Raw genomic sequence first — 1,153,433 nt, 5'->3', positions numbered from 1 at the left:
AAGTTAAAAAAGAGAAAGGAGAGTTGTAAAGATTGATGCAAAGTAGAGGGGTCAGGAAAAGGAAGAAAGGAGGTGACTATATTGCAGAATAGTTGTAGTGAGAGTACATGAATAAGTACTCTGAAAGGAGAAAGATAACAAGAAGCTTACAGTTTGTAAACAGAAATGTATCCTAAGAAATAAGGCAATACTTCCAGAGTTCAAGGAAGGAAAAACATCTGCAAAAGTTAGTGCAGCACTTATGCAGTTGAAAGATTAGACATATGGTACTTTCTTTTATTTTTTTAATTTTAATTTATTTTTTTATACAGCAGGTTCTTATTAGTTATCTATTTTATACATATTAGTATATATATGTCAATCCCAATATCCTAATTCATCCCACCACCACCCCCACCCCCGATTTCTCCCCTTGGTGTCCATACGTTTGTACTTTACATCTGTGTCCCTATTTCTGCCTTGCAAACTGGTTCATCTGTACCATTTTTCTAGATTCCACATAAATGCGTTAACATACAATATTTGTTTTTCTCCTTCTGACTTACTTCACTCTGTATGACACTTTCTAGGTCCATCCATGTCTCTACAAATGACCCAATTTCATTCCTTTTTATGGCTGAGTAATAATCCATTGTATATATGTACCACATCTTCTTTATCCATTTGTCTGTCAGTGGGCATTTAGGTTGCTTCCATGACCTGGCTATTGTAAATAGTGCTGCAATGAACGTTGGGGTGCATGTGTCTTTTTGAATTATGGTTTTCTCTGGGTATATGCCCAGGGGTGGGATTGCTGGGTCATATGGTAATTCTATTTTTAGTTTTTTAAGGAACCTCCATACTGTTCTCCATAGTGGCTGTATCAGTTTACATTCCCACCAACAGTGCAAGAGGGTTCCCTTTTCTCCACACCCTCTCCAGCACTAATTGTTTGTAGACTTTCTGATGATGCCCATTCTAACTGGTGTGAGATGATACCTCATTATAGTTTTGATTTGCATTTCTCTAATAATCAGTGATGTTGAGCATCTTTTCATGTGCCTCTTGGCCATCTGTATGTCTTCTTTGGAGAAATGTCTATTTAGGTCTTCTGCCCATTTACTGATTGGGTTGTTTCTTTTTTTTAATACTGAGCTGCATGAGCTGTTTATATATGTTGGAGATTAATCCTTTTGGACACATCGTACTTTAATAGGTGGCAATAATGCTTGATATAAAGGTTAGGGTGAGTTGTTGGAGGTCAGGAAAATTCCAGTGAAGCGAGGCCCAGGAATGAAGGAACAATGACAGATTTTCATATAGAATGATGATCAGTTCAATTTAGCTAAAGCAGAGGACATACAAAGGGAGCAGTAAAATAAAGTTTGGAAAGGTAGGTTGAGATGCAGATTAGGGAGGGCTTTCAAAAAAGCTAGGAAGTCAATGTAAATATTTCATTATAAAAGCTTCCATTGTAAAAACCAAAGGCAGCAGAGATTTCCAAACATATGTGAACAACAAGTAGATCAAAACTACAATGTATCTAGCCAGATATTTTCTGGATTAAAAATGGCCATCTGCGGGTCTGCCAATGAAAATATGATCAAGTGCCACAATAAAAATATCAACACAGCTACACTTTGCTTCATTAAACACTGAGAGCATTGACAAGTGAACCAAAATATTGGCCTTTTCCAAATGGCATGTTGTGTAATTTATGAAGCAAAAATCTGAAATTTGATCTTTAATGAAAAATCATATATATGAGGCATCTTCTAGTTTTAATAATTTTTGTTACAAATCACAGAATGAGGGGCTGCTTTTGAAATAGAAAACTGATGTCTTCAAAGTAAATTTAACCATGGATATTCTAAAAGTCCTGGATCAGTGATTCTATTTCTTCTTTTCACATCTAGAAGATATTGAAAATATTTTTGTTAGGGCCTGCCCCTTCTGGCTCCCAGGCTAGAAAAGAGAGTTGATGCCGGCCGCAGTGAGGAGTTCTGGAGGCACTGGCTGCTAGCGGTTCCGAGGAGTGCCTGCCGCTGGTGGCCTTTTTGCAGCCGTATTGCTGTCACTGAACACTGGCCCATTGGAAAGCACTAGAGAAGCTCAGCCATCAGTATGTCCAAGTACAAACTGATTATGTTAAGACATGGAGAGCGTGCTTGGAATAAAGAGAACCGTTTTTGTAGCTGGATGGATCAATAACTTAAGAGTGAAGGAGTGGAAGAAGCTCAGAACTGTGGGAAGCAACTCAAAGCGCTAGACTTTGAGTTTGATCTTGTGTTCACATCCATCCTGAACCGGTCCATCCTCACAGCCTGGCTGATCCTGGAAGAGCTGGGGCAGGAGTGGGTTGCCGTGGAAAGCTCCTGGTTTCTCGATGAGCGTCACTATGGAGGCTTGATCGGTCTCAACAGGGAGCAAATGGCTTTGAATCCGGCGAGAAATAAGTGAGGCTGTGGAGAAGGAGCTACAATGTGACCCCACCACCCATAGAGGAGTCCCATCCTTACTACCACGAAATCTACAACGACTGGAGGTACAAAGTGTGCGACATTCCTTTAGATCAGCTGCCACGATCCGAGAGCTTAAAGGATGTTCTGGAGAGACTCCTTCCTTATTGGAACGAAAGGATGGCTCCTGAAGTATTAAGTGGTAAAACCATTCTGATGTCTGCTCATGGAAATAGCAGCCGGGCAATCCTGAAACATCTGGAAGGTATCTCAGATGAAGACATTATCAACATTACTCGTCCTCCCGGAGTCCCCATTCTCCTGGAACTGGACGAGAACCTGCATGCTATTGGACCTCACCAGTTCCTGGGCAACCAAGAGGCTATCCAAGCAGCCATTAAGAAAGTAGAGGATCAAGGAAAAGTGAAATGCGATGACAAATAAAATCTTTCCCACTTGCTGGCTAGGAATAGCTGCAGAAGGAGTGACATGCAGTGTGTAATGGGTGCTGATCTCCCACCCCCCCCACCCCCCCACCCCCCGCTGATTTTTCCAGATCTAGGCTGTGGGGTGGAGTTTGCTTAAGTAACTAGGTAACTTATGTTGGCTCAGATAAAGGCTTTAGGATGCCTTGAGTACTAATGCCATAAGCCTTATGCTTTAGCCCCTGCCGACCCCGTTTGAATTAGTCACTAAGTTAGTCACCAGTGGGGCTTAATCAATGTCTTAAGTTTCTGAGACTGGAGAGCAACAAGTGAAGTTCAAGTTCAAGGTATTCCTCATTCAATAAATCAGTATAGAGTGACCACTGACAGGCACTACTTACTCCAATAAGTAGTTCATGTTTATATTTACTGAGACTTTCTAAGATGATAATAAAGGACGTTAGATAACACACTATACTTAAGTATTTGTTACTAGTCTTCTCCTCTAGGGAAAGAGATGCTTTGATAGGTTAAGACCAGAGGCCCATTAAATGGGAGAGTCACCTATGGATTCCTCCAAGACAGCCAACAACAAACACCAAGGCCCTTTGCCTCATGACATTTGGTGGAATTCCTCTCTGGCTGCTAGAATTAGCAGCATATGGACAACTATAGCTGTTCATGTTCTCTTTTTGTTTTGTTTTTGTTTTTTAAACTTTAATCTTGGGGTCTTTAAAATTAATTTAAAAATAAGTTCTGTGACTGAAAATGGTGCCCATCCCAAGTATTTCCATATGATTCATAAATATTAAGTATAGGATTCTGAATTAGTCTCTGCTCTTATCTTCCTATAACACAAAGAGTTGTACTTATTTCAACACATAGACATGCCTAATTCTCTAAAAATTGAAGGCCGGGTCAGCGGGAAGGTAGAATATAGTGGGTGTAATTTTATTCACTTGAACAGGGGAAATGGTATATTCACATTTGTCACATACATTTGTTCTTTATCTGCTGAGGGTAAAACATTATGATACGTAGTCTATAGTATTCAGGGTAGGCCACAGACAGAATTGACTGCTTATCAGTCTTGATATAGGATGCTTTTAGATGCTGGAGATAGGTAAGGCATCATTTCTTTAAGCTACTGCCTTATTTCAAAGCAAGTGACATATATTTCAATGATAAAATCATGTAAACAATTTATGACTATAATAGCTGTTACAGATATCACCAGTTTTTCACAGTTTTCCATTGGGGGATTGGTTTATTTGCATCCATTTTATAGTAAAACTGTCATTAGAAGGAAACTAATTCTAAAACCCTTGCTACTGCTTGGTCTCCATTGATCCTTAAATCAAGACTTAGAGCATCGGCTGATGAAGATGGCTGAAAAGAAGAAATGAACCTGGTTTGCTCACAGCTGGTCACACCTGTGATGCATAAGGACATGGAATGTGGATGCTTGACGTTCCTGACCAACTACTGGCATCTCTGCGGTAGTCCTTCTTTTCACAGTCCTGTTGCCTAACCAAATAACACTCTTTATAATTCAGAGATCAGGGCCAAGAATACAGCTACCAGATCTTCCTATAATTCCAAACCTATGGCTAAGCTTCATCTCAGACCATTTTTGAACAGCTTCATCTCTGGTATTGACATCTGAATTTTCCAGCCCAAGAGGTGACCATGTCTTAAAACAGCTCAAGATCCTAGAGTTGGATTCTTCCCTTGTCCCGCATCTAGATATCCACCTCCAGAGGACACCTGGCAGCACGATGTGCTCCTGCACACAAAGTTGTGCTCACGCCCAGTCACTTTGGAATATTACAGACTTCCTAAGAGAGAGAGAATTTTTGCTGACACTTTCTGGTACAATTTGGTTTTATTGTGTTTGAGATCTTGGCTGAAGTAAATGAAGAGATATTTATGAAAAGAAAAAAAAGAAAAAATTTTTGTTGAACCCAAGTTCCTGTGCGCAGTTCACAGTGAGGCCAGAGTTCGGAGCAGAGAAAGGTTTATTGCAAGGGCCAAACAAGGAGAATGGGTGGCTCACGCTCAAAAGACCAGGACTCCCGATGACTTTCAGACAAGGGTTTTTAAAGACAGAGTTAGGGGAGAGGATCTTAGGATACATGATGAGGTCCTGGACCTTCTGATTGATTGGTGGTGAGGTTCAGGGATTATGTTTCCATAAACTCAACATTCTGGTTCCAACCAGTCCAGGGTCTAGTGCTTGTGGTCAGCATGTACTCACCATCCTCCACCTGAGTGGGGAATCTTAGTTTCTATAGAACAACTCAAAGATATGCATCAGATTGTTATCTGCATCCCTTCAGGAGGAACTAGGAGTCCTGTGACTCTATTGCCCTAATCATTAACTGTTTGAATCTGCTCTTTGGAACTCTGGGAAGGCCTGGGAGACTAAAGCCCTCCCTTTTTTTTTTTTTTTTTTGCTACAAACAAGAAACCAGGGACATGGAGAGGCTTTTGTACCCAAGAGGGACCCACAGGGTCCTGCACAGTTTCAATATGAAATGGTGAAGAGGCTAAAAATAATTCCAAAGTCTTTCAGATTTTGTCCTTAATCTGGATGTAAGGAGAGAGAAAAAGATGTAAGTTGCAAGTGAGAGCAGGAAACTGCTACTTTTGTTTTCTCTGGCAAAATGCTTCTGGAAAAAGAAATTGAAACCAAGATTAAAATGAGTCCTTGATAATCCCGATTTGACCATTTCTGGTAGGTTACAGAAGATGAAATGGCAGAGTAAATGGAAGCCATGGTTTTGTCTTGTTTTGTTTTGTTTTTTTCTATGTATCCAGAGAAAGCCATTTTATCTACGTTTGGGAAGACATTGAAGGTCATTCCTCTGCTCTTATCATATGATAATGGAAGGTGAATCTATCTACATTCCATTCCCTTTCATCTGAAATAGGTTCTCTTTAAATAGGCATTTAAGCATGACCATGCTGTAATATCATTAAAAAGAAATCCATTTCCTTTTTATGATCAATGTATTATTTATAGAGATATCCCAGTATACACTAAAGCATAGGCCTTTAACTTTTGTAAAATGTAGAATCCATGATCAAATTTATCTTTGCATTGTTTTTGCATAAAATATTTACTTAGTAAATTAAAATATGTAAAACTATTTGGAATATAAAACCTACTTAAGAGAAGAAACTTCCTTCTAGCAGCTTAGAATGATCATGATCATTTACTTATAAACAGAAAAAGTGCTTAATTCAAATGATCTGTATACACGCAGTGAAGTAAGTCTGAAGTACCTTAAATTAGCAACACTAATCTCTTAAAAATGTTCTAGAGTTTACACATTTTGTGAATTCACTTTGGCTTTACTTCCAAATTAAATTATTTGGTTCAGTTTTACTGTATCCTACAGTAAGAAAAAAACGTATTCACCAAAATTGATTTCAAAATTCTGTTATTCTCTTGACACTGCTTGTAAAATGACAGCTTTGAAATTATCATTCCAGATGAAGTAATACTCAGTGATGATCTTAATTTAATAATTGTACAAACAAAGCTTATTAAATAAATGCTTGAGATCATTTTATTCCTTTGAACAACACACAAATTTAATAGATTGAAAATCAAAGCTGGAGTTTAATGAAGGAAGCCATTTAGATGTAAACACTAGCTTGATACTGATGTCTGGGGATCTGAGCAGTCTATAATGCAAAGCCAAGAAAACTCTGAAAACCACATGGTTGTCAGTGGCCTGGAGGAACTAAAATAGTACAGAAACTTGACAAAGAACCCTGCTGCTCAGAGCTGTCAGTGGAGAAAATGGGAAACCACCTTATCTTACAGCACTACCAAACTTCTCAAACATGTCCTCATGTTGACCAGTTATCTCTGACAGGTAGAAGGAGAAAAAATGTAAAATCTCATTGCCAATTTCACAAAAATATAACTATTCAGAAAATGATTAATAATCTGAACTCATTTAACCACTGGGCATGTTTACTTCTGAATAGACCAAGGAATTATGTTCACATCTTCAGCATATGGAAGTTCCTGTCAGAATAAAGCAATTACCACACTACAATTTTTAAAAGCCTGCTTTGGGCTACAAAAAAAAAAAAAAAAAAAAAATTAGTTGACAGAGAAAGAGGCATTAAAAACCAAACATACTGAGATTTCTTTGAAAATTTATTTAATTTAAAACAAAATGTTGAAAGAAATTATCTACTTTGCATTTTAGATACTCTGGAAAAATTCAGTCATTTAAAATGTCATGAGCATAAGAAATTCTTTCTTTAAAATATTTGTCAATTATTTTCCACTTCGTTTCTTTTTTTGGCTTCCAGAGTTGCATTGCTTTGTAAAACCCAGTTCTACTTTGAATGCTGCAGAAGACCCCTTCTGATCGACAAAAAGGAGGTGAAGTGGGGGAAAGACTTAAATCAGAAAATTGTGGAAGAGACATTTCTGTATGTAACGCTGAGAGATTAAGATCATTAGAACACATACATACAAATTATATCAGTCACTTATGCAGAGCACAGCCTTTATATCATCTTCTGTATATGAGCATATACATTTTTTCTTAAATTATCTTGAAGACTAATGCATACACACAACACATACACATGTTGAAAGTGGGATTCCAATGATGTTCTTGATTAAAATATAAATTTATTCTATACTATAATTAGGATATTTTACTTTTCAACACAGAGCCTTACTTGACCAACCAGACAACTAATGCTAGAAAGAAAGTCTCAGAGTTCTTGGTTATTACAGAGAGAGAGATAGAGCATTTGCTTAAAATAAAATGGGAAGGTTGAAGGTTTTTGAGGAAGGAGAGTCAGTGTTTCTTTTCTGCCTTCATAGCTCTCTACCAAAGGGGAAACTGAAAAATATCACACCATCATCCCTTCCTATCTCTCCAACCTCAGCTTACATCACTCTTTCCCAGGGCCACAAAGCACCAGCCAGATCTTCCTTCTGTGCTTTCTTTCTGTTTTCGGACAGGACATGTTTTTCCCCAGTTCAGGGGTTTGGAAGACTAATCTTTCCATCATGAAAAACTCTTCTACCAGCCTTTACAATTCAGGTGTCAGCAAAAATATATCCCCATAAGGGAGGCATTATAGAGTTTATAAAGTCTCCCCTCTACTCCAGGCCTTTCTATATCATTACCCTATTTTAAGGTTTTTTTTATAATGGTATGCCTGACAGATAGTAGGTGTTCAATACATATTTTTTTTCAGTGAATAAATAGCCTTTAATACTATCTTCTGTTCTCTGAATCCTTATTTATTTACTCAGGTTTTTTCTGCCTTTCTTTCTAGACCCAATGGAATATAAGCCACATAAAAACCAAGATCTGCTTCAAAATTTTCACTCATAACTCTAGCACCTAGGATAGCTCCTGGTCCATAGAACATTACCAATACATATCTGATGAATACATAAACTAAATATGTAAGAATGCTAGTCCATTTCACAATGATTTTGCTAATTTTAAAATGATACCAGCCAGCTTAAAATAATCATGTGATTTTTCTCAAAGACGATGTAGTTTTTCAGCTGCATGGATCATTCAGGACTGGGAAATTACCAAGTGAGTAAGACAAAGAGAGGGAGGCAAGTGAGCTCATGGTATTTGCACTGGACTGATTATAATTACTTGAATTTGGGACGTCAAGAGAGAAGGGGCTGTGGTAGAAAGTGAGAGATAAATGTGATTAATGTACTGGCAAGGTCAATGTAACCAAAGAATCGTGTTGTTAAAGGTAATTAAACTGGTGAGCTAAAAGAATAGAAAAATGTGGTTGGAGAGGGAAATATTTGAAATAAAGAACTCAGAAGTGATACCATTTCTGCTAATGATAAGGTCTGAACATAGCCTGCCTCATAGGAAGTGAAAGACTGAAATAAGTGGAAGAGATGTTCACTGGAGGTAAAGAAGTAAAGGAATGAAGAGTATAAGAACTTGGATGTTTCGCTTACTAAATATTGACATCATTAGAATGGATATAAGAGTAAGGATGCAGAAAAAGACTATAATTTAAAAATTAAATTCTTCAGCTAATGAGAGGAATGGATGAGAGGTCAGAATAAAAGGGCAAAGAGGAAGGGTAGTGAGCAACTGAGGTGCATGGCATGACCTTCAAAAGGATAAGGAATTTGCTGCCATTATTATTTTGATTTTCCTGTCTGTATACTTCTTAAAGGGGGTGAAATATTTTGGAAGTTGCAACTGGGAGCAAGGATGACAAACTACTTGTCACACTGACTTGAAATATAAGAGCTAGAAAATTAGAACAAAAAATAAAACAAAAGACAGCCTCCACAGAAAGGACAGCAGTAGAAATGGAGCCAGATGAAGAGAATATCTGAGAGGAGATGGTGGAGGTAAGGTTGCGGTGGTACCTAACAGCTTGAGGATTGTTTTACCACACATTCTTGGGTGGAGATAAACCAATTTGCTTTATTTACAAAAGCATTAAACACAAAATAGAAACTCAGTGGCCATCAGTATTCTTAGTGCCCTCAAATCTAGGAATTACAAGTCATCAACTGGGAAATAATTGGTATCACTGAATCAAAAGTTAGTTGCTCTGTTCTTTGTTGGCTACTTATCTATATCCCACTCAAAGCAAAGAATACTGTCAGGCACACAGCCGGGCCTCAATAAGCATTTGTTCAATGAATAAGTACCATTTACCATTATCTGCTATTTCTTGATTACTTATTCCTTTACTTTCAAACACCACTGGAGGGGAAAAATGCACGTTTTCCCAACTAGTTCCAAAATATTGTTTTTCAGCTCTTTTCATATGCCAATAACTCCTTCTCATGTAACAGATGCTGTTTCTGCTTTGTGATAGCTATGCCTAATTTTGCTAAAATTGCTATCCATCATCAATTCTAAAAGCCTCATGGCATCTTGTGACATTTGGAGATCAATTGTTACTAGAGTCAATTACAAAAAGCTTTGTTTTAATGGACCTATAATTGATATTGGTATTTTCTATTTTTAGAATTTACTCAGAATATCCAGATCATTGTTTTCAGTCACAGTACATAGAAAACTCTATATTTAGTCTCAGAAAACTGTTTAAATGACTCTCTTTTCAGAGAACATTTTCTTTAAAGTTTTGAAAATCTGAAAATTGAGAACAATGGACTTTCGTTGAGTACAAATGGGAAAAATTCGACTCAATTTATTTCTAATGCTTTCTCATAAAAGTCTTACTTCTCATTGAAATAAGCTTTAACAATGACAGTCCACACCATTATTTAACATGTTTTTGTGAGTCTTTGAGACAACTGACCTCATGGAGGTCAGTTTGGGTTATGAACCCAAAGGGGTTCATAAAATGATTCCTTGAATTATATTTGTTGCACAGGGGTAAATTACACCCAAAGTATAATCATACATAGGTCTTGTTACGGTATGAAATCCTAGTCTCTGTTAAGAATTAAGCAGTATTTTTTATATTTAGAGTATTCATATTTACTAAATGCAAAATTTCTGTTAGGATTTAGAAGCAACACGGTATAGTGAAAAAGAGAAGTAATAAGGTTTGAATACTGAGTACATTATTTCGTTCTTTTTATCAAGTATTTTTAACTGCCGGACACTACCCAAAAAGGGTAGTGTCACAATGTAGAAAAATGGAGACACAGTTTCTGCCATGAGGAATTTACAGTTTCTTAAAAGATACAAGTAGCAAAGAGCAATTGTGGTATGATAAATTATATGGGACATGTTAGGGTTGCCAAACTGAATATAAGCTTCCCAGTTAAATTTTAATTTCAGATAAGCAATGAATAATTTTGTAGTATAAGGTTGTCCCCAATATTGCATGGGAGATAAACTTAACAGGCAATCTGTGGGAAATGGATCCAAGCTAAACTTCCTATAGAGGGAAGCCTTCACCGAAGATATGCCATCCAAGTAGGGAAGGAGTTAGACAATTGATGATGAGAATTGTAGGTAGAAAGGACAGCATATGCAAAGACCAGAAGGTAAAGAAGAGTAGAGTGCATTTGGAGGAGTATAGTAAGTTCAGTGAGGTAGCAAGGAGAATGGTGAAACAGCAGATTAGAGAGTTAAGCTGGGGCCCTATCATGCATGGACAAATAACTATGGTAAGGACTTTTAAATTTATCTATATTTAACTTTTTTTCTGACTTGTTTTCTTGAAATATCATCTGGCTTATAGTGTGTAGTGTAAGTTTAATTTTGGAGGGTCAGAGAACATTTTTTAGTCAACATATACAATATACTGAGAAATGATGATTGTGTAAACAGGAGAGATGGCAGCAATGTAAGAGCAGAGGAATCAGTAAGGAGAGAATGGAGCAAATTCAGGATGTATTTAAGAGTTATCAATAGGATCTTGTAATTGATCATATGAGGGAAATAAAGTAATGGGAAGAGTTAGGGATAATACCTAACTTTCTAATTTATCATATAGGAGTATTAAGGTTGAATTCTCTAAGCCAGGGAATGTAGTATGAAAAATATGCTGGGGAGCCATGGCATTGTGATGTGGGGAGGTTTGTAAGGTATGACGGGCATTTGCAACACCCAAGAGGAGATTTCTAGTAGTAATTGTTTATATGTCAGTGAAGCTCAGATGAGAGATCTGGACTTCAGCAATAGATTGGGTACTGCCAGTTCGTAGATAAATGTTACTCAAAGTGTGGTTTCAGATGACCTGCATCAAAATCACCATGGGTTCATGTTACAATTCTTGAGCCCCAACCAGACCTCCCAAATCTAAATTTATCACAAGCACCCAGATGATTCTTACACAGTGAAGTTTGAAAATCCCTGATAGAGATTATGGATGAAGGGGTGTACCTGGAAAGTATCACCCAAGGACAGTACAGTGTAACAAGAGCACATAGTTCAGAATAATAGAGAATATTATCAAAGGAAATGGAGTCCCTGGAGAAACTTGAAGGAACTACCAGAATAATCGTAAAACCAGATGAGGATGGTGTCAGGGAAACCAAGGTTATACTGTTTCAGATTTAGATGTTCCAAATGAAATCTTTTAAAATACACAGTACTGAAAGTTTGCTTTTTACTTAGGTTGTATGCTACATGCTTCAGAGACTGGTTGTTTAAATTCTAAATTTCCAGTACCTAGCACATAAGATGTATTCACAATTTTTTGTTTAATGAATGCATGAAAGTATTCAAGCCATAGTAATGACAAATTGTACTATTTGCCATAAATAATATTCTTCCAGATGGAATCTCTTCTGAGGGAGGAGATACATTACAAAAATATAACTTTGTAAAATTTTCTATTAAGTATGTGAGGTAAATATTGTTTGTTAACTTTAAATTTTGTTCACATGTAAATATTTTCTTACAAAAATGGTTATTTTATATATACATATTTGGACTTAGATTCTCATAACATTTGAACTGGCAAAAATTGTCATGCTTTCTTATTAAAATGGAACTATCTCTTTAACTATTATTCAGTACAAGAAATCATTTAATAAGATGCTAATATGACTCTTTTACAATGATTTATCTCCACTCTGATTTTCTCTGTGTTATAAATCTCCATATTGGAGATGAGTGTAGCAGCTTTTCAGGTATACATTAGATGAGTTGGCATACATAACGCAGGGTTTTATATTTTAAAACACTCTTACCAGGATTCATTTTTTGAAGAATAAAAAAAAAATAATAAAAGAAAAAGGCATAAAATGGCTCTACATATTATATCTCTGTCAGTATATTAATGTGCTTAGCTTTTCAGCATCCTCTATTTCAATTTTGATTTGGTCACTCAGTGCTGTTTAATTCATCACTTCTATTTTAAAATTCCACACACCTTTCCAATGCCCACTGAAAGTTTAATTTTTATTTATCTTCATTATTCAGCACATAAAATTGTATCACAAAACAATGAAGTAAATAGAAGGAGGTTATAAAAATATTGCAGTAAATATTCTAGATATCACAAGAAAAAGATCTCCTGTGTTGGGAAGGAATATTCATGTAAATGAAACTTCCCTATATATATATTTCCTATATATATTTCAGTCCAAAGAAATGACTTATTTTGCCCCTCAGGTGGAAAGTCTGAATCTGCATTTAAATGGAAAGACTTCTAATTCATATTTCAGCAACTGGAATCAACAGATAGAAATCAGTTGCCTTTAAAGTTATATTGAATTATACATATGTGAAGATTTAGATCTAATCAAATGCATTAGGTTAATTCTCTCAATGAAATATCTAGCCCATCTCTAATTTAATTATCAAATGCCTGCTCCTAAGAATAAAGTAGTTTAAAATATTCATCTAGTAGTTCATTCTAATCTCATTTTTTAATATTTATTTTAGATTCCAGGGTACAAAGAAAAACAATGTATCATTAAAACAGCTCTATATGTGTCTTGATTTTGTATATTATTTTAATAATGCTGTTCACTGAAAAATCATCTTCTGGAAGCCTGTAAAATAATAATGGAAAGCTACACATGAAGGGCCTCTTATAATAAGATGCCATTTCTGTTTATACTAATAATATGCCTACTTCAAACTCAAACCAGCTGTCAGTCAATTTAGAAATTATTCCCAGTTCATATAACTTCCACAAGTATGGGACCTCTATGTGAGCTGGGATACTGTCTGTCTTGTTTACCACCTTATCTCTTGCACCAATGAGATAATGCAGCAGTTTGTAAGCATTCCATAAAACTGAGTTTTGGATAAATTAGTCAATTAAGTAATAGCTAGCTCATAATTTTCCAAGAAATCGAAACGTTGAAATAAACATTGACTCTAGTAACTCAAGATATATTAGAAATCAAAAGTAGAAGAAACCTTGGGGAAAATAGTTGGTTGACTGTGACTTGGGAAAAATAGTTGTGTGAGAGATTCTGTCTCTCACACAAGACTCAGAAGTGTCTTTATGGCAGGGGCTGCATTTTGTTAAACTCCATATTCCCCTCTTCTAGTACAAAAGGGTGAACACAAGTATAGTGCTCAATATTTCCTGATTGAATCAGAGTGGGCATTAGTAACTGCCCCTTCTGAGCTCCCATTTTTATAACAATATTTCATAATTATGCTTTCACAACCTTTGAGCATACTGTTCCCCTTCCCTTTAATGCCCTCCCTCTGTTCTTCACTTGGTTAATGTCTAATCACTCCATGTCACCTCTGCATCCTTTGGCAGAGACAATATTCAAATGCTGTTCTTTCATAGGTGTAGACTTGTTGCCAGGAAGGGGATGCCACTCAGCTTCCACAGTCCCCAGGCCCATTTGGATCTGTGTGAGGCAATGTAACACACTCACAACAATAGAATAGGAGCAGAATGATATGCCATTTCTTGGACAAAGTGGTTAAAAGTGGATGTGCCTCCCAACCCCAATCTTTCTTCCCTATCTGTAGGCTAAATTCAGAGTATCTGAGCTCTTAGGAAATTGCTGGGACACAAGAAGAAAAGGTGCTCATTTGGATGTGAACCACCCACCAATCAGAAAATACCATTTAGACATTATGTGCTCAAGAAATAGGTGTTTGCTGTATAAAGTCATTAGAAATTTTGTTTTTGTTGTTGTTACAGAAGCTAGTGCCAACTTAACTGATGCCTGTGCCATCTTAGGGAAGTCTTCTAAGTCTCTTGTATCAAAGGAAATTTAACTATGTAAATCAAGGAGACCCCTGACCTGAGTGTTAATCTACAAAGATACTATGAATCAATCACCGAAATTTTATCACTCGGAAGGAAGCCTCCTCTTAGGAATAGTACTTATATGAGTGGAAGGAAATTTTTTTTTAGCTGCTTGGGGGAGAAGAGTGATGGGCAGGAGGCTATGGACAGTATGCACAAATAGTGAAAGTTCTTTAAATGGCCTTATAAGAATGGTGGGTCTGATTAATTGCATGTTTTTCTGTTTTGTGGGGGAATGCAAATTTTTGGTCAGAACCAAGTAGCTCAAGGCAATACAAAGAACAAATACTGCCCCAAGCAATCCTTCCCAAACTGATTCTTTGTAGTACTCAGTCTCAATGCAGATTATATATTGTATAAACATTTTACTATCATACTCTAAAGGTGTGCTAAATTTTTGGCCTGGCAAATCATTCATTTGTCTAAGTTTGGCCTTAGTTCTGATGTGCTGTGTGATGTACTGTATGATATCCATCATAATACTATTACATATACACACAAGTGCATTTTCTGTGTACGAAACAATTTTAGAATCAGCATATAGCGTATTTTCTAGAAGATAGTGGGTTCTGAAATAGTTGTTCATTGATTAACAAGACAGTGGGATCATCTGTTCCAATATTGTAAAGGTAAATACACTCCCATAATATAAATTGGAAGTTAATAGACAGAGGGTGTTATTTACCTAAAGGAGGAGACTGCAGTGGGAAGCAATATCATTTAGGGCTTAAGCATTTGGTCTTCAGAACAATAGACAGACATTTTTCTCTGCCCTGTCTCTAACCCTTTAGAGTTAGATAAAAGTGACCTTGAGGAAATTGCGTATGTCATCCTCAATTTCTTCACTTTAAAATATGAATAACAGTACTTGCCCCATAGTGTTTAATGAGATTCAAATAAGATCATTTAAGTGCTTGGCATACTGAATGCTACCTTATAAATTATCAATACGTTAGCCATAATTATTTCCTGAAGATAATTTATGGACTCCCAAGTAAACATTTGTTCAAAAGATTTCTGTATTTGAAATATGTATTTCAACCCTTAGTACTTTCCCCTATAAATGTTAACTGTATATATTAATATGAAAATGATATAAATTTATAATATGGGTTTTTCTTGACCCTCACAATGTGTAAACTCCATTTCATAGACTTTCATGGTGCCTTCAAGTTTCTCTTCTGGAGAAAATGAGAAATGAGATAACACATCTGTTATAGTGACCTATGCTAAAATAGATGGGCTACAAACTTGATTGCTAGCTCCACTTTTGCCATCAAGTTACTAACCATATTTGGGCAGGTTATTTTAACACTCCTGAACCAGTTTGCTCCTCTAAAAATGGCAATCAGAGAAATAACTCTTCTCAAAATTCAGCTTAAAGGAAAAACTAATATGAATGATTTTAAAGTGTTTTCTGAATATAAAATGTCACATAATGTTCAGCTATCTATTGTAAAAACTTTGTATGCAGACAGATGGTTGCTAGGCTTATCTTGGTGATCATTTCATATTGTATGTAAATGCCATATCACTATGTAGTATACCTGAAACTAGTATAATATTGTATGTCAAATATATTTCAATAAAAAAGAAGAAAGTTAACTTTTACAAGTTTATGTTGCCATTTCTAATCACTATCTGCTATAGTGATTACCAGGAAAACTAAGTTGATTGAGTAATTGATTGATCACTTCATTACACTAATCTAGAAGTGGGAAAAATATGATCTTGTACCACACCTGAAAGATATCTGCATCAAATCCTCCTCCACTTTGTAGTATAAAAGTGTGCTTATGTTAAAGTACTTCATTTACAGGAAAAAATAGCTCTCTGCCAGAAAAAGAGCAATGTAACATAATTACTCTTGGCTTGGAAGCCTACTATTAGTTTATTCAATGACTTTCTCAAATGGTGCTGGGAAAATTTGACATGAAACATTTTTGTTAGAAAAAGCATCTCTCATGTTATGTATAATATAGACACAAAAGAAAAATATGAACGGTGGAAGTAAGCCTACATTCAACAGTGACAAACTACTTGCCACAAAATATTCTTAGGTTTAAAGTCCCTGGCTCTATTAATGGGTTATAAGTGAGTGTGGTACACAATGTTACAATACTTTCTGACATCAAATGAGTGGATCTCTCCTGCATGATCATATAGCCAGTTACCTAGCTACTCATACCTACTCAAATAGGGCAAGAGAATGGTACCTCATAAAAGGGAGAAGCAGTTGAGACATGGAAGGATCAGGACCTGGAAAAAACCCAACATCTAGAGTGTTGCATTTTCAGTGTGAGTTATCTGAAGAACATGGTGACGATTCTCAAAGCAGAAAAAAGCAATAAATGTGTCAACATGAGATTCCTATAGATTCCTGTTTAGCAGGAATCTATAGGAATCTCATGTTGACACATTTATTGAAGTTTACGGTTTGCGCCTAAGTTCAATACCCCTTTATGAAAGCAGTATAAACTACTTTAGATTTGGGGGTCACACAGCCATTGGTTTAAATACTATTTTATCACTTGCTAATAATGACTTGGGGCAGTTGAATTAGCCTCCCCAAGTCTCATTTTCTTTATAGGTAAAGAGAAAATAATAACAGTCCTAATTATTGACTTAAGAAAATTACATGATAAGATGATAAAATTTTCTCAAGAGCTAGGTATATATCAATTCACAATACATCATTTTTATTGATATAATTGCTAGTGTTAGGGCAGATAGGTGCAAGGCACAGCCAAGTAGTTGTCCACGTGGATAAGTTATGATATAGTTTAAATGGGACATCAAAGGGATTCAGTAATAGTGCTTTCAGGACTGGCAAGTAGAAAAGAGAAGCATTTGCCCTATCAAAGCAGGGACTTGAGTGCAAGGGAATGCAGCAGCAGGCCAGTTATTGCAGTCATGTTTACAGAAAAAACAAGAAAAAAACTGATTTACAAACATAGATTTCCAGTGATATAAGGGGTGACAAATATTTATTTCCTTATCTTCATTTTATGGATAAAGAAATAACATTGTAACAGCAAAATACACTTTCTTCTCAAGTGCACATGGAACATTCTCCAGGGTAGATCACATCTTGGGTCACAAATCAAGCCTTGGTAAATTTAAGAAAATTGAAATCATATTAAACATCTTTTCTGACCACAATGCTATGAGATTAGAAATCAATTACAGCAGAAAAACTGTACAAAATACAAACACATGGAGGCTAAACAATATGCTACTAAGTAACCAAGAGATCACTGAAGAAATCAATTAAAATTGATTAAATTGATTAAAATTAAAATCAATTAAAAAAAATACCTAGAAAAAAATGACAATGAAAACACGACGACCCAAAACCTATGGGATGCAGCAAAAGAATATTAAGAGGGAAGTTTAGAGCAATACAATCCTATCTCAAGAAACAAGAAAAATCTCAAATTAACAACTTAACCCGACTGCATAGCACAGGGAACCATATTCAATATTCTGTGATATAACATAATGGAAAAGAATTTAAAAAGTGTATATATACGTAAGACTGAATCACTTTGTTTTACAGCAGAAATTAACACAACATTGTAAATCAACTATACTTCAATTAAAAAAATGAAATAAAAAAACCAACATAAACTTACACCTAAAGCAACTAGAGAAAGAAGAACAAAAAAACCCCAAAGTTAGCAGAAGGAAAGAAATCGTAAACATCAGAGCAGAAATAAATGAAATAGAAATGAAGCAAAGATCAATGAAAGTAAAAGCTGGTTCTTGGAGGAGATAAAATTCATAAACCTTTAGCCAGACTCATCCAGAAAAAAAGGGAAAGGACTTAAATCAATAAAATTAGAAATGAATAAGGAGAAGTTACACCTGACACCACACAAATACAGAGGATCATAAGAGAATACTAAAAGCAACTATATGCCAATAAAATGGACAACCTGGAAGAAATGGACAAATTCTTAGAAAAGTACAACCTTCCAAGACTGAACCAGGAAGAAATAGAAAATATGAACAGACCAAACACAAGGAATGAAATTGAAACGGTGATTAAAAATCTTCCAGCAAACAAAAGTTCAGGACCAGATGGCTTCACAAGTGAATTCTACCAAACATTTAGAGAATAGGTAACACCTATCCTTCTCAAACTCTTCCAAAAAATTGCAGAGGGGGGAACACTCCCAAACTCATTCTATGAGGCCACCATCACCCTGATACCAAAACCAGACAAAGGTATCACAAAAGAAGAAAATTACAGGCCAATATTACCGATGAACATAGATACAAAACGCCTCAATAAAATACTAGCAAACAGAATCCAACAACACATTAAAAGGATCATTCACCATGATCAAGTGGGATTTATCCCAGGGATGCAAGTATTCTTCAGTATACCAAATCAATCAACGTGATACACCATATTAACATATTGAAGGATAAAAACCATATGATCATCTCAATAGATGCAGAAAAAGCTTTTGACAAAATTCAACACCGATTTATGATAAAAACTCTCCAGACATAGTGGGAACCTACCTCAACATAATAAAGGACATATATGACAAACCCACAGCAAACATCATTCTCAATGGTGAAAAACTGAAATTATTTCCTCTAAGATCAGGAACAAGACAAGGATGTCCACTCTCACCACTATTATTCAACATAGTTTTGGAAGTCCCAGCCACAGCTATCAGAGAAGAAAAAGAAATAAAAAGAATCCAAACTGGAAAGAAGTAAAACTGTCACTGTTTGCAGATGACATGACAGTATACAGAGAAAAACCTAAAGATGCCATTAGAAAACTTCTAGAGCTAGTCAATGAATTTAGTAAAGGTGCAGGATACAAAATTAATACACAGAAGTCTCTTGTAATCCTATACACTAACAACAAAAGATCAGAAAGAGAAATTAAGGAAACAATACCATTTACCATTGCAACAAAAAGAAAAAATACCTAGGAATAAAACTACATAAGGAGGCAAAAGAAAGAAATCAAAGACGACACAAACAGATGGAGAGATATACCATGTTCTTAGATTGGAAGAATCAATATTGTGAAAATGACTATAATACCCAAAGCAATCTACAGATTCAATGCAATTCCTATCAAACTACCACTGGCATTTTTTACAGAGCTAGAACAAAAAATTGCACAAGTTGTATGGAAACACAAAAGACCCCAAATAACCAAAGCAATCTTGAGAAAGATAAATGGAGCTGGAGGAATCAGGCTCCCTGACTTCAAACTATACTACAAAGCTACAGTAATCAAGACAGTATGGTACTGGCACAGAAATATAGATCAATGGAACAGGATAGAAAGCCCAGATATAAACCCATGCACATATGGTCACCTAATCTATGACAAAGGAGGCCAGAATATACAATGGAGAAAAGACAGTCTCTTCAATAAGTGGGAAAACTGGACAGCTACATGTAAAAGAATGAAATTAGAACACTCCCTAATACCATATGCAAAAATAAACTCAAAATGGATTAGAGACCTAAATGTAAGGTCAGACACTATCAAACTCTTAGAGAAAAACTTAGGCAGAACACTCTTTGACATAAATAGCAACAAGATCTTTTTTGACTCATCTCCTAGAGTAATGAAAATAAAAACAAAAATAAACAAATGGGACCTAATGAAACTTAAAAGCTTTTGCACAGCAAAGGAAGCCATAAACAAGACAAAATCACAACCCTCAGAATGGGAGAAAATATTTGCAAATGAATAAACTGACAAAGGTTTATTCTCCAAAATATACAAACAGCTCATGCAGCTCAATATCAAAAAAACAAACAACCCAATCAAAAAATGGGTGGAAGACCTAAATAGACATTTCTCCAAAGAAGACATACAGATGGCCAACAAACACATGAAAAGATGCTCAACATCACAAATTATTAGTTAAATTCAAATCAAAACTACAATGAGGTATCACCTCACAGCAGTCAGAATGGCCATCATCAAAAAGTCTACAAACAATAAATCCTGAGAAAAGGGAACCCTCCTGCACTGTTGGTAGAATGTAAATTGATACAGCCACTATGGAGAACAGTATGGAGCTTCCTTAAAAGACTAAAAATAGAACTACCATATGACCCAGCAGTCCCACTACTGGGCATATACCCAGAGAAAACTATAATTCAAAAAGATACATGCACCCCAATGTTCATTGCAGAACTATTTCCAATAGCCAGGACATGGAAGCAACCTAAATGTCCCTTGACAGAGGAATGGATAAAGAAGATGTGGTACATATATACAATGGAATATTACTCAGCCATACAAAGGAATGAAACTGGGTCATTTGTAGAGACGTGGATGGACCTAGAGACTGTCATACAGAGCAAAGTAAGTCAGAAAGAGAAAAACAAATATCGTATATCAGTGCATATATGTGGAATCTAGAAAAATGGTGTAGATGATCTTATTTGCAAAGCAGAAATAGAGACACAGACGTAGAGAACAACCATATGGTACCAAGGGGGAAAGTGGGGGGGAGGAATGAATTGGGAGATTGAGATTGACATATATACACTATGATGTATAAAATAGATAACTAATGAGAACCTACTGCATAGCAAAGGCAACTCTACTCGGTGCTCTGTGGTGACCTAAATGTAAAGGAAATCCAAAAAAGAGGGGATATATGTATACGTATGGCTGATTCACTTTGTTGTACAGCGGAAACTGATAAAGCAGTGTAAAGCAACCATACTCTAGTAAAAAAAAAATGAAATAATGTTGTATGGAAATGTAACTGACTTGTCCAAAGTTATACAGTAAATACTGGGTCTAGGATTTCAAGTCAGTAGAAAGAACATATTTCTAACTACTGCGCTATAGTGCCCCTCGTATGTAAAGGTGAAATTAAGAGATCCCGGTTTTGGAAATTACAAGGATAACACATATAAAGCTAATAGCACAAGTCTAGCATGGGAACAAACGTGGCTATCCAGTAATCCCTGCTTGGAGTGGAACATACACTTAAGAGTTTTACATCTGGAAGCTCAGAAGGATACAAAGAGTGACATATATTAAAGCAGAAAATAATAACAATATTACCTCTACTAGTATTACTATATCTGCAGAGGCTGTTGTTATTGCTAACAATAAAAATAATAATGTGACTAGTAGCATTAATAGAAGTATATTGCCCACAAAAGGGAGAGGGGATGTTAGTCCTAATTCCCTCCATTGTCCATTTTGGTAGTGATGTTTAAAAGAAAAAATTCACAAAATAGATGATGATCAAAATTTGATTACCACAATAGTTAAAAGCAATGTCACACATTGCTTGTAGTAGGTTTAATTTGAGCATAATTTTTGATATAATGAACAAGAATTAAGCCTATTCTGTTTTACCTCAGGGGGAAATTTAGGACTAATAGGTAAAGGCTAAGGAAACACAGTGTTGGAATTAACCTAAATAAGAATGTTCTTTTAACAAAGGATTTCAGAACATTATAAATAATAATTTTAGAACTTGCTAGTACTGTGTATACTTTGATTCCAGTTATTTAAATTGATTCACCTGGCATGCTAGAGATAGTGTTTAGGGGATTAAGGAAAATGACACGGAAGAGATTCAAGCAGATCTTTATGATCTCTCCTTAATATTGAAGCCCCCTTCCCTAATTTAACTGACCAAACTTACTTACTGAACCACATCTCTAATACTGTAAAAGTACAAAATATTTTAATTTTTGTGTCATCAAATTAAAATAGAATTTATGAGAAAGTATAATATTTATGATATATATCTACTCAATCAGTAATATAATCTGAATTATTTTGCTTGCTCCGAGAGACATATTTTGAAAGCTTCTAAAAGGTTCCCTACAACAGGTCAGCGAAGCACACTGGAGTCTCATTTGATCATTCTCTTGGTGAGAATCACTGTCTTCAGTTTGCTCTCAGGAAATCATGCACTCTGGATTATCTTCTACCTCACTATCTGCTCCATTTTGTGTCTTTTGCTGGAATGTTTTCCTCTCCCTGAATTCTATATTTTGGAGTGTCCCAGAACTCAGCCCCCTTTTTATATCTGTTTACACTTATCCCCAAGTGACCACCTCTGTTTGCAGCTTTAATTCCTATCTATACACTGATGGCTCCCGGCATATCCCCAGTTCCTCCCTCTCCCTTGAGCCTACCTGACAGTGACATATAGATGTCCAAGAATCATGTCAAGCATAGCACTTCCAAAACAGAACTCTTGAGTTTTCTCCCAACCCCTTCATTCTCTCCCAGTTTCCCCCATTCTGAAATAGCTCCACTATTCATTCAGTTTATTTGGCCCAACTCAGGCATCAGTCTTTATTCTTCTCTATAATCACTATATCTTATCCATCGGCAAGTCCTTTGACTCTAGTTTCAATGCAGACACTGACAACAAGCACATCTGATAACTATCATCATCCAGGTCAATTCACTGTCATCTCTCACGTTGATCATCACAGCAGACTTCTGTCTCTTTCACTCACACCTCCTATTGCCAGTTTTATACACAGCAACCAGAATAATCTATAAAAAAAATCAGATTGTGTCAATCTAATGCTCAAAAACTCCCATGACCTTTCATAATCTCCCACAACTGAGGAGGAAATCCAAACCCTTTATCACACTCTACAAGACTCCATATGATCTAGTTACTGCTTATCTCCCCGACCTCATCTCATTATAATCTCCATCTTATTCTTCTCTAGCCACTCTGGACTCTATCCTGTTCTCTCTTCTTGCAACACTATTTATTCCCTTAGATCTTCAAAATGTTCACTCCTTTCCTTCACTCAGATCTTTGCTCAACATTACCACTTCAGAGAAGCCATCCTGTTGATTCTTTAAAATAACACCTCTACCAAATCCCCCTCTGTAGCCCTTTGTCACCTTATCCTTCTTTGTTTGTCTCATAGCATTAGTTATTGCCCAAAATATATTTAGTTATTTATTGCTTGCATTCTGTCTCTTCCACTAGAACACTAGAATAAAAACTCCAGTAGGACAGCAAGAATTTTCTTTTTGTTTGTTTGTTTTCAACATTATTATATGTCTAAAGGTTAGAACAGTGCTTGGCACGTGGTAAAAATAAATAAAGGAGTTAAAAAGTAATAAGAAGTTTGGTGTTACATGAACTCCTACCAGATACTACATAAAAGGCTTACATTAATGAAAATTTGGGCTCCTAATAGTTCAAGTGGATGTTTGTTTTTCAATCCTGCGTACTTAATCCAATCCCAATTTGAGGAATTACTTGAGGTCCTAGATAGATACCCTTGGGCCAAGAATCTCTGATATCTTGAAAATATTAGGGGCTGATCCCATTTAAGTAATAAATAACTTATCCAAGCCTTTACCTAATCTTGCCCAATATCCTTTGAAGCCCAAAGCAAGGGAAGGACTGATTCTATTATGGAATATATGTCAAAAAGGGATCCTTTTATTCTTTATATCAGCACCTGTAATATTCCTATGTTGCTTGTAGGGAAAAAAAAAAAAAAAACACCTAAAATGTATAGATATAGATTTGTGCAAGGTGTTAGTGTTATAAATAAAATGTGATCTACTATTTCTCACTGGTCCCAAACCCAAATATCATTTTATTCTCCGTACTACCTAAACCCATCTACTTTAGTATTATGTACTTGTGCTATTTCCTTCTACTATCCTTCTAAATCTCAACAGTCAATATTTATTTGCCTTATCATGAGAAAATCAACAACATGCCAGGTCTATTATACAGCAATGATTTACAGAAGCCCTCTTCTACTTCTCTCAGTCAAGACCGAAAGGTTATAAAATTTCCTTGTGACTTCTCTCTTTCGTAATATATAGATGGTCTTTTGTAAAGCCCAGAAGATAAAATTAAAATAGTTTCCATTCATTTATTAAAAGCATTAATTCAGGAGAGATATAAAGCCTACAAAGAAATTGCCATTCTACCAACAAAAGTTCATTATTGAGAACATAATATATCACAAGAGGTAAATCCCTAACCTCTAAGAGATTGTACGTATCTAGAATTTTTCTGGATCAACTCCAAAATCAACTCTGGGAACTTTTAACACTAGCTAGCAAGGGTATTGAAGGTATTTTGTGTCAAATTTTTCTAAGACTTCATCTCATTTAGGTAATTGATCTCTAAGTCTTGAATTTTATTTAGGGGAAAATAAACATGAAAAAGCATTTGGTAAGGGCAATTCAAACTAGTTCAATGGTCAACATCCCACAACTTTAGGGTTGCCTAATTACCACATATCCTTTTGATCATTTATATTCTAGTTAGACACTAGATGTACTTTGATGGTATAACAACTGAAGCACATTCCCCTTTTTTAAGAGATATAGTAGCAGCTACAAAGCTTGTGGAATCTATGGCAGACTTAGTTCTAGGATGTCTCTTTGTTGTTTCTTCTTGCTGTACAGACTACCATTAACAGAAAATGCTAAGGATTTCGCAGTTAGTTGGCTTACCTCCTATGAAATACTGTTGCCTTCCATTTTTATGTACCACTATCCCTTATTATAATCCTAAACCCAGCAATTCTCCTTCCCCTACCTGAGGAAGGAGAATCCCATTGTTATCTATTGTTAGGTAACAATCTAAGTCTTTTTCAAAGCTTTTGAAAATTCTTTAGGAAAACCCTGATTTAACTTTATTTGTTGATGCTACATACTTGAAAACAAATTCTGAATATTGTCAAGCATGCTATGTTGACTAAATCAACTTAGCATTATACAAAAAGGTTCTCACGTAACTTAATTCAGCTCAAATGGCTGCGTTGATTAATGTAGGTTTGCCAGCCATTTGTTAAAACGTTTATAAAGCACACTACTGCCCTATCTTCACACTAACACCAAGAAAAATCCTAAGACTTAAAGGTGGATCATTTTAAACTAGGAACCTGTAGTCTGGCCCAGTGTCTCCACACTCATCTCACCCATTCATTAACACTTTTGTTCAGTCAACAGTATTTCTTGAGCATCTACTTTATACCGTTGCTGAAAGCTTCAGAACATAAGTTTATTTTTTTCCCCCAGAGTTATTGAGATATAATTGACATATAACACTGTATACATTTAAGGTATACAACATAATGATTTATATATCCAAATACATATTGTGATCACTACAATCAGTTTAGTTAACATTTATTACTTCATGTAATTACAATTTTTTTCCTTGTGACGAAAACGTTTAAGATCTACTCTCTTAGCAACTTTCAAATATTCACTCCAGTATTGTTAACTATAGTCATCATGCTGTACATTACATCTCCAGAGTTTATATACCTTACAACTGGAAGTTTTTACCTTTAGACTGTTTTCATCCAATTTCCCCACTGCTCACCCCTGCCTCTGGCAAATATTAATATGGCCTCTGTTTCCATGAGTTTATTTTTTGCAGATTCCACACATAAGTGAGATCATACAGTATTTGTCTTTCTCTACCTGACTTATCTCACTTAGCATAATGTCCTCAAGGTCCATCCATGTTGTTAAAAATGGCAGGATTTCCTTCTTTTATTTTAATGACTGAATAGCATTCCATTGCATATCTATATATACAGCACATTTTCTTTATCCAGTCACTTGTTAATTGACACTCAGGTCGTTTCCATGCCCGGGCTATTATAAAGAATGCTGCTATGTACAACGGGGTGCAGATATCTCTTCATGACAGTGATTTTGTTCCCTTTATATATACCCAGAAATGAAATTGCAGTGGAAACTTAGGTTTAAAGGACTATCTTGAAGATATGTTTGTTTAGCAAAGCTACTAGTTTTACTTAGGAGGTATGTTTATTTTGGATGGCTCAAAGTGCCAAATGGCAATCATGGAGGAAATTATATAAGATTACTAAAGCTTATCTACATTCCACTCGGCTGTGCCAACACTATGTGCAGTTCCGAACTAGGTTTAGAAAAGTGAACCCAACAAGAGATGGCCCAGGCCCATATGGAGTTTACTGAACTGTTTTCAAGTCCCCACACGGGTTGACTCATTTGGAAACTCAGAATTTCCCCCAATCTGAAGCTCATATTGTCAACAACTTGCTGGTCAGTACACAATCCCCATCCAACCTCTTGGCCTTACTCCATACTCTGTGACCAATCATGAGAGTCAGTTACATTTTCTGTAAAGAGCTCAGGATAAATTCTAGGCAAAATGCCAACATCTGTCTACCTCTTGCTGTTATTCCTGGAAATTTGCCCCCAAGACCGCCCCATCTGCTTTCCACTGGGCCTTCCATAAGCACAGAACCTACACATCTTTAAGAATATTTTATGAGGCAGTTTTTACAAATGAAAATCTTTCACTACTGTATGGACTTGATACTGATTTTTAAACTGAATTTTTAGCTAAATAACAATATTCCTCACTGTATCCTAGAGGTCAACAAATAGAGGACAGTAACTAATTAGGAAGTCATTTTGATTTTTTAAATGTAGTAAATACATTATTTCACAAATGCATATTAAATTATTCTGAATGAAAATGGAATAAAAGAGACTTTTTGAACCCCATTTAATTTAGAAATATCCATATGTACTTAAATATTATTTTACAAGTGTCTAATATTAAGTGAATGCTAGAATCAAAACAAAGCCTTCATTTGAAACTGAGAAGTATAACCTGAAATCCAAAATACGTATTTATAAATTGCATCTTTAGAATCATCTAAAAAAAGGAGCTGAAGAACATAGTGAACTATGGATGGTATCCCATGATCATAATTCTCATCTTTATTTCTATTTTTAGAAAAATAACTCAGCAATTTAATCAGTATTGTTAAAATGGATCCCTATTAATTCTTCTATAACTAATAATAAGAACATTTATACATTTTGGCTATACGAAATGATTATAACTAAAATTTGTTTTAGGCTGGGCAGAGCATCTCCATTCTACACATTAGGAATATACTACCATGGCATGCACTAGGTGACAAATTGCTAAGTGGCTTGAGTATGCTCTGCATTCACTCTCCAAATTGTTATTAAAATTTTATTGTAATCATATATGTAAGGACTTTACTCTAATAAAGTAAATGGAAGGATTTCAATTATACTGGGATGTAAGACAGTAGAAACTCTGCTTTTTCTTTTGTCATCTGGGAAAGCCAGACAAAATGGAGAGAAGTATGAGGGGTAGGAACATTTTGCTTAACTGTGTGGGAAACTGTGGCTTGGTAGTTCAATGTGCAAAGTTATATGCAACATGAGTAAAAGCATGAAAATAGTACAGTGTTTAATAGAGATAAAATGTCTCATTTTCCCTACTTTTGCTGAGAGATTAATGGGCTAGATTTCCATGATTTTTTGGTAGTTCAGCATATGATTATTCTGATACAAATTTGCCTGGTTAAAAAGAAAAAAAAAAAGAGAGGTTAGAAAATGCCTGTTTTTTGGGGATTGACATGTATACACTGATGTGTATAAAACTGATGACTGATTAAAAAAAATAATAATAAAATAAAATAAAATAAATGCCAGTCTCCATATATAACATAGAGATACAATGGTAGTACCTATTTCGCAGAGTTGTAAGGATTGAATGAGTCCATGTAAAAAAAAAAAGAAAAAGAAAACACCTGTTTTTGCCCCAGAGCACAGGGGAACTTTAAATGTTTACAACTGAATATATTTCTTCCCTTTCACTCACAACTAGGTAGTAGCTCCATCAGTATTTAGTTGCATATTTTATCAGACAAAAGTTTCTTCAGAAATAAATAGTTAAAATGCTCTTCATTTATAAGGACATTTTCAGCTACAGATATATTTATATGAACATATATTTATACCAACAGACTCAACTTTGCAAATGCCTAAATTCCACAGATGTCTACAGTATCTTTATTTTCTCAGTTACAAACATATCTCTATTTAATATTAAAGGCATAATAATTAATTTATAATCTATTTTCCAGAATATGTTTTTGCTACGTAAGCATTTTAAAAATGCATGCTGAACTATTATTGCCTTTCATTTGATGCCAAAGTTTCCCTTTACTCTAAGTAAATGATCCTCTTTAGGTAGAAAATTATTATTTTTATGTTCATGGGGACTTAAACTGGAAAAGACTTTACACACACATAACCGTTTGCTCCTGAAGATCACTGTCATATTATAATTCCAAAGATATTTTTCCTCCCTGATGGATTAGTCCAGATGTGTCCCAAAACTGTCACAAATCAGAAAAAGGTTAAAGACTGTGTAACTTCTGTGTTGGGCCCTCTGTCAAGTCATGTTTACTGTCACCAAAAGGTTAGACTAGAGAAGAAAAGAATAAGGTTGATGAATAGCGCAGAACGTGTGTCAGTGTAATGAAAGAGGTGGCAGGCACCTGTTTTCAGCAGTGATAAGCCATCCAGATTTTGTCCTGTCACTTTTAGTTTTTCAAAAGCACATTACTTTTAGGTCTGGATCCTGAACATGCTTTAGGGCACTGGGACCTTAGAAACAAATAATTCATTAATATGTTTCCTGCCAATTCTTTGAAGATGGGGGCCTTTCCCTTTGTTGATATGTTTGCCTCACTTCACTGCATATTACCATCCCCAAACCTTTTTGAGTGAACAGCTACAATTATGTTGGTCTCTTTTTATAAGAAAATGGTAGTAAGGAAAACCAGAAAACAGTGAAATTCATTTTATTACTGTTCATATGTAAATGTGCTCTAATGTAGAAGTCTCCAAAATAAGTCAGTCTTTCATCTTTTCATATCTTGGTTAAGAATATTTACAAAACAAAAAAGTGAAAATACCTACAATATGAGAACACATTTTTATGTACAGTCATAAGTATATAGTGAAATGGTGAATTTAAAACTATGGGGTCTCTGATAGAGCTGAGCTCATTCTCACGTGATGGGAGAAAAACAGGATTGTCATGTCTATTTTCCAAACAGTCTTAAGTAAATCTTAGATTTTCTCCAAATAGTTAGAGGTGATTTTGGCCAGAGATGAAGTTTAATTTTTCCAAATCTTTACAAGTGATTTTAAATCTGAGTGACTAACAAGTATAGCAGTTAGTAGTGTAGTGTAGTTAGGTATACAACTTTCTTCCTTCTAAAAAAATTTGGTTTTCTTCTAAGTGTCTGTCCTTAACTGCATTGTGCTATTTCTCTTTACTCTCTTTCTGGGATTTCTCCTTATGTCAACTATCATTGTGCAGATAATACTCAATTTATTTACATAAGCTTCAACCTCTCTTAAATTCACCAGACTGTATACTTTTCAAAAATGTATCTTATTCACCAAAGCACAGTACCTGGCACAGTTCCAGGGACAATATATCCTCTGAGTGGGGAGTAGATTCTGAGCCAGCATCATGTTAAGAGTTAAATCTAAGTTGAAAAGAGAAGAATGAATAAGATAAAGTCTCATCCTGGGACTGGAGGATAGTAGAGCAGAGCAGGGATTTGGGATGACTGGGGATTATAAACAGAGCTTCTACTTAGCTATCAAAAGTCAGGAGGAATACAGAGGAGCAGTTGGGCCTTGGAAAGGTACTGCTATTGAGAAGGGTGTGAGGGTGTCGCACGCCATCCAGTCTTAGGACTAGGGAAGGAACAGCTAATTCATTGGATTCTGAGAAAGATGAATTTCATACTGAATGGTCACTTTCTTTGCCTGCAGGAAAGGAGTGGCACTCTAAAGGGATTGAAGTAACTGGCTAAGGATTGTAATACTAGTATATTTGACTCCAACATCAATTTGATTTCTTACTGTATATAAATGTCCTCAAACTTCAGTCCCAGACCAGAAACGTCAACATCACTTAGGAAATTGTAAGAAATACAAATTATCAGACCTTCACCACAAACCTACTAATCAGAAAACATAGGGGTACAGTCCAGGAATCTGTTTTTTAACAAGCTCTCCTGATGATTCTGATTCATGCTGATGTCTGAAAGCCACTGCACTGTACCAAGCTGCATCAAATACTCATTGAAAGCCTGGAGGTTCTTAGAATACAGAGACAAATAAAACAGGAGATCTGCCCTGATGCCAGAAAGTGTTATGGGGGTTCAAAGGAAGAAAATATAAAATAATACTTTACCAATCACTTCCATTAATTGAGCATTCACTATGCACCAGTTGTGTTTGGGAAGTAATATTATAATCTCATTTGATAGATCAGGAAACTGAAGTGCAGTGACAAAATATAAGTTGTCTAATGTTACGTAACTGGGAGGTGATAGGAATCCGAATCCTTATTCTTTGTTTCATATTGAAATGGGCGTAGGTTTATCTACCATCAGATCAGGGCACAACTTAAACATTTTCACTGTATGTGATAGTTTCAGGTTATGTAAAAATGATGATGTCATATATTATAATGGGTTTTTTCTTCTTCACCCCATCCACTTTATTTTGTGCTAATCTGAAGCAATGTTTGACTTCAAAGCTAAGGATTAAAATCAAATTATACTGCCTCTGGTTCAAAAAATTTTGAAAAAGCTTCATGGAAAATCTAGTGTTTGAAAATGGGTTTTTTTTCTAGGTAAGGTCTTTCAAACTTCACATAAGCATTCTTTCCTAATTTTCAGATTATTTCTTCCACACAAAAGAAAGTCATGTTCTTAAAAAAAAATGAAAGCCTGAATAATTAAGTAGCTTCAAGGTCAAATAAAGTGAAAACTTAATATTATGAATCAGATTGTGAGTGATTTTTAAGTTATTACTAATTCTAAAATGCCATTTTAAAAATCTATGACTTTTTAAAGGATGCATTCATTATTTAAAATGTAATACTAGATTTTATTTACACTATTCCACAATGTAAATCCAACTGTACACCATTTGTAACAACATATCTGTTAGTTGATATTTTAAATGATATGTCTATCATTTGAGAATTTTCCTTGCATACCTGAAAGCAGAAATATTCTTAGTTATATTCATTGTAGGCTATAATATTTAGATGCACTCTAACACTATCAGAATCTAATTAAAACAAAATTTAAGCTATTTCTTTAATTTAGAACTTGTCATATTCACATAAAACTTTATCACAAATGGATATATAAAATATTATGAATACTACATATATTTCTACAGATAGTTATATAAAATGAATTATAAAGGTTGTATCCACCTCCTATCCAGGAAACTCATAATAACTGAGATTTATTATGGCTTAAGAAACAGTTCTGAATCGGGGTCATTTTGGTGAGTCTGATTTCCCTGGAATACCTTCTGCTGACCTATGGTTCCTATTTCCTACTACCTTGTGGTAATGTCTATACCTACTAAAGTTTTATGTAGAGATTGGTTCTTCAGAAATATACTCTTCAATATGCGAGTTATGATTGTGTAACATTGCTGCCCTCTATTTCTCTAACTTAGGCATTCTACTTTGCTCTTTTTTCTTTTTGTTCCTCTGACTGGATAATTTCAAATGACCTGTCTTTAAGTTCACTGATTCTTTTTTCTGCTTGATCAAGTCTGATAGTGAAGCTCTCTTTTGGATTTTTCAGTTCAGTTATTGTATTCTTTAGCTCCAGAATTCTGGTTGGTTCATTTTTATAGTTTCTCTTTGTTGATATTCTCATTTTGTTCATGTATCATTTTCCTGATTTTGTTTGGTTGTCTATCTGTGCTCTCTTGTAGCTTATTGAGCTTCCTTAAGACAATTATTTTGAATTCTTGTCAGGCAATTCATTGATCTCCATTTCTTTAAGGTAGGTTGCCATTGATTAATTTTTCCTGATTCTTTATGTTTCTTGTGGATTTGTATTGGTATCTGTGCATATGAAGAAGAAGCAGCCACCTGTTCCAGTTTTCATGAACTGGCTTTGCAGGGAAAGACCTTTACCAATTCAGCTGGCTAGAGATTGTGGGAGTTTCCAAATCCCCTTTTTTTTTAATGGCTGTGTATGTTCCACTACTCTCCCTCCCTTCTGGGGGAGAATCCTCAGAATTATTCACCTTCTCCAAATCCCACAGAGCCATGCTTTGTGCTAAGAGCCACCTGCCCCTTTTCCCTTGGGCAGTGCACTGGAATGTTGGGTGTAAATTCTACTTTTCTCTCTCCTACCTGAAGGAGAGAACTCAGGATTGTGCATCTTCTTTCTATGCCACTGAGCTGAGCCAGCTGCTAAGATCATGATGGCTGCTGAAGTTCAGAGGCCTTCTACTTTAGTGCTTCCTCCATTAGACTATGAAACTGGTGTTATTGTGACATCCAAGATGATGGCAAAAGCCTTTAAAACAATACTAGACAGAAATCTGCATATGTCCAGCACATGACACTTTCTTTTTTTATATCATTAAATATCTTCAAAAATTAATAGCTCAAGATCTAAGTATTTAATCACCTCATGGTGAATATCATATGAGCTGCTCAATAAACAACTATTCATTATTTAGTTTATACACAGTATATCCATTTCATAATATTATAGGACTTTAGTTATAAAAAAGATTTTGGTCACATTTCCATGTTTATAGATCAGTGCTTGTATACTCCTGTCTTTCAAAAGTCACGTTTCAAATAGTACTTCATTTATTATCAATGTATGAATATTTAGTTGTTAAAATAATGACTATGTTTATATATATTTTTGGAATGGGCATATTCAAAGTTAAACTTTTTTTTAACTTTAAGATGAAATTTTCCAATCCTGGAGAAGAGCTCATTCTTGAGGATGATGCTAGCATAGCATCACCATCATTTCATAGCAGTTCCTGCAGTTGCATATATCCTGTATCTAAAGAAAATAACCATTCTCAAAGGAGCGAATTCAGACATTTCAGCTATTCAGAGTTATGCCAGAAATAGCATTCAAATGATTCAGCTGGAGACTAGGAATACTATAGTAAGCAATGGCTGCTTCTCCTTTCTGTTAATGACTACAGTAGATAATAAGCTCCAGGAAATAGTGTGGCTTTTTAAAAATGAGCATGGGTTTTGTAAACACAGGCCTGGGATCAAATCCTAGTTCTTCCATTTACTGGCTAGGGAAACTTCAGCAAATTACTCAGCTTCTATGAGTTTCATTTTCCCACTTGTCAAATAAATAATGTTGCAAGTGTTGAGAGGATTTGTTGAGGCAATGAACATATAATGCCTACCTATAAACTTCACAATTCCTTACAATCCACTCTATTTCCATGGCTTTGAACTTTACATAGAAATGGTCCAAGACCACTAGAGAGTGACTTCTTAAGGCCTATAGCTCTGGAATCAGAATATCTGCATCTGAATCCAGGGTTCAAGTCTTGATGGCCTTTTGATTCTGTGCTCACCTCCTAGGACTGTATGAGAATTAAAGGAGAACATGCAGAAGTAAAGGGCTTAGTGCAAAATTGACACATACAAACACTAATTCAATATTGGGATTGTTCTCACTGCATTCTTCATGTCTGGGCTGAAATGTTCTGCCTATCATGTGGCTTAGTGAAATAACTATAGTTGCTTTATTGTTAGGTATATAATTCACAATGTTGATTCTCAAAAGTGATCTATGATGGTCATTGTTAACAAAGATAGCTACACATGTTGAGTATTATTTTACCTGAGACCGTTATTTGGCAAGTCTTACAACATCTCATCCTCAGAACCTGTAGTTTAAAATGGTAGGTTATTAAAGTTGCTAGATATTTGACTGGTCTGAATTCATGAAAATAAAATTTTCCAGCATGTCCTTCATTACAATAGGTAGCATGCCTCTCTTTCCTTCTTTCTTTCTTCCTCTCTTTCTTCCTTCCTTTCCCCCTTCTTTCCTTCCTTCCTCCCTTCCTTCTTTCCTACTTTCCTCTTTTATTCATGCATCCACTCACTTATTTAATAAACTCTTTCATGTGAGCTCTGGAGTGGGATGTCCAGGGTATGAATCCTGGCACCAACTTAATTAATTTGGTGACCTGAATAAGTTATTTAACCTCTCCAAGCCTCAACTCTCCCTCTGTCAAAATTATATAACACAAGCATCTACTGCCAAGGATTGTTTTAACAATTAAATGAGATAGTGAAAATCCCCTTGCACAGTGCTTGGTATAAAAGCTCAGGAAATCTTAGGTATTATATGTATTAGTTTCACTATTAAATAATTTTATTATTCCTCCTTCTGACCCTCCTTCTCCTCCTTCCACTACCACCTCCACTACTTGCTAGCAATCCACTAGATGCTGGGTCTGCACTGACAGAAACAAACAAACAAAAGGCAAACAAAACAAAATAATTGCCCCTGTCCTTATGGAATGCACATTCTGTGAGTAAACATATAAAATACAAAGAAACCAAACTGTAAATAGAAAATTATAATTTTTGATAATTGTTTGAAGGAAAAACACTTTTGGGAATAACTAGAGGAGGTCAACTTAGGATGTTTGGCAAGGCTCTCTGTACTTCTGTGGAAGTTGCATTTTAGCCAAGACCTGAAGAGAAGCCACAAATATAAAAAAAAAAAAAAAACAAACTGAAGAGCTTGGATGTGTAAGGCAGGGAAAGCAAATTTAGTAGATGGAATGAGAGACAGAGTGTTAGGTCTCAGACAATGCAGGATTCATAGGTAGAGAAAAATGTTGGATTTCATTTAGAATATTTATTTGAAGCATTTGTTCTTATTCTTGAAAGGATTGGGTGTCTGTTGTTGATGTTATAGATTTTGCTCTTCTTTTTTTATAGTCCTTAAGCCTATTGAAGTGTTTATAGGGCATTCTACTATACTGAACATGTACAAAATACAATACCTGCCACGAGAAGAGAAAGATAAATACACCAAATATTAAATAAACAATGTTAAAATCTTCAAACTGTGCATCAGTTAAGATTTTAATTTACTAAAGCTGTTTTCTTAATTCTGTAGGCTTTGTTCACAGATGGCAATATTTAAATCATGGAGTTAACATAAGGTGATAAAAGAAAAAGATCTTGGTGGTGTGATATATCCAGTAAATCAGAACTGTGCAAATTCGCCAATTAAATTTGACAACTCCTTAAAAGATTCAATCCCACAGATGCAATATGACAATCCCAAAGTGGGAACAGTACATGAAATACCGCATCCTGCTCATTCACTTAGCTGTTCTTTCTTAAGGCTGCACAATTAGAATTGCATTTAAGGGGTAGACAGAGGAAAATTCAGTTAGTACACAGATAACCGGATGCCAATCCTTGTCTTTGTCACTCACAGGATGTAAATGAAAATCTTTGGATCTTAACCACTTCTTACAGCACTGTTTTTATTTCTTCTTGCCATTTTCTTTTTCATGCTAAAATGTGACAGCAATAAGAGTCAACCCCTTTCAAATGATGTAGCAGATTGCTATATTTCTTTGTTTCTGAAAATAGTTTCCTAAAATGGAATTTTAAAAAAAAACATAATTGTGTTTTGCTATTACCAGACAATAATCTCTGTATTTGAAAAGCTCTTTAATTTAGCTCTAGGGCTTAAATTAAACTTTCTACTAGTAGTGGTTTTACATTCTTTTCAGGTAGACACCTTGTTCAGGGCTGTGACTAATTGGGCAAGCCTGATTCCTTATATTTAGAGGCCACTTGTAAGTGGAAGTAAGAAATGAATTGTGCCAAGAGCCTTCAGTTCTATTTTATTAATAGAGTAGATTACATAGATCATGAAAACAATCTTCTAATTTATAAGAGTCAATCTAATATCTTGTTAAACATGAGTTATTATTATTGAGCTTAAGCTACTGAAGTGTGTTACACCAAAGGGCCACTTCCCACATTGAAGAATATTGCCATGAACACTATCATGTTAACCACATGCTAATGGGCTCCAGCAGCCTGATAAGTTATTGATTATCTCAGCTGGCATAATTCGTATCAGGAAGAGACAGCATAGTTAACTGGAATTTAAGTTCTTTGTTTTTGCAACTTGAAACAGACTCACATGCTCATCAGTCACTTTATTCAGGGCCATGGTAATGGACAGAAGGCTTTTTCCACAGGTGGATGGGTCTTTTCAGAAAGGAGCAGTGCTGAGCACCATCAAACTCTGGCCCAGAAAATTTCAACTCCTATTGTACCTATTAATCTAAACAGTAACTGAAATGCCAGGTGGAAGAGTAGTTCAAAGCCACTTTCCATTGTTCTCTTGCTAATGTGAATGATAAAATTATATTGAATTTTGTATTTTGTTCATTTTTACCAAGAGAGAAATAAAATGGAAAACGATAAAGAGTATATGTGATTATAAAAGGCAATGTTTGAAAAAAAGCATTCACATGGTAACAGTCAGCCATATTATTTTAAAGCATTTCTATAGAAAAGATTTTCCATTGTGAATAATATTTAAACATATGCAAAAAGTAATTTTACAGAGGATTTTCCCCAGAGTTGTGATCAGTGTGATTTGTTATGTTCACTGGAAATTGGAACCCGTACAACCTGTGCTTCAGCTGACACCTTTCTCCTCATATTACTGCTTTTTATAATGGGAAGAGAAATGCATATTGAAAACTGTAAAGAGGCAACAAAATAGCTTTTAAATAAAGAAATATATTATTGTGAAGTAATGTAGGCATTGTAAATTAGCAAGATTTCATGACACATTGCTATGTCTATTCATTTGTGGAAAAGTTTGAAATTGCTCAAAAGGGCTTGGTTTCATGTTTTGGAGGAATGGTTAAGTTTAGTGTGACAGTTTGTTAAAAGAGGAATAGTAAGAAGAAAAAGAATTTCTGTTTTCTTGGTGAATAATTCACCTTTTAATAGGTTTTCACCAGATATATTTAAATTATGTAATATTTCGCCAGATAGAGGATCACATTTTAGTTTTAGCCACTTATGACAGCTGGGTGAACAAAGTCTCACCTGGCATTACTCACTAATTCCAACTAAGTTGGTTGCTCGACTGTTTTGATCAGAAACTTTTTTCCTTTCATCCAAATAACTATAATAGCAGTCACAAAAATTCTTATGGAATATGTAAACTGTTAAAGTGGCAGCATGTCTGAAATAATGAGCCACTTAAAGTAATACAGTATGTTGACTAAGAGTTTGGGTGGGCTTGGCAGCTGGAAATGCCTGGATCAAACACCAGCCACGTGGCCTTAGGCAAGGTAATTCAGCTCCACGATACCCTGCCCCACCCCCAGTTTGTTCAACAATAAAATGGAAATAAAATATCTATGTGATATAAGTTGTTTTAAGAATTAAAGGAGATGCTGCATGTGAAGTGCTTAATGAGGCATTTAGCATGGATTGAACACATAATTATATTAGTATTACCTAGTCCAACTTTCTTGACTTAACAGTAGAACTGGACAAAGTACTTGTATTTAATCATAATTAACCATATAAATAAAAACGATTAATAGCTATATCAGAACTACAAACAAGCCTCTTAGAGCTAAGTTTCATTTTACACTGTTCTACCCAAGAAATGCGAGATCAAGTACTTCTCACTGATGTGAGTACACTGTAGAATTTTTTTACACCAAAATATTTAGTTATTAGGATATATATATACATATAAATAATTTTTTAATTATCTGTGACTGGTTAGGCTAATCTAAACCATTATTTCTTCTATTATCTTGGTACAGGTCCTCATTAACATTGCTATTTCTCCTGGCCACAGGCTCTACTCTTAACTCAGCCTTTCATTGGTTGCAAAAGGATATAGTATCTTATCCCTAACTCTATCCCCACTCCTGGGAACACTCATCCTTTCCACTGCCAGCCCCCACTAGGTAGGAGTGTTTTGTTGATATGTGAACATCTCATTTTTTACTAATAAAACTATTAATTCTGTTTATGAAGCTTTGCTCCAAAGACTGTAGCAAAGGATGTGAATTTTTATTATCATACCTGTTGTTCAGCTTAAGTCACTAGTGATGAATGAACCATGGCCTTTAGCCAAAATCAAACTCAAAGAAACCAAAAATAATTTAGGTTCTTTAATACAGCTAGAAAATGATGGAATTAGTGGATTCAGCTGGCATTGCTATTATAATAGCATTTGAACTTTACAACTTGTAGGCATCCCTGTTTCACAGATTAGGAACTCAAGAATTAAAGTAGTTAAATTAATTGTCCAAGGCCCCATACATAGTAATAGGGCAAACATTAAGGTCCATAATTTTAAAAGTTTGGGGACTCAAATTCAGCACTTCTGGCTCGCACAAGTTCCTGGATTACCTCTTCTCTACATTGGGTTATTGAGCTATTTACTCCAGTACATCATCCTTCACTTTCACAAACTGAGGAATGCCATGTCAATAGAATCCAAGCGACACGCAGTACAACTTACAATGATATGTTTAGCACCTATTTTATTTTGATACTTTTCAGCTTTATTCAGTATCCATTCTCATATTCCTTTCATTCATTGGCATAGATACATAAATCCATTAAAAAAAATCTAAACCCTTTGTCTAAGATTCTTATCTCACAAATAATAATCTCTGAACATATATAAAATGTACTCTTTCTTCATGCTTATCCATCCTCCTGGATGCTAGATAATATGGTTCTATTTTGTTTAAATGTAGAAGTTAAGCAATATTTACTGGCTACTTACTTTCCTGCAATAGTTAAATCATTAATTTAGGTAGTATTTTGTATTAAGAGGACCAAAAGGAAGAACAAGAGATAAATTAAATTTTCAAATTGTTACAACAGCTTTTTCAGATCAGCAGTTTTCTAAAATAGCAGAAAATTCAGAAATGAGAGAGATTTTAATTCAATAAAATTGGCATGCACTAATGGTTAAGAGCTTGAGGTATTTCATTAATAAGAGATAAATTTAAATACTACCTGTAGGAACTTGAGTAAATTTTATTAAGCTGCAGATTTCTAATTTATAAAAAAGGAATACAAAAGTGAATAGTCCATAGTATTCTGGCTCTCACTTTCTCTTCTTTCTTCTCTGTGGAGTTAAGCAGACCTAGGTCTTCAGTACTATTAATGCTGTGGATTTGGACAAATTACATAATCTATTTTGACTCATTGTTCATGAAAAGTTGTTGTTAGAATTAACTGAATAATGTAAATAAAGTCTTTAATGCAGTGGCCAGAAAACTATGGCCCTCAGGCCAAATCTATCTTGCTACTTATTTTTTATAAATGAAATTTTATTGGAACATAGCATATTTCTATGTTACAAGGGCAGAGTTGAGTATAGGGCAGAGCCCATATGGTCCACAAAGTCTAAAATACTTACCATCTGACCCTTTAGAGGAAAAGTTTGTCAACCACTGCTCTAATGCATTGCCTAATGTGTTTTTTTCTTCCTCTCTCCTTTCCTTCCTTCCCTCTCTCTCTCTTCCTGGAAAAAATGTATTACCCACTATGTGAAACAAGCTCTAAGCTAAACCCTGAATACATCAGTAAGACCCAATTTCTACAATGTAGTTGTGGATAACAAATAAAAGACAATTACAATACAGTAAATATTATGATGAAATAATTGCATATAGATAGGTCTCCTAACCAGGGCTCAGGAATTCAGGGAAGGCTTTCTGGGAGGAAAAGATCTGGAGGTGAAATCTGGAAAATGAGTGGACCTCAGTAAGTAAGGAGGGAAGGAGGAGAAGAATGTTCCAGCAATAGGGATAATAATTGCAAAAGCATGATCACTGAGAACACTTCTTTCCAGAACTTCAATAGTTCGGTGTGGGAGCGTTATGCAGAAGAAGGCAGAGAAATGCAGTTAGAAAGCTGAGCAGAGACCAGCCTATGCACAGCCTTATAAGCCATGGTCCAGAAAACTGAATTTATTATACCAAAAGTAGTGTGGGTGCACACAGAGGAGGTTTTTTTGCACCAAAGTAAGATAACCAAATTAGTCATTAAAAATATTAACTGTTTGCAGTTTTAGAAAGTGGATAGAGGCAAATACCGTTGGTATGGAGACAAATTTGATGATTTGGAATACTCTGAAAAAGTAAACAAATTTAGGAGTAAATAGCTGGTTAGAATTAATGTTTAGATGGGGTTTTCTAGGAATTTCATGGTATTATACAAAGGGCTCAGGAATGATCAAATCCTGTATTTCTAAAGAAGTTGCACAGAAGAATTTTAAGTAGGCATGTGACATAATATGATGCATAGTTTTGTTTTTTGTTTTTCTTTTTTCTCTTCACAGAGAGGTCTTGCACAGTTTAATTACATTTACTTCCAGGTACCTAACATTTTATAACTATTGTGGATTACTTTTTTAAAGTATTAATTTTGATTGTTAGTTCTGTAAATAAATGCAACTAATTTGTTTCCAGGATTTTGTTAAGCTAACTTACTAATTGTAATAGTTTGCACATTAATTAGAATTTCTATGTTCAGAATCATAATATCTGCAAATATGATGGTTTTGTTTCTTCCTTTCTAATCCTAATAACATTTGCTTCCCTTATTTTATGGGATAGGTAATAGAAGGCATTTGTATCTGTATGTATTCTATATTTCCACACTCAGTTTTGTATTGGTGGTAGATTTTCATTAGTCGCCTTTTATAAGACTAAAAAGTTTTCCTTCTATTTCTATTATCTATTCTATTCTTTATTCCTACTTAGTTAAGAGGAGGTTTTTAAATCATAAATGGATTTTGAATTTTATCAAGTATATTTTTAGTAGAGAAGATCACGTGATTTTTCTCCTTAAATATGGAACATTTCATTGATTTTTGAAGTTAAACTACCATTTTATTTCTTTTATAAAAGCAACTTGTTCTTGATAATTCTTTTTATGACACTGAGTTGAATAAGCTCTTAGGTTTAATGAGATCATTTGCTAAGATTTTTGCATCTATGTTAACACAAAAGTTTAGCCTATAATTTTCCTTTTGTTAATATTTTGCTGTCATCTGGGGGTTTTGGTATTAAGGTTATGCTATCCTAAAGAGTAATTAGTAAATAGTCCTAGAGTAATTTGTGTAAGATAAGAGTTAATTCTTAATTAATTGTTTAGTTGAGATGTCCTCAGTGAAGCCATGTGGGCCTTGAGTTTTCTTTTAGAAATATTTTAAATTATTGATTTGATTTCTTTAATAGTAATTGAATTATTTGTTTTCCATTTCTCCTTTTGTCAGTTTTGGGAGATTGAATCCAATAAAATCTGAGAAGGCAGTTTCTACTTTATTGGCATAAAGTTATACATAATATTCCCTTATTTATTTTTTTAATTTTGTATTACCTGTGGAGCTATTTCTTTTTGTAATTTCAAATACTATTTTTTCCCTTTTTATCATTGGTCTTGCCACAAGTTCACCAACTCATTACCTTTCCAAATTGGCTTGTTGAGTCTCTTTACTGCATTTGTTCTGTTTTATTAATTTTGTTCCTCATATTAGTGTTATATTACTCCCATTGTTTTTGGAGTTCATGTTGCTAGGGTTTTATTATTATTATTATTATTTCACTAAACGAAAGCTTAGTTCACTCTGTTTTCAGACTTATTTTTCCAATAAATGCATTCAAGGTAGAAAACTGCATTAAATACAATTAAAACAGTTCCAGCAATTCTTTATTATAATTGAGTTAAAAATATTTTCTAATTCCTATTATGATTATTCCATTGCCCCAAGGATATTTAGAATATCATTAAAATAAAAATTACCAAACATATGGGAATTTTCTAGTTATATTTTTTCTTTTAATATGTAAAAACAGTAATAATGTCAAAGAATATTTTATATATGATTTAAATCCTTTGAAATTTTTTGAGATTCTGTTTCTGTTTCAGTATACTTTTTTATGATCTATATGGCCTTTAAAATGGGTATTTTTCCATTGTTGTGTACATTATTTCCTATATATCCCGTAAGTCCAAGCTTGTTTATAGTAGTATGCAAATATTATATATTTACATTTTCTGATATTTTGCCTGATTATAAATTTAAATTTAATAAATAAATAATTGTGCATTTTATCTCATAAAATCTCCTCCTTATCGCTAATTATGCTTTTTGTATTAGACTTTTTTCTTTAATATTGCAATAGCATTGACAGATCTCTTTCATTCTTTCCATATTATACACTTTTTATACTGTTTTTGGTTTCACCCTTTCTACATCCTTTTGTTTTAGTGACTGTTATAAACTGCTCATAGTCTGACTGATGTGTGTCTGTGTGTGTGTGTGTGTTTAAATTCAATCTCATAAACTGTCATTTAATTGGAAAATTTCATACATTTATATTTAATGCAAGTACTGATATACTTCGATTTAATCTGCCTTATTTTGTGCTTTATATTCGTCCCATTTGTTTATGTTTCATTTTCTCTCCTTTCTTGATTTTTTTTTTGTTGTTTTTGTTAAATTTATCATCCTGGGTGGATGTTTTCCCCCTATGTTAGATTGTAAACTACAAAACTGTTTTTAGCTTTTAGAGATTACTCTAAAAGTTACAGTATTCTTTCTTGATCTAGTGACTGCTCACTTTTTCAAGCAAAAATGTTATTTCTTTACTTATTTTTTCCTGAACACAGAGCAATAGTACAATTCCCAGATACTCTTTTAGATGGCGTCATGGGGCTGAGTTTCCTCCAATGGTATGAGAGTAGAAATTTTGTGTATCTTCTCTAGGCCAAGGCTATTAAGTAGAAGGTGTGATACAATGTGTCTTTCTCCTTGTGCTTTCTAGATGCAGATGATAAGTTCTCAAAGGATGGAAAATTCCAAAATCGGAAAAAAATACAACAGACACTGGAAAACTGGTTATCTGTGATTTTCTAGCAAGACATTAAGTAAGACTATAGCTTGGAATCATTTCGAAGTCCAACAAAATGCCTCACAGATTCAGAAAAAGTCAAAATGTTAGTACATAATGATTGTTATTTGCTGTGTAGAGCAAGATTTTTGGAAAAAAATGTAATCATTTAGCAAAATAGAATATTGGCCAGTTTGCAAGGAGAAATGAAAGGGGATATAGGCAGTACTGATTTTTCTCTATTCTCCTTATCTCCCTTACTTCTTTACTTCCACTTTTACTAGTAGTATGTTGTTATTTCATGTGTTAATGAATCTCATTCTTTCTGCTACATGGAGAATGGATCAGAGTGGGGGCTGGCATGGAAGTAGAGAGACAAATTGAAGAGGATTTCAATAATAAAGACTAGAGAAGCTAATCACTTAGAATAAGTGGCTACAGAGGAGGGAAGAAATTGACTGATTTGATATATACTAAGGAGGTATATTCTATAGTGTAAGACCCTTAGGTTAATTAAATATGGAGACAAAAGAAGGGATCAGGAAATCAAAAGGATTATTGCCAAGATTCTTATGAGCAACTGGGTTATTTGTGGTGCTGTTTCCTAAGGGGAAAAAAAAGAGAGAGATGCACAGAATCATGGAAGAAAATTGAGAGTTCAGTTTTGATTTACATGTGTCCTAAGTTCCCTTAAGTCCAAACCCAACTGTCTTATAGTGCTACCTTCTAGCTGCCTGTATGGTAAAGGAACCCAAAGCAGGGAATAACATGTTAACACAAAAAAGAGGAACCAGAGGGCATCATTCCTGATCATGCACAGGGATTGTGCCCATTTGTGAATAGGGATCAATCAGCAGCCTAGACTGTTCCATCAGAATTATAATACCTTTTGTTTGGGAGAAGGGAGAAATGATAGAATTATCTTATGTGGGTGAGCAGAGAGGCAGAAATATCTCCTCTGCTATGATATCTAGATGATTTGGGATTGGGTTTCAGGGATGAGGGAGGAATAAGGGAAGATGACAAGTCAAGTTTGATTCTGGGTCCCTTATTTGGATTAGATGTGCTGAACTGAACAAAGAAGACATATAGTAAGTGCCATGGCAGGGTAAAGATGAAAACTTTCCTTCAGAACAGACTCAATGGAATATCATGTGAAGCTCTCAGTGGTGTTACTAACTGGAACTCTGAACTAGTCTCCAGATATACCTATTTTAGTTCAGCATATAAGTAAAAACTGGGATCTAGTATATTTTTTGAGATGGGCAAAAAATGAAGATGGGTAGCAGTTAGAAAAGAAGGGTAGCAGGAGCGTGTGGTATCATGACAACAGGAAAATGGCACATTTTAAGGAGAGATGGACAACATTTAAACATAACATAAAAAGGAGAGATTAATAATTACATTCTTTGATATTCTGAGTGTGATAAACTATGTGTCTCTTGCTTTTAGCAACAATTAGAACCATAGTGATCTTTATATATTATTTTTATTTATTTTATTTATTTATTTTTTGGCTGTGTTGGGTCTCAGTTGTGGCACACAGGATCTTCGTTGAAGCATTTGAGATCTTTCCTTGTGGCTCGCAGGCTTCTCTCTAGTTGCAACACGCGGGTTTTCTCTCTCTAGTTGTAGCATGCAGGCTCCAGGCTCTGTAGTTGTGGCACGCGGGTTCCAGAGTGCGTGGCCTCTGTAGTTTGTGGCATGCAGGCTCTCTAGTAGAGGCGTGCGAACTCAGTAGTTGTGGTGCGCGGGGGTTAGTTGCCCCACGGCATGTGGGATCTTAGTTCCCTGACCAGGGATGGAACCTGCGTCCTCTGCATTGTAAGGCAGATTCTTTACCACTGGACCACCAGGGAAGTCCCCATAGTGATCTTAGTAAAAGAAAAAGCTTTAGTGTTGGGCTGGGAGTTTTAGCCAGATTCTTATGGCCTAGTGATATTTTTGAATTTGAAGAATAATGTAAAGATGAATAGATTCAATAAGTGCTAGTTATTTCCTTTCTTTTTTTTCCTCCTGGGTAGTAACAATGTTCAGAATTGGTGGGAGAAGAACCTTTCCCATTCTCATTTGTTTCAGACCCTCCCAAAACCTAATACTTCAAGTTCTGCAGCTGAGAGCAAACGATTAAAAGGGAATGAACAACTGCCTAAGTTTTCCTTAAAATCTGTGTGTCTTAATAAAATGATCACTTTAAAATCTCATAACAGATTGAAATTTATTTAAGGTATTATACTTTAATCAAAAAATCTTATTCCTTCCCTTGAAATCATTTTTTATAAAATATTTTGATTCACATTAGAAATTGCATGAGTTACATTTATCTCTATTTCTGTTTATTGCTTTCCCACACAAACACAAAAATAACTCCGCTGTGATTACATATTACTGACTGTTTGTAAGGGAGCAAATCTGCTCCCTAAAAATTCTTGGCACAACTCCAGGGAGCCATGTATACACTCTGAATTTTTTTTATAAAAGGTACTTTTATTTAAAAGATATGTGTTATACATATATTGTCTGTACTAGGATTAGTTGAGGACATAGAATTTAAAGTCAGTACAATAGTTAGATAAGTCTCTAAGGGCCTTATCGAAGATAATAGCTCAAGCCACCTTATGACATTCCATTAACAATTTTCTTTGGGATAAATTTTTTAAGCCATCATGCTTTCTTACAGGCACTTAACTTTTATCTGAGAAATCATACTTCTCTTTTTTTGCTTCATATGACTATGTATAATTTAATTTTAAGATGCAGCTTTTACCATAGAAGTTTTCAGGGAGTAACTTGTAAATCTGAACTAGCTCAAAGCAGCACTTTTTTTCAATTCGCTGGCATTTTTTAAATTTTTCATGATTTTATGTTTTCCTGAACTACCTAAGTATATTTAACCCAACATATAATGCATCCTCTTTTTTTTTTTTTAATCTGAATAACAATGATCACATTTCAGTAAGTTCTTTTCTTGTAAGGTATATAATCTTTTTTTTTTTTTTTTCATCCTTTAGCCTTACCAACACCCAGGACAGTTTATAGCCTTCTTTGATGCAAGAGACTTTCAGCTACAGAAGGAGAAAAGTGAAGATATATTATACATTCCTTCCAGGGTGATGAGCCTGGAGTTCAGAGTATGGAATATATTTTTGTCTTGTAGGAGAACTTTTTAATTTGTTTTACAATAAGGTAAAATTTGTCTTTCTAGCTATCTGACTATAAAACAAATTTGAAAGCGATATTTGCATGGTGGCCCAAAAAATATTATGCTTTTATTTACTCAGTTTTTATTTTACTATGCCCATTTTATAACAATTCATTGAAAATTTTAGAACCCCTGAGTCATGTTGCATAATTACTCTTTCTTGGCACCTATTAATTCTTTACGTGAACTCCTGAACTTCTGGTATTTTTACTAAAAGTTTTGCGAATTCCAAGAAAATATACAGATTATATGTTCTCTTTTGTTAATTTCATGACTCATGAGACATGGGTTTACCTTAAGCCATTAATAATCAAATGTCCTTTTAATACTCCTTATCATTTTGACCACCTTGAAAACTAGATATATTGACAAATTTTATTTGAAACTTTGGTCTTAATTTATCACTTATTACCTTGTCCTGCTTTGTCTTCTAACCTTCTGACCACTGTTTCAGTCTTCTTCTGTTTTGTTTTCTCAAAAATTCCTAAATAGAGGAATTGCTCAAAATATTTTTTTCCAGTCCTCTCTTCATTTCTCTCTGCGTTCTCTCTATAGATAACTGCATCCACAACAGTGATTTGATAGGCAATGATTTCTTAATTACTGTATACTTCCAGCCTCCCCTTATGTTTTTTAGTTCTACACTCTCATTAAAGTATTACTGGACATATTTGCCTTAATATCCTACCTGTATACACCTGCTAACCCTCTTTTCCGTGTCTATATCAACTTCATAAAATTGTAGAAAAAATATTAGAAATACATTGAGCAACCATGGGGACATGCTTTTAACTGAAAACTATAACTTGAATAGTCTTTCCTCTTCCAAACTGAATTTTTAAAATGGTCATATTCGGGCTTCCCTGGTGGCACAGTGGTTGACAATCTGCCTGCTAATGCAGGGGACACGGGTTTGAGCCCTGGTCTGGGAAGATCCCACATGCCGCAGAGCAACTAGGCCCGTGAGCCACAACTACTGAGCCTGCGCATCTGGAGCCCGTGCTCTGCAACAAGAGAGGCCGCGATTGTGAGAGGCCCACGCACAGCGATGAAGAGTGGCCCCCGCTTGCCACAACTAGAGAAAGCCCTCGCACAGAAACGAAGACCCAACACAGCCAAAAATAATAAATACATAAATAAATAAATAAATAAATAAATAAATAAAATGGTCATATTCTTAGTACCAAATTCACCAAAACCCCCCGTATTCATATCTTCTGCCATTTTTACATGCTCAGTGCACAAATTATCCAGGTTTCTATTTAAGATCAACCCTTCCGCTTGTGCTTTGGATACCATCTAACACCACCAACTCAGAATGCTTGTTTCTGCTATTTATTATATCACTTCTATCAGCCTAGGGACATGTTCATGTCTTAAAGGAAAAGAGCGACTCCCTTGATACCATGTAACTCTACAGGTACCTTCTAATCCCTCTGCTCCCCTTTGGAACAGAATTCCAGAGTTGCGTCTACGCTCCATCCTGACTGCCTTGCCTCCTGTTCACCCTTAAATCACTCCATGACAGCTTTCATTTCCCGTACTGCACTGAAATCACTTTTGTCCAAGATGCCAATGAATCTACCCTGTTGAAACAAGCCTTTAGATAATCCTCTTTCCTCATTTTACTCAAACCCTTAGCAATTTTCAACCACCAACCTTTTCTTCTCAAAGCACTTTTTTTCTCTTTTACAAGACAACACAACACTCCTGATTTCCCTCCTATTTCACTGAGCACTCTATTTTTTGACTTTATTGACTCATCCATCTTTTCCTGACCTCTAAATAAGACAGACTTCCAGGGTCCTGGGCGCTTTCTTTCTATACTTACTTCCCAGATGGTCTCATCTAATCTCATGGCTTTAATCACCATTTATCAATAATAAAAATAATGATGATGATGATGATGATGATGTAATGAGCACTGTTATAATTAATGTAAATATATTGATGAATTTAATCCTCAGAGAAAAATTAATTTTACTTTGCAGGTAATAAAACTGAGTACTAAAGAAATATAATATCTTGACCAAATTTGCAAAGCTAGTACATAGTAGTTTAGGGTTTCAAACTCTGGCAGTTTGTCTCCCAAGCTGATAACAAGAGCCATTACACTCTACCGAACGTATATTTACAGTCCTGACCCCTCTGTTGAGTTCCAGAATCTTATTTCCCAACTTCTTACCAAACATCTACATTTGAAGGCCTCAGACACATCTAAAAACTACGCATATACAAACTTGACTTTTGCTTTCCTCCCAAACCAATTTTACTTATCTTCCCCACCTGCATGATAGAGCCTCTATATTTCTAAACTCTTCTGCTATTCTGTTTCCAGGAAATGGGCCTTTCTGACTATAATTCTCACTTATTCCCAAATCAGGTTCTTTGCCCTTACTCCTTCCTCCTCCAGAAATGTTCTTCCCCAAGACTTTATATGACTTGTACTCTCATTTTATTTATTTAGGTTTGTGCTTAAATGCTCTCTCCTCCAAAATAACACTCCCAGCAGTAAAATAGTGAATGCACTGCCCTTTTTCACTTAGTCTTTTTCTGTCTGGCTGATTTTTTTCTTCATAATACTTATCACCATCTATAATTCAATATTTGTTTTTAGTTGCTTATCATCTATCTCCATTGAAATTAAAAATTTCTCTATTAGGAAAATCCTGGTCAAATTATTCCCCTGCTTCTCTAAAGTGTATTGCTGGACTTTTTCTAAACTCACTTTACACTTTTTGGTCTGTTCTTGCATTCTCAGTTTCTTTCTCTCCATATCCTATTTATCTATGGAAGTTCTAATAGAAATGATATAATGATATTTTTTGTTATGAAGCTGTTGATGATTCCTCCAGTTAAAATTTTATCATTGTATTTTTATACAAATCCTCTTTTTGAACTTTTGTCATGGATTTTTAAAATCATATTCTGCCTAGTGGTACAATATATGTGCCACTGTTTTTCTCCCTCATGAAATTATGTTTAGTTTCCATTCCAGTGAACAAACATTTGTTGACACACTTCACAATTCCTTTGTGTGGCAATGTTGTCATCATTTATATATCTTCCAAAGGTCTGACATAGTAACTTACATGTAGCAGCCACTCAATAGATGTCTGTGAAATTGATGATTCTTCTGGTTCCTGGAAAAATACAAGGGTACTGTAAATTTTCATTATTTTGAAAAAAATCTGTCATTAATATTATGGTAAGGCAAATAATAATGTTCCTTCCTCTATTTACTTTACATGTTTTTTTGTGTTGTATATTGGGTTTTCTTACAGAAGGAAATGCTTGCAGCTCTCACTGACTTTCCATCATCTACCTTCCCTGGTAGATTGCCTATGGTAAATTGAAAACCAGATGATATGTACTCCCCTCTGAGGTTATATTTGTTAAGTGACCCACATTGAGTAGGTCAGATTCACAATCACTATTAAAAACCCAGAGAAGCCCAGGAAGAAGCGCTTCCTCTGTCTTTAGCCTCTGCTTTCCTAATCTTCCTTCCTTTGGCAGTGACAGGCAAGCTACTGGGAGGCCTCCTATGTCCCTTGGACTTGAACTTATACTGACACTAGCCTCGCAGATTACTCTGGCATAAATAATGGCTCATTTAGCCTCTTGTGATATAATTTTTGACAAATTATCTGATGTCTTATCTAAGAGGCAGGAATAGAAATAACATCAGAGGGGGATTTCATTTTATTTGTTGAGCTAGTGGAATCCAGGATTTGTGTATAATCCAAAAATATATGTCAGAAATGTCAGATGTTTGCCCACAGAAACTAACAATTTCTCTTTCTAGGTTTATTATATTTTTCCAAATCTCAAAAAAGTAATAGTTTATTTAATCTACATATACAGTTTCTATTGTGTGTTTAACGTAATAAAAACCAGCTACAAATTCAGAATAACACAATTATTGATTATACATTTTTCATTCAATAATTCAGATCATATCTCTCATTGTTGGGTTTGCTGAGGAGAGGGATGGAAAAAATTGTAAAATGTCCCAAGTTATTTGCCTACTGAAAAATAAAATCCTTTAGGCTTTTTTGGTTCTCCTGTATCTTTCATCTCATTAAGAAGTTCCTTATATTCCATAAATGCAGTCTTGGAATGAATTATCGCTTTGGCAGTTGTACCACACTGTTGGCTCATACTGAAAGTGCAAGCCAGTAAACCCTGTGTTTTGTCTGTCTTTCTTTTAAACAAAAACTGCAGTCTAGTCAGATTTTCATAGATTATGCTTATGCAACTGATTTGTTTTAACCTAACTTCAGTACTCTCTTCTGTTAATTTGGGTCCATCATTCTAGGCAACAAAAATTACGTTGAAATTTAATTCTGTCACCTAATGCAATGGCCATCCCCTTCTGATCTGTATCATCTAAAAGCCTAATACATAACAAGGAAAGCTTCCACCCAGGACTTTTACAAAGTGCCAAATGGGAAAGACATAGGACACAAAGCTTGGAGGAACCACTCCAGACTGATACCAATATGCATTTGTTGGATTACTGGAAGGGAAGCCTCCAGACCTGCTTCTACCCTTGTCCTGGATCCCTTGCTGCCTATTCTCTAACTTGCATCATAGTGACACAGGTAAAGCGGGAGCTCAATCATGTTACTCCTTGTTCAAAAACTTCTCATTCCTGGAGTATTTCTCTTCCATACAGCCACAGTATCATTCCATTACCTCCTTCATGGTTCTGCTAAAAGGTCACCTTCTCACTGCAGCCTACCCTGACAACCTCATCTAAAGTATCAAACATTCCTACCTCACACTACCTTTCCTATAGTTTCCATCCTTTTTCTTTTTCTGCAGGACCCATTATTTTCAAACGTGCCATATAATTTACGTACAATTTTATTGTATCCTCCCATGAAAATAAGGATTTTTGTCTGCTTGGTTCAGTATTTAATTTATTTGGCTAAATGGTATAAATAATTACATGAATTAATTCCTGTAATGTCTATAAAATGTGGCGGCATGGAAGATCACCTCATATCTCATGTTTCACTATTATAAGTAAAAACACAAAATAACACATATTGAAGCTTATAATGTACCAAGCATTGCACGAAGTTCCTTACATACATTGACTATAACTACTGATGGCAAAAATCTGTGAGTGAATATTTTCCTGATTTTGCAGATGAAGAAACAGGCACAGAGCATAGTTTTATTTTTGTTACTTCTTAAAATGTGAATTAACATTCAATAGCCTACTTTAAATCAAAGTTAATATTTTTACAAGTAAATATTTAGTAAAATTTTCCTTGTGGTAAATTTAAAACAATATGTGACTATTCCTGATCAGGTTTTTTTTAGTGAAAAATTACAATATTCAGATGAAGTAAGGTTATATCAGGACGGGGAATTTGTGGATTACAGACTAGAGATCCTTTCCTAGATGAAAGCCATGTTACTATTGGAATCAGGTAGATTGATGTAAATGTTAAAATTTTTCTAATTTATTTTGTGTATGAATATGAAATAGAATGTGAATTATGCTTACCATTTAATATCAAAACCGATGTCTTTTGGTTATTTTTGTACTACTCATTTAAGATTCATCAATCGGAAAAATAAAAGAAAAGGAAAGGATGAATTCTGGAAAAATCAAATGCAAAAGAAGCATAAATTTAGATTTAACTTGGCCAAATTGAACTATATAAATTGCCTCCGGCGGGGGAAAAACAATCCCTTATGTAAATATTTTAGGTAGATGAGTTACCTGTGAGATGCTCTATGAAAACATTTTACATGTTTAAATAACTTTGAGGAAAGTCTACTGTCTCTCCCCACTTGAAGGCCCTCAGTGCATTATTACGTCCTGGAATAAGTACATCTGTTTAAAATTGTGTAACTCAACAACAACCAAGATCTAAAAACTTAAACTTTTCTTCCCATAGAAAATCTATCCATGTCCTCCAGAGACAGTGTTCTGAGAAAGTCACTGTGGAAAATGCAGGTTTGTCTATGTGAAATAATCTGACCAAATTTAAAATGCAGGCTAATCTATTTTACATTAAAATCAATGAAAATACACATCATTCATTCTTTCAGATTCTAGCCCTACCTTGGGTTTATATGTAATTCATAGGGAGAGTGTTTGACAATACATGAGCGTGTAAAACCTCCCACACATGTACAATAATTTTCAGACATCAGAGCATCTGCTTAAGTAACTACGCAGATCTTGAAAAAATTACTTCTTCTCCAAAACAAAATTAATCAGAAAGTTATGTAGCTAATGTGCTACAGTGGACAGCTGTGTAGAATCTACAAAAGGAAACAATGCCTGGGCCTCTGTGCATAACTGTATTTATACACAGGAAGGTAATATAATGTAGTAGCAACAGCAATGAATTTTGTCAGGAAACCTGGGTTCAGATTCTAGCTCTGCCGAAAATTAGCTGAAGAAACAGACAACTTAACTTCTCAGGGCCTCAATTTTCTAATAAGCAGGAGGGAGTTAGCAAACAAATAACAGTGAGACCATGATTATGTTTAGGATCAACTTAAGATGGCATTTGAGAAAAAGCTGGTAACTGTAAAGCACTGTACAAGTTGAGCTGTTTATTTTGCATGTCTTTTGTTAAGTGGAAAATATTAAGGCTAGTTATAAAATCTAACATATTTTACAAAAGGAAAATATGCCTTCTCATTTTTAATGTTTGACCATACCACTGACTTGAAACTTTTAGGTAAAATCACATTATCTCAATCAAAAATAAAATGTGTTGAAATCTTTTGCTTCTTACCAAATGAATGATCATTTTAAAAGCCGTTCATGACTCCTGTTTGTAAATTAAAGACAAAGAGAGAGAGCGAGACCATTCAAAACCATTCAAGTATAAAAGATATGTATCTCTGCTAACCTTGCCAACACCCAAAAGTGGCATAATAATCAAAATGAAGAATACAGGTAAAATAATGTTGCAGAAAGTTTTAAATGATGTGAGAATAATTGCCTAGTACATAAATATTACTTTCTATCAACAGGAGGTTTATTACTCATATTTCTGCTGGAAATATATTATGGCTATAAAACAGGTTTCCTAGCGGGAAAGGAAGTTATATCTAAAAGCAAAGTGGGAGTCTAAAAACACAGGAAGACTGAAAATAGAGAAAACATTTGATATAATTAAAACATAGCTAAAAAGGCATATTTTTGGTGCTCCTAAAGAATTCTAATTTCTCTTTGTTTTCTATTTACGAAGCCCAGTAAAATTATTTTATGACCCATCTTTGAGTCTTTGTTATATGACAAATATATATTGGTTTGCTTCTTGTTCTCAGTGACCTTATAATCTAGATGCGGGTGAAAAGAAGTTTCAACAAAAAGCAAAGTATCTATTGAATTTGCCTGGCACAGAGTTTAAAAAATATTTAAGAGTGAGAGAGTACAAGAGAAAAATAGAGCTCTAGCTTATTTTATTTATAGCAATCTTCTATCCCAGATTTTTTTAGTACACTTATACTCCTAAATATTCTACTTACTGTTCATAAAATTACATTAGTGACCAGATATGAGGTTCAGAAAAATGTTCACCAAAGGCAAAAAAATAAAGGGCCTAGCTGTGCTGTTCACTTGTATGACTTTCCACAAGTCTCTGGACTTTCATTTCATCATCTTTAAAATAATAATTGTGTTTCATCTTGTGTTCTAGCTCTGATGTCTTCATTAGAGTGTTCCTAAAACAGTACTTTAAGGAAGCTAAGGTCTTCCCTAGGATAAATGCAAAAGTATGCTGCTGTTATTAGTGCCTTCCATAAATGAAGAAAGCAAAGCTGCTGTACAAAAAAATACATATTGGCCAAAGAAAATGTCTAAGTTGCACATGGCCTAGAAATTCCACGGTTCCATAATGAATAATATAGAACTGCAAAAGTAGTCAGAAATCACTATTACGAGCATGCTCAAGGAAGGTTTCTTATAGGTAATGGAAATTAAGCTGCAATTGAGAATAAATAAAGTTCAGAAAAGAACAGAGAGATAAGAGTAACATTCCAAGGGGAGCTTCAAGATGGCGGAAGAGTAAGACGTGGAGATCACCTTCCTCCCCACAAATACATCAGAAATACATCTACATGTGGAACAACTCCTACAGAACACCTACTGAATGCTGGCAGAAGACCTCAGACCTCCCAAAAGGCAAGAAACTCCCCACATACCTGGGTAGGGTAAAAGAGAAAAGAAATAGCAGAGACAAAAGAATAGGGATGGGACCTGCACCAGTGGGAGGGAGCTGTGAAGGAGGAAAGGTTTCCACACACTAGGAAGCCCCTTCACGGGCAGAGACTGCGGGGGGCAGAGGGGGGAAGCTTCGCAGCCACGGAGGAGAGCACAGCAACAGGGATGCGGAGGGCAAAGCGGAGAGATTCCCGCACAGAGGCTCGGCGCCGAGTAGCACTCACCAGCCCGAGAGGCTTGTCTGCTCACCCGCCGGGGCGGGCGGGGGCTGGGAGCTGAGGCTCGGGCTTCAGAGGTCGGATCCCAGGGAGAGGACTGGGGTTGGCTGCGTGAACACAGCCTGAAGGGGCTAGTGCGCCACAGCTAGCCGGGAGGGAGTCCGGGAAACAGTCTGGACCTGCCGAAGAGACGAGACTTTTTCTTGCCTCTTTGTTTCCTGGTGCGCGAGGAGAGGGGATTCAGAGCGCCACTTAAAGGAGCTCCAGAGACGGGCCTGAGCCGTGGCTATCAGCGCGGACTCCAGAGACGGGCATGAGACGCTAAGGCTGCTGCTGCCATCACCAAGAAGCCTGTGTCAAGCACAGGTCACTCTCCACACTGCCCCTCCCAGGAGCCTGTGCAGCCCACCACTGCCAGGGTCCCGTTATCCCGGGATAACTTCCCCGGGAGAATGCACGGCGCGCCTCAGGCTGGTGCAACGTCATGCCGGCCTCTGCCGCGCAGGCTCGCCCCGCATCCGTCCCCCTCCCTCCCCCCGGCCTGAGTGAGCCAGAGCCCCCGAATCAGCTGTTCCTTTAACCCCATCCTGTCTGAGCGAAGAACAGAAGCCCTCAGGCGACCTACACGCAGAGGCAGGTCCAAATCCAAAGCTGAACCCCAGAAACTGTGTGAACAAAGAAGAGAAAGGGAAATCTCTCCCAGCAGCCTCAGGAGCAGCGGATTAAAGCTCCACAATCAACTTGATGTACCCTGCATCTGTGGAATACCTGAATAGACAACAAATCATCCCAAATTGAGGAGGTGGACTTTGGGAGCAATGATATGTATTTTTTTCCTTTTTCTCCTTTTGTGAGTGTGTATGTGTATGCTTCTGTGTGTGATTTTGTCTGTATAGCTTTGCTTTTATCATTTGTCCTAGGGTTCTGTCTGTCCGTTTTTTTTATTTTGATTTTTTTAGTATAGTTTTTAGCACTTGTTATCATTGGTGGATTTGTTTTTTGGCTTGGCTACTCTCTTCTTTCTTTCTTTCTTTTTAAAAAAATTTTTTATTAATTAAAAAAAGTTTTTTAATAATTAAAGTTTATTTTTTATTTTAATAACTTTACTTTATTTTACTTTATTTTATTGTATTTTATTTTATCTTCTACTTTCTTTCTTTCTTTTTTTTCTCCCTTTTATTCTGAGCCGTGTGGATGACAGGCTCTTGGTGGTCCAGCCAGGAGTCAGGGCTGTGCCTCTGAGATGGGAGAGCCAAGTTCAGGACACTGGTCCACAAGAGCCCTCCCAGCTCCAAGTAATATCAAATGGCGAAAATCTCCCAGAGATCTCCATCTCAACACCAAGACCCAGCTCCACTCAACGACCAGCAAGCTACAGTGCTGGACACCCTAAGCCAAACTAGCAAGACAGGAAAACAACCCCATCCATTAGCAGAGAGGCTGCCTAAAATTATAATAAGGCCACAGACATCCCAAAACACACCACCAGACTTGGACCTGCCCACCAGAAAGACAAGATTTAGCCTCATCCACCACAACGCAGGCACTACTCCCCTCCGAGAGGAAGCCTACACAACCCATTGAACCAACCTTAGCCACTGGGGACAGACACCAAAAATAACGGGAACTACAAACCTGCAGCCTGTGAAAAGGAGACCCCAAACACAGTAAGTTAAGCAAAATGAGAAGACAGAGAAAAACACAGCAGATAAAGGAGCAAGGCAAATACCCACCAGACCTAACAAATGAAGAGAAAATAGGCAGTTTACCTGAAAAAGAATTCAGAATAATGATAGTAAAGATGATCCAAAATCTTGGAAATAGAATGGAGAAAATACAAGAGACTTTAAACCAGGACCTAGAAGAACTAAAAAGCAAACAAACAGTGATGAACAGCACAATAAATGAAATTAAAAATTCTCTACAAGGGATCAATAGCAGAATAACTGAGGCACAAGAATGGATAAGTGACCTGGAAGATAAAATAGTGGAAAAAACTACTGCAGAGCAGAATAAAGAAAAAAGAACGAAAAGAATTGAGGACAGTCTCAGAGACCTCTGGGACAACACTAAACACATGAACATTCGAATTACAGGCGTCCCAGAGGAAGAAACGAAAAAGAAAGGGACTGAGAAAATATTTGAAGAGATTATAGTGGAAAACTTCCCTAATATGGGAAAGGAAATAGTTAATCAAGTCCAGGAAGCATAGAGAGTCCCATACAGGATAAATCCAAGGAGAAACACGCCAAGACACATATTAATCAAACTATCAAAAATTAAATACAAAGAAAAAATATTAAAAGCAGCAAGGGAAAAACAACAAATAACACACAAGGGAATCCCCATAAGGTTACCAGCTGATCTTTCAGCAGAAACTCTGCAAGCCAGAAGGGAGTGGCAGGGCATATTTAAAGTGATGAAGGAGAAAAACCTACAACCAAGATTACTCTACCCAGCAAGGATCTCATTCAGATTTCATGGAGAAATTAAAACCTTTACAGATAAGCAAAAGCTAAGAGAATTCAGCACCACCAGACCAGGTTTACAACAAATGCTAAAGGAACTTCTCTAGGCAGGAAACACAAGAGAAGGAAAAGACCTAAAATAACAAACCCAAAACAATTAAGAAAATGGTACTAGGAACATACATATCGATAATTACCTTAAATGTAAATGGATTAAATGCTCCAACCAAAAGACATAGACTGGCTGAATGGATACAAAAACAAGACCCGTATATATGCTGTCTACAAGAGACCCACCTCAGACCTAGGGACACATACAGACTGAAAGTGAGGGGATGGAAAAAGATATTCCATGCAAATGGAAATCAAAAAAAGCTGGAGTAGCAATTCTCATATCAGACAAAATAGACCTTAAAACAAAGACTATTACAAGAGACAAAGAAGGACACTACATAATCATCAAGGGATCAATCCAAGAGGAAGATATAACAATTGTAAATATTTATGCACTCAACATAGAAGCACCTCAATACATAAGGCAAATGCTAACAGCCATAAAAGGGGAAATCGACAGTAACACAATCATAGCAGGGGACTTTAACACCCCACTTTCACCAATGGACAGATCATCCAAAATGATAATAAATAAGGAAACACAAGCTTAAATGATACATTAAACAAGATGGACTTAATTGACATTTATAGGACCTTCCATCCAAAAACAACAGAATACACATTTTTCTCAAGTGCTCATGGAACGTTCTCCAGGATAGATCATATCTTGGGTCACAAATCAAACTTTGGTAAATTTAAGAAAACTAAAATAGTATCAAGTATCTTTTCTGACCACAAAGCTATGAGACTACATATCAATTACAGGAAAAAATCTGTAAAAAATACAAACATATGGAGGCTAAACAATACACTACTTGATAACCAAGAGATCACTGAAGAAATCAAAGAGGAAATAAAAAAATACCTGGAAACATGTGACAACGAAAACACGATGACCCAAAAACTATGGGATGCAACAAAAGCAGTTCTAAGAGGGAAGTTTACAGCAATACAATCCTACCTTAAGAAACAAGAAACATCTCAAATAAACAACCTAATCTTACACCTAAAGCAATTAGAGAAAGAAGAACAAAAAAACCCCAAAGTTAGCAGAAGGAAAGAAATCATAAAGATCAGATCAGAAATAAATGAAAAAGAAATGAAGAAAACGACAGCAAAGATCAATAAAACTAAAAGCTGGTTCTTTGAGAAGATAAACAAAATTGATAAACCATTAGCCAGACTCATCAAGAAAAAAAAGGGAGAAGACTCAAATCAATAGAATTACAAATGAAAAAGGAGAAGTAACAACTGACACTGCAGAAATACAAAGGATCATGAGAGATAACTACAAGCAACTGTATGCCAATAAAATGGACAACCTGGAAGAAATGGACAAATTCTTAGAAAAGCACAACCTTCCGAGACTGAACCGGGAAGAAATGGAAAATATGAACAGACCAATCACAAGCACTGAAATTGAAACTGTGATTTAAAATCTTCCAACAAACAAAAGCCCAGGACCAGATGGCTTCACAGGTGAATTCTATCAAACATTTAGAGAAGAGCTAACACCTATCCATCTCAAACTCTTCCAAAATATAGCAGAGGGAGGAGCACTCCCAAACTCATTCTACGAGGCCACCATCACCCTGATACCAAAACCAGACAAATATGTCACAAAGAAAGAAACTACAGGCCAATATCACTGATGAACGTAGATGCAAATATCCTCAACAAAATACTAGCAAACAGAATCTAACAGCACATTAAAAGGATCATACACCATGATCAAGTGGGGTTTATCCCAGGAATGCAAGGATTCTTCAATAAACGCAAATCAATCAATGTGATAAACCATACTAACAAATTGAAGGAGAAAAACCATATGATCATCTCAATAGATGCAGAGAAAGCTTTCAACAAAATTCAACACCCATTGATGATAAAAACCCTCCAGAAAGTAGGCATAGAGGGAACTTACCTCAACATAATAAAAGCCATATATGACAAACCCATAGCTAACCACATCCTCAATGGTGAAAAACTGAAACCATTTCCACTAAGATCAGGAAAAAGACAAGGTTGCCAACTCTCACCACTATTATTCAACATAGTTTTGGAAGTTTTAGCCACAGCAATTAGAGAAGAAACAGAAATAAAAGGAATTCAAATCGTTAAAGAAGAAGTAAAGCTGTCCTACCCAAAGAAACCTTGAGAAAGAAAAACAGAGCTGGAGGTGATTGTATACTCTTGCCTCCTTTATCAAAGATAAGGTGACCACACACATATGGTCACCTATCTTTGATAAAGGAGGCAAGAGTATACAATGGAGAAAAGACAGCCTCTTCAATAAGTGGTGCTGGGAAAACTGGACAGCTACATGTAAAAGAATGAAATTAGAACATTCCCTAACACCATACACAAAAATAAACTCAAAATGGATTAAAGACCTAAATGTAAGGTCAGACACTGTCAAACTCTTAGAGGAAAACATAGGCCGAACACTCTATGACATAAATCACAGCAAGATCCTTTTTGACCCACCTCCTAGAGAAATGGAAATAAAAACAAAAATAAACAAATGGACCTAATGAAACTTAAAAGCTTTTGCACAGCAAAGGAAACCATAAATAAGACGAAAAGACAACCCTCAGAATGGGAGAAAATATTTGCAAATGAAACAACTGATAAAGGATTAATCTCCAAAATGTACAAGCAGCTCATGCAGCTCAAAATCAAAAACACAAACAACCTAATCCAAAAATGGGCAGAAGACCTATATAGACACTTCTCCAAAGAAGATATACACATTGCCAACAAACACATGAAAGAATGCTCAACATCATTAATCATTAGAGAAATGCAAATCAAAACTTTAAAGAGATATCATCTCACACCATTCAGAATGGCCATTATCAAAAAATCTACAAAAAATAAATGCTGGAGAGGGTGTGGAGAAAAGGGAACCCTCTTGCACTCTTGGCGGGAATGTAAATTGATACAGCCACTATGGAGAACAGTATGGAGGTTCCTTAAAAAACTAAAAATGGAACTACCATATGACCCAGCAATCCCACTACTGGGCATATACCCTGAGAAAACCATAATTCAAACAGAGTCATGTACCAAAATGTTCATTGCAGCTCTATTTACAATAGCCAGGACATGGAAGCAACTTAAGTGCCCATCGACAGATGAATGGATAAAGAAGATGTGGCACATATATACAATGGAATATTACTCAGACATAAAAAGAAACGAAATTGAGTTATTTTTAGTGAGGTGGATGGACCTAGTGTCTGTATACAGAGTGAAGTAAGTCAGAAAGAGAAAAACAAATACCATATGCTAACACATATATATGGAATCTAAAAAAAGAAAAAAAATGGTTATGAAGAACCTAGGGGCAAGACGGGAATAAAGATACAGACCTACTAGAGAATGGACTTGAGGATACGGGGTTGGTGAAGGGTAAGCTGGGAGAAAGTGAGAGAGTGGCATGGACATATACACACTACGAAACGTAAAAGAGATAGCTAGTGGGAGGTAGCCGCATAGCACAGGGAGATCAGCTCGGTGCTTTGTGACCACCTAGAGGGGTGGGATAGGGAGGGTGGGAGGGAGGGAGATGCAAGAGGGAAGAGATATGGGGACATATGTATATGTATAACTGATTCACTTTGTTATAAAGCAGAAACTAACACACCATTGTAAAGCAATTATACTCCAATAAAGATGTTAAAAAAAAAAAAAAGAATAACATTCCATGTTGCTGTTAGTGCTACAGTAGTCACAAGAAAGCTTAAGAAGTGCTGAATGAACATTTACACTCAAAGTTCATTGTAGATAGTATTTAAGTTTTCAGGTTCTGGAGAACCTCTGCCTACATTCAAATACTATTTCTACTAGTCCTGTGGCCTTGAATTTGTCTATGCCTCAGTTTACTCATCAAGAAAAAATAAGAAAATAGTAGTACTTATCCTAGAATAAATGGATTAAATAAGAGAAGAGGATTAAATGAGATAACCACTTGATTAATGTTGTTTTCTGTAGAAAATCAGTACAAGGTGAATATATAATGGAGTATTTTTAAAATCTAGCTAAATAATGATATTTTATACCATTTTTTTTGTGTTCATCACATTCTGTATTCTTGAACAGTGGATATTAATAGCTTTACTACAAAATCTCTGCATATTATAATGATTCTTATAATGGTGAGGTTGCAGATCACTAAACATTTTTTCACTTGTAGATATAATTTATTTCAGCCAAAAAAAGCATGAAGGGAGGATAATTAATAGCACTGAAAAAATTTAATAAAAAATGTCCATGTTCAAAAGGAAATCCCCTTTGTTGTACTATATCTACCAATTAGACCTTTATTTGCAAGAAAGTAAGATGTGTTAGTTCACTGTCCAGGTACTAGACACAAATACATAGTGGGAGCCAATCCCAGTTGAATTATCCTTTTCAGCAGCATTGTTACCCAACTTCTCAAATCTCAATTTCAAACTTCTCTTTCTATCACCATAATCTCCTATCATTCAGATATCTCATTCAGTCATTCTATACATACTTTTCTGCCTTCTTCTACCCTACTCTTCATTGATTCCTTTATTGTTACCCAACTTACTAGCCTTCTTCCATCTTTTTCCCATTACAGAGGAAACTTCATATACTTTTTGATTTTTTATTCTTCCATTGCATACTTCTGGTCAAATCTTAGGCTAAGATCAACCTTACTGACCATGTTTTTTTCTCCAAAACTCAGGCTTCAGGGAAAAACCACACAACAATACATGTTAGTGTCAATACACTTTATGCTTAAACTTCAACTGGGTCTTTGATGTAAACTGTCTCCTTTATTAATCCTCACATTTCATACTTTCTATATCTTCTCAAATCCCTATGCCATCATTTCACTACCAGCCTTACATGTAACAGTTGATCAAATCTTTCACTTAACAAATAAAGATAGTAGACATGAGAAGGAAAACTGTAGAACTTCAATTGTTTAGGACTGTTGTAGAGAAGTCATAGTTAAATTAACCGGATAAAGAGGTCCTTTTAATTTCAATATTAATTATTGAAGGTGGTGGGGGGTGAAGGAAGAGAAAAGATATTTCTTCATAATACCAGTTGTGATAGCTAATTTTATGTATCAACTTGACTGGGCCACAGGATGCCTTGATATTCAGTTAAACATTACTCTGAGTATGTCTGTGAGGGTGTTTCTGGATAAGATTAACATTTTTGTCAGTAAACTGAGTAAAGCAGGTTGCCCTTCTCTATGTGGAAGGGTCGTATCTAATCCACTGGTGGGGTGAATAGAACAAAAAAGGATGGGTAAGGGGTAATTTATTCTCTGCCCAAGTGTGCTTGAGCCAGGACATTGATCTTCTGCCTTCAGATTAAGACTCACTGTAATTTTATGATGTGCTCTCCTGGGTCTCCAGCTTGCCAAGTGCAGATAGTAGAACTTCTCAGCCTCCATAAGAACTGCATAAGCCAATTATATATATATATGGAATATATGGTTACATATATGAAATATGGATTCTGGTTTTTTGGGGAACCCAGATAATATACCAGGTAAGTATGGTTAGGTTGTTTTCACAGAGAATATTGGATGTAGGAGAATCTAAATTGGTCAGTTAACTCATTTGACAACCATCTGAATGAAATTAAAATATGAGGACCACTTCTTTTGAGTTCTTTCACTTGTCATGCATCACCATAATAGAGAAATTCATGATGAGCTGGACAAAGAAGACTTTAGAATCAACCAACAATGTTGATGACATTTGTACAGACAGTTCAAATCTGCACTAATATTGTAGCCACTAATTTTAGATTAATATTTAAATTAATAAAAATTACTAAATAAAAAATTCAATTTCTCAGTCACACTAACCACATTTCAAATTATCTATAGCCATATATGACAAGTAGCTATCATACTGAACAGTAGTGATATAGAACATTTCCATCATTGTGGTAAATTCTGTTTGACAGTATTGATCTAAAACATCAAGGGTACCATGAGTACCAACAGCTTTCTTTGAAAATATGGTTTAGCTTCAAATCTTAAGGATAAAAATAAGTCCTCCCAAATTTATCTTGGTATGTCTATATAGAGAAAGTAAAGTATCTTCAAATGATTTTGGCTTCAAATGTAAAAAAATAAAAGCAAATCATGTAATTTAAAATAAACTGCTTTTTGGTATCTCAGTTTTTCCTTACCAATTGCCCACATATTGACACCATTTTTTTCACAATTTTATCAAAGGTGCTGGGAGGAGTAAATTAGAATTATAAATATAATATTCACTTACATTACTTAAACTTATGTAAGTGTCATAAGTTTATCAATAATTCTTGATAGTTTTTCTAGAATTCTTTAAATAGGATGAATCATTTTTTAATGATAGTTCTTGTATTTTAATGAATGAAAACTTAATGCCAGTTCTGTCTCACCTCTTTTCTTGCTCCACTAATGCAAATATTAGAAAGTATCACCTTTGAGCTTCAAGGCTTATAAAGTAAATTATAGAATTTGGACACAAGAAATATAAAGGTCAAGTTGTGTTAATTAATTATAATTTGGGGAGGGAAGTTTAAGAGTTCTTTCTTAACTATAGCATATATTCTGCCCTAAATTTTGGAAGACATGAAAGAAAATCCTATGTGGACTCTTTAAACTCTTTATAATTTTTTTCTGCAGTGATATTTTCAACAAATTTTGATGTTTTATTTAGAAATACTGCATGATGCTAAGCAGGGAAATGTTTTCTAACTGAAGAATCATTTCTTTATTTATGTATACAATGATGATCAGTCATTGGAACTTTATTTTTTAAAATGCAAGTCAATTCAATGGAACGTTATTTCTTCTGTTGCTTTGAGTAAGAACAGATATCAACAATCTCAAATTCCTTATATTTCCGATGAAGAATGAACTATAATTGTTAATAATTTCTTAGTAGATTCTATACTCAAATGCTCTTTTTCCATTGTAGTTTATCAGAATCCTCTTTGTAAATTTTAGACCACAAGCTTTCCACTTATCTATTATGCAAAGCACAGTTGTAATTCTTAGAGCCATTCATTATAGATTTATAACCACTGGCCTCTATTTGTCTAGACACTTAAATACCTATGCCTTCTTATGCTGCATTTCTCAAGAACTCATTACATTTCTTTTATTTGTTTGGCACATTGATCTCAGCTCTGGTCCTCACTTCCAGGTTCTGGCCTTTTAATACCCAATTTAGCTAGAGCAGAAAGAAGACTGACAACTTTCATTTAACTGTCAGGTCCTTCTGGGGTCCACTAGCTGCAATGAAATGACTCTACATTGTATTTAACGAACCATGAAGATACTGAGACCAATTAAAAAAAAAATTTTCATGCCCTTAGAGCTAGAGACTGGTCTCATCTTCTATTAAGGCTGTTTAACAGCCCACAGCGACTGCCAGACAAGGGGGAAAAGGTGAAATGGCTATGTAACTGAGCTACTCCCCTCCCATAATGAAGCACCTGTTCAAAAAATATAGAGTGATCTCTCCTTCTGAGGAACTCACAAGACAGAGGTGAGCCAAGTAGTGAAATAAAGACTCAATTAAATAAAACCTGTTCTGAATGGAATAGAGGAAAGTAGGTTAGAAAGAAATAAGAAAATTAAGGGAAGTATTTCAGCAATTTAAATATTGTTCATTAGTGAGAATGAAAAGAAGTACACAGATTACCTACTGTTACAGCAATTAGGTCCCATGCAATTTGGCAAGAATAATATTAAGCAGTAGATGAATCTTCTGTTTCCTTTGTATACACAATAAAATTCCTGTATCATTTCTACATAATATTGGAGTTTGACCTCTATCCCAAGAATTATATTCTCCTCCCTGTGTTTGGACATAATGCCTATCAGTTTAAAGGAAAGAAAAAAACTTTAGTAAGAAAGCGGTTAGGATGGTTAGGCTTTATAAACACAGATATACTCATTTTCCGAGAAAGACTTTTAACATCTCAGATTCACTTCAGATTTTATGGTTTTATCCAGTTCACCTTAAAGCTAAAGTAAAGAGTTCATTGATTTTCTTACACAAAAATATGAAAGAATTAATATATATTCAGTTTATATGTTTTAATAGATAAACCAGTAAATAATAACCAGTAACCCTATGGTATCCACAGGCCAAAAAAAAATTGCCGCATTGGCCTACTTCAGTACATAAATTTCACTACTCACAGGTTTGATTCTTGGGATTATGAAAGTAAGTTTCTGAACATCTGTTAAGATGTTGCTACTTTCAGGAGATAAAACTCATTAGATTGAAGCTATTTTTTTTTAATTGGGGTATAGTTGCTTTACAATGTTGTGTTAGTTTCTGCTTTACAACGAAGTGAATCAGCTATATGTATACATATATCTCCTTCCTCTTGGACCTCCCTCTCACACATCCCCCATCCCACCCATCTAGGTCATCACAGAGCACCGAGCTGAGCTCCCTGTGCTATACAACAGGTTCCTACTAGCTATCTGTTTTACACATGGTAGTGTATATATGTCAATCTCAATCTCCCAATTCATCCCAACCCCCTTCCCCCCACCCCTGTGTCCACATGTCCATTCTCTACGTCTGTGTCTCTATTCCTGCCCTCCGAATAGGTTCATCTGTACCACATAAGGGTATTTTGCAGAAATAGATTTCAGAAAATTATGGTAGATCTTATGTAGAAAACAGAGGTAGGCTATAGAGGGAAGATGAAAGCAGGGCCAACATTGACATGGCAACTGGAAGCTGAATGGACTTCTGCTCATAATTGACCCCTTAGCTGGGTATCATGATACAGGGCACAATCTACACAAGCTAGAACCTAAGGGGTGACCCCAGGTGAAGGGATTCATTTAGAGCCTGAAGTGCTTCAAAATAGGTGAAACCTGAGCAGAAGTGCTGCAAATGGGGCCATGAGGTTGTCAGGCCTTACCGACGACAGGAAATTGATATTAAAAATTATCTTCCTCAGTAAAAGGTGGAAGGATAAATGAGAGAACTAATTTGGTAAATAAGAAGCTATCAAAGGTTGATTTTATTTCTTTGCTTTTTTGTTTGAGTCTACATCACAATTTTGCCCTGGGCTCACCCTATGGATGTGTGTTCCCTTCCTGTGGAGTTTTCACTAGGGAGATTTATTTAGGAGAGCTTTAAAGCACATTGGCTCCTTCAAAATGATAGTATGCAGAGGATGCAGGGCATATAAATACTAACAATAGCTTGTTATTAGGTTGAGTAAATGCATTTTAATCAAGCCAAACTTTTCGTTTTTCTCTTTATGCAAGTATCTTTGAAGCATCTGTGTTTAGCTTGCCAAAACAAATGCAAAACATCTATTTTACTTATAAGGAAACATCAATGCTTGTGGCTACATACATCTCTCTATTTGTATTATAACTTTACATTAAGGGAACTTTCCTTGGAGGATGAGAATTGACTATAGCTTTAAAAAAAAATGAAAGGCATTTTGTAGATTTGTATGGCATATGCCTGACCTTTTAAATATGTATCCAGAGATTTTGTGGGTTATGTTACTTATGACATGCCTGTCATAAAAGTTAAGCCTGACTGGTACCTTAATGAAGAGATTTGACCCAAAATTCATATGTCCATCTGAAAATGCAGTGTATTTAAAATATCCCTTTAGCTCTTGGTTTGAATAATAATAAATGTTTGTTTTATTGGCTTCTAGCTATATAAATATAGTCAGTTATCTGCCCTTTAAAATTCTTAACAAGAAAACCATTCACCTAATTTATACTGAAGCACTGTACAATGGACTTAGTATATAATCAACTTCTAGTTCCACAATAAATAGCTACTATGTATTCGTAAGAAGTTATTATTAATCATCAGCTTCTTATAATGGTTCTGCTTATGTCTTTCTAACAGCTTCACTCTGTCAATGAAGTTATTGTGGACTGAGCTAAGAATTTCATTAAGTGCCTGTTTTTTAGAAGGAACACTTTTGTGAAGAACATGCAGACATATGCACGTAGGCAATATATAATTGCCTTATTATTTCATTGCCATAATTCTATTTCAGAGCTGGTTTTAGATATCCATCTTTAAAATTAACCACATTAGAGAAAGCTTGAGATTCACTCCCTTTTAAAGTGCATCAAAATATCATATAAAATAGAAAAGGCTTATCAGAACACTAATTCTGCTTTAATTTGAGTATTAGTCTTTATCCTTTCAGTTGTATCCAAGCAGCTAAATTGAAGGGAAAGTTCTGAATGCCAACCAATGCATTTTTACCCAGTGAATTAAAAGAGCCAATGGAGATAAGATTTTAAAAGAAAAATTAAGTCTTGTGTATTTTAATGGAGTAAATTTGGACAAGCACAACTAATTTCATTCCATTGATTTAAGTCATATCATTTGGTAAATATGGAAAGGCCACTCTGAAATAACTTCATATATAGGTACTAGGGACCAACTGTGTATTCAGTATCCTGCTACATATTGTATGAAGGATGGTAAAAGATATTATCTAGACTGTTCCTCAAAAAATATGGACACAAAACTGATTTTAAATTATAAGTGACTAGATAACACACAAGTAAGTTTCTATTTAATTCCTAAATTTAGAAATAAATCCATTATTATGAGAGTTTGAAGAAAGAAAAGATCACTAGGTTTGGAGATATTAGGAATGGTAGATATATGGGGTAGATGGCCATTGATTAGTTAAAATATTTGGATGAATAGAAAGAAAAGGCCTGGCCAAAATCAGAGATTCAGAAGTGCTGTGAGGAGATTGGCCAAGTCTGAAAGCAGTTAAGCAGTTACAGGCTTGTACTAGGAAATTGTGAGAAATGTGACACAAATGGGAAGGAGAGTCCTCACCCTACCAAAAAGAAAGAAAGAAAAAGTTATTGAGAGAGAGACAGAGAGACAGAAACAAAGAAAAAGAATTAAAGACTAAATTCTCTATTCATTTATTCATAGCCTAATTAAAAAAATTAAACTTTTAAAAACTTAGAATGAAAGACACTAGTAAGAAAATACATAAGTTCTCTTTAAGTTCTCTTTTATTTCTAACAATACATTATTTGGGTTATTTTTCTCTCTTTCCAATGACTTACAGTTTCTGTATTTCTTCTCTAATAAACTGTGTAGTTTTTTTCAAAACTTAATTTTTAATACTGGTGGGTTTTTTTATTTGTACTTACATTTTCTTTCTGAGACAATCCAATGATTCACATTCCTTAAATATCCATTTCTACTCTTTTTTATATGAATGTCTAATTTTTTTTTTTTTTTTATGATTCTCTAATTCTGCAACTTCACTTCAAGCACTAATCTAAATGCCTCTTCAGTGGGTGTTTTTGATTGAGTAGAATGCTTCCATTTGAATAGGCTATCACTGTCTCTAATTCATCAGGTATAAAATGAAAATTATATTTCCATAACCCTATTCAATAGCTCCACTTCTTTATTTTTGTCAAATTCTTTGACATTTTATTTTTCTTTCCTATTTGTATTTATTGAATCATATTTTCCTATACATTGTGTCATCAATGGATTTAGTATACTCATTCTTGTCTAGGCTTGCCCAACACTAGTCTTATACACACAACCATGTGCACTCACAATATCATATATAATAACGGAAATATTACACTTCCTTAAAATGTTCTAAACAAATTTCTTTTTTTTTTTTTTTTTTTTATATAACAGCTTACCTGGAATGCTCCTGCCTTTCTCTATAGGCTTTTTTTTTTTTTTTTTTTTTAACTTTGGGATTATTTATTTATGGCTGTGTTAGGTCTTCGTTTCTGTGCGAGGGCTTCCTCTAGTTGCAGCAAGCGGGGGCCACTCTTCATCGCGGTGCGCGGGCCCCTCATTATCGCGGCCTCTCTTGTTGCGGAGCACAGGCTCCAGATGCACAGGCTCAGTAATTGTGGCTCACGGGCCCAGCCGCTCCGTGGCATGTGGGATCTTCCCAGACCAGGGCTCGAACCCATGTCCCCTGCATTAGCAGACAGATTCTCAACCACTGCGCCACCAGGGAAGCCCTAGACAAATTTCTTATCAAAAAGGACAATATGGAAACAAAAGAGCAACACTTTGTAAAGATAATTGTATCATGTCAATTTGATTACAAATTGCAATGAAGTGAACAGATTTGACGAAGTCAAAGCCCGTTAGTTATATTCATACAGACTGCCAATTAGAGACACTCCTAAACTTTCAACACAATTGAATGAAACTGATTTCTTTTACACTTTGGAAAATATTTTGGTACCCTTTCAAATTCTGGTATCAACACATTTGACATACAATTCTCAAAGATAGCTAAATTATGGATCAATCATAGTCAATATTACAGAATATTTCAAAATATGGAAACATTACATCATGATCAAAGACTCTCTCGTTAGTGCGCTTACAGAAAATCAATTTTCCAATTTTTACTGCACTGTTTTGTGGACATTCCTACACACTTGGCAATGTGCTGTCAAAGAAACTGAGGTGTGATAGTCATCCAAATTTGGCTTACCTCATCTTCATTCCCTCTTGCATGTAGCAATTGCAAATGACCATTTGTAAACACTAATTCTTGGATTTTTGTTTTATTTTACATAAAAGTAGTTGGTTCTTGTAGTATGTCCAAAATTCTCAATGTTTTCCAATCCAAATTAGGGTCCTTGCTTAGAGAAAATTGTTATGTATTAACAGCTTTTATGAAAGCAGGAAGAGTTTTTAGAAATCAATGTTGTATGTAAAAGGAAAACAAAGCAAAACAAAATTATAATTTTTATCCTTCCCTGTTGTGCTTTTGCCAATAAGTCTATCTAAATGGCACCTTTATAGAAAGAAATTTACTGTTTGTGACTGTGTAAACACTCTGGAGATTAAGAATTATCAATCTATTTTGAAAGTGAAAGTGGAAATTTATCTTTAATTTGCTGTAAATCAAGCACTACAGAAACTCAGTATGGTGCAAGCCATTGAAAGTTCTCAAACTCAAGACAAAAGTGTGGCATATTATCCATTTTTATCACAGGGTCAAAAGTGTAGTAACAAGATTCCTTTGTTTTCCCCAAGAGAAAAAGTTAAAGTGGAAGGTGAACACTGAAAAGTACTAGTAATATGAAAGATTGGTCCAAGAGCAGAGAAAAGATTTGATAGTAAAGAGTTGAACTGAAACCACCAATGAACAGTTCATCAGAGTTATATGGTTTGATTCTCATGGTCATTCAGATCTTTCTCATGTTTTCATACATATTGGAAACAAATATGTACCTAACTTGAGTCCCTATTTTCTATTACCTTAGATATGTTCTCTCTTAGGAAAATTAACTGTACTTAATTCACAAATTAATATCCATTATTTAGCCTTTAAAGCTTAATGTATTTGGGCAATGTATACTACTTTACAATGTAAGACACTCTACGAGATAAATAAGTTCTTGTTATTACACAAACCAGCAAAGCAGTGATGAGTGAGTTTGAGCCCCAAAGAAATCTGCAAACCTCTTTGCCAGATGTGCACAGTGAATAAATCATATTATATTTTCATCAAAGGACCGGGAAATCCTTAGCAATGAATAGACGCTTGGCAGTTTATACTGCTCATTAGGAAACAATGGTCAATGCCCCAGCTGGAAGGGTAGTCAGTTGAACAATATGACTTACTACAATGTGTGAATAAAGCATCTTTCAAATAAAACAAACCGTGCACGTCCTTTTTAGCTAGAGGCATAGCTCTCCAATCAATAAAACAAGGCTCTAAGCATTAAACTAAGATTTAGCAAACATTTTTATTCTAAAGTAATTTAAAATTAAAAATATGAAATAGAAAATCAAGGCTATAAGAAAGTGATTAGAGAGTGTAGCATATCTGTTAATGGATTCTTATTTCAACATTTTACATATTTATAAACAGGTAGGGTATTGTGAAATTATTTCAAACATGTAACAGGAGACTCTGGAAAAGTATTCATTATTTATTTCTAAATAAAAGAGACTAGAGTAATACTCTACAGATGAATAAAGTTAGATTAATTTTTAGATAATTTTTTGACATATCCCAGAGACTCACTCCCATATTGCCCTTGGTGAACATGCTTTGTTTGCACATAATTAACTGCCTTCAAAGTAAAAGATTAACAAAAATGCAAAGAATTCCTTAGTCAAAACACATTGATTTATTAAGCTCTATGACCCCTCCTATGCTTACCCTCGTACAAGCATTACTATAATCAGTATCACATACTACTTTGTATTCTATTTTGTTCATTTTCCAATTACATACATCCTCTTGTACTATGCTCTTATAGATATTTAACATTTTAAAATAATTATATTATCCCTAAAATATACTAATAGTTACTAGCAGTCCAGGCAGTTATCTTTAAATCTTTCTTGTCTCTTACCCATGACACATTAATCTATCACTAAAGTTTTTTCTATTTTACTTCCTACATAGCTCTTTTAGATGTACCTTGTCCTGTTCATCCCACTCCCCATTGTCCTTCATTTAGGCTCACCATCATCTCTCACTGAGAGTTCCTTGTCTGCTTTTTGTTTATTTGTTTTCAGTTTCAGTCAAATCCCCTCAAATCCATCCCTTGCTCAGCTACTAGAGGGACTGCCTATTTCATAACATGTAAAAGTCCACAGACTGTAAACCATAATGTTATTATGAAGAACCAAGAAAGTGAAAAACATGCTGCCAATTAAATAACAATACAATATATTCTAATCAGCAAGAATGTTTATACCTACTGTGATATTTTAAACTTATTTATACATATATTTTTATCATGCTGCACTCTTGTGTAGAAAAATATGTGCAAAAACAATTGGTTACAGAATTCCTAAATCATCTTCACATTTACAATCCAACTCTTCTGAGTCAAATTTCAGTTCATAGCTTTTGCATTGGTGCTTTTCCATTCAGTATTTTTGCCTGTGCTATCCAGAGCACTGACAGTACAGTGCTAAAATCTTAAAATCTTAATTGAATTTTTTATGTGTCTGTATTAAAACATGTGGGGAGGTACATAGTTTTTGAAAATTCTTCTAGGGGAAAACTAAGCAAATGTTGTCAAAAAACCCTGCTACTCTAAATCCAGTGAGTGAACCTGGGAATTAGATTATTTTCTTGAGATAGTTCTTGCCAGTCCCATTTCCTGGACTAGATTTGCCATTTCACTCCCATTTGCCCATGCCACTGTTGGGACTTTTATTGCAGATGATTATAAATCTCTGGTTTCTGTAATACAGTTGGGGAAATATAATAGCTTTTCTTCATGCAAAGCATGACTAGTTCCAAGAACCAGTACACAAACTTTTATAATTTAACACTTCTATAAGTATGAGACTAGTTCTTTTGTGTATCATAGGCCTACAAGAAGTCTCCATAAACAGTATCACCCTGTTTTGTAAAATTTCATATCTCTCTTTTGAGAAGACAAATACCATGTGCCCAATATTAATGGAAATTATAAGTCAACACATAAGTTACTTTGGTTAAAATGAACTATTTTAAAGAGTTTTTGTATCCCCCATATTCTAAACGTTAAAAATAGTATCATATTCGATTAACAATATGTTTAAGCCTTATTATGCATTACAGTCAATTTTCTTCCTTCCTTCTCTCCTTTATTAATTTCATTGGTAAATTAAAATAGTAGCAACTATTTTAATCTGTATCTTTTCATGTCAAACATATGCTTTGTAAGTGAAATAAACAGAGTAAGAGTTACCTGGTAAATTAATAAATTATTAAATTTAACTTCCATAGTTAAACAAATACAGCATTCACACCAATAATGATGAAACTAGCATAGTTTCTACCTAGATTGTTCATTTTTAAAATGCTGACTTTGATGTACAATAGCATGTACTTAATTACCTTTAAAGACAAAGTTCTTTTTAACAGCCGATGTGGTTAAAATTAATAAAAATGTTTGCACATATCATTAGTTGGGAATTCTCAAGATAGAGAAGTTAAGAATAGTATCATATTCAATCAAATATTAAATGTAAACCTCTCTAAGACTGCAATTCATTATTGAATTAAAATATGAAAATTGTTTTCACTACAAATGAAAACAGTTTTTTTCTTGGCCTAACTCAGAAAGGGATAAGAATTATTTAAACAATTTGAGTAGGTGTTTGGCATTTTAATACCTGGTGAAGATTTATCTGACATAAATATACAAAATAAGTTAAATGGAAAGGAATCTGGAATCACAAAGGTAAATAAAGATATCCATAATACAATTAATGTTGAAAATAATGAGGGGCTACAAACTAGAGTCTAGTAAGCAAAATTATATATTATATAAATAAATTATATATCATATAATAAATGATATGTAAACATTGGTAACTGGAAGATATGAATATAAATTCAAGTAAAGATATTCGACTATAAAGTAACATTAGAAGCTTAATGTTTGATTTTGGTTGTTTGTGTTAATTGTAAAATTAGAGAAGTTGGAATTAGTTCTGTTTAGGAAAAGGATTGCTTCTATTATCTATGTATTCAACATTTATCTTTTAATAGTGTAACATTTATAATTTTATTTCACAAATGTTTATGTACTAAGTGTTAGAAATTAAAAAATGAATAAGATACCTAAGTATAAAATTTTAACAGATAAGACAAGGGTTCTAGAAATAACGATTTGAAGGTGGGGATCTGAAAATAGGAAGAAAGCTAGGCTAGCCAAATGATAAATAAAGATAAAAGGAAAGCCAAGAGAAAATGCTGAAATACAGAAGATGACAGTAAACATAGAAATAAAAACGCCTGCTTTTGGCAAAGTATAGGCTCTACAACATAATAATAGTGTAACCACTCTGAGTCTGAATAAATACATAAAATGGATCAGATAATAATGAAGTTGTTCTGAGACTCAAACTAAGTATTCCACTAAAGTGTTAAGCATAGTGTCCAGAAAGTAAATTCTCAGAAATTATTAGGTTATTTTTACAGAGGCTTATTTCAGGAAAGTAGTTATGAAAAAGTCAAGTCTGATTTTCTTACATATTAGATTATTTTTAAACATCTTAAAATACTCAAAAATTGTACTTATTACTAGTGACATTGCTGATGATTCAGATGTTTTATATGAAACTTATACAGGCATAAAAGTCTTTGATAATGTGCCATAAGACTGGTTTAATATGCAGAATAGATTAGAATGGTTTAATACACAGAATTGAACTCTTAGTGACTCATAGTATTAAACCAGATAGTTGTTATAGTTTTACCATCTCAGAATAATAAAAAAATTGGAGAAATATAAATCAAAATTGCAAATCAAAAATACATCTTGATATATTTCTGTAGGATTTTATTAGCGTTAAGATCTTGACTCTGTAGCCAAAGTAACTTGCTTTGATAGTTTGGGTTTTCCATTCTGACTCAAGGGTATTAATAGTCAAACTATAGGTAATAAATGTTTGCACATATTCTTCCCAATTTAGAACTTATATAAAAAAACATTAGTTTACAATTCCACCTCCACAACTCCACCTACAATGACTCAATAGCCTAGGTATGCTCATTATTTCCCCACCATTAGGACATACTTCTCTCTAGATCTTGGAAATTCTGTTTTCTCTCCCACAACTTCTCTGTCAAATTTTATTTTCAAAATACTTAAAAAGAAACCCAACTGAGCTATATTAATGACTTAAACTGTTAGGTGGTATTAAGATTTAAGATTTGTACTGAAGTTCCTCCATTTCCTATTACTTGAAAAAAACACCTATCAATCATTCTTTTTATTGTTTCCATTTAAAAAGTAAAAGAAAAAAAGGAAGTAACCACCCTATATTTAAACTAGCTTAAATTATACGTTCTTTGACAGATGCCAACAAGTTAAGATTTAAGGATGGTATGTCAGCCTTCTTCACTTTTGTGTTTTGCCATTTATAAATGATAGTCATGACATATCCAATGAGTATGCCCTTTCTTAACACAAAAGACAAACTTCATCCAGAATAATCAGAAACTGGATCATGACACAGCTTGATATAAACTCCATATTTTCACATTGCATTCTTCTTGGTCCCTTATCATATTCTACCATGTATTACAGTTTTCCTACTTATTTATTTCTTGATATTAAGTAATTAAATAATTAACATGCTTTTCAACTTTGTTTACCCCTGGAACTTACCAGAATATCTTTGCATAGTCAATGTCTGGTGAGTATTTGTTGAATGAAGTAAGTAGTATGCTCATAACTCATGCAGGCTGACAGTTAACACACTAAGCTGTGTTTTCCTTGAAGGTAGGAACTACACATTTCTGTATCCCTGGCATTTCACAGACTAGTTGCAACATAAAGTGGTACAAATATATTTTTTGGCCAGAATAAAAACTGCTTTGATGGGAATAAAATACAGGGTCTTTTGAAAGTAGTCATGGAAGTTAAAGTTCAATAGGTACATTGGATAAAATTTTAAGGAGTTTTCAGATGCCACATAATAAAAGGGTATAAGTTTAAAATTGTAGATATTCACTAATATTCCAGTTATGCCACTTAATGGATACATCAGGATAAAAATCACTTCACCTCTATGAGTCTTACTTTTCTCCATTAAAATGAGAAAGAAAATAACATTTCGTTACCTGTTGAAGGTTATAATTCCAGAAGTTCTTTCTAATCAGGCCATACCTGAGCCTTCAGCAGGTTCATTCTATCAAGCCAACTACTTTGGGGTCACTGGGCATGTGGTAAGACTAGTGAATACTCTTGACATGAGTATCTTTACCTACTGCCTTTCTCATAAAGTTTGTTCTTTAATCAGATATGATGTATGCGAGATAAAATAGTAACACGTAAGGAATTATCTAAATCTATGAAAATTGGTATTGATATAAGTGTTTTGGGCTATTCTTATAAAGTACAAAGTGCTGCTCAGCCATGATGAAAGGATTGAAAATAATCAACATTTCCAGGTAGATGCCTGCCTGGATTCCTAGAGAATAATCCAATATTGGGGACTCAGTCTCTGAGATTAATTTGTTTGAGGGGGAGTCTATATTGTCAAAAACATACACAATCTCTACCATGGCCAATTTGTTCATGGACTCATTAGGTGAAAAATATGACTTGGGGAAAATGATGGATCAAGTTGTCTACTAGATTACTGACAGCTTACACTAATGTAAACTTTTTCCTAGTAGGAATTTAGCAAGAACACGTATGTCTCCACACTACATCCATTCTAAAAAGTCCATCAATATTCTTATTCTCCAGATCTCCTTGGAGAGTATTCCTACCTTGTTTTTTTTGTTTGTTTGTTTGTTTTGTTTTGTTTCAAGTCTGTCAGGGACTTGGATAGCCAATTCATTAGCCACTCTTCCATAAATTATTGTAGATGCATATTTTAGGCCATCTCTCCTATAGGAAGAGAAACATCAGAAAGTTTTTACTTCACCACTATTTTCAAGAGCTTTCACTGAGTACAACTGTAAGCCGTGGAAGTCTACTTCCAGCCAATAACAGTATATCTTGGAGATCTAAAAGAAAACCAGACTCAAACTTTTTGTACTCTATTAACTGGTCATGGGAAACATCCCATGAGGTCATATCTGTAGTTTAGGGAGAGGCAGTGAAGCAGTAGAAGCAGGTACCATGGGAGTCTGAGCCATCTGTTTATACAGTATATTTGTGACTTGCTGGACATATGTGGCCAAGTCTAATATATACCATTTTCATTTTACAATGGAATGTTACCATGCACATCCAATTTTATGGTTCAGTGAATCAGATCACACAATTCATGATGTGCAATACAAGTTGCATAGTTGTGGTATCCCATGAACAGGTGTTCACTCTACAAACTCCCAGTAACAAAGTAGAGCTATATTTCAAATGGAGAATAGTTATTTGTAGATAAATGCATAGTTTTATTCCAAAACTTTAGGGGTCTACTTTGTTATACTTTTATGATGGTTTTCCAGAAGTTCCACACTACTGCTCCATCTACCAAATACTTCCAATACCATTGGGTCTACTAGGTCATAAAGCCCAAGTAGCTGGACAATTTGAGCCAGTGTAGAACTGAAGCAGAGTCTTTTCTTGTTTGGAGATCAATTCAGTGCTGAGCCTTTCATGTAAACCAGTAAATGAATCAGAGCAGCATTCCCAAATGTGGTACATGTTATCTTCAAAATATGAGACACACGAAGTCTGTGTTTTTTCATTTGTGTCAGGGGTGCAAGGTAGAGCAATGTATTTCACACCTTAAAGTAGATTGTCTTAGCAACAGATAACTAGACAAGTTGAAACTTCACCTATGGGGCAGACTCCTAAGGCATGTGGAGTTATTTCTATTTCCTGTTCATTAGATCCTATTAGTATAATATGATCAATGTAATGACAAGCATGATGTTATTTGAGATATCATGGAGCTCAACATTTCTCCAGCTTACATTATGACAGAGATGGGGAGGTCTTTGACATAGCCTAAGGCAAGACTTTTTTCCCTCCCATTATTTCTGATTATCTATTGTAATAAGGATAAGAAGAAGAACATTTTTTCTGGGTCAGTAACTAGATAATGGATACTAGGGGCCATGTTTATTTGCTCCTATAAAGATACCACATCAAGAATTGCAGCTTTGATTGGCATCACCATCTGATTGCATTTTAGATAATCTACAGTTATTCCCCATGACATACTGGGTTTACTCATGGGTCAAATATGGAGAGAAAATAGGAATAGGATAGGAATCACAACTGCATCTTTAATTCTTTAATTTTGGTACTTATCTCTGTAATTTCCCCCAGGGATATAGTATTGCAACCTTAGAAGTGGGTAAGTGTGGCAGGGTTATTTCAGAGCCCTATACTAGGCTCTTCCTACATCCTCACACTAGTAGGGTAACTCATGTGGGTTTTTTGTCAGTTATCGCCAATCTACCTGCTGGGGCTTTGAAAAAGCCATAGGATTAGTCTGTGATCCCACTAAACTTACTGAAAGGCTGACCTGAATGACAATTCCATTGATCTCCTGACACCAGAGGTCCCAAGATGACCTGTGGAACACACAATGGTTTTTCAGTTCTCTAGAGATTAAGATCAATATATTTTATATCCTGGAAATTCTGAGTACTACACTTTTTCCAGTGTAAAGTCACACTGTTAAATGACCACAGATCTTTCTGGAGAAGGTCAGAGAGACAATTCACAGGGTTTACTTGTGGCCAAGATAGGCAGGAATGTGTTCTGATGTTACTGAATTTTATATATAAAGATGTATGCATCTTATGTTAAACACTTATGAGAAAGAATATAATGGACATCAACTTACCACAAATATTTTTGACCTTTCTTCCCAGAATGGCAAAATCTCATTTTCCCAAAGTGGAATCTATCAAACTACATTGTCTGGTACCCTAGCAGCTAGGATGCATTTGAGTAACTTGGGTTTTGGCAATCATATGCTAATGTTCATGACAATGACTCAGAGCTGTTTTATGGGAAAAGAGGCACACATGAGCCACCTATTTTTTAGGTAGACTTTATTTTTCAGACAAGTTTTAGGTTCATTTCAAAATTAAGCATAAGCTACAGAGATTTCTAATAAACTCCAGCCCCTACATATGCATCACCTCCCCCTTTATCACTATTCCCCACCAGAGTGGTACATTAGTTGCAACTAATGATCCTCCCTTGACACATAATTATCACTCAGAGTCCATAGTCTACATTAGGGTTCACTCATGGTGTGTTACATCCTATAGGTTTGGACAAATGTAGAATGAAATACATGCACAATTATAGTATCATACAGAATAGTTTTGCTGCTCTAAAAATCCTCTGTGCTCTGCCTACTCATTCATCCCTTCCTACAACCCCTGATCTTTTTTACCATCTCCATAGTTTTGTCCTTTCCAGAATGTTGTATAATTTGAATCATACAGATTGTAGTCTTTTCAAATTGGCCTCTTTCACTTAGTAATACGAGGTGTTATTGTAATTTCAAATCCCACTTCCTCATTTCTGGTATAAAGGATACCAACTGACTATTGTATATTAACATTATATCCTAAAAACTTGCTATAATCGCTTATTAGTCCCAGGAGTCTTTATATCAGTCCTTTCAGATTTTTTACGTAGACAATCATGTGGTACATGAAGAAAGACTGCTTTATTTCTTTCTTTCCAAACTCTATACCTCTCATTTCTTTCTCTTGTCTTGTTGCATTAGCTAGTACTTTCACTTCCCTGTTGGTGAGAGGGGCTAAAAGTCACCCCAGGAAGCTCTGCCTGGAGTTTGTCTCTTTAGCCCTCCCATGATTCAGTGACTTATCTATATATCCATAAATAATGCTTTTTCAGCTTAAATTTGAGTGGATTCTATTGACTGTAAGTAAGGACACTAAATAATAAAGCAGCTGTTTTTTCATCACTGCATATTCATTTGTTTTAGGCCTGAAAGTGACACAGCAGTGATTCTGCTGGACATATGATCTGAAACAATGTTAGGTTGTACTAATATTTGCAAATCATATTTGAATTGGTAATTGGACTTTTGTGACACACTTTAGGAGGACATTAATAAACTGATGCATTATCTATATAATAAATATCAGGTACAACTCAAGATACGGTTTTTCAAGAAAAGTTGGGAAACTTAAAATATTTAACCTAAGTAGAACTAGTATGGATTTGAACATTGTTTTCAAATACTTAAAGAACTAATATGCAGAATAAATATAACTTAAATCTTGTACTTTGATAGACAAAGAAGGATCGGTAAGGATTTCACTAAGTTAAGAGCCAGTCAAGGATAGGTACAATTTCTTTCTTATTTCTTACTCTATCTAATCATAGTGTTTCATGTAGTACTTCAATATAATAGACCTGGAATAATATCCAAATTGAATTAATGAGGGGGTATATTTTGAATTTAATATAATAGTTGGATCTTTAAATAATTTTAGCAGCTATTTGAGACAAACTGCTCTTCCCAGAGAGCACCTCCTGTCCATGTATATTTTCAAGTAGATGCATAATAATTACTTACTCTACAGAGTAGATGCCTACACTTGGTAAGATGTGTATTAGATGATGTAAAAGCACCTAGAGACTAGACAACTAACTCCTTGACTCCATACTCCAGTACTATTGGGAATTCCTGGGATGATTGTTGGGGAGATCTTATAGTGAAAAAACCCTACATGTCTCATATCCCTGTTATCTTGTTCATATTATAGACTATGACTCTCTATGGTTATCCATCTTAATCTGTTTCAATCTTCCTACCGATGTATATGTTCTATAGTCTCACACAACATCACATGATCCTCCAAATTTGTCACTAAATTCTCTGCATTGCCTTGACTAAAATGAAACAAAAATTTTCTATGAAGGCAGCAATGTCTTTTTTTTTATTTTTAAAAATTAAAAATTATTTTTCTTTTTTTTTTTGGCTGTGTTGGGTCTTAGCTGTGGCATGTGGGCTCTTAGTTGTGGTGCCTGGGCTTCTCTCTAGTTGTGGCACACAGGCTTCTCTCTAGTTGTGGCGCATGGGCTCCAGAGCATATGGGCTCAGTAGTTGCGGCATGCAGGCTGTCTATTGTGGCACGTGGGCTCAGTAGTTGTGGTGCGTGGGCTTAGTTGCCCTGCAGCATATGGGATCTTAATTCCCCAACCAGGGATTGAACCCACGTCCCCTGCATTGGAAGGTGGATTCATAACCACTGGACCATCAGGGGAGTCCCAGCAGCAATGTCTTTAATGTATAAAACCACCTGCTCATTTTCCCAAATGAGAATTCTGGAAGATCTTTGATTCCTTCATAACAATTACCCACACATTAGTTACCAAGTCTTACCTATTTTTCTGTTTTCCTTTGTTAATACCGCACTGTCTTGATTACTGTATCTCTATAATAAATCTTGAAGTTGGGTAGTGTTAGCCCTCCAACCTTGTTTTCTCCTTCAATACTGTATTGACTCTTCTTGGTCTTTTGCCTCTCATATAAACTTCAAAATCAGTTTGTCTATCGTCCCAAAATAATTTGCTGGGATTTTAATTAGGGATTAAAATTTTAATTAGGATTGCATGGAATTTATAGATCAAGTTGGGAAGAACTGACATCTTAACAATATTGAATCTTCCTATCCATGAACATGGGATATCTCTTCATTTATTTAGTTCTTCTTAGATTCCTTTCATCAGAGTTTTGGAGTTTCCCTCATATAGATCTTATGCATATTTGGTTAGATTTATACCTAAGTACATTGGTTTCTGATACTAGTGTAAATGGTATTAAATTGTTGTTTATTATAATTTTCACCAGTTGTGACTGTCTCCATGGAGCTCCTCATGCCACCGTTCCAAAGTGCACCTCTCAACATTTGACTTTTGAGAGGTAAATCAACCTTACATTCTTTGGATAAATGTATTAATGATTGTGATGTTTTATCCTTTCCTAAAACTTATTTGGAATTCACTTTGCAAAACTTATATTTAGAATTTTTGCATCTATGTTCATCTGGGGATATTGATCTATAGTTCTTTTTCTTGTAATGGCTTTGTAGGATTATTAGGGTAATTATGGCTGCTTATGCTACAGAAGGATCCCCACCTTTTAAAATTTTTGCCGGAGTTGGTATAGAATTGATATTATTTCTTTCCTAAATTCATATATGAAGCAATTTGAAAGTGATTTTTTTCTTTGCAGAAAGTTTTAAACTACAGTTTCAATCTGTTTAATAGATATATAAATATTCAGGTTATCTATTTCTTCTTGAGTAACCTTTGGGTGGGTTGAATCTTTCATAAGTTTATTCATTTTATTTATATTGACAAATGTATAGGAATAAAGTTGTCCATAATATTATCTTGTATTCATTTAATATCTGTAGAATATATAACCATTTCACCTCTCTCATTCCTGATATTAGTAACTTGTTTCTTCTCCCTTTTATTTTTTCTTGCCAGTTAAGCCAGAGGTTTATCAACTTCACTGATCTTTTTAACAAACGAGCTTTTGGTTTCATATTTGTCTGTTTTTCTCCATTTCTGTTTAATTTATTTCAATCTGATCTTTATTATTTCTTCCTTTTACTTACCTTAGGATTGCTTACTTTTTCTAGTTTTAATTTTTTTTTAAGATGAAACTGATTCATTAATTTGATATATTTTCCCTCTAAAGTAGGTATATAATGACATAAAAGTTCCCCTATGCACTGCCTTAGCTGTATCACATATTTTATATGTCATGTTTTCATTTTCACGATATTTAAAACATTTTTCTGATTTATCTTTTAATTTTCTTCTTTGACCTTTGGTTATTCACAAGTGTGTTATTTAGTTTCTAAATATTTGGAGATATTTTAGAGATATTTCCGTTATTGATTTCTAGTTTTCATCTCTGAAAGATTGATTTTTGGTTCTTTTATATCTTCCACATATCTACTCGACTTTCTGTACATATAAACTGTAGTTATAATAACTGTTTTAATGTACTTGTCTACTACTTGCAATGTCTGTATTAGTTCAATAGCAATTTAAATTGTTTGACTTTCTCCACATTAGGAGTAGTATTTTCCTGTTTGGTAATTTTTTATTGAATTAATACATCTTATTTTTTAATAATTTTACTTTTTTATTAAAATATAGTTGATTTCAATATTTTATTAGTTTCAAGTGTACATCATGATTCAAAATTTGTATAGATTATACTCTATTTAGAGTTATTATAAAGCATTGACTATATTCCCTGTGCTTTACAATATTTCCTTGTAGCTTATTTCTTTTCTACATAGTAGTTTGTACCTCTTAATCCCCTACCCCTATCTTGCCCCTCCCCTCTGCCCTTTCTCCACTAGTAACTACTGGTTTGTTCTCTATATCTATATCTATCTATATCTGTTTCTCTTTTGTTATATTCATTCATTTTATTTTTTTAGATTCCACATATAAGTGATAACATACCATATTTTTCTTTCTCAGTCTTACTTAATTCACTGAGCATAATAACCTAGGTCCATCCATGTTGTTGCAACTGGCAAAATTTCTCTTCTTATTTATGGCTGAGTAATATTCCACTGTATATATGTATATGTGTATATATATATATATATATATATATATATATATATAAATATATCACTTCACATCTTCTTTATCCATTAATCTGTTGAGGAACACTTAGGTTGTTTCAATATCTTCATTATTGTAAATAATGCTGCTATGAACATTGGGGTGTATGTATATTTTTGAATTAGTGTTTCCATTTTCTTTGGATAAATACCTAGGAGTGGAATTGCTGGATCACATGGTAGTAGTATTTTTAGCTTTTTGAGGAACTTCCATACTGTTTTCCATAGTGGCTAAACCAATTTACATTCCCACCAACAGTGTACTAGGTTTCCCTTCTCTCCACATCCTTGCCAAAATGTATTTTTAGTCTTTTTGATGATAGCCATTCTGAAAGGTTTTCATTGACTTGCATTTCTTTAATGATTGCTGGTGTTGAGCATCTTTACATGTGCCTGTATGTCTCTTTGAAAAGATGTCTATTCAGGTTTTCTGCTCATTTTTTAATTGAGTTGTTTGTGTTTTTGATGTTGAATTGTATGAGATCTTTATGTATTTTGGGTATTAATCCCTTATGGGTCATATCATTTGCAAATATTTTCTCCCATTCAGTAGGTTGTCTTTTCATTTTGTTAATGGTTTCCTTTGCTGTGCAAAAGCTTTTAAATTTAATTAGGTCCCATTTGTTTATTTTTGCTTTTGTTTCCTTTGTCTTAGGAGACAGATCCCCAAAAATATTGCTACGATTTATGTCAAAGAGTGTTCTATATTTTCTCTTAGAATTTGTATGGTTTATGGTCTTACATTTAGATCTTTAATCCATTTTGAGTTTATTTTTGCATATGGTGTGGGAAAATGTTCTAATTTCATTCTTTTACGTGTCACTGTCCAGTTTTCCTGGCACTATTTATTGAAGAGACTGTCTTTTCTCCATCATATATTCTTGCCTTCTTTATCATAGATGAATTGACCACAGAGTTTGGGTTTATTTCCGGGCTCTCTATTCTTTTCCATTGATCTATGTGTTTGTTTTTGTGCCAGTATCACACTGTTTCGATTACTGTAGCTTTGTAGTATAGACTGAAGTCAGAGAGCATGACAACTCCAGCTTTGTTCTTTTTCTCAAGTTTGCTTTGGCTAGTTGGGACATTTGAGATTCTGTATAAATTTTAGAATTGTTTGTTTTAGTTATGTGGAAAATATCATGGGCATTTTGATAGGGATTGTATTAAATCTGTAGATTGCATTGGGGAGTATGGACATTTTAACAATATTAATTCTTCCAATCCATGAACATGGGATACCTTACCATTTCTTTGTATCATCTTCAGTTTCTTTCATCATTGTTTTATAGTTTTCACATTATACTCCTTTCTCGTCCCTGGTTAAGTTTACTCCTAGGTAGTTTATTTAGTTATTTTTTTTTGATGTGATTTTAAACGGATTGTTTTCTTGCTTTCTCTTTCTAACAGTTCATTATTAGTGTATAGAAAAGCAACATATTTATGTATATTGATATTTATTCTGCAACTTTACTGAATTCATTTATTACTTCTAATAGCTTTTTTTTTTTTTTTTTTAAACATCTTTATTGAAGTATAATTGCCTTACAATGGTGTGTTAGCTTCTGCTTTATAACAAAGTGAATCAGTTATACAATATGTTCCCATTTCTCTTCCCTCTTGCATCTCCCTCCCTCCCACCCTCCCCATCCCACCCCTCTAGGTGGTCACAAAGCACCGAGCTGATCTCCCTGTGCTATGCGGCTGCTTCACACTAGTTATCTATTTTACATTTGGTAGTGTATATATGTCCATGACACTCTCTTACCCTGTCACATCTCACCCCACCCCCTCCCCATATCCTCAAGTCCATTCTCTAGTAGGTCTGTGTCTTTATTCCCGTCTTGCCACTAGGTTCTTCATGGCCTTTTTTTTTTTTTTTTTCCTTAGATTCCGTATATATGTGTTAGCATACTGTATTTGTTTTTCTCTTTCTGACTTACTTCACTCTGTATGACAGACTCTAACTCCATCCACCTCATTACAAATACCTCCATTTCATTTCTTTTTATGGCTGAGTAATATTCCATTGTATATATGTGCCACATCTTCTTTATCCATTCATCTGTCGATGGACATTTAGGTTGCTTCCATGTCCTGGCTATTGTAAATAGAGCTGCAATGAACATTTTGGTACGTGACTCTTTTTGACCTATGGTTTTCTCAGGGTATATGCCCAGTAGTGGGATTGCTGGGTCATATGGTAGCTCTATTTGTAGTTTTTTCAGGAACCTCCATACTGTTCTCCATAGTGGCTGTATCAACTTACATTCCCACCAACAGTGCAAGAGTGTTCCCTTTCCTCCACACCCTCTCCAGCATTTATTGTTTCTAGATTTTTTGATGATGGCCACTCTGATTGGTGTGAGATGATATCTCATTGTAGTTTTGATTTGCATTTCTCTAATGATTAATGATGTTGAGCATTCTTTCATGTGTCTGTAGGCCATCTGTATATCTTCTTTGGAGAAATGTCTATTTAGGTCTTCTGCCCATTTTTGGATTGGGTTGTTGGTTTTTTTGTTATTGAGCTGCATGAGCTGCTTGTAAATCTTGGAGATTAATCCTTTGTCAGTTGCTTCATTTGCAAATATTTTCTCCCATTCTGATGGTTGTCTTTTGGTCTTGTTTATGGTTTCCTTTGCTGTGCAAAAGCTTTTAAGCTTCATTAGGTCCCATTTGTTTATTTGTGTTCTTATTTCCATTTCTCGGGGAGCTGGGTCAAAAAGAATCTTGCTGTGATGTATGTCATAGAGTGTTCTGCCTATGTTTTCCTCTAAGAGTTTGATAGTGTCTGGCTTTACACTTAGGTCTTTAATCCATTTTGAGTTTATTTTTGTGTATGGTGTCAGGGAGTGTTCTAATTTCATACTTTTACATGTACCTGTCCAATTTTCCCAGCACCACTTATTGAAGAGGCTGTCTTTTCTCCACTGTATATGCTTGCCACCTTTATCAAAGATAAGGTGACCATATGTGTGTGGGTTTATCTCCGGGCTTTCTATCCTGTTCCATTGATCTATATTTCTGTTTTTGTGTCAGTACCAAACTGTCTTGATTACTGAAGCTTTGTAATATAGTCTGAAGTCAGGGAGCCTGATTCCCCCAGCTCCATTTTTCGTTCTCAAGATTGCTTTGGCTATTCGGGGTCTTTTGTGTTTCCATACAAATTGTGAAATTTTTTGTTCTAGTTCTGTGAAAAATGCCAGTGGTAGTTTGATAGGGATTGCACTGAATCTGTAGATTGCTTTGGGTAGTAGAGTCATTTTCACAATGTTGATTCTTCCAATCCAGGAACATGGTATATCTCTCCATCTATTTGTATCATCTTTAATTTCTTTCATGAGTGTCTTATAATTTTCTGCATACAGGTCTTTTGTCTCCTTAGGTAGGTTTATTCCTAGATATTTTATTCTTTTTGTTGCAATGGTAAATGGGAGTGTTTTCTTAATTTCACTTTCAGATTTTTCGTCATTAGTGTATAGAAATGCAAGAGATTTCTGTGCATTTATTTTGTATCCTGCTACTTTACCAAATTCATTGATTAGCTCTAGGAGTTTTCTGGTAGCATCTTTAGGATTCTCTATGTATAGTATCATGTCATCTGCAAATAGTGACAGCTTTACTTCTTCTTTTCCGATTTGGATTCCTTTTATTTCTTTTTCTTCTCTGATTGCTGTGGCTAACACTTCCAAAACTATGTTGAATAATAGTGGTGAGAGTGGGCAACCTTGTCTTGTTCCTGATCTTAGTGGAAATGGTTTCAGTTTTTCACCATTGAGGACAATGTTGGCTGTGGGTTTGTCATATATGGCCTTTATTATGTTGAGGAAAGTTCCCTCTATGCCTACTTTCTGCAGGGCTTTTATCATAAATGGGTGTTGAATTTTGTCGAAAGCTTTCTCTGCATCTATTGAGATGATCATATGGTTTTTCTCCTTCAATTTGTTAGTATGGTTTATCACATTGATTGATTTGCGTTTATTGAAGAATCCTTGCATTCCTGGGATAAACCCCACTTGATCATGGTGTATGATCCTTTTAATGTGCTGTTGGATTCTGTTTGCTAGTATTTTGTTGAGGATTTTTGCATCTATGTTCATCAGTGATATTGGCCTGTAGTTTTCTTTCTTTGTGACATCTTTGTCTGGTTTTGGTATCAGGGTGATGGTGGCCTCGTAGAATGAGTTTGGGAGTGTTCCTCCCTCTGCAATATTTTGGAAGAGTTTGAGAAGGATAGGTGTTAGCTCGTCTCTAAATGTTTGATAGAATTCACCTGTGAAGCCATCTGGTCCTGGGCTTTTGTTTGTTGGAAGGTTTTTAATCACAGTTTCAATTTCAGTGCTTGTGATTGGTCTGTTCATATTTTCTATTTCTTCCTGGTTCAGTCTCGGCAGTTTGTGCATTTCTAAGAATCTGTCCATTTCTTCCAGGTTGTCCATTTTATTGGCATAGAGTTGCTTGTAGTAATCTCTCATGATCTTTTGTATTTCTGCAGTGTCAGTGGTTACTTCTCCTTTTTCATTTCTATTTCTATTGATCTGAGTCTTCTCCCTTTTTCTCTTGATGAGTCTGGCTAATGGTTTATCAATTTTGTTTATCTTCTCAAAGAACCAGCTTTTAGTTTCATTGATTTTTGCTATTGTTTCCTTCATTTCTTTTTCATTTATTTCTGACCTGATCTTTATAATTTCTTTCCTTCTGCTGGCTTTGGGGTTTTTTTGTTCTTCTTTCTCTAATTGCTTCAGGTGCAAGGTTAGGTTGTTTATTCGAGATGTTTCCTGTTTCTTGAGGTAGGCTTGTATTGCTATAAACTTCCCTCTTAACACTGCTTTTGCTGCGTCCCATAGGTTTTGGGTCGTCGTATCTCCATTGTCATTTGTTTCTAGGTATTTTTTGATTTCCCCTTTGATTTCTTCAGTAATCACTTCGTTATTAAGTAGTGTATTGTGTAGCCTCCATGTGTTTGTATTTTTTACAGATCTTTTCCTGTAATTGATATCTAGTCTCATAGCGTTGTGGTCGGAAAAGATACTTGATACGATTTCAATTTTCTTAAATTTACCAAGGCTTGATTTATGACCCAAGATATGATCTATCCTGGAGAATGTTCCATGAGCACTTGAGAAAAATGTGTATTCTGTTGTTTTGGGGTAGAATGTCCTATAAATATCAATTAAGTCCATCTTGTTTAATGTATCATTTAAAGCTTGTGTTTCCTTATTTATTTTCATTTTGGATGATCTGTCCATTGGTGAAAGTGGGGTGTTAAAGTCCCCTACTATGATTGTGTTGCTGTCGATTTCCCCTTTTATGGCTGTTAGTATTTGCCTTATGTATTGAGGTGCTCCTATGTTGGGGGCATAAATATTTACAATTGTTATAGCTTCCTCTTGGATCGATCCCTTGATCATTAGATAGTGTCCTTCTTTGTCTCTTGTAATAGTCTTTATTTTAAAGTCTATTTTGTCTGATATGAGAATTGCTACTCCAGCTTTCTTTTGATTTCCATTTGCATGGAATATCTTTTTCCATCCCCTCACTTGCAGTCTGTATGTGTCTCTAGGTCTGAAGTGGGTCTCTTGTAGACAGCATATATATGGGTCTTGTTTTTGTATCCATTCAGCCAGCCTGTGTCTTTTGGTGGGAGCATTTAATCCATTTACATTCAAGGTAATTATCGATATGTATGTTCCTATTCCCATTTTCTTAAATGTTTTGGGTTTGTTATTGTAGGTGTTTTCCTTCTCTTGTGTTTCTTCCCTAGAGAAGTTCCTTTAGCATTTGTTGTAAAGCTGGTTTGGTGGTGCTGAACTCTCTCAGCTTTTGCTTGTCTGTAAAGGTTTTAATTTCTCCATCGAATCTGAATGAGATCCTTGCTGGGTAGAGTAATCTTGGTTGTAGGTTTTTCTCCTTCATCACTTTAAGTATATCCTGCCACTCCCTTCTGGCTTGCAGAGTTTCTGCTGAAAGATCAGATGTTAACCTTATGGGGATTCCCTTGTGTGTTATTTGTTTTTTTTCCCTTGCTGCCTTTAATATGTTTTCCTTATATTTAATTTTTGACAGTTTGATTAATATGTGTCTTGGCGTGTTTCTCCTTGGGTTTATCCTGTATGGGACTCTCTGTGCTTCCAGGACTTGATTAACTATTTCCTTTCCCATATTAGGGAAGTTTTCAACTATAATCTCTTCAAATATTTTCTCAGTCCCTTTCTTTTTCTCTTCTTCTTCTGGGACCCCTATAATTCGAATGTTGGTGCGTTTAATGTTGTCCCAGAGGTCTCTGAGACTGTCCTCAGTTCTTTTCATTCTTTTTTCTTTATCCTGCTCTGTAGTAGTTATTTCCACCATTTTATCTTCCAGGTCACTTATCCTTTCTTCTGCCTCAGTTATTCTGCTATTGATCCCATCTAGAGTATTTTTAATTTCATTTATTGTGTTTTTCATCATTGCTTGGTTCCTCTTTAGTTCTTCTACGTCCTTGTTAAATGTTTCTTGCATTTTGTCTATTCTATTTCCAAGATTTTGGATCATCCTTACTATCATTATTCTGAATTCTTTTTCAGGTAGACTACCTATTTCCTCTTCATTTGTTAAGTCTAGTGTGCTTTGACCCTGCTCCTTCATCTGCTGTGTGTTTTTCTGTTGTCTCATTTTGCTTATCTTACTGTGTTTGGGGTCTCCTTTTCACAGACTGCAGGTTTGTAGTTCCCGTTGTTTTTGGTATCTGTCCCCAGTGGCTAAGGTTGGTTCAGTGGGTTGTGTAGGCTTCCTGGTGTAGGGAACTAGTGCCTGAGCTCTGGTGGATGAGGCTGGATCTTGTCTTTCTGGTGGGCACATCCACGTCTGGTGGTGTATTTTGGGGTGTCTGTGGCCTTATTATGATTTTAGGCAGCCTCTCTGCTAATGGATGGGGCTGTGTTCCTGTCTTGCTAGTTGTTTGGCATAGGGTGTTCAGCACTGTAGCTTGCTGGTCATTGAGTGATGCTGGGTCTTGATGTTGAGATGGAGATCTCTGAGAGATTTTTGCCGTTTGGTATTACGTGGAGCTGGGAGGTCTCTTGTGGACCAGTGTCCTGAAGTTGGCTCTCCCACCTCAAAGGCACGGCCCTGATGCCTGGCTGGAGCACCAAGAGACTTTCGTCCACACGGCTCAGAGTAAAAGGGAGAAAAAATAGAAAGAAAGAAAGAAAGAAAGAAAGAGAGAGAGAGAGAGAGAGAGAGAGAGAGAGAGAGAGAGAGAGAGAAAGAAAGAAAGAAAGAAAGAAAGAAAGAAAGAAAGAAAGAAAGAAAGAAAGAAAGAGGCTATAATATAGTGAAGCAAAATAAAGCTATTGTAAAGCAAAGCTGTACAGACAAAATCTCACCCAGAAGCATATACATATACACTCACAAAAAAAAAGGAACAGGGGAAAAATTAATATATCCTGCTCCCAAAGTCCACCTCCTGAATTTGGGATGATTCGTTGTCTATTCAGGTATTCAACAGATGCAGGCACATCAAGTTGTTTGTGGAGTTTTAATCCGCTACTTCTGAGGCTGCTGGGAGAGATTTCCCCTTCTCTTCCCTGTTCACACAGCTCCTGGGGTTCAGCTTTGGATTTGGACCCGCCTCTGCGTGTAGGTCACCTGAGGGCGTCTATTCCCCGCCCAGACAGAACGGGGTTAAAGGAGCTGCTGCTTCGGGGGCGCTGGCTCACTCAGGCCGCGGGGAGGGAGGGGTACGGAGGAGGCGGGGCGAGCCTGCGGCGTCAGAGGCCGGCGTGACGTTGCACCAGCCTGAGGCGCGCAGTGCGTTCTCCCGGGGAATTTGTCCGGGGATCACGGGACCCTGGCAGTGGCGGGCTGCACCGGCTCCCGGGAGGGGTGGTGTGGAGAGTGACCTGTGCTCACACACAGGGTTTTTGGAGGCGGCAGCAGCAGCCCCAGCGTCTCATGCCCGTCTCTGGGGTCCGCGCTGATCGCCGCGGCTCGCGCCTTTCTCTGGAGTTCGTTTGGGCGGCGCTCTGAATCCCCTCTCCTTGCGCGCAGCGAAACAAAGAGGCAAGAAAAAGTCTCTTGCCTCTTCGGCAGCTGCAGACTTTTTCCCGGTCTCCCTCCCAGCCAGCTGTGGTGCGCTAACCCCTTCAGGCTGTGTTCACGCCGCCAATCCCAGTCCTCTCCCTGCGATCCGACCGAAGCCCGAGCCTCAGCTCCCAGCCCCCGCCCGCCCCGGCGGGGGAGCAGACAAGCCTCTCGGGCTGGTGAGTGCTGGTCGGCACCGCTCCTCCGTGCGGGAGCCTCTCCGCTTTGCCCTCCGCACCCCTGTGGCTGCGCTCTCCTCCGTGGCTCCGAAGCTTCCCCCCTCTGCCACCCGCAGTCTCTGCCCGCGAAGGGGCTTCCTAGTGCGTGGAAATCTTTCCTCCTTCACAGCTCCCTCCCACTGGTGCAGGTGCCATCCCTATTCTTTTGTCTCTGTTATTTCTTTTTTCTCTTTTGCCCTACCCTAGTACGGGGGGAGTTTCTTGCCTTTTTGGAGGTCGGACGTTTTCTGCCAGCGTTCAGTGGGTGTTCTGTAGGAGCAGTTCCACGTGTAGATGTATTTCTACTGTATCTGTGGGAAGGAAGGTGATCTCCGCGTCTTACTCTTCCGCCATCTTCCTCAAGTTCCCCAATACAATGTTAACAAATGTCCCCATATAGAGTTAATCATTTGCAATAAGTGCTACCAAGAAAAACTAGTGTCCTACAAGAGCACCTGATCTGATCTCTCTAATAGCTTTTTGATGGAGATTTTAGGGTTTTCTAGTACTATGGGATAACATATATTTTAAATTGTACTTTTCATAAGTATTCTTGAAATCTTTTTATGTAACTTGGTTAAAATTCTTTTAAAGGGTTTCATTCTTCTGGAGCTTGTCTTTTAAATAGAATATTGCTCAATCTAGACCAAATTATTCCCTGCTACTTAGGCAAGACCCATTCATATACTCTACCCAATGTTTTAATAGTCATAAAATTTTCTTTTCTATGTGGTAGAGCAAGCAGTATTCCCAAATCTGCATTAGTACCAGATACTACTACCTGTAATACTATTTTTGTAATTCTTTCCCCGGACTCTGGTAGTTTCTTTACATACTTGTGTATATCAGCACTCAGTGGACTATTTGAGAAGGATTTTCTTTATGGCTCTGAGTTCTCCTTCTATGCAGCTGTTTCTTTTCTGGTACTCTGCTTTTCAAACTCCAGCTGCCTTGATCTTCCCTGACTCTCAGCTCATCTCCTCAACTCAAGGAGTCTGCTGAACTCTCTGCATGGGTTTATCTTCTATTCCATATCCTGGAAAGTATCTCATAGCAGTAATAACTGGATTCACTTAATTTGTTTTCCATCCCTTGGTGATCACTGCCATTCACTGCCTGATATCCAGTTTTTTAAAAGCCATTGTTTCATATGTTTTGTTTATTTTTGTTTCAGGCAGGAAGATATATCAAGTCCCATCTTGTCTAGAAGCAGAAAATGCAAACATTTTAATTGAAATTTTATAGAGAGTGATAAATTTTATTGAGTATTTTAGTAGTGAACTCATTGAGCCAATATAACTGCTTGACCCATTTCATATTAAGTACTATTAAATAATTTCTATTTTCCTTTTTTCTTATTCTACCAAAATATATTTAATCAGGATTCATTATTCTCTATGTAAATCATAATTAAGATTTGATTTATCAATTATTTTTTTCTCTATCCAAAGTTAGCCATATTAACTTCTGCCACAAAGAGTTTTAGCTTCTGGGCATTATCAAATGAAGTTAAATTTTTGCATGTTAAATTATGTTAGAAAGGTTTAATACCTTAGTCACTTTTTACTCATTTGGTTAGTTCAGTTCCATTGAGAGATTTGCATTTGTCATTTCAGCAACATGTATCATGATCTAGATCAGTGAACAATCACATATACCTTTTGTTTCAACTTATCCATTAGGAAAAAGTCAATAATTCTGTGGGACAGAACAAATGATAAAGAGAGACAAAAGACAGAATGGGACAATGAGGAAGGAAGAGGAAAAGAGGGAGATAGCAAGAGAAAAATTCTATTTGCTGCTGAATATGGACTGTTAAACTCTAAATTGCAGACAGACATCATACCTTTGATCTCAGAGTAGCTGAGGAAACACATGTAGCTTTGGATTAAAATCCTAAAATGTTCCCCTTTGATCTAAAGATGAGGTCCACACTTTTCATATGGCTTAAGAAGATCTGCATTGTATGGTCCATACATTTTCCTTTAGACTCTAGTCTGATTCTGCCCTCAAGTATCCTCACCAGAGAATTCATTTGAGTTTCCCTAAATATGATTTCTCACATACTCAGGCCTTGCCTATAATAGATATTCCACTACTTTGAAGATCCTACCTTCTCTCTCCTTTTGTTGATGTTTTCTGTTTATTCCACAGGTCTCAACTTAAAGTAATTTCTTCTGGAAAATTGTCCCTTACAACTCTCTGCTCACAAGAATGATTTAAGTATCCGGAGTATAGGTCACCATAGTACCTTGCATTTCCTTATAACATTAGATATCACATTATCTTGTGTGCTGACCGGGTATTTGTTGGTTTCCCTCTGTAGACTCTGGAATCTAAAAGGCCATAGATTCCTCACTTTCATCATTGAACAGTTAGCACTTAAGGCAGCAACTGGCCTAAAATAGATCTTAAAAAAAATTTATTTAATTAAAGTTGCTTCTCATTCTTATATTGTATGATGTCATGATTCTAAGACTGAACTAATATCTAAGTACGTAGTTGCATTGTTAGGATCACATTTCATTTATCACTCAATTTCTCTCCTAATTTAATTAGGTAAAATAAGGGGAAGTTTTGTCCACAGAAAATCTATTTTTCAAAGAAAGACACCTAACTTGTTAAAGGGAAGAAATAGTTCTTGTTTTAATTAGTATGTCTTCTCCAGATAGCAGAGTGATCTATTAGAATACAAAGTATGGATTTTAATGAAACAGCCATTTCCAAAGGATCCTCCCCTTTGGCACATATTTATTGGGTTAATCAGTGTTCCACAAAACTGCATGTATGTAAGACTGTGCCACTGCTTTTCCCACAGAGGTTTGTAACACTAATGAGTATCAATGACATCGATGTATGATTCACAAAGAAGTTGGTAATTTAAGCTCTAAATCTAGAGAAGAAAAAACCAATATGATTGGAAGGAAAGAAAATTAACTTCCCAATGTCTCTGAAGTCTTAAGTGTGTTCCTGCTTGTTCTGAATAAGCCTCATTTTCATACACTCATATTTCTTAGTTACCATTAATAACGAAATAATGAAGTTGCAAAGGCAATCTTATGAACGAAAGACTAGAGAATTAGAAAGTGCTGTTTGTGTTCAGGTATCCATAATACATTTAACTGGACTGAACCACGCTATTACACCATATTTAGCCAAGCCCCCAACATCTCAATGACCTCATAGTTTCTGTAATACTCTCTGTTGAAAATACTCCTAAGAGAGAATCTGTTACTCAAATATTTTATGGCTAAAAGACTGATGGTGTGTCTCTTTGACTTAAATTTCTAGGTTTGGTTTCTTCCATCTTTTCCAATTATATTCATGAACAAAGCCTTAATAAACTAAAAGTAAAGTTTTAATGAAGGAAGTCCAGGCACCAGCCAACATATAAATATTCTATTGTGGGAAGAGTGGGCATTGAACCTTCCTGGTATCCCTGAAACCACATGTCAGTATCAGCTATGTTTCTTCAACACAGATAAAACTGGCTTTTCTGAAATGAGCCCCAGGAAGGGTGACTTCTAAATTTTGAACTTCAGGTTTATTTTATTTTTTATTTAAAAAAGTTTTTTAACATCTTTATTGGAGTATAATTGCTTTACAATGGTGTGTTAGTTTCTGCTGTATAACAAAATGAATCAGCTATACATATACTTATATCCTCATATCAGGTTTATTATCTTAGTCAAAATGGCTGAGTTCTGACACCTGGAAAATAAAAGCAGTATTATTGGCTCCTGGATACTTACAAACTATTTTTATTATGATATTTCTGGCAACACACACTGCATGCATATTCTTGACTTTGAAAATGCTTCCTATTTCTATAGATTCTGTCCTCATTTGCAGGTGTGATTATAGATTCATGAAAGCATCTAATCACTTCTTTTTTTTTTTTTTAATTTTATTTATTTATTTATTTACTTATGGCTGTGTTGGGTCTTCGTTTCTGTGCGAGGGCTTTCTCCAGTTGCGGCAAGCGGGGGCCACTCTTCATCACGGTGCGCGGGCCTCTCACTATCGCGGCCTCTCTTGTTGCGGAGCATAGGCTCCAGACGCGCAGGCTCAGTAATTGTGGCTCATGGGCCTAGTTGCTCCGTGGCATGTGGGATCTTCCCGGACCAGGGCTCGAACCCGTGTCCCCTGCATTGGCAGGCAGATTCTCAACCGCTGCGCCACCAGGGAAGCCCTAATCACTTCTAATATGTACAGCAATCCAGCCACTGCATTGAAATTTTCCTTGATTTTTTGATGAGACTATGGCCTTGAAGGAAGCTCACTGAATTATACAAACCAGAATAGCCTTTAGGAATAGTGAGAGTGGTACATAAAAGTTGGTTCATTTGCAGTTTATTACTGATTACTCTTGATAAGGACTCTAGAACTGTCCCTTATACTACTCTCACTGGCCTCACCACACACACACACACACGCCTACACTTTCACACCTCCCATATCTTCTTTCCTAAAAAGAAGAGAAAAAATGGAGTAAAACCTTTAAAAATCGTGAATCACTGTTATACACCTATAACATATAATATTGTACATCAACTATATCTCAATAAAAAAATAAATCTAGAAAAAAAAAAAAAAAAAAGAAGAGACAGACATGTTTCCTCAGTCTAAAATTGATATCCTCTTCATTTGAGGAACAATAGCAACTTTCATCTTCCTTCGGTTAACTAAGATTGTTTCCCTAAAGTTGAACCAAAGCCACTGCAGGATTTGTGCAAAATTGTGACCTCAACTTATGTTTGTTTCTTAATTGTATCAAGAAAAAATATTAGAAATTTACTTTTCTTCTCTCTGATGATCAATGTGGGGATTAAATTTGATTTGGTGAGAGTACATATCTCAATAAAATGGCGTCACACAGATAATTTTCCCCCTTTACCTATATTGCACATTAGAATCTTTGAAACATTTGGAACTTTTAGAATGAAAGGTACGCCAACAATGAAAAATGGGTACTCTGGTGTGAAAGGAAAATGAGGAAATTTGGGGTGATTGTGTGACTTTCTGACACTACAGTGGACCCAGGATTTTATAGATGCTGCTTCTCTTGTTAGATGTTGGGCAGCACCTGATAGCACGGCTGCCAAAGAAGTCACAGCCACCCAGACTCCAGGCTCATTAAAACTAGGTTTGAGGCAAGAGATGTCAATCTTCATAATTAAATGGCTCTAGTGATTGTTTCCCCAGGTGCAGTTTCCAGTCATCTCACCTGCTTTCCTAGATATCTCAACTTGGCTTCTGTTCTTGGGTCCTTTTTTGACAAGTTTCTAGATCAAACCACACTTGACCATGGTTTTCCCCCCTATCTATGGCTCTTGGATTCCAGCATTCACTCAGTTCTTCTCTGACTCCTGTCTGATTTCAGTGTTACAACACCCCATATCATGACATCTCTAATATAAAATCTCAACAGAGGAACAGAAAGATTATAAGCATGAAGTTGTAGCCTTTTAGTTCTTTATAATCTCATAGATTTTTGACACAATTTTTGATTTTGTAATTTAGAGTATTTATTTTCTAATATTTTTCCCTCATGTTCCTGGCACACAGAAAAACCCAAATATTTTTAATGTTGTTATCATTATTATTTAGGGATGAGCAAACTAGAACCAAAAACGTTAGTAACTGCCGTAGAGCCACACAGCTAAAATTGATGGAGCCAAGAATTGACTCTGGAGACTGAATATTAAGTTACTTTAAGCTCACCATGTCTTTTTTTTTTTTTTTTAAATAAAGGGGTACTTTTTTTTTTTAAAGGGAACTCCTTTATTTACTTATTTATTCATTTATTTATTTTTGGCTGTGTCGGGTCTTCGTTTCTGTGCGAGGGCTTTCTCTAGCCGCGGCAAGGGGAGGCCACTCTTCATCGCGGTGCGCGGGCCTCTCACTATGGCGGCCTCTCTTGTTGCGGAGCACAGGCTCCAGACGCGCAGGCTCAGTAGTTGTGGCTCACGGGCCTAGTTGCTCCGCGGCATGTGGGATCTTCCCAGACCAGGGCTCGAACCCGTGTCCCCTGCATTGGCAGGCAGATTCTCAACCACTGCGCCACCAGGGAAGCCCCACTATGTCCTTTTTTAAAAAACTTTTTTTTTTTTTTTTATTGGAGTATAGCTGCTTTACAACATTGTGTTAGTTTCTGCTGTACAACAAAGTGAATGAACTATATGTATACATATATCCCCTCCCTCTTGGACCTCCCTCCCACCCGCCAACCCCGTACCACCCATCTAGGTCATCACAGAGCCCTGAGCTGAGCTCCCTGTGCTATGCAGCAGGTTCCCACTAGATATCTATTTTACACATGGTAGTGTATATATGTCTGAGCTAGCCCAAGGATGTCAATAAGAAATAGAGGAATGGATGCTACTTAAAAAGGAAGGAAAGTTAGCAGGAAGTAAGCATTATCAAACTCTGGCAGCAGATAGACAGGTCCCAGTCACCTGGCTGCAATTACATATCAGAACCACTATCCTCAGGTTGGGGTGCTGGGAAAATTGAAGCCGGTTCCTAGTCTGCAGGAACTTAACATGCCAAGCAGATCAATAAAAGGACTCAGGTACAAAGATAAAAAATAATGCAGATGTTGAATTTCCTAAATAGGGATGAGGTAAAATTTACTCTAGTAGCAAGAAGCACTTTGTGATCAGCTTCACAGGTTCAGAATAGATTTCTTTGAGCCCTTGTGCTTTGGATCAGGCTTTGTCATGGGAACTGATAAGAATGAGACTGTGGTTGTGGAGAAAGGAGGGCTGAAAACAGTTAACAAAATCATTTTGTACAATGTTATAGAGATTCTCTACAAGTAATACAGGACCTACTAAAATGTGGGCTCCTTTGAGGCAACAGGAGTCTTTAATTGAAGTAAAATACTGTTAATCTGTGAAATATTTATGGATAATTTATTCTTATAATATTAAAAAGTTTAACTAACTCTGTTGCTTCCTCCCCTAAACAAAGAAATGCCAGGATATAGAGAAGATCAACAAAATGTAAAAGCCAACAAATAAATACATAAAAAATAAAAATATAAAGAAATGAGAAATTGAGCCAGGAAACACCAAACATTCAAAACTCACATTGTAAACCCACTTTATAAAATAAGAAATATAAACATGTGCATGAAATTGAAAACCTTTGATTCAATTCTTTTAAAAAATGTGGAACCCTTTCTATGTGACTACCTCTCTGTGTTAGGCAAAATAAACACAAAATAATGGCTCCCCCAAACACGTACACACCCTAACCCTGGAACCTGTGAATATGTTACATTCAATGACAATCGGGACTTTGCAGATACGATTAATTTAAGGATTTTGTGATGAGATTGCCCTGGAAAATCTGCATGATCCCAATGCAATCGCAAGGGCCTTTATGAGCAGGGAGCAGAAGAATCAGATTCAGAAAAAACGATGTGACAGTGGAGGCAGAGTTTGGATGAGTAAAAGAATGTGGGCAGCCTCTAGAAACCAGAAAAGACAAAGAAATGTATCATCCTCTAGAGTCTCCAGAAGAAAGGCAGCTCTGCTGACAATTTGATTTTAACCAGTGAGAATTTTTGACTTCCAGAACTATAAGTGAATGAATTTTTAAGCTACCAAGTTTGTGGTAATTTGTTACAACATTCAACAGAAACTAATACATTCTCCAGCGGTATGATTCATGTTTATCAGAAACAGATGGTGTGAAGGGATAAGATGTGCACATGTGTAATTCTAACAAAGCAATACAAGGCAGAAAGTGATAGTGAGATAAACTGAATAGTTTTTTTTCATTTCAGATTGCAAGGAAGAAACAAAATATGCTTTTAGTGGTCAACAAAAGGACAGATCAATCCCATACAAAATTAACAAGAAACTGCGAAGGGAGACAAAAATGCAATAATGAAAACTGAATCCCTGCTGTACTGGGAATCGCCATAGAACTTAGTTTTATCATTATAAAATCCGTTTTAAAATTTACTAAAATCCTCCACTTATAAGGCTAAAGACTAGTTATTGACTATAATGTTAATATTTTCACAAAGAAACAAACCCTAATAATTGAATATGTCCCTTTTGTACAGACAGGTGTAAAGTAGTTGGATGCCAGTGCCTGTCTGTGTTACTTCTACTACATATTAGAGTTAAGCATATTATAAATAAGCATTATAATTAAGCATATTATAATTAAGTAAAAACACTCTTCTTGCAATACTACCTCTCCAAATTCTCAACACAAATGACAACTGAAAACCTTGCCTTTATTTCAAATATGCAAATTTCCAAAATCCATATATACTTACCAATTTCTTAGGAAGAGTCCCTTCAGGTCATCTGGAATGGCTTGTTGAACACCAAATCTCTGAAATAAATCAATTTTTTACTAGTGTAAAACTGAAACACACACATACATATTTGTAACTGAATAGTAGTGTAACTGAAACACACACATACATATTTGGCAACAAATTGATTCATAGTCAGATGAGATCAATGAGGCTGCTTGCCAAATTAAACTGGATCATCAGTTTGAGTCCCTGCATAATTTCTTAACTGATAGATCTGCTCAGTTCATGGATTGTTGACTTGCAGAAAGCATGCCATATGAGACCACTGTGAAAACTGATGGTTTGGGCAATGAAGGCACACATGATGAATGAGAAAAGAAGAACAAAATAGTGTCTACCTCTTCACCAAAGGAAAATGTAAATAAGTCAGAGCTGTATATTTAAGGTTGATCAGGTGCTGGCTATAACTTGAGGCTTGGGGTCTGTTCTTTAGAACAGGCTTTTGGATTTGGATTATCACATTTTCTACTATTATTGGTGACTGTTGGATTAGGGTGGCAGAGAATACGTTTCTACTACTGTCATCATCTCCATTCCAGAGACCTCAACTAAGAACTTTGAATCCTTTGACTAGTCCCTTTGCTTTCTTATCTCTCTATGATGAAAACGTAATTGGAGATATATTTACAGTTTTTAGGCCACTGTAAAAGAGTCTGAAGCTAAGAGAAGGTTGAAAATAACCTACTCTTTTCCTCTATCTTGGATAAGGATAAAAGTCATTTGTTTCATACTCCCTGACACATTTGATAATATCTTTGATACAGATGTGGGTCAAACAGGGATGCTTCCATGCCGGCAGGTTCTGGAAGTAAGCTTACTTTTTACTTACTCTCTGACAGGAAATTCCTTTAAATTCATTACTCAGACTTCAGTTTTGAATTTTCAACCACTACCACTAGTAATAATTGTTATCTATAGTAAATGACTTGGCATTGTTGAAACCCTCACCCATTCACATACTGGTGCAAAAATAAAATACCCAATAAAGCTGCATGACCCTATTAGACATTAAAAACCACCCAAAGCCATGCACCTGAGACACAGAAAATATATGAGTTTTGTAATCCTAAAACTTCTTTTCATCTAATTTTGCTGTTTTCACTAATAGACTATGTTTATACTGCCAGTTACAGTTGTGCCTGAGTACATTGACAAAAGCAATAAATTAGAAACTAAAACTATCTAGTAATTCAGGCATCATTGTGGATCAGAAATCCAAACTGTTAAAATGTAAAACACTTGGAATTTTTACATGAATTGACCAAGGCATTCTAGATTTTTATGCCCCAAATCTTTTTATAGTTTATATAGTTAATCAGTAACATTATCTGAATATTTTAATGATTACTCACATAAAATTGTGAATTTTAAATCTCAAAATGTATAAATACCTGATATGCATTAAGAATTCCCAAGGCAAGTTTCATACACGTAAGCTTACCCTTTAAACTGTAGTGGTCTTGATATTTTAATAACCTAAAGTGTCATGAGAAGCACTATGGATATAAAGTTAGCAACTTAGTTGTGTGATATTTACCATGTTTTTACTTATTTCAATATACTCACGCAAAAATGGCAGTAAAATATATTATTTTTCCATAGATATATAAATTACGTAATTTTACACATAAGCACAAAAGACCAAAATAAGGATTCAAGTTCAAGATTCTCTGAATTCATTATAATGTTGAGGTAAACAAGTTGATGTAGCTCATTAAAAGGACTGTGGAGTGGATCATTAAAATCCTTCCAAAATTTATCCATTTATAGACATATCCATCTGTACTGACAGTCATTCAGCTACATGTTTTGCCATCAACATGTGTAAATGTGGCAAGATTTAAATTGTTTCTCTACAATGAAAACACAATTTTGTTCTAGTTTCCTGATTGTATATTATATTCTTTCTGAAAATTTGTGTTTCGTCCTTTGAGTGGTAATTGGCATTCATCTCTCATATGTTGTTTTATCATATGCCTTTCTCCTGGTGCTGAATTTGGCTATGAAAAACATAAGATTCTTAGCATCCAATCTTCATATTTAGGGGATGATAAACTTGGAGGCATATTAATTTGTATTTAATATTTATGTTTTGCAGCTTGACCTCATCAGTGATTTTTGTTACCTCAAGAGTTAGAGCACAGGAAGCTTTCTAAAATTTCTTTGAAGTAAGTGAAGACAGCATGGTTAATATTGTTACTTAAAGAAGAATATAGTGACATAAAGAGAGAAGGTGCCATCACAAGCCAGAGAAAGAAATAAAATAGAATCTTCATTATTAATGGTTGTTATGATTTGTCCACAAGACCATTTTCTCATTACACAGATGGCATATCTCAGCAATGTGAATCCTCCAGGTTTTGCAAATAAATCAAGATCAGTGAACTGAAATATATATATATTTGTCTGCTTTGAATATAGGTAATGATAAGATCCAATAATAACCCATTAATTAAAAAGCAGAATTTAATTATCAAAAGTGCATATTATAAATATTTTTGAAAGATAAATAAATTTTTTCCAAGATTTTAATGCTGGCATGTATATGAGAAATGAGAAGATACAATATGGTAGTAAAAATGCAAATCATAATGGGATACTGCTAAATTTGTAGCCAGGGATTATCAGCCGATCTTGAAAACTGCTTTCTAGCAAAATTTGAATAAAACTTAAACTATTTATTAGAAAAGGTATTGGGTGATATCAAAGAAATAGTGTCCACCTCTTCTGTAAACTATATTATACTTGTATAGATGTACTAGGCTATATAGTAGTTCTCTTAAACTATAAGCCTCTGAAAGCAAATTCTGAGGATAATTCTTTTTTTCCATTCTTTTCAGCATTTAGAGTATTGCTTTTCAGAACAAGAGACACAAGATATGTTTATTTGTTGAATGAATAAATGAATGAATCATGTCAAGTAGGAATATTTTCAGCCACTATTGATTCTCTAAACCATGAAATCTCATAATACATTATTCCCTAGTTCACAACTATTTTGTAAATTTATTTTCAAAATATACATGATGGAGACTTCCCTGGCATCCCAGTGGTTAAGACTCCGCACTTCCACTGTGGGGGGTGTGGGTTCGATCCCTAGTTGGGGGACTAAGATCCCACATGCTGCGCGGTGCAGCCAAAAAAAATAAATTAAAAAAAAAGATATATTAGAAACAAAAACCAAAATATACATGATGATTCCTGCATGGCTAAAAACACTAATTCTCTCTAACCATCTGTATAACACAATGACCAAGAGGGTGGGCTCTGGAAACAGACAAACCTGAATTTAAATTCAAGACTTGAATGTTGTGGAAATTAGGTAAGATATTCGGCCTCTCTGATTTTAAGTTTTTGTGTTGATAAAAAGAAATGAATACAATAGCAACTACTTCATAGGACATTATAAGATTTAAATGAGAACTATTAAGTCAAATATTTAGTACAGTTCCTAGTACATATTAGTTATATAACAAAAAGTAGTAATTATTGTTATTTGATTTCTTGTCCTATTCTCATAACTTTTCAAAACCACTCCAGTAAAATAATTGATAATCTCTAAAACATTTGAAGACATTTTGGAAAACAATATCACAAGATAACAATGTTAGTCAAGTTAGTCAATGTAAATATATATTGACCCCTTATCATGTAACAGGAACAATGGAGGATGTCAAAAGAACACAACCAAAACTTCAGAAGTGATTGTTCCAAAATATCCATAGTTTTACATTTCCTCTCTCTGAAAGTCTTCAAATTGCAAAATAAAAGGAGCCAAAACTAAATAATAATTTATCTTTACTGTAATTAGAAAACAGTCCCACATCTACTAAATAGAATACAATTTGGACCAAGTAATCCAAGAAAAATTCTTGTGGTAGCTAGGAAGAACACTTAAGGAGATCTCACGCACATGATTTGGGGAAAACTGTAGTCTCAGATTGAATGTTCTTAATTCAAAAATGTTAAAATTCACTACAAATATATGAGTTCATAGACAAAGAAATGTTGATTATGAAAAATTACTAAATACGCAAATTGTTTATAATAATCAATTTAATGCACCTCCCGTAGAATTTGGCAGGTTGAGACAAATTAAAATGAATGACATTATAGGAGATTTGGACCACAATTCATTACCCATTGTACACTGTCTAGGATTGATCAAGGGCTAAAAATCTGAATAATTTTAAAAACTGTACTAATGGTTTATGCCCTATTCTTTGACCATAGTGGAAAATATATAGAAATTAATAACCAAAAATAGATAAAAATGATATGATCATAAATAACCATTAAAAGTTAAGTTATTATTTGAACAAAGATACAAAAATGAAATTATGGAAAAAATTTTAAATGTCACAATGAGTATGTTTAACATTAAACCTATGAAATACAAATAAAATTTTATAAAAATAAACATATGTATAATTTTTTTCAAAATAAAATATGGATATTCAGAAAAATAAACAAGAAAAAGGACAAATCATAACCATGTAAAATTTAACTTAGGACACTAATAAATATAAATCCATAAACTGATTAAATAAAAAGTAAAACGACAATAGCATATATAAATGGCACTCAGTGTGGGTTCTGTGACAATAATAAGTAATACAGACAAAATTACAATGAAGGTTTTTAGGGGGAAAAAATAAAATATGTAATATCCATAATGTCTACCATTAGGAATGGGAGATGAGATACGACCACAGATATATAAGAAATAAAAATATAAAAATATTTTTAGATAGTAGAATTCCAATTCCAGCCATAACAGAGTAGATAGCACTAAGGTTCCCATTTAAACTATAGAAAATAGGTAAGGTAAAATACATATTTAAAAATACATCTCTATGAAAGTCATTGGGAGCATCCAACACAGATAAGAATCTGAAGGGTTAGAATCTATAAAAAAAGGGAAGCATATATAGTGAGTTCCACAGTCATCTCAGCATGTTAAACAAAGCCTTTTTCTATACCTTGCAGTGCAGCATATTTGCGCCAAGTAGAGAGAAGCAGTCCTACAGAACTGGAGATTCTAGAAATTCAAGTCTGGAGTAACCAAACTTGTAAGGTCCTAAAGGTCTTGGAAAGGGAACAAAAACACAAAGAAGTCCAATAATATGAACATAGGTTCCAATTATGTCATTGTTCAACTCTTAAGCTGGACATTCACATGAACAGGTTCTAAGAAATCCAAATCTTTGTAGGTGGGAGCTGAGTGGAGATGAGAGAAGCCTCTTGACCCACGAAAGGGGGAGTTGGATTCAAGTCACACCAAAGTAGAAGAAAACATCCTGGATTTTAGTCAAGAACCCAAAAGGAGCATACATCCAAGAAGTAAGGGCCATGCCCTAAAAGCACTAAGTATGCCTACCAAGACAGCAAAACTCAAGACCAACTCTAAAAAATTCTAAGACCAGGCCTCAATAGATAATCCACTAGTATTCTATCTGCTGCTAATAGAAAAGTTAATCTCAGTTGGAGGAAATATAACAGTATCCAGAATATTCAACACCTACACAAAAATTTAAGCATGCTAAAAACTGTATCTATTAAATAAAAAAGCAAAGAAAAAAAAAGATAAAGGAATACAACTCACAGCAATTAACTTATTTACTGTATCAAATACGGGCTTAATAATTATGATGACTATGAGAACTTAAAAGAAATAACAAAATAGATGAAGAGGTGAAAAATTTCAATAGAAAATTGAAATTTTTAATAAAATAATCAAATATATATATTCCAGGTCTAAAGTAATATATCTAAAATTAAGAATTAATAGTGAAATAGGAAAGGGAAATTAAGAGGTACAAACTTCCAGTTACAAAATAAATGAGTGACAAGGATGAAACTACAGCATGGGGAAGATAGTCAATAATAACATAATATCTTTGTATGCTGATAGATGGTAACTAGACTTTTTGTGGTGATCATTTTGTAGTGTATAGAAATATCAAATCACTATGTTGTGCACCAGGAACTAACATTGTGTTGGAGGTCAATTATACTTCAAAAAACAAAAAACCTCATAGAAAAATAGATCCGACTTGTGGTTACCAGAGGCGGGTGTGGAGGGGAGGGAGAACTGGATGAAGGTGGTCAAAAGGTATAAATGTTACCGAACCAAGTTTGTTTGCCCAGTGAGCAGCAAGCCAAACACTGAGACACCAAGGTTTGCAGCAGAGAAAAGGTTTATTCACAAGGCAGCCAAACGAGAAGGCAGGAGAACAAATCTCAAATCTGTCTCTCCAAAGGCAAGGGGCTCAGGATACTTATGAGATAAAGCTGAGGCATAGGAACATGGGGAAAGGTAACTAGAGATAAGAAAACAGTGAGATAAGTGTGATTCTGTGCAGGCACAAGTAAGCTACAGTCTTCATGGGATGCATTTTTAGAATATGGCCGCGGTAGCATAGCATATTCTGAGGGTGGAGTTTTTGGTCCTCTCACCTTTTGGTCAAAGAGCCACTGAGTGGACACACACACATGCCCAGTTGCAGGCTAAGTGATCCTAACCAGTCTTAACTGGATCGAGCTGATCCCCAGTTTCTGAAAACTGCTGATCCCCAGTTTCTGAAAAACAACTCAGGCAAACATTTTATTGTTTAGGCTACATGATGCTTGGAGGACATGCAAGTTTTTATAAAAACAATTAAAAGGAGCTTCGTCTGTGAAGGCAGGTTACAGTTTATATTTTTTCCCCTTTTATTTATTTATTTATTTATTTATTTATTCATTCATTCATTCATTTATTTATTTTTGGCTGAGTTGGGTCTTCCTTGCTGCACATGGGCTTTCTCTAGTTGCAGCGAACGGGGGCTACTCTTCGTTACGGTGCGTGGGCTTCTCATTGCGGTGGCTACTCTTGCTGCGGAGCACAGGCTCTAGGCGCGGGCTTCAGTACTTGTGGCTCACGGGCTTTAGTAGTTGTGGCTCGTGCGCTCTAGAGTGCAGACTCAGTATTTGTGGCGCATGGGCTTAGTTGCTCCGTGGCATGTGGGATCTTCCTGGACCAGGGCTCAGACCCATGTTTCCTGCACTGGCAGACGATTCTTAACCACTGCGCCACCAGGGAAGCCCTACAGTTTATAATTTATTTATGGCTAACTGATAACTACCCTCAGTTTCACAAATTTATGGTTATAAGATAAATAAGTACTAAGGATGTAATGTAAAACGTGATTAATATAATTAACACTGCTGTATTATATATGAATGTTAAGAGAGCAAGTCCTGAGACTTTTCATCAAAAGGAAAAACTATTTTTGCTTTTTCTTTTATTTTGTATCTATATGAGATGATGGATGTCCCCTAACCTTATTGTGGTAATCATTTCATGATGTATGTAGGTCAAACCATTATGTTATACAGCTTAAACTTATACAGTGCTGTGTGCCAATTATATCTACATAAAACTGGAAGAAACAATTCACTAGACAGATTTAAGAGCAGACTGAACATTTCAGTGGAAAAATTAGTGAATCTAAAGTCAGAGTGAAGGAAAATACTTAACCTGAAGCACCAAGAGGAAAACATAGGAAAATAAGGTAATAGCAGAATAGATATGAGGAACATAGGCAAGGGTTAAATATACATAATAGAAATGGAAGAAGAAAGAGAGAATACAGAAAAAGCAGTATCAGAATATATAAACGCTGAGAATTTTCTAGAGAACCTCAACAAACTCTATACAAAGAAAATTACATCGAGGCATTTTATAGTCAAAATGCAAAAATCTCAGAGAAAAAGAGGAAAAAGTCTTAATGGCAGTCAGAGGAAATATGACATGTTTCCCTCAAATATCAATGAGTGTGGGTAACTTTTCCACACAGACTATAAAAGCCAGAAAATAATGAAACAATATCTTTAAAGTGATGACTGAAAAAACAACAACTTCCAAGTAGAATTCTGTAACCAGAAAAGTGCCCTTAAATAAAGATGAAATAAATATAAATTTAGACCAAAAAACAAAAAGCAAAGAGAATTTCTCTCCAATGAACTGTATTACAAGGTAATCTAGAGGAAATTCTTCAGACTGCAGGGAACATATCCAGGATGGAAGCATGGAACTGCCGAAGGAGTGAAGAGCATTGAAAAGGTAAATATAAAAAGAATATTGAATGTTTAAAGCATACATGGTAGCTATTTCTTTGGGAATGTATAACATAAATACATAAGTAAAATATATTTAAAATAGCAAACACATAGGAAGTAAATGAATTTAAACTTTATATGGCCTTACATTGTTGGAAAAGCAGTAACAGTACTAATTTACAATAGATTGTAGTAAGCCAAAGATGCACATTATACTCTGTAGGTTAGGATAACTGGTAAAATACTGTACAACAAATAAATAAATAATAAAGTACCAAAAATACTTGGTTAATCCAAAAGAGAAAAGAAATAAAATTAAATCAGTACTTACATGGAATTTACTAGACTACATACCCTAGGTAAAATATTGAGATAGTCAGAATGTATAACAGCACCCAAAACAAAACTATCTGCTGTTAAAGGAGACAAATTTTAATTATAAGACAAAAAGTTAAATGCAAAAGAAAGTGGAGATATGTACCATAAAAGCACAAAGAAAAAAGCTATGTGGCAAAATACATGGTAAGACAAAATATTTTGAAAGCTAAAAGGGGGCATTTAACACTGAAAGAAAGGTCAGTTTAACTAGGTGATATAACACTTCTAAATATCACACAACCATTACCATAGTTGGATAATTTATATAATATATAACACACCAGTTGATCGGATTAAAGGAGAAAGAGAAAAATTTGAACAGACCAACACATAAAGAAATGAAATTAATAATCAAAAATCAGTAATTAAAAAATCTTCTTATAGAAAAAACACAGGCTTAGATCGCTTTGTAGGTGAATTCTACTAAAATAGTAAAGAAGAAATAATACCAAGTTTTCCCAAAATTTTTCAGAAAACTGAGAAGTGAACATGTCTTAACTTATTTTAAGAGATCAGTATTACCCGGATACCAAACCAAAGACATCACAAGAAAACTATAAAACAATATGCTTCATAAATATAGATGCAAAAAATATAAACAAACCAATCCAGCAAACATAAAAGGGATTATATACCATGACCAAGTGGGGTTGTCATGGGAATGCAAGGTAAGAGTAATAGCTAAAAATTAATGTAGCACATCAGATTAATAGATTAAGAGGTAAGAACTATATGATCATTTCAACAGATACAGAAAAAAATTATAATATCCACCATCTATATATGATTTGTTAAAAAAAGTGCAAGAACCTAGAAATAGAATGGAACTTCCTCAAACTGATAAAGGGTATCTATAAAAACTCAAAATTAGCATTCTACATAATATTGAGAGCTAAATGCTTTCCCCATAACTGAGAAGAATACAAGTATATCTGTCTCACAACTTCTATTCAGCACTGCATTGAAATTTCAGTGCAATCAGGGAAGAAACAGAAATAAAAGGCATCCAGACTAGAAAGGAAGAAGTAAAACTGTCCTATTTATACATGACATGATCCTGTATGAACCTAGTCAAAGAAATACACAAAGAAATATACTACAATGTATAAAAAAGTTCAGCCAAGTCACAGAATATAAGATCAACATACATTAGTTTGATTTCTACATATTACCAATAAAATATTTTGGAACAAATTTAACAAAGAAGTCAAAATTTACACTATTAAAACTACTGAACGTTACCTTAAAAAATTAAAGACCTTAATTAATAGAAAGATATCCCATGTTCATAAATAGAGATACTTAATATTGTTAAAATGGTAATACTTCCCAAATTGATCCACAGATTCAACACAAACTCTATCAAAATCCCAGCTGGCTTTTTTTGTAGAAATTCTTTGAAGAAATTGAAAAGTTGATCCTAAAATTTGTATGGAAATGAAAAGTAGCCAAAAATACCAATATGTTCTTAAATAGAAGAATAAAGTCAGAGAACATACACTTCCAAATTTCAAAACTTACTACAGAGTGGTAATAATGAAGAAAGAGAAGTACTGACAAGAATAATCATAGAATTCAATAAAATATAATTGAGAAATCAGAAATTCATATGCAAAAAGATGAATTTAGACCTTTACCCCACACCATACAAAAAAATTAATTCAAGATGGATCATAGATTTAAACATAAGAGCAAAATAAAAAAAACTCTTAGGAGAAAACATAGAAGTAAATATTTGTGACCCTGTGTTTCTTATATAGTTTCTTAGGCAATGGTTCTTAGATATGACTATGAAATAAGAGCTAAAAGAAAATATGTCAAATTGGACACAAGGAAAGACTGCAAATATTCTAAAATTGGATTGTGGTGATGGTTGAACAATTCTGGAATTTACTAAAAATATTACACTGTGTACTGAAAACAAGTGAATTTTATATTATGTGACTTATACCTCAATAAAGCTGATTCATTTTTTAATATAGTTCATAGGGATATTAGTAAATTGATGGAGCAATCAGATAGTACATAAGAATTCATTATATTCTTTACAACATTTTTGCAATCCTAGCAAAATTCAAAAAATTTTCTTGACATATATACCCTACCATGTATAAAATAGATAACTAATGAGAACCTACGTATAGCACAGGCAACTCTGCTCAGTGCTCTGTGGTGACCTAAATGGGAAGGAAAGCCAAAAAAGAGGGGATATATGTATACATATAGCTGATTCACTTTGCTGTACAGCAGAAACTGACAAAGCAGTGTAAAGCAACTATACTCCAATAAAAATTAATTTAAAAATTCAAATACTTCAAAATACTTTAAAAATAATATTGAAAGAAAATATATGTCTTAAAATGTGTGATCGCTTTCTGAGAAAGGTACACAATTTTTTTCCACTAAGAAAACATTGGTGATTTAAATATTTAAAATTCCTGTGTGGCTAATGACATTAAAAATGAAATTAAGCAAATTACACTCATGGTGTTCATTACAACCAATTTCTCATGTGTCTTGCTGTACACAGGGCCTGTTATCTGCCTGGTTGTTTCCTTGAAACTAGGCCTCTGGGTGGGTTTGGTTTGTACTATGCAATTGAACTTAGATAAGGACTGAATTCAGCTCTCAGTTAAATGCAGGGTGAGAGGGCCTGGGGTACCAGAGAGAGCATGGTTCTGGACTGAGGTATGGAGTGGCTGCTTTCCAATTTAGCAAATCACGTTATCCAGAAGCAGCAGCACCCATGGCAGTCCAGCTTGGTAGTATGCCTCTGGGGGTCATTCATACAGCTCATGCTTCAATGATGTTCCTAAGCCCTGACAAAGGTATGGGCTTTGTAAACCACAGATATCCCTGTCTCATTTATCCGGTTAGTGTTGACACTTTTCTGCCACTGAGTTCTGAGTTATATATTGGAAAAAATGATATTTAATTTACATGACAGATAGTTACTATTTTTACTGTATAAAGAACTTCCATAAATCCATAAGTGAGAGATAAATACCCCAGTTAAAAAGAAGCAATTCACTTGAGAACATGTATTTATAAGGATTAAGCATATGAGAAGATTTGTAATCACACTCAAATTTAAAAAAATCAAATTAAAGAGATAATGTGTTATCATTTTTCACCTTTTAAATTGGCAACATTAAAAAGAGGGATACTATCCACTATGAGCAAAGGTATGGAGAAACAAGCAATATTTTATATTATAATAACTATGTAAGTAGATACTAACTTATGAAGGATTTGGTAATATTTTGGAAATTTTTAAGTAATCTGGAGTTTGATCCAAAAATATCTTTTTTAGGAATTTAAATAAAGAAACACTTCACTCTCTGATCCTTGTACCCTTGAACAGTAAGTACACATTCCCTGGTAGATATTCAATAAATACTTTTTTCATACTGTTTGTGAAAATGTATATTTACAAAAGCCTCATTAAAACAGTATTGAAAAAATAAAATGTTGGAAACAAGCAAAATATAAAACAATAGGGGATCAGTTAAATCATATTTATAATATACTGAAATACTATCCAATCATTAAAACCAATCAGGTAGGTCTCTATGTGTGTATGAACACTCATTAATAATCAGTTGGTATAATAAAATCTCATTTGTTATCAAACTCAGAAATCATAAAGGAAACTATTGGTACATTTTAAATTAAAAAATTACATATGGCAATAAACATTCAAATACACTCATATACACACCAAACCCTCTAGAATAAATGTAAGTAAATAATTGTGATATATATACTTGCAAGATATAAAGCAGATAAAGAATTATATGTCTAATAAAGTGCTATTTAAAAGCAATAAAATATGTAGCTCCTACCAAGATGGCAACATATGTAGATGTTTCTGAATTCTTCATCCTCCTAGCTGCCTATTCTCCTTTCTGGAGTAAGACTATCACTTGGATAAACACACTAGCAGAAACCTGGGAGAGTAACTAAACAGGTCCATACAATCTCAGGGAGACAAAAACAATGATATGTCATTCTTCTTTTATCCTGGTGGGATCTGAGGGTCCTGAAGCCTAAAAGAAAGCTTACCTAGCTTTCAGACCATGGACAAAGCTTTAAGCAGAACCAATATTATTCCACGTGGGATCTTCCTGAAAATTAGAAAAAAATCTGGCTATACTCCTTCCTTCTTGGGTACATGGCTTAGCCAAGAGGGGCATGAGCTGGTTTTCTGGCCCTACTCATCTCCTCAGTAGTCATTTTTGTGCAATGTGACTCCTGCAGAAACACAGATAATGTCCCTGGGCATGAATTCATTGAAAGAGCTCCTGGAGACAACAGAACACTGTCAATATTATTGAGGAGGCCTACCCTGGCTTGTTTCCCGGTCATGCCTGCAAATGATTCTGGAAAGGGAAGTCCTTGATCACTTGTGAACACCTGGAGGAGGATCACTGGTGATCTGAGTTCAGTCTACATGGGTCACAACCGGTCCACAAGAATAGAAATTGCTGTGCTGGCCATCAAACACTAATAGCCTAGTTTGCCAGGTGAGGACACACAAAACCATAAGCAAGTAAAGAGAAATAACAACTTCAGACATTAAAGAACTAGAGGAAGAAAGGACAAGATAAATCCCTAGAAAAAGTAAATAAAGCTGATTAAGGATGCAGGTGAGATTTTCAACTAAAAAACAGTAAAAAAAAATCTCAACATTTAAAAAAAATAGTGTTTTTAATATATTTTTAATAACTCTGTAATTTAAAATTCAATCAACAAACTAAAAATATAGGATGATCAATATTGAGAATTAATGGATTAGAATGTCATGTACAATGCCAAAACATGCGGCAAACTAAAGAAAAAATAGAACTAATAAAGGTAAAGATGAGAAACCTAAAGAATAGCTTCAGAAGATATAACATCCGAATGTGGACACTCCAGAATGAGTAAGGTACAGAAATAGTAACAAATAAGCAAATAATAAGATATTATTTATCTTTATAAGAAAAAAGGCTGGCTTCTTCAGATTGAAAGGGCTCATTGAGATTCAAGTAAGATTAATTTTAAAAATGAGACCTAGACACATGTTTTTGAAATTCATGAATAACAAATATAAGGAGAGAATCTTACAAACTTCCCTACAGAAGGAACAAGCTTCTTATCAGGGAATGATGATCAGATTTTTCATATCAGGTACAGAAAACAAGATGATGATCAAATAATGTCTGCAGTCTACTGAGAGAAAATGATTTGCCTTTCAAGAATTCTATAGCCAAGACAAGATACCATTCCTCTATCAAAAAGAAAGAAAGAAAGTACTACGCAAATTGTAGAGAGACTGTCAGCATACTTGATGCATTCTTTTAACTAAGTAAAAATTGAATAAGAACATAGATCTCAAAATGCAAAAGATAAAAATAAACAAAATCATCTATACCTGTGTATATATGTGTATGAGACTGCATGAGTGTGTGTGTGTGTGTGTGTGTGTGTGGGTGGGTGCACACGGACACATATGAATGAATGGCACTAGTATTTAAAAAAATTTTTTTTTACTCATCTTCTAATTATCCTATCACCTTGGAATGAGTTCAATCACCTTGTTGACAGTAAGGAGCAGAAGACTTCAAAGTAGCAAGCAGACAAGTGGCTAATAAAGTAAGTCATATCACAAAATTTACTATTCCCAGTCCCAGGGTCTCCCCTTATGCAACAAGTCCAGTTGTTCATTTACAGTGACTTGAACCATACTACGTGAGATGCAATAGTTCTTCAATAACCAAGAAGTTCTCAAGCTCTCAGCCTTAAAAACAAGTTCCTCTTATTTAAAACTCAAAGCACTTCCTTATAATTTCATCATTTGTCTGAAGCCCTCCCAGATTCCTCACAGGAATTATCCTAACATGGAGCTAGTCAACCAGTTTACCACACCAACAGTCCCTTGTGGGTTTTTGCTTCACTTAACAAACCATTATTGACATGAGGAAGAACCTGCAACCCAGGTCACTGGTAATGGGACTTGCACTTGGACTTCCCATTCTATTTGGTTGAGCTCTATGTTCTTGACCTACTTACTTTTATGGGTGAAAGATTGTAAACCAATGTGGTATCTTCCCCAATAATGGCCTGTTTTTCTTAATGTTTCCTTATTTCCAAAAAATAAACCTAAATTTTCCTCCTTAAGAAAAATAACTTTTCCTTCTGATTTCTAATTGCTTACAAAAATGTTATGTACATATGAGATATGTGAAAAACAATACTAGCCTAAACTAAAAGTTTTAGATTATTTCAAGAAACAATTCATAAGGGTGGGAAGGTAGGCAGAGGCAGTACTATATATTGACATCATTTCCTTTAAGCACAAGTGAAAACAATATTTTCCAGAATGTCTTGCAGTTATAGTGGAGCCATGTGACTAATTCAGGATGATGAAATATGAGTGGAAGTGAAGTATGTAAACACATTCTTTGAAGCTTCAGCTTTCTCTTTCTCTGCCACAGCCATTGAGGGGGCCACAAGCTGAGATGGTCGAGTCAAAAATGAAAACACCTTAAATCACTGAATCTCCATTCAGAGGGAGCTTCCCTTAAGAGCTGCTAAAGCTCCTACAGACTTTGCATAACTGACAGTAAACTATAATGTGTGAAGTAACTGAAATTCTGAGATCCCCCATATAGCCTAAATTACCTTACCCTGAATAGTACAGGAAGCAAAAAACAGAAGTGGGAAAGTTAATGTTTTCTAAAGCTTTTATCTTGGATTGTCGTTTAATGTGATAAAGAAAAAAAGACATATTAAATTATGATTGTTAGGAATGGGAAGATAAGCATAACCATATTGAAAAGCATAGTAGCATATAATTAGCAAGGCAGAAAGGGAAATAATACAAGTATAATAAAGTCAGAAAAGTAATAAAAAGGAAAAAGAGAACAACCACATAGTAAAATAAATAGCCAACATAAAATAAAATGCAAGTAATAAAAACAATGATATCATTTATAACACTAAATGTAAACACGCTGAATTTCTTGTTAGAATGGGTAAAAACAAAATCTACACATATGTTGTTTACACACAAAAAATTAAAATAAACTAAAGTGATAAAAACAAGTTAGAAATAAGAGATGGGCAAAAAATTCCTAGACAATAATAAACAATAGAAAAAAAGACCTGACAATATTTCCAGCACACTGGAATCTATGTACAAAAGCATTCAACAAGGCAAAAAAACACTATATATAAGATAAAAAGTTTAAATTTTCAAAGAACAGACTTAAAACTTCAAATATTGAACAAGATAGCAAATATGCACATAAACTTTCTTTTTTAATAATATTAATATTTACTTAAAAATATTCTAAGTTTTTTAGACATGAATATTGAATAGATTTTTTTTATTGTGGTAAGAACACTTAACATGATATCTACTTTCTTAAATTTTCAAACACACAATACAGCATTGTTAACTATAGACACAACGTCATACAGAAGATCTCTAGAACTTATTCATCTTGCATAACTGAAGCTTTAGCTGCATTGAACAGCAGCTCCCCATTTCCCCATTTTACTAGTCCCTGGCAACCACCATTCTATCTTCTGTTTCTACAAATTTGATTATTTTAGATACCACATATAAGTGGAATCATGAGTGACTATCCTTCTGTGACTATTTCACTTAGAGTAATGTCTTTCAGATTTTTCCTTGTTGTCACATATGAGATTTCCTCTTTTTTTTAAGCCTGAATAATATTCCACTGTAGGCTTATATCACAATATTGTAGTAGTATTCACAATATCAAAGATATTGGAAATAACCTAAATATCCATTGACAGATAAATGGATAAAACAAATTTGTAAAAATTTTATTTCTGAAAAATAATTGTAATTGGGAGAATTCAACACATCTCTTTCTCAATTTTGACAAATCTTATTTATTAAAATAGAGCAGCTATAATGGATTTGAATGTTCCAGTCACTATCAATAAACAAATATTTTCATAAATTGAATAATTATACTAATGGAATAAATCCTTAGATCCATGAAACAATTACAAACATAAATCACCTACTTGACCACAAAAAAACTTATTAATTTTGTTTTAAGTAGAGAATTCATAGGCTATATTCTTTGAACATAACATATAAAATTAAAATGAATTATTAAAGTATGACCCCCAACTTTCAACTTCTAAAAACACTCTCCTAAATAATCCTTGTATAAATGAGGAAAACAAAATAAAATTATAAATTAACTAGAAAGTTATAAGAAAAAGTATAGTTTGAAGCAAAACTGATGAGATTTAGAGCAGTACTCAAAACATAGGGTTTTCATGTTTTCTTTATTCAAATTAAAGACTAATAATAATAATATCTAACATAATCCATTTATTTACTATGTGTCAGGTATTGTTCTAAGAACTGACCAGTATAATTAACTCTTACCACAAATCTAAGAGGTAAATACTGTTATTATTCCCATTTTACAGATGAGGAAATTCAGACACAGAAAGATTAAAGAACCTATCCAGCATCACAGAGTTAGCAAGTAGTAAAACCAACATTCAAACCTAGGTGGTCTAGGAGTAATGAAATAGATAAACCATTAGAAGTCCAAATGCATACCCAAATTTTAGAATGGCATATCTTTTGATCAATTAATTATATTTTTAGGTACTGATGCTAACTGCATAGTTGGATGATTGTAGTCATGTGCGTCTCTCAGGATCCTAGATCATTAAAAATGTTGGCAACTATTTAAATGTCCATCAGTTGGGGGCTCGTTAAAATGGAAATATCATAGCCACAAAATGAAAGACCTGACATAGAACAATAGATCATAATGCAGATATATAGTTATCGCCATTGAAATGCACCTACAATTTGTTTCATAAATTAATAGGTTACAAGCCTCATGTAAAATATGGTAATTTAATAATTTCTATGTACATAAAAGAAAATATCTGAAAGTATTTAGATGATAGAATTTTTAGTGATTTTTTAAAATCTTCCTTTTAATTACTTTTAGAATTTGAATTACTTTTCGGTGTTAATATTACTTTTATAATGGGAAAAAAACACTCCACTTTGAGAAACGAAAAAAATCATGAATTCTGGGCATTTTTAACAAATGAACAGAGAAATGTTGCAAATATTTTAAGGTTATATACTCATCACCTTTTTATATAATCCAGTCTTAGGAAACATAATCAAAGAAAGGGCTAAATTTAGATTCAAAATCATTAGATGAGACATTAGTCATAACTTTTTGCTTCATAGCAAGTTTAGCTCATTATCTGCTTGTAACAAATGCAAAAGGAAGGCAGATACTGGGTTCTTTGCAGAATAACAATTAGAAGCTTCCTAATAATTAAGCTTGGCCTACCAAGCAGAGCTTAGAAAGTAATTTAACTTTCGGTTCACTCAGAACTTTCTCCACTTCCCTCATATTTCTCCCCTTATTTCCATAAGTTCTAGCATTAAAAAATATTTCATATTAATATGTAAGCATATTTTGCAAAAATAGAATTTGTATTAACCCATTAACTTTAAACAAATTTATGATTTTAAGAAGACATTTAAACACAATGAAGTTGTCAAGATAATCTGATAAATTTAAGCATACAGAAACAGTTGGCTGATAGGGATAATTAGAATTTACTTATCTCCCATATACGGCAACTGCGTTTCTGAAGTCTCTGTAAGAGGCATAATTTTTACCTTCCTGATGCTAAGATAGCCCTGATTCAGAATGGTCTCTGTGTACTATTTGAAAAAATATTTTTAAAACGTTTCATATCTCTCAATTAATCTTTAATTTAAACTATTTTGACCTATCCTTGGTAAATGTGACAACAAAAAAAACTCCCTTGGAAAAGACAGTAAAAATAATGAGGTAAAAATCTGACTATCATTTGGATGTTAATCTAGTCAACCTAAATATATTCAGGGCCTAAGGGTAGGAAATATAATACCTTTTCCTCAAACATCTTAATAGAAATCCAAGGAGAACAATAATATACTATTCATTATTATAAGAAGGAATCATAATAATTTTTGTAGAAATACATTTCTAATATAAAACTCCAATAAAAAGAAGCTATTTATTAAGTAAACATATACTGGATACATGTCTTGGCCAAGCAATGTATATAATGCACCTGTCATCAAAAGAAAACCAGTCAATTCAGGAAAGTGTGACTTCAGATTCAATAGTTGACTTCTATCAGACATGGTGTCTTGTCATTTTTAGTGGTGATTTAACTTTTCTAGGTAAATGCCACATCAAGGGAAGATTTATATCTCACAAATAATTTATTTCATAAGCCAAGAAAATACTATCTGTGTCAATACATTTTAATTAATTTGTAAATAAGTGTTTTAAAATAAATGATAAATCACAGCAATATTTTTTTGATCTATCTCCTGAAGGACATAAAAGCAAAAATAAACAAATGGGACCAAATTAAACTTAAAAGCTTTTTATTCGAAAAAACAAAAACATTAACTCAAAAAGATACATGAATCCCAATGTTCATAGCAGCATTATCTACAATTGCCAAGATATGAAAGCAACTTAAGTGTGCATCAACAGATGAATGGATTAAGAAGATGTGGTACATATATACATGAAATTTTGCCATTTGCAGCAATATGGACGGGCTTGGAGGGCATTATGCTATGTGAAATTAGCCAGAGAAAGACAAATACTGTATGATATCACTTATACGTGGAATCTAAAAAGTACAACAAACTATTGAATATAACAAAAAAGAAGTAGGCTCACAGAGAACAAACTAGTGGTTGCAAGTGGGGAGAGGGTAGGGGCAATATAGGAGTGGGGGAGTGGGAGGTACAAACTGTTGGGTGTAAAATAGGCTCAAGGATGTACTGTACAAAATGGGGAATATAGCCGATATTTTGTAATAACTGTAAATGGAACGTAACCTTTAAAATTGTATAAAAATATGAAATAAAAACTAAAAATTCCACCTTCTTAGTTTTACAAAATGCCTTCTTTCAACTCTATATCACATAAGGATTGGTGGAGAAGTAGCATATGGAAAATAAATATAATGTGCTGTTCATTGTGGTAGGCAGAATGCCCCCACCCCTGCCAAAGTTGTCTAGAACCTGTGAATGCACTATTATATGGCAAAGTGGAATTAAGCTGACCTTAAAACAGAGAAATTATCCTTGGTTATTTGAGTGGGCCAATTCAGCAGGGATCCTTAAAAGTGGAAAAGGAAGGCAGAAAGGGTATATGAGAAACAGACTGATGATGGAGAGGAAGAAGAGATTATAGAAGGATGGAAAGAAGGAAAGAAGGAAGAAAAAAAGGGAGGGAGGGAGGGAGGAAGGAAAAGGAGGTAGAAAGGAAGGGAGGAGTTACCATGCATTATAGAAGGTTTAGAATCCCTTCACCTTCCACCTCTGATTTATTAGAAATTCATTTTCAGTTCAAGCACAGTCCCTAAGGTATGGCCACTGTAATTTTACTTTAGGAAGTTGTCCCCTCTACAGATCCACTTGGATGAATAATGGCCACAGTGACAGGAATGCAAAAGGTGTACTTGAAAGAGATCCTAAATATAAATGGAAAAGGGAAGAAAATGTGAATTTTAAAGTCTTACATAATACATGAGTTCCCTTGTTTACTTGAATTAGGCAAGTGGCTGAGGTTTAGAAATTTGTTTTCAATAAGATTTTTGTTCTACTGTTACTTTATTTTTACCGAAGTATAGTTGACATACAGTATTAGTTTCAGGTATACAACATGGTGGTTCAACATTTATACATATTATGAAATGATGTGTAAGTCTACTAACCATGTGTCACCATACAAAGTTATTACAATACTGTTGACTATGTTCTCTATGCTGTACATTATATCACCACACCTTATTTATTATTTTTCTTGAAGTTTGTAATTCTTAATCCCCTTCCATATTATGTGCATCCCCCAGCCACTCTCCTTTGGCAACGACCAGTTTGTTCTCTGTATCTATGAGTCTGTTTCTGTTTTTTCTTGTCGTTGTTCATTTGTTTTGTATTTTTAGATTCCACATACAAGTGAAATAATATGGTATTTGTCTTTCTCTGCCTGATTTATTTTGCTTAGCACAGTACACTCTAGATCCATCCACATTGTCACAAATGGCAAGATTTCATTCTGTTTTATGGTTGATTAATACTCCATTGCACGCGCGCGCGTGCGTGTGTGTCTGTGTGTACCATTTCTTCTTTATCCTTTCACCTATTGATGAACACTTAGGTTGTTTCCATATCTTGGCTATTGTAAATAATGCTGTGATGAACACAGGAGTGCACGTATGTCTTCAAATTAGTGTTTTCATTTTCTTGAGATAGATACCCGGGAATGGAATTGTTGGATCATTTTGATAGTTCTATTTTTAATTTTTTGAGGAAACTCCATACCATTTTCCATAGTGGCTACACCAATTTATATTCCCACCAAGAGTATGTGAGGGTTCCTAATTCTCCAAGAACTCGACAAAAAATTATTTGTTGTCTTTTTGACGATTGCCGCTGTAATAGGTGTGAGGTGATATCACACTGGGTTTTGATTTGTATTTCCCTTATAATTAGTTACATTAAGTATCTTTTCATGTGTCTGTTGGCCATCTGTATATCTTTAGAAAAATGTTTAATCATGTCCTCTGCCCATTTTTAGAATCAGATCTCCTTCTTCAGAAAGAAAAACGAGGCAGAGGACTCAGGCTCCCTGACTTCAGACTGTACTACAAAGCTACAGTAATCAAGACAGTATGGTACTGGCACAAAAACAGAAATATAGATCAATAGAACAGGATAGAAAGCCCAGAGATAAACCCACGCACATATGGTCACATTATCTTTGATTAAGGAGGTAAGAAAATGCAATGGAGAAAAGACAGCCTCTTCAATAAGTGGTGCTGGGAAAACTGGACAGCTACATGTAAAAGAATGGAATTAGAACACTCCTTAACACCATATACAAAAATAAACTCAAAATGGATTAAAGACCTAAATGTAAGGCCAGATACTATGAAGCTATTAGAGGAAAACATAGGCAGAACACTATGACATAAATCACAGCAAGATCCTTTTTGACCCACCTCCTAGAGAAATGGAAATAAAAACAAAAATAAACAAATGGGACCTAATGAAATTTAAAAGCTTTTGCACAGCAAAGGAAACCATAAACAAGATGAAAAGACAACCCTCAGGATGGGAGAAAATATTTGCAAACAAAGCAACTGACAGAGGATTAATCTCCAAAATTTACAAGCATCTCATGCAGCTCAATATCAGAAAAACAAACAACCAATCCAAAAATGGGCAGAAGACCTAAATAGACATTTCACCAAAGAAGATATACAGATTGCCAACAAACACATGAAAGGATGCTCAACATCACTAATCATTAGAGAAATGCAAATCAAAACTGCAATGAGGTATCACCTCACACCAGTCAGAATGGCCATTATCAAAATATCTACAAACAATAAATGCTGGAGAGGGTGTGGAGAAAAGGGAACCCTCTTGCACTGTAGGTGGGAATGTAAATTGATACAGCCACTATGGAGAACAATATGGAGGTTCCTTAAAAAACTAAAAATAGAACTACCATACGACCCAGCAATCCCACTACTGGGCATATACCCTGAGAAAACCATAATTCAAAAAGAGTCATGTACCACAATGTTCATTGCAGCACTATTTACAATAGCCAGGACATGGAAGCAACCTAAGTGTCCACTGACAGATGAATGGATAAAGAAGATGTGACAGCATATATACAATGGAATATTACTCAGCCATAAAAAGAAATGAAATTGAGTTATTTGTAGTGAGGTGGATGGACCTAGAGTCTGTCATACAGAGTGAAGTAAGTCAGAAAGAGAAAAATACATCCCCTATTCTACCACATATATATGAAATCTAAAAGAAAAAAAAATGGTTCTGAAGAAACTATGGGAAGGACAGCAATAAAGACACAGATGTAGAGAATGAGGACATGGGGAGGGGGAAGGTTTAGCTGGGAAGAAGTGAGAGAGTGGCATTGACATATATACACTACCAAATGTAAAATAGATAGCAACCAGGAAGCAACCGCATAGCACAGGGAGATCAGCTTGGTGCTTTGTGACCACCTAGAGTGGTGGGATAGGGAGGGTGGGAAGGAGACGCAAGAGGGAGGGGATATGGGGATATATGTATACATAAAGCTGATTCACTTTGTTATACAGCAGAAACTAACACAACAATGTAAAGCAATTTTACTCCAATAAAGATGTTAAAAATAAATAAATAAATAAAATCAGATTTCTTGCTTTTTTGTTATTGGGTTGTACGAGTTCTTTGTATATTTTGGATATTAACCCCATATTGGATATTTCATTTGCAAATATCTTTTCCCACTCAGTAGGCTGCCTTTTCATTTGGTTGATGATTTCTTTTGCTGTGCAAAAGATTTTTACTTTGACGTTGTCCCACTTGTTTATTATTGCTCTTGTTGGTCTTGCCTGAAGAGAGAAGATATCAAAAATGATATTGCTAGGACTAATGTCAAAGAGTTTACTGCCTATGTTTTCTTCTAGTAGTTTTATGGTTTCAGGTCTTACATATAAGTCTTTAAACCATTTTTAATTTATTTTTTTTAATACGGTGTAGAAAGTGGTCCAGTTTCATTCTTTTGCATTTATCTGTCCTGTGTTCTCAACATATATTGAAGAAAAGGTTTTTTCCTCACTTTATATTTTTGCCTACTTTGTCATAAATTAATTGACCTTATAAGAATTGGTTTATTTTGGGGCTCTCTATTCTGTTGCATTGACCTATGTATATGTCTTTTTTGCCAGTACCATACTGTTTTGATTACTGTAATTGTAGTATAGTTTGAAATCAGGGAGTGTGATACCTCCAGCTTTGTTCTTCTTAAGATAGCTTTGGCCTTTTAGGGTCTTTTGTAGTTCCTTACAAATTTTAGGATTATTTTTTCTAGTTGTGTGAAAAATACAATTGGTATTTTGATAGGGATTGCATTGAACCTTTAGATTGTGTAGTATGAACTTTTAAACTGTATTAATTTTTCCAGTCCATTAGCATGGTATATCTTTCCATTTATTTGTGTCATCTTCAATTTCTTTCAATAATGTCTTATAGTTTTCAGTATACAAGTCTTTCACCTCCTTGGTTAAATTTATTCCTAGGTATTTTATTCATTTTTGTGCAATTGTCAATGGAATTGTTTCTTGCTTTCTCTTTCTGAACGGTCTTTGTGTATAAAATGCAACAGATTTCTTTATATTAATTTTGTGTCCTGCAACTTTAGTGAATTCATTTATTCATTCTAATACTTTTTTTGGAGGAGTCTCTATGGTTTTCTATATATAGTTATCATGTTATCTGCAATAGTGACAATTTCATTTCTTCCTTTCCAATCTGGATGCTTTTTATCGCTTTTTCTTGTCTGATTGCTCTAGCTAGGACTTCCAATACTATGTTGAATAAAAGTGGTGAGAGTGGCTATCCTTGTCTTGTTCCTGATATTTTTTTCTCCATTGATTATGATGTTAGCTATGGGTTTGCCATATATAGCTTTATTAGGTTGAGGTAAGTTCCCTTCAGACCCACTTTGTTTGGAGTTTTGTCATAAATGCGTGTTCAATTTTATCAAATGTTTTTTCTTCTCATACTTAGATGATCACATCGTTTTTATCTTTTGTCATAAATGTGGTATATAACATTGACTGATTTGCAGATACTGAACCATCCTTGCATCCCTGGGGAAAATCCCACTTGAATGTTTGTTCCTTTTAATGTATTTTACATTTATTTCATAATATTTTGTTGAGGATTTTTGTATCTATGTTCATCAGGGATAATGGCCTGTAATTTTCTTTTATTGTAGTGTCTTTTGTTTTGGTTTTAGGTTAATGCTGGCCTCATAGAACAGATTTGGGAGTGATCTTTTCTCTTCAAGTTTTAAAAATAGTATGAGTAGGATAGGTATTAACTCTTCTTTAGATGTTTGGTAGAGTTTGCTGGTGAGCCAATTGGTCTTAGACTTTTATTAGTTGGCAGGTTTTTTTTAAAATTATTGATTCAATTCCATTACTAATATTAGGTCTGTTCAGATTTTTTATTTCTTCACAATTCAGTCTTAGAAAATTGTTTGTTTCTAGGAATTTATCCATTTCTTCTAGGTTGTCCAGTTTGTTGGTGTACAATTTTTTGTAGTAATCTCTTATGATCCTTTGTATTTCTGTGGTGTCAGCTAACTTCTCTTTGCTTTCTAATTTTATATATTTGGGCCTTCTCTCTACTCTTTTTGCTGAGTCTAGCTAAAGGTTTATAAATTTCATATATCTTTTCAAAGAACCAGCTCTTAGTTTCATTTATCTTCTCTATTTTTTTTTCTTTTAGTTTCTATTTCATTTATTAACATGCTGATCTTTATTTTTTCCTCCCTCTAAATTTTGGCTTTGTTTGTTCTTTTACTTGTAAAGTTAGACTGTTTATTTGAGATTTTTCTTGAGGCAGGCCTGTATCACTATGAACTCCTCTCTTAGAACTGCTTTTGCTGCATCCCATAGATTTTGGTAGTTTGTATTTCTGTTTTCATTTGTATAAAGTATTTTAAAAATTTTTCTCCTTGATTTCTTTCTTGAAGTATTGATTGTTTAGCCTCTCTGTGTTTGTGTTTTTTCCCATTTTCTTCTTGTAGTTATTTCCAGTTTTAAACAGTTGTGGTCAGACCTAGCATGTGCAATATGCTTTGTGACCTAGCATGTGATCTGTCTTGGAGAATGTTCCATATGCACTTGAAAAAATGTGTATTCTACTGCTTTTGGAAGAAATGTTCTATACATATCTATTAAGGTTGTCTGGTATAAAGTGTTGTTTAAAGCCAATGTTTCCTTATTAATTTTCTTCTATCATCTGGATGATCTACTATTATGTTACTATCTATTTCTCCCTTTATGTCTGTTAATATTTGCTTTATGTATTTAGTTGCTCTTATGTTGGGTGCATAGATACCTACAAGGGTTTATCCTCTTGTTGGATTGATCCCTTTATCATTACGTAATGCCCTTCTTTGTCTCTTGCTAGTCTTTGTTTTAACGTCTACTTTGTCTTTTTATTTGTGTATCCCTTAACTAGTTATTGTAGATATAGATGATTTTACTACTTTTGTCTTTTAATCTTCCTACTACCTTTATATGTGGTTGATCTACTACCTTTAGTATGTATTTGCCATTACCAGTGAGATTTTGTCTTTCATAATTTCTAAGTTTCTAATTGTTGTTTTTCTTTTCTGCTTAGAGAAGTCTCTTTAACATTTCTTGCAAGACTATATTAGTGATGATAAACTCTTTAGCTTTTGCTTTTCTTTAAATTCTTTTTCTCTCTAGTTCTGAATGATAACCTTGCCAGGTAGCATATTCTTGGCTGCAGGTTTTTTCCTTTTAGCACTTTGAATATATCCTGCCACTCCCTTCTGGTCTACAGATTTCCTGCTGAGAAGTCAGCAGATAGCCTTAAGGGAGTTCCCCTGTATGTAACCAGTTGTTTCTCTCTTGCTGCTTTTAGATTCTATATATTCAATTTTTGCCCTTTTAAATATAATGTGTCTTGCTATGGACCCTTTGGGTTCATCTTGTTTGGGACTCTCTGTGCTTCCTGGACCTGGATGTCTGTTTCTTTCCCTAGGTTAGGGAATATTTCACCTGGTAGTTTTTCAAATAAGTTCTCTGCCCCTTTCTCCCTCTCTTCTCATTTTCAGACTCCCGTAATGCAAATGTTAGTACACTTGATGTTATCACAGAGGTACGTTAAACTATCATTATTTTTATTAATTTTTTTTTATTAAGTATGGGTAATTTCCAGTACTCTGTCTTCTGGATTGCTCATTTGTACTTCTATATTATCTAATCTACTGCTGATTCCCTTTAGTGTATTTTTAATTTGTTATTGTGTTCTCAGCTCTGATTGATTCTTTTTTTATATATTCTAACTCTTTGTTGAATTTCTCATGGTGCTCATCCATTCTTCTCCCACGTTCCATGAGCATCTTTATGATTTTACCTTGAACTCTTTATCTGGTAGAATGCTTATTTCCATTTCATTTAGTTCTTTTTCTGGAGTTTTGTCTTGTTCTTTCATTTTTCAACATAATGAGAACTGTTTCCTCATTTTGCCTAATTCTCTGTTTATTCCTTTGTACTAAGCAGGTCCATTACATTTCCCAATCTTGGAGAAATGGACTTACGTAGGAGATTTCCTATGCAGCCTAGCAGTATACTCCTCTCTGGCTACCAGAACCAAATGCTTCATGTGTTCCCTATGTGGGTTGCTTGCATCTTTCTGTTGTGATGGAGCCAGCTGTTGCATGGGGCACTGGTATGCAGGTGCAGCCCCTGGCCTGACTGGTTACAAGGCCCTGCCTTGTGTGGTTGCTGTGGACATGATGGTTGCTGTGGGCATTCTGGTGTGGCTGGCTGCACAACTCCTACAGGCATGCCGGAGGGCAGAATAGGTCCCTGGCACAGCTGATTGCATGGCCCTGCACTGTGTGATTGCTGTGGGCATGCTGGTCGATGGGGCAGGCCCTTGGTGCAACTTACTGAGAGGCCCAGTGGCATGCAATTGATACAAATACCTTTTGGGTGGGGCAGGTCCTGTCATTAATAGACTAGAGGGAAGGCTGCAAAATGGCGCCCACCAGTGCTGGTATCTGCATGGTAGAATGAGATCACAAAAATGGCTGTCTTAGTCCCTGGGAGTTGACTCTGCCAGGCAGACTCCTGACTCTTCTGGAGTCTCTCCAAGACCAACAAGTGGATCTCCCTCAAAGCCTCTCACTCTGCTGCCTCTGTGCTGGGACCTGGAGTGAGAGTTTTTGCATGCCCCCTTTAAGACAGAAATCTAGGTTTCCTATGCTCTCTGGTTCTCCCTAATCTAAGTTCTGATGGTTTTCAAAGCCAGATGTTTTGGAGGTTCATCTGCCCAGTGCAAGACTCCCATGCTGAGGAGACAGATGTGGGGATCAGACTCCTTGCCCCTAGAGGAAGATCTCTGTGGTTGTGATTTTCTTCCTGCTTGTGGGTCTCTGTGCCGGGGGCTGTGGGTCCTGACTAGACTCTATCTCTACCCCTCTTACAGTTTTTGTTGTGGCTCCTTCTTCATATCTTTAGTTTGGAAAATCTCCTCGGCTGGAATTCAGGTCATTCTCAGAGATAGTTGCTCTGTAAGTAGCTGTAATTTTGGTGGGCCGTGGGAGGTAGTGAGTTCACGATCTTCCTACTCCGCCATATTGATCCAGACCCCAATCATACCAGTGTTTTTTACAGCAATATAGTTTAAGTTTGAAAGGGGAAATATTTATATGGTAGATCCTTTCTATTTCTCATAATTTTCCCAATCTCAGATTGCATTCTACATTCTAAATTTTATTCTTTTCCTTTTCTAGGTCCATTTTTGGAGCTATACTCACTCTTTCTCTGACTTTATACCATTTAAGATGTATTTTTGTGTGTGTGGTAAACAATCCATTGCTTGATTATCAAAAATATGAGTTACTTGAAAAAAATCAGGGTGCTGAATTGATGTACATTTTAAAATTTGACGTACATTTTAAAAAATTTGAATGTCCCCATAGAGGAAAGTTTTCTGAACTCTAAGCCACTGATATTTAGATATGTCTAATACACTGCAATAGCTTTGTGAATTTATTTGCAAAGTATTTCTAAGGCCATTTTTTTTTTTAAAGATACCTCAATCACAAAAGCATCTTTTGGACTTACATAAAAAATAAAGTTTATAAGGAAAGAAAGCTTTGCAAAATAAGACTACTGCTGTCATCTTGGAATGACAAGTAACAAATACAAACAAAATATTGTATACATTGCACTGTATTCAAATACATTACTTGGTGTCATGCTTCTGTATGTATGTAAACAGCTTTAAATTCAAACAAAGAAATATGAAACATTAGGAAATGATGATTTTGAAATTATGATCAGGTGGAATTTTCTAAGCAAATCCTTAAACTTATTTTATTGTTTCATGTATTGACCAAAAATACCTGGGTTCACAGTGATTTATACTATTAAATTATTTAGAATCTGATTATAATAATTATGTGGCATTTAATTAAAACACTTCTTCTAAGTGAGTTTTTGCTGCTTCACATTAACTGGCTCATTTGGAATCCTACATATTTTTTCTGTCCATGATATCATGCATAGTGGGAGTAGTCTTGGATTCTGAATTTTAATAAGTTCTGTACAGCTGTTCACTGAACAGTAAGTAGCTGGTGAACAAACATTAGCTAAAGTTCCTTATGAATCAAATATTAAGCTGCAGTTTTGAATTACAATTTTCTAAATTTTTGTCAACTGCAAGCATTAAAGTTAGTCAGTTATAGGCCCAAGTATATTTTAAATTAAAACCCCTTTGTAAACTTTTATAATTAATCTTTCATTCAATGACCTTTCTTCTATTAAATCTCTTTCCATATAATCCAAGCTTTCTGAATACTCACTGCATTGATATTTCAATAAGATGGATGTTACACAGTCTTCCTCTTTTCACAAAACCTCTATCTCGGGAATTAGAAAAATATAGATACAGTTTTTATAGGGTTGCTATTGATTCCTCTATCATTGTATATATACAGATAGGTAATACACATAGAGATCAATACACAGACAGGTAAACAATAATAAGAACATTTGCTCTAATATTTAGATGAGAGAAAAATATACTCAAATCTTGCTCCCAATCAACCATCAATTTCTGCATGATATTTATGTTGGCCAAAAAAAATCACAACACTTATATCTAGAGTTTGTCCTGAAGTATAGAGGTGTCCATTGACAGATGAATGGATAAGAAGATGTGATACACACACACACACACACACATACACACACACACACACACACACACACACACACAAATGGAATACTACTCAGCCATAAAAAGATGGAACATTGCCATTTGTGACGACATGGATGGACCTTGAGGGTATTATGCTAAGTCAAATAAGACATGTGGAGAAAGACAAATGCTGTATGATTTCACTCATATGTGGAATATTAAAAAAAGAAATTAATAAATTAAACTAAGGCATAGATATAGAGGAACAGATTAGTGGTTACTAGATGGGAAGGGGGTGGGGGCAGGGCAAAATGAGTAAAGTGGGTCAACTGTATGGTGACAGATAGAAACTAAACTTTTGGTGTTGAACACACTGTAGAGTATAAAAAAATATAATGTATGCATGAAACATATAATGTCATAGGGAAATTTTACCTCAATTAACTAAAAACATGTCTTCATCAAATACCTCAAATATAACTTTTTAAAATAGAGTTTATACTAAATCATAATATTTCCAAAATACATTCTTATTCTATTACTTTACTAAAATCTCTAATGGGAAGAATATCCATCCAAAAAACATACATCTTTCACCAAGTCTGGAAATTCACCAAACATATACTTGCAAACAAAATGCACGTATAACAATTATACTAACAAAACCTGAATGTATACGCACCTTTTAATGCATTTTTTTTTCATTCAACAAATATTTAAAAGTCTTCAAGTGGTAAGCACTGTATTCAATAGGACCTTTGAGAAAAAATTCAAGACTCATAAAAACATTTCTCTGAAAAAAAACTGTAACAAATTGTTAGTTGATTTTAATGATCCAGATCAGTAAGATTACTTTCTCTAATACTTGTTCTTATTTCATTCATTCACTGGTAGAGTCAGTCAACCATTTGCTTAAAATCTAATGAGTGCCTACTTTAGAAAGCCATTGTGCTTGATGTCAGAATGTGAAGAGGCACAACATAGCGCTCTTATGTTCTGTTGGGGACTTCGGCTATCAAATAATTATAAGCATGATAACCACGATGAAAGGCAGGGCATAGGGTGTACATAGGAGTGAACTTGGTCTGAAAATAAACAGGGGATACATATTATAATGTGAAAGAAGATTATTTCAGGCAAGAGGAAGCAGCACTTATATGAAGGGGTCTTAAAATAGCACTGAGTAGCATGTTTAAACAACTGAACAAAGGGTAATGTCACTGGGGAAGAGAAAGCACACTAAGGAATTAGGAAACTTTGTTTGTGCTTAGACTAAGATTTATTGAGTGCCTACTATACTGTTCTAGGTGATATGGATATAGTGGTGAACAAAACAAATGTCCAAGCACTCTTAGAACTTACATTGCTTTTGGAGGAAGGGATCAGAGGCAATAAAAATTAAGTGAATGATCTGTTAGGTACTAAGAGCTTTAAAGAAAAGTTAAATGTGGTGAAATGGATAACGAATGCCACAGGAGGGAGGAATGTTGTTATTTTATTGGGAAGTGGTGTAATAAAATGATTAAGAATGCTGACTCAAGTCAGAATGCCTAGATGTAACCAAAGGAATGTTACTTAACATTAAAACTCATGAAATATTTAGAAAGGGCCCAATGCATAGTATTATTACACCAAAAATGTTGATACTGTTGTCATCATATAATCATCTTCATTATTACTGTTATTTAGGATGGTAAGTGAAGATATCATTGAAAAGGTAGAATGTGAAAAAAGACTGAAAGTAAATGGGGAAGGAAACTATGCAAACATCAGTGGGAAAAGCATTACAAACAGAGGGAAATGGTGTACAAAGATATTGAGGCAGGAGCCTGCTAGGTGAGGCCAAGGAACAAGAAATAGACTAGTAGTACTGGACTGGGGTGGATGAGGGGTAGCACAGAGAAGAGTATTAAAGAGGTAGTGGCAATCTCAATTGAATAGATCCTTAGAACCACTATAAAGAATTCGGTATTTAGTAAGTGAAAGTGGAAATCTCAAACAGTTTTAAGCAGAGGAGTGAGATTATCTTATTTTTGTTAGGATAGCTCTTGTATCCTGTGGAGAGAGTTGTGAGGGCAGAGGCAGATATGGGATGATGGAAATCAATTAGGACGCCTGTACAGATATATTGCATCACCGCAATAAAGTGAGTATTGCATTAAACAAGTCACAGAAATTTTTAGGTTTTCCAGTGCATATAAAAGTTATGTTTACACTCTACTGTAGTCTATTAAGTGTGGAATATAGCATTATGTCTAAAAAAATAATGTACAAACATTAATTTAAAAATACTTTATTGCTAAAAAATGCTAGCCCTCATCTGAGCCTTCAGCAAGTTGTAACCTTTTTGCAACCGTAATATCAAAGATCACCGACTACTGATCACCATAACAAATATAATAATAATGAAAAAGTTTGAAATATTGCGAGAATTACTGAAATGTGACACAGAGACTTGAGGTAAGCAAATGCTTTTGGAAAAATGGCACCACAGACTCTCTCGATGCAGGGCTGCCAAAACCTTCAATTTGTAAAGAACACGGTATCTTTGGGACTCAATAATGTGAAGTACAATAAAACGAGGCATGCTTGTATGTGAGGCAAAATGAAAGTGCAGTCAAGAATGGCTCCTAAGGTTTTGGCCTGACAACTGGAAGAACAGAATTGCTATTTATTAAAATTGCTAATTATGTGGGAAGAACAACTTTGGTTGTGATGGTGGTTGGTGGGTGGGAAGAATCAGGAATTTAGGAATTCAATTCGTTTAATACACATTTAAATGGAGGTGTGAAAGATGGTTTAATGTGAATCTAAAATTCAGAGGAAACGTTCAAGTTGGTTATATACATTTCAGACTCCTCCTTGCCATATGTAGAAGTTATTTGAAGCCATGAGGATGAGGAAGAGAGGAGAGGAGTTGTGAGAACTGATCCTTCAAGCATTCTAACTTTAAAAGTCTGTGAGACTAGATAAGATGGAGTCTGGCAAGTAGAAGGGAGAGGAAGGGCTTCTCTCACGGAGTACTCAAAAAGAAAGCCAAAGGGATTCTCAGAACAGGAGGAGTTCAAAAACCTTGTTCTCCCCTACTACGTAAACTGTCCTTAAATAGTCCAGAAAATTTCCAAGTCCTCCAGAATATTCGATAGTAGCTATGGATACCCTGTATGAGGGTAAGGGAGGAAGAAGGCATGAAAAAAGCATTCCATACACGTGGAAAGCACTAAACAATGTGGATCTGAAGAGGAGAAGCAATTGTAGATCTATTTTAAGAAGCATTAGAAGATAGATCACATTAAGCCACAAAATGTTTTTTTTGACCAGTGCCCGCTGCAGTGGGAGTGCTGAGTCCTAATCACTGGACTGCCAGGGAATTCCCACAAAAGTCTTATTAAGTATTTTAGGTCAAAATTTTCTGTTCTGCTTATTGGGTAACAAACTACCCTAAATCTTAGTGATTTCGAGCAAAAATATATTAACACCTCTTATGGCTTTGTGGGTTGACTGATCTCAGCTGAGTAGGTCTTGTTTGGGGTCTTTCATGCCCTTTTAGCCAGATGTCAGCTGGAGCTGCAGTTCTCTGAAGTCTCAGCTGGGTTGGACATTTAACTTACATGTTTGACAACTGATGCTGGCTTTTGGCTCAGTGTTGAACTGGGGGCATAAACCAGAATGTCTACCCTTGGCCATTCCTTGGGATTTGGGATTCTCACAGCATGGCAACTGAGTTCTGAAAAGATCATCTCAAGAGGCAAAGTCCCATGAACAAGAGTTTTAAAAGACTCAGGTAGAAGCCGTAAGCTTCTCATGACTTTGATGTTAAACATCACCACTTCCACAGCATCCTATTGGTCAAAAGCAAATTACGGGGCAAATCCAGATTCAAGCGTAAGGAACTATACATGAACACGGACATGGATATTGGGACATGTGTCTCATTAGGAGGTCATTTTTGGAGACTAGCTAACACTCTCAACTTAGTATAACTAAAACCATACTGTAGTTAAAATAATAAACTAAAAACATTTTAATTTTATTCTTTTGGTTCATAAATACTGTTTCTCTAATATGAAAATAATATAGAACACATTTACTATAGAGAATTTTTAAAATGTTGATAAGGAAAAAGAAAACACAAGAACCCACAACTTCATCACTTGTGTATAACTCACACATAATAGGTGGTTAAAAAAAATATTTGCTCAATTAATGAATTGGCAAATTATTTAACACTGGCATTTTTGTATGTAACTTTGAAATCAAGGATGACAGTATTTAGAATTTTAATCTTCTCTTTTTGCTAAAATTATGCTATAAATATATTTTCATTTTATTAAATACTCTACTACACAATCATTTAAATGATATTAAAGTATTTTATTATATGGAATAGCCCTAATTACTAATTTCCTATAGCTACTCAAATATTTTACTATTTTTTTTAAAAGGAAACTAACATCTTAGTAGTTAAAGCTCTACTGCTTATGATTAATTTCTATTAGAAACAAAAGTGAGACAACTTTAAGATTTTTTATATGCACTGTGAATTTCCATCTAAAAAGACTAAAGTAATTCACACTGCCATTAGCACTTTTTGGGAGTTTTCATTTCCCCACACCGAGCCATCAAAAACTCTTCCAACATGGAAAATAGGAGGATTTTTCGTTTTTTGGTCCATTTGTGACTGGATTTTCTTTTTTTTTGTCCATTTGTCAGTCAGTTACTAGTAAAATTGAATATATTTTTATCTGCTTAGAGACCATTTGTAGTTCTTTTTTTTTTTTTTTTTTTTTAATTTATGGCTGTGCTGGGTCTTCGTTTCTGTGCGAGGGCTTTCTCTAGTTGCGGCAAGCAGGGGCCACTCTTCATCGCGGTGCGAGGGCCTCTCACTATCGCGGCCTCTCTTGTTGCGGAGCACAGGCTCCAGACGCGCAGGCTCAGTAATTGTGGCTCACGGGCCTAGTTGCTCCACGGCATGTGGGATCTTCCCAGACTAGGGCTCGAACCCGTGTCCCCTGCATTGGCAGGCAGATTCTCAACCACTGTGCCACCAGGGAAGCCAATTTGTAGTTCTTTTGTGATTTTTTTTTCTTCAGGGCCTTTATTATTTTTTCCATCAAAATGTGCATTTATAAGAAAGGGTTTTTTTTTTTTTTTTTTTTGGATCACATTATATATTCTTAAAATGTCATGAGAAAATGGATAAAATAAAACTAATATCCTAGATATTAGAGTCTGGATTACATTTGTGAGTGACCAGCACATAAGAATATTCAGAATGTTCAGAAATAGAAGTAGAGAATAATTATTGTCAGTTTGATTGTGGACCAATTCTTTTTTTCCCCGCTTTATCATGTGTTTATTTTATGTTGTAATTACTATCACCGCAACTTTGTTTCTCAAAATAATTCTATAAGGGGTAGAGAAGTAATTCATCTCCCTGATTCCATTAGTGTCTGCTAAATTTTAGGTAGGAAAAGTTACATATCCCCATATATAATTAAGGGGCTAGACAGCAGCTCAGAAGTATACACTGATTTAATGGGAAGAAAGAGACTGTTCCCAAATAATATTAATAAACAATAAATCAATAAATAACCACTATCTACACCACTGCCAAACAGATAATAAAATAAAACTTTTGATTTTCTAACATTTGTGTCGTGTGCTCCATGCCAAGCACCGCTTAGACACTAAATTATGAAACTGACATGCTGCCCACTGGGCTAAGAAGGCTTTTAGACACTAAATTAAACAGCTACATAAAATATAGCTAAAGTTCCTTTAGAACCATTTTCACTCTGCTTGTAACCAATAGTTATCACTAGTGAGAGACATTACAATTATCATTAAAAAAATCTAATACAATAATCTAACTAAAAACCATATTATCTAACTAAATAAATTTTCACATTCCATCAAGTCAATTCTGCCATCAGCAGCAAAAGAATACAATATAATTATCATCTCCTAGTAAAGTGTTTCTGTCATGTCTGTGAATATAGTTCTTTAAAAACACTAAGATAAATGGATCTTTTATTTGCCGTATGGTTTTATATTTTTTGTGGTTTTATGAAATATTCTCAAATTTTTCTAATATCCTACATGTTGAAAGCCACTTTCATGCCACCTCATAAAACATGAGAAATAATTTCTGCTATCAGAACCTACAATTTGTGCACATAAACACTTTGTTATATACTATCTAAGGAGAAAATCTAATTACAATATTAAGTATACCATTATATTTTATACTTTAGGAGTGGAGTAGGAGTGGTTAAGAGATCAAAGTAGGCAACATAGCAGTGAAGAAACCAGAAGCCACATTGGTCAGACCAGAATGGGCAGTATACTCACTATTTCATATCACCTCAGGTTCTAGCACTTGCCTTGATTCTGAAATGTGGCTAACAAAGCCACAGTAACAATTCCTTGCGCTCCCAAGATGGTCTGTTCAAAAAAACAACAGTTTACACAGACCCTCAGAAGACTCCCCTCAAAACCAAGTGATCAGTTATGCTTGTTACAGAGCTGTGGACAGCTTGGAAACACACTCCCATTTATTCATTCTCCCCTTTTCACAGTCTCTTTCTTCTTTTTCCTTATTTTTCACTTCTGGGGGTGTGCTTGCACATAGGGCGTTTGCACATAGGCTGTCACCAAAGTGAATCTTCTAGGGACTCCAGCCTAGAATAGTTTTCCAGTTACTGTATGCTAAGAACAAACCCAGGAGAGGGATTCCAAGCTAAAAGGGGTTGAAGGGATCCAAAAATACAAAATGGGTTGAACAGGCACTTAAAGTGAAAGTTAGAAAAGGAAAGGACTACCACATACAGAAATGTGGACATGTGAAAAAATAAATAAATAAAACTAGTCTTTGGAACAACAAAAATAACAACAAAATCTTTGAAAGTTTTGGAATCACATTAAAATAGCTAGGTGCAAAAAAACATTTTGCACTTTTTAGTACTGTTCCATCTTGGTTTTATTCCTACTCATTCTAACATTAGAATGGCTTTTAGAACTACAACAGATTTCTGGCCAATTTATTACAGTTTGTTGGTTTATAAATTGGTTCCCATATGCAGAGGGCAAGGAGAGACTGAAGAAAGAGGCAGATCACTCCAGATTGGTAGGTGGCAGGTTTAATAAGCAAGTTAATTTACATATGAGACTTGTCTTGGGCAGCTGCAATATGAGTAGATCTCTGCACTCACCTGCCAGAATCTTAAAAGTTTATACAGAGGCCTTAACTGGGTTCAGTCACATATTCAGTCCAGATGGTCTCAACAACACCTTGCTCTCTCAATGTTTCATCCTTGAAAATATCTCCCACTGTGGGAACAGTGGGCAGAATGCATATTCCAAGGACAGGGGAGGGGATGAGCAGCCTCCAGTTGCCTGTGCCCAGCCCCCGGGTCAACAAGCTGTCATGTCCTCTCAATGATCCCTCCAACATTCTCCCTCATGACTGGCTCTTACAACTGTATATGCCCCCCTCTTGTATATGTATATGCCCCCCAGGGTACAGCAATGTACCCTGAATGGTCAGCAAGGGTTTCATAGCATGAAGGTGGTTCATTTGGCAGCTATATAACTGCACTGAAGGCAGATACCATAGAGACAATATAGGCACGCGCAAGAAAAAAACACAGATTATGATTCCCAAACTAAGTAACCGCTTTTTTGCCCACCAAGAACCCTGTGATCCAAACCACTGATTTATTAAATCCACTAGGTTGGAGGTTGAATCACAAAGGTGTTATTTGTATTCTCATGTGATTTAATAAAGATGCAAGCTCATTAGGTAAGAACATACAACATTCCATTTGGATAAAGGCACAGGTGCCTCCTTATGAGGTAGTAATATGGTCCAAGGCCATCCTATTTTGTAGGACTTTTCTCATTAGAGACATTTCAGTGTTCAGGAAAGACAGGCTTTGTCAGCTATCATTTAAGGCTTGCTGGGTGCATTCAGTAAGGACTTCTCTGTGAGCTAATATGTCCTCCAGGACAATGGAGGGAACAAAGATGGTGGCCAAATGATTGTACAGTGGAAAATAGAATGTGCCCTCTGGCCTTGAGAGGGAGTTGGCAATTTTGGGAACTTGGCATGGTTGTGTATACCATACACGTTGTCTGGGGAAGGCAGCACTGGTGTGAGGAAATGAACTAGGGGCAGGATATACCAGAACAGGAGTCCCCATTCTCTCTCCTCTTTCAATGGTGCATGTTCCATTCTAGGTATAATACATTTCAGCAGGCCTGACTTGCAGCAGGACGATGGGATACCAGTGGAGATTGAGTAGTTCTCCCTTGCCCAGCGATGTGAAGTAACTCACGCATTCGGGTGGGACATTCCATTGCAAATTCCAGGGGATAACGCCTTTCCCAGGCATGATGGGGCTTGGTGTTCTCAACAGCATAGCACTTTGAGCCATGGTGAGAATTGGGGCAATGGCTGTTTCCTGCCACCTCCATACCTTTACAGTATTGGATGTCTTAGCAGGGGCCCTCAGTCTTGGCATATGGGGCAACAGGCCCTACTGGTCGATCATTCAAACGTATTAAAGCCTGGAACAGTACTTGAGTCCACTCAGCCAAGGTGATTTTACCTATTAGTAATTTAATTTGCTGCCTTAATATTTCATTTTTCCTTTCTACCAACCCTGTTGCTTGTGGGTTACAGGGCAGATGGAACCTCCTTTCAATGTCATGTTCTTTTATCCATTCTTGCACATCATGTCCTTTGAAATGTGACCCACAGTCACTGTCTATGTGATGAAGAGGGTATCCATAGTTGGTTCTCAGCCTTTCTAAATCCCTCAGGGTGGCAGCCTGGTTTGTGTGGTGACAGGGGAAAGCTTGGGTTATGCCAGACACGGTGTCCACACAAACGAAAGCATATTTAGAAGGCTTACTTGGTGGAGGGGACCGATATAATCATTTTGTCAATCCCTCATTGGTTGGGAACTCTGGTGAATGGCCCCAGACTTCTTTGACAGTTGTCTTGGACATTGTTTAGAACATATAGGATATGCTGTTGATGCATTAACAAAGTTGTTGTATTTCAAGAGCAATCTGGCATCTTTGGCAATACGCCATCCTACTAGGGCGCTATGGTGTTCACTTTTTCTATGTACTCAATCTGCCATATCTCCTAAAGGGTCAGTTATTAGGGCTCATACCTGAGCTAAGGAATATTAAGCTTCCTGATTGCCAGCGTTGTCAGCTCCTCATGAGCTGTGAAAGACCGTGAGGACTCTCTCAGGCTCTTGCAGGTGAACCCAAATGTCTTTCCACATATCAGGATCCCACAAGGGTTTATTCATCATCATCTATTCCTTGGCTTCCCACTATCCAAGACATAGGGTTAACTCCTTTAGAACAGCCCAATTGTCAGTGCAAAGTGTTAATGGTCAGGGCTCATGAGTGATTACCCACTGGCTATTGTACTTTGTTCCTGTTTCCATCCAGATGGTATCAATATTGGGCTGAATAGTGACTGCAGTCCCTGTGGGCAAGTTGCCCAGACTAGACCCATCTGTATACCAGGCACTGGTGGGAATTTACCTCATTCCCTCTCTACAGGCCAAGGGGTTGCCATAGGAATAGGGGTAAGAGCATTTGGAGGATCTACATACTCTACAGGGCCTAGTAGCACCCACATTTCTAGAGACGGTGTGCTGGAGGACAGGGTGTTCCTCTGCTGCAAATAAGCACATCACTTAGTTAAAGTGGGAGTCTGAGCCATGGCAGAGATATGTCAATGGAAGGTCTTCTCAACCCAGCCCTTGATAGGAAAGGGAAGTTCTTACCATGAAATACTGTTCCTTCCTGAGAGGCTCCACTTGGAGAAGCACTGTGTACACTGCTAGAAGCTGTTGCTCTATGGGGATATATTGGGTTTCTATCTCCTTCTAGAGCTGGGACCAAAATCTTAGCGGTACTCTCTCCTCTGTTGTCTTTGCTGTAGTGTCCAATGCATACCTTCTGGAGTCACAGATACATCTAACTCAAATGGTAGCCCTGCTTGGAAGATGCCCAGAGCTTTAATCTGCTTCACTAGTATTTCTGCCTTCTCAAAGGTGGCTTGCTACACTGATCCCCAATCTGATATGTGAGTTTTCTTTACCACGCAGTATGAAAGATGGAAGCACTGTGCCAGGTGGGGAATAAAAGTCCTCTAAAATCCCCAAATCCCTACAAATGCTTGCATCTCTTTCATGTTCTTAGAGGTTAGATAGGCTTGCATCTTGTCAGTTACAGTTTATGAGACAAAGTTCAGTATACATGAAAGAGTTATAAATAATACATGGAGAAGACTCAGAATAATAATTAAATACATGTGGCACAAACTTTAAAAGTGAGTAGAAGACAGCAGCATCATTGTGGATTGGTCTACTAAACAAACAGATTCATGGAAGATTGGATTAGAAAATGGTGAAATTTTGAATGATGGAAAAATAAAAATAAAAACTTATTTATGAACATCAGCTACATATCTAGCACTGTGCTAATCATTTCACATTTATTATCTGATTCTTAGGCCTGCCAATTTAGAGATTAAAAAAACAGACTCAGTGAGTTTAAGAAATAAAACAAGGTTCACAGAGCAAATAAGGGACAGAATTGTGAATTCAGAGTATAAAGGTACAATAGTTCTAAAATACCAATGGGAGTGAAAACAAATGCTTACTATAAAGTGGCAGAGGTCTCAATTTATGGCTTCATTTTAGATTGTGACAGCTCTGACTGATAATCAGAACCAACACTCTTTGATCTTAGTGATAATACATTAAGTTATTTGCTTAATAAAAAATCCATTTTCTGACAAGTCTCAGTCTCCTTCCCGTTCATGCTTCCACTGAATTGTAACTGATGTCCCTAAACATTTTATTTTCTTTCAAATAATCTTCTAGTTCCTTCTGAGATAGGAAAAAGAAATAAAGACACTTGAAGATGAAAAATACAACCTTCAAAAATCATATATAATTTATCCTCCAACTATAAAATTATAATATAACATGCTTAATAACACAGGAAAAATAAAAATATCTAAAGTCCTCCTCATGGGTAGATCAACATTAGTATAAGCTTACATTATTTTCCATTATGTCAAAGGGTATCACACTGGTCTTCAGTAAAGAATCATTTTCTTGCTGTTTAATAATACTCAGCAACTAGTAATCCAATAAAAAACAAATCAAAAAAAAAAAAAAAAAAAAAACAAATCAGCAGGGCTATTTGATGTCACATATAACTCCAAGAGAGGCTGTTTCAATGAGTCTACAGCCTACATCTCTAAGTAATAAGAATGTTTCATTGCATTATTCAGTACCTTGCAGAGGCCCATTAAATGTTTACTGAAAGGAATTTAATTGGGAGCAAAGCCAAAAGTCTGTTGGTAAACGTGAATATGTAGATGTTGTATTAATTTCTACATAATTTATCTCTGCACTCTCTCCTCTCCTTCATATTTATAGCAACAAAGATGAAATTATTAATGTATACATCTGTGGTAAGCAATGCAAAAGATGCTAAAATGAGAAATTACAGGAGTGGTGATGATAATATATATAATTATTTCATTAAACCTTAATATATAGCTCTTATATTAATAGACATAGAACATAAAGCTCTTACATACATACAGAAAATATATTTCCTATATAATCTAGTCCAACTTCACATTTATACATTCATTTATCCATATGTTTATTTACTAACTAATTTATATATTTATTCATACATGGTTTCACTTAAAATCCCTAATGGTTATTTTCTTTGATGAAAATAATAGTACTTGCCTTCTAAGATTTTCAAAAATATTCAACAAAATAATCAATGCTAAGTATACAAGATATTTTCCGATAAATTGTATACACTAACATTACTATTACTAAATTAAATATATTTATTGAGAGTCTCGTATGAATAAGGTTCTGTGATGAAAAGAATGAGTAAATTATGTAAACAACTCTCTAGTTATATCCCGGTAAAGAAATGAAGAAATATACCCATATAATATTCAGAAAAGAATGTGATGTTAGATTCCAGAAGAAAAAGTTTTATGAGACAGGCAGAGATTTCCAAGGACAAAAGTCTTTCTTTCTACAGTATTCAGGACAATGCTTTAAAAATTCCTGTTGGCAGTTTATTCACTGACTTACTAGGCAGCCTATTCTATTTCTGGAGAAGTTTAAGTATTAAAAATTATGTTACATTATTCCATGTGGAAACTGACTTCAGTACTTTTCTAAATATTTTCCATTTTATTCCTAATCTCTATCAGGTGAATTTCAAGCAAATGCAAATCAAATCAGAAAAATGGAAAATAATTTTCTTCAGTTTTTTTTAACACAGAAACTAGTAAATGATAACTGAATCATTCTATATGGAATGCTCTGGTTTTATTTCTACTGACTTCTAAATAAAATAGCCTAGCCAAAAGGATAAATAACGGGCTGACCTGGCCGCATGTTCCCAATATATTATTAAACTGCACTATATTTCCTTTGGGAGGAAATTACCCTGCTATTCCCTTTACTTTTTTTATATCAATAGATGTCTGAATTTCACTTAGGCCACAGAAGAGTGCTGAAGGAATAAAATTTTACAAAGCTGGGTTCAACTAATGAGAGATAAGGGAGCTCAGAGAGGCTTGAGTTTTGCCATGAACTCTGGTTTTCATTATAGCATTTGGGGAAGCAGGATATATCAAGGAGGGGGATTAAATGGCATGGGAAAGGGTGAATATGATTAGATTTTACGTTTGAAGAGGTGTATTGGAAAATATGCTGTCAAAATCTGACACGTACCTTCAGTTTTTCAGTTACCGGCAATATTTGCTTCCCTAAATAAGGCTCTTTTTTAAAGTATTTATTCACTGTGTATTTTTCAATTTGAGCAAAATAATTGAGCTTCTTGTTGACATTATTTGTTACTAGAAATGAGAGATATGTGATATTTGCCTTAGAATGCTCATTCTCATATTCTGCTCTTGTGATGTCACATTTTACCTGTCTACAGCACCAAGAGATGTGCACATGTCAAACTGCCTCTAGCTAGCAAATACATTTCTGGGAGACATAATGTTTTAAACAGGAAACATAGGCACATGTCTACAAACCAGTCTGTTGACAACTAATAAAGTATTCATACTATACCTCCAGTAGAAGAAGCTGAAAAGAAAGCCCCTACTAGTAACACTCCTCTGCACGTATTAAAAAACTAATAATCAGAAAAAAGAAAAAAACAGTCCTGCTTTTATAAAAGAAAGTTTAACAAAGATTTGGGCTAAATACAAATGAATTGTCAAAACTATAAAATGCAAATTTCTATCTCTTTTTGGTCAGTGAATGAATGTCTTAATATATATATAACACATATTAATACTATTTCTATTATAGGATTATACTGGTATTAATAGAAAATGATTCACAATTCCAGACACTTTTATTTTCTATATTTCCTTAATTGTTGGCTATGCCTCTGAAACTCCAACCCAAAAAATCAAAGTAAAAAGGAAAAGAAAAATAGGAGCTATTAAAGATAATTTTTTACAGTGACAGAAAGGAATAACAATACCTTAGTTACATGCAGAATATAACTTCATTTAAAACTTTTTGTTTGTTTGTTTAACAAATTATCTTTGTTTGGAAATAAATAAAAAGTGCTCTATTTCTCTCAGTAGCTTATATTAACTCCATCGGTGCTTTACAGAAAACCTTTAGAGCATGATTCCCAACCAGTGGTCTGTACCTCTGTGGCACATATGTATACACTTATACATATATTCATTTAATTAAATAACTGATTACTTAAATAACCATAAGACAATTTAGTGATTTTTTGTGTGTGCTTATTAAACAAACACCTTCAGCCAGTATATGTAACCTTATTTCTATATGCATTCTGGGACTCTTCACATTTAAAACTTTTAAGAACTAATGATATTAAATGTTATTTGAAATAGAGACTTTTTATAAACAATATTGTGAAGCGTGAATGAGATTTGCCTACAGAGATAGATATATACATATATATAAGTTTAAAGAGCCTTGGATGTTAAATGTAATATTTAGTTATCACATTTTCTGAGTAACTGAACATTTAAAATATTATGCCAACAGATTTCCATTTCTGGCCAAGATGGAATAAAAATGGCTAGATTTGCTCTACATACTAAAATAAACGGATATCAGATAGAATATATAAAACACTTTTTTGTAAGACTCCAGATATCAGAAAATGAAGTTTAGTGATCCCCGAGAGATAGTAAACAAATGTTGTGAGCTCCATTTTATTCCAAATTACTGCAGAGAAAACTTCACAATACATGAGGCATTTGGTAGAGTATACAAGAGGGTAAACTCAGTGATGAGGAGTAATTAGCCTTAAACTGAGCACAGCTCTGGGCATTCTTAAAAATTCTTAGAAGCTAAATTTGAAAGGGCAAAACTATTTTCAAGTTATTTCAAGTTATTCTGAGTCCCAGAAGAAAGCTCAAAAGTATTTATAGAAATTCAAAAATATCCAACAGCCAACAAAGAACATGCACAGTTACCAAGCATGCAAAGAGTAAGAAAAAGCCACCTTAGAACTAATACACGTGCTAGAGTTAGCAAACATTATAAGAATTACAATACTTGTATTCTATCTGTTTAAAACCTTAGGGAGAATCATAGAAGCTATTTTGTAAATACCCAAAGTAAACAGAATATAGAAACATATAAAGGTCAGAGCAGAAGTAAATGAAATAGATGAAAATAAAACAAATATAGAAAACCAGTGAAATGCAAAGTTGTGTCTTTCGGTAGATCATTAAATTAATAAACACCTAGCCAAATTGATCATGAAAAAGAGAGACTTCACTAGAGATTCTACAGATATTAAAGTGATAATAAGAACCCATCATGAAAAACCATATGCTAATAAGTTTGACAGCTTCGATGAAATGACGAATTCTTCCTCAAAAACAAAAGCTCATTCAGAAACAGCCTAAGTATCTTTTTATCTGTTACAGAAATTGCATTTGTAATAAAAAATCTTCCAACAATAAAAACAAAAGGCAAGCCCAAACGGGTTCACTGGCAATTTTACCAATTTAAGGAGGAAATAATATCAATTTGGCATGAACTCTTACAAAAAACTGAAAAGGAGATAAGACTTTCTAACTATTTTTACTAAGCTAGAGTTATCCTGATACCAAAAGCAGTCAGACATTATACAAAACTACAGCAAAGAGAAACGTCTTCAACTCAGTAAAGAGTATATATGAAAACCCTACATGTAACATCGTAATAGTGAAAGACTAAATGCGTTCTACCTAACGTCAGTAACAAAATTATCTATTTGCAGTACTTCTATTCAGCATTGTATTAAAGCTCCTAGCCAATGCAATAAGGTAATAGAAAGAAAGAAATAGAGAGAGAGAGAAAGAGAAAGAAAGATATCAAGACTGAAACAGAAGTAAAACTCTTTATTTGCAGACAACATGATCATCTCTGTAGAAAATCTGATGGAACCTTTAAAAAAAAAGTAAACTACAACAGCTAAGTAAGTTTAACGAGGCCCCAAGAGAGAAGATCGATACAAAAAATTAGTTACATTTGTACTTACTAGCAACATCAGAAAAAGTAATTAGAAAGTAAAATTTAAAAATAATACCATTTAAAATAGCACCAGAAATATGAAATATCTAGGGATAAAAGAAAAATGTAAAATATTTATACAATAAAAACTAGAAAATATTGCTGAAAAATTTATCTAAGGGGAGCTATACCTTAGTCATAAGTTAGAAGACCCAATATCATTAAGATGCAAATTGTCTCCAAATGGATCTATAAATTTAATGCAGTTCCAGTCTAAAATTGAGCAGGCTTTCTTCTGTAGAAATTGAAAACTGTTCCAGAAAATCATATGGAAATATGAAAAACAATTTTGGAAAATCAAAATAAACCTATTTTAAGGTTTTTATAAACATATTGTAATCAAGACTGTGTAGTGGTGCCATTAAGATACACAATTATATTAAGAGAATTGTATAAAGAGTTCAGGAATAGGTTTGGCATATATAAACAACTTATTTTTGACAAAGGTGCAAAGGAAAATCAGTGGAGAAATGACAGTCTTTTCAACAAATGGTATAGAAACAACTGGATACGCAAAATAAAAGAGTTACATACATTGTACCATACACAAATATATTAAAAGGTTCATAGACCTTAATATAAAATTGAGAACTATAAAAATTTTAGAGTAAATATGGGAGAACATTTGGGATGTTGAGTTAGCTAAGAATTTTAAAATATGATAACAAAGTATAATCTGTAATAGAAAAAATATTTTAACTTTGGCTTCATCAAATTAAAAACGTCTGCTCTTCCAAAGAAAATATCAGAATAATGAAAAGAGGAGCCACTGGGAGAAATATATGCTAATAAAAGACTGTTACGTAGACTCTATAAAAAATCCTCAAAACTCAATAATCAGGAAAGAAACAACCTAATTTTTTTTAAATGGGTAAAAGATTTGAACAGACACTTCAACAGCAACAGCAAAAGTACAGCTAGATTAGATAGACAGATAGTTAGATGACATATAGACATCAAATGATCTCAGGAAAAGATAACCAACACAATTAGCTATTTGTTAAATGAAAATTATAACTACAGTGAGACACAACTATGTACCTCTTATGCAAAAATAATAAATACATGCATACGTACATACATACATGCATACATAAGGACTGGCCTGGCAACATGTTAATGAGGATATAGAAGAACTAGAATTGTTTTACATTCATGTTAAGGATACAAAATGGCACAATCACTTTGGAAAACAGCAGTTTCTTAAATAAATACACCTGAAAAACATATAACTAACATATAATCTAACCATTCCTCTCCTAGCTTTTACCCAATATAAATAAGAGCATATGTTCATAGAGAAGACTTGTGCATGATTGTTCACATAAAGCTTACTTATAACACCCAAAAGACTGATAACAACCTAAAAGCCAACAAGTGAATGAATAAACAAACTGTGGTATATCCATATGATGTTATACTACTCAGCAATAAAAAAGTAATGAACTACAAGCTACAAAGTGGAAGAATCTTAATATATAATCATTTCAAGGAAAAGAAGCCAGAAATAAAGCATGCAATTTTATTTATGTAAAATTCTGGAAGATTCTTAATAACCTCCAGTGTCAGAAAGCAGATCAGTGTTTGCCTGCAGATGGGAGAGCGGGAGAGAGAGAGATGATACAGGGGCAGAAAGAAATTTGGTAGTGATAAATATGTTCATTTTCTTACTTGTAGTCCTGGTTTCATGGTTATAGACCAATGTCAAGACTTATCAAATTGTACAATTTAAACAGGTGCAACTTATTATATATGACACATTCCTCAATAAAGTTGTTAAAATTTATTACTACAAATTATTTCAACTAAATACATAACCATGGACTTCAGCACGGTTTTGAGATCATTATAAACTATTCCAGATTCATAAGTTCTTTATATATATATATTTATATATGACAAAGAAACTTGTTATTTTGAAGTTTACATATTCTCTATAAAAAGTTCTAGGACTTTGGAACTATATACTATAAGGTAACTGAGACAGTAGGAGTGGCATAGCAAAGTCAGTTATCCTGTAAGCATGTCCCTTCTCTAGATGATAACCTAAATTAGAAATTGCATGTTCTAGTTTAACTTTAGGAAAGAATAGAAGAGTAAGTGTTAAGATGTTTGTTTGCATGTTTTTATACTTTAATAAAACTAGTGATGAAAGATATTTGCTTACATGTGATATTCTATGATTTGCCAACTACATCTCTTCATTTCAGACTATATGGAGATTTACATATTACTCTTAAAATAAGGAAATGTCATACATTTTATACATGAGAGCTTTGCCTAAGCTCCAACTATAAAATGGCATTGAAAGGGAACAGAGTATTTTCAGTTGGGTTTCCCAGAAACAGACTCTGAGACAAATATTTGAGGCAATTCCGGAAAGTATCAGTAGAGTAGTGGGGAAAGAAGAAAGATAAGAAAGCCAATACAGGATATTAATGAGTGAGATACAACTTTCAGCAGCTAGGGCTCAGTCCCACTGGGAACATCTGGCAGACTATATATAACATACCCCACATGAGTTAGAAATGATCCCAAACAGAGGGGCCAGGAAGTTGGTGTATATATTTGCCAACTCTCATTCATCATTGGAAGAAAGCAACTCCAGGGTGTGTTCTGTCTTGTCACCTGTACTTCCACATCTTCCATGCGAGGGGCAGAGTGCACACCTGCTGTCAGAGGAGGCCCTCACACAGTCCAGTACACAGTTACGGTGAATGTCAAGGGAATATGGGTGACGTACGGACAGTGCCTGCTTCCAAAGGCAATAAAAACCATATTCTGTATTCCTCAAGAGCTTACTAAATGTTATTGATACAAATAAAGATTCAGAAACAAAAATAATGATAAAAGCAACAGAAGCAATGTTTCTGTAACTGTGCATGATGAGAGTTAATATCAAGTTAAACAAACTCTAGTCTTAACCCAAAACACCAGGACTTTGGAATTATAAATTAGAGGGTACCTGTGCTGTAGATGAAATCAGTAGTGGCAACCAGAGTCATTCAGCTAGGCTCCCTCGTGAGTGCTAGTATGAAATTACATGCCTTTGCAGATATAATGCTATAAAAACTGTACAGTTGTGAAAGGACCAATAGAGGAAGCTTATTAGCTGAGGTTTTACAGATTACAGGTGACCACTGAACAATATGGGTTTCAACTTTGCAGGTCCACTTACAGGCAGATTTTTTTCAATAAATACTGCAGTACTATACTATCTGCAGCTGGTTGAATTGAGGTGGCAGGACCATTGAATGGAGGGCTGACTATAAAGTTATACATAGATTTTCAACTGTGCAAGGAAAGGCTGGGTGCCCCTAACCCCCCTGATTGTTCAGGGGTCAATTGCATAGTAGAATAGTGATAAAGAGGTTACCTCGTATAAAGGGGGATTATTATAAAGCTACATAGAAAAAAGGGAACACAAGAAAGTGTCTCACCAGGAAACCTCAGTCAGTACCCTTTGCCATTCAGGATGCAGTAGCAGTTCTGGAGCACCAATATCAGCCTTAGTGACCAGTGACCTAGTCAGCTTGTCTTTCCCTCGACAGAGAAAATAGCCCTTACTCCAGAGACTTGGCCACACAGTAACTCATTCTCCTTCCTTTCTACTTCTCTACTTCCATGACTACTGTTTCCTTCTATTGTCTCCTACTGTGATTGCCTCTTTCTCTCTCTGCTTCATATTCAAATTCCCCAAGAGATAGAATTGAATGGTATCAGTTAGTCACTCTCTACTTTGAGGCAACACTATTAGGCAGCATTCTAGTTCGAAGACAGCTTAGAAACAGTTGTCTTTGCTAGGGTGCAGATTCCTGGTCCAATATGTTGTATCATGGTGGCCCAGTCAGGTGATAAAAAACCTGACCACTTGTGGAAAGTATCCTGTTTCTGGTCATGTTCTTCAGAAGGGAGATTGAGTGTGCCAGGCACTTAGCCGCTGTTCTGGAAATCTACCAGGAAAGGGAGAGCAAATGATTAGGTGTCCACTAAACCTCTCTCAAAGAATAAATATGGTTCCTAGAATGGGGTAATGGGTTTATGTGTGAAACCATTAACTAGTGTTTATTATATTAGTTAGTTTCTTAAGAGAGAAAGACGCTACGCAGATATGACACAGACAGAGTAACGTTGAGAGTAATCTGGCAAATTAGATGAGAATGTGACACATGAACCAGAGACAAGCCCAAGCAAGGATGTACCTGAATTATTGGTGGATATATCTGAAAACCAATGCATATGTTCTCATAACGAAAACCGGTGCCTTTTTTGCCTTTCTAGAATGTTCACAATTTTGCTTAAGGCAAGTCCTAACAGCCAGTAACATAAATTGCTCTTTATTTATTCAATATTCAGGACATCACTTTCATTCTTTAAAAATTAAAATAATAGGGCAATGTTACCAAAAAGTAGTCTCTCATGCAAATTAATGATACTGGTCTGAGTAAGCAGTTTCTAAAGTAGTTCCAGATTTGGTTGTGATTTATGTATGAAAAACAAATGAAGTTTTTTTCACATTATCATTATTAGTAATTTAACTAAATTAACATAATTGAAAAATGACCATGCATCAACTCATCACAATAAATGCATTTTAAACACCTTGAGTTGGCATGACACCTATGATTAAGTTGCATAATAAACCTTCAAGTAGAAGCCATGGCAAAAACTTTTTTTTTCAGAGATATGGTTTCGGCTACAAGGTGAGTCAAATTTGAGGGAATTTTTAATTATTAATATTTCTGGGAAATGTATAAACTCCTTTTCCTTTTGCCCTCAATAACAGCAGCTCCTACAGCAATGTATTTTCTAATACTCTTATTACTTTATCTGTTAGCAGTTTGTTAAAAAAAAGTGACAGTGCCAATGACAGTGCCAAAGCTAGTAATGAAGTTGACTGGTAAGTCATAATGCTGTACATCTTACTGACATAGAACATGTATGTCTTAACAATTGGCTTTAGATGAGTGCAAGAGAGTGAAGAGATTTCACAGAAGATAATCTTACATATCATGTTGAAAGCTGAACAAAAATACAAATATTTCAAATAAAAAATATATATTGAGCATTCCCTCTCCTGGTCTTGTGCCAGGAACTGTGGGTAGCACAAAGAAGAATAAAGCACAGCTCCTGACTACTTAGAGATTACAATCAATGAAAAGTTAAGTAACTTCCAATAATAATTCAAGATAACAAAAGAAAATTTGACATGTTAGCCCATGATTAAAGTAACCTATGTAGATGATAATTGCATTAAGTGCTCTGTACATGATGATTTCATGTTAGGACAGTTAAATTGAGCATTACACTGAATATGCTTAAATTTACATTCAATTAAGATACAGACTATGTTTTAAGATTTTGGTTTTAAACAGACATTGAATTAGAGATAATTTCATACTTCTCAGAATACATTTGAAAATATTTACATCTCCAAGTGCTACTATGCTCTGCATAATTATAATGAAGCAAATCAGTTAGTAAGAATTAAGCTCCCAAATCCTAGGGGAGAGCACCCTGTGACCACCAGACCCAGCTGTGATGGACAAAAGCAATGTCCTTTTGCAGAAAGGCATACAAAGAGGACTATGGTAGGACTGAAGCCTTGGCAAAAAGTGAGGATACTGTTGTGCACAACTTTTTGGATGATGCTCAATGACAGTACACCCTTTCTAAGGCATTCACTTTTAAAAACAAACTACTGGAAAAGACAGTGCTATAGCCATCAAGTCATGGTGCAAAAGTGGTCATTAATATGCGTCTCTAACCAGCTGCACCCATCATGATGGAGACTGTCTGGATCATGAGTGCCTTTCTTGAGAGGAGGTATTACCATTTGCTTCTTTCCATTTTTTCTCAATTACACATAATAGGCCTCTTTCCCCTTTTTTTAAGTGCCTCCTATTGAGTGCTCAAATTGGTCTGTTATACATGGAGAAGGAGAGGAAAGCGGATAGGCAAGTGGTAGAAATGTTTATCTTTCATTTTCCCCTAATTCCTTTGGTTGTTCTCCATCAAGGTGACTTGGAAATGTGGGGGCAGTTTTAGTTATCACTGGCTTACAGCGACCAGGGGACATACATGCTAAATGTCCTACAACATGTGTGAGAGCTATACAGAATGAAGAATTTTCCCACCAAATACGCTAACAGAAACCCCACTGAGAAGCACTGTATACTTAGAAGGGGTCTGGAGGAGAAAACCATTACCTCAAGTTTAGTAGATATTTTGGGAAATGGATTTGCTTAGTATCTATAAAATATATGACCCTAAGCCAGCCTGTACTTTATGCCTTGGGAGTCGTAGTAAACATAATGTAAGTTTTTAAAAAATGGTGGTAAACTCTATTGGAGATTACTATATCTTCTGACTTCTATCCCAGCCTCACCAAATTACCATAGCAGAAATTATTCAGCAAATATTCGCAACGGTTTTTATTGCATCTAATCAAGAGATAAAATTTCAAGGAAATGGCTATGTAAGTATTATATACAGTCATTAAATCATGATAAAAGATGCTCATTTATATAATTTCAAAGCATGTAAACTGTATGTGTTTACATGTTTCTTACTAAGGAGAAAGACTGATAGAGAGACATATAATCATGGGAATTTAATGTGACATGCAAATCATTCTGAACAGTTCAAAAATAGAGAACAAATTTTTGTGACATCACTGAAATGATCCTATACCTGCTCTGTGTACAGAATTGTGTGTGTGTTGCATAATCCAGCTGAGGCAGTTTTAGCATGAGGTTAAGAATACAGTTCAGAAGCCAGATTGCCTGGGTTTTAATTCCAGCTCTGCTACTTATTAGTGGAATGAGCTGGAGCAAGTTATTTAGTCCCTCAGTATATTTGCTTCCTCAACTCTAAATCAGAATATGAATAGTATCCCTGTAAATGTTAGATATTGCAATATTTAGCACTAGGCTTAAAATGTATTTTTTACTTTTTAATTGTTTATAAATTTTAAAAAAAGTGGCTCTGACCTTGTTGTTTGAACCAGTTTTTCCATCCTTATTCTTAATGCAGCTCAAGATATAACAGGAAAGAAACCCCTATAGAGGGAAACTCATTAAATGCACAGTATTATTAATAAAATAGTGCACATTGAAAGGGGTATTTGATAGTATTTTGTAGCCTTCTTGTAGCCCACCTTAGAGAATCACTTTTTAATTTTCCCTTAGCCACCATGGAAATCACAAAATCCTTATGATGCTCTGCCTTGGGATTTATTCCCAATGATGTTGCCCTGCCAATGGTGATGTATTGTTCTTTAGGTGGTAGATAAGTATCTCTTTGTTGACCAGGAAGCCAGAAAACACATAGCAATTAAAAAGATGTACAATCTAATATATTCTAATCAGAGATGATTACTCACATCTACCAATGGGTATTCACAAATTACCTACTAACCCTTTCAGAAGTAGGACTGATTTTGTATAGTTGCCATTGATTTTGAAAGCTGTACAAAAGAGAATGAAGATTATATTAGACACAGAAGTGACTTCTTTTGTATTGGCTTTGTTTTTATTTCCTTTTTCTGAATAATCATTTGGTTATTTTCCTTTCAAAATTCTAACATTCTTTAGAATGGGGATCTGAAACAGTTTTGTCTTGTTTAGACAATAATTTTAGCTCACGGAAGATGGAATCAGCAACAAAGGAAAGAGTTACCATTAACTAAATTATGATTACCAGGATAGAATTGTCAAGTAATGGAAAAAAAAAAATTAAATGACACTTTTGGGAAAATTTTGTATTTTTTAAAACTATGAAACCATAAAATAGATAACTAATAAGAACCTATTGTATAGCACAGGGAACTCTACTCAATACTCTGTAACGTCCTACACGGGAAAAGAATCTAAAAAAAAAAGGAGTGGATATATGTATATATATAACTGATTCAATTTGCTGTACATCTGAAACTAACATAACATTGTAAATCAACTATACTCCAATAAAAATTGTAAAAAAAAAAATGAAACCATAGAAAGGGTCTACTTAGGATTGTTATTGACCAGACTAATCATACTTTTTCACCAGGGAGTTAGGATGAAACAGAAAGATAATAGGGTTAATAGCAGTAGAAGGTAGGCATGAGTCAGGGTATAGCAATTAAGATATTTTCTTGATAATTTTAACTTGATGTGACCAAATGGGAACTCTTGTCCTTAATTTCCACCAAGCATATTCCTCTCTCAAATATCATAAGCCACCATTATGTTTCTCAAGCTAGAAACAAGTCATCATTCTGGATTTCCTCACTCATCATATTCAAGTCATAGGAAAATTCTCTCTCAAAAACATATATCGTATCTGTTCTCTTCTCCTCATTTCCACACTCATCACTCTAGCCAAAGCAACCATCATGTCTCATCTAGACATGTCCTTCACAAATTCTAATGAGCATACAAATTACCTGGGGAGCTTGTTAAAATATATATTTCTGCTTTAGTAAGTTGATGTAGGGTCTGAGATTCATCATTTCTTACAAGTTCCCAGGTGAATTGCCCCTGCTATTCCATGAGTCACCCATTAAATAGCAAGGCCTAGATTACCAACAAAGTCACTTAACTTGTGTTTCAGGTTCAATCTATCCTTCCTGCAAACTATTCTTCTCTGAGTAGACTGATCTCTAGAAATCATAAATAAATCATAGTACTCGCTGAGTAAAAATACCTGTAATAGGGTTTTAAATAATAAATTTACTCTTAACTCAAAATAAAATCTCCAAATTTAAGAACAATAGTTGGCAAGTATCCAAAAATTTATAGTTATCATCTAGAAATGTCCTTACCAGATATTAAGAGGTAAGATTTTTCCAATATCCCCATTTATCCCATCACTCCAGCCTATTTAAGAGAAAGCTAGAGGTTAACAGGAATTCATAGTAATGTAGAAAAAGTCCTGGCTTTTCTCTTCCCTTCTGCAAGAGGAGGGGTGGGGAATGCTCCATTCTCTGGTAATATGAGGGGGACACAAAAGAAGCACCCACAGAAATTTTACCTCAGTCTAAGAACTTTTCCTTACCGTATTCTCTAATTAGGTGCTAATTATACTCTATTATTTCATTATCTTCATTCCCTTCAGAACACATATTTTAATTTGTAATCATTTATTTATTTACTGATTTATTTATTGTCTGTCACAGGTAGGTCTCAAGCTCCAGAAATGCACGGACCATATCAGTCTTGACCTTTCTTATGTTCAAGGTCTTATATGGAACCTAATGCATATATATTAGGTACAAATAGCTGTTGGTGTTGAATAATTAGCATTATATAAGATTTAGAAAATATAGATGTCAATCGAACAATGGGGAGCAAATTAGATGCTTAAAGAGAATATAAAGTAACAACTGTTGAACTCTGGGACCAATGTGGCCAACAGGCTTGTTTTGTTTGAACAAAGAATGCCTTTTGTAAACCTGAACGTGATCATTTGAAATTGAGTTTGAATGACATACCTAGTTTGCCGTAAACCCCAGTACTCCACATTATTTTCATTCTGCCTCTTTACATATTTATATATCCTTCCTCACAACTCAAATCTTTTGAATGTATAATATAATACTACTTGTACAGTGAGGAGAAAAGGAGACCCAGTTAAGAATTCAGAAGAATGTCTATATTTTAAGGCCAAGTAGAGAAGGAAAGGTTTTTAAAAATACCATGGCTGGGCTTTACACATGACCTCCTGAATTCCAATACACTTTGCTCCTTAAGAATCACAGAATAAACATATAGCACTTGAACATCTTATGATACTTCAGAGATAATGCCTTTTTCTCTGTTGACTTTGAGTACGTATCTTGTTTCTCACTGAGTGCTACTAAAAATTTTTGATAGCAAGGTTTAAGATAACTTTTTAATCTTTCACAATTCCTTATGTATAGTTGGTGTTCAACAAGTGTCTTTCAGATAAAACATAAAAATGAGTGTTTGGATTCATGGAGGCATAACCATGAAAAATTTCAAGGCTCAGACAGCTTCATCCTAAAGATTATCAGACTCAGATTTAGAAGTATGAGTACAAGACCTTATTTCTATGCTCACTTTGAGAGTACATTGCTTCCTAGACTACTGTTCAAAGAGACTTACACTTCTCATAGATTTATGAAGACACTTACATCTTTATGCCATGCACAGATTTCTCTCATCATTATTTTTTATATGCCTCCCACTTGAAGTTTTGTCATAAAAAATGTTGTCCTAGAAAGTGTCACACAGTAACTATGGGATACTTTTCTCCCTAACACATCAATAAATCAATGCTAGATGTATTGAAAGAGAAAGCTCATAGTTTTTTTCCCCATCTTATTTGTGATTAGCCAGTTGAAATGAAACTTATAAACACTGGAGAGGCCTTTGTCTTGGTGGCCAAGGCTTAACAATTTAGAGAAAAAATTAAAACTCACAGGGTGAAACCAATTGGAAAGTATTAGATTCATGGCACTTCTCCTTTCATGTTCCCCTGCAGTGTCAGTATATTTTTATACCACAGAGTATAAGCTAAGTATTTATTATCTCCTCTTGGTGTCATTGATTCTGAATGAAATTGTGTGCAGCACCCAGACATACCCATCCTCTGTTTCTCCAATATTAAAAAGTCCTGTATAGAATTCAATTTGACCTAATCTCCATCATATCACCCTTTTTATAGGATCTCCAGACCATTTCCTTCTCTTTGAATGGGAAAAACAGTTGTGAGAAGGAATAAGATATCATGATTTCCTATGCCTCTCACAAAGTTCTCCATTTTGTCCTTTCAGTCCTACTTAAACTTCACTTCTCCATCAAGATCATTCAGGGTTTGACTATTTTGCTCTCAATAAATGGCCACCCTTCAGCCCTCCGTAAATTGCCTTCTACCTGCCTTTAATCCTTCTATTTTTCTGCAATACAAAAATTCAACAATTTACACTGTCACTTTTTTAGAGTGCCCATGAATATATATTCATTTTGTAGAGAAGTCATTATAATATTTTAGTGATGTCTTCATATCTCCCATATTGTCCCTTTTGAGATTATATATTACAACATACTAGGCAAGATTGTAATATTCCCTTTGTGTGGAAAAATGAACTTTTGCCTTGCCTGCCTTCCTTTATCAGTAAGTCACCCAAAAGTAATTAAATAAAAATAAATCTTTGGAAAAAATTTTCAACATTCTCCAACTTTATATCAGATATTCTTGAGAGGATTTAATATAGCTTCTTGCTGTAGTTGTTGTTTTTGATGGGGATGACATAAATAGTGGTGTATAAGCAACTTACTAACCTTATAAGGAGTAAATGCTTTATCTCACAGCTCTAAACTGAATATGGTTAGGCCAATGAAAGTTATCCCATAAATCTGAGTAGTCCAACAAGTACCATATCAAATTTTATACATGTACACGTGACTTTCATTTGTCTGGTTCACTCCTGTGTCCTAGAAGACAGCTCAAGGACGTGACTAAGATTAACTATAAATTTTGCTTCAAAGATCAATTTTATATTTGAACCAGGGAGAAGTCATAAACTTTTTTCAGGTAAGTACACAATTCCAGCCCAGATTCAGTGTAAAATGGTTTGCTTGAAACATGTTAGCTCCTGTAGCTAATAAAATATCTACTTGTTACACCTGGAAAGTAAATGTAAAGGGAACACTGACCCTAATTTCAGTGACAATAGCAATAGAGGGCATTTGCATTGTTTTGTTTTCCAAAACTTTATTTGATATTTACATTTGCTGGTATAGTGTGGAATAGTTCTTTCTAAATGAGGAACTGACAGCTTAATTTTATGTGATTGATATACTTTCTTTGCAGGAGTCACTCCCAGAATATAAACATCTATCTTTATTGTTATTTATATTTATCATACTCAATATAACACAAATATAGAATAGAGATGTTTTAGTTTTGTTGAATTCAGGAATGCTCACTGGAAAAATGATAGCACAGGCAAAATTCTATTCAGCAAGTATTAAATTATTCTGTTCAACAATGTGAGGTTAGTCCCCATATGGTAAATAGTTCACCTAGAATCGCTATGTAGATGTAGATATGACAAATACTACTTTAATGAGAAAGCCTTTACAACATATTCATAGCCATGTCTCTATTTTATACTCAATGTAAGCAGCAAAGGAAAACTTCCCTTTTCTCCATCTTGGCTAAATCTCACAATATTGTCTGCAAAGACATGCAGTGTTTTAAAGAATTAAACTTTTAATATCTGCACAGTGTTAATTATTCTTCATAAAATGCCACCGTTTCTAGGATATTATGACTTCCCCATCAGTAGCAGAGCCTAATGGGAGTAACATTGCCTTTGGAATCAGACTGACCTGGTTTGAATCTTGACCTTCTACTAGAAAAGCAAAGTTGTCAATATTATTTAATTTCTGTAAGTTTCAAATTTTTCCTCTGTAAAATGCCAGTAACTATTCTATTAATACAAACCTTGCAAAGTGATGCTTCATGATGCTTAAATGAAGTTATAGTGAGTGTAAAATGTCTAAAAGCATGCTCTGTGCACTGTACACACTCAGTCAAAAAGTTGTTGTCATGAGGATATAAAGGTTTACACCGAACACTTCCTGATTGTTTCTCTAAGTAGTGTCTCAATTTTTTCCCTTAAGTCATATCCCTCTTCAAAAAGGAAAGAAAATATCACAGGGTAATAGTTAACGTTAGAGTCCTACACTACTAGAACAAACTAGATGGAAAAAAACTGGGGAAAATAAAACATAGAGGGGTTTCTTGTAATTCAACCTCAGGAGGAGAGAGCTGGCAAAGAGTTATGTCACTTAGCATTCTTAGTTGCAAGTAACACAAGTCCAATTCAATCCACTTTAAGCTAAAAAAGAGAATTTACTGTCTCTTTAACTTACACATAAGAAGGGTAGAGTTGGCTAAAGGAATATTCAAGCAATGTTCTCAGGACTTGTCTGTGTATCACTTTACTCTGTGTTTTCAACATTAAGAGCCTTTTCAAAAGATCTTCTGCTGTGGATGAACACACATTTCAGAGTTCCTGGTTTACAGTTTTTACAAGTGCAGAAGAAGAGAGTCCTTAAAACCTACTTTAGTTTGATGTAGTCTCATTTGTGTATTTTTGCTTTTGTTGTCTCTGCTTTTGGTGCCAAATTTTTTAAAAAATCACGCAATTTCCCTTTGTGTTCTTCTAGGAGTTTTATGTTTTCAAGTCTTAAGTTCAAGTCTTCAATCAATTTTGAGTTGATATTTGTGTATGGTGTAAGAGATGGGTCCAGTTTCATTCTTTGGCATGTGGCTCTACAGTTTTCCCAACATCACTTATTAAAGAGACTATCCTTTCCCTATTGTATATTCTTGGCTCATTTGTCATAAATTAATTGACCACACATGTGGGTTTATTTGGGGGCTCTCTATCCTGTTCCATTTATCTATGAGCCAGTTTTTATGTCAGTATCATACTGTTTTAATAACTATAGTTTTTAAATCTAGTTTGAAATCAGAAAATGTGATGTTTCCAGCTTTGTTCTTCTTTCTCAAGACTGCTTTGGCTATTGCACGTCTTTTGTGGTTCCATAGAAATTTTAGGATTGTTTGTTCTATTTCTGTGAAAAATGCCATTGGAATTCTGATAGGGATTGCCTTGAATCTGTAGATCACTTTTGGTAGTATGGGCAATTTAAAAATATTAATTCTTTCAATCCATAAGCACAGAATATCTTTCTATTTATCTGTGTCAACTTTCTTCAAAGTCTCATAGATTTCAGTGAAAATATCTTTCTCTGCTCAGTTAAATTTATCCCTAGGTATTTTATTCTTTTTAATGCAACTGTAAATAGGACTGTTTTCTTAATTTCTCTTTGTGATAATTTATTGTTAGTGTAGAGAAATGCAACTGATTTTTGTATATTGATTATATATCCTGCAAATTTACTGAACTTATTTAGTAATTCTAATGATCTTTTGGTAGAGATTTTAGGGTTTTCTATGTGTAATACCATGTCATCTGCAAATGGAGGTGGTTTTATTAATACTTCCTCCCTTCTGATTTGGATGCTTTTTATTTCTTTTTCTTGCCTAATTGCTCTTGCTAGGACTTCCAGTACTCTGTTGAATAAAAGTGGCAAGAGTAGGCACATTGTGTTGTTCCTGATCTTAGAGGAAAAGCTGTCAGCCTTTCACCATTGAGTATGATATTTACTATGGGCCTGCCATATATGGCCTTTATTATGCTGAGGTAGTTCCCTCTATGACCAGCTTACTGAGAATTTTTACCGTAAATGTAGTTGAATTTTGTGAAATGATTTTTCTGCATCTCTTAGATGATCATATGATTTATATCCTTCACTTCGTTAATGTGGTGTATCACACTGATTGATTTGATGACATTGAAACATCCTTACATCTCTGGAATAAATCCCACTTGACCGTGGTGCATGATCCTTTAGTATTTTAATTGTTGAATTCAGTTTGCTAATATTTGGTGGAGGATTTTTGCATCTATGTTCATCAGAAATACTGGCCTTTTCTTTGTCTGGTTTTGGTATCAGGGTAATACTGGACTCATAAAATGAATTTGAAAATGTTTCTCTTCTATTTTTGGGAGAGTTTGAGAAGGATTGGTATTATTTCTTCTTTAAATGTTTGGTAGAATTCACCAGTGAAGCCACCTGGTCCTGGGCTTTTGTTTATAGGGAGATTTTTTATTATGAATTCAATCTCGTTTCTAGTAATTTGTGCTGATTTTCTATATCTTCATGATTCAGTCTTCATAGGTTTTATGTTTCCAGGAATTTATGCATTTCCTCTAGGATGTCCAATATGTTGGCCTAAAATTGTTCACAGTAGTCTCTTAACCCTTTGTTATTTCTGTGGTATCAGTTGTAACATCACCTCTTTCATTTCTGATCGTATCTGAGTCTTCTCCTTTTTTTTCTTCATGAGTTTAGCAAAATGTTTGTCAATTTTGTTTACCTTTTCAAAAATAACAGCTCTTAGTTTCATTGATCTTTTCTATTGTCTTTTTAGTCTCTATTATTATTTCCACTTTGATCTTTGACATTTCCTTCCTTTTACTAAATTTGGGCTTTGTTCTTCTTCCAGTCCCTTTAGGTGTCAAGTTAGGTTGTTTATTTGAGATTTTTTTTTTTTTTTTTTCTTAATTAAGGCATTTATTCCTATGAACTCCTTTTTGAGAACTGCTTTTTTCTGTATCTCATAAGTTTTGGTATGTTGTACTTCCATTTTCATATCTGGAGATTTTTTTTTTATATTTCCCTTTTGATTGCTTCTTTGACCCAGTATTTGTTCAGTACTATGTTCAGTATGTGTTTTTTTGCCTCCATATATTTGTGAATTTTCCAGTTTTTGTCTTATCACTGATTTCTAGTTCCATACCATTGTGAACAGAAAAGATGCTTAATATAATTTTAATATTCTTAAATTTATTAAGATCTGTTTTGTGACCTAACATATGTTCTATAGTGGAGAATGTTCCATGTGTCATTGAGAAGAATGTGTACTGTGCTGCTGTTGGATGAAATGTTCTGTAAATGTCTATTATGCCCATCTGGTCTAACATGCAATTTAAGTCCAATATTTCCCTATTGATTTTCTTTTTGGATGACATATCCATTGTCAAAAGTGGATTATTGTATTTCTTTACTATTATTTATTGTTATCTATTTCTCCTTTCAGTTCTGTTAATATTTGCCCTTAGGCTACTTTCACTCTTTTTCATTTTTTTTTTCTTTCTGCTCCTCTGATGTATGAATGCCATTGCCCTGTCTTTGAGTTCACTGATCCTTCCTTCCACTTCATCTAGTCTCCTTGAACTCCTATATTGAATTTTTCAGTTCAGTTACTGAATTCTTCAGCTCTATGATCTATTTGTTACTTATATTTTCTATCTCTTTGTTAAAATTTTCACTTTGTTCATGCATTGTTCTCCTGACCACAGGGAGCATATTTATAACCATTGTTTTGAACTCTTTATCAGGTAAATCACTTATCTCCATTTCTTTTTTTTTTTAATTAATTAATTTATTTATTTTTGGCTGCATTGGGTCTTCATTGTTGCGTGCGCTTTCTCCATCTTCATAAGGTCTTACTAATTTCCAGTTCATGTTGTTGCCTGTATCTCTTTGATTAAAAAAGAAAAAGAAGAAGAAGAATCAGGGAGATTTCATTTTCATCTTTCCTTTAGAATATGACGTTCTCTTTTCTCTTTATTTTATTCTTCCAAATGTTTTATAAAACAGAATTTTTTAGATGACTTTTAAATCTCTTCCAGGTGTAAAAATAAATTTTAAAATACTATTTTCTTATGTATAGTTTAAAATATTTTTTTCAGAAATCTCTAAGTTTACATAAGACAAAATTTATTTCTTGGTATTGTCCCTCTACGTTCATTTCATTAAGTCTTTAGGATAAATATACTGTGTTCTCAAGGTGATTTTTTTCCTTTGTTTGCTTGTTTATTCAACTTACAAGAATTGCTATTAACAAAAGATAAATGTTCTTATTTCATATTCTAGCCATATTCATTGCATCAGTAAAATAATCAGTTTAATTTGGTGATGGGAGGTGAGCAATGAGATGTATTTAGAAATGACTATATTTACGGAAATAGTGTCACCTTCTTTTTAGAATTCATCATCTCTTTCTTGTGTAGTTTATTACTGTAGTACTATTAATTTTTATTATTTATTTATTTTTAGCTGTGTTGGGTCTTCGTTTCTGTGCAAGGGCTTTCTCTAGTTGCAGCGAGTGGGGGCCACTCTTCATTGCGGTGTGCGGGCCTCTCACTATTGCAGCCTCTCTTGTTGCGGAGCACAGGCTCCAGATGCACAGGCTCAGTATTTGTGGCTCACGGGCCTAGTTGCTCCACGGCATGTGGGATCTTCCCAGACCAGGGCTCAAACCTGTGTCCCCTGCACTGGCAGGCAGATTCTCAACCACTGCACCACCAGGGAAACCCAGTACTGTTAATTTTTCACTAGTTATTAAATATACTATCCAAAGCAATCTACAAATTCAATGCAATCCCTATCAAATTAACAATGGCAGTTTTTACAGAGCTAGAACAAAAAATTTTACAATTTGTATGGAAACACAAAAGACCCCGAAGAGCCAAAGCAATCTTGAGAAAGAAAAAACGAGCTGGAGGAATCAGGCTCCCTGACTTCAGACTGTACTACAAAGTTACAGTAATCAAGGCAGTATGGTACTGGCACAAAAACAGAAATATAGATCAATGGAACAGGATAGAAAGCCCAGAGACAAACTCACGCACCTATGGTCACTTAATCTATGACAAAGGAGGCAAGAATATACAATGGAGAAAAGACAGCCTCTTCAATAAGTGGTGCTGCAAAAACTGGACAGCTACATGTAAATGAATGAAATTAGAACACTCCCTAACACCAGACACAAAAATAAACTCAAAATGGATTAAAGACCTAAATGTAAGGTCAGACACTCTAAAACTCTTAGAGGAAAAATTAGGCATAACACTCTTTTTGACATAAATCACAGAAAGATCTTTGTTGACCCATCTCTTAGAGTAATGAAAATAAAAACAAAAATAAACAAATGGGACCTAATTAAACTTAAAAGCTTTTACACAGCAAAGGAAACCATAAACAAGATGAAAAGACAACCCTCTGAATGGGAAAAACTATTTGCAAATGAAGCAACTGACAAAGGATTAATCTCCAAAATATATAAACAGCTCATGCAGCTCAATATTAAAAAAACAAATAACCCAATCAAAAAATGGGCAGAAGATCTAAATAGACATTTCTCCAAAGGAGACATACAGATGGCCAAGAGGCACATGAAAAGATGTTCAACATCACTAATTATTAGGGAAATGCAAATCAAAACTACAATGAGGTATCACCTCACACCAGTCAGAATGGCCATCATCAAAAAATCTACAAACAATAAATGCTGGAGAAGGTGTGGAGAAAAAGGAACCCTCTTGCACTGTTGGTGGGAATGTAAATTGATACAGCCACTATGGAGAACAGTATGGAGGTTCCTTAAAAAACTAAAAATAGAACTACATATGACCCAGCAATCCCACTACTAGGCATATATCCTGAGAAAACCATAATTCAAAAAGACACATGTACCACAATGTTCATTGCAGCACTACTTACAATAGCCAGGACATGGAAGCAACCTAAATTCCCATCAACAGAGGAGTGGATAAAGAACATGTGCTACATATATACAATGGAATATTACTCAGCCATAAAAAGGAACGAAATTGGGTCATTTGTAGAGATGTGGATGGACCTAGAGATTGTCATACAGAGTGAAGTAAGTCAGAAAGAGAAAAACAAATATCATATATTAACCCATACATGTGGAATCTAGAAAAATGGTATAGATGATCTTATCTGCAAAGCAGGAATAGAGAAACAGATGTAGAGAACAAACGGATGGTTACCAAGGGGGAACAGGGGTCAGATGAATTGGGAGATGGGGATTGACACATATACATTATTGATATTATGTATAAAATAGATAAGTAATGAGAACCTACTGTATATCACAGGGAACTCTACTCAATGCTCTGTGGTGACCTAAATGGGAAAGAAATCCAAAAAAAGAGGGGATATATTTATATGTATAGCTGATTCACTTTGCTGTATGGTAGAAACTAACACAACATTGTAAATCAACTATACTCCAATAAAAATTTTTTAAAATTCACTAGTTATTAGTTAATACTATCTTTAATTTTACATTATCCTTATAATCATTATTAATGCTAGTAATTACACAAAATATGTTAATTTTTGTCAGCTATATGCTAACACTTTAGGTTTTCACATATCTCTATTTGCCATTTTATTTGGGAAACTGATGCAAAGGAATTTAAGCATCTTATAGGAAGAAATATAGCTAATAATGAAAGCCTAAACCCTAACCATTACATTGTTCTTAATTCCTACCATAAATTATATAAATCCTCATTAAAATCTTTTGCTGAATATATTTAATATATATACATATATTTCTTTAGAACTAAGAAAAATAAATTAGAAATCTAATTTTTGTTTATAAAGCTATAAAATACATATATGTAGCTACATATACATAAACTTTAAATATGAATCTATGGATGAGTAAAATTATCACTTGAATAAATTAAGAGCATTCCCCCCCCATAAAATTAGTCTTCTATAATGATAGGCATACTATTAAAAAGTGTGATGTGTTGGTTATTCACATGAAAAATATTTGCTTTTTGCTAAGTTAGTATCTAGATTTTAAGGCTCACAGAATCATATACAGGAAAATAAAAGCTTATCGACTTAATATTTAGCATTTGCTAGGACATTATTTTAAAAGATATATTTTAGCATTCTCTTTAACAATAATACTTGCATCCATAAACAAGCATTCTAATGGGAATGGATAAATCAGAAATAAACAGATCAAGTCAAACCAGGGTCAGCAAACCTTGCAATTCATTATCATAAATGCCTGTCAGCAAGCATACATAAAAGTGTAGATGTCATTACTTGGTTCTTAATAGAGAGACATCGATAACACCGTCTCCCTTTCACTACAGCTGGCACCTCTGACTTCACATTGCAAAGGCAGATATGTGCTGACTGCAGCAAAGGCAAAGGCAAGATGGAACTAGTGTGGAATTGCACAGGGTGCAAATATTATTACAGCATTTTTGTTAACTGAGCCTCCATCTGCCAGGAAAGCTCAAGTGATTACACACAATATATCTTCCTGGACACACTCTTTGCCTTTCCTTTCCCTTGTCTAGCCCAAGTTTTCTTTACGTCAGTAAAATGACTCTGTGTTTACATACAGAAAATGATCCAGCTGCTGTTTAAAACAACATACTCCACTTTTGTAAAATGAGGCAAAACAATTTCTGCACCATTAATATGCACACACATATATACGCACACATCCACTGGGGGCGGGAATAGCTAGGACTGGGAGAAGGTTTTTATGATCTTTTAACCCAAGTCTATGAATGGGTAGTGAGGTGTCTGAAATTATAAGTAGAATATTTGATATACACATATGTTGTAAAGAAGTTAGATAGCTGCTTTCTATAGAAGTCACCTCCCTTCCATGAGAGCATTCCTCATCCCACAAGAATGAGTCTACATGCTTTGTTTGTACATTATCCCAGGCCCATGGCTAAAGTTGATTATTCAGATTCTCCTTTCCTATAATTTGGAATTAGGATTCAGAGACAGTGAGTGAGCGGCTAGAGGTTTATACGTTCCAAAATGTAACATATACACTCATGTACATTATACGGCCATATCTCACAAAGTGAACAGAGAAACAGCAAAAACTGTTTATTCCACAATACCACAGAGCAGAGATAAAAGAGAGTGGATTCCTGAGTACTTTCCATATTCTAATTGAGTCCCTCTGGTTGAGGGCTGGTTTCATTCCTGTGCTTGAGTTCTGTGAGATACTCCAATATATAATTAAGAAATTCATCATATCCTTAAGCTGCCTAGATTGTTGCAGTTATGCGCAGTAATAAAATGTGTATCATTTTGAAAGGGTGGGTGTGAAAGGCCATTGTTTTGAGTCCATAACCATTTTTAAAACCCTGCATGGATGATTCTCTGGCTTTGGGGTACCATAGTATTCCAGGTCCACTAGACAATGCCTGGTAGACAGCCGCCTTAGCTTGCAGAATACAATGACTCTTTGGAGTTCCTCTATAGAGGAAATATTATAATGCTTTACTATGAAAATAAATACATGCTCTTAAAATAAAACATTACAAATAAACAAATTTACTTGGGTAAAAAGACAAATACTTCGGAAATTTGGAGCAAATCTGCATTTCACCGTACACACTTTGCTGCTTTCTGGGTATCAAACAAGCAGTTTGATTCAGTTGATTTCTCATCCCTGAGACCGATGTTTCAGAATTAGAGCAAAATCCAGTGAATCCAAGGCATAGATCAGTCAGCATATCAGAGTATGAAGAGAATGCATTTTTGAGCTAGATGGCTCTAGTTTCAAACCCCAAATTCTCCATTAACTATACGCATGATCTTGGACAAGTTAATTTATCACTCTGAGTCATATTCTTTTCCCTATGAAAAACAGGGCAAATGGATCAGTATGAGAAATAAATTAAATGAGATATACTTGTCATGTGGCTTGAATGGTACTCGATACATAGTAAGTGCACAGAGCATGTGAATTCCTTTCCCTTGCACCCACATTTGATAACCCTTAGATTTAACTCAGGATTTGAAGCTAATATACAGTCAAGTTAATAAGGCTGGACAGTGGTGACAGAGGTACTCACGTGTTCATTTTCCGTAACCTACTGTTCCCATAGGCCCCAGAGGTCTTTCAGTGTTATTAACATTAATGAAAAAGAACCATTTTGTTCATTCCAAAATCGATTTTCTTTATGTATCTGTCTAGAACATTACCTATAACAATAATAAACACCAGCTATGGATCACTAACGAGATAGTCATCAGCTAACCATTATATGATTTATTACAAGTAGTATTCATAGCAACACTCTGAGTTAGCTATTGCTATACTTATTTTAATACTATGAAATCTGAGGCTTAGGTAAGTTTCTTGTTCAAGGTAACCAGCCAGAAAGTGTGAGAGTCAGGATTCAAAACCAACTTTGGTTCCAAAGTCAATATTATAACCAGCCTCCTTTGTGTCTAGTCCATTAAAGTAATGGTGCCTGACTTTTCAGATTTTGACAAGAACCCAGGAGAGTAATAGAGAAAAGTAGATAATTCTACCAAACAGCTTTAGGAAAAAAAAATGCGGTTTATCTATCTTCTCTTTTTTCTCAACTATTATTTCATAATGTCATTTTGTGATATATTTTCCAGTTTCAAAATTGTAACAGCAATCATTTCATTTTGATTTTGTTTAATTTTTCTTAGTTTTTAAAGCTTATGCCTCTGTTGCTGAGCTAATCTTTTTGTTTTACGTTGTGTTTTCTTTCTTCCTTCCTTCTTTCCTTCTTCCACCCCCTCCCCCTTCTCCCCTTCCTCCCCCACCTCTTTCTTTCTTTTGTAATTCTAGCCCATTTGAGCAAAGAAAATAGTTACAAGTGGGCTAGCATTATTTTTTACAGCTTTGCAATTTTTCTTTCTGTCTCATCATTTGAAAAGTTAGAGAACAAATTAGAATATTATGTTTAAAAATTGATTCAAATATTTGAATATGAAAAGTTTACAGAATTAAATCATTTATTCAGCAAATATTTATTGAATGTCTACTTTGTACCATGTTTTGCTAGATACCAGAACAGCAGTAAGAAACAAAATAAAGTTCTTGACCTAAGGGTTAAATAGACATAAACAAACAAGTCTATAATCATGTTAAGGAATGATTGGTGTTATTTGAAAAATAAATCATAGCACTTCTCTATAGTGGCTGTGTCCAAGGATAATCCATACCTGTTTTGGTCCCCTTAAATTTAGCCCTCTTAATCAATCTGGCCTACTCTGTCAAAATTACCACAATGCCCTTTGAGGACTCCTGATGACTTTCTGTCATCTCAACTATTTTGAGAACCTAACTGAAAGTGAATTCAAATTCCCTCTCAAAGGCGGCTGCTGGGAGATAAATAAATAAATAAATAAATGTATATCTATATCTATATCTCTCTATATATATATGTCTGGGCACCGTATACCACATTTATTATTTTGGATCATTTAATAAAAGCTAAGAGGTTTCCTGAAAATTGTATGGCAGTCGGGGAGCAAGATTTCCCAGAGCACACAGACCACATTATAGATAAAGAGACATTCATTTCTGACCATGCACAACAGGAAGAACTATAAAGAGTTGATTTCATGTGTAATGACAAGGCAAATCGTAAGACGCATGAGTGGATCTGTGGCTTGGAACAAAACAAAACTAGGCAACCAAAGATTAATCAAGCAGAAAAGGCAAGCTAACTGCAAAAATTATGATTTCTAGTTAAAACCATAATTCCCTATCTTGACTACTAATTTTCACACTGATTACTCTTTATTCTTGTCATTGTTTCTAAAAGAGATGACACACCATATTGTAGAAGTGGTTGTATGGGCCACCTAGATAGGTACTTCTGCATACTTCTACTAAACTAATTCATTAGTTATGTACTTTAGAAAGACATTTTATCTAGATTGTTTCCAAGAAACACTTTCTTGTATGAGCTTTACGTGAACACCCTATTTAAAATACCAGTTACTCATTGTTATTTCCATTACCCTGCTGTATTTTTCTTTGTAGTGTTTTAATTATTTATATTCCATATCTGATTGTCTGTTTATTGCCTGTCTTCCCCACTAAAATGTAAGCTCAACAGTTGCAAAGACTTTATCTTATTCACCACTTTCCCCCCAGCACCTAGAACACTGGCTAGCACTAGCAACTAAGTGAATTTTTGTTAAATAATTAAAATATAGCAAAATAACTGGTTTAGAATGTGGAAGTCATTCTATAAATATTGAGGTGCAACTAATTAAATGCTTAATTTGAATATAAATGTAGACTAAATCATAACAAAAACACTGCCATATTACATTGTCCTTCTATAATAACTCCTATAATTTCCTTAGTACAAACTGGCAAACAGTGGGAACTTAATTGGTCTCCATCCATTTTCTTTTCTTCTTCCTGGTTATATATTATTCATTTAAACGACTCTTGCTGTGTTTCAATCCAAATTCCCAAAATTTTCTTATTTTCATACTGCATTTTATAATTGGTCAATTTTTTTAGGGCACATGGATATCCTGATGTTTTCGGGTTTTTTTTCTTGTTGTGTACATCTGCCACACCAAAAATATGGAAGAAGTGACTATCTCATGATGTGTATTCTCTTAATACTTCATGTAATATATATATATACACACACACACACACACACACACACACACACACACACAAACACACACACACATGGGAATGGATTTACCCAAAGTTCTTCCAAAAACATTCGTACTGCAAGATAGCATAGGATTTGAGGTATGGCTTCTGAACCAGACAACCACATACCAGTTGATAATTACTTATGTCTCTGTGCTTCATTTTCCTCTTCATGAAAATGAGGATAATGAGAGCTCCCATCTCACAGAGTTGTTCTGAGGATAAAATCAGTTAATGGAAAAAAGATGTTTGTAACAGTGCTAGATACATAGCGAAATGTTAGTATTGGGAGATAATTCTCCAGGGAGCTCTCATGTTTCTGCATGTCCTGTGAGCAGAGGCACTGACTGTTTTCTTCCAGACTATCTTTTCAACGATGTTTGAGAGTGAACAGCCTTGGAATATTGAGCTAGTGTCTCCCTCCTGATAAAAGGGAAGATTTATGTACTGTCCATAAAATAAACATGTCTCCCTCTGGGCAAAGTGTTAGCAGGTTTGCTGAAAGCTCATTATAAAGTTTGGGTTCTCCTTAGCTTGGGATTCCTCAGCTGTGATGCAAACACACTGTGTGCAGACATAACTCGCTCCCTTGTTTTCTTGTGGGAATTGGGACTTGGAGAATAGGCACAAGAAAATATTGGTACTCTGGCTACTACTAATGCAGTAAGCAGAAAACTTTCTCTTGCCTCTGACTCATATCTTCTCCTAGCATTCATGAAAAAAATGGTAATATACCTTGTAAGCTAGCCAGTAAAATTAAGGGTCAGACGCTTCACAGTTCTTAACAGTCAAAAATGTTATTACTGTTATGTTTTTTTTTTCCCCTAGGTTGTGTATAACTTTTTAACTTTGAGCAAGAAAAGTGTTTCTGAGATAATTGTAACCTGGATAGTTTTCTCCCATTAATCATAAGCCCTTTCCCCTTCATTTTTTGAATCTTTACAACCTTCCTACCACTTACTATAGAGAACCTGGTATTAAAAAACTGGAAACAAACTGCTAATGCTAGTTTCTGTTGTTTCACCATTTCCTACAAGCTACATGTCAATTACCACACTTACAGTCAATTTTCTAATTCTGTAAATTGAAGCATTTTCAATTTATCAGTAGTGTGCAGTCTTCTGAGTGGCACTTTTCTTTCTTTGCTGGATTTTCCTCATTCCACTATAATCTCTGTTGCCTTATTTACTACTTTACAATCTCTCGTGCTCATAACATACAATTCTTTATTCAAAAGACTTACCTTCAGGTGTTTTAAATTTTCAGAAAGGTAAAATATAAACAAGGACTGCAGGTTTCTACTCACCATCTGAGCAATGGTGCATGAACAAAGTCAGCAATATTTATTCCAAGATGTTTTATGATGAAACTTTTGTGTTCTACATTTGTTTTTACTCAGTCCTTGATTTCTATTGAAAAATCTCAAAACATTCTGCAAAATGGTTTCAATATAACTCATTTAGTCATTTGTTTATCAGTATTTTATGCTTCACATCAGCATTTATAAACCTATCTCCTATGGTGTTTCCTGTGCATTAAACTGTGATAGAGATTACCATATCCTATGATATCAGCAGCAGTTTATTAAGCTCTTTAGTAAACATAACTCAGCATGTTTAAGGTTTTGGAGCTGTTATTAAAAGGGGTGCTTTAAAATCACTAGTTAATTTTTGAATTATTTATTAATATTATGTTAATAATACAATATAAAAATATAATAATTATTGTAACTGTATTTATTATTTTGTTGAATTTGAATTTCAAAGACAAATTAAGAATCTGAATCACTTTATTTGTAAAGATAGCTTTGTCCCAATATTACTTAGGGTCGATCTGAAAACAAAAGTTAAATACTTCTCAAATTTCTTTATTTCCCCACTAACACCATCACTCCCTATATCTTACACAAACAGAAACAGCACACACATGCACACACACATACACACACTTCACAAACGCCACCAAAATCCACATGGCAATAACTAAAAAGAAAGATGGAAGATGGTTCAGGAAGTAGAAAGTATAAAATATTTAATTCTGTTTCATGGACAAAATGTGTAGTACCTTGCATATTATTATATAAACCTGAGCAATCCGATAGGCCTCACAGGTAGATAGTAAACCAAGTTAGTGAATTCTTTGGGAAATTCAGACATCACTATTGTCCCCAAAGCTGCTCTATGAGGGAGTTCATTGATCAAAATCTTTAATTCTCATTTGGGTTTACTTTCATATATAATGCTAATGCCAGGAGGATATATTTTCCATCCCAGGTTTACAAACCTACAGCCAGGATGAGGATCCTGTTGTCCATTCATTATATTTTGGGGGACCTCTCCACCATTCCTCTTTACCCTCTGGATCTACTGCCTTGACAGATTTTGTTGTTGTTGTTCAGTATTGCAGACTTTTTTTTTTCTTGGAACATGTTTTCAGCCACCTAAACTTAACATTTTGAGCTAACATTTTTCTCCATAATAATCTCATAGAGTTTACTTAAGTGATAAGAAATACACACAAAGATGCTCAACATCACTAATTATTAGAGAAATGCATGTCAAAACTACAATGAGGTATCACCTCACAACAGTCAGAATGGCCATCATCAAAAAATCTACAAACAATAAATGCTGGAGAGGATGTGGAGAAAAGGGAACCCTCCTACACTGTTGGTGGGAATATTAATTGGTAAAACCATTCTGGAGAACAGTATGGAGGTTCCTTAAAAAACTGAAATTAGAGCTACCATATGATCCTGTAATCCCACTCCTGGGCATATATCCATAGAAAACCATAATTCAAAAAGATACATGCACCCCAGTGTTCACTGCAGCACTATTTACAATAGCCAGGACATGGAAGCAACCTAAACGTTCATCGACAGACAAATGGATAAAGAAGATGTGGTACATATATACAATGGAATATTACTCAGCCATAAAAAAAGAACAAAATAATGTCATTTGCAGCAACATGGATGGACCTAGAGATTGTCATACTGAGTGAAGTAAGTCAGGCAGAGAAAGACAAATATGACATGATATCGCTTATATGTGGAATCTAAAAAAATGGTACAAATGAACTTATTTACAAAACAGAAATAGAGTCACAGATATAGAAAACAAACTTATGGTTACCAGGGGGTAAGGGGTAGGGAAAAACTGGGAGATTGGAATTGACATATACACACTAGAATATATAAAAATAGGTAACTAATAGCACAGGGAACTCTTCTCAATACTCTGTAATAACCTATACGGGAAAAGAATCTAAAAAAAAGAGTAGATATATGTATAACTGATTCACTTTGCTGTACAGCAGAAAGTAACACAACATTTTAAATCAACTATACTCCAATTTAAAAAAAAGAAGAAATACACACACACACACAATCTACATGCATATATGGGTATGTATATGTGATGTAATTTATAATAAGAAATATATATTTGGTCTGTGTTGCTTTTCTGGCACAGAGCTCCTAAAACTCTTCGTATTTCCTAAGTGGTAACTGCTATAAAGGTGTCTTGATATTCACAACAAGCTCCTTTCAACCACGCCTAAGTATTTGTTAATAAGGTGACTTTTGAATTGCACCTTACGATGGCAGCTGCTGGCTGCTAAGGGAACCAACAACTTGATTAGAGGGTTGGAATTTCAGTCCCATCCTAATGAGGAGAGGGTACTGGAAGTTTAATGAATCTCCTAAGACAATGTTTAAGTCAATCATGCCTATGAAATGAAGGCTCAAAAAAAAAAAAAAAAAGAGAAGAAAACAACCAAAGGACTGGGTTCAGACAGCCTCTGGATTTTGAACACATGGAGTTCTGGGCAGAGTGTCACACCCAGAGAGCATGGAAGCTCCTTACCCCTTCCCACATAACTCGCCCTATGCCTCTCTTTCATCTGGCTGTCTCTGAGTTACATCCTTTTATAATAAACAGGTACTCTAGTAAGTAAAATGTTTCTCTGAGTTCTGTAGCCATTCTAGCAAATTAATCCAGCCCAAGGAGGGGGTCATAGGAACCTCCAATCTATAGCAGGGTGGTCAGAAGCACAGATGACAACATGGACTTGAGATTGATATCTGAAGGGTGTGGGGGGCAGTTTTGTAGGACTGCACCCTTAACATGTGGGACCAAATGATAGAGTACTACATAGACAGTGTCATAAATGAGTTGAACTGTAGGATACCCAGCTGTCATCGGGATTACTTGGTGGTATGGAAAAAACACACAAGTTGGAGTACAGTAACTAACAAATAACTGTTGCACATTATGATTTTCACATTAAACAATCTAGCCTCGCCACCAATAATTTGGCATAGTTTTTCAATGTGAGGTGAATTTATTAGAGAATGCTGTGGGTAGAAAATCTGTGGAGGTAGGGAGGCCTCCATAAGGGAAGGATTCTTCCCTTCACTTTCTTACCCTGTCTCTTCTCTCTATCAAACAGAAAAAAATAACTAGTTAGTTATTTATAAAACTAGGCATATTTTTTCATTTAAATTATCCCATTTTAGTATAACCACTTCAGGAATTTTATTATGAAAATTTTGCAGATGAGGAAGTTGAGTATCAGTGAGCTATTATAACACGACCAAAGATTTTAAGGCAGCAACAGGATTCTGTATGTACCTGTCCGACTTTAGAAAGTATGATATATCAATAGTCAAAAGTTGGGAGATATTATTATTACAATATATTTTCATGCAATGTTTCCCAAGGAGAGTCTTAATTTTTATTGTCTTCCTAAACTAACAAATAAAAGAAAAAGTGAAGTCATGCCCCAGAGGTTGAGGACGGGTAAGGCAGAAAAGTGTATGATTCCAAAGATTCTGGATATCTTTTATTTAAATGATTAAAGCAATATGTCAGTATTCTTGGCTTCATATTTTCATGAATGAAAAATGTTTTCATATTTCATTTTGTGTTAGAATAAGTTCTGGTTCTAGACTCACACAGCCTGAGTTTCTGCCATGATTCCTCACATACTAGCTGTGTGACCTGAGACTAGTTACTTTAAAAGCCTCTAATCTCAGTTATTCCATGTAAGTAAAATGGGACTAGGAGTTGTCTTCACTGAGTTGCCAAGAGAATTAAATGAGATGATGCATGTGAATTGCTGGCATGGTGCTTCTCTCGAAGTAAATATTCAATAAATTGATATTTTGTTGCATATTAAATCATTATTATTTTATTAATATATCATTATTTTTACTAAAGCAAGTGAGAGAACATTTTAATGACTGCTTTGAGCATTCTATGCTAGTCATACACTTTGCTTTACATAGGGTCCTGGTAAACACCTCTAGCTGATCTAGTCCTTTCTGAGTTTCTGATGTAGACATCTAGACTGAATTATCTCTTGCGGTTCTTGAATCTTGCCTTATGCTTTTAGTGTGAAGAATTTTGTATGATTCCTAGTATCTTAATCTCTCATAAATCGGTAATTGTTTCCATATATCAGCATATTTTTTACAGGTTATCCATAGAGTAATACATGTGATAGAGAAAATTTTTAGATTCTTTGTTTTGTTTTTGTTAACTTAAAGAAACTTTTCTATCCCACTTACATACTAATTATTGTAAAAATTACAAAATTAAATGTAAAGATATGAGGCAAAAGAAACAGCCTGTATTCATACCATGCAGAGATAAATATTATTAGCATTTGGTTTTATTTTCTTCTAGGGTTATTGTTTTATATTTTATACAATTAAGTATTGTGATAAACATAAAATATGCCCATGCTGCTTTCTTTTTAAAATTTATCCAGTATTTACTGTATGCAAAGTTCTAAATGCTTAAATATATTACCCTCACTGAGTACCTAATTTACTATTTTAACAATTTTTATTATAACATAGAGAAAAGTGCATAAAACACATATGCATAGTTTAAATAAAGATTATAAATTCAACATCCATTTAACTACTACCCAGGTGAGGAAGCAGAATATTGTCCACATACCAGAAACTCCACTGAGTACCTCTCTCTAATCAAATCTTCCTTGCTTTTCTCTCCCAGAGATAACTATAATCTTGAGTTTTGTGCTAGCCACTTCCTTGATTTTTCCCAATATTTTAATTTCCTTATGGATATGCAATAAGGACAGTGACAAAAATGGAAAATAAACTGAAATTTTCTCTTAATTGCAAGCCAACAAGTTAGCGTACCACAGTTTCATGGATGTTAGCAAAAGAAACGGCTTCTGTGTCAGAGACAAAGTATAGTTGTCTAACCACAGCATTAGCAGTAGCCAGAGAATTAGCATGTGTACGAGTCTTCCAATTCCTCTTTCCCAAAAGGAAATTTGAAGAGGGCCAGATAACACCCACACATGCAGTGGGGTACATTACAGGAGAGGTCTCTGAGCTTAAAGAACGTATCTTTGTTATAATGGGCAGCAATTATTCTTCGGTTTAGCCCCAGAAGACATTACATTTAATATACGGGACAGTAAAGAAACTTGCCCATTGATGGGGGGTAAGGGTGTGGTGGAGATAGTATCGCTAACTTTCAAGTCTGTTTGCTATACAAAAATCCTTGAAAAGAGAGTCTAAACCAAAGGTAGTTGGTGCCTCTGCTCAAAAGACATGCAGAAAAACATGAGAGACCTAGAGAGAATTGTCATCCAATAGTCAGCAACATTTGTTGAAAAGTCAGTCCTTTCTTTAATTACTTGCAAATGTATGTCTCTGCCATATATCAAGCATCCATATATATTTGCTTATCTTTCTGGATCACTTTTGTCTTATTGTTTTATTTATCTACTCCAAAGCATTACCACACTATCTTGACTATTATTATTGTCTTTTTTAAAAAAAATACTCTTTATTTTTTAGGACAATTTCATTTTTAAGGAGTTGTTTGTTGTATATTACAAGATAACATTTATTTTAAAATTCTTACATTTAATTTTTTAAAGATTTCATTTTTTTAGAACAGTTTTAGGTTCAAAACAAAATTGAGAGGAAGGTAAAGAGATTTCCCTTACACTCTCTGCCTACACACGGGCATAGCCTTCCCCATTATCAATATCAATTACCAGAGTGGTACATTTGTTACCAAGAATGAACCTACATTGACACATCCTAATCACTCAAAGTCCATAGTTTATCTTAATGTCCACTCTTAGTGCTGTATATTCTATGGGTTTGGACAAATGTATAACGACATACAGTTGTCATTATAATAACATACAGAGTATTTTTACTGCCCTAAAAATCCTCTGTGCTTTGCCTATTTATCTTCCCTCCCTCCATCTCTGGCAAACACTGATCTTTTTATTGTCTCCATAGCTTTGCCAGAATGTCATATAATTGGAATCGTACACTTCTATATATTATGTAGTCTCTTCAGATTGGCTTCTATTGCTTAGTAATATGCATTTAAGGATCCTCCACGTCTTTTCATAGCTTAGTAGCTCATTTACTTTTAGCACTATTATGTCTTTTAATAAAATTTTTCTACTTCAAAGCATTATCACATTATGTTATCATATTTTATTAAGTCTCTATATATGTTGTGGCTGATACAGCTTTTTGTTATCCTTCTAGAGTTACTGGGCTGCTATTGAGTTGGAACTTCTATAATTTTCTGCATGAAGTCTTGCATAATTATAAAAATTATTCATAGGTATATCATATTTTGATGCTATTATAGATAGTGCTTTTAATTTAATTTTTGTTTGTATCTAGTTGATAGAAATAAGATGTATATTATATACATAAATATATACATATTTTTTTTTGTTTCCAGCGAGTCTGTGACTCTTTTATTAATTTAAATTTTTATCCTTAGATCCTTTTAGATTATATGTATCATTAAAAATTAGTGTAGGGCTTCCCTGGTGGTGCAGTGGTTGAGACTCTGCCTGCCAATGCGGCGGACACGGGTTCGAGCCCTGGTCTGGGAGGATCCCACATGCCACGGAGCGACTGGGCCCGTGCGCCACAACTACTGAGCCTGCGCGTCTGGAGCTTGTGCTCCGCAACAAGAGGCCGCGATAGTGAGAGGCCCGCGCACCGCGATGAAGAGTGGCCCCCGCTTGCCGCAACTGGAGAAAGCCCTCGCACAGAAACGAAGACCCAACACAGCCAAAAATAAATAAATAAATAATTTTTAAAAAAAATTAGTGTAATTCAGCTATAGTATTTTTAACTTTATTTTTTTCTTGTCTTACTATTTTGGCTAGAAGCTTGAGTAAAATGTTAAATAGAAATTGTAATAGACAATATTCTTACTTTATTCTTGAATTCAGTGGAAATTATATCAATATTTGACAATTAGGTGAGATGTTCACTGTGGAATTTTTGTAATTATTATCAGGTTATGTAAACTACCTTCTGTTTGCTTGCTTTTTAAGCCTTTTTAAAATCATTAATAGAGATTGGATTTTATAAATGCCTTTGCTACCTCTATAGAGATGATTATAATTGAGTATATAGCTTTATATGTTTAATAGTTAATAGAGTGAATTACTTAATTATCTAATGTCTAAAGAATCTTGCATTCCTGATATAAATAAAATGTGGTCATGAGATATCATTTTCCATATATTGGGGGTTTCAGTTTCTAATATATTGAATAATATATTTGTATATTCATGAGTGTGACTGGGCTCCGTTGTCCTTGAAATAATATCCTTTTGGATTATGTATCAAAATTATACTGGGCTAACAATACAGATTGAAGAGTATTCTTTCTTCCAATTATCTAGAAAAACTTGCATAAAATTAGAAATATCTATTCCCTTAATTACTTGTAGCACCAACCAAAGAAGAAATCTAATACTAGAATTTCATTTGTGTGTTTTTAAAAAAATATTGCTTCAATTTTTTTATTGCTATTAGGATAAGTCAGATTTTCTGCTTCTTTTTGTGTCAGTTTGGTAATTTTTTGTTTGTTTAGTAGTTTGTGGAATAATTTGGTGCTTAAGAGGACAGTCTCTAGTTCTACATTTCCTCGTTTAAACCCCAGCTCTGGCATTTACTGGCTATGATGTTGGTCAAATTACTTAATTTTCTACAACTCAGTTACTCGATATTTAAATTATGTTCTTTTTTACATTTTTAGTAGGAATGTACATTGGTACAAACCCCTTTGGAAACTCTCTTATAGCTCTTTTAACATTCAAATAAAGTTTTTGTTTTGGAGATTGATCTATCTCTCTATCTATCAGACATGTAAAACATGTAGAAGAATGTACTTGCAGCTTTATTCATAATAGTCTAATACTGTAAGTATAACAAATGTCCCCACCCTAGATGGTAAAAAAAAAAATTGTATATGAATATTTATAAAGTTCAACACAACACAGTAATAGAAAACACCATACTACTGTTATTTACAGAGTGCATGCATCTCAACCACAGTGAGAGAGAGAAGCTAGATACAAAAAAATACAAATTATTGCTTTATCTATATTACTTCAAAACAAGCCAAAATATAATGCTAAATGTCAGGATAGTGATTACTCTTCAAAGGGGATACTAACTAAAAAGGGGAACAAGGAAACCTTCTCAAATGATGAAAGTATTCTAAATCTTGATCTGGGTAGTGTTTATACGGATTTTGACATACGTAAAAATTTATTTAGCTGTACACTTTAGATTTGTGCATATGTTATATGTAAAATATTCCTCAAAAAATTAGAGAATTGATAGGAGGCAGGTAATTAGAGAAAGCCTGGATAGATGATCTTTTGAAAATCAAATGATTTAATCAGTAAGATTACAATGCCCCTAATTAATTTCTATTCTGTGCTGTCTAAAATGTAGCTACTAGCTATGTGTAGCTATTTAAATTTAAATTTAGCTAAAATTACATGAAAGTAAAAGTTTAGTTTTCCAGTTGCTCTAGCCACATTTTAAGTGTTCAGTGATCACTTGTGGCTAATGGACAGCCATTATAGCAACATAGATTTAAAAAATATTTTTATCATTGCAGAACATCATATATTTGTCTGCAGCCTTTGCTATCCTTGATATGCTGGAGAGAATACAATAAATATATGAATATCTATGTATTTATGTGCATACGTGACATACGTATTGAAATAAATTAATGAAAATAGTTTCTTAGTTGTTTGTACTCACAAAAAACACAATTCAGTTAATATTTTTATAACTACATCATTTTATTCTGTGTTCTGGAAGAGTATTTCCAATTTGTTCTCCATGTCACTGATTCATTTAGGCTTTATCAGTTTTAACCTATAATGTTTTAAATTTAAATTCAAATTTTACTACTTTCTTTTTTATTTCCCTGCAATCCTTCAGGGTAATTCTCTTTCATCCCCCTTTTCATCTAGTTCTGCTTTGTTTGTTTTGTTTATTTTCATCTAATTATATTCTTTCTCATTGGATTCTTTCCTTAGGGAATTTGGATTCTACTTTATATAAGTATTGATTTCTCCCATTTTATTGAGGAAAACATAAAATATTAAACTTTTTTTCTTTTGTATCCAGTAGCAGTTTTGTTGTTGTTCGTTTGTTTAAATTCATGTTCTTTCATTAAGCTTTCAAGTTTAGAACTGCTGCTATCAAGTCTCCTTAGATTTACAGATCAAGTGTTGATATTTAAGCACAACTATCAATCCAATTCCAATTTCTACCTGACATTCACCTAATGTCACTCTGATGTACCAAAGCATCTCAATGCTTATTTTCTGAGCTCACAACGTACAATAAAATTATATTTCCTGTAAAGCATTTCTATAATATTATTCTTTCTTTGAATATCACTTCAAAATCAAACCTCTAACTTGGGAGACTATAATCAGAATATATGGCTAGTAATTCATAAGTTTCTACTCAGTCTTCTCTCATCCTCCCTCCTACCCGCCCCTCCCCTTGAGCCTAGAGATTACTATCTTATAATGGTTATAGAATTTGTGATTGATTGGAGGAGGCAGGGATTTTAATGGGGAGAAAGAGAGTATTTTTCAGACTCCCATAAAAAATAACACCGTAGGATTCTAACATTCTAACTGGACTTCATAAAATTAGGCCAGTATGTTTTAGATATGAAAGAGTAACAATGGAGTATCAGCCCTGCTAACCATCAGAAAGTGTAACAAAGGCATAACTATAAAAACCATTATAAAAACCATAGTATTAAAACAATGTTAAAAAGAAAAACACAGACACCTCTTGGGTATAAAAATTAGCACTTGATAAATAGGAATTTACAGATCAGAGTATGAAGCAAAAACAAAAGGATTAATTCCTTCATTAACTCATACACCAAAAAAAACCCTTCATAAATTTAAATATTAACAGTTCCAAAATCAAACCATATAAATATAAACTATAACATAAATTACTAGTAATACATCACTGCATGAACCAAAGACAGACAAACAAAGGCATTATTTTTATACTCAGTATTCATGGAGTGGAGGAGGCATTATTGTTAAGATGATAGCTCTATCAAAATTAACCTATATATTCAATGAGATTGCAATCAAATCTTGGCAAGCTATTTTATACATATTTCCAAACTTATTTTCAAGTTTATATGGGAAATAAAGACAAAGAAAAGTCAACACAATACTGAAGAAACAGAACAAAGCTGGAGGACTCGCACTACCTGACTTCATGACTTACTATAAAGCTGCAGTTAACAAGACAAGGTGGTACTGGTGAAAAAAAAGGACACATAGATAAATGAAACAGAATAGAGATCCCAGAAATAAACCCACACAAATACAGTCAACCGATCTTTGACAACTGGGCAAAGACAATTCAATGAAGAAAGAAAATCTTTTCCATAAATGTTGCTGAACAATCAGACCTCATATGTATAGAAAGAAGGAAGGAAGGTAGGAAGACAGGAAGGAAGGAAGGAAGGAAGGAAGGAAGGAAGGAAGGAAGGAAGGAAGAAAAAAGAGAAAGAAAGAAAGAAACCTTATATCTGTCATAGAAATGAATTCAAAATGGATCATAGGCCTAAATATAAAATGGAAAAATATAAAAATTCTAATAGAGAACATAGAAAATCTAGGTGGCCATGGGTTTGGTGATGAGTTTTCAGATACAACACCAAAAGATGATCCATGAAAGAAAAAAAAAATTGTTAGGCTTTATTAAATTAAAAGTTTCTGTTCTGAAAACTGCACTGTAAAGAGAATGAAAATACAAGCCACAAAATGGGAGAAAATATTTGTGAAACACATGCATGATAAAGGTGTTGTATCCAAATAAAACAAAAATCACTTTAACACTTAACAGTAATAAAACAAACAAACCAAATCAAAATGGGCAAAATGGTCTGAACAGACAGCCCACCAAAGAGGATAAACACATAACAAATAAAGACATGAAAATATGCTCAACACCATTTGTAATTAGGGAATTGGAAATTTAAATAGCAACGAGATAGCACTTCATACCTATTAGATTGCTAAAACCCAAAAACCTTAATCATACTGTATGCTGGCAAGGATGCAGAACCAAAATAACTCTAATTTGTTGCTGGTGGAAATGCAAAATGGTACACCAACTGCAGAAGACAGTTCAGCAGTTTCTTATAAATCTGCACATAGTCTTACACTAAAACCCAGCAATCATGCTCCTAGGTATTTATCCAAATGAATTGAAACTTTACATCCACATAAAAACCTGCACACAAATGTTTATAACAGTTTTATTCAAAATCACTTAGAAGCAACTAAGACGTCCTTTAATAGGTGAATGGATAAACAAACTATGGTGCATCCATATAAAGAAATGAGCTATTTAGCCACAATAAGACACATATGAACCGTCAAAGCACATTGCTACATGAAAGAAGCAATGTGAGTAGGCGCCATACTATATGATTCCAATTACATAACATTTTGGAATTTGGAAAACACAGAGACAGTAAACAGATCAGTGATTGCCAGAGCTTTGGAAGTGGATTAAATAGTTGAAATACAAAGGAATTTTGAGGACAGTAAAACTATTTTGTATGATAATGCAATGGTGGATATATGATATTACGCATTGGCCAAAGCCTATAGAACTTTATAGCACAAAATGTGAAAGTTAATGTATGCAAATTTTAAAAAACCTCATTTAAGAAGTCCAGGGATCCCAGGATGGAAAAAGACAAAAGACAAAAGACAAAATTATTTGCTATTTCAAATGTATGAAACAACCTCACTGAAGAGGGTAGGAGGAAAAGGTGTTGCCCTAAGTAACTTTGGAAATGAATGGAATTATAAAACTAAAGTCAAGAGGAGTGCACAGAAGCCCTACATTCTAGTTAATAAAGCAGTTTCCCATGGATGAATGGACTAACAATTCTGATATCTTTATACATATATACAGAGATTGAACAATTAAGTAACTGAACGGCAGACAGTAGGAGCTAGGTTTCTCACTATTTGGAGTGGGAATTACTAGATAATTAAGAGGAAAATGTTAAAATGATCCATATGTTAATGAATTAGAGTTAGAGATATCAGTAGGAACTCATGCTTAGTTAAAAAATATATATGTATATACATATATATACTGTTACAAATAGAAATATTTATACATACGGTAAATAAACTATCATAGACACATACATTTATTTGCTCCATCAGCTGATTGGGCCTAGAAACAAAACCCTGGTAGAAATGAGGATACCTAGTACCCATATTTTGGTTTCTCATACCATTCTTCAACTACAAAAGAAAAAACAAAAAACAAAAATAACCCAACTAAACAAACCGAAAAAGTCTCCATGGAGAACTCCTGCCTCTTATCTTGATGCAGGAAATATACAAGATGAATCTAGAGGTCTGGAACCTCTAATAGTGCCAAAATGTAAAAAAAAAAATTCAGAAAACACAAAAACAAAACACCTAGATTGACAGAAGTAAATCAAAGGATCCACTGAAAGAGCTCCCAATGGCCAAAGCTCAAATAATTTGAGCAATAAATAAAGTAATAATCTAAAGTATAAAACAAATATCTATGTGCCCATAATAATATATATGTTGATGATTGAATAAGTAAGTAAATAAATAAATGAGATGAATCAAATCTCCCATGCAGAAGAATTAGGCATGTTTTATGTAGATATTCTACCCTCAATGAAAGAAGCATAATTTCTCGTTCTTTTCGTGTGAACTATACAAAGTAAAAAAAATAAATAAATAAAAAGAGAATCTTTATAGTGGAGAAATCTGACAAACATCACTTATGCCAGGTAACCAAGGTCAACATCAACAGTGATAAATCGTTTTGATAACATGTACCCTTGACATGGTGTGATGAAAATGGCACTTTGCCACTGAAGTCTTTTTATTAAAAAACTATAACTGTAGTCTAACCATAAAAAAAGACATCAGACAAATTCCAATGGAAGAGTATTCTACAAGATACCCAATCAGTACTCATTAAAGCCGGCCAGGTAATCAAAAACAACGAAAATCTGAGAAATTGTCACAGCAAAGAGGAAGCTTAGGAGACGTGACAACTAAAGTTAATGTGGTATCCTAAATGGGATCCTGTAGCAGAAAAAGGATGTTAGGTAAAAACTAAGGAAACTTGGACTTTAACTAATGATAATCCATCAGCAGTGGCTCATTAATTGTAACAAATGTATCCTACTAATGTAAGGTGTTAACATAAGAAAAACTATATCTTCTCAATTTTTCTGTAAACATAAAATTGTTCTAACAAAAAGTTTACTAAAAAACAAGATTTATACTTTTAATGATTCTAAGAATTCATTAAAAAGAGCGAAACAGAAAACTTTAGAATAATCTATATATATGTATATCTATGCATATTTGCATATGAATGTATATATATATGCATTTCTCAAAATATGAATCACCAATGAGCTTATGAATAAATTTCAGCAGAATTAGTAATCAAAGAAATATTAATTTTAAATTAAGACTATTCATTGATTATTAAATCAGAAAAAATACAGATAACCCATAATTCTCTGGTAATAGGGAAATAAAAACTAATTTTTTCAGAATAATTTTCCAATTATCCAAAACTTATTCAGGTTTGTGCCACTGGACCCAGAGACTCTAATTCTAGTAATGCATTTTGAAAATACATTTTAATTTATTTCTGTGTAAAGATTTGGCACTATTTTCTCATTGGTTGTTTTAAAATGGCAAACAATTAAACAACCTAAATGTTTCAATAATAGGAGATATCTTAAATAATTATAACTACACAATTGCCCACAGCTACACAATGAACTATTATTCTAGAATTAAACATAACACTTAAAAGTATATTAACGACTTTAAAAGTTGAATAAATTAAAATATTTTAATATATTAAAATATTTATAAAATGATCTTAATTTTATAAATTCAAATAAACATATGTAGTTGGCAGCCTCCAAGATGGCTCTCAGAGTGATCTTGCCTCCTGATATTCAAGGAGTTCCCTCCCACACTGAATCACAGATAGACTGTATAGCCATTTATGCATGACAGAATTATGGTGCTAGTTCATAAAGGCATCCCATCTTGGTCTCTTGGATTGATTGCTCAGGGAGAAGCTCAGAGAGAAGCACATGATATGGATAGATAGATGATGATAATGATGATGATGATAAATGATAAATGAAAATATTTATAATTTCCCTTTACTTCTAAGATGGCTCAGTACATCCAAAGTTTCCTTTGATTTCTGAATGGTAATGGTAATGGTAATGATATATATATGTGTGTTCTGATAGAACTTTGATCCACATAGGAAAGGGTATGCCAATGCAGTAAATTCCCGTAAAGAGAACTACTGGACTCCCATAGGTCAGCCTAGGTCAAAACTGGGACAGCTACCAAAGGCACACTGAACAGGAACTGGAGTGGGAACTTGGCCCATCCAGAGTCATTCTCAAGGGCAATGATTGTTTATGTCTAGTTCTTCTTTGTATGTCTGGGGCTCTTCCTCTGGAAGTGAAAATATGCCCATTTTACAGGTGGAAAAATCTGTGCCTAGCAACTAACAACCAAAACTTGTTTACATGTTACTTTATGTAGGTGTGTGTGGGTGTGTGTGTTTGAGCTCTGTGAAAATAGGTCTTCATCTTATTTCTAGAGACATGTAGAGTGCTTAGGCATATTACACGTTGGATATTTAAGTGCACTCATTCTCTAATTCTTTCAACAGATATTTCTTGAGCCTCTTCTACGTGTAAGATACAATAGACTCTGGGGATACAAGAGTAAGACAGAGACCTAATGGAGCATGGACTGTTAAGGACCGAATTGTGCCTTCCTCCATTCATATGCTGAAGCCCTAACCTCTAATATGATTGTATTTGGAATGGAGACAGGGCTTTTAATGTAATTAAGGTAAAATGAGGTCATAAGGGTGGGGCCCTAACCCAATATGACTGGTGTCATTATAAGAAACAGAAGAGATAGCAGGGATGCATGCACACAGAGGGAAGCGTCGTGAGAGGACACCATAAGAAGGCATCCATCCATCTAAAAGCCAAGAGACAGCATGACAAAGACAGAGGTCTCAGGAGAAATCAGCCTTACTGGCACCTTGATCTTGGATTTCCAGCCTCCATAACTGAGAAAATAAACTTCTGTTGTTTAAGCCACCCAGTCTGTGCTACTTTGTTATGACAGTCCTACCAACTAATAGACCATGATGGAGAAGTTGGTGAAGAAGAGAGGAATCATACCCTGTAGACTGCAGACTGTGATACGGATTTGGTATTTCTCCCAATAAAAGGTGAAGCCATAGAAAAGTTTAAGAAAAGAGGTAACATGATAATTTTTGTGTTCAATAAGAAATACTCTGAAATATTAGATTGTAGGTAAGCAAAAAGTAATGTTAGAGACCAGTTAGATTATTAAGGCAAGAGAGAATCATCATTTTATGTGGAACAGAGATGAAGATTTTTCAATTAATTTTTGCTGGTAAATGGCAAACAGCAGATAAAACTTTAAGTATTTATTCTTTTTTTTATTAGGGCTTAATATAGACTTAACCAAAATAATTTTGAACAATATTTAGACTTAATATTAACTAATACTTAACTAAAATAAAAAGAATAATAGGTTTCAGAATGATGTTGAAACAAAGAAAATTTTGTTGATTAAATTGTTTTATAACTTAATGCTTTACATTATATCTATGATTAACAAATATTTTAAAATAAATGTAAGTTACTTCTGTTTTTAACATGTAGTTTGTTTTCCAAAGTAAAATATATGTAATATACAAATATATCCAATAATAATATATAAAATGAGTTAATAAAAAAAAACTTACCACATTTGGCACATAAATCCTCAGTGAATGTTCCTGGTGGGTTTTAAATTATGTTTTTTCATACATTGTATCTGTTTTGCCTTAAATCTTCTTGACTTGGCCACTGTATGTAGTCCCTTTAATCTCTTCTTAAAGTTGAGAGTGATAATAGTGTCCCAGGTCACAAGATAATTTAGTGAAATCACGAATCATCTAGAAAACAAATGTTTTTGAAATAAATACATTTGTGAGGTGGAATCAAGGCAAATATAAATAGCAATTATTTGAGAAATAATTATAATAGATATTAATCCATCACCACCTCCTTGCTGCCACCTCCATTCTGCAATAAAAATTGTGTGGAACATTAGAACATCAGTCATAATGAAATAAAGCTTGTTTCAGTCTCCAAAAGCCTTATGATCCTGCACCGAAAAATAACACACTCATTATATATGAATAATCCAGATAAATGAGTCATTTGAGAATGCCAAAATTGGATTCTGAATGGTAATATGGCCAACAGAGAAAGCATTTGGAAAAAGATGAGCTAATCATACTATAAGAAATTTTGCTATTGTTTGTCCACAACCCTTTTTTCCTTTCTTAGAGGAGTCAGGACTAAATATCATTAAGAGTTCCTGATAGCATCAGGATTTGCTTTTTGGGTAATGGAAAATTTGATTATCCATAAGTGACAACAGATAAATCTTACCTTATACATCCAGTTAAAACTGACTGGTGTAAGTGTAAGAGTAGTCCCTGAATTATAATTATGGAAATAGAGCGTAATTTTATTTGTTCTAAGACCTGATCATTTACATGCCTCATGTAGAAATTGTGTGTGTGTGGGGGGGGAAATATCATTTAGTTTGCAAACTTGTCTCAGTTATAAAAATATTTGCATGAATTCCATTAAACTTCTCTTTAAACCAATGCCAGTCTCTTAAATATCTTGCATTATTAATAATGTGGGTGTGTGGGTACCCATGCATTTGCATGTGCATGCCAGGAAAGAATATGTACCAGGATAAAAGGAAAACATTTGCTTTCCTACCAAAATTACATGTCTGTAGAAATTCTAATTCTTTAAATCCTGTAAATCCAGCTTTGACTCTCTATTACTCATAATCTATCCACGTATACAAATCCCCATGTCATAGTCCAAATAAATTTCTCCCTTATACTCCAAGAAAAAAAAAAATTGACCTTACATGTCACTTAGATTGAATGATGTATTCTTTCTAACTATAATATTTAAATAATAATAATAAAACAGAAACTAATTGCCTGGACAACTCATGTCCAGTCATCATATCCAGAGGGATTGAGAGATGGAGAGTAAGCACTGAGGGCACAAGAAGAACTGAGATGACTTGTGATCAAGTAGCATTAACCTACACTATTTAATCAGTAAGCATACATAGTTCATCTGATTATTCTGCATTTTTTTGGGCCGCGCCCTGTGGCTTGTGTGATCTTAGTTCCCTGACTGGGATCAAACCTGTGCCCTCTTCAGTGGAAACGCGGAGTCCTAACCACTGGACCACCAGAGAATTCCCCATCCGATTATTCTGAAAGAAACCTTAAAGATGACATATTATTCCAGTCCCCCTACCGTGCAAGAGCTGGAATGGAGTCCAAGGAAAGAGATCTGTCTTTGGTCCTTCACCATTTAGTGGCTAAAACTTGATAAGAATTGAGGTCTCCTATCCTCTCTTTCAGTTTTCATTCAAGTTATAATGATCATTTAACTTAAAAATACTGATGTAAAATTAACTACATCCAGGACAAATTTGATTTTTTCTTCATTTCTAACCATGAGGTTTTTCCACTATATGTAGCCATTTTCTATTTTACTTATATTGCCACAAAGTTTCATGGCCAATCAACAATAGTGACAGAAACACAAAAATACAGATTGATAGAAACACAGCCATTTCATGGGTATCATATAAACCAAGCCTGGGTGTTTCGAAATATTTAGTGGGTCAGAGAAGTTCTGTGATTAAGAAAGTTCATTACACACTAAAGTTTTCTTCCTTAAGTTTTTTATTTTTCTTCCCTTGTCGACATTACTTAGATTAGATTACATTCTATGGTGGTAATGAGTAAACCCAGTTCAAGTAACATTCTGAGAAAGAAGAGACAAAACCTAAGTTGAGATTACTAGAAAAAATAAATTTATAATGAAAAAAATGTTAATGGGGTTATGCATCAGGAAAGATGGATTCGATGTACTTTTCCCTATTCTTCCCACTAAGTACACTAAACGCACTGACATTATATATAAAACAAACAAGATAATTCTGCAAGGTGGGGAAAAGAAGGCAGAATGGTTATGAAGCTGAGGACCTGAGGAGCCACGTGGCTGTTGTTCCCTAGGTTTTCCTTTTGCTTCATGTATCATGCCAGACTGGGTGCAAGAGAAGCTGGCAACTCAGAAATGCCAATAAGCAAAGACAAATACAAAGGCCAAACAAAAGTCTGCTCTCTCTAGCCAAAGTACCAGAAAAGGGGCAGCCTGGCAAGAAGAAAGCTTTCAGACAATAATTGTTCTAATCTGGCCAAATACTACCAAAATACAATAATCACCACCCCATCCCACTTTTGCCAGCACAAGCCCATGAGGAGACTAAACTTCTAATCTCACCAGGCTGCAACAAAGCTTCCGAAACCTCCTTCCTTGCCTGGGTGGGGAGGGGAAAGTGGTGATATTAAAAAAAGCTGAGTTGAGGAGCCAGGATTTTCATCCCCACTGGGCAGTAGTGACATATCCTGTCCCTCCCTGCTATGGTGGTGTCAGAGGAGGCCTAATGGATGTTCAAAATTTCACTACCACTCTCTCCACTGTGGTGTCCATGGAAGCCATGTCGGGAGTAGTAACAAGGTACTGCTCCCCTCCCAGCCAGTGTAATCAGTGAGGCTAGTGGAGACCTGAAATTTCATACCAGACCTCCTTTCCGGGTGGGAACAAAGACTTCTACCCTCATCTGGCACTAAAGAGGTTGTATCCTTTTCCCCAGTGGAAAGGTGACAGAAGAAGACTACTAAAACATGATTTAAATAATTTCCAGAGTCTCATAATACTGAAATAATCAATTTTCAATTAAAAAAAAATCATTCATCATACATACCATGAACCAGAAAAACTTCAACTTGAATGAGAAAAAGAAATCAACAGATATCAACACCAAGATGACACAGATGTCAGAATTATCTGAAAAGGATTTTACAGCAGTTATAAAAATGCTCCAATGAACAATGAAGAACATGCTGGAAATAAATGAAAAAAAAAGTCTCAACAAAGAAACAGAGTCTCAGCAAAGAAACAGAAGATACAAAGAAGAACAAAAATTTTATTTTATTTTTAATTAAAAAAAATTTTTTTTCTCTTTTTTCGCCATGCCGTGTGTGCAGCTTGCGGGATCTTAGTTCCTCGACCTGGGATAGAACCCATGTCCTCATCAGGGAACATGCAGAGTCCTAACCACTGGACTGCCAGGGAATTCCCTAAAATGAAATTTTAGAACAAAAAAATGCAACAACCTAAATTGAAAACTCAAAGAATGGGCTCAACAGAAGAATGGAGAGGACAGAGTAAAGAATCAATAAACTCAAACGTAGAATATAAATCACCTAGTCTGTTCAACAGAGAGAAAATACACTGGAAAAATAAAACAAAAATATAAAACATATCCTTAGGGACTTGTGGGATTTTAACAAAAGATCTAACATTTATATCATTGGGGGTCTCAGAAACACAGGATAAAGACAGTGGTACTAAAAAAATATTTGAAGAAATAATGACTGATAATGTCCCAAATTTGGCATAAGACATAAGTCTACAGGTTCAAGAGACTTAGCAAACCCCAAAAGGGGCAAGCCCCACAAAATTCATAGAAGACAAATCACAGTAGAACTTTTGAAAACTAAAACAAAATAAATTATTTTAAAAATAGCACATGAAAAATAACACTTTGCCTGTAGGAGAAAAACAATTTGACTGAAAGTGGATCTCTCATCAGCAACCATGGAGTCCAGAAAGAAGTGGCACATTTTTCAAGTGCTAACAGTAGAGAACTGTCAACTTAGAATTCTGTCACCAGCAAAAATATACTTCAGGAATAAAGAGAAAATCAAGACATTCTCAGATTAAAAAAAATAATAATAAGATAATTTATTGCCATCAGGAAGGAACAAAGAACAACAAAAAGAACAAATACATGGGTAAAAATAATAAACTTTCCTTCTCATCTTTTGTTGTCTAAATTATTTTGATGGTTGAAGCAAAACATAATATCATCTGATGTTGATCTCAATGTATGTAGAAAAAATACTTAAGGAAGTTATACTATAAATGGGGAAGCTGAATGGATTTAAAGAGAGGTAAGTTTTCTACACTTAGCTTATAATGGTAAGATGTTGAAATTAGTAGACTGTGACAAATTTGGTACGTAAATATAATACCTCGAATAACCACTAAAATGGTATACAAAGAAATAAACTAAAAAATATTATACTAAATCAAAATGCTATTCTAGAAAGTGAAAAATAACCCACTGGAAGGCAGGCAAAAGTAAACAGAAACAAAAAAACAGAGGAATCAAACAGAAAACAAAAAAAAAAATAAAGTAGAAGAATTTATCCTGACTTGTAAATAAGTAAATTAAATGTAAATGGTCTAAATGCATCAATAAACAATGTAGATCAATAGTGTGGATTTAAAAAAAATGAACCAACTATGTATTTTCTGTAAGAAAGTCACTTTGAATGTAATAAAATAGGTTGGTTGAATGTAAAAGAAAGAGAAAAATATGCCATACAAACATGAATCAGACAAAAGAAGGGGCTCTAGTCACATCAAATAAAGTAGACATCAGAGCAAAGAAAATCACCAAGGACAGAGAGGCAGAGAGAAACATTACTTAAGGAGAAAAGTGCCAATCCATTAAAAAAAAATACAGCAATTCCAACAACAGAGTTCTAAAATGTATTAACCAAAAACTGATAGAACTAAAAGGAGAAATAGACAAATCTAAAATTATAGTTGGAAACCATAACATCCATCTAACATGTTATAGAACAATAGAAAAATGGCTTGGTCAATATTCAAAAATCAATCAATGTAATCCTCCATATAAATAGACTACAAAAGAAATCTCAATACATCAACTGATGCAGAAAAAGCATTCGACAAAATTGAACAGCAATTTGTGATATTTCACAAAACTAAGAATAGAGTAGAACTTCCTCAACTTGATACAGAATATTTACCAAAAAGATCCTACAGCTAATATCATACTTAATGGTGAAAGACTGAATGCTTTCACCCAAAGATTGAGAACAAGGGAAGGATGTCCACACTCACTACTGCAATTTATCATAGTGCTGAAAGTCCTAGTCATCAAAATAAGGCAAAATAAATAAACGAAAGATATACAGATTGGATAGAAAGAAATAAAGCTGAAAATCGTCCCTATTTGTAGATAAAATAATGGTCTATATAGAAAATCCCAAGAAATGTAAAAAATAAACTTCTTAGAATGAGTTCAGTCACAGCATACAAGGTTAAAATTTTAAAAAATCAATTGTATTTCCATATACTAACAATGGATATGTGGAAACTGAAGTTAAATATGCAATGTCACGTTAAATTGTTTAAAATAAAAGTAAAATACTTGGATATAAATCTAATTAAACAAAGAACTTGTGTGCTGAAAACTAGCCAATGTTGTTGCAAGACCTCAAAGAAGGTCTAAGAAAATGGAGAGATATGCCATGTTCGTGGATTGGAAATCTCTACACAGTAAAAAGATCAATTCCCCCCAAATTGATATATAGTTTTAACAAAATTCTTATCAAAATCCTAAAAATTTTTTGTACATATATGCAAGATTATTCCAAAATGTATATAAGAAGGCAAAGGAACTAGAACAGTTAAAATAATTTTTAATAAAAAGGAATAAAGTGAGAGAAATCACTGTGCTTCATTTGAAGACTTAAACAGCTATAATAATAATGGTGGAGGGATAGATACATAGATCAATTGAACAGAATAGAGAACCCAGAAATAGACCCACAGAACTGATATTTTTAAAAGGTACAAAAAGAATTCAATGCGGGAAGTATAGCCTTTTTAACAAATGGTGTTGCAGTAATTTACTATAAACAAGCAAATTTTTTTAAAAAAGAACCTTACTCAACTTAAACCTCACACCTTGTATAAAAATGGACTCAAATCATAGATACAGACTGAAAACCAAAAAACATTTAGAAGGAAACAGTAGAAAATCTTTAGGACCTAGTGCTTGGTAAGAATTCTTAGATATAATACCATAAGTAGGATCCATACAATTACAAAAATAATAATAAACTAAACTTCATTAAAATAAAAAAAACTTTTGCTTTATGAAAATCTTTATTAAGAAGATGAAAAGTACAGAGCGATGGCAGCATCATGTTGGCTTGAGATGCTCCCTTTGTCTATCCTCTTCAATCTACAACCAGTAAAACATCCATAACTCAACAAAAGTACCTCTGCACCAAACAACAGGACACCAGAGAATTGCACACAACTGAACATGTAAGAGTGGGTGGATTGGAAAATATAATGGAGGGGAACACATAGGAACAGTGGAGAGGGTGTCTGTGAGACCCTCTGCCACAGAGGTTGAGCCCACAGTCCCAGAGAACCTAGTAGCATCAGGGGAGACAGTGCACATGTCACTGGCCTCCTGACCACAGGGAATCAGATAGCAGTGGCAGTGGGGCCTACGACTCTGTCTCTCCAGTTGTGGAGGTGCCTGTGGCTCTTCCCCCACCACCCACAGTAGTGGTGCCCAAAAACTAGACAACCCTGGTCACAGAAGACATACTTGCAACCCCAACTTCACCCTCCCCTTTCCACTGTGGCAGTGGAGCCTGCCATCCAGGAGACCCCAGACATGGTGGAGGCACCCACCATCCCAGTCCCCAGAAGATGTTGTCAGTTGTGCCAGCAACACCAAGGTACCAATAATTCCAAAGGCACAAGCAGGGACAACAAGGGCATCAGGTGACACCTCTTACAGATGCATGGAGAGTGGAAAGTGCCTCATTTCAAATATAACCTGAGAAAGCTCAGGTAGAAGAAACTAAAAGCTTGTGCTATAGCGGCACCTACTGGAAAAAGAAGAAAGGCCTCTAATTACTAACCTGTTAAATCTTTAGAATCAAGTTAAAAAAAAAATTAATAAATAAAAAAATAAAAAGAAAGAAAGAAAAGAAAAGCTTTGCTTCAAGAAGAAAGGTGCTCATTATTTCAAATTCACCAGGAAAGGAACATCTCATCAAGCACCATGAAGAAGCACAGTAGCACAGCACCACAAAAAAAAAAACTGTACATCTCCAGAAACTGAATTTCAAGTCACTGAATATTGTGATCTACTGACAGAGAATTCAAATAGCTGTCATGAAGAAACTCAATGAGCTACAAGAAAACAGAAAGATCAATGAACTTAGGAATAAAATGAATAAACAAAAGGAATACTTTATCAGAGAGATAAAAACTCTTAAAAGAACAAAGAAGAAATTCTGTAGCTGAAGAACTCAATAAACAAAATGAAGAATGAATTAGAAAGCACTGAAAATAGGGCAGACCATGTGGAAGAGAGAATTAGTGAGCTCGAATACAGAAATCTAGAAATGGTACAGCTAGGTGAGAGAGAATTAATATCTAAAAAAAAAGGAAGAGGTACAAAATATTATGTATAAAATAAGTTACAAAGCTATATTGTACAACACAGGGAATATAGCCAATAATTTATAATAACTATAAATAGAGTACAATCTTTAAAAGCTTTTAAAATATTTAAAAAGGAAGAAATTCTATGAGAAAATAGTGACTCTATTAGGAAGGGCAACATTAGGGCATTGAGCTTCCAGGAGAAGAGAGGGAGAAAGAAGCAGAGAGTTTATTTAGAGAAATAATAGCTAGGAAATTCCCAAACCTGGAGAAGGAACAGGATACACAAGTTCATGAAGCTAAGAGAACTCTTAATTATCTCAGGGCAAAAATAATTGCTCCAAGATACATTATGTTAACAATGTCAAACATTAATTACAAAGAAAGAATTTTAAAGGCAGCCAGAGAAAAAAGTATGGTAACCTACAAAGGAACCCCCATTAGGCTATCAGCAGATTTCTCAGCAGAAACTCTACAGACCAGAAGAGAGTGAACTGACATACTCACTATATTGAAAGATAACAACTGTCAGACAAAAATACTTTATAGAGTGAAGATATTATTTAGATATGAAGGAGAAACACATTCTACTCAAGTGCACATGGAACATTCTCAAGGATAGATCATATTCTGGGACACAAACAAGTCTCAATAAATTTAAGATTGAAATCATTTCAAAGATCTTTTCAGACCACAGTGGTATGAAACTAGATATCAGCTACAAGAAGAAAGCTGGAAAATGACAAATATGTGTATATTAAATAGCATGCTACTGAAAACCACTGGATCAATGAAAAAATCAAAGGAGAAATCAAAAGTTGAAGAGGAAGGAACACTTCGTAACTCATTTTATTAGGCCAACATTACCCTGGTACCAAAACCAGACAAAGACAACTGAAAAAAAAAGAAAATTATAGGCCAATATTTCTGATGAATGCAGTTGCAAAAATCCTCAGCAAAATATTAGCAAACTAAAAACAACAATATATTAAAAAGATCATACACTATGAACAGGTGGGATTTATTCCAGGGATGCAAGGATGGTTCAACACCTGCAAGTCAATCAACATGATACACCACACTAACAAAATGAAGGATAAAAGTCATATAATTATCTCAATAGATGCAGAAAATGCATTTGATAAGATTCAACACCCATTTAAAATAAAATCTCTGAATAAAACGGCTATAGAAGGAACATAACTCAATATAATAAAGGCCAGATACGATAAAACCACAGTTAACACCATACTCAGTGGTGAAAAAGTGAAAGATATCCCTTTAATATCGGCAATAAGACAAGGATGCCCACTCTTACCAACCTTATTCAACATAGTATCGGAAGTCCTAGCCAGAAGAATTACGCAAGAAAAAGAAATAAAATGTACCCAGATTGGAAAGATGGAAGTAAAACTTTCACTGTTAGTGGATGACATGACTTTATATATAGAAAACTCTAAACTCTCCACCAAAAAACTATTAGATATATAGTAAACAAATAAAGTTGCAGGGTACAAAATGAACACATAAAAATCCACTGTGTTTCTATACACTAACAATGAACAAGCAGAAAAGGAAATTAAGAAAACAATCTCATTTACAATCATAACAAAAAGAATAAAATATCTGGGAATAAATTTCATCAAGGAGGTGAAAGATGTATACACTGAAAACTATAAAACATTGTTGAAAGAAACTGAAGAAGACACAAAGAAATGGAAAGATATTCTGTGCTTATGGATTGGAAGAATTAACATTGTTAAAATGTCCATATTACCTAAAGTAAAATACAGATTCAATACAATCGCTATCAAAATCCCAATAACAATTTTCATAGAAATAGAACCAAAAAAAAAAATTCTGTAATTTACATGGAACCACAAAAAACCCTGAATAGCCAAAGCATTCCTGAGAATAAAGCACAAAGCTGGAGGTATCACACTCACTGATTTCAAAATATATGACAAATCTATAGTAATTAAAACAACATTTTATTGGCAGAAAAACAGACACAGAGATCAATGAAATAGGACGGAGAGCCCAGAAATAAACCCACACATATATGGACAATTAATTTATGATAAAGGAGCAAAGAAAACACAAGGGAGAGAGAATAGTCCTTCAATAAATGGTGTTGGGAAAACTGGATAACCACATGCAAAAAAAATGAAACTAGACCACTATCTCACACCATACACAAATATCAACTCAAAATTGGTTAAAAACTTGATTATAAAACCTGAAACCAGAAAACTCCTAGAAGAAAACATAGGCAGTATATGCTCTTACATCAGTCTTAGAAGTATCTTTCTGGATGTTTCTCCTCAATCAAGGGAAAGAAAAGCAAAAATAAACAAGTGGGACTACATCAAACTAAAAAGCTTCTATAAAACAAAGGAAACAATCAACAAAACAAAAAGACAACCTACTGAATGGGAGAAGATATTTGCAAATCATATATTTGATAGAGGTTAATATCCAAAATATGTAAAGAACTCACACAACTAAACAACAAAAAACAACCTGATTAAAAAATGGGCAGAGGAGCTGAATACAAATTTCTACAAAGAAGACATATAGATGGCAAACAGGCACATGCAAAGATGTTCAACACCACTAATTATTAGAGAAATGCAAATCAAAACCACGAGATATCACCTCACACAACAAATGTTGGAGAAGCTGTGGAGGAAAGGGAACCCTCATATACCGTTGGTGGGAATATGAATTAGTGTAGTCACTATGGAAAACAGCATGGCGATTCCTCAAAAACTTATTACCCAGTTATTTCACTTCTTGGTATTTATCCAAAGAAAACAAAACAACAACAAAAAAACTAACTCAAAAAGATACATGCACCTCTATATCCACTCCAGTATGATTTACAATAGCCAAGATATGGAAACATTAAGTGCCCATCTACAAATGAATGGATAAAAATGATGTGAGATATATATATATATATATATATATAATGAAATTCTACTCAGTCATACAGTCATAACATAGATGAAATGTTGCCATTTGCAACAACATGGATGGACCTAGAGGGTACTATGCTAAGTGAAATAGGTCAGACAGAGAAAGACAAACACCACATGGTTTCAGTCATATGTAGAATATAAACAAAAAATAAAATAAACAAACCCAACCAAATAAAACAAACACATTGATACAGAGAACACAGTAGTGGTTACCAGAAGGGAAGGGATGTGGCGGGAGAGCAAAATGCATCACTGGGGTCAACTGTATGGTGATGGATGGAAACTAAACCTTTGATGGTGGGCACACTGTAGTGCACACAGAAGTCATAAGATTATATACATAAAATATATAATGTTATAAACCAATTTTTTAAAAAACAGGAACAAAAAGAAAGAAAAGTAGATTCTGGGAGAAAATATTTGCAAACCACATATCTGATAAAGGACTCATATCCAGAATATATTTTTAAAAATTCAAACTTAACAGTAAGAAAAACAAACAATTCAATTAGAAAATGGGCAAAAGACATGAAGATACATTTCACTGAAGAGATTACAAGGATGGTAAATAAGTACATGAAAAGATATCCAACATTATTAGTCATTAGGAAAATGCAAATCAAAGCCACGATGAATGAAACGTGAAATGAAAATCACAAGAAATGAAATATGAAATGAAAATCACAGTGAATTAAATATCACTATAAGCCTATTAGAAGAGGTAAAATAGTGACAATACAGAATGCTGTGAGGATGTGGAGAAAGTGGATCTCTCACACACTGCTGTTGGAATGTAAAACAGTAGAGCCACTCTGCAATACAGTTTGGAAGTTTTTTAAACAAACAAACAAACAAAACTAAACAGACATTTACCACGTGACCTCACAATCACATTTCTGATTATTAATTCCATAGAAATGGAAATAAGTCCCCACAAAAGCCTGGACATGATTATTCATAGTGGCTTTATTTGTAATAGTCCCAAGTTGGCAATAACTGAAATGTCCTAAAATAGGTGAATGGTTAAACAAATTGTGGTACATACATTCCATGACTACTCAACGCTAAATGGAAGAAACTATTGATACAAGAAATAATTTGGATCCATCTCAAGGGCCTTAAGCTGCGTAAATAAAAGTCATCTTCAAAAGGACACATCCTATATGATTCCATTTATATAACATTCTCAAATTGACAAAATAATAGCAATGGAGAACAAACTAGTTAGTGGTGGTTCAAATTCTAGAGGTGACTGAGAGACTGGTGTTGATAAGATAATAAGGCTGACTGAAAGATAAAGCTGATCTTAGTAAACTTGCTGGGCAAGAGAATGCTCTATTTGGAAATACAGTCTTCCAGAACAATGCGTGTGTAATACACTCAATTCATAGGATTTGATTGGCCCTAACAGAAGTGGGTCTATTAGTTCAAAGTAGTGATGCTTCAGCATTCTGATTTGTTCCTTTCTAAGTTGGTTTGCCTGCTATTACAATTCTGATACAGTGTCAAACAGCAAAGTTTTTAAAGGTCTGTGATGAAAACAAATACAGATAACATTATCAACAACAACAAAATAAGGTTTTTTCTGATATCCCTCATTTAATACGACTTAAGGAAAAGGAAGTTTTCTTAATCTCATATATTTGATTCTAAGCACCAAGAGAATTTATAGTTAAGACTCACTTGAAAATTTGTCAGTTTCAAAAGATTGGGGTGAGAAAAAAGAGTATGGGACAGCTAAGGGTTGGTATCTTAATAAAACCTCTTCCTTTACGCTGAGATGAGGAAGCAGTTAACCCACCAACATAGCAGTTAACTGGAAGTAAACCAGTGTGATGGTTGATTTTATGGGTCAAATTGAAAAGGCTATAGTACCCAGATATTTGTTAAAATACCACTCTGGATGTCATTGTGAAGTTATTCTTTAGATGAGACTAACATTTAAATCAGTGGACTTTGAGTAAAGCAGATAACCCTCCATAATGTGGGTTGGACTCATTCAACTGAAGGCCTTAAACCAAACAGGCTGAGGTTCCTTGAAGAAGAGGGAATTCTGTCTTTAGACTGTCTACAGATGCAAGCTGCAACATCAAACCTTCCCTGGGTCTCCAGCCTGCCTGCCTAGCCTGCAGATTTTGAACTTGCCAGTTTCACAATAAGTCAGTTCCTTAAAATAAGTGTCTCTGTCTCTGTCTCTGTCTCTGTCTCGCTCTCTGGTTCCCAACAACCTTGCAGGCCAGTTTTATACAATCTGGGGGAAGTTTTCAGCACTGATGTCCAAAAATGTTCATGCCATCATTGTCTATAATAGACAAGTAATGTAAAACATAATGTCTGTCAACAATATAATGAATGAATATATAATTGTATATTTATACTATACAAAGCTACATAGATACAAAAATGAAGGGCAAACAGTTGCACAACAGCACAGAGGAATCTTAAAATATGATATTCAGCAAAAGAGTTCAGATACAAAAAAGGATGTACTGTATAATTACATATTGTATAATTGATATGACTTAGTATGAGTATGTAGAAAAGCAAGTCATTGTTTCAGAAGAATGCAAAACTAAGTAGTAAAAATATAAAGAAAATGAGGAAAGGAGGACCTCATAGTGGTTACTTTTAGGGGAGAAAATTGGGGTTGTCATCGAGGAAGGGCTTCCAGGAGGCTTCTGGGATACTGGCAATTTTCTGTTTCTTAATCTGGGTGGAATCAAGTAGATGTTAACTTTAATACTTGTCTAAGCTGCACTTTCGTATTTTATGCACTTTCTGAAGGTTTATTGTGAAAAGTATGCTGTTTGTCAGAACAAAAAAAAAATATATCATGAATACGTGTGGCTTTTATAAATTTGGAAAGGTATTTCGTATAGTCCTTTAAAGTTATTCCACTTTAAACCTGTCTGGTTTTCTCTAATATTAGGAAAAAACAATGATTTACTTCACTATGAATATCATAATTTACTACAAGAGCAATAAAAATCCCAGTAGTTGCTAGAAGTGGTCATGGAATGAAACGACAATAGCTAATTTCTTTCTGCTTAGGACCAGATTTTTTTTTTAATTGAAGTATAGTTGATTTACAATGTTGTGTTAATTTCTGCTGTACAGCAAAGTGATTCAGATATATATATATATATAAAGATATAATTTTTGTTATGACAAGTATATTAGTAGCACAGATTCATCAAAATAAAAAATTACGAATTCCAGTAAAGGTGGCTTCATAAATTAATACAATGAGGTACCTCCCCTGCTATTTTTATATTATATGATAGATAATATTTACACATTATTTATCAATTATAGGAAAATATGATAAAAGGGTAAAATTCACAAGTCTTATAGGGTTTGAAAACACATCAGATAACTATATAATTTACAACCATTAACTCAAAAAAAGGTCATAGACCCAAGTATAACACTATAAAACTCAAAGATAACATAGGAGAAAACCTAGATGAACTTGGGTATTGTGATGTCTTTTTAGACACAACACAAAAGACAAAATCCATGAAAGAAATAATTGATAAGCTGTACTTCATTAAAGTTAAAAACTTCCACTCTGCGAAAGACAATGTCAAGACAATGAGAAGACAAGCCACAGACTGGGAGAAAATATTTGCAAAAGACACACCTGATAAAGCACCATTACCCAAAACATACAAAGAACTCTCAAAACTCAACAATAAAAAAAAAAAACTTATTAAAAATGAGCCAAAGACCTTAACAGACACTTCATCAAAGAAGATATACAGATGGCAAATAAGCATATGAAAAGATACAGCACATCATATATCACCAGGGAAATGCAAATTAAAGCAGCAATGAGACACCACCACACACCTACAAGAGTGGCCAAAATCTGGAACTCTGACAATACCAAATGCTTGTGAGGTTATGTGGCAACAAGACCTCTTGTTCATTTACTGGTGGGAATGTATACACAATGGTACAGTCACTTTGGAGGAAATTTGGGGGTTTTCTTACAAACCAAACATACTCTTACCATATGATGCAGCAATCATGCTCCTTGGTATTCACCTAAAGAGCTGAAAACTTATGTCCACACAAAAACCTGCATATGAATGTTTATAGCAGCTTTATTTACAATGCCAAAACTTGGAAACAACCAAGATGTCCCCTAGTGGGAGAATAAATAGACACTGTATATCCAGACAATGGAATATTATTCAGCACTGAAAAGAAATGAGCAATCAAGTCATGACAAGACATGAAGGAATCTTAAATGCATGTTACTAGGTAAAAGAAGCCAATCTGAAAAAAGGCTACATTCTGTATTATTCCAAGCTTATGACATTCTGGGAAAGGCAAAACTACGGAGACAATAAAAAAAAAAATTTAAAAAAATTAGAGGTTGCCAGGGGAGAACTGAAGAGTCAGAGCACAGAGGATTTTTACCATATGATATTAAAATGATAGCTACATGTCATTATATATTTGTCTAAACTCACAAAATGTACAACACCAAGAGTGAGCCGTAAGGAAAACTATGGACTTGGGGTGATTATGATGTGCCAATGTAGGTTCACCCTTGTTGAAAAGAAAATGTGCCATTCTGGTGAGTGATGTAGTTACTGCAGGAGGCTATACATGTTTGAGGGCAGCGTATATACGGGAAATCTTTATACCTTCCTCTAAATTTTGTTGTAATCCTACAACTGCTCTAAAAAAGGTAAAGCCTTTAAAAATATATACAGTTTGCCCTTGAATAATGTGGTGGGTAAAGGGCACCGACCCCTGCGTTGTGGAAAGTCCGTTTACAGCTTTATAGTCAGACCTCCATTTCTGAGGTTCCACATCCAGGAACTCAGCTACTACACTATAGTGTGGTACTATAGCAGTTATTGAAAAAAATCTGCATACAAGTGGACCCACACAGTTCAAACCCGTGTTGTTGAAGGGTCAAATGTATACAAGATAAAAATCTCTGCAATCAGAATCAGAAACTTTTAGGAAATAAAATGAAATAACATAAAAAATAAAAAATGAATACTAGTTTCAGAGTGTAATATTTTACATTCCTGATAGTCAAATAGAAAATATTAAATTTGACATTTACTTTTACATATATGCACTTGAGGTTCCTAAAGTCCTTTTGGAAGTAAAACTCTTAAATAAATCTTAAATGAATAAGGATAGAGGTATTTATTAGTTTCTCCAGAACCTATGCAAATATATAAGGGTATGTAGTTGATATGTACTCACTACCTTACAAGTGAAAAGAATAAAAAAATTCAGTACTTTAAAAATAATTTCCATCCACACTTATCCTAAGACTTCTCATTCTGCTTTAAGCACTTAGGTGAAATTTTCACGGCCAGACTATGGGAATAGTTTGAAGAGCTTTGAAAGTATCCTTGCAACATCCCTCCAGCCCACACAGTTGTTACCTCTTTACTTATCATCAAGGCTGGTATTTTAATAGATAAGATAATAAAAATGGTAAATGAGTGAATATATGATTTTTGCACAGAGTTATTCAAAAGGGAAATTACTTTGTTTTTCCTCTCCTTTATTCAATAGTCATTTCCTGAGTACATACCCTGTAGCTATCACTATGTAAAGAATACAAAGATTTAAGTTAGTTCTTGCCCAAAAGAAGCTCACCATTGACTCATACTCTTATTTAAACCACCCCAAAATGACAATTCCTTTTAAAAATGAGAAATATCCATTCAGCTCTGACTTAAATAAAAGAGCTCCAATGGGAACATCATGAAAAGATATTTATGGTCAGCCATTGAATTAATTACACCCCCACTAACCTGGGCTACTCAATCACATAGCAGGTAAATGCAGATACTGAATAGATGACGAGGAGGAGCTACTTTGTAGCTATAGAATTCAAATAAAATACTTTTGTTTTGACCACAATCTGCTTTATTATTTTGTTTGAAAAGCACAAGATGGTACATATTTTAAAAAATTTAACCAATAATGAAGAGTTTCTCAACCTAGGGTAATTTTTGCCACCCCTCTACACTGGTCCACACAGCATTTACCAATGTCTGAAGAAATTTTGGTTATCACAGCTACTGGCATCTACTGGTGCTACTGGCATCTAGTAACTAGAGACCTGGGATGCTGCTAAACATGTTCCTATGCACAGGGCAGTCTCCACAACAAAGAATTACCGGGCCCAAATTATTAAAAATGCCTAGGTTAAAGAAGACATACAGATAGCCAAGAGGCACATGAAAACCTGCTCAACATCACTAATTATTAGACAAAATGCAAATCAAAACTACAATGAGGTTTCACCTCACTCTGGTTAGAATGGGCAACATCAGAAAATCTACAAGCAACAAATGCTGGAGAGTGTGTGGAGGAAAAGGAACCCTCTTGCACTGTTGGTGGGAATGTAAATTTACACAGCCACTATGGAGAACAGTATGGAGGTTCCTTAAAAAACTAAAAATAGAATTACCATATGACCCAGCAATCCCACTACTGGGCATATACCATGAGAAAACCATAATTCAAAAAGACACACGCACCCCAATGTTCACTGCAGCACTATTTACAATAGCCAGGTCATGGAAGCAACTTAAATGCCCAGCGACAGACGAATGGGTAAAGAAGATGTGGTACATATATACAATGAAATATTACTCAGCCATAAAAATGAACGAAATTGGGTCATTTGTAGAGATGTGGATGGACCTAGGGACTGTCATACAGAGTGAAGTAAGTCAGAAAGAGAAAAACAAATATCATATATTAATGAATATATGTGGAATCTAGAAAAATGGTACATGTGAACCGGTTTGCAAGGCAGAAATAGAGACACAGATGTAGAGAACAAACATATGGACACCAAGGGTGGAAAGCAGGGTGGTGGTGGGATGAACTGGGAGATTGGGATTGACATGTATACACTAATATGTATAAAATGGATGACTAATAAGAACCTGCTGTATAATAAATAAATAAATAAATAAATACATACATACATACATACATACATACATACATACAATTTAGGAAAAGAAATTACCCAGCCCATAAAAACTAACCACCCCGTACCCTGGGGCCTCCTGACTTCTGAGATGGCCCACGCTCTGCCTGTGGAATGTGTTCTAGGTGGTTGAATATATATATATATACATATATACATATATATAATATATAATATATCTGAATCACTTTGTTGCACACCTGATATTTAATACAATAATGTAAATCAACTATAATTCCATAAAAAAGTGCCTAGGTTAAGAAACCTTTCTATAAAGAAATATCTTTCCCCCACAACAAATATCCCAAGTTTTGTAGTTCTCATACCGACCTGCAAATCACCACTATAGGCCAGTTTAAGTTGGCAAGGTTCTCCAAGCTTAAACCAGCTTAATTCAAATAGAGACTCAATTATGGCCCAAGTTAGAGAGCTATTATTCATATGTCCTGTTTAAAAGGGCTTCCTGACGGACTCTTTCAGGGATTACAAAGTACTCTCATTAGCTCTGATTAGGTCCTGGGACCTGTCTTGCCTAAAATTTCTCATGCCTACACAGTAATAGAATGAAAGATGTATCTGGGTTTACTCACTATCAGAAAATAAACATGAATTTATATTCAAATTTTTTCCAAAATAACAATCTCATTTACACTGTCAATTAAAAATCAAGTTTATTAAACAAAAGAAGCATAAGAATCTTCCTTACAACATTACCCTTCCAACCCCCCTGAGGTCAGAGGACATGAAAAACAGGGGTGTAAACCAGTCTAGTTAAAGGCATAATCAATTATTAAAGTCAGGTTCTACCTTTCTCCTTCAATATTGGTCATCACATTTCTTCAAATATTTGAAGTTGAGCTTTGAAAACAAAGTAAGAATGCATGATTCAAGAGGAAGTAGTAGTAGTAGTAATTCATTCCAATGTCAATTCCTAAAAACTCTGACCGAGGGCTTCCCTGGTGGTGCAGTGGTTGAGAATCCGCCTGCCAATGCAGGGGACACGGGTTCGAGCCCTGGACCGGGAAGATCCCACATGCCGCGGAGCAGCTAAGCCCGTGCGCCACAACTGCTGAGCCTGCGCTTTAGAGCCTGTGAGCCACAAATACCGAGCCTGAGTGCCACAACTACTCAAGCCCGCGCGCCTAGAGCCCGTGCTCCGCAACAACAGAAGCCACCGCAATGAGAAGCCCACGCACCACAGTGAAGAGTAGCCTCCTATTCCGGCAACTAGAGAAAGCCTGTGCGCAGCAACGAAGACCCAGTGCAGCCAAAAATAAATAAATAAATATATTTTTTAAAAAAACCTCTGACCAAGGGAGTATCGTACTACACCCACTCCAACCCTCATTATCTAAAATGTTCCAACAATGCTGTTACCTATTCTCGATACTTATTAAAAAACAAACAAACAAACAAACAAAAATTCTACTAAGGAACAATGTGCTATCTGAGCTGGGAGGTGTTCTTTCTTTCATTTCATTGTTGTTTGTTTTTGTTCTGGTTTTCTCTCAGGAGCCAAGACTTATAGGATTTAAGTCTCTGCTTGAAAGAAATCTAGGACCTCAAAAGCAAACACTAGAAACCCTGTAAAATCCTCTCAGATATATGCCCATAGAAAGGTTGAGGAGAAAAGAAAGTAATAAAAGCTTTGAAAACCATTTCCCTTCTCAGTTAGAAGGACAGTGAAAGTGCATGCAGTAATAAGGCTACCCCACGCAGCATTCTTGCACTCACTTTAAATAATAGTGATGCACATGTAAATAAGCTTTCCAATTGTCCATGCATCTATAAACTAGGTTCAATTATCGCTTCCTCTGGATGGGTTTTGTGAGATTTAAGTGTTTTTTGATCAGTGAATGGAAGTTGAGATAAAAACTAGAAATAAAGAAAATAAACTCTTTGCCTTTAAAGAGAAGTGGTCCCAGTTTCCTTTCACAAGCCTGAAGGGTTGTTGTACATATTAAAACTGCTGCATAGTTCCATCCCTGGTCACAGATTCCCCCCTCCTTCCCCCCCTCCTCACTGAAGATGTCAGATCTCTGAGAAACAGCGGTTACAAAAGGATGCTTTTCACAGCTTGTACTAGAAAACGCTGGCACCCCATCCCTGCATAAAATAGCACTAAACTGAGTCACAATGCTGGAAGCTGTGCCTTCTGCTTCTCTTCAATGGAATCTAGATAATTTCTAGTGAAAATACTAAATAATACTGCGAAGTTTTGCCTATGTATACGACATGTCGATTCTTCTAATCCCCCGTTTGCCCTAGATAATTTTAAGCTTTATCCATTAGTGTACCACGCAAGAGAGAAAAACGCAGTTAACAAGACAACAGTGTTACCTAGGTATCTGGCTTCAGTATTAGCAAGAGTCTGTCATTTGACAATTATTTCCCTAGCATACCAGACGGTAAAGAAAATGTTTTCATTCATCCGCAAATGACTAACATTTTATTGATGTTCCAAAACGCGGTTGAATACTGTTGCACTCTCAATTTCCGAGCCGGATTAGAGAGTTAAGCTTGAATACTAGTAACATCAGTAACTCCTGCTGCAAACGGCTCGGGCCTTGGAGTGTCATTTGTCACTTCAGCAGGGAGGTGATGCTGGTTAGGGGCTCCTCGATCAGTCAGTCTGGGTGGTCACAGGTGATGGGAACCTTTCCCTTTCCCCATATATCCTCATGCACTGCGATAAAAATCACTCTGAGCACCGCTACCGCCAAGCAAAACGACTCCCTGCCTGCCTCGTAAAGAGCTCAGTCTGGGGAGGCAGCCGGATGCTGACCCCTGCAGAGATTATTGCTTCTGTGCGCTTTGCCAAAGGACCCTGCTAGCATCATGGAAAACGAGTTAGGGATGTGCGAGGTTTTGCTGTATTTATTTCCTCCGAGGGATGAAGGACTGGGGTCAGCCGAAGAAAATCTTCCAAGACTGCTTAAGGGGGATAGGGTTGGAGGAAGGGGAGGGGTGAGCATATTTTTTAATTACTTGTTTCTCTCCTTCACCTCCCCGCTCTGCTTCCCAAACTCCTCACTGAACAAGATTGATCGGCGTAACTGCTATCGACTCTAGCCTCGGTTCTCACATTGATCTGCGAATGGACCGGAATAGCTAAAGGATCCTGACTCTGGAAAGGAGTTCACGAAGGGAAGAAGTAGAAAAGGGTAGGCGGCGGCCCCATGCCCAGCACTTCACTCTGCCTTGGGCCAGGACACCGGCTCGCAGCGGCGGGGCGAGCTGCTACGTGGATGCGGCGGCGTGAGAAGAGAGGATAGCCGCTCTGCACCGTGGAGTAGGAAGCCTATCCAAACGGGTTTGGAGGCTGTTAAAAAATATAAACCTGTGACTCGTTAAACCCGGTAACTTTGCCCTGCCTAGATTCGAACGCGCTGATCATTCCTCGTGATAGGCTCAAACGGGTTAAACTGCCTCTTACATAACAGGACTGCCCGGCTGCACACAATTAAAACGCTTGATTGCAGTCTCTTCCCGACTCCATCCCTTCACGACCCGCCCTGCCCCTCCCAGCGCGCCTGCGTGCCGCGCGCGTACAGGCTCCGCGAGCTCGACTCGCGCGCAGGCATGGGCGCGCGCTTACTACACACTCACACACACGTCTGCGCGCTCTCCACTTTGACTATACCTCTCACACACACACAATTTAGTGTCAACATGCACAAGGTGCGGGGTGGAGGGGGACCGCCGTCCAATCCTTGGCGACTGACCCATTAGACGCACCAGCTGCTCTACCGCCAGGCCTTGCAAGCACCCCCGTCTTGTCCCCTCAGAAAGCAGCCCCTCCCCCCCCGTCACCGTCCCTACCTATATCCGAAAAGAGGTAAAGAGTGAACTAGTTGGCTGCTTGTCAACTGTAGCGCGGCCGCCCGGGCGAGATGGGAAAGAAAAGAAAAGAAAAGAAACAACGACACCTCACAGTCCCTGGCGTCATGATGGCGCCGACCACAACTTGGAGGACTTAAAAGTTACGGTGCCTCAAGAGGTAAAACGCACCGAAGAGGGAAAGCAAAGCGCCCCTCTGCTCTGTTCACCTCAGCCCCGACAAGGAGACTTTTCTAGCAAAGCATCACTCTAGTGCGTATGACAGGAAGGGAAGCGTTGTCTCCGATGCACCTCTCTTTTTCCTCTCAGTTTGCATAATTGTGATATACCTCTTCCTGATTTTTTTTTTTTTTTTCGTTTTCTTTCTTTTCTTCCCGCCCCGCTTCGTTTCCCCCCTCCCTGCTGCATCCCCAGTCCCCGGGCGGGGTTGCTAAGGAAACGGCCGCTTGGCAACGCGCGCGAGCCCGGGGCCGCCGGCCGCCGCTGCGCCCCGCGCTGCTTCTGCTGAGGGTGCTGCCGCGATTACAGCCGCCGCCGCTGCCGCCGCCGCTCGCCCAGCCTCCGCCGCCGCCGCTCCTCCTCCCTCACTCGCCAGCGCGCTCGCCTTCTCGCTAGATAGTGCGCGAGCCGTCCGAGAATTAGCCACACTCCGGACTCGGCCAAAAGCAACCGAGAGGAGGTGTAGTGTGGTGCTAGGGGGTGGGAGGGGAGGGAGGGAGGGAAAGCGAAGAGGAGGAGGAGGGGAGGCAAAAAAGAGAGAAACAACACCCAACAACTAGAGGGGGGTGGGGGGGAAGAAAGAAAAGAAACCCACCCATCCACCAAATTAAAAAAAAAAAAAAAATAGAAAGAAAAAAAAAAATCCTGTGGCGCGCTGCCTGGTTCCCGGGAAGACTAGCCAGCACCAGGGGGTGGGGGAGTGCGAACTGAAAGCTGCTGGAGAGTGAGCAGCCCTAGCAGGGATGGACATGATGCTGTTGGTGCAGGGTGCTTGTTGCTCGAACCAGTGGCTGGCGGCGGTGCTCCTCAGCCTGTGCTGCCTGCTACCCTCCTGCCTCCCGGCTGGACAGAGTGTGGACTTCCCCTGGGCTGCTGTGGACAACATGATGGTCAGAAAAGGGGACACGGCGGTGCTTAGGTAGGAAGAACGTCGTGCTTTTTCGTACTTGTCTCAGTCTGTCTTTATGTCTCTCTTTCCACCTTTCTTGCCTTCTTTTTAAACCAAGTAATGATGCTGGTGGTGATCACTATCAAAAGACTACGTTTCAGGAAATTCAGTTGCTGATTCTGCCTGGAGCCATGGCCCCTTTACCCCGGGGCAGGTAGCAAGCCGGACTGGTGATGCTAAAGCACTTTGCCAGAACGCCAGGTAGCCCCGGGATAAGTGAAGTGTGAGGTTTAAGAGGGGCAGGTGCCACTGGGAAACTAAATTCGCAAGGTCTCTGTTTTATTGTCATGGGGTACTCTTGGAGAGTCTGACAAGTTTATCAGGTTTGTTTCTATTTTACTGCAGCCTAAGCGACTTTTTCAAACTGATGGCTGGCTCCCTGCTCCTATGTATTTTCCCTCTCACTTGGACACTTAGGCTCAATTTCTCCCTTTTCAGTTTTCTTTCTTTCCTCTTACTGCTTTCTCCCTTCGTTTTCTTTTCTTTTTTCCATTTCCCCCCTTCTTCCTTTGCCTCTTTTCATTCCTTTTCTACTTTCTATTTTTCCTCCCTTTTTTCTCCTCATATTTTCTTTTTTATCTCCACCACTCTAATTTCTCACCTCTTCTTTAACCCACTTTCCTCCACTCTTTACCTTTCTCCATTCCCCATTTTTCTTCTTCATTAATATCCCTGTTCTGTGATCTCTCTCTCTCTCTCTTTTTGACTCACATTTCCCATCTCTTTCCCCATATCGGTTCCCATCCCTGTCAGATACACGTATGTTCCCTCTAACCCCTTCCAGTACCATTTTGTCACCCTCACAAATCTCTCTTTCTTAACCACACTCCCTCACATACTCTGTTTCACATTATCACACATGCTGGCACTTCCATACTCTCCCTAACAACCACTTTCACATTCAGATTCTCTTCTACTGTCTAAAAGGCACACGCTCCTTCACTGTTCCACACATTGTCACTCACACATGTGTACACACAGTCTCTCTCTTTCCTCTCTCTATCCCCTCATCTTTCCCTTTTCCTCCCTTTTCCCATTTTAAGTTTTGCTTTTGCTCACTCTCCCTTCTTCCCTTCTTTTCCCCAAGCTTGAGCATCAAAATGTTTTGTCATTAATGAACATCCGTAGACTAATTTTATCTCTAAACAACACTGCAGATAAGCTTCTAGAAACATTTTTTCTCCTGTGAAAATATAAATTGATAATCAGCAGTGCTTAGATCTAAACAAGGCTAAATGCCCTTATTCCTTCATTTCCCATCGCCCTCCCTTCACCCCATGACACCTCCACCTGACATATATCTCAAATCTCCCTGAAGGATCTTCTTTCTCTCCACTGGGTGGTAGTTGGCTTGTAAGTGCAGATTGCACAAAATCAGTATACGTGGCATGTCTAAGGTGAAACAGAGTGAGATATGTTTTATTTGAGTCATGCAATATATTTTAAATTTAATGATCTGGGATCTGGGTGTGGTAAATGATTTACACCTTCTAAAACATGCTTATGAGTCCAAATTCATCTGGAATACTACTGTTGTTTCTAATATACATTAATAATGTGCTTTTATAATATATGCTATCTCTACTGTAAACACAAAATGCCACTGGATGTATACAAAAGTAACAAATTATTTGTTATAACTTAGTAAAATACCTTTCATTGTTGGTAAAAGAGATGAACTTTTGGTCACACACAGGATATAAATTAAACCCTTGTTTATGTTCTTTATATTAAGTTTGTTTTGGAAGTTTAAACAACAGTAAGGTTGAAGCGCTATCTTTAGAGGTTGTAAACACTTATCATTGGAGTTGCAATCTTTATGTTTGTAGCAGCATATTGCCTATTTGTAATGAGCATTAACACTTTCAATCTAAAGGATTTGATAGACTGCTTGTCTTTTAATGGTATATCTTAGGTGTTTTGTTTCTAATGAACAATCTAATAAACACTATGGTTAATTAAAATAACTGAACCCACGTTCTGCCTCTAGGAGACCTATATTTAGTTCACTCATTGCTTCCAATAGTGAAGCTTCTCTAACTAATGACACCAATATCCTTCCTGGTTTGTTAGTTTGGTGCAGTCCTTGTTTACTTGTGTGCACTGCACCTCATCCATTTATATGCCGTATCCTGAGTTTTGTCATATCTTAGTTTAGGGAACTTTTGACTTTTAAACTTTTAAAAGAGAATACAACCTCTGTCTCTTCTGAATAATGTTTCTAACCAATTACAATGTTTTTTAAAATAAACAGAATCTTTTTTTTGTCATATGAAACAAATCCAATCTGCATTACTTTTTACTCAGAGTAATTTGCTTACAGTAATTCTAGAATTCTCCAGGGAGTATCCTACTTTTTATCTTTTTACGTTGCCCACAGGTTTTAAACACTTTTAACATGTATATTTATAAGAAATCCTCTTTCTCTTAAAAAAAAATGTTAAATTGTGTCAGTTATTTTTCTTGACTCATCTGCAACTGGTATTTGCTCTGTTCATAGACCAGTACAGAAGAGCTTAAGGACTAATTGAGTGTAAGTCAGGTGACATACTTTTCATCAAAAGTAATGACACAGAGTTATAGTTTATGTTTTCACTTTGGATACTTGGAATTGTATTTGATCTAATTATCTAATTCATTAGAAAACAAAACAAACAAAACAAAATCTTCCCTCATACATACACACCCTCACGTCAAAGCACAGAAATCTAGTACTCAAGAGAACACTTCACTGAATTACATGAGATCATTTATTAAGCTTTACACAATATACTCTATTTTTAGTGTAACACATTCCTCAAAGTATCTCTAATAAAAAGCAAATAGTGGCATAAAAGTTATCAAATAACTAAGTGCTAAAGGCCTGAAAGTGCAAACATGTCAGTCAGTGACTCTGTTGCTTGTGGTTACGTTAATGAAACAGAAGTTTAAAGGTCAAATCATACATTTTTATCTCCTAAATGCCAGAATGTCTGTTTTAGAGAAAAGAATCAAGAAAAGCAAAACTTCCCTTAAGTGGTGTTATCATACAAAAGGGAATTCATTCTGTGATCCACTAACTGTATCTATCATTTTGTAAATCACCTTCTCTATTTGGCTTAAATAGAGGACTTATAATGAAGTTCCATTTAATTATTTCAACATTCTTATCATTTTAACTTTGCCTCTTAAGGTTAGTGAAGCAATATATTAAATGTCAAAATGTCCATTATTTCTAATAATGATATCCACTGATAAATCTCTGAAGGATTCACTTGAGGTATTTGGACATTCTTGATAAAGTATTTAATGATGCATCTATTCAATACAGTAACTTTGGTACTTCCCTTACCTAAACTTTAAATGAATGCATGGATGTCTAGAGTACATTGTAATTTGCTACCAATACAAATTAATATTTTCATTAACTTATGAGATACTAGATATTAGATTGCTACCACATATAATACTTATTGCTATTTTATGCTTAACAGAACTTGTTAATTTGTGTATGGAGAAATTAACTTTTTCTCTAGTCTTCAAATTGCATTTTAAAGTACATGGAAGATCTGAGTTAATGCTTCATGAGATGACATAGCAAAGAACAGGAGATGCTAGAACCACACTGGTCATGCTTCAGGACCCAGTGTTTCTAGACCTAGAAAATCAAGGGGAGCATAATTTGCTCTGGCTCAATACATTAATTTCAGATGACTTTTTTTTTTTTTTTTTGTAGTTTTGCAGCTACTTTAATGTGAATCAGTCACTTTATTCTTACCTTATTAATAAATACAGTTATGTTAACATGTCCAAAAATGTTTATATTCTTTGGAGATAATACGAGGAATAGCCTCATTTATATCATCCCAGTTTTTAAAAAGACATGTCATTTTTAAGCTAGTTCTTTCATCTGTTTCTACTTCAACTCATCTATGAATTTTGTACATTTTAAGCTGCCATCCTGATATGAATTCAGAATATCCTATTCTCTGCTTGTCATGCTTTAATCAAAGGAAGGAAGGAAGATTCTTTTCTTAAATGTGATATCTTCTTTAGCAAAGTTGAACACAACTTTGTCATTTTAATGCAATAGATTTGAATGGAAGTTATATGAGATCCTAATAATGATATTGTAATAGGGCAGAAGACTTTTGCTTCAAGCATAGAGCACAGAGCACATTTATGCAGAAGATATTTCCATTGGAAGTCACAAAACTTTTACAAGTAGATTTATAAATGGATATGACAAGCATTTATTACTTCTCAGCCTATTTGTCCAATACATTTGCCTTTTGGTTACGTTAATTAGTTTTGGTTTAAAATGCATGCTATTGGATACAAGAAGGTAAATGATTTATGTATGAGAATGCAGAATTACCAATAGCAATAGAGTTGATTATACTGTACTTCTGGAATATCATTGAAGAGTCTCTTCAGTGAGTCTCTTCAAACTCATCTGTTAAGTCATCCCTACACATTGATGCATCCCATATTCCAAATGTACTGTTCAACTATATAGGCATTTTCAGTTTAGAACATTAAGGCACTATTTAAAAACCTACATGCTTATTAAATAGTGTCATTGAACAAATATTTTTAAAATGCTGAGTTTTTTTTTTTCCTTCTTTAAAGGAGAAGTGGTAATAGATGTTCATGCTGAGTCATTTTGGAAAAATGCACTCCAAAATATGGAATAAAATGCTACAGTGTTACCTGTAGTGATTTGCAGAGCTGTTCTATTAGCATGACACATTACTTGATACATTAATACACAATCATTCAATATATTAAACAACAACGTAGTATTTTTAAATTTTCTAGATAAATTTATTTTTGTCCAATTTTTTTAGTTTAGAAGATCCGATAAGCCCATGTGGTTGTATGTCTTTGAGCACAAGCATGTTAATGAACTACTTATTTTAAATAGATTGGATTTACAATTAAATAGCTCCATGAGATAAGTTAATTCTGAAATACCGGACTTTTGGAATGTTTGGAGAAATGTTCACATCCTGTATGTGACAGTTCTGGGCCTGATTAACCAGATCCAACCTTCATCCTTCTCCTATGCTGTGCTATTGGAGATAGATGATGAAGCTAATCCCCAGGATGCATTTCTCAGTTGTCCACGTCAGCTCTCTTCAGACTGTGGTTGTCCTATGGAAGGTAGTTTTAGGAGAAGGGAGGATATGATGAGTGAGAGGCCAAGGTGTTTCTCCCCACCTTCATTGCTTTAGGCAGTGTTCAGCAGTGTCTCCATCTCCCACTGGATAAACGGCTCTTGGGCTTCTGTATACTGCCTCACCCATTTGTTCTTCCATCCTAAGAGTAGCAGTGGCTTCCTGCTGTTCTAACTGTTGGACTGTCTTATCATCATGTGTTCTTCTTCTCAACTTTTCCATCCTCTTTGCAATCAATTCCCTGCATTAAATTCCCTCTGTTTTAAATATTCAGAATGGTTTACATTTTGCTGGTAGAACCCTGATTGATACATGGTGAAAAGTAATAGTTTCAGTGATTTTAAATATATTGGGTTGAATTAGTTTTGCTCATGGTAACATAAATGTTGCTTCCTAGCACTGGATATAATAGTTGTTTAAGGAGGTAGGCATAGAACCATAACAACACTGGGGCATATTTCAAAGAAGAAAAATGGATATTTGGGGTATTGTCCACACCCAGATTATGGTGAGCACAATAAACCAATTGTATAAATATTTAGTTAAATATATGATTGAATAATTAATTTCAGAAGAAAAAATATAAAGATGCTATGCATGGGAAAATAAAGTAGTTGAAGAATATAAATTGGCAAGAATCAATAATACGTTTTTGTTTTTGTTTTTGTTTTTCCCGCTGAACAAAAGAGAACCAGGGCTAAACTCTGTTTGTGGATATGTGGTCAAAATGCTGAACTAATTCCTACAGTGTTGACTATTGAAATCAATAGGAATTAAAGGCCTTTCTTTTATGTAGCTTAATACCTGAAGAGCAAATCAAAGTTTCCAGTTTCTTATGAAGTATATGATCATAACAGTACACATAAACACTGTAGAAATTAGTCTCTCAAGCCATTTGAAACTTTTTATTAGAAATCAGATCACTTTCCTACCATATCCTATTCAAAATGTCATACACTAAGACATTATAGACATCACATCACTAACATGGAAGAGCTAAGGGAAGCTTTATTAGTCAGTATTGTTTGTTTTTACTCTCCCGCTTAACTGAGTATTAGATGATGTGGTGACCTTCCCCTTACATTCTTCAAAATACTTTCTAAAAGATATTTTGTAGGTGTCTGGCTCCAATATAAACAAGCAGTCACCGTAAACTCCTACTTTTGGTGACTTTCTCCACATTTTTGCAGGAAAGATGGTAATTTAAAACCATAATTAATGCAATGACCATCTCTAAAGAATGCTCAAGAGAGGATTCCTGAGTTGGGAAGGAAATCATACTTAACTCATTCTTCTCAAAGTTTTGCTGATCCATTATAGATTGTCATGGACATTTTCTGTGTATAAGAGAAAATAAAATGTATTGTTCCGTTTTTCCTTGGAACATCATATTACCTGCCTTTTGGCTTTTGTAGAGGAAACTTTAAATTGGACCACAGGCTATTTTGTCAGGTATTTTATGTGTTTCAAGTTCACCAATGGAAACAAACTTCCCAAACTACTAGAGTAAAATCTAGGATTTTTCTACATGGGCATAATCATTATCAAATTGGATTTTAATTAGTCCACTGTATCTAAAAATACGACGATTTACAAGATGTTGGAGAAATTTAATAGTAGTAAGAAGTTTTTTGATGTTTCATTAAAGTACTTTCTGTTTTTTACTGTATTAATTTTGGTTGTCAAAACACAAGGGTTTGTAAGCTCTGTGACTGTTGTTCATCTATTTCTAGGGCTTTAACGTTGCACCTTGCATATATCAGGCCAACATCCACTATATTTTAAATTAATGAATTTTTTGGAAGGATAAGCGAAGGATTTAATGTATTTGTTCCTTGGTTTATTAATTGTTTCAAATTTAATAATATTATAATATCTTTAATACTATGATAGATCTGTGTGTTTATAGTGATTAAGTACTTTCTATCAAATCCATTTATCAGGGGTCTCTGCCATAAGTAATTCCTGCAGAAGTGCTAGTGGGTTGAGACACACACATTGGAATCATTCAGTGTCTTTAAATTTCAGGACACAATCTACTAGTGGGTCTTGAAGAAAATGTACTGGATACTAAAGCTATTTTTTTAAAAACTAAAATGTACTAAAATAGGGTAGAAAGCATTTTACATAATAAAGGTAAGTATCATTTAATTAAACTTTTATTTTGTGTGTTTGTGTGTGTGTACTGTGTCAAGATTTTAGATGTATTTTTTTTTTTTACTGTGGGTTTCAGCAGGAAATGTTTGGAATGCAATGATACAGTTGTAAGATTATTGAGATGTACTTATAGTTTTAAGAAGATCTAAGATTTTAAATTATATAGGTAGGCTTTTGCTCTTTGCAATTATAATCAGCAGATAACAGGAACAGTTCGAAATTGCAAAATGTCTGTTGTAACCTTCTGACGTTTTTTCTGTTTCTACCTCAACTCATGGAACCTCCTCTTCCTTTCTTCTAAGGTTTCAATTAAATAAAATCAATAAAGATACAGAGGTAGAGAGAATTGGCTATTTGCTTTGAATGAATAAGTCTCAATTGTGAAAAGTAGTTACACTCCCCAAGCCAGAGCATAAATTTTGTATCATTCTATCTCTCAGAGGTAGGTCAACGTTACTTTATAAACCACAGGGTATTGATACGAGCTGATGGAATTTTAATGTGGTCATGTGGCTTTGATTTATAATGTTGAGGAGGTTATCTATTAGCATTGTAGTTTCTAAGCCATATCAAGTTCTGAATCCTGACAGAGGACCTTTGATGCTCTTAAGCATCCAGCTGGCATGGAATTTGGTCTTTTAATCACTTTCTTTAGGAAAAGGGGAATATAGGAAAGGAGGAATTCGGCAGTGTTGCCAGCATTAAGTGTTGCTCTTTTGAACAGAAGCCAATACATTATACTTTCCAGATAGCTGGTAATTTGTTCAATTTAAGGAAGATGTTTATAACCCTTTTTGGTCCAGAAGTAAATTGTTCTTCACTGAATTTCACTAAGTTGTTTGGACACAGGTCCAGTGCCCATGCTGAAGCTATAAGATAGGGCTTATTTAAAACTATAACCACTGCCATAAAGTATTGAAAGATTTTTGACGATTTAAAGGGCAATGGGAAAAAATGTGTTCTGTTGTCTTACCCACTAGTAAAGGAAACCCCTTTACTCTCATGCAGCTAAAGTAAATTTAGAGATATTAAAAGGATTTAAGAGATACTGTGAACATAAGAGCTATAATCAGAAGGCGGAGAGTATTGTTTGTATAGTCTCTCCACTAACATCACATACTCTTGTATCAGAATATTAAATGAATAAATCAAAGGGATCATAAAGTTTCCCTAATGTTATAGATATAATATTTCTTATAGAAGATCATACTTAGATATATCTGATTTGTAAATAACCTATTTTCAAATTAATGTCTTGGTACTTGATCAGCTAAATAGAAAATGGTATCTCTACTACTTAACATATTGCTGGCACATTGTTAGTGCTCAAAATCTGAATGTTTTTATTCCTGTCCTGCCCCTAGGGGATATATGTATATATATATATATATATATATATATATATAGCTGATTCACTTTGTTATAAAGCAGAAACTAACACACCATTGTAAAGCAATTATACTCCAATATAGCTGTTAAAAATAAAAATCTGAATGTTGAATGAAGGAATTGAAGGAGAGAGGGAGGAAAGGAGAGAGGAAGAAAGGGCGGGAAGAAAGTATGTTAAGATATATGAGTGACTTCTAATCAAAATCTAAAACTTTGGATCACTGGGATACATAAAATTCAGCCCATATTGTACTACATGGAATAATTATAATAAAAAGGAATAAATCTTATTTCATATAATTCATTAAATAATTGGAATAATCTTAAGCCTACATCCTTCCCATGAGGAAGTGATATACATCGTACACACTGAAGTTCTGAAAAAGTATTTTACACTCAAGTATATGTCTTCCTTCCATGTTACTAGTCCATTTGTGTTTATTTTAAAAGATAGTTAGTAGCATTTTACCTTGGCCTGCAGTTGGATCAGGGGTGAATTTGGGGGAATATGTTCACAAAAAGAAATTATATATAAGTCTTTGTGTAACTGCTCCCCTGTCTTCTTGAGCATATGTCATTGATCATTTTTCTTGCTCACACATCACTTATATGAAATAATAGGTATAAAGAGTTACTTTTGCTTATGCACAGAGTTTATCTTCTATTGTAATTGTTTAGTTGCACTGAAACCTGTCATGCTTTGAGGTGTCTAGGATGGGAGTGAAGAGAGTGTGAATACCTACTGCTCTACTTACTGGCTATGTGACCTTGAACGAATGCCTTACCTTCTTCACTTCGTACCTCCCCTGGCAGAACGACATGGATTATGTGAGATAATGCATGTAAAATGCCAACATATCATCTGCCATTTAGTAAGCACTACATTTATATTAGCTAATAATTTTATGTGCTTTTCTTCTGCTAGTCTCAGTCTGAAATTCATAGTTACTGATATGGGTATATTTCTCCCCATGTAAATCATTTTACCAATCATTTGTGAACCCACTGTATAATATTCATTGAACATATATTTTTGTTGTGATGTTGTTAAAATAACACTTAAGTAAAACCTTGTGATATCAAATGGTGAGCTGAGCCTTGGTTCAACAGAAGACTGCAGGGAAAATTGAAATAGAGAAGTTTGCTTCTCACAGGGCTTGGAGGAAGTACACGGCATACCTCCAGGGGCTGCACGGAGAGGTCAAGGCAGCATGCCTGCAGAGAGAGCGGCAGGACCTGGGGCACATGACTTTATTAGGGTTCCTGGATGGGGTGCTTTTGGGTTCCCTGGCTAAGGCCAGACTGGTCCAAAAAGAGGAGGGATCTAAGGGATGCACAAGGGGAAGGCACACGTGGGAGACAGAGTAGAATGTTGCTCACAGGGGCTGCTGGGGAAGTGATGTTGGGGACTTAATTTGCTTGTTAGTCTTCTCACCTTATCTAGGACATGCACTGGCCGGAGGGGCTAGTGTCAGTTCAAGGTCCCTTTGGCCCACTTGGCACCCACTTGGTCACACAAAGTGGATGCCCAGGCAGCAATAGCATAGAGTAGTTTAGCTAAATTTTGACATTTTATATTTTATATTTTAAAGATTCTATTTAGTGGGCATACTTGTATTTGTTGTTGTTGTTGAGCCCAACAAGCAAGTGAGAGGACTCCAAATCTAGAAGTAGAAACACACCAAAAGAGGTTTTATCTAATAGGGTGCAGACCCAGAGAACTCAGTAGCAGTGAAACCTCAAATTTTATTCTCAACAAACTGATGGTGATTTGATTCACTTACCAGAAGTAAGAGATCATTGTAATTGGATGTTCACATGAAACATCAAGGACAGAAGAAAAAAATGAAAAGAGACAGAAGAGAAGAAATAAGAGGGATTAAAAAGTACAATGAGATGGCAGTGGAGGAGTTAGATTAACATTTGTGACAGAGTTTAGAATGGCAGAGGTGATAACTGGTGACAACATTGGACTTGTCGATAAGAGGGTTAAAATTTTTTTAAATGGCTATGTATTCTGGATAAGGTAGCAAATAATTATTCAGGGTTAGAGATGCCCTTATGGTTTCTTAAGGCATCTATATGTTATGCTGAAGGCAGTGCAGTTCAGAAGTAGTCTGTATGGGCAAGAACTTTCTGTCTATATTGCTATTTTTATCTGTAGACAGTATATTCAGTAGAAGCTCAGAAAATATGAATGCTTGCTCTAATACTGAACATTTGCCAAATGCACAGCAGAATGATTTAAGTTTATAATCATGACGGAGCCATCAACATCATGATTCAGATTCAACTAACACATATTAAGTACCTACTATATATTGACATACTTTCACAACAATATGCAATGAGGTATTGCTTTTCCAGTTTTATAGCCAAGTAAATTCAGGCTTGAAGAAGTAACGTAACTTGCCCCATGTGGAATAGGTAGTGGCTGAGCTAGAATTCAAATCTAGGTACTTTTATTCCAAGCTCTGTGACTTTATTATCTTGCATCTCTCCCTAAGAAAAGATCAAAATAATTGATAAATTTATTGCTTACTACACTATTAAACATTATTAAGCACAAGCTGCATTTTAGTTACTAAGTTGATAATGATTAAAAAAATCAAGAAGACATGTCATGGATTTGATGAAAAATGTGAAATTATTTTAATGTATTTATTTTATTTTTATTTTTGGCTGTGTTGGGTCTTCGTTTCTGTGCGAAGGCTTTCTCTAGTTGTGGCAAGCGGGGGTCACTCCTCATCGCGGTGTGCGGGCCTCTCACTATCGCGGCCTCTCTTGTTGGGGAGCATAGGCTCCAGACGCGCAGGCTCAGTAGTTGTGGCTCACGGGCCCAGCCGCTCCGTGGCATGTGGGATCTTCCCAGACCAGGGCTCGAACCCGTGTCCCCTGCATTAGCAGGCAGATTCTCAACCACTGCGCCACCAGGGAAGCCCGAAATTATTTTAAATGAGAGTAAGTACTTAGAATACATTACATAGTCATAAGTATTTACTAGTTGGAAAATAGTGAATTCTTAAAACTATAAATATTCTGAAAAAAAAAAAGAAACCCTCTCATCCCAAAATGATTTTATCCCTAATGATTACAAGCTACTGATAATATAAGAAAAGAAAATGAACAGCTTTTGAATGTCCTTTATAGTTAGGCATTATACATTGGTTACTTCCTCAAAACCTTGAAACAACCTGCAGTTTTTCTCCTTTGTGAGCGGAGAAACAAACTCATAGAAGATGAAGATGAAGATGAATATCTTTCTGAGCCTTAATACAGCTTGTTAATGGCATAACCAGGGGTTGATTCTAGGCCTATGTGTCTCCAAAGCCCTTGCTCATTTTTTTTTTTTTTAAAGCCATAATATTTCTTGGAGCTTTTTGTATACTGTAGTCCTTAACAGAAAGGAAAAGAAGCCATTACTTGCTATTGTATTCCAAGTCCCCAAATTAATCTTTTGAATGCTAGTTCTGGTGTAACTGAACAGCTGAATCAAGTTGAATTAGAACCCCCCTTTGAAAAGGGTTAGGCAGCCTAGAGTGTTGAGCACTGTTATTTCCCAAAATAGATAGGAAGATCAAAAAAAAAAAAAAATTCAGGGACCTATAAAAGATGCTTTTATTCCAATTTCATTAAACATGTCAGTAATATGTTGAGTCTTATGTTTAATTTCAGTTAATCAATAAAGTGAAACATTAGAATTAGACAGTTTTCCTTTTTCTGATAGCTGGTAGGAGTATGTAGATTTTATAGCATAATTGAACGAAAACTTGTTTTTATCTGATCTTGTGTAATTTAAGAATTTTCTTAAATGTGTTTACATATTCACTTTCTGTAGATTTTATGTGTGCACCCAAGAGGAGAGTATACTTCATGACGACTTGTTCTTTGGTTACCCAAAGCTTTTCCAATATAAAGTCCTGTTTTTGTCTCATATCATTCAAGAACATTTTCAACCCTCTATAACCCAATTCTAACTCTTCCCTCTCTGAATTCCTACACCTTTCCATTTTATTTTGTTTATTTTATTAATTTCACATTATAGTATATTGTTATCTATTTTGACTTTCCAAAAGACTGTAACAGCCATTGTCTTATATAATAGTCACTCACTTCTATTGCAAATTCTTCAAGAACTTTGTATTTTGCTATTTGTATAGAATATGTTTACTAAATTCTGAGATACTTGAATTGATTTTTTATTTTCCTTTCGTCTTTCAGGAATTTGTTTTGTATTTTTCCCATTCATTGTGTAGTTTTTTTTTCTGTAGAAACATGTTCTTTCAGGAATTCATTCACCAATTTTTCAACATATATTTATTTATTTATTTTAAAATTTATTTATTTATTTTATTTATTTTTGGCTGCATTGGGTCTTCGTTGCTGCACGCGGGCTTTTCTTTAGCTGTGGCTTTTCTCTAGAGTCGGGGCTACTCTTCGTTGTGGTGCGTGGGCTTATTGCTGTGGCTTTTGTTGCAGAGCATGGGCTCTAGGCGCACGGGGTTCAGTAGTTGTGGCACGTGGGCTCAGTAGCTGTGGCTCCCGGGCTCTAGAGCACAGGCTCAGTAGTTGTGGTGCACAGGCTTAGTTGTTCTGCAGCATGTGGGATCTTCCCGGACCAGGGCTCGAACCCGTGTCCCCTGCGTTGGCAGGCGGATTCTTAACCACTGAGCCACCAGGGAAGCCCAATATATGTTTATTGAGTGCCTGTCATATGCTAGACACTTTCTATGAGTTTCAGATACAGTGATATAAGAGATAAGGTCTCGTCTATTGAATTTATGTTCTAGTTCAACCTGTGTCTTTAAACAGTGTTGTGTAGAAAACTTATATTTGACTTTTTACTTCACCAGCTATTAGCTCTGTGGTCACAGGCAAGTTATGTGGGTTTTATGAGACTCAGTTTTCTTCTCTGTAAAATAGAAATACTTATAGCTACTCCTATACTTTTCTAAATCCTACTAATAATGCATGTGAATGTATTCACAGTATTCAGTATTCAGCACATAGTTGGTGCTCAGTGTCAGTGTCTTTTCTTTCTCTCTTTCCCACCCTTCCTTTAATATTACAGATGTTATTTACAGCCAGGACTATCTAGTTAAATGAATTGTTACATGTTATATTGTGCTTCCTGTGTTTCTGTTTGTTACCTAATATCTTCTGAGGCTCACCTACTTTTAGTTCAAGGCAGCTCTCTGGTACCTGAAAAAGTAGAGTTAATCTGAACATATGATGACATCATTTATGTTATTTCTATTTCTTGGAATCATTTTTTTCTTCATCTGAGATGCTTTGCCTTTGTACTGTCCTCTCTTTACTACTTTTGTACATGGATTTTCCCCTGAATTTGTTGTTAGTTTTTGACATATTCTGAATTTCCGTGAAGAATGTATTTTCTTCCTGACAGTTGCTTCTGTTTGCATCTAAACCTTCTTGTCATCATTATATGTTTCTTCTAAAATCCTACACTTTTCTCAATGTACTTACATTATCATTTTTCTTGGTTGGAAGGGTAATTTATAAGGAACACTTTGTAATATCACCTGTTCCTCTGTTTGATCAACAGAGCAAACAATATTTGAAATTATTCTGCCAATAATTCTTCATTGAAATAGTACTTCCATGCTTTAGCCACTTCATTTTATGAATTAATTTGACCTTCTACTCCCAGTAGAAAGTATAACACTTCTCTCTAATTTCAATAATTGATGAGCTGATTTTCTGACTTCCTGGGCATTCTAAAAAAATCTCATCATATTTGACATGTATAATCCTTGATTTCTGGCAGACAATATTTAAACTTTTCTATATCACCTAGCTTCAAGTATTATACAATTTGCATGATTTTATATGGGGAAATCACTAAAATGTAAATTATTGTTAATTTTCTTCATTTACATTAAAATCTCTGTTCACCTCTCTTCTCCTATACAAGAATACTGTGCTTTTTCAAATTCCTTCTAAACCTTTCAATATCTTCATCATTTTTCTACTTCCAGCTACCTATACATACATAGGCTTTTAGGTTGGGGTCTTTTTAAAAAAAGCATCATATTTCTTTGAATCATTAAAAAAACTTGGATCAGGAAACTGATTAAGATTAGTTACCTCTCTATAAAGTGGGTTAATGATAGTATCCAACCTATAGGTTATGAGAATTAAATGAGATAAGGTTTGCATATGGTACAAAATAAACAATAAATTTTAGCTATAACGATTTTTTTTTAAAATAAATTTATTATTTATTTATTTTTGCTGTGTTGGGTCTTCATTTCTATGCGAGGGCTTTCTCTAGTTGCGGCGAGCGGGGGCCACTCTTCATCACGGTGCGCGGGCCTCTCACTGTCGCGGCCTCTCTTGTTGCGGAGCACAGGCTCCAGACGCGCAGGCTCAGTAATTGTGGCTCACGGGCCTAGTTGCTCCGCGGCATGTGGGATCTTCCCAGACCAGGGCTCGAACCCGTGTCCCCTGCATTGGCAGGCAGATTCTCAACCAGTACGCCACCAGGGAAGCCCACGATTTTTATAAATATCATTAACAATAGACCTTCATTAATAGTTTAGGGGATTAGCTGACAGCAGCCAAAATCAAGATCCTCTGGTAATATGTTTACTTCTATACACTGCAGGATACTTTAGGGACTTATTTCATTAATTATTCTTTATTTCATATAGGTCTTCTTGCTATTGCCCCATCTTTTGTGGAACTTTCTTCTCAACAGGTGATTTTCCAAAATGGCTTTTCAGTAATTTCCAAGTTCTGTTCATTTTCTAAAAGTAGCTCAATGCTAATTTTTTCCATGGAATCTTTATTAATTGCTCAGAATTTAAGAGGTGAAAGAAAAATGTAAACACATGGGGGTATATATATCCCCAAATTTATATACACAAATATATACATACATGTACATATTTAAAAATTTATTTACTTCACACTTTTGTATACCCAAATAATTACCTTGCATTATTGCTGGACTGAACAAAATATGTTTGGTGAACAGAAGCAGCTACTTCCTTGTATTTTAGTTATTTATATACATGTTTTATAAGATACCTCTACCCAACTCTAGGCCTTGAGAAGGAAGAATTGTTACCTTAATTGCCCTTGTATCCCCTGGGACCTTGAACGTCTTGGTGAGTAGAAAAATATTTGTGGAAATAAGTAAATGAATCTACAAAAAACTAGTTTCTCACAATAGAGTCTTCTGCATGTTTGGTTTGTGAAGTATCTATTTATGAGGTACAGATGTATGTTTAATTTGTGAATTTATTATAGTTTGCTGTTAATTAACATTTTATACACAAGTCCCTCTTGGAGTAGAGGTTGAGGTGAATATGTATCCACATCTCCATTCCTTAGTGTTCATTTTAGTGTTATACAGATCACTTGCCAGAAATTTTATGAGACAGGGGGACATGTTTGCCTTGTAAATATTACTGCCGTACTCCTGAAAATATTAATATCAATAACATTATAATGATACAATAACATGGATGGGAAATAGTCGCACCAGAGATCATTTCAGGAATTAATCAGTGTGTTGTTATTATTTTTGTAAGTAACACTACCTAAAAATAAGAATTTTTGGTATTTGGTTAAACAAAATCACTTGAATTCTAGAGTGAATGGTGCTGTAGTGTTTTTCCCCCTAATTTTTTTGAGTAGAGGATCATAAATAGGATATCACAAGTTGGGAGGAAGAATTAAGTTACAACTTAAAGGGGCCACTCAAATACATTTCAGAGTGGTAGCATTGTGATGAATATTGTGTTATGGTAATGAAGATAATACCTATGATTTCTGTAGCCTAATAAGAAAATAATTTTTAAATTCATAAAATTAGGCAGGCAGCTCATTGGAGGCTTTTCAAATGTCTAATAAGTTCCTAATAGGTATACTTCATATTTCATGCCTTAGGGATTTAAGAAATAGAGCCCTTATTTTATTTTATTTTTTTAAATCTTTATTGGAGTATAATTGCTTCACAATACCATGTTAGTTTCTGTTGTACACCAAAGTGAATCAGTCATATGCATACATATGTCCCCATATCCCCTCCCTCTCGAGCCTCCCTCCCATCCTCCCTCTCCCACCCCTCTAGGTCATCGCAAAGCACCAAGCAGATCTCCCTGTGCTATGCTGCTGCTTCCCACTAGCTAAATATTTTACATTCGGTGGAGTATATATGTTGATGCTACTCTTACAGTGCCCCAGCTTCTCCCTCCCACCCCGTGTCCTCAGGTCCATTCTCTATGTCTACATCTTTATTACTGCCCTGCAACTAGGTTCATCAGTACCATTTTTTTTTTTTTTTTATTCCACGTATATGTGTTAGCACACGGTATTTGTTTTTCTCTTTCTGACATACTTCACTCTGTATGACAGACTCTAGGTCCATCCACCTCAATACAAATAACTCAATTTCGTTTCCTTTTATGTCTAAGTAATATTCCATTGTATATATGTGCCACATCTTCTTTATCCATTCATCTGTTGATGGACATTTAGGTTGGTTCCATGTCCTGGCAATTTTAAATAGTGCTGCAATGAACATTGTGGTATATGTCTCTTTTTGAATTATGGTTTTCTCAGGGTATATGCCCAGTAGTGGGATTGCTGGGTCATATGGTAGTTCTATTTTTAGTTTTTAAGGAGCCTCCATACTGTTTTCCATAGAGGTTGTATCAGTTTACATTGCCACCAACAGTGCAGGAGGGTTCCCTTTTCACCACACCCTCTCCAGCATTTATTGTTGCTAGGTTTTTTGATGATGGCCATTCTGACCTGCGTGAGGTGATACCTCACTGTAGTTTTGATTTGCATTTCCCTAATAATTAGTGATGTTGAGCATCTTTTCATGTGCCTCTTGGCCATCTGTATATCTTCCTTGGTGAAATGTCTATTTAGGTCTTCCACCCATTTTTTAACTGGATTTTTTGTTTTTTTGCTATTGAGTTCCATTAGCTGTTTGTATATTTTGGAGATTAATCTTTTGTCTGTTGTTTCATTTGCAAATATTTTCTCCCATTCTGAGGGTTGTCATTTTCTCTCGTTTATGGTTTCCTTTGCTGTGCTAAAGGTTTTACATTTAATTAGGTCTCATTTGTTTATTTTTGTTTATTTTCATTACCCTAAGAAATGGGTCAACAAAGATCTTTGTGCGATTTATGTCAAAAAGTGTTATGCCTAATTTTTCCTCTAAGAGTTTTATAGTGCCTGGCCTTACACTTAGGTCTTTAATCCATTTTGAGTTTATTTTTGTGTATGGTGTTAGGGAGTGTTCTAATTTTATTCTTTTACATGTAGCTGTCCAGTTTTCCCAGCACCACTTATTGAAGAGGCTGTCTTTTCTCCATTGTATGTTCTTGCCTCCTTTGTTGTAAATTAGGGGACCATAGGTGCTTGGGTTTATCTCTGGGCATTCTATCCCGTACCATTGATCTATATTTCTGTTTTTGTGCCAGTACCATACTGCCTTGATTACTGTAGGTTTGTGGGATAGTTTAAAGTTGGGGAGCCTGATTCCTCCAACTCCATTTTTCTTTCTCAAGATTGCTTTGGCTATTCGGGGTCTTTTGTGTTTCCATACGAACTGTAAAATTTTTTATTCTAATTCTGTGAAGAATGCCATAGTTTGAAAGGGGTTGCATTGAATCTGTAGATTGCTTTGGGTAGTATAGTCATTTTCACAATATTGTATCTTCCAATCCAAGAACATGGTATATTTCTCCATCTGTTTATGTCATCTTTGATTTCTTTCATCTGTGTTTTATAGTTTTCTGAGTACAAGTCTTTCGCTTCCTTAGGCGAAGTACAAGTCTTTCGCTTCCTTAGGCTTCCTTTATTCCTAGGTATTTTATTCTTTTAGTTACGATGGTAAATGGGATTGTTTCCTTAATTTCTCTTTCTGATTTTTCATTGTTGGTGTATAGGATTGTCAGAGATTTCTATGCATTAATTTTGTATCCTGCAACCTCACCAAATTCATTGATTACTTCTAGTGGTTTTCGGATGGCATCTTTAGGATTTTCTATGTGTAGTATCATGTTATCTGCAAACAGTGACAGCTTTACTTCTTCTTTTCCAATTTGTATTCCTTTTATTTCTTTTTCTTCTCTGATTGCCATGGCTAAGAATTTGTCCATTTCTATGTGGTTGTCCATTTTATTGGCATATAGTTGTTTGTAGTAGTCTCTTATAATCCTTTGTATTTCTGTGGTGTCAGTTGTGGTTTCTCCTTCTTCATTTCTAATTTTATTGATTTGTGTCCTCTCCCTTTTTTTTTTTTCATGAGTCTGACTAAGCGTTTATCAATTTCGTTTATCTTCTCAAAGAACCAGCATTTAGTTTTATTGATCTTTGCTATTGTTTTCTTCATTTCTATTTCATTTATTTCTGCTCTGATCTTTATGATTTCTTTCCTTCTACTGACTTTGGGTATTCTTTGTTCTTCTTTCTCTAGTTGTTTTAAGTGTAGGGTTAGATTATTTATTTGAGATTTTTCTTGTTTCTTGAGGTGAGATTGAATTGCTATAAACTTCCCTCTTAGAACTGCTTTTGCTGCGTCCCATAGGTTTTGGGTCGTCCTGTTTTTGTTGTCATTTGTTTCTATGTATTTTTTGATTTCTTTGATTTCTTCAGTGATCTCTTGGTTATTTAGTAGTGCACTGTTGTGTTGGGTCTTCGTTTGTGTGCGAGGGCTTTCTCTAGTTGTGGCAAGGCGGGACCACTCTTCATCGTGGTGCACGGGCCTCTCACTATCGTGGCCTCTCTTGTCGCGGAGCACAGGCTCCAGATGCGCAGGCTCAGTAGTTGTGGCTCACGGGCCTAGTTGCTCCACGGCATGTGGGATCTTCCCAGACCAGGGCTCGAAGCCATGTCCCCTGCATTAGCAGGCAGATTCTCAACCACTGCGCCACCAGGGAAGCCCCAGTAGTGCACTGTTTAGCCTCCATGTATTTGTGTTTTTTACAGTTTTTTTCCCATAATTGCTTTCCAATCTCATAGCGTTGTGGTCAGAAAAGAAGCTTGATACGATTTCAATTTTCTTAAATTTTCCAAGGCTTGATTTGTGACCCAAGATGTGATCTCTTCTGGAGAATGTTCCATGTACACTTGAGAAGAAAGTGTATTCTGCCACTTCTGGGTGGAATGTTCTATAAATATCAATTAAATCTATCTGGTTTATTGTGTTGTTTAAAGCTTGTGTTTCCATATTTATTTTCTGTTTGGTTGATCTGTCCTTTGGTGTAAGTGGGGTGTTAAAGTCCCCTACTTTTATTGTGTTACTGTCAATTTCTTCTTTCATGGTTGTTAGCATTTGCCTTATGTATTGAGGTGCTCCTATGTTGGGTGCATGAACAATTATAATTGTTATATCTTTGTCTTGGATTGATCCCTTGATCATTATGTAGTGTCCTTCCTTATCTCTTATACCAGTCTTTATTTTAAAGTGTATTTTATCTGATACGAGTATTGCTGCTCCAGCTTTCTTTTAATTTCCATTTGCATGGAATATTTTTTTCCATCCCTTCACTTCAGTCTGTATGTGTCCCTAGGTCTGAAGTAGGTCTCTTCTAGACAGCATATATATGGGTATTGTTTTTGTATCCATTCAGCCAGTCTATGCCTTTTGGTTGGAGCATTTAATCCATTTACATTCAAGGTTATTATCTATATGTATGTTCCTATTACCATTTTCTTAATTGTTTTGGGTTTGTTTTGTGTGTCTTTTTCTTCTCTTGTGTTTCCCACCTTGACCTGATTTGGTGGTGCTGAATTCTCTTAGCTTTTGCTTGTCTGTAAAGGTTTTAATTTCTGTCAAATCTGAATGAGATCCTTGCTGGGTAGAGTAATCTTGGTTGTAGGTTTTTCCCTTTCATCACTTTAGGTATATCCTGCCACTCCCTTCTGGCCTGAATAGTTTCTGCTGAAAAATCAGCTGATAACCTTATGGGGATTCCTTTGTATGTTTTGTTTTTTTTTTTTTCTCTTTCTGCTTTTAATATTTTTTTCTTTGGATTTAATTTTTGTTAGTTTGATTAATGTTTGTCTTGGTGTGTTGGACTCTCTGTGCTTCCAGGACTTGGATGACTATTTCCTTTCCCATGTTAGGGAAGTTTTTGACTATAATTTCTTCAAATATTTTCTCAGACCCTTTCTTTTTCTCTTCTTCTTCTGGGACCCCTATAATTTGAATGTTGGTACATTTAATGTTGTCCCAGAGGTCACTGAAATTGTTTTCAATTCTTTTCATTCTTTTTTCTTTATTCTGCTCCTCAGCAGTTATTTCCACCATTTTGTCTTCCAGCTCACTTATCTGTTCTTCTGCCTCAGTTATTCTGTTATTGATTCCTTCTAGTATATTTTTCATTTCAATTATTGTGTTGTTCATCTCTGTTTGTTTGTTCTTTAGTTCTCCTAGATCTTTGTTAAACATTTCTTGTATCTTCTCAATCCATGCCTCTATTCTTTTTCCGAGATTCTGGATCATCTTTACTATCATTACTCTGAATTATTTTTCAGGTAGTTTGCCTATTTCCTCTTCATTTATTTGGTCTTGTAGGTTTTTACCTTGCTCCTTCATCTGTGACATATATTTTTGCCCTCTCTCTTTTTTTTTTTTTTTTTTTTTAAATGAGTGGGATTGTGTTCCTGTCTTACTGGTTGTTTGGCCTGAAGCTTCCAACACTGGAGTTTGTAGGCTGTTGGGTAGAGCTGGGTCTTGGTGCTGAGATGAGGACTTCTCTGAGACCTCACTCGGATGAATATTCCCTGGGGTCTGAGGTTCTTTGTTAGTCCAGTGGTTTGGACTCCGAACTCCCACCACAGGAGCTTTGGCCCGACCCCGGGCTCGTGAACCAAGATCCTGCAAGCCACATGGAGTGGCAAAAAAGAAAAGGGGAGAACAATAACAAAGTAAAAAATAAAATTAGACTAGGAAACTAATAGATATGTTAGAAAGAATATAAAAATAAAAATATAGATGAATCAACAACCACTGGAAGGTACAACAGTACCATTATAGTAAAAAACAGGAGGAGGGAAAGGAAAAAAAAAAAGAAAAGAAAAAAAGGGGGGGAAGGCCTTGGCTGTGGAGGGCAGGGCCTAAGCAAGCGCGAGGTTTGAGTGGTGGGCGAGGCCTATGCTTAGGACCCAGACAGCTGGAAAAGGCCCTGGGGGCTGTGTGGGGTGGGGCTTAGGCTCAGTGGAACAGAAGGGGCCCTGGTGTGCCCCCCACCCCTGGTCTCATAGGGGGGTGACCTCACCTGGGAGCCCAGCAGGCTTCCTGGGCTCAAATGGGCAGGGCAAACACCCTCCTCTCCTCTCCTGCTCCTCTGGTTCTGGAGGGCCCCTCCCACCTGTCTCTCCTGATCTAACTGGCCTCTGGGGTGCTGATCCTGTCTGGCCTCCACTTCTACTCCCACCCTCAGTCCCCCCACGTCCTACCGGTTCACTTGGGGGTTCCTCCTGTCTCTTTGGGTGTCAGGGTTCCCCACCAGCGGCCAGCAGGTGCCCTAGTTTTGGGGAGACACTAACTCGTCGTCGTCCCACACTGCCATCTTGACTCCATCCCCCATCCCTTAGTTTGGTTTTAAAGGTAAAGAACTTTTGGTTTTTGATGCCTTTCTCATTTAGTAATTAAATGTTACCAAACACTTAGTGAAACATTCAATAAATAGTTTATCAATTGATTGTTTTACATTTCTTTGAACTACTCTTAAACACTGACTTGTTATTCCTAGTGAATTAGGAATACTGTAATTTAAAAATTAATTCTTAATAGTTAAATTAAATTGTGGCATTTGCATCTCAGTTATTTTTCTTAGAGAAAATTCAAAAGAGGAGGTTTGATATACTCTAAGATTAAATGGAAATATTGAAATTGATTGACTTTAGAACCACAAAGTTAATAAAATTAAAGACTAACAAAAACTATCTTCTCAATAAAAGAGTCAATTTATTATCTATTTTAAATTATTTTCATTTAGTGTTAGCAGATAGGTTGGTAGTCAGAAAGGCAGACAGTTTTCATTAGTCATGCATAATTAAAGCAAAATATTGTCCAGGAGTTTAGAGTTAATATAGCATAGAGAAAAATATCTGACATATAATGTATACATAAATTAGTACTAATGGTATAGTTATACCACTTTGATTAAAAATAAAATAGTATATTATGTAGAGTTATTGAACTGTTTTATGAAGAAATGAAAATTGAATACTTAAAATTTACTTGGCATAGTAGTTTATATAATGAACTATAAATGTATTAATTTAATGTAAATACTCTTAAAACAAATATATAAAATAAATTCTTGCTAATGGTTTTACACATATAGAAAAACTAGACCTTGGTACAGTTTTTCAATTTTTTTTTAATGTTCAAGAAGAGAGTTTTCTAAGAAGAAATAAAATACTGACATTTTAAATGATGAATTTTGCCAGTAACAAAAAAGTCTATATATTATTAAACATTTTATGGGTGTCAGTAGGGGCTATATTTTCTGTTATTAAAAATAATTTCTCAATTTAAATATAAAATATAACATATTATAAAAAACTTAAAGTTTGAGGAATTTTAAATATTACTATAAAATTATTTAGTATCCGTATATTATTTTACTTTGAATAATAAACAGTAAAAGACATTCTAGGATAATGGATTTCTAAAAACAAAAATGTCATTATTGTTAAAATATATTTAATTATTGTTAGTATTAGTTTTTCTACATTCAAAAGCCTTCAATTTAGAGTCTCTAGTTATTTAAAAATAAACTAAATAACTCCATTAAAGTAGAAGTCAAATATGATTATAAATATATATTATAAATTTTGAATTAAAATTTAAACATATTTATTTCATACTTGCAAAATAATAATTGTGTATTAAAATATTACTTATATGTTTTCTTATTTAAATATCATAACATACTTATGAGGGAAGCAGGACAAGTTTTAAAATTTCAATTTTACAAATGAATAAACACAGGTTTAGATGCTTAAAGACTTCTTATTGGTTATGAATAATAATTATGTCTTGATAATATTAAAGCTTGGACAGGAACTCAGTCTGAATTCTTGTTTAATATACTTTCTTCATATTACTGATTACATAGACATAAACTATTTAGTGCTATAGAGTTTAATTTAAAGGGACTCTAGAACATTTCATTTTGGCCTCCATATTGAATATACCTGTCATAACTAAGTGATACCTGTAACTTCCAGGGACCACTTTTTCCTATTTTGATCTATTCTCCATCACATTTTACCCATTCCCACTGAAAAAATACGTGTTGAGTAAATAATGGAAACTTCTAAGAAGAAATGAAATCACATGAAGAAAAGAAAATTAGGGAAAAAATAATGAAGTGAACATGACAATCTTTTCCTACTATTACACTATTGCCATTCTCTTTTGTCATTGTCATTTTTCTTCTTTTTTGCTTTGATGACTTCTTCCCTTCACTCTGCACCCCAAAAGAAAAAAGTACCTGGAGATGATGAATAACTCTAAATGCTGGTTCTTTAGCCAGTTGCACAATGGAGAAATAATCTTAACCACCTCACTTAATTTGGGGTTAGGAAGTTGGAGGGAGATAATTCTTTACAGAAAGTAGTGCTTACATAGCAGTAGTTTGAGAGAGATAGAACAGACTATTCAAGTAAAGATAACTTTAAATTCTACAGGGTCTGTTTTTCGTCTTTTTATTTTGTTTTGTTTTGACTAGGTATTTTACATTCATCACAAGTTTAAAAAATATATATTATTTAAGGTGGTTTTTATTAAGCATATATTTAACTTTAACAACAGATTTTCCTTCCCTTATTAGTTAAAAAATCAAAAACAAACTACTTAAACATAAAAAAAAATGAAACATTCCTTTTGGAGAAATAAAACATCCAATTTGTATAGGTAATTTCCAATAATAAAATAAAGGACTTTGATCACTCTTTATCAGCACTTCCTCCAATGGTGTTATGGGGAAAGCTAATCTATACAATATTAGTACAATATAAGCTCTTTCAGGTGACCTGTATTTAATCAACACTCTATTTCTTCTAAAAAATTCTAACTGGTGCCCTCAGCAGGCAGTAAACTTCTCTTTAATATGTATGTGGAAGTTTCTTCCTGTGAGTTGAATTCTGAGGTTAGCAGAGTCAGTTAAAATATGAAATATTTTTTGAAAATACTTGATAAAGACTATTGTTAAAAATAATTATGTTTGAATAGATGTAGGTAGAGTAACTAACATATTTGTAGTAAAATAATTAAAATCTAGATGCATTCTATATTTAGAATGCTTCACAAATGTCTTTAAATTTTCATTCCACTTTGAAGAACAAGAAACTGAAAGTCTGATCATCTTAATTTGAGCACTATGGGGTACAAGAAAGACAGTGTGGAACTTTAATCAGAAGTGGTATTTGCTGTTTTGTTGACAGAAAAATTAATTTTTAGGAGATTTTTTAAATTGCAGGACTTCTCAATATTTAACATGATGATGTTAAATATTCATTTTACCGAATATGTAGCTTTATCAAAACCATTTTATCTTGGATTCTTTTTTTTTCTAAGAAGTACCTTCAAATCAGTCTTCTGTGTAACTTACACATACATTAGAAGGTTTGCCTATTAAATTTTATTATAAAAAGTGATCAAACTTAGAATATCTTTAACACATCATGTTAGCTGCCAAAATCACAAAACTAATCTCCACACTGGTTATGAACTTAAATGACAACAAATCTGTAAAATGGTAGTAAAAAAGTTATGTGTTTCCATAGCCATTTATTTACGTCCTAGTTGTGGTGTATTCAGGCAGTTCACTTAACATTTCAAAGCCATGTTATCGATAAAGTGGAGATTAATCTATACTTCACAGAATTTCTATGAGGATAAAAGGAAATTTACATAAAGCACTTCATGGCAGTGAAGGATAGTAAGCCATTGATAAGTTTTTGTTAGTATTACTATTATTATTATTGTTTTAACTTTACAGTTAGCTAATTATTTCAGAAAATAGTCTCAAATGAAAAACGAAAGAAATCTAAAAACACAAAAGACACAAGGTAAAAATCCAGAGAATTACTACGAAGAACTGAAGAATAAGAACAGTGAAAGAGATGAGCTCTAAGAAAACATAAACGTTACCTGCTTTGCAATTTTGCCTAAGGTGGAACTACATTCAAGAATAATTTTATTTGTATCTTATTATTGTCAATGAACATTTATTAGGCTTACCTATGTTCATGCTCTTGTAAGGGTTCATTAAATAGACACAATACTTACCCTTTAGAAGAATGTAATGAGATGTATTCTTTCTATGTATAACCTTCCTTTCTATACTAAGTTTGTATGTTGGAAAACTGTTCTGTGTTGCTGTGGAATATTATAAAATAGTAAAAATTTCTCCTCTCATTACAGATGAGATAAAACTCTCCCTCTCACTTTGAGAAATAGTCTTTAAGTACTAGAATCCTCTACCGTGATTTAGTTGATTCCTTGAAGAGCCATAAAGCATATCTTCAGTTACACATGCAGTCACAATATGACTGTGTAAAGGAAAAAATGGATTTGAGGAACGAATAATAAATATATGTCAATGTATAAAAAGAGAAGAGGAGAGAAAATAGTAGTATGGAGAGAACTCTTAGGTGCTATCTAAACTCATACCTACTTTATTCTCAGCTGTTAACGATCTCTTCAGGAAGCTGGCTGTTTCCCTGTTGTATTCGCAGCACCTAGCGCAATGCCTTAATTAAGTTTACTGCATTGAATTAAATTGAATTGAACTGATTACTATTCATTGCTTTTTGTCTTTAATATAATTTTCCAGTGCTGATCTCATGTACTTGGTAAATGTTGACATATCCTACACTGCAAACTTTGGTTTGCTTAGGCCTAGTCATAAACCTTTTACATATGTGGTCTTGTCATGGTTTGGATCACATGATTTAAAACAGGAAAACACAAACAATTCAAAAAAGTATAACAGTAAAGAGCTTGGAAGTCAGAAGAAAAACATTTTCATGTTTTATATTGAGACATACTTTTTAAAGAACTTGCATAATTTATTCTTTCTTGTGATCTTCAGAAAGGCTCAATGTGGGGAGAATTGTAAAAGAAATAAAATAACCAAGGTCATGTAGCTATAAAGTAAACAACCTAAAATGGAGATATCCTGTCTCCTAATCTATTGTTTTTATGAAACTAAAAAAGTGAAGGGTTTATTTTAATGCACAAAAAATATGTTAGTACTTTTAGAATTTAATATGTTAGATTATTTTCCAATTATAGGCTATTTTCTCAGTACTCATTATTCTCTTTTTTTTCTTAAGGTAGAGTTCCAAAATAACTAAGTACTTACATTCTATATATTTGTATCACATTCATTACAAACTTATAGTACATATAACAATTTTGTCATAATACCCTGTGGGCTTCAGGGTAATAACTAATTTTATTTCATAAATGCCTACAGCTTATTTATGTATAATTAATCTCTTTTTTCTTTTGGGGCTATACTTCTTCCTGATAATCTTCATGAAAACAAAGGTCCTGGGGGTGGGGGTCAGCAAATGTTCAAACATACCCACATGGCCATCATATACCTCTGAAAGACCACTTGAATTGTGCAGTCTTAGCACTGTTGATGTTTTGGGCTGGTTAATTCTTTGTAGTGGGAGCTGTACTGCATGTTGAAGTTGTTTAGCAGTATCCTAGACCTCTATCCACTGGATACCAGTAGCACCCAACCCCCTGAGTTATAACAATCAAAAAGGTCCCCACATACTGTCAAATGTCCCTGGTGGGCAAAATAACTCTAGAATATATTTAGTTAACTGCTTCATCACATAGATTTTATATGCATGTTCCAGTTTTGTTTTATTTATCCTTTAATATAAATTCAAATTTCATAGTTAAGCTGTATTATTTCTCTAATCAAATAAATAAAATTTGATTAAAACAGTAAATAAAACTAAAACTTTTGTTTACACACAGAATATATATTCTAGTTTTTACATGCATTTTAGCTCACTGAATTTCTTTTCTTTCTGTGAACTGCAATAATGAAATAGATGTTAGGAAACAAATTATGTTTGATATGTATAAAGTATTGAAGTTACATCATTAGAGTAATTATAATTCATAATTCAGTTTTAGCTTTAAATGTGCACTTTCTATCTCCTCATCCATTTAAACTAGATACATTACATAAACAAACAAAAGGCACATTCTTGTTCTCCACTGCTGAGGGTGGGGTAAAGGAAAAGGATCTGGCCAGCTGGTGCAGAGTTAAAATTTACAGTAAATGGCAGTAAAAACAGACGTGTTTGGAATCTTCAGCTGGATGAGCATTGTGTCAACGCTTTTCTGATATTTCTTGATAATATCATGTTGGTCTGAAGAGCCCTTAGCAGATACTAATTATCATCTGGTGAACACTCTTCAGTGGGAAAGGTGAAAATCTATTCAGTACGTGCAATGCATGCTCAATTGTTAACCTAAACTACAAGCTACTAAGCCTTAATGTTTTGGTGATAGTCTAGGTGTAAACAAGACAGATGCTGTACATTGTTTTATAAAATTTATGTTTCCCAGTGATAGCATTCCAATTTCTATTTGTTTAAGAGTGGGTCAAATAGTTTAACTCTGTTTATTGCAGTTCATGTTATTGTGCGATTACCATATAAAATTCAACATACAGACTTCCAGATTGCTCTTCATATAATTTTAAGCTATTATTTAATTTTCAGAAAAAATAATATTCACTAGATTTCCATGAAAGTTTAATGTTTTAAAATTAATGTGTATTTTTGATAAATTAGAGTAGACATTCTTAAGTGAGCAAATTTTAAGCACCGTATGTGAAATAGAGTACACTAATACCCAGAGTAAGTTAAGTTAGTGTCCTGATTTTTTAATTGTATTCTGGACATCTGTTCATTTATTCATTCATTCAATAAATAAATATTTCTTCAACACCTAATATATGCCAGCTGTTTAACTATCATTTCATTTTGCTGAAAATAAATAAAATAATTGGTTTTCATGAATTCGATCTGAATTACACTCATGCTATTATTTTATTCAAATCATGTAAGTGAAATCAGTTACTCCAACAGTAAATGAAATTATATTAATAATGGTGTGCATGTTAAACTTGTATACAAGGGGAGTATTTAACTTATCTAGTAAAAAAAAAAAATGGACCTGATCATAGGTTTATTTTTCATAAGGCTTCAGCTTCATTTGAGGGCATGCTAACTGTGATGAACTGTATGTAGAATTAACAGACTGCCATAATGAAAGATTGCCTGAGCATTTGAGAAAACCGAAAACCTAAAGTAGATAATGAGGGGAAAAAAACACGAAAAACATAAAAATATATTAAAATGTAAATAGGAAGAAATATATGCATTTTAACTACACTTACAGACTTAGATATATAAGTCTTGTAAGGGATTATCTGAAAAAAATAGGAATGGCTATGAAGTTTCTGGGAAAATTCACTAGAAGTAAAATGAGAGAGATAAGTTTTTAAAGAAAGAGAAAATATAGTTTAATATAAAGAAAAAGATGAAGTACTTTATATAAAATGTATCATTTTACTGGCTATTGTAACATGTTTAACCGTATGTTGCATAAAATGCTGTTTCTTGGTGTATACCTGAGTGGAGGCCGAAGTATCATTTTTGAAAACACAGAAGCTGTCAGGACTTTAACTTGATGGCTTGAAAGGCAGCAGTGTTCCTCCTTCGTTCATTTCATCCAGGCTGCAAGCATTCTTTGAGTGCCTCCTAAATACATACAATTCTACTAGGTATTGAGGGAAAGTTGTAAAGATGTTGTCCAGTAGAATAGTATTTGATTTGTAACAGTAAGAAACACACCCATGGAAGAGTTATCAGTGCAGTACATATCAAATGTGTAATAAAGACAATACAGATACTTAAATTGAGAGAAGAGGGAGTACATGTGATATAGAAACTTAGAAGCAAAGTAAGATTTGAGGTGGACCCTGGGGTATGTGTAGAATTTGGGTAAGGACAGAATATAGATTAGTCTTGGTTCTGTTAGATAATGTTGTCTAACTTTGCCTTGGGAAATTCATTCATTTGGCCTTGGGAAAAGCATTTATAACTACTTCAGGTTTCACTTTTTCATCTGTAAAATGATGGAATTTAAAAAATTCTATGTTTCAAGGTTTTCATGTTGAATTAATCTTGCATTTCAGCTTCAGCTAAGTTTCTCTTTGCTGATTACTGTTTCTTCCAACAACATATCCAAGACAAGTCCCAATTTCGTGAAATTTCCATTTCAATATCATGGACTTGGTACATATACATTATGCTTTTTTGGGGGATTATTATTGACTCTGTTGACATTATCCTGATATCCAAATAATATTTCTATAGATTTCAATTAAAGGCATATGTATTGGCTTAAGCTTTTCCTGTATCTTTTTCTTATCTCTATTTAATTAGGAATGACTTTGAAATCTGTTACGATTCCTCATTTTCATTACTGGCAACACAGTGTTCTCGTATTTATCTCTTCCTTTATGAACACTTACTTATTCCTGTATGAGCACTTCCTATATACACCTATTCCTGGCTTATTTTTCTATGTCTCCATGCTCTCTTGTTAGTTGAAGAGAAAAGTAGTTGATTGGAAAAGATTCATACTTGGCCGTGTCCCAAGATATGGCAGAAAGAATTATATATGGAGGTGAAGATGAGTGTTGATTTATTATTTAATCCCTCTTCAGGCTTATTGTCAGTCCATAAAAGTATTCTGATTCTGTGACTTGATCTGAAATTCATTGTATTACTTCATGCTTAAACTTCTGGGCACCTAGCCTAATGAGATGGGAGCATTTCCTAGAGAGTACCCAAAGCATCCTAACATGAACTTTTCAATTCTTCAAGAATTTTCAAAAGAGAGAGAATGACATGTTACTATTAGAGATGCTTTGTCAACAATAAGAGATGATGGATGAATTATAGCCCCATATCTTAAACAAAAAACACTATCCAATGAATTCAGGCAGCTACATCATCAGATAATTTGAAAAATCTCCACATCTTTGGACCTATATGAGCCAATGCACCCAACTACATAAAACCTCTATAGTAAATATTTATACTTGTCAAACTATTGCTTGAGGGAAAAAGGGTTCTTTAATTAAAACAACAAACAAACACAACGACAATAAAACAACCTGCAAATGTGTATCCTTCTTCAGTAGGCATCACCAATTCATTGTCCCTTAGCAGCTTAATTACATTCTAATCTTAGAAAATGCCACCTTGCCTTAAATATGACCATTTATAATCAGAGGTCTGAACTTGATGGTGTGAGGTTATAGCATATACTGTTAGATCTATAAATCTGTATACTGTATAGTATAGATCATATACTACTTTTAGGGAGCTGTATCTGTAGACCTTCAAATGAGCACTCATCCTGATTAATTTGGAGCACCTAAAGAAACACTGTATTAAAACTGTCCTCTCTCTCTCTCTCTGTCACACACACACACACACACACACACACACACAGACACACACACAAACATGCCTCTTCTCTGAAAAAATTTTTAAAGATAAATTAATATATAAACTATAGAGTCCACTCTACACCCTACCACTCTACATAGGAATTGTAAAGTAACAGAACTTAGTTGTGGAAGAAAACAAATCAACAAATGTGTTACAGACATAAGCATTCTAGAATTTCTAAGTGAGAGAGGAGTTTATCAAATCCAAGTCATGGTGGTAGGGCTTGGTACACTAATGTTTGAAGTGGTGTTTGAGCCCTGAGACGACCTTGACATAAGACCACAGTGGTAACAGAATTTTTTAATAAATTCACTGGCAAACCCCTAAGAGGTTAGATTGTATGCATTTTTATGTAAACATTCAGAAATGAACGCTATGGGAAGATTCAAATAAAATATGGCTAATGTGAAAATGTGCTTTTATATAGTCAAATATTTGTAGCCAAAATATCATGATATCTGCAAAAATAAAAAATAACGTGCAAAATTTTTCTAAATAAAACTCTCTTTTCTGATCAATCATCTTTTTGAGGAAGAAATTTACTAAGTTTGCCTGGACTGTATCCTTTAGCACAAAGGAAAATTGTTTTGAAGAAATATTATGAGAAAAATGTTTCATTGTAAGACTATAATTAAATCATTCAAACAAAATAGTGTGTGTTTTTGTTTGTCTTTAATTTTGTGTTGTTTTTGAAAATATATTTTTGTAAAGTAAGTATTTTACAATTATTTTCTATTAATAGGTTGCTAATCTAACTTTTATGACGTATGTAATTCATAGGAAGAATAAGATCTGAATAATGCATAAAGTCTCTTTTGTTTAAAATAATCCCTTGCTTAAAAAATCAATGTGAAACTGATAAACAGAAGATACAGTGGTCAGCAATACATAATATGCCCCTTTTAAGATACAGTATGACCTTGCAAGGTATAATATAGTCCTAGGCTACTCTTTCTTGTGTACATTCACAAGAGAATTTCTAGTAAATAGGAGTCGATTTTAATGTCTCATTACTCTTTCCACACTTTTTCTGTTTTGCTAAAGGATCTTCACATAGGCATAAGAAATTCTCTGGTGAATTCTGCTGGGGTTCCCTACAAGAAAATAATTCATCAATCTTTCAGTCCCTTAAATTTATCTGGAGAGTTATGGATAGCATGCTGGGTAGCAGTACATGGAACAGATCATCTTGAAAAATAATGCCATCTCCATAATTTGGAGGTTGCTATTTCCCAGTGGGAGTGACCAGTTTAGTCTGTATAGATACGGCCCTATTTGGGATTGCTGCTGGCAGAGAAAAATCACATTCTTCTTGGTTTCCATATTACTTTAAATGTATTTCAGTGGCTGAGACTTTAATTATGTCAAAAAGAGTACATATAATCACTAATTCTAAAGTTCTAATAAAAATGGACAAAAGAAAGGAATTTCACAGTTAAATGTATCATTCTCTTATTAAAGCTCTCTAATGTATGAAGGTATTACAGGATTCCAAGATTATTAAATAATATTTTATGCTGTATATGCTGTGTCTTTAGGCACAATGGCAAATAAGAAAGTAGATGGTCTTCATTGGCTTGTTTTGCATATTTTTTTTAGATATGATTATTTATTACCAGAAAGTACGGATTTGTATTTCATTGTCCCAAATTAAACAAAATAACAGTTAAATTACCAAACAATTATTTATTTTAACAACCATGATTTCTCTGTTTCTGACTGTCAAAATATGCATGTATATGTTAAGGCTTAAAATCATTTTCTTCTTACTAATTAGAGAGAAAAGTAATTAGTTACAATTCAAGGATAGTGTATTAGTCTGAGTTCTCTGGAGAAATGGAATCAATGGGATATATGTATATATCCTGTATATGTGTGTATATCCTGTGTGAATGTATCTATTTATCTATTGATCTATCTACCCACCAATGTTGCAGTCTTGAGGAGAATTCTTTCTTTGGGAAACCTCAGTCTTTGTTCTGAGTGCTTTCAACTGATTGGATGAGGCCCACCCACTTTATAGAGGGTAATCTGCTTTACTCAGTCTACTGTTTTAAATGTTAATTACACTTGAAAAGTATTTTTACAGCAAAATCTAGACTGTCTTTGACCAAACAACTGGGTGCCATAACCCAGCCAAGGTGACACATAAGATTAACAGACTCAAGTAGTAAAAAGCAAGTTTTGTCATCTCTGAGATCAATGCACATCTCCCAAGTACTGAATGGAATATTTGGGGCATTTGTAAGAAAAGGAATCAGATATCAATATGAATCTGACTTTTTTCTAGGAAACATGGTGTATTATTTCTTTCTTTTTCTTTTTTATCTTCTTTTTTTTTAACCTATGCTTCTTTGCCTGACCTACATTTCTCCTCTCTCTTTTTCCCTATTTAAACTCAATCCAATTTAAACTTCAGTATAAATATTAAGTATTATTTACTATTCCATGCTCACATTCATCTCTCAACAATGTTCAAAGGTAGCTATTTAGTAATCTATAAAAATAATATGTTAACACAAAAAAGCATTAAATATATACTAAATAGAAATTACATTGTGGTTCTTTTTGTCCTAACGTTATTTATTTGTTAAGACAAAACAATATTTGTTAAGATATTTTATTTTTTTAACAGAAATTATCAGGTATATTTTTAGAAAAGCTCATTAAATGTTTTATGAATGCATAGATACCTTAAAAATTGCTTAAAGTCACTAAATTTTCATATTGCTATATAAACAAACTCATATGCTTTCTTTGGGGAGATGAACATTTCTGAGATACTTATCAGGAACTTTTATTTATTCAGTTTTTTTGTGTGTGTGTTAGAACAGATTCAGAATGATAGAACCTCTCCAGTTATACCAAGCTCTTTGATCCTCTTTGATCATTATTTAAAATACTTCATTCCACCCATGAAACACTAAAGTTATAGACCAGTATTCTATAAAGTATTCAGTGTGTGTTACTAATATTATCATTAATTGTATTTCCTTGTTTTCTTCTCACAAGACATTCTGTGTGTTTTCAATTATATTTATTAAATTTTAAATTATACAGTTATTTGTGTGATATTTATCTAATGGCAGTCTCACTCATTAGACTTCTACAGAGCAAGGGCCAGAGTTTACCCATATCCACTCAACACCTATCACAGGGCCTAGCACATAATAAGCTTTCAATTAAATTTATTTTAATTAAATTTAAGAATGGATTATACATGTTTTATAGTTTTAGAGAGCAAAGACAAGAGGAGTACATTAATTTATTGATATCGTAGGACTAGGAAATGGAAGAGATTGGTTTTCTGCATGTTTGGCTGCAGTTTATAATTTTTTGCACCATGTCTTGCTGACTCTCTTTTTGTCAGTCCATAGCCAAATATTTTATTAATAAATAAATACATGGGATGAAAAGTTTTATCATTTATCATAGGGCAAAGTATTCTGAAGATATGCCTTATTTGGAAGAACAGCAAAAGACTTATGCTTGTTAATTAAATAGAAGAACAAGAGAAAAGCATTTATTGCTATTTTTGTGTAGAATGTATGTGACAAAAGCTTTCAGCACTTGTCTACATTTGCCTAAAACCTGCAATATCTGCTACCTAACTGCTCTCCCTGCTAAGCTTTTCTACCGGGACACTCCAACAATCATTTCTCAACACAGTAGCAAAATGTTGAATAATCCTTTCTTAATGCCTAAGTCAGAAAATGTCAATCCTCTGCTCAGACTCTTCTAATTACTTTCCCTCTCATCAGATGTAAGATCCAAAGACCTTAAAATGCCTAAGAAGTCCCTGTATAATCTGCCGGCAATTTATTTGATTTCATCTCCTACTGCTCTGCCTCTGATTTTTGCCATCCTAGCTAACCATGCTCTTGCCTCAAGACCTTTGCACATGTTACTCTTGAAACATTGTTTCCCTAATCATCTCCATGGCTTGCTTCCTTCCTTCTGGTTTCTAATCAAGGGTCACTTTATCAAATTACACTTTTCTGACCAGTGCTTATCACCACTTGACGTATTATATTTGTATATATTTATTTGTTTACTTTTGGATGTAGTATATAAGCTCATAAGGGGAGGGATTTTGTTTGATTTGTTTGCTGCTGTATCCCTGGCAGTTAAAAAAGCATCTGATACGAAGTGTGCAGTAAATATTTGTTGAATGAATGAATGGATATTTGAGAGAAGGTTTAATAGGTGTGCTCTCTATTCATACCTCTAGATATGTCAAACTTATTCCTCACAGTAAGTTATAACATCAGAACTAAAGAATTTGGGTAATTTTAGCTTAATTACCTACAGAAATAAAAATACTTACTGAAACTCAGTTTAATGTGTAAATTTTATACTCAATAAGTCATCATGTCTTGGAAGCATCTAAATTTCCACCCTGGCAAAATCGTTTACTGTTTGACAATGAGCGAATTACCTAAATTTGCTCTCTTTTCTCAAAAATAAAATGATACTAAAACTATGTTAAAACCCTCTCTTTTATTCATTTAGTCAACAAATAGTATTGATTAAAATAATACTACATGTCCGTGTACTAAAATACTGTTTTACAGAATTGTTTTATAGAATAATATGTAAAGTATTTGGTTCAGAATAAGATCTCAATAATCAAAAATTATCTGTATTTGCAATGATTCAAAGAAATTGTAGACTGTAATTTAATGGTCAAGTCTAACTGTTCTTTCATAGCAAGGGTCTAGTGACATCTACTGCATCTTTCTTTCACCTGAACCAGAGAGAGTATCAAGTAGTGATTAAGAGCATGAGCTCTGGAGTGGAAGTACTGAATTTGATTCTGGCTCTTGCACCCACTGGCTGAGTAATTTGGGGCAAGTGTTTTGTTTTATTTATTTTTAACTTCTCTGTCTTCATTTTAATTTGTCTGTAGTGAGGATAGAGAAACTAGCACCTATATAATTTCATGTCATGAAGATTAAATGAATCAATATAACTAAAGTACTTAGAAGAGTGCCCAGCTGATAAAAGCATTCTTTGTTAGCTGTTATGTGCCCTATATTTTATTGCATTTAATTTCTACTCTTACACAATACTTCAAGGCTTTTGAAATCAGATGGTATTTAAATCTGAGACAAAAATAAAGCTAAGGTCATTTAGTGATATTTATGAACTTCCCATCAAATGCTTAATATTTTTCATCCTTTTAATGTGGCTTTTGCTAATATGTATAATGAAAATATTTCCCCATATTCTGTTATTACTGATGAATCTTTATTGAGTAGAGAATTATCACACTACTGTTGTGTTTTGTATTAAAACATATTGACAGTGAATATGGAGTGGACAAAGGGTCTTTTTAATTTCATTTTGTCATTCAGTACACATTTATTGATCACCTACATTGTGATGAGCACTGTGCTAACATTTGGGTTACAAAATAAATAACACAAAATAAAGACTATTAATAAATAATGACACTCTAAGTCTTTTGGAAGCTTACTCCTATTTGATAAAGGCAACAAAAAATGGATATGAAAAGTTCTAAAGTGAAAAATGATCAACCTGTTTCTCAAAGCAAACAGGCAAAGCTTCATAGAGAAGGCAATGATGGAGCTGATTTTTAAATAAGTAAGAGTTCTTTACGCAGGCTAAAGGGAAAGAGATTCTAAGATAAGGATGTAAGGAATGGAGATATAAAACAATAGCATGATTTTGGGTCAAAGTTATTATATTATTATTAGGGTGTAATGTGTGGAGGAGGCATGGCCAGAAGTGAGGCTTGAAAACTAGACAAGGGCACTATCATAAAGGGATCTTTAAGACTGGTGATTATTTGGGTTTTAATTTGTTGTCTGTGAATTGTTCCAAGCATCAGAATGATCTGGTTAGGATTATATTTTAGAAGAGTAACTGATGGAAAGAAAGAGCAAAAGACTGGAAGTTGGATTGTTAGTTTAAGTTATTGCAAACAGTCAATGGGCAGACAAAATCAATTTTATTTTGTTGAATGGGATAAAATGCTTTCTATGATAAGATAACTGTAATTCGTCTCATTGTAAAAATGGAATTTAAATATGTTAAGGACACAAGCACTTTATGACAAATACTGGGAAGAATTTTAGTAGGGTAGAAAATAATATTTTGATTTCTTACTTAAAACTTATATTTCATTTGCATAGCCTATTAATTTACTTTTATTTGTGATTTTGTTTTTTATAACGTATAGCTTTTTGTCAATAATTTGTTGAAACTTAGTTTAGAGAGTGTTGGGTTATAAAACTTAGTCTAGAAACATATTAGAAGTCTAGAATTTAGAGTTTCTTTTGATTAGTGGAATATTTACTTAGCAATTTTGTTAAAATGAAATGTTACTATCATATTTCATCACTGGATATGAAGAGAATTTTAGGCCAAGATAAAATATTTCTCTCATCTAAATGTATTTCTCCTATATTTAAAATTAATTTTTGGATCTTCTAAATGAATAACAATTTTATTTTCTTATAGCCAATAGAATTCTTCTACATTATTATGAAATAATATGATTTAGTAGTTGATGCATATTTGAATACTGTATTTGCACAATCTAATTTATTAAAACATAAATTGATGCCACATTACATTAAAATGTGCTGCCATCTTTTAGGAATTATTAGTGGTGTCATGACCATACCATTAACTCAGAAGCTTAGTAGAACTTGTGATGTGGAAGAATCTTTTCTGCTGTAGCTCATCCTGTTCCAGTAGAAATAGCACCATAAGCCTTTTACTCCTATACATTTCTTTAACAAATTTTAGGTCATTTACTAAATACATTATTTAAAATTTATTCTACTCACTTCTCAACCAATTAGAAAGCTCTACTGGGCTGGATGATCAGCATGGAAATTTAGACAATATACAGTTGATCCTTATTATTTTATCTGCAAATAGTATCCCATATTTGAAAATTCTCTTTATTTGTATCCCCCAAATCAATACTCAGGGCACTTAACAGTCATCTGTAGACAAATGGAGAGCAGCGAAAATTTGAGTCAATCAATGTGCACATTCCCAGGTGAGGTCAAACAAGGTGAGTCTCTGTCTTATTTCAGCTCTCATACTGTAAACAAGTGTCCTTTTTGCAGTCTGTTTACAGTCTCATTTTTTTCATCGTTTTTATTCATGATTTCACTGTTTAAAATGCCCCCAAGCATAGTGCTGAAGTGCTGTAAAGTGTTCCTCAGTGCAAAAGGCTGTGATGTATCTTATGCAGAAAATACATGTCTTAGGTAAGTTTCATTCAGGCATGAATTATAGTGCTGTTCGCCGTGAGATCAATGAGTTAATGAGGCCTCAACTCATGTTAAGGTTGTGAGTTTTAATGCCAGAGGCCCCCAGGAACCTAACTTTGTATTTCCCCCTCAAGCAGTGGTTCACTATTTGCTAACTCATTGGTTGCAGCAACTTAATAAAACATAAACTGCCATGAATAATGAGAATTAACTGTATTTACAATTTCCAGCTAGTAACTTTGGCTATGTTAGGTAGAAGACACATAAGAGATGTTTTGCTTTCATACATAATATATTAAGCAAAGTTGAAAATGTGTATGAATTCATACTGTGGGGTAGAAAATTCCTGAACCATATATCATATATCATCCTATGTAAAGTAGAAAAAACAGGTTTACAAAACCTAACAACAGATCTAAAATTTCTTACTCTCTTATCTTAAAATAAGATAGGTAATGTCAGAGATTGAAAGTTATAAAAAGGTATACATCTCAAAATTAATAACTGAAAAGCTAAGGCATTTGTAGCAGCCTAGATGCAGTAATCCCCCCTTGCATCCTGGAATATATATTTTGAATATGAACAATAAGGAACTCACATGTACATGGAAGAAGTTTTTTCTACCACATGTTTGTTACCAAAACAAAACAAAAGAAGAATACTGAATAAAATAAATTATTAATGAGACACATAGAATTAACTTGGGATCAGGGGCTAAATGTGGTGTACTGCAAAATCAGATTAAGATGCTATACTTAGGTAAATCTGAAAGGATAAATCTAGCTTTCCCTATAAATCTCCTATTAGCCTAAAACAAAGATAATTTAATGTCCAATTCAAATTTAAATTAAAAACCTTGATCAAGTTTATACTAATAACAAAAATGTATTTATCCAGACGTCACATAATACAGAAATTAACATACTTCTTTTTAGAAATAATGTGAAGTGGCATAAAGCAGTACTATAAGTGATGTAATATTTGAGATTTTTAATGCATATAATTAGATAATGAGAGTTAATAATTATAGTAGGTATAGAGAAGACCTTCAAGATGGTGGAGGAATAAGATGTGGAGATCACCTTCCTCCCCAAAAATACATCAAAAATACAACTACATGTGGAACAACTCCTACAGAACACATCAAAAATACATCAAAAATACATCAAAAATACATCAAAAATACAACTACATGTGGAACAACTCCTACAGAACACCTATTGAACGCTGGCAGAAGACCTCAGACTTCCCAAAAGGGTCTTGTGCTCCGGCCAGGTGTCAGGCCTGAGCCTCTGAGGTGGGAGAGCCGAGTTCAGGACATTGCACCAGCAAAGACCTCCCGGCCCCATGTAATATCAATCGACAAGAGCTCTCCCAGAGACCTCCATCTCAATGCTAAGACCCAGCTCCACTCAATGACCAGCAAGCTCCAGTGCTAGACACCCCATGCCAAACAACTAGCAAGACAGGAACACAACCCCACCCATTAGCAGATAGGCTGCCTAAAATCATAATAAGTTCACAGAAACCCCAAAACACACCACTGGACATGGTCCTGCCCACCAGAAAAACAAGATCCAGCCTCATCCACCAGAACACAGGCACCAGTCCCTTCCACCAGGAAGCCTACACAACCCACTGAAACAACCTTACCCACTGGGAGCAGACACCAAAAACAACCGCAACTATGAACCTGCAGCCTGTGAAAAGGAGACCCCAAACACAGTAAGTTAAGCAAAATGAGAAGACAGGGAAATACACAGCAGATGAAGGAGAAAAGTAAAAACCTACCAAACCAAACAAGTGAAGAGGAAATAGGCAGTCTACCAGAAAAAGAATTCAGAGTAATGACAGTAAAGTTGATCCAAAATCTTGGAAATAGATTGGAGAAAATACAAAACACGTTTAACAAGGACCTAGAAGAACTAAAGAGCAAACAAACAATGATGAACAACACAATAAATGAAATTAAAATTCTCTAGAGGGAATCAATAGCAGAATAACTGAGGCAGAAGAACGGATAAGTGACCTGGAAGATAAAATAGTGGAAATAACTACCACAGAGCAGAATAAAGAAAAAAGAATGAAAAGAATTGAGGACAGTCTCAGAGACCTCTGGGACAACATTAAACACACCAACATTGGAATTATAGGGGTACCAGAAGAAGAAGAGAAAAAGAAAGGGACTGAGAAAATATTTGAAGAGATTATAGTTGAAAACTTCCCTAATATGGGATAAGAAATAGTTAATCAAGTCCAGGAAGTGCAGAGAGTCCCATATAGGATAAATCCAAGAAGAGACATGCCAAGACACATATTAATAAAACTATCAAAAATTAAATACAAAGAAAAAATATTGAAAGCAGCAAGGGAAAAGAACAAACAACATACAAGGGAATCCCCATAAGGTTAACAGCTGATCTTTCAGCAGAACCTCTGCAAACCAGAAGGGAGTGGCAGGACATATTTAAAGTGATGAAAGAGAAAAACCTACAACTAAGATTACTCTACCCAGCAAGGATCTCATTCAGCTTCAACAGAGAAGTTAAAACCTTTACAGATAAGCAAAAGGTAAGAGAATTCAGCACCACCAAACCAGCTTTACAACAAATGCTAAAGGAACTTCTCTAGGCAGGAAACACAAGAGGAGGAAAAGACCTACAATAACAAACCAAAAACAGTTAAGAAAATGGTAATAGGAGCATGAATATTGATAATTACCTTAACTGTAAATGGATTAAATGCTCCAACCAAAAGGCATAGACTGGCTGAATGGATATAAAAACAAGACCAATATATATGCTGTCTTCAAGAAACCCACTTCAGACCTAGGAACACATACAGACTGAAAGTGAGGGGATGGAAAAAGATATTGCATGCAAATGGAAATCAAAAGAAAGCTGGAGTAGCAATTCTCATATCAGACAAAATATACTTTAAAATAAAGACTATTACAAGAGACAAAGAAGGACACTACATAATGATCAAGGACTCAATCCAAGAAGAAGACATAACAATTGTAAATATTTATGCACCCAACATAGGAGTACCTCAATACATAAGGAAAATGCTAACAGCCATAAAAGGGGAAATCGACAGTAACACAATAATAGTAGGCGACTTTAACACCCCACTTTCACCAATAGACAGATCATCCAAAATGAAAATAAATAAGGAAACCCAAGCTATAAATGACACATTCAATGAGATGGACTTAATTGATATTTATAGAACAAAAACAACAGAATACACTTTCTTCTCAAGTGCTCATATGGAATATTGTCCAGTATAGATCATATCTTGGGTCACAATTCAAGCCTTGGTTAATTTAAGAAAATTGATATCATATCAGGTATCTTTTCCAACCACAACACTATGAGACTAGATATCAGTTACAGGAAAAACACTGTAAAAAATACAAACACATTGAGGCTATACAATACGCTACTAAAAAACCAAGGGAACACTGAAGAAATAAAAGAGAAAATCAAAAAATACCTAGAAACAAATGACAATGAAAACACGACGACCCAAAACCTATGGGATGCAGCAAAAGCAGTTCTAAGAGGGAAGTTTATAGCAATACAATCCTACCTCAAGAAACAAGAAACGTCTCAAATAAACAACCTAACCTTACACCTAAAGCAATTAGAATAAGAAGGAAAAAAAACCCAAAGTTAGCACAAGGAAAGAAATCATAAAGATCAGATCAGAAATAAATGAAAAAGAAATGAAAGAAACAATAGCAAAGATCAATAAAACTAAAAGCTGGTTCTTTGAGAAGATAAACAAAATTGATAAACCATTAGGCAGACTCATCAAGAAAAAAGGGAAAAGACTCAAATAAACAGAATTAGAAATGAAAAAGGAGAAGTAACAACTAACACTGCAGAAATACAAACGATCATGAGAGGTTACTACAAGCAACTCTATGCCAATAAAATGGACAACCTAGAAGAAATGGACAAATTCTTAGAAATGCACAACCTTCCGAGACTGAACCAGGAAGAAGTAGAAAATATAAATAGACCAATCACAAGCACTGAAATTGAAACTGTGATTTAAAATCTTCCAACAAACAAAAGCCCAGGACCAGATGGCTTCACAGGCGAATTCTATCAAACATTTAGAGAAGAGCTAACACCTATCTTTCTCAAACTCTTCCAAAATACAGCAGAGGGAGGAACACTCCCAAACTCATTCTATGAGGCCACCATCACCCTGATACCAAAACCAGACAAAGATGTCACAAAAAAAGAAAACTACAGGCCAATATCACTGATGAACATAGATGCAAAAATCCTCAACCAAATCCTAGCAGACAGAATCTGACAGCACATTAAAAGGATCGTACACCATGATCAAGTGGGGTTTATCCCAAGAATGCAAGGGTTCTTCAATATACGCCAATCAATGTGATACACCATATTAACAAATTGAAGGAGAAAAACCATATGATTATCTCAATAGATGCAGAAAAAGCTTTCAACAAAATGCAACACCCATTTATGATAAAAACTCTCCAGAAAGTAGGCATAGAGGGAACTTATCTCAACATAATAAAGGCCATATATGACAAACCCACAGCTAACATCGTTCTCAATGGTGAAAAACTGAAACCATTTCCACTAAGACCAGGAACAAGACAGGGTTGCTGACTCTCACCACTATTATTCAACATGGTTTTGGAAGTTTTAGCCACAGCAATCAGAGACAAAAACAGAAATAAAAGGAATCCAAATCGGAAAAGAGCAAGTAAAACTCTCACTGTTTGCAGATGACATGATACTATACACGGAGAATCCTAAGGATGCTACCAGAAAACTACTAGAGCTAATCAATGAATTTGGTAAAGTAGCAGGATACAAAATTAATGCATGGAAATCTCTTGCATTCCTATATACTAATGATGAAAAATCTGAAAGAGAAATTAAGGAAACACTCACATTTACCATTGCAACAAAAAGAATAAAATACCTAGTAATAAACCTACCTAAGGAGATAAAAGACCTGTATGCAGAAAATTATAAGACACTGATGAAAGAAATTAAACATGATGCAAACAGACGGAGAGATATACTATGTTCTTGGATTGGAAGAGTCAACATTGTGAAAATGACTCTACTACCCAAAGCAATCTACAGATTCAGTGAAATCCCTCTCAAACTACCACTGGCATTTTCCACAGAACTAGAACAAAAAATTTCACAATTTGTATGGAAACACAAAGACCCCGAATAGCCAAAGCAATCTTGAGAAAGAAAAATGGATCTGGAAGAATCAGGCTCCCTGACTTCAGACTGTAACAAAGCTACAGTAATCAAGACAGTATGGTACTGGCATAAAAACAGAAATATAGATCAATGGAATGGGATAGGAACCCCAGAGATAAATCCATACACATATTGTCACCTTATCTTTGATAAAGGAGGCAAGAATATACAATGGAGAAAAGACAGCCTCTTCAATAAGTGGTGCTGGGAAAACTGGACAGCTACATGTAAAGGAATGAAATTAGAACACTCCCTAACACCATACACAAAAATAAACTCAAAATGGATTAAAGACCTAAATGTAAGGCCAGACACTCTAAAACTCTTAGAGGAAAACATAGGCAGAACACTCTATGACATAAATCACAGCAAGATCCTTTTTGACCCACCTCCTAGAGAAATGGAGATAAAAACAAACAAAAAAACAAATGGGACCTATTGAAACTTAAAAGCTTTTGCACAGCAAAGGAAACCATAAACAAGACGAAAAGACAACCCTCAGAGTTAGAGAAAATATTTGCAAATGATGCAACTGACAAAGTATTAATCTCCAAAATATACAAGCAGCTCATGCAGCTCAATATCAAAAAAACAAACAACCCAATCCAAAAATGGGCAGAAGGCCTGAATAGACATTTCACCAAAGAAGATATACAGATTGCCAACAAACACATGAAAGGATGCTGAACATCACTAATCATTAGAGAAATGCAAATCAAAACTACAGTGCGATATCACCTCACACCAGTCAGAATGGCCATCATCAAAAAATCTAGAAACAATAAATGCTGGAGAGGGTGTGGAGAAAAGGGAACCCTCTTGCACTGTTGGTGGGACTGTAAATTGATACAGTCACTATGGAGAACAGTATGGAGGTTCCTTAAAAAACTAAAAATAGAATTACCCTATGTCCCAGCAATCCCACTACTGGGCATATACCCTGAGAAAACCATAATTCAAAAAGAGTCATATACCACAATGTTCATAGCAGCACTATTTACAACAGCCAGGACATGGAAGCAACCTAAGTGTCCATTGTCAGATGAATGGATAAAGAAGATGTGGCACATATATGCTGAAATATTAGCCATAAAAAGAAACAAAATTGAGTTATTTGTAGTGAGGTGGATGAACCTAGAGTCTGTCATACAGAGTGAAGTAAGTCAGAAAGAGAAAAACAAATACCGTATGCTAACACATATATATGGAATCTAAAAAAAAAATGGTTCTGAAGAATCTAGGGGCAGGACAGGAATAAAGATGCAGACATAGAGAATGGACTTGAGGACATGGGGAGGGGGAAGGGTAAGCTGGGGCAAAGTGAGAGAGTGGCATGGACATATATACACTACCAAATGTAAAATAGATAGCAACCGGGAAGCAGCCGCATAGCACATAGCACGGGGAGATCAGCTAGGTGCTTTGTGACCACCTAGAGGGGTGGGATAGCGAGGATGGGAGGGAGACGCAATAGGGAGGGGATATGGGGATATATGTATATGTATAGCTGATTCACTTTGTTATACAGCAGAAAGTAACACAACATTGTAAAGCGATTATACTCCAATAAAGATGTTTAAAAAAATTATATTAGGTATAATCCAGTAAATTTATACACATAACAGATTCCATTTTTCTACACTGTTATAATTGTTGTTAAGTTATGCTTTTGTTTTTGTATTATTTATTGGAAAAATAAATTAGTAGTAGCATCAAAAGTGCTTGGATAGTAAGACAGAAATGTGACTATGACAGACTCTGTCCCAAAGTCTGCTAGTGAAAACAGACACATAAACCATTCTTAAAATTCCAGATTATTTCGTATTTAACCCTCAACATAACCATATGAGATAAATACTATTTTTCCCCCAGTAAATTAAAGCTATTCATCCACTTATCTAAGAGTTATTCCTTTAAAGAATCGAAGTAACCCTTGTAAGTTTAGTGTTTGTAAGGACATGTTCAGCAAATTTAATTGAAGCAAGAATTATACCTTTATGGTGTGCAAATAATTTGATACGATTTATATGACGTATCTTCATTAAAGCAACTAAATAACTCTATGTCATTCTAAATACTGTCATACTTAAAGAGATATAGAAAATGTTATTGAAAATTATTTTAAGATACGTAAGTAATGAAAAAATAAGGGCACATTTTATTTATTCTTCATTTTTAATCTTAATTTATAGCTCAATACATTTATCTGTTATAATAGCATGATGAACATGAGTATAATTAACATTACTTTCACTAAGCATATTACATAATGGTTTTCAAATACCATATTAATATAAACCAACCTTTTGTCTTTCTATAAATATATTATCTTACTTTATAGAAGCATAACATTATACCCTGGGCACTTAATAACAATATGCTATAGGAATATTTACAGTTAAAGTGTTTAATTTGCCTCCAGGCATTGCTAGTGCCCTCTTTCTCTGTAGCTCTAATTCTTTGCAGTTGTGTAAGGCAGACCCAGAATGGGAGTTTGAATCTTAGTTGTATGGTAACTTTGGGAAATACAATTAACCTATCTGTGCTTTGATTTTTCTCATCAGACAAATGGAAATACAGTATTTCATAGCTTTGTGGTAGGGATTAAATTAAAGAATATGTTTGATCTAGTAAAACAGTCTGGCATATATGTTCCTGGTTAGTGTTAGCAATTATTATTACCATAAGCATATTTTATATAAAATATCATGAGTAAATTACTAGCTCAAGGTATCAGAGATTAATGAACCCATCAGAGATCCAATAAAGAGCTACTGAATGAATGAATGAAAGCTCTTACTAATCATACGGACCTAAAATAAGTCGAGAGATATTTATTGAATAACTGTGTGCCACTGAGCCCTGGAGATAGCATAAAGAACAAGACAGATCTGATCTCTGACATCATGGTATTTAAAATCTAATAGTGAAAATAAAATGAAATATATATGTATGTGTATATATTTTTATATAATGTGTTACATTTTTGGCATATGACTATTTACCAGTGCTTTGCAGCTTAATTTTTTTCCATCACAAATTATATTTTTAGCACCTCAATTCATTTTATTGCAACTAGAAATGTAGAAATTGCTTATTTTTAAATAAATGATATCAAGAGGATAATTATTCAATTTGTAATTTACTTTGAATAATAAATGTGTGACATATCAAGAATAATAACTTATATAGCATCAAGTATATTCCACAATGATGACAACATGATAAGTTCACCATTATTTTATTTCTCATATACATTATAAACATACATTGTATACATTATAAACATTATACATTATATACATTATAAACCACATCATTATCCCTCCCATCCACCTTTAACTTTTGGAGGGAAGTAAAAAATAAAAATAATAAAAATAAAAAGAAGCCATAACCATAAGAGCTCACTGCAGACAAAAATGTTTTCTTCTTTAAGTAATAATTAATGTATCAACACTAATGCTTAGTATTTTCTGAGTGTTGTTTTGAGGGTTTTCCAGATATCATATCATCTGAAATCCTCACAATAACTCTAAGTAGGTATTATAATTACACACATTAACGGATAAAGAAATGGAAATAAAATGAGGCTAAGTAATGTGTCCTCATTCACAATCTGGTGATAGAGGTAGAATTCAAATCTAGCTCCAGAATTTGTATTGTTACCACCTCTATGCCACACTGTCTCTATAATGGAGTTGTTTTATTTTGGATAATCTGAATATAGAGGACATTAGGATTCACTGAGTTTGGATTTAACTCTCCTTTATCTTTTTCATTATTTTATTTAAAGGCCTAAAAATATGTAGAAGAGTAACACGTAATGACGACATATTTCCAACTGTAAAATATGGTGAAGACCCATTTTAAAGATTGTTTAATAATATACATTAGATGGATTTATCTTGCAAGTTTAAGGTTTATTCTTATTAGTCATTAGTTGTTCAATAGCTCTATACAAGTATTAAAGTAAAATCTAAAGTCAAATTAGATCTGTGCTGTCATTTTATAAATTTCATTTTATGATGAAGGCGATTTTTAATTTGAATGGTTTCTGGGTAAAGTAACAGCTCAAGAAAAAATAGTTCAAGGATTTAAACTATCTAGAACACATAATATCACTCTAATGCACGTGATTGTGCAGATATTGCCTACTGATTATAACCAAGGCACAACTTCAGACTCTTAACACATCTTGGCAACCTCTAAACACTGGTCAGAGTTAGTGTGTAAGAAGAAAAGTGTTTGTGGGCTCTGTTTCATGAATTTTGTAGAAGACGAGAAGTTGTTCCACATTCTCAGAGTTCGAAAGAAAAAAAATATGTTCATTCTAAATTCTCACGTAGAATTAATTAATTAACACTGAATTAGCCTACTTATAACTGTGGTGGAGAGGGAAAATAGGTTATCTGGATACCTGGGTTCTGGCCCTATTTGTGACTTGAATTTAAGTAATTCACTTAATCTCTAGGACTCAGTTTTTTCTTCTGTTAAAACAAACAAGGGAAGTCCTCATTTCTAGAGTTATATGATGATATGTTCATCATGATATGATGATATAGTTCATGATGATTCTACAAGTATAGCAACAAATACTATTTAATTTCCAAATCAAAATACCATGTTTTAGAATTTTTCTTATATTAAAAAAGCAAATGTTTTTTATAAAATTACCATGGTTCTGTTTCCATTTCCAATCTTTCCATGTGGCATTTATGTAGATTATGGAGGGAAGGAGTCAGACTTTTCTCATTAGATTTTTTTTTTACTGAATGCGGTAAAAAAAAAGTCAGTCAGCTTAAAGTCAGTTCTAACCTTTTTTTTAATTATTATTGTTTTGATAATCCCTTCTAGCACAAAATGATGGAAGACTGTAGGAGTATTTTTAGGTAAATTCTATTCCTAATTTTAATATTTCCTCCTTTAATATATTTTTGTTATTATATTTGAGGAACTTTGCAATTTTGTTGGATGAAATTTTATAGCTTCAGTTCAGATTGCCTTTTCAGATTTTAACTTCAGAATAGTATTTGGCTGCTCAAAACAATAGAAATTTATGTGAACAACAAAATTAAGTAGCCTAAAAAGAAAATAAATCACTGTGTTGAAATACTTAAAAGGTTTATCTCTAAAGCTTTTTCTAAATTCAAACAAAAAAACAAAAGTACAAACAAAATAAGCATATAAGAATATTCTGTCTTATTTTCCTGAATGCAGAGAGTTGACTGCTTTCATTTGCAGTTTGATATATTTTGGGATAAAACTTTTTTGATCCTGGAAAAGGAACAAAGATTAGGAGTATATTCTCCTCATGTCAGAATTAAGTTTCCATACCAAAGAATGCTTGGCTGATGTTGCCATCTTTCAATTTGTTCTTTGCCTTTTTTCTTAGTTGAGAAAATAAGATTTCTCCCAGTGGTTTGGAAGACTTTATAATGCGGAAGTGAGGCTCATGAACAATATTTGGAAGGAGAATGCAGTGCAAACCTTTTAGGAAAAGTATCTTACTGAGAAGTGTCTTTTTTTTCTATAACTCAATGTGAAGTGCTTACTAGGCTCTGTGATATGAAGTACACTGAAAAGTTCTTCTGTTCCACAGGTTTTATTCTGTCCAATTTCAGTACTTTATATTCCTCTTATTCACTCTTTACATTTTGTGTAAGTTTGGGGAAGACAGGTACCTTGCTGGTTTGTACCAGCATGAGGCTCTTTATGAAGAGTGGAAGGAGGGAACACTGAAGCCCATGAATGATTATTACAGATGAAATGCAGTAGGATTGCATCATCAAAGAAGTGAGGACTGTAGGATACAAAAGTCTCTATCCTAAATCACACTGCTACATCTCCAGTGACAGATGGAAGGTGACATCAGTGTCTCAGGATCACTGTACTGACATTCCTGAGTCATGTACTTCTCGACTTTCATTATGGTCCCTGAAACTTCATGTCCTTGTAGAGACTGGTTTTTTTCTTTTCTTTTTTTAATTTCATCAGCCTAGCACAGAGCAAGGTAATAAGTAAATATTTGATTTATCAATTTGATATGGATATTTTACATGGTTTATAGAGTACACTGTAAAACTGAGGGATGGTTTAAACTTTGCATGTATTTAAATTATCATTTATTCAATTATATTTTAATTGTTTGTTTGCATGTCTGTCTCTTTTACTACAGGCTGAGGTTCTTAAGGACAGGGACCATATGCTATCCTTCTTAGTGTTGTTAACATTTACCACAGTGCCAAGGAAATGGCTGTTGTATGATGAAAGAGGAAAGAGGAAGTTATGAGGGATTCCTTATAGGGCCCTTACTGAACGGGTTGCATAAAAGTGATGATTTGACATCTGTGAGAGCCATTGATGGAAATTAACCAGCTGTAGAGTTTTAGACATTTAAATCACAAATAATAACTAATTTTAGGTAAGAAACAAAAAATGAAATATGGTCTTAAAGGTGGGAGAGAGAAGGAAGTAAGGAAAACAATTATTGAGCACCTACTGTGTACTGGAACTTTACTAAATTATCTCATTTAATGCTTACAGCAACCCCGCATAAGGAAGTTATTAACTCCTCCGCACATATGTATTATTTGTATGTAACTTGCCTAAGGCCATGTGACTGGTGTACATCAAAACCAAAAAGAGAACACACATCTCTAGGCCTTCCAAATTTCTCTACACCACGAGTTTCCCTAATAAAGTACTCTGGAAAGAAGGGGTTTAGTATAAGAAAGTTGCAGACATTTCTCTTTCACACTTTTAATAATTGGAAACTGAGTAACAATGCCTCTCATTTTATAATATTCTGAATATGTGCAAATCAAAAATTTTAGTCTGATTTATATCTAATTGGTATTGATTTTAAATTCTCTGGTTTAAGATTCCTCATCAGGTCACTGCTAACCTGTAAACAAACCTTCACATGTAATAGAGTAGCTCCCTATTTAGAGGAAGCTTGAATCCCATAGTAAACTATAGAATCACACTTGCTTTTAACGATTTGTAATTCTGGAATTTATTCTGGTTTTTCATATGCAAGTCTTAATCTATGAAAAATTAAGATGTATGTTATAACTTTTTAAAAACATTCACGTATGTCTCACATTCAAAAATACTTAACGCTACTAGTGTGGCGTAGGACTCAGAAAGATCTATATGTTGATATGACCATTCCGAATTTTAACCTTCATAATTTGTGAAAACACTTAGAAAAATTCATGTAAGATGATACATTAAATAAGAAATAAAATGTGAAGAGTAAAGGTTGGAATTTTACATTTTCTAATTAAAGCCAGAAATGTATGTTTTATTAGGAAAATCGGCATAGTATAGAAAACATTTTTTTACTGTCCTGGGCAAACAAACTAGAATTAGAACAATAGAATTTAACCTTGGGTTAGAATCCTCAGCTGCATAGCACACACTATCACTTGAATCTTAATAGCTCTTTCTTCATAACAGAAATCTCTGTAGATTATTTTGTACATCTAAACAAAAACTGTACTCTGAAATAGTAGAAAATTGAATCTTATCACATTAGAAAAGGCCTAGGCAAACAGAAAGTGACTTGTTCAGACTTTCAAGGATCTCAGTGGAAAGAGAGCCCAAAGATAAACTTGTTAATACCCTTTTTTCCTTTCATTCCTCTGTTATAGCATAGAGAGCACCTTTTCATAGAGAAATAGCCCATAATCAAAGTTAATATTGAAATGATAAAATCATAATTTATATGTATGACCCAATACACAAAAGAGAACCAATTATTGATTATTTCCAGTTTGGGACTAGATATTAGCATAGGTATATTAAAATTGTGTTTGTTCAAAGCCTTCACATTTGGTTTTTCAATCTCAATGATCTCACTTTAAAAGGTCCACCTTCATAAATATGTTTTGCTTAAGATTATTCCCGGTTCTTAGTTGTCTCAACACATAATTAATCATGTAACTTTGTGCACAGGACCTAGAGTGGCTTCCTCTTACCAATGAAATTAGTAGGGGACTCCTCAGAACTCACCTTATTCACCTCTCTCATTATTGTTTATTTTCTATGCTCAATAGGTAATTCTCTTTACTATTCAAAGTACCATACTTCCTGCCTCCAGGCCTTACTCATTTTCTGTTCCTTCTTCCTGAAAAATAATAATTCTATTTTGCTCATGCTTTCTATTTCATAATTTTAAAAAATGATTTTACAAATGTGATTGTATTTTTGTATCTTCTTGCTACCCACCCATTCTTTCTTTCAAGATAGACCAGCCTTCACAGACACTCAGTATTCTACCACACTATATGTTGATATACTCCAAGGACAGTTATGCTTTCCCATTTCTGTGCCTTAGCTCACAGTTTTCTGCTGAAATGTACAATGATATCTTTCTCCTTATATCCTCTCCCTATTCTCTTCATATGCAGTGCATTTTCTAGGCCAGAAAGAAACACAACTTCCTGTGTAAAAGTTTTTCTGATAAGGGCAGCCATGACAGATTGCTACTCCCTCCTCAAGACTACCTTAGCTTTTACGCTTTGCTTTTAACAGGGACTTGTATGCGTCAACATCTCTTTGTAGATTTCTAATTCCTTGAGGATGGAAGCTATATTATATTTCTCTGCAGTTCAGTATATCTACATTATTCTGTATGTAGTCAGATTAAAAATGCTTGTTAAAATTTGGTGAAAACAAACATGTGACAGAGATATCTTTACCCTGTAACTATCTGGATTGAGAAGTGAGAACCTGGCTGCACAGCCAGCTGGCTATTTTTCAAGACGTTACTGTGCATGCCTTTTTTTTTTTTTTTTTTTAACATCTTTATTGGAGTATAATTGCTTTACAATGGTGTGTTAGTTTTTGCTTTATAACAAAGTGAATCAGTTATACATATACATATGTTCCCATATCTCTTCGCTCTTGCATCTCCCTCCCTCCCACCATCCCTATCCCACCCCCTCTAGGTGGTCACAAAGCACCGAGCTGATCTCCCTGTGCTATGCGGTTGCTTCCCACTAGCTATTTTACGTTTGGTAGTGTATATATGTCCATGCCACTCTCTCACTTTGTCACATCTTACCCTTCCCCCTCCCAATATCCTCAAGTCCATTCTCTAGTAGGTCTGTGTCTTTATTCCTGTCTTGTCCCTAGGTTCTTCATGACTTTTTTTTTTTTCCCTTAGATTCCATATATATGTGTTAGCATACTGTATTTGTTTTCCTCTTTCTGACTTACTTCACTCTGTATGACAGACTCTAACTCCATCCACCTCACTACAAATAACTCCATTTCGTTTCTTTTTATGGCTGAGTAATATTCCATTGTATATATGTGCCACATCTTCTTTATCCATTCATCCGATGATGGACATTTAGGTTGCTTCCATGTCCTGGCTATTGTAAATAGAGCTGCAATGAACATTTTGGTACATGACTCTTTTTGAATTATGGTTTTCTCAGGGTATATGCCCAGTAGTGGGATTGCTGGGTCGTATGGTAGTTCTATTTTTAGTTTTTTAAGGAACCTCCATACTGTTCTTCATAGTGGCTGTATCAATTTACATTCCCACCAACAGTGCAAGAGTGTTCCCTTTTCTCCACACCCTCTCCAGCATTTATTGTTTCTAGATTTTTTGATGATGGCCATTCTGACCAGTGTGAGATGATAGCTCATTGTAGTTTTGATTTGCATTTCTCTAATGATTAATGATGCTGAGCATTCTTTCATGTGTTTGTTGGCAATCTGTATATCTTCTGGCAAAAAAACAGAAACATAGATCAATGGAACAAGATAGAAAGCCCAGAGATAAACCCACGCACATATGGTCACCTTATCTTTGATAAAGGAGGCAAGCATATACAGTGGAGAAAAGACAGCCTCTTCAATAAGTGGTGCTGGGAAAACTGGACAGGTACATGTAAAAGTATGAAATTAGAACACTCCCTAACACCATACACAAAAATAAACTCAAAATGGATTAAAGACCTAAATGTAAGGCCAGACACTGTCAAACTCTTAGAGGAAAATATAGGCAGAACACTCTATGACATAAATCACAGCAAGATCCTTTTTGACCCAGCTCCTAGAGAAATGGAAATAAAAACAAAAATAAACAATGGGACCTAATGAAACTTAAAAGCTTTTGCACAGCAAATGAAACTTAAAAGCTTTTGCACATCTTCATAAACAAGATGAAAAGACAGCCCTCAGAATGGGAGAAAATATTTGCACATGAAGCAACTGACAAAGGATTAATCTCCAAAATTTACAAGCAGCTCATGCAGCTCAATAACAAAAAAATAAACAACCCAATCCAAAAATGGGCAGAAGACCTAAATAGACATTTCTCCAAAGAAGATATACAGATTGTGCATGCCTTTTAATTCACTTTCATTTTCCTGCCTTTCAGATGTCTCATGTCTGCCTGTTGTTTCCTTTAGAGGGCAGAAAAAAGAGCCGCTGAACAGGTTAGGTAACTTCATACTTGTGTGGTAACAGGATGAAATTAGCGGAAATATAAGTATGGGTAATGCTCTATAGTGTTTTAGTCATCTATTTTCCCCTTGCTTCTGTCCTGTCCAGCTCCACAGAATGGAGTGTATATTATTTATCCTTAGAGATATACAAAAAATTTTTAATAAAAGTTAAAACACCACCACCAAAAAAGAGAAAAGAAAAAAAAAAAAAAAGCAGAAAAACAGGGCCCTATACACAATTGAAACTATTTTCTATTACGTTAAGGGACAAGTATTACTTAAAAATATATCCCAGTGCACGGTTTTATAGACATTGTTTTTCAAGGCCAGGCTATAACACAGTTATGACCATGGTAATGGTTGGTAACACAGCTCATTCAGTTACCTAAGGAGATTTTTCTGTCTCACCTTCTCTCAAAGGAAGCTGAATGTCCTTACCTGAATGGATTAAAATGTAGCATAGATATGGTTTATGTGCTTGACTGTGCATTAGAATTACCTTGAAAGCTTGTTAAAATATAGACTCTAAGGCCACTCTAAGAGATCCTGTGAGCATGTCTTGTTTGTAGTTTTTAAAATACCCATCTGCCATATGATCCAGATGCAGGCAATTTATGAACCAGCGTTAAGTACTAGATTCCTTCTGCATCTGTATGAGGGAGATTGTGTTTTAGTGAATCATCTGAGGACCTTGCCAAATTTATGCTACAAAGCAAGACCAAAACCTTACTTCCTTCACAAAGCTCTACTTTATTCATTCCTTCATTCCTTTTATTTCCCATTCTTCCTAAAAGGAAAGTTAATTAAATAAGGACCATCTGTGTTCAGAAGATCATGTGATTAATGTAACATGGCTCCTGCTGTCTAGTTGTTCACAGTATACAGGAACCACACAAATTAAAAAATCAAAATTATTACAAAGTCATATGTTCTGGAATAGATAGGTACAAAGTCATTTGGAAGAAACATGATAAAATAATAAATTCTGTCAAGGTGAACAAGCTCTCACATAACATCAATATTATAAAAAGAATAATAATAGCAAACACTCAAGTAGTACTATAGTTGTAAGTTCTTTTTATATAATAACTCGTTTAATCTTCAGAACAATCCTGAGATAGGTACTACCATTATCCCCATGTTAAATGTGAGGAATGAGATGCAAAATGAGGTCATTTACTTGTTGCAGACCTCAGTCTTGAATGGGGGAGCAAGGACCCATATCCAAGCAATCTTGATCCAGAACTTGTTCTCTTAATGAAAAAGTATTTACAAAGGAGGCACTATTTTAGCTGATAGTAAAGGGAAGGAAAAATCATTTCACAAAAAGAAAAGAGAGAAAGGGAAATGTGAAAAGCTATGGAAATTGTTGGCAGGGCAGTCTTTAAGAGTTTGTCTGAAGGAATGGATACGTAATGAATATAAGTACAGTGACAGTCTATCTCTTTTGTCCCTGCTCTCCTTGCTTGGTTCTCTAGCCAACAAGTTTCATGCATTTGTTCATCATGAGCTCACTTTGTGTTTTCTTTGTTTGTTTGTTTTTTAAATTTATTTATTATTTTGGCCGTGTTGGGTCTTCATTGCAGTGCACGGGCTTCTCATTCTGGTGGCTTCTCTTGCTGCGGAGCACGGGCTCTAGAGCACGGGGGCTTCAGTGATGGTGGCGCATGGGCTCAGTAGTTGTGGCTCATGGGCTCTAGAGCACAGGCTCAGTAGCTGTGGTGCATGGGCTTAGTTGCTCCGTGGCATGTGGGATCTTCTCAGACCAGGGCTTGAACCCATGTCCCCTGCATTGGCAGGCGGATTCTTAACCACTGCGCCACCAGGGAAGCCGGAACCCACTTTGTTATTCTGAACAGGGTATGAATCACTGATGTAGACCCTCCTGGACACCTTTGGAATTCTACCATGACCGTTAGAGATTACAACAAAAACTTTTAGAAATACTAATGATTATTAGCAAAGTGAACATCTTATTAGGATAGTTTAGTAATGTATATTTGTGAACAACTTAATGTTGACACAAAAGGCTATATTGAATCTTAGATGGCAGGATGTAGTTCCAGGATCAGTATTATTTCATAAAATTCACTATTTGGGAGGCTAAAACAAGAGTCTGCTTATTACGTTTTGGATGACAGGAAGTTGGATGGAATCTTGGATACCATGAGATTAGAATTCAAATGAACTTTGACAAGTTGAAGAAATAATGAATAGGACCAATTCAGTAGTTTGGATTTATAAGATAAACAAAAATATGGAGAGTGACTAACTAAGAGAAATATTTTAGAAAGAAATCTGAGATTCAAGGACTAGCTAAAGGCCATTTTTGCTTTGTTTATATTAATTCAACAGGTTTATATTTTTGTTTGTAATGAAGAACACCATAATTTGATTATCTATTTGATGACTTGTGAAATTCATTTGAAATGTATCTGGGATTACCTTATATCAGCAAATCAGTTTCTAGAAATAAAGTTATACAGATAACTTCATAAGTGCCATTTGTAGCAATCAGCACTACATTTTTTTTTTTAAAGTTAGGTATTAGGTATAAATAATTTTTGAAATCAATTACATCATTATGCTGAACAGAATTTGTGAGGGATATAGGTAATTCCATTCTTAAAGAGCAGATTTTAACTTTTAATTTGAACTTTGGACTGCTTGCTTTGCTAGAATTAGTTTGCTTCATGTGCTATCAAATGATTCATATGATATTTCCAGCAGTGAAATCTGCAACGTATCCTACCCAATGTGGTTACTTAAATAGTTAAGTCCTCTGCAATCAAAGAACTCCCACTGAACTAGTGATTATCTGTACGATATATTCTAATGTACTGAGCAAATGTGTAAAGATCATGTGGATTGATTGTTCATTTTACTTACTTCTTAAAGGGAATGAGTAGAAAAATTACATAGTGTACAATTCATTGTATAAAATCTGCTTTTTGATAAAAGCAGAATGTCTTAGAAGATTGTGGAATTTAGAAATGTAATTTGCATTACATTTTGGAACAGATTTTCTTATTTGGGAAAACATCTTTGAAATCAGAGGCTGAATCTAATTCTCTAAACAAATTTTCATTTACAGGCATTTTAGAATACATTAAAAACTGTGATCATTACGTCTCTTTAAAAATCAACTGGAAAAAAAAGGGAATAAAACGATATATTGATTAACATGAATGTAATACTAAAGGACTTAACAATTAGTTTAAGTATATCTTCCAGATCGTAATTTTACTTGTCCCAGACTTGAGCACGGCTTTTGTAATAAAGATTACAAACTCTCAATAGATAAATGTTACCTTTGTGGAAATTAAGATCACTTATTTTGGAAAAACATGAAATTTATTATATAATTCTGGCCTATTTAAAAATATTAGGTGATAGAGTTGACTCTTGATAACTAAACTGTCATTTACAATCAAGATATTGATTCATATATGTTCATATCTCTCTGTGTAATTATCTGACTATAAACTAAAAATATTAATGAGCGCTAATACTATAGATTCCAGGATCACCTTGCTTAAGCATTACTGTAGCATGGGTGATACTGTTCATGTCAAGACTCTATGGGCTTTTCTACTAGTGGAGTTGGGAAAACAATTTTGGTAATGGTTTTGAAAAATATAAAATTGATGATTTAATGACCTGCATATATGGAAATGTAAACCTCAACATTTATTCTTTGAGAAGAGAGAGGTGAAACAGGATAGATTAAAGCTGAATACTACTCAGATCCTTCTTTGAATTTTTTTTTGTTTTTTTTTGGAATAGACATTTAAACAATATGGTGACAGCAGTATAGTCAGCAATGTGAATTTTAGTGATAATTCCCTTTTTCTGTTTTCTGTCCCCCTAATTATAACCTCCACCTTAAGAAGCTAAATAGTGAGAAGCAAAACTTTATTGAAATGCCACAGGATTAGACTATTTGAGTTTCATTTTCCTCAAAGAAATACAGCTAAATGAAGACATGGGAACTTTACTATTCAAATGTCTCTGATCACCTTCAGTGCATAGGTGTCTCAAGACTTCCTTTTTGAGACCTTTAAGATTTTTATGCCACTCACTATATTTTACATCACAATAATACCTACTGATAGAAGGTCAGCTGGATTTTTCCCAATAATAGCAGTAAGTCTATATTTAAAGTTCTTTGTATGTGTCAGGTATTGTTTTAAAAACATTACATGTATTGACTCTTGTAATGCCTACATTACTATCAGTCAGGTACTGTTAGAATTACAGTGAAGAAAATGAGGCACAGAGAGATTTAAGTAACTTGCCCAAGGACATACAGTAGTAGGAGCAGCCAGTATTCTAAGTTGGAAAGTATGACTCCGTTGTCTGGAATCTTACTCACTGTGCTCTCTGGCTAAAATTAGGTGTACGCATCCTATGAAATCAAAGCTTTCTCCAATACTTTGTGAATTCACAGTAATTATTTTTAACGCTCACTTCTGCTCATTTGCAAATATACAGTTGCTTATCCATACCACATCAACCAGTGTCTCTTACTTGATTTCCATAAGGGAAAAGACCCTGTTTATAACAAAAGATTTGTTATGGTAAAGGAAGGGTCTAAACTTAGCTTAGCAAAGCCAAACACTACAAATGTAACATAAACATTCACATTCTCAGAATTTTTTTTTTTCAGCTCCTTCACTCCAAGACAATGTCCAGTGCCTGTTTCCCTCTACAGTCTCCAGCTTTGTAATATCAATCCTGGTTTTCTTGATCCTTCCCTCTTGGGAGCAAAATGATCCTTCTTGTCTCATGCAAAGCACTCTCTTCCCAAGCTGTTTCCTTCATGGCCTCTGTTGTTGCCTCACCATCAGATGGCATCTTCTACCTCAATCTGTCTAACTTGGCGGTATTTTCCCAGCAAGCACTTCACACCCTTAGAGAACTCTAGGAATAGCAATCAGGATGATTCAGTTTAAACAACTTTCTCTTACCACTTATTAGGTGCTCATTATTTATGAGGCACTGTGTTTTATAACATTGCTTCTCACTCTCCTATTTTTCCCACGAGGTAGGCTTATATCATTCTCATTTTAGAGTGGAAATTAATTTCCAAGAAGATTAATTCACTTTTCCAAGGTTTCAAAGAAATCAAGTGCAACGGTGCATGTCCCACCTCTGATTCCAAAGTTCAGACTCTTTCCAATGGTGTCTTCTCATTTAGGTCATGATTATTTTTAAATTTGTTATTCAACCATAGTATTTTGTAATCAAATGCTTTGCATGCATACAGGTCCTCTTTTCCTCTGAAGGAGATCAACTTGGTAGCTGTTCTTTGAAAATGGAATGGATGGCCAATTTGCCTGCTAAATTATAATTATAATTGAGCCCTTATAGTTTTTACTACCATTTTTAAAGTTATAGAAGTGTGACAGAAAGGATGTTTTGTTTTGTTTTGTTAGAAATGTAGAGCTCAGAAATATAAAAGTAAATATACATGAAAAAGATAATTTAGTTTCGGAATCACTTCCTTTTCTGAATTTCAAAAGGCATTATGAATGGGAATACCATCATTTTACCAAGAAATAAACATTGGAACAATATATTGTGAACATAAATATTTATTTTTACTAGCTATATGTAAGTAATAAATATAGTCGGTTGTGACCAAAGGTCAAATCAATCTAATGTAACTGGAGAATTTCTGAATATATGAATTTATGGTTGGAGTCAAATGTAAACTCTCCCTAGATAATTAGGAATTGAAGGTTATAACATTTGCCATTGAGAAAATCATTATTCTCTAGATAGTCAATAAAGTCTGTGCCTGTGATACTGATGATTCAGAAACCAGGTATATGTCCACTGTGACGTATTGATTTTGAACACAAAGAGGGCACATGTGTCATTTGTAAAATGTAACTTTTCGATACTTAGGTTTTGCTTGATCTCTCATTTTTATAGGCATTTATTCCTGATGTTCTTATTTTTTAAAAAAGATCCATGATAGTAAAATAACATTTGTAATATGTCTATAATTTTGTGTAAAACAATAAAGTTCCCTTTTGAATAATTAAAAAATCCATAATTTGTAGTTATATTTTAGCGATACGTAACAGAGATACCCATTTCCATAAAAGTTTAGATCCTGTTTAAGCCAGTAGATATTCTGAATATTTGTTATTCTTGTACTTCCACTCTAACAATATTTATGGCTATTTAGTTTACAATACCTTTAATCCATAAATTATTTTTTTTTCCTAGACTTTGTCTTCCTAGGTCTTTTATTCTACAATATATTTTCCTTGCTAAGTCAGTTCCTTTCTAATTGAGTTCATCTTAATATAATTCTATAAATCCTGAAAAACATACTCTCTTTCAAAATTATCAAGCACCAATCATTTTAAGTCAAAACTGGGAGTTATCTGGGTTAAATTTGATACTAATTATTGGGAAGAGTAACTGTCCTGCCCAAGATCTGATTTTCTTCTGTCTTACAATAAATAACTACATGAAATGACCAGTTCTAAAGAAATAAAAATTACTAATCAAGATAGACTATTAAAATTTAGATAGAGCCCCTTAGTAAAAAAAAAAAAAAATACTAGATGCCTATTAATGATATTGAACATATACCTAATATGTACATTTATAAATGGCAAATATTTAGGAATAGTCTTAGTTTCTTAACTATATATTTTCCTTATTTTTTAGCCTTCTGTTTCTGTTCAGAGAAATAATCTGCAAAGCACAGGATATGATGCTAGGGAAATTTTGGTGAATGACTTCTTTTATAAAGTCAATATTTCATAGGATGAGAAGTAATTTTAAATATATTAAAATTGATTTTTATTTTTAAAAATATAAATACTAACAAGATACTCCAAATATAGTACTAGTGCAAAACTCATATTTAAATAAAATAGTTTGATTTACATTTTAGATGTGACATCATAAGCTAACTTTATTATGAAAAATACACTATGAAATTATTTAATCCAGCTTTGATGAGAAATGGACAGTGGGATGTGAATTATAATTTACAGTCACTTGCATCAGGCAGTCCTGAATTCACATAAGGTTCTGTCATTTACTCCTGAGGAGATCTTTACTAAGTTACTTCTCTGTTCCTCAGTTCATTCATCTGTAAATAATAATAGATATTTCCACAAGGCAATTGTGGGAATTATATGAGGAAGTATATACATGGCACATGGCAATTATAATAATACTGAATCTGTAATTTTAATATACATAATTTTTAAAGATATTTTAAGATTGTCTTAATCAAAACCCAGGTATTTCCTTTTTAAATCATTTTTATGAATACTTTCTAACATGTATTACCAATTTGTTTACTTGGTAAGCAAAATATGTTAAAATATTAAAAATTTTTCTCGACAGAATCATTACCAAGAATATTATTGATTCTTATTTTTTGTGCTCATATGCAGTAACAGAATAGAGAATTCTTAAAAAGAATGAATAATGCGCTTTTTGTTTAAATTATAAGCGGTGCTTTTTTTTTTTTTTTCTTTTTGACTATATGATATAGATTCTAGTCTGAGAGCCTCAGCTAATACACCCAGTATGTGTTTAAAAGCATGGACATTCACTTACTCAATGCACATCTGTTAGATTTCTGCTGTCTGTTGGAGAAACACAGGGTGATAAGATTTAGCTTTGTAATCAGGTCTTTCCTTGATGTTCAGATGTCTTCATTCACTCCCTTATTGAAAACTATTAGGAAAACTACTGGAAAACATTCCACAATAAATTGAAATGCATAGTTTTTAAAGCCATTGGGAAAATTATAGTCTGTAATATAAATCATGGTGTTAATTATAATTAGTAGTTATAATAATCATTCATGCCTTTGCATAGTGTTGTTTACTTAACTTATCTTGGATATATTATGTTAAACCTAGAAATAAACTGTCTTTAGATGAAAATTAATTAACAAGTATATTTCAGATGTACTCTAGTTTTTATCTCTCTCTCTGTATTTCTCTGTATCTCTGTCTGTCTCTTTCTCTGCCTCTCTTTCAAGTATTAGAGGAAGCATCATTATGCAGTTGATAGAATGAGCTCTGTAAAAAGAAACATCTTTTACTTAAGATTGTAATACACTATATAACCTCAGTGAGGTTGCAAGTTACTTAGTTGTGTAAGCTTGGATTTATTCATACAGGAATAAGAATAATCTTAATAGGACCTACCTCATGGGGAAGTTATGAGAATTATATAAAATATTACATCTAAAGAGCACATAATTCAGTGTATTTGTTTTTCTGTATCCCCTGCATGGAACTCTTCTTGCAGATACTCAAGGCACTTTATCAGAGAGAATTTTCTTAACCCCGTTTTAAATAGCATCCTCCACTTTCCAGCCTACCTTCATTACCTCTCAAATAACCTGGCCATACATTAGGAAAAGAGGTCAATGAATCTGACATCTTTCCTAACCAATTTTCTTTACAGGGTCATTCCTACTGACATAGTTCTCAAGATAAATGTTATTAAAGAGGAACCTCCTTTTCAAAACTTAGACAAAAATGTTGAATGCATACATCAGTGAAACCCTCAGTTCCTGGGAACAGAAACTTCAGTAGTCAATTTGGTATACTTAAGCATGCAATAGTCCTCTAATCTTTGTAAAAAATATTTTTAATTAAAGCAATTGTCATGCCGTAATGTTGTCATTTATCAGCATAATGAATTTAAACTGAAGACCACTCTTACTGTGAGAATGAACTGATTAACTAGAGGGTCTGCACTGATAATAATTAGTCAGAAAAGTGCAGAAGTGCAAATCAATATCTTGGTGCTGAGACTTTCCTTGGGGAATGTAAACCATAACAAGGCTGTCAAGCTGCTGATAGATGGGGATGTTTGCTGATTTGTGTTGCTAATTTACTCTCTGATACTTTTAACTAATATACTGAATATATAAGAAATGAAAAAAGATATTTCACTTAATAAACTGTATTGAAGCCTTAATTGGTAAACTAATCACAACATTTTTTTGAGGAGTGGGAGAGGAGTATCAGAATTATTGTAATTTTTTTTGTTAATGTTTAACAAATAAGCATCACTTGCTATTTAGTGTTATAATTTCTATGGAAGTAGTTTTATTTCAAATTTTTGCATTTTAAGGGAAGATAATATTATAAAATAGGCAGGACCTGTATTTGACTAACAGAATTATAGTCATTCATATGGACACTCATACATCATGTTTCAGGAATAAATTATGTAGAAGAGAACTATCACTTACTGTAATCCTTCCAAGTTTGATAACTTATTATTGAAAGAGTCCATTGCTGATAGAATTTTCAGAACTCTCTTTCCTGAATTATATTCTAAGTTTTTCAGGAAACCAGTCACAGAACTTTGTGCAAAGCACAATTTTTGGACCTCAGTTTGTTTATCTGCAATACTTAAGAGGTTTCAGTTATCTATTGCTCATGACAAATTACTCCAAACTTTGTGGAGAGGATAGAAATACTTATAGGATATGTAGGTCATGAATTTGGAGAAGATAAAGCAGGATGACTTGTCTTCACTCCATGATCTCTGGGGAGTCAGCAGAAGGTGATTGCAAATGGCTGGGGGCTAGAATTATCTGCCCACTGTCCAATAGAGTAGCCACTATTTGTATTTAAATTTACATTAACTAAATATAATTAATAATTTAGTGCTTCAGTCACACTAGCCATATTTCAAATGTTCAATAGCCGCATGTGGCTAGTGACGACCCTGTTGGCCAGTGCATACATATAAAACATTTCCATCATCACAGAATGTTCTCTTGGACAGAACTAATGTAGAAGCATCTTCACTCATATGTCTAACATGTAGCCTGGGATGACTCAAAGGTTGGGAACAGCTGAGATTATTGACTAAAGTGTATAGATGCAAAATTTCTATTTAGGGTTCTTAGAGCATGGAAGCTGAGTTCTGAGAGGGAGCGTCTCAAGTGCATGCATTTGTACCAGACTGAAGCTGTATGGCCTTTTGGGACTTAACATCATAAGTCACATAGGTCATCATGCCTTACTTTACTGGACAAATAATAAGCCCACCAGTAACAAGCCACTAGACTCAAGGTATGGGGAGTCTTCTAAATGGGAGGTGTGTCAGATACTCTGAGGTCATGGTTTAGAACCACTACAGACTAAATCTTTGTATCACAAATGGTGCTTTGGAAAACTAGATATTTATAGACATGATGGGAAAGGTCTCAGTGATCAAATAAAGAAGACTTCATTTAAACAAAATTCAACACTTAGGATTTTTATGGTATTTAGTATGCTAGTGTTCAAGGTTAATTTCTAAAATGGCATGGTATGCTGTGGTTACCAACTGCATTTTATCAAGGCATATTTTATTTTTTAATATAAATGTATTTATTTTAGTTTTGGCTGCGTTGGGTCTTCATTGCTTCATGCGAGCTTTCTCTAGGTGTGAGTTGTGGTGAGCGGGGGCTACTCTTCATTGCGTTGTGCAGGCTTCTCTTTGCGATGGCCTCTCATTGGGGAGCACGGGCTCTAGGCGCGCGGGCTTCAGTAGTTGTGGCTCGTGGGCTCTAGGGTGCGGGCTCAGTAGTTGTGGCGCATGGTCTTAGTTGCTCCACGGGGATGTGGGATCTTCCCGGACCAGGTCTCAAACCTGTGTCCCCTGCATTGGCAGGCAGATTCTAAACCACTGTGCCACCAGGGAAGCCCAAGGCGTATTTTAGTAAATCAGTATTTATTCACATCTAGTAACAAAGTTCTACAAAGGAAAATCTGGAAAATGCTGGACCGAGTTTTCTTCAATTTTTTAAATCCTGTGATTTTATTATATTGCCCTTATTTCCTGAAAAAGCCTATCTTGTACATAAACTTTTGTTATTTGAATCCTATTTTATTAGACTGGATAGAGTAGTGAATTTCTTCTCTTAAGAAAATTATTTTTGCCCAAAGTAAAATTATTTTATTCATTTTTTTCTGAGCTCTAATAGGGAATTACAAGTAACTATTGAGAGCTGTTATGTGTTTTAAAAGTGTGAGTTTATTAGTAAAATCACACTGTAGACAGTTAAAATGACATATTAACATGGGAATTGTACTAAATATAAAGCTATGTAGACAGAATGGCTTCAGTAAGAATATAGTCAAAGGAATTTTAGGCTTAAAGCAATAGGTAAGTGGATATTGCATGAAGAAATCATAAAAGCAGTTTGTATTTAGAGCAAGGGAATGTAGGTAACTATCATCAATGTCATTTCTATTTGTACAACCAAAAGAAATAATTTGTTACAAATTAAAGACATGATAGACTCATGATGAACTCTTCACTATCCCAAAAATGATTGTTCCGCTAGTTTTTAAACTTTAAAATTGAAGATCATTTGTTAGGTTCATGCACTATTTGTCAGCATTACTATAATTATAACAAAGTCAAGTTTGGGGTTGATAGTATCATAGCCATATGCAAGATCCTTTTCATATAAACATGTCTATTCTCATATACCTATGGTGTTCAGAGGTAAGAGTGACATGTAATAAGTCATATATTAGATATAAGCAGATAACTTTCTTTTTTTCACACACACACACTGTATTTTATTTTTACAAGAGATAAACTGACACCAAGCATTGTAAATGGATGACCACAGCAAAAGCAAGAATGATTGCAATAACCAAACACAAAACACACTCATACTATGTCATAATATTGACATTCAGTCCAGTAATCCTCCACTGTAACAGCTCCTTTACTTTGCAGTGAAAATTGATTTGTATATTTTTTGCCTCTGAGTCCTTGTGGGATTTTTTTTTATTATTATTCAAACAGAAAGTCACAAAAATTATAATCATCCTCATCAGTTCACTCAGTCCCATGTAATTAATTTTTTTTCATCTTGATCTTTTGTTAGCACTTTTATGAATTCATCAGTTTTCCATTAGAGTTCTGAAAATGCTTATTCATTCAGTTCAGCAGTATAGTCAGTTACCAGAAACCTGTACTTGTCAGAGTCTTTTCCATGAATTCCTTGAAGATGAAACCCTTTTATAGGAACATTTTTACAAAAGCATCAAAGTACACCCAGAACTGTCTGTAAACGACAAAAGACTTAAAAATGACCATGGTTAAAGATTTGATGAAAGTTCATAATAATGCAATTGACAAGGAAATTTAGTTATTTCTGAGATATACATTTTAAAGTAATAACTAGAATTATGACTTATAATATTATACCAGAACATATAAGATTTTTAGAAATTTCATGTAATGTCTGAAACATTTATATTAACATATTTCCATACAAATAACCCAAAGAAACTTTAGTATTAGTTGGTTTTTTTGTTTGTTTGTTTTTTGTTTTTTTATACTGCAGGTTCTTATTAGTCATCAATTTTATACACATCAGTGTATACATGTCAATTGCAATCGCCCAATTCAGCACACCACCATCCCCAACCCACCGCGGTTTTCCCCCCTTGCTGTCCATACGTTTGTTCTTTACATCTGTGTCTCAACTTCTGCCCTGCAAACCAGTTCATCTGTACCATTTTTCTAGGTTCCACATACATGCATTAATATATGATATTTGTTTTTCTCTTTTTGACTTACTTCACTCTGTATGACAGTCCCTAGGTCCATCCACATCTCTACAAATGACTCAATTTCGTTCCTTTTTATGGCTGAGTAATATTCCATTGTATATATGTACCACAACTTCTTTATCCATTTGTCTGTCGATGGGCATTTAGGTTGCTTCCATGACCTGGCTATTGTAAATAGTGCTGCAATGAACATTGGGGTGCATGTGTCTTTTTGAATTATGGTTTTCTCTGGGTATATGCCCAGCAGTGGGATTGCTGGATCATATGGTAATTCTATTTTTATTTTTTTAAGGAACGTCCATACTGTTCTCCATAGTGGCTGTATCAATTTACATTCCCACCAACAGTGCAAGAGGGTCCCCTTTTCTCCACAACCTCTGCAGCATTTGTTGTTTGTAGATTTTCTGATGATGCCAATTCTAACTGGTGTGAGGTGATACCTCATTGTAGTTTTGATTTGCATTTCTCTAATAATTAGTGATGTTGAGCAGCTTTTCATGTGCTTCTTGGCCATCTGTATGTCTTCTTTGGAGAAATGTCTATTTAGGTCTTCTGCCCATTTTTGGATTGGGGTGTTTGTTTCTTTAATATTGAGCTGCATGAGCTGTTTATATATTTTGGAGATTAATCCTTTGTCCGTTGATTCATTTGCAAATATTTTCTCCATTCTGAGGGTTGTCTTTTCGTCTTGTTTATGGTTTCCTTTGCTGTGCAAAAGCTTTGAAGTTTCATTAGGTCCCATTTGTTTATTTTTGTTTTTATTTCCATTACTCTAGGAGGTGGTTCAATAAAGATCTTGCTGTGCTTTATGTCAAAGAGTGTTCTGCCTATGTTTTCCTCTAAGAGTTTTAGAATGTCCGGTCTTACATTGAGGTCTTGGATCCATTTTGAGTTTATTTTTGTGTATGGTGCTAGGGAGTGTTTTAATTTCATTCTTTTACATGTTAGCTGTCCAGTTGTCTCAGCACCACTTATTGAAGAGACTGTCTTTTCTCCGCTGTATATCTTTGCATCCTTCGTCATAGATTAGTTGACCATAGGTGCATGGGTTTATCTCTGAGCTTTCTATCTTGTTCCATTGATCTATGTTTCTGTTTTTGTGCCAGTACCATATTGTCTTGATTACTGTAGCTTTGTAGTATAGTCTGAAGTCAGGGAGTCTCATTCGTCCAGCTCCGTTTCTTTCCTTCAAGACTGCTTTGGCTATTCGTGGCCTTTTGTGTCTCCATACAAATTTTAAGATGATTTGTTCTAGTTCTGTAAAAAATGCCATTGGTAATTTGATAGGGATTGCATTGAATCTGTAGATTGCTTTGGGTAGTATAGTCATTTTCACAATATTGATTCTTCCAATCCAAGAACATGGTATATCTCTCCATCTGTTGGTATCATCTTTAATTTCTTTCATCAGTGTCTTATAGTTTTCTGCATACAGGTCTTTTGTCTCCCTAGGTAAGTTTATTCCTAGGTATTTTATTCTTTTTGTTGCAATGGTAAATGGGAGTGTTTCCATAATTTCTCGTTCAGATTTTTCATCATTAGTGTATAGGAATGCAAGAGATTTCTGTGCATTAATTTTGTATCCTGCAGCTTTACCAAATTCATTGATTAGATCTAGTAGTTTTCTGGTGGCATTTTTAGGATTCTCTATGTATAATATCATGTCATCTGCAAACAGTGACAGTTTTACTTCCTCTTTTCCAATTTGTATTCCTTTTATTTCTTTTTTGTCTCTGATTTCCGTGGCTAGGACTTCCAAAACTATGTTGAATAATAGTGGTGAGAGTGGACATCCTTGTCTCTTTCCTGATCTTAGAGGAAATGCTTTCAGTTTTTCACCATTGAGAATGATGTTTGCTGTGGGTTTGTCATATATGGCCTTTATTATGTTGAGGTAGGTTCCCTCTATGCCCACTTTCTGGAGAGTTTTTATCATAAGTGGGTGTTGAATTTTGTCAAAAGCTTTTTCTGCATCTATTGAGATGATCATATGGTTTTTATTCTTCAATTTGTCAATATCGTGTATCGCATTGATTGATTTGTGTATATTGAAGAATCCTTGCATCCCTGGGATAAATCCCACTTGATCATGGTGTATGATCCTTTTAATGTGTTGCTGGATTCTGTTTGCTAGTATTTTGTTGAGGATTTTTGCATCTATATTCATCAGTGATATTGGTCTGTAATTTTCTTTTTTTGTAGTATCTTAGTCTGGTTTTGGTATCAGGGTGATGGTGGCCTCATAGAATGAGTTTGAGAGTGTTCCTTCCTCTGCAATTTTTTGGAAGAGTTTGAGAAGGATGGGTGTTAGCTCGTCTCTAAATGGTTGATAGAATTCACCTGTGAAACCATCTGGTCCTGGACTTTTGTTTGTTGGAAGATTTTTAATCACAGTTTCAATTTCATTAATTGTGATTGGTCTGTTCATATTTTCTGTTTATTTCTGGTTCAGTCTTGGAAAGTTATACCTTTCTAAGAATTTGTCCATTTCTTCCAGGTTGTCCATTTTATTGGCATAGAGTTGCTTGTAGTAGTCTCTTAGGATGCTTTGTATTTCTGCGGTGTCTGTTGTAACTTCTCCTTTTTCATTTCTAATTTTATTGATTTGAGTCCTCTCCCTCTTTTTCTTGATGAGTCTGGCTAATGGTTTATCAATTTTGTTTATCTTCTCAAAGAACCAGCTTTTAGTTTTATTGATCTTTGCTCTTGTTTTCTTTGTTTCTATTTCATTTATTTCTGCTCTGATCTTTATGATTTCTTTCCTTCTGCTAACTTTGGGTTTTGTTTGTTCTTCTTTCTCTAGTTCCTTTAGGTGTAAGGTTAGATTGTTTACTTGAGATTTTTCTTGTTTCTTGAGGTAGGCTTGTATAGCTATAAACTTCCCTCTTAGAACTGCTTTTGCTGCATCCCATAGGTTTTGGATTGTCGTGTTTTCAGTGTCATTTGTCTCTAGGTATTTTTTGATTTCCTCTTTGATTTCTTCAGTGATCTGTTGGTTATTTAGTAACGTATTGTTTAACCTCCATGTGTTTGTGTTTTTTATGTTTTGTTCCCTGTAATTCATTTCTAATCTCATAGCATTGCAGTCAGAAAAGATGCTTGATATGATTTCAATTTTCTTAAATTTACTGAGGCTTGATTTGTGACCCAAGATGTGATCTATCCTGGAGAATGTTCCCTGCACACTTGAGAAGAAAATGTAATCTGCTGTTTTTGGGTGGAATGTCCTATAAATATCAATTAAATCTATCTGGTCTGTTGTGTCATTTAAAGCTTCTGTTTCCTTATTTATTTTCATCTTGGATGATCTGTCCATTGGTGTAAGTGATGTGTTAAAGTCCCCCACTATTACTGTGTTATTGTCGATTTCCTCTTTTATAGCTGTTAGCAGTTGCCTTATGTATTGAGGTGCTCCTATGTTGGATGCATATATATTTATAATTGTTATATCTTCTTGGATTGATCCCTTGATCATTATGTAGTGTCCTTCCTTGTCTCTTGTAGCATTCTTTATTTTAAAGTCTATTTTATCTGATATGAGTATAGCTACTCCAGCTTTCTTTTGATTTCCTTTTGCATGGAATATCTTTTTCCATCCCCTCACTTTCAGTCTTTATGTGTCCCTAGGTCTGAAGTGGGTCTCTTGTAGACAGCATTTATATGGGTCTTGTTTTTGTATCCATTCAGCAAGCCTGTGTCTTTTGGTTGCAGCATTTAATCCATTCACGTTTAAGGTCATTATCGATATGTGTGTTCCTGTGACCATTTTCTTAATTGTTTTGGGTTTGTTTTTGTAGGTCCTTTTCTCCTCTTGTGTTTCCCACTTAGAGAAGTTCCTTTAGCATTTGTTGTAGAGCTGGTTTGGTGGTGCTGAATTCTCCTAGCTTTTGCTTGTCCGTAAAGCTTTTGATTTCTCCATCGAATCTGAATGAGATCCTTGCCGGGTAGAGTAGTCTTGATTGTAGGTTCTTCCCTTTCATCACTTTAAGTATATCATGCCACTCCCTTCTGGCTTGTAGAGTTTCTGCTGAGAAATCAGCTGTTAACCTTATGGGAGTTCCCTTGTATGTTATTTGTCGTTTTTCCCTTGCTGCTTTCAATAACTTTTCTTTGTCTTTAATTTTTGCCAATTTGATTTCTATGTGTCTCGGCATGTTTCTCCTTGGGTTTATCCTGTATGGGACTCTCTGCACTTCCTGGACTTGGGTGGCTATTTCCTTTCCCGTGTTAGGGAAGTTTTCAACTATAATCTCTTCAAATATTTTCTCTGGTCCTTTCTCTGTGTCTTGTCCTTCTGGGACCCCTATAATGAGAACGTTGTTGTGTTTAATGTTGTCCCAGACGTCTCTTAGGCTGTCTTCATATCTTTTCATTCTTTTTTCTTTATTCTGTTCTGCAGCAGTGAATTCCACCATTCTGTCTTCCAGGTCACTTATCCGTTCTGCCTCAGTTATTCTGCTATTGATTCCTTTTAGTGTAGTTTTCATTTCAGTTATTGTATTGTTCATCTCTGTTTGTTTGTTCTTTAATTCTTCTAGGTCTTTTAAACATATCTTGCATCTTCTCGGTCTTTGCCTCCATTCTTTTACCGAGGTCCTGGATCACCTTCACTATCATTATTCTGAATTCTTTTTCTGGAAGGTTGCCTATCTCCACTTCATTTAGTTGTTTTTCTGGGGTTTTATCTTGTTCCTTCATCTGGTACATAGCCCTCTGCCTTTTCATCTCATCTGTCTTTCTGTGAATGTGGTTTTTGTTCAACAGGCTGCAGGATTGTAAGTCTTCTTGCTTCTGCTCATAAGTTTCTAAATAGTTTAATTTACCTGACTATAAAGTATCAACTAGAATTTTCTTCCCATATAATCCATATATAACTCAGAATAGGATTGCTTAAATTAATTTCAATTTATAAAAAAAGTATTTACAAAATGCCAAGATTGTCTTGGTACTATAAGTAAATTCAGTATACAACACTATTGTTATAAATGAGAAATTAGATCTAAAACATTGTATAATGTGGCAATTATAATTAATATCAATTTTATTAAGAACATAGAAAATATTAAAAACATGCCCATAAATGTTTATTATCTATGTCAAGAAGTCCAAGCTGGACAAATTCTGTTTGCTTGGAGATGATGTTTTGTAATTATTTTATGGCCCTGGCAACAGTGGTTACTCATCCATTCAATAAAAAGTTGTTGAAAACCTACTGCCAAATGCAGATCTGAATGCCACCCTCATAGTATGAGAAAACACATAGTTGGGCGATTTCAATCCAGTGTGATGAGGGCTGTATTAGAGCTAAGCAGGAGTGCTGTGTGAGTATGAGGAAGGAGGACCTCATGTGTGGAGTAGACAAGGCTTTGCTGAAGAGAGAGTGCCATCTCCAGTCCTGACATTTGTGTTTATGTGCATTTGTGAATTCAGGTGGTCATTATGACTGGATTCCTTCTCTGTAATGACAGGCATAGTTTCTTTATGTGGTAGATTTGTGAACTACAAGTTATTTGCAATTATGTATTATTAGGAAATAATTGTCTATTGAAAAGATTTATAATATAAGATTAAAACATATTTTAAAAAATGTCACCAAAGTATGCCATTATATGAGCAATATACTTAATTTCTGAATTAACCACATTTATTGGTGTTTGGAATATTTCATTTTCAATCTACCCTTGCTCTCTGTAATATAATACACCTGGATTCTTTCTCATAGGAAGGTGATTTAATAGTTCATACTAACTAGAGATGTGATTATGAGTAGAAGTATTTTTTGTGAATTAAGTCTGTGAGCATCTTCATAATTCCTAACATGAAACTTTTTGTTCAGAATTTTTATACACTGCCTAATATATCACCATGTCAGATCCATGTGTATTTTTTTGTTGGAAGAACGAAAACAACAACAAAATGATCTAATCATATGGAAAGACTGAGTCAGTTTTGCAAACGTTTTATAAAAATCAACAGGACAGAAATATATCTGGCTCCATAAATACTGAATTTGTCTTCATTCTTGTGAATTACACCTTGATTCTACAATATGCCCACCCTGTCTTCTGCTCCCCAATTAAATTACCATAAAAGAATCTGAACATTTGACTGCAATTAATAGCTTTAGAATTTTTATACGTCATTGACTTTTTCCACAGTGTGATCAGAAAGATGCAAGGTTTATTCCTCTCCATCAGAATTATTCTTATTTCCATGCCTTAGACTATGCCTATTCACCTTGAATTCCCTCCCACCCTTCCTTCTACCCACCACTCCACTGCCTTCCTGATTGACTACCTCAATTGGCTTGTCTTATGTAGTCTTCTCTGTCTGTTCCATGATAGTACTTAGTCTCCATCATACACCTGACATATAGCATGGCCTCTCTTTTAAAGGCTCTTTCCTTTGTACTTTTTTTTTTTTTATGGTGACTTCATAAGTCTTACTCACATTAAAATGTTTTAAGTTTCAGGAAGTGGGGATATTTTATGTTTCTTTTTATCTAACTCATGGCCAGTCATCTTTCTCTATCTTATATTCATTGATTTGTTGTGTGAACGGAAAGATTTTAAAATTCTTATTTTATCTTTCCTAATTTTATATTTATCACATTCCATACAGTTTTCATGTGAACACTGACTATTTTGATTATCACCTTCTTTTTTTTCTATTTGCTTAGATAGAAAAGTTTATGAACAATTAAATGCTCATAATTTAAGTGATAATGAAAGGTGAATGTTAAGTAGTGATCTGGATTTTAAGAATCTCTTCAGAAATTGAACATTTGTATCTTTAGAGCTTAATCTTGGCTTCAATTGTTGTTGGATTTTTGATAAATTTGGTGTCCAGCTGCCCACCACCAAGCGTGGCTTCCTGAGATAAGTTCCAGCCAAATGTGTTAATTTGGTCTTGTCCATTTTAGGCACCTAACCTATGAGCCATCTGCCACCCTGGGTATAAGTACTGAGAAGAAGATTATTTCAAAGCACAACATGACAAAAGGCGAATATCGCTTAGGGATTATTTGGGCAAAAAAATGTTAATTTAATAAAGTTAAAAATATTTTTTGAAAGAAAATACTCTGTGACCCTGCTGCAAAAGTCAAACATGAAGTTATTGTTTGTCGTATACAGTTTTTTTCAGAAAATTAGCTGTTTATTCTAAAAGCTAGTTTGGAGTTTTCATTATAACCTGACTTTTATTAAATCTAAGATAAAATGAAATCACTTTCATAAAAAAGTACTTAGGACACCAAAGAGATTATGTTTATTTGGGCTATGTCTGTTTATGTTTATCATATTAAAAATTAAAATTGATACATTTAAAAATATTATCATGAATTCACTTATAAATAAAAGCCAAACCCACTACATATTAATACTGTATAAAAGTGTATTATTATAATGTTATATATATATATATATATATATATATAGTTTTAATGAGATGAGTGGCTCTCTCTTACACTTTTAATGCTTTTAATAACTCTTTAATATCTGCCTTAGTAGAAGACAGCTGGATTCTCATTCTGATTCTGCATTTAGTCTGTAACAATATTATATTTGGTTGAGTATAGAAAGAAAATCTTCCCTTATCAAATATAAAGTTGAAAAAGAATGAGTACATTAATAGCGTTTTCAGAAAATTTTGATATTCTTTTATATTCCATCAAAACTCAACAAGTGGTATTTTTGAAATGATTAATTACAATGTAAAATCTCAAACCATATCAATGAACTTTTTCTGCTCTATTCCATAAAAATTCGTTGGTTTATCCTGCACTTTGAATACATCTTTACCCATGCTTGAATTTGTAAGGTCACGTATTGGTCAGTTAGAAAATATTGGTTCACTGAGTTATGCACTTATTCCACAATTACATTAGAAAATATCAGAAAAAGAATTATATTTGTGACTATTGCCACTAATATCATCTGAACAATACTATATGAACTAGAAAGCTCTCAAGATTATGGTGGCAGAATCAAGATGTCAGAAATTTTAATTTTTGCTGGTTTTCATCTTTATAACAAAAACTGTTGTAAAAGACAGTGCTTTATCTCCAACCGAATGCCTGCCAAAAACCTAACTCTGTATAACCATGATTTGTCCATCACTTATTCCTTTAAGTAAAAATGATGCTTCGTGAAAAATGTGACTAATTCAGCTTGATTCTCAAACAATCACCCAAGTACATTTTTTTGAGACAATCATTGTAATTTGAAATTCAACAAAAGTATAATACTTTATGCATACCTCCCATTTCATCTTCTAGAATATTAAAAATGTTTACTTAAGGTTTTAGTATTCTTTTCAACCCAGTGGCACATACCATGCCTCTGAGTTGATTATTGCTAAAATTTCAGGGGTTTTACCCACTATTGCTTTTGCAAGATATTTGCAAATGTCAACATAGTGAAAAAGGCAAACAATGTCTCATTATTATTATGAAACTACTTTTTACTGATGGAATAAGTGAGACATGGGGACTCCCAGGGGTCTGTAGACCACAGTTTGAGAACTGCTGCACTAAAGAATAAAAATTAAACTTTTCTGTTACTGTTGGAATGTCTTCCAGAGTCTAGTTCATTCCTTCATCACCTAAACTTTATTATATAAAAGTGAATTATGGGCCAAAAAGATCAAATGCAATTCAGTGAGTATTGTACTTCCGTGGTTTGATTAGTACAAGAAAATGTGCTAACATAATAATTGTTATTATTATATTCATAGCTACCATTTACTGAGTACACAGTATGTGTCTGACACATAGATCTTGGTACTATAAAGTACATTGATTTCTTACAATAATCTATCAAGTCAGTACTACCATTGTCCTTCTTTTATAGATAAGGAAACTGAGACAAAAGATTAAGACTTTGCCTTTAACTTCAATCTATACTTTCAATATTTACTTAGAAAAGTGATAGGAAAAAAAGAGTCAAATAAGAAGAAAAAGATTCCTAAATCTCTGTTGGTATTGAAGAGGTATATCTCTTCAAACTAGCCAGAAAATAAAAATGCCCAGTTACTCTGGAATAAGTACATCTTTTTTTTTTTCCCCCATTTGATTTTACATCTTCACAAAATAAATGGAAAGGTAAAGTTTTCAAAAACTTTAGAAATGACTGTATCAATAACTGTGTTGTGGAGGAAGAGGTGACAAGCACTTAACTGTTTTTTTTTTGTTTTTTTTTTTAGTTTGTTTTTGCTAATGGATATTTTTAACTGGTGAATCACCCATTATTTTTAAAATTCTGGCAATATACTTTATCAAAGTAAGGCAGAACTTGACTGCTTAATTTTGTGTCTTGTAATCATACATATCAAATTATTTTCTAGTGGCATTGAATATAAAATAGCTAGCACTTTGTTAGAACATATAAACATTTAAAATAGCATAACTAAAGAAATACTTTAAATCATTCCATAATTGACAAAGGAAAATAATGATGCATTTCTCTTTGAAACTAGGTTGCCTCAGGAGACTGGTATAGACTGTAATGAAAAAATGTTTTCTCATTACTTAATTAGGCCATGTTTTTACAGGTGATTCTCTTTAACTAATTATAATCTACTTTATTGTAATATCCCTATCATTGAAAAGATACCAATTCTTATCTTTCTAGAAGAGCCTTATTAGGAATTCTGTTCTAGATATTCAAGTCCTTCTACATAAAACTTACATAGGAAGAAAAAAATATCTGCAGATTTCTGTGGAGAGCTGAAAATATGTAACTCTAGTTCATTCTTTGAGTGAATAAATTTAATGTAAAATAAAACAAAATTCCATTTCTATTCAGAGAGTTAATAACAAAATCTTATCACAATGTAACAGAAATATGTTGACATAAAACTAAAGGTAGGGTCTTCCCTGGTGGCGCAGTGGTTAAGAATCCGCCTGCCAATGCAGGGGACAATGGGTTGAGCCCTGGTCTGGGAAGATCCCACATGCCTCAGAGCAGCTAAGCTCGTGCGCCACAACTACTGAGCCTGTGCTGTAGAGCCCACGAGCCACAACTACTGAGCCCATGTGCCTAGAGCCTGTGCTCTGCAACAAGAGAAGCCACCGCAATGAGAAGCGGTGGAAGAGTAGCCCCCGCAACTAAAGAAAACCTGCGTGCAGCAACGGAGACGCAAGGCAGCCAAAAATAAACAAAACAAAAAATCCTAAAGGTATACTTGTTCTGGCTTATCTGTATTTTTACATCTAAAATTACATGAACTAATATTTGACATTTATATCAGTATTTCATAGTTTGCCAGGTTCTCTGTGTATATAATTATCTCCATTCCATTCTATTACTGCTAAATGTACTACATTCTTTAGTGTAGAATATATTCCCAGGTGACAGGATCTCTAATTTACACATGAAAAACAGTAGAGATATAAACTTTTTCCCAGATCATGCAAAATTAGTCTTACAGTCAAATTGAATTATGTACAGTTCCTTATAGTTCTCTTTTTTGACTGTATTGAATCTCCATTTATTCAACAGTATCAATAAAATTATTGAAAAGTATTTTTATAAGGGGGATTGTTCAATTTGCTCCCTTAAGTATATTAAATCATTAGGATAAATATTTTTCTGAAATATATGCCTATGTAAATTATTGGTTAAAAAGTTATTAGCTATGTTTTCCAATAAATTAAGTGTTTTTTTAATCCAAGAGATTTAATTGACAGTCATTCAATAAATATTTTTTAAGAGATGCCCATAGACAGACACTGAGCAGGACAGCATATCAAATCCATTATATATCAACATTTTCTCAACAATCAACTTTCCCAAAGTATAAAATTAATATTTTGTTGAACTTGGACTCCAAATATTTGGAAAATATTGTTAAAGTGCTATACATAGTATATCAGTTTAATATAAATGGATTCTTAGTAAGCATAGTTTACCAATAATTTGGTTTTATGAAAATGTGTTTACTGTTTCTGATTGTTTTATGCACAAAAGCTCTTCTAAATCTTAAATCACCAGCTTATCTGTTTTCAATTTTTTCTGTCTCAAAAAATGACTTCAATTTTTGTTTTAATTAGAAGATCAAAGACCTCCCTGTGAGAGCACATACAATACCCTCAGCCTCTTTGCTATATGTTCTATCTCTGTCCTAGCCCCCACTTTTTTTGAATGATCTCATTCCAAATAGTTCATAGGCACAGTATACGTCCATTTTTACACCTATCCAATTCGTATCTCCTTAAGTACTTTAAAATGGCTGAGGGCATCATACATAATCAGGAAAAAGGGCTAATAAGGTACATCTTTTTGAGATCTTGAAGCAATTAAAAGGCAGACAAACTCAGAACCATTTTTTTTAAGTTCTTTGCACTGACAACAAAATAAAGATGTCACTTTAAAACACCAGCTATAGTATTATGCCCTCGTGAATGAAAATGAAAATGAGATATAATGTTATAAAATGTAACATGAATGATTCTCCTCTTCTTTTTTAATGATGGTCTCAACTGTGAGGGTCCAGCCTCTTTGGTCTCTAACTCATTGCTCATACCCGTGTACTAAAAAAAAAAATCAACTTGTAGAGTGAGAACAAAATAAAATGTTAAGGTTAGTTCATTGGAAGACATGGTCATTAAATAAGGTCAAGATTGTAAATGTAGAAAGATAGCAAGTCGTATAAATAGCAGCATCAGATTATGAGGCACTTTGACACCCCATACAAAATTAGTATCACGGGGTACTTGTGTGCAATGAAGTTTAGGACACTATTTCTTGAATAGTCAGTGTTCCTATTGGTTCAAATAGAAACCAACATTTCATAAATGTTGAAATTATTTGTGTTTTCTTCTTACATTATGCCACATTTTTCAGAAATAGGTTTGTGCCAAAACTCAAGTATAATCATCTGGTAACAATGTGTATTTGATGTTTTTAAAAATAGCATTTCCCATACACACTCACAAAATTGCCTGACCTTCCTCCTCCACAGAATTAATCATGCCATCTGTGCTCACATTGTATTTAATCATACTTCTGGTCTAACATTTCTCACATCACATTGCATTAGAGTTAGCTGTATGTCTCTTTGTTTTTCCCATTAAACCATGTGCCCATGAGAATAGAGATATCTCATTTGTCTCTGTATCTCCACCAGCTCTGGCATCATGTCTAGCACATAGTAGACATTCAATAGGATAGTATCTGCATTTTTTTTGAAAAGCAATCCAGTAAATGAATGGAACTATTTTTTTTTAATTAACAAAAGTCACCTGTTGCATATCACTCCTGAGGGTGAAACTTTGTTTAAAAAAAAAACAAAGGATTGTAAGTGTAAAGAAGATTAGAAGATTAACAAAATTCAAGCTCTGATATCAGTTTAATAGAAATATAACTAGGCTTGAACCTGCACTTCTAATATTTGTCCAGTGTTATCTTCAAGGCAACCTTTAAGTAGATGAAGGTCAGAGAGTCAGTCACTCATGCTTCTGGCTCTTAGAGTCTTGCTGTGTCAACCCAATCGGGTTTTCTGATACCTGGAAATTCAAGTAGGTAGTGACTTAGAGCGAGGAGACCTTCCAATATCAATATGTGGGTTGGGTGAGAATGAAGAAGACATGGAAAATTAGAAGTACCTGGTCACTGCAAATTGAGCCTCAGGATTTTAACTCAAAATCACTTTCAAATTACATATTAGCAGTGAAATTTTGTGACTTTTTTTTCTAAAGAAAATTATTTATGTTTGTTGTCTTTCCAATTCTGACCCTGTGTCAGAAAAATTCTGCATTTGCAATGTAATAAAGTAACTCATACTTCAAGCACTTAGCTTTGACCGTCATCAATACAGTTTCATATTTGCTTATTGTTTTATATTGTATTCTACAAGGGCATATAATTTTATTTTTAAACATTGTTATATGTCCCTGCAGTTCTGACAACTTGATTTAAATCTGCCATGACAGGTTGTAAAAGGGAGACTGAAAATATTTTTAGTGTTTCTCATAAATCAGAATTGATGGCTATAACCTAGTAACATCTTTAATTCCATAACATTTTATTCTCATTTTGAAAGTAAATGTAAGACTCTTAATTGTTATGTATAATAGCTTTGGAGTAGAAGTGAGAATCAGTGTGTATGTATATGTACATCATATAGCTCATTTACACTACTTTGATTATTTTTACACAGATTTTTTTTTTTTTTTTTGTCTTTTTAACACAAACTGGAACAATACTGGAAAGAAGTCAGCATGTAATTAGTCTGGATATATGAAAAACAGATTGTACTGTTTCACATGCTGTGAACTGTGAGCGAGCCACAGTGCTGTAAAAGATAGCAAGAATCAACAGTTTTTTCCCCTTAAAATCTCAACATTCTTGACTTTTCACACATCACTGCTTAGGGAACTGAAAAACGCAAAGGTTCTACTGATATGATGACTATTGACTGAAATGGCTGTATTGGTTAGCATTTACTGGCTTAGGGTTTATCTCTCTAAAGATTCTTTTATTCTTAAAATCAATTTTGATATTTGGAGCTTGCATGCTGAAGATGAAAAAAAGAAAATGGTGAGGAAGGAGGAAATGATGAAATTTTTTCTTATTAAATGGAGAGTTTAGAAAATCTAAAGACCTTTACAAGGAACCTACTGAATGATCTTTGTGATTATAGTCGAGAAAAACATTTTGCAGTCGTTTACATAATTCAAGTTGTCATAAAGTCATCACCGTATAACTTTGTTATATGCAGTTTTAGCCTTCTAGCATTTTTATTCTTATCCTGACATTTTACTGTGTGGCTCTTTGGTAAAAATTAAGCCAGTCATATTAAGGTTGGGGGATTTGGTGATCATGACCATTCCAATTTTAATTTCTCATACTTTTCTATTAAAATTAGGTGTTTCATTAAGGTGAATTTACTCAACTTTTAAGCATAAAATACCTGCTTAGAAAATACATACACTGCATTTAACTGATTTTTAGACACTCCCCCCACCCTTCCCACATTTTAACATCTTTAAAATAATGATATGTCTTAAGAGCCATGAATCTTACACTTGTGGTCAGTCAAGCAGTAGTCCTTGCATGTGCATGTACAAACTTCATCCAAGCATCCTTATTTTTGTCACTTCTTTCGAGTTATGTGCATTGTTAAGAGTACAAGGGTGAAGTTTAGTTACCATTTAAAATGTTTTCAAATATTGCACTAATGATGTTAAAGTAAATTTATGAGTATTCTGTTCCCAGAAGACATGAAAAAAGAACAAAAAGGTATAAATTTGATATTAGTGGAACAAATATTCAATATTGGAGGAATTAATATACTTTCAAAGCTATAAGCAAGAACTTTATAAGATCTAACAAAGGAAGATACAATTAATTGAAGATGTGTTGTTGTTACTGAAATATTTGTAATATAATTGTATGACATTTCCACACAAATTAATGAAGGCAGTAGACATTGGCAGATCCTTTGGACTAAATGAAAAAAATTCACAGTTTATAGAGCTGATATTAACCATTCGTATATCAAGTATAACTATTGTTAAGTCATTTTATAATAGCACATAGGGAGAATTTTCATCACTGGTAGTGCATAAAGGCAGGGTCCATGTTACAATTACAGGAAACTAAGAATTACTGGAATATTTATATGCTAAAATAAAATACACTCTATCTAAACTAATTCTTTATTGAAAAATTAAGTTGAAAGATTATAACTCAAAATAATAATCTATCTTACATTATTGTCAAAATCCTCAGTTGCCTTAAATTCCAACTATTTGGGGTGCTTTTTAATTTCGTATATATTGCATTCCTATTTAAGTATAAGGTAACAATGTCATTCATCACCTCTTCTACATTTGCTGGCCAGCAATTTCTCCAAATTTATCAAATTGTTTTCTAAGCTGGTATGATCTATTTAAACTTTTCTAATTGTTCTTCTAGTCAAAGACAGCATAAAGTAGAAAAAGATAAAAGAAAATGATAAACCAGAAAACAATATTTTTAAGAAAAACCATATTGAGTATTCACTTCTATATCAGGAGTAGATTTGGCTACAAGTGATAGAAAACATTAAATGACAGTTATTAAAACAAGATAGAAACTGATTTCTGTCACATACTAATTTTCAGAGGTAGGTGGTTCAGGGTTAGTGTGGTGTTCCTGACTGTCACAGAACCAGGCTCCTTCCATGTTGTTGTTAGGGTTTACATCTTCTTTATCCCCAAAGTGACCTCATGGCTTACGGTCTCTCCAGTGCCAATATCACAGTATCATTCCAACCACTGGGAAAGAGGACAGGAAAGGAGAAAGCCATACATTCTCCCATTTTGCCAGACAAATTGTGCTTTCCCTTTCCTCCACCTCCAATGCTTAGGCCAGAACTTAGTCATATGTGTGCCCCTGCCTGTGCAGAAGGCTGAGAAATGTGATCTTTATTATGGGCAGCCAACTAAAAAGTAGAGGTGCGTTTTCAGCTCAAGAAGGAGAGAACTGGTTGGGAAAGCCTCTGGCTCATCTTCCCGCCAATCATAGGAGATCTTTTGGCAACCAAGAGAGCAATGAAACATTATGGTTTCCATCAAGAACAGAATTTTTGTCTTATTTTGCTTAAAATGTTTGAGATAAATATAATATTAATTTGCCATCAGGGCTTACGTTATTCCTTAAGTGTCTTAATGCTCATTTCATTTAATAAATATTTATTCATTATTAATTCTGTGCTTGGTACTTAAGTTACCACTTTTTTGAACAGTTCCAGGATTACCATTCAAACTGAATATCACATGAATGGTCCTCACGGAGCTGTGCAATACAGTGTTCCTGACACTTTAAAACAAAAATTGCAAATCTAAATACTGAACTGAACTTTAACTAGTTTCATCAAAATCTGCTTTTGATGTGAATCATCTAAATTGACCCTTAATCTGTAACAATGGAAAAGTCTTATTTTGCTTTTAGATCATAAACTCTTACCAAATGTAGAAGTGTCTTTTTCCACTGTGAAGCAAAACATTTTAATTTACTCCTTTGCTGTGGTCTTGTATTCTTAGATCTATAAGTTGGGAATCTAAATGCTTTTCCTTGTTGGAATATCATGTAGAAGATGATTTTTCTTATAGATGAAAGTAGAAAAAGTTTCAGCATTTAGAAGCTTACGTTGCCAAGTGTTGGGCTGTGGGCTGACACTGTGCTAGTGAATTAAGTGGCAGATTTATAACTATATATTGTTAACCAGTATATGAATAATTGCTTTTAAAAAGCTCATTTTAAAATATATAATCTTCAGTCTACAAGAATCTACTTCTTTTGTCAAAGAGATGGCTGAGTTAAGTGATTGATTAACATAGTTATTATTGTAAAGTTCAATATGTAAAATATACTGTTTTGAAGCCTAAAAGTAAAATGGTGAAAGTAGAACTTCTGTTGATTAAGGTTTTATTTTCAACCATGCCACTTTGCAAAATAAGACTGAATAAATTAAGGTGTTTTATGCAATCTTCTGCTTTTGTTTTTTTAATACTAAAAAATAAGATTTTCTAATCTTTGGCTAGTATTTTTAGTACTATAATGACTAAAATTAATTTGAGCACTTATTTCCTTTTATCTTGCCACCATATTTTGAGAGAAAGAGCAATAAAACATTGACTGTTGGTAGAACATAAAAGACCTGTATTATATAGCTTTTTGCACTTTGCTCAATTTCTGTGACCCAGGTAATATCATTAAAATATTCAGATAATTTTAACTACACAGTCTAAGAAATGTCTTGTAATATTCTACTGAGATGGAAGTTTGATGCTATATTCTCTAATTAATTATCCCAAATTACACATTAAGTTGTCTCAGATCTACTTGCCACTGTTACATGGAACACAGGGAAAGGAGAAAAAGTTATTAAATTTTTAATTTTAATCTCAATTATTAAAATGACTTCTTGTGAGACTATGTCTTATTATCTCAATTTGCTAGAAATCCTTTTATTATAGTTAAATGTATGTCATTTTCTCTCCTTCAGTGATTATTTTGCAAGTACAAAATTGTATTTTCCCTGTAATTTTCACATAGGTGCATATTGTAGTCAGTATTTCAGCATGTATTAAGGCAAAAATAAATAAATGTGAAAATAAAGTTCAAACTTGAAACAAATAGAGCATTATTAAGAATTTCCTGTGGTACTCTTAACCCCTTCCCCAAATGCTTCCTTCACTGGCATGACACAAATTTTTTAGATTGTATATTGCTCCTAGTAATACCCGGCTTAACTCATTTGGAGGGAGGAGAAGGCAGGGAGTGGGTGAACCTGAGGGAGGAAGAAGACACTAATTTCCTGAAAGCTGATACTGGAAATACCTTTGGATTATGTCTGCATAACTGCTCTCGGTTTTCCTCCAACTTGAATTGCCACCATCACAACAACAATAAGAAAAATTGCCCTTGGTTTTGATTTTTAGGACACAGTGCATACCACCTTATAATTATTGCCCACATAAGATACGCATTGTTTCTCAATCTGTAGATGAAAGACTTCAGTCATTCCTAATTCTCTTTGTATTTCTAGGAATTTCACATTGGATATGATCCCTGAATATCATGATACAGTGTGAAAGAGCCTTGCCCCACCAAAAAAACAAAAAAAAGTACACTGACTATATCTTGTAGGGCTTTTCAGAAATACACAATCAAATATTTGGATTTCTTTTCATGTTTTTATAAAAATACCACATTTTTATCTCCAAGATTTAAATCTTCCTTTTTTTTTTTTTTTTTGGTCAGGTTGCTAGTTTTAAAATTAACATATTTCATTGCATGATAAAAAAAATCTAAGTTATTACATCTTAGAAGAATAATTTTAATTAAAATTAACATAGGTGTTTAAAAGAATTTATGCATGGCAACTATAAATGTAGAAGCAGTTTAGATCTACCACCCCCTAGGAAAATAATTTATCTGAACTGTGTACTGGAAGTTAGGAATGGGTCACTAGAGTTACAGTGGTAAAATTTTCAATTTTTAGGAAATATTGAGTAAACACCAGGAGCAGTAACTTTTCACCCTCAAAGCAATGTACTCACTTTTCTAAAGTACTTGGTGGTGTTTAATTATGTCATGATCATGAGCCTCCTTCAATTAGGCCATTAGCCTATTGCAGTGGGAAAGTGTGGGTATTGAATAAAGTGCTATGTGACTATCCTTGATATATCTCTGTGTCTCATTGTCATGATGGGACTGTGATATGATTGATGGAAAGATGCCAACAGATCTGTGTATGAGAGAGGAGTCCTTTTAATTTTCAAGATACAATGTACTGTGCGTGCATAGTGTGCCTATGGAAATCACGCCATATAGCAGATCATGTAGCAAGCATTTTCCTTATTTGGGACCCATCTGCCTGGCCTTCCAAGACATGGGAAGGAGCTGGGGCCAATGACAACATCTGTAAAACATGAAGATCAAATTAGAAACTTTGAGAACCTCTTTTTTGACATTCATATGACATGTAGTCACAATACCAGGATCTTCAGAAAAACAGGGAGAAACAAGAGAAATTCAAAAATTCCCTGTGTGAAAGACACAGTGAGCTTCCCCAAATCCTGACCAGATCTTCATGTTTATCGGAAGCTTTCATGGTACCAGAACCCTCCTGTGTGCGGAAGAAAACAGTCTTTACTGTGAGGTTGTGGAGATTCATGGTTAATTTCCCTGTTTACTATCCCCTTGGAAAGCCAAATGTATAAGCCTGCTTGCAGACTAGTTCAAAGTCATATAATTGATTTTCATGTTTTCGAGAGAACCAGCTTGGGAATCTTGGCAACTTCCCAGAACATGTTTGCTCTGTACTTTGATTCTAACAGGAATTACTTCCTGATAAAAATGTCCTTACTTTTGAGTCTCAAACTTAGATGTCACATAAGATATTTATTTATAACAGCATGCTACCACAAAGAATAAAAACTTCTCATTTGTTTCATCCTGTGGTTTAGTACTTTATACAAAATAAACGTATGAAAATATTAGCTCTCTTCCCTTTATCATTCTGATTTATGTATATATAAAGGAGAGCAAGACATTGTGGCCCTGTAACATTTATCTTCTACTAGTAAAGAAATAGGCCCCTGTTTTCATACATACAGGAAAGTTGTGGGAGAGATAAACATTTGGACAAATATCAATGCCGTTTATTGTGTTCAAATACTTTCTTCTGTAAGTTCAAGTGATGGATTGAATTTCCTGGTGATTTTAATGGATTTTCCAGTCTTACATTCTTTTCAAATTTTCATAGTAATATTAAAATATTTACTTTATGTATTATTTTCTTTATGTTGTTGCTCACTGAATTAAAGTAATGAAATAATACCTTCGGCCAATATCATCAGTACATTTTATATCATCCCTAGATTTTGTATTCCCTAAGAAGGACTTTATATTATGATGGTAAACCCTTGGAGTTGATGTATAGAGCTTAGTCCCAAAGAGTTAAAATGGTATATTGTAGATATGTTTTCAGAGTTATAATTTGACATGAGATACATCTATAGGTGATTAAAAATGAACTGTTTTAACAAAATATGCATATAAGTTCCTATAATAAAGAATACCATATAGTCTAGTAATAAAGGAATATATTATATGAAAAAATCATGTCCCTGATACTAAGTTAGAAAGATAATTAAATGACATCTCTGGCCTTAAAATATATTTTTACTTTTTAAGGATTCTGTGTGTGCAATTCTTTGGTGCCAATAATCTCAGCAATATGAGTGTTTAGAAGGAGTGACAGGATAATGTAGTTCCTAGATTTTCCATTTTGAGTCACAAAGATACCAACACTAAAGTGATATTAAGGAGTGTGTGCCTGTTTGACTGATATTTTCTATTACATTATGTTTGGATTGATTATCAGATTTTTTTATGTACTGGAACTTTCTTGATTATTCTGTATGAAATTATTACAAAGGTAGACAAAATGCCTTCTGTTTTTTAATTATAAAGCATCCTAATACTAGTGTTACCTTGGTGACACAGACAAAACAAAAACTATACATATTCAATTACTGAAAAATCAGACAAAAATGAAAGTTCTGTTGTCTGATGGAGGTATTCGCTCCTTTTATTTTAGGCACAGAAAGGTTAAGTATATACTTAGTGAGTGGTTCCATCACATACTAGTTCTATTACTTTAGAAAAAGTATTTGTCTCCTTCTTCATAGAGTTTAAAAACCACAGACTAGAAATTAATGTTCTTTTACTTAAAAAATGTGTTAAGTATTACTGATGTACTGAAAAAAAGCAATAAACAAGAGAGACATAATCAAGTCATCAATAACCTTATACATAGAAAAAAACTAAAAATCAGGAATTTAAACCAAGGGGAAACTATCCTACCATCCAATGCTAGAATCCCCAGGCATTTATAAAAAATATGGGTGTTATAAACCCTATAATTCATAAACTATAACCTGGTGAGTCAAAGTAATAGCTAAAAAAGACCCCCACCATTCTAATTTGCCATTACCTAACTTGATTTAATAGTGGTAATACGTAGAATATTTGAAACTTAATTAGTATTTTAGTTGCATAAGTGAAATATTATTCTTACTGAATCATTGCTAAGAATATGTCTCATAAAGACATGTGCATATGCCCTCCTAGACTGTAATTTACATTTTTAACATTTATAATTTGCAATTAGCACTATCATTTGCCTTTTATTTAGGAAAGTATACTGAATCAGTACTCTTAAAATTTTAAGAAAAAATCCATATTTTCTAATGTTCTTCCTAGAGTATATTATACTGTGATGCATTTTACTATCTGCCAAAACTGTTCTCTTTTACAGCAGAAGAAAAATTGTTCTTTATCTCTGAGCAGTGCCTTTTTACCATAGCCGGTGGGATTCAATACCACTGATTCTTTTTACAATCTTGGTTTAGAAAATTAAAGAAACTCAAGTAGCACCGCTGCAATCCATTCATGGCTAATACATCTTGTCTCGCATGACTGAGGACAAGTGCCCTCCAGATTAAATTTTGCTGCTCAGCATCCTGCATTTTCATAAAATATAGTCCTTACATAGCTCCGTGAATATCCCAAGCATGTGGTTTAATTTAAACCAACATGCTTCAGTCACCCATTTAAATAAAATATTTGTGATGTTCCAAAACTATTTTATAAATGAATCTTCTTAAAATAAAATAAGCAAACACTATAATTTCAAATGAGGTAAAACAATAACTATATTCAGTGATAAACAGAAAGATCTCCAGGGAGGATTACCTGAGTTACTTAAGGGACTAAGCATTTGTTTCTGAATATTGATTTGTGGAAGAGGAAAGTGGCACTGCCAGCTGGTGCTGCAAGTCATTGTAAGTGCTGGACCGGCCCACTCTGCTTCCCTATGCCCCACGGCCAAAGCAATGGAGATATAGTTGAGATGAATGGCCTAGCAAAAAGTTATCCTTTCCTGCAGTGCTCTATTTAGGCTACATGCTGCCCCATTTTCAATCATAGTTTAAAGGTGGTCTTTGATATGTACTTTGATAAAATGTATTCATAAAATGATAATATGTGTGTGAGTTCGGTAAGGGTAAATAAGAGAAAAAGGGATTCAAGAACGTGTAAAAACTTATTGTGATGTACACATATGCCAAATGGATGGGTTTTGCTATAAGAAATGTATGTCCTGAAGTCTAAGCATGCATGTTAGATTTTATGTGCTTATTCAAACAAACCAATTGAAATAAGCTTTGATGCTACAAGTTTCTCTTCTGTGTGTGTGTGTATGTGTGTGTGTGTGCTTCTGGTTTTATGTTAACATAATCAATCAGATAATGCCTCATAATCGTAAAAATTAACTTCACTTTAGAAATTATTCATGGAACTTTTGACCACATAGAAACAATGACAGGATCAAAATGAACCTAACATTTTAAAGAGAGAGGATCAGTTCACACTCTTATCATCATATGTGTACACATTTACCAATGTTCTGTAAATCAGTTGGAGGGACAGATTATTATTATTAGGAGAATGTTAGTAGAATATTATGGATATAGGACCCTGTGTGTACGTTGGAAGTTTTAGGAAATTGATAAATGATCAATTCACTAAAACAGATCAAATGATCTGTTTGTATAGGGATTGATAGTTACCGAGTGCGGCAAGGGGGGGCCACTCTTCATCGCGGTGCGCGGGCCTTTCACTGTCGCGGCCTCTCTTGTTGCGGGGCACAGGCTCCAGACGCACAGGCTCAGTAGTTGTGGCTCAAGGGCCTAGTTGCTCCGCGGCATGTGGGATCTTCCCAGACCAGGGCTCGAACCTGTGACCCCTGCATTGGCAGGCAGATTCTCAACCACTGCGCCACCAGGGAAGCCCCAACACTTGATTTTTGTTATATTGACATAATAGAACACAATCTGAAATTAATGTTTAGGAACACCATTTTTTGTTGGTAAGAAGTCAAAATGTGTGATTATCTCTCTGCATTATGGATTAAAAATCTATTTTTCCAATTTCAATGGAAAAAAATAATATTTGAATAAATATTCAAAGCCATATTTCTATTTATGTCTCTCCATTAGTGGAAATTCATTAGTAATTATCAGCAAGCATTTTTCATATCTTTAGCATTTATCAAGTCATTTCATGTAAATTATATCCTATACTTTCACAAAACCTGTATAAAGTTGTTACATTAACATTTTCTTTAGAAATAAACACACACACACATACATAGCTGAGGATTAGAGGGTTTAAGTTAATATTCCCAAGAAAATATACGTGATATTTGGTGTAGTTACAACATGTATCCATTTATTCCAACTCTACTTCTCATTAATAATATTTAATATAGCTGTAATTGACAAATGGGATTCAAATTTTCCATTCATGTGTAATTTATATTGGCAGGTGTACTAATATTTCTTTTATTAATAATATATTTAAACATTTTATTATACTGAGACAAAAATTCTAAGGCAGTGACTTCTTAATGCTATGTATTAAAGGAATAAATAAATGAGGATTGGGAAAAGAAGAGAGGAAAAGGAGAGAAGAAATGAACAGACATGCATTTTACATTTCACCATCTAACACGAAAGACCAAGATAAGATGGTTAGATCAGATAGTCCTGCCTTTAAACCTTTTCTCTACCTCTAAAAACTTATGTTCTTCAGCAAATGACGTGAGGAATACAAACTTGTATCATGAGCAACATAATGTCAGTTGTTCTTATTATATGACTCTCATTACTATATTTATCTTCTTTGTAAAAAGAAAATGTGTAAAACATGGAAATAAATATCTTTCAAGCAGTGTAACCTTTACCTTCTTAGGCAGGTTATAATTTATGGCTTCACTAATCCAATCATTGAACAAACACCATTTCATCAGAGCTTTGGACCTCCATAATACTAGTTGCTCAGGACATAGAGTTGAATAAAAATGCATCCAAGCACTTAAGAGCTCATTGCAAGAGTGAAAGACGTATATACAGTGAGGGGAAATATAAAACGACATAATTCTGGGAGCCCAGAACAGAGGTACATACCATAGCATGAAGAACTTAAGAAGACTTTAAACAATCATATCCTTGAGCTGAGTTTTAAAAGATAAATTGGAATTTTCTGGATGCTGGGGGAAGGAGTATGAGATTAGTATGAGTAAACCTAAGGAGGTGAGAAATAGTCTGAAATTTCAAGCACATCAGTTGTGTTTTATAGAAAATGAAGTGTAAGAGAAAGGTAAGGGGAATTGCTACATTCTACTGCTTTTGGGGGAGAACTTTCTGAGAATTAGTATATAGCTCAAAAACATAATTATATGTTTAAAGGGAAGATACAGTAATAGATTTTTATAATGTGACAAAAAGTACAATTTATCATTTGAATAAAGACACTGTTTTCCTGGAGCTAAAAAAAAATGAGAGAGTGGGCATCAAGCTGGCTGTTGGCAAACTATTGAAAGTGAACTTGAAAGTGTGTTATATTTATAAAATATCATATTTTCTTGTTAGACTTTGAGGAAAAGACTCAATGGCTAATGAACATATATTTATGGATCTAGGAACAGATATTGAAGGCAGAATATATGTTAAGAATTAACTCATTTATTGTTTTGCTTTTAACTGCTCTCCAGAGCTGGCACTAAACCATTCAAAAATTAAATGCCAATTCCAACTTGATGGCCTGACTATTGTTTAAGTAAAATCAAAATAATCATTTAATTCTTATTAGAATAGTAGAAATGTAGAGCTCAGAAAATATCCACATTTAATATTACTATGAAGCAAAAGGGTGATAGCTAAGTTTCATATGAAAACAATTATTCTTTGAGATTTTTGTGAATCATGCAAATAATGTAAATTTTGCAAACATTTCCCATGATAAGTAGTAATAAAATATAGGACACAGAAGTCTACGGACAGTATCTCAGATATTCAGGAGAAATAGATACCATTGACTTTAAATAAAAGTCACTAAAGAAACTCATTTTTTAGAAGTATAGGCACTAAAAGGAAGAATATGATTCATTTTCCTCCAATTAACAAACTGTTGCCAAGAATTAAACGACGTCAATTCCATAGGGGGTGTAACCTGCAAGCAGCTAAAGTATTAAATATAGAGCATGTGAAGATTTAAAAGGAGATGTGACATTGGTGGTCACACTGAAAGAGAAATTTATGCCCATAGTTATTGAGAAAAATCCCAACCTTCTTGATCTCTGTAAGTTCATAATTTACTGATAAAACTGAACCTTTTGAAAGGTTCATCTTTCTGAAATCGCTTGGCTCTGAAACTTAATTATGCCATTTTCAAGCAAAGACACAGCTAGAGAATGGCATAGGGTAGCTAGTGTGAGTCCCTTCATATTCATCTCATGAGAGTAAAGAGATCAGTATTTAACATCAATTTAACATTTCTTTGGCTCAAGGAACCAAAACTGTCCTAAGGCTTAGAATGATTTAAATATTCTTGATAGTATTAAACTCTCCCTTATGCATTGATTAAATTGACCAGAGTGGAGTGGTCAGAAGGAACATTGCATGAAGCATTTATGTAAGTAAGGAAGTGTATCATAGTAATTAAGACTTTTTTTACTACAGCCATACATGCCTGAATTTGAATAGTGGCTCTACCACCACTCAGTTTCTTTGTCTTAGTTACCTGTTCTTCAAAATAGGAGTTAAAAAAGTACCTTACCCAACAGGGTTTTGGTGAAGATTAAATAAGATCATGCATGTGGAAAGCTCTTACCACTCTACCTGGCCTGTGGTTCAGTAAATATTTGTTGCTATTATTATACTCCTTTAAAATATATTAACTTTGATTGGGTCTTACATAGCATGTTTATAAATTTGTAATTTTTTTCTCCTGGGCATTTAATAAGAATAAAAAGTAAAAGAAGCTCAAAATGTTACAGCCTGAACCCAGGAAAACATAGCAAAACCCACATTAGGTTGTATTATCAGTTGTAAGCTGTTGTGTGCAGCATTTAAGAAATTCCTAAGGCCAACTCTTTGATTTAACTGATCAAATCAAATAAGTTGAGAATTAAGATTCAGCAAATGATCATTGAATACTTGATAGGATTGAATACTGTTTTAGGATCTCATCTATGTTATTTCAATAAGTATTTTCTAGAAAAAATGTCTAATACAAATTAAACATATATGTGTCCCTCAGGTGACCAAAAATGGTAGAGCTTGCTGATAAACTTTTGAAGATTAAGAAATGTTATTATTAAAGGCTGAGTTCTATAGAACTCTCAACTGGTAAATTGCGATGGGTGAGGATAAACCTCAAATAAAGAAATCCCTACCTAGCTAAAAAGAATGACACTGGGAACCAGAATACCATCTCTCTAGTAAAAGCAGAAAATGTATTTTCAGTGCATTGAAATTGGCCACCTAAAATGACAGCATCCTAAGTCCAAAGCATTAAACCACAACAGTGGTTGCCTTTGAAGCAGCAAAAGAAGAGAAAATTGACCCAGATTTTTTTTCCTGTTTACGAGGAAAATTGGCAAGCATTTTACTGGAGAGAGAGAAAGAAAGAAACAACAACAACAATAACAACAATAACTGATATGGGTATCACTTCCCTCTAGTGGAAAGGACACCAAGGAGTAGGCTATCAGAAGACTGATGACAGTCTTTTGCAGAACAATAGTTTTATAAACATTTTCAAAGGGTTTCTAAATGTTTTATCTCATTGAGTTCTCAAAGGATCCTATGAGGTTTTATCTCTAAAGATGAGGAAGCAGATTCTTAAGACAGAATAGAGTGCAATTCTAAGAGTAATACATGGAGAGTTGGGAAGCCTCAAATTAAGACCGTTTTTTCACATTAATTAGCTTTTTGAGTTTCTTGAGCTTATATAAATGAAGTGGAATAGCCTCAGTAGTACCTTAAAGCCCATTATAATGATAACATTATATCAGCTTGTATCAGTTCTGTCTAATAAGTAGCTAAACTGAGACTTTAGCATTGGAAGAGTATCATCTGGCCCAGTCCTTTTTTTTCCTGTTGCTGTCTCTCTGGAATGGTTTAGGATATACGTTACCTTAGTCAGGAATTAATGTGATATCCAAGATGAACCATTCTTGTGTGTGTGTGTGTGTGTGTGTGTGTGTGTGTGTTTTATTAATTTATATTTATTTATTTATTGGAGTATAGTTGCTTTAAAATGTTGTGTTAGTTTCTACTGTACAGCAAAGTGAATCAGCTACGCGTATACATATATCCCCTCTTTTTTGGATTTCCTTCCCATTTAGGTCACCACAGAGCACTGAGTAGAGTTCTCTGTGCTATACGGTAGGTTCTCATTAGTTATCTATTTTGTACATAGTATCAGTAGTGTATATATTGTCAATCCCAATCTCCCAGTTCATCCCACAACTCCCTTTCCCCTTGGTATCCATGTTTGTTCTCTGTGTCCGCATCTCTATTTCTGCTTTGCAAATGAGATCATAAGATGAACCATTCTTAACGATACAAACTGCCCAATAAAAGCTACTTAGCTTGAGTAAGGAAGAGAACAGAATGAGTGGAAAACAGATGATGGATATTCAGGAATTACATGTTTTTGTGAGAAGCACCTAACACATAAATTTCTATGAATAGGGAAAAACTTGTGCTAGAACTTGATTTTAGTTAACTTTTTGAAAATCATGTAGGAAGTTGGCAAAATGGCACGTTGAACTTTAACTAGCTTGGGGCAACTCAAAGGTAGCAGAATGATCTAAACTTTGTTAGATGAGGTGCTCCAAGTTAGAAGTGGAAAGAGCAGCTTCTACCAGAGAGATGTTTTTTCCCTGGGTGGAGATAGATCTGTTCTGTCTCCTAAGACAAATTTCTGTGTTGACAAGTTACAGAATGGGTAATAGTTAATCACTTCTGATGATCCTGAAGGTTGCAACTAGTGTTTAGTAAATTTAGTAAACTTTTAAATCTAAAACCTCACTCTATATGATCTTTTGTATTTCACATTACATCAGATCTAAAGAATGCAAACATAACAGTGCCAACATAGAGCATTTATTTTTCCCCTATTTGGGTGAATATAGTTCATGTGTGTGTAGCCTTTAAGTTAACCAGTGATAGTAGGGTTTTATGAATCATCTCCGTTGCTTTGGGTGCAGGAGGATTTATTATAAATATGGGTCTTTAGCACGTCTGCATTTATTATACAGCTGAGTGCAATATATTAAGAAACATCCAAATAGTAATTTAAGAATAATTCCCACCAGATACTGCTTTTCAATTCAGGTTTTGACCTAATAAAATATTAGGTTAGATTTTAATTTTTTTTTTTTTTTTTCATCTAGTCTCCCCTCCTGTTGGTGACCTCATGTAGGAAACACCATGGTAATGTTGGAAAGCCCTGTTTAACGCATGGAAACATCTCAATGAATTTCATTTCCATTTGCGTAGTCTTTCTCCTACTTATCTCTCAGCCATTCTACAGCTCTCCTGGGAAAAGGCAGCTCTTATTGTTTCTAAATTCTCAGACCCTGCACAAGAAATTGCTAAGTTTATTAGTCACAAAAGGTATATTCATATTTGATTGATTACTTTGGAAAGTTCAGCTCTTGGCTTATACTATATTTTGTTGAACTATTATTCAGTCTTCCTTGTGCTCATAGTTCTTTAAGGCAAAGGGAAATAAAACTGCAAAACTGCATAATGCAGCTGTTTTTATTCTGAACATTCAAATTATCTTTTCCTGTAATAATTGGATAGGTATCCAGGTTTATCTGATCAGTGGCAAAATAAGAATAACAATATTAGTGATAATTAAGGGAGAGAATGAAGATTAAAAGAGAAGAAAAAGGAGGCAGGAGAAGTATGAATTAAAAGCCTGCCATGTGCCAGGAACCGTGGGAATTGCTTTGTACTCATTGTCTTTAATCCTTACAACATTCAAAACTGGTGTTGTTATCCTCACTTTAAAAATAAGGTATTTGAGGTTCAGAAAGGTTAAGTGACTTGCCAAAGACAATTAAACTGGTAATAATAGCTTTTGTTGAGAATATCCTATGTATTATGACCGAGCTAAGCCCTTTTTCATGTGTTATCTCATTTAATTCTCAGAATAACCCTGTGAAGTAAGCATTGTTTTTATCCGCTTGTACAGGTGAAGAAACTACAGAGAAGTTAAATAATTGACTGAATTGACAAACTAAGTAGAATTGCTTAGCAGGGATTCAGAGCATAGTAACTAGTACAAGGACCACGTGGTTCATAGAGATCAATCAGACATTGAGGAGACTTGCTAGAGTTTGTTTGATACACGTTTATAAAATTATGATATAATTAATATGAGTGAGTTTTGTACAGCTAACATGAGGATTTAGCTTAAATCACAGGAAGAGAAAATCAAAACTCTTAGCCAGGAAATCCAGTGCTCCTGGTCCAAGCCCGTTATCTAGTATCTCTAATGTTCTTTCCATCTTCTCCTTCTGTCATTTTTAGTGCATTGCCTGAGGATCACTTACTCCTCAATTATTCAGGATCCAACCATTGTTCTTTCTCTCATGTGTGATTTCCTTTCCAAAGCTTTGATTTGTCATTCTCTCTCTTTCAGTTCATAAAATTTATCCTTTCTTTAAATCTTTTTTCCTATACTCTTTCCTCAGTTCTCTTGAACGTTGTCTCTTTGATTTTGCCAGCTTTCTCTCCAGCTCTCTTACTTGGTATGTCCTTTGCTAAATGTCTTTTTGCTGACTTCTTGCAGATATCTTCTGTGTCCTGCAGCCTAAACAGCCTCTCTGTTGCCAGTGGTGTTGCTGTTGCTGCTACTGACCCAACTAAGCACAGAGATAAATCTTCATACTGAATGCACTCTCTTATAGCTTCTTTCATTCTTGCTCACAGCATGTGAAACTCTGACTTTCCCTCAAAGCTCCTTCCAATATTGGCACAAAAACTGCCCTCTGCCTAAAGCCTGAAGTTCTTTCCTGAAGTTCTTTTCTTAACCAGTTCGATAGGGAGAAGGAGCATTTATCTGCTAAGATAACTAAGAAAAAAAGTTAAAAGAAAGTAAATCAATAAAAATTTGCCCTTGGAAACACCTTATACATGGTTTTTCATTATAGCTCAACTAAAAGTTAAAGTTGTTGGGTATCCCTTTAAACATGTCATGTACTTTCACATGGCTTTATCTATATTCATGCTCATCCTGCTACTTGGAATGCCCTCTTCCAACCTCTTTCTCCATCACTATTTTCCATTTAAGAAATATTATTCATACTTGAAGGCCAGTCTCAAATGTCAGCTCATTTGTGAAATCTTTTATATCTTCTCCTCTGGCAGAAGAAATAACATCTCCTCAAGTTTTTATGCATTTTGTAGACCTTTGGGTTACAGGATTTAGCAAATTGTACTGAAGGTGATACAAATAACTGCCACTGATACTAAACTTTAAGCCCTGTAAGTTAAGACAGTTTTTCTTACTTATTGACCTGATATTCAGCATCTGGTATTAGACAGACAGAGTTGGTGATTAGCAGGTGTTTGAATTATTTATTTATAGTGTATCACTTTAGGTCTTCTGAGAAGCAGTCATCAACCCAGGATTGGATGTGCAATACCTATAAAAGGGAACACTTGAGAAGGGTAAAGGGGATGAGGTAGAAGTAGATAGAGAGAGCCTTCTGACACTGACACGGGCCTGACACCTGTGGAAGGGGAGATGGATGGAAGAAGGATTGAGGAAGTAGAGTCTTAGAATGCAGTGCAGTTCTGAGACTTCTTGGCCTTACTGGTGTTAAGTCCCTGAGCAAAGGTCAGAGGAGACCCCCAACAGTGAGAAATGACTTAGTTCTAGTATCCCTGTGCTTTGTCATTAACTGGAAGAAGCTCAGAAAGCTTGGCCTTGTCATAAATACCATGGTGGATGTGAAGGTGCACAGCTGGGAATTGTCAATCAAGCATACCCTCTGAAGCAGAATCTCTTAAAGGAAGTTTTGAGGTGCCCATCTCTCCACCACCATGCAGTGCTTTAATAGAATATTTCTCTTTGCATTCTCGCTAAGTTAATGTATTGGCGGAGGGAGCAATTACCTTTAAAATCATTATGCCAGTGATACCAAATTAGGAGGAGGAGACCTAGATTTTGGTCTTGCTTTTATTACGTAGTTGTATGAATTCTGCATGTCACTATCCCTTGTGTGCTTGAGTTTTCGTCTATATAATGTTATATAAAATGCTTTGTTTCCATTTTAAGGGAAATGTAAAGTGCCACAAGCAGGACTATTCTTCCAGGCCACAAAACAAGCCTTCCTGTTGGCCCTTTCCCTTTTTTTTAACTATATATGGTTAATTAACTATTTATGTATATATTTATAATAATCGTACAATTTGTATTTTCAAAATCATTCCAGTTCAGACCTCACGGAACCAGATTTTAGTTTTAAGGAATATTTGTGCATTTGCACAGTTGGGTGTATATTCTTCCTTGGCAAGTTGCTTCATTAGGGGTGCATTCTTCATTAGAACACTCAAAATGGAAATAGAAATTACATCCTTACCTTTGACTGGAAAATAGAATAAAGTATCTAGCCCTTTATGCTAAACTAATTTTCAGAATTTTTATCAATTTACTTTTATAAAATTTATTGCAGTTTCCTTGTAAACACTGTTCTTGGTATTCTGGAAAACCCAATGCAAATAGCTAAATAATGCTTTAATATTTATTGAGCACATAATAGCACTGTTCTGAGCATTTCACTTCTAACTATCCTGTATTGGTTAGTTATTGTCATAAAAAATACAATGTAGAAAATAAATACAGGAACTCAGTCGTATTCAAGAATAAGTATATATTGAGGCTACAAATCTACAGAACAGTTTTCAATTTGTGACTGAGGAGTTCGTTGATCTATTCAGAACCTTTGTTCTAGTTTGTTTGGCTCTTTCACAGAATTGTGGTTTTCTGTGTGATGCCTCTGATTCACGTTCCTCTCACCTTACTTCTGGGACCAGGAGAGTAGCCCAGATGTGATTTTTTTTTTTTTTTTTTGGTTATGTCAAAAGTGCTAATGAGTAAATAAAAACTCTGAAGGCATTTTAAAGTCTAGAACTAGCCCACTGTCAACCTCATTTTATTGGTTAACACAAGCCCAAGTAGTCAAGACACAAAGAAGTGAGTCATGTCCACAGTAGAAATGTCCTGCAAAGTTCCATGGCAAAGTGTATGACTGTAGGGAGAGATGAGTTATTGAGACCAATAATGCAATATAACACATACACTAAAAGGCAAGTAATTTTTTCTCATTCTCATTTTATAGATGAGGAACATAAGGCACCCAAAAAAAGTTAAAAACCTTCCCCAACTTTCAGGAGGCTTACGTCTTGTTGAAAATATGACAAAGGTATAACTTTAACATAAACAGAGCATGCAAGTAGTATATGATTTAGGAAAATAATAGAATTTTCAATAATTGCTATGGCAGCATAGAAAAATAGTCAATATTGTAGGATGACGAACTTGAAGTAGACTGTGAAACATGGCTAGAATTTAAATAATCAGATAGAAGGAAAAATGGCATTTTACATAAGAAAATAATGGAATACAATCAGATATGGCCATATGTTTGGGGGACAATGGGTAGACCAGAACCAATGTAATGTTCAAAAAAAGACATAGGGTATCTGGTTGTAGAAACTGGGATTAGTGATAAGTCTGACCACTTGGAGAGAATTGATTATTGTGGATTGTACGTAATGTTGAGAAACCAGCTTGATGATTATTGTTTTGCATTGATATAATATTACAAAGCCCAAACTTAGATGGTATAAGAAATGAAAGAACTGTTGCAGGGACACATTGGGAATGAAAAATAAATAGACTTGTTGACATATCCCATACTGGAGAAAATGCCTGGGAATAAATGAATTTAACCACAAGGGTTTGAGCTTGTGCATAAGGAAACTATGTGTTGAAACAGGAATACTAGGAAAGGGGTCTGGGTTCCTGGGAGAAAGATGCTGATTTTGGTTTTGGATATGTTGAGTTTTAGATAATACTAGAGTTATATCAGAGAATTAGAAATTAGGAGCTAGAGTTCAAAATGAGAGAAGGATGGAAGGTGTAAGCATCATTTACTGTGGGTTTGAGTTAAAGCTATGAGATAAATATTGGAGGATTGATATGTAGGAAAGAGCTGAGGATCAGGAAGGAAGCAAATCCTGCATTTGGAGAATGGGAAAGATGAAAGGGGTGATCCTCAAAGGAGTGGAGATGTCATTATCAGGACACCAGAAGCAGGATGGTATAGGGAGCAGACACTAAGAGCAGATAAAATATTAAAATGTGTAATTGCCTCCAATACTACAAACACATCTACAAAAAATTACTGGGTTTGATTTTTCTTAAGGGTATTTTTGACCTAAAAGGGTGCTGTTTCCAATAAATTCTAGATGTTTGACTTGAAAGAAAAGAATGAGTAGCTGGAGAGGATAGAAATGGAAATAAAATAGATCATTGAAAAGTTTAGAAATGAATAAACGTAGCACAGTGGTTACCAGCATGGAGAATAGGGTCAGCAAGCAGTTGATAAGGATAATAATAATAATAATAATAATAATAATAATAATAATAATACAATGCTAGAGCATTCCAATCTATATCTAATGCATTTTGACAACATTCTTTGGTCTATTTCATCAGGTGGCTGAGTAAATTCCATGCAGAATCTCAATATGTCATGTACCTGGCAGGATGATAAAAAAAATGTAACTAACACATCTAATGAGCAGATAATTGTTAGAGCTAGGGATTCTAACAAATGGGAGAAAAAGAAGTGTCACAACATTGCTAGACACAGTGTAAGGAAGAAGAGCTGTATGGGGCCTCAAGCCTCGGTGAGGCATTGGTGTCCTGATTTAGCCTACTTGTTCATGCCAGCTGTCAAGCAGAATCAGTAGAGGGCAAGGGAAGTGCTGTGACAAGGTGCCACTGAGAAGAGAACTAATTGAGATTCTCCAAGCCAATGGATATGTGAGGTTCAGAGGAGTGGATCAGCTAATGGAATACACTGTCTTTAGGGACTGACCATAAAATCCATGAAATACAACTGGCTATTGATCACACATTCAACATCTGTGATTTTTTAATAAAATTAATGACAGAGGATAAAAGAGTAGAGAAAAGAGTGGTCATTATTTTGATTAAACTTGGCAAATTGTTTCCTTGAGTCTAAACCCCTCCCACTAAAAAATGAACAAAAGCAAAATAGAAAAAAGAAAATATTTGTGCAATATCCTTGACTTCCAGTTTCACTGTATTAAATAAATTCTGTGTATGTCTTTGAAAAAACTCTCCTTTTAAAGACTTCTGAGAAATTGGTTAATACTGCTCTTTTTAATTTTTAAGATCCTGAGCTTCTAGAAAAGTGTGCCTTTTTCAAAGGCCATAGTTAGAATCTAAAAAGTAGCAAGCTAAGCTTCGTCTCGTTGTCATCATGCACTTCTCAACAAGAGACCTTATTGGCCCTCCTTGCACTGTATATGTTGTAGGTGTCCTCTAGTGATTGTAAAAACAATCTGTGAATGTACTGACATTTTTAGGAGGCTTGGGGAAAGAAAAGAAAAAAAGTCTGCTTTCCACATTTAAATAGTGTTGTTGTTGTGTTGGGAAGAGGGGTTGTTTTTTAACCAGAAGGTCAGACTATTAATGCTTTAGGAAGAAAAAAATAGCCAATATGAGTAAGCCTTTTGAAGAAATTATTACTTTCATAAACTGTTGGTATAAAGATTAAAAATACATGCATTGATTTCTATAAGAAGAAAATGATTCAAAACATGGAATTATATATGTATACTGATATCCAATGCAATATTACTTATAATAAACTATTGGAAATAAATAAATGTCCAGTAATAGGAAAATGGTTAAATTGTGATATACACTAAAATGAGCTTCTCTCATTATTTCTTAACCTCAGTTGGAGGCACTGCATTCTAGTAAATTTAACTAGAAACTAGGCATTATCCTTGACCTGTTTTCTTACTCATCTCATCACATCACATGTGCCTGGTTTTGAATCTTGACTCTGCCAATTGCTAACTATGCACCATAAGTAAAGATCCATACCTTCTCCATGACTCAGTTTCTTCATTTGTGAAATAAGAATAACAGTAGTACCCAACTCATTAGGTTAAACAAGATCTCATAGCTACAGCACTTCAGTCAGTGTCTGACAGATGATAGATCCTCAATGAAATATTGCTTTTCACTATTATGAAGATGATGGTGTAATCATTTCTATAGTCATTCCATTTTATATGCAGAAAGTTCATTGAATTCATCTTGAAACTGACTTTTAACTGTTTCCAGACTTTGACTTTTTGTCCACTTAAATCTAGCTCCTGTTTTGTAGCCAGTATATGAACTATCTAGGTTTGGCCATTTTATTTTCCTGCTTTAAACTTCTCGGCAATCCTCCCTGACTTATATGTCAGGGCACGTAGGCTTCCCACAATTGTCCCTGCTTACAACCTCAAGCCATTTCTCACCACTCTGTATTCTATTTCATGCTCTAGCCATCCTGAAGTGTTTATCCTTTCTTTCATGGAATGCCAGGCTGTTTTTCTTAAGCCAAATGCATTTATCTATGTCTCCTTTGCCTGGGAATACTCATCCACACTTAACATTGACTGATTAACTTCTACTCACCCACAAGCAGTTAACTCTATGAGTTTGACATCCTCCTGGAGCTTGGCTTAGTTAGGTGTCCCTTCTCTGGATTCTCATGATTCTGTGTAACACTATCATCACATCTACTACCTTGTATTTTAATTACCTGGTATCCTTCTTCCCAGTAGAGTTTGAGTACAGTGATATTAAATTCTCAGGATTATGTATCCCTTGTGCCTGGCACAGTACTTAGAGCATAGTAGCTGTTCTAGAAATGCTTTGAACAAATGAACGTTGATTGGATATAATTGTTATGAATATTGCAAAGATAGTTATGAAAAGTTATATAGTCGTAGGAAATGTTTGTGACGTCTTATGAGGTGAAAGAAAGCAAGGAACAAAATTCTATATAGCATTCTATGTTCCATTGTTAGAACTCTGTAGAAAATCAGAGGTGAAAAATTGTTGATTTATGAATATCTTTATATTAATTTTCCAATAAATTTCTAAGACAAATTATTTAATATATTTCAGTACTAGTGCAATGTATGTACCTTTCTAAGAAAATCTTCAAAAAGATTTAGTTATCTCCTGATTTTTAACTGTCTTCTAAAGGCCTACAAAATATCTTACAGTGTTCATAAATCTTCTCTTCTCTGCTGTTATGTACATAAGGGCTACGCAGATACATTCAAAGCAATGACATACAATAGTTGTATTCACAGTGCATTGCCTCAATGCAAGGTTAGTGTAAGATGTGAAGTGTATGGAATCTCAATTTAAAAAGCATAAAAAATCCATTTTGGAGAAAGTAGCTATAATCCCAAATTTGATTATGTAATATTTCTATAATATTTGATTCTGTAATATTTCTAAAAATTGTAATCAATAATTTTCTTATAGATAGAGAATATCAGCACTTGTATTCACATATGACTCTTAAGTTTATCCCAGTTTAAGCACTTATTTGAAACTAACTCATAGTTTTAATCTCCAATATATTTTATCTCAGCACTTTTGAGTAATGGACTATTTCCTAGAGAACTCCAATCAATCATGATGCTATCACATTAGTAGCCATTTTAGACAGTTAGAAAGAGGGAAAGTGAACATTTTGCCTTTTAGGTGGCTTTTGGAAACCACATCTGAAAGCTCAATTAGACTATTAAACTTATCATTGTCATAAATAGAGGAAAGGGCAGGATGGGACAGAACATTGATTGGAATCAGGAGACCAGTGGTATCTTCTAGATACTATTTCTCTTTTCTATTGGTTAATTTTGGACACTGACTAGCTTCTGATCATTTTTTTGTGATCATTCAATTTATGAGCATTGCCTGAATCAACTCAGACTGTATTCATTGTTTATTGATGGGTAGTTGCATAAGCACATCTAATAATTACAGTGATCCATTATACTTAAAAGAACTTTATAATTTACAAAGTGATTTCAGATGCACCACGTCTAGACCTAACCTACACAGTACTTAGTGATAGAAAATATTTTCCACACATCGCAGATCAAGTCTCAGAAAGTTGGAAGAATCTGCAAAAGCTTAGTGAACTCTTGCCTTCTAATTCTGTGCTTTTTTTTTTCAGTACCCCACACTGCCTTCCTTGCATCATGGTAGTGCAATAAAATAGAGGGTTAAAGTTGTGTAAATATTTTCTTTTTCATCTTTTTAAGTTTTACATAAAATAACCTCCTGGCCTTTTGATCCATAAATATTTCGATGCAAACCTATTACATCATTTGGAAAGAGTAATGTGATTTAAAATAAAGGCACTTAAGTTAGTAGGATCAGAATATCTTTGTATTAATTGAGATCCAGACACTTGACTAGCTAGGTGGCTTGAGGAATAGCAGTGAACATCTCAGGTCTCAGTTAACTCATCTGTAATGTAGGATTTTAAAAAAAGCCTAGTGTAGCAAAACTTTGGAGACAGTAAAAAGATCAGTGGGTGTCAGGGGTAAGCAGAGATGGAGGGATGAATAGGCAGAGCACAGAGGGTTTTTAGAGCAGTGAAAGCACTCTGTATAATATTATAACGGTGGGTATATGCCATTATACATTTGTCAAAACTCATAGAATGTACAACATCAAGATTGAACCCTAATGTAAATTATGTACTTTGGGTGATAATGATGGGTCAATATAGGCTCATCAGTTTCATCAAAGATACCACCTAAATCATTGACATTCTATAATCCTGGTGACTTCTCCATTCTGCCATCCAGTACCAATGATCATTTCACAATATCAAAATACTTTGTTTCAGTCCACGAGTTTTTCCCTTCCGTTTCCTGTTAAGACAACTTTACTTTAAAATTAATGGCTTGACAAATTGGTCTCCAGTCATCTTTCTAGAAGGACATTTTGACATTACAAAAGTTTAACTATAAAACATACTGGGTTTACAAGCAGATCAACTCTGAATGACTGATATTTAGTTGTTGAAAGAAAAGTTTGATATTTTAATATGCATTTCACATAATTTTTGATATTTTCCTATAAAACTTCAGAAAACATATTAATATTCCTATAACAGTTCTTGGAAATTTATTGATTTCTCTCTTTTTTAATTTGGAGTTCTAAAGTCGATTCTAAATAAAAGTTTGCCAACAGGGCTTCCCTGGTGGCACAGTGGTTAAGAATCCGCCTGCCAATGCAGGGGACAGTGGTTTGAGCCCTGGTCGGGAAGATCCCACATGCCGCAGAGCCACTAGGCCCATGCACCACAACTACTAAGCCTGTGCTCTAGAGCCCGCGAGCCACAAGTACTGAGCCCACGCACCACAACTACTGAAGCCCACACGCCTAGAACCCATGTTCCACAACAAGAGAAGCCGCTGCAATGAGAAGCCCATGCACTGCAACAAAGAGTAACCTTCTCGCCGCAACTAGAGAAAGCCCGTGTGCAGCAGCAAAAACCCAACGCAGCCAAAAATAAAATAAATTAAAAAAAATAAATTAAAAAAAAGCACAACAGTTTGCGGACATTCAAGTATCGATGTTTTCATAAATAACTTACTTTTATCCTTGTATAAGTAAGATATCAGTAGTATTTGTCAAGAGTAACTTACAACAATATCTATGGCAAAAAAAGCAAAAAAGAAAAAACAGTCCTTGGAGAGGAATCAGAAATTATTTAAAATAACAGCAGATAAAGAATTGGCAGCAAAAATTGACTTCATTAAACTTCAGAAACCTAAGTTTCAGAATCACAGTCTGTTTCTCGTAGGCAAACATTTAACTAACAGTGCTAATTTTACTTGTCAGCAGCTTCTGAACTTGACCTTACTCAGTGTTTCTTTGATAGAATCTCCAATAGGTACCAGTAAGGACAAAGGGATACTTTTGTGTGTTCTTGTACCCATGAACCACATGAGGATTTTTGATTCTCAGTATATATACCCAGATTTAGAGAAATATAGCATTCTAACATGTTTATACTGAAATTCTTGTAAACAAAGTAACATGCGTAGAAACTATTAGATTCTATTTCTTGAATGGGCACTTTTTCTTTTAATTTATTTTTCTACATTAAATTAGTTTGGAGAAATATCCCCTCCTGCTTCTCACCGGAAGAGGGGGAAAGTAGCCATTTTTGAGACTCTGTTCTCTTTAACAAGGCCTTCCCTCAATGGAAAGTATTTTACCAGAGCCTACCTAACTTGGAGAAATAGAAATACCCAACTCCGGTCCCCTGTAGTCTTCCTATTTCATGTAAGGGTGGGTTGGGGGAACAGGGGAATTAGAAGTACTTGTTTAGGTCACAGCCGAGGGGCACAGGCTCATTAAAAGACTGAGACTTAATCACAGGAATACAAAATGCTTCCTTTCCCACCACAACTCACCACCACATCAATGGGGTTCCTGTATAATAAATAACAGGTGAATAGAACTGAAAGAACTGTGTACCTCAGATTTTATTCAATAAGAAGTCTCGGTGGAAACTCAAAGACCACAGGGGATACATAAACAAGGACACAGAGGAAATTTTAGCTTCTGATACCTACAACTATGGCAAGCAGTAAATATGGCAAATTAGCAAACTTGGGTACTTAGATGTAAAATTGTAAACAAATGCATTTTTTCCGTTGCTCATTGAAAATAAACATAGGGCTTGTAAAGATGCATATTTAAAAAATTAAGTATTTTCCTGGCTCTGCAACCCCTAAAAGTTTTTGAGTTTTAAGAGTGATAAAAGTTGCATTTATCTGTTCATTCCACATTTCATTTTGAACACCTACCATGGGCTAGGCACTCGTGTTACTGTAGAGATCACAACAGCCCAATACCTTGTCCTCATGGAGCTTATATTCTAGCTGTGGGGAGACACACAGTAGAGAAATAAATGAGTTAAAACATATAGTGTTTTAGATGGTAATAAGTTCTATGAAATAAATCAGGGTAAAAATGAGTTTGAAATTTCAAATAGCATGGTCAAGAAAAATCTTGAAAAGGTTATATTAAAGGACAGATCTGGAATATAGATTCATGTCAATTAAAAAGTAGCAAAGACATAGATGAAACATTCATTCCTTAATTCAAAAAAATATTTGAGTGCTAGGAAGTGTGAGACTCTGAATGCTTTGGAGTAGCACAGAACTACCTAAGGCAGGGGAAAGATTTCTAATCCCTGGAGGGCTTATATCCTATCAGGACATAGAATTTCACAAAAGAGGTTTTAAAAGAGGTACAAATGAGGGAATTTTGTATGTGTCTAAATAAAACAATTTACATTATAGAAAATATAAGGAAATGTAGATTGGAATTCTCTAATTAATTATAAACTCCTGAAACAAGTATTAATGATCCTACACTTTTTTTTATTTTCCAATATGGTGGTTTCAAGAGATACCTCTTATTCCTCTTCTATTGAACATTTTTGTGTTAAATATTTAATTTGTCTTTGTATTCACCTCTAATTTGTCAGTGAACCTTTAACTGACATTTGTTAAAGTTCACTAAATTTGGAAAATATTCTCAAGGATTAAGAAGTGTCAGAAATAATTCTGCGTTAAAAACAAAGGGTCAGGGCTTCCCTGGTGGCGCAGTGGTTGAGAATCTGCCTGCCAATGCAGGGGACACGGGTTCGAGCCCTGGTCTGGGAAGATCCCACATGCCACGGAGCAACTGGGCCCGTGAGCCACAATTGCTGAGCCTGCGTGTCTGGAGCCTGTGCTCCGCAACAAGAGAGGCCACGATGGTGAGAGGCCCGCGCACCGTGATGAAGAGTGGTCCCCACTTGCCGCAACTGGAGAAAGCCCTCGCACAGAAACGAAGACTCAACACAGTCATAAATAAATAAATAAATAAATAAATAAAAGAACGTGAATTTCTAAAAAAAAAAAAAAACGGTCAGAAGTAAAACCTCATCAGTATAGATCCATTTAATGGAGAGCTTGGCATAAATTTTGCATCACATAAAAAAACCTTGCATAAAAAAAAAACTATTTGCATAAAGATAACCATTGGAGAGTTTATACTTCATTAACCTGTTGAATCTTGTAAAAGGTCAGAAGCAGAAATAATATTAAAAACCATAAAGAAGAACTCAGTAGAGATAATATACTTAATTCCTAAGTTATAAGATTACACACTCAGTCCAGGCCTGAGGCAAAATATCTTAGAATAGATTATTTAGTTAAAAATAGGAATTAAACTGCTATACAGCAATATATCTATTATGAAATTAATATATAAAATAATAAATTGTTTATCAAGGACAGTTGAAGTCGTTTTAAAGTCCAGTAGGGCAATATTTAATAGAATGTCCTGAAAGTTGCACCTTGTTGATGTTCAGGGAAAAAGTTGTTTAAAGCTGATTCAAAAATATGAGTATTATTTTTAAAGGTCTAATTTACATTTAACACTTTCCTAATATAGGCATTATAAGAATTTTGTTCAACACTTAATAAATTTTCTTCATAATAACTGCTGAATATGTATAAATATCTGACTCCTTTCAACTTCCTACTAATTACCCTTATATATTATTGTGTAAAATAAGTTTAATGTATTTTTCTTACCCCAGATTTTTTAAAAATTCAAAAGCCATTGTTATATCCTCTTCTTTCTCTTTTGCATCTTCCATTATTCTCAGTTTCACCCTAATTATCTCAGCTACTGTGCATTTGATAAAGTTTCCAAACCCACCAAATATGTAGTCACTTTCCCTACCTCACAGTTTCTGAAGACTGAGGTCACCCCCATGGCTACTCCCTAGTAGAGCAGGGTGCTTTCCTGAAAAGACAATCCCACTAATTCTACCTAAATCCGTGTTACCTTCTTTTTCGCAGCCACGCTATTCAGGGTCAAAAGAGAATATTTTCATTTTCTTCTCTTCAAAATAGTTCATATATGTATACTTGTTCAAGTATGTATACTTGTGTGTGTATTTAGACAGAGAGAAAAGGAAAAGAGAAAGCGGGCAAGAAAGAAAAGAAGAGACGATTTTTCTTTCACTTCATCAATTTCTCTCCAAGGTTTAATGTAAATACCTTCTAAATAATGGCCATGCTTTTCTCTTTCTGGAGTACGAGTTACTGCAAAATTTGTGAAAAGCCTCAGTTGTAAATTCAGAACAATTAATGAGATGAATTTATATAAACCAGTCAATACAGAGTGATGCATTCGTTTGAAGGAAAGCAGTTGATTCTAAAGTGAGAATACTATGTAATTCTTAAAATTTCATAGAAGGATATTAAGCGAAACTCTTTCAAGGTTAATTTAAATTTCACTTTATAGACAGAGCTCAATTAAAATAAACTGTGTCTTGAGCAAACAAAAGTTTTTGTTGAAAAGATGCAAGAAACCTGAAATTAGAGGGTAGTTTTACAGTGCCAATAAGAAGCACTAGAAAGAAAAATATCGTTTACATTTTCCCCTTTTGCTTTAGATATATTGATTTGATCATTTTAATTTGTACAAATTTTCATACATTGTATACCACTCTATGTTGCATTTAACAATTATTTATTTTATTTGGTTTACTAAAAATTTTTATTTACTTTGAAAATACTGTAATATTGTGTGAAATTATTCAATTCTCAAGTACTTATTTACCCACAATTCAATAATTTTAAAATTATATTTCCTGAATTTTTTTCTTTAACTTCTCTGTATTATAAAATAGCTGATTGATTTTTTTAAATTTCTCTTTATTTTATGATATTTTCATATCACTTTATACTTTAAAGAGTGAAGCCTAAGGGAAATGTAGTCAAAGAAAAGACTAGAAGGAGGCTTTGTTTGTGATACAGCTAATGTGGTAGGACATTGCAGTTTAGCCAGACAGAACTCCTTTCTCATTGTTGGGATAGCATCTCCTTGTTTTGAGGAATTGCTTCCCGCCTCAAGCTAGCAATATTGTCTGAGTGGTAGCGGCCATGAGTTCATAAATCTCATCCCTGTACCCCCAGGGAGTTTCTAAGGCATTAGCATCTAAGCTAAGGTTGGTCAATCATAGCACTTGATCATTTTTGACTATAAAAATTAATTCAGGAGACAGTCATTTGAACCAAACTTTTTTTTTAATCTGGGATTTTATCTTTTCAACCTGATTCTTGGCAGTAAAAGTCCCTTTACTTTTTAGTGATAAAATGAAATATGAGAGCCCAAAGCTTCACTAGCTCCAAATTTGAAGAATAATCACTATTTTGAGCTTTCTTGTTGAAGAGAACAAGGCATACAATGAAAAGGAGAGAAGGTAGAGAGAAAGCGCCTGGTCTCTAATTTAGTCAACTCTGTACCATTTCCTTTCCTAATTATAAAAACTCTTTCTTTCTAAAGTAGTTCAATTTGTATTCCTGATACTGGAAATTGAAAATGTTCTTAATAAGACAGTTAACCAAGCAAAAATATCACTTATTCATTCATATCTAATGAAAAGCTGATGTGCTAGTTGATATCAGTGAGACACACATTTAGAAATTATCCATAGTCTTCCTTTCCCTCTTGCTACCTGTCTCCCAAGGTAGCAGCACCTAAAGACTGAAAATAGTGGGGAGGATACTTCCCAAATCAAGGGATGTATTTTATTCAACAAACATAGTACTATTCCCAATTTTATAAATATTTAGATGCTGAAGATGGACATCATGCCTTGCTACAAAATCTATTTCAAGCTTTCGAGAAGTCAGACTTGGTAAAGAGGAGGCAATTGCTTAAAAAACATGAAAGAGGTAGAAGGAGAGTTGCCTAGAGAAGAGTATGGCAATGAAAGAAGACAGAGTAGGAAGCTCTTCTTGTCCTGTCGCAGGTACTCAAAAGATGGCACCTAAAGGAAATTTGCAATGCTCCATCCTCTCCAGAATTCCCTGGGTGTGCTGTTGGATTAATAACCTAGGAAACCTGGTGTTGTAGCTACAGTAGAATCATTGGTTCTAAAACTGCTGATGGAAATCTGTATATACAGATATCCTCACTTTCTCACTTGTTTTCATGAATTCATATTTTATTAATTAATATGTTTAATATTTTGTTTGGCCCACTGTTTTCCTCTACGTAAACAATATATCTTCTGTATACCAAAATGTGCTTCACCACAAAACACTTTTCTGAACACGAGGGACCTTGCTAATTAAAATTTCTAATGTTACATTCCATGTAACATTTGGAGACAACTGTTGTTGATGTTTTGCTATTCCTCTTTTCAGCACTTTTCGTTGTTAATGGTAATTTCCCAGCAGGTATTGTTCTGATAAATCATAATTGTTTAATATAATACCAATAATGATAAATCTAATATCATGAACTATGTCAAAACTCATGCCGTCTGCTCCAACAATTCCACAAAAGAGCAAATGGTTATATTAATTAACGTGAAAAGAAGTTAGAGTGTCAGATTTTAAAGGCTGTTTGTAAAAATAGAGAAAAAAAATTTTATTTACCTTTGACTGGGGAGTTATTTACAGTAATCCGTACTATAAACAAATGATATTTTAATTTAAAAAGCTTCCTCTTGTCTATCAGATTTTCAGTGTTATACCTATTAGTCTAACCATTGCATTAGTTTAAAAATCCCAAATAGGTGCACTTAATTTGGTTCCTCCTACCTTGATTATCTTTCTGTTATGGTAAAAGAAGTGAGAAAAAATGGGGGAGATAGCAAAACAAGAATAGAGAGCTGTAAATGTAAATATTCGAGACCCTGATGATCTAGACAATTATAAGCATTAGGTACTCTACAGAAAAAGTGTCAATTCTAAAAGCAAGGAAAATATTTAAATAGCACAGATATCTCACGAGATTTTCAGTTGGATCTTAAAGTATTTGTATGAGTAAAATGATAAACATTTGGAAGCTGAAGAAGGATTGGATGTCATTTGAAATGGGCTCACAAAGTACAAAGTGGAATATTGGGGAAATATCAGAGCTGGTTTCAGATGCTTGTGAGACAGACCTTGAGAAAGTTGGGGTTTAGAGTGAAGACAGCAGGTAGAGGCAATGAGTAGAGATGATAAACAGCAGCCATACCTGGGCTTAGGCCACTCAAGGATATTCCTGCTTTTGTCACACACGCAAAAAGAAAACAGTTTTCAAGTCAACGAGTTACATTCTGAATGTAAGCTACATTCTTTTAGAAATGCATTAGGTCCTCTAAAGGGTCATTTAGGCTGTCAGGGCAACAGTTCAACACAAGATAAGCTGTAGCTTAAAGGAAATAATAGGCTCCATGCCAGGCTCAAGGGACACTTAATTCAGTGGCCTGCACACTTGCTGAACCTGGTGGAAGCCTAGCTTCACATTCACCCTATGATATTTAAAATTTTTAAATGGTATTATCTTTACTTTAAATATATATATATATATATGCTTGTCTGAAGATTTATGTAAGTTATAATTGTTTTATAGTCCTTGCATCCTGGGGGTGTTTACTCCTGTGGTATCTCTGAATGCCATACATGAACCTGTACTTACAAGAAAATGCTCACTGTCTATGATGCTGTTCTTATTCTGTTTCTGCAATTGTTCATTTTCCATTTCCTAGTCGAAAGCATGACCCATGATGCAATAATCAACTAACACACTTAATTTCTACTTTCTTATGTTAAGAATTGAAAAACAAAAAGGAAAAAAAAGTATATGTGCATATATGGTCCAAGGAGAATAGTGTATCATTTGCCTTGACATTGTTTCAGAGAAGGACAAAATTCATGTTTCAAAGTTTTGAATTGGCTTTTGTAAAGTGACACCTTCAGATAGCTTAATAAATCAGATAAGTGGGTCAACTCTACTCCAAGCCTAGCTTAGCAACTAAATTGTTCTAATGCAACATTCTCATAAAACTCCATTTGGTTTCTATGTTGTTCAAATTTCCAGCTTGACTATTTTCAGTAGCTAATGCTTTCTAATCACATTTGTGTGTTTATGGTCTAGGGCATGGCAGAAAGAAAGCAAATAAAAGAAAAATATACATAAAATAATAGCAAGAATGCTTTTAAAACGTATGGTTATTAACCAAAGGCTTTACTGCAAATGCTTAACTTCCTGTCACAGGTTAGCCGTATAGGCTCTGGAGGCAAGGTTAGGATCTGGGCCTCATCGCTTAACAAAAAGATGACCTTAGGGAGGTCATATATGCTTTTTCCTTATATAGAAAGCAGGAACAATGTTCGTATCTGTTACAAGGTTTAACTGACAATTTAATGATTGCTCAATATGTGTAAACATCTTCATATACTTACTGTAAAATAAATATAATCCAGAAAACTAGTAACATGCTTAAATTTGGGATGGCGCCATTTTAGAATACTGATGAATTAGTGCATTACAACATTTTTGGTGACTCACAATATTTTTCTAATCTTTTTCCCAAGAAAAACTGGCTTTTATAAAACTCTATTGTATGGTTTTATTTCAGGAATGCAAAATAAATGAGAGATAATATAAATCTGTATTTTCTAAACACCAGCAATCTGTAACATTACTGGAAAAATTGTCTTAAGATGTAGCATTCCTATCTTATCAGAAAACTATATCTTTCTCAAAAATGTGAAATTATCACTAATGATATTTTAATTAATTATGATATATACTTAGGTGTATATTATTGCAATTGCTTTTTAATGTTGCCATTAAGAGAGCAGTCTTTTTTCTTTTTTACACTGTATTCCTAGGACTCAGGCAGTGTTTATTATATTATAGATGTAGATTTGTAAGAATTTGTTGTTGAATGAAGTATCACTTAAATGGTTCTAGCTTTTGCTGCCTATATGAGGTCACATAATGAGATCATGATGACTCTTAATGCCCAAATTACTAGTATTTAAGCTCCTGTTTCAACCTGTCTCCTGGTGATTTCTGGCATGTCCGGAGATGTGCTTCTAAGAACAAAGCTTATGTTCTACACTGGCCTCCCATTGTCTTGAATATACTGCTGTGTTTGCTGCCCATGTTACATAAGATGTCGTTGCTGGGCACAGTAGTTTTCATTGATGGTGGTCACTCTTGACTTGGGGCAGTGGGGCAATGTCTTTCCTTTGTTTTTCTGTCTTTTCCTTGTGCACTCAATGAATATATAGTTTAATTTAACTGAATTAAAGAATCTAAAGCTGGCTGTGGTTATTACCTTTTCCATAATTCCTGACAGCACAACTAAGCCTAAACTGTAACTTTAACACTAGTTGAATGAATAATTAAGGACATACAGGAAAAGTACAAAACACAGAGAAGCATCGTTCTTGGCCTGCATGTAGGGCTGGGTTTCACAACAGCTGTAATATGGACGTTTTTGACCAGATATTCTTTTAATAGGTAGCTGCCCTATGCCTTGTAGGACATTTGGTAGCTTCCATCACCTAGATGCCAGTGGCATCCTTCCCAGCCATAGCAATCACAAATGTCTCCAGACATTGCTAAATGCCTCTGGGGAGCAAAACTCTTGATTGAGATCCATTATTAATTTGGGGATAAGGACAAGCTTACTTCTATCCCTAGAAATACTTCAAGCCATCACATACCTAAGAATTCACACCCAAACTTCCACAATGGTTGTTAGAGGTTCTTTCTCAAACCAGTCTAAGGGCCACCACCTGGTATCTTCTGTGCTGCCCCAGAAATGGCCTCTTCCCAAAGCATGGATCCTTGTGCCCCGCAGGTCCATCTCTTTTCAAAATCTGTCCCAGATGATGGCGAAAAAACTCTCAGGGCTTCACGTCCCTTTAGCAGTAAATTCTTTTCATCCAAACTCTGGGGTTCCTGAAACAACTGCACAGAGTAGCAGCTTATGACTCAGTAAGTACGTAATAAAAAGTATCCACATAACTGAACAGTGCTAAGCACAGCAATTCTCTGCTTCTTTCACAGAATTCAATCTGCCATGAAGCATGGATAGATTCTTGCTGTGGAGATACTTAAATAATAGGTTCAGTGTGGTGTTTTTATCTATATTTCCTTAAGTACAAAAGGACTGACAACAAATATAAAAATCCAACTCTTAGCCTTACTTCACATTTTTATATAGCATTGTTCTTAAATTCTTATAGTCTTAAATTCTAGCCTCAAAAAGAATGTTTTGTTAATAAAATGGCACTTTTAACATTCCGAGAATGCTCCATTTGTATAAAAGGCTTTCTAATGACCTTTCTGGAAAAACAACACAAGGGAAATCTCTTTTGTTATTATTTTCAGTGACATGACATTGTCATGATAGAATCTATGTATGTATTATTGGAAACTGAGTTTATTTTAAAGTTCCAAATTTGGATTTTAATGTTTGGACTCCTTGACTTATTTCAGCTGATTCTCTGGTATCTCCACTATTGAAATAGACATTTTTATTTAAAAATATCTTCATATAGTCATATAAACTATAAAATCCCTGAAATATAGTATCCTTTTTTAAAGTTATAATTCGTATAATTGCATATTGGATTGGTAAGGAGAACTAATGAAACTATTGAGATATTTTTAGACTTTTTAAAGTTTAATTTGCCTTTTCACCTGGGCACGTGGGGGAATTTAAAAGTATTTTGATATAACATTCCAGTGAGAAAAGTCATCACCAAACGATCTGTTCTTTTTAGTGCTAATATTGTTCACGCATCAACACCTGCTTCTTCCAAGATGGTAGCAGCTGTTTGAGTTGGAAAAAGGAATGAAACCTTGATACTTTCACACTCAGTACTGCTGTATAATGAGCTCAGCCAGCTTCTGAAAATCCAACTTATCTTTTGGAAGAAAGTGAGACATTGCTTGCAGAAACTTTGGTTATTCGTTCAAAAATGAATAGTTATAAACATATGAAGATACACTTTCAAAAATATATATGTAATGAACAAATTGTATAAAATCTATTTAATTTAACCAAGATTACACATTATCATAGTGTCAAAGAGGCAGGAAATGCTTTTGGAAGTTACAATACGCCTTAATTTTAGGTTCATTTATAATATGCATAGTTTGTGAATTTATGTTTTTATTCAAAAGCTAAATTAATTTAAATATATAAAATGTAAAGCCTAAAATGTTCTTCTATCCATAAGATTTGTGCATGTGCCCATTTGTGTCTTTCTGACAGTCTTTCTAACAGTATTGCATTTAAATATGAATCATAATGTCCCCTCAAAATATTCAAAAGTGCTTAGAAAATAATCATAGCATCTAATAACATATTATTATATTCAAATAAAATGTGTGGCATCAGACACAAGGAATATTGAAATACAGAATGCCTAAGCAAAACTCTGCATTCCTTTGGGTTCTTTAAATTCATTGAGACTGAAGAATTTAATTTGTGGAGAATGGGTATGTGACACTGCTTGCAGTATTTAATGTTTGAAGTTAGCCAGCAATTGTCCTCCTTACTGAAGTCTGCAATACTTTAAACTTGGAGCTGTCCTTGAAGACCATGGGGAGGTTTTGTGTTGTGCAGAATTCAGTGACCCATTTACTTTACGAATGTGAACCCAATATCGCACCTGTGCTCTGCAGTGCCTGTTTTACCTCTGAGTGATATTCAAGGTGTTGTGTTTAATCAACCAAGACCTATATGTTTTGGCCTATCGTTTTCTTAGAGATAAGGGTTTCTTCTCTTACTTATGAAGGATAGAGGTTACAGAAAAGTAAGGAGATTATTGGAAAGACTCCTCCTAATCCTAAATACTCTGATTCTCTGCTGGAAATAAAAGTTTACAGCTGAGAATATAACCTAAGTGGATTTTGAAACCAAAGTATAAAAATTGGACTGGCAATAGACATCTACAAGCACAGAGGAAAATGCTCATGCCTAAGCTTTAGTAGACCTTTAGGATCTACTATACTAATTTCACATTATCTAGCCAAAGTACTCACCACCTGCAGCCTCAGCAGATGTATTATTCAGCCACATAAGGACCTTACACCTGTGTTTGATTTCATTTCCGGTTCGGTTTAACGTTGAATTAGATCCTCTTAGGTATCCTCATTATCAACTGAATCCTTAGACAGTTCATGCCACAGCGTATTTATGATAAAACACACACACAAACATACACACACACACACAGAGCAATATCTTCATTTCAATTCTGGTCATTATATTTTTAAACTCAACCAAAGTAATGATTGTGGGAAACTTGATCAACTAATATATACTGTAGATCACAGTTTTTACTATTCATTTTCATAAGATAGCTCAGTTTACTGCACAAATGGCCTTCCAATCTGGAATGTGGTGACCTAGAAAAAAGTCTTCATTTTTATTTCCATAGAGACAGCTCTATTTCAGTTCTATCTGATTTAAAATTGAATCCAAAATTTTAGAAGTGAATGCATCATGCAGGGGCAAAGAGAGAAAGGGGGAAGAGAAGAAGCAAGGATCGTTGAGTGTGCTATACAGAAGCTGGTGAGGGAGTGGAGTCACCATGCCATATAAAAGGTAGTAAAGTATCATCAGGCACTAGCCCTTCCTACACCAATAGGAAAGTGGGCCTGCTGCCTGGCCTGCCCATAGAGGAGCTGGGCAAGTACTACACCAGCACTTGAGAGCTCCACTAAAGGGTAAAATTTCCGCAGAATATCCTGTTTCCTGTACTACATCATCTAAGACACTTTACATCCTGCCAATATTACAGAATATTATATTCATAGAATATTTCCTCAGGATGTCTTTTGACCTTGAGCCAACACTTCAAAGACTTTAAGTGCCCATATTTCACAGATGACAGCATACACTCTCTCTCAGGTGGCAAAGAATGCGTGGCTTTAGCGTAGAGCTTTTCATATGTGCTACCAAAGGACCATTCCGAATTTCTAATCCCTTCCGTGGCTAATCTCCACATGCTTTTTTCTGTATAGGCCTATACTCTGGTTTGGGGAGCCTTTACTCTATCTTCCAGGACTTCCATGGATCATACAGTGAAAATGCAGGAGATTTGCTCAAGCAAATAATGCCAGATGTTCGTTCTGACAACAGCTATTTTCTGTACTCTTGGACAGGGTATTGTGTGTAGCTGTGTTCTTAAGTAGGTATGTGGCACTGATCACTTTGTCTATCAGGTTGGCTTCTGTTCTTGGCCTGTACGGGTAATGGAAGAGTCTTCAAAGGGCATCAAATAGCATGTACGTCAGTATTGATGAATGGCCGTCTTCGTACTTAGTCCCACATGATGGAGTGGTGCGGCCTTGGATTCATAGCAAGCAGTGGCTGTGATAGGGCCCCACTAAGTTCCTTTTGTCAGTGTCTTCATTATGGTAGCTCAGCTGACATGTTCACATTATATAGAATGTTTAACCTAGCCTTCCTCAAATTTAACAAATACCATCTTCATAATAAGCACACTGCTTTTACAATTGTGCACCCAGCTGTAAGTGTAAAGAGCTCCCCAGTTAAACTTACATATGTATCTGTGTATAAGAAATATACTCAGGGTCACAGCATGCAGAATCTGTACCTCACTGTTATAAAAGTAAGTGTTCAAAATGCTGAAATTAGGGATTGAATGTATATTAAATATCTTTATCATAATGTTTATCACTGATGTATCAATGAAAATGTCTTTATATTTTGGAAGTGTGAAGCATTTCTACTAATCTCCAATATAACATTAAAAAAAAGAAAGAAACCATGTGAGCTCTGTATTATTTGGAGTAGAACAAGTAATCTGAAAGAGTAGGAAATTTTACATCAAATATAGTACAGGTAATTTCTTTGTTATCAAAAAATTGTAAAAGGCAGACAATGTAAAACAAAATTTTTGTGTTCAGAATAAGAAGAAGAAAATATTGGTCATTGTTTATTTGTGTTTATTCATTTGTGTGAAACTTTATTCTCTTCCATTTGTTCTAGTCTAGTAACGCTGCTAACTGGTTTATATTGGACAGAATTTATGAAATGCAAGGAGAACCATCCCAGAAACACTGTAGTGCCTTGGTTAAAATAAATAAATAAATAAATAAAAGACTACAGTAATAACAGCAATGACAAAAAAACAGCAATAAAAATTTAACTTTTTCATTGATTAAAGAAATAGTCCCTGTGTGTGGAATCTGCCACAGACACGCTACAATGCTATCAAGAAAAGTCAATTTCTCACTTTAGAAAAGGAAGAATATTTTGCTTATTAGCAAAGTACAATTAAAAGATAAAACAATTTATTTACAATAGATGGTGATTTTTTCTACTGCTTGCAAAAATATGGTTTTACTTCTTGTTCAAGACCTATGTTGAGTAATTCCTTTAAAACCTTAAAAAAAAGGTACTAGATACCCTTCTTGACTCTTAAACCCCAAAGTAGTGCTAAGTGCTGAAGAGTTATTTTTATATAAATTGAAGATTTGCAAGAGGATCTGATATTATTATATTGTTATTATATTATATTATATTATATTGATAAATATTATTATATTATATAATATTGTATTATTATATTATTCTGATATTATATTATCAAAATATAATGTATAAAGCATAGTAAAAGATGACTGAAACAAGTGGACTTGGAATACATCTGTGAAAGTTTCTAAAATATTTACTCCTATATTAATACATCCGTTTATTATAGAATATCCTTCTCCCAGGAGATTCATGTTAACTTCTTAAAGGGGTAGCAGTTATTTTCAGGTGTTATAGTTCAGATAATTTTCTTATATGTGAAACTCCTTTATAAACAGGACCACCCTTATGCCTAGACCTAGAGAGCATCCTGCAAAGGCCTTTTGTTTGTTTCTTTTGCTTTACTTTGATTTGCTTAGTTTGGCTTGGCTTGATTTGGTTATCTTGGTTTATTTTTGGGAGGATGCGAAAATGACCTCGCAGGAATAAAATATAACAAAAGTTATAAGATCCATAGAGGCAAGGACTGTGTATGTGTCTATGACAATTAGCACTGCAGGCTTGGCACGAAGCAGGTATTTGCAATATATTTGTAAATGAGTGTTAGTTTCTGTATCCCCATTCAGTTGTGTTTTTTTTTTTTTTTTTTGTCCCTATGAACACTTTTTAGTTAAGTGTCCAAGGTATGTCAGAATGACCAGGCATAGCTAGAAGACCTGAAATGTGAAATAGAGAAGTATCAAAAGCGTATTTCCTAATTTTGCTGCAGGCCTCCCTATTTCTTAGATAAATCAAATGTGACACTTCATTCATACCTGCTTCCTCACTTTTTCTACATCTTGTCTGTCAATTTAATGTTTGATGTTTCCTGTTTATAGCTTATTCACTATTGAACATTTTCTGTGTATCAGGCACCAATGTTGCATTACTTTCGTGATCTCATATAGTGTCTATGAAGTACTTGTTAATATTCCCATTTTGCAGATGAGAAAACTGAGGCTCAGATTAAATAAAGAGTCTGTCCAAGTTCTGTGCTCTTACTTCAACACATCATGATGCCTGTAAAGAGCTTGAAAGCCTAAACTGGCTCTGCAAATAGTAAAATAGATTATTCCTGGCTTAGCATATATATTCAAAAGTATTTTATATAAAAGGACAATGAAGACAAATATTTTATTTTCAATTTATAATCTTAGTAGGTGAAAATACCCAAATATTTTATGAATCACAATGGGGTTAATATATGATTTTTGAAAAATTTGAATTATGATAAAATGACAAGCTATAAAGAGACACTATCCTAGATAAAATGTTAAATATTTCAAAATGGAAATCTAATTGTTCTCAGGATAATTGACTAGGTCACTAGGTTACGTGATTTGTCCGTTCATGACATTTCTTCCCTTAAATTGTGATTTGGAAATATTATGAAGGATGGGCTTCTTTCACGGAAGTTGATAGTTAATTTTTCAGTGTCCCTTAACTGCTAACATTTGAAGTGAACATTTTTATTACTAAAGAGAGATGCTCTGGGAACCACTACTGGGATAAGAGTCATAGTGGTTTTAGCAGTGATGAAAAGGTTAGAACAATTAGAAAGTACTCATGGCGTAACTGAGATGTATGAATTTCTGGTACATTATGAAACAGTTTTAAATGATTGGAGAAAAAGTAGAATTAAAATAATAAAAGAACAAATTAATTTTAAATCACAAACTTCATTTAAGTATTGTTGTTTTTTCTATCATGTATTTTTTTTCCCCCTAGGGGACACATTTGCAGAATTATTCTCTAATATTTACCATTGTATATATTATGTTTTGTTTATTATTATATCCAAACAATGGAGTTATTCATAGCCATTCCTCTAATAATAGTCTCATCTTTCATCTATCCTGTTAAAATATGGCATGCTGACATTCATTCTGAAGGATAATTTATTAATGTATTAATGTACTCAGTGACCTGTAGACATATAATAACTGCCAAAACAGTAGGGCTCAGATTTGCCCTGTGAGTCATATGTAAAAAACATTAACCTAAAGTTATGTACCATCTTAGGATGTGGCTCTAAGATGTCATTATGGCACACTCATATTCTGAGCGAAGTAAACTTTTTCATGACGTTCACAATCTCTAAAATTTTGTTGATGTTTGAAGCAACTCAAAAAATTTTCAGATGTTGTGAGTGTTTGCTTCATTTGGACCTTCCTGGGATCTTTCCCAGTAGGAGGGTATTTGTTATGCTTCTGCTCTTGAAATTTAAATAATCCCATTGTGATTTTAAGGAAACAGAGCTTCCTGAGTTACCTTGATGACAGAAATGAATTCTGTAAGAGGTCTGGAAGGACTGACTTTAACAACAATGAGCCAATCGTGGACTCGAGGTCAGGAAAAATTACTTGGGTCCTGATTTGAGTGTCAGTGAATTTGGTTGAAACAAATTCCTGGATTCCCAGGGACTACACCTCATCCCTTAAAATGTTCACTCCTGTGTCTTAAACCTTTCCCTTTTTATTGCTTCATACTTGTTGGTATATATACATGCTCACCTCTTGCCAAAATTTGAAAACAACCAAATTCACACACCAATCTTCCCTCATCCCAAATCTATCCCAGGTACTACATTACCTCTTTCCACACATCTGGGAAGCTATTTACACTTTTCCAGACCATCCTGTGGCATCATTGATCTGCTCTATTGTGTATTTGTTCCCAATTTCATTATTTTTTTCTTCACAGCTTCACTTTGCCCATCCTTCTATTTTCCTTATGTAGACAATTCTGTTTTCTCACTTATTAAGTTGGATACTAGCTTCTTTATGTCTGCCTTTCTTCTTTTCTAATATATTTATTTAAACCTGTGAATGTCCCTTTAAGTACATTTTTCACTGCATTCCTCGACAATGAGATGTAATATTTTTGTTATCATTTGATTCTAAGTCTTTGAAAAATCCCATTATGATTTATGCTTTGATAATACATTGTTTATGTGTATTTTAATTAATGTATAATTTTAAAATTTTTTGTTATTTATTTTTAAAAAGTTCATTGGATTGTGGTCACAGAACATAATTCTTTGCCATTTCTTTAGATCAGTTCTATACTTAAGTACTAGTATGTGGACATTTTTGTAATTGCCTTATATAAGCTTGAGAAGGATGAGTATTCTTTATATACTCCATATATGTCTGTTAAATATATGTTATTAATTGTGTTCTTTAAATATTTTATATCTATACTATATTTTTTTCCAACACGACCTATCAATATTGAGAGAAACACATTGATATCTCCTGCTTTGGTAATTACTATATAAATTTTCTTCTGGTACTATCAATTCTTGTGTATAAAATTTTTGCTTTTTTTTATTAGGTATATGCATTGTGGGGATTATTATATCTTCTGAATGGATTGCCCTTTTTATCATTATATAGTGGCACTCTTGTGCAGTAGTAATATTCATAAAATTATGATTTGCCTGATTTTTGTCTTATTAAAGAAAGAAATCAACTTTTTCTGAGGTCATAGAAATATTTTCTATATTATCTGAGATGTTGGCAATACTGTTAATTTTTTAAATAATTATTATGTCTTCCCTTTGTTTCTCTTGTCTTATGGTATTGACTGCGACTTCAAGTACACTTTGCATAGTAATAATGATAGTAAGTGTCCTTACTCTTTTAAGGTGTTTAACTCTATGGAATGTTTTTAATATTTTACCATCAAGGATTATGCATATGTGAGTATGTATGTATGTGTATGAGTACATATAATTTTATATACTATTGTATTGTCATTTCCTATTTATCTGTCCAACAACCTTTTGAGCTGTAAATTCCTTCATGGGAATATCCTTTTTTTTTAACCATTATATATTCACTGGCTAGCATAATACCTAATATATGATACATATTACTTGAGTATTCATTAAATAAATGAGTAAATGAAGAAATATATACCATCAGAAGCAAGTGTTTATGCGCTAAATAATAGATAATGGGAGAATCATTGTACAAACCTTTGATCATTATTTTGGGGGTTGTTTCTGTTTTCATTTCAACAAATTATTTCTCTGAATTTGTTAAAATAGTATTTTCTGAAAGAGGAGTTTGTTTAGTTGGCTGGTTTTTGTTGTTGTTGTTGTTTTATTTTTCTCTTTTTAAAATAATCCTTGCCAAAGAGTCATAAGTGTTATTAATGGACCAAGATATAAACCAAGCAACAAAAAAGCAAGTGAGTCAGGAAGATGGTGATTATGTAAGCTTTGTGTTGTTATTATTATGTTTTTGTTGTTCAAGTTGCAGGGTGGCATTGTGAAAGTTATGTGAAAATAATTAAAATTACCATTTTGGGTTTGCACAACTTTTAGAGTCTCATTTTATAGTGTAAGCGTTAATGTGAATGTGCATATTTTAAAAACCTAAAAATCATCAAAAAATCTTAACTTGTTACAGTTTCTGGCCAGTTAGGGCTGCAGAAGTCCAGGCTTTTCCACAAACTCTAATCAACCATGTTACAAAACCATTCATTTTACTAAGTGACTGCTAGTCAAATACCACCAAAAATACCTCAGTTCCAAAATTTAAGATTTGAAATAGGCATAATAAAATTTGATATATTGTCTTTGACATTTGCTAAGGTGCTAGGTAAACTCATTTAGTTTTGTTTGGCAATCATCAAATAGTTATTAGAAATATTAACCTTTTCAAATGTATTTCAGTTCATTTTTGTAATAGTTACATTTACTCATTGTAGAAGCAAAAATTCCTATCACAGTCTCCTAAACTTCACACTCTTAAGAGGAAATTCATCCAGTTTGCCTCCTTTATTACACATTCTTTTTTAAAAGAAGCAATGAGTGGCTTTTTTTCTCAAGTCAATGAGTGTCGGTTACAAATTCATAGTACCTTTGTAGCTTGAAAGACTTGTGCTTCATGACAGGTGTCAAGACTGGTGATGATTCAAATTAATAATAAAGAATAATAAACGAGAGGTAGAAGAATTCTGCAGAATCTTCTCTAAGACACTCAGCTTTGGGACTTTAATGTCCATAAAAATGAATTGCTACTAGGCAAATTATGAGAGGATCCAGAGTAGTGATACATGAAGAGAACAACACAAAGATACGTGTGACAGGCTTTTTGGATGTAAGTCTGATATTCAAGTTATAAGCTGGTCTTATAGGTATTATATAAGGGTATTAGTAATTGGTAGATTTAAAATACTAACTTTTTAGGTAGGGTTAATTGGTACGTGTTTCACTTTTTCTGAACAAGGTTATATGTTAAGGTATATTATTTCTCAATGTTTATTTTAAATTTAGTATATAAGTAGCGTATGGTATAGAACTCCTGAAGATTTTAGGAACTTTCTGTATTTGTTTTAGAAAATTTCATAAATAATTTAGGAAATATTATATCAATGAAGATTCTTTTTTATGAACTTTTATATTTCTAACTATGCAATTTTAAAATAAAATTATGCATACAAATACAAACATATACATAAAATACACACGCACACATTGTGCTGTTTCTAATAGTAAGTGAGATTAGCTAAGCCAGCCATAACCAAAGTGAATTAATTAGAAGTATAGGTCAATGAAGAGAGTATAATGAGTCCCTGTGGATTTGAAAGAAATTACACATCATCATATAGTAGGAAATCCCTCTTTTCCCCGAATCTGCAATACATTCTACTTATAAATGCAGTTTCTGAATTCTGTGAATGCACACAAATGACATCTGCTATGTTCACGTATGCCACCTACCCACTAGTGTTAAAATGGCAGATTAAAACAGCTTTACAGTATAGCATTGCTATTGACACAGTGCAAAAATTTGCTCTGCCATGGGCCTTCCCTGGTGGCGCAGTGGTTAAGAGTCCGCCTGCCAATGCAGGGGACACGGGCTCGAGACCTGGTCTGGGAAGATCCCACGTGCCGCGGGGCACCTGGGCCCGTGAGCCACAATTACTGAGCCTGCGCTCCTGAAGCCTGTGCTCCGCAACAAGAGAGGCCGTGATAGTGAGAGGCCCGCGCACCGCGATGAAGAGTGGCCCCTGCTTGCCACAACTAGAGAAAGCCCTCGCACAGAAACGAAGACCCAACACAGCCAAAAATAAATTAATTAATTAAGTTAAAAAAAAATTTGCTCTGCCATGAATTAAAATGTAGTTTTGTGAAGACATCTCACCCCACTTCCTACCACCACAGTAAACAGAAAAAAGAAATGATAAAATCACACAGCATCTAGAAAAAATAGAAAATTGGAGAATTCTGAATAATGTCCTTCAATTTTCAAAGAAAGATGAAAGTAATTCCATTCCAGAATGATAATACAAGCCATAGCAGATAAAACTCTTCATATGTGAGTAGAAAATAAAATTAGGTATGAAAAGTGGGTGGAATTAGTAAACAGAAGGCCCAATTGGAGTGACAATTACCAAGGAAAAATTACTTTAAAAGAAGAAACAGTGATATTTAGGAGTGTTGTTTTATGATAATACTGAATAAGGGAAAAAAAGGAAAATAATGAAGGCGAGAATAAATATTGGAAGGGGATCACACAGAAAAACACAAAGTTAAAACAAAATTATTCTAGGATATTGATGTCTTGTGAGATGGGCCTTGTACCACCAAATGCCCACTTATCTATGGAGAGGGAAAAAAGCAATTTTTATCAGCCTAGCCCAGCAAAACTTAATACCAAAATACCCTACTTCATAGAGCACACCAAAACAACATATATTTTAGAAAAGCATGATGTATGTACACTCACCTGTAAACTTCAGGTTTGCACATAGCTGCTTCAGTGACCCGAAAAAAACTGGTTTTTTTCTCTGTTTCACACCACCTTGAAAATTCTATTTTCTATTATTATGTTTTGCGTTCACAGCTAACAAAAATGCTGTTCAACAACTCGATTCACTTGAAATGAACTCTCAATGATTACTGTACCTGGAATAAAAATAAAACTACATAGGCATACCTTAATGAAGTCAGAGGAACACACACAATATAAATTTTAAGAAGTTGACTCTGAGGATGCCTTTTTCTGAGTATGTCTTTCTACTTACTCTTCAGAACTCTTGAGAAATATTAGTATTATCTTATCCTACATAAACAGACATTTTTTACTCACTCTCTATAAAACTCCAGATTCACTATTGTGAATTACAACGTCTTCCATATAGTTTTTTGGTAAAACTGACAACTGTATGACTCTGACATGCTTTTATCAAGAGTTCATTTTAAAAGCATATAAATAATATATACAAATTATAGTAAGACAGTCAAAGCCTGGGTGTTGAGCTGCATATCTAGATTTGAATGAAGGACCAGGATCAAGTCTTGCCTTGTAATTTTCTAAGGTAATAAAAATTATAAAGAAATCATATGGTATTGGTTCTGAGGGATATAGGGGAGAAGTCAGAGAAACAAGATATTTCAAAAACAGACAGATGCGTCCCTTATAAAGTGAAGAGATCAACAAACCCCTCTTCAATGATCTTCTCATCTCTGAAATGTGTATATTATTAGAGTTGAGAAACTGTCTGTGGAAAGGTGTTCAAGTTTATGCAGTTCGTTTATAAATAGTGGACTATTAAGTAGTACCAACTTTGTTTAGACTCTAAAATGTTTTTGCTTTGCTTCTTTCACATGTGAAATACGTGGATATCCGATTATAAAAGTTTGTGCTCCATGTACATATAAATTCTATGTGCTGAATTTCCAATTCCTATACCATAGTAATTATAGTTTATATGCATATATATGATTCATTACTCACCTATTTTTAACAAGATTTCTTATAGTTATGTGATTATATTCTCTCTACATTAGTGCTAAATATGTCAAATGCAAATAATATTAAAAATATAAGATAATATTAACTAATTATGTCCTTTCACTCACCATTGTATCCCCATATGGAGCCCCATAGCCTAGCACATTACTAGCTATTCAATCATATATTTTTAAGAAAAATAAATGAATGAATGAATGAATGAGATAGAATTTGGATTGCATGCAAGTCATATAAGGTTTGCATAACTTAGAGTGAGTAGAAAGTTCATGTATGTTTGGAACATTCAACTCAGGATTGATTATGTGCTTATTTTTCTGAATCCTATTCACTTTAAGCAGTGATTTTCCTTTTAAAAAAGATTCTATGCCAAAACCTGAGGAATACAGAACTTCGCCATCAAAAGAGGAAAGGGCATCGAGAAAGTCCCAAGTCATTCTGACAGGTCCTTCCCCAATGAAAAGTACTAAATTAATGAGTATGTATATTTAAAACCATTTCCTTTGTTGTCAGTACATTTTCTTGAAATAAAACCAGAATGACTTCAATTCACAATATAATTGAATACTAAAACACTATCAATATTAAATAAAATGTATACCTAGAACAAGATTTTTCTATTGCTTTTCATAATTATTTTAAATATTTTCACTATTGGGTAGAAAAATGACTGCCTTAAAGGATATTCTTTTGTAAATCAGAAAAAGTAGCTATTTAATCATGAGATGGAAATCCTACAAAAAGTTAATCAGAAAAACAATAAACTAGAGTTGCCCCTTAAACTACACAGGTTTGAACTGTGCAGATTCACCTACATGTGGATTTTTTTCCATAGTAATACCACCATGCTATACATTAGCCGTTGGTTGAATCCACTGCTGATGGCCATTCTGACTGGTGTGAGGTGATACCTCATTTTTATTTCAATTTGCATTTCTCTAACAATTAGCGATGCAGAACATCTTTTCTTGTGCCTGTTGGCCATCTGTATGGCTTCTTGGAAAAATGTCTATTTAGATCTGCCCCTTTCTTGATTAGGTTGTTTGTTTTTATGGTATTGAGTTGTATGAGCTGTTTGTATATTTTGCTAGTATATTGTTGAGGATTTTTACATTTATGTTCATCAGAGATTTGGGCCTTTAGTTTTCTTCTTTTGTGGTGTCTTTGTTGTCTTTGTCTGGGTTTGGTGTCAGGGTAATTCTGGCTTCGTAAAATGAGTTGTGAAGTGTTCCCTACTTTTCCATTTTGGGGGGACATTTTGAGTATTAGTGTTAATTCTTTATGTGTTTGATGTAGTTCACCAGTTATACCATCCGATTTTGGGCTTCCTTGTTGGGAGGTAGGTGTTAATATTAAAAAAAAAAAAAAAAAAAAAAGAGAGAAGGAAGCTTTTATTTCAGTATTTTAATCAGAACATTTTTGCCCCCAATATTTAGCAGATTGACTTAGATGGGATTTGTACAGCTTTTCACATTTCCATCAAACCTTTATAAAAGTTCCTTCTTTGGTTTCAAGGGAAATATATATGTATATATATTCCATCTAGCTGTCTGAATGCTCATCACTAGATTAATATAGTTAAATGTAGTTTACCTTTATTTACTTCTTGATTTTACACATCACCAAGCCACTACCCCTTTATCATAAAGAGTGATGGCAAGACAACATATATTCTCATTGTATTATTGTCTAGCAGAGCTGATAGAAAGTCTTGCAAAGAATATTCAGCAAATCCTCACAGAATGTCTTCTGTATTACAGGCATATAATAAGCTTTCTATGCATATCTACTGAATTAATGAATGAGTAAACTTAAACACATTTTTAAAACTATGAAGTTTTATGGACATTTACATATGAGATGAAGATAATTCATTTCATTAATAGCTTGAAAAACCTAAGAGTAAAGACAGTAGAAGCTGCTGTAGCTGGTTTTTTTTTTTTTTTTCATTTTCACTTTTGTTTCAAAATTATTAAATACTATGTTATCTTCTATCTTGATGTTTGTGTTTTATTGAATTTGAGCATGGGAAATATCCAGAGTGTCTATTGGGAAGTGCGTGAGGGCATGTGGCCTCCAGGAAACTCGGCCATGGTTTCCACTGGGCTTAGGAGGGGAGCTCCTTGGGGAAAACACCGTACCCATGAAATAAGGAAAACAGCAAGCGAACATGAGGAACGGTGAGGACCTCTGGCTAACAGCTCCTGCTGGTTCAGATCAGAGAAAACCCAAAAAAAGAAGAGAGCTGGAAGGGGACTGGAGGGAAAGTTCAGTCCAAACATTCTCTTGGGAAAGGAATGAGCTGAATTTGAGTGTGGGGACTGTTTAGGCTAAAATCTACATGTCACTAAAAATTTCCAAAAATCAGAAGAATGTAGTAAGATTCACAGCAATGTTGATCCATAAAGAGCTTTATATTTTTTGTTAATTAATTTCAATTGTTTAAAGCTTCTTGCTTGCCACTTGCAGATTAATAGCTCCACAAGTGGAACTCCGTATACTTTGAACTTTTTGGATATATGTTACCTTATCTTTTATGTGGTGTGACTAAGCATTTATTTATTTGGCTGAACATAAATCCTGCGTAATAATAATTTAATCCTCACTATATCCTATAAGATCAACACTATTATAATCCCCATTGTACACTAGAGAAAGGTAGGCACATAGAAATTAATAAATTTTCACACATTACACAACAAGTTTTGGAGGTGGGTTATGAATCCACACAATGTGGCTCTGGAGTCTGTGATCTTAACCAATTGGAATACTGCCTCTCTGAAAAGACTTTTATAAATAAATGGTCATGATCATGGATGAATGATGATTTCCATCATTTTACTTCTCAGTCAATTTGTGGTTCCCTCTGCCATTACCTAATAGATGATGAGGAAGTATTTATTTCCAAATAATGAGAGGTATTTTAATATTTCATCACGCATGTTATTCAGATTGTGTTTGTTGATGTACTTTTTACTATCTCATTCACTAACTACCTCCTACGTGTTAGTTTCCTGAGTTTGATTACCAGAAGAGTGAGGAAGAGCTAAGGTACGTAAAGAGAATTAGTTATTTATTATTAAAGGCTAAACAAAATCAAAACAAAACACAATGTTATATGTGAAGTCTCATTCCATATGGTGCAGGAAGAGAAAAATTTGTGAAATTTGTTTAATGTGGTGACCTTCATTATGATTCTCTATCAATCATGAAATACATATTTATGAAGCACTCACTCTCCAGTCACTGTACCAGATGCGGAAATAAAACAACACAACAAATGACAAACATAATCCCTGTCTCCACTGAGTCTAACCCCACCAGCCATCTCCATCACTTGTCACCCATTCATTCTCCAATTGCCAGTGCTCTCTGACATCCCTCAGTTACTATTTCTGCTTGCTTGCAACACACAGTTGCCACACACACACTCACACACACATGCACGCACATTCAAAGATTATGAATCACTCATCAGATAATGCAATTAATTGAAATGTGCTAGTGAGAAATGTTCTAAAAGGAGATCTTGGATCTTCTCCTTCTTTCTAGGTATCATGCATTTTAGCTAAAGCGATATGGCTTCATATAAAGATGATTGGACCAGGAACTAAAAAAAAAAACACATTTAAGCCAGATTTAGTATTTGAATCACTGACACAGTTAGAATTAAATGAGACTGTGTATTTAAGGTTCCCTGGAAAATAATAGATATTCAACAAATTGATTATTGTTTTAAATGAGACAAAGCATATGAAAGTATTTTAAAACCATGAAGTGATATGTACTCTCTCCATTTCTCTCTCTCTCTCTCTCTAGCTCCCCAATCTATCTCTATCAATCAATTAATCAGACTATTGTGATTAGTAATTGGCCTATCTTATTGCCCAACTAAAGTGGCTCTGGTAGTGGGAAACTCTGTCTTTTATGTTGAATCATCCACATCATAGCATACTGTGGGCCAAATGTTTGGTAGCATGAACTTCATTGTGTCCTAAAGTTATATTCAATAGATGAAAACTGGGTTACTTATGCTGAAGATCAGTCTTACATTTTTCATATCCATGAATCTCTATTTCCGCGTGTCTCTGATAATGATTCAGAATTACCTTTTGCTCAGTAGGAAATTGTTTTTAAAAATCACACTTTGACAGAGGGGAACCTCCCTAACAAAGCATTAAATTATAAAATCTAAGTATCAATTACCACCGTGGTCAGGAGGGCATGGAGTTGGAGTTTGGTGAAGTAGAATGAATGATGAACTATGGGTCCTTTGCTGTTTCTGCTGTTTGATTCTCTGATACAGAGTTGCTTTGTTAAAGGGACGGTTACACTATCAATTTAATTATGATGATTGCATGCGTACAGTGTTGATGCAGTTACTTCATTCCTTTTCTTTATTAGCTTCTGACTTTTTTATTATCATGTTTTTTCTTTTTGCTATAAATTGTTAATTATTACCTTGATAGCACTGCGTAAAACTTCTATTGTGTCATTGTTTGACTAGCTGTTATGGAGATTTACTTTTGCTAAACCCATACCATGCTAGACAGCCATAAACCAAGGGACACAGTGCATTTAAGAAAAGCCCTTCTTTTGTGGCAATTCAGCCCAAGGGAATGTGTATGTTTCCAGGTTTATTTTAAAAAAACTGTTTATTGAGAGCCTGTAGATTTTGTCAAAGAGGTATAGTTGCCATCATTTAAACAAAGAGTTCCACTAATCAAATCCTAGAAAAAAATATTGTTTTAATTAAGCTGTCACCCTTTGCCCAATATTGTCATTGATTTGTTAAAGTTTAATAAAGGCTCCCAATAAATTTAGTAGCAATTTCATTGATTGAAGAGTATTTTAATAAGAATAAATTATTCAAATTTTAGTAACCAACTTCCAAAAAAGTTCAAGATCATACATACAGTAAGGATGAATGGATAATTCTATTTATTGAATGTATGATATTTTTTATATCTTTTAATCTAATGCCCTGATGTAAATTCATGTCATGTCAATACTAGAAAATCTGGATAAAATGTATCATTTATATTTTTATAATTCCTTGGAAATGACATTTACAGAAACTTGTTTATTTCATAAATAAGCCATCTCCTTGGATTTGTCCGTATGTTTCCAGTTCTATCTTTGGTACTCATGTCATGTGTTTCTATACTACTGAACTAGTTTCCTGAATCCACCATATGCATCACATATGAATTACACACATGAGTCTCTTTCCTTGGAGTGTCTCTCTCCTTATCCCTTCTAACATACTATTCTTAACTTAATATGCTCCCAAGCACTTTGTGCATACTTCTGTGTTAGGACTTATTACATTACATGGCATTCATATAATTTTGGTGTATGTAATTGTTGGGTCTACATCTTTAATCTTTATACCCATATAAAACAGAAAATTATCTGGCACATATTAGGTGTTCAAGATAACTTTATTGAAAAAAATTAACAACTGTAACTCCCATTCAAATATAAATATATCTCTCTTATAAAATTATACTGAAAGAATGACAAGGTGAAAATTTTCTTCCTATTCTAACTATATTAGTTATTAATAATATGTCATGTCTAATTGATGATGCCCCGGAATTAATTGGTTATTATATTGTATCTATTGCATTGCATACAGAGAACTGACTGCATTATTTCTTTACAAAAATTTAACAGAGTTAATTTTAGTTTACATGAAAGAAAATTTATAATTTATATGGAAAACAACTGTCTAAGGAAAAGCAGTTTTTATATTGCTCATATTACTTGGTATAAAACTAAATTCTCTGTAGTAAATATACATGTATTATAGACTGTCTCTAAAAATAAATTACTAAAAATATAAATGTCTTTTTGGAAACAAGGTAGAGCTTTGCCCCAAAACGTAAGTCTGCCCAATTCCAACTCATTTCTAGTATTATCTTACTATTGAACTCATTCCTTTTACTACAGATCAGATGTGAATTTCATGAAAACAAAATTAACAATTCCAACCATCTATCACTTAAACAAGAGGAAATGTATTATTTTTTAGTAAAAATATAATTTTAAAATAAAATATATGGGGACTTCCCTGGTGGTCCAGTGCCTAAGCCTCTGTGCGCCCAGTGCAGGGAGCCCGGCTTCGATCCCTGGTCAGGAAACTAGATCTCACGTGCCACAACTAAGAATTCACACGTGGCAACGAAAGATCCCACATGCCGCAACTAAGGCCCGGCGCAGCCAAATAAATAAATATTTTTAAAAAAATAAATAAATAAAAATAAATAAAATATGGGAAATTTTTCAGTAAATGAAAAATTTTTAGTATCTCAATAAAGACAATAAATGTGTTTCTCAATGATTCTCTCTTTTTTTTTTTCAATAAATATACAGTTGTCTTAAGCCATTTGAAGCTCAGAGTACAGCCAAAAGAAGAAACCGAGGCTGGGGAATTGATAGGATGACATGGATTCAGAAACCAAATCCTTCCTTCACAACCAGTTTCTCTATGTGGTTCAGTTTTTCACAACTAGAGGTCTCTCTCACAATTATTTGACCATTTAATCTTTGATTATTGGATACAGTTTAATCATGTGATGCTTCTAGAGACAAGCAAGCAACAATGAGGTGGTAAACTTAGCTACTGGCTGGACTCCAAGAACAAAGGAAAATGTAAGATCAGCTTAGTTACCAGCACTAAACATCCAAAACAGGTTAGTGAAAATTTTAGTCCGAACCTAGTTATTGTCAAAAGAGGTATGGGAAAAAGAGAAGAAATAATTTAATTGAGATTACTTGCAATATATAACAGAGATATGGTCTAAGGAAGTAAATACTCCTGTTTTATAACTTCTTCTATGATTACTTTTGAAACTTTTGTAACATTTAAGCTCTACTGCCTCAGATTAAAATATTTTTATGATTAAAAATAAATGAAGAATAAAGAAAAGTATAAAGAATAATGTAACACTGTACCCACCAAATAGATTTAACAACTGCTGACACTTTGCAATACTTATTTTGTATCCTTTGTTTTTATAGGAATAATATATTATTACAGCAAGAAAATTATAAAGAATAAAATATTATAAATAAAACTAGGAATCTTTCCCTCCATCTAATTTCCTTTTCTCCTAACCTTGAGTTATTTCATAAGCAACCTGAAGTTGGCATGCATCTGTGCCTCCTATGTTTTTATATTATATATAATAATCTGTTTAATGTACTTTTAAAAAATACATAAATTGTACCATACATTAGCCGTATTTTGGCCATTTGCTTTTTTTCCACTAACATGCCGTTTTGGTGACTTATTCATGTTTAAAATAATGCTCTAGTTCTTTAATGTTATCTTTTTTATAGTATTGTATGAATATATTTTCCAGGATATTTTTCATTATTCCTTCCATTCTCCCTCCCTTCATTTCTTCCTTCCTTTTTTTAGAATTGTTGTTGTTGTTATGCCTTCGGTCTAATGATTCCTTTTCCCATGATACCACTTTTAAATTGTGCATATTTCTGGTCTTATTTTAACAAATATTTTCAACTTGACAATATACAAAAGTTTTTAGTAGCTTTACCCTCCACCTAAACATAACAGGATTCAGAATGCTTGAATACTGATTTGCCTCACATGAAACCTTTGATGTTATTCTACTTTGTCTTAATTCTATATAGTTTTAATCCACTATGGAAATTGTTGCTGTGCATATTGAGATTTACCAAGAACATATTAATTTCTATGCTTACTGTTGATTTTTTCACACTACTCCCTTCTCCTGAATTATGTTTATTCCTTCCTTTTCCATCCTTTGTACATTCAGCAAGACTATATGAAGAACATTCTATTTTATCAGAAAACGTCTTCATTTTGCCCTGACTCCTCAGGGATAGTTCAGATGGGTCTAGAATTCAAGGGTCATAGATATTTTCCTTAAGCAACTTGCAAATTGTATCATATTATATTGTTTATTAATGTTGTCAGTTAAAAGTCACCTGCTAATCTAATTGTTGTTCCTCTGTATGTACTCTGATTTTTCTTTGTCTGTGTCTTTGGTGTTCTGTTATTTTTGGAGTAGATACTGTATAGGCATGGATTTTTTAAGACTAGTTTTTATTGGAGTATAGTTGCTTTACAATGTTGTATTTCTACTGTACAGCAAAATGAATCACTTATACATATACATATATCCCCTTTTTTTGGATTTCCTTCCCATTTAGGCCACCACATTACATTAAGTAGAGGTCCCTGTGCTATACAGTATGTTCTCATTAGTTGTCTATTTTATACATAGTATCAACAGTGTATATGTGTCAATCCCAATCTCCCAATTCCTCCCACTCCTCCTTTCCTCCTTGGTATCCATACATTTGTTCTCTATTTCTGTGTCTCTATTTCTGCTTTACAAATAAGATCATCTTTACCATTTTTCTAGATTCTACGTATATGTGTTAGTGTAGGATATTTGTTTTTCTCTTTCTGACTTACTTTGCTCTGTATGACATTTCTAGGTCCACACATCTCTACAAATGACCCAGTTTCATTCCTTTTAATGGCTGAGTAATATTCCATTGTATATCTGTACCACATCTTCTTTATCCATTCATCTGTTGATGGACATTTAGGTTGCTTCCATGTCCTCGCTATTGTAAATAGAGCTGCAATGAACATCATGGTACATGACTCTTTTTGAATTATGGTTTTCTCAGGGTACATACCCAGTAGTGGGATTGCTGGGTCATATGGTAGTTCTATTTTTAGTTTTTTAAAGAACCTCCATACTGTTCTCTGTAGTGACTGTATCAATTTACATTCCCACCAACAGTGCAAGAGGGTTCCCTTTTCTCCACACCGTCTCCAGCATTTATTGTTTGCAGATTTTTTGAAGATGGCCATTCTGACTGGTGTGAGGTGATACCTCATTGTAGTTTTGATTTGCATTTCTCTAATTATTAGTAATGGTGAGCATCCCTTCATGTGTTTGTTGGCAATCTGGGTATCTTCTTTGGAAAAATGTCTATTTAGGTCTTCCACCCATTTTTGGATAGGGTTGTTTGTTTTTTTGATATTGAGCTGCATGAGCTGCTTGTATATTTTGGAGATTAATCCTTTGTAATTTGCTTCATTTGCAAATATTTTCTCCCATTCTGGGGGTTGTCTTTTCATCTTGTTTATGGTTTCCTTTGCTGTGCAAAACCTTTTGAATTTAATTAGGTCCCATTTGTCTATTTTTGTTGTTATTTTCATTATTCTAGGAGGTGGGTCAAAAAAGATCTTGCTGTGATTTATGTCAAAGAGTGTTCTACCTATGTTTTCATCTAAGAGTTTTATAGTGTCTGGCCTTATGTTTAGGTCTTTAATCCATTTTGAGTTTATTTTTGTGTATGGTGTTAGGGAGTGTTCTAATTCCATTCTTTTACATGTAGCGGTACAGTTTTCCCAGCACCACTTCTTGAGGAGGCTGTCTTTTCTCCATTGTATATTCTTGCCTCCTTCATCATAGATTAGGTGACCATAGGTGTGTGGGTTTATCTCTGGGCTTTCTATCCTGTTGCATTGACCTATATTTCTATTTTTGTGCCAGTACCATACGGTCTTGATTACTGTAGCTTTGTAGTATAGTCTGAAGTCAGGGAGCCTGATTCCTTGAGCTCCATTTTTCATACTCAAGATTGCTTTGGCTATTTGGGGTCTTCTGTGTTTCCATACAAATTGTAAAATTTTTTGTTCTAGTTCTGTGAAAAATGCCCTTGGTAATTTGATAGGGATTGCATTGAATCTGTGGATTGCTTTCGGTAGTGTAATCATTTTCACAATATTGATTCTTCCAATCCAAGAACATGGTATATCTCTCCATCTGTTTGTGTCATCTTTGACTTCTTTCATCAGGATCTTATAGTTTTCTGCATACAGATCTTTTGCTTCCTTAGGTAGATTTATTCCTGGGTATTTTATTCTTTTTGTTGCAATGGTAAATGAGATTGTTTCCTTAATTTCTCTTTCTGATCTCTGATTGTTAGTATATCGGAGTGCAAGAGATTTCTGCATATTACTTTTGTATCCTGCAACTTTACTAAATTCATTGATTAACTCTAGTAGTTTTCTGGTAGCATCTTTAGGATTTCCCAATTATAATATCATGTCATCTGCAAGCAGTGACAGTTTTACTTCTTCTTTTCCAATTTGGATTCCTTTTATTACTTTTTCTTCTCTGATTGCCGTGGCTAGGACTTCCAAAACCATGTTGAATAATAGTAGTGAGAGTGGACACCCTTATTTTGTTCCTGATCTTAGAGGAACTGCTCTCAGTTTTTCACCATTGAGAATAATCTTTGCTGTGGGTTTGTCATATATGTCCTTTATTACGTTGAGGTAGGTTCCTTCTATGCCCATTTTCTGGAGAGTTATTAATCGCAAATAGGTGTTGAATTTTGTCAAAAGCATTTTCTGTATCTATTGAGGAGATCATATGGTTTTTCTCCTTCAATTTGTTAATATGGTGTATCACAGTGATTGATTTGCATATATTGAAGAATCCTTGCATCCCTGGGATAAATCCCACTTGATCATAGTGTACGATCCTTTTAATATGTTGTTGGATTCAGTTTGCTAGTATTTTGTTGAGGGAACACGACAACCCAAAACCTATGGGATGCAGCAAAAGCAGTTCTAAGAGGGAAGCTTATAGCAATACAATCCTACCTCAAGAAACAAGAAAAATCTCAAATAAACAACCTAACCTTACACCTATAGCAACTAGAGAAAGAAGAACAAACAAAACCCAAAGTTAGTAGAAAGAAAGAAATATCAGAGCAGAAATGAAAGAAACAGAAACAAAGAAAACTGAAAGCTTGTTCTTTGAGAAGATAAACAAAATTGATAAACCTTTAGTCAGACTCATCAAGAAAAAAAGGGAGAGGACTGAAATCAATAAAATTAGAAATGAAAAAGGAGAATTTACAACTGACACCACAGAAATACAAAGAATCATAAGAGACTACTACAAGCAACTATATGCCAATAAAATGGACAACCTGGAAGAAATGGACAAATTCTTAGAATAGTACAACCTTCCAAGACTGAACCAGGAGGAAATAGAAAACATCAAATGACCAATCATAAGTAATGAAGTTGAAACTGTGATTAACAGTCTTCTAACAAAGTCCAAGACCAGATGGCTTCACAGGTGAATTCTATCAAACATTTAGAGAAAAGCTAACACCCATCCTTCTCAAACTTCCAAAAAGTTGCCGAGGGTGGAACACTTGCAAACTCATTCTGTGAAGCCACAGTCAGCCTGATACCAAAACCAGACAAAGATATCACACACAAAAAAATTTACAGGCCAATATTACTGGAGAACATAGAGGCAAAAATCCTCAACAAAATACTGGCATGGATTTTTTTAAATATAGATTTTGATCGGCTATACTTCTTCAATCTGAAGGTTTAATTATTAATTTTAGATGATTCACATCCATTAGCATTTCAATATTGCCTTCCCTTAGTCTATCCTCACATTCTGGAATATGTAATATACATGAATTGAGACATCTCGTCCTATCCTTTATGTTTCTTAACTTTCCCTTCATTTTTCGCTGTTTCTTTGTATCTATTTGCTTTATGTAACATGGGTGATCTCAGATAATTTCCATTTACTAATCTTCCAGATTACTAACATTGATCTACTGTTCAGTCTTTTCATTCAGTTTTTTTTTTTGAATTTTTGAGTTTTGTTTTATTTATTTTTTATATAGCAGGTTCTTATTAGTTATCTCTTTTATACATATTAGTGTATATATATCAATCCCAATCTCCCAATTCATCCCACCCCCACCCCTATCCCCACCACATTCCCCCCTTGGTGTCCATACGTTTGTTCTCTACATCTGTGTCTCTATTTCTGCTCTGCAAACCGGTTCATCTGTACCATTTTTCTAGGTTCCACATATATGCATTAATATACGATATTTGTTTTTCTCTTTCTGGCTTAACTTCACTCTGTATGACAGTCTCTAGGTCCATCCACGTCTCTACAAATGACCCAGTTCCGTTCCTTTTTATGGCTGAGTAATATTCCATTGTATATATGTACCACATCTTCTTTATCCATTCATCAGTTGATGGGCATTTAGGTTGCTACTATGACCTGGCTATTGTAAATAGTGCTGCAGTGAACATTGGGATGCATGAGTCTTTTTGAATTATGGTTTTCTCTGGGTATATGCCCAGTAGTGGGATTGCTGGGTCATATGGTAATTCTATTCTATTCCATTCAGTTTTAATGTAGTGAATACATTTTTCCTTTCTATTTTTTTTTTCAATGCTTTCTGTTATTTTGACAGATTTTGTGGTTTTGGTTTATTACTAGGTTGATGTCTTTGTTATCTACTTAATTATTTTAAACATGATTCCTATCAGATTGCTCTTTGTTTTAGACTCAAGGTGCAAATTATTATATTTGCTGTATCTCTTGTCTCTTCCTTGTGCTAATTCATTGCCGCATCTGATTTGTAACTTTACATTGTAAGTGAATATCCACCAGTGTTTTGTTTTGTTTCCATTAGCTTATTTGTTTCTTTGTGAGGACCATACATCATGGACTTTTGATGTATATTTCAGAGAAGTTTACAGTGAAATCTTCTTCACACAGAGCCTAAGTAGTATGAAACTCATAGACCCTTCTATGGATAGGTGGAAAGAGCTTCCCTTTTTGCTCTTCTTCAATAAAGGAATAGTGTTTTAGGGTGTCTCCATTCTAGCCCCACATCCTCTGCCAACTGAAGTCCTGTCTTCCATCCCGATATAGTAGTTACAACTCCAGTGGTCCATCCTTAGAGTCTATATAGGGGTCCAATACTCCCTCAACCTCTGAAGTTAAGCACTATTTTAAAAATTTGACTCTAGGGAGATACATCAAGATGGAGAGTAGGGGAACGTGAAACTCACCTCCCACCATGAACATATCAAAAATACATGTACGTGTGGAACAGTTCTCACTGAAAACTAAATGGAAACTGGCAGAAAGGCTGTACAAATGCTGTAAGAAAGACCCACACAGAATCTGGTAGGAAGGGCCGAGAAGAGATCAGGTTGGGACGTGTGCCCTGGGAGGGCACCTGGAGAAAAAAGGAGATTACACAGGCAGAGATTTACCCTGAGGTGTGAGCAGTTCAAGCCATATAGTGAGTGCCCCAGTCCTGGGGTCTGATGCAGGGAAGATGAACCCCCTTTAGCTGGCTGGAGGGCTACTGGAACTAACAGGAGGGCAATGGTAAGCCTGGACTCTGCTTGTGAGAAGTCCATGTGCACTGGCTTCCTCCTGATGCAGGGCAGAGAGAGCAGATTAAGGACTACTCGAGTGGATACCCAGTTTCCTCTGACCACCACAGCACACATCCCAGCCTGAGCCAAGTGAACATTTCATCCCTGCTTATTTCACATCGCAGCTCTGCACAGGAATGCTGGGTGCTGTGACTGGAAAGAGAACTTGGCTGTGGGATAGAGAGGTGACTTGGCACCAGGGTAGCATCTGAGCCGGGTGGGAGCAGCTACTGCTGGTGCTTACCAAGTCAGCACATCACGGGTGGTCCCAATCTCTGACAGAGGCCTGACTGTCACAGCCCACAGCCAATACAAGCCAAGAGCCCAAATGGGCCCCACTTGCCCTTCTGTGCTCCTCCACAACAGGGTGGGGGCAGCAGAGACTGGGGGTTGGCGGTGATCAGCTCTGAGGGACAAAGGGGACTCAGACCTAAAGCTGTGTCTAGACAGGGTGAAGGCAGCTATTGCTGGTTGCATAGGAGACACATTGGAGGCAGCCCAGACCTCTTTGGCAGACCCACTATAGCCTGTGCCCAGTCACAAACCAAGAGCCTGCACAGGCTCCTCTTGCTGTGGCACTACTTCCCTGTGGGGCAGAGGTGCTGGTGATGGGAGAGAGGAAAGGGAACAAAACTAGCTCAGAACCAACCTTCAGGGCTTCTGCTCCAGCATCCTGGGATCCACCCCTTCCCTCCCCTAATAGGGTGGTAAAGGACACTGAACAGAGGGGAAGCCCCGCCTCACACCTGGCTCCTGCTCTAGCCCCTCCATCTCCAGCCCCACCTCCCACCATAGTGATAGCTGCCAGCACACCATGAAGAAAGACCTGACTTGTGTTCACATCAAATCCAACTCTCCCACCAAAAGCACTGGGCACATGCAGACTGCATAGGGACACCCCCACATAAGGATAACACTTCAAGACTGCAATAGGTAACTGTTTCACCTAAATTCATAGAGACAGAGAAAGTTAAGCAAAATGAGAAGATGGAGAAACTGGTCTCAGTTGAAAGAGCAAGAGAGAATCCCTGAAAAAAAAAAAAGAAAGAAACAGAGATAAACAATTTACCAGATAAATAATTCAAAGCATTAGTAATAAGAATGATAACTGAATTTGGGAGGAGAATAAATGAATGCAGTGAGAATTTTATCAAGGAACTAGAAAATACAAAAAAGAATAAGTCAGAACTGAAGAATACAATAATTGAAATTAAAAACACACTAGAAGGAATTAATAGCAGACTAAGTGATATGGAAGAATTCATAAGTGATTTGGAAGATAGAATAATGGAAATCACCCAATCAGAACAGCAAAAAGAAAAAGAAAAATTTTTAAATGGGCACAGTTTAGGAGATCTCTGGGATAACATCAAGCATACCAACATCTGCATTATAAGTTGTCCCAGAAAGAGAAGAGAGAGAGAAGAGAGTCAAAACATGCATTTAATTAAATTATGGCTGAAAAGTTGCCAAACCAGAAGAAGGAAACAGATATACATGTACAGGAAGCACAGTGGGTCCCAAACAAGATGAATCCAAACAGACCCACACCAAGACATATCATAATTAAAATGTCAAAACTTAAAGACAAATAGAGAATTCTAAAGGTAGCAAGAGAAAAACAAAGAATCATATACAAGGGAATCCCCATAAGGCTATCAGCTGATTTTTCTGCAGAAACTGCAGGCTAGAAGAGAATGACATGGATATATTCAAAGCGCTGAAAGGCAAAAACCTGAAGGCTTGGATACTGTGCCCAGCAAGTCTATCATTCAGAATTGAAGGAGAAATAAAGCACTTCTAAGACAAGCAATAACTAAAAGAGTTTACCATTACTAAACCTACTATAAAAGAAATGTTAAAAGAGTCTTCTCCAAGTGAAAAAGAAAAGGCTACAACAAGTAGTAAGAATCTGTAGGAAAGGAAAAATCCCATTAGGAAAGGCAAATATTATATATGCTAAGGGATGAGGATCAACCACTTAAATAGTCTAGTACAAAGATTAAAAGACAACTATTGTAGTTACAGTTGAAAGAGAAACTATAACTACAATAAACAGTGATAGGATAACATGAAGATGTAAAATATGACATCAAAAATACAAAATATGGGGGAGGGGAATAAAAAATGTAGATCTTTTAGAATGTGTTTGAACTTAAAAGACTACCAATTTTAAACAAGTAGATATAGTTATAGGTCAACATATATGAACCCTATGGTATCCACAAATCAAAAACCTACAATAGGTACAAAAAAATAAGAAAGAAAGGAACAGAAGCATACCACCAAAGAAAACCATCAAACCAGAAGAAGGGAAGAAACAAAAAGAAGAAGGAATTATCAGAGAAGAACTACAAAAATAACTGGAAAACAAGTACTAAAATGGCAATAAATACATACCTATCAATAAGGTCAATGCACTAAATGCTCCAGTCAAAAGACAGAGGGTGACGGATTGGATAAAACAAACAAACAAACAAACAAAAACAAAAATCAGACCCATCTATATGCTGCTTACAAGGGACTTACTTCAAAACTAAAGACACATAGACTGAAAGTGAGGTGTTGGAAAAAGATATTTCATGCAAATGGAAACGACAAGATGAGGGTAGCAATACCCATATCTGACAAAATAGACTTTAAAACAAAGGCTATAACAAAAGACAACAAAAGAGCATCATATAATGATAAAGGGATCGTTACAAGAAGAGGATATTATTCTCATTACATATATGCACCCAATAAAGGAGCACCTAAATATATAAAGCAAATATATAGCAAATTTATAAAGCAAATATATAAAGACATAAAGGGAGAAATTGACAATAATATAATAATAGTAGGAGATTCTAACACCCCACTTACATAAATGGACAGATCATCCAGACAGAAAATCAGTAAGGCAACAGTGGTCTTAAATGACACAATAGACCAGTTGGATTTAATAGCTATCTACAGGACATTCCATACAAAAACAGCAGAGTACACATTCTTTGCAGGTGCACATGGAACAGTCTCCAGGGCAGATTACATGCTTGGCCCTCAAACAAGTCTCAACAAATTTAAGGTGACAGAACTTATATCAAGCATTTTTTCCAACCACAGTGGTATGAAACTAGAAATCAATTTCAGAAATAAAAATAGAAAAGGCACAAACACGTGGAAACTAAAATAAAAATGCTAATAAAAAGCCACTGGGGCAATGAAGAAATCAAAGGGGAATCAGGAAATACCTCAAGACAAATGAAAATGGAAAACACAACTTAACAAAATCTATGGGATGCAGGAAAAGCAGTTCTATGAGGGAAGTTTATAGTGATACAGGCCTTCCTCAAGAAAGAAAAATCTCAAAACAATCTAACCTGTCTAGAGCAGTGGTCCCCAACCTTTTTGACAACAGGGACCGGTTTCATGGAAGACAATTTTTCCATGGACTGGGGGTGGGGGGGGATGATGGTTCAGGTGGTAATGCAAGCAATGGGGGGCGGCAGATGAAGCTTCGCTCACTTGCCTGCTATTCACCTCCTGCTGTGTGGCCTGATTCCTAACAGGCTGCAGACTGGGGGTTGGGGACCCCTTGTCCAGAGGAATTAGAGACAGAACAAACAAAGTCCAAATCAGCAGAAGAGCAGAAATAATAAACATCAGAGAGGAAATTTTTAAAATAGAGACCAAATAAACAATAGAAAATATCAATAAAACTAAGAGCTGTATTTTTGAAAAGATAAACAAAATTACCCAGGCTCACCACGAAGAAAAGAGAGGACCCAAATAAACAAAATAAGAAATGAACAGGGAGAAATAACAACTAATAGAACAGAAATACAAAAAAATACTACTACAGTTATATGCCAACAAATTGGACAACCTAGAAGAAATGGAAAAATTTCTAGAAATATACAACCTGCCAAGACTGAATCAGGAAGTAACAGACAATCTGAACAGACTGATCACTAGTAGTGAAATTGAATTTGTAATTGAAAAAAAAAAAAAAAGAAAAGAAAACTCCCAGCAAAGGAAAATCTAGAACCAAAGAGATTCACAGGGGAATTCTACCAAACATAAAGAAAGAAGAGCTAACACCTACCATTCTCAAACTATTCCAAAAAAATTGAAGAGGACAGAACACTCCCAAATTCATTTTATGAGGCCACCATTACCCTGTTACCAAAACCAGACAAAAACACCACAAAAAAAGAAAATTACAGGCCATCTTTGATGAATATAGATGCAAAAATCCTACACAAAATATTAGCAAACCGTATCCAACAATATAGAAAAAGGAGCACACACCATGATCAAAGATGGTTCAATATTCACAAATCAGTCAGTGTGATACACCACATTCACAAAATGAGGGATAAAAATCATATGATCAGAAAATATCCATTGACAGATGAATGGATAAAGAAGATGTGGTATATTTATACAGTGGAATATTACTCAGCCATAAAAAAAGAATGAAATAATGTCATTTGCAGCAACATGGATGGACCTAGAGATTATCATACTAAGTGAAGTAAGCCAAAGACAAATATATGATATCGCTTGTATGTGGAATTTTAAAAAAAAAGATACAAATGAACTTATATACAAAACAGAAATGGACCCACAGGCATAGAAAACAAACTTATGGGTACCAAACAGGAAAGTGGGGGAAGGATAAATTAGGAGTTTGGTATTAACATATACATACTACTATACATAACATAGATAACCAACAAGGACCTACTATATAGCACAGGGAACTATACTCAATATTTTGTAATAACTGATAAGGGAAAAAATCTGAAAAAAATAGATATACATGTACGTATAACTGAATCACTTTGATGTACACCTGAAACTAGCACAATATTGTAAATCAACTATACTTCAATAAAAAATCAATCAAGCAATCACATGACTATCTCAATAGATGCAGAAAAAGCATTTGACAAAATTCAACATCCAATTTGTGATTAAAAAAACTCATCAAAGTGGGTGTAGAGGGAACATATCTCAACATAATAAATGCCATTTATGGCAAACCCACAGCTAACATGGTACTCAGTGGTGACAAGCTAAAACCCTTTCCTCTAAAATCAGGAACAAGGCAAGCATGCCCAATCTCACAAGATAGGGGTGTGGGAGTGAGAGATACAAACTACTATGTATAAAATAGATAAGCAACAGGATATATTATACAGCACAGGGAAGTATAGATATTATTTTATAATAACTTTAAATGAAGTATAATCTATAAAAATATTGAATCATGATGTATGCCTGAAATTAATGTCAGCTGGACTTCAGTTTAAAAAATATGGCTCTAAATTCTGTTTCTGGCATCAGATAATTTTCTCATTTGTGTCTAATTTTTGGAACTTCAAAAGCATGAACATTTCTAAGTTGCTTTATAAAATATATAATTTAGTATTTTATATTTTTGTAATATGAAAGGACTCCACATCAGCTAAGGCTGCTTTGCTGTCAGATGTGCTTCACCACATACTTAAGTCTTAGTATTACGTTCATATCACTGACTAAAATTCTTGTTACTATGGCAAGGGACATGGCGCGTGTGCCATCTGAAGCCTTAAGAATTGTTTATGTCACACTTTATGTGTGCATGGATGTTTGTGTGTTTGTGTGTGTGTGGTGTGTATGTTTAGGATGATAAGTTTTGAGTATTCTTTTTTGCCAATACATATTTAAACAAATTTTAAATTTAGGTCACTTGTTAAATAAATTATCAATACCAAAACTTTATGACCAGAAGTAAGCTGTTAAAAAAATTCCCCAAATACTCAATTACAATGAAATAAGAATTTGAAAAATAAAGACAGGGGAGCATACTTCTATTTTCTTTAATGTTGTGTTTTATTACGTAGTAAGAATAATCTGAATTGCCTTGCATAATATTTACAATAAAAGGTTATGTCTTATTTTCTCTTATTTTTAAGTTTCTTAAGGGGAAGGCTGAAGTCACTGGATTGAGGCCTATTTTACTTCTAATGTAGGCCTGTAGTGCTATAAAATTCCCCTAAATACTGCTCAAAAACAAGCCACAAATTTATTTTCCTTTTTTTTTTGTTTTTGTTTTTGTTTTTACTCATGAGTTATTTAGAAGTATGTTATCTAGTTTCCAATTTGGGGAAATTTCCAGATAACTTTCTTTTTCTGAATTATAGTTTAATTTCACTGTGGAAAGAGAAAATACTTTCTATGACTTGAATTTTAAAAAATCTATTGAGACATTTTTTATGACCCAGAATATGGCCTATCTTCATAAATGTTTCATGTGCACTTGAAAAGAATGTATATTGTGCTGCTGTCTGGTAGAGTATTCTATAAATGTAAAATTACGTCAAGTTCGTTGATAGGGTTAAAGTGTTTCATATCCTCGATGATATTTTTTCTACTTATTCTATTATTATTGAGAAATAGGTATTTAAATCTCTAACTATAATTGTGGATTTGTCATTCATTCTTTCAGTTTTAGCAGTGTGGCTCCATGTATTTTGAACCTGTGTTATTAGGTGAAAATAGTTTAGGGTTATGTTCTCTTGGTTTATTTACCTCATAATTATAAAATCACCTTCTTTATCTGTGGAACATTCTTTGCTCTGAGGTAAATTTTTTTCTGTTATTAATATAATCATTCCAACTTTCTTTTGATTAGTGTTGTATAGAGTATGTTTGCCCATCCTTTGACTTTTAACCTATTTATGTCTTTGTATTTATGGTGTATTTCTTCCTGGCAATATAGAATAGGTCCTTGATTTTTATCCAGTTTGACAATCTCTGCCTTCTAACTGGGATGTTGAGAACACTTTCTATTTAGTGTGATTATTGATATAGTTACATTTAGGTCTGTGATCTTGCATTGTTTTTCATTTGTGTTATTTGTTCCTTATTCCCCTTTTACTCATTTTTTTGCCTTTTGACATCTTAAATGTTCTCACCACAAAAACAGAAATGGTAGATATAAGATGTGGTAGAGATAGAGGTGTTAGCTAACTCTGTGGTGGTGATCATTTTGATTTATATAACTGTATCAAATCAACACAGAGTACCCCTTAAACTTACACAGTGTTATGTGACAATTATATCTCAATAAAGCTGGAAAAAATAGTATTTTACTATGCAGTACAAAAAAATTTTACATTGTTTTCTCTCATTAGCTTACCTCTGTGAAAGAAGAATTTTTATACAAAACAAACATTTCCCATTGCATTATTATTCTCACTGTTAAATGTACAATTTAACATCAAAAAGTACATTTTTTCAGATATGAAAGGAATTTTATATTTATCAGTTCATATCAAAAGATTTTGCTTTGAAGCAGTAATTTAGGCTGTAGGAGCATATATTTAAAGCTAAACAAATTTATGGTGGATTTTTTTCCTACATATCTACCTAAGTGGAAAACCAGATAATTTAAAGGTATGGATTGATTAGTAACTCTGGTTATGAGTCTTTATTCATAAATGAATATAGTCATGACAAACTAATCTTTGAATTTTAAAGGAATGGTATGTACGTATTGTTACAGCCATTAAAAAGTCTTGTAATTTTTCAAGAAAAGAAATCTGAGAAATTAGCTGAACAGATATCTTTTCTTCTAATAAATAAAATCTCAAAAACAACTTGAAGAATCCTTCATGACTGTTTGGTAAGAAAAGAAAAATGATTAGCTGTGCTCCACTCTTTGCTAGTTTTTATTTCACTAATAGATCTTTGTAATCCTCTGGCCCTTGCACTGTACACTTTACATTCTATTTTAAATCTCAAAATAATCATCTTTTAATTTTACAGTATAAATTACTTATATAGAAGGTGGCAACTGTCTTTTGAAACATAATATGTATGTTATTTTTGTTCTTTATTATAAAATCAGTTGAGAGTAGGTGATTTCTCGTCTGTTCACTTACTGGAGTGAAAAGTTGCCCTATGTTAATAGTAAAGTGCATGAATAGTGGAATCATATTAATTAAAGAAGTGTCATTTCAAAAATGGACTACATATCTTCACCTCCCAATTCTCTGTCCAAAGCATTGTTATTCTCCAAGCGGTTTGTAGGCTTAGTTGGAAGAACTCCATAAATATCCTATTCTTAACCTACTTAGCTTACTGAGCTTTTCCCCCCAAGGCTCAGGCTCCTGTCATGTTATAGAATATCCTTGTCTCCTCTCTATTTTTAAGTCCTCAGGTTTGCTCTCTTCTTTACTGGGCCACTTCATGACACTCCAGGAAAAGTAATCTATGAAATCAAATTCCCTGCTCTATAAAGAGAGTAAATAAATATGAATTTCTACCTCCATAATTACATAAGTAGTGAGGAGATCTCATTAGTTCACCATTCCATTTGTGTCTAATTTGTGTTCATCGACACTGGGACTCAAAGGGCTCTAAAGGTCACTTAGGCTATTATACAGTGGGTTCACTAATGTAGACGTAAGCAGTATAAAGCATGTGTCATATATTCCTAAGTTTATCACTTAAATGCATTAATAATATAATGGATTGGAGAAATATATATATATATGGGATATGATATAATACTGTAATATTAAAGATTGTCTTAAATATCAATCTATTAGATGTGTTTTCTCTTTGATTTAAACAGTTATATCTGGGAAAAATGGGCTACTAAAAATTCCCATGATACCTCTTTCTGACTTTATAAAAATGAAGTTGTGCTATTTCTATAATTATTCTTAGCTTTCAACTTACCCCCAAATATATAAGTACTTTATTTGAGAATAAAATATTTATGCTAATATTAAACCCTGGGCCATCTTTGCTTAGAAACCTTAGTCCCATCCAGTTGGAATTTATTTCTTCTGTATCTTAATTTTTATGCTTTATCTTGTATTCTGCCTTCATGCATGTGTGCATGTCTTCCTCCTCAATTATACCAGAAGATCCCAGGGATAGTATTTTTTGTTTCTTCTTGATTTATTTCTATTAACATCAGAGTGTCTGACACAACATAATAAATATATAATGCATATTTGTTGAACGTGTATTATCAGATATACTAAAAGATAAGCGTACACAGCAGGTGATTTCTAGATGTTAAAGTATACAAAGTTAATCTTATCAAGGATCTTGATCAAATTAGGGGAGATATTTTAAAAAGTTAATTAAGAGACTCAGGAGACAGACTTTACAATGTAAAAATGTTTGCCAGTTAGATGGATATAAACATGACCTAACACGTGGTGCAGCAGAAAATCAGTTTTATAAAAAATAGATCTTACAGACACATGTTTCTCTATAGAGCAATTTCCCTACCTATTTCTCTGTCTTTCCTTCCTTTCTTTTATTCCCCATTCATCCATCCATCCATTCATCTAGCCTGCTCAGCCAACAAATATTTATTAAGAATGTACTTGTTAGGAAGTATTGCATGTGCTAGAGATGGAGCTTAGATAAGTATTCCTGCCCTAATGGAGCTTCTATTCTGTTGGGGTGTGAAGAAGGGTTTAGGGGTTATTTAGCCACCACTGAGGAGGTCAGAATGGCTGAATTAAGCAAGAAGTTAATAGGAGATGAGGCCTCAGATGCAATGGGGATGGGGGAGCACAGGTTATATGTCCCCCCATTGTAAGGATGTGGCTTTGACTCAGAATGAGGTGGGAAGCATTGGAGAGTTTGAGCAGAGAACTTCCAATAGCAGAACTACATTGTTAACAAGACCATTCTGGAAACAGGATTAAGAAGAGACTCTAGGAGTGAAACTATCAAAGCAAGGTACCAAATTTCAGACTAGTGTTGTAATCCAGGCAAGAGGTAATGGTGAATTGGTCCAGGGAACTAACAGCTCAGATGGTGAGAGGGGTTATATTCTAAATATATTTTGAAGACAGAGTTAGCAGTATTTTCTGATAAATTGGATATGAAGTATGAGAGCAAAAGGAGCAATGAAAAATGACTCTAAGCTATTTCTTTTGAACAATTGTAAGTGGAATAGACATCATTAACTGAGAGAGTAGTCAACACTATTTACTTCCATTCATTTCATTCATTCTCTTAAACTTTGCAATTTGATTCTACTCCAAACACTGAAAATAAATTGGAACTCCAGATGTCTTCCTGCTTGACTACCCTGCAGCATTTTATTACTTTGATCTCTTAGGAAACTCTTTTCCCAATTAACTTCCAGATCACTTGTTATTATTTTTGCTTGGCCAAAAGTCTTTGCTCTGCATTTCTTTCTCAGTCACTATTTGTGATTCACTTTCACTGATTTTGGTATACAAAAAGTAATTAACAAAGCTATGTACCTATTAATAAGTAAGGATATTATAACTTAGATATTAACTGAATGTGATTTATTCTTTTTTTGCTCTAGGATGTATTGCCGTTAGCATGATTAAATATAGAAAAGCAAATACATTTTGGTTAAGTGACTAAATTATATATTGATCAAACAATATAAATATGCCTTCAGAAATTCTTAGCCTTATTCAAGAAATTTAACAATATCGTTTAAAAGGATTGAGCATACTGAAATCAGAGCAAATTAATAGAAAATATTTATCACATTTTGTAAAATAATTTTATTTGAAAATATATAGAATTTCCAAAACTATTTCAGATTTAGCGTGAATGGTCACTTTTAAGTGACTGCCATATGTATTCATACCTCTGAAAATCTTGTTTCACACAATTTATGAATATTTTTTATAATTGTTTCAACTTCAAATTATTACTGTTAGTTATGTGTATTTTGTGGCACCTCTGTTTTTATACTTCACACTCAGGGCAGCAATTCATTTTTTAGATACACAAATTTCATGATGTATTGGTGCACTTTAATATTTTCTGTCTTGATTGCCCAAATGTTCCACACCTGTTCTTGTGAATATGTGTTACTCTTAAAGAGATTTAACACCATTGCAAACCCTTAATCTAATGCTTTATCATGATCCAATGTGATTATATTGTTTAATGCAATCTTAGCTTATGTTTTTACACTCTTTGAGCTTTTAACAACCTATATCCTGTAGCTAATGAGAAATATTTCATGCTTTACTTAGTGTGGTCATCAAAGGAACATAAAATTTTTATCCAGATAATTTAAAGTTTAGATTTAATAGTTCTTTAAGATTCTCTAAGCCTGTGTAAGGTCATTATTTTTTTTTTTTAAGGTACATTTTTACCATACCCTTTTTTTTCTTTTTTTCTTTTCTTTTCTTTTATTTATTTATTTATTTGTTTATGGCTGTGTTAGGTCTTCATTTCTGTGCGAGGGCTTTCTCTAGTTGCGGCAAGTGGGGGCCACTCTTCATCGCGGTGTGCGGGCCTCTCACTATCGCGGCCTCTCTTGTTGCGGAGCACAGGCTCCAGACACGCAGGCTCAGCAATTGTGGCTCACGGGACTAGTCGCTCCGCGGCATGTGGGATCTTCCCAGACCAGGGCTCGAACCCATGTCCCCTGCATTAGCAGGCAGATTCTCAACCACTGCGCCACCAGGGAGGCCCCAAGGTCACTATTTTTAAAAGAAGTTATTGATATTCATTTGATTGATAGAAATATATGTTCTCATACCATTTACTTTCTTCTTAAAATACTTTTCTAATCAGTGTTTATCAGTGATTTTGTTTTTTGTTTTGTTTTCCTTTAACCAGTTAGAGACAATATTGTTTACTTCCATTTTCTCATTTAGACTTTGGAAAGGATGGTATAGTATTGTAAATATCTGTCTATATTTCAAGTTATTTCCCTTTAAAAATAGAAACACTGTGAGTCAGTTATTCCTTGATTGTGATGAACTATGTGTCTTCCAGAGGCTGTTTTATCAGTGACTTAGGGACACTAAAGACAGTTGGCTGCTACTTTGTTAACCTATTTTTTTTACATATAAAATGCATATGTGTAAAGTGTCAGGCTTTACTGAGAATTACTTAACAAATTAGACTATTATGCCAACTTAAGAAACTTTTAATTTTCAGCATTTCATTATACAAAAGCTAATGTTTTTCTAGAAAATTTCTGGTGGTGATAACTAATATCATATAACAAATTTCAATTTTTACATTTTTAAGGGCCATTATTCACATATATTGGCTCTCGAAGATGGTGTTATTACCTGTTGGGAGCCAATTCTCCATGGTGTTTCTACACATCTTGTGACAACTTTGTCCTTGACTATCTTTTCAATGATATTTCTGGAGCAGACTAGGAAGAAAGAGATAGTATCTCCCTCCAGGGCAAAAGGCAGATTTGTCTAAGTCCACTATAATCAAGATAAGATCTCCCTCTGGGGCAAATGTTGAATAGGCTTGTTGAAGTCCTCTTATAGAATTGGGTTTTTTTTTAATTCAGGAATCCTCCACTGTGACATAAGCCTACTTTGTAGCATCCACCTTGGTCATTCAGCATCCCATCCTTGGTTCTTGGGGTGGAAGGGAATTGATGAGAATCTGAAGCTTATGAAATGAGTAATAAAGTTCTTTGTTTCTGATCCAAGAGTCTCATGTCTACTGTCAGTCTTAAGTGTGGAAGGCTGACATATTAACTTTCAAGTAGGATAAAATCTCTGACCTTTGACAGTTCTTGACATTACCATCATTTTGTAGAAGAAATAACAGGCTCAGGCAAGGTAAAAAACTAGCCCAAGTCCCTGGAAGTCATTAATGACAGATGACAGAAGTAGAACCTGATCTCTAGTTCTAGGCTTATGCCATTACATGATGTTGCTTCTAGTGGGGTGGACTTTTAGCACACAATGTTAAATTTAGATACCATGGAAAGTGACTGAAACTAAACACAGTCAGGACTCTTTCTGGCAGTTAATTTTAGTAGTGAAGACTTAATCAGTCATTAATAAAACAATATGTATTCATTAAGATTCAGTTATATCTTCAATAGAGCTAACATAGAAGGAGCATTTTTAAATATTGTAATTATTGTTTCGGATTTTTGTAGCTTTAGTTTTAAAATTGTAGTTTGCTTTTAAAAATTATGTCCCTAGAATTTATAAAGATCAAGAAATAAATAATATGAAGAGTGTAACACAAAACTCCCATTTCCACCAGTACTTTTTTTCTCCCCAAATGCTTCTCTCTCTCTCTCTAATAAATAGACACACAAATGCATTTTGTGATGACTTTCAGGAGGAAACCACATCACCTAGTAGACTATCACTAGTAGTTCTACTGGTTTTTGTTTAGGATTTAGTATTCTTACTATCATAAGCCAAAATTATTTCAGTGTTGAGAAAGCTGTCTGTGAGAAACCCCAAAATGTAATAAAAATTCTGAATCAAGAGTGGACACCATACTCTACTCTCACCTGTGTCACTAGCTGTATAACCATTGTCATATCACTTAACTTTGTTGCTTCTTACATTTTTGTGCTGGGGGAAAAAAACATATTGATTACTTTCAGTAATTTTAAAGGACCCATCCAGTTCTAGCAGTTGAAGTTTGTTGATTTTGGATGAGAAATATAAAACTTTCAAAAGTAACATAGATCTCATTATTGCATTACATTACTTCATACATACTTTGAATACAGTAAGCATTAGCTGCTATATTTGGTCTATTTAATACACTATCTGTGCTCTGCTTATATCCATAATAGCAATAATATTTCTTTGCTATTTTCATAAAATAAATGAATTTTTTATTTTAAAACTGAAATTTCATAATAATCTGATTTACAAATAACTTACAGATAGTAGGTATATGTAATTCATATACCTATAATATGTAGTTTGTGGACTGAATTTAAATATTTTTATTACATATAAAATAAAGGACATTTTATATTGTCCTCTATAGCTTAGTGTTTCTCTTGGCAACCTATAGTAATGACAGTGCTATGAAAATTGTGTTATTCTTACTATTATTGCTATTTTAGAGGCCATGAACAAACTTTAAAATAAAATAAAAATTAACCTTAAAAAAGTGAAGGTAATTAAAATACATATGCCCCTGCTTATGTGCTCATGTAGACTTTTATTTGGGGCATTCAGTTATTCATTATAAGAATGAAGGCTTTTAACATAGCTTGCACAATAATATTACTCTGTGTTTTTTTTAGGTCAATATAATAGGAAACTTGAATGAGATACTATCACAGGAGTATATTTAGCAATAGTAATTTTATACAGATGTCACTTCTTTCATCCTAACAGTTTGTTTACTAAGGTTGTTACTGAGTAACATGTTATTGAGTTAAATATAAGAACTAATAAGTAAGTTAGAGTAACTTCTGACTCTTCTTTTTCCCACTTCCTATTTATTTCCTTTGTTGCATGAATAGAAGAAAAAGTGGACTTGTGATATTAAAAACAGATTAGGAACCAGGATTATTTAAAAATTAGTTGCTTACATTTACCATCTCTATTTTTGTCAAGTATACTATGATAGAGCAATAATTTATTTGAATTTTACTGAAAATTATTCCAATAAAGATGTTTAAGAAACACTTGAAATATGTAGTATATGTGAGCTCAATGTAGAAGATACAATAGATTTTCAAGTTCCTTTTGGCAAGTCTCAATTACATAGAACTATTTTCTTTTTTTTCTTTTTTATTTTTTTTAACATCTTTATTGGGGTATAATTGCTTTACAATGGTGTGTTAGTTTCTGCTGTATAACAAAGTGAATCAGCTGTATGTATACATATATCCCAATATCCCCTCCCTCTAGCATCTCCCTCCCACCCTCCCTATCCCACCCCTCTAGGTGGTCACAAAGCACCGAGCTGATCTCCCTGTGCTATGTGGCTGCTTCCCACTAGCTATCTATTTTACATTTGGTAGTGTATATATGTCCACAGCACTCTCTCACTTCATCCCAGCTTACCCTTCCCCCTCCCCGTGTCCTCAAGTCCATTCTCTATATCTGCATCTTTATTTGGGTCCTGCCCCTAAGGTTCTTCAGAAACAGGTTTTTTTTTAGATTCCATATATATGTGTTAGCATACAGTATTTGTTTTTCTCTTTCTGACTTACTTCACTCTGTATGACAGACTCCAGGTCCATTGACCTCACTACAAATAACTCAATTTCGTTTATTTTTATGGCTGAGTAATATTCCATTGTATGTATGTGCCACATTTTTATCCATTCATCTGTCGATGGACACTTGGATTGCTTCCATGTCCTGGCTATTGTAAATAGAGCTGCAGTGAACAGCGTGGTACATGACTCTTTTTGAATTATGGTTTTCTCAGGGTACATACCCAGTAGTGGGATTGCTGGGTCATATGGTAGTTATATTTTTAGTTTTTTAAGGAACCTCCATACTGTTCTCCATAGTTGCTGTATCAATTTACATTCCCACCAACAGTGCAGGAGGGTTCCCTTTTCTCCACACCCTCTCTAGCATTTACTGTTTCTAGATTTTTTGGTGATGGCCATTCTGACTGGTGTGAGGTGATACCTCATTGTAGTTTTGATTTACCTTTCTCTAATGATTAGTGATGTTGAGCATCCTTTCATGTGTTTGTTGGCAATCCGTATATCTTCTTTGGAGAAATGTCTATTTAGGTCTTCTGCCCATTTTTGGAGAGGGTTGTTTGTTTTTTTGATATTGAGCTGCATGAGCTGCTTGTAAATATTGGACATTAATCCTTTATCAGCTGCTTCATTTGCAAATATTTTCTCCCATTCTGAGGGTTGTCTTTTTGTCTTGTTTATGGTTTCCTTTGCTGTGCAAAAGCTTTTAAGTTTCATTAGGTTCCATTTGGGTTTTTTTTTTTTGGTTTTTATCTCCATTTCTCTAGGAAGTGGGTCAAAAAGGATCTTGCTGTGATTTATGTCATAGAGTGTTCTGCCTATGTTTTCCTCTAAGAATTTTAGACTGTCTGGCCTTACGTTTAGGTCTTTAATCCATTTTGAGTTTATTTTTGTGTATGGTGTTAGGGAGTGTTCTAATTTCACTCTTTTACATGTAGCTGTCCAGTTTTTGCAGCACCACATATTGAAGAGGCTGTCTTTTCTCCATTGTATATTCTTGCCTCCTTTATCAAACATAAGGTGACCATATGTGCGTGGGTTTATCTCTGGGCTTTCTATCCTGTTCCACTGATCTGTATTTCTGTTTTTGTGGCAGTACCATACGGTCTTGATTACTGTAGCTTTGTAGTATAGTCTGAAGTCCAGGAGCCTGATACCTCCAGCTGCATTTTTCTTTCTCAAGATTGCTTTGGCTATTCGGGGTCTTTTGTGTTTCCATACAAATTGTGAAAATTTTTATTCTACTTCTGTGAAAAATGCCATTGGTAGTTTGATAGGGATTGCATTGAATCTGTAGGTTGCTTTGGGTCGTATAGTCATTTTCACAATGTTGATTCTTCCAATCCAAGAACGTGGTATATCTCTCCATCTGTTTATATCATCTGTAATTTCTTTCATCAGCGTCTTATACTTTTCTGCATACACGTCTTGTGTCTCCTTAGGTAGGTTTATTCCTAGGTATTTTATTCTTTTTGTTGCAATGGTAAATGGGAGTATTTCCTTAATTTCTCTTTCAGATTTTTCATCATTAGTATATAGGAATGCAAGAGATTTCTGTGCATTAATTTTGTATCCTGCTACTTTACCAAATTCTTTGATTAGCTCTGGTAGTTTTCTGGTGGTATCTTAAGGATTCTCTATGTATAGTATCATGTCATCTGCAAACAGTGACAGCTTTACTTCTTTTCTGATTTGGACTCATTTTATTTCTTTTTCTTCTCTGATTGTTGTGGCTAAAACTTTCAAAACTATGTTGAATAATAGTGGTGAGAGTGGGCATCCTTGTCTTCTTCCTGATGTTAGTGGAAATGGTTTCAGTTTTTCACCATTGAGAACAATGTTGGCTGTGGGTTTGTCATATATGGCCTTTATTATGTTGAGGTAAGTTCCCTCTATGCCTACTTTCTGGAGGGTTTTTATCATAAGTGGGTGTTGAATTTTGTTGAAAGCTTTCTCTGAATCTACTGAGATGATCATAGGGTTTTTCTCCTTCAGTGTTTTAATATGGTGTATCACATTGATTGATCTGCATATATTAAAGAATCCTTGTATTCCTGGGATAAGCCCCACTTGATCATGGTGATCATGATCCTTTTCATGTGCTGTTGGATTCTGTTTCCTAGTATTTTGTTGAGGATATTTTGCATCTATGTTCATCAGTGATATTGGTCTGTAGTTTTCTTTTTTTGTGACAGCTTTGTCTGGTTTTGGTATCAGGGTGATGGTGGCCTCATAGATGAGTTTGGGAGTGTTCCTCCCTCTGCTCTATTTTGGAATAGTTTGAGAAGGCTAGGTGTTAGCTCTTTTCTAAATGTTTGATAGAATTCACCTGTGAAGCCATTGGGTCCTGGGCTTTTGTTTGTTGGAAGATTTTTAATCACAGTTTAAATTTCAGTGCTTGTGATTGGTCTGTTTATATTTTCTATTTCTTCTTGGTTCAGTCTCGGAAGATTGTGCTTTTCTAAGAATTTGTCCATTTCTTCCACGTTGTCCATTTTATTGGCATTTAGCTGCTTGTAGTAATCCCTCCATGATCCTTTGTATTTCTGCACTGTCAGTTGTTACTTCTCCTTTTACATTTCTAATTCTATTGATTTGAGTCTTCTCCATTTTTTTCTTGATGAGTCTGGATAATGGTTTATCAATTTGTTTATCTTCTCAAAGAACCAGCTTTTAGTTTTATTGATCTTTGCTATTGTTTCCTTCATTTCTTTTTCATTTATTTCTGATCTGATCTTTATGATTTCTTTCCTTCTGCTAACTTTGGGGTTTTTTTGTTCTTCTTTCTCTAGTTGTTTTAGCTGTAAGTATAGGCTGTTTATCTGAGATGTTTCTTATTTCTTGAGTTAGGTTTGTATTGCTATAAACTTCCCTCTTAGAACTGCTTTTGCTGCATCCCTTTGGTTTTGGGTCGTCATGTTTTCATTGTCATTTGTTTCTAGGTATTTTTTGATTTCCTCTTTGATTTTTTCAGTGATCTTTTGGTTATGTATTAGTGTATTGTTTAGCCTCCATGTGTTTGTGTTTTTTACAGTTGTTTTTCCTGTAATTGGTATCTAGTCTTATAGCATTCTGTTCAGAAAAGATACTTGATATGATGTCAATTTTCTTAAATTGACCAAGGCTTGATTTGTGACCTAAAATGTGATCTATCCTGGAGAATGTTCCATGAGTACTTGACAAGAAAGTGTATTCTGTTGTTTTTGGATGGAATATCCTATAAATATCAATTAAATTCATCGTTTTTAATGTGTATTTTAAAGCTTGTGTTTCCTTTTTTATTTTCATTTTGGATGATCTGTCCATTGGTGAAAGTGGGGTGTTAAAGTCCCCTACTATGATTGTGTTACTGTCTATTTCCCCTTTTATGGCTGTTAGTATTTTCCTTACGTATTGAGGTGCTCCTATGTTGGCTGCGTAAATATTTACAATTGTTATATCTTCTTCTTGGATTGATCCCTTGATCATTATGTCATGTCCTTCTTTGTCTCTTGTAATAGTCTTTATTTTAAGCTCTATTTTTCCTGATACGAGAATTACTACTCCAGCTTTCTTTTGATTTCCATTTGCATGGAATATCTTTTTCCATCCCCTCACTTCCAGTCTTTATGTGTCCCTAGGTCTGAAGTGGGTCTCTTGTAGACAGCATATATATGGGTCTTGTTATTATATCCATTCAGCCAGTCTGTGTCTTCTGGTTGGAGCATTTAATCCATTTACATTTAAGGTTGTTATTGATATGTATGTTCCTATGACCATTTTCTTAAGTGTTTTGGGTTTGTTATTGTAGGTCTTTTCCTTCTCTTGTGTTTCCTGCCTAGACAATTTCCTTTAGCCTTTGTTGTAAAGGTGGTTTGGTGGTGCTGAATTCTATTAGCTTGTGCTTGCCTGTAAAGGTTTTAATTTCTCTGTCGAATCTGAATGAGATCCTTGCTTGGTAGAGTCATCTTGGTTGTAGGTTTTTCCCTTTCATCACTTAAATATGTCCTACCACACCCGTCTGGCTTGCAGAGTTTCTGCTGAAAGATCAGCTGTTAACCTTATGGGGATTCCTTTGTATGTTATTTGTTGCTTTTCCCTTGCTGCTTTTAATATTTTTCTTTGTATTTAATTTTTGATAGTTTGATTCATACGTGTCTTGGCGTGTTTCCCCTTGGATTTATCCTGTATGGGACTCTCTGCGCTTCCTGGACTTGATTGACTATTTCCTTTCCCATATTAGGGTAGTTTTCAATTATAATCTCTTCAAATATTTTCTCAGTCCCTTTTTTTTTCTCTTCTTCTTCTGGGACCCCTATAATTTGAATGTTGGTGTGTTTAATGTCGTCCCAGAGGTCTCTGAGACTGTCTTCAATTCTTTTCATTCTTTTTTCTTTATTCTGCTCTGCGGTAGTTATTTCCACTATTTTATCTTCCAGGTCACCTATCCGTTCTTCTGCCTCAGTTATTCTGCTATTGATTCCTTCTAGAGAATTTTTAATTTCATTTATTGTGTTGTTCATTATTATTTGTTTGCTCCTTAGTTCTTTTGTGTCCTTGTTAAACGTGTTTTGTATTTTCTCCATTCTATTTCCAAGATTTTGGATCATCTTTCCTATCATTACTCTGAATTCTTTTTCAGGTAGACTGCCTATTTCCTCTTCATTTGTTTGATCTGGTGGGTTTTTAACTTCCTCCTGCATCTGCTGTGTATTTCTCTGTCTTCTTATTTTGCTTAACTTACTGTGTTTGGGGTCTCCTTTTCGCAGGCTGCAGGTTCGTAGTTCCGGTTGTTTTTGGTGTCTGACCCCAGTGGGTAAGGTTGGTTCAGTGGGTTGTGTAGGCTTCCTTTTGGAGGGGACCGGCGCCTGTGTTCTGGTGAATGAGGCTGTATCTTTTCTTTCTGGTGGGCAGGACCATGTCCGGTGGTGTGTTTTGGGGTGTTTGTGAACCTATTATAATCTTAGGAAGCCTGTCTGCTAGTGGGTGAGGTTGTGTTCCTGTCTTGCTTGTTGTTTGGCATGTGGTGTCCAGCATTGGAGCTTGCTGGTCGTTGAGTGGAGGTGGGTCTTAGCATTGTGCCGGAGATCTCTGGGAGAGCTCTCGCCAATTGATATTACATGGGGCTAGGAGGTTCTTGGCCGACCAGTGTCCTGAACTTGGCTCTCCCACCTCAGAGACTCAGGCCTGACAATGGCCGGAGCACCAAGACCTTGTAAGCTGTGCAGCTCAGAAGAAAAGGGAGAAATAAAAGAAAGAAAAAATAAATAAATGAATAAAATAAAGTTATTAAAATAAAAAATAAAAGAAATATTATTAAAATAAAAAAATAAAAATTAAAGAAAAAAAAGAAGAGAGCAACCAAAACAATAAAGAAGTCCTCCAATGTTAACAAGCACTAAAAACCATACTAAAAAAAAAGGACAGATAGAACCCTAGGACAAATGGTAAAAGCAAAACCTATACAGACAAAATCACACAAAGAAGCATACACATACACACTGACAAAAAGAGAAAAAGGAAAAGAAAAATAATATACATCTATTAAAAAAATAAAAAAGAAGAGATCCACCAAATCAGTAAACAAATCTCCCAATGATAATAAGCTCTAAATACTAAGCTAAGGTAAACATAAAACTAGAAACAAATTAGATGCAGAAAGCAAACCTCAAGTCTACATTTGCTCCCAAAGTCCACCGCCTCAATTTTGGGATGATTCGTTGTCTATTCAGGTATTCCACAGATGCAGGGTACATCAAGGTGTTTGTGGAGATTTAATCCGCTGCTCCTGAGGCTGCACAGAGAGCTTTCCCTTTCTCTTCTTTGTTTGCACAGCTCCTGGGGTTCAGCTTTAGATTTGGCCCCACCTCTGCATGTAGGTTACCCTCTGACATCCCGCCCAGACAGGAGGGGGTAAAGGAGCGGCTGATTAGGGGGCTCTGGCTCATTCAGGCCGGGGGGAGGGAGGGGTACGGAATGCAGGATGAGCCTGTGGTGGCAGAGACCGGCGTGACATTGCAATGACCTGACGTGCACCGTGTGTTCTCCCAGGGAAGTTGTCCCTGGATCACAGGGCCATGGCAGTGGTGGGCTGCACCGTTTCCTGGGAGGGGAGGTGTGGATAGTGACCTGTGCTCGTACCCAGGATTCTTGGTGGCAGTGGCAGCAACGTTAGCATTTCACGCCCGTCTCTGGTGTCCGTGCTGATAGCCGCAGCTCGTGCCTGTCTCTCGAGCTCATTTAGGTGGTACTCTGAATCCCTTCTTCTTGTGCACCCCGAAACAATGGTCTCTTGCCTCTTATGCAGGTCCAGACTTTTTCCCAGACTCCCTCCCGGCTAGCTGTGGTGCACTAGCCCCCTTCAGGCTATGTTCATGCAGCCAACCCCAGTTCTCTCCCTGGGATCTGGCCTCTGAAGCCCGAGCCTCTGCTCCCAGCCCCCACCCGCCCTGGCGGGTGAGCATACAAGCCTCTCGGGCTGGTGAGTGCTGGTCGGCACCGATCCTCTGTGCGGGAATCTCTCTGCTTTGCCCTCTGCACCCCTGTTGCTGTGCTCTCCTCTGTGGCTCTGAAGCTTCCCCCCCCGCCCACCCCCTGTCTCCACCAGTTAAGGGGCTTCCTTGTGTGTGGAAACTTTTCCTCCTTCACAGCTCCCTTCCAGAGGTGCAGGTCCCATCTGTATTCTTTTGTCTCTGTTTTTCCTTTTTTACTTTTGCCCTACCCAGGTACAGGTATTTGGGGAGTTTCTTGCCTTTTGGGAAGTCTGAGGTCTTCTGCCAGTGTTCAGTAGGTGTTCTGTAGGAGTTGTTCTACATGTGGATGTATTTTTGATGTATTTGTGGGGAGGAAGGTGATCTCCATGTCTTACTCCTCTGCCATCTTGAAGGTCCTCTTCCTTTTTTTTCATAACTTCTGACTTTATTATAAATCTTAAACATTTTTTCATCATTGGTAAATATTTTTGTTAAGTGAAAAATTAGTACTTATTCTAAAATGTGACTTACATGTTATATAATAAGGAAATTATAATTCCTTAATCATTCAGGTGCTTTTGTATTTTCAAATCAAATTATTTGTACCAATATTTTGATCAGTGAAAATGTTAGCTCGAAATTAATTCCACATCATACCTCATATATTTATCAGTGATTCTGTTGTAAAGTCCAGTCTAATTCTACAAGTGAAAAGTATTCCGTGTGAAGAATGAGCTAACACCTATCATTACTATCACGAGCTTACATAGAGGCAGTTATTAATATAACATAGTAGAGACAATAGAATTAGGTTTGTTGTAAGCTTGTATGTCCCTACAGGCAATCAAATTCATTTTCGTTAAATTAATCCCAAATCTGCGAGCCATTTGCTCTTTACTTTCTGCTTAAATGTATTACTGGGTTTCCAGTTAATTTATCTGCCATATTGCTCAAAGTTTTGTTGTTGTTTTGCTCTTTTGTTTTGTTTGTCTGTTTTTTATACCCCAATCCTAAAGGCTTAGATTTTCCTCTGAGCTACCTTTTTTTTTTAGTTCTCTTTAACTGGACTCCCCAGAATTCTCTGGGGAGCAAGCAGGGAAATTAGAATGGCCATAACAAAAAGAGACAACTAGAGAACTTGAACTTGCAGTTAGCATGGAAGGCACACTGTTTTTACTTAATATACATTTATTTAGGACTGAAGAGGGTCACAGAGATTATGGGAGACCAAAAAAACCTCCTTGATTGTGGCTCAGAAATTCTCTATTTTCTTACTTTTTTACTGTTAATCATCAACAAACCTCAAGGCAAGAGATTTGCAAGCCAGCAGCTTCTGCAGTTGGAGGGAGAAATATGTTTTTATTCCTTTTCCAATTCCTCAAACATTGCATCTCAGATTATATAAACTATATAATTGATAAACTTCTAGTTTCAAAAAAGATGATTTATACATAACTTTAAAAGAACATCTATTTCTTACAGTGGCTGAAACAGTACTAGTACTAACCGATGCTAAATCATCCCCCTGGGCCAATGGTTGTCTTTAACTTCTGTAATTTTACATGTGTGGATAATACCAAATAAATCCATCTTCCCCTTCTGCACTTATTGGTGTTCAAATGCTCACAACCCTAAATCTAGTCATTATAATAAGGAATTTTAAAAATTCTATCTTTTAAATCAATTACATGAAAGAATATGTTACCTCCTCCTATTAGGTAATGATTTTTTCACATATAAGACTAATTTATTAGGCTGAGAATACAAAAGGGATACAGTTGCCTACATCATGTCCCTCTGAAGGATTTCTATTGCTTGAAAACTGTGAGAAGCTCTTTGTATTTTCTAAATTTTACCTTTCTTAATAAACTTTTAGAAATTTAATGTATTGTCTTCTGCTGAATTCTTCATCCATGCCCAGAGCATTTGCCTTTATCTCCACATGAATGACCACCTATTGTTAGAATTTATGATTGCTGTGATCCTAGAGCATTTTTAAAGCAATTTACATTATGTGATATTAAGCAAAAGATATTTCTGGACCTGCTCACATGCTTCTAGGGGAGTTTTATCTTTCTACTTGTTATATATACCTACATGAGTTATACTAACATCATTTCAGGATTATATAATATAAACTTAAAATGCTATCAGAATGATTTTACTCATGAGTTTTTTCCTTATATGACCAAATTTTTTGCTTATATGACCAAAATTGACTTTTAACATAAAACATTCTTTTATTATAGCTGAAGATGCATGGAAATTAATAGTAAAAGATAGAAGAAATTAAAAAGATCTTTGGGTCCATGATTACAATTAAAGAGATGCATATCAGTTTAAGAAACTTTGCAAGGAGGTTGACTAGTGCTCCCAAATAACCTTCTGCTGTGAAACATTTCATATCATGTACAACAATTAACAAATCTTCAGAAGAGTATTCCAGGAGGTATTACATGTTCTCAAAGTTTGTCTCACATTATTTAGACATATTCAGAATATGTCTACAAACTACTAGTTGTCATTATGAAATATAGAATTGTTTTCTTTTGTATTTTGGAAATAATGTGTTTTAGTCTAATCACAGTTTAACTGCTACTGGACCTCACTGCTTTATCTTAAAGTGGTTATAGAATTGCAGAGAAGGACTGCACTCCAACATGTTAAGGGCTAGTGACATTTGCTACTGTAAATACTTTCTGATGTTCATAAGGATTTTTAAATATAATGTCACCTAAAAGTTGCTTCAGTGCTAGTGGACCACCCCATCCAGTATAGTTTCATTCCATTTCATGTCATGCTAATATTTTGTGTAATTAAAGAGCTCATTGCACAAGCCCTAAGAACTGCTGTTAAATCATATATATGATACATATGTACATAGAATACAGTATTCATGTATGCATGCATACATAATGATATATAATAATATATATAGTCATATATACACAATCATATATATACATAATCTGATATATATGTACATATATATGTCACCATACATATATATGTATATATATATATATATATATATATGGTCTTCATAAACATGCCCAAAGTCACAAGTTTGTGTATGTTTGCGGATGTGAAAAAGCATAAAGTTACTAAATGGATTGGGAATAAAATTCACAAGTTTTCTGCCAAGTATGACACTGCACCTTTGCGCATGTTCTTACAAAGGCCATTTCTTTACAAACAGGGTCCTGGGGAATTGTTAACTCTAGTTGCAGCTTCCTGTTTATTCACCCGCTCTGGGATTTCCCATTTGCCAACACTGCAAATGCATTGTATTATAAATGAGAACAGCTTGTTGAGGGCTGTGTTTTAATGTTTTCTGGAAATAGATGAAGAGAACATGTTCTGATGTATTTGTAGCAAATCCAGTTAGGAGCTTATTGAGGGAGGTTTTTTGGCTTTTGGGGTTTTTTTAAACAAGCATAGGAAATATGTTTGTGGTGGTATCGTTGATAATTACAGATTCTTCCTAAAGAAAATAATTATGCATGCTTTAAAGTAAACCTCCTTTTAGGAAAACAATTGGTATTCAGTTTTTTGTCTAGGTAAACAATATTTACAGAAAAATACTAGAAAGTTATTTTTCATATAAACCTTAAAAATCTTCTGCATTGCCCCACAAAAAGAGGTTAAAGTAGTAATAAATTTTTGATTATTAGTATAGTATAGTAATGATTTTTTTAATGATCATAGATCAATTGGTAAACTCTCCTTATTCCTACTTATTTATTTTAGTGGACTTGGAACAGATATCTGGATAATAATTATTTTTCTGGAAAAAAAAGAGGGAGGATAAAATAAAGTCTACTTTACTTCACCTGCCAACATATTTTGCTTTCGGTACCCTTACATTTTTGCCTATTTCATAATCCTAATGTATACTTGCACTTCTTAAGAATTCTATGCAATTAATTTTTGAAAAATTTCAGCAATTTTTAAAAATAGTAGAGGAATTTTTGTTATTTGATAAAGTTGACCTTTGCTTTTTGATGTGTGTGTGTGTAGGTGTGGGTGTGTTGTGGGTGTGTGTATGTGTGTTTACAAATGCCAATGTAAAAGATGTATCACGATATAATAGTAGAATTTTGGATATATCAACAAGCCTAAATTTGTGCAGTTTTAAGTGGGACAAAGAGTTGACATCATAAATTGTAGCAGCTTATAATGAAAGTTGTTTATGTTAAAAGTACATAACAGAAATGTAAGAAAATGGCTAAGTGAAATATGAAAGAAAAATTACTTGTTTGAATACCCCCAAATTTAAAGTTTATATATAATCATGGTATATATGGATATGCAAAAATTTGTTCTATTCTTCCCCAGTGATTTATGTTTCATCAAGTGTAGTTACATTCATCACTGATCATTTTTTAAAACAAGATTTTATATGACAACACTGTGCATTAAAGTGAACTACAAAAATATTTTAAATCATACAGCTTCAGAATGATACATGGTTCACTGCAAATTGCAAAGGGTTAGGAAAAAATGGAATGAATTTCTAATAGACTTTAATTTCATCTTTAAAAAATAGCTTTTGTTAAATGAGCATCTTAAGAAGTGTTAAATTATGCACATATATATAAAACATTAATAGGATATTTGTACTGGGTAGCCAATTTCATCCTTAATTGCTGAGTTTCTTTACAGGATACATGGTATCATTCCAGCTTCCTATCTTTTCAGTTATACTCTTGAGTTACTTACACATCTTTCCTAAAAGATTCAACTTCATCAGCAAATCAGTCTTTCTGTTCATAAAATATATTTTGCAGATTGACCTTTTCCTTTTTGCAGTGCAGTCAAAATACTTTTTGGATGTAAAGAAAACATGTTTAACCCTCCTTTCAAATATTCTTTTTACAACAATATATTTATGCACAGTATTTTCTTTGTTAAGGTTTAGCATCTTTTAAATTATGTCCAAAATAGGTATAATGAGATAGGAAAGTGTACAAATGATTTTTCACATATGAATACCTTTGAGTAACCACGATCTTGATCAAGATACAAAACATTTCCATTACCTCAGAGAGTTCTTTCTTGCTACTTCAGCCACCCACCAGGGGTAATCACTCTTCTGACTTCTATCAACACCAGTTCATTTTGCTTGGAACATAATATCTGTGGGATTCATCCTGTTGTTGTGTTTATCAGTAGTTCATTGTTTTTAAATTGTTGTTTTGTTTTCCGTTATAGGAATACACAATAGATTAGTACCCCATTCTCCTGATGATGGCCATTTGAGTTGCTTCTGGTTTTCTACTATAATGAATAAATTTGGTATGAATATTCTTGTTTATGTGCTTCGTTTGGCATATATACTCATCTCTCTTGGCCATATACCTGCAGTACAATTGCTGAATCATAGCGTAGGTATATGTTTAGCTTTAACAGCTACAGTTTTAATAGTTTTCCAAAGTCACACTTCCACCAGTAATCATAGGAGAGTTTCATTTATTCCACATCCTTCCCAATGCTTGGTATTTTCAGTCTTTTAAATTTTAGACTTTCTGGTAAATGTGTAATAGTATATTGTGATTTTAAGTTGCATTTCCCTGATGAATAATTATATTGACCATCTTTTCGATGCTTATTGACCATTTGGTCATTCTCTTTGATGCGCTACTTGTTCAAGCCTTTTGACTATATTTTATTTATTTATTTTTGGTCTTATTTGATTTGTGTGAGTTCTTTATACATCCTAGATATAACCCCTTAGATAGATAGATAGATAGATAGATAATGAAAATATTATCCTATTGCCTCTTCACTCTCCTACTCATATTTTTAATAAACAAAAGTTCTTAATCTCAATGAAGTCCAATTATGTTTTTATTTTGTTATGGTTTTTGTCTTTTGTCCCCTGTTTAGGAAACCTTTGCTTACTTCAAGGTCATAAAGATATTCTCCTATGGTGTATTCTAGAAGCTTGATTATCTTAATTTGACACTCATGAGTCATCTTTCATTAATTTTTATATATGGTGTAAGGTAGGAGTCAAGTTTGTGGGTTTTTTCCCCCCATATAGATATACAAAAGTTCTAGCCGCATTTGTTGAAAATAAACCATAGTTTCTTCCACAGCTTTGCATTGCAAAGCTCAGAGGGAGAGTATTCAATATTTCACTATTAAATATCTCAGCTGTAGCTTTTTCGTTTTTGTTTTTGTCAATAGCTTTATTGAGATATAGCTGATATATGGCAATGTATTAGTTTAAGGTGTACAACATAATAATTTGATTTATATATATGTATTACAAAATGATTGCCACAATAAGTTTAGTTAACATACATCAGCTCACAGTTACAATGATTTTTTTCCAGCATTGATAACTTATAAGATTTTCTTTATTAGTAACTTTCAAATATATAATACATTCTCAATATTTTCAAAGTTTCATATTTTCAAAGAAGTTGCCAACTTAGACTCTGTGTGTTTGTCATTAGCACTACTCTGGAAGTAGGTTAGCTATGAGATTACCTAAAGGTCTATTTGATTAAAACTACGTATATCCCAAAAGTTTCTAATTTTTTCAGGTTATGGCTCAAGATTTCATATTCATTTAAGTCATTCTTCTTATTTAATCATTTATACATGATTACTTTAAATTCACCATGAGACCCAAATAAGTTAAGCTATTCCCCTCCAGTGTATCCAACCATTTTAGATGATGACCAAGTGAGACTATGGTCTGCAAATTCACTATGAAAAGCCCTGTTTGAAAATATCCCAATGTTTCTCAAATTTGGCCCTATTGATGTTTTGGGCTGGACACCAAAAATGCCAGTTTTGTTGTGGGGGACTGTCCTGGGCATTGTAGGTTATTTAGCAGTATCCAAGTCCTGTACCCAGTACATACTAAGACCAATTCCCTGTTGTGACAATCCAGAATATCTCCAGACATTGCCAAATGTCCTTATGAGGGGTTGGGGGTGGTAGGGAGGATAAAATAATCTCTCATTGAAAATCACTGAGATATTTTGATATTCACCGTACAAATACACAATACAAATACTACTCAAATACTACTTTTGACCTATTTATCCCAATATGATAACCCGAGCAGTTTTTGTATCACACAAGTAACATGGTTTTCTTCTACCTTAGATTGCTTTTTTATCCTCATAACCATAACCACTCCACTCTGCTTTTTTTTAAACCAAGGTATTCAAGTCTTATTGATCTTTCCATATATATTACGTTTTGGGGGTAAAGGTGTGACTTCATCATTTCTTAAAAGACAATCTTAAAAGATACTCATAAATTTTAATCTAAATACTTTTACTAATAAGCCTTTGTCATTTTTCACCTATTTAACAAATTGAGACCAGTTTTATCCTTACCAAAACAAAAAAATAATGATTATTATAGTTTTATTTCAGGGTACCTAAGACTTACTGAGAGCATTAAATTTATTTGATATTTATCTGTTTCCATTTATTTTGCCTTCATTGCACAGCGAAGTTATAGTTACAATGTCATTCTCTTTAAATTGACATTTATACTCATGGCTTCTTTCTTCATGTGTTAAACTCCTATTCATCCTTCAAGACCCAATTTTAACTCATTCTGATGAAGCCTTCCACAACCCATTCAATGGGAAAAAAAATCCTCCTCACCTATGCTCCTAGAACAATTTGTTCAAACATTTATAATTGCATTGACTACATCACATTGTAATGTACTGCTTACTATTAGCTTACTGTAACATATATTCTAGAATGAAGTAAACCCTAATCAACTTATTAATTATATTTCTGTTAATATAAATTAATATTTACTTTCCCAACTGAGGATTAAATATTGTCAAACTACAAATATCTAGCTTAATACTCAACACAGCAGTCATGTAAGAAAAGTCAATGTCATATTTGAAGTATGAAACCTGATGGAAAGGATCATTAGATGAAAATAAAATAAACTTTAATGTTTTTTTTTTTTACTTTAAGATTGGTTGAAAATCTAAATAGATTAAATATAATAATTTAAAAGATCCTAGGATATAACCTCTGAACTAAACATTTTCACCAAGATCCAGAAAAATTCAAGGTTTTTATATATATTACATAGGCTTGAATTTTATGAAAGTTGCTTAAGAAATAAAATGTTTAATCATCACAACTATGTTTATTTAAAATTTGCTTAGAAATAGCCCCCAAAATAGAAATATAGATATATAAATGTTTATGTGTGTATATATATATACAATATGTACATGTAATATATTATATGTAATTTATGCAAATTATGATTTAAGTATATGTTAATAAAGATATATATATTTCTGTCAGGGTTTAGCTAAGGTAACAGAAACCACTGTAGTCATTTTTAAACAAAAAGAGATTTAATTTAGGAAACTGGGAGCTTAAAATTGCCAGAAAGCCTGGAGAATCAGGCTCCAGGCTATGCTTCCAGTGATGACTGCTAGAGCAACATTGCAGGACAGCTGTCTTACCACAATTAGGAAGTAGGGAACTCCAGGAACACACCACTCTGGCTACTACCAGAATTGTTGTCACTTGAGCCACAAAATACCTGCTGGATCCTTACTATCAAAATGAACACAGTATGACCCACCACCTCCCTTTCCACTTCCTAACCCTGTTAGAGTCTCAGCTGCAAGGAAGTATGGGAAATGTTTTGAACTCTACCTTCTTTGCCATACAAAATGGTACAAAAAGGAGATTAGAAGAAAGACTGAAGAAACCAACTGTATTCATTACAGTTTATAAGTGGTAGAGTCAGGATTTGCCCACAAATAGAGTGATTCCAAGGCCAGAGTTCTATAGCTCAACTTACAAAGTGGGTTTACAAGACTCTGCTATATTCTCCTTAATGAAGTCCATACACTCTTCAGCACAAGCCACTGAGCTTAGTGCTGTAGGGACACAAGTCTTGGGGCACAGAGACCAATAAGTCTATGCCCTCAAAAATTGTATCTAGTTTGAGAATTAGAAAGGGGAAAGTGGTTAGTTGCCTGAAGAGAAGTCTCAGCCGTGCTTCATGGCTTCCTTTCCTTCCATCTCCAGCAAAGTGATGCAGGTGAATGTCTGGAGTGAATAGTTTCAGTATTTAGATAGTCCTGTATCGTCACAGGGTATCTTTGCCATACTTTATGCCACTTCTCTTAGATAACACTTGGCTGCAGTTTCTAGAGCAGGTGGCACTTGAAAATCAAAAATACCTTGAGGCAAGTGAACATCCCTCTGCTTACAGTCTGGCCTATATAAAGAATGTTAAGCTAGCAGGTGTCCACCCCCAGAAGCAGTCTGCCCACAAACCAAAAAGAGATATTTATTTTCCACTGGGGAATATATTTCAGGCTTTGAGGGATTGAGGAACAGAGAAATGTTCCTGAAATATTAGGACTGTTAGGAACATAGCATGTGCAAGTGGGCAAGCTGTCCCACATTCCACTGTCATACTGCAGAGATGGGATCTGTCCAGGCACCGGGGTATTTTCTTTTTTTTTTTTTTTTTGCTTACAGAGGACATGGTTAGACAGGTCTGTGTAAATGTTTTCTTTGTGCCTAGAATGCTGGCAGATCAAAGCACAGAAATCAGTGTCAGTCTTGCTAAATTCTTGTTTATGTTAAAACTGTGTTCTCACACTGCTAATATGAATAATAGAGTGACAAAAATAAACCCTAAGACTTTTTCTTTTGGAGATCATTGAGGACAAAAAAGTAGCCAGACATAAATATCTCTAGATCTAATAAAAATAACTGATCTAATTAGACATAACTTTAAAAACCATAAATAAAATGTTCCAGGAAAATAAAAAGAATGGGAATTCATTGTTCCACAGTATTTTTAATACCTGTTAGTAAAACTCATCAAGTAGAGATAAAGTTAAGAAGATAGAGGGAAGAAATAAATTAAATTCAGCATGGTTTAAAATACCATCACTTGTGTTTTGAGTCAAAGTACACAGAAAACTACATAAGCATTCACTTGAGTTTTCAAGACAGTGGTAACAATCTCAGGTAAAATGCATTCTCAGAGGTATATGGCACTAACGTGTGTATATCTGTATATTTATAGATATATGGCTCTGAGTCAACTATTTTACTATGCCACTTATTAAAACATTTCAATTCATATTTTTATTATCAAGATCAGTGGAAAAGCTTTATTAAATTTTCCTATGGTTGTGGATATTGTAGGATATTTTAGTGTTAGCTGATTGTTCCTAAAGAAATAAGTGGAAATAAATAACTAAAATAAATATCTTCACAAACTAATCATTTCAAGATTTAAATGTTAATCTCTATCCATTTATATAATTTAAATGTGTTTTTAAGTGTTAAGCTGTTATTTGAAAGTCAGTATAAATACTCTACTTAAAGCAAACTAATTAAAATAACTTCTTATGGTTAATGAACTTCATTACTAAGTAAGTGTATTTGTGTGTGTGTCTGTGTGTGTCTGTGCATGTGTGGTGCAAGGGTAGAATCATGTTGGGATATTTATTTTCATGAGGTAGGGATTAAATTAACTGTAATTAAAACTACTTCTGGCTATTTTTATTCAGCAAATATCTATTGATTATCTTCTATATGTACAACAATGTGCTAATGATTATCTAGCTAAATCATTTAGGCTGCATATAACTTTAGGAAATTCCAAATTGCTAAATCTGAAATTGTAAATTGGATGTTATCATTCACAATTCAAAGGGATCTATGCTTTGCAAAGCAATTCTTTTAAAATGCCATGACTAATTCATCTGCTGCTTTACAGATCATAGTTACTTTTCAAAGAGATTTGATGGATAGATACATTTTAACTCAAAGTTGATGGCTTTACTTTCCTTCTAAATAATGTTTAATGTGCACAAAGTGAAAAAAAATTTTAAAGTGCAGAATGTTATATAAAAAATAAAATTCTTACACCAGCACCCCCCTCCATTGCACTCCCCAGAATGGGCCTTTCATTACTGTATCTGTTTTGAGATTAGAAATATCTATTATCCCTCTACTGAATCTTCAAACTGAGAACCATATTATAATACTAACCAGGATTGTTTCCTTGCTGACTTAATAGGCTCCTTCTGTATTTAAGAGGCTGATCAAATTTTGCTTAATTTTAAATTTAGGCTATATATTAGAATAAAATATTTTTAGCATAAAAAAAATATCTAAAGTTTAAATGTAATCCAGATTTTCTTAAGTGAAGTTCTATTACTAGTTGAACCCTACTTTCTCTCTTGAATTCATGGCTCTACATTTGTGTTATCAGAACTTCCTTACCACCCATCTCACCATTAGGATGGCATGGCAGAAGAGGCAAGAGGTAAGACCTGCACTCTCAACACTCATAATCCATACTTGAAGTTTCCTTCCCTTTAGTGGGTACCCCATACTTGATTTTGGGTTAGTCAGTGTATTGTCACCTGGAGTACTTCCTGTATATGGCAAGAATGATACCATCCCTAACACACCGATTAAATGCCTTCAGCCTTCTCAGCTAAGTTAGTCAAAACTACACAGGGTGAGAGAGTGTCATGGACATATATACACTACCAAATGTAAAATAGATAGCTAGTGGGAAGCAGCCGCATAGCACAGGGAGATCAGCTCGGTGCTTTGTGACCACCTAGAGGGGTGGGATAGGGAGGGTGGGAGGGAGGGAGATGCAAGAGGGAAGAGATATGGGAACATATGTATATGTATAACTGATTCACTTTGTTTTAAAGCAGAAACTAACACACCATTGTAAAGCAATTATACTTCAATAAAGATGTTAAAAAAAAAAAAAAAAGAACTACCACCCTTCCCTACTCCCCACATGTACACTTTTCAGGTATTGCTCCCATTTGAGACCCAGGTACTAAACTTCCTTTGTCAGACTGCAATCTGATCATGTCTGCTCTGTCCAGAAGCCATTGCTAGCACTAGATTTTGGGACACAAATAATATCCCCCGTGTCCCAGGTGCTACTGTCCCACTGTCCTTAACAAGATTAGAGACCCACATTGTTGAGGCCAGGCTGAAACTTTGAACAAAACTTTCCATAAAATTGGAGGAATAGAAGAGAGCTATAATATGAAAAAATTTAAAACTTGCTGTTAGATATCACTATGAAACCTAATACCAGCCACATTTTCTTGGGTCCATTCAGGATATCTCCATGTCTAACTTTTGATCTGTGAATTACGGTGGGAATTCTTATTCTTTTCAGGGAGATATTCATCTCAGCCCAGGGCTGTGTGACATTATTCTATATGCTTAATGGAGAAATCACATAAAAATATAAAAGACCTGGGGCTTCCCTGGTGGCGCAGTGGTTGAGAATCTGCCTGCTAATGCAGGGGACACGGGTTCGAGCCCTGGTCTGGGAAGATCCCACATGCCACGGAGCAACTGGGCCCGTGAGCCACAACTGCTGAGCCTGCGCGTCTGGAGCCTATGCCCCGCAACGGGAGGGGCTGCGATAGTGAGAGGCCCGCGCACCGTGATGAAGAGCGGCCCCCGCTCGCCACAACTAGAGAAAGCCCTCGCACGAAACGAAGACCCAACACAGCTAAAAAAATAAATAAATAAATAAATAAATAAAGTAGCTATTAATTAAAAAAAAAAAAAAGTGGTAACTCTTGGGAAGAAACAGAGAAAGATCACTTTAAAAATATATATATATATGTATATATATAAAAGACCAAAATCAATGCGTTGATCACAGCTTCTCAAGGACTTACATTCCTGAGGATGTCCTTTTGCTTTTCACTGATATAACTAAAAGATTCACTCCAGAAAGTGTAACAAAGCAAAAATCTGAAACAAAGGTATGTTCAGGTCTCTATCTTTCACAAAACAAAAAGAGCTTCCAGGTCTGGAAAACCAGCTTTTTCAAGATTCTACTGATCCAATTTTGGCATCAAAAATAATAGTGACATATATGATACTACATCTTCTTACAAGGCTCAACTTGGTCAAGAACTGAAACTTTTCATGAGTACATTAACTTCTTTTTACAAATAAAATGCACGTTTGGTGAACTCAAAGTGTGACTCTTCTGTGTGATCAGTGTGCTCCAAAGGAATATGTGCTTCTGTACCTGAAGATGGTGGGAAATAGAATAAATAGAATAAAGGATGTTTTCAAGAGTTTCTTGTTTTCTATCTTTAAAATCAAAAGAACAGTGTTTTCTAGAATGTTTTCTCGCAATCTCAAATGTTACAAGGAAGTGAAAAACTTCCTTCCAAAGAAAAATCTATTTTTGTTTATGTAATCATTTCTTTTTAAATTGAAATATAGTTAATTTACAATGTTGCATTAATTTTAAGTGTACAGAAAAGTGATTCAGTTTTGTATGTATATATAATACATATATATACATATTCTTCAGAGTCTTTGCAATGTTCAGTGTATTAGTCAGGGTTATCAAGGGAAATAAAACTAATAGGAGGCATAGCTATAGGTATATAGATATAGATATAGATATATAGATAGATATAAATATGGATATGGATATATAAATATATCCTCTGGTCTGATTGGAGGTACAGAGGGTAGAACATTGCAGTTAAGCTTGAAGGACTGTGGGGGGAAGGGGAAGCATGCTGAAGTCTCGGGTTGACTTCATCCTGGGTTTGCCTGTTTAGGTGTTCAGTTTGGCTCTGGGCACGGGTCTCTGAGGGAGAATGGCTTGATGTATTAGGAGGCATAGAGCTCTGCTGTGGACTACATGACTCTTTTCTACTCCTATACTGTTTGAAGTAATGGGAACTGTGCCATGTTGCAAATAAAAAGGCCTGACAAGTCCCAGATCCACAGGATATACCCGGGGAAGGGTTGCAGTTTGAATTCAGAGGCAGTTTGCTGGCAGCATTCTTCTTGTTCTTTGTCCTATTAAGGCCTTCAGCTGGTTGGATGAAGCCCACCCACACTAGGGAGGGTAATCTGCTTTACTCAATGTCTATTGATTTAAATGTTAATCTTATCTAAAAACAATTCTTCACAGAAAATTCTAGAATATTATTTGACCGAATATATGGGCCCTGTGGCCCAGCCAAATTGATGCATAAAATTAACCATCACCTTCAATAAGTTAATTCTGAAATTTTCTGCACAAAAGTACAACTTAACATTGTTTTATGATTAGTAGATGATAATATGATATTACATAAATGTTTGCACATTAAAAAAATAGAGGATATAGCTCACAGGGCTATATGGTAAATGTATAAGCACAATACAATAGCAGTAGTGCCCTGATTGATAAGTCAGTCTGTGTGGTGCTATCATACATAAGAGTTAACTTCAGTGTTAAGTATTGTGTGAGGTTGTCTTGGCTCAGAAACTGACAGCCTGACAATATTTGAAGAAAATGAAAGCCACCTAACTTTGAGAGGACAAATTCTACCTACTTGTCTACTTACTTCCTATTTTCTTTTTCTCTGACATTGCTTCTCATACTCTTCCTTTTCTAAACACACACACACACACACAAACACACACACACACACACACACACAACATATTTTTCCTGTAAAAGCCTTTGCCATTCATAACTCCACTCACCAGGGATAGCAGCTATAAATCTTACTCCACCAACTCAGATGTGCAACAAATAAACTTTGTTTACTTTCTCCACTTTATTTGAATTTCTGACTTTGAGATACCACTCAATTGGGTTTGCTATAAACCCAGTTTTTCTTCTGTCTTTCCTTAATTCCAAAGCTGAGTCACAGTTTCAGAGTCTCAAGTAGCACCATGACTTAGGCCATTAGTCCACACTGTTTGCTAGTAATAATAAATCCTTACCCTGGTCATTATGAAACTCTTGGGTCTAGCTGCTCTCTGTACCTCTCTGTGCCAGGTTGGCATTCTTGACTCTGCCTCCCTGGAGTACAGTTTTCCTAGATGCATCATGTGGCGAGGCTGAGTATGCAATACTGACTTCCCAGGTTCCAAAACACTAATGAAGTAGTTCAGAGACTAATTCTGAGTCAGATATTGCCTCAGATAGCTTCGTGCCAAAATGAAGAAAGGATTAAATAAAATTTTGGTAGGTGGCCACGGAGTTGATGCTAAAAGAAGGAACTTGAAGAGAAGGAAGACTAAAAAGGCAACACTAGAAAAAGTAGGGAGAGAGAAATTTTGGAGAAACTCCAAATTCCTCATCAAAAACCTGTTTAAGAGGTGAGCCAAGAAAATGACAAACTATACCTTTGCCAAAGATGGTGGTGAGTGGTGGTGGTGGGGTGATAAAAGGATTTTCAGTGGGGACCACATTAAAGGCTTAAAAAGAGAAACCAAGAGTATAAATATATTACCTATATCCCAAAAGCTGAGATCCAAAACCTTTGCATCATTTCCAATAACCACCCCTAGTTGAAGGGCTTTTTCAGGTAGAGAACAGAGTAAACAGGGGAGTGGAGGATGAAAGGAAAGCCATGTAATCAGCAGCAAATTGAGAATGAGATATATTCTTTCACGTTTGGGACATTGCACACTGCCATTTTTTGCTCCTGGGAGGAGGAAGTAGATCCATTTTCTTTAGTAATCTGCAGACTACTCTCTCTTTATCTTCTCTCCACCCACCTCCAGTCTAGGGAAATTCTTTTTTTTTTTTTTTTCCTGTGTTTTTCATCACTCAACATGTCACTTTATGTATGTCACTTCATGTATGGGGGTCATTCTTACTGAATTACTAACTAAGCAGTCCTCAAAAATCACCTCTGTCTATATATAGATTGGACTTTACAAAACCAGTGTTTTCTGGATGCTATTCTCTCTTCAACACCCTTTGCTCATTTAAATGACAAGATTAGACATTGCTTATAAGAAGGACAATATTTGATTCCCACCAGTATAACCAAGGTGACAGAGCCCTTGTTATTCAATATTCACTTACAGATATGTTGTTGTTACTGTCTTTTATATCTACACCATTGTTTTTCCATCTACTTTGCCATCACCCTAGTTCACGTTTTAAATTACTTAATGCAATAGTGTCTTTTTTTTAATAGATTAAAACAGTGTCTTTTTCTTCAGGTTTATTGCGATATTATTTACATATAACGTATGTAAGTTTAAGTTGTATAATGCAATGATTTGATATGTGTATATATTGCTAAATGATTACCACAATAAGGTTAGTAAAATTTCCTTCCCCTCACATAATTACTTTTTTTTTTTTGGTGGTGATAACATTTAAGATCTGTCTTGACAACTTTCAAATATATAATACGATACTGTTAATTATAGTCACCATGCTGTACATTAGAGCCCCAGAATGTATTAATCTTACAGCTGGAAATTTGGGGTAAATTATTTTCCAGTAAGGAAAAATTATCTCTTGATGTTTATGACCAAGACCCATGTTCCTTTGACTCAATGGGCATAGACTTATCTATTTGCCTCAATACAGGGGGAAAGAAACCAAATAGTTATTAATGTGTCACATTAGCCAAGCCATGCAAATAATATGTCAACTCAGAATCAGTTGATGGTTAGAAAACTTGGTAGGAATTTGGAAGAAAAAAATAGAGTATTAGAAAATAAAACATGAAAGCAGTAAGCATATTATGGAAAAATATTGGTGAATTATGGAAAATATATTGAAGATAAAAGCTATAATGAAGATATACTGAAGATAGGACTCTGATTAGCACTTTGAATTTTCAGATAATTATATGAGAAAAATAAGCTAAAGAGGTAGATAAGAAAAAGGTAATATGACTCAGATCCATCAATAGTCCAAACATAAATAAAACTTGTGAAAAATTAGTTCTATTTCACAAATGCTCAAGTTGGAAAATGAAAATGGAGAAATGAAATAGACTGCCATGTGTTATGGATATACCATGGAATTTACAATAAATCAGAAATGAATTAAAAATCTCACTCTGCTACTTAGCCATTCTGTGGCCTTCTTCATATTAACAACTCAGAATCCCATTTCGTTGTCTGTAAAATAATTTCTCTTTGCAGAATTACTATGACTTGATCATCACCAAAGTGAAAACAACCTAGCACATGGTAGGTGCTCAGGAAAAATAGATTACCTTCTTATTACTTATCTCTTTTAGGAAACACAAGAATGTATGTATGTGCATATTCCTGACACAAACGTTTCAGGGTATTGGACAATAATCCTTATCATTCTCTGAAATTCTTCTTTGCATGATTCTCAGAAGTTCCCTTGCAAAATCATTAATTCTCTTACTCATATCAATAAGGGGTTTTTATGAAACAAAAATTTTTCATGACTTCAAGTGATAAAAGCTTCCACAATTTGGATTACAGAAGAAAACGAGGTTTTTTTATATTTATCATTATTCATTTGTTATGTCCTTTACCTGTTTGTTCTTCATCTGTCAATTACCGTTAAACTCCAGTGTCTTTGTACACCCATGTTATATATATCTTATTCATCTTTTCGTACCATACTGTGTCTGACGCTGTGCCTAATACTTACTAAATCTGACAAATTGACAATAATGATACTTTATGCATGTTGGTTTAATTATATAAATGAATCATTTTTCTTATGATACTAAATTTATATTCTGTGTTTTAAGAAAACAGAAAAGAAATGAAGCCAAATAGTTTTTATAAAACCTTGTATGAGAAGCCAAAATTAACCTAATGATTATAATTATAACAGTTAATATTCTTTAGTTCCAGCTACATGCTAGACACTGTGCTATCTGTTTTTCAAGGGTTACCTGACTTAATCCTCACAACTCAGTGATATAGACACTATTGTTACCCTCATTGCACAGATGAGAAAACTAAAGCTTAGAAAAGTAAAATAAGAGCCCAGGATCATGCAACTCACGTTCAGTATACATTGGAGCCTGAGAAATCTGCATGTTGCTCTATAAAATTATCAGATTTGTGTCACTACCATTGTCTCCTATTCAGTAAGTAAAAACGAAATCCAGAGAACCCAATTATGTATGCAATAGGATAGAATAGTTAATTCATATATTCTGTTTCTATTTATTTTCCAAAGATAATACCTGTTATTACTAACTGTATATTGATTATAAAAATAGCTTTTTATCCATAAATAATAAATTATGGGAATTAACATATGTATTGAAAAATCATGGAAATAATATTTGCAATATAAAGTGAAAACAGGGTGGGAAGTTGTGAAAACCAGGTATTCAGGGATCTTTACATTTTGTAAGCACGTCCTATTTCTAAGTATGTTTATTTATAGGTTTAACAGTACCCGTAAGTTTCGAAATTAATAGAAATTTTCTTTGAAGTAATTAAATGTTGATTATATAGCTTTTGATTGGAGAAAAAAGTTGTTTTTGGATTACAGTATTTTTAAATTGTGCATAAATTGAATTTTCAAAATAGTTCAGCATGAAAAAGTGGCTAATGCTGGAAAATCACTTCCTCCCATAGAAACCAGTTAATTACCATGGGTACTATAATAAATAAAAAGTAAACAATTTTGAGAAAGATTTTTTCTTACTTTTTCATCCCTTTATTATTTTGTTTGTACTTTAGACCTGTCAGTTTATCAAGTGCATTCATTTTTGTGACTCTACATCTGTAATTAAAAGAATCATTCCCAAGTGTCACAAGGCAGGCATGTAGAATCTTTCTTACCATAGGAAACAAGGTTCTTTCGCATTGTATATAATTTTTATACACATGAATCTTAAAAGTACTGGTGGAAATTATATATGTAAAATACCTCCTTTTTATTTTCACATGAAACTGAAAATTAATCTTTTAGTGTTTTATAGTTACATTATCTCACATGTTTCTCCAGCCAGGGAATGGACAAGTTTTAGAAGTATTTATTTTTAAACCTTTGCATTCTTATCAGTATAAACAATAGACACTCCACATTGTGAATTTCTAAGCAGTAACATCAGTATTTTCATTCTACTATCTATGAGCTTGACAGGAAAAAAAAAAGGTTTTCTAATTACATTTTAAGAATTTCTAATAACATAAGCAAGCTTTTGCATACAGGTATTAACCACTTCAAATTTTCCCCATTGTCCTAATTGTCACATTTTCTTGATTAAAAAACATGAAAATAAATGTGTTCTTTCTCAATACAAACTTTGGGTTTGTTGTTTAAGTCAGTTAGGAGCTGACCACTGAAGTCAGTGAGTTTTAATTTTCTCATAGTGGTTCCTGATCTTAGGGAGGAATTAAAGACAGTTCTCAAGTTGCTTCCTTTATAATAAGAACAGTCAAATTTCTGAAACAAATAGAGAGCTAAAGAAATAATAATACACATTTATAGTTTTGGAAGATAAAAAGAATATGCAAGAGAAATAGTGATTACAAATTTTTTTTTCTCAAAAAGACTCCATGGAATCAGTTGAAGGTTAATAAGTTTCTGTAGCCACTTTTCAAGAATATTTTTCATTAATAATACTCATCTCTGTAGGTGTTAAAAGAGAAAAAAAAGAATAGGGTATGAGTCCATTGTACTTATCACATGTTGAAAATTAGATGAAATATTTTTATTTATGATTCTTCCTTCTTTTCCTCTGAACCATTAACCTCAATCTTCATTGGAATAAAAGGAAAGATTCAGATAAAACACAGTGACATAATAACATAGACTGTGAATTATTTTCTTTATCTTCTTAGAATTGTGTTTTAATATTTAAAACAATTTCAAATATTTAATATCATTACTACTTTTCTATAAGCTTGTTATTCTAAGCTTGCTGCTGTGATATTAAGAAATTTTTCCGATCAGGTTATTAAATTATTTTGTACTTTGTTGAATATGTGCTTATGTGAAAATGAGATTAAAGTAATAGAATGCCACCTGTTTTCTAGACATGATAACCTTGTCTAATAATGTCAGTTGCTTACCTGAGAAGTTATTGGTTCTCTGCAACCAGGAGAAGAAGCCTTTGCTTTTAGAATCTGTTAAGTAGAGTTGTGTTTTTGAGTGGGAGGAGAAAAACAAGGCCTAAAAAATGGTAGAAATGGCTGCTTAACTATTGCATGCATCAGATTGACGTAAATACTTAACATAGTAGGCCCGAAGGTGGTTTAGGAAAGAGCAATTCACTAAGAATTAGGAGACTGAGTTCATCGTCTCAGTTTCAGTACTACCTTTAGGGCTTTGGACATCTCTCTGAATTCCTAAGGAGGCTGAAATATTCTAAAGTCTATTCTAGCTCTAATTCGTCATAATTATGCTTTCCTTGGCAAATAACTCTTCATATATTCTTGAATCACATAAAACATTTTCTCTAAATTATCATGTATTTCTTTTTATAAACTAGCCTCATCAATGAACTGGTATGAAATATTCCTTTTGCAAAAATTTTATACATAGAAATGAATCATATTGAGTTGTTTTGATATATCCTCAGACTCTAACCTTATGTTCTAAAATACAAATAGTGTATTATTTATCTAGTCCCAGAATGATTAAGCATATTGCATATATGTTGTATTTGTCAGTGTAATGGTATACTTCTGAAAGTACTCAAATGACTCTATGATAAAATGTGAAAAATAACAAGAGGGAGGAAGGTCTCACTGAGGCTGCCTCTAATGAACTTAGGAGAGAACGTTAACAGTTCAAGGTATTGAAATATTCACTTAAAGAATGAACACAATGATTAATTGTAAAACTGAGAAAAATCTTTCTGAATGTCTTTGTCACAATTATCTGATTTTATGGTTGCATGAGTGCATGAGCAGGAAATGCAAGATCACTTTAAAGAATATTCAGAAAAAAAAAAAAGAATATTCAGTTATTTTGCTTACTCATTAAGAAGTCTTAAAAATTGTTTGGCTGTAAATTTTATATTGTTCCTCAAAATCTTGACCTTTACTGGAAATTGTTCTTTCTTCTAGAAATCTCTGCTGCACACTAAAAAATTTTTAGACTTTAATATTAGACATGTTTAGCAGACTGAACCGTAGATGTCATAAAAGAGATGAAATAGGAAAAGGGCTCAGCCCAATGTAGTCTAGATTTAAAGAAAAATGGCACATGTAGAATGAAATAGACTTATTAGATGTACCAAAATGAAAAATATATATGTGTGTGTGTGTGTCTTTGTGTGAGGGATTGAAGATTCTATTGATACAATTATGTGTTTAAATAAATAAAGCAAAATAGCTTTAGAGAATAAAGACTAATTTTAGCAATGCTAGGAATAAGAAGACATTTTTTAAGTCCAAAGCACAAGGAATATGACATCTTTTTGCCTAAAAACTGCTAAATTTAGCTTTTCTTTGAAATGAGACTAGAAACCCAGCCAAAGGAAGCATGAAACTTGGGTTTAAGTAGGTAAAAGTGTTTAGCATATTTTAAAGTTTAATGTAAAAAGTTTCTGAAAAATTACGTTTATGCATCTATCATACTTTTCCCAGACTATCTTTTTTCACATTGTTCAATACAATTTTTTTTTCCCCAAAGTACGGCCTTGTTCTTTAACAGTTAGATATGCTGAGATATATGTAGGACTTATGAAGTTTCTGGAATAGATTATTATATTTATAAGTATGGTTTTACAAATCTTTAGTGTGGTAATTTCACATAACAAAATTAATAATATTCTTAATATAAGTTAATTTTCTTCCTATGTTATTATTGCAAAGCAGTTCTGTAATCAGGTGATTCATTGTAACCTACTTTTAAGAAGTGTGATTATTTCCCACCTTAATGATATTTCATTCAAATCATTGTATATAGACTTAATAAGAAGAGAAATTTTCTTATCTGAATAAATGGTTTCTTGAAGAAGCTGTATAAATCAACCTTTAACCTTTTGTAATTTGAATTTTCTTGGATTGTTACAAAGCAGCTGAATATCTCTTACTGATGCTATGACAGGAAAGAGGAAAATTTCATATATCTAAATCTGTATTTATCTACATTTTAATGACACTTTTGATTTTGATAGAGAGGGAACACTGAAAATACTGAATCCTAATGATACTTCATTCACAATTGTGTCTAAAGACTTATCCAGAATTTAGAATCTCAAAGTAGTAAATTAATCTCTAAACTACCATTGCTCTGGGTCATTCAATTCTTCTTTGTCAAAAAGTTTGATGAGTTTCTTATTCTAAATGCATTGCTGTCTTCCTTAGTCATATTTTTATTTTAGCTTTCCATGCAGGGCAATGGGAATAAATTTATAACCTCTCATTTTAGAGGCTAAATCCAGTCATCCTAGAAATCAAAACCTTATTATTCAAGTCCGTGTTTTTTCCTCTCCTAGCCTCCCCATTTCATTGTCAGGATTGAGAGCAGACATCTGAAATTTAATATAAGTAACTTAAACTAACATAGTCAGCAATATCAACTGAACTTTTCCAACGTAATGAGGCATGACTGTGAACAAAGAACTTTGGGGAAGCGGACAGTGAAATTTTCGCATTTCATGTTCCTGGGTCACTGCTTCCTCAGATTGAATTTGAGTGTTCAAGCAGATTTCCATGCTACGGAGTAGAATAGCAGGAAAAGTTAACTGTTAAATTTCAAATCTACTGCCGAGATCAAACTCTTGTTCCTTTTGTCTAGTAACTTGGATATTGTTTACAAACAGTAACAATAGCATTGACTCTATGCTATTGTTACCTTTCTTAAATGTTCTTTAACTTTCCCACTGTTGTTTTCTTATAGCTTAAAGTCAATGTATCAGCTAGTATTTATCTTTACAGTTCTTTACATTTTCTTCAACTGAATGCAGTAACTTTCGAAAAGTTATGATCTAGTATTTTTTTCCTGCTCAAAAGATTAAATTTAGATTCTACTTTTTTGAGGGTAAATTCATATTTATCTTGGTTTTATCTAGGTTTTCACTGTCATCTGGTATCTCATAAATCTTCCATTTTGTTTTCTATTAAACACTTCCAAAAATCTTCTGCTCTTAGTAAACTTAACACTGCCCTTTCTCCTCATTTATGAAAGTAACTTTTTCTACTAAGGTAGTTGAAGATCTTTAATACGAACTTGCTCAACTTTTTCCCTTTCTTGGCTGTGAGACATGTACCTCCATCTTCCCTCCTTCTTCTTCCTATCCATACCCTTTATCCATCCCCTAATCCTCTTCTGCTATCATTATCTGTGCAATTATATATCTATTTCTCTATGCTTAAATATACTTCAAGTTTTCCCCATCCTAGGGAAGACTTCAGCAAACCTTGCTGACCCCTAAGTTTTAATTATTATTTTTTTAGTTTTCTGTTGATTTTTCCTTCACTTCAAAACATTCTTGATAAAATAATCTGTATATTCTGCCAAAGTTTTCTCATCGCTCATTCCTTGTAGTCAGATTCCTGTCTTTTTAAAATTGTTCTCTTAAGTATCAATGGTGACTTCAAAATCACCACATATGTTCTGTCTTCTTCCCAGCCATCATCTCCAAAACATTCAGCATTGACTGTCACTTTCTCCTGTTAAAAACTGTCTTCATCATTTACTTCTGTGACTCTTTTAATACCACACACTTTAGGACAAGCTAGATACAGTAACAGATACCACAAAATCCCATTAGTTTGACAAAACAAAGGTTTATATTTTTATTCACTCTATACTCAGATTGGCAAGACTCTGCTATCCACAGTCACTAAGCTATCCAGGCTGATGGAAACTTCATAATTATATAGCTATACCACCGGGAACACAAGACAGTCTCAGTTTTTGGTTCAGGGGAAGAGACACTTCACTAGACACTGAAGAGACACTTCAGGGGAAGAGACTACTAGATTCTTAATGCTACAAACCAGGAAAATTACATGTCACTTCTTCCACAGCCCATTGACCAGAACTAGTCATGTGACCCTGTCTATCTACAGGAGACTGAGAAGTCTGGGGAGACAGATGGAATATTAGGAGAGTTCCCCTGTCTCTGCCACACCAGTCATGCTCAGTATTTTGCAGTGTGATTACTCTTCCTTTAACTACTCCTTAAATGTAGGCCTTCTCCAAGGTTATCCCACAGACTCTTATTCATATCTTTATATCCAACTTTACCTCTCTCTCCAATATTGTTTTCAACTTTATCATGTACCAGCTGGATGTTTATAACTGTCCTTATAGTCAGTAAATTGTGATTAATGGAACCACTATTATCCTAGACACCACTATTTAAATACAAAGTGATACTTGAATTTCACTTTTTTCTTGTTTTTTTTTAAATATTTTTCTGCAATAAATGTCTAATTTACTTTTTTTCTTTCTTTTTTTTTTTTTTTTGCATTTCTACTGCCCCCAACATAATTCAAGACCTTATTACTACTCTGCTAAACTACTGAAATAACCCCAAATCTGCAATCATTACTTAAAAATCTCTCCTGACACCTTTTTGTCCTACAAAATATTGCCATTGCAATTGTTCTGAATTACATATAGAGTTCTGAGTTGCCTGGTTTTGAATGGGAAACCCCAATTTTAAGCTATCTGTAAAAAGTTAAGTTTTGGCGTTTTTATATTATAAAGTGACATGAGTGAATATTCTGCTCATCCTCTACACCTAGGGTATGTATTTTTAAGTTAATTGCTTGATTAACTATGAGGGAACATAAAACTTTTTTGTTGTATCAATCCATTCAATCCTTAGCAGAGTTCCTTGGTTATACATCAACCATAAATCAAACAAAGAAACCAGCAAACAAAAAGTAAAACAAAACCAACACTAAGAAAGGCATAGCTGACAATAGTAACTTGTAAGACTATAATGGGAACTCAAATTGATAAAAAAAATTTCAGGGTTCCAAAGTTAAATTTGCATTGTGGAAGAACTATTTACTAGTTCACGTGGTCAATATATTTATCTCAGGAACAGGGAATGTACACATAAGAGCTCTCAAATATCAGGATAGGTGTTTTTTGTTTTAGTCTTTACTTTTTAACAATTCAGTACATTATGTCCTAAGTGCTTTGAGTTTGGCTAATTATGCCATAAGGTGAAGTAAATCACCTCTGGACAGAAAGAGTTCTCCATCAGTTTTCCTTATGAGACTGGGAATGTCTTGGCTACGGTATTTGTCTCCCTTGAGTGCACAACATATTTTGAAAAGTAAATATCTTTTAGGCAAATAAACTACCACACCTAATTTTTAAAACTTGTTCAATAGTCTGTGTTAAGTTCTGTGTAACTACAGATATATAATAAACATGCATTTTTATGGGTAATAAAATAATTAAATACTGATTCAGGGATAAATTAATGTTGTAAGTTTAAAAAATATATTTTCCTGGACTTCCCTGGTGGCTCAGTGGTTAAGAATCCGCCTGCCAATTCAGGGAACATGGATTCGAGCGCTGGTCTAGGAAGATCCCACATGCCGTGGAGGAACTAAGCCCGTGTGCCACAACTACTGAGCCTGCGCTCTAGAGCCCGCAAGCCACAACTACTGAGCCCGTGTGCCACAACTACTGAAGCCCACGTGCCTAGAGCCTGTGCTCCGCAACAAGAGAAGCCACTGCAATGAGAAGCCGGCACACTGCAACAAAGAGTAGCCCCACTCACCACAACGAGAGAAAGCCTGTGTGCGGCAACGAAGACCCAATGCAGCCAAAAATAAATAAATAAATAAATTTATTTAAAAAAAATTTTTTCTTGTCTGGAAACAAGAGGTAAGATGATTAAAATCAAATATACTACTATAGAGAAGCTGTAAAATTTTAAAATATAAGCAGTTGTAATGTTGATTTTCATCAATAAACCTGCCTACCATGTATATTTATTACTTACAGGTTAACATATTTTAATGAAATTTGTCAAATATTTAGGTTAGACCCCTCTAACGTATTCACATTCATGTATTTCTTGAAGAATATTGAGTGGTAGACACTTGGATAGGCCTGAGGAAAAATGTGAACAAAACGTAATTTCCAACCTCAAGAATTCACTGTCCCCTTGAACATGGGGGGAAGTTCAGGGATACTGTGAAGTTAATGATGGGTATAGGATGAGTATAAGTCTTACGCTTGGTAACAGTTCTGATTCAACCCACAAGACTCGGCTCAAGTGTCTGCTCCTCCAAGATCTCCTTCCCTTGTGCAAGGGGCACCTGTGGCATAACAGAATGAGCACTGAAGGTACATGGAGAACACAGGGGCTGAACACTGCCATATATATATATATATATACATATATACATACATATATATATATATATGTATGTATATATATAGAAAGAGAGAGAGAGAGGGAGAGAGATACAATTTTGTCCCTTATTATTATTCATTTATACTAAAAAGTCTTATAACAAAACTCCATTTAAACTATTCTTTGTACAAATGGGAGTCTGTCTTCATTTCTTTTTAAAAACATACTGAGTTCAAGGCGGAACAAAACCCCAGGCTAATAGGCTACTTTCTGTAATAAGTCTAGAATTTTTTCTTTCCACTTATTGAGTTATATGCTTACAATGAGTTGTGTTTGTTTACCAATGACAATTTGTTTTTGTAATTAGAAAACTTAATTTAATACTCTGTTAAGCAATTTAGATACAAGGGCAAAAAAGAAGAAGTATTATCGTTTTTATAAAATTAAATGGAATGATTTAAGAAACAGAAATTCAAGGCTCCTAAAAGATTATATCAAGTGAGTTGCATATGCGAAAATTGCACAAGAGATTGGAAGAAAGAGATTATTAATATCCTTCTGTTGCTGTACCAAATTACCACAAAAGTAGTAGCTTTAAACAACACAAATTTATTATTTTACAGTTTTAGAAGTCAGAAGTCCATAATAAGTCTCAGGGAGCTAAAATAAAGTTGTCTGCAAGGCTATGTTCCTTCAGGAGGCTCAAGGGTAAGATCTACTAGCATTTGCCTTTTCCACCTTCTACTGGTTACCTTATACCTTGGGTTGTGGTCCTCTTCCATCTTCAAAGCCAGTAATGGTATCACTCTGGCCTCTGCTTCCATGGTTACATCTCCTTCTTTGACTCTGACCTTCCTGCCTCCTTCTTATAAGGGCCCTTTTAATTGCATTGGAACCAATCGTATAATACAAGATAATCTCCCAATCCCAAGATTCTTGACTTAATCAAGCCTGCAAAGTCACCTTTGCCACGTGAGGTAACATATTCTCGGGTTCTGGAGTTTAGGACATAGACGTCTTTGAGGGAGCCATTATTCAGCCTACCATGGGAATAAAAACAAAATTTATAATGACTCTGTATTCAGAAGTGTATGTTCTCCCTGGAAGGAACCAAATCCAGAAAACCCAAAAGAGAGGCATATGGATGTGGTTTATAGAAAGGAAGGAAAGAAGAAAGGAAGCAAGGGAGAAAGGAGGGACCCAAATGCCAATTCTTGGAACATAGTTAGGAGTCTCAAAGTCCTTAGTCCTCTACGAAAACACACATATGTTTGTAACCTAAAATCAAATGTATCTAACTAATAAAAACCTGCTGTATAAAAAAATAAAATAAAATAAAATTCAAATATTAAAAAAAGGAAAAAAAACCCAAATGTATCACTTTTTAAAGATTCCTGATCTAACTTTTAACAAAGTTAACTCACAATTTCATCTTTATAGCACCATTCCCTGTTGACTTGTAATCATCTGCTAGATCTAGAGAGGGTAAATGAACTAAAAATATTCTCCTTCGAGTTTTCCTGTTTCATTATCACTCCTTTCCACACCCTGCCTCCCTACCAGGGCTGGGTCAGACAAAGGTTCTCAAGGGGTGGCAGGGAGAGCAGAGGAAAGAGGAAGACTATAAACCTGAAAAATAGGGAGAAACTAACCACTCTCTCCTGTCTCACTGCAGAAATTCCAGCTCGAAGCAAGTCTGAGTCAAGGGAGGCAGTGACTTAATACTAAATCAAGTTGAGAGTCTTGATTAATATTTTGGACTTGGCATTCTTAGCAAATTGAGATGGTGACCCAATGACTGCCTTTTATCTATGAATGAGCAGGAAAGTCATGAAGCATGCCGGATATCTCATCCATGAGCAGGGCAAGATTTCACCATAAAGCAAGCATAAATGGAAACAATATAAAACTGTATATTAATTAACTAATTATTTTTTTAAGTAATTAAATATGCTCCGTCAGCATACTGTAATAGGAAAGGAGGGTTGGGCCCGAGGAGAAATGAAGGCTATATATTTCTGATTTTCTTCATTCATTGTCTTTACTCAGATAGATTCAACGTGGCATAGCGCAAAATGAGAAACATGCTCATGGAGTTTTAACACTTTAATGGCCAAGTGTCCATGATCAACAGTGCTATTTTAGACAGCTTCATTTCACTTTGTAGCAAATAAAAAAGACACGGTGTGATGTTGTACATTTAAAGAAAAGCACTTTTAATAGGAAGACAAAATAGTATATATTAAAATAAAAAGAGTTGCAGGTAGTGGTGAACATTGCACAATAAGAACAAGAAAGAGGTAAAGCGTTGCTGCTTATGTTATGCACTTTTTTCCCCCTTATCTATTCACTTTGTTTTGATTGAAAGCAATTGCCATTTAACAAACAGAGAAAAAAAATTCTTTTAAAAATGATTTCATATAGTAAGTCTGCTGCTGAAGTGGCTTGCCTCTTAAATATATCTGGTATTTATTGAGATGTGAATTCACTCGACTTTCTGTGTTATTGCCTCAGCAATAAAATGAGCAATAATTAGGTAAAATTACTATGTAAGGAAACATAAATATATTCATACTATTAAAAATTTAGATGTAAAATATATGTGTACGGATATATATATATGTATGTTAGTACATACTACTTTATTTCTTTGTTCTATAATGAGATGTGACACTTCAGTTTGCTTCAGTAAGGATTAAGCTAGCAACAGCCTCACTTTAAAAGCTTTTCAGTTATAGCCTCATTAGCAGAGAGTTATATAGCTACCATGTTTACAGACCTAGGCTGTTTTAAGTATCTTCCAAATGTGGAGTAGTTCATTGAACTTAAATGCTCTTTTCTCCCATTTTATGGGTGCAAAGTCACAGTTATAGCATAGGATATTGCCTATAGCTGAGTTGCTTGTAAAATAGCAAGGCTGCAATATTTATGCAAATTGACACTTTTTTCAATTTAGCATTTTAATTTTGAAGGTCACACTCACAAAGACCATGGAGACCTCTTACCATAAGCCTTCTGAATTTTTTAGAGCATAATTGAATTGTCTGGATAGGAGGGAGATTGAAATACCACTATGTCATTTAACTCATCATATTACTTAACGCACATTTTTTTTCATCATACTAATAAAACTTTTTATAAGTATACTTCTTTCCTAAATCGGCTATTTGGTTCTTTGTAAGGAGCACTTCATTGAGAGTTGTTGAGAAACCTAAGTGTGTCTTTAGTTTTCTCTAGAGTAACACGTTTCTCCTGACTGCTGTCCTCTAGTGATCAAATTCTGCCTATTAGAGACACAAAGCACAGCAATTTAGGATTAGATAAGAGATTAAGGAATGGATGGATAGATGGATATTGAAACGTATGTGAAGATGTAACGTATTTAAAATATCAACATTATGTAAAACCTCAATAAGTCAATTAATGCAAAAACAGAATGAAAACCAACTACAAAAATTGTAGCCATTTCTAATTTGACTTTAGGCATTTATTTTAATGTGTCTATATTAGGAATGCCTTCAAACTCCTTACTTAAAAGTGCCATAGTCAGCAGTGCCAGTTCTTTGATGTGTTTGAGGGAACATTTTTGCTGTTTCTGGAAGAATCTGAAACAAAAAGCTCTCAATGTGGTTCATCATTCTGGATTAAGCATCTCACTTTCTCTTTGAACTTTAAAAGAAAAATTCTATGTTTTCCTTTTCTTATTAGTTCCTGAAAATGAAAAATTCTCAAAACTGTCCTGAAATCTTGGCGAATTCAATCTCCCTAAGTTTATTTTATTTAGTTCAAATATTCACCCTAATGTAGGAGTAGAGACTTAGTAATTTAGATTTTTAAAGAGCTAAACTTAATTTGATACAGTTATTACATTCAAAATTTATCACTCAGCAATTAATTAAAAAGTGTTTGTTTTCTTCTTGTTAAGTTTTTACGGTAAATGTTGAGAGAACTTTTACAGCTGGATAAATTTTTTCCTGATGAAGAATTCTTCAGTATATATTTTATTATGCAATAAATTTTCATTTTTATGAATCTTAGGTTTTTATTTTGTTTATTGTTTTTGTTGAAACTCAACTACACAGATGCCTTCTACTGATTGTTATTCTTTAGGATGTTTTATAAGAGAGAAGAGAGAAAGGCAGAGTCAACTGCATAAGTTGTGCTTGAGCATTGTGATGGAATTAACTGTGTCCAACCCAAATCCGTATGTTGAGATGAGAACTTTGAGAGGCAGTTATAATTGGATGAGATTATGAGATCTTGTGAGATCTTCTGAGAGTGGAGCCCTGGTCTGATGATATTGTCCTTATTAAAAAGTGAGAGACGCCAGAGCTCTCTCTGCAGGTACATAAAGGAAAGGACATATGAGGGTACCGCAAGAAGGTGGCCAAGAAGAGAGTTCTCATCAGAAACTGAATTTGCTGGCACCTTGATCATGGACACTAGAACTGTGAGAAAATAAAATTCTGTTGTTGGAACCACCTACTCTCTAGTATGCTGTTATGGCAGCCTGAGCTGACTAATAAAAGCATACAGTATGAATATAACTGCAGATATTTGTCCTTTAAGTCTTAGCTCATTTTGTCCTCAGTAGATGAAGTTTCATATCATGAAAGACACAAAATAATTTCTAAATAATAACTAATTTAGAACTCTAAATTATTAGAATTCTAAATTATTTATTATTTAGAAATATGATGGAAACCAGGGCATACTCCCACAACTGGAACATATCAATAAATTGCACTTAAAATGAATGTGGTTACAGTCAAGTTTAAATATATACAAAAAAAGTGCCAAAACTTTGAACTCTGCAGTATACTGAATGAATACATGGCTAACTGTATCTTGTGCTGCTCTTTTTTATGAGCAGATATGTAATGAGTTAATGGTTTGGGATGATTATGATAATATGCAATAAAAAAACAAGGACATCCATGTATGTGGTTTTCTCTGCAGGGACTAGTATGGAATATTTACATTATATTTCTAAAACTTTCCTTGTGAATGTTTTAAAATTAAGTATTGATTTGGATTCTAGTTACACTCTCGGGCTCTTGGTGACAACCACAGTTCCAAGATTTTCTCTTTATTCCTCAGAAATAGAGAATCAATCAGAGAGAACATATAAGTGCATTTTAAAGTGTTATTTTAGTACTTAGAAGACTGAAATTTAAATACTATAATGCCAAAAACAAAATAATTTTATTTTCTTCTGTGTTGGCAATGCCAAGAACACTATTGCTGCTTTATTCATATTTCAGTGGTCATTTAGTATTAAATAGAAGAACATTTGCCACTTAAGATCTAATTCTATAAAGTGTTATACCTAGAGAAAGATATTTGAATTTTCACTTAAAGTTTATCAGTTGAAAATATTTTATATTCTTTTTGTACAAGACAAAAATAAATTTCTGTGTATAATATTTAAAAGTAATATCTAAGTTTTATTTTATCAGATATAAAATAGTTTAGATGCTAATATAGACATTAGCAAGAATTAAACTGGTGAGAAAATCAAAGTTGCAATGTGTATGAAGGGTCAAATCACTGTGCAAAATAAGTAAAATATTAGACCAGTGAGGAGAAACGTTTTCACGAAGTTTACTTACAAGGCCCAGTGTGAATGAGTAAGTCATTTACTGTGTATTGCTAAAAAAGAAAATTCATGAGTGTAAAAGAGTTTTATGTATTTTATGATGTTTTTATATCATCCAGCTAGGAAATCAGCAGGCCTAAGGATACTATCTGTTTACAAATATGTTTATTTCCTTGAAACAATTTCCCTTTTTCTATCTTCTGTTTAAGAAGAAAAAATCACAGTCACAAAAAATTTTACAATTCTTAATTAGTGAACAGGACATATTCTTTTCAACATCTCACCCATATTTAAGTAATAAAATACACTAAAGTATACAACTAATTTGTATAAGGTTAGGAAAAAAAATATTTTTTTGACACAAAATCATCTTCACTTACCAAGGAATTTTAATATCTGTCAGAGTGAGAAATGATAAGGAACAGAAAAATAGTATTAAATTCATTATTCAAAATAGCCCTAAATTCCTAAAAATTATCCTATAAACTTTACTGAAATGACTTACAAGAATTTGAAAGAACTGAGAATAATTATAAGATTTAAAATTCCAAATCTGGGCTTCCCTGGTGGCGCAGTGGTTGAGAATCCGCCTGACAGTGCAGGGGACCCGGGTTCGAGCCCTGGTCCGGGAAGATCCCACATGCCATGGAGCAACTAAGCCCGTGCACCACAACTACTGAGCCTGTGCTCTAGAGCCTGTGAGCCACAAGTACTGAGCCCACGTGCTGCAACTACTGAAGCCCACGTGCCTAGAGCCTGTGCTCCACAGCAAGAGAAGCCACAGCAATGAGAAGCCTGCGCACCACAACGAAGAGTAGCCCCTGCTCTCCACAACTAGAGAAAGCCCGCGCGCAGCAATGAAGACCCAACACAGCCAAAAATAAATAAATGAATAAATTTAAAATTCCAAATCTTACATTACTGCTAATTTCAAAATGAAATATTAGTAAGTTTAATCAAAGTTAAAAGTTTTTATTTTACTTAGTTTTATTTATTTATTTTTTTAAAATTTTGTTTTGTTGCATACTTTTAAGGGAAAAGGCCATTTCAACCACAGAAGCTGAATTTTAACACAAATGTAAAGTTTGGTAAAAAATTTGTAGCCCTAAAAGAAGGTTACATGTTACATTGGCAGAGAAAAAATAACTAAACTATCCTGTGACTTGAAATATTTTTTGTCATAATGAGCCACAATCTGAATAGAACTTATGATGTAACTCTGTTTACTTGCAATTTACCTGGTATTATTAGATTATTTATTGTAGATTTCCCAAAAGCTACTAGAAAAACTTGCTGATCAAGCAAAGTTAAGGTCATTAGGTTTAGTTTAGTAAGTAGATTCTTAGTAGATACCCCAAATAGGAAAATCAGAAAGGGTATTTAAAGGTTTTAGGCTTGGTGATTTTAATACAGGTCTTGCAAAGTGAATGATTGATTGGAATTGGGTAGAACTGCATCATTAGTAGCTTTGGATTGGTGGGCACAGAATTGTAAGGGTCTTGAAGTAATCCTTGGTGAACAAACTGTTTCATATCCAAGGAATAGGTATTTCTAGAGCCAGCACTTTTATATTTTTTTAAAACTGGTCACGGTATTTAGCAGAGGGACAGAAAAGTGGGCCTGGTTCCTGTATTGTTTAACATCAGGCCAGGAGAGGATGGCTGGTTCTAGTAGTGTTTCCTACAGGCACAGGGAGTTGTGTTGTTTCAGTTCTCTGTCCCTCATTTTGGTCATTCTTCAGCCTAAACTGGAAGATAAACCATTATGGTCTGGAGACGTGATCAGTCCAAGTCTACACAGTTGTTTGATTTGTCATGGTCATAGGTTTTCTGAGGGTAGATGTTCTCCATTCCTGTTCTTGTTAAAAGATCAATTATTCTACCATTTTGCAGGACGGTGGGTGTGCAGCAGCATTTAAAACTTGGGAGGTCACATTTGACCCTGCAATACAGACAAAAACCAAGAGAAGGACTATAATTAGAGTTTTTAATCCAGGAGCCAAATTTTACTCCAGATGAAACCAAGAGAACAGATCCCATTTCTAACACAAAGAGCACACAGAAAGAGATATGGGGGTATTAAGCAAATTACTTACACTCTTAATTCCTTTGATCATTTTCAAGATCATCTTAATGATCTCAGAGATCTCTCTGCAAGCATGGGAGTATGATATTCATCCCCTAAGAATAAGTCAGCTCATTAAGCCAATATATGCAAAGTAGCTTGTTCAATGTCATAAACCTTTCAGGCAAGGCATTCTTGGGTCTTTGTGAAATTGTCTGATTCTCCTGCTATTCTCTGAACTGGAGCATGTAAGATTCTTCCCACTTTCTAGGCCTTTTGTAAAGCATGACATGGGAAGGCTCGGGGTCCAAAGAAAACTTCAAAATTTCCCTTCAGGGCTTCCCTGGTGGCGCAGTGGTTGAGAGTCTGCCTGCCAATGCAGGAGACACGGGTTCGTGCCCTGGTCTGGGAGGATCCCACATGCCGCGGAGCGACTGGGCCCGTGAGCTGCAATTACTGAGCCTGCGTCTGGAGCCTGTGCTCCACAGCAAGAGAGGCCGCGATAGTGAGAGGCCCGCGCACCGCGATGAAGAGTGGCCCCCGCTTGCCGCAACTGGAGAGAGCCCTCGCACAGAAACGGGGACCCAGCACAGCCATAAATAAATAAAAATAAAAATTATTAAAAAAAATTTCCCTTCAGTGGTAAACATTTTGAACTCAAATCAAGGCCCAGTTGACTTCCTTTTTCTGTTAAACCATTTAAGATCTCTTTGTCTAAAAGAGGAAACTGATGGGTGAAACTGGACTCTGGAAGCCCCAGAGACCTGTGCCATCGAAGAAGATAAAGAATCAGGGTAGAAAAAGCCTGGTGATTTTTCCTTTAACAATCTACATTATCAAGTAATCTGGACAGTCTGATAATGATAATTAACACTTATACTTTGTGTGGGCGTCAGACATATAAGCTGTTTCTTACATATTACTCAGTTAATCTTCACAATAACCCTAAATGATAGGAACTGTTGTAATACCAAACTTACTGAGACAGAGTGAGGTTAAATTACTTCCAAATATCTCTTAGCTAGTAGGTGGCAGTGGTGGTGATGGTTTCAAAGCCAGCCTTTGGAGTCCACTTTTAACCATTATAAAACACCACTTCTCAGGTAATGGATGCCTTAATTAACTCACTTGTAGGATTCCTTTCACAATGTATACATATTTCAAACCATCACATTGTACACTTTAAATTTATTACAATTTTATATGTCAATTATACCTCAATAAAGTTAGAATAAAATAGAATAAAATAACCACCTGTCAAAAGTCAGTAGGACTTTAAAAGGAAATAGAAATTAAAACCAAACAATCTTTGCAAGCCTTTATAAAATTTTATTTTTCCTGAAAATTTAAAATAAAAACGTCCTTAAAATATTTACTCAGTGTTATGGACTTCTTGGAGATATACTTAAAAGAAAATCTGAATTTTCTTTTTACACAGGAATGTATTATTTTTCTAAGTGAATTAAACTGTGAAAATGTCAGAAAAAGTAATTAATAGGCTTTTCAGTGACTGTGTTTATGAGTTTCTGATCTATACAAAAAACTGTGTTTTAATATGGAATTTTATATCAGGCTACATTCGTTTTGACTTCATTTAATACGAAAATAAAACACATTTGGACAAAGCTTGACAGCTAACTTTTAAATGAGTCTAACCAAATTTCACTGAATTGTCCAGTTAATCAACCAGCTACTCATATAGCTAAATTCTATGTTGAGGTTTTTTATACAGTGAAAATAATTCTTTGCTTTATTACCTTATCTGCTCACATGTTTGTTTTCTCAAGGTCTGGGGTCTTCATAAACCAAAAAAAAAAATGCAGTAAATGAAGCATTTGCCTTTTTAGGAACATTTAAAATAAAATGAAGTTCAGGTTCACCTTGAAACGTCAAACATCATTTCTAATTATTTGGTGTTTTTTCAACCTTAATTGGAAAATTGATCATTTAAAACTTGTATTTGATGTGTAAAGAAATGTGATTCACAGAGAAAAGAAAAGTCCTACAAACTGGGTTTGAAGCCTTGTGAAAGTCTTAGTAAGATGCTTAGTCATACTTTAAGAATCATATACTTTGGATCAAAGCTTAAAGAAAAAGACATTTCTAATCTATTATTTTGGTTATTAAAATTAAATGTGGGAGTGGAAGAGGCAGAGATAAGAGGTAGAAGGGAGAATTGAAAAGACATACTTTCATGCCTAGCTTGGAAAGAAACAAGAGCAGTCTGTTTTCCTTACAAATAAACCTTAATAGGCATTCATAGCCTGAAATTGGCTGGGGTTAAGGCTTGCTATCAAAATGGCAGCAGTTCTGGAGTTTGTGGATTCCAAAGTTTTACAAACTATTAAATACTTGTTTAAGAAATATTGAAATATCAATTGCATAAAATATCTAACAGTTTCTTTGTAAGTTCTAAAAAAAAACAAAAACATAATGTAAGACACACTGGGAAGGAGAGATGCCCTGACTTTGAGAAATGTAATCAGTATGCTAAACTGGCATTCACAAAAGAACAGAACTTGATCTAAACAGGGATTTTTATTACAAGGGGTAAGTAGGGGACAAGAGATTCATTAGTTAATATAAACACTGATCAATGAGGAGAAGTGTTCCTAAATCTTCACTTGATTCCTACAGTAAAAGATATACACTCTTGCAAGTTGTATAGTTTTGCTCAAAAAAATACCAAGCAGGAAATCAGTGATAAAGAAAAATATGACTTTATTCTCTTAGGAGTGGATAAAAGATTTTCTTTAGATTTTCGAAGTAATATTCGTGTTTGAGTGCAAAATAAACATGTTAATTATTATTGAAGTATTTGAAATGTAGTATTTTAATCCAAGTCCCCATTAATCTGTGTATGTACCCTAAAATGTGATTTTTTTTTTCTGATAAAGGATTTTTATTGGGAATATAAAATGTGAATTTTAATGGAGATTTATATAGATAATATTAAAAAGGCAAGCTAGAAAAATTAGATATGTTATTTCATGTTCATGTTTGGATAACACAACTTTATTATTTTTAATTTGTACATTTTAGTTTTCAGACGTCACCACAGGTAGAATAATCTTTTTTTTTTTTTTTTTGTATATTCTGGTGGTTTGGGGAATATTGCAACTTGCTATATTAAAAAGGGAACTCACCAGATGAAGCTATATGATGTTCATACATTTGGGGAGTTATGATGCACTAGCTATTTATGTTTGTGCATTATGATATTTTAAGACATATAAATCCAATATTTTGCTAGTTTTATCAATTCACTTATTTTTTTTTTAGTCCACTCTGTGTGATTATAAACATTTATATTTTCTGCTAACATTGATATCTTTCCTAACATTAGCTTTCTTAAAATATTGGTACCTTTCAAAGTTACTTTTGATGAGATAGGGATTTTTATGAAAACATTATTATTGAATAATTGGGCTTTATGATTTGTTTGGTTCCATTAATTTTCAAGTGTTAAGGCATACTCAGAAAAGAGAAATTCCAAATTCTTTTTAGTAGCCCATTGTAGTTTGTAAAAATGTAAAATTACTGAGAACATTAACCTGAATAAAGTGAATTTGAATGACTGTTGAGCCATTCATGGAAACAGATTTGTGGTGAAAGTGGGGGAAAATTCTGTGAGTATTAGGAAGAATAGTTCCTGGAGTTAATTATTTAGTGCAATAGCTTAAACTCAACTAGTAGATATGTGTGTTATATATGTGTGAAGGTGAGGGAAAACCTTTTTTGATTTTGTTAAGACAAGAAGAAAAAGAGGGAAAGAGAGGTGCAGATAGCCATCCAAGAAACAGATGCTAAAATTAGCAAATGATTGTGTCTGGAGTGCATGCTAGGCACTTAACTAAAACCAGGCAATCAAATGCTCATAGCATAGATAGATATTTTACAAGAAAGGTGAGGATACAGCTAGGAGGAAGCATTGAGGTTGTTTTGGGAGGAGTCTTGTTTTCTATACTAGACTGCTGAGTTACCTGTGTCAGACAGAGTAGCTCCAAGATTGAGTGCCAAAACTAAATAAATATATTTGTGTTTAAAAAAAAAAAAAAAAACTTGGGTTATTAAAAATTATTCTCCACAGCAATGTTTTAATGGGGGAAATGGAATTAGAAAACAGCTAATGACTTTCAGAGTTTGAATGGCAAACTATTTTTTCTGGAGGAATCTCTGAAATAAAGGTATTCCATAGCTAAAATGTATAGCTAGACAATTTAATTATCACAGAGAGAGTCCAGCCTTTGATTATATTTGGCTTTTGGTCAAGTATCATGGCCTTTCTTTCCTTCTCACCACCAAAGCAGCATCATATCAGCCCCTCTTTTTTTAAAATTCATATTACCGATAAACAACCAACAAATCAACCACTCAGACAAAATAATTGTGATGCCAGCCTAATAAATTTTGTCTGGGGCTTTCAGTTGTTGTAGGTGAGGGTCACAACGTATTTTCATAATGAAAATCGAGCTCCATAATTAATCAGTCCAGTCACTGCCAATTCACATTATGAAAGATATATAAAGCATCTGTGCTCATTGAATATTATTTCACTGAGGTAGAAAGAGCAGGAACCTCATTTCTGACTTAGCTCGGGGCCTTTGCACAAGCTATTCCCTCTGCCTGGCATACTCTTCTTCACTCTTTCTCTGGTTAATGCCTGTTAGTCCCTGGAATCTTAGACTTTTTCTGCACAATCTCCTACCAAACATAAATTAGTTTTCCGTCATTATTTTCTCTTATAATTCTCTGATACTTTCCTTCATAACCCTTTCCATAATTTGTAATGGATTCATTTTTGAGATTTTTTTTAAGTCAGTTTTTCCTTTGTTTAAGTAGCAGCATATCAAATATACTATTTTAAATTATATGAGACTATGCTCTCTTATTTGAGTGATAAGTGACACAATTAATCATTAAATTGTAAGAAAAAGGGAAGAAATAAGTAAAAACTTTTATACCTGGATGCTCTATTGTTAGTGACTTGTAAGCAACAAAATTCTACAAAATTTGTTAAATTGTTCATTTCTTTATGAGATGAATTAATCACTTCTCTGATTTCCTTTCTGTTTTGAAGCTAGATGTTCATCTTCACAGAAAAGTTAAAATGTTTGCTGGTTGAACACCAGCATGCTAATTGTCTAACCTTTTCCATTGCAAAGAGCTCATTAGGAAATCAGAACACCAAACTGAGAATATTTACTGACAAGATTTCTAAATTTGATCTAACCAAGCTGTGGTTTTAGTAAAATGCTGATTTATAAGTAATGGCCTTAATGAGCCTCACTATTTTACAAACATCTTTTTAGGTAGAAAAGCACATTACCGAATAGTGCAGTGTTAGAATGTTCTCATATCTCATTAGGTTTTGATATGTAAATATAGTTTGCATTTGGAATAGTAAATCCCTGACATCACAAATACATAGTGGCCACAGAATAATCTTGTCTTTACATATTTGTAAGCAACTGGTGAGTGTTAATATGACTTGCACATATTTTCTACCCCAAATCTCTAAAGCGTCAGAAGCCAGTTGCAAAAGTTTGCTAAGGGAAGAAAATATATAATGTGAAATTTTTACACTCATATTCTTAAAATGTTTTACTTTTTGCTTTAACATTTGAGCCTCTCATTTTTAAGGAACTTTTGTAGTAGGTACAAGGTTTTCAAAATATGCGAAGAAAAACTAAAGTTTCACCAGTAATGATAAGAATTTGTGGAAACTGTATATTGTATAGTACAGCACAGAGGAAGAGCTCATCTCTAATGTGTTCATTATGGATTGGGAATGAGAAAAAGCATAACTGCATTTCACTTGTTGATTGTGTCCTTTGTATTAAGTAAAACTCTTCTAGGTAAATTAAAATTATATGACAACATAGATTTAGGCATGTTTCTTTCAGAAAAAAAACCTCAATATACAATAAATAGATATATTTCTGGTTCAGCTAAAAATCTTCCCCATTTGAATCTGCACCTCACAGTGTATTGTTAACAACAAGTGGAGCACGAGTCAGAAATCTTTTCGCTGATTGGTAGAGAGAGAATATTGACTAGCTGAAATTTGCTTGTAGCCATCCAAGGATCATAAAAGCTGTTTCATGCTTCATTTATGTGCAGGATGCCCTCTAACCTGCTGAGGAGGGTATTTCAGGCTAGTCTCTACCCTTCCTGTCTTTTTTCTGACACTTCCAGACCTGTACCCTAGTTGTAGTGAACTGTTTGTATTGCCTGGGACATAGAACCCTCAACCTCCATCACTCACTTGGAATGATACAAAGCTCACCTTCTTCCTTGGTGTTATGGATTGAATGTGTATGGCCTCCCAAAATTCATATGTTGAGGCCATAATCTCCAATGTGACTATATCTGTATATGGGGCCTATAAGGAGGTAATTAAGGTTAAATGAGGTCATAAAGGTGGGGTCCTGATCCAATAGGATTAGTATCCTTATAATAAGAGACAGGAGAGAACCCCCCCCCCACCTCTGCCTCCCTCTCTCTCTCTCTCTCCCCTGGCACACAAAAGGTCACAGGAGCACAGGACAAGAGCAGCCACTTAGAAGCCAAGAGAAGAGGCCTCAGAATAAATCACTGTGCTACCTTGACAGCACAGTGATCTTGGATGTCCCATCCTCTAGAACTGTGAGAAATTAAATTACTGCTGTTTAGGCTATCCAGTCTATGGTATTTTGTTATGGCAACCGCAGCCAACTAATATAATCAGTCTGCTTTTTCTTTAGAACTAAGATAGTTAAACTGTGATAAAGCCTCTGGAGTCCTCCCTACTTTCTACCCAAGCAAAATCCATTTCTCCCTACTTTGTACTCCTATTTGACTTGCATACAACTGTAATATCCAAATGTATTGTCCATTACTATAATTATTTATTAATTTCTATTTTTCCTGTGGGGTTGTATGTCCTTGAAGATATCAAGTTCAGAGTCTTGCACAAAGGAAGGAAGGGAGGAAGGAAGGAAGGAAGGAAGGAAGGAGGAAAGAGGGAGAAAAGACAGGGAGGGAGGAAAGGACAGATGAGGAAGGAAAAAGGAAGCCAGAACCTGGTAAGTAGGAAATCTATGGTATCATAATTATCCTCACCATCATCATGGATGTGTAATATGCATGACAATAGATGCCTTAGTATATCTGAGAGAATATAATTTTAAACATATAAGTGTGGCATATTCTCTTACTGGGGCAGGCTGTATATAGCTTTGTGCCTGTCCCTAAGTGAAACTTCTCTAGATTTCTAGAAGGATGGAAAAAATTGTTTGAAACCATCTTTTACAACTTTCCAGGAAGAAGGATTGTCCAATAAATATTAAATATTTTCATGTATCACAGGCAGGTGATGATATATGTTTTTCCAGAAAGCTTCACAGTTGGGAATTGTATCTTTTTGAACACTGAAAGCTATTAAAATTATCTGCAAGAGAATCCCTAAAATGTTTTCAGGGATACTATGGCATTTCATGGAATATGATCTTGATGCACCTTAGAGATTAGCTCAGTCCCTTATTTTTTAGATGAGAAAACTAGGGCCGGGGGCTTAGATGACTTACCCAAAGTCCCACAGCTCTCTGGTTTACCCAGAGAGAAGGCAAGCAAGTGAGTGGGCCTATTGCCCGCTGAGAATGTGCTCATTTAATTTTCATGAATCTAAAGTTGTCATTAGGCAAGCTTAGCAAATGTGTTCAGTGAGCAAACTTGCTTCCTGTTAAAAAAAAATTATCCACATTATCAGGTAGATGATTCTGGAGGTATTTTAATTAAAGGCAATGGAGAAAAAAATTAGGCACTTAGGTTTTTTGGACTCATAAAATGAGAGTTTCTTCTGTCAATATGTAGGTTAGAGGTAATTCCTGTAAATGTGAATGTAAATTAACTGTGTAAATTCCCATGCATATTAATTACAAAATAAACCCTTACTGTGTTATCCTTTATATCTATGGTAGAAGCTTTTATTTTTTAAAAGGAAAAAAAAAAAGAATACTTCTCTGAAGTTGGAATATTTTAGATCTCTTCCTCTTTTGATCCTCTCTGCCTCCAGACACCCAGGTATATAATTACTCTTTAATAAACTTTTTGCCTTAGGTTATTCCATTTATATAATGATGATTATATACCTAAGGGACTCTAAATGGCAACATCCTGGGGGAGTGAGTAAATCTCTAGGGATTCCTGATTGTACATATATTTAAAGAAAGAAATACACTTCTGTTCTCTTAATACGAAAATGTGACTTAGTTATTTGGAATAGTCAAGAATGATTTTAGAGTTTTATCCAATTTTTGATAGAGGTTAAAAATCTAATGGTAAACTGTTGGTCATCTGGCAAATCCCTAACTTCTGACTTTAATTTCCAGTTTGACCCCTTACATGGTTAAAAGGCTTATAAAATATATTAGTAATCATTTTCTATTTAAGGAATTAGGAGACTCTTCAACCACAAATCCCTGAAGTTAGGTATGATTTAGGATTTCTTACCTCAACTAAATTTGAAATTAATCACTGGACTAATTAGATACATATATTTAATAGTCCATAATTTAATCTTCTGTCTTCAGGGCAAGAAATTATTTAAAGTGCCCCAAGTGGACATAGCCTATAACTAATGAGATGGAATTAAAGAAAAGAAAGAAAAGACTATCAGGGGGAAAAAAAAGGCTTATGTAGAAGTTATTGAGATATCACTGATGGAGACGGATACAAGAACTAAAAATATGTAATTTGAGCTAAGGACTCAAACAGTATTTCATAAGGAATAAAACTTTATTATTCTACAAATTTAATAATTAGTCATTCTTTTTTCTGTTGGATTTGCTGCTTCAAATGCAATATTTTTATGTTACTTATATAAATTAATCACATGAAGTCATGCTTGAAAATGACATACATTTTGTAGTGACAGGTAACGTCTTGATCTAAATATTAAAAGCTAAAAATTATTATTAGCTTATTGTGTGTCAGACTAAGTATTTTATATATATTAAAAGATAAACAATGTTTTACTTAGAGGATAGGGGATATTCCTATCTGCATTTTACAGGTGGGGCCCAGAAATTTTTTCTAACTTGCTTAAACCACACTGTTATAAATGGTAGCTGGTAGTTCCAATCTGACTCCAGAGTAGGCCATCTGCATTTCCATACACTTTGTACACAAGCACGGGCATCCTCTAGGAGCTTGTTAGAAATGCAGAATCTAGGCCTCACCCCAGGCCTAATGATTCAACATTTACATTTTAAAAGGTTTTCAGGTGATTCATTAAAGTTTGACAAGCATCACTGTAAATACTGCCTCTTCATAAAACACTTTTAGAGCTACATTATATATTGTTTTATATTCTTAAATGATAATTGTATGTTTCAGTTTTTTTTAAAAAGGAACTTTAAATTTCCTTGAGGTCAGCATATTTAAAACTGGAGTTAAACTCCAAGCTAAGATTTAGGGTGTTGAACCAACAATGTATTATTCTAATATTCTTGTTCTTATTTTTTAATGGGTGGAATGGCAGTAACCCAATTGAACTCCTGTTTAAGGCAGATCTGGATTCACATGGTTCACTTCTTGCCTGCTAATTGACCACAAATTACCTAAACTTTGTTTTCCAATCTATAAAATTGAGATTAATCAGGTCCAATATACCTGAAATACACCATCTAAGTAGCTTCCTTCTTCATCATTCATAATGTTAGCTCACTGATAGCCTAAATCAGTAATTCTTAAAGTTTAGCATGTATTAGGATCACTGTAGGTCTTTGGTGATTGTCACTTCACTCCCCCAGAGTTTCTGATTTCAGTAGGTCTGGGGTGAGATCTGAGAATTTGTGTTTCTAACAAGTTCACAGGTGATGTTCTTGCTGCTGGTCTACGGACCACACTAACAAGTCACTTTCCTGCTCCCTGATTTCATCTATGTTGATTACCAACAGTATTTCCCAAATTAATTTAATTAGCCATTAAGGAAGGTTTCAGGCTACACTAATCTCATTCTACATGAGAAAGCTGAGTCTACAAAGTCAGTGAAATGATTTTTCCAAACTGGGTGGACTTATAACCCACTTCACAAACTTCTTAGGAACTTGAGGAACACCTAATATTTTGAACATAGATATTCACTATTTCTCTTCAGTCAGTCATTTTGCTTATTCTTCCATAGCAGGCATCACTTCCATATTAAGCAAAAATGCTCTTGTAGGTTTGTAATGGTTGTTTCTGCAAATGTGGTTCTGATGGATTAACAACATTCTAGTGTCATTTCTTAACAACATTCTAATTCTTATTAAAATTTTTGAATATAACACCTGCAATGTGCATATGACTTTTGATATACTAAGGTGAAGACAAAATATTTTATCTGTAGAGTCATAGTATTTTGAGACCCTTAGGATTTATCCTGGCCATTCATTTCACAGATGAATGCAATCTAGTGAGTCTTATAAACAACCACAGAGCTAGTCATATAATTGAAATATAATGAAATAATTACAACCTATATTTCCTAAATCCTAACCATGTGTTTTTTATCACACTGTAATTTACTGTACTAAAAGACATCTTGTTTGTGTTGTCACAAAATTTTTTAAACTATCTTTAAAAGGTGTTAAACATGCATCAAAATAAAAGTTACAATGTTATTTTAGGTTGGATTGAAACAGAGTAGGACCCTGTGGGGCCCTCCTGCATACAAAAGCCTTTTTATGTCCCCAGTTTCTTGTTTGTAGAAAAAAGGCTTCAAGCCTTCTAGACTTTCCCTGAGTTCCAAAGGGCAGATTTAAACACTTTCTAATTAGGGAAGTAAAGGAATGCAGAAACAAAGAAGGAGCAATCAAGAAACAATAGTGCAGCAATGTGGCAGGGTCCATGTTCCTGCTAAAGGAATATACATAACAATGTGTCTTTGAGTTTTTCTACAGGAACTAAGGGCCCCACCCAGGTGGAAGATGGTAACTTCAGGCTGAGCACAAGATTCCTGGAACACACTTACCTCATCACCAACCAGTCAGAAGAAAGTCACACACACCGCAGCCCTCACCCCAAATTTTGCCTGTAAAAACTTCCCCCCAAAATCATTGGAGATCTTGGGATTTTTGTGCACAAGCCACCCATTCTCCTTAGTGCATGAACTTGTGTTCTGTAACAATTTTGGCAAGCCAGCCAAACAACAGGATGACTGATAAAGATTAGAAAAAAAGAAATTAAAAAAAATAAAAATGTGTTCATAATAAATATAATATCAAGCAACCTAAGTGTCCATCGACAGATGAATGGATAAAGAAGATGTGGCACATATATACAATGGAATATTACTCAGCCATAAAAAGAAATGAAATTGAGTTATTTGTAGTGAGGTGGATGGACCTAGAGTCTGTCATACAGAGTGAAGTAAGTCAGAAAGAGAAAAACAAATACCGTATGCTAACACATATATATTGAAGCTAAAAAAAAAAAAAACGGTCATGAAGAACCTAGGGGCAGGATGGGAATAAAGACAGAGACCTACTAGAGAATGGACTCAAGGACACAGGGAGGGGGAGGATAAGCTTATCCTTAAGTGAGGACTAAGTGAGAGGGTGGTATGGAAATATATACACTACCAAGTGTAAAACCGATAGCTAGTGGGAAGCAGCTGCATAGCACAGGGAGATCAGCTCGGTGCTTTGTGACCACCTAGAGGGGTGGGATAGGGAGGGTGGGAGGGAGGGAGATGCAGGAGGGAAGAGATATGGGGATATATGTATATGTATAGCTGATTCATTTTGTTATAAAGCAGAAACTAACACACCATTGTAAAACAATTATACTCTAATGAAGATGTTAAAAAAAAATAACTCAAAATGGATCATATACCTAAAAAATAAATAAATAAATAAATATAATATCATACCAAAAATGGCTCACATAACTTGAAATAGGCCTGTCAACAAATTCAAGATTCAGGAAATTATCAAATTGGCCTGAACAACACTAATTGTAAAGGAAACCAAGTAGTCTGAATTTACAGTACTACCTGCTCAATAAAACATTTTTGCAGCACAATGAGTGATAGCCACAAGTCTGACAGGTTATCTGAGTTCATGTGGTAAACAAAATGTTTGTTCAAGTTATGAATAAAGTTGGACATTCAGTGTTCTACACAACAAGTATAATCTAGGAAAGAATTGAGCTCTCTTTTTCTCTCTCATTTTTAGTCTTGTAAAGTACCTTAAGGATACTTAATAGAAGTGTTCAGAAAACAAAGCGATACCTAAACAACAAATACTGTAAAAAGCAAATGGAATGCCATTTATGCCCTTATAAATCCAGGAGAGGCTAGTCTAGTATAGGCTGTCTTGTGTTCATCCAAAGAAATGATATCATCTACCTCTTGGAGAGAACATGTTAATAGGTAGTGTCGGCAATAATTGTGTATGATTCAGTGACATAACTTGTAAATGGTCACTCAAATATTTCTATTTTAATATTAAAATGACCATAAATGTCATATAGATGAGAACAGCACACTATTTTAGTAGGTGGTTTATGAGAAATGACTGCTGTTACTCTTGTAAGCATTCAGTGTTGGAGGTACAGGGCCCTGGTCTGAATTCTTATTTGTAGGAATCTAATTTGTTGGGAAATATAAAATTTGAAGGAGAAATATTAGTATTTGTAGTTTCTTTTAGTTCCTGATTGTATTATTTGTAAAGCATTCAGTAGTGTTAGATAATAGGAAATATGAAAGAAAGCAAAAGGTGGTATAGCTCAGAAAGTAATTGGTTAAGAGAACAAAGAAATGTGCAGCATAATACCTGGTCTGACAACAGCAACTGAGGGTAATAAGAGAAAATTATTTAAAACTTTTTCAAAACTGAAACTACAAAGTAAGCAGTTTTTTAATAACTGGTTATGATAAGAAATATTCTAGCACATACATAGACCAAAGTTAATACTCAGAAAAATTGCTTACAAGACTCTTAAGGCTGAAACTACAAATAATGCAGACTTTTTCTATAAGATTAAGCCTTCCCTGAAAATATTATAACAAATGCTAATCATTTTAATTGTCTACTGTCTATATATAAACATATATGCAGATATTTATAATTATGCATCAAATTCATTTTATTTAATGAAAGGTATCATCTTTATTAAAGCAGTCTTGCTAATATAAAATAATCTAACAATCTCGTCTTCTTTTTACCCCTTGGGACAACCATCTTCCTAAATCCAGCTTTATCTATGAAAATCTGAACTCTCAAAATCTGCTCAACCCACAGGTGTCTTCTTTTTTTGGGGGGGGGGGATTGGTATTAATTTTAATTTCACTGACTGTTTGTTTGTTTGTTTATTTATTTATTTATTTAATTTGTACTAATTTTTACTGGAGTATGGTTGCTTTACAATATTGCATTAGCCTCCACTGCACAACAAAATGAATCAGCCATACACATACAGATATCCCCTCCCTTTTGGACTTCCCTCCAATTTAGGTTACCACAGTGCCATTACATAGAGTTCCCTATGTTATACAGTATGTTCCCATCAGTTGTCTATTTTATACATAGTATCAATAATGTATATATGTCAATCCCAGTCTCCCAACTCCTCCCACCCCACCCCTTTCCTCCTTGGTATCCATACATTTGTTCTCTACATCTGTGTCTCTATTTCTGCTTTGCAAATAAGATAATCGATACCATTTTTCTAGATTCCACATAAATGCGTTAGTATACAATATTTGTTTTCCTCTTTCTGGCTTCACTCTGTATGACACTCTCTAGGTCCATCCACGTTTCTACAAATGACCCAATTTCATTCCTTTTTATGGCTGAGTAATATTCCGTTGTATATATATATATATATATATATATATATACCACATTTTCTTTATCCATTCTTGTGTGGTGGACATTTAGGTTGCTTGCATGTCCTGGCTATTGTAAATAGTGCTGCTATGAACATTGGGGTGCATGTGTTTTTTTGAATTATGGTTTTCTCTGGGTATATGCCCAGTAGTGGGATTGCTGGGTCATATGATAGTTCTAGTTTTAGTTTTTTAAGGAACCTCCATACTGTTTTCCATAGTGGCTGTATCAATTTACATCCCACCAATAGTGCATGAGGGCTCCCTTTTTTCCACACCCTCTCCAGCATTTATTGTTTCTAGATTTTTTGATAATGGCCATTCTGATCAGTGTGAGGTGATACCTCATTGTAGTTGTGATTTGTATTTCTCTAATAATTAGTGATGTTGAGTATCTTTTCATGTGTTTGTTGGCCATCTGAATGTCTTCTTTGGAGCAATGTCTGTTTAGGTCTTCCGCCCATTTTTGGATTGGGTTCTTTGTTTGATATTGAGCTATATGAGCTGCTTGTATATTTTGGAGATTAATCCTTTGTCAGTTGCTTCGTTTGCAGATATTTTCTCCCATTCTGTGGGTTGTCTTTTCATCTTGTTTATGGTTTCCTTTGCTGTGCAAAAGCTTTTAAGTTTCATTGGGTCCCATTTGTTTATTTTTCTTCTAATTTTCATTACTATAGGAGGTAGGTCAAAAAAGATGTTGCTATGATTTATGTCAGAGAGTGTTCTGCCTATGTTTTCCTCTGAATTTTATAGTGTCCAGTCTTACATTAAGGTCTTTAATCCATTTTGAGTTTATTATTTTCATGGTGTTAAGGAGTGTTCTGATTCCATTCTTTTACATGTAGCAGTCCAGTTTTCCCAGCACCACTTCTTTAAGAGGCTGTCTTTTCTCCGTTGTATATTTTGCCTCCTTTGTCATAGATTAGGTGACCATAGGTTCGTGGATTTATCTCTGGGCTTTCTATCCTGTTCTATTGATCTATGTTTCTGTTTTTGTGCCAGTACCATACTATCTTGATTACTGTAGCTTTGTAGTATAGTCTGAAGTCAGGGAGCCTGATGCCTCCAGCTCCGTTTTTCTTTCTCAAGATTGTTTTGGCTATTCAGGGTCTTTTGTGTTTCCATACAAATTGCAAAATTTTTTGTTCTAGTTCTGTGAAAAATGCCATTGGTAATTTGATAAGGATTGCATTGAATCTGTAGATTGCTTTGGGTAGTATTTACTTCTTCATTTTGCCTGTAAGTCTGTCTGACAACTCCACCAAAGGTCTTGACCCTAAACCGTTTGTGTTGCTTTCACTAAATTTAATGCTTACTTTTGTAATTGTTTCCCATCATTCTTTTTTTTAATACATCTTTGTTGGAGTATAATTGCTTTACAATGTTGTATTAGTTTCGGCTGTACAACAAAGTGATTCAGTTATATGTATACATATATCCTCATATCCCTTCCCTCTTGCGCCTCCCTCCCACCCTCCCTATCCCACCCCTCTAGGTGGTCACAAAGCACCGAGCTGATCTCCCTGTGCTATGCAGCAGTTTCCCACTAGCTATCTATTTTACATTTGGTAGTATATATATGGCAATGATACTCTCTCAGTTCGTCCCAGTATAACATTTTATTTTTTATTTATTTATTTTTTAACATCTTTATTGAAGTATAACTGCTTTACAATGGTGTGTTAGTTTCTGCTTTATAACAAAGTAATTCACCTATACATATACATATATCCCCATATCCCTTCCCTCTTGCGTCTCCCTCCCTCCCACCCTCGCTATCCCACACCTCTAGGTGATCACACAACACCGAGCTGATCTCCCTGTGCTATGCGGCTGCTTCCCACTAGCTATCGGTTTTACATTTGGTAGTGTATATATGTCCATGCCACTCTCTCACTTTGCCCCAGCTTACCCTTCCCCCTCCCTGTGTCCTCAAGTCTATTCTCTAGTAAGGCTGCGTCTTTTTTTTTTTTTTTTAACATCTTTATTGGCATATAATTGCTTTACAATGGTGTGTTAGTTTCTGCTTTATAACAAAGTGAATCAGTTATACATATTCATATGTTCCCATATCTCTTCCCTCTTGCATCTCCCTCCCTCCCACCCTCCCCATCCCACCCCTCTAGGTGGTCACAAACCACAGAGCTGATCTCCCTGTGTTATGCAGTTGCTTCACACTAGCTATCTATTTTACGTTTGGTAGTGTATATATGTCCATGCCACTCTCTCACTTTGTCACAGCTTACCCTTCTCCCTCCCCATATCCGCAAGTCCATTCTCTAGTAGGTCTGTGTCTTTATTCCCTTCTTGCCACTAGGTTCTTCATGACCTTTTTTTTTTTCCTTAGATTCCATATACATGTGTTAGCATACTGTATTTGTTTTTATCTTTCTGACTTACTTCACTCTATATGACAGACTCTAACTCCATCCACCTCACTACAAATAACTCAATTTCATTTCTTTTTATGGATGAGTAATATTCCATTGTATATATGTGCCACATCTTCTTTATCCATTCATCCGATGATGGGACACTTAGGTTGCTTCTACATCCTGGCTATTGTAAATAGAGCTGCAATGAACATTTTGGTACATGACTCTTTGAATTATGGTTTTCTCAGGGTTATATGCCCAGTAGTGGGATTGCTGGGTCGTATGGTAGTTCTATTTTTAGTTTTTTAAGGAACCTCCATAATGTTCTCCATAGTGGCTGTATCAATTTACATTCCCACCAACAGTGCAAGAGTGTTCCCTTTTCTCCACACCCTCTCCAGCATTTATTGTTTCTAGATTTTTTGATGATGGCCATTCTGACCGGTGTGAGATGATATCTCATTGTAGTTTTGATTTGCATTTCTCTAATGATTAATGATATTGAGCATTCTTTCATGTGTTTGTTGGCAATCTGTATATCTTCTTTGGAAAAGTGTCTATTTAGATCTTCTGCCCATTTTTGGATTGGGTTATTTGTTTTTGTGTTATTGAGCTGCATGAGCTGCTTGTAAATTTTGGAGATTAATCCTTTGTCAGTTGCTTCCTTTGCAAATATTTTCTCCCATTCTGAGTGTTGTCTTTTGGTCTTGTTTATGGTTTCCTTTGCTGTGCAAAAGCTTTTAAGTTTCACTGGGTCCCATTTGTTTATTTTTGTTTTTATTTCCATTTCTCTAGGAGCTGAGTCAAAAAGGATCTTGCTGTGATTTATGTCATAGAGTGTTCTGCCTATGTGTTCCTCTAAGAGTTTGATAGTGTCTGGCCTTACATTTAGGTCTTCAATCCATTTTGAGTTTATTTTTGTGTATGGTGTTAGGGAGTGCTCTAATTTCATACTTTTACATGTAGCTGTCCAGTTTTCCCAGCACCACTTATTGAAGAGGCTGTCTTTTCTCCACTGTATATGCTTGCCTCCTTTATCAAAGATAAGGTTACCATATGTGCGTGGGTTTATCTCTGGGCTTTCTATCCTGTTCCATTGATCTATGTTTCTGTTTTTGTGCCAGTACCATACGGTCTTGATTACTGTAGCTTTGTACTATAGTCCGAAATCAGGGAGCCTGATTCCTCCAGCTCCATTTTTCGTTCTCAAGATTGCTTTAGCTATTCGGGGTCTTTTGTGTTTCCATACAAATTGTGAAATTTTTTGTTCTATTTCTGTGAAAAATGCCAGTGGTAGTTTGATTGGGATTGCATTGAATCTGTAGATTGCTTTGGGTAGTAGAGTCATTTTCACAATGTTGATTCTTCCAATCCAAGAACATGGTATATCTCTCCATCTATTTGTATCATCTTTAATTTCTTTCATCAGTGTCTTATAATTTTCTGCATACAGGTCTTTTGTCTCCTTAGGTAGGTTTATTCCTAGATATTTTATTCTTTTTGTTGCAATGGTAAATAGGAGTGTTTCCTTAATTTCTCTTTCAGATATATCATCATTAGTGTATAGGAATGTGAGAGATTTCTGTGCATTAATTTTGTATCCTGCTACTTTACCAAATTCATTGATTAGCTCTAGTAGTTTTCTGGTAGCATCTTTAGGATTCTCTATGTATAGTATCATGTCATCTGCAAACAGTGACAGCTTTACTTCTTCTTTTCCGATTTGGATTCCTTTTATTTCTTTTTCTTCTCTGATTGCTGTGGCTAAAACCTCCAAAACTGTGTTGAATAATAGTGGAGAGAGTGGGCAACCTTGTCTTGTTCCTGATCTTAGTGGAAATGGTTTCAGTTTTTCACCATGGAGGATGATGTTGGCTGTGGGTTTGTCATATGTGGCCTTTATTATGTTTAGGAAAGTTCCCTCTATGCCTACTTTCTGCAGGGCTTTTATCATAAATGGGTGTTGAATTTTGTTGAAAGCTTTCTCTGCATCTGTTGAGATGATCATATGGTTGTTCTCCTTCAGTTTGTTAATATGGTGTATCACATTGATTGATTTGCATATATTGAAGAATCCTTGCATTCCTGGAATAAACCCCGCTTGATCATGGTGCATGATCCTTTTAATGTGCTGTTGGATTCTGTTTGCTAGTATTTTGTTGAGGATTTTTGCATCTATCTTCATCAGTGATACTGGCTTTTAGTTTTCTTTCTTTGTGACATCTTTGTCTGGTTTTGGTATCAGGGTGATGGTGCCCTCGTAGAATGAGTTGGGGAGTGTTCCTCCCTTTGCAATATTTTGGAAGAGTTTGAGAAGGATAGGTGTTAGCTCTTCTCTAAATGTTTGATAGAATTCGCCTGTGAAGCCATCTGGTCCTAGGCTTTTGTTTGTTGGAAGATTTTTAATCACAGTTTCAATTTCAGTGCCTGTGATTGGTCTGTTCATATTTTCTATTTCTTCCTGGTTCAGTCTCAGCAGGTTGTGCATTTCTAAGAATTTGTCTATTTCTTCCGCATTGTCCATTTTATTGGCATAGAGTTGCTTGTAGTAATCTCTCATGATCGTTTGTATTTCTGCAGTGTCAGTTGTTACTTCTCCTTTTTCATTTCTAATTCTATTGATTTGAGTCTTCTCCCTTTTTTTCTTGATGAGTCTGGATAATGGTTTATAAATTTTGTTTATCTTCTCAAAGAACCAGCTTTTAGTTTTATTGATCTTTGCTATTGTTTCCTTCATTTCTTTTTTATTTATTTCTGCTCTGATCTTTATGATTTCTTTCTTTCTGCTAACTTTGGGGTTTTTTTGTTCTTCTTTCTCTAATTGCTTCAGGTGCAAGGTTAGGTTGTTTATTCGAGATGTTTCCTGTTTCTTGAGGTAGGCTTGTATTGCTATAAACTTCCCTCTTAGAACTGTTTTTGCTGCATCCCATAGGTTTTGGGTCGTTGTGTCTCCATTGTCATTTGTCTCTAGGTATTTTTTGATTTCCCCTTTGATTTCTTCAGTGATCACTTCGTTATTAAGTATGTATTGTTTAGCCTCCATGTGTTTGCATTTTTTACAGATCTTTTCCTGTAATTGATATCTAATCTCATAGCGTTGTGGTCGGAAAAGATACTTGATACGATTTCAATTTTTTTAAATTTACCAAGGCTTGATTTGTGACCCAAGATATGATCTATCCTGGAGAATGTTCCATGAGCACTTGAGAAAAATGTCTATTCTGTTGTTTTTGGCTGGAATGTCCTATAAATATCAATTAAGTCCATCTTGTTTAATGTATCATTTAAAGCTTGTGTTTCCTTATTTATTTTCATTTTGGATGATCTGTCCATTGGTGAAAGTGGGGTGTTAAAGTCCCCTACTATGATTGTGTTACTGTCTATTTCCCCTTTTATGGCTGTTAGTATTTTCCTTACGTATTGAGGTGCTCCTATGTTGGCTGCGTAAATATTTACAATTGTTATATCTTCTTCTTGGATCGATCCCTTGATCATTATATAGTGTCCTTCTTTGTCTCTTGTAATAGTCTTCATTTTAAAGTCCATTTTGTCTGATATGAGAATTGCTACTCCAGCTTTCTTTTGATTTCCATTTGCATGGAATATCTTTTTCCATCCCCTCACTTTCAGTCTGTATGTGTCCCTAGGTCTGAAGTGGGTCTCTTGTAGACAGCATATATACGGGTCTTGTTTTTGTATCCATTCAGCCAGTCTGTGCCTTTGGTGGGAGCATTTAATCCATTTACATTTAAGGTAGTTATCGATATGTATGTTCTTATTCCCATTTTCTTAAATGTTTTGGGTTTGTTATTGTAGGTGTTTTCCTTCTCTTGTGTTTCTTGCCTAGAGAAGTTCCTTTAGCATTTGTTGTAAAGCTGGTTTGGTGGTGCTGAACTCTCTCAGCTTTTGCTTGTCTGTAAAGGTTTTAATTTCTCCATCAAATCTGAATGAGATCCTTGCTGGGTAGAGTAATCTTGGTTGTAGGTTTTTCTCCTTCATCACTTTAAGTATGTCCTGCCACTCCCTTCTGGCTTGCAGAGTTTCTGCTGAAAGATCAGCTGTTAACCTTATGGGGATTCCCTTGTGTGTTATTTGTTGTTTTTCCCTTGCTGCTTTTAATGTTTTCTTTATATTTAATTTTCTTTAGTTTGATTAATATGTGTCTTGGCGTGTTTCTCCTTGGATTTATCCTGTATGGGACTCTCTGTGCTTCCAGGACTTGATTAACTATTTCCTTTCCCATATTAGGGAAGTTTTCAACTACAATCTCTTCAAATATTTTCTCAGTCCCTTTCTTTTTCTCTTCTTCTTCTGGGACCCCTATAATTCGAATGTTGGTGCGTTTAATGTTGTCCCTGAGGTCTCTGAGACTGTCCTCAGTTCTTTTCATTCTTTTTTCTTTATTCTGCTCTGCAGTAGTTTTTTTCACTATTTTATCTTCCAGGTCACTTATCCGTTCTTCTGCCTCAGTTATTCTGCTATTGATCCCTTCTAGAGTATTTTTAATTTCATTTATTGTGTTGTTCATCGTTGCTTGGTTCCTCTTTAGTTCTTCTACGTCCTTGTTAAATGTTTCTTGCATTTTGTCTATTCTACTTCCAAGATTTTGGATCATCTTTACTATCAGTATTCTGAATTCTTTTTCAGGTAGACTGCCTATTTCCTCTTCATTTGTTAGGTCCGGTGTGTTTTTACCTTGCTCCTTCATCCTCTGTGTGCTTTTCTGTCTTCTCATTTTGCTTATCTTAGTGTGTTTGGGGTCTCCTTTTCGCAGGCTGCAGGTTCGTAGTTCCCGTTGTTTTTGGTATCTGTCCCCAGTGGCTAAGGTTGGTTCAGTGGGTTGTGTAGGCTTCCTGGGGAGGGGACTAGTGCCTGTGTTCTGGTGGATGAGGCTGGATCTTGTCTTTCTGGTGGGTATGTCCATATCTGGTAGTGTGTTTTGGGGTGTCTGTGGCCTTATCATGATTTTAGGCAGCCTCTCTGCTAATGGATGGGGCTTTGTTCCTGTCTTGCTAGTTGTTTGGCATAGGGTGTCCAGCACTGTAGCTTGCTGGTCATTGAGTGAAGCTGGGTCTTGGTGTTTAGATGGAGATCTCTGGGAGATTTTCGCCCTTTGGTATTATGTGGAGCTGGGAGGTCTCTTGTGGACCACTGTCCTGAACTTGGCTCTCCCACCTCAGAGGCACAGCCCTGATGCCTAGCTGGAGCACCAAGAGCCTTTCATCCACACGGCTCAGAATAAAAGGGAGCATAAATAGAAAGAAAGAAAGAGGATAAAATAAAATAAAATAAAGATAAAGATAAAATAAAGTAAAGTTATTAAAATAAAAAATAATTATTAACAACAAAAATGTTTTAAGTAAAAAGAAAACCAAAAAAAAACGGATGGACAGAACCCTAGGACAAATGGCGAAAGCAAAGCTATACAGACAAAATCTCACACGGAAGCATACACATACACACTCACAAAAAGAGGAAAAGGGGAAAAAATAATATATCTTGCTCCCAAAGTCCACCTCCTCAATTTGGGATGATTCGTTGTCTATTCAGGTATTCCGGAGATGCAGGTACATTAGGTTGATTGTAGAGATTTAATCCGTTGCTCCTGAGGCGGCTGGGAGAAATTTCCCTTTCTCTTGTTTGTTCGCACAGCTCCCGGGGTTCATCTTTGGATTTGGACCCGCCTCTGCGTGTAGGTCGCCTGAGGGCATCTGTTCTTCGCTCAGACAGGACGGGGTTAAAGGAGCAGCTGCTTCGGGGGCTCTGGCTCACCCAGGCCGCGGTGAGGGAGGGGTACAGAGGAGGCGGGGCGAGCCTGCGGCAGCAGAGGCCAGCGTGACGTTGCACCAGCCTGAGGTGCGCCGTGCGTTCTCCCGGGGAAGTTGTCCCTGGATCACGAGACCCTGGCAGTGGCGGGCTGCACAGGCTCCTGGGAGGGGCGGTGCTCGCACACAGGCTTCTTGGTGGCAGCAGCAGCAGCCTTAGCATCCCATGCCCGTCTCTGCGGTCCGTGCTGATAGCCATGGCTTGCGCCCGTCTCTGGAGCTCCTTTAAGCAGCGCTCTGAATCCCCTCTCCTCGCGCACCAGGAAACAAAGAGGCAGGAAAAAGTCTCTTGCCTCTTTGGCAGCTCCAGACTTTTTCCCGGACACCCTCCCGGCTAGCCGTGGTGCACTAACCCCTTCAGGCTGTGTTCACGCCGCCAACCCCAGTCCTCTCCCTGGGATCCGACCTCCGAAGCCCGAGCCTCAGCTCCCAGCGCCCACCCGCCCCGGCGGCTGAGCAGACAAGCCTCTCGGGCTGGTGAGTGCTGCTCGGCGCCGAGCCTCTGTGCGGGAACCTCTCCACTTTGCCCTCCGCACCCCTGTGGCTGCTCTCCTCCGTGGCTCCGAAGCTTCCCCCCTCCGCCACCCGCAGTCTCTGCCCGCGAAGGGGCTTCTTAGTGTGTGGAAACCTTTCCTCCTTCCCAGCTCCCTCCCACTGGTGCAGGTACCGTCCCTATTCTTTTGTCTCTGTTATTTCTTTTTTCTTTTGCCCTACCCAGGTACGTGGGGAGTTTCTTGCCTTTTGGGAGGTCTGACCTCTTCTGCCAGTGTTCAGTAGGTGTTCTATAGGAGCAGTTCCACGTGTAGGTGTATTTCTGATGTATCTGTGGGGAGGAAAGTGATCTGCGCGTCTTACTCTTCCGCCATCTTCTCCTCTCTCCCATCCCATCATTCTTAATGTGGCTGTATTTTCACTTTATGATCCTAGCAATGTGTGAAGTTTTGACAGGTATTTTAGCTAACACATGATCAGTTTTTTTTCTTTTCCTGTTCAAACAATTCATTATGAATTTCTTTTAAGATATGCATAATTAATTGGTCATTAATTTAGAACGTGGTTTTAAATTGTGTGGTGCCTTCGAAAGTATTAGATTTGCTTTAAATTTTTTTTTGTAAATATTTTATTCCTTTAATGAATACATCATTATTAAGCAAAACATTGCAGGCAATAATATTGGATATAGGTATGACTAAACTAGACAAAAATCTTAGCCCTCATAGTACTCACTTTCTAGTATAGGAAAACAGAGAAAAACTTAATATACCTGTAAGACATATATTATCTTAATTCATGATAATTACAATGGAAAATGATTTAGAAAAGAGCCTAAGGGTTATGAAGAGTGGTTTTTACAATTTTAGATGGAATGTCCAGAGAAAGTCTCAATAATAAGATAAGATTTAAGTGAAGCCCTGAGGAGGGAGCCATGTTGATAAGGAGAAATGTGAATACCTGTGAATCTGCGGCTGGGGCATGTGATGGACTCAATTGACTTAAAACCTCAGGAACCATCTTTTGGGCTGAAGGTAGAAGTCATTTCTTTCTACACCCCAAGCTGAAAACTAGGATGGGTGAATTTCTGAATGGACAGTTAAAATAATGCTGAAAAGTCTACATAGTTTATGATTCCAGCTATATTACATTCTGGAAAAGGCAAAACTATGGAGATGGTAAAAAGATCAGTGGTTTCCAGGGACTGGGAGGAGGGAGGGATGAATAGACAGAACACAGAGCATTTTTAGGGAAACTATTCTTCATGACACTAAAATGGTAGATACATGTCATTATACATGTGTCAAAACCCTTAGAATGTATAACACCAAGAGTGAACCTCAATGTAAATTATGGATTTTGGGCTATGCATGTGTAAGGACAGACTGTTAGGGAACTCCATATTTTCCACTCAATTTTTCTGTGAACCTAAAACTGCTCTAGAAAATAAAGTCTACTTAAAATATATGTAAATCATTGAAAGATCCGCCCCCCCCCTTAAAAATAATGCTAATGAGAAGGGAGGGAACATTTGCTGGCAGACAAATAACAAATGCCCACTATTACTAAAATAAAATCAGAGAATATTTTTCTTTATCTAATCTGATTCTGGTAGTTCCTTTTGGATATCTAATTTTTTTTTTTTTTTTTTTTGGCTGCAAAGAGTGGCACGTGGGATCCTAGTTCCCCTACCAGGGATCGAATCCATGCCTCTTGCATTGGAAGCGTGGAGTCTTAACCACTGGACCACCAGGGAAGTCCCGGATATCTAATTTTTTTAATTTAGTTTTTAAAGACAAGCATAGACTCTATCACTTTATAAACTTTTCTTCCTTTATTATAAATTCATACTAAATATTTTAATTATAAGTAGATATCATTAGGAGAATTAGCATATTCAACTTGTCTCTAATACAGAAATATTGATTTAAGATTTTAAAGTCATGGCCTATTGATAATTTAATTGATTTTAATTCACTTGTTAAAAAGAAATTTAGAGCATTTCTTTGTGTTTTGGAAAAATCAATTGCTATAATGAAGCAACTGATCATTTATACACCAATAGTTACACATACAGTCCATAATTCCATATTCTAATATTGAGGTGTACAGTTAAATCTTTAGATTATAGCTTGATTTTTGGATTCCATTTCTATTGGCTTTGAATGAAGGAAATTACGCTTGAAATGGATGCAAAAATTGGTTAAGAAAATATTTAATTAAGCGATATTTTATATGACAATGTAGCAAGAAGGATCTAAAAAGATTAAAATACTCTTTGATATGATCCATTAGTTTTTCATTTTGTTTCTGTTGTTGTTTTGTAAGCATAAAATCTTGTTATGTACATTATTAGTGTTCTTTCCTTTCAGTGAATAACCCAGGAAGAAGTATTGTTGAGAAAACAAAATACCTGCTTCTGTGTTGTAGTAGAAACACTAGGATAACAAACTGAAAGTTTTCTTTTTTGACATTTTTTCTTTTTGTGTGTCCTCAGATAATGCAGTGGTTTCTGTGTCCAAGACGGAATTATGTCTGAAGAGAATAACAAATATCTTTAGATGGAATGTGGGTTCTTCTATGGGCACAGAAATCATAAGTAACTTCTTGTACATAAGTTAACATATTCATAAAAATGATCTTTGAGTTACAATAACATTATTATCCCTTCTCATTTTAATATCATTCTTTATTGTCGTCTTCTTAAGAATCATCAAATAGTTACTGAACACTGTGCATGGTAATAGCTGTCAGTTTCCAAGGGGAAGGATCTTTTTCCCTTCCCTTTTCCTGCTCCCCCCTCTTCATTTCTATTCTAGTCCTTGTTGCTTAAAAATTCTTGCCCTGGAAGAATGGAGAATGCATGTGGAATCTCATTCTTTAACATTTAGTTGGAAAATGGGCTCACGTATTTTATTTCCATCATAACAAGGTGATAGCCTGAATGTAGTTCTAAGCAAAATTGTAAGATGGACCAAGCTGGTGTTTAATACTGTTTTTCACAATTTACACTACTATACCCTTTGCTAAAATCTCCAAATTCTAAACTTCTCTGAGTCTGTTTTAAGACAGACAAAACAGGTTGATACACTCATTCACTTTAAGGTTTCAGAGGCATGTAACACGGTCTCTTGAGGAAGTACTTGTCATTGCTAAAGACGTGTCAGGGAGAGGATATGATTAACTGGTGGCAATGTACTGAGAGTAGGAGAAAGCAGGAGAATAGGAGAGCTGCTTCTAGATCCAAATTCTGTCTGTGTTAACTAAGGCAAAGTACCGAAACTCCCTTGGGCTCAGTTTCCTGACTTGAAATACACTCATTCATTTATTCAATCATTGAATTAGTATCCACCTCCCATGTGCCTTGCACTGTATTTGTTTCTTGGGAAACAATGGTGAGAGAAAAAGAATGCAATACTTACTCTCATGATGCTCATATTCTAGTAGGGAGAGACAGATTAATCAGGTAATTATACAGATACATAACTTTAAAATGGGGTAAGTGCAATAAAGAGAAGTTACAGAGAGCTGTAACAAAGTTTTGTGCGGTTTGGGGCTATATAGCTTCTGAGGCACCTTTCAGATTTAAAATTTTGTAGAGTAATTATAGAATCTTGGATTCAATGGACGAGATACTTGAATGGTGTGTAGAGGTGGGGAAACCTCATCAAGCTCCTCTTATCCTATTATAAAGACAACCTTATTTTCTGCCTTCAGGAAGGGCAAGGCTTGAGGAAGGCATGTTACAGTATTGTTTTATTTGGTTTTTCCAGCATGTCCTGAATTTAAGACTCTGCCCTCTTTTTATGACTTCTAGGAGAGACCTCCAGGTCACTTCTAAACTAGCCCAAGGCTTGTTTTTCTGAACAGTAGTACTGGAAGTATTTGAATAGCTAGAACCTATTCACAGTGCATTGCATCTTTTCATTTATATGATATCATTGCCTCATGAAACTACTAATTGTTTCTTTGAACCTGCTCTTTTATATTTCTGTCCTTTTTGACTTAACTAGTCCCTTAGTTAAAATACTGAAATACTACCTCTCTCAGAGATCCATTCATTCATTCATTCATTTCAGGCATAGTGCTCACTTCTAGAGCCCAGATTAGGTACTAAAACTTCCAGGAAACCTTCCTTGATTCTTCTAGGGAAATTTGATTATAAGATTATAAATATCATGTATTGAGTGCTTTCTTTGTATGAGCTGGGCTAAGCATTCTTCATTCTTTCATTTCATTGAAACCTTGCAATAATCTAAAACATGCAACAACACTATGAGCTGGTTTCTCTTATTGTTATTCTCATTTCACAAATGAGGAAATTGCAACCCATAGCTGGTACGTGGCCAGATCAGAATATAACTCTTAGGGGTACAACTCTTGAATCTCAACTCTTAACCATCACATGGTCCTTCTTCATTTTCATAACACTTGATTTATTATCTCAGAGTAGTGCTTAGCGCTTAATTCATTGTACTTTAAAAGCATTTAAATATGTAGCCTCCATATTTAAAAATGAAATTGTTGTCAGCAGGCCACATATTAAGTTTTTTTTTTATTATGCACAGTACCTAGAAAAGTATGTTTTATAAATGCATAAATTAATGAACCCTGTGTGGTATCTAAGAGTCTGAAAAAATGTTTAATCAATGCAATAACTTTTGAAGACATACTTCTAGAGTGAGTATCCCAATAAGAAACTATCTAGATGTTTGTACATAAATGGTTAATATATTCAAAATACTAAAATGTTATAGAAATAGGTTACTTTCAGTGTATCATGATATTAAATATTTTATTTAAATTTAAAAAAACACAACACCTAATGTAAACTCTAGAAGGGTATCAAAGGGATGTGTTTATAACATCGAATCTCAGTTACACAAGACCAGTAATGACAGCACTAACATATGAATGTAATAGATTGTATACATTATCAAAAAAGAAGCACTCTTAATAATAGACTGCTAAATAAATAGTTGGAGGGTTATTGACTCAAGCAAACTAACTTCTCTATTTGGAGAAAGAAGCCATAGTAATTGTTGGGAGATATTTCTTCAAATAGGCAAATACAATCTTGTATAGTATTAAGACATCTAAGAGGTGAAATGGAATTCAAAAACTTAAGTTTCCCATTGAATAATCTCCAATTTTTTATTAGCTCAAAGTTTTAGATAGGTAGATGGATACAGATATTTGAATAGATATAGAGAGGGATATAATTAAAATGAATAGAACAACTTCATTTTGAAACTTTTCGTAGATCACTTTTTAATACATGGATATTCAAAACAGAGTTTGTGATTCTCTTTTATATAGATGGAAGATTGTAGAGGTTTATTTAGATCTTTATTTTGTTCCTTAATTGCTCTAAATTCAAAAGTAAATTAATTGGCCCAAATTTTGATTATTTTGAAATAATTCACACATGGCCCATCTTACCTATATTTGTGTTGACTGAATACTGAGTATGAAATATGTGAAAACACATATGTATTATAATGACTGGCATTATTTTAGTTATACAATTCTTAAGAAAAAATATAGACTTCTCTGTAGTTAATACTTTCTTTGCTCTTGTACTAAGATTTATAAGTAGGACTGATTTATCCCTAAATCTGATACTGCTTTTTATTTTAAAAATGCAATAAAAAAATGATTACCAACTAGGGTAATATTTTCCTATGGACTTTTGATAACTGGGACAACGACTTAATTGGTATATTTCTTTTCCCACTGGTGCACTAATTAGGTGAGATATACTGTAAATTAGAATTGATGTGATGTTGTAGAGTTGCTTATGAAAGTAAAAGAGTAAAATCTGATTATCAAGCAACTACATATCACTCAAAAATCACTTAGGAGATACATTCTTAAATTAACTTAATGAGTATTAGGAATGCTGAAATTACTTGTCATTTTTAACTTGAATTTATATTACTTTAGTCATAGACATGTGAATATTACATATGACACTAATTTAATTTGGGGAAATAAATATATATATACATATATATATATATATATGGTTAAAGGTAACCTTTGACATATATCTATTAAATATGCTCATATGTTTGTGATCTAAATAATTAGTATCATTAACTTATTCTAATTTTTTATGCATTACCATAGCCTTATTTATGATTTGAACTAATGGTTTATTCAAAAACAAGAGTTCTGTCTTGAAAGGGAAATAAAATAAAATTAGTATTATTATATAAGTGCTTGAGTACATGTGATAATAAATTATATAGATAACTATATACTTTTTATTTCAATTTATAGTGACAGTTGGTGAATTTTCACACTTAAAATAAGTACATATTCTTTCAACTGATATCAGTGGAACTTGTGAACACATATCCAAAGGCAAAATAGATCAGTAGAATATCTAGTTTTCAAGGTTATGTTTTTATATGTGTGTGCGTGTGTATTTTTGTGTGCACGTGCTTTCTAAAGAACCATGTATAAATTTTAATGGGACTTTTAGCTCAAAGGTAAAAGGTTGAAAGAAATCCGTGATGTTCTGGTTACTTTCAGTCATTTTGTGGCCTTATGGCAAAGTGAACTCACTGAGATGTTGCAATGCTACAGATGCCTTTTCTGGTTTTGATGTTTGCAAACCAATAAACTACCTTCAACATCTCTGCTGCATCTGACTTTTGCTGTGACTTGGATAACTCTTTGGGTTAAATTAAGGAGTAATAAATTAGTACTCATAGTTGATCATGGATGAAAAGACAGGCTGTCTAATGGACAGGGATGTCAGAATTATACTCTTTTGAACCAAGACATTGTTAGTTCCAAGCTAATAAAGAAGGGATATGCATCTTTTCAGCAGAGTAGTCATTAGTTGTTCCACATATCCACTGTGTTCTGATTATTTCTAATTATTTACTACACTGTAATACAGAAAGTCGGCAGAAAGAGACTTAAATCAATAGATGATTTATTCTAATTTCTAGGGACTCTCCATTGTTCGTTTCTAGTAATTTTACTTCCACTTCTTTGTGCTTGATTTGAAAAAGAACAGTGTTAAAAATAATTATTCAGTAAGGGAGATTTACCCTGAGGTGGCAAGGCTTTGAATACTTTTTTCTAACATTTTTAGTAGAGGTTTTATGTGGAGAAAAGGAGAGTTTAAGTGTTGTGCTTCAAGTAACATTAGATTTGCCTGCAAGTGATAAAACTTGTTCCCCTGCCCCTGCCACTCCCCGAAACAGTGGCTCATTCTATGTTGGTCCATCTTCCTCAACACACTACTGGTATCTCATTGTCGACGTGGCTGCTCCAATTGCAGGCATCATATTCATGTTTCAGTAACAGAAAGGTGAAAAGGGTATGAAAAAAGCACACACTTCCCTTTATTCATAATTTTTGGAAGTTTCTGAAAGTTGAATACCAGTTCTGCTTACCTACCATTGGCCATGCTTTGTTATGACTACATTAAGAGGTTGCAAGGGATCCTAGGAAACGTAGATTATATTTCAAAGTTAAGAATTCAAAGTTCTTTATAGAAAAGGAGGAGACTGAACACTGCGGGGGAACCAGCAGTTTCTTCCACAGCGTCAAATAAAAATCAAATTGAGACTTAGGCAAGGAGAGACTTTACTCAGGACTATTGCAAGAAGAGTGAAAGGCACTATTGCAATAGGGGGACGGGGACTTTTTTTATACGCTCCAACCGTGAGCTCTGCAGGCATCTCAAAAGTTAATCACAAAAGGGCTTTTCTTTATTAGGGAGGAATCAACAAAGCTAGAAAGAAGCAGGTGTAGGGAAGTGGGATGAAGGAGGATGGTGTGACTGGACAGCAGATCAGTGAATGTTTTACCCTGGGGTCAGCCTGTTCTCTGGAGTTTTATGCTGACTAGGGTTGAGGGCAGGCCAAAGTCCAACAGTCTGGGGGAAAGTTTGGTTTTCAAGCATTTTATTCTGATTGATCAGTGGAGGCAAAACAGTTCAGCTCATCATTTATGAGACAAAGAATGAGAGTTTGAGGTCTGTCTGGCCTTGTCATAGGTGACAAGGGAGCAGCCATGAGCCTTATCTAAGCCATGTAGGGAAGGATGTTTCTTTACGTAAGCCCTTTTCCAAAACACAAAAGGGTGGGGGGATTTCTCTGTCCTTCCCTGTTTACCAGGATTATAGGCTTGGGTAAAATCCACATTGTCACTGGAATGAGAATAAAGGTAGCTCTAAATTCTAAGTTTATTGACTTAGAATAGGTTGGATAGTCACAATGACAATGTACAGTAACTGTGAATATGTTAGTTAAACCCGTCCTACTGAAGCCACTGTTTCAGTCAGTGCTTATGGGGTACACTGGTATGGATTGTACCCTGAAGGGGGATGAATTTTTGCTCATGAAGATGAGAGGCTGAACCTCAGACAAACTAGATTTTCAAAGGCAGAACTCAGAAATAAGTGGAAACTGTTTTCTCTCTTTTGACCCACTCTTTTGAGTCTGGACATTCAGTTTAGACTTTAACCTTCAGTAAAATTTAAAGATAGTTTCTGACTATGAAGACAGGTGGGGATTTAGGCCAAGTGTGCTTGAATGAGCTTATTTTGAAACTAAATGATCCAGTGACATATTGCTTTCTCCATATATATATATATATATATATATATATATATATATATATATATATATATATATATATATATTTTTTTTTTTTTTTTTTTTTTTTTTTGGGGGGGGGTTACTTCCAAACCTGGTAAAGCTTTTAAAATGTATAAATCATTTTTCTAATTTAAGCTTTCACTGGTGTAATAAAGAGGCTACCATGGTGACAGTTGTAATAGTTTGGAAAGAATTTAGGCCATGATGTGAAGCTTCTCTTCTGAGTTGAAAGATACTTCTGCTTTGTCTTTATTGTTGATGCGATGGGTTATGGGTGAAGAGTCAGCTGCCTTTCTTGAGAATTATATTTTTTTTATTCATGGAGTCTTAGCAAAAACATACTGAGTATATGCCTGGGCCCAATAAATATGTTTTTAACCAATTGAAAAATGAAACATAAAAAACAAGGTAAATGGAGTTCAAAATTACTAACATGATCTAGATTGAAAGCCATAATTTAGTGTGAGTCAAATTAGGTTTGTTAATTCCTTACATGTTTGGAACATTATTCAGGGATTTGGATGGAGGAAGAGTAAGAAATGAAGCCAGCTATTCTCAGAAGCTTTAATAAATAAGATACACATAATCAAAAAAAAGTGTACCAATGGCTGTTGTTCACCATCTAACTTACTCTTGTATATAATATAACTAGAAGGGCCCTGCCTTTGTATCACATGGCCCCTATACTCTGTTATAGTTACCCTGCTTTCTCATACAAAGTGACTTGGTAGGATTCTCTTGTACATTTTTTGACCTAGACCTCGGAATAAGCCATTCATCAAAGGAATCTTAGTTCTTTCTAGAAGGAAATTAAATTTAGAGACTACAACTGTATCCTAGGGGTAGGCTTCATCTTATGACTTACTTTCTCCTAGTTCATATTAAGTATTCATGAATGAATGATTCTTATGGCTATTCTTATATTTTTCTTATACAGATTGCTTTTCTTTTAAATTACATAACCATTTGAACAAACAAAATAGTTGTCATAATATGCCAGATATGTAGTCCAAGATGTAACAAATGTTAGTATTTGTCTTATTTGCTTTATATCCTACAGATAAAGATATATACAAAAGTAACTATCTAGAAATTGATGTGAATCATATATAAAACAGTATGTGTGGATGTGTTTGATATTTAAAATGTAGAGAAATAGCATGATGAGGTATACATATTTTCTCAACTTACTTTTATAGTCAACTTGCTATTTTTGAGATTTGCCTATGTTAATATGAAAATGTATTTTTCTGTACAGTGTTACATTGAATGAATAAACAACAGGTTAACTGTCTATTCTCTGACTGAAAGAATATTAGGGTTGTAGCATTTTACTCTTATTTACAATCCTGCAACAAGACATTCTGTCTCATGTCCCCTTGTACTCATGTGCAAGAATTTCCTCTAGGGAAGTTATCTACAAGTAAAATTGCTGCCTGGGATAATATGTACATGTTTCATGTTACTAAGTATTAATGGAATTTCCTCTCCAAATTGGTTGCACAAACTTACACTCTTACCATTATCAGTGTTTCCATCACCTCAAGTCCTTATTATTATTTGAAATTATAAGATATTAATATCTGTGGAGTAATAACTTTTTAATTTGTATTTTCCTGATTACCAGTAAAATTCTGTAGTTTTTCAGAAGTCTGTTTGGGTTTCTTCATCATATTTATATTGTTTGACAGTTATAGGGCTAGCCAAGTTTTCTTTTTCATAAGTCAATTTTGATAACTTATTTTGTCTAGAATGTTGTCTAATTAATCTAAATTTTTATATTTATTTGCATAAGTTAGTTCCAACAGTTGTTTATTATTTTAAGTACAGTTTATTTTATGTATTTATGTTCTTCCTTTCACTGGACATTTATTTGGCCTTCTCTATTTTCTCTTTTCCCCCAGCTTTATTGAGATACAAGTAACATATGATTTTATGTAAGTTTAAAGTGTACAAAGTGATGATTTGATACACACACACACACATATTGTAAAATGATTACCACAATAAGGTTCATTAGCACATCCATCACTTCACATAATTACTTTTTTTTTTTTTTTTGGTGAGAATATTTAAGCTCTAATCTCTTAGTAACTTTCAGGTATATAATACAGTTGACCCTTGAACAACACAGGTTTGAACTGTGCAAGTCCATGCATATATGGATTATTTTTCAATAAATATGTACTACACACTACTACACAGTCCTCAGTTAGCTGAATCACAGATGCAGAACCTCAGATGTGGAGGACCTACTATAAAGTGCTAATCAGATATTCTACTGCGTGGGGAGTCGGTGTCCCTAACCCCTGAGTTGTTCAAGGGTCAACTGTAAAGTATTGTTAACTATAGTTGCCACGCTGAGTATTAGATCCTCAGAACATAATCTTCTAACTGGAAGTTTGTACCCTTGAACAATATCTCTGAATTTCCTCCACCCCAAGACCCTGGCAACTGCAATTCTACTCTGTTTCTATGAGTTTGGCTTTTTTTCCGTTCCTCGTGTGAGTGAGATCATACAGATAGTCTTTCTTTAACTTATTTCACTTAGCATAATGCCCTCAGGGCCCATCCATGTTGTTGCAAACGGCAGGATTTCCTTCTTTTTATGGCTGAATAATACTCCCTTGTGTGTGTGTGTCTGTGTGTATGTATGCTACATTTTATTAATTTATTCATCCATCAGTGGATACTTAAGTTGTTTCCATGTCTTGGCTATTGTAAGGAATGTTGCAGTGAACATGGGGGTAAAGATATCTCTTTGAGAGAGTAATTTAATTTCCTTTAGATATATACCCAGAAGTAAGATTGCTGGATCATGTGGTATTTCTATTTTTAACTTCTCAAGGAACCTCCATATTGTTTTCTATAGTGGCTGTACCCACAGTGCACAAGGACTCCCTTTTCTCCACATTCTCTGCAACACTTGTTATCTCTTGTCTTTATGACATTAGCCATTCTAACAGGTGTGGGGTGATACCTCAGTTTGGTTTGGATTTACATTTTCCTGAAGGTTAGTGATGCTGAGCATCTTTTCATGTACCTGTTGGCCATCTCTATGTCTTCTTTGACATCATGTCTATTCAGGTCCTCTGCCTGTTCTGATTTGTTTTGTTTTGTTTGCTGTTGAGTTGTATGAGTTCTTTATATATTTTGGATATTAACCCCTTATCTGATTTACAGTTTGCAAATGTTTTCTCCTGTTCTGTAGGTTGCCACTTCATTTTGCTGATCCTTTCTTTCTATTGTAGTTTTTCCTGTGATGTAATTTCACTTGTTGATTTTTGCTGTTGTTGCTTTTGCTTTTGTGTCATATCAAAAAACAAACTTTGCCAAAATCAATGTCAAGGACCTCTTCCCCTATGTTTTCTTCTAGGACATTATGGTTTCAGGTTGGCCTTCTCTGTTTTCTTGATCAGTCTTACAAATATTTTTCATTGTTATTAGTCTTTATAAACAAACAGCTTTTGCTTTGTTTTCCTTATGTTCTTTGATTCAGTTTTTATAACAATTTGGTAACTATGTGTTAGTATCTCTATTAAAGATGAACACCCTGGAGATCAAAGAGGTGGAGTTTACACACACACACACAAAAAACAAACAAAAAACAGGAAAAGTGTTAAATCCTGACTCAAACCCAAGTACTATACTCTGACTCCAATCTTAGTTTTTTAACCTCGTTACCAGTAATCAGGAACTGACAGTCTTGTTTATAAAGTTTATAGACACATAAGTTAATATGTAGAAGAGAAATCCTGTACAGAACATACCCAGGCACATTTCCATTTTCCAGTATGTTGACAAATAGACTTCCTAAGGATCAACCAAAATATATTTTTCCATAGCAGTAGGCACAACTTTAGCTTCTGTTGAAAGGACCTGGGCAGTCATCTGTAGCATTCATTCATCCCGATGGTCAGCACCATAAAAATTTTGGTGAAGATTAGGATATACCGATGAGCTGTAGATGCTTCACAGCTTGACACTCCTGAAATGATGTTTTTTTTTACAGTGCCTAAAAGCTCAGAGTCTTTCTTATTTTGAAACAGAGAGAGAAGCCATTGTTTACATATTAATTGTTTTAATTCCAGTATATAATCTTCTGTAATCCTAATCATCACATTGTGTAATGTTTAGAGGACAATTGTCTTAAGCTTTTTTTGTAAATTGGAATATAGAGTAAAAGTAGGTTCCCTCATCAAACTGGCCTGCGTATTTTCTGTAACACTATAGGTAAGCATGCTTTTCAATATAACACAGAGAAATCAAACTTCCTTGAAAAATTCATCAAAGCTATACCACTACTTTGCTATCTAGATAATTTTTCAGTTTTAATATGATGGGATTCTAATTTGCATGAATAAAATATTTGCTAAGCTTCTCTCTATATATATATTTGGTAGCTTGAAATATTATAATATTTCAAAAATATCTAAAATTGTTTAAAAGTAATTTACAGAGAAAAATGTTAACTCGTTTTATTCCATGGTTCAAATGTCACATCTGTTGGGAATAAAATTAATTAAAGCTGCAATATTTTAAGTTCAATCATTGTCCATATTTATATTCTTAAATTTGAATTTAGAAATGTCAGGTAAAGGCTTCCTTGGTGGCACAGTGGTTAAGAATCCGCCTGCCAATGCAGGGGACATGGGTTTGTGCCCTGGTCCGGGAAGATCCCACATGCTGTGGAGCAACTAAGCCCGTGTGCCACAGCTACGGAGCCTGCAAGCCACAACTACTGAGCCCACGTGCTGCAACTACTGAAGCCCACGTGCCTAGAGCCAGTGCTCCGCAACAAGAGAAGCCACCGCAATGAGAAGCCCACGCACCGCAACGAAGAGTAGCCCCCACTCACCACAACTAGAGAAAACCCACGCACAGCAACGAAGACCCAACACAGCCAAAAATAAATAAATAAAATAAATTTATTAAAAAAACATGTCAGGTAAAATATGTACTATATATGTCTGACTCTGAAAAGAATCCCCACCTATTTAAATTAGAAACATTAAGAAGAAAAAAAAAAGAATGTAAAAGAATGAAATTAGAACATTCTCTAAGACCATATACAAAAATAAACTAAAAATGGATTAAAGACCTAAATGTAAGATCAGATACTATAAAACTCCTAGAGGAAAACATAGGCAGAACACTCTTCAACATAAATTGCAGCAATATTTTTTTGGATCTGTCTCCTAAAGTAAAGGAAATAAAAGCAAAAATAAACAAATGAGACCTGATTAAACTTAAAAGCTTTTGCACAGCAAAGGAAACCATCGACAAAATGAAAAGACAACTCACTGAGTGGGAGAAAGTATTTGCAAACGATATGACTGATAAGGGATTAATATCCAACATATTTAAACAGCTCTTACAACTCAACATCAAAAAGACAAACAACCTGATTTAAAAATGGGCAGAAGAACTGCATAAACATTTTTCCAAAGAGGAAATGCAGATGGTCAACAGGCATGTGAAAAGATGCTCAACATTGCTAATCATCAGGAAAATGCAAATCAAAACCACAATGAGATATCACCTCACACCTGTCAGAATGGCTATCATCAAGAAGAACACAAATAACAAATGTTGGCAAGGATGTGGTGAAAAGGGAACCCTCTTGCACTGTTGGTGAGAATGTAAATTGGTGCAGCCATTGTGGAAAACAGTATGGAGGTTTCTCAAAAAACTAAAAGTAGAACTACCATATGACCCAGCAATTCCACTCCTGGGTATATATATCCAAAAACAACAAAATCACTAATTGGAAAAGATACCTGCACCCCAGTGTTCATAGCAGCATCATTTACAATTGTCAGGATATGGAAGCAACCTAAGTGTCCATCAATAGATGAATGGATAAAGAAGCTGTGGAATGTATATATATGCAATGGAATACTAATTAGTCATAAAACAAGAACAAAATTTTGCATTTGCAGAAACATAGGTGGACTTGGAGGGCATTATGCTAAGTGAAATAAGTCAGAGAAAGACAAATACTGTAAGATATCACTTTTATGTGGAATCTAAAAAATACAACAAACTATTGAATATAACAAAAAAGAAGCAGACTCACAGATATAGAGAACAAACTAGTGGTTACCAGTGTGGGTGGGGTGGGGTAATATAGGGGTGTGGGAGTGAGAGTTTAGGAAAGAAAAGCAGATGAAAAGAGACTTGTTTGAAGTCATAAAATCAATTCGTAATAAAATATAGTAAGGCCAGAAATGGAGAATGCATTATTTTTTGAGTTGTACAATATGAGAATGATAATGTATCTTTTGTAAATACCATGCAATAACAAAGACTTGTTTGAAAATATAGAGTGAAATAAAAATATATAACATCTATGCTTATTCACAATTTTGAACAGGTATTATGGGAGTTCACCATACCATTCTCAAAAAATAAAAGCTGGTGCTCTTTCAGTACCATGGGAGTAAGAGAGTAGGAGACATTCCTTTTCACTGTCAAGACCCAGTGGGAAGAATGACAGAGAACACCTTCTAGAATTGGAGCAGTAGTGGACGGAGATATACTTTTTTCCCTTCCTGACAATATATGTGATACATTTGCACATAAAAATGATGGTAAAGAATAATATTAATAGTAGTATAGTTACACTATATAAATTTATCTAAGGCATCCTGAAAACCTAACAATTATTTCATAGCAATTCTTAGATGGTAAACTATATCTTGAGTTACAATCAACTACCCAACAAATAAACTTTAGGGGTGTAAAGCATAGTCATTCATAAATTTATCAGACCTATTCAGTCTATTATTTTCACCTTTATCAATTTTGGAACTCATACCATATTTCATCAAATCTAAGATGTGCTCTATTATAAGACATATTATTTTACATATCCCTATGAAAGAAAAAAAATCCAATTAAATGACCCTGTATTAATTCTAAGCTCAATGCTGATTTCAGGGGTAATAAAATGTGAAAAAGCACATCTTAGAATTGAAGAAATGTGACATTTTCTTAATATGCTTCCTCTTGTGTCTAATCTTCCACATTTCAGCCTCATCATTTTAAAGTTCTATATTCCATTATCAAATTTGTCATTTTGTTGTGATATTAGTTTGTCTCTTTTGTGGTTCAGTATCATATAAAATCTACAGATAGCCTATGGTGTTCCATTTTGCTTTTTCGTGTCACTTCTTATTTTGTAAAATGAAAAAGAAAATATTTTATTGCCATGGCCCTTTAATGAAAATTAGGGACATCTCTTTCTGAGTTATGACATAGAAAAGCTTCAGTTTTTTTCACCCATTTTTTTAAAAACTTTGGCTATGAACCAATTTATTTTGTAATAGTTTAAGAATGAAGGTATGTATGTGGCATTGGACATGATGTGAGTGTGCTGTTTGGTTAAAGATTTAAATATTATTTTAAATTAATGTATCACATTGTATCTCCCTTGATATAATTGTAATTACAAAGTCTTTGTAATATTGCTAATTTTTTAGCTTTAGACTTTTTCTTATCTCACCTTAATACTTTAAGATAGATACATAGATAATGGAAAAACAGGTACAGAATGAAAACAAATAAAAATTTAGTAACTGTGGTTGATGTACCACCCAGATCATTTTCAGGAATGAAAGTTACTCCTCTAACTCCTGGAAATGCTGTGAAAAGAAAAACAAAACAAAACAAAAACAGAAACAACAACAACAAAAAACCCTGCCTTGCTCAAGGTCACATATCTTTATAAGGAAGTCTGCATCCAATGACTGATCATCACAAGGCATATAAAGGCCTGGTGCCCTTGACCCAAATGAGAATAACTATGAAGGCCTGTCATATCTTCAGAGTACCCCATAGAGTTGGCTGAAATCTTTCTTTGGACTGTTATCACTGTTCAGATTCTCCCTCTGCTCAGTCCTGCCTCCTACCCCTAGGTGTTTAATTCCAGGATCATCCCCTAATAAATGTCCTGCTTTCAAGTCTCCATCTAGAAGTCTGCTCCTTGGGAAACCTAGCCTGGACAGCAAGCTGACCAAAATTTACAAATGAAGTACATAAATGTTTTCTCTTCACCAAGGGCTACAAAATACAAGGTGGACATATTTTGATTATTGTCTGTATGTGGAGGAAGAATTTAGGCATATTCCTCCACCAATTATTTAACGATATTTGAATGAGAGTGCACTGGCGAGTCATGCTGTTAGCAATAACAATATTGCTATTAATTAGCAATAATGAAAGGGAATTATCTTTTCCATAAACTAGGGGACAGATCCATGCATTTGAGAACAAGATGGATAAAGGAGTCTGAAGTGGAAAACACCAAATGAAGACTCTCAGACCCAGAGGGCCCAAATCCGGGGCCTTTAGAGACTAGATTAAACCCATTATTTTTTAGTTTTTATTCTGAGAGAAGGATTGTATGCAAAATAAATTTGGTTTTATTTCTCTAGCATTTTGTTTGTGAAATTGTTTTCCCAAGTGATTGACGCTGATCTGTGTGCAAATAAACTTTATTTGTAAATTGCATATTGTATCATTTTTAAACACTATTTTATTAGCATAAATATTTTAAGAGCTGTATGCTGGCATGAGAAACTGTTTCTTATTTGATCTTCCATGTTTTGGTCACTATTCTAGGTATTGGAAATTAAATATGATTAAGACTGCTCTGGTTCCCAAATATCCTGGTGTGGAGACAATTTATTCTACTTATAATGCAATATGTTAAAGGTATATTTGAGGGATATACAAAAAAAAAAAATACAGTGTGATTACAAAAGATATAATAAACTCAGACTGGCATGTTGGAGTGTCTTACAATATAAGGGGATTGTATTAGAGCTGGATTCTAGGAAAGAAATAGAAATTTGCTGTATAAGGACAGAAGGAAGTCTATTTCAATGCTAAGTAACTGAGGTTAATGAAAGCAGAATATATTCATATAAAGGGATTTTCTCTAAATGTTCTTGGAAGGAACTGACAAGAATATAAGACAGGCTGAGGAGTTTGGACTTTATTCTAAAATACACAGGAGCCATCAAAAGTTTTGTAAACAAGAAAGCATGATGTTTAAATTTATTTCAGAAAGCTTGTAGCACAGACAAGGATTGGGAGAGTAAATTAAGGAGTGAAGACATTGATCTCAAGGAGAACCTTTAAAACACTGGTTGTAGAGAGAAGATTAGAGTTTCTAACTAGGGAAGTGATTGTGAAAATAGGAAAAAACCTTTGGAAAGATATTTCAGTGGTAGATTCAAAAGGAATAGGAGACTAATCAGACATAGTACAAAAGTGGGATGAGAGAGAGAGGAGAATCAAGAGGGCAGTAAGGTTTTATCTTGAGTTGAGGAAGAAGAAGAATACTTTATCAGGAATCAGGAAGCATGTGTGTACAACTTTCTCTAATGGAGATGTGGAGAAGTAGGCCAAAACAACAGCTAATGCAGTTTTTTTTTTGTTGTTGCCTGGACTACATTCATTTATAGTCTTAGATTATTGACAGCTAAAATATGGTTGCTGAAAGGAAAGTATATTATGTACTGAGTTAATTTGGACTAGTTGTTTCCAGTGGTATTGACATTAAAACTACTATGTTGTTGGATTGGAATATATATACAAGGACAGGTGTATCTATTTTTGATAGAAACTTTAGAAGAAAAGTTGTAGCATCGTAAGGGAATACTCTTTCTCTCTTATTCAAAGAACTTTAAAGTTCTGGGTCTCTCTCTAGTTGTTAACAAAAACAATGTTCTACTTACTGTTGTGAGGCTACGTAAATGAAATGTAAAAGAGTAATTAGTTGGGTTTTGAGGTTCTGGTTCTTAGAAGTTGCCTGGGTGTACAAGTTTATATAAAATGAAAGGAAGCATTTCACAAGTTGGAGGTGTCATAAACTTTTACACTGTAGATCTTCACTGTAAGGAAATATAACTTGCTTTTTGAGAGATCTTAATTTTTAAGATTGCTTAATATCCTTAGTACATAGCAAATAATAAAGTTAAGCAATTAAAAGTTCAGTTGGATGGGTCCTTGATTTTATAGTGAGGTCAGGGGTTACTAATACCAGTGTTCACATACATAGCATTAGTCTGAGCTTTTATGTTGTACTGCCACAGAACTTAATATAAAATATTCATATTTTATTATTTTTCTCTAAATATTTAGATGTTTTTATTACTTCATAAATACAACTCTCTTTTTTTATTATGTCCAAAACTTCCAATAAACAAAGCAATAAAATTGAAACATAGGAAATTACAATATTAAACATGAAAACTTTCTTGAACAAGTTACCACTGATATCTAATATTGACATAACTTCAAATGAGAATCCTATGTCTCTTTTGGGAAAAGAGAGAACAAGTAAAAGAAACAGCCATTAGGAGAGAAATTTCAATTTTGCAAGTGCAAGAAAGAAGCATTAAGCTGTAATTTAAAAAGTTATTGGAGACCTCTGGAAAGCTTGAAGCAAATTTAATTAATGCAACCTATCTACTTTTCTTTGTACACTATAAAAAAATTAGTAATCTGAGAATCAACTTTTCAAAGTTTATGGAATTTTGCAACATATATTTTAAAAGCTAAGTAAATTTTAAGATTCCATGGAATTAAAATAATCTTAAAATTATCCTGGGCTGTAGATTATGATATAAATAAATCATCACATTACTAACAAGAGTCATATGTAGCCATGTGAAAAATTAATACAACCTATTTTAATAGAACAAAAAAAGACATATTTGATATTATCTTCTGAGTTTTGATATGCCATAAAGAAAGAGAATTACATTGAGAGACTGCCAAGTAATATATCATGCAGTTCTGAAAGGACTATATCATTAGCGTGCCACAGGTATTCTAGTAAGTAGGATCAGTGGAGTATTCAAATGTCCTTTCTAGAGCAGTTTCAGTGTTCACACAGTAGAACTCAATTATAGATACAAAACAAATTCATTAAAAATGGTACCATTCTTTTTGTACTAAAGAGTGTTATCTCAGTAGGAAGTACTTGGAAGGAGTATTGACTAAAGAGAGAAAGGAAAAGAAGACAGAAAGATAGTGTGTGTGGTGCGGTAGAGGTGGAGAGGGGAGGGTATTCATTTGGCAGGTAATAGAAGTAAGCTTATGACATGGATACACAATATGTTATAAATTATCTTAAGATACTGTCTTATAACAAACATGAATAGTTTAGACACTTACATTGATTCAAAAGATATATAATAAAAGGAAATTATTTTAGCATATTTATTTAGTTGTTAATTAAAATCCAAAGATTCCTTTATTAGCCAAGATATTAATCATAAAACATGATGGTTTATCTAAGGAAAATTTCTAGGTTTTAGTTGACTAATATATTACTAATTTAATGTATCTTTAGATTTTCTTCCTATTAAGTTTATATAATATTGACAATAAACATGTTATGTTAAATTTAATTAAGTATTTTGATACCAATATATGCTTGTATCTAACACATTCCTCAAAGATAATACCAAGCTGGTGTTTGGAGACAGGAATCATTTAATAAAATTATTGTGTAATTGCTAATGTTAATTATCAATAGTTATTAACTCAGATAAAATATTTTCAGTCTACTTACACAGATACTCTTCTATTAAAATAGCTTCTGATTATATAAAGTGGTATTTACTTCAGGAAGTTGTGGTGTCTTATGCAACCTTTTTAAAGCATTAAAGTAGAAGTGCACATGCTAAAATTCATGAACTATCCATTTCTTCATTCTCTTACCCATCCATGTATCCATCGACATGATACAGTGTACTGAACAATAGGCAATGAAGGACTAATTGTATTTTGTGAGATTATTAAAAAGAGATGATCCTCTCTCGTAGTAGTTTTACTGTGCAGTATGGTGCTAAAGAAAAACTTGTCCGTAAACATTTCACAGCTTAATGCTAAAGCCTACCATAAGATATAAAGGAACAATACTTTGTTACCTTACAGCTGGAAAGTGTCCATCAAATATTTTATAATGAATACACTCTTCAATAACAATGGACATTATACCCAGTTCAACCAAATTTAAAAATAGATATCAGCCATTTATTCCCATGCCTTAAGTAGGATAAATCTGTTAGACACTTTAATTCAAATACTATATTCTAAGATCAGTTGGGTTTTTTCTTTCCCAGAATGTCACGTCTATTCAAATCCACAAACCTGATATTATTATGCATCACTGACTGTGTTTCTTGTTGGAGTAGGCAACGAAATTGACAAACTAGAGCATAGATTAGGAAAATCACTCAGTGTAAAACTACAGTTCAAGCAGGATTTGGAGCAAGTAAATGGTAAATTATAGTACCTTATCTTCAAAATTTTATAAATTGAATAAGTTGTACTTCTTAAAATTAGAGTAGACTTCTAGTCAGTTTTTTCCTGTAGTAAGAAATGGTTATGGTGTTAAAATATGCATTTTATCTTCTGTTTGGAGCTTAAGGTATGACGATGAATCTCATCTTTACATAAAATCAAAGTACATTTCACACAGTGAATTTTTACAAACCAGTTTGCGCAGAACAGTCATTAAGAGTAATGGAAATTGAACATATACAGACACTGTTACAGCACAACAAAATTTAAACCTCTAATGTACAGGATATTACCAAGCATGAAAGATTCATGAGTTAAGTTGGGATCCTAAAATTAAAAGGTATATAATTTGGTTTACAGATCAAGTTGATCTTTCCCATGTTTGCAGAACTTGCTAATTTGTCACCAAATGTTGCTACAACTAGAAAGATAGTTCTTCACTGCTTTAACCAGGTGCAGTACATCTAGCATGAAATAATTGTAGGGTAAATGAATGCGTGTGTGATCATATAGGGAATTTATGGAAAATTTTTCAATGGGTGTCGAGGACCTAAAATGTATTCTCTCCTGCTCTGGAAATGTTTCACTAGCATTCTATCTTGTTTTAAAATTCTTTTTCAGACCTTCTCTCCCACACCTGTTCTTTAGTTACCAAATTTTTACTAGAGTTTGGTGAATGTCTTAGTCAGCTAGGGCTCCCATAACAAAGGCTGGGTATTTAAATGACGGAAACATATTTTCTCCCAGTTCCGGGGACTGGAAGTCCAAGATCAAGGTGCCAGCAGGAATCGTTTCTCCTGAGGCCTCTTCTCAGCTTACAGACAGACAGCATCCCACTGTGTCCTCACATGCCTTTCTTTTGTGTATGCACATCCCTGATGTTTCTCTCTCTTCTTATAAGGCCACCAGTCCTATTGGATTAGGGTCCCCACCTATATAACCTCATTTAACCTTAATTACCTACTTAAAGGCCCTGTCTCCAAATATGGTCACATTGGGGATTAGGACTTCAACATACGAATTTTGAAGTGAGAAAATCTGATCCATACATTCAATCATTATTTGTTCTTTCTCTTGTTACACTAAAAGTTAAGATTTGATCTCATTTGCAAGCCTCTATGGGTATTGGACTAATTCCGTATATTTAGACCTCATTTTACACAATTGTTTTGCTGGTGGAAAATGTTTAAATTGAAATGAATGTTAATGAGAAGCAGTTTAGTAATTGAGTTTAGTAGTTAATCCCTTGGATCTAGGCCAGGCTGCCTGGATTTGGATCCCATCCCTACCACTCATTGTCTGAGAGACCTTGAGAAAAGTTACTCCCTGTACCTAAGTCTTCTTATTTGTGCAGTTGGTATAAGTAATGCTTTGAAAGCGATTCACAAAGTATTAGAAAAACTTGTGGCAAATAGTAAATGCCTTATAAGCATTAGCTATGTTTATTATTAAGGATATTTTTCTACATATTCTAACACTTAAAGGAATACTTTTATTTTAAGTGGAGGAGAATTTTTTTAAAAATGTTTTCAATTGCAAGTTAGTGAAATGTATGGACTGTGGTGTCAGGCTGCCTTGGTTTGTATCCTGGTTCTACCAGTTTTCAGCTTGGTGTCATTTGGGAAGTCGCTTAACCTCTCTAAGCCTAATTTTGCTTATGGGCAAAATGACAGTTAGAAATAGCACTTCATGGGGGTGCTGTGAATATTACATGCAGTAATTTAGATAAAACAGAGCATTGCCAGGCACAAAATGAGAATTATTTCTCATGATTTTTCACTTATATAAATATTAATATAAAGATGAACATCCCTTGATTTAACTGTTTACTAAAAGTGTGCTTCATGCTCTGTTTTATTTTTTAATTCAGCCAATCCTGAACCATAATCAGATTCTTCCTAACTGCCATTACTGCAATTCAAGGTTTTCCTTCTACTTTTGGGGACAGTTCTGAGCAGGAAAATGGAGAAGGAGACTCCCAAAGCAGTCTCTGTAGATTGATTTTGTTTGTCTGAAGTTTGGGTACATGATGAGCAGTGCCAGTGTGTCATGTCAAAATCTGTGGGAAAGAAATGGTTAGGTAAGCAACCTTATTCCGATGAAACAAACCCAATTCACCCCATTTATGGCCACTCACTAAATTATGGGTGCGGTAGAGGAATGATCTCCAAGAAAATATAAAATTTTAAGGAGGAACTGGGTGATTTAACTGAGTCGACAGGCTTAGTAGAGTCCTTACAACTTTGCCCTCCCTTTGACCCAGAAGTTACACATCTTATAATTTATCCTTAGAAAGTAATAGGACAAGTGCACAAAATGTAAGTATGAAGTCCCATAAAAAAAGTAAAAAAATAGTTTGCAGCCTTGTATGATTATACTTATTTGTATGCTTGTTTTCACTGTGTATGATGTGAAAAAATATATAATACATATGTATATATGTACACCTATATCTTAGGATGCTTAGAGTTTCTTTTCCTCAGGATGTTTGATATTTGATCTACAGTTATATACACAGTCTAATAATAATAACCATAATAATGATAAATAAGACCTGAAGTTAATGATAATGTATAATTCAGGTGCTGCAAGTAAATGTCATGACCCTAGACTGAGTGGTGTGCACTTTCTGTTTCTTATTTGCTCATTTATTGAAAGGAAACAAGAAAACAGACCTTCTCTATCTTGTAAGATTATTGTAGGAATAATACAGGATGAAAAATATAAAAATACTTTGCAGGGTCAAAAGAACAATTAGGGTTAGTGACAATAATAAAAATAATAATGATGATTCTCATCCCAGATGATTAAGGAATACAGTGTACATTTTGCTTTTTTTGTAAAGCATATTCTTTAGAAACACAGTTCCCATTAAAAGCCCATTCTAGGCAGAAATTTAAACTAAATGCATCATAAATTGACAGGAATGACTATATTCGGGCACTGCTAATGAAAGAATGGGGCCAGCATAATGGAAACCGTGGTGCTCAGGGCCACTGTGCTCGGGTTTGATCCCAGCTGGCCGAGCCACAGGAGCTTTTGCACAGCCACTATCAACATATTGCTTGTTCAGTCAGAGTTTATCTTGCTTCAGTTATTGGGGCACTACCAAAGCTGCAGAGGTAAAGGAGCCTCAGCTCCTCTACATGCCTGGAGAGAGGATTAGAGGGTTTCTTTTCTTTAGGTAACTGTATCTGGTTTCTGTATTTGGAGGGCTTATTTTTAATAACTGAAGAGAAAAAGGCAAAGTGAAAATGTTCTTTCTGAGAGACTGGAAAGGCAATACAAGTTGTGATAAAGGCCTCTTCTTTCTTCAAAATAAATGACACAGACTTAATTACCCATCATTTCTCTGTGTCCAACTTAAAAGCCTTGTCCTCCTGGGTAGCACAATTTTGAGTAAAACAAATGCAAGAAAGAAGGAATTTTTTTCTTTTTCTTTTTACTTTTAGACATTTCTTTTTGCTCCAATATAGGAAAATGTATAAATGCACCTCTTGAATTGTTCTTTAAGCTGAAATTCAGGCTGTAAAGCCATCTCATCACTGGGCATTATTTTATAGGATGGTAGCTGTCAAAAACTACATTAAACCTAACACATGGCAGAATGAATCTTGGAGGGAGATTCTGTGGTTATAAGTCTTAGAAGAAGCATGTGGCCAAGTGTAATCAACACTGAAATCTTGGTTTTGGAGCTGGTTACTGCATTGAGGGCTAACAGTCACATTTCAGATGTGCACATATGTACATGGTGGACTACCCCCTGGATGCTAATTTTAGGATGGCATGTCATATGGTTTTATGAGCTGCTGAAATATTTCATCTACATTTTTAAGTCTACATAGTTACATTTATAATAGAAACCACACCCCAGATTCATAGTCTGCTAGAAATAAAAGTAGTTTTAGAATATGTGAGACTCAGGTTCGGATTCAGCCTGTCATTTACCAAATATGACCTAGGACAAGTCAATTAAATTATGGGAGTCCCAGAGTTCTTATCTTATCTTGTAGGGAATTTTAGAGAATATTTAGAGGATTAGAGAATATATATATATATGTATATATATATATATATATATATAAAACACAGTGTCTATGAGCCAAGGAAATAATAGATTACTCAGGAAGAATATTTAGTGTCAAAACTTATAAATTTAATGTATGATCCAGATTCATGAATAATTTGGAACTCAATAGAGCTTATTTGTTTCAGAATAAATACTGCATCCTGATCTACTAAAGATTTCCAAAATAAATGTATCTTTAAAACTGCAACATATAGGAGGAGCTTCCTTCTATGCCTTTCTTCTCACTTTTTAGTGCCATTGATTAATATTGTTTCACTCAGCTTATGTACTAATGTGTGTCCTTCTGAATAAAGAAAGAATAGAGTTGGAGATAAATCCTCTCTGAAAATGGCCACCCTTTTAAAATTGGTTAATAAGACTGCTGGGCAGACCCTGGTTTCCTCTCCAATGCCAGCTATCTTGGGAAAACATACCCACTTGAGGTTTGACAGGCAGAGACCACCAACGTCAGCTCAGTTGACAAATTGGCTCCTGCCCCAGGTATTTAGAGGAGTACTTAGTCCTCATTTACTTTACATCAGAAAGCTATTTGCCACCATGAAAAAAATTAAATGATAGCTCAGGCTTCTGAACTTAAATACAACTTAAATACAAAAAATACAAAATAAAATCTAGGACACCAGGTGTGAGTTAAGGAAATCAACTCTACCGTAGGGATTGGCTCCAGTCAGGGGGCCAGGGCACACCCCCGAGAGCACAGCCAACAAGGCATTATGGCAGAGACACCACAGGCCTCCCTCAAACCCAGAGGCTTGGTGTAGACACCAGGCACTGTGCAAGGCTGAGGGTACAGGACCGCATAGACCCAGCACCGTGGGACTCACCTGCTGCTGGGCTCGAGTCCTTTCTGGAGCTTTCTCTGTCTTTCTGTTTTTAAGGCAACATCGCTGTCACAATTGTTTTGTCTACAGATATATTGAAAATCTGTCAGGAATACTATTTTGTTATTACCCTTTGTGAATTTTCTTGTCTATGTTGCCTGCGTGTTCTTTCAGATAAAATGATAAGTAAAATAACAATTATGGTAATAAAACGGTTTTTTGAAAAAACAGAACAGAACAAAACAAAAAGAAAGCTATTTGCCAGCACTGAGACATGCGCAGAGCTCTCCTTCTCTGACAATGACAACGAAAGACTATAAGACACCGCACGTGTCTGTGGGGGGTTCATCAGTCTAGTCACTAGGCAAAATGTGTGTGTCCCCAAAGTCCTTTGTAACCACTTTATTTCATGCTCTGTTTATATTTATTGAACCCATTCTTCATCTTCACACTATTCTAGAAGCTAGGCATTTAAAGATGAGTAAGGAGAGTTTTTTTCCTCTCAGAAGAGGGAGAAACATAAATGCATGTAGGACAAGTTAAAGCACCTAATAAATATTAATATTGAACGTGGTCAGTGCCGTCACAGAAATACATATTAAATAGTATGGTATCACAGAATAAGGAGTGATTAATTCTGCCTGAAGGATTCTGGAAGTCTTCAAAGAATGGGTAATATTGGAGCTTGGCTTGACAATTGAATACAGAGGATTGGAAACTGAGAAACATTTTGTAGGCAGAGGAAACAAAATAAACTAAGGCTGAGAGAAAGGTAAATTTGTAATTCTTAAGAATACACTTATATGCAAACAGTTAGTATATTTGGTTTAGAGTTGTGGTTCAAGAAGTTAAAGTTGGGACCCACTCAGGAAAGACCTCGAATGACATGCTGTATAGCTTTGTCTTTATTTCTGAAGCAATGGTATGCTAGCTGTTTGAAAACTGTCATTAGGGAAAGGCAAGGATGAAATCTTTTTGCAGAAGATTATCTCCAGTAGCAATGTGGGAAATAGCCTGAGGTTAGGGATTGACCTAAGAGTAGACTGCAGGCAAGGAGTCCATTGTAAGAATAGTGAAATAATCTGAGAAAGGAACACAATAGGATAGGCATTGTCACAATTCAGTGGCAGAGTCATGTAGCTCTTCCTTATAGAACGTGATTTTATTGACTGTAGAACATTAAGAATCTCCATGAGGTAAGAAAATTTAGACCAATAACAGAAATAATTTTAGATAAGTTACTTGGATGAGGCTGAAATTCCTCTGTGAACTTTTTATGAAAATTATGTTTGTAAGTGTTATTCTTCCATCTTGTTCTAGGCATATATTGGTGAGTGAGTAAAAGTCTGCTCATTCAATCATGTATTCAGTCTTCATTCAATAAATCTTTATGGATTGTCTTCATTTTCATGTGTTAGATACCATGCTAAGTGTAGGATGCTGAATTAGGCACAACCTCTGTCTATGGGCATCTCCCTGTGAAGTAACTGAAAAAAAAAAATGATGCCATTTGTCAGAAGATATTATAATGATTCTACATTTCAAAATTCTATGTGTGGTATTTCTGGAAAAATTTCCATTAAATATCCAAAATAAATCCATTTTAAATGTAATTTCAGGGCACAATTTCTCCATTACATTTTGAGGAAGTAATTGCACACTGCTGGTAATGAAACAGATGACATTGTGCTAGACCAACAATACAGTGAGAGGTTAATCAGGTTACTGTATTTGTATATTTTAGATAATTCTGGCCCACAGAAAACAACTTTCACCTCTTTAGTTCAGTGTAGAAATGGAGGATGTTGATTTTCTTTTTCTTTTCTTTCTTTATTCTTTTTTATCTGACATAACTCCTTCGGACAAGATAAAACTAGAGTGCCCACAATAGTTATCAGACATTTCATTGGAGGCATGGAGTAGCTCTGTCATAGATTCTAGCCCAGAGTGAGGAAATCCACAAGTGACCAATTTTTTCCCATTTTGAGACAGGGTAAATTTACCCAACCAAAACCTTTGCTCAGCAGAAAATATAGTTTGGGAGTAGGTGAGCATTTGAGAACGTGCTACAGAAAATGTTAGGATAAGTTGCAACAGTTTTGTTGCTGAAAAGAAAAAAAAATCACCTTTAAAGGACTATTTATCCATAAAGTAAATCAATTTTTCAAATTCAGTCTTGTCAAAATGGCCCTGCTTAATGGCCAGGAGTCTGGAGTTTACAGAATGGAACCTAATGGATGACACTAATGTATCCATCTTAGTTAATTACATGGAAACTTTTGGAACTTGTATTATGTTTATTGTTGATGTGCATCTCCTGCTGAGTGCGGCTCCAACTGAACGTTGCAGAATTTTATTTATCCTCAATTTTAAAAGAGTGTTCTGCAATCTGGGAGCTTATTGTATTAATTCCTCCTCTAAACAAGGGCAGAGATGCAAATAAAGAGGTTATTAAAATCGGCTGTAAAAGACATAGATCTTTCATTAAAAGTTTGTAGACAAGCAGAAACACATAAGCTTAACTCCAGGAGATTAACATGGTTAGGTTAGAGGCTAATTGTGTTTTGCATCTGAAATGTAATAAAAGTTTGTACCCTTCGGGGGGAAATACAGCTAAGGTTCATCAATTTTTACCATCTTTAATTCTGCAAACCCTAGAAAATTATTTCAGAGCAATAGTACAGCTAGTTAAAATGATAAATCTCTAATTAAACAAGGAGCTATCTTCTTAAATGAATAATCTGTATCCAGATCTCAATGTGTCTCAGCATATTTGTCTGTGTGTGGGAGAAAAATCAAAGTAGATTCATAATTTTCAAGGTAGAGAGCTTGAGTTATTTTGGAAATGCTATTGACATGAGTGTAAATTATTAATATTGTAATTTCCTAAAAGCAATTTTTGTCGCTTCATGAATATGAACTTTATGAAAATTTTATTATAATTTTTCCAACCAATTACTTTGTCAGAGGACTGCAAGATGGATTCTTTAAAGCTTGAGTTTCTGTCTAAATCATGTTGAAGCCTGAAATGCTTCAGGTCCTTTCATGGAAGGGACACTGGTGTTATGTGTGAAACAAAGATTGCAAGTCAAGCAGGAATGTTTTGTTTTCCAGATGTGATTTTTGCTATTTGTTTTATGTTTGTAAAATATCCATTAGTAAAAATATGATTAAGATTTAACATGCATGCATAAAAATTTATTGGAAGTACTTGATTTCATAATTATTAAAACACGTTTGTTGAATGAATATTCATGGATAGTTCAATCTGCAATAGACTAAAGCTGGAAATTTAAAAGGGAGGAAATTACTCTGCTCCACTTTGTTGCTTGTATATATTATTACTCAAACTATATATTAAAAATTGTGTATGACTATCAGAAAAATTGTTGGCAAGATTGTCCATGTGCTTACAATTATATATTGGATAAAGTCAACAATACTAAAAAAGGAATAATTTTAAACTTAAAACAGTTATTATTTCTAAAGTGGAATGAGTAAATCAGATTTCATTTGAAAGAGTGTCTGGACCTGATAAGCAACAACTGGGCCAGTTGAGGCCAAAACCACTTTTACCTCCTTACCTCCCAAAGAATGAATGGCCTGTGAGTCTACAGGAGAAGGGGTCTAAAAAAAGATGGAGGGTCTTCAGTGTTAGTGGTGATTAGACCGTTTTTTGTGGACTTACGTTATAGATAGAATTTAGTGACTTTAGATGCACAGAATCCTTACCCCCAGGCTCAAAACTAGAAAATCAAGGACTCTAATAAAGCAGCCTCAAGCTGTATCTAGATGCTAGCCTCTCTGCAGCTGCTTTGTTGACACCTTGTCACATTAAATTCACTAGAAGTTTGAAGTAAGAGAAAAGCAACAAGAAAAATGGGGGGAAAAAAATCAATGTGTTCAGTAGGTCTGGGGACCAATCTGAAAGACAAGCTTCTAGTTGTATTTCCAATGTGCCTTTTTCATTTTGTGATGTTGTAAAAGTAAGGTCTTCATTAGATACCTCTGGTGTTTACAATCCCCACAACAGAAATAAAAAGGAAATGAGATGTTCCATTTTTAATATTCCACATACAATCATTTTAGAGCGTGGAGGTTAATTTCCCCCACAAAAGTGCATTAAAGGAATTAAAGGAAACAATTTGAACATTTTAATTCTTTTCATGCATTTCAAGGAGAGGAATTAGGCACCAAAACACAAAACAGTTATATGTGTAATTTAAAATACATATAGATTTTTTCCAGAGCAATAGATAGGCAGTGGTACTACAGTGTAAAGCTTGCCTTGCATAAATGAAATATTTGCCTACCTAACAACACAAAACTTAAAAGGACAGCTGTAGCAGATGCCTAGCTCACCAAGATAATATTGTAATAATAACATGAAGCATAGTATTTGTTATTTAAAAGCAACACATGGAACAAACTAGACATCCACAAAACTACTATTTAAATTTTCCTTCTAACTCCCTACTATATTACAAACTTTACTGCTATGCTTATTTAGAGACCACTTGAATTCCCAGAAACCTTTGACAGAATCAGCAGCCCGGAACACTTCAACTTGCTGATAACCAGATAGCATGCCAGACATCATAGAATCTAATCGAAGCATGCTTTGAGTTCTAATGTTAGAGATTAAAAAGGAAGTCTTTCCCGTGGTACTCTTTGCCAAGTTCTTCTTCTTTGGGCACTTTCAAATGCAAAAGTTTGTGAGCTTCATTTGTGATGGTTCTGTCATTTCTTTCCAAATTGCCAGACTGAGTCATATTATATGCAAAGATTCATCTTTTATTGGGGATGGTGAAATGGCGTGTGAAGGGAGTGCCCAGATCTGGAACCCCAAAGGTGAATGTATCCTGTGAAACTTACATGTGTGTCTTGTTAGGCACATTGTGTTTAGATGTGTCCAATTAAGTCAAGAAATACCAGGAAAAGAAATGTAGGAGAAAATCAAAGGGTGTGTGTGTGTATGTGTTTGTGTGTGTGTGTGTGTGTGTGTGTGTGTTATAGACTGAACCGTGTCCCCCAAATTTTATGTTGAAGCCCCAAACCCCAACCCCCAACCCAAATATCCCCAATGTGACTGCATTTGGATGATAGGACCTTTAGGAGATAATTGAGGTTAAATGAGGTCGTAAGAGAGAGGCCCTAATTCGATAGGGCTGGTGCCCTTATAAGAAGAGGAAGAGATACTAGAGCACTCTCTTTGTCTCTGCCGTGTGAGGACACTGTAACGAGGCAGCTGTCTGTGACCCAAGGAGAGAGCCCTCACTAGATGCTGACCCAACTGGCACCTTGATCTTGGACTTCCAGTCTCCAGAACTGTGAGAAGATAATTTTCTGTTAAGCCACCCAGTCTATTTTTTGGTATTGTTACGGCACACCAAGCCGATTGATACAGTGAATGTTAGGGCAGTGTTCGGAGGGTGTCTTCTCTTGAGCTGTGCAGAGCTGAGGAAGATACCTCATGTTTCTTAGGTCCAGCAGGCTTTCAATCATACCTAGTGGCTAGGGAGTGAAGAATGGAAAAATCTTTCTTTTATCTTCAGCCAGATCCTAAGCTAAGTGAATTGTGAAGCTGTTACTTGAAACTATGGCCTAAGGAAACTGAAACTATGATAGACATGAGCATTTGAATGTTTCTGTAGAATCCAGTTTCCTGGACTAGTACAGAGTGTTATCCATGCCAGTCTAAGGTGTAGAAGACGTTTATTTAAAATGCTTAAAAAAATTAAAGTTGAATTTAATTGTATCCCAATAAGGCACAATCTGAGTTTTATAGCCGTGAATTTAACAAGGAATTCCTTTTTGCTAAAATTTAGACTATGGTAAGCAACTTTTGCAATTCATTATATTATCCATCTATTCATCCTTCATCTCCAAAATAATTTTATGTACCAGCAATAATACCAGATACTTAGAATACTAATAAGGCAGTGCCGCCCCTTTCAGGAACTTTCAGCAGTGGAGGTGTGTGTGGGAGGGTGGTGGCTTTAAAGACGGTGAATACTGCTGAGGTAGAAACAGTGTATCAAGAGCTACCTGAGCAGGAAGCAGAGAGGACTGGCTCTGTCTCAAGAATGGGGAGTCTTGGCAAAGTATGTAACTGAATGACCAGTAGTTCATGGACATGGGAGGACTCGTGTAATTTACCTGTGTGGAATCAGAACAACAGTTCAGAAGCAGAGTAAATAGAAATTGGTGACTAATTCAATATATTAGTGAGCAAGTAGAGAAAATAGGGTTCAAAGAGACTTCAAAAGTTAACTTTTACATCCTATTAATTCTTATGTAAAGCACTGTTATGTGTAATGAAAAGGAACTAATTCAATAAAAATGAATTAGTAGATACTGTTCTACATTTTAAATGTAATCAAAGGACATAGATCAGTGAAAATAATATTATTTGTTTCTTAAAATAATAACAGTGAGAAGCTAATGATATTCTTATCGCTTTGATAAACTTCTAAAGTTATAATTCCAGCAAGGACTCTAATTCCAGCAAGGACTTCACTTACTCGACAGATTATTCTAATTTCAGTTTCCACCACAGAATCTGGAAAAACACTGACAATGCTAACACCAAGAGGTTTTGAAGAAAAAAAACTGTTCTCATATTCTTATCCAGGCCCAGCCAAGAATCTCCCTTTGATCTTCTTTGTGGTCATTAACAAAGTAACCCTCCTTGAACTGCCAGAAAAAAAATTCAATAAATAAATAAATAGTAAATAAATTTCTCATTCTGTCTCGGGCATGTGCAAAATTAAGGTCTCTCTCTCTTCACTCAGCCTCTACCCTGAACCAAGCAAGACCCTCACAAAGAAAAAAAAGAAGGGTTTCATTAACTCCTTAAGAAGAGTAGATCATTAGCTAAAATCAGAACATCAAGAAGTATTATGGACCCATTATACATAATTTCTCCTTTTGGAACTCAAATCCCACATAATACATACTCATATCACTAAAAGAGCTTACTGACTTACCAATGTGGTAAGAATAATAAATAGGAAATAAATTGAGAAGAAAAAAATACACATTCAAATCATAAAATCATGGGATTAACTCCAGAATTTTAGTAATGATGAAACTGGAAACCAGGAAAATTAATTTAATCATGATAACACAGCTAGTTATTTTCAGAACTGGTATTAGAAGCCATATTTCTAGTTATGGAACTTTTTCTTTTTGTTTCTTATGCTTTCCAAAGGGCTAAATAATTGGGTTGTACATATAGCATGTATAATGTGTATTTTATTGTACAAAAAAATTTTGACCAAATGATATTTTATATTTTCCCAAAACATCCTTATTGATTTTTTAAAACTGTTAACATTATTTGCTATAAGCATTTACTATATTTGGGAATAGAATAGCACCCTTTTTTCACATAAAATTGTCATCAAATAGCGTTTGATATTTCTAAATGTTGAAATCAAGGCATAATCTGTGTATCTGAATATTCAGGCATATTTCTTTTTCCACCATTTTGTTAGAAAAAGTTTTAAAAAATTACATTTTTATCTCCAAAGAATCAAGGGAAAGACATTTAAACAGCAGAGAATTTAAACAGGGTCAACTGAGAATCACAGTGGAGAAGACAGAGATGCCAGTACAGGGTAAAGATTTAGCTGTGTTAATTGAAACTAACTGTAAATGCCTTGTTCAAAAGGCCTGTACATCATTAAGGACAAAGATAACGTACACTTCATCTTTAACCTTCATTAACTATTCTTGTATTAGTGAACTTGAGCAGATATTTACAATGACTAGTAGAGATACAAAGTCGTGGTATTATGTATCTGCAATGAATTAGTACACAGTTTACCACAAACAAATCATATTTAAAAAAAAAAAAGTCTGTGGTTCACATGTCACCTATTCAATGTGTAATCTTGCTAATTACTTAATATTCAGAAAAAGACTTTGAAGATGAGAAGCACCATATGTGTTAATATTATTACTTGAGTACTACAGCCTTCATAAATTGAATGTATTTGAAAATGAAGTACCATTTCTTTGATATCTAGGGGTAATTAGTGGTTTCTGCCCTCTTCTAACATTGAAAATCATAACGTCTCAAAGCTTACATTAGAATTCCAACCTACTAATGCAGAGAAAGAACTTTTTAAAAATATGGATATTAAGAAGAAAGTTTTAATTTGATGTACAAATAAGGAAAGATGATGTATTCAAAGGTGGTATTTTAATTGTATAGGTGGCATAGATGGAAAGTCAAACATTGAGTAAAATCCCACAGCAAATTAACAATGAAATATTGTGTGTTTATGGTGAATACTAGCTTGACATGGCAAATACTAGAAGACTAACTTTACAAAATAAATCTATCATCAAAACAGTTAGATAGGTATTTACTGCTAAATAGGGTACCATGATATTTGTAGATATAAATTAGATGTGTTTGGGAGCAATTTTCAAAAGTAAAATTCATTTTCAAAAATTAGTTGCTTTACAGCAGAAACTAACACAACACTGGAAAGCAATTATACTCCAATAAAGATGTTAAAAAAAAAATTAGTTGCTTGAAATCATTCACCTTAGCTTGTAGAACTGAGCCAGGCAAGTTGAATAGTAAACTGTTCCAAAGAATCTGTGGCCTAAGACTGAAAGTTCAGAAAAGGTTCAAAAAGGACAAAATAAAAGAAAGAAAGAAAACACAAACAGATGGAAAATGCCATGAAATAGCTATAGATGTGAATATTCAGAGAGTCAAAGGCATCATTCATTTGCTCAGCCGCAGAGAACTTCCTAAATAGCTTCCCTGCACACTGAAGGTTTTCTGGTGTAATATGAAAAAACTCTGATGACTTACTTTGCACTAGGTTAGAAAAGACATTTTCTTTACAATTTTATTTTTGCCACATGTCCTATTTTTTATGCAGGAGATATTTTGCTGTAATGTTCTTTAGCTAATGTTCCTATTATTTAAAACATTATTCCCCAGAGCTAATTAACTTCAGCAGGTTTAGATCTTATCATCTTACCTTATGGCTTTATACTCTTCTAATTGCTTGAACAATGCTTTCTGTCAGAAGAGATGGTTTCATTCTGAATATTTGGAGTACTAAATTAGGTTCAACAAACATTTAGTTTGAGGTTCTAATATGCATACCGTATAAGAAACCTTAAATAAAACTAAAATAGAAAAATGTTCATGTTAAATTTTAGAGATAATTGAAATCTTCTGATACTGAAGTTCTATGGTAAATATAATAATGAAACTAGTATGTTATTAGATATGTAAGATAAGTCTCTAAAGGGCAAAAAGAGATTAGAAACAAGTGCAGTAATCTAAATAATTCAACATTTCTCATTTTTCTTTAAGTTGTATAATTTAGCTAATTAGAGAGAGAATTTGGCTGGTGATACGTGGCCTTTGCGTTTAATGTTAACTACCTTACTATGGTTCCTGACAATTACTCTTAAAGAATGGATCAGGTGAATTATATCTAGAACCAAGCACAATTTATGTGATGCGATAAATTGAAAGGTGATTTTTTAAAATCTTCATGCTATATAGGTTTTTAATTTAATTGAAATGAGCTTACTATGTTTCCCTATGTATAAGCTACTGATACTTATTTTAATATACTGTAAAGTATATTTTTTTATAATTTACAGTTGACAGCTTACTTGGTATTAGGGAAAAAAATCCTAAACTATCACATCTAATTTGCTCATGTATGATTGGCCTTCACCAGTTACAGGTCAATTCCCTTTACTAACAATGAAGAAGGACCTATTTTCCCACATACAACCATTTATCCTATAAACACATCTCCCAGGGAAAAAAAAAATCAAATAAATAAAAGAGTGTGTTTATTTGTATTTATTCACTCATGAAACATTTTGTCAGCACCTATCATTTGTAAGGCCATACTAATGAATGTGTGTACTGAATATATACTTCCTGTCCTGAATAATATCACAATCTAGTGACACGAAATAAAACAAAAACTGCAGTAAAACTTGATCAGCACAAAGTAGGAACAGAGTGTAGTGGGAATACAGAGGGTGGCAATGTTGACTCGGTCTAGGAAAGTCAAAGCAAGCTCTGCCTAAGAGGTGAAATGCATGGTTCTTAATTAGTGCGGTTACCAAATCCATTGAGAATCTGATGAAATCTATGGAGGCCCCATCCTGGAAAAATGCAGATATAACATAAATGCAAAATTGTTCATAAAATTTGCGTAGTGCATTAGCATGTATCTTATTCATATACCAAGTTAAGCTATTCACAAAATGTGTTATTATTTTTATGCAAAAGTTAATCGGCCAGTTCTATAAATAAGAAAGAACAAGAAATAGAACTCACGCAAATTAAATAAACTTTAACCCTGTTCAAAAACAGTTTTCTTGGTAAGACAGCCGCTTGAGTAAGAATTTGAATTAGTATATTTTGTGTGTGTGTACGAAACATAGTTATGTACATATTATCTTTGACATTAATTGAAGTTGTCCTCCTTTTGATTGGAAATGTTGCAAATCTCACCAATGATACCAAAAAGAAACAGGGTCCCCATATTCAGCTCTGTTCAGGAGGGGTTAGCTATTTTCTATAACACCGGAGTTTTCCAAAATTCTTCATTTGAATTCATGTGCACAAGTTTTTGGGGTCAGATTTGACCAGGACTGCTTCTTTAATGTTTTTTAAGTCAATATCAGAATTAATTCAGTCTGTGCTTAATTTTAAAGCCATTTCAGCAGTACCGATAAGAGTTCTGTTGTGATTCCAGGGGTCTAAAGATATTTTCCTGGAAGAATTTGGCAACGTTTTGTCACTATCAACCCTGAAGAAGTGCTTTTTATAGCATTTGGTTCATGTAGCTGTCAACCTCCAAATTTCTCTCCAAATTAGGAAGTTGAACAAAATAATTTGTAGTTTATCATTACTACCAAGAATGGCATCACAGGCCCATACAGGAAAAAGCTTATTCATTCTTACAACCAGAAATACCTGCCAAGTAAATCAAGCCAACAAGAAGCTCTATAAAATTGTTCTGAGGGCGAGCTTGCTTTCTCTTGAACTTTTTACTCAAAGTTCAAACAAGGGCTTTGGAACATGTGCTCTGAGAAGTTGGCAAATTTCTATGTAGTGGAAATGAACTTTGTATTCTCTTTTCATCTTCTTGGCAGATTTCTTTAAAAGGCAGTGATTCAAGACCCTGGCTCTGATAAAGTTGACAACTTTTAGGACAGTAGACAAAAATCCGCTCAGGCTTGCTGGCAGTGTTTTTACTGTCAGTGTATGCCAACTTAGAAAGCAGTGAGTCCCACTGTGGTGTGGGGCTCCTTTCTTCACCAAGGCAGCAAAACCATGGATATTGCCAAGCCTCACAGGTGCTCCTTCTGTGCTCTGAGTTACCAAGACTTTTCTTCCAAGCTAAGTTTTCCTTGGAAAGAAACTTTTCACATTTCAAGCATGTCACTGGCCCTTGTTATTTTCAAAGAGGACCTAGAAAATAGGCAATGTTCTTCAGTGCTATAAAAAATAATACATCATGATAGAAATGTCAATAATTTTGTGGACATAGTCACTGACAATATTTTATTTTGCTCCAAACCACAAATGAGCTAGACTGTTTCCAGGGTTCATAGCACCATCATGTTCAGTCCAAAAGAAGTATTTCTTACTTTGCTTGAAATGTAATGCTTAAAACAAAGGTTTTTATATTGGAAAAATCCAGATTAAGTACAAATGTATCCCTTTCATATCAAGTTGTCCTCTCATGACAGGAATTTTGATTGTACTGTGTATTTTCATGATGGACAAATGTAAGATGCTTCATCAAAATTTGTGACATCAGACTTCTTTTCACTATTCTTGCTATACATTAAACACTAATTATGTGTTCTATAAAATTTAATGATGAATGAGTCACCATTAGCCATTCAGATAAGGGTTGGACTTAAAATGCATAGGGAATGTCACACGCAAAGGCAAAAAGTGGTAAGTGCCTGTGAGATTTTAAGGATCGTGGATAGTTTAATAGGGTAGAAGCTTAGCCTATTCAGGGATTAGGGAGAGACCAACTCCAAAACATGAGATGAGAATCAGTGAGCAAGATCCTCAGGTCTATGAGCCAACTATCAAAACAGAAAAGCAGATTTTTTCTATTTCCTTTTTTAACTAGGAAAAATAGTTTCATGTCAAATGAAGACACTCTGTTGTTTCAGTTTGAACAAATTTTAAATATCATAGATGATAATTACTTAAAGTGAGATCTGAAGGCTTGATTTGACCGAAGGATCTGATTCCAAGATGGCTTACTTAGATGGCTGGTGAACTGGTAGAGACTTCTGTTCTTCACTATATGAGCCTCTTCATACTGCTCCTGGAGTGTCCGCATGACATGAGCTTCCCCCAGAGTAACGAATTCTGGAGAACACAAGATAGAAGCCAAAATGTCTTTTGTGACCCAGCCTCCGAAGTCACATGTAGTTCTTTCTCTAATAGACAGTTGGTAGCACAGCTTTATTCGGTGAGGGTAGGAGCTCTACAAGGACATGAATACCAAGATGCAGATTACTGAGAGTTCTTTTAGAGGCAGAATACCTCATCTGATAATACACAATTGCTGTCATCGCACAAGTGGAATATCTGGAATAGTTACCCATGGATAAGAATAAAAAATCATTTTTTTTTCCAAGTCACTTAGAACTGAAGTGGACAAAACATTTTAGAGAGTAACCTAGTTCTTTAAGGGATTGCAGTAAGTCAGCTAATAGATCCAGCAACTTACTTTCAGTGAAATTTTCAGTCAGACCAAAAATAATATTCACACCTTTATTTGAAATGTTATGGGCCACACAATTTTGTGACAATTGTTGTTCCCAACTTGAGATTTGAAAGCAATTTAATTTAAGCTTATTATTGATTTTTATTGTAGAAATACCTTTCAATATCAATGAGTGCATTATGTGTATCAACTAATTCACTTATAAAGCATTTAGTTTATTAAAGATTTAAATTTATTTTCCCAATATAATTTTAACATTATTATAACTAAATTTAACTTTACATAATATGTTAATTAATTTGGGAAACATTTATGATTTTCTTAGATTCTTTGACCTTTCCCTTTTTAGAATAGAAAAATACTACTTTGTCCTAAAAAGAAGTGTCCTAAAAACAGAATCAAATATTATAATGTAAATGAAATTTATTTTTATCATAGATTGGCAGCCATTTTTTTCTACAGCAATGCAAAAATGCTCAACTATCTATAAATCAACAAAAAGCCTTTCTACCAAATATAGAAGCAAAAAATGTAAGCACTTTCCTCCACATTAGCCAAAGGCTGATATATATATATTGCTTTAGCCATTCAGACTTGCTCTTATGATAGGTTCAACCATTCTGGACTTTAGCTTAATTTATGGAGTGCAATAAGGTGTAATGCAACAACATTTCAGTTTTTATTAATGCCCTGCAGTATGCTAAGTATTGGAATACAGAGATGACTAAGAGATGGTTCTTACCCCAAAAAGTTCATCTTTTAGCAGGGAACTGACAAGTCCCTGTTTAGCCTGCTCCCTGGTTAAGGTGATACATGTTAGCCATGTGCACAATGATGGTGGGAACAGAGAGGAATGAGCTTGAGGCTACCTGCTCTGTGCTGTGGTGCCCACATCCAGATCAAAACTGTATGCAGACAACTTTCTGTTCTACAACTTTACATGGTTGGTTCATTTCATTTTAAACCATGGAAAAATTCAGTTTCTGATCAATAATCTATGCTACCACCTGTGGTCATGTAAAAATATTTTTGCATTCACTATGGGTTGGCCAAAAAGTTTGTTCAGATCTTGCCGTAGCACCTTACAGAAACACCCGAACAAACTTTTTGGCCAAGCCATATTTCCTCAGCCTTGAATAAACATCTTCTCATTCATCCTGAGGCTGGTTCACTTTCATATCCCACTCTCAGTTTAAATGTCAGATAAATGTTAACAACCACTCTATCTAAAGTGGGCCCCCAAATTATTTTCTATATCATTAGCCTATATATTTCATCAATAAAATTGCACAACCTACCATTTTCTTGCTTATTTCTAAATACTTTTCTGGCTACATTATTAGAGTGAAAAAGCAGCCTATATGATTTTGGGTAGGTGGTATAAGGATTATACTAGGAGAATGGCTATTCTGATGTTCTTTTTTGTATATTTAAGGTTGTTTAGTTGTTTGATTTAATTTTTTAGAATGGTTCAAGAATATGGTAAAGGCAAAAGAACTAGCCTTCTGAATATACTTTTACTTTGAAGATGTCATAGGATTACCACTGTAGTTGGGGAAAAGCCTAAAAGATTTTTTTTTTTTTTTTGAGCTTTAGTGTATTACTGATCATTTATGAAATTTATATTTATTGGTATCTGAATTGTGCAGGACATCAAGCTATCATTGTTTTATATTAAAATGTGTATATTTCTTTAATTATTTATCTATATGTTATTTAAAAATCATGGATTAGGTACAATTTTAGCAAATAGGATCACCTAGCATAATTACTTATTAGAACTGAATGACCTTTCCTTAGATTTTGACTCTATTTCTGCTCCTCTTTTTGATTTAGGTACAAGAGACACTTAGAGATAAATATTGAAATTGTTTTCTAGGGATTTAACTTTGATATCTCATTAATATTAAATCTTATTCTTCCTCTGTATGTTTGAAATGCTTGCTAAAATGATTGGTAGGTATTTGAAAGGCAAAGAACAGAATACTGGTATGGAAAAAAAATAGAAAACAACCAAACTATTTTTTTAAATGAACTTGGGCAGAGGCCAGGAATACAAGAATGGTCAGATTAAAGTAATCTGAGCTTTTTTGTTGGTAAGTGTGGGAGAGCATTTAATCTTTTTATACAATCTGTGTATCATTCTGCCTATTTAAAAATGATAGATATCAGAAGGGGTTAGATGTTTATAGGTTATAGACCACATCCCAGCTAGCCTGTAACATAGCATTCCAATATTTTTGCCTGCAATATTTTTCTTTGTTTCTCATTGTACACCTTCTGAGCATTTTATTAGGGTTCATTTTTTATACCTCAAGTTTCTTTCTGGGAAATTTCCTTATTTTGAATTATGTCCATTTTCTAATGTCTGTTATATTTAACTATGTTTATGCTGGTGAAATAAAGCATAATATACATAGAACTCCATAAAAGTTGTATAAAAGTACTTTTATTTACCATTGGAAAAAGATGATATCCTATTCTCCTTTGATTTTTTTTTTCTTTAATGCTCAAGTTTTAAACAACTAAAGATTATTTCATTTACTGATAACTAAATTGAATCATTTACCTGATTTAATCTATTCTAAAGTAGATTCCTGTTGCTTCAGGTCATTTATATGGCTATAATCTAGAACGTATAATTTATTTATTATTTTGAAGGATTGCAGTGACCTAAATTCAATGTCTCTGAATTGAAGAATTATCTCTTTCTAAAGTCAGTTTCTTGTTCCTTACATATTTTTCCTTAAGAAAACTATCTTAAAATTATAAACTTATATACTTACTTTTCTCAGTTCTTTCTTTGTTCTCTTGGCTTTATTCCTCTTGATGCATCTTCAAAATATTTAATTTTCATTATTTTATTCTTTAAGTGTCAAATTAATTTTCCTACAGTTTCAATATTTACTCACTCTCAAACTTTACCCTTTGTTCATTATAGGACATTTATATTCCTTAGGTCTAGGTCTAGTAATTATATACGTGGGAATGAACTTTCTGGTGAATGACTTGTTTGACAATCAGAAATACAGGGTTTTTTTCATTAATCTTCCTCTTTTAAGACGCTTTGAATCTCTTTGCCCTATTAGACTATTATATTTTCCATTGATGCTTTTCTTTCTTCTCACGCATCTTCTTTTAGATTTGAACAAGTTTCATTCATTTACCAAAGGAATTCACAATATCTGATAAAATCATATTTCCTCTTACTCCTTCAAAATACATCTGGACTCATGTTGTCATTATAAGATACTATGTCATATAGTTATGTAGATAGGTCTATAAAAATTACATATATTTCCTTCTAATCTCTCCTACACTATTATCTTCAAGATCTCCCATACTGGATATTGAATTTGACCTGTCATTGGTAAGAGAGAAACTTACGAAATATGGTGTATTTGGATGCCCTCCAAGTAAATATGAAGATAGACACTGACTTATCAAACTTGTTTGTTTTCTAGTTTTAAATAGATTATTTGATGCAATGTTAAAGATTTTATCATATAATATTTTCATCTTTCTGCCACTAGGATGTACATTCAAGTGGTCATTAATATATCTTACTTTTGACCCCTTGAGACTTGAAAGAATTTTCTTACATCAATTATGAAAAGAGTAGGAGATTTTAAAGTTGCAGAAGTCTAATGCAAGTTATCTTATGCTGAATGAGGTCAGAATAACATTGAAAAGGTAAAAATCCTCAAGTATCAGGTAATTGCAAATACCTAACAGCATGGTTCTTAGCAGTGTCAACACAATTATGCTACCTTTTTGCTATAGAATACAAATTTATTTTGGGGAATTCTGTGTTCAACTTGACTTTTACCTTTTTTTACATGAGTTAAATTGATCTTTGACATTAATTCTGGTCATTTAAAATTATTTATGAATACTATATAAGAACACTTTGTACTTTTATTTCAACTTTACCCTCCAACATTATATTTATATTAATATTTTCAAATATGATATGTAAGCCAGAGTTGGTGAGTATATCAGTCAGGGCCCAGTCAGGGAAGCTTAAAGCAATGCTAGTTATTTCAAACAGAGAAGATTTGATAAAAGAAATGATATACAAATGTATTGGAAAGGCCAGAAGAGGAAAAAGGGGAACATGAGATAATCCAGAGATTACTAATTACAGAAAAAAAAAGTTGTAAAGAGAGTTCAGGAGTGAATTTGGGGCAGCTGTGCTCACCTGCAGACTGCAGACTAGGAGCCTTTGTGGCCTAAACAACATTAGGTAACGGAGTGGACTAGACAGTTGATACTTGTCGTAAGGGATATATGGTCTGGTAGATTTCCCAAAAGAGAAATGAGTGCAGATCCATGTGTACATGACTGGGTATGCTTTGAAAATTGAAACTCTGCAGAGTGCAGCTTTTAAAAACAGTTTTATCTCCATCTGTGTTTCTCATGTTTGAATCTACTATACGGAGCAGGCATGTTGTGTGGTACTTAGGCTAGATCCTTTGAACTCCCAAGATGATTTAAAGAAAAAAGTGTCCTGGTCACATTTAATCAGAAATCATATGTATGTTAGGAGTTCATGTGTCTACTACTTCTAAGCAAGTATAATAGACAAAATTCCAAATCTTATTCCCTCAGCTTTGGCATGTCTTAAACTTATAGTCTGTTGTAGGAAGGAGAGTGTGAAGATTGTCAGGTGACTTTGATCTCTCTATTTCCTAATCTTGTGCTTATGTGATCTCTGAACTTTCCAGAGTTGATGCGGGCAATGATGGGCTGAGAAGAGATATGAAGCAAAGAAATTGCTTTTTGATTTGTGCTATTGTGTTCTGATATCAGTGTTTTCTGTGCTTGGCAGATGTTCAAAACTAATACTTTCCTGAATATTTTCCTTGGACATATCTGCACTGAGAATATCCAGGTACACTCCCTTTTATGCAGGATATGCATTCTCTGACTGAATTCTTTTGACTTTATCCCTCATTCTATAGTTGCTGTTGGTTCACAATGACCCAAAAAACAGTTTCTTAAGGTAGAATGCCTCTAAGTCATCCCAGGCTGGTTTTCTCTCCATCATGATCTAGTAATGGTCTAAGTGAAATACTCATGCCCCTTTGCTCTGACAACCTCAGGAAGTGTTAGAAATTCCTTACCTGGGTACCTCACTACCTCCTGCTGTTTGAGGAACATGGTAGATGTAATATCTTTCCTCAAAGACCCCATGCACTATGAGTGTTGAAGGTCCTTTTACCTGACATGAGGTGAAAAGATGTACCCCATAGACCTGCGAGCATTTCTCAAAAAAAAAAAAAAAAAAAAAAATTCCCTCTCCCAGTCTCTTTAACATCAACCATTATTTGATTATTCTCCTGGAAGCAATAGCACATAGGTGATTTAGCATCTCAATTTGGAACATCAGGGTGCCTTGCTATCCATGTTTTAATCCTCAGTCTTTGAAAATGCAAATAATTAAAGAAGAAAAACATCCTGTTTTAATAGAATGTACAACTTTGTAGGACAAAAAGAGAACTGCAGAAGAAATAGAAGACATGGGTTAGAAATCACGTAAAAGGAAGAAAGCATAAAGTCCTCAATATTTGTAATTGACAACAAAATGCAACAGGTACATATTAACTGAGTATCAAACACATGAAGAAGCAATCTAAATCCCTGCAAAACATGCTGGAAGAGTATCTAAACGGATATAAAAAGTAAATAAAGGACAAATGATTGTGATTATAGGATTGGAATTCAACCTATTACAAGGTTGAATACAACCTATTTCTTGCTTGCCAGTCTATTACAAACAAGTAGAAAAAAGAATTGATGGCCAAAACTAAACTGATATACATATAGTTTATTTTCAATTATTTTATGCTTAATTTAACTTTTTGATTAAAAAAGTGGCTACTTTGTCTGTAAGGAAATTGGTATTCTCAGGCAAATGCCCCTTTTGAAACAAATTTCAATTAGAAGTCTGAAGTGCCATTGACTGCTTGAAACACATTGACATGTGGAAGAACCTAAACAGAAACCAGATTATTAAACTGGTAACCAGAAAGGGGATAAGACTGCTTTGATTGGGTTTACCTTAAGGGATGTTGAAGATTCTGAAAATGATGTCCTGGAAATAGTTACAAGATGTTATCTGAGTTGGATTCAGTGTTTAACCAAATTTAAAGCGCTGTTTTTCATAACTTCAATTGGTTTTCTTTTATATTCATCATAATCTTCATGTACTTAGTCACATACTTCATTACAAAAATCTTGTAATAGTCATTAGTCTTCTTTCTTGCATGCATATGCATGCACACACTCACACACACACACACACACACACACAATTTCTTCCCTTTTAAGAAAGTTCAGAGTTGACGGACTTGTTCTCTGATTTTTTGGTCAGTGCTCTTACTGCACTTACCAGTTTAACTGTGGAGGGTTAGCAGGCTAACAGATTCATCATAATCAGCATCTATTCCAGTTCCATTTTACACTCAAGGTCTATTGTTGCCAATTCATTCAAGAAGGTGTTTTTATGTAAGTGATGCTTAAGTGCTGGCTCTGTGCTCTGTGAATGCAGTCCTCCTAGGGAATGATTCTGTAGAATGGTTCATTCCATGTGATTCTAGGCTACTGTAATGCTCTTGTATATTGCAGATTCACCTGAGAATTTTCTTCTCTCTAATGCAAAAAGTGTTTGTCTGGCTTGCATTATTATCCTCTAGCACTTTATGAGCCACTATGTGGGATTCAGGGGAAGACTTTGACAAAGCCTTTGCCATCAAGGAGTTCCAAATATATTTTGGGATTGACAGTTATAACATGTAATAGAGAATCTACAGATAAATTGTTAAGTGTAAAAATATGTGGTATAAGTAGTTAATTTTTCAGGAAATGAAATTATTAAAGATTTTGTATACGTCTTAATATCTTATTCCTTAGCTGCTTATGTGTCTAGCAATTATGTTTCACAGCTCTGTGTATTGAACACTTTTTTTCTTTACCTCAGGATATATAGGAAATATGTTTCTGAGTTAAATGCTTACAACCAGCATTTTATTTCATCAGATTCTCTTCTTAAATATTTTGCCAGCATTACCAACAATTATTAGTATAAGTAAAAATGGAATAAGTCTTTAGATTCCTCTGATTGTAAAAGAATTCCATATTTCTGTGAAGCTGAAGATCTCCTCTCCACATTCTTGACATGTTCTTGGTATTTTGTACTTAATACAAAAAGATAGGCCTTGAGTATCTATTCCTTGATATCATATTCATTCCTTTTATCAAGTTGCTGAGAGTTTCTCTATGATGCCTTATATCCTTCAGGGATTCTGCATAGTAGAAAATCCAAAATCCTCTTTGTCCTCTTGATCACAATATTGAGCTGGTATCCAGGAAGACAAAGCATTCTGCTTTTTTTTTTTTTTTCCCCTCAACATTCACGGGGTTCTTTCTGTTAAATGAAAAATAGATTAATGTTGGAAAATTAGGCGCCTGAAGAAACGTAATTCTTCATTTTATAGTTTTATAAATCTCCTAGTTTCTCTCTTGCTTATTTTCCCATTATTGCTAGCATCAAGTTGTGTCTGGATATCTACAATAGCCATTCCACATCCATTAATCCATCCTTTATATTGCTTACATGTTGTTCTCTCTGAAATGAAGAAGGTCCATGTCCCTTCCCTGATCAGAAGCCTGAATGACTTCTCCGTATTTACAGGAAAGAAGTTATCCTCCTTAGCATAATATTCACGTTCCTCAACATCAATCACTGTTATCATCTACATGTACTAGATGTATCTTAGTTTAGTATCTTAACACATACTAAACTATAATCACATTGCATAACTTGATGTTTTCTGAACTTTTCACAATCTGTTCCACCTTCATGCCTTGACTCATTATGTTCTGTTTGCCTGGGATGGCCATTCCCTACATTGTTACCTGATAAGATCCTAATAATTTTTCAAAGTCTAGGTCAGATTCTACTGCCTTCATTCTTAGGGAAAATTTCCCTTTCATGTACTCCTGATTTATTTTGTTTATAGTCATATTAAAGAATGTGTCATATTCTGACTCACATGGTAATTAGATGTGAGTGTTCTCCTTATCCTCCACTCAAGGACCTGAGTGTTGCATCCCTCAAGAATCTAGCAGTGTCTGGTATTCAGTGCCTTCTATTTGGTGTTACATTGGAATCTCTTTATTTTATTAAAATATGTTGACTCATGGAATATCTATAACATCTTTCCTGTATTTTTCTAATGTTGTTTCTTGGAACACAAAGATATTTGCAAGCTTTACTTCAATTATCATCAGTGCTCACTAATGAAGTGATTATTTTAAAAAGATTACAAGCTTTTGAAGACAGAGGTGATCTCTTTAATCTTTGTACCCCAATGTGTTTTGAGCAGAAATCATTTTCAGATGGAGATATTATATAAGAGAGATTTTTTAAAAAATGACTGAGCTTATACATTCACTGGCAGAAGGCAGAACACAATGCCACAGCTGAGTCTCCTAACATACTGAATAGTTCCCTTGACCTTGAAAACTACTTTTTATTGAAGCATCATGGTTTAGTGGAAGGAATATGAACTTCCCATGGGAATAGACCCAGCTCCAGTCTCAGCTTAAGCATATTAATCTATAATTTGTTATTTAAATATAATCATGTTATTTATGTATATATTGTTTTGCAAACTGCTTTTTTAAAATCTTAATGCTGCATCATGGTTATTGATCTTTTTGTGTGTAGAACTAGCTTATCCTTATTTGCCACTGTTATGGATGTAACAGACTTATTTAAAGGTTTTTCTAAGAGGGAAGCCACTGTAGCATAGTGATTTACAGCTTCAGTTAGATTCATACTTTAAACCTTTTAAACCTTGATATACTACTTACCAGTTATGTGGCACCTTTGCTAAGGTCTGATGTGGGAAAACCTAGTATTTAGAAAATGGCAAAGAATTACTATGCTAGAAAATATGCTTAGCAAAAGAAACTTTAGCTCTTTTATAATAAGGGAATACCACCAGCAGGTGGCAACAGCTTTGAGTGGTAATCAAACACCAAAACCATCGCTTTGTTAATTATAGATGGTTCAGGGAGCAAATGAAAATAAATGACCTGGTAAATATTACAAACTGGAATTACACTTTGTGTTACATTGTTACATATTGCATAGTATTATATAAAAATTAAGTAATATGTGTGCCACACATAATGAAAATACGTTCAGGTGGTCTTAAACTATATTTTGAATTTCTATTAAATATCTATCCCTATATTTCGTTCAAATCTTTTGTACTCGAGTCAGTCTCATTGTTTCCTGGATTTTATGCTTATCAGAGGTGATAAAAAAAATCTGTAGGTTTGGGGCTTCCCTGGTGGCGCAGTGGTTAAGAATCCGCCTGCCAGTGCAGGGAACAAGGGCTCAAGCCCTGGTCCGGGAATGTTCCCACAAGCCGCGGAGCAACAAAGCCCGTGCGCCACAGCTACTGCGCCTGCGCTCTAGAGCCCGCGAGCCACAACTTCGGAAGCCCGCGTGCCTAGAGCCCATGCTCCGGAGAAGCCAACGCAATGAGAAGCCCACGCACCACAACGAAGAGAAGCCCCCGCTCCCCGCAACTACACAAAGCACGCACGCAGCAAGGAAGCCCCAACGCAGCCAAACCTAAATAAATAAAATAAATAACTAAATTTTAGAAAAATCTATAGATTTAAAATAAATATCCAGATACAAATTCATGTTGGAGTGGCAAGACATTGTCATAGGCAAGAACACGAAGTCCAAGGGTCACCATCAGCTTTGTTCCATTAAGTGGATCTGATGTGTGTCTGAAAAAGTAGTGATTTTCCTGGTAAGTAAAAAAATACAAGGTTTACGTCGTCCATTTTAAAAAGCTCTGGTTTTACTGTGTTTTCCTCTACTTTGGTGCTATAAGCTTTAAATTAATATGTACTTTATGATACTCTGCCTTTTTAATAAGCAAAAAATAATTACTGTGTTGGTTATTTGCAACTATTTGGCCTTATTTACAATATCCTTAATTTTTATCTTCTTATAACTAGCTTTAAAGCTGAGAGAAACAGTTTAGAAATATATATATATATATATATATATTTTTTGTTTGTTTGGAACATCCTAATATAATAGGACACAATTTTTAAATAAATGTAAATATTTAATTTTCCATCTGTGAAATTTAATATAGCTTTTAATTGTGACTCTGTAGATGTGCGTATTTTTTGCTACCATAGTCTTGGAGGACACAGAGCCATATAAATATTTGTGACATTCAGAAATGTTAAATGCTTATTGGGATGCTTCATACTTTTCTGTAGAGGTTTTACATTTTAAGACTAAATTCATTTCTGTATAAATAAATAATTTATATGGAATATCTAAGTAGACTAGGAAGACAAATTGCTGTAAACATTTCTCTTTTAACAGTATTCCATCAGGGCTCACTAAGTCAGTACAAGTACATTTTAGAATGGGGGGGGGACCGTTTCAGAAATTGTGAATTGTTTTCATGGTATTTGGAAGAATCAAACATTTATAGTATCTGGGAGAACAACTTTTGAATCATTTACCTTAAAAATTTTCAACTATGATGCAGTTCCTTGTATTTAAAGTTACTCCTAAATCTGTCTACCTGTGATTTGTGAAACTATTGTAAAACAGTGAATGGGGCCGTGGGAAGAACTCTCCTGAGAGATAGGAGAAAGGTAAAAGTATCCTAATTCTACCAAGCAAGGGCCACATGAGCTTTCACAAATTATTTTAACTTTCTGGTCTCTGTTTCCTCGTAAGTAAAGAAGAGGTTGTAAAAGGACCTAAGCTTATATGGACTTTTTGTGAAGATTAGTGAAATAATAATGTGTCAAGCACAAGGTCTGGTTCATAGACCTTCTCAATTCATGGCAGCGATTTTCATTTTTATAGAATATGTCAACCCTTTAAATATTTTCTTTTTGAGTACCCATTCCCAATGGTGCCACTGGCTTCTTTACCCCACCCCCAGCCATGCTCACTTCTAAGTTATGGTGTTCAGAAATAACTCTAGACATAAGTTCTAAAAAATAGGCTTTTGTGGCTGAACTCCATGATGTATTAGATACACAGTCAAGCTTCTTGAGCCTTGTCTCTATCTATGAACAAGGGGAAATGCTGCTTAATCCAGTGAGATCATGGGGAAGATGTAATTCTCAGTCCTGGTAGTGTGAAAATCATTTACAGGCTATCATCAATTCTCTATGACTTCTTACTGTCATTCCCAGTAAGGTCCAGAAAAAGCCTATTAATAGGCCTTGGACTCAGGGAGGTAGCAGCAAGTGTCCACTAATATTCCAGTTCCTTATGGACAAGAAATACTTCTTACCTCCTTTATTTGATTCTGTTCAATAACGTGTCACAAAGTAAGGTTTTGTGGATGAGAAGGAAATGGAATATGTTTACCAGAAGAGAGAAACAGAGATATGTAGAGGTTTTGATTTTCCCAAAATGGACCACTGAGTTAATTAGTGACAAGCCCAGGAAATAATACTCAAAAGCACTCTTCCCTTTCCTTTCCTGCTCATCTAAAAGGAGATACAATTTATACTCCACAGTAGGTGATCAAACCTACATGCACAGTCGAACCCCTTCTGGTGTTTTCCAAGGGCCAAAAAAATAAAACAATAATACAAGGAAGTAACACACCTGAGTGCTTTTGGCTAGGACTACCATATACTGTAACTGGCCAAATGTTTTCAAATAAGAGCATTCTGAAGCTAATTGTATATAAAAACCAAAAAAAAAAAAAAAAACCCTGTTATTTCACTCTGTCTGTATTCAAGGCTGCCTCTGCTACATGGCTGCTGTGCTATTTTCATTATATGAAAGGAAGAAAGAAAATAATATTTTTCAGTTTTTTTCCCACCTTCCTGAAACACATGCAGTAATTGGGATTTGCAGTCTTCAACAAAAGGAGATTGTTTTGTTGCTTATCTTGTTTAAAGTAAAACTATGAAAATTAAGCAATAGATTATGGCAGACCAGTGTTACTATGTGATTATAGCACACCTTAGGAGGTATTTTAAAGTCTGAGTCCAAGTGGTTTTATCCTCTTCAGGGACATGTAATAATCCCTCTGAAAAGCACTGCCTGGAGCATTACATTAAAATGAAATATATTTATTTAAAAAGGAAATCGTGTAAATCTGTGCTTTTACTAGGTGATATACACATGGCAAAAGATGAATAGAGTATAAAAAGAAGGCAAAAACAGTCTTGTTCATAAACCCAGTTGGATGTCTTATACTATTGATGTCTCAAAAATTTGATGCATTTCCTAAAATCAATTAAATGATTAAAACTAGACAAATGAGCATAAGATGATTGCCTCTGTTAATGTGTTTAAAATTCAAGGTGTTATGAATTTACTTGAAAGTGAAATAGTGTGAAAGTTGATGATTAACGTTTCATACTTTAAGAAATGGCATCATTTATGGTAATACATAGTATTAGAATAAAATTCTAACCTGTAAAAGTCTCCCTTTTGACAGTGCTTTAAAAAATCTTTCCATTATTGCAGGGTAATAGCTTGACTGTAATGTCTGCTGTTAAAGGAGCAAGTGCCTGTACAAATATTAATCTTACATTATTACTGCTAAATATTCAACTGATTTGAATATTAAAATAGCCCAAAGGTTCTTCAATAAAATATGTGATTACCGAAATAGTGCAGTCCCTTTTATCATGCCAGGCATATTCCATACATATATTAACAGATTTCATAGTCGCTTAAGTTAAGTAAATATATTAATTGATAATAGCGGCAAAGCCTGAAGTTTAATTTTGGGCTTTTAGAAATGTTCTTCCCATTATTATTTGAACTTATCTAGTGCATTGCAAAAAAATTTTGATTCTGTGGCTAAAAATTTAACTGTTGAAACTTTATATTACATTTTTAGTTCTGTAAACTCAAATATGTCTTAAGAATATCTTTTTAAATAATAATAATAGCTAACATTTATATAGCAATTTCTATATCAGGCTCTGTTCTAAATATACTTTAAGTTATTAAAGCTTTTAATACTTGTAACAAACCTTTAAGGAAGGTTCTATTACTAGTCCCATTTTATAAATGATAAAATTGAGTCTGAGAGTGTTTAGGTGAACTCTTCAAGGCCACACAGTTGGGAAATGTTTAAGCCAAGACTCTAGTCCATGTGGCCAGATTTCATAGTTTCTGCTTTTGCTAAAATGTATTTAATGAAGATGAATATGAAATAATCAAGATGCTTTTTTAAAAGAAAATATCCAGATGTTAAATATTACTATGTGAATAGTAACATTTTGTGAAAACATTTTATGTGTGTGAAATGGCCTCTCCATTCTAAGTGTGAATGAAACTGAAGAAAACTGATGAAAGTTAACTATGAACTTGAGTCCTGGTGTCCTATTTTACAACATGTACCCTACAGTCTAGAAATGACTCCTTTAATGCTAAGGGGAGTACAGAAAAGCTGAAGAATTACCTGAAGTGCTTAATTGCTAGCTTTCTCTCTGCCATTGCAAGGTCAGAGAAACTACAAGCAAGGACAGATCAAGTATAACTTCAAAGTTGGCAAATGTTCCTTTCAGTTTCCCACTCTAGTCTGTGCACTAAGTTCTCTGTGGTTCCTGCTGTCTCTGTTCCCAAGCTTCTAGTCTTCTTCATTTGCATCTCAGTTATTTAGAATTCTTATGCCGGCTTTCCCCAGATCTAGATGTTAGCAGTTTTAGAGTTATCAAACCCAGCTATCTTAAAATAATTGAATCAGTTATAAAAACATATTTAAGAAATAATAGTCTTTTGCTCACAGGATGCTTCTTGTTAATGTAGACACGCAAGTGTTTTGTAGTCAGACAAACGTGAGTTTATTTTCCAGCTTTGCTACGGTTTTAGCTCTGTGAGTTTGGGTAAGTTACTTTATCAATTTGTCTGTTTTCTTATATGCAAAAGTGGAGAAAATAGTATCTACCTCATTGAGCAAGGGGGTTGATTTTTTTTCTTTTTTAAGTGCATGTAAAGTGCTTACCTCATGGTAGATACTTCAGGAACAATGTTTCCCTTTCTCTTATTGAACATTCCAGTGCTGGAAAACATATGACACTATGAGGCAGTTCATTCCATTGAATGTCCTTGTTTTAGGCTCAGCCCTTCCTTCTACATTCAGATCTTGTCTGCCCTTTCCTGGTTATTTCCGTATCCTGCAGGATCTTTGACTCATGTAACTTGGTATAAATCCCAGAACCTCTCTGGACCTCAGTGTTTCTCACCTGAATGAAAGGATTTCATAGGAGACATTTTTCAGCCTCTTTCTATCTATAAAATTTGGCAATACTTTGTGACACTCTCATATTTAAGTCTTTCCCAGTTTGCTGCTCAGTAACTGTGAAGCTAGTGACAATGTGAATATATTTTCCTGCCCCCTAACTTGTCATTTTGGGGGGGTCAATTTTAAGGAGGTAATTCTGATGACAATGCTTAAGGCAGAAATACGTTTCATTTTTAAGCAAAATCTTAAGCTGAATTTCAATATCCAATACAATTACAAGTGGAATAGCTCCTGAATAAAGTAGGGTTAAATACAGAGGACACCTCTGCTTGGCTTCCTTGCTTTCTCGGCCTCAGATTTATCCTACTGCCACATCTTCCCTATAACCAGTGGCTCTTAAAGTAACTCCACTGAGAGTTTGAATTTTATGAAACATAATTTAAAAACCACTGCTTTAAGTCGAGGGATGGTTCTCATGGTGGGTCTTTCAATAACTATGGTAAACTAAAGTAAGCTACCTGTTCTGCTCAGGGGCTTAAAGCCCAGGAAAGGTCTAATTTCAAAGCAGCCTCAGGCTACTATTTTTCTTTCTCCTACTTCTCAAAGAACTGATTATCCTAGTAATTAATAGGAAAACCTTTTAGGGTGGTAAAAGCTCCATGTAAACAACAGAGAAAACAAGCATGCGATAGAAAAATTTAAGGCAATTTTAAGAGACAGTGCACAAAATATGGTTGTTTTAAGAGTACTATGTGAAGAACTTCTTTCCTTCTGTTGGTTTTCTTCCTGTGTCTAAGGTCAATGTCTTCTTTCCCAGGAAAGTGTGTAGAATTTTCAATCATTTTTGTATGATTCTTTTGAACATTAAAATATTTGTCATCCTTTCCTAGGGTATGGGGTGTTAACCCCAATGACTTGACAATTTCAATGACTCTAACTACATTTGCTTTAGTTAGTGTTCTCATGTGGTTTCAGTTTTCTTCTTTGAACAAAAATTATCTTTAGTTTTTGTCAATACAGTATAATGATTACATTTAGGAAGAGCCCTGGTGGTTTTATCTTACTTATATAATTGATAGGATTACTCTATTACTCTATGAGTAAATATAACCACACATCATATACTATTATAATTTTTAAATTATAAAATTATGTTTCTTCTAATGAGACTCATATTCCAAGTATTAGTGTATGCTATTCTATCTTAAAAATGCCTCCCCATAGACTTGTCTATGTTTCTTAAACCTTAAACAGATGATAGTAGTTCAGTAGTATCCCTAGTAGTGACCTTACGTGTGAGAATTTTACAATCCAGATTTTCACTTGTGCCAAGTGAACAATAGAGAATGATGATTTGACATATTTTGCAGCTATATGAGGACTGGCTTCATATTTTTTACCACCTGTTTGCAAAATCATAAGCATTTCTCTGCATTTCACCTCCTTTTAAACATTTCTTAATATTCAGAAATTTTAGAAGGGAGAAGGAAATCAGTAACAATTTTTATAGCAGGTTTACATTTTGTAATATGAATATAATTATATTTTATTCACATACTTTTTATCCATAAACGTACTTCAATTTCCAAATTACACAGGGCATAAAGACTGAATAGGGTTACTATATTTTTGACTTTCTGACTTATTTCTCTTTAAGATATTATTCCCTTAATTAGATCATGCATAAGCATAAGTTTCTGCACATTATTGAGGATTTCTTAGAATATGCTTTGAGCCTTAGAATTATTCCATACTATTCAAATACTTCTTTCTCTTCCGTTTTTTGGCGTATAACTTTTGAAGCACAGAGTATAAAATGTGATTTTCTTTTTAACTTGGCACATTGTTTTCTATTTAAAAACCCATATTTTCCAGTGAAATATGCTTATGTTCTATAAGAGATAGAATTACTTGTCAAAAAATACATCAGAATGACTCTGTTATAGGCACACAATACTTGATAGAGTGTTAATGATCCATTCTGAGTGCCACAGATATAATGATCCAGAGCTTCCTGCTCACACAGCCATTCCAGTTGCTAACTAGCCATGCCCCTTGCTTGCTTTTTCTTGTATCTTGATCAGCATACAAAGCAGTACTGAAGTTGCTTCTGTTCCTTTCCCTTTTCTTCTCTCCATCTCCAAATAGATGTCTTTCTCATTTTGTTCCCTTTCTCCTTTACACTAGTCTATTCTATATTTTCAGATTGTGTTTGTGGACTTTAAGATTCAATCTTTGCATATCAAAATAATTGATATGCATATCTAAATAATTGATTGATCTGATATCTTCTTTAACCAGTCATTTGATTCAATTTTCTTTGCCCCTGAACATTTTAGAGGTGTTTATACTATTTAATACTCTTAACTTTTTATTTTTATGATTGCTCAATTCTTTTGCACCTTTCATGTTATTTAATTCATTTATTAAACATTTTGTTGAGCATCAGGCTGTAAGTTAGGGATATAAGACATGGTTCTTGCCTTCAAAGAGTTCATGGTTTAATAAGGGAAATAAACATTGAAACTCTTGCAGTTTTCAAAATGCTATAATAAAGAGAAGAGTAACATACAGTATAAAAAGCAGAAAGTGATAAAGTTTATCTGGAGAAGGTCAAATAATTGGCAGTGGCAGAAATATTTGAGCAGACTCTAAGATTGAGTAGCATATTTCCAATTTAAAAGGGTGGGAGAAGGCATTCTAGGTAAAGGTATAAGTGTTTACAATGACTTAATGCTTCAAACCCAGGAAACTGTGATTTGTGGGTGAAGTGGTTGGAGAGATAGGTAGGTACCAGGAGACAGAGGGTTGTTTGATTTTTATCTGATGGGCAGAGAGGAATAAGTGCATAAATTGATTTAAATTCATTTATCAGATCTGGTCAATAACATATATTTTCACGGGGATTTTATTTATTCCTATGTGAAAATAGATATTTTTCGTGTGAAAGCCTTTAATTAAGGGAGTGTAAATAAGATTTATGCTTTTGAAAAACAATTTTAATATAATGTGAAAGATATTAGCACAAGGATGACGGAATCAATTTGAAAGCTGCTGAGATAGCCAAGTTAAGAGATGATGAAGGCTGGAGGCTGGATTACTGCTATGCTGCGGTAAAGAGAGGAAGAAAGATTTTGAGGACTATTTAAGCTGTTGATTAAATAGGATTAAATGATTGGATGTGTAGGGTGAGGAAGTCACTGAGATAACTGGTTTGGATAGCTGAGGGGATTGGTGGAGCCAATTATTAGGATAGAAATTTCAGGAGAAGGAGTTAGTTGGAGATAGGTCAGGGAGGGGATGTGAAATATATTGGAGGGAATGTTTTATGAATGTGAAGTGTTGATGGAAAATCCAGGTGGTAAAATCTAGTATAAAGCTTCTCAAAGCTTAATGTACATACAGATGAGCAGGGAGTCCTCTTCACATGCAGTTTCTGCGTCAGTAAGTCTGGGTTGGGGCCTGAGATTCTACAGTCTGACAAGTCCCTGAGAGATGGCCATGCTGTCTGTCCATGGACCACACTTTGCATAGCGAGGATCTAAGAGACAGTTGGATTTAATACTCAACAAAGAGATATGAGCTGGACACGTAAATTCACAGGTTCTCAGTATATTGGTGCAGCTGAAACCAGGCTAGTGATTATTGATGCAGACTAACAATTTAAAAAATCTTTAATATAAAGCCCAAATTTGAGAGATTAATAAAAATTGCCAATTATGCTATTCTTTTTTTTACAGTTGTGATTAGCGTTATTTTATTTTAATTATTTTTTAATATTCTCAATTTCCTCTCTTTATTACTCAAAAAGCGTACTTTTCACACGGTTCCATATCTTGCATTTTTCACTTAGCAGCATTTTAAAAATATCTTCATTGGAGTATAATTGCTTTACAATGTTGTGTTAGAATCTGCTGTACAACAAAGTGAATCAGCTATACATATACATATATCCCCATGTCCCCTCCCTCTTGACACTCCCTCCCACCCCCCCCATCCCACCCCTCTAGGTCGTCACAGAACATCAAGCTGATCTCCCTGTGCTAGGTGGCTGCTTCCCACTAGCTATCTATTTTACGTTTGGTAGTGTATATATGTCCATGCTACTCTCTCACTTCGTCCCAGCTTCCCCTTCCCCCCACCGTGTCCTCAAGTCAGTTCTCTACGTCTGCATCTTCATTCCTGCCCTGCCACTAGGTTCATCAGTACCATTTTTTTAGATTCCATATATGCGTGTTAGCATATGGTATTTGTTTTTCTCTTTCTGACTGACTTCACTCTTTTTTAATTTTTTTTAAAACTTTTTATTTTATATTGCAGTATAGCCAATTAACAATGTTGTGATAGTTTCGCGTGCACAACAGAGCGACTCAGCCATATGTATACGTGTATCCATTCTACCCCAAACTCCCCTCCCATCCAGGCTGCCACATAACACTGAGCAGAGTTCCCTGTGCTGTACAATAGGTCCTTGTTGGTTATCCATTTTAAATAGGGAGTTTGGGATTGACATGTACACATTGCTATATTTAAAACGGATAACCAAAAAATAAAATAAAATAAAACAAAAATACAACGGATAACCAAATTATGCTATTCTTGACAGAATTAAGATTTTGTTTAAAGTGTATTTTTTTATTCAATTCTGCCTTTTGTTCAATTGAGCCTATCAACCAGAGAAGCTCATATTTGTAGTTTATGTAGGAAGAAACATATATATATTTTACATGAACTCTGATGAACTAATGGATTGATAATATGGCACCAGTAAAGGCCAACCCCTTCTTCAATGAGAAAGATCTCATTCTTACACCAATCGATGAAACTTTTCTTAAAATATGATAAAAACAACAAGGTCCTACTGTATAGCACAGGGAACTATATTCAATATCCTGTAATAAACCATAATGGAAAAGAATGGGAAAAATAATATATATGTATATACATATATATAGCTGTACAGCAGAAATGAACACATTGTAAATCAACTATACTTCAATAAAATAATTTTAAAAATATGATAAAAACAAATTGGCAAGTGAGGGAACTCGAACATTCAGACCTATAGTACTTTAATCAAGGAAGGGTATAAACAATGAGAAGAAAAATAAGTCTGCTCCCTGTGGAGCAAACCTGTTTGAAAGGTGAGTAGAGAAGGAAAAGCCAGCTAAGCAAATGGAGAATAAATAAAGGCAGGAATTCATCGGGTTATTGCAAGCAAAAGAAAAGAGGGCTTCTGGGAAGAAGTGGTCAACAATATGGTAACTCACAGTCAATGGCAGTAAGAATGGTGGCAGACAGTATTCATTGTCCTTAGAATTTTTGCACTTATGCAGTTGGTGGCTATTTCCAGGCAATTTCAGCAGAGGTAGAAGGTCAGAAGCAGCCAGATATCTGTGACTTGAAGATTGAATTGGGAGGTGAGAAATTAGAAGGAATGAAGGGAAAACAGTGCTTTGATGGTTTGTTTAAGGAATTTCACTGTGAACAGTATAAAAGACAGAGTAATAGTTCATAAAATCTCATTTTTAAAGTTGCATTTTAATTTCAGTATGGCAGACAACTAGTTTTTACTCCTTTTTGGTGTGGGAGACTCCAATCAATACGTTAGGATTTCAGTAGATTTGAAGTAGAAACAGAGGTTTTAGCTTCAGTCTGCCGTTAATAATCCATTTACTAGAACTGGAAAATAACTCCTAAAAGCAACCAGACCAAATGCTGTATTCCCATTTCTTTCCCATCTTTTAATTCTTAATAGTAAATCAGTTGAAATGAGAATGACTTCACTGGTGGAACAGGGATAATACTTTATTTGATCCAGTGAACCATCTGCATTAATTATATCACTTCTGGAAAGTGAGGCTACCTTCTCCAGAATTTAGATTTGGGCAGAAAGTACAAAGAAAGACAAAAATTACCCTGCTTTGCATCAGTAATATTATTAAATGCTGCTAAATGAAAATCAGAATTCAGTACATGATTCCAGGTGGATCACAGACTTTAAAACTTCGCTTTATTTTCTGAATTTAACTCTGGGTTTGTTCCTTCCTTGGTTATTTTTTCTATCTTGGTGCTACTGACTGGTTTGAGATTGATTGTGAACTCGGAGTTTGGATAATATCTTGTTAACTTTTGATTTCCAGGGATTAGCATAATGTCTGGAAACTTGGAAGATATTCTCTAGATATTTACTGACTCAACCAATAAATTAAGGTATTCCTCAATAAGGGCTTTAAAAACCATGATACAGTAGTATTAAGCTAGTTAAAAACCATTTTGTGAATAAGTTTTGTGAGGCCAGTTGGGCATTTTGGAAATACCTGGTCTCCAATATGGTAAGAATATTCTGAGAAAATTTGGGTTCATTGAGAAGTTCAGTAACTATATAGACCTCCCTATTTTTAAAATGTTGTAAATACATGGAATTTAAGCAGTGTCTGTCTTTTTTTTGGTGGGGTCTATGTGAAGGTTATACTATATGAGACATAAAAACTTAGCAATATGTTTTATGAGTTATGTTTTGGTGTCTAGACTGAAAAGTGTTCCTTAAGAGTTTAATAGACTTTCTTGATTTTTCCATCATAAATCATTTGTAGAAAAGTTAAATTGGATTGTTTCACTATAACTCCCAAGTGCCAAATCATTTCAAGAGCTCTGTGAATAGGTGCATTTGCACAATCTGATTGGCTACCCTAAAGGCAAAAGCAATTATATTATGCTAATGTGTATATTTTGCTCAGAAATCTGAATTTACCATTCAAATACATCAATGTATATTGTCTTTTTCCAGAGGTGAGCTTATAGATGTCAAGTTTTGTGTAAAGAAAGGTTTTAAAGATTAGCAATTGTCAAGTTTAGGGAGCTTGAAGCATACTTGTCTTTCACGATAATGATTGAATCTTTCCTTTGACAGTAAATACAGAGTGAATATAGTGATAACCTTGATTAAGTATAACATGGCTGTGGAAACATTCTGGGAAAGGCTTTGTTCATCTTTATGTAAAGTTCATAACAACCTGAGGAAAATTATTTAGAAATTTGCTCATTAAGTGCCTTGCAGAAAAGCATTTTGTTTGCATTACCTAATAAAATGGACTAGTGGATACATAATTTTTCCTGGGGCATGTAATTTATGCTCAAAAATGTTGCAGTGCTTTTGTGACACCATCTACCAAGGATTTTTATTTAGTTTACTTTATAGCTCATCATAAGTTTTAACAGGAAGAATTTCCTTTAAAATTGAGTAAACAAAAGTAAAAGCTGCATCTCTTCCTTCAACTGGCAGAGAAGCATGAGAAAATATATACTATACACTACAGACTTTTCACTTTTTGTTTTAAATGGAGAAAAAGTGAATGATGTGATGGTTAAAATCTTTAGTACGTGGAATTTTTCTCAAATAATTTCTAGTATGTTCTTCAGTAATAAGTCATGTAGCCAGATGGCTGTATATGAGAAATTGCCTGTGCAAGTCAAACATTTTATTCTAAATTTTAGCAGGGGTGATTCCATGATTTAAGAGAGAATTAATAACTTTAATATAAGAGCTGGGTTATAAAAGGTGATTTTCTTTGGAAATATGACAGTTTATATGGTGCTTTTAAAGGTTTGTTTTTTTTTATATGATGAAGTAAGTGATATGTACCCTAGTTGCAAGCAACCAGTTGAGTTCACTGCCATTGTCTATGACTATGATTACCCTTTTGTTTAAACAGTACAGTGTATCAAGACAGCAGTGTGACATAAGTTGATAGAATGTAATAAAATATAATGACATTTACTAGTCCCTAATACCCCCACTATGTTATTTTGTTAGTTCATTAAAGGGTTTTCTCTTTCACTTTAATTTTTATTGATCCCCAGCGAATATGAAAGCCTTTATGTAGCTCAACTCTTTAATTTGTTATTTTAGTAATTATTGTTCTTGTGGTTTTTGTTAAGATTTTTTTTCATTAAAAGTTTTAAACATGGAATGTAATCTAGCAGGGAAGCATTATATTAATTAAAAAAATCCCTTGCTTTAATTTACAAGATATTTTTTAATCTCATTATGGGGGATTTAGCAGCATAACTCTCATTTACACAGAAACAGGCCTATTGGCCTCTCTATGTGGGGGAATTTGCATCTGCATGTTAAAGCACTAAGCCTTTTTAATATCCCCTTGATAAATTAGCTTTCAGGATTCATCCAGCAAATAGGTGTGGGGAGAAACTGTAAACACTTAGCTAAGTGGTTACAGATACATAAGCAATTAAAATGAGGTAATTTTATTTGTGTAAAGGGTTTGGGTTTAATTTGAATCAGAAAAGTGTCAAGGGCTCTGCTCAGTTTCCAGTGCCACCACTGCCACTGCCACCACAATACAATAAAAACCCAATAACCTCCTCATGGGCAAAGGCAGAGAGGAGTTAGGAGTTATGTCAGTTTCTTTCCAAAAATTTCTGTCACAAAAATGACAATGAATATGACACTGAAATGCAATGAACTGAGGGAATGAAAAACACTCTTCAATTAAAAGGAGTTGGATATGTACATATTTTATTCTTACTTCTTCAGATATTTGTATTACTTCAGGGCATTTCATTGAAATGAAATGCAATGACTTATGGAAATAAAATGACATTTAAGAAACGAGTAGGATATGTAAAGATTTTATTCTTAATGCTTTGTGTTTCCATTGTTTTATATCACAAGTCCTTTAAAAAAATACAATAAAATTAAACGACCTTAAAATTGTCATTTCTTCTTAAGAACATCTCAAATTCAATGAACTTCTTATCTTTGCTTTATTCAAAATATTTGACACATTAACTTTTTTTTAATACCTTTATTGGAGTATAATTGCTTTACATTGTTGTGTTAGTTTCTGCTTTATAATGAAGTGAATCAGCTATACATATACAAATATCCTCATATCTCCTCCCTCTTGCATCTTCCTCCCACCCTCCGTATCCCACCCCTCTAGGTGTTCACAAAGCACATAGCTGATCTCCCTGTGCTATGAGGCTGCTTCCCACTAGCTATCTATTTTATATTTGCTAGTATATATAAGTCCATGCCACTCTCTCACTTCCTCCCAGCTTACCCTTCCCCCTCCCGAAGTCCTCAAGTCCATTCTCTACATCTGCGTCTTTATTCCTATCCTGCCCTAGGTTTTTCAAAACCTTTTTTTTTGTTTTTTGTTTTTAGATTCCATATATATGTGTTAACATACAGTATTTATTTTTCTCTTTCTGACTTACTTCACTCTGTATGACAGTCTCTAGGTCCATCCACCTCACTACAAATAACTCAGTTTTGCTCCTTTTTATGGCTGAGTAATATTCCAATGTATATATGTGCCACATCTTCTTTATCCATTCATCTGTCAGTGGACACTTAGGTTACTTCCATGTCCTGGCTATTGTACGTAGAGCTGCAATGAACATTGTGGTACATGACTTTTTTTGAATTATGGTTTTCTCAGAGTACGTACCAAGTAGTGGGATTGCTGGGTTGTATGGTAGTTCTAGTTTTACTTTTTTTAAGGAACCTCCATACTGTTCTCCATAGTGGCTGTATCAGTTTACATTCCGACGAACAGTGCAAGAAGGTTCCCTTTTTTCCACATCCTCTCCAGCATTTATTGTTTGTAGATTTTTTGGTGATGGCCATTCTGACTGGTGTGAGGTGATACCTCATTGTAGTTTTGATTTGCATTTCTCTAATGATTAGTGATGATGAGCATCCTTTCATGTGTTTGTTGGCAATCTGTATATCTTCTTTGGAGAAATGTCTGTTTAGGTCTTCTGCCCATTTTTGGATTGGGTTGTTTGTTTTTTTGATATTGAGCTGCATGAGCTGCTTGTAAATTCTGGAGATTAATCCTTTGTCAGTTGCTTCATTTGCAAATATTTTCTCCCATTCTGAGGGTTGTCTTTCATCTTGTTTATGGTTTCCTTTGCTGTGCAAAAGCTTTTAAGTTTCATTAGGTCCCATTTGTTTATTTTTGTTTTTATTTCCATTTCTCTAGGAGCTGCGTCAAAAAGGATCTTGCTGTGATTTATGTCATAGAGTGGTCTGCCTGTGTTTTCCTCTAAGAGTTTGATAGTGTCTGGCTTTACATTTAGGTCTTTAATCCATTTTGAGTTTATTTTGTTAGGGAGTGTCTAATTTCTTTCTTTTACTTGTAGCTATCCAGTTTTCCCAGCACCACTTATTGAAGAGGCTGTCTTTTCTCCATTGTATAATATTGCCTCCTTTATCAAAAATAAGGTGACCATATGTGCATGAGTTTATCTCTGGGCTTTCTATCCTGTTCCATTGATCTATATTTCTGTTTTTGTGCCATTACCAAACTGTCTTCATTACTGTAGCTTTGTAGTATAGTCTGAAGTCAGGGAGCCTGATTCCTCCAGCTCCGTTTTTCTTTCTCAAGATTGCTTTGGCTATTTGGGGCCATTTGTGTTTCCATGCAAATTGTGAAATATTTTGTTCTAGTTCTGTGAAAAATGCCATTGGTAGTTTGATAAGGATTGCATTGAATCTGTAGATTGCTTTGGATAGTATAGTCATGTTCACAATGTGGATTCTTCCAATCCAAGAACATGGTATATCTCTCCATCTATTTGTATCATCTTTAATTTCTTTCATCAGTGTCTTTTGTCTCCTTAGGTAGTTTTATTCCTAGGTATCTTATTCTTTTTGTTGCAGTGGTAAATGGGGGTGTTTCCTTAATTTCTCTTTCAGATTTTTCATCGTTAGTGTATAGGAATGCAAGAGATTTCTGTGTATTAATTTTGTATCCTGCTACATTACCAATTCATTGATTAGGTCTAGTAGTTTTCTGGTAGCATCTATAGGATTCTCTATGTATAGTATCATGTCATCTGCAAACAGTGACAGCTTTACTTCTTTTCCGATTTGGATTCCTTTTATTTCTTTTACTTCTCTGATGGCTGTGGCTAAAATTTCCAAAACTATGTTGAATAATAGTCGTGAGAGTGGACAACCGTGTCTTGTTCCTGATCTTAGAGGAAATGGTTTCCGTTTTTCACCATTGAGAATGATGTTGGCTGTAGGTTTGTCATATACGGCCTTTATTATGTTGAGGTACCTTCCCTCTATGCCTACTTTCTGGAGGGTTTTTATCATAAATGGGTGTTGATGTTTGTCAAAAGCTTTCTCTGCATCTATTGAGAAAATCATATGGTTTTTCTCCTTCAATTTGTTAGTATGGTGTGTCACATTGATTGATTTGCATATATTGAAGAATCCTTGCATTCCTGGGATAAACCCCACTTGATCATGGTGTATGATCCTTTTAAAGTGCTGTTGGATTCTGTTTGCTAGAATTTTGTTGAGGGTTTTTGCATCTATGTTCATCAGAGTTATTGGCCTATAGTTTTCTTTCTTTGTGACATCCTTGTCTGGTTTTGGTATCAGGGTGATGGTGGCCTCGTACAATGAGTTTGAGTGTGTTCCTCCCTCTGCTATATTTTGGAAGAGTTTGAGAAGGATAGGTGTTAGCTCTTCTCTAAATGTTTGATAGAATTCACCTGTGAAACCACCTGGTCCTGGGCTTTTGTTTGTTGGAAGATTTTTAATCACAGTTTCAATTTTAGTGCTTGTGATTGGTCTGTTTATATTTTCTATTTCTTCCTGGTTCAGTCTTGGATGGTTGTGCTTTTCTAAGAATTTGTCCATTTCCTTCAGGTTGTCCATTTTTATTGGCATAGAGTTGCTTGTAGTAATCTCTCATGATCCTTTGTATTTCTGCACTGTCAGTTGTTACTTCTCCTTTTCATTTCTAATTCTATTGATTTGAGTCTTCTCCCTTTTTTTCTTGATGGGTGTGGCAAATGGTTTATCCATTTTGTTTATCTTCTCAAAGAACCAGCTTTTAGTTTTATTGATCTTTGCTATTGTTTCCTTCATTTCTTTTTCATTTATTTCTGCTCTGATCTTTATGATTTCTTTCCTTCTGCTAACTTCGGGGTTTTTTTGTTCTTCTTTCTCTAATTGATTTAGGTGTAAGGTTAGGTTGTTTATTTGAGATGTTTCTTGTTTCTTGAGGTAGGCTTGTATAGCTATAAACTTCCCTCTTAGAACTGCTTTTGCTGCATCCCATAGGTTTTGGGTCACCGTGTTTTCATTGTCATTTGTTTCTAGGTATTTTTTGATTTCCTTTTGATTTCTTCAGTGATCTCTTGTTTATTAAGTAGTGTATTGTTTAGCCTCCATGTGTTTGTATATTTTACAGATTTTTTCCTGTTGTTGATGTCTAGTCTCATAGCGTTGTGGTCAGAAAAGATACTTGATACGATTTCAATTTTCTTAAATTTACCAAGGCTTGATTTGTGACCCCAAGATAGGATCTGTCCTGGAGAATGCTCCATGAGCACTTTAGAAAAAAGTGTATTCTATTGTTTTTGGATGGAATGTCCTATAAATGTCGATTAAGTCCATCTTGTTTAATGTATCATTTAAAGCTTGTGTTTCCTTATTTATTTTCATTTTGGATGATCTGTCCATTGGTGAAAGTGGGGTGTTAAAGTCCCCTACTGTGACTGTCTTACTGTTGATTTCCCATTATATGGCTGTTAGCATTTGCCTTATGTATTGAGGTGCTCCTAGGTTGGGTGCATAAATATTTACAATTGTTATATCTTCTTCTTGGATTGTTCCCTTGATCATTATGTAGTGTCCTTCTTTGTCTCTTTCAATAGTCTTTAATTTAAAGTCTATTTTGTCTATTATAAGAATTGCTACTCCAGTTTTCTTTGATTTCCATTTACATGGAATATCTTTTTCCATCCCCTCACTTTCAGTCTGTATGTGTCCCTAGGTCTGAAGTGGGTCTCTTATAGACAGCATATATACAGGTCTTGTTTTCGTATCCATTCAGCCAGTCTGTGTCTTTTGGTGCGAGCATTTAATCCTTTTACATTTAAGGTAATTATGATATGTATGTTCCTATTACCATTTTCTTAATTGTTTGGGGTTTGTTTTTGTAGGTCTTTTCCTTCTCTTGTTAACACATTGACTTTTAAATGTTGTCTTGTCTAATTTATTCTTAGATACCCTGCAATTTTGTTGTTGTGTATCTTTTTAAAAGTAAATAATTCAAAAATTACTACTAGTATGTAAAAATGCAATTTTTTTCTATTATGTTGATTTTACAAACAGCAACCTTTCCAAATAATTATTGAATTTAATTATGAATTTTAAAATTCTTTTGGTGCCTCCATGTAGATAATCATATTATCTGAATAATGACCATTTGGATACTTCTTTAACAAGCTATAGCTCTTACTTCTTTGTCATGTCACACTGTACTGGCTAAAATTTTTGTTAGATTTTAAATAGAAGTGATGGTAGCAAATACTGTGTCAAGTTCTAAAGGAAATAATTTACTTTTGCATTACTGACAGTACTATTAATCTTCGGTATATTTCCTTTAATGCATTTAAGCTTTATTCTTTTTTCAGTTTGCTAAGCTTTTTTACAAAAATAGATATAAATTTTATTGAATGTATGGTTAGCATCCATCGGGATAATCATATACTTTTTAAAAAAAATCATTGTTAAAGTAACCAAATCCTTAAATAAGAAAACACAACGTGGTCAAGTGGCATTATACTTTTTATAAACTGCTAGATTCAGTTTGCTTTAGAATATTTACATTTGTATTTATGAATGAAATTTGGTTATAATTTCCCAGTCTCATAATTTCATTGTCTGGTTTTGGTATCCAATGTATAATTATCTCAGAAAATGAGTATACAGTCTTTCCCTCATTTCTATTCTTTGAAAGAGTCAAGCATTGGATTATCAGTTCTTCAAATAACTGAAAGAATTTTTCAGTAAAAACTGAGCTTGATGGTCTTTAGGGCATGGTTCATTCCTTTAATAACTAGATGAATATTATAAAAGTTCTTTTAATTTTTGAGTTTTTGAGTAAATTTTTCCAGGACTGTTAGCATTTTGCCTAGGTTCTCAAATGTATTGGCATAGCTTTTTCAAAATATTATTTTATTGTCGGTCAGTTTCGATCACACTTATAATTATGTTCCTTTTTTCATTTGTAACATGTTTTTTTTTTTTTTATAACAAACTTGCATTGTTTCTTCTTTTTTTTTTTTCAACACTTTTGTTTTTAAATTAATTAATTAATTAATTTATTTTAGGGTGTGTTGGGTCTTCGTTTCTGTGCGAGGGCTTTCTCTAGTTGCGGCGAGTGGGGGCCACTCTTCATTGCAGTGCGCGGGCCTCTCACTATCGCGGCCTCTCCTGTTGCGGAGCACAGGCTCCAGACGCGCAGGCTCAGTAGTTGTGGCTCATGGGCCTGGTTGCTCCGTGGCATGTGGGATCTTCCCAGACCAGGGCTCGAACCCGTGTCCCCTGCATTAGCAGGCAGACTCTCAACCACTGCGCCACCAGGGAAGCCCTGTAACATGGTTTTTATGAGTTCTCTTTTTTTCTATATTAACTTTGTTAGATATTTGTTATTTTTATTAATTTTCTTGAATTAACATTTAATTCTTTGGAATATTATGATCCTCTCTGTTGTATTTGATTTTCTATTATGTTATTTCTGCTCTTTTTAAAATTAATTTATTGTTTTTTACTTTCTTTGAATTTGTTCCCTTGTTCTTTTGCTGACATAAATTTAAATGCTTAGTGCATTAATTTTCAGTCTTCTGTCAAAATATAATAATTTGAGTCTATAGTTTTTTCTCTGTGCTGTGTATGTATTATATATTCCTCAAGTTTTGATAACATAGTGTATTTAGTTGTTGGTATTGTTCCTTTTTTTTTAAACATTCATTATTATTTTTCTGTGACTCATAAGTTACTCAGAAGTATGTTATTAAATTTCCAACAAATGAGGTTTTTAAAAATGAAATTTTCTATTTTTCATTTCAAAATTTTATTGTAATCAGACTATAGTCATTATGAAATTTGATGGGGCTTTTTAGTATGCATTTAATATTTGTAAACATTTCAAGGGTTCTTGGAAAACTGTGTTCTTGGGGACACAGTTCATTTATTACTATCATGTCAGTCTCATTACTTAATTTGTTCACATCTTCTGTGTACTTTCCTATTCTTTTCTTTAAGGCTGCATGATCTAACAATTACCAGAAGAGTTGTTAAACACCTTCCACTATAATGATATATTTTTCATTTTATTCTAGTAGCTGTGTCAATTTTTTGTTTGAATATTTTGTAGCTGTCTTACCAGTCCATCTAAAATTAACCAGTCTTTATCTTTGTGCTGAATTGAACCTTAAAATCAATTTGTAGTGGCTCTTATTATCTCTAGTTTTTTTTTTTCTTGTTATTTGTTTTACTATTTTGTCTTATGATTTACTTTGATATTAATATAACTATATCAGATTTTTTTTGTTTGTTTAGAATTTGCCTAACATATCTTTTTCTGTCCTTCAACTTTTAACATCCAGGGTACTTATTTATGTTTTAGGCATTTTCTTGTAAATGGCATAAAGCTGGGCTGTGTTTACATTTATCTAGTCTAAGAGTTTTTGTTTGGTCTACTTATAAGGCCCAATTTAGCAAGTATGCCTACTATACTTTTTTCTGGCAGAAGTGTTTTTCCTGTCTTACTTACCAAGAGTATTGCTTTTCAGAAGTCTGGTATTATGGGAACTAATTCTCTCAACCTGCTACATTTTCTGGGTTCCAGGTTTTGTCTTTTGCCTTCGAGAGTGGCTTGAGATATCCAAACTATGCTACTTAAAAGAAAATTTTTAGGATTTACTTCTTTTTCTTCAGGCGTTCTTATAATTTTGGCCCCTGAAGATTTTCTTTCCCTGAATTTTCTGCCATCTCAACCACACATATAATATTTTTAGGTGATCTATATCAGGACAAGTTATCTCAAAATCTGTTATGCTTTATTGCCAGAAACAAAAGGGTTACTTTAAAAGAAAATGTATATATATATAGACTCAAAATCTTAGACTCCAAAGGAAACTTTAGAAGTGTCCTAGTCAATTTTCTAATTTATTTAGGCCCTTAGTTTCTTCATCTAAATAATAGGAATTTTCATACCTGTTTTGCAACATTAGTTCTTTTTATTATAATTAGAATATGTGAAACCCTTGGCTCATCAATAGCCACATACTAAATAAATGGTAATTAATATTATTAATAGTCATGAAGAATATTATGTTAAAAAGAATATTTAAGTGAGGAATGCCTTTAAAGGGGAACTAGATGTGATGAAACATAAACTGCTAATGACACTATGAATGATTTTAGGTTAAAATGTATAGCTTCAAATTTACAGTGATACATGGAACAAAATAAGGAAATGTGATATTGTATGGCAAATTAGGCACAGTAATGGAGCTCAGCCATTATTCAGCTTTTATCAGAAAAGAAGTGGCGACTTCAAAATTAATACACAGCCAATTTAAACATGCCTTTACTGTCTCAAAGCTTCTACTGGGTTGAAATTTATTCATTGATCTGATCAAGAATTCATGTCAGTCTTTGATACTTTCATTTTATTTGTTCTTCCTAGCTTTTATTACTCTGAAAGAATTTTCAGGTTCATACTGATGGAACCAGGATATGGTAGAGCTGCATTATAACACAGTACTGTCTTCTACTTTTTTTTTTTTTTTTTCTGTCACTATTTTCTAGTGTGGAACAAGAAAAAGCTCTTTAGACTTAGAGTGTTTTATAGCTGTGCATGTACTTAATGCAAATATTCTTGTATGCTGTGTCCATATGATTAGGACTATATATACATGTGAAAGAGAATCTTGAATAGATTGTTTTACCATCCTGTTTTAAGACACTAAGACCCATCTTTATTTCTTCAGGTAGATGGAAATATATGAGTGAACTCTAAGAGTTATGAACACAATACTGCCAGCCACTTCATTGCTTGAGCTAAAAAACCTGGAATCATATTTGACTACTCTCCTTTTCCCTTACGTCACATCCATGGAGATATACTCTCATTTCTAACATCAAAATACATATTTAATCACATTTCATTATTTCTAGTGCCACCATCCTCCCCAAAGCCACCGTCATCTCTTGCATTTCCTGCCTTGTCTTGCTGTTTCTACTCTTGCTCTTCTATAGCATATTCTCTGCAGAGCAGTCTGACAGATGTCTTTGAAATCTATGTTAGATAATGTTATTTTTCATTAAGTTTCCTCCAGTGTCCTCCCATTACACCTAAATGAAAGTACAAAATCCTTGTAGTGGTCCCTGACTATTCCTTTGAAAAAAAAAAAAAATGCACCATGCTTCTTTTTGCTTCATTCCAGCCTTACTCGCCTTCTTGTGTTCCTGAAATTTTCTCCTCTGATAAGCACAGGGCTCTCTAGCAGCCCTGGCCAGTTTCCTTTCCCTTAGCCTGGGTTATTTTGCTTCACAGCACTTATTACCTGACATTATATTTTCTCTTTGTTTATTGTAGATGTTCTTTACCCTAGCTGCCCATCAAAATTACCTGAGAAGTTATCAAAAATCAAAAATTATCACACATACCAGAATTACCTGAGACATTTTATATATATGAATCTTTTCGTGGGGTAGGGGAAGGGAGACAGCTTAGGCATTGGTAATTTAAAAACTCTGTAGCCAGAGTTGAGAACCAATGTATATTTATTTTTGTTTTTTTTCCTCCTCTCAATAGACTATAAGTTCAATAAAGGCTAAGCATTATCTATTTTGTTCACTGCTCTATTCCTAGCTCTCAGAATAGTACCTGGCACATAGCAAACTTTTCATAAATATTTGTTCATAATTTAAAAAAAAATTAGTTCTTTTCATCTAGAATATATAAACAAATATGCATCATTGGCTCCCTATAATTCAGCAAGCTCTACACCTCTCATTCCTTCATTCAGTTTTTTCACTCATTTAAGAAATATTTATTTAGTGCATTTAAGGAATCAGATAATATTGTAGGCTCTCAGAAATCAAGAGTGAAATAAATAAATATCTCTGCCCTTGCAGAGCTTGCATTCTCATCTTGGTGGTACATTTTGTAGATAACTGTAGTTTTAGAAATAAGAAAACTTAAGTTCTTTTAAATAATTTTTCATTATTCAGTGTGCTACATTGAAAAGCCATTTAACCTCTTTGGGACTAGTCCTAAAACTATTTTAAAGAATCCTTCTCCTTTAATTCAATGTAATTGGAACTGTTATTTTCATGCTGCTGTTTAAAAAAAAAAAAAAGAAAACTTTCCAAAGTAATTTCAGAAGATTCTTTCTTTCTTAAACTATGACTAATTAAAAGAAAACCAATTTTATGGAAAAGAAAATAATTGGATCATAACAGATTTATAAGATGCACTACCTCTGTGTTAAGAAAAGCTCATAGTCTGCAGAATAAAGCCAGCTGGAATGATAGCTCTGGGATAGCCCAATGGCAAAAGTGTTGGAATCATTTAAAAGTTCATTTGAGTTTTGCACAAACTGATCATTCATTTATTTTTTTCATCCATTTATTCAACAAACATCCCCAGGTGGTAAACATTTCTAGGCTTTTTGCCAGGTCAGAAGGTTATATTATAATATGTGTTCTCTGCTCTTAAAAAGCTCATTTTATCATATTAATTTTGTAAAGAAATAATAGCAAATATCATGTCAAAGATAAAATAAATATTGCACATTGCAAAGAAGCATATAGAACTGAACTTAGCCCTTGCCCTTAATAAGCTCACAAAATCTCTCCCTCTTTTGATGTTTTATAACATTCAGCTTTTTTTGTGTCAACTGACAGTCTACTTTTATTATAGTTGTTTATCTACTCATATTACTATCCTTTAACTCCTTCTAGCTTATGCATTTGTGTATTACATTTATATTATACTTATATATAAACATTTATATTTCATTGTATTCCATATTCACTCAATACACATATTTTATCAAATTATACAGAATAAATTTAAATGACTATGAGTTATAATTATAAAAATCTAGAATAAAGTCCAGTAAATCCAAATGCATATCATCCTGAAAGGCTTCCAAAGAAAGAAGCTAAATAAATGCAAATAAATAACTGTGCTCAGGTATAAGACAAAAAGAACCTGAGGTTGTAGTTAACTGGATACAAAGCCAGAATCTCTGAAAAGATTAAAATCTTTACAGCATTATATTAAACACAGTTTGGTAAACCATGTGCCTCACCTCTAAGGTAAGGACAGAGTGAATCTAAGCAACAGAGCTCTTGGAAAGTGGGCTTTTATAAATTGCTGTATACCTTCTTCCAGGCTTACCGGTTAGTATTTTCGCTGTGCATGAAAGCAAAATCTCAACATTGAAGAGGAAAGTATTTTGGGCTCAGTCCTTCTACCTTCATCATGGAAGTATTTGGGGGAAGTTCCAGGAGCTTTATAAGTTTTCCAACTTACTGCCTGTCCTATCAAATCTTGGATGGTTTTCTCATCCTTTTCATTTGGGGAAGCAGAGGAGTGTAGAAGACGGAGCATGGGCTCCAGAGGCACATAGGCCTGAATTTCCAATCTGGTTCTGTCATTCATGATTTTTCCACCTTGGAAGAATGAACTTCTCTAAATCTCAGTTTCTCTGTTTGTAAAATAGGAACACAATCTTTATACCACAGGTTTTCCCAAATGATTGCATTATTCATTTTTTGTAGAGAATGGTAGATAACAAATGTTAATTTCTTCTTGCACCTTTTTTTTTTTTTGCATATTACATCTATCACTTTGAGTTTAATCTCCTGTTCTCATTTGGGTTAGTCTGGGTTATTGTTCCTCAAAGATTGGACTCATACTTATCAGTGACACAACAAGAACTTTATTTAATAAATAAAGGGCACTGAAACGCAAAAATATAAGATGACATGAACTCAGAATGAAGGACAATATCTTAAATTGAGAAAATTTAGCTTTATATAAAAGTCACTGCACTATTCTTGTTCTCATTTCTCTTTGGACCAAACAGAATGTCAGTCTAGTACCTTATTCATGTTTAGAAGTAACTAGATAACTTTGGAGGCCTGTTTTCACTCTGATATTCTTTGAGATTGTTTTGGTCATGGACACTGGAGTTACGAGCAAATTAGCTAAAAAAAATATTAATGGTCATTTTTTCCATGGTAAAAAATCTAAAGGAGAAGGTTGTAAATGACTTACAGGATTTATCTACTTAACAATTTTAGTAGACACAAGACCATGAGACAATAAAATGTGCATTTTTTGTGACTGTAAAATTTTATTATATCAATGTATTTGTTTTAGAGAAGAAAAAAGTCACAGTAAATACTTTAGATTAAAAAAATATATACAAGGCAAGACCAAGTAACGGATTTCATTTATGCTTTTAAAAGCATCACAACAGTGATAAGTCCTTTCATTCAGTATGTTTCTTCTAAATATGTTTATATGACAAATTCAAGGAGTTTTTATTCTAAAGTATTGAATTTTCTTTTTTAAATTCTATTTTATAGTTTAACATATTAGTGTGTCTTTCTAAAATATGTTTCCTGCATGTTGACAATAATTGGAACAAAAAAGGTGTTAACTGTGGTATTATATGGAATATAGTCTTATTTACTTGAGTTTCTTAAAATAGATCCTTAGAAAACAACAGTGTGGAAAATACCCTGTAACACACTTTTAATGACAACCAAGTGCCTGAACTTTTGGTGCATTACTTTATGAAAGAATATCTTCATTTGGCACATTTCAGAGACCTCTTAACTGTTGCATTCCTGCTCACTCCAAGAGCTGTGAATAATTGTTATGAGGTCTGTTGCAAAGAATATATAAGTAAGTATTTTATGGCTTGATGGATGCATCATAATTAAGTGAAGAACTACCTTTAAAAGCCCAATATCCACACTGGTTTAATGAGAATGTAATATGTTGATATTGCATTTATAAGCTGAAAATAATTATTTGAACAGATTGTTAAACTAAACCTTGGTATATAAATATTTTTAATATATCTAATGAAAGTTCACTCTTTTGAATTTTTCATAAATATTTAAATAACCTTTATATATTATGCTATGTACAGGAATATATGTTGACTAATATAACTTAGAAAAGCATTAAATAATCTGAATTTTAAAGTGAGATTAGTAGTAAAATAATAATAATAATAATGTAACTGGGAAATGTTACATAAGCTCTCTCAGAAAGCATTTTTCAAGTGAGTTAAAGGACAGAAATTCTTTGTAAGTAAAGTAGTATCACATGCCTGAGTATAGAGTTCATGGAACTCAACAGTCCTAGGTTTAATCCCTGGCCTGCCAGCTACCACTTGTGGGACTTCAAGACAGTTCCTTGTATGAGCCTTGGGGTCCTCATTTGAGCAGAGGTATAATAACCCATAAATAACAAGATTATTAACCAAGATAATGTTCATACTGCAAAATTCTTAGCAAAAAGGGAGCAGTCAATAAGTAATAATAGTACTGTGATGATAATGTTAATAAGTATCACTTTAAAATAAAAGAAAGTATATGGCTAAAGAAATTTTGGAAACACTGCATGCAAAAAAGATGAACAGCTTTTTTTTCCCTTTGGTGTTCCTCAGAGCTTTTAAGATGATAATTTACGTTGTGAATCCCTTAAAATTCTACAGTTCCCAAGTTTAATTAACTTTGGAGCTGCTTTTTCTTTTCTTTTTTTTTTTTAACAGAGCTTCTCTTGGGACTAGTATTCTTCCCACACACTTTCTTAAATGACTTCTTAGGTAAAAACCTACCTATTAATCATAATGCATGTAAAATTAATGCTGCTTAGGTTTTCAACTGCTTGAATTTTTTAAAAAATTAAATACTAAATGTCATATGTCAGAATCGTGAATGTTTAAAAACTTTTTCATGAACATGACAGTCTGATAACCAGATTTTTAGCAATGAAGTTTTCAGTGGTACCAAAAGTAGTCTTTCCATTCTAGAAGTGCCCATAATCACCAGAGCATAATAGTCCATCAATGCCTTCTATTATTAATAATTATTTATCTATAAAATATTTATTTATAGTTACTTTATGTTAGCAAAAATATTACATTATAGTGCTTGAGATTATTTACTGTGTACAATTATATTTAGATTCCAACAGTTTACATTTTTGTAGAAAAATAATTATAAAAACTAAGAAGTAGTCAGATGAGTATTACCTTGCCCTCCAAAAAATTCATGGATTATTTATATAGTTGTTTATAAAACCAGGCTGTTCAAAAGGTTGATTAGTTGTATATAAACTTGAAATTTAAGTTTTAGAATCTCAAATACTGTATTCACCTTGTATTATATTTATTGTAATTGGTCTGCCTGTCTACAGTTTGGAAAATACATTGTCCACATTGCACCAGAGGGATGCACTTTAACAAAGAGCTGACTATTTTTTTGCTTTCAAGGTAACTCCTAGCTCTTTGACACACCGCAAGATTCTTCACAGCCTTGCATGTGCCCCCTCTCCATCCCCATCACCACAAGTCCTGCTATGTACTTCAGCACCTTTTGCTCTCTCACCACTTAGATTTTTATAGGTCCTTGCATACTTTATGTATTTTTTTGTTTGTTTGCCTCTGTGCCTTTGTGCATATTGTTCTTATTGGCAGGTAACTCATTGTTTAAAATTCCACTAAGATACCACCTTCTCTAACCCCTGAATCAAAAACTGGATTTAACACCATTCAATTATTTTCCCATTTCACACTACTATTTCTATTATTTGCAGTGACCATGCTGTATTTTAATAAATTGTTTGAGTGCCTTTTTGTTCCTAAGAATATCAGTGTTTTGAGGGCAGATATTGTGGCCTATTAATTCCTAGCATCTCATTGGTATCTTGCTCAATCTACGGTTGTTAGTTGTGATCTACCTCACTGTGTATTAGGAAATATTTCCATTAGGCGGGTTAACTTTAAAAACGTGTGAACCCTTCAAGTTTTCCATCTAGTATCTGGCAAGTGTTTGATCTACTAAGTCATCATTCCTATGCGAATGCTATTGTATATAACATTGAAAGATTGTCCTTTCAAACCCGAAACTTCCCTTTCCCAAAGATATCAGCTCACCCACTGATTCTCTGAATTATTCTAATACCAACTGCATCTTATTCAGGCACTTGCTGGTAATGAACTTAGACGTGGTGAGCCCAGTAATATCCTTTGAATTCTTATGTTCTCCCTCATCCCTCTTTCTGGGTAGAGTCTCAGAGTGCTCATCCACCCCCGTGGTGCCCAAATTGGTCTTCATCGACATGACCAAAATCATGCAGAGGGTACTATATTAGATAATTAAAAAACAAGAATTTGAAAGGAATATTAGTTTTAAATACGTACTTAATTTTTCTCATCTTCCTTTATTCTTTAGCTTAAATCAGTCATTCTCATGGTATCACTTTTCCATTTTCCATTGTCAGTTGCACTGAAATGCTATTTCCAAGGCCTCTTTTAGAACAAGATATCACAGGATGGAAGATACTGATGAAGGCCAGAGCACATATTATCATGAGTTGCCATGTGTAACTATTTGAAATTACCTTTAAAATCTAACATCATCATGACCAATGATGAGCTTCTATGCCCCCCCAAAACCACTCCCATCCACCCAGTTGCCTCCCAGACTTCCAGCAGCTGGTAAATGCTCACGTCCTCCTACGCTTGTGCCGACATGACCCCTCAGAGCTGTAGCCAAGGTCAAGATTCCTTTGAGTTCCACACATTTCTGCTTACAGAGAATAAATCCTTTATTTTTACTGTGTTGGTGTGGGTGGGAGGGTGGGAAAATGAAGGGGAAAAAAAAAGAAATATAAATAGCCAGGATAGAATATTGCAATGCTTTAGTTGAGCCTGGCAGGTATATAGAGTTGTATACTGCACATAAGCCAAGAATTTTATTTTATCCATTTTCACACATCTTCTTTAGTGAACAGAAGGAGGAAATAGAAAGAGTATGACTTTGTACTAATTAGAATACAAAGATGAAAATGGACATTTTGAAATTGGACATTTTATGGGCGCCATTTGTTCTTTCGTTTTCTTCTGTTTCTATCCAGCGCCATTTTTCTTCTGACTTGCTTCACCTACCTGTATCCTCACCTCATTTTATCAGGTGTCTTTAACTGCTTCTGACCTATGTCACAAGCATGGGATGTGGCAACCACAGGTGTCTTCAGGTTTTCACAGCTGGCAGAGCGTGCTTTCACTTGATTTTCTCCCATTAAAAAGAGGAAAAAACAAACACCTGTTTTGACTCATCTCCCTTCCTTTTCTCCAATTGCAAATTAAACTGACAAGCTGGCTGGAGAGTGGCAGAGGGGACTTACTTTTCAGTCAAATTATTTTTGTGTCTTTTTTGCCAATGTATTCTCTACCTGTCATTTCCTCCATGTGTGCTTTTGACAGCTGGAATTGTTTTTATTGTACATGCCAATCTGTGCTTTTAATAGCTAAGATTTTTTTGTCACTTCCCAGATTCAACTAGCCTAAAATAACTGTCTGACCCCCATATTGAGCTGTGTCCCCAAAGTTACAAACATCTACCCTGGATTTTATTCATTCTTTGACAACATAAGTGTCTACAATATGTCAGTGCTACCGGGTGTTGGGACCAAAGGTATGAATAACACATGGTTCCTGTTACTGAATAGCTCAGCCTGTAATGGCCAGTTAGAAACAACACAGGTGAATATGTAGTGTGTAGCGATGTATGGAGACAAACCTGGAAGTCCTGAATGGATAACCCCTTAGGTTACGTGGAAACTGTCATGAAATAGTCCCTGCCCTAAGCATTAGGATGCTACTTGTATATTTGTAGATTGTAGTAGGGTCTTTGAGGGCTACTTTGTCCAAAGGAATATTTTTATCATGAGGTTGTGCTTTTTATCAACAAATAAAAAACGCTGTATTTAAAAAAGAGAATGATTAAAAAAAGAAGAAAGAAAAAATATGTTGGGGAAAACTATGCTAATTTTGGATTTAAATGAAATTAAAATTAGAACATTATTATATAAGGATCCATATGCTAACCTTCACAAGAATTGGGAGAACTTAGAAGAGGAACTGTCCCTGAAATGTAGAGGGTAATTGGATAGTTTTGGGGATTTCCAGGCTGGATTCTGTAGTTGACAAAAAAGGAATCTCCTTATACTTGAGTTTTGATTACTTCTGTTACAGAAGATAAAGAGAAGGCTTTAGGAAAGATTAGACTTGCTTGTCATCTGTTACCTAATGATATCATCAAACAAAATATGTGATCCATATTAATCATTTAATCCATATTACAGTTCTGTGAGGTTGATATTATTTATACTACCCTCTTTGGGTTTGGATTTTTGTGTTTGTTTTTGTTTCAGATGAGAGATGGTTCAAATAGGCTTAATAGTTCTTAGTGCTGGTATATGCTAGGACTGGATTTTAATGCAGATATGTTTGACTTCAATCGTTTCACTAGAGTAACATCCAAAGAGGTTTTCTAAAACATCAATGGTATAACCCAGGATTGTGCCTTTAACAGACACTATAGGTAAGTCTAATGAAGATGATATCAAGGTGAAACACTGCACTTACATGTTTTGATTTATCTTTTGTAGTATCATCACCTATCATTCTGTACAAGGTATATTAAAGCACTGCCTTAATCATGAGACTGTACAAAGTGTTGTACAAAGAGAATTATATAGGCCAGGGCTTGACTTTCTGTGAGTTTACTATCAGAGATGGTTATGGAAATTCAGAGTAATAATATTTAAAATATATGAGCATTTACTGTGTGTCAGACCCTATAGTAAGTAGTGCTTTATATAGACTATCTCTTAATTCTTAAAACATCCCAGTGAAGTAGGTACTATTTCTATTCCCATTTGCAGATGAGAAGTATGAGCTTGGTACAGTGAAGCAATTTGCCCTGTATTCTAGACTTATATATGGGAAACTCTAAATGTAGACTAGAAAAATGTAATGATGCATACTAGTAGATCACAAAGTGCATACATTTTATTAGAGTTAAAAAATGTCTCTTTGTAACAACTAAAACAGGCCCTATAGGAGTAGATGTCTAGATCTACTCCTGGAATGAAATTTTTAACCCTGCTTTGATTAATTTATTAACTATGTGACCTTGGGCACATCATTACTACTGAACTCAATTTCCTATTCTATGAAAATGTGAATAATAATCATTGACACTGATACTATAAAAACCACCAATGAACTTCTATATCCACACCATCAATATTTCTTCATTTTTTCAAAAGTGATGTTTGTGTTTTTTAAGTAATATTGCAGAGGAAAAAAAATCCCTCAGTATTTATTCAAGCAACAAGTAATACTGAGACACATAGACTTACCTTTTAAAAATTAAAAAAATTCATTTTATCTCTTCTAATTCTTCTTCAAAGTCCAAACCAGTCCCTCTGTCCTCCTGTGACTCATTATTACCCAAATATAAGGTTAAGATGGCTCACTTGACATGTTTTCTTTGAGAAACAAAGAAAATGTAAGAGTCAGGTCTTCAGCAAAATATTAATATACTTAATGAAATAGCTAAAATTAGTAAATGATAGAAGATCACCTTTATCCTCACAGTGTATTTTGTACAGTGAAATTAGGATTTCTTTAAGTTCCCAAACTTAAAACATGTAGCTTTTGAACAGAAGAAAATGATAATAAATGTTGTTTTTAACTAGTTCAGTTTTATATAGGAAGCTATAGTTTTGGTTCTCTACTTGTCTGTAGTACTTGACTTCTTATATCCATTTATTCAAATCTTGGCCATAGGACAATGGATAAAAGCATAACAGAGGCAGAAAAAAGTCAGAGCTGGTGGAGAGAAATGACGTTCTTCAGGAGCACCCTGGCTTCCTCTTCTGCCAGTCAACTCAGTTCCCAGTGAGCCTGACCCAGAAAATTGGTTAGGTTAGATAGGAAAGAAGAAAATTTCTTCTTCTTCTTTTTTTTTTCTTTTTTACCCTTTTGACTTAGAGAAAAAGTTTTAGAAGGATTTAATGCCTGAATTCACTCTGGGATACTAATTAAAACAAAACAAAACAAAACAAAACTCCAAACTGTGAGAAATGTATGAGAAGTTATGAAAGAAATAGTGAACCTTAAAAATGAGCCCAAAGACATTTATGATCGCAAGTGAATTTCCTTATAGGATAAACCCAGGTATTTAAATGATACCCTCTCTGCTTTTTTTTTTAATTGCCCCAGTGTTACTGTTTACTCTCCTTTCTTGTGAAAAGGAAGCAATTATTTTAGATGGAGATTTTGGGCCTTTAAAAGGAAAAAAAGTTAGACCTCACTAACATAAAGACATATGTGGAGAAATATAGGCTTATTAAAACATACACAAACAAACCGAAAAAAATGTGCACCATTAACTTTGACCTTGGTTTCTCATTTTACACTTTCATCAAAAAACAGTTAACAATGTACCTATCCTCACTGTGCTCTGTAAGGAAGGTAAAGATGCTGCAGAGATAATTTGACACTGGGTCAAAGGAACCTGTTAAAGGCCGTCTAAACTTGCCTTTACAAACCACTTTATTTTTGCATAGTTTTTACCATGGTAAGTCATGACAATACTTTAGAAATGGAGATTTACCTCCACATTATTTCAGTTGCTAATGTTATTATTTTTAGTGGGTCTTTTTGGAAACACTTTTCTTCTGTATTAATTCTCCCTCAGCACATTGTACAGTTAGGTACTTGGCTAATCACTGGGTGCTTAATGTCCAAACACATAATATACCTGAATGGAGCCCTCTTGCCAGCATTAGGCTGTGTACTGACCAGGAGAGAATGTGAACAAGACGGTAGGTTTAGTGCCACGGATATTTATAGGGGGAAATAATTATTCTGATAGAACATATATTACATTTTGTGTTGGAGAATTACGATTATAGGCATTTAAAATGCATGGACTGTTTCCTCTTTACCTACGTGGTCTGAAAGGCCTTTTTTTTACACAAGGCTTATTTACTCTCAGAACCCTAAATTTACCATGTCATTTTAACACATTCTTGGGGGCTGACAGAGCTGGAATACTTTCATAGGCTAATGTAAGTGGACACACACAAGTGCCAAAGTGCATTAGGAAAATGGAAATCTATTCTGCTTCACGGTTGAATTTACCCTTCTCCAGAGACTGAATTTATTTACATATTTTATTTCAAATATATGTGAGTTACACTGAAGAAGCTTTGAAATTAAATAAACACCACAATTAAATGACAGACATAAGAATGGCATACCTCGTAGCCTATCATAAATTTTTCTTTTCATAGGAATTTAAATCCTTGTTACTTTTTTGGTAAAAAAGGTATCTGTCCTGTAATAGTAGGTGAAATGTTATTGGAAAAGGTTGGCCACTGAAAGGTATATTTGAGAATTACTATGTGTATTACTAATACTTTCAGAGAATTAAAAGATAAATTGAACCAAAATATAGATAAAATTATATAGTTGGTTTTCCTAAGGAGTTCCTTTTTCTAAATAAATATTTTTTTCCTGAATCTCTGCATGATAGTCTGCTGCTGAATGTTTTCAAATATTGAAGTTACTGGAAACATTTTACAGATGATAAACTTACTACTTAAATAAAATACATATGGAAGCAGTATTTATAAAAAACAAACATATTATTATACCATGTATTTATTATAACTCAACTAAAACTCTTTAAAGCAATTTGGATCCAAGTTTTAAGAATAATTTTTTATAAATTTCAAATACATACAAATCTAGATATGTTTAATATAAAACATGAATGCTTACTTTAAAAAAATCATTAACACTTTTGATGCTTTACTGTATCCTTTAATAATTATAATTATAAGAAAGATTATATAGGTGCAAGTTGCTTTAATATCAAATAAGTATCTCATCAATTAGGATTTGTATTTGGCTAAGAGGCATGTATATATCTTAGTAATTGAATTTTTGATTTTGTTATATGCATGCATAGTAAATTGGGCGAAGGGAAAAGAAAAGGGACTAATCAAATTGTTGCTTAAACTGGTTGTTGGTTAAGGGAAGTTCATTTACCTCTGTTGCTATGGACTGAATGTTTGGGTCGCCCCAAAATTCATATGTTGAAACACTAAAACACTAATCCCTAGTATGATGGTATGTGGAAATGGGACCTTTGGGAGATAATTAAGTTGTGAAAGTGGAGCCATTATGATGGGATTGGTGTCTTTATAAGAAGAGCAGGAGAGAGCGTGCTTCCTTTTTCTCTCCACCATGTGAGAACACAGCAAAACTGCTGTCTGCAAACCAGGAAGAGAGCTCTCATCAGAACCCGACTATGCTGGCATCCTGATCTCAGGCTTTCTAACCTCCAAAATTATGAGAAATAAATGTCTATTGTTTAAGCCACCCCATCTATGGCGTTTGTTTTAGCAAGATCACTAAGTCATCTATTTTCTGTAAACTTTTTTCCTCCTCAACTATCAAGAGATGCTGATCATACAAAATAAAAGACTTGGGAGGAAAGTGTACCTTTAGTTTTCTACCCATTAATTTCTCAATCGTTTATCTATTAATTTCTCCCTTACTACATGAAAAATGGCTCCTGTAAATGAACTATGTCTGTTTACTAAGTTGAGTAAACAGTACTATAACAAAGGTAAATTATAAGCTTTATAGTATTACGAAGTGGAATAAAGCACTTTAGTTATGTTCATTCCAATCTTTAAGGTTTTGCCTATATTGAATTAGTTCTGGAAAAAATAATGCAGTGTATATTCCTTCAATTTGATGTTCCTATGTAAGATTTTATATCATTTTTTTGTATCATGCTTGTTTACATAAACCCAACACAATAAGGAACGTCTACTAGTGTAACCAAGTTCAGTTAATATGATCTAAAAACAAAATTTAATCCTACAGTCCAATAACTTCATGCCTTCCTTCTTGGGTTTTTTTGTTTGCAAGTTCCCAATTTTTCTACTTGCTTAAAGGTACCCAAATATTAACTTTTTATTTTTTTTTAATGTCTTTACTTTTGCACTGCCATCCTTCTCCTCTTTCTTGTGTTATCCTCCCACCAGTATTTCCTCTTTGCTTATTTAATTTTCTCATTAAATTCTGCCAAGATCCCTTAAGAGTGACATTGAATGTTTGCTGGCAGGCTGCATTTTGCTGTGCTGCTTTAGTTTGAGTTTAGGTACAAAATGTTGATATTCACAGAGCATCCTATACAAGTCAGTACTGTACCAGGCAGGGCAAAATAGCAACAGGGTTGTAAAGACTAACTTGCAGGTTCAGCATTTCAGGTAGATTTAAAGACATCGAGGCTAAAAGGATACCTTAATCATTTGAATAAGTATTTTAGGTTATTCCTGAATCAGGAAGTTTCTAAAAAAGCAACTATCTAAACACAGAATTGAATTTCTTTCGAGCTTTTCTGTAAATCTCTGTTTTTCTGTTGTAATTTGCTACCCTGGAAAGTGTCCATCTGAATGTTGCTTAGTTTTAAGTGCTACTTTCAAGTAACTTTACAGGTTAATAACAGGTGTAACCTCTCAAAATGTTTTTATTCATATGCTATTTAAATTGTAGCCCATTAACAGCAATTAGTTTTAGTAAGCTTAGGAGCATGGAGCATTTTACATTTGATGTGTCCTTTGCATTGATTTAAGGAAACTGTGAAAGTTCTGTGGTCAACGCTTTGGTGCAATTTGTAAAGAATAATTAATGAATTGCTGAATTGCATTTTTGAAAGTTAGTATTGATTTACATTTAAGAGTGGACAATCCACATGACATTATTTATTAGCAATATGAATACTAAATTTTGAAATATCATTTCATCATGTAATATGGTTTCATTATTCTAACACTCTTCCACCAAATTCTTTAAACTTTTATTGAACATTTAGTCTATAGGCCATATAATAAAATTCTATCAAACAACTGTATGCTTTCCTTTCTTGCTCTCTAATGATCATATCTATCACTTCACTGGACCATGGGCTCCTTGAGATTCTATCACATTGCTATCCTGGCCCAGGTGTTGAGCAGCTCTTATTAATAACTTGACATCAGAATCGTCTTTTTATTTTCCTAGGTAGCACTGTCGAGTTGTGCTTTACTCATTCTCTATAGTCAGGGGACTATTAGGAATTCAATGGGGGAAACTAAAAAGTATGTAATTGGAAAAAGGACAATAGTTATCATCTTGCTGTACTTTAAAATTTTCTATTTTATATTTTTCTGATTTTATAACAAATTTCCTACACCTTTATATGAAACATTATTAAAACAAGACTACATTACTAGACTCTCAACTTGTTTTCCCCTTCTACTGTATCATAGCACTATTTAAAGGAAGGAAATAAATGAGTGTAAGTCCAGGCCGAAACTAATTTTCTTACAAAGCAGTTAAGAATTTTCACATATGATCAAAGAAGTGCTTACATTAAACTTTGAGAAGCAGTGTCAAAAAGAAAAAAAAAAAGCAGTAAACTAGAATTTGATTCATACTCCAATTTAAAATATATATATAAGTATATATAGTAACAAATATATATATTTGATTTTAAAAACTGAAAATTTATGCCACCCCCTGGGAAAAATCTAAAATGAATTACCAAGTAATTCTAATTCCATATTCTATTTAGCACAAGGGGATAGTTTCCTTGGAATATGACTTGTAAGTGAATCAAGAGTATATTCATTCTAAGGTAGCTTCTATGGAGATGCATTCCTGGTATTTTTTTTTTTTTTTTTTGGGAGTGTAGTTGCTTTACACTGCTATGTCAGTTTCTGCTGTATAGCAAAGTGAATCAGCCATACGTATACATGTATCCCCTCTTTCTTGGATTTCCTTCCCATTTAGGTCACCACAGAGCACTGAGTAGAGTTCCCTGTGCTATACAGTAGGTTCTCATTAGTTACCTATTTTATACATAGTAGTGTATATATGTCAATCCCAATCTCCTAATTCATCCCACCCCTCCCTTCCCCCTTGGCATCCATATATTTGTTCTCTATGTCTGTGTCTCTACTTCTGCTTTGCAAATAAGAACATCTATACCATTTTTCTAGATTCCTCATATATGCGTTAATATACGATACTTGTTTTTCTCTTTCTGATTTACTTCATTCTGTATGACAGTCTCTAGGCCCATCCATGTCTCTGCAAATGACATAATTTCATTCCTTTTTATGGCTGAGTAATATTCCATTGTATATATGTGCCACATCTTCTTTATCCATTCATCTGTCAGTGGACACTTAGATTGCTTCAATGTCCTGGCTATTGTAAATAGTGCTGCAATGAACATTGGGGTGTATGTATCTTTTTGAATTATGGTTTTCTCTGGGTATATGCCCAGTAGTGGGATGGCTGGGTCATATGGTAGTTCTATTTTTAGTTTTTTAAGGAACCTCTGTACTGTTCTTCATAGTGGCTGTATCAACTTACATTCCCACCACAGTGTAAGAGGGTTCCCTTTTCTCCACACCCTCTTCAGCATTTACTCTTTGTAGATTTTTTGATGATGGCCATTTTGACTGGTGTGTGGTGATACCTCATTGTAGTTTTGACTTGCACTTCTCTAATAATTAGTGATGTTGAGGCTCTTTTCATGTGATTGTTGGCCATCTGTATGTCTTCTTTGGAGAAGTGTCTATTTAGATCTTCCACCAATTTTTTGATTGGGTTGTTTGTTTTTTTGATATTGAGCTGCATGTGCTGTTTGTATATTTTGGAGATTAATCCTTTGTCAGTTGCTTTGTTTGCAAATATTTTCTCCCATTCTGAGGGTTGTCTTTTTGTCTTGTTTATGATTTCCTTTGCTGTGCAAAAGCTTTTAAGTTTCATTAGGTCCCATTGTTTATTTTTGTTTTTATTTTTATTACTCTAGGAGGTGGATCAAAAAAGATCTTGCTGTGATTTATGTCGAAGAGCGTTTTGCCTATGTTTTCCTCTAAGAGTTTTATAGTGTCAGGCCTTACATTTAAGTCTTTAATCCATTTTGAGATTATTTTTTTGTATGGTGTTAGGGAATGTTCTAATTCCATTCTTTTACATGTAGCTGTCCAATTTTTCCAGCACCACTTATTGAAGAGGCTGTCTTTTCTCCATTATATATTCTTGCCTCCTTTATCAAAGATGAGGTGACCATATGTGCGTGGGTTTATCTCTAGGCTTTCTATCCTGCTCCACTGATCTATAGTTCTGTTTTATTGCCAGTACCATACTATCTTGATGACTGTAGCTTTGTAGTATAGTCTGAAGTCAGGGAGCCTGATTCCTCCAGCTTCGTTTTTCTTTCTCAAGATTGCTTTGGCTATTTGGGATCTTTTGTGTTTCCATACAAATTGTAAAAATTTTTTGTTGTAATTCTGTGAATAATGCTATTGGTAATTTGATAGCGATTTCATTGAATCTATAGATTGCTTTGGGTAGTATAGTCATTTTCACAGTGTTGATTCTTCCAGTCAATCCAAGAACATGGTATATTTCTCCATCTGTGTCATCTTTGATTTCTTTCATCAGTGTCTTATAGTTTTCTGCTTACAAGTCTCTTGCTTCCTTAGGTAGGTTTATTCCTAGGTATTTTACTCTTTTTGTTGCAGTAGCAAATGGGATTGTTTCCTTAATTTCTCTTTCTGATCATTTGTTGTTAGTGTATTGGAATGCAAGAGATTTCTATGTATTAATTTTGTATCCTGCAATTTTACTAAATTCGTTGATTAGTAGTTTTCTGGTGGCATTTTTAGGATTTTCTATGTATAGTATCATGTCATCTGCAAACAGTGACAGTTTTACTTCTTCTTTTCCAATTTGTATTCCTTTTATTTCTTTTTCCTCTCTGATTGTTGTGGCTAGGACTTCCAGAACTATGTTGAATAATAGTGGTAACAGTGGATACCCTTGTCTTGTTCCTGATCTTGGAGGAAATGCTTTCAGTTTTTCACCATTAAGAATGATGTTTGCTGTGGTTTGTCATATATGGCCTTTATTATATTGAGGTAGGTTCCCTCTATGCCCACTTTCCCTGGTATGGTTTTTTGCCAGTTATTCTTCCATTCTCTTCAACCCTCTGAAGTTCTAACCCACCACTGGGCTAGTTTGTTGTAACTACTATGCATAGGATTGCCAGCAATATTTATAGTGCCCTCTTAATTTCAAAGGACTTGACTAATCCCTAGTTGCCTACCTATCATTCGTTTTGTTTCCTTGTGCCTTTTTTGGATAGTGTCTGATGTTAACGTTTATATTTTAATATTCAGCACTTTTTTTCTCTGTGGCAAGTCCAGTACATTAACTTGCCATGCTCTTGTAATTATAGATCAAATTTGATGCCTAAATGAGTGCTTCTCAATATTAATATGTATACTAATCACCTGCTGAACTTGCTAAAATGCAGATTCTGATTTGATGAGTCTAGTGTAAAGCCTGAGATTCTGCATTTCAATAAGATCCCAGGTGATGCACATTTTGAGTAGTTAGGCTCTAAAAATAGAGAATAAATGGTAGAAATGATACAATAAAATAAACAACAGGTGCTGCAAAGCACCCTCACCTTGGGGTAGCTTGGCAAATTGCTCATTGGCTCATTGTTAGATACTATTTCAAAGAAAGAGGATCTGTGACATAAGACTGTAGAAAAAAATTAATAAGCTGCTTTTAAGAACCTGACACATTGCACCTGAAACTATCACAACTTTGTTAATTGGCTATACTTCAATATAAAATAAAAAGTTAAAAAAAAAAATGACATGATGAAAAGAATATAAGATGATAAATATTGAGTAAAACAAATAACAATTAATGTATTATTATTAAATTTATAAAACTAAGTATTTAAAAGAAATTTAAATAAACTTTCAAATTATGTTTTTTGTAAAGGGTATAGCATTTATAATCCCAAAGCTATTAAAGCTTAGACTGCACCAGGTTTTTCTGGACATTTCCCTCCAACTCTATTTTCTCATCTGTAAAATGGAGACAGTATTATTGTGAGTATAAAATGTGATTATATGAGTAATATGCTTAGCACATAGTGAGTATTCAATAAAGAGTATTCATTTTAATTATAAGCATAGTTATTACCTTTCCCCAATGTTCAAAATTAAAAAGAAATAAAACTTATGAAATATGGTCATAAATGATGACTTTTCTAGAACAGTCATCACCATGATATTCCAGTTTTCAGAATAAGGTAGGGATTTTAAAATGTAGGCTTTGAAGTCTGATTTGAGTGTACACCTAGAACCTTGATTATGTTGCTTAGCTTTCATGAGCCTTGGCTTTAGCATCAATCTTAGTATTATTTTAAGAACTAAACAAGATGATGGATGTTTAGCTCACAATACGGTGACCAAAACAATTTAGAAGCTTGATTATGGATACTACCTTTGTATCCCAAATCTCTTGAGAGAAAAAAAGGACAACTTGAACACATGGAAAATTAAAGCAGATTAATTGGTGACAAAATAATCAAAATACTACACCTATCTAGGGGTAAGTCTTAGGAGTGATGCCTTCAAAGCTCAATAAGCATCATTAATATTCTGTAAATGAAGTGAAAGTTTTACGTATATTCAGTGATTAAAAGTGAGTGAGGGAAAGTCAAGGCCGAGAGATTGAAGGGAAAAAGAAAGTTGCGTTGGCCAAAATGCAAATACACTGGAATCTTGAGAATGAGAAAGAGTGTATCTTTGAATTTTTCAAAAGAAAAAAATCAATAAACCTGCATGAAAATAGATGCTTGTAAATAGATGAGGAGCTTCAGTTCTGAAGCCAAGACCCATCTATCATAGTCCTTGCATATTCTGATACATTTAACTTTCTTAAAATCTTCTGGTGTTATGTCATCTTCCCAGACAGGGAAAAAAAAGAAGGAAAAAAACCCCAATAATTCTCCCATTACCTTGAAAAATAATCTCCAGACTGTCTGCAGGAACTAATAGTTGCCATTATTAAACATGAAAGCATTGAGTGAAAGGGGCAAGTTATAAAATCCTATTCAAAGTTGAGCTCTTTTAAAATAGAAGATGTTTTCCTAAGTAATGATGGCCTCACTGAAACCTGGGGTGGGCATTGTTGTTTTCCTTTTCAGTCCTATAATTTTGTGATGTCGAAATAATTGAGACTCAGAAAGTACATCTTAAAAATTGATATATATCAGTGAGACAATACTGAGAATCACTAAAGCCTGGCATTTGTGTGTGTCGTAGATGATAAAATAGAAGGTAACTAATTCAATCACATGTTCACAAATTTAAGAAAAGTGTATTGATCATTTAATATGTGCCAGGTGCTGTGCTAAGATATATATCTCACATAGCTTACGACCTAATGGAGTAGAAAGTTATGTACCTGAATTATTATAATGCTAGTGTGTGTGCTATATAAAAATTTATTTATATATAATATATATGTACACACTTGAGATTATAATATATATAAACTTATTTGTAAATATATACATTATTGTATATGTATATTTAAAACATATTATAAAGACATAATATATAATATGTATGAGCAAGAATCTATATAGGGAAAGGAGTAGGAGCCAGGGAGGGCATTGTAGGGAAAAGAAAAAACATGAGTCTTATCTTAAAAGTGCAGAAGAAAAAAAAAAAAAAACTTTTATTTGGCTTTAGTGTGCTGTGTGTGAGATAAACAATAGCATTATAAGGCTGGAATGGTAGATTAAAATTCTATTATGGAAGGTATTGAATTCTATTCCAGTGATTTTGGATTTTATTTTGTGAGCAGTAGGTGGCTGTGTGTATTTCCTAAGCAGTAGAGAGTCATGATCAAGAATTTGTGTTAGAAAGATAAATATGACAATAATGGGAAGAGGTAGGAGTGAAGTATTTAGAAAGTTTTCTCAACAGTCCAGGTTGGAGATGTTAGGAGCCTGTACTAGGGGAGTGGCAATAGGAATCGGAAACTGAGAACTCAGTCACTGAAGATCTCATAAATTTTCATAGAGATCTCTTCCCTTTTAAAAACTGACCTTTGTTAATCACAAGAATTTACAAAGTTACAGGAGACCTCACAGTTACTCTGATAGCTTTAGCTTATTTTACTCCTTATATACTATTAATATAATGTTGCACTATATAAATGGGGGCTTTACTTAAATGACAAAGCCAGAAGAAATTGCTAAGAAAAAATTTCAGGGTATTCTTTGAATTTTAATTTTTATGACCTGGCCTATTATACAGGTATATGATAAAATTATTTTCATTGAAACAGCATCCTGTCTAGAAGATGTCTAGAAGATGTCTAGCATCCTGTCTAGTAAGATAAAATTAATGAATGAAAATACACATCAATTATTGAATTGCATGTCAAGAATCATGGAAACACTTTATACGCATTATTTTGTTTAACCTTCAAATAAACCTTTGAGATAGTAGTAATATTAGCCCCATCTAACAGATGAGTACAGAGAAATTTAGGGAATTTAAGTAAATTGCAAACACATGTTTTTGATTTAAAAGTCCTAGTATTTATCCCTTATGTCAAGCCTCTTAGCCTAATCATTCACAGTTACAACTCCTGGAAAGTTTCTTCTTGGTTAGGGAAAATTAAGAACTCATTTCAAAATTATGAATTTTTACGAACAAAAGATAAATCTATTAATGTTAAGAAATGCTAATGCAAAATCTTAAAAAAGTTAATTCTATCTGGTATGACTACAGGTAGGGGGTGGTACAGTGTCAAACCTTATGTAAATTTTGAAACTTATTACTGGCAAAACGTTACAGATTATTGAGACAAAATACCTAATTTAATAGATAGGAAGCAATTATTGAATGCTACCAAATAGATAACTTATGCATGTAAAAAGAAAATGTAAGAGACATAAATATAGATTATTAATATGTGAATTCTGGTGCCATGCTATTTTAAAGAAATACATTAACTGAACATTTGTTGAATCTTAATGTATGCAAGGTACTAACTATAATGGATTCTCAGGGAGAAACAAAAATCATGTGGTTTCTGTCCTCAGGAAGTTCACAGGAGAGAACATTGGACCTATTCCAAAGATCTATACTATAGGGTATAAAATTATAAGCACTACTGAAGAATTTAAAGCAGTATTATAGTAGATATATTATACTTCATGAGGAAAGGACATGAATTTAAATGATGGATAAGATTTGTTCTTGGACAGTTGGGGGAAGGGCATTGCACTGTGATTGGAGGCATGACTTTGATCAAAATGTTTACAGTTTGGAAAGCAGAACGTGGTCGACTATGGTCTACAGTTTAGGAAGAATAATGAGGAGGTATTGTGGGATTTAGACTTGGAAAGGCAAATTGAAGTTTGATCACGCAGAGCCTGAAATAACCTCCTAAGGAGTTTGGATTTTATTCCATTAAATATTTTGCCTCCATGGATCTGTAGAAGGTCTTTGAACTTGGAGTCACCTGATAGATGGCTTATGACTGTTAATCTGTCAGTAGGTAGAGGATTCATAATATCAGAGAAGATATTAGAGGTAAAAAAAAAAAAACAGATCAGTTGGAAGAATTTTACATTAAGCTAGGCATGAAGTGATGAGATCCTGAAGTACAAGAGATAAATGGGAGAATAAAACAATGAAATTTGTTATCTAACTGGTTTGTGGGAAGGAATCAGGATGGCTTCAAAGTTTGGAGGCTGGCTGAGTAGGATAATTTTTGTTTTTTTTTTTTACATTTAGAGACATAGAACTGTAGAGGAGGAAAAATAATTTCCTTTCTACCCTTCCAGGTTCTTGGCTGAGACCTCCCTGTAGTTAGGTTAAAAGATAGGTTAATGGGAGAAAGACAAACAGGAATTTAACAGCATGTGTGTCTCCTGTATACATGGGAAGTACCCAGGAATACTCAGTAATTCTCCAAAATGGCCCCAGACACCACCTTAAATACCATCTTTAGCTAAAGGCAAAAGATATTGAGGAAAGGGAGCTAGTTTGGGGCAACTATGGGGAAAAACACAGTGACCAAGTGTAAGGTTGTTATGCAGATTTAGGTAGGAACCTTCTCCATTGATAAGGTTCTAGAAATTTAGTCATTCTTTCTGTTACAGAGGGGGAGACACCCTTACACATGGAGATTTGTAAAAGGGGAATAAACCTTTGGTGTTTTTCCACAGATGTTCAGGCTTCTCTGTAAACTTGAAATAAACAGACAGCAAAATGGTGCCAAAACAAAACAAAACAGACAAAAATCTAAAAACACATGGAAAGCACTGATTGTAAATGTTGCTTACAAAAGGGTAACCTCTACTAGGTTTATGGAGCTTCTCCTTTGTCTGGTGTTTCTTAAAAATAATCAGCCTAAAATAATCCTCATGTGTATTTTGGGTTGACAAATTCTGCTCCCCTTCAGAAACAGATTATTTTATTTTATTTTTAGAAACAAATAATTTTAGAGGTAAAATGAGAACATCAATTTTAGCCATGCCAAATTATAGATAATGGCAGGTTATTCACCAGGTAGTTTGTGTTATAAAACTGAAGCTGAGGATAGAGATGAGGGCTGGATATTTAGTGTTAAGAGATATCAAATAGAAGTGACATTAATACGATGCAGTTGTATTGTGTAGAAACAGATTGTAAAAAAAAAAAAAAGAAATGGAGCACACTTCCCTTTGGTGTACTGTAGTAAGCAGATGGAGGTTGGAAAGAAAAGGAATTTTTGAAAATACAGTTTTATAGAAATAAAAGAAGGAACATGCTTAAAAGAAGATCAAGGACAAACAAACAAAACCTGGGAAGAAGTCATTTCAGAGATCTTTAGTATGTTTAGAAAACACTTTACTCAGAGTATAAGGGTCAAAAGTAAGAGGTGCTTATGACAATGCAAGCGAGCTCTTTGAAAGCAAAGATCATCTTATTTATTGTTATGTCTTTTGATCCTTTCATAGTTCCTGGAACTTGGTAAGAATGAAAGATTAAAGATTTCTCAGAGGTGAGGATTGATGAAAGAAGGGGAGAAGGAATGAAATCAAAATCATATGTTGAGAAAGTAGCCTTTAAGGATAGTTTCCCTGAAAGAAAAATTGAGCAAAAAAATCGGAAATATTTTTGACGTGGTTAGGAAGACGAATTGTAAAAGTGTCCACCTCAGTAACTTTGATTTTTTTTCCATGGTGTAGAAAGAGAAGTCATCTATTGAAAATGATGGAATTGATTAGATTTGGGGGTTTAGAAAAGAGTTGAAAATGACTGAGGAAATAACAGACAGACACAGATGAATAAGCAGGAAAAATAGTGACAGTCTATTGTAGTAGGATAGCATGATCCTAACGTGTTTCAATGAAGATAATTTTGTGACTTCTTACAGTTATATTTGGCAGCAAGTGGGCTGTATATGTATATATATAACATAAATAAATTATATATATATTTTTTTTTTTTCTAGGTATCCTCTATTTTTTTTTTTTTTTTTTTTTTTTTTATGGCTGTGTTGGGTCTTCGTTTCTGTGCGAGGGCTTTCTCTAGTTGCGGTGAGCGGGGGCCACTCTTCTTCACAGTGCACGGGCCTCTCACTATCGCGGCCTCTCTTGTTGCAGAGCACAGGCTCCAGACACGCAGGCTCAGTAATTGTGGCTCACGGGCCCAGTTGCTCCGCGGCATGTGGGATCTTCCCAGACCAGGGCTCGAACCCGTGTTCCCTGCATTGGCAGGCAGATTCTCAACCACTGCGCCACCAGGGAAGCCCTATATTTTGTTTTATAAAATGTGAGCCTGTTGGCTTGATTTTTAAATACACCCATAGTTTTATAATGTTGTCATTGTCACTCCATTTTTATTATACACCCAAAGGTAGAAAATATCTACAAGGGACTATATAGAAAATAGCTTTCTCCAGGAAATTTGCAATGTATTATTATTTTTTCCATCAAGTTAATTGCTATCCCTAACTCTTCTTGCAATTGCAGAGTTAACAGATGTACATACATAGATATCCCCAATTCTGAAGGAAATTTATTCTCTAAAATAATGTCAAATCATTTAACATCGTTAAGAAAGCAAGCTACTAGAAAAAGCGAAGGAGATTTTTTTAGAATTTCATGAATGCTATTAAAAACAAAAGTTCAATTAATTTTATATGGAAAATTGTTCTAGAATATCATGTCTGAGTTATAATCAGTGACTGATGAAGTGATCAAAGAAAGAAAATGTTGATTGCCTGTAGCATTAAAAAATGAGTTTAGGTTTTTTACCATAATTATGCATACATAGAAAGCATAGGTAGTATCTTTTCAGCATTTCCTTGAAAATGTTTCAGGCCTGAATGATAAAGTAGGACAAAGGAAAGGAATCAAAATGCATTTAAGGTCTACAGTGATACACTCTAAATAAACTAATTCCAGTTGGTCCTTAAGCACAGTGAAAATGTAATGGGAAAAGATTAAACATGTAAGAATTTCCACTATTCTTCAGATCCATGTTTTATTTAGCCTGTTATTTAGCCTATTTCTCTAATATATTTGCCTATATCCTGATTTTTTCCACAAGGTTTTTCTCTGACCGTGGCTCCCTAGGCATGTGTAAAATTGCAGTGTTATTCATTGTTTAATCAAAAGGCATGGGATTGTGTTTCCAGGTATCCTTCATAAGCTCTTCCTTAAGGGCACTGTACAGAGGATTTAAGACATCAGTTTCTCCACTAATCTCCACTAAATAGAGTTGAACTGTACCACGAGTTGAAGCTTCTGACATCTACGCTTACCCTTTCCAACCACAGACGAATGCCAGCTTTTAAATCTGATGTGACTCAGTTACTACCTTTGAAGGTTTTCTCTGCAGGTAAAGGCATTCCTGGGATCTGTTTCTTATACATTGAGCTCATGAATTAGATTTGACTTTAGGTAGTCTTCTTTTAGAAAATGATAGCTATTTTTGGAGGATTCCTTAAGTAGGAAAGCTGTTTCTTCTTATAATTTGGGGGATTTAGGAACTCCCTAAATCCTATATTCTTCTGCTGTAACTCCTGGCATAGTGATGCCTGTCAGGAAGGGTTAAGTGTTAGCTGCTGATGCTATTATAGAATTCAAGGTAAGGGTGAAAGAAATGAATCATGATACCTTCTGCTTCTGAGGGACCTTGACACTGTCATACCAGGAAATTCACAGAGCAATACCATGATTCTAGGTACTAAACATTGAAATAAGCACTCAGTCTAAGTTTGTGTGATGTGGGGAATTTATTAAGTCTTCTTTCTTCCCTCCAAGTGTTCTAGGTGGAAGCCAATAAACAGTGACCCCCAAAGTTTTATAATAATACTAATAATCTTTTGCTGCTCAACTTCTTGGCTCTGAACAAGTGAAAAAATGGTAGATTTTAACAAATAAGACATGTAGACATTTGAGTTTTTTAATGAGTTTTATACATCATATTTAATGTCTTATGGCATTTAGGCTCATGACTCTGAAAGAAATGGGTACTGTCTCATTTATTTGATATTTCTACAATAGCAAACTGAAGGTTGCCATTTTTGGAGGTAATTGATGATACTCTCAATGGGGGCCTCATTCATTCATTTGTTCATACATTCCTTTAATTACAGAATCATGCTGAACGTTCTGTTAGCTATTGAGGATATAAAGGCAAGCTTTCTTCGCATTTTAGGTGGTAGAAATTTTAGAATGGAGAAATTATAATAGGTAGTCTTAGTGGCTAAATTGGACATGCCCAGATAGAAAAGAAGAACCACTAAGAAATGTAGATTTGGAAAATGCTCTAAGTCTTTATGGGTGGCTTTCTCAGATAGTATCTATGATTAAGATCACAGCATTGGAGGTAGTTAAATACTGGATCTGCCACTTGATAACTGCATGACATGGAGGAAATGCTCTCATCTTAGTTTATTCATCTGTATAATGGAAATAATAATAATTCCTGCTTTATAGTGTAGCTCTGAAGATTAAGTCAGATAATGCATTTAACACATTTTGTGAAAGAAAACACGACACGTGGCTGTTATCATTATCACTATTATTGTTATTATTTCTTAAATGTTATCCAACTACCATTTGCTTATAAGCAGAGCTAATATCCATACTTATCTTGGTAAAATAATCTAGTTTTATTTTTTATCTATAAAATCTAATTTTATATAACATTTGGCTTTTCAGAGATTTGAGTCTTGCAGATTATATTATTTTTACAAGTAAATTTTTGTCAAGTAAATAAATGAAGCATTCTCCTCCCAAGTTTAGTCATGTTTAGAGTGAGGTGCAGAGAAGGTAAATTGCTGACCTACATTGCTATTCAATGGTCCACTCCAGCCAGAAATTGGCCCTCTTAATTCCCCTCTCTGTTCTGTGCCTGTTATATCATGCACACTGGCTTAGAAGAATTACTTCGTTAACTGCAAAGTCCTTTTAGACATTCTAAGAAAGTTGTTAAGGAAATACGTAATATACTAATAATTTAGAAGTTACTTAGGTCCATGACTACGGAGCACATGGAGACCGAGTTCCTGATTGAGAAAAGTATGAACTACCAAAGTAAGCCACACCAAGTTGGGCCTTGAAGTAACCTGCTGAGCAGTTTTCTTCATGGAATAAACCACGTACTATATTAAAAACTGCCTCAGGAAATCTCTAGCAGAGAGAGCTGGTCCGTCTTAATTTGCCTTCAAATCTGCAATCAGTATGTTTTGTTTCTTCAGTGTAACTTATGATAATGTGACAGGGAAACCCCATCTACCACGTTGTGAGGCATCCTTATTTTCTATGGAAGATATCCCTCCAGGTTAATTCTTTTAAAATAATTTTAACTTTACTTTGGTCATAGTTATTACTCAAAAATAAACAAAAATGAAATTCCCTAGCTGTAATTCAGATTTCGCTAAGAGCTGTAGTTTAACTGATTTGTCATGGAGTGGATTTTAACCTAACAGTCTTGGTGAATATCCCAATATAGTAGCCACTAGCTACATGTGGTCACTAAACATTAAAGTGTGGCTCCTGAATTTAAGTGTGCTGTGACTGTAAAAGTCACACCAGAGTCTGAAGAGTTAGTATAAAAAATGTTTGTATAATATCTCACTCATGATTTTACATTGATTACATGCTGAAATGATAATATTTTTGATATATTGAACTAAATAAAACATTAAAATTAATTTCACCTTTTTTAACTTTTTTAAAAGTGGCTACTAGATAATTTTAGATTACATATGTGGCTCACATTTATTTCTTTTGGGCAGTACTCTTTTAGACATGTAATTATGGATACCTTAAGGAATAGCATGCATTAGTGATTCTTTCAAATATTTAAGAAATTTTTATTGGTGTAAGATTTGGAGTCTTATAGTAATTTGTATTTCAAGTCTAATAAATTCTTTTTATATTTATTTTTATGTATTCCTAAAATATTTCCAGTAATTCAATTTCTGTAGCAAAAATAATATATATAAACTATAAATAATATTGATCATGATATTATCATTCTTCAAAAAATGACACTTATGCCATCTATATGGGTAATAGATAGATCATAATGTTATATATTTAATAGTGCCATATACTCATTTGTTCATTCACTGACATTGTAAGAAGGCTTATAATATGTTACATTTGGGATATAACGTTAGGTAATACTTGGTTCTTCTCAAATACCTCACAATATAGTAGATGAAATAGACAGGTAAATATTAATGAGACTGTAAAAAATGCATTTTGATAGAAGTAAACATAAGTTGTTATGAGAGTGCAAAGATGAATTCCCAGATGGATTGAAGCTAAGTTGTAGAAGCTCTGTGGACCAATTAAAGTTCATCAGGTAAGAAAAGGTAAGAGTCCAGGTACAGCATTAGCCAAGGCACTGAGGCATGAAATGTGACCTATTTAGGAAATAATTGTATTCTCTATGGCTTACACAAAGGGAGAATTTGTTATTGGTGAGAGGGAATAGGGGCTGAAAGGGAAGGAAATAGTGGCAAGAGCTGAGATTGGGACAGATGATGCTAAAATATGTGGTTCTAAAAATAGAAGATCTATTATATAATATAAAGGGTATTAAGAAAGGGAAATTTGCTCCTTGTGAGCTAACTGTGATGGAGGACTTGAAGGTACATTTCAAGGGGTGAAGGGGGAGTCAGTTAGGAGGTTATTGCAGTAGTCTAGGCAAGAGTCTATGACCACCTCAGCTAATGAATTTGCATTCCATAAGAGACAGGGCAGGGAATAAATAAAATGTAGACATCTAGGATAGCACTTAGATTTCTGTCTTGGATTACAGGATATCATTTTTAAAGATAGAGAATACAAGGAAACAAGCAGAATTGGTACAGGGAAAATTATTCATTTTGAACACATTGAATTTGAGGTTTCTGTGACCATCTAGTCATTAATTATATATATGGGCCTGGAGATACAGACTGGGAGAGTCATTATTTAAAAAATAGTTCCATTAATGTGTTTGTGGGCTGAGCTGTCTCAGAAACAAAATGCAGAGTGACAAGAACAGAGGCCCAGGGACTAGTTAAGTCTTTTGATGAAAATTAGGAGATATTAGAGATGTATCCAGAGAGAATTCATATTATGCATTTTTCAAAATTACTAATATAATCTATGGCTTTGGTAGCCCAGGACTGTTCTAAAAGACAGATGTTTTGTAATTTCACTAAATTATCATCATTATACCAGTGATAAATGATGGGAGCCAATACTATTATTCAAACTTATGTAAATCAAATATAAAAATATATTTATGGGCATGTATTTTATGGCTATGACCCACAATTTCCCCAGCAAATCATAACTGATATTAACATCAGGTATTAAGATGTCCCTTAAAGCTAAATGAGAAGACAGGTTGGAATCATGGAAAGGGTATCAAAATATATAACCCTCAATTCTAGCTATCATTTACAAAAATCTGAATAAAAACAGTATATATACCATAAAGAGCAGTATTTTTGTTTACCAATATTAAATAATGATGTTGTTGAAGAATCCAAAACTACTGAGATGATTCAACACAGTTGAACCATTCTGGGGAATCAGGTAGCTGTGATAGATGGAATTCAACTTCTCTATGTAAGGTCAACAACTTGTATAAATCCGGCCTGTTCTTTATAGGTAAAACTATTGAAACTTCTATTTCAACCATTTGGATTCTGTGAGTAAAGCAGCACTGTAAATCCTGAAGACGATTTCCTGCTGCACTTCAATAGTGAATAACAAAAGTGCTTTGTGCACAAAGAAAAGGAAAATCTTTAATAGTAAAATGACATAATGACTCCATATCGAATGATGCATCCTTATTGTACATGGTCCAAGTTAGATTATTTCATTTTTTTTTTTTTTATTTCACGTTCTTTTATTTATTTATTTATTTATTTATGACTGTGTTGAGTCTTCGTTTCTGTGCAAGGGCTTTCTCTAGTTGCGGCAAGTGGGGACCACTCTTCATCGCGGTGCGCGGGCCTCTCACCATCGCGGCCTCTCCTGTTGCGGAGCATAGGCTCCAGACGCGCAGGCTCAGTAATTGTGGCTCACGGGCCCAGTTGCTCCGTGGCATGTGGGATCTTCCCAGACCAGGGCTCGAACCCGTGTCCCCTGCATTGGCAGGCAGATTCTCAACCACTGCGCCACCAGGGAAGCCCTAGATTATTTCATTTTAAGATATATATCAGAGATCAAAAACAGCCAAGATAGAACTACATTAGGATTTACATATGATGAGCTACTGGAAAACAACATTTGCAAAGGTATATAAATGAGAAAATCTTAGACAAGGAGTTTTGGTTGAGCGAGTCACAAATGTGAAAGCTATGATAGGAAATGAATCCAAAGTCTCCTTTATTCCTATAAAAGTTATATATTATAAAAGAAAAGTAGAGCCTTTTGGCTGTTAACTTTGTTAGAAATATACTGACCAATGCAATTTGATAGAATTAATTAGTAGTGATTTCAATAATGTACTTAGTGGTGCAATTTATGGTCAGCTATGGGCTTTAGCTTTCCAAAATGTACAGAACAAGCATGGTGACAGGGTTGGTTTTTTTTTTTTTTTTTAATAGACTTGGGTCATTTTTAAAGATGGATTAAAATCATTAACAACATTTGCAGTTACGTAAGCACATGCCATAAAATGTCATTACTCATTTGTTCTACTTCGGCAACACAAAATGCAGTTGCTGAATTGATCAGATCTGCAGCTGGATCACTTACTGGCTCATTAATTTTTATCATATATTGAGTATTCTGACCTGGTACGTCAGCTTTTGAAATAGCCACTTGTCTTCTTTCCCTGGGAAAATAGCTACTGGATGCATTTCTTAAATGTTGATCTAATTAATTTTGTTCTCACTGAACATCTGTGGGAGAGGAAAGCTAGTAAACATGTGTTTACGTTTACATGTACTTTGGGACTCATAGCACCTCTGTGTACATTCCTGCAGGATCGGCTGAGGCAGATTTGTTTAGATGGCAAAACAGCTCTTCAGCATTTTACATGTTTTCACTCCACTTCTCCCTTCTCTTTCAACACCTACCCCCAAGCATTTAGTTTTCTGTGTTCCTGCCACTTGGTATTCCCAGAGAAACAAAGTAATTTGAACGCTTGAGATGAAAAAACTTTGTAATAATACTCTTTTCCCTTCTTAGTTTTGTATTTCTCCCCAATCTTTTCATCAGTGCACAAAAAAGCCTTTTCCCACCCAGAATGATAAAGCTCAATGCCTTGACATCATGAATTTGCATTCCACGTGTTCAGTCCCTCCTCCATCAGAGTCACAGGGCACAGGATGACAGTTCTGTGCATTTTAGGGACTTCACCTCCCTTACACAGTGTTTCCCTCTGCTATGCCAGTCAACTCTATCCCATTTCCCTTCCCAGCCCCAATATTCTGTTTCAATCTCCCAAATTACACCAGGCTTAGTTCCTTGATATATGCTACAAGACTCTGAGACAGTCAAACCAAGACCTCTGAAGAGGGCAGGCAGGGCTTAACACAAAGAAATGACTGATGTGATTTCAGAGATCATTGATAATAAGGGATTAAGACATGGATATGTGGATTTTCTTGCATTCCAAATCATGTATGTTAAGCTACATTATCAGAGCCATTTTTTTATCTGTGATTTCTCTGGCCATGTGATTCTTTATAATAGACTTTCTTTTTATGTGGACAGTTGTAAAATCCATACACATATTCAGCTCAGTACTTTGCTCCCCCTTTCATTTTAGCCTCCTCACTTTTTATACTTCCTTCCATTTTATATTTTCCTCAACTGAAATATTTATAATTCTATTTCCCCTCTTATTTTCTCCCCTCTTCCTGTTCAGATCATCCCCAGGACACTTTATTTTTTTCTTCCTCCTTTATTCTATGTCTCTGGCCTCTATCCATTCTGTGTGTGTTTGTGTATTTGAAGGGGAGGACTCATATCCCTTAGGGAATTCAAAAAGAATTCAAAGTAGCCAAAAAGACAGCTGGCACGTGCATGACAACTGACACGTGCCACAGTGTGTCAGCAGCATGGAGAACTCCTCTTGGTGTGAATAGGGCAGTGGCCACAAGAGTCATAGGCCTCTTTCCTGCATGTTCATCTGTAGCCTTGGGGTGGTCTTGGACACAAGACACAGTATCTTTCTTCATGAGACATTTTCAGAGCTGGAGAAGAATCTCCAAATGATGTTTCAAACAGCCCCCAAAGCATCCTTTACGAAGGGCTACTCTTTCAATTTCCGTGTGGCAAAACTGATTATTTTACACACATCCGCATCCTTTCAATGAGTTAATTGTATAGAAAAGGAACTAAGAAGAAACGCAGAAAATAAACGGCTTTGAAAGAGCAGATTTTATAAAAATCCCCTGATTTCTTCAATTCATCATACTCTTCCAGAGATTTTCCCCTGGCCATGAACGGATGTAATTTTCCCTTTTGTATCACAAATGGGGTTTTTATTTTCCTACTGCTAATGGTAGCTGAAATGCTGTGGCGGATGTGCTTTCATGGTATCTTCTCCAACGTGCTCTATCCCTGTGCAGTCAAATAAATTGGACCATTGAACACCACTAGGTGCATTCATGTTCCAGTAGTAGTGAGTGAGAGGGTCAATGCCCTGCATTCTGTTTCTGCCCCTTTCTTTCTTTGTTCAGCAGTGTACTATTTGGTTGACATTATTTAGTATTATTTCTGTACTGTCTCCCCTTTTGCCTACCCTTTCTGTAGATCACTACCATGTGAGTGGTTTGTATTTCTCCCTGGTAGCTGTTGCTTTCCACTCTCTCTCCTGCCTGTCTCTTTATCTCTTTTTTGTTTGCCAGACATGAAGCTGACACCAGCCCTTGATTGAAACCCTCGAGTAGTTCTTTCACCACTTGTTATTCCTACATCTTGTTTTTCTTTTATCTAGATTCAGTAAGTGAAGGTCATAGAACATACAGGATTAAGTAGGTCTGGGAGAGAACTGGACATTAACTCTTTAGGAATTCCAGTGTGGCTGACGAGCCCATCTTGTTGAAAAAGCAAGGTAGTTACTTTTCAAGCAGCTTGATTCTAGAGACAGCAAGGAAATGCTGCTTCCTGGAAGTCTCTTGCTCACAAAACACTCAAAATTCTGCCTTTAAAGCACTGAAGCCTTGAATTAAGTGTTTATGCCTCAGAATATCAGTATCAAGGTAGACATTGCAAATTTTTACTCTTATAGGTCATTATAATGATCTCTAGTTTCTGCAATTCCCTGCTGCAAATTTATCATTCCCTTTTTGCTCTCAGGAACTTTGCACTAAGGCAGAGTCAAAGGACAGAAGGACTCTGAGAAATCTCTGGCAGGGGAATTACTAGAAAGCAGCACTTCAGAGACACTGTGCGAGTGGACTCTGAAAATCGACAGGTCTGATACAGTCCAATGAAGCAATGTATGGTAGGTCAGGATGTCAAGGGAGGGTCTGTCATATTACAGATGTCACAGGGAGACCAGGCACTTAGAAATTAGTTTGAAACATGAGTCTTCCACCTATACTACCTTTATACCATGGATCAACTCATGAGCCTCTCTGCATGTATCTGGACTTTGCATTCCCTTCATGGCATGTGTTCTTGGAGGAGAACATTGAAGGTTGTGTGGAGGGGTATGAGCAGGACCAAGTAGGTCAGCAGGAAAGTGCAAAAGGGTATCGGGAAGAAGGCTGGTCCATAGGGCCAGGCCAGATATGGCAGGACATCTTAGAGCTACCGAGTTGTAGGGTCCAAAATACTGGAGAAGAAAACTTTTAAACATTTGCTCAGCCAAGACAAACGTTTCTTTTAAAGTCTCATAATGCACTATTGTGTGGAACGTATCTGGTAGATTAATGACCAGCTGTGGTGAAGGCCTGGAGCCCAGTTTTAAGCTAGTGATAAATATCTTGGATTTAGAGGTTTAAACGTTTTTAGTAGCTAAGATATATTTTATGAAATGATAAAAACAATTACTCTACCACACATAGAATTCTCACACACTGAAACCAAATTTAATTAGCTATGTCTTTCCAGATGAGATTGGAGAACAAATAAATATGAATATATTTTTCAGTTTCATGTGTACTAAAGATTTTGCTTTTCCCTTTTATAGTATTTCCGTATTACCTTCTCTGCTAACGTATTTCGAATGTTCTCTTTTCCAATATCCTTCTCATGAGCAAAGTTATCCTCATTTCAAACATGAGAAACCCTGGTGGTTGGAGAAAATTATTTCATCAAGTATAATGCACTTCCAAGTATGGTGGAGCAATGTGAGTTGTCTACCAATTAGAGAGTGAATAAACAAGTCTATCAAATACCCTAATATCCTAGATAGTCTGGGGAGCCACTGATGTAAAATAAATGGAATTCTTAATGGATTCAAAGAGATAAAGTACTTTTGCTTCTTTTCTATGCATTACTATATGGTTACCATTTCTAGAAACCATAAAACTGTATATTTGTGCAATTTGATATATTTATCCATATATTTTCAAAGCTATTTCATGAAAAACCTAGGACATAAATATACTCTCCCCATTTCCTGTAGAAACTGTGTAAAACACAACATACAGCTATGTGGACTCCAGTGTTTGCCTGCCCACCTCCAAATCTCAGTTCTGAGATTTACCTATGGTTGAACCTTGGGCAAATAATTTAACCTCTGTCTACACTCCAGTTTCCTCATATACAACAACCCTATGCAGAAATGAACTTTAACACACAAAGTGTCTACCACAGTGCTTTGAATATTTTTATTATATAGAATTGCAGGGTAATATTTTCACAACTTGAAAGGTATGATAAAGGGAGAAGGTTCAAGGGAAATGCAGCCGATCTTCATATGTTTTCAGTATTCCAAACACTTTAATGTATGTGATACTTCACAAATTATCGTGATTTATGCTGCTTTTTATTTATGATTATGATTTCACCTGTGAGGGAGAGATTATTACTCTTATCATATAAAGAAGAATCTGAAGCTCACAGACAGTAATGCAATGTGATGCTGAGGTTCAGAACCCAGATCCTGGAGACAGACTGCCTGGTTCAAATTCTGGCATTTCATTGCCACTTACAAGCTAGCTGATATTGGGTGATTAACCTGTCTGTGCCTCAGGTTCCTCATCTGTAAAATGGGGATAATAATAGTACTTATCACCTATGGTTGTTATAAGAATTAATTTAGTTATAATATATGTAAAGGGCTTACAAAAATGCTTGGCTCATAGTAAATACTCTCTATGTGTTAACTGTTATTTTTGTATCATTAATGCTATTAAAAGCATGCTTAAGTTTACACAGTTGGAAAGCAGTAAACAGACCTAGAATTCTGGCCTTGTGATTAAAAATATTTAAGTTGCTATTAGAATATCAGAGTTTCTCTGAAAAATATTAATAGGACATTTACTGGGCTCTTACTATATGCCAGGAATTCTTATATGCACTTTACATGGATTCTTTCAATTATTCCTAACCACAACTGTATGAGATAAGCCTTATGCCAACTTTATAGATGATCCAACTGAGACTGAGAGGTTAAATTATTTGACCAAGGCCTCCAGAATTCCTACAGAAGTAGCCTAGAGCCTGCATAACATTATGCAAATTTAAATATTATAAGTTTTTCTGTAGTTTCCAAATTTCTCGTAATGGACATATGTTTTAAAAGTGGAAAAATTGACATTAAAAGTTATTTCAACAGAATAACTATTTTGTCAAGCAGTAGAACCTGAGAGAATTGTTTGTGATGACTAAGTTGCAGAACCAGCAGAAGCTAGGATCAGGTGGCTATGGGTGGGCAGGAGGCATTAAAGAGGAAGAAAGGGGAGAGGAGGGAGAGAACCAAAAGGCACAAGGAGATAACTGAAATGGCAAACTAACTTCTCAGAGCTTTTATGCAGGGCTAGATTTATATCAATATCATAGAATGTAATGCACAAAATGTTTCAAAGACACATTTTATCATCCTTGGATTAATGAAAGCATTGCCATTCCTTTGATGTTGTGATTCTATGACTCATAGAAGAATTTCACAAATGTTTTAAATCACAATCATTTGAAAAAGGAGAGCTGATAAAAAATGTGTTGAGTATATTTTTAAGTTATGGAGAGAAAAATTAAACTGATCAGTTACAATGAAAGTGGAGTTTACTCCAGTGTGCCTCGTCTGTAGTCATACTTACTATTCGGCTCAATTGATTCCATGTTTGTGAACACATGTGCACCATTTGCATGCATACGTATCCCTTTGTCCAGCCTCCATTTGTGAGATTCACAGTCAGTTGTGTTGTGCATCTTTTCTTTCTGAGGCTTTACTTGACCTCGAAGCTGTCTGAACTTTTGAAGGCTTGGCAAGAGCAGTTGGAGAGAGTAAAGTGTATTCAATTTGATTCTATTTGCTGAAAGTAAAACTAACTCAAGTCCAGCTCCTGTGCAGGGTGCAGAAATTTTTGGAAGGTGGTGAATTACGCTCTGCTCTACAAATGCAAAACCTCCAATACATGGTCCAAAGGAGTAAAATGTGTCAGTTAAAAATCCCGTTTTATTTGTCTTTGCCACTAGATTAAAAAAATAACTTCTTAATCTGATTTTTCTCTTGGGGAAATAAATGTGTTTTCCATTATTTCATTTTCCAAATATCACTGTGTACAAGTATTTATATCTTTATCAGTGTATGTAAGTGAAATTGCTATGTTTAACTTATTAAGTTTTATAATGATTAATAGTTTTAATTATTTGAAGTTTAACTTTGAATCAGTATTTTTTCTAAGGTGTTACACATATTGCCTACAATAGGTGAAATAATTTCAATTACAAAGTGATCTTAAAGATTAATAAATGGTTATGATTCATGTTTTCTCTATGGCTAAAACTATTAAACATAATTTTAAAAGTATAGTTACTATTTTAAAATTATCAAATCCATCTAGCATGTTTAGGGGTTTTGTGTTATGTATAGGATTAATAAGAACTACAATGATGCAAAGTCACATAAACACCAAAGAGAGTTACTGGAGGAGAAATATTCCCAGTGAATTGTGCATATGTGAAGTCAAATGCACTTATCTTTCCATCTGTGCTGTTACAAGGAAGCTCTGCATTTTCTTAATCTTGGATGTTTAGCCCTTCAAGGATTTCTCCCCTTAGGAATAGACTTTTGTGAATTATACTTCATTTGTACTTGTTCATATCCTACTTAATTAATCTCGGCAGCAGGCACTCTAATTGAACCCAATTCAGTTAAATAATTTTGCTTTGTTTGTCCCTCTGTCTGAGTGTCTGAATCCACTTGGAGTTTTAAATGTATCTGAACACTGTGCAGCCTGCTCCAAGTTAATCAGTTAACATTTATTGAACCCCTGCTGTGTGCAGTGGAATGCAATAAGCATTGTGGAATTGTTTGAAGGAAATAATCGATACAGTTGCTGACTTTATGCAACTGGGAAAGCAACTAGAAAACAGGAAACAGAAATTTCAAAATCAATAAATTTGTCATTTTGTGAAGAGAGGAATGAACTAAAAGAAGTTAGGATTCTAGGCTGGCAGTACTGAGCCATCAGGGTGCTGTGTTTTCTGTGCTGTGGCAAATAACAGTTAGGGAAAAGGAATCTGACCCTTCTGAGCCAGGAATTGGTGGGGATTAATGAGAGATTCTTTGTGATATGCTGAAAGTTGCTTTGAAGACAATCATGTAAATGCACAGGGGGTTAAAATTGAACTCGGATGTTTACAGGTTCAAACAAGCCCATATTTATACCTGGGACTTAGTTTGAATTTTGTAAGGCCTAAAGAAAGATTTAATTTTTAACAATCAGATTTTAATTTACCATTGTATTTTTTAAATCATATATCTTGAAACTCTTATTTCTTCTATAAATCGAAAGAACCAGATAGTTGCAATGTTACAAATTACTTGTTTACGGGACATTGCTCATTAAATGCATAAAACCAGAGGTCATTAAAGATTATTGGTACCTCCACAATGTATACAGTGCTGATGTGTATGATTCATTATTCCCAATGAGAGCGGAGTGGTTCTAATCTAGGTGTGTAGCTAAAATCCTTAAATAGTTCACATCATAAATATAAACTGCAGAGCAAGTTTCTTTTTTTTTTTTTTCCTGTGATCCATGAAGCCCCTAACCTCTCTAAGCCTCCCCGCATCTCAGTGGATGATCTCACTTTCTACTGACTGGAAATGTTGGGGAAACCAGACGTAAGCCCTATTCTCTTTACAGTCCTGTATTCTCCAGAAACTGAGATTCAAAATCTTGGATCCATAGTGACATCTCCCTCTTACTCACATTATCGTTCCCACTAAACGTTGTAGAGCCTATCACCTAATAGGTATTCCATAGTCCTTCTTTGTTCCTCTTCGCTTGTATGTCATGATACTTTCACAAATACTTTTTTCAACAGTTTCATTTCCACCACTAACTCCATTTCCAGCAACTACACACACGTCAAACACTTCTTCAAATACCAAGTCCTGTTCCTCTAAACTCTGGAACTAAACCTTCCACCCTGCTCATGTATAAAAGTAAACTGTTCTTCCTTGGAAGGAGACTGATGTTTTCTGCTGGCATTGCTTAAGACCTTCTTGTATCCTTCACTGGACATTTCATCCTCTGTTTTGATTATGTTATCAGCCTAACCAAGCTTTCCTCATGCAACAAACCCTCTGAGATATCTTCTTTCTCCAAACCCGCAAAAAATGTTACCCATTTCTCATAGTAACTCTCAAAGTCTGTCCAGAATTATAGCTTTCCATGTAATTTTTCTATCTCTACTATTAGATTCTAAGTTGTTTATGGTAGAGAGCATTGTCATTTTTTCCCAGTAGCTCTCAAGGTACAATGATGAATATGACAAAGTCTCTCACAAGCTATTAGGTGTCTGATGTGTAAGAGGTGAGATAGATGAGGATAATGTTGTTATAGAAGTATGGGAGAGGGACAGGTAACTCAGCCTTAAAGTTTGGGAAAACTTCTAGGAGGGGATCACACATAGATAGACTGGATTATAAAGAATGAAAAAGGAGAAGCCAAATAAAGTAGGGTGGAGAACATTTTAGGCAGAGGGATAATGAGAGAACACAGCAGCCTTGAGTCATGATGTTCTAGTAAATACTGATTAACAGAGCTGAGTACATAGGGAAGGAAGTGGCAAACAAGTTAGAGAGTTTGAGCCTTGAGTTGATTTATGATCACAATACTATGTGTTTGTGATATTGGAATTGAGCTTTGGATATTAATACATATATGCTAAAGAGCTTGGACTTGAACATTTTATAAATGAAAAGAAGCCACTGAAAGGTTTAAGGTGTAGATTTGTTATGATACAGGGGCTTTGAAAGCAGACGTGTGCTGTCTATATTGCAGCTTTGGCACATGCTGAGTGCTAGTATGTATGTGTATGTGTGTGGGGGGGGGGTTCTTCATCTTTAAAATGTACGGATTATTATTTGGCTTATTGTTGAAAGAGTTAAATGAGATAATGTAGGTATAACATCCTATGGAATAGTACTTAGATATTGTTATTTTCCCCTATTGGCTGGAATAAATCCTAGCACATGAAAAATTTACAATAATCTTTGCTGAATGAACAACAATGCTGTGCACGAGAGAAAGAGTCCTTTGTTGATACTGTGTCATCATCTAGTAAAGGTTTACATTTGAATTTTTCTTATGTTTTTTAATTGAATTTTTATTTTTATCAAAGTACTATATATTCATAGTTAAAAAGTCAAAGACTAATACAGGGCTTCCCACTACTACATCTGGCTCCTCAGAAGCAACCTCTTATAACTCTTGCAGCTGTTTCTTCCGGCATGTACTTCCATTTTTCTGAATAATATGTATATTCTATTATTTGAGGATTTTTCAATTTGAGTCATTTCTAATGCGTTATAAATTTGGAAGGTGAAAACTTAGCTGATTTGCCCCCTCCCCACTTATGTGTTTTCCCACTCCTTTCCCTATCTCCCTCTTATAACTGTTTCACATTTTGAAGTTAAATAAATAGTCATTAACCAGAATATCATTACTATACTGATTATTTATACCTGAGCTACATACTACTATACCATAATTACATTTTCTTTCATTTACAGCTTTTTAAAAACACTATGTTTAATAAATGTCCTTATTTTTTTACATGCATAATATTTTATAACTGTATTTAAGTTGTCTGAAGGTTTTCTAACAACATTTTAGATGTTCTGCTTATTTTTCTTGTGTACTTGTATTGTTTTTTATCCAGTAGCTCTTTCTTATCTTTTGTTTTCCATGGCTGCAGTATCTTCTTTCACTTCTCTGAAGCCATTAGTGATACGTGTTTTTTTTTTTTTTTTTCTTTCCTTTTTTCTGTTTCCTAAATGTTCGTCTGCTTCTTTGCATCTACTTCTTTTCTGGGTGTTTCTTTATTTTGTTAGGTTCATTTGCTTTCTCAAAGGCTTGAAGATCCTTTCTGTTTAATTATATTAAGAAAAAGACTCTAGGTAACTGACTGGTAGAGCAGTTTGTAGGACTAGTTGGCTTCACTGTTGAAGGATTAAGTGTATGTAATCCAATTGTTTCTCTGGGAACCCCCAAATATCAGTATCAGTATCTCCTGGTCATGTCTTTGGGCTATGACCCAAAGTTTTCTTCAAAGAAAAAAATGTCCTATCTTCTTCCTGGTGGGGGGGGGGGCGGGTTGAGAGCCTGTCTATCAGCTTTCTGGTAGATGCACGGTGAAAGGAGCTGTGCATTTCATTGTTTAAAAAGCAAACTTCCAGATTTTATCTCTGTGTTCACTATGAAGTCTTATATACTGTTGGACTTGGTGTCACTGAATTTAGAGTCTCTGGTATAATTTCCCTGACAGCATAAGGTGGAAAAGTGTCTAAGTTATGTCAAATTTAAACCAAGTATTCAGCTCCACCTCTCACTCACACTTTGTAAATGAGCTGGTGCCTCTGATTTTCTAGCCCTTCTAAGGTTCTGTGGCTCAGATTGGCTTGCTTCTTTTTGGTCATAACCTCAGAAGGAACTTAGGTTTCAACATTCTCTACTAAGTTCATGACGAGTCATCCATGAGCTTTCCATCATCTAAAAAGTTACTTCTCATCTATTGTCATATCTATTCTTATTCTCATTGTCCTCGTGGGTTATTCTTTATTGACGTTTTAGTGTGATTGTGGGAGTAATTGTAGATATAAACGCCTTCAATCTAGAATCTTAACCCCTTATTTGAAAATTTCAAGATGCTTTTAGTTTGATCATCTGATTTGACATCTGGAATGCTTTACAGTTGGAGTAGGTATTACCTCTGTTTTATAATTTGTGGAAACAGCTTCTTGAGTTGGGTTTGGTAGTTGTTATGTGGCAATTTTAGGTCCATATTCTGGTTTTATCTTTAGTGTTCTGTATAGGAAATCAACAGAAAACATGGACACATTATTAGAACCTCAGAAATAAATATAGGAAATGGAGAAATAAACTTTAGCATAGTGACACAAATAAATGGTCTTTTACGTATCAAGAGAACAGTCCACATTCCTGGATTTTTACATATAACTCGTGCTTACTCAAAGAGGACGGAACACTCTCCATATTTAAACTAAGTGATGGTTGTTGCTGAATCTCACATGTTTTTCAGGCAGCACTTGGGTGACAGGGTTTAGTATGGCCTGCATCTCTCTCACCATTATGAAGAAACCTTTGATTATGAAACAAAGGCTCCTATTTTCTTAAATGGTAGAGCTCATATAAAAGGCTCTAAGAAGATCTCATCCTGTGTTAAACACACCTTTGAAAATGTAGGGTTAGCAATTTCAGAGATGCTCACCACCAATAAGATTAGCATAGGCAGCTTGCCTGCACTGTGCTATTGGTAACTCATCCCTCATACCTGTCCCATCTTACCTAAAAACAACAGCAGCAGCAACCGAGGAGACCCTACTTGCAAAGAAATTTATTCTGGTAGATAGTGAAATTAGATACTGAATTTTACCTTTTAAAGATGCTACTGTCTTCTTCTGGTTTTTGTTTTGTTTTTCTCTTTGTTCTGTTCCTTGAGATTCCTCTTTTGAGTTCTGTCTGGTCACTATTTTCCCTAGTATTTTGTCCATTATGATTTTTAGAAAGGAAAATATTCTTGTGAAATTTGAAATGAAATTTAATATGTGCCCTGCATTATATATGTTACATTAAATAGAGGTAGCTTTAAAAATGAAGGTTGTCTAGATTCAGGTCTTATGGAGTCTTTAAAATGGTCAGCTAGAAAAATCACTTTTGAGGTATACTCTTAGACCATTTTGAAGGTTCCTAGATTTCCTTCAGGCAGTGAATGCATCTCAACATCTTTTATGTTTTACAATCTTTGAAATCCAGGAACAAACAAGGATTTTCTAGTTTTATACTTTATACTGCATAGCATTCTATAACCATTATATAAATTTCCCAGATTTAATTTGCCTTTAAAAAATATCTCCCGTGGGTGAAATAAATAGACAATGAGGCACAAAACTTTCTAAATTAAAAGTTGTCTCTGTTTTTAAATGGTTTATGTGAGCAAGGTCTGCAGTTAAATCCATTTAAGAATATACTGAAAATATATATTTTTTTCCTGCTGACATTTCATTCAAAACATATTTGTTGCTTTTAAAGGCAGCAAGATAAAGTATTTGGAAAGAAAGATTTCTACTCGAAAAGTCCTACTACAAAGACAAAAACAAGTTGTAAAAGTAAATTTACACAGTAAAATGTCTGTTTGTTTTACTTACAAACTCCGAAAGCATTTTGTTTTAAATGTAACTTTAAAAAACTATACCAGGCGATCCCACCCCCTGCGCCCAGAATGGAGCCCGCGTTTCTGCAGAGCTGGAACTCCTGGCTTGGCGTCTCTTCCCTCCGCCATCACTGAACTGCCCCGGAGCCCGAGGGGAGGGCGGCCTCACTGAGGCTGCCGGCTCTGGAGGGGCCCCAGCAGCCGAAGCCGCGACAGTCCTGGGGACCGCGGGCCGGATCACTCATCCTGGGGTAAGCCAGCTGCCATGTCATGAGGACACTCAAGTAGCCCTAAGGAGAGATCCATGTGGCAAGGAACTGAGGCCTCCTACCTACAGCCACATACTTCTAGATATTTTCAAAACATTTGTATGAATTTACATCCTCAGCAGCAGTGAATGAGATTCAAGGATTATACATATTCTTGTCCAACTTGATAATACCTGTCATTTTTGTTTGAACTTTCTGGTTGTGTTGGTGATGATGGGGTGCCGTGAGAGATATCACTTCATTAAGCAGAATAGAGTGGGCCCCAACAAGTGTCCCCCTGCCTAGTGTCATTGGAGCCAACAGAACGAGACTGAGTTTGGTTCAGAAGCAAAGGAAAACTTTATATTTTGATCAGAGAATGGAGAGGGCATGGAAGAATGCTCAACATCAGGAATTAATAAAGACATGCAAATCCAATCTACAAAAACGTTCACCTGACAACAGTGAGAATGATCACCAGCAAAAAATCTGCAAACAGTAAATGCTGAAGGGGTTTTAGAGAACTGTGTACCCTCTAGCTGCTGGTGGGATGTAAACTGGAAACAGCCACTAGTGAGAACAGAATGGAGGTGTGTTTAAAGGTAAAAATTGAGCTAGCTACCATATGATCTGGTAGGCCCACTGCTGGGCCTATCACCTGAGAAGACCAGAATCAAAAAGACCCAGTCTGGCAATCCTGCACTGCAGCAATATTTACCTTAGCCAAGACTTGGAAGCAACCAAAATGTCCATCAACAGATGAATGCACAAAGTGGTTCATGTACACAGTGGAATATTAGTCACGGAAAAGAATGAAACAGTGCCGTTTGCACCACCATAGAAGGACCTAGAGATAATCACACAACTTGAAGTAAGAAAGAAACTGAAAGACAGATATCCTATGATATCACATATAGGTGTTACCTAAAAATTGATACCCATGAACTTATTTCCAAGAGAAGGACACTCATGGATTAAGAAAACAAAATTATGTTTAACCAAATGGAAAGGTGTGAGGAATGGATAAATAAGGACATGGGTGTTGACAGACATAGACTAATATATATGAAATATATAATCACCAAAGACCTATGGAATACCAAGAGAGGTCTACCCACCTTCTAGAGAAATGGAAATAAAAACAAAAATAAACAAATGGGACCTAATGAAACTTCAAAGCTTTTGCACAGCAAAGGAAACCATAAACAAGACGAAAAGACAACCCTCAGAATGGGAGAAAATATTTGCAAATGAAGCAACTGACAAAGGATTAATCTCCAAAATTTACAAGCAGGTCATGCAGCTCAATATCAAAATAACAAACAACTCAATCGAAAAATGGGCAGAAGACCTAAATAGACATTTCTCCAAAGAAGATATACAGATTGCCAACAAACACATGAAAGAATGCTCAACATCATTAATCATTAGAGAAATACAAATCAAAACAACAATGAGATATCATTTCACACCAGTCAGAATGGCCATCATCAAAAAATCTAGAAACAATAAATGCTGGAGAGGGTGTGGAGAAAAGGGAACCCTCTTGCACTGTTGGTGGGAATGTAAATTGATAAAACCACTATGGAGAACAGTATGGAGGTTCCTTAAAAAATTAAAAAGAGAACTACCATATGACCCAGCAGTCCCACTACTGGGCATATACCCTGAGAAAACCATAATTCAAAAAGAGTCATGTACCAAAATGTTCATTGCAGCTCTATTTACAATAGCCAGGACATGGAAGCAACCTAAGTGTCCATCAACAGATGAATGGATAAAGAAGATGTGGGACATATATACAATGGAATATTACTCAGCCATAAAAGGAAACAAAATTGAGTTATTTGTAGTGAGGTGGATGAACCTAGAGTCTGTCATACAGAATGAAGTTAAGTCAGAAAGAGAAAAACAAATACCATATGCTAACACATATATATGGAATCTAAAAAAAAAAAAAAAAAAAAAAGGTCATGAAGAACCTAGGGGCAAGATGGGAATAAAGACACAGACCTACTAGAGAATGGACTTGAGGATACGGGGAGGGAGAAGGGTAAGCTGGGACGAAGTGAGAGAGTGGCATGGACATATATACACTACCAAACGTAAAATAGATAACTAGTGGGAAGCAGCTGCATAGCACAGGGAGATCAGCTCGGTGCTTTGTGACCACCTAGAGGGGTGGGGTAGGGAGGGAGATGCAAGAGGGAAGAGATATGGGGACATATGTATATGTATAACTGATTCACTTTGTTATAAAGCAGAAACTAATGCACCATTGTAAAGCAATTATACTCCAATGAAGATGTTAAAAAAAACAAACAAAAAAACGATACCAAATTCCAGATCCTTAAAAGAGAGATAATTGTCTATAGCTGAGATCACTCAAAAAAATTCTTCCAGCTCTTATAGCTACCACCCAGTCTCCCTCAACCACATTCACTTATCAGGTGTTAAAAATAAATGGAATGGAATCTCTCTGGCTGGATCTGATGCATTCCAAGTATACGTATTCACAGGAACTCTTTCAGTAAATCATAAAATAAAACAATAGCACTGAAATTTCAGAGTACTGTCAAAGGCACCCACCTCATTACTCTTCTGTCTCTTGGTTCATGTACATAGTACATAAGCTGATGGGATCTGAATTGCATTGATGACCTATATTGGGGTGGAATCTCACAACTGTGTTTCAAGGTTATGATGTAGTGATGTGAGTTCTTGAAGTGAAGAAAAAACAAAAACAAAAAACCCCATGAAAACATAAACTTCCCTTTTGGGAGTTTTAGATTAATTCATTCTAATTTGTATGCTTATGCATGAGTCATATATCTAAGCTGTTCCATTTTCAAAATGAAGAAATGTGATTATAGAGCCCAATACTGGAACACTAATGGGGACTGAATTTGTTAAGAACATAGTTACTGAGGACCTATTGCATGCCAAGCATTGTGCTGGATGACCACACAAGAGAGTCAAAGGCTCTGCCCTTGGGAGACACTGGAAATTCGTAGTTTTCTCTTTCCAAATATCGAGTGATTAAATTTATTGATACTCTCTTCCCAAAATGATAGGTGAATTTGCATGATAAAATAAATCTAATAATTAAAAGTTTTGAACTGGAGGGAGTCTTGGAGGTGATGTATTCTAACAAATGCCTTTGTTTTATAGAAAAGAAACTAAGCCAGGGAACTGAAGGGACTTGCCTTCAGTCACATGGCTAATAGGGACCTGTGCTTAGGACTCAGTCCAGTACAGTGAAAAATATAACAGGTTCAGAGGTCAGGCCTATTTTCTTCTGCACAGGATGAGTTTTAAGGAAGATTATGGACACTTATCTAACATTAGGTTGTGCCTGTGTTGATTCCATTGTGAAGATCTAGGAGCTCCTGCAAATGGTGTCAGACCTCACTTTAAAAATGTGGCTGATTTCCAAATTTTGCATGAGAAATGGGACAAAAGAGCAGTTGATAGAAGTGACAGAGATTCAGGTTGATTCCATAATACTGCTTCTATTCCGCAGTATCACATCCTTCTCATTCTAATTATCTGTACCTCTTTAAGTTGCAGTATTTTTAAGGTCTTAAGATAGCCTCTGGATATTAGACACACTTTCAGAGGACTGTGAATAATGCAAAAATAAATATAAGAAGACAGAAGAAATGAGAAGAAAAGGCCAGAAAGAACATAGACACTATCAAGTCCCCCATACCTCCAGAAAAATGTTTACATTGCTTTTCTGCTTCTGAAATGATGTTGACTGTATTCTGCCTTGCCATAGGAATACGTTTGGAATCCTTCTTAGGAAAAGTCTGAATTCCTCTTTGACATTTGTAATGCTTGTTCACTCAGTGATTTGGCATGTATATAGTAGAGATAACTCTTTCTGGAAGTGAGAACAGTGACTGAAGAAGATAGTTGATATGTCTTCTCCCAAGGTTTAGTTTTTCCACTACACTTCTATTAGCATGAAGTATTTTCTTTGAGCACCAAACTGAATATTTAAGTATATTAGTGAAGGAAACATTGGCATAAAGAGGGAAACATTCATTCTCAGTCTTGTGTTATTCTTGAGCTACTTAAAGCTTCCATTAATTTCAATGGGAATTTGAATAAAAAAAGGTGAGACATCATGATGAAGGTATATATCTTTTAATAGATCACCTGTATTATTCTGTTATATTTATGGAAAAAGCAAGAGATGCTAATCTCTGATGTTGATTAAATGAATTTATATATAGGCATTTGCAAAAATAATTAATACATCATTGGATATAAAACACTCTAATTTTAAAATGAAAATAATTGTTAATTATATAAAGTTCAGAAATATCTTGCCTTTAAATAATTTTTAAATATTGTTAGCAGATTGGACATATGACTATTACTTTCATTAAATTTTAATGGTTATTTCATTAGTGCTCTATGCAAAACTAATAAGTGATGTGTTTAATTAAAATTTTATACATGATCAATTTGTGGAATAATTTTATCTTGAGCAAGTCTATTAAAATAGTTTAATTTAATGTTCTATAAAAAGCTCAAAGGAAGAAAACCTAAGTTTAACAATACAGCTTAAAAAATGTACAGAAATTCATTTAATATCCTCAAAGTATAGAAGTATGATGATTATTTTATTCATTTTATTTACTCAGATAAGAAAAAATGTTATTAATCGGGGCCTAATTTGGCTGAACTATTAGTAAAATAGGAAAACCTCAGACTTCCTTTATGTCAAAACAGATAGTGAGCTGTTTTATAGAGAAAAATCGGTATGTCAGAATCAGTAGTTGTGAATATCCTGAGGTAATGCGGTTAATGTTCATGGGCCGTATTCTTTAGACTGGATTACTGAGGCAGTGGTGTGAGTACCTGCAGTGAGAAGATAAAGACCTCTAGGTGAGTAGAGATGATGGCTTTGCTAAGTATTCTACTTCCTTGACTGAATTCTGTGAAAGACTAAATTCCTGTGGTAAAATTTCTTTTGCACGATGAATGAATCAATTGGAAATACAACGTGAAAGTGAGAATGGGCTCCCAGGCTGCTCAAAAAAAGTTAAGCAAGAAATAAAGAAGGAAAGAAGGAAGAGAGAGAGGGAGGGAGGAAAGAAAAGGAAAGGAAGAAAGGAGAGAAAAGAAAATCATCCTGTTAACAGTGCAGGCACAGAGTCCATGCAGTCTCTCCGTGGCATCCTTTTAGTTTCTAATGCCCTATTCTTATGTTCTGTGCATATTCTTCCAAATAAAATTTTAAATTGTTTTTTCATTCATATTTTGGCACAAATTTGGCATTTGTTTTTATCGTCTCCTGTGATATTAATTTTGCTAAGTAATGGGGGAAATATAATGATCACTCACTTTATTTCACAAGTAATTTTCAAACATTGCTTAAAAATGTTTTAAATCTTTGTCCTTTCTGTTTTGCATGGTAGATTAAAAATCCCAGTGTTTTCTGAATTAAAATCTGTATTAGTTTCCAAACTTGGTGTCTTAAAACAACACAAATTTATTCTCTTGCAGCCTGGAAGCCTAAAGTCCAAAATCAATATAAGTAGGGCTGTGCTTCCTACCAAGGCTCAAAGGAGATTCTGTCCCTTGCCTCTTCCAGCTCTTGGGTGTTCCAGGAATTCCCTGGTTTATGGAAGCATCGCTCTAATCTCTACCTCCACTGTCATCTTGCCTCCTCCTCTTCTGTATGTCAAATACCTCCTGTGTGTCTCTCATCCTAACACTCATCACTGGATTTAGGGCCCACCTGGATAACCCAGAATGATCTCTACACCTCCAAGTCTCTAACCTAACTATATCTGCAAAGAACTTTTTTTTTTTCCCAAATAAGGTAACATTACCAGATTCCAGGAATTAGGATACACACACATCTTTTGGGGGCCAGATTTTGTTTTGGTCATTTAAAAATCTTTCCTTCTATATGCAGTCCAATGAGAAGTATTCACTATAACTGTAGCAAGCAGTAGAACAAAAGTGCTAAAAAGATCAGTTTCAGAGTCATATGGGCCTGGGTTTGAATTACAGAATCCATCACTCAATTGCTATGTGGCATTAGGTAAATAATTTCAATAATAGAAAAAGATATAAAATATAGTATTCCAGGCACCATGACAATAATCGAAAGGCTTCAAATATGGTACAAATACCATTAGGGTCCATCGTAATGTTCTAAGGACTATGTAGGCACTTAGCAATTTCTTGGTCTTAAGCTTTCATATGTATTCTTTCCTAGAAGTCATCTACCTGAGAATAGGCCTGTGGTTGACCTGGTTCCAGTTCCTATCTCATGTAATTATGGTGAAAATTAAATAAGATAATATAAAGCTCTTGGATCTATGTCTAGACGCTAAAATTGGTCAGTAAAATATCATTTTTCAAAAGACTGTCTTTCCTCCATTGTATTGACTTTGCTCCTTTGTCAAAGATCAATTAACTGTATTTATGTGTCTATTTCTGTGCAATATTTCATTGATCTATTATTTTTCTATTCTTTCACCAGTACCACGTTGTCTTGATTACCGTAGCTTTACAGTAAGTCCTGAAGTCAGGTAATGTCAGCCCTTCAATTTTGGGCTTCTTCAATATTGTGTTGACTATTCTGGGTCTTTTGCCTCTCTGTATAAACTTTGGAATTAATTTTTTTCTGATATACACTAAATAATTTGCTGAGATTTTGATTGAGATTACGTTGAATCTATAGATCAAGTTTGGAAGAACCGACATCTTGACCATGTTAAGTTTCCCTATCCATGAAAATGAAACATCTTTCCATTGGTTTGATTCTTATTTGATTTATTTCATAAGAGTTTTATAGTTTTCCTCATAGAACTTATACATACATTATTAGACTTACATCTAGGTATTTCGTTTTTTGAGGCATTAATATAATTGGTATTATGTTTTTAATTTCAAATTCCACTTATTCATTGCTGGTATATAGGAAAATAAATGACTTTTTTTTGTTGTTGTTTTAAAATTTATTTATTTATTTTTGGCTATGTTGGGTCTTCGTTTCTGTGTGAGGGCTTTCTCTAGTTGTGGCAAGCGGGGGCCACTCTTCATCGCGGTGCACGGGCCTCTCACTATCGTGGCCTCTCTTGTTGCGGAGCACAGTCTCCAGACGCGCAGGCTCAGTAGTTGTGGCTCATGGGCCTAGTTGCTCCACGGCATGTGGGATCTTCCCAGACCAGAGCTCGAACCCATGTCCCCTGCATTGGCAGGCAGATTCTCAACCACTGTGCCACCAGGGAAGCCCCGACTTTTTATATTAACCTTGTATCCTGCAAACTTGCTATAATCATTTATTAGTTCCAGGAGTTCCTTTATCAGTTCTTTAGATTTTCTACTTAGATGATCGTGTCATCTGCGAACAAAGGCAACTTTATTTATTCTTTCCCAATCTGTGTAACTTATATTTCATTTTCTTGTCTTATTGCATTACTTAGGACTTCCAGTACAACGTTGAAAAAGCAGTGGTGAGAGGGAACAGCCTTGTCTTGTTCCTGATTTTGTAGTGGGAAATGTTTGAGTTTCTCATATTTAACGTGATGTTGTCCGGAGGGTTTTTTTGTAGTTATGCTTTAGTTGAGGACATTCTCCTCTATTCCTATTTTACTAAGATTTTTTATCATGAATGTGTGTGGGATTTTGTCCAGTGTCTTTTCTACATCTATTGATATGATCATATGACTTTTCTTTGTTAGCCTATTGATGTGGTGGATTATATTAATTGATCATTGACTGTTAACTAGCCTGTCATACCGGGGATAAATCCCACTTGGTCATGGTTTAATAGTTCTTTTTATACATTGTTGGATTCAATTCGCTAACATTTTTTTGAGGATTTTTGCATCTATGTTCATGAGAGATACTGTTGGGTGACTCTCTTTTCTTTCAGTGTCTTTGTCTGGTTTTGGTATCAGTGTAATGGTGGTACTAGGATAACTCATAGGATGAATTAGGAAGTATTGTCTCTACTCCTATCTTCTGAAAGAGATTGTAGAAAATTGCTATAACTTATTCGTTAAAGGTTTCATAGAATTTATCAGTGATTCCATCTGGGCCGGATGCTTTCGGTTTTGGAAGATTTTAATTATTGATTCATCTTCTTTAATAGATACAAGTCTATTCAAGTACAGATACATACAGGACTTGTCTGTTTCTTCCTTTGGACATTTCTGTAGATTGTGTCTTTTGAGCAATTGGTCCATTTTATCTACGTTATCAAATTTGTGAGCATAGAATTGTTCAATTCTATGCAATACAATTCCTTTATTATCCTATTATGTTGATGGGACCTTTAGGGATAGACCTCTTTTATTTCTCATATTAGTAATTTGGTTTCTCTCTCTCTTTTTTTATTAGTTAACTTAGATAAAGGCTTACGAAATTTATTGGTCTTTTCAAAGAACCAGCTTTTGGTTTTATTGATTTTCCCTATCAATTTCCTATTTTTGACTTTCATTTATTTTTGTTCTAATTTGTATTATTTCATTTCTTCTGCTTGCTTTGGGTTTACTTTGCTCTTCTTTTTCTAGTTTCCTAAGGTGCAAATGTAATTACTGATTTTAGATATTTCGTTTTTTCTAATACGTGCACTCAATTATATAAATTTCCCTCTAAGCATACTGCTTTTACTGCATCCCACAGATTTTGATAAGTTGTGTTTTCATTTTCATTTAATTCAAAATATTTTTAGAATTGAGATTTCTTCTTTGACTCATATGTTGTTTAAAAGTGTTTTTTTAATCTCCACATATTTTGGGATTTTCTAGTTATCTTTCTGTTATTCATGTCTAGTTTAATGCCATTGTGCTCTGTATGATTTCTATTCTTTTAAATGTGTTAAGGTGTATTTTATGGTCCAGAATGTGGTGTATCTTGGTAAATGTTCCACGTGAGCTTGCGAAGAATGTGCATTCCGCTTTTGTTGGAGAAGTAGTCTATAGATGTAAATTATATCCAGTTGATTTATGGTACTGCTGATTTCAACTATGTCCTTAATGATTTTCTGCCTTCTAGATCTTTCCATCTCTGAGAGAAGGTGTTGAAGTCTCCAGCTACAATAGTGGATCCATCTGTTTCTCCTTGAAGTTCTATCAGTTTTTGCCTTGTGTAGTTTGTCACTCTGTTACTAGGCCCATACTCATTAAGAATTATGTCTTCTTGGAAAGTTGACCCCTTTATCATTATGTGATGCCCCTCTTTAGCCCTGATAATTTTCTTCAGTTTAAAGTTTGCTTTCCCCACCCCCACAAGCTTCTTTCAGGATTTTTCCTTAATCTTTGATTTTCTATAGTTTTAAAATGATATGCCAAGTTGTCGTTTTGGGCATTATCCTGCCTGGTATTCTCTGAACTTCCTAGATCTGTGGTTTAGTGTCTTGCATTAATTTGGAGAAATTCTCAGTCATTATTGTTTCAGATAGTTACTTTCTCTCTTTTTCTCCTTTTGGTATTCTCATTATAAATATGTTAAACCTTTGTAGTTGTCCCACAGCAACTTATTCTGTTCTGATTTTATCAGTTTTTATTCTTTTTGCTTTTCAGTTTTGGGGGTTTCTATTGATATATCTTGAAGCCCAGACATTCTTTTCTTCACCATTCCAGTCTACTAATCTACTAATGAGCCCATCAAGGCATTCTTTATTTTTGTCACAGTTGTGGGTTTTTTTTGTTGTTGTTTTTGGGTTGTTTTTCTGGCATTTCTTTTTGGTTCTTTCTTAGCATTTCCATCTCTTCACTAATGTTGCACGTCTGTTATTGCATGTTGTCTACTTTATCCATTAAAGCCCTGAGCATATTAATCATTATTGTTTTAAATTCCCTGTCTGATAATTTCAGCATCCCTGCCAATATATGAGTCTGAAACTTGCTTTGTCTCTTCAAATTGTGTATGTGTGGGTTTTTTGTTTTTTGGGGTTTTTTTGCCATTTATCATTTCTTATCATTTTTTCTTGGTAGCCAGACATGATGTAAAGGAAATGCTCTAAATTGACTTTTAGTAATGTAGTGGTGAGGTATGTGTGTATGTGTGTGGGTTTGTGTGTGTGGCAGGGGAGTGTTCTTTAGTCCAACATTTAACCTCAGTCTTTTAGAGAGCCTATGACTCTGGACTTTGAACTTCACCAGTGCTTCTCAGTGTCCCCCTTCCCCACCTCCACCTCTCCAGTTATGTAGGACAGAATATCTAAAGTAGCATGGAGTTGAATATTTACCCTCTCCAACATAGAAGGCTAGAGTGGGCTGGAATTGGGTATTTCCCTTCTCTTTTGAGGAAGCTTAGGGCTGGTAGAATTTGGAGTTTTGTTTTGTTTTGTTGAAACAGTTTTGTTTCTTTTCTCCAATATTGTGAGAATCTGGCCAGGCTCCTGGAGATAAAGCTCACAAAAGCATGGGGGCCTTTCTATGACTGGGTACTAATGAAATTTTTAACCTCAGTCTTTTCTGCACTAAGCCTATAGCAAATCATCAATTATAGTTCAGGTTTTCAAACCATGGCAGTAGTTTCCACTTGTGAGTATCAGCTCTGGTAAGCTGTGACTCCCAATATTTGCTCATCTGTCTCTCTAATCTTGGGGGTAGCAGTTTGCTCTGTATCCTTAACCTATATTCCAATCCAGGAAGAATTGTTGATTTTTCAGTCTTTTCAGCTTGTTACTCATTGTTTTGATGGAGTGGTGACTTCCAAGCTCCTTACGTGTAGGACTGGAGACATGAAGTTCTACTATAATATTTTTTATATTTTTTGAGCAGGGAAATATTGACACCAAAAGAGAATACACTTGAATTTTATTTTGATTAAAAGTAAGGATTGCAAACATACATTTGGGAAAAAATCTTTAAAATATGATAGCTTTTGTGTGAACAATTGATTTCTTGAAAAGAAGTTTTAAAGTTAAGTTTCAGAAATAAAAGCTTTCCCAGCAAAAGCCAAATTTTCACTTTGCCACATGCCTATTTATTTTTGTCCAGATGATAACCAAACCTACTCAGAGAAATCTAATAGTAAAGCAGTTTATGAGAAACAATGTAAGGACTATAGCACAAAATCAGGCAAGAATAATTGTAAGAATAATTAAAATCTTAACTTTGTGTGTGTTCTCATGTTATTATAATTTGAGGGAAAATTACATAATTTATATTTTAAAACCTTACCCTTTCCTATACCGTTCAATATGTGTTTATCTCTTCACTCACTTCTGCAAATGAATCTTATCATAACTCTTAAGATGAAACTTAGAGGGAAACATTACTATTTAGTCTTACAATTTAAAAATGTGTTTATTGTATTTCCATTTTCCAACCAAAAGGCAACAGTAAACTAAAGTGTACAGTGTATCTTAAAGTGAAGAATCAACTTGGGAGGAATATTACTACTGAAATCATCTGTATTCAGTCCTACCTCATAAATTAACTTTGATTTCTGCTATGTCAAAATAAATAGAAATTTCATAGCATCCCATGTATAATATAAATAGGGACTGGTTGAATATATGCTATCTATGGGGCAGGGAATAAAATTGTAGCTGTTTTTTAAGATTTTGAAATCTTCTCTAGAGAGACAAATACTAATGAGTGACCTTTTACACACATCAGAAAAGCAACACAAATAAAATATAAATTGTAAAAGGAGAGAAAAATATAGCTGAAGTTAGGTATGCCCAAGTTCTTCCTAAAGTAATAGAAAATGACTTTAATGTGATAGAAAGGGTGTATAAGTAGAGGATTTTTTTTTCTTAGTTTCTTCTGCTTTTCACTCATCTCTTTCTTTCCTTTTATGTCTCTGTCTTACTTTATAGATATAGAATTCCAACATGGTGTCTAGGTGTCTATTTATATACCTGCCATTTATAATCTGAAAAGCTTTGTAATATACTCGTAATAAATGCATTCATAACCACATCTTCTCTAATCACTATAGTGCCTTCACTGCTATTTGGCACTCATTAGCTGAAACTGCCATTCACCTATAATTTATGACTAGCATACAATTATGTGTTATCACTATTCCAAGTGATTACTACACTGAATGTTTTCCAGATAGTGGTATGCAACACTCCATGACAAATTGTATTGCAGTGGATAGTTCATTTCTGTCATTTACTCTATTATTTTCCTTAAAGCAATCTCAAGAGACTTAACATTGAAATGGGAGCACCTTCTTAAAGTAAGATTATTGGGTCAATGTTGTTCCCACATGAAGAGGGGAAAACTGCATTCAGAGAAGGAAGCAGACGTAGTATTAACAAATGTATTTGAAAATATTCTGATAAAAATGAAAGAGCAACTTTAAGGACAGAGTTTGAATATTTCTTTAGCATGAGCACATTTTGATTACAGACTGACAAATTTATTCAATAATTTGACAATAAAAGTAAATATTTTAATATTAGAGATCATGGAGTATGATATGGATACTGAGAAAAAATTTAAAAAGTAATTAGCAATTTGGATGTGGTCTTTCACAAATCAAAATGTTTTGAATCTTTTTAACAATATCTACCTAGTAATATTTTCACAGTAGTTAGAAGAACTAACATTAATTATTTACTCTGTGTCTAACAAAAGTCCTGCTCTAAATATTTCACAGGCATAATTTTATATAATTCACATAGCAACCCTGTGAGTTAGGTATTAATACCTCAATTGTACAAAGAAAGAAATGAGACACAGAAAAGTTGCATAGCTTACCCAAGAGCACACCAAGATTGCATGGTTGTATTCATTTCCTAGGGCTGCCATAACAAAATACCACAAACTGAGTTTCTTGGAAAAAGCAGAAATTTATTATTCTGTCAGAGTTCTGGAGGCTAGAAGTCCAAAATCTAAGTGCTGACAGTGCCAATCTACCTCTGAAGGCCCTAGGAAAGAATCCTTTCTTGCTTCTTCCAGGTTCTGGTGGCCCCAGGCATTCCTTGGCTTGTGGCAGCACAGCTCCAATCTCTGCCCCTTCCTTCATAGGTCCTTCCCTGTGTGTCTTTCTGTGTTCTCTCCTCTCCTTATAAGAACACCAGTTATTGGATTTAGGTGCCCACCACTCCTCCACCAAGTCCTGGAGGATTCATCTCAAGATCCTTAACTAATTACATCTGCAAAGACTCTATTTCCAAATAAGGTCACATTCTGAGGTTCTGAATGAAATTGAATTTTGGGGGAATGCTCTTCACCCAACTACAGTGATGGAGCTGGAGGCTCTATTCAAATGCAAACATACTCTAGAGTCTGTTCCCTTAAATATGTATGTTTGTGCCACAGACTGTGCTCAGAACATTTTTCATTTAATATCCATTCTAATCCTCTGGGTAGATGTTTTCTCTCTTTTACATGTTAGAGTGCCCAGGGTCATGTGTCACAGATCAGCATCATTTCAATCTGGAGCAATTTTTCTAAAACATAAAGTATGCCATTATCCTGCTTAAAAGTTTTTTTTATACATTCCTACTCTCTTTAGAATAAAAATCAAATTCCTTGAGGTAATTTTTAGGGCCCACCAGCATCTGGTCTCTGCCTTCTTCTTCAACTCATATCTTCCTCTCCCCTCCCAATACTCTCTATGTCCTACCCACCCTGGCCTCTAAGTTTTCTCTCATATTATTCCCTCTGCCTACAGCACTTCTTGCCAACATTTTTCTTCTACCTACTCTGCCCATCTCACTTTGCCACTTCTGCTGCGTTGTCTCTTCTGACAACCTAAAGTAGGCTCCATGAATCTGCTGTGGGCTCCCATAGCAATCTAAGCTGCACCTACCTTAACCCATTGTGCCTTGCTATGATTGCTTGTTTAATGGTCTGTCAGTTTGTGAGAGCAAGCACCACAACTGTATATCCTCTGCTGCGTTTTCAGTACCTAAGTAGAGTGACTGACATTCAAACGTATGTGGAAAGAATAAATGAATGCAGAGAATTAAAAATGGAAGGCATGATATCTTTATGCATGGGATAAAGTAGAGGTAGAAAACTGCCTACCAATTCACAGCACAGTATCTTCATCTTGTTTCAAAGAAGCTTATTCTGACTTTTTGGTGCCTTGCTCCTCAAGAAGGAAACGCATCTGGGCTTCCAGGAGGCAGGTGACTATCAATGTATCCTTAGTGTCATTTACTCCTGCTTTTTCTTCATGTGTCTAGAACTTCCTAATCATCCTCTAAGAATTCACATGGAATAGTCACATTTCTTACTCCATTTGCCCCCACTTCAATAGTAAGTGTTGAAATACAGTGAGAAAAGTATGGCAACAAGGAATAATTTGCACGATAGGACAGTCATGACTGAGAAGGTCATTGAGTGTGTTGCTTGGTCACGGCGCTGCCTGCATTCTGGGGTTTCACAAAACCCAAACTCAACCATATGCTTCCTTCAGAGCTCACCAAATCACATAATGAAGAGGAAGGGAAGCACTATATGATGAAGAGGCAGGGAAGTACTATTTGACAGTTTCAACTGAGGAATCTCAGTTGTTAGAACATGATGATGTACATATACTACCTGCAGTATTCTATGTGTGACGTGTGACCTCCACTCACCCAGCATGGTAGCACACTCATTTAGAATTCAGGCAAAACATTTTTACCAGGAAGCCACCTTCCCCTATGGTAGAGTACACCATTTTGAAACAACATGATATATGTAGTTCAGAAAGCAGTTTTCCCTGAGAAAAACATTACCACCTACAAACAGGGCCTCTGATCAATTTATTTCTTGCCCCCCTGCCAAAAAAAGTTTGTCATTGTGTAGAGTGTCTCTAGGTCTAATGTACATAATGCAACCTAATGGTTTCCAATTAGAAAATAACAGACCACATTTATAGAGGGGTAACCTACCTTGCTGGAAAAAAAAATATCTTTAGAACATTCAGTCTTTATTTAGCAGTATACTTTGTAAAAGTTTTTCTACGCAAAGTTTGGTAAATCTCTCTTCCTAATAGCATTGTTAAACTCATTAAGGATTATTCCCCCTCTAATGAAAACTGGGAATTTGTGAATTGATTGTTCCAGAAGATTTGTAGGTGTTCTATTCACTGATGTACCACCCCATGTCTAAAACCAGTCATAGTAGATACTCAGTAAATATTTTAAAAATACACATATATAAAAGAAATGTGCTTTGGCTTTAACTCATGCACTGACCACAGCAAGGAAGTTTTTTAAATTCTTCATTTTTCATATCACCTTCAAAATCTATTGTTTACCATTTAAACCCATCATTAGGTATATCATTGGGGTATTGTGTCTCACATCGATGGAGGAAGTGAGTCCCTTCAGAAGTTTTTGCTACAGTGAAGGATTGGAATGGAAATCTAAGTGACACGTTCCTGTTTACTCTTCCCAGTGCAACCTGTACATTGTCTTATAATTATACAAATATAATTTCTAAAGGGAAAGTTGTTAAAGTTTCAGAGTTGTTAGAGCAGATAGTTGAAGTGATACGATAGCAGGCTGAAGAGGGAAAGTGATATCCTTTAAGGCATATTTGTTTAAAACATGACAATCTGAGAAAATTGCTTGGCTTCCTCAATGCCATTCTCCATAGTTACAGCGACGTGTGGTCTGGCTATTTTCCAAGTGTTCTATGTGACTAATCACCATACATTACTACAAAATGTTTTCCCATTTCAGAACATGAAAACAAAGTTACGATGTAATTTAGAGAACATTGACTATAAGCATTTGCCATAAGCCTTTGCAACCACTTCTCCTCCAGTCATACGGTTTTTAAGAAAATGATATAATGTACCACCAGGTATTTGCTTCATCCACTTTATGAAGAAATGTAGTACTGATAGATTATTTGCATTTGAAGTAAAACATGTAAATGAAGGAGAAATAATGGCTAGTACTATCCCCTAGATACATTATTTTATTTTATTTATTTCATTTTATTTTATCTCTTTTGGAATTTACCAAGCCAGAGTTGTTGATAATATGGAAATGCTTTTTATTTATTATATGTATAATTATAGTAGCTGATGAATTTTGTTTGATTGTTTTATAATTTATAATTGATTTATAAATTTAAAAATTATAATAATGTGTGATTTCCAGTTATTCAACTTGTCCATATATTGTTAAAAGATTTCCAAGTAAGATAGGATCGTATTTCTTTAAAAATTCAAGCTTACAGTTTCTCCTTCCCCACAAACGCCTGGGGTGACATAAAATTTATACGCACCATTGTCTAGGAGCACCATAGAAGAAAACTATTGGTGCCTTTGGATAATGGTTGGGTTGAATTGCTCTATTTTCTTTCCCTGCCTGCTTACTCTGATAGGAACACCCAGCATGGACTTTTCCCACCATCATAATCCATTTATTTCAGAGTTGTGGCATTTATTTGAATTTTCCAAGTATAATATCAGTTCTCCATTCATTATTTTTTCATAAGTGCATCTTAGTGTAATAATTCTCTGTTCTCCGTTCTCATGTTTTTGTCAGGACCTATTACATCAGTGAGGAAATCTTTGTTTCTTTCTAGGCCTTGAACATACTCAGAGCTCATTTAGGTTTTCTAAAACTGAAACAAATAAAGCTAATTATTCCTTGACCTGTATTAACAACCCAGCTGGTGGAGCCCAGATTTAGCCTACTGAATATAAAATTATAATAAAATAGACTTGCACCCTTCTTCCAAGTTGTGAGCATGTTAAATATTATGAAGAATTTTAAAAGCTGCTTATTTTCTTGTCCTTTAGGCATGATCAACCACTTTTCTATGGTCTCAAACCGTATGTTGCTTTTTAACTCCTTTAATATCTGTTCCTATGCCACAGAGCAGAAAATCAGAGGGGAGAAGTTACCATCTGCATTGGCTGTCATCACCTGCAGGAATTTTTGACTTGCCTGCTGATGTGATTGAGGCATGGTTGATTTTCAGCATACTACAAATGATGCTTTTGTTTCTCTGAGAACTCAGTATGTGAGATCTTGTGTGCACTTTAACTCTTTAAAAGGCCATTTGATTCTTTTTTATGAGTTAGTAATAAATTAGAAGTTTATCACCTGCAAAAACACTTGGAAACCCAAGTATAAGACATATTTTAAAACCTGCTTTTGAGGAATTTCGCAGATAGCAACTATCAGTAGATATATGAAAGGGAGAATATAGCTCAAATATACATGGGAGGCATAAACAGCTGTTTACTCAGTTCAGTTGAAGGAACACTAGGTCATATTCTATTTTTGTCATAGTATGTGAAATTTCAACACTTAATACATTGTTTTGATCCTTGCACATATTAAAAGAAAATTGCTGATTTGGACAAAGGACATGTGTTAATTAGCTAATAGTTAAAACCTTAAACTGAATAAAGTTTGTCAGATTAACTAGCTGTCATTTGAAGAGGTAGCTGCGCTATAATGAAATAAGAGGTAGCTGCGCTATAATGAAATAAGAGGTATCTAAATTTGATGAAGTGCTAAGAATCATGAAGTGTAGTTATTTTTAAACTTAAGAAAAAATAACCTCAGAGATATATTTTTAAATTTTAAGCCTAGAAATTATTTCAGGATTCTACAAATAGCAAATATTAGTTGAATGAATGAGGGGAATTATTGAATGTTTGATGGCATAAATATTAGCATTCTACATCAATGTTTTGCACATGGTTACTGAATTAATGAATGAATCAAGAGATGTAATTACTCCTAGATTGGCCATTTTTATCACATGGCATACTGCACAAGCCCAGAAAAACATCGATGCATTTATAACCTCTTACTCTCTAAATGTGCTAGATGAATATTTGCTTTTATTATTGTTAATTATTATTATTACTAGGATCAAATGAAGCTGTTGTTTAAGGAGGGGAGAAAGAGTAACCTCTCAAACATTTTCCAGGTGATTGAGATCTGAGTTCAATATTCAGTTCCCAAATGTAACTTTCTAAATGCTAATTTATTATATTGGGTTCTATTGGGAAGGTTAACATTTTCTTAATAAAAAATGAACCATTATATTCTAACATAGGAAATGGTATGTAAAATGCCAAATTATAAGAAAGAATGGCTAGACAGACAACCTAGGTTTTCCTTAGCCCTTTTCAGTGAATAAATAAAGCATGTCACCCTGATCCTCAGAAACTTCCATTCAAAGCAGAGATCCTAGGTCCAGGATGTATAATCAGTCAGGAAAAGCTTAAGGAAAATCAGACACCCTTTAGAAGTTAAGAAAGAGACTCCAAAGCACTTTCTCAAAAGATATCTTTCAGAGAAAAATGTCTCTCCAAAAGAAAAATGTTGGGGGTTGGGGCAGTTCTACAATTAAATTAGTTTTTGACACCCACATGGAAGATTTAGAACGCATATTGACAAAAACACTACTTCACACAGATCCAGTATATCGTTCACGTCACAGATTATGAATAATTGCCTAAGTAGCCATCTGTGGAGGGTAACTTTGTCTAAACCCAGTATTGCATTTATAATACATTCAGCTGCAGGCAACAAAACCTCACTAAATCTAATTGAATCATACAGGCATACATTATCTTGCTTAAGATGGGCGATACAGTAGTCCCTTGGTATCTGCAGGGGATTCGTTCCCAGACTTCCCTGGGATCACAAAGCCTGCCGGCAGTCAAGTTCCTTTAAAATGGCATAGTAAAGTTGGTCCTGTGTCTGTGGGATCCAGAGATAGGGAGGGCTGACTGTACATGATTTTAGGTTTTGTTTAGTGGGTCAATACTGTCATACATTTGATTTGGTTCAGAATTTCTATAATTCCCTTGGCTCTAGCTTTATAGTCACAAGATGGCCACCCCTGCTTCCAGCATTAAATCTCAAGTCTTCCTATGGCAAAATTTAAAAGCACAAAGGCAATGATGTCCAGAACAATGGGAAATAATTCTGTATGAGACCTTTGATAATTTTCTCAGGGAAGGAAATCATTTCCCAGAATAATTTCTCCACTGCGTCTATTGGCCAGAACTTGGATTCAAGTTAAAGGATACAAGCCCACTGCTAAACCAACAACTTGCAAAAGGAATAGAATCCCCATGTTTGATTAAGACCAATTATTGATCATCATCTACGGCTAATAGATAGACAACTAATAGTGTCCACTGCATCCAGTATTTCCTCAGGGTGAACATGGGACCCTCTTTTACAAACTCTCAATCACCAAGCACACTTTGGAGAATATTTTCTTTTGTTTTCATGTGATTATATGTAAAAGAAATAAGTAAATATTCTTTTTTTTTTTACTTTCTTCATATATAAAAGTCTTTCAGTGATGTAGCTATCCATTACTGCATAACAAACCACCCCAAACATAGTGACATAACATAGTAGCCATTTTATTTTGCCCATAGTTTCTGTGGATCATGAATTCATGCAGGGCACAGTGGGGTTGGCTTGTGTCTTCTCAGAAATGGCTGAGACCTCAGCTGGGAAGAATTGAATATCTGGGGGTGACTTGAATGACTGGAGACTGGAATTATCTGGAGGCCTCTTCATTCATATGTCTGGCACCTCTTTTGGTAGGGATCAAAGGCTGGGCTCAGCTAGGACTGTTGACCAGGTCATCTATACGTGGCCTTTTCCCGGTAACTGAATTCCGAGAAAAAAAAAAAAAAAAACATTCTAAGAACAATAATCTGGAGAGTGAGCATTACAAAAGAAAAAGTTGAGTCCATGTGGCTTTCTCTGACCTAGGCTTAGGTTTCTTGTTTCATCATTTCTACCACATTCTATTGGAAAGAAGCTAATCACTAAGGCTAACCAAGATTTAAGAGAAGGGAACTTTTAACTGCACAGTTTGATCAGAGAATGGCAAGGTCTTAATGCAGAAGAGCATAGGGAGTACAAGATATTGTTTCTGCCATCTTTAGAAAATACCATCAGCCACAAGTATAAGATGAAGGTGATGAGAATTGAGATAGAACTGGTAATGGCACTACGAATTATCTTAGTTCAGGTATGATCTTTGTATAACTTGAACTTTCAACTCAAGGTATATTTTGAGGAGAGAAGGGAGTACTACCCCTCATAATGTTGATTTTCAATATTCTTCACGTAGAATAGAATCAGATGTAATGTAGAACCATAATTCCTGAACAACATGGCTGTATAAATCACCAGAGAGATTCACAATATATTGTTTTTGGATCTCAATAAATATTTACTGCATCACAAATTCTGGTTTTAAATTTCCACAAGTAATGTTTGTAACAAATCTAGTATGGTTCAAAAGAAGAAGTGATTCTAAATATGTTTAATCAATAGGATTATCTTTGGTAGCTTTTAAAAAATGAATATATATTCAATATAAAGTCATAAAATATATATAAAATATTCCCACCAACATAGGGATTGTGGGAGTATTAACTAACACAACATTTGAGAAGGCGATGTGGCAAAATGAAGGTGCACATAACCTTTGACCCAGCAATTCCACTTCTATGAATTTGTGCTTTAGCTATATTTACATTCTTAACACAAAGGTTATTCATTGCAGCATTGGATTAGCAAAACATCTATTTACTGGGAGATAAGTAACCAACCCCCACCTAAAAGACATGAAGGTTAACAGTGCTCTGCATTCTCTCTGTAAAACAGAATGAGTGCCTACGACGACTCCTCAGAGCAAGTAGGCTGCTTTCTCTTTAACACACCCCTCATCCTGATTGATGAATAATCTAGGGCTTTTCCTGTAAATAGTTCCTGGATGACTCTTCAAGCACTTAAAAGAAGGAGGATATATCTACATGCATGCATTATGGAAAGATATCTTAGGTATATTGTAAAGGTAAGCAAGCTATTTATAGTATATTATGTATAGGATGATCTTATTTACGTTAACAAAAAACCTTAAATAAATATAAGTATAAAATATTCTTGTTTATATACTTTCTGAAAAGACATGCAAGAAATAGTTAACAATTTATTGGAGGAGTGAACCTGGAGCTTTTAGAACAGGAGTGACTATTTCTGTATGAGTTTTTTTTTTTTTTAATCATGGCAATTCATTTAAAAAAATATTTTTTATTTTTTATTTTTTTAAATTACTAGTATAGTTTTTGTTGGTGGTGTTTAAAATGCTACAAAAGTGATTCTTGATGCCCATCCAGGCTTGAGAACAACCGTCATTAATGTAATTCATTTTTTTAGGTGAGAGTAAGAAAAATGAAAAATATACTTAAAGAAAAATACTTGAAAAATTTAGAAGGAGCAGAGTAAAAGTCCAAGATTTTTTAACAGTGTATTCTTTGAGGAAAATCAATGGTAGACGTTTTTTATTCTTCTAAATTAGCATTTGTAAATGCAATAATGAGATATGCTTTAACATATCATTAACTAAGAGATAGGTGCATCTTAATTTCTAAAGGATTTTTAAGTATATTGAATAGAGCCAACTAGGGCAGATTTTCATTACAAAGTGATATCATTATACCAATGATTGCAGGCTAATTCCCCACTTACACAGTCTGACCACTGACCACGCTAGATCAAGAGAGTTTAATTTCCTTTGTAAATGTTCGTTCCTGCTCATCTTACATGACAGCAAGCAAAATGGTGGTTTAATAAGGGAAGAAATCATTTTTAAAGGGAGAATATGTAAAAGCCAATGCTGTGGATTTTTGTCACAATAATTATACACTTCCCTTTACCATCATCCCCTGACATATCTGTGTAAAACCAAAAAGAAATCATGTTTTCTGATTTGTTTCCTATAACCTCTTAAATGATGCCCACAATTGTATTGACCTTTAGTGTTGACAAGTGCACACTGGACTTGTCTTCAGGAGATAGGTTGTAATAATAGATCCTTTTCCTTCTGTCTTCTCTGACATTTTGGCATTCATCGCGTTTTAAGATTATATTGGATTTTTTTTCATGAAAGCCTTACTTTATACTTGCCAACAGTTGAGTTTGTCTGTCATTTTCCCCCATTCCCAAGAAATTCTTAAGATGAGTAAGAATAGTAATAAAAAAATAGCATGTTTAGATATTGCCCCCAAATTTAAGATTATTTTATTAATTCTTATAAAAACTGCTGTCAGATTTATTATCCCAGTTTTACAAGTGAAAACAATTGGAGCTCAGAGACATTACGTGATTTTTTTCCCAACTCACAGAACTAGTAAGTGGCAAAATGGGATTCCAGGCTAGGTCTGTTTGACTCCAGATCTCTGCTCTTATACACCTTTTGCTTATAAGGATATTATCTTTGCAAAGTTCTTTACAGTTTACCAAACATTTTTATAAACATCTCATTCAGTCATACAACATGTCCAATAGGTTAAGTGACTAGAAATAGTAAGTGGCAGTGCCAGGGGCTGGATCTCATATCTACTGACTCCAAAATAACTTCTCACAAGAATGCCTCTTATTTAAATCCTCTTAACATTTTACACAGTGGACAAAATTAATGTTGTCTATAAATGTAGAATTTCACTTCGGAGCTGTGCTTTCAAGCCAGGCACAAATAGTGCTTAATAAAACATGTATCAGAGTTGATTCAAGCCTTCTACCTCAAGAGATAGGAAGAGGAAGTTCTTGATTTAGAATCAGACACAAACTTTGGGGATGAAAGTGCTAAATAATGAGCACTTATTGGATTTGAGCATAATCTTCTGCTCACTCATAACTAAAGTTCAGTTCAAATTGATGGACTTCATGAGGATCTTAGTCTGTTTGGACTGCTATAACAAAAATACCATAGATTGGGTTGCTTACAAAAATCAAAAATGCGTTACTCACAGTGGTGGTGATTGGGAAATCCAAGATCAAGGTGCTGCCAGATTTGGTGTCAGATGAGGTTCTGCTTGCTGGTTCATAGACAGCCGTCTTTTTGTTGTGTCCTCCCAAGGCAGAAGGGGTGAGTCAGCTCTCTGGGGCCTCTTTTATCAGGACTCTAATCCCACCTCCCAAAGTCCCTACCTTCTAATACCTTCACATCAGGATTAGATTTCAACATATGAATTTGGGGAAAACATAAACTTTCAGTGTATAGCAATAAGTGAATCGTGCTTCTCAGTGAGCCTAAAATATTGCCAAGAAATTGCTTAGGCACTGTGAGAATATGATAAAATCCTCTTCTGTGCGTGTTTGATAAAAGTATGATATATGAGCATTATTTGTTTATGGAAAAGTTGAGTCATCAAATTATACAAGCCATGGAGTTAATATTATGCTAAATGATACCTGAGGAAAATGAGCATGATTTTATTTTGTATTCTGGCATTCAAGGAATCTTGTCTCAATGGGGTTATTTTTTTTTTTTTTGCATTTCTACAAAATGTATAGTACCTTTTAATAAAAGGTAATTTTATAAGAACTGTTTCCAGACTGAGTTGAATTTACTACTGTGACCTCGGCAATAAAATTAACCAAAGTTACATTCCTGCTAATTTCTAAGTCTGGAAAAAGTAGGCCTTAATGATAGAACAAATGTTTAGCCCAGCAAATTAACTCTGAGCCTCCTAATGAGCCAGTAATGTTCATGGGAATGCTGGACAGAATTTAGGTTGGAGACAAGAAATAAAAACCTAATAACAGTAAAATAATTAATTTGAGAATCTGTTCTGGCCATTAAAAATTCAACTTTAATAAGAAATAAAGGAAACTTACATTTCCATTTTATGCTATGATAATTTTCTAGACAGTGTAAAATTATATGTAGCTGCTTTTTATCTGATACAAATTTGTGTGGCAATAAACATTTAAGGATCAACTTTATTAACAAATGTCTTCTTGTAACTTTGACCATAGAATATAAAACAACGCACAAAGAAACTAGTAACTTTTTTTATAGTAGGAAAATGAGAAGAACATTTTTATTCAAGAACCAACTACAAAAGAAGTTTCATAGGCAAGCCCCAATGTCTTTTACAAAGGAGGTAGACAGTAAATGTCACTGAGTTGATTTGATTGAAAGATGTGTGAGATTTCAACATTTATATAAACATGGAAAATACTCTATAGACTATTTTTTAATATTTTAAGTCAATCTTGTTAACCTCAAAGGGTACCATACACTAATGCTAAGGCCATCTGTTGGTGCCTTTCAGAATGAGTACATATTTACCTTAGAGCCTACCTATGAAAGCTCTTAATTTGAGATTTGGGGCATCAAGGAATGTTTATGTGAATTTACCTTGATGTCATTTCTATGATGTGTGATTTTTGGCATAGCTGGTAAAGAAAATATATAATGTAATCTGAACTGAATTTTCATCTCTTGATAATACCTTGTTTGGGGGTTCTTATTTATTTACCCCAATTGTCAGTGGAACCTATTGGAAAAAAAAATGTTTTCCTATGTGTAAAGGTTTTCATTTCACAAAGTATCTGTCAAAAATAATGTCCTAGATAACTTAATGAGCTTTTGCCATGAAAATAATTAAAATAAGAATTAGAAAGAAAACATTAGATATGAAGAAATAGGTATGAACTTTAGAAACTTTGTGCCAACCTGAAAAATAAATCATTGGCAATTAAACCATTAGGAAGTCTGTATGTTAGGAAGAGAATGACGAAATTAAATAGTCAATTAAGTTTGTTTAGACCAAAAATAGATTAGTCTCCAGAGACACAGAAAACTGTATCTAGCATGCCCATATGTAATATTGTATTTAAAATACTTTGCCATACATGTTTATAAAATAACTTACCTAACACATATCTTTAACCATTAAGGAACATTGTGGAAAAAGATATGTTGGAAAGGGGAGATATTTTAAAAGTTTAGATTGATTGAAGTTTGAAATTTATTTTGGTGTGGACCAGGATAAAAAAAGAAAGTATTGTTCAACCTGGTGGATAGTGGTACCAGTTTGCAAAGTAGTGAAAATAGGAAGAGATATAGGATTTGGAAGAATGATTAGTTCAGTGTTTTTAAAAATTCTGTTGGAGATGTGGATGCTTGGCTCCAAAGGTCTGGAATTCAAGGGAGAGATGTTGGCTACATGTATAGATTTGGGAATCATCATGTTATAAAACTGATAACTGAAGAATGCAAGTGCATTAGATCACTCAGAGGAGGGAAATCAGTGGTCCTTTGTCCTTTGCATTAACATAATGAGATTTTAATTGTATAAACAAAAAAGATACTGAGATAGTATCAATAAATGATTAATTTAATCTGTCTGGGAGGAGTTAAGGAAAATTTCATATAGATGACAACATTATGACCAAAAAGGCTTGGTCCTAAAAGATTAATTACATCTTGTAGTGCTAGCGTAGGACTAAAGGGAGATAAATATTATGTGCGTTGATACCCCTGAAATTTCTGAGACTAAGTACTCTACTCATCAAAATTTTGAAAATGATAAATCAGTATTATATTCAGAGTCAGTCTTGGGAGCAATGTAGTTTCCTGGTCTATGAGAAAGTCTCCTTTTAGTTGTTCCTTTATCTCCATTATTTCATAGCTTTTTTCTGGATTTGTTTATGGAGAGACAAAAGTTTCTTCATTTTCCAGTTAAAAGTTAAGCTTATATGTGAAAATGTCTGATTAAGTTAATATACAGATGTGAATAAATATACATTTTGAAATCCGTTCTCTCCCACTTTGGGGAAAGAGGTTAGAAAATTAGAATGTAGGTGCTAAGGGAAGGGATGTCCCTAAGTAGGAAAATACAGTAGAAAGGGAAGGCTAGAGGCATTACATTTCATCTCACTTTTTTGTCATGAAAATGCTACAGTTATACTCAGAAGATGTGGGCAAATAGAAAATGTTAAAAAGGTCCTTCATGACCTATACTAATTGCATGCACTTTAGTGAAAACCCTATTCATTTGGGATGATAAGAAAGGAGAACTTGAAAGAGGGAATTTATAATGGACATTAAAGGACAGATGAAATTCTAACATGTAATAAAATGAGGATATTTTAGACAAATTTATCATTAATGGCTCAGTTTAATAAAATCATTTGTGAAAGGGAAAAAAAAACAAGTTGCCTATTACAGAGCATTCATATTGGAAGGTTATAGATGAAATGTCTGGAAAGTAGATGGAGGTCACATTATAAAATATCTTTAATTCTGTAATAATGCCTTTGGACTTGATTCTAAGGACAATGAAGAGTTATTTGATGATATTAAGCAGAAAATTACATAATCAAAGTGGAATTCGAGAATAATTAATCAAATAAAAGTTCCTAGAATGGTGGTAAGGTGGTAAGGTTACTCTGTAAGTTCTCTGATGGCAAGGGGCCTTATTGATTTGCCAGCAATAAGTTTTTATTCATATGGACATTTGGTCTATGTTAAACAATTTTACAGTACCAATGAGATGGGTAGATGTGTTGAATTGGTTCCAAAACCCAATTGACACTTAAATGTAATTATTGTTTGAGTGATTGTTGAGAAATATTTTGGTCACATAAAAGACACTGTTTTACAAAGAGCTTAATTAGGATATGCTTTATTCCTCTAACTGAAAAATACATAAACATTCTCCTGCTATACATCTTCAACAGTTTTATTTTCACTGATCGTGAATCACTGTATTGATTGGTATTTATCGACAAAAATACCAATTTTTATCTATTTGTTTCAGTTCATTTTTATATAGTGTGAAATTCTCCACCCAGAATTGGTTTGATGTAACTTTAGTGCTTATAAAACTGGATTTTAGAGACTTGGAGTACCCAAGTAGAGCAAATACCTGATGGTATCATGCTAACCCTTGAATTTAATACTAGTGCTATGGCTACTGGCATTTAGTTTTCTGCACTATAGACTAAGCCTCTAAATGAGCCAGAGTGGACAAAGCGAAACTCACTGAAGTATGCACTAGGATATAGGCATGGCTTTCAGTTTGGCATCCTTTGTGCCCTCTGTGGAGCATTAATTCTGCAAGATTAATTTTGAATACCATATTCAGAGATGGATCATTTTGGGAATACCTATATATTACCTCTGTGGCAGAGTTCTTATGGACATTAATATACTAAATGCTCTGAGAGTTTCGGCAGTAAGGAAACCTGATTATTTTAATTAATTTTTATGCACACAGAACTACACTTTGAAGAGATTTTTTTTTAACATCCCAAGGAAATAGCTCCATGCAACCCATTTTGGAAAATGCTGATTTTTACTTCATAGATAAGGCAAACTAGATCTTCAGAGACTAAGTCCTGATTAACAGTTAGTTGGTAGCAAAATAAAAATTACAGTCCAGTTCTTCAGATTTTATTTTCAAGCCCTTTTTACTAGGCTGTGTTACTACGAATCTCTGCAGTTAGAATTTAGACCAAGTGAACTTACATGACCATTAAGATGAACAGAAGGTAAAATAGGAATATTTCCTGCTGATGTGACTGACGTATATTGACAGAGAATTGCACAAACATTTTATAGCTTTTAAAGTATCAGCATTAAAAACAGTATTATTTGTTTCTCACATTGACTTTAGTAATAAATTTTGACTAATCAAGTTACTTATTTCTTATTATTGTTATGATATATAGAAAGAGTTCTTCACCTACCCCAGAGTACCTGCAGCTTTAGCAATAAATATACTTAAAGGAGCAAATTGAAAGGTGAGAATTTAATATTGTGAGAGGATGCTACTTCACCATTATTTCTTTAGGTTGATGATGTGTTTTTAATATACTTTAATAAACTTTGATGTGATATATAGGTAATATATGTCATTAATAATCATACTGAAAGAAGACTTATTCAATTAGTAATCTGTCCAATAATTGTTGAGCACTTGGTAGATGTCAGACACTGTGCTAGGCTCTATTAATATATTGACAGCAAGAAAACCCTTGTCCTCAAGGAGTTGGCAGTCAAGTTTACATGTTGAAGCTGTATTTAGTATTGAAATAAATCAAAAAAAAAAATCAACTTGTTGACATATCATTTGGTAACCCAAACTACTCCATATTAGCTCTGCCTTCTTAAAATATTTACCTATATTCTTAAGATATACTTGGTTTACTGGTAAACTCAAATGAAAAGAAATTGAGTTTATCCACTTCAATGCTGTCTTCAGCACATCTTCATTTTTAAAACAGAGCAAGTGTCCTGTATAGACAGATGTGAACATAAGCCTCCACACAGAAGTATGATTTGTTTATAAGACCTTTCTTTCCTTGGCAACAGCATAGTTAACTGAACTGAAGCTGAAATTTCTGCAGAAGTTTCATGCTGTCAACCACAAAAAAACAAAAGGGACTCACATGAAAGATGTGTATCATGATCTGTGCCATTGCTGACCTACAGCTCAGGTTTGGATATTTTAACAAACATTGCTCTCATAACTTCCAGTGCTAAACTGTTTTGGGAAAAGTAAATGCAGAAGTATAAATCAGGAAACTAATAAACTTTCTTCATTTAATGCTAAAGCAGAAGACTGATCTGGAGCAACTCACAAATGGCCGATACTGCTTCTTTTGGGAGAGTAAAGACTTGGTCTCTATTCATGGTCCCTGGAGTAACAACAAGTGAGCAACAAACAATTTGGAAGGTTATGTAATATTCAGGTGTATAAGTGAATAGAACCTTTCCGCCGTTTCTTTTGTTCTGTAGGGAGGCCTGCTTAACCTTTGGTGGTCAAGGCTGCCTTCAGAGAATTTACATTCTGTTGCGTCAGATGATTCCAGAGCCCTGAGTTCACTGCCATTTATATCTGTAGGCTAGGAAAGGAACAATATTAACATTCAAGAATTTATCCACTACTATATAAGGGAATTACTTTCAGTACAATATTTTTTTTCCTCCTGTGCTGTTACTGTGCTCTTGGACCCAGGCAAGATCTGACAATAGCCTAACAAAAAATTTCTTTTTTTTTTTTTTTTTTAATTTCCTGGTCTCATTTAGACAATTTTCTGTAACATACTAGGACAAGAAGGGCTGCTCAGTGACATATGGGTAAATTGAAAGATGCTTTAGAAAATTAGAGTTTTGTAATAGTCTGGAGAGTATGGTAGAAAGGGCAAGGAATTTGGATTCAGTTGGACCTTCAGTTCAAATCCCTGCTCTCACTATTTCTAGTTTGTAACTTAGGACTATTAATGTCCTTAAGACTCATCTAATTCTTCTGTAAAATATAGCAACAGCAGCAACTTTATAAAGTACTTTTGAATGTTTGATTAGTGTTTAGAATATCACAAATGATGAAAAGATTGTAATCTTTATTTGATCATTTACTATCTATGATTGACAACTACAAGATTGCAATACTTTTTATTAGGATCGTATTATTGCACTGTGTATTTTCAGCAATGTTCTTATATGGATTTTTGTTTTTAATATCTTTGTTCCTCCGATTTCCTTTTTGGAAGTAAGAAAAGCATAGCTCGTTGAAAGTGATGATTATTCCAGCACTTCCCTCATCTTCAATTTAGTGTTCATTAATTCTGAGGTTATTATCTAAGTGAATTATCCCAGTAATTGCTTAGGTCAGCGAGATTTTTTAAGTCTTCCATTTTATTTAGGCTTATATCCAACCAACTTTAAAATAACCTCATTCAGTTTTTCAAAGCCTGAATTTATGAACTGTAGTGCATGGTGTCTCAGGAAGATAGAGAATTTGGATTCATGATAATCAGTATACAGTAAATCAATTTATGTGAAAGCCCTTTTTCTTAAAGAAAGTAATTTCTTCCTTCCTTGGTTTGTCTTTGTTCTCCAAATATACCCAGTACAGCTGGCTATAAAATAACCATTTTTGATTTCAACAAGAAGCAGGGAGGAATATAAAAGTTTAAGGGTTAAAAATACCCCTCCACACGTACTAATTGAAAATGTAATTATGAGGAGGAAATAAACAATCTAAGTATTATTCTTTTTTAAGGTGCTAAATGAGTAAGAAACAGTGTCATAATTTGGTCCTACATCCATACATTTAAAATTATCCAAATAAGTTAAATAATATGGAAGTAAAGGATCCAGTAATTATATTACTTTAAGGAGAGAAATATTGATTAGATGCTAAAGAAACTTCAGTATAAAATTGTTAGTTGACTGAAGGTAGACTTTGAATAAAATTTTTAAAATAAAATTGTTGGCAATTAAATGATGCTTGCTAGCTCAACAATGACCAAATAGGGAGTTTGTGTTTTACAGTTTCAAAGGCTTGAGGATGCACAAGATCATCTATTTGGTCAGTTTTATCTCTAATTAAAGCCTACTGTATATAAGTAGTAAACTAAAGGATGAATATTTAGAGACATTAAAATGCAATGAGATTGAAAAGGAGGAAGACTGGGAAAGCTATTAAAAGTTCCCATTTTACATAAATCTAGTTCTTATAAAAAGAATATGATTGAGCACTGATGAAACTATAGTTTTCTGTTTATCCTCCTCTCCAATAAAACCTCTTAAAAGGCTTATTACATCCTTAACATCATCACTACTCTAATGAAACTGCTGTCAGTAATGTCACTGAGAAATGATCTTCAAGGTAATGATGTATTTATCAATTCCTCTTTGACTTCATAGTGTTAGACAATAAAGAACATTCATGTTCAAATATGTTTTTTCCTACTATTCTTAATACCAAAATATGCAAGATCTCTTAAGTTTCTGTCCTTTAAACTCCTCTTTATTCATATAGGTCCCATAGCATGATCAAACCCACATAAATTATAAAAAATTTCCAAATATGTCTCTTTTCTAATGACTGCATTTATAATCATTTATTGACCATCTCCTCTTGGCGATGCCACCAGTGCCTCAAATGCAATATGTTAAAAAAAAGTAATTATTATCTCTGCCCTTAAGCCAAGTCCTTTTTCTAATTTCCCTAGACTTAAATAGTACTTGTATTTTTCGAGACATCTAAGTGCAAACAATTAGAAACAATGTCATCTGTTTGGTCTTGCTTTTTTACTAGATCCCTCATCTCTTCCAAGACTAAAAATTCCACCTTGACTATGACTCTCCCAAGTATTTTTTCCTTTAAGTTTTCTTTGTTGACAAGCCAATCAAGTCTGCAATAACTTCAGGCTAAGATCATAGCTTCTAACTAAATATTCTGCCTGTTTTAAGAATCCTCATTTCAATTCAGACTACACAAGGAGGATTTATGCTTTCCTTCTTTTATCCTCTCTTTGGAATTTTTACCTATGTGCATTATACTACCTATCACAGTATATCATTTTGTTCTATTTACCCCTGTGTCTCCTTACTATTCTGAGAATTTCTGGAATTTCTGGGACCATATATTTCCAACTCAGTATTCTTAGCCAATAGGGCAGTGCTGAAAACAAGTAGGGAGCTTAATAGCTTCTTGTGGAAAATAATGCCTGGATGAATGAAGGGAACATTTAAAGTACTGCTGTTTTCTGATTCTCCTACCTTGGGGAAATTATTAATACCTCTGGAGCCTCTTTCTTCAGTATATAAGAGGGATAATAACATATATTTCAGAGGGTTATTATGAAAATTTTATCACACAGTATATATGAAATCACTTAGCTTACTATCCAGTTCACAGGATATGCTAAAAAAAAAAAAAAAAAAAGCCCTCCTCCCTAACTCCTTCAAAAATATCCCTTATCTACTCTAAAACATCTTTATTGCTTACTGAAATTGTTCCAAAATTCACAGGTCAGCATCTGAAATCATCTGTCATTCACCTCCAGATGAATTCTGGAACCGTATTCCCCACTTCTCTCCTACACTCCCATTTAATCATATCAGATTGCATGCTACACTACAGCCTCATTCCCTATGCTGTACCTCTTTACCTGTGCTTCTCTTCTTTCCTGCTGTGAACTGTTCTGTTGACAGCTCTTATTCATCCCCCTATCTAACTCTCTAAATGATTCCTGTCTATAAAGAGCCATCTCACATCCCTGTTTCTCTAGGTAGTTTTCCTAATTCTTCTACTGTGGTGAGTTATGATCGCTACTTTCTTGAAGTTCTATAAACCATTAAGTATCTTATAGCACTTCTATCACATCTGTCATGGTGTAAATATTTTGCATATCCTCCATTGTTGATTGTAAGCTTATTTAAAACAAGGAAGTAGTTTTTGTCTTTTAATTTACTGAGGGAATTGAAATGGGAATTGACTCAGACTCAAAATAAAAATCTTGAATTCATTTTGAAGTTTGGTTATTTCTCAGTAAGATTAGACAGGTATGTCTCAGTTTCACCGTGTTTTCTGTTTAAATACAAAGTGGAGTTTAATTAGTTGTAATATTAGTGATTTGCCTGCTATAGCTGCCTGCCCATTAATAGCTGATTTGAATGACCAACTTATTTCACAAGGGTCACTGAGCATCTGTTAGATAATGATGACATTCAGCCATTGCTAAAGATGAAAGACAAATGCTCCTCATTATTTATAAGACAGTTTGGAGTTCGGCAAAAATAAAACGTATACTTTGCCAGAAATGGTTTCCTTTAATTATTGCACTGGTGTGTGTTTCAAAGGAAATTTAATCCATTCACTTGTTTGTAACTCGGTAAAATGTCACTTTAAAATCTATTAGCTCTCCATAAAGTCCTATATTTATTTTATAGCCCATCTTTTTTTCTTTTGTACTAAGTACATAAAAAATAAAGTGAGCCATTAAAGAATTGTGCAGTGTTGATTTGAAATCCTGGAAACATACATATGATAAACTAGTACTTTAGAGAAAACAAAAAGAAAGATATGATAGCTTCTTTCAAAGGCTCATAATGAGAGAGTCCGATTAGAGAGAGAGAGAAACATACATGTGTGTATATAGTATGACATCCATGAAGTCCTTTTGAATAAGAACTGAGTCATGAATTAAGGAGCTCAGGAGACAAGCAAGCCAGGAAACAACAGTCCTGTGTGTTCAGTATTGATTGCAAAGACAACTGTGAAATGTTGGTAACAGAAGAAAAGCTGAAGAAAGTGTGGCTATATTTCTAACATGATTTTTACAAGGCAGTTTGCGCTTAACTAACTTGCTGGGATGCTTGAAAATAATGCATTGTGAAAGATAAAAGTGGATATTGTACACTTCGATTTTCATAAAAGATTTTGACAGCTTTACGTGGGAGATTAATGGCTAAGGTAGAGAATTGTAGAGTAAATGCTAAGGAGTTTCTTACATAGGAAACCATTTCAAGAATAAAACAGGGTCTTCGAGGGTGAAAATATTTCAAGTAAAAAAAGAATTTCAAATGTAGCAACCCTGGGACTTCCCTGGTGGTCCAGTGGTTAAGAATCCACCTTCCAATGCAGGGGATGTGGGTTCGATCCCTGGTCGGAGAACTAAGATCCCACATGTCAGGGCAACTAACCCTACGCACTCTAGAGCCCATGCACCACAACTAGAGAGCCTGGGCGTTGCAACTACTGAGCCTGCCTGCCACGACGAAAGATCCCGCATACCACAACTAAGACCCGACACAGCCAAATAAATAAATATTTTTAAAAACGTAGCAATCCTTAAAATTATTGGGGACACTGCGCTTTAAATTTCTAATTTAAAATGCACTCAATTTCCATTCTTCTTTTCCGTCTCTAATTCATTATGACCATATGTTTATCATGTTTAATTACATTCCACAAATATGTAATATGCTAACTACAAGCTATACTAAAAGCAATTGCTAGTGTGTTCAGCAAGAAAATGCAGATACCTTTAAGGACAGTGGGTGAAAAATTTATCTTTTGCTGAGAAATGAAAGAATTACCGTAGGAGGAACCTAAAGTTGGAAGTCCAAGGTAAATGACATAAACAATGATAATATGTAGCCAAGAACATGTTTGTAGATCATCAAATAAAAATATAAAAACCTATCTTTGTATGTGTAAGGATAACAATTAAAAATAATATATTGCTCCAATCAAATTAAGACCAAATGAGTAAGGTTTCTCATGTTTAACAAAATATTTGTTCATTTATTGAGTTTTCTTTATGCCTCCTCCTTACTCACTATTTATCTACTTAACCCAGCCCTTGAGCTTTTTTCACATGTTCCAGAAATTTAGGAAAGAAAATACCATGATGTGAGTGGCTTCCATTTGTTTTTTCTGAGACAAATAGGAGTTTGTTCTACTTTCAGTGCATCAAACCTAGAATTTGGCCTATGTAATTTTTATAGTTAAATGAACAGCAGGTAAAAACAAACTCTGTAGACAGTGGGCATTCCTGTTTGTTCCAAATGATATATTCCGTTTTGGAACCGTAGAGGAAATCCAGACATTCATGTGTGTGTTTTAATTTAGAATAATCAGGAACAAAAGCTCTAAAATACAGTGGGAGTAGGGTGAATGCCAGTGCTACCTCTTCTACTAAACCTGCTCTGACCTAGTCCCACCCTTTTCTGTGTCCAGAAGAATTTGATTTCTTCTCTTTTATGTACCATTTGCACAATATCTTATTTGAAGTCCTCATATTATTCAAAATACACACTTTTTTTAAAGCACCAACTGTGTAACAGACATTGTGCTTATTACTGGTCATCATAGTGAGTAAGTCAACCAGGATCCTTTACAGTTTAGCAGGGGTGATACAATTAAGCAAGGGATTTTGCAGTGCAGGGTAATAAAGCAAGGTAGTTAACATGCTGGGGGAAATGCAAGCTTTAGGAAAGGTCCATTAAAGCTGTCTAGGGGCTTGGAGCAGAGATGTCACAGAGGGCTTTCCAAAGAAATGACATCTAAGGTGAGGTATTTAGGTCTTGTCATCTGGAACATTTCAGTTAATCTTCACAAAATAGCTTCTTCAAGTACATATTACTATCCTCATTTTAAAGAATCAAATGTGAAGGCTTAGAAAAATTAAGTAGTGCCCAAATTCCTAGGGCTGGTTAGTGTCAATAAGAATTGTGATTCAACTCCATGTTGTTCTGAATTCAAGGTAAAACTATCTTGGAGAAACCGTTTCAGTATTTTTCCCAGATTTCGATTCATCTGTTGTTTTTTTTTTTTTTTAATTAATTAATTAATTTATTTATTTTATGGCTGTGTTGGGTCTTCGTTTCTGCGCGAGGGCTTTCTCTAGTTGCGGCAAGTGAGGGCCACTCTTCATCGTGGTGCGCGGGCCTCTCACTATCGCGGCCTCTCTTGTTGCGGAGCACAGGCTCCAGACGCGCAGGCTCAGTAGCTGTGGCTCACGGGCCTAGTTGCTACACGGCATGTGGGATCTTCCCGGACCAGGGCTCGAACCCGTGTCCCCTGCATTGGCAGGCAGATTCTCAACCACTGCGCCACCAGGGAAGCCCGATTCATCTGTTTTTAGAGAACATTATAGTGATGGTTTTCTTTTTTACTCTTCAAGTTTGCTTTTTATAGTGACTCAAGGAAGTAGTGACTAATATCACAGAATTCTGACCTTGGGAGATGATTCAGTCACGGAGATAGGAAAATATGTAGCAGTCTAGTAAGGAGAGATCCAGTCAGAAAGTCATGGCTGAAATTTCAGCTTTTCCTAAATCACAGTGGAATTTTACATCCCTTGGAGGCACTTGCTTTACTGAGCCAGCCAGGCACTGAGATATGACAGGTCCAGCTGTCCACTAGATGCTACTACTGGATGGATCCTCTAGCAAGAGAACATTAATATTTAGAGAGATTCTGGTACTTTCTGTAAGAAAGAGCTCAGATGAAATGAATATAAATTATATGTTGGTTACATATTCAGATTTTGCCATTGTTTACTATTCTGGTAATTATTAAGTATTCGTTTTTACTTCTTGTGCATTTTTACACTGAATGTGTCTCTCCTCCCTTCTCTCACAACACACACACACAAGCACACACAACTCTTGAAGCACACACATACCTCTTGAAGCTACAAAGGTTTAACAATAATGAAAGAATTGATCACAGAGAAAAGTATATTTTAGATTTCTGAAAAAGAAAAGAAACCCAAAAGACTACCAACACATATATTTAAAATACACAGGTATTAGCTAAAAATTTTCAAGTGTATTTTAATATTGAGCAAACAAAAAAAGAATAATTAAGCTCTGGACATTTAGCAAAATTAAGATATTATTATCAGCAGTTTTAAAAGACTAGCTAAATATTTTTAATTTACTGATGAATAGATGATTATCATGCAGCCTGGCTCAGATTTCCAGCAACTTTAAACATACACTTGAAATAGAAGGAATTCAGACTTTTTAAGCAATTATTCAACAAGCCCATGTTGTTCATGAAGAATGTCTTTGGGGCAGTACAGGCAATCTGAAAACTAATATTCTAATAATTCTCACATAGATTCAGTTGTCTATATTCCCTACCCCTAGGTAGATAGAAGCTGAAAGTTGAAAAGGAGAAAAAATAGAGGCAAATAATGCTAATAGCTTTAAATAAGGAGTTAAATAGCTTAACAGTAGAAAAAGATACAAAATACTGCATTTCAGGTATCAAAAATTTTCCAACTGTGGTATAAATGCCCTAAAGATATATGATGACTTTCAAAGGCCTGTGCAGGAACAGATAATTTTTAAATATTTATTGACTTAAATTTTCATATGTTTTCTTTCCTAAAATTGACCTGCCTGAGAGTGTAGGCCTGTGGTTGAATTGCTTCCAGTTCCTACCTCTTACTTTTGCACTCATCTTTCACTAAATCTCTCAAACATACAGAATCATATCATGGAGCATAGTCTGAAGTGTAAAACCCACAAGAAATGAAACAGAGACTATATACAATGTTGGTGTTCTCTAGGTCCATCCATGTTGCTGCAAATGGCATTATTTCATTCTTTTTGTGGCTGAGTAATATTCCATTGTATGTATGCATGTACCACTTCTCTACCCATTCCACTGTCAATGGACATCTAGGTTGCTTCCATGTCTTGGTTATTGTAAATAGTGCTGAAGTGAACATTGAAGATACATTGCATGTATCTTTTCGAATTAGAGTTTTCTCCAGATATATGCCCAGGAGAGGGATTGCTGGATGATTAGGTAACTCTGTTTTTAGTTTTCTGAGGAACCTCCATACTGTTCTCCATAGTGGCTGCATCGACTTACATTCCCACCAACAGTGTAGGAGGGTTCCACGTGGATATTTATTGTAAGGCCATTCCTAACCCAGAACTATCCTAGCTCTAGGAACCATTCACTCTCTCCTTGGCCATAAGATATCTCATTGTCCTTGGAACAAAATACAAATTCTTATATAATGGGCCATAAAGCCTTACATGATCTGATCCCTGCATTTTTTTTTTTTTATCTTGAGAGAGAAGAATAGAGCTAGAAGAATCAGACTCCCTGACTTCAGACACTACTACAAAGCTACAGTAATCAAAACAGTATGGTACTGGCACAAAGACAGACTTATAGATTAATGGAGTAGGATAGAAAGTACAGAGATAAACCCACACACTTATGGTCAATTAATCTACAACAAAGGAGGCAAGAATATACAATAGAGAAAAGACAGTCTCTTCAATAAGTGGTGCTGGGAAAACTGGACAGCTATGTGTGAAAGAATGAAATTAGAAGTTTCTCTAACACCATACACAAAAAATAAACTTGAAATGTATTAAAGACCAGAATGTAAGACTGGATGCTATAAAACTCTTAGAGGAAAACATAGGCAGAACACTCTTTGACATAAATCTTAACAATATCTTTTTGGATCCACCTCCTAGAGTAATGAAAATAAAAACAAAAATAAACAAATGGGACCTAATGAAACTTAAAAGCTTCTGCACAGCAAAGGAAACCATAAACAAAATGAAAAGACAACCTACAGACTGGGAGAATATATTTGCAAGTGATGCAACTGACAATGGATTAATCTCTGAAATATACAAACGGCTCATGCAGCTCAGTATCAACAAACAAACAAAAAACTCAAAAGCTCAAAAAAACAAACAACTCAATAAAAAAATGGGCAGAAGACCTAAGTAGACATTTCTCCAAAGAAGACATACAGATGGCCAACAAACACATGAAAAGATGCTCAACATCACTAATTATTAGAGAAATGCAAATCAAAACTACAATGAGGTATCACCTCACACCAGAGGTCAGAAAGGCCATCATCAAAAAATCTACAAACAATAAATGCTGGAGAGGGTGTGGAGAAAAGGGAAGCTTCTTACACTGTTGGAATGTAAATTGGTACAGCAACTATGAAGAACAGTATGGAGGTTCCTTAAAAAAATAAAAATAGAGTTACCATATGATCCAGGAATTCCACTCCTGAGCATATATCTGGAGAAAACCATAATTCAAAAAGATATATGCACCCCAATGTTCATTGCAGCAGTATTTAGAATAACTAAGGTATGGAAGCAAGCTAAATGTCCATCCACAGCGGAATGGATAAAGAAGATGTGGTACATATATACGATGGAATATTACTCTGGCCGTAAAAAAGAATGAAATAATGCCATTTACAGCAATATGGATGGACCTAGAGATTGTCATACTAAGTGAATTAAGTCAGACAGAGAAAGACAAATATCGTATGATATCACTTATATGTGGAATCTAAAAAGATGATACTGATGAACATGTTTACAAAGCAGAAACAGACTCAGACTTTGAAAACAAACTTATGGTTACCAAAGTTGGAAGGTGTGTGTGGGGGGATTGAATTAGGAGTTTGGGATTGACATATACACACTACTATACATGGGTTATATGGTCAACAAGGACCTACTGTATAGCACAGGGAACTCTACTCAATATTCTGTAATAACATATGGGAAGAGAATCTAAAAAAGAATGGATATATGTGTAACTGAATCACTTCGCTGTACACCTGAAACTAACACAACATTGTAAATCAACTATACTCCAATATAAAATAAAGATTAACTTAAAAAAATAAAATAAAATATTGGTGTTGATTTTGATATAACAAATAATTCTAGAGTCTGCTAAATTCTATTGCAATTTAGGCAGTTTCAAATTTTCAACACATCTACATGAGCGTCTACATGAAGATACAATAGAGTTATAAAAGATATTGGGAATGTTTTTGATGATAGATTACTGTAATCATATCATACTGATGGAGTTAAAAAAATTGAGTGGTGTTGCTATAACAGGATTCTTTGTATCCTCATAGTTTGATTTAAGAAAACAAGGTTCCGTAGAATTGATTCTAAACTCTATTTCACGTGAGCAAATAGCATCCTTATTTGCACAAGAAGGTTTTTGCATGTGTCTAGATAAAGCCACCTCATTAAGACATCCATTATTATCTACGTAAAGCAATAAAAAAGTTCAATATTTATCAAAATGTATGATATATATGATTTAATCAATTGTATACTATTAATGATTGTAAAAATAAATTCCTCCATAATATTTTTTACACTTAGATCCTTCCAGTCATAAGAATTTTTATACTCAATTTACATTTAATTTTACTGCAGAGAAGATAAGGTATCAATAAAAGATTTTAATTTTTTAAAATTTAGGTTAGAATCAAATTATATAGCATAAGTGGAACGAAAATATGAGTTTGAGGAGAAAGAGCAACAATGTAGCATTTTTTAAAAAACAGATCTTGTTCATCTTTTAAAAAAAATGACTGATAGTGAATATCAAATCACTATGTTATTTAGATTTTCTTGGATGCATTTAAAAGTGAGAATTAACACATTTAAATGTGAGGATTAACAGTTTTATTTTAAAATATCCATGTTTATAGTAATCAGAAATTATAATTTTTGCAAAGACCTTAGCTTACAATAAAAATTTTAGGTGACAATTTAAAAACATGCAATAGTTTACATAGAACCTGTTAGTTTCTGTATAGTTTATATAGAAAATCATTTTATGGACCATAAAAGCAAAAAGAAAACAATTGCTCACCTTTTCTTCATCTCGCTGAGTTTGGGAAGATCACTGTGTTCATGCAATCTGCAAATAGAGGTTCATAACCATGTCCTAGAGTTATGAGGAAAATTAACTCATAAAACCTTATAATAATTACAAAGTATTTTCATGTATATTTTTCCTTATAACTTTATAAATCTATTTGCCATGCAGAGTCTCATTTAATCTTATACCAAAATAGGAATTAGTACAAGTGGTGCTATCTCTATTTTGCAAATATGTGAGTAAGGCTTTAACAGAATTACTTTGAGTCAAGTTACTTGCCCAAAACAATTGCTAGTAAACCAGGGACTTGGTATGTAAACCTAAGTTTTGAGTGTCAATATAACTTTAAAAAAAGGCAGTAACACTGAAACTCTCTTTTTCTTAACATGCTCTGCCTATAAGAGGAGGAAGTACAATAAAAAAAAAAAAGGTTTTCTGGAAGTTCAAGGAAGGTAAAATAGGAGAAGTACTTTAAGGTATGACATTCATTTATCTGCAAAATTATTTCTTGTGAACCAGCCCTGGGCTATGGCAATGTAGATAAGTAACACTTTGCTCTGTCAAGCCAGACTCTACGAATGCCTTTTTTTTTCATCCTTCAAATTATATTTTATAGCACAAAGGGATTTTGGTCATTGATGATGGTGGTAGTTTGTTTTGTTTTAAACATCAAGTTAACCATAGGAAGGTGGATTGAAAATAATTATCCTTAATTATGTACTTACCGTGTATCTGGCTCCATCCTGAGCACAGTTAACAAACAAATCCTCATTACAATCTTACCAAATAAATAATATTACTAATCCCATTTTACAGGTGAGAAAACTAAGGTAAATTAATTTGCCCTAGGTTCCACTGCTAGTGCACAAGAAAGGTAACATTTGAACTCCAATATTAACTATAATTGATCACTACACTATGCTGCTTCTCAAGGACAAATAATTTGTCCCTGTGATCTAACAAAAACTTAAATATGATAATATTTTTAACTTTTAGCATATTTTGAGAAAATATAATCAGTTTAAATTTGTTTGCAGGAAGCAGATGAAAAACAAAAAAAAAACTACATTTTTTTCCCCCCTCTGGGATACGTTCCCTAATTTGTATTTTAAGGCATATCTCATATTGAAATATGGCTTAGTTTTCTCAAGAGAGGACAGGTAAATATGGATTAATGGCTACTTTAGTTAATGATCACAAGGCTGGTTTTAATTAATTGTGCTATGTAGCCATTCTTTATTCATAAAGTAAAATTTGTGCTCAGAATACCTTTTATTAGAAAAAAGGCAAGAAGAAAAATCCATCGGTGACCAGTAGAAAGTTTAAAGGTCAACATTAAGCAGAGCGAGAAAGAGGAAATAATTATTTTTGTTTTTTAAATATCTGTATTTACTGATGCTGTAAAGTAGCATATACTTAATTTGACAAAGCAGTTGAGTTTAGAACATTTCTGTATATCGATTTGCTGTTTCTTATTTTATCATCTGTATTTATATGCAAATAGAATACTTTCCAAATGACTTAAATACAAAGATGTTTACTGGAAGGAAGTAGGTGTTTGATGGAAGGGAGTAGAATTGCTGATATTGTTTTTGGTACAGAATTCCATGTGGTTTTTTCCCTTGTTTTAAGAGTGAGGTGTCTGTATCTAGCTCCATCCCTAAGAAGATGGGATAGAGAGGCTTGCCTGGAGCCTAGAGCATTATCTCTTCACTTCTCTGGACCTGGCTGCATTCTGCTTCTCTGATATTGCTATTTTAAACACCTCCTGCATGCATTCTGAATGTTGTGTTCATTCCCTTTATAGCTCCTGAGGTGAAAGTCCAACTTCTCCAGGAAGCAGCTGCCAGGGAGATAGCACTGCAGACAGAATTCTCCCCACAGCGGTTAAGAGACCCTGCCAGTTAACAAAAATCTTGAAGCCCTTCCAGATCCAAATATCTCACATTTACGTCCATGTGGGAGAAAGCAAGTGGTTTAGTTGAATTTAAAAAGTAGAAATGACAAATTTCCAATTTGATTCCTGAGTAAAGCCATTTGAACAGAGCTAGTCTTAAACTAACTTTTCAAATATGTAACTCCTCTTCCTTTTTACATTCTCTGCCTCATTTATCCATCCTGCATTCATGCATGCACCATTCTTAATGTAGAGATAATAAGACCTACCTACCTCTCAAAATGCTTTTGTGAGGGTTAAATGAGATCATATATGAAAGTATTTTCCATACCACATTCAGCAAACGGAATTTATTATTATTATCAAGACAAGACGATCATAATTAGACTTTAGTAATAGGCCAAAAATGTCAGTACATTGCACAAAGACTTTCCTACTCTCTTTAGTCAATATATAGGCTTTCTTTCACTCTATCCATGCCTATTTTACTTAATAAATGTTAATTCATATGTTGAGTGATTTACAAATAACGTATTGAAACACCCTAAAAGTAAAAATTCCTTGACATTGCCTTTTCTAAACATGGTCAGACAGGCTAAAATGGAAGCTTGACTTAAATGAGACAATGAAAAGAAAAAGATAAAGCAATTTGTAGTATTATAGAAAAACATGGTTTAATTATCAGTTAAAATGAGTGATTTCAATGTCTGGAATTTAGAGATTAATCCCAAACCAAATTTTGATTATTTCTTAGGCATTTAAAATGTTGGGTTTTATATACATATATATACACATACATGTATATATGTATATATATACATATTGTATATATATGTTTTTAAAAATACAGACTTACTATAAACTTTGCATTAAAATAAGACTTAAAGGTATGAATTAATACCATTGCCTGATCACATTAAAGTTCACTTCTTTTATTAATTAGGTATAGAATGTATGAAAAAGCAATAAACATTTTTTTAAAAAGCTTTATTATTTTCAGTGTTCTTTTCTCTGATTTACAATATCAAAAATACGTATGTTTGAGAATTTGCTGTTATAATTACATAGTAGCTCATAACTTTCAATCTCTTATCCAAGACATTTTTAATATAGCTTTATTATTACAAAGATGTACTAGAGTAAAATGTATAGGAAATCAATTTCTTTCTCTTACAAAATAAGAAATCAATGTTATTTGGTATGTTTTTGTGTGTGTGTGTGCTACCATGTAAAAAGTAAAATGTGCCCAACATGGCATATTTCCCATTCTAAAAATAAATGTACATGTGTCATTAATAATACTTACATACTTATGCCTGGAGGTTTAATGAAATTATGTCATAATAAAGTTATTATGATGCATTACAAATTTCAATAGGCAAGTCATAAGTTACATAACCTCTCTGTACCTCACTTCCTTCACTGTAAAATGGGCAAAATGATAACTTGACGGTATCTATCACAAAGGGTTGTTGTGAAGATTGAATGAGAAATAGATATCATGTGCTTAGAACAGTATCTGGCAGATTGTAATGTTAGTATATATATTATTACCTACACAACAGTATTGAACTGTTACCTGTAGAAGTGCATTTCTCAATTAGAAATCTCTTTAGATATATTTTAAAATATAATTTTCACCATCTATAAGGGTGAGTGCTTCATTAAATAAGTTCATTAGACAAATTGATGATTCTTTGAAAATCCACAATTTGAAATCCAAATTATGGATTTCCCTTGACAAAGTCATGCATGCCCTACACTTGCCAAAATAGAAAGATAATAGGAAGCATTTCACCCATAATATTATATATAAAGATATTATTGTCTAGTAAATATTACATGTTATATAATCACTTATATATACATCTATACATATATGTGTATAATTATCTGTATCCATATCCGTATTCATATGTATACCCATATCAATATCTATTATATTATCCAAGGAATAACTGGCATGAAAGACATTAAGAAGAGAACATCTTAAAAACAAAGGCAAGTGTGTGAGGAGATAGAATTTGTTCTGTTCTATTTAATCTCTACTTTACTTTTCTTACCTCATATTGGCCTTGAAACCAGGATATCAAGGCTCTCTTTGTATGCAGAATTAGCATAGAGGTTGTATGATGTTCTGAATTTTTTTATTTTTTCTGTGTGCTTTTGAAAGTTCTTTTGTCAAATTTAGAACTTTGTGATAGAATGAAAAGACAGCTGTGAAGGTAGCTGGCCAGTCCCTTCATAGGTAGATCATTTTCACATGGTTTAGCTTTGGATCCAAGGGAAATTGTACTTTTCTTCTCTTATTAATTAGTACCTTTAATAGGGGCTTTCATTAATCAACGGGTCTTGAGAAAAGCTGGTCTTTTTCCATCGAGCAGAATAAATCCTGCTGTGTGGGGTAATGGTAATGGCACTAAGGCTTATGTTTTTGGAATGTGTTACAGGGAATTTAGAGATATGAAAGGAAAAAATCATTCTTCAGCAGCCACAGGCTTAATTTCTTAATCGAGTTTAAAAAATAATAAATAACCAAATATGCTAATTTCCACTAAGCTCTCTGATGTCCACCTTTCAGATTTAATCACCGCAGGAGAAAGTGTCACAGAGAGGTCTGTTAGAATTACTCCAACATCATTTTGTTCAACTAGCACCTCACCAAGCGGGACTTTATACCCTCAAAATAAGGACCTGCCTGATATGTACAAATCTCATTTATAAAGGAGCTCCTTAAAAGATTTCAGAAGCAGCAGTGCCAGTCTTATTAGAAAAGCATTAACTATCTTAAGCCTGGGTTTAAATAAATAACAGTCTTGAACAAAAGGAACTATTAAAGCTATTTTCTATACATTTTCCAGCAACCAGATGTTTGGAACTATGTTACACAACATCCAGATGATTGAAAATTTAAGTGTTTGTCATGATATTTGTCTTGGTGTTAGCACAGCTTATGTTGAGGAGTGTATTTTTGGAACTGCTTCAGTCATCTCCCTATAAAGTAGGTAGTCTAGAAGATTTTTTTAAGTGGGGGGGGGGAAACTCCTTTCAAAAAAAGCTGTGGCATCCTCAATTAAAGGATATATTCATTATTAAACATTTTATTCAGATTATTTCATTATCTAGACTTCAAAGGGATCCTAAGATCACTAGCTGTTAAAACGTTCTATTTGGAAGTCCAGAGATGAAAAATGATCCAAGTTTTTGACCTGAGAACTATTGCTTCATCCTACCCTCATCAGTGATCTGATCATCTTTGCTTCACCACCCTCTCTCTCACACATTAATTTCTCCATCCTAAACAGGAGAACCCCTCACCTTTGCTACTGTGTAACTTTGCTACTGTGTAATACATTATGCAGACCTCTGGGGGAGGAGAGTTCCAGGCAGAAGAAGCAGTAAGAAATGCCAACTTCCTGGGGCAAGAGCAAGTGTGATTTGTTGGAAGCACAGCTGGAGGCCCAGAGTCTAGAGCAGAGTAAATGGGAAAGAGTGGGAACTGACAAGGCCAGAGAAGCATCAAGGGGCCAGATCACATAGGACAATTGGTCACTATAGGGATTAAGAGTTTTTCTTATGAGTGAAATAGGAAGGCTTAGAGTTGTCGATGATCTGATTTAAACTCTAAAGTTCATTCTGTTTATTGTGGGGAGAACGGAGTCAAGGGCAGAAGCAAGAGACCCTCAGACAATTATAATAATCCATTATAACAACAATTTAATTACTATATTTTCACTTCCTATTCTTTATGATGGCTAGTCATGAATATAATTTATTATCCTTGCTAAATTATAAATTCTGTGTGGGCAAGGATTCCAACAGATTATATCTTTACACATTAGTGTTCTTCAACTAAAAAAAAAAGTTTTTGATGCCCAAAGAGTACAAAATGAAATTCTCACCACTTCTGTCCTTTTTCCGCCCTCCCGCTCCCCTCTATCATACCCTAAATACTTTCCTTCTTTCCAGAATTTCTTCTTAATACAGCATACACATATCTAGCAGTATCTCTTTGTGTACATGAAAAAAGCAAAAACAAAACCAAAAACAAACTCAGGGGAAAGTGGAGAACAAAGAGGAGGTAGATAGATAGGAGACATAGTCCTTATTCTCAAGGAATCGTATGTGTATATGCCTATCTCATATATTTTACATAATCATCTTATAGTTGAGCTTAAAATTACATATAGTATGTATAAGTATCTTATGTTTTTATAAAAATAGAAAGTCATTCCTAGGCCTTGCTATTCTCAATTTGTAAAATTCCATATATGGTAATTTGAGTTATTTAGATTCTACTTCAGTAGTGTAATCTGAGAATTGCTCTACAGAAGTCCAAGGAAATAATACCCCAATTTTCTTTTTTTCCCTGAGTCTCATTCAAGGGTCTTCCTAATGTATGTCTTGAAAAGCTTTGGGTTGGGACCAATAACAATTATGGAAGATAGTTATCCAAGCCGAGGAGACACAAAGGGCCCCCCCGCTTTTTTTTCATTTTTCTCAGTGAAGAACTTAGAGTCTCTTCTCCTGTGAAGGTCCCTGACATGCCAGAACAGAGGAATAGTGCTTATGCTAAGATTAAGAGCTAGAACCCAGATCGGGTCTATGAAAGCTCTAGTATCTAAATACTAGTTACTCTCTGTGGTCTTCCTGATACCCCCCAAATAAAGGTAAAGCTGCTGCTGTCTCTAGGGAAAGGAAAATGCCAGGCAGAGTGTTCTAAATCAGACTTTCATGGTAAAATATCCATTAATGATTAATTTTCCGCTTCCTTTAGAATAGGACAGGTTAAGCAGTTGGTCACATTCAGTAAATAAGAAATTACTTGCAGTAATGTCTGCAACATTCTAATCATCTTCCCATTTCTGAAAACTATTTTAAAAGTCTTTGATCTGCATTATGGTGAAAAGGACATTGAATGTGGAAATAGAAGACTTGATTATGAATTCAACTTTGCCACCCACTAACAGTGTGGCTTGGGCAAGTCATTTAACCACAAAATTCCATTTATATTCTAGTGATGAATTGAGCATAGCAATCTATACCTCACAGGGTTGTTATGAGCACCAGATAGGATAAAGTGTGAAGGCCACAAATGCAGAGGTCACACAATAAACATTTGATGAACCCAGATATTAAATACAGACAGAGGAATTATCATAATCCTAGTAGTGGTATTTCAGTGTTCTATGCTATACCAGTACACGTGTGATCTTGTGAAATGGGAACTATGACCCCTGTATCTTCTTTCTGCATGTTATTAAGAATGACAATATACTATAATTGTTTAATTATGTCATTAAAGTGGGTTTTATTTTCTTCATTAAATACATCAGGAAAAGCTTTTCAATTAACAATGACCTTTATGACTTCTGCTAGTTTGTATTCTGTAGATGCTGAAGCTGACTGCAAATTAGATTCTGCAATGTACCTTGTTCCTTATTTTTTCACCCACTGATTAGTTTGATACAGTTGGCAGCAGCCTACCCTGTTGCTTTCAGCTTGCAATTTTGTAGCAATCTCAAAACACTGTGTTCAATCCCCCAAGGTGTTCTGTAGGAATGCTGTCAAACTATTTCGATGTATGTGTATTTTCATTCTGTAGCTGTGCTTTGTACTCATTTAAGAGAACCAGTCTTTAATTTGTAGCAGCACGTTTTCAAGTTGAAACTTAGAATGCCAGTCCTCAGCAAAATCACTGATATATGACCACAGCCTTCTGTTCTAAATCTTGACATGACTGACTCCTATTAGATACAAAGCTATATTTTTAAATTTTGTTATAGAATACAACTCTGAATAAATGGCTTCAAATTTGGCCTTAAAATCTACTAGTAGTCATCATGCTTGCTATTATCATCTAGCTCTAGTTTACCTTTCCGATTTTGTCTCTCATCCCTCCTACCTTACATCCCATGCTTTTCTGTACTTCCTTAAAATGCCCGGCTGTCTCTCTCACCTTTCCCGGGAGTTATGCGCATATAGCACCTCTGTCTAGAACACCACATCTTCCACTCCTCATCTCTTTATCTCAGGCATTTTTCTATTCTAGAAAGCCTTTTTCTGTACTCACAACAACCTTTCTAAGTCAAGTAACCCTCATTTGTCTCTCATGTACCTTGTGCCTGATTTCATAAAAATATTCTTCTTTCTGTATAGTATTAACTGGTTGGCTTAATTAGATTGTCCTCCTTAGTAGACTAAAAGTTTTGGAGAGCAAAGGCAATACCCTTTGAATCCATGAATAGTACATGCTCCATACGTGTTTTTGTTGGATAAATGAATGCTTTCTGGAAAAACTATTGGTCGGTTTATTGAAAAGACAGCAAGAATTTGCTACTAAAAGTATTATATTAGCCTTGCTACATTTAATTACAACAGCAATATTATCAGTGAAATGCAGTTCATAGTTTCAGTGTACAGGTCTACCGCTCTGCAAATGCAGGTAATTTTAAAAATAAACATGTATATGGTACCATTCTGTGCTTTATGTATCTGGTACAGTATATTCAGAATTGGATTGGGTTAAACGAGGCTAGCTCATGAACCTATTCTACTTCTTATAATTTCAAAGAAAGAAATGTGTTTTAATGTTGAAATTGCTATTTGAACTAATTTAACCTTATTTAAATTTACTTGTCATCCAGACAGAATAAAAAAGGATTTTGACTGGCTTTGAATTAAAATACACATACACACACACACACACACACTTAAAAAATAAAACTAAACCAAACTGTAGGAAGGTATTGTTTCATATTTGCTTTGGGAATGAAAAATGTACCAGCGTGTTCATGTCTCCTGTGTTTATGGCTGATGTTTGCATTTGATGCAGTGCCGTAATTCAGCATATGGAAATACACTCAGAACAAAGATAATATTGTCTCTCATTTTCATTTTGATTAATAATGTTCCGTCTGTTTGTAGGTGTTATTTGGAAGATGGAGCTTCAAAGGGTGCCTGGCTGAACCGGTCAAGTATTATTTTTGCGGGAGGTGATAAGTGGTCAGTGGATCCTCGAGTCTCAATTTCAACATTGAATAAAAGGGACTACAGCCTCCAGATACAGAATGTAGATGTGACAGACGATGGCCCATACACATGTTCTGTTCAGACTCAACATACACCGAGAACAATGCAGGTGCATCTAACTGTGCAAGGTATGCATTTCCATGTCTGCTATGCTTAGAAATGTTCAATATTTAGATATCAAAATGACCGAGAGGTAGCTGACAATGTTGAAAGATATGTTGTCATTGTCTTCAGGGATTTATGTTCTTAGATTCCGTTAAGTATAATGGCTTTTATAGGCATACAAATCCCCACTTAACTGAGATCAAAAATTATCCATTAACATCACATTATGATTATTTTGTATATGATTCATTTTGTATCTTCCTATGACTCACCCCTTCAGTAAATCTTTGTGAACCCATGATTGGTACATTAAAATAAATTTTTGATAGCCTATGATGGCTACATTAAAATATTAGAACTTTTTGAAATATGAATAATAACTCTTTAAAAGTAATCCTCAAGCTTTCCAACACTCTGTCTCGATCCAGCTTCTATTTACTTTGATTTAAGTCACAATGAAAAGAAGCAGCCTTCTAGAATTACTTTATTTAAAGGTAGAATAATTGAAAAAATATGGTTCACAATGCTTTATACTTTGATTTACTTTCAGTAGATCATAAATCATGCTAGCTAACTTACAATCTCCAAATATAAACAGAATCATACAATTATTTTACTTTTCTTGCATACTAAAATGTAAGAGCATATTTATCCTCAACACAAATACTTTTCAAGGAAAATATAATTATAATGCTAGTAGAATAGAAAATGTGTATTTTTGCCCTTTTGCATTATATCCTCATGCTTATAGATAAACCATGTGTTGGTTGCATAGAAATAGTATACTGTGGAACTCAAAATGACATTGCAGCATTTCTAAGTAAAATTAATAACAAATTATATGATAATGTAGTGCCAGCGAATGCATGTTTTATTCCTATCAGGAAAGCTGAATTTGCAAGTTAGTTGTATTATTTCTGAGTTTACCCTTCAAAAATCAACAGTAAATATTAATTTAGGTACATGGCTTACATTCAGAAAAGATTGTTATTCTACAACTTTATTAATTGAGCTTTATTTCCTCACATAAAGGTAAAACTGTGTTCAAACAAAGCTTCAATTATTAGTAAATATTTTAACTTTGTGGTAATGATTAAACTTATTAAACAATTAACTTTAAGAAGGAAAGTATAAATTGAAGAGTAAGGCAGTGAATTTCCTCAGTGGTTTTCCTTATTACAAATCATTGAAGACTTTGGTGATGTTCCTTATTTAAGAGCATATAAGAAAATAATAAAGTTTTCATCAAAGTCCATCTTCATTCAGAGATTATCCAGAGATTCCAGAGGGCAGTTTATCCAGCTTCAAAAAATGACATGAGATTACAAGACACAAACACATTTCTTCAGTTATCCAAGCCTAATCCTGTTCTCCTGTTTAGTTCAGTGCCTTTTGACTTGAGTTTCTAGTTCAAACACTACAAAAAAATTTTATTACATGAGGAAAAGTGCACTTTGATGGTAATATATTTGAGTCACTTGAGATAAAGACATTTTACTTCTTATATGTTTAAACAATATACTTCTGAACACTAAAAATATCCCTCTTTCCTTTTTTCCATTCTCTCTTATTCCCTGTTAGGCCCATATTTTTTAACCAGACCCCAAATACATATATATATGCATATATATATATGCCCTGCTAATGAAAATGTTAATTTCCATAGAATTTCTTCATAACTTTATATTACATAGGTTGTTTAATACTGTACACAGTTTTAAAACTGTTACATGCCTTACTTTGGCACTCTTTTTTGCTGGCCAGTATAAACTTTTGGGTACCATTTTAGGAAGTACATTTTACAAATGCACTTATTGAATTTTTTATCAGTATAATATTTTGTTCCTCTAGAAAAATGTAATTTGTGTTACTGTTTTGATGTGTGTGGTTGGGTCAAATTAAAAGCTAATAACTTTACAGTATTTATGAACATAATTACTTAATAGAAGTTGATTGACATGTGGGCAGTTTTCCAATTACATTAATAAAATTCAGGGAACAAATTAATAGGCTTGTCAGTCAATTCAAGAACTAAATAAATGTCTTAAAAAGTCAAACCCTACTTAAGCTACATTTCCTCTCAGTTAACAAAAATAAACTGATGTGCACATTTCTTCAGTCTCTAAATTTGTTAGGTTGTCTGATACTCAGGAGTAGTTGGATAGTTTTGAAGTATATGTTCATTGCCTAATAATTTGTCAAGCCTTGATTCAACAAGATAAAGAAATTTAGCAAGTGAGAGGAAGCTATTTATTAATAACTAATGTCAAACACACATTGGCTGGTAAAAACAAAGCTCATCTTTAATTGTTGAAACTATGTACTCAAGGGAGCTATTTTTAAAAAGTCATTTTAGAAAGGGGGTGATCAAAAGGATATCTTGCCCACACAGACTTTGCGCATGGGAAATTTGTTTATGTTACTGATTTCTCAGAGCTATTAATATCAATAAATGCAATAATGGGGGAGAAAAGACACTGAAGTAGGAGTTGGAAAACCTGGATTCCAATCCTGAATTTTCCCTCAGGAAATGGGTAATTCTCAAGCCTCTCTAAACTTTAGTTTTCTCATTTGAAGGAAGAGGACTCAGATCAGAAAATTTTAAGGTCTGTTCTAGTCAAAAGCAAAAAGACAAATGACTGGGAAAAAAAAAAAAAATCCACTGTGACTGTTTGCTTTTGATTTGAAAGGGAAAAAGGTTTTTAAGTTAAAAAATGAAAAAAAAAATATTTCATAACACTTATATAACACTTGTATTGAGAACCATGCAAACTAATTTTTACACAGTAGCACCTTCTAGTATTTATTCTGCAAGTACGCCTTATTTATCTCCATGTTTTTCTTTCACCAACTGAGCTGAACAATGGATGTACTCACAAATTTGAAGAATGTGGTGAATTGGAGTTTTGCTTCAAGGGGGTGGAAACTGGCTGATAGATTTAGTAAGAAAATAAATTTTTCATTACCTGTATATAACGCTGTGAAACCAAGTTACCTAATTGTCCAGTGTTTCAAATCATGTGGTGTAGCATTTACTAAGAGTATCTTTCTTGTTCATGAGTATAAAAATGTATGCAGCTTGAATACTTGTTATGAAGGGAGATCCCTATTACAATACTGTTTTGAAACGAAACATAAAATGTAAATGCTTTCCATTCAAATATATAACACAATGGTTTCTACTTTAAGTCCATGTCTAGAGTCTAAGTTGTATACAGCACAAAATAGACACCCCAAAATATCGCATAATAACTGAATATACATACAACAGCCCCAGCCAACGCCTCGCCTGCAGCCTTGTGAGACTATGAGCAGTTAAGATGTGCCAGGACAGAAACTGAAATAACAAATGTATATTGTTTTAAGATACACACACACATACACACACACACACACACACAAACACATTCACATGCACACAATATATGGAACGTTTATCATTCAACTCGTGCCCTTCCAGGGAAACATACTCTAGGTTTTCTCTAGGCAGGATAGAAGGAGGTATGACTAGCACATAAGCCTATGAGCAAAATAATTTCTCAAGGGTGTTTAACTTGCTGAGTGTGTTCTAATTTCCTCAGGGTATTTTACTTACCTAAAATATTTGTGATAGACGGGGTGCTATGCTTCCCTTTTCAAGGATGGGCTTGTTTTCCTAGCTGCTGGGAGTGCCGTCGGCAGACAGCATATGGTGGTCAGCCCTTTCAAAGTTAGCCTCAGCTGTAGAGAGGCAAAGCCTAGTTCTGCCTAGAGCAACAACGTCTGATGACTGATTAACACCGGGAGTATAAAAGCCTCTCCCTTCCAGCCCGAGCAGGATAACTCTGATGGGCTATTTTGGCTTGAGAGCAGCTGAAGCTATTGAACAGCATCCACTACAGCTCAACTTCTTGCTCTGTTCAATCCTACCTTCTTCTTTTTCCTTCTCCAGCGATTTATCACAAGACTATTCCTCTAATAAATATCCTAATTTTAAATTCCATCTCCTTTCAAGTCAAAGATCCCTAACTATGACCATGTTAGATCCTTGCCTCTGGCTTAGTCATTGTTTAGAGAAAATCTTTGTAAAGTGGAAAGACAACACATTCAAATACCATTCATTATTAACATTCTGTTTTACATTGGTTGGGAATTTAAAGTGGCTTATACCAAAGTATTTAGTACACCAAGGCAATTAGGAGAAATCAGAAGCAAAAGATAAGGTAAGAAGAATAGGATGCAGTCAGATGTAATAGATTATAAAAATTTTTGCCATGATTTCTATATATTTTTAGAGCTTGGTAAAATTTTTAGTTCTAAGATTTCTAGCACCCAACACAGAAAGAGAAACAAGATCAGCTATTCATTCCATGGCCCTGAAGGTTAAAACTTCTATTTCTTAGTGCTCTGGTCCTGTTACTCAGGGAAGTAATTTGACCGTGAGTCATCTCAGAATATCATTGTGAGCTGTAAGGAATATTTCAGCAGTAACTGTACGGCATGCACAGAACTCATTCATAGGATTGTTCTTCATAACACCTCTCAACATAACCTGAAGTGCAGGGAAGTATAAAAAAATTGTTTTAATCTAAAAATAAATTTAACAAGATGCTAATTCAATAACAGTGTGATTGCTTTTTGATTATTGCTTAATCTATGAGTAAATTTTAGAGCTTATCCTTCCTGAGTCAAACCTTCACAAATATTATTTCTCTCAGTGGGTCTTTGAATAGGAATTCAGGTAAAGATAGTTCAAAATTATACTTACCGATGAGTATCTGGAGAGCAATTATTCTATGTGCCCACAAGTTTAGAGCCATATTCTTTAAAGACCAGCATATCTTAATCAAATTCTAACATCCTTTTTATGAATATTAAAGCCCACACAAGGAACACACTGGCAGAGAAAGATACCACATTTCTGCTCCAAGTTGAGCAGGCTGGCAGTAACGCAGCATCACAGGACATGGGCCCGCCTTCCTCAAAGACCCAAAGGGGAGAAAAGCTATAATGGTCAAAAAAGTATGTTAAAATACCACATCCATTAGAAAACTCAAGTCATTGTTCTGCAACAGTAAATACTTCAAACTTTTCAAAAAGCTACAAACCGAAAGCAAAGAAAAATATTAGCACTAAGAAAAGCTTAACAGAGCCCATAGATGTCAAAATAGGCAATGTCTGAATGCAATAGCGGTTTAGGACAAAGCCCTCAGACTGGCTCCCACTCTGTTTTATTCAATCTCTATTTATACCTGTGGGGGAGATAAAGATTATATGTAGGAACCCCAATTTTGGACCTACTTTAAAACACAAAGAAGTGATAAAGACCCAAAGCATATATTCTTAATATTTTTAGTTGAGAAACAAATAATAAACCACCCAAAATAAAAATGGTTACTTAACATAATTATGTTTCATTATCCTAGCCAAAGAACCTTTAGCTTTAAGGGATGTAACTTTATAGTACATTATCAATAGTTGTAAAACATATTACATTAAAAATTATTATTTTAATTGACATATAACATTATATTAGTTTCAGGAATGCAACATAATGATTCCATATTTGTATATATTGTAAATGATCACCGCAATAAGCCTAGTTAGCATTGGTCGCCAAACATAGTTACAAATTTTCTTTTTCCTTGTGAGAAGAACTTTAAGATCTACTCTCTTAGCAACTTTCAAATATACAATCCAGTATTATTAACTGTAATCACTATTGATTTCCAACCTTGGGAGTTCCTCTGGTGAAATCCCAGACTGTGTCACCGTACACAGAGGGCGAGGAAAGACCTAAGAAAGAGGCAGACCATTTCAGATTGGTAGGTGGCAGCTTTAAGAAACAAGGAAGCTTATATATGAGGCTTGTCTTGAGTGATCACAAGATGAGTAGACCTCCAAACCGACCCGCCAGAATCTTAAAAGTTTATATAGAGGCCTTAACAGGGTTCAGTCATGACTTCAGTTCAGATGGTCCTAACAACACATTGCTCTCTCAAGGCTGCATCCTGGAAACGTCTCCTAGAATGGAAAGGGTGGGCAGAACATACAGGACGGGGGGAGGGGGGAGGACCCTCAGATTGCCTGAGTCCAGCCCAAGGGTCAACCTGTTGTCATGTCCTTTCCATGACCTCCTCCAGCAGTCACCGTGCGGTACATTATATCCCCATGACTTATTTACTTTAAGCTGGAATTTTATACTTTTTAATCCCCTTCACCTATTTTACCTTTCTTCTCCCCCAGCCACCAATCTGTTCTCTGAATTTATGAGCTCACTTTTGTTGTTGTTGATTTTAGGGGAAAAAAATCACCAAAAATGAACTTAGTTTTTGTACAGGATCCATATCTCTATTTCATTAACTTGATAACAGAGATAAATTTCCAAGATCACCTTATATGTGATGATTAAATATATTATCTGCTTATAAGAAAATATTAATCCTTTACTCTCTAAAATTAGGTAACAAGTGATATCAAATAATTGAGATCAAAGTTACATGGGTAGGGGTGTACATACTCTTTGTCTTTCCCTCTTCAGGGAATTCCTACCTATTCTACCATAAATCATTTTTTGCTTACCCCAATTCACATTATGGAAAAGATCCTGTGGGTGGCAACATTCACTGAGTCTGTGCAGACTAATCAGTACCTGAATATACCAATCACTGGTTCAAAGACCGATTAAGAAGGAGAAATGATATAAATAAGGTTGTATTCGTTCTTGCAGATTCTTCCCACAGTGATGTACTAGTAACAGTGGAACCTTACCTAACCCCCCCCCCCCCAATTTTTCTATTTATGTTGGTCTGAACTATACAGACTTGTACATTTGTAATTTAGGAAGAAAATAATTTATAAGCTTTTTGGAGCGTATCCCTCATTAGTTACTAGGACTGTTATTGTATTCCCCAGATAGTTTATCCAGTGGAAACATTTAATCTGTTAATATATATGAGGCAATAGTATTGATGTCCAGAAAGATAATGGTTTGGTATCTAAACAGTTTAGAAAAATTATGCCTAATTTGTGAAATTTGGAAAAAATAAATCCTTCAGGTGTCATTTGTGATCTAGACTTCAGCTAAATTTTTCACTCAAACATACCTTCACAGAAAAACTCAGGTCCACTCATCTGAACTTAATATGAGCTAGGCCTTTTTAGGCAGTAAAATAATGCCTAAACTTTTAAAATTAATGTATTTTTCAGGTGGACTATTTCATTTTTCATTTCAGACATTCCAGTCTGACTAGAAATGCTATAGTTACATGGCACTGCATATCAGGCCAGCTTCTAGGAAAGCATTACCTCACTTTTATTTGTGCGTGTATTGACATTGATTAGGTTATTGGTGTAACTATTAGAGTTCATAAGAAATAAAATTAAGTGAACTAATTTTTAGTGAACTTCTCTTTTGAATATTGGTACTTCTTACAGAATGAACATTTTCTTCTCTTCTAAATATTCTTTTTTTTCTTTTATAGTCTTTAGAAAAGATTATTGGCCATTACTTTTCTGCAATTGAGATAAAAGCATTAGCAGAAAGAGAAGGTAGATTTCATTAAATAGTATTTTTCTTTGAAAAAGATTTTCTCTGTTAAGTGTAGTGATCATATATTCCTAACCAAAACTTAGTATATGAAGTTATATATATATTGTTTAATACAAGAGATGTATTAGAACAGTATTGTAGATCAAAACTGTGCAAAATCCAAAATACTGCCTACTGTACACAGAGGGGATTAATAAGTTGGTGATATTTTCTTATAAACTTTCAATATGCTGTCCTTTGTGAATGAGAGATGGGAAAGTGCAAAAAAAAATATTTATAGATATTGCATACTGTTGAATTCCATCTGAACCACCCGTTTTTCCTATGGAAGGAATTTCGTGAAAACTACTGCTGAACTTTGTGAATTGGTAACAACAAGAGGAACAGTGTTAAAATTTAAATAAACATCTTTTTTACTAGTGAATTGTGCCAGCAAGGAAGGTTCTACTTCAGTACATCTGTTCTACACATGACTTGGATCAGTTTTTGAGGGGTGGCAGAAGAGGGACAAGGAAATCTCAAAAAGTTGTATAGTTTGTGATCAGTGTTGCTGAGGAGCAATTCTGCTTTCCTTTGTCATTCTCATAAAGGTTTAACTTTTGAATCATGTTAGCAAGTATTAAGTAAAAGGATACCTGAGAATGGGATGTATAAGAAGTGGAACAATATTTATTGCTCATTTTGAGACTGAGTAAATCAGTATTTCTGGTTTGGGTAACATAGAGTTAAAAATGCAATTTGAAACTATTTTAAAATAGTTAACCCTTTAAGCAAGATTTGCTGCCCTTTAAAAGTCCCTTCAATGATTGATGTGTATTCATTCTGGTTCTTGAAACACATAGTTTGATAAGTATCTCAAGGCTCAGACTGATCATATTTTTATTTTCTTGGTAATTCTGTTTTGGATTTGTGTGTTGTATTTCAGAACAGTTATATTTGTTGCCTGTCTTAGCGTATCTTTATTTTTTCCTAAAAAAAACAAAGAAAACAACTGTGTATGTAATACCTGTCAAATCCCAGTGCAATGTACACCATCAGTATGAAAATCTCTCTATAAATAAAAGATTACCAAGCTTTAGCTGGTCCACTTATTTTGAGAAACCCTGCAAAGAAAATCAAAGTCTGGTGAAATAATTTGTCTTCTCCTAGGAAGTCATTACAATAGGATTTGATCTATGAAATAATTTTACTGTTTTCTTCTCCAAATTATGTGTACAATTACTACCAAGACAATTAGGATTTTACCATTTTCATTAACTAAATTCTGAATGACATACCCCTTGTAACCTTTATGTAGGATAAAGATAAAATTTAGCAGAGGAGAAAATTTGAATCTGCTAATGATATTGTTTATCTTATGATTTGTAGCAGAACAATAAGAATTAATTATGTTTAGTGCCAAGAGGAAAATGGGCACAATTAAGACTGGTGACAAAGTTCAGTTTGCAGAATCAGCGTCACTCTATGTCCAGACACCTCTGTGCCCCATACCACTTCCCTCCCATTCCTTCAGCATTCCTTTAGTGATCTAGTAAGAGCAGTAGAGAGACGCAGGAAAGGTGGATCGTGCACCTGCACTAAGCTGTCAGAGCTTACTAACCCACATTAGTAGGTTTGAATCTAGACCAATGGTTCTTAAACATTTTGTGTTCATTAACCTATTTGAAAATCTGATGAAACCTGCAGACCGGGTCTACAGAAAGTATACATACCCTCTACATTTTACAAACTTCTTTATGTGAGCAGAATGCTCATGGACCCCCTAAATTTATCCATGGACTCTAATTAGAACCTCAGTTTACTCCTTGACAGTGAGGACTGGGTCTTAATCCTTTTTGACTCCCAAACATCCAAGACAGTGCCTGACAAATATTAGGGACTCAATAGAGACTTATTGGTTGTATATGTGTATGTACTTCTTTCTCCCTGGCTTCATGCCAATCACTTTGCTTAAGCTATGACTTAATGTATTGATGCTATCTTTAGGGCATAACACCAAGAATGCTGACATAACAGGAAAATTTTTAAATTAAAAGGATTAGTTAGGCATTCATGACTTAGGTTGCTTATTTTTATTCCAGGTCATAGCACCCTTATCCTCTGCTAATCCCCATGTTTTCACAAATGCAGAATAGTGATTGCATATTGTAGTGAAAAAATAATAAATGGGATACCAGCATTTTACAAAAAAAATACATTTTCTCCTAGCAATGTTATTTTGAGAATAAAAATATACTTTATATGGGACAGAGTTACTACAAAGATTATAGGCAAGGGTTCCTAATGCCAAACCCAGGTAAGGGGCTAACATTTTTTAAACTCTTTTTTTTTTTTTTTTTTTAATGTGATGGAACTGCACTTTTTTTTTTTTTTAATTTTATTTTTATTTTTTTTGGCTGTGTTGGGTCTTCGTTTCTGTGCAAGGGCTTCCTCTAGTTGCGGCAAGCGGGGGTCACTCTTCATCGCGGTGCGCGGGCCTCTCACTGTTGTGGCCTCTCTTGTTGCAGAGCACAGGCTCCAGACGCACAGGCTCAGTAGTTGTGGCTCACGGGCCCAGTTGCTCCGCAGCATGTGGGATCTTCCCAGACCAGGGCTTGAACCCGTGTCCCCTGCATTGGCAGGCGGATTCTCAACCACTGCGCCACCAGGGAAGCCCAGGGGCTAACATTTTAAAAGGGCCAAGAATAACACAATTAGAATTTCCTCTCAGGTATTTCACTTATTCTTTCAGATATTGATTTGAGCAAGTGGGTGTGAGGATGTGTTTTAAAATGGTATGTTGAAGACTTGAGGAAGGAGAGATTTCAGAGCTATTTGTCAGTGCAAAGTTAACACATGTGTATTGTTTTCATCTGCTTAGGACCCTACCTTGTAAAAGGTAGTCTGTTTTAAAAAGACATCTAGGATTAACTCAGTTTAATTTTAAAAAAATGCTTGGGCAGTCCCACTTTAATTCAATACCCCACTTTAATTCAATACCTACTATGTACAAATAACTTTGCTAAAAATTGCACATGTATTCTTCCTTGTGGTAAGCAAAATAATGGTCCCCAAAGATGACCATGTCTCAAGGGGCATTAAGATTGCAAATCAGCTGACCTTAAAATAAGGACATTATTTTGGATTATCCAGATGGGTCCAAAGAAATCACGAAAGTGCTTAAAAGTGAAAGAGTGAGGCAGAAGAAGAGAATCAAAGGGAGACATGACTGTGGAAGTGGATCACAGTGATGGAATATGAGAAGTACTCAAGCCACCACTGCTGGCTTTAAAGATAGAGGAAGGGGATCATGAGCAAGGGAATATGGGGACCCTCTAGAAGCTGGAGAAGGTAAGGAAGTGGATCATCCCCTAGAGACTCCAGAAGAAAACACAGCTCTGCCAACACCTCAATTTTCACTAAGAGACACTTATTTCGGACATCTAACCTGTAGAATTATAAGATAAATTTGTGTTGTTTTAAGCCACTCTTTGTGGTAATTTGTTATGGCAGCAAATAGAAAAGCAATACACACACACATACACACACACACTCTCTGTCTCTCTCTCTCTCAAAAATGTAAAATACTTTCATACCTATCTAGAACAGGGTTTCCCAACCTTGGCACTATTGACATTTTGGATCATATGAGTGTGTGTGTGTGTGTATGCATATGAGGTGGAGGGAAAGAAATTTTCTGTATATTGTGAAATATTTAAGAGCATCCCCGGCTACTATATACTGAATATTTGTGACCCCCCTCCAAATTCATATATTGAAACCTAATGCCCAAAGTTATGATATTAGGACATGGGGCCTTGGGGAGGTGCTTAGGTCACACCTTAGGATGGAGCCCTCAAGAATGGAATTCGTGTTCATATAAGAGAGATCCCAAAGAGATCCCTCCCCCTTTCTACCATGTGAGGTTACAGTGAAGAGACAGCCATCTAAGAAGTGAGCTCTCACCAGACACCCAATCTGCCGGTGTCATGGTTTTGGACTTCCCAGCCTACAGAACTGTGAGAAATGAATAGTTGCTCTTTGTAAGCCACCCAGTTTATGATATTTTCCGACGGCAGCCCGAATAGACTTACTACACTGGCCTCAGCACCTAAGACACTAGTAGCATTCTCTGGTTGTGACACTCCAAAGTATCTCTAGATATTAACAAACATCTGCTGGGGTAAAAATCACCCCAGGTTGAGAACCACTGGACTAGTAGAAAAGACAGACACAAGCTTTAATTCTCCACTGTGTGGCAGGTTGTAACAAGTTCCATGAAAGTACGGATCTTATCTCTGAAAGCCCTACCCTTAGTGAATACAATAGGGACGGTCATGTAATTGGGGCTAAAATAAATATTTAATAAATGATAGAATGAATGAGTGAAGCCCTTTAAGAATACAAGCCAGCCAATAACCAGACAAAATTCTTCTGAATTTTTTTCTTATTCAGTAATTATTTGGGTTATATCTCCCTTTGAAACTAGTTAAAACCAATATTCTCCTAAGTAGTCTAGTGTGGCATAGGCGTTGGATTGACCTCAGGTGATATCCAGCTCTTATATTTATAAAATATATGAAGTTGGTTCTAAGTGACACCATCTCTTTAAGACTCAATTTCATTCGCTGAGAAGTGAAAAATAATACCCAACATTCTGGATGACTGTGAAAATTTAAAAAAAAGAAAGATATATAAGAAATTTCTCAAAGTGTCTGATTCAGAGTAGGTATTCAAAAGATTTTACCTTCTTTTTTCAGTGAGCTAATAATGTACAGATAGATTCTTTCCTCTTTTTTCCTTTGAATTGGGATGTAATTGAGATTGTTCTCATTGATTTCAAGTGATTTTTATTTAAGACTTAGGCAATGAAGTTGATCTGTAAAATACTGGTAAAATTAATTACTCTTCCTTCCTGTGGAGAAAATCCATGTGAAAAGATGTAATAAATTTATACCAATGTCAGGGTTTTGAGCTACAGTAATTGGAAAAATATTCTACATTAAGGAAAAAAAAACTACTACCTAATATGAAAGAAACGATATGGTGGCAGTCATTTTGCCTATTTGATCTCAGAGCCATTCTTTGCAACTCTTTTGCTATGTTTTGTATCATGGGGTTGGCTGAACCCCACGGTTCAGGCTTCTGTGTTTTCTAGCAGCATTCACCCAGTGAGAGACACTGGCAAGAGTTGGGACCGAAGGGAGCAGTCAGGCTATTTTGCTGTCTCATTGCCCCAGGCCTTTCTCCTCCTTGGCTCCAGCTTCCCTTGGACAGCCCATCCTCCCACTGGCACGGCTCACACCAGGCAGTCCCCTGCTGTAGATCTAGCTCCTGATGAACAGTCCCCACCTCTGGTATCTGGTAATGATACCTGCCTGTAGGAGTATTAGTGGCTTCTTGTTACAAATCTCTGAATTGCCTCATCTTCATATACTTTGTCGTCTTAGCCCTTCATTACCTGTGTAAACAGTTCCCTGTATTAAACTCCCTTTATTTGAAATACTTAGATTGGTTCCTGTTTTCCTCACTGGATCCTGACTGATACAGATTTTTTCCTGTAATGTCAAGTGTTTCCTACTTGTAAGTACTCTTAAGAAGTATGTTTTAAGCTCTACCATCTATATAGGTAACCGTTTTATATAATGATAATTACCTCTTTACCTTCTGGAAAAATATATATCTATATATAATTCCTGAGTATAAAAAGCAAATTTAAAAACAAATTGTAAAATTAATTACACATATATTGGGATCTCAGATTTACTAAACTAATTATCGAAAAGTAAGATAAATTAGAGAGAAAAGCTAAAAGTATGCATAATTATTAAATGCTGGCATTTATGTGAGCCTTGGGCTTCTCTTTATTAGCTCTCTGGGTGCAATCATCATTAACATTTCAGTTGCATCTTTAATGGATATTAGAACTACAAATACACAGTGGCATGAGTGGTAACGGCAGTCTTTTATTATCCACACAGACTGCAACTTTAAGAAAAATAACTTAAAGAGAGGCTGTAGAGCTGTGGTTGTATATTTACCCTGGGAGCTATGAGCTGTCCAGCAGTATTCCGGGCCTTGATCTTTACAGCTGCATCTGTGCCTTGTGGGAAAACTAATGAAAAGCAATTTGGGACTCTTTCCCAGTAAACCAGTTACCTGACTTTGGACACTAAGTCTAATGCAACCAAGGCATATTCTTTAAGTTTTTGCCTTTGGCCGAGCATTGTTCTAGGAGTTAGGAAAACAAAACAAAGTTCTACAAATAAGAATTAGCTTTTCCCTTCAAGGAACTTACAAACCAGTGGGACGATACTGAGGTATCGCCCCACTGAGGTATGAGGTAAATGAGTTCCCTAAAGTTAGACAGGAGCTGGGACAGATGTATATGCAGGGTACATATGAAAGAAGTAGTCCTCTTTTTGTGGAGGGGCATAGCTAACTTTTGTAGTGAAACGGTTGGTGGGGAGAGGGGCTTGAGGTTTGATTACAAGGCAGGAAATAATGGTTAGCTATAGGAAACTACTTGGAAGTTACTCTTAGTATGCATAATAAATCATTCGGAGCTAAATGAGATGCTACTTCAAGACCCAACAAGTGCTGAAGAAGCAGTTAGAAGTAGGACACCACGTTGCCTTGTTCCATAAAATGAAGTGAGGGTTGGGGGAATGCACAGTTTGAAAACAAGACCAGCTCTTCAGATTAGGAGAATGGCTCCATTAGAGCATTGCCATAAGACATCCTTTAGAAGTGCTGCTGACAAAGAAATGCTCAAATGTGCAGCTCGTGAGAGATCAAGATGCTGCTGGAGGTTGTTTGAGCATGTGAGAAGCAATGGGACTCTTGGGGAGCAGCTGTAGGAGGCTGTAATTGCTGGGCTTAACTGCTGACTGGAGTTATTCATTGCCGAGAGGAGCAGCTGTCATGAGTTTCAGTAGGGAGCCCTGGGGAGCCACGGCTGGGAGGCTGGGAACTTCCTCAGATTAAGAAGCTGCCACAGGAAACAGCACTTGTGAGTGTCATCATAGGGAACTTTAGAGTTATCCATCCAGCTCCACCATCTCAGCAGTTGGCAATGGTGGAAACACAGTCTTACATATATAAAGAAATGATGAAAGATTGACAAGATTGACAAAATAGGTTTGAGATTTTTAAATAACAAGTTTCTTCAAACTCTGCCACAGGCTTCCTTGGCCGACATGGTATGACTTTTTGTTGTCATTTGTTTGTTTATTGAGGAACATTTTTACCCTAGAGCGTAGCTATTATACTGGCCAAAACAAGGTGATACAATTGTAAATTGAGGGATTCTTTAACCTTAGGACCCCTAATAGTGTATGTGAAATTTGGTATTTTTTGATTTTTACCCTGGGAAGAGTGACTATCATTTTCATTCTGTTCTCAAAGTTCCTGACACTAAAATAGGTTAAGATTTTTTTTGCGTTAAGAAGACAGAAAAGGTCAGCCAATGGAGAACTTGGTAACATCTGTCAACAACTTAACCACAAAAGGCACTATTGTTTAGCTGATGAATTTATGCAATCATCATGTTGAACAGTGTCTAGCATTACTATGAGGATTCCCTCTTGAAATGTGTGGGATAATATACCACATTAGGTGCATCAGTGATTGAATTTCATCTTTTTGACTTAGTATATAGGCTGAGCCAAAAAGGCTCAGTAAAATGGGGGAAATAGAAGCAGAATAACAGATTTTAAATTTTTTATTTGGATGGAACAAAATTCTGGTGTAAGGACCTGAGAAAGAAAATCCAGTTGGAAAACTATTATGAGGGTCCACACCTGAATGAGCCTCTGAGAACTAGTGTGGATACCATGGAAATGGAAGAAGGGTAGGGAGGTGGAGATGTTTACCTTGTAAGTGTGACCACTTTGATTTCTAAATCTTAATATATCTAATTATATTTTTGTTTTGTTACAATCTTATAGTGTTGTTGAAAATCACTCCACTTAGAAAATCATTCCATTTAGAAAAATTCCACGTAGATTGAGCCACATGGTAGTCAGTTATCCTGGCTTTAATAGATACTTCATTGCTGTGGGTTTTAATCGATAAACTTGACCTTCAATCTTTGCCTGTTATACAATCTGTTCTGAGCAAACAATGAAATGAAGTGAAGTGAGTCAGGCTTTGAGTATATTAGTGAATTGGGGTTTGAGTGACCAAGCATGAGATGTCAGAATAACAACACAAAGGAGAAAATGCAGTTTTTTTAGGTTCGGCATACCATACTCTCTTTTACAAAAAGAGCATTTTAACAGAACAGCTATGTGTAGTTTTCAAAGTAACATAAATCTACCCTTGAAGTGCCTGACCTCCTAAAGGGTCCTGGAAATAGTTACTCTAAGTGTGCTCTGGACGAATAAAAATTGCTCTCAAAGGTATTTATTTAGCTGATGAAGACACCTTGCAGAGCATTTGAACAGTTATTTGAAGGCAGAAAACATTCCATGGCTCATCCATCTCTCGTGGAGAGTTGTCAGCTTTGCATACCTTGGAGTGTTTTTCCCATCTCCAAAGGAGACACTGCCCCACTTTCTGAGACTTGGCATGTGGTTGGGATTACTGCGAGGCTTTTGAGCTTGCAGTTCACACAGCCCACTTGTCTTTGACAGTATGATATGTTCCTCTTTTAACTCCGCAGTACACAGCAGTGAGGTCTCTCTTAAAGGCAACCTAACTGGATCTGTGCTTTCTGAAGTGTGGTTTGTTATCCATGTTGGCTGCTGCCAAAATATGATATGACTTACTTTTCGCATTTGCATGTAGTTGAAAAATTGGCGTGGCCTTATCAAGGTTAAAAGGAGGGTATGTATGAATCCCTGGACCTTTTGAATTCACAGAAAGTTTTCGGAACGTACTTAAGGCTTAAAATATGGAGTTAATCAAATGGGAAGATCTATACATTTCAGAAGCAAAATTATCTCTTATTTTGGCCCTTCAAGATAAGTGAAGGGGTTAAACTTTTGGTACATCACCTTCTGAAAGAACAAGAGTTATTTGTTATACTTACTATTAAAATGTTATGTTACCGTTCAAAGAAAACTAACTATACCAGTTTGATTTAATGTGCTTCATAATTTTTCAGTTCTGTCCTTGTCTGACTGCAGTACTTAATATTCCATATCACCAGCATAAAGTGATATTTACGAGTAGCCATAGGGCCCAGGTGCTGTGCACTTTGCCAAGAGTGGCCACGGTCCTCTCTGACTACTACATAAAACCAAGAACATTGGCACAGCAAGAGCTATAGCGGGCATATGCATATACATGAAACACTGAGAAGAAAATGTTACACCGACCTCCACCTTTCTCTGTTTCCTGGACTGCTGCTGTCAATCAAATAATCAAAAATTGCCCATCACATACATCCCCTTTGCCTGAGCCCAGTGAAAACATTGCATGTGACTGAATAAAACCCTAGGCCCATCATTTAGAATAGTCTGTCTAATGAAAAGAACTGTGTATTTGGGATTGAAGCATTTCCGGGTTTTGGTATTTTGACCTGATGATTCTACACGTATTCTTCACATTTTCAGTGTTTCATGAAGAATGAGTACTTTTTAAGGATGTCCATACTACCTTGAACTTTGCCACCAAATTGGTTGTTGCTTAGTATCCTGATGGTTAGTAAGAAGAATATAAGACACTTTGTTTCCAATAAGACTCATTATGCTTTTCACCTTATACATTATTTGATTTTACAAATTACAAAATTAACAAGGACTTACGAGAACATCAAATAGTATAAAACAAGCTTTTAAATATATGATTAGAGTTTGAAGCTCTCTCTCTAGGAAGCAGTATGGCCAGAATGGCAAGCAAACCCCTCACTGCCTGCTTCCCCGAATGCAACCGTCCCTTCTCTTCTTTGTCCACCCTTACCCTATGGGAGTACTGACTATCTTGCTGTACCCTTAAAGAACCTTGGTGTTTCACACCTCTGCATTTTTGTTCTCTCTTGAGCCCTCTAAGCAGAATTAATCACCCGTTCTCTGAGTCCTCTTTGACCCTTTCCACCCTTCTGTCATAGCCCATTATTGCTTAATATATCTGTGTTTCTGGCTAAAATGTAAACCACATGAGGATAGGCAATGTGTTTTATTTGTAGTTCTCAATGAATATGTTCATAATGAATTAATTTATGCTGTCAAGATATTCCTGGTGAATTTAAGGTTCTTGCATCTTTGCAGAAAGAATTCGGAGACAAGACAGGGAGGTTAAGAAAGTAAAGTGAGAATGTATTTAAGCAAGAATATGCTCTCAGAGGGAGAGCGGGCAGACAGGCGAGTAGCTGCTGCCCTGGGTTTCTTTGGCAAGCCTGTTATGAGGGGCACACAAATGAAGGGGCAGAATATTCACTGGGGAAGGAGGAGTTTGGGGATCGTATTCGCTGATTTTCCCAGCTCCATCCTCCAGAGGGGAGGAGGGATTTTTGTTCTTATTGAGCTTAGATCACAAGTGTCATGGTGTCGGTGCATAATGGGTACTTCTTATCTGCAAGGCTAATTTTATTATAATGAGAGCATAGTGAGCAATAGGTTACGTTCCGATGCAGGAGATTCTCACCTTTCCCCACCTTTCTTTTTCTGCCTCTCACTTGTCACCCAAAATGTGTGGTTTCTTGTCAGTCTGGAGGTTCCTGCTTTTCTTTGCCCACGGACGCTGCTGTTTACAGGATGCGTGATTTCCTGCCACCGGGCCCCTGCCCCCATTGCTCTGCTCATACCTAGCTACATGCCTGCCTTAACAATAACTGATATGAATCAGCTAATAGAACCATGCTTTGTAGAGAAAATGGCTTTGCCAACATTTTGGTGCCATTCCATGCACGTACACAGTGGAAAGGAGTAAAATGTTAGACAGGTGGACCTGAACCTGGGTCTTGGCTCTGCCTCTTAGTATCTGTGTGAACTCAGGACTGAGATACTTAATCCCTAGATTTACTTTAAGAATTAAAAGATGAAATGTGTTGTGTACTGGACACAGAGGCAGTACTCAATAAACTGTTATAAATCACTGTTATTACTATTTGTAATGAAATTCTTTTAAAAGATTTATATGTGCATTTATAGTCAGTTGAAAAGATCAGTGATTCATTTCAACTCCTCAGTTTCTCCTCGTTTTTGTCCCTCTAACTTCTTATTTAATAGATGTATTGAATTTCATTATAATAATTATTAGCTTCCTGTTCCTCTAATTTACTGTTTTTCTATTTCTTTTATTTTGGAGGGGGATGGCAGCACAACACAGAAAATTGCATACACCAAGCCAGCCATTTTTCAAATTTGTAATGACAAAAAGGCTTCTTGTCAGACCTAAATGTGTTAAAATGACACCCAGCCATGTTGCTTATTAGAACTAATGAGATACTTGCCAACCTTTTTATTTTAGACCAATCATCTCCCGGCCTGACAAACAAAACAATTAGAAAAATATATTTCATTGTTTGGCCTCTAACTTTCATAATGACAGACTAATTGTAGACCATGTTGTTGGAAAAACTTTTGTTGTCAACTAAAGGAAACAAAGAAAGACTTGACAGCAGCCAAAAAGTCTTTTATATACAAAATGGTAAACATTACCAATAGCCAAAATAAGAACACAAGAGCAAATAAATCCATCAATTAAAATAGGTGGTAATAGGCACTGATTTCCTAGTAAAATTATGTCAGCATGGGTTTCTATGTGGAACTACTCAAAAGGGAGGCACAATTATTTCACAGTTATTTCTTACTCATAACATAAGTAAGAAACAAGGAGACAGAGAGACAGTGATAGTGAAAGGGAAAGAGATAGAGATTACATTGACTGTGGTAGTTCCCAACTCCTACCCTCCATCAGGAGGCCATGCGAAGGAAGCACTGTATCTTTCCATAGGACCAAATACTGTAGTGCTGTAGTGCTTGGATGCTTGTATAAAATCCTGGGAAGAATAAATTAACACCCATAAGTTTCCATAGGAAAGACAGAGAGGCTTACTTTAATGGTAAATGAGAGTAAAAGCACCAAGTGACAGCACCAAACTTAAAATCATATGAAAAGTGGGATGATCAGATGAATGGCAGTAATTTAGAGCATTTGGTTTTCATTGCCTATACCTACACCATCTCATCAGCAGATGTCCCACAGTCTTGAGAAGTTATAGGTGAAAAGGGGATAAAAAACATAGTATAGTGTATTACAAGCACATGTTTACTTAATATATAAAGATCCTGAACCTCTATAGATTCATTTTTTTCATGAATTTCCAAAAGTTCTGATTAATGGGGAGAAACTATGTACCTGTTTCTATTTGCTTGGTTTAGTTTCTTCTTTTGTTAAGTCGTCAAATTTCCTTATGAATATTATTTTTATATACTCGTGTCTCCTGAGAGGCAGCCTACAGGGATGTTATGACTTTGTTGGCATATGTTGGAAATTCAGGAGCAAGTGGTATTTACAGTTAGTTTATCCATTCACAGCAACAAGGTTGTGCCTCACTTACCTCTTCTGTGAAATATAGGTGGAAGAAAAAATGGGGGAAAGAAAACCAAAAAGGATTAAGTTGATCGTGCATTAACGTAACAATCACCTAAATTTTTATTGTTTAAGTAAAGGATGGGTGAAGTATATCTATGGTGAGACTGGCCCCAGGGTCCTGTCTTTTTTTTTGAAGTATAGTTGATTTACAATGTTGTGTTAGTTTCAGGGTCCTGTCTTCATGGGTGCTCTGCCAGTATGTTCTGATAGGATACAGATAGTAATGTGAGTTGGATCTGAAAGAGTTAATTCTCACTCAGGTTTGGTATCTCAGAATCATATCCTAGGTTGACCATAAACTCTGGTCTCAAAAGCCAGAAATATCTCACAATCATCTCATATTGTTGAAATTAGAATGTCTTTGTTTTAAATTTAGCATTTGTTATGTTAATGGAGAGGATGTTGGTATTGTGATCAACTCTTCAAAGAGAAATTTATACCACTGAGGGATTAGAGACATGCTGGGAAAAATATCCTTTGTCTTGCATACACCAAGGGGTATACTTATTTCTCAGTGTTATTTTTTATTTTTTTTCTCCTTTTCTTCAGAAGAAACACTTTGTGTTACTAGGGTTTGCAACCATGTGTTAATGACTGTAAAATAATGAAATTCAGGAATGGCAGCTCTATTTTTTTTTCTTTTGTGTGTATGTGCCATCCATTCCTTTGTTATAAAAGATTAGAAAGTGCTGAACAACTAGAAAGAAAATAATTGGAAATGAAATCAGGATAAAATGAATAGAAAAAATTCTCATCAGTTGATGAAGGCATGTCATTTGGCATTGGAACTTCTTTCAGTTTTAACATATTGTCTCATTCCTTCAAAATCTAACCTCTAAGATTGAGAAATCCAAAAATAAGAACAAAACGGGCATATCATGCAAAAAAATATGGGTTTAGAAGTGACATCATGCAGACCTCTCTTCTTGTCCATTGTAAACAAGAGTAGAAAATGTAATGCAGAAAAGGATCGCTTCTATATTTTACTAAATATAAGAGAGGCTAGAAATATTTGAATTTAGAGTATAGAGTATACCTTTAATATTATTCAAACTTATATGAGGATTCCCTCCAGAGACTTGTACTGAATCACATGTATCAAACAATTATGATTAGTGCTCAAGATACATCAGAGAAAGAGAAAATTATTTTAAAGAATAAAAGTGGAAATTTTTACAATGTATATGAAAATATTCAATCTAATAGTAACTACATGTCTATAAATATACCTGCATATATGTATGTATTAAGAATATATTGGAGGGAATATGGTAGACCAGATCATTTCCTAAAATGTATTCTTTGGAGCAATGGTTCTAAACCTTTTTCCGTAGTAAAAGGGATTTGAGTAAGTTTAAATACTGTACTTCCCTCTAAAACATACTCATAGTAAAAGTACATAGAATTCTCTAAGAGCAATTTTTTTATTGTAGCATCTGTGGTAGTTAAAATAATGGCCTCCAAAGTTGTCTATGTCTTAATCCCTGGAACCTGTGAATATGTTACCTTTCATGGGAAAGGAGAGTTAAGGTTGAGGACAGAATTAAAGTTATTATCACCTGAATTTAAAATAGAAAGATTACTCTAGGGATTATCTGGGTAAGTTCAGTGTAATCACAAGGACCCATAAAACTGGAAGAGAAAGATAGAAAATGAGGTCAGAAAAACTTCATGTGAGAAAGACTGACCTGGTTTTGAATTTAAAGAAAGAAGCCATGAGCCAACGAATAGGAGGAGATTCTAGAAGTTGCCAAAAACAAGAAAATGCATTCACTGCTAGAGCTAGAATGCAACCATGCCTACACTTTGATTTTAGCCCCTAAGCCCGGTGCTAGACTTCTGACCTACAGAAATGTAAGATAATAAATTTGTGTTGTTTCAAGCCATAAAGATTCTGGTAACTTCTTTCAGTAGCCATAGGCAACTAAAATACTAGCTATGGCTGTTTGAGTGGTTACTATATGCCAGACACCATGCTAAATGCTTAATATCCATTATATTATATTTAATCAATCCAAAAGGCAATAAAATGTTACAATTATCCCTATTTTATGAACAAGGAAATTGGGGAGGAACTAATGTAGGTTGGGCAAACTATGCAAAATAACACAAATAGGAATTATAAGAGCTGAGGCTCAAATTAAGGACTGACTACAACGTTTATGCTTTAAATTTATTATTATTCAATTCAGTTTTTACCAAACTTGCTTGGCCCTAAACCTTTTCATTTCTCTCCCAGTGTAGCTGTTTATTTTGGGAAACCCTAGTACAGTAGAAAGAGAGTACACTTAAGACTAAAAGATCCTAATTCCAGCTTTGCTACTAAATACCCATATAACCTTCGCTAAGTAATCTTGGATTTCTTGGCCTCAATTCCTTCAGGTATTGATGTCCCCAGAACAGTGCCTGCTGTCCTGGGGTTTTGAATCCATTATTTAGCTTTATTCATGCCTACAGTTAAAAGTGTTTTGCGTCCATCATCTTACTGCATTACTTACAACAATTCCCTGAGGATCAATAAATAGGTATCATTATTCCCGTTTTACACATATAAAAACATTGCAATACAAAATTCTTACAAAATGCTTTATTTTCTATACCAATCTAAGCACTGATAAAAGTAATATATTGCCAGTCATCAGTGTATACTTTAATCAAAAACATTGAAGAAATGTAATTGACTAACGTACTTTCTTAGTTTTCTTTTGTAACATGTTTGATGTGCTTACATCTGGAGAAGGAGTTCAATAAAAGATTACCAATAGAATGATATTTCTTTTACTTGGGTGATGCTAAACTTGGATTTTTTTTTCTTTTTTTTTTTAAAGCACTACAGGAAATTCTGGCTAAAAGTCAAGGCTCTAGAATAGCCTTAGATATGGTCACTTAACCTCCTCTAGAAGCTTATGATTTTGCCAGATAAATTGAACATAGCTTTGAATGTAATTGTATTTATTAATTGACTAGAATAGTAGGCAGAGCTGTAAAACAGAAATAGAATTGATTTCCAAATCAAATTACCTGGACTTCAATTTCTACTCTACCGTGATTAACATTGTTACCTTTAGTAGACAATTTCAAGTTATATAATCAATCAGGGTCAGTTTAATCATCTGTAAAATGAGTATAATCAGTGTTCTTTGAGCGTTCTCAGCACCTTATAGGTATCTAAGCATTTCATCTCATTACCCATATACCTCTAAAACTGGTTTGGACTAAGAGCCTTTCCAAAGTTTTCTAGTATTTAAATGTTCATACTTCAATTTTAGCTGTTTGCCTATTTATCCACTGGATTCTAAATGTCTTAAAAGTTGAGATGATGTCTTATTGAAAGTTTATCATCAGCATCTAGCATGTGGTCTGGCCTCCAATAGGCGCTTGTTAAATATTTGTTGAATACATGAGAATCTTCACTGAATATTACTTGGCTGACTTATAATGTCTGCTTTTGTGTAGTTACTTTTAAAAATCAATGATGAGGAGAGAAACTTTTTTAAAAGATACAAGATGCACTGTCCTATTCCATCTGTTGATTTTTGTTTTAATTTTTTCCTTCTTTTTCTGTAAGCAACTAATCATGAACTGAATCTAACATTTAAGTAAATATCTATATTTTTATAGAGTCTATGCATAACCACAATGATGACTTTGATTAAACATGCTTAATATTTCTGATGTAATATTTACTGTCTTTTTGTGGTAAATAAATCTTTCAAACACCTCCTCAATATTAATATATCGATTCAATATTCATAGTGTTTGTGAAGCCTAATTTATTTTCCCAATCTGGCCTAGAGAGGCAACATTTGGAACTAACAAGATAAATCTTATACAGATTTGTGTAAAGTGTAACAAAATAAATATTCAAAAGACTTCTGAAATCACATAAAAACCCCTTTTCACTTAAAACTGACAATTCATTACTCTTTTTTTTTTTTTTTCACATAAGATTTTTTATTGCACATGATTAAATATGAAAACATGGATGTTGTTCTAACAATACAAAATTATGTGGAGCAAAAGCTGAGTCTCTTCTTCACTCTCTTACTCCAAACCTACGACCTTTTCCAGCAGTAACATTATTAAGGAGCTAGTATGTGTTAAGAAACTAAAAATGTCTTCAGAACGTACAATCTGCCATATTGGAGAACCAGAACCAACAATTGTTTTTCAGTTTCACATGCATTTTATCACACAAGCAAAGGTGCTTTATAATTGTTCAAGCATTTATGCATAGTTTTTTTCCCATTTCTCTACATCTTCCCTTTACTTACACAGTAATATAATTTCCAGAATGGCCATCTTCCACCATTATGGTGGCGAAGTAACAGAATTTCACAGCTGTTTGGAATAAACAACATACTTGGATTTGCATGCCTTTTCTTATGAAATTAAACTGATTTTTTTTTTTTCACACACACACACTGTATTTTATTTTTACAAGAGATAAATAGACTGACACCAAGCATTGTACATGGATGACCACAACAAAAGCAACAATGATTGCAATTACCAAACATGAAACACACTCATACTATGTCATAATATTGACATTCAGTCCAGTAATCCTCCACTGTAACAGCTCCTTTACTTTGCAGTGAAAATTGATTTCTATATTCTTTGCCTCTGAGTCCTTGTGGGATTTTTTTTTTTTTTTAAATTCAGACAGAAAGTCACAAAAATTATACTCATCCTCATCAGTTCACTCAGTCCCATGTAATTAATTTTTTTTTTCATCTTGATCTTTTTGTTAGCACTTTTATGAGTTCATCAGTTTTTCATTAGAGTTCTGAAAATGCTTATTCATTCAGTTCAGCAGTACAGTCAGTTACCAGAAACCTGTACTTGTCAGAGTCTTTTCCATGAATTTCTTGAAGATGAAACCCTTTTATAGGAACATATTTGCAAAATCATCAGAGTACACCCAGAACTGTCTGTAAATGACAAAAGACTTAAAAATGACCACGGTTAAAGATTTGATGAAAGTTCATAATAATGCAGTTGACAAGAAAATTAGTTATTTCTGAGATATACATTTTAAAGTAATAACTAGGATTATTACTTATAACATTATACCAGAACATATAAGATTTTTAGAAATTTCATGTAATGTCTGAAACATTTATATTAACATATTTCCATACATATTTCCATACAAATACAAATATAAGATTTTTAGAAATTTCATGTAATGTCTGAAACATTTATATGAACATATTTCCATACATATTTCCATACAAATACAAATATAAGATTTTTAGAAATTTCATGTAATGTCTGAAACATTTATATTAACATATTTCCATACAAATAACCCAATGAAAGTTTAGTATTAGTTGTTTTGTTTGTTTTTTTATACTGCAGGTTCTTATTAGGCATCAATTTTATACACATCAGTGTATACATGTCAATCCCAATCGCCCAATTCAGCACACCACCATCCCCACCTCACCGCAGTTTTCCCCCCTTGGTGTCCATATGTCCATTGTCTACATCTGTGTCTCAACTTCTGCCCTGCAAACTGGCTCATCTGTACCATTTTTCTAGGTTCCACATACATGCATTAATATACGATATTTGTTTTTCTCTTTCTGACTTACTTCACTCTGTATGACAGACTCTAGATCCATCCACGTCTCAACAAATGACTCAATTTCGTTCCTTTTTATGGCTGAGTAATATTCCATTGTATATATGTACCACAACTTCTTTATCCACTCGTCTGTTGATGGGCATTTAGGTTGCTTCCATGACCTGGCTATTGTAAATAGTGCTGCAATGAACATTCGGGTGCATGTGTCTTTTTGAATTACGGTTTTCTCTGGGTATATGCCCAGTAGTGGGATTGCTGGGTCATATGGTAATTCTATTTTTAGTTTTTTAAGGAACCTCCATATTGTTCTCCATAGTGGCTGTATCAATTTACATTCCCACCAACAGTGCAAGAGGGTTCCCTTTTCTCCACACCCTCTCCAGCATTTGTTGTTTGTAGATTTTCTGATGATGCCCATTCTAACAGGAGTGAGGTGATACCTCATTGTAGTTTTGATTTGCATTTCTCTAATAATTAGTGATGTTGAGCATCTTTTCATGTGCTTTGTGGCCGTCTGTATGTCTTCTTTGGAGAAATGTCTATTTAGGTCTTCTGCCCATTTTTGGATTGGGGTGTTTGTTTCTTTGATATTGAGCTGAATGAGCTGTTTATATATTTTGGAGATTAATCCTTTGTCCGTTGATTCATTTGCAAATATTTTCTCCCATTCTGAGGGTTGTCTTTTCGTCTTGTTTATGGTTTCCTTTGCTGTGCAAAAGCTTTGAAGTTTCATTAGGTCCCACTTGTTTATTTTTGTTTTTATTTCCATTACTCTAGGAGGTGGATCAAAAAAGATCTTGCTGTGATTTATGTCAAAGAGTGTTCTTCCTATGTTTTCCTCTAAGAGTTTTATAGTGTCCAGTCTTATATTTAGGTCTCTAATCCATTTTGAGTTTATTTTTGTGTATGGTGTTAGGGAGTATTCTAATTTCATTCTTTTACATGTAGCTGTCCAGTTTTCCCAGCACCACTTATTGAAGAGACTGTCTTTTCTCCACTGTATATCTTTGCCTCCTTTGTCATAGATCAGTTGACCATAGGTGCGTGGGTTAATCTCTGGGCTTTCTATCTTGTTCCATTGATCTAAGTTTCTGTTTTTGTGCCAGTACCATATTGTCTTGATTACTGTAGCTTTGTAGTAGAGTCTGAAGTCAGGGAGTCTGATTCCTCCAGCTCCATTTTTTTGCCTCAAGACTGCTTTGGCTATTCGGGGTCTTTTGTGTCTCCATACAAATTTTAAGATGATTTGTTCTAGCTCCGTAAAAAATGCCATTGGTAATTTGATAGGGATTGCATTGAATCTGTAGATTGCTTTGGGTAGTATACTCATTTTCACAATGTTGATTCTTCCAAGCCAAGAACATGGTATATCTCTCCATCTGTTGGTATCATCTTTAATTTCTTTCATCAGTGTCTTATAGTTTTCTGCATACAGGTCTTTTGTCTCCCTAGGTAGGTTTATTCCTAGGTATTTTATTCTTTTTGTTGCAATGGTAAATGGGAGTGTTTCCATAATTTCTCTTTCAGATTTTTCATAATTAGTGTATAGGAATGCAAGAGATTTCTGTGCATTAATTTTGTATCCTGCAACTTTACCATAGTCACTAATTAGCTCTAGCAGTTTTCTGGTGGCAGTTTTAGGATTCTCTATGTATAGTATCATGTCATCCGCAAACAGTGACAGTTTTACTTCTTCTTTTCCAATTTGTATTCCTTTTATTTCTTTTTCTTCTCTGATTGCCGTGGCTAGAACTTCCAGAACTATGTTGAATAATAGTGGTGAGAGTGGACATCCTTGTCTCGTTCCTGATCTTAGAGGAAATGCTTTCAGTTTTTCACCATTGAGAATGATGTTTGCTGTGGGTTTGTCATATATGGCCTTTATTATGTTGAGGTAGGTTCCCTCTATGCCTACTTTCTGGAGAGTTTTTATCAGAAATGGGTGTTGAATTTTGTCAAAAGCTTTTTCTGCATCTATTGAGATGATCATATGGTTTTTATTCTTCAATTTGTTAATATGGTGTATCACATTGATTGATTTGCGTATGTTGAAGAATCCTTGCATCCCTGGGATAAATCCCACTTGATCGTGGTGTATGATCCTTCTAATGTGTTGTTGGATTCTGTTTGCTAGTATTTTGTTGAGGATTTTTGCATCTATATTCATCAGTGATATTGGTCTGTAATTTTCTTTTTTTGTAGTGTCTTTGGTTTTGGTATCAGGGTGATGGTGGCCTCATAGAATGAGTTTGGGAGTGTTCCTTCCTCTGCAATTTTTTGGAAGAGTTTGAGAAGGATGAGTGTTAGCTCTTCTCTAAATGTTTGATAGAATTCACCTGTGAAGCCATCTGGTCCTGGAGTTTTGTTTGTTGGAAGATTTTTAATCACAGTTTCAATTTCATTACTTGTGATTGGTCTGTTCATATTTTCTGTTTCTTCCTGATTCAGTCTTGGAAGGTTATACCTTTCTAAGAATTTGTCCATTTCTTCCAGGTTGTCCATTTTATTGGCATAAAGTTGCTTGTAGTAGTCTCTTAGGATGCTTTGTATTTCTGCGGTGTCTGTTGTAACTTCTCCTTTTTCATTTCTGATTTTATTGATTTGAGTCCTCTCCCTCTTTTTCTTGATAAGTCTGGCTAATGGCTTATCAATTTTGTTTATCTTCTCAAAGAACCAACTTTTAGTTTTATTGATCTTTGCTATTGTTTTCTTTGTTTCTATTTCATTTATTTCTGCTCTGATCTTTATGATTTCTTTCCTTCTGCTACCTTTGGGTTTTGTTTGTTCTTCTTTCTCTAGTTTCTTTAGGTGTAAGGTTAGATTGTTTACTTGAGATTTTTCTTGTTTCTTTAGGTAGGCTTGTATAGCTATAAACTTCCCTCTTAGAACCGCTTTTGCTGCATCCCATAGGTTTTGGGTCGTCGTGTTTTCATTGTCATTTGTCTCTAGGTATTTTTTGATTTCCTCTTTGATTTCTTCAGTGATCTCTTGGTTATTTAGTAACGTATTGTTTAGCCTCCATGTGTTTGTCTTTTTTACGTTTTTTTCCCTGTAATTCATTTCTAATCTCATCGCGTTGTGGTCAGAAAAGATGCTTGATATGATTTCAATTTTCTTAAATTTACTGAGGCTTGATTTGTGACCCAAGATGTGATCTATCCTGGAGAATGTTCCGTGCGCACTTGAGAAGAACGTGTAATCTGCTGTTTTTGGATGGAATGTCCTATATATATCAATTAAATCTATCTGGTCTATTGTGTCATTTAAAGCTTCTGTTTCCTTATTTATTTTCATTTTGGATGATCTGTCCATTGGTGTAAGTGAAGTGTTAAAGTCCCCCACTATGATTGTGTTACTGTCGATTTCCTCTTTTATAGCTGTTAGCAGTTGCCTTATGTATTGAGGTGCTCCTATGTTGGGTGCATATATATTTATAATTGTTATATCTTCTTCTTGGATTGATCCCTGGATCATTATGTAGTGTCCTTCCTTGTCTCTTGTAACATTCTTTATTTTAAAGTCTATTTTATCTGATATGAGTATAGCTACTCCAGCTTTCTTTTGATTTCCATTTTCATGGACTATCTTTTTCCATCCCCTCACTTTCAGTCTGTATGTGTCCCTAGGTCTAAAGTGGGTCTCTTGTAGACAGCATATATATGGATCTTGTTTTTGTATCCATTCAGCCAGTCTATGTCTTTTGGTTGGGGCATTTAAACCATTCACGTTTAAGGTAATTATCGATATGTATGTTCCTGTGACCATTTTCTTAATTGTTTTGGGTTTGTTTTTGTAGGTCCTTTTCTTCTCTTGTGTTTCCCACTTAGAGAAGTTCCTTTAGCATTTGTTGTAGAGCTGGTTTGGTGGTGCTGAATTCTCTTAGCTTTTGCTTGTCTGTAAAGCTTTTGATTTCTCCATCAAATCTAAATGAGATCCTTGCCGGGTAGAGTAATCTTGGTTGTAGGTTCTTCCCTTTCATCACTTTAAGTATATCATGCCACTCCCTTCTGGCTTGTAGAGTTTCTGCTGAGAAATCAGCTGTTAACCTTATGGGAGTTCCCTTGTATGTTATTTGTCGTTTTTCCCTTGCTGCTTTCAATAATTTTTCTTTGTCTTTAATTTTTGCCACTTTGATTACTATGTGTCTCGGCGTGTTTCTCCTTGGGTTTATTCTGTATGGGACTCTCTGCGCTTCCTGGACTTGGGTGGCTATTTCCTTTCCCATGTTAGGGAAGTTTTCGACTATAATCTCTTCAAATATTTTCTCTGGTCCTTTCTCTCTCTCTTCTCCTTCTGGGACCCCTATAATGCGAATGTTGTTGCGTTTAATGTTGTCCCAGAGGTCTCTTAGGCTGTCTTCATTTCTTTTCATTCTTTTTTCTTTAGTCTGTTCCGCAGCAGTGAATTCCACCATTCTGTCTTCCAGGTCACTTATCCGTTCTTCTGCCTCAGTTATTCTGCTATTGATTCCTTCTAGTGTAGTTTTCATTTCAGTTATTGTATTGGTCATCTCTGTTTGTTTGTTCTTTAATTCTTCTAGGTCTTTGTTAATCATTTCTTGCATCTTCTCAATCTTTGCCTCCATTCTTATTCCGAGGTCCTGGATCATCTTCACTATCATTATTCTGAATTCTTTTTCTGGAAGGTTGCCTATCTCCACTTCATTTAGTTGTTTTTCTGGGGTTTTTTCTTGTTCCTTCATCTGGTACATAGCCCTCTGCCTTTTCATCTTCTCTATCTTTCTGTAACTGTGGTTTTTGGTCCACAGGCTGCAGGATTGTAGTTTTTCTTGCTTCTGCTGTCTGCCCTCTGGTGGTTGAGGCTATCTAAGAGGCTTGATGGGAGGCTCTGGTGGTGGGTAGAGCTGACTGTTGCTGTGGCGGTCAGAGCTCAGTAAAACCTTAATCCACTTGACTGTTGATGGGTGGGGCTGGGTTCCCTCCCTGTTGCTGTGGCGGTCAGAGCTCAGTAAAACCTTAATCTACTTGACTGTTGATGGGTGGGGCTGGGTTCCCTCCCTGTTGGTTGTTTTGCCTGAGGCAACTCAACACTGGAGCCTACCCGTGCTCTTTGGTGGGGTTAATGGCAGACTCTGGGAGGGCTCACGCCAAGGAGAACTTCCCAGAACCTCTGCTGCCAGTGTCCTTATCCGCACGGTGAAACAGAGCCACCACTCGCCTCTGCAGGAGACCCCCGAACACCAGCAGGTAGGTCTGGTTCAGTCTCCCCCAGGGTCACTGCTCCTTCCCCTGGGTCCCGATGCACACATTACTTTGTGTGTGCCCTCCAAGAGTGGGGTCTCTGTTTCCCCCAGTCCTGTCAAAGTCCTGCACTCAATTCCCACTAGGCTTCAAAGTCTGATTCTCTAGGAATTCCTCCTCCCGTAGCCGGACCCCCAGGTTGGGAAGCCTGACGTGGGGCTCAGAACCTTCACTCCAGTGGGTGGACTTCTGTGGTATAAGTGCTCGCCAGTCTGTGAGCCACCCACCCAGCAGTTATGGGATTTGATTTTACTCTGATTGTGCCCCTCCTACCGTCTCACTGTGGCTTCTCCTCTGTCCTTGGACGTGGGGTATCCTCCTTGGTGAAGTCCAGGGTCTTCCTGTCAATGATTGTCCAGCAGCCAGTTGCGATTCTGGTGCTCTCTCAAGAGGGAGTGAGAGCACGTCCTTCTACTCCGCCATCTTGGTTAATCCTCATCATTACTCTTAAATTGTGGATACTTGAGTGGGATGTCAGTTTCAGTTATAAAATTAACTCACTAGTGCCAGCCACTGTTATCATCTTGTCCTAGCTCAGAACAAAGAAAGCAAGACAGAAGAAATTTCTTTTGAATTTAGAAGTGGTTTGGTGAGATTAACCAAACAATAACAAAGCAATAAGAGTCAACAAACACAAGGAACATTAAAAAGCTATGTTTTATTCCAGGGTATATCTTTGAAGAAATGTATAATTGAATTTTCAGAATCATGCCCATTTTCTCCACACTCTTTTATTTCCAGTCCTATTTTGTCTGATTTGTGCAATACTTTACAAAGGAAAAACCACCAGCCATTTCAAATAGACTCCTGCAGATATGCCCTGCTATATGGCAGCATGAAGCAATGCCTTCTCTAAAGTGTACTCTCTGTAAATTGATCAGTGCATCTTTCTTCTTTAGGATTGTGCCCACAGAGCACTGTTGCAAAGACTTAATTGTTTTGAAAGCTTCACAAGCAATCCAAAGGGAATTCTCCAAGTACCTCAGCAGCAAGAGTCCTTAAACTTCAATTAATACTACTGGGAGTTCCATGTTTAAAAACCTGAGTGCTTTCAAATGATTTGCCCTTTGTCAACACTGTTAAACTTTACACTATTTTAAGAACATATGTGTATTTAAGAAATAAGGGAAGATAAGTCAGCTTATTTCCTTAGAGTTAAGAAAAGAAGAGAAATAGAAATTGTCCCAAAATTCTTTAGGGTCTACTTTGGTAACAATGAATAACACATGCATTAGTTTGGAATCAAGAGAAGTAATGATTTAGATGCTGCTCTGAGGGATTAATAACTGTGACAATTGATTACACAGATTTAAAAGAATAGATTTTGTACATGGAAGAGGTTTTAGAAATCAACTATCTCAATTTACAGATAAGGGCACTGAGACCCACTGGAGTTGAATGGTTTCGGAAGCTCATAGAGATAGTAACAGAGGGAGTCATGTAGACTTGTGTTTAAAATCTGTTTCTTTCCTAGTTGGAGGACTTCTCAGAGCCTCCTTTCTTCAGCCTTTTGAGGTGAGCTGTGTACCTTCTGATGTTCAGCCCTTAAGACATTTAAGCATCAGGCTGGGTTCCTGTCAAAGGTGAAGTGTTCATCTCATTAATTCCTTTCCCCTTCTGCTTTACTTTTTGTCTGGAGTTCTTTCAACTATAACACATTTGCTAGAATTGGTTCTGTATTTCAATTAAATATTGTCATAATTCAGGCTTATAATTGTGGTTAAACTTTTGGAAATGTTTGCATTAAATTAGGATGAAAACTATGCTGGGAGAGATTCAAAGTCATGTTGTATAGAAGAGACCCAGTGACTGTTTCATAGGAACTTAAACCGGTGTGTTTTTCAGATTCTCTCTCTGATAATTTTCCATCTGTTACAAATCAGTTATTTGATGTTTCTAACAATGGTTAATTCAATGTTTTGGCCAATTATATTAACACATTAAATTGGTGTCAATAAGTGCCATGTAGTTTCTAGACAACTACTATGGAGATGTAATAATGCAAACAGAGACCAGACCTAGAAATTACTTTTAAATCTTTATGAAAGTGCTCTTGTGGCCATTTGCTTAATCTGCACTATATTAGAAATAGTAAATTCTGTTGTAAATATCAATCATCCCTTTCAGTTTAAACTTTTTTTAAATAAAGTTAAGTACAGATAGTTAAAGGACTGACTGTGACAGAGCAAAGACAAAATAATTGATCTGTAATGTATTTTCCTAGAGCCAAATGGAGTCGACTAGTGGGCTGATGGCAGTAGCAATTAAAGCAAGAAATTCTCAGAGGTGAAAATAAAGTTGAGAGTCTTCCCGATTTCCAACTGACTTCCTAAAGACTCTTTACTAATTTCTTCTCAAGGCTAGATAAGAGTTAGGTATAGCTAAGAGATAGGGGCTAGGTTTAGCACTAGAAACTCCTGAAATCCAAGTTAACAGGATCCAAAGTATATGCTTCACCTTATACTGTATTTTGTTGTTTAGTTTGTTTTTTCTTTTTATTTTGGTAGAGTGAAAGAGTTAATAGGCCATATATTTCTAGTGAGCCTCCAAAATGTTATTTTATTAAATTCTGTTGTAAATATCAATCATCAATCATATGTAATATCAATCACTTACAATAAATTGTAAGTGTATTTTGCTGTACACCTGAAACACAAAATTGTAAATCAATTATACTTTAATTTTTAAAAGTGTATTTTAATGTTCCTGTCCTATGAAGATCGTGTGTTAAACCTCTTATCATATGTGGCTTCATTTCTGTGGAAAGCAATTATCAGTGGATCCTGTTTTAAACATATTCTCTTTTTGTTAGCTTTCTTACCCTTTCTTGGTCAGAGTGACTATCCCAAACTATTATTAAATTCAGAAGCTAAATTTTACTTTATTTGCCCCATCCCAAGACTGAAGGACTAATTAGTGACCAATGGGTTTCATACTGTTTAACTATTTATTAACTTTTAATAAATAATCTTCATGATTTTGAGTTTTATTGATTACATTTACATTGATCCAAGGATTAGACTATGGATAAGAGGAAAATTCCAAATACAGAGTGAAGTTCCTTGGTATGGATAATATATAAATGTAAATAAAAGCATTTATCTTAAAATGTAAGAAGAGAATTTATATTTAATTCATTCAGAAGTTGTTAATCAAAATATTATGATTTTAAAATAAATGAACTATATCTAAACATAACTTTTTTTATAAATTTATTTTATTTATTTATTTTTTGGCTGCATTGGGTCTTCGTTGCTACGTGTGGGCCTTCTCTAGTTGCAGCAAGCAGGGGCTACTCTTCGTTGCGGTATGCGTGCTTCTCATTGCGGGGGCTTCTCTTGTTGTGGAGCACAGGCTCTAGATGCGCGGGCTTCAGTAGTTGTAGCTTGCAGGCTCTACAGCACAGGCTCAGTAGTTGTGGCGCATGGGCTTAACTGCTCCGTGGCACGTGGGATCTTCCCGGACCAGGGATCGAAACTCTGTGCCCTGAATTGGCAGGCAGATTCTTAACCACTGTGCCACCAGGGAAGTCCCTAAACATAACTTTTAAAGAAAGAAAGTGTTAACTTTTTTGTGTTTTCATACAAGTAAGCATTAAAAACTGAATTGAAAAACAGAATCAAAGAATAATATAATTGATATTTTGACTCTTTTCCAAATATCTCAACCAAAATATTTGATCAGATATCTTTCTTCTTAAGACAGAGTTACAAAATGAGAAAAAAACAATTTGATTATACAAAAATGCCCTGATTAAAGAAGAAAAACTCTTCACAATCCTTTAAGGACATTCTAATTATGCAAAGAATTAAGATGGCTGCTTTAGCATTCACTCAAAGGCTGTATTAGAGATAGATTGAATTATGATATTTGTATCAGGAACTTTGTAGGTAGAAAGGATTCCCATGCAAGCTGCCAATTTGGGTATGATATATAATAGAATCCACACTGCTGACTGTGGGATCACACAACCTTGTTCTTCTGTATAAATGTTTTTATCAATAGTAAAATTGCCAGATGCCACTGTCATCTGGATTTTGAATTCTTTCGGGACATCAGATTGAGTGGGTAGATACTGAGTGAGTAGAAACTCTAATAATTGTGACCATTCCTTAGTGAGTTTGCTTGAAGAAGCAGGCACTTGTATAAGGATTGGCTTATAAAAACTCTAAATTTGTTCCCAGCCACCTTTATGGAGACAGACATTACTTATTTTCTTAAGAGACTGCTAGTCTTGCCAAGTCCTATATTGGAAGAGACATAGAGATAAGTCCTGAATGACAGTGTTCAAAAGTTTAAGGAACATTGCTACTACATTAAGTTTATATTACTTTATCAGACTTTGTGTCTCTACCATGGCAATTGTATTATCTTTCATTTAAGAATGATAGTGTTGTGTAGTGCCATAAAGCAAATTTTATTATTTTTTTGGAGATCATACCACAAATATCAAACAGTTCTGTCCAGTTATGTAGAATTAGAACGTAAAAGTTACTAATCATGCTATTTGATAATGTACAATACATTTCTTTGTCAGTAATATAAATTAATTTTATTTAGTGGTGTCTCCTTAGCAATGGCATCACAATTGCTTTTGTTCCCTGAGGCACTGCTTCATACTGGATTTCATTTTGGCTAGATAAAAGATAGACTAAAGGATTTTAATATAATACATAACAGTGATGACATGGAGTCATCACTATAAGTTCTTGTACCATATAAACAGGGAAACAAAGTAATAAATCAATTGTTATTAAATGAAAGAATAAGACTGATACAAATTATAAGTCCAGAAATCCATTTCTGCACACTAACATTAAAGTAAATAAATATTAGCATGCATATATCTGCCTAGTTAATGAAAAGGAAAATAATTATAATTATTATAAACATATATATGTTTATATATAAAAATATTTATTATAAACATATATATAGTATCCTTTAAAGAAAGAGAAAAAGCATATAATGTAAATGTATTTAGATATATACCAGAATCCATAGATGATTATTCTTGTCACATGGTTAAATACATCACCTTAGTCATGGAACTTCCGGGACATCTTTAAATGAAAGATTGAGGTCACAATGGTGCTCTTGACTGATTTAAAACTAATAATATCTGGCATATTAAATATCTTAGCTGAAATGCTACCATCATATAAAAATCTTTTGTCAAGTTTGGTTAATATTTTATAGAGTGAAGTGCATAGAAAATAGTTTTGAAAATAAAATTTCTGCTTTCATTTTTCTGGAGAACAGAACAACTTTAAGCTAAATAAAATGTATTTCTTATTTTAGTAAGCATACTAAAGATATAAGCATACATTTAGAAAATGGTCATATACTGTCACAGTGGCATCAAAAGTCAAAGATGCTTGTGCTGTTGTTCAAAGGCAAATGTGGGCTTGAATAGTAGTAATGTGAAGACTTAACTTAGTTTTCTGATCTTTTAACTGGGTTACTGGAGGCTTACATATTTTGGATCCAGTTTCTTCATTTTTATTTGATTAAAAAAAATCCCTATGCTTAATGGAACTAAATTTCATAGATAGATAAGTCTAAAAATGAAAAATTAATAAAAGAGGATTAATCATAGCATTTCAGTAATTCATTGGTATATCTTAGCCTCGAATAGTTTTTCCTGTTCCAATACATTGCTAATAAGTTATTATCACAAGCGCACATAAAAATATAATCTACGAATAATGCTCACCTAGAAAAAGTAATAACTTTTTTACAATTTAATATATATTTGAGAGTGTATTTTAGAATTAGCAATAACATCTTATGCCCATATTGTACTTATGTACCAAAGAAGTTTGTTAAAATAATTTATAAATTGTATGTTTTCTAGTAGAATAGTTAGCAATGAATATTTTAAAAATTATTACAATTGTGGTAATGACCTTACAAATACTGGGTTAAAGCATGAAAAGGAGAAATGTGTTAAGTTCTGAAGTGATGGATTTCTCTTTGAGGTAAAATAACAGTTTATAAGGTGTTTAGTTCAAATGTGAATTCAAAAATTGGGTGGATCCTAAATGACACTGCATTTCCAGGTAGAAAAAATTGACAGTATCTGACCAAGCAATTCATCACATAGAGTACAGATGCTAAAATTACAGTAGCTATAATAGATTTTGGTTTCTTGTAAGAATGAATGATTCTGAACATTTTGTGAATTAAAATGTACTTCAACTATATTTAAGAAGTAATTCTTATGGAAAAAGATGAATAAATGCATGTCTTGGATTCTTCAGAATTTGTTAAATTTAAAAATCACACTGATCACATACTGCGCTCATATTTTATCATCTAGAAATAAGTACTGGGACAGTGGGCTCTGGAATGATGATGTCCAGCCTTGCCATTACCATTGGATCCTTAAACTTGTGTGTGCCTCTATGCTTGCCTCTTTCAAATCTAAGGCTGTGAAATAGGAGTAAGAAGACCTTTTCGTCCTTAATTTCCCTGGGCATGCAATTAACAATATAAATATTTATAATTTTTAAAGAAAAATAAACACTATAATTATTCTATTTTCCCATTTTTGTTATGTTATAGTTAAAAATGAAATATAAGAAGTTTATATCTCATTTTTAGGAAAAAGATCTTTGAAAAGACACTCATCAAGTACTACAATGTCTACTGTGGCTAGGAGGCAACTTTAACCCCAGGATCCCATCATGATGGTCGTTTCATCTTCTATAACCAATTGACTATACTAGAAATCAATGAAATTCATTGTTCATTCAATAATAGTGTTTTCAGCACTTAGTTTGTACCATATATAGTGTAGGAGCTAGGGATTCAGCATTATAAAGATAGCCTCAGGAGGCTTCTCTCACGGAGCTTACATTCTAGTGAAATAAGATGCATAATAAATAAAAAGAATAATAATAAGAATAGTATCAATCTGTCTTAAGTAATTAATAAATAGTACCTGCTATTATCAGCAGGAGGAGGAGGAGGAATGGTGATAGGCTCTTAGGGAAATAAATCTCAAGGCTATTCCTTATTTTTGGATCATTTTGTTTCTACTTATTGTGTATGAAATCCAAACTTCATTTTCAAACTTTAATTGTGCATTGATAATATGCTTTGGATAATTCCATATGGCTGCTTCATTGATACCTCAACAAATACACAGATGTCATCATCAGATGATTTTACTGTAGAAAAAATGAGCTTTAAGTTCAGATGGAGCTGTGTTAAAATCATTTACTTATATATTATAAGAAGATTAAATAGGAAACATTTTAAAACACTTTAACACTACTTAGCTATAATAATGGTGATGGTGATGGTGATGGTGATTATATATTTTCTTTCACTATTCTCTGTTTTATGCCGTAATATACAACTACAGCCTACTAATAGATCTTGTTTCTCAGTTTGAATCTTTTCCCTTCAATGTATCTTTTACAGAACAAATTAATATTAATTAAATAAAACACCTACATTTTGTGTGTAATAATTCTGTATATATTGAGAGATGAGTTAAGCAAATAAATGTGCTTTCCATCTCTAGCTTCTATAATTGTGGTTACAGCTTAAATCTTATGTTTCCTCTTAAAAGTTATTAAAACATGCAAAGATTCTTTTCCCACATTAATTGGAGCCCTGCCCTCATTTTCCAGTACATAGTTGGCTACCCTGCAAGTTAAATAACACTAGCTATTAAGATTCAAAACGTTACATGTATCAGTGAAGGCAATTAAGATGATTTGAATATTATTAAATGAAAATGAACGATTTCTGTTTCAAAAAACTAAATAAATATGCTTAGGGATTTTTACATTGATAAATTGTCTCCAAAATAATTGGACAATTCAATATAATAAAGTGAATGCAATAAATAATTTTACTTCATAACAATAAATAATGTGCTTATTTGCATGATTGGGATAAAGGATGCCTTGTACAAATGCTAAACAGAGACTAACAGGGGAAAACATAGATTATTATACTTCTAAACTTCTAGTTCATAAGTTATGACACTTTACTATGATTAAACCCTACTGTAGCATCCCGTATAAGAGTTCTTAATCCCCTCCTATTTACTGTGTGAGGAAATTCCCATATATCACATCAAAGAAAGCATAGGATTTCCACAGGATTTCACTCAGTGGCATACTGTATAGTTCATTTGGAAGTAGAGAAATGGAAAACTAATTAAGCAGTCAGTGCATCAGCGAGGCTTTTTATTGGTTGTATATAGCTCAAATGTTTTTCTTCACTAGCCATGTTTTCTCTATAGCCCTTTGGAAAGACCTCAAGTACTCCAATGGCTATCCTATTGGAAGGACATAGGGAGAGCTGCAGGGCCAGAGAAGAATTAGCACCAGTGACAGTGGGCCATTGAACAATGGCACTGACCTTCTGAACACTTGATGAAGAAAATGATAATTCATGTTTGATGAGGTCTGGATGAGACAAAAAGGCAAATATGGAAAATTTCCTAGAAACTCGCTATTACAAGAAATAAAATGGTGGCTGATCAGAATAAAGTAGTTCCTACTGTGAATAACATGGCCTTGCATTAAAGACATTCCAACACTAATCAAAAATATTTCTACCAATGAAATTATATTTAATTAGAATAATAAATATTAGGGTTTTTTAAAAATTTAATTTTATTTATTTTTTTATACAGCAGGTTCTTATTAGTCATCCATTTTATACACATCAGTGTATACATGTCAGTCCCAATCTCCCAATTCATCAAACCACCACCACCACCCCCCACCGCTTTCCCCCCTTAGAAATATTAGTTTTAATTTCAGTAAATGGGGCTATATGCAGATACTATAAAAACTGAAATACAGATGCGTAATTTTTAACCATCTCAAGAAGTTGGAACTTTCAGTACATTTGTTCTCTCAATAGTTTCTTCCTCAGTATTTCTTCCTTTACATTGTGACAGTACCCCAGCTCGAGTAATCTCTCAGGTTCAAATCCCTATCTTCTTTTCCCCACCTCCTTGCCCTGGTCTGGTATCCAAGAACATCGGTCTGCTACTTGTTGATCCCACCTTTAGGCCAGCCCATATAGTCTGCCTTGCTTGCCCCGTATTCCTTTTCACTCTTCCTTTGATCATCCTCCTTACTCTGAAATTCAAAGATCAGCAATGTCCCAACTCTGAACCCACCCGTTTCCAAGTTTTCAATCTAAGGTCTACATTCTGAATTTTTGTATATCTATGTAGGTAATTCAGAAACCAATGACAAATACCTTTGTTCAACTGTGTAGCAAGCATCAGTGTAGGAGACAAAGATTTGATTTCTCAGTTTTCTGAAATTGATAGCAAAATGGGCTTCTTCCCTGTGGAATTTTACCTTTGCAGGCATCTTTTCCATGGTAGTCCTAGACATATATGTAAAAGCTTGCTCTATTTTTCACCCGAGCAGAGTCTAAATTTTAGATCTCAATTATTGCAAGATACGTTTTAAACTTCCAAAAGTTTATTTAAATTTTAAATGGAAAAAAATACACATAAACTGCATGGGAGTTTTCTCAGTTTCAAAAAACCTATTATTTTGATGTCTGTAAACATTTTATAGGATAAATCCTTTGCAGACAGAGGGCATAGAAATATATTAAGGAGAGAAAATAAAAAGTCATAGCTATACCACTGAGAAAGGCCATATTAGCCTCCCTAATGACTGATATTATAGACAACAATCAGACTGACTTCAAAATGTCATTGAGTGCCTTTAGCCAAATTTGAGAAGAAAAATAAATTAGGTACTATTTACAGACTCATATTCATTACTAGTTAATGAGTCTTCATTATTAGCCATGACACACTAGTAACTGTGATATATGAGAACTTAAAATGTATCAGTTCCTTCAAAAAAATACTATGCCTAAGCAAAAACCCTCCATTGACTTTCTAAAGGAGTAAAAATGATTATCTTAAAATTTCTAAATTAGAAATATTTTTCTTCCTCTGAGTTCATGAATATGCTATGTCTCATCTTTCTTTAAAATTCAGTTTTAATCCAAACTACTAGATGAACAAATAGTTAAATCTATTAGTCTAGATTAGAATTCTCCAATTTTTTTTAGGGATCTAGTACCAAAGAGTTTGATCAAATTTGGGGTAAAAAGCATTTTAAACCCTAAAGTTTTTATATACTTTTTATATTTGTATTGTAGAATTACTTTGTTTTTTATACCACTAGCAAGCTTTCACACTAGGCAATAAATCTACTCTCTATATTTTTTTTCACTCTGTATTTTAAGGGCAGCGGTCCCCAGCCTTTTTAGCACCAGGGACCGGTTTCGTGGAAGACAGTTTCTCCACGCGTGGGGCCGGGGGCGGGGGGAAGGTTCAGGCGGTAATGCGAGCCATGCGGAGCGATGGAAAGCGGCAGATGAAGCTTCCCTCGCGTCACCGCCGCCACCTCCTGCTGTGCGACCCAGTTCCTAACAGGCCGTGGACCGGTCGCAGTCCGTGGCCCCGGGGTTGGGGACCCCTGTTTTAAAGTATGAGTTAATACCTTTAAGATTGTAGGATTCATATGTGTTTCTCTTCCTTTTGTATAAATATCAGATATAAAGTTACAGGCATCATTTGTTACCAGCTCTAAAAAACACCTCTCAAACTAGGGTTATAAATATAGAAGAGCTGAGATATTTTAGACTAGTATTTTAGACTTCGCCTTTTGCAGGTGAAAAAGGTTACGACAAAGCAGTTGAGGGATTTATCAAGGGATGGGTAACTAACTAGCTGCACAGCTGGGATCTGAGAGCTATTCTTGTGATTTTAAATCCAGTGTAGAACATTGCCTTCTTGTCGTGGCTTATTTGACCTTTGTGTTATATTGAGTTTAATCCTTACTAGGTATTCATGTTAGGGAGCCAGGGGGCTGGGGGGAAATCTGATGTTCTTCCATTTACAAATGTTTTCAAAGTGGAAAACAAGGGCAGTAATACTTTGAGTTATAAAACATAGAAAGAGATTTCTATACTTGAAATCTAAACAGAGATTTACTCAGTAATTATTTTATCAATTATGAGGTTAAAAAAGAGAATCAGTCCCATAGGGGATCAGTGCAGATGATACCTGTAAAATGGCATGAGAATCAGCACTTAAGGACACAGCTTTTGGAGTCATAGCATTCAAAGTCAACTAACTTTGAATCCCAGCTTACTAAATTCTTAACTTTGACTAGTTACTCAATCTTTATATGCCTCAATTTTTTCATTTCTAAAATGGAGATAATAATCTAAGTTAAGAGTACAGAAATAAACCCTTATACTTATGGTCAATTGATTTTTGATAAGGATGACAATACAATTCAATAGGGAAACAGTAGCCTTTCCAACAAATGGTACTGGAACAACTAGATATCCACATGTAAAAGAATGAAGTGGGACGCCTACCACAGATTATATATAAAAAAATTTACTCAAAATGGATTAAAAACATGAAGGTAAGAGCTACAACTATAAAACTCCAACAAGAAAACATAGTAGTAAATCTTTAGGACGGTAGGTTAGGTAATGGTTTCTAAGGTGTGGCACCAAGGGCACAAGCATCAAAGGAAAAAAATAGATAAATTAATCAAAATTTAAAAAATGTTTATGCTTCAAAGGAGCCCATCAGTAAAGTGAAACAACCACAGAAAGGGAGAAAATATTTGCAAATCATGTATCAGATAAGTATCCAAAATATATAAAGAAATCTTACAACTCAACAATGAAATGTAAACCTGATAAGAAAATGGTCAAAGAATTTGACTAGATAGTTCTCCAGAGAAAATATACAAATGGCCAATAAGCACATACAAATTTTTTAGTATCATTAATCAATAAGTAAATGCAAATCAAAACCACAAGATGCCACGTAACACAAACTAAGATGGCTGTAACAAAAACGATGAACAATAACAAATATTGGCAAGGAAGGATGTAGAGAAACTGGAACTCTCATACATTGCTAGTGGGAATGTAAAATGGTGTATCTGTTGTGAAATATAGGGTGGTGACCATTCCTCAAATACTTAAACAGAGTTACCACATGACCTAGAAATTCTTCTCCTAGTTCTACTATCCAATAGAACTAAAAACATAGGTTTACATAAAAATGTGTACATGAATGTTCTTAGCAGCATCATTGATAATAGCCAAAATGTGAAAACAACCCAAAGGTCCATTAATTGATAAAGAGAGAAACAAATGTGATACATGCACGGAATGGAACATTATTTGGCCAAAGCAAGGAAAAATAGACTGATAAGCTACAATATGGTTGAATCTTGAAACATTATACTAAGTGAAAGAAGCCAGACACCAAAACCACATAAGTTAGGATTTCATTTATATAAAATGTTTAGAATACGCAAATCCCTAAAGTTGGAAAATAGATTAGTAGTTGCCAGAGTGAGGGGAAATAGGGAGTTAATGCTAAGGGGTAATGTGTTTCTTTTTGTAATTATGAAACTATGGTGATGGTTGCAAAATTCTGTGAATACTCTAAAAACCATTCAATTGTACACACAGAAGGTTGACTTTTATGGTATTTGAATTATATCTCAATAAAAATGAAAATCTACTTAAAAGGGTTGTTGTGAGAATAAAATGAGATGTTATATGAAAAGGGAAGTATGAAGCACTGTACCTACTAAGTAGTAAGCCCTCATTAATGTTGATGACAGTAATGACAAAAACTTGGACCAACTGAGGCACATAAATAGGAAACACATTAGGATCTAAACTAAAACTTAAATATACCTATTACCTTAGTCACTCCTATCCAAGGGCTTCCAAAATGTCCTGCTGAGGACCCAATGATAGTTAATACCAGAATCAGGCCATCTGTATACCTGGAGACCGTTTATAGATATTCCTTATATGTTTCAGTAAACCGTGTATGGTCTCTTTCCTGGTGTAGGCCCTTCCTTCCTTCCTTCCTTAATTTCTTTTTTTTCTTTCTTTCTTTCTTTCTTTTTTTCTTTCTTTCTTTTCTTTCATTAAAATTCATTAAAGGACTTCATGTTTTATCAAGGAAAGATATTTGTCCTTAAAAAGTTAGCTAGCTTTGGTAATCAGGATCCTTGACCCCTGGCAGTGTCAAACAGTGTCCCAATATTGACTTAGCTTCTTTGGTCTTATGTTCCGTATCTGTAAACTGAGGATAATAATTCGTACGACTCACTGTTGTTTTAAGGGGAAGTGATATCATGCATTCAAAGCATTAGTGTAGTGCTTGTTGCATGGTAACTGCTCAATAAATGGAAATATTGTCATTATTAATTGTTATTAATTCTAGAAGAAGTTTTTTTCAAAGGGACCCTATTTCTGTTTGGATGTATGTTCTCTTACTCTTGAACTATTAAGGATGTTTTGTTTTGGAACTAACTGTAGAACTTCTTAATACCGAAACATCTTGTGTTCTGGACTTTCTGTATTCCAATTTAGTTCCTTTTCTATTCAGAGATAATTCAGAATTAAAAATGATAGAGTAAGTTGGCTAACTTCTACTCTGGGAGAGTGGCAAGATGAAGACTAGATTATGGAACTACCTGGCTATTCAGACGTGTGCTTGTCATTCTGAAGACATGTAAACATGCAGCCTTTCAAAAGTTTGAGCTCCCCTGGCTTGCTTTGGTACTGTCCATTGCACCAAGATTGCACCAACATGTGCAATCTTGGTGCAATGGACAATTGGACATGTGAACGGGACACCCAGCGGGGTGGGAGCAGTTAGACTGTAGAAATTCCATATGAGAAAGTTTATTTCCATCTGACTTTCCAAGAGAACATATATTTCTTATTCTTAGGTAACAAAGGGAAGATGTAGAACACAGTACTGGGAAGCAAGAACCAAAGCAGTTTAAAAAAAAAGTCATTTAAAAAAATCCTAGTACAAGAGATAGGACTAGATATATGCTTCTATCTCATGGGTGGGATGAAGAGTAAGGAAGGAAAGAAAAAAAGACTTGGATTTTTAAAAAGATATTAAGTTTTTAGATAACTAAGTCAATATTTTGGACCGCAAATGGAATCTTGCTCTTAGCACTAGTCCATACAAAATAACCAAGTGACAAGAGGAGTAGACACAGCCTCTACTCTCTGCTCCCAACCTCATTTGTTTGCATCTCTCTCTTCCCTATTTCAGAATCCTATTAAGTATAGTGAGTGTACAAATATAAATGTAATAAATACCTCTCAAATAGTTTATTTGATTTATCATCACTGAAGCTATTTCTCTCTGTTAAGGCAAGTTTGGGAGTGGGTGTGTGGTGTTGAAGGTGTAGCATGCCTCATACCACCTCTGGTGCCATTTCAGAAGCTGACTGATGTTAAAGAGTGAGGGTGAGTCTATAAATTACTCACCTGATTAGCTGTGAAGAACTAAGAACAATTTATCTGTCCTACACTCAATTCCTGTTTCCATCCCTCCCTTCCTTCTGTCATTTTTTCCATAAGCCTTGACTAAGTACATACTCTACACAGGCCATTGCAGTATAATCTAAGGCCACAAAAACAGGCAATATATACATAGTAACATTCTCACAGAATACCCCAGTTAATACCATGGAAGAAAAATGCAATATAAACTCTAAGTCTTGTGTTCTTAGATTATTACTGCTCAAGTAAACACTAACATTTTCATTTACTTCTTATTAGGTATAAATAAAAATCATAATTCTCAAAGGAGAACGTGTTTGCCTGGTTTTAGCTTCAGAAAACTTCCCTGGACTAGTCTAAGCCTTTTTGTTAAAGTTTTCAACCCCTTTTGTTCCTTTGTGTATAATTAGCAATGCCTTTGAAAGCTTGCAAACATTAGAGTTCAGGCTTGTCATTAATGGGTGATAGTCATTTCCCAGAAGTGCAGAAGTGAAAAAACTGTCGTCTTTTGATATAGAAACTTCATCGCAAGATTTAATTAGCATTTTAAGTATAAGTCTTTTCAAATAAGTCTCCTACGTGCTTATTAAAAGCATTCCTATATCTTATTTTATAGTATAAAGATATTTCTGTGAAAAACATATTTTACATGTTTTCATGCTGAATGTAAATACCCGTATATTTTGTTATGAAAAATATCCAGGTAAAATAAACCTAGATCAAAGTTTAAAGATAAGCATATAATATTTTACCAGATATTTGGATAAATCATAATAATGCTAATGTGTATAATCAAGGAAAAATAATTCCCTACAATATTGAGTACTTCCCTATTCTCTAGTGTTTCTGTGCATATTAAAAAATCATGTTCAGTGTGATTAGTTAATGGCTTGTGAACAATTTTATAGAAAGTTTGGAGATTTTATTGCATATTTCAGCTTTTATGTATAAACTTCATGTGTCTTTTTATTCATCCAGATCCTCTTACTTATAGTTGCATTGCTAATTTTGTGTTTTACTACAGAAGTTTAAAGTGCTAATGTGAAAATTTTTCCTTGTAATAAAAAAATCTTTAAAAAATCGAAGCAAGTAGAAATCTGCAAAAACATTGCTGTGTGAGTCAGGTGTTCTGGGAGGATTGAAAGCTGGCATTCTGCCCACTTATGCAGGGTTTCTTAATTTCTTCTAATAAAAATAATGTGAGTATTCTCCCTAGCCATAACTACCTGACTGGTTTGAAATGCAGGAAGTGTAGTTAGACTTGAAACTGAAAAGGAAGGTACCTTGGAGAGTCCTGGCTCTTATTAGCTTTAGAGCTAGGGACAAACAGATGCCACAGACTATTTGAGGGCCGTTTCTTGGATGCTGCTAATTGTTTACTGTGCTCATTATTCTGTGACATCTTAGAATCACCCAGGTGGGGAGATGTGAGACTAAAATTGCCAGTATCTGTGCTAAGACACACTCACCCTTCCACAGTTTAACTACATTTTGGCCTAGGCAGAGGGATTCAAAAGCCATTCTGACTTTTATGAACAACATTAAGGAAGCACTTGACACTGGTCTTAGGTTAAAAACGGGACCTTCAGTATATTATTTCAGATTCTTTCCCATTGCTATCTCAAATACATAGAAAAATGTTTGTAAGAAGAAATAAGATCAAGGACAGGCCCAGCCCTTCCCCATGTGAATTTAAATCAATAACCCGAAAACTGCTTTAATTCATTGGATGTGATTGCTTATTGACAGGTCTTCCAGTCTCATTATGAACAATAATTAAATACTTTTTTTTCAAGTTTGGACATCTTTTTTTAAATACTTTTCTAAATGTAACTTTTCCTTGGTGTACTTGTTTCATGAAAGTGGTAAGTGTGTCATCTAGTTCTCAATTCCTCACTTGCCAAGTACTGGTTTTTGCATACCATAGATATAGAATAAGAAATTCAGTCCTCTTATTGGGGAAGGAGGCATGAAATTTGAGTTTGAGCTAGATGAATTTTTATACATCTTTCAGTTTTCAATTCTGTGATTTTAATCATTTGATTTGGTTTTGTTGATTCACTTATCAATAATCCAGTTTTCAAATAGAAAATAAGTGTTTTATAAACTAATTAATCAAATGCACTAATATTTGATCTCTTCACATGTGCAGTGATCAATTAGGGTATGGATTTAGACTGTGGGTGAGTCCATATGTGTGCGTGTAGGGGTAGACCAGTTATGATGAGTAAAAGATAACTTGCAGAGCAATAGGAATCCTTTGAACAATTTTCATACTCCTGTTGCCCAAGAAATGAAGCAAAATATAACTCTTGAAACAAAAGAACCAACAGAGTGAAAAGGAAGGTATTAGCTGCTCATAAGCCAAGGTGGAGGAAACAATAGCCAATTAAAGACAGTGTTAGGATAGATATACAGTAAGGAGGTAATGAATGGAATTACTTTCAGTAGCCTTTAAGGGGCCCCATGGAGAAATTGAGCCATTTGATTTCACTGATTTGACTAAAGCATAAAGGCAGAATGGTTTTATGGTTAAGGACACAAAAGAGTAACAATATCCAGGAGAGTAAAGAAAATCACTTTAATTAAGCTGTTGTTAACCCTTCTGTTTATTCGTTTCAAAACTTTATCTTATTTAAATATTTGTTGTTGTTTCTAACAATAATAGCAAACAGTTTGTGTTCTGTGTGGTTATCAAGTTGAGTCAATTTTTACTTCAGGGGAAATATCTCCTTTGTTTCACTGAAAATTATATTTTAATGAAATAACCTATAATTATCACTATGCTAAACAAACTATATCTTCTGGGGAGTTTATCAAATGGTGATTTCTGTTTTGAATTATCTATCTGTGATACAACTGCCAGTTGAACAAAAAGATCAGCCCTTTTATTTTTCTATTTATTTAACAAAAATTCCAAAATTAGCCAGTGTGACAGCTTATCAAACAACAGTAGAAGTTTAATGTTTGTAACAATTAAATAGTAAATCAGGTATTTCAATCTAGACAAAGTTATGGAAATCATTTTATTATTGCATCTAACGTGTAACATAAAATTAAGGTGGCAGTTTTATGTTCTGAATGGAATGTAATTGAGGAAAAACATTTTTGTAATGAATAAATCCTACCGTAGTGGTATTGATGATATGAATTAATGTGTGTGATTTACATTTGTTGAAGTAATGCTTTATACATAGAAGAAACTGAGGCCCAGAAAGATTGACGTTCCAGGGCCAAACAGCAACAAAGCTGAAATTATAATTTTTAAGTTCACATATATTGAATTGAGTTAAACAGGAGTAAATATTGTGGCATTTAACAAATGGTTACAAAGCATCTATGTAAGTACCTACCATGTGCTAGGTATTTTACATAAATTTTCTCCAATCTTTATAACCTGGCGAAGTAGGTAATATGGCTTTCAGATGAAATAGCAGAGCTTCTGAAGGCAAAGGAAATATCCATAATCACATAGTAAATGTTAGCAAAAATTATTCCTGTGTCTTCCTTTAGATCTAGATTGAGAACCACTGAAACTGACTCCTTGGGAAGAACTCAACATGTTTTGTTTTGTTTTTTTTTCTGAAGAAGTTATTTTTGGTATGTGGAGTAGATAACCTGTTATCTTGGGGAGGGTGGTGAGAAAACAGGGGTACTAAAAATAGTCCCTTCTAAGCCTTATGAAATTTCACAGTGTCTGTTTAATTTTTAAGGAACTAAAAATTTTGCACATTGAATTTGCAAGAAAAGTCAGCCATGAAAGATTCAGTGTTCTTATGGGAAACATTCTCTTCCCTAAATGAAAAAATAAATTCTCTGTTAACTCTCTTGAAAGGTCTTCTAATTGAGGAAGTCCATTCTTCCCTCAAAGCATGTGGGCAGTTCCCATTAATAATAAAGCCCTTAGGGGAAAAATAATTCCCTAAAATGCTATAAAATGCCCAAATAGGATGAAATCTTCTGCCAAGATTTGTACTGACTCTGAGTTTTGATATAAGCAACTCACTGTGCCTTCCACAGGACTTAGGAAAATTTATCAGCAGTTACTCAAATAACTGAATTAAATGGAAAAGAGCAAATGTGAAAGTCAACAGATTTAAATTGCACCCTCTAACTACAAAGCAAGGTTTACATCTGTTTATTTAGATGACAGTCCATCTTGGTGCCATGCTTTAGGATCCAAGAGCTTAGGAAAGTGAGATAACAGTGCTCTTGAATTCCACAGGAAGGCAGAATGTTTGGAAGAGAATATTCCCAAGCTGTGCTAATATGAAAACATCTGTAGGTTACAAATTAATTTTCTTCACCGATTTTCTCCCTTTGGAAACATCTGCAGCTGAAATGTATTTCTCTAAAATGTAGATTACAGAGGTCAACTAGTTTATCAGCCATTCTAAGAGGCTGCTTTCTACAGTACACAGATATAGCTGAAATAGCAAGATTAAGTGCAAACCCTCAAAACCACAGGCAAAAAGCAGTTGGGTGAAGGGAAATATTCTTTCAAAAAGAATATATTAGTACTAAAATAATTCAGTAGGGAACTTACTTGAGATCTGCCACATTATTTCAATAGAGGAAAGTCACATGATACTCATTATATTCAAGAAATGTTTACAGTAATTTTCTTTCCCACATACATTTTTATAGCAAAAACGTACCCCTTCAAATTTAAGTCAATAATCAAATGAAAATAAATTGAGCAAGCAAATGCACCTTGCAAAATCTTTGTTTAAAATGGTTTATTTGTAGGTTTATACTTAAATATTCCATATGTTTTCAAATACACAGGCATAATAACAAATTAAGGAAATGTAAAAGTAGAAATCTGTGCAAAGGCCTAATTAAGGTGAACCTTACCAAACAATTAGCAATTAAAGTTTATTTTAGCATGAGATTTAAGATTCTGTAGGGAACTTGCATGCAAAAATCTGAATTTTTGGTGATATCATCAGCATATAATTATAGAAGAAACTATCTATAGTTCTTATTATTCTAGTATTCTTATTAAAAGCTAAATTTGCTGTGAAGCAGATAGTTTCCCCTTCTAATTATCCTCCTTCTTATCCATCCTTCTAATCATTCTCCTTTTTTTTTTTCTGATTCCTTTCTGCATCCAACCCTTATCGTCACAAACAAAAGCCTCTCATTAAATATCTGCAAATTTGGGGATCCTGTTATCTGTATACTATATTAGAAGAAACATTTTCTTAAAGCTTGAAACATGTTACACTGTAAGAAGGATTCTAATTGAAGAGAACTCTTTTGAGAATCCGTTATAGGTAAAAAGTGTGAGTGTGATACAAAGGCAAGAAGAGTCCATAAAATAAATTTCTTATAAGATTACCACCCATCTTTTGCCATTATGAGTATTTTCTGTTGTTAGTATATTTACTGGATGTTGCCTGTCATTCTCATGAAAATCCAGAAGTTTAATTTCAGGCTGGAAATCTAATCTAATAATTGCCCCCCACCCACTATTTATTCTTTATTGTGGCAAGAAGATGTGAGGTCTTAAGGAAAATGCTAGCAGCCATAAGCATAGAGCCTTTGTCCAAAACTCTTACCCTTTTTTGAGGTGATGCATTTAGGAGTATGAAAAAGAAAAATATTTATGCATACAGCCAGAATTGAAGGCAGTAGGTTATCTTGGTAGAAAGCTGCAAAATAATATTTTACTAGAGGGTAAAGAGTACTTTGAAAATCTTCATTGAAACTCTGAGGCTTTCTATCTATATCAAAGTGCTTGAAGCTCATTTCAAAGGAGTTTAAAAATAAATAAACAAACAAAAAAATAAATAAACAAACAAACAAACAAACAAATAAATAGTTGCAAAAAAATTCCCCTAGAACCAAAGGTTGTCAAATTTGAACAGAGAACAACAAAAGAAAAAAATCAGCCAAGAATATTTGTTCTGCCAATACTAGCTTGTGTATATTGTTAAAGGATTCATTTGGGTAATTGGGAACATTATAGTTTTTATCTCTAGACATATACTTTTAAATGGATTAAAGTGATAATTTTGTTAACCCTATGAGGATGGTATAAAATGTACTTCAAAATGAAGCCATTCTTTTTTGAAATATGAACAAAAGTACATTTTAAGAAAGCTATCAATTAAAAGATGAAAGATTATAAGATCTCTGTATATAAAAGTTGTTATTTTTTATTACGAAAACATATCCTCAAAGCTTTCCACCTTGATATCTGGGGGGGCTTTTGAAATATGACCTTAAATATGCCTCTGTTATGAAATCCTAAAGTTTAAAGGTATTACATACTTCTAAACTGTAATAACTGGAAAGGAAATTGATTTTATATTATTAGCTACCTTGGTAATCTTGAAATATTTCAATACAAAACATACTAAAATTAACATATTTGGCTGTTATGAAAAAGTTTATCTTCGTATAGAACTCATATGAAAGCTTCAATTTCTGAAGCAAGTTTTAGAAATAACTTCATATTGAGATTTACATTAGTCTATTTAATGTTTCTAAATTGGGTCATCTGAAAATAAAAGAGAATTTTAGTCTTCTTACACTTTGTCTTTAAAAAGAAGATTTTCAGTGGAAAAAAATCTGAAGTTTAATTCAGTATTCCATCTGAAGATAGAGGAAAAAATATATATATAGCCCAAAGAAATGTTGTGAATGCCATGTTAAAAACTTGACATGTCTAAGATTTTTGTGGAATGCTTTGGAAAAGAACAAGAAAATTATGTTAAGATACTGGCTTGGCCAAAAAATTTGTTCGTGTTTTTCCATAAGATGTTACCGAAAAACCCAAGCGAACTTTTTGGCCAACCCAATATTTGTCATAGAGAAAAAAGAAATTCTTTACAACTTTTGATAAACTAGAACTTTTTTCGTGTTTAGGGATCTTAAACTCTTGAGCAAGGGGGTTTGTTGTATAATTATCATGGTGCATTTAATTATCTCTCCACCTATAGTGTCAGCGTAAGGGTCATCAGGAAAGTCCCCATTTCTGTAAATGTCTCCTCTGGTTGCTTGGCCTCACTAAAAATAGCTGGGCTTGAGCTGACCTACCAGTAGGTCTTGTCTTATTGAAGGCACCCTAAGTCGTTAAAAACAATTCTCTTTTCTTAGATACCAAACTCCTTAAAGGCTGTCAACCTATTTCCTTTCAGTCTTCTTTTTATATTAATGAATGGGGGTGGGGAGGGACATCTTTTATCCTCACTTTGGTCCTTAGTCTTTATCCCAGGGCAACTAGAAAAAGAGATAACTCTCACCACTCATCATTCGTTACACATTTTTATAATTTATTTGATGGCTAATAGGATGTGCATATGTTATACTTGTTGCTGTTTTCAAACTTTCAGGATTGTGTTGTAAATCTCATACATTGCTATCTGGCGATAGAGGCATTTATTTCATTGACTCAGGCATATCTCTTTTTAGAGAAACTCACTGATAGATATGATATTGATCCTATACTCCTTTTTATTGTCCTCACACTATTGTGGCTAAGACCAAGGTGACATATGGTCAAGCAATAAATATTTTAAATATACACTGACTTCTTAGAGTTATTAATCCCTTGAATTGGTTCTTGGTGCTAACTTCAATTAATTTTATATCTTCTAAGATGTCATGCATTTCATGATTATTTCCAGCAATTTCTCATCATTCACAGTGATAACTTTGATGAATTTATTTAATTAAAATGACATGTTTTCATAATGGAAAATACTTTTTTAAAGTAAAATGAGATAATTTGATTTTACTGTTACAAACATTACCATAGAGCAAAGGTTTTCACAGAGTAGTCCCTGGACCAGCAGTATCAATATCACTGAGAACCTGTTAAAAATGAAATTTTTCAGGCTTGACCCCAGACTATGAATAAGAAACTCAGGGTGCGGTCCAGCAGTCTGTGATATAACAGGCTCTCCATGTGATTTCTAATTTATGCCAAAGTGTAAGAACCACTGCTGGGAAGGATAATTGAAAGCAGTTTATCCAGAGATGGATAATCTTTGCTAAACAACTTTATGAGGGAAGCATATTTAAACTTATATGTCCTAATAGATTTTTTTAAGTTAAAGAATACATTAACTACTGATATTGTTAGAAGTGATTTGAAATCATTTATTGATTTAAAAATTACTCAACGATTTCTTTACCTTCCACCCACCAAATGAAAATATAATAGTGAGGCCAGACTTTTTCTAATGTTTGAAATTATCTGGAGAGGATGATTTTGAAGTCATTTCTAATTTGAGTTAAGAAGACCAAAAGCAGTAAATTATTGCCCTGAGATCACTACATAAAGTTTAAATGAAATTCAGGCCATGACAGACCATGGTATATTTTCCTATAAATATAAGACTTATAAAGCCACCTCTGTCAAGGCTCAACAGAATGTTTACATTGGATATGCACTGTCTGCTGGGGCAAAATCATCCCCAAATAATTTTTTATTGTTCTTATTTTGTAAAAGTAATGTGTATTATTGTAAAAAGTATAAATATTAACCTAAAACCACAGATAATTTTACTCTATTGTCTTTTCTACTTTCTTGGTCATTGACAGTGAATTCCCTGCCCCCAAAGAATTTATATGTTGAAGTCCCAATCACAGTACTTCAGAATGTGACTGTGTTTGGAGATAGGTCTTTAAAGAGGTGATTAAGCTTAAGTGAAATTATGAGGGCAGAATCTAATCCCATATGACTGATATCTTTATAAGAGAAGATGATTAGGACAGGCACAAGCACCGGGGAGAGACCATGTGAAGACAGAGATACAAGACAGGCATCTACAAGCCAAGGAGGGAGCCCTCAGAAAAAACCAAACCTGCTGACAACTTGATCTCTGAATTCTACCCTCCAGAACTGTGAGAAAGTTACTTTCTGTTGTTTTAGCCCCCCAGTTTGTGGTTCTTGGTTATGACAACCCTATCAAACTAATACAGTCACTAGTGATTATTGTAGTTACTCCTTCTTCTTCTAAGGCCATAAATGGCTACTTCTGGTTCCCTGCTGGAGTTTTCTCCAGATGGAGCTGCTGCTATTGCTATTGCTTACTCTCATGAACTTTTTTTTTTTTTCCCTTTGGCTCTTTCTGTTATGCTGCCATGGCTTTGAAAGTGTTTTGATTCTTTTATCATTCACCACCCTCACACTGTTCCCCTTAACCACATAGTCATTGTTGCTAGAGTTTCATATGTTACTTTCATCTTTCATCCTCACTGGGTTGGTGTTTTTGTTTGTTTTTTGTTTGTTGTTTCATTTTTGTTTTTTGTTTTGTTTTTGGGGGTTTTATTGGGGGGGAAGGAGCGGGGACTGCACCACACGGCTTGCAGATTCATAGTTCCCTGACTGGGGATTGAACCCAGGCCATGACAGTGAAAGCCCAGAATCCTAACCACTAGGCCACCAGGGAACTCCCTTCATCCTCATTGTTACTGCCATAGTTCATCATCTCCTCTCTGAACTACTGTAAGAATCTTTCTATAGGGTACACTTTCTCTAGGTCTCTTCTTACTCCAGCCTGGCCCCAGATATGTGGGTAGCATGAGTGTTCTAAAGCAGAGGTCTGATTTATCTCATTAAATCACTCATCCTCCTATTTTAGAGTGTGTTCAGTTTAAAACCCATGCTTTATTCCCCATTGATTACATGATGAACCCCAAATGCCCTAATATTGGAACCATGACCTGTAGAAAACAACTTCACTTTCTTTCATTCCCCCATATACTACTTATGCTCAGGCAATCCAAAGAGCTTTCCCTTCTTACCAGAATACACTTCTGATTCCTTTTGTCTTCCCAAGTAATTATCAGACACATCTAGGATCCTCAGGTTGCTAGCTATGAGTGAATGAATTGTTATCTCTACAGAGAATAGAAAATAAAACTACACAGAAATCCCCTTCGAGGTCTAATTCAAACCCCACTTTCTCCTAAGATCTTCCTTAACAATTGTTGCACATGCTCCATCTTCTGAAATAATGTTAACTTTATCATTCATATAACAGTGTATAATGAACTGATTTGTTTCTCATATTGTTAGCTTAGAGTCACAGAATTATCATAGTATAGAACTGTATTAGACTAGAAAGAAAAACTCTATTATATTCAAAACTGCATATATTTTAGGGCCAGTATGTTTTTTAAAATGCTTATGGATGCCCCCCCACCAAAGAAGCCAGAATTTCTTGTAATCTTCATTAGCTTAAAAAACTGAGAACATAGATAGTACCAACTTCAAGGGAGAAGCAGAGTATAGAAACCAAGTAGAGGAAAGATTAAGACTAAATAAGGAAATAGCCTATCTGACAGTATAACTTTCTTTACTTGGTAGGCACTGCTTCTGGGTCAAGACAAGTTCATGCGGTTGATACAGCATGGTCTAATTTCACTGAATCTTTCCATCTTTGTGTTGTGGCTTGGAATAAGAAGAGATCTAGGGACAATATATAGAGAAAGTTATTTTCTGGAGAAGGGTCCTAGTTAGTGCAGGTATTTGGGTAGGTCCTTCATTACATCTTGGTACTTACTGTGTCTAGTAGTTAAACTGTGTGCTCTGATATACAGATGTTTCCAAGTCTCTAGGATCTAAACCAGGACTGCAACATGGAACTGTTCAGATTGTTCAACTGTTCAATATGCAACTGCTTATAGATGCCTGGCCGAAAGAGCTAGGTAGGACCTTCATTCAGCCCACGTCTCACCAAACCATAATCCCTAGCATTGGGCTGCACCTTTTCAGTTTTATATGGAACTCCTTATTGATTTGCAGCAGCCCTGTTGAAATCAATTGGCATAATCAACTGCTACTGCTGCTATTGACAGCATGAACTGGTTAAATTCCAAAGACACAGAATAACCAAAATCTGCTTTTCAAGAGAGAAACAGGATTATTCCGCAACTAAATTATGAGTTTTAGTTTAAGAAGTTTTTTTTTTTTTTTATTAATCATAGACCTGCATTAGTACAATTAAAGCAAATAAACACAATAGAGAGGATGACAATTGGGGCTAGGATTTATTTTTCTCAAAACTCACTATAAAGTGGTGTCTACTAGATTGTCCTTGTAAAAGCATATCAATTTATTCATATTTGTTTTTATGATTTAGTAAAAACATATTTTATATGGAAAAGAAAAATTTGCTGTGGACACCAAATGTTTCCCTGGCAATCAGTATCTTCAGGACATTTCCTTGGCATATTGCTATGATACTGCTCTGCTGCTGAATGAAAACCCACATTTTCTAGTGTTGACCATTTTTTAATTGAAGACACTTGGACCTCTAGGAAGCTAACACACATAAGAAGCAGACCTGGCAGCTTCAACCCAATTTATTGAAAGCAAATTCGCATCCTTTCAATACTTTTCAGAACAGGCTAATTATAATATTAGGTTGGGATATTAAAAGGCAGGAATTAATAATGGAGAAGACCTACCATAAGGTAGAAGAATCAGACAATGTTGGCTTGTAAGTATGAGGCTGGCCACCAGGAATGCCGTTAAAGAGATGGAGACCCGCAAACCTAGCTAGACAGGGAGAGAAAATGAGAAATTGGTGGTTGTAGAGCATAAAGTTAATGAGCTCCATGACTGTTTTACACTCAAACATAAGGATATTTTTAAAATTTTATATTCTACTTTGCATACCATTCCTGAATACAGTATTGAATTTTTCCATTTTCCTCCATTAAATAATGTACTTTCATAGAGTGCTTTGAGATCCTTAGATGAACGGTACTAAGTGCAAATTAACGTCATCTAAAAGCTGTCTTAATGACTTCCTAAGCAATATTGGAATGGTTTCCAATTTAGTTCTAAATAGGTGTAAATCATTCACGTGAAGAACCAAGAGAATTAACTGCAGAAGAATAGTTCAGCATGCACCAAATCTATTAGGATACTTGAACACAGCTGCAACTCAGAGGATAAACTAGATTAGAATACTGTTAGCAGAAAATAGCAAATCGAAGCACTCTTTAAGGCAATTAACAAAATCAGAGCATCCTTTGAAGCAAATAAGCATGAAAAATGCCTTTCTTACTCTGATTTTTCCAATTGCCTAATTTTGCTACTGTCTTGAGTGTCTTGGATTATGTTCAAAGCCCAACACAACAGAGTTTCTGTCATACAGATGAGATTTTGTTTTGATGTGAACTATTCAACCACAACTAAATGCACATTTTCAACCATAGCAATGATGAATATGAACTATTACAGTAACACCCACTGTAGTTTGACTCACTAGTGGCATTACCCATCCTATTCTACTTGTGTTTTTTCCATTGGTTGGGGTCAGGGGTATGAGAAGATTGAGGGGGAAACTATAAAAAGTTATTAACAAAACAACAATAAAGTATGGTAATATTTTCACGTGTATAGGTAGATTATTTGGAATATACACAGTGTCTTTATGTACATTATCTTAATTGTATATAACTACTCTGAATTAGTAAAGATAGATGTCATTTTTCTGAAGGAAAATAGAAGAAAATAATAAACCATATATACTAATTAAGTGGTGTAGGGTCATATAGTGAGACAGCTGTACATCAGGGACTTAACCTAATTTTTTTAAACCAAAACCTTTCTACTAACCTTGATACAATAAACTTTCTCCTTTTAAAAATTCTGCAGTTATTTTTTTCTTCTCAACAGATATTTTAGCTCCACACTGCAAAACAAACCTTAAAGGTAATATTTTGCCATGGGCTTTATATATTTAATATATTTATTTCTATTTTTTTTCAAATCTGAGACTCAAATTACTTTACAAACATAAATGTTATTCTTTAAAAGTAGGTAAATTGACTCTTGCACTAAAACCAACCAAACAAAACCCTCAAAACACCTTACTTGAACTCTATGTGTTCACCCCAGAAGTTTACAATTTTAAAAGATTAAACATAAGTAATTAAAATAATTCATGCATAATTATATTAGGGGAGTATGTAATTAATAGTTAAAGGACATTCAATAGGTTCTTCTTTGAACTGTGGTGGAGGAGCAGATATTTATTAGTCTGAAAAATAAATTGCTAATGATCAGAGAAAAACATCTTAAAATTCAGAAATAGGTTGAAGATTAAAAAAAAATGGCCTAAATTAAATTCATACTCTATTTACACTATGATTAAAGCTTTATCAGGGGAGGGAGTAATTAAGTATAGCTGTCTCATATTTTTAATTCCAGAATTTGGTACTGTACCATCTTAAGGATGAGGTAATAATTTTACTATTCATTCTGTTCCACTGTGTGAAATTATGCTGGCCTAGAGCTAGGTTGAAAAGTCACAAACCTATGAATGTGACGATTATCTGGCTCTGTAAGTGCCTTTTTATTCATTCAAATCTGTGTGCTCAAATTTGAGTTCATATTACACTCATGAGATATTTCTTAATGATTGTGCTAACCTGAAGGGGTGAATGTTCAAAACAATGCAGAAGCAACTTGCACCCAAAATGCAATATACTAACAGATTTTGTATGTGCCTCACCTAAGCAGCGTTTTGAAAATTCACCCTGAAGTCTAGAATATTTTGTTTGTAAGAATCTCAGCTTTCATAAAAACACCTGGGGATAAGAGAGCTGTGAGAAGCAAGTCTAACAGAAGTTAAACTCTATTGCAAGATTGCATTAAGTAGTAGAGCTGTGCAAAAGTTCTCCTCTGTCTTAGAGCTTCTTCTCCAAACTGTGTCAAGAATAACAAGTACTGAATGAGAGAAAAAGGCAGAGTAGAAGGACGTGCTCTTACTGTCTCTTGCGAGAGCACTGGAATCACAACTAACTGCTGAACAATCATCGACAGGAAGACACTGGAACTCACCAAAAAAGATACCCCACATCCAAAGACAAAGGAGAAGCCACAATGAGATGGTAGGAGGGGCGCAATCACAATAAAATCAAATCCCATAACTGCTGGGTGGGTGACTCACAGACTGGAGAACACTAATACCACAGAAGTCCACCCACTGGAGTGCAGGTTCTAAGGCCACGTCAGGCTTCCCAACGTGGGGGTCTGGCAATGGGAGGAGGAATTAATAGAGAATCAGACTTTGAAGGCTAGAGGGGTTTGATTGTAGGCATTTGACAGGACTGAGGGAAACAGAGACTCCACTCTTGGAGGGTGCACACAAAGTAGTGTGCGCACTGGGACCCAGGGGAAGGAGCAGTGACCCTGTAGGAGACTGAACCAGACCTATCTGCTAGTGTTGGAGGGTCTCCTGCAGAGGCGGGGGGTGGCTGTGTCTCACCGTGAGGACAAGGAAACTGGCAGCAGAAGTTCTGGGAAGTACTCCTTGGTGTGAGCCCTCCCAAAGTCCAGCATTAACCCCAACAAAGAGCCTGGATAGGCTCCAGTGTTGGGTCACCTCAGGCCAAACAACCAACAGGGAGGGAACCCAGCCCCACCCATCAGCAGACAAGCGAAAGTTTTACTGAGCTCTGCCCACCAGAGCAACAGCCAGCTTTACCCACTGCCAGTCCCTCCCATCAGGAAACTTGCACAAGCCTCTTAGATAGCCTTATCCACCAGAGGGCAGACAGCAGAAGCAAGAAGAACTACAATCCTGCAGCCCATGGAACAAAAACCACATTCACAGAAAGATAGACAAGATGAAAAGGCAGGGGGCTATGTACCAGGTGAAGGAACAAGATAAAACCCCAGGAAAACAACTAAATGAAGTGGAGAGAGGCAACCTTCCAGAAAAAGAATTCAGAATAATGATAGTGAAGATGATCCAGGACCTCGGAAAAAGAATGGAGGCAAATATGGAGAAGATGCAAGAAATGTTTAACAAAGACCTAAAAGAATTAAAGAACAAACAAACAGAGATGAACAATACAATAACTGAAATGAAGAATACACTAGAAGGAAGCAATAGCAGAATAACTGAGGCAGAAGAACGGATAAGTGACCTGGAAGACAGAATGGTGGAATTCACTGCTGCAGAACAGAATAAAGAAAAAAGAATGAAAACAAATAAAGACAGCCTAAGAGACCTCAGGGACAACATTAAACGCAGCAACATTCACATTATATGGGTCCCAGAAGGAGAAGAGAGAGAGAAAGGACCAGAGAAAATATTTGAAGATATAATAGTCGAAAACTTCCCTAACATGGGAAAAGAAATAGCCACCCAAGTCCACAAAGTGCAGAGAGTCCCATACAGGATAATCCCAGGGAGAAACACGCCAAGACGCATAGTAATCAAACTGGCAAAAATTAAAGACAAAGAAAAATTATTGAAAGCAGCAAGGGAAAAACGACAAATAACATACAAGGGAACTCCCATAAGGTTAACAGCTGATTTCTCAGCAGAAACTCTACAAGCCAGAAGGGAGTGGCATGATATACTTAAAGTGATGAAAGGGAAGAACCTACAACCAAGATTACGCTACCCGCAGGGATCTCATTCAGTTTGACAGAGAAATCAAAACCTTTACAGACAAGCAAAAGCTAAGAGAAATCAGCACCACCAAAGCAGCTCTACAACAAATCCTAAAGGAACTTCTCTAAGTGGGAAACACAAGAGAAGAAAAGGACCTACAAAAACAAATGCAAAACAATTAAGAAAATGGTAATAGGAACATACATATCAATAATTACCTTAAACGTGAATGGCTTAAATGCTCCAACCAAAATACACAGACTGGCTGAATGGATACAAAAATAAGACCCATATATATGCTGTCTACAAGAGACCCATTTCAGACCTAGGGACACATACAGACTGAATGTGAGGGGATGGAAAAAGATATTCCATGCAAATGGAAATCAAAAGAAAACTGGAGTAGCAATACTCATAACAGGTAAAATAGACTTTAAAATACAGAATGTAACAAGAGACAAGGAATTACACTACATAATGATCAAGGGATCAATCCAAGAAGAAGATATAACAATTATAAATATATATGCACCCAACATAGGAGCACCTCAACACATAAGGCAACCACTAACAGCTATAAAAGAGGAAATCAACCGTAACACAATAATAGTGGGGGACTTTAACACCTCACTTAAACCAAAGGGCAGATCATCTAAACAAAAAATTAGTAAGGAAATACAAGCTTTAAATGACACAACAGACCAGATAGATTTAATTGATATTTATAGGATATTCCATCCAAAAACAGCAGATTACACTTTCTTCTCAAGTGTGCACGGAACATTCTCCAGGATAGATCACATCTTGGGTCACAAATCAAGCCTCAGTAAACTTAAGAAAATTGAAATCATATCAAGCATCTTTTCTGACCACAACACTATGAGATTAGAAATCAATTACAGGGAAAAAAAACGTAAAAAACACAAACACATGGAGGCTAAACAATACACTACTAAATAACCAAGAGATCACTAATGGAATCAAAGAGGAAATCAAAAAATACCTAGAGACAAATGACAATGAAAACACGATGATCCAAAACCTATGGGATGCAGCAAAAGCAGTTCTAAGAGGGAAGTTTATAGCAATACAATCCTACCTCAAAAAACAACAAACATCTCAAATAAACAACCTAACCTTACACCTAAAGGAACTAGAGAAAGAAGAGCAAACAAAACCCAAAGTTAGTAGAAAGAAAGAAATCATAAAAATCAGAGCAGAAATATATGAAATAGAAACAAAGAAGACAATAGCAAAGATCACTAAAACTAAAAGCTGGCTCTTTGAGAAGATAAACAAAATTGATATACCATTAGCCAGACTCATCAAGAAAAAGAGGGAGAGGACTTAAATCAATAAATTAGAAATGAAAACGGAGAAGTTACAACAGACACCGCAGAAATACAAAGCATCGTAAGAGACTATTACAAGCAACACTATGCCAATAAAATGGACAACTTGGAAGAAATGGACAAGTTCTTAGAAGGCATAACCTTCCAAGACTGAAACAGGAAGAAATAGAAAATATGAACAGACCAATCACAAGTAATGAAATTGAGACTGTGATTAAAAATCTTCCAACAAACAACAGTCCAGGACCAGATGGCTTCACAGGTGAATTCTATAAAACATTTAGAGAAGAGCTAACATCCATCCTTCTCAAACTCTTCCAAAAAATTGCAGGGGAAGGAACACTCCCAAACTCATTCTATGAGGCCACCATCAACCTGATACCAAAACCAGACAAAAATACTACAAATAAAGAAAATTACAGACGAATATCACTGATGAATATAGATGCAAAAATCCTCACCAAATACTAGCAAACAGAATCCAACAACACATTAAAAGGATCATACACCATGATCAAGTGGGATTTATCCCAGGGATGCAAGGATTCTTCAATATATGCAAATCAATCAATGGGATACACCATATTGACAAATTGAAGAAGAAAAACCAGATGATCATCTCAATAGATGCAGAAAAAGCTTCTGACAAAATTCAACACCAATTTGTGATAAAAACTCTCCAGAAAGTGGGCATAGAGGGAACCTACCTCAACATAATAAAGGCCATATATGACAAACCCACAGCAAACATCATTCTCAATGGTAAAAAACTGAAAGCATTTCCTTTAGGATCAGGAACAAGACAAGGATGTCCAATCTCCACTACTATTCAACATAGTTTTGGAAGTCCTAGCCACGGCAATCAGAGAAGAAAAAGAAATAAAAGGAATACAAATTGGAAAAGAAGAAGTAAAACTGTCACTGTTTGCAGATGACATGATACTATACACAGAGAATCCTAAAGATGCCACCAGAAAACTACTAGAGCTAATCAATGAATTTGGTAAAGTTGCAGGATACAAAATTAATGAACAGAAATCTCTTGCATTCCTATACACTAATGATGAAAAATCTGAAAGAGAAATTAAGAAAACACTCCCATTTACCATTGCAACAAAAAGAATAAAATACCTAGGAATAAACCTACCTAGGGAGACAAAAGACCTGTATGCAGAAAACTATAAGATACTGCTGAAAGAAATTAAAGATGATACCAACAGATGGAGAGATATACCATGTTCTTGGATTGGAAAAATCAATATTGTGAAAATGACTATACTACCCAAAGCAATCTACAGATTCAATGCAATCCCCATCAAATTACCAATGGCATTTTTTACAGAACTAGAACAAAAAATCTTAAAATTTGTATGGAGACACAAAAGACCTTGAATAGCCAAAGCGGTCTTGAGGGAAAAAAATGGAGCTGGAGGAATCAGACTCCCTGACTTCAGACTACACTACAAAGCTACAGTAATCAAGACAATATGGTACCAGCACAAAAACAGAAACATAGATCAATGGAACAAGATAGAAAGCTCAGAGATAAACCCATGCACCTATGGTCAACTAATCTATGACAAAGGAGGCAAGGATATACAATGGAGAAAAGACAGTCTCTTCAGTAAGTGGTGCTGGGAACACTGGACAACTACATGTAAAAGAATGAAATTAGAACACTCCCTAACACCAGACACAAAAATGAACTCAAAATGTATTAGAGACCTAGATGTAAGACCAGACACTATAAATCTCTTAGAGGAAAACATAGGAAGAACACTCTTTGACATAAATCACAGTAAGATCTTTTTTGATCCACCTCCTAGAGTAATGGAAATAAAAAGAAAAATAAACAAATGGAACCTAATGAAACTTAAAAGCTTTTGCAAAGCAAACTACAAACAAGATGGAAAGACAACCCTCAGAATGGGAGAAAATATTTGCAAACGAATCAACAGACAAAGGATTAATTTCCAAAATCTATAAACAGCTCATGCAGCTCAATATTAAAACAAACAACCCAATCAATAAATGGGCAGAAGACCTAAGTAGACATTTCTCCAAAGAAGACATACAGATGGCCAAGAGGCACATGAAAAGCTGCTCAACATCACTAATTATTAGATAAATGCAAATCAAAACTACAATGAGTGATTACCTCACACCAGTTAGAATGGGCATCATCAGAAAATCTACAAAGAACAAATGCTGGAGAGGGTGTGGAGAAAAGGGAACCCTCTTGCACTGTTGCTGCAAATGTAACTTGATACAGCCACTATGGAGAACAGTATGGAAGTTCCTTAAAAAACCAAAAATAGAATTACCATATGACCCAGCAATCCTGCTACTGGGCATATACCCAGAGAAAACCATAATTCAAAAAGATACATACACCCCAATGTTCATTGCAGCACTATTTACAATAGTCAGGACATGAAAGCAAACTAAATGCCTATCAACAGACGAATGGATAAAGAAGTTGTGGTACATATATACAATGGAATATTACTCAGCCATTAAAAGGAACGAAATTGAGTCATTTGTAGAGACATGGATGGATCTAGAGACTGTCATACAGAGTGAAGTAAGTCAGAAAGAGAAAAACAAATATCGTATATTAACGCATATATGTGGAACATAGAAAAATGGTACAGATGAACCAGTTTGCAGGGCAGAAATTGAGGCACAGATGTACAGAACAAATGTATGGACACCAAGGGGGGAAAGTGATGGGGGTGGGGGGGGGGTGTGATGAAATGGGAGATTGGGATTGACATATATACACTAATATGTATAAAATGGATAAATAATAAGAACCTGCTATGTAAAAAAATAAAATTAAATTAAAAGAAAAACAAAAAAATTATAAAAAAATAAGAATAACATGTACTATACTATTTATCTTCAATGTTTCAGTGACTGGGAGTGCAGAGTATATCTTATAAAGTGCCACTTAAGTAGTTTTACAAATGTAGGTGACCTGCTGAGCTGAGACATGAAAAGATGTAGCCCTAGGAATGGTCTCAGAAGTGTGACGTAGTCATTTTGGAAGGGCTTATCTAAATCTTAGATCTCTAAAATTCCAGTAGTTTTTTACACTGTAAATTGATAAAACGGTATTTCAGGTAGATTTTGTGTGTGGACTATAATGCTTTGGGATAATTTTGCCTTGTCAGGGCACTTATGATGGCACCATTTTAAGTGCCATAAGAAAAGTCAAAATGTGAGTGGATTGACTTAGGACCACACATTTTTTCACGTCGTGTGTTGGTTATTGTGGTTGCTTAATGTTCATTCCAAGCCCAAAATACATATTAAGAAACCCTGTCAGTGTACATTTGTTACCGGTCATGAAACAGCATGCTTTATATTGGCATGCCAAGGCATGACGAGTTAAACTCTAGATAAATAAGAACCTAACAGACTTTGAAACCTTGAGAGTAGTAATGAAGGCTTTAAATCTCATTATCTTATTTACTGCCAACAAAATAGTTTTTATTCATATTCAGATGTATGTTTCTCTTATTTGTTTTATGATAAACTTATTTTCTCTGCTACCTACAGAGGGTTCTTGTTTCTACTAGGTTTCATTCATGAATTGTTTTCCATTAAGTTGAGCTCAAATGATCTATTTCTATTTGAGAATAGAAGAAATATCAATTTATTCTTTCTGAGAATTGTGTGAAGTGTTAGTCACAGCAAACTCTCTTAACATTGCTTGCATAGGATCAAACACTTTCCACAGCACAAACCTTGGACTTTTAGTCTATGTGGTCTATAAATTTCAGCACTCTGGCCAACCAAATGATTTAGTGGAAATAAAAATATACGGTGGCAATCATAGGAGATGTCATAAAACTAGTGACAAACTATAGTATATTCAACTGTTAAAGAATTTCTGAATTAATCTTATGCTAATTATATTATGAAATATTGCCTAAAACTTGCTTTGAAGAGGTGTGATATGCAGAAGGACAATGATGTTTCGCTCTAGGTGCACTTAAGTGGTAGATTTTCTGAGATGGTTTTGATACAGTACATTCTGTTGAATTAACTACTTGTCTTTTTAAACCTATTGAATGTCCTTTAACTATTAATTACATAATCCCCTAATATAATTATGCATGAACTATTTAATGACTTACGTTTAATCTTTTAAATTTGTAAACTTTTGGGGTGAACACATGGAGATACAGAATGGCATGCCTGAAAAGTGCATGGAAGCTCTGAGCCCTTTCCACATACCTTGCCTTCTGCATCTCTTCCATCTGGCTGTTCCTGAGTTGAGCATACCAAAATCGCAACTATCTGCAGAACAACCATCCATGAAAAAGACTGGAACCTACCAGAAGACATCTTCTACAGCTAAAGATACAAAGAAAGAACCACTACGAGGCAGGTAGGAGGGCAGACTCTCAATATAATCAAATCCCATACCACCTGGAAGAATAAGTACATTGCAGAGGTTCTTACACAGGAGTGAGAGTTTTGAGCCCCACAACAGACTCCCCAGCTCAGAGGTCTGGCACTGGGAAGATGAGCCCCCAGAGTATTTGGCTTTGAAGGCCAGCGGGGCTTAATTGCAGGAGCCCTACTGGGGGAAATAGGGACTTCACTCTTAAAGAGCACACACAAAATCTCATGCACACTGGTACACAGGGTAAAAGAAGTAATTTGATAGGAACCTGGGCCAGACCTACCTGCTAATCTTGGAGAATCTCCTGGAGATGCCAGGGGTTGGCTGCAGCTCACCCTGGGGAGATAGACACTGATGGCAGACATACTAGGGAACATTCACCCACATGAACACCATTGATATTGGTGGCTGACATCTTGGTTCACTGGCACCAAGACCTGCCCCACGCAGGAGCCTGCAGGCAACAGCCTGCAGGCTGGGATGCCTCTGGCCAAACAACTAACTGGGTAGGGACACAGCCCCACCCATCAGCAGACAGGCTGACTAAAGAGCACACAGCCACCTCTGGGCTTGCCCCTAGACATGGCCCAGCCCACCAGGGGGCTGAGACCAAGCTCCATGCACCAGTGGCGAGGTCAGGCCACTCCCACCAGGCCACTCCCACCAGGGATGCACAGCCCACTCCCACCAGGAAGCCTGACCAAGCCTCTAGACCAGCCACATCCACCAGGGGGCAGACACCAGAAGCAAGAAAACTACAATCCCACAACACAGGTCAGATCCTACCATGGGATCAGCTGGGCCCTGGCCTGGCCCACTAGCAGGCAAACACAACCTTCAGGACACCCCAAACCCCACACCCAACTGTGTCAGAAACCAACTGTCCTTCCACGCCGATGATCTGACATGAGCTCTGGGATCCCTAGGCCTTGCAGACAGACTTCAGGAACCACCTCTGCCTGCCAGTAAACCTGCACTAACTCCAGGATCTGGCTTCACCTGCCACTGGATGGGCAACAGTCCCAGAGACTTTGGGACCCTGACTCTGCCCACCAGTGAGCCAGCACTATCCCTGGGACCCCCTAGGATTCTACAACCAGGCACCCCTTGACCAGGCCCTGCTAAACAACAGCTAGCAGCATCCACACAAGGCTTGGGAGACCACCCACAAAATTAGCCTGCCACAACAGAAGGACCAACTCAGCCCTCTTAGGGTGAACCCCTAGAGCATATTGCTTGGGTGACAGGAAGGGAGTGTACTGCTGGGATGCATAGGACACATCCTACAGAGGGCCACTTATCCAAAGTCGAATCACTTAACTAACCTACCACATACATAAAAATACAAATAACAACTTAGACAAAATGAGGCAGCAGAGGAATATGTTCCAGGCAAAGGAACAAGATAAAACCCCAGGAAAAGAATTAAATGAAGTGGCAATAAGCAATCTACCCAAGAAAGAGTTCAGAGTAATGATCATAAAGATGATCAAAGTACTCAGGAGGAGAATGGATGCATAGAGTGAGAAGTTAGAAGTTTTTAACAAAGAGGTAGAAAATATAAAGAACAACCAAATAGAGATGAAGGATATAATAACCAAAATGAAAAATACACTAGAAGGAATCAACAGGAGACTAAATAATTAAGAACGGATCAGTGAGCTGGAAGACAGGGTAATGAAAATCACTGCCACTGAACAGAATTAAAAAAATAAAAAAGAAAAGAAATGAGGACAGTTTAAGAGACCTCTGGGACAACATCCACCGCACTAATTGCACTATAGGGATCCCAGAAGAAGAGATAGAGAAAGGGCACAAGAAAATATTTGATAATAGCTGTTATTTGAAAACCTCCTTAACTTGGGAAAGGAAATAGTCACCCAAGTCCAGGAAGCACAGAGAGTCCCATACAAGATTAACCGAAAGAGGAATACACCCAGACATTATAATCAAAATGACAAAAATTAAAGGTAGAGAATACTAAAAGCAGCAAGGGAAAAACAACAAATAACATACAAGGGAACTCCCATAAGCTTACCAGCTGATTTCTCAGCAGAAATTCTGCAGACCAGAAGGGAGTGACACGGTATATTTAAAGTGATGAATGGGAAAAAACCTTCGACCAAGAATACTCTACCCAGCAAGGCTCTCATTCAGATTTGTTGGAGAAATCAGAGGCTTTATAGACAATCAAAAACTAAAAGATGTCAACACCACCAAACCAGCTTTACAACAAATGTTAAAGGAAATTCTCTAGGTGAAAAAGAAAAGGCTACAACTAGAAACAAGAAAATTATGGAATGAAAAATCTAAACAGTAAAGGCAAACATACAGTAAAGGTAGGAAGTCATCCACACACAAAGCTAGTAGGGAAGTTAAAAGACAAAAGCAGTTAAGGGATACACAAAACAATTACATGTAAAATATATCAGTAACAGTAATCATTAGGTGAGGAGAGTACAAATGCAGGGTGTTTAAAATATGTTTGAAATTAAGAAATCAGCAACTTAAAACAATCACGTATATATGTATATTTAGACTTATATACAAAAAACTCAAGGTAATTGCAAACCAAAAATTTATAATAGACACACATACAAAAAAAGAGAAAGGAATCCAAACATAACATTAAAGATAGTCATCAAATCACAAGAGAATAGAACAAAAGAAGAAAGTAGGAAAAAAGACCTACAAAAACAAATCCAAAACAATTAACAAAATGGCAGTAAGAACATGCATATTGATAGTTACCTTAAACATAAATGGACTAAACACTCCAACCAAAAGACACAGACTGGATGAATGGATACAAAAACAAGACCTGTCTCTAAAAGAGACTCACTTCAGATCTAGGGACATATGTAGACTGAAAGTGAGAGGATGGAAAAAGGTATTCCACACAAATGGAAATCAAAAGAAAGCCAAAGTAGCAATATTTACATCAGATAAAATAGACTTTAAAAAAAGGACCATTACAAGAGACAAAGTGGGCCACTACATAATGATCAAGGGATCAAGCCAAGAAGATATAACAATCGTAAATATATATGCACCCAGGAAAGGAGCACTTCAATATATAAGGCAAATATTAACAGACATAAAAGGAGAAATTGACAGAAACATAATAGTAGGGAACTTAAACACCCCACTTACATCAATGGGCAGATTATCCAGACAGAAATCAACAAGGAAACACAGGCCTTAAATAACACATTAGACCAAATGGACTTAATTGATATTTATAGAGCATTCCACCCAAAAGAAGCAGAATACACATTCTTTTCAAGTGCGCACTGAACATTCTCCAGGATAGATCACATGCTAGGCCACAAAACAAGCTTCAGTCAATTTAAGAAAATCGAAATCATATCAAGCATCTTTTCCAACCATAACGCTATGAGACTAGAAATCAACTACGGGAAAAAACTGCAACAAACACAAACATGTGGAGGCTAAACGATATGCTACTAAACAACCAATGGATCACTGAAGAAGTCAAAGAGGAAATAAAAAAAAAATACTTGGAGACAAATGAAAATGAAAAACTACAATCCAAAACCTATGGAATGCAGCAAGAGCAGTTCTAAAGAGGGAAGTTTATACATATATATATATGTGTATATATATATATATATATACATATATATATATATATATATCTCACTTGTCTGTATACCTGAAATATTGTAAATCAACTATATACTTCAATAAAAATTTTAACTTAAGAAAAAGAAGTGGTTAGAGTAGACATCCTTCTTTTGTTCCCAATCTTTGAGATAAATTATAATATTTAACAATTAAGTATAATTTTATCCATGGATGTTCTTTATCTGATTGAGAAGTTCTCTTTCCTGGCTACTTTCTTAATCAATTACTTTTATGTGTATATTTTTCTTAGGGGCCCTTTCTGGAGACCTGGATTAAGACAGGTGGACAAGTAGGTGTTAGAAAATTGTTTTAAGTCTGATGTGTCCAACATTGTTATGTAAAAATAATAAAGAACACTTTTTTAGAGTTAAAAAATGAAAGAAAATTTTAAACTTTTGTACCAGGTCTTTGTCAATATTGCATTCCTGTGTCTGAAAATGTTTAAAGCAGGTGGTATGTTTTGCAGTGCCAATACATTCAGAATGTTCAATTTCTAACAAATACTTCACAAAAGCTATCCAAACAAGTTTGGGAAATCTATTAATATATTAAGACTACTGTTACATATCACAGATTATCAGAAAAATGATAATATTTCCTTCATTATTAAGTGAAAGGAGGGAAAAAGAAAATAATTATTCTTTACAGCAATTATTTTCTTATAACCTGAATATATATTCCATATGTTTTTCTATCATATTTTAATCTTTATCTACGCAAATATATCATCTGGGCAAACTTCCAACTATTACCTGAAAAATATTGGATTGGCCAAAAAGTTCGTTGGAGTTTTTCCATGATATGTTAAAAGCTTTATATAGCACTGTCAGTGATATCTAGCAATCAGTATCCATCACATTAAATAAATGTGAGACTAACTGCCTTTCCCTTATCGACTATCTGTCTGTCTTCCAGAATTTTAGTAAGGTAATCACTTTTGTCTGTTATATTTTCCACTAAGATTTATTTTAATCCATGGGGCTATATTCTAAGACTTTTTCCCTCTGTTTTACTTATTCATTTATTTTACCCATATTAGTATAGATTTAATTTATGGGCTCACTATACATACCTATATTTATCAGTTTCTCTCTATATATAATTAAGGTTTTGAGGACCTGTATCAATTAAATAACTAGTTTACCTAATTTCTTCTAGAATCCTTCCTCTTATATATTACTCATTCAGCAGGTATTTACATAACAAGTATTTTAATCCAGGAACTCTACTTGATACTGAATAGTATTAATCTATGAACAGGGCATGGAAGGCTCCTGCCTTCATAGAAACTGGTGAAGGATGCAGAGCACTCAGGAAGCTCCTAACTAGGATTTTGGAGATGAGGGATATTCCTAAGAGAAATTGATGTCTATGCTAAAACATTAAGGCTAAGGAGGAGTGAACTAGATAAAAAGGCTGCCATCCTGTGTGTGTGTGAATGAGAGAAACAGAGAGACACTATGTATGTGTATGTTAGGGTAGGGAAGAGGGTAGGGGGAGTGCAAAGTAAAGGCAGGGATGGGAAGAAGGAATAAAAGTGCATTTCAGAAATAGGATGTTGCTCTCAGTGAGCTAGGAGCAGTTTGATACTGCTAAGATCATAATAGAAAGTACCTAAAACATTGCTTGGCAACAAAAGTGGATTTTCCGTGAAGCTAATGAAAGTTCAGGTTTAGAGGCCCTCTTTTGTACCAGTGGCTTCCACGGCCCTGGGAGGGACTATAGCAATGTAGTTATATATCTACAACTTAACTTATGAAGATAAGGTATTTTACCTCAATTGAGTAAGACCACTGTGTCTTTCTACACTTTCCTTTGTGTCAGAAGACATTGGAGTGGCCACCTAAATAGAAAGTGAGCTGGGGATTCACTTGATTGAACTATTTTGGGATATTTTTATGTGGTTCACAATTTCTTCTGTGTTTAGTAGTTATTTTTAGTTATTTTCATGAAAACATCTTCCAAAAATACTCCTACTAAGTAATGAGGAGGACTGGACTTTAAAAGTTCATTCGAAATAGATTTAAATTTCTTGCTGATTAGACATGAAATAATGACATTGACAAAGATAATGTAAAACTCACATGTACAACTAGAAAGAAGACATAGATCACAAATTGTTTAATGATGTCCTCAATTCAAGGAGTAAAGAGTTGATATCAAGCAGACTGTATCTGATAGACAATTGATATAGCTTTTTCCAAATTTGATAATAATCCTAAACTATTTTCAGTAAAAAAACCCAATACTGAGTTTGTTTGCTGACATATATTATCCTAAACCAATAATAATAAAATCAAATCTGAAGAATGTTGCTTAGAGAAAATTGGGAATAATCTTCTCTTCTCTCTCTAGAAAATTATATTACAAAGTAATTGTCATGTAAGAGGCAAAATATATCTAGTTAACTGTGTAGGAGAAAAGTATTATGGAGGTGAATCAGTTAACTAATAAAAATATTATACTTCTTCTGGATTTGGGATGTTTCTGATTTTGTTCAAGTTTTATAAATGTTTAATTTGTTTCTGAATTTTGTTCTTCTATTTTTACGTTCTTTTTCTTACATAAGGGCCCCAAAATTGCATAAAGCCCCTCAAAAGATTAGATCTTCCCCTGCCTGGCACACAGTTGTGCTCAGAAGTTAGTAGCTCTTATTATTTAAAGACCAGGTTAATTCACCAAACCCATTAATTCTTCCCTTGGTGTCTCAGCCTCATTGTTCTCTCCTTACTGAATGTCTATGGTATTAGTCCTTAGTGTTACTAATTTGAGCACTTACCTCTACAGTTTCTCATTATAGGATTATGGTGGCCTGCATATACTATGATAAATTATTTATTGACAATGATAAACTCATGAACACAAATTCGGATTCTCCAAATCGAGAAAAATTCTTTCTATAGTTCAAAAATTTGCTTTCCTCACCACTGCTTCTTAAACTTACTTTCTCTTTCCTTAAAATTCTATTCCAGATTGAACTTCATCATCATTTCTTTTCAAAGGAAGTTAAGCACTTTAATTATTTTTACATTCTTTTCTCATCCCTTCCCCATACTTCTAAATTATTTTTTATTAATATTTCTCAGTATTTTTATAGTTGTATCTTTGTCCTTGACTCTGAGTATCAAATAGAAATCATCTTTCTATAAGAAATCTTATCATCACTTCATTTCGTTATCCAATAGACCATCCTTGATTGATTCTGAATTTTACTAATCATTTACTAATGATTTGGATTTTTAAAACCATGTCTTCTAAGAAAGGGGTAGAGGGTTTGGTTTATTTGTTTGTTTGTTTTAATGTTTAAAGAAAAATGGAGCCTCCCTAAATAATCTTTCTTCAAATCAATCTATGTGCTTTCCTTTATTTGCTTGAATGTAAAATGACTAATTGACATTAAAATGTAGAGACCTATTGTGAAAAAATGAACAAATGTTGATATTTTGATATTGGTTGTCCGTATTTGAACTTTTAAAGTTGGAAGGGGACTTATATGTCCATATCCAATAAGACTGATTTTAGCACGCATGGCAGTTTACAATTCACTGCTAGACTGTTTTCATGGATAGAAAGTTATTCTATTTTACAGTATGGCCATTCTGATCATGAGAGTCCTTTAGCACATCAGTCCTCTCAACACCAAAGGAGAAGGCTACCCCTATTCCTATTTGACCAACTTTCAAACATTTTAAAATAGCATAAAATTCCTCTATATTGTTTCTCTAATTTAAACAACCCCAATTCCTTCCCCATTTTTTACATGACATAATGGTTTACAATTTTTGGTTAATTTTATCCATTCCAGTAGATTTAAATCTCCTCTAGGGTAAGGATAATGTGCCTCTCTTTCAGTATTTCCCCTTTCTAAAGCACAATAATACTGACATTTGTCATTTGTATGACCTTTATGCCTCACAAATAACTTTCATTTACTCCGTCTCATTTAACCATAACAATAAAAAGGAAGTATATTCCCATTTTTCAGAGATGGAAACTACAGTTCAGAAAGGTTAAAGGATTTACCAAATTCATAATTGTAGGTATAGAGCTTTGACTTATCTTCTGACACTGAATCCAGAGAGCATCCCATTATCCTATCTCTCTTCAACACATTTATTTATAAAATATATAACAGTTATTAAAATATACTAGATTTCCTCTCATAAGTATTATTTGCTGACCATAAAATCAGCCACAAGCTAAACATAAAAGTAATCTTGTCCTCTCAGGATGAATCTATAAACTGTTAGCAACATTGGTGAGTTACTACACAGTATAGAATATTTAAAGGAGGAATATTGGAGGAAATATTGGAGGAAATTTTTGAAGAAACAATTTAATATCTCCATCATTTTAATTAAAATGTATGAAACTCGGTAGGGTCAGTTATTTGTGTCATTATTTAAAGTACAGCTTACATTATTCACAATAGATATGGCCTTTTATCACTTTTTGACTACTGAAATATTAAAAGAATTAAATGGTTGGGAAAGTGTCTGCTCTTCATTATTATTTGATTAGCCTATTCTTCCTGACATTATAATGGATGTATATGATATGCTGTGGAAGATCATGTCAAAAACAATTCCAACACTGCCTCTGAAGCCAAAATTCTTTTTTCTAATAATTGCTAATGGAGTTAGGAGATATTTGACTATTCTTCTCATATTTTTTTAAAGTATTCAATTAGAGATTTTTTAATTATTCAAATATATATTTTTTTGACCCAAAAGAGACTACTATTGGCATTTAACTTGCCTCTTTTGCCTCCTCCCCATCCTTTCCTTTAAGGGGAAAGGCTTCTTTTTGCAGCCTTTTTTGTGAATGCTCATATGAGAGAAAACGAAGTTATGTCAAACCTGGGTTAGAAAAATTGTGGCATATTTTAAATGTTGACATTTTAAAAATAACACTTTCAACACAGAAGAAGAACAATAGAATATAGTAGTATTATTCATAAGACATGTTTTAAGATATATATGTCTTTGTTCAGTACCAGAAACAGAAACCACTAAAGATATTTTAAACCCAAAGGGATACAGGGGATTAGGTGCTTACAGACTTGTTGGAGAAGCTCTATATTAAGCCTACAGGCATGGCTAGAAAAACATTTCAGAACTGATCTACTGGGGAACTGATGCTGAAAATAAGGAAGATGGGGAACCAAGAAACCACCACTGGAAAGTTCTGATTATTTTATCCCTCCTGCTGTTTTTCATCTTTTATTCACCTTGTTATTAGTTGTTAAAGTAATGCAAACATCCAAATCAGTTCTGACTTTGAACTTCTCTTCACTGAAAAACCTATTAGAAACTGTCCTCTCTAAAAAGTGGCTCACTGTACTGTTTTCAGTACATTGCTTTTCTTTGTATGAAATAGTCTATACAGTCCTCCTGTTCTCAATGTGTCCCTAAATCAGAAGCCCTACAGGACACTGTTTTTTGTTGCTTGTATGATATTCAACCTGGTATATAAACCATGTGTACCTAGAGCACTATATAAATAATAAATAATAGTATTTATGTCCTTCAGGGGAAGACTGAAAACTTTTCTACTTTAATTGAGTTCTTCTATTTGTGCTTTTGATGTTTAATTTATTGTGTGCTTTGTTGGAAGGATTTTTCTGTTTATTGTTGTGGTTCCTGTTCTATTTCAGCACTGGAAATAGCTCCTGTCTTGTGTTGCCCTTTTCTTTGAAATTTTGTTGAATTTCTGTCAGATGAAGGTGCTTTGGAGGCTGGAGGGCACTTGTGTCAATAAATTAAGGATATAAAAAAAAAGGCATCTGCCACTTTTTTACCTACTATACAACATTCATCTATGTATCAGGAAAAATTACTTTAGTCACAATTCCCTCACAGAGAAATTTATTTTCTTGTTTTCCCCTGATGACCTTCTAATTTTTAGATGTAATCAAATTGTAGTGAAAGCCAGTAAATTATACACATTATTCTTAAGTTTAAACTCTAGCCAATGCTAGAGGCTTTAGGCCCTGGGGATAAAGTGGGAAACAGAACAAAACCTCCCTTTCAGGGTACATCTGTGACCAAGAACTGCATGCCTGTGGCCTACAAGGGGGATAAGCTGCACGGTCTTAATAATTGCAAATCACTTGGCCTGAGTAATGTCAATAGGAGATACCATGGAACTGTGGACCAAGGTAGCCTTTTGCTACTATAGCTTTCTGGCAACCACGTGGTCATTCTGTCAGTACGCGCTGCCCACCATAACTGAGGGAGAAACCAGGGACGGAATATAATTTAGTGTCATATGAACACAGTTTCTTGTCAGAGAGATGTGAGGTAGTATCTGAGCTCTGCTGTGTGACTTTGAGCAATTTATTTACATGACTGACTCAGTTTTCTCATCTATAGAAACATGAAAAAAAAAAAAACCACCTTAAAATGTTGTGGGGAGGATTGAATAAGGTAACATATGTAAAGTAATTAGCACATAATAAATGTTAAGAAATGGTATTTTAATGCCCTCTTAATAATGGACAATATTCCTGTTCATTGCATATAATCATCACTTTGGGTGGCTGCCAGACTAGTCAAAGTTATCCTCCCTGAGGGAGTATTCCTGATTGAGGAGGATCCACCTGCTCTGGGAACTTAATAGCCATGTGTAGGAACTCTAACTGAAAAGAAAGAGGTATACTCTTTCACTCACCTATGTATTCAAATACATTTTTTGAGGGTATGTTATGTGTTCAGCATCGTGCTAGCTGTTGATTCTCTGAAGATGAATAAAGGTATGCCCCTCCTTTGAGAAGCCCACAGATACGCCAACTGATTGATTTCAGTGCAATATAATCTAAACTGTAAGGCAGATTACACGGAATAGAGGAATAGGGTGGAAAGCCACCAACCCTTGAATGGAAGTACAGAGTAGAGGAACTACAAGCAGTGTCAAGATCTAACACAGGAAGCAGGCTGAGATGTGTTTGTAACATCACTAGGCCAGAACAGTTTTGGATAAGAGACATCTAGGAAAAGAGAGTGAGGGAAAGTGAGAGGTTATCTCATGTTAATTTTTTAAAGTGGGTGAATAATGGCCTATTAGAAACAAGAATGGAAGGGGAACTTAAGCATAGCTTTGTAATATAAAGAATTAGGAGTGTGAGGTATAAAGTCAACACATCTAGGTTTGAGTCCCTCTTTTGCCCTTTCCTAGATGTATCCTTAGTCTCTTTTTGTTCAAGTTTCCTTACCTAGTAAATTTGGAGGGGACAATGTAAGGATTTAAAAAAGTGATTTTTGAAATAATTACAGGAGCACCTGCATATAATAAACATTCAAAAAATCTGATGGTTATTCATATTCAAAAAATTAAGCCAATATTATGTATTACACATAATTCAGGAAAACATACACACACACACACACACAAATTAAAATATTAAGATATATTCTGTCTTTTCTCTTAAATAATTAAATTATTTCTTCAGATTGTCACCTCCGTGTATGTAAAATTGACATAATGTCCTAGAATTGCTGGTATGATTTTTATAAATGATCTCCTGGCAGAGTCTACTTTATCTAAATACATGGTTTCTCCTTTCATGGCATGAACTCTGGTTCATTCAGTTCAACTCTATTGAGTCAGACCTCTTAAATGGTTAAAAAGAAAAATGGAAGCAGTGATAGTTACTCACTAACTTGAATTAAAGTGAGTGCATTTTGCCCTAATAACTGCAGTTTACTCATGTCTCCCCTGTAATAATCCAAAATTAATTACATTTTATGCTTGCAAATAATGTTTATTTATAAAGGTTAGCCATCTTTCTTAGCAAAGTTATTACTTTCTCATTACTTACTGGATTGTGCTAATGTTTAAAGACAAAGACAGATCTATTTCTTCTGCTCTCATTGGTGTTGAAGGAGAGCATGGGAAGAGAGTAAGTCTTTGGACAACTGGATTTGGGGCCTGGAAATCTGATTCCAGTCTCAGTCGTTTGCAATGCACGTAGGCACTTCAGTGTCTTCCAGCACCTCCAATGGAGGGGGTCAAAAAGTCCCCCCACCATGGAAAAAGTTTGTAAGCTATCCAAACCCTGCCAATGAGCTGTGCAGGCCGCCCCCTTAGATTGTAATAATAGTGTATAGAGCTTATTGTATGCCAGGCAGTCGTCTAAGCGTTTTACATTTAATTCTCACAATGACTCTAGGAAGTAGGTGCTACTATTATCCTCATTTTATAGGTGGAGAAACTGAGTCACAAAAAAGACTAGGGAACTTGCTCTAGATCATACAGCTATTCTGTGTTGAAGCTGTGATTCAAAGTCAAGGCTGCTGGCTCCAGAATCTGTGATCTACAACATTAAGCTATGTTGTTTCTCAATATGCAGATTCCGCAAAACATTTTACAATTCACATGTAATCATCCATTTTCCTGGTGTAAGATGAAAATAAACCATAGTCGAAAGAATGTAACTTCTTAGCTTTTACTAGTTAACAAACTAGTAGTGGTCCTCTCTATGGCCTCTTTCCACTTTTGGTTTCATTGGATGCCCAATTTTACTATTTTAATTTGATTATATAGATATGCTATTCTATAAAAATAATCTCCAATTTTTTTCATGCCTGTATGTTCCCCACTCCCAAAAGAGATGTTCTGTGACTTGGGAGATTGTTTATCCTTTGGGGGACATAGTTTCTTAATCTGTATATAAACAACAGAGGTATAATTTAAATCTCTAAAGACTTTCAACCCTAATATGTTACCCCTCTTTAGTTTCATGAGTGGGATTGAAACTTCATATAGCTTTGCTTTTTGTACTTACTCATCCCAGAAATCTAGTTCTTTGCTTTGCACATAGTAAATTCCAAGTCTTACTGTCTCTCATTGTATTCTGTAATAATCTAAATGGTAATATAGTGATTTAAAAAAGTATTTTAATTAGACCCTGGGGTTAAAGAGTTACTGTAACATAGCCACACAGTAAACTTGAATCATACATTCCTGAAACATAAGGTGCTCTAAAAATGACCTGCCACCATGCTTGGACAGTATCAGCTGGTCCACAAGGTCTACTGGGCAAAGATTGTGAATAGGCCCCTGAAGAAAGCACAATAAAGAGACAGTAATGTAAAGAATGGTTGTGTTGTCAGTGATCCCTCCTAACTCTTAAGAGATTTGTGAAGTCACATTCTCAGAAGTAAGTGCGAGAGGGAAAGAAAGCAAGAGTATGTTCCCCTTCACAAACTCCCCCTTCCTGGATAGTTCATGAGTATTTCTATCACTCTCCCCCAGCCACACAAGAGTACGTGTACCATAGGGCTATGAGCTTCTTGGTGCACCCAGAAGGATAACAGGGTCATGTATGCCCTGGATGGGCAGAATTGGGAAGGGAATGCTCAGGCATATTTCAAGAACTTGCAGAGCAGTAGGAATCTGGAAACAGACTGTTGGCATCTCTGTCTCCCTTATTAATCACTGTGAGTATGGCAGATGGTCCTCGGGTTATTTTCCGAGAGAAATGGGAACAGGGGTGTGGAGAGAGGTCTTCCTCTTCTACTGTCCTCATTCAAGAAAGTGAGCCATTACCTTGATATTTAGATGGATAATTAAAAAGTTTTTATTGAACAATTAACTTACTGTCACCTAGTTTCTACGTACTATTGTAGGCTGTGGTGATAGAGCAGTGAGGCAAACCTTTGCCCTCAAGGAGTTTACCTGCAAAATGTGGCAAGAAACAGATGACAGATAAAACAATTAAATACAAATTATGTTAGATTGAGGGTCAGCAAATTGGGGCCTGTGAGCCAAAAGTGCTCTACCTTCTGTTTTTGTAAGTAAAGTTTGATCAGAACACGGTCATGCTCTTCCATTCCCCTATTGTCTACGGCTGCTTTTGTGTCACAATGCCAGTGCAGAGTGTTTGCAGCAAAGACTCTATGGCCTGCATCTATACTTTTACAGAAATGTCTGTTGACCTCTGGATTAGATGCTAGGAAGTAGTATGAATAAAAATAAATCCATGGGGATATATGTATACATATAGCTGATTCACTTTGTTATACAGCAGAAACTAACACACCATTGTAAAGCAATTATATTCCAATAAAGATGTTAAAAAAAAAGAAATGCACTGTCATGCTGGTGCAACAATTTCATGTCCCAGAACCACCCAGATAAGCCACATGTGTAGAAATCAGAGATCCACATTCTGTGATAGCAGCACAAAAACAGATGCAGCTATGTAAATGCATAACTACGGAGGGTTTCAGTAAAGTCTTTCTATTCATAAAAAAGAAAAGAAAGAAAGAAAGGAAAGGAAGGAAGGAAGGAAGGAAAATTAAATCCAGGAAGGGAAAGTAGAACAGGGTATTTTTTAGATAGAGTGATCAGAGGACAAGTCACTAAGAAGGTAATATTTGTGTAAAGCACTAAGGAGATGAGAGAGCAAGTCATGCAGCTTTTAAGGAAAGAGCGTACCAGGCAGAGAGGACAGCGCGTTCATAGGCTTTGAGATAGGAGGATGCTTGGAATGTTCTAACAGCAGCAGAGAGGCCAATGTGCTAGAGCAGAATGAGTAAGGGAGAGAGAGGTAGGAGATCCGCTAATGGGCAGAAGGTATCAAGTAATCATGTAGGGCCTTTTAGGCCATCGTAAGTCCTTTGGCTTGTATTCTGAGTGAGTTGGGAAGCTTTTGGAGGGTTTTGACCAAGTGACTTACATTTTAAAAGGATTTTCTCTGGCTGCTTAGTTGAGAGCACACTGGTGGGGAACAAGGCCAGAGGTGGGAGAGCTCCTAGTAAATGTTATCAGGAACCAAGCATGAGAAGAGGTGGCTAGAAAGATGAGTGCAGGTGGTAAAAAAATAACAATGATAACAATAGAGACCTGATTTCCAATTAAATACCACTTTCATTTAATTCAGGGCAATAAAATTGTCGCTTAAAAATGGAATGAAATATTATTTCTTACCTTTTTGCAAGTATATTTGTGTTATATAACTTTTGCTTCATAAATATTTGCCAGGCTAGTCATAAGGTATTTACTAATTAGGCTTTAAAAGTGTTTTTGTTAGTTCATTTGTTTTCCATAAGGTGGCTGTGATTTGAATGTCCCATTGTGAACATGCGGGCAGTCTGAAAAAGGGGGGAAATAATGACTAAATTCCTTTACATTCTCTTTCCTTTACTTTTCTTCGATTATCACTGAGAAGTTCAGCAATTTAAAATAGGAATCTCCATCACTAGCATAAATTAGCAAGGTTCCACTGTAATAATTTCCCATTAAAATCCATGAAGTGCAGGTTTTACATGATGAGTTCAGAGATGGCTACACAAATGCATTGCTCTGCAGGCAGTCTGTTTAATCTAATGTAAAAGCCATCATGCCTTTTAAAACTTACCTGCAACAATAGCTGGAAACTGCAGTCTGAGCAATAGAGTTCTGAGCTTTAGAAAGGAATATTAAAAAGGAAGAATAAAAATAAGAAGAGCATATTCCATTGTGAGCGTTGGATAAGTGTGTGAGAAGGACATCTCAATAGTACTTCTCTAGGCTGTTGATCTGAAGGATCAACTAGTCAAATATGTGTTTGTGCTGCTGCAGAGGGTGACCATTGATGACCGCCACTTCAGCCGAACACTAGGGAAAATATGTTTAGAAAAATGGAAATTAGGATAGAAGAAAGTGAGAGCCAAATTATAACACATTGTGTTAACGAGTTGAAGGGAAAAACGAAGGCTGCCAAATCCAACGCCCTAGAGAATATTCTGAGGGAAAAGAAGTCCTGCAAGATTCTTTAGCTTTTCAAGGAAGGAAATAAGAAAGACTTTCTACAGCAAGCCTTTCTAAAAAATCATCTCATCAATTAGATTCTCTAGAAATTATAGGGCAGCATAGAATTTATAGAATATTTGATATAGAGGAAAAATGTAAATTTTGTTGAAACCAAGCTGGATAGAATTAATTTATCATAGCCAAGAGATAAATAACAGTACCATATATTTCTACAGAATTTATAATTTATAAAGCATTTTTATATATGCTGTCTCACAAAACCGAGGAGATTTTGACCAAGGGTCAAACCAAGGGTCAGAATAGTTTTCAGGTAAGAAAACTGGTTCAGGAAAATTAAGTGAAGTTTTGGAACCAGGATTACAACCCAATTCTTTTGAACTCGAACATAGGACGTTTTTCAATATCTGTGTTCTTTTTTACATCACTGGATTCTATATTGTATTCAAATGCAATACTGGACTTTTACACTCAAAAGTTAGAGGGAAAGAATCACTAACCACCTCCATTTTTACTATACTTCCCTGCTTACAAGTCATCACTGTGCTATCTCCTTTGTTCTTTCCATTTTCCAGATGAGGAAACTAAGTCTGAGATAGTTACCTAAGCTCAGTACAGGAGGGCGTGTGGAAATCCAGCTTTTCTGACTCCAAAACTCCTGCTCCTTCTATTACACCATAAAAAACTGTGCACTAATTATTCTACCTTAAAAAACTCATGATGATGTGAACCATGTGCCAGCAGATTCCAGTGACACCAATGCTGATAAAAATAAAGTAATTCACATTGCACTAAGGGTTTCCCCTAGATTCTGAATTTCTCATAGAGGAGCTAACATTTGAGCTAGGACTTAGGGGCGTGTAGAGTATTTTTAAAAAACAATTAAATGGACAAAAGAATAAATGGATGGATAGATGGATGATATTTGTAACAAGTCTGGAATTCTGTTTATCTCATTACTGCTTCACTTCCTCTTTGAAACCTTTCTTTATATTCCCCTGCCTAAGCCCAGAACTGTTAACAGCACATCCTCTCTGCTTCCATAATGTGAGGCACATTAGACTGTGAGTTCCTTTGGACAAGGATCAAAATCTTACTAATCACCATATCTGGCACATTTTAGAGGATACATGTTTGTTAAATGAATGAATAAATAGATGAAATGGATGAAATAAAAGGATAAAGAAATAAATGGTACAACAGTTCTATCTGGGTTCACGTGCTTCCTCATAGGAGAACTCCTCTTTCACGAAGTTTTCCCTGGTGTCACCTCCCCAAGCAGAGTTTTTCCCTTGTGATCCCTCAATACTGTATGGATGACTCTTGATGAACTTGTGTCTCTTTAGATATATATACTTCCTGGTAGAGCACTCAATTGGGTAGATAACTTTTCACTAGACTAAGCACTCCTTGAAAATAGCACTATTTTTTACTGGTTATTTTGACTTCAGTACTTTGAACATAGACACTGTGTAAATATCTGTCTTTTTCTACCCTGTCCCTACTGTTAGCTAGAAGGACTTATAAAGGTGGGAGTAAGAAGTAAACATGTATAGCAAATGCAGCTTGCCAAGACACAGAATTGTAAAAAGGCATCTTTGGGGTTAGGTGGCGGGGTCATGTGGTGTGACTGGAGACTAGAACACAATGATATCTGCTTATTGGAATCATGGTCCATAATTATATCTTTAAGCATAAAATTTCCAACATGAGTGGAATGTATTTCTGTAAATTCATTTACATTCATTTCTGTACGTACTTGGGATGTATTTCTATAAATTCAACTATTTTCTAATGGAATTAGTTTCACTTTGTAACCATCCCTAATCGTCTACTAGAACAGTGATTTTTTTCATGATAGCTTACATATTAACGTTTGTCCTCTAAAATGCTTTGAGTACCTTAAAGAAAAATGTAATGCAAATTTAAGAGGACATTATTAATTTTAAGACTTAAAACTCTACATAATTCAAAGCTATGGTTTCTGTGCCATAAGATGATTAAACATAATCAAAACAATAAGCTTATTGTTCTTAATACATTCTAGGTCTCAATATTAAACACTTTTTCAATTAATTTTTCAACATCATCCAAATATCAATGCCCATATCTTATAAAGAACTTAAAAAGTTTTTCTTTTAGGGGTTAAAATGGCCATGGCAACTTCCTCCAGACTTGGGTTGGCTATTTCCACTTCATAAATCAACTGCTTTTCTCCTAGGACTGAGGGAGCCTCAGATTCATTTATTCCATTTTGAAAGAAAAAAAATATTATTAAGGGTCTTCCAGATAACCCCACCAGTGGAATAAAAAAGTTTCTTCAAGGTCCATCAGGAAAGCCCAGAGATTATACAACGTGATTTGTCAGCAAATACATATAGATTGAATAAAAGTTGTTTTGCCTTCTAATTGCCATGTTTCCTTACAAGGAAGTTGGCAGGTCAGGGATTTGAGTTTATCAAAAGAAAATGAAACTGGTTGCAGTTTGACCTGACAGACTGCATATGGGGAAATACGCGACTGAGTTACATTTTTCAAAAGGGACTTTGGGCAATGAAAGTGATTTATAGAACCTCCACATGCCTAAACTTGATACTCACTGGGGAGTATTTAACAATAAGAAGTGTGGAAGAGCTTAAAAGTTAGCATTAAAACTCATAGGTCAAGGAAAGGGTAAACACAAAGACTTATAGCTGACCTTGTGCTTATATCCCACAAGTGCTTGGGTCTTGGTTCCAAGATACCTTGGCTGTTACAACTTGTTTTGATACTTTAGATTATAGTTCTCATTATTTCCTGAATGACCAATTGATTTATGCTATTATGGGTGAATCTATTTTTATTAAATCTCTTCTATCAGGCACTATATTAGATGTTGCGGGTATAGAAAATACACTTTTATTCATTCACTCATTTATTTAGCATACATTTATTGAGAACCTACTGTATTCTAGACACTGTACTAGATTCTGGGAATACAGAGATTAATATAGTTTGGGCCTGAACTATGAGAGCTCATGGTTAGAGGAAGTAATTCGAGAGCTCACAGGGGAAGTAATATCTGGTCAGAATGCTAAATGTGGAAATAGAAGTATATGAAAGGTACCAAATTAATTTTGAAGGAAGGAATTAAGGAAAGTTTCAAAGATCATGTAGGGTCTGAGATGGGTTTTAATGAGTGAATAGGAGTTTTTCCAGGTTGACAAAATATAGGGCAAAGCAGAATGAACAGAATATATAAAGGTGAAGAGATATAATATTAGATTAAGTTTTCAGAGAAAGCATTCTCAGTAAAAATCAAATTCCTAACAGACCCAAATACAGAATCAACAGCAGCAGCTGGAGATCATTCTGCCCTTTACAGTGAGGGCTAAAAACCACCAGTCTTATCCCAAGTCTAGTAATTCATTTTTGCACATCTCATGATTATTCCATTTTGCTGTGAACTAAACACATTCATATTGAAACAGACACCCAGCAACACTAACAACCAAAGTGGGTACAATGTCATAAATGTAATCCTCTCCCAATGACAGAACAGACAATTTTTCATACCTATTATAGAGAAATTTTGGTTTGTGATAACAGGAATCTCCTTTCTTCCTTTGTCTCCTTTCTTCCTGTTTCTTGACCCTTTTCTGGATCTGGCTGTTGTGAACAGAAATCCTGTAAATTCAGAGGCACAGAGGAATGAACCAAAGAGAATCAAGATATGTCCAGTTATCCCTGTTTTCTCTAGTGAGAGTTCCTCATTTCTGCCTCTTTTCAGCTACTCTGAATGAATTAAATCCCTAGTGTACTACATAGCTCATGAAATTCTCAAGACAAAGACACAGTTTGCTGGAATTCTCCATTTTAAACAACAAAATTGTCTCTGTGAAAATTTTAACACCAACGTGCATCTAAACATAGAAGTCTATTAAAATACATAAGAATTCCAATTCTTATAATTATCACTCAGCAAAGTCACATTAAATTCCTATTTGTCATCACTTCACATGAAATAATTAACAAGTATACATGTATATCTGAAAAGTCACTATGCTATAGATTTGAAAATGGCAAATTATTATCTTTTAACTGTAGAAAAATTGTGAGCAGGATCTGTGAAAATATGCCACCGTTCTAAAGATTGATAAAAGCTTATTCATATTCCCTGTAATTTAATTCAATAAACATTTACTGAGGGCATACTCTTTGCCAAGCTCTGGGATTTTGTGAATAGGTACAGTTCCACCCTTGGACTTAAGGTTCATGGTTTATTGTCATTGATTAAGGATCTGCAAATATTTCTGAGGGTCAGCATAGATTTTTACTATGACTCATGATAATTAAAATTTTCCTTAAATTTAAATATCTAAATTCAGCAGTAGGCCTGAAAATGAAATCTCTGTCATCTCTAGTCATAGTCTGGCTCATTCCATTTCTATTAAATATACCAGCTATCATATAGTAACACTAGTATTTTGTTGTCCTTTGATAATCAGTTATCAAAGTCCTCTTGATTATATTTTTGGAAAAACTTTCACAGCAGCTCATTTCTGGCCATTTCTGCATTGACTTGACACCTATTTGCTTCTCATCTATACCACTGAAACCCTTCTGTTTACTTACCTCCAGTCTTCTCTTTCCCCAAATCAAATGTGCAAATTGCAGAGATATAATAATCCTGAAGATATCTGTACAAACCACCCTCAGTTAAAATACAATCAGTAGTGGCCCATTGTCCAGAAAAGTCACAAACTGAAAGGGCAAACAGGTAGGTAACAAAATGAGTGAAGTGGGGAGAATTAAGACAATAGGGAGTGGTAGAGACCCTGGCATGCCTAGGCCCCAGATAAGACACAGACAGAACTTAGTTCCAGCTGATTGTTTTTCTGTTGGAATTCAGGGTTAGTTTTGAAAAATTTTCCAGAAAAAGAATATGTAAAATTTTCTAATTTTTTAAAAATTGAGGTATAGTTGTTTTACAATGTTGTGTTAGCTTCTACTGTACAGCGAAGTGGAGTTCCCTGTGCTATACCGCAGGTTCTCAGTAGTTATCTATTTTATACATATTAGTATATATATGTCAATCCCAGTCTCCCAATTCATCCCACCACCCCCTTTTCCCCCCTTGGTGTCCATATGTTTGGTCTCTACATTTGTGTCTCTATTTCTGCCTTGCAAACCGGTTCATCTGTACCATTTTTCTAGATTCCACACATATGCGTTAATATACGATATTTGTTTTTCTCCTTCTGACTTACTTCACTCTGTACGACAGTCTCTGGGTCCATCCATGTATCTACAAATGACCCAGTTTTGTTCTTTTTTATGGCTAATATTCCATTGTATTTATTTACCACATCTTCTTTATCCATTCATCTGTCGATGGGCATTTAGGTTGCTTCCATGGCCTGGCTATTGTAAATAGTTCTGCAATTAACATTGGGGTGCATGTATCTTTTTGAATTATGGTTTTCTCTGAGCATATGCCCAGCAGTGGGATTCCTGGGTCATATGTTAATTCTATTTTTAGTTTTTTGAGGAACCTCCATACTGTTCTCCATAGTGGCAGTATCAATTTACATTCCCACCAACAGTGCAAGAGGGTCCTCTTTTCTCCACACCCTCTCCAGCAGTTATTGTTTGTAGATTTTCTGATGATGCCCGTTCTAACTGGTGTGAGGTGATACCTCATTGGGGTTTTGATTTGCATTTCTCTAATAATTAGTGATGTTGAGCAGCTTTTCATGTGCTTCTTGGCCATCTATATGTCTTCTTTGGAGAAATGTCTATTTAGGTCTTCCGCCCATTTTTCGACTGGGTTGTTTGTTTTTTTGATAAAATTTTCTAATTTTTAAGACACTGTGTGTACGAAACAAAATACATATATATCTGTGCCTATAGCTCTAATACGTACCTCTTGCTGGATGTGGAAGGCAGACTGATGGTTGTGAACTCTGGTCTATAGCGTTAGACCAGGTAATGTTGCCTGGATTCTGAGGCCCTGCAAAATCTAGCCCCACTGTCTCTTTTCAATGTCATCTCTTGTTGTTATTACTATCTAACATTGATACTGTGCCTATGTTTTATGGAAACTATACCTACTACTTGCTCTCTACAACAATTAATGAAGTAGGATTATTATATCCATTTAAAAGATGAAAAATTTATGTTACAGAGAGGTTGAAAAGTTTAGTAATAGTGGTTGGTAGTTGATTCAAATACAGCATTGTCTAATTCCAAAGCCTATGCACCTTACACTTTGCTGTTTTCCAGATACATGCCTACTAATAATATGTATTCTTCCAGAAACCTGTTGGAAAGGTACTAATTTTATCCTCATTTTACAAGTAAGGGAAGTCTATTATATGACTTGACTAAAGTCACAAAACTGTTAAGCGGTAGGGCCAGAAAATGAATCCACACAGCTTAAATCTAGAGTCTCCTTTCTTGTTAAACTTTATACCGTACTAAATAAATAGAAAAATGAATAAACAAATAAGTAAAGAAAGCTTCTTTTTAAAGCCAGCTCAAATGCCACTTTTCCTATAATGGTTTCCTTGTTCCTCTTCACTGGAAGTAATCTCTTTTTCCACTGAGCTACCATATTACTTATATTTCTCTCATCTACCTTGTGTTTAAATGTGCCTACATTTACCCACTTTTACTAAACAAGATCAACATGCTGTGATGATGCACAGCCCCTTGCTCATAGTTGGAACCTGACAAAATTGTGCTGAATTAACTTAGAAATATACAAATTAAGGGGTTTTATCTATTTTCTGATACAAGAAGCATGCCTGTCTAAATGTAATAAAATAATAATTGAAAATAAAGTGCTCTTTTAAAAAAAACCTGTATTTCTCAGCATACCTCTTGCTGGCACTGCTTAAAAACCTTGGTTCAGTATAAGCCATCAAAACTGTTCATTAGACTGTTTAGAAAATAGACATACTATGTATTTGTAAGACATTAAGAGGAAAAAACTCATTTGGTCAAGAAATAAGTCGGGGCTTATATGTGGGCAGTAGTGTCAACATGCAAATCAATTCCCCTGTAACACATTGCATAAAAACATTTTGTTCAAACCAGGGTATCCTGCTGTCTTATGTAGCTTCCTGCCAAAATGTTCATTTTCTCTCATGTAGATAACCAAAGCTATCTGTTAGGAAAAATCCCCTCTCTGCTCAAACAGCCCAACTCAGCACTTTCAAATGCCCACAAGAAACAGACATTCATCTTGAAACCATGAGGGATGGTCAGGTGAAGTATAGGTAGCCTGATGTCATACAGTCCGAGAGACTACCCTCTCCTAAACTCTGAATCAGAAATGACTTTATATCCTTAGCACTCAGAGAAATCTCAGGCTTGAATGCTCTAGGATTGGGGTTATTTTTTAGTGTACTCTACTGAGGAAATTTTACAAGAATAAGGTTGGGATCTTTATAGACAACTATAGAACTCCAAGATAGTAAACTAGATTACATTCCATATACGCCCTACAGTTTAATTAGAGCATTCGAATGAATGACATGATGCCCAATTTTTCCCACTTCAGTGCTCTCTTTGCTATGTTAACATGAACAAAAGCATTATAAAATAAAAAGCATAAGCATTAGAAATAATTCCCCATTGTTCCACCCCAACATAAATAAGATAAATAAATGACATATAGACGCTAATATATACAGATTCACTTAGCAGGAATTCTGATTTGTATGGCAGAGGATGTTCCTAATAGGGCTGTGTAGGACTTTATTTTGCACTACAATTAGCAAATTCTCAGTAACAGTCCAAACAGTCAATCTCAACACCAAAGGAGACATAATGAGGCCTTATTTCCCACTGTAGTAAAATGTTCTTAACCTTGGTGTTACTTATTTGGAAGTCCATACTGAGGGATGAGGGGTTTTGCTTGGCAAAACTGGTGAAGAGGAACAGTAATATGCAAAGAAGGAAGAGGAGTTCATTTTTGAAAGGAAGGTACAGTCTAAAAAGAAAACACTGGATAAGAACTTTGAATGTAGGCAGTGGTAAAGAAAAGAGTGGACTGCTAGAAAGCAATATGTTTAGAATTGTTCCGTAGTGTTACAGGGTGCAATGACACCCAAAGATAAGAGAGACATAAAAGAAAGTAGAAAGTAGACAAAGACTAACTTTAATCTTTGCTTACTTTTCTTGTCCAGAAAACATACTCCAGAAAAACATGTCAGCAATCTTTTAACTTCCATAACTGTGTGTGTGTGTGTGTGTGTGTGTGTGTGTGTGTTTGAAGCTCTGAGGACCAACAGAGATAATCATGTACAGGTAGTTAAGAGCTCTTATTCTTTTAGGTAGATGTGACTAACAGTACTCCATGGTACTTGTTAGAAAAGCAATCTGATTTAAACACTTCACTATGAGAAGAATTTTGATTAGCTGAGAGTGGACACTTGCCTTTCATTCACCCAACTTCTAAGGACATCCCTAGAGCAGAGAAGAGGGAAACAACATTTCTGGCTCCCAGATCCATGGCAGAGAGAATAAGATCACGGGCCCAGGGTCAGTCTACGTGGTTTGAATCTGACTCTACTGTTTTTTTTTTACTGTGTGAATTGGGTTAACTTAATCTCTTTCTGCCTCAGTTTTCTCCTTTGTTTAAAAGTGGGGATAATAATATTATCTATTTATACGATTGTTGTGAAAATTGCATTGAATAAGTTTTTAGAATGGGGTATGACACAGAGTAGGTGCTCAATAGATAGTATTTTTCATTAATACTTAGTTTAGTATTATTACTTAGTTTTAGTGTACCTGTGAAGAAAGTGAGGTCCTTGTTTTCCCTAGGTTAGAGAACAGTCTTCATGGAGTCCATTAAGTGGGACTTTATCTTTTCTCTCACTTTCCCCTACCCTTCATTCTGCTTTTCTAAGTATAATGAGAAGTTTTCACTTTAACTATTTACTAAACTGATTATTATTTCTGCCTATTTATTTTGTACAATGTGATTTTCTATACCATGAAATCTGATTTTTCCAGACATAAAAATCTATAATTAATCATCAAAAAATTGACACATATTAAGCTACTTTCTCTGACCATATAGTTATGTAGAAATTAACACAGGAAATGTGTTATAACTGTGTACTCTGCAATTAAAATGATGTAAATCGTTATTTATAAAGATTAATTTCTACAAAAATTGAGTGATTTCACTGATTAGTTTGAAAAAAAGAACCATCGTATATTATTCCTAACTTTAATAGAAACCTCTGTTTAGCTTGTCCTCAGATTGACATGAGATAACATTAGTTTAAGTAAAGGTTTAAGTTTAAATAAACTTTTTTAATAGGCATTTCCAAAACCTCAAAAACTGAAAAATCATTTCTGTCTGCAAATGTGAACTTCTTCAGAAATGCCATTTCTTGGGTATATCATGGGTCTTCTCCTCAGCATGTTCAAGGATGTTCATCAGGACATCCAGTTGGTCAAAGGAGTCTCTGTCCATGGCTTGGCCAAGGCCAATTACTGTCTGTTAATGTTCTGACTCTCATCCTTTCTGTTGTCTCCCAACTCTGCTGTTTTCTTCCATTAGGCTCGCCATAAACTGTTGGAAAAGTCTGATGAGGAATTTCTTATTTCTTTTGAGTACTGAAAGCATAACATCCTGATTTGCATGCCATTTCTTCTGGTCTAGACTTAGCATTAGGGAAGAATTATGCAGAGTGGTTTAGAGATGTGCAAAAAGATCAAGAACAGCCCCCATGTTAACACTAATTACAAGATCGTATTTCCCTAAAAATACTTCCTCTGTCCTTAGCAGCTTCTTCAGCACTTGAATGATCACTAGTAAGGTTTAGATCATTAAGACCAGTTTTATGTAATACCTTATTGTTGCAAAGCAAGTGTGATTCTTTTTTTCTTCACCATAAATAAAACTGATTTTGATTCAGTAATACAGTATTCTTCTTTAGCTGTTATAAGGATCAGGAGGCCCTGATTTGGCCCTGACTCAAACCCAAGTGTTCATGAGGAAAGGCCTACTTTATAAAAGTCTGCCATTCTACTCCTTTCCCATTGAGGCATTATGTCTTTGTTAAGGGATGGTTACGTCCATCGTTCTCATTAGTTTGATTAATGGTCTACCTCTAATAGAGGCCACCACCTGACATTTGGGGAAAAAATACATGGCAGGTAATTTTTTAAAATACAGAACCTGTCCCCTTAACCTAGTTTCATTCCTTTTGGTAAGGGTGGCAATTGGATGTGACACTCATCTGTGGGAGCGTGCTGACATCCGTTCTTTCCCTCCCTGTCTAGTTCAGTTTAAAGAATGATAGCCGGGCTTTCTGGGGAAACTGAAGCGAAGGTAGGGACAGAGCTGTTAAATATCCCAACACAGTAAATGCAGGCTATCGCGCCCACAAATTTTAAACTTTACATTTCCTGTCAATTAGAAGTTTTAAGGTTTCACTAGAATATTGAACTAACGGAGTGATTCTGTTCTGAATAGATAATGCATCTCACGTGCGTTGCTTGTCTTTTCAATTAGAAAAACAATGAGGTGTAAAAATAGGCCAATTTCAAATTTTTTAAATGCTGAACTAAAACTTATGTTCAAAAGTCTTTGTTTCAGAGTTGGCTTTGGGTCTCACTAACGAGACTACTTTCTTCTCTTTTGGTCTTTAGGGATCATTACAATTGTTTTTCTAGCCCTGATGGTTATCAACTGTCTGTTACAATAACAGGATGTGACTTTAGTTTCAGAATCTATTTGTTCTGAGATAAAGCCCTTCTAACACTAGGAACAGAAAAAGGATATAAAACTGGCCTTTGACAAACCCTTGCCTAGTAGACTTGTCTGAGTCAGTATGTAACTACTAAAATCACAGTGTTTGCTTCCATTTCCGTGCACAGGAGTCAGTACTCCCAATTTCTGTCCTCTCATGGCCTAATGGGAAATGGACTTATTTTAAATTTCCCCAAACAAATTGCCAGTTCTTTTGTTGTTTTTATTGGTTTGCTTTTCCATTTAATGCTCTATTTCCATATCTGTCTATTTCCCTCCAAAGATTAGAGAACCCATGTTTCTAAGCAATAGTACAAGCCCTTCCCTGCCCCTTGCCACAAACAGAACGTTGCTTCAGCAGCTGTCCTTGGGCATGGATGTCTTCTTTAATCAAAGTGAGTTCCCTAATAGGCACTATAATGACATTCATTTGCCATTTGGATGTACCTGACGTGACACTTCAGGCAAGGCCATGATTACTTTCCCTTAAAAATGTAGAATAATTTTACAAAATCAAAAAGGCAGAAATATTGCCTAAAGAAGTCAGTTTAAAAAATAGCAGTATTATCATGGTTTTGGGAAGGTGCTGTAATCTTCTATCTCACAAATTATAATAGTGTGATTTTATATTTAACTTGGTAATAAAATCCTGTATTTGAAAATAACAGATCTATTGGTTACAAAAAAACTAGCCTATAGACTGTAACAGAGTCTCCTGAGTTAAGATACAGGATGATACTTACGTAATGATAACATTGCTGGGCACATCTTAACAATCAACTGCTTTACTCTCTTGAATTTGAAATATTTTTGATAATGGAGGAAATCGCTCTACACTACAACTAATATTTAGAACCGGATTAATATTTTCAAGGTTTCTTTTTACATAAAATCTTCAATACTACTGTAACTTAAATGCATGCAGGAAAGTGTTCCATGAAAAGTTGAAAGAAACGTTTAACAGTATAGATGGGAACATCTCTCCAGAATATAACAATATAATATTTATTAGCTATAATGGAAAGCATTTTCAAAAATTTTAGAGAAATTTCTTAATAGTTTCTTATTCTTGTTAAGATCACAGACCTGGGGGTCTGGAAGAATCCTTAGAACATACACTGTTTATCTTCAGCCTCCTGGAAAGATAGATGCTGTCTATGATGAGTTTGTATCTTGTCCAAGCATGATAAATCTAAAAATTAATCTCAGTAGATAGTGTATTTTCCCTTCAAAAGAATCACCAGGGAACACACCTTTATAACCTTCCCTTTTACTCTGTTGTACTGTCTAACAAGCCATAACAGCCAGACTGCCAGCTTCCAAAGTGTAACAGAGCCAGATCATCAAGCAGCATAAAAAGGAAGTAAAAGGAAAGAATATTATGATCAATGGCAACTTCCCATGTGATTTTTAAACTAACACATGCCTGTTACCAATCATCTAATAGGTAGTGGCGGTAAGTTGCAATACAAAGTGAGCACAGCTTTGAGTTAGACCTGAATTAAATGCCGAGTCTACTGTTAAGTAGCTGTGTATGATCTTCAAAGCTACTGCTCTCGGAGTCTCAACCTCCCCATCCACAAATGGGGACAATAGCACCTGCTTTGAAGGAATTTTGTGAGACTTCTAAAAAAATCATTCTTATATATCATAAGCACACAATAATTGGTAGCAGTTATCTTTAGTTGTTGACTAATGGACCAGATGAAAAGCACTGAACCGGGTGATCTGTGCAGTGGTTAGGAATGTATGTAAGTCACCATTCTTGCCCTGTAAGGAGGCTAAGAGCAAAAAATGTTCTATGTTAAGAGTATTATTTACATTATCCTCATACTGACCCTGTGGAGTAGGTACTGTTATTCCTATTCTACAGATAAGGAACCTGAAGGTTTGAGAGTTTACCTAACCTCACAACATTGTGACCTTACAACAGAATGGGTACTCCTAACCACCACATTATACTGAGTGGCATGATAATTTATTGTCACCAAGGGCAAAGATATATACAAACGTGTCTATAAAAGTAACTGAGGGAATCATTGTTGCTAGACACAGATAAGTGCTTCTCTGTCTCAGTCTTTCAAATCTGGGATTTGACACCATGGTGTGCAATGAACTAGTAAACTCAATCTAATTTTTGGTTATACTCTTTAACGAGTCAGTTCTTGGACACTGAAATTATAGAAAGTAGTCAACCCCTTTTCCCACAGGAAATCCCATTTCTTCTGAAAATAAATTTATAAAATAAATTTATATTTGAAGTTTATATTTTTATACAGAAATGGAGGAGACATTTATATTTTATGCAATCCCCTTTGCCAAAGATTTCTCTTGTATCCCTTTGTTCCTTCTACTGAGTGGGTACCTGATGGTCATACATGTTGTCTTACTCAGGGTTCTCCAGAGAAACAGAACTAATAGGATGTATATATACAAAGAGGTTTCTTTTAAGGAACTAGCTCATATGATTATGGAGCTTGGCAAACCCCAAATGTGCAGGGTAAGCCAGCAAACTGGAGATCCAAGGAAAAGTTTCTGTTGAAGTTCAAATCTATAAGCCATCTGCTTGTAGAATTCCCTCTTGCTGAGGGAGGTCAGTCTTTTGTTCTATTCAGGCCTTCAACTAATTGAATGAGGCCCACCCACATTATGGAGAGCAATCTGTTTTAGTCAAAGTCTACCAATTTAAGTGCTAAATTTTGTTGTGGTACAAACCTATCAATAGTATTCCAAATGTCCCAATATGGTCATTCAGCCTCTGGAATTTTATAGGTTATGATTACTGTGACTATCATAACCTTTATTTAATAGAGTGATGTCTACATTTTTAAAGTAAAAATTAAACTAGGCATGCAAGATCATTTATTTTTCAATATAAAAATGGAGAAAGAAAATAAAGCTTTTGTTTTCATATCTGAAATGCCACAGACATATATTAATGTCATTAAAAAGGGACTCAGTCTCTTGAATGGATCCCAATAGCAGAGTGAATCTAGTTATTAGAAATCTTTTTACTATTTTTTTTTTTTTTTTAGAATTCTGGAGATCAGATAAAGAATTATTTTGGAATATATGCAAAATACTGGTTTTTAACATAATCTAATGACATGGTGATTCTGAACATTTTAGAGTATGTATGGTAACAAAACTCTAAACATGTTTGCAGCAGTCGAACTATATTTTACTCACTGTGCATAATCTTACAGATGTTGATGTACGATGTTTCCTGATTCACTTAAATCAGGTATGAAAGAGAAACTCAAACTGAGCCCACTTCTATGGCCTTCCATAAAGCAAGCTCTTCCAAGAATTATATTTACAGAAAAAGAGAAATCTGCTCTGGAGATAATGCATATAATCATATTTGCTAAAAATGGAAAAGCCTTATTATATTCTTGTTTGGTATCTGTTTTACATCATCACCTGCAGCTATGTTCTGTCACCATTATTCTTATACTAGTAAGAAAAAAATCACCACTAAGAACCTCAAAATAGAGGACTTATTTTGTTAAGCTGTAATTTTGTAACTCGAGTTTCAGTATCTTTTTCAAAGAATAACAGTATGAAGGCTCTGAGACTATTGCAAAAGAAGCACTTTGAAGAATCCTTTGTGAATATGTTTTCTCCAAAAACGTACTTGAATCTTTGCAGAAACAAGGGTGAAAGTTCTATCACAGAGAAGAGTGTAAATGCCCTGGTTAAAATCAAATCCTCTGGAATATTTGCAAATGATATGACCAGTTCTGCTAATGAAGAAGCAGCCTATTTGTCAGAATCAAGACTGTTACCTCACCAAAAGCCATATCTTTTTGTCTATTTTGATTTTGTTTTCCATGATTTGAATTTTTATCACTTGTTTAGAAAAGTTTGGTTCTTTTGTAGAGTTTGTAGAAAACTGTCACAACAAATCCGATGTCTTTTCATCCATCTATATACTTCTCTCTCAATCTTTTTCACCATGGATTCTTCGTGGGACCCCTTATTCCTTCTGTTGGATAGGTGTCAGGTGGTCATACAGGCTCTGTTACAGCACAAATTGTACACAACATTTCAGTTTTCTCAATGTGATCAGACAGCCACTGGAATTTTTTAGGTGATGATTGCTATGAAAATTTCATATTCATTTCTATTTTTAAAACAGCTTGCATTTTCTCAAAGCCCATTACAGAATATCAAATCAACTTTATATTAACTATTGGAAATATCTCTTTATTGAAACTGATTTTTAATTTTACTTCAACTTTTATTGGATCTATTTTTTAATCAAATACTGGCCTTTGCAATTCAAGATTAAATCTCATTTGATTAATTTCAGGCCGTTTTTTCTAGGCTTTTTGTACTATTGTATGATGTCTCATTGCTTGATATCCTCTCTCATCTGAGAATTTAATTAATGTCATTAACAACCAACTGCAGATCATTTATGAAGATGTTTAACAGAGTAGAGTTCAAGACTACTCTGAATGAAACAAAACACTTCACACTCACTGCCAAAGACTCACAATATGCCTTTATATTTGACGTTTAGCTCATCAGTAAGCTAGATATAACCTTCTATGATGACCTAAATACTTCCCAATGGGATTCTCAGGATCCTAACATACCAATGATTTTACCTTCATCAAAACTAGGAGTTCTTTATTTAGCATGAATAATGATTCTCCCCTAATGGTTTTGTATATATGCATAAATGCATTTTTTATAGAAAGGGTTCATTCATAGTGTTACAACTTATTCTCAAAAGTGTACATAACTCCCAAAATAATAAAATCATGTGCTTTCTTATAAGGTTATATTTAAAAAATAATTTATGTTGCATTATACCTACATGGTAGAACATTACTATTTTCCCCTTAGTGTCTAACCTCTGGGTTATTCATATTACCCAAATTCATTTTCTTTTAAAGCAAGTATTTTTCTCAAAAGCATATACATATGATTTTTGTAAAGGTAACTTTTTCAAAATACATATATTAAATATATACTACTTTGGATGAAAAAAGAAAGAGTAGACCATAGAAACTGGGAAAATAAGATCATATTTTCTCATAAATGCATGTCAAATAATGTGAATGAAGGGGATACTCTCCAGGGATTATAAAACTTTTAGAAAAATAAATCCTGTCAGTCTTATTTAATGGCCTTTTCGGACATTAATATGTTTAGAACATCAAGGAGAATCCAAACTCATCTTACTTTTAAAATGTTCTTCCTATTGATTTATCCAGAAAAGAAATGAGAGAACTAGATTATATATTTCAGTATTTTTCTAATTAGATGAGCATCCAGTTGTGAGTGATTAACAATAACTCAATATCTATTCCATGGACCTTGCTTTACTGGTTTAAATGGATGTTAATTAGGGTTGTGCCAGTGGCGAGAGCGGAGAGGGCATTGCAGTTGTATATTCAGGAATCTTAAAAGAACATTTCATGAAGGAAACATAAGGCTATCTACTCTTTACTTAATATAGGATCAGTAGAGTGTTGTGTTTAATCAGGGGCCTATTATTAAACAGAGATCCAGAAACTGTGGAGAGTGTTAACAAGAGGACAACAAACAAGAGTGACCATTCTGAAAAAGATAAAAAATGAATGTATTTCAAGCGAAAAGGAGGCTGAAGAGAAATATAATGCCAGTTTTCCAGAATTTTTATAATAAGAGCATAAGGTCTGGACTGAGAGAAACCTGTATTTGAATCTAGGTCCTACTCTTATCAGCTGGCCAACTGTGACTCTTTCCTATATGTAATATTGGAATAATATCTACTAGACTATTGTTAAGAACAAGGATAAGTAACATACCTAGAGTAGTGGTGTCAGACATATATAGAAGTCCTTTTATAAATGAAGTTAGTATTATTTCTACTATTTTTTATCAGATACTCATCATAGCAATTCCAAAGCAGGCTTATAGAGGCCCCTTGGAATTGCTAATCATAGAGTTGCCTGTGGATAGGTTAGTATTGGTGGAGGATGGAAATCTAGAGGATGGGGCTACTTAACCACAGAAGACACTAGATCAGGCAGCTCCTTATTCAGTATACTCACACATGGATGAGTTTGGTAGAATTCAACTTTTGCTGAATACAGTGAGGTACAACATTTATTTCTGTTTTTCTCCCTCCTTCCTTTCCTCCCTTTCTTCCTTTCCTTCTTAGAAATGTTGCTAAATATAGCTATGTTCCTCCACAGGGGATTTAATCATCATGTCTGATTTTGTGATAATCTTTTTCTCAGATTACCCTCTCAGTGGAGGGTAATAATGCATGACACAGAGGGAGTCAGGCATTGGTTAGATTTTGTTTCTTGCTCTTGGTTTGACAACAGCAAGGAGTACTATATATTAAAATGTTGTATATTAATGTGTATTAAACTGTTGGCAAAAATATAAGTGTAATATTGTTTAGATTAGAGTAATAAGCTTTTTCATGTAGGAATTTTCTTTTCTTTCTTTTTTAAAAATTGGATCTCTGTAGTCCTAATTTTTTCTTAGGTAGTCTTGATACACACTAGAAGAAATAATGTTTCATCAGCTTGCACTGTTTTCCCAAACTGTGCCTATGCTGAGTATTGACTTAATATAATTTTGGTTAATGTTGTATTTCACTACTCTTGAGGAAGAATAATTTCTCAAAGTTCCTTGTGTTATCAGGGCAGATATATAGATATATATAGATATAGATATATATAGATATATATACACACACACACATATATGTATAAAACAGCTATCTAATTGTACAGTTAATCCTTTTCTATGGCCTCACCAGAGGAAAGGGTTTTATAAGACAATGAAAATAGAAAATAGGACTTTGTGAATGATAAAACCTAATAAAATAGCATAGTACAAGATGAAGAAAAATAAACTCTCATTACCTGCTTAGAAGTCCCTCAAGATAGCATATGTAGATTTAACATTCACAGATTTTGTCTAATTGAGTTTAACTCAAAATTCAATAATGTGGTATATAGTCAGAGACCAGGAGATGGGGACAGTGTGAGAAAATAAGTGAGCCTAGGGCTTCTCTGGTGGTGCAGTGGTTAAGAATTGACCTGCCAATGCAGGGGACATGGGTTTGTGCCCTGGTCCGGGAAGATCCCACATGCTGCGGAGCAGCTAAGCCCGTGCGCCACAACTACTGAGCCTGCACTCTAGAGCCCGCGGGCCACAACTCCTGAGCCCACGTGCCATAACTACTGAAGCTCGCACACCTAGAGCCCATGCTGCGTAACAAGAGAAGCCACCACAATGAGAAGCCTGCGCACCGCAACGAAGAGCAGCCCCCTCTCACCACAACTAGAGAAAGCCTGCGCACAGCAACGAAGACCAAACACAGCCATAAATAAATAAATAAATGTAAAAGAAAAAAAAAAAAGAAAATAAGTGAGCCTAGTCAGCCACCCAACACAAACTTTGCCTTGTTGTCTGCTAATTATCTGAGAGGCCTAACTCATAATTTTATTCCTCACTGAAATAAATAATTAAATGTAACACACACACACACACACACACACACACACACACACCAGGCTCACTATATATCAGGCACAGATATATGTATAAAATCTCATTTAAACTTCTCAGTAACTCAGTAACTCCATTTCAGAGTTAAGAAAACTTAAATACAAAGAGATAAACTAACTAGCTCAAGGTCACATCGTTGTAAATTGGCAGTCATGATTCAAACCAAAGTCGTCTAAATCTAGAGGCTATTGTTTAACCATTATACCATTATGCCTCCCTTGGCTTCAACAGTGAATTGGAAGATTCAGAAACTGAAGGATTAAAGAAAGTTACAAGAGTCATCCCTTGTGGGTATAGGTTGTCCTGTAATAGCTTTCTGAAGTGGTGAGGTTGGGGGTACAACAGAGGGCATAACTAGAGTGGTTTTCTTTTTTTAAAATTTTTGTCTGCGTTGGGTCTTTGTTGCTGCGCGCGGGCTTTCTTTAGTTGAGGCGAGCGGGGGCTACTCTTCATTGCGGTGCGCGGGCTTCTCATTGCGGTGGCTTCTCTTGTTGTGGAGCACGGACTCTAGGCACGCAGGCTTCAGTAGTTGTGGCATGTGGGATCAGTAATGGTGGCTCGCCGGCTCTAGAGCGCAGGCTCAGTAGTTGTGGCGCACGGGCTTAGTTGCTCTGTGGCATGTGGGATCTTCCCGGACCAGGGCTCAAACCTGTGTCCCCTGCATTGGCAGGCAGATTCTTAACGCACTGCGCCATCAGGGAAGTCTCCAGAGTGGTTTTCTTAATCAGCTGACCTCTTTTGTTACAATCATGGAATTGAATGCATAAAAGGATGAGGTGAGAGTGAAAGAAAAAGGCTAACAAGGAAGCATAGGTTGTAGGTTAATAATAACAATAAATGCCATTTATTAAACGCACATATACAAGTCCTATGGTAACAATTATTTATGTTGTGGTAGATTGCAAAAATAGCCACAGGTCTCTACTGTCCTTGCCCCTTTGCAATGTGATTTTGTAGTTTTTCGTGTGAAGAGATAGAATCTATTTTCCCAATCCTTGCATCTTCGCTGCCCTTGTTACTTGCTTTGACCAATAGAATGTGGCAGAAGCAACATTATGCCATTTCTGAGTTTTGATTTCAAGAGGACCCAGGGCATTTATTTGTTCTCTGTCTCGAAACCTCTACCGCACCATGAGAAAAGGTTGATGGAAATGCATAGCCCCATTATCCTTGGTACCCTCCCTGGCAGCTAGCCAACCACCAAGCAAAGAGCCTGAGAAAGCCTTGTTGAAACCAGCCAAGCCTGGCCTTAATCAGCAGAACTGCCCAGATGTTTCATAAACTTGTGAGCAAAAATAAATAAGCCGCTAAGTTTTGAGTGTATTTTATGCAGCAATAGATAAGTGTTCCCTATGTGTTATCTCCTAAAATCTTAACGCTGTTTGGTAGGTATTATTAACATTTCAGAGATAACAAAGCTCTTTTTTAGCAACACAGTGATGGTGAGAGCCAGTATTTACTCTGCAGTTTTGACTTTATGCCCAGGTCTTGCTCCTCTGAGAAGGGAACACGTTAAGCAATTGTCAGTTAATGAAGATCTAGATAAAAAATTTCTCCTTACTTTCAATTCAAATCTTTAAATCATGAATCAGGGCAAGTTTTATGAACTTGCCTTGATTCAACAGCCGTGGAGGTGGCTTCACATTCCAACACAAGCCAGTTTATTTGGTTAACATTATAAAAAGATAGGCCAAAATCCAAAACTGAAGCAAAACTAATTTATTTATTCAACAAACATTTATTAAGTGCCTGCCATATGCTAGGCCCTGTGCTCGGCACTGTTATACAATTAATTTAAAAAGAATCTAAGATTTCAGAAACAACTCTAAGCTGAACAATTTAGGCAGAATAAGGCAAGTTATTCATAAGGATGCAGACTAATTACAAACGTCCTAGATTAAATGCTATACTTACACTGCAGTGAGAATGCAATGGATCTGAAGGGAAGTGCACATAAAGTTCTAAAACAATTTGTCAAAATAATTAAGCATACTAAGAGTGGTACTTGGAACCAAATTTTTTCAACCCACTCTGTAGAGAAGGCAGTAGAAATCTGTTGCAACTGTTTTATAACACCAGGTATAGTACAGCGGTAAGCCCAAGTCACATACTGAAAGATCGACCCAGCTTTATATACCACCATAGGCAGAACCGGGAATCACACCAAGTACCAGCAGGCTAGAGCTACCAGCTCAAAACGGCATTTGCCGTTTGTTTGGTATGCAGCTCTGCTTTCTTGCTCATGAAAACACTAGCTTCTTCCAGAAAGTTTCTCTCTGTAGAGAATTCTAGGCTTGACCAAACATGGAGAAATAAATTTTCTTTTCTCTCACAGTGTGTAATTTTCTCTTTCTAACTCCTGAGAAGGAACCATTGATAGGAGTTAATGGTATTTGTCTTCAGAAAACAAAAGGGTCTGACTCAGAATTTTACAAGATCTAATTTATTTTCCTATTACAAAGAAAAGTCCCAACACCTTGTCACTGCCAGGCACAAGGAGTACTTTTCTCAGGTTAAAAAAAAATGTTTCTACAGTATTTGACTTATATTACTGTGAATAAATACCGAGTGAACAATAAGAATTCTATTTTCTGATGATCTCAAAAATAGTAGCGTATGTCAAGGAAAACAAAAAAATTCTCTTTACTGGTTGAAGAGAAAATGCAGTCCCTCTGTATCATGTCTCCAGATCTGTTTTACATGATGCTTTTATCCCCATGTATCAGCGTGACCTCAGAGCCCAAGGAGTAACTGGTTCTTTCCACTTTGAGTTCACAAATACATAGATGCCCAGTTATATGATAACACTACATGTTCTTAACGTGTTGTTTGTAGTCAAGACCACTTACTCAAACCCAACCATGTAAATAGAGTAAAAACAGGAAACAAATTCCAGATGTGATGGGCTTTCCTGATTGAAATTCTCCATGGAGTCATTGCAATGCACTTAACACCTGAGTTTCAGAAGATGCCATCCCATTTTGCCTAAGTGGGCATTGGGCTTGTGATTCATTAAAGCTGTTCTTTCTCCACTCTGCTCTCGCGGTGTGCAGTGTTAAAGAGTTAGACCTCATCCCCACTGACTTGTTGTTAACCCCCTTTTCCTCAGTCCAGTTCAACAAATCTTTATTGAAGGCCTACCAAGCATTGTTATTTGATGTTTTATTATGGTTTATAGGTGACCTGTATGAAACTTCACAAGGAGAATGTGATGTCTATTTGCAGTTCTAAATTGTATAGACATCAGAGCTGACCCTCACTCTGTGGGTCTTTAATTTGGTTTGACACACGAGGTCACATCAGCTAGTGCCTTAGGGGACTTCTTTTTGTGAAGTTCGTCATTTACCCATAGACTCCTGAGCAAGAAAAATCTAGAGACAACTTTCCTTTCAGCTTTGTGTCTCTGATGAAGAGCTTTCAGACATATGGCACAAGTGGTATTGTCACTTTGATCGTCTGGTTTTCAGTTCGCAGTGCTATGTTGATTCTGTCACTGGTATCACCATTTTTCCAGACTATCTTTTACTCTTCCCTCTCATTCGAACCTAGTGTTCAATCTGTCATTGCATCCTGTCATTTCTTCCTTTGAATCGTCTTTCAGCTTCTGCCTTCCTCTCCTTTTCCATTACTGCCACACCAATCCAGGCTAGTGATAATTGCAGGGGTGCTCAGTTGATTTTTCTCACTCTAGTCTCTACCATCTCTAATCCATCTTGCATATTTATTCCAGTCCAGTTTCCTAAAGCCCTACGTTCCTTCTGTTATTTCTTGTTCAATAACATAGAGTTGTTCCCTCTTAACCATCTTATAAAACACCTTCTAACTGACATGTCTTACTCCCTTCAAACCAGGGCTCCCACTCATCCCAGAGCACTCCATGGACACCACACTTACAAATAGCATGTTCATTCCTGTCTAATTGCCTTTTTTTATGTTTTTCTTCCAACTCCAAATTTCCTTGGTAATCCCTCTCTTGTAGAAACTCCTACTAAGGTAGGAACCAACACAAGTTCCATTTCTCCAGTCTGCTATTACCAGAGTGGTTAGAGAAGTGGCTTTAGCCCCCACTCACATCCTCTGTGCTTCTGTAGCACCCATTAGTACTCTGTCACAGCACCTATCACAGTGTGCTATAATTGTCTACTCACATGATTGTGTCTCACACTCAATTATGAGCCTTCTGATGACAGAAAACAATCTTTCTTGTGCAACCTTGTAGCCCCATGTGCCCAAAAGAATTTGACTCTTAGTAAGTTCTCAGTGAAAACTTGTTAACGTATTTAATAAATCTCTCCCTTCTCTAAATGCTTAACTCTAAACCAGAAGAGAAGTTTAGCAATATGCCAGGTATCTGAAGATGCAGAATGCAATGACTAGCATGCCAGGCCCCAGCATAAAAGAATATTCATGAACAAGGTTTTATTTGTAACTGTTCCCCCCTACCCACCCACCAAAGCTCCTTAGAGGCAGAAATCATACCTTACTAGCCCTTTGACCCTTTGATAGTGTCTTTGATCCCGTGACAGGGCTGGTAACTGAGAATCTGGTGATTTGAATGTTTAGGCTTCTAGAGCACATGATTCCAGTGTCTTATCACAGCAACTATTGGCTGAGCTAAAACACTGTCCTAAAAGATAGAATACTGTTTCTCTCTTTATTTCTTTATATATGGGCCTAGCAAATCAAAGAAGACTACTGTATATTTTATTTTCATTGGTCCATGTAATTGGCTCATGATTAAGGCTGCTTTGAAAAGTGTGGAGTCAGTCTTTAGAAATGTTTCCTAATTTAACAGGTTAAAATATCTCCAGAACACTTAGATTCAAATGATGCTAATGGTACACAGTTTTTCCCTGCAACTATGGTGTGATCTTTTTAAAGCCAGAAATTTGGCTTATGCAATTGTTTTTCCATAACACGTAATTCTACACACAGTGCAGAGTCAAGGACCAAATTATAACAACTAAGGGCTAACTTAGTAGTGATGTAGAGGGCAATATCAGTGTGGAATAAAGTAGAGAAGTATCCTAATGGAATGACATTTCAAACCTTCCCATAGAAACATTCCCCGAACCCCTTTATTTTCTTTTGAACATAGCCACTCCCATTAGTTTATGTATTATCTATGGCTGTTCTTGTGCTACAATAAGCAAAATGGAATAGTTGCAACAGACTTTATGGCCCACAAAGCCAAATATATTTACTATCAGGCCCTTTACAGAAAAAAATTTTTTCAACTCTTAGTCTAGAGCAGTACCTGACACCCAATAGATATGCAGTAAATGTCTGTTGTATGAATGAATGAAATAATAAGTAAATGAGTCAGAGATAAAACTTAGTTAGATAATACTCCACCATGCCTTCAAAGGTCCTTTGTGTGTCTTGAAATATTCGGAGACCCTGGCATAGATATCCAGTCATATTCTGTGATCTATAGGGGGTCCATGTTACTGTAGAAGGGAATTTGAATTTAGCCCACAGTTGAGGTTGATTTGTATAAACATTTTTTTGTTGGGCTGATGTCTTTAAAGAAGATTAGACTAGAGGAAAATATAATTAAGTTTCCTGAAAGAAAAGTCCCCTAATGCTGGGCAGGCTATAAGTGGAACTATTAGGGAAAGCAGAGATCTGGGTAATAAAAGGTTGTGCCTGACATTTCTTTGACCCCACTGCCTTGGGAAGGATTTTGCTGCAATATCAAGAATAGAACTATGCATTTCACTGTGGACCCCAAAACTAGACTGTGAAATCCCCCTTTTTGGAAAGAGCATGTTAAAGGAAGCAGAGATTTTTCCCTGCTGGCTATGTTTCTTAGCTTAGGCTGCTATAATAAAATACCATAGACCAGGTGGTTTATAAACTACAGAAATTTATCTCTAATAGTTCTGGAGGCTGGAAGTCCGAGATCAGGGTGCTAACACAGTCAGATTCTAGTGAGAGCTCTCTTCCTGGTTTGTAGATGGCCGTCTTTCTTGCTGTATCCTGCCATAAACAAAGCAGAGAGAGAGAAGAAGCAAACTCTCTCCTGTCTCTTGCTGTAGGGGCACTAATTCCACTCATGAGTGATCCATTTTTATGACCTAATTATCTCCCAGAGGCACCACTTCCTAATACCATCACACTGGAGGTTAGGATTCCAATATATGAATTTTGGGGGAACACAAACATTTGAGCCATAACACTTTGGTTGTTAGTATTTTGATGGAAATACACACCCAATTATGGGGCAAACCAGAGGTCAAGAGACCAAAAGGTTGTTTTGAAATTCAGAATCTAGAGCTGAGGTATTGCAGAGCTGTAGGCAGCCACTCTGATTATATATCAGAACCCCTTGCCAGAAATAATTGGAGTGTGGTATCTCTGAAAAAGAGTAGCTGTCTGCCTCATCAAATTGATAGGAGCTTATTGCATTGAGATTTGGAGTATTGCTGGAAATGTAACAGAGTCTTACTTGCTGCTTGGTGATGCCAGAGATATGCTGGATCCAGTATTTGTTCAACCTCAGAAGAAATGAAGATTTCAGTTTAATTTTTCATTGAAAAGAAACTAAAAGGAACTTATGGTATGACAAAACACCTCTGGGGATTTAATTCTAATTGATTTCAGTTTAATTTTACATAACAGCCAGATCTAGACAAACTTCTGTATCCTCCAAACTCAGGAATCATTTTTTTTTCAATCACAAAGTACGTTGAAGGCTTGTTGCCAAGTTAATTTGGATTCAGACTACAGAAAATAGCAATAGACTGTGAGATGAGAAAGGAGGACTAAACTATACTATGTTATACAATTTCCAAATGTGATCATGTTTCCCTCCTCCCTCTCTGTGAGTGGAACCTGCCCTGAAACACACACACAGGCCCTTGCCTTTCGGACCTCAGCCACATCTCATCACTCAACCATTGGTAGTATTCATCGTGCATTGATTGGGAGGAAAACATAAGCCAAACCTTTTTTCCTTGAAGGAGCACAGCTCACTCTGAAGGCAATAAATAATGACACAGAATCAGAACAAACAGCAGCTCCTGTGGAGTGCAGGACAGCAGGTGTACTTTGCTAGAAAGTTAGAATCTCAAGAATTTGGTCTCTGATGGTAATAGACACAGGTTACTGGGAAATATGAAGCAATGTGGACTTGTATCCCACAGACATGACCAACATACTCATTAGAAGAGTGAAAAGACAGAGTGGAATTGTGGGGAGCTGTGTGGACTGTATAGGTGAACATTTGAAAAAAAAAAGAAATAAAGGAGAGGAAAGGAAGGAAAAACTATCTTTTGTAGTAAGAGAAAAAGAAAAGGTCAAGAGCCTATGTAACAACAGGGTGTGTTTCTCCATTGTTCTCTTGGAGCCCCAAAATACAACTGTTCTTTTCTCTTTATTTTGTCCTTTTTCTTCATCTTCTATTCCTACCCTTTCCTTCCATATAAAGGAGTGAAAAATAGAACTAATTCAGTACTAAAAATTTTTTTAAACATTTATTGAGTACTAACAATAAGCGGAAAAGTGAATTAAACACGTTGACACACACACATACACACACACAGTCTTGCTCTGAAATTTACAGAGTTGGAGAGTAAGAGAGGTAAAAAATTATAATACAGAGTAATAATTACCAATTATTTATTCCATTCCAATTATCCCAAAATGTTTAGTTCATATCTTTATGATAGTTCTTCTCTGCTCCATTTCTTGAATACATAAAATAGAAAACAAAAATAAAAGCTTCCTTACTCTTCTAATAATTATTGGATATTTACTGAGCAGTAATACCCAGCTGGATTTCACCACGAGTGTCCTGTATGTCAAAGGAGGAAAGGAGAAAAGGAGAAAAACTAATAATAGTGGAAACTGATCTGAGCAAAAGTGTAAGCTTAAAAGCAGTAGCTTGCTAAAGGCCCTATTAATAAAGTTAGTTATTTTCACTTTTCTTCACTAAATGGATGTTGACTGATATTATTAATAAAATGTTATTAATAGACAAATCTACATTTACTTTAATGTAGACTTCTTTTTACCTTTGTCAGTATTCTTAGGTCTGCATTCAAAAGCATTCCATTAAGAGAGCCATTCTATCTTGACATTTTAGAACTACAGTTATGTAGGTAAGTAGCTAACCCTGCCCTCCTCATAAGCAAAAAGTTTTAACAATTCAAAAATATTTTTTTGTGGGGCTGTGTACTTTTTTTTTTTAATTTATTTTTATATTTTTATATTTTTTGGCTGTGTTGGGTCTTCGTTTCTGTGCGAGGGCTTTCTCTAGTTGCGGCAAGCGGGGGCCACTCTTCATCGCGGTGCACGGGCCTCTCACTATCGTGGCCTCTCTTGTTGCGGAGCACAGGCTCCAGACGCGCAGGCTCAGTAGTTGTGGCTCACGGGCCTAGTTGCTCCACGGCATGTGGGATCTTCCCAGACCAGAGCTCGAACCCGTGTCCCCTGCATTGGCAGGCAGATTCTCAACCACTGTGCCAATACGAATAAATAACAGACAACTCTATTGTGAGGTTGAAACCAAGACATTGTTAACACACTCCTCTTCACAGGGAAAAGGGGAAAATCTTTCTTCTTTACTTTTACATTGGCTCACATATAATCTTAAGGAAATGAAAATCTTCTTATACTTCATTTTAGAGAGTGTATGTCATGTTGATTACTAATTGCTCAGATAAAGGAAGAAAGGCCCATTTAAGTAGGAAACTACCACTGATTTGCAAAAACAAAGAAAACAAAGCAAAACAAACAAAAAACCAGAAGCAGAATCTGAATTGTGTAAAACAGATGTTTTCATTAAAAAGGAGAGAATAGATTTAGTGAATGAAGTGATTAGTAGGTAGAACCATGGTTTTTGTGGTAAGAAAGGTAAACTTTATGCTGATAATTAAAAATATCATCATGGGAGTGCTAATGGAGTGAAGATATATAGATACCTAGATGGAAAAAATTGAGAAAGAAAGAAGGAGAGAGCACGCTTGATTGTATATTTTCATTTAATGTATGAAGGGAAGGGAAAACAGAGATGAGAATCCAGAAACAAGGACCAGCCAATTTTAGACTGGAGCATTAGACAGGAACAGGGAACTGAGGAGGAAACCAGCGGTCATGAACTTGCACTGGAGTAAGGTGAACAGCTTGGCAGAAGCACACCTACTACACCATCACACACCAGGTTCATGAAAATGGAGAATGCCAACACCTGGTGCAACGTTTCAATCCAAAAAAATTCCATAGGTGAAAGGAAGGTGAAACAAAGTAAGAAAACTTTTTGGAAGATTATCTGAAGTAAATGATTAGGTTAAAGAGTAGTAGTAAAGGGGATAATATCCAGATACTAACATTAGGTGTTCGGATTTCTTTAACTTCTTCTTCACAATGTTCTCACATTTTTCTCCTTCCTTCTAATGAGGATTGAGTGTTTATCATGAGTTTGGCACAATGGTAACCATTTTACATTCGTTATCACATTTGATCCTCTTCACAACCCTATGGGTTAAGCATTGTAATTACCCTCAATTTATAGATGAAGAACCTGAGATTTAGAGAGATTATGTAACTTGACCAAAATCCATAGGCAGTAAGTGGGAACTAGGAGCCAATGTTTAGTCTTCTTTATTCTAACATCTTTGCTCTTAACTATCGTTCTATATTGCCTTTTTTATGATCTAATAAATAGATTAGTAGTATTAAAAAAAACCTGTCATAAACCTAGAGCATAATCCAGTGGTTCATTTGTGAATCAGAATCATATTCCTAGGCCTTATGCCAGATCTTCTGAATTAAAATGTTTGCAAGTAGGACTAAAGCATGTGCAGTTTTTAAAAGTTACATAGGCGAGTTATAAAATACCATGGGAAAACAAGGAAGAGACTATAAATTAGACTGTTTTCTGAAGGAGATTTAAGCCAGGTCTAAGTTCTATGTGGTTTACAGTGAAAAGAAGCTCAGCCTCATCAGTCATCTAGAAAATGCAAATCAAAGCAATCATGAGATACAATTTCATACCCCCTAGAATGACTAAAAAAAGACTCATAATACCAAGTGTAGGTGTAGATGTAGAGTCAGTAGAACTGCTGCTGAGAGTATAAAATGGTAGCACCGTTTTGGAGAACTGTTTTGGTAGTTTCTTATCAAGTTAAACACACGTAAATCTCATTTTGCAGAAATTCCACACCTAGACATGTACTCAGGAGAAATGAAAATGTATGTTCACAAAAGACTTATATATGAATGTTCATAACAAGCTAACTCGTAAAAGTCAAAAATTGAAAATAACCCAAATATCCATAAACAGGAGAATGGATAAACAAGTTGTTGTATATTCATGATTGGAATACTACTCAGCGATAGTAAAGAACAAATGAATGATGCATGCAGCATGGACAAATTTTACAGACACTATACTGAGCAAAAGAAACTAAATGATTCTATTTATACGAAGTAAAAGAATATGCAAAACTGATCTATGATAACAGAAATCAGAAAGTGATTGCCTCTTATGTGCGTGGACAGGGCCAGGGGTATACTGGAAAGGGGCATGATTAAATTTTCTGGGGTGACGGAAATGTTCTATATCTTGTTTTGGATGATGGTTACACAGAATTGTACACATGCCAAAATTCACTGTGTTTAATACTTAAGATCTGTGCATGTAAATTATATTTAAATTTTTAAAAAATATGTACTTTCTATTATCACCACCTTCCTCCATTTACAAAAGAGAAAACTGAGGCTCAGGGCGGTTAGGTGAGACTATAATACTCTCAGGTTATAGAACTTACATTGGAAGTAAGTTCTAATGGTCTCCTTATTTTGAGTCGTTTTTTTTCATTCTCCAATAACTCTTATATAATCATGTCTCTCCTTTACAATGTGTCTATGAAATTAACAAAAAACAAACAAACAAAAAACCCACAAAAAACAAAATACCAGATTGCAACATGTTTTCCAATGATAGAAGTGTTAAAAGAGAAAAGTGCAAAGACTAAAGCATCAAAATTAACAGATACCTACCAGCAACTCTGAAATTCTCTTTGTACAGGTGACACTAGCCTCAATGTCCAAGAGTAGCCAATTGTTTTTTTTCTAAATACCAAAATCCATACCTCTGGAAACAACTAGGGAAGATCACTTGGCACCTTCTTCAGGTTACATTTTATGTTAAAGGAGTCCCTCCCGTGCTGGTAAATGTAATGAATAAAATGCATTCCATTTCATCGAACTGCTTCTGTAGACATTCACAAAAGAATGCACTTCAGTCAGATGTGCAGTTATGAAAGTGCCATAAAACCTGTGTGATCACCACCTGCATGTAAAAACTGCCAGCAATAAATTACCAAAATATTTCCAGTGAAAATATGACTTTGACCCAGATGGCAAAATAGGCTCCATTGGCCATAAATCTGCAGGCAGTAAATAGGCAAGTGGTAAATCTGCTATCATTGCTACTGTTTTCTCAACACTTTATGTGTACAGGTTTTTCCTAAGAAAATAAAAATTCTGGAAATATGGAAGAAGAAACCAAACACTGACTAGAAATTCTGACTCAAGGCTGTAAGTTTCTTGAGATTTAGGAAACCTGTCCTTACTATAGCTTATAAGTTCAGGCCTGAGATACTGGGAAGTAAAAAATAAATAAATAAATAAAAGTGTACAGAAAATGATGGATAAAATATATAAAAGGCCTCGAGTTCATTTCCTGTAAGTTTTGGCAGCAAGGATCACCCTGAAAATGCAAAGTTTGTTTTCTTCTTTACATAGAAAAGTAAACATTCCCCAAACATTTAAAGTTTCTCTACCTCTCAACTTCTATTTCCTATCATAATTGCTTCTAACCAGAATGAGAGAAAGAATATAGCAAGGCTACTATGGATATGGAGGAAAAAACCATCCTCAATTAAGGAACAGTTTTGTAATTATCTCGTTTAGATTTGGGGCACAACTCTACCCTATTTAGTGGGGATTTGGTTTACTTCAGAAGAGAATGGGTGTACTCACTATCCATCATCCTGTAAAGAAGTGTTTAATCCTGGAGAAAGCAATGACTCAGAAATCCAGACTCTGGTGGCAAGCATCTCCATTACTTGTTAAACCTGGGATATTTGAGCCTGAATCTGAGGCATGTGTTCCAGTGCTCAAGGGGAGCTGTCATGCCTACACAGAGTTAGAGTAGGATCAAGTGATTCCGCTCCTTGATTTCTGGACCTGTGTATTCTTTCATTCAGTGACAGAGCACAATTATAAAGGGCTTTGATTCAATGCATGTTCTGGCTCCTAGAGGATGGTACCCCCTCCTCTCAGAATAGTGCCTGCAACTTGGCCCTTTAACTGTGCCTTCAGAAGGCTATGCTAACACATCATAAGGTCAGCAGTCTGGGTCAATTATGGGATTCAACCAGTGGATACAGTGCATCAGGCTAGTCACGTACCTCCTTCACTGTAAAAGGGTACCCCTGCTCAGTGGGGTTCCATGTCAGTGGCTCAAATGTACTATGAGCCTTTGAATAGGGGGGCTGGCTAAGGCCCTAAGAGCAGAAAAGGCAAACCTATATGGAGAATGGATGCCTATTGCCATGGTAACAAACCACTCGTCTTTCCAGGATGCAAGGGAAACAACACAGTCAACTTGCCATTAAGTGGCAAGTCCCCTGAAGAAATGGTGCCAGTCCGGGGCTTAGCATTGGTCTCCATTGTGGGCAGTTGGACACATCAGCAATAGTAGCTAGATCAGCTTTGCTAAATGAGAGCTGATGCTCTTGGACCCAGGTGTAATATTCATATTTGCCATCAGGGTCACTTTATGTGCCCATTGTGCCAGCACATGTGTGGCCAATGACACATGGCTCATTTAATCTGCTTAGCCAGATCATTTTATCTAGTTGGTTGTTTAGTGTCTCTTCCATTGTAAATGTTCTCTAGTGGATATTAACATGTGATACAAAGATCTCACTTTGTGCCCATTCCCGTAGGTCCGTCTACGTGCCTCTGCCTCATCCCTCCTTGTCTATAATATTCCAGTCTTTTATTTCCAGGCCATTTGCACAGGCCACCTCTTAACCTCTTTTTGGGCCACTTCTTTTTCCACACAAAGTAGATGACCCATAGCACTGCGTGAAACCTCCACTAATTGAGAGAATTTTCCCTCAGACTGTCTTTTAAGGGTACCCTGAGTATCCTAAGTCTATAGAGTAGTCACTTTGTTTTTGACTCATATACAAAGACAACCTTTCTATATTCCAAACTGGGACTATTTCCCCCTCTGTCAAGTGGTCATACCCCATCTCCATGTGGCCTAGATGTGGTCTGAGGAAGGGGTGCTGTTATAACAGTGCTGGGTACCATGGGGTTCTGAACTATCTGCTCCTGCATCTTGTTCGTGTCTTCTTGTCCTGCTCAAGCTCCATCCCAAGTGTACCACTTCCATCTTGTGATGGTTGAAGGGAGAGGTCCAGCAACAATCCTTAGGACTTGGTGGATCTGAAAGAACCAAGCTCATGATCATGTAATTGCTGATAGTGACCACATGGCATCCCATGATCAGGTACTCTGTCTCTCTTAGGACCCAGTAGCACACCAGAAGATGTTTTAAAAACGTCTAAAAGGTATATAATTTTGCCACTACAAATGGCATGGCATTCCTTCAGCACCCTAGGAGCCTATATTGTGATTCTCCCACTGGGCAAAGTCAAAACACAGGCCCCTAGGGCGTGGGGCCTTTGTGGTATCAAAGGATACCAAATTCCATGTGCTATCCTGTCCCGCCACTGATAGCTCCAACATTATAGGGTCTACCAGATTCTATAGCCCAAATGGTAGAGCTGTTGTACCTTAGTCTGGACCTGCCGCTGAGCCCTTTTCTGTTCTGGGCTTCACTCAGATTTGTGTCAACCTTTTTGTGTCAACCAATATATTTCTAGGTATGGAATGAATATTTTATGAATATGTTCCATTTTAGAACTTTCAAAGACCCACTAGGACATTGAACTTCCTTCTTTGTGTTATAAGGTACAAGATGCAATAATGTATCCTTTACTTAGGATCCTTCAGATCGTTTTGGACATGGCAGACCCCTTTATCTTCACAGGTTCTATCTTCCGCTCTCTGGAATGCATGTGTCCTACCAAGGCCTCCAGAATGCCAATTACCTCTTGCTCATCTGGCATATCAATATAATATCACCAATGGAATGGATTAATATGAAGTACTATGGTTTATCTAGATGGTCAAGGTCTCTTCAGACTCTATTATGACAGAAAGTGGAAGAGTGAATATAGGTCTGGGGCAAAACCGTAAATTAATACTGTTGGTCAATTCATGTGAATGTGAACTGTTTCTGATGGTCTTTCTGATTGATATAGAAAAGAAGGTATGTTCCAGAATAATGGCTTCATACAAAGTTCCTGAGGCCATATTAATCTGCTCTAGCAAATATACCACATACCGTATTGCAGCTGCAAAGGGCCTATCACTGGGTTGTTTGCAGTTATCTTCCAGGATTCATCTTGATTCTCTAGGGTTCAGACAGGTGAATTAAATAGTGATGTTATGAGAACAAATACCCCTGTATCCTTTAAATCCATAAAGGTGGCACAAATCTCCCACCCCTTATCCCCCTCTCAGGATTTAATCATGTGTTTGACTTCCTATTGATTGGGGATGGAGAGAACAGGGCCAGGGTCTTTCATTTGGCCTTACCCAGTATTATAGCTATTACCCAGTGACCAAAGATCCAATAGAAGTGTTTCACCAATTTCTAAGTGTCATTACTGATTATATATTCAAGGATAAGAGAAATGACCATTAGTGGATATACCATAGGGTAGACATTGACCAAGACTCCACTTATTCATTTATCATCTGACCCTTATTTGTCCTCACTCTAACAGAGAGACCATGATGATGGTCTCTGGATATCAACGTTAACTTAAGCCCTATGTCCAACAACCATCAAAATATCTCGGTATTTGCTTTCCCCAAGTAAATGGCCGTTGTCCCTTTGGGAAGGAACTGGAGGCATCATTACCATGTACACTTACCATACAATTTTGAAGTCCTTCCACTTGGAGACCTCACCACATCCTTAGTGAATGGGTCCTCTGTCTGAAAACTATCTCAGGTCTGCAAATGGGTCAAGGGATCACGAATTTTTATTGGTATGGCTACCCTAACCCTCCTAGCCATCTAACCTTGAGTTTTCTTGCTGGCACAAGCTGAGTAGTATTCTTGCTGGCAGCCTGTCCGTCATGCCCCTAACGATGCTGTATTCTACTAACAACAGCTCTGTAGCCTCTGTGGGTCAGGCTTCCTTGGCTTCCACTCTGCTATTGCATATATTACCCCAAAACTGTAACCCCCCTTGGATTCTGGTGGTTAAACACTGCCACTTAGTCTCTATTGTTTTGGGGTCCTATCATCCATACTGCTGTCAGTGGGCAAAGATCTGTAATAGCCCCTCCTCCTTCCAGTCCTGTCCAGAGAGCCACCATTGAACCTTTCCTGATACTGGTGCCATGCCTTTAGCACATTCCTCATGGTCTGAGTCAATGGTATGTGCCCCCAGCCTTCATGTGAAGCATGATCTTCTACTGGGTCTTCCAGTTGTACACTGAACATCCATTCCAGCATTTCCCTAAGCCTTCTCCCTGCTTCCTTCAGAGCTTGCTGTGACAATTCTGGCATTTCAACTTTGCTCAGTATGTGCCACCACTTTTTCCATGTTTCTAGGAGTCATCCTTATAGGGAGCTCACAAGATTTTCTGAGGAGGATCCTTGCTAGTTAAATCCCGTATCTTTAGAGGACACACCCAAGTCAATATACCTTTTTCTATTGAATTTTATAAACTAGCCCCTTTGAATAACCACCCTCGGAATCCAGTCCCACATGCACTCACCCCAACCCAGTTAATACAGGTTTAGCTGCATCTGGCAGCTCCTTTGGGGCACAGACAACCTCATTTCAGTTGAGTTACGCTATGGCTTTATCACCGATTCAGGCCCAGTACGAGGAGGGGAGCAGAGGGCGGGTCCTGAGGTGGGTACATATTGTCTTGGGTGGAAGAAGACTTAGCACTGTCTTCCAGCAGGGCTGGCAGCAGGTACGAGCTCTCAATAGGGTGGGTAGGCCATATCACAGGCTCCAAAAGCTCAGAGAGCCTAGGGAGTCACAAATTTTAAGGGCACGTACCCAGATGTCTCCATCCTGGCCTTGGCGTTAGTTGGTGTTTAAACTTCTTTCATGTTCGTACAGTCTAACTGTTAAATCCAGAACTGGGCCCTCAGCTTTCTCCAGCCTTTCACTAGAGCAGATACTAGCGTCTTTGTATAAAACCAGAGAGGCCCACTGGCTTCACATCTAGCTTTCAACTCAATCTAAACTGTTTGTTTTTTTTTTTCTATAGAGCAGTATTGTACAATAGAAATATAATGTGAGCCACATAAAAAATTTCAAATATTTTTAGTAGTCACATTTGAAAAAGTAAAACAAAAAGATGAAATTAATTTACAATAAATCCAAAATATTATCATTTCAACTTGTAATCAGCATAAGAAATTAATGAGATATTTTACATTTTCTTTGTAGTGAGTTTTTATAATCTGGTGTGGTTGTTATACATATATATAGCACATCTCCGTTTGGTCCAGCCAGATTTCAAGTTCACAATAACTATACAGGCTGGTGGCTTATTGTATTGGACAGCATGGCTATAGAGCAACTGTGGCACTTAGCAATAGCCATCAAACCCTGTTATTTTTGCATCTATTATTTTTCCCATACATTTCAACAACAGTAGCAACATCAGCTTGCTAGCGTGTGCCCTTCTATCCATATATCCTCATGCTTCACCAGATTACCAGAGGTGAAAGTTTCAATTGGATGGCCACTTCGTCCCAGGTGCCATCTGTGTGTCCCTTGTACTAGTGATGCCAGGTGGCATGTCATCCAGTTCCAAACACCAAACCCCACCTTCCAGCCTGCCATCTCCAGTTTTGCTCCTGTGACTGTCGCAAGTTCAATTCTCTGGAAGCAGATGCTGGCTTTGGAATGTAAGATGTTTATTAGGGAAAAACACCTGTGAAATGAAAGATCAAGGAAGCAGGACTTGACAGAGGAATATGTCAAACTGCGACGACTGCTAAAAGCTTTGGCTAACCTGGTGGGGAAATTCGAGAGCTAAAATAGCCACCAGAATTATCCCATGTCAGGGAAACGGCTGGGACTTTATATTCCTACCTTGCTCAGGCGTTGAATCTCAGCTGTTTGGAACAGGCGTGTCTCTGCAGCTGATGCCAGCTATGAAGAAGCTGACAGCTGGATGCCATCTGCTTACCATCCCCCCCAGCAGCTGCACAACGAATCCTTTCTCGAAGAGGAATGGGGGCAGCACACTAAACAGAGGCCATTGGTCATCTTCAGGTGTAGAGTCTCTGCTAGCTCGGTGGAAGCAAAAACCTAATTGGAGTGGGTTAAGGAATGAATGCAACTATAAAAAACTTGGCAAGATGGTTTACTCTGAGGTCAAACAAGGGAATGGGGGAGAGATGGAGGGGGTCCAGATGGATTTTATCTTTAAAAAAAAAATAAGAGAAACCAAATGATGATCCTCTAGAAATTAGGAAATGATACTATTAATAAAAAATAAGATAATTTGAAGAAGAAAGTTCTGTGAAGCCATAAAGGATGTAATAGAGGCACAATTTGCAGGGCTGGGCTTTGACAGAATCAGGAATATTTTGTCCATGGTAATAGTCAAGAAGGCATATTGTGTGAGTGTAGATGCAGATTAATTGATAGAGTTGGGAGTGAGAAAAGGAGGGATTTCCTACTTAAGTGTATGAAACAAGTTTTCCACTAAAGCAGTGCAAGTTGGGTGGTCGGAGGAGAGGTGGAAAGGAAAGAGAATAATACAGGAATTTTGTGGAAAGAGAAGGTGAGAAATTGTTGAGCATAGGAAAGCCAGCATGTTAAGGAAGTGAAGTAGAATGACACATATTTTTAAATTCTCATTTGAGTTTTGTGGTCATAAATCTGAATTCAGACCAGACGGCAAGTAGCTGGCAAATATTTGGATCTTACTGGGTGTTACGAGTTTCCTAGATGAATGTGATAAAAGATAATCGGGGTGAGGGCATTAAGAATGTTTGAAAGGAATTGATCTCACTGATGCACTTTGAAATCCAATTTGAGTAAAAAGCAAATTAAAGACATAAGGGGGATGTTGATTGATAGTGGAAAAGTAGCAAAATTCAGGAAAGAATATGGTAAACCTTTTTCAACCTCTAAGCATGATCCAGTTTATCAGCGATCACTGGCTAAATTAAATGCAAAGAGAAATTGATTAAGTAGAAAAAGAGGGGGAGGGGAGAGTATTGATGACTGATTTTACCAATACCACATTAGGCTGGAGAATTGTTTCCAATGTACATACAAGGAACAGAGACACTGATTGGAATCTTCAAATTAAGTATCTGTAGGCAGTGTGATATAGTGACAGGAATGTTGGATATAGAATCAAAAGACCTGGATTTGCATCCTGACTCTATTATTTTCATTCATTCATTCATACATGCACACATTTATTCAACAGATATTAGTGACTACTAAGTACTAGACACTTTTTAAAAGGCTGCAAAACAACAATAAATACATCGAGTTCTCTTTTCACAGGATTACATTCTAGTGACAGGATGGAGAAGGGAGAAAGATCAAACAATGAGGGAAGGAAGGAAGGAAGGGAGGGAGGAAGGAAGGAAGGAAGGAAGGAAGGAAGGAAGGAAGGGAGGAAGGGAAGAAAAAAGAAAGGTAAAGAATAAATGATGTAATTTCAAATTATAAGTTCTATAAAAAAACAAAATGAAGTAATGAGAGAGCCCCTGACTTGGGCGGAGACTGTGCATCTACTCTTTAATAAAGTGGTCAAGGAAGGCCTCTCCAAGGAGGTGATTTTAGTGCTTGGATCTAAATGACAAGAAGGAACCACCTATACAAAAGAAATATTTCAGTCAGAGGGGAAAGCAGCTAGCTTTGTCACTGGAGATAAGGAACTGAATTTTCTGAGCTTTAATTCCTTCATTAATTAATGGTGATAATAATCCCTTAGAGGTTGCTTTCAACATATAGCACTGTGCCTAGGAGATAGTAAGTAATCATTAAAATGGTAGTTGCCTTTAGTATTTCTTCACAGAGATGATACAGTTCTCTGAAAGATTTAAGGGATAAATATGATCTACCCTTTGTACTGACTCCTTCAGTTCATTCCCAGTTCCTAGTAAGGTGTTTCAAAGAGCCTACATAAGACATTTTTGCTAATGTACCTGTTGTTAAAAACAACCAGAATACCAGTGGAAGTTTTTGTTGATACCTAGGCCTAGGAATGTCTCTTTTATAGAAAAGCAAATTTGACAAATACATACCTTAAAAAACAAGGGTTAACAAATTTGATGTCTTGTGTAATATTGCTTGTAGGATAATTTCAGTAACCTCATTAAAAAGCTTTCAATGCATTTCAGTACTGTATTTTTTATATGGCTTTAATACTGTTTCAATTCTATCCATGGTGGTGATTAGATTACCTGACTGGAAAATTGCAAAATTAACTGTGAGGTGAGTGGCTTAAATGTAGACTAGAGGTCATGGAGGGGAGGCATACCATGCTGTTAATTCCATTCTCTGTGTAGAGGAAAAACTATGATTTAAAAATATCATTACAGTATCACTGGATATGATTTTTTTTTAATTTAAAATGAGTAGAAAAGCTGCCATTAGGTCCTAAAACACAAAGGAGCTCCACTTCAGGGCAGGAGCCCTCTTTTTCCCCCAAAAGCTGCTCCTCTGTCTGCCATTACCAATTAAGTCAGAGTTTTAATAACTGTCAATAGTGTAGATTGTTAGGTTGAATAAATGAAAATGTATTATTTCCTCTAACATAAAGCAGCTCGTAGCTCATAATCAACTTCATTTGGATAAACCATCACAGTTCACTGGCAATAAAACCCTTTGGAAATTCTTTTTATAGACAAGTACAATTTGTCTGAGATAGTTTTAGTTTTCCTCCATACAAAGCAATACTTTTCTTCTTTATTTTATATTTTCCCTTGACTTGCTTAAAGCAATTTTTCCCAAACTACAAACTACTGTTTACTCTCTTGTTTTAGGATCACAAGAGAGTAAACAACTTTGAGAAGGCATACGTTATGCTTTTTTATCTGTAACCCAAGCCACACTGAAGTCCTTTACAGTGTTGAGCATCTACACACACACACACACACACACACACACACACATGCACACACACATACACACTTCTCAGTACCTAAATGGACATGCCAGCTTCCTTTTAGCAGAAAGTTATATGTCATATATAACAATGATGTCACTAGAAACTCAGGGAATAGTTAATAGAGAAATTTTTATTTATCTGTATTCATACCTTGGATAAAGAGAATAATTATTAGATTTTAGACATTTAATTAGTATTTTGTAATCATCTAGATTCATTACATTACAAGGACTTGGGGGGCATAATTCATTTATCTTCATAGCATTAATGCCTAGGACAGAGCCTGAGAAATAGTTGATGCACAAGAAATATTTGTGAATGAACGAATGAATGATTATGGCAACTTAGTTTACTGTTGTTGCACCATGTGGGTGGCACTTAAATCACTCTTCGAAAAAGTAAGATAAATGAGATAGCTAGTTGAATTTCCATGGCAGTAAATTTCTAACGATGAGAACAAGGCCTATTATATCTGTTTACTTAACTGCCTTGTGTAATGATGTTGGGAGAAGTATGATGATACAGGTTAATCAAAACCTCTGAAAAGCACGACTTTCCACGAGGGCCCACAGGCTTCTGCAGCACCAATAAATTGGAAACAAACAACGAATGGAGGCATAGCCATTTTTCTTTACTGTGCAGCCATTACTTATCTTGTCAGTCCCCCTGCTGCTGCTGCTTTCACACACATGGAGATGTATGTTTAATAAACAATAGGTGGAGATCTTTAAAGGGATGCTCTTCAGTCACAATGCTGTTAAGGATCTAATCATGTAAATGGCAAAAAAACATATCTACGCTCTCTTGTTAGGTTTTGCTAGCCAGTGACGAATTGCCATATATAGAAAACAAGCTACAGAGAGACAGGTATTGTTGTTGTCATTGTTATTTGCTTGGAGCCAATTTAATATGCATTGATTTAAAAGCTTTAAGTAATTTACTCTTGGGGGAAAAAGAAAATCACACATCCTTTTTAGGTGTCTACTGCTCTGTGAAAAATCTCTCATTTTCCCCTATTCTCTTTTTCTGGAACAACAATATGTAACAAGGAGTTGGGGGAAGTAATTATGCAAAAGATCCTATTCATTTTCACTTTAATGCTTTTAGAAGTGAAGAACTGGTATTACCTTGGATTCAGAGCAGATGAAGCACATTCTCTTGTTCTTATGAAAATCATGCAGCTATAATAGAAAGCGTGATAAAGAGTCTTGATGCATGTGTGTAGAATATACCTTCAGGCCTGAGCCGGTTGTGACCGTCAGGCTTCCTAACTGTTCTTCTCGGGCTTAGTTTCTTCCCCTATAAAATAGGGAAAATATTTACCTGGCACAATGATTATGGGAAGTAAAATGATATATTTAAATCACCTAATTGGTGCGCTTATAAAAAATATTTGTTTTCATCTCCATCATACCTAACTGATGATAGGAGGGCTAGAACAGTCTTCAAAATGAAACCTGAAAAATCTACAGTAGATAACAAAGAATTTAAAGTAACAAAGTTTTATAGTTTGAAAAATCTTGGCACATGTATTTCTTCTCCTTTGATTGACTTTAAGTCCTCATTTTAGATTATTTCAGAGTGTTTTTTCCCTTTTCTGAGTTTTAACTTTTTGGTGTTTGGTGATGGTGTTTATGAGGGAGGGGTTGGTGTGTTTTACTCTTCCTGCTAAAAAGTTATATGATGTCATTTGCAATTTTGTACATTAAAGACCAAAATCTTTTCTTATAGTCATCTACCTCAGATATTTTCTGTTTAGTACAGATAAATGATGGTTTAAAAATATTTTAAAGAATAATATATATGTGTGAAACTGAGTATAAGATATTTTGGAGTAGAGCATAACAAATTATTATATATGACCAATCTCATCTCCAAAAAGAAAGACCTCCTCAGAAATCTCAGGGGTCCCTGATAGTACCCACTGTTTTTCTCTTAGTTGCAGGTGAGGTTCTATAGTGTGAAAGTTGCTCGAGTGGGAAGTAGGAATAGGCCTTATTAAGACAAACTGCTTACCTGATTACCCCCTCTAATTTCAAATTGTATATACAGTGCTCAGTTGGGTGTCCTCAGTTGAAATGTTGATTTTAAAAGTTTTGAAATAGTTTGTTATCTCAGACTTTGTAAATGTAAGGAAAAAAAACAAACTTGGACTAAATCTGTACCATAGATTAAGAATCACATAAAGTATTGTATGCAGTTAAACATGAAAGATTTCTATTAACTTTGGTTCCTCTTCATAAGGAATTAATTAAATCATTAGCTATGTAATGTAATCTCATCTTATTATTTCTATATTCGTGCATTGTTACTTCTACTTATATCCACTACTAGGCAGTCTTTTTTCTAGACATTTTATGGTTATTGTCATGTGTCCAATTGAGTTATATTTTCTTACCTAATACAGAAAATGTTTAGTCTCTCTGTCCATAAATGTTCAAAGTTTTCATTTTACATCAAAGGCCTTTATTAGCCATATTTTGGTGCAAAATTACACAAAATTTACTGTTATATGCTTTCTAGTAATTCTTCAAAACATTTCATAGAGTATTGATTTCAAAAAGAGATAGATATATCTGTGTGGTACTTAAATTTGTGTGGTACACTAGCATTAAAAAATGGTGATTATGAACAAGGATTTTAGTGCCAAAAGACATCTAAATCTGAGACCAACTCTGACATTTACTTGTCTTATAACTTTGGCAGATTACTCAACTACTCATTTGTTTTTAAATCTATTAAGTAGGGATAATAAGAATATCAACTTATGGGGCCATGGTGAAGACTGAATGAGATAATGTATACAAATCCATTACCACAGTTCTGGGAAAAAAAATAAATTCTTCATCAGTATGAATTATTGTTTAGATTATAGCAGTTTATATTACAGCCAGTTTCTGGTTCTGACACGAGGAAGCTGTGGCTGCTGTGAGAAAAATATCTGCTGGATTTTGTGTGTGTGTGGGGGGGGAATTGGGGGAAGGGTATTCCCAAAAGGATTTTGAGTTGTAATTATTTCTTACATTGCATGGATCAGCACATTCATTTGATACTTCTTATATTACAGTATTAAAAATCTTTATTTCCATAGAGCTCTACTCTTTGAACATTTTAAGCTCTGAATCATGGGGATTCCAACTTTAGTATGGAACAGAACTTTAAGATTTTTTAATTCAAATGGTACTTGGCTTCAGAGTTAGATTTGTGAATATTTTATAATGTATTTTCTTAAAAATCTCAATGTCATCTTTGCTGTGTCTTCTTGGCCAGATAGAAAGAGCAACTGATTAAAAAGCTTAGGCCAGGAACTAACACTCTCTGAATGGGGATAGCAAAGACCTTGTTTAATTGTGATGTGAATTTTCATGACATAGCCTTAATTATTTATTGTCCATCCCCAAATTTAGGTTATTAAATTGGATATTCCTTAATTTTAGAAATAATAATGGGAATTTCTGAGTAAATGGGTGGTAGATATTTTACATACAAAGTTACTGCAAAAAAAAAAAAGGTAATAGATTGAAACCCTTATATTGTTTTGAGATTATTTTCAATCATTTTTCTGTTGATAATGAGAGGTTTGCAAAATCATATTTTCTATAGTCATTATATTTTCATTAACCGCTTAATTACTGTTTGCCTTTCGGTGCCTATTACTGAGAACATGAATTAAAATGTGTCATTTAAATAAACCAGGTGCACATGGATTTCAATTCTCTTCCTATTATATATTACAGCAGACAAGTAGTTAAACGTTTTACAAAAGGAAACATGAGAAATTGTAAATATTGTTTGCAAACTATGATGAGCTTGCAATGAAATCTCTAGCAAGCACAACATTCCAATTATCTCTAAAACTGTGCTAGTGTGTTATTATCATTGAAAGTGATTATAATTGAAAGTGATAAAGCCACCTCTATGATTCCACATATGAACCTAAATTTGTTGGTGTCTACAGATGAATATGTACTTTTTCACACTGTGCTATGAGTCCATAACACTGGACCATACCAGCAGGTCTCTTAGAAATACATTACACATGTTCTTATTAATTAATTCACCTTGCAACGTTCACAGTGGTTGGGAAGACTGGCAACAAGGCATGTAATTGCTGTTTAGTATCATGTTTATAACACATGAATAAATAAACAGTCTAAAGTAAGTGTCATAGTCTTAGTAATCATTTTCAAATATTATATAGAAATGTTTATATAAATATCAGAATTGATGGAAATGGCAGGAATATGATTTTAGATTCCTGTTTCCTCTGCCTAAACTCATCAAGCATTTGCTCTTTTATTTAAGACTGATGCTTGGTTTATTACTTTATTTTAATTTTATTTTATATTTAATAACATATAAAATTTAATATTTTATATTCACCCTGTAGGCCTTAGGAATAAAGATGAAGGCAATTATTCTCTATCAGAGAAGGAAATCTAAATACATTTCAATTAATTTAAGAAATGTTTATTGAGCATCTACTATGTGACAGAATCTGAGGATTGAACAGAGACAAAGATTGATAAAAATCTCTGTTAACATGGAACTTTTGTTTTAGTGGCAGAAGACCACAAACAAAATGCGTAAGTAATTCATATAGTATGTTAGAAGGTATAAGTTCTATGGAGGAACTTTTATCAGGAAAGGTAAAAAGCTTAAACTTGTAAATAGAATGATCAGGGGAAAAAAATATTACACAGTGACATTTGACCAAAGATTTAAGAGGCACAAGAGAAAATTATGCATATATCTGAAGGAAGACTCCAGATATATGGAATGGCAAATTATAATCCCTGAGACAGGGGAACGCCTTAAAGCAAGGAGCTAGTGGGGCTGGAGCAGGCTGGAAAAAGAGTAATATATGATATTAGAAAAGTAATAGCATGAGGAGAGAAGGCCATTGTTGGCCATTGAAAGGACTTTAACTTTTTCTCTGAGTGGGGTGGTTTGCTAGGGCTACCATAGTGAGATACCACAGATTGAATGATTTAAAAAAAACAGACATTGGTTTTCTCACACTTCTGGAGGGTGGAAGTCCAAGATCAAGGTGTCATTAGGGTCAGTTTCTGGTGAGAGCCCTCTTCCTGACTTGCAGACCTTGCCTTCTTGCTGCGTCCTCACACGGCCTTTCCTCTGTGCACATGTACTTCTGTACCTCTTTCTAGAGGGAGCTCCAGTGCCTTTTCCTCTTCTTATAAGGACACCAGTTCTGTCAGATTATAGCCCCATCCTTATGACCTCATGTAACCTTACCTCCTTATCTCCAAATATAGTTACATTGGGGGTTAGGGCTTCAATATATGAATTTTACGGGAACAGAATTCAGTGCATAGCATCCTGCCCTCCATTCCTCCCCCAAATTCATATCCATCTTACATGTGAAATACATTCATCCTATCCCAACTGCCCAAATGTCTTAACCCATTTTCGCATCAATTCTAAGTCCAAAGTCTCATCTAAATATTATCTAAATCAGGTATAGATGAGATATGGTTCATCCTGAACCAAAATTCCTCTCCATCTGTGAACTTGTGAAATCAGATAAGTAGTGTGTGTTCAAAGTACCGTGGTGAGACAGGCATAGGCATTCCCCTTCCAAAAGGAAGAAATCAGACAGAAGAAAGGGGTGACAGGTCCCAAGCATATCTAAAATTTAGCTAGGGCAAATTCTATTATATTTTAAGGCTTGAGAATAATCTGTATCCTCTGCCCTCTGGTCCCACTGGGGTGGCAGTGTCACCCCCAAGCCCTAGGCTTCTGCCTTATCCCCTTGGCTCTTTGAGACGACCCAGTGACCTGGCTGACCCTGTGAAGATGTGGCCTCATGCTCTGAAAAAAAACAAAGAGCCTTGCCCTCTGGGCCTGTATGCTCTGGGCCACATCCTTGGTGTTCCTTCCAGAACAGATATTCTCAGTTTTTGCAAGATAGATAGGCTGAAAGTTTTCCAGATCTTTAATTTCTGGTTTCTTTTTGTTGAGGAGTTCCTTTTTAGTTCCTTTCTGACTTCTCTCATTTTACTATAAGTAGTACGGAGAACCTAACTGCACTCTCAACACTTTGCTTAGAAACCTCCTCTGCTAAATATCCAATTTCATAGCTTACATGTCCTACCTTCCACAAAGCAAAGCAACAGATGACAATTCAGCCATGTTCTTTGCCACTGTATGACAAGGATAGCCTCTCCTCCAGTTTCCAATAACATGTTCTTCATTTCCATCTGAAACCTTATCAGAAGCATCCTTAATGTTCACATTTCTACTAGCATCCTGTTCATGATGATCAGTGTATTCTCTGAGTTGGTAGAAGCTTTCTGTATAGCTCCCCTCTTTTCTTTCTGAGCTCTCATCAGAATCACCTTTAGCATCCATACTTCGACCACTAACACAATTCAGTCCACAACAGATAGAAAACCCCTGGAATGTTTTGAGCAGAAAGCAATGCCATCTGATTTATTTTATTAGGATTACTGTGGCATCTACGTTGAGAATTGATTGCAGGAGACAAGAATGGCAACAGGAAGAGCAGTCAGAAAGCTCCTAAGGCAAAATCAGAGATTTACTGATACTGGATGTGGAGTGTGAGAGAAAGAGAACCTAAGGTGACTTCAAGGATTTTGGTTTGAACAAATTGGAAGCACCAGTTATCATTAATTGAGATAAGGAAGGCTGACAGCATGGAATGCGTGAGTGAGGATAACAAGAGTTCTCATTAGACACGTTAAGGATGAGTGTACATTACCCACCCCGTGGAGATGATGAACAGGCAGTTATGTCTGTGTCTACAACTCAGCTCTGGGAGAGATCTGTGTCCATAATTTAGGGAAGGGTGTCTGCTTTTGACGGGGTAACTAAAACCATGAAATTTCATGGGATCACTAAAGAAGTAATGCAGGTAAAGAAGAGATTCAAGGATCCATCCCTGAGATGCTCTAACATCAGGAGGCCAGTGAGGTAGGAAGGACCAGCAGAGCTGAATGGGAGAGAGGCCAGTGAGGGAGAAAACCAAGAGAACATGAAATGCGGGAAGCAAAGTGAAGAAAGTGTTTCAAGAGGAGGAAAATGAGCAACTATGTCAAAGGTTGGGTAATAGGTCAAGTAAAATGAAGACTGAGAACTGACCACAGGATTAAGCAACATATGGGTAGTTGTGGAGTAATGAGAGAGAAGGTAATGCAGAGGAGTGGTGGTGCTGGAAGTCTAATTAGAGTGAAATCAAGAGAGAAGGATATTAGGACAACTGGGACCATGAATATAAACACAATTTTGAGGAGGTTTACTATAGAAATGATGGCTATTTGGAGGGGAAAGAGGGCTCAAGAGGTTTTTTGTTGTTCTTCTAGTTTTTTGTTTTTTTTTTAAGATTGCATAAATCTCAACACATGTTATGGAAATGATCCACTAAAGGTGAAATACAGGGCGATGTAGGAGAGGACAGGAAAATTAATGTAATGAATCCCTTGAGTAGGTGACAAGAATGGGCTTAGTGCTCAGTGGAGGGCTGGGCCTGCACAGGAACAGAGGGACACCTCTGATAACAAGGAAGAAGGCAGAGCGTAAGGGCACAGAGAATTACATGTGGGAAGAAAGCAAATAATTTTGACTAAAAGTGTAATATGAGGATATGAATGGTGTGTTATGGGGATAAAGAAACGGGGTGGGGAGAGGAGCAAACTAGGATTTTTGAGCACCTACAAAATATCACACATTCTGCCTATGATTAAGAACACAGATCAGTGCAAGACATTTCTCTCTACCCTCAAAAGGCACACAGTCTATACGGGGGGCTATAGATTTAATAATGTGTAGTGGTAAATGTAAATGTCTGCATATAGTAGCTGCAGCTGTGCCTATATCCCTGTCATGAATGCATTCATGGCTACACTCATGAAATAGGTTGGAAAGGATTATAAGGGCAGGGTACCTAGACTTTTCCATTGCTCTGTGAGCTGCTGAGGTTTCCCTATGCAATATGCTTCTCTTCTCTTCAGGGTTTGTTTTATAAATCTCTTTTGTTTCCTTTTTCTGCCTGTATAGCCTTGGAGACAACAATTAGGTTTGAGTCAGATCAGCTCAGTTTGAATCCTAGATTCCCAGTTAACTGCTAAATGATCTGAGCAAGTTAATGAACTTGCCTCGTCTCCCCATCAGCAAAATGAAAATAATAATGTCTCATAAATATTGCAAGAGTGGAATTCTTTAATATGTAGAAATGTTTAGAAGAGTGTCTGGCACATAGTGAATATGCAATCAATATTAGTTATCATATATCCTGTTCTTTTATTACATGTTATTTTATTTTGTATTTTCCACCCAGAGTCTTAGCTTTCTTTATGATCTTTCTTTTTTATAAACTTTTTTTTCTTACTCTTTAGTAAGAGTTTATTTTTTAAAAATTTTAATTCTTTTGCATCTTTTATTTCTTATTTAAGATGATTCCTCACCATGAATTTTCTCTTTAACAATAACTATCTTTGTATTTTTTTTTTTTTTTTTCAATTTCTGTTTATCTTTGGGCTGTGGGCACTCTCTGCTTCTCCAAGTCTGATTCTACCCTCTAAATGGGCTGGAGTCAGTGGTAATATCAAAAAGCCTGTCATAGCTTCAGGGGGCTGGCTTCTCTACAGCTCTCACTCCCACCCAGCTGTGCTTTATATGGAGAGAGAGCTCCTGGGTCTGGAAGGTGAGAATGTTTGGCTCTTTGTGTCCTTTAACATTGGCCATCAATTGAGCAATATTAAAGACACATTTCCTTTTTATGACAATGATATGTAATGAAAGAAAGCATAGAGATTTTTTTTTCTTTTTTTGGGGGGGGGATTTTTTTTTTTTTAATTCAAACAGAAAGTCACAAAAATTATAATCATCCTCATCAGTTCACTCGGTCCCATATAATTATTTTTTTTTTATCTTGATCTTTTGTTAGCACTTTTATGAGTTCATCGGTTTTTCATTAGAGTTCTGAAAATGCTTATTCATTCAGTTCAGCAGTACAGTTACCAGAAACCTGTACTTGTCATAGTCTTTTCTATGAATTCCTTGAAGATGAACCCCTTTTATAGGAACATATTTGCAAAAGCATCAGAGTACACCCAGAACTGTCTGTAAATGACAAAAGACTTAAAAATGACCACAGTTAAAGATTTGATGAAAGTTCATAATAGTGCAATTGACAAGGAAATTTAGTTATTTCTGAGATATACATTTTAAAGTAACAGCTAGAATTATGACTTATAACATTATACCAGAACATATAAGATTTTTAGAAATTTCACGTAATGTCTGAAACATTTATATTAACATATTTCCATACAAATAACCCAATGAAAGTTTAGTATTAGTTGTTTTGTTTCTTTGTTTTTTTATACTGCAGGTTCTTATTAGTCATCAATTTTATACACATCAGTGTATACATGTCAATCCCAATTGCCCAATTCAGCACACCACCATCCCCACCCCACCGCAGTTTTCCCCCCTTGGTGTCCATATGTCTGTTCTCTACATCTGTGTCTCAACTTCTGCCCTGCAAACCGGCTCATCTGTACCGTTTTTCTAGTTTCCGCATACATGTGTTAATATATGATATTTGTTTTTCTCTTTTTGACTTACTTCACTCTGTATGACAGTCTCTAGATCCATCCACGTCTCAACAAATGACTCAATTTCGTTCCTTTTTATGGCTGAGTAATATTCCATTGTATGTATGTACCACAACTTCTTTATCCATTCGTCTGTCGATGGGCATTTAGGTTGCTTCCATGGCCTGGCTATTGTAAATAGTGCTGCAATGAACATTGGGGTGCATGTGTCTTTTTGAATTATGGTTTTCTCTGGGTATATGCCCAGCAGTGGGATTGCTGGATCATGTGGTAAATCTATTTTTAGTTTTTTAAGGAACCTCCATACTGTTCTCCATAGTGGTTGTATCAATTTACATTCCCACCAACAGTGCAAGAGGGTTCCCTTTTCTCCACACCCTCTCCAGCATTTGTTGTTTGTAGATTTTCTGATGATGCCCATTCTAACTGGTGTGAGGTGATCCGTCATTGTAGTTTTGATTTGCATTTCTCTAATAATTAGTGATGTTGAGCATCTTTTCATGTGCTTCTTGGCCATCTGTATGTCTTCTTTGGAGAAATGTCTATTTAGGTCTTCTGCCCATTTTTGGATTGGGTTGTTTGTTTCTTTAATACTGAGCTGCATGAGCTGTTTATATATTTTGGAGATTAATCCTTTGTCCATTGATTTGTTTGCAAATATTTTCTCCCATTCTGAGGGTGGTCTTTTCGTCTTGTTTATGATTTCCTTTGCTGTGCAAAACTTTGAAGTTTCATTAGGTCCCATTTGTTTATTTTTGTTTTTATTTCCATTACTCTAAGAGGTGGATCAAAAAAGATCTTGCTGTGATTTATGTCAAAGAGTGTTCTTCCTATGTTTTCCTCTAAGAGTTTTATAGTGTCCGGTCTTACATTTAGGTCTCGAATCCATTTTGAGTTTATTTTTGTGTATAGTGTTAGGGAGTGTTCTAATTTCATTCTTTTACATGTAGCTGTCCAGTTTTCCCAGCACCACTTATTGAAGAGACTGTCTTTTCTCCATTGTATATCTTTGCCTCCTTTGTCATAGATTAGTTGCCCATAGGTGTGTGGGTTTATCTCTGGTCTTTCTATCTTGTTCCATTGATCTATGTTTCTGTTTTTGTGCCAGTACCATATTGTCTTGATTACTGTAGCTTTGTAGTATAGTCTGAAGTCAGGGAGTCTGATTCCTCCAGCTCCGTTTTTTTCCCTCAAGACTGCTTTGGCTATTCGGGGTCTTTTGTGTCTCCACACAAATTTTAAGATGATTTGTTCTAGTTCCTTAAAAAATGCCATTGGTAATTTGATAAGGATTGCATTGAATCTGTAGATTGCTTTGGGTAGTATAGTCATTTTCACAATATTGATTCTTCCAATCCAAGAGCATGGTATATCTCTCCACCTGTTGGTATCATCTTTAATTTCTTTCATCAGTGTCTTATAGTTTTCTGCATACAGGTCTTTTGTCTCCCTAGGTAGATTTATTCCTAGGTATTTTATTCTTTTTGTTGCAGTGGTAAATGGGAGTGTTTCCATAATTTCTCGTTCAGATTTTTCATCATTAGTGTATAGGAATGCAAGAGATTTCTGTGCATTAATTTTGTATCCTGCAACTTTACCAGATTCATTGATTAGCTCTAGTAGTTTTCTGGTGGCATCTTTAGGATTCCCTATGTATAATATCATGTCATCTGCAAACAGTGACAGTTTTACTTCTTTTCCAATTTGTATTCCTTTTATTTCTTTTTCTTCTCTGATTGCCATGGCTAGGACTTCCAAAACTATGTTGAATAGTAGTGGTGAGAGTGGACACCCTTGTCTCCTTCCTGATCTTAGAGGAAGTGCTTCCAGTTTTTCACCATTGAGAATGATGTTTGCCATGGTTTTGTCATATATGGCCTTTATTATGTTGAGGTAGGTTCCCTCTATGCCCACTTTCTGGAGAGTTTTTATCATAAATGGGTGTTGAATTTTGTCAAAAGGAAAGAATAGAGATTTTATATGTGAACACATTCTATAACAAGATACTACAGAAATTCAGGTCAAACAAAATAAGCCTTGTTATTTTTTCTAAAGATACTCCATAAAGATGATCAACACAAATAGAAAATGTATGACAAAGTTTATGGTGCAGGCTATCTAATCATAGGTGAGGAGTCAGTGGCCAGAGAGTGTTATTAGAAGGAAATAAAAACAAGTACATTGAGAGAAATGTAAACATTATTGAGAAGCATTTTGAAATTTAAAAAAATTAACCAGAACATGACTCCTGAAGCTATCCAATGCAAGAATTTAAGTTCCACAGAGCTAACATTTATCAAATATACAATTTATGCCAGGGAATGTTCTGATTCTGTACATATATTATCTCATGTATTCTTGCAAAAAAAACCCCACACTATTATGTAGTTTCTATAATTATTCTGATTTTACGAGAAGAAACCAAGGGTCATAGAATTTATATTGTTGGTGCAATGTGAAACAGATAGTGAGCAACAGAGTTTCAAGGCAGCCTAACTCTAGAGTCCATGACCTTAAACTGAATATGGGACATTTTAAATTTGAATCTTATTAGCATGACTCACTGGCTTCAATCCTTATGTAGCAGGCAGCGTGTTTTGGTATATCAAACAGTGAAGGAGACGCAGTCTTGTCGCTTATTATATGTGTGTTCTGAGATTTATAATTAATAATTATTCTCAGATTGTAATAATTAATAATTAGGTTAATAATTCCTAATCCATAACATGACTGTAAGAAATAAATGAGGTACTGGATAAGAAGTATGTAGCACAATGTTTCACTCATATTAAATATTCAAGAAATATTTCCTTCTCTCCTTTAGTATTCCCATCAGTCTTTCTGCAAACAATGCTGGCTTGTCTGAAGTCCCTTCTCCTCGTTAGTGATACAAAGCCTTTCTTCTACGATCTGACAAATATTTAATGAATTCCAGTGATATAATTGCCTATTGTAAAAATTACTAGCCCATGGTCCCTACCCTTTGGCCCCTAATAATGTATATCAGACCCCTATACAAAACCTGTGACCTTTAAAACAGTCTTCCCTAGCAATCTAAGCAAAGCGTTCCTCAACTCTTCCAGACCTTAATTGGTATCTTATCATTCAGTATGGAGCAATTTACTTCCTCCCTTTGTGATGTCTCTTTGTACTTGCATGGCCCCTGGCTCACTGGGAGATGATAGGGGATTGTGACATCTGCCTTGTTTAAAAGAGCACAGTACCTTGTACGTGACAGATATTTACCAACTTTCCAATGGATAAAATCAACCAAGTATTTTTTACCCTGGAATTCATTTTGAAAAATTCTTCCAACTGATCTTCACTGTGTTAAAACAAGCAACTTGATTACCCCAGGTTACGCTGCATCCGGGTCGCTCAGACCTCTCTTCTGGCTTTTAATCTCACTCCACTTTCTAGATTACTTAAACATGATGAAAAATACAAAATCAAAATTGTTTTTGGATGGGTTGAAAAAGAGCAGTACCTTTATCATTACCTCCAAAGTTAAGGAGTAAAATAAAGATGGTTGATGAGAATGCTGTACATTGGCAAAGCGTCTTCTCCAAAGTACCCTCCACACCTCCCAAGGAGAGGTGTAAATAATAGGACTCATTCAGCACCAGCTGAAACACAGCCCGGGCTCCGTAATGAATGCCTCCTGAGACAGGGGTGGGTAGCTCACAGAAGACATCTATTTACGTGGCTAGAAAACTGTGTGAGTGTGTGTGGTGGCGGGGGCTCAGGAGAATGGATGGGAATTCAGGCTGGCTGAATGCAGCTAGAACTTAGAACTGTATTAACATGCAGTCAGGAGAGCAAGGTTAGCATCAGCATTGCTGCAAAGGCTAGATTTTCATGATCGAAAGTTGGCTTATCCAAGGCCTATGTGTACCTGTAGAAATGCACCAGTTCTCTGGGACTGAGACTTTTGAAATGATTCCCGAAGGTGGTCTGGTCTAAATTATAGCTGTTCTTTCACAGTACACCATTAAATGGAACACTGCTTCCTTCCTGAAGTATGTGGACTTCCAGTTTCCCAATAGTTTGGGGAAATTATATCCTTTTAATGCTCCCTTTGCCTCAATCCATTGGCCTGATGTTTGGTCACACACACCATAGAATTTACTGGAAATGCAGCCAACAGAAAATTAATTAATGTTTTTTCATTGATGTTATTTGTGTTTATATATAAATATATATTATGTGTATAATATACATATTTGTTTATATTGTTTGGTTTTAAATTTTTCAATTTTATCATAACATTAGTGATTCCATTGGGTCAAATACATTTAATGTTCGATATCTGGAAATTACTTATTAAAACTATATGATAGGGCTTCCCTGGTGGCGCAGTGGTTGAGAATCCGCCTGCCAGTGCAGGGGACGTGGGTTCGAGCCCTGGTCTGGGAAGATCCCACATGCCGCGGAGCAGCTGGGCCTGTGTGCCACAGCTGCTGAGCCTGTGCTCTCGAGCCCACGAGCCACAACTACTGAGCCTGCGTGCTACAACTACTGAAGCCCATGCACCTAGAACCCGTGCTCCGCAGCAAGAGAAGCCACTGCAATGAGAAGCCCGCGCATCGCAACGAAGAGTAGCCCCCGCTCGCCGCCACTAGAGAAAGCCCGCATGTAGCAACGAAGACTCAGTGCAGCCAAAAATAAATAAATAAATAAAATAAATTTATTAAAAAAAAACTATATGATAATTTACTTGTGTAATTACTGCATGTCACAGTCATAATTGGTTGAGAAAAAAGGAAAAATGTAAAAGGAAAGAGAAATAGGAAATGAATAAATCATATGGAAAAGTAATAAGCAAGAAATTATGAAAGAAAGAAAACAAAAAGAAGAAAGGAAGGGTAAAGGAAGGAAGATTAGGTTGAACACATACAGAAAGATGGAAAAGCATAAAGAAAAAAGGAACCATTTGAGAGAAGACTGTGTTTGAGGCTGGAAAATGATTAATGCTTTTGGTTCATTTTATGTGGATTTCATTTTTATTAGTAACAGCAGTTAATAATTGTGATTTTTGTTTCATTTGCCATTAGAACATTTATTAGTAATGACAGCTAATACCTATGTAGCATTCACTTTCCAAAACGATTACTTCATTCAAGCATCAGATCTCATTTACAGGTTCACAACAACCTCACGAAACAAGAACCCTTTTAATCTATATTTGCTTTAAATGTTTATTTTTTATTTTTTTGTGATTTGAAAAATACAGATAGCTTAAAATATATCAGCATCAATATACCAATATACTAATTTAACCGTTTGATAATATTGATTCACTTCACTTATAAAATGGAAATAATATATAAAACCAAATATTTACTCCTATTTCCCTTCCAGGATTCCTATTTGTATCTACTCTTAGTGTGTATCCTTCCTACACGTGTTTTTCACATTTTTATTGTGTATACTTAACCATAATTAGTTACAGAATATGTGTGAGATCAATACATATAATTTTTATATTAAGGCTTTGTTTCTTAGAGCAGTTTTAGAGTCACACCAAAATTGAAAAGGAAGGTAGAGAGATTTCCCCTATATCCTCTACATATGTGCAGCCTCCCACATTATCAACATCCCCCAGCAGAGCGGTACATTTGTTACCATTGACGAACCTACATTCACACATCATAATCACTCAAAGTCCATGTACATTATGGTTCACTCTTAGTGCTGTTTGGTCTGTGAGTTTGGAAAAATGTATAATGACCTATACCCATTATTATAATATTATACAAAGTATTTTCACTGCCCCCAAATCCTATATTCTCTGTCTAGTCAGCCCTCCTCTCACCCTCTTAACCCCTGGCAACCTTTTATCTCTTTACTGTCCCCTTATTTCTGCCTTTTTTAGAGTATCATTTTGGTGAACTCACACAGTATGTAGTCTTTTCAGATTTGCTCCTTTCACTTAGTAATATGCATTTAAGTTTCCTCCAAGTCTTTTCATGGCTTGACAGCTCATTTCTTTTGAGCACTAAATAATATTCCATTATCTGGAAGTACCATAGTTTATTCATCCATTCACCTACAAAAGAGCATTTTGATCACTTCCAGGTTTTGGTGATTATGAATAAAGCTACTATAAACATTCAGGGGCAGGTTTTCTTGTGGACATATTCTTCCCCTCCTTTGGGTAAATCAAGGAGCATGATTGCCGAATCATATGGTAAGAGTATGTTTAGTTTTGTTAAAAAACTACCAACTGCCTTCCAAAGTGGCTGTACCATTTTACATTCCCACCAGCAGTGTGTGAGAGTTCCTATTGCTCCGTATCCCTTCCAGTATTTGATGTTGTCAGTGTTCCCGATTTTGACCATTCTAATAGGTGTGTAATATTTAGTATTTTATTGTTGTTTTAATTTGCATTTCCCTGGTAACATATAATGTGGAGCATCTTTTCATATGCTTATTTGCCATTGATAAATATTCTTTGGTGAGGTGTCTGTTAAAGTCTTCAGCCCATTTTTTTAAATCGGGTTGTTTATTGTTTTAAGAATTCTTTGTACATCTTGGATAACAGTCTTTTATCAGGTGTGTCTTTTGCAAATATTTTCTTCCATTCTGTGGCATGTGTTCTGATTCTCTTGACATTGTCTTTTGCAGAGCAGAAGCTTGTAATTTTAATGAAATCCAGCTTACCAATTGTTTCTTTCTTGGATTGTGCCTTTGGTGTTGTATCTAAAGAGTCATTACCATACCCAAGGTCATCTAGGTTTTCTCGTATGTTATCTTCTAGGAGTTTTAAAGTTTTGCATTTAGGTTTATAAACACTTTGAGTTAATTTTTGTGAAAGGCATAAGGTCTATTTTAGATTCATTTTTTTGCATGTTGTTGTCCAGTTATTCCAGCATGATTTTTTGAAAAGACTGTCTTTGCTCCATTAACACAAAGAAGCCTTTGCTTGTTTGTCAAAGATCAGTTGACTATATTTATGTGGGTCTATTTCTGGGCTCTTTATTCTGTTCAGTTAATCGATTTGCCTGTTCTTTCTCCACCAATTGTCTTTTTGCCCTCAACATATTATTTTTTAGAGTAGTCAATATTGATACATATAAGATCCCATTAAAACATTTTGTCTACAGTTGAGGATGCTGTTGTATAACCTAACAGTTGATAAATCCATGGAATTACCCAGGTTTTTGCTTTTTCAAACTATATAATCTTTGATAAACTTCCCTGGGCATATGTGAGATTTTCTTTAACACACAGGTTCTCAACCATGGATACACAATGCAATCATCTGGGAGGCTTTTGAATATATTTAGTTTTCTGCAGTAGGGTCCATGCATTGGAATATTTTAAGAACATCCCAGGTGATCCAAATATGCATCCAATTTTGAGGACCAGTACTCTTGTCTGGGGCAGTGCTTCTCAAATTTTAATATACATATAAATTACCTGGAGATCTCATTAAATTGCAGCTTTTGATTAGTTGATGTGGATGCACCTGAGATTTTGCATTTGTAACAAGGTCCCAGGTGATGGAGGACCACACTTTACAGAAACTAGGCTCTAGGTATATAAATACTTAGAAATGAAATTGTAGAGATAAATGTGCATCTTTAGTTTTATTAGCTGTTTTCAAATTATTTGCAGATTTATAGTGATTTCATCATTGTATGATATTTAATTTTCTGGCATCCTCATCACCTTGGTATTTTCTAACTTTTAAAGCTTTACCAATATTATGGATTTGAATATGTGTTGTTTTAATTTAAATTTTCCTAACTATTAATGAATTTCTACTTCTTGTCAAATAATTGAACATTAAAGTTTCCTCTTTTATGAATTTCCTATTTATATTCTGTATCCATTTTTATTAACCTGTTCTTTGTTTTTGTTTCTTTTTTACTTATTGAACTGTTGAAAATTTTTATATATTCAGGATACCAATATTGTTTACTTGTTTACATTCATTATAAATACCTCCTACAGATCTGTGGCTTCTTTTAAAATTTTTATGGTGTCTCACATATGCATAAATATATATGTTTTTATGTCTTACTCATTTACAACTTCAATATCTATATTTTTTAACATTTAAATATTTAGATTTTAATATTTAGGCTTTTAATATATGTCCATCTTCTGTGCATAATGTGAGGTCATAATCTACTTTATCTTTTTTCGAATGTAGCCATTGTCCTAGCACCACTGATTGTATGGTATGTTATTTTTCCCTGATTTGTAATATTCCATCATCATATTCAAAACTTCTGTGTGTGTTCTGTGCATGTTGTATGTTTTGTTTGTATTAGTTTCATTCTGGTCGGTATCTTTCTGCCAGAGTTTTATACTTTGTCTTGAGAGTATGATAGAATAAGTTTCTTTCTATTTTTCTTAATCAAGGTTGTCTTGGCTACTTTTTGTCTTTTACCCTTCAATATTAGTACTAGGTTAATCTTATTGAATTCTGTGAATAAAAGTAGAAGTTTTGATATAATTGTATCAAATTTGTAGATTTATTGTAGGAAGAATTAACATCCTTTTTTGTAGTCTAGCTGAATTCTTATCAATTTCATCAATTTAAATAGTATGTAACTTCTTTTGAATATTCTACAAAGACAATTACATTATGTATGGCCAATGACTCTTTTGGACCTTTGTTTCCAATACCTACACTTCTAACTTATTTCCTAATCTTACTGAACTGGGTAGGAACTCCAGTATAATGTAAATTAGAAGCAGTAAAAGTGGGCTTCTTTACCATATTTCACTTTTAATGAAACATGTCTATAACACTTCACAATTAAAGATAATGATCATTGTGAATTTTTGGTAGATCCTTTTAGTCACATTGTACAAGAAAGTTTCTATTCCTAGTTTGTAACTTTTTTGTTATAAATTATAGTTTTTTTCTTATATAATTTGTTCTCTATCCCAATTGACATAATCATATATATTTCTCTTTCAGTCTGTTTCTGTGGAGTATTAAATTAATAAATTGTTGAACAGTATCCTCAGTCTTAGAATAAGTCATTCTTTTTTTATATATACATTTCTGGATTTGCTTGGTGGATTCAATATTATAATTTAAAATGTTCTGGGTTCATAAGTGAAATTACATTTCTTGTATAGTTCATGTCCATATTTAATATCACATTATATCAGTTTCATAAAATAAATTGGTGGTGTTTTCTTCCTTTTATTTTCAGGAATAGGCTTATAAGAAAACAATTATTTCCATACGTTTTGTTTCTTTAATCTTCTTTTGAGTGTGTTATAAAACATAGAGATTAGAGTTCCTTAGATATTGGTCAATCTCTTCTATAAAACTGTCTGGGCATATTTTTTATCTGTTACTAATATGACCACTAAATAAGTTGTTCCTTATAGGCAGACTACATTCTCTAAAAACTCGTTCTCCTCTATACTGTATTTCTGTCATCTTCAATATGTGATTTCCAATTTCCAAGGCTACGTGCATCAAGCTGTTTAGGGGGAAATTACATGGAGGATCACCCATGGGAATTTGGGGGGGGGCAAGCCTAGAAATAACACACATCATGTCTGCTCACATTCCACTGCTTAAAATTCAGTTATAAGCAACTACAAAGGATTCTGGGAAACAGAATGTAGTCGTGTGCCAAGAAGAGGACATGTTTGTTGATCAAGTAGCAGCCTTGCTACACCCAGAAAGGAACAGATTATATATCTTAACTACAAAAGTTTGCTTTTTCTCTTATAAATTTTGTTTAATCCTCCTTTTTAAAAAAGTACTGTTCAGTAGTAAGCACACAGCTCGGTTCCTTAAGGTACCATTTGAATGTTACAGCTCTCAGCCTGATAGAAACAGTTTGGTATTACAGTCATAACACAGTTCTGCTGACTCCCTACCAAAAGCACAATGTTATATCCATAATAAATCTTCTCATCAGCTGGTGACTCTGCTGTCATTTGGTACATGTTTTCTTCTATAAAATAACTGACTAGCAAAAATCAACCATAATCACTGCTGTTTTTGCAGTATGTTTGAAAGGCAGGTGGTCATCCCATTTCTGGAAATTAAAAACAATTCAGAGATAAATATGGAAAAAAAAGAGAAACCAGGGCAGAAAGTGTGTGGGTTTAGGTGTTTGGTGAAACAGGATGACAAGGGCTCTTATGTTACTCATCAACTGAGAAGCATATTTCCATCTGTTTATACTAACACATTGATCTGGATGCATACACTGTGACTGCTATAATGCACACAAACTCACAAAAAATTTGCTTAGGTAAAAACCACATGATGTTCTATTCATATTATGGTGGAAAGGCAAATATAAAATTGGTCAACAGAGTTTTCAGATAGCAGAGAATAGTCTCTTTTTTTTTTCCTACAAAGATATTATTCAACTATTCTTTGCATTCCTAGAATTCAGCAAGAACTTATTTTGTCTTATTTTGTTTTAAGCACTCAGAGGATCAATAACCATTTGCCCAGGCCCTTTAGCATGTTCATGGTATTTTACTTGGATTTGTGACAAAGAGTCAAAGAACATAACAGTTGAAATTCCCTATGAGCGTATTTGACCCAAGCACTCACCGAAATATATTGATAGTAATCCCTTGTCTAATCCTACTGGTCTTCCATATTTCCCTGAGAATCTTTTGATGACAGGGAGTTCGTATTCTCATAAATAATCTATTTCATTGTGAGGACATTCTTGTTTAGGATATTTCACTATAATGACCTGAAATCTACCATTATTCTGTCCACAAGAACAAACTAGAATAAATCCACAAGTCTATTCAAAAATCTTCCTTCTTTCCATTCCTTACCTTTATGTAAACATTCCTAGCTCCTTCAGCTGTGTCTTTACATGTTATTGTGTCTGGACACTTTACTATTCTGACTGACCTCTCATTGTAAAATAACATACCAGTGTGTCACTCTTAAATTGTAGTGACTGTAACTGAAAACATGACACCTGATATAGTTTTATCAATAAGCATGTCTCCAAGAGCTTCATCCAAGACGTTTAAAATTGAGGAAAGGACAGAGCCAGACCCAGCTCCTCATGGCCTTCCTCTAACATTCTCCCTTCATACTTACATGAATCTACCCACCGACACTGGTTGTAGGGGCAAACAGTACTCTTCCTGGCTGCGTGGGCTCCTTGTCCACATTTCTCCATTCTATTGCTTAAACTATCATTAACAACTGTCAAGTGACTCTTGAGATCTATGTACACTCAATATGTTCATAGAATTCCGTTTATCAATTAAGCTAGTTAACATACCAAAAAGGTTAATTTGGTCATTTTGATATGGCTAAACCTTGCCCTTCATTTATCTCAATCCTCAAACCAAAAATTTAGATATGCTTTCTGCCCTTCCATTATAGTAGTAGCTGTAAAAAAAGAATAAATAGTTATGAAAGGTATAGGCAAAAATATAGAATAATAGAGCTAATGCTTATTGGGTAGATTGAGTTTTCCAACTGGCAGAAAAACGAGAGGATTTGGCTTATTTTTTGCCAAGTGATGAGACTGGAGTGTTCAAAACAAGAGAGACGAGCAGGAAGGAGAGGTAGTTACAGAACACACATGCCCAAGAGAATACACTCTTCAGTCTTAACCACATTTTCAAGTTCTTAACAATATAATATGATATTATCTAGAAAATCAAAATCAAAATACACAATACTTTCAACTGCGATGTGCAGATATGTTACACACCTAATACCTTGGAGAAACTAAAATAAATCAACGTTTCTTACTTAATACTCCAGGGAGTAGTTTACTCACAATGTTTTTTAATTCAAAAGGGAAAAGTAGTTAAATATTTCTGTTCCTCAGAATGTTGTAATTAATATGAGGGAGAATGACTTTTTAATGAGGGTGTTAAAAACTAACTTTTCAAATAAGGAACATTTAGAACTGATAAAAAACATCCTTATTCAACACCTTCTGAGCACTTACTATGTACTAAGTATGATCTTGTAAAATACTCAGAGATCTATATAGAAGAGTTCCTTGATTCATATGAGTTCTCCAGAAATGTGTAGGAAAAATATACATAGATTGGATATGTGTGCGTATGTTTGTGTATGTCTATTTTGTAACATAATTATGTGTCTTATAATTAGATTTGCCCCGCTACTACCATATTCTATTATTAGCAATGACACATAATTATGTTACAAAATACACACAATCCAATATAATATATATCAACTATATGACAAATATACATACATGTATATACTCATGTATGTACACGTACATATAATTTATATATGTGCATATGTATATATAACATATATAACTCACTGGTTATACAGTTTCTATATTCTATTCAAAAATACTGAATGTAAGTCACCAAATTTCAGTACTTTTATATAGATTTTTGATATTATTTTATCAAGACTAACAAAGAATTACCTATGAAGACTTTGCCTACTAATGAAAATGCTCATTAGAATAACACCTAGATACAAGACAATTTATAATATTTAATCCACTTGATGGAAATGAACAAGTTAAATGAACAAATTATTCAAAGCCAAGAGAATTATGAGTATCTGAAATTTTCAGAGTTCTTGTGATTCATATTAAATGTAAGTCCCAAAAGCTAGCCCCAGTATAAAACAATTTCTGGCAAGAGACTGACATTTTTCCAATGAATAATTTAAAATGGAACTTTTTCCATGTGAACTGTCTTATATCTTGGCAGTAGGAATAGTATTTCAATAATTTATACAATTTTGAATATAATATAGTTAATGCCGTAAAAGCAATTTCTTTGATATTGAATTATAAGAGAATGCACTTTGGCCACTGTGACTAATAATGATCTAGGGGCCAGCAAATGGCAAATTACCTTTTAACCCAATTTTAGAATCTGTGCATGTAACCATAGGACTGCCCTGAGATATCTGGGCATATAATTGCACAATAATATTTGGTTGTTACATTTTAAGCATAAATAAAGCATTCTCTTTGAGAAAAGCAGATAAAGAAACACAACGATTTAAAAGTGTAGAATTTGTGGGGGAGCAAAATATTAATGTGAATCATAATTTTATTATTTAAATTTCTGAATAAGACCTGTTCTCAGAATATTTCCTAAGGCAGAACTCTGATCACTCTGGAGATGTCATCATGGTTATTCCATGACAGGTGAGCAACCACACATTAGTGTGATAATGCACAGCTTTTATGAGAAACGAAGCAATGTAATGTAAAAATGGGTCTTTCAAGGCAAATGAACAGGCTGAGGGCTTGCCAGAGTGCAGGGCATAGGTAGCAAGTTGTGACTCAATGACTGCATTCAGACTACAAAGGGCTTGCAGTGGATGGTGAGGATTCTGCACACACATAAACCTACAGGCACTGTTTATTTTCCTAGACCATGTACACTTCTACATTATGACAATTTTCCAGCTGTGATGATCAAGTGTCTTCAGTAAGCTGCAAATTTTTCTAAATCCCAGAATGGTGCCATTTGAGTTGGTGCTAAGGTAAATCCACAGATATTTTGATGAATTTGTATGGTACAAAATAATAGAATAGTTCATATCTAAAAATCTGGCAAACCTGGACTTTCATTTCTAAATGGAAATTGTCAGTCTTTAGACTGGTGCTCTCCAGTGTACACACGCACACTTGTTTTTGACCTACCAAAAGGCGATTTTAGGTGTTTCAACCTAATAGGTGATTTGGGGTTTGTCTTCCTCATTCTTTATATATTTTCCACATTCTTTTCAATAAGTGTGTACTACCTTTATAATTCGGAAAATACATATGTACAAATAACAAAAACCACAGTACTTCAGAGAAACCATTATTTTTTCTGATTGCACTGACATGGCACATCTTCTCTGCAAATGCAGAAAGCAACATAGCAGGCTTTAGATATAAAAATGTACTAAAACACATTTATGGAAACCTGAGCCTCCCAAAGAGAACTCCTACTGAACCGGAAGAGGCTTACCTCAAGAAATCCGGGGCTTCCCTGGTGGTGCAGTGGTTGAGAATCCGCCTGCCAATGCAGGGTACACGGGTTCGAGCCCTGGTCCGGGAGGATCCCACGTGCTGCAGAGCAACTGGGCCCGGACGCCACAACTACTGAGCCTGCGCTCTAGAGCCCGTGAGCCACAACTACTGAAGCCTGTGCGCCTAGAGCCCGTGGGAAAAAAAAAAAAAAAAGAAATCTGGAGCCAGGTGTTTCAATATAACTCTATGAGTCCAAAGGCAGACATTGGACTCTCTTGTGTTTCAAAAAATGCTAAAGCAAGCTTTTAGCTCTGGGAAATATTTGCAAAGAAGGCAGCTGGGTTCTAGCATGACACAGCTGGGCTGTTTCCTCTGGTTTATATAGAGAATAGTTCACTGCCAAAGATGAGGCAAGAAAAGTTCACCCGGGCCATTCCAGAGGGCACTTGCTGGCACATTTTCAAACAGAACAGTGGAGCTGGCCACCAGGTTTGTGGGAATAGTGACTATACTGGAAGGAGGTACCTGCTTTCCTTAAGATAAATACCTGGAAGGGAAATCATTGGCTCACTGAGTTGGATTTTTTTAAAGTTCTTAAAGTATACTGCTGAATTGTTTCCAGGAAAAAGCTCATTATTAATTCCTAATAAAATGTTATCATCACTGAAGGTTTTAAAGACAATAGAGTTGGTTTCTTAAGAAATCTGCCTCACTAGGTATGGATACCTAGATTTGTGTGCTCTAAGGCATTTCAGTTGTGGTGTTCTTCCTATGTATTTTGCAACTGTTTTCTACTGGGGAGAAGGATGAGTTACAAAGGCATTGTAGATTCCCTGTGATATACAACACTGCTGTAGGTGTGTTCTAGCCTTCCTGCTGCTGCTGCTGCCTGAGGGAGTAGCTGTTATTATGGTCCTGATTTTAAGCAGTATTTTATATCTTTGAACAATCCAAGTAAGTGAAGCTGAAGCTAGCCTGAGGTACAGCAGGGTTTTGAACTCTGGTGTGTAAACATTCATGTGTAGAGGCCAGCTCTTGATCCTCCAGCAAAAATGAAGCAAAACTAAAAATCTTTACAGTCTAAAATATTGAAACTCCTGTATAACAATGCTGTATTTGTGCTTTAAAAATGTTTATTCAGCAGGTGAGGAACTTGCCTTCAACCACAAATTTTTAAATCATTACATAAATATTAAGCCTCCAAAACTTATCCTTTCTAAACCAGTGACCTTTCTTTATTCTTTTGTCACATTTAATTATCATGTATAGTAAGCCTTCTTAATATAACATATGTACATACATGTGTATTTACATATGTGTGTGTGTGTGTGTATATATTTATATATATTTGACACTGAAAATCTACCTAGCGAACACCTAGGCCTTTCCTCAGTAAGAAAATCTGTCTTAAAATTTAAGGATTACTTGCTCTCTTTCATCCTATTTGATGGATTATCCATGTATTAGGTAGTCAAGCAAAGATGGAGAGAAAGGAAAGAGAGAAGGAAGTCATTTCCAACTTTGATTTTTTCCAAAACTCTATATCCTGTGGGGTTTATCACTCTCAGATGCTCACTTTCTTCTCTCCATCGCTGTCTTCTCTCCATCGCTGATTGTCTTGATCCCTGCTACATGAACCAATTCTAGATTTTCCCAAGGGAAAATAGCACAGTGGGGAAAAGTTGCTCATAGCACCTTTCTACTGAGTGCAAGCTATTAAGGTATCATCTCTTCTAGGGATAGTTACACTTTAATATTAGACCCTTGCAGGCAAATAACTGCTCTGAGGCTGTGAAGGAGGGCTCTCTAACTAGAGTGGAGTTTTTAAATGAATAGGAGAGGGAAGTTTATGGAGAAGACTTTCTGGTGTCCTGTAAATGTTCCCAAAATCTGTAGATTTTGGAGCTCACTCCAAACCTATTGGTCTAGGATCCCCTAAGTTGTGCCCTCTCTACCCCAGGATTCTAAAAAAACTTACCAGATCATCCTGATGATTATCTGGGTATAGGAAACTACTGTTTTTAACCAACAAATTCCACTCAAATGTCATCTGTTTCATAAAGCCTTATCTAAGATCAGTATCCCCTCCAATTCTGACTCCATAGGCAGAGTTAGATTTACTACTCTGTGTTCCCAAAACACCTTGCTGTACAGAATCTACTTTGTAGGGTTTATGACTCCATATCATAATTAATAGTGTTAGGTTTTTCTAACTCGTTAGACATGGACTCCTTAAGATTGGTCTCCCTAAATCAAGTTGGTTTCTCGGTAAATATTTGTTGAATGAATGAATGAATGGATGGATGGATGGATTAAAATAGGTCACTGCTTGTTCTGTCAGTGTATATAGCTGACCCCCTGAAGGACATAGTAGACTGAGAACAATTTATACATAGGTCTTATAAAAAAGGAAAAACAGTAAGTTAAGCAACATGATTCAAAGTTTGAACTGAAGTCTGAAAGATACATTTTTTTTTTCAAACACGTTCTTTGCCCCCCAAAGCAGTTCTGACATATTCCATCAGTAGGTAATTCACAAATCTGGCAAGTTTGCATTTACAAGTCACACTTAGCTATTTTTTCCTCCTATCAGTGATGGGATGAGGGGAGAAACCATAGAAATCTCTGAAATGTCATAAACTATAAAAAGTCAGTTTATAGTCTCTGAGCTGGAGAAAACAATGTTGCTAGTTAGATGCAGGCCAGGAAGCCATCAAGCACCCACCAGCAAGCCAGTTTAGGAAAAAAAAAATCATGAAACAATTTCTTCTCTCAGTTTGAGGACAGCACCTTTTCCAGGAGATTTGTTATGTAACGAAGATTTGCTTTCACTTTCTGGGGGCTGGCCAAGACTGAAAAGGGAAGTGCCAGCCTAAGGAAAGAAAGACTGTTCTTTTGATATTGCCAGCCATTACCAGATACGGGAGTTCAAAAAAAGCCAATCTCCAAAGATTTATAGTTAATGTTTAGCTTGTTGACTCAAGCAGTTTGGAAAGTCTTCAGAGATATAGGCTATTCGAACTAACCCAGACTCCAAGTCTATGGAGAGGGAAAAAAAAGCAGAAATAATATGTACACACTATTCGAGTCAAATACTTTTGACCCTTAATTTACATAGCTTCTCAAGTAAAAAAAAAAAAAAAAAAACTCTAACCAAAATACATAGTCCTGCCTAAGATGTGACAGCTCATTCTGTTGAAAATAAATTTATGATTATTGTTCAATTATTTCTCTGGGTTTGCATGGCAAAAACTATAGTAGGCAATGCAATACGGAAATGTCATGCTTTTAAATAAGTTAAGAGAAATAGTGAATCCCCTATCTTGGAGAATCCTTGAAAAACGTCACATAGGACACTTGGCACTATAATTACATTTTCACTATATTCTCAGAATTTATATAATCCTTGCAGTGGTATAAAATTCTATGGGAAATCGTCATTATGAAGCCAAAGAAATATTAGCTCAACACATAAAAAAACAATAAAACAAATATTGTTGAATATCCCATATGTGTCAGCCTCTTTTCTAGGTACTCATAATAGGCTGTTGAATAAGGTAAACAAGGTTCTGACCCAAGACCTTTACTTATGTTGCATGAAGAGAAGACAGGCAATAAACAAGTAAAGAAATAAATACCAATGACAGATTCCAAAGAATACTATAAAGAAGAAACTATCGATACCAGGGGAGGGGGAATGAGAAGGAACAGCGTGTTGTGGGGTGTAAATGGTTATTTCAACAAGACACACATCCAGAAAAATCTATCTTGCTTGAAGGTGTTCAAAGTCATCAGTGACACAATGCTTTCAGATGAAATTTAACCCTTTAACATTCCCTCAGAAATTCACATTTCAATGTTCCTTCTTTGTGGTAAGCTTTTGAGGTGGAGAAAGTCACTATGGGAGAGGTGAGTCAAGCAGGACACAAAGAGATGGAATCGCTTTTATTTTTATTTTTTGTTTGACCCAGTGTATGCATAATTCAATTAGATATATTAAAACCTTTAAAGGTTTTTAGTAATGAGCCTATGGCTTCAGAGACTGAATGGGAAGACACGTAGTACACCTGCTTATAAATCACTGCTGTGATTTTTATACCCTGGCTATGGAAGCAGATGATTTTTGTGCCCAGAATATTGTGGTTATAATAAGTACTCAACTGTTGTTTTTTAACAATCTGTGAGTATTTGTGGACCAGCTTAAATACATAATCCATCCACCTTTTAGCTCGTGCAGCCTAAAGAAGCCCTCCAAATGGATTTGTATGTACTGTGGTCTTTCACGGACTCTTACAACTTAAGAACTTGATGGGGCATTTAACTGATTCTAGTAAGCCAATGAAACTGCCCAGATCCAAATAGTCCATGTCTTGCATTTATTTACAGTTATGATAGCCATCAAATACATCCTCTAAAGATTTTCACTGTTACGTGTGGCACCACCTCACATCTCATGCAACTTCATATAGGTGTGAACTCTATTTTATTTATTATCATCTACACAGACTTTTTAAAAAAATATTTTCCACCAGCTGCCACCGCTACGAATCAGGGCTGGAGCCCAAGGACGCCAGGCTCCTTGTCTCTGACTTCCTCACACCAGCATCCTGGCCGCAGTCCCTGAACAGACTTTTCATATAAAATAAAAGAGTGTGCTCATATGATTCCTGTGTTGTACATATTTGTCACCCTTATGTTGACTTCTCAAATTTTTAATGGTCCTGTTCCACACTATAAGATGAGTTGTTGGAAGAAATTTAAGTTAAATCTGTGAAGGCTGCTCATTAAACAGACAAAATCTTATTTTATTTACACAGTTCAGAAATTATGTACAAGTAAAAAAAAAAAGTAACCATGAGGACACTCACAAGCTCAATTGCCCATCATAGTGCAAATGGTAGGGAATAATCCCAAAAGGCTGGTTGTTTGGAAATCGTTAGTATTTGGTTTGGATATGTATTCTAAGATTTTCCTTACTAAGAATGCTCTTCCCTGCCTGAAGACACCGTGATAGATGGTTCTAAAGGGAGAAGGCAGTTGGGGCAAGTCAGATTGCATAATTTTTGATGAAAGTGAAACCAGCAAGAGATTTGAATTACCTTAAATGAATCTAAATCTATAAATGCATCTAAATATGCATCATTTCCTGCCCCCCCCCACCATGGCATCAACTGAATAGGAGTTGAGAACAGGGTGGTGAACAGTAGTTGAAATTGAGTCCTGTGAATAATTGATTAAAGGCAAAGTAGGTATGAATTTGAAGGTACAAGAGTGATTCCTTTAAATGTATGTGGGAATTAAAAAAAAAATTTCCCTCCAACACAAACTTTAAATCCACTCCCAACCCTATTGCTTAGAAAGTTTCCAATGTTCTTCAGTGTCTCTAACTGGTGATAAGCAACAGTTCATTATTAACACAGATGTAAAGTTGTGTGTATCCCCAATTAGGGTCCTATTAGGAAAAAGATATTCTGCAATTTAGTGAGAAATCTAGAACTTCTACCTTTCAGTGTTTTTATTTATGGTGTCATGATGATGACAATTTTAATGTTATAATAATTATTTCCTGCAAATTAAACAAGTGTATATTTAGATGAATAACTTATTCCTTTATTACTCTGCTCTAGGTCATAAATACTTAAATAATATGCACAGCAACCTAAAATACTTGTTAAAATATAGAGTTATTTAATGACTTAAAAATTATTGAATTGATTGAACATACTTCTTTTTAAACAATTGATTTTTAAGTTAAATTTATAAATAAAAAGGTTGAAGGAGTTTGATACAAGGTATATAGAAAAGAAACAGATGTCTAGAATAGTAAGTTATTTTAACTCTCCTCATTTTTCTTTTTTCTCTGCAAGCGTGTAGAATATTGGACATACCATAAGAAATGCTTTGTCATTTAGAAAGTTCAGTGGCGTTCTTCCCACCTGTGTGCATGCACCATTTATACACAAACAGTAATCCAGAACGGGAGGATCTTAAGACACTCGAGACATTACCATTCTCCAAGATCCTGCCACCCACGGTAGAATCATCACTTTTCTTTTCCTTTATGTCTTAGCCTAATGTTCCCCAGATTCACCCCAAACCCTTCCTCGGAACCACACCTTATTCTGGAGGCAGAGCTAACAATATCTCCGTTTCTGTTGTCTTACATCGAGGTTACTGATAGTTCTTCTCTATTATAAATAGCACTGCAATGAATAACTTTGTGGATAAACTATCCTTCATGGTTTGCTCTAAAAGAAACAAACACAGAATTAATCTCTGATGATTTGAACCCAGAAGGCATACCTAGTAGACATGTGTTACTCATGTAAAATGAGAAAGGAAAATGTGGAAAATATTTGTCTTCTCTTAGTTACTTACCAATCTGCCTCCTTCTTTTAATTTTAAGTTCCTTGAGGTCAATGATTATGCTTTGAAATTTTTGCATTTCCTGTGAGTCCAGAATTATTCCCTCCATAATAATCAGTGAAACTTTGAAGTCTTGAACTGGATATGCAATTCAGCAAAGCAACACCTGCTTTTGCCTCCACAAGCTACATACATTGCATGTGAAGGACTTCATTGGCTCTCTCTACACACAACATCTGTTGCCAACAGATGATGCATTCTGGGGAGAAGTGCCTTGCCAGAGGGATTTCCCTTGCTAACATCCTCTTTCCAGATGTTTCTTTCCTGTAGCAGATCCTGAATTATGAGGCCCCGGGAGGTGGTTGCAATCACTGAACTGACATGTCACACCTGGAATTCAACAGTCTTCCCCCACCACAGAATTTCCCATAGTTAAATGTTAAATCTAAGTTTATTGCTAAGGGACTTGGCTATTTCTCTGTGAAATCAAATATTGTGCTTAATATTAGTTTACCACTTTAAATATAAGTAGATGTGTAAAGATGAAACTAAACTATTTTAAAGTCAGATAAAATTGACAAAGTCATTTAATTTAGAGGCTAGAATGCATGGTCTTATGGCACGCCATCATTTCTCTTAAATATATACACCTCTGCCCAAAGTTGAATCAGTTATATGTTTAAAATAAAACTAGCCAGACTAGACTGATCTCTGTGTACTATCTTCTACATAAAGAAGGAAAGTATTATATAACTTTTTCTTTTTTTAATAGTAGACATTGGTATATATGTATCTGTATATTTATATATATAGATATACACACTCATAAATATACACACATGTGTTTGTATATACACATGTATTTCATAGTTTACTATATCAAACCAATACCTACATTCATATATCCAAAGGATATATATTTTTTTAATGTTATAAGTTTATTTTTATTAAATCTTCAATTCACCAGTAAGTCTTGCACATTTTTCTCTACTTTCTTCCTAGGGTATTTTAAAGTTTTTATTTCTGTTCTGTTTCAGTTAAGCTAAAAAGAGTCTTCTATTTGGAATGGTTTTAATTTTTTATTATTTGCCTGAGAAGAGCTCAATGAAGAGTTTAATGATAATATGTCTTAAATGTGAATTAAAGTATGTCACTTAGAAACAGATACAATAGTATATCACTTAGGAATAAGCCCTTTCCTCAATCATATCACCAGTTATTTATAATCGAACACTTTATATTTGTAATCAAATCATCCCAGATTTTCTTGTAGCAGAGTTTTGGTTCCATTAAAAAATCAAAGATGATATTAAAGTATGAGTAATTTAATTTATCTTTATGACAGATTTTAGTTACTGGTTTTTAAAGTAACTGTGAAAACATATCTCTTGCCGAAAGAAACCCTAAGAATGGAACAATGAGAAAAATTCTACTTAAAAAGAATGTTTTTATAATAGTTATCAATGTATCTAATTGCCATTTATTTAGCTTTGACCTGAAACTTCAACATACTGTAATTTTTATATAGGAAACCAAAACTTATGGCACAGGCCCGTCGTGTATACTATCAAAGTGGTGAACTTCTGAGAGCAATTTTAAGGCACGGGAAAAGAGCAGTAGTGAAATTAAAGTCAAACACCAAATATGTGTTTTAAGGCATCTAATAATAATATTGATAGCTAACAATGCTGCCAGGAACTTTTCTAAACCCTTTAACATATGTTGACTTATTAATCTTCACAGTAGCTATATGGGGTTTGTACTATTATTATCTCCAGCTTGCAGATGAAGACCTGAGGCTGAGGTAACACAGCTAGCCTGTAGAGGACACAGGACTTATATCCATGCTGCATAAGGATTAAATGAGATCATTTGGTATTTGAGAGAATACAGACATTTTTATCCTGGAAGTTAATTTAGGTATTTTCCTATTCAACATTCCCAAAGTTTATTCCAGGCTCACTACTTTCATCAAATGCTCTGTTATAAAAGTTTCCATAGCCTAATACATCAGGGGAAAAAAAAAAAAAGACACATCACAATATTTCCCCTTTCACTCTTGTAGATTTGCAGAGCAAAGGTCATAACAAAGGTTCTAAGAAATCTCAAAATAAAGAGACCTGTTTCAACAAATTTCCATCCATTACTGACAAGAAAACTCATGTTGAACATGTCTTTCACAGCCCTTAGAATTTGTGTTCCTTAGAACATAAATGCTCAGAAATTCCAGCCCTACTATTTGGCAGATTAGAAAATTGAGACCTAAATTGCCTTTGCGACCCTGAAATCTTACATCCCAATTCTGTACATGTTTTACCTCACTTAGCTCTTAAATCACCATGTAGGCATAACTGTTCTGATAGTTTAAGTTTCTTCCAGATTTCCATTTTTCTTTAATCATTTCAACAGGAAAACCATCATTATAGTGAAGATACATGGATGGAACAGACAGATGGCTATATTCTAGTTTATGTAATACAAAGTATTCACAACAATATTTATTGATCATTTAAGCACTATTTAAACTTTTTGTTATTACATATTTAATTTGTCCTAAAATATTTCATAGCCAAATATTAGAGAAAATTAAAACCAATCAAAAAACAAAAAAACTCTAGGGTAATCCTGAGGATCTAGAGAATCTATCTTTTAGATGATGACCATGGGCCATAAGTACATTTCACCACCATAGTTTGATTGCATGATATCATGGAGTTAATCATATATAGTTCAACAGACTTTTATACATTTTTTTCTGACCACTGCATGTTTTGCCATTTCAGTTCCTCCGAAGATATATGACATCTCAAGTGATATGACCATCAATGAAGGAACCAATGTCACCCTGACTTGTTTGGCCACTGGGAAACCAGAGCCTTCCATTTCCTGGAGGCACATCTCCCCATCAGGTAAAGCGGAAAAGTATCAGTGTTGCTTGTGCTGTTCAATATCCTCCTGTAACCTCACTTGTTCAGAATGTAAGAGTCAACTAATTTTTTCTATCCTTTTCATGAGGTAGTCAGGATGCATATTTTTATACTTATTCTTTATACCTAAATGCATGTAGCTCACAAAAGTTAAATGAACATTTTCTGTCAGAGCCCAGAGTAGAACTTAGGTCTCTTGATTCCTAGGCAAGGTTATTTTCCCTGTAGTATACTGGATAATCACAAATCGATAGACAAAAGGCTCAAATGGAAATATCACAAGAGAAATATCTTCATTTAAATGTGTAAGGCTTTTATTCAATCAGCATTCACATGTTAATAGGCCAGCATGAACTGCTGACGTAATCAAGGGAGAATAAAATTATACAAATTATGAGTTTGCAGGGTCTAATTTCAAACTGCAGTTCAGAATCAAGGATTTGGCAGTTAGAATTAAATTTTAACTGATGAGGGATCTAAAAACCCAAGAGTTTAAGTAACTTGTACAAGATCACATAGCTAGGTGAAATTAAGGGATATAACACGTTTATCGGTGTCTGGTGCTTCTGAAACAGGGCACATCCTCCTAAAGAGATTGTCAACTTTGGGAAGCTGGGGATAATCATCATCAAGACAGGTCTATTTTCACAGCCACAACTCTAACCGAGTCATCAATTTGTGTAAAACCTAAATATTTGAACTACGTAACTTTAAATGTACCATGAAGTAAGAGTGGTACTTTTAATGAATAAGATCCCACCACATTTCAGATAAACAATATTTGATTTATATTTTGGGTAGAAATAACTTGAACAAGGCTAGGATGAGGAAATCTCTTTCAAAGGAATCAAAAAAGCATATTTTATATAGGCTTAGAAAGATTACAATTAGAACATCTATTTTATCTGCTAATGCTTTCTTTAATATCACTTATCCTTAAGTGCCTTTTGGTTTCCTCATTTATGCAGTAGGTCTAATGAGACTTTACTCATATCATACTCTTAGTATTACTATTAGTGTGAGAAAAAAATCAATAGAACAGCAATATACCCTTACATAATATGCATTATGGTCCCTGTAATATTTCTGAACCATGAGTGTGCTTTTGATTGCCAACATTTCACTCTCTAGAGTGGCTACAGAATCATAAAACTGGTATGTGAGCGCTGAATTAGTGGCAAGACTCTCCATGGGGTGTAAGTGAGGCAAACCCAGGACTAGCAGTTAGAATACATGTGCTCCAGTCTCAACTTCTTTATTCATCAGTTCAGCAAATCCTAGTGCAAATCTCTTAGCCTCAGTTACCCTCAGCTAGTTTCCTACTTTCCAAAAATCGAGTGATAAAAATCCCTGGCTATTGTGAGACTCAAAAAAGATAATAAGCATAAATGTGCATTAAAAAGTATAAGGTGATATGCAAATGTAAGGTTGATTCTTAATCATCTTTCCGGGGATTTAAATCTGATATGAAAATATAATTTTTGTAAGAATGAAGCACATAATCTCCATCTTCATACAATTTAAGATTAATATTTTGGATTTAACTCTCCTTCTTTGCAGTGCTTGTTATTATGCATATTCTTTTTGTAAGTGCTTGGCTACATTTTAGTTTAATTAAATACCATGAATGTTGGTTAGTGAAGTTATTAGAATGACGATAATGGATAGCATCATGAAGCTGAAAGAAGAAGGATTGGGTTTATAAGTTAAACTGTGCATAGATTTGTTTTTCTGATCCTACCAAACAGAGCAAATGAGTAAAATTAGCATAAATATTAACTATTATCTAACGAATAGCTAGACATAGCTGATATTTTTATAAATGGCTGGTCACAGGAAGGTAGCTCCACAGAGCTTCTCCCTTATCTGCAGAAAAGTTAGGTTGTGAGTTCAACCACATCACAGACATTGCCTGAACCAACTGAAGTTGCCATTCCACTTGTTAGCTCAAACAACTTAGCGTACTTTCCCCAAAATATCTTTCCTGAGAAGTTTCTGAATATATGAGCTTCCTTAGAGTTACTTATAGTGATGATTTCTTCCTTTATATATTTTCTATTCTATATGTAGAAATTAATTTCAAATTTATATTTAAAAAGTTTGGGATTAACAGATGCAAACTATTATATATAGGATGGATGAACAACAAGGTCCTACTGTATAGCGCAGAGAACTATACTCAATATCCTGTGATAAACCATAATGGAAAAGAATATGAAAAAGAATATATATATATATATATCTATATATATATATGTGTGTGTGTGTATAACTGACACTTTGCTGTACAGCAGAAATTAAACACAACATTGTAAATCAACTATACATCAATAAAATTTTTAAAAAATAAAAATACTTCCAGTAAGAAAAAAAAAAGTGTTACAGAAATAATGCAAAGTACACCCTATGTCCTTTACTCAGTTTCATCCATCATTTTTCCCATTTACTTCAACATTTGCTGTGTGTAGAGTATGCAGAAATATTTTTTTTCATTGAATTATTTGAGAACAGCTTGCATACAGCAAGCCCTTTTCTCCCTAGTTATTTACAGTGTGAATTTCTGAAGAAGGATATTCTCTTCTGTAACCACAGTGCAGTTTTTTACTTTTGTACATTTAACATTGGCATGATACTTTTATCCCATTACTATCCATATTCCAATTTTGTCAACTGATGGAATAGTATCCTTTAGAGAATTCTTTTCCCTTTAGTATTGTACTTAGTTGTCATATCACTTTAGTCCTCTTTAGTCTGGGGACTATTCCTTAGTCTTTCTTAGTCTTCCTTGACATTTTTCTACTTTTTTAAAAAATAGAATATTTCTCATTCTGAGTTTGACTCATGTTTCCTCATGATTAGAGTCTAGTTATGCCCATTTGGGATTAAATAAGTGAAGCTGTAACTTCTCAGGGAATGATATCCAGAGGCACAGGATATCCAACCCTGTTTCTGAAACTGAGGGACCTATTTACATCTCTTGAATGCAATTCACATAGCTGCTCTCAAATGCTGTGATATCATGAAGCTAAAACTCACCTAAAACTTCTGGAGAACATTGACAAGTTTACACCAGGCATTTGATTTTGAATAGAAAGACAAAATAAAATTCTTAATCACACATCATTTATTAATAAATCTAGATCCAGTCAGAAAAAATAGGAAAACTTAAAAAGATAAATTTTAAAATCGTAGATTGTATATGACAAATATGGAAGCATTTTGAAAGCCTCTGTCAAATTTCTACTTATTATTCATTGCTGTTTATCTTAATCTCTGTTTCCTAGTTCATTCCTATTCTTTGATATCTGGAATCTCCAGAGATGTTCTTACTTTACCCTGCTGGTGTTTATAAGCTAGCAAAGATATTCTTTTGGCTCTGAAGCCAAAATTTGAGCATTAACACTGGGCTGTGTATCTCAAACTCTTTTTCCTCTAATCTCTATATGCTTAGTGCCTTTTGAAAGGATAGTCTCATTCTAATTATCCACAGGAGTTAAGATTATTGCCTAACTCAAGGTAAAGAATGTTCCGTTAAGTTCCCTTTGTCCTGTTATGTTCCATCCATTCTTTCCTGTTTGTCAGGTCCTTATTCCATTAAACATCCTCTTTCTCCCTACATCTTTAAGCTCTTCTCCTCTATTAACTTTATCCTGTCCACATTTAAACAGGCTCAAGTTGCTCTTTTCTGAAATCAATCTCTTGACACTGATCACTTTTGTTTAGTCAACAATTATTGACCACTTATAAAGGAAACCACAAACAAGTGGTCAGAGATGTAGGAATAGAATCAGAAAGCCATGATTACAGGAAGCCAAAAGAGGAATAAATTCCTGGAGCAGTGAGTGGTTAAAAATGTCAATCAGATTAAATAAGATCAGACCAGTTACCTTTGGGTTAGATAGTTTGGTGATCATTGCAACAATTCAGTGACATAACGGACCAGAAACTCAGTTGTGGAGGAATAAAGAGCAAATAAGAAGTGAAGAACTTAGATGTGGAGGCAAACTATGAATCCAGTTAGTCAAGGTGAAAATTTTGTTTTTCTACTTTTACATATTTTATTTTTTGTATGAGGAATATCTTTTGTCCCCCTCTACAATTGTCAAACTTACTCCTTTTTCAACTTTTAATGAAGCTATTCCTAAGCATCCCAAGAAAAATCAGGTGCTTCTTTCTCCATAGTTACATAGTACCTTGTGCCACCATTCGTGTGGGACTAATTCTCTGAATAGTAGCCTTTGGTTTTGTTTGTCCATGGTCTTTTGGGACAGGGGACTCCTTCTGTCCAGAAACAGTGTTTGTTGACCTTTGTACCCCATGGCTTAGCACAAGACCTGGCACAAAGTAGGGGCTCCATAAATACTGCAGAGTTAATGGATGCTGCTCTCTGTCCTTGCTTCCCACATGACTTCTTAGAACTAGAAATTAAAATTTGAAGACATAACATGGTAGTGTCACAAGCAAGTATTTCCTGTCTGATATCTCCCCACTACCTTTATCCCCCTAATATAAATACACAAACATACCCCTAAATATGAATCACCCCTTAATTTCCCTTATGCCTTCAATATGGTTGAACCTCTGTGGTACTGTGATTTATAAGAAATATATATATATATATAGTTGACCTTCATGCCATTTCTGACATCGAGCTCCTAAAAACCCTGGAATTTCACATCAGGGAGTGAGCTATAAAGGTGTTTTTATTATGTTAATGAGGCGACTTTGGGACCACACCTAAGGTTTGTTGCCAGGAGAACCAACTATGTGATTAGAGGATTGGAATTTTCAGTCCCACTCCATTGACTTCTGGGGAGGGGAGAGGGGTTGGAAGTTGAATCAGTTCTCAATGGCCGATGATTTAATCAATCATGCCAATGTAATGAAGCTTCCATAAAAAATGCTGAAGGACAGAGTTTAGAGAACTCTTAGATCAGTATACATGTGGAAATTCAGGAAGAGTGGTATGCCCAGAGAGCCTGGAAGCTTCTCCCCTCATCCTTTCCCCATACTTTGCCCTATGTACCCCTTTCATCTGGGGGTTTCCGAATTATATTCTTTTATAATAAACCAGTGATCTAGTAAATCAAATGTTTCTCTGAGATCTGTGAGCTGCTCTAGCAAATTAGTCAAACCCAAACACAGGGTCTTTGAAACCTCTAATCTATAGCTCATTGGTCGGAAGCATGTTACTGAACTGAGCTTTGAGTCCACTCACCTGCCGTGTAGCAAAGCCAATTTACTGACACCAGGTTGTGGTGAAGGAAAGTATAGTGTTTATTGAAGGTGCCAAGCAAGGAGAATGGGCGGCTCATGCTCAGAAGACCCTAGACTCCCCAGTGGCTTCCAGGGAAGGGTTTTTAAAGACAACATTGGGTGAAGGCTGCACGGTTCATGACTTTCTTCTGATTGGTTGATAGTGAGGTAACAAGGTGGTGTTTCAGGAAAATTAATCATCAATCTTCTGGTTCCAACCAGTCTGGGGTCTATGTGCTTATGGTCACCATGTAGTCATCCTCCTCCTCCTGGGCATGGTGGGTCTTAGTTTCTGCATAACAACTCAAAGATATACTTAGATTGTTATGTATATTCGTTGAGGAGGAACTAGGATTTTGTTTTATCACCCGACTATTGTTTCTTGACTGCTTTTCCTTGGTTTCTGCATTCCCTCACTAACCTAATTAGTAACTGTATGAATCTGCTCTCTGGAACTCAGAGAAGGCCTAGGAGACCAAAGCCTTTTTCTACAAATAAGAAATGAGGTACACAGAGGGGCTTTTGTACCAGTGAGGGTCCCACAGGGTCCTTTCAGCTTCAAGCACAGGTGATAACCTGGAATTGCTACTGACGTTTGTTGGGGGTGGGGGAGAAGGGCAGTCTTGTAGTACTGAGCCCTTATTCCATAGAATCTCATGCTCTCTCTGGGTAGTGTCAGAGTTGACTTGAATTGTAGAACACCCAGCTGGTATTGGATAATTGCCTGGTGGTGTGGGAAACCCCCCATCAACATGTTGGAATTAGGTTCAGCACTTTAACTCCATTAATGTAAAGAGCAGCTTGCACCAAAGAAATTTTAGTTAGTATGGTTCATCTAACATGTATTCATTACTTTATGTAGTCTAGGAAAAACGGGAGGTACTTGTGTGTACTTGTCTCATATAAGCCTCAAAACTGAACTGTCAGAGGGTAATGTCATCCTCATTGTGCAGATGAACATGACACTCAGATTGTTTAAATAAATTGCCCCAAATGAATATGAGGTTCTTTTTTTCCACTTTTTACTTTGAAATAATTATAGGCTCACAGGAAGTTGTGAAGTTAGTGCAGAGAGCTTCCACATACCCTTCACCCAGTTTCTCCCATGTTACATTAGATGTAACTGTAGTATGACACCAAAACTTGGAATGGATATTAGTGCAATGTGTGCATGTAGTTCTACATCATTTTATCATATGAGTTGATTTGTGGAGCCATCATCACAATCAAGATACAGAGCTATTCCCTCAGCACAAGATTTACTTTATGCTATCTTTTCAGCATCACATCTACTCCTTCACCATCCATCATCTCTAGCCCCAACAAACACTAATCTGTTTTCCATCTCTTTAATTTTATCATTTATAGAATGTTATGTAAATGAAATAATTCAGTGTGTGACCTTTTGAAATTGGCCCTTTCACTCTTGAGATTTATTATCTAAGTTGTATCATACACCTCAATATTTTGTTCCTTTTTATTGCTGAGTAATATTTTGTGATATGAATGTACCACAATTTGTTTAGCCATAAATGTGTTACAGAATATTTTGGCTGTTTCCAGTTTTTGGCTATAACAAATAAAGCTGCTTTGAAGAATCTTGATTTTTTTTTTTCCCAACCCACATATGTTGTTATATTTTAAATAAGTCTTCTGTAGATAGCATATTGATGCGTTATGTTTCTTATCTACTCTGACAATCTCCATATTTTAATTGGTGTATTTAGACCATTTAAAATTAATTTAATTATTGATTCATTAAGGCTTATGTCTGACATCTTTTTCTTTTGTTTTCTGCTTGTTCTCCCCCTTTTTTTTGTTTCTGTTTTCTTTATCATGCCTTTCTGTGTGTTACTTGTGCACTTTTTAGAATTCCACATTGTTTTATCCACAGTGTTTTAGAGCATGCCTCTTGGTATAGATTTTTTAGTACTTTCTCTATGAATTATGTCATATATACATAACTTATCATAGTCTGAGGGTATTCATATCTTAAGTACTTCCAGTGAAGTATAGAAACCTTACCTCCATTTACTCTCCCACTTTTCTAATGTACTTATCTTAAATATTTTCTCTACATCAAGAGAACTGTATAAGACAATGGTACAGTTTTTGTTTCACTTGTCAAATATGTATTAGAAAACTCAAGAGAAGAAAAGTATTTTGTATTTATCACCATTGTTCTTCCTTCCTTCCTGATGTTCTGTTTCCTTCATTTCTATCTAGAAAACTTCCTTTAAACTTTTTTTTTTTTTTTTGTGGTAGGTCCACTGGAGACAAATTCTCTTAGTAGTCTTCATCTGAGAATGCCTTGATTTTGTCTTCATTCTGGAAGGATATTTTTGCTTGGAATAGAATATTGGGTTTAATAAAACAGATCAGTCATTATTTAACATTCGAGTAGCCTTAAAATGGCCATAAGGCAATATTTGGAAATCACGTGTATTGAAGTATAGAAACTTTTAAATAAAAAGTAAATAGTATTTTCCATGCTTTCCATAAATATTGCTATGAGTTTACCTCAGCTATAAGTTAAATAATATAAACTGTTAATCAAGAATAAAACACACTTTTCCAAACTAAGAGATTTTAAAGACTTTAAGATTTTTAAATGAGAGCAGTTTCAGGATAAACAGAGTAAATAGTCAAGGATTCATTAGACCATTTTTCAGCAACCTAAGACCTGTGAACCAAACTGGCCTACTGTCTATTTTTGTAAATGAAGTGTTTGTTGTCATTGCTGGAACACAGCCACACTCACAACCTTACATATTCTCCATGGCTACTTTCTTACTGCTATGGTAGATCTGAGTAGTTGCAATAGAAATCACATGGCCCACGAAACCTAAACCATTTACTCTCTGGTCCTTTAAGAAAAAAATTGCTGACCCTTGCATTAGATGTTTTAAAACAGGTTCCCAGCTGCATAACATACAGGTTTAGCACATTAAACCTCTCATAATCTTTAAAGATAATTAAATATAACCGTAAGATAGAAAATGCTAATTACTAATTATCAGAAAAAATAGACTGAAAAAAAATGAAAATTATTATCTAAAAGCCATGAACACTACTGAAATCTATTGTTTAAAATAATTCTGAAAATAGTTTAAGTCATCACAGGTACTAACTAGAAAATATTACTTTCTATTAGTGCTCTTGATTCCATTGTCATTCCCCTTTCATGAAAGAAAGTCTTCTTTGAAGTGCTTGAGTGCTGGGCCAATACCAAGGGTGATATGATGAAGAGGCTGTGTGTGTGCTCCTTGAAAGCTGGCAACCTGTCCCCCAAACACTATAGTTCTTTAAGAGTCTTTTTTCAGGTTTGCAATCCTGACACTGCACTTTGCTCTTTAATGTTAGGAAGAAAAAAATTCAGTAAAACCAGCAATTTATGCTGATGACATTTCAACAATACCAGACCTTCAGATTACAAACTATGGTTCTACCTCCCTTGTATAGTGAGTTGCACTCTTTTGTGGAGCTTTTGTGAATTTCCATAATGGCTTTGCATAATGGATAATTATGTAATGACTGAATCTACATAATGATGGCAAGTTAAACTTTTACCATAAGATTGTACACCAATAATTTATATATACAGTTAAAATGGCCTGTTTGTTCTGAGAGTTTTCTTTATAATTTTAACTTTCATTTGTCTGTATCCAAAGCCCCTCTACTTCTATCCATTTATTAGTGGGCTATTCGGAATTGTTTGTATTCAGAACTGTTAATGCCTGCTCTTTGAATATAGAAAGCAAGAAAAATTTCATTTTTTTAAGACAAATATAAGGCTAAACAATGAGCCTGATGATATGATGAATCAATATAAAAAATAATCCATTATTCTCAGAGGAAAGTGCTTACCCATATAAAACAGAAAACAGGAACCTACCAAGCATTTCGAAGCATTTCATAAAAAGTTCTTTTTTCTTTTTAAATGAAACTTGATTTTCTGAGAGAGCAGGAGCATTAGGAAAAAAAATAATAATAATACTACACTAGATTATGTCTCCCCTTAGTGGACTGAATTTAGGGATAATTGTTGGCATTAGACTGTTTATATTTTGGGAATTAGATTTTCTAGTCTTTTCCCCAAGTGATTTCAATGTCACGTTACATGTGTTACAGGAAGGTATTACAAGAATGGTTATGTCTAAACAAGTTAGGGCTCCTTTGAAGGTTATCATCTCAGAAAATGCAGCTTTTACTGTGGGTGTGAGTTTCATGCTATTTCTTTCAGAAGTGAGACTCCATGGGCAAAAAATTGCATTAATAATACTGAAGTAGATCCTATTCAGATTCAGAAAGAGCATAGTAGGTACTGTGAAATTATAAAATAAGCCTAACTAATACTTATTTATTGAGCACTTAGTGTGTCCCAGGCACTGTTCTAACATAGGTTAACATATGTTAACTGGTTTAATGTGAAATAGTATTATAACTTCATGTTCCACATTCATGAGGAAAGGAGCATAATTTTCATTTGAACCCAGGTTTTAATGATCATTTGAACCCTGGCAGTCAGTGAAGATACAACTTGGTTTTACTTCCTCATAAATGTAAGATCATATTCTCAAGACTACATTTTTATACAAACAAGGCCTACTAGAATTTTAGTGCTGTTCCTGGATTATTATTAAAATATATATAAGGAAAAATATGTTAATAATGATTTTTTTTAAATCAAGGTCTAATTGTGTCCTTTACAATTATAGATGAGCATATTGTTGGCTTGAAATAAATTGTTATAAAGGAGTAATGACCTCTAGTGTAAAATAGCAGTATATCCATTTTTCTTAACTCAAAATTAATATTATCACTATTGAATTTTAATTAAACTCCAGCTTGTTTTAAAATTATATTATTTTATTAGTTTGACCATAATTGGGAATAATCATCATTAGTGGAAAATTAGAATCATCTTGTAATCTTGGATAATAGATCAATAAAACTATGGTAAACACTTTTTATTCCTTTCACTTTTTGTGCGCTCTCTCTTTAAGATCCATGGTTCATGCAAATATGGCTACATAGGAGGCGCTCAATAAATACCTGTTAAATGAGATAATATTTTAGAATACTGTAAAGTCTTTTAATGATTAATAAACTTATATTAACTGATTAATGTTTTAAAATTAATATGACTAATAATTATTTTCATTTATAACCTTTGTGAATAGATCATTCCTCAAAGAGGTTACAGAAAAAGCTAATAGCTTTTTTATAATTATCAAACTCCTATTAAACAAGGCAATATAGCAGAGTGCTTAAAAGGACATGGTTAGTACTTGGACTACTTGGATTCAAGTCCCTACTTACTCTGCCACTCACTGTGTGTGTTAACCTGGGCAAATATTTTAAGCTCTCTGTGCCTCAGTTTCTTCATCTGCAAAACAGAGATGATGGTGGTGATGATGATGATGATGATGTTGATAATAATACCACGGGACTGTTATATAAAAGAGATATTACAGATAAAGAGTTTAAAAGAATACTCAGGCAAAATTAAGAGCTCCAAATTCTTAGCTATTACTATTAAAATTTATTTTACCATTCATCTTTACATAAAAGTTGCTTGAGGACAGGTGATAAAAGATGGAAATGATAAATACTGTGATAAAAATCAGATAAACGCATTGTAATGATTGCATACCTAAACTAGTGAGACATTATTGTGTATTTAGTTTTTTCTACATAGAAAGTAGAAGAGGGATTGTTTACTGAGAAACTACCGGAATGACTTTGAGAAACAAACGTTTGAATTATTCAGATTCTAATAAACAGTGTGTGACAAGAGAGGAAGACAAGAAACGCAGTGTATTGGAGGAGGGGTATATTTGTTTTCTTGAGTTGCATTCTGTGCTGTAGAAAAAAAATCTATAAAAATGAAGAACAAAAGTAAAGAGTCATTCACATGGCTGTAGATTCCTAAGGGCTTGCCTTCACAGTAAAAGAGCAAGTCTCTCTGAGACTTCTGTGTGATTACTGACCTACCAAAGCCAAGGTAAAGGAGCTAAAGGGTACTGTGACCAGGAGACCATGAATAACGGTGCCCTGTATTCCTGTTTTTATTATTATTATTATTATTATCATCATCATCTATAAATTCTCTAATCCTAGTTTACTCTGCAACCCAATTTCAGCCTATTAATGTTTCCAAAACTTCATGGAATATTTTCTATCAGAAGCAGTATGTTCACCCTATATGAGAATGTTACAAAGGGAATTTTGTCCTAAGGGAAGAGGTTCAGCATTCATGAAATGTCTCCTAGTGTAACACATAATGTAAATGTCTCATGAAATGTTGAGGAACTAATTTTCCAGACTTACAAAAAAGGCAAAATGCAACACTTAACTGCATATAAACTTTGTAAACTTTGCCTGAGAGTCTGAGACTTCAAAAACTAGATTTATTGTGTATTTTTTGTCTGAGGCTATGTTTCATTATAATACTAAGACATTTATAGAGCATACTCTTGCATAAATTTACAAATTAATAATAGGCTATACTAAAATCTTGAAAACTTTCCGTCAAAATATACAGGAGTATGGAATTCATTAAGATAACTTTTTATTTAGGGTTTTTCTTTTTCCACCTTCCTTGTTAGCCAGTTGTTTTTTTTTTTTTTTAATGTTTCCTTTTACATTAGGTTTGAATTTAATCCAGCTGTATTGTTTCTGGACAGTGCTGAAGCTCTGAAGATGTATTATACCCATGCATCACCATAGCATTGTCATTCTGACGATATATTAGTGTAATACATCTTCAAAGCTCTCAAATGAGAAGCTGTCTAGAAGGAATGGGGCGAGGAGAAACTTCAATTCAATTACAGGACAAAAGAAGCAGCTAAAGAGAAGGAGAGAACTCTCAAAGCAAGACTCTCAGTAGAGTTGATTATAACCAAGTATTTCATGGAAGTATATTGTTTTTCCTTTTGTGACATGACAAGGAATAAGTACGGATTTTGAACACACATCTGTAAAGAGAAAATGGCTTCTCAACCCTGTGTTTGATCCAGTAGAAGCTGGATGGTTTTTTGGAAACATTTAATTGATTTTGTGGCAAGTCATATAAGTATTGCTATTCATTTAATGTATAAACCTAAAGTATACAGTAAATCTACAGATTGATTTCTTAAAATGTGATAAGTATAAAGGAATGTTTACCTTTCAAGTGAAGGCTTAGTTGACACTTTTAAATTTTTCAAACATATATAAACACAGACAGTAGCTGACTAAAAAGTGATTAACAGGTAACAAATGAGAAAACTACCAGCTCTTCTTAGCCAGCTCCTGACTATTTCTGCTAGATTGGGCTGTCTGTAGTGATCAATAAGTCTTATTAATAGGATAAATTTTTCTTGGATATCTCTCATGTGTTAAAAAACAGAGAGACTCTTAATTTCATCATAGTACAAATACATTGACAGTCAGAAGCATTTGGTCTGTCTTACATGTTTTGCAAAACTAGACTTAAGTAAAAAATCCCTAACTCCTTATTTAAAGGTTATGTTATGAATAATTATTTTACATCTGTTTTCTTCAAAAATCACCTATTGAGCACTTATGTGTCAGACAGTTTGCTGAACATTGAGTATAAAGACGAAAGAGAAAAAATACAGCTACTACCTTCAAGGAGTTTACATTCTTGGAATAGATATAGGTGAAGAGGGAAACAATTACACATTAACTAAAAAACTATGAATACAATAATAAGGCATCTTTGAGAAGTTATCTTTTAAATTTTTTATTTATTTATTTTTATTTATTTATGGCTGTGTCGGGTCTTCGTTTCTGTGCGAGGGCTTTCTCTAGTTGTGGCAAATGGGGGCCACTCTTCATCGCGGTGCGCGGGCCTCTCATTATCGCGGCCTCTCTTGTTGCGGAGCACGGGCTTCAGACGTGCAGGCTCAGTAGTTGTGGCTCACGGGCCCAGTTGCTCCGCGGCATGTGGGATCTTCCCAGACCAGGGCTCGAACCCGTGTCCCCTGCACTGGCAGGCAGATTCTCAACCACTGCGCCACCAGGGAAGCTCGAGAAGTTATCTTTTAAACCAAGCCTTGAAGTTAAAGGAAGGGAGGCTGCTGTGTGAAGCAGTGTTGTTCATTCTAAGTGGAGACAACAGCATCTGTAAAGGCTTGAAGGCAGGAAAGAATTGGGTGTGTTGTAAAACTGAAATTTGTGGGCCTGGAACAAGCTGAGAAAAGGGGAAGAGAAAGAGGGCTTAATGTGCGGTTGGAGAAGATTAGCTGAGTCAGGTGATCAGATCAACTAGGGATTGTAGGCCATGGTGAGATTAGACTTTTTTTTTTCCCTGAATGAAAAAGAAACCCATGGGAAGTTTTTGAGCACAAGAGCGACACGATTTGATTTTAATGTTTAGAAGATGCTTTTGGTGCTGTTTAGAGAATGAGTTGCTGGGAGTCTGGAGCATAGCATAGCAGGGAGACAATTTAGGAAACCACCGTTGTATATGAGATGAGAGACCATGCTGACTTTAACAAGGGTGATGGCCATGGAGATGAAGAGAAGTAGGTGAATCCCAGATTATATAGGTAAAACCTAAAGACTGGGAGATGGGAGATGGGGAATGCCTTTAGTGTTCTGGCTTCATCAGCTTCAAGAATGGGCTTGTTGTTGACTGAAATGAGACAAACTGTTACAGGAGAAGGAAAAGTCACATCCTGGGACCTGCATAAGTCCCTGGGAGGGCCACCAAGTGAGGGTCTTTGGCTTCATGCAGGAAAGAATTCAAGAGTGAGCCAAAGAAAAGAGAAAGTGAGTTTATTCAGAGAGATGCGGACTCCATAGGCAGAATGTGGACCTTCTCAGAAAGTGAGAGAGGTCCCAGGGCATGGGGTTGTTGGTTTTTACGGGCTGAGTAGTTTCATATGCTAACGAGTGAGAGGAATATTTTTGCTATTTTGGGGAAGTTTGGGAGTTTCCAGGGAATAGGCCACTGCCCTCTTTTTGGCCTTTTATGATCCTCTTTGGAACTGACATGGCGTAAGGGGCAGTGATTTTTAGTACTGTAATGAAGGTATAATGAGCTAAAGGTCAGTGACCGGACCATTCAAGAAACCACCTTGGTTTCAGCCGGTTCTAGCCAGTTTTTATCACATCCTAACAGCTGCACCCCTTCTTCGTTTATCTAGCAGTTGCTTCGTGCTCCTTTCCCTCCTGTCTCAAAACCAGGAGACAAATATATCAATATTTGGAGGAAAATCAGGATTTCTATTTTGGCCATGTTAAATTATAAGACATATTAGACATTCAAATGGAAATGTCAGTGAATTATTGGATATATGAGGCCTGATCTCAAGGACGAGGCCAGGACAAGAATGAGACTTGAAGTCATGAGTATAAGTTTATCCTAAGGAGGCAAAGTAGACAGACAGAAGAAGGTCCATGACCAATGTCTGAGGATTTGGACAACAAGAGAGCGAAAGAAACTTAGAAAGAGTTGCTAGCGTGAGAGATGAAGACCTAGGAGAATAAAGCTCAGAGAGGAAATTGTTTTAGTAATTAGAAAGAGATTTAATGAATTGAAATGTAGCAAGAGGTAGAAAAGTAGCTATTGTGTTGGTAATATGGAGATCATGTTTGACTGAGATAAAAGCCATTTCAGTGACATTGTGGGAACAGGAGCCAGACTGGGTGGGTCAAACAGGGAATGCAGGTGGGTGTTGGTGAACAAGTAGCGAACGCTTGTCTCTTTCAAGAAATTCTGTGGTGATGGGGAGAAGAGAAATGGGATGTTTGCTGGACTGTTGTGTAAGGTTCAGGGGAGGGATGCTTTTTTTTTTTAAAAGAGGATAATATAACAAACCCAAAGAACCTATCGTATATATCATATGGCTCCAGCAATTATCAGTGCATGGCTGATTTTGTTCATTCGTGCTGTCTCCTCCAACTTACAGGAGGATTTTTTTTTTTTTACAAAAATGTTAATTTTAGAAGTACCATAAGCAGTAGTAATTGCAGAACATTTAAGCCCCTGTGAATCATAAAACAAATAGTACCAGCTATAAAAGCGATATCCTCTTCTCTTTTATGTTTTGTTCTTAAACCCATGGTGTAGAGGCTTCTGATGGACCAGTGCAGAGTGCATAAGGAGGTGAAAACTCTCAGGTGTGCACTGTATGCTGCTCCCAAGCTCTCTCTCCTCAGCTCTCTCCCTGGAACATTCCTGTCACTTACAAGGAACGCAAAGCTCCTCAGTTCCAGCTCTTTCAGGAAAGCTTCTATTCTCCTCTTTTTATAGCATGCTATGTCTCTTAGTTCTGTTCCGTTGCTTTGCCCTGAAATTGTGTGTGCTTTATGCTTAATTCATCACCCCAGGCGTCTGCTGCCCTGATTGGCATCAGCCTGGAAATATCACCTGGAAGTTTATTGCTCAAAGGAATCACCATCCTTTTTTTTCCCTTGTGGTCTGTAACAGGAGGTGCAGTCTTCGAAAAAGTCAGCGTTTCTCTTCCCAGGTGTTCTCTTGCTCTGCAGCCATCACATGTTGCCAACTGCTCCTATCAAAATTCTGAAATGTTGTAGAGCATATGTTGGATCCACAGAGTTCAGTCAAGAAGAAGGAAGAAAGTGATTTGATGTAGTTTCCAGATAGAAAAAAAAGTGCTTTTGTCTACATACTTGTTGAATCTGATTTGTATAGTAATAGGTATACTAGCTCACTCTGAATAAGACAAATACTCAAATAATGTGAGCCTATAATACAAAAATGAAAGTTTTATATGATACGTTTGGTGCAATTGTTAAATTGTTAAATTTGTGTTGAATCTCTCAAATGCTGCTTCTGTGGTACATAGAGTCCATGCATATTCTAAGACTGTAATCTGAAACGGTTGAGGTGGAATTAAAATTCCAACTCAGGTAGTTTAGTAATGGAATTGGATGTCAACCTTTACTTGCCTTCAATATGCAAACGTATCCTCTCTAGGATTTCTGTCTAAAGATGGTGAGATGATGGGGTAATCAAATGTAAGGGGGTTGAATAGAATGTGATTTCTCCAAACCCCACTAAAGAGAAGAAGGACACATGTTAAGCTCGTTAAGGCCCTGACATAATCATCTTTAATCATGATGTCTAGACTAAACATCAAACATGCCTAGATTAAGATATGTGATTCAGATGGTCTTTCAACATCAGTATTCTTATACACTGCCTTTCAATTTCATTATTTTAAAATTATTCATTCATTTAAATCTCTCAAACATTCACAAATTTAAAATCTGCTCAGGAAAGATATTGACCTACTAAAGATATAGGAGCAGCCCATCCTCAGAATACAAATAAGTGTATCCATACAATCACTAGAGAATCAGAGGAGAAATCTTGTGAACAATCCACGCCAGAAGACAGTATTGGAATCAGTGATTCCCAATTGTGAAAGTTGAAGGGACTATATGTAGCTCTGTGATTGCTGATAGGGATGTGTATTATCATTTTGGAAGGATTCAGACATGGGCGAAAGACATGTTCATTCAGACATATTCCTCCTGAGATGAGCAAACCCACTGACTTGGCTCACTTTTGAAGATTCATGTTGATACAAACAACACCATCTTTTATCTCTGCTAGGGTATAATAAAATCCACAAGAGCTGAATCCACTTCTATCTGATTCTTCATTGTGCTTGACATATGGTAGGTGCCTAAAAATATTTTTGAATGAATGATCAAACCTGAAACATACTTCTGATGACTTCAGATAATGATTTGATTTCTTCTTCTTTTACCACTGGCAAAAATAATGATATAAAAAAATGTCCTTTGTGAGCACTTATTATCTACCAGGCAATTTATATTCATTTACTTAATTAAACCTCAAAAAGAGTCCCTATATTGTAGGTGGTGTGATTTGTATTTTTTGTGCTAGAGAAACTGGAACTCAGCATTCAGTAATTTTCCCAAGAGCACAGCTAGTATGTTTCAGAGTTAGAATTCACACTAAATTTTGATAGACTTTAAAGCCCAAGCTATTAACCATCACTAAAAGGAGGGTATAGGATGTGAAGTACTGGCTACATGGAGGTGCTAATAGTAGAATTAGAATTTCTGGCTATTGGGCTTATTATTTTAGAAAGATGTTCATCTCAAAATGGCCAAGATTTTCTGGAACAATTTCCACCAACGAGAGCTATCGTAAAATTGAATTGAAACACTATTAGGTAGTAAGCTCCCTATTACTGGAATAGTAATAAAGACTGCATAATTTCTTATCAGGAATGCTGCCTAAGTGAACTCTGGCATTTATGAAAGTGAAAGGATTCACTAACAATTGTTATCATAGTATTTTATTTAAAGAGCAGTGTATTAGTCAGGGTTCTCCAGAGAAATAGAACTAATAGAATATATATATATTCACATATATATATATAGATACACACATTTTTTTAACTATCTACATTTACATAGCACTTTTTCTTTTATTCTAAATGTATGTCCTGCTTATTTTTATGTAATAAAAGTGAGACCAAATGGCATAATTTTGTTTAATATGTGTGTATATATATATATATATATACACACCTATATAAATTATATGTTTTATATACATTAAAATAAAATTTTGTTTAATATATATATAAACACACATTTTTAATGAAGTAATGGTGATTCTAAGTGATAAAATTTTATTTAATGTTTATATATGATATATATTTGATATATATAATATATACATATATGATATATACACACATTTGATGTCACCATTATTTCATTAAAAAATGAGATGTTAATGTTGATAAAGAAGACAGGACAAATTTTTAGTATAAAAGACTGCCTTGTGTAAAAATGGATAGTTGATAATCTTACATTAGATACTCTTCTTTATCTGTTTGTCTGTCTATCTATCTTGTCAGCAAACCTAAAATATATTTTCTGTAGATTAAGAGTCAACACACTACAGCCTGTGGGGCAAATTTCTTCTGCTGCCTGTTTCTGCAAATGAAGTTTTATTGAAACACAGCCATACCATCTATGGCTTCTTTCATGCTGCAACAGCAGAGTTGAGTTGTTGCAACAGAGACCCTTAGATCTGCATCTGAAAATATTTACTATCTGGCCATTTACCGGAAAAGTTTACTGACCCCTGTTGTAGATTATAAAAGGATTCCATCTCCTATTTTTAGTATAGGTTTTCTTCTCAATATTACACTGAATATAGACGGCTGCTGCTGCATCTTTAGAAGGCCAATATTTGATTTCATGGTTAGTGCTTCCTAGGTATTATATAATTCTAATAGAGGTCTATTTCTCCGTTTCTTCTTCAACTAATTCTTCAAATGTATGCATTTTTTCTTTTATTTTGCCAAGTTTCAGTCAACCAGTGAACCAGTTGACCACTAAATTCCCTTCAAATTCTTTGAGTTTAAAATTTCACATTATCATGTTCTTATATGTTACTTTCAGACAATTTCCTCCACATCTATGCCAAGATGATTTTTATTACGGAATTTGAAAGGACTACATCTCTGACTGCATTGTTCTATTAATAGGAAAAAAAATGCGTCTCTGGACTTTTATCCAGGAAGAATGCAGTTCTGAGCCCATGTATGTGGCCACTTTTGAGTGAGTCTAGATTTTTTCTTGGAAAGAGAGTTGGGAGCTGCCACATTTGCCCAGGAGGCCTGTGGGACTTCACTGAATAACAGCCATAGAAGCATCTCTTGGCTGAATAGCTCCCACATAGTAAGATAGAAGTTGCTGTTTGATCAACATCCAATGGGTAGAGAAAGCACAAGAAATAAACAGTAGGGGGAAAAAGTTGTCAAGTAAAATCAGTAAGGCCTCTGTCTGGGATTTGGGAAGCCAAACAGGGAAAATGTGTGATTTAATAATATTGATCTTCAGAGACATCCTCAGCAGAGGCTCTTCTGCCCTAAATGGGGATTCATTGTGTTAAATGTTGATCACTCACTGTTCCAGGAGTCAAATACATTTCTTGATGTGTTCAAAGTATACTGCAATCTAAGCTATAATAAGTACTATTTCTATCCTTTAGAGGTGAAATAAATAAACTGTGTAAATAAATTTGAAATGGCAGATTAAAATAACAGATCTTGGGATGCTCATTACCGACCTTTGCTAAGAGTTCTTCTCTTACTGAAGTGGAGATAAAACCTGAACTCACTGAATTTCTCAATCACACTGGATATTACTCTGTGTTGGGGGATGTGGCTGAATGAGAAAATGAAAACAACAAAGAATGACAGATTTACACTAAACATTGTACTATATTCTGATTTGATAAGATATCTTTTTTAGAGCAAGATAGTATGGTTAATGAAAAAAGAAAAAGTCATAAATTTAAGCCCTGTCACCTTACTATGGGATCTTGGGCAAGCCCCTTAACTTCTTAAGAACACAACTTTCTCATCCCTAAAATGGGGGTATAAGAGACTCTCTAAGGTATTTCCTGCTCCAAACTCCTTTAATTCTGTGAATCTAGTTACAAGCTAAGTTCCATAGATAGGGCATACAAATTCTGTCTCATTACATTGTCCTAAAATACAGATACGTGAAATTCACATACATGTGCATACAAGTACACAGAATCATGATCTGACTAAAGAAAACTTTGAGGTACAGTCAAACCAAAGCATCTTAACAAAATATGAAAGACAGAAATCAAGTAATAGATATGCTTTCTGGGAAGACAAATATCAGCTTGGTAAAAAACTAAAATCTGAGCTTATTAGCACACAGGGCAAAGAGAGTAACACAATGGTTCATACAAAGCTTGTTGTCCAAAAGATGAGAGCAAAACATTTTGTCAGGTGAGATTGATTTTTTTGTGAGGTTTGAGAGTAATTTTTACATGTGTCAGTAGTGTCTGTCAATATAGGACACTAAACAATCAACAGGGCTCTAATGACTGTTTCTGTATTAATCTTTGGTGAATGTTAAAGGTGAGCAACCATTTGGGAAGGAGAGTCATATAGTGTGTTACTTTACAGTGGTCTAACTTAATAAAGAGACACGGCATTTAAATGCTGGAGGAGAAAATTTGCCAACACAACCAGTTGTCTTTTCTAAATTTTGAACAGGATTTGCTCTTCAGAAACTTTAAAAGTGAGGTTGGAATTATCTGATCAGATTCTATGAAATGGAGCTAGATCTGAGGCAGAAAGTTTCTTCCCAAGAAAAAACAGAGTAACCGCCTCAAGATGTAGATGCCAGCCTCGTCTAGGAACAGGAAATATGAAAGAAAGTTTAAGGCCCCAGGTAGCAAAGATAAGGTGTCAGAGACAAGAGCTTGAAAGTATAAATAGCTATTCTTTCCTTCTTTCATCTCTTTATTCCTTGTATATACATCATGCCAGATACTTTGCTAAATGCTTTAGGCATGCTATATTATATGTTCTTGTAACAGCACAAAAAAAGATGTGTTATCATGTCTATTTTAGTCATAGACAAACTGAGGTTTAGAAAAGTTAAATGAAATACTAAGTTGAGACCTCATTGCTATATAATTTGCCATATAAATTATGGGTATTTTTTCCTTGAGATAATATCGTATTCAATATTTTGTTCAAGGTGAAATTAGCCAAATGGGATTCAGTGAATAATTGTGATATCGCCGTAACAGTGATTAGCAAGAGATCTATTTTCTTAATTAAATATGCCCATCCAAATTGCATCAGAGCACTTCATTCCAGATGTTGTTATTATAAACAAGGTTTTTGGTTACTTATTGGTAATATAAGTGTATTTTGTTAGCACATAGTAAAAGCATCCTTTTAAGTTAAAATGTTATTGGTTTTCAGAAAAACAATAGTAGTATGAGCTTGTTATAATATTTCTGGTGAGCCTTCTTTCTAGTTTGGCTCTGTTCTCCTTGTGCAATATTTTGGTTCTATTTTTCTTCAAATAATTTTATTTGATCAGTCTCTACATTTTTTTTCCTCCTCTCTTGTGAATCATAAGAAGCATATTATAGTCCTTTATGGAACTCAGTCCCTCCATGTGTTAGAGCTTCAGAGACACTGTCCATTTTTCATACCAAAGTGAAATTGTATTTGTTTCATTTCATTTGTTTTAAATTATACCATCATGTAAGAACCAAATAGTCCCTGGGTATTATTTTCTGAAAATGATAATAAAATTTTATAAAAGCAGGAAAGTCATTTCATTGGGATTAGTCAACTAAAAACTAATAAACCCACTCAAATAAATAAACACACAAAATCAAAGGGCATAGCCTTTGAACTTTCCATCTCTTTTTTCCAGGATATAGATATCATACATCATTGATAAGGTCTCAATCTATCACATTTCTCCCTTTATATGGAGACTGACAGTTTTTAAAAAATATACCAAAAGATAGCAGTCTAACTTTTAATGAAAAGAGTAAGAGTAATGATACATATATTTCCTCAATGATTTAGTGCTGACCTACTTGCATTTTTCATCAAGAATGAGCTTCACATTTGCCCATAGGGAACTATATTGTAAACCAACATTAACAATTATCAAGAAACTTTAACACTAACATTGGAGAGAAGCACTCTCCTTAAAAAGTTAATTATATACTGTCAGAAATTCTGTAAGGCGAGGTAAGAAAAATAGAAAGAGCACTGGTCTGGGAGTCAAAAGAATTGTTTTCTCTCAAAGCTCTGCTATTGAGCCTTGCTCATTGAGTAAGCTGCTTAACCTCTTTAGAATTTAATCTTCTTATATCAGAATACAAAAGTTAAATTTGCCCAACTGGATTGTTTCAATGACAAGATGAAATAATCAACATGAAAGCATTTCTAAAATCAGAAGTCTTAAATGGATATAAGTAAGATATCAGCAGACTTATTGCTTCCCATAAAATTGTATTTGAAAGGACTTGAATGCTAGGAAGTAGATTTAATTTCCCCAACTCTCTCTATTTTTTCCCTAAAACTTTGTAACCTAGATTTTCTTAATAACACTTTAATGTAAAAATTCAGGGTGAAGGGTGGGATGTGAATGGAAAAGAATTAAAAATAACATTGTAAAAGTGAGAAATCAATTCATCCCACCTCTTGTATTAAATGGTTTCTATTATTACATAAAGACGATGAAAGAAATTTTCCCCAGGCCTCTGTTTTCACTCAGTAATGACACTAAGTGATTTCAACACATATTTATAGGTGTTTTAATATTGATTCTACGCACTATACTGAGCTGGATTTAATGGAAGAAGATTGACTGACTGATCTGCCTATCTAAGATGTCTGAGCCCTTCTGGTAAATATCTATAGAGAAAATACTTCACTTTTTTTTTTTTTTTTTTTTTTAAATGAGGTTTATATGCCTGACATCAGAATAGCTCTCTTCAAGAGTATCTATTTGTCACTAAGTCAGTTGCCCCTTTATATGGTAAAAAGCTGATGTATTTTACTACTCGCTAGAGGAAATAGTCTTAAGGAAGATAGCCTCCCTCCTACACTCAATTTAATTGTCATTTGAAAGCCAGTAATGCAGCCAAATCATTTACACTAGCTATATCCTTTATTTCAGAAGAGGGTTGGAAACTTTAGTGACCCTTAGAATCAGATAAGCTTTTTACATAATTGAGACAACCAATATTCCATTCTTAATGGCTAATACCTGGGCAGATTCAAAGGCATTTTAGAGAGGGAATCTGCCATACAATTAAAAGGGGAATGGAACTGCAGAAAATATCCATGTATTTCCTTTTGGAAATTTAGGAAATACACAAATACGTAAGTATATGTAAATATATATAGAGATAGATATTTACATTTCAGGTAAAGTGATATTGTGTGCATGTTGTGACAGAATTGGTAGAACAGAGAAAATTGATTTATCTGTGAATTTGGAAGTTAACTCCCCAGGATAATTAACAGGAACATTTTTTTCTCATATGGTCGTCATTTCAGGATTTAGATAATGAGCAGTTAAAGATAATTGGCACTTCTTTGCATAAAAAATATAAATTATAAGATATTTAATATATCTTAATAGCTTTCAAGGTATAACCAGATAATCTTGGACAAAAGAGTATTTCAGATTTACTGAGGTAGTCTGCTCAGGTTTGGTTTGCTATCTTCTGTTAGAAATCCCACTACTTCCTCCAGGTAAGCTTTAACTCTTTACTCCTGTAGTCCTAAACAATGAATTTAATTACTTTCTGTATTCATTAACTAAATATTTTTGTAAAGCCTGCCACAAAGGTACTATGCTAAATTTCAGGCAAATACATGACCAACAGCAATCATGGTACAGCGGTTTCCTTGTTGTGTTCCTGTTTTCCTCAGTTTGAACTTCAACTCTGTAAGCCAAGGGAAAACTATTTTTAGTGCACTGTTTTCTTTCCTCATAGACATCATTTTTTCTTAATTATTATAAATCTTGAATCCTAGAAGCCAGCCTTCTTGCTCATTTTATTGCCCCTTTTAGTCAACTCAAATATTTTCATATCTCCCCATGCCCAGCTTCTTCATTAATTCTCTGTTCCATCCCCTCCCTGGTCTCTAAAATCATTCACTGCTTGAAATTAAGGATTCATCTGAGTTTGGATGTACCACAGTATCTCTTGCAAGTACTCTATTAGCAATATTTACTTTCAAATGACTAGGGTTGGGCTCACAGGTGACTGAGTCAATTCAGAAACTAAAATATATTTAAAGTAGTGTTCTTTTTATCTCAAGCTACTCTTGATATTAGGTTTTAATGGAATACATTTGTCCTATAAAATGTTTTTCTAGAATTCAAAATAAATCTGTTTCTTACTGGTTAAGAAGTAGTTCAGACTTATTTTCCTGCAAATTGTTGACACATGCTTTCTTTTTAAAAAATTTCACATTTTATAATTGAATATTCTTGGAGTATTTAAAGTTTAATTTAAATAGACTTCAATTCCATTCTGCTATTTAATTATTTAAGTTTTAAAACCCCAGTACACAACACTGAGATAATACTGTTCTTCAGTTCACAGCATACTGTCATTGGTCCACACGAAGCCTCCTTTATTTTACTTTTATTTTGTACCCTTTATTCTCAATCCCCTTTCCTTTTCCTGCTTTATCCTACTCATTCTAATGTGTTTACTATAGATTCATGAATGTGAATATATCCTTATAAAGCATATAGAATTATTTGGGGTTTTAAATTTATATAAATGTCAATGCTTAAAAATATCCATTCCCAAACATCCCTGCCAAAACTTCACGTTAAACAGCTTTGTGATTTTTGCCGATTTCACAGATATAAGATGGTATCTCATTTATTTTATTTGAATTTATCTAGTTACAGGTGAATTTTAGCATCTATTTATACATAACATTAATTATTCAGATTTCCTATTTTGAGGATTTTCTTTCGATACATTTGAATATTTCTCTCTTTTAAATTTTAGTGCTTTTAATTGATGATTTAATGATATTCTTTGTATATTATTGATATTGATTCCTTTTTTTGTCTTAGACATTTTAAATAATTTTTCCCAGTCTCCAATAATTTTGCTTAAACTTTCTTTTGTTCAAAATTCCTTCTTTATCATAGACATTTTAAATAATCCTCCCAGTCTGTCATGTGTATCTTAATTTTGCTTAAATTTTCTTTTGTTGAACAGAAGTCCTTAATTTTGATATGGCTAAACTATTAATTTCTTACCTTATAGTTTTTGTTGTTGCTGTTGTTCTTAGGTCATAAATATACTTATCTATACCTATTAAGCATCACATTTTTATATGTCATATTAAGGCATTTAATCCATCACGACCTTTGTACATAGCATAAGGTGAGGTACCCAACAATAATTTTCTCTATATGGTGAGACAGCTTCCCTGGCATCATGTAACAATTTATTCTTTCTCTATTGATCTCTGGGGTGATACTTTATTCTGAGCAGATGATGCTCTTTCATAAAAGTATAATTGTCTGTCCCTGTACTTTAGCCATACTTTTTATCAAAATGGCTTTATAGCACTCCTGACTGTAGTATGACAATTACCCCCTGTGTTTTTTTCACGATGACTTAGTTCCTTTTTGACTTTTATTTGTTCATGTAAGTATATGTGAAAGTTTTGAAAAGTTCTTCAAACAAAATCAACGACAACGAAACCACAGGAATTCGTGGATTAAATAGGGAGAATTGGCATGTTTTCAAGATTAACTCATCTATCCATGAACATTATATATTTCTTCTTTAATAGCAATCTTAATTTATCATCCTTAACGAAATGTTCAGTGTAATGATTATAGAGATACAAATGCTGATAAGTATGTGTATGTTATGATCAGAGCCTGTGATATTTCTTTTATGATTCCTTGTATTTTATCAATAAAATTACAAAGGAAAATCATCAGCTAAGAGTGAGGATAAGAAATAGGTGTTGGAGATTGAAAGAAAAAAAGGAACTGGGAAAAAATTTATCTTAGTAAGTGGAAGGCTGGGGTTTTTTTGTTTTGTTTTTTTCTATTTTATTTTGTGGATAAGAGCAGTTTTCAAATATCAGAAGGATATTATATGGATAAGACTTTCATTTGTTTATGTGTGATCCTGGAGGGTGGACAAAAGGCCGTCTATATTCTAGAAGTTACTTTTATGTAAAAGAGAGTGTTCTCTATTAATAGCTGGAAAAATAAACCAAGCCTTCATTGAGGTAGTGAGATTAGAAGTGTTCAAAGAGGACATCTCACTTATTTGGAATATATGAGGTATGCGAGAGTGGCAATCCATACATAGGTTAAGGGTTGTACTGAAAATCCTTAAAATTCCTAGAAAATTTAGAAATGTAATTCTGCAATCTAATAATGAAGTGTTTTTTCCTTTAGAAATTAAAATAATTGTGCACTACTTTCGTTGTCCATGCAACTTCTGTTGTTTGGCCAACAGTGGTGGTGTTGGTAGACAGAGTCATCTTTTTATGTGATTAAACAAATTTATTTAAAAATAACTTACATCATCTGTTACCATCAATTCCTCAGTTAAATGTTTTAACGCAAAAAAGAAAGGACAGTCAGAATAAATTAAATCTCTTTAACTTAATCTTATCTTTTGAAAAAATATATGTTCTCATTTCTCTAATAAAACTTTATCATGGACAGGCATTTGTCATTTTACTAGTTGGATCTAGGAACATTATTTTGGAGATATGTGGATTGGAGACTTTTGTGAAAATCTTCCAATGATTTAGAAGAGGGTCAGTGTCTTAGTCCACCCAGGTTGCTATAATAAAAATACCATAGACTGGGTTCCTTAAACAATAAACATTTATTTCTTACAGTTTGGGAGGGTAGGGAGTCCCAGATCAAGGCACAGGCAGATTCTGTATCTAGTTGAGAGCCAGTGGTTCATGACTGTTGTCTTTTTGCTATGTCCCTACATGGCAGGAAAGAGAGTGAAAGAGCTCTCTGGGGTCTCTTTTTTTGAGCTTTTTTTTTTTTTTTAGAGCAGTATTAGTGTCACAGCAAAACTGAGAGGAAGATACAGAGATTTACCCATATACCTCATCACCCGCCAGAGTGGTACATTTGTTACCAAGGGTAAACCTACATTGACATCATAACCACACGCAAACTCCATAGTTTACCTTAGGGTTCAGTCTTGGTGTTGTACATTCTATGGAATTAGACAAATGCATAATGATATATAGTTATCAATGTAATACCAATGTATTTCACTGCTCTGAAAATTCTCTGTGTTCTCTGAATTCATTCATCCACCCTCCCTCCATCCCTGGCAATCACTGTCTCCATAGTTTTGCCTTTTCCAGCATTTCTTGTAGTTGAAATCATACTATGTAGCCTTTCCAGATTGGCTTCTTCACACAGTAATATGTATTTAAGATTCCTCCATGTCTTTTCATAACTTGATAGCTCATTTCTTTTTGGCACTGAATAATATTTCATTGTTTGATATATCACAGTTTATTTATTTATTCTCCTAGTGAGGACCATCTTGGTTGCTTCTAAGTTTTGGCGATTATGAATAAAGCTGCTATAAACATCCATATGCATGTTTTTCTGTAGACATAAGTTTTCATCTCCTTTGGGTAAATACCAAGGGGCACAATTGCTGGATCATATGTTAAGAGTAGTTTTAGTTTTGTAAGAAAGTGCCAAACTGTTTTCCAAAGTGGTTGTACTGTTTTGCATTCCCATCAACAATGTATGAGAGTTCCTGTTGCTCTACATCCAGAATTTGGTGGTGTCAATATTCCAGATATTGGACATTCTAATAGGTGTATAGTGGTATTTCATTGCTGTTTTAACTTGTATTTTCTTTATAGTACATGTGGGACATCTTTTCCTATGCTTATTTGCCATCTGTATATCTTCTTTGGTGAAATGTCTGTGCAGGTGTTTGGCCTATTTTTTAGTTGGGTTGTTTGTTTTCTTTTTATTATTGAATTTTAAGAGTTCTTTATATATTTTCAATAATAGTCCTTTATTAGGTTTTTCTTTTGCAAATATTTTCTCCCAACTTGTGACTTGTGTTCTGATTCTCGTGACGTTGTCTTTTGCAAAGCAGACATTTTTATTTTATGTATGTATGTATGTATGTATGTATGTATGTATGTATTTATTTATTTTTGGCTGTGTTGGCTCTTCGTTTCTGTGTGAGGGCTTTCTCTAGTTGCGGCGAGCGGGGGCCACTCTTCATCGCGGTGCACGGGCCTCTCACTGTCGCGGCCTCTCTTGTTGCGGAGCACAAGTTCCAGATGCGCAGGCTCAGTAGTTGTGGCTCACGGGCCTAGTTGCTCCGTGGCATGTGGGATCTTCCCAGACCAGGGCTCGAACCCGTGTCCCCTGCATTGGCAGGCAGATTCTCAATCACTGCGCCACCAGGGAAGCCCGACATTTTTAATTTTAATGAAGCCTAGCTTATCAATTATTTATATCATGGGTTGTGTTTTTGGTTTTGTATGGTATATCTTTTGTGAAGGCAGTAATCGCATTTATGAGAGCTCCACTTTCGTTACCCAAAGGCCGTACTTGCAAATACCATCACATTGGGGATTAAGCTTTAATATTTGAATTTGTGGGGGACACAAACATTCAGTCATAGCGATCCATAAATTACATACAGCTTAGCTTGCTGGCTAAATCCAACATACTGACTCTTTTTGTAAATAAAGTTTCATTGGAACATATTGTTTATGGCTATAACAACACAATTGATTGACTATGACAACACAACTGAGTGACTGCAACAGAGACAGTATGTCCCACGAAATCTAAAATAATTACTCTATGGTTCTTTATAGAAAAAGTTTTCTGATTCCTGTTTTAAAAAATGGAGATGAAAGATGAGCAGATATTGCACTAACTAAAACTGTATGTCATGGATAGGAATATACGGTGTTGATGTTGACTGATATATTTTAAAACTCCATGGCCCATTATTGCTAATATTTATGGAGCACTTACTATATAGTACACTTGCCAAACACTTTATATCCTTATCTCATTTAACTGTCATAAACATTCAGTTATCATCCCTAATTTATAAAGGGTAAATCAAGTCTGAAGAACAGAGTTAGGACTTGGAACCTAAGGTTTATAACTATACAATCCATGCTCTTATTCTTTATGTTAATATCTGAGGCTTAAACTAATAATAATAACATCCAAATGTCATCTGCCCAGGCTTGGTTGACAACTTTGGCTCCCCAGATATAGAACTACATCAGCATCACTTTTTTGATAATTAACTCTAAAGTCATCTAAGCCACCAGTGGAAAAGGATAGCAGAATTAACCAGAGGGGAGGGCTAAATAATTGCAAGGCAGATCATATTTCCAATTCTTGACAGAAAAGATAGAGTTATTCATAAGCAATTTTCAGTGTAGAGATGAAGCTTGAGTGAAGAAGAGCTGAGTAGAGTCTACTGCTTCAATTATCTGCCTGAGGGAGGACAATTCAATTCATAAGACCTAAGTGCCAATTAGCTAAATGAGAAACTCAAGCATGATACCCAGCATTAGGGAAGAAAGATGCTCAGAAAGGCAACAGAGCTCTGCAGCTGCAGGCTGATCTGCAAGGACACCAACACCTGGGGAAGATCTGGCCCATTGAAGATGATGTTGCAGGTCGTTAGGGCCTGAGTAGAGTGCCCAAGAGAACAGTAGAGTACCGTTTAAAGGGAGTCTATAAATAAGGTTCCATTTTGAAAATAGGTGACATTATTTTCAATAACACTATACTGAAAGACATTTTCATATTCAACATATTAAGCATTAGGTAGAATTGAGATTCTTTGTTAACAAAAGGGCTGATCTGGTTATGAAAATTTTAGTTGAAATTGTTCTCAAGCCTAAGAAATCAATGAAAGCTGAATTATAAACTATCCAAATCAAAATCTTAGTGATTAAACCAGGTGACTGCAATTGCCCAGTTTACATGTATTATCTGAATCTCTGTAAAAGTTATTTTGTAAACTGTCACATGACTTAAAAACAGACTGATGAGTAGTAGCAAAAGATGATGAACACAAATGTGATGATATTCACTGTCATTGCTATTATTTTTGCAATGCTTATAGATGCACAGAGCACCGTATTGTTAGAAAGGTTTTACAATTTTTTTTGAGCCCTCATGTCAGTGTAATTTTGTACCATGTTCTGCAACTATAATTGCTGAACCTCCAGCCCAAAAGGGGCCCACATGGAGAACTAACAGATCAACCCAAGATTTCTGGTGTCTTCTCCTTAGAGAAGTAGTGAATGTACTGAAATTTAGTAAAAAATGAAATCATGTGGTTCAATGCCTAACTGGGACATAGTAAATCAGTACACTGAGTCATGCTGAAGTAAAGCAGTGGTCTTACAAAATAATTCCTGAAAATAAAATCTCACTTGTCAGCTCTGAAATGTCCGATGGCTTAACTTGACTGCAGAGTTATTATTTAAAATATACCCATCACTTTTTACGAAGGTAATGAAGGATAATAATAAAATGTACCTGTCTCCTGGTTCCAAAAGAAACCAAAGATGTGGTGCCCTGAGATTTGCTGGGGATAATGTTAAATGATATATCTGATAAATTAAATCTTTACTATATCTTAAGTGTCAGTCTCTCAAGCATTTATTTTATTTTCCTCTGTACAGCAGACAAGCTCTTCCATTATGGTCCCAGGAAACATCTTTGTTGCATGAATAAGCTCATTTTGTTTCCTTAGGTCCCAACCTTGTTCCTGGGATGTGGGTTATTCACGAAGGAAATTAGGCTTCACATTTTTTATGTGGACTAGCTTTGTAATTCCATTACTTTTATATATTACTCTCTTAAATCATACTTACATTAATCTCTATATCTAAAATCCATATATAGCATAGAGAAGCAAATCTAAAGAATAATACACATATTACATAGCAAAGATGGAGTAAGTCATTCACAATTTATTAAGAACTATCTATGTTCCATGCTCTATTAGAGGCCCAAATGCAAAGAATGGTTGAAAAAACTGAACAAACCATATTGACTGTCTTTGAAAGTTTATGTATTAGGAAGATAAGGATATAAATAGCTATATTATAGAAATGAATGATGTAAATTCCCTAAGAGAAATAATGAATCAAATTCAAGGGAAATCATAGATGAAATAAACCATATCTAGAAGGGACAAATTTAATCTGGCATCATGAAGTATCTGAAGTTGGTAATAGTCTCCCCATAGTAGAGATCATGGGAGAGGAGGAAATGTCTGGAGTGGAATGTCATGAAGTGGTAATACAAAAGGATTGTTTGGGGAACAGCATGAGGATACTTGCGGCAAATGGTAGGGATCTTAGACTTCTTTTTTTATTTGGTAAAAATTGAAAGCCATTAAATATTTTTGAACAATGAAACAACATAAGTTGAATCGTGCTTTATGATGATTTAGTCTATAGGGATATGGAAGCAGAAAGACAAAAATCTATTGACTGTGTGAAGGCAATGGTCTTTATCCTTTTGGTTCACTATTACACTTCTGTCACCTAGGTCTTAATATGTGCCCAGTAAATTTTTTATTGAATGAGTGAATCAATTTCCTGATTTTGTGAAGGTGATGAAAGAAAAGTAAACTTTTATTTGAGATACTCCTACAATTCATTGGAACAAAATTGCAATTGCACAAAGGTAGAATATGAGGGAAATGACCAGCTTTTTGAAAAGAGTGAGAATGATTTAAGAGGGTTTTGTTTTTGTTTTTTATTTTTGCTTTTGTACTATTATTTTGTTAAGTTGTCCCCGGGCTCTCTTTAGTCCCTAATAATAAATAGAGAGGTAATAATTTAAATTAAATAAGGAAAGCAGGGAACTCATGTCTTGTAATTCTGTGTCATCTCAGTAACTGAAAAAAACCCCAAAAACCCTGAGATTCATAAAAGGCTTTACATAGAGGGCAAGTGAAGTCAGCAGGTGTTTTAGAGGTCCACATCAGGGGCAAAGAGATGAGATAATAATAACCCAGAAAGGAACGGGAAGGTGGATGATAAAACTTTATTATTCCAGCATGGCCTGCTCCCTCCATAGCTATACAGATGGATGGGAAGTCACCTGATGTAAGTAGCAAGCGCTGACTCTGGGAAGGGGATGGTTGCCTAAAGGGACTATAAACCTTGCCAGCCATGTAGCCTGTAAACCTGAGTCAGAGAGATCCCATAAAGAAAGAAGGAGGGGGTATTGCCTATGGAGGAAGAGTCAGCTATTGAATCTAACTTTTACCTTCTTAATAAATAGCACTTAAAAAATTAGCTCCCTTTTTTGCCTTTCTTTGCGTGAAGGAAGAAAGAGTGAAAAAGTATAAAATATGTTTTACTCTCCATTTTGTGTGTCATGTTTATACTGAAAAATTCTTAAAACCAATGGCAAGATAAATGACCAACTTGCATAGTGTGAGGGTTCTCCTACTTCATTACTTTCTCCCTTTCTTTATTCGTTGCTGTAACAATAATATTTCTACACCTTTATCAACCTCTTAAGGGATGGAACAAACTGAGGTCTAGGCCTTTAGCCAGCATTAGCATTCCTCTCCAAAAACAAAGGTTATTTTCTTATCTCCATCCCAGAAGTGTTTGAATATGAAATATATAGAAAAATCAAGACCAGAATTTGTAATTCTAGAAGTACTGAAAAACTAGTTGAGTAAAAGGTCACATTTTAACAGACATTTTGGGGTATAATATGGTTGAGCCTGTTTCATTTCCTTTTTCATAAGTTGAAAAATCAAAAGGATTTATTTTAAATTCAGGTTACATCTCTACTTTTGCTTGGAGTTTATTATAGCTGAAAGACTGGGTTTTTCACTTTTTTTTTTTTTTTTTTTGCTTGAAACATGCATGAATAGTTTCTGATTTCTTCTCATCCAGATATTAGAGAACAATTTTAGGAAGCATCCAACTTTGCTGCATTGTATCCTCAAGTTTTCCTCTCTGACTTCTCTTACAGAGCCCATCCAAAATGTGCATTCATAATGTTAAATACCGCTTGGCAGTTTTAGTTTGGTTGGGATAGAATTGCAGAATTGTGCATTTCTTAATTGTGAAAGAGGCATGTAGATATCCACATTTTTTCTCCTTCTGCATGTCTAAAAATGCATTAGATTCTTCAGCAAATATTTAGTTCTTCTCTTATTCCAGATACTAGAAGGCATTAACCCAAAGGACTGATTACAATGGCGATTGCTTGTTGTAAATTAATCTCCTGTGGAAACTATAGTCTAGGAGGACTTTCCTGATTCCATTCAAACTATGTCCTAGAGGCAACCGTAGATGAGTTCACAACTTGAACAATTCTGAGAGGCTCAGGCAGGAAATTGCCAATTACTGACTATTGAAGACATTAAGATTTTCTCCAATGTTGCTGCTGAATCTTAGAAAGAAAAAGTGCATTTTGAATGGTAATTTAATGGTGAATTGATATTTAAAGCCAAATGTATTGCTTACATCTTCATAATCTCTGAATTAAAGTATACAAAAGAAGAAAAATGATTTTTCTAAATATATATATAATATATATACATAATTTGACAAGGTCTTGAAATCTCAAAACCCAGATCCTGTTTTGGACTTAAAATTCATCAAAATGTTTTCAACAAATATATAAAAAGCAGAAAAAAATCTAATACTATAATACGTAATATTATATGTAATAATAGAAAACAGCTAATAAGAATTTTTTAATATAATTTCAAACAGAAGGTAGTATTTTCTTTTTTTTTTTAATGAGATATTTAATCTAATTGGCTTTGGTCAATGTACCTGATAATTCTGATCTTTTACATTGAGAATGATGAAAATATTGAAACAATAATAATGTAGGGAGATCATGAAGTACGTGGTCAGGAATTCTATGGATATTCTCTTTCTCTGAATATTAATTGATCATTTCAATAGAATGTAAAAAGTTTAAACCCTGAGGCAGGGGTATAAAGTAGATGACTTTCTCAGTCCTTCCTAGCCCTTTGATTCATATGCAACAATTTAAAGATAATTTTTCTCAAATGCCCTTGAGCGCATAATATTATTCTAGGGTGAATCATCTTCAGTTGTTGCCCTCTAATACTATCATCACAAAAATAGCACAGGTAATGGCATATCTGAAATACCAGGCAAAAATATATTTTATATATTATACATTTTAAATTATGTATTTACATAACTAATCTTGTAGGTTAACATTTTATATATTAAATTATATGTATATACATTATATATTAAAATGTATATATAAATATTCATTTTTTCTGTTATCATAGTCATTAGAATCTTGTTTTATTTACTCCAATGTCTGTAATTGTACAATGTTCCTATATGTTTTTGTACCAATCATGTAATCACTCCATCTCATTTCCCATTTTAAGAGGTAATGATTCCTTTTACATTAACCATCCAATTTAGCGACCGTTCATTAAATATCAGACTTTTTGTTCACCTTGTCATTTTTTAAGTACTTTGAAAATTATAGTGATATTTTTGAGCCCTCAACAGCTTACAGTTAGTAGTGGGTTAAAAATTGATATAAAGGTAAAAATAACCACAAATAAGAATGAGATACAAATGAAGAGTGGAGTACTGATAAAATTTAACTGGAGCACTTAGAAGGCTTTGTAAATGAGGTTCTATTTGAAGTCTGTATTGGAAGATGAATACTAAATCTGGCAGCATTGTAATGGATGAATCAGAGAATCAAGAAATGGGAAAATTCATGCTCAATTAGAGGTGCTGATGTGGCATCCACCTGAAACTGTCAAGGTAACTGGTAACTGAAAATCAAGAAATAGGCCACATCTAGTGAAGAAAATTTGGGAGTTAGCAAGATATAACTAAAGGAGTAAAAAAGATTCTCAGGTGGAAAGAATGTAGATTGAACTTAAAGATGCTGAGGGTAGAGGTTTGGGAAAATGACTGTAATTCCCAAGTGGAGGGAAGAACCACTTTAGGTGACCAAAGAGGTTTCCATGAAGAGGAGGCATTTAAACTTATCAAAGATAATGATGGCAAGACAGCAGGAGAAAAGTTGCTTATAAAAGCAAAATAATGATATTTATTGAGCTATTGCTGTATGCTAGGCAGTATTTCCAACATTTTATGTAAAATAAGTTAGAATATTCTAATTCTGTGAGGTAGATGCTATTATTTATATCCATTTTGCAGATAAGGACATTGAAGTTTGGTTAAGTGGTTAAATATAACTTGCCCAAAGTCACTCTGCTAGGAAAAGATAGAGAAATAACTGGAATGGAGGTCATCTGGAATCAGAGCTCCAATTCTATAAATAAACCATTTTGTGTCTCTTACTTTTTTAGCTACTAATTGCCAGTTGTGATCTGTTTTGTTTTGTTTTTAATAAAATTTTGAACTTGAGAGGAAAATCAAATGCTTCCCCCTGTTTATTCTGTACTCTGTCCCATCCTTAGTGTCCTAAATAATGTTTGGAATTCATCACTCTCCTCTTCCCAGACTGCAGTAGTGAATTGATTGTCTCAATAATGTGGGAAAGCCTAGGATCATTTATGAGAATCTCATAAAAATATGAAAAGCATTAAAATTAACCAGATTGTCTGGATATTAGTAATGTTGAGAGATTTAATATTTTCCGATTTGGGGAGTTTCAACATAGTGGTTGGAAATGAATAAATAAGTTGTCCATGATGGGGGTTGTTGAGGGTAGGGAGTAGATGACACCTCAAGTTTCTTGTTTGTAAGAGGCTGCATTGACATGTCCTCTTCTTTTGAAATAGATACTATACATACAATTAGAAAAGACACCTAATTCTATGCCACTTTATTTTGGTATGTTATGACATTACTATTGTTTTCATACTCTACCATTTTAATAAATGAGCTCTGAATAATTTGTCAGTATTTAACTTTTCCTAGGTCCCTTATTTGTACTCTCTTTATCCTAGATTCTCCACTCTCATGCTAACTTCTTTTATTTTTGCTTTATTGAAAAGTTCTTAGAGCCTTGAGCTCTTCAGCCAAAAGGGTGATGTGAAGCTGGAATATAAATAATACATCACATCTACTTTACTAACTTCCACTCAATCTGGGCAAGTGACATTTACAATTTTAACAAACCGGAGGCATTGTGGTGAATGAGAGAATATTTGGAACAGGGTGCACTGCAGTTAGAAAGTAGACCAAAATTCCTAAGGAAGTGTTCCTTTTCATTTGGTTAATATATATAATTCAAGTTCACTGGAGGAGCATTGCCTCTCAGATGCTAAAATGCACATCTGCAAACTGTTCCCGCAAATACAATCTGAGCAACACCACCCTCAGAACCCTCACTGATTCTTATCATTTTCTACAAAGACAGTGTTTTTCCTTCCAAAGAGCAGCCGATATATCAGATGTTTGAGTATTAAAATGAAGATACACTTGCCTTTTAAATCTCAGTCTAATCGCTGAAGCTAATCAGCACACCGTGCAGCTTTCCCAAAGTGTTTTCTTTGGAAGAATAATTCCAGTAGATGATCTGTAGGGGGAAAAAAAAAAGCGCTGTCCTGTGACCAAATTGACTTGAGAAAAGGTGAGCCCACCTGTCTTCACAATGCCTGTTAGCATATAAAAGGCTCTAGGAAATCCAGGAATATAGAAATATGTTCCTTCTGTTTAATCCAGTATTTCCCAAGCTTATCAAAAAATGAAAAAATATTTTTTATATAATCCTATTAAGAAAACTTCTTATAAAATGAATTTTCATTGATGGCAGTTGTTTTGTGATATCCTACCCACCCCCCAAAACACATTTTGTGCAATGCTGCAGTCTCTGATTTGCCCTGTGCTTTCTGGTACAATAGGGATGAAGAGAAAATTCATCATTCTTGAGTGTTTATGTATTCATCACATGAATTCATATTTTAGTAATAGAAAATTGACAAATCTTTCCAAAGCGTCAGAAAAGTAAACGATTTCTTCTAAAGGTACTGTGTCCTCATAGAGCTTTGAAGCAAACTAGCAGGAGACACTGCGTTTTGCCAGTGCCAATGCCAGTACCTTTAGTATGAACTATGAAATGCAGTCTTATGCAATTGATACTTACATTTTTACTTTTTGATGGAAGAATGTTGCATTAAATGTCCCCTTCTCATGCCTCTCCAAAAATTACCAAGTATTAGGCTAAAAACAAAACAATATATGCATTTATAGAAAAACAACAGCATATTAATTAGGTAAGCAGTTTTATTATGCTTTATATTTCCAGTGTGTAACATGGAAGCTGGCAAAAAAAAGGCACTCAATAATGTGGCACTAATGAATTAAAGGCAGTATTTGATGAGTATAAAATTAAACACATTGGCGGAGCCTAGGTCCCTGATATAAAATCCAGATATCTTTAATTCATACATGCTTGTGAAATGTGAATACTTTATCATTGGTGATAAAGTCGCATGAAAACTGGAGGCTTCAATTTAAATCAATGAATATCTTCCCAATAAAAGTGTAAATAAAATTCTAATGAGTGATCAAGCTTATTGATTCACCCCTTTTCCCTTTGTTCATCTGTGAATGGGAACAGATACCAAGTTTTCACAGAAGTGCTGCTCCAAAACTTTAAACCACCTTAAAGTTAAATCCCAACAGTTTTACACCAGTTTTGTGTAATGGTTATGTGCTAGTAAATCACTGGTCTTCAGGAGATGCCATATATGAAAATAATATGTCAGTCTTGTATCTTTTCCTGCAGCAGAATATAACGGTACCCATTATTTTAGGCAAGTCTAATTTTGCCTGCTCCACTGGTGGGGAGCCAAGAGGGAAACAATATGCTTTTTAAATGAAATGTGTACGAAGAAAAAGGGAACTCTTGTTTCTATAGGCCGTACTGAAGAAATTGTCCCTTTCCACTTCCATTGCTTTTACCAAAAGAATTACCTCTAGTTAGCGATACTTCTGTTAACTTTCTTTTAAAATACATCTCAGTACATTCTCTCTACTTTTTTTTAAAAAGTGATCCCACATGGGTTGGGAAAGTGTGATTTGAGATATCAGAGTGAGTGCTCCCCACCCTGAGTGCTAATCAGGAGAGCCAGATTCCACCATCACATAATCATGCAGCGATAACCATTTGGCAAAAGTACCACTCTGAGTAGAGGGAGCTCCTTGAAGGGCAGTGCTCAGAGTTGAGTTCTGTGTATTTTATTCTACAAAATATGTCATAATGTTGCTTTAAAAAATGAGGAGAGAGGCTGTAGGATACATACCACAGAAAATTCATCATGTAAAATTGACCTTCCTGACTTATATTGTCTTGTTAATAAGAATGTTTGCCTGGGGCTTATCTTCATTAAATTGCTGAAGTCACTAATCCATGTGAGAACAAAATCCCACAACTTTCTTTTCTTGTTTTCTGAGCCTCAATACTTATTAGAAGAAAAAAAAGTAAAAAGCCTAATAATGACAAAATTAAACCACTTCTTACTTGCTCTTGATCTTTCACTTTATTTTCCATGCTCATTTCTTTATAAAAGCAAATACACACACACACACACACACACACACACACACACACATCCCTATATTGGGAGGAATGGATTAAGACTCATATTCAAACACCAAACAACTTGGCTACTAAAGCTAAATCAAAACAGATGTTTGTGAATATTGGAAAGAATTCTTATTTACATTTTGTGGCTTTTCATAATAATTATAGCTGTTAATGGTCTATTTGATAATGTTTTGGAAAATGTGACAATGAATTTAAAATGCTTTTCAAAAATGTGTTTGCAGAGTTTGGGAAGTCAGATTAACTTTCCAGATAAGATTTATATATATACAAGGAAATTGTATATATATAATTTATACACATGACTTGAAAACTTGTCTTTCACAAAACTTAGTTCAAACAAGAAGGCCTATAAGTTTTACCATAACCGTTTTGTGTGTGGGGGAAGGGGCGGGTGTGTGTTTTGTCACCGTCATCACTACTCTCATCTCAGCATGAACTGCAGGTTAGACATGTAGACCTATTTGTAGATTTTCTGAATTTTATCTCTTTTTTCCAAATTGTATCCTGATTCTGCACTATTGTTATCAACTCTTTCTTTGATCAGAGTCAAAAATAAGCACTTCAGCCCCTCCCTCTGATGTTCTGATTGTCACCATCCCCTTACTGGATGAAATAATATTTATTCCTAGTATCCTGTACACCTGCTTGTTATTTTTATAATCAATTACTTTGGATTGTTTGTGTCTCCTTATTGTAAAACCCATTTTTTAGAGGCCTCCAGTGCCCCTTTGCATTAAGAGTTTGTATCTGTCACCAAATTCATCTTCCTGTTCCCCATTGTAATTAAAAGATTTAGCAGAGATTTTCTCATTTGAAATTACTTGAATTGACTTTTATCTGATTTCATTTCAAAGTTAGTTTTGGACTCTCTCATAAGTATTGTCTTCCAATCAAAAAACTTGAGGACAAGGGGAGGGGGAAGGGTAAACTGGGATGAAGTGAGAGAGTAGCATTGACATATATACACTACCAAAAGTAAAATAGATAGCTAGTGGGAAGCAGCTGCATGGCACAGGGAGATCAGCTCGGTGCTTTGTGACCACCTAGAGGGGTGGGATAGGAAGGGTGGAAAGGAGATGCAAGAGGGAGGGGATATGGGGATATACGTATGCATATAGCTGATTCACTTTGTTATACAGCAGAAACTAACACAACACTGTAAAGCAGTTATACTCCAATAAAGATGTTAAAAAAAAAAACTGTAATTATTTTCTCATTAAAACTATTCAGCCAGATCTCTTAATAAGTTCTATTAAGTTACTAATGTAAATTTCTCATATTTATCTTAAAAAATACCTTTATTAATTCAACAAAAGAGCTTAACATGTGCCAGAACTTGGAATAGAGTATTGAACAAAACACACAAAAGCTTCTGTCTTTGTAGAGCTTTCATTTCAGTAAGGAAGATGGACCATAAATAATAAATAATGAATCACATAGTATGTTAGAAGATGATTAGATTAGATGGGAAAAAAATAAAGCTCAGTAGAGTGGATTGGGAATGCTGAAGCAGGAAGGATGATTTTGCAAATTAAATATGGGTGTCAGGGTAGCCTCACTGAGAAGGTGACATTTGAACAAAGATGTAAAGATGGACAGGACCTTATCCTCAAAGCCATAGGTAGAAGAGCATGCCCAGCAGGGGCAGCAGCCAGTGCAAAGTTCCTGGTGCAGAAGAGTCTCATGTTTAGGGAGAGGTGAGTAGGCCGCTGTGACTGGAGGAGAGGGAACAAAGGAGGGAGGTGAGAAAATCAAATCTGAGAGAAGACAGAGCAGGCCAGATCCCTAGAAGCTTTTAGGCCATTGTGAAGATTTTTCATTTCTTCTTTTACCCTGTTCTCCTGGCAGAGTTGGGCAGTGGTTCTCCACTGACTATGACATCAGTGTCACAGAAAATCCCTGGCTCCCAGCTCCATGATTCTTCTTCTCCTTGCAGATTTTTCTCAGAATAGGATATCACTATGAAAAGAATAACTTGATGTTTCAGCTCATTGCTTTCCTTAGCAACTACATCTTTCAGTTCATGGAGTGAAAAAAAAGAAAAAAGAAAAAGAAAGGAAGTAGTGAAGAACTGAAGAAAACTTGCATTAAGGAGCAAGTGCTTGGTGTAACTTTGTGTTGTTTACTAGGATATATTTTATATCATTTAATCTTCAAAACACTAAAAAGCAAACATTATTGTTTTCATTTTAACAGAAGAGTAGAATGAAGTACTCTCAACCTCTCTGAAGAGGTTAAGTTGCCTAAAATCACACAGCCAGTAAAGCCTACTTTAAAATCAAGAGGATAAAGAAGCAGTGTTAATTCTGGTGAAAGATTTTTTTTTTACAAGAGTATTAATAAAAGATATGTTAAGAGTATGTAAGAAAAGATAGAAAATCAGACTATAAAACTGTCTAATGTGTTAGGTCTGTGGTCTCCATCTTATTCACATCCAAGATTCAGTTCTAGTCTTAAGAGGGGAATAAATAAGAAACATAAGCTCAGCAGTAGTTTTCTCAGCAACAAAGCCAGTCCTGCTTTTCGTTTCCTCACCTTCTGACTCATTCTGCCAGGACCCCAACCTGTTGTTTTATCCCTCTATGTCTCCCGATCTTTGCACAAGTCTCTTACTTCCAGAATCTCGTTGTATATTTGCTGAATTGAATTGAAATGAACCAACATTCCACCCTCCACTCGCTCTTTGGATCTTTGCCTACATAAGCAGCCCACTTCAGTCAGTGCTCTCCTTTCTCACTAGAAACTTCAAGTCATGGTCTTCCTGCTAAGACAAGAACATTTCCTATGCTCTTTGAGATTCAAACATGAGCCTAAGTGCTGACTTGATGCATGGTTTTCAAACACAGCACATCATACTGAATTGTTCAGGGTCATGGCTTTCTGCTTAGCTGTACTGTGCCCCACTTTGGTGCCCCTTTTTTAAAATTTTTATTTCATAATGGAGTATAGTCGATTAACAATGTTGTGTTACTCTCAGGTGTACAGCAAAGTGATTCAGTTATACATATACATATATCTATTCTTTTTAAAATTCTTTCCCCATTTAGGTTATTACAGAGTATTGAGCAGAGTTCCCTGTGCTATGCAGTAGGTCCTTATTGGTTACCTGTTTTAAACACAGCAGTGTGCCTCTTTCTTTTTTTTTTTTTTTTTAACATTTATTTATTTATTTATTTATTTATGGCTGCGTTGGGTCTTCGTTTCTGTGCGAGGGCTTTCTCCAGTTGTGGCAAGTGGAGGCCACTCTTCATCGCAGTGCGCGGGCCTCTCACTATCACGGCCTCTCTTGTTGCGGAGCACAGGCTCCAGACGCGCAGGCTCAGTAGTTGTGGCTCACGGGCCTAGTTGCTCCGCGGCATGTGGGATCTTCCCAGACCAGGGCTCGAACCCGTGTCCCCTGCATTGGCAGGCAGATTCTCAACCACTGCGCCACCAGGGAAGCCCCAGTGTGCCTCCTTCTAACTTTAATCCTGGCTTGTACAGTTTCTTCCTAACTTTTCATACTGATAAAGCTTCATACCCCACCAGCAGCTCTCAGAGCATTTCCCACTGTTCTTTAACATAAACCCAATATTCTCACGCAGACTTAGGACTGGCTCTTACCACATTTGGAATAAAATCATTCTTGCCTCTGAACCTGTTTCCTTTGTCATTAACAGGAAATGCCCTCCATGAATGCAACTCCTTTCTCTCAGACTGCACAAGTCTTGCTTTTTTTTTTCCTCAATGCCTTCACTGAGTACTTCATTTTATGAATGTCTATTACATATGATATTTGACCACAACATAAAAAAAATGACGGCTCTTATAGTTGTGCTTGTTTGATGCTTGTGTACCTTCTGAATCAGATTGCAGCCTCCTTGAGAGCTAGATGAGTGATATCTACTTCTCTTGAATTTTTTTCTTCATTGCCTAACAATGGTATTAGGACCTTAGGAAGTTCTTAATAAATGTCTGAAGTGTGACCAGTAACAAAATCCTTTATCAAATCATTAGCCATCACTTTCATGGATCTTTTGGCATATCCTAAATTTATTTGATTGATGTTTATTCAAAATGGCTATTATTTGTTTACCTTTCTATATGGTATGTTAAACTTATATACACTTAGAAATTACCTTAAAAATTTAACAGCAAAACAAAAACAAGTTATAAGAAATAGAAAAACATCTAGATAAGAAAATGAAAGGAAGTAGGTAGGATTACAGAGGGACAAGTGACAAAGTTTCAACATGGTGATACAGAAAACAAAATCTAGCTTCAGCTCACAAATAGTGCCTAGTTGGAGCCATTGATGGTTAACAAGGAACAGAAATAAATAAGATGGCAGAAAGACCAGCATTTTGCTCAGTCATGTGCTAACCATAATAAAGGTGTTATTTCTTCTGAACCTAAGAGGACTCAGGCTGTACACTAGAAGCGCAGGTGACATAGAGTAAGACATGTCACAGGAGCATACCTGAGGTGTTAATAGCAGATTTTTAAAATTTAATTTAATTTTTTTATTGAAATATACTTGATTTACAATGTTGTGCCAATGTCTGCTGTGCAGCAAAGTGACTCAGGTACGCACATATAGATGTTCTTTTTTATATATTCTTTTCCATTATGGTTTATCTCAGGATATTTATGTGCTATACAGTAGGACCTTGTTGTTTATCCATCCTATATATAATAGTTTGCATCTGCTAATCCCAAACTCCCACTCTTTCCCTCCCCCCCCTCCTCCCCCTTGGCAACCACAAGTCTGTTCTCTATGTCTGTGAGTCTGTTTCTGTTTTGTAGATAGGTTTATTTGTGCCATATTTTAGATTCCACATATAAGTGGTATCATATAGTATTTGTCTTTCTCTGTCTGACTTACTTCACTTAGTATGATAATCTCTAGCTGCATCCATGTTGCTGCAAATGGTGTTATTTCATTTTTTTTATGGCTGAGTAGTATTCCATTGTATATATGTACCACATCTTCTTTATCCATTCATCTGTCGATGGACATTTAGGTTGTTTCCATGTTTTGGCTATTGTGAATAGGGCTACTATGAACATAGGGGTGCATATATCTTTTTGAATGATAGTTTTGTCTGGGTATATTCCCAGGAGTGGGATTTCTGGATCATATGGTAACCCTATTTTTAGTTTTCTGAGGATCCTCTACACTGTTTTCCATAGTGGCTGCACCAGTTTACATTCCCAGCAGCAGTGTAGAAAGGTTCCCTTTTCTCCACACCTGCTCCAGCATTTGTTATTTGTAGACTTTGTAATGATGGCCATTCTGACCAGTGTGTGGTGGTACCTCATTGTAGTTTTGATTTGCATTTCTCTAATAATATTTGATGTTGAGCATCTTTTCATGTGCCTCTTGGCCATCTGTATGTCTTTTTTTGGAGAAACGTCTATTAAGGTCTTCTGCCCATTTTTTTGATTGGGTTGTTTTGTTGTTGTTGTTGTTGAGTTGTATGAGCTGTTTGTATATTTTGGAGATTAAGCCCTGGTCTGTCGCATTATTTGCAAATATTTTCTCCCATTATATAAGTTGTCTTTTCTTTTTCTTATGGTTTCCTTTGCTGTGCAAAAGCTTGTAAGTTTGATTAGGTCCCATTTGTTTATTTTTGTTTTTATTTCTATTGCCTTGGGAGACTGACCTAAGAAAACATTTGTATGATTTATGTCAGAGAATGTTTTACCTATGCTCTCTTCTAGGAGTTTTATAGTGTCATATCTTATGTAGATATTTGCTACATTTTTATGCCCAGCATTTCTGCTTTCTCTTTTGGTAATAGAAGTCAACTCTTGGGAGGAACTCTCTTAGGTGGCCATAACATGCTGACTTCACTGTGTCTTGTGCAGAATGAACATGGGATGGAAGCTTCAATGATCCTATTACCTCGTTCCCTTTGCTTCCCTGATTGCTCTAGAGATGGATATATGATGCCATCAGAGCTTATCAAAGCTTTTGGGGACAAGTTGATTGGATACTGGAAAGAAAGGGTCTCAAACTTCTGAGATTCAGGGCATTAAAGACAATATAAACTTGGGGATATGGAGACTATCTTTACTACCATATAGAGAAACCTGCCTGAAAGTAAAAGCAATATAAAAGAAAGCATTACCAAGAAATGTAGACCTTGTGACTTCTGATGTCAAATGTCTGAGTTCTTGCTACTAGCCTTTAACTTTGGACTTTTCAATTACATAAAACAGTGAAATTTCCTTTTTTTTTTTTGTTTTTGTTTAACTAGTTTAAACTGAATATCTGTCTCTTTGAAAGAAAAAATCATGGTTCATACAATTTTACACATGGTACCCTACAGAACAAAAATTCATTGTATTAGTGGGGTGAGCAGAGCAAGATCAGAAAAATCTCTGATTCCTTTCTCCCACTCACGCCAGAACTGTATAGGGAAAAAAATCCATACTTTATGATTACTTGCAAAAGGTATAAAAGAAAACACTCAGAGTCTGAATTTCACAGACAAAAAAGATTATAGCTAATATTTGACAGTAACAGCTATACTTCAATAAGAATCATGTAAGTACTCTCAAAGTTTTCTAAATACTAACTTCAGTAACTCAACAGCTGTAATTTGTCATTCAACGTCCTTTCCAAACATCAGTACTGAGAAACTGTTTGATCAATTCTTCTGCACATGTCCACTTGCTGAAGATAGCATTTTTGTTAATTTCTTTTTCAACCAGACTGCTGACAGACACAAGAACAAATTACGTGTGTGTGTGTGTGTGTGTGTGTGTGTGTGTGTGTGTATGGGGAGAGAGAGAGAGAGAGAGGAGGAAGACAGAGACAGAGTGAAGAGACCGAGACAGAGAGACAGGGAGACAGAGAGATGCTGAGCAGATAAAGTCAATTCATTTGTCACTGAAGAGCAGCAGTGATACTGACTTCATTTGGCATAGCATATTATCCTATTCAAGCTTCGAAATAAATACTAGAAACTGTGCCATAATCAAGATGGATTAAGAAGTATGTCAAGAAAAGGAAGAAAAGGATGGCAAGTTTAGATCCCTCAGAGTATTCTCAAAAATAATAATAATGATAACAACAAAAGCCCAGCCTACAGAGATTTCCTAATGGTGGACTCTGATAATGAATTCTCCAGAGATCCTGAGAAAACTAACATTGTGTTTTGAACAGTCTGTTTGTTTATTTGTTTTTCATTTGAAGGTATAGTTACTTAAAAGAGAAAATGATTAATATTAAAATTCAGTGTATTTCCTTCACTCGTGATGCAACTACATGCTTGTAAACAAAGATTAAGTAGAAAACTAAAAGGGCCTTAGAATTAACTAGTGATTAATGTTGCAGTTAACCTATTCCTTTAACCTTCATCAGTTTGGATGGAATTTAAATCCCCAAGCTATACTCAAAGAGGTATCAAGGTGAGGGGTCTGTAACCATAAAACCTCCCATAAAATAGAAATGGATGGAATGAGTAGGGGGGAGAGGGTCATCCCAAGAAAATACCATGTACATAAAGGACCGAGTATAGGTACTTGTATACCTAGAAGACCAAGTATAAAAGTCTGACACATATTAAAATTTAGCTATTATTATTTGTTAGTATCTTCTGTGGGCCATTTGAGGATGTTTTGAAAACATTGTGACTTCCCTTTCTAGCCAAGGGTAATAGAGACCAGATTTCCTTTCCTGATGACACACCAAAAAATTGACAAAATATATGAAACAAAGCTTTGGAAGACATTGGACATTAGGCAATGAAGAACGATGACTTCTCAGAGAGGAAATACAGAAGGAAAGCCCTAGAGTTGCCCAGCTAGTTACTGCTTTGAGAGAGGAACTAGGCTGTGGTGCTGAAGCAGGAGATAGATGGGCTCCAGGATAAGCATTTACAACTGGCCTCCTGTTCACATTTCCTGAGGAAGGAGGCAGGTGGGCTCTAGGCTGGTTATTTACAACCAGCCTCCTGTTTGCACTTTGAGATGGAAATAACAGCAAGAACAGGGTAAATAGCTGGACTGTGTCTCCGTGGACACTTTAAGATAACAGTTACGGCAGGGACAGAGAGGGGCTGAACCCTGTTTTAGTAAAAGATCATGAGGTCACATAGTTCCTATCCTTGGGGCAAGGGAGACACTGCACATGCACAGAAAGGCTCTTTGGGGGTCAAAAAGGAGGGGGCACCACCCCATAATATGTGATGCCAAGGCCCCCCATAGGCCTCTGGGCTGGAATCCAGCTTAGAAAAAAGTTGTGCACGCATGTTGGGGAGGGTCCTAGGGCAGGTCAGGTGTGGAAAAAGAAACCAGATAATTGGCCAAAGGCAAACAAAGACCTGGAAGAACTACCCTATATAAATGACTAAACCACCTCTTTACTGCACTCCTCCTCATTAGGGAGGATGCCCACACCCATTCTCTCTGGGTGTGTATCTCTGCCTTGCTTCTATCTTAACTGAACAAACGTTTCTCTGTGTGCTCTCCCACTTGTTGTGCTATGTCTCTGATAATAAACTTTGGACTCGTTTTTACAGTTTTTATCTCCTTGAGAAATGCATTTTTCAATGGGGGCAAGGGCCAGGGGAATTTTGCTTCTAGCTTCTAGCCCCTGCTAGACTAGCGGGTAGGATTCCTGGCTTTCATCCAGGTTACCCAGGTCCAATTCCTGGGCAGGGAACTAAGATCTCGCTTCAAACCACCACTCACTGCTGCTGACTCTCCAAGATCAGTGCAGGGAGGTGAAACCCAAGCAGAGCCTGAATGACTCACTGAGGGGCAAAATTGAAGCTGAGGGTCCAGGGAGAGCAAGGTGGTTGACTCCACAGGACAGATCACCACAGAGAGCTGGAAAGGGAAGGGGAGGGAGAAAGAGAGGGAAAGAAAGGAATAACACGTTGGAGACCTTCAGAGAATCTTTCTTAAGTATTAGCACATTTAGCACATGTATAGGAGGAAAGCTACCTGAGACTGGAAAGAATCACTAAAAAGGATGAAAGGCAACTATACCTTGGTGTAGTGGGGAATAATTAGCCCCAGACCGAGCACTGTGCTGGCCCCATCTACAAGATTGTAAAAGCAAGACTCAAAAAAAAAATCAAAATGTTTTCAAGTAGCTTAAATACATCCAAGTTCAAGGCTCAACAATATAGGAATGCAAAAGTATCCACCCATCAGTCAAGTAAAATTAACAATGAATGCTATCCAATAATAAAATTGCCAGGAATGCAAAGAATCAGAAAAATAAGGAGATAAATCAATTAATTAAAACTGATCCAGAAGTGACATAGATGTACCAGATAAAGCATTCAACGGTTTTTACACCTGTATTCCGTATGGATGAAAAGATAAGTAAAGACATGGAATATATCGCTATCCCTATGTATGTATGTATGTATCTATCTATCTATCTATCTGTATTTTTTAAAGACCCTTAATGAACTTTTAAAGGTGAAAACTACAATGTATGGTGTGAAAACTGTACTGGATGCAATTAAACGTAGATTAGATTCCACAAGAAAATATTAATAGACTTTAATATATAGCCATACATACTATCTGAAATGAAACAAAGGATTTTTTTTAAACATCTTTATTGGAGTGTAATTGCTTTACAATGATGTGTTAGTTTCTGCTTTATAACAAAGTGAATCAGCTATACATATACATATATCCCCATATCTCCTCCCTCTGGCGTCTCCCTACCACCCTCCCTAACCCACCCTTCTAGGTGCTCACAAAGCACCCAGCTGATCTCCCTGTTCTACGTGGCTGCTTCCCACTAGCTATCTATTTTACATTTGGTACTGTATATATGTCCATGCCACTCTCTCACTTCGTCCCAGCTTACTTCCCCCTCCCCGAGTCCTCAAGTCCATTCTCTACGTCTGCGTCTTTATTCCTGTCCTGCCCCTAGGTTCTTCAGAACCATTTTTTTTTCCTTAGATTCCATATATGTGTGTTAGCGTATGGTTATTTGTTTTTCTCTTTCTGACTTACTTCACTCTGTATGACAGACTCTAGGTCCATCCACCTCACTACAAATAACTCAATTTTGTTTCTTTTTATGGCTGAGTAATATTCCATTGTATATATGTGCCACATCTTCTTTATCCATTCATCTGTCGGTGGACACTTAAGTTGCTTCCATGTCCTGGCTATTGTAAATAGAGCTGCAATGAACATTGTGGTCCATGACTCTTTTTGAATTATGGGTTTCTCAGGGTATATGCCCAGGAGTTGGATTGCTGGGTTAATGGTAGTTCTATTTTTAGTTTTTTAAGGAACCTCCATACTGTTCTCCATATTGGCTGTATCAATTTACATTCCCACCAACAGTGCAAGAGGGTTCCCTTTTCTCCACACTCTGTCCAGCATTTATTGTTTGTAGACTTTTTGATAATGGCCATTCTGACTGGTGTGAAGTGACACCTCGTTGTAGTTTTGATTAGCATTTCTCTAATGGTTAGTGATGTTGAGCATCCTTTCATGTGTTTGTTGGCAATCTATATACCTTCTTTGGAGAAATGTCTATTTAGGTCTTCTGCCCATTTTTGGATTGGGTTGTTTGTTTTTTTCATATTGAGCTGCATGAGCTGCTTGTAAATTTTGAAGATTAGTCCTTTGTCTGTTGCTTCATTTGCAAATATTTTCTCCCATTCTGAGAGTTGTCTTTTGGTCTTGGTTATGGTTTCCTTTGCTGTGCAAAAGCTTTTAAGTTTCATTAGGTCCCATTTGTTTATTTTTGTTTTTATTTCCATTTCTCTAGGAGGTGGGTCAAAAAGGATCTTGCTGTGATTTATGTCATAGAGTGTTCTGCCTATGTTTTCCTCTAAGAGTTTGATAGTGTCTGGCCTTATATTTAGGTCTTTAATCCATTTTGAGTTTATTTTTGTGTATGGTGTTAGGGAGTGTTCTAATTTCATTCTTTTACATGTACCTGTCCAGTTTTCCCAGCACCACTTATCGAAGAGGCTGTCTTTTCTCTGTTGTATATTCTTGCCTCCTTTATCAAAGATAAGGTGACCATATGTGCGTGGGTTTATCTCTAGGCTTTCTATCCTCTTCCATTGATCTATATTTCTGTTTTGTGCCAGTACCATACTCTCTTGATTACTGTAGCTTTGTAGTATAGTCTGAAGTCCGGGAGCCTGATTCCTCCAGCTCCGTTTTTCTTTCTCAAGATTGCTTTGGCTATTCTGGGTCTTTTGTATTTCCATACAAATTGTGAAATTTTTTGTTCTAGTTCTGTGAAAAATGCCAGTGGTAGTTTGATAGGGATTACATTGAATCTGTAGATTGCTTTGGGTCATATAGTCATTTTCACAACATTGATTATTCTAATCCAAAAACATGGTATATCTCTCCATCTGTTTGTATCCTCTTTAATTTCTTTCATCAGTGTCATAGTTTTTTGCATACAGGTCTTTTGTCTCCTTAGGTAGGTTTATTCCTAGGTATTTTATTCTTTTTGTTGCAATGGTAAATGGGAGTGTTTCCTTAATTTCATTTTCAAATTTTTCATCATCAGTGTATAGGAATGCAAGAGATTTCTGTGCATTAATTTTGTATCCTGCTACTTTACCAAATTCATTGATTAGCTCTAGTAGTTTTCTGGTAGCGACTTTAGGATTCTCTATGTATAGTATCATGTCATCTGCAAACAGTGACAGCTTTACTTCTTCTTTAACGATTTGGATTCCTTTTATTTGTTTTTCTTCTCTGATTGCTGTGGCTAAAAACTCCAAAACTGTGTTGAATAATAGTGGTGAGAGTGGGCAACCTTGTCTTGTTCCTGATCTTCGTGGAAATGGTTTCAGTTTTTCACCATTGAGGACAATGTTGGCTGTGGGTTTGTCATATATGGCCTTTATTATGTTGAGGAAAGTTCCCTCTATGCCTACATTCTGCAGGGCTTTTATCATAAATGGGTGTTGAATTTTGTCAAAAGCTTTCTCTGCATCTGTTGAGATGATCATATGGTTTTTCTCTTTCAGTTTGTTAATATGGTGTATCACGTTGATTGATTTGCATATATTGAAGAATCCTTGCATTCCTGGAATAAACCCCACTTGATCATGGTGTATGATCCTTTTAATGTGCTGTTGGATTCTGTTTGCTAGTATTTTGTTGAGGATTTTTGCATCTATGTTCATCAGTGATATTGGCCTGTAGTTTTCTTTCTTTGTGACATCTTTGTCTGGTTTTGGTATTAGGGTGATGGTGGCCTTGTAGAATGAGCTTGGGAGTGTTCCTCCCTCTGCTCTATTTTGGAAGAGTTTGAGAAGAAGAGGTGTTAGCTCTTCTCTAAATGTTAGATAGAATTCACCTGTGAAGCCATCTGGTCCTGGGCTTTTGTTTGTTGGAAGATTTTTAATCACAGTCTCAATTTCAGTGCTTGTGATTGGTCTCTTTATATTTTCTATTTCTTCCTGGTTCAGTCTTGGAAGCTTTTGTTTTTCTAAGAATTTGTCTATTTCTTCTGCATTGTCCATTTTATTGGCATATAGTTGCTTGTAGTAATCTCTCATGATCCTTTGCATTTCTGCAGTGTCAGTTGTTACTTCTCCTTTTTCATTTCTAATTCTATTGATTTGCATCTTCTCCCTTTTTTTCTTGATGAGCCTGGCTAATATTTTATCAATTTTGTTTATCTTCTCAAAAACCAGCTTTTAGTTTTACTGATCTTTGCTGTTGTTTCCTTCATATCTTTTTCGTTATTTCTGATCTTTATGATTTCCTTCCTTGTGATAACTTTGGGGTTTTTTGTTCTTCTTTCTCTAATTGCTTTAGGTGTAAGTTTCGGTTGTTCATTTGAGATGTTCCTTGTATCTTGAGGTAGCACTGTACTGATATAAACTTCCCTCTTAGAACTGCTTTTGCTGCATCCCATAGGTTTTGGGTCGTTGTGTTTTCATTGTCATTTGTTTCTAGGTATTTTTTGATTTCCTCTTTGATTTCTTCAGTGATCTCTTGGTTATTCAATAGTGTATTGTTTAGCCTCCATGTGCTTGTATTTTTTACAGATTTTTTCCTGTAATTGATATCTAGTCTCATAGTGTTGTGGTCAGAAAAGATACTTCATATGATTTCAATTTTCTTAAATTCCCCAAGGCTTGATTTGTGACCCAAGATATGATCTATACTGGAGAATATTCCATGAACACTTGAGAAGAAAGTGTATTCTGTTGTTTTTGGATGGAATGTCCTATAAATATCAGTTAAGTCCATCTTGTTTAATGTATCATTTAAAGCTTATGCTTCCTTATTTATTTTCATTTTGGATGATCTGTCCACTGGTGAAAGTGGGGTGTTAAAGTCCCCCACTGTGATTGTGTTACTGTCGATTTCCCCTTTTATGGCTGTTAACATTTGCCTTATGCATTGAGGTGCTCCTATGTTGGGTGCATAAATATTTACAATTGTTATATCTTCTTCTTGGATTGATCCCTTGATCATTATGTAGTGTCCTTCTTTGTCTCTTGTAATAGTCTTTATTTTAAATCTATTTTGTCTGATATGAGAATTGCTACTCTAGCTTTCTTTTGATTTCCATTTGCATGGAATATCTTTTTCCATCCCCTCACTTTCAGTGAACAATCGTGGTGAGAGTGTATGTGTCCCTAGGTCTGAAGTGGGTCTCTTGTAGACAGCATATATATGGGTCTTGTTTTTATACCCATTCATCCAGTCTTTGTCTTTTGGTTGGAGCATTTAATCCATTCACGTTTAAGGTAATTATTGATACATATGGTCCTATTACCATTTTCTTAATTGTTTGGGGTTTGTTACATACAGCATGGAGTTAAAGGAGCAGCTGATTTGGGGGCTCTGGCTCACTCAGGCCGGGGGCAGGGAGGGGTACGGAAGGCGAAGCAAGCCTGTGGCAGCAGAGGCTGGCGTGACATTGCAACAGCCTGAGGCGCGCTGTGTGTTCTCCTGGGGACGTTTTCCCTGGATCACGGGACCCTGGCAGTGGCGGGCTGCACAGGCTCCCCGGAGGGGAGGTATGGATAGTGACTTGTGCTTGCACACAGGCTTCTTGGTGGATGCAGCAGCAGCCTTAGCATCTCATGCCCGTCTTTGGGCTCTCCCTGGTAACCACAGCTTGCGCCCATCTCTGGAGCTCGTTTAGATGGTACTCTGAATCCCCTCTCCTCACTCACCCCGAAACAATCGTCTCTTGCCTCTTAGTCAGGTCCAGACTTTTTCCCGGATTCCCTCCCGGCTAGCTGTGCCACACTGGCCCCCTACAGGCTGTGTTTACACAGCCAACCCCAGTCCTTTCCCTGGGTTCTGACCTCCGAAGCTCGAGCCTCAGCTCTCAGTCCCCGCCCTCCCCGGCAGGTGAGCAGACAAGCCTCTCAGGCTGGTGAGTGCTGGTCGGCGCCGATCCTCTGTGCAGGAATCTCTCCGCTTTGCCCTCTGCACCCCTGTTGCTGTGCTCTCCTCCGTGGCTCTGAAGCTGCCCCCACTGTCTCCGCCAGTGAAGGGGCTTCCTAGTGTGTGGAAACTTTTCCTCCTTCACAGCTCCCTCCCCGGGGGGCAGGTCCCATCCCTATTCTTTTGTCTCTGTTTTTTCTTTTTTCTTTTGCCCTACCCAGGTACATGGAGAGTTTCTTGCCTTTTGGGAAGTCTGAGGTCTTTTGCCAGCATTCAGTAGGTGTTCTGTAGGAGTTGTTCTGCATATAGTTGCATTTCTGATGTATTTGTGGGGAGGAAGGTGATCTCACGTCTTACTCCTCCACCATCTTGAAGGTCCCCTCAAACAAAGGATTTTATAAATGTAGATAGGATCGATTACCTGTGGAACAACTGCAAACAGCCTAATCTTTATGTAACTGGAGTCCCTAAAGGAAAGGAGGGAGGAATGAGTGTTAAGAAAGAGGGATAAGTGTTAAGAAACTGAAGACTTTATGATGGAAAATTTTCCAAACTTGGTGAAAACTATAAACCCAGTGGAAAGTTTTTTTTCTTTTTCCTCCTGACACCAAATAAGTGTGGTCTTTCCCAACACCACGTATTCTCTGACAGTAACTGTTAGCAATCAATCCTGAGGCTACCTACCTGAAGTTAGCATCAGATTCCACAAGTTAAGGGCTCAGTCCCACAAGACTTCCCTCCACTTCAGACACCAATCACAAGTCCCAGGTAACCAGTGCTTCTGAATGACTGGCTATAAATTGGGGCTTCCTATAACTCCCCCTCCGCAGATCCAATAATTTGCTAGAACAGCTTACAAAACTCAGAAGGGAGCTTTACTTATATTTACAGTTTATTATAGAAGATACAAATGAACAGCCAAATGAAGAGGTACCCAGAAGGGTGCTGAGCACAGGAGCATTTGACCCCATGGAGTTGAGGTACACCATCCTCCTGGCACATGGATGTATTCACCAACATGGAAGGTGTCTGAACCCCATCATTTAGGGTATTTCATGGAAATTTCCTTAAGTAGGTGTGACTGATTAAATCATCGGCAATTGGTGATTAGTTCAATCTCCAGCCCCTATTCCCTTTCTGGGGGTTGATGGATGAGGCTGAAAGTTCCAATCTTCTAACTATTGTTTGGTCTTTCTGGTGGTGAGGTCCCATCCTGAAGAAACCTAAGGGGTCTACCAAGAGTCACTTCATTAGAACCAAGACATTCTTATCACCTCTATCACTCAGGAAATTCCAAGCGTTTGGGGAGCTCTGTTCCAGGAACTGGGGATGAAGACCAGATGTCTTTCTATTATACCACACTCAGAGACCAAAAGTGTTCAATGAAATTCAAGCCCAAGGAATGTGGAAAAAAAAAAAACTCTACAACAATGTACATAATAAACCAATTGCTAAAAACAGTGAAAGACCGAAAAATCTTAATAGCATTCAGGGAAATGGACAGTAAAATAAAGAAACAAAGATAAGAAAGACAGCATATTTTTTGTAAGAACTATGCAGGAAAGAGTATGATTCTATTTATATAAAATACTAGGAAGTATAAGCTAGTGTACAGGAAAAGCAGTGTTGCTGGGAAGTGGGCGTACATGGGGGAAGAGGAGGGAGGTATTACAAAGGTATATGAGGCAACTTTCAAAGGTGATGGATATACTCATTATCTTGATTGTGGTGATGGTTTAATGGATGTATTCATATCTTAAAACTCATAAGATTATATCTCAGTGAGTGCAGTTTATTGTATGACTGTTATATCTGAATAAAGCTATTAAAAATAAAAACAAAATATGCATTACATGGCCATTTTTTTCTTCTAATTCATACAACAGGAGGCAAAATATAAATTTCCAGTATTTTATAGATAATTTAACAAATCAAGCAATGTTAAAAAGACTTGCCCATGGCTAGCTAAAAAAACCCCACATCTGTCTACTTTAATGACCATTTATTCCATTATTCCTTTCTGTCATGCAGACAATATGAGCAGATTCTAAAAGATCTTTCTGATTATAGGAAACAAAAATTATGGACATAATGTATTGTCATGTGAAACATTACACTCTGTGAAAAATTAACTAATGACAGGGATAATACTGTATTTCTTAAATCCCTTAATGCAGCTCAATTTTATTCAATAAATAAGTGAATTAACTTTAAAAAGTTGTATAAATAAATGAATAGAGGAAACAAATGAATGGTTTATTATATTTATGACAATAGGAAAAATTATTGTATTTCTGAGGATAGGAAAGAGAAGAGTGGCCTATGCACAAGAGAAGGAGATGGGAAGAAAACAAATACATCAAATGTGTAAATGCCGATCATGCTTGCTGAGGGAGACTTTATATTTGCAGATAATTGAGACCATCATCATCTCACTCTTTCTACAGTTATTGCCTCCTAATTACTCTTCCATCTTCTACTCATGCCTCCTCAATTCACTCTCTAGACAGAAGCTAGAGTGGTTGTTTTAAAACGTAAGCCAGGTAATATCACTACTTTGGTGAAAAATTCCTCCAGTGGCATCTCATTATACTTAGACTAAAATGAAAAACTCCTTATCTGGCAAAAAACCATATGTGAACTGACTTCTATTCTCTGCTCTCATCTCAAGCTTCTGTTCCTTTTACTGGCCTTCTTTCTGTCCCTCAAACCTGCCATTCTTGTTCCTGCCTGGGAGCCATTGCACTAATTGTTCCCTTTGCCTCAGTCATTCTCCCTCACATCTTTACATGGATGACTCCTCCATGACAGCCCTTAAATGGCCTTTTGCGACCATCAGATGCTACTCATTCAGTGACGAAGCAATCACTCTCCATCATATTACTTTACTTCACTGATTCTCAACTGGGGAAAAAATATATCTCCCCAAGGGACATTAGGAAATGGGTGGGGAATTTTTTAAGATAGGTATGTAACTGTACTGGAATCTAGTAAGTAGAGGCCAAGGATATTCTAAACATCCCACAGTGTAAAGGACAGCAGCCTCCCACACAAAGAATTACATAGGCCAACATATCAGTAGCGTCAAATTTCAGAAAACTTGCTCTATTTTAATTCCCTGCCCATCATGTATAATTATCTGATATTTTCTTCTGCATTTACTTTTTTCTTTCATTTTTCCTACCTTGGTAGACTAAAAATCCAATGGGAACAGGAACGTTAGCTCTGTTGTTTCCTCTTATATTCCCAGCTCTTAAAGTAATGACTGGCACAGAATGTTTTGTTGATAAGTGTTAACTGAATAACTGAATGCCACCCACATTTTCCTTTAAAAACATTATATAGGACTAGTTGAGTATTTCAGCAAGTGACCTCCATCATCAGCTGAAGACATGTTTTCCCCAGAGCACTATTTTAGACTAAAGGAGAGGGGAATCAACTTTTTATAAGTTTTAAAAAAGAAAAATGGTGTGAATACTAGAAATCTTCAGAGAAGGAAGGTTGCCAAGCACACATGATTTTTGAGTAAAATGTTTTTCATAGCTTGTGCAGTAAATCTGCTTTCCCAAATCTCTGGCAGGGTCAATGATTTGTGCTTAAATGTGCAAACTTGTTGCATCTCTGATTTTTCGCTCTGTCATGCTATAAATAAATTAACATTTTATCTAATCTGACTTGTTTCCACCTGTTATATATGAAAAGATATTGCAATGCTAGCTGATGTTTTCCCTGGAGAAATGACTATTGACCTTATTATATCAAGTAAAATAGCTTTAGCGGTTGATTTTCTGCAGGGAAAAAAATCCAGAGGAAACAAGGATTGTGAATAATGGTGCTCACATTAGGCAGATTATGACGAAAGTGGAAATTTGGAAGTTAACAAAGCATCTGTTGACAGGCACCCATGAGAAAACCTGGTTCTACTTTATTTTGTCCATTATTTTCTTCTCTCCTGAATAGTTACTTTGGTATAACATATTTAGCAAAGACAAAAATCATGGCTGTTGAAATGAGGTCAAGTAATTTGCTTAGACTCACAGAGTGGTGGAGCCAAGACTTGACTTTAGGTCTGTTAAAGAAACAGGGACCAATAGGTTTATATATGTTACTTCTTAGTTAATGTGTTTACATTTTTAACAAGTGTTTCTAGGGAAAAAAATGCCTTCAATTAAAAGAATAATTAATAATGGCAGGAATTTGGGGCACAAGGAAAACCAGCAGTGGCTATATTTGATAGTTGGCAAAGCTTTTGATGCCCGTTATATCATATCACCCATGCATATATATGAATTATTTGTACACTGCTCTCTGATTTAGCTTAGCTAGATACAGGCACTTAAGGCTTCAAAGGAGTTTCTTTTTCTTCCTGTTGCATAGAGGTGGCATTCACAGTATCAATAGATTGTATCACTTTTATTGAACCAGTATATTTCATCACCTATTTTATATCACAATATATTTCTCCATACACTGTCACAGTATTGTATAGTGGAAACAGTTGAATTATTTGTTTAAAAACTTTGTTATTGAATATCTGTCATTTCTGCATTCTATTTTCTTATTCAATATAGTTGTCATTTTCTTCTTATTTCCTTTTCTAATCATATAGTAATATCAAATAATCAAAATGAAAATGATTATATTCCACTATATACCTACATTGCAACTGCCTTTTCAGTTGAGCTTTCTTTTTTCTTAGTGAATGGACGCTGTGTGAGATTTAGCCATCATGTTGAGCACATGCTCCTTTATGGGTTTATGAAATTATATTTTATAGAACTAGAATTTTTTAAAATTCTAAGTACTCTCAGTTATCTTCCTTTATCACTTTGGTCTTAACTTTTCAGAAATAGTGGGGGCTTATCTAATCTGTCCAGAAACGTTTGAAAGATATGGGAATGCAATGGTGATGGAAGGTTTCTCCATCACTGCTAGTATGAGGTCACCAGAAGATGATGGTAACAATTGTTTTGCCTTCATTTCTAGATATTAATTTCAGATCCACCAAGAAGAGGGTACAATATATTGGATGTATGGTAGGGGGGAAATTGCATTGGTGGTCAAACTCTGGAAAGGGCAGGCAGTTCATTACTTCGTAAATTTATTCCTGCTTCATTCTATTTCTCTTTCAATCAATTACCTTTCATTCTTTAATGTAACAAATGTAATGAACATTTTATATGTATTCATAAGCCAGAACTTTTGAGTTCCCGAAGTTTCTAAGTTACTGGCTGTAGAGAGAGTAGGGAGTTAAGGATAGAACTTTTTCATTAAGCCTCATATATCATCATGTTGGTTCATGTTCAAAAAGGGCTAACCCAAAGGCTTTTGCAGAAACCAAAGGCTTAACGTGTTAGGGGCAAAAACATGAAGGATTTTTTAAAAAATTATTTCCCCAGAGAGTGGCACAATTTTATTTCCTCAAACTCTTTTCTATAACACCTTATAACTTAAACTCTTAGTTTAGCCCTTTTCACAGCACTCACTTCAACTATGAGGGAAGCAGTACTTTTTACAGAAAACCTTGTGGATTTTTTTCTTTCAATTTGGCTGAAGTTCTGTAAGAGGGATCAAGGGATTGGTACACATAGGCAGACTCTTAAGCATACAGAAAGGGATACCTTGTTTACTGGGAAGAAAATTGAGTATAAGAATAGAGACAGAGGAAAATATAAAGGAGACAGAAAGGTAATAATGAAAAGATCACTGCTTTGATTTCTTTTACATGTTGCAAGTGTTTTGTAAACAGAAAAACTGAATGCATTACAAAAAATGACTGGCTTTTATATACATCTTGTGATACCTTACATGCTGTTTGGGGATAAATACTAGAAAGAATATTTGGAATTAGTTTAAAAAATAAAATAGAATAAAAGGCAATATGTCAAATTTCTAGCATTTTAAATATGAATAATGTATTCTAAGAGACAAGATATGATGTTTACTACTTCATATATGGCATCTTTATTAGTTTACTGAAGCTGCCATAACAAAGTACCAGACTGGGTGGCTTAACAGAAATTTATATTCTCACAGTTCTGGAAGGTAAAAATTCAAGATCAAGGTGTCGGCGAGGTTGGTTCCTTCTGAGGGCCATGAGGAAGGTGTGTTTCAAGCCTCTCTCCTTGGCTTACAGATAGTCATCTTTTCTATATGTCTTCTAATTATCCCTCTGCACATGTCTGTGTCCAAATGTCCTCTCCTCTTTTTATAAAGACACCAGTCATATTGGTTTAAGGTCCACCCTAATGACCTCATTTTAACTTAATTGAACACTTTCTTTTAAAACCCAGTCTACAAATATGGTCACATTCTGAAGCACAGGGTGGGGGAAGGGGTTAGTCCTTCAATATACAAATTTTGGGGGTTACACATTTCAGCCCATAGCATTCAGCAATGTTAGTCAAAGCATCTATTGAAGTATTAGATTTCTTTCTGGAACCAAAACACTTTAGATATTAAGTGCAGCTTAAAAAATTACTGGTAGATTAAGTCTTTGACCTTGATGAAAATTATGAAAATATATACAGACACAGAGGAGAGATATGGCACAAAATTAGGATTAGCTCTGCAGATCTACATAGGCACTGGGCTGTTTTACATGACAGAGAAGATAAGACTGGGGTTTACTCAGCAAAAGCAATACTAGGAACAAAGCAATTCCTATCTTGCAGATGCAGAAATAAAGAACAAATATGCTAAGAGACACATAAAGCCACTGAGTGAGTTATAGGCATAGTGGAAGTGTAAACAATATTTTCCGATACCCAGGTGAACCTTCTATAACTACGACTATTGTTACTTGGAGAAGATAGTTTTATTAGGCTACAGCATATGTAGACTAGTGCATTCAGGTAAGCTATAATACTTTCAAATGGAACATATATGGCTCCATTCAGAAAGACAGTAAATAATACATTGCTAGTAATAGATTCAACCTGGTCAGAACAGGACCTAGCTGCAAACCACCACATAAACAGTAACAACCTGTTCCTTTGCAGGTACTTTCTTTCCATAATTTATCCCTCTTGAAGAAGGTATGTGTGTTAGAGGCAGGGAGGGCAGGGGAGGAGGAGGGGCAATTCTTCCCCAGAATGATGTACAATATGTTATTTCACTTCTCTTTTTGCAATTTAAAATTTGAAAGGAAAAACAATGACTAAACTTGCCATTTCAATCGAATCTCTTACTTTCTGGGGAAAATGAGTCTCAGGCCACCAAATGTAGAGAGGCCAGAAAAATAGTCACAAAATCCAAATGTGAGGTGGCAATTAGAAAGGCTATGGCTCTGCTAAGGCTCTATTGAGTGAATTTGATCCCTACATGACAGGAATAGGCATAGGTGTTGTTTCTTCCACTTTAAACTACTCTTTTGGCTCTGTAGGCTTTGGGTAAAATCAAAATTAAATTTAGTAATGAGATCACACAACACAATTGCTACCTCTTAAATACAAACACTATAGGCACTAAACAACATGTCATAATTTCAATTTCATTTTTATTAATATTTTTATCAATAAAAATTTTCATTTTAATTTTATTGGAATTTTGCACAGGACTTTATACATATTCTCACATCTAATGCTTATAATGGTTCTATGAGGTAGGTATTGTTTTCTTTGTTCATATGAGGAAAGTGACCCCAAGAGAGGTTAAAAATATTACCCCAGATCACACGAAATCCAGTGCATCTACTCTGAAGTCCACATTCTCAATTACTTTTTTATCTATTATTGTTACAAAATCTCTCTTTTCTTCCTGACAAAGGCATCCATATGAACATATTTATTTATTTTTTCCTATTACTATTATCTAAGTGTAGTTGATTTACAGTGTTGTGTTAGTTTCTGGTGTACAGCAAAATGATTCAGTTATACATATATTTTAATATACTTTCCCATTGTGGTTTGTTACAGGATAGTGAATATAGTTCCTTGTGCTGTACATTGGGACCTTGTTGTTTATCTGTTTTATATATAGTAGTGTGTATCTGCTAATCCCAAACTCCTATTTTGTCCCTTCCACACCCCCTTTCCATTTTGGTAACCATAAGTTTGTTTTCTATGTCTGTGAGTCTGTTTCTCTTTCATAAATAAGTTAATTTGTGTCATATTTTAGATTCCACATAGAAGTGATATCATATGATATTTGTCTTTGTCTGACCTACTTCACTTAGTATGATCATCTCTAGCTCCATCTATCTTGCTGCACATGGCATTATTTCATTCTTTTTTATGGCTGAGTAGTATTCCATTATGCATATGTACCACACCTTCTTTATCCATTCATCAGTGGACATTTAGATTGCTTCCATGTCTTGGCTATTGTAAGTAGTGCTGCTATGAACATTGGGGTGCATATGTCTTTTCAAATTAGAGTTTTCTCTGGATATATGCCCAGGAGTGGGATTGCTGGATCATATGGCAACTCTATTTTTAGTTTTTTGAGGAATCTCCGTACTGTTTTCCATAGTGGCTGCACCAACTTACATTCCCACCATCAGAGTAGGAGGGTTCCCTTTTCCTCACATCCTCTCCAGCATTTGTTACTTGTAGACATTTTAATGATGGCCATTCTGGACCTGTGCAAGGTAGTACCTCATTGTAGTTTTGCTTAGCATGTCTCTAATAATTAGCGATGTTGAGCATCTTTTCATGTGCCTGTTGGCCATCAGTGTTTCTTCTTTGCAGAAATGTCTATTTAGGTCTTCTGCCCATTTTTCGATCAGGTTGTTTGTTTTTTGTTGTTGTTGAGTTGTATGAGTTGTTTGTATGTTTTGGAAATCAAGCCCTTGTTGCTTGCTTCATTTGCAAATATTTTCTCCCATTCTGTAAGTTGTCTTTTTATTTTGTTTATGGTTTCCTTTGCTGTACAAAAGCTTATAAGTTTGATTAGGTCCCTTTTGTTTATTTTTGCTTTAATTTCTATTGCCTTGGGAGACTGACTGAAGAAAACATTGGTACAATTTATGGCAGAATGTTTTTCCTGTGTTCACTTCTAGGAGTTTTATGGTGTCATGTCTTATATTTAAGTCTTTAAGCCATTTGGAGTTAATTTATATTTGTATATTGTGTGAGGGTGTGTTCTAACTTGATTGATTTACATGTGGATGTCCAGCTTTCCTAACACCACTTGCTGAAGAGACTGTCTTTTCTCCATTGTATATTCGTGCCTCCTTTGTCAAAGATTAATTGACCATAGATATGTGGGTTTATTTCTGACTCTCTATTCTGTTCCATTGATTCATTGTCTGTTTTTGTGCCAATACCACATAGTTTTGATTACTGTAGCTTTGTAGTATTGATGTGAACACATTTAGAGTTAACTGTTGGTATGTGTCTATTTCCTCAAGGTGCTAAATGACTTTTAGAAGCCTCAACATGACTAGTTGAATGTTATTTGATGATCTCAAGGTGGTGTCATAATTATTGTAACATTCCTATTAGGCACCATGCTGCTTTGCTTTCTGTCTGCTCAGCAAATATTTCTGCTTGTAAACAAAGTAGATCCAGGGGACTTCCTTGGTGGTGCAGTGGATAAGACTCTGCACTCCCAATGCAGGGGGCCTGGGTTCGATCCCTGGTCATGGAACTAGACCCCACGTGCATGCCACAATTAAGAGTTCATATGCCACATCTAAGGAGCCCATGTGCTGCAACTAAGGAGCCTGTGAACCACAACTAAGGAACCCACGTGCCACACTAAGGAGCTGGTGGGCCGCAACTAAGAAGCCCTGGAGGTGCAACTAAGGAGTGCTGCAACTAAGGAGCCCACCTGCCACAACTAAGGAGCTCACGTGCTGCAACTGAGGAGCCCGCCTGCCACAACTAAGACCCCATGCAACCAAATAAATAAATAAAAAATAAATAAATATTAAAAAAAACCAAAGTAGATTCAAAGGCTCTATGGTAATAGCCAATAGAAAATTACCTAATCTACTTATTTTAACACAGTTCTGCTCCATTATATGTAATATAACCATTTTCCAAATATCTTTTGCTTTATATTCTTTCCTATGATGTCCACATATTACTTAATGATACTCAAAACATACTAGATATAGAGATATCAAAAATATATTTTCCTGTATCTTGGCCTAGAAAAAAGAACGAAGGGGGTAACAAACAGTTTATAAGATCATAATATCAAAGCAAATTAGGATGTCAGAAGTAGAGCTTTTCCTGGTACCAAGATGCACAATGAATTTCTCCCATGGGTCTGCAGTAAGTGGACACATTGATTATAGTAGTAGGGCCTCAGTAACTTTTCCAATAAAAATGTAATGGAAAATTTCATATGACCGTTCTTATAATGTCCCGCAATGAAGACTGGTATGATAACACTAAAGCAAAGTTTGGTAAAGGAAATTTTAATAGGAACCATAATAAAGTAATGAAAGGGGACAGTATTCTAATATACTGGCTTATTCTGAAAAGAAAAAAACTTAAATAGCTGAAGAAATGAATGAATTTCCTTCATGTAATCCCTTATGAATGCTATTTCTCTATGTGAACTTGTGATAATAGAAATCAAAGTTCTATTCTCTGGCCAGACCCTGGAGTACAGAGTGTATTATTCACAGAGGGCCTTGGGTCACAAAGCTAATATAATAGGATGCTAAAATGGAACCTTCAGCTGAAATCCTAAGGCAACAGATAGCAGAGTGAGTTGTAATTCACATTACCTCTGCGGAACTTCTAAAATATGATTCACCATCAGCCAACTAGAATACTCCTAAAACTATCTCCTTCCCTTTAGGACTGAAAGGGTTGGGAAAGAAGGATTTTCATGTTAGTTCTTAGGAGAGAGCTGTGTTATATGCTCCACTTCCTCATCAACATTTGGTATTGTCTTTTTAATTTTGGTCATTTTATTGAGTATGTAGTGGTATGCTACATATCAATATGCTTTGTCTTTAAATTTACATAAAGTAAATAACCACTCTTTGTAGCATAAAATTCTATGGGTTTTAACAAATACATCCACATGTATTCACCACCACAATCAAGATACAAAACAGTTTAAGCATTTGAAGAAATTCCTTCATGATGCCCTTCTGTAGTCAACCAGCCTTCCCTTCCCCAACCCTGGCAAAAACTGATCTATTCTTCACATCTATAGTTTTGCTATTTCTAGAATGTTATATAAATTAACTCATACATGTAGCCTTTTGGGTCTAGTTTCTTTCATTTAGTAAAATGTATTTGAGATTCATCCATGTTATATAATATGAATAATTTTATTGGCAAATGGTATTGCATTGTATGGATGTACCACAATTTGTTTATTCATTCAGTATTTAAAGGACATTTGGGTTGTTTCATTTTTAGTAGTTGCCAATAAAGCCAACATAAACATTGTATACAGGTTTTCATGCAAATGCAGATTTCTATTTATCTGGGAGTAAAATTGTTTGGTAACATGGTAAATGCATGTTTAATTTTATGCGAAACTGAAAAAATGTTTTTCAGAGGGACAGTGCCATTTCACATTCCACCAGCAATATAGGAGAACTCCAGGTGTTCTGCTTTCTACCAGCACTAATCAGTGGTTTTTTCGTGTGTGTGTTTTGTGTTTGAGTTTTTTGGTTTTTTGTTTGCCATTCTAATACATGTACAGTGGAATCTCATTTTGGTTTTGCTTTTCCTAACTTTCTTAATGACTAATTATGTCTATCACCTTTTGACATATCTGTTTACTACTTGAGTATTTTCTTTCAAAAAGCATCTATTTAAATCTTTTGTTCATTTCTTTATTAGAGTCTATGTTTTTATTGAGTTTTGAGAGTTCCTTATATATGCTTGATACAAGACCTTTGTCCAATATGATTTAGAACGTTTTCTCCCATTATATGGCTTGCCTTTCTATTTTATTAATAGTGTCTTTTGTAAGGCAAAGTTTTGTTTAATTTTGATGAAATCCAGTTTATCCATATCTTCTTGTATGTCTTATGCTTTTAGTGTCATATCTAAGAACTCTTAGCCCAAAACAAAGATTTTTTTCCCTTGTTTTCTTCTAGAATATTTATAGTTTTATGATTCACATTTAGGTCAATGATGATAATTGAGTTAATTTATGTATAAGATGTGAGATGTGGGTCAGAGTAGACAACCTTGCCTTGACCCTCATCTTAGAGGGAAAGGATTTACTCTTAAATCATTAAGTATGAGGTTAGGTGTAGGGTTTTTGCAAAAGTTTTTGTCAAGTTGAGAAAGTTCCCTTCAATTCTCAGTTTTCTGAAAGATATTATCTTGAATGAATATTGAATGTTTTCAATGATCTACCTGCATCTAGAGATACTTGTAGATTATTGTTGTTGTTCTTAATATAGTGAATTATATTGTTTGATTTTTCAGTTGTATCACCAGTCTTTCAATTCTGGGATAAACCACACTTGGCCATGGTGTATTATTATTTTTATATATTACTGGATTTGTTTACTAAAATTTTGTTAAAAGATTTTTGTGTCTATGTTCATGATTTTTTTCTTTTGTTGTCATTAGTTTTGATATTGAGGTAATGTTAGCCTCATAAAATGCTTTGGGGAATTTTCCTTCTCCTCCATTTTCAGAAAGACTTTGTATAAGTCTGGCATTATTTCTTCCTTAAAATCTTAATAAACATGATCCTGGAGTTTTCCATGTGGGAAATTTTAAGTTATAAATTTAATTTCTTATAATTGAAAATATACTGAATATTCAGATTTTCTATTTCTTCTAGGTCGGTTTTGAGATTTGTGTCTTTCAATGAATTTGCCCATTTAATCTAAATTCTTGAGTGAAATGTTAGAGAGTTTTTCTTAGTATTTGTTTAGTAGCTATTCAATTTTTCTTATGACTATAGTTATTATATCCTCTCTTTTACCTCTGATATTGGTAATTTGTGTTATCTTTCTATTTTTCATCAGCCTGGCTATGCTTTATCCATTTCAGTGATCTTTTAAAAGACTAGCTTTGGTTTCATTGATTTTCTCTATTGATTGTCCATTTTTAATTTTACTGATTTCTGCTTTTTATTACTTTCATAATTCTGTTTTCTTTAGGTTTCATTTGTTCTTCATTTCCTAGCTTCTTAAGGTTGAAGCTCACAGGATTGATTTTAGACCTTTATTTTTTTTTGGTGGTATTCTACTGTCTTCTGGCTTATGTAGTTTCAGACAAGAAGTCTGGAAAATATTTGTTTCTGTTTCTTGGCATGTAATGTTTGTTTTGTCTTTGGATGCTATTTAAATTTTCTCTTTCTTTCTGGTTTTCAGCAACTTGATTATAATGTGCTTTTATTTTTTTTTAAACATCTTTATTGGAATATAATTGCTTTACAATGGTGTGTTAGTTTCTGCTTTATAACAAAGTGAATCAGTTATACATATACATATGTTCCCATATCTCTTCCCTCTTGCATCTCCCTCCCTCCCATCCTCCCTATCCCACCCCTCTAGGTGGTCACAAAGCACTGAGCTGATCTCCCTGTGCTATGCGGCTGCTTCCCACTAGCTATTTGTTTTACATTTGGTAGTGTATATATGTCCATGACACTCTCTCACCCTGTCACATCTCCCCCCTCCCCCTCCCCATATCCTCAAGTCCATTATCTAGTAGGTCTGTGTCTTTATTCCCGTCTTGCCACTAGGTTCTTCATGACCTTTTTTTTTTTTCTCCTTAGATTCCATATATATGTGTTAGCATACTGTATTTGTTTTTCTCTTTCTGACTTACTTCACTCTGTATGACAGACTCTAACTCCATCCACCTCATTACAAATACCTCCATTTCATTTCTTTTTATGGCTGAGTAATATTCCATTGTATATATGTGCCACATCTTCTTTATCCATTCATCCAATGATGGACACTTACGTTGCTTCCATGTCCTGACTATTGTAAATAGAGCTGCAATGAACATTTTGGTACATGACTCTTTTTGAATTATGGTTTTCTCAGGGTATATGCCCAGTAGTGGGATTGCTGAGTCATATGGTAGTTCTATTTGTAGTTTTTTAAGGAACCTCCATACTGTTCTCCATAGTGGCTGTATCAATTTACATTCCCACCAACACTGCAAGAGTGTTCCCTTTTCTCCACACCCTCTCCAGCATTTATTGTTTGTAGATTTTTTGATGATGGCCATTCTGACCCGTGTGAGATGATACCTCATTGTAGTTTTGATTTGCATTTCTCTAATGATTAATGATGTTGAGCATTCTTTCATGTGTCTGTTGGCCATCTGTATATCTTCTTTGGAGAAATGTCTATTTAGGTCTTCTGCCCATTTTTGGATTGGGTTGTTTGTTTTTTTGTTATTGAGCTGCAAGAGCTGCTTGTAAATCTTGGAGATTAATCCTTTGTCAGTTGCTTCATTTGCAAATATTTTCTCCCATTCTGAGAGTTGTCTTTTGGTCTTGTTTATGGTTTCCTTTGCTGTGCAAAAGCTTTTAAGTTTCATTAGGTCCCATTTGTTTATTTTTGTTTTTATTTCCATTTCTCTAGGAGGTGGGTCAAAAAGGATCTTGCTGTGATTTATGTCATAGAGTGTTCTGCCTATGTTTTCCTCTAAGAGTTTGATAGTGTCTGGCCTTACACTTAGGTCTTTAATCCATTTTGAGTTTATTTTTGTGTATGGTGTTAGGGAGTGTTCTAATTTCATACTTTTACATGTACCTATCCAATTTTCCCAACACCACTTGTTGAACAGGCTGTCTTTTCTCCACTGTATATGCTTGCCTCCTTTATCAAAGATAAGGTGACCATATGTGCGTGGGTTTATCTCTGGGCTTTCTATCCTGTTCCATTGATCTATATTTCTGTTTTTGTGCCAGTACCAAACTGTCTTGATTACTGTAGCTTTGTAATATAGTCTGAAGTCAGGGAGCCTGATTCCTCCAGCTCCATTTTTCGTTCTCAAGATTGCTTTGGCTATTCGGGGTCTTTTGTATTTCCATACAAATTGTGAAATTTTTTGTTCTAGTTCTGTGAAAAATGCCAATGGTAGTTTGATAGGGATTGCATTGAATCTGTAGATTGCTTTGGGTAGTAGAGTCATTTTCACAATGTTGATTCTTCCAATCCAAGAACATGGTATATCTCTCCATCTATTTGTATCATCTTTAATTTCATTCATCAGTGTCCTATAATTTTCTGCATACAGGTCTTTTGTCTCCTTAGGTAGGTTTATTCCTAGATATTTTATTCTTTTTGTTACAATGGTAAACGGGAGTGTTTTCTTAATTTCACTTTCAGATTTTTCATCATTAGTGTATAGGAATGCAAGAGATTTCTGTGCATTAATTTTGTATCCTGCAGCTTTACCAAATTCATTGATTAGATCTAGTAGTTTTCTGGTGGCATTTTTAGGCTTCTCTATGTATAGTATCATGTCATCTGCAAACAGTGACAGCTTTACTTCTTCTTTTCTGATTTGGATTCCTTTTATTTCTTTTTCTTCTCTGATTGCTGTGGCTAACACTTCCAAAACTATGTTGAATAATAGTGGTGAGAGTGGGCAACCTTGTCTTGTTCCTGATCTTAGTGGAAATGGTTTCAGTTTTTCACCATTGAGGACAATGTTGGCTGTGGGTTTGTCATATATGGCCTTTATTATGTTGAGGAAAGTTCCCTCTATGCCTACTTTCTGCAGGGCTTTTATCATAAATGGGTGTTGAATTTTGTCGAAAGCTTTCTCTGCATCTGTTGAGATGATCATATGGTTTTTCTCCTTCAATTTGTTAATATGATGTATCACATTGATTGATTTGCGTATATTGAAGAATCCTTGCATTCCTGGAATAAACCCCACTTGATCATGGTTTATAATCCTTTCAATGTGCTGTTGGATTCTGTTTGCTAGTATTTTGTTGAGGATTTTTGGATCTATGTTCATCAGAGATATTGGCCTGTAATTTTCTTTCTTTGTGACATCTTTGTCTGGTTTTGGTATCAGGGTGATGGTGGCCTCGTAGAATGAGTTGGGGAGTGTTCCTCCCTCTGCAATATTTTGGAAGAGTTTGAGAAGGATAGGTGTTAGCTCTTCTCTAAATGTTTGATAGAATTCGCCTGTGAAGCCATCTGGTCCTGGGCTTTTGTTTGTTGGAAGATTTTTAATCACAGTTTCAATTTAAGTGCTTGTGTTTGGTCTGTTCATATTTTCTATTTCTTCCTGGTTCAGTCTTGGAAGTTTTTGTTTTTCTAAGAATTTGTCTATTTCTTCCGCATTGTCCATTTTATTGGCATATAGTTGCTTGTAGTAATCTCTCATGATCCTTTGTATTTCTGCAGTGTCAGTTGTTACTTCTACTTTTTCATTTCTAATTCTATTGACTTGCATCTTCTCCCTTTTTTTCTTGATGAGCCTGGCTAATATTTTATCAATTTTGTTTATCTTCTCAAAAACCAGCTTTTAGTTTTACTGATCTTTGCTGTTGTTTCCTTCATATCTTTTTCGTTATTTCTGATCTTTATGATTTCCTTCCTTGTGATAACTTTGGGGTTTTTTGTTCTTCTTTCTCTAATTGCTTTAGGTGTAAGGTTCGGTTGTTCATTTGAGATGCTCCTTGTATCTTGAGGTAGCATTCTATTGATATAAACTTCCCTCTTAGAACTGCTTTTGCTGCATCCCATAGGTTTTGTGTTGTCGTGTTTTCATTGTCATTTGTTTCTAGGTATTTCTTGATTTCCTCTTTGATTTCTTCAGTGATCTCTTGGTTATTCAATAGTGTATTGTTTAGCCTCCATGTGTTTGTATTTTTTACAGATCTTTTCCTGTAATTGATATCTAGTCTCATAGCGTTGTGGTCAGAAAAAATACTTGATACGATTTCAATTTTCTTAAATTTACCAAGGCTTGATTTGTGACCCAAGATATGATCTATCCTGGAGAATGTTCCATGAGCACTTGAGAAAAATGTGTACTCTGTTGTTTTTGGGTGGAATGTCCTATAAATATCATTTAAGTCCATCTTGTTTAATGTATCATTTAAAGCTTGTGTTTCCTTATTTATTTTCATTTTGGATGATCTGTCCATTGGTGGAAGTGGGGTGTTAAAGTCCCCTACTATGATTGTGTTGCTGTCGATTTCCCCTTTTATGGCTGTTAGTATTTGCCTTATGCATTGAGGTGCTCCTATGTTTGGTGCATAGATATTTACAATTGTTATACCTTCCTCCTGGATCGATCCCTTGATCATTATATAGTGTCCTTCTTTGTCTCTTGTAATAGTCTTTATTTTAAAATCTATTTTGTCTGATATGAGAATTGCTACTCCAGCTTTGTTTTGATTTCCATTTGCATGGAATATCTTTTTCCATCCCCTCACTTTCAGTCTGTATGTGTCTCTAGGTCTGAAGTGGGTCTCTTGTAGACAGCATATATATGGGTCTTGTTTTTGTATCCATTCAGCCAGTCTGTGTCTTTTGGTGGGAGCATTTAATCCATTTACATTTAAGGTAATTATCGATATGTATGTTCCTATTCCCATTTTCTTAAATATTTTGGGTTTGTTATTGTAGGTGTTTTCCTTCTCTTGTGTTTCTTGCCTAGAGAAGTTCCTTTAGCATTTTTGTAAAGCTGGTTTGGTGGTGCTGAACGCTCTCAGCTTTTGCTTGTCTGTAAAGGTTTTAATTTCTCCATGAAATCTGAATGAGATCCTTGCTGGGTAGAGTAACCTTGGTTGTAGGTTTTTCTCCTTCATGACTTTAAGTATATCCTGCCACTCCCTTCTGGCTTGCAGAGTTTCTGTTGAAAGATCAGCTGTTAACCTTATGGGGATTCCCTTGTGTGTTATTTGTTGTTTTTCCCTTGCTGCTTTTAATGTTTTCTTTATATTTAATTTTTGATAGTTTGATTAATATGTGTCTTGGCGTGTTTCTCCTTGGATTTATCCTGTATGGGACTCTCTGTGCTTCCAGGACTTGATTAAGTGTTTCCTTTCCCATATTAGGGAAGTTTTCAACTATAATTTCTTCAAATATTTTCTCAGTCCCTTTCTTTTTCTCTTCTTCTTCTGGGACCCCTATAATTCGAATGTTGGTGCGTTTAATGTTGTCCCAGAGGTCTCTGAGACTGTCCTCAGTTCTTTTCATTCTTTTTTCTTTATTCTGCTCTGCAGTAGTTATTTCCACTATTTTATCTTCCAGGTCACTTAACCGTTCTTCTGCCTCAGTTAATCTGCTATTGATCCCGTCTAGAGTATTTTAAATTTCATTTATTGTGTTTTTCATCGTTGCTTAGTTCCTCTTTAGTTCTTCTACGTCCTTGTTAAATGTTTCTTGCATTTTGTCTATTCTATTTCCAAGATTTTGGATCATCCTTACTGTCATTATTCTGAATTCTTTTTCAGGTAGACTGCCTATTTCCTCTTCATTTGTTAGGTCTGGTGTGTTTTGACCCTGCTCCTTCACCTGCTGTGTGTTTTTTTGTCTTCTCATTTTGCTTATCTTACTGTGTTTGGGGTCTCCTTTTCACAGGCTGCAGGTTCGTAGTTCCCATTGTTTTTGGTATCTGTCTCCAGTGGCTAAGGTTGGTTCAGTGGGTTGTGTAGGCTTCCTGGTGGAGGGGACTAGTGCCTGTGTTCTGGTGGATGAGGTTGGATCTTGTCTTTCTGGTGGGCAGGTCCACGTCTGGTGGTGTGTTTTGCGGTGTCTGTGGCCTTATTATGATTTTAGGCAGCCTCTCTGCTAATGGATGGGGCTGTGTTCCTGTCTTGCTAGTTGTTTGGCATACGGTGTCCAGCACTGTAGCTTGCTGGTTGTTGAATGAAGTTGGTTCTTGATGTTGAGATGGAGATCTCTGAGAGATTTTCGCCGTTTGGTATTACGTGGAGCCTGAAGGTCTCTTGTGGACCAGTGTTCTGAAGCTGGCTCTCCCACCTCAGAGGCACAGCCCTGATGCCTGGCTGGAGCACCAAGAGCCCTTCATCCACACGGCTCATAATAAAAGGGAGAAAAAAATAGAAAGAAAGAAAAAAAGAGGATAAAATAAAATAAAACTATTACATTAAAAAATAAGAAAAAAAATTAAGACTAAATTTATTAAGAAAAAATTTTTTTTAATTTTTAAAAATAGATTTAATTTTTTATAATAAAAAATAAGAAAAAAATTAAGAAAAAATGTATTAAGAAAATTTTTAATTTTTAAAAATAAAAAATATGAAAAAACTTATTAAATTTTTTTTTTTAATTTTTAAAAATAGGAAATAAGGAAAAAATTATTAAGAAAACATTTATTAGGAAAAAAAATTTTTTTTTAAGTAAAGAAAAGGAAAAAAAAAAAAAAAAACGGACGGACCTAACCCTAGGACTAATGGTGAAAGCAAAGCTATACAGAAAAAATCTCACCCAGAAACATACACATATACACTCACAAAAAAGGAAAAGGGGAAAAATTAGTATGTCCTGCTCCCAAAGTCCACCTCCTGAATTTGGGATGATTCGTTGTCTATTCAGGTATTCAACAGATGCAGGCACATCAAGTTGTTTGTGGAGCTTTAATCCGCTGCTTCTGAGGCTGCTGGGAGAGATTTCCCTTTCTCTTCTTTGTTCATACAGCTCCTAGGGTTCAGCTTTGGATTTGGACCCGCCTCTGGGTGTAGGTCGCCTGAGGGCGTCTCTTGCCCGCCCAGACAGAACGGGGTTAAAGGAGCAGCTGCTTCGGGGGCTCTGGCTCACTCAGGACGGGGGGAGGGAGGGGTACGGATGTGGGGCAAGCCTGCGGCGGGAGAGGCCGCCGTGACGTTGCAGCAGCCTGAGGCGCGCCATGCGTTCTCCCAGGGAAGTTGTCCCTGGATCACGGGAGCCTGGCAGTGGCAGGCTGCACTGGCTTCCGGGAGGGGCGGTGTGGAGAGTGACCTGTGCTCGCACACAGGCTTCTTGGTGGTGGCAGCAGCAGCCTTAGTGTCTCCTGCCCATCTCTGGGGTCCGCGCTGATAGCTGCGGCTCGCGCCCGCCTCTGGGGTCCGCGCTGATAGCCGCGGCTCGCGCCCGTCCCTGGAGTTTGTTTAGGCGGCGCTCTGAATCCCCTCTCCTTGCGCGCCGCAAAACAAAGAGGCAAGAAAAAGTCTCTTGCCTCTTCGGCAGCTGCAGACTTTTTCCCAGACTCCCTCCCGGCTAGCTGTGGTGCGCTAACCCCTTCAGGCTGTGTTCACGCCGCCAACCCCAGTCCTCTCCCTGGGATCCGACCGAAGCCGGAGCCTCAGCTCCCAGCCCCCGCCCGCCCCGGCAGCTGAGCAGACAAACCTCTCGGGCTGGTGAGTGCTGCTCTGCGCCGAGCCTCTGTGCGCGAATCTTTCCGTTTTTCCCTCTGCGCCCCTGTTACTGTGGGATCCGCGCTGATAGCCGCGGCTCGCGCCCGTCTCTGGAGCTCGTTTAGGCGGCGCTCTGAATCCCCTCTCCTTGCGCGCCGCGAAACAAAGAGGCAAGAAAAAGTCTCTTGCCTCTTCGGCAGCTGCAGACTTTTTCCCGGACTCCCTCCTGGCTAGCACTGAAGCCGGAGCCTCAGCTCCCAGCCCCCACCCGCCCCGGCGGCTGAGCAGACAAGCCTCTTGGGCTGGTGAGTGCTGGTCGGCGCTGATCCTCTGTGCGGGAATCTCTCCGCTTTGCCCTCCGCACCCCTGTGGCTGTGCTCTCCTCTGTGGCTCCGAAGCTTCCCCCCTCTGCCACCCGCAGTCTCTGCCCGCGAAGGGGCTTCCTAGTGTGTGGAAACCTTTCCTCCTTCACAGCTCCCTCCCACTGGTGCAGGTCCCATCCCTATTCTTTTGTCTCTGTTATTTCTTTTTTCTTTTGCCCTACCCAAGTACGTGGGGATTTTCTTGCCTTTTGGGAGGTCTGACGTCTTCTGCCAATGTTCAGTGGGTGTTCTGTAGGAGCAGTTCTACGTGTAGATGTATTTCTACTGTATCTGTGGGAAGGAAGGTGATCTCCGCGTCTTACTCTTCCGCCATCTTGCCTCGTCCCCTATAATGTGCTTTTGAGTGATTTTTATTTGTGTTTATCCTGATTGGAGATTATTAACTTATTATATTTGACATTTTATTGTATGCATCAAATTTGGAAAAAATTCCTCCTTTATTTCTTCAAATATTTTTTCTATCCCCTTTAGGGAACTCCAATATCCATATATGAGAGAAATTTATATTTTCCGTATATCACTGAGGCTCTGTTTGTTTAATTATTTGTTTGGTTATTTGTATTCTTTTCTCCTTCTGCTTCAGTTTAGATAAATACTTAAATGCTTGAATAAATGCTTTCAAGTTTAATAAAGTTTGTCTTCAGTATCTAGTCTGCCAATTAATTTCAGCCAATTAATATTTCATTTGAGATATTTTGTGTTCCTATGTCAAGAATTTTGGTAATTTTTTCTATTTTCCATTCCTCTCATAATTATATTCACTTTTTTCCCTTAAATACTTAAATATAGTTATAATAGCTGGCTATTTTAAAATATTTGCCTGATGGTTCTATCATCTCTCTCATTTGTAGATCTATTTCTGTTGACTCATTTTTATCTTAGTTACTGTTCACAGCTTCCTGCTTCTTTGAATATATAATGATTTTTTTCATGGGAAACTAGACATTTTGTTTGTTACATTGTTGAATGTCTAGATTTCATTTTGTTCCCTTAAAAAGTGTTGAGCTTTTTTCTTACAGGAAGCTATATGACTTATAGATAATTTTGGTCCATGGAATCCTACTTAAGCTTTAAAGGAACAGATCTAGAAGAATCTCTATTCCAGCTTTTCTTTAACCTTTCTACTAAGACATAAGCCTCTTAAGTCTGCACTGAATTCTCTGATAATTACAGAGGCCTTTTCATTCTTGATGGTCAGAGATCAAATGACTCCTCACATTGTTTGAGCTCTAGGAATTGTTCAGCTTACAAACTCCCGAGTTGTTCTTTCTGCAACTTTTTGAGATTTCTTGCTATGTATGTACAGCCTAGTCCTCGGTAAAGACAAGGAAACACATGTAAGATTTCTGTGTGAGATAGTACCTCACACCTGCCAGAAAGGCTATCATCAAAAAGACAAGAAACAACAAGTGTTGGTGAAGATGAGGAGAAAAGGGAACCCTCGTGCACTGTGGTGGGAATGTAAATTGGTACACCACTATGAAAAACAGCATAGAGATTCCTCAAAAAATTAAAACTAGAACTACCATATCATCCAGCAGTTCCACTTCTGGATATTAATATGAGGAAAACAAAAACTTTAATTCAAAAAGATACTTGCATTCTAATGTCCATTACAGCATTATTTACCAATAATAAAGGTTTGGAAGCAACCTAAGTGTCCATTAATAGGGGAATGTTTGACAGATGAATGGATAAAGAAGATGTGGTATATATACAATGAAATATTACTATCTATAAAAAAGAGTGAAATCTTTCCATTTGTGACAACATGGATAAATCTAGAGGATATTATGCTAAGTGAAATAAGTCAGGCAGAGAAAGACAAGTATATTATTTTACTTATTTGTGGAATCTAAAAATCAAAAATGAACAAACGAAACAAAACAGAAACAGGCTCATAGATACAGAGAAAAAACTGGTGGTCAACAGAGGAGAGGAGGGTGGGAGATTGAATAAAATAGGTGAAGTGGATTAAGAGGTACAAACTTCTAGTTATAAAATAAATAAGTCATGGGGATGTAATATACAGTTTAAGGAATATAGTCAATAATACTGAAATAATTTTGTATGGTGATGTGTGGATACTAGACTTATTCTGGTGACCAATGTATAATGTATATAAATACTGAATCACTATGTTATATACGTGAAACTAATATAATATTATATGTCAAATATACTTCAATAAGCAATAAAAGGGAAAAATTATTAATAACAAGCATGTGTATGCCATATAACATTAGTGCAGGCTTTCTTGTTTTGTTTTGTTAAGAAAGGAAAGAAGTGAATTAAGGTTAAATTGTCCTTGGGAATTCAGGCAGAGAGAAAGTGACTCCAACATGAGATCAACCTTCAGTTCCATCTACAGATCTACAAGAGAGATATATTTACTGATCTCTTACAGTGATATGAGAACTTAACTGGTCATTGCTATTAACACCTCTCAGCGACTTATTTATTTTCACTTCAATTTCCATTGAATAGCATATTAAGACAGAAGCCTCAATCCTTGAATACAGTAACCTCTCACCACAGAAACAATATTTATCTGAACCTTCCTGGCATGCCTAATCCTGTGCATTGTAATAACAACATATATATATTTCCTATGATGTGTCACACAGTGTTCTAAGCACTTTGCTTGCATTAACCCACTTAATCCTCACAACGACCATACGTATGAGGCAGGTTCTGTTATTATCCTCACACATCACAGATGAGTAAACTATTGGTCAAATACCTTGTATCAGGTCACAGAGCTTGTAAATGGCAGAGCTGCCATTTGAAGCCATATAGGCTAGTTCTAGAACCCACATCCCTCACCACTCAATATGGGAAAATGCATAGAGGAGATACTTGCATGATACTAAATATGCTGGTGGATAGCAAGCTGACAGGAAATAATTACAGTCATAAATGTAAGTGAATCATTCAAAGGGTATTTTAAAATTCATTTGCAGAGTACTATTTAGTAATAAATGGCTATGAGAACCTAATAAAATATATTCTTGCAGGGCAGCCTTGAAAAATGGGATGACTGTTTCTGAGCAAGGGTTTTGGGAAATGATTGAAATGACTCTGCAAAGCAATATGTAGTCATTGGCACATCATCCGAGTATGTGCATTCAGAGATCAGTAACTGAGACACAGAGGCTCCTAGAAGGGGTTTGAGAATTACTTAGGAGGTAAAATTGACAAGACACAGTGACTGATGGTTTATGGACTAAGACAAAATGTGCTGTCAAAGTTAAGCTAAGATTTGTGGCTTGAGCAACTAGGTGATAATCAGAGTACTCACTGAGATTGGAACTCGGCAGGAGTTTCAGGTATAGCAGGAAAAGTAAGTTTGGTTTTGGTGTTTTGATTCTGAGATGCCTGTGAGACATCCAAGTGGAGATGTCCAGCTAAATAAATGTTACAAGATTCAGGATATAGATAAACAAGATTCAGGATATAGATAAATAGATCAATCAGATGCTTATCAATATATAGATAATAGTGAAATGAAAATGAATGAACAAATCCCTTGAATCATGAAAAGTGTACTGAATGAGGAAAAAAGAGGTCATAGGACAGAAGCAATATTTGGGAGATGTGAAGATGTGAAGGGTTTTGAAAAAGTGAAAAGAAATAACCAGAGAGGTGAGAGGAAAATTAGTGAAGGATAATGTACTAGAAATTAAGGGAAGAGAGATTTATTTTGTCAAAAGTTTTTCTCAAACATATTAGCACTTTGTAGAAATATAATGTTGTTACTAACAATTTTCACATGATTTACCAAACCATAAAGCCAGATCTAGATATTATTTAGTGGCCAATACAGAACTCTTTCCTGCCAGATTCTTACCAGAAATCAGTATAAGAGAGATATTATAAAGCATAGCTGCATCCTGGTTTTCAGCCTTTCTTTTGAAGATGTTGATAATAGTGGCATCATTGGAAGCCTGTGGAATTTCTCCAGTTCTCCATTTTTTTTGAGACGAGTCTATCCATGTCTGGAAGAGACTAAGCACAAAAGAAAACTATTGTTTAGATTACAGGAAGTTCTTATTGCTTTTTCTTCAAAATTGTATTTGAAGTTTTTGTTAGTCTTTACAATCATAAAAAGGATCTGTGATAGCTGTACCAGAGTCTGTTCTCACCACTGCCATCACTTATCATTACAAGACGTCAGCAAGGATGACAATTCTTTAAAGTTCTTTCCCTTCCTCTCGATTCTGAAAGAGATGTGGCAACTTCTTCAAATATAAGTGTTTAGATTCTTCGTGCACTATCCTAACGGGACTTTATTAATGCCTTAATCAATGTATTTTTAATTTATTCAATAATATTTACCAAGTATATACTGTTTCAAGTACTATGCTAGAGCTAGGGATGCAGATAAACAAAACAGAAATTGTTGTTGAGTGCATGGAGAATGGTAAAACCTGTGACCAGAAGAAGGCTGCCAAGTCACAATGCTTATGTTTCACCAACATTTATAATTGGTACCCTACAAAATATTACACAATTTTTATACATCTTCTAGATTTATAAGGAGTACCCTAGGATAGTACATAACCCTCATAAACACTGTAAAGTCTTGGCAGTGGTGCTGATGCCGAGTCACTAGCTCCCTATATCCCTTTAGCCTTGGTCTTTCCTCTCTGTTTTTGGGGGATAAGTTGAGTTAGATTGCATGAACTGAAATGTTACTCTTTGCATTTCAGTGTACGATGCACAAATCCTCTTCCCTTACTAGGGGAGTGATGGAAATAGAGAGAGACCCTGACAAGTGTCTAAGGACAAGATTGGTTTCCTTGGGTCTAAAACTAAGGTAAAGAATTACTACTCAGGAAAACTGAGGATAACAAAAGCCAAAGAAGCAACCAAACAAATCACAGACAGCCAGGACACTCCAGGGTATAAATTCTAGGCAAAGCAACTCCAAGTTTCAAATCTGAAATTCAAGCGTGGTAAGATTAGACTGAGAAAAGAGCAAGATGCGTTCAGGATGGAAACAGAACTACAGTTGTGTAAAAATAAGAGAATACTTAGAGCACACCTTTGGGAAGAGCTGATGCATGGTGAATGGAATTAAGGGAATGGCTTAAAGTATCAGGAATCCAGTGGGGAAAATTAAGATGTTGACCATGCATTTATGTTTCTTTATATTAGTGTCTTATTATCAGTAGCTAGTGTTGGTAATATCACCCATTCATTCACTGGCTCTATAGGTATTGATTTGTGCAATGCATAGACATCTATTGATAATTCTGGTTTATAAATAAAGGCATTGTTCTCTGGTGGGGTTGGAGAAGGATCCCTGAATCTGGGTGCATAGATTGTGCGGTGAACTCTAGGAACAAATATTCAATAGATGTAAATGGTGCTCTCGAGTTGAATGAGGTAGTGGTTTTGATATTGGTGATGTTTTGTCACACAGCTTCTTGTTGTTGTCAGTCTTACAAAGTCTGCTATTTAACCATTTAAGAGAGAAAAAAATGCTTGCTTCTTTTTATATTTCTGAAATCTATTATTTCAAATCTAATGTGTTTCTTTCTTTAAACAACGACATACACTAATACACACCATATTTAATGATTTATTTATCAAAAACATGCATTTGGGGGGTAACACTTCTTAAAATTATGTCATTTCACAAAAATGGGAATTTACATGTAACATTTTAATATTGAAAATAAGTTAGACCCTTATAAATTTTGTTTTTACAAATTTTCACAATATTATACCTTTTCACTTGTGATTGGCTTCATTTTATACTGCCCAATGAGATTGTTTAATTCTGATATAGTAGATCAATTTTCCCCATACTTTAATTTCTGTTTAATATCCCCCTTTATAATTCAAGTTATATTTTAAAAATTCTTAGATATGAATAAAGATTTTGTCCTCCCTATATTTCAGTGGTTTTTTACAGACACATTTAGGCCTAGATGATCTTCATTGTAAGAATGAAAAATAAGAGAAATAGAAGGGAACATTAAAATTTAACATTATATTAGTGTTTGGAGTCAGATAAAGACACCAAGTTGAGCAAAGAAAATGATTATAAAATCAGATTTTAAGAGCATGAATTTGAAGACAGCTGCTGCTTTTGTGAGCTTACCTCTGTATACCTACAATAGCATATCAGCCAACTATCATCTCAGAAGTATAACTCTCCTCTATCTACAAATTGTGATTAGCCAGAGAAATGACTTAATCATCTATATTCTAAACACTGCAGATTTCAGTTAGCAAAGTCATAGTTACCTGGAGGGCAACAATGCAGCAACTGATATACCCAGACAAGGGAACCCAAAGGAAAAAAAATTTTAACATAGATATTATATATGAAATCCCTCCTCCTGAAATTCACATAGGCCCATTCTTCCTCTGCAGTATCTCTAATAATCAGGAACCTCCTGCCCGATGATTCTCTACTTTCAAATAAATAAAAATTCCGTTATTTCAGAAAGGAGTCTTCTTTTCAAATCCCATTCACTTGGGAATATTCTTTTATCCATGATTATGTCTCTGTATTTTTAATCTGTCACTTTTAGTCAAATAGAATGTTTTCCCTGGAATATTAAAAAATAAAAGTAATTTAATTTGTTTTTACAGCCACTTAACTCTTAGTTTGAGAATCATAAAGTTTTTTCCTGAGGTTTATTAGGTGGGTTATATATAGTGTGTATAGTATACCTCCCTTAGGAACCTTAATAAGTATGGAAACTGAAATATAGCAATGGTTTAATATATCTCCATACTTTTATCAAGCCATCTAGCTTGAAACTTTGAGAATGAGTGTGAGATTTCCCCAAAAGAAAAGTAGCATTTAGTTAGGTTAAGTGTCAAGTTGCTAGCTTACACTGTATAAAAGTCAATATGTACCAAGTCATATTAGTGAATTTCATCTACACTGCTAGGAGGTTGTTGAACTCAATTACAGAAATGTGCAGAGCTTGATTTGATGTGTGAGGAGGTTAGGAGACCACAATCAATTAAAAAGAACACATGTATATCCTGTTCTGGGGAAACAGTTGTTATAGTATCCCTTGTTCAGTTTCTGCTTTTTTCTCTGACTTTACCTCTGAATATAAGAGAACAAAAGGTTTAATAATTCCCCAGTTACATTTGGAATTATTTTGTCAGCAATACCTAATAGGAAGACACACCATCGTTGTTTTCTTGAATGAAGCCTCAAGCAGCTACAATTAAACATGCTGTACTTTTTTTTTTCACGTAGCAAAACCATTTGAAAATGGACAATATTTGGACATTTATGGAATTACAAGGGACCAGGCTGGAGAATATGAATGCAGTGCAGAAAATGATGTGTCATTTCCAGATGTGAAAAAAGTGAAAATTGTCGTAAACTGTAAGTCCCATAACCTTTTATCAATATAATTTCAAAGAAAAGATAAAACACCTGAAAAATACTGTCTGAAACATATGTTGCTATTTTTTAAGAGGTGGTCTATTGATAAACACTGCCTATTGGCAGTGAAAATGTTTACATGTTAGAATATTGATCAAACTGTTTTATGTAACATCAATTGCCCCAAGTAATTCCACAATAATTCAGTTTAATGTTTAGATGGCAGTGTTTCCGGTATCATCCTAGTCCCTGGCATTCTAAACTGTGATATCCTTATCTCTAAAGCATCCTATACTCATGGTGTTATCTTCATTCTCTTGGGTTTCACCTGGAGTGTATTCTGACTAAATTTAAGTGTGGAATTCCCAATCAGATTTGATGGACATGAAGTCTGCTATTCTGTACTTAAAGAGAAAAGCTGTTACTGTGATATTCCTATTATGTGGGTATTTAATTCTATTTAGTTTGGACAATAATGAGAAAACAAAGAAGTAATTTTCCGATGAACGTCATTAGTAGGAAATTAGAATATTAAGAGATACCTGCAGAACCATCAGTGTCATTATGTTATACCTTTTCTCTAAATATATTTCAAAACAGTGATGAAAGTCATTTTTTCATTAATATCTTATATCTTATGATCCCAACAGCAATGACTGCGATAGTCTTTACTTTTCAAAAACAATCCTTTTTAGTCTTTCTCTCAAAAATTTTCACATTGTTTAACTTATTCAAATAGAATATTTTGGGGATAATAGTATTTTACCAAAAGTGTTTTCAAACTATAGCTTCCAATGTGTTTTCCTCACATTTATACATCTTTCTATATATGGCCATTGCTAATAATGAGTACATTGTATTGTACCATAGATCAGAAGGAGAATTTTCCAAATATATCCCCCAATGCTAAAACTAAGCAGTTTTTTCATAGTAATGTGAATCTCAGTTTCATGGGTCAAAAAATGACTATCAAAACACTCTAGGCAGTTGAGTGTCTGCCAGGGCAAATCACTGCCACCAACTAACATTTGTCAGTGACTAAGCTATATACTTGGGGTTGACTCTGAGCAAATGTGCATACATAGCCAGAAGGAGGCAGTTTCTGGAGCAGAGTTTCTCATATAATATTCTGAGACAAACTTCCGCAGAGCACCCAAGAAGCTTACTAGAAATGGAAATTTTCTGTGCCCCACCAGCCCTACTAAATCAAAATCCTTGAGGTATACGGCCTGGAATTATGCATTTATGATAAGTTCCCATTGAATCTCAGGACTCCTTTTGCAGAGGGTTACTGCTCATCCCTCTGGAACTCTCTGAAATTAGAGTTAATAAGCAAATAAAAATCCCTGATTATTTTATAACTAACCATGCTTATCTGAATATGAGTCTACAGATTTTATTGTTGGAGGGTTGGGAAAAGAGTTGAGAAATAGGAGTACAAGGGAAGTAATATTTTTAGCAGTGAGCACTAAGAAAAGAAAAGGTACAGTCAATCTGTCAAACAAGCAAGACACCCAGCCTGGCAATGCAGCCTACTTTCAAGCCCCCAGAAACAACATATCTCTAAACTCATATCTCCAATGGGGATACAATTGAACACAAGCTGCCATATGGATTTTCATGGGCCTATGCTCCATGTATAATCCACACTTTTTTTTGCATTCACACTTTCTTTTCTATCATTTTTATCTCTCTGACTTTAGTTCATTGTCACTTATTATGTAATCTGATTCTCTTTTTTTTCCTGGACAAGTGAGTACTTTAGACTGATAAAGGCCAAGTAAGGATGCAGAAATTTGGAGAGAAATTGAATTGAAAGAAAGACACACCAACCAATGAGTCGTCATCTAAAGGATTTGTGTGGAGAAAATAATCCATATATAAAGCAGAAGGACAGAAATTAAGGAAACAGATGTCAAGAACAATGAAGGATCTGCCACAATTTCATGGTTGCTGGCAGAAGACAGAGACAAGGGGCAGTTTATTACTCATAGTGATAGCAGTAGCCAGAGTATTGTCTTACATCCGTTCCCCAAGCCCTAATTACTACAGGGTGATATGATGAGGGCTAGGTGACGCCTATACACACAGTGGGTTTGTGTCATAGCTGAGGCTCCCTGAGCTTAGAAACTCGAGTTTTTTTGTGTGTAATGACAGCAAGCAAACCTGCCCTTTGCCACAGGGGGAGAAATTATCTTTATTATACTGGACTGTAAACAAACCTGCCCTTTGCTCCACGGAGAGAACTACCTGTTCTATCTTCCAAGACTGTTCTCTATACAAACTTCCTTGAAAGGATTGTCAGGAACAAAAGCTGTCAGTGCCTCTGCTCACAAGATGTGCAGAAACACAAGAGACCCGTGGAGAATTGTCTTCCAACACAAAATGGAAGCAGGAAAGTTTGAAGCGGAGCCTAGAAACATTCCATCAGTTGAAAAGGGTGCTTCAGTGGCTTTTGCAGGGTTTTAGACACCTAAAAATCGGTAGAAAAGAAAACGTTGTTAACCAACTTTAACTTAAGAAGGAAAACCGGAAGGAAAAAAGGGAAAGTAAAAAAAAAAAAGGTTAAGGACGTGTTTATTATAGTCATGATACAGACTGTGTTTTTTAAGAACTAATTTCAGTTAAAGTACAGTCATAAGTGGAAATATTGGCGCCAACACAGTATTAAAAATATTAAGAAAATGGGGGCTTCCCTGGTGGCACAGTGGTTGAGAATCTGCCTGCCAATGCAGGGGACACGGGTTCGAGCCCTGGTCTGGGAAGATCCCACATGCCGCGGAGCAGCTAGGCCCGTGAGCCACAACTACTGAGCCTGCGCGTCTGGAGCCTGTGCTCCGCAACAAGAGAGGCCGCAATAGTGAGAGGCCCGCGCTCCGCGATGAAGAGTGGCCGCTGCTTGCCGCAACTAGAGAAAGCCCTCGCACAGAAACGAAGACCCAACACAGCCAAAAATAAATAAATAAATTTTAAAAAAATATATATTAAGAAAATGGACTCAACAGGATTTTTAAAATGGTTTTAAACATTCAATGTTGTTTTCTGCTGCTTCTCAAATTATACCTTTGATAGCTCACATTTTCTTAAATGTGCCATGAAGAATTATATTGAATACTTATTGATCAATTAAATTTACATCTCTTGAATCAATATTTTATGTAAGTTTGTTCAGACTTCTGGTCAAGACCTAAAATTTGCCTTAGTTTGGAATAATTTTATCACACGTATACCAGTGATAGCTAAGTAGCATAGGTGTGTGAGTGTAAGTGTGTATGTTCCTGGTTATGAGGAAATTTGGAAAGTATTAATTTTGTGAATTTACCCCTTTAGAAGCACTATCCATGGATTTTACTGATTTCCCAAAGGAAATTAGCCAAAACCTACTGAACAAACTTTAGTTTGTCAAAGCCCAAACACGGACAAGAAATATATTACATACTTACATATATATTACACATTTTTACATATGTATGTGTATATATACTTACATATATATTACATATGTAAGTATGTATATATATTTCTTAACAAATTGAAAAACAAACTAAAAAATGAAAAGGAATCATGACAGTTATCATAAACAGACCTTGAGAAAGTAATACACATACACACACATAACATGAGAGAAAAAAATTTGAACCAGTTGGTTAGCTAAGCCAGAGGGAGCTAGTGGATTAGAGTTGGATAGATTCTCTGTCTTATTTGCATTTGTATTCCATCCCTGGAAGCAGCCTAGAAGACATTAGTCCCATAATTTTTATTGTTAATTAAAAAGTGGAAAAATGAATGTCCAGAAAGCCCATGGGTTCAATTAAACTGGGAAAAACAGGAAAAGAGAGACCAGGGTCTAAAAAATCAGTAAAGTTGATTCATGGAAGCCAAATCTAGGATCTGGAAAATGTAGATGGTATCATAGACTAATCAAATAACAAAGATCTCTATAGGGAAGCAGAATCCCAGATTTAGAAATCAGGAAAGCCTGCAAGACCTCACGCTTCAAAATGAATGTTGCTGGTAAAAGGGGCAGGATTCTCTGATCTTGTGACAGGTTGTTTTTCTCCACTCTATTTATATGTACTTTTCCAGTTAAGAGTAACTCTTTTAGAAATGCAGGCCTTATAGTCAGGTGTAACTTATTTGAACTCTTGTTCTATAATTTACTGGACTTTGAGACCTTGGGAAACCACTTTACCTCTCTGAGTCTCAATTTCCAATTCTGTAAATTTGGGGCAATAATAGATAATTTTCAGCGTTTGGGTAAGGATTACGTGAGATGATATACATATAGCACCTATCACAGTGACTGGCCCACTGTTGGCAATTGAAAAAATATACATCTCTCTCTGCACATATTTACTCTAGAATGTAAGCTCTATGTCTTAAGGGGTTTTCCTTTCCTTTGTACAATGATGTGTTCCCGTCACATAGAGCAGCACCAGGTTTATAGGAGGCACTCAAAAAATAGTTGTCAGATGAATTATTTAAAAGATTAGCATTCACCAAGTGCATTACTCTACTAGGCAAAACAGGAAAGAGGTAATTAGGTTTGTTCCACAATTATATATTTTTTTCTCCCAGAACAATAAGTAAATGGTATGTTGACTAACTTATTTCCGATACCATTTTTTTAACCAAAATTTTCAGGTGGATTCAATAAAGATAACCTGCCATTTATATAGTGCTTTCACCCAGAAGGAGGAAGCATTAATTCCTTTTTTTTTTACAGATAAGAAAATTGAAGTTCGATGAGATTAAAATATTTCATAACGTCCCTGATTTTCAAGGGCGAAAAGACATGAATAAAGGAAAGTATTAATTAACCAGAAAAAAAATATAGAGTCAACTAGATTAAGGTAAAAAGAGGTCTAGATATTATTTCAGTTTTCGCTCATGTCAGTAAGATCATTCATTGTATTTGGTATCAGAAATTATTTTGCACACACAATTTCCAGTAAAATAGATTGAGTACTTCTTCCTATGGTCAAACAGTAAAGATATTTTTGAGTGCACTGTGAACTAAGATTTTACCCAGTAAATCACAGGCACATATTTGTACATTATTTTGCATCTGATACATATTCATTTATGCAAATGTACACTTTTATCTTCCAATATAACTAGCTCCAAACATGTGGAATAGAATGTACCAATTAGTATAACTTATTACAATTGTATCAAAGCCTGAAATGAGGGGCCACCAGGGAGAGGTAAGAGGAGGAAGAAGATTCTAGGGAAGGGACCAGTTTTCTTAGGCTATTCATAAAGTTTTCTCCAAAACGTTGCGCAAGTTAGGCAGACACATCAGACTTAAGACTAGAAGAAATTGCAGATGACAAGTAGATATCACCTTAAATAAAGAGAAAAGCTCAGCATTCGGAGTTGGAATTGGACAAAGATACTACCATAGGACCAGAAGAAAAATGAGAGTTATTTGAATTCACAATTATCACCTACGCTTTCACTTCTGGTTCCATTTTGTGCCCCTACCTTTACTTTCCGTTCTCCTCATCTTTTTATACTGCTTATAATATAAGCTACTCTCCTGTTTTTAAATTTCTTGATAAGCTAATTAACACTTACCTGGAACAACTCAGGACATTAAAAACCACATATTGTTTTTCTTCTAAATGAAGTACTAGTTCACATGTAATAATGAAGATTTACTTCAGTAAATCTACATTTATATATGTATTTATTTACCTATTTACTTATTGCTTACTATGATACTATCGAGGTCTTAGGGCCAGAGATACCAGTCTTCAAGGAGTTCAACATCTAAGAGAAGAGAAAGACAAAAGAGGAAAACATAGGCAGAACACTCTATGACATAAATCACAGCAAGATCCTTTTAGACCCACCTGCTAGAGTAATGGAAATAAAAACAAAAATAAACAAATGGGACTTAATGAAACTTAGAAGCTTTTGCACAGCTAAGGAAACCATAAACAAGACGAAAAGACAACCCTCAGAATGGGAGAAAATATTTGCAAGCGAATCAACGGACAAAGGATTAATCTCCAAAATATATAAGTAGCTCGTGCAGCTCAATATTAAAGAAACAAACAACCCAATCCAAAAATGAGCAGAAGATCTAAATAGACATTTCTCCAAAGAAGACATACAGATGGCCAAGAAGCACATGAAAAGCTGCTCAACATCACTAATTATTAGAGAAATGCAAATCAAAACTACAATGAGGTATCACCTCACACCAGTTAGAATGGACACCATCAGAAAATCTACAAACAACAAATGCTGGAGAGGGTGTGGAGAACCCTCTTGCACTGTTGGTGGGAATGTAAATTGATACAGCCACTATGGAGAACAGTATGGAAGTTCCTTAAAAAACTAAAAATAGAATTACCATATGATCCAGCAATCCCACTACTGGGCATATACCCAGAGAAAACCATAATTCAAAAAGACACATGCACTCCAATGTTCATTACAGCGCTATTTACAATAGCCAGGTCATGGAAGCAACCTAAATGCCCATCAACAGACGAATAAAGAAGTTGTGGTACATGTATACAATGGAATATTACTCAGCCATAAAAAGGAACAAAATTGAGTCATTTGTTGAGACGTGGATGGATCTAGAGACTGTCATACAGAGTGAAGTAAGTCAGAAAGAGAAAAACAAATATCGTATATTAACACATGTATGTGGAACCTAGAAAAATGGTACAGATGAACCGGTTTACAGGGCAGAAGTTGAGACACAGATGTAGAGAACAAATATATGGACACCAAGGGGGGAAAGCCTTGGGGGGATGGGGATGGTGGTGTGATGAATTGGGTGATTGGGATTGACATGTATACACTGATGTGTATAAAATTGATGACTAATAAGAACCTGCTGCATAAAAAAATAAATAAAATTCAAAAATTAAAAAAAAAAAAAAGAACCATGAAGTTGTAGTAAAGTGTGGCAAGTACTTTGATAAACCAATCATAAGGTGCTATGCAAGGCTATTATAAAGACACCTTGGGGTATCAGTGAAAGCTTCCAAGAGGCCTTGGCCCTGATGGTGTCTGAAGGATAAAGTTGAATTTGATAGATACTAAAAAAAAAAAAAGAAATAAAGGAGTGAGGCCTCCGTGGCAATAGCAGCAGCATTTGCTTAACCCCATAGGAATTAAGGGACAAGGCACTGCTGGATCTGTCAGGCTGCGGTGAGCTGGAGGAGACCAAAAAGGGAAACAGAAAGGAGGATGGGTAGTGTAGAGGAAGGCAGGGCCAGACTCAATGGGAGTTCATGAATTTTCATAGGCAGACATAGATCCAGTGCTTCACAATCAAAGAAGAATAACTTTGAGATGATAAAACTATTCAGAGACACATCTGAATATTAAAGAAATGTATTTAAATATTTTTCTTTCCTACATCCATGGATTGTACTTGGAAGTTTTCTGTTTTGTCATTGCAAGGGCAAAGGAAAAAATTAAAATGACACTATTGAAAACAACTACAGCTAAAAGAGACATGAGGAACTAAGAAATTTGAAGGAAAATCCTTATGGATATTGAGCACTGAATATTAGAAACGTATGGATAATCACCCAGAAAACATTTTTAAATAAAACATTTCTACTCAATAGAACAACATAAATATCTACAAATTAAACCTTTTCTTTTCACCTTAGGACTTTCATGGTATAAAAAGTTCAGATTTAATTCTATGGTTTATATAATTCCTTAGTTGAAGCAAAACTATGTTATTAAACATGCAGTTAAGGAATACATGATTTCTTCTATTGAGGGAAACATAATTGGCCCTTTGTTTTAAATCTAAGACTTACACTTCAGTTAATGACTAGGGTGCCAAGGCTATTTTTACTTAATGAGTCTGTTACCCAGTTTAACTTAAATGTTTTCTCTCATACTTTTATCGAGGTGTTGAGAGGAGTTTTAGTGTTAAGGATCTATGAGTGATCTTTGACCCTTTTGTTCATAGGAAGTCAAAATGTATCTGCAGTAACCAAATGTGCATATTTTCATTATTCCTATTTTTTTCTAAAAGTAAAAGATGAAACAATTTTCTTGCTTTAGTACATGAGCAAGACTTCTTGCTAGATGACAGTCTGTGTTTGTTTTGTTTGTCTTGTTCTTCCTAGATTGGCATTTATTTCTTCAAAAAAAAAAAGATATATGTTAAGTAATAGATATAATAGAGATTGACCATCAATTAGCAGTAAGAAAGCAATTTCTAACAGAGTGAAAATGCTTTAGGTTGAAAATAATTCCACGCCAAACTGAAGAAAAGTGGTAAAGTCAGGAAAGAAATAACAAATATATTTGTCACACACTTTTGTGTGTGCTTTTGCTTCTGTGATGGTGTTCTCATCTAGATCCATGCTCTAGTAAGCTGCCCAAGGGTCAAACTCTGAATACTTCAAGGTGCCTCCTTCTGAATATATTCTTCAAACTGATCCTGGAAGTTGAAACAAACATACAGCTTATAAACCCGTATTTATTTAAGTCCAACTTTATTAGCAAATTTCCTCAGTGAGCATGTATATCAAGCAAGATAATTTATGGAATTGAATTCTTTTTAATGGAACACTTGAGAGCAACACAGAATTAATCTTCTTGGGTCTTTTCCATATCATCATGATTGAACTTCACAAGAATAGTCAAGTATTCTCATGTTTGCTCTTGCACATATGTGTGTGTTTTGTGTAAGTGTATGTGTGTGTTTGAAGGGAGTGAAGATTAGGGGAAATATATGGTAGAAATAGTATAAACAAAGGCAATATGTAGAAGAGTTAGAGTAGGTAAATTTGGAAAAAGGGGCCAAACTGTTGGGAAACTTCCTTTGTACTTTAGAGCTTGCTTCCCCCATCTTCCCTCTTTCCTTCCTTCATTTTTGTATGCATTTCCTCTTTCTTTCTCACCATCAGTAGCCCATTGCTACATTTTTCTCATTATCTTTTTCTCTGTTTGTTTCTTCCCTTTCCTTTCCTCTTATTTCTACCCAAATGTATAAAAATACTAAACCAAAATTTAAAAAAACATTTATATAATGGGAATTAGCAATGAATTTTCTTGCCATCTTGGAAATATTTAAAATATACAGATTCCTGAATAACCACTCCCCAAATATACTGAATTATTCAGTCTTTATTATATTTACTTATAAGTAAATGAATAAATATTTGAAAATTTACTAGGTGATTATAGTAAACATGTATGTTTAGAGATTACAGCATAATGAGTGTAAGACAGAAAGGCTGAAGATCTGAATTCTATTTTTAATTCAGTTACTGAACCTATTATACAACATTGGACAAAGAAGTTAAACTTCTTAGTATTAATTGCCTCATTTGTAAAATGAGGTAATCATGTCTATGGTATTCCCTCATTCTGAGATTCTGATGTGTTTCTCTGATACAACTATCTAAGTTTTTTAGGGACAGTGTGGGTTCAACTGCAGGCAGACAGGAAGCAAAGGTTTAAAGCAACTGTTTGGCTTTAGTGTCAAATGATTCTAAATAATCTTATTCTTTTGGTTTGTGAATTCTTTGAGAAGTTACTAAGGATGATAATTTTGTTCTCTCATGCACTGTTGGCAAATTTGGGCAAACTATATTTTTTAACTTTAAAATTGTCATTTCATGGAAAGAGTAGGTACAACAATGGAGAAATAAATTTCAGAGAATTTCAAAGTAAGGTTGCTGTTTATGCAGTGGAATGTGACAGAGGGTAACAAAAACAGGATTTGAAATCAGACAAACATGATTTCTAATCCCAGCTCAGTCACTTGTTAACTATGGAGTACTGGGAAAATTAGTTAACCTCTCACAGGCTCAGTTTTCTTACATTAAAAAAAACAAAAACAAAAACAAAAACTGGAGAGAATTATACCTACCTTGAAGATTTCTTCTGAGAATTGTGTCATAATATACGTAAAACAACAGAGCGACTAGCACAAAGCAAATAACCTACATTGTTGAGTAATAGTATTGATATATAGCACGCATCACATTGCCCTTTTTGTTTACATGTCAACCTTCCTTTGTGGCCTGTGAGCTCTCTGAAGAAGGGGACAACTCTTATGAACTTTTGTGCTTGAGGCAGTATGCACATAGTTATGAGGACAGGCTCTGCAGCTGGTCACCTAGGCTTTGAATTCTAGCTCTGCCACTTAGTACTATGCAAGCTTGCTCAAATTATTAAGCTTTGTGTGTGTCAGTTTCTTCAACTATTAAGTGGGGACTGAGCATTTAACTATAAGTTAAGGCATAAAAAGGTTTAGTGCATATTAGTATTATATTTTTTCTTCTTTTGGCTGTGTTGGGTCTTCGTTGCTGTGTGCAGGCTTTTCTCTGGTTGCGGCAAGCGGGGGCTACCCTTCGTTGCGGTGTGCAGGCTTCTCATTGCGGCGGCTGTTTTAGAGCACAGGCTCTAGGCGTGTGGGCTTCAGTAGTTGTAGCTCGCGGGCTCTAGAGAGCAGGTTCAGTAGTTGCGGCGCACGGGCTTAGCTGCTCCGTGGCATGTGGGATCTTCCCGGACCAGGGCTCGAACCCGTGTCCCCTGCATTGGCAGGCAGTTTCTTAACCACTACGCGACCAGGGAAGCCCAGTACATATTATTTTAATTTCAGCACCTAACATATTGCCTGGTGATACATGTCTGTAGGTTGAATAAATAAATAAATATAATATAAGCACACATGGAATTTGAAAATTGATAGTATTGTAAGATAACCCAAGTTCCTTCGTGTTACGGATGTATGCTTAGATAGCTTTTGAAATCAGATCACAGAGTTCACAGAAACACTCAAAATGGAATCCTGAAATCCTGATTCTAGGTCTGAGGCTATTTCATTATACCAGCCTGCCTCCATGTAAATCAAAATAAGATTTAATTATTTTCAGTAAACTCTGTAAACTTCAGAGTCTTTGAGAAAGATAGCCTAGTCTGAAGGGTAAGGAGACAGGATCACTGTGGGTAATGAGGAAAAGGTTTGAATAACGAGAATATACACAGGTGCTGCCTGTCAGAATGGCTGTCACTGAAATAAAGTGAAGAACCGAGAGAATTAGGATTCCAGTGAATAGGTAAAACAATCACAATAAATAATCCTTGGGAATGATGCTGCATTCAAAATAGGTTTGTTCATACATTGTCTGAAATAAGAGATTTTGTTTAGTAGTGAATGTAATGAAGTCTCAGCAACCTACCTGCTTGCTCTACACAGTAAAGGTAACAGCAGTGTAACCCTCCCCAAAATAAAAACAACTTCCCCCCAAAAAATGCCCACTGTGCTGGGGGCAATAAACAGTTACAGTTTTCATAGGTAAAATGAAAGATGATAAAGTTCTATTTAGAACACTCTCTGTATATTACAGGCTTAAGATTCACTACTCTGCTCTTATTGCCATGAGGTCATACTTCATCCAGTTTATCAAAAACTTAAAAGTAGTTTGGTGGTAATTTATATCTTATGCCCACTCCCCAGTTGTTTCAGAGTTAGAGTTAGGGATTTGGATAATATTTCTAGGTTTTTAAATAATATAGTGAGACATATTAGCTTAATTCATACTAATTTTTTTCTTCTATAAATCATACTTTGACCTAGTCCAAACATATCAGCATTCTGTAGCCTAGAACAGATGTTGAGAGTGTTTCCACATTTGCTTCAACCAACTAGTGTACATTGACATGTCAGGATGGAGGAGGTGTATCAGCAATTAGCTGAAGTTCGCAAATGCTACATTTGTTAACGCTGTTTCACATTTGTGAGCATATTGGTTTTGCAAACCGTTCTATTTTTCTCTGTGAGTGTTGAAAGGACTTTGAAGCTCAGCGCAATTCACATGCAGATGTAGTCTTTGCTAAAGCGTCGCATGAGCTGTTCTGCACAACCCAACAGGAAAGAGATGAATCTGATAATCTATGGATTTTTAGGAGTCAAGTTGCATAACTCTAAGAATCTAGTGTCCTGATAGAATTTTCTAGATAATCCAATGTGGTAGAAATTTCAAGTTGTTTATCAAAACCTATTTTTATCTACTTCTAGAACACCTACCCCACTCTCAGCCCCCACCTCTCCCCACTTGGACTACAGTGACTAACCTGTTTAAGGGTTACTTTTGGCCCTGTGACTGAGTTCCAGTGAATGAAATGTGAGCAGAAATGACATGGGCCACTTCCAGGCTTGGCCTATAAAGTTTCCCATGCTCAGTTCCATGCTTGTTACTCTTCCTGGCTAGTTGGAATAGTAACCCCCCATGGTGATCTGGAAAGCTACACGTTGAAGAAAACAAAGCTATCATTATCTTGAGCCACTGAGTGATTTTATGCCGAAGAATACCCCTACCTCATTACCTCACTTCACTCCTAACCTTTCATTGATCTGAAACATTATGAACTATTAGGTGAATGAGAAATAACCTTCCTTTTCATCGACTCATTGCATGTTTGGGTCTATTTGTTACCATAGCTGAGCCTCTTCTGACTAGTATAATCAAAGTTATGGGCTCAAGTCTTCTGTATAGATTAGACTTTCTTGCCTCATATCTTTCTTTAAAAATCTAGCCAGAAGCAATGGTTAAAAGATTCCTGAGAAGAGTAAGGAGATAATGGATCTCTTCTTCCTCCAAGATGAAGCATAGCCTACTGAATTTATATTTGCAAATTTTGTGAGTCATGGTAAAAAAAAAAAAAAAAAAATCTATGAATATCATGCCTTTGAGGCTTCATATGATTTTGCTAAAAAAATACAACTGGATTCAAAATAGCGTCTGGCCATCAACCTCTGATATGAACTTTCCTGACAAAATGTGACTTGGCGACATAGAAAATGGAACAACAGCTGGAAAACCTCCAAAACTTAATACTAACCCAAAGCCAGTATTCAGAAGGCATTTCTACAAAGTAAAAAACTCATGGAGTTAGAACACAAAAAACAAACAAAAAACCAATGCTATACCTCACTTAGCCTCATGGAAGAAACAGCCCAGCCTTCCTGAAAGAAAACAGAGAACTTAATTTTTCTCCCTGAGCTTCTGCTTCTTGGCTTAGAAACTTCCAGACTTGTACCAAAGACAAAACTGGACAGCCTCCTCTCTGTATATGGTTGCAGTTATGAAGGCAGTCAGAATATTATTCCCTTGCTCTCACCCAACCTTTATCCACTGGCCCATTGCATTTTATGGGGTATGTTTTCAGAATTTAAAACTTTGTATGTAGGAAGAGAAAGAAGAGAAGAGTACTAAAACCAGACCATGTTGGGGATTGTAGCTTTCCATTGGTTCCAAGTATTATAATATCAGGAACAAGAGGTAGGAGAGGAACTCAAGTTGATCCTGTAAATTGTATTTGATTCATCCTGCTAGACACAGGACAGGGGAGAATAGCTGTGACCATGGTCATGCTCTACACTTTGGCTTAAAAAATGCATCCAACCAGGGAGACAGTGAATAGGGTATTTACAAACTACATACCTGTGTGCTGGGAAGCATCAGTTCAAATCAGAACTCCACACAGTAAGAAATGCGGTGTGGCGGGGAACTTAAGTAAATACACAAATATGCACTGGAATAAGAAAAAAAAGAGTACACTTTAAAAAACTTGAAGATGAGTATGTTATTTAAATGATTGGCTATAGCAAAAGGGAGAAAATGTTCAAAAACTTATTAAACATACTTTATATGAAACAAGAAGGCATTTCCTCCACAAAAATGATATCACAAAGCATAGGAAATAGGCTGAGATGAAAGGAGAAGGAAAAAACCAATAAGGTGCCCTATAAAAATGACCAATTGTGATGCAGAGAAAGCTGGTGACCTGTTATTTCCTACCATCAACTATACTAGATGTGGAGAAAAACCCCTCCCAGTATTGAACATCTGAAATTGCTAGAAACTATATAGAACATGAAAATATGTCTTTTTCAGCATGGCAAAGCTTGTGTCAATATAAGAAACACAAATTGGAAGCCTGAAAGTATCACAAAATGCTATTCCATCAGGCAAGGAGCCCTGACCAGCTGCTCCCTGGAGGTGTGGAATCTGGTTTTAACTTGCCAATCTTAAGAGACTTGACACAAAAGCTGGGTCTTTTTTGGCACAGAAACTCATAACGATGCCCCCCGCCCTTCCATAAACGTGAGGCAATGAAAGGGTAACACACTCAGGGGTGAAACAGAACACAAACAAACAGAAAAGCTCACTGTGCTATGCCTGTGCCCATCTTGATACAGGGTATGGGGCAAGGGACAGGAGTTATAGGAAAGAAAATTATTCTCCGAGAATTCCCAATCAAAGGTTCACTCATCTATTGATAGATTTGGGACTGGATTCACATTCCCTGTAAAGTCTAAGACATGCTAAGTAGAAATTTTATTTTAAAGTGGTTCTAGGGTGACTGACCCCTTAGGTGTCTGACAGAAGAGAAACTAATGCCCTCTGTAGAACACATTTTAAACACAGACCTCAAAAATTTTCCATAAGGAGTGTTTAAGTAAAATGAGTTCTCAGTCAAAAATACAGTGCACAAATGAGAAAGCAAGCCACCAGCAGAAAAACAAACTATAAGACATAAGTAATACAAATATTAGAAATACCCCAAATAGAATATGAACAAAATATTAATATGTTTCAAAGAAATAAAAAGAGAATTAAAGTATGATAAAAGAATGTGATGCTACCCAAATTGAACAATTAAAAAAAATAACCTCTTAGCAAACTAGAAATATATTTAGCTAACAAAAGACATCAATAAAAAGCTACAGCAGGGCTTCCCTGGTGGCGCAGTGGTTGAGAGTCTGCCTGCTAATGCAGGGGACACGGGTTCGAGCCCTGGTCTGGGAAGATCCCACATGCTGCGGAGCAACTAGGCCCGTGAGCCACAACTACTGAGCCTGTGCTCTGCAACGAGAGGCCGTGATAGTGAGAGGCCCGCGCACCACGATGAAGAGTGGCCCCCGCTTGCCGCAACTAGAGAAAGCCCTCGCACAGAAACGAAGACCCAACACACCCAAAAATAAAATAAATAAATTAAAAAAAAAAAGCTACAGCAAGTATCATACACATGGAAGAAATGTAAATACATTCCCTTTAAAATCAGCTAAGACAAGGATGACTCCTTTCATTACTTTTCCTAGCCAAGCCAGGACAACAAGATCAAGAAAAAATTAGAGGTAAAATTATTTGAAAAAAAGAACTAAAACTGCCATTATTCCAAGATGATGTGATTGTCTATGTACAAAACCCAGAAGAATTTACAGATAAATAGAATAAATAAGAGTTTGTCATGATTAATAGATATAAAAATCAATATACCAAATTAAATTGTATTACTATAAATCAGCAAAAAAAAAGCAAGTCCAATTAAGAAAAATAATGTTTAGAATATCAACAAAATATAAATGTATTGAGGATATAAATATATATACACAAACACATATATGGATATATATATATATATACAATGTATTATTTAAATACATTAAAGAAGACCTAATTAAATGGAGAGGTATAGCATACCCAGGGATATTTAGAGATGCTGTCACTCTTAAAACAAAATACAGACTCATTAGAATTCAAATAAAAAATTAAACTTGTTGTTTTCATGAAATTTGACAAGCTATTTCTAAAATTTATATTGATAGTATAAGAAACATCTAAGGAAAAAAACATCAGGTGGGCAATATACCCTACCAGGTGTTAAAATGTATTATAACTATATGATAAGTTTAAAGTGAGATATTAATGCCACAATAGACAAATATATAACTATGGCAGAACAGGGAGCCCCCAAACAGATCCATGAATATATAGGATTCTGATATATCAAAGAGAAGATATTGTAGATCAGTAGGGAAAAAATAAACCATTAATAAATGGTTTGGGAACAATTAGTTTTCATAAGTAAAAAACAAAAGGAAATGAAACTCTACCTCACAACATAAAATCAATTCCAGATAAATTGAGGATGTAATTGTGAAAGGTAAATCATGAAAAACCTCTAAAAGACAACATAAGAGACTAGTTTTCTGACCCTTGGTAGGGACAGTGTCCTTAAACTAAATAGGAAAAGGAAAACTATAAAGACAATGACATATATTATATCACATTAAAATTAACACTTTTTTTATGAAAGACAGCAAGAAGAAAAGTCACAAACTGAGGAAGGTTTTGAAATACATAAAGCCAACAAAAATTAAATATACAGAAAATATAAAGAACATCTATTAAAAAAGAACCAAGAAATCTCATAATATGAAAAGACACATGATAGGCATTTCACAGCAGAAGGAAGTCTAGTGGATCATAAAGATATAAAAAGATGTCCAAGCTCATTTTTTTAAAAATGGAAATAATACAAATTAAAATCATAATCAATTTATCATTTCACATAAACATATTAGCAACAATGTAAATCTTAAAATATCATGTTTTGTGACAGTGTAGTGCTAAAAGAAATCTCAGGTATTCTTGAGGAAAATGTAAATTGAAATAATAACTTTGGGAAGCAATTTTATATCACCTGGTAATGTTGAGCGTGTGCATACCCTGCAGCCTGGCAGTTTCTCTCTGAGGTATGTTCCCTGCATATGTGTACATATGAACCAGAAAATATGTACAAGAATGTTTGTAGAGGATTCTTTATAGTAGCAACAAAACTAAAAACAACCCAAATGTTCATCAACACTAAATAGGGTATATAATAAACATCTATACAGAAGTAAAAATAAATATATTGTATCTACAGGAATCAGTCTCAATGTGTCTCAAAAATTTAATATTAAGTTAAAAAATAAGCAGAAAATACATGTAGCATGAGATTGTTGATATAAAGTTCAAAAATAATCTAAACAATATATTGTTTAGGAATGGCTGCATCAGTAGTAAACTAAAAAAGAATGTTTTCTGGAATACAGATGAAAATGACAAAGAAATGAAAACTATGAAAGGGAAAATGAATGATTTGGAGGACTCTGAGTTTCTATTTAAGTTAACAATTATATGTGTTTCTAAGAAGAAACAAGAACATCTAAAGAAGCAATAGTCAAAGAAATAATTGAAGAAAAGTTTTAAGAATTGAAAGAAGCACTGAGAATGCATATCTATATAGCCCACAAACCTAGATATATCCTGTTAAAAGTCTTTTTCAATCATATGAAATATAAAATAATTTGGTCTTAAAAAATTCATTCCTACAGAGAAGTTAAAAAAATTTTTTAACTCTCCTCAACTTTCTCCTCTACAGTACTAAATAACAACTGGTAATAGAACAATGCTTATAGAATTTGGGGGGATGTATGTTGTGATGTAAGAACCAATCATTAATGTCTGATAACAACAGGAAGGGATTATTGCTATGCAAGATCTCAGCAAATATGCCCCCCACAGGCCTGTCTAGCTTACAATTGCCAGATTAACATTAATAGTTTAAATAATAGAAAAACAATAGAATCAAAGTACTGACAATAGTCTTTGAAACTAGCTAAATTCAGATGTAATTCCAAACAATTGGTATAAACAAGATTTCATAAATTCCTTCAAAAACGTTTTGCATTTAAATCTATATAATGTAAATAAATTGAATGCAAAAGGTCAGGGTATGAAAGCTCAGATTATACTCTTCAACTGACAAGCATTGACAGAGACATTGAGGTGAATGGAAGAATGGAGAGCAGAATGATTGGGGCGGCAGGAGGACACACAGAAAGAGCATGCTAAATGTTATCTTTCATATATCAAAGAAAATAAAATAATTTAATTATTGAATTTTGATAATCCAAGAAACATAAGTAATATTGTTAAAGGAGAAAAGTAAACCCCAATAAAAATATATGCAGGAAGTATGAATGCAAATCTCTTCCACATATAGTAAAATGAGAAGGGAAAGCCATGAAGCATGAACACTTGAACTCACACACAAAAAAGAGAAAGCCAATTGAGAACATCAGTTAAAATAACTAATATGACTAATGGTGCTCTTAAAAGGAAAATAATAGTCGGTTTGTATTTTAAAACACTACTGTTTATTATGTGCTAATATATTGGGTTGGCCAAAAGGTTCGTTCATTTTTTTCTGTAAGCTGGCTTCAGTAGCACTTAGTTGTCTTTAACTTCATTTGAAACAATTTTGTTAGATTGTATGTGACAGCCATCATATCAGCATGCATATAAAAAAAGACTTATCAAAATTGGTGAATTTTTATGTAGCCATTTTAATATTAAAGATGGAAGAAAAAAAGCAACATTCTTGGCATATTATGCTTTATTATTTCACGAAAGGTAAAAACACAACCGAAATGCAAAAAAAGATTTGTGCAGTGTATGGAGAAGGTGCTGTGACTGATCAAACGTGTCAAAAGTGGTTTGTGAACTTTCGTGATGGAGATTTCTTGCTGGACAATTTTCCATGGTCGGGTAGACCAGTTGAAGTTGATAGCGATCAAATCGAGACATTAATTGAGAACAATCAATGTTATACTACACAGGAGATAGCTGACATACTCAAAATATCCAAATCAAGTGTTGAAAACCATTTGCACCAGCTTGGTTATGTTAATCACTTTGATGTTTGGGTTCCATGTAAGTTAAGCGAAAAAAAAACTTCTTGACCGCATTTCTGCATGCGATTCTCTACTTAAACGTAACATTTTTAAAACAAATTGTGATGGGCAATGAAAAGTGGACACTGTACAATAATATGGAATGGAAGAGATCATGGGGCAAGTGAAATGAAACACCACCAACAACACCAAAGGCCAGTCTTCATCCAAAGAAGGTGATGTGTATTTGGTGGGATTGGAAGGGAATCTTCTATTATGAACTCCTTCCGGAAAACCAAATGATTAATTCCGACAAGTACTGCTCCCAGTTAGACCAACTGAAAGCAGCACTCAACAGACAGCACCCAGAATTACTCAACAGAAAACGCATAATCTTCCATCAGGATAACACAAGACCGCATATTTCTTTGATGACCAGGCAAAAACTGTTACAGCTTGGCTGGGAAGTTCTGATTCATCCTCTGTATTCACCAGACGTTGCACCTTCGGATTTCCATTTATTTCCGTCTTTACAAAATTCTCTTAATGGAAAAATTTTCAATTCCCTGGAAGACTGTAAAAGGCACCTGGAACAGTTCTTTGCTCAAAAAGATAAAAAGTTTTGGGAAAATGGGATTAAGAAGTTGCCTGAAAAATGGCAGAAGACAGTGGAACAAAAGGGTGAATACCTTGTTCAATAAAGTTCTTGGTGAAAATGTAAAATGTGTCTTTTATTTTTACTTAAAAACCAAAGGCACTTTTTGGCCAATCCAATAATAATCAATGGTATATTGCTATATAAGACAAATCTAAAGCAAAGTAACATAAAAACTTTAACTTAAAGAATGGATAAAGATTTGTTAAAGCAATTCAAGGAAAATTAAAAGAGGAGTAAAAATAATTTTAAAATATTCATTTCAAGGGAGCACATTAATAGTCTAATTAATGTTTCCCTCATGAGTTTGGAACCAATTGAGAGGGAGATTCAGGAGCTTGACAAAATGGAAAGCCTGCCTCTGTCACTAGAGCATGGACAAGAATCAAAGCATGAGTTCTTGAGGAAGGATGGTTCTAAACATGGAAGGTGCCAAACAGAACATGAATAATTCCTTCTTCCAGTTCAACATTCAGTTAACTTCCTCCCATGGGAATGGTGAGACAGGCCAGCAGTATTACTCTGGGGAAAAACCCTCCACATAGAATTATGAGGTCAGGAAAATGGAAGTGCCTTCCCTAATAATCCATACCAATAAAAAACCTTATTAGTCAAGTAATATAAAATACATGTATTAATATATGTGTGGATGTATGTATATAAATATATATGTGTGCATGTGTGCATATGTGTATATATATGTGTGTGTATATATGTATACAGATATATATATCAAGTCTTTTTAGAAAGAAAGATAGGAAATATTTACAAATTCACAAGTGATTGGAGAAAGTTGTACTTAAAAGTCCTCATCTTTTGCTGGATCAAGTAGAAATAAATAAGAAGATAAAGAATTTTAATAATAATATTAGTGATGTTAAATTAATATGCACATTGGATTTTGCACCCTCAAAGAGTAATAAACTATGTATAATGGCAGCCACAGAATTTTTATAAATAGTGTTTATCTACCAGGACACAAAATAAAAAATCTCAATAGATCTCACGAAGCAGAAATTGGATGAGTCATATTTTCTGATCCAACTTTAATAATAAATGTTTAAATCCCCAAACTGCAATGACAAGACCCCAAACTAAACTCTTAAATATCTTTTTTTGGTGCCCATTTAAGAAACAGCAGGAGCAAGTATACCGTATAGCAAAAAAGACCAAATTCAAGAAAACTATATTCAGGAGTAACTTTATAATTTTAATAGCTTTTTATTAGGATTAGGAGATTAAGTTCAATACTCATTAAAACTATAGGAGACCCCTCCTGCATAAAGTTAAGACCCCCAAAAGGCTAGATCTGTAATATTATAAGGATGAATGAGAAATATACTCCATGTCTCAAAAGGAGATTCAAGGAATTTTTCCTATCACAAACCTTATCCTAATTTCATGGAAGAAAATTATCCTCTGAGAATCTATAACCTCAACTTATTTGCAGCCACATAGTCAGTTTTATTTAAAAAATGTAAAGGTGTTAATTGAATTTACTCTTGTCCAAAATAGGTGAACTCCACAGGAAGCTCTCAAAAAACAAAAAATGGAAAAGTAAAACTAAAACTAAACACAAAAACAAAAATCTTCTCAGGAGAAGTGTGACTGCATTCTACTCCTTAAAAATTTCTCTAGGCAAAGTGCCAAGTAAAATGAAAATCTCAGAGCCAAAAATCACATAACTTACAATGAAATAATGAGACATGGATGAAAATCAGCAAGGGCAACAGAAAAGAAAAGTAAACTTAAAAACTTCAGATTCTGAATTTCAGAAATATAAATTTACATAAGAATGAAGTTTGAATATCAGTAAAGAATAAGCAATTATGAATGAAAATCTTACAGAACTTACAGATATGAAAATCAGAATAAATGAAATGAAGAACATCACAACCAGAAAAATGGGTTAGCTATAGCTAAAGAGAGAATTAGTGAATTCGAAAAATGATCTGGAGAAATTATATGGAATACTATTCAGAGATACCAAAAGATAGAATTTAAGAAAATGATATAAAGAATATTGTATAAATGTCTAAAAAACATAAAATATAATTCCATAAGGACATGTTACACAGAATTGGGGAAGTGGGCAAAAGTCAATACAGAAAAAAATGGCTCAGAATATTTTCAGTATTATTGAAATATATGGAAAAATCATAAGGTAATTTTAGTATATTCAAGAAAAAAATTATAAAATTCAACATATATTTACTATACAAACTCTTAGTAAACTATGAAGAGAAGGGAACTTAGCCTGATGAGAGGCATGTACAAAATTTCTACATCAAGCACCTTACTTAATATTGAAAAATTACATGCTTTCCATTTCAGATCAGGAAAAAGACTTGACAATTAGCACCTATATTCAACATTTTAGTACAGGTTCGTACACTTGCAGTACAAAAAGACAAAGAAATAAAAGATGTAAAAGCTTAAAAGGAAAAAAAACCCTTATCAAATTATTTTTATTTGTGGATGATAGCATGTTTTATATTGTAAGTCAAAATAATCTATATTAAAATTATTAAAATTAATGAGATTTTAGCCGTGATGCTGTATAATCCATCAACAATCAGAAACTGTAGTTATTTTTTAAAAATTTATTTACAATTGTAGATATATATAAATATATATTAGAGAAAATATGTAAGCCCTTTATGGAAAAAATTACACACTTTATTAAAATGAATTTAAGAGACCTGAAATGAATAGAGAAGTATGTTGTATTTTTGGGCCTGAAAACTCAATATTGTAAATGTAGTGAACATGTTAATTGTTTCCAGACTGATCTATAAATTAAATACAATTCCAATCATGATCCCAATCGATACTTTTGTCAAACTTGAAAAACTGATTCTAGAATTGACATGGAGGAGCAAGAAAACAAGAAGACTTAAGACAGTCCTAAAGAAGAAAAAAATTGGGGGTATAACATCATTATAATTTAGACACTGTGGTATGGATGGAAGGAAAGATAAATAGAGCACTAAATAGAATAGGAGACCAGAAACAAAGTAATAGGCAAACATTACAGTTGGAATTCAAATCCATGTCTATTTGATTTTCAAGCTCCTCCATGTAACTTCCAGAGTAATCTTTACAAAATACAAATCAGATACTGTCACTGTCTGTTTAAAATCTTCTGTGGCTTCCCTTTCTGTGTCAATCCCTTGATGTGCCATGCTATTCTCTTCTTGATCTGGTCTCTGCCTGTTTACTCAGTGTCCTTTCAGACTCCCTGTTCCTTATTCTTCTTTGTATGATGTCCCACCCGTTCAGAGGTACTTAAAGTTTCCTGAATTCACAATGGTTTCCTGACTCTGAGTGTTTGAACATACCATCCTGAAGACTTCCTTTTCTGTCCTCCTACTAAAAAGCCTGTTCACAATGGAAGGAAATTTCCACACATGGGTCTCATATGCATATGCAATTGAATTCTTTGTTGTGGCCATTATACTAAACTTGCTCTGGGCGGACCTGACAAACAGTTTGTAAGGAGATATTACTAAATTTGTCAATGAGCAGTCACTCAGAATGTGTTCAGAGTTAAGCATTTTAGATAAATTTTGAATAAACACTTCATTAGTTCCTGCATTATACCAATTTTGTTATGAATTAAATCATATTCTTACCACACCATGTAACTGACTGGTGAAATAGATGCTAAGCTTCAATGTAATATAGTAAATAATATAGTAAAGAGAAATATAATATGAATGAATATTCATCATATGAATACTCATTTTACCATATATCATAGCTGCTCACTGTTCCAAATACACATAAGAAAAGTATGTGGTTTAAATTATCTTTACCCCCTTTTGATTACCTCTGAATAGACGTAAACGACCAGTTCCTTATCTTTCCTCATAGTATAAATTTAATAATGTATACATTTTGTATTACTTGTTTGCATAAATTGTTTGAGAGGTGTGTGCATTCTTTTCCTTTTATTACTGTATTTTATAAATCTATCTGCATGTGCTTTGTGAAAAAAAAATGTAATAGAATCTAAGGCTCAGTCTATATCAGGACACAAGTTTTGAGGCCAACTTTCAAATTGACTTAAAATAGATGTTATAATCCAATTTCTTGTTACCTATAAATCTTATTAGCATTTTTCGATTACATTTTATATGGCAAATGCCGGTTTATGCTTGATAATTTTGATTCTTCCTTCATAACTTGAGTCTCAGATTAACAAGATTTTAATGTCATAGGAAGCTATGCTGCAAGTTATATATGCATTACTCCAGCCCCACTAACTTCCTCATTTGTAAATTATGTTTAAGGACATTACTAAACATGAGAATCAGTGTGGTCATGCCGAGATAGTGAAGAATGAGACACATGCTCCGTGAGACAGGCTTTTATTTTAACTTATGTTAAATTGTCAAATCCTAAATTAATGAATAGCAAATGTGTACCTCCAAATGGGCTTATGTGGAAATATTTCTATTTGTGGTTATTGTTTAAATTAAAGAATTTGCTCTTTTGTGGCTGTAAAATAAATGATAACTTCACACCAGAACCCAATGTTCACTCAATGAGAGTACAGCAGACATCAAATAAAAGCAGCCATGCAACTAAAATTAAAGTTCAATATCATTAATTTAATTATAGTGCATAATCATTTGACAGTGCTATAGACTGGATTTAAAGGATGATATTGTAATTGATTGTTAATCATTAAAAAGTGTGCAGTAAAGACAATGCTTCCTGGGTGGTGGTAAGTTACGATTTTATCCTATCCAGGGACCAGATTGTGGGAACAAATGGCTCCTGTCACCATCAATGCATCATGGAGGATGGAAATTGAAACAGAGGGTTGCCCTGCGAACATGTGGGGCAGAATAATGACTGCCATTATAGAGGACTAACTGTGTACCAGCCCCGAGCTAAACACTTACTTACATTATCTCACTTAATCTTTACAACAATCCAAGGGAGTCTATTATTATCTCCATTTTACAGATGAAGGAAATGATGTTCTGAGAGTTTAAGACCCACACATGGTCATAATGGGGAGTGTGATCTTTCTGATTGGAAAGCCCAAGCTTTGTATTGCTATTTACACTCTCTCCAGTGAAAATCTGCAAAGTTAGCTATGCAGTATTAATGTGCTTGGTGCTTGCCAGCCATGACATTTATAATTTACATTCTAACAGCTGTTTTTTAGGAATATTCTCTTTCCCTCAGAATTCTTTTAAGTCTCTCTTCTCCCTTTCTTCCTTTCATGATTTACAAGGGAGACTTAGTGAGTAGAATTATTTTACTTTTTCATCTATTTCATCAGATAGCTGTACCTTACAAGAAAAAAACAATAATAAAGGTCCTGCGATGTACCCTTTGGGTTACATTAAAACAAAATTGTGGTTAGCAGGGCAGAGGAGACCACTGGCTGGGAGATTTGTACCAAGCAAGGCACCCAATGAGGATTGAAGAAAGTGCTGATAGAAAAGAAATATCCTACTTCATGGGGGTCACTCTCCCTTCCTTGTTTTTGTTTTCCCTTGTCTTACAGCAATCATTTCATTGTGCAGACACTGTATTTGCATTGATTGTAGCTCATTGGAGCTTGGGGCTTAGAGAAAATGTCATAAGGGGGTCTCATGATATTTTTTTCTTACCAGCTGCTAATAATATTTAGTTGAGAGATAAAATTTAGAAGACAGTGACTCCCTTATTTTCATTATTAAACCACAAAACCTTGGAGTCACAGCAGAAGAAAATCATTCTCAACAGTAACTTTTAGAATAATGATAGCCCCAATTTACAATATGCTCACCCAGAAATGTCTTTAGTGCCTTGGAACACTTTTCTCAAACAAGAAAATACTTTTTTTTTAAATTTAGACTTTACAAAACACTTTCATACACATTATCTCATTTTAACTCTCACAACCATTCTGTGTTGTTTCCTATTTTGCAGATTGAATAACTGATTTCTATAAAAATTCAGTAACATGCTGAAAGTCAAACCACTGTTTAGTATCAGTATTGAGACTGAAATGTATTTTTATACAAGAACTAGTTAGCTCCTTCTACTATACATCATATATATGTTTGGTTCCCAGCTGGACCACAGAACCTAATTAATTGCATCTAAACTCTATTCCTAGTATTAAATATTAATTTCTCAGTATTTGTTTTGAAACTCCAACCTAAGTTCAAACCCCAGATGCCGAGAACAGTTCTTTCTGCACCCCCTAAAATAAAATACCTTCCTCTCTCTCCTTGCTGGCCTAGTGGTGAATGGGAAATTCTTTTCTCTTTACTGTTCCCACAGAATAGCTCAGGATGTCATGGATTTTTCTGTGCAAGGACTCCTGGGTACCTGCGGAATCCAGAAGGCTCATGTGCAGAGTAGGTGTTAGGTCTGGTGTCGCTCCAGACCTGAGTTAAAAGATACCTAACTCTGTACCTAAAGAGTTACTTAACTGAGTTCAACTTTCCTATTTGTTAACTGGGCATACTTTGAATATTGCTTCTCAGAATTCTGTGTAATATTTATAAAATATCTGGCACATATTCAGTTTTTCAACTGGTACTTAGTGTTAGAATGTTACAAGTACTGCTGGTGTCACTAAGGATACAACACAGATAAGTTTTAAGGTCCTTACATTCTGTTAGATGAAAACATGCAATGAACAAATATATAAATATGGCAGATCATGATTAGTGCTATAAAGGAACAAAAGATAAAAATTAGATACAAAGTGACAGAGAAATTCTAAGTAGCATGATCAGAGAAGGCCTTCTGGTAAATTTACATTTGAATTTCATCGAGGCATGTAATGGAAAGAACCATGTGTATATCCGGTTCATTTAAGGCAATCTTATATATACAGTGTTAGTTTTCAGTGCATGGTTATCATTATAATTCCTACTCTTGAACTCATTGATAAGGCTAGCCTGACATTACACATTTTAAATTACAGCATTGAGTGTGCGTGTGTGTGTGCACGCGCCTTCCCTATAAAAGCTTCCAGAATCTGTGGATCAACTGGGCCAATGGGATTATGGAAAGATTCACTGCATAGAAGCTTTAGACAGGCAAGGCAATGTAAAATATACACAGTATAGGCAGAAAAGTACTTAACCATCTTTTATAAGTAAAGAAGGGTTGAGTGGAGTAGCTGGAAAAATACCTTCAGCTGAATTCAATAATAAATGCATAGGAAGTGCTGACATATCCTAGTTTGGGATTATACCATGCATTTGATTTAGTGATCTAATGATCATGTTGTAGTTTTCAAGATCTTTCTGAAAGTGAAAAATTAGAGAATGTGGTAACTTCATTATTTTGACCTATTTAAAATAGTAGTGTAGATTTTATATTGATGCTTCCAAAAGGTGAAAAGAAGTTAGACTTCTAGATAATTCCTGGAAACATTCTTTGTTAATAACATGGGAAGGTTGAGTATGTCTAGATCTCTATTTGCCCTTAAAATAGAAGAAACAAATGATGCTATTCCTTATAGGCAAATGTTTTTTGAGAAATAAATACATTTTCCAAAGCTTCTTTTTTTGGTGTTAAGAAAGAAAATATTGAGAGATCATTTTTCCACATTAAGTACCAACAAAGGCATTCTTGGACTAATATAACATTAATACTAATATTTAATTGTATGAATTTTAAAAAGTAATGTACAAAAAGTGTGTTCCTAACACTTAGTAGCCTCCCTAAATTTCTCTGTTAATTGTTTGCATGCCTGTGTTCTCCATAAAGACTAAATTTCATAGAACTGTATCTAGAGAATAGTAGTTTCTTGACAAATATTTATTGAATGGGAAAAAAAGAATATTGTTATGGAAATATATGTATGTGGATATCAGCTTTGTAGGATTATGATCAGCACTGATTTGGCTGTTTCACATATTGTCAGAAGTCAAGTGAAACCTGCTTTATACTTTATAAAACAGACTATTTGGGTCTAAAATGCACTGAGGCTTTCCACTTTTTTCATATACCTCACCTTCAATGTTTACAAGAAATAATGTTCTCTCTTTAGGAAAATAATGTTTCTAATTTTTAGAGGACTGATATGCATGAAGAAACCATCCTAGACCATATAATGCTTTATTAGAGTATTTGTTTTTATAGCTGTGTTCCATAATAGATCATAAGCTCCATAAAGGCAGGAACAGAGTTGTATTTGTGTCCTCAGTACCTGACATGATGAAGGCACTAAGCATATTGAATGTTCAAAGGTGAACAAAGGGTTATATATTTGGGCTGTCTTGTCTACATCTCAATGCCTGGTTGACTTTTTACAAAGGTACTCATTAGTATGCTAATAAGTTGATGTCCTAGACATAGCATATGGATACAGTTACTAAGTGGCATTTGTTGGGTTCATCCCCCACAGTGTCCTGCCATACAGTTAATTGTGGTGTGATGAGCAATAAAAATTCCAATTTAACATCCCCTATTCTAGCTCATTAATGATCTATAGTTTTATTGTTTCATATTTATTGATTGATACCAACTATTTTTTTCTGGTGTCAATTGAGCTTTGTCTCGAGGAATAAGCCTGTGTTAAAAATAAAAATGATAATAATAAGCCTCTGTCAAAGTACTTACCACAGCGTGCTATTTTGAAAGCTACGTTTGGGAAACATTGAATATTCTATCCCTGTATTGGGTAATCACAGAGAACTTCCCAATGAAAGCCTCTGAAAGATTGTGAAGAATAGAACACTGATTGGCATTACTGACATCAATATTTCTCTTGCATTTATTTATGGATGTAACAAATATTTTTAAGCACCTACACTATACCACTACGAAAAGATCTGGATACATAGTGGTGAACAAGATTGACATGCTCTCTGCCTTCATAGAATTTACAATACAGCAAGGAAAAAATATCCTTTGAAATACATTTTTTAAAAATGTTACTCCAGGGTATCTTTTATCTTTATCTAAAAGTTACAAAGATGCGACTTGGTTAATTTTTTAATGAATATAATAATTTTTGTTAATTTTATTTTGTCTCCACCTGAAGCATTCTTAATTTAAACAAATGATAATATTATGACTATGGTTTATTAACCCAAATTTTCCCAGCAGCAAGGTTACTAACTTTAGAAACCAGTATTAAAGAATTAAGCCTGACACACAGCCAGTTACCCTCAAAATACATGCCAGTTCTTAAGATGAACAGGACAGAAATTTAATAAACTAAACAGGAAGACTCAAAATAAATAAATTAATTAATTAAATAATAAATAAATAAATAAAAAACAAAAACAGTGGAATTTTCACAATTCTTTCTGTACTAAGGAGAAAAGATTTGTTATTCCAGAACTACCAAGAAGAAGGACCCTGGTAAGCACCCCAGCTTTTATTTTGTACTCACAGAAGGTTATGCCCATGAATGGGGGCCAGCCAGAGATATATGGAGGCTCTAAAAAAACCTCAACCTAGACCTAATTGAGATCAGAACATTTGATTAAAACAACCAGTTCCCCACCCTATTTTTTCTAGAAGAAAGGTGATTTTTTTTTTTTTTGGAGGAAGATAACATGATCTAAAGTCTCTATAATTTTTAATATGCAAATATTCAAGTAAAAAATAGCATACCAAAGACAGGTACAAATGGCAAAACCCAAGAGATTAAAAACAGATAATAGATATAGACCCACACATAACCCAGTAGCTGAAGTAACAGACAATGACTATAAGATAATTATGATGGATAGTTTCAAAGCAATAGATGTGAGAAATGGAATATTTCCTGCCATATCAATAAACAGATGTCACAGTCATCAACGATTGCAGCCTTCCAACGTGAGCCAGTGAGCCAGGAAACTCAGGGCTGAAAAGAACACCTGGCATCTTGCAGCCACTCCCTGTGGTGAGCCCTGAGGAAACCTAGGATGTGTCAGGATACTGGCCTCAGATAGCTGAGGTGCATATCAAAGGAATGATTCCAATGACCCCATACATAGAAAAGCGCTAAATTCCTTAACTTGAGATATCTGGTTTTCTTTAATTAACAATAATCTTTGACGTTCCTGACTACCTGGTCTTTGTTGCAAAACTCCCATATATCCTGGCTTCTCCCCTCGCCTCCTCGGAGCAGTTTCTCAGAGTTATCTGAAACGGTGTCTCCTGGGCTGCAGTCCTCATCTTGCCCCAGACAAAACTTAACTCGCAACTCTCTCATTGTGGATATATTTTTCAAGTCAACAGATGAAATGGTGGAGAATCTTATCAGCTTATTGACATCAGTGGAAAAGAATCAGGTGGAAATTCTAAAAAATAAAAATAAGACAACTGAAATTAAGAAATCAACAGATAGGTTAAATAACATGCCAAACATAGCAGAAGAGAATATTAATGAATTGGAAGATAAGTCAATAGCAAATATCCAAAGTAAACCCAGAGAGAAAAACAAGACAGAAAGTATAGGAAAGAATATGAGTAATAGTAGACACAGCACTAATTATATATGGATAATTGGAATTTCAAGAGAAGAGAGAAATAACGGACCAGAAGAAATATTTGAAAAAATAGTGACTACGGTTTTTCCAAAACTGATGAAAAACATGAACTCACAATTCAAAAAAGGTATAAACCACATGGAGGAAAATACAAAGAGGTCTATGCTAAGTACATCATAGGCAAACTTCTGAAAACTGAAAACAGTGAGGAAAATCTTAAAAGCAGCTAGAAAAAAATAGTTAATAATTTCAAAAGGGCATCAATAAGACTAACATAATTTTTGAATAAAAAAAACAATGAGAACTAAAAGATCATGGGCAAATAACTGTAAATGCTGAACAAAAATAACACCAAACTAGAAATGTATACCAAAAAAATACTATTCAGAAATAAAGGTAAATAAAAATGCTTTCAGATAAAGCAAAGCTAAGAGAATTCATCACTGGCAAATGAGGTTAAAAAAAAAAAAATCTAAAAAAAAAAAGTTCTTCAGGCAGAAGAAAAGTGATTACAGAGGGTAATACAAAAATATAGGAAGAGATGAAAAGCAATAGAAAGTAAATATGCAGTACATAGAGATGAATATTGATGGTACAAAACATTAATAATGTCTTAGAATATTAAAATCATACCTAAAATTAAAACATATGATGGCAACAACACTAAAGGTGAGAGGAGATTAATAAAACTAAAGTGTTTAAGGTCCTAGTTTTATAGGTAAAATGGTAAAAATAATTTAAATTAGACTGCAGTCAATCAAGGCTGCATGCTTTAATATCTAGAAAAACTATCAAAGGATAGTAAAATATCCTAAACTAAAAAAGTGATAGAAGAAAAATAAAACAATAAGAATACTTAAGTATTCTAAGGGAAGTAAGAAAGAAGCTTAGATGGAACTTAAAATAAGTAGGTTAAAGAAAACAAATAATAAGATGGTAGATATATACTCAAATATTTCCTTAAATATATTAAATGTAAATGGAGTGTTTGCTGTGATTAAAAGACTAAGGTTGTTTAGACTTACCTTAAATATAAGGATTTTAGCACTGAATACAAAAAGATAGAAAGGTAAACCAAGAAACATGAACTAAAACAAGAGTTTGTGTAACCTTACTGCTGTAAAACAAATTAGATTTTAAAATAAGAAGCTTTATTAAGGAAAAAGAACATTTCATAATGGTAAAGAGGTTTACTACTAGAACTACACCAAATTTTATAACTGCATGTACTCAATAACACAGCATTGAAATATATAAAGAAAAAACTCAATGCAATTCAAAAGAGATATAGGCAAATCCACAATTATATGGGGGACTTAAACTTCTCTCAATAAATAACTGGTAGAACAAGCAAACCCAAAATCAGTAACCCTGTATTAGGTGAGAACAACACAGACAACATATGTGACCCAAAATGTCTCACACAAAGCAGCTGCTCTCAGAAACATTCCCTTCATTCCTGGCTTGGCTCTTCATCTGCATATGCACACCTATAATCACAGGAATCCCTCTCTGGAACTAGCCCCCCACCCCCACCCCCTGCACCTTCCTTGAGAAAACACCAACTCTTTTAAACAAGGCATTCTCATTTTTGGTCCTTTCCTAAGTCTGCAGGAAATTCCAGGTGTCTTCCAGATGACTCTGATTTTTCCAGGATCTAGGTAAAAGATGGATCCTAGGCCCCAAGAAAAAAATGAATATAAGACCTCTCAGTCAAGTTCTATTCTTCATTAGTGAGAATGTGGAACTGCTATTTCCAGTGCTAGTGAACTCTTTAATGACATTTAACTCTCGAAGACAGACATTCTATCAATTGAAGAAAGAATAGTTATCCAAGAATGAGCCCTAACTCTAGCTTTTAGTAATCCTATACCCTCTTCATTGTGCTAAAAAGCACTGGGCTCTTTCCTTCTCTGTTAGCTGAGAGTCACAAAAAATGACACACTAGTTCTCAATGGCTGCTTCCACTGCTACTCTGGGAATGGCACAGGCTTTAATTACCCAGGTCTTTCTCTAATAAAAGGAGAGTAAAAGAGTTTCAGTTTTTTCTGATCAAATGAAGATGCATTCTTCTCCCATGAGAAAGAGGAGCAAGAGTAATGGGCAATTCACCAGCTGAATGAAATTCTCTGATACTCTGATAGCTGTTCAAACATGTCCAGATGAAACACAAAAAAAAGATTTTCTTGAGGGAAGGGGGGGAGGGGCAATACAGGGGTAGGGGTTTAAGAGGTCCAAACTATTATGTATAAAATAAGTTACAAGGATATATTGTATAACACAGTGAATATAGCCAATGTTTTATTATAACTATAAATAGAGTATAACCTTCAAAAATTATAAATCAGTACTTTGTACACTTGTAGCATATAATATTATACATTGACTATACTTCAATTTAAAAAAAAAGATTTTCTTATCAGGAAGAAATATTTGGCTAAAACCAACTAAAATAATGATTTTTAACTATTCCTAGCATGTATTAAAAATAAATAAATAAAAGGAAAAATGTTGGGTACTTCAGCAAAAAAGGAAAACAAGGAGTAAACTGATGGATTAGATAAAATCCATTGATACTTTCCTATAGATTAATGATATCTGTAATGATAATAAAATAATAGCTAAAACTTATATAGTGCCTAAACCAGGTCAAACGTTCTAAGCACTGAACAATTATTAATTCTTTGCAACCTACTATGATGCTTATTTTATAGGTGTGAAAATTAATTATAGGAGAGATTAAGTAGCTTGCCCAGAGTCACAAAGTTAGTGACTATAAAGAGGCTATTTGAACCCAGTCTGGTTTGGGAGGCTGTCCCTTTAATCATTTTGCTATAACAGATTCAAAAGTAAAGGACGAGTTTTAGTAAAACTTCCATCTAGCAATATACTGTTGAGACACCTTATTCTGGCTTCCTCTCAAAATTATGAAATAACAGATTTCCTTTAGGATCGTTCCAGTAATTCTTCTGTACTACGTTTCTCCCATTTTGACAGCTCTCTCCACCAAACACCAAGGCATAGAATTGGAGCTAGAATCCAGATCTCCTGAGCCCATCAGGCCTCTGTCCACCATGTCACCAGATTGCAACACTGATTTCTCTATCTGGCACTGTATTTCTGCAATTATTATTCACATTCTCACTTACGTGTATTTCACAGACTTCGGTTTTATTGCATAGTTACACATAAGAGCTTAATTCATTATCACGTTTTGGAAACCAGCTTTTACTGTCACTGTGGCAGTTTGCATTGGATCACTCAAAACATTCTGAATTTACTTTTCAGCTGACTTAACAACAGTCACATTGAAAACTAAACCTTTGTAATTCTAGCCTTAAACCTACCAAGGAATAAATTATTTAATTTTGGCATTTGGTAAGATTCTGTTTACTCAATATATGGTTTTCATCTTTCCTGTTAGGGAACACTTAATATTGATGAAGTACACTACCTTCTCTGTACAGCATGCTCTGGTTTCTTTTGACTTATAGACTTCAATTTATGACCAGACATAATAATTAATATTTCCCTATAGAAAGATATGCTATAATAATATTCAAAATGTTGATACCTTACCATATATTTGTCAAAGCCTATCGACAGGTACCTTTGGAATACTAGAAATTGGTTTGTTAAAAATGAGGTCATGAGACATTTTTCTGTAGGCTCTTGTAGTTGGGAAATAATAGAATGGCTTCAGCAGCAAAATACATCTTGGATTGGAATGTGGTTTACAATGCAACTTAAAAAATGATTCAAAATTACACTTTAAAGGATGATGGAATGCAGAGTTATTCAGCCCTGTCTGCAGAGCTTCTTCTGGTATGTTCAACCTCTGAAGTAATAACAAGAACTATACTTTGGCATAAATTTACAGAACAAAAGGAGAGTGAGCTTTTGCTGCTGAGTAGGTATATTGCTAGATGGGGGATTTGTAGTAAATCCCAACATGTTTGCAGTTTGGGCTTGAAATATTTCACAATGGGAGTAGTGCTTATGCCTGTGAAAGCCTTGAATGGCATTTCCAAAGATAAACACTGCCTATTCTGTGCCCCAATCAAAATAAAAGGTCTGCAATAACAGATCCAGAGTGGATGTTCGTAAGTTTCATTTTTTTTAACGCTGATTGCCTGCCTATGCTTTGGCTTCTAAAAGAACTAACTCTTCTATTTCCATGGTGGGTTTTCTTTTCCACACTTTGCAATCAAAAGTAGACAAACAAAACCCCCTTCAAGGGCTTTCTTAGTGTGTGGCTACCATAAGGAAGCCATGGGTTTGAGACCCATGCTCTGAAGCATTTAGATTTATTTGTGCATTGACATTGAGGAGCAGTGTTAGTGTTTAATGTGAACGAAGAGTAGATGAAATGAAACTGATGACTGAACTGATAACTTCCTGAAGGCAGGGGCTATCTGTAGTTTACCACTGTATTCCAAAGGTACAGCACAGAATCTGACAAATAACATGTACTATTTTAAGGCGTGAATGAGCCCTGTATTAGAATATGGACTCTGTCTTGTAGGCATCAGATAGCCCATAGAGCTTCAAAAGAAAATAAAATGCATACCTTAGAGGAAGATAACTAGGGTGTTATGAGGTCTGGAACACATGATCTATAAGCTACAATTGAAATAACTGGGAATATTCTGTTCAGAAAAACAAAGATTTAGGAAGCTATAATTAGTCTCCAAATGTATGAAGTTCTACACAGTGAAAAGAGGAATAAACATCTGTGTAGTTCCAAGAAAAAGAATCAGAACCAGTGGATAAGAATTTAATGAAAAACAATGGAGCTCAATTTAAAGGAAAACATTTTTGTTTTAAATTTAGAGCTGTGCAGCATTGGAACAAACTGAGTACTGTGAGTGGATGCTACGTCACTGCAAGTGTTTAAGCAAAGTTTGGTATGAGTCCCTGAAAGCCAAAAATCTTGTTGTGTCCCTCGTATCTATAAGCATGTGTTGAAATATTCAACACATGTTTATGGAATGAATATAGCACAGACTCAGTAGAAATCTTTCAGGCATATTGTAGCCTTGCTCACTTCTCCCTGTTTAACCTATACATCTGTTTTGTTTGCAGAAGCCCCACTAGTTCCCTATAACTTAAAGTCAGTAAGAAGTACATTGAACTTAAGAATTGAACTAAAGTCATATGTATTTTTGCCCCAGACAGCCAAGATGAATGAAAATTGTAGGTAAAGGAAACTATAGTTTTAGAAAAATTAGTTTTATTATTACAGAAGATGGTACTCTTTCTTCTTAAGTATCCCTCATTTGTCACATGAAAGCTAGCCTATTTTAAAGTGTTTAATATATTTTCATGAATGATTTAACTTTGGAAATAGCTTTGGTAAATATTTGATATGCTGTTATTAAATTTTCTTTTGCTGACCTAACCTTTAGACAGTTATTTTACTTTGGCCTGATCTTACTGGATTTATGTCATTGCCACATTTGGATAGTTATTCCAAAGAAAGATTTGATAGAATATGTGTGTTTATACCTTCTTATTAAAGGTTATCTATCCTAGAAACTTACATTTTTCTAGATAAAGTAAGTCCAAATGGCAGGCTACTGCTCTGTTGCTATTCTGCTGCAATAATAGGATCAACTTAAACATGTCAAGGTAAAAAGAGTGTCAGAAACACAAAGAGATACTTTGTACAATATACCCTAACCTTGCCAGGGAGATATGATCTTTTTTTTTCCCCCTAAGAGGCCAAATAACACAAGGCAAGGTTTGGACTGATAGTGAGAAAAAGAAAGTTGATGAATTCTCATATGATTTCATTGTAAATTATGTTCAATAAATAGCAAATTTAATTGATTTAATATTATTTATTTTAGCAAAAAATAATAAACTTGACATGCATCTATCTCCCCTCTAAACTCCCCATATATATAATATATATATAATATATATATAATATATATGAAGAACTTGAGAAAATCATAGTAGTCTTGGTGAGAAAAGGGAAGCATTAGCAAACTGGAAATTATGAGGTAAACTTAGAAGATAAAATATTAAACAAAATAAGATTGAAATAGAAAACAATGAAATAGAAAATAACAAGGATAGGAGGTGTCTTTTCCAAGTTCAGAAACATTATATGCCAATTTCAGAAGTGAGTTTTCTGGCAGTTAGGGAGATAATTAATGAAAGAACTACTTCTAGAACAGCTAGGATAGCAGGACTCCATTTTTTCATCCCACTTGCTTTCACTCAACGTACAGATAAAACCCAAGTACTGTATTCTAGGAAGAGAATTTTCTGCATAGAATAAACTTATGACGTGGATGGGGGATCTAAGAAAGAGAAGGCAGCTAAATGTTAACAGGAGACATGGAGAACACAAGTTAAAAAAATAAAAAAGTGGTCAACTGTACTTAAGAGGGAAATGCACTGGAGTTCTCCATTGCTGACTTAAAATGGAGTCTTATTTTGACAATAAAAGGTCTCAGCATGTGTGACAGCTTTACTTTCGGGCATTATAAAACGGAAGTGGCCAGTCAGTATATAGTCAGTATATCCACTTTTATAGACCCCATAATTATCTCTCAAAATAGGTGGTTAATTTTTCAACAGAGAGGTCTAATAGAGAAATAGACAACTTACACACCTTCAGAGAAAACCCATGACTGCTAACCAGGCATGTAAACGTAGCCCTTTAATAATGTGTATATACAACAGAGAAGCAATACTTTGGGTCCTAGAATTCCATACAAGCCAAATTATCAATCGTGTGTAAAGGCAAAATAGAGACATTTTCAAATAGGCAAAGACACAGAGTTTAGCTTAGTTTCTCAATAAGTTGCCCCAGTAAAATTTTAAAAGGCTGTAAGAAAGAAGATGACATGAGATAAATTAAAAAGTGACAACTGAGTGAACTGGCAGAAGCAAAGAATATGCAAAAATAATTAAATGGAATTCCAGTAGACTTTAGCATTTGGCACTGTGTTAGTTACATTTGATTATTTGATTCTTTCTCAATCACAATGAGATAGGTACTGATATTCGTCCCATTTACTGATGAGAAAAACTGAGGCTTAGGGTTTTAAACCTTAAATAACTTGTTCAGGTTCTGGCACCTAGTCAATGGCAGGATTTATATTTAAACTACAAATTCTTTCAGACTCCAAAATTTGATCACTTAAGCACTAGACTACACTGCTTCCCATAAAAAATTTATTGACCACTCATTATGTGCCAAGAATGGTGCTAACAACTCTACGTATATTATTTCATTTAATTTTTACAACAACTCTAAGAGGTAGGTACTCCCATTATCCTTGTTCTACAAAGAAAGGTTAAAATTTTTTCCAGTGTCACACAGTTCTGTGCCATTTAGTGGCCAGTTGGATTTTAAATCCAGGTCTTTGATTCCTGAGCCTAAAATCTTAATCTCCATGCTACATTTCTTCTAAGCCATTAGCCTAAAGCCATACAGCTAGTAATAAACAGAATAGAAAACTATTTTAACTCTATTAATATAGGTAAGATGTTAGGATGGAAAGAAAGGACATAGAATTTAACATCAGATAGATGTGTTCTAATTCTCAGTTTGTCACATACTGGCTGTCTGACTTTGAACATTTCTTTCTTTCCTCTGAGTTCCGTTCTCTTCTGAAATGGGCATAGTAATAATTATATAGCAGAACTGTCATGAGGATTAGAGACTATATACATAATATATGTGATGTGGTAGATGGCCAATAAGTGGTAACAATTTCTATTATATTTTCACTTATCCATCCTTTGGATAAATATCTCTACTAGAAATCATTCAGTGATTTACAGAATGAAAAAAAAGTTTGTGCTAGCCATAAAATACTAAACTTTATTTACATTATATGATATAAATTTAAAGCATAATTACTTGGCCTATGATTTTGTGATCTGGTTGCCATAACATGCATTATAAAAGACCACATAAAAAGCCAAGAAATGTTTAAAATTAATAATATTTTCTATATGTGTAGAATTCAATAGCTATGGTTTCTGGTTTTTTATAACCTGGGCTTCAGCTAGCCTATATGGCAACTTTGAGTGAACTATAAAAAAGCACCTTCTCTGGGCAGATGAAGCCCTGAGGGTATAAGGTTGGGTATGCAGAAGGAAACTTTGGAAAGAAAAATACCCTCTCTTCTGACAGATGAAGCCCACTCCAGGACTCATGATTTGGTTGTTGAAAAACAGACTGGATCTTGAGCCCATTTGTTCACTTGTATGGGTGCCTTCGCACCACCTGTTTATGGTTGCCCCACTCAAGTAACACTGAGGATTAAAACTTTTCTTTGGCTGTTTTAAACTGCACTCAGAGAAGTCAAGAACTTGAATAGGGTCAAATGGCTAATAATTGTAACCGAGCAGGACCCTCTGGGGCCTTCCTGGGACAGGCCCTTCCCCCATATTCTCTGCTTTAGCTCTTCTCTGAAGTACCTAGATAACAGTATGTGATGCACATTTCCTGAGTTGTTTTACAGATGTGAAAACCCCCCACCAAATGGAAGACATTAACTACTTGATGACCATGAGCACATAGCGCCTGGCCTCCTGGGACCTAAGGACTGATAATGTTAACCCCTGTGACACCACCCTGTTACCTCACCACCAGCCAATCAGAGATTTCTGCATGAGCTGATCATACCCCGCGACCCCCTTCCCTTACCTGGCTTTTAAAAATGCTTTGCCGAAACCCTTTGGGTTTCAGGGGTTTTTTAGAGCACGAGCCACCCGTCTCCTTGCATTACCCTGCAATAAACCTTTCTCTGTGCCAAACTTTGACGTTATGGTTGGTTAGGCCTCACTGTGTGTCGGGCACATGAACTTATGCTAACATAAGAAAGTTGAACATCAGGAAAGGCCCTCCAACGCCAAGTCCAATGATCTTTCCATGAAGTCACTACCTTCTATTCATCAGATTGGGTCAAGCCTGCTACAGAAAATGGAAGATTTATAGCCTGCGCAGTTATGACACAAAAAATAATCATCTAACCTTTTAGATGGAGACTTCTTACTTAACATTTTGGTTTTGCTGAACAATTCGTTTGAATAATAATTTTGTGGTCTACAATACTTTCACAATAGCTGACAAGTATAAAACTTACCAAAGTAGCATATATCTAGAAGCCTGTAGTTCTCTAAAGATTTTAGCTTTCCAGAGTTCTTTTAAAATGGGTTAAATAAATGTATATTCTTGTAGAAACCCTTGTTAATTTTCTATTTTCGAATTGTTTATTATTAGTATTTTACTTAATAATTAAATAGACCTACATTTAATTAGAGTCCTCACCTTAAAACTGTTCTTCCCAGAAGAAAAAGCAATTACATGTATGAGATAGAGGTGCAGTGGCCACCATTTGCCATAATAAACAATTCAGCAGCTCTCTCACCTGGCCTGCATTAAGTGACTGAGAAGTCTGGCACGTTTACAAAGGCGTTTGGCAGAGATTTGAAAATGCAGGTTTCTGAATTCTTTGGTGCAGAAAAAGAAAAAAAAAGTAGCTTATTCCTGCCCACGTAAGATAATTAATGAATAAATCATAAAGCAAGTAAGCATCAAAAAGTAGCTCATTTAATTAAGAATTTAATCACATACTCATGTTTCCCTTAAAAAAAGGAAACCCTTAATGTAGGGTAATCTCTATGCCTCAAACACTATGCTGAATATTGTGGATCTGATGATAAATGAACACTTCCTGCCCCCAAGGAGCTGGCCCTCTAATATAAAGTAAAACATGGAAAGAGAACTTGCAGTACAAAAAGACTGTGCATCTGACGTTATGGATGCAGAAAGCAAGAAGCAATTATGCTTTGGACTGGGCCGTGCAGGGGCCATGGAAGGAAATGACATTTGAATTATGACTGAAAAGATTAGACATTTAATAGAGAAAGAATGCCTAGCTCTGGGATGCTGGACAAGTGACTGAACCTGTTTCTGGATTAATGTTACTACACAAGCGAGTATAAGGTTTTCAGCTGTGCTGTTGTAGTTATTAATTCAGTTCTAAATCTAGCTACGGATTTTGAAAACAATAATGCTTTTCTCTATTGTGAAAGCACTTGGTAAGCCATTCCAAATAGTTTGTTGTAACAAACTTCCTCCTTACTATCTATTGCCAAAGGAGGCAAGCCACATGGGACATCACACCATCAAAGTTGGCATGTATAAAGTTCACACCCAGTGTCCCCAGCCTGCTCTTTGTAAGCTTGTGTTCGTACTTGTTGGCATCTGCTCCCTTCTCTTGCCAGGCCCTAATGCTACCTTCCCTCTTTATCTTTGCCATTATTAAAATCCTCTTTCCTGAAAGATCTTTTTGTTTCTAAATTTGTTTCTTCATGTTGGGCATTTCTCATGAGAACAAAACTGAGTATTTCTTTCTAAATATAGTAACAAAACTTCAGGCATCTTTTGTGACTCGTGTTTTGGCTTTATAGTAATTTCAAACAATAAATAAATCAGGATACATATTAATGTTGCTTATTAGTGTAATGTTTTGAGCTAATGTGTGTACTTGATTCGCCAAAGGACAGATGTTTGGCAGAGAATTGTATTTTATTCTTGATCGTTAGACTTTTTTCCAACACTTATTACAGTTTTTGTAAAGGTCGAGATAGTATCCCTTTGAACCATTGTTAGAGCCCATTCCCAGAGATGGTTCCTGTGAAGAAACATGAGGTTTTGTTTGCCTTTTAAAGAATTCCCTAGTTCTTTATACTATTGTGCTTCACTGTCTGAGTGTAAAGCTATTTCAAGATATTCTTTGTGGACTGCTGTTTCAGATCTCCTTTATGAAACTGCAGTGACCCATGGGGTTCCTTGCTCAATACTCTTGCATCTTTCTGTATTCTGTGTGACAAATCCTAGCTATTATTTTTGAAGTGAACAATATTATTAGATGTCCATGTTGCAATATCATGACCTTGGGGCCAATTTGGGGACACCCATTTCATGTGTTAATAAATGAGTTAGAGAGACATGTTGCAATTATTTGGAAAATCCGGGTCAAGACCTTCCCCAAGAACATAACCAGATACATCCAGATAATTGAGGTTCAGAAGGTTTTACTTAAATTATCAATAGAGATAAATCACCAAATTCTCTCCTTTATGAGGAGCATTCCCCTATGTCAGGTCTGTAGAAGCTAATTAGTAAAAGCTTTCATAATTTCAATGATAGAAAAAGCCTAAGAAATATCTGGCCTAATCTCTTATTTTGTAGCTAAACCAAGGCTCAGAAAGGTTAAGAGATTCTTTCCTACAGAAGATGGGACAGAGGGGCCAGCAAAACTGCTCTGCCTTCTACTGGGAAATTCTGCCTTTTCACTACACCATTAAGTAATAATAATAATAATAATTATTAATAATAATGAATCCATTTGAATCCATTTTTATGCCAATGCAGTAGTTGTTTAAAACAGTCAATGCACCAGATTGGGGGTGTGAAGTACCGGAATTGACTTTGGGACCAATCAGGCCTAAGTGAGAACTCAGTTCTGGTTCTTAAATACTCTGAATTTGGGCAAGCTTTATTCACTTTCTGCACTTCTAAATAGGAGGAAATTCCATGGGGTTGTGTGCAAGGTTAAGTGATATATTATATGCAGTGCTTTTAGCTTAAAATTTGGCAGGGTATGTAATACCTCAAAAGAGTAATAATGTGAATGTGTGTAATAATAATTGTACTTAATGTTACTGAGCTGAAGTTGTTAGGGTCACTGCCCAGGAGACCTTGGGGTAAAAATTAAGTCATAGTGCTTTGTAATAGACCATTATGGCAGTTTTTACTATTTCTTTGTGGTATATTTCAGAAATTTAATTAAACAGTCATTTATGTCATAATTTTCTCAGTTCCTTCTATACCTGTAGAAAGACAAGGATAGGTCTGTCTTGCTTGCCATTCTACTCCTCAAGTAACTAGCACAGTGCATGGAAAACAGACAATACATATTACTATTCTGTTTCTTTTTTTAATTTTTAATTTATTTCTTATTGAAGTATACTTGATTTATAATGTTGTGTTAGTTTCTGGTGTACAGCAAAGTGATTCAGTTATACATTACATATATATTCTTTTTCATATTCTTTTCCCTTATGGTTTAATACAGGATATTGAATATAATTCCCTGTGCTATCCTGTAGGACCTTGTTTATCCATCCTATATATAATAGTTTGCATCTGCTAATCCCAAACTTCTAAACTATCCTGTTTTTCAAACTCTGAAATAGTAGAGGAAGAGTGCAGTGGAGGAGGAGGATGGAGAGAAGTGGGTCTTCAGAAGTCTGTGCCATGGGTCATAACTGCAAAGCTATGTCCTCCCAAGGCAAATAGAAGAAGAGAAATTTGAATCAGTTTAGTGTGGGACCTTCCCAAGCACCCGGAAAAGCAAAAATCCACACTTTACCAGATAATCCTATCCTTTAGGGTGGCAAGGCTGCTTTGTGATACAGCTATTCTGCTTGTTACCTGTGCAAAATTTATGTTTTATGTTTGTATACATAAATGCTAGGAGATTACCACTACTAAAGAATCATTCACTGTAGAAAAAAGGGAATCCTGAATTCTCTAAATTTGGATGCAAACATATTTGTGTAAATGTTTCTATACAATTTTCATTCAAGTAATCTATTCTTTTAAGTCTATCTTAAGGCTTTAGGCTATAGATGGTGTTATTTTTCATAGGAATCCCTGCCTGTTTAGTACATTTGGTCTGATCACTTCTCTACATCAGATATGTCAGTACACAGGGCCATAACACTATCATTTCCTTTGCTTGAGATGGCTCTTCAACTTTTTGTAAGCCTCTTAATGGTTTAGAACATCACTATAATTTCTTTTTAACCTCCCACTTCAGCAATTAGTTCTGGACTCTGCTGAAATGAAGATACTTAATAAATGCTTCTTGTATAAATGAATACAAGCACAATAAATCCTCCTCTGAATGGAATTAAAAGTATGTAGTTTTGACTCCATAGGAGGAGTTTCAATTGAACGTAGCCAAAAACAGAACTAAAAATTCAATTTGACAAACATGCAAATTCAAATGTATACAGACCGGCTGTGATGGGCAGTTTTCCTGCAACTTCAACACTGAATCTTACAGTATAAAATGTGCTGTATTTCTCCATCACCATTTATCTACTGAATTTTTTTTTGTCAGTGGGAAAAATACTTAGTATTCCATCATCGAACTCATGGGTTAGAAAGTCCCCTCCCAAACTTATGTATTCATTGAAAACCAGCACCCCATGATGTCAAAACTTTTTTTATGCTTAGAATGTATCTACTTGCGTTAAAAGTATCACTAGTCATTTCTGTCAGAATGAGTTCAGAAATTATCTATCACTTGACTTATTTGATATTAATCTACAGTAAATCTTGCATCCTATCTCATAGCTGGCACTGACTTTCCACACCCCACTGTATGTGTTCAGGGTACAGAATATGCACTTTCAAAATCAGATAATGAGCAGAGGAATGGAGTTAATTGTGAGTGAAGTCATAACCATATTTATGATTTATTTATTTTATTCTTAGTAGACTATTTTTCCAAGGACTTTATTTTTTAGAGAAGTTTTAGGTTTACAACAAAATTGAGAAGAAGGTACAGAGATTTCTCATATACTCCTGCCCCAAACACATGCATATTTTCCCCATTATCAACATCACTCACCAGAAGAGTACATTTTTTACCAAGGAGGAACCTTAACATTGACACATCATAATCACCCATACTCCATAATTTACCTTAGGTTTCAGTCTTGGTGTTGTACATTCTATGGGTTTGGACAAAAGTTTAATGACATATCCATCATTATAATATCATACAAAGTATTTTCACTATCCTAAAAATCCTCTGTGTTATGCATATTCATTTCTGTTTACACCCCTGGAAATGACTGATCTTTTTTATTGTCTCCACAGTTTTTCCTTTTCTAGAATGACATATCGTTGGACCCATACAGTATGAAGCGTTTTCGGGCTGGCTTCTTTAACTTAGCAATATGCATTTAAAGTTCCTCCATACCTTTTCATGGCTTGATAGCTCATTTCTTTTTAGCACTAAATTATATTCCATTGTCTGAATGTACCGCAGCTTATTTATTCATTCACCTACTGAAGGACATCTTCATTGCCTTCAAGTTTTGGCAATTATGAATAAAGATGTTATAAACATCTGCCTGCAGGTTTTTGTGTGGACATAAGTTTTCAGTTCCTTTTGGAAGTACCAAGGTGCATGATTGCTGGATCTTATGGTAAAAGTAAGTTTAGTTTTGTAAGAAACCTTCCAAAATGGCTGTACAATTATGCGTTCGCACTAGCAATGTGTAAGAGTTCCTGTTGCTCCACATCTTCACCAGCATTTAGTGTTGTCAGTGTTCTGGATTTTAGCCATTCTAATAAGAGTATAATGATATCTCATCGTTGTTTTAATTTACATTCCCATGATGTCATATAATGTGGAACATCTTTTCTTATGCTTGTTTGCCATCTGTGTATCTTCTTTGGTGTGGTGTCTGTTAAGATCTTTGGCCCATTTTTTAAGGAGGTTGTTTGTTTTCTTAGTGTTGAATTTTAAAGGTTTTTGTTTTTTGTTTTTTGGGTTTTTTTGGGTTTTTTTGGCATTTGGATAACAGTCCTTTCCAGACATGACTTTTGCAAAATATTTTCTCCCAGTCTATGGCTGGTCTTTTTTCTGTTGACGTTGTCTTTCACAGAGCCATTTTTTTAAAAACTTAAATCAAGTTCAGCTTATCAATTTTTTCTTGCATTGATTGTGTCTTTGTTGTTATATCTAAAAAGACATCACAATATCCAAGTTCTTCAAGATTTTCTACTATATTATTTTCTAAGAGTTTTATAGTTTTGTGTTTTACATTTAGGTCATAGATTCATTTTGAGTTAATTTTTGATGGGTGTAAGGTCTATGTCATTTTTCTACATGTTGATGTCCAGTTGTTCTAGCACTATTTTGTTGAAAAGACAATCTTTGTTTCATTGTTTTGCCTTTTCTCCTTTGTCAAAGATCAGTTGACTATATTTATGGGGTCTAATTATTGGCTCTCTATCTGTTCCATTGATCTATTTGTTTATTCTTTTGCTAATACCTTACTATCTTGACTACTGTCATCTTATGTCTTGAAGTAAGTAGTATCAGTCCTCCAACTTTGTTCTTGTCCTTCAATATTGCACTGGTTTTTCTGAGTCTTTTGCCTATCCATATAAATTTTAGAATTCTGTTGTTGATATCCATAAAGTAACATGTTAGGCTTTTGCTTGTATTGCATTGAACCCATAGATAAAGTTGGGAAAACCTGACATCTTTATACTATTGAGTCCTCCTACCCATGAATATGTAATATCTCTCCATTTAGTTAGTTCTTTGAGTTTATTCATCAGATTTTTGTAGTTTTCCTCATATAGATCTGTACATATTTTATTAGATTTATACCTAAGTATTTCATTTTGGGAGGTGCTAATGTAAATGATATTGTGTTTGTAATTTCAAATTCTATTTGTTCATTGTTGGTATATAGGCACATAATTGACTTTTCTATATTTACCTTGTATCCAGCAACCTTGCTGTAATCAATTATTAGTTTCAGGAGTTTTTTTAAATTGATTCTTTTGGATTTTATACATAGATAATCATCATCTGTGAATAAAGACAGTTTATATCTTTCTTCCCAATCTGTGTACATTTTATTTCCTTTACTTGCATTATTGCATTGGGAAGGACTTCTAGTATGATGTTGAAAGGAGTGTTGTGAGAGAACATTCTTGCCTTGTACCTGATCTTAGTGTAAAAGCTGCAAGTTACTCACCATTAAGTAGGATGTTGGCTGTAGGATTTTTATTGATAGTATTTATCAAGTTGAGGACGTTCCCTTCTATTCCTAGTTTACTGAGAGTTTTTATCATGAATGAGTTTCACATTTTGTCAAATGACTTTTTTTTGTATCATTGATACCATCGTATGATTTTTTCTTTTTTAGTCTGTTGATGTCATGGAGTACATTAATTGATTTTTGAATGTTGAACCAGCCTTGCCTACCTAGGATAAAACCAACTTGATTGTGGTGTATAATTCTTTGTGTACATTTTTGAACTCAAATTGCTAATCTTTTTGAGGATTTTTACACCAACATTCATGACAGTTATTAGTCTGTAAAGTTTTTCTTGAAATGTTTTCATCTGGTTTGGGTATTAGGGCCACATAAAATAAATTAGGAAGTATTCTTTTTGCTTCTATCCTTTGAAAGAGATTGTAGAGAATTGGTATAATTTATTCCTTAAATGTTTGATAGAATTCACCAGTAAACCCATTTGGGCCTGTTGCTTTCTGTTTTGGAATGTAATTAATTATAGATTCAATTGATTTAATAAATATAGGCCTATTCAGATTGTCTACTTCCTTCTGTGTGAGTTTTCTCAGATTTTGCCTGTCAAGGAATTGGTCTATTTCTTCTAGGTTATCAAATTTATAGGCATAGAGTTGTTTATCATATTCCTTTATTATTCTTTTAATTTCTATGGGGAAAGAGTGATATCCCCTCTTTCATTTCTGATATTAGTAATTTATGTGTTCTCTCTTTTTTCTTAGACTGGCTAGAGGCTTATCAGTTTTATTGATCTCTTCAAAGACCCAGCTTTTGGTTTCATTAATTTTTCTCTACTGATTTCCTATCTGTACTTTCATTGATTTCTGCTAAAATTCTTTTTCTTTCTTTATTCTGATAACTCTAGATTCAATTTGCTCTTCTTTTTCTAGTTTCCTAGTGTGGACACTAGGCTATTGGTTTTAGATCTTCATTTCTAATAGATGCATTCAATGCTGTAAATTTCCCTTTCAGCACTGATTTTGCTGCATCCCACAGATTTTGATAAGCTGTGTTTTTTTTCACTTACTTCAAATTATTTTAAAATTTCTCTTGAAATTTTTTTGACACATGTTATTTAGAAGTGCATTGTTTAATCTCCATGTATTTGGGGATTTTTCAGTTATCTTTCTGTTATTGATTTATAAGAGTAGACATTATATAATTTCTATTATCTTGAATTTGTCAGGGTGTATTTTATGGCCCAGAATGTGTTATATCCTGGTGAATGTTCCATGTGACCTTGAGGAAAATGTGAATTCTGCTGCTGTTGGAGGAAGTATTCTATAGATGTCAATTATATGAAGTTGATTGATGGTATTGTTGAGTTCAACCATGGCATTGATGGTTTTTGTCTACTGGATCTGTCCAGTTCTGAGAGAGAAGTATTGAAGTCTTCAACTACACTAGTGGATTCATCTATTTCTCCTTACAGTTCTGTCTTTGCCTCATGTAATGCTCTGTTTTTAGACACATACACATAAAGGTTGTTATGTCTTCTTGGGTAATCGACTCCTTTATTATTATGTAATGTCCTTCTTGATCCCTGATAACTTTCCTTACTTCAAAGTTGGCCCTAAATTAATATACCTACTTCTGCTTTCTTTTTTTTTTTTTTTTTAATTAATTTATTTATGGCTGTGTTGGGTCTTCGTTTCTGTGCGAGTGCTTTCTCCAGTTGTGGCAAGCAGGGTCCACTCTTCATCGCGGTGCGCAGACCTCTCACTATCACGGCCTCCCCTGTTGCGGAGCACAGGCTCCAGATGCGCAGGCTCAGTAATTGTGGCTCATGGGCCCAGTTGCTCCGCGACATGTGGGATCTTCCCAGACCAGGGCTTGAACCCGTGTCCCCTGCATTGGCAGGCAGACTCTCAACCACTGCGCCACCAGGGAAGCCCTCTGCTTTCTTTTGATTAGTGTTGCCATGATATATTTGTCTACCTTCATTTACTTTTAATTTATATGTGCATTTATATTTAATGTGGGTTTCTCATAGTAGAAAGAGAATCATGTTTTGTGATCCACTTTGATGATATCTGTCTTTTAATTGGTGCATTTAGACCACTGACATTCAAAGTGATTATTGATATAGTTGGATTAATATCTATCATTTGCATTACTGTTTTCTATTTATTGCCCTTGTTGTTCCTTTTTTTTTTCATTTTTTAATTAAGACTTTATTTTTTAGAGCAGTTTAAGGTTCACAGCAAAATTGAGGGCAAGGCACAGAGATCTGCATATACCCTCTGCCCATACACATGCATATCCTCCCCCATTATCAACATTTCCCACCAGAGGATACATTTGTTACAACTGATGAACCTACATTGACACATCATAATCACCCAAAGTCCATAGCTCACATTATGGTTCACTCTTGGTGTTATACATTCCATGGGTTTGGACGAATGTATAATGACATATATTCATCATTATGGTATCATACAGAGTATTTTCACTGCTCTAAAAATCCTCTGTTCTCTGCCTGTTCATCCCTGCCCCCCAACACCTGCCAACTACTGATCTTTTTATTGTTTCCACAGTTTTGCCTTTTCAAAAATGTCATATAGTTGGAATCATACAATATGTAGCCTTTTCAGATTGACCTCTTTCACTTAGTAACATGCATTTAAAGTTCCTCCATGTCTTTTCATGGCTTGATAACCCACTTCCTTTTGTGCTGAATAAAGATGTACCACATTTTATTGATCCACTAACCTATTGAAGGACATCTTGGTTGCTTCCAAGTTTTGACAATTATGAATAAACCTGCTATAAATATCCGTGTGCAGGGTTTTGTGTGGACATAAGATTTCAACTTATTTGGGTGAATACCAAAGAGTACGATAGCTAAATCATATGTGATAAGAGCATGTTTGGCTTTGTAAGGAACTGCCAAACTGTCTTCCAAAGTGGCTGCACCATTTTGTATTCCCACCAGAAGTGAATGAAAGTTCCTTTTGCTGCACATACTCATCAGCATTTGGGGTTGTCAGTGTTCGGGATTTTGGCCATTCATATCAGGTAGTGGTGTCTCATGGTTTTAATTTACATTTCCCTGGTAATATATGATGAGGAGGGTACGGAGCATCTTTTCATATGCTTATTTGCCATCTCTGTATTCTCTTTGGTGAGGTGTGTGTTAAGGTCTGTGGCCCACTTTTTTAAACAGGTTGTTTGTTTTCTTATTCAGTTTTGAGAGCTCTTCATATAATTTGGATGACAGTCTTTTGTTAGCTGTGTCTTTTGCAAATCTTTTCTCTGAGTCCGTGCCTTGTTTTCTCACTCTCTTGACATTGTCTTTCACAGTGCAGAAGATTTTTATTTTAATGAAAATTCCATTTATCAGTTATTTATTTCATGGATTGTGTGCCTTTGGTGTTGTATCTAAAAAAGTCATCACCAAGATTACAGGTTGGTGAACACATAGAGATTCTAGGACAGTGGTGCACCTGGAGAGGGTATAGAAGCTCTTCATCACTTCCCAACATAACTTGCCCTATGCATCTCTTCCACCTGGCTGTTCCTGAGTTATGTGCTTACATAATAAAGTGGTAACCTAGAGTCCCCCTGGCACGGTGGGAAGACATGAGCTCTGAGACCAGACAGTCTTGGGCTTCAATCCTATCTCCCCTCTTCACAGCACTGAGGCTTTGGACGTTCACTTACTCTAAGTCTCACTTTCCTACATTGTAGGATCCTTGGATGATCTGTCTGGTATATAGAAAATAATCAATAGATCAAACACTCTAGATTGGCTGACCCAACCTCAAAAAACAACAAAAAAAAAGGTCATTGCCATACCCAAGGTCATGTAGGTATTCTCCTATGTTATCTTCTAGGCGTTTTATAGCTTTGCATTTTATTTTTAAGCCTGTGATCCATTCTGAGTGAGTTTTTGTGAAGGATATAATGTCTGAGTCTAGATTCATTTTTTTGCATGTGGACATCAGTTGTCCCAGTACCATTGTTGAAACGATTGTCTTTGCTCCATTGTTTTTCTTTGCTCCTTTGTCAAAGATCAGTTGACTATATTTATGTGGGTGTATTTCTGGGCTCTCTATTCTGTTCTTTGATCTATTTGTCTCTTCTTCTGTCAATACTACGCTGTCTTGGTTACAGAACCTTTTTTTTTTTTGTATGGACATATGTTTTTATTTCTTGTTTTTAAATTTTTAAATGTAATTTAATTTTTTTATACAACAGGTTCTTATTAGTCATCAATTTTATGCACATCAGTGTATACATGTCAATCCCAATTGCCATATTCATCACACCACCACCCCCACCTCCCCCCTGCTGCTTTCCCCCCTTGGTGTCCATACCTTTGTTCTCTAAATCTGTGTCTCAATTTCTGCCCTGCAAACCAGTTCATCTGTACCATTTTTCTAGGTTCCACATATATGCATTAATATACGATATTTGTTTTTCTCTTTCTGACTTACTTCACTCTGTATGACAGTCTCTAGATCCATCCACGTCTCAACAAATAACCCAGTTTTGTTCCTTTTTATGGCTAATATTCCATTGTATATATGTACCACATATTCTTTATCTGTTCGTCTGGCGATGGGCATTTAGGTTGCTGCCATGACCTGGCTATTGTAAATAGTTGCTGCAATGAACATTGGGGTGCATGTGTCTTTCTGAATTATGGGTTTCTCAGGGTATATGCCCAGGAGTTGGATTGCTGGGTTAATGGTAGTTCTATTTTTAGTTTTTTAAGGAACTTCCATACTGTTCTCCATAGTGGCTGTATCAATTTACATTACCACCAACAGTGCAAGAGGGTTCCCTTTTCTCCACACCCACTCCAGCATTTGTTCTTTGTAGATTTTCTGATGACACGCCACTCTGGTGTGAGGTGGTACCTCATTGTAGTTTTGATTTGCATTTCTCTAATAATTAGTGATGTTGAGCATCTTTTCATGTGCTTCTTGGCCATGTCTTCTTTGGAGAAATGTCTATTTAGGTCTTCTGCCCATTTTTGGATTGGGTTATTTCTTTATTTTAATATTGAGCTGCATGAGCTGTTTATATATTTTGGAGATTAATCCTTTGTCCGTTGATTCGTTTGCAAATATTTTCTCCCATTCTGAGGGTGGTCTTTTCATCTTGTTTATGATTTCCTTTGCTGTGCAAAACTTTGAAGTTTCATTAGGTCCCATTTGTTTATTTTTGTTTTTATTTCCATTACTCTAGGAGGTGGATCAAAAAAGATCTTGCTGTGATTTATGTCAAAGAGTGTTCTTCCTATGTTTTCGTCTAAGAGTTTTATAGTGTCCGGTCTTACATTTAGGTTTCTATTCCATTTTGAGTTTATTTTTGTGTATGGTGTTAGGGAGTATTCTAATTTCATTCTTTTACATGTAGCTGTCCAGTTTTCCCAGCACCACTTATTGAAGAGACTGTCTTTTCTCCATTGTATATCCTTGCATCCTTTGTCATAGATTAGTTGACCATAGGTGCATGGGTTTATCTCTGGGCTTTCTATCTTGTTCCATTGATCTGTGTTTCTGTTTTTCTGCCAGTACCATATTGTCTAGATTACTGTAGCTTTGTAGTGTAGTCTGAAGTCAGGGAGTCTGATTCCTCCAGCTCTGATTTTTTCCCTCAAGACTGCTTTGGCTCTTCCGGGGTCTTTTGTGTCTTCATACAAATTTTAAGATTTTTTTTGTTCTAGTTCTGTAAAAAATGCCATTGGTAATTTGATAGGGATTGCATTGAATCTGTAGATTGCTTTGGGTAGTATAGTCATTTTCACAATATTGATTCTTCCAATCCAAGAACATGGTATATCTCTCCATCTGTTGGTATCATCTTTAATTTCTTTCATCAGTGTCTTATAGTTCTCTGCATACAGGTCTTTTGTCTCCGTAGGTAGGTTTATTCCTAGGTATTTTATTCTTTTTGTTGCAATGGTAAATGGGAGTGTTTCCTTAATTTCTCTTCCAGCTTTTTCATCATTAGTGTATAGGAATGCAAGAGATTTCTGTGCATTAATTTTGTATCATGCAACTTTACCAAATTCATTGATTAGCTCTAGTAGTTCTCTGGTAGCATCTTTTGGATTCTCTGTGTATAGTATCATGTCATCTGCAAACAGTGACAGTTTTACTTCTTTTCCAATTTGTATTCCTTTTATTTCTTTTTCTTCACTGGTTGCCGTGGCTAGGACTTCCAAAACTATGTTGAATAATAGTGGTGAGAGTGGACATCCTTATCTTGTTCCTGATCTTAAAGGAAATGCTTTCAGTTTTTCACCATTGAGAATGATGTTTGCTGTGGGTTTGTCATATATGGCCTTTGTTATGTTGAGGTAGGTTCCCTCTATGCCCACTTTCTGGAGAGTTTTTATCATAAATGGGTGTTGAATTTTGTCAAAAGTTTTTTCTGCATCTATTGAGATGATCATATGGTTTTTATTCTTCAGTTTGTTAATATGGTGTATCACATTGATTGACTTGCGTATATTGAAGAATCCTTGCATCCCTGGGATAAATCCCACTTGATCGTGGTGTATGATCCTTTTAATGTGTTGTTGGATTCTGTTTGCTAGTATTTTCTTGAGAATTTTTGCATCTATATTCATCAGTGATATTGGTCTGTAATTTTCTTTTTTTTTGTAGTATCTTTGTCTGGTTTTGGTATCAGGGTGGTGGTGGCCTCATAGAATGAGTTTGAGAGTGTTCCTTCCTCTGCAATTTTTTGGAAGAGTTGAAGAAGGATGGGTGTTAGCTCTTCTCTAACTGTTTGATAGAATTCACCTGTGAAGCCATCTGGTCCTGGACTTTTGTTTGTTGGAAGATGTTTAATCACAGTTTCAATTTCATTACTTGTGAATGGTCTGTTCATATTTTCTGTTTCTTCCTGGTTCAGTCTTGGAAGGTTATACCTTTCTAAGAATTTGCCCATTTCTTCCAGGTTGTCCATTTTATTGGCATAGATTTGCTTGTAGTAGTCTCTTAGGATGCTTTGTATTTCTGCAGTGTCTGTTGTAACTTCTCCTTTTTCATTTCTAATTTTATTGATTTAAATCCTCTCCCTCCTTTTCTTGATGAGTCTGGCTAATGGTTTATCAATTTTGTTTATCTTCTCAAAGAACCAGCTTTTAGTTTTATTGATCTTTGCTATTGTTTTCTTTATTTCTATTTCATTTATTTCTGCTCTGATCTTTATGATTTCTTTCCTTCTACTAACTTTGGGTTTTGTTTGTTCTTCTTTCTCTAGTTCCTTTAGGTGTAAGGTTAGATTGTTTATTTGAGATGTTTGTTGTTTCTTGAGGTAGGATTGTATTGCTATAAACTTCCCTCTTAGAACTGCTTTTGCTGCATCCCATAGGTTTTGGATCATTGTATTTTCATTTTCATTTGTCTCTAGGTATTTTTTCATTTCCTCTTTGATTTCTTCAGTGATCTCTTTGTTATTTAGTAACGTATTGTTTAGCCTCCATGTGTTTGTGTTTTTTACGTTTTTTTCCCTGTAATTCATTTCAAATCTCATAGTGTTGTGGTCAGAAAAGATGCTTGATATGATTTCAATTTTCTTAAATTTACTGAGGCCTGATTTGTGACCCAAGATGTGATCTATCCTGGAGAATGTTCCATGCGCACTTGAGAAGAAAGTGTAATCTGTCGTTTTTGGATGGAATGTCCTATAAATATCAATTAAGTTTATCTGGTGTATTGTGTCATTTAAAGCTTGTGTTTCCTTATTAATTTTCTGTTTGGATGATCTGTCCATTGGTGTAAGTGAGGTGTTAAAGTCCCCCACTATTACTGTGTTACTGTCGATTTCCTCTTTTATAGCTGTTAGCAGTTGCCTTATATAGGAGCACACAGGTGGTCCTATGTTGGGTGCATATATATTTATTATTGTTGTGTCTTCTCCTTGGATTGATCCCTTCATCATTATGTAGTGTCCTTCCTTGTCTCTTGTAGCATTCTTTATTTTAAAGTCTACTTTATCTGATATGAGTATTGCTACTCCAGCTTTCTTTTGATTTCCATTTGCATGGAATATGTTTTTCCATCCCCTCACTTTCAGTCTGTATGTGTCCCTAGATCTGAAGTGAGTCTCTTGTAGGCAGCATATATATGGGTCTTGTTTTTGTATCCATTCAGCAAGCCTGTGTCTTTTGGTTGGAGCATTTAATCCATTCACGTTTTAGGTAATTATTGATATGTATGTTCCTATGACCATTTTCTTAGTTGTTTTGGGTTCGTTTTTGTAGGTCCTTTTCTTCTCTTGTGTTTCCCACTTAGAGAAGTTCCTTTAGCATTTGTTGTAGAGCTGGTTTGGTGGTGCTGAATTCTCCTAGCTTTTGCTTGTCTGTAAAGCTTTTGATTTCTCCATCAAATCTGAATGAGATCCTTGCCAGGTAGAGTAATCTTTGTTGTCGGTTCTTCCCTTTCATCACTTTAAGTATATCATGCCACTCCCTTCTGGCTTGTAGAGTTTCTGCTGAGAAATCAGCTGTTAACCTTATGGGAGTTCCCTTGTATGTTATTTGTCATTTTTCCCTTGCTGCCTTCAATAATTCTTCTTTGTCTTTAATTTTTGCCTATTTGATTACTATGTGTCTTGGCGTGTTTCTCCTTGGGTTTATCCTGTATGGGACTCGTTGTGCTTCCTGGACTTGGGTGGCTATTTCCTTTCCCATGTTAGGAAAGTTTTCGACTATAATCTCTTCAAATATTTTCTCTGGTCCTTTCTCTCTCTCTTCTCCTTCTGGGACCCCTATAATGCGAATGTTGTGGCATTTAATGTTGTCCCAGAGGTCTCTTAGGCTGTCTTCATTTCTTTTCATTCTTTTTTCTTTATTCTGTTCTGCAGCAGTGAATTCCACCATTCTGCCTTCCAGGTCACTTATCCGTTCTTCTGCCTCAGTTCTTCTGCTATTGATTCCTTCTAGTGTATTTTTCATTTCAGTTATTGTGTTGTTCATCTCTGTTTGTTTGTTCTTTAGTTCTTCCAGGTCTTTGTTAAACATTTCTTGCAACTTCTCAATCTTTGCCTCCATTCTTTTTCTGAGGCCCTGGATCATCTTCACTATCATTATTCTGAATTCTTTTTCTGTATGGTTACCTATCTCCACTCTATTTAGTTGTTTTTCTGGGGTTTTATCTTGTTCCTTCATCTGGTACATAGCCCTCTGCCTTTTCATCTTGTCTATATTTCTGTGAAAGTGGTTTTTGTTCCACAGGCTGCAGGATTGTAGTTCTTCTTGCTTCTGCTGTCTGCCCTCTGGTGGATAAGGCTATCTAAGAGGCTTGTGCAAGTTTTCTGATGGGAGGGACTGGTGGTGGGTAGAGCTGACTGTTGCTCTGGTGGGCAGAGCTCAGTAAATCTTTTATCCGCTTGACTGCTCATGGGTGGGGCTGGGTTCCCTCCCCGTTGGTTGTTTGGCTGGAGGCAACCCAACACTGGAGCCTGTCTCGGCTCTTTGGTGGGGCTAATGGCGGACTCTGGGAGGGCTCACACCAAGGATTACTTCCCAGAACTGCTGCCAGTGTCCTTGTCCTCATGGCGAGACAGAGCCACCCCCCACCTCTGCAGGATACCCTCCAACACTGGCAGGTAGGTCTGGTTCAGTCTCCTATGGGGTCACTGCTCCTTCCCCTAGGTCCCAATGCGCACACTACTTTGTGTGTGCCCTCCAAGAGTGGAGTCTCTGTTTCTCCCAGTCCTGTCAAAGTCCTGCAATCAAATCCCACTAGCCTTCAAAGTCTGATTCTCTAGGAATTCCTCCTCCCGTTGCTGGACCCCCAGGTTGGGAAGTCTGACATGGGGCTCAGAACCTTCACTCCAGTGGGTGGACTTCTGTGGTATAAGTGTTCTCCAGTCTGTGAGTCACCCACCCAGCAGTTATGGGATTTGATTTTACTGTGATTGCGCCCCTCCTACCATCTCATTGTGGCTTCTCCCTTGTCTTTGGATGTGGGTTACCTTTTTTGGTGAGTTCCAGTGTCCTCCTGTCCATGATTGTCCAGCAGCTAGTTGTGATTCTGGTGTTCTCGCAAGAGTGAGTGAGAGCACGTCCTTCTACTCTGCCATCTTGGTTCCCAGACTGTTGTTCCTATTTTTGTCTTCTACTCTTGTTCTGCCTTTTATGGTTTTAATTGAGCATTTCATGTGATTCCATTTTTCTTTTCTTTCTTAGCATTTCAGTTATACTTTTCTTTTACTTTTTTTTTTAAATGGTTGTCCTATAGTTTACTATGTACATTTTCAGCTAATTCAAGTCCATTTTCAAAGAACATCATATCACCTCACAGGTAGTATGAGTGCCTTATAATAACAAAATAATTCTAATTCCTTTTTCCCATCCATTGTATCATCGCTGTCATTCACTTTGCTTATATATAATGCACACACACACATACACACATACATATGCATATATATATATATATATATATATATATATATATATAAAATACATAAGCTTAAATAGTTAAGTACATTGTTGCTATTATTTGAAACAAACTGTTATCTGGTAGCTCACTTATGAATAAGAAAAATAAAAGTTTTTATTTTACTTTCACTTTTTCTTTCTTTGGTGCTCTTCCTTTCTTTATGTAGATCTGAGTTTCTGACCTGTGTTAATTTCCTTGTCTCTGAAGAATTTCTTTAAACAGTTCTTGCAAGGCAGGTCTACTGGCAAGAAATTCCCTCAATTTTTGTTTGTCTGAGAAAGTCTTTATTTCTCCTTTACTTTTGAAGGATAATTTCACAGAGTACAGAATTTTAGTTTTTGGGTTTTTTTTTTTCCCTCTTAACACTTTAAATATTTCACTCTGCTCTCTTCTTGCTTATGTGGTTTCTTAGGAGAAGTCAGATGTAATTCTTGTTTTTGTTCCTCTGTAGGTAAGTTGTTTTTTTCCCTCTGGATTCTTTCAGGATTTTTTACTTATGCTTGATTTTCTGTAATTTGAAAATGATATGCTTATATGGGTTTTTGTTTTGTTTTGTTTTGTTTTTGTATTTATCATACTTGGTGTTCTCTGAGCTCCCTGGATCTGTGGTTTGGTGCCTGACATTAATCTGAGAAAATTTGGTTATTATTGTTTCAAATATTTCCTCTGTTCCTTTCTTTCTTTCTACTCCTTCTGATATTCCCTTTATGCATATGTTACCCCTTTATTGTTGTCCCACAGTCCTTGAATGCTCTGTTCTGTTTTGTTCAGTGATTTTTCTCTTTGCTTTTCAGATTTCAAAGATTCTATTGGTATACTATCTAGTTCAAAATGGTTCCTTTTCCCCTTCCGCTGCTGGAAGCCTGAGGGGATTTTTCTCAGATAGGTACTGTGGGAATCTCGTTAACCTCCTAGAGGTAAATCTTATAATACTATGGAAGCCCCTTTAAGTCCTCCCAGAATTTTTAACCCTCAGAGCTTTCCCCACTAAGTTTCCAGAAATTCACCAGTTACAACACTGTATCTCTGGTCAGTTTCTGCTCATGTAAGCCATGATTCCCTGTATTCACCTGTCTCTCCAATCTTGGGTGCAGTGGTTTGCACTGTGTCCTCCCCTTTCTTAAGATACAAGAATAGTTTTTGGTTTTTCACTTTGTTCAGCTTTTTACTCATTTTTAGAACTGACTAGAGACTTCCAAGATCCTTATATGCAGAACTGGAAACTGGGAGTCCTAGGATTTATTTTTTAGAGCCTGTGTTAGATTTGAGAAAAATTGTGCAGGAAGTATAGAGAGTTCCATATATCACCTCTACCTCTCCCACCACCAGTTTGCTCTATTATTAACATCTTGCATTAGTGTGGTACGTTTGTTACAATTGATGAACCAATATTGATATGTTAATATTAACTAAGTCTATAGTTTACATTAGGGTCTATGGTTTGATATTGTACATACTGTGGTTTTGACAAATATATAATGTCAGTATCTACTGTTACAGTATAACACAGAGTAGTTTCATTGCCTTAAAAATGCCCTATGCTCCATTTATTCATCCTTTTTCCCCTTCCCTTGAACCCTTGGAAACTACTGATCTTTTTGCTGTCTCCATAATTTTGCTTTTTCCAGAATGTCTTATAGTCAAAATCATACCATATATAGTCTTTGCAGACTGGCTTCTTTCACTTAGCAATATGTGTTTAAGCTTGCTCCATGTCTTTTCAAGTCTTGATAGCTCATCTCATTTAAGTGCTAAATAATACATAGCCATATTTATATAATGGCTGTTTTCCAGGATCAAATGGGGTTATTTGAGGTGTCATGTAGGGGAAAAAGTAAGACTTTGGAGCCTTTAGCCATGGGTTTTAAAAGTAGCTTTGCAATGTTTTAGCTGCGAGCTTGGACAGTTTACAAAGATCTCAGAGCTGCAACTTGCCATCTTTCAAATTAAAATATTAATATCTACCTTGAAATTGTCATGATAATAAATAACATGTAAAGTCATAGCATAGCACTTGGTCATGCCAGCAGCAACAGACGCAGCAGCTGTGATCATCACTTATAAACACAGATTAGTACAATAATGAATAACAATCAGATAAGGCTATACAGTCAAATGAAAAAATATATATATAATAAATGAAAAATAAAAGGCTTCAGTTTAATACAAAATAATAGGCATACAAAATAAAGGGTATGAGGTGGGAAAAGAGTTCCTATTTAATACATCTAATTGGATAGGAATTTCTGAAATGGAAAGCTTTTAAAGTTTCAATGTAGTTGTTTAGTTTCAGGAAAGAAAATTTATTGTATATGACTATTAGTCTATTCTGAAATATTTTAAAGTTACTTCATATTTACTAAGTATATGTATATAATGTGTCTTCATAAATACTCCAAAGAAATGCTATAGTTGAATCAGAGACCATAGATTAAAAGGAGAATCAAGAGTTGCAGATTCATAGACTGTCTATGTTTATTGGCAGCCACCTTTGTCACTCTTTATTCTTCAGCCTTTTATTAAGATTATAATAAATTATGAGCCTAAAAATTTTTGATATTTTAAAAACAGAAAAATTGAAGAAATAAAATTATTTTTAGCATTGTTATTGGTTATACACTGTATTTGAAGTACCTTTGAATTCCAAGACCTCTCCTCAAGACCTGGAATCTATTTTGAAGTGGTGGGGAGTGGGTTATGAGTCAATGAATTTTTATTTCTGCCAAGATGGTTTAAAATACTGAGTTCAAAGAGAAGGAGTTAATTTACTAAAGATAAGACCACAAGATAGAACCCATGATTATTTAAGACAGGGACTGGCAAACTTTTTCTACAAAGGGCCAAACAGTAAATATTTTAGGCTTCGTGGGTCCTATGGTCTCTATTGCAGCTACTCAACTCTGATATTATAATGCACAAGTAGCCACAGATAATATGTAAATAGATGGGTATGCTATGTTTCAATAAAACTTTATTTATGAATATAATCAGATGGCTGGATTTGACCACAGTTTGCTGACTTTTGGGTTAGAAAATGAGAAAAATGTGGAATTAACCTGAAAACATTTTATTCAGATTACAAACTATAATAAATAATCAAACTGTTTTTAGCCAAATATTCCCACATTGGATAAAGAAAGATACAGTTTCATAATATAATGTAGTACAAATAATGAAAGATCACATGTGTGAGAAGAAATACAGTTTTTTAAAAGAAGTATTTATTGAGCATTTGGTAGAAAGAAGACACTGCTATATGTTAGGCAAAAGAAAAATGGCGGTTTTAGAATTGAAATTGGACATAATTTTTAATCTTAACTGTTAGTTTACGGGTCATGTGTTCTTGGGAATGTTACTTAACTTTTTTGAGCCTTAATTTCCCTATTTGTAAAATATGGATAAATCCTACATCATAAAATAGCTATATTCTTTAAGCAAAAGATCTTGTGTAAAGCACTTGATATAATTCCTGGAATGCAGTAGGTGCACTCAGGGAATTTACAGGTAATTCTTTACTTGTTGGGTAACTTAAACTTCAACACAGAAAGTTGAAAAAAAGGTAATAATAGTACTTTATGTAAGATTGTGAAGATTAAATAAGAATAATGTATTAAAAAAACACTTAAACACTCAGCACAGTGCTTGGCACCTAGTAAATGTTCAATTGATATTAGCTGCTGCTGTTATTGTTGTTGTTATTATTACTAAACAGAGTAATGCACAAGTTATATACATTCATCCGTGAGTTTAAAATGTGCAGGAGAGAATGTGACAAATAATATGACAAAGATACAGAAGTCACATCTGATTGAGGGAATCAGAAAAGGATTCATAGAGAAATGACATTTGAGCTGTCTAGGTAGAATAAGTTGTATTTCAATTAGAGTAGCTGAAAGGTGTTAAAGATAAAACAAAGGATAAGAGCAAAGAAAGGAAGCAGGGATTTGATAGGTATGTACAGTGAGTAGTAACTAATATGATACTGTTTATTGAATCTACTGATTTCTTATTCAGACCTCAAAGTAACCTGTGTGCTGGATATTATTATACATACTTTGTAGAAAAGCAATCTGGATTCAAAAGATTTGATGACTTTCCCAAGGTCATACAAGTAAAGTGCTCATCCTGGAATTGAACTCAGATCATTTTCCAAAGTCAGTGTTATTACCGCTCCATTATACAAACTCTCTGAAAGCAGGTGGAGCTTAGTAGAAGCTTAATAACCACATGTAGGTCAGCTTTCACTCTTTGATGAGGTAAATATTTTTATATCTCACATTTCATTCATTAATCAAAAATAATTATATATTTGAATTTAATTTCCTTATTCATGCACAGAATATTTTTGAATTCCTACCATGTGCAATGACTATTCTAGGGGGTGGCATACATCAGTAAAGAAAACAAATAAATATTTTTGCCACACAGTTATGAGCTTTGGTTTGTTCATTTGTTTTTCATTCTTTAAAAAATTTTTTTAAGATTGAGGTAAGAATGTATTATTAAAACACTGTTACTGTTTCCCTCAGAGAAAAGTACAAAGTCATTTGTTATCTAATTAACAATCTATTCTCCAAAATAAAGATATTAAAAAACTGATGTCTCAGAGTTATTAGAAAACAAGATGAGATCTCCACATGGTTGGTATTAGCTGATATTTACTTTTAAATTTGTTTTTTTCTTTTTACACTAAAAATCACAGCTCTGTTTTAGTGAATGTGGTAATTAAATTATATTTGTTTAATCAAAACTTAGAAAAATACGTCTAAAAGAATAAAGCTTCATTGGTAGAAAGTTTTCTTGAAATATTCAAGGCCGAAAAGAAAAGTAGCACATACTCTCATAAGCAAACAGTAGGCAGAAAGCTAATGACCTTTTCTCAGTAACAGCAGTAAAAACACAGAACCCGTTTAAAAGACAGACATAGTCAAGATTTCAAAATTTGTTATTTCTGCATTTATATCTTCACAGGTTCAAAATGCTCTTTAAAATGTGAAAGTTATGCTTACCGGTTTTAAGGCCTAGAGATAAAGATTCAGTTTCCATAGAACAGCTGGATCTAATTAGAACCCAAAGTTCTAATTCCACTTGATCTGATTTCCCCATCTGTATGGCATCATTACACCATAAATAGTATGAGCTGTAACTTCCAGTTCAAACCAGAAAGGAACTGGCAATCAGGGCTCCTGTTCTGCAAGGGTCACTGGAAGTTCTGTTTAACATCACAGCCTTCCCATATGGGCTGATTTAATTGTTTAGAACTTTTCCACCAATAAATGAATAAGGAAGAAATAAGGTTTTTTTTCTGCCATCCATCCATTCACTTATTTTTATTTGGAATATTTAAAAATCTGAAGTGTCAGATTTAAGAATAAAATATTCTCTATTATCACCAACCCCTCATTGTATCTTTTCATGTGTACTCATTTTTGTTTCATGTTTTGTTTAAAAGAGTATAACACTCCTTTTCTCTTTCATAAGTTGAGTATTTAATGGACTTATAGAATAAATAGATATTGGGAATATAAAAAAAATTGCCCTTTCCCAATCACATCATTTCAGAAATGTGGAGACTGAAGGTCAGGAAGGTTGTCTGACCTGCCTTCCGCCCACTCATAGGAGACTAAGAGAGAAGCCATAGACCTCTGAGTTCCCAACTAGTGTTCACCTCTGTGTTCAAACTGACTAGGCTCGGAAACCCTGCCGGAGAAAACATAGCATATCTGGCTTCTCATTATTATGTAATACAGGTTCATCAAAGATTTTACAAATCAGAGACTAAAGAGAAGAAGAATATTCATCCAAAAACCATCATTGTTAAAATTTTGGATTTTATGTTTTCATACATTTTGTACTACAGTTTTGTGTCCTTCCCATTTTATCCTTTTCCTAATCTGTCTTTATGAACATGCTTTTTAATGGTGGAATGGTATCTTATATAGGTGTACCACAACTTAAAACAGTGTTTTATTGTTTGATAGGTTGTTTCTAATTTTCTTATTTAATAATACTATGATGTACACTGCTCTTTTGAACATTTTTGTTTATGTCTTTAAGATAAATTCTTTTAATTGGATTTCTTGGGTCATGAGATACTCATTTTAGCCTTCTGATATGTGTTGCCAAATATCCTTCTGAAAAGGCCGTACCAGTTTACAATTATACTCTCAGAATATGAAAATTTTGTTTTTCTGCACATACAGCTAACATTGAATATTATCGTTTCCTAATAATTTCATGTTTGATAGGTAAAATGTAGCATCCAATTTTAATTTTCATTGATTAAAAGTAAAATTGAAGACTTTTCACATGCTTCTTGGACATTTCTCCATATATCTAAATAACTAAATAGAAAGTGGTAAAGTTAAGAAACTGTGGACAGGAAAAGAATAATCAATTTCAGCTGAGACGATCAGAAAACACATATAGTGTTTAGAAAAGTCAAGTAAAAGTTTCTGCACCCAGCCCTGTGAGTAATTGACAGGAAGAGTTGTGGTCAGGATACCCTTAAAGGCTCATGGAAAGACAAACTAAAAGAAAGAGAAACAATCTAGCAATTTCTGTGATTGAATCATGGATCTTCAGAGTTGGAAGGGACTTCTGGAGATGTTCTAGTTCAACTGTGCAGTTTCCACGTGAGGGAACTGAGCAGTTAAGTGCTTTGCCTAGGGTGTCATCTTGTTTGAAGAGCCAGAAATAGAATTCAGGCCTCCTCATTCCTAGCTGAATGCTCTCTGAGCAATTTTACAGGACTAAAACATCTTCAAGCAAAGAGAGTTGTCATGTTATGTTTGTCCCTTGAATGAATTATTTAACTTCTCTGAAACTCAGTTTCCTCATCTTTAAAATGAGAAGACAGGACCAAATGAACATGAACGTTCTTAGCTTTTATCAAAATTATTGGATTTTACCTGCTTATATCTGACACTCAAGTTCTTTGTTTTCTGGGCCGTGCTAATCTTAAAAAAAAAAAAAAAGTGTGTTTCCCTGCATATACACTTTTAGATAGTTGAACTGCTTTCTTCTTCCCTGTGGTCAGGTAATTCAGAAACTGCTCTGGTTTTTTGTTTTAAATTGAATTTTCTGAACAAAATTGTTTCTTGGCCAAGATGATTTATGAGATATTTTAGCCCCCAAAGCATTATTTTAAGAAAGTTATAAACAACTGTGAATGGGGACAGTGCTAGTTGACTACATATTTTTCTGGCTCATGAAAAACTAGTAGGATATATTAAATATTATTTTTCATTATAATTAAAGGTGTCCTGCTTTGCTTTCCCCCATATATATTTTTACCTATTTTCCTTGCTTCTTATGCTTTTATGGATGGTATTTGAAGTAGCCATGACATAATTTGATTTTCATGGAAATATATCAGTGATATGCTCACGTGCATAGTGTGTTAATTGCAGACACTGTCAGAAGCCACCTGTTTGGCCTTTGTTGGTTGGAAGTGACAGCCATAGATCAGTGTATGGTGCTAACAAGGCTAGGATCATACATTCAATTCCTATTCTTTGGTTCTCCTTCTCCCATAGCTGCATGTAGTAAATTAGTTGTAAATGTGAATAAAGAAGGTGTAGAGGCTGTAGTATAAATCTATCACTACTGGAGGGAAACTAACAAATGAACAAAAGCTCACACATGAATCACTGAATGGTCATTGGAGCTTGTTAGGAGGGAGGAGGAAGTAAAAAGAAACATGGCTTAAAGGTAGTTCATCTACTAGCACAGAACCAAAGTACTTATATGTGGTCTCAAATGTTTATTGTGAGCAAATGACTATCTCTTCACCAATAGTGATATAGTTAAGAATATTGGGAAAATGTATGGCTCTCCTTCCATACCAGGGATGAGGTCAATGGAAAATCTGTAGATGCAGTGAAATTTTTGCTGACCAAATTTCTGAAAGTTTCTTGTAAGTCTAGGTTAATGGACCCCTGGGATAGAAAAGACTGATTACTGCAGGCAAGCATTTAGAAACCCCACCAAATGAATCAGGGGACCCAGTTGGTTCCCAAAGACAGAAAATGGTGGGAAAAGAAACTTTTCTGTGACTTAGACTTGGGACTGGATATAGCATATGCAGAATGACTGAGCTTGAATCAAAAGAGTTCTGAACACATTTGGTACAATATAGAGAATTGTTGGTTTTGCTTCTACTGGAGAAAGAAGCTTATTCCTTTGGCATATCTTTTTAAATAAAGTAATATGACATAACTAGAGTCCACACATTCTAAACATGAAGACTATTTTTCCTTAAAGTGAAATACTATATCCATAGCTAACAGTTTCTTAACATATTCACTCATGGTTTGTATCTGTAATAATAATTAGTAGAAAAATTAATATATGGAGGGACAATATTTTAAGTTAGAAACATTAATTCAGTAGTATACAAGTTGTTCTCTTTTGGTTTCATTCACACCCTTTCAATATTTCTGTTGGAAAGTCCCAGAAGATCCCTCTCAGAAATGCTGCAAGACACAGATTGGTTTTCTCTCTGAGACTTAGATGTTACCTCTGGTCAAAGAGAAACAGACTCAGTTATGCCTTACTTTGAAATAATGTATGTATTTCTAAACATGCAGAGAGAAGCCATTTTTCAAATGTGTAGTGCTCAGTAACTATACTCTCGTATACAAACAGATTGCTTTGCTCTCTGGTACACGATCTAACTTGGGAAAGCCAGGATGAACCCAGTGTTTTAGGTCTGACATAAGACTAATCTTCTCGTAATTGTCATGTGCTATAGTTCTCAGGTAAAAAAATCAGTTAATTTCTGGGTATTTCTGGCAGATTTTCCTAAGTAATGATAGTTCAGGTGAGTTATATTAGAGTTAAATTCCTAGGATATGCTCCTTTTCCAGAAGAGATATTATGCTAGTTCAGGGTGATCTACCAATTTGGATCCACTAAACCCTTAGGAGACCACAGAAAAGAAAATGAAATGCCACTTAAAAATTAGTTTATATCATTCGTGTGTGTGTGTGTGTGTGTGTGTGTGTATACACACATATACATATACATATGTATACTTTTGAACACTATATATATAGTATTCAAAGACCAAAATACTATATTCATAAATTTTACATTTTGGGGCAAAGTGCCAATACTATTTATACTTCTCTAAGGTAAGGGGAGCAGTAATAGAGGAATAGGATAACCTTCTGAGAAGCAGTTTTTTTCCAAAGAATGTTATAATCCAAAAATACCTGCCAAGAGTGCATGACTTATGCAGGACAAAGCAGCCAGCCAATCATTAAATATGGAACTTCCCAATCATTACTCAACTTCTCAGCAGTCCAAGGTGTGTCTGCTGATTAACCCTGATTGAAATTTAATACCCATTTTTCCTATTCTATCTAATCTGACAAAGAACTACAGACAATGTGGAGATGAATGTTAGCCTCTTACTTCCGGTCTATTCTTCAAACGTCCAGACACTTCAGGCTTAGTCATTTCCTCTAAAAGAAATTAAATCTTAACATGGGCTTCAAAAATGGTTGTACTGAATATTTAAAAAGCGTAAAAAGTCCTAAGGTAAAGATTTATTTCACTCATTTGTCATTTAACTATAAAAATAATTATTAAGGGACTACTATTATTTGCTGCTTTGGGAATGAGAAAAAACACCTAATTCAGGAATATGTTATATTCCTAAAACTAAGTTATATAAATAAAACTCAGTATGTGATAAGTAACACTATTATTAAGTGCTTATATTTCTTTCTACATTCAAGGATTAAAGTTTTTGAGGAAATACCACTGTCTTGGATATTTAGTATATTGAGCTGTCATGCTCAAAATATACAACAGAGTTTGATTTTTAATGTTCAACAAATGTGTATTCCATGCATATTGTGTGCAAAGCACTCTAAAAGTGCTTGCATTTTTCAAAAGTCAGAAAATGTGTGATTTCTCTAAAAATAATCCAAACTGGAACATAATCTAAGATTTCTGCTAGAATTGAAAAAAGCAAAGCTGAAAGGGCATGATGCAAACCTGACTTACTACATGGGTTGGTTGGAACCATAATTTGGGTTCCAGGGGTGGGGTGCATAAGAAAATGTCTTAATATAACTTGTCAAGGTAGCAAAATTGCATAAGATACAGAGTTGTACAAATGTATAAATGGTATGAGAGCAGCTGGTAGGAAAAGCCAGTAAGAAAATGACTAAAGAAGGAAGTTGCATACAGCGGAAAAATTAGTTCTTTCTAGCAGACTGCAGAATCCTTCTTTTACAATATCTGAACAGACACCAGAATGGGAAAGTTGTCAGAATAAGCCCCTGGAATAAGATCACTCAGTACAGGAAATAACACAAGAGGATGTTGAAGCTACTTTTAATGTTAATAATAAGTATGTTACATTTTACACATGTTCTACCAAGCTTGATGATTAGCACTTTGATAGCTCTCGCATGTAATCCTCACCACAATAGACAGTATTTCCATTTAAAAGATGTAGAAATTGAGGCATATATTTCAAGTACCTTTCTCAAGAACTCACACCTATTATATTCATTCAACAACTATTTATCGAGTACTTATTACATGTCAGACACTGTCTTAGAGTCTTGGGATACCAGAATAGATAAAATAGAACCTGGCTTCATGAAACTTCCACTTTAGCAAAAGACAGACAACAAGCAATTGACATTAAAAACAGAACAACAAAAGTAAATTATATATTAGAAAATAATAGCACTATGGAAAATAATTTTAAAGTAGAAAAGGTAAAGAGAGATTGGAGGTTGGGAATTATGTTTTTGATGGAGCTTTCCACGTAGGTCTCCTTGAGAAGGTGACATTTGAGCAGGGACTTGAAGGAAGTGGGCCAGGTGGCTATGGAGAGAAGAGCATTCCAGCCCAGGGAAAATCTAGAGGCCTGGAGGTGAGGCCATTGCAGCTGGAGAGGAATGAAATCAGTCAAAGAATAGAAGATGCAGTCCGAGTCACAAGGGTGAATGTATGTGATGGTGAGGGCCATTGTTGTGGTTTTGGCTTTTGCTCCCAGTGGTAAAATGGAGCTACCTTGGGCTGCTAGGATCTCTGCCACTGTCAGCCTAAACCGGGCAATAGAAGAATGCTTCATTACTTTGTGTTCGCTTCCCTGAGGCAGATGAATAGCTTTTCCACAGGAAACGTATCATATTTTCTGTAAGTAATAAAAACTGCCATCAATTGTTTATTGTTCATTTAAATTTGATTCAGTTTTTGCAAAATCCGTGAAGAAAGCTAATTAATGATTTCTATTGACTGTTTATGATTCCAAATCATATCAAATACCAGTCCTGAAGGCATTCTATTTACCACTAAATGAGTCTGGATTGGATTTAGGAAAATTACAATATTTCTGAGCCAGAATTTGAAGAAGCTTGGAGTTTACACATTGTAGCAACCACCCACATGCATGTACATTTGTGCTTGGATCATGATTGGAATAGTGACAAGTTTCAGAATAAAAGTGTTCTCTCTTCAATTTTTGAAATGCTGATTTTCTTCTCTACCTCTCCTCCCTCCTAAGAGCAGGGTCTTAAGAACTTAGAGACAACATAACAGGATGAGGTATTTTTTCAGGAAGGTTTAGCCGCGTACAATTGAAAAGTCAATGAAATATGTATCCGGCGTAACCTTTGCTGCTTGTCGTTGCAAAAAATTCCCAAATTTAACCACCAGTTTTCCAATGGTCCATGTTTTTCTGGCCTAAGATACTCCTCCAATCACTATATCACCAACACCACGACCCTCACTCAAAAGACATGTTACCTGAAACATAAGCTCTCATCTGCCCCCCAAAGTTTCATTAATGTACTTTGGTGATTGTATTCTATAGACTTGTTGAAAATTCTAACATGGAGAGAAATAGGGAAACTTCAGTTCAGGTTGGGGGAAGGGCAAGGACAAATATTTGGAAGTATTTGTGGTTTCATATCACCTTATCTTACACTAAAGAAGAGGCTCTGTTCTTTATTAGGCTGAACTGGTTGCCCAAATCAGAATAGCAACTATTTCCATTTGAAGGGATTTGCAATACCAAGTTCATAGTTTTACTCCTTTATCTGGTCTCTTTTACTTTCCCTCTTTATTTTTAACTTTTCTTGTTCACTTCTGAATATATTTAGCCCTGCCTTAAAATCCCAGTGATACTCACAAGCCCAATCCTAGATAAAACAGTGACTATCTATCTGCCTAGGACTCTTGCTGCCACAGGCTCTCGGAAAAAGAAATATCAAGAGATGAGGGAGAAACAGTCATCTTTTATAGAACAGATATTTATAAATTGCCTACTTTAGGCTATAATAAACATTTATAGATTTCCTACCACATACTAAATACTGAAGCAAGAACAGTGTACTTTATTAGCTCTAATGAATCTGGGGAATGAACAAATGCATGAACAAATTAAACAAAACAACAAAAAAACCTGATTCCCTAATTGATTTCTGACTCATTACCATTTTAAAAGTATTTTATTTATACACAGATGATCTCTTTTGTTCTTATTTTGTCTTTCTCTCTCTGTTTTTTCTCCCGCTTTCTCTTTCTCCCTCTCTCTCTTTCTTTCTCACATTCACCAAATTACACCTCACTATACTTTTTTTTAACACAATCAGTTTTATAATTTATCTTTATTCCACAGTTTAAACATTTCACCAGTGGTTCAAGCACTTGTTTTCCAGCCATGTTTGCACTCATTATTAGCAACACCTGCACCAAGAATAGTTGGGTTTGCCAGTAGTGAGAGGCACAGCCCTGCCAGCCTGCCCCAATCAATGTCTGAGTGTAGCTACTCTGCCTCCCTGACCTGCAGGCATGTTGGTTATCCTGACCCTGTCTCTCATTTGTATAGAGGCCAGAAACTGCCAAATTATGTGATGATGACAAATGGGAGCTTGGGCAAAGCTCTAAGGTAAATGCATTAACTCACCGTACTTCCCAAGGCCCCAAGCATGTGGATCATTCTCAGGAAGACCTTGGGGAACGTAAATTAGTGAACCTTGCAGAAAAGTCCAGATGAGTGGATCTGGTGCTTCCTGTTGCAGGAAGATGTCATTCTTGTCACTTCTCAGGTAACCCCAGAATATCTGAACTATTCTTATCCCCACATCTCCACTCATGCAGAGGCTCCGCGCTGCTGAAGCAGAAACTTCTCGGCACTGAAGTACATTGTCAAGTCTGTGCTAGGTAGCATACACCACGCTCGCCTGCATTATACACGCCTGGTTCTGCTGACTGATGTCAGCTTCACTCTGCTCACGGTTCTTCTACCCCAGGTTCAAACCTGAGAAGGGACCTCCCCCAACCCCGACATTCGTTCTATGACAGTCATGAGACTTAGGAAGTGGAATGAGTGTATGTCTCCCAAAGGTTCTGTTTTCACATTGGCCTCACTTGGTTGCAAATAAAATTCCTATGACAGGAAGACTAATTTAAACAATGCACAGAAAACCTTCTGCTGGGTCACCTGTCATGCTTTCACATGCACTTTTGTTGGTGTGTGCTTTTCTGTAAGCAAACCGTTTTTATACACTAATAGATCTGCTTTGTAAGAAATTCATTACTTTTTAATGTAGTTCATAGAGCTGTAGCTTCTCAACCTTTCACGGGTATTCGGCAACTGTCTCGTTTTTCATGAGATACATATGTATATCATCTATAACACACTGGCAGTGAACAGTGGTTTTCAATCAAACAGGCTGTCAGTAAAGCTGATTCACTAACAAGAAAGCTGTCAAGCTGTGACAGCTGCTGTCTTTGCTACCCAAACAATCTGTTCTGTGCTAATGGTGACTTGTGCACTCCCATTTATTATACAGTCGTAATGAGCAGTGTCCTTAGAAACACAATCTGAGTTAGTGGATTTACATACTTTGTTGTATGGGTTCTGCAAAATCAACACCAGCAGAATTAGCAGCTGGTTTTCTACAAAGATTTTGGAGGAGTTTCTTTGTTTCAGAAGTTTTGATTAATTGTGCAGTGGTGAGGAGTCACCCACCATCCATCCCATAAGTATCCATTCAGTTTTTAACTATGTGTCCAGCACTCTTAAGTATTGAGAATATGAAAAGAAATAAGAATAGTGTCTGTTTTCACCCATTTGTTCCAATCTATTAATAAAGCAGACATCTGGTCACTCCAAGCTAGAGTGTCTAGACATTGTGCTGTAGTCAGAAGGTGTCTCAATTTTTCGTAAATAATAAATGACTTCTTAATTTTCCAATCTGAGGTTGAATATTTAAGCTCTTATATAGTCAGTTCTTGAAATAATTTCTTCTAGTCGATACTGAATTCTTAATCAAGAAGTTTATTTTTCAAGTGACTGTCTGCTTGGGAGAAATTTAGATTGGTGGGAATATTCAATTCCAAAGCCTGAAAATTTAGTAACTACTTATCATGCTCCATCACTTTTGTTAAGAAAAGAACTTCCTGCCAATAACAGGAGCCAGGATACTCCATTTCTGTTGTTTCCCTGGCTCGAATCACTAGAGGAGACTGGGGAAGGGTGTAAAGGGGACTAATTCACTTTGACAATCTAGAGACATCTTCTCCTCTGCAATGTGTCTTTTGAAACCAAGAGTATTATTTCAGTTTCAAGGGAGCTCCATGTTCCAGGAAGATTAGTCACTACAGAGCCAAATTTTGCATACCACACAACTCTCTCTATAGCCACGGTTTTCACTCTCATTGTGACAGCAGTGTGGCCACAAGTCAGCCAAGAGAGAATCTCACACTGAACTGCATTTAACACATGATCTGTTCCTGCACTGGAAACTTTTGACTGAACAGAATTTCATTCCTGTTACAAACATTACTTGCTCTTAGGGAATAATATTGGAGACCACACAGTAGGCCCATAATTGTGGTAACTGAAAGTATGACTTGTGAGGTAAGGTAATATATAAGTCTGGAATTGACTATTCCAGAAAAGAAGCAGGGCAGTTCTGCCTTGATCCATTTATGTTTGTTTGCAAAAAGAGCAGCGAATTTAGGTCTGAGATGAGGAAATGTGTATTAAGATGAGTGACCTGGTTTTTCTCCCTGGAAAGTCCTGATTGGTTTTGTGTTCCTCCATCCCATTCCTCCACTGGTCTACTAATACATCATGAAGACACTGTAGATGAAATGTATATCTGCATCCATGCTGCCTCTGGTACTCAGGTGTGTTAATGATGCATACTTGTTGGGCCCACATGACATTACTTGGCAGGTCACAAATGCCTGCAGCAAGTGAGTAATGGTTGGTGACTCTGATTTCCCCCTTCACCAGCAGTGCAGTGTTTGCTCTGAGAAAAGCTTTTAATACAGTAATGTCCAAGGACTATGTCCCACCATCCAACTTGCTACATACATACACACACACACACGCACACATTCTTCTCCCACACTGCCAGACCATCATACACACTAACCCACATACCACCAGAAACATAGAAACTGAGCAAATATTGACAAAATGTCTTCAGCAAGAGCAACAACAAAAGAAATAGCATGAACCTTTGCTATGAAAAGGAGCTTTGTTGAGCCAGTTCTTTGTAGCTGCACCTTGAAGAATTATGAAAATGCTCAGTAACTGCAACTTTTTTTTTGCTGATGAAAATCATAAAGCATAAACTCACCTAGTTGACAAAGTCTGTGATTGGGCATAGGGAATGTGCTTTGTACCCTCTTTTCCCCTGCACATATATTCATCCTCAAATACACAGAAGCATTCCCTGCACAGATAGTCTATTTGTCTGTTTACTCCCGTAGTACTCTGAGCACTGGCACACGTGGCAGAGAAAATGAATGTGCATTTTCTTTGACACAGTGGTGCCCGCACACAAGAGGCTTCAGCACTTGTGTGAGGGTGTGACTTTGGGGTATAGGTTTATTCTCACTCATTGTGTCTTTATTTCATGCCTTCCCCTTGTACCAGGTGAAATGAATATGAGTATAGCTGTTAAAAGCTAAGTCAATTTTCCCTCAGTATTTAGACACTTTGGTACCATTCAGTGAAAAGTTCTGAATGTGGGGAACAAAGGGATTCTTAAAGGATCCAGAAAATATTAATGGCTAGTATTACGTCCACATGTGAAACATGGGAAATGCCACAGTATACTAATAATGGCTCTCTCTGAGAATATGAAGGGTTATTAAACGCAAAGGTTTACGATCCATAAGACAATAGTGCTTAAGTGTTTGATCCCAGATACCTTATACACTCTTTGCCTCACTTGTGAAATGTAAATCATAACAATACTTACAGAATCTTTGTGAAAGTTAAATAAGTTGGCACATGAAAAGTGCTTAGAATAGTTCCTGGCATAGAATAAATGTTCAGTCCATGATAGCTTTTGTCACGTACCTTGTCTTCATTGGGATGGGATATAGTTGGCCAAATTTTAATTTTCTATACTTATATGTACTGGGTTCTCTGGTTAATTTTGAGGATATAATGAATGACTGTGTTCTTATCACTGTGTAGCTCATGTCCTACTTGGAGAATCAAGCATCAAAAGGAAATTCTTGTTTTTGAGTTCCCCTTTTGAACCAGACACTTGCTAAATGCTTTATCTTCATGATCCGATTTTTACAACATTCTACAAGGAAGGCGTCATTCCCATTTAACTAATAAGTAAACAGTATTATGGAAGTTAGAGAACATGCTCAAAGACTCATACAGAATTTAAATCCATTTCAGAGCTGTACTGTGCTGCCATGCTAACAGGCCCCAAGTGATCCATTAGAGGAGAACACACCGGAGGGAGGGAAGATGTCTTTCTGGAAGGATTTAGTTGGGCTTCAAAGAAGAGGTGGTATGTTAATTGAGAATGAAAAGAATATTCTCTCGTGATGAAATTAATTGAACAGACCAAACTGCTTGTGGAATAATCTATGTTTATCTCTATAATGAGAATTTCTAAGTGAGACAGATCTGGACTTGAATCTAATTTGTCAGCTAAGTGAACTTGGGAAGGTGACTTCCTCTCTAACTTCAGCCTTTTCATCTTTAAGATACAAATAAAATAGCACCAGACACATGTGGTTCTTAAATAAGAGAGTGCCTTTAAGGAATTTTGCTGTTTCTGACATATAGTATGCGCTTAGTTGACACTAATTATCATGATTACTATTTGGCTAGGGACGCTGTGAATGAGGAGAGATTAGGTTTATGATGCCTCGAGACAGTAACATGGGTTAAGTGACCACTGTAAATCTCTACCAACCCTATTACTCAGATGATTTTTCTTTTTCTTCCTCTTTCCCATCATCCTTTTTGCCTTCTTCCCTTTCTTCTCCTTTTATTCTCCTAGTCCTCCTAGAGAAAGATATACTTAGTAAATTTTGATTAACTATAGTAACATCAATGGGACTGCTTCCCTATTCTACCTTCACTGTGATTATAATTACATAGCATCTAAAAAGTTTTATATAGATTTTTATATAATTTCTATAAGCAGTGAACATTTAGACTTCTACTGTCACTACCTTGCTATCTATAGAAATCGGATTTCTTAATACCAAGTTATATACCTAAAGATAATAATCACTGTAAAGCCCCTCTCAGTTAAACTAAGCACTCCTTTAATTTTACATTAGGATATTTTACTTTTGTGTGATCATATATAATTGAGTAAATAATCAAACAATAATATGGGGAACGTGTAAATCTTTGAAATGAGAGGAATTTATTTTATTCATCTCTAAATGCCCTGAAGTTCTAGGACATATAAGTTACTTAATGAATATTTGTTTCTAAAAAAAACTCAGAGCTTGACAATATATAATAACACCCTGGCATATTTGGTTTGTTTAGACATATGCATATGAAGGGAGGCTTATCAAAGCCGTTCACATCAACAGGACGTGTAGAGAATCATACGCTATATTACTAGACCCTCATGACTGTGGGAAACATTGTTAAACCTGATTTTTTCATCTCTGATTGAAAAGGGAGACATAGAACAAATCTGTTGGTACTCTTCACACTATACATTTTATACATTTTTCCTTATTCACCCTACTCCTATTTCAAAGAGTATCTCAAACTCAGTATATTCCCAGATTGAATTTAGGATTCGTGGGCACCTTCTGTCATCAACTACTTACATTATTTTCCACTGTCATGATAATCCATCCAGTTGTGCTAGCCAAAAACCGGGAGTAATTTTTAGCATTCCCATCTTCCTCTCTCCTCATATCCAATCTATAACCAGTCCTATCCATTTTGCCTCTTACATAATTCTCCCAAATCCTTCCTTATCTTCTGTCTTTACCACTATAACTCAACTTCTGTACCTCAACCTTATTAAATGCTACAATGTGTTCCTGACTCTTCTCTCTCATCCCCTCTGTCTCTCCTCCAATGTTAGATTCACCCTGCAGCCAGTGATAGCTTGTTTTATTCTCATTTTGTTTTTTTGTTTTTTTGATGGGGAATGGGGTTGCTTGTTTTGTTTTGAGCTAGTAAATGACTAGCATATGTCCCTTTCCTGATACCCTGATTGAGGGAAATTGAAGCTGAGTATTCCTTTTTCCTATATATCACCATCTTCAGGTTTATAATATGCCATGTTCTCCTTCTTATCTATCTGGACTGGCTACTAAGATTTCAACTGTTTGCTGATACCTTCTCCCTCTTCTGCCATTTAATTAGTCTGGATTCCTTTTTTCGGTTTTGATTTATCCACTCCTCCTCAGTTATGACTGAAAAAATGTTTTGTATCTTTCCATTTCTTCCTTAACTTTCTGAACAAACCTGATTACTTATTTCTGCCCAGGTGGTTTAAAAACTACCTCTTTTATTGCTCGAATCTGCAGCAATAGTATTGAATTGTTTCTCTACCTCCATCCAAGAAGACGGAATATTCTCCTTATAATAAGGGTCCTTAATCCTTTGTATTTATTAATAAAATCTAAGGCTCTTCTGTAAATAAAGCCACAATTTGTATCTCAGCAATCAAAAGCTGTTTCCTGAGTCTGTGTCACTAATAAGTCCAGACTCAACTTGGCCTCACAGTAGTGGGAAATGACTCTTCAGAGCTGTGGACAAGCCTCATGTTTCCAAGGTTAGTCCCTTCAGAATCTTCTCTTTGAGTCCTGATACAAATTCAAATCATAAAAGAGAAACCAAACTGCAGCTGAACTAGCAGTTTCTACCTATTTGGGAACTCAGGATCATTGCTATTAAAAGGTTCTGGGCTTTCATCCTACAGACTTGGCTAAAAAACACAATAGAAATGTGGAAGATTCCCACCGCATCTACATTACCAGGCTACATGTGCCAGGAGAGTTCCACGTTAAGCTTCAGCAGCCTACACATTAAAGCCAGCTTGGCTGGTGCCTGTCAAGGCCTTCTCGTGCTGCTTGTCTTTGCCATAGTTGGCCTGGCTTATTGTTCTAGTGTTTTGCTAGGGCCACCCACTGGGCCCACCTGTTCTTTACTTAAGGTCAGGCGTGGCCTTCCTGCTTGCTTCAGGCCACTCCAGTTAAAAATGGCTCTGTTTCTATGCAGTTTTTCTGCTCACCTATATCATAAAAGTCATTCTCCCAGGACAAAGATCCAGGACAAAGACCCACAAGCTAGTGTGAAAATCCCATATAGCTCACACCTAAGACTTAAAGCTGCATTCTGGTCAGAGCAGTTCAAAGAAAGCCACAGGACTATGAAAATTACCCACAGAGTGCCTGTAACTCCAAGTCCAAAACAACCTGGGCCCTCTAAAAACCTCTACCTCTGAATGCTTATTTTGCTCCTTAAACCCCTCTCCTTGCCTATTCCTTGAGGATTCTGGTCCAGTGCACCAGGTGATAATACTCATGAGAAGTGAACTTATCTTCCAATTACAGACAAAATAGCAAACCACAAGCTGCCCAACGTGGGCTGCCTGCTTTTGTAAAACTCCTCCATGGAGTCACCGAGCAGAATGTTTATGTCCTGCTGAGAGCTGGTGACCACAGACCAAAGAGAGAGAGGTGGTCAATCTACACACAGCCATTCCTCGCCTACACTTGCAAACATCAATCATTCCTTCTTTGGCTGGGGGTGAACAAGGGGATAGAGAGAAGCAAAATATATTAAATTAAAATCCCTCCTATATCCTTGACTCTCCATGAAGATGAACACTTCTGCCCAGCTCCCACCTTCAGTTAATTTCTTCCCCCAGGACCGTCCATTCTTGTTGAAACTTCCATAGTTCAGCCCTTGACTTCTGAAGTGAACTGAGCCAATTTCACATTTTTAGATTCAAACCTCTCCAGTCCACCCTACCCACAATATAATCACACAAGATTCAATTTTGCACCACAGAAAACTGACCAACAGTACAATTCACGGGCCTTCGAAATAACTCAGTGAAAGTTAAGAAGTGTAAACATTAGATCTGTGACTGCCAAGAGACGGTAATAGCTAATTACTGAAGAGATGACAAAGAATTCCCGGGCATCTGCTGGTAGCAGGGAGCTCCAAGTATGGAAAAAGTACAGACTGTTCAGTTATGAGAGTAGTAAGATTGCACATGTTGGATCAAATGCATGGATGACAAAGAAATGGGTCAACAAACAAAAAACATTTTAATTTACTCTTGTATTGCTGTGCATAGATTACCACAAACAATATACAATTTGGCACAATCGTAATTTCAAAGTAAATTTATAGAATTTAATCTTGTTAGAAATACTTTAAAAGACTTATGCAGTTATGATACATAATATAGCATTATTAGATAATAGCATTACTATTGATGCTATAAAAATAATATGCTATATGACTATACAACTATATGTATTTTCTGTACATAATTGTATAATATAATTTGCACATAGTAATAGTTATATATAATGGCTTTACTATTAAAGTTATGATACTGATATAGAAATTCAACAATATCATTTAATAGCATACATAAATATGTATCATACAAGTCTATAGATGATGGTTTTCATAAGAGTAATGCAAAAGTTGAACTAGGAATTCAAGTACATGGTAAACAATGGAACGGTATATGAGATTTTATATCTATAACCTAAGTGGTCAAGTAATGGCAAGTTAGTGGTTTTTAATAAAACATTTATGCAAATATATACATATATTTATGTACCTATAACCTACAAATGAATATGTAATACATATATGCATACGTAATGATATGTGTACATATACACATACCACATTCATCAATGGATAGATCATACTGGAGGATTTGAGGAAGATGAATGTTAGCTGCCTACACTGCTCTGAAAAATAATCACTTTGAATCATGGTGGCAATAGTGTTTGTGTGAAAGCACCTCACATTTTCAAATGTCCGTTATATGCCAGGCCTTCCTTATACTTGTTCTTTTTTTTTTTTTTTTACATCTTTATTGGAGTATAATTGCTTTACAATGTTGTGTTAGTTTCCACTGTGCAACACAGTGAATCAGCTATATGTGTACATATAACCCCATATCCCCTCCTTCTTGAGCCTCCCTCCAACCCTCCCTATCCCACCCCTCTAGGTCGTCACAAAGCACCGAGCTGATCTCCCTGTGCTGTGTAGCAGCTTCCCACTACCTATCTATTTTACATTTGATAGTGTATATATGTCAATGCTACTCTCTCACTTTGTCCCAGCCTCTCCTTCCCCCCGTGTCCTCAAACCCATTCTCTACATCTGCATCTCTATTCCTGCCCTGCCACTAGATTCATCAGTACCATTTTTTCTAGATTCCATATATATGTGTTAGCATATGGTATTTGTTTTTCTCTTTCTGGCTTACTTCACTCTGTATGACAGACTCTAGGTCCATCCACCTCACTACAAATAACTCAATTTCATTCCTTTTTATGGCTGAATAATATGCCATTGTATATATGTGCCACATCTTCTTTAACCATTCATCTGTCGATGGACATTTAGGTTGCTTCCATGTCCTGGCTATTGTAAATAATGCTGCAATGAACATTGTGGTACATGACTCTTTTTGAATTATGGTTTTCTCAGGGTATATGCCCAGTAGTGGGATTGCTGGATCATATGGTAGTTCTATTTTTAGTTTTTTAAGGAACCTCCATACTGTTCTCCATAGTGGCTGTATCAATTTACATTCCCACCAACAGTGTAGGAGGGTTCCCTTTTCTCCACACCCTCTCCAGCATTTATTGTTTGTAGATTTTTTGATGATGGCCATTCTGACTGGTGTAAGGTGATACATAATGATGGTTTTGATTTGCATTTCTCCAATGATTACTGATGCTGAGCATCTTTTCATGTGTTTGTTGGCAATATTGTGAAAATGACCATACTACCCAAAGCAATCTACAGATTCAATGCAATACCTATCAAATTACCAATGGCATTTTTCACAGAATTAGAACAAAAAATTTTATAATTTGTATGGAAAGACAAAAGACCCTGAATAGCCAAAGCAATCTTGAGAAAGAAAAACGGAGATGGAGGAATCAGGCTCCCTGACTTCAGACTATACTACAAAGCTACAGTCATCAAGACAGTATGGCAGTAGCACGAAAACAGAAATATAGATCAATAGTACAGGATAGAAAGCCCAGAGATAAACCCACGCACCTATGGTCACCTAATTTATGACAAAGGGGTCAAGAGCCTACAATGGAGAAAAGAGAGCCTCTTCAATAAGTGGTGCTGGGAAAACTGGACAGCTACATGTAAAAGAATGAAATTAGAACACTTCCTAACACCATACACAAAAATAAACTCAAAATGTATTAAAGACCTAAGTGTAAGGCCAGGCACTATAAAACTCTTAGAGGAAAACATAGGCAGAACACTCTATGACATAAATCACAGCAAGATCCTTTTTGACCCACCTCCCAGAATAATGGAAATAAAAACAAAAATAAACAAATGGGACCTAATGAAACCTAAAAGCTTTTGCACAGCAAAGGAAACCATAAACAAGATGAAAAGACAACCCTCAGAATGGGAGAAAACATTTGCAAATGAAGCAGCTGACAAAGGATTAATCTCCAAAATATACAAGCACTCATACAGCTCAATATCAAAGAAACAAATAACCCAATCCAAAAATGGGCTGAAGACCTAAATAGACATTTCTCCAAAGAAGACACACTCATTCTTTATATACAACATCTCATTGAATTGCCACAAAAAAGACTTGTTGAGGTAGATTGTATCATCCCTGTATTACATAGGCAGGAATTAAAATTTTAAATGTTACCATATTTGCCTACCATCCCATAACTAGTAACTATCCATAAGCTAAGATCTGAATTGAATACTTAATGCTATACTATATAGATGTTTATATTTAGGAAATTCTCAGATAAAAACCTCCTTGCTAAATCTTATATAATCTTTGTCTTTTATACCCTCCTTTTTTTCACTGAAGATAAATATTACCTGGGTCAGAAATCACCCTATCTGGAGTGAAAAAGTATAGACCTCATCTGACAAAGTTATTGTCTAATTGACATTTAGGTTCTGGTTACTTTTTTTCCTCCATAAGTGAATGTGAATTTTACAAGAAAAAATTTTTATCATTCTAATTATCAATTATTTGGCCAAAACTTAACATTTAAGACTTGTGGAAATGCACTGTGCCAAATGGGAAGAGAAATTCTTGTTGATAGAAGCCAACTATTCTTAATGTTAATAAGATATAAGAGTTTTTTTAAATCGCATACCTTTGTGTTTAGGATATAAATTAGCTGATATCTTGGAAAACCATTTAGCTTTACCTACCCTAGCAGAAAACTTCTAATCATCTGACATTGGGCTCCCTGTTGAAATGTGTTAACAAGTTTACAGTCTTTTAAATAATTAAGAAAATTAATAACACTTTAATATTTTGAAATGAGCTTGTCTAGTAATTAAATAAGCTAAGGAAACTAAAAATAAAATTTGATGAAAATTGGCAAAAAGCAAAAAAGTTGACGCTGGTTTTGACATTTACAATTAATTCCACACAAATATTTGTTTAATCAGACAATGTGGTTAATCACCAAGGTGAAACTGAAAGTTACTAACACAGAATCCTGGTATAAAAGTTAATAAATTCAGTTCATAATCGTTATGCACATGCTAGTTATAATAATTTACTGTCCATACCAAATCTTTATAAGCATTGTAATTAAATATAAAATGCACATTAGAATTATAATGAGTAATTAGGGCAACATAACTAATATGCATGAAAATCCCAAAGCTCATTAAAATGTAAAAAACAAAACCTGTTCTACCTAGTGTTTTGCATATTTTCTATAGCTAAATGAATGCCAGTAGAGTCTGTACATTGTTTTACCATTTTTGGTTTTTATGAATTATGCATTTAAAATGCCCTGGAAACATTTGGTTTAGTTACCAAATACAGGTTTATTTCGATTTGGAAGAAACAGAGCTAATACACACATGCACACACATGCACAAAACCACATTGAAATAGTTATTTGATGCTATTAGACCACCTCATAGGATTACTTCAGTAAGAAGAACATAAAACCATAATGGACCATTATTTCATGGGGCACACAGTGGAACACACTGGAAAGAGCCTGAAGATAATTGACCCAACAGGGAGCAATGTCTTGACCAGTCTTTACACTTTTTACATTATAGTCATACTCACCTCCTACTATGAATTTCCACTTTTTACAAAAAATGGTGAAATCAGATTCAGGCAGAAATCCTAAACTGAGCATTTAACCAAAATGATAACAGAAGCAGGACACATTTTTTCTAACATTGTTCTGGAACCATTCATCCTGCTTCTTTTATACACAAACAGATAAACTGCTTCTAATATGCCCAGTATATACAGATCACCTTTCTAGTTTATAATCATATCCTGCAATTTATACACAAAGTAAATAAATTGTTTGGACTCATAAATATATTTCAGATCAACTAACAACAAAGATTTCTAGTCAAAATAAATACTCATTTCCTTAGCAAGCATATCCATTTATTTGGCCAACATACAGCCCTTTATTTCTAAAACGTATAACTTTTTCAAAGAAATTTTTAGCTTTAGATTACATTTTAGGTGAATTATGCCCAAAATTTTGTTATTTCCATATGCTGCTCAATAAAATTTCTTTATTAAAAAATTCTTTAAGAAATATACATTATTCACAAATGGCAATGATGTCAATATTTACCAATACAATACAGATGTACTTAAGTATCAATTATATATTACATGAACATAATAAACACAACATTGAATCTAACTCATTGGAATTAACTGTATTGAGCTGAAAAACCTGGAGGATTAATTATAGCAAGTCATAGAATTATAATATTTTATAGAAATTATCATTCATCACATTCATTTATTCAATGAACATTTAAGTGTTCACTATGTCCCTCATACTGGGCTAGGCGTTAAAGAAACACAGAAGATTATGACACATCGTTGGCCAGTTTTTAATTCCACTAGAGCCCTGAGCTTCTCTAAGGCAAGAGTTGTTTTAATCTATTCTTGACCAATAGCACTGAGTAAATAAAGGATTAAGAGAACAGACAATAACTCAAGAATAAATATTGTCAGTAGATGATACAGGAACATGGAAAAACCTCCCAATTTTCAAATGCATTTCATTTGTAGTGGCTGAAGAAGCGGGGAGTCTTCCTAAGGTGAGTCCTCATCAGCCTTTCCGGGGTGCTCTAACAACATCTTCCTGACATGCTAGCTTTCCACAGTACTTGGTTTGCATAGCACTTGCTATTCTTTTGGTTTCCATGGCAGCTCTGTTCTCTATGGTATATCTTCAGTCAGATATTCCTCACATTAGCTTACTCTGAAATCGATAATTCATTTCAGATACTCCATTTCCTTAGCAGAAGATAAAAAAACTTTCCTTTTCAAGGCAGACATATATAACTCTCTTTGGCTTAAGTATGGATGAGACTTTGAGCCCAAATGGCTTTGGAAAATTCTTGGGAATTCCCTGGCAGTCCAGTGGTTAAGACTCCATGCTTTCACTGCTGAGGGCCCAGGTTCGATCCCTGGTTGGGGAACTAAGATGCCACAAGCCGTGTGGTGTGGCCAAAAAAAAAAAGAAAATTCTACTTACGAGTAAGAGTCTAGATTGTTCCTTGGCAATGTTGACTCCCAACCCCCTCTAAATGTAGATAGAATACTGTTTTCCAGCCCCATTGATGACGGGCTTGACCATGTGACTGCTTTGACTAATGGGTGTTATGACAGAGTAGACACATAAGTGAGAAATAGATGTTGATTGTTGTATGTCACCAAAATGAGGTGGTGATTTGTTACACTGTATTATTGTGGCATTAGCTGACTGAAACATGGCGTAAGCCTAAAGGTTATCTGTGATTGCTTTCTGAGGCACCATATATTGGTGGAAGCCATAGACGAATACTGCTTGCATTTTTTCTAGAACTCTGCTTCCCAGGTACATAGTATTTTAATGCTGAGTTATATAGTACTACATGTGATATTATATTATACATACAAATGAAATGCTAAAGTTAACTATTTAATTTCAGATGCTTTGTTCCAAACCATATCTAAATAAGGAATATATTAAATTTAATTACATATATAAATAAATATAATATATTTATATATAATAAGTATATTCAACATGTATTTATTATTTATTATTAATATATATTATGCATTTTATATACATATATATTCATCTAAGTATAAAGGGATGAAAAAACATAAGCTATATTGAGAATGGCCTGTGGAGAGAGCAAGGGTTAGGAGACTTGCAATATTCTAAGCAGGAAGTAGTGTTAGCTTGCACCAGCATGAGAGTTATGGGGTGTTGAGGAGTGATAAGATGCATTTTAAAGGTAGAACCTACAATATTATTGAGTCCCTCAAGACTTTGAAATATTTTGTAATGACATTGATAAACTGGTAATACCAACTGTTCATCAAATGCACAGATAAGCTTTGCAGGATGAGAGCAGTAAATAGAGAGGAATCTAGTGATTTCGATTTAAAGGGCACTAAATAAGATTGAGATTATAAGGAGGGTATCAGCTGCATATATATATTTTTTTATTTCTGAGCAGAAGAGGAAAGAGCCTAAACATTTTTGCTAATAATTTATTCATGTGCTGCTGTTGCTGACATGGAATTTCTTATTTGTTAGTCAGACTTCTCCTTTCTTGACAAACCCATCAGTTGTCAAATTGCTTTTGCTGTTAGGCAGAGTTTTCTCAAACCACGTTTTATTTAATCATTTCAAGAAGGATGACTTTTTTTTCCCTTGTAAAACATTCTTAGTCCCAAATAAACCCATACTACTGTTTCTGAAAATTACATTTTTTCTACCACCCCTCCTTCCCACATCTTTAAATTTCTTTAAGATACACTATTTGTAGGCAAAATGTCTCTCCCACTTTATGTCTTCATATTCTTTTGGTCTTAGTTACTACTTACTGTGTTTGCTCTGATTTAGCTTTCATTCTCTATAAATAGAAGTGTCCAATATTGTGTTTTTCAAATAGGAAGAAAAACTACCTCTCAATTCTACAACTAGTATCACTTTCTGCTAGGTTGTTTTTCTCCTTGTTCATAAGTCCATGGCAAGTCTATGGATAAAGCACATCTGTTTCACAGTCATGACCTCTGTGGCTTTACTCTTTGAACCATGTAGAAGTAGTATAACAGGAAAACCTCCAGGTTGCAGGTCTGAGCACACAGCTGATTGACAACTCGAAATAAATGGAGAGGTAAAAGTGGTTCAGTTTAATGTTCATCTTCTTACTAGAGAATCTGTGCCTATAGTTTTGGAAAATGTCATTCACTTAACATATTTCCTATAGTCTTGCTAGACTTCCAACATTCTCCTTCATACATTTGAGGGCAGTGGGCAGGGAGAAATGGGTAGTTTACAATTAGATTTCTGTAATATAAATCTTATTTTTTCTTCAATTTCCACCCTTTTTTTTCTAGATACTCAAAGGCTTTCTTTTCTTTCCCTCCAAGACAGTGTGTTTGGAAAGTAATTCTTTAGAATATATTAGCAGTATGAATTATTCATTTCTCAGAATTAAACAATTTTAATAACTGAATTTTAATCAACTTTTAAAATGTGCTATTTTAAGATTATTGAAGGCCACAGAAACAAGAAGAAATAATAAACCATTCAGTCAACTAAGAAATCTGATCCAGTGATTATTCTGCAGAGGTCAGAAGTTATACCACCCCAAGAGTCCTTGGTGCCTTCAGATTTACCAGTAGGTCTTTGGAGGAAGCTGGCCCTGAGACCAGAGGGAAACATGAACAGATTAAAAATTAGCCTAAGGAAAGATTCTACCAATGCTATCCCCATCTATTACAGATTAAATCTTTATTGCTATCATTTATTCTACACTGATTAACTGCAAAAATCTTAAATTTATATATAAGTCTAGTTTATTCACATTCTGAGAGATCAATATTAAGCTTTAAAAATGTACCATGACTTAAAGCATGACCATAAACATAATAGAGGCTTAAACAGCATATCTTAACTGATTAATACAACTAGAAAATTTTCCCCATGAGAAAAATAGTCCTAAGGATATTTTCATATTTTACAGGTAATCTATAGAAAGCATCTGAATTCTTCTAATCTGTGTTTTTGGAAGGGGGTGAGGATTCACTAAAAAATAATTTTTATATCAGGAAATTTATAACAGCTTCGATATGAGAAGAATGCATTCAAATATTTAAGAATTTGAAGGTTTGTACGATGGACAACTTTTGTTACAGGATCATATGTGCTGGGAAAAAAGATGCCTTTGGAGAATCCCAACTTCACAGTTCTTGCAAACTTGTTCAGTGTATCCAAATCAATCACATACAGCTATAATTCAGCATGACTGACAACAGAGAAGAGAGCAAATCATGAATGAAGCCTAAAGAAGGAAAGTCTGGTGAACAGCTAGGAAAACAGTGAACCATTTAATTCCTATTGATACAGCTGGTGGCCCAATAAATCTCAGACATATTTTACAGTGGATGCATCACTGGAGTGAGCATTGCTGACTACAAGGGGACAGCTACTTCAGGCTGTAATTTCAGTAGTGCCGACCCTTGCCAAAAGCATGATATGAATGAATTCTGCCTAATCACAAACAAACTTCTCATTATATAACCCTTTCTCTCCTGTTCTTTCATCTACTTCTTCATGAGTCACAAATAACATAACTATCCATCCTTAAACGGCTTCTCACAGATGTACACTCATAACACAATATAAGATCATTCACACCACAATATTTTTGACTAATAAAAGCTTAGGTATATTCAACTCCCTTGAAAGGATTAAATATTATACTAGCATTAAACCATGAGTTTAGGAAAAGAATCCCTTATGTTGTAATTTTAAACAATGCACAGATTTTTCTTTGAGGGTTTAGGGGACCAGTGCTAGGACCTTCACCAATGCCCCTAAAATCGGACTTAATACGCAGTTATAGATCTTAGCTCTGAATCTTTTTTACAAAATATTTTACTTTTACACACCTGTGTAAACATAAGGGAATTAGAGATCACAGCTTAGTACACTGTCATAATGAATATTGAATATTGAAGTTTAGTTTACATGCAAAATTCTTATCATTGTCATTCTTTTGAAAGAGAAAATGACCTCATCATATGCTTAACTGAATTAGTACATTGATTTTGTATATGCCCTAACACATGAGATACCTCCACAGTTACACATCTTTCTAGAAGGGACACCTATGTGTTCCATACACTTTTGATATTCTATCACATTGTTGAACCCAAGCCTCTTACTTCTTGGTCAATGAGACATAAGACAAGGTCTGCCACAAATGCACTACAAAGTAAATTTTTCTTGGTTAACTACAGTAAAATAGCAGGATAATGATGGAATTCTGGGAGAGTAAAAAGTGATATACTAGTCTAGCTTTGAATTAAATTAATCACATGCTTGCAGCAGGAAGACAATGATTCAAAAAAAAACCTAAAAAACAAAAAAAAAACTTAGTTTCCTTTTCTATCTGGATCTTATCATGATTCTATGCTCTTAAAGGGAACATAGCTGTAATACCCTATTCACTTGTAATAATTCTGTTTAATAATAGCCAAAGATTTTATTGACTGCTCAGTGCAAAACACTAAGGTAAGCACTTTCCAGGAAGTGTTTTACGTTGTCTGTATAGCAATCCTATGAAGTAGGCACTATTTACTTTACAGACGCAAAAACTGGAGTTTAAAAGCGTTAAGTAACTCAGATGATAAATGTTAGAACCACTTTTTCTTGACTGCAAAGCGGGGCCTTTTTACTACACTGTGTTGCCACTGTGTAAATATTTAAGGTCTTGGGGAAGCAGGAAGTACTTTACAAGCTGGATTATTTTCACTCCCTGTGAAAGCTGACCAGAGGTGTAATCAATGTGAAAGTCCTTTATGTCATGAAGACTATGATTTAACTATACTACAGTAGTTTGATTAAAAAAAAAAACAAAAAACTAACTAGATAATTTTTTTAAATTTTCTCTTAGTTCTTAGTTTTCTTTAAAATCAAATTAGTCCATAAGATAAGGACATATGTGCTTCATAGAAAGGTTTTATTGACCGTGTGATCCATTTCTGTGAGATCTATGACAACCTTGGAAAGATTTTCATATATTTCTCACCCTGAGTTGCAACCTGTCTTCAAGGAAGAAATTTTTCAACTATCATCATCCTCACCTGTAACAGTAGTGTGTTGAGCAGGCATGTCTTACATTATGTGTTCTCTGGTAGGTACTGGAAACCTTTTTTTTTTTTTTTCAAAAACTGCATTTGACCAAGGCTGCCTTAATGTAGCTCACAAGTTTCAGAACCTAGACCAAGGTCAACATGCTTACTTACCACAGCGTTCTCCTATGTAGCTTCTCTAGGATGGATTTCTTCATGATTCACTTCTCATTATTATTCCTCACTCTTCTTTATTGTTGTAATTATTTAACATGGCACCTTTATCATTGTCCATTATTTTGAGGTGGCAGGGTGGTGATCAAATTCTTTTGCCTTTGAAGTTCTAAAGTTTCACTGAAGCTACTTCACTTCACTAAAGCTATTAAAGCAATTCTCCGATTCCCTCACTTTTTTGGTAATAAGACTTTGTACAAAACCAAAGCTCCCATTGAGGATGGCAAGAGAGGAAGAAGGTCTTTGTGGCTATTGTCATGTAACTAAGAAAACTTGAATCTGGATTAGGCTTGTTGGGTGCCAAATGCAGAGGTTCTGTTGCTTGCACCTGCAGAGCCTGGAGTTTTGAATGAAGCACGTTTAATTATCTTCATCCTGAAATGACTGGCTAAACAATAAAAGGAAATAATCCCACTGAGTAAATGAAAAGGGAATACTCGTTTTTTTATGAGCATCTAATCATACAGGTGTTAAATATCCCTTCTTGACCCTTTCACTGTTGACCTTCCCCAACATCTGTTCTTTGCCATTCCCCACATCTGTCCAATAACATTCGTCTGAAATTGATTTTTTTTCACTGTGCAATTGTTTCAGCTCACAACCATATACAATTTGATAAAAGGGCGGGATGCCTAAATTTCAGCATTGCACATAAATCAGTCTATTCCAAAGGATGCCTTTGTACTTATGAATTTGAGGGGCCAAGTAATCACCTTCTTTGCTGCTTTGGTGTAATTAAAAGCAGTTACATCTGAGTAGAACAAAAAAACTATCTCCATGGAAGGAAAAACAGTTCCAGAAATAAAAATGCCTATACATGCATATATTTACACTCCTACTCTCACTTCTGGGCCAGGACCAAAATTCACAGAGAAATGGAGGGTGATGGTGAAGGTGAAAGAAATAAGCCCTGCGACCAACCACTCAGGTTTTACCATTTGATTGTCTTTTCTAGGAAGGGCCCAATATGATTTCCTAAAACATGGAGCATTCCAGTGGAAAATGAGTGTTTGGTACAACTTAACCAAGCATACATAAAATTCACTGTTGGAGATTTAATTAGTCATAATTGTTATGAGGTATATATTTCTAGCAAACAAGTGACCCTATCCTTCTGATGCAAATAATTTCATCACGTAAAACTCATTAGTCTATTATAGCTCATAAGCACACAGAAGTCTGTTGAACCAGTGATGACTGTTGACTTGAAAAGTCATGTATCACATAACATAGGATGTGGAATAGACATTAGACATCTACTTTTCTAACTGTCCAACATATCCAGAATATGTTCCAAGAATTATTAGGCCCACAGGAACTCCAATATAAAATTTTCTGTAATTCTGTGGTCTCATAAATTTGGAAAAGCTCCATACTGTAAGAGATTCATAAGGCATATATGGACATCACAGTCTCTAGGATGTGCTCTAGAAAAGAAACCTATTGGGTTTAATTAGACATTTCAGTGGCCATAGAACTCTTTTATTTATACAAAGTAATGTGGTTCAGAATGGTGTAAACTTGGAATTTCACTAAAAATGTCTTCTCACTGCCAGTTAACTAAAATGAGTTGACTCAGGTCCAATGTGACCAGTGATCTATTTAATTAAATTTTCTCTCAACTTGTGCCTTTTCTGTGGATTGGCCAATGATTTTCTCATCATCCTAAAGATTACTACAACAGCTTCCTAGCTGTTCTGCCTGTTTCCTCTTCTGCCTCTATGCAGAACATGTTCCACACATTGGCCAAAAAATCTGCATAAAATGTTAATCAAACCATGTCCCACCTCTGCTCAAAATCTCCAAAACCTCATCCTCTTAAAATAAAATTCAAAGGCTTTACCATGGGCTACCAGACCCTCCGAATCTGAGTTCCAGCTACCCACCCAACCTTCTCTTCTGGATTCTTCCTCTCACCTGCTCAAGTCATGTTGACCATTTTGCTGCTCCTTAAACTTGTTGAGCATGTTTCTACCTCAGTGGTCTCAACTCAGGGTCTTTGACTTTTCTGTTTCTTCTTTTTTTAATAGTTTCCTACAAATAACCACATGATTCCTTTCCTCATATCATTTAATTCTCTGCTCAAATATTGCCTTATCAATAAGGAGCTCTGGAACTGCACCATATAAAATAACCCACTTTGCATTCCTTTTTCTTTTACCCTGCTCAGTTTCCATCTTAGTTCATATGGCTCTTGTACTGTGTATTTATGTATTTTCTGTTTGCATATTCATGTGCATGCACACACACATACAAAGTCAAGAATATTAGCCCTGTGAGGCCAGGAATGTTACTTTTTCATTAATGTAGTCCCCAGTAAAAATACTTGTTGAATTGATGAAGGAATGAAGAATAAATAAGTGGATGAATCCTCTGCCTCTTGAACAGTCATTTTCAAAAGAGGCAGAATGATAGCATAAGGGTTCATTCATGTCCCCAAGAAAAATCAGTACAGCTTTCAAGTTCAAGTTTATAATTTTAGCCTCAAAATGAAATCTACTTAAGACTCCCCTCTCCATATTTATTACTTACACCCCATAGCCCTTTAATTCTCTAACACATAAAATGCTCTTAGGCCTTTTTCTTATTCACAAGTGTTAATTCCTGTTTCGTTCTTTATCTAGGCTTCCATATGTCATTTTAGTATCTCTCCATTTTCAGTGTCCTTCACAGCAGCCTGTGAACCCCCTAGACAACACGATCATGCCCCTTTAACTTGTATGGTTACCTAGTGCTGAGCCATATGCACACTGTACTGCATAATAGCCTTTTAATGACAAATTAGATTTTTATTTCGGTTCATTATGCCTGGGTTTTCAGGCAATGTTCCGGATTTCATGGTTTTGTTTGTAATGAGTCATGGCCCCCTTGACAAACAAGGAGTAATTAAACTAACCAGGTTATCAATAGAAGCTTGTGATGGATCTCCTGTTGCATATGTTATTTCATCTTCAATAATAGTTGGATATCATAAAAGATTATGGCCTCTTAGTGTGACAGAGAGAAAGAGATGAAAGCCTGTGAGAACAAGAGTAAAAATACAATCTTACTTATACTTTTCACAAGCAAAATAGTATCATAATAATTGACAATAAGTGGGTTTTCATTTATAAATATCTTTTGTAATTTTATTGCCTTATAAGGGGGGGATGTGAATCTTTGCTTAACAAAGAAAGTTAAAATTTATCAAATGGTTCCTTATATTGTGTTAGAGAATATGCATGTGTTTGTATTTGTGTATTTATAAATGTGTGTATGTGTATTATCTCATAACATTTTCTTATTCAAACTTCTCTGGTAATCATTTTTTATTATTTTTCACCAAGTTATTAGCAAGCACTTTTTAAAAAATATTTCTTTGCAAGTTTTTTTCTAATTGAAACTTTACTATTAAGAATAAAAATCTCACAGAGAAATAGAGGTGGTATAATTTCAAAGTGAAGTATCACCCTTAACAGAAAATGATTACTCTGCTCAGGTATTTTTAAAATGAAAGGCAATATTCTGTTGTAAGAGTGTTTACAGTTTTCACATTCACTGCATATTGAAAAATTATTAAACTCTGTACTTTTTTATTGCTTTCTAAAGAAACTTAAAATAAATCCAAAGTGCACACTTACTCAGATCTTTTGTCTGAATGAATTAGTATTTGCACCTTCTAGGTTCCTGTTGTATTGAACTGTTTCCCACAGTGTTATTTGAAATATGTACTATGTTAAATGTAAACTGGTAGGAAAGAAAACATTTATGGAAAATGACATGCATATAAAACTAGAAGATAGCATAGGAGAAAATCTAGATGACCTTGGGATTGGTGATGACTTTTTAGATACAATACCAAAGGCACAATTCATGGAAGAAATAGTTGATAAGTTGGACCTCGTTAAAATGAGAAATTCTGACTCTGTGAAACACAATATCAAGAAAATAAAAAGACAAGCCACAGACTGAGAGAAAATATTTGCAAAATACACATCTGATAAAGGACTGTTATCTAAAATATACAAAGAACCCTTAAAACACAATAAAAATAATACAAACAATCCAATTAAAAATGGACCAAAGACCTCACCGAAGATATACAGATGGTAAATAAGCATATGAAAAGACACTTCACATCATATCATCAGGGAAATGCAAATTAAAACAATGAGATACCACTACATACCTATTAGAATGACCAAAATCTGGAACGCTGACAACTCCAAATGCTAGTGAGGACACGGAGCAACAGGAACTCCCATACGTTGCTGGCGGGAAGATAGTTTGCCAGTTTCTTACAAAACTAAACATACTCTTACCATACAATCCAGCAATTGCACTTCTTGGTATTTACCCAAAAGAGTTGAAAACTTAGTTCCACACAAAAAATAGATGTTTACAGTGGCTTTACATATGATTGCCAATGCTTGGAAGCAACCAAGAAGTTCTTCAGCAGGTGGATGGATAAACTGTGGCACATACAGACAATGGAATATTACTCAGTGCTAAAAAGAAACGAGCTATCAAGCCACGGAAAGACGTAGAGGAACCTTAAATGCATATTACTAAGTGAAGAAGCCAAGCTGAAAAGGCTAAATGCTATATGACCCCAACTATTTAACATTCTGGAGAAAGCAAAACTATGGAGAAATTAAAAAATCAGTGGCTGCTGAGGGTGATGAGGTAGTTAAAAAATGAATAGGCAGATATAGGAAAATTTAGGAATAGGAGGATTTTAAGGGTGGTGAAAATACTTCGTATGGTATCGTGATGATGGGTATGTGTCATTATGCTTTTGTCCAAACCCATAGAATGTACAGCAGCAAGAGTGAACCCTAATGTAAACTATGACTTTAAGTCATAATAATGTGTCAGTGCAGGTTCACCACTTGTAACAAATGTACCACTCTGGTAGGAGATATTGACAATGGAGAGGCTATCCATGTGTAGGGCAAGGAGTATATGGGAAATCTTTGCATCTTCCACTCAGTTTTGTGTGAACTTAAAACGGCTCTAAAAATAGCCTATTAAAAAAAATGACACATGCATACAACTCCTAATGTTTCCCTCCAAAACTCATCTACCTACAGTCTAACCCATTTCAGTCAATTGGTATTTCTAACTTTCTATTTAAGTCAAGTGAAATCACCCTCTTTTTTTAAAAAAAGTCTGTCCAGAAATCATGTTGGCTCCAACTTCACAATAGACCCCAAAGCTGGTCACTTTCCACCACCTCAGGTGCCACCACCCCAGTATGAGCTCCCAACATCACTTGTCTTCTTATTGCAACAGCTGTCATCCTGGCCTCGCAGTGGTCGCTTCTCAACACGGCAGCCTGAGTGATGTGATACTTTTAAAACAAAAGTCAGGGCTTCCCTGGTGGCGCAGTGGTTGAGAGTCTGCCTACTAACGCGGGGGACATGGGTTCAAGCCCTGGTCTGGGAAGATCCCGCATGCCACGGAGCAACTGGGCCCGTGAGCCACAACTGCTGAGCCTGCACGTCTGGAGCCTGTGCTCCACAACGAGCGCCGCGATAGTGAGAGGCCTGTGCACCGCGATGAAGAGTGGCCCCCGCTTGCCGCAACTGGAGAAAGCCCTCTCACAGAAACAAAGACCCAACACAGCCAAAAATAAATATAAAAATAAATTAAAAAAAAAAAAAGACGTAAAGAAGAAATACATGGCGAATATCTTTAAAACAAACAAACAAACAAACAAAAGTCAGATTAAATCCCTCCTCTGTAGTGGTTCACCATTTCACTCAGAGTAGAAGCCAAGTCCTTAAAATGGCCCTCAAGGTCCTATCTGATCTTTCTTCCTTTGGTTCCATATATTATTCAGGGCTCTGCAGACAAACAAAACCCGTAATATATGTGTGTATCTATATACACACACATACCTATACACACATATACATACATACATATGTGATATATATATGATGTATATATACAGAGAGAGACAAAGACAGAGAGAGACAGAGGCAGAGAGAGAGAGATTATATTATGAGGAAATGGTTCACTTCTTAGCTGGCTGAGAAGTCCCACAAACTACTGTCTGCAAGCTAGAGACCCAGGAAAGTCAGTGGTGTAGTTCGGTCCAAGTCCAAAGGCCTGAGAACCAGGGGAGCCAGTTGTGTAAATCTCAGTTTGAGAGCAGAAGACTGGTACCTTAGCTCAAGCAGTCAGGTGGAGAAGGGACAGTCTCCTTTCCTCTGCCTTCTCTATTCAGGCCTTCAATTGACTGTATGATGTGCACCCAACATAGGAAGGGCAACATGCTGCTGAATTCACTGATTCAAATTCTAATCACATTAGAAATACCCTCACAGTCACACCCAGAAATAATGTTTAGCAAATATCTGGATGCTCTGTGACCCAATCAAGTTGACGCAAAATGAACCATCACACTCCGTCTCCTGCTACTCTCCCTTCTTTCTCTTTGCTTCAGTCACACTGATCTCCTTGCTATTTCTCAACTGAACCAGGCTTGCTTCAGCCTCAGGGCCTTACTGCAAGCTGTTCCCTCTACCAGTAAGGCTCTTTCTCCAGATACTCACATAGCAAACTCGCTCATCTACATCATCTTTGCTTAAATCTTTCCCTGTCAATGAGTCCTACTCAGATTAGCTTTTATAAAATTGCAACCCATTCCTTGCTCTAATTCCTCTTACCTTGCTCTAATGCTTTTTTTTTTTTTTACAATATTTCTTCTAACATTTTATTTAAATTACTTATTTATTTTATTTACTGCTGATAGTCTGTCTCCCCATCCCCCCCCCACCCCTGTCTAGAATGTAAGCTTTATCATGTCAAGGAGTTTAACTGCTTGTGCCTTGAGAAAGGCCTGGTATGTATCAAGGGCTCAATAACTATTTGATGAATAAAAGAAATGGCTATGCTATAATGAAGCTTTTTAAGCATCATTTTGTGCCAGGCACTGTGCTTTGACCTCTGAATACGCAGAGATGAATCAGATATTTACCCTGCCTTTAGGCAGCGACAAAGACGCCTGGCATACCCATAAATAATTACAATACAAGATAGAAAGTGTGTCGTATGAGAGATTTAGATAAACTACTCAAAAGGGAAAGGTATTTCCAGCCAGAGTAACAGGGAAGAGTATAGAGATGGTGACCCCTAAATTTGGGTCTTGAATCTGTGGAAATGGTGAAGAATAGCATTCTATGTAGAAGGAACCACATTTAAAAAATCACTAATGTGCTAAAGCATAGGGAGTAGGGAAAAACGCAGAATGTGGAAAGAACTCAGACTTTGAGTCAACATGTCTGACGTCAAATCCAAACTCTGAAGCTAAGTAGCTGTGTGACCTTAGACAAATTATTTAACCTCTCTGAGTTTCAGTTCTCACATTTGTAAAATTGGGATAGTGCCATCTCGCCTAGAGTATTCTGTAAGGAAATCATGAGCATAAAGCACCAAACCCCGTGACTTGCTCCCAGCCATCACTCAGTGAATAAGAGCTATTATTGGAGTGTAGTTTGACTGGAGTACAGATGAAATGTTCCCATCAACAATGCCATTTTCCAATAGGAAGCAAGGCCAAAATGTATTGCATTTACTCTGCACTCCCTGGGAACATTCATCTATTGTCCAACTTGAAAAATGAAGCTGAAAATGACTAGTTTCGTAAGAGAAGCATAAAACACTGAAAATGTGATGCATTGGCCTATCAGGCATAAGATTACTTTGAATATAGAAGGAATAAAAATATGTGTGCTCTATATTTCGGTTGAAGATTATTTTAACTTACCCGCAGTTTCTTTCTTTCTTTGTTTCTTTTTCAGTTGCTCCTACGATTCAGGAAATTAAATCTGGCACTGTGGCCCCGGGACGCAGCGGATTGATAAGATGCGAAGGTGCAGGTGTGCCGCCTCCGACCTTTGAATGGTACAAAGGAGAGAAGAAGTAAGGACCTTGTGATTATTACTCTGTTTCAAGCACTTTGAGCTAATGTGTTTGTGTTTCAGATATTTACTTTAAGCGGTTTCTTTAACTGGCTTGAATGATTCTCAGCAGCCTTCTCTCGGGCAGGCAAACTGAAGAGGCCCACGTGGCGGGGCGGGGGATGAGTAGCTGATAGCATCCAGAAGAAATGTCCACTTTGGTTTATATGATCTCAGAAATGCCTTCAAATCCCCCATCACTGATGCATTTCATTTCTTTCCCTCCCTTCTGAGCCAGCACACCATTGCTCTTGCTGGCAACCATGTTTACTTGGGAAATAAACCAGCTCTTAAAGGACTTGGGCACAGCTTCCATGAGAGCACTCCAAAAGCAATCGGAGCTGCGGACTCTGCCTGGCTTCCTTGATAATCCTCAACCCTTTCACCTGCTTCCCTCTCCCACAAGTCATTTTAACATTTTGTTTTATAGAATGTGGCATCTTAAGTATTCTATCACTAAAGGGACTGTAGAGGGGTAAAATACATGGTTGAAGGACTAACCAAGGGGATTTTAGGACTACTCTAACTTTAGAGCAGCTTGAGGAGCTTCAGAAAGCCTTAGCAAGAGCTGTTGAACAAGAGAAGACAGGACTTGATGACTTTCTCTTTACTTTCAACCAGTGACCTCATTCAGATCTCTTTACCTGCTCTTATCAAGCCATCAAAGAAGAATAGGCCCCCCTGGGTAAAATGGCAGATGTAATGCAGAGGGGAGGGTATTATCTATAATATATATTTTTTTGCTTCAAAACTAAGGAAGGTATGTATTCAAGAAAATGTTAGGTTGGACCATATGAACTTTCCATATTTCAGTCAAAAAGGCTAAATGTTGGCAATCCCATACTATTCAACATATACGTATGGGGTTTATTTATTAGTGTCATGGCTCATAACTAATTATGGCTAAACGTCTGAACAGAAAACAGGTGAAATCACATAAGAACTTAGATGTTGCCACAATGGATGAGAATGGATGTGACATAAGCAGGTATTTTGTTTCTTAAACTGTAATCAAAAGAGGATTTATGGAAGATATTCTCTTTCAACATCAGCCTTAACAATAAAAGACATCCCCATAACTATCTCATTTGTTTTGGATAACTGACAGTGATCTTACCTAAAAATTTTCACAGTTGTTTTATATGCAACCTCTTCTACAATTTGGGCTGCTCAATTACTACTTCTTTTTACTAATTAATTAATGCTTTGACTAATTCTAAATCTTTGCGTCTTCCTGGAAGCCCCTATATTTTTATATACCTAGAATTAGATAAACTGGTCTGTGGTCACCCTTGTCCCATGCTACAGGATTACATATCTGGCAATATAACCTGCCTCAGATTCTGATAATCCAGGCTGGGAAGTCTTCAGTCTGTGATGATCTTTAGAGACAAACATCTGGGAGAGTGGTTCTCAGTCCTTTGAAAATTATGAAACCCTTTGTTCAAATGCAGTCTTTTCTGGAAGCCCAGTAAGTGATATCTGTGAAAGTAAGGGTGAATGAGGCCTCAGTTCCACCTGCTCAGAGCCCTCCCTTCCATTAGGACGTCCTTGCAGCCCCTCCTCCCCATCCCTGGTTCTCCGCAAAGCGCAGTTTTAAAAAATGACTTAAATTATTTTACATATCTTTCAAAGTCACTTTTGAAACTGTGTCATACATTTCTTAAAGGCTAACAAGCAGAATTACTGTTAGAAGCACAAGTGAGAACTCCTTTGCTAAAGTCCATTTTGTTTCTAATAATTTTTTTTGCTATATCTCTCTCTTCCCCTTTCCTAAATTCAGTGACCATTGTCAAAACAGGCTACAGCGATCCTCAGCCCAGTTTCTTGGCCTGTAGCAAAGATAGCAAAGAGCCATTTGGTGTCCACAGTCATAGCTTCAGTGATTTTTTTTTTTTCCAAGTGGGGAGATGGACTATAGCTTTTATTAGATTTTCAAAGGAGTTTAGAACCACTGCTAAAAACAGTAGATAGATTCCCCCCAATCAGTGCCCCTCCCCAATACACTCACACACGAGAAAATCTAGCCACTATGAAAATCAGATGCACTTATCAAGGGCAAACATATTTTCACTTCAGAATGAAGTATACATTTATCATTTGTTAGAGTTATATTTGAGGAAATATTCAAATTCTCAAATACCACTAGAATATATAAATTCCTCTTAAAATTATAGAAAAGCAAATTTGAGTATATGCAGGGAGTAAGAGAGAGAAAAATTCTGCGTGATGAATGATTGTTGTTACACTCACTAAGAGCATCTACCATGCTATCTTTTCAGGGCCCAGGCCATTTAAAATATTTATTTCATCAAAATGAAAAACTATGTAATGAGCACCTGCTATTTAACGTTAACCCATTTTATTTTCACAACAAACCTAGAAGATAGATACTACTCACCTTTTGCTGAAGAGAAACCAAAGCACGGTGTTTTTAAGTAATTTGCACAAGTCTATAGTTAGTGACAGAGCTGGGATTTGAGCCCAGGAAGTCTTGCAAATATTCATGCAGAGTCTGTGGATTTAACCCTTATACTATGGCACCCAGTATTGTTCATGGGACCTCAGAGTCTATCAAAAATAATTTGAAATATCAATGTTAAATGCCAGGGTAAAGGCATTGCAGGTAATTTATAAGTTAGCAAAATAAAAGATTGCACATACGAACACTCACTTATACTTTCCCAATTGGTTTCATCAAAGACACAGAAATAATGGAGTCAAGGTAACCAGACAGAAACGAAACAGATACAGCATGTTTTCAAGTTGTTTTCTTGACCTCAAGGTCATTACCAGGAGCATGAGGCTGACAGAGACTGTCGGAGCAGAGCATAGTTTTTAGAAGATCTTGAGTTTTATTTCCTAGAGATCTTTTATACTTGAGGTTTACAAAAAATATTCAGAAATAACTTATTCTCTTCACTTATACTTAAGGGGATGTTTACAAAAACTCATCTCGCTTAAATCAAGATCTTCAAAGCCAGATCTTCATTCAAATAAATATAAACAAATAAACACAAACAAATAAACAAGATGATAAACTGATAATCTGATGATCTCTAATCTTATCTCTGCCTATAGTTCTTCCACATCCTGTACAATCCGTTTCTGTGTGCTGGGAATAATATGCTTGAGAGCCTTTAAAAAAAAAAAAAAACCTGCAAAATGAAGCACAATTTAAAGAAAAGAAAGAAACGTTACTGAGGATAAATCACTTTCCAGGACCTTTAAATTCTATCTCATTTATTCTTCAGACCTCTGTGAGGTATGATTTATTATCCTCAATTTACTGATGACAAAACTGAAACATAAGAGACTTAACCTGTCTAAGAGCACTCACTTAAAAGATGCTGTCGGGACACATTTTAGATTTGTCAACCTCTCAGCCCATGTCCTTTTTGATTGTATACATTGCCATTGTTAGTTATCTGTTGTGAAGTACAAATCAACCCAAAATTTAGCAGCTTAAAACAGTAAGCTTTTGTTATCTCAGTGTCTGTGGGTCAGGAATCCAGGAGCAGTTAGCGGGATATGGCTCAGGGTCTTTCACTTAGTTCCTGTCAAATGTCACCTGGCGCTGATCCTCTGAAGGCTTGACTAGGGCTGGAGGATCAGCTTCTGAGGTAGCTCGCTCACACGTCCCACAAGTTGGTGCCTGTTATTGACTGAAGGCCTCTGTTAATCACCATACAGACCTATAAACAGGGCTGCTAGATGTCTTCATGACAAGGCAGTTGACTTTCCCCAGAACTAGTGATTCAAGAGAATACCATAGAAGCTGTTCATGATCTAGTCTCAGAAATCTCTATCTTTTCTGCAATATATTATTGGTTATAAAAGGTGACCCTATTCAAAAAGGGAGAGGTAATAGGGGAACATAAATATCAAGAGGTGAGAATCATCAGATGCCATCTTCAAAGATGGCTGTCACATTGCCTCCCTCATGGATGATGTAATTGTTTATATATTAGAAATATTAGCCATTTGACCTTTAGTCTGTTGCACTGTTTGGGTAAGCATCATGAGAAAGACTAAAGTTATATACTTGTTATTAAGATATCCCTTTGTATAAAATGGTCATTTTTTAACACTATAGTCTCTTTCAGCATACCTGGCAGGGACAGTTCTAATAGGCTAAATTTTACTCTCTATATAAAAACATTTTAAGTATTGGGAAAACAAAAGTTCAGAGTTCAATTGCACGGAGAGCCAAAAATTTAAACTTATTTTCTTAATAACAGAGAAGATTGATAAAAAGAAATACACTCCTTATATGCAGTGAAAGGACACTTCAGAATAGGCTCAGTAAATAATGTCTTTGATAACATGAAATTAAGTTCATCTATAGCTTGAGAACAGTACATTCACTTAGGATTAAGACCAAAAACATAAACTAAATTTTAATGGACTAACGTTTAAATTGGTATTGCAAAAACATAGGTTTTGTATCACTTTGTGGAGATGGTATTACCATCTTGTCTTAGATCAGAATTTTATTATTTGCTTACTTAGTTGAATTCCCTCCTATTTTTTTTAGCTTTCCTCAAATCCAAGCCTGCAACCTAGAAAGACATGCCTTCTTATTTTTTATGATGAGTTTAACTGCTCCAGTCTTATAAAATACTGCATACTTTATTCACTTTGCCTATTTTTAGGCAAATGGACGATTGTAGCAATGTCTTTTTAGAATTCTTTAATCACAACAGGGTTTCTTTCTTAATTCTCTGTTATAATTTAAGATAAGGATACAAATGTTACAAATAGGTAAATACAAATTTCGTCCATAAGTGAAAAACAAATATGTTGTAAAACATTAAAATGATCAATATATCAGTTAAAAAACAAACATGTATCTAAAAATTGAATATTTTATATTGTATGATGGGAACTTATAATATTTTGACTTTTTAAGAATGAATTTCAAATTTAGTCTATGAATTTTTGTCATTCTTTACAACAAATAACATGTCAGCACACTTCTCACTTCAGAATCCTGTTAATGGTTCAGTCTACACCACTGCTTCAGAGGAAATATGATGAGCATTACCTTATTGCCTGTTGTAAAGGATTTATTATCTATGTGCATAAAACATGCATGCACATGTCACAAAATGTATACAGGTATCACTGAATGGACAGAAGAATGCCTAAAATCAACCAGGTAGAGTATGCCAGGTTCACATTACACAGAAGTATGATGACCTTTTTCAATCAGGTTAGGTTTTCATTTTAGGGAATGATGATTTTTTGCTGTTGGCTTTACAGAGGTAAGGTGAACTTGAGAAATCATAATGAAGTGGAGTGACCTTTCCTCTCCTTTTTCCTATTCTAGATTATTTACTACTGGATCATCTAGATGGGCCATAAATTTCATCTGAGTTATTCACTTTGATGAATGCATGTAAGAGGGAGGGTCTTCTTTCCTTCTTTTATTTTCAAGGGGACCAGAAAAATGAGTTAAAATATTTCTCTGTATCTTCAAAGATCCTTTTTCTTTGCTGTTTTTTCATTTAATTTATGTGTGTCACAGTTATGAATACGTCACATTTGTATAACCCGTTATGATTTTCAAAGCATTTTTATATATGGTAGTTTAGCAAAATGTGCGTGTTTTTACATTTCACTTACAGTAGAGTCAACTCTTCAAGCTTTGGGTGCTACATAAGAGAGAAAAAGAGAAAGAGATAAATACATAATAGTAACAATTTAAATGACATGGACTTGCTACTCTAAAGATGTACAATAGGAGACATAGTCCTTGCTACAACTTCAATCATGCTTCATTCCCATTTGCCTCTGATAGTGTATCTCTCCCATTCTAAGTGAGATTCTCAGGTGGAAAATGGGTATCTAATATAACATGGTTCCAAAACAAAAAGCAACTATTTCATCCAGTGCCCAACCATGGAGAATGATGTAAAGCAGTGGTCCACAACATTTTTGGAACATATATCCCTATGAGTAAAATTTGAAACTTAGCAAAACTAACAATATACGCATACTTATTTGTAAATTATGTATATGCATGTCTGAACTGGTGTATTGCTTACATTAAATGACCGACAACAGACAAAATTTAAAAGATGAGATACAAATGCAACATAAATGGACATTTTATTATTTTTTTCTCATACTCCAACAGATCACTTTGTACCCACCTTGAAGTACTTGCCCTCCATTTTGGAGACGCTTGTAAAGTACGTTAGTTTAAAGTAAGGAAGTTTACGGAATTGTCAAGGGCAGTTTTAATGGCATGCAACTTTTACCCTATATGCTGACTTTGCAGTCTTACAACACATATTATGTAACTTAATATACTAACGTACCCATTTCTTGCAAAATTCTAACTAGCTTATGCCTGAGAAAAATGCTATCTCATAAAGGTAAAATAATTTGTTGAAGGGACGTACAGAATGGGAAGTAAAATCTAATTTCAAGGAAAACTTGGGAGGTGATGGATATGTTTATGGTCTTGATATTGATGGTTTCACAGGTGTATACTAATTCCCAAACTCATTGAGTTGTATATATAAAATATGTACAACTTCATATACATCAATTATACCTCAATAAAGTGATTTAAAAGACAAAAAAAAAACCTAACATATGTATAAAATAGATAACTGTATAAAAAATAAATAAAATAAAATTCAAAAATTCAAAAATAAATAAAAAATTAAAAAAAAATTTTAAAACCCCTAATTTTCTGACTCTTGTGTCAAGATATCCCTCTTCTAGATTTTATACCACAATTTTGATTATTAGGGAGAGACTAGAATTATAATTCTCTACACACACACACACACACACGCACACGAACATGCACACGCACACCCCCCTGGCCATCACCCCTTTCATCCTCTCATTTGCAAGGCCTTTATTATAAGAGTAGCAGTTACATATTTTGATTTAGAATGGTACTAGAAATAACCTCATTGCCACCCCATGTTAAAAGTGATCTTCCCTGATGACCTGAGATTTTACTTCTTCTCATTGGGCACTTATCTGTGAGATAATTTGCAAAATTTGAAAAGGAAATAAGTTCCTGTGTTGAAAGAACTTGCATTTCTAATGTTATCTCATTATTATGTATTTGCTTGTTTGTTTATTAGTTTATTAATTTCATCATGATGATATTTCACTCCTTCTTACAACCAAAGTCTTATCAATACAACTCCATCACCCCTGTGATGACTTGGTCATCCGAGACCAAGATGATAAAGGGTAAATATCTGAAACAAATGGGAGCATCTACAAAAATCACCAAAATGAAATAAGTACTAAGAAAACCCTAAGGGGAATCCTAAGTCCTTGAAAGTACACAGCCAGGGTCCATTCAACTCAAATCAGAGCATTAACAAGTGCTTCAGGGAAAAGGTAGCTTTTGTGCTGGACACCAAAGAATGAATAGTATTTCCAAATATCGCAAGGGGTGCAGAATAATCATTAGCAAGAAAAGAATGCGGTCAATTCATCTGAGCATTGTGTGGAGAGTTTTTTATACTCTGGGGTACAGGATGTGAAATACGGTGTAATAGAAGGTAGATTTAGAAAGGTCTCTTAGGGCAAGACTTGAGGGACCTTAAATGTCATGATAAGACATTTGGGCTGGATTCCATAGGCATTGGGAAGCCATCGGAGGGCTTTGCAAGAATAGTAAAATGATCTACTCCCCATCTTCACAAAATGTTTCTGGAAGCAGTTGGGAGGAATGGATGGGAAAGATATAAAATATGGCTTAAGCTAGGGTATTGGTTGTGCAGTTTAAAAGCAAGAGAGAGAAAAGGTAGTATTTGTATGTTTCAGTGTCTGATTAAATACAAGGAAAGGACAATTAGAAGGTAATTCCAAGTCTTCTATCTTGGAATTATTAGCTGAGGCTGGGAACACAGGAAAAGAGATTTGGAAGAGATCTGAGTGCTGAGTTTGGTTTGGGACATTCTGAAATCGGGTGTTAATACGGATACACAGTCCACCAGCAAACAGGATTTTGGTTGTGTTCTTAAAGTTCATAGCGATATTTCCAAAATAAATATTTGATCTTGTCACTTGGTCCTTGAATCCTTCAGTGGTTTCTGATTGTCCCTAGAATCAAGTCCTAACAGCACAGCATGGCATAGGAGGCCTTTGTGTTCTAGCGCCTGTTGACCTCTCTGGCTATGAAACTTGCCATTCTGCTGTCTCACAATAGGGGTTTAGCCATCCTGAAATATTTAATTCCCAAACTGTGGCATGATCTCTGTCTTTCAAGCCTCTTCATATGTTGGCCGCTTTGCTTATAAGCCCCTTCCACACATACCCCGACCCTGGCTACCTTTGACTGGCTGCCTTCCACTAGGCCTTTAGTCTCAATTCAGATGTCACCTTCTCTCAGAAAATACCCTGAGCGTTTTCTCCTAGAAGAGGAAGTTCTCCAGATGTACTCCTGTTTGCTCACCTCTGTCAAAGCACAAAGATGCCGTGTTGACCCTCATGTTCACAGCATCTAACATGGTGTTTGGAACACACTCTCTTGCAAGAAAGCATTGTGGCCTTTTCATATTGATAAAGTAGAGCCATTCTTATTCTGATACACTTTCAAATTGGTAAGAGAATATTAGTAGAATTGCATCATCCCCTTAGACTGAGGAACACTGTAAACCCGATGTGTGATTACAGAAGAGAAGCTGGTATCCGTTGCTCAATTCTGACTTCCCAGGATTTCTTTGTGAACGTGGTCTCTGCAAAGTGGTTGTGTTGGTATATTGTGGGATGAAATTTGACATTAAAATCATGGGCACATTGATATTAGAAAAGCAGTTCAAGCAGAGAGGAGAAATCTAGTCAAAGGCCAGGTTGTCAGGGATACAGGACTCACTGCAGTCAGGGAGATTGACACCTGCACTGTAGCCTTTGTTTATTTGATGTAGGGTTAAAAGGCAATATCCTCCCTGTGCAAATCAATCTGTCACAAGTAAGGCAGCCCAAAGGTCTCTAATCTAAAATTATTAATTTCATTAAAATTCATAAAATAAATAAGACATACATTTTAAATAGGCTAATAAAGTCTAAAATCATTAAAATGTCCTAACATATTATAATAACATTAATTTATTCAAATGTACAACTAAAGATAGATACCCCTTGGGGCTAAGACAGTGATGCATGATATTCTTCAGTCTGTTCCTGGGAATAAATGGTACATTGTTTTTGAGCCTTAAGTGCCAAGCAATACAGTAAACCAATAGGTTGCTATAGCAGCATGTTCACATAAATTTTCATTTCTCGCTGGTTTCTAGCAGTTCCTACTCCTCCCTCTTTTTACTTTTTTTTTTTTTTTTTTAATTTACCTTGCACATCTGTGAAAAGCCTAGATGAGGTTGATAATGTGCATGTAACTGATACTGAGTTTGGCACATCTTGAAATCATGATGCCATGATCCTTTCAGTCACTCTCCTAGATCTTTTCTTTAAAAATAATTTCCTGTATGCTCAATATTTTAATATTTTCCTGCCCTCTGAGAGGAAATGTATCCGTTCTAAGAAACAGACCCTATCATTGAACAATAATAACACCTATCATATATCTAGTGCCTACTGCATTTGATATATACGTGTGTATATATATATATATATATATATATATATATATATGCATAGCTATTACATTTTATACGTTTAAAAAACATTCTTACATCAACACTTTGAGATTGGCTTCATCTATCCCATTTCATAGATGAAAAAACTAGGCATTAAAAAAATGTAAAAACATAATTCATTCAGTAGAACACGCAATAATTACTTACTGTGTAACTATTAAGTGCCCAGCGCTCTGCTACATATTTAGAATACAATGAATAACAAAACCAACCAGGATCCTTGACTGAATGGAGTTACACTCTAATGGGGAATATAGAACATAATCAAAAGTCACACAAATATATGAAAACTTACAACTGAAATGGTGTTACAGAGAGACGTATTTGATGTTATATTGGTGATTTGACCAAGTCAGAGAGAACCCAGTAACTCCATAACATCACTAGAATTTGGACTTTAGAGACAATTCTGGACTTAAAAATATTGCATTCTTGACACTTCTCTAGGTTTTATTTTTTTCTGTCATTCTTTTTTTTTTTAATTTATTTTATTTAATTTATTTATTTTTGGCTGCGTTGGGCCTTTGTTGCTGTGCGCGGGCTTTCTCTGGTTGTGGCGAGTGGGGGCTACTCTTGGTTGCGGTGCGTAGGCTTCTCATTGCGGTGGCTTCTCTTGTTGCGGGGCACGGGCTCTAGGCACGCGGGCTTCAGTAGTTGCAGCATGCGAGCTCAGTAGTTGTGGCTCGTGGGCTCTAGAGCGCAGGCTCAGTAGTTGTGGTGCATGGGCTTAGTTGCTCCGTGGCATGTGGGATCTTCCCAGACTAGGGCTCGAACCCGTGTCCCCTGCATTGGCAGGCACATTCTTCACCACTGCGCCACCAGGGAAGCCCTTTTCTGTCATTCTTGATATAGCATGCATATACACTGTGGGGAGAGATTTACTACCACCCAAATTTAGTGAACCTAGGGGAAGAAAAACAAACGAGAATTGATGCTGAAGGGGTGTGTGTGTGTGTGTGTGTGTGTGTGTGTGTGTGTCAAGGAAGGTAGCCTGAGGAGGGAGGTGAAAGCCCACTTCATGCTTCTCATCTTGGGACTGTGAGTAGCCTGAAAGGCTTACTCCATTGGAGGCTAAAGACACCTGCTGTAAGATGCTGCACTGATGGGCAGAGTTAAGCCCATAATAGATAGTTAAAAGGCCTCGAGTCCAGGGAAATCTCCAGACAGCTGGCTGAACTGGACCCTACATTTTTGTTTGACTTTCTACCCCATTAGCTTCACCTCATGGATTGAACCTGGCATTCCTGGCATGAATGCCACATAGCACTCGGTTATTTAGCGCCACTGGTTTTATTCCCTGGTTTAACTTGATTTCCTTCAACCACCCATGATTTCTGACTTGTCTCTCCAAACTCAAATACAATATCCTGTTTTCTACTTGGTGATCTGAGTATATCAATTGCTACTTTGGGAGGATACCCGTAGTCAGAAGACCTGGATTTGAATTTTGGTTCTACCACTTATCAGATGGTAGAAAATAAATTTACTTAATTTTTCTAAATTTCCTTTTTTTTCTTATCTGTAAAATGGGACTAATAATGCTTACCTCCTAGGATTGCTATGAAGATTAGTTGATATACATTTGAAAATGCTTAAATGTCAGTTTCCCACACTCTTTAACACTAAACTTTTTTTGTACAATGTTGCAATTTTTATGTTAGATTACTTCAGTCATAAATGTGTTGAGAATAGCTAACATTTTCCACATACATAAAGCATTCCTGCTCACACTGAAAAGACTAGAAATACAGTCATGAATTCAAAGCCAAATATATACCTAAGCTGGAACTTTATCACTGAGAGAGGCATTATAAGGTGTGCCGTGCAAAGACCTATATGCCACCTCAGTGTCATCTTCAGATTTTCAGGTATAGCTAAGGCCCCTTAGAGAGTAACTGTGTCATATTTGTCTTTTTTTCCTTTGGTTCCTAAATCAAGTATAAGAGGCATTTAATCATCATTTGATGACTAAATTAAACTTCATTTCCATTAAGACCATACCAGAGTTCTTAACATCACCCATGACTTTTTCTAAAGCTCTTTTTTTGACTTATATCTTTAGTTCATACTACTTCTTGGAACTCCCACAAGCCTGAAATCTATTGCTGGAAGTAACATTCCTTTTCTTTGTAAATATAACTCTTATGACTCCAGAACTGCTTACCTTCCCCTACTGTCTTCCATCTTTCCTATGCTACCACCCAAAGATCAGTTAATAAGACTGTATTCATCTTATCCAGTTGTACAACATGATATATTATTATCATATTCTTTTGCAATTCTAATCTGATAAAAGATCTATTATCATTCAAGAACACCTCTCCCATTCCGATTTCAAGTTAGTTTAATATTTTAAGTGTTGTTGTCTGACACACACATGTTTCCTATACCAACAATGAAGTTTTTCTGTGACTATTTGTACCTGAAAGCTTGTTTATCTAGAAATATCTATTGTTACTCCTGATCTGGGACAGCAGATAATAAACAAAAGTCCCAAAATGTGTAGTGAGGCTGGATTTATATAGAAAATGAATGAGGTCAGGTTTAGCTGCTCCATTTATTTTTGCACCCTCAACAATCAGTGCCAATGGCTATGTGGTCAGTTTTGCTGTTGTTATGTTGTCGCCATCCTAGATAGCTACTGCCTAAGAGAGGTTATGATTGTGAAGCTTGTTAACATTTCATGTGTCAGAAATAGAAGTACCGTCATTATTAGTATGTTTTCCATGTGGTGCTTCTGACTGACACTAAAAAATATAAAGAACTATTCTAATTCCGAACTAGTTCGTTGGTCAGGCTATGTCAGTTATGAGATGGCTGCATCTGCTGGCAAAGCAAATAGCTTGCAGTGCACAGATTTATGAGACATTAGCAAAAGACAGAAGAAAGAAGAGGGAGGGCGATGGTATTCAGTATGTGTCCTAGTCCATTTGAGCTACTATAACAAAATACCACAGACTGAGTAGCTTATAAACAAAAGAAATTTATCTCACAGTTCTGGAGGCTGAAAGTCCAAGATCAGGGTGCCAGCATGGTCCAGTGAGGGTCCTCTTTTGGGTCCCAGACTTTTCATTGTCTCCTCATATGGCAGAAGAAGCTAGGGCTCTCTCTGGAGCCTCTTTTATAAAGTACTAATCTCAACGATGAAGGTTCCACCTTCATGACTTTTAAGCACCTCACAAAGACCCCACCTACTCACCCCATTGTCTTTGGGACTTAGGATTTTAATGTATGAATTTTGGGAGGACACAGTCAGATCATAGTGGTTTGGAACAAACTCCTATTGGTGGCAGAGGGTAGAGGACAGCAGAGTCCACAGTAATAGAAGAATCTTATATACGTGGGGTCCACTGAATGGTAAAAATGCAAAAAATAAAAATGACCAGGCATTTCTAAGCAACCACCATAGGCTGCTGATCTCCTGCTGAGGAAAGGAATGCCATATTTCATTCCTAGCTTATTAGAATTTGTTTCTCTCTTTTTGAGGGTAGGGACTGTAAGAAAACATCTCTCATTCTATAATCTAAGTCAGTATAAGAACCATTCTTTTATAGCTTGAAAGAGTTAAGTATTTAGGAAAAGAGAGAATGAACTCCTAAAAAGGCAATATTCTGGATTTAGTTCCCTGGTTTCATTGCAGGGTGTGTTGTGAACTATTGCTTGAGTTGTCACTTTCAGATTTCACATCACTGATGCAAGGAAGTCTGGTTTCAAGCAAGTCTGGGATAAATATGAAAAATCCAGTGGGACGAGGGTCATCCTGTGAATAGACTCATGTGCACATGCTTGAAGCCTATCAAGGATTTTCTTTAACACAGAATAACAATTCAATGTGTCAAATACATGTTTGATAAAAAAAAAGAATGATTTTCTTTTCAGAAAATATAATTATATCCAAACGTATTAGGATAAGTCTGTTTCATAAAAAAAGCATCATCAGTTAAAGAGCTCTTTTCTTATTTGTTTTTAGTCAAGGAGTGAAATTACATTAGGGTGATACATGATGGGACTTCTAGGCATGGTTCAATTTTTTTGGATCTAATACCTAAGGGTAGACGTATTCATCTTAAAAGGGTCCCCACAGTGACTAAACCACCCACTGTTGTAAACACCTGTTTATATATCTGATTCTTCTTGAAAGCTCTTCAAAGATTATGTGTTGTCCAGCTTAGCCCCTAATCACCTAGTATAGAACTCATCTTTGTAGTAAGTAATGACTATTTTCAGAGTTGGTTTAAATAGTTGAGAAACCTTCCATCTACCACTACCCCCAGGATCCCTGTAGGAAAATCACAGAAATACACCCTCCGGAGATATACATCATCTCAGAAGTCTCTCTCCCTCAATGTCAGCTTTGGAAAGGCTGCCCCAGTCATCTACGAGGTGAAGACAGGTTCTTAAATGGTGCTTGATGAGTCAGTACTTCTAAAACTCCCAACTATGGAAGAAAGGAAGCTTTGGACTGTTCCAGTCATCTCAGAGAGATAACGTCCTCTAGAGGAAGAACATTCCCCCAGAGAAGATGCTTTCCTTTTTTTATTGACCATAAATCACCTGCCAGGCTGATCGGAGCAGCAGGTGTTGCTGACGCTAAAGTGTGACTGATGTGCCACTCTGGTAAGAATGCACATAACACTGCTGGGCACGGGCCAGAAATGGGCCTGCACGCACAGAGCATGGATACACTGCATGATTTAGCACCATCTGGGGCTTGCCTTCAGATACGTTAAAGGGCAGAGAATTGACACCCAACTCAGAACGACAGCCATAAGGAACATAAGCAAACAGTGCCGTGAAGTAACTGATTATACTCCCTTGATATTTCCTCCCCAGAGTCTAGCCAAATGAAGACCCTAACTAATCTTTTCTCAATTCTTTAGTAGCAAAATGAATCTTGGTTTTGGGAGATGGGGCACAAAAGGGATTTAATAGTCTAGGGAGTTGCTGAGTCCTCTGGAGAATGTAGCCATAGCAGAGACATGGGCGAATTGATTTAAGCCATAATGCTGAAGCTTGCAGGACAATGAAACTGTGAATTTTTATACATAACATATACTAATTGGTTAAAAATAAATGTATTGATGTGATGCAGAAAAATAGGCAATAACCATTGTGGGGTTTTAGCATAAATATTGATAGATTTGCAATATGAGACAGATGACTAAAAACGGTCATATCCTTGATATTTGATAACCTGTTTTCTTGTGTCAGAGTTGGAGGTCATTAGGTTTATTGCTCAAGTTAAAGTTTTTTATTATTTATTCAACTCAACGTTTTATTAATCTGATTAAAGTTTGAGTTTTGGATAAGCCAAATTCAGCTATTACATGAAATATAAATAATTCCCAGAGTAATCAAGCATGGTTGCTTATTTTAATCTGCATTTAACTACAGTGTATTTTATCTAAATTCAGATGCAAGTCACATAACATAATGCAAAGGAGTTCAACCTAAACTCTCAGGGGAACGCCATTTATTAGCATCTTCATGATTAAAGAAATACTTAGAACTAAGACTTGAACACATTAAAGAAGAAAAGCTAACTGCCATTTGAGCTATGAGCTTACATATCCCATATTGTGATCAGCACATTTCTTTCACAATAAACTTTGGGGTTACTTAGGGAGAAGTTATTATTTGGTTGGCATCTCGTTATAGCAGAATTCATATTTAGAGAGAGAATTTTTTGACGGGGCCACTGAAGGGGACTTAACAATCCCTGTATTGTGGGGATGTCACCCGAACTCCATTGACCTATGAACTATGTATTATATACCCAAGATACCACTATTAAAGTGCTATGTAGAACTCAAATATAAAATGAAGTATGTCCATATGGCCTTGCCTTTTGAGAAATTTAAAACAATTCCGTTTATTTGGGTAGACTCGTATGTATGGAAGCTGCTAGAGAGAACAACGCAAGAATATGGTTTCGGTTTTATAAATTCTACAACAATTTGGAGAGCAACATGTAGAGCAAGAGGCAGAGACAGAGAGAGAGGAGAGTCATTTAAGAAGCAGTAGAGTAGGAGAGATAGGACATAGGTCAGACTTAAATGAGGAGGGAAGGATCTGGTTCTCAGAGATAAAAGGGAATGGTGACCATTGGGGGAAGATTCAGGAAAAGAGTGAAGCAGAAGCGAGAATGTCAAGCATTGAAAACGGTAGAGCTATGCCAGCCTATCTGAGAGTAAGGGCCTCTGCTGGTAAGTCTGGAGAGAGAATGTTGAGTAGTCAGGGTGGAATCAGGTAAAACTGAATCCTATATGGAGGCCCAGAAAGGTTAAAGGACTTTCCAAAGCACATTAGTAAAGTGTGGCAAAGTTAAGACTCAACTTTAAATATGATCCTCAGTATTATACTGCGGGCTTTTTCTAGGTTTAACAGCAAGTCATCTGTCTGGGTTATATCTACAAAGTAGCAGTAAGTGTTGTTGACCCTGGACTCTGAACCATCCCACCACAGTTGTAGGATTAACTTTCATGAAAGTTACCCAATAATATCATCTGAAATGGCCTAGACATATTCTAGCCAACTTTTTAGAAATCATGAGTTTGTGTTTTTAATGGAATCGTTATATTTAATTCCCTTTACTTTTTCTTGACTTTAACAGTTGAGATACCATTGCTGTAGTGTGTTTACTTTTCTAAAATACAAGTCAATGTATGAATAGGACATGTGGCTATCTAAGCTTGGTTTGTTATATAGCACAACTAATCCCATGGGAACAGTCTACCACTGTCATATAACCTCTCTTCCCCAATATCTACTACTGTAAGGAAATATAATTGCACTATTATCATGTTATATGCTAACAGCAGCATGGTCAAAGCTGTCTATGTGTTGCCATGACAACCCCATCTAAGATAAAAATGGTATTCACAACACGTATTTACCTAGAGTTTATTTGTGTCCTTTAGGCTCTTCAGTGGCCAACAAGGAATTATTATTCAGAATTTTAGCACAAGATCCATTCTCACTGTTACCAACGTGACACAGGAGCACTTCGGCAACTATACTTGTGTGGCTGTCAACAAGCTAGGCACAACCAACGCGAGCCTGCCTCTCAACCGTAAGTAACACAGGGTTGCCAAAATGCTCCCAGGGCCTTTTGGCTCCTATCTATAGAGCTCAGCCTGATGTGACATGTTCCTTACACAATTTCCTTACACAGGAAATTTGGCCCCCAAATAATCTGGGTGTTGGAGAATTTTATAATCCCTATAGAATTCCATATGTGCTTAGAAAAATATCTTAGATCTGAGAAAAGGGAAAAATTACATAAATAATAGGATCCACTAAAAATGTCTTCTGACTGAAGACAGTTGGTTTGGTGGAATTTAGTTTTTGTTTTGTTTTGTTTTTAAAAATGTGTTATATTTCAGCATAGATTAATTTAGATTGAATTTACTCTTGGTTGGCTTCCTCTAGATATTTATCTTGAGATAGTGAGAATTTCAAACAAAATAAAATAGTAAGTAAATGATCATGGACAAAATATTTTATCCGTATAGATAATGTTTTTACTCAAAAGTGTATTTTGAAATACAACTTAAGGTTTTACTAAAATAGGTACTTTATTTCTAATGCGTCTTAGTTCCAAAGGACTAGAAATGAAAAAAGAAGAGCAAACACAAGGAGTAGTGGAAGGGAAAGAAATATATGTTAATGTTTTCTCCTACAATTAGTTTTAGTGCTTTTCAGAAGCTGAGTAACCAACAAATTGTTATAACCATAAAATATTCCTGATTTTTGAAGTGGAGTGTTTCTCAAAATGTTCACAGAAAACTATAGAGAATACACTGTCTTTTCAGTTCCACAAAGTTATCTGAACCATACTGATCTTTGATAATTTATATTTTTATAGTAACCTGACATATGTATATTTATGTTATCATCCTGTGTTAGTAAGCTGTCTCTGAAAAATGCAAATACTGTGAGTTCATCACACACATGATCATTTCTATTTTGCAGAAATGGGGAATGGGATATGTAATATCCCTACTGTTTAAAAACATACTATAATAAGAAGTTTCATGATTTATGAATTTTGAATTACCATGATTTAAGGAACTCTGTTGTTAAATAAAATATATCAGTTGGTTGTTAATAGAAAATAATCATTTGAAAATGATTTGTGCTGTATGTACTTTTAAAACATCACATCATTTATTATTCCAGCTTAATATTACGAAGTATTTCTTAGTATCCTGCACTCTGAAAGAAAAGCATTGCTTGCTGTGCAATAGCCAAAGTATGATATACTTGCTTAAGTTTCTTCCATGAGGATTATTTATTTTGTGTAATTATGAATAATATCATTGAAAATACTATACAGCAGTATGAATTCCAATTTAATGTAAATATTGATACTTCCTTTGGTATGTTATTAATATTTTAAATGGTTTAAATATTCTAGAACCTGAAGGAGTAAATGAATTAAACAAAATAAAGAAAAATTTAAGGCTTAATAACACATTAACTTTTGCTATTTAAATTTCTAAATCACACTCTGATTTTCAAAACCTAAGCATTAATGACTGTGACGAATTAGGAACAATTATCACTGATCTGTTTGCTTTACCCTGGCAACCTTAGTGCAGTCCTCTGGATATAATGCACTGCTGAAAAGGCTCCTAAATGTGGTATCTTCAGAATGGACTCTAATCGTCTTCCTTTGCCACTGGCTTTCTGTAGGTAGAAGTGCTAAGAATTACTAGTGCAATTTGATTAATTCGTTAAGAAAGACATGCAAATCTTGTCTGTAATTTTGAACACAGCCCTGAAGTTTGAAGAAATATCTGTATATTCAAAACTCTTGTATGACCTCAGCTGAAACTCTTATTGCACTAAGCATTTCTATTTTTTACGATAATTATTTTTGTATTGTTTTTATCTCTCCACCAAATTATATTTGTTGAGAAGACAGTATCAATATCTGATTAATCATTTTATCTCCCATATCGCTATGCACAGTGTCTACTATTTAATAGACAATTAGCAAATCTTTAGTGAATAAGTGAATTAGTTAAACATTGAATAAGTGATGGAATGTATCATGAATAAATGAATGAATGAACTGAGTTTTAGCTGTAGAATGTGTATTATAATCTCTAGCTATACAAGGCGATATCACAGTGATGACAGCACTTATTGTGAGCTTACTATAGAAGAGATCCTATTCTAATCTCTTCATATGGATTTGCTCCTTTAATACTCACACAATCCAAAAAGGTAAATGCTGTAATTCCCTTCTTACAGATAAGGAAAATAAGATGAAGAGAGTTAAAAGCTTGACCAAAGTCAAATGGTTAATAAGTGACAAAGCAAAAATCTGAATCCTGACAGTCTGGCTTCAGAGCCTCAGCTTTTAACTTCTATGTTTCACTGTCTCTCACTATGATAAACATAAAACCATCGATGGAGATAAATTTTATCATTTGCAACATATTTTGGAAAGATACACCTCTACATGTAACATGTTTGCCCTTCTTAGGGTTTTTATGAACTTAAATAATTTAGGGTGCTATTCTTCAATAGATAAAAACTCTTTTTTAATAAATGTTTAGAAATAAACAACATACACCAGATATAAAATTTAAGTAATATGAAATATGAATGGGGTTAATGTTTGACTGAAAAATTATTAAAAATGAGACTCAGAGACATTTAAACACACATTTTTATGGGATTTTAAAACTCCTTGGAATGGTACAGTTATCCAACACAGGCATTGTAAGTCTTCATTGAAATCTTCAGCTTTCTTAAAGTTCTTATGAAGCTAGTTGGAAAGAGCAACGTGTCCCTTAATAAGAATTCCTGTCGTATATTCACAAGGTCTGTGGATGGGAAGGTCTTCAACCTCTAAACTGATCCAAAACTAGTGGCCAGTCCTAAGCTGATCTAATATTAGCCTATGACCTGCTAAAGAATTTTTAAAAATCTGTTATTGACCATCAGCCCTTCCTATAGTCAAGGGAGTGTGTAAAACTAACTCGCCCATCTTCTAATCCAGGAGAAAAGAGTTAGGCTCCAAAGAGTCTGCCACATGTGTCCATGATGATATGTGGAACATGCCATGAGTAAAAAAAAAAATCATATTTTCATGATTTGTATCCATGAATAGTTAATATGCTCAAAGAGAAGGTAATCATAAATGTGAGTTTCCTAGTATAGTGCTTATACATAGCAAACACTCTATTGAGTGTTATCCACTGAGAATCAGGTCCCCATCCATAACTATTTAGGATAAATCCTGACTCTTTTACAATCTACTCCTGATTTGTAATAACCTACATTTTCCAGATCACCAAGAAAGTAAAAGGCAAGAAGTTGCAGTTTAGAGTCCTGCCATAATTAAGGCCATCCAAAAAGGAATGTAGCACTTTTTGGTGAATAAATGTGTGTGTGTGTGTGTGTGTGTGTGTGTGTGTTTCACATAAAGGGAGACAAGCAGGTCATAATGTGAACCACAGTTCTACCACATACAGTTTTGAGACTTTGAGTAAGTTACCTAAATGCCAAAGATTCAGTTACTTCACTTATAAAATGAGGGCAATAATAGCTCCCACCTACGGGATAAAAATTAAATGGGATGATGCATGTAAAGCACTTAACACTTAGCCTGGATCAAAGGAAGCATTGAATAAATGTTAGTCATTGTTATTATATCACATCCCCAAAGAACACTCAGTCCAATTGTTTTCAAAAACTATATATAGATGGCTGAACTTATTTGATGACTGACTGTCCAGTACTTACTGAGGGTTTAGAAAGTAAGTTGTCATTGGCAAGCCAGGGAGAAGGCATGCAAATTTGATATAATGTCCCAACTCTAGCTCATAACTTAACCTCATCCCATGCTCAGTGCATGAACCAGACTTTATGGCACTAATTCCAGGTTAAATATGATGTTCACAGCATAGAGGTTCAGACATCTAGGAGATTTAAAGAGTAAAGGCAGAAGTAAAACGATTGTTCTCTTATGAGGCTCTGATCATTTATTCAATAGCAATATTCATTCATCAAATATATATATTGACTGCCTACAATGTACAAAGCACTGTGCTGGATGTTGGAAAGAAAAGTATTCATAGAAAGGGAACTTCCTCAAAGAGTTCTCAAGTGAATGAGCGGAGAGGTACAAGAAACAGATAACTGTAATGCAGTATAGTCAACAGTAGCATACAAGGGCAGAGAAGAGCCTCTTAATCCAGTTTGAGGGCCATGAAATGACTGTCATCTAGAGTAGGTATATCACCACATGAATTATAACTAAGCTACAACTCAAAATATTATTTTATCCATCATTGTCTTATTTTCAAAGGCAGAACTTTGCAGAGTACATTCAACAACAATCATGAGCACAATGTAGTGGCACAGATGAAAGAATGATATACTCAGTCTTGATGACTCAGGGCAAGCTATAGAGGAGACCCTTGAAATAAGGATGTGATTGGGTTGAGCCTGGGTGTGGGAATGGGAGAAAGAAAAATACTCCTTTATGGAACAGCTCATGTAAAGACATGGCAGTATGAAGCAATCTGATACATTTGAAGACACGGTAGTATTTTAATATGGTTAGAGTAAAAGGTGGGAGAAGATGAGGCTGGACAAGTTGGTGGACTTAGGACAGAAAGGACTGCAGATGAGTTTGGACTTTATCCTTCTGGTTTTAAAGAGCCACTGAAGCATTTTAATAAAGGAAGGACATAAACAGATTTAGTTTCTGAAACACTTTCTTAGGCAATGTGGAGGGCTAAACCCAGGTATTAGACTTATAAGAAGATAACGGCACAAAAAGAGTAACAGAGATGGGAGAGATAATTAGGACAGAGCAGTTGATGACCAAATCTGAAGAGAATGGGAAGGAAATTGTGGGAATTTAGATAACTGCCAAAGTTTAGTTTGGGAGACATTAACCAGGCTAGAACATAACAGGAGGATTAGCCATTTTATATTTGGGGAGAAGGTGGAGATTGAAAAAGAGAAATGTTTTTAACTTCAGACACACTCAGTTGGAGGCAATGTACAATAGGTAGCTGTACTTTATAAAGTCCAGAATGGAGATATGATCTGGAAGCTCTTAGCATGGACGTGGTAGTTTCCACTCTGGGAGTAAATACGATTTCTCATGAAGTCCATGTGGAGTGAAAAGATGAGCAAAGACTGAAATCCAAGTAAAATCAGCATTGAGGAGTGAGGAGAGAAAGAGAAGCATCCTGTAGAAGCATGTGGATTCGGGGTGGATGGAGATGCCAGAGGAGGACCAGTGCCACGGAAGCCATGGGAGTAGACCTGTCCGCAAGAGAGAGGGTCAGCAGTGTCCAATGCTACATCGGGCCAGAGAAAGTCTGAAAATCAGCCACTGTCTCTGACAATTGGCAGCTACTGGTGATCTTTGCCAAAGCAGTTTCTATAGAAAACTGGGAGTAGAAGCCAGATTAAGTTTAAATAAGTAGATTCAATTTAACAGGTTGATGAAGAAATAGAGACATGTGTACTAAATACTTTCTATAGGCTAGGCTCTGAAAAGAAGAACACAGGCTGATGATCTGCCGTGATGCCTCATCAGCTGGCCTGATGTGGGCTTCTTTTCTGATGAATAGGCCTAATGGTCAGGTGTATATCAACAACTCCCTGACCTGCAAAGATGCAGCACCCTAGTCTTTGGTGAACGATATTTCTCATGCTTTTGCTTTTTTGCAAGCCTCCCTCATTCTAGTTTCTTAGCCTCTTTTCCCACATCTTTCTCGGGTCCCAGAGAAGCAAGAAATGGCTTTGATTTAATATGAAGTCACCTTAAATTCTTTTGCCTTCCGTGGCCTATAGGCTTTAGACTGTAATTGTAAGAGGAGCTGTAATTCTAAGCAGAGGTGTCAGTAACTTCATCAATAGAATTACTTCAGGTAGAGAGTATATACTTTTTCAAGTAAGGGGAAAGCAAAATTTATGGAAAAAAAAAACTATAGGAGAGCTAGTATACAATGAATCCCTCATCCTCTAGATTACGTGTCCAGAAATTTCTGAAGTATGTCTGCATTATGAAAAGTCGCTTTGTGAGAGAGAGGTACAGAAAGAGACAGAGACAGAGAGAGAGAGGGAGAGAGAAAGAGAAAATATTCTGCAGATCACTGTAGATCAGCCTCAGGGAACAATGCTTTAACAAACTTAATAATGGATGACAGCGTGTCAACTATTCATAGCAAAATTCCTTATTAAGTAAAAAATTTGGGATTCAGAATTATTGGGGATTTTATTATTATTTTTCAATCGTGTTTTTTGCTTCCTGAACATGAGCAACTGAAAGAGATGATTCCTCTAAGTCTTCTCCTTAAAGAATGTGAACTGAATAGTCCCATCCTGCCATCTATGGGTCCAGTTCATCAAATGTACATCATCATTTGATCAGTAATTTAGTAACCAGTAAAAGTCATTTTCATAAGTAAAACACGTATATGCTTTGTTTCCTACTTTCTCATTATAGGACACATATTATAAGACTCAATCTAAAGGGAAATAAGGAAAGATAATTACTTAAGAAGGAAGAAATCTTAGAACTCTATATAAACAATATACTTAACATTTATATAGCTTTGGTTTAATACAGTCTTCTCACGAGACCTAATATGTGAAAATATTTGGAACAACTCAAGCTTTAATATTAACAAAATCTTTTCTTACAGTCTCAAATAGGTAACAATAATATTGCTACAACGCATGGTTGCCAAACCACTCTTTAATATGTTTCCTAAAGGTGGTGTCAAATATTTTGCTAGAACATAGGTCCTAATGATGCTACAGGGACTTCTCTCCTTTTCTTGTGAGTGTGGGGTGTGTGTGTGCACACATGTGCATGCACCTGCATTTATTCAAATAACAAAGTATTTATTTGCCTCAGAAATATTACACATAAAATATTCAAAGGACTCACCAAAACTTTGTCTTTTCCCTCTCTTAGTAACGCTGTGGAGACAATAATGAAGTTCCAATTTTAAACGCTTTGTACAATCAAGGGTTATTTAACTTTCTGGAAAATCTCCTCTCATTTTAGAGAATATTTCTTCCCAGTCTATTGAATTTGATGGACACCTCCTCTTTGAGATTAAAAAAAGAAAAGTCAGTAGCTCTTATCCAAAGGGAAAATGAGAAGGACTGTCGGAGAAAGAATGTGTGTAGCATAACAGTTTTTCCCTGTTTAGATCTGACTGATGCAGGCAAACTTTATTTTTTGACTGATTTGTTGAATATGGAACCAGCTGTGCCCTTGCAAGTAATATTTCAGCTCTCTGCTTGCTTCAAATGTCCCCACATGCCACTAAGCAACTGTATGGGCTCTCTGTTACTTTTGCCTATTATAATGAACCCTGATTTCATGTGAAAGGTGATACCATGAATTTGAATGATTCATATTTTAGATTGAAATTGATCTCCCCTCCTGCAACTTAAAAGAGATAGGGTTTTCATTTTGGTTGAAAGAGGCAGCAATAAATTTAGACTTGATGATTATTAAAGACAGCGTGCTATGTGAGCCAACTTGCTTTATCCTCACAGCTTTATGATGTTAATGGAAACCCTCTTCTGGATGCTCTAGCAATAAATATTTGACAAAAATTAGGTTTGCAGATACAGGTAGATTTTGATATAGCTAAATCGGCCTATCAGATGGCACTCTACTAAAGTGAAATATACTTGCACGGTCATAATCATCACACAAATAATGGATGTATACACATTTGCTGAAATGGAGTTATGAGTACAGCCAGAGATTTTTTTGCTCCCTGACCTCATACCTAGATCCTAGGTGTATTCTCAAGAAGCTAGACACAAAATGGTCATTCATTGCCATACTTGAGAGATGATACCCAACAGTTTGGTACCTTATAGGATATTTGGTCCTGTACAAAACATCCACAAAAAAATTGGTCTACACTAAAAGGCCCTTAAAATTTGGTCCTGTTCAAAACGTCCATAAGTGTATTTGGTCCTTTCCAAATGGTATTGGACAGGACTAAATATCAAAGACCTTTTGGCATGTACCAGTGTCTCATGGACATTTTGGACAAGACCAAAATCTGCTAAACAGTTGAAGCAGTTAGAATAACCTTTAAAACCTGTGCTGCTCCAGTTCATCAAATTGCCGCTAGTGAAAACCAAAAACAGATGCTGACAGAGCTTTTGTTATCCGTGTCAAATGGCAGAACTCTGGAGCTAGAGTAGGTCTCAGATATAACCTAGTCAAATATTTTCAAACTTTTTAAAGCAACGGGTTCTTTTCTTTCCACAAATAAAACCTTATGCAAACCCTTAATATACAACAAAGATAAAATTGGAGTTCATTTGGTTGATTTGGAGGTAAACCTGGAAAATTCCATCTTTTTCCTTTATATCACAATGCATAGTGACCCAGAGGCCTGTCCAGAAAATTAGGTTTGAAAACTTCCAGTCTAGATCAATCCTTTTACTTTGTAGGTGAGGGGAACTGAGGCCCAAAGAAGGTGATTGAGAACCCAAAGTTGTACGTTGCCACAGCAGATCTAGAGCTAGAACTTAGTTTTCCTGCTCTTATTCCAGTGTTCTTTCCACTCTCTAGGCCAACCGCCAAAAGCTTTGGAATCAAACAGATCTGAGTTGAAACCACAATCCTGCATGCAAGATGTTAGACAGTTGTCTCAAACCCAATCTTTAAACCTTAGTTGTCTCACATATAAAATAGGGAAAATAACTTATTCTCATAGGGTTGTTGTGATGATTAATTGGGATAGGATATGTAAAATGTTGTATAAAGCACCTAATCCAGAGAAAGTGCTCATTAAATGTTAGTTTGCTTTTCTGTCCTCTCTGTTACATATAATCCAAATGTTGAAGAGTAAACCAATAGAGGCTTGGAGCTATATAACCTCAATAACTCTGTAACTTGATCTCACTAGATATCAGAGAACAGACTAGTTCTTGATTCTTTTATTAATGCACTTATGTATATTGCTGTGATATTGTCTTTTTTAATTAGAATTATTAATTAAATCAGCCATGCACATAAGCATTCACTTGTAATGATGAAAAAAAAAAGTGGTCAGGTTGATAGAGAGGGTTGTACAAAATTAATTACTCTACTGATGTGTTTCTCTCAGGTTAAGAGGCAATTTGACAGAGGCATCCTCAAGCTACTGAGACGGCATATACATTCATATAGCTGACAAGGGTCAGTAAATGCCAAAGGGAGAAGGGAGATTTGGTATTTGCTGTTGTCAGTGATCAGACTTGAAATGTAGCAGGCTTGTGGAAACTTGGTACCAAAAAGATCAAAAGATGTTTCAAATTTAACCACAAAATTTTATTAGGAGCTCTAGCCTAAGAGTCAGACAATTTAGTTTCTGGCCCTTACTTGGAGGGGTTCTTAAGCAAAGCACTTAACTCACTGGACTCAGTTTCCTCATTTATAAAATGAGGAGAATAGAATATCTAATCTCCAAGTTTTCTTTCATCTGTAATGCTTTAAGATTCTAAGAAATCTGTATATGTTTTTAAAAAGTAGTATTTATGTATGGATTGTTATTAAAAAGTTACACTTACTTCTTAACAAAGTAGAAATACTGACAATATTTTTCCCTTCTGTACATTTTTTGTCATTGAACTCGTAATTATTTTTTTATTGACAGAAAAAATTGTATTTTAATGTGTTTTTCTCTTTGGTGAGTTTCCACTGCTGGCCTAATCATTTTGTCATCTCTACAAATAATTTTACTCTCCAGGGAAATTTCCTTTATGTTCACAGTTTCAATTCTGTTGGCCAATAACCTGTGAAAAGGCACTAGAATAGACCTCCTTGCTTGCTATTTTATTTCACAAAGCTCTAACACTATAACAACTTAGGCCAAAATGTGACGCTATATATATGGGAGTTGTTGCTATTAAGACTTTGTAAAAATGAGAACATTCCAACATTTCCAGCCTAAAGAAAACATATTAGCAGCCTCTACCTTCAGCAGCTACTTCTCTAGTCTTTTCTCTGACAGAGCATACTGGAGGTCCTGTGAGAGATTCCCCTCCTATTACTTCTAAGAAGTATCTTAGAGAATATTTACCCAGCATGCACTGTTTTCCCTGAAGCTGTGCCTAGATTTAAAGCCTGATCTAATGGTTTGAGCACATTACATGGTAGCTGCCTGAGCTGCTCTCCCACCTCCACTTCTGCACTGTGATTCCTTTTTCTGAAAAATTTAAATGCTACCCCTAATATAAGATACAGGGTTATGTGTGAAGAAAATGATAATTATGAAGTGCCTAGTGCTATTATTATTAAACTTACCATTTCTCCTCAGGCAATGTGAAGCATGATTAATAGAGTACATCACCAAAAAGAAAAGTGAAATTAACTTTTTTTTTTTTTTTTTCTGTTTTGGTGTTCCAGATAACAGAAAAAAGGGGAAGACTTAATTGTGAAAGCAATGATATTTCAGTGGACTACCCTTTCTCTAAAGCACTGTAAATTCTGTTTTAATAGCCATAAAACTGCTTTGAGAGGGACTGAAAATCACATGTCCTCATTGAATGTGTCTATCCAGCATGGGCTAGATTTCCTTCCTTACAAATATAATTCAATTGGGATTTCTCTCCAGAGACAAAAATTAGGTGTCTGCCCAGTATATATTTAAGTAAGATTTGAATAAAGCAAGCAAGACTTTCTGGTATGTAAATGTTATATCATCTATGGCATGGGCAGACATTTTCAATAGGTAGGATTTTTCCAACTTTATCCTTTTTTTTTTAAAAAAAAAAAAAAGCTTTCTCTTTCGATAGTTTTAAGGCAAAGATGTACCTTGAGTTACCCAGCTCTAAAGTGTGGTATTAGATAATGGCATGCTCTTCAGTTTCCTTTGATTTTTTAAATCAATCTAGTTAGTGCATATGTGGAGCAGCCTAATTAGTGAGGCAGATCATAATTCTTGCCAAAGAACTATTAGAGTCACCACTCAGCCCACTTAGAAGGAATCACAGGTTTTCTAAAATACTTCGTAAGCACGATGTAGCAACATATTTTCCTAAAACTGGCAGGATAATAGCCTATGTTTTAAGAATGAGTGGTCATACCTGCATACCTGCAGGGAAATTTATACTTTCTTAAAAAAAAAAAATCATAACTTCTTGGGAGCACTGTAGTTTATGGTATAATAACATGCTTACCCAAACGTAGATAAGATCTATAATCAAACTATTTAACTGAGGAAACACATTTTTAGGAAGACTCGCATAAGCTATGGATGCACAACAACTCTTGCAGGCGTGACTCTACTGGAAAAAGATAAATTGAAAGTATTCACTTCTCTCACGCTAGCACATTGCCTGTTGGAGTCCTTATTTGCCATCCTTTCTTACACCCATTTTGCTTCGTACTTCAAACCACTTGTATTTCCCCCGCATCCCTCCTGCCAGCAGCACCTGAAAGAATGAGTCTCATAAGCCAAAGTATTCTTAGACTGCCACCTATCATTATCATAATAATCTTCCGTATATTATTTTTTTTTCTTGTTAGCATGCTCCCTGATTCTTTCTCCCTCTTAGTCTTATATAAATTTTTAAAAAGATAAAACAAAATAATGACTCATATTATTAGTGATAGGCTCTCATCTACTGTTTATTTTTTGCTTTCTGGATCATTCCCTCTTTTTTTTTTTTTTTCCTCTTCCTTTCTCTCATTGTTCCTCAACTCCGGGACTTAATCATCTCCAAAACAGATAGGTAGATAGATGCTTCTCTAACCAGGAATGTAGGTTCGAGATAGAACCAAACAGCCTCTGAATAGACAAGCTCAAAATTGCTTTTGAAAGCTTCATCACTGCAAATATAATCAAACTTAGCTTACCCCCAATTGATTTAAGTTGCAGCCTAAGGGCCAACCTTTGACCAGGGCAGCACTCACACTTGCATCGATTCTGCCTGCAATTGAATTAGGCAATTCTCTACACTTTCAGCTCTAGCCCTGGAGTGCAAATGGCCAATTTGAGAGGCAACTTGGTTGTGCTTGAAATTTGCAGGAAGATTTTCTCATATGTTCCTGGGAAAAGGCAGGCATACTTTAAAAAATATATTCTTAGTCATGGAATGGGCTGCCCAAAGGATATTTTATTTGTTTTTATGATGGTTTTGATTTGAGAAAACTTTGCTTCTCCCAGAGAATCTCTACTGACTTTAAAAAGATGAGTTTGTGTACCAAACTCATCAGTATGTGTACTAAAATTCAAGGGAAATGAAAATTAATGAGGAAAAATAAGGCAATATAATATTCTGCTATTATGTTTTATAATTTTAGAAGTAAAAATTAAAAAACAAACATGTTTACTGTGATGGAAGCAAATGAACCTTCTTCATAAGATTGTATGCTGTGACAACACCTCCCACCTTTCCTTTCTGAAATATTTTATAAGATTGGAATTAAGAAACCTTACAGATACTCTTCTAGGGCATAACGGACTTTTGTTATGCATTTTTATTTCTCATGTTTACCTCCTTGTACTGTATACTAATCATATATCATCTCCCCTACTCACAAAACTCCTTTTAGTTTTACATAAACCTTACTGTCTTTATGTATTTATTTTACATATTTATAATTATACAATAGATTCAATTTGTCACCTTGCAAAAACTTCCCCATATTTCTATTTAGGCTTATTAAATAATACTTTGGTGGCTTCACTATTTATATATTTAGTGGTGTGTTGGTCACTGAAAAGAATATGTATCACAAAATTTACAAATAAAAATAAAATATAGAATACACTTTATCATAAATTTCATATAACCAATTTCTTCTCATAGAATGCTATCATTGATTTTTGCCAAAATCTTGTATCTGTAGCCGACCTATGGTTGCAATTTAACCATGATTTGACAAATGGAGTTGTATACCCACTCTAAGTATTATTCTGACATGAAGATGGGTTGGTATTTATATTTATGATAAAGAGTAAGATGAAAGTAACTTTTTTGCTGAAACAGATAATAGTTTTGGACTCCTGAAAGAAAATTCTCTTAATTTTTTGCGCTATCCACAATGTAATGGCTAGACACAATATATTTTTATGTTTAATCTCCATTAACATTTCTCCATCATTTTCTTAAGTCTAGACAATCAACAACAACAACAAAAAATAAATCAACCCCTAATTTGGAGCACTTGCCAATTTCCATGGTGTCAATATTCTCATTATGGCAGATTTTAAGCTACCAAGTGATGTTACTGAACAGAGAGTTGGGAAAATATGTACAGTATGACACCATTATATAATATTGTTACAATAGATACATAATGGAAAAAAACTGAAGATCATAGATAATAATAAAAATGTAGTGACATACTTTTGAAATAATGAGTTTTGAGTAGTTATTACATCCATTTTTAATATAATTTAATTTTAACAATGGCCATGTTTAAAAAACTGCTTGCAAAATTCCTTCAAATTAAACAATTGGCTCTCATGACCTGGTACAAGCCAGTTTCAGCATGCCACTATACCTGAGTAAATATAAAGGAAAATTTGGCTTCTCCATGTGCAAATGGCATGAGTCTAGGCAAATTACATAAGCTCTCTTATCTTCAATTTATCCTTGTAAAATGAAGTCAGTAATACCTTGCTCACATGAAGGTGGAAGTACTATCAGCCATCCGTATCTATGGGTTCTACATCCAAGGATTCAACCAACCATGAATCAAAAATTCATGTTATTTTTTAAATTCCAGAAAATTCCGAAAAAGCAAACCTTGAATTTGTCATGCGACCAGTAATAATTTACATAGCATTTACATTGTATTTGGTATTATAAGTAATCTAGAGATGACTTAAAGTATACAGGAGGATGTGTGTAGGTTATATGCAAGTACTGCACTATTTTATACAAGGGACTGGAGCATCTGTGGATTTCGGTATCGTGGGGAGTCCTGGATCCAATCCCCCACAGATACCAAGGGACAACTGTATCTTATGTTAAACAAGATATATGTAAAGCACTTGGTCTATGGTAGGGATTCATATATTAGTTGTCTTTCCTTTCCCTCTTATATAACTTCAATGACCCTCATTACATCTATAATTTCCTTAACTTCACTGTCTCATAGGGATGATTTGATTCAGTATCTCCAAATCCATATAGTGACCCTGATACAATGGGATTTTATTCTGTTTCTATGATAAGCTCATGTGTACCTGTATCTACACATGCAGCATTTCTCGTTTTCATTTGCTGCAACATAACGCATTTCCTCTTAAAACTGACTCTGTCACTATGCCTCATTCTCACCCCACACTAGTTTTTAAGCAACGTTTTAATCTAAAGTTGTGAGTTCTCAGGAAATGCTTATCTTGTAATGTTTTAATTCTCTGAAGCCAGAGAGAAAAATTATATTACCTAGTCATAAAAAGTTTTCAGTGTCTTGTATTTACATCACAGTAGGTTCCAGATCCAAAGTTATCTCTCCTTATCTCTCCTCCAACCTGGCCAGAGTCAGGGGAGGAGGAATACATATTTTAAATTGCTTTGAAGTGGGTGGAATCAGTTCCCTTCCATATCAGCACACCCCACCCCAAAAAAGTCTTAAAATTGTTTTGTTTTCTCATTGTTACCTGTTTAAAGCAAGAAGACTGTAGTTTGTAGGCTGCATACTTTGGGACATAAGATTAACCAGTAATGCCATAATTTTAAAACTTTAGTATTTATTCACTTATCAATCCATTGGCCATCTAAATGCCTAGTCCCATGCTGTGTTGGGAATACAGAGGTGAGCTAATAAGACTCCTATTGATTCCTAACCTTTTGAAGACGGCTATTTTTGAAGGGGAAGCTGGGGACACAGGCAGCTACCACAGAATGCGGTCAATTTCTAGAGGTAAGTGAGAGAATGACAAAAATGAATGAATAAAAGAAATCCCATATGGCTGGAGCACAGAGGACAATTAAAGGAAAAGTAGACACACATGAGGATGGAAACAAAGGCAGATGCTAGCTTGTGAATGGCCTTGTAAGCAAATGCTACCTTCTTTAGCATGTTATAGAAATGTCATTGGTCAAAAACTTTTTTTTTTTCATATACTACTGATAGCTTTTAAAATGTGAGTGACAAAAAAGACAAATACTTATTCCTGGATTATAGTGATACTTTGGTTCTTAAGATGTCTCACAATGTATGTGAAACAACCTCAGTTGCTAAGATAAAGACAACTTTTGGTCTGAGCATTAATCCCTCTGCCACTATTGGCACTCTTCAGATACATACACTACTTATTTACCACCTCCTCATATGTTTCTAGAAAACCATATATATTTGTGCCAATTTTACTTAAAGGAAGAGCAATTACTTCACTCCGTTGATCTATTATGCTGATCAAATAATAAAATAATTAGTACTTAACCATTTAATGAGGTGTTTAACCTTTTTCTAATATATCCTTCCCTAACTTTTTTTTTCTAGCACACTGTTAATCTGTTCAATAATGCATACTATAATTGTTCGGTCTAATCTCTTTTTCCTTCCAATTATACAGGATGTTGCAAAAAAGGTCTCCAAAGATACTTTGGAGCAAAATCTTTATCACTGAATAATGCATTAAAGTTAAATACTCTCAGCCCTGAAGTAACCCATAGAGAACTTGCCTATATATATATATATTTTTTTTTAATTAATTAATTTATTTATTTATTTTTGGCTGTGTTGGGTCTTCGTTTCTGTGCAAGGGCTTTCTCCAGTTGTGGCGAGCAGGGGCCTCTCCCGTTGCGGAGCACAGGCTCCAGACGAGCAGGCTCAGTGGCTGTGGTTCACGGGCCTAGCCGCTCCGCGGCATGTGGGATCTTCCCGGACTGGGGCACGAACCCGTGTCCCCTGCATTGGCAGGCGGATTCCTAACCACTGTGCCACCAGGGAAGCCCCCGTATATATGTTTATAACACCTTATCTTCTGATTATAGAATCACTTGACTAGTAATATCATGGTAACAGCTGATAGGTAAACACTAAAAGTGATTTCCATGTCCTGAAAAACAGCCCATAAAGATAGTTTTACCAATTAAGTGACAGTCTGTTCTAGCCAATGAAACCAGGTGAGAGCTGAGATAGTTTAGCATAAATCCAGCCTCACTATTAATCAGCAAGTAAATATAAATGCCTATGTATACCACACTCTCTTAACGGCTGGAGGGTAAAGGTGTGGAGAAAGAGAAGTGTTAGGACAGAAGTATAGCATTCTGTTCAGTGTGGCTGGTGTGAGATCAGACTTAGTATCTAGGCTCCCTTAGAGAGTGAGGAAAGGCAAAATGTAATGCAGAGCTATATCTAGATAAGATAATCATGGCTTTGAGAGGGTGAGTATCAGAGCACTGGAAAAAAAAAAAAAAAAATAGCTCCAAGCAAGTATTCTGCTGATGGTGATTCAGAATCATTATCTTCAAATACAAAGGACAACTTTATTATCTTTTGAGATTTACAATAGCTGAATTCAGTGTGAGATGGGCCTAACTTTTAACAATTTTGAAAAATGCTACATTATATTGTTGTTGTTACTGTTGTTATTGATAGACGAAAGTGCAGCAAAGTGACAAGCTTAGACAGAGAACAATTTCAGGCTGGAAATTGGGCTAATTACCGCTTAGATGGAAAGCAAAAAAAATTTGGAACTTATTAAAATGTATGGAAATGATTCTTTTAACAATGCATGTGTGTTCGTGTGTGTAGAAAGCTATACTAAAAATCACCTATTATTGATTTCATTTCTTCATGACCAGCAGTATGTGTATTGTTTATAACCTACCCATTCTAGAAGACCAGCAGCCACACAGTCATTTAAGTACTTGTTTATGTTTGGCACTTCAAAGGAGCTTGGTTGTTCCTCCAGCATTGTTGATAGCTTAGTGATGTTGCAGCCATGCCATAGGCTTCTTCATAGGTGATCCTTTAAAGCAATACAATTCTGACACTTGTTATTTAAAATGACCTTTGAAAATGAAATGTCTAAAACAAAGGTCTAGAAGCAAAAGCAAATTATTTCATCTACATTCTACTTTACCCTAAAATTCTGTTGAACCAGAGTGCTTAGAGACCTTCCATCAGAAGGGCAGTATTTCAAAAACTAACTTCTCACTTTTTGTTCATTACTATTAAAATCCTGTGAGACCTGTAAAGAGCAAACACAAAATTTTTAAATCTGTCAATAACTTGCTAGATAATTTTTCTAAAGCATCTGTGCTAGTTAAGATTAAGAACAGTTGTAAGTGACAAAATCCAAAATAATGACTTAAAAAAAATGGTTTTCTTTCTCTTTCACATGGAAGCCTGCAATAGACAATCCAGGACTAGAATGGCATCATAATATCCAGGACATAGCCTCCTTGCGTGATTTTGTTCCGCTTCATAGCACCCATGCCCAAGTTACCCGGTGGTCGGAGGTGTCCCCTCCAGTTCACAGCAACATCTCTGTACTTCAGGCTGTAGGAAAAATAAAGGAAAGGAGAAGGGCCCCCTCTTTTCTTTTACAAATACTTCCACAAATCTGTACACACTACTTACACTTTTTTTGCATGTAAAAGTGTTTATATTTTTACACTTTTAATAAAAAATACATATTTAAGGTATACAACATGATGATTTTGTATATATAGTGAAATGATTCCTACAGTCAATCTAATTATTATATCTTTTTCTCACATAGTTACCATTTTTTGGGTGTGGGAGGAGAGAACCTGAAACCTACTGTCATAGCAGATTTCCAGTATTCAACATGAGATTATTAACTACAGTAATCATGCTGTACGGTAGATCTCTCGACATTCACCTTACATAACTGCAACTTTGTACCCTTTGACCAGCATCTCCCTATTTCCCCCACCTCCCCGCTCCTGGTAACCACCATTCTGATCTCTGCTTCTGTGTATTTGACTTTTTAAAATTCCACATATAGGTGGGATCATACCATTTTTTTTTCTTTCTACCTGCTTATTTCACTTAGCATACTATTCTTGTTAGTGACAGCTGAATGCTCTGCCAAAAATTGTGGTTCTTTTCTTATAGGAAAAGGGTACCATGGATATTGAGGGACAGCTAGCAGTCTTTACCACAATTGATCTCTTTGTGAACCAAATATCCAGGCATGCCCTTCTTCCTACATATAGAACATATCCACTCCTGTCAAAGGTAGAAGACCATAGTCTTCCATCGTATGTTGACTCTAGCTGAGGTCCAGGATATCTGGGTGATGCACAGTCTCCTCTGTCAGCCTGAATGTGGTGTGTCCTGGTCAGCTAACCTTGAGATTAAAACAAATGTTTTCTGCTACACACAAGCCCAATATACTATGGTGGCACATAAACCAGAACTCTGTAATAGCACTCCGATTCTGAGACGGGGAGAAAGGGAAACCCACAGTAGCCACTTATCGATGGCAATGATCAGATCCTGCCAGTTTGAAGAATCCAGACTCCTTTTTCTGGCAGTATTGTATGTTCCTCAGATAGATCACTGGGCAGCTACTCATTCGTGTTCTGGGAAGAACTCCCAAGCCCCTTGTTCTCTGTGGCCCTTGTCTCTTTCCTTTTGGAAATTCTTTCTTGGACACTAGGCTCCATGACTACACCTCAAGAAAGCCTGTGTGGCCTACTTTGTGCTGATGTAGATTGGGAATAGAGAAGTCTCTTTAATGGTTAACAACTACAATAGTAGACCAGGTTTGTGGTTTCTTTGACAAAACAATAAGCTCAAAAAATGAGTAGGCTTCCAGCCTAGTTAATTTTATTGGTTAGCAACCTTAGAAGAATGTTTCTCGTAGAAAGAGTTTTGAATGCTGGTGGCTTCAGTCTTATACTTACTCTAATCTTTGTTCTCTCTCAGTCAAACAGCAGCTACATTAAGGAGATCTGAAATGGTGGGTTTGGTTGGAAAGGCAATACCCTTTGTCCTGTCTGTCCCCTCAAAGCTCACGGACTTCCCATGACAGAGCATGGGAGTCTTCTTTCATGTTAAGGCTGATGCTTTGCGGCTACTTCTTTACAGTTTTAATTGGAGATAGAAGCAATTGGCTTTTGCAGTGTTGCAAGATATGTTACCAGACTCTGCATCAATTTGGATTGTAGGGTACAGCTAGCTTCCCCCTTTAGCAGAGGTGCATTCCCCTCCATCTCTGTAGACCAGCTAGCACTATGCTGAATACAGGATTCTGAAAGTGGCATAATGCAGGCAACACACATTAGCCTTCTAACGTCTCCTATTGTTGTCTATTCCCTGAAGATCACCATATCTGTGGGTTTAGTCTCAGAAGAATTTCATATTATATGTTGAACAAATAGCTGTTTTTCAAAAGAGGTCTGCATTCCAGAATACCCCCAAACGAATAGGGACCAGAAAATTATCAACATTCAGCTGAACCGGAGATGATCAAAACAATCCATGTATTTTGAGTTCAACGAAAAATAATTATCTTCACCAAATAAGGCACCCTGCATGCATAGAACATAGGCACATACCTTAATGTAGAATTAGAGTGAGTAAGGAAAACAACTTAATAGGGTTTTCTAAGAAAAAACCCTTTCTCAAGTCTTTGTGCCCAAAACAGAGTATATATTTATTGATATCACCACATTCAAAGAAATGTGCTGATTCTTACTGGGGAGATTGATCACGAAGAATTCTTATGACGTGGACCCTGTCCTGAGGAACTAATGATCTATAAACTCTCATTAACTGCTTTATCCCTCTCCCCCCTCCCCTTATTTTATCCATGAAGAAATCATTCCAGAGAGGAGAGGTAATAGCTATTCTTTGGCACAACTAGTAACCGTAACTAGTTAATGGTAGAACTTGGATAAGAACTCGGTTCTCTTAGCACTTTGCTTTTTGCAACTGTGCTAAAAAAGGCCAAAGAAGTCTGTGTGAACAACTGTGAAGAGTCTGAGATTTTACTCTGCTTGCAGGCTAATGTTAGCTTGCCGCAGTACCATGGATGCTGGCGGAAAACACAAGACTCCTGGGTCAGAGGTGTAAGACAGTATTCCTTGCAGCAAAAACAAGAGCCAGAGAGTCAGCATGTTTGCATTTGTTCCCTGAGCCCCAGATTCCCACAGGAGCAACAGGGATGATCTACAAGGATGCTAGCACATGCCATAGCTCCTGTTAAAAGACAAGAATACTGAGCTCAGGAACCCAGTGTTTTATGGCAGCCAGTAAGCAAGCTTGCTAGGAATGAGGCATTACCTCATCCCACAAGAAGTGGCCTGAATAAAGAGCATTTACTCTTTATTCTTTACTGTGACTTCACAGTCTTGCCATTTCAGCAAAACAAGTGGCAGTGGGAAATACCCCTGAAGGAATGTCTCCCAATAACCTGTAGAGATAGAGAGATTAAAAAGGTGGACTTATCCTCAAAGCAGCTCTTTTTAAATTGTATTATGCACACAGATATACTGAGGACCTTGGTAAAATGCAGACTGATTCAGTGATTCTGGAGAAGAGACTGAGGTTCTGAGTTTCTTCAAGTTCCCAGGGATGCTAATGCTGCAAGTCTGGGAACCACACGTCATTAAATAGCAAACTCCAGGGGGCGTCTGGTTGGATCTGAGAATGGCTTATTTAGGCAACCATAATCTAGATTCTGGACTTCTATTTTGAAGCCATAGAAAGTCTTTCTAGTCCACTGCCTAAGACTAAGCAGACTGTGAGGGACTCACTACATATATTGTGAGGAGACCACAACATATATTCTGAGTAGACCCCTGGATACTGATTTATCAATTTACAAAAAGAGATTGACTTGGATTATAATGTTCACATTGGCATGAGCAGCTCATTTTGTTCCTAAAATGAAGTTACATTAGAAGCCACATCATAATCAGAAGTTATTTTATTAATTTTTCATGAGAAATCACTGGCTGAGGACACAAAATACTTAAAGTCTGTAAGATCAGCCATTCTCTCCCTGTAGCCAGACCTGCATAGGACACCAAATCATCATCAGCAGATTGTTTGGTGAACATAGAATCAGAACAAGGGGAGATAAATAAATCAAACAGTAAATGGCATTAATCTAAAATCAACATTGCTTCATTCATCTCACAAAAAAATGGCAGTTTTACCAGTGGGACAAAATATGCATTAAGTTCAATAATTCTGGCTCCCTTTTCTCTGAGTGGTACATACATCCCATCCGTCTCCAAATCCTTCCCCCAACCCCCAATCTCAATTTACCTCTGTGACTTTCCTTTGTCTATGCATGCAGCTGACCAAATCCTAGGTCTCTACTTCCTTCCCTTTAGAGTAATACATTCTTTGTTTAGATGTGTTAATATATTCAATCAGGTTTCTGTCAAGTTCTGTTTACTGCAGAATCTTTTTTGTCTTTAAAAGGTAATTTTGCATATACCTATTTTGATCTGTTACTTTCATAATTTAACTCTCAGAGGGCCAGGTGATTTCCCTCATTTTCAGTTCTGCAGGTGAGGTGGAGGCATAGCCCATCCAAAAGGCAATTCAGTCAAAGTCCAGCCAATTGTTTTTTTGCCTATTTCCTCAACAGATTATTTGGGGACCCTGTAAGAATAAACAAATACTCGCAAATAGAAAATTGTAAATGAGCTTTTTGGAAAGCTGCCATTGAAGGCCACACACATGAGTTATCCTACCTCAGTTCAACCATATCAAATATTATTCAATATTCCTATAAAATTTCTATGACTAATCCATCCAGAACCTGTATGTACTTAGCAAATTTATCTAAAACCTAATACTATGAAAGACTTCAATCTTATACATATGTACATCATTAAAACTACAGCCAAACTATCTCTACACACAAATAAACCATGTTTCATTGGAAATTATTTTATTAGCCCACTATTTGAAAATTAGAATATCCTTTCTCTACAGAAACAATGTTCCCTCATGTATTTATTCATCTTTTCATTACTAAATATGAACTCTGTGCCAGATGTGCATTAATTGCTGTAATACAATGGCAATAAGGCAGACACAGCCCCAATCTTCAAGAAATGTATCATCTGTGGTCGATATAAACATGTTATCAGACAAGTATGATACTTAAGGGTCAGCATGACTTTCTGAAGAAATTGATATGTAGTCTGAAGAATGAGGCAAAAAGGAGAGGCTAGAAGACTTCAGGTGAAACAGTATGTATAAATTTCCGAGGTAAGAAAGACTATTTCCCAGCAGGTTCACGAAAGTCTATTTAACCCATAATTTAAGTCTTTGTTTAGACTTACTTAAAGTGGAATCACAGATTGATTAAGACAAGGCAAAGGGAAAAGATTTAGTTGTTGAATCCTAGGTGTAAAGGTCATAAGAGTCCTAAAAAGGTCATCTTAACTAACTCCTAATATTTTGGTTGGGGAAATTGACACCCAGTAACTAGTCCAACGTTTCCCTGAGAGTTAGTGGTAGAGCCCCGACCAGAAGCCACATCACCTGATTCTCCCTATAAACATTGCTTCAAGGGTAGAAGTAATTATACAATGGAATATACCTACTCTGTTAGGCATAATTTGTACAGTAGTATTCAGAGTTCTAACTTAAGATAACATGCATTTGTAGTATTATGCATTAGACTCGGAGACTTTAATTAGCATGTTCTTATGTGAGCACATGTATGTTTATATATCTTTATATATATCAATTAGGGGTTAAGTTCCATAGCAAGTAAAAGATGCCTGATAAGCAGTGTCTTGGTTTTGTTTTCTTTGTGTTTGTTTTCCTTGTGTGACTGAAAGTCTAGAGATAAGTAAACTAGTCCATGATGTTAGCAGCACAGTGTAAACAGGGACCAATCATCCCTTCTACCTACCTAGCATATTCTTGTTGTCTCATTTGCACAAGAGGGCAGATGGCACTCCAAAATCACAACCATGTTCCAAGTAAGAAGGGAAGGGAATAGGATCACTGAATCTGCTGTCTTTTGAGGAACTTTCCCAGAAGCTCTACCCACTGACAAGTGTACATGTCTGGCGCCTATATTGGAAATCACTGCTTAAGCAAGAGTTTGCTGTGGTATAAAATGCCCTGCAATTAGCAGCACCAGATGCTTTGCTTTTCTCGATAGTGAGAAAGGAGTTAATGTGCAGGGTACTGGTACTGAGCATATTAGCTCCTGTTCGGAATCCTGAAAAGAAGTATGTGTTATGAGCTTGTGCTCACCTCAGACAAAGAAGCCCTTTGAAGTAGAAATGATGATGAAGTGGTCTTGGTCGGAACAGAGCCTTGCATCGCCGTTGTTTACTTGTCCTCTTCCCTAGGAGCAATTAGAGTTTCCCAGAACCTCAGCAGCCTGCTTTTTGCCTTTGTTTAGACTTGCTGTATGTCACAAACCTGATGGGCACTTTCAGTAGTTGTGATTAAGAGTATGAAATGGAGATCGGAGAGGTCACAAATGCTTAGACGGCTTGTTAGAGTTGTAAACTCTAAAGAACAACTTGCAAGAGCTAAACAAAGCCTATATAAACCCAGAAATCATCAGTGTTCTAATATAGAGACAAAAGCTGATGCCCAGAGTTAATCTGAAAAATTAAAGCTCCAAAATATGGCCTAAACATGGTACGAATTTACAGTACAAAGAATTGTCTGTCATCCCTGCCCCACTCCAGACTTAAACTGGCGATCAAATGAAAATTAGCTATGATGTAGGCAAGGCATATTAGTCTGTAACAGTTTCATACCCTTGACTTTTGAAAAATGTATGTTCTGAAAAGTGTACTTTGAAGACATCAGCTTTGTGTATAAGCATCTCACATTTCAGATTTTAACATGTTTTTATTGTTTTTGTTGCTGTGAGTCTTGCATGTTTCTGCCAATTATTGTGTTTGACCTGGATCATGACAAACTCAATTTGGTCAATCACATGGAAAACAACTATTTATTTTTAAAAATGGTAAATTCATGATGCTGACTCAGACTATGATTAACAATAGATGTATTTGTGCTTCAGGGAAAATTATGAGAATAGTCCTGTATTGATTAAATAATGTGATGGCAACTTTCCTAAATATGCTTTGCGAGGTAACTAAACACATGGCAGCTCCTCCATCTTGACTTTCAGAAAACTTTAGATAAGTCTGTCCCAAAATGTATTCATGACTAAGAATAGTAATATGCTATTTTTGGCTAAAATGTGTCACACTTTCTAACATGACTTTCACATGATATATAAGCTCTTCATCCAGTAATGTATTAGTTTGTTTAATTCAAGGTTCAAAATGAAAACTTCTTTTACTTCTTGACACATCATCAATTTAACTTGGCAATTAGATAACATCCCTAGAATCAAAGACAGACATCAGGGAACTGTCTTTTTCCATGAATGTGAAACAGATAAGCAAAAACCACACAACACAACAATCACCACCACAAAAATTACAAAAGCTTTGGACTAAGCCATCTGCTACAAAGGAAATGCTTTATTAACTCTAGTCTTTCAATGTGGTTAAGGCTTATGAACATGTTAGCTAGTTTCCCTCTGGGGACTACGATGATTGGTTCTATAAAATTTAATCGTTATGCCTTTATGCATTAAACAGAAAGAGGTGTATGAAATCCAGTCATATTTCAGAACATTTTTCTTTGAAAAGTAATAATAAGTACCCAGTATAAACAAAGTTTATAAGTCCTATTAAGGAAAAGTTTTACTGTGCAGCATAAAATAATTTGACCACTGGAAGTGTGCATGTATAAGTAAGAAAAGTATTTACAATACAAAGATTTCATATGGTATGTTTTACCTGAAAGGTACATGTAACTACAGGGCAGCAGTTATATGTCACTTTCCAACTTATAAATGTAGGTAATTTTATTACTTGTAAAGCCATGCGCACCCAGTATATTACTCAGGCTAATGTATCAGAACTAGCGGAAAAAACGTATATCCAGACCCCCAATGAGCCATGTATATTCTTAGGCAGGGAGGACAAATATAAAGTTCTGTGAGAGTGTCAGTGGCATTGAGGTGCAAATGTAGCTATGTGCCACTTGTCAAAGAAAAGACCATGCATAAAAAAATCCAAGCCTATAATAACAAATTAGAGACATCTTCTTATTTTAAAAGACATAAAAACTACTAAGCTGTTCTCTCCTAGAATCTCTTTAAAACATGGCTGCCGTTAGAAAACTCCTATATGTGTCAACAGATTATGAAAAACAACAGTAGACAGCATTGTCCAAATTATAATAAGTGCCTAAAAACACTCTAAAAACACTTTATCTGGTTCTCAAAATTATCTTGCATAGGAACTTCTTTTATCCAGTTTTTCAGAAAACTGAGGCGTGAAGGGATTAAGTAAGTAGTCCAAAGTCACAGAAATAATTAGTGGCATTTATGAAGCCAGAACTTTGTTTTGTAAAAATTAGTACCTGTTACACTATAACCACCACCACTGGAAAAGAAATAGACAGTGCTTAAGCAGGAACGGGGAAGATGGAATGACCCCATTGGCTAGCAACACGTGTGTCTGAACTGTTTTGAGGGTCACCTGAAATATGATTGAAGTCACCAGTTTATAGCTCAACTGGGAAGAAAATCCCTCAGTGACTTCACATGGAAGGATGCGTTCTGTCTCCTTTCGCCAAGGAGACACACTGCAGCTCTCTCTCGAAGTAACCCAAATAAAGTCCAAGCACCAGATATTTATTATCTCAACTCTACACTCAGTGAAGGCAAGAACCACGTGTAACCCCAATAAAACTGTGTTATGTTGTTTTAAAATTAAGTAAATAAGCAAATGTGACTTTAGAAAACTTGAAACGGTCATCTAGATCATTACTGAAAATCTTCTTAAGAATGTGGGAAAGTCACCAAATTATTCATTCCAACAGCAATAATAATAAACCTTTTTATTTCTCTCTGAAACGCACTAAACCTCATGTTAACTGCTCAAATATTGTTTTCTTCTGTCTCTCTTCCAAGCTGTGCTAGCTCACATTCTTTCTCCCTCCTTCCCTTTTTGTCACCCCCTCCATTCTTCACCACATTATTAATTTTTCTTTCTTAGTTCCTTTCGTACGTGAAGTGATTCATTTATTTATCTAAAATTCTAAAATTTATACAATACCTTTAACAAGAGATAACAAAGGAACCTTGCCCCTGAGAAACAGTATGTGTGTGTGTGTATATATATATAAAATGCACATATATGTGCACAAACACATACACATACACACATACACAAATGAATTATATATCATTCTTAAATATACTACGTGTACACAAATATACGTGCATGCACATATATAGACATGTAACACATACAATATATATACATACTATATATATGTAAACAACAGATTTTTATACTTTTATTTTGGGGTGTTCATTCACATCCCCACTTATATGTTTTTAATTTACCATTGGAAAACTAATTCCCAGCACAGGACTCATCACACAGTAGCTTCAATAAGTATTTGACTGACTAACAATAAACAAATTACTTATTTTCTGAGTTTGCTCATCTGGAATGTGTGAATGACCTCTAAGCTCCTCGGGGACTCCTGAAAACCTAGCCTTGTTCCTGTTTTCCCAGGTTTTCTCCTTGGGTCTCTAGACCACTCACGGGTAAAAGAATAGAATCAGTGGTGCAAAGGCTAAACGTTTAGCAGAAATGATTCTTCACTAGAGCTCATCATGCTGTGGAGGTCTCAGCTATAGAATGCCTATTCTCTGTCAAGGAAGCTTGAAGAGGCCTCTAATCTGCTCATTTCATAAACCGGTTAATAAAATGACTTCCCTAAAGCAATCAAGGAAATAGTACTCTAACTAACAATAAGCAAAAAGTGCCTTTTTTCTTGATACACAGTGTGATTGAATGGGTGGGATGGAAATGTTATCACTTTATGAATCTTTGAACTTACATACATTGCATATGCTGATATACTTTATTGTGAGTGAACAATGACAAAAATCAATTACAATATGAAATCTAGAATGGATAGTACAGAAAACTGTGAATTCCTATATGTCTCCATTATGTGAAAATCAAATGATAGTGGAGCAATTGCACAGTTTACCTAAATTTTATTCTGAGTATCAAGCAAGCAGAAAAGTAGCTGTATATAAACAATCATTACTAGAAAACATAACTGTTCAAAAAAATTACAGATGATTAGATTAAAGTATAGGTAATAGGAAATGCTTATCAATTCCTGTATCATTTCTGTCTTTTCCGAGAAATATTATTTTTAGAACAATCTTCCCTCAAGTCATTTTTCTAATACTCAGCTACTACATTCATAGCAGAATCTAAATAAGAAATATACTTTTGAAACTGCACCGAACTCTGCAATACCTAATACATTTTATCTCAAGGGGTTAGTTTGGAAATATAATGGAAATAGGGACAAAAGGGGGGGAAAAACACAACAAAAAACAAAGAAAATAATGTTGGTTGGCCTGCATTTCTCTAAACAAAAGTGAGACATTTTCCTTTCTTTATTTTAGTCTCAAATTGTCCTCAAGGAATTAGAAAATTTTTCTAGACCCCTAGTGCTTAAGCCATTGATTGCGTACTTTACTGTATTCTCTACTTCTGCATCAGTGTCCATTAAAAAGTTTTACATGATAGTAGATTGATTATTTTACATTTAAAATTGTAAATCTGATTTAAAAGAGAGAGATGAAGGCTAAGCCACAGCTTTAAGACATTAACAAGGGGGCATCACTAAACATTTCCTCAGCTCAGGGATATCATGAGGAATTCTACCCCCATAACATTCTGCCCCCATAACATCAAATATAGGAGGCTGAATCCATGACCTCCTATGATCTTACCAGATGGCCTGTCAATATGGTGATGTGGTACCTACATGGGGTAAAAAGAGTCCAGAAGGAACATAGACATCTCTTGCTCCATCTGGGATCAGTCATGTTGTGCAGTCAACTGATGAGTGTTAGGAAAGACAATGTGGAGTTCCCTCCTGCAGGCGGAACTGGAGATCACCTGGCTTATGCCTGGGTTGCAGGTATTTTGAAGGCAGGGCTCTCCACTGGCAAGAAGACAGCTCCAGATTAGCTCCTGGTCCCTCTAATCTTGTCCTTACTGTTGTCTCTTGAGGGTCCACTCTCCTGACATTTCCTAAACCACTTTCTCTCCACCCCCATAACCATTCTTTGACAACACCCAAAGTGTTTCCAAAAACCCATCTTCTCCAGCTAATCTGCTCCCTCGCTAAACCCAATAGTATCTCTCTTTTTCAATATCTTCAACTTCCACTTCATCCATCATATTCATTTTCCATCATAAGCTTTCCTCAAGCTTATGTGCTGTTTCTTTTTTCTGTCTCTCTATGTACCTGGTGAAGAAACCGAACAGTCAGCTGGCGCTCTCGGCATGTTCCTGTCTGCATGCCAATACTTGTTGCTCTGTCCTATTTAGAGGGCCTGGACGAGGAAATATGCTCTGCACAGAGACCAATACAATGTTGGCAATCATAGGGAGAAACACTTATTTTCCCTGCTAAGCAAATAGATTATTACCAAAAACCACTAAGAGCTGGGATGAAGTCTGTATACAGGAAATGACATGAATCATAAAAGTCTTAGTCAGGCTTAACCTATTGTATATGTATACACAGAAGCATGCATAAGCACACAAACTCCAGCTGTTTAATTTTTTTTTCTTTTCTTTTGAATGCGCCTTCTCTAGCAACCCCAAGCCGAGGATTAAGTCATGTAGCATCTCAGTGGGAATCTGATCCAGCTCTATTTCTGGATAGAATTCATACAAAGGCTGAAAGCAGTGGAAGTATGGCTTCCTCCCAGGAACCATCAGGGAGTGTTTTCTTTACTACCATTTTATTCTACCTGATTACCTCTCAATAAATGGGCTATTGACTGGTATGAGGAGAGGATCTCAGTACTGGTTCTTCACCTGAAAATGCCATGCAAAATTTATATGATTCCCTAGTGATTTCTAATTGACAGGTGCTCCTTAGAGGTAGTGTGAAATATAGTAGAAATGGAGGAACCCCACAGTGAGAATCAGAAGACCTGGATTCTAACCACGGCTCTGCATTAGGAGTGCTTGGAAGGTCACCTTAAAGTCTCAAGGTGTGGGATAAGATTATCTCTAAATCCCGTTCTAGCTCGGAGTCAATGACTGTATGATCTGCAAGTTCCAGTTTTACCCTTGTGGGACATAGTTTTACATAGTCTATCATATGCACACATTATTTGTTGCCTTGGCAGTTTTATGAAAATTATTGGTATTGATAAAACATAGTTATTCATAACATTTTCCTTATTTCTTTAAACCACAAAAGAGAAATTTGATCAAATTTTGAGGGGTTTTTTTTTTTTTTTTCCCCTGTCTAGAGTACATCTGTGTACCTGTGAGCACTAAGGGAGGAGAGGAAGACAGATAAAATACGAGTAGAGGGGGCACTGGGTTTTGAATTGTAGAAAACTGAGGTGCTAAAGAAGCAGAGCTTTTATTTTTCTCTGTTTTCAGAGCAAAAAAATAAATAAATAAATAAAAGCAAAAGAAGATGACAGGGTGGGGGGAAATAAAAACTAGGGGATTCATTAGTTATCATGTATATGATTTTGTAGAATTTATGAGAGCTGATATCAGGTTCACTAATTCTTAACTTTTGGAAACAAATGTGATGACTGTGTGGTGATGGTTGTGTTAGGTGATGTACAGACGTTCCCCAGCAAGGAGCCGTCATCCTAGAGCAGTGCTTCTTAAACTTTCAAGTTCATGCAGACCACCTGGGAATCTTGATAAAATGTAGATTCTGATTCAGTAGGTTTAAGCTGGGGCTTAAGAATCTGCATTCCGAAAAGCTCCCAGATAATACCAAAGCTTTGAGTAGCAGGGGTACAGATTTTTAATAAACACAGAGTGCCTTTGTCCTTCATCTTTTCCCCTTCAAAAATAAGTACTTATTTACTTTGAAATGATAGATTGGAAGGTTGGTTTTGGTTTTTGGGGGTTTTGGTTTTTTTCTGATCAGTATGCCTGCTTTGTTTCAAAGTCATCTATCACCTGTAGTCAGGCAAAGGACACCAACAGTGTATCATTTTCAAGTCGTCGCATGTCAACCTGCTGGGACAAGTTCCCCAAACTTTCACTCAGCTCTGTGTTTCTTTCTTTCTTTCAGCCACTGCTGCCAGCTCTCAAATGCTAAAAATTATTGATTAAAGTCATCACTCTCCTTTACACTAGAAAGACAAGTGTTCTCAGTAAAATTCTTTGTCTTTGCTTGTCTTTGCTTTTCAAAGTTCCTTCGTTAAGAAAATGTAACAACAACAGAAAAATCTCACGTTCTTCCAAGCTCATGGTTTTACCATTTTTATACTTTTCTATTTCTCCAAGTGATAGCAAAAGGCCTAGCAACCATTTACTTGTCTTTCTAGTTCTTACAGTAAATAATAGAAGATAATTTACTCTCTCTCTGTATGATTGGAGCGTATTTTAAATTATCCATTTAAGCTGGGTCTGTAATTAAAATTACGTGGGCATTTAGGACATTATTCTGAAAAAATGCTCTGTGGGCTTTCTCTGATCTAGCTCATAGAGTCCAGATGCAAAGTAGCATAAAAACACTGAGGGAAAAATCAACCATATCTTGGGTTCATGCACTAGCCAATTTATGTACCAGCTCCTAGGCAAAAGCCATAGATATGTCTTTCCAGGAGATAGTGTCTCCCAGAGTCAGCAGGAAACTTGGAATCTTCTCTTACTGCACTTAAATAGCAGGTCGTCCTATCTCTTCCTATCCCAATATGTTGATGGAGCAATAACTCTCTAAAAAACAAACAGCAAACAAAGAAATACATGCCTGTGGGAGATTCTATGATTTTTCACAAATATTCTCTTCCCTCCCTGCAAGAGGATTATACATCACTACCAATTTCTAAATGATGTGCAAGGCCTCCCTTCCATTGATATCAGTGATTATGTGACTTGCTTTGGCCAATGAAATAGCAGAATCCATGTACCCCACATATGAACAGAAGCCCCAATACTATTAATTGTTCTGCCTCAGGCCCCCTCTGTCATGAGAAGGTCATGAGCCAGGTAAGAGATATTCCTTGAACCTGGCCCTAAAACGAAGAAGACACATGGAGAAGGAGCAGAGTTGCCACTGACTTACAGTCAACAGGTCGTGTGGGCGAGAAATAAATTTTGTTGTCAGAGTCACTGAGATTTTAAGACCACAGCATAATCTAGAAAAAGATAGCCGGATCAGTGCCATTACACCTATACAAGTGATTTAAAGGAAAGGAGAATGAAACCCCTCAACTATAGATTTAAAAATGAGCTAAGTAGTCACATAATTGTCTGCAGCAATTTTTAAAGGTTAGTGAGAACTCAAAGGTCACATTCTGCCTTGTGCCTTAGGAAATCTGTTCTAGAGAAGGTATACAGATTTCATCTGGGTTCTAGTGCTGCTTACTTGGAAGTACCTGTCTTGAATGCTTGGGAGGAAAATGACGGTGAGGTGCGTATGGGAAAAAAAATAGATTAATATTCTCATGTATGTGATGGGAGTGATTGTAAGCACTGCAATACATTTGCTATCCTTGTTCTAGAACCAGGAAAAATAACAAGGTAAACCTGAAGATTTATATGCAGCATTTTAAAAGGAAATACAACTTCTCTGGATTCTAGGGAAAATTTATGCTTTCTAATGGATGTCAAGATAACAACAGAAAAGGTAACAAAGCAGAGTAAGATCTGATAAGAAAGTTTGTTATGATTATTACTTATTATAATTATTTTAAAATTATTATATTTTATTAATATTATTTTGCCAGATAATCTATTTGATTTATTCATGATAATCTGAATCAAACCTTTGGCACCTACATTGTAACTAGAAAGCTTTTTAGCCACAAAGGAATTAAAAAGAGCTTTAATAATTCATCATTAGTGTATCTTTATGTCTTCATTTCACTTCAGCCCACAAGCCAGTAGTGGAACAGATTCAGAAAATGACCTCTAAATAAGGAACTGTAATTACTCAGAGTGAAAAGTATGGTTAATCATATGTTTTTTTAAACCCTAGCAAAAAGGCAATTTAACAGTCTCCTACGTCTTAGTGATTCATGAATTCTATATTTATGCATATTCATGAAAGAAAGACATAACATAAAAAGAATACTTTGTCACTTTTTTCTTTTTTTGATGTAGGCAGAACAGATACTAAAATGACACCTAAGCCATATGTTCTTCTGAAAACTCTAGAACTTAATGTGATTGGCCACACAGGATTTTGATGGTCTGTACTTTCAGGATTCATTGTTGCCTTTAGCTATTTGGACACCAAAGTGTATGGAGAAATAACGATATCAAAATTTGGGACCCTAAACATTTCTTTATCAAATGACTGTTTGTTTTTAATAGATGCTTTATTTTCAGTATACAAAATGTTTAGAGTTATCACTCAAATTTGGCTTAAGGTTGGTATTTTATCAATTCAAGCCAGCACATAATATTATCCAGTTAAGAAATTCCCTTCTGTTTATCCTTACAGAGTAAAGGACATTGGAACTAGTGAGTACAGAATTAGAAACAAAAACAAACAAACAAACAAACAAAAAACCTTTTTAAGTAGTGTGTCCATATAGTTTATCATCCAAATTGGGAAACTTCTGAGAGTAAAAGAAGGCTCTATTAAAAATTATATAATGATTGTCCCAGGCAAACAAGGACAAATAGTCACACTGGCTATGGGAACAACTGGAATATAAGTGCTGACTCAAAATTAATAGGACCATCGATCTGTGTCAGAGTCTTGCTTTAATTATGTTCATGGGAAACTTCTTAAACTCACTCAGTCACTTTACTGGCTAAGAGGAAAGTGGGGCTGTCAAAAATGCTTAGTGAGATTAAGAGTTGCCTGCCCTGAGACCTGATGGCATTGATGACGGACAGGATGTGCTAAGGACTTTATGGATGGCGTGTTATTTATTCCGTACTACAGCATTATGGCATGGTTTCTCTATTTTACGAAACATAAAATTGAGTCTCAGAGATAGTAAATAACTTGTCCAACTCCATATAGCTAGTGCAAAGTGGAGACTGATTCAAGCTCAGTTCTATCTAGCTAGCAAAAGCTACACTCTTTTTTAAAGCTATTGAGAATTTTCCCCTTAGGTCCAGGCTTCATCAGGCTAGGAGGCAAAAGTCAGGAGACTTTTTTCCTACTTCAGAGAAGAGAATGGATATCTAGCTCACCCTTTTATATAGTATCAAATCTGTCCTCAGATAGCAGCTATTAGAATCTTGGCTGGTCCTTCATGAGACACAAAATGTTGGGTTTGAGAGCTAAAGGTAATTCTAATCACCTCAACAAAAATCCAGTGTGATCTAGTGGAAGAAAGATGGAATTTGTGCTCAAACAACTTGGGATTGAAATCTGGTGGGTGATTTTGGGAAATTTCTTCTGCCTCTCAAAGTCCTAGTGTCCTCATCTGGTAGTATTTGCCTTACAGAATTGAAAGAATGACAGTAAATTGGATTAGATATATGATGGAAAATTATACAATGCCTGGAACATATTGAAATCATATGTAGGGAATGTTGATTTTATTACTTCTCCTCCCTGATAGCACTGAAGGGTTTCAACATAGATAATGGGAAGGGAAAGAAATTTGAAAAAGAAGATCTGGGTTTAAGTCCCAGCTCTGCTGTTTATCAGCTTTTTAGCCTAGAGATAATCTCTGAGACTCAATTTCCTCCCCTTTAAGTGGATATTGTAACAATAGGTGCTCTTAATATTTCTCAGGATCACTGTAAGTTGCATATGAAAGTTCTTTATAAAAGTTCTTTATAAAAGTGCATGTAAAAGTTCTTTGCAAATATGCATATAAAAGTTCTTTATAAATAATGATTCCAAATACAGTTACTATCATTATCATCTCCATCATCACCACAGCTTCTTTGTGACTAGGACATTATCCATGTAGTTGTTAACCATAGACAATGGACTTCAAGTGAAAGTGATGCAGTTTGTCTTCAGACAACACTTTGAGAACCACTGAGCAGAATATAATAGGCAAAGGGGGAATGGTAGACTCTAAGGTTGAAAAAGCAGGTCCAAACAGAACTTGGGAGTCTTTTGAAGACCAAAAAATATGCCTAGCATTTGAAATCCCTGATGATTTTTTGCCAGAATGGTAATCTGAACTATATTGGCCTAAGAGATATTAGCATGTAAAAGAATATACATTTGACAGTGTTTTTCTGAGTAGTAGATTCCCTGCAAATAGTAGGATCCACCCAGAGCCAATAACAGTTAACCCTGGCAGGCACTTCAAATACATGTCTTAGGAATTTGATAAAAAGCTTGAAGTATTATTGTTTTGTTTGTTGGTTGGTTTCAAAATACTTTGCTGGGAACTTTTGTGATGATGGAACTATTCTGCGTGGTACTGGGGTAGTGGATATCTTATGTCTTTGTCAAAGCCCATAAAAATATACACCATAAAAAAGTGAACTTATTTTATGCAAATCTGAAAAATTAAATAGGATGTTGAGAAAACCCAAGATAGAATGCAGACTGTGACACATGAATCTAACTGTGTAACAAATGAATCACATACCCACAATGGAACAGGTGAGGAGGAAAGGAGCTGATCTGAGGAACTTTGTAAAATTGTCTTTTGATTTGATACTGTAAGGCTAAAGATAAAAATGAACTGTACTCAAACTGGTAAATTTATTTCTCATGAGATTATGGTTAGCAATTCTGAAACTAATATTACATATATACTAGGGTTGAACAAATAAGTAAATGTATTAGATAATGAGAGTCAGCTTTCCCATTGTCTGAGAAAGGAATTACAAATAAGCAAAGACAAAATTCCAGAATTAATCACGTGGCACTTTATTGGAGTTTGAGATGTCAATATGAAATTTTATGTTGATTTTAATATATACGCAAATGGATACAGAAATAAATATAGATGTGTGTATACATGCGTTAATACAAATCCATACATTCCCTGACACTGCCTGCTGAGAAGCCTACAAGCATGATACCCCATTAGCGATGAGCACATATAGCACCTTTTTTTTTTTTCTTCTTCTTCTCAATGTAGCTTTTATTCCAATCTCTTGTTTTCACCTGTTTCTCCTCTCAGGAGTCCATGCTATTTTTGATCTAGTTAGTAAGTTTTTGTCTGAAGATTCACTTATTCTTGTCAAAGAATCATAGTTATTCAAAATCTGTTCCAAGAGTCCTACATTTTCTGTATGACGTGACATCTCCATATTTTCTTTTTTATCCGTAGGATTTTCCCTCTTTGATATTTTATCATCCTTTGAAACAGGTACAGGAGCAAATCTGCGAGGTGCTGTTGTCTCCAAAGATCTTGGTTCCTAATACCACTCTCCAATAAACAAAACCAGGCGTCCTTGGGTTAAAGGCTGCTTCTAGGACTGGGCAGGTAAAATGCAAGGTGAGCCTAGAATATTTTGAGGTACCAAGATGTAAGGAAGTGATTTTAAAAAAAAGGATGAGGGACATGTCCAAAAAACACAGGAACTTCCCAAAAGAGCTTCAAATGACAAAAACTGGAACAATTTGACCTACAAAATAAATATTGATAGTACTGGGTTATAACTCAAAGAATAAAATTAATATCCACGAGTCCATACTGATATAATAAATGATTTAATACATAGACAAAAGGGGGAGGAGCAATCCTTCCTTACAGAAGAATACCAATTAACAAATTTAAGAATGAGAAATTTAAAACCACTGTCAGAACACCATAGTATCAATAGTAATTGGTGCAGGTATGGTCTACTGATATATATTAAAATAAGTGGAAAATTTTAAAATAGAAACAATTTATTTGCATATCCTTAAAATATCTCCCCCAAATATGTATACATTACTGTACTGATTCTAAAATTTGTCCACAAGTTCTCTGATACTCCATCCTCCAGAGGTAGAGTTTAATTCCTCTCCCCTTTGCTATGGACTGGACTTAGTGACTCACAGCTAATGAATGGAGTATAAAGAGGAAAAATAGTAACTTTACAGTGGAAAAACCTCACAGAAACTATCACACTAAACAATTATAGTTAATATCACCAGTAATAAGACATATTGATATAATGTACCCCTGATATGATAAGAAGAGAAGGGCACATCAGTTTTGTGGTATTCTTCCCGCAAATGTATAAATCCAAATTGAAGAATATTCTGCAAAATACCAATCAGTAAGTTTCAATGTCAAGGTGATGAAAGACACCAAATACCTATCACAGACTGGAGGATACTGAAGAGACATGAGAACTAAATGCAACCTCCAGCCAGCACTTATCTGGAACAGAGCCAACTTCCCCAGGCTTTACCATATTCAAATATCAGCAATTCCAAGCTCTCACACACCAACTCAGGATTTAAGACTCTGCTACTTTCCTATCTCTCCAGGATCTCTCCCAGTTATTTTGTGCAATTCTCAAGGAGGTTGTTTCTCAGATGTGCCCTTTGGAAAGGCATTTGCATTTTCCAAAAAGAAATGTGGGAGAGGAACTATACGTACCTTAAGGAACTAATTCTTTAACTACAAGCTATCAGGCTTTACAGTATGTGGGTGTCTGCAGTGGGGAAGGTCTTTCCTGAATTCTTCAGATCAATCCATAGAATATTTCTAAAACCATTCCAACTCATAGCCTTCTTAATTTAAGGGCTTTTCATGCTTTGCCAAATGTGCTTTCCACATTCCTATTCATTTCATGCAAAATAACAATTATACATCTGTTGAGGTGTTTTCAGTTTGCTATTTTACACATCTGTTGTTCTGTGACCCTTCTTATTAGGAAGATCTGTCACCATATGTAGTCATAAAAAAAGACATGAGAAATAGGTTAATTGAACATTTATGTGTACCTTCAGAACAGAATATATATTCCTCCCCTCCATGTTTGCACTTTGGGAATGTAACTCTCCCTCTCTCTTCTTTTATGTTTCATTTTCCCTGAGTGTGGTTGTGTGAGTGTGAGTATGTGTGTCCATTGACTTGTCTGTGTAATTAGGAAAAAGATCAAAATTCATTTCAAAACGTTGTCAATGAGAGGACAGAACAGTGAATTGTTGCACACTGATGATTTTTCATAGAATTTTATGTATATCCAAGATAATGTGTGCACCAGAATTCATACATTATCTTAGTAAATGTTTCTGGAATTGCTAAGTAAACCAAGACATTTAATTTGACATAATGGCCACATTGTATTAATTCTTCAGACAGTAAGGAAATTCTTTTCCATTCACTAATAGAGCTATGTGCACCTCTCTGTTCAGCAAATACTTCCCACTTTCTGTCTGGCCCATCTCTTGACTAGATAATGAGCAGATTGTCTCAGACATATAAGGCAAAAGATTTTCAGATATATTACATGGAAATGTGAGTTCTGTACTTCAAATGCTAAAATCCATCAGGAAAACTCCCGGTTTCAGTGCAATGTAGAGACTGCTATTGTGCATTAAAATTTGATGAATCTGGGCTCTTAGAATTCATCTAAAAACTATGTTGTTTTTATCTAAAGAGAAGAGGTTTAGTAAATGATATCTTACAGTACATTAAATAATATTCTCCAAATAGCTATCTCAAGTTCAGTACTTTGTACCATCTTTTATGATCTAGTTATGTCAAGTATGAGATGACCTATATTCATATTTTCTTAGATTACATAACATCATAGAAAATACCCTTTACTAAATGTACAGGCTGATATTTAAGAACATTATCAGATAGAAACCTAACAAAAACCTGAAAGAATTTCTCAAGGATCTTTTCCTCAAACTTATGTATTACTAATACCCCAGTGAGGGTGAAGGACACTTGAAGATACTCTCAATCCCTAGGGCTACAGAGAGCAACAAAGGAGCGCCAGAAGTGATTCTCATCCATTCAAAGATAGAGTACAGTCTTACCAAAGAATATTTATTTTCTTTTAATGGATCTTTGCTGACTTCATTTTCTTAAATTACCTGTGAAAGGAATAGAATTTGGCAAAATATTAAACTTTGAACATTGACTGGCTATTCCTATGTTCTGTGTATACTTAGCTGGACTCATGAAATTTTCACTCCTGGTAACTATTTAGAGTAGAAGGTTCATTTTCTCCTTCCTTCTGGGCAGAGGACACATATATGTCATCTTTACCTATATATATTTTGCAAGTAGTAAATATTCTAAAAATGTCTATCCTTATATAGGAGGTAATATTATGAACCAAGATTCAGAAAGGAAATTTTCTCTCTCTCTAAGGTGGGGAGGGTAACATGACACACAGACATCTTTCCTCTTCTCTGCCCTGGAAGACATTGCTAATCAGCCTTGGTCCTTTTTGCTACTTAGCAAATTGCAGCCTCCAGATATCCACTACCAATCAATCATAGTTGGTATGTAAGAAATATCTATTTGCTTAGAGATATTTGAAAATGATTAGCTGTTTAAACTGGGATATGATATAAAATATATGTGATCTGTAATGGGACTGAGGGGAGTACAGAGCAGCAATATCCAACTAGGGCTTCTCAATTCATTACTTACAAGGCTAGTAATGCTTTCTCAAACTGAATTCCAAGTGACTGCTCCCCATCTATTGGAGGAAAAATGGATTCCTTTGAAAGAGTTGCACTTTCAGGAGGGATGGAGAAAAGCAAAACTGTTGAGTACTTTTGGGGTACTTCTTGGTGTTTTTCACTGGAAACACTGAAAAGATCTTGAGTTTAAGGCTCTCGATTTCCTGGGACTTTAGGATCTCTGAAGCTTCCACTTTAAATGCTTGGACTGCTCTCATTTCAACCTTCTAGCAGGCTCTACATGCAGGGCATCTTTGGTTCTGGTAACCTAATTGATGAAATCCAGAGGAGAAAAAATCCAGGAGCTTGATGCTCCAAATGATTCTCTAATTAAGAGAAATAATAAATTAGGCCTCAAGTTTTTCTTCTAGGTTGTCCAAGTCTTTTTACCAGGAAAAGGAAGAGAGCAAGGCTCTGTGAAGAAGTCCTATCCCAGAATGGAGATTTAATACCCTATGTTGTACTTCTTGGAACTTGAGGGCAATAATAGGATGCAGAGGGTGAGAAACCCCGATATAATGAATGATTTTCTGGCTGCGAACTCTTAACCTTTTGAACAATTAAGTGACTCATTCTTCCTAAATACAGAAATTCTCTATCTTGGAAACTAAAGAACACCCTCTGATAATTAAGTAGCCTCTGCTAGCTGAAGTAGTAAGAGAATAATAAGATTGTTTGATTTTTATATTAGTATTCCATCCTTTAAAAATATGGTCTCTAATTAGCAACTTAATATTGTCTAATCAGCAAAATAATACATGCAGTTAGCACTTGACTGACACCTGTCTCATTTATACTTCATTAATGCCCAGTTTTTCAGTAATAGAAAAACCAATATTCTAAAAAAGAAATGTTTTTAGGGCTAAAAAGTTAAGTTATTTATGTAATGATAAACCATTTTTATTTGCCTACTCTAGCATCTAATATGTCTGAAAGGCATAAAGATGAAAGCCAAACAACAAACTTAGTTTTATTAATTCTCAAAAGTATTAATTAAAGCAATGAATCTTCATTTAGGATGCTGATTTGGTTATTGCAATAAAAGTCCTTTCATGCAAGCAAAATTTACTATTAAATCCTACTTTTAAAATGTTCTATGATGAAGATATTTGATACTAACAAAAGGAAATATGTTAAATAAGGACAGGAATTTTGTACCTAATTACATGTAATTATTAGGAGTATGCTAATAATATAAAGACACTGGGCTGTATTTACACATTCAAATTTGAGTTCAATCACGTAACAAGATTTTTTGAAAGCCATCAGCTATTAAGCTTTTTTTTTTTTTTTTTTTTGCATATTGGTTTGTGTGTACAACCACAGTCTCAGGTAAAAACTTTAAAAAACTATTCACAAACAGATGTGAATCCTTGTCTGTATTCCTAGAAAAGGATAGAACCCATTATAGAAATATATTTCAGATGACTTATGACTCAGCTATGACTTAAAAATATCTCTATTGTACCATTCCTTTTAAACCTTTTCATCTGAAAGGCTTATCTATGAGTGAGATTTCTCTTATGTCGTATTCTGATAGTGTCTGGCCTATTTCAGCGGCTTAAAGTGGGTTCATTAAAATGAAGTACATTAACATATAAGCCACAGATGGTGAAGATGAAATTGTCTTAAATAACTACCAAGGAAGTAGGTGTAAATGAAAACAGTTATAAGTTGAAAATTAATTCAGGCATTAATTCTTTGATATCAGACAATTCCAGGCTAGGCAATTAATTACTCATTTTGAAATGCTGGAAATACCCTCATTATTTATAGACATAGGAAAATTTACAGATGAGACTGGTCACTTAAAAAGAGGATAAGTATAAAATATAAGATACAATGGTATATGCTGTTAAGAAAGGTATCCTATGGGAAGGAATGTAGTTCAAAATATAATCTCATTTCTAGAAAGTATATACTCAGTAGAATTTTTAATAATGGGGAAAAAAGAAAAAAGCAGGAAATTACATCATCAGTACATGCAATTTTTACAAGGTTACTTTATTCTTTTGTGGAAGGATATGGACTGTAAATAAATGAAATCTGTGCTATAAAAAGTTAAGAATAGAAATATAGTGTATGTCACTATGTTTAGGTCAAATGCAAAGAAACATCTTTTCCTGACAATGCCAGTTTTCTATGTTGTGGAGGAATTGGGGAGTTTCAATTGTAAAATTCTCTGGAGAATATGGTGTAAAATAAAACCGATTTTGCCTATTTATAAACAATGTATTCTAAGAAGAAGGAAGAGGAAGAGGGGAAGGAGGAGAAAAGGAAGGGAATGGAGAAGAAGAGGAAGAAAGGAGAAAAAGGATGAGGAGGAAGAGATGGAAGAGAATAAAGTCTATCTGTGATTAAAGGTATAGAAGTTTTCACACTTTTTTTGCTAATAGCACTTGTTTTGCTAATATTATGCCCATGAGTGTAAATGAGTGATTTTCAGGCTCCAAATCCTTTCAGTAGGAAAGAAAATATACTTCTAAAAATTAGCTACAAAAGGAAGCTTTGGGTCATCTGCCCCGGCTGACCAATGAACTTTGTATCAGGTGTAAAATCAAGTCAGCTGGAGGAGTTGCCTGGAGCCTAGTACTGGAAAGGGTTTTGAGACTGCCATCCTGGCCAGCGGAAATGAATGCCCTGATCGCTAAGCAGTGACTACCATGTGTGGGAGAGAGGAAACTAACATACGTGTTCTTTGCCCTGATTTAAATTTTTCATTCTATAGCTCGCTAAACAAAGTAATTTGCCCAGGATCTTAAACATGAGTAAGTGCAGGAAAAGACAAGACCTCAGGACTCTTGATTTCTAGTCCTTTTTTTAAATATTACACTGAATAATATATCTGAATTTATTCTTTGTGTACGTATTCATATGCTATAAACATCTATGTGTGTACATGTGTGTATAGTTGTCTGAATATGCCTTTGAAACACTCAGCTATACAAGTGGCCTATCAGGCAATGCATCTCTCAATTTCTCTTTCTCATTTATTTGAAAATAGAAGAACAGACGATTAAAATCCCCTCAATTAAATAAAATTACGATTGATTTTTCCTTCATGATTGTCTGTAATGGAATCTGATTTATTTTTGGATACTTTCAGTGTTTACACTTGTTGAAGAAGTAAAGATCATTGTGAAAGTGTAATGCTTGCATATTGTTAAAGAGTAATGCTTACACTTCTGTGTTAAGGTAGGAGAAATTCCATTGGCAACCCTAATGGAGTTTGCAATGTTATTTAATTAAGTACTTATAAATAATATCTATAAAAATTCTTCTTAAGGGCATAAAATGTAGAGTTCCACACTATGGTATAGTAAATTTCTTTTATAATGCTGGTCTCCACAACAGCATAATGCCCATGATGTAGGTGCTCTAAGTTATATCCAGAGAGATGTATTATACACTTAAAGTGGTGATTATGTAGGTAGGACTGACTTCATATTTTGCCTAGGTGGTATATTTCAGGACCCCAGAAAGGGAACAGAATTCCTTAAATCCTATCCCACAAGCTGATTGTTGCTCTAAATAATTCAAGTAGATTTTCCTGTACCATGGAAAAGCATGGACCAATCTCTCCTACCCATTGATTGGGATAAGGAGCTGAAAGTGGTTGGCAGGGGGTATCCGTCACACACTAGTCTAGGCTATGGTCTTAGGAGCTAGAGCAGCGGCTGACTAGGGATACAGAGCATTTTACAGAAGGAAGTAAGACTTTGAGAACCATGCATCTCAGGTTTGGATGAGAGCGTGAATGTTTCACATCTGTGGTCACATTGTTCCTGCATGAAGGGATTCAAGAAAAGTCATGTCCACAGCAGTTGATGGAGACAAATTGGGTGAGAGGCCAAAAATCAGCTTTAGGACCCTGTGGAGCAGGTGTGAGGTAGAACCTGGAAAGGTCTCTTGAAGCAATGGTGTTTCTAGGAAATGGCAACTCCAGAACCTAGTAGAGGAAGAAGCTCTTAAGGACGTAGCACAGCAAGGTCCAGACAGTTTCAACTTTAAAATGTTATGCCACTTATAGATTAGCGTGAGTGAGGAAAAAAAAAATCTGTGAAGGGCTTAAAAGGTAATATGGCAATGAGAAGGAGAATGAAAATGATCATAAATGGAGAAGTTAATATGTGTTGAACTTGGGAGCTCCACACAACACATGGTTAGTGGTGAAGGATGGAGAAGCCAAAAAAACTCAAAGATTAAATGACCATTCGACCATTTGGCCTTTGACAGTAGAAGTGATTGTCCTACAATACTGCTACATATTTGGAGGAGTGGGCAATTCATAATATACTTTAATTTTACTACATTACTACATAAATGAGGACAGAAGTATAGATCATTGGGAACTTCCTTATTATTCCTAAAGCAGCACCAAGTGTACTTTCCAGACTCTGGTATATATAACACTATTTAATTCATGTCACAAATTTAGAATCCATTTGATAGATTTCAACCAAAATTTACTGAACACTTGCTATGTGCCTAGCACTACACAAGGAACTTGAGCTTTCAATGGTGGTCAAATGCTGACACGGTCCCTGCCCTCATTCATTCAGGGGCTACAGAATAAATATTTGAAAAAATCCATGAAAGAATATTATGCAGGCAGGATAGATACCTTATGACCGTCCACCTTCCTTCAATAGTGTTGCTATAGGCCAGGAATTCTCTCCTCCATATGTAATGCTCAAGAGCATGAGCTTTGGGTTTTAACAGACTCAGGTTTATATTTACCCAGTTCCACTACTTATTAGGTAAATGGCCTTGAAAAATCACTTTACCTCTCTGTGTCCTTGTTTCTGCACATATAAAATGTCTGTTAAAAAAACGTGTTTTACAGACTTCTAGCAGAAGAAACTAGATCTGATTCTCTTTTCCTTCCAGGAATATGGCAACATTTTAGGCAAGATCATGTGACTTGTTTCAAACAATGAGATTTTGAGCAATCGTATGTGGGGCTTCCATATCAAAGTGTAGAAGAACCAATGCATAACATTCTCTTTCCCTCTCAAGTTGACCAAGGAGAACATTTGTTCTTTCCAAATGGTACTATAACATGGCAATTAACGTGATCTCTGAGGGATATATAAATATGCATGTAGCAAGGCAATAAATATTTGTTATTCTAATTCCTTGAGATTTTAAGATCGCTTATTACTGCAGCATCGCCTAATTTATTCTGGATTCAATAAAGCATTTAAAGTATTTAGCACAATGTCTGGGATATAGCAAACACTCAATAAACGCTAGCCTTCACTCTATACACAGATGTTTCTCTGAAAATGCTTAATTTATTTTCCTGGTGTCCAGGAGGTTGAAGTTTTAGACGTTTCTCTTAGTATAAGAACTCTCTTACTCTCGGTACAAGGAAGCCATCAACTTCTCTCCACACAGACTCATATGAAATGACTAGCTCCTTCTTTTATTTAAATCACTGTACGTTGACAATATTTGCTGTACCAAAGGGGCTCATGTTATTCAGCTCCACAAAGTCGCAAATAATATATATTTGAAAACAAGTGGTAGCTGATGTAAGCACCAGATGGCTCAAACATAAAATCAAGGGAGCTGCTTTTAGCTCTACCCCAGGGCTCTTAAAGCCGCCTTCTCAGTGCTCCTTTATATGTTGTAGTTTATTTCTGAAGTGACAATAAATTTGGGAACAGCAGAATGGAGAGGAGCACCACAGCCTCGGCATGTTTTAACAATCTGCTGTGCATATGAGATGAAACTCTGCCATCACTAGAATCAACAACATCTTGACACATGATTCAAACGTCAAGAATATCCAAGAATGTAAGATGTCTTTGCAACAGCTACAAGAAGCTGAAGTCAAATCCAGATTGGAGCCCAATGCCTGAAAGAATTTTGTGTCCTTTTTTCTGAAAGCTGAGAAATGTGTAGGGCACAGTTTTGACCTTGGGGGCTGAACCCCTATGAAATCCATCTTTACAATCGCTTGCATTGGACGGCAGCATGGAGTGACCTCATTTAGTGTAAAGCTATCTCAGAGAAGTGTTATGCCCTAAGCAGCAGGAATGTTGCTGCTCAGAAAAGCACCCGCTATGGAAAGTCTCATCATGATGGCAGAACCAGCCCCATGTCAAGACGAGAGGTGGTGGGACTGTTCTGGTGACATCTTGCTGCATAATAAACTACCCCAAGCTTATTGGCTTAAAACAGCAAACATTTATTATCTCATGTCTCTGGGTCAGGATTCCAGGAGTGGTTTAACTAGGTGGTTCTAGCTTAGGGTCTCTCATGAGGCAGCAATCGAGGTGACAGCTGAGGCTGTAGTCATCTGAGGTTTGAAGAGTCTAAAGGATTTGCTTACAAGGGCACTCAGAGTGTTGTTGGCAGGAGACCTCGGTCACTTCCACGTGGGTTTTTTTTATAGAGCTGCTCATAGCATGCCTTTTCCCAAGCTACTGATCAGAGGGGTGGGCAGTGGGTGAAGCCCTCAAGACAGAAGCTGTGTTGGCTTTTTTAATCTAGAGCAAAGTGACATCCTATCACTTCTGCCACAGCCTATTGGTCCAAACACAGCAGCTCTGGTACAATGATGTGAATACCAAGGTCAGGATCGTTAGAAGCCAGCTTGAAGACTGGCCACCATCGGGGCCATGGCTGTGGCAGAACTGGCAAAGCAGTGCTCTTCGCTGCTCTTTTTTCCTTCTGCTGGGCCAGTTGTCTAAGATGTGCATACAGTCCACACTTCTGTTTGGATCACACTGATATGGAAGAATATCCTATTTATTAACCTCTCGTTTTTACTTGTAAAATTTTTGTACATCTCTAAGTATCTTTCACTTTATCCTCTCTTTCTGTGGTGGACCATTCTTGTTTTGATTCTTCTGCAAGACATATTAAAGCTGCAGAGCTAGGAGTCCAGTTTTTAGAATGCCTCTTCCCAAATAGGAAACACACAAGAGTAGACTATGAGTGGCAAAAACAGTCTATCCCCTTTCCACTCCAGTGATTTTGCTAAATTGCAAAATACACGTGCTCTCATTTCCAATTAATTATCCGCAAACAAATACTTCCCAGTCTATTGTCTCTGTCTCTTGACAAATGAACAAATTAGATGGACAGTATCAGACAACAAGGAAATGGACTATTGCTTTGAATTGGCAGTGAAATGAAGATTCAGACAAAGAAACTTAGAATAGGAGAGCTATTCATAAAGGATTTTCCACCTCTTACTTTAGCTATACGAAAACATCCAAAACATCAAAACATTCTGGAAGAAAAGAAAGTCAGAAGACACAGGTATTTGCCATAATAGAAAATGTGTTTTAAAAATAAAATACAAACAACTTTAACAGCAATTTGTGTGTCAAACCAATTTGCCAGCCTCCCTCTAGTTCTTCACTTCATTCTGATCCATCTAAATGTGTGGCCTTATTAGCTAGTGGCTGGAAATGATTTACGTAAGAGGCACCAACCAATAGGGCACTTCTTTATATAGAAAACTGATAGTTGGTGATGCAGATCTTCACTCATATTACACGTGTTCCTTAAGTCCAGAGGAATGCCCCTTAACCAATAGCATCTATGAACTGTAATACCTACTAAGGCTTAATTGCTAAGTGCACAGGCTCTAGTGAGTCCAGACACTCTGGATTTGAATTCTGGCTAAGCCACTTACTTTCTGTGTCACCTTGGACAGGCGACTCAGTTTATTTATGCATAGTTCTTTCTTCTCTTTAGTAATGGGGATTATAATGGTAACCACTTCCCTGGATTGTTGTGATGAGTAGAAAGGTAAATGTGTTTAAAGCATTTAGAACGTTGCCTGGCAGGTACTCAATACATATATGCTACTAAAATCAGCACCTTTTAAAACATATTTGCCCTCTTTATTTGTTAACAATTTATATTTTATGCTTATGTTATATCAATTTTTACTTTAATTATTTTGCCCCAATTGAAAGTGAGTGCTGTCTTATTTATCTTTGTACCCTCAATGTGTAGTATAATACTTGGCGCAGAGTAGGTACTTAGTCGACTTTTGAATAAATAGATGAATTAATTAATTAACAAATCAAGTGATTTTATTCTTCACTGTCGAACTATTTTACCCTCTATGTAATGAATGAGCATTTTTGAAAATGTGTGTGCCATGGGCTTTCCTTATTTATTTGGATTAAAGAAAAGTCTGGTCAATTCATCTTTACACTAACTAAACCAAACCCCGGTTAAATAACTTGGTAGAGACACTAATGACCAAAGAAATAAAGGATTACTTTTGCTTTTGGTAGTGTATCTCATATGCTTATATAAGACCAAGATTCCTCTTCACAGATACAACAATTTGATCCATAAAATCATAATATCTTTGAATTGGATTCTATCATGGATACCATATACTCAGATTGCTAATTTTACAGGGAGGAATGAAGCAAATGATGCCAAAATCACATAGTTAATTAGGATCCAAAATATAGAAACATGTACATGAGAGAAGTTGGAGAGAGAGATTCCATCCTTGTCAACCCTCAAGTTATGCCTCACTTCTCTGCACATAGCCTGAGTTTCTCCCAACAAGTCTGATTCTTCCTATAGAGGCAGCTGCCAAGGCTGCCTGCTTCATGTTGCTCATCAAATCTATAGAAAATGGAAATTTTGGGAGATTTGTCACAAGATGAATCATGTCTACGAACGTGCCACAGCCCACACACAGTTAAAAGACAAAAGCGAAAAAGTTAAGGCAAGAGTATGGAGAGAGAGACAGACAGAGACAGAGAAACAGAAAGAGGGAAAGAAGATACAGGAGGCGGTGGACTATCCACCAACTTGGGATGTAGAAGGGCTACATGAAACCCTGAAATCAGCAAAGGGCATTGGCTTTCAAAGCAGTCTAATCACCTCCAAGCTGGGATAGTTCAGGAGAGATTTTCTTTTCCACAAAACCTTTTTGGCAGTTGCCATGGAAGTCAGCAAAGCTCAAAGCGAAACTCCTGAGAGGTGAGGTAACACATGTAGTATGCTCCTTCCTGCTAAGTACAAAGTACACCTTGTTCCTTCTGTGGACAGGTCAAAGGCAGACAAGCAGACCCTGATCTGTGGTTTTGAGCTCAGCCCAAGTTCTCTAAATCCAGCATGGGACCCCGCCCCCCAAACCTACTGGCCTGGGCTTTACCAGGGCGACATACTGTCTCTTGCTGCACACAGTTATATTTCTGGCATCTAACATTGCACTTGGCATATAATAGTTAATAATCTTTGAACATGAACTAACAAGTGGAGCCAGCAGCCAATCAGCTGCTAAAGCAGGAGAGCTGACCTGGCAGTCAGAAAATCTGAATTCTGATCTCATTCTGATCCTAACCAGCGTTGTGACAACTGACATTTTCTCCCTCTCTCTCTCTCCCTCCCTCCCTCCCTCCCTCCCTCTCTCTCTTTCTCTTTCTCTCTCTCTCTCTCTCTCTCCCTCCCTCTCTCTCTCTCAGCTGTCTGCTCAAATTTTTGATTGAGGAAACAGTCCTAGAGAAGTTAGATAAGTTGCCCAGGGCTGAAGAGTTCATCACAGAGCCAGGATAGATTCCCAAGTCTACCTTCTTTCCACTGTACTTTGCTGTGTTCCTATAAAGTAACTTGAATCTCAATGGAATTATAAACTTACTTACTGATACCAGCCACAGCTATTCAGACTGCTTCCTACCCACCTCCCCAACAATCTTCCATCCTGGTCTGTCATTAGATAGAATATAATAATAATTATGAAACTTATTTACATTATGTTAATAATAATTACTAACTTTTTTCAGTGTCTATTATGTACCAGGCACTATGCTAAAATCTTTACAGAAATTACTTAATTTTCACAATCATCTTATAAGGCAAGTGATTATTTCCCCAATTCTATAGCTGGGTAAACTGAGACCTAAAGAAGTTAATTAATTTATTCAGTGTTACCACTATGAGATACTTACCCCAGTTTTCTAGGTGACAAAGTGAAGCTCAAAGAATTTGACTTTTCCAAAATTACTGAACTAGTATAGGACACTACCTTAACTCAAGTTTCCTGACTGCCAGCATGGATTATCTTTTCTTGTTATCCATTCCTCTGGGCACTTTTGATGCAAAACCAGTGTTTATTTGGCAAAAATACACTACTATTCGAATAATTTAGATAAATGAACATGAGACAAACGGTCACTTAAAAAATACACATCTTACTATACATGTACTATTTCAGCAAATAGTAGGAACATTTAGTGAGCAGGAAGGGAAAGAAGAGCCTACAAGTTCGAGGAAGGTTGAGAGGTTACTGGATTTGGCCAGGCAACGTATAGACAAGGTTGTTTTCTGAAAGTTGCTTCTATGACTGCATCTTCCTCAAGTACAGCTGTGGTGAGCAAAGGAAGTCAAACAAACAAAAAATGCTCAAACAACTGCTTTGACTTTATATAAGGCTGAAAACCTAATAAAACTTTAATAGCTAAATGTTCTATCCAACTTAACCAACTGGTGCTCTACCCTGGATTCATTTCCCAAGGGTTTAATTTTGTGTGCCTGAGAATAACTTGCTTCATTGAAATATGTAATTCGGGGTAAAAATCAGTCATAACTAATATTCTGCTCAAATTTTTAAACTTAAATTGTTTCTGAGTTTATTAAAGGTCTCGGTGTTAATAACATCTACGAGAAGATACAGACCAGGAAAAACCTACATGCTCTGAACCTGAAGCCAGTTTGATCTCTAAAACCAAACTTAACTGAAATTGTATGTCTTTTTTATGTATGTACAGTAGATTGTGCAATTAGGACACATTTATGTCCAACTAATTATGCCCTCCTGCATTATCTTTTCTTTCTCTGTGATACTGAAACATCTTGTAATTAAGTGACGGGAGAATAAAATATAGAAAAATTATCATATGGTCAGGGCAGCAAGTACCTTGGTCAGACTTTACTATTTCAAGTTGCATAATAGTAACTGCTTCAATTCTGCCTAATTAAAAAGAAAATCCATTTTTTGAAAAAGCTTTTATGCGCAAACAAAGCTGAAACTTCCATTTGCACTCAGTAACAGAAGCCCTCTCATCTTGGGAACCCATTTAAATTGTAACCTTAAGATGTTTGGCTGGCGTCTGAGTCACTACTGTCCACGAATCCTCCTGTTCCAGCAGATTTTGTAGGATTATCACAGGTGCATGACATGTATGTGTGTACAAATGTCCACATCAGAACATTCACACATGAGCAGATGCACCCCATACATATATGCAATTATACACATGTTCCTTCAATCACTTAGTAAATACTCTAGTGTGTATCTACTATGTGCCAGGCAGTGTTCTAGGCATTGAGAATACAATAACAAGACAGGTAAAGTTCCTGCCTTTGTGATTCTTATTTTCCAGTGAGAAAGGCAAGAAATAAATATTTTAAAATGTTTATCAGGTCATATATGTTCATATCATACAACATGCATACATTTATGCATACTTATATAATAATTATGTGCATATGTGTATACACACGTGTGTATATACATGTGCTTGTGTGCATGTGCATATATGCACACATGCACATATTCACACACACATATGCCTGTGGGTGTACATGCATATATGTGCATGTGTGTAAACATAATATATGTATTTATGTGTAAGTGTGTACAAACATATATGCGTACTGTATATACATACATAGATACACACACATATATCACCATATACTCTATTATATATACACATACAGACAGTCCCCAACTTACAATGGTTCGGCCTAATTTTTTGATCTTACCAAGGTGCAAAAGTGAAACATATTCGGTAGAAACTGTACTTTGAATTTTAAATTTTGATCTTTTCCACTGTATAGCGACACGTGGTATACAGTGTCTTATGACGTTGGGCAGCGGCAACTAGCCGAAGCTCCCAGTGAGTCATATGATTACATGGGTAAACAACTGATACCCTTACCCCAATTCTGCACCCATACAACCATCCGCTTTTCACTTTCAGTACAGTATTTGATAAATTACATATACATATTTTATGATAAAATAGGCTTTGTGTTAGATGACTTTGTCCAACTATAAGCTAATGTAAGTGTTCTGAGCACATTTAAGGTAGGCGAGGCTAAGCTTTGATGTTTTTCAGGAGGTTAAGTGTAATTTTAAAAATGCATTTTTTATTTATGATATGTTAAACTTACGAAGGATTTATTGGGACAAAATCCCATCATGAGTCGGAGAAGATCTGTGCACAACTGCACTTTTTCAAGTCAGTTTAAGACAAACAGGAAAAGTTTTCCAAAGTTCAATGTGCTCCAGAATTGGTTAGGTCAGACTTTGACACCAAGTAAAATTGCTGCGGGGCCCTTGATCTTTAGTTGCTTACTCTCCTTGCCTTATGGAATTATCAGGACCAAATTTTATGACATGAATGAAATTATGATACACCTACCCTGGCACATTCCTAAAGAGACTTGGCTCCTTTTGATTCTTCATTTTCAGACTAATGTTGCTGAGTAGAGCACTGCAAGGTTTCTCTCTTCCTCATTATCACTGGATTGGGAGTAAAAAGCCTGGGCCTCTAATTCCATCTCTGTGGTATACTGGCTGTATGATTTGGGCACATCACTGTATCTGTCTGGGGCTCATTTTCCTCATCTATTAGATGAACGGGTGGGCTCAGAATAGCCTCTCAAATGTCTTCAGGCCGTAGCACCCTTTGCTTCTAACTGGGATCATTTACTCAGTACCTTGCTACTCAGAGAGCACAGCATGTCATGCCCTCTCAACGTCTCATATTCTCAAGAGCGTTGCCCAGTGCAGACTATGCTGTAGCTAAAATTGTTGTTAGCAGGCTCGCACCAGCAATGAACCCATGTGACATCCCCTTCTGTTGTCTGTCACCAGCCTGAACAAAGTACAAAATTCAAATATGGACACTAAAGTTTAGTGTTGCAGACCTCAGAGAGGTTTTCCCTAAGCAGGTATCATAGTTACATGATAGATTCCCCTGCTACATGCTCCTAAAGTACCCCATATTTATTTTCCATAGTTTTACCACAGTGTAAATTATGTAACTATTTTGTTGTTTTTATTTATTGCCAGTCTTGCTTACAGTATATTTTCCAGAGAAGGGAATTTGTCTTATTCACCACTGTATCAACACACCTAGCATAATGTCAGGAAAATATTCAATAGCATATTCTCAAAATTTGTGTTGAAAAAGGAATTAATAACTTCATAATAACCTGATCTGTCAGTGTGGCAATATCAGGCAGCTCTTCTCTAGGAAAGCCTCTGTAGTTACTTCTCAAAGCTCTGCCTTTTGTGTTTTTTCCTTAGCTGAGCCAATAGCATAGCTGCTCCTTGGCTGGCCTGGTTTTCTGCTAGCATTAGTATCCGAGAAAGCTGTACCATTGCCACATGGCTTCAAACAGAGTGTCAGGAGGACCATAGTAACTTGTATTCTGCCAGCCTATTTTCTTCCTGCTGTTCCATGTTAACCTGTCCTTCAACCCTCCTGGCTCACAGAAGCTGGATGTGAGTGCAACCCACTTTACTGCCTGAAAGAGAGATCCCATAGTATCCTTCTTTGTCAGTTTGTCATTGTAGGCCATTTCACACTGGCCAACAGGTGGACTCATTTAACGTATTTTCAGTGGAGCCAATACTTGAAGGACATTTGTCACCATCATCAAGCTGCCTTTTTATTACTACTTTTCAGTTTTTTTCTTTATTACTCATTTGTTCACAAATATATTGCCCAAATAGGGTCTAAGAATAGCTAGAGATTAAGATCTTACTTCTGTGATATCAGAAATTTTTTATGTCGATCAGAGAGGAAGCATACAAAACTCAGTATCATCCTACTATATGTCAGTCACTATGTTAGGTGTCTGATCTTGGTGATTCATCATGAAAAACTGATCTTACCTGTGATTGCTAACTTGTAAAAGATCTCATAGCGAGTATGTGGCAGTGACTTGAATCCATTTCTCTATGACTCCAACCATATGAAAGGCATACTTCACTTGGCTAAGTCTTAGTAATAGTGTTGATTTCAATTCATCAAACCACCTTTTAGAGCCAAGATGTCAAACTGAGGAGCAGTGTGCTAATACAGTGAAATGGGTATCACAAAGCATCTGGTCATTTGCCAACTCCCTGGGGAGCCCTATGCCAACAAAAATCCAAAGGTGGCCACTAAAAGCCATTCCTCTGCCCAGTCATACATGGGGAAGAACTGGAAAGAGCACACAGGTTGCAATTCAGCCCTTGAAAGTATTGATAATTAGGATTTTGTAGGTTTAAGACAACAAACAGTCCAAGTTTTAATTACCAGGTGTCTAGGGCCTGCATTTCCTTGCACGACATCAATACAATGGACTTTAATAAATATATCGGTGGCTACTACTCCTCTTTTGCATCCTTGTTGTATCCTTAACTACATTCCCCTTACTTTAATTTTTATTCTGATTTGTGTTAGAGAGAAAACCAAGTGTGTTTGCTGAAAGTTGAGACTTTTATTCTTCTGTGATATTGAGAGGCATGTTTCAGAAATGACACCACACTCTCATCAGATTCTTTTTAAAGATTATCTGTATAATGATGAAAATTACGCAGTCTTTGGCATCAGAGTGCCATATGAAATATTCACTAAAACCCAAAGTTCTTCAGTGGCCTTTTGAGTCAATGTTACAATTACCAAAAGCTGGTAGTTTATTAAAAGAAGTCTGGAACAAACATTTCAACATAGGAATTAAAAGCATGGGCCAAAATTTTTCTAAAATTGTCCTCTCAGAGTCTCATCCAGTAGAGAAATATGTTGGAGCAACTGTGAACATGTCTAGAAAGTTACTGTATTAATATTTTTAAGCATATGAACGTACCATTTGTTATTAATGCCCCTTGGTTACCACAGAAAACATTTTCTTCCCTCAGAACTGGCTTTAGGTTGACTGAGAGGATATTTTTATATTCAGAGAAGTAGTTTTGACCAAGATTAAGTATAGCCACATTTCTACTGCCTCAGGATATTTACCCGGATGATTAACAGACATGCTTTTTTTAGTTTTCACATAGGGCTTTGTTTTCAAATGGATCCTGGAGGTATACACACATACAGAGGTACTTAATGCAACCCTTTAATTCTTACACCTCTGTGAATCCTCTCTTACCATGTCACAGACACATACACACTCCAGCATTGGCAAACGATAGCTGCATGTAGCGTATTCCTTTCACTAGGCACAAAACTTCTTCTCAAAAAAAAAAAAAAAAAAAAAAAGCTGAATAATCTTGTGCATTTGTAAAGTTACAGTGAATTTTTGGTGGTTGAAAGCAGATAATGTTAACATGTAGGCTTTCCCTTGTAAACATTTGGAAATATTTTCATAGTTTGTTTCATTAATAGAAATGATTTTCTTGAGGGAAATAATATTTACTTTTAAGGTTAAATTATATGGTAGTCACTTACAATGACAAAGTGTTGGTAGTGCACTACTGGCTTTAAAGGTCATTTACCTTAATTTCATTTAAAAAATAAGTTAACTTTTATAGGTCCATGATTAGTTGTTTTCCAGGCAGTCACTGTGTGAAGTGATTTGTATGCATTATCTCATTTACCCTCACTACGATACTGAGTGGTAGACATTATTGTTATCTCCATTTTATTAAATGTGCAAACTTACAGAGGGGGCGTAGCCTCTAAGTACTGGACCCAAGATTTGGTCCTAAGCAGGTTTCCTCCAGAACCTCTATTATCAACCACTGTGCTAAACCACCTTTTAAACAACAACCGTCTGATGGGAACCAAAATAACCCAGGGAAGTATATGGACCAACTAATATAACTTCTTAATTATATATCAGAAAAGTAAAAACCAGACCTTGGGTTAGAAGCACACACCTAAGGTTGGCAGACGGAATGGAACCTAGGTCTTCTGACAACCAGTACGGTGCTGTCTATATTAGACAGTAATACCATGTGGTCTCTGATGTCAGCTACAACTCGTATATGCTCACAGATCATGCGTTTCTTTCCTGGAGGCAAAAGTGTAATGCCTAAGTTGACCTCCCTCTCTGCACAAAGTCTCTGGTATTCCAGTGCCCTCAGAGGACTGACATACCCTTTATGGACCTCTCCGTAAAGGTAAAAAGGAAGGGTCGCCTTTCCTGCCTTTGGTATCCAACTAGCTCACAGTCTGTCTTTTGTGGCTTCCATCAGCACTAACTGTGGTCCAGGGCAACATCCTCTTCATTCTACTGTGAAAATGACATTACCTCCACTCCACAATGATTGGCAGTCAGAGCTTTCAGATGAAACCATGGCAACCAAGAGGATTAATTTCTGCCTCGCCTTAACACACAAGCATGTTATCTCTCAACAGTCTGAAAGATAACTCACACACGTCAGGGCTGTGTTATAGCAACCAGATAAAATAACAACCCAAAAACCTAATATGACCTTCCAAAATACATAGAAATGAAGGGGTTTGATACTGGACAATTCTAATATGTTGTGCATGCAGAGTTATAAAACAGTAATTAATGAGGTCTATAGAAAGGGTCATTACAAATGGCTCCTTCATATAACACCACTCTATGTCTTGAATACCTTGTTTTAATATAATACCATTTCCTCTTGTCACGGCCAAAATCACATTTACTAACGAAGTAAAATCTTGTTTTACACGACACCTCATTTTTCCACATAAGTGTTGAAAATGCCTGTCTTGGTGAACTTCTCTTCACCTCTGTTTTATGTACAACTAAAATCATCTCTTTGCTGAGACCATTCCCTACAGTAAATGCAATTGCCCACGATGATATATTCTGCCATTAACCCTGGAGCACTCACTCTGATTCTCCACATAATGAGACACATAAGAAAGTCGCACTGAGAACCTTTACTGTTGTTCATCAGGAGAGCCCACTTGGTGCCTCCTGAAGAATATTTCACTGCTTACATAGATTATTAAGACGATGGAACAACACCTCAAATCTGATCCTTGTAAAAACAACCAAAGTTCCCGAAAGCTAAGCAATCTCTGGTCAAACTACTGTGCTGACAGAGTAGGAGTTTACAAGTTCAAGATTCTTATTTGATTGTGTAATCCAGTTATGATAACGTCCTCTGAGCTACTTGGAGAATTGTCCTTCTATGGCATCAAGGCTTATACAGAAGCAAACAACTATATTTGGTGTGGGCTTGGAATATGAGAACAAGATTGGAAAATCATGTGTTATAAACCCTTTTCTCTATGCAGAGTCCTCTATTATAGAAGCCTCCAGAAATTGACATTAAATTTGCCTCTCTTCTATTTTGGTGACAGAAGCCACTCATTTATTAGGTACCTAAAATAGAAAGACTATATTGTTGAGAAAACTAGTATTAGTGAAAAGTTGTAAGATTCCTTGCATAGAATATCCCATTTAAGTAATTATAGATATAATGAGACTGAGGACGTTATTTATTCTGGAAGGTGAGAAAATGAAATGCTAAGATATCCTAGCACTGACTCTCTCCCATCACTACTCCTTATTGGCTGTGACTATGAGCAAGACAGTTAACCTCTCTGTGCTCCATTATCTCATCTGCAAAAAAGGGAATTAATAATAATATGTACCTCACAGAGTTGTTGGGAGAAGGAAATGAGTTCGTATAGGTGACTGTGCCTGGCATATGAGTTCAATATACGTCATCAATTGTAACTAATTTAATAATAATTATATTGTTATAAGAGCTGTTAAAAAACGTAGTTTATAAAAAATTGAATTGATATTTAAAGAGTATAAGAAAATTTATAGCAGATTTTGATCTAGTCAGCTTCAACTATTACCCAGAATATATTTTCTAAGTAATAAAATATTATCATTCTAATTTGTTTGGAGTTACAAGGGGGGAATTCTAAAATTTAAGTATGTCTGTTTATGTTAATAATATATGTCTACAGTTTGGCACAAAAGTCCCATTTAAAAATTAAACCACATTTGTCTTTCACAAAAATTATAAGATCTTGATCTGTAAATTTCTACTCTTACCTAAATCAGAACTGTTAAAAATGCTTTGGATTCTATAGTTATCTTCCAAGAGTCAATGTGACTCTTAAATAATTACCCCAAAGCATAGTATATTAACCTTTTAATTGGAAAAATTAGTGCCCACATTCCTGGTGGAATTTTGTTATTTATATAGTTTCAGTTGTTCATGATGCTCTCCCATCTTTGCTTCTTCTTGGTAAAGTTAAACTCTTCCCAAATCCCAACACTGTACTTAATTTTCTCTTCATTGATTTAGACACTAATTTTTCCATTCACTTCTATAAGTAATAAAGACTACTACTGCTACTCACTCTCACTTGGTTGTTTATATAAAGTGTCTTTAATCCTACCAGTATCCCTACAAAGTAGGAGCTAAATTCAATAAATGAGGACACTGGGGGATTGGAGAGGTTCATTAACTTGCTCACCATCATGCAGCTGAAGAATAGCAGGTTTGAGATCTGATCCCAGTTTTACCTGGTCCTTTTTAACTAACCAAAGTGTATCAAGGTCAAGGATTCTAGTTGACTCTCATTCATTGTCCACAACCCTCAGCAACAGCTTTTCCCAGTCTGGGTGCTTTGACCTCACTCACTCTGGTTTCTCTGCTTCATGCCCTATGTGTGACCTCTAGCTTTTTATAATCTGAATCTCCAACTCAACCAACTTCTCTAGTCCCAAGTCTTGTTTTACATAAAATTACCTACTAGGGATTCTACTATATCCTGGCCTGTGTAGGGAAAAAATAGCTTGCTTTGACTGTGAAACTAAAATTATGAAGTGGATCCTGCGTGCAACGTAATTTTTCATGCACTAAGTCCCTGTATTCTTTTAAAATCCTCTTCTGTGAGACCATGTGGCTTTACATAAGCAATTTTGCTCTACATAAGCAAGCACAATGAAGAGCTTGGTTCAATGGGATAGCTATTTGTTTCTACCATCCTTGTATTGAGAGGAAGTTGTAGTTTTATTCTACGCCATCTTTTTCAATGAACTCTCAAATCAGCATTAGAAATTCAAAACAATGGAAGCCAAACAGTTGAAGAAATTGAAGTTCAGATGTCCAAATTACTGAACATAGAAAACTCTGTTCACTGTCCTACTGAATTTAGTTTTCCCGTGAATAAACATTCTGATGAAGCTTTTACCTTTCAAGCCATTTTGTGCTTTCATTTCTCTTTTGATTATAAAATCCTTTCACTTACATACACAGCCTTAGTGTATATTAATGAGATCTACTATACAGCATTAAACTAAGTTTACCATAAATTTTCATTAGTTTTGAAAGAGCTTTTTTTAAAATTTAAAAGTACAATAGCATAAAAATATTTGAGGGTTTATGCCAGCCTAACAAAAGAATAGTTTCTAAAAGAGAGCAACATTTCTCTATGATTTTGTAGTTCAAATTTTAATTTTCTATAATTAATGGAATTTTGACATAAAGATTGAATACTTTAATATTTCAAAGCCCTACATTATACAACCCATAGGCTCTATGAGACCAGGCAGTTTTAACTGTTTAATTAGCCACTGTAATCCCAGCACCTAGAATATTGCTTAACACATAGAAGGAATTGAAATATTAATCGCTTTCCTTGAAAAAGGAAAATAGAAAAACTTTTACATTTTTAAGTAAACTAATGCAGAGCTGCCTTGGTAAGTTTCCACTTCTCAGCAATGCCAAATCACACAGCCAGATGGATGGCTAGACTTTTAAATTTTTAATTGCAGCTTGTTATCTGATTAATTATTTAGCCACTTGAGAATGTCTCTTTCAGAGAATCAACCCTGTAGACTAGGACACAGACTATAGTCCCCCAAATTATTGACACCCAAAAATGTTTTTTGGAAGCTCCATTTCATAATGCTTGCTAGAGTTTTATTATTCAAACCAGTAGCTGAACTAGACTAATAGATAAGAGTGTGAGTTCACACTCTCCCATTACCAATGGAATTGGTAATTGCCATAGCATTATCAGTGGACGAAGCAATGAAAGACAGCAAAAGCAAGCCCCAAAGACGTTGACAAATAAAAAAACAAAACAGTTTTTTTTTTGGCTCTGCAGCATCTCTTATACTCAGAGACAAGATTTTGCATGAGGGTGTCTGCCTTTACCTCTTATAGCCATACCCACTGTGCTTGTTTCTAAGAATCCAGGTTAGTGTTTCACTATCACAGAGCTTGCTAATTAACTAGGTGAAGAGGAGTGTACATTACTTATGTGAAATTAATACTGAAATAATTCTCCCAGGCTGCTACATTATTAGAGTTCCTCAAAAATGCCGTGTTTTCCTAATATTTTCATTCTCCCTCATTAAAAATTGTTCATGTCCTTTAGTATTGCCAGTTGTGATGTGTAATTTTTATACTACTGTATTTTTAATGATCACCATCATTTAACACTTGAAAAAGAATCCTATTGAAAGATAAGTTAAAATGGACATCTTAAATAAAAATACATACCTGATTTAGGGAATTCCCTGGTGGTCCAGTGGTTAGGACTCCGCACTCTCATTGCTGAGGGCCTGGGTTCAATCCCTGGTCAGGGAACTAAGATTCCACAAGTAGCGTGGCATGGCCAAAAAAAAAAAAAAAAAAATACATGATTTAAATATATGCCATAAATATATATGCCATGGTGTTTATTATTTGTTAGATACCTGCTGGAAAATTATATTTATACACCAGTAACAAAGTTTCCCTTTAATTATGCCTAAATTATAACCAGCAATGTCTTATAGACATGCAAATATATTTTAGGTCATTCAAAACATGTACATGTTTGTGTATATGTATGTGGTATGTGTGTATGTGTTTCCTTTTTTACACAGAGACATAAAGGCAGACATAACTGGTCCTCCAAGTGGCCAAATTCTATAGATATGCTCGTAAAATATGAGATTTACTTCAAAAAGACATTTTGAGAACATCTGAATTTTACCCATGATTGAATTTTTAGTACATATTAAGAAGCAACACATGACTGAATGATTTATAGGAGCTGGCATCAGCTCTCTCAGAAGAAGGCATTCTCCTTGTATTTTTCTAGAAGGAAGGCTTGAAAACTGTTGCTTGAGAACTCTGAGGGCAGGCCCTTAACCTTAGCACAGCATAACTTGATGCTATAGACTAGAATGTGAAAATGACTCCTAAATGTTGGCTTGGAATGAAAGATGACTTAATGTCAAAGACAGTGATGATGTGCTGTGTACCCCTCAGAGACTGGATTTTGTTCAGTGGTTTCCATGGTCAGGGAAGCCTTCAAATAAAAGACCACCTGTGTATATGTTGCATGACTGTTGATTGTGTCATGAGTGTTTGTCTTCTTTGTAAATAATACACAAAATGTTTTTCTTTTCTTTCCTTTTCCCTTTTTGTAGAAATTATTGAGCCTACTACCTCTAGTCCTGTCACAAGTCCAGGTCAGTATCCGCATACATTCACAAAGTATGTCTGGGTACTTTCTCCATTAAACAAGACCTCCGCATTGTCATAGAAAAAAACCGAGTTGAATGTGGGCCGCGTGCTTGCGGCACTGCTCTAATGTCTGTTACTTGTCCTCGTCTATTTGTGATTTGCCCTCCCTTTGGATTTTGTGATCTGACCCTGATTTGAGGCTAACATCTTTTACTTTATTCTTTAAGGCTTGTGCAGTAAATGTGTGTCACATTGTGGAATAGTTGCAAGGTGATTAGCTTCTGCGATATCTTTGCAAACAGAGCTGTAGAGAGTTTACAAGGTTTTCTGAGTATCTATTAAAAAACTAATGGTTTGGTATTTCATTATTATAAAATCATTATGAAACAACAGTGTTTAGTGATTCTGAAGGGAACAATAGCTGGGGGAAAACCTATACTTTCACTCTTGGAATATTATAGTGGAAGATTTGGTCTCTTGAAACTGTCAAGTCCACGGACTTATTTCAGTTATTGTCTTTTATTTTCAGATAGTTCCTAATTCAACCATAAATACTCAGTCTGAAAAGATAAACCATTGCTATAAGTGTGTTTTTTGTTTGTTTGTTTTAAATAAACATTTATTTTGGATTCAGCAACCCCCCCTTTTTTTATAGTAATCTTCTATTTATTTATTTATTTTTATATTTATTTTTGGCTGTGTTGGGTCTTCGTTTCTGTGCGAGGGCTTTCTCTAGTTGCGGCAAGCGGGGGCCACTCTTCATCGTGGTGCGCGGGCCTCTTCACTATCGCGGCCTCTCTTGTTGCGGAGCACAGGCTCCAGACGCGCAGGCTCAGCAGTTGTGGCTCACGGGCCCAGCCGCTCCGTGGCATGTGGGATCTTCACAGACCAGGGCTCGAACCCGTGTGCTCCGCATTAGCAGGCAGATTCTCAACCACTGCGCCACCAGGAAAGCCCCCATAAGTGTGTTTTTAAGCGTTGTTTTCAACTGTGAACATTTCTGGATGACATGAAATTGAGATAAAAGCTATTGGTATTAGAAACAGATCTAATCTTGTTATATAGGAATTTAGCAGTTCATTTTGAATGTGGGCTGCTGGCTATTTAAAGAAGAAAGTGGAGTTGCTAAAGTTATTTGGCTTTGAAAAGTTCATAGGGATTTCTTATAACTGCTGAGTTAAAGGATTTGTTGATGCTGTCGATCCATAAGGAGGTATAAGTTGGTTAAATAGTTGTTTCTCCTCTCATTCCAGAAATGGCTCTAAATTTTAGTCTAAAACAGGATTTGCTGATCTGAGAAACTGAGTGTTTTAGAAATTAAAAAAAAAAAATCTATTTCAAATTGTAATCAATCAAAAAATGCTTAAAATTACTTTAGATGATTATGAATTACCCCCACCCCCAAATGAAACAATTTTGAGCAAGTCGATGATTATGTATTTAAAGAATCTCATAATATAACACTTTATGGTCAAATTATAAAATATGTTTTTATAACCTCTCAAACTGAAGCATATTTGAGTAGTCTACTTTAAATTATTTTATAGTTGATACATACAAGGTTTAAGTAATAGGATTAATAGGAGCTTTCCATTTTACAGATAGGGTTAATAGCCTCCCAAGTTTGAGGGTCATGATAATATAATTAGAACACTCAGTCATTTGAATATGATTTTTCTCTTAACTGATAAAAACACTCATTAAGTCTGATTGCAATGAATACTTATGGTCTCCACAGAGTTATATATTCTCCGGTTTATATGAGAACTTAGAGTTATTAATCTTGTTCATAAACTTTTTGATCTCTTTTTCTCCATCACTTTTAAAGAGGATATTAAATTATTTCCATATCGCTATGTCACCTAGATGACTGAAGTGAAGATTAGATAAGTACTTACTTTCCTTCCTAGGTATTGCCCGAATTATTGAATAAAGTCCTCATAAATTAAAAGGATAGATTACCTATCTTATCTATTCAAATAAACAAGAGTGGAATGCAAAATAGTTTAAGAAGTGGTGTCTGGTGGCAAACTTTGTGGTTTTGGAGAAAGTTTTATTGAAGTATAAAAATACTCTTTTTCAGTAGGCCATCTGTATCAAAAGTTCACTGCAAGTTCCTTTCAATGGTAGGAACTCTTACAAAAAATTCACGTCATAAAGCAAACAAAGAAGTTATTCTTACTTCTACAAAGATTCATATTTCTTCAAACAATGTGCAGCATAAGGGTTAAGAACAAGACTTTGGAACAAACTGCCTAGGTTTGAATCCTAGCTCTGCTACCTTTTAGCTGCGTAAATGAGAATCAAGTTACTTAACCTCTCTCTGCCTCAGATTCTTCATTTGTAAAATGGGGTGGGGTAGGGTAATAATAGTACCCACTACATAGAGCTATTATGAAAATTGAGTAATTTTGAGGAAAATGTTCATATATATATAGCATATATGTATATAAAATATACATATGTATAACATATATACATATTGATATATTAGACTATATAGTCTCTCAAATACTCTGAGACCTTATACTTATTGCCACTGCCTATAGAATGCCTAAAGCAACAGCCATTCAAATGATCAAACAGCCATTGACCCCAAATTGGTCGATTCATTGCTAGGATTCAATGTTTCAAAACTACGAACACATGAAAAATAGTTTAAAATTGAATTCCTTAGCACTGCGACCTTTGAAGGAGATAATGTAAGCTTTTTTAAAAAAGATTATTGTGGAAAGATTAATAAATATATGTTGAATTGAATTGAAGGGTAGAAGAACAAACACAGCTTTCAATGAAACTCATCATTAATTGTGAATTTGTTAAAGGCCTCAGAGAACAGTTTGGTTAGTCAGGGATTTGAACGTGTGGTTATAGCAGGATTTAAAGAGTGGTATAAATGATAAACAAAAGCTTTTAAAAGTATGTGCAGTCTGCCGTTCAAGATACAAAAAAAGAAAAATTTGGCAATATATAACTCTAAGCAAAAGATCATTAAAGGTAGATGGGAAAATAATTTACCCTATGAATAGTGCCAAACTGTTAAAAGTCCCAGTCATTTAAAACAAAGCTTGAAAAACACATTATCCAAATAAAAATAGTAAGTGAAAAATTCTCACAAAAGTATTCAGGGGATAAGAAATATCAGATTTTCTAAGTAGTCCATTTATTGCTTCTACATAAGTGGAAAAACAGAATATAAAATAACTCCAGACAGATTTCATATTTTGTAATATTACTGACAGAGAGTTAAAGCAAAGATAAAGTGGATACAGTTATGAAAATATTAGACACATTGAAAATATATTGCAAGTGGATTTATATCATTTATATACGTAAGTTCTAAAGAAATGAAGGTCTTGAAGTCATAACTTATATTTTTATATATATTTTTATATATTCTTGACAAGTCAGAATCTGTTTCAGTTGAAGGGAATGAAAATTTAATTATTAACATCATTATTCAGGAAAAGGTCATGAAATATAGTAAGTAATAAGAACAAAAGAAAACCCTTCTTTGATCAGTCTCAGGGTCTCAAAGTTTGAAAGGTAAGGGACATTTTTCGTGATGAATGAGATATGCAGTGAATTTGAAAACTTAGACTACTTTTATTGTAATTGCCATGCTAGACCCTATGCTATTCTAGGTAATGGTCAAGTTTAAAAATGCCTACCATTAGGCCAATAACAACTGAGTCCTATTAAAGCAACTTAACCATTTCCATGCAATTTTTTAAAATTACATTTTGTGATCACTTTTGAAGTATATTTTAATACTGATATTTGACTTTTATTTCTTAAAGGATGGAAAGGAGATTAAGGTTGAAGTCTGTCTACCTTGAATAAGATAAAATAATATACTTAAAACTTTCTATTGGTTTGCTAGTGCAGCCTGAGAGCATTACACAAGTATGCTCTACTGTAACCTTGAGTCCAACAAATCAAGGCTGAAATTCCTGGTCTAGAATCAAATTCACAGTTATGCTCTACTTCTGGTTTTATAGTCTTAGGTTTTAACTATCTACAGAGCATCAAAGTGATTATTCAAAAAGTGAAAAGTCCAACCAAACCAGCATTCACTTGGCTTCATGTAGACACACACACCCAAAGTGAATTCTGCCAACTTTTTTTAGTCTATCTGGGGTTTGTTAATGTATTATAAGATGTCCCACCTAACATTTACCCTTACTTTGTCCTAGACATAATCTTTAGAAACCATCGATTAAAATTATTTGTTAATTAATTTTTAAGTTTATTCCATTGATATTCATAGCAAAAATCACTTTATTTATAGATCTTTAGACAAGTGGAAGTGCTTTAAAAATATGATTTTTCCATATCTAGAAACAAGCAAAAAAGTCAAGGCAGACCCTTCAGTTGCACTTGGAAAACTTCACTATTTAATAATGGCTATTGTGAAGCCCATTGTATTTATCAGTGTTTTAAGATCATTTTTAAGTCCATGCAACAAGCCTAGTTCCATTTTAGAGACAAAATGATTGTTTTACCCAAGGTCACTCGGCATGTACATGCCAAAACCAAAATTAAAATGCCCAATACTTGATTATCAAGTATGTGTATCTCACTTTAAACAACAGAAATCATTTTTTAAAAAACAGAATGTAGAGTTTGTAAACAGAATCAGTTAAATTCACCAGAATATACCACATTATGTAAAGAAATTCCACTTTAAATTGAATAATTCCTGATTCCTCTACTTTGCAAATAATTGTTCACTTTGTTGGATTCCTGGTTTTTTTTCAAAAGAAAAATGCTTTTTATTCAACTTACCCAAGGAAGCCCATTTCCTGTCTTCCTCTGAAGGATACTGTTCATCATTTAGCAAATATATATTGAGTAACAACTGTATCATACACTGAGTGCTGGGAGCATAAGGTTATTATCTTAAAGGGGCTTGTAATCTATTAAGGAGACAGGCATATGTGTAACTAGTCATTATCTAAAATAACATATATTCCATAATTTCTGTCTGGAGAAGCAAGCAGACAATTTTGCCTGGAGGAAGTCATCATATATATGAACAAGGTCTTCATAGATTAGGCATAGTTGGCAAAGAATGGGGGTACCATCACCAACAAAGGAAACGCCAGAAAAGTCAAAGAAGTAGAAAGTGTAGAAAACTGAGGGTAAAATCTCATTTGATTTCTGTATCTTTATTATCTACTACTGTGCCTGGTACTTAGCAGGTTTTCCATGTATGCCAGACGGTTTCAACGAAAATACTGAACCAACCCACTTAACAAAACATTTGAACCAAAAATTAAATACAAAAGTTAGGAGATTTTCTGACAACTAACTACATAACAACTTTTGGTTTACATTAGGTCATAAGTAACTTTTACCATTTTTTAACTCATCTAAAAAGTAGATAATAAAATAAAAACAAAAAATTTAATGTCAGTTGATATTTACTACCCAAACTCACTCTCTTGCGTCACTCTATAGATATTAAAGTTTCCTAAAAAAAATACTTTTTATGGTAGCACTTCCTATGGTAATTGAGAAAGGATATTAAACCAGTTTTTTAATTGTATCATCAAGTTCTATGCTAGAAAATAAAAATGTCCACTTGTCAACGGCTTATCCTTCCTCAAGAAATGAATGAAGGAATGAATGTTAGAAATCTGTATGTAGCCCACATGGTTACAGAATATCAGAGTAATAGTAATGTGCGTCAGTAAAATTCATTCAGGAATAGAGAGGGGTGAAAATAATCAAAAATCAAGTAATTGTATGAGAGCAAGGAAAGGCTGGGTAATTTATCCATTTGTTAACTAAATAGAAAATTCAAAAATCTCAGTGCCTAGATCAAAGGCATATACCTGACTACCCATGGATAGATGGATGGATAACAAACTTACATGTGGTCCATAGGGCTAGAGCATAAGAAAAGTGAGGATACTGGCAGAAGTTGAAAAAGTAAAAGTCAGCTTGCAAAGCTTCTGTCAATTTCCAAGAACTGCAAGATGCTTATAGAGCACCTGAATGTGTCAGATACTTTACTATGTATTAGAGATGCAAAAGGGATTGTCCCACTGCCTGTCTGTCAAGAATCTCACCTTCCAAATAATGAGAGAGACATGGAAGCAGAAGAAATTAACATAATGCAATATGTACTATAATAGAGATATGTGTAGAGGACTCTGGGAACTCTGGTCCTGCCTGAGGAATGTCAGAAAAGGCTTTCTGGTAGTTTAAACATAGAGGTAAAGTCAAAAGCCATTCTAGACAGAGAGCTCAGCATGGGCAAAGGAACAGAGGCATAAAACAGCACAGTGTGTCTGAGAGAAATTCCAGGTAATTTCTGGAGTGCAAAATGAGCAGCAGAGAGTATAATGGGACTAGGAAGGTGGACAGGGCAAGACCTGAAGGGCATTATACACGTCGCTTGGAAGCTTGGTCTATTTGACCTGAGACGTGGGGCTGATTATTAGACTTCCTATATAACCCTGAGGGTCAGGGTGAAGGATTTATTGATATGAGCAAGACTGGCATCAGGAAAGGTTATTGTATAATATCAGGGGAGAGATGATGAGAGCCTGATATAGGACAGTTGTTATAGCAGGGAGAGAATGCAATCTAGTCAAAAGTTACTTAGAAGGAAAATTTATCAAGGTTTGGTTATTGCTTAGATTTGGAGGGCAAAGAGATGGTCAAGCAAGGATGACTTCTACCTGTCTCTGTAGATGGTGGGGACACCAGCCAAGGTAGTAAAAATAACCCAAATATCATACCAAATGGTTTGGACTTTATCTTGTTGTTTGGAAAAGGATTCAATGTTTTAAACAGGGAAATACTATTACTGGATGTTTTGCAAATATAATTCTGTGAAAGTAGGAAAGTAAGACTAGAGGTGAGGAGGCATCAAGCAAAGTCTGTGAAAGCACAGTCCCTAGTTACAAGTTTGGTGCCATCTCTCAGGAAAATGGCCGAGTACAAACATCTCTCTACAAGCTGGTGATGAGTTCCTACAAAATAACTCTCAAACTTGTGCTATTATTTGAAAATTTATTTTAAGGTTTGTGGGTTTTTTCCCCTATTTGAAACAATCAAGCTTCCATTATTCTCTGATTGTTAGAGTGTAAGGAATTTAAGACAGCTCAGAATAAATGTCAAATTCTAATTAATATGCCTGAATATAATGAATTCAGATATTAATTATAATTATCCATAATTAGTTGATTAAGTTCCAGATAAAACTGTAGCAGAAAATCTGTGATGCAATTTAGAGTATGATGCTCTTCTTTTTAAAGATGAAAAAAGTGGGGTGTTCTCCACTCTCTGCTCTCACTATTTATTCAACCCTTTCTTCCTTGATATGTCTTCAGCTCTGTCTCCAAATATCATTTTAGGCTATTGGTCCTTTGACTTACTCTGGGCTCAGATTAAAGCACCACCAAATGTACCAATCAATGCCTCAGAGTCAAACACCTCACGTACTAATAACAAGCTTTTAAATCAAAAAATGGATATATAGCAGAAGTATTAAGATTACTAATAATGACCACTTATCCTACTTTATGCACATAAAATAACATAACATAGACTTATGAATATGAGTTCCTAATAAGTATTTACCAAGTACATATTAGTACATTGTACTGTATAAGAAATTATAGGGTTATATCACAATCATAAAAGCACTTAATGACTTGCATTATATTTGTAGATATGTGTCTGTCACACCTCTGGCTTGCAAGATCCTTTACAGAAGGAGACCAGTTTGTTTGTCTTTTAATCTTTGTATCACAGTGTCTGAGTGGCTGGAACATTAAAACTTATTGGGGGGCTTCCCTGGTGGCGCAGTGGTTGAGAATCTGCCTGCCAATGCAGGGCACACGGGTTCGAGCCCTGGTCTGGGAAGATCCCACATGCCGCGGAGCAACTGGGCCCGTGAGCCACGATTGCTGAGACTGCGCGTCTGGAGCCTGTGCTCCACAAGAGAGGCCGCGACGGTGAGAGGCCTGCGCACCGCAATGAAGAGTGGCCCCCGCTTGCCACAACTAGAGAAAGCCCTCGCACAGAAACGAAGACCCAACACAGCCAAAAATAAATAAATTAATTAATTTAAAAAAAAAGAAAAAAAAGAAAAAGAAAAACCCGGCATTCGCTTTAAAAAAAAAAAAAAACAAAAAAAAACTTATTGAATGAATGCATACATGAATCAGTGAGTTAATGTAAGGAAGATTTTAGCAGAATGTAAAGTTAGAAGAATTGAAAGTCATATCTTTATATTTTACATTGCAAAAGGAATAAGCATGCATTTTACCAAGTCCAATGTAGAGCCCAGATTTATATTAGGAGAGAGTTCCCATAATATATACTCAAAAATGGAGAGAACAAAACACTGATGGAAAGTAGAATTTCCTCCCAAAATCCCTATGAAAAAGGGAAGATCTATTCCTCATTTAATCCTTCCTGGTTTACCAGTGGAAAGAAAGAAAACAGAAGTCAACAAAAGGCAGCACTACTGGCTGAACCCTAGTTACATGAATGTGCCAGTGTCTTACAATTAGGAGACAATTAGTATTACAGTTACAATTAGGATTGTTGAATGGACAAATGGATGCATGAATGAATGATTTCCAAGGCATATTAGTTTCCTATTGCTGCTTTAACAAATTATCACAAACATAATGGCTTAAAACAACACAAATATATTATAGTTCTGGAGGTCAGAAATTTGAAATGAAGCTTACTGGCTAAGATCAAGGTATCAGCAGGACTGTAGTCTTTTCTGGACTCTTTATGGAAGAATTGTTTTCTTGCCTTTTTCCAGCTTCTAGAGACCAAGTTCCATTATTTACGTTCTTCTATCTTCAAAACCAGCAATGGCCATTCAAGTATTTCTCATATTACATGACTGTGACACTGACTCTTCTGCCTCACTCTTTGACAGTTACGGACCCCTGTGATTACATCGAACCCACCCAGATAATCCAGAATAATCTCCCTATTTTAAGGTCAGTTGATTAGCAACCATAATTCCATCTGCCATCTTAATTCCCCTTTGCCATGTAATGTAATAACTTTGTAGGTTCTAGGAATTAAGATGTAGTCATCATTGGGAGGTCATTATTCTGCCTAACACATCAAGTGATCAAATAACTCCTTTTCTCTGCATCTAATATTTTCCCTTAGAAACTACCAAGCCTCCTTGAATTTTTCCAATATTCAGGTAACGAGTTTTCGAGAATTTTTTGGAATATTGAATTTTTTGAACAATTATTTGAACATTGATTTTTTTTTAATTAATTTATTTATTTATTTATCTATTTATGGCTGTGTTGGGTCTTCGTTTCTGTGCGAGGGCTTTCTCCAGTTGTGGCAAGTGGGGGCCACTCTTCATCGCGGTGCGCGGGCCTCTCACTATCGCGGCCTCTCTTGTCGCGGAGCACAGGCTCCAGACGCGCAGGCTCAGCAATTGTGGCTCACGGGCTTAGTCGCTCCGCGGCATGTGGGATCTTCCCAGACCAGGGCTCGAACCCGTGTCCCCTGCATTGGCAGGCAGACTCTCAACCACTGCGCCACCAGGGAAGCCCTGAACATTGATTTTATATTAAATGTTTGTAATAACCTATTTCTTTGTAGAGGAGGTAAAAATATCTGTTAAGAAGATTATATTTGTCAGGCTACATTATTGCCAACATCATTACAATATTTTATAAAACAAATGATATTTGTTTTATAAAACAGTTGATATTGCACACACGCACGCACCACATAAAAAGAAGACTGAAATATCTTAATGTGAGAGATAAATCCCAACTGGCTCTCTGGTCAATTAGAGAAAGAATCTATATAGGAAAGAATCAGAAATACTAGTAAATCTTAAAACAATTGGATTTAATGACTTTTGGTGCAGTAAGTGATTTGTCTCTCAATAATACATGTAGGAAACAGTTCCTTTGTTCTTGGACGCAAAATTCTGTAAAAGCCAACAAGCAAATGTTTGTCTGTAGTTCTTCTAAGTAGGAATGCATATATTTTAAGTTGACTTTAATTCTAAAATACTAAAATCAAACTGAAAAGAAAAAACGTGTTTTAACAGAGATTTTGCATTTATGAGAATAGGGTAAAATTGCTTAGAAGGTAAGCTCTCTAATTTCTGCTTTTCTTGACCACCTTTGGAGAAACAGTGTTCCCTCTATTGCCCCTTGCCTCCTGTAGAACGCCCATATCCTCAGTCGGGCCTTCCAGCCCAGAGTGTCTCACTGTACTAAGAATCCAGGACAATGCCTGTAGTCTGAAGTGAACAAATTTCAGCCAGTTATTATTAGTATATCTGTTATTAAACCAGTGCATGCTGGTGTGTCAGTCTTAATGAGAACCTCAATATGCACCTTCCTAGGGGTATCTGTGTTTTAAGAGGAGCTGCCTATTTAACCCTAAATAATTTATTTCTAATGGTGCAAATGCCAAAGTTAACTGTGCACACTGAAGGAATATTATTAGGCAGAAGAGCCTTTCTATTGGCACATAAATCAATAATCTAAGGATCCAGATCCCAGGCCTCTGCCTGATCACCTGATCAGCTGTAGTATCTGATTTTGCATGTTTCCCATTATTTACCTTAAGTAGTCTAAATAAAGACTTTGCAAATAGACAAGGCTCTTTTGTGCTTGTTTGAAGATGGTGATAAACATTACTCATATTTCAAAGTGAATTACAGCTTTAAAACGTATTTTCAACAAACATCTACTTCTCAAAATAATCTTGTGGTATATGAATTGTTTGTATCAACATTTTAAAGGTAAGGAGTTTGAAATTTAGGGAGGTTAAATAATTTACCCAAAGACCTACAAACTCAGCAAATATTTTTTTGTAAGGAGTTTTCCTGCGTAATGTTTAGGATTTTACCTACCTTCTCATCCCATTGTCACAACAATCTAGCAACCCAGATTCATCGGTTGATTGGCTCCTTGATAATGACCACAAATCTGAGCTGTTATAGATTGAGAAGCCCGTTTGGGCATTTTTTTCTAATAATACACCAACTAGTTTTCTTCCTGAAGTGTGCCAACTATCTTTTGCTCATCTAAAGAAACAAACAGACAAACAAAATAAATGCCATTCTTTAATATCACATCTTGTGTCTTACAGGTTTGGAAGAGAGAAGATGTTAGTGGTTTTCAATAATCCATTAATTGGTTCATGGGTGTATATAGGACTGTCTGTCTCTGATCATGCAGCTAGGCAATCAAAATCTTTCCAATTCATGAACTGCCCATCACATTTACTTATTGCTTTTTAATTGTATCAGAGTAGCACCAATCAATTCAGCAGGGCATTACAGTTGTTAGGCAACCACACATGTGAGCATAAGAGCCTGTGCCTTTACTAATGGCTTGACTTTAAAAAAGTTTGTGTGTGTGTGTGTGTGTGTGTGTGTGTATAAGAGAGGGAGAGAGAGAAGAGACAGAGAAAGAGAGACAGGGGCATCTTGTATACCTGTTTCACAATGGTAACTTGACTAGGTCACACCATGAATAAGCGTATTTTATTAGATGTTATTTCTGCTGCCAAGTAGAAAGAAATGGTGGTACATCACACCAATCCTCATATTTCATTTATAGCCCTTTTTATGGCCTGTTTCTGGTTTTACCTCTTCTTCTGCCACTCTCCTCAACTTGAATCACCAAAGTTCTTTGATTTCCAGATTTCTCTCAGATTTCAAAATGAGATTATACCCAGATACCTAGATGGCTGTCTTACTACTGGTCATGTAGATAGTGAGGACAAATCTTGCCTGTACACTTTTCAAGGTAATGTCATCTCTATTGAAATTCCTTAAGTTCAAGACTCATGCAGTTATCCATTCATTAATGCATTCACTCGTTCAAAGTCCTTTATCAAGTATCTGTCATGTGCTACACACTGTGATAAATTAAAAAAATAGTAATAATCTTAGGTGATAATACTAAAATATAATAGTGGAGACAGGAATGTCTTCTATCCTTTTCATTATATGTTAGAAATTCTGTGTATGGGATTTATTTAGAAGTGAGGATATGTGCACCCATAAACATCTTACACTGTATTTTTTTTTTTTTCTTGCTTTTGTGGCTTTTAAAGGCTTACAGAGCATTACTCTCTTTATCTTCTGAATTTGACAGAGCAGAGCAAATTATGAATAGATATTTTGTGCTATAATGTATTTAAAGATGACCTGAAATATATACAAATCTCATTCTCCATACTAACAAATGTGTGCTTTTTAGAGCCAGAAGAATGCAGTCACTAGGTGACACCTCTGTGCTATAGTCTCTACTGAAGACTCATGGGTGTCCTTTCCATGTACTAATGATTTGTGTTGACATTTTATGTTATTTTCTTCCCTCCTACAGTAATATTCATCAGAGTGTGATATGCACTAAGCCCTTGAACAAAGGTTGCTTCTATAGACAATAGCAACATATTGAAATTGTTGTCCATACCCACTGCCAATTGAAAAATGAAAAATACAGTCTTATTGCCTGGTTACTGAAACAATGAAGCACACTATGTCACACCATCTATTTGCATTTAATATTTCATTTGTTTGGCACTGAGTAAAATAGGATGATCTACTTAGGCAATATGGTACAGTGATTAGGACATTGTTAGTTATCCAAAAACACCTGAAATCAAGTTCTTTACTAGTTTAGAGTTTCAGACATGTCTCAACTCATTCAAAATATTGATGAATAAGTTGTGGTTTCTGTCCTCAAGGAACTCCCATTCTCCTGGGAATACAGACTATAAAATGGAGTGATTGGGCCAGATGATCTTAAAGTTTGCTTCCAACTCTTAAATTCTATGACTTTCCAGTAAAAAGGGTATAAAAGGTTTATAGGTCTAAATCAGCTGTGAAATTGCCTTAGCGTTCCCTATGAGCTTAGTTAAATTGACTATTTCCCAGTCAGATGGGTACGTAGCACTTTTCTGAATATAGTTTATTCTGAAATATCTGCACTGAATCCAGGAATTTAGAATGAGGAAGATTCAACTCAGACATAAATCTCTGGCCCAGGTCAGAGGCCCTGAAACTAAGCTCAAGTGAGAGAAAACAATTCTATAAATTCTCATATCATTAGGCTACTAATTAAAATTCCCAAGACTGGCAAGTCCATCTAACTTGTCCATCACTCTGGCAAATTGCAAAGACCATGGGTCTTATGCAAATGTAAAAATTTCCAGTGGGCTCATCTAACCACAGATCAATGACCCTTTCAAAGTCTGCTAGATTGGGATGGAGTGACAGAAAGCTCCTCAGGGCAAATAAAAGCAGGGTACATTTTACCTTCTTAAGGTGGACTTGACATCACTTTCTCATTTTCTCCATCTGCTCTCCCCTCTGGCCTTTCCCTGTCTCAGTCATGCCTGTAACACCAGAGAGGAGCTATGGATTAGCTGATTTTACATATTTTTCACCCAGATATTTTTCATAGTAAGTAGTGCACATGAGACAAAATTAAGTGCTACTTCAAGAACTTGGAAATATGTCCGCCTTCCAAGAGTAAAGAGCTAAGGCTTAAATATTACCTTGACCAAACAAACAAAGAAGGGTTGTAGGCCTTTGACTGTCTTCTAAACAGTGTGTAGATTTTAAAGTATCCAATTAAAGAATGCAGGGTGTGAATTGGTAGCCTGCCAAGGGAATCATTGAGACAAAACCATTTATTGCCCCTCTAAGTCCTGTCCAGGAGAGTGTTTTCGGCAGACAAATGTACCTGGGATCGCATCGCAGAGAACACTGGACTCTTGGGGCTGAATCTGATTCCAGGCTTAACCAGCAGCATTATGATAACCGGCATGCCTTAGCGGACAGCACTGAGGTGAAAACCCAGATCACAGTCATTACCATTTATTAAGCAGTTACACTGTGGCAGACACTGTATTAAATAATTTTAAATGTATTATCTCAGTTAACCTTCATGACAACCCTAACAGTGGATATTTTCCTCCCAATTTACAGAAGAAACTGAAGCTGCAAGAGCTAATGAGTGAGCAAGCCATTGCGGTCAGGCTTTATCTGACTCAAAATCCTGTGATCTTAAAAATAAACCAGTTTCTCAGCTGAGATTCTCACCCATACTGTTAAGGACTCACAAATTCTATGAGAAGTTTGAAATTTGTCTTTTCCTTTTTTTATGATAATCGTTAAAGTATAATTTTACCAGATACAAAAGAAAAGAAAATACATTCTCTTTACAGTCAATAATGAGCAAGTTTAAAAAATTCCAGGTCCATGCGTGTAGTCAGTCTCAGGTCTACAGGATCATATTATTGCTTTACAAAGAATTCATGCGTATCTCAGGAAACAGTGTATCAAAATAAGCTAAGACCTCAGTTTGAATTTTTTTTTTTAACTTATTTATTTATTTTTGGCTGTGTTGGGTCTTCGTTTCTGTGCGAGGGCTTTCTCTAGTTGTGGCAAGCGGGGCCCACTCTTCATCGCGGTGCGCGGGCCTCTCACTGTCGCGGCCTCTCCTGTTGCGGAGCGCAGGCTCAGTAGTTGTGGCTCACGGGCCTAGTTGCTCCGCGGCATGTGGGATCTTCCCAGACCAGGGCTCGAACCCGTGTCCCCTGCATTGGCAGGCAGATTCTCAACCACTGCGCCACCATGGAAGCCCCTCAGTTTGAATTTGACTTTGTGATTTACTAGCTATGTGATCTTAAACAGGCTACTTAACTTCCCTGAGCCTCAGTTTCTTCTATAAAATTAAGGTAAAAATGTATACCTATTAGGGCTTTGAGATATTTTAATAAAATATATATAAACTCTAACGTACTTAATAAAGGTAAATATCAGTGTTAATGTTCATTTGCTTTCAGGAGAAAGATGCTGATCAACCACAGTTTTTAATATACATTTAGAAAATGGCATATCTTCTTTAGTGTCTTCTAAATTTATGTAGCAAAGTTCCCTCACCCAATTTTGACAATTAAAGAATATAGAAAAAAATAGGTTTCTGGTCTCAAAAAACTAAGACCCAGACGCTAAGTAATGGCTGATTTGCCAAGATAAAAACCACTCAGGGTTCTTTTTATAAGCTCACTTTTTTGGGAAGTAGAGATGGGGACAGATTTCTGTATCAGTCAGGCAGAAAATAGGTAAGAAAATATATTTAACAAACTAGTGAACTAAATATGCCCAGCTTACACAAAAAAATATCCCAGACTTTAACTTTTTGAGTTATTATATAAAATCTACTTATAAGGTATTACAACTGACTACTACAAGATTCTTCTGAATTAAGCCTTTCAAAATCATATGTATAGTTGTATCTACAACTCTTCTATCAGGAGAAATTAACCTGTCATATTTATTAGTTTACTATGTATATGTGGTATTTCTTGTCCATGTTATATATACAACAAAACTGTTAGTTTTTTAATAACCTTAGTTCCTTTTGTGTTTTATTCCTATAACGTATTTTACTTACACAATTTAAAAATTTTTGTTAGTATTTGTTTCCAAGTATTACTTAGCTTAAAAATGTTGTATATAGTTTTTCTCTGAACAGATAATATACAAATTTTGTGTCACTGATGTTCAGTCCTTGCATATACTGTACTCAAACTAAACACCACACCATTTAAAACAGTGGAAAAATAGACATTAAAAACTAGAGATTATTTTTCCTTAAATATAGTCCAGTTATCACAAATAATATGTTTTTACTTTTGTTTAATACAGCATTATGTTAAATACTTTTCTATTGGTTTTCTTTATAAATATATTATGGGAGGGATGGTAAAAACTATTTTTACATTTAATATTCCCAACAGAAAAATTTCATGTCAGGAAGATTTATTTTCATATAATTGACAGTTATTTTTAAGATATAATATTTGATTCTACAAAAGGAAGAAATATTTCTATTTTGAGAGAAAATATTGGTTTTGGTTTGAGAATAAAGAACAATTATGGTACTTTAAGAAAACTATTATGGAGTTTCTCACGCATCACATTTTATAATTTACTTACATCCAAAATTCCAGTAATTTCCACTTTAACGCATTCCCATGAGTCCACCTGTGTCTGCAGAATGTAATTATACTGTAGATATTAAAATATGAAACCCTAAAAAGGATGCATTCTTTGAGGATTCTTTTTTCTAAAATCCTGACATAGAATTTGTCCAATTTAAGTTTGCATGAAAAGGAAGAAAGATGTGCCTTATTATGTGTTTATTTACATGACAAGGCTATTCACATCAGTTATAGTTAATATTGGCTCTGGGTGTCTTTGACTAATCATCTCAGTGTAAATACAGAGGCTGATATTTTGTGACCATGAGAATATTAACAAAAGGACATATCTCTCTTTGATTCAGCTTATCTCAACACAACCAGGGAAGCATTCCCTATCAGATGATTTATTTTACAACATCCTGGCGGGGATCTACATAGATTCAATAAGTAAAAATAATGTTTCAACTCTGTGGAACTTCTGTGGAAGTCTCAGGGCTCTTGAAAACTAATCGCTTTCCACTTTGTTTAGTTGTGCCTCTGATGAACAATTAAATGTAATACATGTGATGTGTAATAGTAAAACGAAGGCTTTTGAAGATACAGGGAAATTTATATACTTGACCACAAATACTAGTCTTGCAGCGTATTTTAAGGCAGTGTTTCTATTGGCCAAATAGATTTGGAGACTCTGAGTACTAGATCATTGTCTCGAAGATTCAAGTTATACATTAAACACACTAGAGAGTCTGAAAAAAACCCCGCAATAAACTAACCAGGTACATTGTTTAATTCAGCATTTCCTAACCTCACTTAAGCATGGAATGCTACTCTTCCTTTTGTATTAACCAACACCTAGCTTCGCATAGCACATTAGGCTGAACGTGCTGTGGATTGCAGTTAAGGTGCCTAAAAAGCAGTCAAAATGCTTTGTCTTCATATTACTCCCTCTTCCCAAGTCACGCTCCAAAAGTTCTTTGTAGCCTGGATCTGCAAAGTCATCAAGCCAATCCCAGAAGTCAGCCCTAGACTTGGGGGACGTTTTAACATTGTTTCAGACCGCAAGCGTTTTACTGACTAAATTATGCCTTAGGAGACATGTCAAAGCCTGAGAGAATTATGTGTACGCTCGATGTTACAACCTTCAGTTTGGGGCATATCTTTCTTTTCCAAAAGATTTGGCTTCTGACCAAATAACCATAGGTCATATCTAATTATATATTCAAATTTACAAAAAACCTGAAGTTTAAATAGAATCACTTTTACTTCATTGTTGATTATTTCAATGTATTTTGCCTTATGGGACAAAGAAGTAGAGAGAACTTTGTACACGTGGCAAGATGCTGATCAATATTTAACTTTAACATATAAATAAGTAATTAATATGTTTTATTCTAACAAAGGGTTTTTGTGTGACTTACAGTAGCCATTATTAATTCTATTGAGAGCAGATATGTAAATGGCCCCTGAATTTTTTCCTCCTTCTCATCTGTACTTATGCTTCATGAAATTTCTTTCTATTTATAGTTCTATGAATGTTGTTTTTTCACTCTCATGTTATATATTTTGGCATTCTTTGACATATTACCAAGGAGTAGACATATTTGTATTAACACAGAAGCATTGTTTTTTTATTTGTAAAGGGCCCAGAGAGACCACCTAGTTTCCATTTTATAGATAGATAGACTAAGTTTTTCCAAGACTGAATAACTTGTCTGGAGTCATACAGATATTAGAAGCAGAGTCAGGTGATAAAATCTTGGTTTAATATTTCTCTATTCAGGGCAAATCTATTTGACAATCCAGAAAACTGATGGTTGAGACCTTCAACAATATTCCAGACAGTGGGGTCATTTAGACCTCAAATTACATTATCTTGTTGAAAATATTTACTTCATAGTAAGTTAAAGTTTATTTTATTCATTGAGTTATCAGGGATAAATTAGGAGTTTGGGATTAACATATGCATACTACTATATATAAAATAGATGATCGCTAGGTACCTACTATATAGCACAGGGAACCCTACTCAGTATTCTGTAATAACTTATATGGGAAAAGAATCTGAAAAAGAATGAATATATGTATATGTGTAACTGAACCACTTTGCTGTATACCTGAAACTAACACAACATTGTAAACCAACTATACCCCAATATTAAATAAAAATTAAATTTAAAAAAAAAAACTAAGATGTATGTAATACAACTGTAGCCATATTAATCTATGACATGTTGAGTTAAAATGTCATCACAGATCATTTTCCTGAAATATGTTTGTATGTTCAGAAGAAAATATACAACTGATTTTTTTGGTATTATGTTTGATTTTTTTGGTTCATGAACATTTCTCTGTTATTTGTTAACAAATAAACATTTTCAGTTATATTTGTAAAATTGAAGTTTAAGTCAATAAACAGAATCACATTATTTGGCGGTTCAATAATACTAAGTGTTGAGAAGAGGTTTTGGTTAAACAGTCAAGGGTCCGTACATTGATCTGGCATTTATAATGGCTTAAATATTTTGATTCGGGTGTTTCAGTATAATGCAGTATGAACTTTGTTTTGTGGCCGAGCTTCTTCTCTATCACTGATAGACTGCTCTAGATCAGAGATGACTGATAGATCTCATTCTGCATGCACACTCTCTTTGATTGGTAGTGACTCTCTGGAGCAAAGGTTGGGAAGGCTCTGTCAGGGCTCAAGAAGAAATGATGCTGTGATAAGGGTACCAGTGTTTCTATCCCCACTAGAATGTAAGTACCATGAGGGCAGGAACATTGCCTTGTTTGTTTTCTGCTGCATCCTTAGTGCCTGTCATAGTGCCATATATATATATATATATATATATGGCAATATTCGTTTCAATAATTATTAATAAACTCATGTGAGTTTTTAGTACTGTGTTAGGGACCATGGGGGTTATTAGCTCATAAGTTTTAATTCAGCATACATTTGTTTCTGTAATGTAAAAAGATATGAATTCTCATCTCATTTAGCATCCTATTCTGAATGAAACTTAAAAATTATATAATTTAACATTCTATTCTGAATGAAACAGATATTAACAAATGGAAAAGGAGATTCTATTCATAGAAAACATTACTCTTTTATTTTACCTGAGATATTTTGTTTGATCTATGTTCCTCTTTCCCTATGATGAATGTATTTACATCTGTATATTTTACAATACATATATATATATATATGATGTGTGAAGAGAGAAAGGAGAATAGCAACACACATGGTATATCTTTGCCTTCTCTGCACTAAGTGGTTGTCTACTTCCAAGGTCTATAAGTCACAATCCCTGTGTATATGTTGAAATATGATGATCCAGTTCATTTTTTAAAAAGAATTTTATGAATACAAAAAAAATCAAACAGTGATTTATACATATGGAGAGGTATCACAAACCCAATAAATTCCAACAAAAGGTCTGATTTTTAGAAGGCCATTCTTTTAGACACCTAAGGAAAGTTTATTTTGCTACACAGAAGAGAATAAACTCTTGCTGAAAACTAATATTAATATTTTTTTTAAAAAAAAAGAGATAAAACAAAAGAGGCCTGAATCCTGAAGTGTCCTCAAGGTCTTTGTATTTATCCTGCTGCCTCAGAAGTCAGTAGTCAGCAGAGGGCTTCTCAGTGACAGCGAATGGATTTGCCTTTGAAGCGGCTTTGGATAGAACGGGCTGCATCCAAAAGATGAAAATAATGGAAGCCAAAAGACCCAGCAGGCAGCCGGGTAGTGGGCACCCCCCCACAACTGTCTCCACTGAATATACTCCCTGCGGTGGTGTAATCACCTGGAGGTCTCCTGTGATTAAGGCAAATAATCTTATGAGTGGTCATGAGTATGCACAATGATTGGGTTTGGCAGATTGCGTAGTCAACTGCAAATTACCTTTTGGAAATGACTGGCTATACCCAGTGAGCAAAAGAAATGGAAGCAAGGGGATCTGGCAGACAGCAGGTACCCATAGCAGCTGTATGAGTTACATTCCCATAATTTACTGATGAAGAGAGCCAAACCTGGACCTTTCATAGCTGTGCTTTTCATTTCTGATATTTGGAGGGACTGCAGGAGGTTGCTGCACACTCGAGCAATTTACCTTCAGGATAGTAGCAAGGCAGCGTGTGAATGTCCATGATATGCACATCCCTTTTCTTTATACCCAGCAGAAAAGCACAACATCTGCTCTACTGATAATTGGATACCAGCCTCGTCTGATGAAAGGATATTAATTTTCACTTCGTAGATTAATAGACCTTGAGAAGTCAACTAGTCCATCACGCTCTCTTACTGCAGGATACTTCCTAACCCAGAAGGAAGGGTTTGAGAGAGATAAAGGCATGTTTTCAGTGCTGTGATTTTGAATGCAACAAACTTCATCGTAACACATGCTGAGAATTGCCAAACCATTCCAAGAAAATGGGATATTAAATGACCACTACCTCTCAGCTGTGAGAGCAGTCCCTGTTTTTCGTTTGTACATTTTATTAGACAGGCTTAAGCTCAGACTTACAGAAACAATATTCATTTCAATAATTATTAATAAACTCATGTGAGTTTTTAGTACTGTGTTAGGGACCATGGGGGTTATTAGCTCATAAGTTTTAATTCAGCATACATTTGTTTCTGTAATGTAAAAAGATATGAATTCTCATCTCATTTAGCATCCTATTCTGAATGAAACATAAAAATTGTATAATTTAACATTCTATTCTGAATGAAACAGATATTAACAAATGGAAAAGGAGATTTTATTCATAGAAAACATTACTCTTTTATTTTACCTGAGATATTTTGTTTGATCTATCTATGTTCATCTTTCCCTATGATGAATGTATTTACATCTGTATATTTTACAATTATGTATTTTTTCTTCATCTTTTCTATTTAGCTTCTTAAATAAGTAGTGATTATATATTTAAAACAAAACAAAATATGAATTCTTAAACAACCAAAATTTAGAGAAACAACACATCAATTCTACTCTGGGGAATCAGCTACCTTGACTACTTGAAAGTACTGTATTCATCTGATCTCATAAAAGAGATTTAAAACCCTCAGCTTCAAAAAGGTTCTCAAATTGTCTTAGGAAAAGCACATTTGGAAAAAATTTTTAAACTATGAAATAAACAAATGTTTCTGCTGAAAATAGAAATATGTATTTCAAACAATTCGCAGGGTTAGTCCTGATATTTCCACATATATTTATAATAACATATGGTATTATTTCAGAAAACTATTTGAATATAGAATCTCATAAAGATATATTTTGTTTGCTGAATAAATGCATTTCTTTTAACCAGAAAGAATAGTCTCTCTTTACCCAGGAACAGCACCATCTGCCGGTTGATCGGTACTTATCAGCCCAGTATGTAAAGTACTAGCTATGACTTCAACTAAACATGCATTTCTTATATGAAATTTCAACATTAATAAGCTTTTCTCCCAATTCTTTCTAGTATGTTGGAGTCAGATAACGTTATGAAACTGGACACACTATGTTTTGTTTATCTAATTCATAAAAGCTAATGCTTCAAACAGAAACCAGATTAAGCACATCAAAGTCAAATGCTTTATTTTGATTGATCAATTTTTCAGTATTGAAGGTGGATGTGAGCAAAGTTGCAGGTGGTTTAACTATCTATGAAGGGGTCTAGTTGAATGTGATGACTGCTTATAAAGTAGGGATTTACACATTTATTCCGTTGATAGGTTATCATAGGACTCTAGCAGGTAAATAATGAATTCTTGCCTTGTTACTGATCTACTGCACATCTCCCTTGCTCAGCCAGGATCCGGAGTGTTATTTGAGAGAACAAGCAGATAATCAAACATTCTGTTTTTACAGAATTGTCCCAATTTAAGGTCCTTCAGGACCCTCCAGGATGCCTATTTGAGATGTTTTTCTTCCTGAAATGCATTATCTTGGGATAAAAAAAAAGAATGTAGTTTGTCATAATCCCAGCCTAAGGAAATGTGACTCCTGATCCCCTTACAGTTCTCAGGGAAGTAAAAATAAAACCAGAAAAGCAAGATGTATTATACAAGGAAAGGATATCAAACTTCTAGCCAATAAGGACCTCATTCTTTCCATCCCCTCTTTCACCACCTGCTGCTGTACTCAAACCAGGAATCAGTTCATCACCATTTCTGATCTCAGGACTTTTCTAAGTTTCCATGGCTGTATTCCCCAAATTAGTTGCAGTTGCCAATGGAGCCCACTTCTGGCCATTTAATTCCTCTATTCCTTCTGGTTTCTTGTGCCCTATTTCCATTTTGCTCTACTTATGTGTTGCTCATGACTACTCTTTCTGTATATTTTGGAATATAATACATCACATAGAATTATCCCTTTCTGTTAAACTGGGCAGGAGCCCCACATTGACCATTGGCATCTTACATGGGAAAAGGAAATAAGAAAAATTCTAATAAAGAAGTAAGCTACCAGTCAGAGACAGGAATAATTTTCTGTCAAAAGACAAAATGTTGGAACAATTATCAGTTACCTTCATTAGGTATTCATCCCTGGAGAGTTGGTGGCACATTTTCGATGTCTACCATGTGCTCAATAAATGTTGGTATAACGGCTGAACTATCTCTTTAATGCAGTGGTTCCTTAGGAAGATGCTAATATCATCTGGCTGGTATCACTGCCCTCTTCTTTTTCTGACACTTTTATATAGCATTATACAGATAGTCATTTCTTCCCTTCTTTTACTTCCCCCTCATTTCAGAAGTTACCAGATTACTAAATTTCTTTGGTTACCAAAATCCAAACTTCTGCTTAGAATGTCTGTTTATTACCTACCCGCAATGATATATGTTAGTGACAGATTTTGTGATACTAACATAAATACTATAGTTAGTTAGAGGAAGAGGATATCAGTGAGGGAGATAGTACCTGAAGCATGCTTCGAGAAGGAAGTGGGTCTGTGCAATGTGTTTAACCAATTGTACAGTTTGAGGAAATAGTCCCTATAAGACTGCCCTTACTTCAGACATAAGCCACAAGTTTGTGGGTCCCCAAGACCACCATCACTTCAAACCAGCTGGCTATGAATTCAAGGATCCCCGTGATCATCCTTGGGTTTGATAATCCACTGGAGGGACTCAAGCACTCATTGAAAGCTATTATGCTCATGGCTAATACAAGATATAGAAAATCAGCCAAAGGAAGAAATGCATAGGTCAGAGTCTGGGAGGGTCCAAATGCACAGCTTCTGGCCATCCTCTCCCTGTGGAGTCACGGATGGTGTTACCTCCTCTGGCCACAATGTGTGAGGATACACACAGAGTATTGCCAACCAGAGAAACTCATTTGAGCACTTGGTGTCCATAGTTTTTATTAAGGCTTAATTACATCCTACCCATGTGACTACCTTTCAGTCTCCAGCCCCTCACAAAGGTCAGGCTACCTTTAGTCATCAGTTCTTCCAGAGGTCAGAACTGATACAGTGTGGTCTCAAAGCCCCCGTCCTACATCACATTATTAGACTGTCTGGTGGTGGCCAAAGACCCCAGGCAAACAAAGACACTTCTACCAGGCAGGACATTCTGGGGGCCTAGAGATCTCCACCCAGGAGCCAAGGGCAGAGTCCAAACCTCTCTTTGGGTGAGTCCAGATTCTATACTACACAGTCTGGAACTGAGTTTTAAAGGAAAGAGAAGATTAAGATAGGTAGAGAGGAGGTAAGTCATCCCAAGCAAAAGGATAACGGTAAGGAGAGGTTTGGAAGTGTAAGTGAAATAATGAAAGGGAATGCCAACATGAGAATCCCAGTTTAGCTAAAGAAGGAGATGCTTTATAGAAAACTGAAGATGAATGATTTGGGCTAGAACAAAGGACACAGATTCTGAATGGCTTTAAAAGTCAAGTAGAGCTGAGGAGTTGTGCTTTGAAGCAATAAAAATTGGAAATATTTAAAATTCTTGAATTTGTGGGATAAGTAGAATGACAAAAACTCTACCTAAAGAAATTTCAGAGTATTCTCTTTATTTCTAGACCCCACATTTTAAATAATGCTGGCAATTATAAGGTACGAACAGGAGAGCAATCAAAATGGTGAGGCCTAAAATTTATATCAGGCCCAATTATGGGAACAGTGTATAGTTATAAATTTTTCAAAAACAGAACTTAGACAAAATAGCCTTTTTCAAAGGCCTGATGCAATTTCATATTTCAGATAAGCAAAATTAGGATTGAAGGGAGAAAAACTAAAGCAAAAAAGGTATAGACCTGGCAATATAAAGAACATTTTTCTGTCAATTAAAATAATGTATAAATTAAATGATAAATGTTTTGAGAAATTATTTTTCCATCAATAAGTATTCAGAAAAAAAAAATAAGTATTCAGGTAGTGGATGGCTACTTACCTACATTTCCAAATTAATTTGTAGAGATTTTTGCATTGGAGGGCAATGTCTCTTCCTATTTTAGAATTCTGTGGTTCTTTGAAATAGACAGGATAACCTAGGAGAGGGAAGGCCTGGGTCCATAGACATCTGCTAGGAAATTGGAGGAATATAGGTATAAAGTGATCCAATTTTGGACTAGGGAGGTGGCAATGACCATACAACAGAAGGATAAAGGAGACATTTCAAAAGAGAAATGAACAGAGTGTGGTGAATGGCTAGATGGGGAGCATGAAACTGAGAAAAATGCAAAGAATACTCATCTTTCAAGCATGAGTGATGAGGCAAACTGTGGAACTGCTAGTGGAAACGATCATCACAATGGAGAACAATTTTTGGAGGAAAGATGGTGAATTCTTCTTTAACATGGTGAGACATTTAACATTTAGACTCCAGTGGGAGGCCCATGACTTCTATTTTCATTGCTTAAAGACTTTTGTTATGGCATTTATCACAATATGTCTTATATTAGAACTACTTAAGTATCTGTCTCCTAAACTTGATTTTGAGATTCTTAAGAATGGGGTCAAAGTTTCATATATTCTTTTATTTTACCAAACCAGTTTTGTGTGTAGCACATTTCCAGTAAATATTCTGGTATTAAATTACTTAAATATAAAAACTGTAAGTGCATATGGAGAAAAAAATAGCAAGAGAGGGCTGACTGCTTGGAGAAGAGAGGGGAAATTTTCTGAATTAGGAGTCTAGGAGTTGGAGAAACAGGAGAAAGATCAGGGTCGTGCATTGTTATGGATACTTGAAAGTGAGAGTTTCAAGATCAAAGGCCTGGCTGATTATGAGGTCTTGATAATGAGGTTGGAGAAAAGGCTTTTGTGTTTTTTCAGTAAAGGCTTAATGGATAATTTTCAAGAGATACTGACACTATTGTAAATGGTTTAGAACTTTTCATTAGAAGGAAAATGTACCATGTGCCTCAGGGACACTTACAGAGCCAGATAGGTTCTTTCTTCAGTGCTGTCTGTACCTTCTTCCCTCATCTGAAACTATTCCTTGCATTTCAGTTTGTATTTTCTCCATGCCCAATTAAATGAGCCTTCAAGAGACAAGTGTCTCTCTCCTAGAATGCTGATAGAAGGAAAAGCCAATAAGCACATTCTTCCGTTTTGTTTTTGTTTTTGTTTTGTTTATACTTTATGCATTTGGTGGCTGTCCTATTTCTCTATTTTGAAACTATAGCCCTTTGGGAATGAGAGAAAGTTTGCTAGTATGGTGCTAGAAATGTGGAGGGGCTGACCTTTGCTATGAAAGGATTGAATGCTATCCACACTAGGATGGAGGGTGAGAAAAACACTCTGCTGTGAATTCATGTTTTCACTTCAAGAAAAAAGGGTCAAGCCCTGAGGTGGTCACTAGAGGTTTTAAAATGTACCTTTTCCTGTCTTTTCCCCCCATCATACCACTTACTTTATATCCATTATTTCCTTGTAGTCACTCTCTATTATTATCATCCTTAGCCCAAATAAATATGGATTTCTTAATGTTTCCTCAATCTGTAAGTCCCAGATAATGTTAACTTCCTTGCATTCATTGTTTATTTAATAAATACTACTTGAACACTTGCTTTGAGCCAGTCAATGTACTGAGATCTTCTGTGAAATACTTGCTCCATGTATAAGTTAGGGTGCTTTGGGCTGCATGTAAAAGAAAACACCAAGTCAAAGTTCCTTAAACAATAAGGAAACATTATTATTTCACATAACAAGAAAGCAGCTCCAGAGTTAGTTAATTCAGTGACTCAAAGATTATGCTCTCTCCATTAATTCTGCTCTGTGTTGGGCTAACGGCCCTTATCATCACAGGTTGACTGCTGCAGTTCCAGGCTTTCCATGTAGACACATCCATGTCCAAAGGAAGAAAAGGAGCCATTTCTTCTCTGTGTTTCTTTTCATCTGTGAGGAAACATTTCCCCAAATCCCATGGCTGCCTTCCCTTCACATGTCATTGCTAAGATGTGACTCAGTCATTGCTAAGATGTGACTCATTCATTGCCAAAACTGTCACAAGTCCCTTCTTAAACCTATCACACACAAGTGGGACTACATTACCTAGACTGGTTGAGGCTAATGGGGGTTACATTATATATCTATAAATGTTGTTCTAGAAGATAAAACAGATCAGTGAAAAGTTGGAGAAACAATGCTCATTTAGGTCACACTGTGCATCTCACTTTTTTTTGAAGACTGTCATTGGCCATGCACATTGCATCCTATTGTCATGAACATTATATGAATAAGAATAATGCAATATTTCAATTTCAGTTAGGTTGGTAACAAATGTTCTAAATTTGTATTTAAAAATCGAAACAAATATATAATGGTCATTGTCACCTTTGGCTGGATATGATACAATCTTGGTATAAACAAAAAGAACACAGTCTTACAAAAGAATCATTTAGAAAATAATATATCATTATTTAAGAGCAAGAAATTTATCAGTATCTGCAATAGACATCACATTGACATTTCCAAGATTACTTTATAATATAAAGAACAATACATAGCATTCATCTGTTCAAACTCTGAGTCATACATTTAAATTTTAACTGGGTTATATAGATTAGTACTTAAGTAATAATGTGATTCAGTTTAAATCATGGATTAACATAAGGTTATTGCTTTATTTGAAGGTGAAGGGCTGTTTTTTCTCTCCAGAAAGTGCAGTCATTTCAGCTTTATCCCATTTTGGTGCCAAGATATGATGAATTGAAAGCAATACAGGAAATCCTTCTCCTTTACAACTGTATGGGCTTGTGTTTTCTGCCCTTCCTATTTTAAAGTAACTCAAATTGCCTTTAATGGGAGCATCCTGGGTATACTCCAGGGAAATAAAGCCAGTTAGACAAATTTGGGCTTAGTGAGACAGCTCTGTTTAAGCAGAAAAAACAGCTTTTACTAGGGTTTTGCATTCTGAAAGACCCAATTTTAATCATGGCTTCACTACTTACTAGCTTTGTGACTTTGGATTAGTAACACAATCTTTCTGTGGCTTAGTTTCATCTTTTATGGAATAGAAAAGTAGTACTCTATCAATCAGTATTCTTTATAGGAAACAACAGAAGCAAACTATGAAGAATTTAAATAAGAAGTAATTTATTGAAAAGGTATTTTAGGAGCTAATGACATCAGTAAGAGACTGGGGAACCGGGCCTGAGAATAGACCAGGAGCAGGAAATGCTTGAGAGCCAAGAATTAGGAAACTGGAAACTCAGCATGAAACTGTCTGGGCAGGACTGCACTTATACTACCTTGGTCTCTTTAATGAATAACCTCCAATCTCCCTGGGGGGTTTCAAATGTCATGAAGGAGCTTCTGATTCACTGAACTTAGGTCACTGGACATGTTCCTTATGTAGCCTGAGACAGACAAAGGAAATACTTACCTCCTTTGGCTTATATTCTAGAACATGTTTACCTTTAATACTTCTGTAAACAAAGCTACATACAAAGGAGAAGTAGTCATTCTCCAATAGGAAAAACATGTGCTATGTTCATGTGCATGTATTTCTCATTTAATCATCACAAGGACTCTGTGAAGCATTTGAATTTCAGGAACTAGACTCAAAAATGTTAAATAGGAGATTGGTTCAAGATGGAGGAGTAGAAGGACGTGCTCTCACTCCCTCTTGCGAGAGCACTGGAATCACAACTAACTGCTGAACAATCGTCAAAAGGAAGACACTGGGACTCACCAAATAACATAATCCAAAGACAAAGGAGAAGCCACAATGAGACAGTAGGAGGGGCGCTATCACAATAAAATAAAATTCCATAACTGCTGGGTGGGTGACTCACAAACTGGAGAACACTAATACCACAGAAGTCCACCCACTGGAGTGAAGGTTCTGAGCCAACGTCAGGCTTCCCGACGTGGGGGTCTGGCAATGGGAGGAGGAATTCCTAGAGAATCAGACATTGAAGGCTAGAGGGATTTGGTTGCAGGACTTCGACAGGTCTGGGGGAAACGGAGACTCCACTCTTGGAGGGCACACACAAAGTAGTGTGCGCATAGGCACCCAGGGGAAGGAGCAGTGACCCCACAGAGACTGAACCAAACCTACCTACTAGTGTTGGAGGGTCTCCTGCAGGGGTGGGGGTGGCTGTGTCTCACCGTGAGGACAAGGACACTGGCAGCAGAAGTTCTGGGAAGGACTCCTTGGCGTGAGCCCTCCCAGAGTCTGCCATTAGCCCCACCAAAGAGCCCGGGTAGGCTCCAGTGCTGGGTTGCCTCGGGCCAAACAACCAACAGGGAGGGAACCCAGCCCCACCTATCAGCAGACAAGCAAATTAAAGTTTTACTGAGTTCTGCCCACCAGAGCAACGGCCAGCTCTACACACCACCAGTCCCTCCCATCAGGAAACTTGCACAAGCCTCTTAGATAGCCTCATCCAACAGAGGGCAGACAGCAGAAGCAAGAAGAACTACAATCCTGCAGCCTGTGGAAAAAACACCACATTCACAGAAAGATAGACAAGATGAAAAGGCAGAGAGCTATGTACCAGATGAAGGAACAAGATAAAACACCAGAAAAACAACTAAATGAAGTGGAGATAGGCAACCTTCCTGAAAAAGAATTCAGAATAATGATAGTGAAGATGATCCAGGACCTCGGAAAAAGAATGGAGGCAAAGATGGAGAAGATGCAAGAAATGTTTAACAAAGACCTAGAAGAATTAGAGAACAAACAGAGATGAACAATACAATAACTGAAATGAAAAATACACTAGAAGGAATCAATAGCAGAAGAACTGAGGCAAAAGAACAGATAAGTGACCTGGAAGACAGAATGGTGGAATTCACTGCTGTGGAACAAAATAAAGAAAAGAGAAAGAAAAGAAATGAAGACAGCTTAAGAGACCTCTGGGACAACAATAAATGCAAAAACATGTGCATTAAAGGGGTCCCAGAAGGAGAAGAGAGAGAGAAAGGACCAGAGAAAATATTTGAAGAGATTCTAGTCGAAAACTTCCCTAACATAGGAAAGGAAATAGCCACCTAAGTCCAGGAAGCGCAGAGAGTCCCATACAGGATAAACCCAAGGAGATACACGCCAAGACACATAGTAATCAAACTGGCAAAAATTAAAGACAAAGAAAAATTATTGAAAGCAGCAAAGGAAAAACGACAAATAACATACAAGGGAACTCCCATAAGGTTAACAGCTGATTTCTCAGCAGAAACTCTACAAGCCAGAAGGGAGTGGCATGACATATTTCACGTGATGAAAGGAAGAACCTACAACCAAGATTACCCGGCAAGGATCTCATTCAGATTTGATGGAGAAATCAAAAGCTTTACAGACAAGCAAAAGGTAAAACAATTCAGCACCACCAAACCAGCTCTACAACAAATGCTAAAGGAACTTATGTAGATGGGAAACACAAGAGAAGAAAAGGACCTACAAAAACAAACCCAAAACAATTAAGAAAATGGTAATAGGAACATACATATCAATAATTACCTAAAACGTGAATGGATTAAATGCTCCAACCAAAAGACACAGGCTTGCTGAATGGTTACAAAAACAAGACCCATATATAAGCTATCTACAAGAAACCCACTTCAGACCTAGGGACACATACAGACTGAAAGTAAGGGGATAGAAAAAGATATTCCATGCAAATGGAAATCAACAGAATGCTGGAGTAGCAATACTCATATCAGAAAAAATAGACTTTAAAATAAAGAATGTTACAAGAGACAAGGAAGGACACTACATAATGATCACGGGATCAACCCAAGAAGAAGATACAACAATTATAAATATAGATGCACCCAACATAGGAGCACCTCAATACATAAGGAAACTGCTAACAGCTATAAAAGAGGAAATCAACAGTAACACAATAATAGTGGGGGACTTTTAACACCTCACTTACACCAATGGACAGATCATCCAAACAGAAAATTAATAAGGAAACACAAGCTTTAAATGACACAATAGACCACATAGATTTAATTGATATTTATACAACATTCCACCCAAAAACAGCAGATTACGCTTTCTTCTCAAGTGTGCATGGAACATTCTCCAGGATAGATCACATCTTGGGTCACAAATCAAGCCTCAATAAATTTAAGAAAATTGAAATCATAACAAGCATCTTTTCTGACCACAACACTATGAGATTTGAAATGAATTACAGGGAAAAAAACGTAAAAAACACAAAACACATGGAAGCTAAACACTACGTTACTAAATAAGCAAGAGATCACTGAAGAAATCAAAGAGGAAATCAAAAAATACCTAGAGACAAATGACAATGAAAACACACTGACCCAAAACCTATGGGATGCAGCAAAAGCAATTCTGAGAGGGAAGTTTATAGCAATACAGTCCTACCTCAAAAAACAACAAACATCTCAAAAACAATCTAACCTTACACCTAAAGGAACTAGAGAAAGAAGAACAAACAAAACCCAAAGTTAGAAGGAAAGAAATCATAAAGATCAGAGCAGAAATAAATGAAATAGAAACAAAGAAAACAATAGCAAAGATCAATAAAACTAAAAGCTGGTTCTTTGAGAAGATAAACAAAATTGATAAACCATTAGCCAGACTTATCAAGAAAAAGAGGGAGAGGACTTTAATCAATAAAATTAGAAATGAAAAAGAAGAAGTTACAACAGACACTGCAGAAATACAAAACATCCTAAGAGACTACTACAAGCAACTCTATGCCAATAAAATGGACAGCCTGGAAGAAATGGACAAATTCTTAGAGAGATATAACCTTCCAAGACTGAACCAGGAAGAAACAGAAAATATGAACAGACCAATCACGAGTAATGAAATTGAAACTGTGATTAAACATCTTCCAGCAAACAAAAATCCAGGACCAGATGGCTTCACAGGTGAATTCTATCAAACATTTAGAGAAGAGCTAACATCCATCCTTCTCAAACTCTTCCAAAAAATTGCAGGGGAAGGAATACTCCCAAACTCAATCTATGAGGCCACCATCACTCTGATACCAAAACCAGACAAAGATACTACAAAAAAACAAAATTATAGACCAATTCCACTGATGAATATAGATGAAAATATCCTCAAGAAAATACTAGCAAACAGAATCCAACAACACATTGAAAGGATCATACACCATGATCAAGAGGGATTTATCCCAGGGATGCAAGGATTCTTCAATATACGCAAGTCAATCAATGTGATACACCATATTGACAAATTGAAGGAGAAAAACCATATGATCATCTCAATAGATGCAGAAAAAGCTTTTGACAAAATTCAACACCCATTTATGATAAAAACTCTCCAGAAAGTTGGAATAGAGGGAACCTACCTCAACATAATAAAGGCCATATACGACAAATCCACAGCAAACATCATAGTCAATGGTGAAAAACTGAAAGTATTTCCTCTAAGATCAGGAAAAGACAAGGATGTCCACTCTCACCACTATTATTCAACATAGATTTGGAAGTCCTAGCCATGGCAATCAGAGAAGAAAAAGAAATAAAAGGAATCCAAATTGGAAAAGAAGAAGTAAAGCTGTCACTGTTTGCAGATGACATGACACTATATAGAGAGAATCCTAAAGATGCTACCAGAGAACTACTAGAGCTAATCAATGAATTTGGTAAAGTTGCATGATACAAAATTAATGCACAGAAATCTCTTGCATTCCTATACACTAATGATGAAAAAGCTGGAAGAGATATTAAGGAAACACCCCCATTTACCATTGCAACAAAAAGAATAAAATACCTAGGAATAAACCTACCTAGGGAGACACAAGACCTATATGCAGGAAAGTATAAGACACTGATGAAAGAAATTAAAGATGATACCAACAGATGGAGAGATGTACCATGTTCTTGGATTGGAAGAATCAATATTGTGAAAATGACTATACTACCCAAAGCAATCTACAGATTCAATGCAATCCCTATCAAATTACCAATGACATTTTTTACAGAACTAGAACAAAAAATCTTAAAATTGGTATGGAGACACAAAAGACCCCGAATAGACAAAGCGGTCTTGAGGGAAAAAAATGAGTGGGAGGAATCCGACTCCCTGACTTCAGACTATACTACAAAGCTACAGTAATCAAGACAATATGGTTCTGGCACAAAAATAGAAATATAGATCAATGGAACAGGATAGAAAGCCCAGAGATAAACCCACGCACCTATGGTCAACTAATCTATGACAAAGGATGCAAGGATATACAATGGAGAAAAGACAGTCACTTCAATAAGTGGTGCTGGGAAAACTGGAAAGCTACATGTAAAAGAATGATATTAGAACACTCCCTAACACCATACACAAAAATAAACTCAAAATGGGTTAGAGACCTAAATGTAAGACCAGACACTATAAAACTCTTCGAGGAAAACATAGGAAGAACACTGTTTGACATAAATCACAGCAAGATCTTTTTTGATCCACCTCCTAGAGTAATGGAAATAAAAACAAAATAAACAAATTGGACCTAAGGAAACTTAAAAGCTTTTGCACAGCAAAGGAAACCAAAAACAAGACGAAAAGACAACCCTCAGAATGGGAGAAAATATTTCCAAACGAATCAACTGACAAAGGATTAATCTCCAAAATATATAAACAGCTCATGTAGCTCAATATTAAAAAAACAAACAACCCAATCCAAAAATGGGCAGAAGACTTAAATAGACATTTCTCCAAAGAAGATATACAGATGGCCAAGAAGCACATGAAAAGCTGCTCAACATCACTAATTATTAGAGAAATGCAAATCAAAACTACAATGCAGGGCTTCCCTGGTGGCACAGTGGTTGAGAGTCTGCCTGCCGGTGCAGGGGACACGGGTTCGAGCCCTGGTCTGGGAGGATCCCACATGCCACGGAGCAACTGGGCCCGTGAGCCACAACTACTGAGCCTGCGCGTCTGGAGCCCGTGCTCCGCAACAAGAGAGGCCGCGATAATGAGAGGCCCGCGCACCGCGATGAAGAGTGGCCCCCACTTGCCGCAACTAGAGAAAGCCCTCGCACAGAAACGAAGACCCGACACAGCCATAAATAAATAAAAATAAATAAATAAAAAATTAAAAAAAAAAAAACCAAAAAAACTACAATGCGGTATCACCTCACACCAGTTAGAATGGGCATCATCAGATAATCTACAAACAACAAATGCTGGAGACGGTTAGGAGAAAAGGGAATGCTCTTGCACTGTTGGTGGGAGTGTAAATTGATGCAGCCCCTATGGAGAACAGTATGGAGGTTCCTTAAAAAATGAAAAATAGGGCTTCCCTGGTGGCACAGTGGTTAAGAATCCGCCTGCCAATGCAGGGGACAAGGGTTCAAGCCCTGGTCCGGGAAGTTCCCACATGCCGCGGAGCAACAAAGCCCGTGCGCCACAACTACTGAGCCTGTGCTCTAGAGCCTGCGTGCCACAACTATGGAAGTCCGCATGCCTAGAGCCTGTGCTCCGCAACAAGAGAAGCCACCGCAATGAGAAGCCCATGCACCGCAATGAAGAGTAGCCCCCGCTTGCCGCAACTAGAGAAAGCACACATGCATCAAGGAAGACCCAATGGAGCCAAAAATAAATAAATTAAATTAATTAATTAATTTTAAAAAAAATGAAAAATAGAATTACCATATGACCCAGCAATCCCACTACTGGGCATATACCCAGAGAAAACCATAATTCAAAAGGACACATGCACCCCAATGTTCATTGCAGCACTATTTACAATCGCCAGGACATGGAAGCAACCTAAATGCCCATCGACAGACAAATGGATAAAGAAGATATGGTACATATACACAATGGAATATTACTCAGCCATAAAAAGGAACAAAATTGGGTCATTTGTAGAGACATAGATGGATTTAGAGACTGTCATACAGAGTGAAGTAAGTCAGAAAGAGAAAAAGAAATATCGTATATTAACACATATATGTGGAACCTAGAAAAATGGTACAGATGAACCGGTTTATAGGGCAGAAATTGAGACACAGATGTAGAGGACAAACGTATGGACACCAAGGGGGGAAAGTGGTGGGGGTGGGGTGGTGGGATGAACTGGGAGATTGGGATTGACATGTATACACTAATATGTATAAAATGGATAACTAATAAGAACCTGCTGTATAAAAAAATAAATAAAATAAAATTCGAAAATTCAACAACAAAAAAAGATCTCTAGAGATACAAGTGATGCCACACTGGCTGTGATGGATAACATTTTTATAGCTACCCTGAAGGAAACTCTAACTCTTACAATTTTCCTTCCAGAATAGGTTATCTTCTTTCAGTACAGAATGCCTAAGCATTATTATTAGTACTACTAATGGCAGAAGGCAATATTCTAAGCACACTGAATACACTAAATCATTTAATTGTCATAAACACCTTAAGGGGTAGGCAGTATTCTTTAACTCCATCATATAAAGGAGGAAACTAAATTACAGAGAGATTGGTAACATAACTTGCTCTAGACCAACTTTTCAGATGTCAGATGTGAACCCAGGTATCTGGCCTCAGTGCCTGTGCTCTTAACCACTAATTAATTGTTTCTTGATGATTCAGGGTGAGTTGATTCATGAAATTATCTGGAAGTGCAATTGAGCAAATTCCATGGTTCTTTTAATCTTAATAGTCTTCTGAGCTGTCCAATATGGTAGCTACAAGCCACATGTGGCTACTTAAATTTAAATTAATTAAAATCAAATACTGTTAAAAATGGACTTCTTCAGTCACACAGTTAGTGGTTCCTGTATGGGACAGCACAACACTTCCATCACAAAGAGTTCCACTGGCTGGTACTTGTCTAAAGCCACACTAACATTCTCAATAATTGACCACCTACTTTGCTTTTATGAACCTTTTCTTTTTGTAATGCACTCTGCAAATAAAAATGGTAGGTAGAAGTGGCAAGGGTTTTTTTAAAATAATTTTTAAAATTTATTTATTTTAATTTATTTATAAAATAAAAGGTTAAATAATTATTCCAAAGTCGCACCAATAATAAGTAAAATGGTGGAGCCAGTTTTCACGTCTAGATCCACTTGTTTCCAAATTTTACAGTCTTTCTTATTATACCATATGATCTTTGTGGGGGAAAAAAATCTCTCTAATTTTATTGAATCATGAATGATATAATCTTTCTGGTTGCAGGCAACACTCAAAGATAGGAATCTGGGATACATTATCTGAATGGTTTATGTTTAAAATCAGAGGAAATCTGTTCATAATAGAAGAAGGGATGCAAGTAGTTCATGGTACATGGTGGCAGAAAAATAAAAATATTTGGTTAATTTAGCCAATAATTGATGAAGAATCTGTTTCTGTGAGTTACTGAATGACAACGTAGGTAGAAAGTTATGGCAATGTTTGGGAAAAGAGTGGACTCTGGAGGAATGAAATGGTAAATTTGGAGATGATTCAAGAACATTCAGTACTTCAAATCCCAATTTCAAGGCCTCAGACTTGAATCAGTGAGAGTTCTATTGAAAAAACTGCTCTAGACTCATAAGCAGAAAGTGACTTTTTACAGGGAATTAGGCTGAAAGATTGTTTGAAAAGGCTACAGTAACAGGATCTAGGCTGGCCTCCAGGATTGGCTGCCAGAACATAGTATACCTTTCCACCAAGGAAACTGCTGTACTAGCAAAGGTCAGGAAGCTGCAGAATTCAGGAAGTCTATCACAAAACTACTGCTTCTGGAAAAATCTTGCCTTAATTGGAATCTTGAGATCAGCTGGGAGTAGCCGACACTGTGAACTCCAGAACCACATCATTCCTACTGAGTTTCTTAGGAGCAAAAGGGATTCACATCCCACTTCCTCCCTATCTGTTAAATTAAGTTCTGAATTTCAGTCTTGAGCATATACATTTGATTTTTGGAATATAAATCATGTCTTGAAACCTAATTCCAAAGGAGTCAGAGAATGTCACTTTTAGCTTTCCAGCCTCTGCAGTACAAGAAAACACGTCAGACAGTTGTTGGAAAAAAATGCCAAGTAAGCTAATCTGTTCTATTTACCACATCATTAGCATGTTTTAGAAAATGTGGATTTCAAATAGAATTTGGTTGCTGCAAATTTATTACATTGTAAAGAAAATTAATATGCAAATATGACTTCTTAAATTTCAAGGAAAAGTGCATTTGCTTACAAAAGGAAACTTTTGCCCATTTTTACCAAAATATTGTATTTTTATTTGTTTGTTTTACTGGATGCTAGAGTATGTAGGCATCAGAACAAACTATTTACACGATAAGCAAAGTTTTTGAGCAAAACTTTTGTCATTTGTAAATCAGTATTATTTACTCCTCACCTAGCTCATTTTTTTCATTTTGAACCATCCTGGGCAGCTTTTATATTCAATTTGGCTAATGTTACAAAAATGGGGGCAAATAGTGTGGAAAAGAGTGTGCAAACTCAAAAGGGTTTGAAAGACCTGGATTATGAGCAAATAAGTGACTTGTAGAATTTAGAATAACAATGTGTATAAGGCATGAAACTCTGGGACCGAAAATAATCAGAAGGGCTACAACCTCAAAGGGTTCAGAGAATAAAATACACACGAGGAGAGAGCTCTTGAGTAGTTACAGAAATTATACTAAAATCATCTGCCTGGGAGACAGCAGTGAGGAAAAGAGAAAAGAAAGTAGTCCCTTAGTAGGTGAAGAGGAGTGTGAATTTTCAGATGTTATTGTGGCATTAAACAAAGCAATACTATGTAGGACTATTTCATCGAGAACATTCCTGATATTGCTCTGCTGGGCTCTCAAAATGATTACTAGGGATTACTCCCTGAAAATGTGATGTGGTCTTATAAAGGAAAGACTGGATGTTTTTAAGATAGATCTTCTTTCATTTTTCAACCACTTAAGAGGTGCAAAAAATTTCTCTGTATTCTGTTTCTTCTTCATTTTTCTGCTTCTATATGGAGTCGAAGTGGTCAACACCTTTCTAACTGCTAAATCACCTTGCTGTTTTGGACAATCAAGTCAAATCAGTCTTTTGTCTGACCAATATCTCAACTGTTGTATAGAGCATCATGGTGAAAAAACATCTAAAGATGTTAGAGATGGTATGATTTTACCTAATAAAAAGAGGAATAATAGCATTGTTAATTATAATTTAAAACATTGTTAATATTATTATTATTAATGGCATTTATTGACTTGTTACTGTTACCAGAACTGTGCTAAATACTTTACAAATATCAGCATACATGTTTTTATCTCTAGCTCTTACTTGGTTTGCATTTAGGAAAAATAAAAGACCCCGAACCCTGAAATGTCTGTGTGGGACTCACATAACATACCCTCAGAAAGATATTCCATTAAAAACCAAGCTTCTAACAGTAGAAGCTGAATTAGCAATAGAACGGTTCCAGAGACTAAAAGGGCAAGGCCTGTTTTGTGCCTAGTAGGCTATGTTTGAGTCTGAATGTCACCTTGTTTGGGGATATGCTAAAGATAATTGAAGCATCAGCTGGGTCATTAGGAAAGGTGTCTCCCAATCCTTTCATATTCATCTTAGGCCTAAAGAGATAGATTGAATTTTGCCTTCTTCTCTTTCACCATGAAAATCACAGGGTAACAGACATGGCCAGAAGGGAGGAGGATAAGAGATGCAGTGAACTTGCCTTTCCTCCTTTCTCCATCTCCTCCCACACACACCTCCGGCTCTGTCTTTTCTCCTCTCTCCCCTCCATCTATTCCCAGCATTATCTACTAACTAAACAAAGACTAAAATTACCAAGGTCAGAATCCTGTCCCTCATCTCACTGGAATAACCTTAATCTTGGAGAGTTATTTAATTAGTACTTTTCATGTCTGCTGTTAGAAAACACTGTAGAATCTTTCCATTAGTCGAAAAAGTAGTATAGTTCAGTTATCACTTCCAAATATTAAAAGTTTATTGTGTTATGTTTGATTTCTCATGAAAGCTGGAGAGAGTTTTATATAAGAAAAGTTTGGATCAGATCAGTGTAGTATCATGAAAAGAGTTCTTCTTGAGTTAGGAGTAGTTTCCTGTCATTGTTGTTCACTAACTGTGTCATTTTGGAGTATCAGTCATCTTCTCTGGGCCTCAGTTTCCCCATCCTTATAAAGAGGATGGAGACTTCAATTTGTATAATGTTGTCCCCATTTTCCAGGCTATGAAAAAATGAGAGATTATTAATACTATTGGATAGAGGCTGATAATATATTTTTAAAAGAAAAACCTACATTGAGAATTCAGCAATAAATTGTTGTCTTAGAACATTTGAGTTGCACACACTTTCTGGTAATATCCAATATATTAAAGGCCTTTCTAAGGTTTCCATATCTTGATTTATTTTAGTCTGGGATTGCTTTCTGAAGGGATAATCTCATTTATGATATTGCCTTTTCAAGATGTAGCAGCATTATACAGAAAGATAAATTTGCACTGCCTGCTAAATGCAAATGATTGCTATTTTGAAGAAATAATTTCGAAGCTTTATTTTATACAGATGTATATGGAGATTCTTATACATTCAAGGGTTATAGGCAGTAGCAATAAATAAAGTTAGCTGACCCTGAGGATGAAAAATATAACATTATGTGAAAGGGAAAAGTATCCTAATACTAGAGGGCAACATCTAGCTGGTATTTTATCCATGTCCCCAAATGGAGTACTTTAAGATTACTCAAAATGCCATGATAATCGGTGAACATAAAGCCTACTTAAAAAGCTGAGACAGAATGGAGGGCTGATGTCAGCAAAGCTAGTTCTCAGTCAAGGCTCAAAATTCAAGTCCTATTAAGAAGAATATGAAAATAGTTGATCAGTTTATCTTAAAAACCCATATGGTTTTAAAGTTTACACTCCCCAAGAGCATACCAGTCATTTTCCAGAGCAGAGAAAACGACCTATACACTTTGCTCTTTAGTCCTAAGGAATAGAAATCTAGGTGAAGGAAATTCTCAGTGAAAGTGCCATTTTAGAAACCCTTTTGGATACTGCTATTGTGGAAATTACTGTTAAATGCTGAGCACTTTATTTTACATGTTTTAAGCCAAAAGAAAGAAAGTCTTGGCTATTTAAAATCCACTAACAACAGTTACCTTTCAACAGAGTTGGAACATACCTGACATCATGCTGCCCTGCCTCCTCTCACAATGGGACCCTTTCCCTTTTAGCCTGAATATGGCCTTAGACTCTTTCTCATCACAGCACACCTGGCAGCCACTACCAGTAGATGAGAGTTGGCGCTGAAGATAAAGCCTATGAGCCATACCTGCCTTAAAGGTTTGATACATTCATATGCATAGATCTACGTATGTATATATACAAACAAATGGCTCATTAGAGTCCAATAATCTCTAGAGAATAAGATGTAATGCTATCATCAGTTATCATGGATTACTTCAAAACCTCCTAAATGGGTCCCATGCTACTGCTGTCCCCACCCCCGCCCAGTCTATTTGCAACTTTTAAAACATAAGTCATATCATCTCATTCCTTTCCTCAGAATTCTCCATAGGTGTCCCTTTCACTTGGAGTAAAAGCTCAAAACCTTATAACCCTACATGATCTGGCACTCTGCCATTACTCTGACTTCATTTCCTAACTCTTCTGCCTTTGGTCAATGTGTTTCAACCAGACTGGCCTCTGTGCTAGTGCTAGAACATGCCATGCCAGACAGACTCTATCTCATGAGCTTTACACTGGCTATTCCTCTACCTGGAATACACTTCTTCCAGATATCCACATGGCATCTCATTGACTTCAAGTCTTTGCTCACCCACTTGGTGTGCCCTACACTGACCACCTTCTTTCTAATTGTATCCCACCCTACCACTCTTAATTTCCCTTCCCTGATTAATTTATTTCTTTATCTCACTTATACTAAATAATTTTTGCATTATGTAATTGCCTTCTCCCTCCTCAACTAGAATGTAAATTATAACACGGCAGTGCTTTTTTCACAAGTTTATCCCCAGCATCTAGTGCAGATGATATATAGTTAGCTGTCAATTATCTGTTGAATTAATGACTACATGATTCAATGAATTAATGTTATGCCCACAATGACTCAGGGAAATACAGATGTGTAATAGGCAGTGAGAAAATCTTGATAAACACAGCTCTTACTTGTGTCCAGTTTGGAGACTTGTAATTTGTGGCTTAAAAATAATATCTATAAAAACGTTTTTATTTCATGATGAGTATCTCAAAATCCTCTAACAGCACAAATTCCTATGAAAAACTAAAGAAATGAAAATTTTAAATGGAAAGGCAGAACATAGAAATTTCTGTCATAACATTTGATAGTGCAGTTTGTTTAAAATAGTAATTACTTTCTTGACAAGTATAAAGATTTTTTAATCATAAGAGACTTTGTGAATTAGGTAAATATCTTTCTTCAGTGTTTCCCACCACCTAACAGTTTGTTTCATTTTGTTTAGAAAAAATGAGTTCTCTCATGTTAAAAAAAATTCTATGTATGTAAGATGTTTCTCAGTGACTCAGCCCAAAATACCTTTTTCCTACTGTTTCCTAAACTAGTTGTTTAATATTTATGTGTTTCCACTTTGGTAACAACAAAGCTGACAACTGTTTGTGTTGTGGGTTTTGTTTCTGTCTTTTGGCTATTTAGTGTATAGAGGTATCAGTATGAAGAGTTAATGGCGCTTTAGAAAATACGCAGGGGTTTAATCTTCATTGCTCTTGATCCAGTGTTTCATCAATATCAAAAGACCTAGTGCTGGAAATGAGATGGTACATTAGTTATGATGCTCAGTGGTTTATAATTTGCTGCAGAAATTAGTCTTCTGGTCTTCAGGATTAGGCAAGTATCTAGAAAATAAGGGTACAGGAAGAGTGAGAAAAATAAAGCCCAGAAATAAAAAGGAGAGGAGCAAAAGGCAAATCAATATATTTTAAACCAATGGCATGAATATAACTTTTACCTACTAAATGACTAAAAACAATTCATCACCAGGCAAGCAAATGAAATAAAAGAGGCAAACAGTTTAAATAAAAAGTTATATTTATAAAAGCAGCCTCTCAAATACTTAAAAGGAAAAAATGGGGAGGGGAGGATCAAGCAAATCAGTGTCTAAGATTCCATATCATCTCTTACCAGTAAAGTTTACAAAGTGGTTTTATTTTAAAAGAACATACAATGAATATGTTCATTTGTATCATATTATTAGATTCCACATATAAGTGATATCATATGATATTTGTCTTTCTCTGTCTGACTTACTTCACTTAGTCCAATCTCTAGGTCCATGCATGTTGCTGAAAATGGCATTATTTCATTCTTTTTTATGGCTGAGTAATATTCCTTTGTATATATTTACCACACCTTCTTTATCCATTCATCTGTCACTGGACATTTAGGTTACTTCCATGTCTTGGCTATTGTAAATAGTACTGCTATGAACATTGAGGTGCATGTATCTTTTCAAATTATGGTTTTCTCCAGATGTATGCCCAGGAGTGGGATTGCAGGATCATACGGTAGCTCTGTCTTTAGTTTTTTAAGGAACCTCCATACTGTTCTCCATAGTGGGTGTACCAATTTGCATTCCCACCAACAGTGTAGGAGGGTTCCCTTTTCTCCACACCCTCTCCAGCATTCATTATTTGTAGACTTTTTTGATGATGGCCATTCTGACTGGTGTGAGGTGATACCTCACTGTAGTTTTGATTTTCATTTCTCTAATAATTAGCGATGTTGAGTATCTTTTCATGTACCTTTCGGCTATCTGTATGTCTTCTTTGGAGAAATGTTTATTTAGATCTTATGCCCATTTGTTGATTGGGTTGGTTTTTTTGTTTGTTTGTTTTTGTTTGTTTGTTTATATTGAGCTGTATGAGCTGTTTGTGTATTTTGGAGATTAATCCCTGGTCGGTTTCATCATTTCCAGATATTTTCTCCTATTCTGTAGGTTGTCTTTTCATTTTGTTTATGGTTTCCTTTGCTGTGCAAAAGCTTCTAAGTTTAATTAAGTCCCATTTGTTTATTTTTGTTTTTATTTCCATTACTCTAAGAGACAGATCCAAAAAGAACTTGCTTTGATACATGTCAAAGAGTGTCCTGCCTATGTTTTCTTCTAAGAGTTTTACAGTATCCAGTCTTACATTTAGGTCTTTAGTCTATTTTGAGTTTATTTTTTTGTTCACTATTAGAGAATGTTCTAATTTAGCTGTCCCATTTTCCCAGCACCACTTATTGAAGAGACTGTCTTTCCTCCATTGTATAGTCTTGCCTCCTTTGTCATAGATTAATTGACCATGGGTGCATGGGTTTATTTCTGGGTTTTCTATTCTTTTCCATTGATCTATGTTTCTGTTTTGGGTTTGGTTTTGTTTTTTTTGCCATTACCATACCGTTTTGATTACTGTAGCTTTGTAGTACAGTCTGAAGTTAGACACAGACTCACAGACATAGAAAACAAACTTATAGTTACCAAAGGGGAAAGGTGGTAGTTACTAAAATGTTCACTGGTAGAAATATCTAAATATCTAAAGACTATTCATATGAGACCATGCCCCAAGGAACACCAATCAACTCAAAAGGTTTGTTTTATATTGATACTTGATACATACAGTTCATTTTTACATTTTTTTGCAATTTTGGAAAGGGAAACCCGAGGAAGCAAAGTGACATCTACATATACTGAATATACGTGGACAAAACCAAGAAAAAGAATTACAATTATCCAAAGGATTTAGGTCTCAAAACGACATGGCATGAAGGATGGTTATAGTAAAGAGAAAGGATTACAGTTTTTAAAAATAGTTGTCTATAGATGCTAAATTCATCACATATTTTGTCCCATGTTTTTCAAGTGGTTGAGCACTGACTGTGTACCCACTGTGCTAGGTTCTGGGGGCAACTTCTAGTGGAAAGATAGGGTGGCCTGGGTTTGGGCTTTCTGAAATGCTTTTCTAACTCACCAGCTTGTGACCTCATGCAAGTGCTACATCCATTTCCTTACCTGGTGAAGGTTTAATAATAAAGTCTACCTCATGGAGTTATGAAATGAAATTTATTACATGAAATAAGCATGCAAAACAGTTACAATAATGCTTATCTCTTAATAAGCATTAGTTATTGTTATTATATAAAATAAAGGAATTAGAGTTTAATAGAAGGAGCCTAAGATTTAGAACTGAAAAAAAGCAAATTAGACTCAGGCTCCAATATTTATTAGTCATATTACTTTTAGGTAAGTTATTTGACTGCTCTGAGACCCTGTTTCATTAATTCTAAACTAAGAATAAGTATTCTTACTTTTAAGGGTTCTTTGAGAGAATTAGAGATTAGAGTTGTAAGATGCTAAGCGTAGTTCCTGGTATAGCCTGGGGTACAGCAGTAAACAAACAAAGATTCCATGCCCTTATGGAGCTCCCCTTCTAGTGGAGGAAGACAAAAAATAAACATAATTAATAAGTAAATTATATAGTATATTAGAAGGTGATAAATGCTATTTAAGAAAGAGAGATAGAGAGAAGGAAAAAGGAAAAGAGAGAGAGAGGGAAAAAAAAGAGAGAGGAAGGGAGGAAGAGTAGTGAACAGTACAAAGTAAAAGGGATGAGGATTTGCAATTTTACTTAATAGTTACTTATTATCCTAAAACCTTATGCAAGTTACTTAACCTCTGTGGCCTCAGTGTCTTCATCTGTAAAATGGGAAAGTAATATTGCCAAAATAGTATTGCCAATAATAAAATTGCTTTGATGCTTAAATGAATTATTCCCTGTATAGAACTTGGAACAATGCCTAGCACATAGTAAACTCACAGTAAACTTAGTAGGTATTGGTTATTAATATTACTACTACTATTATTATTATTATTAATAGGAGTTAGGGAAATATGGCCACTGTAATTATATCGGTTGACTAAAATGTAGTCTACCAACTTCACTGTTTTCAAGCTATTCTAATTATCTAATTTTCACTGTTTCAAAAGCCTGAAAATGTAAAGTCAGCTGTCCTTGAAAATTTCATAGCCAAGTATAATTTAGATAAACCATGTAAAGGAAGCACAGATATTCAAAGCATCCTAAACAATTGTGTAGTTGTAGTTTATTTACATGGAAGCAATCACAGAGCTACTAGGAAACTTTAATAAGCAACAACACCACTGTAGATAACAAAATCAATGACAATATTAATTGCATATTGGCAGGGAAGAAAGATCCCCTACCAGTCAGAGTTTCTGATTATCTCATGACAAGAGCATTCAAATAGTTTAAAATATATCTACTACCTATAACTAAAGATTTTAAACAATGGATATTTAAGCCATATATCATTTGGACTGGGACTGGTGTGAAAATAGTTTCCCAGAAGCAAAGTTTTCTCCCTCAAGCATATATTTACCTTAATTGCCCATTGCAAGGTATGATTGGGTGTCAGAAGGACCTAATAACAGTGAATAAATAACACCTGGATTTCTATTAAATATTTAGCTTGTCTGGAAGAGAAAACAAGTGAGACATCCTTTTATAACGACTTTTTTCTACTGATTGATTCTACTGTATAGTGAATTTATCTGGATTACATCCAACCAGCTACAATGGGATGCTGGTTTTCTGATTGGTTTTTCTACCCCATGTCAGGGTATTACTGTAGTGCATAGGTAAGAGAGATGCAGCAGGTGAAAAGAAAAGCAGACAAAAATAAGATAGTAGGAAGCTAATCCAGGACAACTAATGAAGCACAATGAAAATCATTAGAGCAGATGCAACCACGAGCACAGCTAATCAGCCCCTAGGATAAGTAGTATTAAGATTTGGAAACTCAAGAAGCTCAGTCAGGTTCCTTGATCCATATTATTGTATAATAGTTAAGTGAAATGATCATTTCTACCTAGTTTATATGGAAAAATATTTTATTAATAAAGAAATTTTTATAATTAGATTACACATTTTAATGTTTTAAGCATTGGTTTGTAGGACTGTATTGCTGTATTTTAAAATGTCAGACAAAAACCTAAAATGGCTTAATAAAAGGAATATATTGATTCACGTAACTGAAATGATAAATGAGACTGGCTTCAGATAAGGTTTGATCTATGGTGGTAATCACTTTACAACATATAAGTGTATCAAATCAATGTGCTGTACACCTTAAACTCACACAACGTTATATGTCAATTGTATCACAATAAAGCTGGAAAAAATATAAGAGTATAGGCTTCAGGTAAGATTTGATCTAGCTGCTCATTAAGTGTCACTGAGAAATTATTTTTCCCCTTTGTCTCTCTATCATGCATGATATCAGCTTCATCCTCAGGCATCTCCACTAACATCCAACAACTTAATTCTCTCTCTGTAGTAGCAAAATGATATACAAGTTACAGACTTCTCATTCTCACATAATACCATCCAGGGGTGCAAAAAAGTGATTTCTTCTGGTTGTTCCTACATCATATATTCTGGGACCTGCTTTCACTCTGTGGCCCAAAGTGGTTCATTAACCATTTACTATGTCCAGAAAAATAGAATACGCTGATGTATTAAGTCAAGAGAAATTAATCCTACCCAAAATGAGATGAAGAAGAGTACATTTGCAGATGCACATCTACTTACTGTGCACAAAGGAGAAAGAGACAGACACTGGGAAGGCAATTAAGAAATCCTTTTTAAGGGCTCAACCTATTTACCACTAAAAATGTTTTATATGAGAGTGAGCAGTGTCAATGTATTCACAAATAATCTTTGTAACTGTGAACTATTTTTCATGAGGCCAGTTCATGAAATACTTTAAATGCCATGCCAAGGAATTTGAGATTTTTTCCCTTGCTAGTGGGGATTTTGAAGGACTTAAATCAGGAAAATAACATGCTCAGCCTTTACCTTCATTAGGAGGGTCAGAGTATTTTTATACCACATACACTTGTGTGCGTGCCCACAAACACACACACACACACATCTTGAGTTTGCTACAGTGAGTGTTTTTTAATAGCAAAAGAAATCAATAGTATGAGAGAGGTCAATTCCTAGAGAATAAAGTAGAGTGGGACAAAGAATAAAGGCATATGTTTGTCTTGTGAGGAACCTATGAAAAAAACACCCCAAACACCCCAATTCAACAGAGACGGTCCTCGGCTTATTTGAAAACACTGATAAAATGATACAAGAAAAGTACAACATCATTGTGATTTTTTAAAAAAATTTCTCATGGCTTCAAGGTTTTGATCTGTAACCTTGTACATAAAAATTGAAACCACTTCCCAGCATGAAATATTGTTGTCTGACTTGGGGGATATCTCTTCAGTCTCTCTGTGAGACAAATGAGATCAAAACTTAAAATGTATACTGAAAATAAGTATAACAAAGCACCATAATCTCCTAAAGGAAACAAAATGCTTCAAGCTGTAGGGTCATGGAGTTTCAAGCAAGGGCTTCACCTTCTACTAACCCTGCTTCTCCCTAAAACCACTCCCCTGCCTGTAGAGCATTGACTGCAGCTAACTAGACTAAAGGAACTGCACACTTTTCTCCCATAAATTCAGTAGAGAGGCATAAGTAAAAGGTGAAAGAGGAAATCCCAACGAAGCAGGGAGGGTGGCAGACAGCCATGCTGCAGGCATAAACAGTACTGTTAGAAGGCAAGAAGCGTGGACTCAGAGGAGGCAAGAGTCAGAAAATGCTAACTTGCCTTCAGCATTCTGGCAGCCTCAAGGGAGACAATTAACATAATGTCACCAAAAGCAAACCTCAGCCTTTGACCAATCCCTGTGAAAGGCCAAAAATAGCTTTCCATATACGGTTGTCAAGAAACCTGCTGAACAAAAGCATCTGCCAAATTTTCTGCCCTAAAGATGGGTTTCCAGTGAAAGTCAACAAAATTTGCTGCTAAAACACACACAACAACAGTCTTTGAAATATCTGCCAGTTACCTCATATTATCAATACTAAGCAAGGCAGGATTTAAAAAAAAAAAATGCTTTAAAACTGCACAGATTAAGCAATTTATTAATATAAAGAATGCTCACCAAAAGCCTTTGTTAGTGTTAAAATTGATTCATAGAGGACAGTCTTCTCAGTGTACACATCAAGCTGATACTCAACAATACTTGCTCATTATTGACACACCATGGTGAAAGAAATAAACTTATAATTGCATGCAAGAACATGCATTAATATTTTACCTATTACTAGTTCAGTGGATTCAACCCTTAGTTTTAATAATTCACCAGAAGGACTCACAAAACTCACTGAAAGCTGTTGTACTCATGATTACTGTTCATTACAGCTAAAAGATACACATTAAAATCAGCCAAGGGAAGAACATGGGGCAGATTCCAAGAAAAGTTCCAAACATGGAGCTTCTATTGTCCTCCCCTCATAGAGTCAAGACCAGGTTACTTTCCTGGTATTGATATGTGACAACATGCACTGTGTATTGCCAACCAGGGAAACTCACCCAGACCTTGGTGTCCAAAGCCTTTTATAGGACTCCATCATGTAGACACAAGTGACTGCCCACATGATGGATCTCGGTTTCCAGCCCTTCAGAGGATGGAGCTGATACCTTGTGAACCAAAGCTTCTGCCCTAAGTCACATTGTTGATGTGGTTCAAAGCCTTCACGCCACTTTGTTACTATCTGGCTGACACAAGACCCCCAGACAAACAAAGTCCTTCCTATCAATCATGGCATTCCAAGGGCTTAGAGGTTCTTCTCAGAAGCCAGGAGCAAAGGTCAGATCTGTCGTTGGGTTAAATTCCTTAACCACACACCTAATAAAATATGAGTGATTATATATAATTTTTAAATTTTGATTTGTCTTGTCGTAAGTGACAGTTCAATGCTAGAAAAGAGAGATATGAATCAAGGGTGGACTCCACAATCTATTAAAGCTATTAAAGACCAGTATGGTCTTTCCTTTTTTTTTTTTCCTGCCATTCAATTTTAAACAAATCAAGTAATTTTTATTTTCTCTAGGTAGACCAGGTTGATATAAGAAAAATTTTATAAGAGATTATATAAAACATGACACATATCAAAGATGTTTAAATATTCTTTAAAGAAAAATATATTTTAAAGAGGCCTGGAAAAAATAGAAAATCCATCTTACTACAACCTCCAGGCAAAACTCTCAAAGGAGAAATCAGGTTTTATAAACACCAGATGCATATTACTATGAGACTTTAAATGAAGTCTCATAAATTAAAGCCTAAATACTTGAACAAGTGAACATGAATGAAATAAAGAATAATTGAAGATATTATAGTCTCTAGAGAAAAACAGTATGGGAATAAAATGTAACACTAAATTATTAGAATATAAATTGAATAAATTAGATAATATCAAATTTTTATCAGAAAGGAAGGGAGAATGTAAATGGTTAATTGAGCTTGGTGATAACATCTTGTGTTTTAAAATTTAGGCCAGGATTTATTTTTCAAACCCAATTAAGAATAATAATATTTTAAAAATAAGATGTTGTTAGGAATGTTTCACTCCTGCTTAAGCAAATAAATATGAAATCTCTTATGCTACTTCTAAATTTTAAAATTATACTCAGACATGCTAGAATAATGCTAGCTTTTGTTGTCATTGTTTTAACTTCTATAATTTTGAGCAATAGTGTACATGGGGAAATATCATTCAGAACATTTATTACATACCCCCCAAAAATTACACAAAATTACACATTGTTAGCATACAAATATATCAAGTATATTCTATTCTTGTCACAAAAATCTCAGAGTGATATAACCAAATTCTCTGTATTTCCTTTCTATTTGGAAAAGCTTTGTTTGATAACATAAACTCAGAATATTTTTCAAACTTCCTTGTAACTTCTTTGAAGAAGAGCCTATCTACTCCATGGGTTTCAAATCACATTTATGAAATACTTAATAGCCATTGTTGGAAAGTAATACTTTCATTCTTTAAAATCATAAATCATTCAATTATCCAGAAAAGTAGGGCTTAATATAAAATCCATGTGCACACCAATCAGGCTTAACAAAAGCTAACGTTTACTATTATTTGCTTCAGATCTCTTTTTGTGGTAGAGTTGAAGTTCCCTTTGTCCTATTCTCCTGTACTCCCCCGATCCTGAGTTTGGGATGTATTTTTACCAGCCGTATTTTTATGCACCCATAAAAAAATATATTTCAGGAAATTGTGTTTCTAAATTTTACATGTTCTTTCTTTCTCCTTACCCGACTCTGTTTCTTTTTTTACATTTTTTCTCTGTTGAGTTGAAAGTTATACATTTGTATTTCCATTTCCATTCTTTTAGTGGTTTCTCTTACATTTTAATATGCTGAGTTAACTACAGATTTTTCTAATTTGCTCAAATGTTTTCAATAATCTTTTCCCAAGCAAGACAAGAAACAGTATGGTTTACTTTCTCACTGGACAGCCTCCTTTCTCATCCCAACATACACACACAGTCTTCTTAGTGCTGTTTTCAATTTTTATTTTGCTATTTAATCACACAAACATACGCACACACACACACATGCTGGACACATACTAGTTTTATTATGTTTTCTTTTTCAACAGTTAATTAACTTTGCTAAAATATACCACTTTCTGTGTTCACCATTGTTTCTTTCACATCATCTGTCCCTCTCCGTTAACTTGTCTTTTCATTAAAGTACATTTTTTTGTTCTTTCGGTGTGAGTCTGTGGGTGGCAAGCTTTCTTACCTTAGGTATGCTTGAAAATTTGTTCAGGATTTTTGAATGATAGCTGTGTTAACCCAAAGGGTTGGATTGTCAAAGAACATTCGTGCACATGATAGATCTTACCCAGCACCATACTTTATTAATGATTCAAAGGATATGGGCAAGCAATAGGCTCAGGCAAAACATTCATTTCCTGCAGGAACTCAAAACCAACTTATTCGGCTTCCAAAAATGTCCCTTTCCCTACTTTAGGATGTGTTTTCATTTCAGATAAATAGAATAGTGATGAGCAATATATGATAAATTGTTCTCAAAAGAAGCCGTTAGGGATTTGGAGCTCTTTGTTTTATACTCTGATAATTACAGAGATAGAGAGAATGCTTAGATGACTACTCCCATTCTCTAGCAAGCTATGCCCCATAAATCCATAAAGCCCAGGTTCATTTACAATAAGCAAGCTAGTTATACCAAGTACATCCTACGAAAAACATTTTCTAAATAAAGACTCCCTATCTGTAGTAAACATCATTATCATCCTGCAAAGAGGTCTATTCAAGGTCATTAGCATGTTCATAAGGAAGGAAGGAAGTTGAAGGTCATTCAGTCCCAACCTTCCACTCTCAACCAGGTTTCCAGTAGAGCATGAGTGAGTTGCAGACTGGTGTTAACCCTTTTCCTCCCAGTTTTTTTATGGGATGTCTAATTCTGGGTTGACAGGCTTTTTTGTGTTTAATTTTGTTTTTACCCTCAGTTCTTTGAAGCTGTCATTCTTAATCTCCTGACGTCCACTAGTTGCTAATAAGAAATTTGCTGTCAGTCTAATTGTTGCTCCTTTGTAGGTAATCTATCTTCTATTTCTGTTAGCTTTTAAGATAGTCTCCTTATTATTGTCCTTTGCAGGTTCATTATAATGTTATACTGTGTCTGAGCACGTATTTAATTTCATTTATCTTAACTGGTGCTCAACGAGTACTTTCAGACTTAGTACTCATATGTTTATTTAATTCTGGAAAAATCTCATCTGTTTTTTATCAAGTATTGCTTTCCTATTGTTCCCTGTTCTCTTCTGCAGAAATTCATTTCAGACAATTGTTGGAGCCCTTCAATCTACCTTCTGTTTTTCTTAACTACACAAATATTCACGAACACAGACATTTTCAAATCAGTTTATCACTCTGGCTATGAATTTCTCTTCCGGCTCACATTTTCTCTGTTCCTACTGTCCCAAAGTAAAGCTCACCACATCTTTAGTCTTTGTTTTAATTCTTCACTTTCAGAACATTAATATATTTTCCATATTTATACTTTTATTTCATTTCTACCTTTTTTTTGTTTTATAATTTCTTCTTTTTTTGAATGGATGTTTAAGTGACCCCTGGGTCTGAATTCTCACTTAGAAAATATAAATGTACTCTTTTTTCAAGAATCAGAGTGAAACAAAAATCGCCATTTTCTACCACCAACTTCCATACAGTATAAGGAAAGGTTTCTGATGCTCTACGCTTTCTAAATAGATAGAGACCAAGATCTGACGTCTACAGATCTGTCAGCTAGGTTCTACAGCCTAAGGAGGTAATGGAGCTGCAGATAAATCCAGTTGCTTTCAATTTTCAAGTTCTGAAAAAATCCTGAAATACTAAGAAAGAATCAATACATCTTTATGAGGCACACATCTCACTTGGCCGGTTGGATTTCATCTTTCACACCACAATCAGGATCCTTGAGAATGAAGAATCAAAAAGTTTTGTATATTGATATTTCACTAAGGCTATGTTTAGGCAGACTTGCCAGCAAACAGTGGGAGAAGGTAAAGTGAAAGCTCAAGTTTGTAAATATCTTTAAATTAGGAAAAAAATAGTAAGTTGTTAGGTGATTTTTGTCATAGACATACTTATTATCATTAACCAAAGTCATTCCATTCTTATAGCCAATGCCGCTTCTATCTTTCACTCCTTATGTCACTGCTGGTACAGACTCAAGGATAGATCTTAAAGTAAAAGAAGTCAAAGCAAACATAGAGATCATCTAATCCTAATTGTTTAACTGTATTATAAGTTTCCCACAAAAGTTCCAGTGAAAACTAAACTGAGGGAGGATTTTGGTATCAGGGAATAGCATTAGCTGAGAAATTCTTTTGCAATAGCAATTAGTAAATGTGCCTGAATATTTGAAACAAAATGAGGAGGGAGAAAAAAGGATATCAAAGAAGAAGAGTAAACAGTTGGGTAGGTTGGTAGTAGTGGGATGAGGGAAGATGAAAGGATGTTAGGAAGAGAGAGAAATTCAAGATAGTGTTAAATTTTAAATCTGCATGACTATGAGATCGCTAATTCTACTAACAGAAACAGACCTTTCTCACATCTTTTATGAGGATAGTCCCATTCATTACATATTTCTTCAGCACTGCCTATATCAGCCCAGTGCTTCTTAACCCTGGCTACAAATTAGAATATAAAAATGCCAATGCTTTGGCCCGTACTCCAGAACAAATGAAACTGCATTTACGGAAAATGCATTCATAGGATCTAGGCATCAGAATTGTTTAAAAGCTCCCAGATGATTTTGATACACTGTGAGCATATAGATCCTGACAGGGAATATTGACATCTAATGCTTGCTTGCTCTTTGACTTCAAGGAACTTAGACTTTGGTTGGAAAAAGATATTCCAGGTAAGGTCCATTTCCCTTTATTTCATACAAGTTTGTGATATTGTCATGCCCTTCAGGACTTTCTGAGAATCTAAAAAGGTCTAAAAAGACTGGACTTTTCAGTTTCAAAATAAATTTATGTATGAACATACTTTGTAATTTTGACTGACATATCTGTTCCTCATTGGGTGATATTAACAACATATAGTCATCACTGTATCAGTGCAGAAAAGGACCAAGGGCACTGTGATATGCAGTGATTAGTGACTCTAGTCTGCTCAACTTGAGCACTCAAATATACACACACTAACTTTTTAATAACTTTTGGACACTAAATTAATATATTTTAATACCTTCCTTTCTACCAGATATAGCCCTCTTTAGCAAAAGGTTTCATGACCTCTGCTATTTCCTCAATAATTCTTCAGTTGTCCCTTTCACTCTGTCCCAGGCTGTCTCTGATCATATTATCCAAGCTTTAGACAAGGTCTCAGCTGGGTCTACAGTGATGTAAATGCTTCTGATGAAAGCGCTTTTTCCCCCAGATAATTCTAATTCAGCTTATTGCTTTTCATGTGCAGCCCATATTTTCCTGTAGATACTAGATTCAACTGGAGGATTTTCTCTTCTCAGAAAGTTAAACATCGGCTAATGAAAAATGACCAGAAATAAAGTACTTATTAGAATTTAATTACAGAGGAAATTATGTTTTTTTAATAGCTTACAATGTGATCCTGCTTACTAAAAATGATGCACTCTATTTTACAAATCTTCAACTTTATCCCTATGCAACAACCAAATTATCTTAATGGGTGTCCAAGTGACAAATTAGATGAATGTCTTCCCCCTGAGTCATTTTCTGATAAAGACACATCGTTTAGTTGCAACATGACAAACTATGTGTTCAAAGTGACAAATCATTTAATTAAAATTTACAAGCGGTTAAATACCGTTTGACCCAAATGGAGGCTGTTATCATGAATCAATTTCAGAGGAGGAACAGGCTTTTCAGAAAAATCAATCCCAAATAACTGTAACACTCTGCACATATTATACAATCTCTTTATGGTGTTTTTGAACAGTTCTTCAGGTTAGTGGCAGTATTTACCTGGCTCAAAAAGAATTTCAATCTAGTTGAAAAGAATTTGAGCTTTACTTAGTATTTAAACTCTATTCATTTTATGAATATTTAATATCACGTTCAATGTTCAAGCAAAATGCTCTTCTATCTTAAGAGAAAATAGCTAAAATTTTGATGAGTTATGGTTTTTTATTTCATATACAGGCCAATGGAAATTGCAATCATCTTTCATGAAAAGGCTGGGTAGTTTTTATTGTTTGAGAATAAGGGTGGCTATTGCATTTACTTACTAATACAGTAAATGTAAAATTGCTTAAGTAACATGCTTTATTATTTTTGCTGCCAACCACATAGTGTGAGGGTAGTTTCATAAAAAATATAAATTAGAGAAATTTCACATACCAGCAGGCTGTAGATCTGTTTTATGGCTCTGACTTAGCAGGTGCCCTTCTATTTCAGTTGTGCCCTGTAATGAAGTACATATTTAAGCAGTATTAAAATGCAGATAAAAATATGATACATATAAGTCAAGTCAGTTCCTTTCTCCAGAGATGCTGTACTTTACAAGCTCGATCATTAGTAGTTAATGACTTGGGATACCTTTTATCAATTCAACTCAGCTTTTTGCTCATCTGTTCCATGCCAAGGTTGATAAGGTCTTAGGGAATGTGTTTGCTTAATTTTGGTAGTAAGACTTTTAACATTAATGGATTCATCAGATGTGTAAGACTGATCTATGGATAAGGAAATGCATTAATAGTAAGGGTTAGACATAGTCCATAGTCTAAGCTAACATAATAAATAGAAATAATCAATGAAACATCAAAATAATCATCTAAAATAAAAAAAAAAAAAAATATATATATATATATATATATATATATATATATATATATATATATATATACACACATATACCATTTTCTTCCCCCAAATCATTTAATTTGATTATAAAGAAAAAGGCAAATGATACTGCTGGATAATCTTAAGTTATTAATGTTATATATGTATATATGGAATCTATTTTGTTTTCTCATCTGTGGAACAAGAAACTTGAGTTTTTCACCCTTAGATATGTTAAGAAGAGTGATAATTAAATATGCTGAAAAGCACAGGATTTTCACTAAAAGGTAATGACAATTTATTATTTACAATGTGCTATATGACTCCATTTCAAATATACAAAGCCAGTGAAGTTTGATTTATGAGGACAATTATCAATGGTTACCAAATACTTAGATTTAAATATGCCATATGTCAGTCGAGAGCTTGTTTACAACGGCAGATATCAATTGGACAGATAACTATAATTTTGACAAGCAATTTTTTTCAAGCAGAATATTTTATAAAAGGTCAAAAGTAGAAAGTGTTTCATGCTCTGTTGAAATTAATGGTTCAGCTGATGTCTATAATGCTGTTTACAGTATTCTGAAAAATACACAACCCCTAATTATCTATAGTAGTCATAAATAATTGTCAAAAATGCAAATAAGAAAAATTCTATCAAATTAAAATAATTAGTTCACTAGTTAAAATTTCCTTTCATATTAAAAACCTCTTACTTTCTAAAATATGACAGTGAAAAATGAAGCAGTCCTTTAGCATACTATTACCGAAGCATTATTGAAATTTGACTCTAAAATATAAGCACAAATGACAAATAACAAGTGCAATGCAGATTATGCTCTGGGCGTTCATTTATTACCTTGTTTTCCATTTTTACACCATGATGCCTACTTTAGCAAACTAACAGACCTCAGGTATACTTCTCTTAAATGCCAACACAGCCTCAGGATCCATTCATATAATTTTAGTTCTAAATTTAACTGACTGACTAACCTAATGAAACAATCCAGTCTCAAGCTTTGTGCCAAAATGTATGACCTGAGAAGACATAGGTCAATTTTATCTTATTTTCCTTTTATTTATTAATTTTATAAGTAATATTTTATGAATACATGTTTTGTGGCATTACCACATAAATGTTGACAATGGACAAGGGCTAAATCTGGCTATGACCTATAAAATAAAAATCTGTTAAGGTTATAAGACAGAGGTTTCCGGGTTTGTGCAAGAGCTGGCTCAAGGGCAACCCACAGTTTACTCTGCAGGCTGGACAATCTTGGGTGAAAGGTTGTCTAAATCTTTACTCCACAGACTGGACTTAGACTCTCGTCTCCTCCAGCCTCAGTAAGCATTGGTGGAAACATGGTCCCTGGGCTGCTGTGTGTTCCCACCACATGGTTGTCTCCACAGCTGCTCTCTCACCCCGTTCCCTTTGTTCGCTCTGCTCCATGTACATTGGCTTCCTTGCCATCCTTGTTACACACCAGACAGGCTTATATTCCCTCTGCTTGCAACATTCTTCTCCCAGACGTCACATGACTCTCCCGCTTTCCTTTCAAATCTTTCTTTAATTATCACCCTCTCACTGAGGTCACCTCTGACCAGGCATGTAGACTGGCTACACTTTCCAGAACTCGCCATGTCACTTACCATGCTCTATATTTTTCACAGTACACATATCATATTCTATGTATAATTTAATTACGTGTAATACTTATGTTTTATAATGTATCTGCTCCCACTGGAACGAACGTAAGCTCCGAGAGGATAGGAATTTGGAGGTGTTTTGTTAACTAAATGCATCCCCAGGGCCCAGAGCCAGGAGGGCCTGGCAGAAAGTCAGTGGTGAAGAAATATCTGTTGAATGAATGACCTGAAAACAGTAAACATATGCTTTAAGTCCTGAACATTGATTACATGCAGGGATAAGCATTTTAGTAGTGCTATTCCTACAACTACTACTTCTTTCACTAAGGCCTTTATACAGTATACCAGGCACCATTAACTGTTTCACGCAAATCATCATGTTTCTGTTCAATGCCCCTGTTACTTACATATTATTATCACCATTTTACACATGAAGAGGTTGGGATTCAAAGAATTTAAGTGGTCACACAGCTAGGAAATGGAGGAAGTGGGAGTAGAACACGGGTCTGTCCATCTCCAGAGATTTTACTATTAACCATTAGACAACACATAAAATGCTCATCTCTAATATCCATTTGGTAAAAGTGGGTCATGATAATAGTTATTTTCTTAATATCCTTTATATATACACTTTTACTCAAGGACCTATTATTTGTCACTTGAACTAAGAATAATTTCCTTATATTCCTCTCTTTCTACTCCAATCCATTCTGTTCCCTGTGCTTGTTTAATTGGCCTAAAGTACAGCTGTAATCATACCATTAATCTGATCAGAGGCCTCCAATGTGTCTCCATTAAGCACATATTCTCTTTATTGTATGACCCCAGTTTACTTATCCACTGATGCAGCTTTCCCTCCCCAATTCCCACAGAGTAAGAAAGCTGGACTTGAAGAAACTAGCAATGAAATGAGTATGAGCAAAGTTGAGTCCTGTATATAACTTAATGGGTTTATGAATATCAAGTTTTAAAAAGGTTGTAACCCTAGTACCATCATTGTTATCAAAAAGATTATCTCTCCTTTTCTGTAAATCAGCATGTGTACTTGTTGTCAGAATGAGTTGAAGAAGACTAGGGGTAGATACAGTACCCAGATCATAACTGCTTCAATGTTGAGAAGAAAGACAGGGGACCAGTTTTCTGCTCCATTCTGCTCCAGAAATAATTAAGTAGATAACTTTCAGATGGTGTCAGTAGCCAATCAGGAAGTCCCATGAAGTCAGAGACTATCCTATTCATTGCTATTTCTTCAGTATCTATTGCAGTGACTAGCACAGAGTAAAAATCAATAAATACTTTGTTTTTATTGCTACTCTTCTCATCAAAACTTTAATTTTTAGCTCTTTTTTCCCCATTATATGTACAACATTTACAGTAACATTGCAAGAGATGCAGGAATTTAAGATCTTTAATGAAATAAATGGTAAAAATTCTAAAGTCTGAAATGGCATCCAGACATTCTCAGAATGGTCCTTTCCAAATGAAAGAAGGATCTGAAGTGCTTTGTCTTGAATCCCTAATTGTCATCTGATGATAACTGACATGGATTTTCTTAAGAGTGAATAAATGGCCAAGCTCCGTTCTCCCCTGCAGAACTGTATACCTCTGCCTTTGTTGGTGTTTCAACCATTAGAGACCAGGTTTCAGTTTGTTATTATATTAGACTCCATCGTGTAGACTTTTCTCAACACCAAGACCCTGCAGTTGGCAGTGTGAATTGCTCTGTCTAGTTAACAGTATACACGAGATTGAGGCAACATGTTTTTATTTAATTATGGTAAGCGTATTTTCCCAGATGAATCGGTTCACAGGTGCTCTTCATTTCCTGCACTCTACTGTGTAGAAAGCTCTTTTTTTCTTTTTAATTTATTTATTTATTTTTGGCTGCGTTGGGTCTTCGTTGCTGCACGCAGGCTTTCTCTAATTGTGGCGAGCAGGGGCTACTCTTCGTTGTGGTGCGTGGGCTTCTTATTGCGGTGGCTTCTCTTGTTGCAGCGTGCAGGCTCTAGAGCGCAGGCTCAGTAGCCGAGGCACATGGGCTTTGTTGCTCCGCGGCATGTGGGATCTTTCCGGACCAGGGATCAACCCGTGCCCCCTGCATTGGCAGGTGGATTCTTAACCACTGTACCACCAGGGAAGCCCGATTAAGTTCTTTTATTTATATACATCTACGTATGGACTTGAGGCTGCAACACAACTGCATCCTTAGGAGGCTATTGTACTCTGTAATAAGACCTCTAGTTTTCATTTTCCATTTCTGGCAGATTTTAAAAAATATTTTGGTTTAGTTAACTTGGCAAAGTTAAATCAAAATGGGGATGGCACTAATGAGGATAAAGCTATAATTTGATTAGGTATCATTCATTGCTCCTTATCTTTTTCTTAATCCTTTCCTTTGGTGCATGCTTTTTGGTTATCTTTATTTTTAGTTCATTTTGCTTCCCCTTTTAAACTTACCATGTTGCCAGTGACAACAAAAAGCCATTGCAATCTTTCCTAATCCAACAGATTTGCCATACTCCTGAATCATTGTGAGGCATACTTAAACACAATCAGAATAATATGTGGTACTAGTCATATATAGCCTAGTAATAGTAATATATGGTAGTTTTGCAACCTGAGTTCATGATACAATACTGAGTCAAATTTGACCTGAGATTCTGTTTTGTTTTGTTTTGTTTTGTTTTGTTTTATTTCTTTAATGCAGAGACAAGATAAGCAAGCTGTTTACAGGGGATGAAAACTTGACTCTACTTTTATTAACTATAGAGCCTTTGCAGATGTCTCGAAATCCAACCGGGGTTTAAAAACAACAGCAGCCCAGGAAAGAGATGAGTCTAACTCTGACCTTCTCCCTAAAGACATGCCCCACTTCTGAGTGATCAATTCTCCCTTGGATTCCTGGCTTTACAATTCATCTAGTGTACCTCCATCTATTTATCTTCAGTATTCTTTTGGGTCTTTTCTCTCTAATTAGATTATAAATTCCTTCAGGGTTAAGGCAAGAGTCTAGCACAGAACCTTGTACAAAATATGTAGTTACATCGTTTCATACCAATGTAGAATTGCTTTTAATGAACTATGAGTTTACTTTGCCACAATAAGAGATGCAGATAAGAAACTCTCCTAGTGAATTTGTTAACTGTGTTTCACAAATTCTTCCATAAGATAATCTTTAGAAAAAGTTTCATACATTAGAGGTCTCATGCCCAGGAACAATTAGTCTACATTTTCTGAGCAATAATATGAGCCATGTGACTGCTCTAAAACAGGGTTCGGCAAAGACTTTCTGTAAAGGGCCCAGTAATGTTTTAGGATTTTCAATCTCAACTCAACTACTCAACCCTATCACAACTATTCAACTCTGCTGTTGTAGCAGGAAAGCAGCCATAAACAATACATTAAAAGGGTGTGGCTATATTCCAATAAAATTTTATTTATCCGCACTAAAATTCAAATTCTATATAATTTTTATGGTTCACACAATAGGATGTATCTTTTGATTTTTTTTTTAAACTACTTAAAATGTCAAAATTACTCTTAACTCCAAGGTCCTACAAAACAGGTGGCAGATCAGATTTGGTCTGTAGTTTATGGACCCCTGCTAAACACCATCTGTTTTTTTTTTTTTAATGTCTTTATTGGAGTATAATTGCTTTACAATGGTGTGTTAGTTTCTGCTGTATAACAAAGTGAATCATCTATATGTATACATATATCCCCATATCCTCTCCCTCTTGCGTCTCCCTCCCACCCTCCCTTAACATTGCCTGCTGGTAGCCTGAGAAACAACTTGGCAGCCTGGTTCTAGCAACTATTTAAAATTGACTCTGGGGGCTTCCCTGGTGGCGCAGTGGTTGAGAATCTGCCTGCCAATGCAGGGCACACGGGTTCGAGCCCTGGTCTGGGAAGATCCCACATGCCGCGGAGCAACTGGGCCCGTGAGCCACAATTACTGAGCCTGCGCATCTGGAACCTGTGCTCCGCAACAAGAGAGGCCGTGATAGTGAGAGGCCCGCACACCGCGATGAAGAGTGGCCCCCGCTTGCCACAACTAGAGAAAGCCCTCACACAGAGACGAAGACCCAACACAGTCATAAATAAAATTAATTAATTAATTAATTAATTTAAAAAAATTAAAATTGACTCTGACCACCTATGCTTCTCACATGGGTAGTCATAGTGCCATAACAAATAACCATCAAGTCTGTCTGTCTGTTTCTTGCTCACATTGCATGACCATCAGCATTAACAGAGGGCACTGCTTCCTGTCTTCTTACCCCTGGACTCAGGAACCTGTACCAACTAGTCAGTGATTGACAGAGTAGGAGGAAGAAAACTTGGAGAATCATGAACTTTTTAAAAAGATTTCTGTTCAAATATGATGCACAATTTCTATTCACATTTCATTGGACAAAGTGGGTGACGTGATCAGTCAAAATTCAACAGGGTGGGGAAGTGCAGTCCTGTCATGTTCCTGGAAGGAGATGAACAAGAATATAGTATATCTCCCTAAACACTAAAATAGCACTCTGTTTAAAATGGTACGCCCCTCTCCCAGCATTTCCCAGTCTCCTTTTCACTGCTTAATTTTGTTCCATGGCTTTTGTCACCTTTTTATGTACGATGTGTATGTATAATTTACAGAAGTATCATGTTTATCCGTCCTTCCAACTCTCATCCAACCTGCACTGTAATTTACGTGAGGGCAGAATTTTTATCTTCTTTGTTCACTGCAAATTTCCCAGTGACTAGAAGAGTGTCAGGTACATAAGAGGCACTCAATAACTATGTATTAAGTAAAAGGATGAATGAACTACACAAATCCTCACAGCGTGCATACACCCAGCTTCACCTTATCTTCTTACCATGGCTTTCCCCTCTGATTTCCTCATATACTACTTACATTTTATCTAATGTTACTGTAAACACACACACATATGTGTGCATACACACAACAGATACGTGTACACATATCTTTGTAAATCTTCTCAATTTTGCCATCATGAATGAACAATTCCTTTTGAGACTCACAATGATAAATGAAATTGGGTACCAAAACTTTTGTTGATCAATTAATTGATTGTTTTTAAATAAGCTGTGCCCAAAAGATGAAGAGTGCTCCTCATATTCTCTGATGAAAGAATTGTTGGGTTATTGTTTTCATCATGGCTGAATGTCTCCTCTAACTGTAATTCGAGTGTAATCTCTGGCTTTTAATACAAAAGCCTCTCTCACTACACTCCCACAGAAAATCATCTGAAGTTTCTTCTATGATTGGCCTGATGTTCCCAGTCACCAGACAGGTAGGGAGTCATCCTGCTGGGCAAGGCCCTGCTTTCTAAGGCCTGCTTTGCACTACAAAAGGGAACTATCTTAAGAGCACCTATTAGTGCTTGATTTTCCTCTTTGCATCTCCATTGCTCTCTAACTGGCATACTTCATGAAAGCCTCTTCTTCTGAAGGGTCTGTTGAATTTCCCAAATTACCAGCTATTAAATCTTTACTTGATCTTAAAAGAGTTGTCCTATCCTGAAAGAAGGATAAAAGGAATTCCTAACAACAAATTTAGGCCATTCCTACCTAAGAAACAGTTATGGGTTTCAGTCTAATACTGCTAAGTATCCCCCCTACCCCAGTACATTAGATTACATCATTGATTTTACTGATAAGTGGATTTTATTTAAAGGTTTTATATGCAGTTATCTACTACTCTAATAAGGCTAACTGTTTCACAACACCAAGGTTAAAAATGATGCAGGTTAATAGTTTCTGTATGATTTGGTGCTTAAAATCATAAAGTCAGGAATGAGACAAATAAGAGTTCAAATCCCATTCTGCCATTTGTTCTGCCACGGTGGCAACTGAGGATGTTATTTGACCTTTTGAGATCCCATTTCTCACAAGCTAAGGGGCCTATGAAGATTAAATGAGAAAAGTTACATATAGCCTTTATAACAATGCCTATCACAGGGCATTAGAGAGAAAATGGCATGGGCTCTACTTTCTCAACAATATCTTTATGTATTTCTGAATCCATACCCTCCTTCAAAGTTCCCTTCACACTTTTATGCTCTCCCACCCTCTGCACCCCAATAATCTGTTTCTTTCAAGCTAAAAATCCATCTTCTCTAATCAGTCCTAAATGAAGATTGCCTCTTTCCTGAGCCATCTTACGGATATTTGACATTGGCTATGTGTCTGAGATTCATTTGTGACATTTATATGTCAGATGGGAAGATTAGACATAAGCAAACAGTGTGTCCCTCTGTGAACATTTCTTCAGCCTTCTGTGGGAAATGCCAAGAGAACTTACTAGAGTAATTTGCAAAATTTTGTGGGCCAGTTTGCTTATTCAAATTAGAAACTGATTATGCATTCAAGTTTTATAAGGGAATAATTAATTCAAACTTCTTCAACAAAAATGGAAGAAGACCTTCAAATTTGGCAATCATGACCAAGTTTAGGATGTTAATTTAGTTTAGCTAAGTATGCAAATCTTAAGGACAGTCATTTAGAAGTGATCTCTCTTACTTTTAAAAAGTATGCATTTGGCTAACGTATGATTTTGGGGAAAAAAGAAAACTTTGTGACATGGTAGATTGGCAAAAAAATTGTATGATATTTTTGTTAATTTAGCCAAAGACTTGGAACAGCTTTTTTGAGAACAGCAATGAACAATTTTTATATTAAGATGTTTTATCCTTTATATTGTAAATAGATAACATTGGGTGAACACCAATTGATTGAAAATAAAGCAGCAGTTTTTCTATCATAAAGACAAATAAGGCCTGAGTGGAAAGTTCATCATCCATGAGAAAGGCAAAATAGGTTTACTCCAGGCTCAGATACCAGTCAGCCCCCCCAAAAAAAAAAAATTATATGGCAATGATGTGGGATAAGTTTTGAAAAATTATACAACTGGAATTAAGCCAAAAACCAAAACACCAACACTTGTTTTTACTGTTAGTATAAATTGTTCAGGCCTAGGCAAATTGCGCAGCAAGCAAATGAATCTGTTTCTGGCGTTTTTCTACCTCTCTTTCTCTCATGCCTTGTGTCTATATATTTCTTCCAACTATCTAAAGTGCTTTCTGACTTCTTCCTCCAGATAACTTCAACATGTTCCCTACTTTGTCATGCCATCCAAACCTACCCTAAGCCCTTTGCCTCAAGCCTACTATAGGCTTGGTGTCAATGGGTAATAAAGCTAGTATCTATTGAGAAGCCCTATACACCAGGTACACTATCTTACCATCTCATATAATATTCAAAACAACCTTATAGGATAGATGCATTTTTTTAATCTTCATTTTATAATTGAGAAAACCAGGGCTGACAGAGGCTAAGGAAATTGCCCCTCAGGGCTAGAAGACTGGGCTAAAGGAAATAGGGCACCTAGGAAGCAAAATTTAGGGTGGTATTTACTCTCTGAGCTGTGAGTAAGAACCTACATAAATTCTGTGCCCTAACCCTGGGCTTACCTTAGCCTGGGCCTTGCAGCCCATGGTCACACAAATAGTATTTAAAAGAACTGAAGCAGTCTAGCTCCAGAGCTTGTGCTTGGTCCCTTCAATGACACTGCCCAACTCAGAAATATTGTTGGTATTGCTCAATTGACAAATCACTTCAATATATTATTCTTTCTAGGAAACATCATCCTCAGCCTGAAATAAAAGATGTATCACTCATTCATTTATTCAACTAATGTTAATTAAATAACTGCTACAATCAAAATACTGTGCCTAGTTCGAAATATATACATTGACGGGGCAAAAGAGACACGGTGACTTGCTTTTATGTTCTAGAGGGAGAAGAGGGAGAAACAGACGTTAATGAAATAATCATACAAATGAAAGTAAATTGTAACTGTGACAAGTGCCATGAACAAGTACACAGTGCTATGAATGGCAATAATACTGATATTTGTCCTGTTCAGATTATTCTTAGGATTCTGAGCAAGTGATGATTAAAATATCCAAAGGATGAGGAACTTACTACATGAAGAGAACAGTATGGAAATACTAGGCATGGGAGCATGTAGGGAAAGACACATGCATAAGTAATTCATATATAATGCAGAATGTGATAAATTGTGCAAAGGAATCAGTCTGAGTGCTCAGGTAGGGGTTCTAGCTGGAGGTAGTTAGGGCAAGCCCCATTGAAGGGTTGGCATTTAGCTTGTATGTTGTCGGATTGGCAGGATTCGGACATGCAGACATGGGGCAAGGGGAGAATTCCTGGGAGAAGGATTTATTAAGAGCAAATAAACAGAGGTAAGAAAGCTTTGCCAGGATAGTGGCATGGCAGGTACGATATAGAGTAAATTAGGACTAGCCCATCAGGGGCTTTAAATGCCAGCCCAATCTGATGGGCAGCAGAAAGGTTTTGAAGGATATGGAGTGGGAAAGTGACATAATTAGAGCTATAAAATTTCATCGTGCAGCTTTATATTAGAGTAAAAAAGAAAACTGAGGCATGTGATCACTCTAATCTCAGTGAACCATTTGAGAAATTAACTTGTTATCTAAAGAGGGACTTTTTTTTCTTTTTTCTTAGAGGAGGGTCAGAGAAGACTTTATGGAAGAGAAAATCTCAGAGCTGATCTTTTAAAGCTAAGAATGGCTGTAATTCGAAGAAAAGGTATCTCCAAGTTGGAATAGTATCAAAATATCAACTAAAAGATGGAAGGGGGTGAATTTAATTTTTACTTAAAGAAAGAAGATGCTTAAAGCAATGAAAAGAGATAAACAAGACAAGAAAAAAATAGCCAGGACTGATAAAGAACTTGAAGCTTGCAGTATGTAACTTGGTTTGGTTTTGTGTGTCAGGGGAGAGCTTTGAGAAATGGGATGACATGATCAAAGAGGCAGAGGGGAGATAATTTTGTCAGAGACATATGAGACTGATGGAAACTGGGAGATACTGAGGCATGAGAGCCTTTAAAGAAAAAGTTAAAGTCATTTAGGTAAAAAATGACGAAGTCCTGGATCCAATATAAGTCCATGTCAAAGTCATATTTGATTAACATTTGGAGAAGGACCTAGAAAATGTATCCCGTGTTACCATGAGGAAGTCAGAGCCCCTAATTCAGTCATTCATCCATTTAAGGAATGCGTATTGTGTGTCAGGTGTGCCAGACCCCGTGATAGGAACTGGGCTCACAAAAGTTAATACAGTCCCAACTTCCAAGATACTTATGGCTTACTGGTATGGTTAAAGCCATATCAAAATTGGGCAGCAAAGTGACAATCTCAGTGAGATTACATGGAACAGAGCAATGCAATTTGACAATGAAAAATATATATTTAATAAGAACCTGCTATGACATATGAGCACTACTATGGTGGACATTATAGAGACCATTGTAAAATAAACAACTTAATCCCAGTCTTCAAGAGCCCATAATCTGTCTGGGTTTGGGAGACACAAATACACAAGAGGTTAAAGCAAGACAATGCTTAATCTAATGACAAAGGACTGGTACAGATAATAAGAGTTTATGGGAGTTTAGAGACCATATGACTCTAAGGGAAGACATTATAGAGCAGCCAGATCTTAAGCTGCACCTTAATGGACCAATTGGATTTGCCAAGAGTCTCACGTCATTTAGGATTGAATAAATGAGCTCCTCAGAGTAGTGATCTGGTACAAGGAAAAAGACATGAGCATGCAGGCAAAGAGATCTAAGATAAAACACATATGTATGTGTGTGATGCGTGATTTTCAGTAGTGATGTAGCTTCTTTAAGCCTTAGTTACCTTTCTTGTTAAATAGGAAAAATAATAAGAGGTCCTATTTCACATAGTTGTTATGAGAACTAAAGGAAACAATATATATAAAGTCAGGTCCAAGTATGCATGTATAAAATGCGAATTCCCTCACTAAGTCTGCAATAAGAAAAACCTGCTAGACAACAATCTATGTAAGGACAGAGTTCCTGTCTCTCTTGTTTCCTCTTTTCCCTAGTTCCTGGAGCTTATACGACTATAATCATGTGATGAATAACTGAAGATATTAAAAGTGGATTTGGGTGTCATGAGTGGACCTATTTCTGTGGCAAAGTTCACGTCAGAAAAAACTGAGACCAAATATTGGAAATTGAAGTCTGAGGCTGATCCTGTTCTTTGGTTCTTAGCTTTATCTTTTAGGCAGTGAAGCATCACTGAAAACCCTTAAGCAAAGGAGTGATGTGATGGGGTGGTACATTACAAATATTGTTCTGGCATCCAGGTAGTGGGGAGAAGTGAGGAGGAATTAGATCAAGAGAGTGGAAGGAGGGGAAAAGGTAGATGTGAGGCCTTGTGTATGAAGAATCCCAGGACCTAGTGACTAAATGAAGAGAGAGAGAAGGAAGTAAAAGGTGCAAGAACTCTTAGAAACCAGAGGAAGGTATTAGTGCTTCCAATAGAAACCAATCAGGGAAGCAAGATAGAGTGACCAACCATCCTGGTTTACCTAGATAAGAGGAGCTTCCCAGAACAGAAGAGTTTCACAGGCAAAGGAAATTCTCAAAATCCCACAGATTTCTTATATGACACACAACTATAAGCAGCACCAGTGATCGTGTCACCACCATTTTTACCTCTGTAGAGATAAGTCTCATTCCTTTCAACTTTCCACAGTTTTGTGCAATAGTGGCCTAGGAACTATCCTACAAATATGTGAGGAAGACTTGCCATGAGCCAGCCATTGTGGGGAAGAATAAATGATTAAGACACATTTACCACCTTCCGAAATAGTCAAGGCCCTCATCATCTGAGCAGATCTGTGTGTGCCTCATTACGCTGGACAACACGCTCTCTACTTGCACTCTGAACAAAGAGGGACCCAGCAGTCAGAGCCTCCACTCTACTAAAATTACCCTTACTGAAACCTAGCCATGATTCCCTTTTGGGCTCAGATTTTTCAGTGCTTTTCTTAGAATCGCTCAAGATATATCTTTCTATGTGTACTTGAGCAAGTATTTAACTATATTTTTAAACCTTAAAGAGATCTTAGAAGTCTTCTAATTTGACTCCAGTTTTGAATTTTCGTGACATTGCTTTACATGATTATTTTTTAATCCCATCTTCTGAGAATTACAAAGGTACATGTCTTTGTTGAAAAAATGGTTGTTATAACTAAGGGAACTTTTTCCATACATTCAATTCTTGATTTATACAATGGTTGGATTTAATTATTTTTTTTTTTGACTTTACAATGGTGCAAAAGGGATACACACTCAGTAGAAACCATACTTCAAATTTTGAATTACGATTTTTTCCTGTGTACACACACTCTCACGATGTTGGGCAGCAGCACGAAAAGCCACAGCTCCCAGTCAGCCACACAATCACAAAGGTAAACCACCAATACACTTAACAACCATTCTGTAGCCATACAACCATTCTGTTTTTCTCTTTTGGTACTGTATTCAACAAACTACATGAGATATTCAACATTTCATTACAAAATAGGCTTTGTGTTAGATGATTTTGCCCAACTGTAGGCTAATGTAAGTGTTCTGAGCATGTTTAAAATAGGTTAGGCTAAGCTATGATGTTCTCTGTAGGTTAGGTGTATTGGATGCATTTTCAATTTACAATGTTTTCAGATTACGATGGGTTTACCAGGACATAATCCCATTGTAAGCCGAGGAAGATCTGTATTTTGAAATTCTGAACCAACTGGAATTTCTGTGGAGCAACACAAAATACTTCATTATCTATCAGAGAAGCATACATATACTGTAACCTGGAGTTTCATGTCTTTGGGCTTATGAGTCACAGAAAATGGAAAGAAGATATGAAAATAAATTTATGATTTGACAGTGATGAATTATAAGTTAAGAACTGTAATTTAGAGATGTGAAAAGGTAACAAAGAAAGTGTAAATAAAAGCACCAGCCTGACAGAAGATCTTAACTCACGTACCATCTTTGCTAAAAGCTAACTGGATGAACTTGAAAAAGCTGTCAATGACATTATATTTCTATCTGATCACCTACATTCATTGATTCAGTCATTCAGTTGTTCAATTAATACTGAGAGAGTCAGGAGTGAAAGAATGAATGTATTATGTATCAAGCACTATATACTAGGCTCTAGGGCAAGGTTTCTCAACCTCAGCACTGTTGATTCTTTGGGTTGAATACTGGGTTCCTCTTAGACTTGTAGGAAATATTGAAAAACTTGTCTTTGCAATAGGATGGAAATCAGTTCTTGGAATCTACATCATAGAAAATAATGGATAGCTTCTTCAGAATGCCATCATTGGGCTCACTCAATAAATCGCTCCCAACTATTATTTGATATTTAAGTTTCTGGCAGACAGTCTTACTGCCTCACTTGCAGCTGTGCCTATCCCTAAAGCAATTGACATGGATCTGATTGGCCAAAGCTGGAAGCATGCTTCCCCCCAGGGTAGAGCTGAAGGAGGCTAGAGCCATCCCCACCCAAACCACAAGTTTCAAAAGGGAAGGGATGGTGTCCTAAGAAAGGATACTGAGCAAGATGACACATCCAGTGTCCACTGCAGTAATTTACAAAGCATCTTTGCATTTGTTACCACATTTGATCCCCCACTTCACTCTGTGGTATAGGAAGGGCAGATGGTATGAATACCTTCATTTTCTAGACAAGACAATAGAGAGGAGTGATTTATCCAAGCTTACACTGTAAGTGGCAGAGCCAAAACCTGAAGCTAGGTCTTCTGGTCACAAACGTTAATGCTCTTTTCTTCCCATGCTCCTCTTGAGTAATTTCTACCCAACTCAGAGTTTTGGGATCCACATTGTAGGAGTGGAAGGTAAATAAAAGAAACTTCACAGGGAAAGCTGGATATTTGGGTAAATGGTAAAGGACCCATGTCAAAAAAGAAAAAAAAAATTAAAAAGTGTTTCAAACAAGGGATGTGATTGAATGTCAGAAGATGAGAAAATGTCAGAGAGTAGAAATAATGCCTTGAAATTATCTATGTGGAAGATATTATAGATGTCAAAGACTTCCCATCAAATAATGGGACAAGAAGTTGAATCAAATAGAAAAAAAAAAAAAAAAAGTTGGATCCAGAATTAATGACAATAGCCGTAGCATCATAAGCTCTAAAGAAAAGGAAAGCAGGAAATCCTCTTTAGTAAGAATTTCTTAAACACAAAAATGCACAGGAATGCTTAAAGTTAGTGAAAATTATGTGTAATTTAAACTGTCATTTGATACTGATGGAGAAAGAGTTGCTTAAGAGTGGTCAAGAATAAATTAAGACTATAAATGTCCTTGAGAAATGGAGAAATCAAGTCTATGGAATAAGATTTAAGTTCAAAAATAAGAAAGCAAGCTCATGAATTAAGGCTGAAGAGAAGAAAAAAAAGTAAAATAGTGGGACAGTCAGCCGCCAGTTTTTGTGGGTAAATGTGAAACTAACATTTGCAGCATAATTGGGGCTTACTTTAGAGTAAAGGGAAAGGGCAGAGGTTATTTCTTTTGTGTACAATTCTGATTTCTAACCTTTCCGCTGCTGAGTGTAGGGCTTTTTCCATTTAGTAATGCTCCCCATCAGCGAACAATCTGCTCAGAACCATTCCAGATTCCATGCTGATACTTATTAGCTCTTCATTTCCCTGGGAATTTCTCTCTTACATGAACAATACTTTCCAGTTACAAACAGTTCTGCCGCATAAAATATCATGAAGGGCAATAGCACTTGTTTATATTACTTTTCCCCACGTATTATTGAAAAAGCTGCAGGTGTTATTTCAGATCTTTCTCCAGCCTGGTATAAGTTGTAATGCCACCACATGAAAAGCCAATTTGTCTCCGATTTTTCCGTTTCTTGACCATCTTGGCATAAAAACTTGGTCTAGTCACTACTGTCTTCCCGTGAAATTAAATGTAAGTTTATTTATATCCTGGATATTGAATGGCATTTTATACTGAATATTCTATGCCAGCTGTCATGACTTACTCATTACAGGGCCAGAGATTTGAGGAATTCAAATCTTATAACCAAAGCTATCTAATATTGCATGCAATCCTGTCCCCACAACCCAGGAACAGTTTACTGTATGATTAAGGGAGCTATTGCACTAAAGCCCCACTGCATGCCTTTGATTGCACCTCAGGTAAAACATAAAGATGACACAGAACTTGTAAATGATTAGTAGGAGAATATCCTGTTCCCTGAATCCATAAAGCACCTCTCTGAATCCAAGCCTGTATCATCTGCCCTTAAATGTATAACAGCTTCTTCAGTTTCCAATTGTCACTACATTTCTGTACTTTCAAAAAGCTATTGAGATACTTGGGGTATGAAAGATGCCATATAAAACCAAATTTAATTCTGTACTATTCCAGTAATTTGTCTCATAAATACTTCTTGAAGTGGTGAAATACTTTCGGTTATAGAAATAAAACTTATGTATTCATGACCTATGTATTATTTCATCTTCTCGGAAGTCAAAGGACTCTTCAGTGTTTATGCTAGTGAAATAAATCTACTATAGGTATTTTTGTAAAGGTTGTTAGTACAAGTGACACTGTTGGAACTAGCACTATTATCTGTTGTATATTCCCCGCAATTACCTTTTATGCACTTTTCTTAGTTGTTTTAAATGAATGGATGCCAATTTTTCTCATTGATAACTACCTTCATTTCTCTGAAACTTCATAATTTGATAAATGGCAGGCAGTGTTAATGTGATCTGATGGCCAGGAAAAAGGCATGGGGGTGTGTCAGTCAAAATGGGCTTCAGAATTCACTACTGAAAGGACAGTATGAACCCTATTTAACTTTGAGACAGGGGCATGGATTTAATGTCTACTCAAGTCCATGTTTTCCCCAATGAATCATGTCTTCACAAAGTATTTTCTCCTACTCTGAGTATGTCTAGGGACAATTTTTTGATCTTGCCCCCGTGGAAACCCCTGCTGTATCTGGACCATTAAATGAGAAACTTCAACAGTTTAGTTATAAAAGACAAATTATTTTCAAACCTTGTAGCAAAGTAGATGGCTACTTTAACCAAAAAGCTTGTTAAAGTAAAAAAAAAAAAAAAAAAAAGACATTTTGTAGAGTTTCATGTGTAGTGACATCATTAAGGATTATCTTTGCATCTCTGCACTAGGAAAACCTAACGGTGTGAGTATTAGCCATCCAAACAGATACTTAAAAGGACAAAATTTTTTTTAAAAAGGGTTCATGCTAATTGTGAGTCTATGTGTGTGAATGTGTGTGTGTGTATTGGGTTGGTCTATAAACTGGCACAATTTGTCAGGCATCAGAGCTAGTATTTTTTCCCATAGTAAAATTACAACTATTTTCAGTGTATCGTGGAAGACTCCCTTATGATGTTTGAATGCAATTTATTCATCCAATTCAGCTGATAATTTTGAGCCCCTACTGATGCTAGGGGATAGGATGTGGGTGTAAAGGTATGTAAGATATGGACCCTGCCCTGAAAGAATCTGTAATCTTCACAGTCTAGTGAAGATTACATGTTCAAAAATAAAATCACACTTGGGACTCATTATTTTTCAAGATTACGTGCTAGAATATAGAATAAGATTGTTGAATATTTTTAATGGGCATAATCAGATTTAAAATATCCCTTTTCAAAGGAACTTTAAATACTTGCTTTTATAAACCTATTAGCATAGTTTTCACACAGTCTCCTCAAGGACAACAACAGAACTCTAGCTATTCTATATGCATAGCATTGGCCTCAAGATCAGTAAGTAGTCAGGCTATAGAATGAGTAGTGGTACCACCTACTGTGAAATCTGTGGTACATACTGGGCACCTCTTGGTTCCACTGGTTCTCTCCAGGCATCATTTTTTCCCCTGTAGACTTGGCTAAAGAAAAGAAACTCAGACTTTTGTTAAAACAGTCCTAGAACAATTTAAGAACTTCTGCTATGAAAGGTCCTATCTTGAAGAAGCAGATCTAACCTACCTGAGGGAGCTCTGAAGTACTTGGGGTTGAAGGGGGATCTTCTAAGTGCCCAACTGGTGTAATTGACTAAGAAATGAAAGGTAATTCCTGGTCTGGTGAAAAGAAGATAAGAATTGAACTTTTCTCTAAGTCCAATACACTGGAGGTTAGACCAGGTTAAAGATTTAAAACACATCAAAGACTGTGAAGAAGCCACACGCTTTCTTTTAAAACATGTATTTTTTAGAACTACCGTACGACCCAGCAATCCCACTACTGGGCATATACCCTGAGAAAACCATAATTCAAAAAGAGTCATGTACCACAATGTTCATTGCAGCACTATTTACAATAGCCAGAACATGGAAGCAACCTAAGTGTCCATTGACAGATGAATGGATAAAGAAGATGTGGCACATATATACAATGGAATATTAGCCATAAAAGGAAACAAAACTGAGTTATTTGTAGTGAGGTGGATGGACCTCGAGTCTGTCATACAGAGTGAAGTAAGTCAGAGAAAAACAAATACCGTATGCTAACACATATATATGGAATCTAAAAAAAACACAAAAATTGTTCTGAAGAACCTAGGGGCAGGACAGGAATAAAGACGCAGAAGTAGAGAATGGACTTGAGGACACAGGGAGGGGGAAGGGTAAGCTGTGACAGAGTGAGAGAGTGGCATGAACATATATACACTAGCAAACGTAAAATAGATAGCTAGTGGGAAGCAGCCGCATAGCACAGGGAGACCAGCTCGGTGCTTTGTGTCCACCGAGAGGGGTGGGATAGGGAGGGTGGGAGGGAGACACAAGAGGGAGGGGATATGGGGATATATGTAAACATATAGCTGATTCACTTTGTTATACAGCAGAAACTAACACAACATTGTAAAGCAATTATACTCCAATAAAGATGTTATTAAAAACAAAATAAAAACATGTATTTTTCCAAGTTAAAGAGATTCAGATGTGGTTTCGACGCTCAGATTTGAACATCAGTAAGGTGACCTTTCTATCCAAATAACAGCCTTGAATGCAGTTTTGTGTTATTTTTCCATAATAATGATTGTTTAAAACTTTAAATGTAGTACCACTGAATATAGTTTTAGTCAATGTAAATAGTGTCAAACTAATTGACGTTAGCAATTCCTAATCAGGTTAGCTTATATTGTGAAACAATACAATGTCCACATGGACAATTGAATTTTTGAACTCTTTCTCATACCTCTCCCAGCCTTGATACTGCAATAGTGAATATGAATTCCACTGTGTCAGGTTAGAGTTTGTAGAGTTGAGAAGAGCCGCTGACTGTATGAAGTATCTAACAGCTATATCGCCTGGGTGTATGGATTATAACATGACACCTGCATGTGAATCGTACACAGACTAAGTAGGAGAGCATTATACTTTGACTATCTCTGTGACAATCTCACATTAATCTTTCACAACTCAAATAAATTTGACAAAGACATACCATCAAACCATATTATAAGCCTCTTGAACGGAGAAAAAAATGAGAAGTAATGAGATTTTTATCCTACGCCCTTGTATTGTGCAGTTGTCACTGTAATCAAAGATTCCAAGGGGGGTAAGCGGGGGCGGTGGTGGTGGGATGAACTGGGAGATTGGGATTGCATATATACACTAATATGTATAAAATAGATAACTAATAAGAACCTGCTGTATAAAAAAATTAAATTAAATTCAAAAAATAAATAAATACTCAAAAAAAAAAAGATTCCAGAAAGCTCTTCATGATGTAACAGAATGTTTACTACGGTACAGTTGGAGCCAATGGTATAAATAACATCTAAGTTGGGGAGCACCATAGCCTTCTTTGTGTTTTTGTCAGACTGTATTTGCTGTAAGCCTGCCCTGCATCCATTGGGAGACTTTGCCCTACCATCTGCTTTCAGAGTTTTCTGCTTCTGGAATGTTACATCATCTTCTCTAATTTCTCTCAGCCACTTCTTACCAAGAACTTCCCTTATCTGACAGGGCACAAGGAATAATGGCTTTTTTTTTTTTTTTTTTCTCAGCAGGTACTGCAAGCCATCTCTTTCTTCTAAGCTCTGTTAAGCCTCACTTTTATCCTTCCAGCACTTGTCTTTCAACACTGACCAAAGGCACCAAATACTAAAATTTCTAAATAACCTTTCAACAACCCATAAACAAGGCTTCTCTTGGCTAAGTGGACAAAAGGAAAAAGTTGTTTATACTGTTCTCCTCTTGGGTCATTTTGTTCTTTACCATAGGGTTATCGTTCAGCCTTGTGAAAGTATCAAAAAATGCAAGTTTATTCAGGAGTTTCTTCTTCCAGTCTCCATAGCAAATATATACCTTTATTCTTTATCTTTGAATTATTCCTTATTGTAGGAGATATAATTTCTGTGATAAAATTTTATTGATATTCTTGAAGTATCTTGGAAAGGAAAAAAAAAAACTTACGGGAGAGAATGGTAAATTCATTTACTTGCTAAATAAATGTATACAGGACACTTGGTTAGGCCCATTCTAGGCACTGTGAACACAAAAATAAATAAGACATTTGTCTCTGTCTGAAGCGTCATAGTTTCTTAGAGAGAAAAATGTATAAACAGGGAGATAAATATGGGTTATGTGAGAACATTTGAGGAGCACAGATGGTGGAATTCACTGTGCTTAGGAAGGTCAGGGAAGGCTTTCAGATGTATAGGAACTGAGATTTAAAGGAGTCAGAGTCTGGCAGGCAGAAAAAATGGGGGTAAAGTCATTCTAAGTGCAGAAGGGTGTTACCTCCTGGCTCTTCAAGGAACTGCAAATAAAGTCAGGTGCCTAGAGGAGAGGCAACCATATTATTTACAGTCTCATGTGCTGGACCAAGGGGCTTGAATTTTATCCCAGTGTTTTGAGCCGAGAAGTGTTTTATGTCAATGTACATTTATAAAGATATTTCTGGTAACAGGGAAGAGGGTAGAATACATAGAGGTGGAGCAGGCACTACAGGGATATTAGTCAGGAGGAAAATGCAAAATATAACAGGCTCCAAGGAGTCACGTCACATATAGTAGATGAAGACGTTTTGGCATAGAAATACTGAGTATGATACATCCGTAGTCAGAAAGCCAATAAAATGTCATAATTTTTATTTTCAATGATCTTCAAGTCTTTTGAGCCTTTCTTTATATTTAAAATAGAAAAAGATCCTATTTTAAATATGAACTTTAGTATGAATTAATTTCAAAGTAAAACACTAGGAAGAAATGAATTTGATGATTAAAAAGGCAAACACATATTAGATAGCCTGAGTTTCTAAACCATACCTTTGGGACAAAATTCCTAAATGGAATTTTGGAATATGGACCAAGTTTGAGGATGTTGATTAAACAGATCTTCCTATTTGGGGCTTCATAAAACTCAGACACACAATGTGTTTTACAGTAATGAGGGAGTAAAAGAAAAATAATAACTGAAGATAATGTTAAAAAGTGGCAATATGTCTATTCAATAATATGACACAAGACAATCAGAAAAAGGAAAAAGGCAAACTACAGTTTTGTAGAATGTATTTGTAATACACATATCCAAGAAAGGACTTGTATCTTGAATATATCAAAAATTCCTATAAACAATAAGATTAAAGCAGACCATGTGATAGGAAAATGGGTAAAAAAATGTGAATAGGCACAAAAGAGCATATCCAAATAGTCAATAAATGTATGAAAAGACACTCCATGGCATTAGTCATCAGGCAAATGCAGATTAAAATCACAATTTGAAACCTCTCCAGACCCAACAAATTGGCAAAAGTGAAAAAGACAAAAAAGTACAATGGTTGGCTAGGATCAAACTGCATTTTCAGACACTTGGATGAGAATGTAAATTGGCACAGCCATTTGGGAAAACTGTTAGACAATATCAACCAAGTTGAACATATTCCTACCCTATGACCTAGCAATTCCACTTCTAGGGATACGTACAGAAATGAAGACATATGTTCACCAAAAGTTATATACAAGAATGTGCAGAGTTGTGTTATTCATAATAGCCCAAATCTAGAAACAACACAAATGTCCATCAGCAGAATAGATAAACAAGTTGTGATATATTTATACGATGGAATCTTATACAGCAATGAGAATGAATGAACTACAGCTACACACAACATCATGACTGAATGTTACAAACATAATATTGAATGAAAATGTCAGACACAAAAGAGTATATATTGTTTGATTCCAGTTATTTAAAGTTAAAACATTGCCATAATTAGAAGTCAACATAGTGATTACTCTTAGGAATTTGCTTAGTTACTAGAAGGGGAAAAGGGTGGCTTCGGGAGTGCTTCTTGATCTGGATGTTTTTGTATGGCTATATTTCCTTTGTGAAAACTTATCATGCAATACAGTTACAGTTTATGCACATTTCTGATCTATTTCAATTATAAGTTTACATTAAGAGCATAAAGGAATACGAGTAACTAGATTCTATTATGAACATACAACAGCTTAATATTGTCATCTTTAGTTAAAATCTAAGTATGCCAACTAAATCTGTAGTCACTTAATTTGGTCATAGCGACATAATCCATGTAAAACATGTCAGTTTTGAATTACTTCCCCTTCTCAATAATATTGTGTGCAATTCTTAAAAGTCAATTTTGTCAAAAATAATTCATTTTACTTTCGCAAAATAATGAGCACATTGTAGAGGCTTGCCTCCTGATTTTGTGAAACAGTTCACTATTTGATGACATTTAAGAAAATATAGCTTTTTCCTTCTAAAACAACACAAAACCTCCCCAGCTCCGTTTTCCTGAGACGGCTGTCTCAGAACAAACTAAATAGCAATCTATTTGATACACAACTGATTTGAAATGCCTCCTATTTCCTCTTCCTCACAGTTTTCTGTAAAATGATTTCCAATGAGTTCATCTCAAATGATTCAGCATGGCTTCTAGTAAAGAGAAAAATATCTTCTAATGTGGTCATAGATGCGCTAAAGGCCACATGAAGTCTTCTATACTTATAACTCTTTATAGTAACATGATTCAAACTTTACATTCTGAGTTGTCTTAACTATTTTTAAACAATAGTAGTGTTTATTTTAGTGCTATTTTGATAATTCCTTACAAAGGGTGATCTAATAAGTAATGTAAAAATATGATGGACAATTTGAAAATAGAGATACGATATAGTCTCTTTTCCTTTTTTTTATTCCTTTTCAATTCTTATAACAGAAAGCTATAAGAAATTCAGTGTCAGATTTTGCACCACAGAATCACATCGGATAGAGCTTTTGCTAAATGTCCTTGGGAATGTCCAGTAGGTCACATCACCATGATTGCAACATTGGACTTGCCCATTGGACTTCTCTCACACGGGTTCCCATCAAGAAGTCAACTACTTGCTGAAACATAAGAATAAGCATATTGGGGTTTTCTATTTTTATTTAAAGCCATATAAATTTCCTAGGTCTTCTTTTCCCAGGATCATAAATTGAATTCCTCTCAGATCTCCTCAGTTTAGATTGAAGTTTCCTGCTTTGAGAACTTTTCTAGAGTCAGAACACTCAGGAGTCAGTGTGTCAGACTCCAAGCAGATCACTTACCTTATGTCCAGTCATCATTTCTAATTCAGTGTTTTATGGTACATCAACCTCCTCCTCCAAGGACATAAATCCTCAGCTAACTTCAGGTGCATCAATATTTAGAGATTTTTATTTCTAGGGTTCCATACAGAATTCCAAATTTCTCTAATTGTATCATCCCATAATCTACAATCTTTGCTTTAAGACAGTTTTGATAGCTTAAGCCAGTTAAAAAAAATTGCCTTAAGGCTGTGTCTTAAACTTAAGTTTGTATTTTCTCCTTGATTTATTGTAGTTTCTGAGAAGACAAGGTTTAAGTTTGTCCTCATGATAAGTCATTAACCCCAATTAGAGTTTAAATGGGCAGGCTGGTAGCATCGAGCCTGGATAACCCTAAAAGGGGACTGCTGGTACTGCTTCTGTCATTTCCAATTTTTCTCAGAAGCCAGAAGTGTTTGTGGAAATCATTTTTGACTGTACATTACATGTATGCATTGTATGTGTACATGTTTATGTGTTATGTGGTTCTCATCCAAAAATGTAAACTCCATGAAGGCAGAGATTCCGCCCATTTACCTACCTGGGTCGTAGTATCTCTGATGCTTAGAATAGTGTTCAGCACGTAGTAGCTGCTCAAAACATATTATTTGAATGCATAAATATTATTGTGTTAGGATGTTTGCTGCCTTTTGGGCAAAAACTGTGTTTTATATTGTACTTTATTTGTTGTATACGTACAGCTTATCATTTGAATGCTCACTGATTTTTGATGGAAATATATGACTGTCTAAATGAGGAATTGGCAAACTTTCTTTGGAGGGCCAGACAGTGAATAGTTTTGGCTTGTGGTTCTTATGGTCTCTCTTACAAGTACTCAATTCTGCTGCAGTAGCAGCACAAAGGTAGCCACAGACAACATGTAAAGGAATAAACAGGCAGCCCGGCTACCCATGCCCTGTTTTTGTATGGCCCTTCAGCCAAAAATGGTTTTTAGATTTTTAAATGGTTTTTAAAAATCAAAAGTCCCATAACACTTGAAAATTACATAAACTAAAAGTTTCAGTGCTAGGAAATAACGTTTTACTGGAACATAGGCATGCCCATTGATTTTCATATTGTCTATGAATGCATTTGTGTTCTAGTGGCAAAGTTGAGTAGTTGCAACTATTAAATAAATTGTATAGCAGAACCTTTGAAAAATAAGGCTGGAAATGATAGGGAATTTGTCCTCACATTCTCTGATTACAGCAATCTCCATATCCTGAAAACATGTAAAAAGTTCAAAACTTTAGATTTTGGGAGCTGGGGTTCCTATAATTAAACTTAGTAATGATACAAGAGAAAGAGTAAGATGGTATTCCACCCCTGCTGGTGAGAATCTGTAAATATAGTACACAATTCTCAAGTTACTGATAATTATTGATTCAAGAATCAAATGCATAAATGAAGTTCACAGGTGATGTTCAAGAGTCCCATAAATCAATAGGGCTAGGCTTCTCATCTATCAACTTTACAACAACAATTCTTTACAACAGAAATTGAAATTAACTACTCATTTTTATCCTCCAACACAGTTGAAGGTGCAAATGAAAAATCTAGAAACTATATATCAGTTAATCAAGTGTTGGCTATAGATTACCATCTTCTATAAACTGTAAACATCAAATGAATATTACTAACTCCATTAGAAAAAAAAGTAAGCTAATGTATGTTTCTCACAAATTATTAAAAAAACTGTTACAATTAGATGAAATATTTCCAAGTGATAGAAATACAAGGATGTGTGCTTTTTCCAATTATAATATGAGCTTCACAAGAACAAGCACCATATAATTTAATGAAAGAATTAATGAATGATCCTCACAAAGCCACTCATTCATTCATTCATGCAGTTGATCAACAAAAATGCTTTGATGGCTATTTTGCACTAAGTGCTGTGGGCACACAAAGATAGATGAGAAACTGTCTCTGCCCCTCAGCAACATTTTAATTGGGGAGATAATATATAAATAATAAAAGTAGATCTAATGAAAGGTTTTAATATTAACTTAAAACAGAAGGCATTCGAAGGCAATGCCTTTTTAAGTGTCAAATAAGTAATATAGGAAATAAAGGCTGGAACAGTTGTGGGGAGGAATGGATCACTGAGATCTAGAGTGGTCATTGAAGGCTTCCTGGTAGAGAAGAGGCTCACAAAGGAATTTCAAGGGTAAATAAACATCCAGTAAATATTGGATGCATAAATAAGTAACTAAGAATTTATATAGCTGAAAAGAAAGGACACAAGTAGGTAAAATTGCCAGCCTAGATCCACCTGCCCCTAGATCCACCAGGAAGTTCAAGGGAAACAAATATCCACTCGGTGGTGGGAGTCATCAGTTCTGCCCTCTTTCCACCCATCTCCCACTGAGGGCTGAGCCTTAGAGTGTAGAAATCATGGATTAACCTGAACGCAGTAGGGTCCTGAACAGAGGGAGAAAAGGAACATAGGATTCTTCCTGAAACCTCAGACTCTTTAACATGTAGGAAGATGACTGTTCAAAGTAACCCTCAACTGCTTCTCACAAAAGGTGGGAGTCAGCCATAACCTTCTACCAAAACAATGACCAGTAGAGGGATTCCTGGTGTTGTCTCCGAACTGTCTCACCTTTTTGGCTTAAGCTTTTCTAACCATGACTAATTTCCATTACCCTGGCTTGCTGCCGCTGCAATTTTAAAAGGTTGCTAGGATGGTGCCATGTGAGGTTATAATGTCTAATTACTTAATAACAGCAAATATTTCCTCTGTTGCTTATAGAAGATAAAAAAAAGAAGCATATAATATCCAGTTTTTTTTAAAAGTTATTTTAAACATTTAAAGTATTTTCAAATGCTTCATATTGGAATGTTCATGTAACAAGTGGAATTACTATTTGCTAATGCATCTATGTAGAAGTGGGTTTTTTTCAAGGTAAGTCATGGAAGTGTGTTTTCTAACATGGTAAATGAACACATACTTTTAATGATTCAGTTTATTTTATAGGATGTAATAATCAGCAATTTTATAAAACATTGACTTATAAATTACATGTACCCATTTTGGTTACCATCTGACATATTAACCAAATATCAACCTTGCGCTAAGTATGGAGAATATTCATTGTTGGATAATTTAGATTCCCATCTTCGAGGATCAGAAAGTACAAAAGATGTGGGCAGGATAAAACAGTCTTTTGTAATTTTGCAGGGTTTTCCCCCTCTGATTGGATTTTCTTTTTTTGTAAATGCTTGTCCATATTTGTGTTCTTGGTAGCATATTAACACATGTAACCATTTCAGTTACCTCTTGGCATATTTACCAAATACCCATCATGGGCTTCCATGGAAGTATTCAATGATAGATAATATAGATTCCCATCTCCAAGGAGCTAAAAATCTAATATAGATGATAACATGCATTCAGACAGCTATGCTACTAGCAGAATGGGAATCCTTAAAAACCCATGATCACTAAAAGTAAAATCCAATTCTATTACTGTTGCTCTGACCTCTGCTCATCTCCCCAGCCTCAGTTCATGCACTTGTGCTCATAATAGTTCACTAAGTTCTTTTGATGCCGAGGGTCAGAACTGACACACTGTCATTTCTATCTCATGTCATTGACTAAAGCAAGTCTCATAGCTGAACTAAAGCCATGAGGCAGGGAAGTACATGCTACCCACAGTGGGAGGCCCTGAAAATTACATGGCAAAGGGCACAGATACAGAGAGGACTAAAGCACTGGGGCCAATAATACAATCTACCACACCAGGTTATGTGCAAATTTATATGATTTTGTGTTCTTCTGATTCCTGATTCTTTTCTGCACTCTGCCACACTAATTTCAAAATAGTTGATATCCTCACTTTACTTCTGAGTAATTATTAATCACACAGCACATTGGTCATGTGGTTGACCACAGTCCCAAACAGGACCATGCATTTTGCCTGGGAAAAGTATATTCTGGCCTCACTTGTATGATAATGATTTTGGACCTACATGTCCTATATTCAACTGTAGGTACTTGGAAGCATGTCTTCCAAGAAACGTATTTCATTTGTGATGACCTGGAGACCCTCACCTAAATTTCTGCACACAGCGAGCACCCTATAAATGCTACCTTTTAACTGACTGCTTTTTCCCATTTCAAAATATAGGTGACCAGTACGTTTCCATGATTCTGATCATATGGAAGCATTAATATTCAAAACCTTACTAAGCCACTCACCTGCATCAGCTAAGCTGATTGAGGTTATAGGGCCAATCAAATTCAGACACAACAAGATTTGATTCTTTCAGTTCTATAAATATGACATTTCTAATTCCAATGACAAAAATAAAGACCGAAGGTAGTGCCTCTCAAACTTTAATGTGCTTTTGAATCACCCAGGAATCTTGTTAAAATGCACATTCTGATCCAGTAGTCTGGGGTGAGGCCTGATGTACCTTTTTAGCAAATTCCAGGTCATGTTGATTGCTATTGGTGCCCAAACCACACTGAAATGGCAAGAATCTAAAGGATTTATTAGTATCCTTTTCTGAATAAAATCTTTATCCATGAGTCTTCTAACAGCTGCATTTTAAAAAAGAGAAGTGACCTCAACATGTAAATTATTGTTGATTTTTTTTCACATATCAGAGACCAGCTATACTTTTGTGTGATGAAAATAAAGAGAAATTATATTTTGGAGATAGACCTCTAACCAAAATAAAATCATATTCATCAAATAGCAACTACTGCTTTATCACACGTTCTGGTTGTTAGCAATTAATGCAGAATTACACCTGGACAAGTAATGCTCCTGAGAATTTACTGATAATTCAGTATTTCTCACTTCATAATAAATCATCAGTTGTTGTGTTTATTCACTAAGAAAATGTATTAATTTATTTGTAGAATAAGGTGCAATATATTGTGGCACTTATTTTAGTCACTCAAAAATATTTAGTACCTGCTGGGACATGACATGGTGATAGGTACTGTAAGTGAAACAGTGGTAGATGACACATGACACCTATTCTCAATAAGCTTACAAACCAGGGAACAGAAATGGGTACTAGTAATAAAACAATGCAGGAAGCACTAATTTTCCTAAGAAATGAAGAGACGTGCTAAAGAAGCCTATACAAGAAAAAATAAGAATCCCTCAGCCAGCATCCTGTTTAGGACCTTTAATAAAGCATGGTAAGGGAAACATATGGCATCAATGTTAGGTGGAAGTATTTCAGTATATTTTAAAATTTATTGAGAGAAAAGGTAACATGGTGAAATTCCATTTAAGGCCCAGAAACCCAACCAATAAATTGTAGTCATACTTTACACTTTTGCTCCTTCCTCCAGAGTTACTTTTCCCACTCACCTTTCTCAATTTTTGCTTCCATAAAATGAGTTCATCTTCTAAAACACAGAGCCCTTCTCAGAATCGATTACAGCCCTATATAGTGCTTGAAAGACATCATTAATTGAAGTAGTTTGTGTATATGTATAGCTGATTCACTTTGTTATAAAGCATAAACTAACACACCATTGTAAAGCAATTATACTCCAATAAAGATGTTAAAAAATAAAAATAAAAATAAATAAAACTTTTTAAAAAATTGAAGTAGTTTGGAAAAGAATAAAAACAGTGACAGAAAATGAAATCGGGAGTAAAGATTCCAGAAAATGGAATTTGGGGATTTGTTCACTCAGAAAAGTCTGTAGGGGAACTTTAATTTTAGTGTGAATTTGAGGCTAAGGATAGTGAACAGTTAGCTATTTGCTGGTCAGGGCAGGACAAAAAGAAACATACTTTAGCCAGGCACGTAAGTAAGCACCTGTCCGCATGTGTTCCTGCCTCTACAGCCTGCTTTTCTTGTGCACGTACCAAGAACAGGCCAGGTTTCCACTGCATCATCACTGGCCAGGGACACTTGCCCATCTTCCACATCAGCATATTCAGGTTCCAGCCATAATAGCATCCAGTGGGACTAGGTGCTCTCTCAAGAGTGCCTGGCCCCATTTCACTTGTGACAGTCTGTATGAGATGTCTAGGCTTCACTGACAACCTCATTGAATTATGAGCTTGGATTGAGACCAGTTCATCACAGCACCCTAATCCAGGGCCGTTTTTTTGGTCTGGTACTCCAAACCAATACAAAATACTATTGTGCCTACGTACTCTTTCAACCTAAAACAAAACAAAACAACAACAACAAACCCTTTAATTTATTTCCCTGAAAGTAGTTCTTATCCTTCTTTTCAGTGGGATGAGAAAGCAATTATGTTTGTTTAGAGAGTTTATTATGCAGGGTAATTTTTCAGCACCACAAAGAAAAAGGTGCTAGGATTCATCACATTTGAAGTATCATTATAATCTGATAGAAATGCTTCATGATAGGGAAATATTCTAGGAGTTTGGATATAAGTACAGATGTACTTTTCACAAGAAGCAGTTCTAAGTACCTCTGCATAAGATCCATTAATTCTTGGTGCAAAATGTAAGCATAACCCCAGATATCAGAACACCTGTTGTTTTGTCATTTGTACACCACCAAGCTCAGCAGTCTTTGACTAAGGGCTCATAAATAATACTTGTGCATCCTCAAATCTATACAGACAGCCTACAAGGATGGATCTTATTACTATTAAAACTCTCAACAAATACTGTAATTCGGTAGGTAGCTGGTTTGAACCATGGATTGACAGCTATTGGTAATAGAAGTAGGTATAAGAACCATGTCCTTCAGAGCATGCAGCCCCTGTGAGAAAGTATGTCCAGATAAAAGTTTATTACTAATAATGAGAATTCTTAAGAAGCCTCTGAAAGGCAGTGTTGCTTCAGAAAATATGTGTTCATTATAGATCGCCTTTCTTAACTTAAAGAAATTCATTCTTTCTCAATGCCTGTCTTGGAGAGCACTCCTTGCCAGAAATTTACCATGAGGCCTAAGGATACTTCAAATAAATCTTCTAGACATATCTAAGACAAACACAAACTCAGACACTTAATTTTCTTGGGGCAGTTAATTAACGATAGATGATAGTCAACTGATGATTAGTGATACTTTTTTCTTTCCAAAGAATTCATGTTCAATCTGTTCATGTTCAATCCTTCTCCCCAATTTTCCCAAAGAGATTATATAAAATACATAGATGAACATACCCATTCACAAATGCAAAGTGCACAGAAAGTTTGTAAACATTCTCAAGAAATTTAGCACAGAATCACTTTAATTTCTTGGCTCACTGATACGTTAGCTTTTCACAATTAACATGAATTATGTAAAACAAAACGTGAATTATGTGACCATTGCCTTATATAGATGAGACTTCATCCATCAGTTTTATCACTATCTTTTGGGTAACAGCTTTATTAAGATATAATTCACACCATACAATTAACCTATTGAAAGTGTACCGTTTTATTTTTTTTAATACAGTTGGCCCTTGAACAATGCAGGGATTAGGGTGGCCAACCCCCTGCCCAACTGAGAATTCATATATAACTTTTTTTTTTTTTTACGTGCTGGACCTCATATATAACTTTATAGTTGGCCCTTTGAACCCCTGGTTCCACATCCACAGATTCAACCAACCGCGTATCATGTAGTGCTACAGTACTGACTGAAAAAAATCTGTGTATAGTGGACTCGTGCAATTCAAACCCGTGTCGGGCAAGGATCAACTGTATATGTATTCACAGAGTTGTGCACCCATCACCACAATCAATCTTAGAACACTTTCAGCACTCACGAGAGAAATCCTGTAGCCTCTACCTATCATCCCCACACATACCTCCCATCCCTCTCAGCCCTAAGCAATCACTCATCTTTCTATCTCTATATATTTGCCTACTCTAAGCAGTTCATGGAAATGAAATGTTAGGATTTTATTATTATTTTTACTGATTAACTTTATACAAGTAAATATATTTCATACTCTTAAAAAATTATTTTGTTTCTCCGAGCCATATATTTACAACATCATATACCTACAATGTTTGTAGGACTGCTATTACAGTTCGTGTTTAAAGCTTTATGAATGAACATATAGTTAAGAATATATATAAATACGCTTTGACCAGCCATTGAAACAGCACTTATTTCTAATTTATTGTCTCATTACTGATTCAACAACATCAATATGACTTCAATTTTTTAAAAATGTATTTCACTAAAAAATATTTTTTTACTAAAATATATTTTCAGTTATTTCCATCTGCTTATGAAGTTGTTTTGGAATATAGATACCTGCCAGGCTTATTACCAGTAATAACAAACCTTTAAGCTTGCAGAGAAAGACAACCTCTCTGTCTTAGGTGCACGCTGGGCTTCAGGAGTCATCCTTCTTTATTACACAGGGAAGTTTTAAGGCAATGTGAAGCAGTGATTGGTGTCCACTTCGAAGATTTTTTAAAAGCAACTGCTAAAACATGTCTCGCTTGGACTATTGCTATGGACTCCTAATTCATCTGCCTACTTCCCACATTTCCTCATCTTAATCTTCTCTCTACCACAAAGAGCCTGAGTGATGTATTTAAAACTTGTCCTCCTCTGCTCAAAACCATCCAATAGCTTCCTGTCTCACTAAAAATAAAATTCAAAGTTCCCACTGTGGCCTGTATAATATTGTCCCCAGTTCTACACCCTTATCTCTTACAAACACTCTCTCACCGGCCTCTCCTATTGAACTCCAGCCATTCTGATTTATTGCTGCTTTTTAAACACACCAAGCATGCTCCTGCCTCGGGGCATTAGTGCTAATTGGTCCCTCTGTTTAATACAGTTTTCCCTCAAAACTTTTTATGGCTCATGTTGTTACTTTATTCAAATTTCTAGTCAAAAATCTCCAAATTCCTGATCATACAAAAAATGGCCCCCTTCCCTCCCATTCACTTTCTATTCCCTTATCCTATTCTTTTTTTTTTTTTTTAATTTTATTTATTTATGACTGTGTTGGGTCTTCGTTTCTGTGCGAGGGCTTCCTCTAGTTGTGGCAAGCGGGGGCCACTCTTCATCTTGCTGCGCGGGCCTCTCACTATCGCGGCCTCTCTAGTTGCGGAGCACAGGCTCCAGACGCGCAGGCTCAGTAGTTGTGGCTCACGGGCCCAGCTGCTCCGCGGCATGTGGGATCTTCCCAGACCAGGGCTTGAACCCGTGTCCCCTGCATTGGCAGGCAGATTCTCAACCACTGCGCCACCAGGGAAGCCCCTTATCCTATTCTTAACACTCATCACCACCACCTGACATTTGACTGATTGTTCTCCCTTTCCCTGCCCACATGTAAGTTCCCTGCTAGCAAGAAACTTGTTTGTTTACTGCTGTATCCCTAATGCTTAAGTAGTACTGGAGTAATAGTAGGTATTTAATAAATGTTGAATGAATGGATGAATGAATGAATGAATGAATGAGTGATTAATTGGACAAATGGGTGAATGAATGAAAGAGAAGAAATAATTGATCCTCTTCCCTTCAGATAAAATACCTCCAAAATAGAAGTATGGAATTTCTATAGGCTGTTTTATTATTTTTTTTTTTTTTGAGTACAATTCAAAATGATTAACTCTGTTTTTAGGGCTACAAATTAGCCTTTAGCTCTAAAATTATTTCTGATATGGTATAATATGAGTCCATTTAGGTAAAAAGAATGCTTGATTTGATTTCAACTTGAAGAAAACTTTGAAAGATTTAAAAGAGAGTTTTCTAATCAGACAGGCTAACTACAAGTCTGGTTTTAGAGCTGGCATTTTATAGTCAGTGGATGAAATATTGGAAGCAATGAGGAGGCTTGATCACCAACGTTCTGTAGTAGGATCTTGGATAGTCATTTTTCATCTCCTCTTCTTCCATTAGTGCATGTTTCACTAGAAAAATTGGAAGCTTACAACCATTTTTTACTTTATTCAAACTGTATTTTTGTGTATTTTAACATTATATAAACTGGATTCATGATTTATAGCTGCATCATATTTTCAGAGACATTTTTATTTGCTTTAAAATCAGTTTTGGGGGGTTTTGAGTACATCTAAACAATGCCAGGGAATATGTACCTATTGCCTGATTACAAAAAAATAATTGATCCTATTTTTTTTTTCTTATATGAAGACTCACAGCTGTAAAAAGCTATGACACACCATGTATGAAAATATAGTTAAAATGTGTGAATTATACACTTTCTGTATTACCAAGCTAAAATTTGGATGTTTTATAAGCAACTCTGTGCTGTAAACTTTGGCACATCTGGATAATCTAAAAGTTTTAGAGTGAAAATATGGTATGACTACTTTAAGTATAAGAAATTTCAATTCCATTGGAAAGAATCTAGAACATGAAATTTCATTTGAAATAAAAACAAGAAAAAAGGCACAATACATCTCCCAGTCACCCAGTTGAGCCCCAAAATAAAAGAGCAGAGAGCTGCAGAAGAAGAATACATTAGGGCAAAACCCAGGAGAAGGAGCCAAGTCAGGAAAGGAGCTGAGATCCAAATGAGACCAAAGAGTCCAAGCAGAGAGGAAAAGTGTCTTCAAACCAGGAATCAGAAGCCACAGTGGCCAAAGACTGATAGAACAATTTCATTGTTCAGAAATGAGTTGCCCAAGTGGACTAGAAGGGCATCGTCTCCTTTTGATACTGCAGTATTGGTCATGAACGGTGGCCCTGCAGTCTTAGGAGATGTGGGACTTGGCACTTCTGTAACATTTACTTGTGCCTTTGCTTTACCTGTCCTTCCAGGAAATTAGTATTCCGAGAAGAGAGACCAAGACTGAGGCTTGGCAAAGGGCCTTGAGCCTTACAGACCACAACACACTTTGTTGAATAATAAGTGTAAATTACCCTCCCAGTGAATCCTTCATAAGTAAGGGTAACCCACAAGGATCTTTTCACTTTAAAACAAAACAGGTCTCTTAAATATTTCTCTTACAGATTCACTTTGAGCTGAAAGAAAACACAAAGTTTCCACGTGAAGAATATTTTTGGAAAGTTTTAAGCACTACAAAACAGTGTTTTTTAAAATGGAAGGGCCTTCTCAACCATACCATAGTATGTCATCCCTACCAAGATGTTATAATTGCTGTCATTTGTCTGACTGCAGGATAATGAGGTATGGATGGGTCTAGGAATGGCTAGAGAGCTCCCAGGGCAAGAGCAAAATGGTATGCACTGTACAGTGGACCTAACAGATGGAGAAAGTCTCTGATGGATGGCTTTCTAGACAGATTGCCTCAGAGGCCATGGGCTCCAGGTGATTTGGCTCAAGCTACTAACAAAAAGAAGTTTTACTCAGCCCATCTTTCACTGATAAGGATTTCATTGTGCAATCCACCGAGCATTTGAATTAAAAATGAAATGCAAGTTAGACTTTACATGTCTTTTAGCCCTTTTTTTTGGTCTTAATTTTACCTTAAAAATAATAAACACTGCTATGGTACATAGTGATGTATATTCCTGACTTGTAAAATAATTTATTTAAATATTGGGTGGTAGTTTGTTCCTTCTTTAGAAATAGATTGTTCACTGAATCTAAGCTCATTGGCAGTAACATGGCTATGTTTGCCAGTATCAGCAGTTCTAGTCAATGTGGTTTATGAAAAAAATTCTAAAATTACCCAGATGTTACCTCTGAATAATAGAACGAAAAAGTTATATGTTGATCGTGCCAAGGTTTCTCCTTACTTCATACTGGTTTGTAAAAGAGAAGTCTTAAAAAGGCTTCATTACCTGTAGGTGATAACGATTTTTCAAGTATCCTTTTCTTTCTCAGAGAAACTCCGAAGGTTGTTTTGTTTGTTTTTAATGGCAGATCTTATTCTAAAATTTTTTTAACCTTTATATTTTGTGCTTATATCTCTGAGGGGCAGCATAGTAAAATGGGGAAGAGCAAAGATCTTAAAGTCACACAGACTGGGTTAAAACAGATTTCCAATGCTTATGTGTATCAGGCTTCCCGATATATAAAATGGGGAAAATAATATAGACTGTTGGGAGGATTAAATACTTTTATACACGTAAAGTTTGTAGAACAATATTTAAACACAGTAGGCCTACTTATTATTTTGTTCTGTCCCAGAGATACCCAAATATGCAAATTATTCCTTCTCTTCAGCTGTGTCTTTCACTGACAGTGTACTGACGATATGTCCTCAGCATTTGAAATTATTAGAGCTTATACTCAGTGCCTTACCATTACAGCAGTTTTATGGATAAAGGCAAGTCTTATTTTTGTGAAGCTTTGGTTTGAACACTGTTACTGCATGTGTGCTATTTACGACGGGACTGAACACAGGCTCCGCCCATGATAATATTTCTCAGTCTCCCTTTGCCCTTTCAATAAGTGTCTATGCGCGTCTCTGAATCGTTGGTACGTATGAGGCGTTTGGGGCGGGCGGAGGTGTTGTCAGTTTCTCTCTGTGTTATGTATGGCTGCATAATTTCCTTTAAGCACATCTCTCATTATGATTTCTCCGACTGTCTTTGTTGGCCGTTCCCTTTGTATGGCTCGTACCATATCTAAGTGCAGAACATTCTTTCTTTACTCTCTTTATGTCATTGAATCACTCTATCACTTAACATTCTAGGGTATTAGAGTTAGAATGGAGTATTAACTTATTACAGTCGACACGATTCATTAGCATAGAACCAAACTTTATGTTTGTTTGCTTACTGAATTTATTGCTTACTCATTTGCTTAACAAACATTTAACTACCTCCTGTATGCCAGGAACTGGAAGCAGAGTTTGTTTTTATTATTCTCATTTTTAAAAGGTGCATGAAATACTATACATTTCTATTAACTGAAACATAGCTAGTAGTAAGTTAAATACCTTTTAACCTTTTGATTTATTGTCCTTGGTCAACCCTTCATAGAAAAAGTAAAGGATTTCCTCTCTTGCTCTAAATACAAAATAAATCATTGGTGAAAGAATACATAGCATTAGATGTATATATATAAAAAGATTAAGCTACGTTAATGCAAACAAATGCAAATCCATAATAGAGATGAACTTAACCAATTAACCTTGATATCAAGGAATTTTCTTCTTCATATCAAAGGAAGAATGAGGATAGTCCACCCTTTTGGCATGGTTATTGACTCGACATGCTTGTGCAGTCTGGCTCACAGGCTTTGTCTTCTCTCACACAGGAGAGCAGATTGACCATGCAGGGGGCTTCTGTGTCTGTAAGGAAGACAATCTCTGAGTTTGGGCTCAGATAAATATTGACCATGCATGGGGCTTCTGTGTCTGTAAGGAAGACAGTCTCTGAGTTTGGGCTCAGATAAATATTGACCATGCAGGGGGCTTCTGTGTCTGTAAGGAAGACAGTCTCTGAGTTTGGGCTCAGATAAATACCCAACTACTTGCATGTGCCTCTATGTCTTAGAAGTCCTGTCTCATACAGGTGCAGACATTTTTAAGTGAGCTAACAGAATAAACACCAGTTATTCAGGCAATGAGTCTAAATAGGCTTAAAGGAGATGGGTAAGCAGTGGAGCAAACTAAGGAGCAGATGAAGAACTTCAACGTGTCTGCTGTGTGGGTTCCCTGCTCCTCACTGGCATCTCTTTGATATGTGGTCTTCAAGGCAGGTGCTATTCTTATTGCAATCCCATTGTCACAGTCCATTAGGAGGAAGCAATTAAGCCCATAATAAGTTAAGAGGTGATGGTTTGTATTTTTTTTTTTAATCTCACACAACCGTTGATTTGTTAGCTTTTGAAAACAGATAGGAATTTTTCAATTACACCTTGCAAAATACCTTCTTTCATTCTGAGTGTTTGAAAAGCAAATGTATCTTGGATCCAGTGCTTCTGTGTTTACAAATCTGGATATGATTTTGTAAGCTTTAAAGAGATAGCAAATGCATAGTAAGGAAATCAGATTTACATAATTTTCTGCTTGCTTACAGAACACAGCAGTTGAGATTATCTTTTACATTTGGGAAGACTGTTTTAATATGATAAGATGAAATACCACCTCCAGTACGCTTGATCTTGCTAGTTTGACTTCTTAAAATAAATTATGGGCTGATTTGTCATAGTGACTTTTAACATAAATTGCTATTATAATCTAAAGAAGCAATTCTAAAGGAGGCTGCTTTTTCACTTCATCTACATAAAAAGGTTTAGGTTATTTCTACATTTATTCTTTCCTCTGTGCAATTTATTTGCTGTAACTTTACATGACAGGAACAGCAAAAATCCAGGCTTTGTTCATTCCATCCATTCTTCTATTCATGAATGATAAGTAGCAAATAGCAGTTTAAATGGAGAGATGGTACAAGAAAAAAAGTACGTTGGCTTTACTTTTTGTATGTAAAAAGAAATGTTTTTTATGAGAATGTGTGTGTGCCTTTTTCCCCACTGGAAACACAATTAGATTGAAACCTTGGGGAAGTAAGATGAACCCAGGGCTTTACTCTTTATCTTCTACATATTTATTTACTGATTTATTGATTTATTGATTTATGTATGTATGTATGTATTCTAGCAGCATCAATAGCTACTGTAAATAGTGAGTGTTATAGTCCAAACGTCTTTTAGCTGTCGGAGTGTGATTGCTAGAAAAGGAGGAGGTCGCACTAAGCCAAAGGACTCTAGAGGCAGACTCTCTTATGAAATCATGAGCCTCTGAGCCTCTGGGGAATGTTTGATGGTTTTTGTCCTGATTTTTATTTTTTGTTTTGTGCCCATTATGCTTGACTAAGCTTTCTGTCACTGTCTCTAAATTCTATTTGTCCAAATTTGCCATGGTGCCTATTTTCTGTATCATCTGTATTCATTATTTGACCACAAAGGAGTTAGAAAATGAGCATGGTGATGTGCTTACTAGGATTAGTTATTCACTGATAAGTGTTCAGATTAAGGCATTTTATATTTAAAAAGTGTGCGAGAGTGCACGCAGGGCTTCTGGTCAAGCTTTCTTGTACTCTGGATAGACATTACATATATGCACATCTTATCTCATTCAGGGCTCTGCATGGAATTGGAGTAATCTTGGATTTATAAGTGGCTTATGATGATTTCCTTTCAACTCAATGGAACAATAGTACTGACCCCTGGAGTCTCTGATCGGAGGCTTTGTTTTTATTGTTTGCAAAGGTGAGGAAAGCTTTGTAAGAAACATGGAGAACAGACATAGCACAGGATTATAGAATGTCATCTAAACAAAAACTTGAATTAAAGATAGACAAATAGGATCAAAGAGAGATTTATTTGAAACTGTAAGAGAAATTCTGCCCTGCCAAACCTTCCCATGCTTTTTGTGCCCCCCTACTCCAGGAAGAACTCAAAACAGTCCAGCCCACTGTGAAACACCCATCTTGGAACTAAGAGCACTTATTATATGTGCTGCTTATTTAATGCTCAGTCATTTCACCTTGACATGTCTTTTGGTTTTCCATTTCTAACTTTTGCCTCTTTAACCCTTGCATTGTTTTCAGTAGTTTATGTGATGTGTCACAGTATGAAAGGAGATCAATGATTGCTTTCTTTTTCTGTTGCTATGAAACAATTTCCATGAACGTAGTGGTTTTAAAAAAAGCAACACAAATTTATTAGCTCACAGTTCTGTTCCGTACTCCTGAAGTGCAACACGGCTCAACTGGGTTCTCTATGTATGATCTCACCAGGCTGAAATCAAGGTGTCTATAAGGCTCCAAGGAAGAATTCACTTTCAGGTTTATTCAGGTTGTTGTCAGGATCCAGTTCCTTGTGATTATGAGACTGAGGTCTCATTTCCTTGTTGACGGTTGGACAAAGGCTACTCTCTGCTTCTAAAGATCACTTGTATTTCTAAACGCATGGGCCCCTCCATCCTCAAGCCAGCAACATCAAGTCAAATCCCCCTCAAGGTTTTAGTCTCTGACTTCCTCTTCTGCCACCGGTGCAGAAAGTTCCTATTTTTAATGGGACTCATGAGACTAGGTTAGGCCCACCCAGACCATCTCCATATTTTAAGGCCAACTAACTTAGGACTTTAATTCCATCTGCAAAATCCTTTCACAGTAGTACCAAGATTAGTGTTGCTTGATCAGCCAGGGGATAGAAATCTTGGGAGATGGGGAAGGGGAGTACCTGTGACACCCAGCCAATTCTGTGCCCTGTGGATACTAAATAAATATTTCTTATATGAATCCATAAATGCCTGCATGAATGAATGATAAAAGACACTTTTAGAAGTCAGATATCTTACCAAGCCAATTACTAATAGATAAAACTGAGCCTCCAAGTGAGTAGAATTTTATTTTACCTGAATAAATTAGTTTGGGGCCATTACAATTCACCTTACAGCCATGATTGAGGTGATTGGTCACCTGAAGACATACCATTCTTTGTTTAACAAATGACAACCAATTTAAGAGGGATTTTTTTTTTTTCTTTAAAGATCCAATTATCAGCATCTGAGAATTATGCCCTGGAACAAAATTGCCTTTATAAACTGATTTATACATGACAAGTAGTTATCTCCTCTAACACTCATAATGACCCATGGTTATTAATAACCCCATCCTACAGACAGAAAATTGAGGTTCACAGTACTTCACAGTATTTTGTTGAAGGTCTTAATTATTTATACTAAAAATTTTCTAAAAGCAATTTACTTTGCAAAAGAAAAGGAGGGGTAATAGTTATGTAATCAGAGAACAAAATGAAGTGAAAAAATGTTTAAAAAAAAAAGAACGAGTACTCTGGGCAGTCCTTTACTTGCCTTGCTCAAATGTTTGATAATTATAATGCAATTGTTATTCTGGTCTGTATTTAACACTGGAAATATAGTAAGTTATCTATGTCAAGTAGAAGAGTCTAGTTTTCCCAGCATCATGTGTAACCAGCTGGAAAAGGACCAATGATCTCTACTTACCAGTGAAGTGATAAAGAGGTAATATCTTCAAACGAACAACACGCAATTAAGCATGTCTCTAATTAGCACCTAAGAAATAGTGACATTCAACTTTTTCTTCCAGGGTTTTATCATTTTCCCTTATTTTAAAATAGCTTTTTGAATCTATTTCTTTCATGATTCAGTGACCTGGAGATCAAACCATATTTACTGACTCAAGATTTCTTTTCTGTAACTTAAAAACAAAACCAAATGCAATTCAATGGTGTAAAATGCATTTTAGGATGGATATTCAAAGGATAATTGGAATTACTAGATTCATATAATTTAGTAAACATACCTAGGAATAGAAAATGACTCAAAATGTCCAATGTGAAGACATGTATTTGCAGGGCTCCAAATTGAGTATGTTTGTGCTTCCGCTGATGTTTTCAATCGTGGGGTCTCCCTGGATGAATGACTCCTTCCCCCCCAGCATTGTTTAAGTTTCAGTATCTTTTCCAACACTCACCTTGCATCTTCTCAATCACTCCCTTTCATTTACAAAATCCTTTTTATAATATGTCCTTATTATATTTCATTTCATTGTCAGCAAACAATAAAATAAGGCTTTCCATGGGCTATTTTTCTGTAGCTGCTAAGCCCAGATCTAGTCTGAGGTGGTTTTCATGGTCCTAAAAGTGACTTTGAGCTTGACCTAGGGCCCTGCCTTTTGCACTAGACCGTGAGATTTCACAGGACTTGTCACCTTGTTCCCTGTGAAATAAAAATGGCATTATGGTTGTCATAAATAAGGAAAGCACTCACATAAAAACCACTATGACAAATAGAGAAATATTGAACCAGTCAATTTGTGCATTTCATTGAACATTCTGAAGCATGCAAATTTGAATGAAGCTTTCAATACACAAATAAGCCAGTTATGTAACAATAGACACTGCCATTGTATACCAGACATTATGCATAGTGCAGCCGGCTGCATCAAAGAGATGGGGGAATTGGGATTTGTTTTCAATGTTAAATTGAAATCCAAAAAATTTATTATTGTTGCTCTGTAATAAACAGGCATGCTGCTTAATGAAAAACTCTATTTGTATTATTGGTGAGTTTCTTGCTTCTGAGTCACACATGTGGAAAAAGCTGCTCTATTACTCTTCATAAGCTGGTAGCTGCCATAATGTTAAACTTAGCAAAGGATCATCTTGGTCATATGTGAAGAATATCAGAAGAATAGTTTAAATAGGATAGACAAGAATAGTTTAATATAGGAGGAGATTCTGGTAAGATTAGTAGGAACATGCACAGTGCTTATTGCATTCTTTTTATTTCCCTTTATCCTCAGGGGAAAAAAAGTGTAACAATGAGATATTAACATTTAATATCTTTTCCCTTTTTGGTGAAAGGAGAAAATAATCATCTGTCTTTTCTAATTTTAAGATTAATAAAAGTACACCCAAGTGCAATTATGTAGCTCAAACCTTATTATAAGACATGTTTCTAAGTATACACAGGAAAGAAATGACATTATGGTTGCTTTCCTTAAATCCTACACATAAACTTACATGGAAATTTAGAAATCATTTTGACCACTAGGATGATGTTAAATTTTCTTATTAATTGTGATCATAATTAAATTTAGTGTGAAATGGAAAATGTGTATTAGAACACGTATTTTTAAAGCGGCTTTCTGATTTCTTTAGCAATTACTCTTAGCTATCGGTATACTAGGAAGGTGGAGAAATGCTATTGCAATAAAACCAAATTAACACATTAATTGTCTTTAAATTAAGCTTTGCTCTCTAATAATCTATGGTTCCTTTAACCCCTTTTCCATTTTTCCAGTTTTCATGTCCTGCCCCAAGCATGAATAAGAAACTGAAGCTTGTCCTTCACTTGAAGAAAAAAACCAAAACCCTGCATTTTATGCAGAGATGTTCTAAATAATTTTCTGAATTTATGTGTACCTTTGAGAATCTGATGAATCAAGACACAATCTAGCCATAGCCCCACTCACTGTGTCTTAGGCCGTGTCTGACCAGAAGGGTTGATGAAAACACCTGAAAGCTGTGTGGACCAGCAGTGTTCAAGCCAAGAGAATGGCAGGCAGAGCCAACAGTTTGCAGAGCAAAGCCAGTGGCCCTGTCCAGCCGGGGGACTTGTGGTGTGGGTCAGCTTGAGCTAAGACAACAAAGAGCTTACAGGTTTTTAGAACTGCTTTTCTGGCTGAGCCTGGGCAGGAAATCTAATTTATAACCCTGCTCATCACTGAAGACAGCTTTTAACCTGCCTGACCAGGGAACCTAACCAGAGCATACAGGAAGCTGCAGAGCACATCCAATAGTCCTATGCACAGTGGCACTTGAACAGAGAGCACAGCCCATGGCTTCCCCTATGTGTAGAGCAAAACAGGTGGTCTTACCTGCCCAGGGAATTCAGTGCATACTCAGGCCTGATTCAGGCCCCCAAACAACAAGTTGTATAGGCCAGGACAGGAAAGCTAATTCATAATCCCATCTATTACTAAATAGAGTACCCAGTCCTGACCATCTAGTAAGCTTGACCAGAGAATTCAGGCAACTTCAGAGCCCATCCTATAGCCTCTCTTGGGTAGGAGATCAAACCAGCAGTCCTATCCATCTGTTCTCAGCCAGTGGCATGCTCGCATGCTCCCCAATCCCAATCCTCAAAGCTCAAAGAGTGTCTCGCCCAAAATAGACCCGAATAGCAGAACCTACCTGCTCAAAGACATTTACCAGCAAACACACCCATAAACCCAAACTGAGCTAACTGGTGAAAAACTGTCTCTGCCACAGCAAACCTGTAAAGTATGAAGAGTAACCCCATTCCATTACTCAAATGCACAGATACTCATGTAAGGAATCAAGGATCATGGAAAATCCGGTAAATATGACCACACCAAAGGAAGCTAATAAAGCTCCAATAAGTTACCCTAGATAAATGTAGATCTATGAACTGTCAAAGAATTCAGAATAATCCTCTTAAGGAAGGTTAGTGAACTATAAGAAAACACAGACAGACAACAAAACAAAATTAGGAAAACAATACAGGAACAAAATGATAAGTTTGACAAGGAAATAGCAGCCATCAAAACAAACAAACAAAAACAGGTATCTCAGAGTTGAAAAATACAATAGCTGAACTGAAGAATTCAATAGAGAGTTTCAAAAGTAGACACAGCCATGCACAGGAAAGAATCAGCAACAGAGGACAGGACATTAGAAATTAACCAAAGGAGCAGAAAGAAAAAAGAATGAAAAAAATAAACAGTGAAGGAAGCCTACAGGAATTATGAGGCACAATGAAAAGAAACAATATTCACATTATGGGAAATCGAGAAAGGGACAAAGTATAAAGCGATAATGGCTGAAAACTTCCAAAAGCTGGAAAGAGAAATGGACCCAGATCCATCAGGCTCTCCAGATCAGTGAGTCCCAAAAGATCCCAAATAGATTGAAGCCAAATAGAGCTACACTGAGATATATTATAATTAAATTTTCATAAGTCAAAGACAATGAAAGACTTTTAAGAGCAGTAAGAGAAAAGAGAGAAATTATATACAAGGGAATCTCCATAAGATTCTTGGCAGATATCTCAACAGAAACCTTTCAGACAAGGAGAGAATGGGATGACATATTCAAAATATTGAAAGAAAATAACTGTCAACCAAGAATTCTATACCTGGTGAAGCTGTCCTTCAGAAATGAAGGAGGGATAGAGACTTTTCCGAACCAACAAAAGCTGAGGGAGTTTATTACCACTGGCCCTGCTTTACAAGAAATGCTAAAGGGAGTTCTCTGAGTGGAAGTAAAAGAATGTTAATTAACACCATAAAAACACAAAAAGGTAGCATAAATCTCACTGGTAATGGTAAATATATAGTCATAGTTAGATTCTGCAATATGGTAAGAGTGGTACATACCTCACAACTCTAGTTTAAAAGTTATAAATAAATAAGTAACCCACTTTAAAAATGGGCAAAGGACCTGAATAGACACTTCTCCAAAGAAGATATTTGAGAGGCCAAAAGATACATGAAAAGATGCTCAACATCACCAGTCATTAGGGAAATGCAATTTTAAACCACAATGATAATCACCTTACACCTGTTAGACCATCATCAAAAAGATAAGAGATAACAAATGCTGGCATGGATGTGGTGAAAAGGGAACCCTTGTACACTGTTAGTGGGATTGTAAATTGGTACAGTCACTATGGAAAATACTTTGGAGGATCCTCAAAATATTTTAAAAAATGACCTTATGACCCACCAATTCCACTTCTGGGAATATATTCAAAGATAATGAGAACACTAACTCAGAAAGATATCTACATCCCCATGTTCACAGCAGCATCGTTTACAATAGCCAAGACGTGGAGACAACCTAAGTGTCCATCAATGGATGAACAAATAAAGAAGTTGTGGTATATATACATACAATGGAATTTATTCAAACTTTAAAACTGAGTAAATCTTGTCATTTGTGACAAGATAGATGGACCTGGAAGGTGTTATGCTAAGTGAAATAAGTCAGAGGAAGACAAATACTGTATGATCTCACTTATATATGGAATCTACAAAAAAAAAAAAAAAAAGAAAAAGAAGAAGAAGAAGAAAAGAAAAGGAAAAAAGAAAAAAAAAATAAACTCATAGAAAAAGAGATCAGACTCTTATGGTTATCAGAGGCAGAGGGTGGGTAGAAGAGGAACTGGAGAAAGGTGGTTAGTTATAAGATAAATAAGTACTAGGGATGTAACGTACAACATGATGACTATAGCTAACACTGCTGTATGATATATGTGAAAGTTGTTGAGAGAGGCAATCCTAAGAATTCTCCTTATAAGGAGAAGGGTTTTTATTCTTTTCTTCCTGTTTTTCTTTTAATTGTACCTATATGAGAAGATGGATGTTAGCTGAATCTATTGTGATAATCATTTTACAATATATGTAAATCAAGCCATCATGCTGTACACCTTAAACATATACAGTGATGTACATCAATTATTTCTCAATAAAACTGGGGGTGGGGGAGAAGATGCATGGAGCAACTATCTCTTTTGACTAATAACTGCTCACAGGAAGAGCAAGAATGTTTTGCATGTGACAAGAAGAGTGAACCAAATATTTGTTGACCATAAGGGTTCATTGTTGTAATCATTAGGGCTATCAAACAAATATTTTGATTATCCTTCTTCTGAGAACTTGGGAGGATTGCACTTCTCCACCCACTTTGAAGTTACGTGTGGTCAAGTGATTCATTTTTGCCAATAAAATGTGTTAATTCAAGGCAAAAGAAAAAAGAAAAGAAATATTATGAGGTTCATATGCTGGATGGATGAAAAAAGTCCAAGTTGAGCACATAATGAGAGATGCAAATAAAACATACATTGACTACAGATCTTAGAAATCATTTCAAACATTTGATATTTCAAAATAATTGTATCACGGTTAGCGTGTATATAGAAGAAACTCATTCGGTATCTTATTGATTGACATGACTAAAGTGATGTGTCACTGTTGTATAGTTTACTAGACTATAAAATTATTTTTATCACTTTCTATTTAGAAACATTTTAAGGTTGTATTTGATACATTCAATATTAAAAAGCAAGTGAGAGCTATAATAACCTGAAACAAGATACTAAATAAATTAATGTGGGCAGTGCAGTGTTCTGGAAAGGACACCAAACTCAAAGTCTAGAGACTTGCGTTAATTCTCTATGTAGCTCTTTCCTCTCTAGGCCTCAGATTCTTCTGGCTTTAAAATGGCATAACCCTAAAATGTCTTTCTCTAACTAGATTTCTGATTTGATTATAGTTTGACAAAGGCTAATAGAGTCTCAAAGTTCCTTTAACCCTAGAACTCTAATAATATTTGATTTGGTGAAAATCATCCCTTTTCTTCTAGAGTAGAATGTTTTCTTTCTACTTGACTGTAAGTTCCTCAAAGCCCAGATGAGGTCCTGTTTATCCTTGTGTATTCAACCCTGAGCACAATGACTGTCACAAAGAAGGTGCTCAGTAGGCATTTGTTGAATAAGTAATGTGATTACTGTTATAAAGTCAGTTATTCCTAAGTTATTCATTTTCTGACTTATCTAAGATTAATTTTCCAGTTTGAGGTTCAAGTGCATATATTTATATACAAGGGATAATTGAAAATACTGCTAAAGTAGAGAAATCTCAATAAAGTAAAGTCTTTGTCTTAAGAAATGACAAGGCTTCTCCTAGTGTTTTGTGATCAAAGGAACTGTGGATATAAACTTATCAGCTGATAGACTGAATAACTTATCAATGTAGTCCCAGGAAGCCTTATTTAAGTTTCAGTCAAAAACTCTTTCAAACAGTAATGTAAGTGGCCAAATTTGCAATATCTATAAAAGTGAGGCAGAGGTGAGGTGTTCTGATGTAATAGTTGAAAAAATTCCTACCCTTCTTTTTTAAATATCTTGATTAGTGTCCAGAAAAGTTATGAGCAGCATATTGTCTTTATTTTCCAGAAAGAAAATTACTGATCATACTTTAAAATAAACATGAATCCAGATTGCAGAATATGTTCATTGCTAGAGTCACTATGCAAATGCAGTCATCTTTTTGCTTTTCATCCTTTGCTGGACTGTCCTTTTGGACTAGAATTCCCTAGCATGTGATTTTTGTGTGCATGTCCCCAGGTTCCTTTCATAGCAGTTGTATATACCATTTTCCCATTTTAGAAGTTGGATCACTTTAGGTAGAAAATGTAAGGCAAGCTGGAGGCTCGAGAAGAGACCATTTTGATGTTGTAGGGAAAGGAGTATTTTATAGCTGAAATCATAATAAAAATATAAGGACCATGAGTGCTTTAAAATATTTAAGAAATACAATAGGAGACAGAACTTTCATTAGGCAATGTTGCTGTTGTAGCAGAAACCAAAATGATGATAGCATAAAACAGTGGATAATATTCCTGGGATAAAATCTATGAGGAAAAAAATATCAGATTTAATTAAGATTTTAAGGCCCCTTTTTCATTATTAAGGGTATGTGCCTAATAAGATAATTAATGCCAACCTCAAAAAAGTGATGCAACTGAATTACCATGAGCCAAGAAAACTGGAAGCAAAGAGATAGGATAAGTGTTGACTTTCAATTGACTTATTTATCCAAAATTAATTTATTGCACACCTATTATGTGCAAAGCACCATGCTCTGTGGGGGAATGTGAAATTGCACAGTATTAATAACCTACTACTCTTCTCTTCTTTATAGAAGAGTGTTATCTTTGTCTGGGTCCTGCCAAAATGAGCAGCTCACTTATAAGTGATTACTGTGGAAAGGAATTTCAAGAAAGAGTGGTGGGAGATTGGAACAAGTTAAACAGGGAAGGAGGGAAAGCCAGTCCAAGAATGTGTTACTGAGCTGGTCCCTGCTGTGGGTCACTGGGCTCCATCCTACTGGGGATCCTCTGAGAAGCCAGGTGGAACATATCTCAGAATTGTTTGCCCTGCACACAGCTGGTGGTCATAGCACCAGCTAAAACAAAAAGGTAATGGGACAATGTAAGGCAAGACACAAAAGGTGAGTGAAACATACTTTGCGAATTTATCTCATGAAGATAGAACAGTTATTTATGAAGCCCTTATTAGGAGCAGTCATTATGTTAGCCTCTGGGGAAGAGAAAAAGAGAAGCAAAGAAAGATGAACAAAACATGATCCCTGCCCTTTAGGAACTCAGTCTAGGTGAGGTGGCAAGTCTGTGAGCAAGGTCAGGAGAGAGGAGTTTGAAATGCAAAGGGGTCTCAAGGGAGGAAGAAGTAATGGTTAAAGGGTCAAAGAAGTTATCACAGAGGTAACCCTGGAACTAGGTTCTTAAGGAGAAGGAAAATTATTTCATACAGAGGCTGGAAAATTGGGGGGAAGTGGAAGAGGGTGATGCCAAGTAGAAGAAACAAGGATTGCAGCCCAGGGGGGTAAAGGGTAGAGTGTGTTCAGAGTATTGTGATCTACTTAGAGGACCGTGAGGAATTATACCAATACACGAAGACTGTACCCCAGCACACAGAACAGTACAATGGGCATAGAAGTGCTCAATAAGTATGAATAGGTAATCAAGTATTATTTGTTTAATGAGTGAATTTTCTGATCTGTACCTTTAGAGCTGTGCTTTAAATGGAGCATATTGTTGTTGTGGTTGTTACTGTTTCAAATGTATAGGACTTTGAGGCACACCAGACTTTATTCCAACAACTTGGGTATTTCTTCTTGGACCAAGGTAGGGGCTTCTGTTGGTATGTCTTGTATAAATACTAATGTATCTTAAAAGCTACCATTTAATGAACACTTAAATTAGCACTGTATTCAGCACTTTACCTAGTTGGCTCATTTACCTATCACAACAACACTATGAGGAAGATACTTTTATCCCCTTTGTTCAGCTGGAGAAAACTGAGGCACAGAGGGGCTAAGTTAGTACACGGTGTGCTTGATTGTTATAAATATAGTCTCCATCCATAACTAACAAATTCAAGTAGAAGTCACAGACAAAAGGGATTCTTTAACAGTTCTCTTGGAGGGTGTGTGTGTGTGTGTGTGTGTGTGTGTATTTAACTCTGTATGTTTATGGTATGATGTGTTCAGAGACATCAAAGAATACAAGTTTCTTCTTTTCTCTAAACTAGAACCGACCTTCCTTTGCAACAGTAGTCGATGTTTCCAAATCCTGAATTATTGATTGATGATATTACCTTCCCTATAGTGCTCCTTTCTTTTTCTTGAGCTTTATAATAAAACCTCATTAAACTGCAGAAGTTAAAATAATTCATTTATAGTTCTCTATAATAAATATTTTGACAGTGCCAATCACTTGATTAAATCCTGTGAGTGATACAAAAGTAAATTAAATATCACCATTGTTTTCAAGAAACTTAGACTCTATTGAAGGAGATGAACAACAGAGTGATAAAGTATAAGTAAAAGTAAATGGCTATGGGACAAAAGAGGAACTGGCAGATGAATTCCAACTAGAGTTAGGTGGTAATTCAGTAATTCAATAATACCACATAGGAGTAGAAGCATAGAGATTCAGCATACTTGAGTTCTAGTCTTATTTTTGCCTCTGACTGAAGCACATCATTCAATCTCTACCAGCCTCATCTCCTCATCTACAAAGTGAAGGTTTGCACTAAATGATCCCCAGTATCCCTTAGAGTTCTGACAGGTTCTACCTTTGTGAGCAGGTTGCATTTGAGATGAGCATTGAAAGATGGGTACTATTCCAACATGTAGCGATGCAGAAGCCCATCCCAGATGAAGGCAGAGTGTGAGCAAATCTGCAAATACAGCAAAGGGCTGGGCGTGCCCTGAGAATGGAGAGCCTTCCTGCCTAGTGTGCCTGCTGTGTCAGAGAGCAGCCAGCAATAGGACTGGAAAGGTAACTTTGGGAAAGTTTAAAGAGGGTTTTGAATTCCATACAAAGGCATCTGGATTTTATTAAGGTGTTTTAAATAGCCAGAATATAATGGCAATGATTAGAGAATCATTGAGAATAACTGAGAATGAATCTGGAGCATAACAAGTGGAACAATTTAAGTAAATCAGAACTACAGAGCCAGGTAATCACTGGTCTTTATTGCATTTGAAAAGCTAAGAAAAAAATTGGAAGGTAAATGGAATATTCCAAAAAATGGAAAAAAATAATCTAACCCTATGAAATTCTTTATCCTTAATGCTGAAAGAACAATGTTACAGAATAACAGAAAAGAAGCTGGTTTGGGGTAACCTTCCTAACGCAAAAGATAAAAAGAATAAAATTTAGTAAACAAGATAATTTGATCATTAAAGCTTCAAGTGTAAACACTTATATAAAAACTTAAATAATTTCACACCCACATAGCCACACATATATAATCTTACAAACTCCTTCAACTTGCAAAAATGTTTACCAGTTTGCAATTTCACCCATTTTTACCACACTAGCAATGTCACAGTGATGATACAGCTAATGGCAGTGACTATTAGTGACCTTAAGAACACAGCTGGGTTTCTATTTTTATTTCTGTAAAACCTTCTTTCTTCTGCTAGATGATGCCTTAAAGGGCCAAACTAAGATATATATAGTCAAGGCAATTTGTATTGTATGTTTGTGTATATATTTCACACAACAAAGGCAGCTTTTAAAACACATATACACACTCCCACACACATACACACAAAATATGTAATGACACTTACAAAGAACCCATTTGCAAACCAACCTGGAATGAAAAACTGGACTTCGCCAGAGTTCAAAGAACCATTTCGGGTTATACAAAATTACCTCTGTTGCCAACACACTTCAAAACAGAGCTACTATAGATTCACGTACATCCCTTCTGACTCGCAAAAAATAAAAATATCTAACACATTTAGAAGATACTGATGAATAATACAGACCGAAATTTTTTTTCAATGATTATGAAGGACAGAAAAAAAGGCAGCAGAATTTCTTTCCATTTGGGTGACTGCTTACTTATTCTCTTTCACTCAAATTAGAGGTAATAGTCTTGGAGAGTTTCATCTGGTTATTTGCAGAAAAAAAGTATTTATCTACAAATAGGTAGATTTCGGAATATAGGTAATAACACAGACAAACATATGTTTAAAATTCCTAATGTAGTTTATGCTGAGTAAATAGGATTGTATACCGTGAACTTTGGCAAAATGGCTATTTAGCAAGTAGAAAAGGATTCAAGGATGGTGGTTTGCCAGAGAAATACCTTAGTAGTTACTAAGAACAAGCTGGCAGGGAAATTCCATGAGTCAGAAAGAGAAAGGAATGGTGTGATTTCTCTATCCATTCTGCTCATTGTTTATAACACAAAATGGAGATACTTTTTGTGAAAATTATTGTACATTTTTATGCTTGTGAAGGATCAGTTTGTAAAAAATGTCAGAACTTTCTGAAGATCGGCATTCAGTTTTTGACCAAATGAAAAAGTAAAAATCTAAAATGTTAGGATAAGTATCTAAATACAGATTTTCTATAAACTTAGGCTTCTAATTTGCGAAAAGTGCACTAATGTGCACTTGTTAGCCTGATTCCTTCTAAAAAAGATAAAAAAGAAGACTGGCAGGAATTCGAAGCCAGCTATCCAAGTCTTTCCCTAAATACGAGTGGAGCTAGCTGTGGTAGAGGCTCACAAATTAAGCCTTACTCTGAAGGACTGAGAGCTGCTTGAAAAGTGGACTATACTATGTTTATTTCTCTGTATTTCAGGAAACAATGTATGGCACAATAAAGGTGTGTTGAGTAAAAACAACTGAAAATCTATACATTGGTAGCCCTACCACATGACAGCTATGCTACTCAGGCATTCCTCAATTCCAAGCCTAGGGGAGGAAGAAGATCTTGGAGGGTCAATAGTATAAGAACATGCAGTAATGACACAAACAAAACCCTCCCCCCCGGAAATCACTGTTCCATAGGTGTGGGATGGTTCCTGAGAAGACATGGTTTGTGCTGTGTCTTTAATGCAGTACATCCCATCTTAGGGCATGGACCATTTTATTGCACAAGAAATAGCGCAGAAAGGAATAATAAGATGATGTCACCTGTGCTAAGGCTTGCATGATTCATCCAGACACCATAATCAAAAGTTGTACATGCAGTTGTAAAGCATATCCCATCCTGGTGCTCCTCTCCTCCCCTAATCTCCACCCAGTATTTAGGCAGAATTAAAGGATGCAAAAAATCTGGGTGTGATCTGAGCCTCTGATGTGTTATCCCTGACACCAGCTGATGGTGTTAAGGGGTGGACATTGCTAAAGAGAGGATTAAACTATCTTTCAAGCAAACTCCTCCCACAGTATGTAATGAAACAGAGTTGCACTGTGTTTTGGATTGAATCCATGGTGCATAATTTCTCAGTAGACTAATATACACTCTATTTTGAATCCACGTTAATCACTTTCTTTTATTTGAAATCTAATTTACGTGTAAATAGTTCACTTCCCATTAAGGTATAAGCTTCCTTAGTAAAATGTAAGTTGAGGACAGGTTTTTCTTATGGAAGCAAAGTTAATGTAGCTAAATAACTCTACCTAAGATTGCAACAAGAATCTTAAAAATATGACTCAAAGCTAGTTTAGTTAAAGCTTCAGTAATTTAAGGAAATTGCCTAGGCAAGTAATTGGTATTATACCAAACTAAATATTTCACAGTTACATTTGCTTTTGCCTAAAAATAAAAACTGGAGCAATACAAGGGAAAACTGCCAAGACTGAAAATAATATGCAGCAGCTGTAAGTAATTGGAAGTGATAATCATAATTAGACAAGATGTAAGATATGTATTAAAGCCCAGATTGGATCTTCCTGTTGGCAACGGGGAGAAATCCCAAAGGTCTGGACCCCACACATAGCCCACACACTTCTCCTTCATGCCTGAGAGCCCCTCTGAAACCAAACTTGGCATTGGATCAGCCCTGAAACCACTCCCAAGGCCATGCACCATACTGTTCCTCTTGGGAAGAGACAGAGGAAAAGAAGAAATGGAAGAGGTCATACTCCCTGCTTTCAAGGAGCCTGCAAACCAGAAGAAACTGGCCAGTTATCTAGCAGTAATTGGCATTAAATTAAGGTCCTCTGAAAGAAGCCAAGGTAATGAAGAGAATAAATATTTTTGTAAGATAAAATGGAGGACAGCTTTGTAAGACCAAAGAAACATTGATTTATCCAAGTATAGATCAAGAATGAAGTAAAATAGGCTTGTTCCATGGAAGACATCTCAAGCTAAAGAGAAAGCTCTATGGGGACAGGAGCCATTTCTATTTGGCTCAGTGACTCAGAGAATGCCTCACACATAGCACACACTAAATTTGCTAAATGAATGAGCAAATGAATAGCATTTAGGTAACACTTGAGGGAGTGTTTATCTTGTGTTAAATATTGTACTGGGTACTTTAAATGTATCAGTACATTTAATCTTCATGATCACATTTGAGATACTACCAATCCTCATTTGCAGATGAGGATGCTGAACTAAGCACAGCTAAGAAACGTGCCTAGGTTAGTCTATTTAGAAAGAGGTGGAGCTGGACTTTGAACCAAATCTGGATCTATAGTCCATGTATTATGCACATCATATTTTAAAACTAGAGTGCCTTTAGCTTTACTAGGAAAGTGGGAAGAATAACAACCAGCCTTTTCTGTTCTTTGTTTTAAATTCTGATCTGTAAACCACACCAAAGTAGCCTCCCTGACATACCCCATTTCATTCCTTCTTTCTCTTAAATAAAATGTCAAACTTGAAAGCATCTAACACATTGCTCAAGGGCTGGGTATTCTCATTATCTCTCTCTTAGTTTTAAATCTTCACCCTTTTGTTTTCTTCCTCCTTTCCCTTCCCTTTTCTTTCTCCTTTCTTTCTCAATTTAAATGTCTTCTCCTTTCTTCATTCTTCTCCTCGAAACCAAAGACAATTAAATAGGTAGTAAGAAAGAAACAGAAGTTTCCTCCTTCCACACTTTGCCTTAAGAGTAAGAAATCATAGGAACAACTATTGAAATAGGGTATTTTATCAAAGCGATCATGGATTACACAAATCATATTTAGGAATATTTTCCCACATTCAATTCAAAATACATCTGTTAAACACATTTGATATAAGATACAAATGCACATATGACAAGGAGGAATGTTCCATAATTTCAACATGTTTATAGTCCAGTGGAAGAGAAAGATATATCTTTCTATGTATATATTATACATATATATAATTTATTATAAGTAAAAAATGATATATTTATGAAATCGGGTATAAGCAGGAGACTAACAATTCTTATTAGAGAAATTGGGGGAGCCTCATGGAGGAGGTGGTATTTTAGATCTTTAAGAAGGAATAGGACTTTGATAGGTGGAGAAGGAGAATAGGAAGTAACGCCTTTTAGGCTGAAGGATATAGCATGTGCAAATGACAGGGAATAATGAAAACACTCTATGTGTTTAGAAAATGACTCATGTGACTGGAGCTAACAGTGTGTATGAGTCTGGATAAGTTGACTAGAACCAGATAATAGATGCCCCTGAATGCTGAGCTACACAACTTCGGCTTTCCTCCACAGGCAATGGAAACCCCTGAAGGTTGGGGCTAACGTAGGCTTCTACTCTTGCCTACGCTAGTACAATCTACTGTCCACAGAGTAGTCAAGAGTATATTTTAAAATGTCAGCTAGCCTCCTCTGCATGAAACTGTCTTGTGGCTTCTCATATCACTCAGAAGGAAACCAAACCCTCACTATAGCCCAACTACACCTGTGATCACATGCCCTTTCCCTTCTAATACTACTTAGAATGAGTAGCAGTATGATATTCATAGGCAACTAAAAACATGGCAGGGAACATACAACAGATCTGACCATCCCAGAGACACAGCTGGATGTCTCCAAATTCAGGACCATATGTGGGGGCCCAGGTTCCTCTACACTCCCTGTCTTTTGCTGCAAGAGGATGATGCTACAAAGTTTGATGCATGCTCTTCCCCTATAATCTGCCTCATGATCTTTCTTCCTGGTCCTGCTGAAATGCTGAAGGAAGGTATTCTGACTCTGTACAGGTCTTAGAAGGTAAGAATGAGTCTAAAAGTAGAGAGAGAAGAAAGAATAAAATATGGGTCATGAAAGTATTCTTCTGAAAAAAGAAGTCAAGATATTGTGTCCCCTTATGTGTTTATGGTCATAATATTGGAAATGGATGTGAACTTTATCATCATTCAACAAACACTTAATTGAACACTTACTAAGTACTAGACTCTGTGTTCTGTACCAGTGATAAAATATACATATAATAAATCTTGGCTTGAAGACATTCTTGGTCTAATGGGGAAAGATAGATATGTAAATATGATATTAAATATAATGCCAAATTAATTTGTCATATGGTTTTATAAAGACATTTCACTTTTTAAAGATGATATTTGAATTGAGTCTTAAAGCTAATTTCTAATAGCTAACAGTTATTTTCTTTAATTTAACATTTTCTATAATTTCTTAAATAGCTGATTGGGATTTAACATGCCAAGCAAATCTAAGTGGCCCAAATAGTACTAAGACCCCTAAGCTTTAGTACCATTAGCCTTGTACTCTAAATCACTCAGTTTACAAGTCCCCCCAAAACACATAATAAATATCAGTCAGTGAGATAAACATTACATAATAATAAGATACCTAAGTCAATGGGCTACTATGCTGTAGTTTTTTAAAGTGAGATATATATATGTACTAACGTGTATATCACTGCATTTTGTAAAAAATAATTGTTACTGTGTCTGCTGCCTGGACTACTTACCTGCCATGAGTCCTTGGGGAGCCCTCCCGTGTTCATTCATTATCCTTATAGTAATTATATAAATCCTAATGTTCAATATTTGCCTTTTTATTTATATCTCCAACTAGAATGAAACTTTCCTGAGAGGAGATTGAGTTTTATTTATCTTTGCTTGTGTTCAATTCCCAGGACCAAAAAATGATGCTCGATGTATACTTAAAGATGATACATGATATATGACTTGGCATTAGATATCTGACCTCACATTCCCTTAACTAACTTTGCTCTTTATTTTGGGGCCTACTAATTGTCAATAGCTACTTTACAGTACATTTTCTATAATATTCAATAATTGCAAGTAACAATGCTGCAACAGGCTCCTACTTTATTTTAGGACTAATGGAAGTATTGCATTCACAAACAACTAAAAAATACATCCATTTGAGACATCCATAGAAAAAAATATATACTGTTAATTACAAAGTAATATTTAATTTTTAAATATGATATATATTTGTTATGTCTAAAACAATAGGAGGCTGAGTAGAAGATAAAGGCACATTGGAGAAAAAGATGGCATTTAAGGTATATGATAAAAAGGAATATATATGGAGATATATGAAATTGAGTAACAAAAGGATCATACCCACCTTATTATATATTGTACTTCCAGTATTTAGTACAGTCCCTGGTACCTAGCTTAATAAATATTTGCTGAATGAATGAAAGAAAGCATATGGTAGATTCTCTAGCTTATAGACAAGTGGCTTGCTTCAGAAGAGATTCTGTTTTGTAGGCGAGACATACTCCTTTTAACTCTGACCTATTTATTTATTTAATTGAATTGTTCATTCAACAGATATTTCTTGAATAGCCACTATGTACCAGAACTTGCCAGACATTGTGTCTGGAAACACTAAGATAAATAAAACATGACCTAGGAGAGTTTACAGTCTGGTGAGAGAAATAGATATGTACACAAATATTTGCAATGCAGTATGATAGTTGTATAAAAAGGAATATATATTGTGACCTAATGACACAATAGGGTAATCTGCTCAGCTTGTTGGAGAAAGAGAGGGGATTCAGGAAAGATTGCCCCAAAAATGCATTTTAAAGGATGAGTAAGGAGTTTTGAGAGTCTTTTATACTCTACCCACTTAATGTACTATTTAATGTCATGATATAAAAATGTTATCTTTGCTTTGTGTGCTTGGCTTTTAAGATCTATTTCTTATTTATGAAATCATTTCATGTGCTTTGCTTATTCTTAGTCCTGTATTATTATACCAGTTTTATTGCACTCAATATTCTTAAAAATACAGCAAAAATAACTCTGAAATAGCTGTCACTGAGAAGGTAACAGACCAATTAAATGTTTGTTTATATTAAAAAAAATAAAACATCGTTCTAAGTCTTGAACAAGAGAAAATAATTTAAGGAGTTTTGTGGTTTTACATTAGACTTCTTACATATCAAAACTTGAAAAGCTATCTGTTCAACAATAGACTTATTTTCTTCATCATCTTCTCCTTGTTTAAAACTCATTTGTGATGCAAATAAAAACATCAAATAGTTGATTTTGCTCCATGTTTACTAAAGAGTAGTAGTCTCAGACCTTGAATCTCACTCACATAGAATCAACAATTGTACTGTCAAGAAAACTCCCCACTGGCAGGGGCCAATGCATCTTTCATCTCCTTTAATTTCTTAGAGTTCTAAACAACACAATTTATTCTTCTTTTTTTTTTTTTTTTTTTTTGTATATTTATTTATTTATTTTTGGCTGTGTTGGGTCTTCGGTTCCTGCGAGGGCTTTCTCTAGTTGCGGCAAGCGGGGGCCACTCTTCATCGCGGTGCGGGGACCGCTCTTCATCGCGGTGCGAGGGCCTTTCACTATCGCGGCCCCTCCCGTTGCGGGGCACAGGCTCCAGACGCGCAGGCTCAGTAGTTGTGGCTCACGGGCCCAGCCGCTCCGTGGCATGTGGGATCTTCCCAGACCAGGGCTCGAACCCGTGTCCCCTGCATTGGCAGGCAGATTCTCAACCGCTGCGCCACCAGGGAAGCCCTATTCTTCTTGTAACGTGAAAATATAGTCATTGGTGAAAATTCCATTCAAAACTAGCTGTTGGTAATTCAAACTCAGTGTGACTAAAACAGCTTCTGGATTTATGAATTTGGGGGTGAAACAGTATTTTTTTAATTGCATTATTCATTTCCTAGTAGGAAACAGTGCTTAAAATCCAGGTTTCATTAAGAAGAGGTAGTTAAAAGTATGTTGGTGGAGTTTTTTATTATTACTATTCTTATTCTTATGGTAAATGAGAATCAGTCTCAAGCAAAGCTGAGCATGCCTGTGACGGTTTCTGTAACACAATATAATTCACGTTCAAAGAGGCAACTGTCCTCTGTGAAACGAAGTGGAATCCATTCAGTAGACTCCCACAGTATCCCAAGCTTGGTGAATCTCTAGGTGAAACCTCTCAGTGAAAATTCAACGTGACTGTTAGCCAAGTTCCCACAGGAGCTTCTCTATGTATAAAACTGTGATCTTTCCAATGTATGAATGTAATCATACAATTCAACAGCTCCAAATTCTTCAAAATCTCCTTCAGTCTAAAAAGCTAAACTTTTTTCCATTACAGTCAAGGTCATTCTATCTGCCTACAGTTCCATTTCAATTCTCTCCACTCCAGGCCTCAAACTTCACAGTCCAGCAAGACTAACCTACTTTTAGATCCTAGAATACATGCCGTGCTCTCTCCTTTCCTCATGCCTTTGAATATAGTGTTTTCCCTACCCAAATGATGGTCTCCTTTGGCAAAACTCTCTGTTAAATCATCCTTCCCTTGCCCAGGCAGATTTAAATACAGTTTTCTGTGTCACTGCAGTTTGCACATGCAATTCTAATGTTCCTAGGATTGGAAAAGATATTAGAAGAGAAAATCTCTTTGTTTTTCCAGCATTTTGTATAGTATTTGGCCAATAAAAAAGATCCAAAAAGATATGCATGTATATATGTATGATATCACTTAGATGTGGAATCTAAAAAAAGCAGAACTTGTAAAAACAGAGAGTAGAATAGTGGTTACCAGAGGCTGGGAGCTGGGAAAACTGGGGAGATTGTTGTTTAAGTGTACAAACACAATCAGTAGATAAATAAGTTCTGGAAAGCTAATGCACAGCATAGTGATTATAGACAACATTACTGTATTATAACCTTCAAAGTTGCTAAGAGACTAGATCTTAATTGTTCCCACCACAGAAAAGAAATGATAATTATGTGACATGGTAGAGGTATTAGCTACCGTTATGGTAGTAATCACATTGCAATATATAAATGTATCAAATCAACACTGTCGTACACCTTAGACTAAAACAATGTTATAAGTCAATTATATCTCAATAAAAATTTAAAATATATACTAAATGAATATTGTCCACTAATGCAAATATTTACAATGAATGTAAGAGGAATAATAATGTTAGCTGATATTTGTTGAATACTTAGTGTGCGTCCAGCCCAGTGCAATGTGCTACATGTGCTTCATCTCCAATTCTCACTGCAGCCTTGCCAGGTGGATTATATTATTTCTATTTTGCCCTTGAGAAAAGTGAAGCTCAGAGAGGTTAGTCGAATAGGCCACATGTTGTCATACAGCAGAACCAGATGTGAACCTGTCTGTCTGACTCCAGTGCCAGTGATCTCTCCAGTACACCCAGCTGCCTTTTGATTATTGTTAAGATCTTGAAAGACACAAATTAGATTTTGATTTATTCTTTTCCATTTCTTTCCAGCTCCAAGTACAGCCCAGTATGGAATTACCGGGAGCGCTGACGTTCTTTTCTCCTGCTGGTACCTTGTGTTGACACTGTCCTCTTTCACCAGCATATTCTACCTGAAGAATGCCATTCTACAATAAATTTAAAGACCCATAAAAGGCTTTTAAGGATTCTCTGAAAGTGCTGATGGCTGGATCCAATCTGGTACAGTTTGTTAAAAGCAGCGTGGGATATAATCAGCAGTGCTTACGTGGGGATGATCGCCTTCTGTAGAATTGCTCATTATGTAAATACTTTAATTCTACTCTTTTGTTGATTAGCTACATTACCTTGTGAAGCAGTACACATTGTCCTTTTTTTAAGACGTGAAAGCTCTGAAATTACTTTTAGAGGATATTAATTGTGATTTCATGTTTGTAATCTACAACTTTTCAAAAGCATTCAGTCATGGTCTGCTAGGTTGCAGGCTGTAGTTTACAAAAAATGAATATTGCAGTGAATATGTGATTCTTTAAGGCTGCAATACAAGCATTCATTTCCCTGTTTCAATAAGAGTCAATCCACATTTACAAAGATGCATTTTTTTCTTTTTTGATAAAAAAGCAAATAATACTGCCTTCAGATCATTTCTTCAAAATATAACATATCTAGATTTTTCTGCTCGCATGATATTCAGGTTTCAGGAATGAGCCTTGTAATATAACTGGCTGTGCAGCTCTGCTTCTCTTTCCTGTAAGTTCAGCATGGGTGTGCCTTCATGAAATAATAATTTTCTCTTCATCTCCAACTAATAAAAGTGTTTTTGCCAAATTCTACAATTTGAAAGCAAAAGTAAACCACAATGATAAAGTTAAACTATATCCTGTCTCTAAAGAACAAAGGAGTTATCAAGCTGTAAAAATCTCTTCCCTCATTACCAGTAGCATTTTGAGAATTTTGCCCCATGATGACTCAGTTTTGTGATGAAAAACAATTTAACTAACATAGTACAGGTAAATCTACCATATGATTTCTTTAGTTGTAGCTAAATGTTAGATCCACTCTGGGAAATAATTCCCTTTAAAATGATAGCACAGTCCATCCAAAGGATTGCCTAGAAATACAGCATCTTTTCCTTTCACTGTTCCAGGCCAAAATTTTTAAGATGGTTTGTCAGAAAGGACACAAAGTCCAATTACCTAATATTACATGAGTTGGTAAGCACTCAAAATTTTTGGTTCTGTGGCAGGTAAGTTGATATGCTAGATATAGTGTTCCTGTGGATAGGAGTATTTTGCCTATTTTCCATCTGAAAACATCACTCAGTTGATAGTTTGGTATGCATATTGTATTTCAAAAGCCCCAAAATATATTATAACAAATATTCCATGCTGGTATGCAGCAGATCAATCCCTGAAATAACAAATTCTGCAGTTAAATCTTTCTCTATAGCCATGTCAGCTCAAACAAACAAGGCCAAAAAGAAAAAAAAAAAAATTACCATGCTTTATTTCTTCTTATGTGATATATGTAAGATGTGTTCAAATGAAGACCAGCCACCGGTGATGAAGAATATCTTAAAATCTACTAATTATTAACTTATCATGGATATTAAATTATTTCTATCATAAAGAATGAAAACTACATTTTTGAAAGAAAATGCAGTTACTCTAAGAAGTATTATATTACAAGAATAGTTTGTTGGTGTTACTCTTTACTAAAGAAAGACCATAGCCTTGAAAGCCATTTTACAGGTTTAATAAAGTTACCAATTTCACTATACCTAGAGAGATTTCTGCAAATAGTTCCCTTTTGCAAGTCATAATAACTACAAAACACCTACTAATATAGTTAGAAACAAGATATTTCACAGAGGTTTTATACATTTAAGATATCTAATATTTTGCCCTGAAAGAAATGTATACAAGTAAAATATAAGTAAAATTTAGTCCCAAAGTACACCATAAATCTGTTTTAATTAGAAATGTGAATCCTAAATGAGGAGGCATAAACGTACAATATTTTCACAAAATGGCAATAATATGGCATAATGCTATTAAATTTACTCACTGTAATAATTTATTACATTATTTTCACTGATATAAGGGTTTTTCTTAAACACATATGGCATTTTAACTTTGATTATTATTGATTTGCTTTTTAAAAATATTCTTTGTGGAACTGGTGAGTAAACTACAAAATTTTTTTGTGTGTATTGCAGCTTTAAAGTGGCACACTCCATAATAATCTACTTACTAGAAATAGTGGTGCTACCACAAAAGTGTTAACCATCAGTACCATTGTTTGGGAGAAAGAAACAGATCAAGAATGCATATTATACAGTGATCGCTTTCCTAGAGTTAAAAATACCTCCTCTTTGTAAGGTTTGTAGGGTAAATGTGAGGTAAATTGAGGTACAAACTACGGATGAACCAAATAATTAGTTCAAAGTGTTGTCATGATTCCGAATTTGTGGAGTCTGGTGTTTTTCCCATAGGATGTGACAGAAGTACAGTCATAGCTCAGTAGCTATATGTATTTGCCTTTATGTTAGAAGAGAATTTCTTGAGTGACTTTTTAAATAGAGGAGGTATTCACTATGTTTTTCTGTATCAAGCAGCATTCCTAGTTGTTAGGCCCCTGGACAGAGTGAAATCATGAGTATTTATGAGTTCAATATTGTTCAAATAAGGCTACAGTATTTGCTTTTTTGTGTGAATGTATTGCATATGATGTTCAAGTAGATGATTTTACATTTATGGACATATGAAACGTCTGATTATTCCATTTTATCAGTCCTGATTGTACAAGATTGTTGCAATTTCAAAATAGCAGTTTTATGAAACTGATTTATCTTTTGATCTATAACAATTTTTCTAGCTATTCATTTCAGCATTATATTTCCACGGGTTTCATTTGTGGGACTCTTTTTGTTGCCCCTGAATTTTTTTCAAAGAAAGAAAAAAGAAAAATAAAGAGCAGTTGAGAAAGGAGAAGAAAGAAAAGAAAAAGACTGAAAAGGGAAAGAGGTAAAGGGAGAAGCAAAAAAAAAAAGAAAGAAGGAAGAAAGGAAGGGAGGGGGGGAGGAACCAGAATATTAGGGTAGCTGACTTAATACATTTGCATTCTTTTAACTGCAACTGGTGTAATTATGTTTTACAACGATCCCATTTGAAACATAAGTCCTGTTACACCATTAAGTTCCTATTATGCAGCAATTATATAATAAAAAGTACTGCCCAAATTACAGTATTGTGTTATGGGGTGACACTAAAAGTTTTGAGAGAGAGAATGTCAAACTTAAAGCCACTTTTGGGGAGTTTAGACTTAACTGAAAAATTAATGCTTCATCATAACATTTAAGCTATATCTAGAAAGTAGACTGGAGAACTGAGAAAATTACCAGATAATTCAGGACAATATATATATATATATATATATATATATATATATATATATATATATATATATATATATATATATATATATATATATATATATATATATATATATATATATATATATATATATATATATATATAAATACCCCAGTGTGTGAACTCCGAAAACTCTGAGAAATTTATCAAAGCCAATTATCTATATTGATCAAATTTACTGCATAATTGTTAATTTATCCATTGTGCTTAGCTTTGTGACACAGCCAAAAGTTATCTATTTAATCTTTTCAATAAAAATTGTTTTTTGAAACTCAGAAATGATTTAAAAAGAGGTCAGGTTTTTAACTATTTATTGAAGTATGTGGATGTACAGTATTTCAATAGATATGAATATGAATAAATGGTATGCCTTAAGATCCTTTGAATATGTATTTACTTCAAAGACTGGAAAAAGCTCTTCCTGTCTTTTAGTAAAACATCCGTATTTCATAATCTGATGTAAAAATATGTTGTACTGTTTCCAATAGGTGAATATAAAGTCAGTTTATCAATTAAAATATGTATTTGACTCATTTGAAAACTCTATTAGTTTAAGGGAAAAAGAAAGAAATAGTAAACATATTTCTGCTATTCCCTTCTTCATTTTCTGCTGCATCCACTGTACCACATTCACGTCTTTCAGATACTCCAATGCAATACAAGGTGAAAATGTTAGATGCTACAGTTTTAAAAGGATCCATTTTGTAGCCTTTCTCTCTATTGCTGATTCCCAAAGTGTCTAATAAGCTGAACTACATCTAGCCTAAAGAAGAAATTTTCTGGAAAGATTTTATTATCAATTATTTAGAACTTTTACCTGCTGAAATGCATCAAAGTTAGTAACAGAGACTGATGATGAAATCCTGTTGGTTTTTCAGGCTAAACATCCAGGCAGATAGTACAATTTCATAAGACAGCTGGGTATAAAACAGGGAGTATATACTCCACTTCAAGGCATTCAGATACAATTTCAGTAAAAAAACACCTTGCTTTCCAAACAAAATGTGATTTGGCTGAAAGCCCATAGTTTGTGATGGTTATAATATGCAAATGAGAGCCACCCCAAATGAATGATTTAAGCCATCTTTTCCAAATCTGTCCATTTATGCTCATCAACCAAATAAAAGGGAACAATATTGTAGATAAACAAAACAACAGACTATCTGTACTTGGTGTAACAGGCTATTTTGAAATATGGGTGTCATTGCTATTCTGGGAAAACCATATCTACCGAATCCCTTCCCCCTCAAACAATGAAAACACACACTAATAAACATCTGATTTTCCCACTGGCTCATTATTTCTCCCTTTGTAAATTCTATTCTGCAAATAATCACATGGAAACAGAAGCATCAAGTCTCAGACCCTGAAAGCTAGCATATGAAGCAGAGCTATTTTCTCTCTGAACATAATAGGTCAAAACAGAGATACTTCAAAATGACATCTAGGTATTTGGAAAATAATTACTTGCTTTTGCCTGGCAGGTAGAAATTTAAGAATTTTAAGAGAAAATTTTCCAAGAATAATTCATTCAAGATAATGTAATTTGATCCAAACACCAGAGTGTCAGTGTACTCCCCCGAACTTTTGAAGAAGCATATACCTTCACATTCATATAAGCTTTTGTCTAATAATCCCAAACTTACTGAAAATATTTAGGAATTGACATGTTTAGTAGAAAAAGAAAAAATTGGCAAATGAATCAAATAAATACTGTCCAATCTTCCTGGAGAGGAAGAAAGAAGGAATAGTTTTCAGTCGTCTCCCTAAAAGCTCCTCCCACAGCCCTCTTAAGACTACCATGACTCCCCCAAGGTCTTCTTCAATCTAAGAAACGTGCTCCACCTCAGAGACAGATGTGGCAGTTAGAATTACTCCTGAAGGGTCACAGCTATCTCTACCTTGAATTTTACGACGGCAAAGTACTTCAGCAGACATTACTACTCTGACTTTAAATGTACTTTAAAATGTTATTATTGTCTCATTGATGATGAACATGATATTCAGAAATTTTAAGTCACTTGCTAAAGATTATACTTCCACTGAGTGGCAGATCTGAGCCAAATGTGCAATGCAAAAATACTCCCAATTTGTTTCAGTTTCCATGAGCCTTCTTAGAAATAGAAAAAGGATGTGATCACATTACTAGCTTCACAAACAACTATATGTACATGTATATTTATATATAAGTAACTGTTTATATGTAGATAAATTTTTTTCCTTTAATGCCATCCTTTTATTTTCCAATGCCTCTAGAGGGTATGTGGTTTAAAGACAGATCACATTATACATCTCATCTAAAACTTTTGGGGTGCAACTGCCTTTGGACACACAGCCCTTGATAATATTAGGCCCATCACACCAAATGGAGGATCTTGTCATAATCATATGTATTTTTTAATATAGCATTTTGCAAAAACCTGCCAAGTTTTGAATAATCCACTAAGACTATTTCCTAGGCATCTGCAATCAACAGAATTCTTAGGGAAATGGAGAGCAGAATATATACACATTTTTTTAAAATTCACAATAGAATACTGATTTTAATCTTGAGCAATGTTGTTTGAGCCAATTTATATCAAAATACTAATTATATGCACATCTGTTTGTGCTGGGGCAGTAGAACAAGAGAAAGATTCTAATTTTAGAAATTAAACTATATACAACCTAAGGAATACATTAGTATTTTGTTGTCAAAATAGAAATATAACGCAAATCCTGTGAATATTACTCTAGTTTGAAAAAAATGAAAAGCACAACTTTCACACACATGTAAAATGAACACATTAATTCATTAATGAAGGACTAAGATGTTACAACCAGATAAAAGGATAATCCAAAGAACAGGCACATTTATAGATCAAGAATATTGAAATTAATATGCTAATAGAGGTAAAACTGGCTTCTTCCAGAATAAACAATTTAATTGAAACTTTAACCAACAGAATTTATTTATGTGTTGACTGACAAGAAATACTTTGCCTTACTATCATTTATCTACAACTTGTAAAATAGTTCAAATGCAATGAAAGGTGGAGTCCCCATAGAATCAGAACCAGGTAACCTGGATGGGTGTGTGCTAAATAATGCATGGGTTTTTCATTGCAATCCAAAATTTCCCCTAAAATGATGAGATGCAAAAATCTTAAAAGCAGTTGAATTTAATGAATTGCTAATATTTTAAGGTTTGATAATATCTCTTGCAATGACTCAGAAAAAAAACCCCCAAGTTATCTAATATTCTACATTCTCTATATTCTAATTACTCATTTTCTTCCATAATCCACAAACCATTACCCAATAGTTTGGAACATATAGAAGGAGAAATAAACAAAACATAACAAGGATGGCCTTGCTTCAAGAATCTACCTTGTTGAAAAATGAATATATTTTGGACACTTGTTAAAAGAAAAAGTTTTTTGTCATTTGGAGGGAGGGGCATTTAATTCAGGGGATAACAGGAATTTTATATGAACAGCAATAAGGAAAATAAAGTAGCAGTTGAGATGGCAATATCTCCTCAACCAAAATCAACGGTAATGGTGAAAACATTGTAAGACTATTGCTGAGCTGAATGGTCTGCTTCCACTTAATGCTAATGAGCCCAGTCCTTGCAAATTTTGGTTTGGTAGAAACTACAGGAGGTAGCATGGTCCATTAGGCTTTCAAAGCTTCAAAATGTTAAAGGGGATGGTTTTCCTCCTTCACTTCAAGTGAATTGCTAAAAGCATTGGGATGTTCCTCAGTGGAACTTTGAATTTGCTAGTTTCTTCATTAATTTTGACCTTTTTGCATTCAAAAAAGTTAACTTTACACTAAACGCAGCAGACTTCTACCTCCTGCAGGTTTGAATTGTGCTTAAACAAATACTCCAAGCACATGGAGTTTCCTGAGAAAATTTGGGGACCTTATTTTAGAAAAAGAACTTATACAATATTCTTTGGAGACTATAATATGCTAATAAAAAAGAACAAAGTTTTCTTGGTTGTTCTAAAGCACCTAATAGAATACACAGAACTCTTACATAGTTTTCTAAGTAGTTTCATAAATGTGGGTTGTGGTTGCCCTGAAACTTGATATCTCCCTGCAGCACATTTGACAAGTGACCTGGCAAAAATGTGGTCAACAGCTCATTTATGACATACTCCTTAAGAAATTGTTGCCAGAGATTTGAAACTGCTTCAAGCTGATGTCTTTCAAAACAAGGCACATACTCACACATACAAACACAAAATCACATTGCTATCAGTGATCTGGAAAATAAACTTCCAAGCCAGCCATGTGATGTTCTGGATAATTCAAAAAAAAGAAGAAATGACAACAGTGCAGCCAGCAGTTTCTGTTTGTTTCATTTGCTCAGATTTTCACATAAGTAACATCTTGTGATTTAATTATTCAGAAGATGGCACCTGCTTTAAATGCTGACATGGAGGAAAACAGATTTTTTTGGAATAAAATTTATTTCTGGAAATACATTTTTCCTGTTGATAGATATGTAACTAGTTTATGCTTTTGAAAGTCTTACTGTCTAATAATTTTAAATGTAGACAAGGAGAAATATTGTTTTTTTTAATTTAAATATTTTTTTTTGCTGGAAGTGTATATTTCCAATTTATAGATAGACAACTAGCATGTGTGTCCAGAAATTTCCATTCTCTCATAATTCAGTTGTAATAATATATTAACAAAACTTTCATAGTTTAATATATGAGGAATGAATATCTTTTACAAAGTAACACAAGAAATTATACAATGAGCTTCATTTTTATGTTTAGGTACACCCTCAGGCTAGTATCATTTCAAGAAGAATCTGTCATCTGTTGATTTTGGATATGTTAAAAATAAACTTAGTTTAGAATAAAAAGACATTTACCTTAACTTTTGTCAGATAACTCAAAATGTTCACATGACATCCGTCCTTTCATGCACTTATCCTACAGGAAAGTGTGATTGGTAACCTTCGAAGAGAATTTTAAAAGGAATTATCTGATAGAGTTAATCTGGACGTTTAGAAGACAGTCACCAAACTGGAGCAGAAGTTCTCTGTTTCTCTAATCCTTTCTCTAGGAAGCCAACCTCACCTTAAATCTGAAAAGAGAAAGAAGGAGAAAGGAAAAAAGAGGGAAAAGGGGAGGAGGAGAGGGAGGGAGGGAGGGAGGAGAAAAGGAGGAGGAAGGGGGAGAGAGACAGAGACAGAGAGAGAGAGAGAAATTAACAATGTATTTTCTGTTCAGAAAAATAATAGGAAAATGTTGCCAAAGAAAGGCTTCCTGTGTGTGTGTGTGTTGGTGTGTGTACTTACTGCTGCCCAGATCTATTATATAATGAACAACAATGTCTTTTCTTCTCAATATGACTTCAGTTTCCACATTTATAATCAGTAAATACAGTGAGGTGAATAAAGGTTGCTATTCTATATTTTCCAAGTTGTCATTCCTCTTGTTTCTTTGAAAGTTTAATTACTCTTCATCTAAAATTATATTTGGGTTAGTATATCATACTGTTTTCTCAAGAAAATATGACAATATTTCATCACATATTATAATGAAAGTGATAAAACATCCATTGCTCTGTGACTTGGATAGTTAATAGTGAATTCTCCTAAGAAATTGCTTAGTAAGAAAATAAAAGCTGAATTTGAATAGTTTACCACTTTATAAATAGGCACAGTAAAGTAAAGAGTCAGATCTTCTTTAATTGTCAGGAATAAGTTTTGGTGATGTTTGAAAAAAATCCCTAAAGTGCTGAGAATTTCACTCTTAATTTCAGGCTTTCAGAAAAACTGAAAAATATTTTTCAAAAGTAAATAAAGTAAAACTTTACTTTAAGGGGTCTCAATGTTTTATAAATCTGTGATACCAGTATATTCACATGTTATAGTCTATCAGTCTTGGTTGCAAACAACAGAAACAAACTGGCTAATTTGAGCAGAAAAGGAATTCATTGGAAGAATCTTGGCTAGCTCTCAGAATGATGGAAAATCTGGAGGACAGGATGACATCAAGAAAGGAAATGCAACCAAAAATGCAGCCAATAGGCAGCCAAGCACACAGCTAAGGTCATGCTACAGGTAAGGATACCACCTTCATGGACATCTGTCATCTCCATTGGAATCTCAGCTCTACTACTGCTACCCTGAGTAATATCTAACTGTTCCCATATCTGCTTCACTTCCCTAAGATCCAAAGTCCTGAGCAGTTGACCAAACCTACGTTTCTACACTCAAGAACTAAGTTGTCAGATGCAGGAAAAATCTACCTCACTTGAGTTTTAGAAGCAGAAGGTGGCGCTCTTTCTTTCACTAAGATCCATTCATAGGAGCTATTTCCAAAGTGATAGGGTGTTCAGATTCTATCTAGTCAAAATATGAAAATTGACCATTACACGTGCCTCTAAGCAGGTGAGTTTGTAAAAAGTTGTACATGGAAAGCCATTATACATTTGCTGTCAACCTAATTTAGTGAATATTCTCCATTTTAACTATTATCTGAGAAAATGGTTTAATTATGCCTGCATAGTTAGGGTTTTCTACACAAAGTTCTTTGGCTGCTCATTGAAATGAATATATTGAACAATTTATCAGAATTTTATATTTTATTTGATGTAGTCTTGAAAAGTATAGTGGAGTTGATACAAATTCTAAAGTTAATATTTCATAAGTACTAAAAATCCAATTTGGGGAGATATATTTAGATTGATAGATAGATAGCTACATAGATAGATATAACTTCTCTCAACATGAACGTTTCCTAGTAGGGGAAAAATTTGAAAGCCATTTCTTTGCTTAAAGTTTCCTTTTTAAAAACAACAATCAAACCAGACAAAAAGTCTCCCTCACTCAAAATATCTGTCTAATATTTAGAGTAGAATTAGCATATTATCCTGAATCTATATACTTCTTTCAGTGCATAGTTCAAGTAAGGGTTTTCTTAGGAGTAGTCTGGCTTCCATGTCAATTATTTGTTTTAAATGTAGAGAAGTATAAAATATTTTATATCACATTTAATATTTTAGTTTTTTAAAATTTTTTATTCTATATTGGAGTAGAGTTGATTAACAATGTTGTGTTAGTTTCAGATATACAGCAAAGTGATTCAGTTAAACATATACATATACCTATTCTTTTTCAAGTTCTTTTCCCATTTAGGTTATTACAGAGTATTGAACGAGAGTTCCCTGTGCTGTACAGTAGGTCCTTGTTGGTTACCTATTTTAAATATAGCAGTGTGTACATGTCAATCCCAAACTCCCAATCTGTCCATCTTCCCCACCCGTACTATTTTAGTTTAATAGGCATTTTTCTTGTATTCTTAATTCAATGCATCAGACAGGATCATGTGTGTAAGCAGGCTGTAAAAGGGTCATATTAAAAATTAATATTGAAACTAATCACCCTTGGGAAAGTAGCTTCACAGAACAGCCCAGTATTCCAAATCAGATCAACTGTCTCTCTTTTAAATGGAAATTATAGTAATGTTAGTTTAAGCACTGATAAGCTCTGATGATATGGAGATATTCAAAAACTCTGTGAACTGAATTCCAGATTTCTGTCCCAGAGAAAAAACTTTACCTAGATTCTGTTATCTCTGAAGTTCCTAAATTAATAATTTGAATGATGTTATAATGAGAAAAAGAGTCAAAAAACTATTAATCTGAAAAAAACAACAAAAAAAAAATAAAAGCATAATAATTCGTTGAATGGCACATTCATGGCTAATTATTTTATAGGTCCTTTATTTCATAATAAAAGGGACAATGAGCGGCTACATTCAGAGAAATAGGTGCCATTATTTTCCTGAAGTAATGGGCTTTAAATCTTTGGAAAAGTGAATAAGGACCCTATATCCACCTGTAACCCTTAATAATCAATAAATTTCCTTTTTGCATTGCCCTACATCATTTAGACTGACTTAAAATGTGATATTCATTTATTCACCACACATTTATTGAGTGCATACTTTTACCAAAACACTGAGTTGTTATACAAGGATGAGGCATCACAATGTAATGGGGGAGACGGATACATAAATGATTAGAACACAAATTTTGCAACACAGTGTTAAACACAAACACTGCAAATATATTTATGAAGTGTTTGGGGAGCACAGAAGACACAGCAATTAACTGTATAGGGAGGCAGAAAAGACTTCACAGAAAAGGAGACACTGAAGTTTGATCTTACAATATGACAGTTTTGTGCTGACTGTAAACTGCTGTAAAATTTTGATAAATATGAGCTGGAGTCCTCATGTCAAAACGGTAAAATTATTTTTAATTTATGGCCAAAACATTATCACTTACATACATCAAATGCAAAGTTGATACTCACTGCCTCCAACTATCTCTTCCTTCCCATCCCTGTTGAACCTGTAGTCAGGTTTCTGTTCCCACACTTCGGTAAAACTCTTGTGTCATAAATGATCTCCACGTTGCTAAATCCAAGTGTAATTTCTCAGTCCTTGTCTTACTTGACTTGGTTAATGGATTGCTTTCTCCTTCTTAAAAATACTTTAAAAAGTATTTTCAATGCTTGGCTTCCATAAAACCACATTTGCCTATTTTTCTCCTTTCTGGCTTTTCCTTTTCAGATTCTTTTGAGGATTCCTCCTTTTCTTCCAAATACCTAAATGTGAGAGTGCATTCCCTTGCTTCTCTTTTCCTGCTATACTCAATCCCTAAGAGATATTATTCAATCTCTCAGCTTTAAGTGGCCTCTATATGCTGCTGCATATCTGTATCTCTAGCTGAAAAGTCAGCACCAAACTCAAGGCTGATGTACCCACCCACGCTCTCAGTAACTCCACTTGTAATGTCAAGAAAACATCCCACACTGAAAGGTGTTAAATCTGATCTCCACATATTTCCCTCTAAACTAGCTCCTCCTGCTGTCATTCCCATCTCAGGAAATGGAATTCCATCCTTTCAGTTGTTCAAGCCCTAAAATTTCGAGTCATCTTTGACTCATCTTTCTCTCAGACTCCACATTGGGTCCATCATTAAGTCCTGTCAACTCTAGTTTCAAAATACATCTAGAACATGATAACTTCTCATTACCTTCACTGCCCTGGTCTGAGACACATCATCTCTTGCCTGGATTTTCATAATAACCTTCTAACTGGTCACCGATTCTAGTCTAGGCTTCTTCACTCTATTTCAGCATTGGAGTCATAGCAATCCTGTCAGATCTGCTAAAAACCCTCTCATATTTCTCCATGTCACTGAGTGGAACCAAAATTTTTGCTATGAATCACGAAGTCCTATGTGAGCCAATATCTCATTTTCTCTATGTCATAATTCCCTACAACTCTTCCCCATATTCATTTGACTCCAGTCTCACTTGCCTCCATACTGTTTCTCACACATGCCAAGCATGCTCCCACTTCAGGTATTCACACTTGCTCTTCCTTCCACCTGGAATGAACTTCCTTGCAGATCAACACGGATAGATCCATACCTTCCTTTAGGTCTTTCCTCAACTTCACCTTTTCAGTGAAATCTTACTCTTTCTCAGATTGTAATTTCCATCCCAATTATTTGTATCCCTCTTCTTTTTTATTTTTCTCTTTAGCACTTTAACTAACACTATATAATTTACCCATTTATCTTTTTTTTTCTCTGTCTTTCCCATCAGAATATGCTTTATTATGGCAGAGACTTTTGTATGTTCTGTTCACTACTATATCTCTAATATTTAGAAGCAGTGCCTGACACATAATAGATGCCCATAAATGTTTATTAAATAAATATGTGCTATACAATGTAGGGATTCAGGAAGTAACTTCTGAGGAAGTTACTAAAAAAGAAGTGTGAATATTTATATTTATATTCTGAGTTTTAGTAACTTCTGAGGAAGTTACTAAAAAAGAAGTGTGAATATTTATATTTCTTGCCAAATCAGAGGCCCTTTCAACTGGGAGAAGGAAGGGAGCAATACATCAAGGCATGAATCCTTGTCCCAAAGTCTACACTGATTTCTTCCCAGGCCAGAATTCCAACTGAAGTTGAGGTGGTGACAGTTCTGAAGCTGAACTTTAACAAATGTTGTCATTCTTTCCATGAAAGAATGTGTTTCCCAGTTTTTCTTCTACTTTCCCTAAAAGCTTACCCAGTTTTAACCCTGGCCAAAGACTCATTTTATTTGTTTTGATGTCTCTAATTGGGATTATTCACTCCACTGAAGGATTTGCTAAATATATATGGTCAACCTTGTGTGTAATATTGTGATTTTTGCCACCTCAGGTTCTATTTCCTTCCAGAAATTCATACAAAATATTTCCATTTAAAAAATTAACTCTATTGACTTTCCATGCCAATTACAGCAACGTTATTGAAAACAAAATAGTTGTTTAGTTGTTGAGATGATCATCCAAAATTTTACAATTTTAAACAATCTCAATTAAAATCAGCAATAAGCTATGCTAGATTTCTTAATCTTCAAAATTACTATTTTCAGTGGGATTTTTAAAAGCTATCTATTTTGAGTGGTATTTTTTTTAGATGCCCTAACTTATATAACAGATAAAAGCTGAGATCTCAGTGGCTTATCTCAATTTAAGTTTATTTTTCATTTATGCCAAAGCCAAATATAGAGCTGAATGGTTGAGGTGAGGGGTACTTTCCTTCATGAAGGTATTCAAGGACCAGGCTGATGAAGCCTCTGCCATCTTCAAAACATGGCTTCCGGGCTTCCCTGGTGGCGCAGTGGTTGAGAATCTGCCTGCCAATGCAGGGGACACGGGTTCGAGCCCTGGTCTGGGAGGATCCCACATGCCACGGAGCAACTGGGCCCGTGGGCCACAACTACTGAGCCTGCGCGTCTGGAGCCTGTGCTCCGCAACAAGAGAGGCCGCGATAGTGAGAGGCCCGTGCACCGCGATGAAGAGTGGCCTCCGCTCGCCGCAACTGGAGAAAGCCCTCGCATAGAAACGAAGACCCAACGCAGCCAAAAATAAAAATAAAATAAAAAAATTAAAAAAACAAAAAAAAACATGGCTTCCACAGTCAACTCAAGCATTCACTATCCAACTGCCAGGAAGGAAGAGAAAGAGTAGAGGACCATGCAGGAAGTTTTTATGGGCTAGGCTTAGACATGGCATAAATCATATCTACATTCTATCAGCCAGCACTCAGACTTCCAGCTCCAACCTATGACAAGAAAGTCTGGAAAATGTGTGCCAAAGACAAAGAAGAAATAGATTTTTTTTTTTTAATGTAGCCAGTCTCTGCCGCAGTCTTCTCTTTTAGTCACTAAATATCCATTTTTCCTTTTGCTCCCACATACAGCACTAATTCTTCCACTCTCCTAAAGTCCTATCCAGTCATTGCATTCAGCGTTAAGTTTAGTATCTTCTAGTGATACAAAAACTCTCCATTAAGTTCAAATGTGGCTCTTATGAACATAAAACAACATATTTCCATCCTCTACTCCCGAACTATACACATACGCACTTTACGAAGGTAGTTAAAAAAATAAAGTAACCACAATAAAAGCTTCCATTCAGAAAGGGAAAAAGGGGCCGTGGCAAGGATTTATGAAGCCCTGCAGAGCTGACCGTTTAAAGGGCCCCTACACACGAGGAGGCGCAAATTTCTTGATTAGGCTCTGAGTTTAATTTCTGGGAACATCTCCTTTATCCATTTTTCTCCCTGGTCCCTTCCTCCATCCTTTGAAAACTTCTTCTTTGATCCTCATCACCACACCTGAAGTTGGCATGACAGATCAGGCCCTCCTTTGGGGCTGTAGAGAATTTGGAAGCCTGATTCCTGCTTTAGTTAGAAGGCCACATCCTTAATCTGATGCTTGACATAGGCCACTGGACCCTCCAAAGCTATTTCAATTTTATTTCCTATTTTTAGAAGTGTAATGGCAGCCATTTTTCCATCCCTTTCTACTCCCAAATTTCTATACTTTCTTCATTTTCTTTGATTTCTTGATCCAGGCCTGGAAGTAGGATATATCATTTCCATTCACAATCCGTGGGCCAGTGAGCCAGACGTCAGTCATGAGACCCTACCCAACTTCAGGAAAGGCTTAGAAATGAAGTCCAGTTGAGTACTTAACAGAAAGGAAAACCAGTCTGGTAAGCAGCCAGCCAATTTCTGCGATAACGATTAAGTTTAAAGGATTGTTACAATTTGGAGGGCAGATTTTTGTTTTGTTTTGTCTTAAGATTTCATGATATAAAAGACAATGATGACAAGAAAGTCTTAGTATTGTGTGAAATATATAATGTTCATGAGGATTTCATTTTCTGAGAACTCTTGCTCTACTAATAATAGCTTGATTTCAAAAACTGAAAAAAGGGACACAAATAGCATAGTTTTGAGGAAATAAAAGACTCATTCTGCCTTATCTTTCTTTGGCTTGGTTTTAGAATCATGTGCTTTGAACACGCTTCTTGTCTGTCTTTCCCACTACACTCTTAGCTCGTGAAAGGCAGTTTTCATTGTTATATACCCATACCAATATCTTGGGAAATGTTCAAGGCTCAGGGGAGTGGAAGAGGATATGAATGCATTCTTATGAATTTTTAAGAAATCAACTAATAAATCCTAATATCACTGTGATCAACTATGTGTCCTTAATGAAATGTTTAAGCATTAGAAGAAACAAACATGTTTCCTATGACTATATGAATTATTCTTTGGTGAAAGTACCAAAGCATCGAGTCAAGTTATCTTTTAAATTTATGTATGAATGACTAAGTGTGTGGGATTTTTTTTCATGCAGAAATCCCAGGAGCAATCTTAGAGTGAGGACAGAATCTTCAGGGTGTTGTTATCCACTGCATTAATTTCCAAGATAGGTTTTCCATTAAAGCACTACAGATTCCAGCTTCTAGTAATAGCTCAGCTGAAGGGATGATTCATGACAGGGATAAAAATGTGAGCTTACTGGGAGACTCCACATACAAGTAGTTCATTCCTTATGGCTAAAGGTAGAATCAGGAGCAGGAAGTAAAGTATGACCAGCCTAAATATCTCTAAGATTCCTTGATGGAGGTTTCCAGAACAAATCAACAAATGGTAAAATTTGTCTATGTCTCTTTAAAAGAATAACAAGCAATTACCTCTAGTTTTCACCTCTATCATTTTAACTCCTTCATTATTAGTTTTAATCTCTGATAGATAACCTGTTCAAAGCTAAGGTATTAGCCTCATTGTGATTCACCTTCAAGGTTATTAATGCCCTGTTATGGACTGAAAGTGTGTGTCCCCCCAAAATTCGTATGTTGAAATCCTAATCCTCAACATGATAGTGTTATGTGAGGCCTTTGAGAGGTGATTAGATCACGGGAGTGGAACCCTCATAAATGAGATAAGTGCCCTACAAAAGAGACCAGAGAACTCTCTTGCTCCTTCTGACAAGTGAGGAAATAGCAAGAAAACTACTGTCTATGAACCAGGAAGCAGCTCTCACCAGATACCAAATATGTCAGCACCTTGATATTAAACTTTTCAGTCTCCAGAACTGTGAGAAATAAATGATTTTTGTATAAGACACCCAATATATTACTATAGACATCCATATGAGTGAGGCTTTTGTCTGTGGATGTCTTCTCAAAGTTTTCTTCTGGAATGCAAGGAACACCATTTTGGTATTGATGTGAAGAAACAGTACTTCTCATGCTTCTGCCCTCATGGAAAGCATATATTTTCTTTCTCAGTTACTCAGCAAATCATATTTTCTCTTTACTTTTCTCTGAATAGCAAAAGACTCAGTATTCTTTAACATATATATTTATAATGTCTACTAGAAACACTTCTTCAACAAATTTCCATCACCACATTAGAAATTGGATAAAATTTTAAAGCATCTTAATTCAGTAATTTTTCTTGCCAAATGTAAAAAAAAGTGAAGAGTTTTATTTCCTTTGACTAGCATGGACTTATGAACTGGAGACAGGATTTTTTTTTCTTTGACTCATTAAAGCTTGAATTCTATCATCCATTTAATTTTATCCTCATTATACGTTTTATTTTCACTAGTTACCACAGACTTAATGATTCTAAATATACAGTCTGTCAGCTCAGGACATCTGCAATAAGCATTTTTTTTCACCTTGATTATGGCATATAAAACCTTTAGAGAATTACACAAAGCCTATACTATTCATTCCATTTTTAATTCATCCCTTCAAATTAATGGTTTCTATTAATTAGACAACAAAAACTGAAAAGGGAAAAAATTGAAGGTGCAGTGTTTTTCATCTAAAGGTACACCGCTGTAAGAGATGTTAAGCAGTTGAGCCAGATTTTAATGAATTCTGAGATAAGTTTTAATTAGGGTTGACATATGAACTGAATAGTTCTACAGTACCCTATACATGAGGGGTTCTTTTTTAAAACTAAAACCTAGAATTATTATATGCAATTAGTGTTACAAATGAAAAGGTATGAATGGCACATTTTTGGTGCCAGGAGAATATTAATTCAGACCTCATTCCTAACAGGCTTCAAGTTCACACTGGCCACCGTTTGCTAATTGTTCCATATCTCATAAAAGTCAACATTTGGATATTTAATCCACAAATAAAAGGTACAAGGACAATATATCTGTTGTTATTGTGCTGGTAATTTAACTTCTAATTAATTTAATTTCTAGATCTACATGATTTTTAAATTGTTCTTTAAAATATTCTACACGTACCTACTGGCAGATCCAATCTAATCTGAAAGATGGTGAAGAGTCAATAGCCACACAGTTCAGGTAAACTTAATAGACAATAATGTTGCAAATGGGCCAATTGTGCCAACTTCTATTAGAGCATATGGCTTGTTAGTTAGCCAACAAATAAATGACTCACTTTAAGGGAAAAATTTATCTGGCCCACTGGACAATGAGGTAGAATTCCTGTAACTCATTTGATTCAATACTAAAGAGACAGAATGAGGTTACTTTAAAACACTGCTCTACCCCCACACTTTTAAAAGCATTCAGACAAAAACCCAAAACTGCTTTGAAGGTCACCTAATAATTTTATATCACGGAAAATGGCAGCAATCTGGTTCTTGAAGAAAAAACTATATTTACTTCCTATCAAAAGTAACGACTTGTGTAGCTGATTCACTTTGTTATAAAGCAGAAACTAACACACCATTGTGAAGCAATTATACTTCAATAAAGATGTTTAAAAAAAAAAAGTAACGACTTGAATAACTACATGCAAAAGTATATTTTTGAAGGACTAAAAGATCTCCTGGAAGACTTTATGATGGAGCCAAAAATATGACCTAGAAGAGTCTCTAGTCAATAGGAAACTACAGAGTAGATAAAAATATCACCAGAAACACCATCATCAACATCAGTATTATAATACAGATAATAATAAATGTAAGTATTATTTGTAGATACACCATTTCATGGGCACTATAAGAAAATAAGGATCCTGTCCTATTGAAACAAATGGTCTAAATTGGGCTATGGTTAGTATTACTCTACATCAAGGGTCAGTACACTTTTTCTCTGAAGAATCAAACGGTAAATATTCTAGGCAATATGGTGTGTTACAACTATTCAACTCTGCCATTGTAGCATGAAAGCAGCCATAGACCATGGATAAATTATTTGATGTGACCCTGTTTCAATAAAACTTTATTTATGTACACAAATTACTCTGTATAATTTCACTTCATAAGATATTCTTCTCTTGATTTTTTCTAACCATTAAAAAATGTAAAAATCATTCTTAATCTGTGGGCTGTTCAAAAACAGGTGGTGGCCTGGATTTGGTCCATGGAACAAGATTTGGTCCATGGGACATAGTTTTCCCAGGACAGGCTCACTTTGCATCTATTGGCCTGACCTAATTATTAATTGGTTTCCCTTTCAATCTCAAAGTGTTCTGTTATGGACAATAAATTATATGGTCACGCTAGCTATGGTGAAAATGTATCCAAACAAAAAACCAACAAAGCATGCAAGATACCCAGCTTTACAGCAGAAATACATTTTTAAAAAGTTTATCTATAAATATCAGTAAATTAGCATTATTGAAAATAAGTGTTTTGTTATCTGACTTATATAGTGTACACTTGAAAGCATAACTGAGTAAATAAATGAAAGTATTCAGCAGCTAAAGAAAGGACCCACAGTTTGAGAATACTGCATACCACAGATAATAATTAGGTTTGTCTGAGATGAGCTGAAGGGATATTCAGAAGAACAAGGAGAAATGAAACATAAACTGAGCCAGCCTTTATTTTTATGTTGATAGAATATTATTTATGAAATACCATGTTCTGACACAGGTCAAGCAGTCCTGTTTAATATCTGAAAGCATCATTATAGATAAGGTAAATTTTGACGTGGTAAGTTAAAAGGAAACCAAAATTTTGCCTAAAATTTTTTTCATGAGTTAAAAACTGGAGTACTAAATACGTAACAGATAAGTAACAGAAAGCAAGCCTTTTTGGAAGTCTCACACATCAAGAGTATTTTCATCTCAAGACTGCATAATTAATCCAACTCAGATTTTTTACAATAATCAACATAATGTACAAGACATTTCTTCCAATCTCAGTATTCTGCAATCACATTTGCTGGTCAGACTCAAAGCACTACTGAATTTTCCATAGAAAGGTTTTCATTTGTCACTCAAAATGACCAAAAGTGGCAACATAAACTTTAGGTTGACAGCCACAATTTCATCAGGAGGATGCACAATTCAAAGAACATATTTTCTCCTTCCAGCTCAAAGGTTAAAATGTACCGTAGCAGATAAAAGCAACACTTTGTACCCCATGAAGACAAGAAATAATAGTCATGTTTTAAGGAAAAGCATACTATGTGGTCTTGGAACCTATAGTAAAAACTCATGGGCAACCCCATGAAGTATCATGATAACTCCATAATTTACCCTTCCTCTCTGGTGTTCAGACCAGTACAACTCTCTATAAAGTGGTTTACTGTTAAAAAAAAAAAAAAAAAAAAAGTCTGTCATAGCTTCACTTCCACATTCTTTTATTTTTTTCCTTCATTGAAACAACAGGCTTCATTGAAACAACATTGCTACATATCATGTCTGGTCATCAAGGTCATCATATACCAAGAGGACTAAAAACCAGAGCTCCCGTACAAACTACATTCCATTAGTTCTATGACTTTATCCTCTTCTGACTGCTAATTTACTCTATGTTTTAAGAAGATCATTATTAACAACAATGGAATTAATCATATTTACCTTCATAGAATTATCATATTATGAAGCAAAAACTGATAAAAACATAAACTGACAAAACAATAAAAGAAAATCAATATTCACAGTAAATGAGAGAGTGAGATTTATAGCCTAATCAAAAAGACATGGAAAGGATGTGTAGGGCACAAAAATAGTATCCAGGTAATTTATTCCTGAGTTACCTGGATAATAGCTGAGAATAATTCACACTAAAATGACCATTTCCCCCACATCAAATCGTTCAGTACATTCTGCTGAAGTGCCCAGATATTGGTTTCTGATCCCTACCAACAAATGTTGCCCTTTCTTTGACTTCCTAGTGTAATGAAGTGGCAGAGGACATGCACTTGAAAAAGTTTTCACACTAGAAGCTAGTCTCAGTGAACCTTACTTCCTACTTGAATGCAGTGTTAGGTGTTAAAAAAATTTATACCTGGCATCAGGAGGAATATACTGACAGTACTACTTAAAGTCAATTTATATAAGCAAATATCTTTTTACATTTTTTTCCATAAAAAAATGACAGTTAAATTCTACATTAAAGTCAAAGTTTAATAAAATGAAAATTTCGAAGTTTATTATGCACATATTTTGTTAATAAAATTTTAGAACATCTTATGTCTGTTTGCTGACTTCTTTGAGTATTTTTACATAAGATTTCCAATTAACAAAATCATGACTATTTTTTTCTTGAAGCTTGAAGTCTAAAAGTCGATGTTGGCTTAACAAGGACATACAGATCTACTATCGTATTTTGGAGTTCTTTAACTGCAATAAAAATTTATGATTTTTTTCGAGCATGAATTTGATTATCACATAACTCTAGATGAAAACATCTACAATAAGTTCAACTTATATAGAGTAACAGTAGTTAATATTTTTGGACATTTATCAAGTGCAGATTATTTGCTACATATTGCACACTTAATTCTCATATATTCCTCATAGTAACCCTGTGGCATATTAAGGACTATTATTTTGCCCATTTGGCAGATGGAGAATCTGAGGCACAAACAGGTGAAATAACTTATCCATGAGTGATGGGTTGAACTATGTTTAAAACAAGGTGATCTGATTCCAGAGTCAGTTCTTGTAACCATCACTCTATACTACCATTCTGCATTTTATTTTTAAAGTGACATGTTTACAAATCTTAAAAATTCTAGGACATTAGAGTGACTGATACGCTTCACTAAAATACCAGAACATGAACCATCTGTGTCAAATCTATGTATGAATTGCCACTTACACATAATTCCTTATATTTATTAATACTATATTTGACAGACAAAAATTAATTTCATTTAGGTATTGAATCTGTGGACTTCCTATTATTGAGAGTTATCAGACAAATTGTAAATATCTGCTGCTTCTACCACACCATTTCTCTTGAGGAATGCATTCATTACTTTCACACTCTATTGAGGTCATAGTATTTCAGGAGAGTCACTTGTTCTATCTGTTGAATCTATTGCTGATATCAGGAAACTATTGGCTGAAACTTTATAAAAATGATAGGGTTACTACTTCAGCAATGCTCTCATTATGTGTGACTTTTCAGGTCAACATCTACAGAGAATACAAGAAACAAGGAACTTTCACTTACAAGATTTCAGGTTGCAGGAAGAATATGATTTAGTAGGGTCACTGAGTTTCTATTCTAGTATTAATAACTTGAGATGGGAGAACTTGTATTTTAAGCTTTTATTGAGGGATCAAATCTAAAAAGATTCTAAATTTGAAACTATGGTACAAATGTCCAACCTCTGAATCTCATAAACTCTTGTCTAATCATGACCTTTGGTAAAAGTATAATTTTAAGGCAAGATGTTTCATTAAAATATCATTCAAATGGTTCATTCCTTTTTGTAGTCTCATTTTAGTGCTATTTAAAAAGTCAAGAAAATGGCTTTTCCCCTAGAGCCACCAGAAAGGAAGGCAGCCCTGCCAATACCTTGATTTTAGCCCAGTGAGACCTATTTTGGACTTTTGACACCCAGAACTGTAAGAAAACAAATTTGCATTGTTTTATGCGATTATAACTGTGGTAATTTGATTACATCCACAATAGGAAACTAATACAACATCCAGTCTCGTTCCCATTCTGCCGTCTTCCTGCTTATATACCTACATATAAAGAGAAGGAAGAGAAAGAGAAGAGGAGAGAGAGAGAGAAACTGTGGAACTATGGGTTTTCATAGTAGGGAATATGTTAATACATGTCCTTATTAATTATATTTTAGGTTCCTACCTCAACTTCTTTTGCTTTTGTCTGCTAAATAATATGCAATCTTAAGAGGGGGCTTGAAAAAATTAAAATTAAACAGGCTTTAGAAGCTCAAGTTAATAAAGTCTTCTTTTGGATTAATTAACTATACAAATAGAGAGCAGAGTGCAAATCAGTTTGGTCCTCCTGCAGGATGCTATTAGAGAAAAAATGTTCCTGTCATTTTCACTAGAATGAGATATAATTTTGTTTCTGTCTGCTCACTCAGTTTGTAATACATAGGAACTCAGATACCATTGTGTTTGAGTAATAACTTAATGCTTTACCTAAAAATACAATAATGGGGAATTCTGATAAATTAAACCAATACCTATTGAAATTAGAGTTTAAGAAAAATGCTCCCATGTGATGATTATAAAATAAACTGTTGTTAGCAGTAAACTTTACCTGTTATATCATGAGGACAATTAATGGTCCTGTTAAAATAATTCTGTAGCTATAAAATGTAATTGCATTTTGTTTACCCAATACGAACCTTTTCCTCAAATGAAAAAATAAGTCCAAAATGCTAGTTTCCTTATTTTGCTTCTGGCCAAAGGACTAGCCAATTAATAATTATGTGTTGCCTAATTAATAAGCTTTCTTATTCTTTTATTCCTGAAGTGAATTTCAATTTATATCAGGTACCTTAAAACAGTAATGATATTTTGATTCCACATGGTAAGTTTGTTTGTTTAATAAGAATATGAGGTATAAAATGACAATGTTAATACAATTTGCATAGTTGGGTCTTCAGGTGTAGTGCTTTTGAAATAAGACCTATAGAAATTATATAGTAACTTTCATGCATGCCATATTCATAAGTAGTCCAGTTAGCTCATTACATTTGTGATCTTCTGCCCATTTTTTGATTGGGTTGTTTGATTTTTTTGATATTGAGCTGTATAAGCTGTTTGTGTATTTTGGAGACTAATCCCTTGTCGGTTGCATTGTTTGCCAATATTTTCTCCCATTCTGTAGGTTATCTTTTCATTTTGTTTATGGTTTCCTTTGCTGTGCAAAAGCGTTTAAGTTTAATTAGGTTCTATTTGTTTATTTTTGCTTTTATTTCCATTACTCTAGGAGATGGATCTAAAAAGATATTATTGCAATTTATGTCAAAGAGTGTTCTGCCAATGTTTTCCCCTAGGAGTTTTATAGAATATGGTCTTAAATTTAGGTCTTTAATCCATTTTGAGTTTATTTTTGTGTATGGTGTTACAGAATGTTCTAATTTCATTCTTTTAACATGTAGCTGTCTAGTTTTCCCAGCACCATTTACTGAGGAGACTGTCTTTTCACCATTGTATATTCTTGCCTCCTATGTCATAGATTAATTGACCATAGTGCATGGGTCTGTTTCTGGACTGCCTAGCCTGTTCCATTGATCTATATTTCTGTTTTTGTGCCAGTACCATAGTGTTTTGATTACTGTAGCTTTGTAGTATATTCTGAAGTCAGGGAGCCTGATTTCTCCAGCTCCATTTTTCTTTCTCAAGATTGCTTTGGCCATTTGGGGTCTTTTGTGTTTCCCTACAAATTTAAATTTTTTTTATTCTAGTTCTATGAAAAATGCACTTGTGAATTTCCATTCCTAAGTTATCATTTCAATAAGGTTTCAATCATCTTAAAAAAAAAAATCTCATATAGACTAGAAGTACTGCCATAAAGTTTAGTCTTAATCTTCTATGGGTTTACTCTCTGAGTAGTTGTTGTCTATGTTGCGTTTTCTGGCAAATACATTTAGGTAATAAATGGTTACAACCAGATAAATGAAAGCCAAAAGTGCCTTTTTTTCTAGAATGGAACATTTGCAAAGGAGTTACGTTGATAATAATGTCTTTAGAATTTTCAGTCTCCTTTTCTTCTAGTAATTTTTCCAACCACTCTATAGTTAGAGCAATTTCCTTTAAAATAATTAAATCTTACAGTAATAAAAAACTTTCTTTTCTAGATATGGGAATCTTTTGGCGGATGCTCATTCTCTTACAGGAGTCTTAAATTTTGCAAAGATTATTAACCTTTAAAACTGCCTTAAGCATTAAAACAATGAGATACCTCTACGTGACTTTTAGAATGGCCAAAGTCCAAAACACTGACAACACCAAATACTGGCAAGAATGTGGAAAAACGGAAACTCTCATTCATTGCTGATGGGAATGCATTGGTACAGCCACTTTGGAAGACTATTTGGTAGTTTCATACAAAATTAAACATATTTTTAACATACCATCCAGCACTGTGCTCCTTGGTGTTTACTCAAAGGAATTGAAAACTTATGTTCACACAAAACCCTGCACATAGATGTTATAGCAACTTTATATTCATCATTGCCAAAACTTGGAAGCAACCAAGATGTTCCTCAGTAGGTGAATGGATAAATAAACTGTGGTACATCCAAATGGTGGAATATTATTCATCATTGAAAAGCAATAAGCTATCAAGCCATGAAAAGATATGGAGGAAACTTAAATGCATATTACTAAGTGAAAGAAGCCAAGCTGAAAAGGCTACATACTATGATTCCAACTATATGACATTCTGGAAAAGGTAACGCTATAAAGACAGTAAGAGGATCAGTGGTTGCCAAGGGTTAGGGGAGAGGGACAGATGAATTGTCGGAGCACAGAGAATCTTTAAGGCAGTGAAACTATCCTATATGATACTACATGGTGGATACATGTCATTATATATTTGTCCAAATCCATAGAAGGTACAACACAAAAAGTGAACCTGAATGTAAACTATGGACATTGGGTGATAATGATGTGTCAATGTCGGTTCATTTATTGTAATGAATGTACCACTGTGGTGCAAAATGTCAATAATAAGAGCAGTTGTAGGGGGTCGGGGAAGATGGGGTTTATAGGAACTCTCTGTACTTTCTGCTCAGTTTTGCTCTGAATCTAAAACTACTCTGAAAAATAACATTTATTAATTTTAAAAATGCCTTTATGCAGTGATATGACTGTCCAGGTCAAAAATGGCAGCAGCAGGCCTGAGTTTCTGGGCTAGCTTGGTCCCAGCCACCACTGGGCCAGCCTATGTTGATTGGTCCAGGATGAGGTGGGTTCAGCTTGTAGGTGGGAGGTTCTCCCCTACTTGGTCAAGCTTCCCCTGGTGGGAGTGAGAATGCTAAATGAAGCAGCACCAAGCAGAGCATGAGAGATCCAAGCTCACTGCCTACTCCCATCTCCACATCAAGCCCGAGCCCTTTCCCTGGGGAGATGGTATTCTTTCTATTCCATAACCCTCATGAGAATTAGCTTCCAACTGGCTATGAAGATGACTAAAGGAAACTGTACTACTACCAAGGCACCGCAGGCTATATACAGCACTGGTTTGGACCATTACTCTGCACATTGAATCAGAAAAGTGTACAGGACCTTAAGTGTCCTTTATTTTTATCCAATTATGACCATTCCTTTGCTTGTGGCAGGACATGGCTTAAATAAATAACTTATATTTTTAAAATACCTTACCAAATTTAACTAATTTGTATATTTATTCATTATAATAATGGATGCAGGTCATTGACATTGTCCCTTGTTAAACACCCTTATTTCTTGGGGGATCCTACATAAACTTTGAGAGTGTTATAGATCATTTACTTAATATATTAAACACTCCCACAGTGCATAAGTATTAGATGTATTCTATTTTAAAGAATAGTAATTTTGTCATTATTTAGCTGGTATTATTAATACCATAATGTCCCACTAAGGCACTTGTCTGATTATAGAGTAGTATCTTCAATGATGTGTCCTTTTATAACAAAGTTGATTGCATTCCCTCAAATCAACTAGTATGAAAGCCAAAGCAACACAATGTATTACAATATGAGTAATTTCCTAACAGTCCTAGAAATGTAGGATACCAATGATTGGTTTGATTCATTTTCAGTCTGCCAGTGTTCTTCGAAGAAATATTTATCCAGTGCATTCCCAAGCCATTCAAACACTGTACTGTTAATTGTTTTGCTTCAGAGCCAGATAATCTGATAGGATATCAAGTACCTATAAACAAAGGCAAATTAAAAAAATAAAATCAATTCTCTAACTCTCAAAATAACTATCATTAAACGCTGTTAAGAAGTATGCAACTTAATTGCATAACACACATGCACACATGCGCGCGCACACACACACACACACACACTCAGTAGATTAAAGGAAAACTAGTGTTTATTATAGTGCTCAAACTAAAAGGAATGCAAGGAAAAGAACCTGCAAATATGGCTACCTAGGTTCCCAGTGAGTCATTGAGGAAGTAAGTGAGGTACATTGCTGAGGGTATTAACACTTTTGTGGTCATTACCCACCATAATGATAATTTCAGAAATCGTATCTTAGCAGCATATAAAAAATGTTCTTCTCAAATGAGCCTAATTTATTCCTTAACTGGATCTAACAATGCAATCATGTCACTAATGGCACCAGATATAAAAAACTTTTCTACATACAAGTAGAAAATTAAAGGAAATACTATACTTAATCTATAAACCAAACACAAACTACTTGTCCAAATCAGAGAGTCAGGGCACTGGGTTGAAGAGAAAGAGATGTAACAGAATAAGCTAAAAGCATTTTTACGGATTTTTACAGCTCAGTTACCGTTCAATCTCAAAACAACCCCCTTAACAGTAACACCAGATGATTGAGTTATAAATAGACATAAAACAGTAGGAAGTGGTATATCACCATATGTGGCTTTTACAAATTGTACAGAATGACCTCATTATTAGCACACAGCTTGCCCCGTGATCATTATAAATCATTTCATTGATAGAGATAATAATAATGGCTTATGATATTATCCCCTTGTCCATTGTCACAGCTTTCCTATAGGGCTCAGCAGGTAGAGAAAAAGAAACTAACAGATTTATATCTTTCCTTTGGTTGTATATTCAGAGCAGTCTGCACTCATAAAAAGTTTTATAAAAGCAAGAAACTATAGGACTTCCCCCAAAAGATGTTATAAAGAGATCAACATGCATTTGTAAAAATTGTTCATCAGGATTATTTGAGGCAGTTTCAGTCATTCATTTAAAAAAAAATCTTAAGCTTTATATGTTGTGTTCAGAGGAGAAAGGAAGGTAAAAGGTCAACCTATAGCCTCTTGGTGAACACCTACTCTGTGTCAGGTACTCTGCATGACTTTCTTCCCTTGATCCTCACATCAACCCTGCAGGGGATAATATTGACATTACAGAGATAAGAAAACTGAGCCTAAGTAACAAGTGATGGTGACCAGATTGAACTTGTATCAATTTTGTTCCAAATTCCACTTGGCAATTTCCATCATCATCCCTAAATTAATCCACCTTAATTAAATTGGGAAGAAACCATGAATTTAAAGTTAATAACTAGCATTTTTACATAATGCTGGCATTTGTGAAGCCAGGCATCCAGTAGTTCAGTGAAGGACACCCCTGACACTTCCAGGGTGGATTCTAAATAGAGGGTAACAGACTACTCAAGGCCCCAGGTGGTTAGATCAGTGCTTCTCAAATTGTCTGTGGTGAAGAATCTTTTGTTTTGCTTGTTTTAATTTTCAATCCATTGTACACCACTACTTTGTGAAATGCAATACAAATAAATTACAAAAATTAAGTGGAAGTAGGAAGTAAGATACACAGAGAAGTTCAATTTATGATTAGATTTAACAAGTGAACCCACTGATTATGTGTTTAAAAATAGCAGAAATGTCAAAGTGCTGTAAAACCTTCTAAACGCCCACACTTAACTTGTCCTATCTTATTGTGGACTGGTCCATAGACCACACAGTAGTAACACTGAACTGGAGAACTTGGTGGAAACCCTATCGTTTATTTGTTTCTCCTCTATCTGGAGGCAACCTCAGCCAGTGCCCAAAATTTCAGAGCTTCCTAAGTTCTGGGTCATTATGCTTGGAAACATACGAGAATATATCAATTTGCACAAACACTGCTGATTAAAAGCAAATGGAAACATTTTGAACTTTTTAGTTATTTCATAATAACACAGCCCAATGTGTTGGCATGGCCAACATACTCTGCTTTTTGCATCACCCCTCCCCTGCCAGGAAGCCATTAAACTATTCTTCAGGAAAATTTTCTTTGATTGATTTGAGCAGTAGACAATCTACTCACTATGTTTTTAATTATAAATGAAACCGTTGAATAATATTTGTCTTAAAATTGATCTTTAGAAATTACAATTACAACATTACAATAGCCAAGACATGGAAACAACATAAGTGCCCATCAACAGACAACTGGTTTAAGAAAATGTGGTATATATATATATACAATGGAATATTACTCAGCCATAAAAAGAAAGAAATATTGCCATTTGCAGCAAACATGGATGGACCTAGAGAATACCATACTAAGTGAAGTAAGTCAGACAGAGAAAGACAAATATTACATGATATCACTTATATGTGGAATCTAAAAAATAATACAAAAGAATCTATATAGAAAACAGAAACAGACTCACAGACACAGAAAACAATCTTATGGTTACCAAAGGAGAAAAGGAGGGGGTGACTGATAAATTAGGAGTATGGGATTAACAGATACAAACTACTGTACATAAAATAGATAAGCAACAATGATTTACTGTACAACACAGGGAACTATATTCAATATCTTGTAATAGCCTATAATGGAAAATCATCTGGAAAAAATACATAAATATAACTTAATCACTTTGCTGTACACCTGAAACTAACACAATATTGTAAATCAACTATACTTCAATTTAAAAAAGAGAAAAAGAAATAAAATGTCTTATATTCTTGGTACTTTGGAGTTGTCATTTGGCCTCATTATGCCTTTAACAGTTTCACTTTTAACTATCAATAAGGTACATGAACATATTTGGGTGAAAATACTGACAGTAAATGTTGTATGGGAAGGTAATATATGCTTCACGTCTGCACACACGCAGACCCCATTCTGGTCGTATGTTAGCAAAGTGCACTTTGGAGAGCACCTTTCCATTAGCACTCAAAAAAAAAACTAACATATGAATAAATACCACATCAATTATAACATTATATACATAATTTTAAGACCCACGGTCTTCTTTTACAAACTTGACATAAAATTTAGATCTGCATAAAATGCCTTCATAATCATAGTATTATTTTCATGAAGAATGTAGAATGCTTAGAAGGATAAAAGTAAAATAGAAGTCAACTTTTATGTGACTTTTTCTTTTTGAGTGAACGTTGTTAGAGCTGGTGATTATGTTGCTTTCCGAGAAATGTACTTTTTCTTTCGTTCTTGTTTCTAGATATGTAGGGAATATATCAACAAATGGAAGTAAAATTTAAATTTCAGAGCTTAAATAGAAGTTCAATCTTTCAGTTTCATTATCATGCATTTCATTATTCCAGATAATCAGATTTTCACCCTCCAAAGTTCCAATATCAAACATTAATAAACTTTAAGAGTAGATGGGAGAAGAGGAAGAATATGAAATAATATTATAATTTTACTTTTTTTAACTTGCAATAATATATGTGACCAAATATGTAGCAATAAAAATCTGAAATAAAACTGAACTTTGCAACATGATATAGAAACGTTAAGACTCTACCTTCTTTTTTCTTTCTTTTCAGTATACTTGTTACCTAAGAGTAATGACTACTGAAAAATCTATTAGAAATTAGTGTTGATGTCAATCATGCTTTGATATTTAAATGTATATTATTTTTCTTTAATTTCATCTTAAAATAAAATTTGTATTTAAGATCTTAAACAAAGTGTTACCATGTAGAAAATAAAAGGACTCACTTTTCAGAATTTCCACTAGCATCCAGGGGATAGTGATCTAAATTAGAAACAGATTTTTTAAATGCAAAACAAAAACTGCTTGACATCTTAGCCAATGCGATAATAACAACTATTATAGTAGTATTCCATCATTTGTAAAAAAAGTAACATTTGCACATTTGTTGCCATTAACAGAGTGATTTTTTAGCAGATATTACAATAGCTTATATCAGATAATCAGACTGAGATTCAACCTATCCTGACAAATATAAAATTAAACAACATCTTTCTATCTTACAAAAATATTTATTTCACTTCCTTACAGAGCTTAGAAAGAAAAGCAGGCTTCCCTGGTGGCACGGTAGTTAAGAATCTGCCTGCCAATGCAGGGACCATGGGTTCGATCCCTGGTCTGGGAAGATCCCACATGCTGCGGAGCAATTAAGCTCATGCACCGCAACTACGGAGCCCGTGCTCCACAACAAGAGAAGCCACCACAATGAGAAGCCCATGCACCGCAACAAAGAGTAGCTCCCGCTTGCCACAACTAGAGAAAGCCCGCGCGCAGCAACAAAGACCCAACGCAGCCAAAAATAATAAGATAATAATAATAATAATAAAAATCATTGCCCTTTAAAAAAAAAAAAGCACTGCTTCTTCCCAATGATATGTCTATGTAACAATTATCTTTGTCCTATTGCTGTGATCCACCCAACCTTTTTTCCTTAAGTTACATACAGAAAAATTAAATAGTTTAGATTTTAACTATTACATTACAAACTTTTATTTCTTCAAAGGTAAACATATTTACTTACAGAAAAAGACATGGAACTGCCATGCAAGAGTTTAAGAATAACGAAGAACAGGTAAATTTTAAAAACAGATACAGTGTTAGACTAATGTGAAGAAAATCAATTGCAGACACACTACATGGCTCAACAGCAAGTTATGTGAAAAAGATCTGGATATCTAGTAGACCACACTGAAATGAGACAATGATTTAAAAGAGAGAGAGTAATATCTAGGCTGAATTAGTAGAAAGGGCAGTCTTATGATCTTTGCACCATAACATGACTAGTTTCAACTCCATGAAGCTGAATTACAGTACCTCCTCCAAAGGAAGATGCCCAGGAGTCTGGATATCTGTCAGCTTTAGAAAGATTAAAACAGAATTCACAACTGGTAGTTGACAAGCAGAATCGAACCATTCAAATGTGTTTTATTTGGCTTGCACAGTGCTGAATTACACAGTGCTTTGAAGTTTAGAATACATGCTAATATTTACAAAGCAAGAGATTTCTCATACAAACCAGATTTCTATTTTTTCTTGAAAATTAAAAGATCTGGCAGCATAAGGCTCATATTTTCCCTTTGGTGACAACTGACTAAAGCAGGAGACCTGCTGCCTACACTCTTTAGATAAGGGATGAATTCTTCTTAGCCTAGCCAACTGCACACATTCATGCCAGTAGCCTGGTCACTATAGTGGTGTGAGTTTGTATCATGACATGTCCCTGGGTGAGTCTCTGGTTATATGTGATCGAAAAGATAGGAGGAGCTACGGCTTTTCAATGCTTTTCAATCATTTACAGATTGTCACATAAATGACAAAATGAACTTACTCTAAGTTTTCACAGAAAGTGTAAGTAGAACCTCAGTGTGGTATCTAGAGGGAGACAGGTTTGAAGAAAACATAAGAACAAATTGTATCATTTGAACTAGAACTATTGGACAATAGAGGTGTCTTTTTCCGAAAGAAATGTGCACACTTTCATTGGAGATATTCAGGCAAAAGCTGGGGGGCCAATAGCATTTGTGTCCTTAGTCCTGAAAATTTATGATTCTATTAAAAAACCATTGCATTATATCGATGTACATAAAAGTGGTACTTTAGCTGTTAAACAGCTGTTCAGCTGAAAAATTCCTCTTGTCCTGCTCTTAAGGTCCTCTCCCTCTTTTGGGTGCCATGAGGACAGAAGAAATATGATTTTTATAGGACAAAAGTAGTTGCTGCTCAGAATTTCCCACTTTTGATCTTGAACTTGCATACATAGTTACATTTTTTGTCAGTTCCTCTTTATTTTTATGGTCATAGGCTCTGGTAAGATGCTTATGAGTAAGAAAATGTTGATTTAAAAACTTGTCCCGGGCTTCCCTGGTGGCGCAGTGGTTGAGAGTCTGCCTGCTAATGCAGGGGACACGGGTTCGAGCTCTGGTCTGGGAGGATCCCACATGCCGCGGAGCAACTGGGCCCGTGAGCCACAACTACTGAGCCTGCGCATCTGGAGCCTGTGCTCCGCAACAAGAGAGGCCGCAATAGTGGGAGGCCCGCGCACCGCGATGAAGAGTGGCCCCCGCTTGCCGCAACTGGGGAGAGCCCTCGCACAGAAACGAAGACCCAACACAGCCAAAAATAAATAATAAAATAAAATTAATTAATTAATTAAAACACTAGTGCTTAGGAAATCTATTTAATAAAAAAAAAAACACTTGTCCCCTTCCTTACACAGTGAATTAAGCCTAAAAGCAATGACATTTTCTACACAAGCAGTGAACCCATAGTCACTGGATAGAACTGTGTTGTTTTTGGTCAGATCACTGCAAAATAAAACCAATTAAGATTCTTTCTTTAAGACATACATAGAAAGTTGTTAACATCACTTATGAAATACATGCCTTTAAAAATATGAAATGGAATTTAATCAAGTCTCTAGACCTCAATACCAGTTTACAGTTGATCAGTTTATATGGGAAACAGAAGATCAACTTGAATATAACACAAGGAAATGATCACTTTACAGTGCAACTGACCCAATTTATCTAGCAAAGCAGTGAAGGATGTGAAAAGAGAGTGAGTGTGAGGAAAGTGGGAAGTGGGATTGTTAGAGAATAAAAGAAATTTAAGAGACATAAAAATGAAATAAAATGTGTAAACCTTGTCTGCATCATGATTCAAACAAAACAACTCAACTATTTATGAGGCAAATGAGAAGTTTTGAATAAAGATTGGGTATAAAAAAGTATAATAAATGATAGCTACTATTGAGTGAAAATTTGTTGAGGAACAGGATATTCACAAATTCTTGAAGTTTCACTCCACATATTGCTTATTAATTGCAGTAGAGAAATCTGCTGGACACAACCTTAACCAAATGAGCAAATGTAACACCATCAATAGCAGAACAAATTTACATCATGTATCTCTATGTGTTGCATCCAAGTAATATTCCTGCTGAAAAAATAAGATATTAACTGAAATCTAACCATGAGGCAACACTCAGACAAATGCAAATTGAGGGCCACTTTGCAAAACAGTTGGTCTGAACTATTTTAAAACTTCTGGATCAAGAAAGACAAAAAAAGGGGTGGGGGTATGGTTGGGGAGCAGACTTGGGAAATGTTCTAGATTAAAGGAGGCTAAGTGCAAAGTATGAGCCTTGATTGGCTCTTAGATTGACAATAAAATAAACAGCTATAAAGGAGAGTTTTTATACAATTGAGAGATACTGAATATAAATTTTATATTAGCCAACTGTATTATATTAATGTTAACTTTTCTGCTTGTGGCCATTGTATTGTGGTTATGTGGGAGAATACCTGGTTCTTAGGAGATACATGCTGAATTATTCAGAGATGAAGTATTGTGATGTCTGCAACTCATTCTCAAATGCTTTCAAAAGATAAGGTAAGCAAGTGAGAGAGAGTGTGCAAGCACTCCTGAGCAAGAGAGAAAAAGAAAAAGAACAAATATGGCCACATTTTAACAACTGCTAAATCTTAGTGAAAGGAGGACATGCAGGTGTTCACTGCACTATTCTTACAATTTTTTATCAGAAGATTTGATATTTTTTCAGCTTCTAAACATTGGGAAGATAATTATTCTTTAATTGTGTAAAGCATGAAAATTGAAAGACAGCTACGTTAAAAATAAAATTCCTTATCAATTTAAGATGCATATTGAACTATTTACAGGTAAAATAATGTCTTTTGAGATTTTCTTTAAAATATTTCAGTTTAAAAAGAAAGTGAGGGAATAAAACAAAGTTGGCAAAATTATTAGAGCTGCTTGATGAGTATGTGGAGGCTTATTCTATTTAAAAGCTAATTTTCTGAATGGCTCATTAAAATAATATTTCACCATGTTGGGGTTCTTTATTTCATTTTAAACTACAGCTTCTAAAGCAGTTTTGGATACAATTTTTGGTATGTAAATAAAAATTTAGAGTCAAGTAATGGCAAGTACATAAAGTAACATTTGCTGGCATTATTCAGAAATTTGTTTGAATGTAACCTCCAGGCAACTTCTGGCTGTCTTCCAGATTCACAAGAAGAATAAAAGATGTTGAAAGTCTTTAGGCTTAAGAGCTTGCATTTTGAAAATGAGAAAGGCACACTTTGGTAACTGTGAATGATGCTGTCTTCTCATATAGTAAATATTCTAGTTCTAGGGTAGCATTCTGTTGATGTTAGATGGTTGAAATAAAGACTATTATCAGAAGATGGACTTCATTATACTCACTATTTTTATACTTCTCTAAATATACCCTTTCTGAAGTCAAATTTGGCATGTCCTATTATACTGCATTACCATGGCAAATTATCAAACTAATTTTTTCTTTCTATAAAAATTAGTGTTCATAATATAACAAAGCTCTTTGTACTTAGCCAGATACAGAATGAAAATATCTGTTCCACAAAATTCCATAAAAAACATAATACAAAAGGTAAGAATTTGTGTTTCATAAATAATTATTATTTCAATAATGCAGGAACTGGATATAACTCTTTTCCAATCAGGTGCTAAATTATAAAGCATTGTATAAAGAATTTTGAAAGAATTATATCTATGTACAGGTCTCGATTTCAATTTTATAGGAAATATAGCCCTTATATGACAAGATTTTCTGTCAACTCTTGGCGCATATCCTATACAATCCTCAGTTGATATTTTCATCTTTTCCTTCCTGTTCCTGACATATACTTAGAATGCTGACCCAGAGTGGAAAAGACATTCTTGCGCTCTCTGTACACCCAGCTCAGATACAAGAGACATTTAAAATATCTATCTATAAAAACAAAACAAAAAACAATAACAAAAGCAAAGGCATTTAATGAGAAAGACTTACAAGGTCAAAACATATAAATCAAGTTTTTGCAGATTATGTCTCCTCGCTTCCAACATTTCTAGGTAAATATTTTTAAAATTTAGTTATCTGTAAATTTTGTTCATATACTGGTGATTATTCAGATATTTCCTGAGATACAGTCTATAGCAATTATTTTTTTTGAAAGATTATGATGGAAATCAATATTCAAAAGTAAGTACTATGTCTATTCTAAGATCAAACATATTATAATTTTATAACTTCTCTTTTGTAACATCTCTGCCAAAATTTTCCTTCATTATTGCATAAAATCAAGATCTTGTTAATATAAATTATTTGTGGGTTAACTCTAAAATACCTCCTTGTATTATCTATCACCCACAAATAATCCTATAAATATCATCTTAAATAATCATTTAGTAAATGACTATTTAGAAAAATTAAGTATTTTGTAGAATATTCTTAGTCATTAAATGTTAAAACTGGTGTTGGATTTTGACACAAAGCATGCTACACTGAAAAAGAAAAAGCCTTGGTTCCAAGCCATCTGCTTCAGAGGTCATAAATATATTTCCATTAGTAATCCTAATTGGGGGACACTGATGTCCAAGAAGATTCATCAAAACAAGAATAATTCTAGTTTCACATTTCTTAAAATGACAAGAATAATGAGTGTATATACTATCCTAATATTGGTTTCATACAGTTTTAAAATAATATAGGTTTGAATTTTCTGAATAATGTTTAGCATCTGTCTGCATCCCCCTTGCTCGTATATTAAACAAGCTATTGAATTTACGTTTGCAGCTCAAAAGAAAATTGTGTAGAGGGAATGAGTGTGTTAAGTAAGGTTCCAAATATCTCCAATCAAATAATGACCTTAATCTTATAGGAGGGAGATGTTGGGCTCCATGGAAGGCCTTGAGACTCTCTCCCTGAAGATTTTCCTCTCAACATGAGCAAATATCTTTGCTGTCGGTTTTCTTTTCCTTTTTCCTTTCTTACTCCTAGCCCTCTGTGGGTCAAGGCTGTAGAAGGTAGTTTTTTTCCCCCCAACTATGAATATCGTAGAGGAATTAGAAAGGTGGTAAGAACGTTAGTGTATTCTCATGTGTCCGAAAGAGGCTGAACTTTGAGGCAGCTGCATCAAGCCTCTTCAATATGAAAAAACAAAACAAAACAAAAAACATTAACGTCTATTCGGAATTCTCTCAGATTCTTCAGAAGAAGCAAAATTTGACAGACTTTCAAGAATCACAGAACAAAGTATCCATGATAATCTTACTTTATTTAGGACATCCACATTTAATCTGTCCATTCGACAAAAATTTTATTGAAACTTACTATGAGCCACACACTCTACTAGACACTGAAATATGCATTGGTGCACGACACAGCCATGGTCTTGGTCCTTGGGAAGTTTAAAGTCTAGGAAGAGAGTTCACACTGAATGAATAAAGACAGGTGAGATGCATATTATAAAGTGAGGGTGAAGGTTGCTAGGGAAGCGTACACACGGCAGATTAATGTAATCTGTAGCATAGAGGTGGGGGTTCCCTGAAGAAGTGAGACTTCAGGGAAAAGGCTAGAGGAGAAGTAGAACATTGTTGGGGGAAGAAGCGGAGAGCATAAATAAAAGCTGGAGATTATAATTAATAGTGGAGAAAATATGTCAGGAAACATGCTAAAATGATCTTCTGTCATTTACAAAACAAACAAAACCTCTTTTATTAGACTTTGTGCATAAAATGGTCCATTAAATCATATATTCAATGAAACATGACAACTTGAAAGATCAAGTACAACCATGTATTTCTAAGCCCTAACTCTAACTAAGAGGAAAAATGCAGTGGACCAATGATAATGTGGTATTGATATATTTCTGTAACTAACAATCTCTTTTTTACTAATATTCTGAATAATGCCAGAATAATTACAATCATGACAATTTCAAGGATATTTAATTATCAATTTGCTTTACTTAAAGCTTAATTACTTAACTTTCTAGTATTTCTTAATCTGGAAATTAATCACATGAAACCATTCTAAATGGAAAAATTGATATATCCTCTGAGTGGAAAAATAACTAAACTACATGTATAAGCATTAACGGAAAGTAAAAGTTGAATTTGTTTTGATCTTTTTAATTAGATATTTATTGAAATTGGAGAACTTTAACTTTTTATTTGTGTTGAATTTAACTCTTTTAAAATTGTATATTTACACAGCAGCTCCTTCTGCAATGAAAGCTAATGATATTTTCAAACTGCATTTTAAATTCTTATCAACATGAAATTTTTATTTATGGTAATTATTTTATTTTTAATATTAAAAAACATTTTTATGAATACAGAGATTTTTTAAAATAAGCAAATCATAAGCACGCAGCTCAAGAAATTGTTACAAAGTGTATATGCCCATAGAACCATGAGTCAGATCAAGAAATAGAAGGTACCAGAACCCCAGGAGTGCCACACAGATCACTCTCCACCTCTACCATGCCATCCTTCCCAAAGGTAAGCAATCATTCTGACTTCTATAACACCAATTACTCATGCCTGTTTTTGAACTTCATTTATACTGAAGCGCACAGTATGATAACTGATAATAATAAAAATATGGAATATCAAAGCTTGTAGTATGTAGCTTTTTTTTTTACTTTCAATGTTTTTATTTTATTATTTCAAAGTTTAATTTATTTGGCTTCTATTTCATTTGCATGACTAACAGGGCTGTGTAAGGAGCTGTGTATAGAGACTTTTATAGTATCTTTGTAAATATCAGGAGTGCATTACACTTGTTGGAATAGAGTTCTTAGCCAAAGAACATAATTTTCCTCTCTGGCATCCATCAAATTCCTCCAATCAGTAAAGAGCAGCAAATGAAAGAGAAGGTCAGAAACCTGATATGCTATTTTTCTATTGGCTGATATGAGTAAATTAAAGAAATTCCTTAAAGTTTTATTGAGATGAAAAGCTTACAGTTACTCAAGGGTTGATAGAAGGTAATTTTTTTCAAATATTTAACATTAAGATGTTTTCTAGGCATTTAATATTGTTAGTCAGCAAATTCTTAAACATGCTTAATTGTGAATCTGTGGTGCTGACAGGTATGCTGATTCTGATATTCTATATATAAATTAACACAAAAGTCTGTATTCAAGAGTTCTCTTAAAATTAAGTTCTCTTAAAATAATATACGTGTTTTTCAGAGATACCGACATTATTATTTTGTGCCAACTGTGTCTATATGGTTTGTAGACAAGAGAATGAGGCCTCTGTCTGCTTCTTCCTGTCAAGCTATAGAGAACTTTGGTGGGGAAAACTCTGTCTTAGCTGACTTCACTCTTCATCAATTTTTGTAAGATGTTCAGAGTGATTATGTAATGACAGAAACAGCTTTCTTATAGAAAAAGAGAGAATGGAATTAAAAGAAAAATAACCTCTTTGCCCTGTGTGGTTCAACACAGAAAGCCAAATAGAAGTTTTCCTACATGTACACACATGTCCATCATCTGCACAGTACTTGAGACAATTTCTTTTACCATTAGTGGCTTCTTCACTTAAAAGGTAAAAGCCATTTTCCACAAAGGAACGTGGAAGAACAAAAAAATCATTTTATGCCATTGAAATTTCAAGACTTATAAATATATCTTTGGATGTCCTAAAGTATTCTTTTTTTTTAACTCTCAGAGCTTTAGCCCCTGGGTAACATTTTCTTTCATGCTTTTATGTGTATATGAACTTATCCCAATTTATCCAAAAATTCTGTTTAATCCAGATCAATAATTTAACACACTTGATTACAATAGTAATAATGTTATAATTCAATAAAATGTACTGATAATAAAGCAATAGTAAAAGGAATTTTCAAGTTTAATTAAATAACATTTCAGTACACTAAAATTTTTCAATCTTATCTTTATAAATGATTAAAAATGTAATGCATATATTTATAATTATTGTCTTATATACACAATTTTAAATCTTTTTTTTAACACTTTGTTTTCATGGAAGTTTGGACCATATTTTAAATTGTTTAATTATTTATTCTGGTTTTATTCTCCCCCAGAGTCTAAGTTCCTGGAGGCTTGGGCCCTGACTTGTTCCTCTTTGTATGTTCAGTGCCTGGTTCATTGCAGACAATGATTTTCCCTAATATGTTAATTCCACAAATATTGACTGAATACTTACTATGTGATTGATGCTATTTCAGGCACTGGAGTGCAACTAAGAACAAGACAGAGAAGAGTTCTGCTACTGTGAAATCAAAATTCTAATATGTTCTTGAATTCAATTAAATACTCATCTCTACCAGTTGGGGACGCTAACATTGTTAATTTTAGATCTTACTTGATAAATGAGCATTAGAATTTAATAAAATATTTAATTCCAAAATAATTTTTTAATGAAATAACTGTATATAGTGAGAAATACATAAAGGATTACATAAAAAGGAACGCATATTTGTTTGGAATAATAATTATCCCTCTATTGTTATAGATATTGATATATTCTAGGTTATCCAGTGGATTCATAAACTACCTGAAAAAGAGTGGGTTAACAAAAAATAACATCTCATATTACATACATGTTCACATAATTTTCTAATCACATGTCCCAACCTCTTTACCTGAATGTTACTCATTTTCATCAAGTAAATGGTACTTGTGGACTCACTAAGATGATGAAATATGTTCAAAATTTGCAAACTACACCAAATTCTTAAATAACTTCAGCAAATTACTCTATATAGCAGTGAAAGAAATAGAAAACAAACAGAATATCACTTATTTTAATCCCTTTTTACTGATTATGCAAGTTGTACATATTTATTATACAAAATTTGGAAAAGCAGAAAAATATATATTACTCATTATCCTATCACTCAAGATAATGGCATCGTTTCAGTCATCTTGTGTGTGTGCGTGTGTGTGTGTGTGTGTGTTTGTATAAAATACAACATTGGGTTGAATCTATGTGTTCTTTTTTTTTTTTTAACTGTACAAAATATATTTATTGATGCTGGTGGGAATATAAATTAGTACAATCACTTTGTAGAATTACAGTTGAAGTTGTACACACTGTTTGAGCTTGTAATTCCACTCCAGCATAAACCCTAGAGAAATGCACTGAAATGTATACTAAGAGATATGTCTAAGGATGTTCACAGCAGCAATTTTTGGTAGTAGCAAAAATTGTAAACCAGCTAACTGTCCATCAACAGGAGACTAGAAATGGAAATTTTGGTGTATCCAAATAATGGAATATTACACAGGCTGAAATTGACTAATATAAAGCATCACTCATTATGGATCAATTTCACAATCAAAATGTGGGGTGAAAAAAGGCAAATTGTAGAATACATACATTATGCTGCTATTTATGTGAAGGTCGAAAGCATGTGAAAGCTATACGTATTTTATTTAGGGGTGCAAACATATGTAAAAAATGTATGAAAATTAAGGGCAGTGATAACTCTGAAGCTCAGGTTATAGTGGTTACCTAGGGTGAGAGGGCAGGAGGGAGAGAAACACTGGTTGGTAATGTTTTATGTTTTTAAACTGGAAGGTGAGTACATGCATATTTAAGTTCCTTTTTGTATGTATTACATATTACATCATAAAATTTTCCATAAAAGATAAAAATGCATTTGGATAGATCACAACGAAGTCTTAAGAGCAAATAATAAAAGTGTTGCTTCTGCAGGGGGTCCTCTGCTCCAAGCTGCTGATCATATTTTTCCTTTCCCCTGAAGACCATGCTCAGGGTTGTTCAATCAAACTTGTGACCCCCATTGCCTCAGTGCTGGCCACCTCCCTCCTGCCCTCGTGATGTAGTATGTAGCTTAAACTATTCTTACAGGAAAATTTGTAGTCTTAAAATGCATTTTTAAAAGATGAAAATATCAATCAATGATCTAAGTCTAGCTCAAAAAGTTTAAAAATAAGAGCAAATTAAGCACAAAGATAACAGAAAAATAAAATATTAAAGATATCAGAAATTAATAGAACAGAATATTAATAGAAAATAGAAAAGATCGATAAAGGCAAATGTTGATTTGTTGAAAAGTCTAATAAAATTGATAAAACCTTAATGAAAATAATTAAGAGAGATAAAAGGTATAAGTAACCAACTAAAACAAAAAAAGACCATCACTACAAATCTCACGGACATAAAAAACATAAAGAAATCTTTAAAAATTGAAGTATAATTGACCCACAACACTATTTAGTTCCAGGTACACAACATGATTCTATATTTCTACACATTACAAAATGATCACCATGATAAGTCCAGTTATCATCTGTCACCATACAAAGTTATTACAGTATTATTTACTATATTCCCCGTGCTGTACATTTCATCTTGTGACCTGTTTATTTTTTAATTGGGTAATCTCCCTCACCTATTTCACTCATCCCTTTACCCCCTTCCTTCTGGCAACCACCTGTTTGTTGTTTGTATCTATGAATCTGATTTTCTTTTGTTGTCTGTTCATTTGTTTTGTTTTTTAGAGTCCACATATAAATGAAGTCATCAGTACTGGTCCTTCTCTGTCTGACTTATTTCATTTAGCATAATACCCTTTAGGTCCATCCATGTTGTCGCAAATGGCAAGATTTCGTATTTTATGGCTGAGTAATATTTCACTGTATGTATATGTATGTGTGTATATACACATACATGTGTATACATATATAAATAACACGTCTTCTTTATGTAGTCATCTACCAATGGACACTTAGATTGCTTTCATATATTGGCTGTTATAAATAACGCTGCTATGAAGATAGGGGTGCATGTATCTTTTCAAATTAGTGTTTTTGTTTTCTTTGGAAAAATACCCAGAAGAATTGTTGGACCATATGGTAGTTCTATTATTAATTTTTGAGGAATCTCCATACTGTTTTCCATGGTGGCTGCACTAATTTACATTCCCACCAACAGTGCACCAGGATTCCCTTTTCTCCACATCCTAGCCAACACTTGTTATTTGTTGTCTTTTTGATAATAGCCATCCTGACAGGTGTGAGGTGATATGTCATTGTGGTTTTCATTTGCATTTCCCTGATAATTAGTAATATTGAGCATCTTTTCATGTGTCTGTTAGCCAGTGTATGTCTTCTTTGGAAAAATGCCTAGTCAGGTCCTCTACCCATTTTTTAATCAGGTTGTTTGGTTTTTTTTCATATTGAGCTGTCTGAGTCCTTTGTACATTTTGAATATTAACCCCTTATCAGATATATTGTTTGCAAACATCTTCTCCCATTCAGTAGGTGGCCTTTTAATTTTTTGATAGCTTCCTTTGCTGTGCAAAACCTTTTTAGTTTGATGTAGCCCCATTTGTTTATTTTTGCTTTTGCTTTCCTTGTCTGAGGAGACATATCCTGATAAATATTGCTAAGACCGATGTCAAAGGGTGTACAGCCTATGTTTTCTTCTAGGATTCTTATGGTTTCAGGTCTTACATTTAAGTTTTTAATCCATTTTGAGTTTATTTTTGCATATGGTGTGAGAAAGTAGACTGGTTTGTTTCTTTTGCACATAGCTGCCCAGTTTTCCCAGCACCATTTATTGAAGGGGCTATCTTTTTCCCATTGTATATTCTTGCTTCCTTTGTCATAGATGTCATAGACCATATAAGTATGGGTTCATTTCTGAGCTCTCTATTCTATTCCATTGATCTATGTGTCTGTTTTTGTGCCAGTATCATACCACTTTGATAACCAGAGCTTTGTAGTTTAGTTTGAAGTACATAAAGAAATATTATGAACAACTTTGTGCAACTCTGTTTTTATCATTTACAAATTACAAAAAATAAAATTCTCTAAAATGAGAATAATCAAAATAGTTATTTTCAATTATCTGAAGGAGTACAATGTTATAATTTGATTTTTTCTCATTGACACTAAGGGCTAAAACTAGGAATGGTGAAATAAAACAATACAGAAATATATTTAAGCTTACTCTGAGAATTTAAAGAATCACATTTCTTCATCAGAGAAAGTACCCACATCTAGGTTGGAAAGCCCGAGAGGAATAATCAAGTTCACAACATTTTTGCAATTATAAAGCTCTGAGAATCTGATAAAAGCTTTGGACATTCTTCACAAGTGAATACACATATGGATATATACATGTAATTTAACATCAGGAAGCCTCTTCATGGACTCATTAGTTAGAAAGACCTATGGTAGAAGATATCAATTATCAGGTGAAGAAATGAATCTTTAAGATACATATCTATTCTAAGGTAATTCTCACATTCTAAATAAATGGGTAAATAACCTCTAAATGCTCTCCTATATGGTTGAAAGGTAATGTATGAATGACTTAATTATCTTATCATATTAGCACCTGCCCTATTTAAATACAATTCAGAATGTTCTCAAAGAATAACTGAAACATTTTTTTACTAAGAAATATTTATATTAATATCCTGGTGGTCTATCAAATAATATCAATAGTACTGCCCAAGATGGAATAAGCCTTGATTTCTCTTGAATCTCCATGGCAAAGGGTAAAATGGAATAAATATAGCTAGTATATGCAAACGTGTTCCCTTGAAGGTTAAAGAAACACTTTAAGAAATAATTTTAAAATTATCATGTCCACTTATTAAAAAACTAAAATACAAAGAATAGGTCAGCTATAATCTTCCAAATTTCTGGTCATCAGAAAGAAAGTTGTAGTATATTTCTACTGTGAAAGTAAACACAAAGCAAAAGTCAAGATGTATTTACAGAAGAAATTGTTAAGAAGAAAAAAAGCAGCCAAGAACTAGAGTGATCAGTCTTTTTCATAACTAGGTTGAAAATATCTAACAGGAATGTGTGTTGTCAAATGTGTGTTGAGTATTCCAAGAAAATGGAGGCACAGTTTAGAAGAATTTCTGTAAGATTTTTTACAACAGGACGCTGCAAAACCTTATTTCAAAGACTAGAAATTTCAATTGCAACATACATGATTTTTTCATTCCTTATACTGATTTCAGTGTGCAAAGGGTAGAACCTTAAATACACATAGGATTTGCTTTTGTACATTTAATATGTCTGACCTTTACACCACATGAGTTTACAATTTAATTATATGATGGTACTAGCAAGATTACAAAATAAAATCACTCAATAGTAAAACACACATGCAATATAATGTTGCACACTGTGAAGTATAGCCAATATTACCCAGTATGACTCCTCAAGCATTTGAGAAACCATTCAACAGAATTACAGCTTTTGAGAGCAGAGAGATTGTTAAGAGCAAATAAGGTCAAAATTTCATTAAGGGGCATGAAACACAGCCTGAAACTATTAATCAATATAGACTATAAATCCTGTAACAGCAGCTCTTAGCAGTTAAAGCAAACATTTGCATAACATTTCACTTAAGATAGATCAAAATAATAATAGAATTACTTGAGTTCTGCCAAATGATTTCATTCCAAATAAGATATTTTGGTGAAAGAGTGATGGCATGAAAAATGTCTCATATTTGTACTTTAGTAAAGATTTCGAAGTACTTTGGAAATGAAGACCATACTATACAATGAAGGAAATTATGCATATTGATTTTGACTTTTAGTGTAATACTTTTATATGAGAAAGCAAAATTTCCCAGTATCCAGGTCTGAATTAACATCTTACATGTTGTTTCTTATCTATTGTTGCTGGAATAATAAACCATTTCGAAACTTAATGGCTTAAAACAACAGGGATGTATTATTTTCATATTTCTAAAGTTGACTGGGCTCTTTTTCTGCTCCATATGGGTCCACTGGGGTCACTCTGAGGTTGTGTTCAACTACACAGGCTGGGCTGGAAGGTCTAAGAATGCTTCTCTTATTACTTATTTCGTCCTTGGAGTTGACTGCTTCAGTCAACTCAGTTATTCTCATTGTTGTCAGCTCTTCATGTGATGTTGCATCCTCCAGGGCCTCTCCACAAGACCTCTCTCCAGCAGGAGAGCTAGGACTAACTTATAAATGGCTCCTGAGTTCCAAGAGGGAGAATTCTGAGAGGGTAAGCCTCAATGTGGAAGTACATGTACACGTCAAATCCCTGCTTGCATCACTTTGGCAAATGTCTCATTGACCAAGACTTTGATATGACCAAGCCCAAAATCATTGTGTGAGGGCATTACAAAAGACATAAATGTGAGGGGGAGGAGGCATATTTATTGCTTTTTCTCAACATAATAGCCTCCACACATGAGATATCTTTTTACATGAGCATAGAGTCTATGAGATTAAATTTCCATTTTACTGCATCACTCTGTGATAAGAAGAAAAAATCCTGTTATCCACTTACGTATCAAACAAAAACAATTCTGTAAATAAGAAATACTGCAGGTGAAGAGGACTTCAATTTTAAAAAACAATTGTCACTTTTTAATAAAATCCAGGAGAGTATGTCTAAAATCAACTGTTAAAGTGGATTTTAAAAAATAACAAAATCAGGGACTTCCCTGGTGGCCCAGTGGATAGGACTCCGCACTCCCAATGCAGGGGCCCTGGGTTCAATCCCTGGTCGGGGAACTAGATCTTGCATGTATGCCACAACTAAGAGTTCGCATGCTGTGACTAAGAGTTCTCATGCCGCAACTAAGTCCGCATGCCACAACTACAAGACCCCACGTGCCGCAACTTAGACCTGACACAGCCTAAATAAATAAATAAATATTTTTTAAAGATAAATAAAAAATAACAAAACCAATTACCATATGTGCATTTTGTAAGAATCATTTTCCCAAACACTTAGAACCATATATTTTCCCTCCTAAGAAATAGTTTCTAAACAAAAAGAAAGCCCAAATTAACAAAGCCAGGGTTTTAAAAACCTAATTCACTCAGAACGTCTTGTTGTTGTTTATGAGAACAGCAAATAATAATAATGCATACGAAAATGAAAAGTACACTAAACAGTGACTGATGATTCCACTGAAAACAACCAAATATCTTAAATTAGCCTTAATGCATTGATAAGGTTAAATAAAACATTAAGTGCAATCATACCAAAAATTAAGTGAAGGAAGGAACTGCCAACTAAAAATTGGCACTTGCCATCTGCCTCTACAAGGATTAAGTCACTAACCACTGCAGTGGTTAGTGGACTTTCAACACCCTCTGAAAGGAGTTCAGGGTGGATATTGGGAATGAGGCACTCTGTGCTCTGGGAAAAACTGGCAGAACAGAGCTTCAGATAGTTAGATATTTTCAGGAGAAGATTTTATGAGCCCAAATTCTTGCATCTCCTCGTATCTAGAAAAGCACTAAAATCACTGACGGTGTCATCTGCTCCTTGTGACTAGCAGCAAGCCTCTGGCAAC

At 35.2% G+C, this 1,153,433-nt stretch overlaps 1 protein-coding gene, 1 non-coding gene and 1 pseudogene across 2 annotated transcripts; all 3 read left to right on the top strand.

The window, feature by feature from the left end:
* Nucleotides 1-2,082: 2,082 nt before the first annotated feature.
* LOC137761116 (bisphosphoglycerate mutase-like) lies at nt 2,083-2,882 on the top strand (annotated as a pseudogene).
* A 205,882-nt stretch (nt 2,883-208,764) lies between these two features.
* Nucleotides 208,765-1,106,692, top strand: NEGR1 (neuronal growth regulator 1). Its single transcript, XM_068538018.1, has 7 exons — nt 208,765-208,940; nt 587,352-587,584; nt 740,631-740,756; nt 821,196-821,327; nt 915,925-916,045; nt 932,642-932,793; nt 1,106,393-1,106,692. The coding sequence occupies exons 1-7, from the start codon at nt 208,765-208,767 to the stop codon at nt 1,106,515-1,106,517; spliced, it is 1,065 nt and encodes a 354-aa protein (XP_068394119.1). The 3' UTR covers nt 1,106,518-1,106,692.
* Nucleotides 991,789-991,861, top strand: TRNAE-CUC (transfer RNA glutamic acid (anticodon CUC)). Its single transcript has one exon. It is a non-coding gene; the product is annotated as a tRNA-Glu (tRNA).
* Nucleotides 1,106,693-1,153,433: the final 46,741 nt, after the last annotated feature.

Source organism: Eschrichtius robustus, chromosome 3, assembly GCF_028021215.1.
Source record: "Eschrichtius robustus isolate mEscRob2 chromosome 3, mEscRob2.pri, whole genome shotgun sequence".
In the NCBI taxonomy this organism is placed as follows: domain Eukaryota; kingdom Metazoa; phylum Chordata; class Mammalia; order Artiodactyla; family Eschrichtiidae; genus Eschrichtius; species Eschrichtius robustus.
This window is presented reverse-complemented; position numbering and strand designations above follow the sequence as displayed.

Bases quoted from the DNA above. Each gene is read 5' to 3' on its own strand.
- NEGR1 (XM_068538018.1), top strand. From the start codon at position 208,765: ATGGACATGATGCTGTTGGTGCAGGGTGCTTGTTGCTCGAACCAGTGG. The intron at 587,585-740,630 runs GTATGCATTTCC...TTGCCATTTCAG, and splicing joins GGTGCATCTAACTGTGCAAG to TTCCTCCGAAGATATATGAC. The intron at 932,794-1,106,392 runs GTAAGTAACACA...ATTTCTTTCCAG, and splicing joins CGCGAGCCTGCCTCTCAACC to CTCCAAGTACAGCCCAGTAT.